At 38.8% G+C, this 1,120,964-nt stretch overlaps 42 protein-coding genes, 5 long non-coding RNA genes and 3 pseudogenes across 56 annotated transcripts; 19 read left to right on the plus strand and 31 right to left on the minus strand.

The window, feature by feature from the left end:
* Window positions 1–2,165: 2,165 nt before the first annotated feature.
* Window positions 2,166–2,848, minus strand: LOC119767292. Its single transcript, XR_005277437.1, has 3 exons — window positions 2,694–2,848; window positions 2,567–2,631; window positions 2,166–2,510 (listed from the first exon to the last, which is right to left on the minus strand). It is a non-coding gene; the product is annotated as an uncharacterized LOC119767292 (long non-coding RNA).
* A 16,527-nt stretch (window positions 2,849–19,375) lies between these two features.
* LOC119767970 lies at window positions 19,376–20,097 on the minus strand. The gene is made up of 2 exons (XR_005277822.1): window positions 19,555–20,097; window positions 19,376–19,487 (listed from the first exon to the last, which is right to left on the minus strand). It is a non-coding gene; the product is annotated as an uncharacterized LOC119767970 (long non-coding RNA).
* Window positions 20,098–21,420: 1,323 nt separating this feature from the next.
* Window positions 21,421–23,356, minus strand: LOC6036613. The gene is made up of 2 exons (XM_001846593.2): window positions 22,325–23,356; window positions 21,421–22,268 (listed from the first exon to the last, which is right to left on the minus strand). The coding sequence occupies exons 1-2, from the start codon at window positions 23,354–23,356 to the stop codon at window positions 22,029–22,031; spliced, it is 1,272 nt and encodes a 423-aa protein (XP_001846645.2). The 3' UTR covers window positions 21,421–22,028.
* Window positions 23,357–81,926: 58,570 nt separating this feature from the next.
* LOC6036618 lies at window positions 81,927–85,896 on the minus strand (annotated as a pseudogene).
* A 109,659-nt stretch (window positions 85,897–195,555) lies between these two features.
* Window positions 195,556–216,069, plus strand: LOC119766737 (zinc finger CCCH domain-containing protein 13-like). Its single transcript, XM_038252277.1, has 5 exons — window positions 195,556–195,738; window positions 195,983–196,529; window positions 203,455–207,889; window positions 207,956–208,142; window positions 214,962–216,069. Exons 2-5 carry the CDS (start codon window positions 196,226–196,228, stop codon window positions 215,700–215,702), a joined length of 5,667 nt encoding a protein of 1,888 aa, XP_038108205.1. The 5' UTR covers window positions 195,556–195,738; window positions 195,983–196,225; the 3' UTR covers window positions 215,703–216,069.
* Window positions 216,070–222,732: 6,663 nt separating this feature from the next.
* LOC6036620 (E3 ubiquitin-protein ligase SMURF2) lies at window positions 222,733–326,532 on the minus strand. Its single transcript, XM_038255517.1, has 12 exons — window positions 326,081–326,532; window positions 317,077–318,358; window positions 307,636–307,674; window positions 244,268–244,510; window positions 232,875–234,146; window positions 232,325–232,809; window positions 232,056–232,261; window positions 231,794–231,990; window positions 231,539–231,728; window positions 231,273–231,472; window positions 231,045–231,208; window positions 222,733–224,016 (listed from the first exon to the last, which is right to left on the minus strand). Exons 2-12 carry the CDS (start codon window positions 317,129–317,131, stop codon window positions 223,732–223,734), a joined length of 3,336 nt encoding a protein of 1,111 aa, XP_038111445.1. The 5' UTR covers window positions 317,132–318,358; window positions 326,081–326,532; the 3' UTR covers window positions 222,733–223,731.
* A 2,489-nt stretch (window positions 326,533–329,021) lies between these two features.
* On the plus strand, window positions 329,022–329,728 carry LOC6036622. The gene is made up of 2 exons (XM_038255518.1): window positions 329,022–329,303; window positions 329,360–329,728. Exons 1-2 carry the CDS (start codon window positions 329,150–329,152, stop codon window positions 329,656–329,658), a joined length of 453 nt encoding a protein of 150 aa, XP_038111446.1. The 5' UTR covers window positions 329,022–329,149; the 3' UTR covers window positions 329,659–329,728.
* Window positions 329,660–341,241, minus strand: LOC6036623. Its single transcript, XM_001846599.2, has 8 exons — window positions 341,097–341,241; window positions 340,213–341,041; window positions 339,955–340,154; window positions 339,001–339,736; window positions 338,401–338,954; window positions 331,310–331,329; window positions 330,688–331,061; window positions 329,660–330,453 (listed from the first exon to the last, which is right to left on the minus strand). Exons 1-8 carry the CDS (start codon window positions 341,126–341,128, stop codon window positions 329,866–329,868), a joined length of 3,333 nt encoding a protein of 1,110 aa, XP_001846651.2. The 5' UTR covers window positions 341,129–341,241; the 3' UTR covers window positions 329,660–329,865.
* On the minus strand, window positions 333,646–334,135 carry LOC119767266. Its single transcript, XR_005277426.1, has 2 exons — window positions 333,960–334,135; window positions 333,646–333,899 (listed from the first exon to the last, which is right to left on the minus strand). It is a non-coding gene; the product is annotated as an uncharacterized LOC119767266 (long non-coding RNA).
* On the plus strand, window positions 338,120–339,946 carry LOC6036624 (BUD13 homolog). Its single transcript, XM_001846600.2, has 2 exons — window positions 338,120–338,344; window positions 338,409–339,946. Exons 1-2 carry the CDS (start codon window positions 338,232–338,234, stop codon window positions 339,910–339,912), a joined length of 1,617 nt encoding a protein of 538 aa, XP_001846652.1. The 5' UTR covers window positions 338,120–338,231; the 3' UTR covers window positions 339,913–339,946.
* Window positions 341,242–347,555: 6,314 nt separating the features above from the next.
* On the minus strand, window positions 347,556–349,794 carry LOC6036626 (protein FAM98B). 3 transcript variants are annotated; one of them, XM_038256359.1, is made up of 5 exons: window positions 349,659–349,794; window positions 348,499–349,598; window positions 348,417–348,425; window positions 348,165–348,351; window positions 347,556–348,102 (listed from the first exon to the last, which is right to left on the minus strand). In XM_038256359.1, the coding sequence occupies exons 2-5, from the start codon at window positions 349,525–349,527 to the stop codon at window positions 347,801–347,803; spliced, it is 1,527 nt and encodes a 508-aa protein (XP_038112287.1). In that variant the 5' UTR covers window positions 349,528–349,598; window positions 349,659–349,794; the 3' UTR covers window positions 347,556–347,800. The 3 variants fall into 3 exon arrangements, with proteins under 3 accessions (XP_038112287.1, XP_038112289.1, XP_038112288.1); XM_038256361.1 differs by lacking the exon at window positions 348,417–348,425; XM_038256360.1 differs by having other exon boundaries at window positions 348,499–349,762.
* A 6,174-nt stretch (window positions 349,795–355,968) lies between these two features.
* Window positions 355,969–361,591, plus strand: LOC6036627 (longitudinals lacking protein-like). Of its 2 annotated transcripts, none has more exons than XM_001846603.2 (4): window positions 355,969–356,148; window positions 359,110–359,377; window positions 359,446–359,532; window positions 360,074–361,591. In XM_001846603.2, exons 2-4 carry the CDS (start codon window positions 359,279–359,281, stop codon window positions 360,266–360,268), a joined length of 381 nt encoding a protein of 126 aa, XP_001846655.1. In that variant the 5' UTR covers window positions 355,969–356,148; window positions 359,110–359,278; the 3' UTR covers window positions 360,269–361,591. The 2 variants fall into 2 exon arrangements, with proteins under 2 accessions (XP_001846655.1, XP_038110137.1); XM_038254209.1 differs by lacking the exon at window positions 355,969–356,148 and adding an exon at window positions 358,722–358,857.
* A 3,624-nt stretch (window positions 361,592–365,215) lies between these two features.
* Window positions 365,216–366,397, plus strand: LOC6036629 (methylosome subunit pICln). The gene is made up of 3 exons (XM_001846604.2): window positions 365,216–365,375; window positions 365,439–366,033; window positions 366,096–366,397. The coding sequence occupies exons 2-3, from the start codon at window positions 365,463–365,465 to the stop codon at window positions 366,125–366,127; spliced, it is 603 nt and encodes a 200-aa protein (XP_001846656.1). The 5' UTR covers window positions 365,216–365,375; window positions 365,439–365,462; the 3' UTR covers window positions 366,128–366,397.
* Window positions 366,398–366,442: 45 nt separating this feature from the next.
* LOC6036630 (origin recognition complex subunit 6) lies at window positions 366,443–367,581 on the minus strand. The gene is made up of 2 exons (XM_001846605.2): window positions 367,390–367,581; window positions 366,443–367,319 (listed from the first exon to the last, which is right to left on the minus strand). The coding sequence occupies exons 1-2, from the start codon at window positions 367,464–367,466 to the stop codon at window positions 366,602–366,604; spliced, it is 795 nt and encodes a 264-aa protein (XP_001846657.1). The 5' UTR covers window positions 367,467–367,581; the 3' UTR covers window positions 366,443–366,601.
* Window positions 367,582–378,966: 11,385 nt separating this feature from the next.
* Window positions 378,967–599,694, minus strand: LOC6036631 (neuromodulin). The gene is made up of 4 exons (XM_038256062.1): window positions 599,308–599,694; window positions 468,898–469,077; window positions 383,238–383,377; window positions 378,967–379,926 (listed from the first exon to the last, which is right to left on the minus strand). The coding sequence occupies exons 1-4, from the start codon at window positions 599,426–599,428 to the stop codon at window positions 379,804–379,806; spliced, it is 564 nt and encodes a 187-aa protein (XP_038111990.1). The 5' UTR covers window positions 599,429–599,694; the 3' UTR covers window positions 378,967–379,803.
* LOC6036632 lies at window positions 417,718–421,040 on the plus strand (annotated as a pseudogene).
* LOC119767444 lies at window positions 565,470–566,233 on the plus strand. Its single transcript, XR_005277517.1, has 4 exons — window positions 565,470–565,766; window positions 565,844–565,935; window positions 566,039–566,103; window positions 566,163–566,233. It is a non-coding gene; the product is annotated as an uncharacterized LOC119767444 (long non-coding RNA).
* On the minus strand, window positions 582,396–594,633 carry LOC6036635. The gene is made up of 2 exons (XM_038256059.1): window positions 594,492–594,633; window positions 582,396–584,993 (listed from the first exon to the last, which is right to left on the minus strand). Exons 1-2 carry the CDS (start codon window positions 594,509–594,511, stop codon window positions 583,826–583,828), a joined length of 1,188 nt encoding a protein of 395 aa, XP_038111987.1. The 5' UTR covers window positions 594,512–594,633; the 3' UTR covers window positions 582,396–583,825.
* A 9,609-nt stretch (window positions 599,695–609,303) lies between the features above and the next one.
* LOC6053059 (Golgi pH regulator) lies at window positions 609,304–612,432 on the minus strand. Its single transcript, XM_001869180.2, has 6 exons — window positions 612,391–612,432; window positions 612,048–612,318; window positions 611,585–611,986; window positions 611,348–611,529; window positions 611,108–611,293; window positions 609,304–609,934 (listed from the first exon to the last, which is right to left on the minus strand). The coding sequence occupies exons 1-6, from the start codon at window positions 612,430–612,432 to the stop codon at window positions 609,665–609,667; spliced, it is 1,353 nt and encodes a 450-aa protein (XP_001869215.1). The 3' UTR covers window positions 609,304–609,664.
* A 7,349-nt stretch (window positions 612,433–619,781) lies between these two features.
* LOC6051519 (formin-J) lies at window positions 619,782–792,186 on the plus strand. Its single transcript, XM_038252103.1, has 7 exons — window positions 619,782–620,699; window positions 646,567–646,965; window positions 775,918–776,123; window positions 784,088–784,226; window positions 787,590–787,795; window positions 787,858–788,842; window positions 788,976–792,186. Exons 2-7 carry the CDS (start codon window positions 646,821–646,823, stop codon window positions 791,390–791,392), a joined length of 4,098 nt encoding a protein of 1,365 aa, XP_038108031.1. The 5' UTR covers window positions 619,782–620,699; window positions 646,567–646,820; the 3' UTR covers window positions 791,393–792,186.
* On the minus strand, window positions 740,208–741,300 carry LOC119766712. Its single transcript, XM_038252104.1, has 2 exons — window positions 740,761–741,300; window positions 740,208–740,698 (listed from the first exon to the last, which is right to left on the minus strand). Exons 1-2 carry the CDS (start codon window positions 740,853–740,855, stop codon window positions 740,491–740,493), a joined length of 303 nt encoding a protein of 100 aa, XP_038108032.1. The 5' UTR covers window positions 740,856–741,300; the 3' UTR covers window positions 740,208–740,490.
* On the minus strand, window positions 792,131–792,757 carry LOC6051518 (calmodulin-beta). The gene has a single exon (XM_001867910.2). It carries the CDS (start codon window positions 792,648–792,650, stop codon window positions 792,201–792,203), a length of 450 nt encoding a protein of 149 aa, XP_001867945.1. The 5' UTR covers window positions 792,651–792,757; the 3' UTR covers window positions 792,131–792,200.
* A 414-nt stretch (window positions 792,758–793,171) lies between these two features.
* LOC6051517 (protein aubergine) lies at window positions 793,172–814,590 on the minus strand. Of its 2 annotated transcripts, none has more exons than XM_038251858.1 (5): window positions 814,441–814,590; window positions 794,909–796,226; window positions 794,633–794,842; window positions 793,627–794,568; window positions 793,172–793,564 (listed from the first exon to the last, which is right to left on the minus strand). In XM_038251858.1, exons 2-5 carry the CDS (start codon window positions 796,207–796,209, stop codon window positions 793,300–793,302), a joined length of 2,718 nt encoding a protein of 905 aa, XP_038107786.1. In that variant the 5' UTR covers window positions 796,210–796,226; window positions 814,441–814,590; the 3' UTR covers window positions 793,172–793,299. The 2 variants fall into 2 exon arrangements, with proteins under 2 accessions (XP_038107786.1, XP_038107785.1); XM_038251857.1 differs by lacking the exon at window positions 814,441–814,590 and adding an exon at window positions 798,376–798,644.
* On the minus strand, window positions 801,985–815,331 carry LOC6051512 (protein aubergine). The gene is made up of 5 exons (XM_038251859.1): window positions 814,995–815,331; window positions 804,363–805,543; window positions 804,097–804,303; window positions 802,623–803,558; window positions 801,985–802,560 (listed from the first exon to the last, which is right to left on the minus strand). The coding sequence occupies exons 2-5, from the start codon at window positions 805,523–805,525 to the stop codon at window positions 802,296–802,298; spliced, it is 2,571 nt and encodes an 856-aa protein (XP_038107787.1). The 5' UTR covers window positions 805,526–805,543; window positions 814,995–815,331; the 3' UTR covers window positions 801,985–802,295.
* A 7,182-nt stretch (window positions 815,332–822,513) lies between these two features.
* On the plus strand, window positions 822,514–824,410 carry LOC6051513 (tubulin alpha-1 chain). Its single transcript, XM_001867913.2, has 2 exons — window positions 822,514–822,668; window positions 822,884–824,410. The coding sequence occupies exons 1-2, from the start codon at window positions 822,666–822,668 to the stop codon at window positions 824,231–824,233; spliced, it is 1,353 nt and encodes a 450-aa protein (XP_001867948.1). The 5' UTR covers window positions 822,514–822,665; the 3' UTR covers window positions 824,234–824,410.
* Window positions 824,411–832,123: 7,713 nt separating this feature from the next.
* On the plus strand, window positions 832,124–833,535 carry LOC6054461 (cysteine-rich PDZ-binding protein). Its single transcript, XM_038256358.1, has 3 exons — window positions 832,124–832,147; window positions 832,939–833,186; window positions 833,244–833,535. Exons 2-3 carry the CDS (start codon window positions 833,005–833,007, stop codon window positions 833,371–833,373), a joined length of 312 nt encoding a protein of 103 aa, XP_038112286.1. The 5' UTR covers window positions 832,124–832,147; window positions 832,939–833,004; the 3' UTR covers window positions 833,374–833,535.
* Window positions 833,412–835,747, minus strand: LOC6051515 (twinkle protein, mitochondrial). The gene is made up of 3 exons (XM_001867915.2): window positions 835,078–835,747; window positions 834,720–835,017; window positions 833,412–834,665 (listed from the first exon to the last, which is right to left on the minus strand). Exons 1-3 carry the CDS (start codon window positions 835,633–835,635, stop codon window positions 833,539–833,541), a joined length of 1,983 nt encoding a protein of 660 aa, XP_001867950.2. The 5' UTR covers window positions 835,636–835,747; the 3' UTR covers window positions 833,412–833,538.
* A 6,045-nt stretch (window positions 835,748–841,792) lies between these two features.
* LOC6051516 (proteasome subunit beta type-5) lies at window positions 841,793–842,906 on the minus strand. Its single transcript, XM_038257327.1, has 2 exons — window positions 842,671–842,906; window positions 841,793–842,580 (listed from the first exon to the last, which is right to left on the minus strand). Exons 1-2 carry the CDS (start codon window positions 842,815–842,817, stop codon window positions 841,879–841,881), a joined length of 849 nt encoding a protein of 282 aa, XP_038113255.1. The 5' UTR covers window positions 842,818–842,906; the 3' UTR covers window positions 841,793–841,878.
* An 8,061-nt stretch (window positions 842,907–850,967) lies between these two features.
* LOC6051163 (coatomer subunit delta) lies at window positions 850,968–853,673 on the plus strand. The gene is made up of 7 exons (XM_001867610.2): window positions 850,968–851,560; window positions 851,630–852,033; window positions 852,093–852,281; window positions 852,334–852,647; window positions 852,711–852,822; window positions 852,891–853,056; window positions 853,116–853,673. Exons 1-7 carry the CDS (start codon window positions 851,294–851,296, stop codon window positions 853,242–853,244), a joined length of 1,581 nt encoding a protein of 526 aa, XP_001867645.2. The 5' UTR covers window positions 850,968–851,293; the 3' UTR covers window positions 853,245–853,673.
* An 11,571-nt stretch (window positions 853,674–865,244) lies between these two features.
* Window positions 865,245–879,972, minus strand: LOC6051164 (probable ATP-dependent RNA helicase spindle-E). Its single transcript, XM_038251917.1, has 6 exons — window positions 879,451–879,972; window positions 868,936–870,000; window positions 866,251–868,869; window positions 866,064–866,185; window positions 865,718–865,960; window positions 865,245–865,651 (listed from the first exon to the last, which is right to left on the minus strand). The coding sequence occupies exons 1-6, from the start codon at window positions 879,634–879,636 to the stop codon at window positions 865,504–865,506; spliced, it is 4,383 nt and encodes a 1,460-aa protein (XP_038107845.1). The 5' UTR covers window positions 879,637–879,972; the 3' UTR covers window positions 865,245–865,503.
* Window positions 879,973–884,058: 4,086 nt separating this feature from the next.
* On the minus strand, window positions 884,059–906,132 carry LOC6051165 (intracellular protein transport protein USO1). 2 transcript variants are annotated; one of them, XM_038257032.1, is made up of 9 exons: window positions 905,843–906,132; window positions 896,756–897,120; window positions 896,588–896,703; window positions 895,688–896,529; window positions 893,565–893,730; window positions 893,418–893,499; window positions 892,590–892,707; window positions 886,320–886,633; window positions 884,059–885,171 (listed from the first exon to the last, which is right to left on the minus strand). In XM_038257032.1, exons 1-9 carry the CDS (start codon window positions 906,046–906,048, stop codon window positions 884,174–884,176), a joined length of 3,207 nt encoding a protein of 1,068 aa, XP_038112960.1. In that variant the 5' UTR covers window positions 906,049–906,132; the 3' UTR covers window positions 884,059–884,173. The 2 variants fall into 2 exon arrangements, with proteins under 2 accessions (XP_038112960.1, XP_038112961.1); XM_038257033.1 differs by lacking the exon at window positions 905,843–906,132 and adding an exon at window positions 897,190–897,396.
* A 21,090-nt stretch (window positions 906,133–927,222) lies between these two features.
* Window positions 927,223–945,891, plus strand: LOC6051166. 3 transcript variants are annotated; one of them, XM_038258188.1, is made up of 6 exons: window positions 927,223–927,264; window positions 927,439–927,503; window positions 943,741–943,861; window positions 944,090–944,295; window positions 944,358–944,619; window positions 944,685–945,891. In XM_038258188.1, the coding sequence occupies exons 3-6, from the start codon at window positions 943,832–943,834 to the stop codon at window positions 945,663–945,665; spliced, it is 1,479 nt and encodes a 492-aa protein (XP_038114116.1). In that variant the 5' UTR covers window positions 927,223–927,264; window positions 927,439–927,503; window positions 943,741–943,831; the 3' UTR covers window positions 945,666–945,891. The 3 variants fall into 3 exon arrangements, with proteins under 3 accessions (XP_038114116.1, XP_001867648.2, XP_038114115.1); XM_001867613.2 differs by lacking the exon at window positions 927,223–927,264 and having other exon boundaries at window positions 927,293–927,503; window positions 943,757–943,861; XM_038258187.1 differs by lacking the exon at window positions 927,223–927,264 and having other exon boundaries at window positions 927,482–927,503; window positions 943,716–943,861.
* A 2,439-nt stretch (window positions 945,892–948,330) lies between these two features.
* Window positions 948,331–952,299, plus strand: LOC119766058 (annotated as a pseudogene).
* Window positions 952,300–960,935: 8,636 nt separating this feature from the next.
* Window positions 960,936–964,635, minus strand: LOC119766059. The gene is made up of 3 exons (XM_038250427.1): window positions 964,066–964,635; window positions 963,736–964,009; window positions 960,936–961,038 (listed from the first exon to the last, which is right to left on the minus strand). Exons 1-3 carry the CDS (start codon window positions 964,496–964,498, stop codon window positions 960,936–960,938), a joined length of 810 nt encoding a protein of 269 aa, XP_038106355.1. The 5' UTR covers window positions 964,499–964,635.
* Window positions 964,636–964,638: 3 nt separating this feature from the next.
* Window positions 964,639–970,411, minus strand: LOC6037967. Its single transcript, XM_038255971.1, has 6 exons — window positions 969,957–970,411; window positions 969,633–969,897; window positions 969,308–969,574; window positions 969,188–969,246; window positions 968,718–969,130; window positions 964,639–965,393 (listed from the first exon to the last, which is right to left on the minus strand). Exons 4-6 carry the CDS (start codon window positions 969,200–969,202, stop codon window positions 964,934–964,936), a joined length of 888 nt encoding a protein of 295 aa, XP_038111899.1. The 5' UTR covers window positions 969,203–969,246; window positions 969,308–969,574; window positions 969,633–969,897; window positions 969,957–970,411; the 3' UTR covers window positions 964,639–964,933.
* LOC119767419 (SRSF protein kinase 1-like) lies at window positions 966,442–967,605 on the minus strand. The gene is made up of 2 exons (XM_038255972.1): window positions 967,129–967,605; window positions 966,442–967,063 (listed from the first exon to the last, which is right to left on the minus strand). Exon 1 carries the CDS (start codon window positions 967,507–967,509, stop codon window positions 967,171–967,173), a length of 339 nt encoding a protein of 112 aa, XP_038111900.1. The 5' UTR covers window positions 967,510–967,605; the 3' UTR covers window positions 966,442–967,063; window positions 967,129–967,170.
* Window positions 970,412–987,245: 16,834 nt separating the features above from the next.
* LOC119766060 lies at window positions 987,246–991,250 on the minus strand. Its single transcript, XM_038250429.1, has 3 exons — window positions 990,681–991,250; window positions 990,351–990,624; window positions 987,246–987,588 (listed from the first exon to the last, which is right to left on the minus strand). Exons 1-3 carry the CDS (start codon window positions 991,111–991,113, stop codon window positions 987,246–987,248), a joined length of 1,050 nt encoding a protein of 349 aa, XP_038106357.1. The 5' UTR covers window positions 991,114–991,250.
* A 3-nt stretch (window positions 991,251–991,253) lies between these two features.
* Window positions 991,254–997,090, minus strand: LOC119767370. The gene is made up of 6 exons (XM_038255841.1): window positions 996,592–997,090; window positions 996,268–996,532; window positions 995,943–996,209; window positions 995,823–995,881; window positions 995,353–995,765; window positions 991,254–992,008 (listed from the first exon to the last, which is right to left on the minus strand). The coding sequence occupies exons 4-6, from the start codon at window positions 995,835–995,837 to the stop codon at window positions 991,549–991,551; spliced, it is 888 nt and encodes a 295-aa protein (XP_038111769.1). The 5' UTR covers window positions 995,838–995,881; window positions 995,943–996,209; window positions 996,268–996,532; window positions 996,592–997,090; the 3' UTR covers window positions 991,254–991,548.
* Window positions 997,091–1,004,045: 6,955 nt separating this feature from the next.
* On the plus strand, window positions 1,004,046–1,006,863 carry LOC119767896. The gene is made up of 2 exons (XM_038257776.1): window positions 1,004,046–1,004,172; window positions 1,004,234–1,006,863. Exon 2 carries the CDS (start codon window positions 1,005,350–1,005,352, stop codon window positions 1,006,685–1,006,687), a length of 1,338 nt encoding a protein of 445 aa, XP_038113704.1. The 5' UTR covers window positions 1,004,046–1,004,172; window positions 1,004,234–1,005,349; the 3' UTR covers window positions 1,006,688–1,006,863.
* A 6,487-nt stretch (window positions 1,006,864–1,013,350) lies between these two features.
* LOC6051168 (O-acyltransferase like protein) lies at window positions 1,013,351–1,015,139 on the plus strand. Its single transcript, XM_038252450.1, has 4 exons — window positions 1,013,351–1,013,687; window positions 1,013,748–1,014,080; window positions 1,014,141–1,014,812; window positions 1,014,909–1,015,139. Exons 1-4 carry the CDS (start codon window positions 1,013,421–1,013,423, stop codon window positions 1,015,065–1,015,067), a joined length of 1,431 nt encoding a protein of 476 aa, XP_038108378.1. The 5' UTR covers window positions 1,013,351–1,013,420; the 3' UTR covers window positions 1,015,068–1,015,139.
* An 11,182-nt stretch (window positions 1,015,140–1,026,321) lies between these two features.
* On the minus strand, window positions 1,026,322–1,028,770 carry LOC6051170 (HIG1 domain family member 1A, mitochondrial). Its single transcript, XM_038252452.1, has 3 exons — window positions 1,028,605–1,028,770; window positions 1,027,943–1,028,293; window positions 1,026,322–1,026,883 (listed from the first exon to the last, which is right to left on the minus strand). Exon 2 carries the CDS (start codon window positions 1,028,259–1,028,261, stop codon window positions 1,027,992–1,027,994), a length of 270 nt encoding a protein of 89 aa, XP_038108380.1. The 5' UTR covers window positions 1,028,262–1,028,293; window positions 1,028,605–1,028,770; the 3' UTR covers window positions 1,026,322–1,026,883; window positions 1,027,943–1,027,991.
* Window positions 1,028,771–1,031,322: 2,552 nt separating this feature from the next.
* On the minus strand, window positions 1,031,323–1,033,062 carry LOC6051171 (zinc finger protein 813). The gene is made up of 2 exons (XM_001867617.2): window positions 1,032,907–1,033,062; window positions 1,031,323–1,032,796 (listed from the first exon to the last, which is right to left on the minus strand). The coding sequence occupies exons 1-2, from the start codon at window positions 1,032,924–1,032,926 to the stop codon at window positions 1,031,770–1,031,772; spliced, it is 1,047 nt and encodes a 348-aa protein (XP_001867652.1). The 5' UTR covers window positions 1,032,927–1,033,062; the 3' UTR covers window positions 1,031,323–1,031,769.
* A 2,213-nt stretch (window positions 1,033,063–1,035,275) lies between these two features.
* On the plus strand, window positions 1,035,276–1,043,560 carry LOC6041632 (putative cell agglutination protein pfl5). Its single transcript, XM_038250430.1, has 16 exons — window positions 1,035,276–1,035,410; window positions 1,035,460–1,035,551; window positions 1,036,171–1,036,223; window positions 1,039,988–1,040,118; window positions 1,040,182–1,040,482; window positions 1,040,537–1,040,728; window positions 1,040,783–1,040,989; window positions 1,041,051–1,041,299; window positions 1,041,354–1,041,560; window positions 1,041,622–1,041,828; window positions 1,041,890–1,042,045; window positions 1,042,100–1,042,267; window positions 1,042,329–1,042,535; window positions 1,042,590–1,042,697; window positions 1,042,752–1,043,080; window positions 1,043,135–1,043,560. Exons 1-16 carry the CDS (start codon window positions 1,035,276–1,035,278, stop codon window positions 1,043,528–1,043,530), a joined length of 3,138 nt encoding a protein of 1,045 aa, XP_038106358.1. The 3' UTR covers window positions 1,043,531–1,043,560.
* Window positions 1,043,561–1,052,280: 8,720 nt separating this feature from the next.
* Window positions 1,052,281–1,062,813, plus strand: LOC6037973 (anillin). 2 transcript variants are annotated; one of them, XM_038254053.1, is made up of 7 exons: window positions 1,052,282–1,052,476; window positions 1,052,539–1,054,544; window positions 1,054,636–1,054,795; window positions 1,054,939–1,055,100; window positions 1,055,302–1,056,141; window positions 1,061,555–1,062,183; window positions 1,062,243–1,062,813. In XM_038254053.1, exons 1-7 carry the CDS (start codon window positions 1,052,459–1,052,461, stop codon window positions 1,062,364–1,062,366), a joined length of 3,939 nt encoding a protein of 1,312 aa, XP_038109981.1. In that variant the 5' UTR covers window positions 1,052,282–1,052,458; the 3' UTR covers window positions 1,062,367–1,062,813. The 2 variants fall into 2 exon arrangements, with proteins under 2 accessions (XP_038109982.1, XP_038109981.1); XM_038254054.1 differs by lacking the exon at window positions 1,054,939–1,055,100 and having other exon boundaries at window positions 1,052,281–1,052,476.
* Window positions 1,062,814–1,066,393: 3,580 nt separating this feature from the next.
* Window positions 1,066,394–1,073,628, plus strand: LOC6037974 (probable very-long-chain enoyl-CoA reductase art-1). Its single transcript, XM_001847772.2, has 5 exons — window positions 1,066,394–1,066,600; window positions 1,066,662–1,067,017; window positions 1,072,651–1,072,867; window positions 1,072,929–1,073,044; window positions 1,073,103–1,073,628. Exons 1-5 carry the CDS (start codon window positions 1,066,595–1,066,597, stop codon window positions 1,073,305–1,073,307), a joined length of 900 nt encoding a protein of 299 aa, XP_001847824.2. The 5' UTR covers window positions 1,066,394–1,066,594; the 3' UTR covers window positions 1,073,308–1,073,628.
* A 2,625-nt stretch (window positions 1,073,629–1,076,253) lies between these two features.
* LOC6037975 lies at window positions 1,076,254–1,077,783 on the minus strand. Its single transcript, XM_001847773.2, has one exon. The coding sequence runs from the start codon at window positions 1,077,748–1,077,750 to the stop codon at window positions 1,076,413–1,076,415; it is 1,338 nt and encodes a 445-aa protein (XP_001847825.2). The 5' UTR covers window positions 1,077,751–1,077,783; the 3' UTR covers window positions 1,076,254–1,076,412.
* Window positions 1,077,767–1,084,137, minus strand: LOC6037976 (m7GpppX diphosphatase). The gene is made up of 3 exons (XM_001847774.2): window positions 1,083,488–1,084,137; window positions 1,083,268–1,083,413; window positions 1,077,767–1,078,326 (listed from the first exon to the last, which is right to left on the minus strand). Exons 1-3 carry the CDS (start codon window positions 1,083,969–1,083,971, stop codon window positions 1,077,790–1,077,792), a joined length of 1,167 nt encoding a protein of 388 aa, XP_001847826.2. The 5' UTR covers window positions 1,083,972–1,084,137; the 3' UTR covers window positions 1,077,767–1,077,789.
* A 528-nt stretch (window positions 1,084,138–1,084,665) lies between these two features.
* Window positions 1,084,666–1,085,313, minus strand: LOC119767454. The gene is made up of 2 exons (XR_005277523.1): window positions 1,084,990–1,085,313; window positions 1,084,666–1,084,927 (listed from the first exon to the last, which is right to left on the minus strand). It is a non-coding gene; the product is annotated as an uncharacterized LOC119767454 (long non-coding RNA).
* Window positions 1,085,314–1,088,731: 3,418 nt separating this feature from the next.
* Window positions 1,088,732–1,092,314, plus strand: LOC6044815 (exportin-2). The gene is made up of 6 exons (XM_001862231.2): window positions 1,088,732–1,088,991; window positions 1,089,097–1,090,903; window positions 1,090,966–1,091,057; window positions 1,091,130–1,091,436; window positions 1,091,494–1,091,661; window positions 1,091,724–1,092,314. Exons 1-6 carry the CDS (start codon window positions 1,088,907–1,088,909, stop codon window positions 1,092,184–1,092,186), a joined length of 2,922 nt encoding a protein of 973 aa, XP_001862266.2. The 5' UTR covers window positions 1,088,732–1,088,906; the 3' UTR covers window positions 1,092,187–1,092,314.
* Window positions 1,092,315–1,097,854: 5,540 nt separating this feature from the next.
* Window positions 1,097,855–1,112,414, minus strand: LOC6044813 (tyrosine-protein kinase Shark). Of its 2 annotated transcripts, none has more exons than XM_038254003.1 (6): window positions 1,111,458–1,112,414; window positions 1,105,483–1,105,579; window positions 1,101,197–1,101,681; window positions 1,099,009–1,101,127; window positions 1,098,778–1,098,949; window positions 1,097,855–1,098,717 (listed from the first exon to the last, which is right to left on the minus strand). In XM_038254003.1, exons 1-6 carry the CDS (start codon window positions 1,111,485–1,111,487, stop codon window positions 1,098,381–1,098,383), a joined length of 3,240 nt encoding a protein of 1,079 aa, XP_038109931.1. In that variant the 5' UTR covers window positions 1,111,488–1,112,414; the 3' UTR covers window positions 1,097,855–1,098,380. The 2 variants fall into 2 exon arrangements, with proteins under 2 accessions (XP_038109931.1, XP_038109932.1); XM_038254004.1 differs by lacking the exon at window positions 1,111,458–1,112,414 and adding an exon at window positions 1,105,969–1,106,198.
* Between the last annotated feature and the right edge of the window lie 8,550 nt (window positions 1,112,415–1,120,964).

Raw genomic sequence — 1,120,964 nt, forward strand, 5'->3', positions numbered from 1 at the left:
GAACAGAAAATCTTCAACCGACAGTGAATTGGGCTCTCCTGTAAACGAAATTTTCCAATGTTCAATCCTTCTCTGATGGTTTCGGTGGTAACGTTCTCTGAAGTTGTCGTTCCTGGAACTTACAGATGACTCGAAGCCTGGTCTTGGTCTTGGCGGATGTCTCGGGGGGGAAACTGGGCGCGGTACCCGAACTGACTCGCTAGAGTCACTTTCTGTTGCTCTTCGGTTCTCCTCTCTAGATATTTCCAGCTCTGTCTGAAGACGTTTGATTACTTCCCACAATTCCTCGACGGTTGGGTTTGGGTTGACGTCTGGATTTGGATTTGGGTTTGGGTTGGGATTGGGATTGGGATTGGGATTAGGGTTTGGATTTGGATTTGGATTGGGGTTTGGATTCGGGTTTGTGTTTGGCTTTCCTTTATTATCTGTATCCGTATCCGGTTCACTTTGAGTGAAATTTCCTTCCGAAGAGACCGATTGGAGTAGCCTCGAGACTGGTGTCAAAAGTGCTTTCTGCAATTTCTGTCCTTCTTGTGTTTGTGCTATTGCCCTCTGTATCCGGTAGTAATAATGAACTAATTTTGATCGAGTTTCACTTTCGATCTTTCCTTGTGCGATCAACAACAGTCCATCTACCTTCGATTTCACAAATTCCATTTCGTCTTCCCATTGATAAGGTGGATCAGGATAATTATGTTTCTCATTTCGATCAATTTGGAATAGTTTTCGCAATATATCACGCTTCGAATTAAGATTCTGTCGTGTTTCTTCCTCTTTGTTCCTCAGTCTGAGTTCGTAGTCCACTTCCTCATTTGACAAATGTCTCGCGTGTGGGAATTTCATCGTATTTCTTTTTAACTTCACAGTATCAAAAATGTGATGAGCAAAATTGTATGTTATGTGCTCAATAACGTAAGTTTATCGTGTACATAAATTATCAAACTAACAATAAATAATTAAATAAATAAATAAATAAATAAATAATTAAATAAATAAATAGAATAAATAAATAAATGAATAAATAAATAGTGATACAACAACCAAAAACAGGAAGGAGTAATCGATCCACCAATAGAAACCCAATAAAGGAATATTTGCTCTAAGAACCCACGAAACTCGTTCTAATGAACTCTCAATAGAAAAAAGAATGAAAGAAGACCCAAAACGTTGGGCGCCAATTTGTGGTACGCAAATCGTAGCCACGAAGGAATCCCCACGTTGGGCGCCAATTTGTGGTACGCAAATCGTAGCCACGAAGGAATCCGTCCGATAACCGTCCCACGGGTTTGTTAATTAGCAAACGGTTTATGCGCCACCTCCGTAGAGGACCGACTTGCCTGGTTTATGCCCGACTAGACCCAGCCGCAGGGCGGGTCGTTTTGTAAAAACCTGAAATGAATGGGGAACGTTCAAGGGACTCAAAATAGGTAAGAGGTACTCCGCTTCGCGTGCGATGACTCCAAAAATATCCAAAACTGAACGGGGCCACCCGTTGTCCGTCCGAACAACCAGTCACCTGTTCGCTCTGGATCCTCACAGGATAATTTCTACCCCCGCACCAATCGCTGCGACGGGAAAAGACCCCAGGCTGAGATTCCCAAGCAGCCTTGCACTTGAGTAAAACAACAGTAACAAAAACGTGGAGACGTCGAATGCGAAGCGAGGGACCTCTAGACCCGTGCAACTAATCTGGTGAGAGAGACATTTCGTTCACCAAAATAACTACGCTAACAACGTCTTGGGGGAGGTGAAAAACGAGATATATTGCATGCTAAATGTGGTTTTTAATTGTACATTTTTAACCTAGGTTTAAGTTACATGTTTGTAGTGTCCTACGTGTTCATTTCCTCTTCTCTTCTTGGTTCTCTCTCTCTACTAACTATCTGTGTGCGGATTTGTTCTGGGGCTTAGTTACGTTAGCCCGGAGGTCACAGGTGTAACGGTGACCAACGGAACTAGGCTCGGGAAAGGGCAACGAGCCTTAGAAAATGTGTGTGTGTGTTTTTGGCAACTCGGACGACGTCTACGAGTGCGTACGCATGCGGTTTTTACGTTATAGGTGAGTACTCACGGACCGGTTTCGTTGATTGGCTTACGCGTCGCTAGTGCACCGCGCGGTGCGATATTCTTCCGAGCAGATGAAAGGCGCGCGATCTTAAGGGGCGGCCTGGTTGAAATCGGGCTTGGCCGGCTGGCCGGCCTGGTGGACGGGTCGCCTCCTTCTGGAACCTGGACGGCGCGTGACCACGAGGACCGACGTCTACGGTCTGGTGAACTTCTGCGGCGAATCTGGACCAGCGGCTGGACAGGAACGGCTGGCGCAATGGATGGCTCTCCCTGGAGCCACGTGTAGCGTGTGGTCTCCCTTCCGGATCCCAGTGGGCCTTCCGGGGCTCGATCGCTGAGACCGCGGGGTCAGCAGGGCGGCTAAGGCTTTTGGTGGCGGTGTGGCGAGCACGAGCTGGTAGGAGGCGGTTGGTTCCGACTCTAGAACAGAACGCCGTCGTCGGCTGTTTGGCGACGATTAACACACATCACACATCAACACACACACTAGGTACTTTACCTTTTAATTCCTCTTCGCACACAGAATCGGACCGCACAAACTACTAGCTAAGCTAAGGTTGGACACTACAGGAAAGAACAAAGATTAACTACACAAATCTACAGATCACTCGTTTCACTCGAGTTACCGTCACTAAACACACCGGGGGGCTTGACTACTGGATCGGCGCTGCTGCCTCTTCCGCGACTCAGGACCAAGTGGACGAGTAGAAATTGTAACTTTCCTCAGAAAGCGTCATTAGGGAAAGGTTGAACGGAAGTACGTAATTTCGTGAGAAATTTCGTAGTTTCGAATAACGAATTTACCCGAACAGATTTTGGCAATATTACTGAAGGCATCTCGTTCCCTCTTACATATTTGTCATCTGGCTTTCCTGTTCTAATTCATTCCAGGCTTTCCGAGAGGGCTTGATCGTGCAAGTTCTCTCGGCAGGTTTAACCCAGCAAGTCTTCCCATACGTGGTGGTGCAAGTTGTGCTTTCTCCAGGACTATTTGGCTTATCGGACGGATTGGCAGGGGTGTGAGGAAGTGAGGTGTAGCACTGTTCTACTAAAGCTTGCCATGTGCTAGCTTCGACACAAACCCTTGATTGAGTTGGACTTGTTTATATTAAATAATTATAGCTAAATGAAAAACAACTAAACGAATAGAGTGACCATGTTACAAACTTTGCAGAATATTGTTTTGTTACAGTGTAAAAAATCCGGCAATGTCAGAAAAAACACGAAAAAAATGATCTTTTTTGTTCTAAATTAAAAAATGACCCTTCTGGGTTAATGAAGATTCGAAAAGCACATTACTCTTTTTTAAATTGAGTAACGGAAAATGACAGAAATTTTAAAACTTTTTAAAGTGTTTTTTTCGATGAAAAATGCTTTTTTTTCTAATTTTGAGTACGTCATCAAATCGGGCGACCAATTTTACTCAAAAGTCCCTTTGACGCCAAATTTCATTCTCACCACCGTTTCAGGCTGCAAATTATTGAAAACACCTCTTTTTTCGCATGTTCAAAATTGAAGAGGTCGTACCACCCCTCCGTCACGAGATATCAAAAAACGGACCTCGGATTCATGATCAGGGACAAAAGTTAACCCTTAGGACAAAGTTTCACGCAAGTTTCATCGAAGAGGGGTCGGGGCAACTTTTCCCGATTTCGTGTGAGTTGATAGAAAATTACTCAAAAAGGAACAAAAATAAAAGTTTTTTAAGCCTTATCAGTTTGTTTACTCACCCAAACGGCGGTCGCATGATTGTATTGCATGGCTGCATGAAAATATATCAGATTCTGCATAAATCTGTCCTCATAGAATTTTTGCGATATACGGGTATGACATTACCGTCAATTATCGACATTACCGACTGCTGTTTGCTGGTATAGCGAAAAAAAAAATCTTATCCGAATGAGGATTGAACTATCAACTTTATGTTTACTAATCCAACACGCTACCACCGCGCCATGGTCATTTGTTGAGTTAAGAGCACAGAAAAAAATCAATTCTCGTAATCGTGAATTAAATTCACGAATGTGAGAACCATGAAGGAATTTATTCCTGAGTATGGTGCATTTGCACTATAAACGTGAATATATTCCTTCGTGGTTCTCACATTCGTGAATTTAATTCACGATTTCGAGAATTGATTTTTTTCCGTGAGGGACAGATCACCAACGTATACTTCTCTCTGAAGTGTTGCTCGGGGACGCGTCAGCATAGGGGAATGGCGTCGCTATTTTTTGACCACGTTTTCCACTTTTTCTTATCGAAACCGACTACTTTATTGACTTCATTTTGCTGGGCGAGATAGGACGCCGTCTATTATTAGACGATGACTCAGCACTTTTCCACTCTCGCACTTAAAAAAAACAGATGGCAGCAGGATGTAACGCCACGTCCCTATTATATGTGTTAGTGAGATCTGCAGATCGCGATTATACCCAGGCAAAATTGATGTATCGGCTTGCTACAAAAACTGTAATAAAATATAACATTTTCTGCAGCAAATCCACTGTTGCAGATTTTGATATATATATTTGCTTTGGGTGTTCAATGTTAAAAAAGAAACAATTGTGAAATTCTCTAATTTCTTCGATAAAAAATATTTCTTTTTAAATTTTGAAATCAACTCGAACAGTTCAAAAGGGCATGATATAAAATATTTGACCCATTTGAATTGTTATTTTTGAATTCAAAGTTTAAAGATTGTTTTTTTTCGAAAAGATTAGAAAATTTCTCAAATTTTCATTTTTTTCAGCTTGAAAATTGGACTACTATTTCCGTGAGACTAAAAATAAATAAATTTTAAGCCTCTGGAATGCATCATCCCTAATCGGCCATTTGGCGACCATGTTTGTTTTAGATAAACATTCAAATCTTGATTCAGAATGTTTAAAAAAAAAGGGTTTCTTTGTGTTGTTTGTAGAAGCATTTTACACGTAGTGATTATTTTCCATTTCAATTCATTATTTCTGGACCCTGAATTCAAAACCATCATTGGCAGTCATTGCCCCAAAAGTGAAGGACACCATCTACCGCTTAAATTAAAAGACAAAAAACAATGATTCTTATAAAAAGCTAAATTAAGTACAACAAAAAGTTACATGTGTGTGTGTGTCCAAATGTGTCCAATACCCGCTAACCGGTAGCGAAATTATGGGAAAGTATAATTTGTATCAGACTTTGTATATGCCGAATGCTGATTGTTGTTGTTTATTTCTTCTCAACAGGCACTTACACAGGCACAGCTTATCTCAGTCCCGGGTATTAGGTGGTGATAGCCCTCGCGCTGCTTCCAACGACCAATTTCAGAATGACAGAGCTCCTTGCGGTCCAATTCCGAGGTCGCTGAGCATTGTTCGGCCCCGCCTAAACATAGAAGCAAGCATCTGAAGGAAACTCGATCTATAATTAGGAATGTAAACCTACTGATGGCCGACTGCTTAGCGTCCCAGACCATCAATCTTAAGGTGTGAGTTCGAATTCCACCTGGATTCATTTTCATTTTTGTTCATATTCAAAGTTCAAATTCCTGATTCCAAATTTCAAAGATACTGACCGGGATATGATCCCTGAACCTTCAGCTTGTGAGGCAGAAGACGTAACCATTAAGCCACGGAACCGGTTAAGTACAACAAAAAGTTACATTATGTGAAAATTGAACAGAAAGAGAATACCGGATTTCTTTCCAAACTCATCATTCCAGCTCATATAAGGAATTTTTCTGGAACTTTTGTACCCAACCCGCTCCGATTTCAATGAAGATTTTTAGACATGTTATCCTGAGCCTATAAAAACCATTTTTATGTATATGGAGCCAGTTGTACTCGATAAAAACGTTTGAGAAGGGCGTAAGGATTTTAAATATTTTTGTAATTTAAATATTGCTGTATCTCTGAGCCGTTGCATCGTATCAAAAAGTGATCAATGACAAACTTGTAGGACTTGTAAGAAATGAGACGGGCTTTCTGAAAAGAAAAAAAAATACACTGAAAGTAAAATGCACGCCAATTCTATGAGATATTTAATTTTTTTAGTTTAAAAGTTAAATTTGAAGGTGATGTCACGATTTTTTTTTTTCGTTCAAAGTTTGTGTGAAAATAGCCTAAAATGTGACAAAAAGACTCACGAAATATGCAGAACGGCATGTCTCTCCTGAAAAAATACAAAAATCATTAACTTACATTGCTTTTTTTAAGTGGTCTAAACGTCAAAATTTTCAAAAACCGATAGTAGGAATCGATTTCCTAGACAATTTTACATAAAAGTCTCCATATTGACCATTGTTCTATGTCCAGTCCTTGTGAAGATACAGCGGTTTAAAAATGAAAATGATGAAAAAATAGTTTTTTTTTGTGGTTTTTGTCAATTTCTATAAGACAGACTTGATTTTTCAGTCTCGTAAATATTTTTACTGAAAAGCTCGTTTAATTTCCCATAAGTTTGCCTTTAACAGCATTTCATAGGGCAGAAAACAAAACATTTCCACCTACCACATCAATTTATAAAAATGTGCAAACACACTTTACAAGGTTTATGCCATTTGATCCAAATATCGAGGAGAACTCCCTCTGTAGGGGCATCATTTACCCACTCCCACAATGTTGATTTTCCTTGGGGGAAAAATGTAGTAGTACTGCTATTGACAACACAGCAACAGAGAAAAATCCAAAGAAGGTATCCTACCCAAATTCAAGTATGTGTGTGTGTGTTTGTGTGATTTGGAAAACTGTAAGTAAAGAACAAGCAGGAAATAATCCTATTATAAAATTTAATTATTCATGGATTAATTCACAAAACATGTCCCAGCTGTTACACACTGTTTTGAGAGTATAGCGCTTTATTGGCTGAACCTGTGTTCGACTCGGCTGGGAACGGAGCATAAACAGGAAATTACTTTTTACTGTTGTGTGAAAGTTGGTATTGATGGTTACTTTCTTTTTAATAAACTTACATTATATTAAGAACACCCCTCAAAACATTTGCCACTGAAAAAAAACTAACATCAGTTCCAGGTCCAAGTCCGAAAGAGCTGAAATTCCCATTGTTACAATGAATTTACTTTTCATTTGAACCCATCACTCCCCGTCGGTGCCATTCCCAAGTGCATTTCGGCAAAGGGACCATTTACTCTCCGTTCCAAACCAAACTGATGGTTCCAAGCAGCAGTTGGCTGGTGGTACTCACTTGATCCAAACCTTCATCCCGCGCACAATCGCACAATCCAGCCAGCGTGGTATTTTCTTCACGCGGGGCAAATCGCTGGCACTTTTCCAACCGTTTAAGATTTTCACCGTGCTGGGGCTCGAAAGCAGCAGCGACGTTTTCTTACTTTTAGTTGCCTCAGTATTGAATTTTCACGGCTGACACACGGAAAAATTTGAGGTGATTCAACCCATTTATTTTCAGTTCCCATTTTTTTTATATATATTTTTGACGTTCTAGGTGGACGGACAGACATCTTCTAAAACCTGTTTTTTGGATTGCCTTAGAAATCAATTTTTAAACTATTTTTCTCCGTGCCCAAAAAACGCAGCCGATTGTTGCTAGCTCCCCAGCGGCAACGAAGAAGAGGACGACGATGATGATGATGGTGATGGTGATGATTCTGGGGGAAAACTGAAATAAATGGAGAAATTTTCCACTAGAGACAAATTATGACTTACTTATACGTACACACTTACACACACACACTTTTGGTCCTGGTGCTTTGCGGACGCCTCGTCTTGGCCAAACAGGACTATTAGTTGGGTTGGAAAGAAGGTTGCCCTGTCTGCTTCTTCTTCGTTTGGTCTTCTTCATCTTCTACTGAAGAAGATCCTTTCCTTAAGGAGGTGATGCTGAGATGTTTTCCAGCGAGAAGCACTGTTATTATGACTGGTGAACTAGTCGTCGTCGGTGCGAAAGTGTCATGACAGTTTACAGAAATGATAATTACGTGGAGCTGTGTGAATTAAGTTTTTTTTTTCCTTTGCAGCACAACACTTTCTTGCGTGCCCTGCCTGCCCCGGTGAAGAACATCTCAGAAGAAGATGTTTGTTGCGCAATCAACGTTTATGGTGGCTCTTGAAATGAACATAGATTTTTCCGACACCTTTGCCGGTAATTGTTCCGGGTGATTATTCTATAATGGTGGGATCATTGCAATTAAACATGTAGGGTGGAGATATTGCTGAGATGGAAATTTCTGACAGTGTAATACACTAGAAGGGGGTTTCAATTAATTAAGGCAAGAAGTTTAGAAAAAATCAGTAAATTGTGTTGTACTTCTTAAGGCTTGCTTGTATTTTTTTTAGAATTTTAAAGATTTAAATAATATTCGATGAATGTATTTAAATGCAGCCAGAGTTTTTTTATAGGTCTCTTAAACAAAATTTTCTTTTTTGCTTTTTGGGTGTTTACATTTAAAACAGAGGTAAAAAGCAAATAAAAATAAAAATAAATGCTTATTTTACCTTAAAAAAACCCTCCAGAATTAAAAAAACCCCATGAAACTATTTAGTTAAAATAAGTAACCTTCGCTCCTTAAGTCTATTTCCAATTTTGATGGCAATAATCAATTATTTTGTAGTAGCACTCTAGCAACGTTTGGGTCCGCATTCAGTTCAGCTTCCATGTAACAGTAAAAAATTTCTTCATTGCTTATAATCAGTTGACAACTTTCAAATCCAGAGTTTTTTTTTTTAAAGGTCCTTTAAGTTTGTTTCTTTCATATGTTTATAAGACCTAATCAAAAAAAGTGAAGAAATGTTGATTAAGTTAAGGACAAAAATCAAATAACAAGTTGATGTTTACTACAACTAAATACAACACAAACAGAATCATTGGACTGGAATGGAATGGGGAAATTATGGAAATGAAATCAATCAGAGAAAAATTTTAACAGAAAAAAAAGTACAGTTTTGAATCCCAAAAATCCATTGAATTGAACTTGTATTCAACAGATAGTATTCCAGAAATTTATTAAATTCTCGATAATAAACTAAAATTTTCTTGCATAAATAGGACATCATGTTATTTAATGTATGCAAGTGTTGTAAACTGTAATATTTCTTTTTGCAATTCCGTCGTGAAACTACTCACTTTTCCTGTCATTCTTGAACGACGAAATAGCCTACTTTTCTGTACCAAAAATAACAGAATCGAATAGCAACACTTTTCAAAATAAATGCTGAAAAGTTCTACTTTTCAGCACTGAACTTGTTTCGAAGAGTAACTCTTTTCAACTTTTTTTTATTTAAACGATTCATTGGCAAAATACATGAAAAATTGACTTAAAATTTCACTCAGTGTGTGTTTTTTGGAATTGCAAAAAATGTTGTGTGGAACTCGTTGCAAAACTTGATTTTTTCAGCACTCTTCTTATTTATCCAACTCGGTGAACCTCGTTGGATAAATGTACGACTCGTGCTGAAAAAATCCTCTTTTTGTCACTTGTTGCATAAACTACTATTTCAAACGAAACCAAAATTTATCGATTCTGGGGTGTCCAAATTTTATCTTTCTCTTTGAAAAAAATGTTTGTGATGAAATTTCCTACAAGCTACATGCATTTTTTTATTGGGAAAAAGGCTACCCTAAATTGATTGAGCAATGTGAAAAATCAGAGAAATGCGATTTTTTCGACATAAATCCGTTTGGGAAAAGTCAATAATTTTATTATTTGTAAATTTTTTTTTTTAATTAAATATTTCTTTATTGAGCTTTCTTATAATAATTACATTTCTTTTACATTGTATGGCCTAATGCTCTTCATCTTTGTTTTTTTTTTCGTTTTATTATTAACTGTTCACATTTATTTTATTTACTTCAAATAGTTTTACATTGTTGCATTGAATCGAATACATTTGGGTAAAAAAGAAAAAAAAATCACATTAACAACTAATCCTAACTTAAAACTAATAAAACATAAATTCATTGAAATATTTTAAATCACTAGAACGAGTAAACTACGAACTGTAATTTAAGATAAATGCTCCAAGCGTTCTCACTTGATCCTGACGAGTTTTGCAACCACGCAGTGTTGTTGTCATCTCGATGAAAATGTTCAGAAGTGCTTGTGGTGAAAACAGGTCACTACTGCCTTCACCCGTTGATGTTGGTTGGTTTTCCCTCGGTTGCTGACTGAAGCCTGGAGGTCTTGTATTCTGATTCAACGGCAATGGCTGCAGATTTGGAACCACTCGAGCAGATCCCGCTCCTGGTGATACAAAGCAGGAAAATCCACGTCCGTGAATGCTGGTGGGGTTTTGCGACGATTTGGTTGGCGCCTCGTCGTCGCTTGCTGCCGAATTTTTACAAACTCAGCACGTTTTGGGCAGCTTCAACTTTTGGTCGAATGGTCACCGCCGCAATTGAAGCATTTGGCTTCGATGTTCTCGTTGATTGTGTTGCAAGCTTGAGTTTTGTGCTCACCTCCGCAGGTTGCACAACGACTCTTGATGAAACATTTCCTTCCACCATGCCCAAACTGCAAGCAGTTCGAACACTGTGTCATGTCACGATGCACTGGACGATAACGTTCCCAAGTCACGATGATGTTGAAAATTGCCCGAACTGCTTTCAGCTCAGACGGAGTTGTCGATCCTTTCTCGAGATGAACCAGGTACAGTTGATCACGATACTTGATGTCCTTGTTGTGTCTCGTCATCTTGAAGACTTCGATCACGTTCAACTTAAGAGTTTTGAGCTCTTCTTTCAGCACACTCACATCTGTTGAAATATACAAACTTTTCAACATTGGAACCACCCCAGCTAGTAATAGAATTCCGAGAACCACACTAGGTTACTCACGAGCTTAGTAGTCACAGTATACTGAATTTATAGTAAGCTAATAGAGCTTTATGGCAAACTACAATTAAGTAGTATTTGAAGAAGTGGTGTAAGTGACACATACATGTAAATAGTAATATTAAGTAAAATGTGAATTATGGTATGTAACGATAACGGAACATGTAGAAGAATGTTGATAGGATTAGGATTGATTTAATAAAATTATCTTCTGAATGCACTTGAAGCAAGACTTGAATTCTTATTCTACGCATAAGATCACAACCTGGTTTTCCGGTAGCACGTAACCTTCAACAGGTTATGGGCCCAGTACACCTACTGGAAATAGCAGGCACGTGAAAGAATCAAATGTTGTGATTTAATTATCAAACAAATTTGAGACCGATATGATGGCAGATGAGAAGCAGAAAATTCTGCTTATTCCGACCTTCCATGGAGCAGTCAAGTCTGACTATCCGTGTTGGAAGGTGAGGGTTCTACACTATCTCAAGCGAGAAGGGTTGTCCCATTGCTTAGAGAAAATACCAACTAAGGAAAGCTATGCGGAAGTTGCACAATACGAGATGAGGCTCAAAGATGACGATGAGGTTGTCACCATCATTTGGCACTCGATTGACAACGACGCCATGAAGCACGTGCTTGGATTAGCATTTGCCAAGCAGATCATGGACAAGCTTGATCATGTATACGAACGTCAGGGGCAGCTGACACTGTTCGCTTACCGTCGGCAGCTGTACCGTCTTAACCTGACGAGCTTCGGCAGCCTGACCGAACTCTTTACGGCCCACGAGACGCTGATACGGGAGATGGAGCGTGCTGGAGAGCAGGTGACGGACGACGAGAAGCGGAGTACCCTGATGGCGGCGATCCCAGATCAGTTCGAGAACACGATGGACGCTCTAGCCGTGATGAGGAAGGACGACATCCGGAAGATGTCCCTGGACGAGTTCAAGGGTATATTCTTGGACGCCGAGATGAAGAGGAAGCTGACGGATGAAGAAGTTGGACCAAGCCAAGCGTTTGCAGCAGGAAGGAAGAAGGAGGAGCGGACATGTTACCGCTGTGGCATGGTTGGCCACACGGCCTGGAATTGTTGGCAGGAGCCAAAGTGGGAGGAATTACCAGCTGGTCAGCGGCATCCCAGCCCCCAGAGGTATGGGAGAGTAAGCCCGCAGAGATCCGGGAGAGCTACTGCCACCGGAGAGTGGAGAGGTCGATTGGTGGATGCGTCACCAGAGCGCGCACGTGGACGTGAGAAGATCCATCAGGAACGTGCAAACGTTGCACTTATCGTGCAGACTGATCCAGCGAAGCAAATTGCTCATGGATCGACACGGAAGAATGCACATGGTCAGCTAGCGGGAATAACTGCTCGTAGAGAGGACCATAGTGTGCAAGAGCGGCAAATGGTAGTAAATCCAGCATGGCAGACAGCCTATGGTAAAGCAGCGTGGCAGATTGCCCATAGATTAACCCAACCGAATGCACTTAGTCAGCCAGCGAGGCATGCAGCTCGTGGCGAGGACAGCGGTGTGCAGGAGCGGCGAGGGGTTGGCAAACCAGTGTGGTATACAGCCCATGGTGAATTAGAGAAGCGTAGTACTTATTTACAAACCCGGCCAAAGGCACGTGGCCAGCCAGCGGGGCATGTTGCTCGAGGCGAGGACCATAGAGTGCGAGAGTGGCGAGGGGTAGATGAATCAGCGTGGCAGATTGCCCATGGATTAAACCAGCCAAATACACTTGGTCAACCAGAAGAGCGTCAGGCTCGTGGAGAAGACCGCGAAGTGCAAATTGTACGGCGAAGAGGAAACCAACCAGAGCGGCAGATTGCCCATGGCAGAGAAGGGCGGCGAATTGCCCATGTACCAACCCATCCGAGAGCATTTGGTCAACCAGCGAAGTGTAAAAATCGTGGAGAAGACCGCAGAGTGCAGAATTTGAAGAGAGAGGTTGAAGATCCAGAGCGGCACATTGCCCAGGGTAAATCAGAGTGGCGTATTACCCAATTACATACCCAGCCGAAGGCACTAGGTCAACCATTGGAGCGTAAGGCTCATGGCGAGGACCATAGAGTTCAGAATTTTCGCAGAGAAGTAATAAACTCGGAGCGACAGACAGCTCATGACGAATCAGCGTGGCAGATGGCCCATGTATCAACTCATCCAACAGCGTTTGGTCAATCAGAGGAGTACCGGACTCGAGGAGCAGACCGAAGAGAGCAGATTTTACGGAGAGAGTTAGTAGGAGAATCAGAGCAGTTGATTGCCCATGGTAGATCAGCGCAGCGAATCGATCATGTACAAGCCCGGCCGATAGCACTTGATCGACCAGCAGAGCGGAAGGCTCAAGGAGAAGATCGAAGCGTGCTGCAGAAATGGCGAAGGGCAGAGCAACCATCAAGGCAAGCATCCTTTGGTGCCGACAAGAAACAGCAGTCAGGGAGTGGTGTGGGAGTTCAAAAGCGAGCCAGAGCGGTCAAGATGTCCATGAGCTCGAGTACCACCGACCGTAAAGTCTTGAAGGAATGCTGGCCAGAGGAACCAAGAACAAACACGACCGCGAAGGACAGTGAGATGATAATCGGCAAGAAGAGAGGAGTGTTGAAGTTAAATGACATGTTGAGAGAACAAGCAAAGACACTTTTTGTTCTAATTTTGTTCTTGAACCTCTTGTCCGTATCGAAGATAGTTTCCACTAAGAAGCGAGTGCGTTTTGACCACGAGTGTAAGTTTATTGTAGACAAGAAAGAAGATGATGAGGAATATTATGTTGAGTGCAATGATCAAGTTTTGTTGAGCAAATCAGAGAATTTGGCTGAGATCTGGCACAAACGGTTCCATCGTCGTGATACGGGCTACATTAAGAGACTGGTAAACAACAGCATGGTAGATGGATGTAATTTTGAAATTTCGCAGATTGAGGGGAAGCTGTTGGTCAGTAAGTCTTGTGAGTTGAGAAAACAAGCCAGACACCTCTTCATAATCCAAGAGCCAGTGGGAGTGCTGCCCAGTTTAATCTGTCAGCAAGCACAGCAGGTTGAATACAACGGCTTGAGGCACTTAGCGGTTGTTTATCTGATGAGGTATTCGAATTTGATTTTGGAGAAGTTTAAGGAGTTGGAAGCATTGGTTTATACTTATTTTCTCGTCCAAAATTCGAAGTTACGATCAGGTATTATGGAAGAACTTGATTGTTTGAAAGAGAACTCCATTTGTTCGTTCAAAGTCAAGGGCGGTGAAAGTGTGCTAATGATTCGAGCCAAATTTGTAAAGATGTACGTGGAGGCAAGTGTGAAATTGCCGATCGATGAGAGCGGGGAGAGAATGATCGGATTGAAACGAACAGGTCGCAGCTGGAAGGAACGATCTAATGAGGTTGTGAGGAAGATGGACTTCGACAGACTTCATGGCACCAGCGTTCATGTTTCTGAGGATCAATCGCTCTGCATCGCTCTACAAAGCTACGTTCGAGGGGCACTGTGTAGGTTTGGAATACAATTGAAACATAATTGGATGAAGATCGATGTTCCCCCTAAGAAAAAGCCGTATCAAACTGTATGCTATTTCAGCATATTCCAAAATTGTGCAACAGAAAAACATTGGTCTGGGTTGCAGCAAGTTTTGAGATACCTAAGTGGTACAACTAAGTTGTTTGTTCTAAATGATGCTCTAGATGACAAGATGATTGACAACAAGTTGGCTTGGTTATCGAAGCGACAGAAACCTAGTATTTCGTCGACAGAAGCGAAGTCAGCGTCTTCGTGCAACGCTGCCAAGGAAGGGAGCTGGATGAGCAGTCAACTTGATTTTTACACTTTTTACAAGGACCAGCATTGCAGAGGAGCTAGGAGAACATCAACGATCAAAGCACATCGACTTCAAATATGTGTTCCTGCGGGGCATGATACAAGCGGAGAAGCTGAGGGTAGAATATGTGCTGATTGTAGAACAACCTGCAGACATATTTACGAAGCTGTTAGGAAGACAACAATTCGAGAAGACATTAGAATTCCTTTGATTGAAAGTTTGAGGGGAAGTGTTGAAATATACAAACTTTTCAACATTGGAACCACCCCAGCTAGTAATAGAATTCCGAGAACCACACTAGGTTACTCACGAGCTTAGTAGTCACAGTATACTGAATTTATAGTAAGCTAATAGAGCTTTATGGCAAACTACAATTAAGTAGTATTTGAAGAAGTGGTGTAAGTGACACATACATGTAAATAGTAATATTAAGTAAAATGTGAATTATGGTATGTAACGATAACGGAACATGTAGAAGAATGTTGATAGGATTAGGATTGATTTAATAAAATTATCTTCTGAATGCACTTGAAGCAAGACTTGAATTCTTATTCTACGCATAAGATCACAACCTGGTTTTCCGGTAGCACGTAACCTTCAACAACATCCATGTCGTACAGGCCTCGGAGGACCTGTTTCATGGGTCGTTTACCTGGATCGTCATGGCTGTAGTATTCAATCTTGGTGTTGTTCAGGAAATCCCGAACGTAGTTGTAATCCTTTCTGGTAGGTAGCAGAATTTTGAGTCCATCAGCACATAAGCGAATGGAAGCTCGTAAAGCACCAGATTTGATAAACCCGGTCAGCCACTTTCGCATCGAATCCGATGACAATGTTTTCACAAAAATGGGTGGCAACTTTTCCCGTTGTTCAAATTCTTCCTTCTCGCTCACGTCCACAGGGAGGGTAGCGAAATGGTTTCCAGACGAATTTTGAGCGTCCTTGCTCAAACTGCCTGGCTTTGCAGGTAGCGCTTCGGCATTCTTTAGCTTCTTCAAATCTGCCGATCCTGCTGGTGAGGACCGCCTCTTTTTCTTGCCGTGAGGCATTTTTGCACTTTTTAAGCTCTTTTCAGGAGCTAACCTTACTGAATGATGGTCCACAAGGGAATCTTATTATTTGTAAAATTTTGTTGCTTGGACAAAAACCTATGTATTTATTCCTATCGACTTTAAAAGAAGTTTTCAAAAAGTTACTTTTTTAGTATTCTATTATCATTTGTTGTTAAGTAACCATCTAGCATTAATAGAAATCATAATTCAGCTGTAGATTAGCTTTTTAATGCAAATCAGTCACAAAACAGCCAATTTTAGTGCAAATCAGCTCTAATAAAGTTTCTATGCAAGATGCTGAAATCATGCTGTTTACCAGCAATCACTGGCAGCACTGTCATGTTTTTTCTTGAAATTGGCAACCCGGCTATGATTGTGACAGAAAAGTGAAAGAGAGAGAATGATTAAAAACAAATTCTCGCTCACTCACCTTTCTTCAAAGTAAGGAAATATTCAAACCACAGTTTAAACCAATTATTTGTTGCTGGTGAATCGTGTTGAGATCGTTCAGATTGAAATTTGAATGCAAGTAGAAAACAATTACACATCCTTGAAGTGTTATAAGAGAATATTTGTACATTTTCAGAATTGCCACATTAAAAATGCGACTGACGAAACTTTAGCGGCCGCTTCGAATACATTCAGCAGCAGCCGAGAGAAAATTGTTTGTGGTGGCGAAAATGAGTAATGGTAACAGTGATTATTATGAAATGGATTTGTGGATTTTTAAATAAATATATGTGTTGTAACCCTAACGTCTCTAGTGTTCCACGGTCTAAATCTAAGTAAACAAAGAACCCCTCGCCAAAGCAATGTGGTGAATAACTCATTGTCACTCCACACAAAACAAACACAACGTAGGGAAGTATTGTTATTTGTTACGAATTCAATCTGTGATAATTAACCTGTAAGCAAAAGTGAAAATAAACGATCTCTTCTAATCCAACCTCCGAGAAGGCAAGTTGCCTCTCTCGGAGCAATTGAAACCTTTGAGTTTTACTTACCTGGAAGTCTGGTCCGCCGCTACTTACCGTCCGCTGGAGTTGTCCGCTGCTGCATCGATGGGATCCTGGAACCTGAAAAGAAACGGTGGGTCGTCCGCAGTTTTCTGAGTCGGCCCCCTGGCCGAACAATATGTGATAAAATCATGATTTTCAATGATTTCAACAATAAAGAATTGATGGTACTCCTTCAAATAATGGTCATGTGGAAAACAGAAAAAATAAGAGTCTTTCAGCTGGCACAACATAGTAGTATTTGTAGCTCTAAAAACCACAATGGAAATCGAATTTCCCATTTAGCCGTGATGGAACGGGCGCCGGAACTGCCAGGAATCAGCGACATTGTCAGAAAAGATCAAATAAATCGGCTTCTCATTCAACCAGCAGAGTCGGTTAAGTAGAATAGTAAACAAACCAAATATAGAGTTGAAGATATTCTTGTATAAAAGGGAGCACCTAGAATTCTCGACATGACTTCAAAATGGGACTGTAGGGTGGAATCAAAAATTGATTTCCTCAGCAATACATTATTTTAAGTCCCATTTAGGGTCCCGAAATTTGGGAGCAATTGGTTATGTCTTCGATTGACGCAAAGCGATTAAAATTTGTATAGAAATTACAACGGGAAATTCACAAATTGGAAATTTTCAACAGCAAAAAATAAATACTTCATTATTTTATGATACAAACACCGTCTAACATATCCTTAACCACTCTCTCGAAGACAGTATGGTGCAAAATTGTTTCCAATAAAAATTGAAGAGTGTTCTAGAGAGACATTTCGAAATACTCTGTAAAAATTATACTTTTTGCCAACACTGCCAGTCAATCGGAAACTTTCAAAACTAGAATGAATTCGAAGAAATGAGGTGCACGTTAGGTTAATAAAAACCTAAGAATAATCATGTTTGTTTTGTATTTCATGGTTCCTTTAGCAATGCGCTACTTTTGAGAACTCTGTAAACTCTTTTTAAAAAATGAAGAAAAAAAGAAACGGCGATGGTGTTCGAAACAGTTCTATACAAAGTTACAAACTCCTCCATTTACTGCGGTAATTGCAACTAGTTAGCAGAATCACGTTCAAGGGAAATTTCGCGAACGGAAGCAAATCAAAGCAATGAGTAAACGTTGCGCTCTTTTAATTGAAAACCTTTTCCGGTGAGATGGCGCCACTTTCACGCCACGGTAATGGCTCCGAAAGTCGAGGAACAATAGCTGCTACCAGTCTCAGTATTTGGCACATTTCACCAACATGTTGTTATAATTTCCACCCGCGGTAAAACCCCCCTGAAAAGCTTTGGCTTTTCATCGCCATCGCGATTGTCATTTTGCGCACATGTGTATGTGTGTGCGCGTTTTCTTGTACGTACTTATGCGGTGGAGACATTTGCCTTCCGTTGTTGTTTGGCAGAGAACAAAAGAAAATTGTAATTGTTAAAGTTTTCCTCGGGTGGATGGCACACACAATAGTGAATGGCTGTCGACGACTCACACATGCTCGATTTGATCGTGACATTTGCGTTTTGCAGGGAAATTTTTGGAATTGAAAATAAGCACCATTTCAAAGTCGTGTGTGTGGTGTACGCATTACGGCTTGTATTGAGTACACTTTGTTGTACTTGTTGGTTGTCGGTTTTTGTAATGGGGATCTTTTCAAAATTTCTTAATAATGAGTTGAGCAACAGAATATGTGAGATTAAGATATTTGAGATAACTTTTGCTTGTTTTATTTTTCAAGAATCATCAAGGATATCTTCTTCAACAAAAATATAATTCAATCAAATTTACTGAGTGTTTATTCGAATAGTTTGCAACTTTTCCTTGTTAACTTTTGGTCACTTTGATTTTCCTCTTTTATTTGAAATACTAGTGATGCTATCCTATTGCTTGCAAAACTAAAACTGGGCTCGTGGTCTGAAGTGTAAACGCCAATTAAACTGTGCTGTATTTTGTAAGAATTATTTCCCATCTTGCTGGTGAGAAATATTGTTCTAGTGCCAGTGCTCACAAACCGCCAATTTGGAACGAAATCTAGGGCAATCAGTCTTGGGCAAACAATTCAGAGCTTGTTGGTGCAAGCGCTTGTGAAAGCTCGTTCTGTACACTGTTGAATCTGGACTTAGTCCGAACAAAGAAGGGATTTAGTCAAGTTTACTGTGAGCATTTAAATTGAAATACTAACATCAATTATGCAAACGCAATAATCGTTCCCACTAATCAAACAGGCTCGATAATTATTTCAGCTGCTCGCAATCACCCTAATAAGCCCTCCATGCCATTACCAATAGATCAGAGTGGATCGCTTTTATTGCCACTGTTCAAGACCGCAGTTTGATTGTGAAACGGGAAAACTAAATTAATCGCAATCCGTGTCCGTGTTTGGCCACCACCATCCACCGCCGAAAGCCACTGGGTTAGTTCATGACAGACCCACTACAACATTTTGCATCAGAGGGACTTTGTGTTGTGTCAATTTTGGCCACAATACTAGAATTTCCGACGCTGTGGCAAACAGATAAAACCAATTAACGGATCCGATAACGCCACTTTGGGCGCCGATGGTGGCAGAAATGCTCATGAATACACAACAGAGTTTCGAGGGATGCCTTGGAATAGTGATATTTTGATCGGTTTGATTTGGATGGAAATTCATCTCAATTGTCGATAGATTTTAATAAGCGTTTGAACAGTTACTTATATTTCTGCCAAAAAATTACATTAATATAACATTCTTTAACCAAGTTTTTAACTTTTTTTGTGTTGATGTGTGAAAATATCTGCAATTAATGAAGAATAGTTTTAAGTTAATCAAAATGTAGTTGTTATATGAAAAAATATACTCACAAAATGTTATGGTTTGTTTCCAATGATAGTTAGGTGTTTAAAATACAAAGAAACATGTCATATTTTATTCCGGTTAAATTCTTTAACAATATTTGAATACATAAACCTTAACACAACCTAGATAAAAGTGCATCTGTGTAAACTAACACGACTTCTTGCTTTGCATTTTTTTTCTTTGCTATTTATAGTTAAATTTTATGTCAGGAACCATGTTTTCTATGACAATAAAAAGAAAAAAATGCGTTGCAATATTCGTATATTAATTGGAATCAACGCTCAAAATGAGTCTGCGAATAACAGAGCAGCGAGTCAGACGTGCGTCCCTCACACACCAAATAAGTACTAAAAGTGCAATAAATGCCTCACGGCAAGAAAAAGAGGTGGCCCTCACCAGCAGGATCGGCTGACTTGAAGAAGTTAAAAAATGCCGATGCGCTACCAGCAAAGCCAGGCAGTTTGAGCAAGGACGCTCAAAATTCGTCTGGAAACCAGTTCGCTAGTCTCCTTGTAAACGTGAGCGAGAAGAAAGAAGTTAAACGACGGGAAAAGGTGCCCCCCATTTTTGTCAAAACATCGTCATCGGATTCGGCGCGAAAGTGTCCGACCGGGTTTATCAAATCTGGTGCTTTACGATCTTCCATTCGCTTGTGTGCTGATGGACTCAAAATTCTGCTACCTACCAGAAAGGATTACAACTACGTTCGGGATTTCCTGAACAACACAAAGATTGAATACTACAGCCATGATGATCCAGGTAAACGCCCCATGAAACAGGTCCTCCGAGGCCTGTACTTCATGGGTGTGAGTGTGCTGAAAGAAGAGCTCAAAACTCTCAAGTTGAACGTGATCGAAGTCTTCAAGATGACGAGACACAACAAGGACATCAAGTATCGTGATCAGCCGTACCTGGTTCATCTAAAGAAAGGATCGACAACACCGTCTGAGCTGAAAGCAGTTCGGGCAATTTTCAACATCATCGCGACTTGGGAACGTTATCGTCCAGTGCACCGAGACGTGAAGCAAAGTTAGAACTGCTTGCAGTTTGGGCATGGTGGAAGGAACTGTTTCATCAAGAGTCGTTGTGCAACCTGTGGAGGAGAGCACAAAACTCAAGCTTGCAACACAATCAACGAGAACATCGAAGCCAAATGCTTCAATTGCGGTAGCGACCATTCGACCAAGAATCGGAGCTGCCCAAAATGAGCTGAATTCGTGAAAATTCGGCAGAAAGCGACGACGAGGCACCAAGCAAATCGCCGCAAAACACCACCAGCATTCACGGGCGTGGATTTTCCTGCTTTGTATCACCAGTAGCGAAATCTGTTCGAGTGGTTCCAAATCTGCAGCCATTGCCGTTGAATCAGCGGCAAAAAGTGAACAACACCTCCAGGCTTCAGTCAGCAAACGAGAGAAAACCAACCAGCTTCGACGGATGAAGGCAGTAGTGACCTGTTTTCACCACAAGAACTTCTGAACATTTTCATCGAGATGACAACAACACTGCGTGGTTGCAAAACTCGCCAGGAACAAGTAAAAACCCTTTGGAACATTCGTCTTAAAATACAGTTCGTAGTTTACTCGTTCTAATGTTGTTGAATATTTCTTTGAATTTATTTTTTTTTTTTCTAGTTTTAGGTTAGGATTAGTTGTTACAGTATTTTTTTTACCCAAATGTGTTCTATTCAATGCAATAATGTAAAACACTTTGAAGTAAATAAAATAAATGTGATCAGTTAATAATAAAACGAGAAATACAACAAAAGAAGAGCATTAAACCATACCACCTAGCATGTAAAAGAAATGTAATTATTATAAGAAAGTTCAACAAAGACATATTTAATTTAAAAGAATCCCCCGACCCTTCTCGATTTGTCTTTGCTATTTTTGTCCACTGATTTTTCAGACATTTTTATTGGACATGAGGTTTGTCGTGAATTTTGGAATATATTCCCAATAATTTTGCTTTAATTATGGCATTAATGAATTGAATATTGTGCATTTTTAGTCCTTAGTCTTTTTTAATCGTTCCGATCTAAATATTTCTTCAATTTAGTTATTTTCTTAATAGCTTATGAAACACATTTTAATTTCAAATGGCTTATTTAAAAAAAAAAACAGATACAGGACAAATTCCTTATTGTTTACAAACAAAATTATCGTTTCTTCTATCTTATTTTTAAATGGTGTATTTTTACTTGCAAATTTTTCACGACTTTTTTATCGGCAATTGACCAGAATTTTCAAGTTTGGACCTGGCAACCCTGAAATGTGCTTTTTAGATTTCTGTTTTTAACTGTATTTTTCAACTGGGGTAATCAAATTAGTTTATCACTCGATTTCAGTTGAAACGTTTTTACTTAGCTGTAATTGAATGTCAAAGTTTTGATACGGCAACATTGGAGCACGCTGGAATTAGATGCTGTTCCCCTACATGTTATTTACGAGCAATTATATCACAAACAAATCTTACCGCCTTATTTCGTCACCTCGAGCAGAAACATCAACGTGGAGTACGAGTTGTGCAGCAGCTCGACCATCAACTCCAGCGACAGCTCGTACACCCCTCCAACGCTGACCCCGAGCGAGCGCTGGGCGTTGATCATCACAATCAGGAGCGACTGCTTAACCGATCGATACTGCTCCGGCAGATCATCCGAGTACTGCATCTCACTGTGCCACTCCTGCTCGTAGATACGGTTCGCAATTTGATTGTTCTGAAAATTGAATTACGTGAAATTGGAGTGGTTTTTGGGGCAGGGTATGAGCTAACCAAATCATTCAATTTAGTGGCGAGCCAACAAAAGCAGAAAAATTCCACGTAGAATACTACGGTATCCTGCAGGATCATAAATTCGTAGAAACCAATCTGTTTGGTTGATAAGATCTGATAAATTTCGATTGCTGTGAAGCCCAGAGCTGCACCGTATACCAGAAGAAACGTCTCTTTGGTGAATGTATTGAGCACACGAATCATTGCAATGAATTCCACGTGTTGTCGGCAGCATTTCCGGATGTGCTCTTCGAGTGCATTCCAAAAATTAAGGATGTCCTGCTTTGTCATATCAAACCTGTATTCCTGACGCGGTTGCAACGAGTCTTTGAACACTGAACCGAACGCATCAACGACAAGCATAAGTTCAGTGATGAGACACAACATTATTGCAAAAAGAACGTAGCAATTCATTGATATGGCTAAGCAATAACACGCGTAGTACATAGTGTATAGATTTTTACACATGAACTGCAGTACAACACTGGTATCACTAAAATCAAACGGGAACTGCATTGAAATTGCTTCTTGCACGTCGGTAAGCACAAAAATCAAGAATTGAACAGAGCCTTGGCAAACCATTCCCAGCTCCATTCGCTTCAGACGATTCCACATTTTTTCCCTCATCGCCATAGCTTTTTCATCACGCCTTAGAAACTCATTTTCCAAACAGTACTTTTTCAAAGTTCCCATACTGGTCATTTTTAACGTCATACAGAGATGCCTCAACATGACGACCACCGTAACCAATATCAAGTGTATGTTGAACAGTCGCCTCCCAAAACTTCTCTCTTCGGCACACGCGGTCACAAACTGATCGGTGAGGAAGATCATCACGTGTAGGCAGAGCAGCATCCGGTGAACCGTCCAAATAAACCTCCAAAACCCACCACACTTGAACTCTAGACTGATCCCATTAATCGCGAACAAATATCGCATCAACCAAAATGGTTTCTGATCCTGGTACCACCCCGCGGTCCTCAGAACGAACCGGTTCAAGCGGTTTTTGAGCTGATGCGCACAGGTGTCCATCTTGAAACGAACTGGCTTGTTCAACTAAATCTCAACCAGCGCGAAAGTAGAAGCGTCTACGTGGCCTTTGACAACGGGAAGTAAATCTTGGGAAGATTTGCATTTGCTGTCACAGCACGTGGCTTGTGGTAGGGGACAAGATGAAAGAGTCCTTCTTGTGTAGAAATTATATGTCAGCTCTAGCAAAAGTGTTGTTTGTTTTCCGTTTGCGCATAGCGCACCGGTAATGATGGGTCCCAATGCTGAGGTGTCTTTTCAAGGACGACATAAGCAAAGCTAATATTTTCACAGGTGTTCTGTGCTTTGATTTTTCCCAATGTCGTGGAGAGTATTGATTTTATTAACACAAATGAAATAAAATTTAAATAGTTTTTTTTCTTACTATAAACAGGTTCTACCATGAAATGTTCAATCGCAAACAGAAAATGAGATCTCATAACGTCTATTTTTTATTTTTAAATTTTCTCTTTTGTTCAGTGCTGCATCGTTCTTGACCTTTCGCTATTGTTACTGCCATTGTTTGTAATTGTGAGCGTTTCAGGTGTTTCGTTGTTTGTTTCAAAAGCGTTCGAAAAAAAAATACATTCAACGCCCTCACCATGGGCCTTCACTTTGATAAAGTATCACTCATACTTGTGTCCCGAGGGTAGCATCGTTCGTCAACAATTCGTCGTGATTGTGCTATCTTGTCGCACGCCGATTTAGGGCCGAATTGAGTTGAGGACACCATTTTGTGCAGCTTTCAATGCCCTACCTATTGACCTCCACAAATCCCAAAACTGAATTTCAAGTTTGAGATATTCAATAAAAACCGAAAAAACTTCGTGCATTTTTGTTACTTTACATATGAAAGAGGTTTTTAGGACCTGTAAGCTATTGTGTTTCATATCTGGAGTTTTTTTTGCTTTAAATGCGACAACTAGCTAAAGAGATTTTAGTCAGAACGCGTTTGACACACGTACATGCCCGACTACCGTAAAAAATGTAACTGTAACTCGGAACTCTGTTGGTTGCCAACCAAAGTTAGGAAAAATACACCGATATTATTTATTGTTTCATTGCGTCTCTATTGTTTTTTTTTTCGTTAAACATTAAAACGCGTTTTTCTCAGAACGTCAATAAGCGACATACGACAGTATTGCACGATAACGTCAAGCACCTACACACACACACACCCACGAGAGGGGCTGCAAATGAATCCAATTATTGTTTGGCAACACTGGTACTCGCACATAAAAGTGCTTTGTTCGCCCGTTTGTCACCAAAATGCACTCCGAGAGTGTGTTTGTGTTTGTAAAATTCGAGTTGTGTCGAGTGGCTTTTCGTGCAAAAGAGGGCCAATCTCACTTTACAGTGCAATCAACTGTCGTCATCGGAACGGAACAGAACCCCGGCCCTGAAACAATGAGATTTATAATTACATCAACAAGCTGGCCCAGCCGGAACTGCACCCCGCGGGCACAGGGGCCTTGGAGTACCCCTGCGTTACGAAAAGAGTGGTCACTGGTGATGATGGCAATTGTCCCCTTTTTTGAACTGGGAAATTGCTTTGAGGTGAGCGAAACCGTTTTAATTTAATTTCGGAGCTACTTCACATTAATGAACTTTGAAGGCTAAAACGATGAAATCTATGCAGTTTACACTACATCAAAAATGTATCTAGAAGCAATTTCGAAAAAAAAACTCGGCCAACGTTGTGCCTTCCGAGTGACAACGCCAAGATAAGGACTTATTCAATCGCATTTTTCTTAAATCTGAGTTAAACATGTTTAAACTCGGTTTCTACGCTGAAGATCACTCAATCAACAACATCTTCATCCCAAACAGTGGATGTTAAAGCAATTACATACCAGGAAACTTCAGCAGAACAAAAAATCAGCCAGTAAACGTGTGCAAAATTGACTTCCTTCCTTCCGGTCACATGTGTCCCGTAACGTTCCAAAATGTGCGACACAAAAAACGCCCGTGTCCGGCCGTAAAATTACACGCCTCAACGAGATAAATAACGAACTTTTTGTCCACCACCCCCGGTTGATGAACAAAAACCCTCGGAGCAGCATCTCTGGAGAGCATTCCCGTACAAAACTCAGAAGCGCCGCGCCGACAGAGAGAGAGAGAGTGTTTGATTATCATCACCCGTTAAATTACAATTTATTTGCGGTAAAATTATCATACATAATGAAATATGATAATGACTTTTCTAATTTACCCCTCACCGAAAGGTTTGTGGCCGCTGAGACTCTGTGACCTGGCCACTTTTGTTTGGACAGACCAGCCGGAGTCGTTGCCCTTCAGGTTTGAGGGTGTCAAACAACTGAATGTTATGTCTATGCATTTCCAAAAAAAAATAGTTGTGAATTTTCGATCGATCAGATCAGAATTGAAATTTCAGCAAAATTGTGACATTGCCTCCCAATGAGAAGACTTACTTCCTCAAAAGCGTTGCAATGCCACATCTTCATTGACATTCGTCGACATATTTCAAACATTGTCACTCGTGCTGTCAACGCGAACCGGCTGCCAAAGCCACCCACCAGGGCGCTCAATTGCTTCCCCAAACTTCTTTGTTTAGAGTATGAAAGGGTAGGATGCTCCGCTCTTGACCGAAGTGTAGCATTTTGGTGAATTATCGAAAATACTTAATGTTTTGTCATTAAAAAATAACATTTCATATGTTTATTTCTGTTGCTGATTTTGTGTTTTCTTTTGTTCTGATTAAGAACATTTCCTTTTCAGAGGTCGTTCATAATTTCACAAAAAAAACCAATGGGTAATTCTCTACCCACTCACACGAAATCGGGAAAAGTTGCCCCGACCCCTCTTCGATTTGCGTGAAACTTTGTCCTTAGGGGTGTTTTTCAATAATTTGCAGCCTAAAACGGTGATGGGATAGAAATTTGGTGTCAAAGGGACTTTTATGTAAAATTAGACGCCCGATTTGATTGCGTACTCAGAATTCCGAAAAAACGTATTTTTCATCGAAAAAACACTAAAAAAGTTTTAAAAATTCTCCCATTTTCCTTTACTCAACTGAAATTTTTTTTGGAACATGTCATTTTATGGGAAATTTAATGTACTTTTTGAATCTACATTGACCCAGAAATGTCATTTTTTCATTTAGAACCAACATTTTTCATTTTAAAATTTCGTGTTTTTTCTAACATTGCAGGGTTATTTTTTAGAGTGTAACAATGTTGTACAAAGTTGTAGAGCAGACAATTACAAAAATTTTAATATATAGACATATGGGGTTTGCTTATAAACATCACGAGTCATCGCAATTTTACTGCCCACCATTGAAAAAACGGCTAATATCCACTTTTGGCAAAAACGAGATATTAGCACCAGGTGGTAGAGGACGTTCCAACGCATCTTCTGGAACCTGAATTTTACTGAAATAGTGTCTAGACTTGGCTGCCGATGCGAAAAACCAAACGGCTAATATGCCACTCTTATGGGAAATTACCTTGACGGAGATTTTGTGTCAAACACTAAAACGCGTTTTTCTCGGAATACTTGATTTGGCATAATAGCCGAATTTTCAATTATGGGCAGTTTACAAAAACAAGTTTTGAAAAAATAACATTTAATATGTTTATTTCTATTGATGATTTTGTGTTCTCTTTGCGTTTCTCTTTGTTTCGTCGTCCGTGTCTGTCACGGGTAGAGCGTCCAATTTCCCGGGGTTACAAATTTCCCGGGAAACGGGAAATTTTCAGCCAATTTCCCGGGAAATCCCGAGAATTCCCGGGAAATTTTAAATTTATTAAAAATTGTTATGATCTTGGTTTTAATTAATATTACGCAAAAGAATTGTATAAGACATCAACATCGATGGTTTAAAAAAGTGAGAAGATCAATTAACAGCTTGACTGCATGTAAAAAATCATTCAACTACAAGAAAATGTATTTTAGTATTTTTTGGTGAGAAATTGTAAACTTGCCACTGTGACCAGTTTATTGAATTGGAAAAAAATGCAAAATTTATGTTTTTCATGACAAATACTGGTTTCAGCTCTTGAACAAATGGTAAACTTTTTAGTGTTGGTTTGACTTCAAACAACCCAATGTTTTCAAATGTTTGAATCAAGCTTTGAAGATATTTTTGCATTTTTTGAGAACAAACAATAGAAAGTAATTTTTCAATGTTCTTTTTGTATTATTATGCAACATGATTTAAATTATACGATAAATTAACATCATTCCACAAAAAGTCTTCAATTTTTTCACATTTAACCCTCTAACAACTGTAGTTGCATCAGTGCTCCATAATTCTTTTACTTCAAATTGTAATTTCTTCAGTACTAGTTATTCAACCAATTGAATTAAATATTTTTGCACAAATTTGATTTTCATCTCATTTGATCATGGTAAAGATAAAGTAAAAAATTCTCGATTTTAATTTGGAGGTAAGGAGTTAATATTGTTTTGATGAAATAAAATCAGGCTTTAAACTTACCTTATTGTAATAATATAATACTCATTAAGCAAGATCTATTCCCAGTTGCTTCAAAAATTAATATTATCAGAAATAATTCTGATATCATAATTTTTGATAATCTGATTGCACAAAATCATGTTAAGTTTGTTAATTTTTTTTTTAGAGCATTTTCAAAAAAACAGTTTAAAAAATTTAAGAAAAAGTATATATTTTCGCATGAATTTCGAGAATTCTCGGGAAATTTACCAATTCTCCGAGAAACGGGAAATATTTTTTTTCAGGAAATCCCAGGAATTCTCGGGAATTTTTTTCCTGGACTGGAAATTGGACGCTCTAGTCGCGGGTGACCATGAACGGCCATGATCAACGACGACCAACATTTTCAAAACTTTTTTTTCGTAATATCGCAATAACTCGTGATGTTTATAAGCAAACCCCTTATGTCTATATATTTTTTTAATTGTCTGTTCTACAACTTTGTAGAACATTGTTACACTCTAAAAAATAACCCTGCAAAGTAAGAAAAAACACGAAATTTTAAAATGAAAAATTTTGTTCTAAATGAAAAAAATGACCCTTCTGGGTCAATGTAGATTCGAAAAGTACATTAAATTTCCCATAAAATGACATGTTCCAAATTTTTTTAAAGTAACGGAAAATGGGAGAATTTTTAAACTTTTTAAGTGTTTTTTTCGATGAAAAATAAGTTTTTTCGGAATTCTGAGTACGCCATCAAATCGGGCGTCTAATTTTACATAAAAGTCCCTTCGACACCAAAATTCTTTCTCAGCACCGTTTCAGCCTGCAAATTATTGAAAAACACCTCTTTTATCGTATGTTCAAAAATGGAAGGGGTTGTACCGCCCCTCCGTCACGAGATATCAAAAAACGGACCTCGGATTCGTGATCAGGGACAAAAGTTACCCCTAAGGACAAAGTTTCTCGCTAATCGAAGGGGTCGGGGCAACTGCTGTGTGAGTTGGCGGAGAATTACCCCAATAGTTTCCAAGATGACCTAAGTTTAAAAATGAAGAAAAAAATTCAGGAAGCTAATTAATTTGGAATTGAACATAAAAGTTCTAAGAAATCAAAAATAGTAACGTTTTGAAAAATATATTGATGAATCGATTATTCAGAGTCCTCTATAAAAATCATTTTCTTAGTGTCTAATAACGAATTAAATAAAGTTGCATTATTTGGATCGTTTAGCATTTCTGATCTGTGCTTAAATATGACGCCAAAAATACTTTAAAGATATCTATGCATTTTTAATTTCTCATGGGAACAATTCTCCACGAAATCAGATGATGATTTCATGCATTTTTAAATTATTTTTTATTGTGTTTAGCTCAAACTTTGTGGAGACCTCCCATTTGTCCAAAGAATAGGCCATTTAGTGTCATTGGTTCATCCATACAAGAGCAATTCCAGCTCAAATCAGGAATTTTTCTGATACTTTTGTACCCGACCCTCTCCGATTTCAATGAAACTTTTTAGACATGTTACATGTAAGCAATTTTTGTGTATATGGAGCCAATTGTACTCGAAAATAACATTTGAGCAGGGCGTAAGTTATTTAAATATTTTTGTATTTTGTAATCATATCCGTCAACCTTGGCAAGACTGCATATCAGTGACTAAGTAAATGAATTGTATACAATTTCTCAGCTACTCGCAACTGTTATAAAACTAAAATATTATTTTTTTATAACAGATATCACCAGTCCCAACAATCGTCCAAAACGTCATTCTTTTGCTAAATGAGTTGTACCTTTCGAAAAAATACTTTTAAAATTACACGATTACGTTTCAAAATCATCACTTTTTCAAAACTTTTTTTTTGTAAAATTCTGATAACTCGTGACAATTACATACAAATTCCAATTTTTGTCTGCTGTACAACTTTGTAGAACACTCCTAAAAATAACCCTGTAATATTACAAAAACAAAACACTAAATTTTAAAATGAAAAATGTTGCTCAGAACGATAAATTTACCCTTCTGCGTTATTGCAGATTGGAAAAGTACATTGAATTTCCCATAAAATGAGTTTTTTGGATTGTTGAGTAACGGAAAATGGCAGCAATTTAATAACTATTTTTTTAAATTAAAAATACATTTTTCCGAAATTTTTAGGACACCATCAAATCGGGCGTCCAATTTTACACAAAAGTTCGTTTAACACCAAATTTCTATCCCTTCACAGTTTCGAGCTACACATTACTGAAAAACGTGTCTTAATAAAAATCCAGAAAAATAAAAAGGGTCGTACCACCCCGCCGTCACGAAATATCGAAAAATGGAGCTCGGCTTCGTGATCAGGAACCAAAATTATGCCTAAGAAAAAAATTTCACGAGTCGGGGCAACTGCTGTGTGAGTTGGCGGAGAATGACTCAGACATTTGTTGATCATCTGAAGTTGCTCCATTTCTGCAAATTATTATAATTGAATACTTTTCATAAAGCTGTTCCAAATACTGTTCCCCCCTTCCTTTAAAACGGGCCGACAAATCAGGAGGTAAAACAGTTTTTTTTTTCAAAAAATCTAAATCTTAATATTTTTTTTTGTGCCATCAGCTGAAACAATCAATTAATCAACAAATCATTTTAATATGTTTGAGTTAATTTTAAAATATTTTGAGTTTAAGTGAATTTTCAAAATAAAAAATAGGTTCCTTATAACAAAACCCGAAATCGATTCAAATAATAAAAGAAATAATTTGTCAAGTCGGTTTTTTTTTTCAAAATATTAATAATACTTAATAAGAAACCCAAAACATCCCACCCAACCCTATTCGAAAATGCAACCAACCGAGCGCAAGTGCTTCAAATTTTCGCGCATGCATGGGTAAACTTGCACAATGTTGAAACATAAATTTGTCAACCCTATTGCGCCGCCCCTTACCCCCCCGGAAACTCCTTGCTCTCCCATCAAACCAACGGACCAACTGGGATTTGCAATGGCTTCATCGCTCATCGTAAATCTCGGTGAATGTGTGAAATTTTCGGTGGGGGGATGAGGTTATGTTTGGGTGGAATGTTTACGCGTGGGTGGACGAATGGCGCTGGCAGCATGTTTCCAGCACCAGCCTGAACCCCTTTTTCGATGTAATGTCCTCGGAGGGAGCACACTTGGGAGGGGGTGGTTCATAAAATTAAAATTCACTATCCAACGGAAGTCGGAGGGGGGTCCATTGTCCTGCTGCTTTGGAAACGATAGGGTTTTTGTCTTGTGTAATTGTGAAGAGAGGGTGGGGGGGAGGAAAAGGATCATATTGGCCAAGTGTCCCTCTCGACTTTTTGCACTTTGTAATATTCACGTGGCTTAGGAGTGAGTTTTGAAGAGGCAGTGGTAAGCCTGTTTGGTCATTAAGTCAACCAGAAAAGGGTCGTTTAACCAACGAATAGCTAGGTCATTTACTGTGGTTCTTGCCGAGCGACCGTGGCCGTGAGGTTACGGGCTTCGCCTTGTAAGCGGAAGGTGACGGATTCGATTCCTGTCTGGCTCGGCAAAATCAGATCCCTTGAAAGAGTAATTCTACTCACTAGGAATACTGACCGATAGGGGATGGGTTTCGAATAGCGGCGTGTTGGATTTCCAATCCAGAGGTCGTGAGTTCAATTCTCGTACCGGGATGATGAAGTTTTTTTTTTTAATTTGGAGAGCAATGAACAACTGAAATGAAAGGTATTCTAAACATCCCGAGCAGACGGAAATAACTTGGGAAGGTCAGTTTTTGATATTGTGAGAAGATCGAATTATGTTATTGGAATGATCGGATTAGTTGTTAAAATAACAAAAATCAATAACAAAGATTTGTTCGAAAAATAACTTAAACTGTTATTATGTTGTTATTGCAATAACAAACCAATAACACAGAAGGAATCATGAAGGAATAACAAGATTTGTTATTTTGTGTGGAGAGGTGGAGCAGCATAATAACAAAAAAATGTTATTGAACTGGTATGTCTCCATAACAAAAAAATTTATTGTTTTGGTTTATTTGTAATTTGCAAATAAACCTGCAGTTGCCATAACTCCTCTGTACTAGTCAGGGCTGCAGAGTCGGGTACCTCCAAGCGACTTTGAATCCATACTTTGAAGACAACTCCGACTCTGGATGCAGGATATAACGCCAACGACGACTTTAGCTCTCCAAAAATACCCGACTTCACAGATTCCGACTCCAAGTAAAAGTTGCTGAAAATTTGATGAATCCGATGCAGTCTCCGAGGTCTCACTCCAGCTCGAACTTCAACGTCAACTCCGACTTCCTGGCTCTGTGAAAATAATAACAGTTTTTGTTATTCACACTTCAAAAATTCTCAATAAATAAATCAATTCCTTTAGGGAATATTACAAAATTTAAAAAAAATTAACTCTCAAAGGGGTATTTTTATCGGATTAATTTCAGCTTGAAATCCCATTTCATGGTGAAATAAATGACCCCGACGAAATTGGTCAAAATTATCCCATATTTCTAGCCAATTTTAGCAAAGTCCCTTAGGGGGTATATCAAATAATTAAAAAAATCAACTTCCAAAATTTCAACTTTTTAGAATAATTTTAGCTTAAGGACCCCATTTCATGGCCAAAATAATGACCCCGACGAAATTGGGCAAAATTATCCCATAGTTCTAGCCAATTTTAGCAAAGTCCCTTAGGGGGTATATCAAGTAATTAAAAAAATCAACTTCCAAAATTTCAACTTTTTAGAATAATTTAAGCTTAAGGACCCCATTTCATGGTCAAAATAATGACCCTGATGAAATTGGACAAAATTATCCCATAGTTCTAACCATTTTAAACAAAGTCCTTTAGGGGGTAAATCAAATAATTAAACAAAATCAACTTTCAAAATTTTTAACTTTTCAGAATAATTTTAGCTTAAGGACCCCATTTCATGGCCAAAATAATGATCCTGACGAAATTGGACAAAATTATCCCATAGTTCTAACCATTTTAAACAATGTCCATTAGGGGGTAAATCAAATAATTAAAAAAATCAACTTTCAAAATTTTAACTTTTCAGAATAATTTTAGCTTAAGGACCCCATTTCTTGGCCAAAATAATAACCCTGACGAAATTGGTCAAAATTATCCCATAGTTCTAATCATTTTAAACAAAGTCCCTTAGGGGGTATATCGAATAATTAAAAAAATCAACTTCCAAAATTTCAACTTTATAGAATAATTTTAGCTTAAGGACCCCATTTCATGGCCAAAATAATGGCCCCGATGAAATTAGACATAATTATCCCAAAGATCTAAAAATATTTAACAAAAGAAAAAATAATAACAGATTGTGTTATGGACACTTAGAAACTTTTCCATTTGTGCGATTTATGGTAATTTTATTTTTAAGTCAGTATACCGAACGAATTACAAATTTTGTTATAAGGAGAGTTTTTGAAATGTATAACATTTCCTCTTATTAGCGTGTTATTAAACATTTTCAATGTAATATCACTTCAATACCAAATTTTGTTATTTTATCAGAAACTGTTATTATTTTTTCTTCTTGAAGATGAACTTCAGGATAAAATAATAATACTTTTTGTTATTTTAACAGGATTTGTTATTGAAATATTATTAATTTTGTTATTACCGTCTGCCCGGGATGCAACATTTTTTTTAATGAATGTTTACAACTTTACAAAACTACACAAACAATTATATGAGAAATATACTAAATATGAATCAATAGCAAAAAACCTTCTTATTATCTCATTTTATAAAATCTAAAATCAATACTACAGTATATTGTGCTGTCACTTAAAAAGTCAATCGCTTTCATTTTCCTTTGTCAAGCTACCACAAGTGAAATCCCATTAATCAATTATGAAAATTGTCTCATTAAACTGCGTTTCGCTCGAATCGACCTGAAATGAATACACCGAATGTGAGCCCGCAAATTACTCCAATTTTGGTTCGAACGCATTTTCATGTATTCGTGCAGCGGACAAATATATTTTTTTCGCAGAAATTGAACCAATTTGTATTTTGTTTGCTGATATTCCTCAACAGAACTGAACGACGATGAAAGTGATCCAATTTGTGCGTTTCGATATTTTTCCGGAATATATGTTAAACGTACCACGAACGTTGATTCTGAGCAATGGTTTATTTTTGAGCTTCCCATGCTGACTTGGGGTAAATTGATACCTCCTCATTACGACCGGGAAACGTGATTGACGTGGCTGTGTTTGGCCTATGGCTTCCTTAAATTTATCAATCAATTAAATTTCCCAAAATTATTTGGTGTGCGTTCTGAAAACGATCATCATTAACTAACTAGGGATTCATGTTTATTTTAGGAGGAGTTTAAATTTTTGTCGTATCAAAATTTTACCAATTTACTGAATGACATAAATATTTTCCATAAATTTATAATGCATTTTACTGATTAATTCTTAATGACATGGAATAACCTATTTATTAAATCCAAACTGCATATTGCATTGGCCGAAACTGCTCTGCGGTAAAATAATTTTAATAATTAATTCTGAACCAACATAATCACTGCACAATTTTCCCACTGATATCCCTCTGGGCCAGTGTTTTTTTTTCTGCAAAATCACACATAATTTCCTCTCCAAGCGGACCAATTTCCAACCTTTCAACGATATGCGTTCGGACGGATGGATTACCACATGTCCTGGTAGACCCACACCAAGCCAACTTGTGGGTAGGAAGCCATCGTTCAACCTCGAATGCATTCCCGCAAAAAAGGTAATGCAATCCTGACGGATGGACCGACCAGAGGTCAGGAGAGAAACCCATTCGGGAGCGAAAACATTAATTTTTAGGCCAGGTTCATGCCTCGCCGGGGAACCAATTGTTCGACGTCCCGCCGAAAATGATTTATCACTGCGGCTCCGAAACCGCCTACAGTCTGGAAAGTTGTCCCTGGGCACGAGAGTTGACTTTGGGATTAGGAGGAGTTGGTAAAAACAGCACATCGCACTCAAAATTATTTTTTCAGCTGAGCAATTCCAGTTCAAACTAGGATTTTTTCTGGTGATTACCACGACCACATTCCGATGGCTACGCTCCCCTAAACCCACGCCCCACACAATTGTTGCACGGTTTGTAAACTATACCGGAAACGCCTACCTCTCAACCAATACGGTCCACCACGGAAAAACCCCAAAGGTCAGTCCACACTGTGCCCATGTTGAACCTGCCGCGCCCGGCCGGGATCTGATTGGAAAATGACTTTATTGGATCGTTTTATGAATGCGCCCTGCCTGAATGAATACATTGTGTTGGCATGACGGGCAATGGTTCTGCGGCTGCTGATTTTGAAATTAAAAGGGTTCCCCTTTTTTTTGCAAACTCAATATGGCGTCGGTAAGGCCCCAGCGGTGGGATCACACAGGTTGTGGTCAATTTTTCCCGTTACGATCCCACGGCAACCGAGGCCAACCGATGGCAGAGCCTTACTTCATGTTTTAACCACCAATCAATGTTTAATAAAACCATGCTGCAGTGGTTGGAATTGTTTTAGCTTTGTGAGTAGGGTTTGTTGATCTAGCGATGCGGATAATGTGTAACGCAAATCCACAGGGATTTTTTTTGTAAAAACGTTGAATTCTGAAATTTATAACGAATTTTGGCATAAGAACTAGACTAAATGACTGGGATGATTTACGTCTTATTTTTTGTAAAATTTCACGGAGAAAAAAAAGTTTCCAAAATCGTGAACAAGCGTTCATGAAATTCGGAACTACGAACAAAGTGTTCAATTTCTTGGTACGTTTTTGAAAAAAACGAACACTTTGGTTCGTGGTTCCGAATTTCCGCTTGTTCACGATTTTGGGAACTCATTTTTCTCCGTGTTGCTGATCCATGTTCAAGTTTTTGCCTTCCTCACCTCACTGAGCAAAGGCTATAAAATCACTCGAAAATTGAAGTTCTTAATTTGACCTCGTAGACCAGTGGTTCTCAACCTTTAATGATCCATTCCCCCCTTGGCTGAATTTCCAACCAACTAAGACTAACTTTTTTAATGGGCGTAATATTAAATGTTTTGTCCTCATTTAAAACATTTAGAAATATTGTTCAACTTGAAAACGGTGCAGTTTATCAAAATTTCGCTAAAGAACTATTTGATTGCAAATTTGATTTTACATCGAAACATGAAGTTGACAAATTTTTGAGACCAATATGTCGTTTTTTTCAATCACTAGTGATTCAAAAATTCATAACTCGATCAAAGATTTTTTGCACAACCTGGAAATTCCTGAAAAGTTGGCATTTGATGTCCCCAAAAACAAAATTAAAATAGTGTTTTTTTTGCAAATCAAGTTTTAGTGACAAAAAGTTGAATGAAAAATCACCAAAATTGTTTTTTACCGTGTATCTTTTTTTTTCAGTGTAGCCCATATCCATACCTACAACTTTGCCGGAGACACTCCCTGTTCAACTTTCGTTGGGTTTGGTCGTCTTTCGAGCTAGCTTAGCGCGTTTTTGACGGTGTTTTGTTAACTTTCGCCGACGGCCATGGCGGCGGCCGCGACGGTGGAGAGTGAGTGGACGGAGCACAGGGCTGAGAATGGAAGGACGTTCTACTGGCTCGCGGCCTTGAGGAAAAGTGTGTGGGAGAAACCGGACGGGTTTCAACCCAAGCCGCAGGCGGCGACGGGCATGGAGGTGGAAGACTCCGAAGGAGGAGGAGAGGACGGGGGCGAATTTCGTCCCGTGGTCAAGGTTCGCCGCAGGAAGGCTGGAATCTGTCAGAGTTAAGGTAAGAACAAGATTGTCCGTCAGGCCTGAACGCAAACGCAAAAATTTGCGCCTGTCATCATAGCCTGCCAGTCATCGACCATTGAACAAAGCAACCCCTGCAGATTGTTCGACTGACAGTTGATGGAAAAATCAAACTGGCACAGCGTTCTGCGTTCAACACTGCGTCGAACGGACAATCTTGTTCTTAGCTTAAGGAGGAGATCAACGTCGGCGATGGCGGCAACGACGGCGATGTGGAGAAACTGCTCAGCAACAACAAGTTCAGCCCGCTAGCGGAGGAGAGCAACAACAACAACAATGCGAACCCAGGAGCAGAAAAAACCATCCCCGTGGTACCAGCAACCGGCAAGTCGGCCGGGGAGAAGAAGCAGCCGCCGCTGGTGGTGAAAGAAACGAGCTTCGCCCGCCTTGCGAAGGTGATGTCGTCATGTGATGTCCAGCCGGAACAAAAAACTGACGCGGTATGGCACCAAAATTACGTGCTTCTCGAGCGACGACTTCGATACGGTGCAAGCCCACCTGAAGAAGAACAAGGTGCAGTTCTACACGCATGGAAAGCGCAGTGCGAGACCACACCGGGTAGTAATGCGAGGTCTCCCGAACACGGAACCGGATTACGTCAAGGAGCTGCTCAAGACGGAACATCAGCTGGACGTCTTGGCAGTACACGCCATCAGGCGGAAGCAGCAGCTTCCCGCCATCGATGAGACGCCTTTCATCGTGCTCTTCCCCAAGGGGCACACCAGTCTGAAGAAGTTGAGTAGCAAGGTAAAGAAAGTGGGACCAGTCGTCGTCCGGTGCGTGGCCTACCGGAACAAAGAACCGCACGTGACCCAGTGCAAGAACTGCTTGCAGTTCGGTCACGGAACCAGTAACTGCCATCTCAAGCCAAGGTGCAGCAGCTGTGGGGGTGCCCACAGCACGGAAAAGTGCAAAGCAGAAGAAACGCAAGCCAAGAAGTGTGTCAACTGCTCTGGATCCCACGAGGGTCTGGACCGCAGCTGTCCCAAACGTGCGCAGTTCATCCAGTCGAGGCAGCAGGCGTCCAAGCCGAAGCCGCCAGCATGGAAGGAGGACAAACAGACTCCGGCAGGAGCCGCGTTCACCGCGGCGGATTTTCCTCCGCTACCTGGAGCGGTGCCGTCCGTCGGGACGGAAGATAAACATCCTCGTCCCGCAGGAAGAAGTCGAGAAAATACAGGCGCCGGCGCCGGTGCAACCCCGAAGGAGCAACAAGGTGAACAGAAGCTGTACAGCGAGTCGGAGCTGTGGACCATTTACCGAGAATACAGAGCTCGCTTGAGCCAGTGCAAGACACCCGAGGAACAGATTGACGTGATCGCACACCTGCTGACACATGGCACGAGAAAATAATCATCTTATTCAATTACGGTTTTTTATTTAGCATAAGCATAAGCATAGGTGCCCACCCGCAGTTGCTACTCCGTTATTGACCAGGACCTCCAGAAGTTACATCCACGAGCCGTGGAAGATGAGTGGGTGCTATCTTTCCTCGCTTCGCAACTTCTCAAAGGCCCCTATCATGCTGATCAATACCGGCGCCGGCCACGACCAATGGTAGAGTCACGGGGAAGTGGATGGGAATGTTAGTCCGATACTTGAGTGATAGAGACCGCCCAATCGACTGCTTCTCCGACAAAGTATCACATGAGTTTTGAGGGGTTAGTAGATGGGTATGAGGTCAGGATTCACGAGTGGCAGTGATGTGACCATGAGCATTTTGTTTATCGGTTGAAAATTTTAAATCTTAGGCAGCCGGCTGCGGAAAGATAAACTAGTGATGATTTAGAAAGTTTTTTTAATCGAACGCGTGCCAACCGAGCATTAGTGCTTTGGGCTGGACTTATCAGTATATTCTTACTGTTTCTACAATTTAGATAACGCGAGCAAATTTCAAATCTCCTCGCAGCAATACACGCACAATACACGACAAAAATGCGAAACAAAAGGCACACAAAAAGAAATCACTTTTCACGCCGAATATTTTTTACGACCATGCGCTCCCTTTGTCAATTATGCACTGATGACGCTGCATTTTCAGAGGGCAATCTTCTCTTCGCAGCACACAATACACGACAAAAATGCGAAACAAAAGGCAAACACAAAAAAAATCACTTTTCACTCCGAATATTTTTTACGACCACGCGCTCCCTTTGTCAATTATGCACTGATGACGCTCCATTCAATTACGGTTTTTTATTTCATTATTTATTATTTTTGTACTATTGATCCTCGGTCCTAACCTGGTCACAGCACCTAAAAGGACCTAATAAAAATAAGTTATGAAGAAAAGTAAAAAAACTTTGCCGGAGACACTAAATCAATCAGAAAATTCCATCAAAAGATACAGAATTTTGAATTTTCAAATATAATTTTTGTATGGACAGTTGCCAAATTTGTATGAAAAATTATATGACCAAACTAATGATGCAAAATGGTTTCTTTGGGCATACTGAAAGCACCACAAAAGTTTCAGACGGATTAAAATATACAAAAAATTTAATTATAAAAAAGACCGATTAAGTAGAGAATTGCTCTACTGTTAAAATTCATAGAAAATGATTTAGAAAAAAAACTTCAAAAAAATATGTTTGTTTTTTTTGCCTTACTCACTGAGGTAAGGCTATAATCCTGCTCTAAAATTGAACTTTTAATTTAAAGCTCGAAAACCCACCTTGATGTATACATATCGACTCAGAATCGAAAACTGAACAAATTTCCGTGTGTATGTGTGTGTGTATGTGTGTGTGTATGTGTGTGTATGTGTGTGAGTATGTGTGTGTGTGTATGTGACCAATAATGTCACGCATTTTTCTCAGCACTGGCTGAACCGATTTTGACCAAACCAGTCGCATTCGACTTGATTTAGGGTCCCATACGGTGCTATTGAATTGTTTGAAGTTTCGATAAGTAGTTCAAAAGTTATGTATAAAAATGTGTTTTCGCATATTTTCGGAAGTTGAATAAATGGCAGTAAACTGAACCAAAAATCATCATGTTATGCATCGTTAGTTAGGTAATTAAAATACCTTTCCAACGAGTTCAAAACATTGATATTCTGGCAACCCTGTCTTGAGTTATAACCACTTAAGTGATAATTATGTACTTTTTTGTATCAGGATCTCACTTAAATGTATGTAAACAATGTCCGGATCCATCATCCAACCCATCGTTGGTTAGGTAATCGTAAGACCTTTCCGACGAGTCTAAAATATTGAAAATCTGGCAACCCTGTCTCGAGTTCTGACCACTTAAGTGATACTTATGTACTTTTTTTTGTAGCCGGGTCTCACTTAAATGTATGTAAACAATGTCCGGATCCATCATCCGGCCCATCGTTGGTAAGGTTATTGAAATACCTTTCCAATGAGTCTGAAACTTTGAAGATCTGGCAACCCTGTCTCAAGCTATGACCACTTAAGTGATATTTATGTACTTTTTTTGCAGCCGGGTCTCACTTAAATGTATTTAAACAACGTCCGGATCCATCATCCGACCCATCATTGGTAAAATAATCGAAAGACCTTTCCAACGAGTCTAAAACATTGGCGATCTGGCAACCCTGTCTCAAGCTATGACCACTTAAGATGCCACTTATGATATGTGTGTTTTTTGTATTCCGGAACTTAACGAAATCAAACGAAATTTGTGTCCAAACCCATCATATCACATTTCACCCATTGCTGGAAAAGAGTGAGGAAGGCACCAACCACATATGTGGATTAAGTTAGTTTTTTTTTTTTGCTTTATTGAATGATTCTGCACAGTTTCACGGAATTTTCCATTTGTTTCGATAAACATTTTTGAGTTTTTTCAGCTATATTTGTAACACAAATGCAAAGATTAATTCTAATAAATAATGCTTTTGTATCTAATCAAAGATATTCACATATTTTCAAATATATTGTGGGTTCTAAAGGTTCAAAAATGTACCGATAAAGATTTATATTTTTTTATAAAGGAGCCCCCCTAAAATGGCAAAATTCCATCTGAATCGGAATTTTATCCAATCTGAAAAAGAATAATACATTTTTCACGTGATTAAATCTATTTTGAGTTGAAATTTTCTTACAGTAAAGCTATTCGGAACGTTTAAGTTAATCGACAACTTACTGTACCGTCATCTGAGGTAAATCGGGACACATGGCGCGAAATTGAGACAGCACTTTTTTAAGTGGTTTCGGTTAGACCAGATTCAGAGCAACAAAATGAGTTAATTCATTTACAAATTTTAAGCTTTTAAGTGCTTTAAAACGTGCTGTCCCATTTCAGACAGTAGTTCCGATTCGCCCCGGTTGACGGTTTTTTATGATTTGGATGAAAATTGTCGATTGATTCCTTAGGCCCAAATTAGCCATTTTACATCATTGGTTTCTCCATACTAATTTGGAGCTGTCCATAGGTGTGCTATGCAAATATTCGAAAATCTGTATCGTGGGAATGGATTTTCTGATCGATTAAGTGTCTTCGGCAACGTTATGCTGGTTATGTTTAAAACTATTCGGGAAACAACAGATAAACGGAAAAATATCCATTTTTAAAGCTAATTTTCCATAACGACAATGTTGACAGCTATTCCCCCTTGGATTTTTTTAAGCACAAAGTTTGAAATATGGGTAATTCTCTACCAACTCACACGAAATCGGGAAAAGTTGCCCCGACCCCTCTTCGATTTGCGTGAAACTTTGTCTTAAGGGGTAACTTTTGTCCCTGATCACGAATCCGAGGTCCGTTTTTTGATATCTCGTGACGGAGGGGCGGTACGACCCCTTCCATTTTTGAACATGCGAAAAAAGAGGTGTTTTTCAACAATTTGCAGCCTGAAACGGTGATGAGATAGAAATTTGGTGTCTAAGGGACTTTTATGTAAAATTAGACGCCCGATTTGATGGCGTACTCAGAATTCCGAATAAACGTATTTTTTCATCGAAAAAAACACTAAAAAAGTTTTAAAAATTCTCCCATTTTCCGTTACTCGACTGTAAAAATTTTTGGAACATGTCATTTTATGGGAAATTTAATGTACTTTTCGAATCTACATTGTCCCAGAAGGGTCATTTTTTCATTTAGAACAAAATTTTTCATTTTAAAATTTCGTGTTTTTTCTAACTTTGCAGGGTTATTTTTTAGAGTGTAACAATGTTCTACAAAGTTGTAGAGCAGACAATTACAAAAATTTTGATATATAGACATAAGGGGTTTGCTTATAAACATCACGAGTTATCGCGATTTTACGAAAAAAAAGTTTTGAAAAAGTTACTTTTTGCGTTTCTCTTTGTTTCGTTGTCCGTGTCTGTCGCGGGTGACCATGAATGGCCATGATCGATGACGACCAACTTTTTCAAAACTTTTTTTCGTAAAATCGCGATAACTCGTGATGTTTATAAGCAAACCCCTTATGTATATATATTAAAATTTTTGTAATTGTCTGCTCTACAACTTTGTAGAACATTGTTACACTCTAAAAATAACCCTGCAAAGTTAGAAAAACACGAAATTTTAAAATGAAAAATTTTGTTCTAAATGAAAAATGACCCTTCTGGGACAATGTAGATTCGAAAAGTACATTAAATTTCCCATAAAATGACATGTTCCAAAAATTTTACAGTCGAGTAACGGAAAATGGGAGAATTTTAAAACTTTTTAGTGTTTTTTCGATGAAAATACGTTTATTTGGAATTCTGAGTACGCCATCAAATCGGGCGTCTAATTTTACACAAAAGTCCCTTTGACACCAAATTTCTATCTCATCACCGTTTCAGGCTGCAAATTATTGAAAAACACCTCTTTTTCACATGTTCAAAAATGGAAGGTCGTACCGCCCCTCCGTCACGAGATATCAAAAAACGGACCTCGGATTCGTGATCAGGGACAAAAGTTACCCCTTAGGACAAAGTTTCACGCAAATCGAAGAGGGGTCGGGGCAACTGCTGTGTGAGTTGGTAGAGAATTACCCATATATAGTTTAATGAAAGCTCAGACAGGGCAGACGTAATGAGTTTCAAGTTCAGAGAAATATTCAGGAATTTATTACTGGTTCATTCAATTTGAGAAAATAATACACAGTTGCAACTCAAACCAATGTCACAAACGTAATTAACCCAACGAATCGTTTCGATTGACTTGTGATTTCAATTATTCCCAACACCACTCGATCCAACATTTTGCAAACATCAAAGGTGCCAATAATTTCCTATTACAATTATGAGTGACACATTTAATCGCTCAATAAATACGCAAAATGTATCAGAACCGATTCGCGCAAATCGTACAATTTGTGACACTCTGCCACCGTTTGAGGGAGGACGCGTGCGAACGGAATAATTACTCCGCTGAAACAAGTCCCCGGAACTCGCTTTCGCCTGAATTACCGCACTTTCCAATCGCAATCGAACGTAATTAAAATTGCACCCGTTCACGCGAACCGACTAATCAATTTGGTCCAGCCGAAGCTGTTTTTGTGGGCGCCAGCGCCTAAATTTGGCACAGTTTGAAATAATTTTCAAACAAATTTTAATCAGCGGTCGATGATTATCTACGTCCTCGAGCGCTATTTTGGTTGGTTGAATAAAGTTTCCAAATTTAAACTTTCGCTCGATTATCACATTTCTGGGATTCCAACTTTTGGGGACAGGTGAAATGGAGTGAGGTGAATCCCACCAACCTCCCCCTCACGAGGCCAGTAATTTATAATAATTACACCATGAATCGGGACCGGGCGTGGTGCCACCGCGCCGCAATGATTAACCCAGATCTTTACGACTGGCTGGGCATATTTTATTCAACCGCGGTATTGCATTTTTAAATAATAAGGCAATAAACACATTTTAATCACCGGACTGGCGAAGGGAGTGAAAGTGTGTCTGGTGTAAAAGTTGGGGTGGCCGTCCGGAATAATGTTGGCTGTTTGCAAATAAAAATTTGGCACATTTTCTACTGTATTATTTCAACTGAGCTTGGGTTATTCTCAATAATTGTTTTCAAAAAGCCGTAAGAGCCACCGTGACCTCCGACACTAATATTCGTATTTCTCCAAATTGCAACAATATTTCATTTATTTCTAGTTTGGGGCACTTGAAAGACGTGTAGATGAACATTCTTAAGCATTTTTGAAATTGGTTTTCCGTAAGTAGGTCGAACACCGAGGCAAAAAAGGCTTTGTTTACCATTGGCTCTTACGGCTTTTTGAAAACTAATCTTAATTATTATACTATTAACCACATCGAAGAAATCACTTTACCATCCCTATGCTCAAAGTAACACCGATGCATGGTTCAAATGTAACACCTTAGTTGTATTGTTTATTTGATTTTGGTTAACCGCGGTGGATTTGTTTTGAAATAATTTAAACTGTCAAAAATCCACCAAAGCATTTACCACATTGATTACATAAAAAAATGTGCTAGAAAAGTATCCACCACGACCTACCGCAACCATTTTTGACAGTTCGATGACAACGAATTATTTCAAGAAAGTCCACCGAGGTTAACCAACATCAAATTAACAATTCAACTCTTGTGTCCTGTTATGTACGGTTGACTTATTTCAGATAATGTTTAATTTCACAATCGTAACCACGTAGTGAAAAATGTGATGGAAACCGGAAGATACATTTCCTCGGTCAGTAATTATGACGGGAATGTTTTGAAAATGGTGTTGAAATAAAATTTCAAAGTGGATGAAAATTTCGTTTTGAAGCAAATAATTACTCCAACATAAATACTAAAAACGTTCAAAACCGAAAAAGTAGTTTAAGCAGTTGCAAAATAAAAAAAGTTCAAGATGGTATGTCAGAGACATAACCGAAAGACATAGGACCAAACAATTTGAATGTGTTTTTGGATTGCTAGTGAAATCTGAAATAAGATTATTTTATTTTGTTTCATAGATTTGTCGGCAAAATTGTCATAAATGTTCTCCCAAGGTGAACCTTCTATGAGGGCACCGGCAACTCCAGGTTGTGGCCACTACGGTCTAAATGTCAATTTTCATGTTCAGTATCAAAAACCATGAATTTTGATATCTATATTGCCACAACTCGTATGGTTCTGTTAAAGACCCTCCGGGCCCCGGGGAAACCTGCTTTGAGATCACCGGTCACTCAAGGTTGTGGCCACTACTGTCGGAATGTCAATTTTCATGTACAGTATCAAAAACCATGAATTTTGATACCAATATGCCACAACCCGTATGGTTCTGTAAAAAGTCCTCCGGGCCCCGGGGGAACCTGCTTTAAGGGCACCGGCCACTCCAGGTTGTGGCCACTACTGTCGAAATGGCCATTATGTTCAGCATCAAAAACCATGAATTTTGATACCCATATTGCCACAACTCGTATGTTTCTGTAAATGTCCCCCAGGCCCCGGGGGAACCTTCTTTGAGGGCACCGGCCACTCCAGGTTGTGGCCACTACTGTCGAAATGGCCATTATTATGTTCAGTATCAAAAACCATGAATTTTGATACCCATATTGCCACAACTCGTTTGTTTCTGTAAATGTCCCCCCAGGCCCCGGGGGAACCTTCTTTGAGGGCACCGGCCACTCCAGGTTGTGGCCACTACTGTCGAAATGGCCATTATTATGTTCAGTATCAAAACCATGAATTTTGATATCCATATTGCCACAACTCGTATGTTTCTGTAAATGTCCCCCCAGGCCCCGGGGGAACCTTCTTTGAGGGCACCGGCCACTCCAGGTTGTGGCCACTACTGTCGAAATGGCCATTATTATGTTCAGTATCAAAAACCATGAATTTTGATACCCATATTGCCACAACTCGTATGTTTCTGTAAATGTCCCCCCAGGCCCCGGAGGAACCTTCTTTGAGGGCACGGCCACTCCAGGTTGTGGCCACTACTGTCGAAATGGCCATTATTATGTTCAGTATCAAAAACCATGAATTTTGATACCCATATTGCCACAACTCGTATGTTTCTGTAAATGTCCCCCCAGGCCCCGAGGGAATCTTCTTTGAGGGCACCGGCCACTCTAGGTTGTGGCCACTACTGTCGAAATGGCCATCATTATGTTCAGTATCAAAAACCATGAATTTTGATACCCATATTGCCACAACTCGTATGTTTCTATAAATGTCCCCCCAGGCCCCGGGGGAACCTTCTTTGAGGGCACCGGCCACTCCAGGTTATGGCCACTACTGTCGAAATGGCCATTATTATGTTCAGTATAAAAAACCATGAATTTTGATACCCATATTGCCACAACTCGTATGTTTCTGTAAATGTCCCCCCAGGCCCCGGGGGAACCTTCTTTGAGGGCACCGGCCACTCCAGGTTATGGCCACTACTGTCAAAATGGCCATTATTATGTTCAGTATAAAAAACCATGAATTTTGATACCCATATTGCCACAACTCGTATGTTTCTGTAAATGTCCCCCCAGGCCCCGGGGGAACCTTCTTTGAGGGCACCGGCCACTCCAGGTTGTGGCCACTACTGTCGAAATGGCCATTATTATGTTCAGTATCAAAACCATGAATTTTGATACCCATATTGCCACAACTCGTATGTTTCTGTAAATGTCCCCCCAGGCCCCGGAGGAACCTTCTTTGAGGGCACGGCCACTCCAGGTTGTGGCCACTACTGTCGAAATGGCCATTATTATGTTCAGTATCAAAAACCATGAATTTTGATACCCATATTGCCACAACTCGTATGTTTCTGTAAATGTCCCCCCAGGCCCCGAGGGAATCTTCTTTGAGGGCACCGGCCACTCTAGGTTGTGGCCACTACTGTCGAAATGGCCATCATTATGTTCAGTATCAAAAACCATGAATTTTGATACCCATATTGCCACAACTCGTATGTTTCTATAAATGTCCCCCCAGGCCCCGGGGGAACCTTCTTTGAGGGCACCGGCCACTCCAGGTTGTGGCCACTACTGTCGAAATGGCCATTATTATGTTCAGTATCAAAAACCATGAATTTTGATACCCATATTGCCACAACTCGTTTGTTTCTGTAAATGTCCCCCCAGGCCCCGGAGGAACCTTCTTTGAGGGCACCGGCCACTCCAGGTTGTGGCCACTACTGTCGAAATGGCCATTATTATGTTCAGTATCAAAAACCATGAATTTTGATATCCATATTGCCACAACTCGTATGTTTCTGTAAATGTCCCCCCAGGCCCCGGGGGAACCTTCTTTGAGGGCACCGGCCACTCCAGGTTGTGGCCACTACTGTCGAAATGGCCATTATTATGTTCAGTATCAAAAACCATGAATTTTGATACCCATATTGCCACAACTCGTATGTTTCTGTAAATGTCCCCCCAGGCCCCGGGGGAACCTTCTTTGAGGGCATCGGCCACTCCAGGTAGTGGCCACTACGGTCAAAATGGCCATTATTATGTTCAGTATAAAAAACCATGAATTTTGATACCCATATTGCCACAACTCGTATGTTTCTGTAAATGTCCCCCCAGGCCCCGGGGGAACCTTCTTTGAGGGCACCGGCCACTCCAGGTTGTGGCCACTACTGTCGAAATGGCCATTATTATGTTCAGTATCAAAAACCATGAATTTTGATACCCATATTGCCACAACTCGTATGTTTCTATAAATGTCCCCCCAGGCCCCGGGGGAACCTTCTTTGAGGGCACCGGCCACTCCAGGTTATGGCCACTACTGTCGAAATGGCCATTATTATGTTCAGTATAAAAAACCATGAATTTTGATACCCATATTGCCACAACTCGTATGTTTCTGTAAATGTCCCCCCAGGCCCCGGGGGAACCTTCTTTGAGGGCACCGGCCACTCCAGGTTATGGCCACTACTGTCAAAATGGCCATTATTATGTTCAGTATAAAAAACCATGAATTTTGATACCCATATTGCCACAACTCGTATGTTTCTGTAAATGTCCCCCCAGGCCCCGGGGAACCTTCTTTGAGGGCACCGGCCACTCCAGGTTGTGGCCACTACTGTCGAAATGGCCATTATTATGTTCAGTATCAAAACCATGAATTTTGATACCCATATTGCCACAACTCGTATGTTTCTGTAAATGTCCCCCCAGGCCCCGGAGGAACCTTCTTTGAGGGCACGGCCACTCCAGGTTGTGGCCACTACTGTCGAAATGGCCATTATTATGTTCAGTATCAAAAACCATGAATTTTGATACCCATATTGCCACAACTCGTATGTTTCTGTAAATGTCCCCCCAGGCCCCGAGGGAATCTTCTTTGAGGGCACCGGCCACTCTAGGTTGTGGCCACTACTGTCGAAATGGCCATCATTATGTTCAGTATCAAAAACCATGAATTTTGATACCCATATTGCCACAACTCGTATGTTTCTATAAATGTCCCCCCAGGCCCCGGGGGAACCTTCTTTGAGGGCACCGGCCACTCCAGGTTGTGGCCACTACTGTCGAAATGGCCATTATTATGTTCAGTATCAAAAACCATGAATTTTGATACCCATATTGCCACAACTCGTTTGTTTCTGTAAATGTCCCCCCAGGCCCCGGAGGAACCTTCTTTGAGGGCACCGGCCACTCCAGGTTGTGGCCACTACTGTCGAAATGGCCATTATTATGTTCAGTATCAAAAACCATGAATTTTGATATCCATATTGCCACAACTCGTATGTTTCTGTAAATGTCCCCCCAGGCCCCGGGAACCTTCTTTGAGGGCACCGGCCACTCCAGGTTGTGGCCACTACTGTCGAAATGGCCATTATTATGTTCAGTATCAAAACCATGAATTTTGATACCCATATTGCCACAACTCGTATGTTTCTGTAAATGTCCCCCCACGCCCCGAGGGAACCTTCTTTGAGGGCACCGGCCACTCCAGGTAGTGGCCACTACGGTCAAAATGGCCATTATTATGTTCAGTATAAAAAACCATGAATTTTGATACCCATATTGCCACAACTCGTATGTTTCTGTAAATGTCCCCCCAGGCCCCGGGGGAACCTTCTTTGAGGGCACCGGCCACTCCAGGTTGTGGCCACTACTGTCGAAATGGCCATTATTATGTTCAGTATAAAAAACCATGAATTTTGATACCCATATTGCCACAACTCGTATGTTTCTATAAATGTCCCCCCAGGCCCCGGGGGAACCTTCTTTGAGGGCACCGGCCACTCCAGGTTATGGCCACTACTGTCAAAATGGCCATTATTATGTTCAGTATAAAAAACCATGAATTTTGATACCCATATTGCCACAACTCGTATGTTTCTGTAAATGTCCCCCCAGGCCCCGGGGGAACCTTCTTTGAGGGCACCGGCCACTCCAGGTTATGGCCACTACTGTCAAAATGGCCATTATTATGTTCAGTATAAAAAACCATGAATTTTGATACCCATATTGCCACAACTCGTATGTTTCTGTAAATGTCCCCCCAGGCCCCGGGGGAACCTTCTTTGAGGGCACCGGCCACTCCAGGTTGTGGCCACTACTGTCGAAATGGCCATTATTATGTTCAGTATAAAAAACCATGAATTTTGATACCCATATTGCCACAACTCGTATGTTTCTGTAAATGTCCCCCCAGGCCCCGGGGGAACCTTCTTTGAGGGCACCGGCCACTCCAGGTTATGGCCACTACTGTCAAAATGGCCATTATTATGTTCAGTATAAAAAACCATGAATTTTGATACCCATATTGCCACAACTCGTATGTTTCTGTAAATGTCCCCCCAGGCCCCGGGGGAACCTTCTTTGAGGGCACCGGCCACTCCAGGTTGTGGCCACTACTGTCGAAATGGCCATTATTATGTTCAGTATAAAAAACCATGAATTTTGATACCCATATTGCCACAACTCGTATGTTTCTGTAAATGTCCCCCCAGGCCCCGGGGGAACCTTCTTTGAGGGCATCGGCCACTCCTGGTTTTGGCCACCACTGTCGAATTGGCCATTTTTCATGAGAACCGCCGCATCATAGCGACTTCCACGCCGTCCGCTTCGCTTGAATTTCCTCCTTCTGCTGCCGGTGGTTCTTCCTTCTGGTTGCTGGTCCTCTTCTTCTATTGGCCGCTGCTGCTGCTGCTCTGCGCCGGCCCGACGTGCACAGTTCGAGTGCTCGTTCCAAAGTGACTTGCTTTTGCGAAATTTTCTGCTTAAATAGCGGCACAGCCGGAGAACGGCACAAAGGGGCGCGGTCTCGAATGCATACGCTCGCTCTGATTGGTCATCTGTCCGATTTGTACTGAAAAATTACTCATTTTGATTGCATGTTTTAAGTGCTTTAACTATGTTTAGTCAGACTATCTATGTAGTTAAACAATAGCTGAAGTCTTCCTCTTTCGATTGGTGGTCCAACCGTCTGGATTGATTCACAGGGAAAAAAGATATAAGCGTTCAAAATGTCCCCTTTTTTAACGCTTAAAAGTGACGCTTTCGATCGAATTTCTGAACTGGCCCCCCAATATAGTAAGTAAAGACATAGTCCTATGTCAAAAAAACATTTTTTGCATCAAGTTAAAATAGATCATGTATTGCATTTCTTAAAAACACCTTTTGAATTTTTTGTTTTTTCAGTAAAACGTTTGTTTTCCCACTTCAATGTTGCCATCAAGATAAATTTCAAACTCCAAAACTGTATCTAAAGGATTACTTTTCGATGCAATTGCTGTTAAGTTAAAATTTTCAGCACTCAAATGGATTCTGTACTGGCCGTTTCATCATACAAAAATGACAGGCAAAGTTAGTGGTATTACATCGGTTAATAATAGACTAGCATTTAAGACTGAGTACCCGGGCAGACGGTAATAACAAAATTAATAATATTTCAATAACAAATCCTGTTAAAATAACAAAAAGTGTTATTATTTTATCCTAAAGTTCAACTTCAAGAAGAAAAAATAATAACAGTTTCTGATAAAATAACAAAATTTGGTATTGAAGTGATATTATATTGAAAATGTTTAATAACACGCTAATAAGAGGAAATGTTATACATTTCAAAAACTCTCCTAATAACAAAATTTGGTATTCGTTCGGTATACTGACTTAGAAATAAAATTCCATAAATCGCACAAATGGAAAAGTTTCTAAGTGTCCATAACACAATCTGTTATTATTTTTTTCTTTTGTTAAATATGTTTAAATCTTTGGGATAATTTTGTCTGATTTCGTCGGGGTCATTATTTTGGCCATGAAATGGGGTCCTTAAGCTAAAATTATTCTAAAAAGTTGAAATTTTGAAAGATGATTTTTTTAATTATTTGATATACCACCTTAGGGACTTTGCTAAAATTGGCTAGAACTATGGGATAATTTTGACCAATTTCGTCGGGATCATTATTTTGGCCATGAAATGGGGTCCTTAAGCTAAAATTATTCTGAAAAGTTGAAATTTTGAAAGTTGATTTTTTAAATTATTTGATATACCCCCTAAGGGACTTTGCTAAAATTGGCTAGAACTATGGGATAATTTTGACCAATTTCGTCAGGGTCATTATTTTGACCATGAAATGGGGTCCTTAAGCTAAAATTATTCTAAAAAGTTGAAATTTTGAAAGCTGATTTTTTTTTTTAATTATTTGATATACCCCCTAAGGGACTTTGCTAAAATTGGCTAGAGCTATGGGATAATTTTGACCAATTTCGTCAGGGTCATTATTTTGGCCATGAAATGGGGTCCTTAAGCTAAAATTATTCTAAAAAGTTGAAATTTTGAAAGATGATTTTTTTAATTATTTGAAATACCACCTAAGGGACTTTGCTAAAATTGGCTAGAACTATGGGATAATTTTGACCAATTTCGTCGGGATCATTATTTTGGCCATGAAATGGGGTCCTTAAGCTAAAATTATTCTGAAAAGTTGAAATTTTGAAAGTTGATTTTTTAAATTATTTGATATACCCCCTAAGGGACTTTGCTAAAATTGGCTAGAACTATGGGATAATTTTGACCAATTTCGTCAGGGTCATTATTTTGACCATGAAATGGGGTCCTTAAGCTAAAATTATTCTAAAAAGTTGAAATTTTGAAAGTTGATTTTTTTTTAATTATTTGATATACCCCCTAAGAGACTTTGCTAAAATTGGCTAGAACTATGGGATAATTTTGACTAATTTCGTCAGGGTCATTATTATGGCCATGAAATGGGGTCCTTAAGCTAAAATTACTCTGAAAAGTTGAAATTTTATCGGGGTCATTTATTTCACCATGAAATGGGGTTTCAAGCTAAAATTAATCCGATAAAATTAAGTTTTGAGAGTTCTTTTTTTTTTTAATTTGTTTTATTCCCTAACGGAATTGATTTATTTAATGAGAATTTCTGATGTGTGAATAACAAAAACTGTTATTATTTTCACAGAGCCAGGAAGTCGGAGCTGACGTTGAAGTTCGAGCTGGAGTGAGACCTCGGAGACTGCATCGGATTCAGCAAATTTTCAGCAACCTTCACTTGGAGTCGGAATCCGTGAAGTCGGGTATTTTTAGAGAGCTGAAGTCGTCGTTGATGTCATATCCTGCATCGAGAGTCGGAGTTGTCTTCAAAGTATGGATTAAAAGTCGCTTGGAGGTACCCGACTCTGCAGCAATGACTAGTACAGAGGAGTTATGGCAACTGCAGGTTTATTTGCAAATTACAAATAAACCAAAACAATAACTTTTTTTGTTATGGAGACATACCAGTTCAATAACATTTTTTGTTATTATGCTGCTCCACCTCTCCGCACAAAATAACAAATCTTGTTATTCCTTCATGATTCCTTCTGTGTTATTGGTTTGTTATTGAAATAACAACATAATAACAGTTTAAGTTATTCTTTGAACAAATCTTTGTTATTGATTTTTGTTATTTTAACAACTAATCCGATCATCCCAATAACATATTTCGATCTTCTCACAATATCAAAAACTGACCTTCCCAAGTTATTTCCGTCTGCTCGGGATACCCTTTATTTTTTGTAATAATGACAATCCAGTATGTTTTTCTTAATTAAATATAATTATCTTGCGACCCATAATGTACCTCTGAAATTCAAAAAAAATGCATTCGAGGTTAAGCCTAAAAAGATTCTAAGCTTTAGGTCAAATTCTCACTGGGTGTTTCTGAAAAATAATAGCACCAATATAGTGCGTCCATCCCGGGCATTCCCGGGACAAAAATCCGGGATTTTTCCAAAACCGGGAATTCCCGAATCCCGGGATTTTTCATATTTTGTCCCGAGAATTCCCGAAATTGAAAACATATCAAATTTTGGTCTAGAAATTCAGATTTGGTTGTGGAAATTAGTAATCGATAAGCATTTTAAAGCATTAAAATTTGTATTCGGCATATAACAGCATTAATTTGGCAGGGAAAATTGTTCAAATTTTTGTTTACAGATCCGCAAAATGCTTAGCGCCTAAGATATTTTCTACTAAATTTTATTTATTTAAAAAAATACTTATTATTATATTCACGTATATTTATGACTTAAAGCTTGAAAAAAAGCATAATATTTTAAAAATTATTATACTTTTCATCATAAACCGGCATCTGGAGCAAATCAGGACAAAAGTAAAGAATTAAGACAGCTGTTTAAGCTAATTTGTTTTTGAATAATGTTCTGATCGTTTTTATTGATTTCGATTACAACAGGAACAGGTCAAAACAATTAGTACACCGATTTCCAAATTTATTGCTCTAAAATCACCTGTACCTATTTAGACAGCAGTCCCGATTATCCCAAGTTGGTAGTGACTTAAAGATAATTTTTAAAATATATAAAACATAAAATTCTAAACTTATCCAAAGTGTTACATTGTCTGGTATGATTTTATTTCTTGTTGTTTTAGACACTTTCTATGAAATTGTATAAGCTTTTGTATTATATAATGTTAAATAAAAAAATAAAAAAAATATATTCAAAATTCTGGTTCAACTAAATTTCAAAGCACATCAAAGAACACATTTTTTAATGTGTTTTAAACTATCTAAAAACTGCTGTCCTTGTTCAGATTGAAGTGTAGCTTATCACCATTCACAGTTTTGAGCTAATTCTATGATTTAAGCTAGAAAACATAGATTTTATGACTGTTACAAAAATTTCCCGGGATTCAAAAAATATTTTTCCCGTTTCCCGGGAAATTCAAAAACCGGGAAAATTGGACGCCCTACACCAATATATTTGTCTGAGTTTCATCGTTTTGTAAGAAAGGCTCTATTTCACCTCTGGTGATATCAAATCGGGTTTTCAATAATTTGCAGCCTGAAATGGTGATGAGATGAAAATCTAGAGTCAAAGGGACTTTTATGTCCGAAAAACGTATTTTTCATCAAAAAAGATGCAAAAAAAAAGTTTTAAAAACTCTGCCATATTGCGTTAATCGACTGTAAATTGTTTTGGAAAATGTCATTTTGAGGGAAATTAAAAGTACTTTTTGAATCTACATTAACTCAGGAGGGTCACTTCTAAGATTTTTTTTTTAATTAAAAATTTCGTGTTTTTGTAATTTTGCCGGATTACTTTTTAGAGTGACAATTACCAAAAAATTCCATTTCAAATTTATTATTAATAGTTATTTAAATATTTTTGTATGTTGTAATCAAAAATTTACTGTATTTCGAAGCCGTTGCATCATATCAAAAAGTGGTCGAAGACAAACTTATAGGAAATTTGACAAGACTTGCCAGTTCTATGAGATTTTTAAATTTTAAGTTTAAGTTTAAAAGTTAAATATTAATATGATGTCATAATTCTTTTTCGTCCAAATTTTTTGAGGAAATAGCTTTTAGATGTTACAAAACGACTCACAAAAAATACAGGATGAAAAAAAATTTTAAAAAAAAAATAATTTACCAAAATTAAAATACAAAAATCATTTAACTTTTTTTAAAGTGGTCTAAACGTCAAAATATTCAAAACAATGGTGGAAATTGATTCTCCAGACAATTTTACCTAAATGTCTCCATATTGATCATTGTTCTTTGTCCAATCCTTGTTTAGATATAGCGGTTTTAAAATTAAAAATGTTGAAAAAATAGTTTTTTTTTGGGTTTTTGGCAATTTCTATATGGCAGATTTAATTTTTCAGTATCGAAAATATTATCACTAGAAAGCTCGTCCGATTTCCCATAAGTTTGCTTTTAAACCCGAGGAACAGATTGACGTGATCGCACACTTGTTGGCACATGGCACGAGCAAATGATCATCTAAGTTTGTTTATTCTTTTATAATTTTTTGTACTTTGATCCTCGGACCTAATAAAAATAAATTATGAAGAAAAAAATGTTTATTTCAGTGCATTTTTTCAGAAAGCAAAAATAAAATTTTCGTCAATACAAAGGAAATTTGGAAACATATGTTTGCAAAACAACTGGACAGAAGTGTAATGCATTAAAAAAAACTTCTTTTTTCATTCAAATGTTAAAACCGTGGCCAGTAATTTAATATTTTTAACTTTTTTGCCTGAAAATAAGATTTCTGAAGAGCTGAGCTCTCTGCGATTTTGAAAATTTGACAATAGGTTGCTGAGATACAACCTCTCAATTAATTCGCATGGATAAATGAATTTTTCTTAGTGTCACCTTATTACTATTTCAGGAATTCAAATTCAAAACAGAGAAAAGTAAAAAAACAGATTTTTTTAGAGTGATGCTTTTGAAATTATTGATACCTTCATTTAAAATTCATAATTCCATACACGGAAAAAAGTCAATTCTAGAAATCGTGAATTTTATTCATGATTTTGAGCACCACGAAGGAATATATTCACGTTTATAGTGCAAATGCACCATACTCATGAATAAATTCCTTCGGGGTTCTCAAATTCATGAACTCAATTCACGGTTACGGGAATTGATTTTTTTCTGTGTATAGGGACATAAACCACGTGAACACTTTCTAGGAAATCTCATACTTTAATTATTTTCAGTCCAAAATCAACTTTATTTCCATTTCAGCCTACGACAATCGCTTCGACACAAAACATCGATGCACCACGCGACAGTTCACGTCCACAATGTAGCAGTTCGCAAAATCCCTCCTCAACTGCTCGAAGTACCCGATCAAGTTCTTGCTGTCCTCGTCCTTACTCTCAACCTCCTTCGCGTAACTGAACGACACAACCAAATTGCACCGCTCAAAGTGCGCCATCTGCAGTTCCGCCAGCGAATTGAAAACCCTCTCGATCGCCGTTTGTTCCATCTCAACACCGAGCATCTCGAGCGATTGCAACCGGGACAGGCTGCAGATCAACTTCACGAACGTCGAGTCCAGGTCGATTCGTTCGAGCTTGAGCTTTTCGAGTCGCTGGTTGAACTGCTTGAAGTAGCCGGCAAGTTTTTCTTCCTCTCCGAACATGAACCGTCCTCCCAGGCGCTTGTGGTCCTTGATGTGTAGGACTTTTAAGTTTGGAGTGCTACTCAGTGGAGCCATCTGCTGACAGGTGGTCAGCTTTTGGAGGTTCGGCAGCGCTAGATGTCTGACGAGTCTAGACTGATAGATGCGACAGTACAGGTACAGTTCCTTCAGCTTCTTGAGTCCGTCAATCTGGTTGAAGGCGTTTTCACTCATGTCGACTCCGTGGATGATCAGGGTTTCCAGGTTGGTAGCTTCCCGGAAGATGCTCTTGTACGCAAAGTAGAACGCGTCGACTCCGTCGGTGATTTTCAGATACTTCAGCCGCTGAAACAGCAGCGCGTGCGATCTAGTCAAGTCCGAAGCCGTCAACCTGGGGAAGCTTCTGCTATGATCCGCAACCACCGTCAGACTCTGCAAATTCTCGAACGGACGCAGCCCCGTCGCCATCACGAACGACTCCTTGTCTATGTACCGCACCGTCAAGTCTCGAATCTGCTCACTGTGCTGCAGCATAATCGGATTGATCACCCAGTTGGGATCGTCCATCACCACGGTCCGCAGCTTCGGCAGCGTCACCCGACTCCGCATGACGGACCACTTCTCCTTCAGCGCTGGCAGGTGCAACTTATCGTTACTGGTCAACGTCTCGGACATCCTCAGCCGAAGTTCCTCCACGTTCAACGCGACTTCCTCGCAGAACAAAAAGTCCCTCAAATTCCACAAAAACGGAACGTCCAGCGAGTACTCGATGCCGTACGCCCGGAACCGCTTCATCTCGTCCAGATCTTGGACCACGCTGGGACTCAAGTTGTGCGGACTCAGACAGAGCCGACGGTGCTTGAGGTATCGATCGCTGGACAGGATCTGGGCCCACCGGACGCAGGTTTCCATTGCCGTGAGCTGCTGCTGGCAGTTGAGATGTTCAAACACTTGGCACAGTAGTTCCGTTGAGAGGTAGCTCACGTAGCTGTCCGACATGGTTTGCACAGAGTTTGGCACTGGGGGAATTGGAACAGAATGTTTTGGGGACTGATTCTTGAATGATTTTCAAATGAAACTTGACTTTGCAAAGAGGTTGTCTGAGGGAAAGGTAGAAGAAAGCTGAATTTACCTACCTATTGAAACCTGGTAAACAAAAGACAAAATTGGTAACTGTATTTTTTTTTATTGACGGCTTGAAGTGTTCTACAGACGAATCGTTTTCAGCATGATAATACACAAAATTAATTCGCTTAGCACTCGATGTGATTCAATTATAATTAGTGACCATCACGTTGATGATGTGCAAGCCACTAAAGTGCAGCTGGGCATAAATTGCATTTGCGGCGTTGTGCGTTTATAAATTCAAATTGTCATAAACAAAACGGGCTGGCTGAATTTAAATTGACACGATACTTTCATCAAATAATTATACAAACCATAAAAGCTCGCAAAAATGGCTCATAAAACAATTTTTGCCCGCGAGTTTAATGATACCGAGGTCGGAAATTACACCTACATTACCATGACAGTGGTAAACTAACATTCCCTCCCGTACTATTAGTGAACATAACCTCAAAATCCACGTCCACGCAGTTGGTTTTTTTTTTTTTTTTTTTAATTTATATTTATTCAAATTTCTTTTCCATGTACATTCATTCAGTTAGAATATTATTGAGTGTCCAATCACAAACGATGACTTTTCACCTCAATTTTAAATACTAGCAACTTTCATTTATTCATGAAATATTGTAGCTTTCGCTATTCAGTGATTTCAAATGTAGGAGGTCCTACATGTACAAAAGGGAAAAGGGATACCTTAAAACTAACTTATAAACTATATAAAGAGCGGATCAATGCAGCTGAAGACTGCAATGATTTTTGTCGAAATGCATCAATTATCTTATTGGACATAACATCCAAAGTGTCAACTTCGGCTAATTGATGAAGTTCACTGGTGCTGAACCAGGGAGGAAGTTTCAGAATCATTTTCAGAATTTTGTTCTGAATCCTCTGAAGTTTTTTCTTCCTGGTTAAGCAACAGCTTGTCCAGATCGGCACAGCATAAAGCATGGCAGGTCTGAAAATTTGTTTATAAATTAACAGTTTATTCTTGAGACAAAGTCTAGAATTCCTGTTTATAAGTGGATACAAACATTTAATATATTTGTTACATTTAACCTGGATACTTTCAATGTGATCCTTGTAAGTAAGGTTTTGTCAAAACCAAGTCCAAGATATTTCACTTGATCCTCCCACTTTAAATTTACCTCATTCATCTTTATAATGTGATGACTTTTGGTTTAAGAAAATCAGCCCTTGGTTTGTGAGGGAAAATAATAAGTTGAGTTTTGCAGCATTTGGAGTAATTTTCCATTCTTTCAAATAAGAATTGAAAATATCCAAGCTTTTGTAATCTTCTTGTGATGACACGAAGGCTTCTGCCTTTGGCGGAGATGCTTGTGTCATCAGCAAAAGTGATTTCTGACATCCTGGGGCAAATCAGGCAAGTCAGAAGTAAAAATATTGTATAAAATTGGACCCAAAATGCTTCCTTGAGGAACGCCAGCACGTACAGGTAGTTGATCAGATTTGCTATTCTGATAACATACCTGCAGAGTACGATCCGTCAAATAATTTTGAATAATTTTCACGATATAAATCGGAAAATTAAACCTTTTCAATTTCGCAATCAAACCTTTATGCCAAACACTGTCAAATGCTTTTTCTATGTCTAGAAGAGCAGCGCCAGTAGAATAGCCCTCAGATTTGTTGCTTCGAATTAAATTTGAAACTCTCAACAACTGATGAGTAGTTGAATGCCCAAGGCGAAATCCAAACTGCTCATCAGCGAAAATTGAATTTTCATTAATGTGCGTCATCATTCTATTAAGAATTATTCTTTCGAATAATTTACTAATAGATGAAAGCAAACTAATGGGCCGATAGCTTGAGGCTTCAGCAGGATTTTTATCCGGTTTCAAAATCGGAATTACTTTGGCATTTTTCCAACTACTGGGAAAATATGCCAAATCAAAACATTTGTTGAAAATTTTGACCAAGCAACTTAAAGTTGCTTCTGGTAATTTTTAATTAAAATGTAAAAATGCCATCCTCACCAGGGGCTTTCATATTTTTAAATTTTTTGATAATAGATTTTATTTCATTCAGATCCGTATTAAAAACTTCATCTGATGAAAATTCTTGTTCAACAATATTCTGAAATTCTATTGAAATTTGATTTTCAATAGGACTCAAAACATTCAAGTTGAAATTATGAGCACTCTCAAACTGCTGAGCAAGTTTTTGAGCTTTTTCCCATTAGTTAATAGAATATTATCACCATCTTTTAAAGAAGGGATGGGTTTTGAGGTTTCTTAAGAACCTTTGAAAGTTTCCAAAAAGTTTGGAATAAGGTTTAATTTGTTCGACATCTCTTGCGAACTTTTCATTTCGCAGGAGAGTGAATCTGTGGTCAATAACCTTTTGCAAATCTTTTGAATTCGCTTCAGTGCAGGATCACGAGAACGTTGATACTGTCTTCGGCGAACATTTTCAGACGAATCAGAAGCTGAAGATCGTCATCAATAATGGGAGAATCAAATTTGACTTGGACTTTAGGAATAGCAATATTCCTAGCATCCAAAATTGCATTAGTTAAAGATTCCAAGGCTGAATCAATATCAGCTTTGTTTTCTAAAACAAAATCATGATTTAAATTATTCTCAATATGATGCTGATACCTGTCCCAATTAGCTTTGTGGTAATTAAACACAGAACTATTGGGTCTGATAACTGCTTCATGAGAAAGTGAAAAAGTTACTGGAAGATGATCAGAATCAAAATCAGCATGAGTCACTAAAGGACCACAATACTGACTTTGATTTGTCAAAACCAAATCAATTGTTGATGGATTTCTAACAGAAGAAAAGCAAGTTGGCCCATTCGGGTATAAAACCGAATAGAGACCAGAAGTGCAATCTCTGAACAGAATTTTACCATTGGAATTTACTTTTGAATTATTCCAAGATTGGTGTTTGGCATTAAAATCACCGATGATCAAAAATCGAGATCTATGCCGAGTAAGTTTATTCAAATCCCCTTTGAAATAATTTTTATTTTCCCCAGTGCATTGGAATGGCAAATATGCAGCTGCAATCATAATTTTCCCAAAATAAGTTTCAAGTTCAATGCCCAAACTTTCAATAACTTTTAACTTAAAGTCACGTAACGTGCTATAAGTCATACTACGGTGGATAACTATTGCAACTCCACCGCCATTTCGATTCATTCGGTTGTTAGTTATAACTTTATAATCTGGATCACTTTTCAAATAAGTGCCAGTTTTTAAAAATGTTTCGGTTATAACAGCAACATGCACGTTATGAACTCGTAAAAAGTTGAAAAATTCATTTTCTTTCGCTTTTAAAGAGCGAGCATTAAAATTCATAATATTGATGGAATTACTTAGATCCATGATTAAACTTCAGGGTAAGAACAACATCATTCGCAAATTTTAATCCAATCTGGATTGCTTCCATCATGGATGTAGCATTACTCATTGTTTGAATCAAACCAAACAGTGAGTTTTGCAAAAAAGTCAGTTTTTCAAACGTAACATCGCCGAGATCAGAAGATCCCAAAGCGTCGCCAGCAGAAAAATTTTCAAATGAGATTTGAGGTACCTGCCCAATTTCAGAAAGATTGGTAGAGGATTTAAAATTCGTGGATGAACCCGAAACGACGTTAGCATAAGAAATGCCATTGTTGTTACCTAACTTTTCCACGGTAGGGGTATTTCTAGAATTGTTCGAGTGAGACAGCACGAACGTTTGATTTAAAGATGCAGGTACAACCTGACTTTGAGAAAATTTCGGTTTGGATTTCGGCTGATGCTTAGCACGAGAATCCAAAACCTTTTTCTGATGGGGCAATCCCAGAAATTTGATTTGTGATTTCCACCACAATTTGCACATTTAAATTGGGTGACTTCTTTCACGGGACAATTGTCCTTGTCGTGAGAAGAATCCCCGCAAACCATGCATTTTGGAACCATGGCGCAATGATCAGTACCGTGACCGAATGCCTGGCAACGCCGGCACTGGGTCAGATTCTGGCCATTACCGCCATGTTTCTTAAAATGCTCCCACTTTACCCGTACATGGAACAAAAACTGAACTTTGTCCAAAAGTTTCAAATTGTTGATTTCATTTCTGTTGAAATGAATCAGATAAAATTGTGAAGTCAAACCAAAGCGAGAAATATTCCCGTTTGTTTTTTTCTTCATTGGTATTACTTGGGATGGGGCAAAGCCAAGCAACACCTTAAGTTCGTTTTTGATCTCATCCACCGACAAGTCGTTGGAGAGACCTTTCAAGACCGCCTTGAATGGCCGAGCATTCTTGGTCTCATACGTGTAAAAATTGTGTTTGTGGTTTTTCAAATAAACAACAAAAGTTTGGTGATCTTGTAAAGATTCCGTCAACAAGCGACATTCTCCTCTTCGACCAAGCTGGAACGAAACCTTCAAATTGCAAGTTTCCTTGCAATTCTTCAGTTGCGTTCGAAAGCTGGCCAAATCGGAGACGGAAGTCACAACAATTGGCGGAGCCTTTACTCGTTTCTCGACGGCAGAAGGCTCAGTACGAGGAGAAGGTTCCTTGTCATCAGTTTCGGATAAAACACCGAAACTGTTTGTCAATGGAATTGGAGGATTGACCTCACATTCAGAATCAGAATCAGACCTCAGAAGAGGCTGTTTTCTTTTTCTGTTTCCGTTAGCCGGTTTAGCGTTCAAACGCTTCACCGACGTAACGACCAAATCTTCAGAAGATTTGCGTTTACCTTTGTTTTGACGCATTTTGCAAGCAAAGTTCTCTTAAAAAGTTGGCTTCGTTTGTAAAATACAACAAAATTTCAGGCGGGGTTAGTCTTGAAAAGACTGTTTAGAATTTTGGAAAATAACTCAGGTAGTCTTTAAAAAGACTGTGAATTTTGTTTTGAAATAACTCTGAGCTTAGGTAGTAAAAAATACCGCAGCTCTAGTGTCCGTTCACCACGAAGGTTCGCAAGACACTGACCACGCAGTTGGTTATTATTTAAATAATTGGATGTACCAGTGCACATTTTTGCACTCGCATTTGCATGCTACAATGGGGGCGACATAAACACTTTCATTAGCGAAGGGAAAATAGTTACCGCGAAAAACAGCAATTTCTGAATTAAAAATGACGATAGTTTTATTTTTATTGACTCATTTGCTCGCATTTGGAGAGTTTATTTATTTACTTATTTATAGCAATCAGTAGTGATTGTATGTTTTTTTGTGGCACAATTTTGTTGAATCAGTTGGGGAATTGTTTTATAATGTTTCCGGTGTTTTTTTTCTTTTTTTGCATCCTATTTTGAGCATGATGGAAATGGGGGCGGAGTGATTTTCCTCCCCCCACGCCATCTATAAACAATCATTGCAAACATAATATAGCAAGAGCATCTGGCGGATTGGTCCAACGCGTGGTGTGGCTTCTTTCCGTTTCCAGCGCTGTAAATTATTCCCCCACTACAAAAGTGGGCTTTGATTGCATTTCTGATAGGGCTTTTTCATGTTGTTATGATTGTTTCTGTTAAAAAATGTAAATTAATGTTTGTTTTGTGTGTTATTTTTTCGCAATCTGGCGAGTGATGAACAATGGAATTGCTCTATAAAATGCATTGCTCGATACAGTTGGAATGCGATTGACTTAATGGCATCTATTGAATTCTTTGACAGTTAATTGAAAGTTATTTTACATAATTGAAGCAATGCAAAACAATTGAACAATGTTTGAATCATTCCTCGAAGAAAAAACGATTTAAAATAGCAATAACAAGCAATACCATTATTTAATGTTACATATTTCCGCTCATTTTGTTCTTTGTTCTTTGTTCTTTGTTCTTTGTTCTTTGTTCTTTGTTCTTTGTTCTTTGTTCTTTGTTCTTTGTTCTTTGTTCTTTGTTCTTTGTTCTTTGTTCTTTGTTCTTTGTTCTTTGTTCTTTGTTCTTTGTTCTTTGTTCTTTGTTCTTTGTTCTTTGTTCTTTGTTCTTTGTTCTTTGTTCTTTGTTCTTTGTTCTTTGTTCTTTGTTCTTTGTTCTTTGTTCTTTGTTCTTTGTTCTTTGTTCTTTGTTCTTTGTTCTTTGTTCTTTGTTCTTTGTTCTTTGTTCTTTGTTCTTTGTTCTTTGTTCTTTGTTCTTTGTTCTTTGTTCTTTGTTCTTTGTTCTTTGTTCTTTGTTCTTTGTTCTTTGTTCTTTGTTCTTTGTTCTTTGTTCTTTGTTCTTTGTTCTTTGTTCTTTGTTCTTTGTTCTTTGTTCTTTGTTCTTTGTTCTTTGTTCTTTGTTCTTTGTTCTTTGTTCTTTGTTCTTTGTTCTTTGTTCTTTGTTCTTTGTTCTTTGTTCTTTGTTCTTTGTTCTTTGTTCTTTGTTCTTTGTTCTTTGTTCTTTGTTCTTTGTTCTTTGTTCTTTGTTCTTTGTTCTTTGTTCTTTGTTCTTTGTTCTTTGTTCTTTGTTCTTTGTTCTTTGTTCTTTGTTCTTTGTTCTTTGTTCTTTGTTGTTCTTTGTTGTTCTTTGTTGTTCTTTGTTGTTCTTTGTTGTTCTTTGTTGTTCTTTGTTGTTCTTTGTTGTTCTTTGTTGTTCTTTGTTGTTCTTTGTTGTTCTTTGTTGTTCTTTGTTGTTCTTTGTTGTTCTTTGTTGTTCTTTGTTGTTCTTTGTTGTTCTTTGTTGTTCTTTGTTGTTCTTTGTTGTTCTTTGTTGTTCTTTGTTGTTCTTTGTTGTTCTTTGTTGTTCTTTGTTGTTCTTTGTTGTTCTTTGTTGTTCTTTGTTGTTCTTTGTTGTTCTTTGTTGTTCTTTGTTGTTCTTTGTTGTTCTTTGTTGTTCTTTGTTGTTCTTTGTTGTTCTTTGTTGTTCTTTGTTGTTCTTTGTTGTTCTTTGTTGTTCTTTGTTGTTCTTTGTTGTTCTTTGTTGTTCTTTGTTGTTCTTTGTTGTTCTTTGTTGTTCTTTGTTGTTCTTTGTTGTTCTTTGTTGTTCTTTGTTGTTCTTTGTTGTTCTTTGTTGTTCTTTGTTGTTCTTTGTTGTTCTTTGTTGTTCTTTGTTGTTCTTTGTTGCTCTTTGTTGCTCTTTGTTGCTCTTTGTTGCTTTTTGTTGCTCTTTGTTGTTCTTTGATGTCCTTTGTTGTTCTTTGTTGTTCTTTGTTGTTCTTTGTTGTTCTTTGTTGTTCTTTGTTGTTCTTTGTTGTTCTTTGTTGTTCTTTGTTGCTCTTTGAAGATGTTTCTTACTTTTTTTTCATGTTTTTAAATTATTTTAATTTTAATCATCAACTCAGCCATACACCCCTTCGTTTTATTAATCACTCTATGTATGATTGATGAAATGACCCCATTTATAGCTCGGTTCCCTCCGGTGGTCTTTCTAAACAGTGAACTGCAGCAAAGCACAACAATGTGTAGAGCTTTCACATTTCACGCTTCCCCAGGTGGAAAACGCTGTAAAGCGGTCTAATTGCGCCGAGTTTGCCGGAAACTAATTTTGCAGCCAGCCAGAAGCTTCGGGAGCTACAACCGCCAAACTTACTAATAGCAGAACGCTGGCAATTGGTGTCGAGCGTGTAACAACAAAATGTAAAAAAATATCTAAATTTGGGGTTTGGAGATATTAAAAAAGAATGAACATTAAAAAAAAGCTTTTTCCCTGCTAATTTAGCATAGCCTCTGTAAATTTTACATTAAAATCGTGTAAAATTAAATTTTACCAGAGATGATAACAGGTGTAACTCGGTAAACGTTGGTTGCGGTGAGTTCATGGGCAAAAGCTGGTTACAATGTACAATAGTTGCCGTGTGGTTAGGTTATGTGGTTGAGCTCCCGATGGTTTTGGAGGAACGCTGATGCTGCAACTGAGGAAGTTGGAAGGATAGCGGTGCTATTCCGGAGACTATCAACTGATTTGGCCAAGGATGATGTTCTCGCTCGAACACTCACGGAGATTTTTTTCTCATGGAGCCAGAGCTAATACATTTGTGTAAGAAGAGATGCAAATGACTTCAAAAAATATATCATAAAAAGAATTTGATATAACATCCAAGCATTGAAAAACAAATCTTCTTTTAAATCAAAAATGAGCTCGAAGCTCCCTTAACTAAATTAAATGCATGTCACTTGTTCCGACACTTGAGCTAGCGCGTAGATCCGATAGCTAGCAGTTCTGCAGCAAATCCCGCTAATAGGAAAACTTTTCCAGTTCGCTGAACTTATTTGCAAATCCTTAGGACTTGCGACGACGATCCATCGGAAGGAAAGATTAATTTTTCACGATTTTTTTCTGCTCCCCAGCTTCCAAAGCTCATCAGCATGTTGAAGGTAGTACGTACACCTTATGCTACCAGAGAAGCTGGGCGGGAACTGTGGAGTTCCAAGGCTGAAAGTCAAAGAAAGCTCGAAGAAGCTGCATGGAGAAATTAATTGCTCGACTTGGCAAGTATTCTCACTTTTGCGTGTGCATACCGGCACTAATTAATCTTCATCAGTGTCTCTCCCGGCGGCGTGTAAGCCAACCTTCCCCCTCCGGAGGAAGAGGAATCCTGACGCGAGACGGAATGCTGCTGGCACAAGGAGAAAGTTTGACAATTACGAGCGATGGGTAAGCTGTTTGCGGATGATTCCCGCCCTGCACGGGACGGATGGACCGACGTTTTAGTTCAATTAGTTGGTAGTGCCAATTACTGCGCAATTTGAATTGGTTGAGGGTTGATTGAGTTAATTTTGGAGAACGCTTCTTCAATATCTACAAAATGAAGAAAAATTAGATTAATTGCTGCATATGAGCGTAAAGAATGCGGCTCAGATTGCAAAATAAAATGCAACCAGAAACAATCAAAGGAATCCCAATTATGCATTGGAACGACAAACGGTGTACAATTGCGTAGACCTCACTCCCACCCCCACAGCAAACGGCCAAACCACTGCAGCACTGCAGCTCGGCACACATTGCTTATAAATCGCCTGATTACACCGGACTTATTTGGTGGCAACAAAATCAATTCCTCATCAAACCCCAGGAATGTCATTAAATATTCCGATTACTGCACGCCCGGCTGCGGACACCGAATGCTCATTTTATTTCAATCTCGTGCCTGTTCTGCACCCTCTCAAACTGTCCGCTTTTCCCCCACGACATGGTCCCAAAATAGGTAGATCTGTCCGGTCCTGTCGATTCTGAGCTCTAAAATTAGATGGTCCACAGTGCCGTGCACCGACGATGACCTCCCCCGGTTAACCCTTGACTTCTTTTATGAAAGATGAAATTGTTTGAAAACAAAAAATAATGATTTAATTTGATTTTTGAAGGATTATTTCATCCCAACCCCTGTAATATGTTCAAAAAATCGGTAAAGCTCGAAAGATGAGACATTGTGAGCTGCACAAAATGACGTTCCCGGGCAGACGGTAATAACAAAATTCATGCAATTTCAGTAACAAATACTGTTAAAATAACATAAAATGCTATGGAATCTTCTTGAAAAATCCATTTTTGCATAAGAGTTAAATAACAATTTATGTTATCATAACAAAATTTGTTATTGGTCTTATATTAGTTGAGAGCCAAAACAGCTGTGGAATAACATTTTTTGTTATGGAAGAATACCTCCTGTTATTGGGATGATCGGATTAATTGTTAAAATAACAAAAAATAAAAACAAAGATTAGTTTGAAGAATAATTAAAAATGTTTTTTGTCTGTTATTAAAATAACAATTCAATAACAAAAAAATCATAACGACGAATATCATATCTTGTTATAAATAACATAAATGTTATTCCCAAGTTTTTTCCGTCTGCTCGGGATCTTAACTAAATCTGGACCAAAATCGACGTGCAACAAGTTAGCACACATACATGCCTGAGTGCCGTAAACATGTTTAATTATAACTCGGGGGGACTCCGGGGCAATCGGGACAATACACTAAATGGTCAACCAAACAAAACGTGTTTATTATTGTTTACATTACGTGCTCTAGTTTTAGTTAATTCAAGGTCGAACACTTAAACTTGTTTTTTTCGGATCGTCAAAAAGAGCCGTGCAACAAGACAGCACGACAACATCGATATATAAAACCGAAAAATTACCAGTAATATTGTTAAATTGTTTAAAAAATGATTAATAAAATTGTGTGTTTAGTTTTAACAAGACGTTATCTACGAAATAAAATTACAGGAATGATTCGGAATGAAATTTGTATGCTAATTTGTATAATTAATTGGGTAGACAAATTAGCCTTGATGTGTTCCGTAGAACAAATATACGATTTATTTTGAAGATTTGATGGATTCATGTACATATCCATATCTTATGATTATGCATTGAATAACTCTAACTTGCATACTTCACCAAAGTTTGACCTCCGGTTTCCGAAGCCAAATTAACCAGATTTCTAGCATTCTTTGTTATAATTTCAAAATCAAAGTTGGAATAACCAAGACAACCGAACAAAAAAAAAGCTATGTACAAGTTGTCATGAAAATACAGCAACATATTTCCGGATAAAGATTTGAGAACTTAACAATGCTAAACTTAGAGTATTTTTTTATCCAATAGGTTCTCAAAATTATTTATGGTCCCAAGTATCAGACACGCTGATTTTTTTTAATCTTAATGTGAGCATGTTTATTTTTTCGAATTATTCATTTTTTTTTGTAATATTCGCTAAAAAAGCTTATAAAAAACATTCTAGCACTTGTCAAACAAATCAATCCTACCCCACAGACCCAATGTCACCCTGACCCGGGCAGACGGTAATAACAAAATTCATGCCATTTCAATAATAAATACTGTTGAAATAACAGAAAGTGTTATGGAATCTTCTTGAAAAATCCATTTTTGCATAAGTATTTAATAACAGTTTATGTTATCATCACAAAATTTGTTATTGGTCTGATATTGGTTGAACGCCAAAACAACTCGGGAATAACATTTTTTGTTATGGAAGAATACCTTCAACTGTAATTGGGATGATCGGATTAGTTGTTAAAATAACAAAAAATAATAACAAAGATTTGTTCGTAGAATCACTTAAAATGTTATTAGTCTGTTATTACAATAACAATCCAATAACAAAAAAATCATAACGAAGAATAACAAATCTTGTTATAAATAACATAAAATGTTATTGGCCTAGTATTTTCAAATATCAAAAAATGTTATTCCCGAGTTATTTCCGTCTGTTCGGGGATGACGGTAACAAATATTGTTATAAAATTGCCTGAAACAAAATATTGTATAGTAATAATTATAATTAATATAACAAACATAAGCCCAAAAATAGAATATAAGCTTCTTTCATTATTTTAATAAAATTTTCTAATTTTTAAATATAAAATTTTATGTTTTTTTAACTCATAAAAATCCTGGAACTGAACATTTGGTAAACAAATTTTCATAATATACGGTAAAAATTCTAAAAACAAATAATGAAATGGACAAAAAAATACAAAGGAACAAAATTAAGAATACTCTTGGAATAATTTAATCAAGAAGCAGTTCTCTACGGAATCGGTCCTTTTTCTTTAATTTTAATTTTTGTATTTTTTAATCCGACTGAAACTTTTTCGGTGCCTTCGGTATGCCCAAAGAAGCCATTTTGCATCATTAGTTTGTCCATATAATTTTCCATACAAATTTCGCAGCTGTCCATACAAAAACGATGTATGAAAATTCAAAAATCTGTATCATTTGAAGGAATTTTTTGATGGATTTGGTGTCTTGCGCAAAGTTGTAGGTATGGATATGGACTACACTGAAAAAAATGATACACGGTAAAAATTTTTTTGGTGATTATTTATTTGACTTTTTGTCATAAAAACATGATTTGCAAAAACACACTATTTTTAATTGTTTTTATTTTTTGAAATGTTTTAGAAGACATCAAATGCCAACTTTTCAAAAAAATTCCAGGTTGTGCAAAAAATCTTTGACCGAATTATTAATTTTTTAATCAATACTGATAAAATTCTCTATATTTTGCGATTTTGAACTTTGTTGATAAGACTCTTAGTTGCTGAGATATTGCCATGCAAATGTTTAAAAACATATATATTGATGTTTTCCAAGTATCACCCAAGCGACCCACAATTTTCTAACGTCGATATCTCAGCAACTAATGGTCCGAAATTTTTCGATCTTTTCGAAAAAAATAATTTCAAAATCTATAAACCAAGACTAACATTTTAAAAGGGCGTAATATTGAATATGACCCATGGTTGTATGGAAAAAATAAAGTTATCCAAATTTAGTGAGCACAGCACTTTTTCAGTTCCTTTTGGGGTCCTAAACAACTCCCCAAAGTTTGGGAACCAAAATAGGACGCCCAATTTGATGACATGCTCAGAATTCCGAAAAAAACCTATGTCTACGAAAAAATACAAAAATAGTCGCAAAACAATCTAACATTTCCCGTTACACATTATTCATTCCACAAATAGCGTGAAAGTTCTCTAACCCATTTCATGTTTAATCAGCTTTTTTAGATTTTTTTAGAAAACTCTAAAAATAATTTATGATAGAAGTAACAATTATCAAAGTTTAAAAGTTGGTTTTTGGAATTCATTGATGATAACCATTTTGTAACATAAAACATTTTCAATGTTGTGAAATCTATGAAAATCATCGGAGTAATTTCAATTCATTATTCTATTTTTAATGTGAATTATGAAATTAAATTGAGCCAGTTCAATGAAACATAATAAAATTCATCACAAAACCCGATTTAATCCCACCTGGGGTGAGATAGAGCCTTTCTTACAAAAGGAAGTTAACGGCAGTTGATTTTTTTTTTTCAAAGAAATAGCAATATAAAGAATGGTCCATTCATAATACAATTCGAAACTCAGCCATATTTTTTCATATAACTGAAAAGCGCTGGTTTTTGCACCATTTGCCTTGGCCGGTTGTAAGCTGTGCTCGCACACAAGCATTTTCGATTTTTTAAATCAGAACACATTGTTTTTGAGACAGAGAATTAGCTCACAATTTGCGATGTTCGTAATGTTTTCTGCATATCGCTAAATTGTTCGTATTCTCTGAGTGTTTTTTTGCACTTTTCAAAATATTAAAAATTAACGAGAAAACAAAATAATTCCGTCTTGCTCCAATGCGTTAAAGTGGTTTCAAAATAACTGGCAGAAAGTGTTTCAACACCCGAGAATTTGCCGTGTTGTAAACAACGATGTAACGGTAAAGCCGCATAAATGTTCTTGAAAGCTTTGAAACGCCTACTGTAATTCACTAAACTGTCATTTAGGCGTTAGGCAAAATTGTGAGCTTTCAATAAGCAAGCATTTAGGCGTTTTTGGGATTGGGAAGCATACAACGACTGAGCGATCGGTGGGACTTCACTACGACAAACGCAAACGTACCGAATAAACCACCTTGGTGCGCTGGTACGATGAACAAAAATACTAATACACAAAAAGGCTAGTACCGAAGCTAGAAAACCAAACCCGCGATGTGCGTTGTCACTGGCACATGGGAAGCTTGAACGCTTCCCAGAAATTCGTTCGCTCAGAGTTCGATCAGAGAATGAGCAAAACAAAAAGAAAGGCAAAAAATGAGCATGAGGCTTCAGAACAGATAGCTGCTTGCGTCTAGTTTGCGTTAACTGAAGCTTAGCATAGAAAATAATGATAGGCGATGTGTGATGAACGAGCAATCGATAAAGCAACTTGCACTAAAAGGGGGTAATCTAGTATCAAAACTCTATACGCGCCAGCATTGCTCGCGTCTGCATGTGAAGCTCAACTTGACAACTTGAACACACTCCGAGTCCCCATAAAAAATGGATAAATTCAAATTTGGTATGGAACTGGTTCAGGTTCAGCACATCCCCTTTCAAATGCGCCCAAGAGAGCTTAAATCCATAATGTGGGCTCTGAGAAACCCCCTACCACAAAATTGAGCACTTTTTTACCACACACGGACGTCACGCGTGCTCTACAGTAAATTAAGCGCCAAAATTCGGATATTGGAGGCAGACGAATTCTGTCACTGTCAATCGATCGGGCGTCGAAAATCGATCGTCCATGATTTTTTGCAGATTTTTCGAATGAATATTTCTCGAGAAATGATTTGGGAACGAAGCTTGATTTGGCGTCGGAGCCAAAAGCAAACACTATACCTTTCTTTAGTAAGAAAAGCAAAAATGGAAATTTTCTAAAATCTGAACGGTAAATCCAAATGAGGTCAAATTTGTTTCAGAACATCGATTATGGTCTAGATTATGATGTGGAGAAAAAAAAAAGATAAAATGCCAAAGGAATAGTTTTGGCATTTGGTGAAAATGGGCTTTTACCTTTTTTAGGGGTTTTTCCCCCTCACAGTGAATTAGTCCACAAGCTGTAAATCAAAAACCACATTACCGACATGGATGAAAATTTGGGAGGATGTAGGGCTGGAAAAATGCAATTTTTTGGACAAATAAACGATTTTAATACTTCAATTTTCGACCGAATTTTCATTTGAAAACCGCCTGATTTGGTGAAAACACACTCCGAGTCCCCATAAAAAATGGATAAATTCAAATTTGGTATGGAACTGGTTCAGGTTCAGCACATCCCCTTTCAAATGCGCCCAAGAGAGCTTAAATCCATAATGTGGGCTCTGAGAAACCCCCTACCACAAAATTGAGCACTTTTTTACCACACACGGACGTCACGCGTGCTCTACAGTAAATTAAGCGCCAAAATTCGGATATTGGAGGCAGACGAATTCTGTCACTGTCAATCGATCGGGCGTCGAAAATCGATCGTCCATGATTTTTTGCAGATTTTTCGAATGAATATTTCTCGAGAAATGATTTGGGAACGAAGCTTGATTTGGCGTCGGAGCCAAAAGCAAACACTATACCTTTCTTTAGTAAGAAAGGCAAAAAATAAAAGAAGTGAAATGGATCTCTTGAGCAACTGCTGCCTAACAATATAACTTGATTTAAAATGCAATAATAAAAATTACATGATGTATTCTGAATGGTCGATTATACAAGTTTAAACTGAGATTTTTTTTTTTTGGTTCAATAATTGGTTTTGTTTTTGTTTGAGGGGTAAATTTTGAAAGGGGGAGATAAAATAAAACAAAATTTGCATTTCATATTTATGCATTGTTGAAAAAGCAATAAGAAAATCAAAGAAACAGGGGTGTTAAACAAAATTTAACAAAACTTTATTATGCAATTGGTGAGTTCAGGGTTCCTTCGGTTGCACGTCCACTACCGGTGTCCAGACCTCGGCCCCGTCTGGGACTGCCGGACCGCAACTACTGGAGGAGCCCATTTTCGGGTTCCGGAACCGTTTAAAATACTCGTTTCACCATCAGCAGCCCAGACTGGATGTCCGTTTGTTCGTAATTAAAATACGTGTTTCAAATAACAATCAATAATGCGGCCACGCAGCATCATCACCATCGACGGCGGCGTCCGAAATCCGTCCAAAGTGCACACTGTCCAAGGGAGCGGGAGAGGACTCTGGATGACACACGATGAATTGGGTGTATTTTCCGGGCAGGCCGCAGATGGTCCGTCGTCACCATGGTGCAGCCCGGAGTGGTGGGTTGTTCCGAGTGCTATTTTACCGTGAATTCGCATTATGGGCGTTGAGTGCAGTTTTTGAATTTTTCAAATCTTTTCCTGCAAACAACACCGCGAGCGGACGCGTGTGGATGTGTTCATTGAGATGATTGGAATTCGAAATATCGTGGCTTTTGAGGATACGCAAAATATAATACGATCTCATGTTGAAATTTTAAAGTTAAAAAATGTTTAAAATAGTTGAACAAACTTAAGCTTAAGATAAGGGAAATTAAAAAAAAATCATGTTCAATATACAAAAACTGATTTTGTGTCTACTTCAAAAGTTGAACGAAATCAAATTGTGTCATCACTATTAGAATCTAAAAATTTCAAAAAAAGTTTTTAAAAATTCTGCAGCATCCCTGGAAAATTTCCCACGCAAAAAGGAAAACCAAATCGAACACTGCAATATATTTGATTTTCCAGCGCGACCGAAAAAGGCTGTTCCTCCCCCACCGATGTGGCGTTTGGCGGTGACAAGTGAAAAGCTAATACAGAAAATGGGCAAGTGCAAAATCGCCTCGATTGCCGGACAAACCGCCTGTTTTCTGGTTTCAATTGGTCAAAAATTGTCCGCTCGTTCACAATTTATAGCGTATTCTGAACACGCATGATAAATTGAATTGTTTCCCGGTAGCAGCTGAGTTCCCTGCACTTGTATGGATTATTGTAATTGTAGTACTTTGGTTAGGGGTGAGTCTTGTAAAAAATGTCATTAAAGATTGTCCATTTTGATTGATTAATGTTTGAGTAAGAATTATTATTCAATAAGATTAAATGTTGAGAAAGAATTATTAGAAAAATAATTTAAAAAAAATCAAGTTTAATAAGATATGATTGTCTCTTAAGCAGCATTGAAATATTATTTGATAATTTATAACATCCGCCTACCGGAAAATGTTTCACACCACACAATTTAATCCCACTTTAAACTAAATGTCGCAAAACATTGTCAGAGACTCCCTCGCCCGAATTTGGTCCAATCGTGCATACAATTATCCCTCGGGGTATGTTGCGGCCATGGCCAGATCCCAGACTCGATGATCGGCGGCCCTCGGTCTGGGATGGGCACATCTGAAAATAGACGTCATTGTACAGTTAAATAAACGATAAACCATTGTTTGGCAATCATTTGATTTTCATTTTCATGAATATGCAACTGATAAATACGACTGTAAATCAATTATACATATGTGAATCCGGTGTATTTATCCGGCCCGGAGTACATGCCAATCCGTCCCAATGTAGTGTATGCAGCCCCACTATTGAATCACCATCAACATCGGAACCCACCCCGCCCAAAACCTTCAACCATCCAGAACCTAGGAAGCCCTGTCATCGTTTGTGCAGGCCCGTGGTTTCGAAATTGTTGACTATATTTCATTTGTGTGCGCAAATTGATTTCATTTTTGTACACCTCGCTTCACCTCCACCTCGTCTGCCTATCAATATATTTTTATTTTTAATGAAATGCGATTTTTTGCATGTAGTTAAACAAGGTCCCTCGAGTGAGCACACAATTGGTGGTTAAATCGTTGCAAAATGTGCTAGTTTTTTTGTCTCTGTTTGTTATGGAAATAAAAACATTTAAAACTAAACGTTTTTCTTTGTTGTTGTTTGATGCCATGAAATAATCAGTAAATCACACGGAATCAATCAGTATGAAATAAACAAATTAACATGTTAAACAAGGAGGTGTGTTGATAATATTAATTTTAAATACCTATGACTCACTCAAAAAAATTACTTTCCTCTAGCCATCATTTTTGCCTTAAAAAATTCAATGTTCAAAATCGTTTAAGGGGTACCATACAAAAATCACAATATGTCTAATTTCAGAAAAATCATTAAATATACTAAAAAGATGATTTTCAATCACTCCTGAAAGTTTCATGAAGTTATTTCGTGACTGAACTGAGTAAGAGACGATTTAAGTCAGGGGTGACCAAAGTATGGCCCGCGGGCCAAACGTGGCCCGCGAGGTGATATTTTGTGGCCCGCGGACCCATTTTGAATGATCATGTAAAATGGCCCGTTGACCACTTGTAAAGTGATTTTATACTTTTTCAAAATTAAGGTTTATTTTAAACTTGTAAATGTTTTATTTTTATTTTTTTGTTAATAATAAAAACTTATAATTTATTAAAATTTTGATCCCCACTTAAGGATACAAATAATTTGTTCAAAAAAAAATATTATCAAAACAATTTCACACGTTTCAACGTGAGTGAAACTAGTAAATATCGTCAAAATTTTCATCAAACATTTTTGGAAATATTTAAAAAAAGATTCAATTTTGACTTAGGTAGAATTCTGTAATAGTTGCAAAATATATACGTTTTCTTTATTAATTTGCATGTCATAATGACCCTTTTATGAACTGACCCTCAAACTTACATTGCACTTCCTTCGGGATTCGAACTCATTACAGTTAGGTAACGAATCTGATTAACTACAAACTGATTCAGGCAGAAAAAATGTGGAAATCGGAGGATCAAGTTTGTTGCAAATATTTTACAAAGCTTTCGTCGATCAACCCACCCCTCCCCCATTATTAAAAAATTGGCTCGAAAAACCAGAAGCAAACATATATTTACAAAAAACTTCAAAACTTAAAAAAATTGCAATCAGCTGAAATTAATTAAATATGCATTCTTTTTTATTAAGAATAATTTGAGCTTGTTTGGGTTTATTAAAAATCATTTGAATTTTAATGATTTTTTGAAATTCTGGCTCTCAAGGATTTTTCAAAAGCTACACTTAACTTATAGATTAAATTACGCTTTTAGATGAATTGTTCAACATGTAATGTCACCATTTTCGAAACATAAAAACAAAACTTTTTTTTCAAATACCTGAATCAATAAAATTAACAATACCGATAGAAAACCATTATTTTGTGATTTCTATTATTTTAAATTGATATTTTTGTAAATAACAGAAATAAAATCTTTCAAGTAAATATAACGTAATTAATTATTTTTAATAACTTTTTTTTGTAAATTTGGCCCGCAAGCTCATTTGAGTTTCAAATTTGGCCCGGCCTCCAAAAACTTTGAGCAACCCTGATTTAAGTTCACAGTTTTGCCATGCGCAAAGCGAACTGTCAATCTTTGTTAACGTTTTTTTCTATAAACTCTGAGTCCTAGACCGAGTTGATTTACGGGTGTCACGATATCTCGAGATGAGATGGACCAAATTGGCTGAAATTCGGGGTGAAGACTTCCAAGACATATCCCATGCACACAGGACAGGTTCAACGAGTTTTTACCAACATTTTGAGCCAATTTGGTCAAAGCAGTGTTGAGATATCGTGACACCCGTTTTTTTTAATTTTTAACTCAAAATAGCTACAGTATGTAAAAAAAGTATTTACACCCCTTGGGCACTATGCACATTTTGTGATGAAACATGTAAAAAAATTAAAGTTTGACAGGAACCTAGTACTACGTTTTGTTCAGAAACTCATGCCAAACATTTTGCTACAAAAAGCTCATGAAAAGATGATTTCTATAAAAAGTTATATAACAAATACTATTACGAAAATAAAAAAGGTGCAAAAAAAGTTTGCTTTCGAAAAATTAACATATATAATGTTATTTGTTGACAAATCACCATAAATCCAGTCTCCCAACTACAAATAGGCTTCCTTGACTGATTAAAAAAATAATTTGGATTAAATATAAAGTTTACTAACTACTTAGTATAAAAGTTTATATAACTCTGGAAATTCTATATAAAACTTATCTAAACTTAATTTTGCGAACTTTTAATTCAACTTAATGTCAATATATTACCAAAGAATTGCTAAATAAACATTTTGGAGTGGGTATAACACCGTGTTGGGGATATTTGTATCGCTAGAATAGATTTTTTGTCGGAATTTCGTACCAACCCGGAATTACGTCGTCGGAAAATCCGCCGGCATCCGAACCGGTCCAAAGTAATTCAATTTCTATGGGAATTTGTATGAAAAAAAAAAATTTTTTTGGATTATGATTTTTATAAAATTCACATTTCACGCTATATTAAAACCGGATTCAAATTCGGATGCAGTCTTTTCAACGCAGTAAATCCTTCGCAAAGAAAATGTCTGTGAAATATTTTTTCGATTTTATTCGAATGTACTGAAGTAATTATTATTGACAAGATATTATGGACAAGATAGGTTTAGAGCGTGAACTGGTGAAAAACTCGCTCTTAAGCCGATTTGACCTTATACATAGTTTATATATGATCAAACTATTTTAAACCCCTTAAAAATAAGGCAGTTTCTTAATGTTCCACATCGAATTCCAGCGAGTCATTCACCTGAACTACTCGCAAGTTAATTTTTACGACAAAGTTGACATTAAAGTTCCACCACAACCCAGCCACTCACGATAGTCCCACGTGGGTGTCACGTTGCCGATCATCAAAGCTGTTGATGATGTCGTTCTGGGTCAGTGTTATGCTCCAGAAGTTCTCACCAGATAGCTGCCATCAGATTTGATGAACCCTGGTTGGTTCGGTGTTCAAGTTGCAAGTGAATTTGATAAAATTCTTCTTGCTGAAGGACATTTTGTGAGGATAACTCCCCGCTTCAGAAAACCGTTCCTACCCCGATAACCTCACGCGCACCGTAACAGGTCGAAATTTGAATTTCCTCTCTTTTTTCCAACGTGACCCGGGGACAGTTTTGGCCGTCTTTCATCACATGTTGCGGGTCCCGAAAGCCCCGACCCGGGTCCACCCCGGCGACGAAACGAAACAGACCGAAACCGACCCTGGTGGCAGCTGTGAGGGTTGATTTTCACCATCAGTCGGACCCGGGACGGAGTTTCGGTCATGGTCCGGTGAAGTTTACGCAACGGGTGCTGGATGGTGGTGGATGCTGCCTGGGTGTATGGACATCCATTGAGAGAGGTGACGCGTGGTGCACAGAAGTGTGTGTGTCGTTATGCTAACGAAAAAGGTAATTCAAAGTTTGTGAGCTTTCGTGTTTCCGTGATTGTCGGACAAATTTGACGCTTCGATGTGGTTCCTGGTGGCAAATCGTCGTGCTCGTGCTTTCTTGTCGCACGTGAATTTTGGGCAAAATTTAGTTAGGAACGCTATTTTGTGCAGCTATTTAAGATCTCCCCTTTTGAACGTCACAAATCTTAAAAATTCGATTTCATTCCGAACTCGGGCAACCAAGCTCAACCAAACTTCGGAATAGTCCATAAAAACCGTTTTTGTTATTGAGCAATTCCAGCTCAAATCAGGATTTTTTCTGGTACTTTTGTACCCGACCCTCTCCGATTTCAATGAAAGTTTTTAGACATGTTATCCTAGGCCTATATAAGCCATTTTTGTGTATATGGAGCCAATAGTACTCGAAAATAACATTTGAGAAGGGCGTAAGGTATTTAAATATTTTTGTATTTTGCAATTTAAAAATTACTGTGTCTCGAAGCCATTGCGTCGTATCAAAAAGTGGTCCAAGACAAACTTGTAGGAAATTGGATGCACTGAAAGAAAGGCACACAGCAATATCACATGTTTTACACGTGAATCTGCCCCATACGGCTTAGCATGTGAATTTCATGAGCAAATCACTTGAATCAAATCATGGAGCGACCCTGTCATTTCAAATGAAAAACACGTTAATTTGACGTGAAATCTCACATGATTTTTGAATGCTTGGTCTATGAATATGCAATGAATTTGTAGTGCGATTCACATGGATTTCCATTGGAATTCATGTGTGTTAAATATTTAGTATTTTCTTCATTATTTAATTGAAATATTTCATTGTGCAAGCATAAATAAAATTTATTGTCAAAATAGTATATTGTTTTTTAAATAGTAAAAACACATACAATAAATAAAGTTTTCTTCACTGATCCTTCTTGCGCAGCGTCGGAAAGTATGATTGCGATTCAGTTTCCGCGCTGGATCCAGAGGACTTGAGGGCACTTTCTGGCGAACGTCGGAAAGCACCGCCGAAATTAAGTGTTTGTCGTCGATAATAGTTCGCCACAGCACTGCCGGATGATATTTGAACGGATCTTCCGGACCACCGCATCAGGTGTGGATTGTAAAGCTGGAACTTGATTTCCTGAAACAACCCAAATAGGTGAAACTTTTAAATAAAATCAAAATTTCTGAACCTTCACTAAGTCTTCTATGTTGTACTTACCAAAAACTTATTGAATCTTTAAAAACCAGAAAGCTTGAATAGAAAATCGGCAAAAAGTAAAGTTTTGACCATCATCGTCCGTGGCCATCTTACTAATGAAGTTTTTTTCGCCACACGCAATTCAAAACCAATGCATTTGAATCTCACGTGATTTTCACTTCGCAATCGAAGGAAAAGTCAAATGGGGCAAATCAAAGTGAAATTCATTTGAATCTGCCGTTAACACCATGCGAAAAAAGAGTGAAGGATTTTTTGTTTGCGATCAGCTGGCTTTGAATGATTTTCGCATCTATTTGGCAGGCAGAGCATGTGTGGATCAAAGGAAAATCATGTGAATTTAACGTGTTGATTTTTGGAGCAGCTCACGTGAAAAAGCATTTGATTTTGCTGTGTTAGATTCTTTCAGTGTGGGCTTTCTGAAAAAATACACTGAAACAAAAATACACGCCACTTCTATGAGATTTTTTGATTTTTAAGTCTAAAACTTAAATTTAAAGGTGTTGTCACGATTTTTTTTCGTTCAAAATTTTTGAGGAAATAGCCTAAGATGTTACCAAAAGACTCACGAAAAATGCAGGATGGTATGTCTCTCCTAAAAAAATACAAAAATCATTTACTAAAACTGTTTTTTTGAAAAGTGGTCTAAACGTCAAAATTTTAAAAACCCATAGTGGGAATCGGTTCCCCAGACAATTTTACATAAAAGTCTCCATATTGACCATTGTCCTATGTCCAATCCTTGGGAAGATACAGCGGTTTAAAAAAATGATGAAAAATGGGTTTTTGGTGGTTTTTGGCAATTTCTGTATGACAGACTTGGTTTTTCAGTCTCGTAAATATTTTTACCGGAAAGCTCGTCCAATTTCCCATAAGTTTGCCTTTGACAGCTTTTTGATTTGACTCGTTTTGATATTTACGTAAGCTAATTTATTATCCAGGTTTCTACCACACTGAAAAAAATATTCTCTTTTCAGTTATTAACAATGTAATTAAGCTTATATCTGTAAGCCCTTACATCCAATTGAAATGCTGTCAAAGGCAAACTTATGGGAAATTGGACGAGCTTTCCGGTAAAAATATTTACGAGACTGAAAAACCAAGTCTGTCATACAGAAATTGCCAAAAACCACCAAAAAACCCATTTTTTCATCATTTTTATTTTTAAAACCGCTGTATCTTCCCAAGGATTGGACATAGGACAATGGTCAATATGGAGACTTTTATGTAAAATTGTCTGGGGAACCGATTCCCACTATGGGTTTTTTAAAATTTTGGCGTTTAGACCACTTTTCAAAAAAACAGTTTTAGTAAATGATTTTTGTATTTTTTTAGGAGAGACATACCATCCTGCATTTTTCGTCAGTCTTTTGGTAACATCTTAGGCTATTTCCTCAAAAATTTTGAACGAAAAAAAATCGTGACAACACCTTTAAATTTAAGTTTTTGACTTAAAAATCAAAAAATCTCATAGAAGTGGCGTGTATTTTTGTTTCAGTGTATTTTTTTCAGAAAGCCCATCCAATTTCCTACAAGTTTGTCTTGGACCACTTTTTGATACGACGCAATGGCTTCGAGACACTGTAATTTTTAAATTGCAAAATACAAAAATATTTAAATACCTTACGCCCTTCTCAAATGTTATTTTCGAGTACTATTGGCTCCATATACACAAAAATGGCTTATATAGGCCTAGGATAACATGTCTAAAAACTTTCATTGAAATTGGAGAGGGTCGGGTACAAAAGAACCAGAAAAATTCCTGATTTGAGCTGGAATTGCTCTATTGTAATAGGAAAGAAATTCAAATTAGCCTAGGCTCTCTTCTCCCATTCACGAAATATCCATGAAACAATAGCAAAAAAAACACTTTGACAAAATTACCAGTGACTTTTCGTAGATGCACAATGTTTATAAACAAAACGAAAACCAATAAATTAAGTTGTGCTATCAGTGAATTCCACAAAAAAGCTTTACTGGTTGAGGTTCTTTTGGAACTTCCGGAAGAATTTCTATCTTTTTTTCTTGCTTTCGAGAAATCTGCAGGTAAAAGTTACACTTTAAAGAAATCTGTGTAAAATCGCATGCAATAGCATGCACATCACCTTTGTGAGAAAAAGCATGTAATATTGTATGAGAAATATGAGTCCATATTGCCTCCACCTCCCCTACATTATGTTCAAATAAAATTGGCTTTGGATTTATTTTTAGATGATAAATACAGTGGACTCTCTCGTTGTCGATGTTGAAGGGACCGTCGAGAGCGGGAGTTACCAAATTATAGAACGAAAAATCAAAGCAATCTGTTTGAAGGGACTGAACATTTTTTTGACAGCTGGAGCAATATTGATATCGAGAAGATCGACAGCCAGAGAGTCCACTGTATTAAGTTTACTACGCCATCGAAATCAGTGTGCAATTTTAAATAATTTTGTTCGCATCATTTTAAAATCCTTTATAATTTGCAAATAATATGTTAACAGTTGTGGAAAATTCTTCCTTTTCACTAATTTCAAGCAAAATAATTAAGTTGAAAATAAACCTGGGCACGACCTTCGCAAAAAAACCATCGCCCTTTACCAGCATTCCGGAAAAGGTTTACATGGTGGTAGGTCAACAACGACTAAGAGCGAGACTGCAGAGAAGATTGCAATCTTCGATAAATGTGTTGGCAAGCGCTTTTTTTTTGCTTTTCCCCAAACATCTTTACAGCATACTCCAACCAGCAGTGGCAACAGAAGGGTGAAGTCACCTTTTCTCATCAATCGTCAATTGTTGACGGAAGCCGCTTTTTATGCAATTGATGCTTTACAAATAAACTGTAAAAATTATGACAATTTGTTGAAAACACTAAATTTAGCCGTAAATAAGTCGTTTCCTTCTTGAGTCGAGCAAGAAGCCCTCGAATATTGGGATACAAGAGAGTACAACATCAATCCGATGATACCCATTCTCGATATGCACTCCTGGGGATTTCTTACGAGCTGTTGGCTTTTGGAGCTGCTGCTGCACCAACTCATGGGAAATCTCCCAGTGTTATTTCTGCCAACAAGTTGCACGACAACGGCAGCAAGGGCATAGCCATGTTCCAGGGGGCGTCTTGTACGTTGTACACAGCTGACGTGCTCGTTGTCGTGTTCTTCCCCAGGATTTGATCCGGGATTGTTCCGATAAGAGCACCCGATCCGGGATTCAACGAACAACGAGTGACATCGCTGGAAAGGAATCAAGTTGTTGCCTTTTCTCTTCAAAGTGTTGACAAATCTCTTCCGGGGCAACGAAAACGTGGGGACTCCAGAGGGGAACGACACAGCGAAATATCCTGGATTTTGGTTCAAATTCCAGCATTTTCTTCAATCCGATTGAATCTGGCTCAGCGTGTGAAATCCAACTAATCCGAGCAAATCCGATTTCAGCTAAGCAAATCCGACTTCAGCGAGCCGAAATCTCGACGAAATCGATCGGCAACCTGTCAAACGTTATGTCAGAAATGACACTTATGAAATTTTGTTTAGATTTTTTGCTAGCAAAGCACTCTCCGGTGTGGTCACGTATTGAAACGAGGAAACAGGTTCCCGAAAAGCTTTAATGGTGCGCATAATACTTACAGAGACGAGGGGGTCTTAGAGCCTGAACATGCAGGTGCGAAAGTGGCCGTGAAGGCTGACCCCGGAGCAGGGAATAGGAACAGGTGACCGAGACATCGGAAAAGGGGAAACTGGCGCGAGGAACCATCAAGCGGAGAAGAGTTCGGAGTGAAAGGGTGAATTGAGGTGGCCGGGTCAATCGGACGAAATCAAAAACACAAGGACGTGGTTTACTAAAGTTCTAGAGTTCTATCTTGCAAGTAGTGAAACACGAACCGGACAACGGTAGTCATTCCAGTGTCCGTACAGCACACTTGCGGCAAACTCACCATGAACATTTTAAGACCGTTGGTAAACCTTCCTATTGTCCTGGTCATCCGGGTTATGAGCCATCCTGAAGAGGTCATATTTAGAGAAAACATTTCACTTCAACTGGCTGATTAGGGCTGATTATTTCGTCTATCCAACTTTTGACTTGCTTTATTTCTTTTTTTATAAATTATCTTAATTTAAAATTTCACCATATTGACAAAACGCATTATCTTTTTTCGAGGTTGTGTACAGTAAAAATCCAGTATAACGGTCCAGCGGATTCTTGCTTTTGTGCACCTCTTCCAGATTGGTCATCACCAAGCTCTTTTACCTCTGAAAGCCACCGGAATCGTCATGGTCGCGTTCAGTTCAGGTAGCAGCGTTTCGATTGGTGCGATGCTCGTCTTGAGAAAGTTGGAAGTAGATAAATGCCGGTTCTTTCAGTGTCTGTTAATGCGGAGTAACACGTAACCTCTCAGAAACGTCTAGTTAGGCGGCGTTGAGGGCACCGATAATCGACAACCAAACAACCATTGCCACGAGGCGCCCTCGTCCGGACCTCTTCCTCTTCCTGCATTGAAAGCGTCAGTGCCCTCGTCAGCGCCTCTTCCTCCTACATGGTTCCCTAGATGGTCGAAACGATAGTTCCCACACCGGAACGGATGCTTGGCGCTGTTGTCGCTGCATGACGGCTTGGACGGTTTCCCTGCAGATGGGTGCGATGGCCGGGGTTCGACTGCTGTTTGCGGATGTTCCGGGGCAGTTGTGATCGCTTGTGTGGCGGTGTTTGAGACAAAAGTTTGCCCGGCACACCGTACACAAAACTGGAATCAGCTCCTTTTTTTTCGCAATTTCGCAACGTGCACCGGTTGGTGTAGATTTTATTCTTCTCCGAGCGGCAAAACTGATCGATGTGGGCGCCCAAGGTTACGTCCGGTGAAACGTCTTGCGACGTGGGAACCGGCTCGCTACACCGCGGACAGACCGGCACCTGAACGTCCTTGCGGCTGGCCGACAGGCAGGAATGCGTTTGGTAGCTGGAGTGCTCCGAGCTGTAATAAAGAGTGAGAGTTTAAATTTTACGTGGAAGAAGCTATTATAATAAACACAGTATTTAGTTAAATGAGTTTTAACATCTCTACTTGTCTGGGACCCCTTCCCCCCATCATTCGTTCACAACAAAGCAACCTTGAACTTACCAGAAAATTTCTCTCTTTTCGCGCCGATAACCGACAACCAAACTTCAGCGCCTTCCAGGAAGATCATGATGCTTTGCTTGATACTGCTGTTGCAGATTTACAATTGAATTTCAACTCTGAGAGTGTCTCAATTCCGCCGTATTTGGCTCCGGAGGATTCTGTTGGACGGAGCAATCCGACGGTAGCGGATTATGCTCTAGTATCTGGCCAAAGGACAACACACACGTTTTCTCCAAAAAAATCAGATTTTCGCTTTGACGTTTATTTTGTTTTGATATAAATCTGTCACTTTGCGAACACACTAAAATGAAATCAATCAAAAATCGATTAAACACTGCAAATTCTGATGAAATCCGATAAAATCTTGGAAATCCGATTAAATGGATTAAATCGATGAAATCTAACGAAACGAATGAAATCGACGAAAATGATAAAAAGTAAACAAAATCCGACGTAATTAAACCGCAATGGATCACTGTCGTTCCCCTCGGGGACTCCGGATCGTTCCGGGGCGCTGTCCAAATTGACAGTGCGACATCGACGACGACGACGACGGACAAGAAATAGTTTTCCAGATATAAATCTTCCAGACGAGAGCTACAACGGCATGGCTGAATTGCAGCAGTGATGATACTCTTTTTTTTCCAGAAGCTGTTGATGAGAACTGAAGAAGGTAGGCGAAAAAGTGCACCTCTCCTTCGCACAGAAGCCAATATTGTTGGAGAAGGTCCCGCGGGGGAAACCTGACGCCGATGACAGGCCAGGTCCCAGACATTGTGTCAACCAGCGCGCAGTCGAGATATACACAATGGCTGTATCGAACTGGAAATTAATTAATGATTTAAAATTAATTAGAGACACAGGGAGTGTAGAAGTGCCAAACGAAAAGACAACGATGCTGACAAGCGACTTCCTGGCGTTGCCGTCGGTCGAGGTGAACGAAAGGGGGTGAAGAAACATTTGTTCGACGTGGTGACACCTCTGCAGCTGGAGTGCAGCACACGAGTTTTGGAGCTTTGGGACATGGGTTGAGAACAGAAGTCGACTTTCGAAACAGTGTGTTGAACACTGTAAGCGCTCGAGGTGTCCATAAATCAATACGGTGTTGTACAACATTGTAGGGCAGTTGTTTTGGGGATTATTTTTGACGTTGTGAATACATACGATGTGATGAATGATTTAGATAGAAATGATAGTGGTAATTATTACAAAACATTACATTTAATAACTATCGAACTTGCACATTTTCTCCATTTGCACATCATATTTTATTTGTTCCCTAAAAAAACTGAACTATTATCGCACTTTTGAGAACATTGGGCTTTTTCAAACCTAATTACAATCATATTTTTTTGTAGCACAGCTTTACCAAAATTTCATGGAATGTTTTCTCATCAATTAAAATATTGTAACATTAGAGCAATTCCAGCGCAAAACAGGAATTTTTTAGGTACCTTTTTCTCGACTCTCTCCGAATTCAATGAAACTTTGTTGACATGTAATCCTATGCTTATGCTTATATAAGCCATTTTTGTGTATATGTAGCTAGTTTCACTCAATAGTGGCATTTGAGAAGGGCGTAAGTGTTTATAATATATTTGTATTTCCTATTTTAAGTATTTCTGTATCTCGAAGCTGTTGCATCGTATCAAAAAGTGGTCAAAGGCAAACTTGTAGGAAATTAGACGGGCTTTCCAAAAAAAAACACTGAAAGAAAAAAACACGCCACTTTTATGAGATTTTTTAGATTTTTATGTTTAAAAGTCAAATTTGAAGGTGAGCTCACGATTTTTTTTCGTTCATTTTTTTTGTGAAAATAGCCTGAGATGTTACAAAAAGACTTACGAAAAATGCAGGATGGAGCAACTCACCTAAAAAAATACAAAAATCATTTACTGAAACTGTTTTTGACAAATGCTCTAAACGTTGTAACCGTTGCTAGTCGATCTGGTGAGCGTGAGATTTATGCGCCACTCCCAAAGGGAGATCGCACGCCATGTTTGTTTGCCCGGTCGAGACTCTTTTAAAAGACGAGCCCATTTTGTACTGATCCTCTTCGGAGGATTCAGGATCGAACCAGCTAGATCACCGAGAACTGCCACTAAACGAAACCGAGAATCCGTCACTCCAACCACAAGAAATCACCCAGACAACTTACTCCAGTGTGTTGCTTCCCATGCCTAAAAGCTCATCATCGGCAGTGCCGCCACCTGCCACCAGGCAGCGCTTCGATCGTGGCAGTGCATTCGACGCCAAGCTCTGTCATTCAGAAAACAGAACGAAAAAAGACGACGAAAAGTGACATAACTCCAGATTCAATCAACTAAAGAAACTCCACAAGTAGGTTTTAAATAACAGTTAAACGAACGTTTTATTTATCCGAAAAAAAACTAGGGTGGTTTTTATTCATAACTCCAGAAAGAAAGGTGAGTTCTCGTTTGTTCGTTTTGGTTTAGCATGCTTTATATTTGTACAATAGTGTTAGTGGCCATCTTCGTGTTTTTCTACCTTCTACCTACTTTGCGTGTGTGCGTTTTATCTTTACTTCTGTCTGTTTCCCTAACCGTGCTCATGTGCTCTTCCCATCTTCCAGCAATCAGCTGATCAAATCGGCTACTGCTTCTTCAAAATTGCGCGCGCGCGCGTTTAAATTTTGGGGGTCATCCACGTGTGGCGTAGAAACGCGTGGGATTAAAGTTCGCTCCTCAAACTTTGGACGCGTCCGACAAGGGCGGATTCGCGTCTGCCGCCTCGGCACTAGGCCGGCAAAAACTTCGCTACGTCAGCTAGGGACGTGCTTCTTCCCACAAGTGCAAATAGAACGGACTCACCGAATGATGATCTTGTTGCTGCTGTTGTTCTCTGCTACTTGGGCTGGTTGTTCAGCTCAGGGACGACACGTGGCCGTCAGCTGATGAACAGCTGACCGGAATGCGGGACTCGGCCTTACGGGGTGGCTCGGGCCGGTTTTGGACTTTTCCCGGTTCCGCGGCTGTCAGGTGTTCGCAACCGGACAGGAAGCTCCGGCCTTAGGGTTGACTCCGGCCGGGACTAACGTTCTCCGCTGTCCTCGTGTGGTGGTTCAGGGACCCTCCCTTCTTCACCGGGGCGATGTGGTGACGGATCGCCGCCTAGCGTGCGCTCACGCTCTTCGTCCTCGTGCTTCGCCTGGTGACGTGCGGCGACAACGAGAAGTACGGTGCGCGGGGAACTTCGTCTCCCTTTTTCCTCTGCTGCTTCTGCTGCTCGTGTGTTCGCGCTGCTGCTGGGCTGGTGCTGCTGCGGGATGGTTAGCGCTGTTGCTAACGGGCGAACTGTTCGGAGAAATTCCATGAGCACATGCACGGGTTTTATATGAGCACTTTACCTTAGCTCCTGATCGCACACAAATTTAACAAATTCTTCGCAACTAGCGCACACACGACTAACTAACGGGAAACTACGAAAAACGGAAATTTAATTAGAAGACCAAATAAGAAACACGTCACTATACTAAATTACATTTTGTACAAAAAGCCAAAAACTCGCGGTACAAAACGCGCACTTCCACTCTCGTTGATAGCTGGGTACAAAGTGAACGAGCCCTGGAGTCCTCAGAATAGGGAAGGTCGCAACGGACGCTCAAGCGGTTTGACCGGAATTACGTCATTCCTTGAGATGCTCTCTGGGTAACTGCGTGCGACAGAAGTAGCGAACTCCCCATCCCTTTTAGCAACTGTGTTCTCGGGTCTAGCTGTGGTGTTCTCTCACTGAGGTAGTTCAAGATCGGCTCATCTCTCTCAAGAGTCTCTCTCCGGGTCTTAACGCAATCGGTCCAAAACAGGTTGAGTTACCGTGGTGAATACAACGGAGGTTTTACAGAAAAGTGCAAGCGGAGTTTGACTCGTGAATTTTATTGCAAAATGTAAATAAATAACATTAAACATTGAAACAAATAAATAAATTATTTTGCCAAACAGGCCAACTGTTACATCACTCCATGCTTAAATTACGAAAATTCAGTGTAAACTGAATTTTCGTAAGAAAATCTTACGAAAAACCGAAAACTAACAACTACACATTTATTTACATTTCACTAAAAACAAATTGCGAAAGATTCTTCAACAGTTCGGGGTCATATATGATCATCGGTTACAAGTAACCTCCATCTCTATTTCCAAGTCATGATCCATCACAGAAAATGCTTGTTACTGACCATCAACGTCTTCACTCCGGTCTCCAGCGAACGTTCAGAAATCCTCAACAAAATGCTAGTGCAGAATTGTATAACCTAATCACAGATACTTTATTTTTCGGTCATTTACTTTACCGGCTATAATCTCTAAATTTCTCCCAGAAAAAACTACTTGTTTGAACAGTCCAGGACTAGCAGTTCGACTATGACTAATGGTTGACATTCCTCATTCATTCATCCTAACACTCAAATCCCAATCAATACCCCAAACTAAAATATACTTTCCAATAAATAATATTCCATATTTAATGAAAATACAACCTAAAATCTCCAAACTTTGTGTTCCCGAAATACTACTGGCTCATTAAGACTCAGAATCTACCTCAATCATTACGTTGAGCAAATGAAACTTCGTCCTAATTCACCGAAATCATCTGTTCTGCAGAGTTTAGGCCCACCCCAAAGCTTTACTTCAGGCAAATTTGTCCTTAACTCTGACAGAACGCAGCCTAATTAAAATATCTATATTGAATTTCCACCCCAGAATCGACTCTGGTCACCCGAAATTCAACAAGACAACTGAAATTCGCCACAAGGGTTTTCCCAAATAAACACTGAAAAAATTTCACTCTACCTAACTAACTGGACCTGTCAAACCAAAAGCTTCGTCAAAAAGCTTCGCCGAGGACGTCAAACGAAAACGTAAACAAACGTGGCTGTCCGTAATTTTAACTCGCGTGTGGTTTTGTCTCAAAATGTGCTCTGAAATGTGTCCAAAAAGTAGTGAAAAGTGCCTGATTGTTCCAAAACAACTTTACCGGATGATTAATTACGGGGGGAGTATTAACTTTCCCTAAAAAAAATCCAAAAATTGATGTGCTTTGTGTTTTCTTTTGTAGGAGCTGCATCGTGGGACAAAAACAACTCTGGGTGCTGAAGGCTGACGGAAATTTACTAATAGTTATGCGGAAGGCTGAATCAATTATGCTGCTGAACTGCAAAATCATGTGCTGAAGGCCAAAATCTACTGCTGGATGGAAAACTATGTTGCGGAAGGCTGAAAATTACGACAGAAATATGTTGCTGAAGGCTGAATTTGGTGTGACGTCATCAACTTCTCATCTGATTGGAAGCTGCGACGAACTCTAATTGGATAACCTAACCTATACGTCACGACGAAAATTATGCTGCGCGATGCTGAATTATGCTGACTACATCTCTACTCATCTCAAGTTCCCGAAAATATGCTCCAGACGACGAAATTGAAGACAACTTTACATCATCGATCATGCTACGCAACATTACTTCGTGGGACTCAACATAAACATAATCTACAGAGATCCAAGAAGAAACTAACACTAACGATAAGTACTCACATGTAGTTTTTATAAGATTAGGCGCGACTAACAATTAACAAGTTTTATTTACATCAGGTAGGGTATTTGCTCCCATCCTTAATCCTATTCCTATCCTAAACCTAATTTTTGTCTCGTTGGACGGTCTGTTTACGATGTCCGAGATCGCGATTGACTAGTTCGAGGGTGTTCGTGGTATTTATGCTCTAGTTCTTCGTTTTTGTCGCCAGTAGTTTATGTTATTGTGGGACGCTCAACTCTTTGATCGAGGAGACTGGAAGGTTAGAGGTTTTATGAGATCTTGTTGCTTTCGATTGGGTGAAAGGGACATAGCTGGTTGGGTCATAGTTTGCCTAGCATATTTTGTCGACAGTCAGCAGGTTCAAGCATAGATTTTCATGTTGGCTAGGGGAGTTGGTCTTTCGATCTCGTCCGCAAAAGCTCATGAATCATCTGTACTCTCTTCTGAAGCTGGACAGGTGTGGCATGTAGTTGTAGTTGTTGATGCCTAAAAAGTGTTTTGGAGCATAATTTATGCTTGGTTGCCTCTCTAACGGTTAGAGGGTACATAGCTCGAGAAATTTAAATTTGAAAATCCTGAATTGCAAAATCCTAACTGAAACTGATCGATTCTACCGCGGTGTTAGTCGACCGAACGCGAGGGAGGTTGGTGAAACTTTTTAAGGTACTTGCAGTTGAAAACGCCCAGACGTTTACCTTTTTCGTCTTCTAGTTCGTAGCAGTGTTCGCCCACTACCCTTTTGACCAGCGCAGGAACGTATTTAGGCGCAAGTTTGGCACAGTAACCCTTACCCTTGTCGGAAAGTTCGGTGTTCTTCTTCAGAACCTTCTCGTTGACCGTGTACTGTGGACATTTCGCGTTTGATCTGAGGTTGTAGTACTTCGAGTGCCTCTCGAAGGCCTTCTTGAGGTTCTCCTTGACGTCGGCGTACAGTTTCTCCCTCTCAGCGTTGTTCAGACTCCCACTATCAATCGACGTGTCCCTCATGCAACGGTACTCTCTTCCGTCCGAGACCATGTTTCGCCCTAACAGGACAAAGTAGGGCGTGTACTTCGTCGCGTCATGCACCGAGTTCCGGATGGCGTTGGCGATCGTCTGGATGTTGTTCGCCCAATCCTTGTGGTCCTTTTTGATCGTGGCCCGGATGGCGGTTGTTATCACCCGGTTGGCTCTCTCCGAATCGTTGATCTGCGGATGGTAACTCGGCGTTCTCCAGTGGGTTACGTGATATCGACTCAGCAGATCTTGGAACAGTTTGGACGTGAATTGTGTCCCGTTATCTGTGAGGATTACTTCCGGAACCCCGAACAGCAAAAACAGCATATTCTCAACGAACGGAACGAGCGAATCCGCCGTGGCTTGCCGAAATGGTTGTACTAGTACGAACTTGCTGAAAACGTCTGTTAGTACCAGCAGACAGGTGCTTCTCCCTTTCCCCGATGCCGGAAGCGGTCCAACGTAGTCCATCGTCACAAATTGCCACGGGTATTCCGCAATCTTCCGCTGCACTTTCAGTGGAGCTGTGGTGTTGACGTTGGTCGCTTTGCTGGTTTGACAGACGAGACAATCCTGGCAGAAACGTTTCGTTTCGGTGTTCATCAACGGCCAGAAATATCTTTCCCGAAGCGTGGCCAGAGTCTTCTCGAACCCGAGGTGAGCGGTTCCGTGAGTTTTCCGGAGAATCTCTTCTCGTTCCGACTTCGGCGGGTAGACTTTCCAGCAGAAACGACTATCCTCGACCTTTCCTTTGTTCTTGACGAACTTGTAAACGCTGCCGTCGACTACTCGGAAGTCCGTGTAGGCCTGCGGGTCCATCGTGATCTGCTTGACCAGGTCCTGGTACTCCGGATCGACTTGCGCTACGCTGATGGCATCTAACGAGCGAGACAAACAATCTGCGGTGATGTTTTGCTTCCCCTTTCGATACTCCAACTCGATATCGTATGATTGGATCTTAAGAGCCCACCTGAGCAGCTTAGAGTTACCAGACTCGACACCTATCGTGAACAGCCAGAGGAGACTACGCGCGTCCGTGACGACTTTGAAACGGCTTCCTTCCACGTAGTGCCGGAAGTGCTCGATCGCGAGCAGAACGCCTAGGCATTCCTTCTCCACGCTGGCGTATCGCTTCTGGGTGCTGCTTAACTTCTTACTGAAGTAAGCGATGATTCGTGGCTCGCCATCCAGCTTCTGGATCAGCGCGGCTCCGACAGCATTATCAGATGCGTCTGACTCGATCACAAACGGCTCGGCAAAATCCGGGTTGGCCAGAATCGGTGCCGACACCAGTGCGGCTTTCAACTCTTGGAATCCTTCTTCCGCGGCCTCCGTCCACTGGAACTTGTTCTTCTCCTTCCGTAGCAGGTCCGAAATTGGCGCGACGATCTTGCTGTAATTGGAAATGAACCGTTGGTAAAAGCCCGCCAGGCCGAGCAGACGGCGAATGTCCTTAACGCTCTTAGGGCGGCTGTAGTTCAGGATCGGATCAATCCGCTTGCTGTCGATCGCGACGCCCTGTCCGGTTAACAAATACCCCAAATAGTTCACCTGCTTCTTACAAAACTGCGACTTGTCGAGCGAAATCGTAAGGTTCGCCTTTTCCAAACGTTCCGCCACGATTCCCAGTAGTCGAAGGTGCTCGGACAGGTCCTTGGTCGCCACCACAATGTCGTCCAAGTAGACAAATACATGGGGCTCCAGATCAAACCCAATGACCTTATCCATCAGTCTGCACATCGTGAAAGGAGCGTTTGTGAGTCCGAATGGACACACCTTAAAGCGGAACAGTCCCTTTGACGTCCGGAACGCCGTGAAGTCGCGACAATCTTCTTTGAGCGGTATCTGGAAGTACGCGTCTTTCAGGTCGATTACGGAGAAGTAGCACGCACTCTGCAACCGATGGAATATCCCTTTCATGTCGCGCATCGGGTAGGAATCCTTCTTCGTCATGGCATTGATCCTTCTCGAGTCCAAACAAACCCTTAGCTTACCATTCGACTTGCGGACGGGAACCAATGGGTTCGCCCACTCACTCGTGCACTCCTCGATGGCATCCATCTGCCTGTAGCGTTCGATCTCCTTGTCCATTTCCGCTTGGATGGAAGGTGAGCAGCGGTAGAGTGGCATTCGGCGGGGTTTCGCGTCCTCTCGAAGTACGATCTCGTGCTGCAGAAGCGCTGTTCTTCCTAAACGACCTTCCGTTGTACACGGGAATGTCCTGATGACGTCGGCCAGACTTCCTCTCTCTGCTTCCGTCAGGTCATGCTCGGTCTTGATCGTTTCCGGCGTGGTCGCCGACGGTTCTGGCAGATCGATGCCCGGAATGTCAAGGGAATCGTCCGGTGGTGGTTGCTCGATGACCGGAAGTGCTTCGACCGGATGTATGAAGAAGTGGAACAACTCTTCCGGAACGTCCTGACTTCCTGCGGTGATCTCAGCGATCTCTTCTAGTCCCGTTTCACCCTGCATCATCGGTTTAATCCCGAAGGTTGTCCAGAAGTTGATGCCTAGGATGAAGCTTCGTGTGATTTCCGGTACAATTACTACTGCTACGACTTTCGTCACGTTTCGAAACGTAACCGGCATGTTGACGTACCCCACGCATGAGTACTGTGTGTGGTCAGCGGTACAGATTCGAATCGGTGACGGAAAAATCTTCAAACCGTAACGATCAGCTACGTCTCTCGAATTGGTAACGCTTACGCTGGCACCCGAGTCTAACAGGGCCTCGAATTCAGTTTCGAACACGCGGATCTTCACGTGTGGACACAGGTTGGTGTGGATTTTGATCTCCAGCAGGTTCTGAAAAGGGTCGAAAAAAGGTGTAGAACTGGGAACATTGTTCTGGCTTGGAATGCTCGAGTTCCCGTTGCGGCACTCCGAGTTTAGTTTCCCGGATTTTGTCCAGACTGAGGGTGTGGGTTTCCTTGACCTTGTGTTGTCTGAGCAGCCTGTGCAGGCGCGCTCCTTCTTGGGTGGACGTTGCAGGTCGCAGCAACCGTCCCGGCATTTCCACACACGTAACAGAACGTCGTCTTTTCTGCTTGACATTGTCTCCAGAAATGTCCGTGCTGTCTGCAGTTCCAACACAACGGAAGTCTCGTCGTTTCCTGTGAAGGATTGCCTCTGTACCCCTCAGCGGGACGGTCCCGTCTCCATGACCGGTTCTCCGGTTGTCGCTGGTTCCGTCTATCGATGGCGTTCAACTCTTCTTCGCTATCCGTTTCCGGTTGATCTGCCTCGAGATTGTTGACACCGTGACGCGTATTTATCGGGTTGAGAGAAGGATCGTTAGCGTCGATGCGTTGACACAAGGCTGCGAGCAGGTCCTTGCTGTCTATGTTGAAGTATAATAACTTGGAACGGTAACGTTGTTGCATATTCTCATAAATTATGCGGAACATCCTTCTTTCCGACAACGGTTTTGTCAGAAGTTTGTTCAAACGCTCGATGTCCGACAGGAAAGCTGAGAACTTTTCTCCTCTCTGTTGTTTGCGGTCCGCGATCCGTTGACGAATACTCTGGTTCTCGTTTGGATTACCGAACCGGAAACGAATCTTCGTTTCGAAGGTAAGCCAATCCCAATCCTCCTCGTAGTAGGTGAAGAACCAATCTGATGCCTCGCCTCTTAGTAGTAGATGGATGTGACTAAGCATACTACCCTCAGAGATCGAGTTCATCATGGCCAGTCTTTTCACCTTGAAGATGAAGTCTTCCAGCGTGGTCGAGCGCGGTTCCCCAGAAAAAGAAATGTTCCATTTCTCAATCCGTCTGTCGTACTGCTCCGTTCGGCGGCGTCTGGTCCTTTCAAACGGTATGAAATTTCCTTGACAGTAATCGCCATCATCTTCGGAGTCATCATCCTCATCTCCGTGGTCATAGTTCTCGTAGCCACCGTGCCTTCCGGAAACTTCATTTCCAAACGGCGGTCGATGCAAGCGCAAAGTCAGTCCCTGCGACAGGTTGTTCTGCGCGTTCTGCTGTTGAAATTGATTTCTCTGCGACGGCGTTTGGTTCCCTTTTACCGAGTTGACTTGTCCTGTTGGTTGAAAACGGTTATTCTGTCCTGATAGACCAAACCGGTAACCCTGCTCCTGTTGTGGCCACTGGTACAACTGGGGGGTTTGGCTCGATTGTGGTGGAGCTCCCCGCTCTTGCTGAGGGTTTGACCTCGGCCACTGGTACAACTGGGGAGTTTCATTTGGAGGTGGTGGAACTCCGCGATTCTGTTGAGGGTTCGGCCATTTCATCGGTCTCGGCCACTGGTACGACTGAGAGGTTTGGTTTGATGGATTTGGAGGGAGTGGTAAACCTTGGCTGAACTGCGGGTTCTGTCGATTGTCCGGCAATGGCGGCGGTTCCTGGTTCTGCGCCGACGGTGGAAACTGGTTCGTTCTCGATGAAGATTTGTTCAGCGGAGGTTCGGTTTGTCGCGAAGGTACTTCCGAGTTGTTTTGAGGATTAATTGCCTTCTTCCGTAACTCAGCTAAGTTGATATTCTGCAAGCGATCGGTTAAGTCCCTACACGTCTGCCTAAGTTCCTTGTTATCCTTGCGCATTTGTTCCATTTCGGCTTGTAACTGTTCCCTGGATGGAACGATACCATGACGCTTACTCGCGGGAACTTTGGGAATTGCACCAGTGCAACTTGGGTTGACTCGAACTGGACTAAGGTCGATCCCAAAATCGCCAAAGGTCAAGTTGTGCTGATTCTGGCTACTCCCATTTAAACCTCCAAGCAAGTCAGTCACCGTATCGACGACAAGGTTCGTTCGTACGCTGGTATTCTGGCCAGCAGTTTGGTTGACAGACAGGTTCCCCGACTGGTTCTGTTCCACCGGAAGAGCAGCTGCTCCCTCATCCTGGTGTACTTCTTCGCTAATCGGCTGCAACTGAACCCCAACGTGCTTCATAAGATCACAAATATCCTGTACCAAAACATCCCTCATTTCCTTCGTTTGAGGCGTAATCTGACTGTTTTTAGTACGCAGATAGTAATACTGAAGACGTGAGATCAATTTTGGATCCTTTTTCTCTCGTAGGGCTAGTTCAATCGAAGACACTAGCGAAAGAATGAAGTCGTAGTCCTGTTCGATCGTGTAAATTGACAGATATTCGCGTTTCTCTTGACTGTCCTCTTGGTAATGTTTTTGCAAAATTTCAACTTTAGTCTCTGTGTCTAAGTTAAGCGCATCATCAAGACTTCTCACCCTTAACTCATAGTCCACCTCATCATTGAGCAGATGTTTCGCGTAAGGAAATTTGAAACTCATTTTGAATCAATTTTATTATTGTAATAAATCTCCCTAAAACGAAACTGGACACACTCGCAATCAAATACTACTATGACACAAGCACTCTGTAATCAGGACAGTTAATAAATACCACATAAACTGTAATAAATAATCATAAATAAATAAATAAATAAATAAATAACACCGATAGTGACTTCCACAAATAAATATGCCTGAATGTCCTCAGTATCCGAAATAATTTCCCAAAATAATCTCTTTTTCGAATCTTTTCGATCAGAACTCCAAAATTAATATTTCCCGAAACAAATCGTAATAGTTTTCCTTGAATAAATCATCAGTAAATCATTTTTTATCGTTTATTAATCTCATTTTTCGTTAGACCACAGCATGTGTAACTTTCTATCATTAGTACTCCAAAAAAACTCTCACGCTTGCCCAGCAATTAAATTAACACAGTAACTCCAAAAGAACATTAATTACTCCACAAATTAGCTAGTTTTACTCCAAATCAGTACGAAATTCAACGAATTTTACGTTGGGCGCCAAAATGTAACCGTTGCTAGTCGATCTGGTGAGCGTGAGATTTATGCGCCACTCCCAAAGGGAGATCGCACGCCATGTTTGTTTGCCCGGTCGAGACTCTTTTAAAAGACGAGCCCATTTTGTACTGATCCTCTTCGGAGGATTCAGGATCGAACCAGCTAGATCACCGAGAACTGCCACTAAACGAAACCGAGAATCCGTCACTCCAACCACAAGAAATCACCCAGACAACTTACTCCAGTGTGTTGCTTCCCATGCCTAAAAGCTCATCATCGGCAGTGCCGCCACCTGCCACCAGGCAGCGCTTCGATCGTGGCAGTGCATTCGACGCCAAGCTCTGTCATTCAGAAAACAGAACGAAAAAAGACGACGAAAAGTGACATAACTCCAGATTCAATCAACTAAAGAAACTCCACAAGTAGGTTTTAAATAACAGTTAAACGAACGTTTTATTTATCCGAAAAAAACTAGGGTGGTTTTATTCATAACTCCAGAAAGAAAGGTGAGTTCTCGTTTGTTCGTTTTGGTTTAGCATGCTTTATATTTGTACAATAGTGTTAGTGGCCATCTTCGTGTTTTTCTACCTTCTACCTACTTTGCGTGTGTGCGTTTTATCTTTACTTCTGTCTGTTTCCCTAACCGTGCTCATGTGCTCTTCCCATCTTCCAGCAATCAGCTGATCAAATCGGCTACTGCTTCTTCAAAATTGCGCGCGCGCGCGTTTAAATTTTGGGGGTCATCCACGTGTGGCGTAGAAACGCGTGGGATTAAAGTTCGCTCCTCAAACTTTGGACGCGTCCGACAAGGGCGGATTCGCGTCTGCCGCCTCGGCACTAGGCCGGCAAAAACTTCGCTACGTCAGCTAGGGACGTGCTTCTTCCCACAAGTGCAAATAGAACGGACTCACCGAATGATGATCTTGTTGCTGCTGTTGTTCTCTGCTACTTGGGCTGGTTGTTCAGCTCAGGGACGACACGTGGCCGTCAGCTGATGAACAGCTGACCGGAATGCGGGACTCGGCCTTACGGGGTGGCTCGGGCCGGTTTTGGACTTTTCCCGGTTCCGCGGCTGTCAGGTGTTCGCAACCGGACAGGAAGCTCCGGCCTTAGGGTTGACTCCGGCCGGGACTAACGTTCTCCGCTGTCCTCGTGTGGTGGTTCAGGGACCCTCCCTTCTTCACCGGGGCGATGTGGTGACGGATCGCCGCCTAGCGTGCGCTCACGCTCTTCGTCCTCGTGCTTCGCCTGGTGACGTGCGGCGACAACGAGAAGTACGGTGCGCGGGAACTTCGTCTCCCTTTTCCTCTGCTGCTTCTGCTGCTCGTGTGTTCGCGCTGCTGCTGGGCTGGTGCTGCTGCGGGATGGTTAGCGCTGTTGCTAACGGGCGAACTGTTCGGAGAAATTCCATGAGCACATGCACGGGTTTTATATGAGCACTTTACCTTAGCTCCTGATCGCACACAAATTTAACAAATTCTTCGCAACTAGCGCACACGACTAACTAACGGGAAACTACGAAAAACGGAAATTTAATTAGAAGACCAAATAAGAAACACGTCACTATACTAAATTACATTTTGTACAAAAGCCAAAAACTCGCGGTACAAAACGCGCACTTCCACTCTCGTTGATAGCTGGGGACAAAGTGAACGAGCCCTGGAGTCCTCAGAATAGGGAAGGTCGCAACGGACGCTCAAGCGGTTTGACCGGAATTACGTCATTCCTTGAGATGCTCTCTGGGTAACTGCGTGCGACAGAAGTAGCGAACTCCCCATCCCTTTTAGCAACTGTGTTCTCGGGTCTAGCTGTGGTGTTCTCTCACTGAGGTAGTTCAAGATCGGCTCATCTCTCTCAAGAGTCTCTCTCCGGGTCTTAACGCAATCGGTCCAAAACAGGTTGAGTTACCGTGGTGAATACAACGGAGGTTTTACAGAAAAGTGCAAGCGGAGTTTGACTCGTGAATTTTATTGCAAAATGTAAATAAATAACATTAAACATTGAAACAAATAAATAAATTATTTTGCCAAACAGGCCAACTGTTACAACGTCAAACTTTTCAAAAACCGAATACGGGAATCGGTTCTCCAGACAATTTTACATAAAACTCTCCAAACTGACCATTGTTCTAAGTCCAATCCTTGTGAAGTTATAGCGATTTAAAAAAAATGTTGAAAAATAGTTTTTTTTAATGGTTTTTGACAATTTCTATATGACAGACTTGATTTTTCAGTCTCGTAAATATTTTTACCGGAAAGCTCGTCAAATTTCTCATAAGATTGTCTCTGACCACATTGCAATAGGAAGTATGGGCTCACAGATAAAAGTTAATAGCATTACTCATAACTGAAAACAGAATATTTTTTCAGTGTAGTTCAGTGGATGGTAGTAACCTGGATAGTAAATCAGCTTAAATCATCAAAAAACCAAGTTATTTCGAAAAGTGGTCGAAGACAATCTTATGGGAAATTGGACGAGCTTTCCGGAAAAAAAAATATTTACAAGACTGAAAAATCAAGTCTGTTAAAAAAAACATTTTTTTTTTAATTTTTATTTTCAAAACCGCTGTAACTTCATAAGGAATGGACTATTCCCGTATTCGGGTTTTGAAAATTTTGACGTTTAGAGCTTTTTTCAAAAAAAAAAACAGTTTCAGTAAATGATTTTTGTATTTTTTTTTTTTGTGAGTTGCTCCATCCTGCATTTTTCGTTAGTCTTTTTGTAACATCTCAGGCTATTTTCACAAAAAAATGAACGAAATAAAATCGTAAGCTCACCTTCAAATTTGACTTATAAAAATAAAAATCTAAAATTCTTATAAAAGGTGCCTGTTTTTTTCTTTCAGTGTTTTTTTTTTGGGAAAGCCCGTCTTATTTTTACAAGTTTGCCTTTGACCACTTTTTGATACGATGCAACAGCTTTGAGATACAAAAATATTGAAGTTAGGAAATACAAACATATTTAAAACACTTACGCCTTTCTCAAATGCCATTATCGAGTGAAACTGGCTCCATATACACAAAAATGGCTTATATAAGCGTAGGATAAAATGTCTATACAGTTTCATTGAAATCGAAGAGGGTCCGGTACAACCGATTCCCTATTTGGCATGGAATTGCTCATTAATGAAAAAAATGTATTTGTTCATTCATATGGACATTAGGGTGGTCCTAGCTATTAGAGCTTCTTCTGAAAATGTGTCTTTCAAATGTCAAAAATATGTTTTCCTAAAATAATAAAACTTTTTTGTATTAACACATTATTTTATTGCTCTCTTGGACGATTAAGTTATAAGATGGACCTGGGAAAAGGTCATAACAGAATTCCGAGATACAGCTTCATGAAAATAAACGCGCGGTTAAAAGAAAATATGTTAAAAATTAAAATCCCAAGTAGCACACTTTGTTCACTAAAAGAATTCCGAACTGATTGTTGAACTCATTTAGTATGTTTTCCAAACTTCCCCGCGAACTCTATTACGACGGATTTAGCGCACGTTTCTCTGTTGTTGAACATGTTTAAGTACGGCTTGTTTTTTTATATGTTCTAGTAATAATCTTGGAACGTCTTGTCAGAATCGTATACAACAAGCTTCAAATTACTAAAATTCATCATGACTGACAACTAATCAAAATTTAGTCATCAAAACATTAGTTGAACACTTCGTTTGAACTTCTCACGATGTATTGGGTAAATGTTATGAAAACATGATAAGAACGCTATTGAAACATGTTAAGAATATTCTGTTCAGTCATGTTTAATAACTGATGACAGCAAAACCCCAAAAAAATGCTTGATGAACAAGTCGAAAATGTTGAAACGAATATTTTTGTGATGTCATGTTCTTATATAAATATTATCGCTGTTGAGAACAGCACAACAACAAAGTTAAAAATCGCTGTAAAAAAAAAATTAACAATTTTGAAATTTTTATTTGCCATATTTTTTTATTTATGTATTCTAGAAGCAATTTATTAGGAATAATTATTGGAATATTTTTTTTAATGTCATTGCCTTTGACGAGATTCGATCCTACTCCCCGCTGCTGCTACATTGCTTGATGAGATTCCGGCGCGCTAGTGCATATACCTATGAAGAGAAGATACTGAGGCTCGGCTAAAAGCTTTATTTAAACTTCACATTCTTATGAAAAACATTTACTCGCTCTACTCTCTCAATAAGTTCGACAAAAGTTTTGAAAACTTATAAAACGTATAAATTGAAACAATGTTCACTTCTCAACCCTCAAAATAATCCAAAGTCATGCCAGTTGTTCGAAAAACACCACTACGACTGAGATGTAACATCATTCCCACATCCCCTATTGTAAACGTTTGGCTTCACTAAAACATCCCTCCAATCTATCCCCAAGTTGCACACTCGCCAAAAGATTTCCGAACTTGTTGTTGAACTCATTTACTATGTTTTCCCAACGTCCCTGAGAACTCTTGAACGCTGGAAAAAGCGCACGTTTTCTGTTGTTGAACATCTCTTAACCTGTTAGAAATGTGCGTGGTTTAATTCAGATTTACCAGCGCACGTCCTACTTGCATTGAGATCGTTTGTTGAACATGTCAAAAGAACTCTTGACTATAAGATTCTGAACCGGGTTGGATAACGTCGTTAGAACCGTTTAACAACATTCTGCCTTTAAGATTCAGGAGGAGTTAGGAAAACGTTTTTATAACCGTTCAATAACATATCGTGGCAGACAAGACTGTTAAACAGGCTTTTCATAAAATACGTCTAAGGTGTTCGCTCAAAAGTTTTTTTCTTAATTTAATCCTTTATTTGTGAGTAAAGCCGCTTTACGACACTTTAACTACTAGTTTTTTGTTATTTATTAGTTTGGACAGGGATACGCCATTTATGAACATTAATAATAAGAATGATGGATAATACAAAAATATCAACCATAAAAAATTATTCAATTTCCTATCCGAATCCGACAAGGGCGGATTCGCGTCTGCCGCCTCGGCACTAGGCCGGCAAAAACTTCGCTACGTCAGCTAGGGACGTGCTTCTTCCCACAAGTGCAAATAGAACGGACTCACCGAATGATGATCTTGTTGCTGCTGTTGTTCTCTGCTACTTGGGCTGGTTGTTCAGCTCAGGGACGACACGTGGCCGTCAGCTGATGAACAGCTGACCGGAATGCGGGACTCGGCCTTACGGGGTGGCTCGGGCCGGTTTTGGACTTTTCCCGGTTCCGCGGCTGTCAGGTGTTCGCAACCGGACAGGAAGCTCCGGCCTTAGGGTTGACTCCGGCCGGGACTAACGTTCTCCGCTGTCCTCGTGTGGTGGTTCAGGGACCCTCCCTTCTTCACCGGGGCGATGTGGTGACGGATCGCCGCCTAGCGTGCGCTCACGCTCTTCGTCCTCGTGCTTCGCCTGGTGACGTGCGGCGACAACGAGAAGTACGGTGCGCGGGGAACTTCGTCTCCCTTTTTCCTCTGCTGCTTCTGCTGCTCGTGTGTTCGCGCTGCTGCTGGGCTGGTGCTGCTGCGGGATGGTTAGCGCTGTTGCTAACGGGCGAACTGTTCGGAGAAATTCCATGAGCACATGCACGGGTTTTATATGAGCACTTTACCTTAGCTCCTGATCGCACACAAATTTAACAAATTCTTCGCAACTAGCGCACACACGACTAACTAACGGGAAACTACGAAAAACGGAAATTTAATTAGAAGACCAAATAAGAAACACGTCACTATACTAAATTACATTTTGTACAAAAAGCCAAAAACTCGCGGTACAAAACGCGCACTTCCACTCTCGTTGATAGCTGGGGACAAAGTGAACGAGCCCTGGAGTCCTCAGAATAGGGAAGGTCGCAACGGACGCTCAAGCGGTTTGACCGGAATTACGTCATTCCTTGAGATGCTCTCTGGGTAACTGCGTGCGACAGAAGTAGCGAACTCCCCATCCTTTTTAGCAACTGTGTTCTCGGGTCTAGCTGTGGTGTTCTCTCACTGAGGTAGTTCAAGATCGGCTCATCTCTCTCAAGAGTCTCTCTCGGGTCTTAACGCAATCGGTCCAAAACAGGTTGAGTTACCGTGGTGAATACAACGGAGGTTTTACAGAAAAGTGCAAGCGGAGTTTGACTCGTGAATTTTATTGCAAAATGTAAATAAATAACATTAAACATTGAAACAAATAAATAAATTATTTTGCCAAACAGGCCAACTGTTACAACGTCAAACTTTTCAAAAACCGAATACGGGAATCGGTTCTCCAGACAATTTTACATAAAACTCTCCAAACTGACCATTGTTCTAAGTCCAATCCTTGTGAAGTTATAGCGATTTAAAAAAAATGTTGAAAAATAGTTTTTTTTAATGGTTTTTGACAATTTCTATATGACAGACTTGATTTTCAGTCTCGTAAATATTTTTACCGGAAAGCTCGTCAAATTTCTCATAAGATTGTCTCTGACCACATTGCAATAGGAAGTATGGGCTCACAGATAAAAGTTAATAGCATTACTCATAACTGAAAACAGAATATTTTTCAGTGTAGTTCAGTGGATGGTAGTAACCTGGATAGTAAATCAGCTTAAATCATCAAAAAACCAAGTTATTTCGAAAAGTGGTCGAAGACAATCTTATGGGAAATTGGACGAGCTTTCCGGAAAAAAAAATATTTACAAGACTGAAAAATCAAGTCTGTTAAAAAAAACATTTTTTTTTTAATTTTTATTTTCAAAACCGCTGTAACTTCATAAGGAATGGACTATTCCCGTATTCGGGTTTTGAAAATTTTGACGTTTAGAGCTTTTTCAAAAAAAAACAGTTTCAGTAAATGATTTTTGTATTTTTTTTGTGAGTTGCTCCATCCTGCATTTTCGTTAGTCTTTTTGTAACATCTCAGGCTATTTTCACAAAAAATGAACGAAATAAAATCGTAAGCTCACCTTCAAATTTGACTTATAAAAATAAAAATCTAAAATTCTTATAAAAGGTGCCTGTTTTTTTCTTTCAGTGTTTTTTTTTTGGGAAAGCCCGTCTTATTTTTACAAGTTTGCCTTTGACCACTTTTTGATACGATGCAACAGCTTTGAGATACAAAAATATTGAAGTTAGGAAATACAAACATATTTAAAACACTTACGCCTTTCTCAAATGCCATTATCGAGTGAAACTGGCTCCATATACACAAAAATGGCTTATATAAGCGTAGGATAAAATGTCTATACAGTTTCATTGAAATCGAAGAGGGTCCGGTACAACCGATTCCCTATTTGGCATGGAATTGCTCATTAATGAAAAAATGTATTTGTTCATTCATATGGACATTAGGGTGGTCCTAGCTATTAGAGCTTCTTCTGAAAATGTGTCTTTCAAATGTCAAAAATATGTTTTCCTAAAATAATAAAACTTTTTTGTATTAACACATTATTTTATTGCTCTCTTGGACGATTAAGTTATAAGATGGACCTGGGAAAAGGTCATAACAGAATTCCGAGATACAGCTTCATGAAAATAAACGCGCGGTTAAAAGAAAATATGTTAAAAAATTAAAATCCCAAGTAGCACACTTTGTTCACTAAAAGAATTCCGAACTGATTGTTGAACTCATTTAGTATGTTTTCCAAACTTCCCCGCGAACTCTATTACGACGGATTTAGCGCACGTTTCTCTGTTGTTGAACATGTTTAAGTACGGCTTGTTTTTTTATATGTTCTAGTAATAATCTTGGAACGTCTTGTCAGAATCGTATACAACAAGCTTCAAATTACTAAAATTCATCATGACTGACAACTAATCAAAATTTAGTCATCAAAACATTAGTTGAACACTTCGTTTGAACTTCTCACGATGTATTGGGTAAATGTTATGAAAACATGATAAGAACGCTATTGAAACATGTTAAGAATATTCTGTTCAGTCATGTTTAATAACTGATGACAGCAAAACCCCAAAAAAATGCTTGATGAACAAGTCGAAAATGTTGAAACGAATATTTTTGTGATGTCATGTTCTTATATAAATATTATCGCTGTTGAGAACAGCACAACAACAAAGTTAAAAATCGCTGTAAAAAAAAAATTAACAATTTTGAAATTTTTATTTGCCATATTTTTTATTTATGTATTCTAGAAGCAATTTATTAGGAATAATTATTGGAATATTTTTTTTAATGTCATTGCCTTTGACGAGATTCGATCCTACTCCCCGCTGCTGCTACATTGCTTGATGAGATTCCGGCGCGCTAGTGCATATACCTATGAAGAGAAGATACTGAGGCTCGGCTAAAAGCTTTATTTAAACTTCACATTCTTATGAAAAACATTTACTCGCTCTACTCTCTCAATAAGTTCGACAAAAGTTTTGAAAACTTATAAAACGTATAAATTGAAACAATGTTCACTTCTCAACCCTCAAAATAATCCAAAGTCATGCCAGTTGTTCGAAAAACACCACTACGACTGAGATGTAACATCATTCCCACATCCCCTATTGTAAACGTTTGGCTTCACTAAAACATCCCTCCAATCTATCCCCAAGTTGCACACTCGCCAAAAGATTTCCGAACTTGTTGTTGAACTCATTTACTATGTTTTCCCAACGTCCCTGAGAACTCTTGAACGCTGGAAAAAGCGCACGTTTTCCTGTTGTTGAACATCTCTTAACCTGTTAGAAATGTGCGTGGTTTAATTCAGATTTACCAGCGCACGTCCTACTTGCATTGAGATCGTTTGTTGAACATGTCAAAAGAACTCTTGACTATAAGATTCTGAACCGGGTTGGATAACGTCGTTAGAACCGTTTAACAACATTCTGCCTTTAAGATTCAGGAGGGAGTTAGGAAAACGTTTTTATAACCGTTCAATAACATATCGTGGCAGACAAGACTGTTAAACAGGCTTTTCATAAAATACGTCTAAGGTGTTCGCTCAAAAGTTTTTTTTTCTTAATTTAATCCTTTATTTGTGAGTAAAGCCGCTTTACGACACTTTAACTACTAGTTTTTTGTTATTTATTAGTTTGGACAGGGATACGCCATTTATGAACATTAATAATAAGAATGATGGATAATACAAAAATATCAACCATAAAAAATTATTCAATTTCCTAATTATGCCTTTGGGGATTTTTTTTTTTTCAATTATGTTTGAGTGTTAATTAACATCGCTTGCTCTAAATACTGCTGCTGGTTCCTGGGGCTGCATTTTCAGTTTTCCTTTTTGATGAAGAAAGCTCAGGGCAAGTATCGAACCCAAGATCACTCTAAATGTCAAGTCCGGGCGCGCGTCTGCTTCTTTCCACGGGGGGTTATTTGGATGAGCAGGCCTAAACGTCAATAAGAAGTCTGCGGTCATCTAAGTTTTACCACACGGATAGAAATCCGGTCCGCATAACCGAAAACAAGTTGCGATAAAATCGAAAACAACGATTGTTTTCGATTTGATCGACAATGTTTTCAAAATCGACAACATTCTCTTCGATTTTGAAACATTTTGTTCTCAAAATTGGCAACCGTCCCCTACGATTTCCCCGACCCGGTCGGAAATGGCGGGCACAATTCTGGCGTTCGTCTGGGGGCTTGCGCCAGCCATCTGGCAGAACTTCCCCCAGATTTACCCCAGATTTCTGCCATGATTTCTGGCGAATATGACACAAACCGGTCGTGCACGGTTCAACCGATTGAACCGGTTGATTTTTGTGACAGACAGCTGGCAGAACTTTCGCCCGATTTTCGCCAGATTCATCTGGCGTTACGCAAAACATGTCTAGGATAAGTGTGCCAAGTGTGTCTGAACTGCACGACAAACGTCCGCCTGCGCCAGACACTCAAATTTACCAGATTATTTTCCGAGTGGGGAGCGTAACAACTGTCAAAACGCAGCCTAAATAAATCAAAACGTCAACCGAGCGATCGTGGCAGTTTGTGTTTTTTGTTGTCGAAATCGGCAAGGCGTCCTCCACCTCCACTGGGACCGGAGTGACCCCGCCGCCGCAGCAGCAGCAAGGCCAAGGCCAGACGCAGCAGTCGTCGGCTCAACAGCAGGGTGGGCGCAACAGCAAGAAGACGGCCAGAGCAACAACGGGGCACGACGCGGCGGAAGATTGAGCTGCGCACGCCGATGGACGAGGCGGAAACAATCAGCTCCGGGTTCTCGGACAAGATCAGCAGCAAGACGACGCAGATGGACGAACGGCCGAGAAACTTTTTGTGCACGATGGCGAACTGCAAGTTCAGCATCTAAGAGGATCAAGCCGTCATTGACTCACGGTTCCGGTTCAGCCCGTCGCACCGGGAGTTGTTCCGGGAGATCTTTGGGATTTAGTTGCCACTGTTGGACGATCAGAATCCGTTTGTGGGAGGGAGCATGGCAAGGCTGGAACTCCGAAGGTTCCACCGGTAACGCCTGCTGGGGAGGAACCACCGAGCGAATTTGGGGACGACACGCGGAGCGTCATCTCGTCGGCGGTTTTCGAGCAGTCGTTTGCCATGTCCGAGTGCATCACCTAGTCGAAGCGCAAGGAGGTCGAGAAGCAGAACAAGTACGTCGGCGGCGAGCAAACGGAGAACAAACCTCCGGTCGACGTTGCGGCACTTCCCTGTTCCGTCCGTGGAACCCGAACGCCGCCCAGCAGACCTCTCCGGTCAGCTCCTCCAACCTGGTCAGCACCTCTTCACCCAACTGAACGGCCACCGCCGAAACCTCGGGGACCATCTACAACCGTAGCCTCATCTCGCCAACGCCCTCCTCACAGCAGCAGCTGCTCAGCACTCCCGCCTGTGGCCAAAAAGGTGCGTCCTCCTCCTCCTCCTCCTCCTCCTCCTCCTCCTCCTCCTCCTCCTCCTCCTCCTCCTCCTCCTCCTCCTCCTCCTCCTCCTCCTCCTCCTCCTCCTCCTCCTCCTCCTCCTCCTCCTCCTCCTCCTCCTCCTCCTAAAATTCATAATCAATCGATCTAATCGACCTTTATTCCACCACAGACTGCGACGCCAACCTTTTCCACTGGATCTTCTGCCACCTCGGCAAGTAAAGCGGCCCGGCCAACATCAACATCATCCGTACATCTTGGTCAAGCTTCGGTCGATCGTGCAGAAGGCGCTGAATATCCACACACACACTTTGCTACACTCTACCACCACAAAACTAATCCAAAATTCTTCAATTCTAATTTTAAAAACTCTATAATTCCAAATCTCTAAAATTCCTAAAACCTGAAAATCGCAAATTCTAATACTAAAGTTCATAAATTCTACATTCCTAAAATTCTAGAATTATTCTTGAATCCTGAAATTGTGAACTTATGAAATTCTACAATTTAAAATTTCTAAAATTCGAATACTACCATTCTTACAACCTAAAAATCTCAAATTCTATTTTTTTCCAATTCTGGACATTTTAATTCTAACTTTCCAAAATTTTAAATTCAAAATGCAAAAATATCAAAATTTCTGAAATTCCAAACACTGAAACTTTCAAAACCTAAAAATCTATAATTCTAGAAAACTATTGATTTTGAACTTTCAATTCTAAAATTTAATAGTAATAAAGTTATTAATTCTAACAATTTAAAGTTTTTAAATTAACAAATTCTCAAATTTCAAATTTTCAAGGCACTGATTTTTTTTAAAATAAACAATCGAAAACTCTACAATTGTAAAGTTTCTTAATTTTAAGTTTTGAATTCTTTACTTCCAAAAATTCTTTAATTCCTTAAAACTGAAATTTTCTAAACCTAAACCAAAATTCTAGAATTCTGAAGTTTATAATTTTTTTATTCAAATATTCTAAAGTTTTTAAATTCTGAATTCTAACCTTCCAAAATTTGAAATTCTTAGATTCTAAATTTCTAAAATTCGATAATACTTACTAACATTTTTTTTTAACAACACAAACAACAAATGTTAAAACACTGAAATTTTCTAATCCTACAAATCTTTAACTCTGAAGTTTTTTATTTCAAGAATTCTAAAATTTCTTAAATTTTCAAATCTAAACTTTCAAAATTTTATATTCAAATATTCTAAGTTCCAAATATTCTGCAACAAAAACTAAAATTTCAAAACCTAAAAATCTTAAACTCTAGAATTAGGAAGTTTAAAAAAATATTAAAAAATCTACAGTTCTAACATTTCTATTATTAAAAAAATCCAAAATTCTGATATTTCAAAATTCTAAAACTCTAACACTCCAAAATTTTAAATTTCAAAAAATCTAAAACTCTAAAATTCTAAAATTTCAAAAATCTTTAATAAGTAAATTGTAAAATTTTGAAATTATAAAATTGTGAAATTCTGAAATTCTAACAAGCTAAAATTTAAAAATCTCAAATTCTAAAATTATAAACTATTATTTTTGAAGCTTATAATTTTAGAATTTCAAAATATTAATTCAAAAAATATAAAATTCTGAAATTAATTTTTTTTAATTTTTGAAATTCTAAAACAGTCGACATTCGTGCATTCGCACTGATTCTGAAATAATAAACTTAAAAAAATATAGTTCAAAAATTCTAAAATCCTGAAATTTTGAAATGCTGTCATTTTAAAATTCTGAAATTCTAAAATTGTTAATTTCTGATATTTTTAAATTGTTAAACTGTGAAATTCGAACATTCCAAAATTTAAAATTCTCAAATGCAAAACTTATAAACTTCAAAATTATATGATTCTTAAATTCTCAAATTCTCAAATTCTAAAAATATGAATTTCTGAAACTCTAAAATAGTAAAATTCTGAATTATAAAATACCACAATTCTAAAATACCACGATTCTAAAAATTTACAATTTTAAAATTCTTAAATTCTAAAATTGTAAATTTCAATTACTCAAAAAATTTAAAATTCTCGAATTCTAAAATTATAAACCTTAGGAATTATATAATTCTGAAACTTTAAAATTCTAAACTTCTGAAATTCTAAAATTCGGAATTTCTGAAATTCTAAAATAGTAAAATTCTAAAATACCACAATTCAAAAATTTTAATATACTGAAATCCTAAAATTTTGTTTGTTTTTGTTTTAGAAAATAAATTCAAACATTCTAAAATTGAAAAATTCTCAAATTCAATATTAGAAATATTCTAAAATTCAGAAATTCAGAAATTCTAAAATTCTAAAATTCTAAAATTCTAAAATTCTACGATTCTGAAATTCTAAAATTCTAAAATTCTAAGATTCTGAAATTCTAAAATTCTAAGATTCTAAAATTCTAAAATTCTAAAATTCTAAAATTTTAAAATTCTAAAATTTTAAAATTCTAATATTCTAAAATTCTTAAATCCTAAAATTCTAAAATTGTAAAATTCTAAAATTCTTAAATTCTAAAATTCTAAAATTCTAAAATTCTAAAATTCTAAAATTCTAAAATTCTAAAATTCTAAAATTCTAAAATTCCAAAATTCCAAAATTCTAAAATTCTAAAATTCTGGATTCTAAGGTTCTAAGATTCTAAGGTTCTAAGATTCTAAGATTCTAAGTTCTAAGTTCTAGATTCTAGATTCTAGGTTCTAGGATTCTAGGTTCTAAAGTTCTGGGTTCTAAAGTTCTAGATTCTAAAGTTCTGGATTCTAAAGGTTCTTGGAGTTCTAAAGTTTTAAAATTCTAAGATTCTAGATTCTAAGGTTCTAAAATTCTAAAATTCTAAAATTCTAAAATTCTAAAATTCTAAAATTCTAAAATTCTAAAATTCTAAAATTCTAAAATTCGAAAATTCGAAAATTCGAAAATTCGAAAATTCGAAACTTCTAAAATTCTAAAATTCTAAGATTCTGAAATTCTAAAATTAAAAATACCCAAATTCTCAAATTCCCAAATTCCTAAATTCCTAACTTCCTAAATTCCTAAATTCCCAAATTCTTAAATTCCTAAATTTTTAAATTCCCAAATTCTTAAATTCCCAAATTCCCAAATTCTTAAATTCCCAAATTCCCATATTCCCAAATTAACAAATTTACAAGCAAATTCATTTATTCCCAAATTTCCCAATTCCCGAATTCTCAAATTCTTAAATTCCCAAATTCCAAAATTTCCAAATTCCTAAATTCACAAATTCCCAAATTCCGTTATTCTAAATTTCCCAAAATTCCCAAATTCTTAAATTCCCAACTTCCCAAATTAACAAATTCACGAATTCCCAGATTCTCCAATTCCCAAATTTTCAAATTCCCAAATTCTTAAATTCCCAGATTTCCAAATTCCCAAATTTCCAAATTCACAAATTCCCAAACTAACAAATTCTTAAATTCCCAAATTCCAAAATTAACAAATCCCCAAATTCCCCGATTCCCAAATTCCTAAATTCCCCAATTCCCAAATTCCCCAATTCCCAAATTCCTGAATTCCTTAATTCTCAAATTCCTAAATTCCCAATTTCTTAAATTCCCAAATAACCAAATTCAAAAATTCTTTAATTCCTGAATTCCCAAATTCCCAAATTCACAAATTCCTAGATTCCCAGCTTCCCAAATTAACAAATTCACTAATTCCCAAATTCCCCAATTCCCAAATTTTCAAATTCCCAAATTCTTAAATTCCCAGATTTCCAAATTCCCAAATTTCCAAATTCCCAAATTCACTAATTCTTAAATTCCAAAATTAACTAATTCCCAAATTCCAAAATTAACAAATCCCCAAATTCCCCAATTCCCAAATTCCTAAATTCCCAAATTCATGAATTCCAAATTCCTAAATTCTCAAATTCCTTAATTCCCAAATTCCCAAATTCCCTAATTTCTAAATTCTTAGATTCTCAAATTCCCAAATTCCCAATTTCTGTTATTCTCAAATTCAAAAATTCTTCAATTACTAAATTCCCGAATTCACAAATTCTCAAATTCCCAAATTCCCAAATTCCTAATTTCCCAAATTCTCAAATTTCAAAATCTCAAATTCCCAAATTCACGGATTCCCAAATTCCCAAATTCTTAAATTCCCAAACTCCCAAATTCACAAAATCCCAAATTCTTTAATTCCCAAATTCCCAAATTCCTAAATTCCTGAATTCCTAAATTCTTAAATTCCTAAATTCCTCAATTCCTGAATTGCTAAATTCCTAATTTCCTGAATTTCTAAATTCTTAAATTCCTAAATTCCCAAATTCTCAAATTTTCAAATTCTCAAATTCCCAAAATCCCAAATTCCTTAATTCTCAAATTCCTTAATTCTCAAATTCCAAAATTCCCAAATTCTTACATTCCCAAATTCTCTATTTCCTATGTTCCTAAATTCCTAAATACCTGAATTCCTAAATACCTGAATTCCTAAATTCCTAAATTCCTAAATTCCTAAATTCCTAAATTCCTAAATTTTTAAATTCCTTAATTCCTGAATTCCTAAATTCCAAATTCCTGAATTTCTAAATTTCTAAATTCCCAAATTCCCAAATCCCCAGATTCCCAAATTCACAAATTCCCAAATTCTCAAATTCCCAAATACTTAAATTCCCAAATTCTCAAATTAACAAATTCACTAATTCTCAAATTCCCCAATTCCCAAATTTTCAAATTCCCAAATTCCCAAATTCTTAAATTCCCAAATTCTTAAATTCCCAAATTCTCAAATTCCCAAATTCTCAATTTTAAATCCCAAATTCACAAATTCTCAAATTTCTAAATTCCCAAATTCTTAAAATCCCAAATTCACAAATTCACATTTTCCCAAATTCCCAAATTCTTAAATTCCCAAATTCCAAAATTATCAAATTCTTAAATTCCCAAATTCCTTAATTCTTAAATTCTCAAATTCCTAAATTCCTAAATTCTCAAATTCCTTAATTCTTAAATTTCTAAATTCCAATTTCTTAAATTTCTAAATTCCCAAATTACCAAATTCTCAAATTTCCAAATTCCTTAATTCCTAAATCCTCAAATTCCTAAATTCCCAAATCCCCAAATTCCCAAATTCACAAATTCCCAAATTCTCAAATTCCAAATGCCCAAATCATGGGTTCCCAGGTTCTAAATTCCTGGGTTCTCAAATTCCTAAATTCCCAAATCCCCAAATTCACAAATCCCCAAATTCTTCAATTCCCAAAATCCCAAATTCCCAAATTCTTAAATTCCTTAATTCCTAAATTCCTAAATTCCTAAATTCCTAAATTCCTAAATTCCTTAATTCCTAAATTCTCAAATTCCTAAATTCCTAAATTCTCAAATTCCTTAATTCTTAAATTCCTAATTTCCAATTTCTTAAATTTCTAAATTCCCAAATTACCAAATTCTCAAATTTCCAAATTCCTAAATTCCTAAATCCTCAAATTCCTAAATTCCCAAATCCCCAAATTCCTTAATTCCTTAATTCCTTAATTCCTAAATCTCAAAATCCCACATTATCAGGTTCTTGAATTCCTAAATTTTCTTATTTCGATATTCCCAAATCTCTAAAATAACATAATACCAAGTTCCTAAAATCACAAATTCCCTAATTTTGATTCGGGATTCCCAGATTCAGAAAATCCCATTTTCCCAAAAACTCCACATTCTTCAATCCCCAGATCCCCATATTTCCTGATTGTAAAAACACTAATTTCTTGTATTCCCATATTCCAAACAAACACACACACACACACACACACACACACACACTCACACAAAGATTAGTTTGTTAATTAATGATGTATTTTTTGCCTCAATAAATAAAAAAAACGAATCAACTGTTTTACTGAACCAAAAGAAATATCCAACGGTCAATTCAAAAACCAAAACCAACGGTCAATTCAAAAACCGATTAAACCGCCACCCTTCGTTTGGGATGGCTGCGTGCTTTTTGTTTTGAGCCAGGCGTACCCAATCGTCACGCTTCAGAATCGAGAACATTGTTGTCGATTTCAATGCAAATGTTACCGGACGACTGGTCGACAACATTACGAAACGAATTTTAGAGCAAATCGACAACAATGTTGTCGATTTCCCGGACAGGATTTCTATCCGTGCAAGTTCACTAAAAGTTTGCCAAAACTTCTTTTGAACATCAGCTGTTTCTATTTTTAGAACTATCTGTGCTTGTTTCTTCAACATGTTCTTGTTCGGTTTTTAAAACACGAACGCGAACTACACATAAACAACTTGTTTACGTGAAATCCCATCCGAAGCCAGAGATTCATTCTACTCTTTTATCATGTTTAGCAAGCTGAAATGGAACATCAAGTCTGCAAATGTCATTTTGCTTTTCTAGTTCTACAAGCATGTTCCATTTGAGTCAGAAAAAACTTCAAAATGAACTATTCGTAATCTGTTGCTAGATTTGGCATTTGTGTTACACAACCATGTTGAACAATGGTTTTTTGATCAATATGAGAACAATGGACCAAATTTTATGACACTTGTTCAATAATTAACGTATAAAAACGCTTGTGCAGCAATTAATCAACAAAAAAATAAAAAGCGATGTTTAGCTTGCTACTTGGGATGCTTGGAACTTAAAACCTAACGCGATAACATGTCAAATTATTTAGGTCTATGGATCTCCTGAGGAACTCTGAGCCATTTTATTTTATTATTTCATATTAAATTGCCGGAAAAGTTGCTCTAAATTTAATGAAGATCTTAGTTCCGAAAATTTGTAAAAGTTGCTTTTCTCCATATATTTTGACGATTTTCCCGTACAAACTTCAAGCAATTGGAGAGAGGGGTTCCTGTGGTCAGAATGATCTCATATTTGGAATTTAGTCTAGTGATGGGGGAAGTCCGAATTTGGACCACCCTACTCCCTATGTTTCGATATTGAATGAACTGATTTTTAGTTGTTGTTCAGTGAATCTTATAATAATACAGTTCAAAAAACCGAATTCGAAAATCAATGTAAACTGCTTCAAAACACTTTTGTATAGTGTCTCAGAAGAAAGTGTTGCTCAAAGGAAATCCCAAAACCGTCAAAAATATTCCCCTCAGTTACATCAACCATCACCACCTGCACCAGGCTGCAGCCGGCAATATTCCATTAGAAAGTTTTCCCATCCCAGCCGAATGTTACCGCGGCCTCGATTCTTCCTCAGTCGGGCGAGCTTTTACTTGGATCCCGGCTCCGACCTCCAAAAGATGTTTCCCCCGATCCTTAAAAATGAACAATTTAATGATTTCATGAGCCTGTTCACCGTTTCTTTCAGCAAACTCAGGAAAAAGGCCCGAAACAGGTAAACACCGGGAAAGCTTGGTGAGAGGAAAACCGTTGGGATGAGTTTTCCCGGCGTTTCGTTTTTCCTTCTCTCTATCGCTGTCCAAAATTCCCGGGGAGCAAGCGACCGTGTACCTGGAAACATATTTATATGCAAATTAAATAATAATAATACGGATAATAAAGATAATTTACGAAAGTTTATTTTAAGCGTTACGATGTATATGCATAATTTAGTAGCTACTTTAGACATTTTTCCCGGGGTGCTTTTTATTATTTTGTACGCTTCGTCGGAGCGTCGGAAGCACTTTCGGCACGGTAAGTTAAGTGCCTCAACACTGTCCAGGCGGGCTGCTGCTGATGCCTGGGACGATTTGACCGGGATGCTGTGAAAGTAGCGAAAGTTGTTGGAAGCTTCTTTAAGCGGAATCAAACACAAACGGTGGATAATGATGTGGTGGAAAGTTATTTTTAACTATTCGGGGTAAAAATCATTTTTTGAAATTTTTTATCTGTCAATTACTTGAAAAAAAGTATTCTCAACTAGGCTTTTTTAAAATAAGTCTTTCGAAGACCCCAAGAATTTTTCCATGCTGTTTCCTTGAACTTTAACGACAAAGGATGCTGCTATTACTTCTACTATCAAGCCGCACCTCCCAAGCTCAAGTCAACCAGAAGTGCGCGCAGATTCAAAGACCGGAAAAATGGCCCAGATAAATTTCCTGCAAAACTAGCGAAAAGATAAAATTTATTCGCTATAATTCACAGCAACAGCGCTCAGCAGAAACGGTGGCCATCAACGAGACTCGGCTACAAGTCCGACGAATGAGTGAAGACGAAGCACTATTCCTTGGGAGTCCGGACAGTCCATGTCCAACGCGAACTAACGGAGCACAAAGGACTATTACCTCCTGCCCACCCCTCCACCCAATGACGTACAATACTACAGCAGAGCTACAAGTTACAATAATGGGTGTTCAAGTTCATCTGGACGGGGAAGAAAGGGATGATTTTCCGACGGATCGCGTTTTCGCGCTTATTCTTTTCCACCCGTAAATACTTCGAAGGAAAGCGTGGATAAGCTCGGTCCGTCCCTATTCTAGTCTAGAATATGGGGCAAATGGCAACGGTAATGAAACTGTGAATAATCTTTTTCTGTGCTTCTGAGCGATGCTAATCTGGCGCTTTGCAGCTGGGATAGTAGCAGCCAGTGTGTTGGACATTGTACGCTTATCTGTAGCATTGTGCTGATGTAATCCTTGTCAGCTTGTGAACTGCTGCTTGAAGTGCAAAAAAATACGATGATTAAATTTAAGAAGTATGCAAGAGCAGCTTTATTGAAGTTTTAAAATCGTTTATTCCTTCGCTTAATTAGGGCACATAATTTTCCATAGAGAGTTGAAATATCTCACAAAAAGAAATTTGCACTCAACTAGTCAACATATAATTAAACAAAATGACATTCCGAATGTTGATTTGGCGGTCTTTCATCCAAACTTAGAACCAGTGAGATTCAGGTTTGGGCGTAAAAACATATAGTTTTTCCAGTTACCAGAATCTGAAAATAATTATTTTCCATTTCAATAATGTACAATGAAAATCTAAAAAAATTAAAAAAAATCAAATTAGTCGCTCTACAGCATTGCCTTGGCGTTCTCGATTGCGAGATTCCTACTCGAAACTAGGTGTCCGAAGGCTTGATTGTTGAGGCAATTGCAAACCTCTTTTTACACCTAAGCTTCCATCCACATCCTAATTACACATCCTAATTATTAGGCTTAATGATTTTTCACGCTTAGAAATTGATTGATTTCAAAACACCGAATTTCACGGAAATTTCGCGGCACGTTAAAAATACTAAAATAACTATGGAAATCTGTCACAAACAGAAACTAGTGTTTATGCTTTAAAATAGTTTTTTCAATAAACCCTTTGTACATATTTTGGAACCAAAATGTAGGGCATGCGTATAGCCATTTATTGAGCTGCTTTTTCAATGTTCGACTAATATAGTTAAACAGTTTTTGCTGATTTGCTTATATTTTATCTTTCTACATGTTATTGAATTTAAAATCAAAGCCAAATTTAACAAAACAATCTAACAATTGAAATATCTTTTTTGCGACATTTTGCTCAGTAAAATATTTTTAAGTTTTTCGTCTCACTTTTCAAAAACTAAATTAAAATCAATAGGAAAACGAAATCTTAAAAAAAATATTCTAAATCCGAACAGAAAACCATTTCAATCTATTTTTTTTTTTTTTGCTATTCCGGTTGTACCGGAGGGAAAGGGAAAAACAACTATTTTCACTGAATGTTACTTTAACATGAAAGTTTGCTTTTAATTGGTTTCTAAAAATAAATCGATACAATTAAAAAAATGTCTGTGCAATCTTTAAAAAAATATCACAATATACTTTAAAAGTCATTCTCAACACGTTTTTGGTTGACGATGACAAAAAATTATATTAAAAAATCTGAGGATTTAATTTTTCTTCTGCTAATTTTTGATGACTTCATTTGAGTATTCACTTCTCAGTAGTGCGGTCCCTGGAATTTTCCAAGACCGGGAATTCCCGAATCCCAGATTTTTTTTATAATTTGTCCCGGGAATTCCCGAAAATAAAAAAAAATATTCTGGAAATTCAGATTTCGTTGTGTAAACAGATAACACGTTGAACACTTTGTAATCGATAAGAATTTTAAAGCATTAAAATTTTGTATACGACATATCGACGTCGTCGTGCTATCTTGTCGCACCCGCCATTTCGACGTTCCGAGAAAAATGCGTTTTAATGTTTGACCTTGAATAAACGAAAACTAGAGCACGCAATGTAAACAATAACAAACGCGTTTTGTTTGGCTGACCATTCTGTGCATTGTCCCGAAGTTTGGTTGTATTTGGTTGCTGGAGTCCCGAGTTATAATTACAAATGTACGTGCGTCAAACGCATCCTGACCTAAAATCCCTTTGGCCAATTGTCACACTTACATCAATTTTCAGGGAGTGACAAGCTAGCATGACAAGATTGAAACTACTTCCATATGTAAAGTGACAAAAATGCACGGAGTTTTTTCGGTTTTTGGTGAATATCTCAGGATTGAAATCGAATTTTGGGGATCTGTGAAGGTCAAAAGGTGAGGTATTGTGAGCTGCACAAAATGGCGTTCTTAACTCAATTTGGCCCAAAATGCACGTACGACAAGTTAGCACGATGGCGACGATATATTGGCTTTCATTTGGCTTATAAGGGAAAATTGATCAAATTTGTGTTTACATAATGCGCTTTAAATATGTCCTAATCAATTTTATATATTTTTAATAGATTTGGTAATATATTTACGTATATTTATGATTTTGAATTTGGAAAAATATCATATAAAAATATTTTTCATCGAATTGAGACAGCTGTTGATGCATTTTTTTGCATAATGTAACTATTGCATAATGTAACTCCTGTAACTATTCGACTGTAGTGTCGATTTTCCCCAGCTGGCAGTAGTAACTCGAAGATAATTTTTAATATGTTTTATTAAAACATGAAATTGAAAACCTATTAAATTTTACATTGACCGGTATTATTTTATTTGTTTTCGCTTCTTGTTTTTTTATACATTTTCAAAGAAATTTTCCTAGCTTTTCTAGTCACGTCATCTAAAAAAATAAATTAAAGAAATATATTTATAAAATACATATTCAATTTGAATCACAGTTTTTTTTTATTTCTTTTAAGCTATCTTAAAACTGCTGTTCTTGTTTCGATTTAAGTGTTGATTATCACCAATTAATATTTTGATCTAATGTGAAAGCATAACCGATATAATGAAAACATAGATTTTATGACTGTTTCATAAATTTCCTGGGATCCCGGGAATTTTCGGGATTTCAAAAATATTTTTCCAGTTTCCCGGGAAATTCAAAACCCGGAAAAATTGGACGCCCTACTTCTCAGTAAATCTTGTATCAATATCATGCTAATGTATGTTTTGCTAAAAATTCTTCAAATGATTCACATCACGCTTTTCAATTTAAAACTAATAAAGTTTACTTAAAAAGTCTATTTGAATGAAATATGTATTATGCTGTTATTTAAAAAAACGGTTTGAGAAAATAGAGAAATTTCACAGGATTTCACAAATATTTTTTATTTCACGAATTTCACGCTGACCGCGAAATCGTGAAAATTCACTAACCCTACTAATTATCTTTGGTAACATATTTTCTTACAAAAACCACCCTTATTCAATCTTCCGGAATTTAGACAAACTTCATAACTTTCAATCTACCCGAAGGAAAAAATCCATCAAAATCTGGAAGAGTGAATTGGTGCAGAAAATATTACATTTTATAAAAAATTTTGGATCATTTTTGCCCGTGTGAAAACATGTCAGCGCTCTGCAGTTTTCACCAACACATATTGTTGGAGAGTCAGGTTGACTTCCACTGGACCAAACTCAAACGATCATCAATGACCGGGGGTCATTTGTTGAGAGTTTAGGTAGACTGAGCGGAGAGATGTTTCTCCCAGAACTTTCTCTCTAGCCGAAGATAAAAACATCGCACTAGGTTCAGCGATCGCACAAAGTAGAAATCAACTCAAGTTGGAAAAAGGTCCCCAAAGAAGAAAGGTCACGGGGTGACCGTCGCGCCCGCGGCGCGGCGCTTGTAAATTATTGTACAGTCCTAGAAATAAACGTTCTTGTAAGAATTTGTGTAGTTTACGGTAATTCGCGTGTTTTATTTTATTACGGTGACCACGAAACCGTCACCCGGAAGCCCGGGGAGTCATTCCCGCGGACTAATTGGACCTCTTCAACCAGTGTGTGTGTGAGCAGATGGTTCTGCGCCCAATCTACCATCGGTCTATGTTGGGACCTACCAACGGAACCACGGACCACTTATCGAAGGCAACCAGGTCCCCAACATAATGGTCCTTCGAACCGGATGTTGCGGATGTTGGGGAACCACCGGAGGACGCTGGTTGAAGGATTTGGACACGCAAATCGGTTCGTACTACCTGGAGTTGGACTTCACGCCATTTTGCGCGCTGGATGGATAGCGCCATTTCAACTTGGCTGGGCTGGACAAAGGTCATTGTCCTTTCTTCACGAATTACAAATGGAGTGCACGGTGTGCACAGCGGCCTGAGACATAACAACAAATCGCGAGCGAGCAGACTTCCAACTCACCATGCAACACGTCGCGCTTGCTGGATCTTGGTTCGGCCACTCACACGGTTCGTTCTTGGCTGGAAGCAGACCACTCAAGCTGGTCTGCCCTCGGGATGATGGAGTTTGGACTTCTTCTGGCTTCTGACATGCTACCGATTAGGAGGACACACCTGTTTCCAAAGGTAATTATTTATAAACATCGGTATATGTCGGCCGAAGCCGAGCACAATCACTCGCTAACACCATCAAAATCTTTTCTCGAACCAACACTGCTGAGCCACACGCCCGCTACACATCACTTCGTCGTCAGCACGGCTTTTTTCGGAGCTGAAACGCTCATCTTCTGGTGCACGGTTGCACTATCCCGGCCGCGAACATCCCTAACATCAATCAACTGCAATTAACCATCGGTTGCCGGTGGCTGCAAGGATCGCCATCGTCTGCTATCGGTGTGAGGAGGCGTGACGTATTCGGTCGTCATATCACCAACACGGATTCAACTCGACGACGTCATCAACGATCGGCGAACGGTCGCCACGTGTCGTTGTCCAGGGTGAACACCATCACAATTCGTGACGTCAGGATGACGTCAACACTCAGCTGTTGCAGAGGAGCAATCAGCACAACTCGGAACGACCCTAGCAACTGGAGTTGCACAACACGTTCGGACACATCATCAACGCAGCTTCAGAGGACACAACATGTACCGTTTGGAGCGAAACCTACTTTTCCAGGTAAATATAAAAGAACGGTATATGTCGCCGAGGCTTGGACCCTCTTACGGAGTATTACACAAAACTATTTCTTCCTTGCTGTGATACCACACCAACATCAACAACTCGCCTTCGGATGAGTCATCGTGATCGTCAACCGACCACGCAGAACATCGCTGGGACGATCGCTCACACTCGAGCTGGCGAACACGGATGCTGACTACTCACAACGTGACGTCATGGTGTCGTCACTGCAAGCGAGACGGACAGTTCAAGCTCGGATTATCGTGGTGTCTCATTCCAACTAGAGTTCAGCAAACAATCGGGACCAGCAGCGGACAGCTGGCACAAGGCAAGACGAGCGACGGTTCGTTGGGAAAACAAAAGGAATTCACACCAACTCACACTTTTGGACGACCGGCGACCGGGCGATCAGCTGTTACGGTCGTAGATGTGAGTCGTCATCGTCAGGGTTACTGATACCGGCACGTGATCAACTTTGATCTCCACGGAGCGAGATCTGATTCGGCATGCAACAACGGCGATCGGTTGGATGGTGTAACCGATCGGGAATCATCCGGGAACGACCACACACCATGAAGAGGCTGCACAACTTTAGGTTTCTTAAGGTAAACACACTCAAAAGTATATGTCCGCCGAAGCCGGACATCGGACGCTACACCCTAAAAACCTTAATCCTCTTTTATGTTACTGCACGGTCAACCAATACATTGCTGGCATGCAAACAACATTCTGGAGTTGATCACTGCCAACTGGTGGTAGTGGTGCTAACGATCATCTACACGCACCGTTCGGGACAAATCATCATCTTACGTGACGTCATCGGGACGTCGGCTAACGGTATTGATTGACGACGATGGTTATCGTCGTGATAGGAAACTTGACGAGCAGGTGCAAGCAGACATGCATCGGCACTATGAGCTCTTTTTAACGGCACTCAGCTTGTTCTAGATGGCATTTTCGTTTAAAGCAACGTTATGCTTGTTTCTAGGTTATAATCTCTAGTTTTTGGCTTGAATAATGTGTAGAAAACATTGGTTCATTGGAAAACCCGATTTTAGCTATATTTTCATGTGAATGTTCTCTTAAGCTCTCAAGAAGAACTTCTTAAAAGCTCTTTGAGTGCAATTAAGAGTTCTTAACCTATATCTCAGTTGGGTTTCAAAATAATCTCTCAGGGTCTTCGGGAGCCTAAAAGACAAGCGTAATTAGCGTATTCTAATAACTGGCACAACATGCTGGGTATCTTCTACGTGAAATGCCAAACAAGTTCTTCTAAAAGAGGAGTTAGAGCGGATGCATGTCTGGGTGCAAGTCAGCGTGTGGGTCGTCGGATGTCTCTTACGCCGATACACGATCCGCACCATTCATGGATTCAGGTGCAGTACGGGTGCAGTCGAGGACAGACAGCGGAGGAACGAAGTACGGGTTATGGTCTCAACCCAATTGTGCAGTCGGGGAAGCACTGCAAACTTCTGGAATTAATCATTCACAAACCCACGCCTCAGCGCGGCGTCAACGGGACGTTGCCAGGTGCGGCGTAATCTGGGTCGGCAGTTGGAACACAGCCGATCTCACATCGTGTTCAAGCTTTGGGGGTGTCAAGGATGCACTGCACACCTTGGGGAAGCTGAACGGAATCAAGGATGGCCGGCAGTTGGAACACTGCTGCCCATTCAAGGAGGACCACAATCTGCGAAGCGCCAAGGACGCGTGCTTCGGAGTTTCATCATTTGGAGGTTCAAAAAAGGGACAAATACCCTACCAACAAACTCGCATCGAATTTTGGAATCGACGGCAGGGTCGTCGGTTACTGTTGTATTGGACCAAAAGACAACAGTACGGTGCTTTGGTTTGCACACAACCACGCTGGCAGGGTCAGCGCATACAGCCACACGGAGTTGGCATTGGTTGCGTATGTCTGGTGTACTTCTACATCGACGTGCTACTGTAGCCACGGACGGCTTCGGGCAGCAGCACTCTACACGCGCTACTCTAGGCAGGGTCTAGGGGTCGGAGCGCAAAGAGGACCAATCGATCAGCTGTGATCATCGGTCGCAGTTTGTGGTGGTAACGGACAAATGTGTTGCGGTTTTGGTCCGGCAAGGAGATCGCAAGCACATCTACAAACAACAACAGCACCAGCAGGCGAACAGCGATCGCACACGATCGCACAAATCAGCTGGCACGTACTTGGACGTACGACTCGGTGGTGGAATACAATCAAAAGGGCTGGCTGGTCATGTGGATCGGCACGCAAGGTTTTCTGCGCACTCATCAGGCAGCAATCGAACAGCTGATCAGCACCAACACACATCTACGCTGCGATCTTCGATGGTGGGTGAGGCACGATAGGCATCGTTTGCTTACGAAAACAACTTCTGACAAAATTTGGATGGACGATCTGATTCGGGTTAGGGTAAAAAGCGAATCATTGACCAAGCAAAGCTTACAAAATAGGAAGAATTTATGACTACAAACACTTTTAGGACACACAAGCTCATGTTTTGGTTGAGCTTAGGACACAAACAACACAAACTAGGACACATGTTTGTATCATTCCCTCCCACACTCTTGAGCTTCTTGTGATGCTTTAGGTTCAGAAATTCGGGGAATTTCAGGGTGGGTGAGAATGTTGGAGAGTCAGGTTGACTTCCACTGGACCAAACTCAAACGATCATCAATGACCGGGGGTCATTTGTTGAGAGTTTAGGTAGACTGAGCGGAGAGATGTTTCTCCCAGAACTTTCTCTCTAGCCGAAGATAAAAACATCGCACTAGGTTCAGCGATAGCACAAAGTAGAAATCAACTCAAGTTGGAAAAAGGTCCCCAAAGAAGAAAGGTCACGGGGTGACCGTCGCGCCCGCGGCGCGGCGCTTGTAAATTATTGTACAGTCCTAGAAATAAACGTTCTTGTAAGAATTTGTGTAGTTTACGGTAATTCGCGTGTTTTATTTTATTACGGTGACCACGAAACCGTCACCCGGAAGCCCGGGGAGTCATTCCCGCGGACTAATTGGACCTCTTCAACCAGTGTGTGTGTGAGCAGATGGTTCTGCGCCCAATCTACCATCGGTCTATGTTGGGACCTACCAACGGAACCACGGACCACTTATCGAAGGCAACCAGGTCCCCAACACATATAATGCTGACGCGTCCCCGAGCAACACTTCAGAGAGAAGAATATGTTGGTGCTCTGTCCCTGGTGTCACCAAGCGCCCATGGCGCGGTGGTACCGTTTCGGATCAGCAACTATGTGAAGTTGATGGTTCAATCCTCGTTCGGTTAAGATTTTTTTCGCAATACCAGCAAACAGCAGTCGGTAATCGTCTGCTGTGTGCTATCTTGTGACATAGACCATTTTGGAAAATGAGTTGACGTTTTGCTATACTTAACAAACACTACAAGATGCTTTAACCCGATTTTGGGAACTCGCTTCAGTTTCCCGGATATTGCAATACACACTTGTGACATGGACCAATTTATCATCAAAATGATCGTGCACACTTGTGACACGTCATACAAGTTGTTGGAAAATGTGGATTTTATTTGTTTTTCACAAATTTATGTTGATACACACTTTCTAAAGGCAATGCAATCTGTTGTTTTTGAAAATATACTGATTAAGTTGGATAAACCATTGATTTGAGCTTATTTTAGTTTGTATGGGAATTCTGTGCACACTTGTGACACGTAGTACAATTTTACTTTCGAAACACACTTGTGACACGTGCTTTTCAGATTTTTGTTTACATAAATTACTGTATATTTTAACTGGTGTAACCAAATTGATTGAAACATGGAGCGTTTGTTAAGCGATTGCTTCAAAAAGACAGCTCGAATCATCAAGACAATCTTTTTGAAGGGACAGAAAATTGTATTGACAGCCGGAGCAATATTGATATTGAGAAGATCGACATCCAGAGAGTCCACTGTAGAACATTGTTACTCTCTAAAAAATAACCCTGCAAAGTTATAAAAAACACGAAATTTTAAAATTAAAAATTTTGTTCCAAATGAAAAAATACCCTTCTGGGTTAATGTAGATTCAAAAAGTACATAAAATTTCCCATAAAATGACATGTTCCAAAAAACTTTAAAGTCGAAAAACGAAAAATGACAAAAAATTTTAAAACTTTTTTAGTGTTTTTTTTTTTCGATGAAAAATACGTTTTTTCGGAATTCTGAGTACGCCATCAAATCGGGCGTCTAATTTTACATAAAAGTCCCTTTGACACCAAATTACTATCTCAGCACCGTTTCAGGCTGCAAATTATTGAAAAATATGTATTTTTTCAAGTGGGGTCGTACCGCCCCTCCGTCACAAGATATCAAAAACGGACCTCGGATTCGAGATCAGGGGCAAAAGCTGCCCATTACCATAAAAAATCATTCAAAAACTACTTCGTCAAGAATGTAAACATATTTAAAAAACTCGCTCCAAATATTGGAATACTGTTGTCCTAAGTACAAAATCACGAGAGTTTAGATTTTCAATGTATTTTTTTTTTTTCTTTATTTTCTAACTGATGTTGTTGTTGTTGATTTTATAAGGGGAACTTTAACCCTATGGGTCATTCGCTCCCATCTGTTCTAACTGAAATATAACAAAAATATACACATAATCATAGCATAGCATAGCATTGGTGTCTACCCGTAGTTGTTACTCTGTTATTGACCAGGACCTCCAAGAATTGCTCCGTGGACCACAGATGAAGAGTAGGAACCAATCATCACCACTTCGCAACTTTCAGATGTCCCTATCATGCTAGCCAATCACAGCGCCGGCCACGACCAGTGGTAAGACACGGGGAAGTGGATAGGAATTTTAGTCCGATACTTGAGTGATGAAGACCGCTAAATCGGCTGCGTCTTCGACAAAGTATCACGTGAGGTTTGAGGGTGTTAGTGAGACGGGTGTGAGGCCAGGATTCACCGTGGTAAGTGATGCGGCCGGTCAAATCTATTTATAGTCCTTAATTCTTCGTATGTTCTTGGATTCATTTTGAAAGCTTTCCACAATTCGGTTCACCAAGCTTTTTGTGGTGAATTCTTGTCGTGTTGAAAGTTGTATTTGCACGCCAATAAAAACAGATCAATTTAAATTGATATCAATAAAGCAGCACGTTCAATAACAATTTTTCCTCCGTAAAGACACGTAACTAGTATGACCTCCACGAATCACCGTCTACACCGGGTACGACACCCTCATCGGAGTGTCCTCAGCCGTCGTGGGCGTCGTGCTCCGTAATTAATTATGACCTCCACATCCACAGCCATTTATCACCACAGCCACCAAAGAGTGGCCATCTTCGCTTCGAGGCCACACTGCATCTCCTCGACGAGCTGGTGCATCTCCGCTTGACAAATGAGCTCGCTTTTCCTTCGGTTTTTAGTCCATTTCCTTCCCGGATGTCCGGAAATGACTTGGCGAAGATACTCTACCCCAAGCCAATGTCAATTGGCTGCATCCCTCTTGACAAGGCGGCGGCGGCCAAATGGACAACGGCCATTGTTGTCATCTTCTTGGCGTCATTTCTCTCCGGTTGAACGCGCTCCCCCGGAGTCGACTCCGGTAAGCGGCTGCTGCGGACGCGCATCTTGGACACTTGGGAGGACGACAACATCCGCTGCTGCTGGTGTCTACCTCAAACAAGCCAATAAATTAAGGGCTTATCAGCCAGGCGCCGCCGCGTGCCTGCGAGACAACAAACGCCACGAGTTGAGGTCCACTTCAAGTAGCAAGTTTGTGGAGTAAGCCAAAATGTCTAAATATCTTACGAAAGGGTTCTAGTTCTGGTGGTTTCACAAAGTTCCAAATTCAATTTAAAAAATAAAAGATTAAATTCATCAGAAGTGCTCATACTTAAAGACAGGGTTGCCAGATTTTTACGTTTCTCCAACTACGACATCCATTGCTCTGTTTCAACACAATTTCGCCAACCCCGCTGGAACTCGTTGCATCGCAAATTAGCCCAGAAGGCGCGTGGTTCGCGCCAAGAATAGCGCGCGCGACCTGTAATTGATCCAAATGCAGCCGTAATTATGTTTGTAGAGCAGTGCGAAATACACACCGCCCCCACCACTCTGCGAGCTCATCGTGTAGCTCATCGACAAAGTACCTACCACCGGCAGGCTGGCTTTCGTGTTGGCTGCTTGCTTGCTGAATAATAAATTAGCTCTGCCACGGATTGCCGGGGCTGGTCTGGGCAAAACATGCTGGAATGTGTCAAGTGGATTTCACGTTAGGGAATGATAATGGTTCTGTAAGGATTGGCTTTGGAGATTATCAACAGAACATGGTCTGGAGATGGTTCTAAATACTAAATTAATTTAGTGATGGTTTTTAGGCTTTTCACATATATTTCAATTTTACGCTATCTTCTCTCTCTTATTTTTTTTTAAATAAATTTGCTTATGCATTTTTAATGCATTCCTTTTTTTCTTCAAAAACAATCTTCACGTGTGTTCAATCTCATTCATTGATTTCTAAATTTGCAGCAACACTTTCTAATTGAAGGAAATTTTAGAATTTTTTTCATATAGTAATTTGCTCATACTCTGCGGTGTAATTGAAAACAGAGAAATTTGTTTAATACATTATATAGCACACCTGTAAAAATCTAAATACAAAAAAAAAGTTTTCTCATTCAAACGTTACTTAATCCACCCTTAGGTGGTTGGTGCCTTCCTCTCATTCAAAGGGTAATGCTATCCAAAATAGACACGCTCGTGGGAAGATCTTTAGGTCCAAAGATAGGTCGCATGATATATTTGGAATACGTTTTCATCTAAATATCTGAGAACTAGCCTCCAAAAAGTGTATAAATATCTCTTAAGTGCTTATAACTTTTGATAGGGTTGTCAGATCTCCAATGTTTTGGACGCGTTGCAAAGGTCTTTTGATTACCTGTTCAACGACGGGTTGCATGATAGATCCGGACAACGTTTTCATCGTGATATCTAAGATCCGGCTTCCAAAGTGTGCATAAATAACACTTAATTGCTAATACTTTTTGATAGGGTTGTCAGATCTTCAATGTTGGAAAGGTCTTTTAAATACCTTTCTAAAAATGTATAACATGCTGGGGTTTCTTACAAAAATCATTCTTTTTACAATCTTCCGGACTTTAATCAAAATCGTTTCTTTAGCATAACTTTTGAAGTACTTTACTAAACTTCATAATTTTCAATAGGGACTTATGGGACCCCAAGACGAATCGAATGAGACCAAAACGGTCCAAATCGGTTAAGCCAGTGCTGAGATAATCGAGTGCATATTTTTTGGTGCACAGACCCACATCCCTACACACACACACAGACATTTGCTCAGAATTCGATTCTGAGTCGATAGGTATACATGAAGGTGGGTCTAGGAGGTCTTATTGAGAAGTTCAGTTTTCGAGTGATTTTATAGCCTTTCCTCAGTAAGGTGAGGAAGGCAAAACCTTGCAATCGCGTTGCGAAAAGGTATCCCTTTCAGAGTAAAATTAAATAGGTAGGTCTATTTTTTTATTTGGAATTCTCTGAGGCTTCGGTAAACGATCAATATCCGATTTTTTAATTGGGCTCAAACCTTGCTAGTGTAAACAATTTTGGTATGCCCAAAGATGCAAATTTTCATCACCCATTTGTCGAAAAAAGCCTTTACACAAATTAGGGAGTGGTCATAAATAGTTAAAAAATCTGTATTTTGAGAAGAAATGTTCAGATCACGAGGCACCGTTTTTAAGTTCTAGTCACCTAATGGTAAATTTCCGGAAAAAGTGTCATTTTCAACATTTATCAATTATCTTCATTTTCCACCATTCATATTTTATATAGAATCATTTGTCGTTACTGTCAATTTAAAAGAAAACTAAGGGACCATCCATAGACCATGTGGACACTATTTTAGGAATCTTAGAAAAACAAACCCACATACAAGCAGTGCACGAGCCACAATAAACGTCAAAAGGATCATTCTTATGCAAATGTATGTATGTATGTATGATCCCCATACCCGCAGGCAACTTGGTCCTGGAACACATGTGAGCGCTAGGTGAACAATTCGATCATCTTTTACTCCGTAATCTGTACACCCACGTGCATAAGTTTTTTTGCACGAATTTTAGTGCTACAAATACCGGCGCATAGATCAAAATGGGTTCCCTCTTCCTCCCCAAGCGCCGGAAATTTGTAGCGGGTGTAGGGACACTTCGCATAGACGCCCTTGCTCCCATCACGTCACTGAGGGTATGGAGCGACGAGAAATTAATAAGCATGCCCTCAGTCGAACCTTCATTAGAGAAGCAGGCAATCCACAACTCACAGCGAACGACCAAGGGAACACCCTACCGCGTATTTAGTAAATTGGCGTAGTTGTCTTCATTGGAATGTATGAATGTTAGAATTGATGAAAGGGTTATTTGAAAAAAATAATGGAAAGCTCTCACCAAAAACACGAAATCTTCAAAAACAGCTTCACTCCCTCGTTCACTCCAATCGTTTCGCCACGTTCCACATGAATCTTTAGATTTCTTGAGTTCTTGTCTTGAATCTGCCTTGATCAGCAGAACTTCCGGCACTAGACCTGATCCAGCACGATATACGGCAAGCACCACACGACTTTGAAGTGCTTGGACGATGATCATCAACCCTACCTTCGTCAGTTATTCTTGATTGACGTTGTTGTCGGTAAGGATCAGCCATCAAACACGTCCCCAACGCCGTCCTGGATGTTATGTTGCAGGAACTTGACCCACAGGAACGCTTGAGTTAATGGCCACTTCGCAATTATTGTTCCTGCGGCCTGCCTTTCTTGTTCCGTTGTCGTAGGACCAAATTTCTCATGTTCCATAAAAAAAAAGCTTCCAAATTGGTTCCACCACTTCCACTGTAAATGACTGGAAAAAGGATCATTCTTATGCAAATTTGCTAAAAAAAAAAAACTTTCAAAAGAACACGATTAAATTTTAGGGGTTAAAACTTTGAACAACTGAACAAAAATGGTCACAAACATCACTTTAAAAAATAAATCATAAAATTCTGATAACTCGTGAAGAATACATGCAATTATTTTTGTTTTTGTCTGCAACTTTGTAAAACATTGTTACACTCTAAAATGACATCTTAAATGAAAAAAATGATTTTAATAATACTAACTTTTTGGGTTATTGCCTATTTGAAAAGAACAATAAATTTCTTATAAAATGCCTTTCGATTTTTGACAGTTAAGTAACGGGAAATGGCAGCGATTTTAAAACTACTTTTTAACCTATTTTGATGAAAAATATGTATTTTTCTGAATGTTGTGTACGCCATCAAATTAAGCGTCCAATTTTACACAAAAGTCATTTGACACAAATTTTTTTAGCTCTTTACGGTTCCGAACTACAAATCACTACATCACTAAAAACGTTTCGTAGTAAAACTCGAGAAAAATGGAGGGGACGTACCGCCGACTTCTTCCTATTTCGTGTGACTTGGGGGGAAAATCACCCATTGACGGCGTAATATTGAATGTTTGGCCCTTTCAAAATGTTAGTCTTGGTTTAAAAATATTGAAAATATTTTTTTCGAAAAGATCGGAAAATTTCACGAATGTTTCATATTTCAACATTGAAAATCGGACCATTAGTTGCTGAGATATTGACATTAGAAAATGGTGTGTTGTTTGGGTGGGACTTAAAAAACATCAATTTGCCTGTTTTTAAACCTTTGCATGGCAATATCTCAGCAACTAAGGGTCGTATCAACAAAGTTCAAAAGTGCAAAATATAGAGAATTTTCTCAGCATTTCAAAAATATTTTTTTCCAAAAGTTGGCAAACATGTGCACTAATTTAAAAAAATTAAAAACTTCGACTATTTTCAAAAAAGTCACCTAAAATGGATTTCACTTGAAAACGGTGAACTTTATCAAAATTGCTCTGGTGTACTTTTTGATTGCAAATTTGATTTTACATCGAAAAATGGAGTTAAAAAATTTTTGCGACCAATTTTTCAATTATTTGAAAAAATCAGTATTGATTCAAAAATTCATAACTCGCTTAAAGTTTTTTTGCACAACCTGGAAATTTCTGAAAAGTTGGCATTTGATGTCCTCTAAAACATATCAAAAATAAAAAAAATAAAATAGTGTGTTTTGCATATCAAGTTTTAGTACAAAAAGTTAAATAAAAAATCACCAAAAAAAATTTTACCGTGTATCATTTTTTTATCAGTGTAGTCCATATCTATACCTACAACTTTGCCGAAGACACCAAATCGATCAAAAATTCCTTCAAAAGATATAGATTTTTGAATTTTCATACATTTAGCCAGCTGCCAAATTTGTATGGAAAATTACATGGACAAACTAATGATGCAAAATGGCTTCTTTGGGCATACCGAAGGCACCAAAAAAGTTTCAGTCGGATTAAAAAATACAAAAAAAAATCGAATGACCGAAATCTGAGAGAACTGCTCAATTGATATTACAGTAACATTTTGCAGTTTCAACTGTATACTCAACTGTATATTCAAATCAAGAAGATACACGGATAGAAATCCTGTCCGAAAATTTGTAAACAAATTGTTTTAAAATCGATAACATCGATTGTTTTCATTTTCGTTTACAATGTTTTCAAAAATGAAAACATTCTCCTCGATTTCGAAAACTTTTGTTTTCGAAAGCGCAACTTTTGTTTTCGAAAACGCAACTTTTTCCGTCACCCTTTTACGGAGCGTAACAACTGTCAAAACGCAGCCTAAAACAAAACGTCAACCCAAACGTCGTGACAGTTTGTTTGTGTTAAGTTTTGTTTTTCTGGTTTCGGGAGACAAATTCACTAATTCCCAAATTCCACAATTCCCAAATTTTCAAATTCCCAAATTCCCAAATTCTTAAATTCCCAAATTCTTAAATTCCCAAATTCTCAAATTCCCAAATTCTCAATTTTAAATCCCAAATTCACAAATTCTCAAATTTCTAAATTCCCAAATTCTTAAAATCCCAAATTCACAAATTCACATTTTCCCAAATTCCCAAATTCTTAAATTCCCAAATTCCAAAATTATCAAATTCTTAAATTCCCAAATTCTTTAATTCCTAAATTCTCAAATTCCTAAATTCCTAAATTCTCAAATTCCTTAATTCTTAAATTCCTAAATTCCAATTTCTTAAATTTCTAAATTCCCAAATTACCAAATTCTCAACTTTCCAAATTCCTAAATTCCTAAATCTTCAAATTCCTGAATTCCCAAATCCCCAAATTCCCAAATTCCCAAATCGCCAAATTCGCAAATTCCTAAATTCTCAAATTCCTAAATTCCCAAATCCCCAAGTTCCCAAATCCCCAAATTCTTCAATTCCCAAAATCCCAAATTCCCAAATTCTTAAATTCCTTAATTCCTAAATTCCTAAATTCCTAAATTCCTAAATTCCTAAATTCCTAAATTTCTAAATTCATAAATTCCTAAATTCCCAAATTCCCAAATTCCCAAATTCCCAAATTCCCAAATTCCCAAATTCCTTAATTCCTTAATTCCTAAATCTCAAAATTTTCTTATTTCGATATTCCCAAATCTCTAAAATTACATAATACCAAGTTCCTAAAATCACAAATTCCCTAATTTTGATTCGGGATTCCCAGATTCAGAAAATCCCATATTCCCAAAAACTCCACATTCTTCAATCCCCAGATCCCCATGTTTTCTGATTGTAAAAACACTAATTTCTTGTATTCCCATATTCCAAACACACACACACACACACACACACACACACACACACACACACACACACACACACACACACACTCACACAAAGATTAGTTTGTTAATTAATGATGTATTTTTTGCCTCAATAAATAAAAAAAACGAATCAACTGTTTTACTGAACCAAAAGAAATATCCAACGGTCAATTCAAAAACCAAAACCAACGGTCAATTCAAAAACCGATTAAACCGCCACCCTTCGTTTGGGATGGCTGCGTGCTTTTTGTTTTGAGCCAGGCGTACCCAATCGTCACGCTTCAGAATCGAGAACATTCCCGGTCGGAAATGGCGGACACAATTCTGGCGTTCGTCTGGGGGCTTGCGCCAGCCATCTGGCAGAATTTCCCCCAGATTTACCCCAGATTTCTGCCATGATTTCTGGCGAATATGACACAAACCGGTCGTGCACGGTTCAACCGATTGAACCGGTTGATTTTTGTGCCAGACAGCTGGCAGAACTTTCGCCCGATTTTCGCCAGATTCATCTGGCGTTACGCAAAACTTGTCTAGGATAAGTGTGCCAAGTGTGTCTGAACTGCACGACAAACGTCCGCCAGCGCCAGACACTCAAATTTACCAGATTATTTTCCGAGTGGGTTGTTGTCGATTTCAATGCAAATGTTACCGGACGACTGGTCGACAACATTACGAAACGAATTTTAGAGCAAATCGACAACAATGTTGTCGATTTCCCGGACAGGATTTCTATCCGTGTAGCCAAGCATTTCTTCGCTTTAGAAGACTACCAGCCTTTTTGCTAAAACAGCAGCAATTTCCCTTACCCACCAACCAATTGACCCTAATTGGACGTAATAAGATCAATCTGGAGGCATCAATTTGACTGTAATTGAAACGAAGACAAACAAAACAGTCAACCGAGGAGAGGCGCAGACTACCACCAGTCAGCCAAAAGTGCGCGCACAAGCCATAAAGGAAAGCCGCGAAAAGCAGCGGCAATAAAATCTGCTCCAGGGACGTGGAAATTCCTACGTTTTTAAGATGTTTTAAATGTTTGGCTTTGAATAAGGGTGAATTGTCAATTTAATTCGTTTTTTACGTTTCGTAACGAATCGGCTTTAATGAATGATGTTATTTTTGTGAAAAGATTTTTTTAGATTAAAAATACATACTTTAGCTTTTTTATTGACTTATCATAAGCTTCAAAAGTAAATTACTTTTTTCGGATGAATAAATGGTGCAACAATTCCAAACTCACCCCAGTTGCTGCACGTGCCACAGTCAGGTGGCTTTCTTTGTAGCATAAAGTGGAACTTCTGCGGAAGCTAAACGCCCCTTCCCCTGCTGGACTCAAGGCAAAATGAAAGATCCCGAGATGCGTGGGTGGACGTGGCAAGAATGCTGTCATTTTGATGCATATTTTCCTCCATTTACCAGATTTGTGTTCTCTCTGTCGAGCTCAAACCACCCTGATAAAAACGGACTCTTCTTGTAAAGTTGCAGCACTTTTCCCTCCCTCACTTAAATTGTGGGCTAGAGAGGGGGAGAGGGGGGAGGCATCTTGTTTGTCGTTTGTTTATTTTATCATTTTATTCAATTTTATTGCTCAGCTAGACGAGGAGGCAACTGTAAAGGGACAACCTGCTTCAGTATGCAAAGATGATTTACTTTAAATTGAAGATGATTCCCAGGAACAATTCTAGGGAACTAGGGAGGGAGAGCAATTCCGTGAAAAGTGAAGCCGCACAATTTGTTTGAAACAAGCAACAAATAAAACAGACGCGAATTTGACGTGGCTTTTGGAAAGTTAAGGGGAGGAAAATCGTTCTGGTACCAGGAAAAAGGAACAGCAAATGCATTGAAACTTTATACCAACAGAACCTTACGTAAAATTACACTTTTGCTAAATAATTCACATCAATCGATTCAAAGTAATGAATTCCTTGCTTCATTATGGCACCTTGCTATAATCCTCTGAGCTTAGCACGAAAAACCTTCACACTTTGAGGCACGGACAAGCTGGAAGATACGCAGCAACGCAGTAATCGTGAGAAACAGAAAACCCCTTTTCATTAAGGATTTAAGTTACTTCTTGAGTGAACTCAGTGCTTGAATGATGGCCAAAATCATATTAGAAAAAAAATCTAGCATTTTATTTTAATCAACTACAAAAAAAATAAATTCTTTATTTTATGGAGAAAATTTGTGTACTTTCGAATGTGCAATAACCCAGAAGGGTATTTTTTTCATTTAAAACAATAATAATTTTTAAATGTCGTGTTTTTTTCTAACTTTGCATGATTATTTTTTAGAGTGTAAAATATTCTACAAAGTTGTAGAACAAACAATTACAAAAAAATTCCGATGTCTAAACAAAAAGCGGTTTGCTTGTAACCATTAAGAGTTATCGCGATTTTACGAAAAAAGTTTTGAAAAAGTTGGTCGTCGTTGATCATGCCGGTCATGGTCACCCGCGACAGACACGAACGACGAAACAAGTTTTCTCTTTGTAACTTAACTTTTTCAAACTTTTCTTTCGTAAAATCGCGGTAACTCTCGATGGTTGCAAACAAACCTTTTGGTTTTCATATCAATTTTTTTGGCAATATTCTGCTCAACAACATTTTAGAACATTGTAACACTCTAAAAAATAAGTCTGAATAATTTGGAAATAGGGGAACTATACCCTTTCTCAGCCTATTTCTATTATCGGCCTATCAGCACTTTGCTAATGAATTACAGCTTTCATAAAGTGTTTTTGACTGTTCCAAAGTAATAAATAGCTCAAATAAAAGTGAGCAAGCAACTCACCATTGTTGATTCATCTGAAAATGTTGATTTATTAGCAGAAAAAGGCAAAAGTGATGAGAATTGGTCGAACGGCTTAGAGTGATTAAAATGAGTATAATTTCCCTACACGACATTATAAAATGAAAATTTTTGTTCTGAATGAAAAAATCACCCTTCTGGGTTATTGCAGATTTGAAAAGTACATCAAATTTCTCATAAAATGACATGTTTAAATTTCATAAACAGTTGAGTAAGGGAAAGAGGCACAATTTTTGTAACTCAAGCTCAACAAAGCAATTGTTGTGTAAATTAAGAGCTCATTTTTATAAATAAGTTGCATTTTGCCACAAGTCCATTTGATATTACATTTCGCCTAATGGACAGTTTACTATGGATAGCAAAAAAAAATGATTTTAAACATTTGTAGAAATTGTACAATCACCATCAAAAAATTTACTTGAGTTTGAAATGTTCTCAACAATTTGCAGCTCAAATTACTTTGCATGATTGCGTGTTCCATTACAACAACACTTTTAATAATATATTACTGTGGACATTTGTTTAATTATAACAATATCTTTTTAAAACATTAAAAGATCCGTTATATCAATTTGTGTGAATTCTAACGGTTTTTATAATATACTAAATATATTTTGACTAAGAAACATTAAATTCTATCAAACAGGTGCCGATCTTTAAAAAAAGATTTAAAAAAATGGCAGACAATTTTACAGAACTGTCATTTCGACGTCGTCGTGCTATCTTGTCGCACCCGCCATTTCGACGTTCCGAGAAAAACGCGTTTTAATGTTTGACCTTGAATAAACAAAAACGAAAGCAAGCAATGTTAACAATGAAAAACACGTTTTGTTTGGTTGACCATTCTGTGCATTTCCCCGAAGTTTGGTTGTATTTGGTTGCCGAAGTCCCGAGTTATAATTACAAATGTTTACGGTAGTCTCACTTGTACGTGCGTCAAACGCATCCTGACCTGAAATCCCTTACCAAAATTTTCAGGGAGTGACAAGATAGCACGACAAGATTGAAACTTCTTTCATATGAAAAGTGACAAAAATCCGCGGAACTCTTTTGGTTTTTATTGATTATCTCAGGATTGAAATCGAATTTTGGGGATCTGTGAAGGTCAAAAGGTGAGGCATTGTGAGCTGCACAAAATGGCGTTCTTAACTCAATTGGGCCCAAAATGCACGTACGACAAGTTAGCACGATGGCGATGATTTCTTAAAACATAGAAAATCGAAAAAAGGTAAACAAGGATATCTAAGGGGAACATGTTTGTATGTAGAAAATCACGAAATTTCATGTTTCAGATTTTTTTCAAATCCATCAATTTTGCTTGCGAACTTTCTTCACCCGCGAAAGAGAGAGGAGGCAAATCACGCAAAAGAAAATCGCTCCCGAAATTCTCCAAGCAAATCAATCTGCTGATGATTTTTTGTGAATTTCCTTGTCAACACCACTCAAAAATATTTATTTCAGTGTAGTAGTGTAGTAGTGAAAAAGATGTTCTGTCGAATAATCAAGATGATGATTTTTTTTAGATTCTTTTTACCGATCTTTCGTGCGCGAGAGAGGAGAGCCATGCTCTCTTGGGATTTTTGTCTCTTGATGAGCATCCAAAGATTTTCTTTTGATGATGATTATTCCATCGCTGTCCATCATAAACACGATGTTTCATTACTCCAGAAAGTTCCATAAAGATATTTCATGATTGAAGAAAGTTACAATTGAAAAACCAACCATTTTTCTTTCCAAAAAATACCTAAAATTATCTCTAACTAGAAAACAAAGCGATTTGTCAGAAATGTTGTAAACTCACAACAATTGGCTATTTTTTTTATATTTCACAAAAATCGTTTTTTATCCATTAATCTACTTTGTTAAATCTTAATTAACTTAAATTGCACCCCTAAAAAAACAATAATACAAATAAAACAGGTTTATTACTTTTAATGCAATTTAGCTAAAAAACATAAGGCGAATTTAATTTGGTCCATTTATGTAAAATATTAACAGATTAGCTACAAAATAAGTAATTTTTTTTTTTGCCAATTAAATGCTCAAAGGCAAAACAAACTGAAAGATTATCAATTGATTCTTTCACCTGACTCACGTATTCCAAATGCTTAGTGTACCTTTTTGATCTCAACATCTTGCAATGCTTATCCCTTCCGAGACACCAAAACTGATTCCGAAATACATTTTCATTTCAGTAACTACCGGTGGCGGTGCGGCGAAAGAAAATTATCACATCCCTCACACTAAGCCCTTAAGTGGGCTGTGGGAAATCGTTATTCGAGTTTAGCTAAAAAAATCGTTAGAATGTTTCATAATAAAATGGTTTAACATTATTCTTTTTAGCATCAATGGAACAATTTTTGACAAATTTTCCTCCGTGTCACTCCGCATTGCAAAGGTATCCAAAGATAGTTCCTCTCGATTGGATTGCTATTAGTTTTCACCCCCAAAAACTCAATTGACTTCTCGTTTGCTTTACCAGTTAAATTCTCACCCCCAAAATGTGGCACTAAATCCTTCGTAAGAGAGGATTTCAATAGTTTAAATCCTTTTCCCCTTTCCTAACAGACACCATTATGTGTGTGTAATCTGTGCGAACAAAAGGAGGCTTTAGCTCACACACACAAACACACACGCGTTCTCACTCCACACTCACCTACAATCACAAAAGCCGGGTGACAACAATATGGTGTGGATAATTTATATTGGAAGATTTTAATTTTGTTTCGCTTCATTGTCGTCGTTACCACCTCCAACCCCTGCAGAAATACAACCCCCAAGGAATTGAGTCGAACCCCCGAAAAGGAAAAGTAATCATCCGTTGCGAACCTCCGAACTCTTTCTCTCTCTCTTCTCGTTTCAATTTTCTTGGCCAAATGTAGCGAAGCAAACCTAATCCGATTGCGGAATGAAAGGGTTGTTCGGTTGTGCAGATGATTAGAGTGGCTTAAATTGATGGCACATTGAGTTTTTCTGGGGGAGTTGGGGGAATGGTAACGTGAATGGAGTAATTATTTTCCACCGGAAAGCGCTCGTCAGTCGAGGTGGAAAAAGTTTCAAGATGGCCGCCAACGTATTTGAAGATGTCTTCCGCTGCTGGCAACACTGAACAAATTAAAATTAAAAAAATATAAATTGTACAAAATCAATAAACTGACGAAACATTGCAACACAATTTTGCATAAAGACCCATGTAACTTTACATGCACGCTTTCTTACAGTGCACCTAAAGAGGAAGAGCCGTTTTCCACATGACTGCAGCCAGCTTGATTGGAAATGAATTCGCGCTGACTATCGATTGTTTGAACTTGTTCAAACAGGACGCGCGGAAAATTGGAAAGAAAAAAAACCAGCTCAGATTCCTTTCCGAAACGAACCGTTATCTACACGAAATGCTATGTAAATGAATTCAAACGGAAGAAAAAAGAAAAGAGAGAGAGAGAGAATACAACGGAAACGTCAATTTTAATTAGAAACTGGCTGGAAATTGACGAACTCGGTCAAGCGGGAAGTTATTCAAATAAAACTGCTTGATTTCTTTGGGCAAGACTACGCAGCACCAAAGATCAATTGAGGACGATGGTGGTGGTTTCCGATACGGACCATGACTGGGTACATATTTAAGGAGTGGGAATTGATTGCGTTTGTTTCGTGTTTGAGATTTGCGATGGAAATGCTGATAGGAAAAAAAGTTCTTTAATATTGAAGACAGGAAATTTAAACAAAGTTTCAGTTTTATTTCAATTTATTACATTTATACGCAAATTAATCACAAAATTACTAATAAATTTACGTGATTTCATAAACTTTTGAAGATTTAACAGATCTGTAATTTCCTTCATCAAAACGTTACTTTGTCCACCTTTAGGTGGTTGATGCCTTCTTCTCATTTATAGAGTGATTCCAGCCCCTCAAAGTGTCCACATGGCTTATGAAACTCCCCTAACGTGATCGTAGCACCTATAAGAGGTCCTAATAAAAATAAGTGATGAGTAAAAAAACAGACTACCTACAGACTTTTTGTCAAGATTGTACAGACACCGCCTTTGAGGGAAATGGCATCCCTCTACACGGCTTTTCCATGGCAATCAGACCCGACCATTTGAGGTTATGTAAATTCAGACCATTTTTTAAACTTCTTGTAATGTTAGATAGGTAAGTCAGATCTTGAAAATTCTTAATCTACAAGAAAGGTCATTTCAGAACCTTTCTTAAAAAAATATAATTTGGCAGGTTTTCATGCAAAAACCACCCATTTTTGCAAACTGTGCAATTTATATGCAGCAGTTTCTTAAGCATAACTTTTGATGTGCTTTACTAAATCTAATACTAATACGGTCAAAATCGGCTCAGCCAGTGACGAGATATTCCAATGACATTGATTTGGTACACATGTCTACATACAGCCAAACACACAGACATTTGCTCAGCTAGTGATTCTGAGTCGATATGTACAAATGATGGTAGGTCTAGGAGGTCTAACTAAAAAGTTCATATTTCGAGTGATTATATAGCCTTTCCTCAGTAAGGTGAGGAGGCAAAAACTGTGCGATTCCTCAACAACAATTTCAACGTTTCAAAAAACGACTTATTTCCACATTGAGAAGAAGTTTGTCATTTAGAGACTTAAAGTGTAAAGTGTGTTACTTTACTGAAGGAAAGACATTTTTTGAGTTTTTTTTATTTTCTATTGAAACAAAGAACATTAAATTCATCTTAAGATGACAAATCGTCCCACAGTAAAATTGCTGGAAATTACAGGGGTTTTGAAGCACTTGTTTAAAACATGGAGCGAAGTTGCTGGAGTCAAATAGTCTATAAACTATAGTAGGCTTTGATTAAGGCTACCAACTGTACGGATTTTTTCTTACCATACGGATTTTCGAACCTCTTCGCGGATTTTTAACAGACCGGAATTTTTGTAGGGAATTTTACGCATAATACAGATTTTTACGGAATTTTAACAACTTTTTAATCATTGAATTGCTTTTTGATTTGGTCGAAGCTTTTGTTAATTAGTAATTTTTATTTTTCTGTAAGTTTGATTTAAAAAGGGAGAGTTTTCCGGGGTTTCCTCAATTCAAACTTGATGATCAATAATTCTAGAGTTTTTGAACTATTGTCTTTCATATGTTGATAGGAAAAAACTCTAGAATTGTTCTTTAAGAAATTCCTTACTAAATGGGTAATTCTCTACCAACTCACACGATATCGGGAAAAGTTGCCCCGACCCCTCTTCGATTTGCGTGAAACTTTGTCCTAAGGGGTAACTTTTGTCCCTGATCACGAATCCGAGGTCCGTTTTTTGATATCTCGTGACGGAGGGGCGATACGACCCCTTCCATTTTTGAACATGCGAAAAAAGAGGTGTTTTCAATAATTTGCAGCCTGAAACGGTGATGAGATAGAAATTTGGTGTCAAAGGGACTTTTATGTAAAATTAGACGCCCGATTTGATGGCGTACTCAGAATTCCGAAAAAACGTATTTTTAATTGAAAAAAAACACTAAAAAAGTTTTGAAAATTCTCCCATTTTCCGTTACTCGACTGTAAATTTTTTTTAAAACATGCCATTTTATGGTAAATTTAATGTACTTTTCGAATCTACATTGACCCAGAAGGGTCATTTTATCATATAGAACAAAATTTTTTATTTTAAAATTTCGTGTTTTTTCTAACTTTGCAGGGTTATTTTTTAGAGTGTAACAATGTTCTACAAAGTTGTAGAGCAGACAATTACAAAAATTTTGATATATAGACATGAGGGGTTTGCTTGTAAACATCACGAGTTATCGTGATTTTACGAAAAAAAGTTTTGAAAAAGTTACTTTTTGCGTTTCTCTTTGTTTCGTCGTCCGTGTCTGTCGCGGGTGACCATGAACGGCCATGATCGATGACGACCAACTTTAAAAAAAAAAATTCGTAAAATCGCGATAACTCGTGATGTTTACAAGCAAACCCCTTATGTCTATGTATCAAAATTTTTGTAATTGTCTGCTCTACAACTTTGTAGATCATTGTTACACTCTAAAAAATAACCCTGCAAAGTTAGAAAAAAACACGAAATTTTAAAATGAAAAATTTTGTTCTAAATGAAAAAATGACCCTTCTGGGTCAATGTAGATTTGAAAAGTACATTAAATTTCCCATAAAACGACATGTTCCAAATTTTTTTACAGTCAAGTAACGGAAAATGAGAGAATTTTTAAAACTTTTTTAGTGTTTTTTTCGATGAAAAATACGTTATTTCGGAATTCTGAGTACACCATCAAATCGGGCGTCTAATTTTACATAAAAGTCCCTTTGACACCAAATTTCTATATCATCACCTTTTCAGGCTGCAAATGATTGAAAAACACCTCTTTTTTCGCATGTTCAAAAATGGAAGGGGTCGTACCGCCCCTCCGTCACGAGTTATCAAAAAACGCACCTCGGATTCGTGATCAGGGACAAAAGTTACCCCTTAGGACAAAGTTTCACGCAAATCGAAGAGGGGTCGGGGCAACTGCTGTGTGAGTTGGCGGAGAATTACCCAAATATATTTATCCATTTCCAAAGGCTTTCTAAAACTTATGAAAACATTTGAACATTTGAATTTAAAAAAAACAAATCTAGAGTTTTTTTAAGGTCCTTTAAACTGTTGTGTTTCACATGTTATAGGACCTTTTCAATAAAAAAAACTCTAGGAAAATGTTCGTGAAAACACTAAGAACGATATTATTCGTAAAAGCAAACTTGACATTTCCTAAACTTTTAAACATTTAGCAAAAAAAATTGAAGAACATAATGATTTGATTCAAATCACGGTTTATTTTATGAATACTTTTAAACGTGCAAGTCATAAGAACTCTGATAGCATTTTATGAAATTTGTTAGCTCCAGCCATAGATTTTGTTTACAGCATAGTATACTGGAAATACTCCCTTATAAATGATTCCACATGTTATACCCGATTTTCTATAACCAACTGACAAGCAGGCAATCCTTGCCCAATTTAGACGCTAAACACAATCATCAATATAACTAAGTTGCTCTATTAAATAATTACATTGCGGCAGCACCCTCTACAACATGCCATTTTCGGAACTATTAATTAATTTGACCAGCCAAACACAAACACACACATGCTTCGGCCCAACCAATTTGGAAAACTTGTCGTCCCTACGCTCTCATCGAGAGTTCACTGTATATTTAGGTTTGACCCGTCCCATCGATCATTGTTTGGGACGGAAAATTAATTACCCCTGCTTCAGTGGAGTGGTGCCGAGAGCTGGTACAAACATTTCTCCTGCGTATCGGTTCTCCTGTGTCATCGGGCTTGTGGGAAAACTCGACGGGAAAATGCTGCTGTGTATCACATTAGCCTATCGAAACTGGTGTGCACGCGCCTGAACAAAGATTAATTTAAGTAAATTTACTTTGGAAACGTCCACATTTTAGCTGGACCGAGTTTTTTGGGAGTGGAAATCAAATTACCTCGTACACTCAGCTGCTTAACTGAATCAAATCGTATATGTTATTAAAAGTTGGTCTAATAGTAGATTAATAATCATTCAAAAATGATTTTTGAAAAAATGTAAAGGCCTTAAATTTCAAAACAACACTAAAATTTTCGAAAAGTTGAAACTTCTCAAGATTACGATTAATTAAACAATATACTACAACTAATAAAATAATTTTACAGTGTAGGAAAAGTTTCATATTTTTATTAAACCTAGTGCACGTATCGTTTCAGCATGCCTCCCGGCGTTAACAGCAACAGCACGAACCTCACAATTGATTCAAAGTTATTTTGAAATTGTTTTCCTAGTGTTTATGAAAATTTACTGACTCAATAGTGGCAGCTGCTGCTGCTGCACGTGGCCGTGACGGCTGAAGCCCTGCAGGCTTCGATGCTTTCGTGCATATTTCAGAGCGCGCGAGTCCACGATACTCGATACTACTTTGGCAAGCAACTGGGCACCATCACCGTTTGCAGCCAGCGAGAATCGAAGCCATTCGATGACAGCCTTTTCGTCGGAACGGCCTTGCACGGCGGTCTCAACGGTCTGATCATACTCATGTTCATGTTTTGAGGACTGGGAAGGGGAAGCACTATTCATCCACCCGTTTCAATCATCATCCGTTTTGATTTTATGCGTTGTCATGAACACATTCGCAGATGCAGTCATACGTACATGCACACACACACACACACATACAAGCATACGCACGGAGGAAGGATAAGTACAGTCTACACGCGGCCAATTTTCTATGTCATCGGAAGCTGTGATACTGAACGGAATGTTGGAAAGGTAATAAATTTAAATTTATTTTGATTTTTTCTAATTTTTGACTGAAATAAAGAAAAAGGTTGTTGATCAACAAAAAAACCATTGAGTTTGATTTTTTTCTAAGGGTGAATATTTTTCAATGTTTAAGACCTTAGTACAGGGGTGCTCAAAGTTTTTCTAGGCCGGGCCAGATTTGAGGCTCAAATGAGCTTGCGGGCCAAATTTACAAAAAAAGGTTAATTTAATTTAATTACATTATTTTAATTTGAAAGATTTAATTTCTGTTATTTAAAAAAAAGTCTATTCAAAATAATAGAAACCACAAAATAACAGTGTTCTATCGGTATTGTTGATTTTATTGTTTCAGGTATTTGAAAAAAAAAAAGTTTTTGTGTTCTCAAAATAAAATTAAAGTTTTGTTTTTATATTTCGAAAATGTTGAACAATTTATCTAAAAGCGTAATTTTATCTATAAGATATGTGTGGCTAAGGAAAAATCGTCGAGAGCCAGAATTTCAACGTTTCAATGAAAAAAAAATGTTAGAAAATGTTTTAAGCTTCGGTATAGTTAAACTGCAATCATCATTTTCAAAAAAAATTAAAATTGGTAAAAAAGTTTTGAAGCTTTTTCAATATATATTTTTGCTCCTGGGTTTTCGAGCCAATTTTTTAATAATGGGGGGAGGGGTTGGTTGATCGACGAAAGCTTTGTAAAATATTTGCAACAAACTTGATCCTCCGATTTCCACATTTTGTCTGCCTGAATCAGTTGGTAGTCAATCAGATTCGTTATCTAACTGTAATGAATTCGAATCCCGAAGGAAGTGCAATGTAAGTTTGAGGGTCAGTTCATAAAAGGGTCATTATGACTTGCAAACCAATGAAGAAAACTTATATTTTTGCAACTATTACAGAATCCTACCTAAGTCAAACTTGAACGTTTTTTCAATATTTTCAAAAATGTTTGATGAAAGTTTTGACGATATTTACTAGTTTCACTCACATTGAAACATGTGAAATTGTTTTAATTATAATTTTTTTTACAAATTATTTGTATCCTGAAGTAGGGATCAAAATATTGATAAATCATAAGTTTTTTTTATTACCAAAAATTAAAAAAGATTAGCATATAAAAGTTTAAAATAAACCTTAATAGCATAGCATAGCATTGGTGTCTACCCGTAGCTGCTAGAGAGCCTGGAGTTTATTAGAGAACGGCCATCTCTAAACAAAAGTACCAATCGAAGCACGAGAACTGTCAAACGGAGGTACCAATCGAGCAGAAAAAAATTCAGATGGCGTTCAAGGGATAGGAAGTGTTGTAATTAGGGTGATTTATATTTAATTCGAAAATGTACAAAACACAAATTGAAAACAAAACAATTTAAATTTTCTTTTTCAATTTTGATTTTGATTTGATTCGTAAACTCATAATGTCGTTGCGTGATAATTCCGCTCAAAAATTGTCAGTTTCGGACACTAATAACTTCGTGGGTTTTTTTGATTTTTTTGCAAATCTGCATCTTATTTTTGATTAACACCAACCATAAACTATGTTTATACTCAGTTTGTTTTGGTTCAATTGACTGATCAAAATAGAATCTGAGAGTCACGCAGGTGCTTTGACAATTGCAGTGCAGTGCAAGCTATTTTGACTGATGTGCATGTAGTGGTGCCAGTTTCAGTATTTTAAGATGTCCGTTCTCTAATAAGCTCCAGGCTCTCTAGTAGCTGCTACTTCGTTATTGCAATTTCAAAGGTAAAGTTTAAAATAAACCTTAATTTTGAAAAAGTATAAAATCACTTTACAAGTGGTCCACGGGCCATTTTACATGATCATTCTAAATGGGACCGCGGGCCACAAAATATCACCTCGCGGGCCACGTTTGGCCCGCGGGCCATACTTTGGTCACCCCTGCCTTAATATTTAACCAGAGTCGAGGGACATACCCTCTTGAATTATTGAAATTTCGTATTGAAAATCGTAGATCAGTAACAGAATTACATCTAGACCTATTTGCATGTTGTTAAAAATTAATTTTGAATTTTCTGATATCTTTGAAAAAATATTGTGGAAATTTTAAATCAAAACTTAGTTTTTATGCTTTGGCATTGAAAATCGGACAATAATTTTCTGAGTTATCGGCATTAGATCGGCATTATTTTTAAGTTAATTAAGTAACAAAACAAATCTGCAATATTTCTCTGAAAAAATAGAATATACTTCCAGATTTTCAAAAATGGACTATAAGCGAAAAGGGACAATCCATAATCCTCGTGGACACTTTTTTGGAAATCTGAAAAACGAAGAAATTTTGTATTATTTAAGAGAAAAATGCAAATCAGGGTTGAACTTAATGGTGGCGCTTGCGTCCTTTTGAAAACTTACCCGAGATGAGTTTGATATTCTTCAGAATTTCAAAAAATCATAACGCCAGTAAATGATTTGCACCGTAACTCTAGCAAAAAATTCCAGTTTTAGTACCTAAAAACATATTAAAAAATATCAATTTGAACGATTTTGCCAATAAACGAAATTCTGCAAAAAAAATCGTGAATAAAAACTTTTGTTTGGATTGTGGAACCGGTTCCGTCTTAAGGCTCATTTTTTTTAATTATGAAAAAATAATTCCATAATCATTCTCAAAAAAAATCTTTTTTTGTTATGCATAACAACAGTTATTAAAGAGTTTTTCTTACGAAAAAAAGTGTCTGCCGTGCTGTACTTTGGAATTTCATATAAATTCAAAATATTTTTAATCCAGCCCAAACATGCTAAATATGATTCTTAGGGTTTCACGATTTCGCGGACAGAGTGAAATCCGTAAAATTTGGCTTTTTCTTCGAAATCCTGTGAATTTTATGTTTGTGTGAAACGGTACAGATTTTTCTAAAAATGATTTATCAAACTCAAATAGGAATAAACATATTCTTATGAATTACTGTACAATTAAGGGGTTACATACATGTAAATCGGCCAACATGTCAAGGGTGGGTATTGGCACACACGCAAACTTTTTTTAAATTTATTTTCAGGACTTTAACATAAACATTTTTAACTATTATCAACATAAATTTGAAGACATTTGGTTGCATCATTGCCGAGGTATAGCTATTTGAAGTTAGCAGTTTCAAAAAACGGGTACCACGATATCTCAACACTGCTTCGACCAAATCGGCTCAAAATTTTTGTGAAGACTTATTAAACCGGTCCCGTGTGCATGACGAAGGCCGATTTTCAAAAAGCTTATTTTAAAAAAAAGATAAAAATATTTTTGTGTTTTTCATATTTAAAATCGTCCGTTTTTGATTTATGTATTTTAAAAAAAAGCAAAATTTAAAAATCGGGCTTCGTCATGCACACGGGATATGTCTTGAGAGTCTCCACCCCAAATTTCAGCCAATTTGGTCCAACCAATCTCGAGATATCGTGGCACCCGCAAATCAACTCGGTGTTCCGAGAAAAACTTTCACAAAGTTTGACAGTTCGCTTTGCGCATGGCAGAACTTTAAACTTAAATCGTCTTCTACTCACTTAAAACATTGCATATCTTCATGAAACTTTCAGAAGTGATTGGAATTCATCTTTTTAAAGGATTTAATGAATATTCGGAAACATGAAAAATTTAGACTTTCTACATGTATATGTAACCCCTTAAGCGAACCCTTGTTTAATCACTAACATAAGGTTAGTGATTTTAGACGATTTCGTGAACGGCGTGAAATTAGTGAAATTTATAGACTATTCAAGTAAATATAATTAGTTTTCAATTGAAAAGCTTGATATGAACACGCAGAAAATGTTTTGTAGAATCAGCCTGTACGAGGTTTGAATCAACAAAATTTTTGTTGAATATAATCAACAAAAAAATGCGATAAAACAAGCCTTGATTTTCTCAATTCCACACAATCCTTTTGTTGTTTTGAAGAAAAAGCTGCTTTGACGTTTAGCGTTGATTCAACAAAAATCATGATTTTCAAATCAACAAAACGTATAAGGCTTATTTTTCTACGTGAACGATAAGAAGAATTATTCAGATTTTTCAGTTTTGTTAGATACTAACTAGTAATATTTTCATTCGTTGTAATAACCATTTTTCTGCTATTTTGTTTGATAGGTATAGTTTCAAAAGGAATAAAAAGAATCAATCTTTGTTTTATTCAAAATAAAACGAAAGCTTTGAATTAAATTTTAAAAACATTCCTCTTTTTTCTGAGTCCTGTTTAATTTCAACAATATTTGATTTTTTTTTTCGATTATTTTGGTGGACGATTACCGTAAAAGGTAAAAAATACTACTTTTTGTTTTCATTTTGAATAAAAATGTCGATTTCGTTACAAATTATATTATTTTGCCTTATGATTCAAAATTTAAATTTTTAAAAGGGTGATGTAAACTGTAAAAAAAAGGGTTAGATCAATGGGAAGGCCGTCAAAGTGCGAAAGATCAGTGACAGTCAAACAACTTAATATCTAAAAAATATTTAAGTTTGATTAGAATTGAAAGCCATAAGTTTTAATATATTTTTTCTGTCGACTTTACATGGAAACTGACAATACGGATTTTGGAAATTTTACTCTTAATGATAAAAGAAATAATCAAATCGTGATTTTTTTTCTGTAAAATCCAAACGCAGCCAGTTCGTAGTAACCATGCCGGATAGTCTTGTGATTAGATTACGCCCCAAGCACTTTTCTTGTCAATAATAATAATTGCAGTACATCCGAGAGCACCCAAAAATATATAACAAGAAATAAAGCGGCCAGCCCTACTGCGTTGTGTTTACCGCAGAGAAGATTCTGTGAACGGATCACATTTCACAGAATCTACAGGGGAAGAAGTATGCGTGGACTTACCGTACCAAACGCTAAAGTTTGAAGCTGCATAAGTGTTAAGTAATTTGTGTTTAGTGTCTTCTATCTGTTTCATAGCCTACAACATTGCCGAAGACACCAAATCGATCTGGAAACCCCTTCTCATTTTGTATGACCAGCTTTCAAATTGTGTGGTGACTTGTATAGAAATACTAAATCAAAATGGTTTAATTTTACAAAGGGGACGCATGCACAAAATCTCACATTCTAATAAATGAAATCGAAAATAACTACCGTAAACTGGGGTCAATGGGAACAGCAGTTTTAACCATGTTGGAGCACAATATTTTGATTTTTCTGGTTAGTTTCGGTTAGAACTGACTCAGGCCAACAAAATGTGTACACCCATTTCCAAATTTAAAAGCTTTAAGTGTTCTAAAAACTGCTGTCTCTATTCAGACTGTAGTCCCGATTCACCCCAGATTACGGTATTCTTATTTTTTTGAAATTTTCGGGAATAACTTTAATTAGTTGCTTATAAAACAATTCAAAATATCTAAGAACTCATGATTTCCAATATCGAAGATTTCAAATAGTTTAAAAGTAGCCTAATACAAAATGACAAACTATAATTTAGTGAAATTTAGAAATTAATAAAAATGGTTTTGTAAAAGAATCAACCAACTTCCGACCCACCGCAACCTGCCCTAGCTAGGATGTTCACAAATTCATGCTGCTGCTGCCACCAACATCGCGTCCGTCGTCGTCGTCATTCAGAAATCGCGATCAGTTTGCGTGGGTGATCCAGGCTCTGACAACACACGCCGGCCGTGCACATGCAAATGTGCATAAATTCATTGTAATGCTTGCGAAAGGGTGTGATCACACGCGTGCGTGTGTGTGTGTTTGCCATGCCCTTCCGTACAACTTTGTTTGTGTGTTTGTACGGCAGGGTGTGTCCATTTATCCGATGTATCACACTCTTTCACACATACAATCACGAAGAGAGAGGGGACAGGTTGAGCACAGTGCTGATATTTATATTAATTTCGAAGCATAAACACTGAAGGATGCACTTTGGATGCAAACATCACCCCCGGTCCTGCCCCCCGCCTCACGCTTTCCTCAGTTTGTATGTGTGCACAATTCAGTCAAAGTGCATAATATCCAATCCGCACACACACACACACGCACACACCCTTTCTGTCAAGAGCCACGTGGTGGTGATGCAATGTATGCTGTTGCACACGTCATTACCTGCGTCCACACATGCGATCACAACGTGCCGGAGGAGTGTGAGCAGGTGTGTATGTGTGCTTAACATGCATCAGGTACAAAACATGCAACACTGCTGGCTGCAACCAAGTGCATCGAGGGACATTGGGAGCATAATAAAAAATAAAAAAAAAGTGTAAAAAAGAGAAGAAGAAAAAACTACAAAATCACAGCATCATCAACATGAAATGGGCCGTGCAATAATAATTGTTGTCCTACATATGACCGCGCCCCGTGTGGAAAGTTTGCAGAAAAAAGAGGAAATACAGTTTGAGCTTTATGAACCTTTCATGAGCGTCGAAAATTGACAATGCTCAAATTTTTGGATGAGCAAAAATAGACTCACTTTTAGGACTATTTATTTCTGTCTAATTTTGAAACTTTTCTTGATTTTTTACTTTAAACTTAAAATCATTATCATTGTACCAAAACGGATTTTTCGTTGTGGTTCGGGCTTATTCCGGTGGACGAACTGAGCCTAAATCAAGTAGACATTATAACAAAAAAATACAATTTTCGAGTCACTTTGGACACTAATACGAAACGAAACTATTGGCACTACGCCCCCCGGGGCATGGCCTTCCTCTAACGTGGGATTTCTGCTCCAGCGCCTCTGACGAGACAGGAGAAACCGGGACCGACGTTTTACTTCACCATCCGATAGAAGCTCAGTGGATAAGGCGGGAATCGAACCCGCGTCTCATAGCATCATCGGGACACTAATACAATTACTTTAAATAAAAGCGAGGTGTAGACCAGATCTTTGCACCCCGATGGTTTGACACCAATTGTTGTCAAACGAGCGGGATCATTTTTAGTTTGACACCCACACACACAAACGAAGCTCTCACACACTACCAAAATTTGTTTTGATAGTAAGTGTGTGTCCCGTGTAAAAAGTGACAGTTGAGTTAAGAACACAATTTCTGACAGATCACAATATCTCACCTTTTGACTTTCATAGATGCCAAAATTCGATTTCAGTCCCGAGATATTCAATTAAATTCGAAAAAACACTTAATTTGAAAGAAGTTTTAATCTTGTCCTAATATCCTGACACCAGAGCTGAAAATGTCAGGGGTCATGACGCGAAAATCGGTGACGCTGACTCGAATTTTTGAGATCCATTCACTAAACCGCAAAACCGTGACATAAACAAACCCGACTCTGTCGTGAGTGCCCTAGCTCACTGAGCTGCTGCAAAGCGAGGCAGTAGTCGACCAACGCTCATTCGATGTTGCACGCACACACATAAAGAAACAAGTTTTTACACAAAAAGTTGGTATTTATGCGTGGAAATGTAATTTTGAATATAAGTAATGGTTGTTTTAAGTGTTTTGCACAGTCTAGAACCATTCAATTATTTTAAAATATTCAAAATAGTGTTTAGAGAGGATTTTACGAGTCAGTCATACGACACGAATTGAGTGAGTGTAGCTCATTTTTTCACGTCTCTCATTCTCCAGCAGCCGACCGGCACGAGTCAGGCAGCAGTGGTTGAACGAACACAGTAGGCTTACAGTCACATGCTAGCAGTGAACTGACATTTTGGTTTGCTTCATGTGTACGCTGGGTTGGAAACATTTTGCAGGCCTGCCTGACACACCCTGAAAATTGCTGTAAGTTGGACAACTAGCCAAAGGAATATCATGTCAGAACGTGTTTGACACACGTACAAGCCCGACTGCCGTAAACATTTCGACGTCGTCGTGCTATCATGTCGTACGTCCCTTTTTGCGTTCCGAGAAAAACTCGTTTTAATGTTCGACCTTGAATAAACAAAAACGAGAGCACGCAATGTAAACAATAACAAACACATTTTGTTTGGTTGACCATTATGTGCATTGCTCCGATGTTTGGTTGAATTTGGTTGCCGGAGTCTCGAATTATAATTGAAAATGTTTACGCTAGACGAGCTTGTATCGGTGTCAAACGCGTTCTGACCTGAAATCCCTTTGGCCGATTGTCGCTTTTACATCAATTTTCAGGCTGTATCAAGATAGCACGACAAGATTGGAATTTCTTTCATATAAAAAGTGACAAAAAATTTGGAGCTTTTTTGGTTTTTTATTGAATACCTCAGGATCGAATTTTGGGGATCTGTAAAGGTCAAAAGATGAGGCGTTGTGAGCTGCACAAAATGGCGTTCTTAACACAATTTGGCCCACAATGCACGTACGACAAGTTAGCACGACGGCGACTAGGGGAAATATGCCCATTTTAAGCCTAATAAGCGGTCGTGTTTGAATGATGCTGGATAATCTGGATTGTTCCTTGAAATTCACTAAAACCAAGTACACCAACGAGTAGAGCAACTTTTTGTGAACATTTCTGTTTATTTTCACTTTTATTAAAAGTTATGCTATTCGTTTTACAAGCATTTAAAAAAAATATTTCAAAAATGCATTCTAATCAGTCGAGTGCATTGGGCCACGCCCATTTTTCTATTTTCAGCTTAGTTCTTTTTTTCTTCCATCGCTCTTTTGGGTCTGCTTAGTGCTGCCAAAATTGATGAAATTTTAAGCGAGCACTCACGAAAACTAGCATTCATAGCGAAAGTTTCCTGGCAGCACTTGCTCACTCTAACAGGCGCTGCATCAGCATGTTGGTGGTGTTGGTGACCACCCTTAGTTCTTTATTTGCCTTCGCTCCTCGCTTGGTTTTCTTCAGCCTTCGATTGGAATGGATATTGAAACGTCAAAAGACTTAGCGCGTTTGTTTTGCCTTCCTCACCTCACTGAGGCAAGGCTATAAAATCACTCGAAAAATGAACTTCTTAAATACACCTCCTAGATATACCTTCACGTATACCTATCGACTCAGAATCAAATTTTGAACAAATGTCTGTGGGGATGTGTGTAGACACGATTTTTTTTCCACACGATTATCTCAGAACTGACTGAACCGATTTTGGCCGGATCCGCCTTATTCTGTTCGTTTTGGGGTCCCCTAAGACCCTATTAAATTTTATTTTGTTTAGTAAAGTATTTAAAAAGTTATGCCAAGAAAAAGATTTTTGTAGATACAAAAAAGGGTGGTTTTTTGCATAACCTCAAAAGGCCGGGTCTTTTTGTTTACGTGCGAGAGTAGCGTCAGATGCGAAACGCCCGGTTGCCACATTGCTTCAAATGAGAGTCTGCATGTTTTCTGGAAAAGTCTGTATCAGGTATATATTTTTTTCATAAACTTATTTTCATTATTACTTTGTAAATGTGAGGAAGGCACCACCCACCTAATGGTGGATTAAGAAACGTTTTTTTTTTTATGGTGCTTGCTAATTATTTACATTTTTTCGGGATTATTTTTCAAGTGAGTGACTAAGTAATGGTCAAAAGAACATGTTGTCGGTAGTTGGAAGCAATTTTATATCTTAAGCGCTTTGAAATCGTTAGCGCAAGTGAAAAGATATTGATTGCGACTTTCGTTAAGCAGTTAACCTCTCATCTTGCGTGTGGATGTGTGTGCCACCAAAATGATGAGAAATGGTCTTGCAAAATAAAAATTATGATCAAAAGTGCATGAAATTAGATGTTTTTGGCCAGTAAATGGCATAAATTTGCGTGCTTACTCGAGGCGGTGCTGTTGCTGGTAAGTTTATAGCCTAAATAGTATTTTTGGAGCTTAAATCGAGCATCAAACTCTCCATATGACGAAGATAGGTATTTGATTAGAAAGGGTATATTTCCCCTATTTATAACTCGGGACTCCAGCAACCAAACTCAACCAAACTTGGTTACACCGCACGGGCGGTCAGTCAAACAACGCGTGTTTGTTATTGTTTTCATTACGCGATTTTTTTTTGTTCTTGAGGTCAAACATTAAAACCCCTTTTTTCTAGGAACGTAAAAATGGCGGGTGCGACAAATTCGCACGACAGCGTCGATTTAACAGCCACAGAAGTTCACTTTAAAATATGACTGATTATAGAAAATCTGACCACAATAAACTAAGGAAATAGTTTTGTTAAATGCTTGTCAGAACAATAACAATAACTTTTAGTAGAATCAACATAAAAAGAAATGTTCACAAAAAGCTGTTCTACTAGTTAGAGAACTTGGTTTTCAGACACCACCGCTTAGACGGCTGGGAATCGGCATGTTTACCCTACAGCACTTCAGAAATCATCAGTTCTGTAATATCCTTCAAATTGTCTCAACTTCCATCCATTCAGCTAAGATTTAACTCCAAATGCCACACTAATCACAATCGAGCACAGATGGTTCTAAATTGATTACGTTCGCTTTAATTTAAATTTCAATTCTCGTTACCTGGTTTACCGATTAAATTATACGCTTACCAACCGCCGTCGGCATCCTTCCATGCCTATTCATCTGACTAACCCTTCGATGAATATGTGTATCGCTTTCCAAATTCCAAATCATCGTACCGTTCATGCATTCAAATTGCACATCATCTGTGTACAGGCCAGAAACGGAAACAGTATGCACTGCCCACAACCACCCCGGACACAACTAAAACGGCACTTTGCTGCAATTTAATACACAATAATTATCAGTCTAAAATTCCATTCACCATGCTCGTTTGGGCGGAATATTCAGCTATCTCAAAGCCCGAATCCATAAACGCACATCCGTTGAGACGCCCACCGTTTCCTTGGTAGTTCTTGGAGAATGTCCCCTTCCCTCGCTTTTGAGAGACAGTTCCCGAGCATGGGTAAATAACAAGGGAAATGCGTAATAATACCTTTCTCTGGTATCAATACCAAATTTTGGTATTCCTGGACCCTTTAAAATTTGTCTTAAGGATTATGCAAGAGCAAAATGTGGTATCATACCAATTTAAGGTATTGTTTTGATATTGCAAAATTGCAGAATTTGTCAATGATCGAACACCACATTTTGGTATTCTTTTGGTATTACAGTGTTTTATCATATTCCTCTGAAACTATGGGAAAATTTTGACCAATTTTGACAAAATAATTAATTTTGCGCTAAAATGATGTCTCAAAGCGAATGCTTTCATTCAAAACCGGAAATTTCAAACTTGATTTTAAACATTTTTGATATACCCCCTACAGAAATGACTTGAAATGGTGGAAAGTCAGGATGGCACATTTTGGTATTATTTGAATATTGAAAGGTTTCATCAATTTTCTCTGAAACTATGGGAAATTTGCTAAAAAAAATTTTACGAGTTAATTAATTTTGCGCTAAAATGACTTGAAACCCAAAAATGTTAAAGATGATTTTAAAAATTAGTTTGATATACCCACTAATATTTTTTTCAAAAACGTTGAAATATCTCTAAGTCGGGATAACCAAATACTTTGAAAAACGAGTCAATCGACAGATTAATGAATTTTGGTGAATTTCAATTCAGTTTCATTTTAATAATACTTATTTTTCAATCTTGTTATTTTTCAGAAGCTTCAAGAACTTCAAGCACAGGCCGTTCATCAATGACAAATGCATTCGGTGTGGTGAAGAATATCACTAATAACAACATGGAATCATCAGGTGAGTAGATTTGGCTGTTGCATATGAATAATTTCAGTTTTTTTAACTAACTGCAACTGCTGCACTAAAAATGGTATGAAAATACCAAATTTTAGTATTACTTGTTCAAATACCAGCGACCATAATGTGCTCTTGGTTGCCCAGTAATAGATGGTAAAATACCATGAAATCATACCAAAATCATGTATGTGAAAGACCACAGAAATACCAAAATATGATTTTCCAAGGGCGCGGGAATACCTAAATATAAAACCATGGCAATACCAAGTTTTGGTATTCAAGCAATGTTCAAAAATCCAGAAGACCTCAACTTGGTATTGAAATGGTTTTATTTTGAGGTATTATTTTACCCTTGGAATAACATGGTTTGGTATTGTTGTGCCCTTACACATACAAGATTTTGGTATGATTTCATGGTATTTTACCATCTATTACTGGGCAACCAAGGGCACATTTTGGTCGCTGTTATTTGCCCAAGTAATACCAAAATTTGGTATTCCCGTGTTACTTACCCCTGCTCGGGTTGTCCAGTGATATGGTGTTGCTGCGCCAGGCAAATCAATTAATGACAGTGGGCATGTGTGTTGTTCCATTGAAACCAGCCAGCAGGCTTTCAAGTCTTTTGACTTGGACGACGACGTGGACGAAACGACATTTATAATGACAGGTATTGGTTTTACGAAACCGACCAACCGGCCGTGTGATCTGGAAGTCCGGCAGATGGCAGGAATTGACAGCACGGTGCGCCAAAATACTAGGTTCAATTTAGATTTATTTATAAAATGTTCCATAAAATGCTCACGACATGTCAATCAGATCCTTGTTATGCATAGGACGAATTTTGAAAGCTGTTAAGCTATTATTATTTTTTGCTTTATGCACGGAGAAAAATCAGTTCCCAAAATCGCGAACAAGTGTTTATGAAATTCGGAACCGCAAACAAAGTGCTCAAATTCCATGGTACGTGTTTGAAAATCGTACCATGCAATTGGAATACTTTGTTCAAGGTTCCCAATTTCGTAAACGCTTGTTCAAGATTTTGGGATCTGATTTTTCTCCGTGTATGTAAAACTTTTTTGGAAAAAAAAATCGATTATAACGGATCCAAAGCAACACAATTTGAGCAAATTTAAACCGTGTTAAACCCCACCGTGTACAGGTTTATCAAACCATCATCATCGTCATGGATCTAATTTGCAGTTGTTCTTCCGAGAAACCCATCAGGTGATTACTGGTGTACATTCAAGTGTTGACCTATTGTTCGATTTTAGTAACTGTGTGGTTCAAAACAAACTCCAATCAACCATCTACCATAGGCAAAAGTGACCACACTTTGGTCCCCAAAACGAGCTTCTTTGACTTGGGCGTCCGGATGCAAACACATCTACATAGGGATTCCATTTGGACAATCGCTGCGAGTTGACATTCAAAGAGCGAGCTGGAATGCATTCAGTTCAGCATAGCGTACAGTTCTAAGCCTGAGATTCGTGGAAGTTTGGAAGAATCCGTACTTTGGCATGCGACTCTGACGAGAAGCTTTCCCGAGACGACTTCTCAGTCAGATTAATTGGAATGGCTGTGATTGTTCGGATTGCTCGAAATCTGGGAGCGGATCTTGACAAATGACGTGGATTGTTGCGAACTTATTTCTACAGTATTTGATTGTTGGAGTCATACAGCCAAGAAAATTACCGAAATTTGAAGTATTATTTAAAAATTTAGGGCATTCCTCCCACACAAGATTTGCTTCCAATAAGTTTCAGCAAGCTAATCTAGTCACAGCATCCCCCAGTGGACGAACCTTAACGAGTCGGAACTTCTATCATCATAATTAGAAAACTCATTTCCGCGAACCGCGTTTCCGATCAAGATAAAAATGAAAAATCAGGCCAAATTGAGAGAGACAAAAAAAATCATTTTAATATTTTAATTAAAATTTGCACATCCAACGAACGAAACGGCTCCGAGCCACCGGGAATGAATGACTGGCTTAAAGCTTCGCGACACAAATAAATGGAAGCTTTCGGGGTTTATTCCGCTTTCTTCTTCAAGAAGCGAACAAAAAACTTTTCCGACTTTGCGTGCGGCCACCGCATCGAGTGGATTCGTCGTGGACCGGAATCGGACCGGATCGATGTCGTGTCCCCTGTGTGAGTGCCAGAGTCAACTTTCTGCCAAAACTTGTGCCAGTCATGAATCAAAAAAGCCCTGCGCCCAGGAGTCGTGGAAGTCTACGCAACGGCATCAATAATGAAAAAGTCTTAATTATAATTTGCCACACAGCTTCACATCGTTGTCATTGTAGTCGTTGATGTTGCGGTAGAGAAAAAAAAAACACCAAAGTTGAAAGGGGAGGAGAAAATGTCTCCTCATTTCACGGACTGGCTGTCACGTTACGGAACTTGACATCCCGAAATGGGTTTCGGGGCAGGGGGGAAAAGGAACAAACTTTTTGTCACGTCAGTGTTATGATTTGATTGTGGCTGTTGCCGAAATGAGCTGGCCGTTGCGTGGGTAATTAGGACGACAAGAAGAGAAAATTGTTAAGGATCCTAAAAAAATCGAATAAATCGGATTGCATCGGAATCTCCAAGAAAATGGTTGAACAAAGAATATCACAACTGTTCAAACATACAAAGTGCTTTTGATCTGACACATTTTTATTATAAATGTGTAATACTCGTTTTTGCAAATGAGCAATTCTCTACCAAAACCGGAAATGGATTTTATTTGTATTTTTTGATTTGGCTCAAACTTTGTGGGGGCCTTCCCTATTACCAAATAAGCTATTATGCGTCATTGGTTCATCCATACAAGTCTCCATACAATTTTGGCTGCTGTCCATACAAAAATGGTATGTAAATATTCAAACAGCTGTAACTTTTGAGTGAATTTTCTGATCAATTTGGTGTCTTCGGCAAAGTTGTAGGTATTGTTGAGGGCTTTTGAGAAAAAATAGGTACACGGAAAAAAATTTTTATCGACTTTTTTTCACTAAAACGCAATTTCCCAAAATACATATTTTTTGATTTTCGAGATTTTTCGATATGTTTTAGGGGACAAAAATCCGCAGCTTTTGAGCCATAAAGAAACATGGTCAAAAAATCTGTCGCCGATTTATGATTTTTTTTTAAATAGTGATTTTTGGAAAAAATAGAAGTTTCATGCAAAAACAAGTTTAACATTATTTTTTTAATGCAAAATTGAATTTGCAATCGAAAAGTACTCTACAGATTTTTTGATAAAGGGCTCCGTTTTCAAGATATAGCCACCGAAAGTTTAATTTTAGCGAAATATTTGCAGTTTTTCAATTTTTAAAAATAGTGACCATGAGTGACCATTTCAAAAAAGATTTTTTTTTGAAAGGTTCAGAAAATTCGCTATAAAATTGTCTAAGAGACATTGAATATTGGACCTCGGGTTGCTGAGATAGAGCCGCTTTAAGAAAAAGAAACACGAAAATTGAAGTTTTCTAAATCTCAGCAAAACAACCCACCATTTTCTAGCGAGTTGTGGCGCTATAACCACGGCAAATAGTGTCCAGGGTATTCGTGGAAATAAAATGCTGCTGATTTTACGTATTAATTACAAAAAAAAAATGATACCAAAACATGTAGGGGAGTGTCGGGTAATTTGGACACCCTAAGGAAATCGCTCTGTCACGGGCTGTATGGATATTTTAAAGGAATGTGGATGACACCAGAGGATAATAGAGCCCATATTTGATGGAAAAATGTCATTTATTTCGATAAATTTTGATGAAAAGGTGTCCAAATTACCCCCACATTTTTGTGTGGGGGTAATATGAACACCCCTATGGGGTAATTTGGACATGTCTTGTGGGGTAATTTGGACATGCCTTGTGGGGTAATATGGACATACCTTGTGGGGTAATATGAACACCTTTTGAGGGGTAAATTGGACACATGTTCAAGAATAAGTTTAACATTTGATTTTTTGAGCATGTTTTTTATCCTTCAACCTGGTTTTGTAATTGCTTTATATTTTGAAGTGTTGTTTTGCTCACAATATTTCATCAAAGGTTTAAATAATGATTTTGTGATAGAACTATAATTCAATAGGAAGGTAACAAGTAGTTCAGTGTAGTATACATAATTTAATCATTAATACTGAAATGATTTAAACATTGATTCTGGATTAGGCAAAAGTATAGTTTTTAGTGATTAAGATATCGTTTATGTTTATATAAATCAATCTTTATATAGAATTTATCAGCCTGAAAATATATTTTTTTTAATGTTACATAATGCAGCCCTTTAAATTTAAATATTATTGTAAACCAGCATAGAAATTAGAAATGTCAAGGAAATTAATTAAAAGCAATCAACATTAGAGTCTTGTTGAACGCCAAATGTACAGTAATCAGATTTTCATCAATTCGAATATTGGAATAAATTTATCTAAATTAAAAAAATAGGGGTTTTGTGAAAGTTCTCATTGCTCACATTCCTTTTTGATTGTTTTGACATATTAAATCCCTCTAAATTTATCTAAATCGCTTTAAAAACTCATCCCCTGACAGGTAGACTTTCAGGTATGTCCAAATTACCCCACAAGCCATGTCCAAATTACCCCCATAGCATATTCTATCATAAATTTCAATTTTTGATGATAAAAATGGATAAAATGCACAATTTTTATACGTACATCTCTCAGGCATCTTCCAAGCAACCCCCTTAAACATAAAATGTCCACTTTTTTGCCATATAACACCTGCAAAACCTTATTTCCTAACCTTGAAATATTAGAATTTAAGGCAGTGCCAACCGGCCTTTGGAAACTTTTACTTTTTACACCAAAACTACTTATTCTATTCCAACTTTTTTGGTTTGTCCATACTCCTAGGCCATAACTAGTACTAGCCTTGTTACTTAAATTGCCGTTTTCACTTTATATCCGAAGAAAACGTGATTTTTTAAGGGGTGTCCAAATTACCCCCCTGTCCATATTACCCCAAACTCCCCTATTATAATAGGTCATCGCTGAAATTTTAAAGTTAACGCAGTTTTAGTGAAAAAATCGTTTTTCCCCGTTTTCGTCACGCGTGGCGCGTCGAAAATCCCGGTTTTTATTTTCAAAAATCATATCTCGGAATATTAAAAACATAATTTTACCACTTTTTGATATGTTTTGTAAAATTTTCCGAGGAATCCGATAAAAATATTTTCAGACGTAGGCTCTTTAGTCCCGAGACCCTGAAAAGAGCATTTTAAGTTTTCATTTGACCTTTTCATATCTAAAATCGGTTGAAATGGTGTGGTTTTTGACGAAAACGGCCATTTTTTGGACCACCCCAACACGGAGTAGGTCACCCTAATGGCCAGACAAAAAAATACGGGTCTAACTATTTTGGCCAAGGAACCCCCAGAAAAATTGTGTGCCCGATCGGAGAACTTTTTTTCGAAACAAGCTGTTTTCGTGGGAAATTGCTGTATAATAAGTACAAGCAACACAAAAAAGTAAAAAAACAAATATTTTTGACCGCTCGCTCCTATGGAAATACCCCATAGTGAATTCGGCAGTAAAATGGTACTGTGTGCGGACGGAGAGGATAAATCCCGAGAGTACTTCACTCATGGTTCATTTTCCAAAAAAGTGTATAGATAAAAAAGTGCCGGTATGGAGCCTCGAGCCCAAGAGCTTCGCCATAGTGAACCGTGCCTTTGCCGTATGGGCCATCATGGTTCGGTGACTAAGTGGTGCCACTCTATGGGATGAACTGTTTCAATGAACGAATGAACACGGTAGAGGTCTATACCCTCGCAAAATAGTTCTTTCCTCACGTTTCTTTTCGGGAGGACTATCCGCTCGGTCTTTAATTTTATACTTTTGTTAAAATTAAAAAAAATAATATAATTCTCTTAGTTGCATTCGAAAGGTCTTCGTTTGCAAAAAATACAATTAAATGTTTATTGAACTAAGTTTTAAACTTTTTATTTAACCTTTAACCCTTACAGTCTGAACGTCTCATGCAAGATATTGAAAATATCTTTAAAATCGGCCTCTTTTGACCAAATAAATTCGTTCACCCATAAAAAAAAAACCGGAATTATTTCAGAATCTACAAAGAAATCCTCGGATTCGTGATCAAGGACAAGACTTACCCTTAAGGACAAAGTTTTACGCAAATACCCATTTACAAACCTTTATTTTTGTCGAGGAAGGATTAGCAAAATTTATGAGGTGACGAATCTCAAAGAATATTCTCATTCATGATCTGTGTATTCATAATCTTTGTACATATTAGAAACATCAACAATGTACAAACTATGAATGACTTATTATTATTTTTTTTTATTTGCTACCAAATCTTCATTAAAATTTAGGGTTGAGCTTTATTACTGAGGTCCCTTCACAGCTCTGGATAGATTTTCGTTGCCGGTTGTTTTTTTATAGTTTTAAATTTTAACTTCAGCAAACATGTTTCGCAATATAATCGTTTTCAACCATAATGGATTAGCACATCACCATACAAAGTCTGTCCTAAGATTGATGCCGGTGAATCCTTACGTCAAGCCTCTTTCAAATCGCAACCTACGCTCCAGAACTTTTCCAAAAAACCAGGCACATTTCAAACAGTCAGTGCACGCAGCAAAACCACACGCACAAAGCTGTTGACAAATTTATTCCTTATTTTTGGCGTTTTCCGGTTTTCCCCGCGACTTGGCAAGGCTTTTGTGCTGTAGGTAGGAGATGCCAAATTCCAACCTCGAACAGAACTTTCCCGCCTGCTTTGTTCCACGTGGAACGCGAGCGTTCGTTTCTACCCATCAGAACCAGGAAGAATTTAAATTTGATTAATTTCCCTTCTTTGCTAATTCTTCCCTGGCTTGTCGCGGGGTGGTGGGAGGGCATTCGGTGAAAGTTCGTTCGTTTGCCTGTGCCAGAAAGTCAAAAGTTAAAGGACTGTCACGCGTGGAATTCACGATTATGCTTTCTCTCTGTTTGTTGAAATGCACGGTGTAAAGTCTTAATGGATTTTACGTTGACTTACAAATAATATAAAAACTCATATTTTTTCCGGTGTTCAAACTCCAATGGCTCCATACGTTTGGGCCTGGTTTTTACGAGAATTAAATTACGATAATTGCCAGGCGTAAATATTTGCTCCAGCAATTAAAATAATGAGTTGAGGGGGAGTGGGGTTTTTTTTCGGAGGTTTGCTTGGTAGATTGATCTCGTCCTCGAAACGTCTGGCTGATTAAGCTGCTTGAGCTAACCGTACGGAATTTGCATGTGCGTGTGTGCTGGTTTGGTTTTGTGGATTTACAAAAAAATGTCGCTTTATTTTTTTTGTTGAGAACAAAGGATTGAATTATTTATATGAAATTGTGAACCCGGGCAGACGGTAATAACAAAATTAATAATATTTCAATAACAAATCCTGTTAAAATAACAAAAAATGTTATTATTTTATCCTGAAGTTCAACTTCAAGAAGAAAAAATAATAACAGTTTCTGATAAAATAACAAAATTTGGTATTGAGGTGATATTATATTGAAAATGTTTAATAACACGCCAATAAGAGAAAATGTTATACATTTCAAAAACTCTCCTAATAACAAAATTTGTTATTCGTTCGGTATACTGACTTAGAAATAAAATTACAATACATCGCACAAATGGAAAAGTTTCTAAGTGTCCATAACACAATCTGTTATTATTTTTCTTTTGTTAAATATGTTTAAATCTTTGGGATAATTTTGTCTAATTTCGTCGGGGTCATAATTTTGGCCATGAAATGGGGTCCTTTAGCTAAAATTATTCTAAAAAGCTGAAATTTTGAAAGTTGATTTTTTTAATTATTTGATATACCCCCTAAGGGACTTTGCTTAAATTGGCTAGAACTATGGGATAATTTTCACCAATTTCGTCGGGGTCATTATTTTGGCCATGAAATGGTGTCCTTAAGCTAAAATTATTCTAAAAAGTTGAAATTTTTGAAAGTTGATTTTTTTTATTATTTGATATACCCCCTAAGGGACTTTGCTTAAATTGGCTAGAACTATGGGATAATTTTGACCAATTTCGTCGGGGTCATTATTTTGGCCATGAAATGGTGTCCTTAAGCTAAAATTATTCTAAAAAGTTGAAATTTTTGAAAGTTGATTTTTTTATTATTTGATATACCCCCTAAGGGATTTTGCTAAAATTGGCTAGAACTATGGGATAATTTTGACCAATTTCGTCAGGGTCATTATTTTGGCCATGAAATGGGGTCCTTAAGCTAAAATTATTCTAAAAAGTTGAAATTTTGAAAGTTGATTTTCTTATTATTTGATATACACCCTAAGGGATTTTGCTATAATTGGCTAGAACTATGGGATAATTTTGACCAATTTCGTTGGGGTCATTATTTTGGCCATGAAATGGGGTCCTTAAGCTAAAATTATTCTAAAAAGTTGAAATTTTGAAAGTTTATTTTTAATTATTTGATATATCCCCTAAGGGATTTCATCGGGGTCATTTATTTCACCATGAAATGGGGTTTCAAGCTAAAATTAATCCAATAAAATTAGCTTTTGAGAGTTCATTTTTTTTTATTTTGTTATATTCCCTAACGGAATTGATTTATTAATTCAGAATTTTTGAAGCGTGAATTACAAAAACTGTTATTATTTTCACAGAGCCAGGAAGTCGGAGCTGACGTTGAAGTTCGAGCTGGAGTGAGACCTCGGAGACTGCATTGGATTCAGCTAATTTTCAACAACTTTTACTTGGAGTCGGAATCTGTGAAGTCGGGTATTTTTGGAGAGCTGAAGTCGTCGTTGACGTCATATCCTGCATCCAGAGTCGGAGTTGTCTTCAAAGTATGGATTCAAAGTCGCTTGGAGGTACCCGACTCTGCAGCCCTGACTAGTTCAGAGGAGCTATGGCAACTGCAGGTTTATTTGCAAATGGCAAATAAACCAAAACAATAACTTTTTTTGTTATGGAGACATACCAGTTCAATAACATTTTTTGTTATTATGCTGCTCCACCTCTCCGCACAAAATAACAAATCTTGTTATTCCTTCATGATTCTTCTGTGTTATTGGTTTGTTATTGCAAAAACAACATAGGGGAACTATACCCTTTCTCAGCCTATTTCTATTATCGGCCTATCAGCACTTTGAACATGAATAACAGCTTTCATAAAGTGTTTTTGACTGTTCCAACGTAATTAATAGCTCAATTAAAAGTGAGTAAGCAACTCTCCTTTGACGATACATCTGAAAATGTTGATTTAATAGCGGAAAACGCCAAAAGTGATGAGAATTGGTCGAACGGCTAAGAGTGATTAAAATGGGTATATTTCCCCTAATAACAGTTTAAGTTATTCTTCGAACAAATCTTTGTTATTGATTTTTGTTATTTTAACAACTAATCCGATCATCCCAATAACATATTTCGATCTTCTCACAATATCAAAAACTGACCTTCCCAAGTTATTTCCGTCTGCTCGGGAAAGCAAAGCTACATATGCAAAGTTAACAGAAAAGCGGATTTTTCTTATTTTTGAATCAAACTATTCTATAAACTTTGTCTTTGTCTTTGTTCATTATCTAAAGAAAACATTTTGCATCTTAAAGGTTTCTTTTTAAAAAAAAAATCATATTTGCAATCAACTTTGCACGTACAAATCGATAGGAAAGTCCTTCCTCAAGCTAACTTTTTAATGCACTTTTGGAAAAAATGTAACAAAATGGCTTAACATCTATATGAGAGAGTCTTAAAGTTTCACAAAAATCGGCAATAAATGTTTTCCAAAAAAAAAAAACAAAATATAACAGTTAACCCATAACCAACAATGCACCTGCAAGCAAATAATCTTCAATGCCCAAGAAAAGTCTCTCTCTCTCAATTCCAAACATGCATTGATGCATTCCAAGCACAACCATGGTGTTTGCCACTTGTCACACACGTCAGGTGTGCCATCAAAAGTGCCAACCGAACGAAACGTGCGGCGAAAATTCCTTTCATTTCAACCAGCTTCATCCACTACACTGACTACTGGCTACTACTTTTCAGAGAAGCTTCATTTTGCTACTTTCCAACATTTACCGACAAAAAAAAACAAGAAAAAAAAGAAGAAAAATAAAACACACTTTTCTATAGTTGACTCAATTTTCCACTTTAGTGATGCTCTTTCCTGTGTGATGTGGCTTCGGGCTTTTGACACAAACACACACACACACACGTTTGTGTGTAGAACTGCTCTTCTCACATACTAAGCGGGATGATTCTCCAAGTTGCAGGATGCAACCACGTGCAAGAAAGGATTCCGAGCAAAAAGGTGGGAGTGGGGAAGAAGGGCGGACTCACTTTGGATTGAGTTGCACTCTATCATTATATGGGTGGGGACAATCTAAAATGCACCGAGAATTGCTTGACTTGCTGCAAGCAAGTGTTGGGAGGTGTTCTGGCTGTTTGGGGTTAAAATGTTGTATTTTTAATATAAATTGCAACAATGTGTAGTGTAAAACAACGAGCTCAATATACATTTTAGAGAGAAAATGTGGAATTTCTTCTTTTCTGTTTAGTTGATCATATCACCTATTCATTTGATTTATTTAATTTGGATTGTTAAAAAATCATAAACGATACTTTTATCGTCGATAAAATTAATCCATTCCATTGCAATTTAGTTCAAATAGTCTATGCAACAAGCTGCAAAAAGAGATTTTTTTCAACACGAGTCGTACATTTATTCAACGAGGTTCACCGAGTTGGCTAAATACGGCAAGTGCTGGAAAAGTCAAGTTTTGCAACGAGTTCCATATAACATTTTTTTGCATTTCAGGAAAACACTCATTGAGTGAAATTATTTGTCAGTAAATCAGTTGAATCAAAAAAATGTTGAAAAGTATTACTTTTCGAAACAAGTACTGAAAAGTGTTACTATTCGATTCTGTTATTTTTGATACAGAAAAGTAGGCTATTTCATCGTTCAGGAAAAGTAAGTAGTTTCACGACGGAATTGCAAAAAATGCATATAAAACCCTTTAGACTTCGGAAAACGATCTAAGCAATCTTTCGAGTTCAAAAATTTATTATACAGTTTTTTTCAAGAACTGGCGTCTGAAAGAGCCTGCAGTTGTGTTGGTCCGAGCCGGGTATTGAACTCTCGACCTACCGCTTACGAAGCGAAATCGTTACCTCAGGGCTACATGGATCGGTCTGAACAATTTGGTAGTTCTAACCAATCAAGTTCATATTTGTGTGAAAGGTGTGTTCACCCTTTTGCCACATGAGTAACATAAATTATGGACGTTCCCTTGCCAAGTTATTTATAATAGTTGGATATTTTGTTTGTTTTAGTAAATGAAAGGCAAAATTGTAGTTTATGCAACAAGTTGCAAAAAGAGGATCTTTTTAGCACGAGTCGTACATTTATCCAACGAGGTTCACCGAGTTGGATAAATACGAAGAGTGCTGAAAAAACAAGTTTTGCAACGAGCTCCATACAACATTTTTTGCAATTCCGAAAAACACCCAAAAAAAAAATCAAACCATCCACATTCACGACCCCCGGGTCTTTTGTGGTCTCTATTGCAAGTTTCTGCTCAAACCTAGGAGTCCGAAGGCTTGAATGGGGAGGGCACCCAAACCTCTTTTTACTCCAAGGAACCTTCCACCCCAGTGTTTGAACTGACGACCTTTGGATTGCGAGTCCAACCGCCGCCAGCGATTCCACCGGAGTAGGCTTGGTTTGGTGTGTTGTTTGTACTTATGGCATGGAGACAACTCCTACACCTGGAATGACTTAACGGCCTAACAACCAAGGCCGGGACCGACATTTTACTTCCTCATCCGATGGAAGGTTGCAGCAGATGTGAATCGAACCCAGAATCATCCGCTTACAAAGCGGACAGCGTAACCATTCGGCCACACACTGCCGAAAAACACCCATTGAGTGAAATTTTAAGTAAAATTTTCATGTATTTTGTCAATAAATCGTTTAAATCTAAAAAATGTTGAAAAGTGTTGCTTTTCGAAACAAGTGCTGAAAAGTTCAACTTTTCAGCACCAATTTCAGTGCTGAAAAATAGAACTTTTCAGCATTTATTGTGAAAAGTGTTGCTATTCGATTCTGTTATTTTTGGTACAGAAAAGTAGGCTTTTTCGTCGTTCAAGAATGACAGGAAAAGTAAGTAGTTTCACGACGGAATTGCAAAAATACAGTTTTTTCTTATGAATGCTACACAGAAAAAAAAAAGTTGAATTTTAGATTGTTGAAAATTTGGTAGGTTGAATATTACCTTTTTTTGAGTAACATTACATAAAAAATGTGTAAAAATGTGAACCTAATGAATATTCATCAAAAACTGATGAAAAATCATCATTATCTGGGGTGAAATTAATCATTTTTTAACACAAAATCTGTCACCATTTCCTGATGAATATAACCATAATTTTTTTTCTGTGTATGATTTTTTATAAATGTTCCACAAAAACTTAAATTTCTTTTGATTTCTTTTGCCAATAAAATCACTCGAAACATGATCTTCTCAATTAGACCTCCTAGACACACCTTCATGTACACCTATAGACTCAGAATCAAATTCTGAGCAAATGTCTGTGTGTGATGAATAATGAGTCAAATTGATAAAATACTGAAAAACACCGCCATTTTGTGTCTTTTTTGGATAGCACCCTTTAAATAAGAGGAGGGTAAGGATGGATTAAGTAACGTTTTTTTTCGATATATTTGTGTCTAATTGTTCACCAACTTGTTTTATTGCAAAGCTAAAGAAAATCAAAGCACCGAGTTCAAAAATTAAACACAAAAGTGTTTCCAAACAAAGTTCATTCTTTGAAAAGCTATGTCTCAGACCAAAAGAAGTCTGCAGCAGCTTTCCGAAAATATTTTTTTCAGCCAGGCTTTTCTACGCGATTTTTTTCAAAATTTGTATGTTTCCAAGTGCTTAGGAACATGAAAATTAGGACAATGAACATAGGACAATGGACCTAGGACAATGGACATAGGACAATGGACATAGGACAATGGACATAGAACAATGGACATAGGACAATGGACATAGGACAATGGACATAGGACAATGGACATAGGACAATGGACCTAGGACAATGGACCTAGGACAATGGACATAGGACAATGGACATAGGACAATGGACATAGGACAATGGACATAGGACAATGGACATAGGACAATGGACATAGGACAATGGACACAGGACAATAGACATTGGACAATGGACATAGGACAATGGACATAGGACAATGGACATAGGACAATGGATATAGGACAATGGACCTAGGACAATGGACATAGGACAATGGACATAGGACAATGGACATAGGGCAATGGACATAGGACAATAGATATAGGACAATGGACCTAGGACAATGGACATAGGACAATGGACATAGGACAATGGACATAGGACAATGGACATAGGACAATGGACATAGGACAATGGACATAGGACAATGGACATAGGACAATGGACATAGGACAATGGACATAGGACAATGGACATAGGACAATGGACATAGGACAATGGACATAGGACAATGGACATAGGACAATGGACATAGGACAATGGACATAGGACAATGGACATAGGACAATGGACATAGGACAATGGACATAGGACAATGGACATAGGACAATGGATATAGGACAATGGACCTAGGACAATGGACCTAGGACAATGGACCTAGGACAATGGACATAGGACAATGGACATAGGACAATAGACCTAGGACAATGGACATAGGACAATGGACATAGGACAATGGACATAGGACAATGGACATAGGACAATGGACATAGCACAATGGACATAGGACAATGGACATAGGACAATGGATATAGGACAATGGACATAGGACATAGGACAATGGACATAGGACAATGGACATAGGACAATGGACATAGGACAATGGACATAGGACAATGGACATAGGACAATGGACATAGGACAATGGACATAGGACAATGGACATAGGACAATGGACATAGGACAATGGACATAGGACAATGATGACAAATGTTTGCTATTTCCATAGGGAAAGTCTGAAATTAAAAACCTCAATTTTTTTTCGAGGCTCTGGAGAACTGCCTATGAAAAAAATCTAGACGCTCTAGAAGAAATTTATTATCGTAAATGTTTTGCCAAGTGTTTTTTTTTCAACTCTTTAAGATCAACCCCGTCTTTAAACAGATTTGTGCTAGATGAAGAGCCATACCACTTAGAATGTAAAATAAATGTAATTATTATTTTTAAGATAGACATGCTGAATTTTCTAAAAAAAAAAAATAAGAAAACAAAAACAAAGAAGACACGATTCTTAACAAAAAAGCTCAAAATAACCTACTGAACACGGACAAATCAATTTAATTTACAAACTAAACGTTGTTAATGTTATAAAACTTTGTGTTTTAACATTGGATAACATGAATTCAGCTCTGGAATGAAATATTTTTTATGAAGATTAGTTGTTCTTTAAAAATATCATTTAATTCTTATTTATTCAATTATTACAAAAATTTGTTATTTAACCCATCATTGCCCAATTGTAAGTTATGTTGCATACAGTGTACATTTTTCACCTTTTCACACAAGTTTTCTCCAAGAATCTGAAAACTTTTCAAAATAGCCCTGCACTGTGGTGGTTTACAGAACTGAAGACTTCCCTAGTAACATTTTTAAACTTACAGGTTTTATCATGGTTCTGAAAACCCTGATACGGCCTAAATAGGCTTTTATGGCCTACTTAAAACCTAAAATGTTACTTGGGTTGGCACTCCTTGAAGTGCAGTCGTCTACAAAGTGCACTCCAAGGTGTACGGTATGTTTAGTTCAAGAAAGCTCATATCATCAAATCCACCAAGAATCGCGCCCCTTCAGACGTTCGTCCCATTCAAGCTTTCTTACGGATTTTTTTCTCTTGTGAATGGGTTTCTAATCCTCTCAAAGGATGCGCCGTGATTCAATGCATTCAAATGGGAGGAAAATGGAATAAGTGGAGCTTCGCCACATTGCATTGGTGGTGGTGGGGGGCTACACAATAACAAAGGATATCTCCACTTAACCGTCGAATGTGAGGTGAATTGCACTAAAGTTGGACTTGCTTGACAATTGGCTGGGGGATTCTTCGATTGAATCTTTGAACAATAATGTTGGAAAAAGTTTGAGGCTCATGCACACGTACAATATTAGCGCAGATTCGTTGGGCTATTTATCTTTCGATCTGGTCTTTTATTTAATTCCAGCAATTTCAACGCTGTCTTGTTGATTTTTCCGGCCACTTTTGAGAAAATAGAGAAGAAAAAACCCCTCCATTTCCGTAGAGATTGTTACCTTGGTCCGGTGACCGGTTATTTGGTCACTTCTGTGTGTCCTCCCTCGTATGCCAAGCTCAATATAAAACATTTTTATTTTTCTTTGTCCACTTGTGTTGCAGCTCACAACACAACACAGCACACAATGGGCCCCTCTTTGGAGTATAAAAAAAAAACTCATCGGAAACCAGCCTTGGACATCGTTGACCGGCCCACAGGAGGACGGCAAGAAGTGGTCAATCGAGGAGAAGAAAGCTTATTTCCCCTCTCGCCAAACACAATAGGACAACATCACCAGCTGAAAAGAAGATGAAACACTGGAGAAATAAAGAAGCGAAAGAAAAAAAAAAATCTAAAATAAGAGGTCACAGATAATAAAACTGGCACTTCTTCTGAATCCTCAAATTTTTCCCGAGCTTTGGAAAGCTCTTGGAACCATCCAGCACATTCAGAAGGGAGACGACATTGAAGAAAAAAGATGATCGGGCTGATTCCTGAATCGAATTCGAAAGTATCCATGGCTGGGTGAGGTCTGAAGATTGTTTAGAGTTTCTGGTCGGCTTTTGGGCTTTTATAAAAGAGAGTACCGAAATCTGGGGTGAATCGGGACTACAGTCTGAATAGGGACAGCATCTTTTAGAGCACTTAAAGCTTTTAAATTTGGAAATGGCCTGAGTCTGGCCGAAACCAACCAGAAGAATCAAATTATTGTGCTCGAACATGGTTAAAACTGCGTTCCCAATTCGCCCCATGTGTCCCGATTGACCCCAGTTTACGGTAAATTAACTGTTTACAATTTAACTGATTTTTTTGTAATACCCAATGTTTGGCCCATTTAAAATGTTAGTCTTGATTTAAAAATTTACAAAATATTTTTTTCGAAAAGATCGGAAAATTTCACGAATGTTTCATATTTTAACATTGAAAATCGTACCAATAGTTGCTTAGAATCGACATTAGAATATGGTGGGTTGTTTAGGTGAAACTTAGAAAACTTCAATTTTCGTGTTTCTTTTCCTTAAAGTGGCTGTATCTCAGCAACCGGAGGTCCAATCTTCAATGTCTCTTAGACAATTTTATAGCAAATTTTCTGAACTTTGAAATTTTGTTTTTTAAAATGGTCACTCATGGTCACTAGGGTATTTTAACCATTAGTGGACCCCCTAGTAGAGCCGAAGCACATTTTTCATAAATTTCTAATATTTTAGGCACTTTTTCATAACCCTTTGTACAAAACAATTAAATCTGAAGTCTTTTCGACAATTTTGACTATTTGTATCATCAGTTATTTGTTTTTGAGCAGAAAAATATCCATTTGAGTGGACCCGGGTCCATAACCCGATTGTGGACCCGGGTCCACTATAGGCAAACTGTTATTTTTATACCAAATTTAACCGATTTTTGATGTTTTGATGCATGGTGTATTTCTAATGATAGATATAGGAATAAAAGATGGATTTTGCTCACTTTTCATCATAAACAAAGATGTTTTGTTAACAAATTTGGCTTTAAACAACAACAAAACCAAACAGACATTTAAACACATTTATTTCCGAAAAAGATCAGAGAAAACGTTTCAAAAACTACTGTAAAATAAAAATAATTTAAAAAAAGTTATTTTGATGCTAATTTTTCCATATAAATTTTATAAATGGTTGGCCGAAACCAAACAATAGATTTGTTTACAGTTGCTGATAAAACCACGCACGTTTATTTAAAAAAAAGTTTTGTTATTGATTTATTATTAGAAAATATCATTTCAAACTGCAATTTTAATGCTTCAGTTAAGTACAATTAAATAAAGTTTTGATTAATTATAAATTCTTACGGCTTTAGCATTTTTGGTACGTTTAACATGAAAACACCTATATTTATACTCATAGTTGAAAAAATATGCGTTTAGGTTGATTACAATAAGCATTTATTGTATGTTTAAGAGAAACTTTTGCTTAAATACACAGTTTTCTTCATTTTTGAAGGTTAAATTAATAGGGATCCACTTTTTGAAAAGTTTGGATTTTCGATGTCCTATATTGGACCCCATTAATTTTTGCTCGAAAATGAGCAGTTCTTCGCTTTATTTGAGTAAAATTCCTTAAACTTACATTATTTCGACTTGCAGAAGTTAAATAACCAGTCAAAAAATGATTGGATAGTTAATTCAATAATAAAATATAAATGCTGTTTTGTTGTGAAAATGCTAGTGGCCATGGCTGATTTCAGATGTAGAACTCAAACACTTATTTTGGTGAAAAGGACGATTCAATGTCAGTCAACATTGTTTTAAATGATGCTGAACATGCCAAATAAAAGATTTGCAGACAACAACACGCTTGAAATTGTGATTTCATTGCATTTTTCATGAAAAACACTCCAGAGGGTCCACTATAGGAAAGGAGTACAAAAAAGGATAACGTACGTATTTTTAAAAATAGAAAAACTGCAAATATTAAGCTAAAATCAAACATTCGGTGGATATATCTTGAAAACAGAGCCCTTTATCAAAAATCTGTACTGTACTTTTCGAATGGAAATTCAATTTTACATACAAAAATTACGTCAATTTTTTTTGCATGAAATTTAGATTTTTTCCAAAAATCACATTTTTTTCAAAAATTTATAAATAACTCGGCGGCAGATTTTTTCACCATGTTTCTCTATGGCTCAAAAGTTGCGGGTTTTTGTCCCCTAAAACATTTCAAAAAATCTCGAAAATCAAAAAATACGTATTTTGGGAAATTGAGTTTTAGTAAAAAAAAATGTTGATAAAAAAATCTGCAAATTTTTTTTCCGTGTACCTATTTTTTCTCAAAAGTCATCAACAATACCTACAACATTGCCGAAGACACCAAATTGATCAGAAAATTCACTCAAAAGTTACAGCTGTTTGAATATATACATACCATTTTTGTATGGACAGCTGCCAAAATTGTATGGAGACTTGTATGGGTGAACCAATGACGCATAATAGCTTATTTGGTAATAGGGAAGGCCCCCACAAAGTTTGAGCCAAATCAAAAAATACAAATAAAATCCATTTCCGGTTTTGGTAGAGAATTGCTCAATTTACAAAACATCTTATATTTTTAATTGTTTTCACCAATAATGGAATTCGAGCGAGAAGAAGGAAAGCATTTCACGCCGCGAGCGCTCGCGTGCGCCTCGTGCTAGCCGTTCGTCCTAAGCTAGCAATTTGTTTATCAGGCTTATGAATGCGAACCTAGCGATGGTATAGAGGTGTAACTTCAATCGCTGTGTTGAGTTTTGTTCGTTTCTAACACGTTAAACTTCTCGCGAACGGGCTTTTCTGGCTCGCGAGAAAGCCAGTTCGCGAGTGGAGGAGAGCACGGGCAATCGGTGAGTTTCTCTCGGCAGCTCGAGACTCGCGGCGAGAACTCTAGAGAGAGGATTTTTTCTCGCGAGAGCGCGAGAATACCAACACTGGTTTTCACAGTCGCATGCACTGCGTTGCCATCTATTCATTTTTTTAGATTTATTAGATGGCATTATGTTTGTGAAGTTTTTTATTGTGATTGAAAAGCTGTAATTGTGTCATTTCACTATGAGCACTGAATGATAACCTGATAGTCCTCTCTTACTCAAGTATGGATGTATTATGATAACTCAAAAAATAATAAACAATATTGGTTTTGTAGTCAGACATATTTAATTGATTCTTGACTGCCAATATTTATGTACCCTTTCAATTCAAATTTGACCAAATTGAATCCAGTTATTTCTGAAAAATACACCCACAGTCATATTCTACCCCGATAGCGAATGTCTTGGAGGTTTTAAGTTAATCATTTTTCAGGAAAAAAGTTATGAGGTACATAAAAAATCAAAAATAATAATAACTGATTGATTTTGGACATCGGAAAAAATTGAAATTTTGCGAAAAATAAGCTTTTATCAGTGTTATGGCCTATCTACAATCACTTTACTTAGAAAATTGCACTTAGCTTAGGAATTTGAATAAGTAACTTATCTATTTTACTTTACATAACTATTCTAAGCTAAATGATTGTAGATAGGCCATAAGCATTCACTTCTAAACTGGTAAATTCTTCCAAAATGAACGTTTTATGATTTTTTTTTCACTTATTCATAAAACACTGTTAAGTTATGTCTGATTGATTTTTTTTTTTGTTTTTGTTGTTCATTTATCTTTTTAATTTTTTCTCAAAAATATTTTTTTCAGTCCCTTAAAAATATGTATGAAAAATTAAAATGAAAATACGAATTGTTGGAATTCAACTTTAAGTGATAAAAAGTGAAATAAAAAAACAAGAAATCTTTCTTTGTCTGTTTATTTTTTTCCAACAAGATTAGTGTTTTTAAAGGCTTTTAAATAGAAAAAAAATACATTTTTTGGGTGTCTTGAGAATTGATTTTCTGGTCGATTTGAGGTATTTGGAAAAGTTGCTGGTATTGTTTAGACATCTCAGAAAAAAAAATTACACTCTAAAATTACACTTACAAAATTATCATTGTTGAAAACTCTCATTTTTGGATTAGTTTCAGAACACCAAATTGCCATCTTTCCGGATTTTTCGAAAAGATCGTACAATTTTCAAGTAAACCAATTGCATTAACCATTTTGAAACTGACTCAAAAACAGAGTTTAATATCAATGAAAAAAAAAGATTGTTGTATTGGGTTCAAGTTTGTATCAGCTCTTTGCGTCGATGGAATGTGTATTGATACCTCAGGTATAAGGATTATGTAATTTTCTATCTCCATCTCCCAAATCTGATTAAAAATCTTTGGAAAATTCTTGAAGAAATTTAAGAAAGACAAATACAAAACAATATGGAAGATAAGTTTTGCTTTAAATGAGAGGTTATTTAGATCAACTTTAGTAATATGAAAAACGGGTGGTTTTAAAGGATTTTTTTTATCATTTCAAAATTATTTTTAAAAAATCCCAAATAATCTTAAGTTCCACTATAGATCAACCCCCTCTTCACAACAATGTACAAAACCTGCATCGTGACGCTAAAAATAAAATTTATCGGATAAAAGCACTCGGACATCGTTTAATTTTATAGAATATTGTCTTTCTTGACCTCCCACCACCCCCACTTACGCCCAGTTTTATGGTGGACTTGCACCAATGCAAGCTGCATTGTCAATTTTTATTACGATTCCACCATAGAACGGGACGTAGTGGGTGGTGGTGGTACATAAAATGCTTTCGCGACCGGAACCGGAAGTGGGTGAAAAATGGTTGATTGAAAGTTGTGTTAACGGAATTTAGGGGTGGTTTTATCTGTGCCCCTTTGGCGAAATGGCCTTTCGAGAAGTGTTAAAAGAGTGTTGTTTTAGTACTTACGATGAGGAAATGAAATGAGTGATTGTTTCAATGTTGATGGCAAATTGAAGTTTCTTGACTTGTCGATGTAAAGTTTTTGGGGTAGAATAAATAAAATATTACACTATATTCAAATCTTGTTTTAATTGAAAAAAGAGAAATTATTTACTTTTTTTGAATATCTCCTAATTAAACCTAAAAAACTACCACTATACAAAATAGAAAAGTTCGAAACAAGCTGATAATTGATACAACCATCAATTGGCCCGTCCCACAAATTCGCCAGGGACAGCTGCTTTATAGCCGGTTACGATGATCTGTATACGCATCGTGCCGGCCTTAACCAAGATAAAAAGCAATCCGAAGCCTGGACCTTTCCGGCCCCTTGGGAGTGCCGTTTCCAATTTATATCAATTTCGGTTGTCACCCGGTTCTGTCCCAGACATGCCGGCTTCAGTGCGTGTCCCTTTTCACCCCCACACTTATACGATGTCCATTCCCTCGGTTGACATTTTCGCAATGGGACAAGACGTATTGGGTCACGCGGGGTGGGTGGGGGTTGACCAACCACATTTGGTCCCTCCACCACCGGTTTTGGTTCAGTTCAATTGGCTAGCATCACCGGACCTTCAGGTCAGTTTGAAGAGAGAGAAACGAGTACGAAATCTCTGAAATTACCATACTTTGCATGAACGAAATCAATGGAACTGCGTGAGGAGGACTGACGATGGTCAGATCGTTTGATGGGTCTTCGCCGGATTATGGTGGGACTTTTCTGAGGGAGCTTCCGAATCATTGAAATCTGCGGGCAGTCGTCAACAGAAGTGGAGTAAAATCGGTTCATCTGAAGTCATAGATTCATGGTAGCACATTGTTAAAAACTATGGACTATGGAATTTATGTTTAAGATTATATTTTGATAGTTTTTAGAATTTTACGCAAATTCATCTTATTTTCGTTTGCAGACTCGATAAAAAAGAAAAAGCAGTAAACATTTTCAAAAAAAATGTTCAGATTTCTAATTAATAAGTCATAAGTCATATAAATTAAAACCAATAAAAGAAAAGTACCTATAACAGTTATTCGAATATTTTTGTTACTAATTTGCATTACTATCCAAACGTTGCAATCACCGAAATTCACCTCTGAATGACTCTTCTGCAACAAATCGACTAGAGAGGTTCTCCCTACTACAATGGCAGAGGAGCAACAAAAAGCAAACAAATTGAGTGACGTGAAAATAATAGTCCCAAAAAGTGGCCCCCGGTGAACCACCTCTCAGAGTTCAAAACACCCTCCCTCCTCAAAAACCATCGGAAGTCGTTTGCGAGACGTGTGACGTTTGAGGTTATGGTCTCTGGACTTCCGGTCCCCAAAGAAGTCCCAACTGCTCAACCTCTAGACCAGATCGGCAGCAGCAGTTTTGCGGACTTGTCACCAAGCTGTCGAAGAGCTGTCACACTGTTAGAATTGCGGGTTGTTGCGGTTCTCGATGTTGAGAACCGGTCAAATAGCCATCACTCAAACTGCTTCCGGTGTCGGGAGGTTATTGAAGGGGGAAGGTGACAAGGAGTTAAGTCTTTTTGGAGATTCTTTTTGTTCAGTTTCTTTAGTTTCTTTAGTTTCTTTAGTTTCTTTAGTTTCTTTAGTTTCTTTAGTTTCTTTAGTTTCTTTAGTTTCTTTAGTTTCTTTAGTTTCTTTAGTTTCTTTAGTTTCTTTAGTTTCTTTAGTTTCTTTAGTTTCTTTAGTTTCTTTAGTTTCTTTAGTTTCTTTAGTTTCTTTAGTTTCTTTAGTTTCTTTAGTTTCTTTAGTTTCTTTAGTTTCTTTAGTTTCTTTAGTTTCTTTAGTTTCTTTAGTTTCTTTAGTTTCTTTAGTTTCTTTAGTTTCTTTAGTTTCTTTAGTTTCTTTAGTTTCTTTAGTTTCTTTAGTTTCTTTAGTTTCTTTAGTTTCTTTAGTTTCTTTAGTTTCTTTAGTTTCTTTAGTTTCTTTAGTTTCTTTAGTTTCTTTAGTTTCTTTAGTTTCTTTAGTTTCTTTAGTTTCTTTAGTTTCTTTAGTTTCTTTAGTTTCTTTAGTTTCTTTAGTTTCTTTAGTTTCTTTAGTTTCTTTAGTTTCTTTAGTTTCTTTAGTTTCTTTAGTTTCTTTAGTTTCTTTAGTTTCTTTAAGTGCGCTGACCACGGGGACGCGTTGTCTTGTTTTTGCATGCTCATTTTCATTTCTTTTGTGTCGCTGTTTGTGTGCTTGGGTGCGTGGTTATTATATATAGGTGAAGGGATTTTATTAAATGATCATTATATTGCATTATTATATTTATTTGATTATATAACCACACTATACTTTACACTTAACACATTTTACAAAACACATATGAAACTGTAAACAGGAGCGTTTGGTACGGTATGTCCACGCATCCCTCCTCCCCTGTAGATTCTGTGAAATGTGATCCGTTCTCAGAATCCTCTCTGCGGTAAACACAACGTAGTAGGGCTGGCCGCTTTAATTTTTGCAATACATTTTCGGGTGTTCTCGGATGTACTGTAATTATTAATAATGACAAGAAAAGTGCTTGGGGCGTAATCTAATCACAAGACTTTCCAGCATGCTTTCATCGGACTGGCTGCGTTTGTGTTAGATTAGATTAGATTAGATTAGATTTAGTTTCTTTAGTTTCTTTAGTTTCTTTAGTTTCTTTAGTTTCTTTAGTTTCTTTAGTTTCTTTAGTTTCTTTAGTTTCTTTAGTTTCTTTAGTTTCTTTAGTTTCTTTAGTTTCTTTAGTTTCTTTAGTTTCTTTAGTTTCTTTAGTTTCTATAGTTTCTTTAATTTGTAATTTCAGTTTTCAGTGAAACGACCCCCCGAAATTGCTTCTGGAATTCCGAGACGATTACGGAGATTACAACAGAGTACGTGCTACACCTGCCACAAGCCAAATAACCGTACGTCCAGGAAAAAAGGACAAGTGAAAAACGCCACACCACACCACTTCCGGCCAACCAATTCGGTGGTAAAAGGTGGTCCCGCTCCAGAGGACCCACCCATGCGGTGACAACCAGGACGAGGGTGTTTGCCAACAGGATGAGCGACAATGTCTCTCCACAGTCGATTATGGCCATTCCTTCGACATTAGTTGTACTCCCTCTGCCCAGGTTGGAACCCGGCAAAAAGCAGTTGAAGAAAAAGCGATTGTTTGGCAGTGTCAAGTTCAGAATATTTGGTAACGGTGCAGTATTTTGTCAGCGGTCCAAATTGAATTGCGGACGCAAAGGTTCGGTGCGGCGGTACAAATGGCGGAAATGGAAAATGACTGGGCGAAGAAGTGTCTTCTCTTTGTGGGCTGCTGCATCACAAGGAACCACCTGCTGTTTCGTGCGGAAAGTTTTCGTCCGTTTTGCTGCGTTGACGACATACACACGTGTAGGATAAATTGAGATTTGCACAAAATGAAATTTATTTTATTTGTCAATTTTAACATTGTTGGGATAGTGGAAATGCAAAGTTTTCAATGTAGAACTTGTGGAACAAATACACAAAATAATTCAGATTGTTTAGAATTATTACTGAAAATAAGATTTTGCAAATATTTCTCAAAATTTACAGGCTGATTATAAACATAGACATACACAGGTACCAACTGGCTCCATTGAACTATAAAAAGATTAGTAATGAGATTATGAAGACCAAATTATGAATGATTTATAATTCTATAAATCTAATAAGTGCCCACGTGCTTGACGAAATCTGTTGTCAAGCCAGAGTCCATGCATTTAAACGCTAAATCGCCCTTAGGGTATGCAACCTGCTTGGCCGAAGATTATAAAACGCCACCTGTACGTCAGCTGCCAGCAACCCTACAAACATTGTCGACGAAACTGTCGTTTTGATCGATTCTTTCGTAAAAAGGATCGTGTCTTGGCTTCGTGCCCAGAAAACAGTGATGCCAGGATCACTGTTTAGTTAGCAAAGTTCTGTAATAGTTAGTACTTTAAGGTTTCGTACAGATGTTTCATACGGTAGATGTGAGTACAGAGTGCATTCGCTAATTCGATTGAACCTGCATTTGGTATATATATAATGTATATTTTGGTGTTTTTTCGGGATCGTATGGATTCCACGGACGAACGGACATGACACGAGCATTTGAATTTTGAAGCGGAACTTCTTGTTCTTTTTCTTATTTATTTTTCTGCTTGCCTTCCCAGCGCGAACGCTTATGTCAAAACAAACTTTGACAGTTTGCTCTACTTGACAGTTTGCCTAATTATTTATTTTGGCTCGTCGGCCTCCGCAGATAAACACTCTGAACCACAACACAGCATGCTTTGGAATTGGCTGTAGGATCCCGCCGTGTCCTTTAGCTGGGAGGCCACTCCTCGAGCTCTGTGCACTGATGGCCTCCCTTTTCCATGGCGATCTATTTGGCCTTGAAATCTCTATCGCTGTAGATATTTTGTTGACATCTGGAAACCCGGACCGTGGAGAAACCGCGTCGGAATATCGTTTAACTTCATAACATAACCTTCGGACGCCGAAAAATGAGCAGAATCTTGCAACAGAGACCACAAAAGACCCAGGGGTCATTAAATTGGATTGTTTTACTGTTTTTTTTTTTTTTGAGGCTACTCGTCGAGTTCGGTGTGGCCTCCAGTCGCATGGCGATCTTTTTGGTCATATCTTGGCAATCTAAGTTTGTTGAAACTGAAAATCTGGACAGTGGAGGCATCGAAATATTTGTTGATTCCTGTTTACGCCAGCAGAATCGCGTGCTTCAAGGGATGAAAAAGTTGAAGTTCATGAAGATTAAAAATAAATTAGCTTATCTTAGCTTAAATTCGGTTTAAACTTCCCACAATCTACTTGATTTGTTTACTTACAAATGATTCGCTCCAGATGGTATTGTTGTTATCAATCAAAATTGTACAACTACCGTTCACCGCAAAAGGAACAGCGCGCAATGTGAAACTATTGGTTAGCGGATAAAATACAGATATTTTAAAATCACAGCAGCATGACAACATTTTGACTGAAAAAGAAATAGTATCAAAATAAATATAGTTTGCCAACGTGAACACTATTTTTATTCGGCTGAAATTTGAATTTTGCCTCTCAAAACTAAGCGAAATTTGTATTGAGAGTGCAACCCCTTGCAACCTGTGTGCCCCCACTTTACTGCGCCGCCAGTGCACGCGCTAGCTGTCAAACGCTGTTTGGAGGGAAGCTTCACTTCGCCTCACTTCAAGAAGAGTTACCAAACGAAATACACGCGCTTTATCTATCGTTTAACTAAAACCGCGTTTAATTGGCCGCGTCGGTCGTCCTTCCGCCGTAACACTTTAGGTTATGGGCCCTGCAACGCGCAGCGAGTGAGTGAAAGTTAAATTATGGCGGAAGAGGACAAGGGCGAGCGGTTCTTTATGCCGCTGTTCGACGGGACCGAGTTTCCCGCCTGGAAGTACCGGCTCCTGGTGATGCTGGAGGACGCTGAACTTCTGCATTGTGTGGAAGTGGAGGCGGTGGACGATCCGGCGCTGACGGAAGCAGCGGGCGATTCCGAGCAGCAGAAGGCGGCGAAAAAGGCGTTGCTGGCGAAGCGGCTGAAGCAGGATCGGAGGTGCAAGATGCTGATGGTGTCGAGAATCCACAACTCCCAGCTGGAGCATGTGCAGGATCTGAAGACGCCGAAGGAAATTCTGGACGCCTTGGTCGGGATCTTCGAGCGCAAAAGCATCGCCGGTCGGATGGCCGCGCAGCGGAAACTGATGGCCCACCGCTATGTTTCCGGGCCGCTGAAGGACTTCTTCCTCGAGCACGATCGACTGGTGCGACAGCTCCGCGGAACGGGAGCGGTAATTTCCGAGATAGACGTCGTCTGCAACCTGCTTCTCAACATGGGATCGGCGTACGCGACAGTGGTCACGACGTTGGAGTCGATGGAGGAGAAGAAACTGACCATGCAGACGGTGAAGTGTCGTCTTCTCGATGAAGAAGTCAAGCGATCGGCGATAGGTGTCGAGTTGGTCACCCCGAAAACTGAGTCGGCGGCTTTTGCTGGTGACAAAGAGTCGCGACCGAAGAAGAAGCTGAAGTGCTTCGGGTGTCAACAAGAGGGCACAAGGCCGCTGATTGCCCGAAGAAGATGCCGGAACAGAAGGAGCCGAGGCCAGCGACCAAGAGAACATCGAAGGCGAACGCTGCTGAAAGCAGTGGTGGCGAGATTTGTTTTGCTGCTGAGAAGGGTGCAAGATACCCACCGGAAAAGTCGAAGGTGCGATGGATTGTGGACTCCGGCTGCTCGGATCACCTTGTCAACGATGAGGCTCTTTTCGAGGAATTGAAGCCGCTAGCGAAGCCGGTGGAGATTGCGGTAGCCAAAGAAGGGCAGTTCATCGTGGCGAATCACTCGGGAACGGTGCGGCTGCACACCGTCGTCAACGGCGAGCGTCGGCCCTGCTCGGTGTCGAATGTGCTGTACGTTCCGGCGCTGCGGATGAACCTGTTTTCGGTGCTGCAAGTGGAGAAGAAGGGCATGCAAGTGGTGTTCGACAAGGGAAGGTGAGGATCTTCAGCAATTCCGAACTGGTCGCCACCGGTGCGCGCCGTGGTCAGTGTTACGAACTCGAACTGTACAGAATCGGAAGTGTTGCCAAGATCCAGCAAACGGAAGACGATGTGCCTGTGATTTTGATTCGCCGAGCAAACAGTGTTGAGGAAGAAAGTGTTGTGAAACGCGACCCAGGAGAAGACGAAGAGTTCGAGAGCTGCTCCGAGCCGGACGAAGAGGTTCTTGCTCCTGAGCCCGCGCCTGGGCCGATTGGCGGTGCTCCTGCTCCAGCTGCCAGACCGGATCGGAATCGGAGTCCCCTTCGTGGCATCAAGACTACGAAGTAGAGTACGGCAACTCCGCTTTGAGCGCTCTGTCGTATGTTGACGACTTGCCTGAATCGCTGGACGAGCTGCGGAAGAGACCGGACTGGGAGAAGTGGCAAGCAGCGATGCAGGAGGAAATGGATTCGCTTCGCAAGAACAACACCTGGACCCTGGACAAGCTTCCGAAAGGTCGGAACGCCGTGACATGTAAGTGGATTTTTAAAATCAAGCCTTGCGACGATGACCAGCCCGCGCGCTACAAAGCCCGATTGGTGGCGCGGGGTTTTAGCCAGAAACGAGGATTTGACTACAACGAAACATACTCTCCTGTGGCTCGATTGGACACGCTTCGTGTGGTTCTAGCGTTGGCAAACCGCGAGCGAATGGTCGTCCACCAGATGGATGTCAAGACGGCATTCTTGAACGGAGAGTTGTCCGAGGAAATCTTCATGCAACAACCGGAAGGTTTTCCTCGACAGGACGGCATGGTGTGTCGTCTGAATAGATCGTTGTACGGGCTGAAGCAAGCGTCGAGGTCGTGGAACGAGCGGTTTCACAACTTCGTGGAGAAACTTGGATTCCGACGAAGTGCGAACGATCTGTGCCTGTACCTGCGCGGTGACGACAAGCAGCAAGTCATCCTAGTCCTCTATGTGGACGACGTGTTGGTGATTAGTCCGTCGGAGAAGCTGGTGAAAACCGTGAAACTCTGTCTTTCGAACGAGTTCGAGATGACAGACCAAGGAGAAGTCCGGAACTTTCTCGGGATGAACATCGCCCGGGACAAGGAAAAGCGCATCATGCGGATCAGCCAGCGTCGATACTTGGACAGCCTCCTTAGTCGTTTCCAAATGGAGGACTGTCGACCGATTGGAACACCGATGGAGAACAAGCTGAAGCTGCTTAAGGGAGAAGTTGCTGAGAGAACCACGCAACCATATCGCGAGCTTGTCGGTTGTGTGATGTACGTGTCATTGACGACCAGACCGGATTTGGCAGTCGCTGCCAATTACTTCAGCCAGTTTCAAGCTTGTCCTACCGACGCACACTACGTTCAACTACGTCGAGTGCTGCGTTATATTCGAGGAACGTTGGACTACGGGCTGGTGTTCCGAGGTGACGACGAAGGACCGTTGCTGGAAGCGTACTCGGATGCAGACTGGGCGAACGACATCGTGGATCGTCGTTCTGTGTCGGGAGCTGTCTTCAAAGTGTTCGGCGCTACAGTCAGCTGGATGGCGAAAAAGCAAGCGACAGTGTCACTTTCATCGACGGAGGCTGAGCTGGTGGCACTTTGCGCTGCTGCGTGCCATGGCCAATGGCTGCAACGGGTTCTTGGAGAGCTGGGATGGGACCTGGCGGGACCTGTACTGTACCACGAGGATAATCAATCGACGATCAAAATCGTGACAAACCCGAAAGACTCCGGCCGGCTTAAGCACATTGACGTGAAGCATTTCTTTGTGCGAGAGTTGGTTGAAAAAGGAAGAATCAAGGTGGATTACATCCCATCGAGTCTGCAGCAGGCGGATTTCCTGACGAAGAGCCTGCCGGCACCGCTTTCAGGAAGCTGCGCACCAGCGTTGGAGTACAGGATTGCCGTGTTTGAGCGGGCGTATTGAGAGTGCAACCCCTGCAACCTGTGTGCCCCACTTTACTGCGCCGCCAGTGCACGCGCTAGCTGTCAAACGCTGTTTGGAGGGAAGCTTCACTTCGCCTCACTTCAAGAAGAGTTACCAAACGAAATACACGCGCTTTATCTATCGTTTAACTAAAACCGCGTTTAATTGGCCGCGTCGGTCGTCCTTCCGCCGTAACACTTTAATTTGTGCGTGGTGTCATGTCCGTTCGTCCGTGCAGACACTTAATTGGGTAACTCGTTTCTTTAAGGGACATTCTACACGAATGATTCTTGAAATATGTGTAAGTCTATCTTATCTACGTTTTGTTTTCTGTTCCGCCTATTAAATTTAATTTTCTAATAAGGTAGATGTTGTGGTTGAAATATCACGATCATTTTTCTCGTTTGTCGAGATACACATTACAGCCGGGTTTCTTTGTTTTATGATTGTAATTGTTTAATGAGAAGATTCGTTTCAAATTACGCGCTAGATATACATCACCTTTCAACTCGACCAGTCGTTTCCCGTGAAAAGACTTCTGCATAGCAATTTAGCTCATGAAGCACGGCAATGAATGTTATTTCAACGTGATTATTCAAGTTTTTATATTCTATGATGAATCCTGACCAGGCCTGCAAAATGTTTCCAACCCAGCGTACATATGAAGCAAACCAAAATGTCAGTTCACTGCTAGCATGTGACGGTAAGCCTACTGTGTCCGTTCAACCACTGCCGCCTGACTCGTGCCTGTCGGCTGCTGGTGAATCAGAGACGTGAAAAAATGAGCTACACTCACTCAATTCGTGTCGTATGACTGACTCGTAAAATCCTCTCTAAACACTATTTTGACTATTTTTAAACAACTGAATGGTTCTAGACTGTGAAAAACACTTAAAACAACCATAACTTATATTCAAATTTACATTTCCACGCATAAATACCAACTTTTTGTGTAAAAACTTGTTTCTTTATGTGTGTGCGTGCAACGTCGAATGGGCGTTGGTCGACTACTGCCTCGCATTGCAGCTGCTCAGTGAGCTAGGGCACTCATGACTGAGTCGGGTTTGTTTATGTCACGGTTTTGCGGTTCAGTGAATGGATCTGAAAAATTCGCGTATGCGTCGCCGATTTTCGCGTCATGACCCCTGACATTTTCAGCTCTGATCCTGACCATTACCCCTACCCACTAACAAAATCTGTCGGTTTTCCGGCTCACGTGGGTGTGTGGATATAGTATAGAGCACACCCTTAGAAGCAACCTGCGCTAACTAAAATTTCCACCCCATTCCCCCGAGATCTACAAACTGACATGGCGGGCGCCGTTGGTGGCCAACGACTATTACCTATTCGCACCTGCTCTAGTTTTGATGATCTTGATGTTGTTTTATCTTTTCAGCGCATTCAGAAATGCTGTTGATAAGAGAAACATCATTAGATCGTTGAAACCTTTGCGTTGTAGTGCTGATCGAGGTGCTGATAGGATATTACGGTCCTGTTCATGCTGTAATCTCGCTTACTTTTTCAAAAGGTTCTATGTACCCCAATGGTTTGACGCCGACTGTTGTCAAACAAATGGGGTTACTTTTTAGTTTGACACCAGGAGTTGGACACTCAGCACGCGGTGCGTGCACTGAGTTAAAACAGTCGCGCACACCTCCAGCACCCTCGCGCACCATCACGCACCTCACGCACCCATTTGGAGAAAAAAAATCTTAAAATCATGGCAACTTTGATGGCAACACTTCTAGAAACGTCATAATGATTTATGTTTACAAACAAACTTTGGGGTTTTTTTTAACGTATTTTTTTTTTCCTTTGCTTTGTCAGAGCACTGACGGCTAAGACCATAGTTGGTCCATCTTGCCAATTTTTTTAACGTAACGAACACCCGGCGTTTGTGGAGGTCCTTGCGGAACGGAATGGTCCGGCATTCCGGAGTTTTCTGCAGACGTCACAGAAGCTGCTAAAGAACAGCTGAACGATTTTATGTAGAGAAAGGCCGGAATATTCACTGTTCATCTGCTGCCGGGGCTGCCCAAGAAGGCAAACGGTCTTCAGGGGATGTTGATTTCGCGATTTGCTTGGAACATGACGCAGATTGTACCCAGCGCCGGAAGCAGCCTTTCGCACCGAAGTCCAATCAGCGGCCATTCCGACACCACATTGGAGTTTGTTTTGCTCTGTCTGCGAAACGCCGTCACCCTTGAGGGCACCTTTATTGATTTCCAATCTGTCGAACGCCCAAGAAACCCTAGCCATCGCTGACTTCCCCGAATCCCACCAAACTCTGGCAACAACGTAAGCTCTGGTCCATCTCGACCCGAAGCACATGGCCAACCGCAAGGGCGAGGACTTTGTTGTTTACCCGGGATCAAGAAAAGGCCAAGGTTCAAATGAAAACCTGTGCCGTCCATATATTGACCCGGCTACCTTTCAGGTGCTTATTGAGGAGGAGGTGCCGAAAGGGCATTCTTCCAAGGTGCTTCAACTGTGCTGCTTTTAGTTCCGGGAAGTATCCTCGATTCCAAAGAGCTCATTCCCATCAAAAACGAGACAAAACATTGAAAATGAGTCAAGATCCGGACATATCTTTGGATATTTTGATAAAAATGTTTTTTTTTGTGACACAAAGCCGAAAACAGCTCGCAAAATCTCGAAAATCTTCATAGTAAAACATTGCACATGGCAGATTTCAAATAAAACTTATCGGTTTGGGAAAGGAAGGGAGTTTTTTCTAATTCATGTATGAAATATTTTTTTATTTGATACTTTATTTGTTCATTTCCTGTTTCCTGAAATTCTAACTAGGGGAAATTCTCGTATCTTTGGCAGGTTAAGCTCTCGCTCCTAACTCCATCCAATTTGCTGATTTTCACTATTTAAACAACTAATTTTGCAAAACTTTTGGTAGAAACTTGCTTGCTCACTTCTTATTGAGCTATTTATCACTCGATTTCAGTTGAAAACGCTTTTAATTAGCTTTAATTGCATGTCAAAGTTCTGACCTGCCAACATTAGAGGCACGCTGGAATTAGATGCTGTTCCCCTACTTTTAAACAAATCGCTTGATTTAAGCTTGTGCTTAGTCGACGTCTGCAACTTGTGTATGCACAGCAGAATCGACGTCGGCGGTCGACATCGAAACAACCCATAATTTATGACGACCCGATTCGACGATTTTCCTATCAGGAATCTCCACTCGCAGGTCGTCAAACCTTTATGCTGCTGGTTGCTTCTCCTCCGGGATCAGCGAAATGTTCAGCAAGAACAACTTTCTGAGTTGGCGGCGTGCCCTCGACCTTCCCCACCGATTCACGAGCAACTTGACCGTACTACGAATCTCCTCCGCGATCGATGCGCACACATCGATCAACCCACTAATCCCACGTTCCGCCACCGACGTCCCGCCTCAGAACACTCTGCAATGAAAATCAAGTCAAAATCCTAAAATCTTCAAGAATTAACCGGCCAACCTACCAGCTTGACCAGCGCCGCAGGATTATCTGCATCTAGCCGAGCATCTCCGCCGAGCATCTCCGCAGGGAGTTACCACATTCTCGGAGTCCGACCGACACAGGAAGAGGCAAGGAAGTTTTGCAGGGTGCCTGAATCAAAACGATTGGATGATGAACCCGTCCCGGTTACCACTGAAGAAGACAGCATGCGACTAGAGGACAGCATGTGGATGGAGTTGGCGCAGAACGGACGCAGAAGTAACCGACTTGCTCGCGATGACGTCTTCTCCGACGGTCTTCGAAACCGGTCAAAACAGCTGCTCGCGATTAGTTCATTATCCTTGCTGAAATTTACCGTCCTCCAACTAATCGGCCAGCAGGTGCTCGAACCGCTGCAGATGACCGTTCCGGAAGACATATCGCTGCACCGCTTTCATGGCCTCATCGTAAAACTGGACCATGTTTTGAGTCCTTCCTGGCTTTTTCCGTTCGAGAAAGCTTCGATTTTGACATTCTTCGATTTTGACATTTCAAAATGAAGTGGTGCCAGTTTGGCAGCAGGGTTGCCACATTTGATTCTGTATTTTTGAGGGTCAAAAATCTGTATATCTGTATCAGGGGGACGAAAATCTGTATTTGGAATCTGTATTGACATTTTTAAAGAATTTTTCAAAAAACAAAATATTCTTAATTGTTTTTAATGCATAAAAATGTTATACAAGAGCAATTCCAGCTCAAATCAGGAATTTTTCTGGTACTTTTGTACCCGACCCTCTCCGATTTCAATCAAACTTTGTAGACATGTTATCGTAGGCCTATATAAGCCATTTTTGTGTATATGGAGCCAAAAGTACTCGAAAATAACATTTGAGAAGGGCGTAAGGGTTTTAAATATTTTTGTATTTTGTAATTTAAAAATTACTGTATCTCGAAGCCGTTGCGTCGTATCAAAAAGTGGTCAAAGACAAACTTGTAGGAAATTGGACGGGCTTTCTGAAAAAAATATACTGAAACAAAAATACACGCCACATCTATGAGATTTTTTGATTTTTAAGTCTAAAACTTAAATTTAAAGGTGATGTCACGATTTTTTTTCGTTCAAAATTTTTGAGGAAATAGCCTAAAATGTTAGCAAAAGACTGACGAAAAATGCAGGATGGTATGTCTCTCCTAAAAAAATACAAAAATCAATTACTAAAACAGTTTTTTTGAAATGTGGTCTAAACGTCAAAATTTTTAAAAACCGGTAATGGCAATCGATTCTCCAGACAATTTTACATAAAAGTCTCCATATTGACCATGGTCCTATGTCCAACCTTGGGAAGATACAGCGGTTTTAATAATAAAAATGTTGAAAAAACGTGTTTTTTGGTGGTTTTTGGCAATTTCTATATGACAGACTTGGTTTTTCAGTCTCGTAAATATTTTTACCGGAAAGCTCGTCCGATTTCCCATAAGTTTGTCTTTGACAGCATTTCAATTGGATGTTAGGGCTTACAGATATAAGCTTATTTACTATCCAGGTTTCTACCACACTGAAAAAAATATTCTATTTTCAGTTATTAACAATGTAGTTAAGCTTATATCTGTAAGCCCTTACATCCAATTGAAATGCTGTCAAAGACAAACTTATGGGAAATTGGGTCTCGTGGCGCAGGGGTAGCGGCTTCGGCTGCCGATCCCGATGATGCTATGAGACGCGGGTTCGATTCCCGCCTTATCCACTGAGCTTCTATCGGATGGTGAAGTAAAACGTCGGTCCCGGTTTCTCCTGTCTCGTCAGAGGCGCTGGAGCAGAAATCCCACGTTAGAGGAAGGCCATGCCCCGGGGGGCGTAGTGCCAATAGTTTCGTTTCGTTTCGTTTTTACTTAAAAATCAAAAAATCTCATAGATGTGGCGTGTATTTTTGTTTCAGTATATTTTTTTCAGAAAGCCCGTCCAATTTCCTACAAGTTTGTCTTTGACCACTTTTTGATACGACGCAACGGCTTCGAGATACAGTAATTTTTAAATTACAAAATACAAAAATATTTATAACCCTTACGCCCTTCTCAAATGTTATTTTCGAGTACTTTTGGCTCCATATACACAAAAATGGCTTATATAGGCCTAGGATAACATGTCTACAAAGTTTGATTGAAATCGGAGAGGGTCGGGTACAAAAGTACCAGAAAAATTCCTGATTTGAGCTGGAATTGCTCACAATCTAAAATTTAATGTTTGGGCTTATCCAGCAATTGAAAAAAAATATTTAAAGAATTAAAATTATTTAATTTTAATAAAAAATCGGGAAAATCTGTATATCTGTATGTTTTTCTTAAAATCTGTATTTCTTTATATACAGATTCTGTATGACCTCATCACCTCAAAAATCTGTAAAATACAGATAAATCTGTATTTGTGGCAACCCTGTTTGGCAGAGAAAATTCTATGACAGTTCCGCGCGTCACTTGAGCTCCCACTCTAACGTTAGGGGGGCTGCGGGCGAGAAACGGGCATCGCCAGTGCCAGTTAAGACGCTTAAGCAAAGACACGCACCTTAAAAATTTAAATTTTTGTGTTGCTCACTCACACCAATATCATTCGCGCTCGCCAGCACGCACACTGCCTCAATTATCGTAACGCGCAAACTGTCAAACATTTTTGTCTGCTTTTGACAAGTTTGTTGGCTAGCGCGTTTTTTTTCGTTTTACATTATTCAAGTGAAATTGAAGGTAAGTGGTTATATTAATTTATCATTTAAGCAATAAAAGCTTAATTTCCCGTCAACATGTTTTGTTTATTTCCCCAGATTGTGGAACAACCCCCGGGGACGGCTTTGCCGCTTCCTCCTAAGCCACCTCTTCCAAGCGGTGCACCGCAGGCATCCCCGAAGACCCAAACGGCCACCGTGGCCCTGGCCAAACCAAGGAGGAAGAATGGTTCGTCCTCCAGGGCACGGTCATCAAAGAGAATCCAGCGCGGATGGCTGCCAAAGGAGGATGAGAAACAAAGGTAAGGCCAGTGGGAAGAGGTTAACTTGAACACAACCTGAGGAGTTTGTTTCGATTTACAGGACCGATTGATGCACCGGCAACAGTGGCGCTCTATCCGGATCGCGTTTCCGCAAATGGTTCTGCCGTGGTGCGAATTCGTACAAGCAGTCAAGCGAGTGAACTTTCTACCTTCGGCAACAGTCGCTTCCCCCAGCAACAGAACAAACGTCCAGTACGGCGTTCAAGTGCCTGGTCGACACAGCGGCCCAAAACCATGCCAGCAACTATCTGCTGGCCCAGCTGCTCAACAAGAACCAGCAGAGCGAGATCTTGCGCCGCATGAAGAACGCCGAGGCCGACACAAACCAACTGCAACAGCAGCTGGCAAGTCAACAGCCGCGCATTCCGATCCCGCAAGAGCTGCAGTTCCGCATCCAGAGCAACACACAGAACGTGCCGCTGCAAGACCAGCGCAGGATGCTGTACGAGTAGGCCGTCGAACCGACCGCTGCCAATTCATCCAGTCCTTTTGTCAGGGCAGAGCCAAACGACCGCCGGATCAAACAAATTTACTGCGCCGTCGGCTGCTAACCAAATGTTCCCCGGCGGATCAACCGCGGCCGAGCTGTCCAACTCGCTGCAGCAGAGGATGCATCTCTTGCAACCCCTGGGACGTCACGCCGCCGGAGCCGGCCGTGGTCCGTCACCTGGAACCTCAACTGACAAGCTTAGAGTGCTGCGCATTTGTTCCTTTTTTTTCCTTCATTTTCCGAGAGAGAATTAACTTCTTGCAGGAAAGTAGTTTTGCTTGTTATGTTCAAATTTCTCAATTGTTAACTAAAAAAATACAAAAATACAAAAATACAAAAATACAAAAATACAAAAATACAAAAATACAAAAATACAAAAATACAAAAATACAAAAATACAAAAACGCAAAAATATAAAAATACAAAAATACAAAAATACAAAAATACAAAAATACAAAAATACAAAAATACAAAAATACAAAAATACAAAAATACAAAAATACAAAAATACAAAAATACAAAAATACAAAAATACAAAAATACAAAAATACAAAAATACAAAAATACAAAAATACAAAAATACAAAAATACAAAAATACAAAAATACAAAAATACAAAAATACAAAAATACAAAAATACAAAAATACAAAAATACAAAAACGCAAAAATATAAAAATACAAAAATACAAAAATACAAAAATACAAAAATACAAAAATACAAAAATACAAAAATACAAAAATACAAAAATACAAAATTACAAAATTACAAAAATACAAAAATACAAAAATACAAAAATACAAAAATACAAAATACAAAAATACAAAAATACAAAAATACAAAAATACAAAAATACAAAAATACAAAAATACAAAAATACAAAAATACAAAAATACAAAAATACAAAAATACAAAAATACAAAAATACAAAAATACAAAAATACAAAAATACAAAAATACAAAAATACAAAAATACAAAAATGCAAAAAATACAAAAATATAAAAAAATCAAAATGCTGTGTGAACCAAAAAACAAAAACAAAAAATACAAATTCAAAGGTATACAAATAAACAATAATGAAAAAATTAAACAAAAGTTAACTATATTTACTTATAGTTTATTAAATTAATTAATTTAATTTAATTCAGCCACATTTAACTAAATTAAACAAAATTTTACTAAATTGAGCTCCATTTAACTTAATTTTACTTAATTTTACTCATTTTAATCAAATTGAACTAAATTCTAATTTTTTTTTGCTAAACTTAACATATTTTAACTAAATTTTACTAAATTTAACTGAATTTACCTAAATTTAATTGAATTGACTTAAATTCTACCCGATTTGACTAAATTTTACTAAATATAACTTAATTTAACGATTTTTTTCCGGTTGATTCTACCAATTTTAACTAAGTTTATCTTAATTCAACCCAATTGAACTTAATTCAACACAATTTAACTAAATTTAAATCAATTTTGCGATGTTGAATAAAATTTTATTAATATTAGTTAATTATTAAATTGAATTCAACAGAATTAAACATAAATTAACCAAGCTTAACTAAATTTAGCCAAACACTAGTCAAATTTACTAAATTCAACTTAATTTTCCAAAATTTAGCTAAATTAAACATAATAAATTCTACTTAATTTTACATAATTCAATGTAATTTGAGTTATTATCTCTATTTAACTAATTTTATCTACATTAATCCAAGTTTAAGTAAATTTAACTCAATTTTACTAAATTAAAGTGAATTCAGCTTATTAAGCTTAATACAATTTTATTTGGTAATTTTACTAAATTAAGCAAAATTTTACTAAAAATTAATAAATTTTACTTAATATAACCTAATTTTACTTAAGTTCTGCCAAACTTAACTCAATCTTACTAAATATAATATAATTTAACAAGATTTGACTTTATTTTACTTGATTATATCAACTTTAACTTAGTTTATCTCAATTTAAATAATTTAATAATTTAATTTAACAAAGATTATTAAAAGTTATTAAACTTAACTGAATTCAACAAAATAAAACATACATTTACTAAACTTCACCAAATTTAAGTTTCTAAATTCACCTTATTAAACCTAATTCAACTAAATTTAGGCAAATTTAAGTAATGTCAATAAATTCAGCCATATTTAACTTAATTATATAAATTTTAACAAAATTTAAATAAATTCAACAAATTTTACATAAATTTAACTTAATTTAGCAAAAAATTTCTCTATTTAGCCAAACTTAACTTAACTTAGTTAAATTTAACTAAATTTAACCACATTTAGGCAAATTAAACATAATTTTGCTTAATTTAGCTTAATTTAACTAAATTCAACAAATTTTTACTTAATTTTACTAAATTTTGCCTAGTTTTACAAAATTAAATTTAATTCAACTTAATTGAAAATAATTCAACTTTTTTTAAACTGATTATATTCAAATTAAGCCAAATTTAAGAGAAATAAACTAAATTTAAATAAATTCAACGAAATCAAGCTTAATCGAACTAAATTTATTTAATTTGAAATAAATAAACTAAAATTGTAATGAACTTAAATAAATTTTACTTATTTTAACTAAATTTTACTAAATATAACTGAATTCAACTAATTTTAACTTAATATACTTAATTAAGCCAAATTTAGAAATAAATTAAACAAAATTTTACTAAACATAACGAAATGGTACTAAATTTGATCAAATTTTACTAAATCCAACTAAATTTTATTATTTTATCTAAATTTAATTAAATTTTACTAAATTTAAATCAATTAACTTAAATTAGCCAAAGTTAACTAAATTAAAATAAATTATGCTAAGTTTTACGAAACTTAATTAAATTTTACTAAATTTAATTTAATTATACTGAATCAAACTAAATTTTATTATTTTAACTAAATTTAATTAAATTTTACTAAATTTAAATCAATTTATCTAAATTCAACAAAATGTTACCAAATTCAACTTAATTTAACTAAATATAACTAAATATATCTAAATCTAATTCAATTTAACTAAATTGAACTTAATTTCATTAATTTTAACCTAATGTAACTTATTTAGCCAAAGATAACTAAATTGAAATAAATTGAATTAAATTACGCTAAGTTTTACGAAACAGTTAAATTTTACCTGATCTAATTAAATTTTACTGATTTTAACTAAATTTAACTAAATTCAACTAAATTCAACTATATTTAATTAAATCTTACTTAATTCAATTAAATATAACAAAATTTAATTAAGTTTAACAAATTGTTACCAAATTTTACTAAATATAACTTAATTTAACAAAGTTTAACTTAATTGATATAAATAAAGTAAAATTTTACGGAACATAATTAAATTTTACTTAATCTTACTAATTTTCACTAATTTTGCCTAAATGTTACTAAATTCAACTATTTTTATTTAAATTTACCTCAACTTGACTAAATTTGACTAAATCTAACGAAATTTAACTAAATCTTAGTAAATCTAACTAAATTCAACTGAATTTAACTAAATTCAACTAAATTTTACTAAATTTTACTGAATTTAACAAAGTTTAACTAAATTTAAATAAATAAGGTGAAATTTCATGAAACATAATTAAATTTTACTTAATCTTATTCTCATCTAAATTTGACTGATTTTGACTAAATGTACCTAAATTCAACTTAATTTAATTAAATCTAACTAAATTTAAATAAATTTTACTAAACCTTATCAAAATTAAATATATTTAATAAAATTTTACTACATTTAACTAAGTTTAAATAAATATAACTAACATTAACTATATATAACTCAATTTAACTAATTTTAACTTGATATAACTTAATTTAGCCAGAGTTAACTAATTTGAAATAAATGAAACGAAATTTTTCGAAACCTTTTAAAATTTTATTTAATCTAACTAAATTTTACTTATTTTAACTAAATAAAACTAAATTCAACTAAATTTAAGAAAATCCTAATAAATTTAACTAAATTTTACTGTATTTAACTTTGTTTAACTAAATTTAACTAAAGTTTACTGATTTAAACTGAATTTAATTAATTTTTACTAAATTTATCTTAATTTGACTAAATCTAACTAAAATAAACTAAATTTGTCCAAATTACCAATAAAATCTATTTAAAGTCCTGTTAACATACTAACCCATTTTGTTATATTTTGTTTAGCTAGTTAGGTAATTAGTTTAAGTTGTGTTGTTAATTCAAAAAAAAAACGAAATAAAAAAAATCTGTCGTGTTTATTTGTCACCCTATTTTTTAATCGCCCTAACTTGAAATCCGAAGTAAACAGGAAGGAGAAACCCCCCGGTTTCCGGCACGTCAGTCCCCCGTTTATAGCCCCGTTATCGTGGTCAAAACGGGCCCAAAAGCGTGCCACAGACGGGCGTAACACAGTGTCCAAAATACGTAACGCCCGCCTAAATGTTGCATTCTGGCACGCAATGGGCCACAACGAGGGGAAAAAGCGTGCTGAAAATCGGGCCCGCTTTTAGGCAAAACGTCCCCGCTTTCTGGCCGTTTTCCGCCCATTTTTCTATGTGGGAGTGCGCGCACACCGCCAGCACCATCGCGCACCCAATCGCACCATGAACACAAACGCTTGTTCAGAAAACCGTGTAGAGAGTCTAACCCCTTGTTTGACACCCCTTTTACACGGAGTTTTCACACACTACCAAACCGAGTACCAAACTTTTGTTTTGATTGTGTGCGTGAGCGCCGTGTAAAAAGTGACAGTTTGTCACTTTTTAGTTTGATTTTGTCCAACCATCGGGGTACAAACTAAAAAAGTGTCAAACTAAAAAGTGACCAACCACCGGGGGTTGAGTGTACTTAGAAAACCCATGACACCATTGGTTTTTTTTGAAAAAAAAGTAAGAAACCGCGTGCTCGGAAATCGTCGAAATTAGGGTTAAAATGTTGGTTAAAATTAAATAATTGAGCAAAGCTCACGGATGACTCTTTATTCTGGCTGACACTTGAAAAACCTGGCATTCCCAGATTTATCTGGCAACCTGGCAACGCTGCATCAATCTGACAGCTGTTCATCGATTTCAAAATCCGAAGTCCGAACTGTCACTTTTTCGCTGTGTGCGTGTGTAAATTCTCGGTGTGCTCTCCCAGTTTCGAACGGATTAAAATCGACTTTTACCGGTGAAAATCTCCCAGAATCGATTGATTTGTTTATATTTCCGATAGTTTGGTGGCCAGTGGTATCGGATGCTTTGAAATCCGGAAGTTCCGACCGTGTGCAGGTTAGTAAATCGAGTTTTTTCATGCTTCCCCTTCCAGCAAGCGGTGATAATTTTTCTTAGCTGCTGTCAGTGTGTGCGTGTGGTGGCGGCATGACACTCCGCGGCCAACCCAAACAAGGGTCCCCCCCTCAAGAAAGGGGGTATGTTTTGTTTGGTGGTGTTTTTGGGGAGGGCTGGCAGGGTTCGCAGAACGGGCTGCTAAGATTCGTGTTTGCCCTTACCAAAGTGTTTCAAAACATTCCAGAAATCCTGGCAGCACTGCCGCCCTCGCGCAGGTTCCTCGACCCGGAACGGATCGCAGGAGGCGGAGTAGGACAGGGGGGAAGTCACTGAAGTTTTTCACCATCCAAGAAGACAGACTGTCGGAGAAGTGACAGATCGAGCAAGAAAAAACAACAATGGAGTCGTCGGAACAGCTTTGATTAGTGGCCTCCCCTGGAGAAAAAAAAACCTTTCCTCGTCGTAGGGAGAACCTACCGCGGCCACCATGGACGTCGAGGACGATTCGTCCAATACGCGGGAACAGTCGTGCACTCCGCCGCTTCCGAACACGGACCTCACGGATATTGAAATTATGAAATTTGGAGACAGCAAAAGTGCCGTGGACGGAACGATCGGAGGATTGTCGCTCGAGTCCCAGGGGGAAGCTCTGTTGGAGCTGGCACAAGCCCTCTGTTCGAAGGGGGAAGCGGATAAAAATGGCGATCGGAAAGGTGTCGGACCGACGGAAGATGGCAAGAAGGACAAAGAAGCTGCGTCCGGGGACGGTGGCAAAAAAGAGCGAATTAAACGTGAGTTTTTTTTTGATAACGAAATAATGTTAATGTTTAGCATTAAGGCAAACGTTGAGTGTTGGAAGATTGAGCAAGAATGCATACGACGAGGCTGGCTAGGGCAGATGGATGATGATGGCGGAATGATGAAATTTATTAATACCAGCTTGAAGCAGCAGCAGCAGCGCGTAGCATTGAACTTTCAAGGTTGATGCGGGTTTGCAAGTGAAAAAGTTTCTGTGATTTGATTTGCTGAGTATCCCGTATTCCAGAAATCAATATTTTGGAGATTTCTTTCTATTAGACAAATTAATTAATTTCCTTCTGAATCGTTTCTTTTTTCTCCTGCCTTAAGATTTTTTTTGTTTCCCTCTTGAAGTAATATTTTTCAATAAAAGTGCTAAAAAGTGGAACTTTTCAGCACTCAAATGGATGCGGAAAGTACTTTTCATTATTGTTAAAAAGTAGAGTGTTTTGTGATTTGAGAATCGAGCTAATGATAAATTCAAGCAAAACATTGTAATAGGGCCGAAGCCGAAGTGTAAACAAAGAGTCTATCCAGCTCGTTCCTAATGTAAACAACAATTGACGTGAGTAGAATAGACCCTTTTGTTTACACTTTGGCATCGGCCCTATTACAATGTTTTGCTTGAATCCTCTACAAAATCGGCTGATTTCGTGCATTTTTATTTTTTGTATTTACTTATTTGGTTCTTTCATGTGACCTGAAAGCCGTATTGTTCCGCCGTGTCGTGCAGCTGTTCATACAAAAATGTTGCGTAAAAAAATGACGTTAAAAAATATTGACTAACTCTTGGATAATCTTGAAATACATTGAAAAAAAAGTACAAAATTAATTTCACTCAATTTGTTTTTAGTATCATTCTTTAAATTTAAGGTTCCTTTTACTATTTTAATCTTGATTTTAATCTATTTGAGAATGAAATTCCTATTTAAGACATTAGACATTAAAAGTCCTAATATTGGATGATTATGGTGGCATGCAGGCTTGGCCGAATGGATATGCTGTCCGCTTTGTAAGCGGATGACCATGGGTTCCATTCCCATCTGCTCCAACCTTCCATCGGATGGGGAAATAAAACGTCGGTCCCGGGCTTGGATATTGCTAGGCCGTTATGTTCAATCCAAGTGTAGGAGTCGTCTCCACGCTATAAGTACAAACATCACTCCAAACCAAGCCTGCTCCGGTGGAATCGCTGGCGCCGGTTGGACTCGCAATCCAAAGGTCGTCAGTTCGAATCCTGGAGTTGGAAGGTTCCTTAGAGTAAAAATAGGTTTAGGTGCTCTCCCCATTCAATCCTTTGGACTCCGAGCAGAAACTTGCAATAGAGACCACAAAAGACCTAGGGGTCGTTAAAGTGGAACAGTTTAGCTCTGGTTCCTTGCAAGTGTCCTACTTTCTTACCTCCACGTTGGCTTGGTTTAGTCATCATGATGACAAGGTGTAACCTAGCTGGTGGCCTGTTGCTTAAACCTTTGACCAGCGAGTGTCAGGGTCGAGACGGCTAGAAGAAAGGGGCGCGTCAATGTGAGAAAGTGAAGTAATTTGAGATTGCAGACGGTATTGTTTGGATTCGCAGCATGTTGAGTCAACTGCTGTGAACATCGATTCCATTTTATTTCGATTTTAACTTTTTTGATTCTCTTATTTATCAACGCTTTTCCATTCTATTTTACCAGCAACATCTGCTGTAACTAACTGCCTGTTTTCCCTTAATTTGGCAGCGAAGTCAATATTGTTTATCATGTGCCTTTTCTTTATTTATCCACTTGATTTTTTTTCATCTGCCCTATAAATTGCCCGTTATACAATCTAAGCTTGTTTGTTACCTCTATTAATTATTGTTTAATTCTTTATCTACTTAATAAATTGCTATATTTCTTTTACTATTGTTTTTTTAAATAGTATATTTTCTTTACTGTCTATTGTTTTCAATCTTCACCCTTTTCTTCAAACAATTACTCAATTTATGGAGTTATCAAAGAATTAGCACAATTATTACTTTTGTACTTTAGCCATTTTTTCATAAAATGCTTAGGACCAAAAAATTGTAAAAAAAAACACCGCGACAAAAGAAATTGCAACAGATAAACATAATCCAACACCTAAAAAAGATTTCAGGAGAAAACAATACACAGTAAAATAACAACTAGTTTTTGAATTCAAACTAAAAATAAAACAGTAAATAACAGTTAGATTTTAAATTCAAACTAAAAAGATAACAGTTTTTGCTTTAATGAAAGTTGATTACAAAGGAAAATATTATTAGGAATTAAATAAATTCAATCTTTTTCGTTGAGTGCAAAAACATCAAATTCTTAAAAAGTAGTTAATGAAGAAAATTTTCTTCTAAAAAGTATTGATTTTTTTTTTTTCTTAATACGAAACACCGAAATAATCTTCAAGGAGCGATTTTTTTAAATGTATTGAGATTTGTTATATAAATTTAACATAACATTACAACTCATTATTTTTAAAACATCTGCTTAGCAATTCATATTAATAACAATTTTATTAAAATCAAAATAACAAAATTCGAAAAATTACAGAATTTAAAAAAATTTAGGCTATGAAACTTTTTAGATTTTCTAAGTTTTTGCCTTCCTCACTGAGGTAAGGCTATAATCCCGCTCTAAAAATGAACTTTGCATAAAAACGTCGTAGACCCACCTTCATGTATACATATCGACACAGAATCGAAAACTGAACAATTGTCTGTGTGTATGTGTGTGTGTGTGTGTATGTATGTATGTGACTAACAAACTAGCTCATGTTTCTCGGCACTGGCTGAACCGATTTGACCCGAACCTGTTGCATTCGACTTGGTTTAGGGTCCCATAGATCGAGTTTTATACAGATTGAAGGTTCGATAAGTAGTTCAAAAGTTATGTATAAAAATGTGTTTTCACATATATCCGGATCTCCCTTAAATGTATGTAAACTATGTCCGGGTCCATCATCCGACCCATCGTTAGTTAGGTTATAAAAAGACCTTTCCAACGAGTCCAAAACATTGAAGATCTGGCAACCCTGTCTCAAGATATCCCCACTTAAATGATATTTATGTACTTTTTGGAAGCCGGATCTAACTTAAATGTATGTAAACTATGTCCGGATCCACCATCCGACCCATCGTTAGTTAGGTTATAAAAAGACCTTTCCAACGAGTCCAAAACATTGAAAATCTGGCAACCCTGTCTCGAGATATGTCTACTTAAGTGATATTTATGTACTTTTTGGATGCCAGATCTCACTTAAATGTATGTAAATTACGTCCGAATCCACCATCCAACCCATCGTTGGTTAGGTTATCAGAATATCTTTCCAACGAGCCTAAAACATTGAAGATCTGGCAACCCTGTCTCGAGATATGCACACTTAAGTGATATTGATGTACTTTTTGGATGCCGGATCTCACTTAAATGTATGTAAACTATGTCCGGATCCACCATCCAACCCATCGTTGGTTGGGTTATCAAAAGACCTTTGCAACGAGTCTAAAACATTAAAGATCTGGCAACCCTGTCTCGAGATATGGCCACTTAAGTGATATTTATGTACTTTTTTATTCCGGATCTTAAAAATAGATGAAATTTTTATAGAATTCCATCATATCAGCCATTGTTGGTAATAAGTGAGGAAAGCTCCAACCACATAGGTGGATTAAGTTAGTTTTTCAATATAAAAATTGAAATTTCAAATTTTTGGTTCATTGAAAAAATAAAAAATTCTATTGCCACTCTGATTCAGGTAGAATTTATTCTACTCCCAATTATCACAACATGACGAAACTCACTTAGCAATCTGATAAAATCTCCGTCTAAAAGCGAAATGTAATGTCAAAATTTAAAAAAATAAGAAATCTGGAATTCAACAATTCGACGCCAACATTTCAAAAAGCATCATGTACAAACCATGCGTTTTGAGAAAAACGCATTTGAATGGTGAGCATCCATTTTCAATTCCCATTTTAATATAAAAGCAAAATAAGATTTTATAATGATAACAAACGATGAAAAACGTTGCTTTTATTGATACTTGATCATCCAAATTCAATAAAACACTATTTCCGTAATTTTATATGAGAAAAACAAACATAACTTCTTTTGAAATAACCAACGTCTATGTCACCCTGCTGTCATTGAGGGGGACGCTTTGTTATGATTCGTTTTTCTTCGCCGAATGTACATGGCGCTTTGTTCATGTTGCTTTTTTTTTCGTCACGAGGTTCATGTAGTCTTTTGTTTGACAGTTTGACAGGGCTATCCAGGTTTTTAAGCGAAGATGGCGTTCGAAAGGCGAACGTCCGAAATGTCAAAATCGTGCAGTAGCACCAACATTACAAAAAAAATATGGCGGTCATGCCATGACACACTTTTTCCGCAATGTTGGTACCACTGTGCGATTTTGACATTTCGGGCGTTCACCATTCGAACGCCATCTTCGCTTAAAAACCTGGATATAACCAGGGACTGCTGATGGCAGAGATTTTGTTTATGTTACTTTATTTAAAATCATGATTAAACAGACTTTACTGAAGTAACTTTTGCTTATTTTTGGTGGAGAGGTAGCTTATTAGGAGTACTTTCAGAATATGCAATAACCCAGAAAGTGTCAAAATGTACATGATGCCTTTTGAAATGTTACCGTCGAATTGGAAATTTCAGAATTTACATATTCAAATAATAAAAAAATTAGTATTCATAATTTGAAAAAACGTAAAAAGTACGAATTATTAAATTGAAAAATTACGAAAATATTACAATTGATTTTTTTCTATTTTTTAAGAAGTTATGGAATTATTAAATTATGAAATTATAAAATTATTAAACTAATAAATTATTAAACTTTTAAATTAATAAATTATTAAATTATTTAATTATTTAATTATTTAATTATTAAATTATTAAATTAAATTATTTAACTATTAAATTATTAAATTATTGAATTATTAAATTTCTAAATTTTTAAATTATTAAATTGTGAAATTATGAAATTATTAAATTATTTAATTATTAACTTATTAAATTTTATTTTTTTGTCATTTTCTTAGTTCGGATTATTGTCGGAGTCATATTTTAGTTTAGAGAAATTTAGAGCAGAAAATAATAGAAATTTCGTATTTCGATTTTCCAGAGTAAAATTTTGACGAGAATTATCAAGTACAAAATCGCTAGATTTTATAATTTGGTGATTTATTTTATGGTTTTAAATTTTTGAATTAATTTTTTTTCCTTAATTTGTTTTCAAAGCAACGATATTTAAAGTGCTACGAAAAATGCTAATATTGTTTCAGAAATGGCAAAAAGGTTCCACTTGGGATATGAATCCACATCTGATCAACGGTACTGATCCAAATGCTTTCTGTATTATTCTTTTTTCGTTTGAAATTTCATTCGTTATGTTACTCTCTTCTATGTTTGTTGCGAATTTTTTTTATATGGCGCGGATTTCGCGCGGATTGGGTTTTGAGGTCGGCGCGGATCTGGCGCGGTTGTTTTTTTTTTTTTTGACTTTTCCGTAACAACCCTGTACTTACATCAAACCCTACGCAATTTGCCACCCCCGGCCGGTTAAAATGCGTAACCGGAAAAGAAGGTGTGCATGCCTGGCTCGAACACTCAAAGCGTGTTCTAGCGTGTTGCTCGTACTGACTCAAAGCAAGGGTGAGATGTAGGTGTAAGGGCAGTGCGTGTTCGTCGGGAACCTGGTGCATAAGATCGGCCAAGGCCCGTTCTCACACTGAAAATTACGAATTACGAATTTCACCTGATTTCACTTAAATTTCAATTGATATTTTGAAGTTTTTTGAAAAAAATTCTGCCCTCTGATTTTTCGAGCCAATTTTGAAGGGGGTGACTAAAACTTTAAAATAAATTTGTACCAGCCTAACTGGTTTGAGTTTATTACAAAAAAAAAGTATAAATAACTTTTTTCTAGATACATTCGAATCAAAAACTGGTAACTAATTTGCAAATGAATTCATGGATATTCTAAATTCTTTAAAAGCATAATATGTAACTGTTATCATTTGTAAAGATATGTGAAGATTTCATAAAAAATATAGACAATAGATTAAAATTTTAAACTTTGTTGTCTTTGACTATTTGTCATTGCCAGTTGAATAGAAATTTAAAAAAAAACATTATGCTTGGTAATTTAAAATTAATGAACATTGAAATTCCAGGTATTGATATGCTTTCGGTTGTTTTTCAAAAACTGATTATTTATGTTGTTACTCTGCATCAAAATAATTTTTTCAATTTTTGAAGTGAAGTTTTTAGGAATTTATGTTTTTTTACTCAATCTGTTTGATTTTTCGAAATTTTGTCCGATGATTTATATTGAATTTGTATAAAGAGTTTTCAATTTGAAATCATTCTTTGAAATAAGAACTGCCTATTATTTGAGGTTCTAGAAAAGTCGGGAATTTGAAAATGAGATTTGAGTGGTCACCCTGCTATAGCTCGTGATTTCTCTTCTTTTATCTCGTGATTGCCAGCAAAGAGCATTCTCTTTATATCACTCCTTCTCTTTTGCTCGTTCAAGCACACTCGCCGGAGATTCTTTTGGTGTCTCAGCAAACCGCAATGAAAGAACGCGAGCTTCTGTGACTTATGTGTGAAGGATAGGATTGAACGTTGGGAAATGGATTTCGGGCATGAGAACTTAAAGTTTGATATTTTTACAAACCTTACAGGGTATAATTTGTGTTTTACTCTGTATATTTGACGATTGAATCAGAACGATCTGTTCAATTCTTTTTTTTTTAATCCTAAGCTCATTTACGGCTATCTAGATGTCGTTAGTCTGGATGGACCGAATTAACTGAAATTTGGGGTGGCGACTACCAAAATATAATATAATCAATTATTTTCTACAGTAAACATATTGTTGTAATATCCTTCATTTTCATTTCAGCACCTAAAATCATATCCGGTGGCACCCCAGCAGTATCCTCCAAAAAGACGACCAACCCCTCACCCGGCGGCAACAAACTCGATCTGAAAGCACCCCGCAAAATCCAACTGGTTCTGCACAAGGAAAAGTTCACCGAAAAAAGTAACCCCTTTCAAAAGGAAAACACAACTGCATTTGATAAGGAGAAAAGTGGTCCCAACCCAACACTTGAGAAGGGAAAAAAGGAAGAAAAGGAAAAGTTAAAGCTAACTGATAAAGATAAGAAAAAGCCAAGTGAAAAGGAAAAAGAAAAGCCCAAGTTGCCTCCTGAAAAGGAGAAGCAAAGGGAAGCTCCAGCTCCGGCACGATCTCCATCCGGAAGCGAAAGGCGTAAAGAAAAGCCGAAAGAATCGAAAGAGATGGAAAAGATCGTCGAAGCACCTCCGCCCAGAAGAAAGCGAAGCCGGCAGCGATCGCGCGATCGCCGGGAACACGATCACCGCTCGCGTAATTTCGACGGCGAGGACAGACCACCCCGGCATCGCTCGCGGGTAGCTGACCGGGGCGGTGGTCGCGACAGCACGAGGAGGGATCGTCACCGGCGAAGCGCTTCGCGGCACGATCGTGGCCGAAGGCGAGGAGAGGAAGGTTTCTCCAGGGATTCGAGAAGAAAGACTCCGGGTGCGGAACTGAGACCGAAGCTGTCGAGCTATACCAGTGGCGGCAGCGCTAGTAAGAGAAGGTCACGATCGAGGCCACGTGACAAAGACAAGATGAAGGGGGTGGCGGCGGTGCCGCCTCCGACGACGATGCGGCTTCTGCCGCCGCGGGAGAAAACCCCGGAGGTGGAGCGATCCGTACCCAAGTCGTCCACGCCGCAGACAAGTATTACTCCGCCGCTTTCGTCCATGGTAGAACGCCCAAAACGCGCCGAAGGCGAAGTGGTCCAATCCCTTCTATCGATCCTACGGTACACGATCAGCCCGCCGGTCATCAGTTGGCAGTCCAAGATCGTCACCGCAGCTACGACGACCCCCGTTCGAAAGGAAACCCAGTCGGTCACCTCGGTTCCAACCGTAATCCGCGCCCTCCAAGTTTACGGCGACGATGAGCGAACCGACGACGAAGCGGGTGACTCGAAGGAACCCTCGAAGAAGTCGGCGGACAAGCGGAAGAAGAGCGACCGATCGTCGAAGCACCACAAAAAGGACAAGAAGCAACGGGACTCGAAGAAGAGGGAGCGCAAGAAGGAGTCTTCTCCGAAGAGGAGGAAAAAGTCTAAAGACAGAAAGAAGGAGGAGCGAAAGCGGAAAAAAGATTCGACGGAGCCGAAAGATCGCGAGGTGATCGAGGACGAAGAACCGCCAACGCCGCCTCCGGCGGACGTTGCGGCTGCGGCGTCGACGGATAGCACCGAAACCGATCCGGACGTTTCGCTGCCGGAGGAGGAGGATGATGACTTTGAAGACGGCGATGACCTGGAGATGGAGGAGCGAATCGTCAAGCGGATCAAGCTGGAGAAGCTGGACGAGCGCGATCAGCAGCTGTACGGGGAGATCAAGATCGATTACAGTATTGTCAAGCAGGAACCGGTCACGACCGACGAAGAAAAGGACAAGCGAGCAGAGACTCCGAAGGCGGCTGCAGAACCCCCGCGGGAGGACTCTCCTCAGGAAGCTGAAAAGTCCAAGTTTAGCTGCTCGTTCCTGAACGATCTCGGTAAACCGAGGGACGACTCGTTGCAGAAGGCGGAAGACTCGCAGGAGAAACCGGACCTGGAGGACCGCAACCGAAACGAGACGGATTCGCCCGACACGGACGACTACGCGTCCAACTGGGAGGACGATTTTAGCCCGATGACGGCGAAAGCCAAAGCGGTCGTTGAGACACCAAAAGCGCCCAAGGTCGACGAGAAGCCGGCGGATGTTGAGTCGGAGAAGCGGGCGCGTCTCGTGCCGAAGAGTTGCCACGAGGAGATCATCCCGCTGGACGATTTGCTCAACGTGCAGAACCAGCTGAAGACGATGAAGAGCAAGCTGGAGAAGGGAGAGCTGCTGGACGGGATCACGCCGCTGGAGAAGGTTCCGGCTAAGACTGTGGTGGCGATGCCGGTGAGTTCCGCGACGGAAATCCCTGAAAAGTTGGCCAGTGAGTACGAGACGTTTATGAAGACGCTAAATGAGGAGAATCTTGGGTTGGAGAAGGTCGATCCGGTTACGGACGCGATCGAGATGCCGTTGGTTGAGGGTAAGAAGTCCGGCAAGCGGAGAAGCTCTTCCAGCACGACAAGCAGCACCAGTTCCACGACGGGCAGTTCCAGCTCCAGTTCCGAGTCCAGCTCGAGCTCATCGTCCAGTTCCAGTTCTAGTTCTTCCGATTCCGATTCGGACACCAGCTCGGAAGACAAGGGCAAAAAGGTCAAGAAAAAGAAGGTCGTCCTGATCAAGCGCAAGAAGAACATGCTGAAGCCGATCGTGTCCGTCGAGGAGCTCGGCAAAATGGCCAGTGAGCTGGTTGATCCGGAACCAGAAGAAGAAGACACCCCCAAGATGCAACCCGAACCGCCCAAGCTCGTCATTCCTGAACATCTACTGCCAAAGCCACGACTTCCGACGGTCCTGCCAACCGTCAACTCCAAGATCTACAGCATCCGCAACGATTCGACCAGCGATGAACAGCTCGTATCTGCCGCAGCCGCCACTCCCTCCCCAGCCAAACCCCTCGAGCTGGAGCGTGACTCGCCGGTCAAGCTGAAGATCGCGTCCAAAACCAAACTCAACCCAGCGATCTCATCCTCTGCGTTGCTTGGCGGCGCGGACGAGGAAGAGACGAAACCAATGGTCGAATCTCAACCTCCGGAACCACCGGAACCGAGGTCGAAGCGATCCCGAGATCGCGATCGTCACCGACGATCGAAAGATCGCAGTCCTCGACGGAGCGGAGATCTGCTTCCGCCGAAACGACGCTCCAGGGAACGCCGCAGCCGTAGCAAATCCAAGGAGCACCACAAACGTCACTCGCTGGAACGTGATCGCGACCGGCGGAAGGATCGATCGCGGCACTCGTCGAGTCCTTCTCGGCGACGCATTCGCAGTCCTCCGCCGCCGCGAAGATCGTCGCGACGAACGCGGTCCAGGTCGCGCAGCTTGAGTCCAGCGATGCTGCGGAGGCCACCGAGTCCACCACCCCAGGAGGATCGCGATCGGAGGAGGTCGTCCAGATCTTCGCCAACGTTCTACCAGCGACCGCCTTCTCCGAAGGAGAAACCTCCTGGGGAGAACCAGATCGACGTTGTTACGAGTTCCGGCGGGGGTAGTCAATCCAACGATCAGAGTCCAGTGGCCGGGTACAAGAAGAGCGTCGCCGATTCGACGATTAGCGATGCCGAGTTGGAGAGTCAGAAGAGGAAGCCACCAACGGCGGCGGCGGCGACAGCCGCGCAAGGCTTCAGCGAGAGTTCCGCGTACAACAACATGTACTCCAAGACGTACGGATACTACGGTCCGGAGGACATGGTGTTGGAAGGCCCCGAAGGGGGAGACTCGCCCAAGCGACCCTCGCTTGACGATCGCATCAACATTGTGCTCGGAATCAACGGGACGGAGGTGGCGAAGCCACCCGAACACTACGGAGACTACCAGCCGATTCAGACGCACCTCCATGACAACCAGGCGCAACCTCCGCCGCAGCAGCAGCAGCCTTACCCGTATCCGGGTCCGCGGCCAATGATGCACCATCACTACCCGCCGCAGCAGCAGCAGGGCTATCCACCCCAGGACTACCCACATCCGGGCTACGGCCAACCAGGAGCTCCACGACCCCCGTTCTACCGAGGACCTGCCCCGGGCCAGGGTTGGCAGCTTTCCCCGCATGGTTCCGCAATGTCCCCTGCCGGTCATCCGCACATGCGCCCCTACCCCAACAACCTGTACCACCACCCGAACCCGGCCGGGCCGCCACCTCCACTGCCCTCAACGACCGAACCCGGCAAAACCCTCGTCAAGCAGGTCGGCAACGTGCTCGAAATTGTCCCCACCGCCGTATCGGCACCACCCCTCAAAACCACGCCCCCTCCAACCCCGGTCGAGCCACCAACGCAACAACCCCCTACCGGCTACCTCTTAACCACTGGCGGCGGAGCCTCCACGAGCCCACTCATCCCGCTGAACTGTCTCGTGCCTAAGATCCTGACCGCGGAAGAGCTCAAACTACGCCACGAGCGACGACTCGAGCTCAAGAAGAAGATTCGCACCGAGCGCGAGAAGAAACGCATGGAGAAGAAGATGCGCAAGGAGAAGCTCAAGATGGAGGTAAAGCGGCTGCTCGGCGAAACGGCAACCGTCGCGACGGTCTCCTCCGACGAGGAGGACTTTGACGAGGCGAAACATCGTGCCGTGCTGGCCTCGCTGAACCGAGGCTACGACAAGAGCATCCTGCGGACAAAGACCGGCGCATGGTAAGACTCATCCCACAATCTCAAAACTTAATAAAAGTCGTCTAATTGTCAAATTCCTATTTCTAGTGTGGCCCGCAAGACGGTGTTGTTTGCGGATGGCGTAGCTCCCGGGGACGAGTCGTCCTCGTCGGGGGCGGAAGCGTTGAGGTCGCCGGCGAAGCTGAACGCGTCGAAGCAGCGCAAACGGTTGCGGAGAAAGCGAACGCTGAAGGCGACCGGGCGGAAGCGGCTGATGGAGCGGTTGAAGTTGCCGGTAAGTGTTATCGCGTTTTTCGATTTCTGTTTCATTTACCCTTTATTTATTAGGACTGTTGATCGACTCGGGACCATTTATGGATCACGTGGACATTTATTGATTTTTCGAAATTACAAGGAACTGAATTTGATACTCTAAAATTGTGGAATTAAATTAATATATTCTAAAAAATTTGAATTTCAAAATTGATAAAATCTTAAGTCTTTAAATTCATACATTCTGAAAACAAAAAAAAATAATTTTGGAGTTATTTTTTCAAATTCCTATTTTTTTTAAATCTTTCAATTTATAAATGCCTCAATTCTGAAATTCTACAATTCCAACATTTTTTAATTCCTCAATGCCGCCATTTTTGCCGCCATCCCAAATTACAAATAAAAATGGACATATTTGGAGTCATATTAAAAATTTTAGTTTCGAGACCCCTAGTTCGAAACTCAAATTTCGAGAAAGATAGAAATTTTTTGATTGGATTGAATATTTTGATAAAGCCTTTGGAAAATAGAGTACGGACTGTTTTTAAATTTTCAGATCTATGAATTTAACATTTCTAGTTTAATTTCTTTTTTGATTTATTTAATATCTTAATTGTATGTACCTTATAAAAAAAAATTCAACGATTTTTAATTTTCAAATTCTAGAATTCTTATTTTTTATAATTTTCAATGGTTAAACTATATTTTTGCAATTCTGTCGTGAAACTATTTACTTTTCCTGTCATTCTTAAACGACGAAAAAGCCTACTTTTCTGTACCAAAAATAACAGAATCGAATAGCAATACTTTTTAAAATAAATGCTGAAAAGTTCTACTTTTCAGCACTGAAATGGGTGCTGAAAAGTTGAACTTTTCAGCACTTGTTTCGAAAAGCAACACTTTTTAACATTTTTTAGATTTAAACGATTTATTGACAAAATACATAAAAATTTTACTTAAAATTTCACTCAATGAATGTTTTTCGAAATTGCAAAAAATGTTGTATAGAACTCGTTGCAAAACTTGATTTTTTCAGCACTCCTTGTATTTATCCGACTCGGTGAACCTCGTTGGATAAATGTACGACTCGTGCTGAAAAAATCCTATTTTTGCAACTTGTTGCATAAACTACTATTTTGTTTTATTTTTGTTCTATAATTTCAAATCAGGGTGGCCACTCAAGTCGGGAAATCGGGAAACTCGGGAAAAAGTCGGAAATTCGTCAAAATCCGCAAAAAAAATCGGGAAAAAGTCGGTAATTTATGATTTTATGTCAAAAAGTCGGGAATTCTGAGCTTTTTTAACTCTTGAATAAATTTTGTAATATGTTGTACAATTTTCAAATTGAATTCACTCATTTCTGCTTTAGTAACTTACTTTAAATTTAAGGTTATTTTCACTATTTCAATATATTTGAGTATGGAAAAGCTGTTTAAGACCTTTAAAATCTTTATGAATATTGGAGTCTTTGACACAGATTTTCATAATATTTTTTTATGAATCAAATGATCGCATTTAATTTTTGTTCACAAAACAAGAGGTATATTTGATGAAAAACTAATATAAAAATAGAGCGTAATAGCCAGCTTAGAATTATGATTCTATTCCATTTTGTCACATAATTGAATATTCGAAACAGGATTCAAACTTGAGTTTGGCAATAGTTTTTTTTGGGTAAATATTTGTAATTGTTTAACTAAATTCATTAAGTAATTGAAAATGTGTTTTTTTCCATAGGTTGCCCTTGAACTTTTTTTTTGTGAGTATGGGTAAATTACCTACCATAGATAAAGCTTGATTTTCAGTTTGCGAAAAACTTAAATATCGAATAAAATCCAAAATTGAAAAAAAATTACGTTTTGAAAACATAAAGAAAATATTAAAATTGCAAAAAAAATAATCCAAGAAATTTTGAGTTCTTGCATAATTATTTAAAAAAAATTGTCTATTCAAACAGTCGCTTAAAATAAGTGGGAAAACATAAAATCATATCAAACTGAATTTTCATTGAAAAAAAAACAGTATTTAACTGTTTTTTTTTTTTTCAATGAAAATTCAGTTTGATCAAAAACAAAATCAAAATCAATCAATATCAAAAATTACATAATTAAAAAGGGAACTTGGCAAAAACATTTTCTTTAATGAATTCCTTGACATTTTTCTAAATCCTTTGAATGAATAATAACAGCAATTACGTTTTAAGGCTGGTACAAATATTTTTCAAAGTTTTTGTCACCCCCTTCAAAATTGGCCCGAAAAATCAGGCGGCAAAAAAATAATTTTGCAATAAACTTCAAAATTTCGATGAAAATTCAAGTGCAACCAACTGAAATCAAATTAAAATGCATTCTTTTGCGTTTAAACTCATTTTTAGCATGTTTGGGTTTATTAAAAAATCTTAAGATTTTTTGAAAAATTTTCGATGCAAAATCTTTTTTTTTCGATACAATTTTTGTTTTTGTCAGATCTTAGATTTTTTGAAAACTAATGATTGCAAAACAACTGAACTTGTGTAAAATGCATTTTAAAACACTTTTTTCATTTAAATGTGAAGACTATGGCTTATTATTAAACTTTTTATATTTTTTTTATGAATAAAAACTTTTTTAAATATTTGCATCGGCCTAATCATTCTTTGATAAATCAAAATGATGATGAAGTTAAAAAAAAATATCAAAAACTATACTTTGCCAATTTAAAAAATACCATGGAAGTTATAAGTATTGTTGAACTTTCGATAATTTTTCAAAGACTAATTGTTTGTGTTTCTACTATGAATCATAATAATGAAATTACATTTTTGAAGTTTTCTTTTTTGTTGTTTAGTTTCTGTATTTTCAAAAAATGCCTATATTTGGATTTTTTTTAATTCATTGAATTTTTTTTTTTCGGTGGTTAATATTGACTTTTCTTATAGAAAGTTTTTTGTTTAAAATCATTCTTTAGATAAGAAATGCATATTATTTGAACATTCTGGAAAAGTCTGGAAAAAGTCGGGAATTTGAAAATGGAATTTGAGTGGTCACCCTGAATTTCGAATTATTTGATTTTTAAAACTTTGAATTTGTGATTTATTCTTTAATTTTTAAATCTCTGATTTTTTATTTCTCAATTTCAAAATATTGTTTTAAATATTTTTATTTTGAATTTCTTAATGCCTGTGTGTTTAATGATAATTGTTAGGATTCTCCCTTTGGTTTACATCATTTCAAAAAAAATAAAAAAAAGCTTAAAATTTAAATTACAGGCCACGGTGTCAACATTTGAATGAAAAAAAAATGTTTTAAAATGCTGTCCAGTTTTTTTGCAATCATTGATTTCCAAAATTTCTAAATACTGACGAAAATTTCATTTTTGCGAGAGTCCAAACATGTTAAATATGATTATCTGCTGCGATTTTTGTTACAGAAATCGTTATTTGCCTTTTTTATATATTAGAGTCACACATTCTTCTACTTAATTTTCAGATGAAAAATCAAATTTAATTCAACAAGAACTATATTTTGCTTTCAAAATCTGGTTTATTTTTGCCATTGATTTCATAATGCTCAACATTATGGTCCTGATTGTTCAAAAAATCCCTTTCACTCGCGATCACAAATCGAACGTGACGAAAAACTGATCTGGCCGTTTTCACTTTCACGCTTCACACCAATCGCTACTGGATACTCTCTCCCTGCTCTCCCTCTCACTCCAATCGGGTAAACCAGCGAATGGTTCAAAGAGGCTAATTGCGCTATGTCGCTCAAAGCTGACTCGAAGTAGTCACAACACAACAAGCCAAATTTAAAATTGACGTCAAACTGTGGTAGTGCAGGCCAAGTGAGCGCCTCGCTGGTATTTTGTTGATTTCTCTCCTCTCTGAGCAAAATCGATTATGACTCGGGTTGACGGACGGAGGAGGCAAAGAAATTCACGAAGTATTTACCTGGCTGTTGTTTCGCTGTGTGAAGCGACTGGCCAAGGCGCTGGCAGCTAGCGGGTCGTGTTCGCTCGTGAATAGTTGCTCGCTCCAGTCGGCAAAGATTTGTTCAGCGATGAGTGAGTGATTTCTGATCTTTGAGCCAAAAATCAAGACCCTTGCTCTACACTTTTGGATTACTGTTAAAATTTCCCTAAATAACTAATTCAAACAGCACTAATTCTCCGTACAAAGCTAAACCTGGCTGTTACTTTCGTTTACCTAAGGAATCGATAGGGTATCTCTGAAGAATTTTTTTTTCTTGTCACTCTGCTGCGCAATCATTTTTGTCAATTTTTGTAGGACAGTGTAATCATTTATTTTATTTAAAAAAAAAAAACAAAATAGCGGTCTAAAAATTGCTTCAAAAATGTAAATGTAGGTTTAAACATATTTTAAAATATATAGAATTAATTCACTAGATTGTTTATTGAATTCAAAAAAGATACAGGACTTAAAAATCATATGGTAGTGATAATTGCAGGGTTGTTACGGATGGCGCGGATGACGCGTATCGCGCGGATCTGGCGCGGATTTGCTGGCTAATTTTGTTTAGGCGCGGATTTCGCGCGGATAGCAATTTTCATAAATAAAATAATTGAGAACGATAGAATTTCTTTCAAGTTACAAAGGAAAATATTATAAGCAATTAAATAAATTCAATCTTTTTCTTTGCGTGCAAAAATATCAATTTCTAAGAAGTTGTTAATGAAGAAAAATTTCTTCTGAAAATTATTCATTGTTTTTTTTTAATACGAATCTTCAAAATAATCTTTAAGGAGCGTTTATTTTTAAAAATGTATTGAGATTTCTTATATAAATTTTACATAACATTACAACTCATAATTTTTGTTAACATTTGCTGACCTGGTTTAAATATTTTTCTATAATTATTCACATGCTACATTTAATTTTTATCTTCTGACTCATATTTTAAACTTGTTGTTCCGGATTGAATTTAACCCTTAGATTTTTTAAGATCGGTACAGGGTTCCAAAGTTTGCAAGGCATTTTTTTAATATAGATATTGAGCGAACATATTAATTACAATTTCAAAATTACAAAATTCGAAAAATTACAGAGTTTCAAAAAGCTTAAATTTAAACTTAAATTTAAATTTTGAAATTTGTGGTTTATTAAAAATTAGAAGATTTTGTTGCCACTTTGATTTAGGTAGAATTGGTTCTACTCCCAATTATCAAAATCTCCGTCTAAAATTGAAAATTTCAGAATTTACATATTCAAATGAACAAAAAAATAAATAGAATTCATAAATTTAAATTGCCAAAACTTGCAGACTCAAAAACGCAAAAAGAAATATGAATTCTCACATTGAAAAATTACAAAAAAATTAACATGGATTTTTCTTAATTTTTTAAGAAAGTTCTTAAGTTATTAAATTATAAAATAATTAAATTATTAAATTATTTAATTATTATTCAATTATTAAATTATTAAATTATCAAATTATTAAATTATTAAATTCTTAAATTATAAAATTATTAAATTAATAAATTATTTAATTATTTAATTATTAAATTATTAAATTAAAATTATTAAATTATTAAATTAATAGATTATTAAATTATTAAATTATTAGTTTATTAAATTATTAAATTACTAAATTATTTAATTATTAAATTATTAAATTATTAAATTATTAAATTATTAAATTATTAAATTATTAAATTATTAAATTATTAAATTATTAAATTATTAAATTATTAAATTATTAAATTATTATATTATTATATCATTAAATTATTAAATTATTAAATTAATAATTAATTAATTTATTAAATTATTAAATTAATAATTTATTAAATTATTAAATTATTAAATTATTAAATTATTAAATTATTAAATTATTAAATTATTAAATTATTAAATTATTAAATTATTAAATTATTAAATTACTAAATTATTAAATTATTAGATTATTAAACTATTAAATTATTGTTTTTAGCCATTTTCTTAGTTCGACTCATTTTCGGAGTCATATTTTAGTTTAGAGAAATTTAGAGAAGAAAATAAAATAAATTTCGTGTTTCGATTTTCCAGAGTAAAATTTTGGTGAGAATTATCAAGTACAAAATCCCTAGATTTTATAATTTGGTAATTTAATTTAGGGTTTAAATTTATTTTAAATTTTTGAATTTAATTTTTTTTCTTAATTTGTTTTTAAAGCAACGATATTTAAAGTGTTACAAAAAATGCTAATATTGTTTCAGAAATGGCAGAAAAGGTTCCACTTTGTGCAGGTGGGATATGAATCCACAACTGATCAACGGATCAGTAATGCTTTCTGTATTATTGTTTTTTCGTTTAAAATTTTATTCATTATGTTACTCTCTTCTATGTTTGTCGCGATTTTTTTTATGGCGCGGATTTCGCGCGGATTGTGTTTTGGGGTCGGCGCGGATCTGGCGCGGTTTTTTTTTTTACTTTTCCGTACCAACCCTGAAATTGAATTCGTAGCTTAGCTTGGTTGACCATGCAATAATTTAAAAAATCAGAAATAACTCCAAAGCCAACTCGTTGACTTTCCCGGTTTGTCAGTAAAATTTCCAAATTTTTCCCGTTTTTTCCGCGTTGGCCACTCTGCACGATTCATGATAAGAACAATTACCAAAGCTGTCGCCACCTGAGCTGCCCTAATATTAATCGTCACCGCAATTGGATGGTATTTTCTATGCCAATTTACCCTGCGGGCGTGCCTTCCAAGCGTTGTTGCTGTGGGAAGGACTTTTTAGAGCAATAGAGTGAAAGTTCTATCCCAAATTCTATCGATCTCAAACTATTTGACTAACTAAATTCTTAAAAACTACCCCACTTTTAAAAAGCTTAGATCAGTAACTTTCCCCTTTTCTCCTACCACAGGATCTCGATCTCGAGGAAAAGGAGCATGTCGATCCGGAGCTGGAAGCTATGCCTCCGCCACCTCCCCCTCCGGGCACTCCGCCCCCGATGCTACCCCAGCCACGCTGCATCAACCCCCCGCCGGTGCAGATGATCGACTTCCGGGACGCTCCGCCGATGCTGCCCTTTCGTGCTGGTGGCACTTCTACACCTTCGAGTGCGAGTTCTGCTGGTGGCTCTGGCATGCCGTCTTCTGCGTATAGCTCTCCAGCCGGATCCGGATCTGGCGGCGGCGGCTCCCAGCAGCAACAACAATCACCCGGTCCAAACGGCGGAGCAGGAGGAGGTTCCAGCGGATCCGGAATCAACCCAGGCGGTTCTGCTGGTGGTAACAATCCAAGTCATCCTATGAACAACCTGACCGGTCAAATTCCTCCTCCGCCACCGCCAGGCTCCTCCAGTCAAAACAACTTCCGGAATCTGCCCCCGCACATGAGGCCACACCTACTCCCAACACCCCCTCCTCCGGCCTCACACCACCACTACAATCACCTGCTGCAGCCACCCTTGCCTCCGCCACCACCCCCGTCCCATCACCACATGGTCGGTCAACATCCCATGAAACCACTTCGAGGTGGCGGCCACCATCGGGACGGCGTGCTTGTGCATCCGATCGAGACGATCGGATCGGGAGGACCGGTGCAGCAGCCGCCGCCTCAGATGCCGATGCGGTACTCGTTGTCCTACGAGGGGCCGCATTAAGGGGTAGCGAGAGCAAGCGAGTGTGGATTGCAAAGCAACCACGAAAACAACAGATTTTTTAAAGTGTGAGAGTGTGAAGCCGCGCAGAGCGTGTTGAAGGCATGGTCGGCGACAACCTATTATTTTAAAGTTTGAACGTAAGTTTGCAGATTTGTGTAAATGTTCGGAATATCCGGAAGAGATAGGCGAACGATCTAAAAAATAAGAGACAGGAATCAAAGTTCTCTTGTAGCGCAAACGGAATAGGATTGTGTTGAACAAAACAAGCTTACTTGGTAATATATTAGTAATATAAATAATGAAAATGAAACGTATGTGAAAGCCAAGATAATAAATGCAATTGTTATCTTATGTAGAAAAGGTAAAATGCGCGGATTGTTTCTTTTTGGGAAAAAAATATCACAGAATTCAAAACCCCCCATCATCATTCCAACGCATCTTCTGAAACAAATTACCATATATTTCAAAGTTATAATTTTTTACAAAATACCGTATTTTTTCGAAAATAATAAAAAAACCTTTGCTTCATTTGACCCATATTGATATTTTTTTGAAAATTTGAGTATTTTCAAAAAAATACGGTAATTTGTGAAAATTTTAGTATTTGAGCAGTTCTCTACGGAATCGGTCTTTTTTCTTTAATTTTAATTTTTGTATTTTTTAATCCGGCTGAAACTTTTTTGGTGCCTTCGGTATGCCCAAAGAAGCCATTTTGCATCATTAGTTTGTCCATATAATTTTCCATACAAATTTGGCAGCTGTCCATACAAAAATGATATGTCGAAATTCAAAAATCTGTATCTTTTGAAGAAATTTTTTGATCGATTTGGTGTCTTCGGCATAGTCCTTGGGCATGAGTAAGGACCTCGACGCCGTTAGCAATGTTGGCTTTAAAATAAAATTCCGTGATAATATCACTTCCCCCCAGCCAACATTTTTGCCATGCGAAGCGGGCCTCGACGCTGTGTCTAGGTTTAATTCCTAGCTAGGAGCCATCAGTGTCTTAAGAGGTGGTCCCAAGGCCGAGTAGGAGTTCATGAAGCAAATTAGTCGTCTCCCACCCCTTTTAAATTGAAAAATGAACTCTGAAACCAGCGCTTACTCACAACAGAAACAGAGGCCTCTTCTAGGCATTGTAGGATAGAATAGATTTTGAAATTTATTTAAAAAAATTATTATTACGTAGCATTTTGATATGTCAAAATTTCCATAGAGTCTCGGTCAATCAATAGTGCGATGATATCGGACAAAATTCGTTTATCTGTTGAACTAACGGTTTTCGGATTATGGTTGTATCGACCATTGTTGCGAATCGAGGGTCTACTGGAGCCTTGACGATCAAATGGAGCCTAACATTTCAAAAGGGCGCATGGGTTTTGTAAACAGGAGTGTGTCTCCTTCACTCAAATGACAGTTTACATAAGGTATAATAGAGATGCACTCTTGCAAAGCTCTATGCCCTAATGAAATGAATGGCATGAAATAGTCGTCTTAATTACTAGTGTTCAACTTAAGAACTATTCATTTATGTTTATTGGTTTTTGGAAGCGGCAAGACTGGTTTAAAGACAAGATCCTTTACCTTATTTGGCGTTATAATAAAACATTCGGAGATTTGAGATTAAATTTACTTTCAGACAGTTTAGTTTAGGTTGTTGATTAAAGTTAGATAGTTTTCCGTAGATGAATAATTGGACTTAAATGATTAGTTGATTTGAACGAAGTGTAACATTTCATTGGCAGATCTGTTTCTAGTTGTAATGTACGACAAGACTATTGACGGACGTGACAGGTCGGCAGTTAGTTTTCATCTTTTTTCTCTAGTATTTTTTATTTCCTTTAAATTTGGAATACATCATAGGTTTCTTTTGTATAGATCTCCGATTAGTTACATTTTCTTATTTAATTAACTAATAATTTAATTTATTCCGGGCCTTCTTACTTTGAATCACAATTTCAGATTTTCTTTATTCAGTGTTAAACTTAGATTACCGTAACTGCTCAAATCATCCAAGTTCTTACTACTCACATCAACACTAATTTTCTTTCACCTCCCCCCTCCCGATCCCCTATATCTTCCGGTGGTGTTCATTTGGTATGCAATACTAGTTCGGCCACTACCCTTTTTTCCACAAGAAACCGGACTTGGACTGACTTGAGGCCGCGTCCCCCACCTTGCTCCGTAAAACGAAAACGAAAAACGATTTGGTGTCTTCGGCATAGTTGTAGGTATCAAAGGATGATGTTTTGATTAAAATGAATGATGTTTCAATACCCTGGTCAAAGGAAGTTGTATATTTAGGTCTCATACTTGACTCGAAACTATTGTTTCGACAGCATGTAGATAAAATATTGAACAAGTGCAGCATTCTCATCAGGTGTTTGTATCCTTTAATTAACAGAAAATCAAAGCTTTCTTTGAAAAATAAGCTAGCAGTATACAAACAAATAATTTACCCCGTTATTGAGTATGCAGTACCTGTTTGGGAGTGTTGCGCTAGAACTCATAAATTGAAGCTCCAGCGTGTCCAAAACAAGGTACTCAAAATGGTTTTGAATGTTCCTGGCTGGACAAGATCAAGTGAGGTTCATGAATTAGCAGAAGTAAAAATGTTGGATCAGAAGATTCAAGAAAAATGTTTGAAATTCAGGGAAAAATGTGCTATATCTGAATACCCCTTGATTCAAGGATTGGTTTAGTTTATGGTAAGATTAAGTTAGTTTTAGGTTAGGTTATGTTTTCTTAAATTTTTTTTTCTTCATTGTACCTAGTGTTACAAAAATGATAAATCATATACTTTTAAAGTTATGAACATGAACAGTGTTTAAATCACGAAAAGCAAACTAAAGCTGAAGAGCCACAGCTGACCACTTATTATGTAAACCAAATGTAATTATTATAAGAAAGATTCAATAAAGTATATTTAATTAAAAAAAAAAAAAATAGTTGTAGGTATGGATATGGACTACACTGCCGTTCTACGCATAATTGTCCCATGTTCAAAAAAGTGCAACTGAGAAAAACGCAATTGAAATTTTTCGACCGATTTCTGTGTTTCTACGCATAATTGTCCCATGGGTTCCTATTCGCCCTATGTGTCCCTAATCGCCCCAGTTAGCAGTTTATCACCCTTATTTGTGATCCTCTTGCTATACAACAGGTAAACAAGGCATAATGCTTAGTAAAACTAATGATTCCGTGTAAGAAAATACTTGGTGGGACAATTATGCGTAGAAGTTCAACGATGGGACAAACAGACTTGGTGTTGTTTTTGATGAGTTTCCGAACAAAGTACCAGATTTTATGTGTTTTTCTTAAAGTACACATCAGACTAAACTTAAAAATGGCATAAAGTAAAAATCGTCAAAAACTGACATGGGACAATTATGCGTAGAACGGCAGTACACTGAAAAAAAATATTATTAGTAATTTTTTATTTAACTTTTTGTCACTAAAACTTGATTTGCAAAAAAACCCTATTTTTATTTTATTTTTTTTATGTGTTTAGAGGACATCAAATGCCAACTTTTCAGAGATTTCCAGGTTGTGCAAAAAATCTTTGAGCGAGTTATGAATTTTTGAATCAATACTGATTTTAAAAAAAAAATCGAAATATTGGTGCTGAGTATGCCATGAATTGCTAAAATTTGGGTATAAAAGGCGGCTGTCGGCGATCAATAAATCATTCTAGTTTGGACCACCAACCTGAACAGTTGTACTTATTCCAAACCTAACAATTAGATTTAAATTTCTTACAATATTAAAAGAGAAATAAAAAACATTCCAAATTTCGCTTCGTTTGATACCCATATTGCAAATAATGAAAATTTTAGTATTTTTGGAAAAATACGGTTTTTGTGAATAATTTGTTTTATTTTGCAGCATACTACATTTTCACAAAATATATTATTAGTAAAGGAAAAATCAACATGATATTGTTGAATTAACCAATTTTAGAAAGATTTTAGCGAAATTAGTGAATTTTTTCGATCTTATCGAAAACAATATTTTAAAAATTTGTTCAATCAAGACTTACATTTCAAAAGGGCCAAACATTAAAAACTCAAAACTTTTAAAAATATTGTTTTCGATGAGATCGGGAAATTTTACGCAATTTTCATATTTTAACATTGAAAATCGGACCATTAGTTGCTGAGATATCGACGTTAGAAAATTATGGGTTGTTTGGGTGAGACTTGGAAAACATCAATTTTCCTGCTTTTTAAACCTTTGCATGGCAATATCTTAGCAACTAAGGGTCGTATCAACAAAGTTCAAAAGAGCAAAATATGGAGAATTTTCTCAGCTTTTCAAAAATATTTTTTTCAAAAGTGGGCAAACATGTGCACTAATTTAAAAAAGGAAAAATGCGACTATTAAAAAAATCCTAAATATGACTATATCTTGAAAACGGTGCACTTTATGAAAATTTTACGATCTCATCACTAGGTTTTTTTTGGCCAAATTTTCCCTAGTTTTTTGACTATTTGAAAGAACCTTCTGTTACCAAGCGTTAAATGAAAAAAGAAATAGTTGCAAGGAACGCCATATCTCTATGAACCAGCCAATCACACAAGATGTAAAATTGTTATTTCGGTAAATAAAATGAATTGAATTGAATTGAATTGAAATTATGAAAATTTCACTTAAGTACTTTTTGATTGCAAATTTGATTTTACATAGAAAAATTAAGTTGAAAAATGTTTGCGACCAATATTTCGATTTTTCGAAAAAAAAGTGTTGATTCGAAAATTCATAACTCGGAAATTTTTTGCACAACCTGGAAATTTCTGAAAAGTTGGCATTTTATGTCCCCTAAAACTTAACTTAACTAAAAAAAATACATAATTAGTTAAGACAGCAAGGATTTGAAAAAACAGCTCTACTTCATGGTTTCTATTATCCACAGATCTCTCTTTCTTTTTGAGTTCTTTTAAATGTGATATCTCTTAAAACATTAAACACGCAAAGTTTAACTGTATAAAATGTTTAATATAATTTACAATAATATATATATATACGTTATGGTTTGATTTTTTTTTCGTTTTACCTACAATCGATTACATGGTGACCAACAGTTTGACTTAATTCGAAAACTTTTCCGTCGTTTCCCGTTATTTCTGTTTTTTTTTTTTAATTTCTAGAGTTCTTCCTATGTCCAGCTGCTACTACCACTGCGCTCAAAACAAATATTTCTTTTTCTCTAGCTAAAAACTTTCGGAAAAGGAGACAATATTCGCAAAGAAAAAAAAAACACGAAGCTTCTTTTACCGCTCCGATCACTGTCCAATAACTTCTCTTGTTGGTTAAGTATATTTACAAAGAGGGGGCATTATTTAAAACGATTATTCGGAACCTAATACTAGCTAGCTTGTGTGTGTGTGTTTGTTTATCATTTTTGACATAGGACTATGTCTTTACTTACTATACTGGGGGCCAGTTCAAAATTTCGATCCCAAGCGTCACATTTGGCGAACGTTATTTCAAACGGTAATATCTTCATCCAGACACATTGAAATTACATAATTTTTGGACCATTCGATTCGAAAAACCTTCAGCAATTTTCTATAAAATTCTCAGTATTGGCAGAATAGTATAACTATTCAAACAATTCAATGTTTTAAAATGCTTAGAAATAGCTAACAAAACGAACGCTTTTGAGGGGAAAACCGCCGCTGCAGAACTGGCCGTCGACGATCGTGAAAAGAGGGGAAGTAATAGCGAAGTAGAAGTATAAAAATGCGTTCTACCCTTTCCACTCCACTTAGTTGCCACCGAGATGCTGAACATGTCGGGTCGGCTCATAATTTCTGAGCCGCGGACGGGTGAAGCAGCAGCAGCAGGGAAAGAGAGAGCCCTAGCAACGCAAATTCTCTCTTCCGGAGAAGGATTTCTTCTGCAAAATCACCTTTATTTTCTAGAGAGAGAGAGATTCGGAGAGCAGCACCGAAGAGGTGTGCGAATACCGTAGAATGACACACCAAATGCCGTAGGATGGTAGATTCAAGAAAATTGCCAAATGCGCGTTCACACACATACACACACACTCCGGTTTCATGGTACACGCTACGCTGATTGGGTTCGATGCGTCGAGTTTCCCTTCCACGGATGTTCGATTGATGTATCTAAATTCGTCACCTGAAAATGCCATCAGAGACTGCGACCAACTACAGATACACACGGGGGACGAGCAAAACCGCCAGCGGAGGCAACTTTTAGGCACTGGAGTAAAATCGCTTAAGCTAGTAGACTGTGTGAAAATTGTTGTAGCCCTGTTGTATGGGTTAGTACAACGAATCTACTACGAGCTCGTTTAATTGGTAACGGCCCCGGGATGCACAGCCGAGTCAGTCAGGAAGCTTCCCCCAATTCGTTCGAAGATTTCGTTTACGCAGCCTTCGAGGAAATGCCCGTGTCCGGATGAACTTGTTTGGTTTTTGATACTGAACATGAAAATTGACATTTCGACTGACTGGTGCCCTCGAAGCAGGTTCCCCGGGGGCCCGGAGGGACATTTACAGAACCATACGAGTTTTGGCAATATGGGTACCAAAATTCATGGTTTTTGATACTGAACATGATAATGGCCATTTCGACAGTAGTGGCCACAACCTGGAGTGGCCGGTGCCCTCAAAGCAGGTTCCCCTTGGGCCCGGGGTAACATACGAGTTGTGGCAATATGGGTATCAAAATTCATAGTTTTGATATTAAACCTGCAAATGGCCATTTCGACAGTAGTGGCCACAACCTGGAGTTGCCGGTGCCCTCATGGAATGTTCACCTTGGGGGAACATTTATGACAATTTTGCCGACAAATCTATAAAACAAAATAAATTAATCTTATTCCAGATTTCACTAGCAATCCAAAAACTCATTCAAATTGTTTGGTCCTATGTCTTTCGGTTATGTCTCTGACATACCATCTTGAACTTTTTTTTTCGCTTTAATAACAGAAGGGACAATTAATTGGCTTTGCGATTCTGTCCTCTTTCTAGACATGCTTCTAAAAACAACTTAAACAAGAATATCGTTTTGCAAAAGTAGTATTAGACCCACTAACCCGTTAATTAGTTGATAAATTTACACGGACACGGTAGGAGGAAAGGGGGTGGTTGCTCAAAATACACATTGGTTTGAAATTGGTGAAACTTTTACCTACAATAAATATGCTTGTGTTTGATGCGACCGTTTAAAATCCCTAATCCGTTGAACAATTTTGCTTTTTACAACTTTTTTTCTTCCCAATCTGCTTCTCTTTCTTTTGACTACTAGAAGATAATAATCTCAATATTTGTTTTTTTATTCGTGTAATATTTTCGATTTTCCGGTACAAATTTGAAAATTGCTAAATATCACTCACTTGGATAAAAACGGGTTTTCGTTTCTTTTTTCATTAATTTTCGACAATACTAAAAGAGACTTCCAAACTTTCTTGCATGCAAAAAAAAACATAACATTCTCTGTTCTTTAAAAAACGTTCCTAGCAAAAATTGTTGATGAAAAGTGTTAACGTTTGGTTCGCTCGCTTTTTTGTCACACCCTATCGATGGTACGAAAAACCGGTGTGATCTCGCTACAAACATTGGATAAAATTCTTGAGCTATTCAATTGCGACGTCGCGCGTCGCTTCTATAAATTTTATTAATTTGAGTTAGAGTTTGATAGATTTGATTCACTACTAACAAAGTTTTTTTTTTTTCATGTTTTTGATTTTCGATTTTGTAGCCATTTGTTGTTGTTAAGAGTGAAAAAGACATTGTACGACCTTCTAGAACACTTGCGTAGTTAATTTTATCAGGGGGTTTTGATTATTCGCTTCTCGATTGGTTCACGACAAGATCTAGCTAAAGACCTGTTCCGAGGACGACGATTTTAAATTCTAATTTTTCTTCGTTGCCACTTTCGGGGAGAGCTCTCGCCATTAATCGCTCTTAAAACCGCAGTGAAAGAGTGAAAATCTCGCTCTCGCTTTTAAAAAGGTTACAAAAACAGCCAATTTTGTTGCCCCGGCACAAACCAACCCGCTTGTTTATTCCACGGCAAAGCCGCACGTTTCTTCGACGGCCTGCGTCAGTTTGTCGTACATCAGCTGGTACGAGTCGTACATGGGCAGGTCGATCCGGTTGAAGCAGGTGTGCGCCTTCGGCAGGTTCTGAATGGGGGCGTCCGCCGTCAGGTGGATGGTGAAGAGCCGCGGACCGACGGCACCGGTCGAGCCCTGGAGGGCGCGGAAGCCTTGGAGCGGCACGCGGCACGAGCCCGTCACGAACTGGAGCAGCTGGGCGCGCATCTCCGGGGAGTACGATTCGACGATCTGGGGAACGGAAAAAGGGAAAAAATGAGAAGGGGATTTTCGATCATCCTAATCGAAACACTTTTGTATTCATTTTCTTGTGGTCCAATTCCGAAGGCGTTGGGCATTGTCTGGCCCCGCCTGGACAAAGCAGCAAGCAACTGATGGATTCTCAATCTATATTTAGACTTCCAATCCGTTCGGGCAATAGGAGGATAGCGTTACATCGTGCTGCCATCAGGTTTTTGTAAGTGCAAAAGTGGAAAGCCCTCCCCTTATTGTGCTGAGTTATCGTCTAAAAATAAACGGCGTTCTATCTCACCCAGCAAAATGATGTCGATAAAGTAGTATTTCTCGTTAGAAGAAAAGTGGAAAACTTGGCCTAAAAACGACGAAGAACAAAAAAAAACGAAAAATGAAAGTTTTTTTTAAAGTCCAATAAAACAAATTTCCAGTTTTTGCTTTTTGGGTGTTTTTGAAACCGCCTTGAGTCAGGGGTATTAAAAACTCCAAAAAATCAAAAACTGAAAATTTGGTTTATTGGACCTTTTCAAAAAAAAAAAAAAAACTCCAGAAATGTCTTTTTGTTTAATAAAACTGATTTATCTCGTAGTGAAGTGAACTTAGAAAATAAAAGGCTGGTACAAATTTTATTTAAAGGTCGTCTCCCCCCCCCTCTCCTTTCAAAGTTGACCTGGAAACTGAGGGGCAAAAAACATGTTTTTAAAAAATTCAAAATTTATTGAAAATTGAACTGCAATCAGCGTAAATCATTTCAAAATGCATTCCCTTGCGTTTAGGATCATTATTACTATTTTTGGGTTGATTTAAAAATCTTTTGATTTTATGAAAATTTTCGACGTTTATTATCGCAAAATGTTTTTTTTCGCTAAAATTTTTGTTTTCGTAAAATCTTACATTTTTAGAAAATTAATGACTGCAAAACAACTGAACAAGTGTAAAACGCAATTTAAAACACTTTTTCTATGGAAATGTTGAAACTATGGCTTGTTATTTAAATATTTATATTTTTATTTTTTGCTCCCCCCTCGACCCCGGCTATCAGCCGAGGGACAAAAGCTTTGAAAAATATTTGCATCGGCCTAACATGATAAAAAAATATATATTAAATATTAAGAATGGAGACACTTTTAAAAATAAGGTAGATGTCAGACTGTTCATTCTAAAATAATGTTTTTAAAAAAGATTTGCTTGTAATTTAAAAAATGAAAAAAGTCACCTAAAAAGTCTATACATTTGCTTTAATATTTAAAATATTTAAATCATTCAATATTGGAGCATTACATATAGTTGCCAAGAGATATCGGAAGGTAAAAAATACGACTTACCAGGTGACAATGAGAGAAATGAACTTGAAAATAAGGGTGGTTTACGATTTGGGTGATTTTGAAAATCTAACTTGTCGGAAATATTTTTGATATTATTTTGTGAAAGTTGTTGGACTTACGACCAAATTTAGAGAAAGCATCAGCGCAAACCTTCGCAATTCGCAATTCGCAATTTTCAGTGTAAGAACGGGCCTTGACCGATCTTATGCACTAGGTTCCCAACGAACACGCACTGCCCTTACACCTACATCTCACCCTTGCTCTGAGTCAGTACGAGCAGCACGCTAGAACACGCTTTGAGTGTTCGTGCCAGACATGCACACCTTCTTTTCCGGTTACGCATTTTAACTCGGCCGGGGGTGGTACATTACGTAGGGTTTGATGTAAGTATAAGCGCCTAACCATTTATAGTGTGCCTAACAACTTTCATTAAAGCAAAAACTGTTTTATTTTTAGTTTGAATTCAAAAACTAGTTGTTATTTACTGTGTTTTGTTTTCTCCTGAAATCTTTCCTAGTGTTGAATCGTGTTTTTATGTTGCTATTTCTTTTGTCGCGGTGTTTTGTTACAATTTTGGTCCTAAGCATTTTATAAAAATTTTTCAAAAGTACAATAGTAATATTTGTGTTAATTCTTTGATCACTCCAAAAAATGAGTAAGGGCTCGAACCTCATTTGTTTGAAGAAAAGGATAAAGATTGAAAACAATGGACAGTGAAAGAAATATACTATTTGAAGAATCAATAGTAAAAGAAAGATAGTAATTTATAAAGTTGATAAAGAAATTAACAATAATTAATAAATAGAGGTAAAAAAAACAAGCTTAGATTGTATTGAGGGCAATTTATAGGCCCAAATTTGAATATTGGCCCAAAATGAATATTGAATTATTCAAATAGACAAATAAAGAAAAAGCACATGATAAACAAAATTTACTGCCAAATTAAGGATTGATTGATTGATTGATTGGTTGGGAAGGGGGAAAGCAGGGAAAGCAGAAAGTATGTTACAGCAGCATCAATTGGTAAAATAGAGTGAAAAAGCGTTGAGAAATAAGAGAATCAAATGAGTACAATCGAAATGGAGGATAGTAAACAGAGCCGCGTTAGAAAATCAGTGAAACAAAATAAACAGAAGATAGGTGGTAGATGAAATGGAAAGAAGAGAAACCCCGTTGTGCGATGTTTCAGGTACATCCACAGCAGTTGACTCAACATACTGCGAATCAAAACAATACCGTCTACAATCACAAATTACTTCCATTTCCCACATTATCGCGCCCCTTTCTTTTAGCCGTCTCGACTTTGACCCACGGTGGTCAAAGGTTTACGATCCGTTTCCACAGGCCACCAGCTAGGTCATCATGAAAACCAAGCCAACGTGGAGGTAAGAAAATAGGACACTTGCAAGGAACCAGAGCTATACTGTCTTGATCAAGTATGATCTAACAGGACTACGGACGTAGTCAGTGACGCTCCTTCCAGGATGTTCCTCGCCTGAGCGTCAACTGAAGAGGTATCATCAGCATCATTCGCACTTGGCCTGCAGAAAGCATCAGCGCAAACCTTAAAAAAATATTTGTTTTGAACGTGGCAATTCAGGGTTAAGCTTTAGAGAAAATTGATGTTCGGGGCCCTTTTAGAGCTATAAAAAGCAAATTTTTAATGATTTGACAAGTCAATTTGAACATAAGGGTCAAAAGTTTTTTGAAGTAAGCAAGATGCACATTTAAAAATTTAGCACAGTAGTTGTTCGGTAACTGGGCTGAGAACGTAGCCCAGTCACCGAATGTTGCTCGTTAACTGGGCTGAACAAAAAATAACGAGGGGACCACCGATGCATAATATTTCCCAGATGAAATATAAGAATAAAAGTTGCTCAAATTTATTTTTAATGCTTACTTTTCACATTTCTTCAATTGTAACTTGAAATTAAATAAATGTTTGAAAAAAGTTTTTTTATTTATTGAATAAGATTTTTGCATCCATTAACCCCTCGGTCATTCTGGTTTGTTTTGGTTTTTTGACGTTTGTCTGCTTTTTAACTTGGCTACGGCCCAGTTATCGAACGCCCAGTTTAAAAGCAGCCCAGTTAAACAACGCCCAGTTACCGAACAACTACTGTATCTTGATAAAGCTCAAACCAAATTTAAAACGCCAGGTTGCCGTCGAAAGGGGAGATCAAGCACTACAAACGCTGAAAAAAATCGAAGGAGTATTTTTCTTAAAACTCGAGATATCTTCATTTTAAAATGTCAAATTTTCGGGGGGGAAAGTGCATGGGACCACCCTAACGAAATTCGAAAATTGTCCAACTTTATGTTTTTCCGTGTAATTTTGCCCTCTAAATCTGAATTTGCCCTCAGGATTAAGCCAAAGTGAGTTAAGTTTTGATTTTATTTTCACACTTTTTGTGATTTGGGATCTTGACTAAATTTTAAGACAAAATCACAAATTCCCTTAGAAGAGTTTTCAACTTGGTTTTAAACCAAACACCCCACCCAACGCTCCCCCTCTTCGAGTATCACCGAGCTATATCACCCTAATTAAACCGGCCAGGCATACTGTGTTGCATTAACTTCCGATAGGGTTCTGAGAACGAATCACATTTCACAGAAAATACAGGGGAGGAAGAATGCGTAGACATACCGTTCCAAACGCGCCGAGTAGAAAGAGGTTTGTCTCCTACTTCAAAATTCCCAAATAAAATTTTAAATGAACAAAACTAGAATTTAGTTATTTCTTCCCGCTTTGTGGACCTTGACTAGAGTCTGTAAACAAAAACATAAAAATATTTTACGTAATATATCGAGAATACAGAAGTTAAAAAAGAGAAATAGAAAAATATAGATTTTTATTTAATTTTAAGTTTATTTCAATTATATTTTTGAAATACTTCAATTTTGATAAAAAATAATAATACCGTAATCTGGGGCGAATCGGGACTACAGTCTGAATAGGGACAGCAGTTTTTAGACCACTTAAAGCTTTTAAATTTGGAAATGGATGTACACATTTTGTTGGTCTGAGTCTGTTCTAACCGAAACCAACTAGAAGAATCAAAATATTGTGCTCCAACATGGTTAAAACTGCTGTCCCAATTCGCCCCATGTGTCCCGATTGACCCCAGTTTACGGTACTAAGATATATTTCGCCAAAGGAACAATTAGGTACGATTCAATTCGATACAATCTCGACAAAATATATTTAAGAAAACATGGAAAAAAACGTGTTTGTAAATCCTTGTAGGACTTGAAGTTGTTTAATTTTTTCCCTCTCCCATGTCTAAATTCATATATATTTCACCTTGTTTTACCCAGACCTACTGATTTGAAACTTCAAGTTGCACACATTTACGTTCAACTCATCGATCACACCTTGGTGACGAATGGCAACATTTACACTAAAGTCGATCTGATAAAAGGGCATCTCCAGCGCTGGGGTGCAAACCAAATTTGCACCCGGCTCATGAATACCGAGATCAAATTTGCCACCTTGAAAAAAACTCCGTCAAAGCAAATTTGCCACCGAAACAAGCCCACCGCGGGGGGCAAATATGGGTTTTTATCATTTTTTGCTCTCGTTTACCTTCAAAATCAATAATTATGTGTTGGTTTATGCCTAGAAATGCTAAAAGAATTTCATTTTTTAAAAAGGTCGGAAGTTAAACCATTTGCTATCCGTTTTGATTCCCACCAAATTTGCTCTCGAGTTTGCCCCCGAGTCTCCCACCGCGCGTAGCAAAGCAGGTATCAAATTTGATCTCAATTTCATCTGTAGAAGAAAAATATGTGTCGGTACCTGTCGGGTCCTCATTTTCTGATACCCAACAAGTACCGGCAATCCGGGGGCAAAGTTTTGAATGCGTGTTTTGGAGATTTTTGTATGCCTGCTCTTGTGTATGATTCAAAAATTCAAAAAATTCAAAAATTTAAAAATTGAAAAAATCGAAAATTTGAAAATTAAAAAATTCAAAATACAAAAATTTAAAAATGCGTTTAAATAGCTTATTTTTTCAAAAATTTAAAAATTCAAAAATTAAAAAAGTCAAAAATTTGAAAATTCAGAAATTCAAAAATTTAAAAATTCAAAAATTCAAAAATTTAAAAATTCAGAAATTCAAAAATTCAAAAATTCAAAAATTTAAAAATTCAAAAAATTCAAAAATTCAAAAATTCAAAAATTTAAAAATACAAAAATTTAAAAATACAGAGATTTTTGTATGTCTGCTCTTGTGTATGATCAAAAATTCAAAACTTCAAAAATTAAAAACATTGAAAAGTCAAAAATTCGAAAATTTTAAAATTCAGAAATTCAAAAATACAAAAATTCTAAAATTCAAAAAATTAAAAATGCGTTTAAATTAGCTTAATTTTTTCAAAAAATCAAAAAATTCAAAAATTTAAAAAGTCAAAAATTCAAAAATTTTAAAATTCAAAACTTCCAAAATGCAAAAATTCAAAAATACAAAAATGCGAAAATACAAAAAGGCCGGATCTCAGATAATTTGATGAAAACGTAATTTTTTTTTCCAAATTTTTTTAATATTTTTCAATTTTTTTAATTTTTTAATTTTTTTTTATTTCTTGAAATAATGCCGTTGCAAACATTTTTCAAAGTTTATGTTTTTTTTTTAATTTTTTAATTTTTTTAAACTTTTTTAAATTTTTTAATTTTTTTTAATGTTTTGAATTTTTTTAATTTTTTGATTATTTTTAATTTTTTTTTTTGATTTTTTTTATTTTCTTTAAATTTTTATTTGTTTTAATTTTATTTTTTTTATTGTTTTTTTTTATTTTGTCATTTTTTTTTATTTTTTATACAGTCATCCCACATATTCGGAACACCCACAAATTTGGAACACTTTTGTGATAATTTGTCAATAGCATGCCAAATGCATCTTTTCTGGTGACCCTACTATTTTTAGGACAGTTATTTGGACAGTGTCTTGCTATTTCACTTGTTAAAGTTGATCTTTTTGAACAAAAAACTGCACTTCGAGACAATTTTATTCAGAGCACCAAAACACTGCACCCAAATTGTCTGTTCCATGATTGTGGGATGTTATTGTCCCTCCCACAATTGTGGAACACCTGAATTTATCTGATATTTTCACAAAAAAGGTATCAGACCATTTATAAAACATTACTAAGCTTGGGTTTCATTGGTTCCAGTGTGTGAAGTCATTGTCTTGTGGAAAATATGTACTCCTTGAGAGATCCAAAGTTTGTTTACATCCGTAAGAAAAAAGTGTTCCGAATTTGTGGATTTCAAGGGCCAATGTTTTTCTTTGAAAATTCTATATAAAACGTAAAAAAATTACTGTCGGTCAATACATCAATCGAAAGATCGCAAGAAAAGCTTTCACATGAAGGTAAAAGCCAATCATTATGTTTAATTATCGGTTTCCTATGATTTTTTGAACGTTGGCCGATCTGTAAACTGTTCCGAATGTGAGGGATGACTGTACATACAAATTTTTTTTTTGTGCATGATTTAGTTTTTCGTGCATCATTCCATTTGTCGCAGTAGCAAACCAGCATAATAGCGGGTAGCAAAGTGAAATCCCGAAGAACTGAGAGCAAATTTGCTACCGCGACAGGTACCGCCGTGGGGTTTACGTCGGGTGCAAATTTGATTTGCTTCGATGTTGGCTACCCGCGCTGGAGATGCACTAATAAACAACAACATCGATCACTAACCTGCCAGAACCAGACGATCTGCGGCGTCTCCGGGGTGCACTGCTTCAGCCGCGTGTGCGTCTTCCAGTCGATCACGTCAATCTTGCTGATGCCTCCCACGACCAGCTCCAGCTCCCGCTCGTCGAACGGCCTCAACAGGTGACTCGGTATCAGCTCGCCAAAGCCTGTTTCGAAAAAAGAACGCCGTTTGAGCTTTGAGTTTTCTTGAAATTACCCAATCGATATTACCCTTCGACAGCGCCAAAAACTGCTGCTCGATCCCCCGCATGAACCGGTAGTTCACGTACAGCTTCACGTACTCGCGCTTGTTCTCCTCCGTCACGACCAGCTGCGCCCCGTTCGGCTTCAGCTCGTGCACCTTGAGCGCCCCGAAGCTGTTGTTCTCCACGCTGAAGGTCGAGTCCAGCACGCCGTTGATGTTGTTTTCTCTGGAGAAGAAGTTCAGTGTTTAGTCAAGTCTAGCGGAGAATACGAGGTTAGAATATCTCTCTTACAGCATCCACGTCAGGCTGCGGTGCAGCTCCGGGTCGACGTCCTCGATGTCGCTGAGCGTGATCGGTTTGTTGAGCAGCTGCTTGTAGAAGGGCAGCGTGAAGCCTCCGTCCAGCACGTGGTTGTGGAACACCGCGATGCCCAGGATCCGGCCGACAAAGTGGAAGTACGACAGGTGGTCCGGGTTGACGCCTGCAAAAAGGACACACGGAGTTAGGATCACGTTCTTTATGATAATCTTGGAGGGAAGTAATTACCAGAGTCCGGGTTGATCTGCAGCGAGTACCGATCGTCCCCGCTGTACTGGAACAGTCCGTACTGCGGGTTCAGCATCTCCCGGGACAGCAGATGGAGCCACTCGCGCGCCACTCCACCGTAGTCCAGCCCTTCCTCGCCCTTGAACTTTACCATCAACCGCTTGCGCATGTCTCGTTGTCGCATTTTCATGATCAGTCTGCAAGAAGATCGCGGAGTTCGTTAGGAAGGTGTTCAAAAATCATACAGCTGACTTGACATTACCTGTAGCTCTCCTCAAAGATTTCATGTCGAGACACCTCCAGCCGGCAGTGACCGGACTGGGGCTGAAGCGTTTGCAGCTCGGCGCGCAGCGACCGAATCTTCCCGACCAGGTCCCGCCGGTACTTGGGCAGCAGCTCGGCACCGTCCAGCAGACCTTGCGGCAGATCGGGAATGTTGCTGGGGGGCGTTCGGTGGGGCGTCGAGTCCTGAAAAACAAACTCCAACTTTAGAACCATCAAATCCGTGTACCAACCTCTCAAATCACATACCATTGGCAATCCGTTACTTCCGGTGGCAGCTCCGGCCGGTTCAGCCGATCCTAGCCGGTAACCACCACCACCACTGGGAGTTCCGTTCGAGACCTGCGGCCCGGCACCGGAGAGCGCTGCCATGAGGGCGGCCGCCGATGCCGAACAGCCACTTGGACCTGCGGCGGCAGGACTGGGACCGGGGGTGGCCACCGCTGCAGGCGATGCCTGCTGGGGCGTTCCCGGTGGAACCTTCCGGATCGCGTGCAGAATGTGGCCGTTGAGCCGGGGGTCGGTAAACTGGGTCGTGCGGTTGTTGTGGTCCACAAAGTACACCCGGCCGGATGCGGTTTTGCGCTGCTCCCAGCCGTGGGGAAGCGGACCGAGCGTGTCCGGGGCGATGTTCTGGGTGTCGAAGTCGCGCGGTATCCGGGGGTCGTGCCAGGTGGACATCTTGGTTGGTATGTGGTAGAAGTAGACCTGTCCCTGTTGGGTTATTCGCATTTCTGGAAAATAAGCAGACAGAAGAATAATAGATAAAATCTACGTTTTTCACTTATTCAGTACTCACCGTAACCGGGCGGCAAATCCGCGGCCGGCCGCACCGCCGGCACACTGCCTCTGCTTTGCGGTGGCATCACCAGTGGTGGCCGGGCGGTTCGCGACGATCTCCGCCGCGAGGATGGTTCTTCAACGCCACGCGAAGACCGCCTCATTCGTTGGGCCGACGACTCGCGACTACTGCTCGCCGGATCTCCACTGCCAGTCGGCGTTGCTCCTCCGGCCGTTGGCGGCTGCTGGGGCTGTGGCTGGGACCTTCCGGCTGGGGATTCACCGTTCGGTAGATACGAAGAAGGCACTTGCGGCTGGGGCGCGGCGTTGGCAGAGTTGGACGTTCCGTTGATGAGGACCACCCCATTGAGGGATGGCGTCGGCGTCGCCGTTGCCGCGCCCGAACTGGAACTGTTTAGCACTGGGAAGTTTGGTCCGCCTGCGGGTACGACGTTTGTGCTGCTATTGCTAGGTTGGGTTGGGGTGCAGTGCGCGCTTGGAATATTACCATTGCTGGTCGGAGTTCGCACTGCGGACGGATCGATGGACAGCGACCCCAGGGTGTTTGGCAGTCCGGCTAGAGCACCAGTGTTCCGCGGAGTGGCAATTTCTCCTGGGACCTTTGGCGTCACCGGACTGTTGTTTTCACTCAACGGACTTGTGCTCGAGCTTGGCGTAATTAGCATGCTTTCGTCCCTAATTCTGACCGGACTTTTTGCCTCATGTCGACTAGATCCACCACCACCACCCCCACCAGGACCACTTCCCGGCCCTCCATTCACCAACCCCCCGACCCCATTCTCCAAGTCTTTCGTCCTGTCCTTGTTCACCACGTTGTTACAGTTCTCCTTGTTGTTTGAGCTATTGTTGAGCATTATCTCCGTCGAGTGCCTCCGACTTCCCGAGTCATTAGACTGAATACTATTGATGCTGTTGTTGGTCGCTGATTTGGACGGCCCCGGCGGAACCGATTCACCGTTGGTCATCGCCGCGACCGCCGCAGCACTGGCCGGCTCCGTCGGCGCGTTCCACTGGGTCGTTTTGGTCACGTGGTTCACGTAGTACACCCGGCCCGCCTGCGTGTGGCGTTCCTCCCAACCAGCTGGGAGTTCGTCCTTCAGGATCTCGTTGTCGTTGTCGTTGTCCGGCCCGCGGACATCCCCGGCGGGGCCAACGATGGCCAGCGGAGTGCCACCGGTGGTGCCATCGCGCGACATGAACGACACGATGATTTGGCCCTTGACCGGGTCCGGGTCGTCGTGGGAAGCTTTGCGCAGGTCGAGCCTTTGGTCTGGAATGAGGCAGAAAGAGAGAAAAATGCCGTGAGTCATTTGATTTTTTTGAATTTCAGAATTTATGTTTCACATTGTATGAAAAGTGAGTTATTAAATATAAAGCAAACATTAACTACAGTTATGAATACCTATGCAAAATTTACCTAACTCGATATGGCCGAATGATAAGCATGCCATGGTTTAAAAATTGATAGAGATCTAGGCTGCAAAATTAATTATGCAACAGTACACGAAGAAAAAAAAACAGTTCCCAACATCAGGAACAAGCGTTCATGAAATTCGGAATCAAGAACAAAGTATTCAAAAATCATGGTACATGTTTCAAAAACCTACCATGTAACGCGAACACTTTGTTTGTGGTTTTATGAACGCTTGTTTCCGATTTTGGAAACTGATTTTTCTCCGTGCACAGTTGTCTAGAAATCATTAGCTTTTTAAGAGCGAGTTTTTCACCAATGTGAAACAGGTCGTATCGAGGTGCTCCGATTTGGATGAAACTTTCAGCGTTTGTTTGTCACCTCAAAATTACGTGAAATTTTCCGAGGATTCCAAATATGTCACAATTGAGACCAAAAAGTGCCGTCTTGTTGGCCTACAGGGCAACAGTTAACGTTGAAAAATGTTCGTTATAGAAAAATCTTAAAACTACGATAAAAACTGCGATTGGCCAAAAAGTTAATTCCATAGGCTTATAGTCCATGAAATTCTCTAACTTTTGACCTGTGGGAGTATGGGTGTTGGAGGCTGTTGCAAAAAGATATTAGGGTTTTAAAAAAAATCCATGTTTAACAGTAATTTGCAAAAGCTATGAGAAAAAGTTAAATCCTGGATGTCTATGGCTGATATTGAAGTGCTTCAAAAGACCTTTCGAATGCATCTAAGAGTGTAGGAATTGATGTAGTTTTACTGAAATGCGAGCAATTTTTATATTTTTACGTTTTTTGGACCTCATTACTTCAATGCCCTTTTTACCTCACTTCCCTTTGTCGTCGAGGGCTCATATTTGGCATGAGTTCATCTCCGATATTTCAGCCAAATCGGAGCACCTCGGTTCGACCTCTAGAACAAACCGAACAGAATCTACAAATACTGCTTCTTAAAAATCTCAATTTAAACATCTTGTCATAAAAACTTTTATTTTTGGTACAGTATTTACATTGTACTGTCACAAATATTCAGGAAAAAAGTCAAATTATTTATGTCACAGACACAGCCGGATTGGCGTAGGACTACGTAATGTTTTGATATGTGGATATGTGATATGTCATTGAATTGTTTAAATAGTAAAACTTTTTTGCCACCATTGAAAATTTAATAGCAAATTGCTGAATGATTTTCGAATCGAATGGAACAGAAATCGTATCGATTCATTTTGAGGGAAGGAAGTTATAAGCGTTTAACGGATGACGCAGTATTTCAGTATTTTTTTTTTGGCAGGGGCACTCCAGTACCTTCGAAAAAAAAGACGTAATCCTACGTCAAAAAACGAGACCAAACATGCACAACATTTAGAATATTGTAAAAAAAAAAAAAATTGTGTATGGCCTGTTTTTTTGATTATATTGCATATATTGACAACTGCCTTCTAAGAGAAAAAAATATTTCTTGTCATTGAAAAGAAAATATCAATCAAAATAGTAAAGAAAATGGTTTTAAACAACTGGCATTTTTATTTTAACCCTCTACAGAGCAACTCTCTACGAAATCGGCCGATTTCGACCATTTTTATTTTTTCTATTTTTTTGTTTGACTTAAACTTTGTGGGGGCCTTCCCTATGACCAAATAAGCTATTTTGCGTTGCGTTTTTGGTTCACCCATACAAGTCTCGATACAATTTTGGCAGCTGTCCATACAAAAATGGTATGTAAATATTCAAACAGCTGTAACTTTTGAGTGAATTTTCTGATCAATTTGGTGTCTTCGGCAAAGTTGTAGGTAGTGTTGAAGACTATTGAGAAAAACTAGGTACACGCATTTTTTAATCAACTTTTTTCTCACTAAAACTCAATTTCCCAAAATACGTATTTTTTGATTTTCGAGATTTTTTGATATGTTTTAGGGGACAAAAATCCGCAACTTTTGAGCCATAGAAAAACATGGTCAAAAAATCTGCCGCCGAGTTATGAATTTTTGAAAAAAACAGTAATTTTTGGAAAGTGATTTATGCAAAAACATGTTTGACATTATTTTTTAATACAAAATTGAATTTGCAATCGAAAAGTACTTCACAGTTTTTTTTTGATAAAGGGCTCCGTTTTCAAGATCAAGCCACCAAAATTTTGATTTTAGCGAAATATTTGCAGTTTTTTAATTTTTCAAAATAGTGACCATGAGTGACCATTTCTAAAGATATTTTTTTAGAGGTTCCGAAAATTTGCTATAAAATTGTCTAAGAGACATTGAAGATAGGACCTCGGGTTGATGAGATAGAGCCGCTTTAAGAAAAAGAAACACGAAAATTGAAGTTTTCTTAATCTCACCAAAATAACCCACCATTTTCTAATAACGATATCTAATTAAAAAAAGTTTTTTCGTTGTTTAATATTCAGCCGTAAGGCTCAAATATGACCCCAAAAATGATCATAAGTGATTTCTAAATGTTCAATCTAAAATGGCGGTGATGAAGTATTGAGAAAATGCATTTGCAGTCAAAACATTTTGACGAAAAAACGAGCACAGAGCTCGAATTTGAAACACCAGAAACCAGAAACACTTTGAATTTTTCAAAAATATTTAGACTGGACCGAATGGTTTTACTCCAAAGTTTGTATGGAGAATTAGGACGGTTCCTCGCTCTTGCATACAATCCAGAAACTGCGAGCAATATGTGGGAGTAGCGAACAGCACTAATTCGTCATACAAACTTCGGTGAAAAACCATTCGACCCAAAACTTCATGCTTCCCCTCGCGTTGAGTCTGCGCAGAAAATTTTTTGTACGGTGGGATTAAGTAAAAAATAAAACGTTTTTTAATCGTGGCCATACTACCAAAAAATGCAACAACAAAATATAAAGCTATTTTGGATTTTAGAAGAAATTTGACAAAAAAATTAATTCATCATTACGAAATCTTTTTATCAAGTTGATTTTTTTCCTTCAGACTTTTATGGCATTATAAAAAATGTATCAGGCTGTCTTCTTACGAGCCCTCAGAAGCCATATAAAAGTCAAATTATGCCATCGCCATCATGCGGTTGGTTCTGCAGCACATGCAGGACAGATCATATGATTTCTACCATCAGCTGATGACGATATCTGGGTTGCTTGTGGCTGCACAAAATAAAAATTGCATTTTTCCTCAATCTCTTCTTTTTCTTTTGCTTCCGACTGGGGGGATAGTGGTTCATCATATAAACCTGGTGTGGCGATGAATATAAATATAGGTTCCCGAGAGCACAACAATGACGCGCCTTGCAAGAGAAATTTTAATTCTTTAGCGTAATTACGAGAGACACTTGCAGTCAGCGGCGCACTGCAATCAAATATAGGAGACGATCCACCAGCGGCAAGAGTTGCATTCAGTCCGATGTGTGTGTGACGACGATGGATGACGACGAGGAAAAATAACAAACAGCTCCATTCAAGGTCGTCTACGTGTGAATTTTGAAGTCATTCATTGCCTTTTCGCGTATTTTTTTCTACTTCTTCTTCTTCTTATATACCTACTCACTATACTACATCATTACACACAACATACTATCACTTTGAATTCCGTGTCGGTGGCACACACGTCCAGCGGGATAACCCTTGATTAAACTATAGTCACATCGGGAATCGTAGTTTGCAACATCCAGATTCAAATTTCCTGTTGTTAGCACAAGTATTGTTAAAAAAATGTTTTAAGGTTAGGTTTTCATAACAACGATTGATGAAATCTAGCGTTTTTAAGGTCCATTTTATTTTTTTTTTACTTGTTGGGTGATGTTGAAACAGCTTTGAGTCAGAGCATTGAGAGTTATATTTAACAAATAAGAACAGTTTTTTTTTCTTTAGCATTTTTTGGGTTTGGTGAACTTGGGTTCTAAATATGATCTTGACTGATGATTTGACAGGTAGCGCTCCAAACTTGCTATTCTATAGTGATTAAATTGCCTTTTTATCGTTACCAAAAATAACAATGCTAAAAAGTTCAACTTTTCAGCATTTGTTTGGAAAAGTAACACGTTTTGACACTCTTCTGGACACACGGACGCCAATCTAATGCAAGAAAACATAGTTTCACTGAAAAATTGTATTCAAAAGTGTTTTTTTCTTAATTAAAAATCGGCATACGGGATGATAAAGAGCACGATTCGGTAGTAAAATGGTACTGTGTGCGGACGCAGAGGATAAATCCCGAAATTACCGAGAGTACTTGACTCATGGGTTCATCTTCAAAAAAAGTTCATCCATAAAAAAAAGTACCGGTACCGAGACTCGAACCCAAGACCTTCGGCATATTGAACTGTTCCTTTGCCGTATGGGCCACCATGGTTCGCTGACTAAATGGCGGTCATTTGTCCATATAAGCCACTCAATATGATGAACTGTTCCAATAAACGAATGAACACACGAAAATTGAATTTTCCTGATTGTTCAAAACAGACCCTTTCACTCGTGAGCACAAATCGAACGCGACGCAAAACTGCTCTGATCTATTCCTACCGTTTGTCACTTCAACACGAATTGCTGCTGAAGCTCTCTCTTTCCCTCTCTCCCTCTCACTCCAATCGGGTAGTACAGCGAATATCTCAAATAGACCGATTATATCGTTCAAAGCTGACTCAAAAACAAAAACCCGCCCGTGTGGAGCAATCGGACCGCGCACTGGACTCACATTCCAGAGGTCGCCGGTTCGAATTTCGCGGCGGGCGCTCTCAAATTCTTTGTGTAAATAATAGAGTGTAACAAAATTGACTTTTTGGCGGGTAATCAGGAGTTTGTTCCGGTGGGCATACTGATCCCAAATCCCAAATATGAGCTTGATTGGACGTAACAGGAGCTGGCGCTCCGCCCTTCAATTTTAAATGGGATTTAACACGTAAAAATATATTTTTTTTTTCAAAAATGTCTATTTTTGGGGCATTTTGGCCACCATTGCGTTTACCAAAAACATCACTGGCGTGTAGGCCAGATCCTTGCGCATCTTTTGGTATACCTACATAGCATTGAACTTTGGAGCACCCTGGAGCTCGGTACAGACCTTCAATGTTTGGCATTTTTTCGAAGAATCGGCCTTGGCAAAAAAGATACTTTCATACACTTAGGAGCCCAGGGCGGCGAAGTCCTTGTAGATAAAAGGAAGACACTAGTGGTTGGTACTAGCAATGGTGGCCGACAGCTATAAAGTCAACTTCATTCGTCATGTGGTAGTGCAGGCCAAAAGAGCGTCGCGCAGGAATTTTGTTAAATTCTCTCTTCTCTGATTTTATTATTTTTTTTTTTGTGAGTCGGGTCGACGGACGGAGTAGGCGATTGGCCAAGACGCTGACAGCTGGCTAGTTAGTCGTGTTCTCTCGTGATTGATTTGATTGCGGGCTGTACAGTCGGCGAAGATTCGTTTGGCGATGAGTGAGTGATTTGTGAGCTTTGTACCGAAAATCAGGAACCTTGCTTTTCATTGTATTTTGTTTTATCGGTACCGTCCTCAGGGGAGACATTGCGTCTGGGGGTGAGATTGAGTCATACAAATTTCTGCATTTTTGTATGACCCAATGTCACCCCAAAGCCAGCGATGGAATAATCATCAACAAAAGAAAATCATTGGACGTTCATCAAGAGAAAAAATCCTCTCTCGCGCACGAAAGATCGGTAAAAGGAATCTAAAAAAAAATCATCATCTTGATTATTCAGCGGAATATCTTTTTCACTACTACACTTGCTACAAGTGTAACGTTACACGTCGAAATATGACCTGTCACATTTTGTAGATGGGCAATGTGTGTAAACAAAGTGAAATAAATATTTTTAAGTGGTGGAAATTCACAAAAAATCATCAGCAGATTGATTTTCTTGTAGAAGTTCGGAAGCGATTTTCTTTTGCGTGATTTGCCTCCTCTCTCTTTCGCGGGTGAAGAAAGTTCGCAAGCGAAATTGATTTTTTTTTGCGATTATTCCATCCCTGCCCCAGACCCAATGTCACCTCTGATGACGGTATGGAACCTTGTCCATCGATTCCTTATGTCTAAATAAGCCATTTTGCATAGTTAGTTTCTTTATGCAAGTCTCCATACAATCTCCATACACATTTGGGGACTGTCCATAGAAAAATGCTAAGAAACCATTCGAAAATATGTACCTCACGAAGGAATTTACTGAACGATTTGGAGTCTTGGGTAAAATTGAAACAAATAGAAAAAAAAAGTTGCATTCTTAAAAAAATGCATTTTTTTTTTAAATAACTTTTTAATACAAAACCCCGATGATGACAAACCTTTCCTCTTTATTTTTTTTTTTATTTTTGATGTTTTAGTAGAACAAAAATGCTAACTTTTGAGCAATATGGTATGACAGACGTTTTGTTTTTGGTCAAGTTGTGATAAAAAAAAGTATTTTTTTTAGAAAGAATCGAAAATGCACACAAAAAAATTTAAAAAGTCATTTTAAGAGGACAATTTTTATTTTGAATCTAAGAGTATTTTTTGTAAAATTTTGATAAAGTGCAACGTTTTTTAATTATATCTATTTTAAGGTTAAATTATTCAATAAAATTGTGTTTTTTTATGTTTAAAGTGGGTCTATTTCGACAAGGAATGGATGGGCAAAGTTTTATACAAATTCATATATACAAAAAAAATATTAGGGACCATCCATAAACCACGTGGACACTTCAGGGGGGGGGGTATGGCGATTGTCCACGATGCATACAAAAAGATTTTTTTGTATGGACAATTGTCCACGAAGGGGGTAACAGATTCCCAAAAATGTGTCCACGTGGTTTATGGATGGTCCCTTATAAGGATTTTCTGTTTTTGCGAAAAGAGGACCGCTTTGTATGCATCTCGATTTTTTCAGCACTCGTCGTCTATATACTAAACTCGACTCGAAACTTGCTTGCTCACTTCTTATTGAACTATTTAGGCTGGTACAAATATTTTTAAAAGTTTTTGTCACCCCCCCTTCAAAATTGGCCCGAAAAATCAGGGGGCAAAAAAAATATTTTTACAATAAACTTCACAATTTCAATGAAAATTCAAGTGCAACCCGCTGAAATCAAATTAAAATACATTCTCCTGCGTTTAAAATCATTTTTAGCATGTTTGGGTTTATTACAAAATCTTAAGATTTTTTGAAAATTTTCGATGCAAAATCTTTTTTTTTCGATACAATTTTTGTTTTTGACAGATCTTTGATTTTTTGAAAACTAATGATTGCAAAACAACTGAACTAATGTAAAATGCATTTTAAAACACTTTTTTCATTTAAATGTGAAGACTATGGCTTGTTATTTAATTTTTTTTTCCCCCTTGACCTTGCCCAGGGCCGAGAGACAAAAACTTTTTTAAATATTTGCATCGGCCTTATCACTCGATTTCAGTTGAAAACGTTTTTAATGAGCTGTAATTGAATGTCAAAGTGCTGATATGGTAGCATTAGAGGCACGGTGGAATTAAATGATGTTCCCCTATCAGGCGAAATAAATTTGTATCGGAATAGAATTCAAAATAAGATATAATTCATATATTTCAAATTAAACTTCCTGATATTCATAGATTTTTTTTGACAAAGAACTTTGTCCTAAGGTTTCTATACGTGGTGTCAATCCAAAATTTTCGCGAAGCGAAAACGTTACGTGACGAATTCCCCTCTCGGCAAATTTACCCTCTTTTTGGTGCACGCTGCACAGTGGGCGAAATGGGACCCAAAATCGGACTTAATTGAACGCGGCTGATTCCCTGGTATGAAAAATAGTGTTTCTTATGTAAAAAAATCCGGGGAATCGATTGGTGATGGTTTCATCCACCGCACGAAACGGCAAAGGGTCCGTTTTGCCCAAATACCCCATTTTTTAACATTTTTTTTTGAAAATCGGTCTGTATTTAGAGCGGAGGCTTAATGCGGCCATCCAAAATGCACTTAACTTATGTGAAAATGTCCCAGGAATCCAGTAAAAATAACCACTTGCACCGCAAAAATCATCTATGGTCTTTTTAACCCCAATTTCGCTATAAAAGCATTTTTGGCCGTTTTCAAATGTTAGGTCAGATTTTAAAAATCTGAAAATATTTTTATCGTAAAGATCAGACAATTTTACATAAGAATGACGATTTGCACTTGATTGTTTGACACATTTATGTTGATGTAAAAATTAAACTGAATAAAAAGATTGAAGAATCAGTTTTGGGCCAATTTTCTCAAACGCAGAATAAACTGTCTTTTACATAATTTTTATTTTGATCAACATAAATGTTAAACTATCAAGTGCAAATCGTCATTCTTATGTAAAATTGTCTGATCTTTACGATAAAAATATTTTCAGATTTTTAAAATCTGACCTAACATTTGAAAACGGCCAAAAATGCTTTTATAGCGAAATTGGGGTTAAAAAGACCATAGATGATTTTTGCGGTGCAAGTGGTTATTTTTACTGGATTCCTGGGACATTTTCACATAAGTTAAGTGCATTTTGGATGGCCGCATAAACCTTCCGCTCTAAATACAGACCGATTTTAAAGAAAAAATGTAAAAAAATGGGGAATTGGGGCAAAATGGACCCTTTGCCATTTCGTGCGGTGGATGAAACCATCACCAATCGATTCCCCGGATTTTTTTACATAAGAAACACTATTTTTCATAACAGGGAATCAGCCGCGTTCAATTAAGTCCGATTTTGGGTCCCATTTCGCCCACTGTGCGCTGGTTGGTCGAACAAACGTTTCCCAATCAGTCAATCGAGAGACGTGAGATTGATGTATCTAAAATCACCCCCACTCCACCTCATAATTTTCGGATCGTCGACGAGCCAACAAAACTCGGCTCGGTCGGTCCCGAAAATTCATTCTATTGCTGGACGTCGACGAGAACACATCAGGAGCAGACGGCCTGGAGGTCCGGGAGCAGATGGCTTGGAGGCAAGGACCAGCTAAGACATGCCAGTCGCGGGAGTCGATCATTGGAACTGGCCACCACCCGGAGTGGCCGGAGGCCCCAGGGATATTCCGATGGGGGGACATTTTCCGGACCGTAAGAGTTGGGGCAATATGGGTATCAAACTTGCAAAAACATTCCCGCATCTTGGTAACTTTCGAGTGGTGAAGGAAAGTAAATTGATTTCACTTCGATTTCTATTTCAGCTCCACTTGCAATTTCCGTCCCCTTGGTTCGATAGGACGGTTATTATAAGGGGGGAATTTGGACCGGACATTCTAATCGAAAATTTCAACAATCATCTTGCAAAGTTCTTTGTCATACTGGTCATGTGTAACATAACGACCTGCACCTTTTTTTTGTAAAATAGCATGGTGTGCCCAACCAAAAAATAAAATTTGAAAATCATATTCTGAGTAGATTCTGTTTCTGTGTCCAACAATTTCTTTGTTTTTAACATTTTCATTTTAGTGCTGATCGGAATAGAACCGATGCCATTCGCTTTCAAAACGTATAGAGCTCATCCCAAACATTAAACTTTAATAAATCGAATATTTAACCAAAGTTAATAGTTCTTTTTCCAAGTTCTAGAAATAGTGTTTATTTTTTGTTTTTGAAGATTCTTCTAGATTTGCAGTTTAATCTTCTTCTAATTGTTTCAAAAATTATTACGAGGAAATCTGTACATTGCTAATCTAAGGGTTAGCGCCAACTTCTGCTCCGCAGCAGCCTTAGCTGCTGATAGCGAATCCGGCGTGAACCTGTTCACCGCCGCCAACATCCACAATCATCAAACACATTGCCTCTGCATCGCTGTTTATCATAAACAGCCTCTCCACACGACACACAATGATGCCTACTTCTTAGTTGTTGTATTCAAGTATTTGCTTAGCTTTGCATATCAGACTAGTATCTATGTCAAGCTACATTCTTCTGTAATTATTATGAAAACGCTTTCTGTCTGACAATCTCTCTGCGTTTGTGCAGATTAATTGTTCTGGTTTTTTTATTTATACAAGTGTAGAAAAGAAAAAAAGTAAGTTCTACTCACATCCGGTATCCTTGAGCGACTGGATCGTGTTGGCGGGGATGCGCACGCAGCCGAGGAAGCCGGACCCCTGCCGTTTCTGGACCTTGCGCTGGTTCCAGATCGATATCGTGACGCTGTCGTTCTTGCCCAGGTACAGATCATAGTGGGTGTTCCACTTGGGCTCGAGCGACGCCTTGCAGATGTCCGTTTTGTACTCCTGGGCGGTGCCATCGACACGGATTTTCGCAAACGGATCCGGGAGACCTGGAAATGGATTGATAAACATCAAAATTAGAATCATTCTTTGTATACATTAGACAATGTACGCGGCAATTATACCGCCAGAACAGAACAAAACAAAGCATAAACGGACAAACACCCATCAAGGACAGGAAGTTGGCCCGTTGGAATACATATGTTTACCAACCTCCCCCTCTCCACTTAACCATGTTTAGTTTTCTATACTTTTTACTTGTACACGATGGTTTCAACTTGTAGTCTACGAAACGTATGACCTGCTGAGTGCAGTAACATTAAAGCAATTCTATACGAAATTAATGTTTCCACATGTTTTTTTTTAATAATACATTTGAATAATAAATTTTGTATTTATTACAGTTTCAATGAATATCCAATCAAAACAGTTGAAAATATTAATAACTTAACATTCATTCATGATTTTCAAGAGAAATCGCTACAATCAGTAGCCGACGCAATCAACTGCAGCCAATGAATGTACGGCGATGTACCATCATTTTGCGGTCAACTAATTTAGTCTGACCCCTCTTGGTTCAACACTCGGCACTGGAAAACCGTAGTGTACCGTTCGTGCAGGCCATCGCCAAAAGAGGAGCTTGTCGTTATGCTTCGCTGCTCGGTCAACCATGAACCCACCACCCTGCAGTAGGTAGCGTTAGCGGTGGCAATTGCCGTTGTCTATCTGTAGTTACGGCACTAACTTCAAAAAACGGTACGACCTACCAACTAACCAGTAGCGCGGTCAGTAGTTTAACGCATAGCCTCCTTCCCAGCCAATCGGATCCAATCCGGAGTGAGATTGAACAGTTAAAACTTAATTTTTTTTTAAATTAAATATGTCAAATTCTGTTTTTTTTTTACAGTGCACAATAGTTACGTGCAGGTACCCCACCATCACCGCACACACTAGGTCGTTGTTTAAAAACACTCATCAAAATAGGTACGAGCGACCGCGTTTTCATCTTCGTGTTTCGCTGTTGTTTTAGCTAATTTTTGCGATTCGCACCAGCCCCAGCCCTGCCCGAAACCTTTGGCGGGTTGGTTATATTGCTCTCTGCAGAGGCATGCCGTAAGAGCCCATCTCAGCGAAAATAACATAATTTCCTAAATCTGCAATCATCGACACACATCGACACTGTAACACCAGGTCGCGGCGGCGATTTTCTCGGTCTGTCTTTGGAAAACAGCGGAAATTAGCTACTCCACAAACGTGATAATGATGTCTATCTCGATTTGCTTTGAAGACGCTGTGTAAATTGGGTCAGTTGTTGTAAAAATAGCATAGCATAGCATAGCATTGGTGTCTAGATCTACTCGTAGTTGCTACTCTGATATTGACCAGGACCTTCAAGAATTGCTCCATGGACCACAGATGAAGAGTAGGAACCAATCATCACCAGATTGCAACTTTCAAACGTCCCTATCATGCTAGTCAATCTCTGCGCCGGCCACGACCAGTGCACTATGGTACATTGGGTGGCCATGTTTAAAAAAAGTGACCTTCTCCAAATATTTTTTGGAATTTTTTTCTCGAAAGTAAACATTCTAACTAAGAAAAATCCAAAATTCCAAAGCTCTAAGTAAAAAACTAGCTTTTTCGTAAAAAAATGCTGCTTGTTTAATTTTAACTTAGCTCAGCCATTTTAAATATTTTATTAGTACAATTATATATCGTTGGAAAGGTAATGAAATAGGATTTGAAACTATTAATAGATAAAATGTTGATTCCAAACTAAAAACTGAAGTTTTCATTGAATAACTGGAGCATGTTTTTGACGAAACATATTTTTTTGTTAATAGAGTACTTTTTTGCTAACCGATGCTAAACATGAAACTAAGATCACTTGAAAGATTGGATCATAATCTAACATTGCTGAAATTTCCAGCCTGCGATTTTGAACATTTGCATTTTATCAAAATTTGCTGCAATCTACATGTGCGCCCGAAACTGGAGAATGGAGAATCTCAGTTTGACACCGAAAAAAGTATTCAGCAAAATATTGACTTAGAAATGCTAAGTTAGCATGATGAATTTCTGCGATCAATCCATGAAACTGATCCACATTCAAGTTCTATGTTGGTTAGTACAAAACGTCATAAAAAGTACCTTTTTGCAATTCCGTCGTGAAACTACTCACTTTTCCTGTCATTCTTGAACGACAAAATAGCCTACTTTTCTGAACCAAAAATAACAGAATCGAATAGCAACACTTTTCAAAATAAATGCTGAAAAGTTCTACTTTTCAGCACTCAAATGGGTGCTGAAAAGTTGAACTTTTCAGCACTTGTTTCGAAAAGTAACACCTTTCAAAATTTTTTTGGATTCAAACGATTTATTGACAAAATACATGAAAAATTTTACATAAAATTTCACTCAGTGTGTGTTTTTTGGAATTGCAAAAAATGTTGTATGGAACTCGTTGCAAAACTTGTTTTTTTCAGCACTCTTCGTATTTATCCAACTCGGTGAACCTCGTTGGATAAATGTACGACTCGTGCTGAAAAAATCCTCTTTTTGCAACTTGTTGCATAAACTACTATTAACATATCCTGAAGCCGTCAGAAACTCTATAATCAAATGAATTTGAACAAGAACGTTAGGATTAGTAAGAATATGTTTTGTATGTTATCGTTTTACTTTATAATTAATATTTTTAATAAAAATAATATTTCTGTTATTTAATTTAACAATTCAAATTTTCACAATTTACAACACCCTTACGGGGGGTCTCAAGTTATATGGCATGAACTTACAAAAAGAAACACACAGCAGTAAATAATAAATATTTGACTTAAAATGAATTCATTACGCTTCACAAAATTTTGTTGGAAGGGAGGGAGGAGGAGGGGGGGGGGTTGTGTCCTTAAAGTGGGGATGTATTAGCTTATTCATAATTTAATAATATAAACTTTCAATACAATATAAACGCAATTCCGTGGTACTTACAAATGTATGAAAGACTATTTCTGGAGTTTTTTTTAAAAGGTCCAATAAACCAAATTTCCAGCTTTTGCTTTTTGGGTGTTTTTGAAACCGCCTTGAGTCAGGGGTATTGAAAAACACCCAAAAAGCAAAAACTGAAAATTTGGTTTATTGGACCTTTTCAAAAAAAAAAAAAACTCCAGATTTATTACAAACAATCAACTATTGAAAAACATGAAAAGTCATAAAAATCGACGAATACCGTTTCAATACCATACAATTACTCAAATTTGTATGAAAAAACATTTAAAAAGCAAAAAAAATATTTGGCCGCCTGTTTGTATGGGGATGGCCCATTAGGGTGTAATAACATAATTAATTTTCCAGCACAGCACTTTTTCAGTTCCTTTTGGGGTCCTAATCACCCTCCCAAAATTTGGGAACGATTGGTTTTGTCTTCGCTTTGCGCAAAGCGATTGAAATTTGTATGGAAATTACTATGGGAAAACGTACTTTTTTGTATTTCGATTTTTTAAATTTTCACGTTTGACGGTATAATAAAACCCAGCACATAAAAAGTTGCGCTGAAATGTGCTCTACAACTTTCCCGAAGAAAGTATGGTGCTAAAATGCTTCTGAAAAATGATATAGAGTTTTTCAGAAAAAAAGATAAAAGGATGTCTTGAAAATCACTTTATTTGCCAACACTGCCAAAGCACACGCTGTGGGTGGTGTTCGGTCGGGGCTTTTCTTTCTCCTTGTTTGTCTGTGGTTTAGAAAGAAAATGTTTCTTTATAAAATTGGAAGTAATATTCTAAACACATTTTTTACGTAACCACCGTTATTCTACAATGTGACGTAATCGCCAAATTGTGAGATTTTATAGCTTTCAGTGGCAATAAAAATATAATTCATGTTTGTTCAATGTGGACAAACTATTTTTTTGATGGTTTATTTTTTCGTAATTTATGTTACTTATTTGAGAATCTGTGTTTTGCTTAACATGATGTAACCGACATTTTTATTTTGTGGTTTTCAGGGAAATTTCAGCCTAATTTCATAAGATCTTACTTATATCGGTATTTTAGTTCAAGCAATACGGTTTTGGCAAAAGCTTTGCCGATTTTATTTTTCAATGAGATCTAAACGCCAAATGTTCGAACATCGACTGTGAAATAATCATATAAAATGGTGTAAACTATATATATAAAAAATTTCGACTGTTTTGTTCGAACGCGAATCAATTCAACACGGAACGTCGGATCGATGTGCTCTTTGTTGCGTTGGGTTCATATAAGTCCAAGGAAGGTTTTTACGCCAAAAAGTTACAACTTTGGCCACTCTGGAACCGATTCCGGAAAATCTGCAGATTGTATGGGAAAAGCTGCGTAAAATCATATTTTGATCACAGGATGCTGAATTAGCAAACAAGCAAGAAACGTCAGGAAACCAAAAAAAGGGCAGGACGAAGTTTGCCGGGTAAGGCTTGTTCATGATAAAAAAAGAAAAAAATCAACGTATTGCGCATTTTGCACTTTACTAGAGTCTTGCGCAGTTATTTTCATCACAGTAACTTTTTATCACAGTGATTTTTCATCACAGTTGTGTCGTTTCCAAGGGTTGTCAAGGTATGTAAACTGTTTATGTTTTGATTTCTATTTTTGGAATGTCGGGCCATGTTACGAAAATTCTACTCATCCATTGTGTTTCAGGACCCAATCTGAAGAGGAACGGAACAGATTCATTGGAAGTGCAAGACAGTTTTGTGGGACTTAAGTGTGTGGAATAGTTGAACACTCAAAAAACTTCACTTTCTTGGCTTTTTAGCTTTGGCGATGGCGGGTTTTCCCAGCTGCGATGTCCAGTCTTTGTTGCCGGATGTAGCTTCTAAACTGCGGCCTTGAGGCTGTCTTCGGCTTAGACTTCCGTGCCGGATGTGGATGAACGACCAGCTGTTGAATTCGTTTCACGCAGAAATCTTCCTTCCTTGTTGAATCGGCAGCCCCAGCGTCTGATCCGAGCGTGCTGAGAGGGCGGGCGTGCCCTCCTTGGCGTTGGAGGCGAGTGGCTTCTGGGTATTCGTCCTTGGCGTTGACGGCGCGATGAGGTGCTCTTATAACGGTTGGATGTAGGCAAATGCCATACAGGACTTACACTGTCCAGGCCGATAAAACCGAAACGGACGCGCGCTCGCGAAATCTCCATCTTTTGTGCGGTTATTGATGATCAACACACCGAGGATCACGTCTTATCCATTATGATACCAGGTTGGAGAAGTCCCCTCACTACTGATGTGAAGAGTTAAATGTAGTTCGTCATGGATTATGACCAACGGTTACAGGAAAATATGTATTTAAATCGGAAAAATAAAAGGAGAATGAATAAATTCCTGTTGGCAAAATCATTAAGTCTACTGAAAGTATTCCATAGATTGGCACAAAATTGGACATTAAAATATAAACGGTTCTTCTTCAGTACATTATATGATCTTTATGAAACATTTAAAACTGTCTAGGTAATTAAATTCATTTAGACAATTTACGAAACGATCAGAATTCAAATTTTAATAACTTCCGGTAATTGAACGTTCAGGCCAAAGGTTGAATATGGCATCAATTGAGCCTTTCTAGAAAAAAAAATAAATAAAAATAAAAGTAATCTCAAAAGTTCCAACTTCTAGAATCGAGCCAGGAACCTTTAACAGACCATCTCAATGACTTAACTGCCTCGGCCACCACAGCTTGGTGACTATTTTGGGGTCAGAAGTCGATGCATTGCACTTGTTTTGTTTTGATGGTGTGATAGAAATTTAGTTTGCCAACTGTGATGAAAATAATCCCGCAGCACTCTACTGAGGTGCAAAATGCGCAAAGTTCCGTAGTAACAGTTCAATAGGGCGAACCTGCATTTGTAAACAAGCAGTCTCTCCCTGTTGCTCAAGTAACAGTTCACGTTAAATGAGAAGGGGATAGACTGCTTGTTTACAAACGAAGATTCGCCCTATTGAACTGTTACTACGGAGTTGACAGTTCTCAGTCATGCAAGGCAGTGTGATGAAAAAATCTAGGCCTAGCACGATTGACACAAAACTCTAGAAATTGCTGCAAGGCGCAATACCATTTTAATTTGTTTAAATTTTATGTTGCATATGGGTAATTCTCCGCCAACTCACACAGCAGTTGCCCCGACCCCTCTTCGATTTGCGTCAAACTTTTGTCCCTGATCACGAATCCGAGGTCCGTTTTTTGATATCTCGTGACGGAGGGGCGGTACGACCCCTTCCATTTTTGAACATGCGAAAAAAGAAGTGTTTTTCAATAATTTGCAGCCCGAAACGGTGATGAGATAGAAATTTGGTGTCAAAGGGACTTTTATGTAAATTTAGACGCCCGATTTGATGGCGTACCTGAGTAAAATCGCGATAACTCGTGATGTTTATAAGCAAACCCATTATGTCCATAAATTAAAATTTTTGAAATTGTCTGCTCTACAACTTTGTAGAACATTGTTACACTCTAAAAAATAAATAAAATGAAAAATTTTGCTCTAAATGAAAAATTTACCCTTCTGAGTCAATAAAGATTCGAAAAGTACATTAAATTTCCCATAAAATGACATGATCCAAAAAATTTTACAGTCGAGTAACGAAAAATGGGAGAATTTTTAAAACGTTTTTAGTGTTTTTTTTTCGATGAAAAATACGTTTTTTTTTTAAATTCCGGAATTGGGCATCTAATTTTACATAAAAGTCCCTTTGACACGAAATTTCAATCTCATCACCGTTTCAGGCTGCAAATTATTGAAAAACACCTCTTGTTTCGCATGTTCAAAAATGGAAGGGGTCGTACCGCCCCTCCGTCACGAGAAATCAAAAAACGGACCTCGGATTCGTGATCAGGGACAAAAGTTACCCTTTAGGACAAAGTTTTACGCAAATCGAAGAGGGGTCGGGGCAACTTTTCCCGATTTCGTGTGAGTTGGTAGAGAATTACCCATATGAAACTTTGCCTTGAATTCAAATTCCGGCATACACCTGCTCAATAAACTTCCCAAAACATTTTGGAAGCAACCCTTCATTTGAAGTTTTCCACAAGATGAAGATGAAATGCGCATTAAAGAACTTCCTGGAATAACATTTTCGGAAGTTTCGGTCGCACGTGGTTAATAAACGGAATTTGAAAATCTGAACGTAATAATTTTTTTTCTCAACCGTTTCTTTTTATCAGGACCTCGTGGCGCGGTGGTTAGTGGCTTCGGCTGCCGATCCCTAAGTTGCTGTAGTGCGCGGGTCCGATTCCTGCCTTATCCTCCTTGCCTTCTATCGGATGGGGAAGTAAAACGTCGGTCCATTTGCGTAAAAGAGGTTTTGGGTGACTCACCACACATAACCTTCGGACGCCTAGAAATGAGCAGAAACTTGCAACAGAGCCCACAAAAGACCCGGGGGTCATTAAAGTGGATTGCTTTGCTTTTTTGTTCTTTTTTTCATGCTGGCACAGATATCACTTCTCAAACCACCTTACAGAAAAAAACTCAACGTTTCTCAACTAAAAAAGGGAATCGAACAGCTGATCTAACCCTTCAAAGCTTTTAAGCCCAATCTTACGCACACAAGATCACACAAAAACGCACGTATACAAATACAGTATTATGAAAATTGAATCTTGATTTTCGCACTGTAATATTACTGTTCTGATCATGACATAAAATAAATGTTTTAAATGTAATTCAAGTAAAACAATGTCAATGACCCCAATGTTAGTTTGTAAACAAAGTTACGTCATTTTTGCAAAAGTAGATTCTAAAAAAAGTAACATAATTTATGAAAAAAATGAACCATCATAAAAATAATTTGTCCACATTGAACAAACATCAATTATATTTTTATTGCCACTGAAAGCTATAAAATCTCACAATTTGGCGCTTACGTCACATTGTAGAATAACGGTGGTTACGTAAAAAATGTGTTTAGAATATTACTTCCAATTTTATAAAGAAACTATCAGAAAACATTTTCTTTCTAAACCACAGACAAACAAGGAGAAAAAAAAGCCCCGACTGAACACCACCCACAGCGTGTGCTTTGGCAGTGTTGGCAAATAAAGTGATTTTCAAGACATCCTTTTATCTTTTTTTCTGAAAAACTCTATATCATTTTTGAGAAGCATTTTAGCACCATACTTTCTTCGGGAAAGTTGTAGAGCACATTTCAGCGCAACTTTTTATGTGCTGGGTTTTATTATACCGTCAAACGTGAAAATTTAAAAAATCGAAATACAAAAAAGTACGTTTTCCCATAGTAATTTCCATACAAATTTCAATCGCTTTGCGCAAAGCGAAGACAAAACCAATCGTTCCCAAATTTTGGGAGGGTGATTAGGACCCCAAAAGGAACTGAAAAAGTGCTGTGCCCATCAAATTGGGCCATCTTTCATTTTTTCCATACAACGATATTACACCCTAATGGCCCATAGTGCAGTGGTAAGACACGGGGAAGTGGATGGGAAGTTTAGTGCGATAGGGGAAGGTGGGGCAAGACGACCATATGGGGCAAGAGGAACAATCGCTCGTACGGCCGTAATTTCTGCAATTTTGATTACTTCCAGTAAGAGAAATTGTTGCTAGCAATGCAATTAGCTGATTCTACTACCACATAATCGCCAAAACGACGTTAACGCCACGGGGCATAAGATTGAATGAAGTTTTTTTCAAAACCTTGGTTTTTTTATAATATTTGGAAAGCACAAAATAAGGCCTAGGGTTCGTTTTAAGGCTCATTTTATCAAAATGCCATTTTTCCTAGATCAGTGGTGTCCCTGCTAATGACTTGCACCTATTGTAACAGTTGCACTTGTTAACATTTATTTATTTATTTATTTTGGTTTTTCCGTTCGTCTTTAAATGTAATTTGATCTCCGTTACCACGGTAATCAATGTAGGTGATGTTAGCCCTCACGATCGTTGGTAACTTTCGTTACCGGTTTAAGACCTGGAGAGAGAATCTCGCGGAGGTCGCTCATATGTTGAATCCTTCGGGAAGACGGAAAGGGACGGTCAGAGCCATTGCCGCCCGCTAGAGTGAGACGGGAACTCAGATCTTTAAAGATCCGAAGAAGCCCGAGGCAATCTCCGGGAAACGACGTGCCAAAAGTACGTCTGGGGCCACTTTCCCGTTCTGAGGAACCTAGTACTCGTTCACTTTGTCCCAGACCTTTGTGAAGTGTGGAGTGCGCGGACTTTTATCCCGGGTTCCCCTGTCCAGTTCTGAGGTTTGAAAGTGGCGTGGTAGTGTTTCCGGTTAGGCTTTAAATTTAACTTCTTCCCCCTAGATCTCGACAAGGTTAGGATCGTGTGTGTGAAGAAGTGAACTTTTGTGCGGCCTAGCTAGAGATCAGGTAAAAACCCGTTACCCCGTGCGATTATCCCCGTGCATGTGCTAATCCGTGGCGAAGTTCGTTGGCTTCGCTTCCTTTCGCCCTACCAGCAAAGCAGCACCAGTAGGAGATCGAGCGCGCGTCCACCACCGCCCCGCATCGAGTGTGGGACAAGTTTGACCCGGCACACGCTACATCGCCGGTAGAGACGAGCCGTCAACATCTCGTCTGGAGGCGGTCCGATCCGCCCACGTGCTGGCCGGAAAGCCAACGCCGGCCCGCGCAACTTCATCAAAGTCGACCACGCAACCGCAGGTCGAACCGGCAGCGTCGTCCGCGCCGTCCGCGAGCACGCGGTGAACATCAGCAGCAGCATCAGCAAGTAACAGGAGCAGCAGTCCGGTGAGTCCGTTCTATTTGTTCGGGTGAAGGGTGACGGCCACAGAAGGCGTCACGAACGTTTTTCCGTTCCGGCTGCGGCCGTAGAGCGGACGCCATTTTGTTCGCACGGCGTCCATTTTGAACGCGCGTGTTGCCATGCGCCCGGAGTGTGACGGCCTTTATTGATCCGCCCCACACGTCCACGAAATCGCACTCTAGTGCCTTTTGTCTGCCGCAGTCCGCTTGACTGCCGGTGACGTCAGCGATCAGCTGTTCCAGCTGACGAGCTGAAGATTTGGTTGAGGTAGAGCACAAAAGCACGGGGTAACAGAAGAACAAACAGTAGAAGTAGGGAGAGCAAACGCACACAGTAGGGAGATGTCTAGACGCTAGAACCGAACAATGAATGAAATACAAAATGTTAGACTAGTCCAATAAATGAGCACCTTTCTTGATTCCCTACCAACTAAATCATGAGTTATTACTTTGGAGTGAAATAAAGTCCCTGCAGTTAAAATGAGCTCACGTGTTAGTTTTTTTGGTCGATCCGGAGCGCTGCTTCCGTCACTTTAGGGTCCGTTTCCAGTCCTTTCCTCCCCAATGCAAAAGTTCTGCGTATTTCCCATGCTTCGTGAAGTTCTCTGGTGGCGGGTGTCGGTACTACCCATGATGATTCATACGGGCACGGGGGGTCCTATACTGGCGGATTTCTGAGGAGCTTTTTCGGGAGGCTGAGCTTTCCGTACCGTTCTTGTGGGTCACTTTGGTACGCTGGCCGATTCGATCTTGCTTCTTCCCTGGGAAGAAGTTCAACCGAGCACCTCTTCGAGAGTCTCAAACCGGGCAAATTTAACATGGCGGGCAGTCTCCCTCACGGGAGTGGCGCATAAGCTGCACCGTTTCCAACCGATCGAATCGCAACGGCTACATTTTGGCGCCCAACGTTAAATTCGTTGAATTTGGAGATTTTTTCTGATTTATGGAGTTGATTACGATTGATTGATATTGCACATGATTTGGTGCCGATGTGGAAGAATGATTTACTGATGATAAATGTTAGGATAAATTTATTTGGAGTACTAATTTAGTGAAAAATGATTATTTGTTTTGGGAAATATTAATTTTGGAGTTCTGATCAAAAAGATTCGAAAAAGAGATTATTTTGGGAAATTATTTCGGATATTGAGGTCATTTAGGCATATTTATTTGTGGAAGTCACTATCGGTGCTATTTATTTATTTATGATTATTTATTACAGTTTATGTGGTATTTATTAAACTGTCCTGATTACAGAATGTTTGTTTCATGGTAGTATTTTCTTGCGAGTTTGTCCAGATTCGTTTTTAGGGAGATTTGTTACAAAAATCAAAATTGATATAAAATTAGATAACTAGAGAAATAAAACAAATACAAAAAAAAAATGATCAAATCTTTATCTGATTTAACGTTAATCAAAACACAACACAATAGACGATTTACACAGCTGATTAAGGATTTCTTGGAATTTTGATAGGAAAATATCAAATTAGGATTCAAAACTTTCTCACAAAGTCACGTTTCTGATCACGATTCACTGATCTTGAGCTGTAGAAATTTAATCTCGAGTTTAGACCAAGATGCTAAACATGAAATATGATAAATGCTCAGCCCCAGTCAAGCATAACGCGAATAGGATGCAATTCTTACGATCGAGCAAGACTTCGACTTAATTCTTAAGTAAGCGACATCGATTGAATTAGCCTTTCAGAGAAAATGAAATCGAAGGTTACCACGCGCCTTAAGGGTTACGATCTGCGTACTAAGAACAGTCGAATGTCAGCCTAATCGGAGGATAGAAGAAATGATTTAGAAGATCTGACTAGAGAAGTTTGCGCGCATTAGGGGTTGTTGCTGTGAGTAAAGCCTATCTTCTCGAACAGAAGACAGAGCGAGTCCACGACGCGAGTTGGGACGATGACCTACTACACCAAGAACCCGGAGCTAACGCGTTGATGGGGAGTCCCCGCTAGAACCTGCAGTCGTTCTAGATCAATGGAAAAACGTAAAGCGCGAGTCTGTGAATGAGGATGCTCAGACGATGACCGTGAATAAGACTCAGAAGTCGAAAGACAATGTTGAGCAAACCCAAGTAAATCGAGCTGGCAACAACAACCGTCTAAAAGAACGCAAACGACTTTGGAACGAACTAGCATTCAGTCAGGGAAAAGAAGATGAGTCGTTGACCAAGAAGTAGTAGGAAAGGTAAAAACGCGAGGAAAATTCCAAACAACGAGCGAAGGCGCAAATCACCTAGGCCCATTATCTGGTTTCTTTCAGTTTGTGTTAGTAAACCTACCCAAATTCACAGAAATTTGTCCTAAATTAGTTCTTTATTGATCCATCCAACAAAGATCGATTATTAAATTCTTCCTGTAGTTTCCGTCGTAGTTTATGGACGTCCCCTCACAAATCAATCAAATTTCACAGCTAGTTCTTCAAAGTAGATCGTTTGGCCGCTTCTCGGCAACAGAATGTCGGCTGATCCGCCTCCCGGTAACCGATCCCAGTTGATGTTGTTGTTTGTTTTCATTCCGTAGTTTGGCCCGTTGAAATCCGCTGAAAATTGAAGAAAAACAGTCGATTATTACTAAACTTACTATAAATGAGGGTAAGCAATTCGGTTGACTATCACTGCGATTAGAATCGATCAATTTTCAGTTAGGATTTTGCAATTTAGGATTTTACAAATTTAGGTTTCTCGAGCTATGTACCCTCTAACCGTTAGAGAGGCAACCAAGCATAAATTATGCTCAAAAACACTTCTTAGGCATCAACAACTACAACTACATGCCACACCTGTCCAGCTTCAGATGAGAGTACAGATGATTTATGAGCTCTGCGGACGAGACCGAAAGATCAACCCCCCTAGCCAACATAAAGATCTATGCTCGAACCTGCTGACTGTCGACGAAATATGCTAGGCAAACTATGACCCAACCAGCTATGTCCCTTTCACCCAATCGAAAGCAACAAGATCTCAAAAAAACCTCTAACCTTCCAGTCTCCTCGATCAGAGTTGAGCGTCCCACAATAACTAATACTACTGGCGACTAAAACGAAGAACTAGAGCAAAACAACCACGAACACCCTCGAACTAGACAATCGCGATCACGGACATCGTAAACAGACCGTCCAACGAGACAAAAATAGATTTAGGATAGGAATAGGATCAAGGATGGGAGCAAATACCCTACCTAATGTGTAAAGTTCTTGTTAGTTGTTAGTCGCGCCTAATCTTATAAAAACTACATGTGAGTACTTATCGTAGTGTTAGTTTCTTCTTGATCTTCTTTATGTTGATGTTGAGTCCCACGAAGTGATGTTGTCGCAGCATGATCGATGATGTATGTTGTCTTCAGTTATGTCGTCTGGAGCATATTTTTCGGGAACTTGAGATGAGTAGAGATGTAGTCAGCATGATTCAGCATCGCGCAGCATAAAGGTCGTCGTGTTGAGTAGGTTAGGTTATCCAATTAGAACTCGTCGCAGCTTCCAATCAGACGCAAAGTTGATGACGTCACAGCACATTCAGCCTTCAGCAACATATTTCCGTCGTAATTTTCAGCCTTCCACAACATATTTTTCCATCCAGTAGTATATTTTGGCCTTCCGCACTTGGTTTTTAGTTCAGCAGCATAAATTTTTTCCAGCCTTCAGCATAATTAGAAAATTTCCGTCAGCCTTCAGCACCCAGAGTTGTTTTGGTCCCACGACGCAGCTTCTGCAAATAAAAACACAAAGCAACTTATTTTTTTGGAAAGATTGGAGAAGTTGAATACTCCCCCCGTAAATTAGCATCAGGAAAAATACAATTCTAGTAGTTTCTGGCACGTTTCACTACATTTTGGCACAAATAGAGCACTTTCTCTTTGGAAGAATCACCACGCGTATTAAAATTACGGACAGCCACGTTTGTTTACGTTTTCGTTTGACGTCCTCGGCGAAGCTTTTTGACGAAGCTTTTGGTTTGACAGTTCCAGTTAGTTAGGTAGAGTGAAATTTTTTCAGTGTTTATTTGGGAAAACCCTTGTGGCGAATTTCTGTTGTCTTGTTGAATTTCGGGTGACCAGAGTCGATTCTGGGGTGGAAATTCAATACAGATATTTTAATTAGGCTGCGTTCTGTTAGAGTGAAGGACAATTTGCCTGAAGTAAAGCTTTGGGGTGGGCCTAAACTCTGCAGAACAGATGATTTCGGTGAATTAGGACGAAGTTTCATTTGCTCAACGTAATGATTGGGGTAGATTCTGAGTCTTAATGAGCCAGTAGTATTTCGGGAACATAAAGTTTGGAGACTTTAGGTTGTATTTTCATTAAATATGGAATATTATTTATTTGAAAGTATATTTTAGTTTGGGGTAATGATTGGGATATGAGTGTAAGGATGAATGAATGAGGAATGTCAACCACTAGTCATAGTCAAACTGCTAGTCCTGGACTGTTCAAACAAGTAGTTTTTCTGGGAGAAATTTAGAGATGATAGCCTGTAAAGTAAATGACCGAAAAAGAAAGTATCCATGATTAGGTCATAAAATTTTTGCACTAGCATTTTGTTGAGGATTTCTGAACGTTCGCTGGAGACCGGAGTGAAGACGTTGATGGTCAGTAACAAGCATTTTCTGTGATGGATCATGACTTGGAAATAGAGATGGAGGTTACTTGTAACCGATGATCATATATGACCCCGAACTGTTGAAGAATCTTTCGCAAATTGTTTTTAGTGAAATGTTAATATATCTGTAGTATTCATTTGTTTTTTTTTTGTAGTTTCTCCTTGTTTTTTCGTAAGATTTCCCCTTACGAAAATTCAGTTTTTTTAAAAAAAACTGAATTTTCGTAATTTAAGCATGGAGTTATGTAACAGTTGCACTTGTTAACATTTATTTATTTATTTATTTTGGTTTTTCCGTTCGTCTTTAAATGTAATTTGATCTCCGTTACCACGGTAATCAATGTAGGTGATGTTAGCCCTCACGATCGTTGGTAACTTTCGTTACCGGTTTAAGACCTGGAGAGAGAATCTCGCGGAGGTCGCTCATATGTTGAATCCTTCGGGAAGACGGAAAGGGACGGTCAGAGCCATTGCCGCCCGCTAGAGTGAGACGGGAACTCAGATCTTTAAAGATCCGAAGAAGCCCGAGGCAATCTCCGGGAAACGACGTGCCAAAAGTACGTCTGGGGCCACTTTCCCCGTTCTGAGGAACCTAGTACTCGTTCACTTTGTCCCAGACCTTTGTGAAGTGTGGAGTGCGCGGACTTTTATCCCGGGTTCCCCTGTCCAGTTCTGAGGTTTGAAAGTGGCGTGGTAGTGTTTCCGGTTAGGCTTTAAATTCTAACTTCTTCCCCCCCCCCCCCTAGATCTCGACAAGGTTAGGATCGTGTGTGTGTGAAGAAGTGAACTTTTGTGCGGCCTAGCTAGAGATCAGGTAAAAACCCGTTACCCCGTGCGATTATCCCCGTGCATGTGCTAATCCGTGGCGAAGTTCGTTGGCTTCGCTTCCTTTCGCCCTACCAGCAAAGCAGCACCAGTAGGAGATCGAGCGCGCGTCCACCACCGCCCCGCATCGAGTGTGGGACAAGTTTGACCCGGCACACGCTACATCGCCGGTAGAGACGAGCCGTCAACATCTCGTCTGGAGGCGGTCCGATCCGCCCACGTGCTGGCCGGAAAGCCAACGCCGGCCCGCGCAACTTCATCAAAGTCGACCACGCAACCGCAGGTCAGAACCGGCAGCGTCGTCCGCGCCGTCCGCGAGCACGCGGTGAACATCAGCAGCAGCATCAGCAAGTAACAGGAGCAGCAGTCCGGTGAGTCCGTTCTATTTGTTCGGGTGAAGGGTGACGGCCACAGAAGGCGTCACGAACGTTTTTCCGTTCCGGCTGCGGCCGTAGAGCGGACGCCATTTTGTTCGCACGGCGTCCATTTTGAACGCGCGTGTTGCCATGCGCCCGGAGTGTGACGGCCTTTATTGATCCGCCCCACACGTCCACGAAATCGCACTCTAGTGCCTTTTGTCTGCCGCAGTCCGCTTGACTGCCGGTGACGTCAGCGATCAGCTGTTCCAGCTGACGAGCTGAAGATTTGTTGAGGTAGAGCACAAAAGCACGGGGTAACAGAAGAACAAACAGTAGAAGTAGGGAGAGCAAACGCACACAGTAGGGAGATGTCTAGACGCTAGAACCGAACAATGAATGAAATACAAAATGTTAGACTAGTCCAATAAATGAGCACCTTTCTTGATTCCCTACCAACTAAATCATGAGTTATTACTTTGGAGTGAAATAAAGTCCCTGCAGTTAAAATGAGCTCACGTGTTAGTTTTTTTGGTCGATCCGGAGCGCTGCTTCCGTCACTTTAGGGTCCGTTTCCAGTCCTTTCCTCCCCAATGCAAAAGTTCTGCGTATTTCCCATGCTTCGTGAAGTTCTCTGGTGGCGGGTGTCGGTACTACCCATGATGATTCATACGGGCACGGGGGGTCCTATACTGGCGGATTTCTGAGGAGCTTTTTCGGGAGGCTGAGCTTTCCGTACCGTTCTTGTGGGTCACTTTGGTACGCTGGCCGATTCGATCTTGCTTCTTCCCTGGGAAGAAGTTCAACCGAGCACCTCTTCGAGAGTCTCAAACCGGGCAAATTTAACATGGCGGGCAGTCTCCCTCACGGGAGTGGCGCATAAGCTGCACCGTTTCCAACCGATCGAATCGCAACGGCTACACTATTATAAAGAATGATTTAACTTTTGGTTATTTTTGTTGAGAGCTTTTAAAAAATCTTGTTCAGGTGGGGCAAGTGTACTATATGGATTTTTAGTATGGAAAAAAATACGAATTGCTGTCCACACATTTTTTGTTTTTTTTTTTCAGGTTTCGAACAAAATATTTTTAAGTGTTTGTCACTTGTCATGGACACTATTCAAAAAATCAAAAAAATATTCCTATTTTTACCAATAATTATACTAAAAATGGCTATAACATGTTTAGTTCTCTTTGATTGTACATGCATTTAATTTTAATGAAAAACTGAAGTCAACATTTTTTTGGGTAATTTCTTTTAATTCAAAAGCTCACAACTTGAAAACAAATGTTTTGTCCGTTCTTTTCTTTGTCCCAAAAATTGAGGGTTTTTGTCCGAAATCGAAAAATTTAAGAAATTGATTATTAAGGATTTTGAAAAATTTGGGAAAAATATAATTTTAAATTGAATTCAATCAGCGTTTTTTATAAGAATTTACCAGCTAAGCTCCAGAATGTTATATTTGTAATTCAGAGATTTGGAGAACCTGAGAAAAAATTATAAAAGCCTAAATTTAGCTAGCTGAGTACTCTCTCTTTTAGGGAAAATACACTTTGAGAAAAAAAACTCTAGATCTCTGATTTCATTTTCAAGCAGTGAAAAGAAGGACACTTTAATTGTTAGAAACTGGATTGTATATTGATAGTAGAGTTCTGTCCAATTCCTCAGAGGTGACCATCTTTCAGAATGTTATTCCCCATAAATTCAATCGCCTGAATGGTCAATTCCCCTTAAATCAATTTCCTATAATGAACCAGTTTCCAGGCATGTTTATTTGGTATGTTAGTTTACTATAAGAAGGTTTAATTTGAATGAGAATAATTTAAGTCATAGAGACTCAGTTTTTTGACATCTTCAAATTTTTTGTTCTTTAAATCCCAAACTTTTTAAAATTTCATAAAAAAGAAGGGTGAATCTTTATGAATTTTATAATACTTGAAAAATTTACCATTCTTCTGGGGAATGGTTTACTCTAAGGAATCGGATAGAACCGGCGGTAAATAGATAAATTTTCAAAATTAATTGAAAAACTAGGGTTTGACCCATCGAAAAAAAAAATCGAGCCCAAACATGCTTAATATGATTACCAACGCTGGAAAATGCATTTTAAATTGTTTTCAGCTGAAGACAGTTCTATTTTCATGAAAAGTTTGAAGTTGTCTTGAAATAATATTTTTTGTGTCCCTGATTTTTAACGGTTTAACTGTTAAAAAAACTAAAATTGTAAAGTATTGCTTACCAAAATGTTGTTTAACACTGGAACGCCCAACGCATGTCCAACTTACACGGACGCCCAAGCCTCCCAAAAAAGTTGGAACGGTAACTTCAACACGCCCGTTCTCGGGCATAACTCAACCATTCGAGACGATTCTTGTTTCCAGTGATTTGTTAGAATGTCTAGATGATCCTAAAATTTTGCAGAACTTGATTTGAACAAATCTGTAATTTCTGCGACCGAAAACATCGTTCCAACTTTTTTTAAACGACTGCCTCCGCGGAATTTTCGGCGATTTTTTTTTTACACGCGAAAAAAAAAGTTGGAACGATGTTTTTGATCGCAAAAATTACAGATTTGATCAAATTAAGTTCTGCAAAGGTCTAGAATCATCTAGACAGCCTAACAAATCACTGGAAAGAAGAATCATCTTGATTGGTTGAGTTATGCCCGAGAACCATTGAGTTGAAGTTACCGTTCCAACTTTTTTGGAGCCTTGGGCGTTGGAATGTTAACTAGTATATGCCTTGACACTCTATACGGAAGGGCCATTACCCCGTAGTTTGGGTCCAATCAGTGCGAAATTGGCACATCACACCGTACAGATACGCCGCTTTCGCCGCGGGGGCACAATGGGGAAGTACATCGCGCGAAAGGTAGGGTAGGAAGAGCTGTTGCTGGTATTTATATGACAAGTTCTCTAATATATTTTTTTAACAATCAGAAAAATCGAAAATGTTTAGAAAAATATTCATTAATTTACATCAATTTCTCAAAGAACCACTTTTCAACCATGAGTTTGATTAAAATTTAAAAGACCAAAAACAGATCGATTAACTCTAAAAGTGGAGAATTTTATGTGCACGCTTGGAAATAAATAGTCATTCATTTCCTCCGTCCATGCTCATTGTGGCTGTGGCTTCTGCTGTTGCGATTTTCGTACTCAAAGTGGGTCTCTTCTAGTGGGTTTGTATGTCTGTGAGTTTGTGGTGCATTTCGGTTACCACGGCGTGTGTTACACAAACACATAAAAACAACGCTTCGTTGTTGCGGCAGCGGCAACTCTAAATTGGAATGATGAGCACCAACAATAGCTATTATGGGGCGGCGCGCACACAAACTAAACACTGCCCAATTGCTTACATTTTGAGAGTGTGGAGCGGTGGCGGTGGTTACGTTTGGGGGGTAATTTTTAAAGAGGAAATGAGACCCCTTTTTCAGGTTACGGAATTATTAATTGATGAGTTTTGAAAATGTAGTAATAGTAATAAATAAATCGCATTCCAAGGTGATGAAATTTTTATGAGCTCAGGTAATTTGCAGCTATATTTTTTATAAATACTTTTTCATTCGCATATTTTAAAACTATCAACAAAATATCATGAAATATCTACATTATTCAAACTAGAAAATCAAAGAAACCACACGGAAAGGAGTTCCATCTTAAATTTAACAATTCAAATTAGCTGGCTTCAAATTGGTGGAACAGTGATTTTTTTGGTTAAATTAGCTAAAATTACAGGTAAATTTACCAACTTGGGATTGGTGAAACAGCTAACCCTGATTGCTGATTTGCTATCCAAAACTGACAGCCCAAATCAAAATGACAGGAGAGATTTTACCAAAAATAATGGTGTTTCAGCACAATTTTTTTTCTACTTTTTACCGAAAAACTGGCTGGAACCGGCAGCATGGATTTTTTGACAGATCATCAGTTCGAGACCAACACAAAGCAAGAGAACGTCTCGTATCGTGTTTGATCCTGTTTAAGCCGCTCAGTTCGCGGAGTTTTGTGACGATTCTGCGTTTGAAAGTCGAAAGTGCAAGTGCAAAAGGTGGAGATGGTGCGTGAGTGAATGGATTGAAAGCCAGGAAGACTTTCTGCGGGCTGAGATCTTCAGTTGGTTAGGTGAGAAGTTTTTTTTGTGTTGAGGGAAACAGGTTAGAAGTTGAGCCTCTAATTTTTGTTTGGACGATTGGTGGCATCCTTTTGTCGTGAACCCTTTGGCGGGGGAGGTGGAGGCTGACGTTTGTCCACACTCCACTTTTTTTGTATGGACATCTGTCTACGTGGGGGGAGGCTGCGGGTACAGAGTGTCTAGATATAGATTGGCCAATGTTTGACAGATCCGTACGAGCAGGGCACTTTATGCCTTTGAAGCACATAAAAAAAAAGAGTTAAATAATGTTAAATTACTTAAAATTAAGTGAAAGTTAATTTGAATAACATTTGGTTGAATTTAGAAAAAAGTAGAATTCAGTTAAATTGATTAAATTTTGTTAAAATCAGTAAAATTTAGATAAATGTAATTAAATTTAGTTAAATCATGATTAATTAAAAATCAAGTTTAATTAAGTAAAGTTAAGTTCAGTATAATTAAACTGAACATAGTAAAAAAGAAATTAATTAAGTCAAGTGTGGTTATATCTAGAAATTTTTGTTAAATTTAATTAAACTAAGATACATTTTTTGAAATTTCGTTACATTTGGTAGAATTTAGTTCAATTGTTGTTAAAAGTTGTTTGGTAAAATTAAGTTAAATTAAGTTAAATTAAGTTGAATTATGTTAAATTAAGTTAAATTCAGTTAAATTAAGTAAAATTAAGTTAAATTAAGTTAAATTCAGTTGAATTCAGTTAAATTCAGTTAAATTGAGTTAAATTAAGTTAAATTAAGTTAAATTAAGTTAAATTAAGTTAAATTAAGTTAAATTAAGTTAAATTAAGTTAAATTAAGTTAAATTAAGTTAAATTAAGTTAAATTCAGTTGAATTCAGTTAAATTCAGTTAAATTCAAATAAATTCAGTTAAATTAAGTTAAATTAAGTAAAATTAAGTAAAATTAAGTTAAAATGAGTTAAATTAAGTCAAATTAAGTTAAATTAAGTTGAATTCAGTTAAATTAAGTTGAATTAAGTTAAATTAAGTTAAATTCAGTTGAATTCAGTTAAATTCAGTTATTTTCAGTTAAATTTAGTTAAATTAAGTAAAATTAAGTTAAATTAAGTTAAATTCAGTTGAATTCAGTTAAATTCAGTTAAATGGAGTTAAATTAAGTTAAATTAAGTTTAATTCAGTTAAATTCAAATAAATTCAGTTAAATAAAGTTAAATTAAGTAAAATTAAGTTAAAATAAATTAAATAAAGTCAAATTAAGTTAAATTCAGTTAAATTGAGTTAAATTAAAGTCAATTAAGTAAAATTAAGTAAAATTAAGTAAAATTAAGTTGAATTAAGTTAAATTAAGTTAAATTAAGTTAAAATAAGTTATATTAAATTAAATTAAGTTAAATTAAGTTAAATTAAGTTAAATTAAGTTAAATTTAGTAAAATTAAGTTGAATTAAGTTAAATTAAGTTAAATTAAGTTAAATTAAGTTAAATTAAGTTGAATTAAATTGAATTAAGTTGAATTAAGTTAAATTAAGTTGAATTAAGTTAAATTAAGTTGAATTAAGTTGAATTAAGTTGAATTAAGTTGAATTAAGTTGAATTAAGTTGAATTCAGTTGAATTAAGTTGAATTAAGTTGAATTAAGTTGAATTAGGTTGAATTAAGTTGAATTAAGTTGAATTCAGTTTAATCAAGTTGAATTAAGTTGAATTAAGTTGAATTAAGTTGAATTAAGTTGAATTAAGTTGAATTAAGTTGAATTAAGTTGAATTAAGTTGAATTAAGTTGAATTAAGTTGAATTAAGTTGAATTAAGTTGAATTAAGTTTAATTAAGTTGAATTAAGTTAAATTAAGTTAAATTATGTTAATTTTTGTATTTATTATTTGTATTTGTATTTTTGTATTTTTGTATTTTTGTATTTTGTATTTTTGTATTTTTGTATTTTTGTATTTTTGTATTTTTGTATTTTGTATTTTTGTATTGTATTTTGTATTTTGTATTTTTGTATTTTTGTATTTTTTGTATTTTTGTATTTTGTATTTTGTATTTTTGTATTTTTGTATTTTTGTATTTTGTTGTATTTTTGTATTTTGTATTTTTGTATTTTTTTGTTTTTATATTTGTATTTTTTGTATTTTGTATTTTTGTATTTTGTATTTTTGTATTTTTGTATTTTTGTATTTTTGTATTTTTGTATTTTGTATTTTTGTATTTTGTATTTTTGTATTTTGTTGTATTTTGTATTTTTGTATGTACTTTGTATTTTTCATTTTGTATTTTTGTATTTTTGTATTTTTGTATTTTTGTATTTTTGTATTTTGTATTTTGTATTTTGCATTTTTGTTTTGTATTTGCATTTTTGTATTTTGTATTTGTGTTTTTATTTTATTTTGTATTTTTGTACTTTTGTATTGTATTTTTGTACTTTTGTATTTTTGTATTTTGTATTTTTGTATTTTTGTATTTTTTTTGCATTTTGTATTTTTGTATTTTTGTATTTTTGTATTTTGTATTTTTTTTGTATTTTTGTATTTTTGTATTTTGTATTTTTGTATTTTTGTATTTTGTATTTTTGTATTTTGTTTGTATTTTTGTATGTATTTTTTGTATTTTTGTATTTTGTACCCTTTTGTATTTTTTGTATTTTTGTACTTTTGTATTTTTGTATTTTTGTACTTATTTTTGTATTTTGTATTTTTATTTTTGTATTTTGTATTTTGTATTTTTGTATTTTTGTATTTTTTGTATTTTTGTATTTTTGTATTTTTGTATTTTTTTGTATTTTGTATTTTTGTATTTTTGTATTTTGTATTTTTGTATTTTGTATTTTGTATTTTGTATTTTTGTATTTTTGTATGTTTTTGTATTTGTATTTTGTATTTTTGTATTTTGTATTTTGTATTTTTGTATTTTGTACTTTGTACTTTGTATTTTTGTATTTTGTATTTTTGTATTTTTATTTTTGTATTTTTGTTTGTATTGTATTTTTGTATTTTGTATTTTTGTATTTTATGTATTTGTATTTTTGTATTTGTATTGTATTTTTGTATTTTTATATTTGTATTTTTGTATTTTTGTATTTTGTACTTGTTTGTATTTTTGTATTTTTTATTTTTGTATTTTTGTATTTGTATTTTGTATTTTTGTATTTTTGTATTTTGTATTTTGTATTTTGTATTTTTGTATTTTGTATTTTTGTATTTTGTATTTTATTTTTGTATTTTTGTATTTTTGTATTTTGTATTTTTTGTATTTTGTATTGTATTTTGTATTTTGTTTTTTGTATTTTTGTATTTTTGTATTTTGTATTTTTGTACTTTTTATATTTTTATTTTTGTATTTTGTATTTTTGTATTTTTGTATTTTTGTATTTTTTGTATTGTATTTTGTATTTTTGTATTTTTGTACTTTTTGTATTTGTATTTGTATTGTATTTTTGTATTTTGTATTTTTGTATTTTGTATTTTGTATTTTGTATTTTTGTATTTTTGTACTTTTTTGTATTTTTAATTTTTGTATTTTTGTATTTTTGTATTTTGTATTTTTGTATTTTTGTATTTTTGTATTTTGTATTTTTGTATTTTTTGTATTTTTGTATTTTTGTATTTTTGTATTTGTACTTTGTATTTTTGTATTTTTGTATTTTTTTGTATTTTGTATTTTTGTATTTTGTATTTTTGTATTTTGTATTTTTGTATTTTTGTATTTTTTGTATTTTGTATTTTTGTATTTTGTATTTTGTATTTTTGTATTTTTGTATTTTTGTATATTTTTGTACTTTTTGTATTTTTATTTTTGTATTTTGTATTTTTGTATTTTGTATTTTTATTTTTTTGTATTTTTTTTGTTTTGTATTTTTGTATTTTTGTATTTTTGTATTTTTGTATTGTATTTTTGTATTTGTTTGTATTTTGTTGTATTTTTGTATTTTTGTATTTTTGTATTTTTGTATTTTTGTATTTTTGTATTTGTATTTTTTGTTTTTTTTTTTTGTATTTTTGTACTTTTTGTATTTTGTATTGTACTGTATTGTATTTTTGTATTTGTATTTTTGTATTTTTGTATTTTTTGTATTTTATTTTTGTATTTTTGTATTTTGTATTTTTGTATTTTTTGTATTTTTGTATTTTGTATTTTTGTATTTTTGTATTTTTTGTTTTGTATTTTTTTGTATTTTTGTATTTTTGTATGTATTTTGTATTTTGTATTTTTGTATTTTTGTATTTTTGTATTTTTGTATTTTTGTATTTTTGTATTTATTTATTTTTAATTTGTCAATAGAATAACAAAGCCTTACTATAAGGATGATCAACTATAACATAGTTTAAAAAGCCTGGAAACTATTGAAACATCCGAAAAACTTGCTGGACTACAAAAAAACGTACCAAGAATAGCGGAAAATCATGCTACACCAGCAAAAAGTCTTTTTGAAAATAAAAAACAACTTTACAGGCAGCAAGGGATTTTTAAAATGATTTCGAAATTATCAGTTAAAACAGTCGAAAATTTAGCTGGACTTACCGAAAAACGAAGCAAGAACAAAAAAGAAACGAGCTAAATCAGCCAAAAGGCTGGGTGAATAATGCGTGCTTTGCAGGCAGCAACGGAGGCTTTTGAAAGAAAACTTGTAGAAATAGTGGAAAAATTAGCTATTCCAACCAAAACACCTACCAAGAATAGTGGCAAAGTTAGCTAAACTAGCTAAAAAGATGTGTGAAAATACCTGGCTTCGCAGCCATCAATGGAAATTTTTTAGAATGATTCCAAAAAAACTAGTTGAAACAGCCTAAAAACTTGCTGGGCTAACTATAAAACTTCCTAGAATACCATAAAATCTAGCTAAAATAGCTAACAAACCTTCTCAAAACATACAGCTTTTGAGACTGACAGCATTTTTCCAGCTTGCAAATTAGTAAAATTTACTAAAAATTTAGCTGGATTCATCATTTTTAGGACCTGGATCCAGCTGTCAAATCCAGGATTTATTTTTAGGATTTCCAACTAAAAAAATTGGTGGTTGGAAAAACAACCAATTTTTTTAGGATTTTTAACCGAAAATTAGTAAGATTCACGATAAACCTTCTTTCCGTGCATAGACTTTTTTGGAACCAATAAATATTTTTCTTATAATGCAATAACCTTATCCCTTGCAATTATCATAATTGTTACCAAAATCTGCAATGACCGTGGCAATTCCAATCGTAATGGTTTATTTTTTCCACGACATTCAAGCGCCACCTCGCGCGGCAACTGGCTCCGGTCCGAGCGCGAGAGACGAAGAGTCTGCTGGCGAGACGAAGGATAACAAAACATTGAGCAGGGCGCCGACGACGACCGATGGCGACGCCGCCGATGCCGTTTGGACGCCGCCAAGCTGGTCGGTGGTCGCGGCGCGAAAAATGTGGCAAAAAATTGCACATAAAGAATTGGGGACTATCGGGAGAGAGCACTATGCGAACTATATGCTATGAGAAAGATTGAAGAGAAGGTTGTTCAAATCTCAATCAAATTTCAAAAACAAAACATTTCTATTTTTTAGGTTTTATAAATATAATTCCAGAGTCTTTTCGAAAAGGTCTTATAACCTATTGTTGAAAGGTAGCTGTGGAGGCAAGCTATTGAGCAGTTCTCTCAGATTTCGGTCATTCGATTTTTTATTTTGTATTTTTTAATCCGACTGAAACTTTTTTTGGTGCCTTCGGTATGCCCAAAGAAGCCATTTTGCATCATTAGTTCGTCCATATAATTTTCCATACAAATTTGGCAGCTGTCCATACAAAAATGATGTATGAAAATTCAAAAATCTGTATCTTTTGAAGGAATTTTTTGATCGATTTGGTGTCTGCCGCAAAGTTGTAGGTACACGGTAAAATTTTTTTTGATGATTTTTTTATTTAACTTTTTGTCACTAAAACTTAATTTGCAAAAAAACACTATTTTTAGTTTTTTTTTTCATTTTTTGATATGTTATAGAGGACATCAAATGCCAACTTTTCAGAAATTTCCAGGTTATGCAAAAAATCTTTGACCGAGTTGTAAATTTTTCAATCAACACTATTTTTTTTTCAAAAAATCAAAATATTGGTCGCAAAAATTTTACAACTTCATTTTTCGATGTAAGATCAAATTTGCAATAAAAAGCTCTTTAGTGAAATTTTGATTAAGTGCACCGTTTTCAAGTTAAAGCCATTAGGTAACTTTTTTGAAAATAGTCGTAGTTTTTCCTTTTTTTTTAAATTAGTGCGCATGTTTGCCTACTTAAAAAACACATTTTTGAAAAGCCGAGAAAATTCTCTATATTTTGCTTTTTTGAACTTTGTTGATGCGACCCTTAGTTGCTGAGATATTGCCATGCAAAGGTAAAAAACAGGAAAATTGATGTTTTCTCCCACCCAAACAACACACCATTTTCTAATGTCGATATCTCAGCAACTAATGGTTCGATTTTCAATGTTAAAATATGAAACATTCGTAAAATTTTCCGATCTTTTCGCAAAAAATTTTTTCAAATCATCCAGGACTAACATTTTAAAAGGGTCAAACATTCAATATTACGCCCTTTTAAAATGTTAGTCTGTTGATGTTTTTTTTTTTTTTTTTTGGGAGGGTGATCCAGCCGCACATCGTTGATGTCGAAACCTCTAAACTGGGCCCTCGTCCTGTCACGTCCGTCAGTAGTCTTGTCGTACATTACAACTAGAACCAGATCTGCCAATGAATTAGTACACTTCGACCAAATAAACACTGACGCTGTATGGATCTGACTCTAGAATAAATGCACAGTTGTGTGTTATTCATAAGTCCAAAATGTTCAATTATTCATATAAGTCCAAATATTCATTTGCGGATAACTACCTAACTTGAATTGAATACAAGATTTAAAGCAACCTATCCGAAAGCTACTCTTATCTCAAATACACGACATTTTAATTATTAACAAAAAAAAAACGTTTCTTTTAAAACCTGTCTGGCTTCTTTTAAAAAAACAAAAAATAACAGTTGATATTTTACAAGTCGTGAATTGAAAAAGAGACGACCATTTGTTCGTCAGAATTCCAGTAGATCCTCGATTCGCAACAATGGTCGATACAATCATAATCCGACAACCGTTAGTTCAACAGATCAACGAATTTAGTCCGATATCATTTCACTATTGATTGATCGAGACTCTATGGAAATTTTGACAAATCAGAATGGTTTTTATGCTACTTGAATGAAAATCACCGATTCTGATAGAACTAAATTCCCTGTTACTAATTTTGTCCCTAAATAACTAAAGGCAAAGTACAAAAAGTTGATATTTATAGTTAAAATCCTAAATCCTACAAACACTATTTTTTAAACCCGCATCCTAACGTGACACCCACATTAAGATAGGAAAAATCACATATGTAGCGGTTCATTGTACAAATGTTATATTTCCACTATCAGAGAACCTCCTTGTCTCGATGACAGCTTACCGGCCATCGATTAAGCCCTGAGACTACGCCAAAGTGGGTTCTCGCAGCATGAAGTGGTGTCCATGTGTAAAAATGGAAGCTTCAGCAATATACTGAACACTTCGATTTTAATTCCACATCGAATCAAATCATACTTTTTGCCAAACAAGCATCAAACCTATGACACTCATTATGACAAAGCCCAGGGTAAAATGTTAGTCTGTTGATGTTAAAAAAAAATTGCGACCTATATTTCGATTTTTTGGAAAAATCAGTATTGATTCAAAAATTCATAACTCGGTCAAAGATTTTTGGCACCAAAAAAGTTTCAGCCGGATTAAAAAATAATAAAATTGAAATTGAAGAAAAAAGACCGATTTCGTAGAGAATTGCTCATTATTACATGAAAATTTACATTTATATTCGAGAAACTACAATTAGAAGCAAATGACGGCAACAAAAACAATGTTTTAAGCCAAAGAAACAGTTAAAATGAAAAAAAAAAGATGAAATCTGAGAAAAAATAATTCAAATAGGTTTTCTAATATTTCAAATTTGTTTTTCAATACAAAGTTACACATTATCATAATGTTTATGTTCAAGAGATAATAAATTTATTATTATTTTATGATTCTTCCCAGTTGAAACAAGATCCAACACGATCCATCTTGTAACTCGCCAAAACCAAATCAGCAAACAATCCAATCAAAGAATGTGGTCGCCAATTCCTTGCATACCGGATAGCCCGCGTCCGTGACCCTTCGGAACCGACTATTCCCGCGGCGACACATTTCCTGGTAAAGTCCTGGGGACTGTCGTCGTTTGGTCGTCGTCGCGTCCCCCCATTTTATTCGCCAAATATCACCCGGCCGGCGACGCGACCAACGCCGCCAAGAAACAGTTAACCCTTGGCACGGTCGGTGGCGACGGCGGCGGTGGTCTGGCCACTTTGTGTACACACATCAAGAAGGAGGATAACGCGCGTCTCTCGTGGCGTCGCCGTGGCGGAATGCGGAGTGGCACTTGTCTTATTTTAGCGCCACCACATCAAATTCGCTGCTGCTGTTTGCGTTTTTTTTTATCTATCGATGTGATGACTGATTCGCCACAGAATGCGAGATTACATATGGGAGGAGAATTTAAGGGGGATGGGGAGTAACAATCGGGCGCCCCGAATCGACGACGGCGACGACGACGACGGATCAAGATGCCAGGAAGCTGGGGAAGGAAATCCTTGGCACCCTTCTCTACTGTTTACGTGAGAAAAGGAATCGCTGTGTGGTCGCCAAAGTGTCCCCGGTTCTATTGGAGTTAAACTGGAATGTAAAATCTTTTGCAAAAAAAAAAAAACACATTATTATTTCGTGTTTAAGAAAAGAATTTCAAAAAAAAATAAAAAGAGATTTTTTGGTAAACCTCGTTGGATAAATGAACGACTCGAGCTGAAAAAATCTTCTTTTTGCAACTTATTACATAAACAACTATTTTGCAATTTTGTCGTTAAATTAATAATTTTTCCTGTCATTCTCGAACGACGAAACGGCCTACTTTTTCCTACCAAAAGTAGACAGAATGGAAAAATAATACCTGTTTTAATACCAGTATTGAAAAGTGCTTCTTTTCAGCACTGAAATTGGTGCTGAAAAGTTGAATTATTCAGCACCAGTATCGAAAAGTACCATTTTTCGATATTATTTTCATTTGAACGTTGAATTTACTTGACACATGGATGTTTGACAAAAAAATCCATTCAAAAAGCGTTTTTCGGAATTGCAAAAAAATGTTGTAAGCTACTCGTTGCAAAACTTAATTTTTTTTATTGTAAACTACAATTATGCAACAAGTTGCAAAAAGAAGATTTTTTGAGAGCGACTCGTACAATGAGGTTTACCGAGTTGGATAAATGAGACGAGTTCTGAAAAAATCAAGTTTTGCAACGAGTTGCTTAGGGTTCGTTCAAAAATTACGTCTATAAATAGGGAGAGGGGGTCTGGGGTTTGTTAAAAAAAAACTTCACCATTCAAAACAAAAAAAAATATTAAAAAAAATTAACATTCTGATACTATTGCTGAAAAACCAACTTTGCAGCACTGGTATTGAAAGGTATTAATTTTCTGTTATTTTTGGTAGGGAAAATGCCGTTTCGTTGATGATCTAAGTTTACACGGTAAAAAAAATTTGGTGATTTTTAATTTAACTTTTTGTCACTAAAACTTGATTTGCAAAAAAACACTATTTTTAATTTTTTTTTATATTATGATATGTTTTAGAGGACATCAAATGCCAACTTTTCAGAAATTTGCAGGTTGTGCAAAAAATCTTTGAGCGAGTTATGAATTTTTAAACAATACTGATTTTTTCAAAAAATCAAAAAATTGGTCGCAAAAATTTTTTGACTTCATTTTTTGATGTAAAATCTAATTTGCAATCAAAAAGTACTTTAGTGAAACTTTGATAAAGTGCACCGTTTTCAAGTTAAATCCATTTTTAGGTGACTTTTTTGAAAAAAAAGTCGCAGTTTCTCACTTTTTTAAATTAGTGCACATGTTTGCCCACTTTTGAAAAAAATATTTTTGAAAAGCTGAAAAAATTCTCTATATTTTGCTTTATTGAACTTTGTTCTTACGACCTTTAGTTGCTGAGATATTGCCATGCAAGTGTTTAAAAACAGGAAAATTGATGTTTTCTAAGTCTCACCCAAACAACCCACCATTTTCCATTGTCGATGTCTCAGCAACTAATGGCCCGATTTACATTGTTAAAATATGAAACATTCGTGATATTTTTCGATCTTTTCGAAAAAAATATTTTCAAAATTTTCAAACCAACACTAACATTTTAAAAGGGCGTAATATTGAACGAATATTTCATATGGGTCATTCCATCTCAACTGTGCACGAAAAAGTGCAAATTTGAAAATTACCCTCTCCGATCCTGCTCAAATTTGGCAGAGCTGTTGATACTATCAAAACATGCAAGAATCCGGAATTTCATCCAAATCGGACCACCCCCTCCATTTTTGTACCTCCCCAAAAAATTGACTTTTTGGCGATTTTTGGCCAAACCTCCTAGTTTCAAACGGCGATAGCTCAGGAACCACAAATCTCAGAAGGTCGGTCTTAGACTCAATTTTGAAGGAAATTGGACGTAGAATCCATTTCCGTGATCATAATGTTGATTAATTTATTTTTTCTACCTGTATTGCGCAATTGAAAACATTAAACGGCCGTATCTCAAAACACCCCAACTTATTTTTTTTATTTGACCTCTCCATCGTGTTCTCCGGCCAATTTTACATAAGAATCACCTATCGACAGAAATGAATATGTTTCGTTCCAGAGATATCGAATTTTAAAGTTTTGTGTTTTCGAGATTACCTGCATCAGCTTCATTCGCCGCATCTGCTAGAAGCACACAGGCGGGCTGATCAATAACTGCTACCTGGCCATTTATTGAAATAATATTTCATCATAAATAATCTTCATCAAATTGAGCAAAAATTAACTGTATAATACTGTAGGAAACTGAAGTTTAATCGCAAATGTTTATCTGCTCAAAAAAATTAATGAAGTGGAGCAAAATAGTGCCATTCAGCAAAAACCCCAAAACCTGCTTTATTATTATTATTATTATAATTATAGTTTATTATTGACACTTTACCATAATTCTGATTTATGGTTTAGATTGATCATATTAAATCAATTTTTATATAGTGAGCCAGCTCCATTTCATTAAAATATGATTTTGGTCAAGGTACATTTAATTAAAAATCCTTATACGTGAGGACAGCAGCCGTATTGTGTTCCAAGAATCCAAGAATGATAGATGAAAAAAACACTGTTGTTCGGACGGTGTCGAAATCATCGCAACTAAATTTGGAGAATTAGCCGCTTTGCAGCAGATCAAACTTTGTGATTTTCTTACATTTTTCAGTTTTATACATTCCAGAAATCCTTTTCCTACTCTTTGTGATCGTCCTTCACTAGAGTACAACGTATCAACAAATTTTATTCATTTTAATTCATATTTTTACTCAATAATGTATCGTGCACTTATTTTTCAGTGTTACTAACAAGATTAATTCTCGGGTGAGTTTTTAAAAAGCCGTAAGAGCCATTGTGACCTCTGACACTAATTTTCGCTTTTTTTATAGACAATCACACCGTCTTTTCAGACTGAATTTACTAACTAAACGGGACAAACACAGAACACCCAGAGGAGATGGGCGGGAATCGAACCCGGGCCCCTTAGCACACATGAGGGATCAGCAGTCGAAGCCGCTAACCACCGCGCCACGGGGTCCTCCTTTTCTAGAAAATGAAACAAAATTTCATTTATTTTAAGTTTGGGGCACTTGAAGGACGTGTAGATGAACAATCTCGAGCATTTTGATATTGGTTTTTCGTAAGTAGGTCGAATACCGATGCAAAAAGGACTTTGTTTAACAATGGCTCTTACGGCTTTTTGAAAACTAATCCGAGAATTGCATTTTCCTCTCGCTCCGTCGGAATCCAATTCTGCCCTTTACTGTGTGTCGTCATTGCTCTGTCCAGTGGGTTAACACAGAAATTCACTTCATTATTTTTTTTGAGCAGATAAACATTTGCGATTAAACTTCAGTTTCCTACAGTATTATACAGTTAATTTTTGCTCAATTTGATGAAGATTATTTATGATGAAATATTATTTCAATAAATGTCCAGGTAGCAGTTATTGATCAGCCCGCCTGTGTGCTTCTAGCAGATGCGGCGAATGAAGCTGATGTAGGTTATATCGAAAACACAAAACTTTAAAATTCGATATCTCTGGAACGAAACATATTCATTTCTGTCGATAAGTGATTCTTATGTAAAATTGGCCGGGGAACACGATGGTGATGTCAAATTAAAAAAATAAGTTGGGGTGTTTTGAGATACGGCCGTTTAATGTTTTCAATTGCGCAATACAGGTAGAAAAATAAATTAATCAACATTATGATCACGGAAATGGATTCTACGTCCAATTTCCTTCAAAATTGAGTCTAAGACCGACCTTCTGAGATTTGTGGTTCCTGAGCTATCGCCGTTTGAAACTAGGAGGTTTGGCCAAAAATCGCCAAAAAGTCGATTTTTTGGGGAGGTACAAAAATGGAGGGGGTGGTCCGATTTGGATGAAATTCCGGATTCTTGCATGTTTTGATAGTATCAACAGCTCTGCCAAATTTGAGCAGGATCGGAGAGGGTAATTTTCAAATGCTGTTCCGCTTCAGATGGAATGACCCATATTTCAACATTGTAAATCGGACCATTATTTGCTGAGATATCGACATTAGAAAATGGTGGGTTGTTTGGGTGAGACTTAGAAAACATCAATTTTCCTGTTTTTAAACCTTTGCATGGCAATATCTCAGCAACTAAGGGTCGTATCAACAAAGTTCAAAAAAGCAAAATGTAGAGAATTTTCTCAGCTTTTCAAAAATATTTTTTTCAAAAGTGGGCAAACATGTGCACTAATTTAAAAAAAATGAAAAACAGCGACTATTTTTAAAAAAGTCACCTAAAAATGGATTTAACTTGAAAACGGTGCACATTATCAAAATTTCACTAAAGTACTTTTTAATTGCAAATTAGATTTTACATCAAAAAATGAAGTCAAAAAATTTTTGCGATCAATTTTTTGATTTTTTGAAAAAATCAGTATTGATTAATTTCAATTCAATTCAATTCTGTTTTATTTGTGAATAATCATATATAATAGACAAGAGTAAGAAAAATTTTTCAAAAAACTTACAGAAAGCAGTATTGATTAAAAAATTCATAACTCGCTCAAAGATTTTTTGCCCATTCTGGAAATTTCTGAAAAGTTAGCATTTGATGTCCTCTAAAACATATCAAAAAATAAAAAAAGTGTTTTTTTTTTGCAAATCAAGTTTTAGTGACAAAAAGTTAAATAAAAAATCACCAAATTTTTTTTAACGTGTATCATTTTTTTCCAGTGTAGTCCGGATCCATACTTACAACTTTGCCGAAGACACCAAATCGATCAAAAGATTCAGATTTTTGAATTTTCATACATCATTTCTGTATGACCAGCTGCCAAATTTGTATGGAAAATTATATGAACAAACTAATGATGAAAAATGGATTTTTTGGGCATACCGAAGGCACCAAAAAAGTTTCAGTCGGATAAAAAAATACGAAAATTAAAATTTAAGAAAAAGACCGATTTCGTAGAGAATTGCTCAAAATCCAATGTACAGCACCGCAAAAACTTTATTTTTGGCAAAAAAATAAATTTTCGTCAATACAAAGGTATTTTGGAAATTAATGATTGCAAAACAACTGAACAGGTGCATAGGGGAAGGTGGGGCAAGACGAGCATATGGGGCAAGAGGAACAATCGCTCGTATGGCCGTAATTTTTACAATTTTGATTATTTCCAGTATGAGGAATCGTTGCTAGCAATGCAATTAGCTGATTCTACTACCACATAACCGCCAAAACGACATAAACGCCACTGGGCATAAGATTTAATGAAGTTTTTTTTCAAAACCTTTGTTTTCTTATGATATTTGGAAAGTACAAAATAAGGCTTAGGGTTCGTTTTAAGGCTAATTTTATCAAAATGCTATTTTTCCTAGATCAGTAGTGTCCCTACCAATGACATGCACCTATTACAAAGTATGATTTAACTTTTGGTTATTTTTGTTGAGAGCTTTTAAAAAATCTTGTTCAGGTGGGGCAAGTGTACCATATGGATTTTTAATCTAATCTAATCTAATCTAATCAGACCCTAGCGCAGCCAATCTTTCGAAGGGATCCTGGAGAGTGCCTTAGGTTAGATGACGCCTAGCACTCTTCTTGTCATTTATTAACATTTGTAGTGCGCCATTGCATTGAAATGCATTGAAACATCACAAGCGTTAAAGCGGCCAGGCCTACTGCGTAAAGCCGTATCGCAGAGATGACTCGTAATTGGGTTGAGTTTGAGCACTGAGTGTTCGAACAACAACACAATTCTGAATCGACAGGGGAGGAAGAAGCGTGGGGACACACCACCATACGCTCCGAGATTTGGTTGTATTCGTTGGGAGCACCATGCTAAGAAGGTTTGGTACTCCGGGGACCCTCTGGGATGGGACATTGTATTTCCACGAATGCCCTGGACACTATTTGCCGTGGTTATAGCGCCACAACTCGCTCATGTGTACCATATGGATTTTTAATATGAAAAAAAATACGAATTGCTGCAACAACATATTTTATTGGGAAATAAATACATGAAAGTACTTAAAAACTGATAAACAATTGTTAAAAAAATTGTCTATACAAAATATAGTGATATTATGAAAATTCACTTTTTATCATCTAAGTAATTTTTTTTTTCGTAAAAACAATATTTTTTTTAGTAAAATATTATTATTTAATCTAAAAATGAAACAAACCTTTCAAATACATTCCAATCTGATGTATCTTAGTGATAACAGTTCAAGTTAGCAAATTAACATGTTTTTTCATGCATTGTTCCTCTTGCCCCAACGGGTTGTTCGTCTTGCCCCACTAGTTGAGTAGAACGTACGGAAAATCAAAAAAATTAAAATATTTTTTTGCATTAAAAAACAGGATTTTAAAAAAAAATTGTTTTAACAAAGTCTTAGTCAAGACCTAGAATAAGATGATTATAATAAAATCCGACAGATTTTTTACTTTTTAATATGTTATAACCCAATCCTGGAACAACGGGATTCTATAATTAGTCGAACTTTGTTGTAAATTACTTTGTGGACAGTACTTTAGGGGATGAATAAATATATATTTCGATAGTACCCGTAGTTTTGAAGATAATAAAATGTCTGTAACAAAAATCTGAGTGCAAAAGCTCTGGTTGATGTGCACCGTTAAGAAGGGATTTTCTGCACGATTTGGTGTCTCCGACAAAGTTACTTACAACTTATAATAAGAACTTTTTAGAAAAAGGTATATCAATCTTGTTATTTAATTTTAAATTATTAAATAATCAATTCCAAAATAAGTTTTTCATTTTTTATATATTTTAGGGAACATAGCAGTATTTAGTTTGCGCTTGAGTTTAAAAAGTTTAAGGTGGTGTTAAATCACATGTTAATGACTACATTAAACATTTTTCATTGTATTTCCGGAACTTCAACCAAATTTTGGAACAATGCATAGAATGTAGAACAAGACACGACGTGTTTGTTTTTGTTTACATTGCGTGCTCTTGTCTTAGCTCACTCAAGGTCAAACATTAAAACACGTTTCTCTCAGAACGTCAAAAAGCGACATACGACCAGAGAGCACGATCACGTCGAATTGATTGTGTCTGAAGCTGCACCGTTGTCACCCTGTACGATACAATTCGATTACGTGTCCCCACATGTTCCGAGATTCTAAACCACACAAACCACGCCACAGCATAATGCATCGGCTTCATTCAATTGAAATCAATTCATTAGACCCGGCAAAGCTTTTGCACTTGTTCCAACCCGTGCATCGTTCTCGATTTCACGCGTGGGTGCGGTTTTGCAAAACTTAGATTATGCATGGGCTCGACTCAGCCTACACCCACCAACCTACAGTCACCAGTCCACGTCACGTCATAATGAGTTTTATTAGGTGACACACCGTCAGTCTGCCGACGACAACGACGTGTGTCATAATTTTGATTCGCGTTATTACGCATCGGCCTTCTTTAAAAAACAACGGCACGGTTGACGATTTTTGCGCGAACGAGCTACTATTGTAGATTGGTTGATGATCAGGGCGTATCATCGCCTTGTTACACATCCGCGAATTACGCCACAAGTCAGCTGTGTTGCGCCGCTGCTGGTTGGCCTATTGAATAATCCACGTGGAGATTGCAACAATCGAGTGACACTCTTCGGCTAAATTGTCCCCTGCGAGTGCAGAGTTCCCACGAGCTCGGGTTGGTTATAACAGTTATTAGTTGTAATTATCGGTGGCGGTGATAGAATGCCATGACATTGATACATTGTTCGTAAGGACTGTCAACGAAGACGGTTGCACTTTGATAACGACTATTCGGTTGACAACTTTGTAGTGCAAGTTTCTGCATAACACTGCATTGTACTTTGTTCAACCTGATTGTTCAGAAATCTACTTAGTTGTTAATTACATTACATCGGTAGTCCGCTTACTAACCCTCGCACCTTAATCAGTCTGCGAATTGACTCATCGCTTATAATTTGCGGTAGATGCAACTCACGATTCGCAACTTCTTCGAAGGGTCGAAAATTCCCCCAAAAGGCCAAACGAAACACCAACACGGTTTGCTAATAAATACGTCAAAGTTTTGTGTTGTTTTCGTCGGTTTCTTTTTTCGCCGCACTGTTCATCGTTATTATTTAATACGTGAGCGTATAACAACTTTAAGGGTAACCTGCGTCATGCAGACGTTTGGACGGCGCGGGGGTTCTTGAATAAACCGGGCTGACGAGGGTGAGAATCAGTCGGTTGACCGGTCGCAGACAAAATATATCCAATTTTGCAAGCATACTGCACTGTAGTCAGCAGTATGTACGCGGCGGACTTGCAGCAACCTTTTCAATTTAGCGATATGTCTGACAAGTTTGCGGCGAGCCCACTTGACGAGGGTCTTCAATCTGCCGGATTTAGGTGGGAACGGAAGACGTGTCATTGATGTGATGTTTGTATTTGAAAATTCATTTTCGTTATGAATTACGAGAAATTACTGTATCAACTCCTCACAATATAAAATTTTTAAGATCCGTAGTTTTGAAAAAATATTATTTCTACACACAAAAAAAATATTTCCGAATGTTACATCATTTATGATGTAACACTTTTGCACGTCATTAAACATTTAAATTTAAATGCAGTTTGATATAAATTTGCAACGAATTATACGTAAAAACATGATTTTACGTGTAATTCAACCGTTTACGTCAAATCTCAAGTTTACATGAACTGAGTTTACATGTGATTCATTTTTTCCGTGTCGAGTAAATTCACATATTTTTTTCTGTGTACTTTTGCTCATTCCAAAGCATATGAATCGCAAAATGTCTTCAACCATCAATTACATTATAATTTCTGGCCGGCATTGAAATTATGTAAAAGTATATTTTTTATCAGACTTGGATTATGCTGAAACAGCTGAGTCCTGGGAATGAGGTGATGTTAGCTCCAACGGCGCGTTTAAGAATGCCACAGAACCTGGAATCCAAATTCAGAGGTCGTTTGGCATAAGCTGGCCCCTCCTAAACAAAGCAGCAAGCAATAGAAGGATCCTTGATTTATAGTAATACTTCCAATTCCATCAGGAAAATTAGGAATTGGCGCGTAACTGATTAGATTTAAAACATTGTTCAAAACTACGGATCAAATCACTTCTAGAATAGAGCAATTCCAGCTCAAATCAGGATTTTTTCTGGTACTTTTTTACCCGACCCTCTCAATTTTCAATGAAACTTTGTAGACATGTTATCCTAGGCCTATATAAGCCATTTGTGTGTATATGGAGCCAATAGTACTCGAAAATAACATTTGAGAAGGGCGTAAGGTATTTAAATATGTTTGTATTTTGTAATTTAAAAATTACTGTACATCGAAATTGTTGCGTCGTATAAAAGAGTGGTCCAAGACAAACTTGTAGGAAATTGGACGGGCTTTCTGAAAAAAAATACACTGAAACAAAAATACACGCCACATCTATGAGATTTTTTGATTTTTAAGTCTCAATCCTAAATTTAAAGGTGATGTCACGTGATGGGAAATTGGACGAGCTTTCCAGTAAAAATATTTACAAGACTGAAAACCAATTCTGTCATATAGAAATTGCCAAAAACCACCAAAAAACCCGTTTTTTCAACATTTTCATTTTTATAGCCGCTGTATCTTCCCAAGGATTGAACAAAGGACCATGGTCAATATGGAGACTTTTATGTAAAATTGTCTGGAGAATCGATTCCCACTACCGGTTTACAAAAATTTTGAGGTTTAGACCACTTTTCAAAAAAACAGTTTTAGTAAATGATTTTTGTATTTTTTTTAGGAGAGACATACCATCCTGCATTTTTCTTCAGTCTTTTGGTTATATTTTAGGCTATTTCCTCAAAAATTTTGAACAAAAAAAAATAGTGACATCACCATTAAATTTAGGATTGAGACTTAAAAATCAAAAAATCTCATAGATGTGGCGTGTATTTTTGTTTCGGTGTATTTTTTTCAGAAAGTCCGTCCAATTTCCTACAAGTTTGTCTTGGACCACTTTTTGATACGACGCAACGGTTTCGAGATACAGTGATTTTAAAATTACAAAGTACAAAAATATTTAAATACCTTACGCCCTTCTCAAATGTTATTTTCGAGTTCTATTGACTCCATATTCACAAAAATGGCTTATATAGGCCTAGGATAACATGTCTACAAAGTTTCATTGAAATCGGATAGGGTCGGGTACAAAAGTACCAGATAAATTCCTGATTTGAGCTGGAATTGCTCAATATAAAAATTCTGGTGTCTATCGTGTTAGCACAGTAGGTCATAAATGCCTATTTAGTTTGTTTGAGGGTTTTGAGAACCATGATAAAACATGTAAGTTTAAAAATGTTACTAGGGCAGACCACATATCCAATGGTGCGAGTTAGAATTCCATCTAATTTATATCGTTTCTGTTTTTCTGTCTGAATGCAAAAATCAAAAACTTAAGGACCGTATTGCCATTTATTTGACTTTTACATTCTGTTTGTATGGTATTTTATAATCTTTCTTACGACCATACACATATTTTTTTTCGAAATTCGAAATCAATTTTGAAGAAAAGATAATGCTGGAAACATTGCCGCATTTTACTCAACTTAGTATAAAGCCGACACCTTTTCCCGGGCAGAAGCTGGTAACAAAGTTATTAATTTGTCAATATCGAATCCGGTTAAAAAAGCTTTAAAATTTATTTATTTATCCTGCACCTAAATTTCAAAGCAAAAAAATAATAATATTTTCTGATAAAATAACAAGAACAATCAGGGTTGCTTTTCTTTCAAGAAATATGTAAAAAAACAAGTTTTTTGTTCAAAAAATCTTATCTCGTACACCACATATAAAAAAACGAAAATAAAAAACGTTTCGGTTATTTAACTTTTATTGCTAAATGTCAATGGGTCTGGGGGTGAGATTAGGTCTAATCTAATCTAATCTAACCCTAGCGCAGCCAGTCTTTCGAGGGCATCCTGGAAAAAACCTTAGGTTGATTAACGCCTAGCATCCTCTTGTCATTATTAACAATTGCAGTGCCCCAATACAATAAATTGCTTTGAAACATCACAAAAGTTAAAGCGGCCAGGCCAACTGCGTAAAGTTTACCGCAAAGATGATTCGTTGAAGTGGGTTGAGTTTGAGCACGAATGTTCAAACAACAACACAATTCTGAATCTACAGAGGAGGAAGAAACGTGGGGATCCCCAGCTCACGTTCCTGTTTGTTAAAGCAATAAATCGATGGGAGCACCATGCTAAGAAGTTTTGGTGCTCCGGGACCCTCGGGGATGGGACATTGTATTTCCACAAATGCCCTGGACACTACTTGCCGTGGTTATAGCGCCACAACTCGCTAGGGTCTGGGGGTGAGATTATGTCATACAAAAATGCCGAAATTTGTATGACCCAATCTCAACCCCCAGACCCAATGTCACCCCTGATGACGGAACTTGTTTTTTCCGAAAAGTCCTTATCATAACCTACGACTTTGACGGAGACAACAAATCGAAAAAAAATCTCAAGATACAAAATTTTATACATTTACATACTCATTTTGTTTTGAGACTTGTAAGGAAAAACTGATTATGTAAAATTACTTCTACGTATATAGTTTCATCCAAATGAAAATCCATTTTTTTTTTTAATTGCAAATAAATTTGCAATGTGAGTTAATGAAAATAGTTCTTCAGTTGAAAAAATAAGGCTAATTGGAAAACACTTTGAAAATTTCAATTTGCTCAATTCAGTTCTATGCAATGCTTTATCTCCGCATTTTTCCGATTTAAAATAAATTTAGAGAAACTATTTGAGCAAAAAATATGTTTAGAATAGACATGGATACCATATATTCATAACAAATAAAATAAAAAATAAAAAATGGGTACATTTTCAACATATGAAAAGTTTGGAAATTGATAAAATATTAACTATTTTAGTATAAAAAGAAAACTAAACGTCTACGATTTCGTCAATCGTATCTTACGGATGAACTTGAGGCAGATGTTTTATTTCGTCTATCGCGGTTGTTCCAATCAACTTTGAGTGATTGCGAGTTGTGACCTTGATCTGAATTTCATACCCCACCATTTATCTGCTTTGGTTTCAAAGAAAAACCTGGATTCTAAAATTATCCCAAAGGACGGCGCCCACGATTAAAGCATTCGAGATGGTCTATTTACCACAAATCAATCGTTCTCATCACGTGTCTATACACAGAAAAAAAGGTTTAATTTTTGAAGGTTGAAAATTTGGTTGGTTGAATAATATCTCTTTTTTATGTAATTTTACCTAAAAATTGTGTAAAAATGTGAACCTGACGAAAATTCATCAAAAAGCAATAAAAATTCGCCAGTTTCTGATGTAATATTACACACTGTCTAACACACATTCCCTGATTAATATTACCATCATTTTTTTCTGTGTATATTGATGTTGGTCCAACTGGGTACAATAAAAAATATCGGAAATGTGCATATAATTGGTTAAAATCTTTTTATTTCATAAATGTTTCAGCAAAGCGATAAAGAGTGCATAATTGGCAAAGGGAGCGCGTGGTCGTAAAAAAATATTCGGAGTAGAAAGTGATTTTTTTTGTGTGTGCCTTTTGTTTCGCATTTTTGTCGTGAATTGTGATATAGTTTTCGATAAAAACGATCCGAGTTCGTTAGGTTTATCGCGTAACAAAATTATTTTGATTCATCAAGAACGTCGTGTGGTGCGCTAGTCTTTTTTGTGTTGAAAAGACCTTCCCATAGCTCCGTAGCTCGGAGGGCTCGACGTCGGTTGTTTGTGTGTTAAGCCCTCTCCATAGCATCGTAGCTCGAGAGGCAACGAAAATCAATACCTTATCTAGCTAATAGAAAGAAGATAGGAAGGCACTTGATGATTGAGTTCGTCGCGTCTATTCCGTAACAAATTCATGAACTAAATGATTATATAATTAAAAATCAGACTACGCTATCTTTGCGTTTAACACCTCATACTATAAACAAATATTATTTGGTTTTATCTTTCCACAGCCGGCTGTCTAAGATTAAACCATTTCATTAAAAATTTAACAACAGTTAAACGGGACATGTCTCATCCGCAGCAACCGATTGTTTGCCTTGAGAATAAAATATAATACCTTTCAATAAACACTATGATTTTGGGTCGCATCATCATCTTCTATGATGAATCCTGACCAAACACCCTATCCTACTAACCAATTTTCAGGTTCCTGGCGCTTGTGGGGTGTAAGCACAGAGTAAATCAGCTGCCCTAGTAGCAACCTGCGCTAACTAACATTCCCGTCCCTTAAAATCGAGATCTACAAACTGACATGGCGGGCGCCGTTGGTGGCCAATGACTGTTACCTATTCGCAACTGATCTTGCTTTAGCAATCATGGTGTTTTATCTTTTCAGCGCATTCATACATGCTGTTGATAAGGGAAACACCACTAGATCGTCGAAGCTTATGATCAGTAGTGCTGAAAGGATATTACGGTTCTGTTCAGCAACGGAGGGGCAACCATGGGTGATCTCTCATGCTTATGCTCATGCTCATGCTCATAAATGTTTCAGCAAAGCGATAAAGGAAAGTGACTTTCTAAAGAAAAACACATCAATTGCACCTTAAAATTTATTTTTAAAACAATCACCGAAACGGCACCGAAAACACGCCAAAACGATTGTTGTTTATAATTACAAATTGTATCAATTAGCTACATTTCGGTCAAACAGCGGCCAAAACGCCAAACAAGTATTCATCTGATTTCTCGATTTAATTTGCGCCAACGGAGAGAAAACAGAAGAAAAATACGAAGAAGCTTCAAAAAAAATCACCAGCCGAGCGATGTTTGCGATGTGCCAAAGTTTTTTTTTTGCCTTTTAATTGTTTGTTGTTGTTGCTTTCTGGCCCCATGGCTGGCGCTTTGGCTGTTGCTGCTGCTGCTGCCAAAAGCCAATAATAAACAAGCAATAAGTATCGGGCGGCGAACGGACGACGCGACGCCGACGTCGACCGCGCGGCAGTCGTCGAATTCTCAGAGTGTGAAATTCAAAGTTCGCGCGCCAGGCCAGCGGGTTTTTGTGCAAACTGGTGTTGGTGGTGTATAGCGCCAGGGTGAGATAGAATGAAGTGAGGAGCAAAAAAAAAATCGCAAAATACAAGCGCCACCGAGCGTAAGCAAACATTGACTAACGATTTGAACAAGGAGGGCGAAAAAAAACTGGGCCAACTGGGGTTAAATGGAAAATCAACTGTGTTTTTTGTGTTGTTTTTTTTAAGTTTTCTTTAAAAACGTACCTATTTTTTTAGACTAGCAAGTCGTATTGCTGGATTAGGTCCTTTCTATATCATCGATGATCGGAAGGCACGCCGTCGAATATGTTTTAAGGCTTATGATATAAAATCATTTCAATAAATGAAGCCCTTCCTACATCACCGTTGATCGGAAGGCACGCCGACGGAGAATTTCTGGAAAATCGCGGTCGAATTAATACTATATTTAAATCCCTAGATAGCTATCTTTCCACAGCCGGCTGCCTAAGATTTTTAAAATTTCAACCGATAAACAAATTGCTTATGGTCGCATCACCTACCACAGTAAATCCTGACCTCATACCCATCTTACTAACCCCTCAAAACTCATGTGATACTTTGTCGGAGACGCAGTCGATTTGGCGGTCACATCACTCAAGTATCGGACTAACATTCCCATCCACTTCCCCGTGTCTTACCTCTGGTCGTGGCCGGCGTCGGTATTGATCAGCACGATAGGAACCTTTAAAAAATGCGAAGGGGTGATGATTGGTTCCTACTTTTCATCTGTGGTCCACGGAGCAATGTTTGGGGGTCCTGGTCAATAACGAAGTAGCAGCTATGGGTAGACACCAATGCTATGCTATGCTATATATCAACTGTATTTATTTTTCAGAAACGGACATGGCATTCGACAATCCAATAATAAATTCTTTCTGAGATTCCAAAAAAGTGTTCACCATCCATAAACCAGGTCCTTATATATTTGAATACAATGTTGTCCATGCATTCCCAATGATGTACAATTTTCCGAGCTGGTCATACAAAATGGACCTGGGTTTATTCGAAACTATTTTCAAGGTACAAAAAGGAAATTTCCAATCGAAATTTGTAAAGGAAATTTCTAATCGGTGTCTTCAGCATCGTTGTAGGTTAAGATTAGGACTTAAAAAAAAAACAAATGAAAAAAATATAACTTTTCGAATTTTTGAAAAATATTTCAAGAAGCTATAAAGGGCAGCTAATGCGCTTGAATTTGAGATGATGCAAAATGTGGTACCAGAGATATGATTTTTTGAAAAAGGGTACTTAATCCACCTTAAGGTACACATTCATTTAGTAAATAAATTAAATTAAAATAGCATCTTTCCTCCAAAACTATTAACAAATTAAGCTTCAGATCTTTTGTAGGGGTTTCAGATCTTAAATTTTTGGGAGCATTGGGAGCAAGACCTCCTTCACACCTCCTACAAAAATTTCCCAAAGTTCTAAGACAGAAAAATTAAACCTTAATTAAAAAAAAATTCTCGGGTTACTGTAGAGCAATTCGAAAATAACATTTGAGAAGGGCGTAAGGTATTTAAATATTTTTGTATTTTGTAATTTAAAAATTACTGTATCTCGAAGCCGTTGCGTCGTATCAAAAAGTGGTCAAAGACAAACTTGTAGAAAATTGGACGGGTTTTTCTAAAACTTAAATTTAAAGGGTATGTCACGATTTTTTTTTTGTTCAAAATTTTTGAGGAAATAGCCAAAAGACTGACGAAAAATGCAGGATGGTATGTCTCTCCTAAAAAAAATACAAAAATCATTTACTAAAACTGTTTTTTTTTTTTTGAAAAGTGGTCTAAACGTCAAAATTTTTAAAAACCAGTAGAGCAGTTCTCTAGGATTTCAGTCATTCGATTTTTTTTGTATTTTTAATCCGACTGAAACTTTTTTGGTGCCTTCGGTATGCCCAAAGAAGCCATTTTGCATCATTAGTTTGTCCATATAATTTTCCATACAAATTTCGCAGCTGTCCATATAAAAATGATGTATGAAAATTCAAAAATCTGTAACTTTTGAAGGAATTTTTTGATCGATTTGGTGTTTTCGGCAAAGTTGTAGGTATGGATACGGACTACACTGGAAAAAAATGATACACGGTAAAAAAAATTTGGTGGCTTTTTTATTTAACTTTTTATCACTAAAACTTGATTTGCAAAAAAACACTATTTTTAATTTTTTTTTATTTTTTGATATGTTTTAGAGGACATAACATTCAATATTACGCCCTTTTAAAATGTTAGTCTTGATTTGAAAATTTTGAAAATAATGTTTTCGAAAAGATCGGGAAATTTCACAAATGTTTCATATATTAACATTGAAAATCGGACCATTAGTTACTGAGATATCGACATTAAAAAATGGTGGGCTGTTTGGGTGAAACTTAGAAAACATCAATTTTTCTGTTTTTAAACCTTTGCATTGCAATATCTCAGCAACTAAAGGTCGTATCAACAAAGTCCGAAGAAGCAAAATATAGAGAATTTTCTCAGCTTTTCAAAAATATTTTTTTTCAAAAGTGTGCAAACATGTGCACTAATTTAAAAAAATGAAAAACTGCGACTATTTTCAAAAAAGTCACATAAATATGGATTTAACTTGAAAACGGTGTACTTTATCAAAATTTTACTAAAGTACTTTTTGATTGCAAATTTGATTTTACATCGAAATTTGAAGTTGAAAAAATTTTGCAGCCAATATTTCGATTTTTTGAAAAAATCAGTATTGATTAAAAAATTCATAACTCGGTCAATGATTTTTTGCACAACCTGGAAATTTCTGAAAAGTTGGCATTTTATGTCCTCTAAAACATATCAAAAAATAAAAAAAATAAAAATAGTGTTTTTTGCAAATCAAATTTTAGTGATAAAAAGTTAAATAAAAAAATCACCAAATTTTTTTTACCGTGTATCATTTTTTTCCAGTGTTGTCCGTATCTATACCTACAACTTTGCCGAAGACACCAAATCGATCAAAAAATTCCTTCAAAAGATACAGATTTTTGAATTTTCATACATCATTTTTGTATGGATAGATGCGAAATTTGTATGGAAAATTATATGGACAAACTAATGATGCAAAATGGCTTCTTTGGGCATACCGAAGGCACCAAAAAAGTTTCAGTCGGATTAAAAAATACAAAAATTAAAATTGAAGAAAAAAGACCGATTTCGTAGAGAATTGCTCAGTAGTGGGGATCGATTCTCCAGACAATTTTACATATAAGTCTCCATATTGACCATTGTCCTATGTCCAATCCTTGGGAAGATACAGCGGTTTTAAAAATAAAAATGTTGAAAAAACGTTTTTTTTGTGGTTTTCTTCAATTTCTATATGACAGGCTTGGTTTATCAGTCTCGTAAATATTTTTACCGGAAAGCTCTTCCAATTTCACATATGTTTATGATGACAGCCAAAATAACGAAAATAAAAAAAAGCATTTAATAATTTAATAGGCAGTTTTCGATTCTAATTTGACTAAAAAGGGGTCGCCAAAATTCGAATTTGAAGCAAAAACTTTGCCGAAGACATAAAAAAGTCTTTCATGAGATACAGTTTTTTTTACATGCAAGCTCTCAAAAATGTATGTATTGGGCAAATCAGTGATGCCCCAGAAAAATATCACCCCAATAAAAAAAATACAAATCTCTTGAAATTTTTCAATTCCAATTTGTGTTTTAATTAGAATTAAGCAGTTCAGAGATTTGGAGAGCCTTTCAATTGAAATCAATTCATAAGGCTTTGCAGGGAGGGTACATATTTCTACGATTAGATTTTGCTAGCTGAGTACTCTTTAAGGGAAAATAAAAAAAAACTCTTGAAATCGGTCATGCTCATGTTCAGAAGGCCCTTTAAGTCAAAAAAGCTTCAGTTCTGAGATTGTTGTGTTATTTTTTATTAGCTTGATGTTTTAATATTCTTTTCTGTAGACCAATGTAAGCCCTTTAATCGTTATTGTACCCCACTTCCCCCTACATCTCGCGATAAATCTATCTATATATCTGGCCAGAAACGGCCATTCATTCTGTGGTGCGGTGTGGGGCGAGGAGAAGGGTCGTGGTATGTGCAATGTCGACTTCAAGTCCGCGACAGCCAGCGCCAGTTTTGTCGCCACCGTCACTTAAATGGTGTGCGCCAAGTGGCGCTAAGCAATAGATTTATTTAACGACCACAAATGCCGCGCGCGTTGACAAACTGCCGTGTAGGATGGTGGTGGTTGTGTGTGTGCGTGTGTTTTGGGAGGAAGGAAGGAAGAATGAAAAGATACAAAAAATAGCTCAGATCCTGTCGGAGTTGTTTAAGCAAAACGAAAAGATAGGAAGATGTTTACAATTTGTTTTGTACAAAAATTTTCTGAAATAAAATGGAAAAAGAAGTTTTTTTTTATTTTTTGATAAAAAAAACAATGCTTAATTTATGAATCACCCTACCAGCATTACAGAAACCATTTGCCTTTTTAATGAACTCTTGGGCCTGTCGTCTCCTCCTTGACAAAGTAGTTATTTAGGGAGTACGGTACACATTGGTACACAGCATACGGTTGTCATTGTCGCGGGGTGGTATATTTAAATATAGAATGAATTATTTACAGCCATAATAAAACGATGCACACGGTGGCGGTGGCGGCGGGGACATGTAACAAGCCGTTTTGCCTGTTTTTTTTTTCGGCGCAGGTACTAATTGTAATTGATATTCCCTGACGGGCCATTTCGTTACACGTTTTGCACTTTGAATAAATGTATCGTTTTATTGCCATAAATGTGGCATGTGTGGTTTGGTTTGCTTGAAATATGCTTCTGAATGACAACAACCTAATGGGATTTTCAATATGTTTATTATGATGTGTATATTTGTGGTGTTTTCTTGTTTGACGAACGGCACACGTTCACGGTTGTTTGATGTATTCGGTGGTTACAAACATGTTACATTCTACTATTGAAATATTTCATTAAAACAAAATTCAAGATCTTATGAGTTGATCACGTTTCCCGTTAAAAGATACATCAAATTCACCTTCACTTTTTCTCTAATCAAAACTCCTATCACGAAGCCATGCTGTCCTTCCCATGTACTACACCCAAATGATGTGATTAACATCAGCCAAGAATGCATTCATCCATAGTCTGTCTGCCGAACAAATGTCCAGCTGTTGCCAACATCACATAATACGAGAGGTATGCTAAGCGTTACCGTTCGGTATGTTAGGATCCACAAAAAAAAAAAAAACAGAGAATAAAACGCATTTCATCGTTGTTCGCCGTCTATTCCACTAGGTCCAGTTGAAACAAAAAACCCAAAGCCAAGGCAATATGGAAAGCGTCGTCGTATTGTTCGCCGACACACCGGTATAGATCAACAAACAACGGAACACCGGAAGTGCACCGAAGCATGAAGCGAAAAGCATGGAAATTAACCAACTGCTGCCGACTGTCTGACTTTGGGGCATTTTAGCTGGGCTGGTTAGGCGGTATCTACTGGAAGTGAAAAAAAAGTCTAGTCACACTTTGCAGATATATGAATACAGATGGCACACACACAGAGAAATTCAAACAGTTTTAATTGTGCCTTTTGAAACATACATTCACTAAATGGGCGATGTGTACTGAGCGATATCAAAGTGAGTTTTACTTTTACCCACTAATTGACTTTGTTGTGCAATTGCGAATTTTGTTCCGAGATTTGAGCAGGAGGAAGTGAACGCTGGCATAATAATGGATGCACCTTGAATAAGTGCAACTAATTTGAACGCATTGAGTATTTAAAATTTAGGCACTATTACTTTTACAAATATGGAAGCGTTTAAATAAAATATACACTTTGCATCATTAGTTTTTCATACAAGTTTCTATACAATTTTGATAGCTGCTCGTGAGTTTTTTGTTCTCTTTATTTAGTTTTCAATGGAAACGATCCGAATTCTTTTTTTTATAGACAGGCAAGTCGTATTGCTGGATTAAGTCCTTTCTGTATCATTGATGATCGGAAGGCACGCCGACGAATATGTTTTAAGGCTTCTGATATAAAATCATTTTAATGAATGAAGCCCTTCCTACATCACCGTTGGTCGGAAGGCACGCCGACGAAGAATTTCTGGAGTATCGCGGTCAAATTAATACTAAATTTAAATCTCTACATAGCTATCTAATTTTTTTTTAATTTCAACCGATAAACAAATTTCTTATGGTCACATCACCTACCACCCATCTTACTAACCCCTCAAAACTCATGTGATACTTTGTCGGAGACGCAGCCGATTTAGCGGTCCCATCACTCAAGTATCGGACTAACATTCCCATACACTTCCCCGTGACTCTACCACTGGTCGTGGCCGGCGTCGGTATTGATCAGCACGATAGGGACCTTTGAAAATTGCGAGGGGGGTATGATTGGTTCCTACTTTTCAACTGTGGTCCACGGAGCAATGTTTGGGGGTCCTGGTCAATAACGAAGTAGCAGCTACGGGTAGACACCAATGCTATGGTATGCTATGCTTCCGCAAAGTTATTGGTTTTTATTAGGAGAAGTCCTAAGTAAAACAAAATCAAGGAATCATTTTTTTTTATGCATTGCTCTGTTTTCAAGTCAAAGGTAGCAGTTTAGGTTATAATCTTCAAAATTTTGTTTTCGGCTATAAAATATGGGTTTTGTTTAATCTTTTGCTCTTTTAAATAAAAATAATTACGAAACTATAAAATGTGCACTTATTTTGAAGATTTTCAAACGTTTAAAACAATTTAAAAATTCGATAACTATTTTCTTTTTTTTTGAAAAAAAAAAAAACTTTTTGCAGTTCTGTACAACGGAATTTCACAAAAAAAATCTAAAAAAAAAATCGATCACATATGGTTTTAAACGCAGGAAAATTAATTTCAAATTGTTTTCAGTTGGTAAAACCTCTAATTCTTTTAAAATTTCAAAGGTTTTGAAAAAAACTTTTTTTTTGCCCCTTAGTTTTCGGATCTATTTTGGAGGAGGGGAGGGGGGACATAAACTTTGAAAAATATTTACAACGACCTTATTAAAAAAAAGGAAATTCCACCACAGTTTCCAAGATCGTCAGTTTGGCTAGTTTAGAAATAGGGCGTCTAATTTTCCCGGGTTTTGAATTTCCCGGGTCGCAAGAAAAGATGCATTTGGCATGCTATTGACAAATTATCACAAAAGTGTTCCGAATTTGTGCGATTTCCGAATATGTGGGATGACTGAATACAAATTTTAAGTATTCAACTGTTCATCTATTTCCACAACCAAATCTGAGTTTCCAGACCAAAAAATGTTTTTTTTTTTTTCAATTTCGGGAATTCCCGGGACAAAATATTCAAAAATCCCGGGATTCGGAAATTCCCGGTTTAGGGAAAATCCCAGGAATTCTCGGGATGGACGCATTTTTTCCGTGTTGAAGAGGCTATTATGAGCAACTTTTGATTTGCGAAAAACTTTACTTTTCTTGCTTTTTTTGTATCATTTTTAGTATTTTAATTTGCATTTATCTTGATAAGGTTATGTTTGTTTCTGATAGTATTTGGCTTACTCTACCATCTCCTATTATTACCTTTTGCCTATCTAGTTTTTTCAAGTTTTTAAATCACTTTTTAATTTGTTGCTTGTTTTTCACATTTTCTTCGATACCATTTTATCATTTAATTGGTAAAAAAATGCTTAGAGGCTTAGTCTCGTAAACTACAAAAATCACTGTATTTTTTCACATAATATAGGAGAAATGTTAGTTTTTGATTTGAAAAATGGATTTACATTTTTTTTTTTTTTCAAAAAAAGAATATTGGTTGAAAAATGGATTTTGGGCAAATTTTCCGATCGAAGTCGAGAGGCAGGGTTGGGTTGTAGAGGGTGCAACATGATTTTGAAAATTGATTCCGTAGAATTTATACACAAATTTACAATTTTATTTATTGGCAAGGCCCATTCACTTAAAATCAATTTTATCGGTTGTTACGTGCTCAGGAAGCGTTTACTGACATCAACTTCAAAATTTTTGAGTTGTGATAGGTATCAGTGGAAAAACTTTTCAAGAGCTTTATTCAAAAGGTCAACGCAGCACTAGATGCCCTATGGAAATACGTGATTTTTCTATATTTGAGTAAACAAATGAAACTATGAGAAAATGCATTTTCATAAGTGCATACCATTGCGCAATGTATAAATCCACTAAGCGGTTCTTCGATCCACTCGAACATCCGTTCGTGCCAATGCCACACAAAAGAAGCCGAATCCACTTCATTTTGGCCCCAAAATATAGTTGTTTACACATGAATGAACAACAAAAACAACAACATCAGCAGTACAAAAGCGCAGCAGAGGCAACAACAAGTGAATTATTTTATTAGCCATTAATCGCCGAATAATTATCGGGCCACCACGGCACGCAGTTGTTGCCGAGAACCGAGTCGTTCGACATGGGTCGTTTTCTGACTTCTGCCACTGGTTTTCGAGGGGTGTGAGCGAACTTGACCGAGAATTGGGCCGCGCTTTTGATGATGGCTGGCGCCGCCGACGACGTCGAATCGCTACAAGTCTTTAGTCAAGTAAAAACCGTCAACATGGGTGGTTTGTTGACAGTAGAAAAAAAAAGTGCAATGGCAAAGGTCCGCCATCGCACAACAAACGCGATTATCATTTATTGGACGAACGCTGTGTGGAGTTGAAAAGATCGCCGCCGCAAAGTCCGCAAGTTCAGCAAGCAGATCAGAGCAGCAGAGAGTGTCCACACGAATGACTTGTTTATTCATTATGGACGTCGTTCAGAGCGTTGATTAATTGCACTTTTGTGGGAGAGATTTGAGCCAGCTTTAGCTACTTTTTTGCAATGCGCGCAGTCAGCGGTGGTGTGCTTCCGGTTTAAGATAGCAGCATGTAGGAGGCACACTTCTTACGTGACTTTGGTGGGAAATTAAAATCATTCGCGTTTTTACAGTGCAACTAACAAAACAAAATTACAGAATCGAATAGTAACACAAAAAATGCTGAAAAAATCTACTTTTCAGCACTACAATGAATGCTGAAAAGTTGAATTTTTCAGATTCAAGTCGGTTTATTGACAACATGCGTGACCATTTCTAAATATTTTTGTTTTTGAAAAGTTCAGAAAATTTGCTATAAAATTGTCTAAGAGAAATTGAAGATTGGACCTCTGGTTGCTGAGATACAATACAGCGGCTTAAAGGAAAAGAAACACGAAAATTGAAGCTTTCTAAGTCTCACCCAAACAGCCCACCATTTTCTAATGACTCAGCAATTAATGGTCCGATTTTCAATGTTAATACATAAAACATTCGTGAAATTTTCCGATCATTTAGAAAAAAATATTTTGATTTTTTTTAAATCAAGACAAACATTTTAAAAGGGCCAACCATTAAATATTACGCCCATTTAAAATGCTAGTCTTGATTTAAAAATATTTTTTTCGAAAAGATCGGAAAATTTCACGAATGTTTCATGCATTAACATTGAAAATCGTCCCATTAGTTGCTGTGGTATGCTTTTTTGGCGACATTAAGAAAACTTCAATTTTCGTGTTTCTTTTTCTTAAAGCGGCTCTATCTCAGCAACCCGAGGTCCAATATTCAATGTCTCTTAGACAATTTTATAGCAAGTTTTCTGAACTTTTCAAAAAAAAAAATATTTGGAAATGGTCACTCATGGTCACATTTTTTTTTAAATTTAAAAACTGCAAATATTTCGCTAAAATCGAACTTTCGGTGGCTATATCTTGAAAACGGAGCCCTTTATCAAAAAATCTGTAGAGTACTTTTCGATTGCAAATTCAATTTTGCATTAAAAAAATAATGTCAAACTTGTTTTTGCATGAAACTTCAATTTTTTCCAAAAGTCACTATTTTTTCAAAAATTTATGACTCGGCGGCAGATTTTTTGACCATGTTTCTCTATGGCTCAAAAGTTGCGGATTTTTGTCCCCTAAAACATATCAAAAAATCTCGAAAATCAAAAAATACGTATTTTGGGAAATTGAGTTTTAGTGAAAAAAAAAGTTGATAAAAAATTCTGCAATATTTTTTCCGTGCACCAATTTCTCAAAAGTCCTCAACAATACCAACAACTTTGCCGAAGACACCAAATTGATCAGAAAATTCACTCAAAAGTTACAGCTGTTTGAATATTTACATACCATTTTTGCATGGACAGCAGCCAAAATTGTATGGAGACTTGTATGGGTGAACCAATGACACAAACTAGCTTATGTGGTCATAAGGAAGGCCCCCACAAAGTTTGAGTCAAATAAAAAAATACAAAAAATAAAAATGGTCGAAATCGGCCGATTTCGTAGAGAGTTGCTCTTATATGTTGGACCACAAAACTTACGCTGTTATGGAATGAATATAAACTATATTATTTTTGCCAACCTTTTTTAATGTTTTTTTTTGTAATATCATTTGAAAATAAGATATTTACATCTTCCAGCCAAGATCAACATTGAGATTTGTTTGACTTTTTTTTACCTTGAACATGTTGGATGGAAATTGAACTGATATAATTAAATTTTTAAAAAAGGTTTTTTGTGAGAAGAATTTGTTTCTAAGTATTCGAGAAATTACAGATTGAAGTTATGAATTTATGAAGCACGTGAGCTACCAAGGGCGCAAAAGGGTTATATATGAAAAAATATCGTTGAATTTCAACCACTTTTAAATACTCAAAATTATTTTAATCTAATTAATTTATTAGGCTGAATACCATATAACTAAAATCATATCATAGAACCATGAAAAACCATCAAAAAACAACTTCGTATCATATGAAATTTACCCAAAGAATGCAACTATATTTCAAAAACATGCAATTTGAAAAATGATTATTTATTTATTCACAAGTTGATTTTTTTGTTTTTTTTTTTAATTTTTAACTTAATGGTCACTGAAAAAAAATTAAAAGCAATTTTATGGCTGTTGGGCATAGATTTTCATTATCCAAACACTTTGATTTAAAAAAATCCTTCTCAACAAAAATACTAATAATATTTTCTTTCATTTGGGACGGTTTGAATGATTTAAAAATTAGAAAGTTTATAATTTGCATGTTTTTTTACAAGCAGTCAAGCCATTAATTGATCCTCACACTCATTTTGACCATTACAGTTGCTGATTTATACAATTTCGATGCAAAAGATTAATCAGAAACAGGAATAGAATAATTTTCGTTAAATTTCAAATTTCCCGGGAAATTTGTTGAAAATTTCCCGTTTCCCGGGAATTTTGTATCCCCGGGAAATTGGACGCTCTAGTATAGTCTAAGAGGGCTAGAAAAGATTATGACAGAATTTTAAATTGTTTTTTTTTTATTGCACTTCAATTTCACCATTCTGAAATTCCTTTCTCAAGACGCAAATGTTTAGAAACCTTTTTTGAATGAATATATCTATCAAATTTGTATGGAAATTTGCAAAGAACCAACGCCTATTGGCTATGTTCAATGAAGTTTTACGTTATCATGTCATTAAAGAAACCAAGTCGAAATTTAGAAAGGTCACTTGTGTAATAAAATCTGAAAAAAAATCGCCCATCTTTTTCGAAACATTTGACTAACATTTTCCAACCATCCGATTTCTCTCCGAGCTTGAACGCACCGCTCCGTAACCCCCAAGATCACGCTGAATTCGTTTTTTTCTTCTCGTAGCAAAAGGAAGAAATTATCCACGCCTGGCTGGGATCGAACCCGCAACTCACCGCACGCTATTTACTAACTGACTTTTTGCATTGCTTAAACCGTTTGGCAAAATTTAAAATTTAAGCGCGCAGAAAAAAATGGCCAAGTGTTTCAATTGAATAATCTGCAGACCAGCGAAGCACTTAATACCACTCCCAGCTCAGCTGCGGTCGTCGTGGCCAATTCTCACTTTTTATTGCCCCATTCTTCGGTCTGCGTCCTCCGAGTGCATTTCAATAAGGTGCGCTCCCCAGGTGGGGTCGCTCCCCATCAGGATTTCGCTCACGGTGTGGTGGCAGCGAGCTAGACGCCCTCTGCCCAGACTTATTGGTATTGGTCCCATGGCTTTAGTAGAGGGTTAACCCTTTGTCGTATTATGTTGTAAAACTTTTTTTAATTTCTTTTTTTTCAATTGTGTTTTGTTTATCCACTTTCTACCACCTTACAAAAAAAAACTCTGTTAAAACTTCAAACTTCTAGTTTATTCGCTAAGGGTTAGTCTACAGTGTCTGCCTGTCTAGTTGGGTCTCTGTGCGAATCGGTGCACTTTACCATCAGGGCATCTTTAGCTCTCTTTTGCTGGATGGGTAAAAATGGCATTTTATTGGCTGTCGAGAGCTACTTGGTGGAACGGCTTCGGCAGCCCCAGCTGTACAACAATAACCGTTGATCTTTTTTGCCGTGCTGTACCCAGCTTAAGCGCTCTCCTACTCTACTACTACACAGTAAAGAGTGGGGCAAATTGAACCCATTCAGCAGCAGCAGCACTTGGCATCATCATCACGGTTGAAGGAATCGCTGGTGACCTTATTTTTCTCTACTTGGGCTAGTCAGACGACGGGGGAGATTTGCAGTAGCCACCTTAAAACTAATGCATTTGAGTTGGGGTGGGTTGGGATGGGCTGGTTTCTTTTTTGCTGACGGTGTCAGTTTGTTATGGTCGCCTACAAAGTTTTGTGGAACGGTTTTTAAACTGACACTTGACGGCGAGCAGCCACGATTTTATAGACAGAATTTATACACTGATTGGAAAAGTTGTCAAAGTGACAATACATCCTTAACATAAACTGCGATTTTGAGTTGTCGTGGACATTTTCAATTCAGATTTTCACAAAAAAATTAAGGAAATTTAAAAATAACAATTAAAAACCAACAATTGATGGAGGGATACCCGGAAAGTACTCAATTATCCTTTTAAAATTAATTGATAACACCGACCAACCAAATTTCTGCGCAGGCTCAACTCGAAGGGAAGCATAAACTTTGGGGTCCCCAGAAATACATGCAATTTGAATTTTTCAAAAATATTTAGATTTGGCCGAATGATTTTTCTCCAAAGTTTGTATGGAGAATTAGTGCTGTTCGCTACTCGCACATATTGCATGCATTTTTTTAGTTGAGCAATTCTCTACGAAATCGGTATTTTTTCTTCAACTTAAATTTTTGTATTTTTTAATCCGACTGAAACTTTTCTGGTGCCTTCGGTATAACCAAAGAAGCCTTTTTGCATCATTAGTTTGTCCATATAATTTTCCATACAAATTTTGCAGCTGTCCATACAAAAATGATGTATGAAAATTCGAATATCTGTATCTTTTGAAGGAATTTTTTGATCGATTTGGTGTCTTCGGCAAAGTTGTAGGTATGGATACGGACTACACTGGAAAAAATGATACACGGTAAAAAAAATTTGGTGATTTTTTTATTTAACTTTTTATCACTAAAACTTGATTTGCATAAAAACACTATTTTTAATTTTTTTTATTTTTTGATATGTTTTAGAGGACATAAAATGCCAACTTTTCAGAAATTTCCAGGTTGTGCAAAATCATTGACCGAGTTATGAATTTTTAATCAATACTGATTTTTCAAAAATCGAAATTTTGGTCGCAAAATTTTTCAACTTCATTTTTTGATGTAAAATCAAATTTGCAATCAAAAAGTACTTTAGTGAAATTTTGATAAAGTGCACCGTTTTCAAGTTAAATCCATATTTAAGTGACTTTTTTGAAAATAGTCGCAGTTTTTCATTTTTTAAAATTAGTGCACATGTTTGCCCACTTTTGAAAAAAAATATTTTTGAAAAGCTGAGAAAATTCTCTATATTTTGCTTCTTCGGACTTTGTTAATACGATCTTTAGTTGCTGAGATATTGCAATGCAAAGGTTTAAAAGCAGGAAAATTGATGTTTTCCAAGTCTCGCCCAAACAGCCCACCATTTTTCAATGTCGATATCTCAGCAACTAATGGTCCGATTTTCAATGTTAATATATAAAACATTTGTGAAATTTTCCGATCTTTTCGAAAACAATATTTTCAAAATTTTCAAATCAAGACTAACATTTCAAAACGGCCAAACATTCAATATTACGCCCTTTTAAAATGTTAGTCTTGGTTTAAAAATTATGAAAATATTGTTTTCGAAAAGATCGGAAAATTTCACAAATGTTTCATATTTTAACATTGAAAATCGGACCATTAGTTGCTGAGATATCGACATTGAAAGATGGTGGGCTGTTTGGGTGAGACTTAGAAAACATCAATTTTCCTGTTTTTAAACCTTTGCATTGCAATATCTCTGCAACTAAAGGTCGTATCAACAAAGTGCAAAATATAGAGAATTTTCTCAGCTTTTCAACAATATTTTTTTCAAAAGTGGGCAATCATGTGCACTAACTTTAAAAAATGAAAAACTGCGACTGTTGTTAAAAAAGTCATTTAAATATGGATTTAACTTGAAAACGGTGCACTTTATCGAAATTTCACTAAAGTACTTTTTGATTGCAAATTTGATTTTACATCGAAAAATGAAGTTGAACAATTTTTGCGACCAAAATTTCGATTTTTTGAAAAAATCAGTATTGATTAAAAAATTCATAACTCGGTCAATGATTTTTGCACAACCTGGAAATTTCTGAAAAGTTGGCATTTTATGTCCTCTAAAACATATCAAAAAATAAAAAAATTAAAAATAGTGTTTTTTGCAAATCAAGTTTTAGTGATAAAAGTTAAATAAAAAATCACCAATTTTTTTACCGTGTATCATTTTTTCCAGTGTAGTCCGTATCCATACCTACAACTTTGCCGAAGACACCAAATCGATCAAAAAATTCCTTCAAAAGATACAGATTTTCGAATTTTCATACATCATTTTTGTATGGACAGCTGCAAAATTTGTATGGAAAATTATATGGACAAACTAATGATGCAAAAAGGCTTCTTTGGGCATACCGAAGGCACCAAAAAAGTTTCAGTTGGATTAAAAAATACAAAAAAAATCGAATGACCGAAATCCTAGAGAACTGCTCAGTTGTATGCAACAGTGACGAACCGCCCTAATTCTTCATACAAACTTTGGAGAAAACCCATTCGACCCAGTCTAAATATTTAAAAAAAATTGCACGTATTTCTGGGGACTCCAAACTTCATGCTTCCCCTCGAGTTGAGCCTGCGCAGTCATTTTTGTCAATTTTTGTAAGTCAGTGTAATGAAATAAATGTGCTTTTTAAACCATCCAACTCCATACAAATCTTAATTATACGAAATAATCCGTACAAAAACCAGACCAGTTGGTAGCCTTATCTATGACCAAGAAAGCCAATTTGTGACACAAGTTTTACATACAATTTTGGCACCTGTCCATACGAAAAATACATATTAAAAAAATTGTATCTTTTGGATGAATTTAGATCGATTTGGCAATGTTAGGTATTAATAAAAACAATAAAAAAAAATATGCACGGAAAAAATGCATTTTTTAATTATTTTTTTTTTTTGTAAATCGACAATTTTCCGAAAAATCTTTGCTTTTAAACTTTTTGATTTGTTTAAAAGGACAAACCCCGCAACTTTTGAACCAAAGACAAGCACGGACAAGAGCTGTGGCGTATGTGTCTTTTGAAAAACATAAAATTGTCTCATATTTTTGGACGTCGGTTTTAATAAATGTACATTACAGAAATGTTAATAAAGAGCAATTCCAGCTCAAATCAGGAATTATTCTGGTACTTTTGTACCCGACCCTCTCCGAATTCAATGAAACTTTGTAGACATGTTATCCTAGGCCTATATAAGCCATTTTTGTGTATATAGAGCCAACTGTACTCGAAAATGGCATTTGATAATGGCGTAAGTAATTTAAATATTGTTGTATTTTGTATTTTAAAAATTACTGTAATTCAAAGCCGATGAGTCGTATCAAAAAGTGTTCAAACACAAACTTGTAGGAAATTGGTCGGGCTTTCTGAAAAAAATACACGCCACTTCCAAGAGATTTTTCAATTATTAAGTTTAAAAGTTAAATTTGAAGGTGATGTCACGATTTTTTTTTCGTTCAAAATTTTTGAGGAAATAGCCTAAAATGATACAAAAAGACTCACGAAAAATGCAGGATGGTATGTCTCTCCTAAAAAAAAATACAAAAATCATATACTAAAACTGTTTTTTCTGCAAAGTGGTCTAAACGTCAAAATTTTCAAACACCGATAGTGAGAATCGATTCCCCAGACAATTTTACATAAAAATCTCCATATTGACCATTGTATTAAGTCCAATCCTTATGATGATACAGCGATTTTAAAAATAAAAGTTGAAAAATTAGGGTTTTTCAGTCTCGAAAATATTTTTGTTTCAGTGTATTTTTTTTTTCAGAAAGCCCGACCAATGTCCTGCAAGTTTGTCTTTGACCAGTTTTTGATACGACGCATCGGCTTTGAGTTACAGTAATTTTTGAATTACAAAATACAAAAATATTTAAATTACTTACGCCCTTTTCAAATGTCATTTTCGAGTATAATTGGCTCCGTATACACAAAAATGGCTTGTATAGGCCTAGGATAGCATGTCTACAAAGTTTCATTGAAATCGGAGAGGGTCGGGTACAAAAGTACCAGTAATAATTCCTGATTGGACCTGGAATTGCTCAAAAATGCTTTGTTACAAGTTTGATTTTAAGTTACAAAAAAGCATAAAATTTCCTATAACTTTGTCTAAGAAACATCGAAGATACACAAAAAAAACTAAAAGAAAAAACGGAAAATTGAAGTTTTCTAATTTTAAAATCAAAACATACATTTCAACAGGGTCAAAATTGAATATTGCATTAATTTTTACGTTAAACACCAACGTCCAAAAAAATTTTGGTGAGATTTCTACATCCACAGTAGAGCAATGCCATCCAAGAGATTACAGAACACGACTATGACAAACAAAAAAACTTTACGTGTTTGACAGCTTGCCAAACTCGCAAACAAAGCAAAATTTATACAGGCTGACGCTTCTGCAAACAATTAAACCAGCTGAACTGTCAACAAGCATGCCAGATGCACAGAATTTGTTTCACAAACTGTTGTGCTTGTGCCACACTTTTCTTGAGGTGCACAGATTTTATAAAAACTTTGTAAAAATATTAGCCGAAACATATTTCGTTAGTTTTCAAATGCTTAAATGCGAATTTTCTGATGGATTTTCATGACTGTAAATTGATAAATTTGAATTTCAGACAAATGCTCAGACATACACAGACTTTTTTACAGATGTCAAACTGTCAAAAAGGGCGAGTTTGTTTGTTTGCCGTAGTCATTATAACTCTTTAAATTATTTTGTTAAGCCCAAATTATCCCCTGAACACAACATAAACATCTTTTTTAAATGGATCGTGGACAATCGCCGACACAATTCTCTACCAAAACCGGAAATGGATTTTATTGTTTTATTTTTTTTATTTTGATCAAACTTTGTGGGAACCTTTCCTATGACCAAAGAAGCTATTTTGTGTCATTGGTTCTCTCATACAAGTCTCCATTCAATTTTGGCCGCTGTCCATCCAAAAATGGTACGTGAATATTCAAACAGCTGTAACTTTTGAGTGAATTTTCTAATTAATTTGGTGTCTTGGGCAAAGTTGTAGGTTGTGTTCATTAAAAAAATAGGCACCGGAAAAAAATATAGAGATTTTTTGATTAAGTTTTTTTTTACAAAAACCTTAGGACAAAGTTCTTTGTCAAAAACTCAATGTACAAAAATACGTTTTTTTTTTTTTAAAACCGAGATTTTATGATATGTTTCAGAAGATAAAAATCCGCAACTTTTGAGCCATAGAGAAGTATGGTCAACAAATCTGCCGCCATTTTATGAATTTTTGAAAAAATAGTGATTTTTGGAAAAAATAGAAATTTTATGCGAAAAATATACATATTTTTTCAATGTAAAATTGAATTCGTAATCGAAAAGTACACATTTTTTGATAAAGGGCTCTGTTTTCAAGACACCGAAAGTTTGATTTTAGCGAAATATTAGAAGTTTTTCGATTTTGAAAAATAAATACCATTTGTGACCATTTCTATAAATAATGGTCGTAATATTGAATGTTTGGCCTTTTTAAAATGTTAGTTTTGATTCAAACATTTTAATAATATTATTTTTCGAAAAGATGGAAATATTTCACGAATGTTTCATGTTTTAGCATTTAATCGGACCATTAGTTGCTGAGATATCGACATTACAAAATAATGGATTGTTTGTGTAAGACTTAGAAAACTGCAATTTTCCTGTTTTTTTTACTTCAAACCGCTGTATCTCAGCAACCAGAGGTCCAAACTTCTCAAATGTCTCTTTGATAATTTTCTAGTAAATTTCTGAACTTTAAAAAAATATGAAAAAAATATGGCCTTTATTTTTCAAAATCGAAAAATTGCAAATATTGCGCTAAAATCAAACTTTCAATGCTATAACTTGAAAACGGAGCCATTTATCAAAAAATGTTTTAAGTACTTTTCGAGTGCAAATTCAACTTTACATTAAAAAGAGGTTTAATTTTTTTTTCTGTGAAATTTCGATTTTTTCCAAACATCACTACTTTTTAAAAATTCATGACGTTTTTGACCATTCTTCTATATGAGTCCTCTAATACATATTGTAGTTGATTCAAACCTCGTACACGGAGAAAAAAGAGTTCCCAAAATCGTGAACACCCGTTCATGAAATTGGGAACCACGAACAAAGTGTTCAAATTCCATGGTACGATTTTCAAAAACGTACCATAGAATTTGAACACTTTGTTTGTGGTTCACAATTTCATGAACGGGTGTTCACGATTTAGGAAACTCTTTTTTCTCCGTGTACAGGCGTATTCTACAAAACATTTTTCTGGGTGCGAAAAAAAAGTTGTGCATTGTTTTCACTGTTCATACGAGAGAACGAAAGAAGTTTAAATCTTGTTGTGCTATCTTGACACAGCTTGAAAATTAATGTCAATGCGACAATTGACCAAAGGGATTTCAGGTCAGAACGCGTTTGCCATAGGGACGAGCTCGACTACACAGCAAATAAAGTAGTAATCCAGCTGCGTGTAAAAGGCCTGGGTGTAAATTAAAATTTGCATTATTTTATGAAATTCTGTGTAATGTGTAATGTGTGTGTTCTGGAAATGTGTAATTTTACCACTTTTCTGGTGTAATGTCACTTTTTCAGTCTAAATTGAGGTAAAATTACATCATTAAAGAGGTAATATTCAACCATCCAAATTTACATTATTTTTTACTGTGTAGCCCATCAGTATGGAAAACCTACTTGACCGAAATGTCAAGCTCAAATATACGTTTTTCCTTTCCGTTTTTCATCGGTCTGATGACCGAGCGGGCTAAGGCGCCAGTCCTTGTAGGTGCTTGGTTTGTTTGCAACTTTTTTTTTTTTTTTTACAAAAATTGTACATGCAGAGTGTAATATTAAGTGTCTTTTTTGACGAAGGTGATGTGCATGCTTTTGCATGCGATTTTACCATCGGATTTTTTGCTGTGTACCGTAAACTTTTTCAGTTATAACTCGGGACTCCAGCAACCAAATTCAACCAAACTTCAGGACAATACACAAAATGTTAAACATTAAACGCACTCAAAAGGTGACGTGCGACAAGTTAGCACGACAGCTTCGATTTGAAATTGGTAGAGTGTCGACTCAGAATATATAATTGTCACTCAATTACTTCGGCACAAACAACTTACTTCAAAGTCAGTTTTTTGTACAACACTGAACAAACATTTAAAATACTTTACCAACGATTCAAGAAGCTTTAGAATCTGGCAGTTCTGTTATTCTTATGAAAAGTTCAGCATCTTTCAGCCTTTTTGCCATAAATTTAATTATTTCTATGCGAATAAGAACTCTTGTTTCATTTTACACAATAACAAGCTCTAAGTCGACTCGATTTCCCAGCTGACTTCACCACAGCCTTCTCCGTCGTTTGACTTTCCATTTTCATTTAAAAACTAACTCTACTTTTCCCCCTTTCTGTCCCGTTCAAACAATGCGATGGGCACGGGAAGTCACTGCAAAAGCACCTTTAAGCTTGCACTACGCTGCGGTATCACAATCCCACAAGAGTCGCCGAGTTCAGCAATATCGCTCTGGAATGCGTTCCCATGGCACGGTACTCCATTTCGTTAACGGTACCAAGGCGAAACCACCTCAACTCTCCTCAAGCAGCAGCTCATGAATACAATATATAGGTCGTAAAGCACTTTTCACTGACGGGACTGACTGCAGTTGAAGTGCGAAACTAGGCAAAAAGATGGCACCCAGCGAACAATTTTTGAGCAAGGTGAAACGACAGTCGTTTTTTAAGTCGGTTTGGTTTGACACGGGGGCAAAGGATGCACCTCTGCCACGGACGGCACTGTGGGAAAAACTGTGGAAAACTGGTCAAAATTTTTATTTTTCATTTCCTTACATTTTTAAAAGAATCTTTTAATCTTACTTTGACCAAGCAAAATCCAACTGTGAATTGAGGTCGAACGTTAAAGTGAAAAGTGCAATAATTGCGTCACTCAATTGTCGCGTTTGAAAAAAAAACTGCTGGGAAGTCCATTCCAAGTCAAAACCATCATCCCGCGGGAATGGCTCTCAGAGTAATTGCAAATCTGGAAAAACGACTGCCTAATTGGCAGTGTAACGAGATTGTGAGGCTCGTTTTTTTCATATTTTCATCTCTCAAGGTGACTCTGAAAACGGGACGCAGATATAAAAGCATAATACCGGTTTTAATAATGATTCGAGGGGCGGTGGGTCTGATTCTGGGAGGGAGCTGTACTTACGGAAAAGGTCCTTCCGGGCAAGATTACGGGCGCATAAAACTGAAAGTAAAAAGAAGGTAACATGAAGATATTATCGACCAGGGTAAGAGAAGCTGTTACGGAATTGTATTTTTAATATTTTCTTACGAAATAAGTTTTGCTTAATTTTTAAAAGTCTTTTTTGAACAAAGAGATATTTTTGGAAATTCAAAAAACAAAATTGATGAACAGTTCACTCTTTTAAGTAGTAACTCTACTACAAGTGTTATAAAATACCCATTCAAAATACCAATGCGACACCCTCGTAAAGCAATTGTGCAAAACTGTCACAATTTGCTATACGGACCACACATCCCAGACATTCCGACGTCTGTCTTCTTCTAAGTATCCCTCTCATCCCCCAACTTTTGCTAAATTGGATTTGAAACCTTACCAGAACACAACATCAGGCAGGTATATCGAACTCATCATCCGTGTAGCATACTTTTCTCCTCCCGGAATGTGTCCCGGTGTTTTACCTGGAAACGGATCCAATTTCTTCTTCCTTTCTACTGCAAGAACCCCTTTTTTCGGATGAATGTCAGCTCCAATACATGTGTGAGCTGTCTGTCAACACTCCTCCACCTTCTCCAACTACTGCTTACATGTGTTCAGACCCGCAGAAGGACACACGTTGTAATCAATACGGATGGGCGAGAATACCTGTGATTATTATTGTTTTCTTCTTCGTTAACCCGATCCCAATTTCCTTTCCGACCGATGGCAGACTGGGCGGGGAGGGCGATGCGGCGATGGAGGTCTGGGTCTGATCTTTTTTCGCAAATTGGCATTATTCGAGCGACATAAACAGTCTGTTTATGCCAGCGCGCGTTTCATGTGACGACGACCAGTTTTGCAATGGGAAAGCAGCAGTGCACAGTCAGTACCAACCGTGGAACGATGAATGAACCGGATGAATCGAGCAGGTTGGGGTGGGGCGGTTCTTTTGTTGAAACTTGAAATAGTTCTATGGTTGCATATTCTGAAAATGATCAAAGCCAGCACAACGTTTGCGAATATTTTCAGCTCTTGTTAAAATGGAATCAAATTGTAGAATTAATCATTTTTGTGAAAATACTTTGTAAAACTTGACAGCACACTCTACAAAGTCTGAAACTCATTTTCTATATCCAGAGTTTTTTTTTTTTAAAAAAAAAGGTCCTATAAGAATATGAAACACAAAAGCTTGTACGGCCTTTTAAAAAAACTCTAGATATCTTGAAATGCATTCATTGAGCTTTTATTAAAAGGCCCATCCACAAACCGAGCCACGTAGCCTAATGGTAACGCTTCCGTCACGTAAACGGTAGATCGGGGTTCAAATCCCAGCTCAAACCAACACAACTGTATCATCACAAGTTGTACCTTATCACGACACCTTAAGTAAGGCGACCTTATGGTATGTTAATATTAACTTAACATTGTAAATATCGAGTTAAGAAATAGCCACTATCCACCCCGGTACTCATCGCGGGTCATGGGAAAACATACTTTTTACCATCCATAAACCACATGGACACCTTTTCGGGAATTCCAGATCCCCTGTCTCTTCAACTTTTTGGCCGTCCTCACTGAGGAGAAGCTATTAAATCACTCGAAAAATTAACTTCTTATTTCATTCATACTTATCGACTCAGAATCAAATTATGAACGAATATCTGTGTTGATAAAAATATGTACTTCATTTGCTTGGCTTTGGCTGGACGAATTTTGTCCGGATGTGGTCCAATCGGTTCACCTTTAGGTCTTACAGCTTGGTGTTGAAAATTGTACAGTTTCATTTTAGTCGTTTAAAAGTTATGATAAAAAAAAAACTATTTAGACATTTTAGACAACTACAAAAATGAAGATTTTCAACAAAACCTCAAATGGCTGGGTCTGATCGCCACGAAAAAGCCTATAAAGGGTTGCCATTTTCTTCAAATGCGGTGCCGGCATAATAGCCTGTCCCATTTTGAAGTCATGTCGACGAATTTCAGGTGCTCACTTCTTAAGGGGCTACATACATGTAAATCGTCAAAAATGTCAGAGGTTGGTATGAGCACAAATTTAAACTTTTTTTTTGTTCTTTCTGCATGGCATTAAAATGTACATTTTCATCTATTTACAAAATAAATGAAGACATTTGGATGTACCATTTCCGAACTATAGCTATTTTAAGTTAGCAGTTTCAAAAAAGGGGGGCCACGATATCTCAACACTGCTTTGACCAAATCAGCTCAAAATTTTAGTGAAGACTCGTAAAAACGGTCCTGTATGCATGACGAAGGCCGATTTTCAAAAACTTATTTAAAAAAAAAGATAACATATTTTTTTTCATATAAAAAAGTCAGTTTTTGATATTTGTATTTTTTTTTTAAAGCAAAATTTCAAAATCGGGCTTCGTCATGCACACGGGATATGTCTTGGAAGTCTTCACCCCAAATTGGTCCATCCAATCTTGAAATATCGTGGTACCCGTAAATCAACTCGGTGTTTAGAAAAAAACGTTCACAAAGTTTGACAGTTCGCTTTGCGCAGAGCAAAATAGTGAACTTAAATCGTCTCTTACTCAGTTCAGTGGCGAAATACATCCATGAAACTTTCAGTTGTGATTGAAAATCATCGTTTTAGTGAATTTTCTTTAATATATAGACAAGAAAAAATAATAAAATACTTTTCGCACCCCCTATTTGATTTACTGAAAAAGTCACTTTTTAACAAATTTTCTTAAATCGCTTGAAATCAATACAAAAATCTCAATCTGGTATGTATTTTGCTTAAACGATTGGTTTTTTGTCCATAGATTAAGATGCAAAATTTAAGTTTTTGGCTTCTCCCAGGCTGATTTATTTCGAAAAAATCGCACTTTTTCGAAACTTTTTCCGAGATATTTGAGTTTTAAAGAGAAAAAAAATCCAATTTTTCAAAATTTCTCAGAATTCATAAGCAAGGCCAACTAATCACACGTCGTAGAGTCTGTGGTTGACAGAGCAGCGAGTCAGACGTGCGTCCCTCACACACCAAAAAAGTGCTTAAAAAGTGCAAAAATGCCTCACGGCAAGAAAAAGAGGCGGTCCTCACCAGTAGGATCGGCAGATTTGAAGAAGCTAAAAAATGCCGAAGCGCTACCTGCAAAGCCAGGCAGTTTGAGCAAGGACGCTCAAAATTCGTCTGGAAACCAGTTCGCTACCCTCCCTGTGGACGTGAGCGAGAAGGAAGAATTTGAACGACGGGAAAATTTGCCACCCATTTTTGTGAAAACATCGTCATCGGATTCGGTGCGAAAGTGGCTGACCGGGTTTATCAAATCTGGTGCATTACGAGCTTCCATTCGCTTGTGTGCTGATGGACTCAAAATTCTGCTACCTACTAGAAAGGATTACAACTACGTTCGGGATTTCCTGAACAACACAAAGATTGAATACTACAGCCATGACGATCCAGGTAAACGCCCCATGAAACAGGTCCTCCGAGGCCTGTACGACATGGATGTGAGTGTGCTGAAAGAAGAGCTGAAAACTCTTAAGTTGAACGTGATCGAAGTCTTCAAGATGACGAGACACAACAAGGACATCAAGTATCGTGATCAACTGTACCTGGTTCATCTAGAGAAAGGATCGACAACGCCGTCTGAGCTGAAAGCAGTTCGGGCAATTTTCAACATCATCGTGACTTGGGAACATTATCGTCCAGTGCACCGTGACGTGACACAGTGTTCGAACTGTTTGCAGTTTGGGCATGGTGGAAGGAACTGTTTTATCAAGAGTCGTTGTGCAACATGCGGAGGTGAGCACAAAACTCAAGCTTGCGAAACAATCAACGAGAACATTGAAGCCAAATGCTTTAATTGCGGCGGCGACCATTCGACCAAGAATCGAAGCTGCCCAAAACGTGCTGAGTTTGTAAAAATTCGGCAGCAAGCGACGACGAGGCACCAACCAAATCGTCGCAAAACACCACCAGCATACACGGACGTGGATTTTCCTGCTTTGGCGTCACCTGGAGCGGGATCTGTTCGAGTGGTTCCAAATCTGCAGCCATTGCCGTTGAATCAGCGGCAAAAAGTTGCAGAGAACACAACACCTCCTGGCTTCAGTCAGCAACTGAGGGAAAACCAACCAGCATCAACAGGTGAAGGCAGTAGTGACCTGTTTTCACCACAAGAACTTCTGAACATTTTCATCGAGATGACAACAACACTGCGTGGGTGCAAAACTCGCCAGGAACAAGTAAGAACGCTTGGAGCATTCATCTTAAAATACAGTTCATAGTTTACTCGTTCTAATGATTTTGAATAATTCAAAGAAATTTTATTTTAGTTTTAAGTTAGGATTAGTTGTTAAAATGATTTTTTTTCTCTTTTTTTACCCAAATGTATTCGAATTAATGCAAAAATGTAAAACAATTTGAAATAAATGAATGAATGTGAACAGTAATTGGGAAGTAAAACAGGATTGGGAAGTAAAACGTCGGTCCATTTGCGTATAAGAGGTTTTGGGTGACTCACCACACATAACCTTTTTGATTGTTTTGCTTTTTTATAAAACTGTAATAATAGCAAAAATATAAGCATTACATATTAATTTAAAAGTCATTATGACCATTTCATTAAACTGAACTTCAAACTTACTTTGCACTTAGAAACATTCCACTTCAGGATTCGAACTCATGACAGTTGTATATCGAAACTGATTGACTACCATCTGATTCAGACAGAAAAAAATTTTAAATCGGAGGAATAAGGCGGTTGCAAATATTTTTCAAAGCTTTTGTTATTTAAGTGCAATCAGCTGAAATCCATTTAAAATGCATTCCTCTGCGTTTATAATCATTTTGGGCATGCTCGGGTTTCTTCAAAAATAATTTGAATTTTAGTGAACTTTCGATTAACAGCGAAAAGGTTTTTTTCGCAAAAATGTAGTTTTTTCGTCGAATCTTATATATTTTGAAAATTATGACTTCGTATCTAAATGTGTTTTTCTAAAATTTTCCAGCATTTTTTTCATTGAAATGTTGAATATTCTGGCCTGTATTTTCAATTTTCATAATTCTTTTATTTTTTTTGCCTTCCCTCGACCATGATTTAGATTTATTTTTTAGTCTTTTACATTTATGTAACGTAATTTCTTTATATAAATAACCAATTTTATACATAAGGCCCGCAAGCTCATTTAAGCTTCAAAATTGGCCCAGCATCCAAAAACTTTGAGCACCCCTGACTTAGCATGTAAAAGAAATGTAATTATTATAAGAAAGTTCAATAAAGACATATTTAATTTCAAAAAAAAAAATCACACGTCGTTGCAATCATATGTCTTAAAGGTCAGGGTATGCTTTCTCATAGTAATTTTGGCCGCTGAATCCCAATCTGGAATCTAATTTTTAGTAACCAGTGATGTTTTGGAGCTACGCCCTTTTGGAATGTTACTTACTTGTATTAGCTGCAATTTAAATCACTTGCAAGCTCGTTCAAACCTTGGGTGTCGTTCCATTTTAATTGATCTTAAGAATCTTAAGAATATCGTATAATCTCATTTTTAAATTTATTAGGGGCTAGACTTAAAGGTTGATTAATAAATAGAGAAAAATAGCGATTTCAATTGCAGCTAATACACGCAAATAACATTCCAAAAGGGCGTAGCTCCAAATCTTCACTGTTTACACGAAATTAGATTCTAGATTCGGATTAGCCACCAAAATTACTATAAAAAGACATACCCTGACCTTTAAAATATATGCTTGCAACGTCGTGTAATTAGTAGGCCTTGCTTCTGAATTCTGAGAAATTTTGAAAAAGAAAATCTCAATAAAACTCAAATATCTCGACACTGAAGAGTCAACATTGCATTTTCTCAAAGGCAAAATTTTCGCCGTGAAATTTCCTACAAGCTGCATGCATTAGTTTTGCTGGAAAAAATGGGCTACCCTAAATTGAATGAGCATTTCTGAAAAAGTTTCTAAAAATGCATTTTTTGCGAAATAAATCAGCTTGGGAGAAGCCAACAACTAAAATATTGATAGTGCATCTTAATCTATGGACAATACCTGGGCCTTTAGTCCATTTTTTTAGATTTGATCTAAGCCCTTTTAAAATGTATGTCTTGATTTAAAAATTTCCGAAAACAAAATTGGAAATGTTGGACAAATTTTACACTAGTTTTACTTTTTAAGATCAAGATTCGGATCAATAGTTTCCAAGATATTATAGATTGAAAATTGCGGACCGGATAATAATTTTTTTTAAGTTCTTTTTAATGCCATATCTTAGCAATTAAGGTCAAATCAACAATGTTCAAAAAAGAAAAAAATATAGAGATTTTACTCAGCTTTTTAGAAATGGGGTTTTCAGGGATGGATGAGGGCGACAGCAAAAAAAAAATCGACCTCAGGGATACCCCCTGATTCGATTCCTAAGGCGAAAATAAGTTACTGTGTACATTTTGAGCGAAATCGGTCAAGGTTTAAGGGTCGCTAATGTCACTATATAGATCATTAAAGTTGGTGGAAAAAATCATTCATACAAAAACGTTTTCTTTCAATCGCTAATAGCTCGTCAAGGTTAACTCGGATCGTTCTGCGGTCTTCGACAATGTTGTCTGTCATAAAATTTTACAAAATAATCCCACACTTAACAATGATCCGACAAATTTAACGCCACTTTTTGGCAAAAAAAATAAATTTATGCTTTGCCCTTTACATTTCTGCAAAATTTCCCATACAAACTACATCAACCAAAAGCGACCCTTAATCCTTAACTGATTTGGCTCAAAATTGGTACAGTTTCTTATTTTTAGCTAGGAATTAAACCAGGGGGTATCTCATAAGATTTTCCATTATTTTAATTTAATTAGGGTGACAAACAAAATTTTGTAGGGTAGGGCAAAGTTCTGGAATTTTAAAAAAAAGGTCCAATAAACCAAATTTTCAGTTTTTGTTTTTGGGCGTTTTTTAAAAACCGGTTTTAAAAATACCCAAAAAGCAAAAACTTGAAATTTGGTTTATTGAACCTTTTTAAACAAAACTAGAGTAGTTGAAGTGAACCTAACACTTCACCTGCCGGCTAAATACCTACTGATGCGATGATTATTGTATTTTTGTTCGGATTTTTTTTCCATAATTTCCTAAAATTGCATTTTAGCGATAAAAAACATCAAAAAAAAAAATAGCTAAAAAATATGTTAAAAAATCGAAGAGGATAAAGTCTGTTAAAATATTTTGTTTTGGCAAACGTCAATTAAACAAAAAAATAGTGAAAAAATAATTGATATGTTAAAATCTGGGAGTTTGTTACCCATACCCTTTTTCCGAATATTCCTCAACATATCCTATGTTGACCTATACAAAAAACGATCAGAAAATACCTTCAATTGTCCACGAGGGAGGTTCGCGGGGAGGGGGTGTTCAGAGACTTCGAAAAAAAATCAACGTGGTTTATGGATGGTCCCACACAGCATGTTGAACTAAGTATGCGATTAAAAGATTAAACACCAAGATCGTCAAAATCTGAACAAATGTGAACCAAGGATTGTTTGTTATCAAAGACGCCCGCCAAGTTAATTGGTAGATATTGGGATCCCTTTTGATCCTACTGAAAGTTTTTACAATTACTTTTAAAGTTATGCAAATATGTTTGTACGGTACGAAATGGGTTTAAGAAGAAAATAAGTTTATATTTTTGTCACTACAATAGTATATAGGAGAACAGCATCTAACTCCATCGTGCCTCTAATCTCGGCATATCCGCACTTTGACAGCTCATAAAAAGCGTTTTCAACTGAAATCGAGTGATAAATAGCCAGTGATGTCAACCATCGCGACACTTATTTTTGGTTCGCGGCACATTTTTGTATGTAGTGCTTTTCAGTTACTGAATTTGACAAAGTTGTGTATGAAGGACTTGTAGAACACACCAAATGGTACAATTTTGCTGAACATAGTGTTAATTTTTGATGAATACAAAAAAAGTTACAACCAAAAATGCGTTAGGCTAACAAAAGCATCGCGAACCATTGATCCTGAGGTCTGAAATCTTCTTGTAACTTTTTGCGTAAGAATTTTACAGCTATACAATGTTCTGAAGAAATGTTGCTGTTGGTGAGTTCTACAAATACTTCGAACACCATTTTGTCGAATTCCGTAACTGAAAAGCACCACAAACGAAAAATGTGCCGCGAACCAAAAATGAGCGCCGCGATGGTTGACATCACTGTAAATAGCTCATAAGTAAGTGAGCAAGCAAGTTTTTATTAATCGTTTTTCAAAATAAGTTAAATAGTGAAAATCAGTAATTTGGATTAAGTTTTGAGTGTGTGCTTAACCTGTCAAACTTACGAGAATTTTCCCTATTTAAAGGTCTTTGTATTGAGGGAAATTATTTTAAAGATTTGACAACTCAATTGATAATTCGAGCCAAACATTTCATTAGGGCATAAAAGCAAAAACCGCGATTCGAGAAAATCGCTTGCAAAAAATGGACAACTTGTTTCAATTCCTATTTAAAAAATAAGCATGACTGATGGTATTTTTACTGATGATTCGATAAAACACACCATTATCCTCAACTCTGCTTTACTGCTTCTTAATTTATGTTGATTTTCGCAATAAAACTCATAATTTTAAAAAATCTCGTTATTAGGCCCTTTTAGCTTTCCAACTGCTGTTCATAATGGGCCCTTTCTAAATGCAATTTCGAAGAGAACTAAAAGGGCACTAAAGTGCTGTCACCGGATTGTTGTTTTGAATGATGTTTATGGGCCCTTTTGTTTAGTTAGAAATAATGAGGAATTCAGTGGAAATTTTGATAATTGGTGAAGTTTTATGATCGAATGGAGCAGATAAGGTATGTGAAACATTAAAATTCTTCAAAAGTGTACTGAACAGCAGCCGCGGGCCGTATTCAATATTGTATTTCGACGAAGTTTTTTTTCTGCAGGAACCCTTGGTGAAACGTTAACCAAACTTTGTTTTGAAGTGAATTAGTGTTAAGAATGTATGAAAAGTGCACTTTATAACATAGAAAGTTCCTTAACCACGAAAAACTAACGAAAAAGAAAAGGGCACAATTGAACTTTTTTTCTGGTTTGGAGTGAACATTGTTATGTGCCCTTTTGTTTTTTTGATTTTTTCAATAGGAAATTGTTTGCTATCAATCTGATTCTTGGAGGGCATGTAGGGAGTGTACTATGGAGTGGAATAGTGGAATAATCCCGAATGTTTGCTTTTTGGTTTTGTACCCTAATGAAATGTTTGGCTCGAATTATTGGCACATAAAAAGAATTATGTACTTTCTAGAGCTCGGACCCAGAAGTTTTGAAGACCTTTGAAACTACAAACAGGAGCGAATGACAACAGCTTGGCCAAATTCTGGTTATCTGTTATTTTTTATTATGTTTCAAAAACCAAAACAGACTCTCAGTTAAGGTAAATTATAGATCAACTTACTCGTAATCCGTATCTTCTGGGTACCATTCCGTCGCGTGTATTCCAGCTTATTCATTTTGCTCCGCTTGTTGTTGCTTCTGCTGCTTGCTGATACTACTATTCGCAGTGGCAGTGACAATTTCTGCTATTCTCCGACCCTCCTCCAGCACCGAGCAGCTCTAAATCTGGCTCAGCCTGGCACTGCTGATGCTGCTGCTCTCAATCACACTTTGCATTTATTTACCGCTATCGCGCACAACACAACACAACACAACAGCAGCCTCTACTGTGTGGGTACTACTTCTGACTTTTCTCGTGGTCGATCTTTTTTCGATTCCACTTCACTTTTTCGAGCCTTCTTCCTTCGGCTTTGGAGACCGAGACCGTGTTCGCACAGCACAACAAAACACGAAGAAGCAGAAGCAGGGGCAGCGACGGACCAGCAGTAGACCAGATTATACTTTATGCCGTCGCGGTCGCGGTCGTGGTGAATTACAATAAACGACTTGGACGCACACAATCGCGGCGCCGCACATGTTTGTGAGTGTATCGACCAAGTAGGCGACGACGACGACCACACGACTGTGTGTATATTTTTATTTTTTCGCGTATTTTTATTTTGCCTTTTGCTTCTTTCTTCACTTTTCGCACATTTGAATATACTATTTTTTCTAATAACAGCACTTTGGCCTCCTCTCTTTTTTCCTCTTTTTTCGTGTGCAACACAAAATTTATATACGAATGCAACTCTCGATGATTTCACTTTGTGGTTGCGTTTTTTGCGTCAAATTTCGATTATTACTAAACTACTTTTTCACTTTTTCGAAAAACACAGGCAACAACTGGGTTGGTGCTGTGATATTTTGTTACTTCTTCCCTCTTTCAGACTCCGTCGTCGACAACCACGGCCAGGGCACCTTTAGCAGCTCGAGACTGTGATTTCTTTCTTTCCTTCTCATGAATGGCAAAAGAGGCTGTTGTGCCTTCTTCTGCTGCTGCTACTACTGTATACAATTCTTCGATACACACAAAACGCAAACGCACACACTTTTCGTAACTTCTCTCTCTACGCGTTGTTTCAGCTTCGTCTTCGGCGATGTCTACTTCCCAATCATCTCTTCTTGGAACAATCGGAATAGGCCAAACTAGGTACTACTCCGGAGATGAAGCAAACTCAAAAAAAAGTGCACTGTTTTGCGGACCCGGGCAGTGTTGGCAGTCGAAATGGTGGTGCTCGTCGACGAATGGCAACACACACCTTTGTCCATGTCTCACTACACAGTGTCCACGACGAGGAAGAGAACTGGAAAAGAGAGGGTAGAAAAAAAGGTTTTGATTAGGATGGTGGAATAAGTTTATTTTACTTTTGATAATTTACGGAATTTTACTGCAATCTCAACTACTTTTTCAGCTTTACCTGTTTTGTTGAAGCGCAACCCAACCCAATACTAAAATCAATAAGAAGAAAAAAAAACATGCTTGATAAATATGAAAAAAGACTCTTCGCTTAAGATTGATTGATTGCTGTGTTGTTCTAAGAGACACAAATGGATCAATCACACACATTCAGTTGACCCCTTTTAAATTCGGGCGCCACAAGGTTGAACTGGTGCTGAAAAAAAGTTTTGCTCCAACTATTTCTAACATATAATAGGATGATAAATCAAATTTAATACACCTCGATGAAGGGTCTGGAAATTTTCAAAAAAAAAAATGTCCACGTGGTTTATGGATGGTCCCTACAGTTCTACACATAATTTTCCCAGCAAGTACATTCCAGACTCGATTATTCGAAGTTCAATTATCCGAAGGTTTGTATGGAACTTTCAATACCGTAAAACGGGGTGACTTTGATAGCCGGGGGTGTCTTTGATAGGTTTGCGATTTTTCCGCAAAATGAAGAGTGCAATTTAAATATGTATGGAATGGTTTAGAATCATACTGACCGTGGTAGAGAAGTATTCGAAGTACCTCAACAAGAACTTTTCATAAAATTTTGAAAAGTTTAAAAAGTTAGTTAACTATAGTTAAGAAAATGTTGATGAAAGTCATTATTTTAAACTCCTCAAAGTGTCATGATTCTCTCAATGAAAATGATTTTTCATTTTCGGATTCTTTGCACAATTTTCCACTAGGAGATGGTTAAATAAGTTTGTAAATAATAAATAATATGTGTTTGTGAAATAAAAAAAAACTCCAAATTTATAGGCAATTTCAGTTGAACCAATTTTATGTAAAATGTGAAAACTTGTGATTCGTGCTTCGAATTTAGTATAAAATGCAATATAAATCATAATTTTATAAACAAAACTAGTTTTTAACAAATTTTAGGCAAAATTACGACTTTTTGAGCATGAGCATGAGAGACCACCCATGGTTGTCCTTCTCCGTTGCTGAACAGGACCGTAATGTCCTATCTATACAACCGACCATACGCTTAAACGATCTAATGGTGTTTCCCTTATCAACAGCATGTATGAATGCGCTGAAAAGATAAAACATCAAGATCATTAAAACTAAATCTGGAGCAAATAGGTAACAATCGTTGGCCACCAACGGCGCCCGCCATGTCAGTTTGTAAATCTCGGGGGATTGGGACGGGAATGTTAGTTAGCACAGGTTGCTACAAAGGGTGGGTTCTATACGTTATCCACAGCCCCACGTGTGCCGGAAAACTACTTCTACTTGGGATTTTGTTAGTGGGTAAGGGTAATGGCCAGGATTCAACATAGAGGATGATGATGCGACCCAATAATCAATTAATTTTGTTTAATGGTGTGATGAATTATGCATTCTCAAGGCAAACAGTCGGAGGAAGCGGATGAGACAGTTCCCGGTTATTTGGTGTTGAGTTTAGCATAAATGATTCAATCTTAGACAGCCGGCTGTGGAAAGATAAAACCAAATAACATGCGAAAACCTGAAACCACCCGGACGAAATACACACACAATCGGGGGGACAACAAAGACGGAAACGGCAACGAAAATCCTGCGTGATGACCGCGACGCAAAAAAACGAAACTATTGGCACTACGCCCCCCTGGGCATGGCCTTCCTCTAACGTGGGATTTCTGCTCCAGCGCCTCTGACGAGACAGGACGCGACGCACACCGTTCAAATTCTCTAACGCAACTCTTAGGTAAAATTCCGACTTTTTATCAATTTTACCTAAAATGTATATGTATTTTAACTAAATTAACTAAATATAAACAGTGATTTTTTTTTTCTAAAAAGCATATAAGCTTCTTTAGTGATAGTACATTTAAAGTAAAAATAAAGTTTGAACATCTTAAATAAATATGTGCGCCATTGCATTTGAATGCATTGAAACATCATAAGCGTTAAAGCGGCCAGGCGTATCGCAGGGGTTTGTTCAAATATTACGAGGCAACCACGCTTACCCCTACATCAACGTCCCAGATCCCAAATATGCATTGTTGCGACCGGATCTGGCGCTTTGACATTAAAGTTTTTGCGCGTTTTCAAAAACCTCATTAGTTTGCGATTGTCCACGCTCCATACAAAAGTTTTTTTAACGAAAATTGTCCACGACGGGGGGGGGGAGGATGTCCGAGATTTCAAAAAAGTGTCCATGTGGTTTGTGGATGGTCCCTGCTGCTACTCATGTAATGGCTTACTTGTTATCACCAAAAACAATAGTTCTAAAAAGTACATTGTAGCACTTTCGATTCGGATAATCGAATCGAGATAAAATAATTTCATTGTCATATTTTTGATTGTCAAGCTTAAGTAGGGGAAATTGTCGTATGTTTGGCAGGTTAAGCAATCGCTCCTAACACCATCCAATTTGCTGATTTTCACTTTTTAAAAAACTTGCTCACTTCCTGTTTAGCTATTTATCACTCGATTTCAGTTGTAAACACTTTCAATGAGCTGTAATTAGATATCACAGTGCTGATATGGCAACATTAGAGGCAAGCTGGAATTAGATGCTGTTCCCCTATGAACCCTAAAATTACTCTAAAGTGATTTCGATTTTTTTCAATCAATAAACCATTCGAATTTGTCTAAAATGGGGTCGCCGAACTCGAATTTGATGTCAAAGGTAAGAAAATAAAAAAAAATGTTCATGATTTGATTATTTGAAGTTCTAGTGCGTCCATCCCGGGAATTCCAGGTACAAAACTCTCGATATTTTATCAAAGTCGGGAATTCCCGAGTCCCGGGAATTTTCTAGAGCGTCCAATTTCCGGTCCCGGAAAAAAAATCCCGGGAATTTCCAGGATTTCCCGGAAAAAGATATTTCCCGTTTCCCGGGAAATTTGTAAATTTCCCGAGAATTCCCGAAATGCAAGCAGAAGTATACATTTTCCTACATTTTGGGCAGCAATGTTTTGAAATTATACAAAAAATAATAATTGGAGAACTTGATTTGATTTTATTTATTTCCATCTACTGTTCATATTGAACTAATCAGCTCGTCTGTAAATTTCATGTCGAGGTTTAATTCAGATAATATTTATTTCTGAAGCATTCACCACTAGGAATATTAATTTGCTTATATGTTGGACAACAAAACTCATGCTGTTATGGAATGAATATAAACTAAATTATTTATGACAACCTTTTTTAATGTTTTTTTTGTAATATCATTTGAAAATAAGATATTTACATTTTCCGGCCAAGATCAACATTGAGATTTTTTTGACTTTTTTTTACCTTGGATGTTGGATGGAAATTGAACTGATATAATCAAATTTTAAAAAAAGGGTTGTGCGAGAAGAATTTGTTTCTAAGTATTCGAGAAATTACATATTGAAGTTATAAATGTATGGAGCACGTGATCTACCAAGGGCGTAAGAGGGTTATATATGAAAAAATATTGCTGAATTTCAACCACTTTTAAATACTCAAAGTTATTTTAATCTAATTGATTTATAAGGCTGAATACCATATAACTAAAATCATATCAAAAAACCATGAAAAACCATTAAAAAACAACTTCGTATCAAATTTTCAAGTTAAAAAATAGTGTTTCAAGTTAAAAAGCGCTAGAAATTAGATTTTCAAGGTGAATTCAATGATTTATTTATTTACAAGTTGATTTTTTTCGTTTTTTATTTTTTTTTTATTTTAACTTTATGGTCATTGAGACAAATTTAAAAGCAATTTTATAGTTGTGAAGCATAGACTTTCACTGTCAAAACACTTTGATTTAAAAAATGTCTTCTCAACAAAAATAATAACAATATTTTCTTTCATTTGAGACGATTTAAAACAGGCCTGCCCAACCTACGGCCCGCGGGCCGGATCCGGCCCATGAAGCCATTTCATCTGGCCCGTGAGGGATCCTGAAAATTGTTCAATGAATGGCCCTTTTTTATGACATTGCAAATATTTATTTAATGAAATAATGAAATGAGAGTAATAAACAGTGTAATTGATTTTCAAGAAAATTTAATGCAAAAAAATATTTAAAATAAAGTTTTGAACATTTTTTGCCTTAAATTTGGACGGCTTTTTATAATTGAAATTTGAAAACTTAAAAAATCTTTGGTACAACATTAATGAAGTTATCATTTTAGAAGAAAAACAATTAAAACTGTTTTTTTTTTAAAGCAACATTTTGAATTTTAAAGAGCCTTGTAGGAAAAATAACACAGAAATCGAGATTCATTTGAAGTTTGTGTGCAATGTGCATCCTCCTTCTTCAGCATTCTTTGTAACTTGAAATGTTAAGGATAAAAATTGAGAAAAATTTATTTAAAATTGAAATCATCTGTGTTTCGTCAACGAAAACTATCCGGCCCGCCAACGCTTTTGAAACAACAAATTTGGCCCGCAAGGCCTAAAGGTTGGGCAACAACCCTGATTTAAAAGATTTAAAAATAAGAAATTTCTTATATTTTCTCAAAGTTGCATGATTTTTTACAAGCAGTCAAGCCAATAATTGATCCTCACACTCATTTTGACCATTAAAGTTGCTGTTCTATACAATTTCGTTGTAAAAGATTAATCAGAAACAGGATCAGAATAAAATTCGTTAAATTTCAAATTTCCCGGGAATTCCCGGGATTTCCCGGGAAATTTGTTGAAAATTTCCCGTTTCCCGGGAATTTTGTAACCCCGGGAAATTGGACGCTCTAGAATTTTCATATTTTCTCCCGGTTTTCCCGAAATTAAATAGAAAAAAATACTGCAAATTTTGGTTTGAAAATTCAAATTTGGTTGTGAATTTTACAACATTAAAATTATATTATGCACATATATCAGCATTCTGTAGGAAACATGTTATTCTAAACTTATATGAAATTTAGTTTAGAATGAAGTTCACATTATCACCAATTAAAAGTATTGAGGTAATTCTATGATTTTAAGCTTAAACCAAACCCTAACAAATATAATGAATGCATGGATTTTATGACAGTTTAAAAAATATCCCGGGAAATTAAGCAAACCTTCGGATAACCGAACTTCAGACAATCGAAACTTCGGATAGTAAAGTCCAGGCTGTACAGACTTATTTCCACGGAAAATCACAAATTACAAACTTTTTCGCGGATTTTGACAAATTTTTGACTTTTCCGATTTGGCGGCATCCACTAATGTTCTAGCATTATGCCAAATGATGCAATAAGAGTTTTTATTAAAGTTTTTTTTAAATGTTAAAATCTTTGAAATTTGATGTTGAAAATTGCTGAGTCGCGGACGATTTACTTAGTTTAATTTTTTTTATAGAGCAATTTCCAACCATGACGCATGGGAAAATAATTTTTATATAGGCAAATTGCTGTGTGTACTTTTGCAAAAAATCAACGGATATGAACAAAATTTTGCGATCTTTAATGTTTTGGGCTCGTTGGATAGGTCATTTGATTACAGTCATCCCTCATACTCGGAACAGTTTACAGATCGACCAATGTTAAAAAAAATCATAGCAAATCGATAATAAAACATAATAATTTGATTTTAGCTTCGTGTGCAAGCTTTTCTTGTGATCTTTCGATTGATGTATTGACCGACTGTATTTTTTTATGTTTTATATCAAGTTTTAAAAGAAAAACAGAAAAACAAAACCCCTGAAATACACAAATTAGGAACACTTTTATCATAAGAATGTAAACAAACAAAGAAACTTTGGTCCTCTCCAGGAGTACATATTTTTTACAAAATAATGACTTCACACACTGAAACCAATGAAACACAAGCTTGGTTATGTTTTATTAATGGTCTGATAACTTTTTTAAATAAAAATATTAGGGAAATATACCCATTTTAAGCCTAATAAGCGGTCGTGTTTAAATGATGCTGGATAATCTGGAGTGTTCCTTGAAATTTACTAAAACCAAGTACACCAACGAGTAGAGCAACTTTTTGTGAATAATCCTGTTTATTTTCACTTTTCCTAAAAGTTATTCTATTCCTTTAACAAGCATTTGAAAAAAAATATTTCCAAAATGTATTCTAATCAAACGAGAATGCATTGGGCAACGCCCATTTTTCTATTTTCAGCTCAGTTTTTTTTTACTTCCAGCGCTCTTTTGGGTCTGCTTAGTGCTGCCAAAATTTGATGAAATTTTAAGCGAACAAGTAGCATGGTGGTTTTGGTGGCCACCCTTTGTTCTTTATTTGCCTTCGCTTCTCACTCGGTTTTCTTCAGCCTTCGATTAGAATGGGTAATCAAAAGTCAAACGTCAAAAGACTTAGCGCGTTTGTTTTTTTGATGGCGCTTGCTAGTTATTTACATGTTCCTGGATTATTTTTCAAGTGAGTGACTAACTAATGTGCAAAAGAACATGTTGCCGAAAGTTGGGGGCAGTTTTGTATTGAAAGCGCCGTGAAGCGAAAGTGAAAAGTTGACTTTGGCGATATTCATAAGACGTTTGAGGGTTTCTCTCGTGTGTCACTGTGTGTGCCAACAAAATGATGAGAAATGGTCTCGCAAAATAGAAATTATGATCAAAAGTGCATTAAATTTGATCTTTTTGGCTAGTAAGTAGCATACACACAGACATTTGGTCGGATTTTGGTCTCTTGGTTACTTTTTCCATAGAAACAGATAAACAGCATTCCAAATCATAAATCTAACAATAGTTCTACTATGTTTGAAACATTTAAAGCAAGTTCGGTTTGTGAGTGGCGAAATTAGCGACCCGAATTAAGCGGTTTCTACAAAAAACGATAAAAGTTTTTAAAAAACTGCTTTTGCAATTTAAAGGTTTCAACGCGATTTTTTTTAGTAGTTTTTTGGTCAAAACTGTGCAAAGAATGCAATCACATCTCAGATTTCGATTGATAAAAGCTGAATCATTTGAAATACTAAACTTTTAGCGAATTCTAGGTGTTCCACGATTTTAGGATGTGAAAAATTTAATTTGAGCTACACTTGAGAAAATTGTTCGAAACACACTGAAACCATTACTGTCATATTCCAAATTTTTTACGAATGCAAATTGAAAATTAATTTGTTTGGATTAAATTTTTAACAAGTTTATTGTTCGTACAAAAGAGTATCCTTTTGATTTGTTGTTTTGACCACCTTAAATTGATTTAGAGGTCATAAGAAAAAATTTCGGAGGATTATGCGAGTCATTTTAGAAAATATATATTTGTTCTAGAAGTTACAACGAAAAAAACTTAAGAAATATATTGAAAAGTTCCTATTGAACATGCAAAAACCGTTTTTCCTTTAGAAAGGACTTAGCCCACTAATCTAGTTATTTTTATCATAGCTTTAGTCATGGTTCCTCAAGCTTAAACCACTCTTTTCTCCCACAAATCAAGTAACAAGTTCCGATAAACTGTACACGAATATTGAATCATTTTCTACACCTTTAATCAAAAAAACGCAACAGATGTACCACCACACAAATATAAACAAGAGAACCCTCGGTGCTGGACTGAACTGGACCTGTCATAATTTAGACTTGCCAGCGAGGGGACGGGGTTTCCGGCCAGCTAGCCAGCCAGCAGAACCCAACAGACGGACACATTCATCAGCCAGCACAACTCTGGGACAGCCCGACATGGGACGAATGAATGAAGAGGTATGTACTACACCTACCCGCACACACAAACCGCCGTGCGCTGGCCACCCAGACGACACCAATACACCCACCGTGGGACGGCCGTCGTCGTCGTCGGTTCCGTTTGTGTAGTGGTTCTAGTCGGGATCAATTAACATTTTCGGATTCTTTCTGCACTTTCGACAGAAGAGAGGGGGGTGTGCTGCGCCTTGCCTTGCGAAGGCCCTCGAAGTGGCCACACTATCCACCGGACGGGAACATTGCTTCGTGACCGGAACGGATTACCCGTCGGATTTCCGGAACGCGCACGACGAACGCAGCGAAAAACGGCCACGAAGGAAGGAAAAATGTCACGACCGAAAGCGATGAGAGCACTACACTTTTGAAGCTGGCACGGAACGCGGCCACGGACAACCACACACGGGACTCGACGGAACGGAATGACGACTGTGGTTGTGCGATCGCGGCGATGAATGAAAGTCCCGTTCGGTGGCGCTGCGCTGCGATGCGGGTTGTCAATATGGGGTGCGTTCGCACGGGGTGACAGCTGTCAGGGACCAAGGTTGATGGTGTTGCGCAGGTGTGCTTGGAAGGCAGGGATGGAAAATGTCAAGAAAAATTCAAGCAAAACATTGTAAAAGGCACGTTGTCGATTTTCAAAACATTGAGAAAAATCAATTTGAAGTTTGGGAAAAGTTTTTCAAATCCTATTTTAATAGAACTGTGAGAATTTGAAGGATTATTCCCTTAAAAGAGGGAAAACTATTACGTATACATTGCCTAATGTTCAAATTTACCAACAAATGATTTTTATTCGAGAAAATTCATAAAAAAGCAACATAGACCCTGCAATAAAATTTGTGTTCCAAGCGATATGTGTTGGCCCTTTGCGTTTTAATACCTTTGTAAACAGTGGCAGTTTCACTTTCCGTTTTGGCCCCAGGCCAAACACGATTCTGTTTTGTTTATGTTTATGCTTTGTTTGTTCGACCAGTGGCCAAAACAGGATTAACCAAAACAAACTTCACTTTTCTTTTTGGCCTTTTGCAGCGAATTTAGTTTTTCGGTGTTTTAATTTGATTTTGAGGTCTTTGAATGATTTTTGTGATATTTTTTGCAAAAAAAGAGATCGTCTGACACCTAAAGCTGTAGGCAAAGTGGTAGGTGCAATAAAGTAGGGATTTTTATCCCTCAAGAATTGATTCTGAAGAATCAGAAAGAAGTTCCCGTTACTTCACGATAGTTCTCACCACTCCCCAAGGATCAAAATAAACGCAGGTAAGTCTAATAGCATTGTAAAGTGTAGTTGAATGCCCTGTTAACATATCAATGTTTCAGTAGGAGCTGTGAAAAATCACGAAGTCAAAGTGACCAAGCTGTCAGGAACTTGTTGCTGCCGAAGCAGGGCGGTGGAAGACGCCCGCTTGGTGATGTACGATTTGCGCTTGGCTCTAGGCTTGGCCGTAAAACTATTTCCGCATAAGTTTTCTGGACTTTCCTGCGGGCTGTGCAACTGTTCGTCGTTCCCGTGTACAAGTGGGCCAGGTTGATGATCGTCCTTTCCGACGCAACCGTAAGTGAAAATGTGCTTCGTGGCAGGCTTTGCACGGCATAGCTACTTCGTTGCATCACGGTCGCTGGTTGTTTTAGCAAAGGGCCATACTTTGTTTTGATTTTTGTTTTGAAACGGCGTTGTGTTTGTCTCTAGCACTAACACAATTTCAAAACAAAACAAACCAGTTTCCATATTGACCCTTTGGTACAAGGGGTCTATGTGGAGGATGAAAACAAACAAGATTTCATAAACTTAGGTCTTTTGCAAAACTGTATTTTTTTCAACTAACAATCTACTTATTATACTTTTCTCGATACGTAGTGATAGTTAACGACTGAAAGCATCGTTTGCAGTAAAAATCGCGTTTGTTTACATTTTGACTTTGGACCTTTTACAATGTTTTGCTTGAAATGTCATTGAAGTTTTTTCTTCTTGTTTTAAAAAAGAATACTTTTATTTACTGCTAAAATTTTTGAACATAGAGTTATCTTCATGGCCTATCTACAATCACTTAGCTTAGAAAATTTCACTTAGCTTAGGAATTTGAATCAATGGAAATGAATCTGAGTTTCTACAATGGAAAAGTAATCAAATTAGAAACTGACGTTTGGTTTGGAAAATTTCAAAATCTACGGTAAGTTGACGTTTCCATATCAAAGGTAAACAAACAACTGCATAGCAACGTATATCAGCCCAGCAAGTTTTCTAAGTTGATTGTGGATGACGAACGTAAGTTGCAGACTTTCTTAAGTAACTACATTACTTAGATGTTCTAAGCTAAGTGATTGTAGATAGGCCATCATGCGCATGTATTACGTGCACGTACACGAAGGGTTTTTAAATTAAAACTTGTACCCGCCAGCAAAAACAAATGGTAAGCTAGTGTGCGTGAGATCGGGCTTAGATAACTAGAGTCCACGTGTGCATGCGCATCTTGGGAGGAACAATTAAAAAGATTACAATATTCAAATTTCAAAATGCTTAAAAAACAAAATCAAAAATTTAAGAGTTTTAAAACTAATGGGTACAAAAATTAAAGATCTAAAAAAATCAAAAAGGAAGAAATAAAAATACTGAAATTCTGAAGATTCTTCTTAAACTCTTAAATTCTTAACTTCTTAAATTCTTAAATTCTTAAATTCTTAAATTCTTAAATTCTTAAATTCTTAAATTCTTAAATTCTTAAATTCTTAAATTCTTAAATTCTTAAATTCTTAAATTCTTAAATTCTTAAATTCTTAAATTCTTAAATTCTTAAATTCTTAAATTCTTAAATTCTTAAATTCTTATAAATTCTTAAATTCTTAAATTCTTAAATTCTTAAATTCCTTATGATTCTGACAAAAACTCAGTTTGTTTACATCTGAGGGTTTCGCCCTATTGAAAAGTTGTTACAGAATTTAAACATTTCTGAGTAATTTTCCTTTAAAGTGTACAATATTTTTGCGCGCACTTCTTTTAAACGTAAACAGCAAGTTTATCAACAAAACTTAATAAAATTTAGAAACAATTTAAAAATTTAGTGATTACCAACTGTTACTAAAACCCCACGATGGCCATCAACCTCAAACTAAAACAATCGGACGTCCAGCAATGCTTGGAGACCCCGCCTAAGGTCCACTACATTCCGGCCACGATCCGGGGCGACGGACCGGCCAATGTGGCGCAATTTTTCGAATCCTACACCGACGAATCGGAGGGCAAAAGTGAGTCGCGACTAAACTAATCTTAATTCGTGGAAATTATTGAGTTTTTCTTTCAGCTCTAACGAACGCCTTGCGAGGCTTTCCGCTGCGCGGCAAGGAGTTTAACCTACCGGCCGGTTACACCGCCGTCATGTTCCAGGAAACGAAGCGGCCACTGTCCGCGGACGAGGATCGCAACTTTAGCTTCGCGGGAGCGTTCAAGCAGTTTACCTACTGGAACTACGACAAGATTCCGACGAAGAATGACCCGCTGGAGAAGGCGCTCGATTGGATGGAGCTGTCCCGGGCGCTGCACGATCCGTTGGGGGAGGAGGATGATGATGAGGAGAAGGTGGTGAAGAAGGAGAAGAAATAAATCGTTTTGTAATAAGTTTGTATTTTATTACTTGTTTATGTCACATTAAAGGTAGTATTTATAAACTCTATTTTGTTTTTGCAATTCTGTTGCGACCAAGGCGGGTTCCGGCCGCGGCGCGAACCCTATTATTGAACGTGTTAAAAAGAGGAAAATTATACGACTTAACAACTAGAAAGTAGAAGAAGAAGCAAATGCCGTCTGAGTTTACGCCCCGGCCTTTGGTGCCGCCCGGTAGATTCCAACGACGACCGCGTGGTCTCGTTCGTACGGTTCGAGTGTGATCTGTTCCTGCGGCTTGAGCTTCTCCGACTGGAGCTTTTTGACCTCCGCCGCAAAGACCGCCTCCGGAACGGCCGTCGAGTCGATGCAGGACGCCTTGATGGAAATCACAAAGTGGCCACCGTTCCGCAGGAACTGGTGCGCATTCAGGGCCACGATACGCGCCTGATCGGGCTGGGCCACATCGGCGAAGATGGTGTCCACCAGTCCGACCAGCATCCGGTACTTGTGCGGGTGTCGCGCGTCTTCGATGATCGGGATGATGTTGGTTCGCTTCTTGGCCACGTTTATCAAGTCGCGGCCCGATCGGTGTGAGAATTCGACGGCGTACACGAGTCCCTCGGGCCCGACCACGTCCGACACGTGCGAAACGGTCGTGCCGGAAGCCGCTCCCAGGTACAGTACCTTCGAGCCCGGAGGCATGTGAATTTTGTCCACTCCGCCAAGGACGGCCGCGGCCAGCTTCGACCGGAACGGGTTCCACACGCGGTACTCGTTCTTCTCGCCGTCAGTCTGAAAGAGAAGGAAGTTGGTTTAGTTCCGAAGTAGTTAGAATCTAACAAAGCAATTGATTGGCTTTTGATCAGACGGCAAGTTATACAGCCGGAGCGCCCCGACAGCAGTGTGCCTCAGGCTCCTGGCTGCCGGAAGACGCCCGACCGTTGGCCACATTTCTGCCAATTCAATACCCCTGTGCGGTTCATCATGAAAAGCTCAACTTAAGCTAAGTGACCACTCTTCCCTCACCTCAACCGAGATCCGCTTCTCGCCGTACACCTCCGATCCGGGAACCAGATTCAGCGTGACCAGCGCGTCCTCCTTGCCACGGGCAATGAAGATGCCCTCGTGACGATGTGGCTCGATGACGACGGTCTTTCCCCCCTTGAAGCCACCTCCCTTGGCACCGCCTCCGCGTCCGCCACCCCCACGGCCACCGCCTCCACGACCCCGCCCTCCTGGTCCACCACGACCGCCGCCGCCTCCACGGCCCCCGAATCCTCCGCGACCTCCCGGACCACCTCGTCCGCCCCCGCCGAATCCTCCCCTACCGCCACCACCCCCACGGCCTCCTCGCCCTCCTGGCCCGCCGCGTCCTCCGCCACCTCCTCGGGGAGAGAATCCTGCGAAAAGTAAACAACACCCGGAAAAGTGAGGTTAGAGTTGAGTCAACAATGCGGTGGCTTGAGTGGTGGAATTTTGAGGAATTTAATATTTCGATAACTTTCCAGAGTTGTTTGGATGAAAAGTTACAAAAAGTCACTCCAATTGTAAGTATAACAAATCAAATTCCAACTAATAAAGCTCAACACCACGCTTTTCAAATTTCGTTCGCCATTGCTGGCCTGCCTGACTAAAAGGACCAACTTACCTGGTTTACCCATGATGGTTCTGTGTGTTTATAATCTCACAAACGGTGCCGGCGCACTCGAACAAAAGTTCCCGACTGGGAATTTCACGAAAATACGGCTATTTTCACCGTAAAAACCAATTTAATTTCTCAGCGTCTCGCACCACGCCACAAGCTACTTTTCGTGCGAGGAACCAAAACACGTGCGACCAGCTTCGGTCCGAGCCGCGATGAAGGATGATTTGATCGTTTCTGGATGGCTTTTGACGTTTCGATGGTCGTTTTTTATCGTTTGAAATGTTTCCAGTGTTGCATGCAGGTACAATGCACGCCAATGCGGAAAGACCCAAGGGCTTTTGTTAATTTGATTTGGTTAACCGCGGTGGATTTTCTTGAAATAATTCGAACTGTCAAAAATCCACCAAAGCATCTACCGGTGGATACTTTTCTACCACAGATTTTTGTGCGATCAATGCGGTATTGTCCGTTTCTCTCGAAAGTACACGCCGCGCGGCATTTCAGAATGTGCCGCAGACACTGTTGCCAGCGATTTTCTGCACTTTTGGTGCAATAAAAAACATTCCCGGCAACAATGCCATGCAATTCGAAGAAGAAGATCAACAAAAACAAAACGCACAGTATTGGATTTGACAGCGCGCATTTGCCGTAAGTGCGACGCGTCGTTTCGAGGCTGGTATGCCGCGTGTCTTTTTCGGGAATACGCGCAGTAGATGCTTTGGTGGATTTTTGACAGTTCGAATAAGGCTTTCTAGTCACAAATTTACCAACACAAAGTATGTCTACATGACAGCTGGACGTTTTTTTTGCATCAGGTTTCCTATCTCTTTCTACACCCTTACCAAAAATCATGATTTTTTGAGTTCCAAATCCCACTTTTCATACGATTTTTTGAGTTCAGGTACTACAACCATAAAAATGGTTATATGGGTTGAACTGAAAAAATCGTATGAAAAGTGGGATTTGGAACTCAAAAAGTCATGATTTTTGGTAAGGGTGTAGTAAAAGTTTTTTGTCCGGCGACTTCTAGCTGGTTTTTGTGACTGGCTGCCCGATATGTCAGCCAACATACTGCGCAGGGCTGTGACAGCTACAGCTCGATTATTGTTTGCATCAGGACACTGTGACGAGGAGTTCGTCATTTTTGTGTTAAATTATATTTTTTTCACTGGGCCTAGAAAGTCTTATTATTTCAAGAAAATCCACCGCGGTTAACCAAATCAAATTAACAAAAGCCCTCCAAGTTGCATTTTGGTTAACCGCGGTAAATTTTCTTGAACACTGTAACTGAAAATCGCACTTTGCTGAGTTCGTTTTCGCACTTTTTCATACGATTTTTTCAGTTCGACTGCGATTACACAAAAAAGTGTAATCGTAGTTGAACTGAAAAAATCGTATGGGGAGGTGCGAAAACGAACTCAGCAAAGGGCGATATAAATTGAAATAAGTGAAATAATTCGTTGGCGTTGAACTGTCAAAAAATGATCGCGGTAGATACTTTTCTACCATAGTTGTTTGTGTGAATGGAACTGCATTCTACACCCTGACCGGCTCCGTAGCTTAATGGTTACGGCTTCTGCCTCACCAGCAGAAGATTCAGGGATCAAATCCCAGTCGGTACCTTTGAAATTTGGAATCAGTAATTTGAACTTTGAATATGAACAAAAACGAAAACGAATCAGGTGGGATTCGAACTCACACCTCTGGATTGGTGGTTTGGGGCGCTAAGCAGTCGGCCATCAGAAGGTTTACACTCTAGCAGTGAATTGATCCGTAGTGTTGAAACATCCCAAGTAACCAAACAGCACTAAAACAAAGCACTGTTCAGCACTAAAAGCGCTTTTACAGCTGCGAGCTAATGCTAAAGAGTTTTGACATCTGCATGAAAAGCGCTTTTGCAGCTGATTTGCAGCTAATTTTGGACTTTATATTTCTGATTTCCAGCTGGCCCCTACTGTTGTTGTTCCACCCCTGCAAAATGTCAACAAAGTTGAGAGAGGCAAAAATATTGCTCTCTCACACTCTTCTCTCAATTCTATTTTTAGTTTGTTTACCATGTTACCGACTCAGCTGACCGAGCGGAGAAGCTGATTTATTTGATTGAACTTGCTTTGTTGGGGATGTGATGCCAGATTCCAGAAGTGGTTTACTGATGGTTCCTGCGCCCGTGTCGTCACGCCTGTTTGGGGAATGTTCAAACGTTGCGATTGGACTGTTTCAATTACTGCTACTTATCATAAGTAACTCTCGTAATCATGATAGCAAAGTCTTTGTCTAAATTTGTGTCACTCGAAGCCATGAGTAATTATGTTTCTTTGAGAGATAAGAACATTAAACAATTTGATCAGGCTCAAACACATTTATTCATGAATTGTATTCAAGTATTGCACAGTTATCCAAGCTGTTCAGAACACTTTATCTTGAACCTGCAGCAGGAGCACCACGACCACGCCATGACCGCTTCCAAAGTCGGATGAATCAGCTTAGAAATTGTTAATTTTTAAAACACCTTTCCAGCCAATGTCCAAAGAATGAATGATATTCCCTCAGCGTAGATCCCACTTTGAAGTTCCAATTCTTGATTTCCTGCTTCCTGAAAGTTATTTGTTTATTAATGTTTTATGTAAAACTGTGCATTTTGTGTAAAACTTACGAAATTGGCAGAAAATGCTGCAACTTTTCCCGGTTTTGATTTTTATTGCCATGTTGATGAAATTACGAACGAGCGAGCGAGAGTTGTGCATCATTTTGTTTTTCTTCTCGCTCACTCTCGCACTTGCTCCCAAAATTCTAACAGTGGTGCAAGATTTTCAAAGAAAAATCAGAACAGTGTTGCCAGCGTTTGCTTTAAATCAGCTCTATTCCAGCTTTTATTAGAGCAGTTGTTTTAGAGCTGATTTGCTATCACCTTAGCTGTTTTATAGCTGATTAGCTGGTGCATGCCGTTCACCAACTAATTTATGATTTCTTTTAGTGCTGGATGGTTACTTGGGATGTTATCATCTCATATTAAATACGCGCTGGTCCCTGATTTGCCTGAGGGGATCGGAAGTCTAAATATAGATCGAGTTTCCTTCAGATGCTTGCTTCTATGTTTAGGCGGGGCCGAACAATGCCCAGCGACCTCGGAATTGGACCGCTAGGAGCTCTGTCATTCTGAAACGGGTCGCTGGAAGCAGCGCAATGGCTATAGCACCCGGGACTGAGATAAGTTGTATCAGCATTCGGCATATACAAAGTCTGATACAAATTATTCTTTCCCATAATATCGCTACCGGTTAGTGGGTATTGGATTGGACACACACACACACACATGGAACTGCATTCTACACCCTGACCAAAAATCATAATTTTCTGAGTTCAATATCCCACTTTTCATACGAATTTTTCAGTTCACCCTTAAGGCTAGTATGGAGATCGGAAGGAAAGGGGTCAAGAAACAGCTTTACGAACAGCAGAACAAAGGAGAGGGAGCGATTTCTTGGGGCTTTTCTTCACCCTCTCTGACTTGCTTGCGCTGCCGCTGCGAAGTGCGTATACCGCTTTACCAAAAATCATGACTTTTTGAGTTCCAAATCCCACTTTTCAAACGAATTTTTCAGTTCAACCCATAAAACCATTTTTATGGTTGTAGTACCTGAACTCAAAAAATCGTATGAAAAGTGGGATTTGGAATTCAAAAAATCATGATTTTTGGTAAGGGTGTTCAACTCATATAACCATTTTTATGGTTGAAGAACCTGAACTAAAAAAAAAAATATGAAAAAGCGGGATATTGAATTGAGCGAATCCAAATTCGCTAATTGGAACGACTGACAGCTGTCAATAGCTTGAAACCACATGTTCAAAAATTGTCGAACAATGGTGTTAAAATGTCAACATCAGTTTGACAACTGATTTTGACGCTTGAGTGTTTTTTAATTCGAATACATATGTTCGAATTAGCGAGCATTCGAATTAGAGCAATTGAGTCCTAAAATGAAGCTTAGATTCCCAAGTAACCATTCAGCACTAAGAAAAGTCATAAGTAAGCTGTTTGTCAGCATTGAAAAGCAGAATAGTCATAAAACAGCTAAGATTAGAACAATTTAGCTCTAAAACAACTGCTCTGGTAGAAGCCGAAATCCAGCTGATTTGACGCTGCTGCTGGCAACACTGATGTATTTTTCCCATTTATCTGGCAAATCAGTTGCAGTGTGAAAGAGAGGAATGAAGAAAAGCAAACTTCTTGCTCACTCTTTCTCAAGCTCTTTCTTGCAATCAAAACAAACCATCTGTGGAATAAAAACTTATTTGGTGACTAGCGTCGAATTGGAATGAATTTTTCCAGCTTTTAAACTGACAACAGGGGAAGGAATGGCTTTAAAGCAATGACAATTTTGTAGGGAAAACAGGTAAGAGGAATTTCGTCGTTCCCGAAGTTCCCTACGTTGTGTCTTTTTATATGGAGAGGATCAGGTGAAAATTCAACGACGTACACACAAAGAAAAAATACTCTGAATTTAAAAAAATCGTTCGTTGGATTAAAAGTTCGCGTTGGTGAATATTCGTAGAAAATTCAAACTTTTCAATTTAAAAGTTGGAAAGTTTTTGATACTACCATGCATTTATGGAACAAAATCTTTGTATCGGTAAAAGTGTTTTACTTTTAATTGGAAAAGAAACCTTTTATAGCAAGAATAAACAACATTTAATACTACAGTTTTAATTTCAGAAAAATGTGCTTGATTCTAGGCTTGATTTTATATTTATTTTTAAAAGTTTTAAACAATATTTTTCTTTCAGTGCATTTGTTTCAGAAAGCCCGTCTAATTTCCTACAAGTTTGTCTTTGACCACTTTTTTTTTTTGATACGATGCAACGCGTGATGCAACGGCTTGGAGATACAGTAATTTTGAAATTACAAAATACAAAAATATTTAAATAACTTACGATTTTTTCATATGTAATTTTTGAATACAATTGGGTCCTAAAATGAAGCTTAGATTGCTAATATTATTGTTTACAGCGATAAAGCTTATTTTTCTAAGTACAATGACCCTTTGTACGACCACAAAGAGTTTAAAATGGATTTTTAAATCAATTTTGAAAAATTAACCTCGCGGTCCTTCTTGACAGAAAAGTTCCTACTTGACAGCTCGTTCCAAGGGGACCATAGTTGATCCGTCGAAAAAATGTTGTCTTGTCAAAAAAAAAATTTGCATTAAAATGAAAAAAAGTGATCAGAAATTGTTTTTAATCGTATTTTTTATCGTTGTACATAAAAATTTACATAGGGCTTTAGTACCCAATTATTGCGCGTATTGAGAAAATATCAGTTTTGGTGATTATCTTGTAGGGGTCTCAAAGATACGAGCGCAATAGTTTTTTGAATTCATCGTAGCAATCTTGTTGATTTTCGCGATCAAATGTATCATTTTGCGTTTTGAGTGGGTTTATTGCAGGCAGCAAGTGATTTTTACGGAAAATATAAATATTATTTTAAATTCTTCTACTTGCTCTTAATAATATCCTATTAATTCGAATTTGTGTGGTTTGACATGGTGCCTCTTCCCAGATTTAAGACAGTTAGGTTTCTGCGTGAAGAAGGCAATTGCACTCCGTTAAATGGGTCACATCCGGTTGATCTGCGCGATGTCCTGGTCCTTCACGACGTTATAGCTGCTGGAGAAAATCCGTCTTTTGCAATCTTCAACTGGGTCGGTTCAGGAATTAAAGTTAATCTATAGATAATAGCTTATAAGCTTTCTGTTAAGTTTTTTGGTGTAGGTAGTTGAATTCTTCGTAATCTTCAGCCAGCCAGAGAATTTCGAAAAATTAAAAATGCGAGCCAAACCTTTAAAAAAAATAGTCTCAAGGCCATTACAAATTGTATAAGCGAGATGCTCGAATCTCAGCTCGAGATGAAACACTTGACTTTTTCTAATAAAATTATCCACGCACGCGGTTCTTTAAGTAATAAACTATAGTCAGTTTGTTCTTCTATTTCGTTTAAAAATTGTTTACAGTTCAAATCACATTGAAATTGTATTTTTTTTTGTAAATTTTGGCCACCTCCCGGCCCGGAACCAACTACCGGGTTTACGTCGCTGGTGGATTAGAACGCCAGTACGGTGGTCGTGGCTATGGAGAGTGCCTCGCTGACCATTGCGTTGTGCAGGTTGATTTCTTCTGCAGCTCTGGAATGTGAGGCGGACCTGAAAAAATGAGATGTTTTAAAGAACTTCTTGAAAAAATAGTTATTACTCACCTTCCTACCATTGACCCAATGCGGGTTCCGACATCCTCGACACTTGACTCTACACATGACTTGGAAACGACATAGTACGGGTAGCACGCTGCCCACAGCAGGTCCCGGGGTAGCCGTCGCATTTCCGCACCGACAACTCCGTCGCTTCAACAACTGCTTCGTCCACACGCCACTGTCCAGCCAACGTCATCTTCCCGGCCATTCCGGACGAAGTCGTGGCCGCTGTCGCCATTTCTACAAAAAATACTTTAGAAAAATTGTTGAATTTAGTAATTCTACTAAAATTACCTGTACAGAGCGCATTATCACGATTTTCTTAAATTGACAGACAACTTCAGTTTGATTTTTTCTAAGCCTACTCTACTCTCTCATCTATACTTTTCCATTGCGACGATATCTTTCTGCGGCGATTAATTGGAGCGCAGGATTCTAATTTTTCTCGAAATTATTAATATTACGCTACGATTACACAAAAAAGTGTAATCGTAGTTGAACTCAACAAATCGTAAAGTGCGATTTTCCGCGTTACAGTGTACATCAGCGGTGAAATATTTCGCCGATAAAGTTTGACAAACGCGCCAACATCAACAACAAACACGCAAATGGTTCGCAGAATCAAACGATTAGAAAGTTGTTAGCTTAGAATTTAACTTTCTAGTTTTATTGAAAAGTGAAATGACCACCACAAAGATTAACCAGAAAGAGTACCTCAAGCGTTACCTCTCCAACGACAAGGACAAAAAGAAAAAGAAGAAGAAAAAGGACAAAAATGCGGTTGGGAAGGCCAAGTAAGTCCCGCGAGCTTAAAATTCTTGACCGCGGAAAATTTCTAACTTTGTTTTACCTTTCCAGCGTCAAAATCATCGACGCCGACGATCCGGGCGGCTTCGGCCTCGAACAGCCCATCCAGGACGAGTCCGAGCTGTACGGGTTGGGCGACGAGGCGCCGCAGATTGTCGGTGTAATCGACGATCGGCCGGCGGAGCTGAAGGCCAAGGAAGACTTTGGCAGCAGCAAGTGGAAGAAGCTGGCGGCGGATCCCGGCGAGGACAGGTGGGGCGTTCCCTCGGGGTCGAGGCAGGGTGGTGGGAGAAGGGACTCGGACGCGAGTCCTCCTAGAAGGGGGAAGAGTCCGGTTTCGAGAGGGAGGAAAAATTCGGACGAGAGTCCTCCGAGAAGGAAGGAGAGGGCGGATCGTAGTCCGGTGAGGAAGCGGTACGAGGATTCGGATGCGAGTCCTCCGAGGAGGAAGGACAAGGAACGTGACAAACGGGACGCTCGTAAGGAGAGAAGAAAGTACAGCTCGGATGAGAGTCCTCCGAGAAGGAAGAGCAAGAGTCCGGCGAGGAAGCGGTATTCGGATTCGGATCCAAGTCCTCCAAGGAAGCGCGACAAGCACTGGGATGAGCCGTCCAAAGGTTCGCGGAGAGGACACGACTCGGACCAGAGTCCTCCGAGAAAGTCTCGAAGCAATCGGCGACGGGATTCCGACGCAAGTCCGCCGAGAAGACGCCACGATCAGGTGAAGATCAAGCAGGAACGTCGCGATTCCGACGAGAGTCCACCGCGACGAGGTCGCGAGATCCCGCAGGTTCGAATCAAACAGGAACCTCCGGATTCGGACGAAAGTCCGCCAAGGAAACCGAATCGTCGCCGCGACTCGGATCAATCTCCTCCACGTCGGATTAAGCGGGAACGTGCGGATAGTCCGGAGGCGGGGCCGTCCGGGCGGAAGATGACTCTCACGTTGGATGGCAAACGGGCGGGGTTGCAGAACGCGCGCGATCTGAAGGTTGAGAACGAAAAGTCTCGTCGCCGAGAGGACGAGCTGTTTGCGCAGATGTCGGAGGAGGTTTCTGGGAGGTACGCCAAGACGGTGGTTCGGGAGAAGCGCCGGAAGCGCGAGGACGTCGAGGAGGAGCTGCGGCAGGAGTTTGAGAAGCGCAAGCGGGACGAGAAGAAGAAGGAAAAGTACACGAGGTGGGGAAAGGGTGTGAAGCAGGTCGAGGATTACAAGGCACAGCTGGAGGAGGCCGCCCACGAGATGGCGAAGCCGTTGGCGCGTTACGCTGACGATCAGGATCTGGACGAGCACCTGAAGCAGCAGGAACGAATCGGGGATCCGATGCTGGATTACATCCGGAGCAAGAAGAAGGAAAAGGACCGGGCCGAAGGGCGACCTCAGAAGCCGCAGTACAAGGGCTCGTTTCCAGACAATCGGTTCGGCATTCGGCCCGGGTATCGCTGGGACGGCGTGGACCGCTCGAACGGGTTCGAGAAGAAGTGGTTCGAAATGACGAGCAAGAAGAAGGCCGTTGAGGAGGAGGCGTACAAGTACAGCGTTGAAGACATGTAAGACTAAATAAATTTGATTCTTTTTTATCAAACAATTCTTTACTCTTTCAATCCAGAGATAATATCACAGTTCTTGAGGTTCTTCTCCTTGGTTTTCTTGGAAATCTTGACCTCGCCATCACCTTCAACCGGCTTCTTCGGCTTACGCCGAAGGTTTTCACTCTCCTGTCCTTCCTCTCGCGAGGACCAGTTCGGCATCGCTGGCTTCTCGTCGATTTTGACCACTCCGCCACCTGTTGGAAGCTGAAACAAAACAGTTATTTCAACACGGAACAACCCCACAAAAAACAACCTGCCTCACCGTCAAATAACCCTGGAACGCATTCTTCCCGGTTCCCTTCAACCGCGTCGAACTGACCCGTTCCTGGCGCAGCACCTCCTCGTCCGCCGCAAGCAGTGTCGAAATATCCGCCGTGGAAAAGCTCTCAATCAAATCTACCAAGTGGCGGCGCCACTTCCGGTACGTCTGAGCAACCGCCGGTCCATCCTTCCCCTTCCACTGAAAGGCGGCCATCGTGAGGTCAACCCGCTTGAGCATCATCTGCTGCCGCAGCGAGTACTCCGCCAGCAGTTCGGCCTGCGTTCGCTCAAGCCTAACCCATTGGCCGGCGGTCAGGTTCACTTCCGGTCGGAACACCGGACCGCCGATAAGCGGTTCATCATTCAGCCGCTGGTTGATCTCATTGAAGATGTTATCCGCTCGAAGGTTCTCCACACTCAACCCCAACGCTCCACAAATGTTCAACAGATCACCCTCCGTACACGGCTCAAGCACCGACACCTGAAACCGCCGCTCCTCTTGATCCCGCTGCCGCCTCACCATCGCCAACGCCGCGCACTCACCAACCAAATACTCCACCAACATGCGCGCGTCCCCACCCTCTCGAAAGCGCTCCGTCAGCGGGACGTCCATCAACGCACCGTACGGACAGCCCAGCTCCTTCAGAAACGACGACAGTTCCCACCGAAAGCAAACCTCGTCGTCCACGCTGCATACGGACTCGTCGTCCAACTCGCCGTACCTGCGAATTTCCGCCGTGAGCCATTGGATTAGCGCGCGATAGCCGGGTTGTGAAATACCACCGCCGAGGGTGGCTGCGTCGAGCGGTGAGTCACCACCTGGTTGATAGCTGCACAATTGTTTGTAACGAATCAAGAACTTTCAAACTAATTCTATCATCTTACCCCAATTTTAGAAGTAGATTCACGGTGTCCATGCTGAACTAAACTAAAAAATTCGATAAGATAGTATACACAGCGATCGAACGCGTCCGAGTTGTGTTCAAGCTGGTCGTCGTCGATGACTGATGCAATAATAACTTACTACTGAGCGCGCTCGGTTCTGTTGTGGTATTTGATAAAATCAACAGTTCAGACTGGTTGATGACGGCACATGCCTTTCGACTTAGTGATTAAACACGATACAGGCCGGGAAAATCAAACACTTTAGCTCAAACTCATCGCAATTCGCAGTTTTCAGTGTAAGAACGGGCCTAGACCGATCTTATGCACCAGGTTCCCGACGAACACGCACTGCCCTGTAGGTGTAAGCCTCACCCTTGCTCTGAGTCAGTACGAGCAACACGCTAGAACACGCTTTGAGTGTTCGTGCCAGGCATGCACACTAGGGTGGAATCGAAAATTGGTTTCTTCAGCAACACATTTTTTGGGTCCCTTTTAGGGTCCCAAACAACCTCTCAAAATTTGGGAGCGATTGGTTAAGCTCACGATTGGCGCAAAGCGAATGAAATTTGTATGGAAATTACTATGGGGAAACTTGCATTTTCACGTTTTTGAAATTGCAAAAATCATGTTTTATTATTTTATGAAACTAACACCGTAGAAGTATAGCCCTCAATGTCCTTAACAACTCTCTCGAAGACAGTATTGTGCTAACTTGCTTTTAACAAAAGTTACAGAGCGTTCAAGAGAGTCATTTCGGAATACTCGGTAAAAATCATACTTTTTGTCAACACTGCCAGGTCAAGTGGAAACTTTCGTAAACTATAATATATTTGAGGAATTGGGGTGCATTTAACTAAATGTCTTCTGAAAATATCTTCATATCGATTTTACGTAAGGCTCATCAAAATATAAGAACAATCGTATTTATTTTGTATTTCATGATTCCTTTGGCAACGTTGGCAGAAGATGTGAGTTTCACTGATTATTTCAATACACTACTTTTGAAAACTCTGTATCTTTTTTGTGACGCACTTTAGCACAATACTGTCTTCGGGAGAGTTGTTCAGGACATCCAGGGCTATACTTCTACGGTGTTGGTTTCATAAAATAATAAAACATGATTTTTGCAATTTCAAAAACGTGAAAATGCAAGTTTCCCCATAGTAATTTCCATACAAATTTCATTCGCTTTGCGCCAATCGTGGGCTTAACCAATCGCTCCCAAATTTTGGGAGGTTGTTTGGGACCTTAAAAGGGACCCAAAAAATGTGTTGCTGATTGGATTGTTGTCATTTTAAATTTTTCCATATAACTAGATTCCACCCTAATGCACACCTTCTTTTCCGGTTACGCATTTTAACTCGGCCGGGGGTGGTACATTACGTAGGGTTTGACGTAAGTATAAGCGTCTAACCATTTATAGTGTACCTATCAACACGTATTTAAGCGAAAAATTGTTTATTTATAGTTTGAATTCAAAATATAATTGTTAACTACTGGGTATTGTTTTCTCCTAAAATCTTCCCTACTGTTGAGTCGTGCTTATCTGTTGCTATTTCTTTTATCGCGCATTTTGTCACAATATTTTAGGTCCTAAGCATTTTATAAAAGTTTTTCAAAAGTTTACAGGGTTGTTACGGACGGCGCGGATAGCGCGGATCTGGCGCGGATTTGCTGGCTAATTTTGCTCAGGCGCGGATTTCGCGCGAATGGCAATTTTGATAAATAAGTTAATTGAGAGAAATAGCATTACTTTCAAGTTATTAAGAAAAATATTATCAGGAATAACGAAAATTGTTTTTTCTTTTGGGTGCATGAATTTCGTATTTTTTATTAATTGAATTTTCTTCTGAAACTGTTTGTTTGTATTGTTTTAGTACGAAACGTCGAAAAATGAAGATGAAGATTATGTAGAAATTTTTTTTTTATATGTTTCTTGTCATTTCTTAACATCTCCGGCTCTGAATATTTAATTTCATTTGAGTTTTGAGTAATGATTTTTAACCTTATTTATTTTTAATTTTATACTGGATTTGTTCAATTTTTCATGTGGTAAATCAAATACTACAAACTTTTCCCGACATTAGAATGTGTAACAAAAACTATTATTGGGGCTTGTTCTGGTGGGCGCCAAATATGAGCTTGATAGGACGTAACAGAAGCTGGCCTCCACTTTAGAATTTTAGATGGAATTTAATCGGTAGAAATATTTTTTTTTCAAAATTTAAACATTCTTGGCGAAAATAAAAAAAAATCCGAACATTCTAAACTCTTAAATTCTTAAATGCTTAAATTCTTAAATTCTTAAATTCATAAATTCTTAAATTCTTAAATTCTAAAATTCTTAAATTCTTAAATTCTTAAATTCTTAAATTCTTAAATTCTTAAATTCTTAAAATCTTAAAATCTTAAATTCTTAAATACTTAAATTCTCTAACTCCTTATATTTTAAATTCTGAAATTCTTAAATTCTTGAATGCCACAATTTTTAAGTCATATTTTATGTTAAAGATTTTGAAATTATGAGAAAAAAATATTTTAAATATCGGAAATTAAATTCCTTTCGGAGTGAAATTGAGGCGAGAATTTTGGATTAAAAACTGTATGAAAATTACTAGATTTTGATTCTTTTGGGCTTTCGAAATTAAAATTTTTATCATATTAAAATATTAGATTTTGATTTATTTTTGAGCTTAAATTTTAGGTTTTCAAGTATTGTATTTTCTATTTTGAAGATTTTTTTTCATGACCCTTGCCTTGGTATTTTTATAAATGGATTTATTGCTTTCATTCGTTTGGAGCCTTTAAACATAAAACGAGTTTTTTATCAAATACTTTCTGAATTAGTTTTTCTTCATAAAAAAATTAAATATCTTCAATGTTGGTCGCGATATTTTTTTATATGTCGCGGATTTTGCGCGGTTTCGGATTATAGGTCGGCGCGGATCTGGCGCGGATTTTTTTTCGACTCTCCCGTAACAACCCTGAAAGTACAATATAAATATTTGTGTTAATCCCTTAATCATTCCTTAAATTGAGTAAGGGCTCAACCCTCACTTGTTTGAAAAAAGGGTGAAGATTGAAAATAATAGACAGAATAAGAAAATGATGATTGTATTTTAAAGAATAAAAATGAGAAGCTGAATGTAGTAGATATAAAATTAGAAAATAGTTAATAAATAGAGATAAAAAAGCAGCTCAGATTATAGTAATGATAATTTATAGGACAGATAAAGAATTATTCAAATAAATAAATTTGCAATAAAATCCAAAAAGATTAGGCAAATGATAAATAGACTTGATATTACTAGTACAGTAGTTGTTCGGTAACTGGGCTGAGAACGTAGCCCAGTCACCGAATGTTGCTCGTTAACTGGGCTGAACAAAAAAAAAACGAGGGGACCACCGATGCATAATATTTTCCAGATGAAGTATAAAAATAAAAGTAACTCAAATTTATTTACAATGCTTTCTATTCTTTTCTTTAATTGTAACTTAAAATCAAATAAATGTTTGAAAAAAGTTTTTTTTATTTATTGAATATGATTTTTACCCTTCGTTCATTTTCCATTTTGGTTTGTTTTAGTTTTTTGACGTTTGTCTGCTTTTTAACTGGGCTACGGCCTAGTTATCGAGCGCCCAGTTACCGAACGTACATTAAGGAAAAGTATATTTTTAAGGAAAAAAAAAACAAAGTTTTTTACAGCAGTATCAATTGGTAAAAAAAAGGGTGGAAAAGCTTTGAGAGATACGAGAATCAAGAGTTAGTAAAATCAAAATCAAATGATGGATATTGAACAGTGAAGAAGTGACAGATCAGTAGAGCAAAATAAAAACAGAAGATAGGGGAAATATACCCATTTTAAGCCTAATAAGCGGTCGTGTTTGAATGATGCTGGATAATCTGGAGTGTTCCTTGAAATTTACTAAAACCAAGTACACCAACGAGTAGAGCAACTATTTGTGAACATTTCTGTTTGTTTTCACTTTTAATAATAGTTATGTTATTCCTATTAGAAGAATTTAAAAAAAAATATTTCCAAGATGCATTCTAATCAGTCGAATGCATTGGGCCACGCCCATTTTTCTATGTTCAGCTTAGTTCTTTTTTTTTCTTCTAGCGCTCTTTTGGGTCTGCTTAGTGCTGCCAAAATTGATGAAATTTCAAGCAAACACTCACGAAAAGTAGCATTTATAGAGAAAATTCCCCGGCATCACTGGCTTACTCTAACAGGCGCTGCACCAGCATGTTGGTGGTGTTGGTGGCCACTCTTTGTTCTTTATTTGCCTTCGCTTCTCGCTCGGTTTTCTTCAGCTTTCGATTGGAATTGGTAGTAAAAATTAAACGTCAAAAGACTTAACGCGTTTGTTTTTTTGATGGCGCTTGCTAATTATTTACATGTTTCGGGAATATTTTTCAAGTGAGTGACTAACTAATGGGCAAAAGAACATGTTGCCGGTAGTTGGAAGAAATTTTATACCTTAAGCGCCTTTAAATCGTTGGCGAAAGTGAAAAGAAATTGATGGCGACTTTATCATCATGACGACTAAACCAAGCCAACGTGGAGGTAAGAAAATAGGACACTTGCAAGGAACCAGAGCTATCCTGTTCTGATCAAGATAATTCGGATGATCTAACAGAACTACGGATGTAGTTAGTTGCGCTCTTTCCAGGATGTTCCTTATCTGGACGTCAACCGAAGAGCACGCAACAAGATCAGTGGCATTGCATGCTCTTAGGTATCAATCCTTGGCCTGATGACTGACCGCCATCTTGGCAGCAAAAAATTGAAAAGAACATGAATTTGATTAACATTATTGATGAAAACACACAAAAATAATTTAATCTTTTTTTTGCGAATAAAATGCGAGTAAAAAAATCATTAAAAACTTTGATTGCAGAAGAAAAAATAATTTTAATAAAGCGAGTTGATATTTTTTTTTTGGCTTTTTTGACATTTATCGATACAATTTTAACCGCAGTTAAAATTATTTTAATTACTTCTGAGATTTCAAAACTTTTTCCACGTGGTTTATGGATGGTCCCTTATAACCTTTAAATAATTACACTGAGAAAAAAGCTCCTATTAATATCATAAGTTAAGTCTTATGAACGAGGTCCCAGCTGTGTCCATTGAGGCCCTCACGAAATTCATAATTAAGCTAATGAAAGCAATAGCAAAGCTTATGATATCAGATCGAATCAGCGCATGCTTTACATAAGATTTTCCAATGCTGTTCGACCAATGCCATGTTGTTGTTTTTTTATAAGAACTGGCAACAAAGTTCATAAGATTTTCCTCTGGATTTTATAGCTTGGACATTCGCTATTTACAAATGTCAGCAGTGTGAAAATAGCTTAAGACAATTTTATTTCACCCAAACTTTAAAATGGCGTCGGAAGAGCAAACTTGTTGCAAGTTGTTTCCAAGTAGAGGACCCGTAACGTAAGTTATTGCTTTTTAATTCTTTATGGCATATAACTATTACTTCATTACATTCACAGGACCTTGACTTCAATTTCACAATCGAAGCCGATTCCGTATGCTCGGTCCAAATCAATCGTGAAAACGAAGCGACGAGCCCATCCCAGAGCGCCATTTCACCGATCTAGACGCCAGTTGGAGGCTCCGGCAAGGACGGCATCTTGTGCCCCCGGCCAAAGCGGACTCGCAAAATCTAACGTAAGTACACATGTTTGAAATTGAACCAGAATTTAACCTAAATTTCACTCCACAGACCGATCCGGTGGAATAAATCCCGAGCTTAAGCGAGAGTGACGCGACGAGCTCTTCCCGGAAAACAATTCTGCCGATCGAGACGCGAGGCTCTTGCACGTCCCGGATCGCCGTTCTTTGACCGCCAAGGGCACAGATCTCGTGGCCGCCGGCTAGATCTGGTTCGGAATCTGAGAAATTCGGGAAAGTAAAGAACCCAAGTGAACCTGCCTTGGCGCGACTCTTCGGGGACCGGTGATGAAAACGGATCAGAGAGCATCGTTCTGGAGAACTTTGGCCTTCACAGTTTTCCAATCAAATCTAGATCTTAATTTAATATGTATGCCAGTATAAAACAATAATAATAAACAATGATATCCATAATAACATAATTATTAAAGTCACAAAAAACTTCTTACAAATATCATAAGATTGCTCTATGAAGAACACTGATATCCATAATAAAATAATTGTTGAAGTCAAAAAATCTTCGTACCAATATCATAAGATAGCTCAATGGAAATCTTAAGTGACGGCTTTGTCAAATTTCCCCTCCCAGCCATAAGAAAATCTTATGACATCCGAATAAAATCCTGATGTCGAAAGGTCATAAGACGTTCTTATGGATTTTGCCAGTACTTTTTTCTGAGTGTAATATTGAGTCAGTTCGTCTCAAATAAGTAAATTAAGTATCGATTCAATCAGAGGGAGTTCGGATATCATAGAATTTTCTCTAGCCGAATGTGACTGTTCCTAATGCATTTTTATTCTACTTTATGAGAACTTAAATAAAAAAGAACGCGCACAATCAGGCACGCCTTTCTACTATTAAACCACTTCATGCGACTATATTTAAAATTTGCCGCATACTTTATCGAGACACGTTTCAAAGTATTAAGCAGATCTCTTTTTTTAAGGAACAATCTCAAATGCAACGCACGCACACACAAACATACCTGGAAAGGTGATGGAATCGCCCGCCCCTGTTTAGCGACGCCCTCCTCGGTTGTAGTTGGACCGGCCACCACCACCACCACTTCCGCCACGATTGTAATCGTTATCGTGATCCCGATTACCGCCACGATTCCCACCGTCATAGCTATTGTTGCGGTTGTATTGCTGCTGCTGCTGGTTGTGATAATCTCCGCCACCGCCGTAACCACCGCCACGATGACTCGACCCGCCCGAACTATTGCTGTACTGATCACTGCTCGAGTAGCCGCCGCCCCGGCCGGAACCGGTACTGTACCCGCTGCTGCTACTGTTGCTGCTGTAGCTCTGGTTGTAGTCTGCAATTGAGTCGGTTTTGAGCCGGGTGATTCTCGAAATTTTTTAAAGTTTGTAAAATTACCTTTCTGCGGTTGCGACCAACCTCCCTGGACGCGGCTTCCGCCGCCGTGACCTCCACGATAACCGCCGCCGCCGCCGCCCTGGTTGCCTTGATTTCCTCCTTGGTAGCTTTGCTGCGGTTGGTAACCGCCTTGCTGCTGATGACCTCCTTGGTATCCGACAGATCCGCCTCCACGGTGGCCACCCCCCTGAAGGAAACAAATTTAAATTAGAACGTAATTTTTAAGGGATTGATTCAAGTAGTTGGTCTTACTGCTGAGTCCTTTGGTTAGCAATAAATGGCAATTTTTTATGTTATTATAAATAATATTTGAAGAGCTTCAAGAAGATCTTACCCTTCCACCGCCAAATCCACCCCGTCCGCCGCCTCCGCCTCCCCCTCCAGTGGCACGTTGCGTCTGCCACGAGGGCATCTCCAGCGGCGGCGGGTTGTGCTCGTACGCGCGTCCTCCGCGATCGGGAACGCGCCCGATAATGTGCCGCTGGATCTTGCTCTTGGTGTTGCGACGCACCGACGCGCTGCTCGTCTTCTCGATGATGGCCAAAGTTTCGCGCGCGCCAAGCAGCGCCGGCAGATCCGTATCGCGACCCCCCGTTTGCAGGGAGTCCAGCAGCTTCCGCTTCTCGGCGTACCGCTCGGACATTTGACCCTCCTTGCCCTTGACCCGGGTCGACCATTTGAAGCTCTGGATGGTGACGTCCAGCCGGGTGAGCAGCATCTTGCGCCGCAGATCGTACTCCGTGTCCAAATCTTTCTGCAGCTTGTCCAGCCGGTTCCACTGCTCGTTGGAGAGATTCTTGCCGGGAGCGAACAGCGGAGTGCTGAGTCGCTTCTCGCCCGCCGTCCGGATCGTTTCGTCCAGTTTGACGTTAATCTTCTCAAACAGCACCTTGGCCGGGATATTGTTCGGTGGTTTGCCCAGCCCCAGCGTAATCGAAATGTCCTTTAGCGCGGCCGCCGTCGGTGATTCGAACAACGTAATCACGTTCGATTTCTCCTTCGGTTTCAACGCCTCAATCATCTTCATCGCCATCAGCTCGTTAACCAGATAGTCCAGCAGAATCACCTTCGAATCGTACGTCTGCAATCGATCCGAAACGTGCCCGGAAGTCAACGCAGCGTACGGACAAGTCAGCTCCTTCAAAAACCCGGACAACTCCAGCACAAAAGTGCTCGCATCCTCACTCCTCGAAATCTTCTCGTCCAACTTCCCCAGCACCCGGATCTCATCGGTCAGATAAATGACCACATCCTGGAACTCGCCACTCTGGGCACCACCCCCGATCGCCGTCGAGGCGTAGTTGGTCTCCAAAAACGGACCCTCGTACCCGACATTCCGCAAATCGTCCAGCAGTGGCTCCATTTGGTCGACCCGGTGAACACTTCGTTGGCAAGTTAAATGAAGCACAGACGTTCAAGCTTCACGTTCCCAAGCTAGAACATCAATCGAACTACGTAAGGAAACGAAAACCCAAGCGCAACAGCAAGTATTACCTTTCTGGTTGACCAAATCCGCGAAATAAAAATTTTCAGATCAGACTTTTTTGGGTCTGCGCCGGGACACGAAAGTGCACTTTGCGTCAGAATGCACTTTGTTGTCAGTTTTGACAGGGACGACGTCGAATGCACTTTTGCGATTTTGTCGATGAAGCATGCACGCTGAAGTTTGGTCGAGGGGTAGGAAACCAAATTTGACTCTAAAGATAAAAATTACGCTTTATCGAGACATTAAAAGTGTGAGTGCAACATTGAGTTAAACATTCTGAAGTGCAACTGCACACACGGAAAACCGGCATTAGTCTTTAAAGACTTATTTTTAGCCTTTTTTGAAGTTCGGTCAGTATTGTCAGAAAAAAGCCTAAAAATTAGTCTTTTTTTGGGCCTAAATTTTAGGCTTTTTTTAGAACTTAGTGCAAAACTTAGAAAAAGACTAAATTTAAGGCTTTTCTGTACTATAAACTTTGGTTCACGATTTGACATGGGAGCGTTCTTTTATTACGTAACGCGAAAAATCGGACTTTTAGACCCCCTCCCCCCCCCCTCGTAACAAAATTTCCATACAAATTTTTAAAATTTTGTATGGAGCGTAACACGGCCTCCGACCCCACCCCCTACTGCGTTACGTAATAAAAGAACGCTCCCCATGTCAAATCAGAAAAAGTTGAAGTTGCCGGTGGTGGTTGCTGTTCGTCGGAAAGAGGCAGGATTTTGGCCGGTTTGCAGGTAAGTTTTTGTGTTTTTCCTGCCGGAAGGTTCGGCCGGAGTGAGACGGCGGACGAACGAAATGTCTGCTGTTTACCGGGTTCCCAAATTCTGGTTCTCGGTACGGTGGAGGAAGACGGGAAGGCGTGTTTTTTTGCGGATGCAGGAGGGAAGCAATTTTTTTTTGTGGACGGCGTGGACGTGTGGACAGAAAATGGACGTGTGGACAGAAAATGGACGTGTGGACAGAAAATGGACGTGTGGACAGAAAATCGCGGAATGAATCCGCCGGGGATTGAAATCCAAAGTGGAAGCGAAAAAGGACAACGAAGCGGGAGTGGACAACCGACGGTGGCGGTGAAAATTATGGTGGTGGTGGTTGTGTTTATGTTAGTGAATAAGTGGTGTGTGTGTGTGTGTTTATGAGCGAAAATTATGGAGGTTGTGGTTGTGTTTGTGTTAGTGAATAAGTGGTGTGTGTGTGTGTGTTTATGAGCGAAATTTTGAAAATTTGCGTGTTTGCTACTCCGTATGTATGTGTTTGTGTGTGTGTGTGTGTGTGTGTGTGTGTGTGTGTGTGTGTGTGTTCAAAAATTCAAAAATTTCAAAATTTCAAAATTCAAAAATTCAAAAATTCAAAAATTCAAAAATTCAAAAATTCAAAAATCCAAAAATTCAAAAATTCAAAAATTCAAAAATTCAAAAAATTTAATAAATTCAAAAATTCAAAAATTCAGAATTTTAGAATTTTTAAATTTTTGAATTTTTGAATTTATGATTTTTTGAATTTTTGAATTTTTGAATTCAAAAATTCATAAATTCAAAAATTCAAAAATTTAAAAATTCTAAAATTCTAAAATTCTAAAATTCTAAAATTCTAAAATTCTAAAATTCTAAAATTCTAAAATTCTTAAATTCTTAAATTCTTAAATTCTTAAATTCTTAAATTCTTAAATTCTTAAATTCTTAAATTCTTAAATTCTTAAATTCTTAAATTCTTAAATTCTTAAATTCTTAAATTCTTAAATTCTTAAATTCTTAAATTCTTAAATTCTTAAATTCTTAAATTCTTAAATTCTTAAATTCTTAAATTCTTAAATTCTTAAATTCTTAAATTCTTAAATTCTTAAATTCTTAAATTCTTAAATTCTTAAATTTTTAAATTCTCAAATTCTAAAAATTTCTTAAAAATCGAACTTGCCTAACTACGCAAATTCAGTTCTGAGATAAACTCTTAAATGAAATCACCCAATTTTTAAATAACTATCAAACTCTCGCAACTCATCTTCAAAATATTGATTTTTTTATTTTCAGGTTAAAGCTGAACACATCCGTGAATCTGTCGTATTCCGAAACTACCGAATTTCCGAATAAAAACATTTATATATATATTTAAATAATATATAACAATATTTTATTTTCTACTGTTTATTCCTGCTATTTTTATCCCCTAGGCTTTTCAGACATAAAATAAGTATTCCGTCACCTTGGATTTTGTCCGCTTTGATCGCTCCCATTTCCTGCAAAAGCCTAAAAATTAGTCTTTAAACCTATTATTAAGTCTTTTTAAGCCTAAAAATAAGTCTTAATCAAGTTCCGCCATCTTGGATTTTGTCCGCTTTGACCGCTCCCATTTCCTGCAAAAGCCTAAATATTAGTCTTTTAAACCTATAAATAAGTCTTTTTAGGCCTAAAATAAGTCTTAATCAAGTTCCGCCATCTTGGATTTTGTCCGCTTTGACCGCTCCCATTTCCTGCAAAAGCCTAAATATTAGTCTTTTAAACCTATAAATAAGTCTTTTTAAGCCTAAAAATAAGTCTTAATCAAGTTCCGCCATCTTGGATTTTGTCCGCTTTGACCGCTCCCATTTCCTGCAAAAGCCTAAATATTAGTCTTTTAAACCTATAAATAAGTCTTTTTAAGCCTAAAAATAAGTCTTAATCAAGTTCCGCCATCTTGGATTTTGTCCGCTTTGACCGCTCCCATTTCCTGCAAAAGCCTAAATATTAGTCTTTTAAACCTATAAATAAGTCTTTTTAAGCCTAAAAATAAGTCTTAATCAAGTTCCGCCATCTTGGATTTTGTCCGCTTTGACCGCTCCCATTTCCTGCAAAAGCCTAAATATTAGTCTTTTAAACCTATAAATAAGTCTTTTTAAGCCTAAAAATAAGTCTTAATCAAGTTCCGCCATCTTGGATTTTGTCCGCTTTGACCGCTCCCATTTCCTGCAAAAGCCTAAATATTAGTCTTTTAAACCTATAAATAAGTCTTTTTAAGCCTAAAAATAAGTCTTAATCAAGTTCCGCCATCTTGGATTTTGTCCGCTTTGACCGCTCCCATTTCCTGCAAAAGCCTAAATATTAGTCTTTTAAACCTATAAATAAGTCTTTTTAAGCCTAAAAATAAGTCTTAATCAAGTTCCGCCATCTTGGATTATGTCCGCTCTGATCCCCTCGCATTCTCGAAAAAGACTAAAATTTAGGCTTTTTGACGATAACATAAAGCCTAAAATTTAGGCTTTTTCGTACTAAAACGAAACTAGTCTTTTAAAGACTAACCCATCATTAGGCTTAAAAAGACTTAACACGGTTAGGTTCGATAAAGCCTAATTTTAAGTCTTAAAAGACTAATGTCGGCTTTGCGTGCAGAAAGTTTATTATTCATTCGCGCAGCAGGCGCATCACCAAACTGAAGTGTGCATCACTTGTGTTGCTCAAAAAACTGTTGCGCCGAACAAAAATGTAGTGGGTTGACGTTAGCGTGTACATAAGCCTGTGGCGCAACAACTTTGACAGATTGCGCTCATGAGTATTCTGATTTTTGTCTGCTTTCACATCTTATTACAATAAGATAAGGCTTTCGAGAGTTGCGCGTATTCACCGCCAGGTGGCCAGTGGGCCTCGTCGAAGTCCGCCCATTAAAACAAGTTTTTTTAAGAAAATGATTCCAGACTGCTTATTCTGTCGTTTCAAATCGAAACAAGGCGAAAACTCGTGCTCAATCCATTTTATTACCATGACCCGGAGAAGGAGCAGACTACTCTGCTGGAGGCCACCAAGAAGACACCGACGCAACCCCTGGTGGTTGGTCACTTTTTCGTTTGACCTTTTTTTAGTTTGTACCCCGTTGGTTGGTCAAAGTCAAACTAAAAAGTGACGAACTGTCACTTTTTACACGGCGCTCACGAACACTGTTAAAACAAACGTTTGGTAGTGTGTGTGAACTCCGTGTAAAAGGGGTGTCAAACTAAAAAGTGACCCCGTTCGTTTGACAACAGCCGATTCCGGCCATTCAGGCGTGTGGAAGCCGATCTGCCTGCGGCTGTTGCTGTCGTACTGACCGTCACTGGTGCCAATACCACGCCGATGATCTAGGCCAATCACTGGAACGATGACGAAACTCAGACCGTCGGATTGTGGGCCGGAAGCAACCGGTGGATTTTGAGGAGGCGCGCAAAGGACGGTCTCTTTATAATCAGCTCTCTACGACGGATGCTAAAGCACGCTCATTCGAAAGGAGGGTTCCGGTTAGCAACATTAGGAGAATCATTGGAACGAAGGAGGAAACGGGAAAATTGGTATTGATGAGAAGGTGAGTTGGATTCACTTTATTGAAGAAAATCAATAAACTTTTCGAATTTCGTGTCAGTAGAGAAGCTCAAAATCAAACAAAGTTTCGATGAGTATCAGTCATTAAATCATTAGTATACCTATCGATTCAGAATCAAATTCTGAGCAAATGTCTGTGTGTGTGGTGAAATGTTGATCAAAAATTTGTCACTCGATTATCTCGACATTGGCTGAACCGATTTTGTCCGTTTTGGCGTCATTCGATCCGTCTTGGGGTCCCATAAGTCGCTATTAAAAATTATGCAGTTTAGTTAAGTACTTCAAAAGTTATGCTAAAAAAACGTTTTTAACAAAAGTCCGGAAGATTGTAAAAAGGGTGGGTTTTGTAAGAAAATCAGTCATGCTATACATTTTCAGAAAGGTATTTAGGTATTTAGACCTTCCAACGCGTCCAAAACATTGAAGATCTGACAACCCTATCAAAAGTTATAAGCACTTAAGTGTTATTTACGCACTTTTTCGAGGCCTGATCTCAGATATTTTGATGAAAATGCTGTCCGGATCTCTCATGCGACCTATCGTTGGATAGGTATTCAAAAGACCTTTCCAACGCGTCCAAAACATTGAAGATCTGACAACCCTATCAAAAGTTATAATCACTTAAGTGTTATTTTGCATTTTGGATAGCACCCTTTCAATGTGAGGAAGGCGCCAACCACCTAAGGTAACGTTTAAGTAACGTTTTTAAAACAAAAATGTTGATAAGTCGACATTCTGTGTACGATAGAAATAAAATCCTTTTAATTAGGTCCTAAAATGAAGCTTAGATTGCTGATATTATTGTTTACAGCGATAAAACTTATTTTTCTGAGTACAATGACCCTTTGTACGACCACAAAGAGTTTAAAATGGATTTTTAAATCAATTTTGAAAAATTAATCTCGCGGTCCTTCTTGACAGAAAAGCTCCTACTTGACAACTCGTTCCAAGCGGGACCATAGTTAATCCATCGAAAAAATTTTGTCTTGTCAAAAAAAAAAAAAAATTGCATTAAAATGAAAAAAAAAAGTGATCAGAAATGGTTTTTAATCGTGTTTTTTAACGTTGTACATAAAAATTGACATAGGGCTTTAGTACCCAATTGAAAATATTTTAATCAATCTATTAATGCAATTTACAATTATTTGTGAAATTGATTTAAAATTGTTTTATTTTTTTCAACTCAAATTACAATACTTCTCACTTTCTCCTCATAAGAAAGGACTGGTTTAGGTTGACAGAAGCGGCCATGTTGAAAGTGGTTTAGTTTGACAATAGGTTTTTTTCTCTGTGTTTATCCCATCCCAGATATAAGCTATTGTCTTTCATATTTTCATAGGAACTTTAAAAAAACTCCACAATTTTCACTTTTGAAAATTAACTTTCTTTTAATTTTCTGTGATCTATAATTTTAAATCGCTGTGTAATTTTTTTGCAAACACTCCAAATCAATTACATCAAATGAGCGTGTAAATCTAGTTTCCTACCCCCATTTCATCGATAATTTTGCGTGGAGGCGTTTGCATTTTTCTCGTACTCTCGCTCTTTCTCTCTCTCCCTCTCTTTTTACTTGTCTCTCCCGATTCTTAACACCATAATCTCAAAAAAATCAAAGTGCATCGCGTTTACGTCTAGCGCCGCTTGCATGACTTTATGTAAAAATGAATTTAAAAAATCTGAATCTAGGCATGAAACAAGAAACAGACTAGAAAAACTGAAATATCTTTTTTTTTATTTTTTAAATTATTTATCTTTGATGCTTCAACATTCTGAAATTTATTTTTATTTTTAAAATATGAATAGCAATGTTTGGACCCTTTTCAAAAATTACCGAAATTTTGTTTCAACATTTTTTGTGAGCAAATTTGAACTCTCTCCCCGCTCTCGCGTTCTCTCCCCGAATGCCAAACAACAAAACCTCGACGAAGAGAAACTATTCCGCACTCTCTCTCTCACCACATCGCGCGTTTCCATTGTGGCCTGGCAAAGCAGGGGAGAGCGAGAGCAATTGCACACACATCGTTCCGTCGTCCGTCTGAAAGTGTGTCTCGTCTCGTCGCGCGTTTCGCTTTTTTTCGCTTGCCGAGAAGAAAGAATTCCAGTGTGACCCGTAAACCCACGGAAAAACGGTGCAAAATTCCCGCCGAGACGTCCGCCACCACGTCCGCTAGAGGTAGGAACCGGGTTCCAGCGGAATCGGACCGGATTGGTGGCCATTCCGTTGTTTACCTTTTTCTTTCGCGGATTGCTTCGATGGAGGTCGTCGGGCAGCAGGCCTTGGTCGCTGGTCGCGTTTCGGTAGAGGAACCAGGTTGGCCATGACGTGGAGGAGGAGGAATTGCGGACACGGGTTCTCCCAAGTTGGAGGAGGAAGCTTCTGCGGTCGTCGTCGTCAAGTGTTTGACAGTCATCGTCATCCGGAGTCTCTCGGTGCGTTGGAGCGAGCGAGAGGGAAGATAGATCCACCGAAAGGCCATCATAGCAGAAGGAAAATGGAGAATGTTCCCGTTTCTCTGCGCTTGCTGTGATGGTCGCATGAAAGTCCTCCAGAAGGGATAGACACACAAACTTCCGGATGCTGCCGGTTTGCTGCGATATTTTTGTTGGTAGTCTTCACCTGTTAGGTTTTGAAACATTGATAAAGAAGTCCAAGTACAGGGGAGTGCAACACAGCAGTTTATGGAAAGTCGCTAGACCTTGGCGATATTGGTTGGATTTCATCATACGCGTTGAGTTGAGGTGTGTTGGCTGTTGTTGTTGCTGCCTATGGATGGCTTTCGGCTGTTGTTGTATTTGTTTTCGTTTTATTACCGCTGGTGAAGTTGCAGTGTTGCAAGTAATCCGACAAAGTAGGAGCGGACGGAACTGGTTTGGTGTGGTTCGGATGTTCTTCACTTGTTTCATGTTCATAATTCAGTTTTTGGATGTTAATGTTGTACTTCCCTGAACTAGCAAGCAGCAATCGAAGCAACCTAGCACTCTCATCAAGAATTTGTCCCCATTCCAATTCTGACACTCGAACGAACCTCAGTGCAATAAGTTATGTCTAGCCGACGCAACACAACGAGGATTTCCGGAAACATGCAAGATCTTGAAAAGCCCAGTGGTGCAGATTCTGGAAAGGTGCAGTGTAAATGCTACAAGAATAACCATCATGACGAAGCACTTTAGATATGTACTTGAAAAGCACGTCCCGATAGAGCCCAAAGATCATCGTCAAAACATTGGCTGTTAAGCCGAACTCCAGTGAACGCCCACAGAGTTCAGAACGTCAGAAATTCAAATTCAGGACTACTTTGGAAGGTTGAAAGGCAACTTACTGCAAAATCATGATTCCTTCAGGTCCAAACCCGGACGTAGCAGTATCATCGAACAACAACTGCAGAAGCGGAATTGGGAGAAGCATCATCACCGGTGTTTTTGCCTTCTATGAAATCATAAGAACCTTAGGTTTCCCGAGGTCTGTAAAGTGTAACAAGTTCTAACGCCCCAACTCCTCGAACTGTCGATGGTGATGAGTTGGAGGAGGTGAGCGAGTTCGTGTACTTGGAATCGCTGGTAACCGCCGACGACGACACCAGCAAAGAGACCTGGACTCGTGTTTTTGCTGGGAATCGTGCCTACTTTGGATTACGGAAGACCCTCACATCGGATCGAGTGCAACGCCGCACGAAGCTGACAATGTACAAAACACTTAGACTGGTAGTCCTCCATGGCCACGAGACCTGGACGATGCGGCAGAAGGATGAACGTGCCCTTGGAGTTTTCGAACGGAAGGTGCTACGATCTACGGTGGAGTGCAGATATCTGACGGTGTGTGGCGACGACGCATGAACCACGAACTGCACGCGCCTCTTGAAGAAACGCGAAGATCTAGAGGCTCAGGTGGGTCGGCCATGTCGCCCGAATGGACGAGAGCCAGCCTGTCGGACTGCTTTTTGACCGCGCCGACCAGCTGACGGAACAGGCAGGAGAGCAGGGAAACCGCGCGCACGGTGGGGAGATCAAGTGATTGGTGATGTCCGGAAAATCTGTAACCTGGGAAATTGGAGAGTAGCAGCCATATACCCGTGCTACAGCACGGGTACCTGGTGTGCTATGCTGATTGGTGTGGTATGGTATGACCAAACCGTGAAAAGTTCAGATGGTTTGTGAAACAAAAGAAGAGGCATGATCTAATCTTCAAAAGTTAGAAAAGAGACTAACCTAAAACATACTGAAAAGCTGAAGCTACGATACCTCCAAAAAAGATATCTGTGACTCAAACTGGCAACCCGGCCCCCAATTCGGCGATGGATTGCCGTCGTCGTAGAAGGCATCAGCGAAAAAAAAAAAAAAATACATTACACAATACCTCAACAGAGACCATTTCGCTTCTGCTCCCATCATAAACAAAAGAAAAAAGCAAAAGAGAGTGAGAACCAACTCTTCTCCCGCTCTATCTCTTCTTGCGCTGACTTTATTTGCCAAGTCTGCATCGCCAGCCAGCAGAAGAAACACTCAGTGGGAGTTTCGGTGGTGAAGGCACATTGAAGAAGACCACGACGAACCCCGTTCATCAGAGAGTGATATTGCATTGACTCGTCGTCGTCGTCGTCGTTCAAGAACGGATGATTGCTGAGCGAAATACTCATATCGCGCGAAGGAAAAAGGTAAACTGCGAGCGGTTTTGGGAATAACATCGCGAGAGAGCGGATAGAAGCTGACGAATGCAACCAACAAAACAGCAAGCGAAAGAGTTTGCGGCTCTCGTCTTCTCTTGGGTGAATGTGTCGGCTCCTTCATTGGAAAATTAGATTTGCGGTGTCTTCTTCAGTTTGGTTGGCCGATCTCCGGGGGCTTTCTTGGCGATTGGGTACGGCAGAGACCGCCGCAAGCAGTGGTGAGGGTCCGCTTGGTGGCGCTTGGGTCATAATTAAGTTCTCCATTTTGGGGTCATTTTCTTTGGCTATTTTGTGTTTCGCGTATCGATGATAGTTCTGCTGCAAACAACTTTCGTATTCAGGTTGCCTAAACGGCGAGAATGGTGTGGGGAGCGCAAAATGGGCTCTCAATTCCGTCTGCGACATCGGTTGCCCCAAAACCCCTTCTCTCTCACCAAACTAGAAACCCATTTGTCTTCTTTTAATTGCAGGTTTTCTTTTATTTTTTGGTTTTCCCTTGGTTTTCTTTCCTGGTTTTCCCGTCAGCTCGGAAACCGATCACCGATCTTTCCTACTGCCTTGAGCCGCCCCGTTCTAGCTGACCGCAGCATCGTTTGACGCGTCCCCTTTCGGATCCAGCAGCAGCAATCCAGCACGACAATGGCCGACCAGCAGCAGTACTTCCTCAAGTGGAATGACTTTCAGACCAACATGGTGACCTCGTTCCGGCATCTACGCAACGAGAAGAGCTTCACCGATGTGAGTGTCGGGGTTGTTTGTTTATTTGTTTGCGGATTGGCTAATGACGTTGGATGCTTTCGTTTTAGGTTACACTGGCCTGCGAAGGACAAACGTGCAAAGCACACAAAATGGTCCTGTCGGCCTGCAGCCCGTACTTCAAGTCACTGCTGGAGGTGAGTTTTGGTTTGATTTTTTTTTAATTTAGTTTCAGTGAGGTCTGCTACATCTATAAAGTCTGACGAAGTCTACAAGAAGGGATCCCATGGCAGTGCATGAGTGTGGCGTGATAGGAAAGAGAGCAATCTTCGTGTATCAAACTGCAGCCGGACTCAACAAAGTATCAATGAAACTTTGCGCCCATTAGCCTAACTTTTATACTCTTAGTATTTGTCAACCTTACTAAAACCTGCTTCTGGAAAAAAAATATCCGGACGTGTTTTATAAGGGATCGACGTTTGCTGAGGTTTGAGAAAAATGGGGCGTAACGTTTAGTGCAAAGGACATTGATTGGAAACTCGAAACATGGAACTGCAGATTGTTACGTTTTGATGGGCTTAAGAATCCCCATCATTACGGTGGTGTAACACAAAACAAAAAGTGACCAGATTATATCTAAAGCCGTGGTAGACAGGAATGTTGTGTTATGTGGTATAATGTTAAGTTCGAAGCCGCTTGCCTAGTAAGCGTCTAAAAATTTCGATTTCCTCAAACCAGGAAAACCCCTCGAAGCACCCGATCATCATCCTGAAGGACGTCTCGTACAGCCACCTGCAGGCGATCCTGGAGTTTATGTACGCCGGCGAGGTGAACGTATCCCAGGAGCAGCTGCCCACGTTCTTGAAAACCGCCGATAGACTGAAAGTGAAGGGCCTCGCAGAGACCCCCACGAATATCAAACGGGAGGGCTAAGCGCCGTCACCGGTGCCCCAGATGTGCAAGATTACAAACAGAAAGAAAACAACAACACACACGCAGACACGTTGAGCAGTGCGTCGCGTTAGCCCGCGGAAAACTCTTTCCTCTAGCCGAATCAACCATTCTTTACACCCACACACACAGCCGCTATTGAAAGGCAAAAAGAAAATTACGTACGCAAATCTATTGACACGATACATTAACCAGTTGGCAGTTTTTAAGGGAAAATAAACTCTTTTTTTGAAATAGGTAACAATTACATACATACAATTAGGAGACCAGTTTAAAAAAAAAAAACAGTAAGCATACTAAAAATCGAGGGAAGAGAAGCGAGCGATGCGATCGTGCGTATAGTAAGAATATTAAAATTTAACACTAATAATATACAGAAACAAGAAAACAAACATTGTGAAGAGGAAGCAGAGATAACCTAACTCTTTTCACATACATATTTCTTAGTTTTTACCTTTACCGATATAGAGCAACGTTAAATTCCAAAACCAATTATTGAAAAGTAAAAAAAAAGCAAAAAAACAGAGCAAGTATCTTCCTAAATTTTACTCAGTTGATCGATTCGATGATGGGGGAAATTCGCACCTTTGAGACAATTTGTATGCTATCTTACGTTGTTGAACACACAAGAAAAATGAATAAAAAGCAAGCCCAAAAAAAAAAAAAAAACAAACAAAATATCCTAAAACATAGACCGGTTTACTAGTACTGCTTCAGAGGCTGTACCGATATTTATACAGTTGTGCAGCTTTCAGCACGTCAAGGAAAGGGAAATTACAATTGGCACCAAATTGTCCAGTTTGGCATGCGAGAAATAAGGAAGAAGAAGTTTGGCGTGCGCGTTTCTAGTAATGTGTAAATAATGTGGGAAAATTGCGGATCAAGTTAAAAACGGAAACGGAAGCAGTGCTCGCGAAACGAAAGGTGCACACTAAAGAGAGGGAGAGAAAAATAAATGGAAGAGAGCAGCAAGAGGAAAAATTATTCAGAACAGTCTGCGCAGAATATATACTAAAGAATGGATCAATTTTTAAAGTAGGAAATATACATTACTTGCAAGTGAAAGGTTATCTTTTCCTGTTTAATTCACACTTATATATTTTTTACTATTATTTTTCTTGTGAAATCGCCTCTATTTTTCGTTTTGCAATTCAACTACACTTACTTAATGCATGATTTATTTCCTTTTTTGATCAAATCCTTTGTCACACTTACTCGATTGAGATATGTACCCGCTACCTATTATATATTTTTTGTTAGCACAATTGTATTTCACGAGAAACAGTAAATTTCGTAGGAATTAAACGAGCGGTCTCGTGTTGTTAATCTATCCGAAAGTTCATTTAAACGGTCGATCTATTAGTCCGAAGAAATCATTTTGTCACGTCACGTACAATTTTCATCACTGTAAAAATATTCCAAATACTGTATCGTGTTTTTGAGAAGGCATTACCCCTTTGATTTTGGATTTCTCACTGAGAAAAGGTTATGAAATTACTTGAAAAATCGTGCTTTTCATTACGCCTTCTAGGCTCACTTTCACGTACATAAATATCGACCCAGAATCATAAACTTGTCAACTCCAAACACAACCAAGCCCAAAGCTTGTAAAAAAATTTCTCGTAGTCCTTCAAGTAAACCAAAAAAACTTGATTGCTGATATTATTGTTTACAGCAATAAAGCTTATTTTTCTGAGTAAAATGCCCCTTTGTATGACCACAAAGAGTTTAAAATGGATTTTGAAATCAATTTTAAAAAATTAACCTCGCGGTCCTTCTTGACAGAAAAGCTCCTACTTGACAGCTCTACTATTTCTTCTGAAATTGTACAGACATAGATCGGTAATGCAGATGACTCGGGCCAGGCAATCCACGACTCCCTCGTCCAGTTCATGAGTATATGAGATGGCCCTGGGCTGTTTTGAGACGGTGTTAGTAGTTATATAATGGTTTGATATGTTATACCTTGTGACATTGTTTCGCCACTACGGATCAATTCAGTTCTAGAACATTAACTCCATCAAGGCCGACTGGTTAGCGTCCCTGACCATCAATCCAAAGGTGTGAGTTCGAATCCCACCTGATTCTTATAGGTTTTTTTGTTCATATTCAAAGTTCATTTCCTGATTCTAAATTTCAAGGGAACCGACTGGGATTTGATCCCTGTTCCTTCTGCTTTCGAGGCAGAAGCCGCAACCATTAGGCCACGGAGCCGGTTTATGACGAAGTAGTAAAAGTGATGAGTAAATACGGCGAAATTTTGACCATCACCAACGACCGCTGGATTAACTTCTTCCCAGGAATCCCAAATGGCGTTCGGACCCTGCGGATGTTGCTTAAACAGCCAACGCCGAAATCAATCACTGTAAACAATGCTGCTGCAGCAGTGACGATTATCCAGGTTTTTAAGCGAAAATGGCGTTCGAAAGGTGAACGCCCGAAATGTCAAAATCACGCAGTGGTACCAACATTACGAAAAAAATGTGCCATGGCATGACAGCCATATTTTTTCGATTTTGACATTTCGGACGTTCACCATTCGAACGCCATCTTCGCTTGAAAACCTGGATAGGCAAAAAATCGCTTTGCAAACTCAAAGCAAAGAACTAAAAATGTGCAGATTCAAGTAAAAAGGTGAACCAAAAAAGCAGTACACAACCGATTGAACCTGAGCCAAGCAGCAGTAATAGCAACAACCGAGCAACAACAGTAAATCAGACCAAAATGCAATGCAAACCAGTGAAATTGACGAAGAAGCCAACGATGGATTCGAGACCGTGCTTTTTAAGCACACTCGCAAAACCCGGAAGTGCTTACAAGCATATTTGGACGCGGATGACGAATTAACAACAAAACGAAGACAGATGGCTGAAGAAGAAACAACAGATGAAGAAGACGAAGATGTCATAAAAGCAAAATATTATAGAAATAAGTGTTATGAGATAACTGTTGAATCCCTGGATGAAGAGGACGAAGATAAAATTGAAGAACTTGGTAATTTATGATCAAAATTTTCCGCTAAATATTTGAAACATCGACAGAAATCGTTAGAAAAAAGTCATGGTAACAATGATTGAAATATAGCCAGCCAAGTGATTTAAAACTCTGTAATCTTTCCTCTTCCACTATCCACCTTGAAGAGATGAATGCACAATGGTGTAAAGTATCTATAATAAAACAAACAAAAAAATAGTGTCATGGAAATTACTCTGATGTAAATCTAAATCTAAGTTAAATCATGAATCTAATGGAAACTTTGAGCATGGAAGTCGAGCTTCTCTTTCCCATTGGCCAATCAGAATTAGTTGATTTGATTTAATGTAAAAACTAAACTAATGTAAATGTAAATTTCCAATGAACCTAATGTAAATATACATCATTTAACATGATACCTTCTGGTACATGATAATAAATGTAAATTTACAAGAATATTGGTGGCCTGTGGAAACAACTCGTAAACCTTTGACCACCGCGGGTCAGAGTCGAGACGGCTAAAAGAAAGGGGCGCGACAATGTGGGAAAGGGAAGTAATTTGTGATTGTAGACGGTATTATTTTGATTCGCAGTATGTTGAGTCAACTGCTGTGGATGTACCTGAAACATCGCACAACGGGGTTTCTCTTCTCTTCATTCTCAGCTACCACCTATCTCCTATTTTTATTTTGCTCTTCTGATTCCCAATTCTTCACTGATTCTTCTATTTTATATCCATCATTTGATTTTGATTTTACTTACATGTGATTCTCTTATCTCTCAAAGCTTTTCCACTCTTTTTGTACCAATTGATACTGCTGTAACAAACTTTGTTTTTTCCTTAAAAATATACTTTTCCTTAATGTACTACTAATATCAAGTCTATTTATCATTTGCTTAATCTTTTTTGAATTTATTTATTTGAATAATTCTGGAGCTTTTTTTTAAAAGGTTCAATAAACCAAATGTCTAGTTTTTGCTTTTTGGGTGTTTTTGAAACAACCTTGAGTCAAGGGTATTAAAAAACACCCAAAAAGCAAAAAAATAAAATTGAGTTTATTGGACCTTTTCAAACAAAAAATAAAAAAAACTCCAGAATTCTTTATCTGTCCTATAAATTATCATAACTATAATCAAAGCTTGTTTTTTATCTCTATTTACATCCAGCTTCTCATTTTTATTATGTTATTCTTGATTTTTAAATACACTCAACCCCCGGTGGTTGGTAACTTTTTCGTTTGATACTTTTTTAGCTTGTACCCCGTTGGTTGGTCAAAGTCAAACTAAAAAGTGACGAACTGTCACTTTTTACACGGCGCTCACGCACACTATCAAAACAAACGTTTGATAGTGTGTGTGAACCAAGGTGTGAACTCCGTGTAAAAGGGGTGTCAAACCGTGTAAAAAGTTACAACGGGCTGTCCGTGTAAAAAGTTACAACAGTTGGTGTCAAACCATCAAACCCCGATGGTTTATATATAATATATTTTCTTTTAAATACTGTCTATTGTTTTTAACCTTCACCCTTTTTTCAAACAAGTAATGTTTGAGCCCATACTCAATTTATGGAATGGTTAAAGGCTAGGTTAAAGGATTAACACAAATATTACTACATACATTAACCACATTGATCACACAAAAAACTGTGGTAGAAATGTATCCATCGCGATCCATTTTTGACAGTTCGACGCCAACGAATTACTTCAAGAAAATTTACCGCAGTTAGCCAAAATCAAATTCGGTTTTAACGGAAATTTAATGATTTTCATTCAGAAGCGAGTTGTTTAAAGTGTGCGTAAATTGAATTAAAAACAATTTAACCCAAAACGAGCAGTTTTGGATTTACGTGTTGGTTAAAAAAAAGCTTATACCGACATCACTTGGAAATATTTCATCCCACAAATCGGTGGACCCCTCGCGCAACCGCGGTTTGCAAAAATGCAAATGTCAAAATTCGCAAACGTCAAACGCAAGTGTTTTGATAGCAGCGCGGCGCGGCGTGCATCAACATAACAAAACAACGCGATTTTGGTGCGGCATTTTTCTCTCCAACTTTAAAAGTTGATTTTCGCCGGGAAAAATTGTGAATTCGTTTATAACTTGGCAGATAAATTAGGTGAGACTGTTCGGGATGATCGATTTGTTCTGATTTTGTTGAATGAAATCGTTTGTTTTGCAGACGCTCGCCGCCCGCGCCCAAACAATGGTCACCATCGGTGAAGCTTACGCGCCGGTCGACGGCATCGTCTACTCGGCCGAGGACGTCAAGGTCAAGATCGGGGATAGCTTGATTGGCCCGTCGGGGGAACTGCATTTAACGGAAAGCTCTCTTATTTGGACGTGCGAGGAACGCAACAGCAGCATTGCTATTCCGTGGCCACGCGTCGGCGTCCAGGCCGTGTCGTCCAACCCGGACAAGTGCATCTACCTGATGCTGGACATCAACCTGGTCTGGCCGGGCTTTTACGAGGGCCGACCCCAGAACAACGGCAACGGAGTGGGACCGGGAGGCGATGGGGAGCAACAGAACGGTGGTGGCGAGGAAGAGGACGACGCCGACGAGGGTCACGAGTCGGACGGGTCGGAGAACGAGATGACGGAAATGTGGCTGCTGCCGTCGGCGCCCGCCATCGTGGACCAGATCTACAGCGCGATGCGCGAGTGCCAGGCCCTCAATCCGGACCCGGGCACGGTCAGCGAGGACGAGGACTACATGGAAGCGGAGGAGGAGGATCTGCAGGAGGTGGACGAGATGAGGAATTTGCAGCTGGATGGTGAGATTTTGTAATTTTGGCAGAAGATATGAGTTGTTTTCTAAATAATTTTCAACTTTTAGACGAGGACAAGTTTGCCGATGCCGAGGAGTGAAGCTGCTTGAAATTCGAACATCCCCCCACAGAGAATCTGCACTGCAAGCAAAACCCCGGTTCCTTTTTGCGCGAGAACAATTTCTCACCCGCCAACAACCATCTCTATTTGTATTGTGTGTCTTGGGCAATTTAGGTTTTAAACAGAAACATTATTCCATGTTAGAGCGCTCTGCGAGAAAAAAATGTCGCGCGTATCCAAACCTTGATGAATTTACCTTAAGAAAAAGAGAAAGCAAATAAAACGTTTAAAATAAAGCTTTGAAGCGAACTTTGGTTTGTGTTTCTTTCAGTAAATATAAGAAAAATTGTATAATCTTAAATGTTGAGAATCAATTTATTAGGAAAAGCCTAGCAAATTATTTCCGCTGTAAAAAAAACAAACACTCTTACTAGCTAAATTGATGGTGTAAAGTGGAGTATAACGTATCCTATGGCAACTAAACGATTTTAAAACCCAAAATCCCTCCCCTTTTTACCGCACCTGCTCTAGCGCCTTCAGCTCCATCACCTTCAACTCCCGGTAGGCCTTCTCGAGCATTCGCTTCTTCCAGCTAACGTACGGTTCAATTTTATCCACCCCCAACCCGTGCTTCAACCCGGTGCCCGCAGTCCGTTTCTCAACCACAACTTCCTCCCCCGCGTCAACCTCCATCGCCTTCCCACTTTGCTTCGACTTGGCACTCAGCTCGGACGCCGCCGCACTCGCCAAGAACTTTTCCCAGTTCTTCTCCAGCAGCGTCCACTGGGCCGGCTTCAAGTGGCTAAACCCAGCCAGCTTCGTCTTCGGCGGCTTCACCTTCTGCCGCTTGCACGCCTGAAACACGGCCATCGTGGCGTACTGCGGGTGGGTGAAATCAATCTCCTGCGCGCTGCCACCGCCGGCGAACCGTTTGTAAGCCTCCAGCAGCGTGGTGGCCTCGCGCTGCACCTGACTCAGCCCTAGCGCGACGCAAATCTCCGCGATGCCGACGATCTTGTTGATGTCCAGCAGCTTCTCGAGCGTTCGCTTCGCGTTGGCGTACGCGGTCTTCCGCAGGCCGGACAGCTTGAGCGCGGTTTCCGTGTCGAACGGGAGGCCCAGCAGGGCGGACGCCAAGTCGATGCAGATGGTGGCCTTGGCGTAGTCGCCCAGGTTGGTGGCACCGCCGGAGGATTTGAGCTCGAGCAGGCGCTGAAGCTCGGTGGATTTGCTGTAAGATATCAATTTGGTACTAGTTCAGTGCACTGAGTTCCCCTGACGATCTGGATGATCCAACTTACGGAACCAGCTGTTCGTTCTCGGCCAGCCCCAACTTCCGGATCATCTGCATCAAGAGTTTCTGCTCTGCTGTGGCCATGTTTGGAGAATTTTGAAAATTAAAATTTAATTTAATTTTGTTTCACATAAACCACTGTTTTGATTGCGAGTTTAGCTGATTCCTCAAAAATTCAATTCCTTTTTTCTGGAATTTCGCGCGCGTTTCAAAACTGTCAGACAGGAATCTCTTTTTTCACCACAGCGAAATGTTTCACTTTGGTGAAAGTGCTGCACGCTAAAACAAAATATGAAAGGGAAAGGGAAAATACACGGCGTGGCTCAAGCGGGCTTTAGCAAAATATAAAACAAGATATTAACCTCATCGGAGATTTATACGTAGAAAGTTGCTTTTTGCTGGCCTGAATCAGAATCTGTATAAATTAAAATATTCTATCAGTGAAAATTGAGTTTTTGAAAATTTCAAGGTTTTTGATTTGTACGGATTTTTATCTGACCTGGCCAAACTAGAGAGCCTGGAGCTTATTAGAGAACGGACATCTCAAACCAAAAGTACCAATCGAAGCACGAGAACTGTCAAACGGAGGTACCAATCGAGCATAAGACAAAGAATTTTGCTCGATTGGTACCTCCGTTTGACAGTTCTCTTGCTTCGATTGGTACTTTTGGTTTGAGATGTCCGTTCTCTAATAAGCCCCAGGCTCTCTAGACCAAACCACGTGCAATGAAATTTCATTGCACGTGTTTAACCCTCTCCCGCCTGTAGTATTGTACATTGAAAACTATCGCACCTTTTATATGCCACATTGGAACCACACCATTTAATATACGTCACAAGTCCAGATAGTATGGCAACACTGACATGCTGGAATAAAACAGTTTACTCTCGACTACGAAACCAAGCAGACCTCTTCTGAATCCACTCCGAAATCCCGCGTAGCTCACTACATTTGGCGACGAGTACGAGGACTAGTTCGGAAAAAGAAAGTTTTACGTGCGGACGCAAATTGCTTTGTGAAGAAAAGGGAAAGTAAGTATTGGAGTCTGATCGAAAGAAAGGTGAAAAAAGTTGATGGAGTCTGTCCTGTGGCGTAGAAAAGATTACCGAGGAAAAAAATAGAGTTAGGGTAAAGAAATTTGAGCCAAGCAATCGCTATTATGTGGGGAAAAAAATGGCGGCTAAGATTTTCCTTGTCGGGGTCAGAATGACAAGAGAGTTTCGAGTGTGGATCCTGAAAGGAAGCAAAATGAGTAGTACCTTAAGTTTGCCTTAAGTGTTAAAAATCGTGATAAAAAAATTCTCAATTTTCAAAAGGAATACCGATTGGAGTATTGAAAAATGGCTCCCGCAGCAAGAGATGACCGGAAATCGCATTTATGTATTAGTGAGCACATCAACAGTTGTAGTGTGCGTGTGATCAACCTGGAGTTTAGTGTACTTCAAGGTATTGGTAAGCACAAAATAGAATGACAGATGGTGTGTACTAAAATGTACTAAAAAAAGGAAAACGATTGAAAACGGACAGCAAACAAAAACAAAAGGGCCAAACGCCGAAATCAAGAAGTTTACTCAAGAGTTTACTGAAAGTGAAAGTAATGTGTAGAGTGCATTATCACAGTGAAGATGATTTGACTATTAAAATTTTCTTTAAAATGGTCGAGCACTGGATTTGAGAGTCGACGAAAAGTAAAAAAAAAAGAAGTCAATGCAAATGAAATGGGCCGAGTGCCGGATTCAAGTGAAATTGGGGTAATATATTTGAAACGGTCGAGAACCAGATTCAAAATTTTTTTTTACTGAATGGAAGTGATACGCGGAGTTCCGGGTTAAAGGAATTTGGCTACATAATCAAATGAAATGAGCCGCGAGCTGGATTCAAGAAAATTAATAATTAAGTCAAGAAGGGCCCAGGGCCGGATGCATAAATATCTACGATGCTGCGTTAGAAAAGGGTCGAGTACCGGATTCAACTAGTTACTAAAAGAAAATGAATCGTGTCAAGTGCCTAATTCAAGGAATGATTGCTTATTTGAAAAGGGCCGAGCGCCGGATTCAAGGATTTCTTTAGTCAACAAAAAGAAATGGGCCGAGAGCCGGATTTAAGAATGTCTTTAACGTGACCGAGAGTCATATTTGTTTTTTTTTGTCTTGTTAGGGTGAAATTAATTATAAACTGTCATACGAATAAGGTTTTAACGTCGCAGGAATAGACAATCGGGATAAAAGAAAAGTAAGTTTATATTAAATGTTCAACTATTTTAGGGATGGATCAGGCGAAACCGATAAAAGGGCGGTGTTTAGGCCAAACAGGACGTTGCCTGGTCCACCGGCAAGGTCGCAGCAGCAGTACGCTTACCAGCAGAAAGACGCGGATAACCGGATGTGTTTTGCGTGTGGGCGGCGAGGGCACCTTAAGGAGAGCGCAAACTGTCCAGCGAAAGAAGCCCAATGTGTACAGTGCAAGCGCATTGGACACTTTGCGAAGTGGTGCACAAAGAGACCACAGGAAGGCGGGATGTTGCCAAAGAAAATTCGGATGGTGGAAGAGAGCGAGGCGGCTCACAATCCTAAGCGCGAAACGGACGATATCTGTTTTGTCATGGGCCAGAACGTTTTTCGTTTCAAGGTCGGCGGAGTTGAAATTCCTATGGCGATCGACTCGGGAGCTGCAGCAAACTTAATTGACCTGGCCACTTGGGAGCTGTTACAGAAGTCGGGAGCTGAAGTTGGATTCCGGAGGTACACAGATCGAGCGTTCAAGGCATACGGTTCCGAAAAAACGCTGGAAATGCTCGGAATGTTCACAGCTGTGATCGAAGCTGACGGCCAGCAGACGGAAGCGGTGTTCTACGTCGCAAGAGACGGTGGCCAATGCTTGCTGGGAGACGAGACGGCCAAGCGGCTGAAGGTGTTGAAAATTGGGTTCAACGTTGGTGCGGTAAGAGAGCAGATGGCGGCGTTCCCGAAGATTAAGGGAGTCGTAGTGGAAATCCCGATCAACAACAACATACTTCCTGTGCAACAACACTACCGGCGGGTCCCGTTTGCTCTTGAAGACAAGATTGCACAGAAACTGAACAGTCTGCTAGAACAGGACATCATCGAACGAGTGAACGGACCATCGGCCTGGGTTTCACCGCTGGTTCCGATTCTCAAGGACTCTGGAGAAATCCGCTTGTGTGTGGACATGCGACGTGCGAATCAGGCTGTTCTCAGAGAGACACATCCGTTCCCGATAGTCGAAGAACTATTTGCGGGGATAAACGGAGCAAAGAAGTTTTCAAAGTTGGACATCAGAGAAGCCTACCATCAAGTCGAGATTTCCGTACGATCGAGGGAGATTACTACGTTCATAACGAAGCAAGGATTGTTTCGGTAAATGGAACATAACGTTTGATTTAAAGTTACAGTAAATAAAGTATTTTAATTGAAACATTTTTTTTAATTTTCTCTAGATATAAAAGACTTATGTTTGGGATTTCATGCGCCCCTGAGCTGTTCCAAAAAGTGATGGAATCGATCATTGCAGGATTGGAGGGGGTAGTAGTCTATTTGGATGACTTACTGGTGACCGGAAGTACACAAGAAGAACATGACGAGAGACTTGAAAAGCTCTTACTTCGCTTGGCGTCGTACGGAATCCTCCTCAACAAGGAAAAATGCATATTCAACGCAACATGTTTGGAATTTCTGGGTTACGAGCTGTCGGATGAAGGAATAAAACCGAAGGAAAGCCGGGTGGCGGCGATTCAATCATTTCGGGAGCCTCAAAATGTTTCAGAACTGCGCAGTTTTCTAGGGCTGGTGACTTATGTCGGTCGCTTCATACCGAGTCTCGCTGACAAGACGGAAAGCCTCAGAACCCTACTTCGTTCAGGAGAGAAATTTGTCTGGAGTGAACAATGCCAACGCAGTTTCGAGGAGATTAAACAAGCAGTCAGTAACACTGACTACCTGGGATATTACGACCCAAGGGATCGCTGTACGGTGATTGCGGATGCGAGTCCAACAGGATTGGGAGCGGTGCTTTTGCAGCACGACAAGTACAGCAACACGAGGATCATTTCATTCGCCAGCAAAACACTAACGGACCTAGAACGGAAGTACTGTCAAACCGAGCGAGAAGCCTTAGGACTTGTGTGGGCAGTGGATAAATTTCAACTTTACTTGTTGGGGACTCACTTCAAGTTGATCACGGATTGCAAGCCACTTTTATTCCTATTCAAAGAACGAGCTAAACCATGTGCAAGGATCGAAAGGTGGGTTTTGCGACTCTAGTGCTATCGATACGAGGTGGAGTACAAACCGGGACCGGAAAACTTGGCGGATGCCATCTCCAGACTGGCAACTTCGAAGGCGACGGAGTTTGATGTTGCAACGGAAGCCTGCATCTATCAAGTAGTGATCACGGTGGTTCCAGACGCCGTCACGTTGCAGGAGGTGGAACAAGGATCAGCCAAGGATGAAGTTATTCAGGATGTCTTTCGCAGTTTGGAGGAAGGTGTCTGGACGGGCGATACCAGGGAGTTTAAACCGTTCTACACGGAACTATGCAGAGTTGGGAATCTGTTGCTACGAGGCGATCGCTTAGTTATTCCCGAAAGCCTTCGATCACGAACCCTGCAGATAGCACACGAGTCACACCCTGGGATCGAAGTCATGAAAAGGCGGCTGCGATTGAAGGTGTGGTGGCCTCGTCTAGACAAAGATGTTGAGAAGTACGTCAAGCAATGCAAGTGTTGTACACTCGTTTCTGGACAAAACCCACCAGAACCCCTGCAAACAACGAAGATGCCGGACCGTCCCTGGGCCGACCTCGCCGCGGACTTCCTTGGCCCTTTGCCATCAGGACATAATCTGCTGGTGATTGTAGACTATTTTAGTCGGTTTACCGAGATAATTGTAATGAAGCAGATAACAGCAGCGCAAACGGTTCGTGCGTTGCATGAAACATTCTGTCGCTTTGGTTTCCCAGAATCCCTGAAGACCGACAACGGACCACAGTTCATAAGCTCCGAGTTACAGAGATTCTGCAGTCAATTTGGAATCGACCACCGAAAGACCACCCCGTATTGGCCACAGGCCAATGGTGAGGTGGAACGCATGAACCGGAATATAGTGAAAAGACTGAAAATCAGCCAGGAAACGGACGGCTCGGATTGGCAGTGGGATCTCCGGATGTTCACGCTCATGCACAACTCAACTCCTCACTCAACAACGGGAGCACCACCTTCGACTCTAATGTTCGGGCGTGTTCTGAAGGATAAACTGCCGGGATTAGTAACAAAAGGGCACAAGATCTTGGAAGAGATCATCGATCGAGACGCGGAGAAGAAACTTAAGGGAGCTGAGTACACGGATAAACGCCGCCAAGCCAGAGCAAGCGAGTTGGAGGTCGGGGACACCGTTGTGGCCAAACGGGTTCATAAGGAGAACAAGTTGTCGACCGCTTTTGACCCAGAAGAACTGACAATCATTGGTAAGACGGGATCAAGCTTAACAGTGAAGTCTCGAGACACAGGAAGGATTTATCAAAGGAATGTCTCTCACTTGAAAAAGATTCCCATAGGTGATATCGGAGGGTAACAATTGGTATTTTAAATGTATATTTTAATAAGGGTTGTTTATTTACATCAGGTCTCGATCAGACGACGGACGCAGAAGGACAACTAGAAGGAGCTGAGGATCAACCATCCGATGACGGGGAACAGTCACACCTCAACCCCTAGCAATAACGTTGAACTACGACCGCGACGGGCTATGAAACGTCCAGCACACTTCGATGATTACGAAATCAATAATTTGTTTTAAACGCGCAAGAAGTACGACAGTTTCAAACTTCAAATTTAAGCTTATAAATAACTAGGACCAACTTTGCATTATTAAATCTGACATTACTTCTAGTCTTAACTCTTCTTAAACTAAGGGAGGAATGTAGTATTGTACATTGAAAACTATCGCACCTTTTATATGCCACATTGGAACCACACCATTTAATATACGTCACAAGTCCAGATAGTATGGCAACACTGACATGCTGGAATAAAACAGTTTACTCTCGACTACGAAACCAAGCAGACCTCTTCTGAATCCACTCCGAAATCCCGCGTAGCTCACTACACCGCCCATGGTTACTCCAGAGCACCAAAACTTTGAACTCAAATATCTCTGAACTGACACAACTTTTCATGGTGCTTTAAGTTGCAGGTGTTCAAGTAGAATGTATACTAACCCTCTAACGCCCAGAGCTTTTTGCTTGTCGTAAAAATAGTAAATGGCTTAGTTTTGGTAAAATAATGCAGGAAATACTTTACTTTGACCCACAAACATCGAATTGAGGCAAAAAAGTAGAATTTGAGGTGGTGCACCAGAGCACCATCAGGAAGATGAGCAACTTTTTTTTTAAACCACAAAATCTCGTTTTCTTCAAATCTATTGGTTTATTTGTTTGAAAACGCTTCGAAATGTCTTAAAAACTACTTATTCTTTGCTGTAAAACCATAGTATCTGAAGTATTAACTACAAATTCTAAAATCTCTGCATTTTCAGGTTTCTTTGATTGGCTCATTCAAAACCCACAAACAACCATTTTCATGAAAAATGAGGAAAATAATAAAACTATCGGTCTATTAACAATGTTTCGTCTTGTTTATGAATAGTCAAAACGTTTATAAACTTTTGTTTTGATAAAAATAAGCTTTTTCTGTAATTTAGAAAAAAGTGCTCCTGAATATTTAGTTGCTCATATGCCTAGGTGGTGCTCTGGTGCACCAAATGAAAAAGGTTGAAAAACACAGAAAACCGGTCCAAACTCACAATGTTATTCATAGAGGTTCTTGTCCAAGGTTCAAATGATAGCAAAACATTTTTTGTTTCATAAAATTTTGTGTTTGTTAATTTTTACGGGCTTTCGAAAACAGGTTTTATTTATTTCCCTAAAATTGGCCCATTTTTGTTCACATTTCACAGTGTAATTTTGCTTGTGCTTAACCAAATTTAATGAAATTTGGGGAGATGTTAGCCCTCTCCCGCCCATGGTTACTCCAGAGCACCAAAACTTTGAACTCAAATATCTCTGAACTGACACAACTTTTCATGGTGCTTTAAGTTGCAGGTGTTCAAGTAGAATGTATACTAACATCTCCCCAAATTTCATTAAATTTGGTTAAGCACAAGCAAAATTACACTGTGAAATGTGAACAAAAATGGGCCAATTTTAGGGAAATAAATAAAACCTGTTTTCGAAAGCCCGTAAAAATTAACAAACACAAAATTTTATGAAACAAAAAATGTTTTGCTATCATTTGAACCTTGGACAAGAACCTCTATGAATAACATTGTGAGTTTGGACCGGTTTTCTGTGTTTTTCAACCTTTTTCATTTGGTGCACCAGAGCACCACCTAGGCATATGAGCAACTAAATATTCAGGAGCACTTTTTTCTAAATTACAGAAAAAGCTTATTTTTATCAAAACAAAAGTTTATAAACGTTTTGACTATTCATAAACAAGACGAAACATTGTTAATAGACCGATAGTTTTATTATTTTCCTCATTTTTCATGAAAATGGTTGTTTGTGGGTTTTGAATGAGCCAATCAAAGAAACCTGAAAATGCAGAGATTTTAGAATTTGTAGTTAATACTTCAGATACTATGGTTTTACAGCAAAGAATAAGTAGTTTTAAGACATTTCGAAGCGTTTTCAAACAAATAAACCAATAGATTTGAAGAAAACGAGATTTTGTGGTTTAAAAAAAAAGTTGCTCATCTTCCTGATGGTGCTCTGGTGCACCACCTCAAATTCTACTTTTTTGCCTCAATTCGATGTTTGTGGGTCAAAGTAAAGTATTTCCTGCATTATTTTACCAAAACTAAGCCATTTACTATTTTTACGACAAGCAAAAAGCTCTGGGCGTTAGAGGGTTAAAGCGGTGCGGTTATCGCAGTTTTAGTGAAAAAAGTCGATTTTTCCCCGTTTTCGTCATTTTCCCATTTATGCGCGCGGCGCGTCGAAAAACCCAGTTTTTATTTTCAAAAAATCGTATCTCAGAGTATCGACAACATAACTTCACAATTGTTTGATATGATAAGCTAGATTTTTGAAACTTCTTACTATTTTTCCTAAATAGCCAAACTAATCACCTTTCTTTTGCGTCTAAGACAGCTAAAATGGCGCGGAGATATGTTTTTTTGAAAAAAGTGGTTTTTGCGAAAATCGACGAAAATTGCCATTTTTCGGACCACTCTAACACGGCGTAGGTCCCCCTAATGGCGAAACAAAAAATACGGGTCTAACGGGTCTAATTATTTCGGCCAAGGAACCCCCAGAAAAAAATTAAGCCCGATCGGAGAACTTTTTTTTCGAACCATGCTGTTTCCGTGGGGAATTGCTGTTATTAAATCGTCATCATTATGCTACCTTGTTGCACAATGATTTTGGGCCAAATTTAAGCATAAGCATAAGCATAAAGCATAGGTGCCCACCCGCAGTTGCTACTCCGTTATTGACCAGGACCTCCAGAAGTTACATCCACGAGCCGTGGAAGATGAGTGGGAGCTATCTTTCCTCGCTTCGCAACTTCTCAAAGGCCCCATCATGCTGATCAATACCGGCGCCGGCCACGACCAGTGGTAGAGTCACGGGGAAGTGGATGGGAATGTTAGTCCGATACTTGAGTGATAGAGACTGCCCAATCGACTGCTTCTCCGACAAAGTATCACATGAGTTTTGAGGGGGTTAGTAGATGGGTATGAGGTCAGGATTCACGAATGGCAGTGATGTGACCATGAGCATTTTGTTTATCGGTTGAATTTTTTAAATCTTAGGCAGCCGGCTGCGGAAAGATAAATTAGTGATGATTTAGAAAGTTTTTTAATCGAACGCGTGCCAACCGAGCATAAGTGCTATGGGCTGGACTTATCAGTATATTTTTACTGTTTCTACAATTTAGATAACGCGAGCAAGTTTCAAATCTCTTCGCAGCACACAATACACGACAAAAATGCGAAACAAAAGGCACACAAAAAAAAAAAAACACTTTTCACTCCGAATATTTTTACGACCACGCGCTCCCTTTGTCAATTATGCACTCCGATGATTTTGGGCCAAATTTTGAGCAAAATTCGATTTCAATCTTGAGATATTGAACAAAAAACCGGAAAAAACTTCGTGCATTCTTGTCACTCTTCAGAAGTTTCGATTTTGTCGTGCATCTTGACACACTCTAAAAATCGCTTTCAATCAGCCCGGGAGCATGTTGACAGCTCCCATACAAACTGAGCGTACCCCGTTTTGTGGGCCCAGTGGGCCTAAGATGGCGGCCTTCGATATTATCTAGCCAAATTTTTGAAAATGGCGAATAGTTTAATTAAATATAGTTTTTGCCTTGTTTTGGTTTAAAACGACAAAATAAGCATTATGGAATCATTTTCTTTAAAAACTTGTTAAGAGATACGCCACGTTCAAATATTAGTCTAGAACTGTTGAAGTGAGCGTGCCACAAAAGCTGTCACGAAAAAAAAGTTTCCTATGCAAATTTTGAGTTGCGTATTTGATGGGCGTACTCCGACGAGGCCCACTTGCCATCTGGCGGTGGATACGCGCAACTCACTAAAACTGTCATGTTAGGGGACGGTTGCTTTCAATTATAACTCGGGACTCCGGAAACCAAATTTGACCAAACTTCGTGACACTGCACAGAAAGATCAGCCAAATAAATCGTGTTTTTTTTTGTATTGCGTGCTCAGTTTTTGTTGATTCAAGGATAACCATTAACACATTTCTAGAGTTTTTTTTAATACTTCTTATAAACATATATGTTGCAGCTGTCAAAATAGTTAGCACGAAACCCGGATGTTAAAAGGAGATTTTCAGAAAAGTGAAATTTCGACCATTTTCCGTGCAAATTTCTTCGGGTTTTTTTTCTGTAGGGTTGTTAAGCATTCCAAACTGAACCGAAAACCTCGTTTAGTTGAATTTTTTTTGAAAAAATATTTTTGTTTTAAAAGTGTTTTCGGTTTAGTTTGGCATGCTTAACATCCTACAGAAAAAATCCGGTGAAATTTGCCCGGAAAATGGTCAAATTTTCACTTTTCTGAAAATCTCCATATAAAATCCGGGTTTCGTGCTGACTAAATATTTTGACAGCTGGAAAACCCGCCTTACCTTACTTATCTACATACATTGATGTCTGCGTGTAAATTTTGTTACAAACTAACACACTCTCGCGCGTAGATATCTCTATCCAGGTTTTTAAGCGAAGATGGCGTTCGAATGGTGAACGCCCGAAATGTCAAAATCGCGCAGTAGCACCAACATTAGAAAAAAAATGTGGCTGTCATGCCATGGCACACTTTTTCCGTAATGTTGGTACCACTGCGTGATTTTGACATTTCGGGCGTTCACCATTCGAACGCCATCTTCGCTTAAAAAAATAAATACCTCGATAATGTTATTTGGTGTTATGAAAGTCGCCGGAAAGTCAATGAAAAAAAAATCTGAAAATTATAATCTCATGAAATAGGCTGATTTCCTGGAGAAATGTTCAAAATTCTTTATGTCTGGAGTTTTTTTTTCAAAAAGGTCCAATAAACCAAATTTCCAGTTTTTGCTTTTTGGGTGTTTTTGAAACTGCCATGAGTCAGGGTTATTGAAAAACACCCAAAAAGCAAAAACTGAAAATTTGGTTTATTGGACCTTTAAAAAAAACTCCAGATGTAATTTTTAAGATTGAAGTTTCAAAAAATCATATAAAACATCATTTGTGAACTAAACTAAAAAATAGTTTTAAAAATGTCAAACCTTTGATCCTAGAAGGATGAAATATAACCTTTGTCGTGAATGTGATATTTTTTTCAAGTTTGGCTAAATTTAACTGGCCGCAAAAGAAACGGTTTGAAAGAATGAATTAACTACAATCAAACTCCGGTAGTTGGTCACTTATTAGTTTGACACTTTTTAGCTGGTACCCCGTTGGTTTGACAAAGTCAAACTAAAAAGTGACGATCTTTCACTTATTACACGGGACTCACACTTACTATCAAACGAAACATTTGGTAGTAAGTGTGAGCTCTATGTAAATGTCAAACCATCAGGGTTTCGGTGTACTAATAATTATGTGTCGGCAAAATCTCTTTGAAGATTTTGCGTGATAAGCTCATGCTAGGGAAGAAATTAAATACTCAAGTTTAACTGGCACATTACTTTGAAAAATAATTTCATTTGAAGCCTGAAAGAAAAAAAAACGCAAATTTTGAAGCCTTTTCTAACTGCTTACCAAACGCGCAATCAAAACTGTTTGTAAATGTAACTTCATCAGTTTTATTTATTTTTTAATGAAATAATGAATGCATGCAAATTCGACAAAAATACCCTAACTTTGCTGAAGACACCAAATCGATCCTTCTCCTGATACGAGATTTCGAACGTTTTCATAGCATTTTTGTATGAAAAGCTTCAGAGTTTGTATGGAAAAAACCTCGGTTTCAACCAAAGAATAAAGCTAGAGAATGGCTCAATTTAACAATGTTTTAGTATGGCTGTGATATTTTCTCAACGTGGAAAGAACAAACCCCTTTTCAATTCTAGTTTAATCGGGATTTAAAGCTCACTGTAATTATGCATTTTTATTATTCTCATTATTTCGACTAGCGCACGTGTTGTTTGCTCTATTATGTTTGTGTAGGTTGTGTGAGGAGGCCACGGAACGTGGCGCATTTTAAAAATGACTTCACAGAATTTTGAAAGATGTGGGTTTTTTTAGGAATACTTTTAGTTCTGGTGTAAGCCCTATCCGATTTTGTTTGGGAGCATGTCGAATGGTTTCAGCTACTATAGTTGTTTCTTCTGTGTGTTTGTGAGTTTTTTTGTCCCTCTGAAGGAGGTCTAACTGTTTTTTTTCTTCTGTATTTCCCGAATGTACTAACGGCGACGATTTGTGTCGTTTTTTTGGTTGCAGTGGTTTTACTTCTAAAGTGTGTGTGTGTGTTTTTCATTTAATTTAATCTGATTTTTTTACCGTTAAGAGTGGTACGCTAGAATAAGAATCATTCGCAATGGTTGAGTTTACGTTTCATAAATGTTTTTTTTATCGTTCGAGATGTTTTCCATTATTATTCTTCTTCAACTGTATATCTGTACGACTAGGTTTCGATAAAAGTTATAAAATGATAACAAGTGTACTGTTTGCTTTTCTTTTAATTCTTAATTCTTGAACCGTTTTCTCGTTTAAATTTCATTTCGATCAAAAAGGTGAATAGTTGGTTGGTTTTTTACTCATTTCCAAGTTTAGTTTAAATATTTCATCATCAAATTATGAATGAAGAGTTTTGTGTAGGTTTTCATTTTTATTTTTTTATTAAAATTTTATTATTTTAAATGTATGCTGCATTAATCTCGGTGCGTGCAAGTGTTGGGTGTCTACTTGCCGTCCGGCTTGCCCTGCGGCTGGCGGGTTTTGTGGCCACGGAACGAGGCTTGAATTTTGCTAGCCGCCTTGTGCAGCTCCGGATCGTCCATGTCGATGTCGAGCTCTTCGGCGACCTTGAATTTAAAGAGAACAAGATTAAGACAAAAAAAAACAGATTTAAACATATCAACCGGTTATATTTTTTCTGTTTATTTAATTTAATTATTAAGTTAAATGCGTTTATAATTCATAAAAAAAGATTAAGGGAAATGAAAGCTAAGAACATCTCTTCAGTTCCTTTACTATACATATTGCTCCAGAAGTCAATTTATTTTTCAGTCCTTTCAAATAGATTGCTTAAATTTTTCGTTCTATAATTTGATAACTCCCGCTCTCGACGGTCCCTTCAATATCGACAACAATGTTGTTTTGTACCTGCATCTAAAATACATATTATGTTAAAGTAGAAAATACACAGGCAAATTTTATACAGTTTGCTACTGTTTTTTTAGTTTTTTTTTTAAATTAATACTTTACAGACTAATTTTTCATAAAATCATCGGAAAAAATTACTTCGAATAATCTAATTACGAGAAAAAAAAATGTTTCACTCTCTTATTACGGGTCGTTGGGTTCATAAATGACACCAAAAGTTTACTGAAATTATTTTGATATTTTCAATACAAGATGGCAGTGATGATGTATTGAGAAAACGGTAATCTATCAGGCAATCAACCATTAAAACTTGACAAAAAAGGGGTAGCAGAACTCGAAACTGATGTTAAAATAGAGATACTAAGAAAAGTAAACGATTTTTGAATCCATAATTTGATTATCATAATTTTCTAAGAATACTTCGAATAATCGAAATTTTAGATAATCGAGTCTCAACTGAATATTGTTTATTTGATCAGACTTTAATTAATTGAGAAAACCTAGGTCAGTAACATTTTATTTGATTTAATTGAAAAAGTTTTAAGTTACATTACGGATCAAATTAATTTAAAAAATATCATGGTCGTTTTTTCCTGATTTTTACTAATTTTAATATAAAATCAGTATAATTTTAATAAAGTAATCCATATTTCAGTTAAAACTTATTTTTTTATATGAATTGAAGTTTTCATAAGACCTTTCGAAATATTACGCTAGATTTTTCATTTTACACTTCGGCTTCGGCCCTATTACAATGTTTTGCTGGAATTCTCTACGAAATCGGCCGATTTTAACCATTTTTATTTTTTGTATTTTTTATTTGGCTCAACTTTTTGGGGGCCTTCCCTATGACATAAGAAGCCATTTTGTCATTGGTTTACCCATACAGTCATCCCTCATATTCGGAACAGTTTACAGATCGGCCAATGTTAAAAAATCATAGCAAATCGATAATTGAACATAATGATTTGCTTTTACCTTCATGTGAAAGCTTTTCTTGATATCTTTCGAATACTGCAATGATCGACTGTAATTTATTATGTTTTATATCAAATTTTCAAAGAAATACATTGACCCTTGAAATCCACAAACTCGGAACCCTTTTTTTCTTACGGATGTAAACAAACTTTGGTTCTCTCCAGGAGTACATATTTTCTAACAAATTATAAATATACACACTGAAACCAATGAAACTCAAGCTTAGTTATGTTTTATGAATGGTCGTATAACTTTTTTGAGAAAATAAATTCAGATGTTCCACAATTGTGGGAGGCACAATAACATCCCACAATTATGGAACAGGGAATTTGGAGGCAGTATTTTGCTGCTCTGGATAAAATGGTCTAGAAAAGTAGTTTTTTGTTTTAAAAGTACTACTTTTACTAGTGAAATAGCAAGTGAATGTCCAAATAAAGGTCCTAAAAATAGCAACATAGACAGAAAAGGTGCATTTGGCATGCTATTGACAAATTATCACAAAAGTTTTCAGAATTTGTGCGATTTCCGAATATGTGGAATGACTGTACAAGTCTGCATGGCACCTTGGTACGCTAATATTCGAAAATCTGTAACTTTTGAAGGAATTTTTTGATCAATTTGGTGTCTTCGGAAAAGTTGTAGGTGTGGATATGGACTACACTGAAAAAAATGATACACGTTAAAAAAAGTGATTTTTTATTTAACTTTTCGTCACTAAAACTTGATTTGTAAAAAAACACTACTTTAATTTTTTTTTAGTTTTTGATATGTTTTTAAGGACATCAAATGCCAACTTTTCAGAAATTTCCAGGTAGTTCAAAAAATCTTTGACCGAGTTATGAATTTTTGAATCAATACCGATTTTTTTTTGAAAAATCGAAATATTGGTCCCAACAATTTTTCAACTTCATTTTTCGATGTAAAATCAAATATATGTAACTAAAGTGAAATTTTCCGATCTTTTCGAAAAAAAAGTTTTCAAAAATTTAAAATCAAGACAAACATTTCAAAAGGGCGTAATATTGAATGTTTGGCCCGTTTGAAATGTTTGTCTTGATTTTAAATTTTTGAAAATATTTTTTTTCGAAAAGATCGGAAAATTTCACTTTAGTTACATATTTTAACATTGTAAATAGGACCATTAGTTGCTGAGATATCGACATTAGAAAATGGTGAGTTGTTTGGGTGAGACTTAGAAAACATCAATTTTCCTGGTTTTAAACACTTGCATGGCAATATCTCAGCAACTAAGGGTCGTATCAACAAAGTTCAATAAAGCAAAATATAGAGAATTTTCTCAGTTTTTCAAAAATATATTTTCAAAAGTGGGCAAACATGTGCACTAATTAGACAAAAAATGAAAAACTGCGACTATTTTCAGAAACGTCACCTAGAAATAGATTTAACTTGAAAACGGTGCACTTTATCAAAATTTAACTGAAGTACATTTTGATTGCAAGTTTGATTTTACATCGAAAAATGAAGTTGAAATTTTTTTTTCTACCAATATTTCGATTTTTTGAAAAAATCGGTATTGATTCAAAAAATCATAACTCAGTCAAAGATTTTTTGCACAACCTGGAAATTTCTGAAAAGTTGGCATTTGATGTCCTAAAAAACATATCAAAAATTACAAAAAAATAAAAATAGTGTTTTTTGCAAATCAAGTTTTAGTGACAAAAAGTTAAATAAACAATAAAAAAATTTTACCGTGTATCATTTTTTTTCAGTGTAGTCCATATCCATACCTACAACTTTGCCGAAGACACCAAATCGATCAAAAAATTCCTTCAAAAGATACAGATTTTTGAATTTTCATACATCCTATTTGTATGGACAGCTGCCAAATTTGTATGGAAAATTATATGGACAAACTAATGATGCAAAATGGCTTCTTTGAGCATACCGAAGGCACCGAAAAAATTTCAGTCGAATTAAAAAATACAAAAATTAAAAATTCTGAAAAAAGACCGATTTCGTAGAAACTTGCTCAAAAGACAGGAAACAAAATCAAAACGTGTCGCCAAATTACCTTTCTGGTCAGATCGTCAATGTCGACCTCCTTCTTGTCGCCCTCTCCCTTCTTGTCCGCTTCGGCTTCGGCTTCCGGCTCTTTTCGGGCCATATGTCCCCTGAAGCATGCCTGGATCCTAGTGGCAGCCTGTGTCAGTTCTGGAAAAAAGGAAAGCAGATAGAAAAACGAAAGATTAAAATAAGCTTCTAGGATTGATTCAGTTCGTTATAAAAAATCCACCACAAATCGTGCACCGCCAATCAAAGCAAAGTGGGTTCTCCAGTTTCGACTTCAAGGGTTGTTCCATAGATCAACAGATGCAGATCTTAAAAAAAAACTTTCATTTGAAAATCCATAATTCACTCCCCGTTACACGGAGAAAAATGAGTTCCGAAAATCGTGAACAAGGGTACCAAGTGCAATAAATGTACCATGAAACGCTAAACGCTTTGTTCGTGCTTCCCAAATTCATGAATGTTAAATTTCACGATTTTTGTGAACTCCTTTTTCTCTATGTTGTGCGTGAAAACAATTTAAACAATGGAGCACCCGCAGTCGAGCAGTTTTTGACAGTTCGCTCCATAAGAAATACATTGTAGAAAAAAGCAAAAACTGCTCGAATGGAAATGCTCCATTGTACCTAACTCGCATGTGAGCGAACTTTGGTGAGTTCAAATTCGATGTGGTGAGTTTCCCGTAATTCAAATTGGCCGTTAAACTGTTGGTTGGTGGATTTTAAGAAAATACTTAGTTCTGATTATCTGTGAATATTGTGACTACTGTTGCAGATTTTCACGGGAAAAAGTTACTTTTAAAAACCCTCCCACAGGTGCCCCAGATTGGCCACTACTATCAGCAAATTTATGCGAATCCTCCATTTCTGGCGCGAATGAGAAAATGAAATTCAAATTGAGTTTATAGCAATTAAGCACCCGTTTCGCCGTTGCACCCGCAACAGAGAGACGGGGAGTGCTTGCGAGAGAAAAGCTTTTCATGTGGTTAACTATTTGCGGGGAGACTTTTTTAAAAGCTGTCTGAAAAATGCAACATGCTCCCCCGCTCCCAGCATCCTCCCTCCCTCTGTTTGGTGGGTGGATAGCTGCGGTTTTTTGGAGGTCAGGCAAAATTTATGGCCCTTCACGATAAAAGCACGCAAGGTTGTTGTTTTTTCGTGTTTTCAATTTTTGCTTAAAATATTCACATGCAAACTGGCAGGAAGGGCACTTGTGGAGCTTGGCGCTGATTTATCGTCGGTGTATTTCGAATTAGGGATAACGGAACGGACTGACACCAATTACGCGTATCGGGAAATGGCGGCTCGTTTTAAAATTTGGCAATCAAACTAATTATTTTCAGTTTTAAACAATTGGGGTTGAATACCAAATCAGTGCACGTACATATATAAGTTTTCTGAATCTAAAGAACAATTCTCCCTGAAACCCGCAGAAGTTTTTTTGTATTAATATTTTTACTTGAAAGGTTTAATTCCTTCTAGGCACCTTTTCTATCTAATCTAATCTAATCTAATCTCATGTAACACAGATGCAGCCAATCCGCTGCAAGCATGCTGGAAAGTTCTAACCATAAGACGCACCAAGTAATTTTCTTGTCAACATTGATAATTGAGGTACATCCATGAACATGTATTAAAAAAATTAAAGCGGCCAGCCCTACTGTGTTGTGTTATCCGCTGAGAGGATTCTGAAAACGGATCACATTTCACAGAATCGGCAGGGGAGGAAGGATGCAAGGACATGCCGTACCAAACACTCCAGTTTACAGTTTTATTTTTGCTTTGTAGGTTGTGTTGTTTAGTGTAAAATATTGAAGAAATATTAAGAAAAACTTTTTTGAATCGCACCGTACCTTTTGAAGATAATGCAACCAAATTCTAAAAGAATCAGTGGTCGGAAACCATTTCTATTATTTTATGGACATCTCATTTTGGAGATAAAAAATTATAAATGTTTATAAAAAACAAATTATGATTTTTCAAATATTAGAGTGCCGTTAACCGGACTGGCATAGCAATTGATAGGATTTCAATTTATTTTGCAAATCGATGCCCATGTCAAGTACTATCTAGATAGGAATCCCAGCAAGCTTAGTACAAGAGATCAAACCGATTTCTCAAGATTTATTTTTTAAAAATGCTTTAAAATCGGTATTTTTTTAATAGGCACTCTTATTAGCTTTAAAATGTTGAATTGATTACGTCTAACTGAATATTAATGTTGTTTATTCGAAAAAATCCCAGTTTATGTTTGTTGAACTAAGTTTTTATTCAGGGTGACAACTCAAATCCCATTTTCAAATTTCCGATTTTTTCCGATTTTCCAGAAATAATAGCCATTTCTTGGCTAAAGCATGGTTTCAAACAAAAAAAAAACTTTTTATAAAAAAGTAAATAACAACCATCAAAAACAAAAATTTAAATGATTTTTTTTAAATCAAAATATTGTAAACAGAAATTTTACAATAAATTATCAAAAAAAAAAAAAAAATACTTCAAAAATGGAAGTACTCAATATTTTTATAAACATAAGCAATTAAGTCTTTGAATAATAACTGAAAGCTTACCAGTACTTGTAATTTTATTGTTTATTTTTTAAATTAGCAAACGGAAATAGCAAAAAGTTTAGGACAACTCTGGAGTTTTTTTTTGAAAAGGTCCAATAAACCAAATTTTCAGTTTTTGCTTTTTGGGTGTTTTATAATATCCCTGACTCAAGGCGGTTTTAAAAACACACAAAAAGGGAAAAAATGGAAATCTGGTTCATTGGACCTTTCCAAAAAAAAAACTCCAGAACTGAATTTAGAATTTTATTTTAAATAAAAAAACTCTTGGTGCTGAACTAATACAACTGCACATCAGCTGTAAACATAAACAAAGTAGGTAGTAGGCTATGTTCAAGCTCAAGCGTGACATATTTTTTGCTGGTAAAGTGAATTGTTTTGAAACATTTTGGATCATCTGTTGATGTTAAAGTTTTCGCTTAAAAATTAGGTGCTTCGCACTTTTTTGGTTTATTTGCAAAAAATATTTTCATATGATTTTAAATAATTTAGTTCATGATACTGAAATTTCGAATCAACTTGTTTTATTACTTTTGCATGAAAAATAATATTTGATGAGATTCCATGTTTTACTACTTAGTTTATTCAAAATGTTTGAAGAGATAAATTTTTGAAACATTTTTACAATAACAATAACCAAAATAAAAAATTCTTGGATTTAGTTTATTGAAAATTAAATATTTAATTCATGTTTTCAAAACGTAAAACATTTTTTTCCAATTTTTCATTCAGAACTAACAACGATTGGATTGGATTCCAATAACTGAAATTCAAGCTTTATCTACAGTAATTACCCCAAATTCATGAAAAAGTTCAAGGAATTTTTTTTCAAACAAATATTTGAATAATTTATTGAATTTAGTTTAACTTAGTAGTTAAAATCTTTTAATTCAATGTATCTAAATTTGGTTAAATAAACAAAAAGATCAAAATTAACAAGGAATTTCTTTTTTCAATAAAAATATAATTTTTTGGATGCATCAAATCAATGTTTTACATTAATAAAAAATTGTCCACATTTGCTGAGAAACTTGTTCTACTGCAATTTGCTTTGAATTTGAAGATATTATAAAATTCTGTAACAATAACACTTAAAAGTTGTAGTCTCAACATTATTTTTTTTTTCCAAAAAAGCCGATAATGCAGTCGATTTACACACAAATATCATATTTAACATTATTTGCATAATTATTTTAGTTTATCAACTATTCAAGTTTTTTAATCCTTAGTGAAACAATTTCTTGAGATATTGTTAACACTTCTCTACCAAGCTCAGTATTATTCCTAACAATTACCTTCGTATTAAATCATTTTTTTTCATTTTGATACAAAATCTTCAATCTATCAATGTCACCCCAAAATTGTAACAAAATTTGCTTGGAGAAACCAATGACGTAAAATGGTTTCTTTAGGAATGCTTCAAATTTGCAACTATTTGTATGCTCCTTGGACTAAGTTTAACTGCAAGCTAAAACATATTTCTAAGGATTATTTACAGTTAAAATAATTATTTTTCATAATTTAATATCTGTCAGTACAAAAATTAAAGCTTTATAAAAATGGAGTCGTTCTATTGACAGTTTTAACTTGAATTGACAACTCCAAACGTATGAATTACTGCCTTCTTATAACTAATCCTAACGCAGTTTACTTCCCTTCCGTTTCAAATTCAATTAAAAACAACCGTCACTCCAATTACTACTCGTGCAACTTCATCCAACAGTAATATACAAGTTTAAATAAATACTATCCGGACGAAGGGAAAAAAAACTTCGAGAAATGCTTTTTTCTGTCGCATTTCCTCAATTTTCCCTCACGACTTTGCCCACTCAACACTGCTCGCACTTGAACTTTTTAATCTAGTTCGGTTAAAACACGGAAAAATTAGCTCCAACTATCCGGAATTTCTTATCATCAAATTGTGAATATTATAAATTCCTGAATAATCACGTAATTTTGCATTATTTTATTGCTAATTTTTAGATTATTTCTAAACTGTTTCAATGAAATTTTTATTTTCCGTGAGAAAAACTGACAAACTGTGCATCCGAAGGTCGCCCCGGCGTCCACGTCAGGGCTATTTCTCGGTTGGCAGCGTCCTGGGAGTTGATTGCTTCCTGCACCTTCGTGGCAGAAAACTGCTGTAGTAATTCCGGCCACCCAGTAGTCGTCTTCCGGCTTATTGCTGATTAAAAAACTTCTAACACTCGCTCGGCAGAAACTGGATAAGAAGTTTCAATGTACAACTTCGGGGAAAATATCCAGGAGGTGGAAAACTTGCCAAAGTGGACCACACAACGGTTATTTTTTGTTGTTGTTGTGAAAATCACTATTTCCAAGTGTTCTTCTTCCTTTAAAGTGCTAAAAAGAATCTTAATTAATTCACATAAATTCCTTAAACATCCGGAAAGCATAATTGGGCCACCACAAGCTAAATCTGTAACACATTACCATATAAATTGCACCCAATTCCGTGCCCCGTTTGCTCTTGGGGCCCATCCCTGGATGATGTTTACCCAGGAATTGTCACCGAGCAGCGACGGTGTGGACAATTACAGCTCAAAAGTACGTGCTTCTTCACATTTATAACCCGTTCGTGCTCGGTCATAAAGGGGAACTCCGTGCCACACCACTGGGAAAGGCAGTCAGAGGGCTACCACCATCGGATGTTGGAATCCTGTTTAAATTTCACCAGGGAAAATTTCTTGCGATTACTTAGAAGGTTACAAAAAAAGAACAATAACAAAACAAAAAATTAAACCTACTTTTTTTTGGTATTCAAGAAAATATTTTACTTTATCCACCTTTACGTGGATTTTTAACCTTCTAAACTTAAACTGTTTTTTTTGCTGTGTAGCGAAAATTAGAACAGAAACTTAAAAAATTGTAATTATTTTTTATGTCATTCAAATTATTTTCAGTTCAATTTTCTATGAAAACTTATGAGGAGCGGCCGTGGCTGACTGGTTACGGTGTTCGCTTTCTAAGCGAATGGTCCTGGGTTCGATTCCCATCTGCTCCCAACGAGAAAGTATAGGAAATATTAATCTTGAAACTCTGAACATGAACGAAAAATCAACGTCGCCTGAGTCGGGGTTCGATCCCCCGTCCTTTGGATTGGTAAGCAAAAATGCTAACCACTAGGCCATCGCGACTTGGTGAGCGATGCCTGGAATTAGGAATACTGTTACTATCAAACTATATACGCGCTGGGTCCTTGTCCATTTGACAAGGGTTCGGAAGTTCTAAATAACGTTTGAACCCGATTGGTGCAAACGTTCTTCAGGGCGGGGCTTGTCGATAAAAGCTGAGGGACTTCGCGCTCGGCTAGCCAGCGTAGAAATGGGTCACCGAAGCTCGGCAGAGCTAACACCTTCCAAATGCCTATGCGAGTTATTTGCATGTATAGAATGAAGATCTAAAAATACATGGAAACAACTCAATTTGTAAGAAGTGGCCGCGTGGTCCCGTTTGGTTGGTTGCACACACACACACACACACAATTTTCTATGAAAACTTATGAAACAAATGTTTCATGTAAAATTTTAGTTTCTGACAAATATTGAAAGAATAATTTTTAGCAAGTTCCAGAAACTAAAAATGTTACATAATCATATAAATAAGAACTGCAACCATTTCTTCAATGGTCAATATTATGTAAAAAAAATTATCACAGTTGAATTCCTAAAATCAATACCTAAAATGTACCATCATTAGAGTTACTGATATAGTTTTTAAGACAAAAAATCAATGTATACACTTAGTTGACTAAGTTTATAAGCTTTTTAACAAAATACATATAAATTTCAGGTAAAAATATTAAAAAGTCAGAATTTTTCCTGAAATTCGTTAAAACTAGTTTTGCTTAAAAAATTATCGATTTAAATTGCATTTTATACTGAATTAGAATCACGAATCACAAGTTTTTACATTTTACATGAAATTTGTTCAATTTGTGTTTGTGTTTCACAAACACATATTACCGTCATCTGGGGCGAATCGGGACTACAGTCTGAATAGGGACAGCAGTTTTCAGAGCACTTAAAGCTTTTGAATTTGGAAACAGATGTACACATTTTGATGGTCTGAGCTGAGCCTATTCTAATCGAAACCAATCAGAAAAATCAAAATATTGTGCTCAAACATGGTTTAAACTGCTGTCCCAATTCACCCCATGTGTCCTGATTCGCCCCAGTTGACGGTATTTATAATTTACAAACTTATTTTACCTTTTCCTAGTGGAAAATTGTCTAAAGAGTCCGAAAATACATTCCGTTTTCCGATTCAAAATCATGTTCATTGAGAAAATTGTGAAGTTTGAAATAATGCCTTTTATCAACATTTTTTTAACTACAGTTAACTAACTTTTTAAACTTTTTAAAATTTAAAGAAAGGTATGATTCCAAACGATTCCGTACGTATTTGATTTGTACTCTTCACTTTGCGGAAAAATCGCAATCCTTTTAAAGTCACCCCGTTTTACGATAAATTTCTAAAGTTTTTTTTAAATAGGTTCTATAAACATATGAAACATAAAAGCTTATAGAACCTTTTAAAAAAAAACTCTAGATCTGAAAATTTTCGACATATTTTGATATGTTTTATGGAACAACAAAAGGCGCCTTTTGAGCCGATTGTTAGTTATAGCAAGTTAAGGGGAAATTCTCGTATGTTTGGCAGGTTAAACACTCGCTCCTAATTCCATCCAATTTGCTGATTTTCACTATTTAAACAACTAATTTTGCAAAACTTTTGATAGAAACTTGCTTGCTCACTTCTTATTGAGCTATTTACTACTCGATTTCAGTTGAAAACGCTTTTAATTAACTTTAATTGAAAGTCAAAGTCAAAGGTGTGGGTCTCGTGGTGCAGGGGTAGCGGCTTCGGCTGCCGATCCCGATGATGCTATGAGACGCGGGTTCGATTCCCGCCTTATCCACTGAGCTTCTATCGGATGGTGAAGTAAAACGTCGGTCCCGGTTTCTCCTGTCTCGTCAGAGGCGCTGGAGCAGAAATCCCACGTTAGAGGAAGGCCATGCCCCGGGGGGCGTAGTGCCAATAGTTTCGTTTTTGAAAGTCAAAGTTCTGACCTGCCAACATTAGAGGCACGTTGAAATTAGATGCTGTTCCCCTATGTTTGATTTCGAATTTTTTAGGCAAAGTGTTAAAGAAAATAATATAAAATTATATAATAGTTGGGAAGTTTGGTAGCCCAAGTGTCACTTTTCAACCAACTAGCCCTACCTAGTTTTATTGAGAGTTTATGGTAGCATCTTGATTGCTTTATAGCTTCATTTCAGCATTGACCGCAACCAATAAGCAAGTTCTAATTGATAAGTTCTAACAAGGCTTTATGCCTCGGACATAAAACATGGTGAAAGTTTAAGCCAGCTGGCTTTCAATAACGTTTTATAAAAGTTTTAAGACAGTCATAAAACCCGATGGCAATGCCATGACAAAAGGATTTATTGTCTGCTTCTTTAAAACCAAGGGTGTTGTATCTGTCGAGTGCCATTAGGCATGCCAAAAACTCACTTAAAATCATATGCTCTTAAAAGAATATTTAACGTAGCCAAATAGCTATGCTCAAATATGGCGCTAAACGCGTGGTCTGATTGAATATGATTGACCACCATCTTGGTAAAACACATAGAAAAAATATAAATTTAATTAAAATTTGACGAAAACACACATTTATGATGAATTTCTGACATTGGTAGCATAGTCATGGGTCATTCTCCGCCAACTCACACAGCAGTTGCCCCGACCCCTCTTAGATTTGCGTGAATCTTTGCTCCAAGGGGTTATTTTGGTTCCTGATCACGAATCCGAGGTCCATTTTTCGATATTTCGTGACGGTGGGGTGGTACGACCCCTTTCATTTTTCTGGTTTTTTACTAAGACACGTTTTGTAGTGATTTGTAGCTCACAACCGAGAAGAGATAGAAATTTGGTGTCAAAGGGACTTTTGTGTAAAATTAGACGCCCGATTTGATGGCGTACTCAAAATTCCGGAAAAACGTATTTTTCATCAAAAAAAGATAAAAAATAGTTTTAAAATCACTGCCATTTCCCGTTACTGTCAACTGTCAAAATCGTTATGTGATGAGTGAGTGTATCCGTTTTGTTTTTTTTTTTATTTTCGAAAAATCCCCACATACAAGCAGTGCACAAGCCACAACAATCGTCCAAGGGGTCATTCTTATGCAAAATTAGCTGAAAATTCCGAAAAAAATACTTTTAAAAGCACACGATTGAGTTTTTGGGGTTAAAAATTCGAAAAACTGGTAAAAAATGGTCAAAATCTTCAAAATTTCATCATCCCGGTACGAGAATCGAACTCACAACCTCTGGATTGGAAACCCAGCACGCCGCTAGTCGAAACCCATCCCCTACCGGTCAGTATTCCCAGTGAGTAGAATTACTCTTTGAAGGGATCTGACATTGCCGAGCCAGACAGGAATCGAACCCATCACCTTCCGCTTACAAAGCGAAACCCGTAACCTCACGGCCACGGAAGCTCGGCGAATCTTAACTTTTTTAATCAAATCAATTTTTTTTGTAAAATTCTTATAACTTGTGAAGAATAAATGCAAACCCCTTATGTCTATATATGCTCTACAATTTTGTAGAACATTGTTACACTCTAAAATGTTACCCTGCAAAGTTAGAAAAAACATGTAATTTTAAAATGAAAAATCGAAGAGGGGTCGGTGCAACTTTTTCCGATTTCGTGTGAGTTGGTGGAGAATTACCCGCATAGAAATTAAAAAAAAATTTGAACATGTTTTCCAAAAAAATGCAAAAAATATATTTAAAAAATCATTAAAAATTGTTTTTGCTTTTTTCTGCAATGTATTCCTTACTGTCATTTCTACCACGCGCTTCGAAATTTCATCGCCAATTTTGACAACCATCTCGTTTATATCATTTGGCAAGACGAAGATTTATTTTTTGTCAGAATAAAACCTGTTTGGTATAAGACGTTTGAAGACGTATGAAATGTAATTTTGCCTTCCTCACTGAGGTAAGGCTATAATCCTGCTCTAAAAATGAACTTTTCATTAAAAGCTCGAAGACCCACCTTCATATATACATATCGACTCAGAATCGAAAACTGAACAAATGTCTGTGTGTGTGTGTGTGTATGTGTGTGTGTGTATGTGTGTGTGTGTATGTATGTATGTGTTCAAAAATCTTGCCAAGTTTTCTCAGCACTGGCTGAACCGATTTTGATCGAACCAGTTGCATTCGACTTGGTTTAGGGTCCCATACATCGCTATTGAATTGTTTGAAGTTTCGATAAGTAGTTCAAAAGTTATGTATAAAAATGTGTTTTCACATATATCCGGATCTCAATTATATGCATGTAAACGATGTCCGGATCCATCATCCAACCCATCGTTGGTTAGGTAATCAAAAGACCTTTCCAATAAGTCCACAACATCGAAGATCTGGTAACCCTGTCTCGAGTTATGACCACTTAAGTGATATTTATGCACTTTTTTGAAGCCGGATCTCACTTAAATGCATGTAAACGATGTCCGGATCCATCATCCGACCCATCGTTGGTTAGATAATCGAGAGACCTTTCCAACGAGTTTCCATTATTGAAGATCTGGCAACCCTGTCTCGAGTTATGACCACTTAAGTTTTATTTATGTACTTTTTTAAGCCGGATCTCACTTATATGTATGTAAACGATGTCCGGAGCCATCATCCGACCTATCGTTGGTTGAGTAATCAAGAGACCTTTCCAACGAGTCCACATAATTGAAAATCTGGCAACCCTGTCTCGAGTTATGACCACTTAAGTGATATTTATGTACTTTTTTGAAGCCGGATCTTACTTAAATGCATGTAAACGATGTCCGGATCCATCATCCGACCCATCGTTGATTAGATAATCAAGAGACCTTTCCAACGAGTCCTCAACATCGAAGATCTGGCAACCCTGTCTCGAGTTATGACCACTTAAGTGATATTTATGTACTTTTTTGAAGCCGGATCTCACTTTAATGTATATAAACGATGTCCGGAACCATCATCCGACCCACCGTTGGTTAGATAATCAAGAGACCTTTCCAACGAGTCCATAACATTGAAGATCTGGCAACCCTGTCTCGAGTTATGACCACTTAAGTGATATCTATGTACTTTTTTGAAGCCGGATCTCACTTAAATGCATGTAAACGATGTCCGGATCCATCATCCAACCCATCGTTGATTAGGTAATCAAGAAACCTTTCCAACGAGTCTACATCATCGAAGATCTGGCAACCCTGTCTCGAGTTATGACCACTTAAGTGATATTTATGTACTTTTTTGAAGCCGGATCTTACTTAAATGTATGTAAACGATGTCCGGATCCATCATCCAACTCATCGTTGATTAGGTAATCAAGAGACCTTTCCAACGAGTCCACAACATCGAAGATCTGGCAACCCTGTCTCAAGTTATGACCGCACTTAAAGGTATGCAAATGATGTCCGGATCCATCATCCGACCCATCGTTGGTTAGGTAATCGAGAGACCTTTCCAACGAGTCCACATAATTGAAGATCTTTTTTTTTTTTTTTTTTTTAATTTATATTTATTCAAATTTCTTTTCCATGTACATTCATTCAGTTAAAATATTATTGAGTGTCCAATCACAAACGATGACTTTTCACCTCAATTTTAAATACTAAAAACTTTCATTTATTCATGAAATATTGTAGCTTTCGCTATTCAGTGATTTCAAATGTAGGAGGTCCTACATGTACAAAAGGGAAAAGGGATACCTTAAAACTAACTTATAAACTATATAAAGAGCGGATCAATGCAGCTGAAGACTGCAATGATTTTTGTCGAAATGCATCAATTATCTTATTGGACATAACATCCAAAGTGTCAACTTCGGCTAATTGATGAAGTTCACTGGTGCTGAACCAGGGAGGAAGTTTCAGAATCATTTTCAGAATTTTGTTCTGAATCCTCTGAAGTTTTTTCTTCCTGGTTAAGCAACAGCTTGTCCAGATCGGCACAGCATAAAGCATGGCAGGTCTGAAAATTTGTTTATAAATTAACAGTTTATTCTTGAGACAAAGTCTAGAATTCCTGTTTATAAGTGGATACAAACATTTAATATATTTGTTACATTTAACCTGGATACTTTCAATGTATAATTGAAGATCTGGCAACTCTGTCTCGAGTTATGACAACTTAAGTTATATCTGTGTACTTATTTTTCTGGACCTAAAAAAAAATAGCTGAAATATGTGTCCAAACTACTCATATTACCCATTGTTGGTAAAAAGTGAGGAAGGCATCAACCACATAGGTGGATTAAGTTAGTTTTTCCATAACTTTTGACTAGGTTTTAACAAAGGTTTTATTAAAGCTTTAAGGAGGTAGTTAGGATTTAGTTGCAAAGCCTTGAACTCCTATGAAGGCCTATGGAGGTCCTTTTGGGGTTTAAGAGGAGTTTTAACGGGGTTCTGGGAATCTTATTACACACACAAAAATATAAAAATATTTCCAAAACATATTTTACGTGTGATTCTACCGTTTACGTCGAATATCAAGTTTACATCAAATGAGTTTACATGTGATTCATGTCAAGTAAATTCACATATATTTTTTTCTGTTTACGATTAAGTGATTTTAATGTTGGTTTTTGCTGATTGGTTCCATAGTGGTTGTAAAAGCTATGATAAAGCTTTAAATGTTACTTGGGAGGCACGGCATTTAAATACTTCGTCAAGAGCGATTTTTTAAAAAAAGTTATGGAAGTGAAATTTGGTGGGAATAACTGACGCCATTTGAAAACGTTTTTATAACATCCCTAGTCACATTTTAGGTTTTAAGTGGGCCATAAGAGCATATTTTTGTTGTATGCGTGTTTCCAGAACCTTCATAAAACCTGTAAGTTTAAAAATGTTACTAGGGATTCATGTAATTCATAAACCAGCGATGACAGAATGTGAAGCCGGATCGTGCATAAATCATGCCTTTTCTATTTTCCTGAATGAAGATTATAATAAAACATAAATAAAACTTATGATGGTTTTAATTTTAAAATAATGAAAATTTCGGTTTATATTTTTCACGGCAAATTAAATATAATATCACTTATTTCACATTTTTGTATAGTTAGCTTTATATAGAACTATTAGTGTGTAACATCCAAAAAGATAGAACAAAATAAAATAAACAGAATCCCCATATTTTTAGTTGCAAATCGAACTGCCTGCAATCATGCATTACGACTAACTTCATCAGACAATTGTGTTCTCCTATATTACCGTCCCCTCTCTCCACTATTTGCTTATTGAATACCGGGCGATGCCACTTTAGCTGCCAATCTTCCTCAGCTGTCTCGAACCATTCAACAAAACCCCATTTGCCAATCGATTCCCTCCCGTGTTCTGTTCAATGGCATACCTCCCGTAAATAATGGATGAAATTTACCCGAATCAAAGCTAAGCTCATGTCCTTTTCCAATTTTCAAACCCGCCTCCTCTTCCGTTACTCCAATACGGGTGGTCCAAAGAAGCATTCCATCTCTCCCTCGGTCAAGATCTGTGTGTGTGTGTCGTAATTCCAACTAAAGCCAACCACACGCCAACAGTTGGAAAAGGGCCCTTTCTATCAAACGGGAGTTGCGTTCGAAAGCTCCAAACCAATTTTCGATCAAAGGGGGGCTTTTTTGGCCTCTTCGTCTGCAAATTTTATTACCATTAGGGCTGACAGAGGCAGAACCGTCTACTCCAATGGGCGACCTCCTCCATTGGAGTGGATGTTGACCAGCGCTTTTCGAAGTAGTAAGACAAGTCGTAACTTTGCTGGACTTGTGAACTTACGAGGGAAATTTAGGTGCCCTTGATGGCTTGGGTGGGGAATGAAAGTTTACTGGGCTTTGAAAGGGCCATTTTGAGTCCTGGTAGGAATGTTGACCATAGTTTAGCGCAATAAATGGTACTTTAATGAAGAGTTAAATCTTTTTGCAGATATACTTTGATAAATTTAGAACATTATTAAATAATTGAAAAATAAAGGTTGTTCATTGAAAAGCTTTGTTGAAAAGCCTGTTTCGACAACTTTTTTTTACATATAAGAATGTACTTTTTGTCACTTATCCTGCTGACAGAAATTCCAACGACCACTTCCACTATAGTGGAAGCGTGCAACCGTAAACAGCTAAGAGAGGATTTTTTTTTTTTTTTTTTTTTTTTCCGGTTTAAAGGCTGTTTATTTATAGGTAGTCTTCAAATATAACAAATCCATTTTCCAAAAACTCTGTCGTAAAATCTCTTGTTGTTCCATCGTTTCTCCCTAACTTTACATTCAAAATCTGCTACTGTACCATTTCCAAAGTTTTTCAAATTGTAGGCAATTGCTTCAACTACTAACCACAAACCTAATTTTTCTTGTTCATTTTTAAACGTTTTCCCTAGCAACTCCTCAGGGTCTACAATGTCTAAGCCTAGTTTTCTAATTATAGTTGTTTTTACGCTATTCCAAACTAATCTACTGCTGCTACATAACTTTATACGATGCTTTGATGTATCTAACTTATTACAATATTCACACAAATTTGTATTAGTATCCCTAACCTTATGGCGAAAAAGTTTTGCTTTTGTTGGAATAAGATCATTGAGCATGATGAATAGCGAATGTTTTTCTTCTGAGGAAATGAAATTCGATTGTATATTCTGCCAATAATTTTGCCACGGCAATTCAGGGAATTCGGTTGCTATTTTGATTTTAATATTTTGCTTACTAATCAACAAACGGTAGATTTTTTTGCTTGTGTTTAAATCAGTATCGTTTGATATTTCTTCTGCTAAACTTAGCCACTCACGTGAGTTCCGACTAAGCGTGTTGTTAGTTTGCTGTGATAACATGAATGAATCTTTGATACCGTTTTGACTAGGAAATAATATGTTTTTTACAAATAGTGCTTTACATTTACTTTCAACATCAACGAGAGATAGTCCTCCTTGATCAACGTCTAAGTACAACTGATCAAATTTAACTTTGTATAATCCAACACCTTTAAAAATAAAATTTCTGCAGATCGTTCTGATTTCAGCGATATTTGAATTATTAGGAGGGAAAACTTGTGCTATGTACCATAATTTAGATAAAATAATTTGATTTAAAATCCATGATTTTTGGTAAATGTTTAGTTTTCTTTTATGATGAATCGAAATTAAAAACTTTATGTTAAGTATAATTCTAGAGTAATTGTTTTCAATGATAGTGTTAAAATTTTCAGATAAATCTATTCCTAGTATTCTGAGCGATGAGACCTCTTTGAGAACATGTGGACCCGAGAGGCAATTGTTTAGTCTCATGTATTGAGACTTTTCAACATTCAACCTAATTTTAGCAAAAATGCTGAAATAGTTGATGAGCTCCAAGGTCTTATCAAATTCGTGATTATTGCGAATAACGACATTAATGTCATCTGCATAAGCAATAACTTTTAAAAAGCTATTATCTATTAGACAACCTCTAACGTCATCGTAAAGCATGCGAATAAGTGGTTCTATGTAAATGATGAATAAAGCCATGCTCAAAGGGCACCCTTGGCGAACAGATGATTTTATGAAAATGTTATTAGTGAGAAAACCGTTAAATAGTATCTTAGAGGAAGCATTTTTATACAGATTACGAATTAAGTTAACAAATTGAATTGGGAAACCAAATTTTTCCAAGGTTAGCCAAAGAAAATGATGATCAACCCTATCGAAAGCCTTTTCTAAATCGAAACTTGCAACAAGTACTTTTAATGATTTAGATCTTTTTGCTTTGATAATAAGATTTCTAAGCAGTTTTAGATTTGTGATACAAGATTTTTCTGAAATACCTGCAGCTTGACCTGGTCCAATTAAATAATCCATAAGGGGTTGTAATCGATTCATAATGATTTTAGCAAAAAGTTTGTAATCACAGTTTAACATGCTAATCGGTCGTTTGTCAGAAATTTCGAAGGATTGTTCTTTTTTAGGAATTAATGTTACTATCCCTTCAACGAAAGCAGTATTAGGAATTTCACCCATCAAAAATAGATTAAAAAGTTTCAAAAGGTCATTTTTTATTTCGTCAAAAAAAGTACAGTAAAACTCGTATGTCAGTCCATCTGGTCCTGGACTTTTCTTTTTAGAAGCTTGTTGTAGTGCCTCTTGTAGTTCGTTGAGATCAATTGGTTTTATTAAATTATTGCTTTGTTCAAGAGTTAAACGGTTTTTCACGTGATCAAAAATATTATTTACACCTGGATAAAAAGTTTTATCGCCTTCGAATAATAAGCTAAAATGATTTTCTAAAGCTAATTGAAGTTTAGTTTTCTCAGAAGTAAGGTTACCATTAATTAAAAGTTTCATATTAGAGTTTTTTGCAGCGTATTTAGACATTTGAAATGTACTTAGTTTCTCTTCTTCAATTATATTTTCTGGTTGGATTTTTAATTTAAAATTTGAAAGTCGATTTTGTTCAATATTCATTAATTTGGATTTTACAAAAGATAGTTCCTTCTCAACATTTTCATTGTTGCTTTGTTTGCATGATATTTCTCTAAGACAACCGTAAAGGAAGCTTTTACTAGATGTTATATATTGATTCAATTCAAAAGATCTTGTTTTAAAAAATGATTTTGCTTTTGATTTAAAATGTTCAATCCACCATCGACAAAAATTATTGTTATATGCAAATCTTTGTCTGATGTTTTGAATTTCTAAAACAAATTGACGTTTGATATCCTCATCATGCAAAAAAGAAGGATTTATTTTCCAGAAACCTCTACCAGTGGAAGTGACGTTAGAATTTGAGTCAACATTAAATTTCAAAACTATTGCACGGTGATCAGAGAAGGCAGTTGTTAATGTATCGAAACTTAAAACTTTTTCCAAAAAATCTTTTGGTCCATAAATTCTATCAATCCTGGATGCAGAATCTCCTCTGAAAAATGTATAAATCGTATTACGGTGAATTGAATTTCCGAAATCGATTAAATCAAGATTAGATGTTAGGTCTTTCAGTCCTTGGCATAAATTTTTCACGGTTCCGTTTGAATCCGAATTTAAAAGAATACAATTAAAATCGCCTAGAATTACGTTGGGATGGGCAGCAGATAGGTGTGGGATGATATCATTTGAAAACAGAACGTCACGTTGATGTCGGTATTGTGATCCAGAATGACCATAAACGTTGATAAAGTGAACTTTATCGATTGTGACCGACAGAATTCGACCATTTGGGTTCATTAACATGTTATCAAACTCGATATTTTTTTTAATCAACAGAGCAGTTCCTTTGTTGTCGACACTGATATTAACAAAAGCAAAATGGGAAGCAAGAAATTTAAAGTTTTCAAACGACACTTCCTGAAGAAAAACAATATCAAGATCATTATTCCACACGAAGTCCTTCAATAAACCTAGCTTGATGTTAGTGCTAATAGCGTTGATGTTAATTGTGGCTAGTTTTCTAGAAAATGTTGTTGTGGCCATTATTAAGATGTTTTTTAGTTATTGATGGTACGATAAAACGATGGAACGATGGATGATTTAGGTTGTCTTCTTCTTCTTGTTGCGTTTACCATTTGGAACCGGAATGAACCCATCCCCCTCTCCAGTTGGCCCACCCTTTCCCTTACCCCCCTTTCCCTTCCCACCCAGCTTACCCGCATCACCCTCAGAAGAGACCGGAGAGGAACTCTTCGTTCGCTTCAGCAACGTCTGGCGATCGAGTTCGCTGATCTCGGCGTCCATCGCGTCGGTGTCTGCATTGTCGATGTGTTCTTCGCTCACGCCGGCCGGCCGCAAAGCGTCCAGCACGCCGTCGTTGGTGTTAGTGTCCACTGTTTGCTTGGTTGTTGTGGTGCTTGCAGATGGTGCTACCGTTGTCGATGATATTGGTGCTGGTGTGGAGACGCTTGGTGATGTTGTCGTGGAAGCGCTCGGTACCGCTACCGTCGTAGTGGTGGAGGCGCTAGGTACTGCTTGCGTTGATGTCGTGGTGATCGGGTTTGGTGTGTCGTCGTTCTTTTTCTGGTTAAGCAACGTCATCGCTGGAGCGATCGGCTGGCCGAAATCGATGATCGGTTTTGCAGGCCTACCAAGGGACGGCGCCGAGCTGCCGCTGCCTCCGCTGCTGCCGCTTCCACTACCGCTGCCTGTTGAGATCGCCGCCATTTTGGGGCAATTCTGCTTGACGTGCCCTTCTGCCTTGCAGAAAAAGCACTTGTTTTTGAGCCCATCATAGAAGATGCGGGCTCGGAAATGTCCTATGTAAAGGTGTGCAGGAATTTCCTTCGCCACCTCCATGTGCACCCCTCGTACACCGGTGAAAATGTTGACCTTCAGTTCGTTGGGAAAACGTTCGCGCACGTGCTGCCGTATGGTCCCGTACTGACCCAGCACATACTGGATCGTGGTGTCGTCAATCTCCGGTGGCAGATTGAAGATCCGGACGTACCGGAAGACGCGTGATGCCTGCTCTACCGCCACCCTTGCCGTTGTTCCGTCCTCGAACTTGAACTGGTAGTGCTCGTCCGATTCGGCGATGAACGCGGAGAAAGTCTCCTCGTCAATCAGCTTGACGTAAAACTGGCCGCCATTCTCATCCTTGTAAATGCTGTGGATATCCGCTGCTGACAGCTTCAGGGTGTCCATCGAGAACTTCAGCACGTCCAGGTACGACGGTACCTTGATTCCTGGTCCGAAGACCAACTTCGCAGTGTTCTTTCGTACACTATTCGCCATTTTTACTCTTCCGGGGAAGATTCCGCTTTTAGATAACACAGAAAAACGCGTACGAAACAATAGCCGCGGAGGACTATTGTTCGAAACCGGACTTATTCTCGAGAGCGTCGATGGAAATACGTCTTGTTCGTACGAGCTCACGTCCGAGACTGCACTATAGTGGAAGCGTGCAACCGTAAACAGCTAAGAGAGAGGATTGAAATTAAATATTTAAACACCCACACATACAATGGATATCTACAAAGCCTATCAATGTATCCATCTACTAAATGGATTGCCCTGTTTGTGTTTGTTTGCATTTACGAGCACGCGTTTAGTGCAATTCGATGTGATTGAGTGAGTAAAGAGTAAAGAGTAAAGAGTAAAGAGTAAAGAGTAAAGAGTAAAGAGTAAAGAGTAAAGAGTAAAGAGTAAAGAGTAAAGAGTAAAGAGTAAAGAGTAAAGAGTAAAGAGTAAAGAGTAAAGAGTAAAGAGTAAAGAGTAAAGTAAAGAGTAAAGTAAAGAGTAAAGAGTAAAGTAAAGAGTAAAGAGTAAAGAGTAAAGAGTAAAGAGTAAAGAGTAAAGAGTAAAGAGTAAAGAGTAAAGAGTAAAGAGTAAAGTAAAGAGTAAAGAGTAAAGAGTAAAGTAAAGAGTAAAGAGTAAAGAGTAAAGTAAAGAGTAAAGAGTAAAGAGTAAAGAGTAAAGTAAAGAGTAAAGAGTAAAGTAAAGAGTAAAGAGTAAAGAGTAAAGAGTAAAGAGTAAAGAGTAAAGAGTAAAGAGTAAAGAGTAAAGAGTAAAGAGTAAAGAGTAAAGAGTAAAGAGTAAAGAGTAAAGAGTAAAGAGTAAAGAGTAAAGAGTAAAGAGTAAAGAGTAAAGAGTAAAGAGTAAAGAGTAAAGAGTAAAGAGTAAAGAGTAAAGAGTAAAGAGTAAAGAGTAAAGTAAAGAGTAAAGTAAAGAGTAAAGAGTAAAGAGTAAAGTAAAGAGTAAAGAGTAAAGAGTAAAGAGTAAAGTGTAAAGAGTAAAGTAAAGAGTAAAGAGTAAAGAGTAAAGAGTAAAGAGTAAAGAGTAAAGAGTAAAGAGTAAAGAGTAAAGAGTAAAGAGTAAAGAGTAAAGAGTAAAGAGTAAAGAGTAAAGAGTAAAGAGTAAAGTGTAAAGAGTAAAGAGTAAAGAGTAAAGAGTAAAGAGAAAAGAGTAAAGAGTAAAGGTGCCAAATCTAATCAAAGGTCGGGCTCAATTACTCTGCCCCTAAATCCGTCAATAATCAGAAACTTCCGACCGTCGAACGCAAACAAATTCCACAATCCTTTCCCCGAAGTTTTCCACGTTTCCGTTGCTCAGATCGGAAAAGCTGTGGACGGGAGACACTGAAAATCAATTCCGTTACAAATCATCAATCAATCCAGATCCGGAGTGGCACTGTCCAAAAGCACATAAATCTTTCACTACTTTTTTGCTGTCTCTCTCTCTCTTTTTTTATACTACCATTTTCGATGGCCATTCCACGGTGAATTTCGAGTGCGTTGAAGTATTCCATATTGTGCTACCGTAAGGTATTGTCAAATGTAAAAATAAAATAAAATGATATTTAAAAATGATAAAAAATAGTTTTTTACAAAGAAATAATTTTCTTAACAATAAATATGAAATAAAATATATTTCCAATTTTCCTAAAACTATTCCCAAAACACAGTCCACAATCCACTGAAAATGACGAATGATGTGGGGGCCGGTCCTTGTGGGAACCGACGACGCCGGTGGCCGTGCCGTGGGCAATAAATCAGATTTGAGCTTAGTCCGCCCTACTGGGAGGGGCCCTTTTTATGCCACCCTCACCCCCCGCACAACTATGCACTTTATTGGCCCTTCTGAATTGAATGCGAAAGTGAAATACATAAATAAATACCTAAATAATAAAGGCACTCGGGCGAGGAGTGAGATTTGAGAGTGTGTATGGGCGATGATCATGTAACTGGCAGGTGGCATGGCCCTTCGAACCAGGGCCATGTTTAATTTAATTGTACGTGCCTGGTGAAAATTTATTTGTTCGTGGGTGCAGTTGGTGTGTCAATACAAGTAAATTTAGAGGAATAAAAAATTGTTTATATCAAACGAGCATAAGCCCGTCGATTACTTTTCAAAATCTTGTGAAAATTCACAAATCCTCTTGCAATCGAATCCCTTCTTGGAAGGAACTATCAAAACGTTTTCATCATACCCTCTCCGCTGCTCACATCAGAGAATTAGAATGTTCCCTTTGCGGCGGAACTTGTGCGGTTATTTGGGCCAGCGTGAACGATAAGCATCATCGCGTCGTCCTCCTAATACGGCAAGCCATATCTTCTCGGTGGGAAAACCAACCGTGCCCTTTTTCGCCAGGCCCAAAACACGCCGTTACCGGGCAAATATTTGGCTAGAATGTGTTTTTTGAAGGACCTCCTCACTCGCTTTCTAGATCTTGGTTAGTAGATACGTGAGCGGGATCTTCTTCGCTTGAAGATTGGGACTGGACCGTTTCCTCGAGGGGATTCTCGAGACACGAGTTGGATGTAGCAGACGTGTGAGCATATATTTTAATTGAATTGCCGTATGGTCGGAATATTCTATCAGCACGAAAACATGATAGGATCAACCGTTAACCCTTAGCCAACCAATCGAGCTTTTAACTGGGGGGTAAATTTAAAGGAAAGACTAGTGAAATAATAAAAATTAAAATTGAGAAATCATATATTAGAAATAAATGTTAAAAAATTAAAGAGTTAGTAATAAAAAACATAAAAAGTGTAGGATGTGGAGGGTTAACGCACAAAGGACTTTAAGCCTTAAAAAGGGTCCTGTTGTGTGTTTAGTAGGGTGCCCAGAAAAAATGACCCCCTGCTCCACAAGCGGAAAACGGTTTTTTTGGGTTATTATAAGCATCTGTGTAAATTTTGAGCGACATTGGATGAGATTAACCCATTGATACCCGAGCCTAAAGTTGGTGAAAAAACAGTTTTTCATACAAAAATGACTTTTTTAAATCGCTAATAACTTATCAGGATCGAGTTTTACAGCTTTGGTATGTTCTACAAAGTTGTAGAGCATTAAATTTTCATTAGGAATCTCACTTTTGGGAATATTCGGATGGAAGTAGCGCACCGTGCAGACCAAACCGTAAGAAACTTGGATTTTCCATACATTTTTTCGATTTTTCCCATACAAACTTCACCTCCGAGTATCAATGGGTAAATGATGACCGATTTTGCTCATATTTGGTCCAGAGTCCTAGAATAGGTCAAGGAACAATATTCAGCTTGTGGAGCGAGGTTTTGAGAAAAAGTCCCATATTCTGGGCACCCTAGTGTTTAGGCCCTCCTCGGCCTAAGTATAATTCGAGGATGGGGATTTGTTATGATGGATCAATTTATGTGCGGTATGCTAGGGTTACTCTACAATAGGGTTTTGGATAAGGGAGTTTGTTTTGCTATTTTACCCCGTTGATACTTCAGTATGGATTCTGATGTTGTTTACAAGTCTAAAAGAAGAGAAGTTCGTTAAGGACGACGACGACGGAGACGGTGTTGATGGCTTCATTTGAATCGACATGTGTGTAACACGTGTGCAACCCTCGAAACACGTGACTTTGCTGAAAAGGATGAGAGCTCAAACAAGCATAACAAATGCCTTCTCATTTGTGGATTATGACTTTAACAAGATGACAGGACGTTAAAATTCTGTTTGTTTTATTTTTGTTCTTTAAAGAATTCTGAGAAGGACTCCGATGTTAACTTTTTAAAGGTTCGTTTTGTTCAAGATATGAGTTATTTTCTTTATTTTAACCACGATATTATTCTTCCAAAGCTGATTCTTCAAAGCCCTGCAGTCGTGTATCTTCCTTGGAAGTATCTGGCGGATGTTGAACGAGCACGCAGGAGGGAGCCAACGTGAGATAATCAGCATGAAATGACATGGAAATTAGATTTGCCAGGAAGAAACCCGTATCCTCGTAGACGGTTTCGCGGGGTTTTTCGGAAGTTTTTTTTTTGTGTATAATTTTCTCACAGGCACGAAAACATCTTTCTATTTTTGTTAGAGGCAAGGATTTTTTTAACTATGTTTAATAAAAAAATTCGTGTGAGATTAAATGTGATTAAGAAAATATGAGTACTAGATTAAACATCTTTTTTTTTTGTCAAAAATGTTGAAGTTAAAAAGTGCAAAGAATAAATTTAGTTGAAAATATTATTTTGTTCTTTAAAAAGATCTTAACATAGAAGCAAAAAGCCGGGACCGTGGCGTAGAGGTAAGCGTGATTGCCTCTCACCCAGTCGGCCTGGGTTCGATCCCAGAAGGTCCCGGTGGCAAATTTTGAGACGAGATTTGTCTGATCACGCCTTCCATCGGACGGGAAGTAAATGTTGGCCCCGGACTAACCTAAAAAGGTTAGGTCGTTAGCTCAGTCCAGGTGTAGGAGTCGTCTCCCTGGGTCCTGCCTCGGTGGAGTCGCTGGTAGGCAGTTGGACTCACAATCCAAAGGTCGTCAGTTCGAATCCCGGGGTGGATGGAAGCTTAGGTGTAAAAAGAGGTTTGCAATTACCTCAACAATCAAGCCTTCGGACACCTAGTTTCGAGTAGGAATCTCGCAATGGAGAACGCCAAGGCAATGCTGTAGAGCGAATAATTTGATTTTTTGATAGAAGCAAAATCAAATTAAGTGATTTCAAATATCTCATAATGTTTTAATCTCCCAAATATCGAATGAAACATCATTTGATATTAAAATTCTGTTAGATCACATTTGAAACAAATCTACTTTTGAGATTATTGCTATCATTTATTTTAATCCATTATAAAAAGATAATTATCTTTCCTTCACAAAAATGCATTTAGGATGAGAAAACTTATGAGATTTTACACAAATATATTTAAAACTTAATTTTAAAATAATTAATAATTATTTTAAATAATTTGTAAAGATTATTTCTTATAAGATCAACTCTTATTATAAATCAATAACACACACACACATGTTTTTGAAGAAAGAACAAGCGGTGAAATGTCCACTCGGTGCAATGACATTCGGCGAAATTGCCTTCTTAAAAATGTCCGTTCAACAAAATAGCATTGGTGAAATGTCCCTTCGACGAAATGACATTAGGCGAAATTGTCTTGGGAGATATGTCCATTCGGCGAAATGTCCATTCGGTGAAATTTCCATTCGGTCAAATGGCATTCGGTGAAATATCCTTTCGGTCAAATGGCCTTCGATGAAATGGCATTCGGCAAAATGACAATCGGTGAAATGGCCTTTGGTGAAATGTCTACTTGGTGAAATTCCTTTCGATTAAATGGCCTTCGGTAAAATGTCCATTTGGCAAATTCAAACTAAGCGAAATGATCTTCGGTGAAATGTCTTATCTTATCTGGAAAAGTTTTTGATATCTATTATTGATGGAACGATGAGCTTTTATTCAGTTTAGAATATTTAAATTTTTAGGGGCAACACGAGAAAAGGTCGGATGGGTTTTCTAACAGCTGGAACTATTTTGCAAATTCCGAAACAATCCGAAATCTTTTTCACAAAACTCGAAATGTTTAACAATGGCTGGTCTCCACGGCTACCTTTTAACACTTCTGGTTTTGTTAAAAAGTTACCTGTTGTCTTGGAATTTGCAAAATAGTCCTCGCTATCAAAATGTTTTGGCGCCCTTTTCAAATGTTGATCCAGATGTACACAAATTTCTCTCAAATAAATTAATCAGAAGGAACTCAAGGAGTTATATCTATAAGATATGCGTTTTTTGGTTCAAAATCAAACTATTTACATCCTTTCCTCCTTTCATGCATAAATCCAAAACCTCAGCGGGACGATTCGGAATCAAAATATTGATTTCAGTCGGTGGAGTGAATTTGAATTATGCAGATGGCAGCAAGAGCGTTCTGCAAAAGTCCAACTCTCTGCCGCAGATAGATGAAACAAGTCGTTTGGATCTACGACGTGGCAACTGCTGCCCAGATTGGGGTAAATTGCCAACTAATCAGCGACTTGACAATCACTCGGAGAGAATTTCAAAAGAGTGCAAACCAATCATTTTCAAGACTGAAATACCAGTGAAATAAAAGCAGAACGAATCAGTTGTCAGAAGGAATGCTGATCTTACTAATACTTTCGCAGAGTCGACGTGCTTCGATAAATGAGGGGAGAGATTCTAGAAAATATCGTTTACTCTTTGATGATCTTTTTGAAAGTTAGAAAGAGATTTTCACCTCGTCGTCAGTAAGTTGAATTTAAGGTTGCGAGCTCAAAAGTCGATCGGTAAAGCTCCAATTGACAAATCTCCCCACTTTAACATGAGAATCCCAGAAGCGGAGCGAAAAAAAGAAGCACTTGAATGGTTCCAATTTGAAATCGACGTACTACACAAGTCCGCCGCCGGTTGTTGAGTAATACTTTGGCAAGGAGCTTTTGGCTTCCTGAAGAGGAATCGGGAGGATCGGGACAATCGGGTTGCGGTTTTGTGGCCGAGCTCTGTCTGTTCTCTTTTGCTACACTTGTGTTTTCTGTGGTGGGGAGATACTTCACCAAAGTGAGACACGGAAGTGGATTTCGGTATTGGTTTCATTTTCGATTGTAGAAGAGGAAAAGAAACGAATGAAAATAAAAGTTTTTTCCGCAGATTACGTTTCTCCAAGAGCGCTTTCCTTATTTGTGCAGCTGGTTGGCTTTCTTATCGAGAGGGCTTTCGTGAGCACTTTGTATCTGTTGGACATTTATTTGTGTCCAACCGAAAGCTGGCGATTTATGCAATTAGTCATGGAGTAAACGACTTTGTTTGAGAATGGTATGGATCAAGCCGGGCAAGACAAATAAAGGGGAGTTACGTGAGTGAATTGGCTTGTCCTTATAGGAAAAAGTATGAATTTTTGAGTAACTTTATATTTGAGGATTATGGGAGCAAATGACGCTCTGGTTTTACCTACTTGAGGTACAAGAGGTGGAAAACTCGTTCAACGTTAATTGAAACATTAAATTTTAACACCTACCACTCTTTCTACTCTCGAGATGGTCCTTTACAAGACTAGTCCACACCCCTTTAGGCAAGATGTACCAGATATACCAAAAGGTAAACAGGTCGGCAGCACCCTTACGCATTTAATCTCTGCAAATACATTCTCTGAAGGTGTAGCCGAGATGTGGGTGGTCTTCTGGTATAGACCAGCCCCCAGCTTGCTAACCCCTCCCTAAAAAAAAGCTTATCGAAGTCTGAGAGCACAGAACAAAACGGACTCGAGTAAACCTTCAGCCTACACTCCCATTAGACCGTATTGCTGGTCCATTAAATCAGCAAAGCGCGACTAAACAAGAAGCTTAATTATGTTTCTAATCCCACTGAAGCGGATCCAGAGCTGCTGGCGGTGTTTTCCCAACCCACCCGCTTTTCTGCCAGGTGATTTAACGGATTCTTCTCAGAAGAATCCGACCACCACCAGATGAGGGGAAAAGCTAACAAATCTTCACCAGATGCGAGCTGGCGAGACTGTCTTGTGGGTGTTTGTTTGTTGAAGCTTTTGCTTTCAGGCTGTGTATTTGATCAATTGCATCGATGAGCTTCTTGATTCACCATCGCTTTAATTTGGATCATTGTTGTTAAAAAGCGCTTCTAGCGGTTTTTTGCCTTCCTCACTGAGGTAAGGCTATAATCCTGCTCTGAAAATGAACTTTTGATTAAAAGCTCCTAGACCCACCTTCATGTATACATATCGACTCAGAATCGAAAACTGAACAAATGTCTGTGTGTGTGTATGTGTGTGTATGTGTGTGTGTATGTGTGTGTATGTATGTATGTGATCAAAATTCTCACTGAGTTTTCTCAGCTTTGGCTGAACCGATTTTGACCAAACCAGTTGCATTCGACTTGGTTTAGGGTCCCATACATCGCTATTGAATTGTTTGAAGTTTCGATAAGTAGTTCAAAAGTTATGTATAAAAATGTGTTTTCATAAATATCCGGATCTCAATTATATGCATGTAAACGATGTCCGGATCCATCATCCGACCCATCGTTGGTTAGGCAATTGAAAGGGCTTTCCAACGAGTCCACAACATTGAAGATCTGGCAACCCTGTCTCGAGTTATTACCACATAAGTGATATGTATGTACTTTTTTGAAGCCGGATCTCACTTAAATGTATGTAAACGATGTCCGGATCCATCATCCGACCCATCGTTGGTTAGGCAATTGAAAGGGCTTTTCAAAGAGTCCAAAACATTGAAGATCTGGCAACCCTATCTCGAGTTATTACCACATAAGTTATATCTGTGTTCTTTTTTTCTGGATCTAAAAAAATGCTGAAATGTGTGTCCAAACCACTCATATTACCCATTTTTGGTAAAAAGTGAGGAAGGCATCAACCACATAGGTGGATTAAGTTAGTTTTTTGAGTTGATACTGAAAATTAAGGTTTTCAGTTTGATCGAGTTCACCTAATGAAACAGTGTGTTATGCAAACTTTACTCTAGAATCGAATCCCACTTTAGATCAATCAAAATGCATGGAAAATAAAAAAAATATTACAAAATTTCAATGATAAATTTCTATTCACCAGCAATCAACAGAAAATTAGTGAAAATGTATTTTTTGCAATTCCATCGTGAAACTACTTACTTTTTCTGTCATTCTTGAACGACGAAATAGCCTACTTTTCTATACAAAAAATAACAGAATCGAATAGCTACACTTTTCAAAATTAATGCTGAAAAGTTCTACTTTTCAGCACTCAAATGGGTGCTGAAAAGTTGAACTTTTCAGCACTTGTTTCGAAAAGTAGCACTTTACAACATTTTTTTTATTTAAACGATTTTTTGACAAAATACATGAAAATTTGACATAAAATTTCACTCATTGTGTGTTTTTTGGAATTGCAAAAAATGTTGTATGGAACTCGTTACAAAACTTGATTTTTTCAGCACTCTTCGTATTTATCCAACTCGGTGAACCTCGTTGGATAAATGTAAATCCTGAAAGGAAAATTAAACAGCGATTCCACCTCAAACAAGCAGGATTCAGAAAAATTTGGCATAGGAGCAATCCTTTACGAAATCGGCCGATTTCGTGCATTTTAATTTTTGCATTTTTTTTAAACTTGGTGGGAACCTTCCCTATTACCAAAAAAGCCATTTTGTGTCATTGGTTAACCCATACAAGTCTCCATAAATGTTTGGCAGCTTTCCATACAAAAATGGTACGAAAATATTTGAAAATTTTCAGATCAATTTGGTGTTTTCGTCAAAGTTGTAGGTTGTAGGATAAGGATTGTTTAGAAAAAATAGGTACACGGAATAAACATTTAGCCGATTTTTAATAAACTTTTTTTTTTACAAAGTCATATAGAAGTATGGTCAAAATTTTTTCCGCCGAGTTTTGATTTTTTTGAAAAATAGTGATTTTTGGATAAAATCAAAATTTTGCTAAGAAAATTTTGTTGATTTAATCTTTTATGTAAATTCTGATTCGTCATCGAAAAGTATTGAATGTCGCATAACACTTGGCGGAATTTTTTTTTGACCATGCTTCTCTATGGCTCAAAAGTTGCGGGTTTTGGTCCTCTAAAACATATCAAAAAATCTCGAAATTTATAAAAATAAAAATTTTGGGAAACAGAGACTTTTTTCGTGTACCTAGATTCTTTTTCGTGTGCTTTTTTCAGAATAGACATTGATCAGAAAAATCCTTCAAATGTTCATGTTTGTATGAACAGCTGCCAAAAGACTTGTATGAGTGAACCAATAACACAAAATGGCTTCTTTGGTCATAGAAAGGCCCCTACAAAGTTTGAGCCAAATAAAAAAATACAAATAAAATCAATTTTCGTTTTGGGTACAGAATTGCTCATAAGAGAACCTTGATCAAAATGACTGACCTAGTTTTGGTTAGGCGATTAGGGGGATCCTACCCGAAAAAATCGCGTTTTTTTTTAACAAAAAATAAAAACACATTTTTCCAAAAATCATATCTTTGGAATGCCTGTACCAGTTTTAGCTCGCCAGATTCAAAAGAAAGATGATTAGTTGAGCTTTTAATTAGCAATACTAAGACATTTTAAGAACATAACTAAACACAATTAAACATGAAATGAAATTATTGGATTTGGTATAACAATCGAGCTTACATAGCTCCTCCATCGAAATTAGTTTCCTGTACATTTTGCTGGGGACGCATGATTCTTTATGTTACACTAATGTACTGGATTTCGATATATTTTTTCAAAAGACAAAAAAAACATATCTTAGAATCCTGTAAATCCAGAAACGTCTTGAAAAATCATGGAAACATATTTTCAGCTGTGAGCTTTTTGGCCCCGAGAGCTAACAAAGTTTCAATTTGATTTGTAAGCGAGTTCTGCTAAGTTTTTAAAATGTGTTTGTATTTTGCCTTCCTCACTGAGGTAAGGCTATAATCCTGCTCTAAAAATGAACTTTTTATTAAAAGCTCGAAGACTCACCTTCATATATACATATCGACTCAGAATCGAAAACTGAACAAATGTCTGTGAGTGTGTGTATGTGTGTGTGTGTGTATGTGTGTGTGTGTATGTATGTATGTGTTCAAAAATCTTGCCAAGTTTTCTCAGCACTGGATGAACCGATTTTGATCGAACTAGTTGCATTCGACTTGGTTTAGGGTCCCATACATCGCCATTGAATTGTTTTAAGTTTCGATAACTAGTTCAAAAGTTATGTATAAAAATGTGTTTTCACATATATCCGGATCTCAATTATATACATGTAAACGATGTCCGGATCCATCATCCGACCCATCGTTGGTTAGGTAATCGAGAGACCTTTCCAACGAGTCCACAACATTGAAGATCTGGCAACCCTGTCTCGAGTTATGACCACTTAAGTGATATTTATGAATTTTTTTGATGCCGAATCTCACTTAAATGTATGTAAACGATGTCCGGAACCATCATTCGACCCATCGTTGGTTAGGTAATCGAGAGACCTTTTCAACGATTCCACATAATTGAAAATCTGGCAACCCTGTCACGAGTTATGACCACTTAAGTGATATGTATGTACTTTTTTGAAGCCGGATCTTACTTAAATGTATGTAAACGATGTCCGGAACCATCATCCGACCCATCGTTGGTTAGGTAATCAAGAGACCTTTCCAACGAGTCCACAACATCGAAGATCTGGCAACCCTGTCTCGAGTTATGACCACTTAAGTGATATTTATGTACTTTTTGAAGCCGTATCTTACTTAAATGTATGTAAACGATGTCCGGAACCATCATCCGACCCATCATTGGTTAGGTAATCGAGACACCTTTCCAACGAGTCCTTAAAATTGAAGATCTGGCAACCCTGTCTCGAGTTATGACCACTTAAGTGATATTTATGTACTTTTTTGAAGCCGGATCTCACTTAAATGTATGTAAACGATGTCCGGAACCATCATCCGACCCATCGTTGGTTAGGCAATCAAGAGACCTTTCCAACGAGTCCACATAATTGAAAATCTGGCAACCCTGTCTCGAGTTATGACAACTAAAGTTATATCTGTGTACTTATTTTTCTGGACCTAAAAAAATAGCTGAAATATGTGTCCGAACCACTCATATTACCCATTGTTGGTAAAAAGTGAGGAAGGCATCAACCACATAGGTGGATTAAGTTAGTTTTTAATTTAAAGCAGATTGATTATTTTGTTTTTGAAACGTGGCGCGCTGAAATTAGATTTTTGATAAAATGGGTCTTGCTGGTAAGACTTGGTTGGTTTGAATTAATTTTTAATAATTCTGAAAAAAAGGTGGATAAAAATAAAAAGTTCAGGATTTAGTAAATATTACTAAGTATTATTGTGAGTAAATATTATTTAAGGGAGTTAGGTGTGCAGATTCGTTTTTGTTCGAGCTGAATTTTTAACTTATTCCCAGCCTTTTGCTTGTAGCAAAAATTCACTCGAAAGTTTTACCTGAACGAATTTAATATTCCACCCTGGATAAATACGCTGAATCAGCCATGGAAAACTGAACAGGTAAAAAGCATTAAGAAAGGAGCTGCTTTTTGCAGTGCGCTCAACTGTGCAAATAGAGTAGTCAAATGAAGATAGAAAGAAAAAAAGAATCAACAACGAAATTTGCAAACCTAATCTCCGTTTGCCGGACTGTGAAGAAAATTAGAAACAGTTTTCCGGAACCTTCTTTCTACAGCTTGGGTTCTTGACTTGGTCGTAAACATTGAACAAGATTTTTTTTATCAACGAAACAGAAGTTATGGCTCAACATTTTGGCTACTCTCAACAATAAATATGGTAAAGAATGTCTTCGAATATCAAAACTCAAGCCTTTTTTTCAATATTGACAAGCCCTTTTCAAAGGTTATTCTCGCCTGGTCTAGCAATACTTACCGCAAGGAGCTTGTGTTTTTTCCTTTTTTACCATTGTATTGTTTCATTTGTGCTCTTATTGCTCACTTTTCCGAGAAAACCACCCCTCCTGTTGCTGCTGGCAAAGTTTCTCGTCTTTGGGGGGGAGTGGTGGTAATCCACGCTAAGTTCATTAAGCAGCGGCAAAATAGACGTTTCTGGACAGTGTTTGAGTTGCCGTCAAGTGGACGCCGACGCCGAGGCAAATAATAAATTAGATCTTGGGAAAAGTTTGGCCGTCTTCCTCCATGAAGTGTGTGTTTTTCTTTGGAGTGGTTGGGTAAGAAAGTACAATGTTGCATTTTAGGAAGGAGCATAATGGGGAACAAAACGTGTGTCTTTTATTCAAAGTTGTGGGACTTGGCAAACGGAGGAGTTTTTTTCAGCGTTGCAATTGCGTGATGGAGAAGTTCAAGATTTAATAAAGGGAGCGAATTTAAACTAGCTCATTAAAAGAAATCTCAAACCCAACGTTATTACAAGAAAATGATATTTTTTTTTGTGTTTTAATTTAAAACTAGTTATTTCTCTCGTCATTGCCAAAGTTTTTATGAACATCTGCGGCTTTCAAACTGCCTTTACTTAAAAAAAATCTCATTTACATTTATACCATTCCCCAGAACAGCTCATTTCCCTGAATTTCATTCCTCAGATATCCCCCAGATATGATTCCCCAGAATTACTTATTCTCCAAAAAGTGTGTTTCTGATAATAAATAATTAAACTCATGGAGTTTTCTTATCTTTTTGCATTTTGAAATCTTCAAATCTTATTTTAAAAAATACAAAGAGGAGGATTCTGTATTCTCCCCTATTTATAATTCTAATTTGGTACCATAGCACCTCCTAAAATTTCTTCTCAGAATTTGTATCGGATCAAGCGTACTTTTATCACTTGAAGTTTTAAGTTTTAAGCAACGCTAAACTTGCCCCGTAACTCATCTTATCGAAATTAGCTCCAAGGGCCTCTGCTCGGTCAAATGCAACGCCAGCGGATGTGCCCTCAGCCCAGAAAACTTTTCCACTTTATTTTTGCTCTAACAGCAAGCAATTTAGTGTTAACGGCCCAGCAGCACCGGCCCGATTCGTTTGATCTTTATCACATTGAACGAGAAGATTAAGTCGAGGACCAAAAAAGTTAACTTTTACCAAGTACTCGTACAAAACCAGGGGATAGCGAAGAAGCCGCCATCTTGGAAGTTCAGAAAACAAACACTCAGAATCAGTATAATTCATATTATTTTGGTAACACGAAGTGTGTTATCCTGGTTAAACTCAAAAGTCCCATGCAAATGTGTAAAACCAAACCGAAAAATGTGCAATGCCGATTCACAGTGTACGGGCGCACTGTTTGATCGACCAAAAGAAAAAAAGCAAAAAAGGTAAACAGAAAAATCACTTTTTTCGATATGAATTTTCAGCCAATATTGGGATGGAATCTCCAAGGATATGATAGAATTTGCCATCAGCAACACAATTCACGTATTTTTTCAGGTATTTATCATTTGAATTGCGGGAAAATTGAAAATCAAAAACCCAAACAGTGGTTTGTTATGGGCTACCATTTGACAGCTAGTGCTTTTGTTGTGGGCTCTCATTTGACAACCGTGCTAATGTCGACTGTTGTCAGTTTGCTTTGGTCGGAATAGGGTTGCCATCCCCCCGTACAAAACACACCATCTTTTAGTGGCCTTTTGGCACCCTCGTGGGGGCCATCGCGAGGTCAGGTTACGGGGGAAGCGCGATCTTCGGAACAGTCGGTTGAACTTGTGCTATTGAGCACTTACTTCCCAAAATATCTTCCAAAAGGACCATTTGGCACGATGATAATGACGAAATAAAAATTCTTGACGCCATTTCATACCGATTGCCGGTAAAAACAACCTTGTCATAGGAGGTTATCCATAAACTACGTTACTAAAATTTTACTACTCTATGACTTAAGCAAGAATTAAGGTTAATATTAATTTTGGAACATAAAGCATGCAATTTTCAAACATTGTTATTATTATCACGTACTTTACGAAAGACCCCCTCCAGACTAGCACCACAGATGATATCGGCGACTTATTTATAACCCTACTTGAACTGACTCCTGCTCCTGGCCTTAATCCGATTGTTATCCTTACGTCAACTCGTAGAATCTGCCAAAAAGCTCAAACATATAGCCTCACGTGCAAACACACTCGTCATTTGACACGTGACACGACGGGCTGATTGGGGTGAGTAAATTTATGCGGGATTTGATATGATCAGCTTCTCACATTACTGAACGTTCGGTTTGGCTTTGACGCGATTGGGAAAAGTTTGCCGTCCGCTCGAAAGGTTTCTGCGTGAGCTTTTCGGTAGAGTTTTGCACTTGATGTCACCGGCGGGGAGAGGTGTGACACTTGGTAAGTGTTCATTCTCACGCGACGCACGCACTTTTGCGTTAAAGATTTGGTGAGACGATGTGTAAATATGGAACTTTTTACAAAAATCACAAAATACACTTAATATTTTTCTAAAATGTATCTTTAATTCCAGAAACATTGTAGCTAGAAGGAGACTAGAATTTATAACAAAAAGTGTCCCCGTAGTTTATGAAAGGCTCTAGAGCAGTCTTATATTTAAACTCTGGGTGATGAATAGAGAGAAGGCGTAACGTGATTTTCGAATGATCCCACATTGTTTACATCTACAAAGTAGGAGGCTGTTCGAGCACAAGCATGACTTTTTTCTTACTGGAAAATTAGCTGTTTTAAAATCAGTAGTATGTGTTTAGTTTTTTTTCTAGTATTTGACATATTTTGCCGGAAAATTGTGTGTGTTTTCAAATATCGATCGGTTTGAAGAGGTTTTTCTTTTTTGCGGGTGACGAAGAACTGCGGCGAGTGTGCCATTCTGAAATGTTGCAGATAAATTCCATGGTTGATTTTGGAATCCTGCAGCTCTTCCTGGTCCAGCGAAAAAACATCGCTAATTCTAGCGAAACTGATTTAACAAACAGAGAAGATTTTCAGTAATCCAGTTTTTCAAACGGAATCAAACAATAAAGACAACTTCTGGATGAATAAAACCGCATCGACTCCAACTTTCCATTCATAATTATAAAAAAATGGCGATCTCGCCTGTAACTTTCTTAAGATTTCTTGACTTAAACTCCAAGTCCTCAAAAGCCACACATTTTTCAATCTTGCAAAAAAAAACAAACAATTTTCAATGATCGATAGCAATACTCTCTACTTTTGGTGAACAGTAAATTGGTTCCACTTTGACAGTTCAAAATTGAGGCCGTTTTGCGAACCACTATTCAGCACCCAGGTTATACTAACTATTTGTTTTACTTCCATTTATATTAGGGTGCACAAAATATGTGAAAATGATACAAAATCTACCTTCACAAGCTAAATATTTTCCTGAAATCGGTCGGCAATGGCGTGACATTGATGCTCGAACGTGAATTTTAAAGGTCAAAATAAAAAAATGCATAGAAAAAAACTCTTTTTATGAATTTGTCACCAGGTTTTTTTTTCTACCGATTATTTCTAAAAGAGAAATTCTTATGTGAAATTTAAAACTCTACAAATTTATACAAAGATTGTTAAGCTGAACATATGTTTCTACAATGTTTTTGTTTTTGTTTACCATGAAAACTGATCTAATCGCAGCGAAATATGCTTGAAAATATATTTGGATCATTCCAGAATATTTTTAAAGGTTAATTAATCATGTTGATTTATTTCATTCATTGGGTTGTTTTGGTAAAAACATCAGTTCAAAAATTAACCTAAACTCAGGTATGGGACATCTAGTTCAAACGTGGTAAGTGTTTACTGGTACATTGGAGAACAAATTGAACAAAGGAGGGAAAAGTAGTTACACAATATCCTTCAAAATAGCACATGTGCTTTAATATTTTTATTTAAGACGTACTCGAAGTTTTCTATTGAGTCAATTCGGGAGCGAATGATCCATAGGGTTAATAATCCCCTAATAAAATCAACAATAACATGGAGCTAATTGTAACTGTGTGCCCTTATCTTGGGTGAATAGGGACATATGAGTTCTATTGGGAATTTTGATTTAGTCATATATTTTTACGAGTGAGATCATGTTTTGGTTTTAGTTAGAATAGACAGAGAACCTCAAAATAAGTAGGATAAATGTAAACAAAACTCCTAGGATTTTTTGAACCTCAATTTATAATACGACAAAATATGTGCACATCAATGAAGTTGAGCTTCGGGAACGTGTTGTGCATCAATAGGAGACCATATTTGCTTGCTTTGTGCCATAATTTCATTTGATTTCTTGATTTTTATCGTGGGCGAAAACTGGTTCCAAGGGTGGGCGAAAATTGGATTTAGGGGGTCTAAAATAGGCACTTCAGAGCACTTTATTAAAACGCAAAATTTCTACAAAAACAAACATGTAAATGATAAAAACCTTGTGGAAACTTAAAATCAAATAGTTTATCAACGTTCTACAACAAATAGAACCGAAAACCATAAATTGTCATTGAATTCTTGTCAAATTTCTTAGATCCCCACTATAAAGTGGGCGATCTCTGGGTCCTCTACCCTACAAACAGATCATTGCAGTAAAGATAACTCATTGAGATCAACTTGGATGGATTTGAAACCTACGACAAAGTTGGTGGAAATAGAATTTACTACGAGAATCCCTACCATGAACATAACAATCATTGATTTGCGAGATATCCGTGAGAACTTTAATAAATTAAAAAATCTTTAGAACAAAATAAATACATTTTCAATATGTAGCACAAATTTTAATTTGGTGGTCATTTTGTCAAAAACTAAAAATGTTAAATAATTAAACGTTTTTAGCAATTTTAAAGCTTTTTTTATGAAAAGGAGCAAAACATTAGTGAAAATGTGACGTTAGATTCCAAATTTTCATCAGTTTAAGAATGAGTTCATATAAGGTGAAACCTGGAGTAATTATTTTTTATTTTTTAAGAGATAAAGTGAAACAAAATGTGAAGTAAATATTTTTGCATTGTAATTATTTTTGAATATTTTTGCTTCAAAATGCCTATCAAATGAAAATGGGTAATTAAATAAGAGAAAAAATAAATTTGCAATTGCTAATTTGATAATGAATCTACACAGAAAAAAAAGTTGAATTTTGGAATGTTGAAAATATCTTTATTTGTGTAATATTACATAAGAATTGTGTAAAAATGTAAACCTGATGAATATTCATCAGAAACTGATGAAAATTGATCATTTTCTGGGGTAAAATTATCATTTATTTTGCCACAAAGTCTGTCACCATTTCCTGATGAATATTACCATCATTTTTTTTCTGTGTATAAATAAATTTTAAAATTTTGCTGTAACAAATGTTCTATAAATGTCAATTTAAATTTTGAATAATAGTGATCTAAAATTGTAAAAAATCGAGATTTTTAGGGTAAAAATACAAAATTAGCAATTTGAAAAAGGTGCGTTAATGTAAAGCACTAGCGTGCCCAGGTCCTCAAGGAAGGTGGGGCAAAAATATAAGAGTTTTGAAAATTTCGTCGTTTATGGACACCCCCTGCCCAATTTTAGAACAAATTTCCGAGGATGGTGGGGCAACTGCCCCATGTTGCCCCACCCTGGGCACGCTAGTGATGTAAAGTATAACTCATACAATCTGTCCTTGTGTTTTTCAAATATAAACTGAATAAAACAACTTAAAATGTTGCAAATGGCAACATTTGCTGGGTTTCGTGTTTTCTTCATGATCGGTATGTAATAAAAGCCGATATCCATTGGGAATTCATATACTCATCTAGTTCGGAAAAGAGAGAAATTCTGAAATCAGACAGTGTAAAATTTGTAATTTCATAATTTTTAAGCAATTTTTAAATCAATTTATGTGGACTGACATTTTTTTTCTGAGGCAATGTCCGTCCACTTATTCAATTGTTAACAATAAATACGATAAATTCTTATTGACTGGTTGCAAAGTTTTTTGTCGATTCTCACCGCTAAGTTGAAAATACTTGGTTGTTAACGCCGCTCTACTTGTAGTTCATTCAAGGATCACTCACCTGCAAAAGAATAAAAAAAAGGAAACAACAATTATATCAACTATACAATATTGTTTTGATCACCGGAAGTCAATTATAATTATTTGCTTATATTGGTTAGCTTAATATTTCTCGCCGCAAATTGCCAATATAAGCAAATAATTACCCAAGTAACCAGAAGCACTAAATCAAAACTCTAAATCCACTCTAAATAAACTTTCACGATGCTGTGACCACTAGCGTGCCCAGGTCCTCAAGGAAGGTGGGGCAAAAATATTAGAGTTTTGAAAATTTCGTCGTTTATGGACACCCCCTGCCCAATTTTAGAACAAATTTCCGAGGATGGTGGGGCAACTGCCTCATGTTGCCCCACCCTGGGCACGCTAGTGGCTGTGACACTTTAAATAGTCTTTCCCAATGTTTTGAAACATTTGTAGCTTGAAACATTATTATCTACTGTATAATGACATATAGAACAGCCAATTAAAGTTTCAAAGCATTTAGCTCAATAATGTTTCAAAGCATTAATGGTAAGCTTTATATATCAATGTAAAGTAAGCTTTTAAAGTTACATCACACTTTGACATTTCTTCAAATGTTTCAAAACACTAACTCAACATTAGTGAGAGCAAAGAAAGTTTGGCAGTATTTGGTGGTATTTTTGTTGATGCAGGAAAAATCGTTTGGAGGAGGTCCAGGTCCCGGACGACATCGTGTTCGGAGTGGCATACGTCTACGCCAGCTTCAACGATACCTTCGTCCACGTTACGGATCTTTTTGGCAAGTAACTATCTGGCGGAGCACCGGCGGCATGAAGGTCAAGGCTGATCGTGACGAGGCTCGCCCTACGCTGCTATGTGGCCGCTTTGTACGTAGGCGGAAAGTGCAAGTCCTCGGAATCACCTCGCTGCACATGAAGCTGCGTGCCGCCGGCGGAACTTGCACCAAGACCCCGGGACCGGGTGCGCAATCGGTGCTCCGTGCCCTAGCCCGTTCGTCGATGAATATTGTGAAGATTATCAATATCTTGTAAAGGTATGAAGTGTATTGATTAATAAATATGTACTTTGTTTCAACCTGGCTAGTGTATTCTTTTTTCATGCTACTAACTGAAGGAAGACTCTATCGACAAAAATCATACGTGAAACATATTTCAGGACGGGCGAGACGGTTGGCGCAGTGCATCTAGGTGAAACATCTCTGAACATCAAATCAACACGCAGTTTAGAATCTCGAATGAAGCACAACACAGCAAAAAAACGCAAACAAGCTTTCAAAAACCGTCATCCCAGCGTGAAAAGCACTCTCCCAAGAGAGAGAGCTGCGCGCAAAGCTTTTTCTATTTCAAATACTGTCGGTAAGGTAGTATTTTGACGTTTTACCGCGGTATAACTCTATATCAACTCTACCAGTCACCACTCAATTTTACCTCCATGCGTATAAAGTGAATATAAAGTTTTGAGACTCTGTATGCATACTTTATATGTTGATATAGAGGGGATTTAAAACTACCATATACAGTCCCACGGTTACTTGGGTATAATTATATCAACTGTAGAACACACAAATCCTTTTTTTCAATTGGTCAAGTTTTACGAAAATGTGAGCAATTTTATTTTTTTTATGTTTTAAGCCCGTACCTCACTTCCCATTTTCGTAGATGGTTCATATTTGACATGAGTTCATCTCATCAAAATTGGAGCACCTCGATACGACCTAGGACACATTTTTATATAATACGTCAGTATGTTTCGTTGATTAGACCTGTACTAAATTTTTTCGTCATTTTTATTTATACCTTCACAGTTAAAAAATGTGTTAATTTGGAAGATTTAATTTTGAAAGGGTAAATATAACTTCATTTATGATGTAATTTTACCTCAATTTAGACTGAAAAAGTGACATTACATCAGAAAAGAAAAGAAAATTAGAAAAAAAAGTATTTTTGTTTCAATCATGGATAACAATACGAGTTGAAATATTATCCTTGCGATGTTATAAAATGAAAATGAATGGTATAGTTGTCAATAAATTAGGCCAGATTTTGATGATAAAAGTTTTTATTTTTATTTTTAATAGAAAACATGATATTATCCAAAATTTTCACCCCGTCGACGCTGTGCCCCACGACAAGTTGACATTTTACGTGCAAATAACAACGCGCTCTTTCCGGTGATATCGTTCGATTTGATTGTCTGACGAGCTGCCATTTCACCCCAGACTAGACGACAAACGACGAGAGTGTCAGCTTTCGGTTGTGGATTTATCAATAAAATGTGTTGGAGGAATGTAGTGTGTGTGGGTGTCACGCCACGTGGCATCGCGCCCCGATATCGGTGTTTCGGGTCTGCACTTTTACGAGGAAGCTTTTACAGGGAGGAAAAAGCACACAGAAATGTTGGTTTATTTCAATCAGTAGATAAACCGAGATGGGGCTCGATTGGATTGTTATGGGGCTGCGAAAAAAAAGGTTTGCATTTCGAATGGATTTTCTTGTCGTTTACTGTGTTGAAATTGGATTACTGTTGAGTTTGGATTCGAGTGGAAACTATTTTTTCCGTTGTTAGGAGGTTATTTTGAGCATACTTTTGTTCTACCGAAAACCTTACCTCATTTGTAGTTCTTGAATTGCTTTTTTATTAGGTTTTTATTTATTATGTTATGTTTATTTTATTTTTTTATCACACAATTCCAAAAATAAATCAGGCTGGAAAAGTTAGACTGAAAGGTGAAATTTCTTTTAAATTAAAGTGAATTAAAAGTTCTCAAGATTTTTTTTAACTTCATTTTGTTCTTTCCCCAACTTCAATCACAGTCGAGAAGCATGAATGAAGCATGTTAAATTTCCAATTAAATAAAAATTAAAAATATCATTAAAAACTCAATTTTATTAAATTATCCCCTTTAGCAACTATGGGTCTGACCTTCGGTCAACAGGATAAATTACTCGAGTAGCCAACCGGAAACAATTCTCAAGTACGCCAAGCATCAGCAAAAAACACTCCAACTGTGTGATAACAGAGTTTTCTTCCTTAAAAGAATCGGATTTTTCATTTTTGTTTTACTTTTTGTTCAGGGAAAGAGTAATTCCTAACGGTTCAAGTATTTCCTCGCGCATTTTCATTGTTATGGATTATACTCAGTTCTCACGATAAAAGTCTCCTATCTTTTTATTCTCTCTTATTCCAGTGCAGGTTTTCCCCAATAGCACCGGAAAGCTCAGGATAAGGAAAAATTGATCCTTAAGCTTCTGCACGCTGCTGCTTCAAATTGCACCAGAAATTGCATAAAGGACACGCGAAGCAAAGCAAAAAATAAAAAAAATAAAAAAAGAAGCAAAAAACAGAAACAATCCTTCCGCTTCACTATTGATTGCTTCCTCTCTCGAGTTGGTCACGAAACAACAAAAAGAAGAAAAAAAAATCCCGTGAGATTACTGCAAAATGGTACTATCTTGTGTCGTTTTTCACGGTCGATTTGCTGCGTCCGGCGGGGCTCGCTCACCGGAAGCCTGGATCGTTCCGTGCCGTTCTACGGCCAGCCCTGAGGGTACAAATGGTGACATTAGTCTGCCCGCATGCTTCAGAATTAATGGCTCCAAAGTGCTTACCCCTTGCCGGGCTGCGTTTGGGGTAAACCGGAGACGATTTAGCCGTTGGGGTCGTGGTTCTTCCTGGCACGAGAAGGTCAGCCCGGAACGGCTGTTCAACAGGCAGGGGAAATCGATTTAACACCACACGGGATGACCCAAACGGTGCAGCATCTGTCCAACTAGGCCAAAGTGGGAACAAATCTAAGATAAACATTATCCTGCATCTGGGGCTGCTTGAGAGCATTCGGGGGAGAGAGAACCCATTATCGTCGGTATTATCTTAGGCAAATGGGAACCATTATCGGTGTCGAGCCGATTGAAGCTGAGCTGCTAATTGTCTGTGTCATGAGTTCTTGGCGTAAATTTCCGCATATCATTGGCACCCCAAATATGCGTATATCACATGATATATTAGTAAAAAACTGATTTAGCTTTTTTATAATTAAATACTTATATCAAATCTTAGGTTTGCGTCAATTGACCAATTCTAGGCTATCTGACCACCTTATTTTGAGTATCGATTAAATTTTCAAAAGGTGCTATCTGCATAGGATGTTTGGAAAATTTACTCTAGAATTCGTAATTTTGAGCTCATGGAAAGTTATATTACTATTCCAACATGGAAGAATTAAATTTGTTCTAAACTGTATATGATATTATCGACCTAAACATCTGGTGCAACATTTGAAAAGGTCCGTTAATGGTCGAATATTCGAAGGTTTGTATGGGATTTCAGACAACCGATTCATGAATAAATTGTCTTACTATTGACATCAAATTCGAGTTCTGCGACTCCATTTTAGTCATTTTTGAATAGTTGCTTAAAAAAAACTAAAAAATAACAAAATCATTTTTTTTTTCAATGTTTCGTCGCCGCCATATAAATGATTTAAAGCATTTCGGAAGATTGTTTAAAGTTTAATAAAACTGAGAATGCTAAACTAGTGTGATTTATAGCTTTGGTTTAGTGTTGTTTTTGATGAAACTTTTTTGTCTTTCTTGTACTATGTCAAAAGAAGAAATTTTGTATCATCAGTTTTTCCATACAAGTATATAGAAATCTTCATGAAAAGAAGGAATTTTCTGACCAATTCGGCATCTTCGTGTCTAATTTAGAAATTTTAAGAAAAAATAGGTGCATGATAAGAAAATCCGATTTTTTATTTAGGTTTTTATTGCTTAAAGTGGTTTTTATAAACAAAGTTTTTTTTTTATTTTCTCAAGATGACTAATGAATTCACCTTCAAACCTGAAAATCATCTTTCCCAAGTAACATTTTTGAACCAACTAGCCACCACCAAGTTTTATTGAGGTTTTATTGTAGCATCTTGATTGCTTAATAGTTTTATTTGGGCATTCACCGCAACCAACAAGTTGGAATCAGCCTCAAGATTAAATAATTGGGCTGGGTTTTCGTACATAGTTTCCTTTAGTATAGTTGTACATATCTTACTGCAGTTTGAACCATTTTTCAAAAGTTTTGTAATCAAAAATTACCAGCTTTTGTAAACATGCCCAATTTTTGTCTATAAAAGAAAATTTTAAGTTTTTAAATATTTTGTATGCTAAACTTTTTATATTTTGAACACAAACGTACATGTTTAATGTGAAATTGCTGTAACTTATAGAAAATCAAAAGTTTGGATGAATAAGAAACATTTTCCTTAAGATTTCTTCAAAATGTTGAAAGGGGGATCAAATTACCCCCAACATTTTGAAAATGCCGGTTTAAAATATTTTTTTAAACGCTTGGAATGATTCGAAGAGTTTTTTCTGATGCAATACCCTTATCAGCCAAACATAGTTGAATGTTTAAGCTTTCAATTCATGCAAAAAGTGCATAGTTTTGTGAGAAATTGACAGAGTTATGTGCGATACAAAAAAGGGGATCAAGTCTCCCCACTCTCCCCTATGTTGCAGTTATAATAGATTCCCGTTGGCCGGTAATAAAATTTGCTTGAGAACTTTTATTAAAAATACTCCGTAAAAAGGAAAAAAATCTATGAGTGCTAAATGGGAGTGCTAAATAATAGCACTAACACTGGGCTGGAGTAGCATGCTTTGAACTTGGTGAAAGTGCTAAATTTGAAGTGCCAGTGCAGAGCGTGCCAATGCACGTCTGCCAACAACCCAGTCACGAAATATTCTAGCAGAGCTGGTTCTGTCAGAATCCTGCTAGAACGATAGAACATTTCTGCTAGAATGCTCTAAGAATATCCAGCTCTGTAAGAACTCTGCTAGAATCCTGCTAGAACGTCGTGACTGGGAAGCAAGAGCTAATTAATAGGTTCTAACAGGGTTTTACGCCTCAGACATAAAACCGGGTGGCAATAAAAGCCGACTGGCTTTCAATAAGGTTTTATGAAAGTTTTAATAGAGGCTTAAAAACCAGATGGCAATGCCATGCCAAACGGTTTTATCGCATGCTTTGTTGTAGCTGTCAAGTGCCATTAGGCATGTAAAAAGCTCACTTAAAACCATAAGCTCCTAAAAGAGCATTTATCGCGGCCAAATAGCAGTGCATAAATATGGCGCTAAACGTGAGCTCTGATTGAATATGATTGACCGCCATCTTGTTTGAAAAAATAGAAAACTGAAAAATTTGATTTAAATTTGATGAAAACACACATTATTTACATACATTGCGAGAAATAAGCTTTCAAATTCAACCATCTCCATAATTTCATTTGGCAAGACGAAGACTTATTTTTGCCAAAATAAAACCTTTTTATCATAAGACGTTTGAAGACGTATGAAATGTCATTTTTCCATAACTCCTGACTAGGGTTTAACAAAGGTTTTATCAAGGCTTTGAGGATGTTGTTAGGATTCAGTTGTAAAGCCTTGAACTCCTATGTAGGTTTTATAAATAGGCCGTAACAACCTTTTGCCTTGCCTTTTGCGGAGGTCCTTTTAGGTTTTAAGTGGGGTTTATCAAGGTTCTGGGGAGTTTGTTACGACTAAGGGGTTTTAATGTTGGTTTTGGCTGATAGGTTTTATAGCGGTTGTGACAGCTTTGATAAAGCCTAAAATGTTACTTGGGTTAACCCTGAAAAAAATACTTTGAAAAAAAAATATAATACTATAATTTGTATGGTTTAACTTTCATGATCAGACAACTGATAATTACAGTTTTTTTTTCAAAATTTATGAAAAATCAGGGGGCGAAAAACATATTTTAACAAAAAAATCACAATTTTAGTAAAAATAGAAGTCAAATAAACTGAAAACAATTTAAACATCGTTCTGCATTGATAATCAATCATATTTATCAAGCTTTGGGCAGGATTAAAAATATTTTGAATTTTTATGAAATTCCAATGCAAAACACCGCAAAAAGTTTTTTTTTCGACAAAAAAAAAATATTTCGCCAATACTTGGATTTTTTCAAAACTAAAGAATGCAAAACATCTGGGCAGGTGTAAAATGTAGGTGGCAGGTGTAAAACTTCCTGAAAAATCTTTTAAAACATATTTTCAGGTTTAAACTCTATTCAAACAAAGTTACATTTGATCTTTTTGTGTATTCGGCAACGTTTTTTATTTCTCTTTATTTTTCATTGAAAATCCAACATATTACCTTTCATTTGGAAAGCGACAAGCTAAAGTTGGTTGTGGTTTTGCGAAAATCGATGAATACGCAATTTTTTGGACCTTTATCTTTTTCGAGAAGGCGCAGTGCAAATCGGCAACCTGGCAAATTTGCAAAATGCAAAGTTTTTCTTGGGACCTGCCGAGGGCGCAAAATTGTAAAGAACTTGTTAGTCGACGACTAACCTCGACTAACCTACAGCTCAGCCCTGTGTAAATATCTGTTCAAATCGAAGTCAAACAAAAATATCAAAATATAGAGCAAAAACCTTTCCAAATTAGTTGTCCCAATTCGCCCTTTGTCTCCCGATTCGCCAAAAAGGACGGTTTAGTTTGATAAAACAAATCTGACAAAAAGTACTTGGGATACGATAGCAACCATCTTACAATGCAAGGTGCAAAAGCGACCGTCTCCGGTGTTCAAATTAAATTCTGATTACGTCCTGCATTGGACGGTATGTCTCCATTCAGTCTCAACAGGCAGTGTATTTTATCAACGATTATGCTTCTGGGGTCGGTAACGAAAAAACAGTTTGCGTAAGCTTTTCCTAGCAGATATGCTCAACTGATAGTTTGTGGATAGTTTGAGTTGATAGTTGGTTTAATTGAAAATTGTTCGTTTTTAATCATTATTTATTCAGCATTATCAATTAGCTCACCAGAGTTGGTCAGTGTTATTTTTGTCGCTGAATTTGCGAATTTCGCTTAATTTAACAACTATTCATAAAACCTTGATTTACAAAGCAAACAAATTATCGTGCGTTCTCACCGTAATTAGGCCAAACCAGAAAGAGAAGTTTTGTGTATCCTTGTTAGGGCTTTTTATCCTTAAACAAGGCAAACACACACACACACACACACACGTAAGAAGAAGGCCTGCCAAGTGGCATCATTACGTGGAGCAACCCTTTTTAATTAACAGTGAAAACATTTGCACACGTCCATAAGTTGTGCAAACATAGTCACACTCACACATACCCCCCAATGTCGGCGTTGTCGTCACGCCGGTAGTAAACATTCGGGCGAAGAAGATGGGAAACGAGATAATATTTTCCACGGATTGTTGGGTGTGTGTGTGTGTCGTCTCTTGGAAAAAAGTTTTTCTTGGTACTCCCGAGACTTGTACGCCCGGCCCATGCTGTCAAGAGGGACCGAAAGAAACGCTGATGTGCAGCTTCAGCGCCGTAATTATTGTCTTTTCGGATGTCCTTTGAGGAGTGCGATAAAAAATAGGGAATAAATCACCTGAAGTTATAAAGAAGTACTTTTGAATGCCTTTTCATGCAGATTTATAACAGAACTCGAAAAATTTTGAAGTTGTTGTTAGTAAACGCTTTAGTTTCGTCAAGGTATGATAAATATGGGTTTTCTGACCACGCTCTAATTAACTGCATTTTTTGTTCTACGAAAAACTTTACTTCTCTTGTTTCATATTTTTCTTGTTCTATTTTTAGTATTTTAGTTTGCATTTGTCTTGTTTAGTTTATATTTGTTTTTGATAGTATTTGGCATACACTGCCATCTCCTATTCTTTACTTTTTCAATTTTTTTGCTTGTTTTTTCAAATTTTCTACCATAGAACGATACCATTATCGTTCAAATTGTAAAAAAATGCTTAGAGGCACCCACTACAAAAATTGCTGCAGACTTTGTTTCACATATTATAGAGAAAATGTTAGTTAGAAACATTATTATTACGTAACGTAAAAAAAATGATTCTGACCCCCCTCCCTCGTACCAAAATTGTTTGGAAATTTGGAATTTTAAAACTTTGTATGAAGCGTAACAAGGCCTTCGACCCCCCCCCCCCCTCCTCCACCAAACTGCGTTACGGTATAAACGTAATAAAAGAACGCTGCGTTATTTGTTTTGTACAAATATTTGTTGTTGCTTTTCAAAGCAAAAATCCTTAGTTTTAAGAACATAGAACTTATCAATAAAAAAGAACGCTAAAACTGACAAAGTGCAAAGACCATCAGATTCTCCGGTTACACGTCCCATCTGCCGACTGCCCTTTTATTAAGAAGGAGGAGGAAACCTTTGCGGAAGCTCTCAGGTGGTCGAGCTTTTCTCTTGTGTATATATGTATGTATTGTAATGTGCGCTTTACTGTTTGTGTGTGGCTGTCTGTGATGTTCAAACAAAAAGCTGACACTAAAATGCCGGAGAGAGTGACAGCCTTGTGTTCTTCTTTTAAAATTTATGTCTTTAGCGTGGCAAACCGTTGGTTGGTTGGTAGGTATTTAATTACGGCCTGCCGGTATTATTATTACGTACACCCCAGTGGAAATCATTTTAAGGGACATCCCAAGGGGGTGGGTTGGAGAAACCAACCCCTCCTGGTTTTTCACCAGAAGAAACTGGAGAGTTTTTCAAAAAAGCGTCAGACAACATCATGGTCTATCGTCATGGTTTATGGGTTTATTATGGAACGCCATAATGTCCCGCAAGGAACGTTCCGTAACGCAGCAAAACGACGACAGAGATTGCTGATAAGTGTTTAATTTAGGACCGTTTTGCAAACACAAAGGAAATGGAAAGCGGAGCAAAATGAAACGTACGTCGTATAATTGAAGGTAATGGCGGTTAGGAACGTGATTTGGGCTTCACGCACAGTTGGGTCTGATTTTGGGAGAAAACTTTTTTTGTGGAAGGGTAAAATATAATATCGTGAGTGAAAAGAATATGAAAAAAAAAAACATTCAGAGATTTGTTTTAAAAATCATATAAACAAAATTTTCATTGTATGCTGTTTTAAGTGTTTTTTAACAAAAGTGTTTAACAGTCAACAGTTTATGGTGGTGTGTCCCCACGCTTCTTCCTCCCCTGTCGATTCAGAATTGTGTTGTTGTTCGAACACTCAGTGCTCAAACTCAACCCAATTACGAGTCATCTCTGCGATACGGCTTTACGCAGTAGGCCTGGCCGCTTTAACGCTTGTGATGTTCCAATGCATTCCGATGCAATGGCTCACTACAAAATGTTAATAAATGACAAGAAGAGTGCTAGGCGTCATCTAACCTAAGGCACTCTCCAGGATCCCTTCGAAAGATTGGCTGCGCTAGGGTCTGATTAGATTAGATTAGATTAAAAGTGTTTAACAGTCAACATAATATATTTTAGTACAACTTCTTTGACTGATCAATTGAGAATCAGACAATTCTTTGAACCTCTATACTACCTCTTACTAGGAGGTGTCCATTTGATTGACAGTCATTGATTTCAACCTCCTCAGGGTATAATTAATCTCTCTCTACTTTGAGTAAGCCCCTTTATGCGCCATCATTAGTGGTTGCCCTCGTTTGTAAGGAAAAATGTGGGCATGGTGGTAGTCTATCATTTCTGCTGTTTACTAAGATAAGCGCTTATATGTTTGAATTTTTGAAGTAATGAACATTAAGGGCCGTTTAGGAGCCGTGCATTACGTAATTCAACCAAAATAATGTTAACGCTTGTAGCCCCAACGGGGTAAAATAGTTGGAAATGCAACTCCACCGGCTCAAACAACCCTTGGAAAAAAAGTTGGAAATGCCTTTTTCATTATAACTTAAGGTAGACGCATCTGTTTTGAATCTACCTTGTTGAAGGTGATTTTTGACATTCTTCCGGATCGAGTGCAACAAGAATCGGTTGAGTTTTCGCCGAGATACAGCTGGTTAAAGTTGCATTTCCAACATTTTGACCCCCTTGGTGCTTCGCGTAAGTTTTGACCCCGTTGGTGCTACAAGTGATAATTTGAACAAGAACCAAGTACGATTGAACAAAACATGGCTACGCACTTACTGCTCTTGGTGGGAAAAACAACCAGCTTTTCGGTATCCCCTTCCTTCCCTCACAAACTACAAATAGTGCTACATAAAAGCTCGTTCAAACCAAACCCATATGGCTTCCCGGCAACAAAGTTTTCCAAAGCCTCAGCAACAAAATGAGCACGTCTCTGGTCGGTTCTTATGTCCTTTTTGCCTTCCTCACCTCACTGAGGAAAGGCTATACAATAACACCTTCACGCACGCAGAAAAATAAGGCATATTTGAATCAACAAAACGTTTTGTTGATTTGAAAATCATATTTTTTGTTGAATCAACGCTAAACGTCAAAGCAGCTTTTTCAAAACAACAAAAGACTTTTGTGGAATCGAGAAAATCAAGGTTTGTTTCAACGCAAAATCGACGTTGATTATATTCAACAAAAATTTTGTTGATTCAAACCTCGTACAGGCTGATTCTACAAAACTTTTTTCTGCGTGCGTATACATATCGACTCAGAATCAAATTCTGAGCAAATGTCTGTGTGTGTGGTGGCATCAGGGGGTAGCGAAGAAGCCGCCATCTTGGAAGTTCAGATAACAAACACTCAGAATAAGTATTATTAATATTACTTTGGTAACACGAAGTGTGTTATCCTGGTTAAACTCAAAAGTCCCATGCAAATGTGTAAAACCAAACTGAAAAATTTGTAATGCCGATTCACAGTGTACAGGCGCACTGTTTGATCGACCAAAAGAAAAAAAGCAAAAAAAGGTAAACAGAAAAATCACTTTTTTCGATATGAATTTTCAGCCAATATTGGGATGGAATCTCCAAGGATATGATAGAATTTGGCATCAGCAACACAATTCACGTGTTTTTTCAGGTATTTATCGTTTGAATTGCGGGAAATTTGAAAATCAAAAAACCAAACAATGATTTGTTATGGGCTACCATTTGACAGCTAGTGCTTTTGTTGTGGGCTCTCATTTGACAACCATGCTAATGTCGACTGTTGTCAGTTTGCTTTGGTCGGAATAGGGTTGCCATCCCCCCAGGTGGCATGTTGATCAAAAAATTTGCACTGGGTTATCTCGGCACTGGCTTAACCGATTTTGCCTGTTTTTGTCTCATTCGAGCCGACCACAAGCCGACCATAAGTCGCTATTAAAAATTATAAAATTTAGTTAAGCACTTCAAAAGTTATGCTAAAAAACCCGATTTAATCCCACCTGGGGTGAGATAGAGCCTTTCTTACTAAAGAATATAACGATGGTAGAACTTCTTTCAATTCATAACATTGACTTTGTTTAGAAGATGAAGAAAGTCTTATGATGAAAGCAAAGTATTTTAAATGATATGGTTTCCAAAAGAAACAAAAAACGCCATTTTCACCAAAAGAATATTTTTAATCGTACATATTCTTAATCAAACAAGCGTTTATGACAAACGCGAGCATAGCAAGCTTCACATGCGCCAGTGACAACGCACACCGCGGTAGGCGCAAAGAAAAACCGAGGTATAAGTGAACCGCGTGTGCCGCACGGTGCAGGGAAGATAGCCATTCAGCTTCTACGAATGTGACAGAGTCAGAGATAGCTATTTTTACAACCGCACCACTACACACTCAATCACGAGTACCTTAGGTAGAAAGCCATTGGCGTCGCCAGCATTGAAAACTTTGAAAACGATATAAACGATGAAAAGCTTAGAAAGCTCCTATTGGAATCCAATGAATCATGTTAAATAAACTTACGAAATCACGAAAAAATTAAGTTTACTTTTAGGCGATTTTCGGAGCACACGGAAAACAAAGAGATTGTAGCCGGATGAATGTCCTATGACACAAAACTTTTTAAATAAATATTGGACAGTTATGCAAAAACAAACAGGGCAAAAGAAACCGAAAAGCTACGATATCTTACATGTTGTAGGAAACATCGGTAGACAAGCTACTACAAACGAGTATAAGTCGAGCCAGCAAATATATGCGCCAGCATTCTCGCGCCAGTATTCGAAGCACAACTTGACAACTTGTCGACTTGGCGACGAAGCATCGGGAATCGATGCAGTGTGATTTCCGATTAAAGTTCATGCTGAATCGACATATTTACGAAGATGGAAATGACGTCCTGGCTTAAAGTAAAACCTATATCTTTCTTTAGTAAGAAAGGCAAAAAGTAAATCGTTCTAAAAATTGATCGGGATTGCCGACTGATGTCGAATTTGTTTCAGATGCTCACTCATGGTCTGTACTATGAATGTGGCAAGAAATTTTGAATAAAATCAGAAATGAAAAATGTTGGCGAAGGTCACCAGGTGGGCTTTTACCTTTTTTTTAGGGATTTTTTTTCTTATGGTAGGTCAATCAAACGGCTCTAACTCCAGAACCATATTATGAATCTGGATGAAAATTTGGGAGGTTGTAGGGCTCGAAAAATGCAATTTTTGAGATAAATAAAAGATATGAAAATGAAAAAAATTGACCATATTTTCATTTGAAAACTGTGTATTTTGTTGAAAAGTCTGGCCGCATTCGAAAACAGATGGACATTTTGAAATTTGCGCGGCAACTCGCCCAGGTTCAGCACACTAGCTTTCATCTGCATTTAGAAGAATCGAAATCGGATATATGGGAGCTGAGAACGGCGCGACACAAAATTTTGCAAAATTTTACCACATACGAACATCACTCGACCTCCACGGAATTTATTTTCTCAAAATTCGAGGGTTGGAGATAGACGAGTTTTGTCAAGGTGAATCGACATATTTACGAAGATGGAAATGACGTCTTGGCTTAAAGTAAAACCTATACCTTTCTTTAGTAAGAAAGGCAAAACGTTTTTAGCAAAAGTCCGGAAGAATGTAAAAAGGGATAAGTGCAGTCCTGTTTTTTCGTGATAATTTTCGTCTCTTTTATGTGGCTGTTTGTGTTCAGATTATGTTCCACCAGTGCAAGGGGATGGTTGTTTATGTGCAAAGTGAAGAAAAAAATCAGGATTGTGCCTGCAAGAATGCTGAGTGAAGGGACGCGTTGATTGGGGGAAATTATTCAGTTATGATTGTGTTTGTGTGCAAAGTGAAAAAAGCAAAAAAAATGAAAAAAAAAACAAATCAGGATTGTGAAATCGATTTTTTTGTGCTGTATTCGGGATCGTGAAAATCAGGAGTGAGTCGCGCTGTAGTTATAAAACAAGATCGATCTTGAAAATTATTCATATTAATCGGTGAGTTATTGTGTGCTTCAAGCCCTTGTGTTGAAAAGACCTTTCCAAAGCTCCGTAGCTCGGAGGGCTTGACGTAGGTTGTTTGTGTGTGTTAAGCCCTCTCCATAGCATCGTAGCTCGAGAGGCAACGAAAATCAATCAGCTGCCCTAGTAGCAACCTGCGCTAACTAACATTCCCGTCCCTTAAAATCGAGATTTACAAACTGACATGGCGGGCGCCGTTGGTGGCCAATGACTGTTACCTATTCGCAACTGATCTTGTTTTGGCAATCATGGTGTTTTATCTTTTCAGCGCATTCATACATGCTGTTGATAAGGGAAATACCACTTGATAGTCGAAGTCTATGATCAGTAGTGCTGAAAGGATATTACGGTTCTGTTCAGCAACGGAGAAGGACAACCATGGGTGGTCTCTCATGCTCATGCTCATGCTCAAAGTCCGAAAGATTGTAAAAAGGGTGGTTTTTGTTAGGAAACCCACCATGTTATACATTTTTAGAAAGGTATTAAAAAGACCTTTCCAACGAGTTCAAAAGATTGAAGATCTGACAAACCTATCAAAAGTTATAAGCACTTAAGTGTTATTTATGCACTTTTCAGATTCCGGATCTCAGATATTTTGATGAAAACGTTGTCTGGATCTATCATACGACCTGTCGTTAGATTGGTTATCAAAAGACCTTTCAAATGAATTTAAAAGATTGAAGACCTGACAATCCTATCAAAAGTTATAAGTGCCCTGAAATATGAAGATCTGACTACCCAATCTAATGGTATGAATAATGAGTCAAATTAAAAGTTCCGCCCTTTTGTATCTATTTTGGATAGCATTACCACAGAGTAACACAGAGTGAGCAGTCAGAAGAAATGTCATTTTAATGTTTGGCTCCATAAGGTTTGCTGGTAGCAGGCGTGCGATGTACCACAAAGTGGAACCAAAAATCAAATGGCAGTAGTGACTCTGTCTTACTCTGTGGCATTACCCTTTAAATGTGAGGGTGGATTAGGTAACGTTTTTTCTTCGTTTTATACTATTCTGCATTTGAACGGAGGAAGGGTTTGTAATCACCACACATTACGGTTCAATAAGGATTTAAGACCACACTCGTTGTGATTGATGATCTGTGCCTTTACCAAAACGTTACTAGTGTTTATACGCTGTGGATAGTCTGAATGCTATTTTAACACACACAAAAACCTAATTAGTGCGAAGAAACATCAACAACCTTAGGCTTCATACATAAAGTACGTCACGCTAATATCAGCCAAAATTTACCTTAGACTTATTTTATTCAAATTTTATATCGAACACCAATACGTCGTGTCTTTTGAAGATTTGCTGTTCCTTGGTGAGAGCTTTCCATCATTATTTGCTATTTGACTATTTTCCCCTTTATTATAATATAATATTATAAATTCAATAACCCTCCTACCCCTTTCTCACTTTCCCATTCCCCAATCCCAATTTCCCCAACCCCAATTTTCCCATTTCCACTTCCCCCCTAAAAATATAAATAATTGGCAATTTACACTAACACACCACATCCAACTTATTCGGAGCGTTTGGTACGGTATGTCCACGCATCCTTCCTCCCCTGATGATTCTGTGAAATGTGGTCCGTTCACAGAATCTGTCTCTGCGGTTAATGCAACGCAGTAGGCCTGGCCGCTTTAATTTTTGCAATACATTTTCGGGGTAACTCGGATGTACTGCAATTATTACTATTGACAAGAAAGAACTTGGGGCGTAATCTAACCACAAGTTCTTCCAGGATGCTTTCTTCGGACTGGCTGCGCTTGTGTTCGATTAGATTAGATTAGATTAACACCAATACGACCGGCCCAGGGCAACCCAAGCTCGGCACTCGCACGTGTTCTTAATGTCCATAATGATCCCAGAGATCCTTGAGCAGAAACTGCTTCAACCCGCTGAAGTTCAGTAGATCCAAATCTTTATTCTGTATGTCTCTTTGAACCGCCAAAATACAGATCCAACGCGGGCATCAGCTGGCGGATATTGTTTGGAATTTTGGCCAATCTTCGATTCCAGTGGTTAGCACCAAAAGGTTCCCGGATTTGGTCCACCACCCTATTGTACACATTAGGAGTGAACAAGACTTTGCGCTCGCGGTGGTTACAAAAAAGGGACAAATAACCGCCCAAATCGGTCAACCCATGAAAAGGTAGCGCGACTGGTGGCGGTGGAAAAACATACGAATCCCATTTTACGACCTAGGGAGCTACTGCCGTGCTCGAGGGCAGGTGGAAAACATCGATTGGAGCACGTGTTTCCCTGTGGCTTATTGCCTGATGTCGTCCGATGCCGTGTCGTGACATAACGCGGGTCGGTTGGTGGACTTATATTTCGGGAACCACGTGTTACGCCTTAGGGTTTCTAAAAGTGTTGCGACATTTGTTGGGCATTCCATCGCGTTTTCTTCATAGGTACACCAGACGTGCATCCGCTCCAACTCCTATTTTAAAACAACTTGTTTGGCATTTCACGTAGATGGTTCCCAGCATGTTCTGCCAGTGATTAGAGTTCGCGAAGACCCTTGGAGGCTATATTATAAACCAAGTGAGATATAGGGTAAGAACCGTTAAGTGCACTCAAAGAGATTTTTAGAAGTTACTATTCATGTTAAAAACAAAACGTTTTTTTACTGGCAACAAGCATAACATTACTTTAACATTCCAACGAAAAAAAGTTGGAACGGTAATTTCAACTCGCTGGTTTTCGGGCATAACTCAACCAATCAAGATGATTCTTTTTTTCAGTGTTTTGTTGGAATGTCTTGATGATCCTAGAACTTTGCAGAACTTAATTTGATCATATCTGTAATTTTTGCGATCAAAAACATCGTCCCAACTTTTGTCGCGTGTAAAATTCACCAAAAATTCCGCGGAGGCAGTCGTTTAAAAAAAGTTGAAACGATGTTTTCGGTGACAGAACTTACAGATTTGTTCAAATCAAGGTCAGCAAAATTTTAGGATCACCTAGACATTCTTACAAATCATTGGAAACAAGAATCGTCCCGATTGGTTGAGTTATGCCCGAGAACCGACGTGTTGAAGTTACCGTTCCAACTTTTTTGAGAGGCTTGGGCGTCCGTGTATGTTGGACATGCGTTGGGTGTTCCAGTGTTAAACGTAAATGCCATCTAGAACAAACTGAGTTCCGTTAGCAAGAGCTCTTAGTGCCGATACGTGTCTGAGGTACACCCAGACGGGGATTTGGGTGTTTCATCCAGTGACGCAAATACACCATATCTGGCTGTCTAAAATCCTTATCAGGCAAGAAGCAAAACATTCACATAATATTTCGGCGGTCAGCTGACCCCCTCCCCCTTAAATCGGTTATTCTTCATCGGGCCGTTTCAGGTAAGTGCAAATCACGATGGTCAATCAAAAAGAAGAGGGTCATCCAGTTACAGTTGTGGAAACAAACACGTTAAAGGTCAAGCTAGTTAGCTGTTTTTTGCCTCCTGCTGAGCACGCAGATTTGGGCTGAATCACTGTCCAAAAAGGCGATGAAATGAGGGTTATGTTGAATAAAAAGTGATGATGTCATCAAATGAGAATTGTGAGTCTTTATCAAGGTATAAGTTATGAGTTTTGTTGATGATAGTTACCATTTTGTGCTTTTTTATTTTGCAAGTGGAAACATTAATCACTAAATATGGCAGAAGAATATGAACAGCTGATGAAAACTATGTCATTGGTTGAACTTTGGAACATTCCGAAGCTCTGTGAAAAGCCTTGAGCATATAAAAAATACTGTCTTATCTATAGGAAAGGATCCTCTGGCCTTCACGGTTACTGTTTTTCAGAGCTGTAACAATTAATTACACTGAATTTTACGCATTCTATTAACCATGGTTATAACTGCAGTTATACTAAAACAGTGAACTTTTTGGAAATAAGCAATAAGCACCAAACTTGGGATTTCTGTTAACTATCCATAGATGAACGTTCCTTTCAAGTTTGGTCCAAATCGGGGAAAGTCGAGTCCAAAAGTGTACTCAGTTGACCTGGAATGACCCATATGTTTGAAAATGATTTTAAACGCAGGGTAATACATTTTACATCGATTTCGACTGGCTGCACTTGAATTCCGTTAAAATTTTAAAGTTTGAATTGAAAAAATAAATGTTTGCCTCCTGCTTTTTTGAGCTGATTTTCAAGATCCTTCCTTTTCCACTTCTACTATGATGTTTTTTTGAAATCTTGGAAGTTTAGATTCGAAGCTTTTCCAGAAACTTGGTTTCTGATAATTAGGGTGCTCAGGAAAAAAATGACTCCATGCGAAAACTGTTTTTTCGATCAAAGTTTTCGCTTACAACACGCAACCGTACTGTTGAAATCTGAAGTTTTTTTTTTGAAAAGGCCCAATAAACCAAATTTTCAGTTTTTGCTTTTTGGGTGTTTTTGGAACCGCCTTGAATCAGGGGTATTGAAAAACACCCAAAAAGCAAAAACTAAAAATTTGGTTTATTGGACCTTTTTTTTTAAAAAAAAACTAACTTAATCCACCTATGTGGTTGGAGCCTTCCTCACTTATTACCAACAATGGCTGATATGAAATTTCATCTCTTTCAGATACAAAAATCTTTTTTCTTTTTTAGATCCGGAGTAAAAAAGTACATCAATATCACTTAAGTGTTCATATCTCAAGACAGGGTTGCCAGATCTCCAATGTTTTGAACTCTTTGGAAAGGTCTTTTCATAACCTAACCAACGATGGGTTGGATAGTGGATCCGGACATAGTTTACATACATTTAAGTGAGATCCGGTTTCCAAAAATACATAAATGTCACTTAAGTGGCCATATCTCGAGACAGGGTTGCCAGATCTTCAATGTATGAACTCGTTGGAAAGGTTTTCTGATAACCTAACCAACGAAGGGTGGGATGGTGGATCCGGACATAGTTTACATACATTTAGATGAGATTCAGCTTCCAAAAAGTACATCAATATCACTTAAGTGGCCATATCTCGAGACAGGGTTGCGAGATCTTCAATGTTGGGACTGGGCCATTCGGCAGAATGACGGTCGGCGGAATGACGTTCGGCAGACAACCAGAAGGCAGAAAAGGTCATTCGGCAGACAAACATTCGGCAGAAAGTACATTCGGCGGAAAAGTACGAATGGCAGAAAAATGTTCGGCAGAAAAGGTCAAATGGCAGACAGGGTCATTTGGCGGAACGTCGATTGGCAGAAAAGCACATAAGGCAGAAAGGTTCATATGGCAGAAAAGTACAGAAGGCAGACAAACAAATGGCAGAAAAGATCATTAAGCAGAATATATCATAAGGCAGAATATTATTTGGCAGACAAAGTCATTTTTGTCTAACTTCCTACCAGCAACTTTATCGAGACAGAACCCAGTGAGACAACCTGGACTGAGCTTACGACTTAACCTGTAGGTCCGACGGGGGCCAACATTCAATTTCCCGTCCGACGGCAGGCGTGACCAGACAAATCTTTAAAGGGCATAAAATTTCCGATCTTTTGCTGCCCATACATCAATGTTTTCTATAAAACCCACGTTTTTAAATACCTGGGCTTTTTGCCCAGTTTGATCCACTAGAAAAAAAATTACGAAAGTCCATACATTTTTGGCAGATTGCTCAAACGAAACCATAACAACGTTTTTGCTTAAGTATTTAAAAACGTGGGTTTTATAGAAAACCTTGATGTATGGGTATCAAAAGATCGGAAATTGTATGCCCTTTCCAATGCCACAGAGATTGACTTGTGAATCGTGGACCGGTTCGGATGCCGGCGGATTTTCCGACGACGAAATTTCGGGTTTAAACGAAATTCCAACGAAAAATCTATTCTATCGATACAAAGACTCCCAAAACGGTGTTATACCCACAATTAGCAATTCTATGGTAATATATTGACGTTCAGTTAAATTAAATGTTTGCAAAACTAAGTTTAGAAAAGTTTTATATAGAATTTCCAGAGTTATTTAAACTTTCATACTAAGTAAGAAGTAAACTTGATATTCAAACCAAATTATTTTGTTAATCAGTCAAGGATGCCTATTTGGAGTTGGGAGACTGGAATTATGGTGATTTATCAACAAATAACTTTATTTATGTTAATTTTTCGAAAGGTGTAGGGGAGAGTGGGGAGACTTGATCCCCTTTTTGTATCGCACATAACTCTGCCAATTTCTCACAAAACTATGAACTTTTTGCAAGAATTGAAAGCTTAAACATACAACTATGTTTGGCTAATAAGGGTATTTCATCAGATAAACTCTTCGAATCATGCCAAGCGTTTTAAAAAAATGTATTAAACCGCCATTTTCAAAATGTTGGGAGTAATTTGATCCCCTATTCAACATTTTGAAGAAATCTTAAGCAAAATGTTTCTTATTCATCCGATCTTTTAATTTTCTATAAGTTACAGCAATTTCACATTAAACCTGTACGTTTGTTTTCAAAATATAACAAGTTTAGCATGCAAAATATTTAAAAACTTAAAATTTTCTTTTTTAGACCAAAATTGAGCATGTTTACAAAAGCTGGTAATTTTTGTTTACAAAACTTTTGAAAAATGGTTCAAACTGCAGTAAGTTATGTTCAACTATACTGAAGGAAACTATGTACGAAAACCCAGCCCAATTATTTAAGGCTGATTCCAGTGACTGTAAAAATGCAGGTATCAAGTCTCCTTAAACGCACTTTAGTGTTTTCTAAACTTATCAAAACAAAGAAAAAAGATCTCTTGGAAGTTTTTTGCAGCACTTTTAGAAAAATGTGTGTAACTCAATCTAAACATTTTTAATTTTTTTCTTTGTTTTCTTCAATGAGTTTTAGTTGATTTCACACAACTTTCTAGAACAAAGCCAATTGTTTTACCCACATGCTGACGAGATACAGGCTTGGGATCAAGTGTCCCCGGGGATCAAGTCTCCCACTCTCCCCTACAAACTTTTGTTGCACCTTTTTTATTTCTTTTTATGGAAATCATCTTTTCATGAGCTTTTATAGCAAAATGTTCGGCATGAGTTTCTGAATAAAACGTAGTACTAGGTTTTTGACAAACTTTTAATTGTTTATATGTTTCATCACAAAATGTGTATAGTGCCCAAGGGGTGTAAATATTTTTTACATACAGTACTTTCTTTTAATGTGTACCAACATTGACCAAAATATGACATCGGTATTACGTCTACAGCCCGAGTTATTCAACTGTCTCATTATAGACGCACTTGGCAGGAACAATGAGACACTCTACGAAAATCAATTATTTTCTAATAAAATGTCATGTTTTAGTATTGTTCCGTTGCAGGTAACTTGCCTTAATTATTTTAAAACAATTTTACCAACTTGAAACTTAAATTAACAAAAGTTATACCAAAAGTATTAGAATTTTGTAAAATCCATATATTTATACCAAAAACTTTATATTTTTTGTTAAATGGAGTTAAAACTCAATAAATTTGCCAAAAATCACTTTCAATTAATATTTTGAAAAGTTACATCTAGTGCGTCCATCCCGGGAATTCCCGGGACAAAACTCCCGGGATTTTTCCAAAACCGGGAATTTCCGAATCCCGGGATTTTTATATTTTATCCCGGGAATCCCCGAAATCGGTAAAAATATCAAATTTTGGTCTGGAAATTCAGATTTTGTTGTGGAATAGATGAACAACGATTAAAAATAAAAATAAAATATTAAGCATAATTTTACTTATAGAGAATAATTGTCAGATCCGTAAATTGCCGTAAATTGCTTAGCGCTTGAAATATTTTCGCTTCACTTTTATATTCATGAATTTAAATTGAAAAAAGTAATTTTAAATATTTTTTATGAAACATCTTTGGCAACAAAGACGAATGTATCGAATCAGAACAGCTGTTTTAGTTTATTTTTGCATAATGTTTTGATTTTTCTGATTGATTTCGGTTAAAACAGAAACAGAACAAAACAATTAGTACACCGATCTCCAAATTAATTGCTCTGAAATCTCGTGTACTTATTCAGTTTGTACTTCAGATTTTCTCCAGTTGGCGGTAGGGACATTAAGATAATTTGTAAAATATTGTTTGTTATGATTTTATCTGCTGTTTTTTTATTTGTTGTTTTAGACATTTTAAAAAATTGTTGAAGCTTTTCTGGTCATGTCATATAAAAATAAAAATATGTATTTATAAGAGACTTATTTAATTTGAATCACACTGGATTAAAAATTTTGATACATTTAAAAACCAAAGCACAAGAAAGAGCAAAACCTAATCTTTCAAGCTATTTAAAACGGCTATTCTTGTTCAGATTGAAGAGTAGATTTTCACCAATGAACAGTATTAAGCTAAATCCATGATTTTTATCGCCCTAGTTACATAGATTTTGAAAAGAAGAAAAATCAAAGTGTCTCATTGTTACCCATGGGCTGAAAGGAGTGAGAAACAATAAGGTAGCCCTGGATTCTCGGTATATTCTTAATTTTGGCCAAACCAAATGAAAGGACATTGTAGCCCAACTCATTCCCTATGAAACGTAAAAAAAAATCTGGAGAAATATTAGTTTTGGTGTTTACGGCTGCCTATGAGCGAAAAACTAATTTTTGTCCATAATTTACTTTTACACCCCAGAATCAAACATTTATGAATAACTTTTCAAGGGAGCTTCCATAACCAAAGCCACTATTATGGCAGACGTGTATCGTGTAGACACACCTTTCCCCAAAATATGAGCCTGTTTGGTTGAAACTACTACTTGTGAGAGCCATTTTATCATTGTTCCCCGTGTCTCATTGATGACTACTCTACCCTAACCTACATTGTCGTGTTTGCCATTATCATTAGAATTGTGAAATTTTGTGCAGTACAAGTGAAAATTATTCCCAGTCAATCAATCGGAATTCTGAAACGGAATTCAATTCGAATCGATTACGTATTCCGTGTCAAACGCAACAACCGATACGTACACGGAATAGGAGCGCTAGTTTATTGTAAACATATGGTACGTTCGTTTAAAGAGCCGGTGCGGCACTGAGTGACGCACTCGTCGGTGCCAGTTTTGGTTCAATCGAACGTCATTTGTCAGTGTGCGTGGAACTCGCATGAAACTGAAAAATATATAGAGTTATCTACGTGCGCATGTATTGCGTGTACGTACACGAAAAAGATTGAGGTTAAATTTTGTACCGGCCAGCAAAACAAATGGCGTGCTAGTGTGCGTGAGATCGGGCTTAGATAACTCTATTGAAAAGCACTAGAGTTTCAGTTCCAAGATGGCGGTGAAACTCTTGCGGCACTAGCGCGAGTTTCTTCAAACAAACACTTTGACAGCTCTGAGTGCGGCACTCAGTGCGAAACTAGCCCTCAAACGAACGTACCATTATAGAAACAGACCCCCAAAATTCGTTTTAAATACTGAGATATTCCACAAAAACCAAAAAAACTTCGTGCATTTTTGTCATTTTCCATATGAAAGAAGTTTCAAACTTGTCGTGCTATCTTGACACAGCCTGAAATTTGATGTAAGTGCGACAATCGGGTACTAAAGCCCTATGTAAATTTTTATGAACAACTGTAAAAACACGATAAAAACCATTTGTGATCACTTTTTTCATTTTAATGCAAAAAATATTGACAAGACAACATTTTTCGATGGCTCAAGTATGGTCCCCTTGGAACGGGCTGTCAAGTAGGACCTTTCCTGTCAAGAAGGACCGTGAAGTTAATGTTTTAACTGGTGGATCAATTCTCAAATTTAGTTCTCGGCTTATCAGTCCCAGTAGCAAGTAAAACGAAAATTTTGTTTTTTTATATATAATATCATTTTCAAGGGTTTTTTTAAATTGAATTAAAAATCCATTTTAAATCCTTTGCGGTCGTTGTACTCAGAAAAATAAGCTTTATCGTTATGACCAATAATATCACAAATTTAAACTTCATTTTAGGACCCAATTGGCCAAAGGGATTTCAGGTCAGAAAGCGTTTGACACAGATACGAGCTCGACTACCGTAAACCTTTTCAATTATATTTCGGGACTCCGGCAACCAAATTCAGCCAAACTTCGGGGCAATGCACAGAATGGTCAACTAAACATAACGTAATTGTTATTGTTTACATTGCGTGCTCTCGTTTTTGTTTATTCAAGATCAAACTTTAAAACTCGTTTTTCTCGGAACGTCAAATACGACGTACGACAAAACAGCACGACAGCGATAAATAATTGTAAAGAGAGGTTTGGATTATCTTAACGTGAAGACTTCCATCATTGTCATGATTTTTCGTTCAAAGATATAAATTTTGCGTCGCTTTCATTATTTTGACAAAATTCCTCCAACAAGTTGTTTAGAATAGTGCCCTACACATGCTGATTCTTTTGGTAACGATTATCCCATTCCTTGAAAATTTATGGAAATCGTCATTAATCAATGACTGCCAAGTAGGACGTCAATGACTGTGCCACAAAATTTTATAAATTTTGAAGCACATTTGATTTAGATCAAAAATTCTTTCAGTGGCTTCAAGAAGGTAATAACCGGCACATGCTGATTCCTTTTGGTGCTGAAATTCGTTAAATTGAATTTAATACAGAATCTATATATATAAAAAATTTCGACGGTTTTGTTCGAACGCAAATCAGTTCAATACGGAGTGTCGGATCGAGGTGCTTTTGTTGCGTTAGGTTGGTGTAAGCCCAAGGAAGGTTTATATGCTAAAAATTTCCACTTTGGCCACTCTTGGAGCGATTCCGGAGCATCTGCAGATAGTATGGAAAAATGTACGTAAACTCAAATTTTGATCACAGGAGGCTGAATTAGCAAAAAGCAAAAACGTCAAAAACGAAAAAAGCAGAACGAAGTTTGTCGGGTAAGGCTTGTATTTTATAATGATGATGATCAATTTTCTTCGAAAATGATCAACGGCTTCACCTCAAGCTAAGAACCAGATTATCCGTTCGACGCAGTGATGGACGCAGAACTTTGCGGCTGTCATCATAGCCTGCCTGTCATCGACCATTGAACATAGTATGCTCTGTAGATTGTTCAACTGACAGATCACAGAAAAATCGAACTGGCGCAAAGTGCTGCGTCCACCACTGCGTCAAACGAATAATCTTGTTCTCACCTTTACCGTTTCAAACCTTTGGACACCTAGTTTCGAGTAGAAATCACGCAATAGAGAAACGCCAACGTTGATCCTGACAATAAACAACCAAATTCAGGTCTAACTGATAATGCTGAAGCTCGAACAAGTTATTTGTTTTGTATGATTGACTTGAAAACCGAAATTACAGCACACCACAATGGTCCTGAATAACAAAACCGTGCGTCGTCGCTAGAAAACCGCTTAACAATGTCGAAAAATATTGATATTTTGAATTTTGACGTCGTACGGTTGCACGGACGACAAACGATGGACGGACTCAGCAAGGTGTACAAAAGTACCGCGAAAATGTGATCTTTTTGTACTTTGATTTTGAGTCTAAACAAATAGATTTTTTAATTCATTATTGTTTTGTGTATTGTTTTCGAACGTTTCCAACTAAGAAGAGATCCTGCCAAACAAAGCTTTCTGCTGAATGGTTTTCTGCTGAACGACTTATTCGGCCCAATGAGTTATTCTGCCATTTGTACTATTCCGCTCAACCACATTCTGCCAAACGACTTATTCGGCCTAACGAGTTATTCTGCCATTTGTACCATTCCGCCTAATGACATTCTGCCAATTGATTTTCTGCCGAACAAGCTTTTCTGCCAAACGTATTTTCTGCCGAATGACCTTTTCTGCCGAATGACCCATTCCGCCGATTGTTTTTCTGCCGTTCGGCTTTCCGCCGAATGTCATTCTGCCGAATAATTTTCTGCCGAATGGCCCAGTCCCAGTTTTCATACATTTAAGTGAGATCCGGCTTCCAAAAAGTACATCAATATCACTTAAGTGGCCATATCTCGAGACAGGGTTGCCAGATCTTCAATGTTTTGGACTCGTTGGAAAGGTTTTTTGATAACATAATCCAGGGCTGTGGAGTCGGAGTCGGAGTTGGAGCCGGAGTCGGTGGAGTCGGGTCTTTTTGGGGACCTAGAGTCGGAGTCGGAGTCGGAGTCGTCAAAACTCGAGCAGCTGGAGTCGGAGTCGGAGCCGGAGTCGGCTAAATTTTAAGAGCTGGAGTCGGAGTCGGAGTCGGAGCCGAAGATTTCTGATAACCCGGAGTCGGAGCCGGAGTTATCTTAAATTCAACAAAAAATATGTTTTTTTTTACTGTTCAATATTTCCTATATAACAGCTTAATTTACAAAACAACTTATTTTAATTGATTTATCAGATGCCATTATGTTTTTGAAGCTTTTAAATGTGATTGAAAAGCACTAATTGTATTATTACACTATAATTACTAAATGATACCCTCTTACCCATGTATGTAGTATCATAATTAAAAAAAAATATTGGTTATGTAGTCAGACCAGAGAGAAGGGAATTCTCTTTAGTCAGACTATATTTATGTGCCCTTTCAATTCAAATTTGACCAAATTTCATCCAGTTATTTCTGAAAAAAGTACACACAAAGTCATCTTTTACCCCGATAGCGAATGTCTTAGAGGTTTTCAGTTAAATCATTTTTTTAGGAAAAAAATACGAGGTACATAAAAAGATTACAAATAGTAATCACTGTTTTTGCAGATCGAAAAAGAGTCACTAACAGTTTAACTTTTGTAACAAATAATCAACGATAATAACAATCTCTTACTTGGAACTCAACATGCGCATTTTGTTTATAACTGAGTATAAGAAAATCAAAGTGCTGCATTTAAAATGATTGAAACTAACAAAAATGTCTAAAGAAGTTGCAACAAATTTGAAATAATCATTGATTGTTGATGTTGATATTGATTTTGGGTAAACTATTTTGATGTCGTTGCAAATTATCGTTGAACAAGTCTCAAGAATTCAGTACAAAAATGAACTCATAAAAACATGGAACAAAATATAGGATTTTTATTTATTTTTCAAATATTAGGCCGATGCAAATATTTAAAAAAGTTTTTGTCCCTCGGCCCTGAATTTTCATTGAAATTTTGAAGTTTATTGTAAAAATATTTTTTTTTGCCCCCTGATTTTTTCGGCCAATTTTGAAGGGGGGGTGACAAAAACTTTTAAAAATATTTGTACCAGCCTTATAGATAAAAAAAAAACAGAATCAAAATATTATCAACTGGTACGAATTTTCTCATACTGTATGTCCCACGCCAATATGACGTAAGGTGATAATCATTGCAAATCAATGTACCTTAAAAAATGCAATATTTGTGACCTAGAAAATATTTTACCTGTGATTATTATTTTTTTTTAATTATATTTTAAGTTTTTTCATATATTTTGATGGAGGCGCAAGATTATCCATAAAGCTTCGTTACAGGTGAATATTCACGAAGCATCGTGCGCCTCCTTTTTAAAGTAAATAAAATTTTAAAATTAAAATAAATTAAAAATTTCCAGGTTAAAATATTTTCTATGTCACAGATATTTGAAAAGGACATCTTAAGCGTCCTTTCCACGAAGAAATTGTTTAGATACATTAATTTGCAATAATAATCCCCTTCAGCCATGGCGTGATGTCCATGTACGTCATAAAAAAACCAAAAAAAATGTACTTTAAAAAACAAGGTGCCTGTCACTGTGCTTCTTACAAATGTCAGCCTAAAAGTGAGCAAATTGAATTTTAATGTTCAATAGATCATTAAGGCCAGGTTTCTTTTAGTTATTCATTCAAAAATAAGTAAATAATATTTAAATTTATTAGCTTTGTAAAAAATATTTTCAAATTTGAGGTTAAACAAGCAAATCCAAATTTACTTACAAAATTGTTCTTCTCAAAATGCCTCAAAAACTGAAGATATTTTTTGATTTCTGTTTCCATAACGTATAAAACTTGTAACCTTGAAACTTTTTTCGTTTATTTACTTTACTTTACTTTTACTGAACTTATTTTTCTTGAGAAAAACATGACGCTAAGAGAGTATTTAAATAATCCTATTTATCAATGTTTTAAACAGGGCTGCGGAGTCGGGTCATATTTCAAACGACTCCGACTCCGACTCCGGCTTTCTTAGATTAGCTGACTCCGACTCCGACTCCGGCTCCGGCGTTGAACAAATGGTTGGCTCCGACTCCGACTCCGACTCCGGCCTACCATCTCTAGCCGACTCCGACTCCGACTCCGACTCCAGCTTTCAACAAATGGTTGACTCCGACTCCGACTCCACATATTTTTAAATGTTTCAAAAGTTAGTTAACTAACTAATAATAGGTTAATTATTTTTAAAACATTGATAAATAGGATTATTTAAATACTCTCTAAGCGTCATGTTTTTCTCAAGAAAAATAAGTTCAGTAAAAGTAAAGTAAAGTAAATAAACGGAAAAAAGTTTATAGGTTACAAGTTTTATACGTTATGGAAACAGAAATCAAAAAATATCTTCAGTTTTTGAGGCATTTTGAGAAGAACAATTTTGTAAGTAAATTTGGATTTGCTTGTTTAACCTCAAATTTGAAAATATTTTTTACAAAGCTAATAAATTTAAATATTATTTACTTATTTTTGAATGAATAACTAAAAGAAACCTGGCCTTAATGATCTATTGAACATTAAAATTCAATTTGCTCACTTTTAGGCTGACATTTGTAAGAAGCACAGTGACAGGCACCTTGTTTTTTAAAGTACATTTTTTTTTGGTTTTTTTATGACGTACATGGACATCACGCCAGGGCTGAAGGAGATTATTATTGCAAATTAATGTATCTAAACAATTTCTTCGTGGAAAGGACGCTTAAGATGTCCTTTTCAAATATCTGTGACATAGAAAATATTTTAACCTGAAAATTTTTAATTTATTTTAATTTTAAAATTTTATTTACTTTAAGAGCCATATTTTCGCTAGGGGGCACGGCTTTGTTCTAGAGGTCGTATCGATGAGCTCCGATTTTGATGAAACTTGCAGCGTTTGTTGGTCTACATAAAAGATGAACTCATGCCAAATATGAGGCCTCTACGATGCGGGGAAGTGAGGTAAAATATCAATTCAAAATTTTACAAAAATGTTCAAAAAAAATAGGACAAATTTTTAAAATGCTCATAACTCAAGTTTGGCAATACGTAAACCTGCTCGCTTGGTTTCATTCGAAAGGTTTTCACATGCACTACAACTTCGATTTTGAATTACATCTGTCGGATTCTTACTTTCAGAGATATTTATAAATTACTGGAAAGTCGTGATTTTTTTCAAAACTGTCGTATCTTTCTCAAAAACGTAGATACCACCATACTCTATGTGGCGAAATTGAGGCATGGCTTGTACTCTAAGTCTACAATAATAACTTTTTGGTACCTCCGATTGTGGTGAAAAAATCAATAATTCTTTGAAAATCCATTTTTTTAAATTACAATATTGTTTTGATCACCGGAAGTCAATTATAATTATGTGCTTATATTGGCAATTTGCGGCGAGAAATCCATCGGTAGATTCGAAGTGCGCCACTAAGAGTATATAGCGAGTTTGGTTGAGCTAGCTTTTTGGGGGTCGTCCCATAGATGACGAAACACGAAAAGAAATTATCGTGTGTCAACTATGTGGGACATTCTCCGACACCTTCTGTGTCGGTTAATGGAAGACCCCTAAAAAGCTAGTTCAACCAAATATTACACTTAGAATGAATGGCCCTTAGCTTCTTCACCTCCTTTCCCCTTATAACTGCCAGCGCCCTGTCTGGATCTATCCACCATGTGACAAAAGGTTTTAAAAAACTGTTGTCGCGATCTTCAATTCTGTCTCTCCTCTTTCTGTCCTAGGTTAGCTTAATATTTCTCGCCGCAAATTGCCAATATAAGCAAATAATTATTTTTTTTAAATTAAATGTTACAATTCCATCAAACCCAAAACAATGATTCGACATGAAATTGTCTCAATTTCATCACTGAACATGTTTTATACGCTGGAGATGTTAAATATGGCATAATTTTACATATCTTTCGGCTTTTTATGCAAAACTTATTCGAATAACTGTATTGAAAAAAAAATAAAATTTGTGAATACAAGCTGAAACTATTTTAAAAACTATTATCTTTATTGCTGTTGTTACATTGAATTTCATAACCCATTCATGACTTTTTGGAGATACTTTAATAAAGAATAGGGTGAGAAAATAAAAATGAGTAAAATTAAATTGAAAATGGATGTGAATGTCATTTCTCATTATGAAAAAAAACGGCTCGCAGAGATGATCACAAAATGAATGCCAAAAAAAAACAGATGAAATTAAAAAAAATCAAACTATCTAAACGTTTATATCCGATGCAGGATGTGGTGTATGAACTTTCAGCAGACATTTTTGTTGAAAATCAACCATTAGCATTGACAAAATCAAGAGAAACAGGCGACAACACAAGTTTTAATGAATCCAGTATTTTATATTATAGCAAAGGTTGGTGTGTTAGTAATCGGAAAACTCAACGCTTTAACCCCGATATAAAGCAGTACATGTTGGAATTATTTAGTCTTGGGGAATGAACAGGTAAAAAATTCACTGCTGCTGAAGAAAAGAGATTTTTGAGAAATTTTTGAAAAGAATGATTGCAAATCAACTGAACGCGTGTACAATACATTTTCAACCATTTTTTCATTGAAATTTTTAAATCCTGACATGTAATTTCACTTTTTTGATTTTGTTGCCTCCCCTCGACCATAGCCAGAGTCAAATTGTTGGATTATCACGTCCAAAACGTTACCATTGATTGAAAGATAAAATTACGCCATTACTTAAATTGTTCAGAATTCATGTCACCATTTTCAAAATGTAAAAAAAAAACTCTATAATATCAATGAAAACACAACAACTTTAACCTAAATACCTTATTTCAAATATCTAAAACAATAAAATCAGCAAAACTGATTGACAACTTTAATTTTATGCTTTATATTATTTTTAAATAACAAAATTTTCAAAAAAAAAAAAAAATAATAACAAAACTTCAAAAATAAATCAAGTGATAGATGAATTTTTAGAATTTTAAATTATAATATCGTAATTTCATTTTTTTAATAATAAATTTTATTCGTTTGGCCCGCAAGCTTATTTGAGCTTAAAATTTAGCCCGGTATCCAAAAACTTTGATCACCCCTGTCCTAAAATAATAGAACGAAAACTGATGTTTTGCGCAAAGTCTTGTATCAAAATATGCCATATTTAACATCTCCAGCGTATAAAACATATTCAGTGATGAAAATGAGACAATTTCATATCGAATCATTGTTTTGGGTTTGATGGAATTGTAACATTTAATTTAAAAAAAATGGATTTTCAAAGAATTATTGATTTTTTTACCACAATCGGAGGTACCAAAAAGTTATTATTGTAGACTTAGAGTACAAGCCATGCCTCAATTTCGCCACATAGGGTATGGTGGTATCTACGTTTTTGAGAAAGATACGACAGCTTTGAAAAAAATCACGACTTTCCAGTAATTTATAAATATCTCTGAAAGTAAGAATCCTACAGATGTAATTCAAAGTCGAAGTTGTAGTGCATGTGAAAACCTTTCGAATGAAACCAAGCGAGCAGGTTTACGTATTGCCAAACTTGAGTTATGAGCATTTTAAAAATTTGTCCTATTTTTTTTGAACATTTTTGTAAAATTTTGAATTGATATTTTACCTCACTTCCCCGCATCGTAGAGGCCTCATATTTGGCATGAGTTCATCTTTTATGTAGACCAACAAACGCTGCAAGTTTCATCAAAATCGGAGCTCATCGATGCGAGCAGCGTGCCCCCTAGCGAAAATCTGGCTCTTAAAAAGGAGGCGCACGATGCTTCGTGAATATTCACCTGTAACGAAGCTTTATGGATGATCTTGCGCCTCCATCAAAATATATGAAAAAACTTAAAATATAATTAAAAAAAAATAATAATCACAGGTAAAATATTTTCTAGGTCACAAATATTGCATTTTTTAAGGTACATTGATTTGCAATGATTATCACCTTACGTCATATTGGCGTGGGACATACAGTATGAGAAAATTCGTACCAGTTGATAATATTTTGATTCTGTTTTGCCTTCCTCACTGAGGTAAGGCTATAATCCTGCTCTAAAAATGAACTTTGCATAAAAACGTCGTAGACCCACCTTCATGTATACATATCGACTCAGAATCGAAAACTGAACAAATGTCTGTGTGTATGTGTGTGTGTATGTGTGTGTGTATGTGTGTGTGTATGTGTGTGTGTATGTATGTATGTGACCAACAAACTAGCTCATGTTTCTCGGCACTGGCTGAACCGATTTGACCCGAACCTGTTGCATTCGACTTAGTTTAGGGTCCCATAGATCGAGTTTTATACAGATTGAAGTTTCGATAAGTAGTTCAAAAGTTATGTATAAAAATGTGTTTTCACATATATCCGGATCTCACTTAAATGTATGTAAACTATGTCCGGGTCCATCATCCAACCCATCGTTGGTTAGGTTATCAGAAGACCTTTCCAACGAGCATAAAACATTGAAGATCTGGCAACCCTGTCTCGAGATATGCCCACTTAAGTGATATTGATGTTCTTTTTGGAAGCCGGATCTCACTTAAATGTATGTAAACTATGTCCAGGTCCATCATCCGACCCATCGTTGGTTAGATTTTAAAAAGACCTTTCCAACGAGTCCAAAACATTGAAGATCTGGCAACCCTGTCTCGAGATATGTCCACTTAAGGTGGGCCTCATTTGCCCGCCCGAGGGAAAAAATCTGAACTTTTTTTCTTCCACTCGCAAAAACACTGCAATTTTTTCGAAAACCGCATTCCAAACATATAAGTCGGTGTAGCCAACATTCTAACGAAGACAATGATGTATAGCAATATATACGTTTTATATAAACTATTTGATTCTAGTACAAAATAAATGAAATTTTTAGAAAAATCGTCCATCAAAACTGGTCGCGACGACGACGACGACGACCAACCAAGCAGACACACACGGACGACACGGGTGGAAAGAGAGAACGAAAAATAACGGCAAAATTCGAATGATGTGCAATGCTGGCGAAAACAAAAGTTTCGGGATTATTATTTTACTGAGAATTATAAAGAGAATATTGGTAGAACCGACTTCTGAATAAACCGACCACATTGGAATCGGTTCCAGGGGTCCCCGGGGAATCCGGATCATGGTCAAATGGGAGATAGATTGCAAAAATAGTTGTGCTTGAAAGTGAAGAAAAACAAGCTCAATTTTGAAAAAGAATAATCATGGCATAATTCAGAATGGTGTTTCACTATATTGGCCACTTTGTAATCGATTCCTGGTGTCCCCAGGTAATCCGGATCATGACCAAAAGGAAGAATTTTTGAAATATTTCTGCTTGCAAAATGGAGATAAACAATCTCAAATTTGAAAAAGAATAATCATGGCATTGGCCAGAAAGACGATTGTCCGTATTGACCACTTTGTAATCGATTCCGGGTTTCCCCGGATAATCCGGATCATGGTCAAAAAGGAGATTCATTTCAAAAATAGTTGTACTTGAAAAATGGAGATAATAAATCTCAATTTCGGAAAAATAATTGTGACATTTTTTAGAATAGTGTTTGTCCGTATTGGCCATTTTGGCATCAATTCCAGGTGTCCCCGGGAATCCGGAACATGGTAAAAGGAAAACTTGTTTCTAAATTAGTTGTGCTTGAAAAATGGCGGAAAACAATATCAATTTCGGAAAAGAATAATTGTGGCATTTTTCAGAGTAGTGTTTGTCCGTATTGGCCATTTTGGCATCGATTCCATGTGTCCCCGGGGAATTCGGAACGTGGTAAAAAGGGAAAACTTGCTTCTAAATTAGTTGTGCTTGAAAAATGGCGGAAAACAATATCAATTTCGGAAAAGAATAATTGTGACATTTTTTAGAATAGTGTTCGTCCGTATTTTCCATTTTGGCATCGATTCCATGTGTCCCGGGGAATCCGGAACATGATCAAAAGGAAAAACTAACTTAATCCACCTATGTGGTTGATGCCTTCCTCACTCTTTTCCAACAATGGGTGATATGTAATATGATGGGTTTGGACACAAATTTGATCCAAAAAAACACACATATCACTCAAGGGCTCATAAGTGGCATTATAAGTGGTCAGAAGAAATTGTTTACATACATTTAAATGAGATCCGGCTACAAAAAAGTACATAAATATCACTTAAGTGGTTATAACTCGAGACAGGGTTGCCAGATCTTCAATGTTGTAGATTCGTTGGAAAGATCTTTCAATTACCTAACCAACGATGGGTCGGATGATGGATCCGGACATTGTTTACATACATTTAAGTGAGATCCGGCTACAAAAAAAGTACATAAATATCACTTAAGTGGTTATAACTCGAGACAGGGTTGCCAGATCTTAAATGTTGTAGATTCGTTGGAAAGGTCTTTCAATTACCTAACCAACGATATATCGGATGATGGATCCGGACATAGTTTACATACATTTAAATGAGATCCGGCTACAAAAAAGTACATAAATATCACTTAAGTGGTTATAACTCGAGACAGGGTTGCCAGATCTTCAATGTTGTAGATTCGTTGGTAAGGTCTTTCATTTACCTAATCAACAATGGGTTGGATGATGGATCCGGACATCGTTTACATACATTTAAGTGAGATCCGGCTTCAAAAAAGTACATAAATATCACTTAAGTGGTTATAACTCGAGACAGGGTTGCCAGATCGTCAATGTTGTAGATTCGTTGGAAAGGTCTTTCAATTACCTAATCAACGATGGGTCGGATGATGGATCCAGACATAGTTTACATACATTTAAGTGAGATCCGGCTTCAAAAAAGTACACAAATATCACTTAAGTGGTCAGAACTCGAGACAGGGTTGCCAGATCTGCAATGTTGTAGATTCGTTGGAAAGGTCTTTCAATTATCTAACCAACGATGTGTCGGATGATGGATCCGGACATTGTTTACATACATTTAAATGAGATCCGGCTACAAAAAAGTACATAAATATCACTTAAGTGGTTATAACTCGAGACAGGGTTGCCAGATCTTCAAAGTTGTGGACTCGTTGGAAAGGTCTTTCAATTACCTAAATAACGATGTATAACATGATGATGTTTGGTTCAGTTTACTGCCATTTATACATCTTCCGAAAATATGCGAAAACACATTTTCATACATAACTTTTGAACTACTTATCGAAACTTCAAACAATTCAATAGCACCGTATGGGACCCTAAACCAAGTCGAATGCGACTGGTTTGGTCAAAATCGGTTCAGCCAGTGCTGAGAAAACTGCGTGACATTATTGGTCACATACACACACACATACACACACACATACACACACACATACACACACACATACACACACACATACACACAGACATTTGTTCAGTTTTCGATTCTGAGTCGATATGTATACATCAAGGTGGGTTTTCGAGCTTTTAATAAAAAGTTCAATTTTAGAGCAGGATTATAGCCTTACCTCAGTGAGGAAGGCAAAACGTTTTGCAAAAATAGTTGTGCTTGAAAAATGTAGAAAAACAATCTAAATTTTAAAGAGAATATGATGGCATTTTTCAGATTGGTGTTTGTCCGTATTGGCCACTTTGGAATCGATTCCATGTGTCCCCGTGGAATCCGGTCATGGTCAAATGGGAGATTGATTGCAAAAATAGTTGTGCTCGAAAATGGAGCTAAACAAACTCAATTTTGAAAAAGAATAATCATGGCATAATTCAGAATGGTGTTTGACTATATTGGCCACTTTGTAATCGATTCCTGGTGTCCCCGGGTAATCCGGATCATGACCAAAAGGAAGAATTTTTGAAATATTTCTGCTCGCAAAATGGAGATAAACAATCGCAATTTTGAAATAGAATAAACATGGCATTGGCCAGAAAGACGATTGTCCGTATTGGCATCGATTCCATGTGTCCCCGGGGAATCCGTCAAATAAGAGATTCATTTCAAAAATAGTTGTATTTGAAAAATGGAGATAAAAGATCTCAATTTCGGAAAAGACTAATGTGCCGTATTGGCCACTTTGGAATCGGTCCCAGTTTTCCTGAGAAATTTGAATCATGTTCAAACGTGAGATTTTTACGAAAATAGGCGTGCCTACAAATCAGCATTATTTTTAAAAGGATTATAGAGGATTTTATCAGAATGGTGTATCAGGCACATTGAATATAATAATATATTTTCAGTGCAACTTTTACATCACAAATCATTTATTGTAAAGAATATAAAACCCTTTGTGATTTTTAACCAGGTGAATATTTTAAAATAATTTCCTTTTCTAAAGTAATATTTAAAAAATGGACGCACTTCCAAATGAACTTCAACCATTCTGCGTTATAATTCAAATATATGTTATCATATGATACATCTTGCATCATCATGATCCAGATTTCCAAGGGACACCTGGTACCAATTGCAAAGTAGCCAATATGGACAAACTCCATTCTGAAAATGCATCAATAATCCTTTGAGAAACTAATTTAGCGCCAATAATCTGCCAATTGCAAGCAGAACTATTTTCGCATAAAAATCTCCCATTTGCCCACTATCTTAAAAATGCCATCATATTCTCTTCAAAATTTAGATTGTTTCAAACACAACTGAGCAATTCTTTGAGATTTCGGTCATTCAATTTTTTGTATTTTTAATCCGACTGAAACTTTTTTGGTGCCTTCGGATGCCCAAAGAAGCCATTTTGCATCATTAGTTTGTCTATATAATTTTCCATACAAATTTGGCAGCTATCCATACAAAAATGATATATAAAAATTCAAAAATCTGTACCTTTTGAAGTAATTTTTTGATCGATTTGGTGTCTTCGGCGAAGTTGCAGGTATCGATAAGGAATGTACTGAAAAAAATTATACATGGTAAAAAACTGTTTTAGTGGTTTTTAATTTTACTTTTTGTCACTAAAACTTGATTCGCAAAAAAAAACTTTTTTATTTTTTTTTAATTTTATGATATGTTGCCCACTTTTCAGAAATTTCCAGTATGGGCAAACAATCTTTGACCAACTTATGAATTTTTGAATCAATACTGATTTTTTCAATAAATCGAAATATCAAAATTCATTTTTCGATGAAAAATTGAAATTGCAATCAAAAAGTACTTTAGTGTAATTTTGATAAAGTGCACCGTTTTCAAGTTATAGTAATTTTGAAGTAACTGTTTTGAAAATAGTCAGAGTTGTTCATTTTTAAAATTAGTATCCATGTTTTCCCGTTTCTTACGTTATATTGAATTTTTGGCCCTTTTGAAATGTTAGTCTTGATTAAAAAATTGAAAATATTGTTTTCTAAAAATTGGAAAATTTCACGAATGTTTCATGTTTTAACATTGCAAATCGGACCATTCGTTGATGAGATATCGACATTATAAAATTGTGGGTTGTTTGAGTGAGACTTAGAAAACATCAATTTTCCTGTTTATAAATCTTAGCATGACAATATCTCAGCAACTAACGGTCGTATCAACAAAGTTCAAAAAGCAAAATATAGATAATTTTCTCGACTTTTCAAAAATATTTTTTCAGAAGTGGGCAAAATGGGCACCAATTTATAAACATGAATAACTGCGACTATTTTCAAAAAGTTACTTAAAAATGGCTATAACTTGAAAAATGTCCTCATTATCAAAATTTCACTAAACTACTTTTGGATTGCAAATTCAATTTCACATCAAAAATGAAGTTAGAAATATTTTGCAACCAATATTTCGATTTTTGGAAAAAAGTGTTGATTCAAAATTCATAAGTTGGTCAAAGATTGTTTGCCCATACTGGAAATTTCTGAAAAGTGGGCAACATATCATAAAATTAAAAAAAAATAAAAAAGTTTTTTTTTGCGAATCAAGTTTTAGTGACAAAAAGTAAAATTAAAAACCACTAAAACAGTTTTTTACCATGTGAGCAATTCTCTACCAAAACCGGAAATGGATTTTATTTGTATTTTTTGATTTGGCTCAAACTTTGTGGGGGCCTTCCCTATGACCAAAGAAGCCATTTTGCATCATTAGTTTGTCCATATAAATTTCCATACAAATTTGGCAGCTGTTCATACAAAAATGGTACGTATATATTCGAAAATCTGTAACTTTTGAAGGAATTTTTTGATCAATTTGGTGTCTTCAGCAAAGTTGTAGGTATTGTTAAGGACTATTAAGAAAAAAATAGGTACACGGAAAAAAAAATTTCCAGATTTTTTTATTAACTTTTTTTTTCATAAAAACTCAAATTCCCAAAATACATATTTTTTGATTTTCGAGATTTTTTGATATGTTTTAGGGGACAAAAATCCGCAACTTTTGAGCTATAGAGAAATATGGTCAAAAAATCTGCCGCCGAGTTATGATTTTTTGAAAAACTGGTGATTTTTTGGAAAAACGAAATTTCATACATAAAATTTTTTTGACCTCATTTTATAATGCAAAATTGAATTTGCAATCGAAAAGTACTTTACAGATTTTTTGATAAAGGGCTCCGTTTTCAAGATATAGCCACCGAAAGTTTGATTTCAGCGAAATATTTGCAGTTTTTCGATTTTTGAAAATAGTGACCATGAGTGACCATTTCTAAAAATATTTTTTTTAAAAAGTTCAGAAAATTTGCTATAAAATTGTCTAAGAGACATTGAAGATTGGACCTCTGGTTATTGAGATACAGCGGCTTAAAGAAAAAGAAACACGAAAATTGAAGTTTTCTAAGTCTCACCCAAACAGCCCACCATTTTCTAATGACGATATCTCAGCAATGAATGGTCCGATTTTCAATGTTAATACATGAAACATTCGTGAAATTTTCCGATCTTTTCGAAAAAAATATTTCGAAAAAAATTAAATCAATACTAGCATTTTCAATGGGCATAATATTCAAAGTTTGGCCCTTTTAAAATGTTAGTCTTGATTTATTTTTTTTCAAAATATTTTTTTCGAAAAGATCGGAAAATTTCACGAATGTTTCATGTATTAACATTGAAAATCGGACCATTCATTGCTGAGATATCGTCATTAGAAAATGGTGGGCTGTTTGGGTGAGACTTAGAAAACTTCAATTTTCGTGTTTCTTTTTCTTTAAGCCGCTGTATCTCAGCAACCAGAGGTCCAATCTTCAATGTCTCTTAGACAATTTTATAGCAAATTTTCTGAACATTTTAAAAAAAATATTTTTAGAAATGGTCACTCATGGTCACTATTTTTAAAAATTGAAAAACTGCAAATATTTCGCTAAAATCAAACTTTCGGTGGCTATATCTTGAAAACGGAGCCCTTTATCAAAAAATCTGTAAAGTACTTTTCGATTGCAAATTCAATTTTGCATTAAAAATGAGGTCAAAAAATTTTATGTATGAAATTTCGATTTTTTCCAAAATCACCAGTTTTTCAAAAATCATAACTCGGCGGCAGATTTTTGACCATGTTTCTCTATAGCTCAAAAGTTGCGGATTTTGTCCCTAAAACATATCAAAAATCTCGAAAATCAAAAATACGTATTTTGGGAATTTGAGTTTTTGTAAAAAAGTTAATAAAAAAATCGGGAAATTTTTTATTTCCGTGTACCTATTTTTTTCTAAATAGTCCTTAACAATACCTACAACTTTGCCGAAGACACCAAATTGGTCAAAAAATTCCTTCAAAAGTTACAGATTTTCGAATATATACGTACCATTTTTGTATGAACAGCTGCCAAATTTGTATGGAAATTTATATGGACAAACTAATGATGCAAAATGGCTTCTTTGGTCATAGGGAAGGCCCCCACAAAGTTTGAGCCAAATCAAAAAATACAAAAAATAAAAATGGTCGAAATCGGCCGGTTTTGTAGAGAATTGCTCATGTATAATTTTTTTCAGTACATTCCTTATCGATACCTGCAACTTCGCCGAAGACACCAAATCGATCAAAAAATTACTTCAAAAGGTACAGATTTTTGAATTTTCATATATCATTTTTGTATGGAAAAAACGAAACTATTGGCACTACGCCCCCCGGGGCATGGCCTTCCCCTCTAACGTGGGATTTCTGCTCCAGCGCCTCTGACGAGACAGGAGAAACCGGGACCGACGTTTTACTTCACCATCCGATAGAAGCTCAGTGGATAAGGCGGGAATCGAACCCGCGTCTCATAGCATCATCGGGATCGGCAGCCGAAGCCGCTACCCCTGCGCCACGAGACCCACTTTTGTATGGATAGCTGCCAAATTTGTATGGAAAATTATATAGACAAACTAATGATGCAAATGGCTTCTTTGGGCATCCGAAGGCACCAAAAAGTTTCAGTCGGATTAAAAATACAAAAATTGAATGACCGAAATCTCAAAGAATTGCTCAGTTGTGTTTGAAACAATCTAAATTTTGAAGAGAATATGATGGCATTTTTAAGATAGTGGGCAAATGGGAGATTTTTATGCGAAAATAGTTCTGCTTGCAATTGGCAGATTATTGGCGCTAAATTAGTTTCTCAAAGGATTATTGATGCATTTTCAGAATGGAGTTTGTCCATATTGGCTACTTTGCAATTGGTACCAGGTGTCCCTTGGAAATCTGGATCATGATGATGCAAGATGTATCATATGATAACATATATTTGAATTATAACGCAGAATGGTTGAAGTTCATTTGGAAGTGCGTCCATTTTTTAAATATTACTTTAGAAAAAGGAAATTATTTTAAAATATTCACCTGGTTAAAAATCACAAAGGGTTTTATATTCTTTACAATAAATGATTTGTGATGTAAAAGTTGCACTGAAAATATATTATTATATTCAATGTGCCTGATACACCATTCTGATAAAATCCTCTATAATCCTTTTAAAATAATGCTGATTTGTAGGCACGCCTATTTTCGTAAAAATCTCACGTTTGAACATGATTCAAATTTCTCAGGAAAACTGGGACCGATTCCAAAGTGGCCAATACGGCACATTAGTCTTTTCCGAAATTGAGATCTTTTATCTCCATTTTTCAAATACAACTATTTTTGAAATGAATCTCTTATTTGACGGATTCCCGGGGACACATGGAATCGATGCCAATACGGACAATCGTCTTTCTGGCCAATGCCATGTTTATTCTATTTCAAAATTGCGATTGTTTATCTCCATTTTGCGAGCAGAAATATTTCAAAATTCTTCCTTTTGGTCATGATCCGGATTACCCGGGGACACATGGAATCGATGCCAAAATGGCCAATACGGTCAAACACTATTCTGACCATGTTCCGATTCCCCGGGACACATGGAATCGATTCCAAAGTGGCCAATACGGACAATCGTCTTTCTGGCCAATGCCATGTTTGTTCTTTTTCATAATTGAGATTGTTTATCTCCATTTTGCAAGCAGAAATATTTCAAAAATTCTTCCTTTTGGTCATGATCCGGATTACCCGGGACACCAGGAATCGATTACAAAGTGGCCAATATAGTCAAACACCATTCTGAATTATGCCATGATTATTCTTTTTCAAAATTGAGTTTGTTTAGCTCCATTTTCAAGCACAACTATTTTTGCAATCAATCTCCCATTTGACCATGATCCGGATTCCACGAGGACACATGGAATCGATTCCAAAGTGGCCAATACGGACAAACACCAATCTGAAAAATGCCATCATATTCTCTTTAAAATTTAGATTGTTTTTCTACATTTTTCAAGCACAACTATTTTTGCAAAACGTTTTCCTTTTGATGGTGTTCCGGATTCCCGGGACACATGGAATCGATGCCAAAATGGAAAATACGGACGAACACTATTCTAAAAAATGTCACAATTATTCTTTTCCGAAATTGATATTGTTTTCCGCCATTTTTCAAGCACAACTAATTTAGAAGCAAGTTTTCCCTTTTTACCACGTTCCGAATTCCCCGGGGACACATGGAATCGATGCCAAAATGGCCAATACGGACAAACACTACTCTGAAAAATGCCACAATTATTCTTTTCCGAAATTGATATTGTTTTCCGCCATTTTTCAAGCACAACTAATTTAGAAACAAGTTTTCCCTTTTTACCATGTTCCGGATTCCCCGGGGACACCTGGAATTGATGCCAAAATGGCCAATACGGACAAACACTATTCTAAAAATGTCACAATTATTTTTCCGAAATTGAGATTTATTATCTCCATTTTTCAAGTACAACTATTTTTGAAATGAATCTCCTTTTGACCATGATCCGGATTATCCGGGAAACCCGGAATCGATTACAAAGTGGTCAATACGGACAATCGTCTTTCTGGCCAATGCCATGATTATTCTTTTTCAAATTTGAGATTGTTTATCTCCATTTTGCAAGCAGAAATATTTCAAAAATTCTTCCTTTTGGTCATGATCCGGATTACCTGGGGACACCAGGAATCGATTACAAAGTGGCCAATATAGTGAAACACCATTCTGAATTATGCCATGATTATTCTTTTTCAAAATTGAGCTTGTTTTTCTTCACTTTCAAGCACAACTATTTTTGCAATCTATCTCCCATTTGACCATGATCCGGATTCCCTGGGGACCCTGGAACCGATTCCAATGTGGTCGGTTTATTCAGAAGTCGGTTCTACCAATATTCTCTTTATAATTCTCAGTAAAATAATAATCCCGAAACTTTTGTTTTCGCCAGCATTGCACATCATTCGAATTTTGCCGTTATTTTTCGTTCTCTTTCCACCCGTGTCCGTGTGTGTCTGCTTGGTTGGTCGTCGTCGTCGTCGTCGCGACCAGTTTTGATGGACGATTTTTCTAAAAATTTCATTTATTTTGTACTAGAATCAAATAGTTTATATAAAACGTATATATTGCTATACATCATTGTCTTCGTTAGAATGTTGGCTACACCGACTTATATGTTTGGAATGCGGTTTTCGAAAAAATTGCAGTGTTTTTGCGAGTGGAAGAAAAAAAGTTCAGATTTTTTCCCTCGGGCGGGCAAATGAAGCCCACCTTAAGTGATATTTATGTACTTTTTGGATGCCGGATCTCACTTAAATGTATGTAAACTATGTCCAGGTCCATCATCCGACCCATCGTTGGTTAGATTATAAAAAAGACCTTTCCAACGAGTTCAAAACATTGAAGATCTGGCAACCCTGTCTCGAGATATGGCCACTTAAGTGATATTGATGTACTTTTTGGAAGCCGGATCTCACTTAAATGTATGTAAACTATGTCCGGATCCACCATCTGACCCATCGTTGGTTAGATTATAAAAAGACCTTTCCAACGAGTTCAAAACATTGAAGATCTGGCAACCCTGTCTCGAGATATGGCCACTTAAGTGATATTGATGTACTTTTTTGTAGCCGGATCTCACTTAAATGTATGTAAACTATGTCCGGATCCACCATCTGACCCATCGTTGATTAGATTATAAAAAGACCTTTCCAACGAATCCAAAACATTGAAGATCTGGCAACCCTGTCTCGAGATATGCCCACTTAAGTGATATTGATGTACTTTTTGGAAGCCGGATCTCACTTAAATGTATGTAAACGACGTCCGGATCCACCATCCAACCCATCGTTGATTAGATTATCAAAAGACCTTTCCAACGAGTTCAAAACATTGAAGATCTGGAAACCCTGTCTCGAGATATGTCCACTTAAGTGATATTTATGTACTTTTTGGATGCCGGATCTCACTTAAATGTATGTAAACGACGTCCGGATCCACCATCCAACCCATCGTTGGTTAGGTTATCAGAAGATCTTTCTAACGAGCATAAAACATTGAAGATCTGGCAACCCTGTCTCGAGATATGGCCACTTAAGTGATATTGATGTACTTTTTGAAAGCCGGATCTCACTTAAATGTATGTAAACTATGTCCAGGTCCATCATCCAACCCATCGTTGGTTAGATTATCAAAAGACCTTTCCAACGAGTTCAAAACATTGAAGATCTGGCAACCCTGTCTCGAGATATCCCGACTTAAGTGATATTAATGTACTTTTTGGATGCCGGATCTCACTTAAATGTATGTAAACTATGTCCAGGTCCATCATCCAACCCATCGTTGGTTGGGTTATCAAAAGACCTTTCCAACGAGTCCAAAAAATTGTAGATCTGGCAACCCTGTCTCGAGATATGGCCACTTAAGTGATATTTATGTACTTTTTGGAAGCCGGATCTCACTTAAATGTATGTAAACTGTGTCCGGATCCACCATCCGACCCATTTTTGGTTAGGTTATCAAAAGACCTTTCCAACGAGTCCAAAACTTTGAAGATCTGGCAACCCTGTCTCGAGATATGGCCACTTAAGTGATATTTATGTTCTTTTTAATCCATATCTAAAAAATAGATGAAATTTGTGTACAGCCATTGATGGTAATGAGTGAGGAAGGCTTCAACCACATAGGTGGGTTAAGTTAGTTTTTTTTTTATCTATGAGGCTGGTACAAATATTTTTAAAAGTTTTTGTCACCCCCCCTTCAAAATTGGCCGAAAAAATCAGGGGGCAAAAAAAATATTTTTACAATAAACTTCAAAATTTCAATGAAAATTCAGGGCCGAGGGACAAAAACTTTTTTAAATATTTGCATCGGCCTAATATTTGAAAAATAAATAAAAATCCTATATTTTGCTCCATGTTTTTATGAGTTCATTTTTGTACTGAATTCTTGAGACTTGTTCAACGATAATTTGCAACGACATCAAAATAGTTTACCCAAAATCAATATCAACATCAACAATCAATGATTATTTCAAATTTGTTGCAACTTGTTTAGACATTTTTGTTAGTTTCAATCATTTTAAATGCAGCACTTTGATTTTCTTATACTCAGTTATAAACAAAATGCGCATGTTGAGTTCCAAGTAAGAGATTGTTATTATCGTTGATTATTTGTTACAAAAGTTAAACTGTTAGTGACTCTTTTTCGATCTGCAAAAACAGTGATTACTATTTGTAATCTTTTTATGTACCTCGTATTTTTTCCTAAAAATGATTTAACTGAAAACCTCTAAGACATTCGCTATCGGGGTAAAAGATGACTTTGTGTGTACTTTTTCAGAAATAACTGGATGAAATTTGGTCAAATTTGAATTGAAAGGGCACATAAATATAGTCTGACTAAAGAGAATTCCCTCTCTCTGGTCTGACTACATAACCAATATTTTTTTTTAATTATGATACTACATACTTGGGTAAGAGGGTATCATTTAGTAATTATAGTGTAATAATACAATTAGTGCTTTTCAATCACATTTAAAAGCTTCAAAAACATAATGGCATCTGATAAATCAATTAAAATAAGTTGTTTTGTAAATTAAGCTGTTATATAGGAAATATTGAACAGTAAAAAAAACATATTTTTTGTTGAATTTAAGATAACTCTGGCTCCGACTCCGGGTTATCAGAAATCTTCGGCTCCGACTCCGACTCCGACTCCAGCTCTTAAAATTTAGCCGACTCCGGCTCCGACTCCGACTCCAGCTGCTCGAGTTTTGACGACTCCGACTCCGACTCCGACTCCAGGTCCCCAAAAAGACCCGACTCCACCGACTCCGGCTCCAACTCCGACTCCGACTCCACAGCCCTGGTTTTAAAAATAATTAACCTATTATTAGTTAGTTAACTAACTTTTGAAACATTTAAAAATATGTGGAGTCGGAGTCGGAGTCAACCATTTGTTTAAAGCTGGAGTCGGAGTCGGCTAGAGATGGTAGGCCGGAGTCGGAGTCGGAGTCGGAGCCAACCATTTGTTCAAAGCCGGAGCCGGAGTCGGAGTCGGAGTCGGAGTCAGCTAATCTGAGAAAGCCGGAGTCGGAGTCGGAGTCGGAGTCGTTTGAAATATGACCCGACTCCGCAGCCCTGACATAATCAACGATGGGTCGGGTGATGGACCCGGACATAGTTTACATACATTTAAGTGAGATCCGGTTTCAAAAAGTACATAAATGTCACTTAAGTGGCCATATCTCGAGACAGGGTTGCCAGATCTTCAATGTTTTGGACTCGTTGGAAAGGTCTTTTGATAATCTAACCAATGATGAGTGAGATGGTGGATCCGGACATAGTTTACATACATTTAAGTGAGATCCGGCTTCCAAAAACTACATCAATACCACTTAAGTGGCCATATCTCAAGACAGGGTTGCCAGATCTTCAATGTTTTGGACTCGTTGAAAAGGTCTTTTGATAACCTAACCAACGATGGGTCGGATGGTGGATCCAGACATAGTTTACATACATTTAAGTGAGATACGGCTTCCAAAAAGTACATCAATACCACTTAAGTGGCCATATCTCGAGACAGGGTTGCCAGATCTTCAATGTTTTGGACTCGTTGGAAAGATCTTTTGATAATCTAACCAATGATGAGTGAGATGGTGGATCCGGACATAGTTTACATACATTTAAGTGAGATCCGGCTTCCAAAAACTACATCAATACCACTTAAGTGGCCATATCTCAAGACAGGGTTGCCAGATCTTCAATGTTTTGGACTCGTTGGAAAGGTCTTTTGATAACCTAACCAACGATAGGTCGGATGATGGACCCGGACATAGTTTACATACATTTAAGTGAGATCCGGATATATGTGAAAACACATTTTTATACATAACTTTTGAACTACTTATCAAAACTTCAATCTGTATAAAACTCGATCTATGGGACCCTAAACCAAGTCGAATGCAACAGGTTCGGGTCAAATCGATTCAGCCAGTGCCGAGAAACATGAGCTAGTTTGTTGGTCACATACATACATACACACACACATACACACACACATACACACAGACATTTGTTCAGTTTTCGATTCTGAGTCGATATGTATACATGAAGGTGGGTCTACGACGTTTTGATTCAAAGTTCATTTTTAGAGCAGGATTATAGCCTTACCTCAGTGAGGAAGGCAAAAAAACTCCAGAAAATAACAGTACTGAAAAGTTTTTCCAGCATCCATCTGGGTGCAGAAAACTTCCTGTTTACGGCAAATAACATAAAGTTTCACTGAATAATTAATTCAAAAGGGAGTTTTCCGGAGTTAAAAAAAAAGTTTTATTCACCTCGTTGTAAAACTTGATATTTTCAGCACTCGTCATATTTAATTAACTCGGTAAACCTCATTTGATAAATACAAGACTTGTGTTGAAAAAATCTTCTTCTATTTAACTTTTTGTGACATTGTGTAATACACGTTTTAAGAGATTCAGAAAAATACATTTAAATACATCCAGAGCTGTATGCGGACGGAGAGGATAAATCCCGAAATTACCGAGAGTACTTTACTCATGGGTTAATTTTTCAAAAAGTTCATCTATTAAAAAAATGTACCGGTACCGAGACTCGAACCCAAGACCTTCCGCATATGGAACCGTTCCTTTGTCGTATGGGCCACCATGGTTCGGTGACTAAGAGGTGTTCATTTGTTCATATAAGCCTCTCAATAGGATGAACTGTTTCAATGAACAAATGAACACGCGAGAGGTTTATACTCTCACAAAAAAGTACTTTCCTCATGTTTCTTTTCGGGAGGTCTATCCAATCGGTCTTTAACTATGGGTGTAGGATTTTTCTGTTAAACATTTTTTTCTCCGCTTTAGTTTGGCGTGTGTGAGTTTGATCGCAAAAACAATAACTATCACATTGTCAACAAGTATTATATTTCGATAAAAGTACTGACAAGTTCAACTTTTGAGCACTGTTTTTTATGATGATAAGTAGGCCATTTTATTACAACACAATGACAGGGAAAGTAAGAATTTTGACATTTGATTTTTCAACAATTTTATTTTCCGGGTTTAACCTTAATTTTTTGCATTTTTTCATAAATTTTGTATCAAAAGAGACAACATTGAAAACGGTACTACTTGGTCATATTGGATTGCCAATATTATTTTTATAAATTTTGACAATATGTTTTATATTTTCTGTTATTTTTTTTTAAAGAATCATATCACCCCTACCAAATTTGAACTATAAACTGTGTTTATTGTGGAACAGCCCGAAGTAAATGTAGTCTAGATAAATTTGAGTTCAGTTTTCTATGTACTTTCTCTCTTGATCGATCTGTGTAGTGTAACAATATTTGTGTGACCTTATCAGCGAGAGAATTGATAAGAGAGCGAGATCGTAATCTCCAATAAATCAGCCTCGGTCATGTATGCCTGACTCCCTAGTCCATCTCCGTTCAATCAAAATTTTACGAAAATCTCAGAGAATAATGAGCATGTTTTTTTTTTATAAATTTTAACATAAAATTCTACCCTGATTCTGTTGGACTTAAACTTTTTTTTGAATGTTTATGTACAACGGCCTAATATTTAAAAAAAGGTATCAGTTCTTAAATTATAAAAGAAAATGTTATATTTATAATTGGTTGACATTTTCAGTGCTTTCATATAAATCTGGTTGTTATGATATCGTTATTGAACGTAATTTGTAATGCCAACCTGGCCAGTTACTTCCGTTTAATAAGGTAAGAAAACGCACGGTCGATTACTTCCCGTTATGAATAATACATAATAAATTCCATGAGTGTTCGCTCAACTGCTCAAAAGATTATATGATTCGAACGCAGGTATCGTATGAATGCGTTTCTTCGCAAGCAGGTAGGACAAATCTACCGCCCCAAGAGGAGAAAGATGTTTATCGTTTCTATTAACCTTTCGCCGGGTAGATTCCATTCTCGATATCCACCCCGGTGCTTCGAGATCGGCAACAGCCCAATAGGTTGGCTCATAATAATGCTGTGATATTGAAAGCTCTTTCATACGAAAAAAAACGAATCCAAGAACCTACCTTCGTCGTTGGGATCGAACTCAGCCTCCAGCTCCGCCTTGGTCGGTTCCCGCTCGGTTTCTGCCGAGTTCTGCTGCTGCCCCGCCTCGCTACCGTTGACGTCCCCCTGCTTCATCGTGGTTCCCTTGCGCACCTGGTGGCCTCGGAACGCTGCCTGGATCTTAGTGGCGGCCGCTTCGACTGTAAGGTTGGAAGAGGAAAAAAAATGAGATGGAAATTAGTTTTTCGTCCTGCCTTCTTCTACTTCTTCATAATGGGAATACAAATTGTTGCTTGGTCTAGGTCTAGGTGAGTTCCAGCGGACCAGGACAATCGTTTGCTGTAAGTACCTCGTAAATTTATTTTTGGGGCGCTCTTTTCCGTAGAAGCTGTTGCACGTCGCCGCTACTCGTGACAGCTTTAATTAGAGGTTTCATCGCGTGTTAGTACCGGTTGTCGGAAGGAATAAATTGAATTGAATTATTAATTCAAACAAGGCGAGTTTTTAAATTAAGATTTTTAGTTTCAATGATAAATGTTTCTTTTAAGGAAGAATATTAAACAAACTTTTCATTGCTGCAGTACATTCCGTAAACCGAGACTCCATTTATCTTCAGCGAGCTCATCCCGAGAAACAGTCATAAAGCTCTCAGCCGAAAAAGCAGTCCCGCTGCCAACACTCTGCAGCAGCTCCTAGCCAAAACTATGCCAACAATGCGACAGAACAATTTACGCTGTGCACCCTTCCCCGCACTAAGACTAAAGCGAACGGGATTTTAAGTTTCGACCAAAAAGCTCGTCGTTGTAGCATCTATTTTCATCAAAATGTAACTATTATGGTGATGAGGCCACTGCTGCTGGCTATAGAGTTGCAGACTCCGAGCTCCACACGCCAGGGTCTTCCGGCGGATCTCCCTCCGAAGGCCGACAAATAGAATCGGTAACCCGTGAAAACCACCTCGTCATACTCGGGACGACCACCAGGCCAGGCCACACAGGTTGCGAGACGACCGGGTTCATCATCATCGTTCGCTGCTGGGTTGAGGAAAAACGGGGTTTTCACAAGCCGTGAATTTTCATAAATGTGCCGAGCTTTTGCCTTGCTCCACCCCATTATGCTGGGCAGTGAGTTGTGGGTTTTCCAATTTGCGTATCCCACCTCGTGGGGGCAATTTGGGTGGAATGAATTTATTATTATATTTGTTATTTGTGATAAATGTTTACTGCAATTTTTATTTCGATTGAGCGTTTTTTTTCAAATAATCTTGATTTTCCTATAATTTTAAAATTTTTGGAATCACGGATCGGAAAATGACGCAATTATTTAGGAATGTTTTTTGTTTTTCATAAATTCATGAATAGTTTAAATTTTTGGAATGTACAACAACTGTAATGATTTGCATAATTTGATACTTTTTCTATAAAATGAGCAGTTCTCTACGAAATCGGCCTTTTTTTTCTTAAATTTTAATTTTTGTATTTTTTAATCCGACTGAAACTTTTTTGGTACCTTCGGTATGCCCAAAGAAGCCATTTTTTCATTAGTTTGTCCATATAATTTTCCATGATGTATGAAAATTCAAAAATCTGTATCTTTTGAAGGAATTCTTTGATCGATTTGGTGTCTTCGGCAAAGTTGTGGATATGGACTACATTAAAAAAAATGATACACGGTAAAAAAAAATTTGGTGATTTTTTATTTAACTTTTTGTCACTAAAACTTGATTTGCAAAAATACACTATTTTTATTTTTTTTTATTTTTTTTATATGTTTTAGAGGACATCAAATACCAACTTTTCAGAAATTTCCAGGTTGTGCAAAAAATCTTTGAGCGAGTTATGAATTTTTGAATCAAAACTGATTTTTTGAAAAGATCAAAAAAAAATCAACTTCATTTTTCGATGTAAAATTAATTTTGCAATATTTTTGGATATAAATATTGAAAAAAGCCTAAATCGAAAAAAAGTTCTCTTATCGGGCTCAAATTTTTTTCTGGGGTTTCCTCGGCCAAAATAATTAGACCCATATTTTTTTGTTCGGCCATTAGGGTGACCTACATCGGGGTGGTTCAAAAAATGGCAATTTTCGTCATTTTACGCAAAAACCTTTTTTTTTATAAAATCGTATCTCCGCGTCAGGTGATTAGTTTGGCTATTGGAGAAAAATAGTCAAAAGTTTATAAAATCTAGCTTAACTATTAAAAAAGTCGTTTGGAAACATAAAATGGCGTTTTGATCGTGTCTGGACCAAATACCCTATGTCTGAAAATACAGCAATTCCCCACGAAAACAGCATGGAAAAAAACAAAAGTGCTCGGATCGGGCTCAAAATTTTTCTGGGGGTTCCCTGGCCGAAATAATTAGACCCGTATTTTTTTGTTTGGCCATCAGGGTGGCCTACGCCGTGTTAGGGTGGTCTAAAAAATGGCCATTTTCGTCGATTTTCGCAAAAACCACTTTTTTCGAAAAATCATAACTCCTCGTCATTTTAACCGATTTCAATTGTCTTATACGCAAATGAAAGGTGATAAGTTGGCCTTTCAAAGAAAAATAGTAACAAGTTTCAAAAATCTAGCCTAACATATGAAAAGGGCGTATGAAACTTTAAAATGCCGTTTTGCCGGTGTCTGGACCAAAGAGCCTATGTCTGGAATTTTTTTATCGGATTCCCCGGACATTTTTACATAATATACGAAAATTAAAAAAATAATTAAAAAACGCAACTTTTGGTACCCAGACATGTATAGGTCATCGCTGAAATTTTGAAGTTATCGCAGTTTTAGTGAAAAAAGTTGATTTTTTGCCAATTTCGTCATTCTCCGGTTTTTGCGCGCGGCTCGTCAGAAAACACGGATTTTATTTTGAAAAAATCATATCTCGGAATCCTGTTAATGAACTCCTCCCATTATTTAGAATATTATGTAAAAATGTCCAGGGAATCCGATAAAAATATTTCCAGACATAGGCTCTTTGGTCCAGACAACGTCAAAACGGCATATTAAAGTTTCATACGCCCTTTTCATATGTTAGGCTAGATTTTTGAAACTTCTTACTATTTTTATTTGAAAGGCCAACTTATCACCTTTCATTTGCGTATAAGACAATTGAAATCGGTTAAAATGGCGAGAAGTTACGATTTTTCAAAAAAAGTGGCTTTTGCGAAAAATCGACGAAAATGGCCATTTTTCAGACCACCCTAACACGGCGTAGGCCACCCTAATGGCCAAACAAAAAAATACGGGTCTAATTATTTCGGCCAGGGAACCCCCTGAAAAATTTTGAGCCCGATCCGAGCACTTTTGTTTTTTTCCATGCTGTTTTCGTGGGGAATTGCTGAATATTTTTATCGGATACTTCGGAAAATTTTCTCATAACATATCGAAAAAATGGCGATGTCGAACCGTACGTTTCCAAGATATGATTTTTTGAAAATAAAAACTGAGTTTTTCGACGCGCCTCGCGCAAAAACAGGAAAATGACAAAATCGGCAAAAAATCAACTTTTTTCACTAAAACTGCGATAACTTCAAAATTTAAGCGATGACCTATACATGTTTGGGTACCACAATTTTCGTAATTAAAATACGCAGCTAAAAAAGTGGTTTTTGCGAAAAATGACAAAAATTGCCATTTTTTGCACCACCCTAACACGGCGTAGGTCACCCTAATGGCTAAACAAAAAAATACGGGTCTAATTATTTTGGCCAAGGAACCCCCAGAAAAATGTTGAGCCCGATCGGAGAGCTTTTTTTCGGTTTAGACTCTTTGAAATGGAATTGCCGTATATATGTATGATTCCTAGGCTGTAATAAAAACTGTAATATTTATGTGAGTAAAAGTGTACAATTCAGCTTACACATTTGATGTTACCCATTTCACCCCGCACTTTCACAGTGCCACCCAACACAACGGGGTCGACCTTTGAAGCAGCGGAAAAACCATTGCTAATGGTAAAATGCGGGTCGCTCTGCAATAAAACAGCTGGCCGGTGTGTGTGTGTGTGTGAGCTGGTTTTTGGTTCTTTCTCCGTTTGATGGGTTGCAATTTTCGGGTTGGACGTGTTTATACATTTTTTTATCCTCTGTTTGCGAACTTGATGCTTCACCCCCACTCCACCACCGCTCAATAAAGTATATAAATTTAAAGCTGGAACTCCTGCTGTGGCGAGGGACCCAAGTTGGACTGTACAGGAAAGCTGGATGTTGGGAGGGGGTGGAAGCTGTTTCCTTCCTTCCTTTTTGTCTGACAAAATGGAATAAAAGGGTAAATTTGAAAAGAAATTACCGTCATCGTCTTTCACTAAGAAACCCCTCTTTTTTTACTTTGCGTCCTTATAATAAACCAAGTTCTTTTTGTGCCTTTTCGGAGGTTGAAAAGAAAATATTCAGCTTGTTTTCTTTGGTTTATTTGTTCACTTTGATTTAAAGAATAAACGAATCAAGTGTTCTAATTATTCCTATTTTTAATTTATAAACAAAATTTAACGAAGAAACATGCTCCTCTTCAACACTTCCCACTTGAAATCCATCGGTAGGTAATTGGAATATAAATTAAAACTTATCCAATTAGTGCAATATGCTGCTCATGACATTTACCTGATTCACTTTCTCAGAGCGATAAATTTTTCAACCGCATCAAGCTAAGCTAGCGAACCACATCACATTGTTAGAGGTAATCAATGCTATAAATATGCCACATTCCATTAGTCTGTCGGGGACGCCGTGGTGGCCAAAACAACCGCAAAACCCCGGATGGTCTGGTCCTGCCACAGAATAGAGCAAATATTTGTCCTCTGTTGGCAACTATAGTGCTGGCTGTGTTGGCGTCCATTAAAAAAAGCTCAAACAAGGGTGAGTAGTTTTTTTTTATCAGTTTGTTTTTTTTTGCTATCGATTATGGTTCATCATTTTGCAGATATAATTGCTTGATATCGGTAATCAGCTGTCTGTTTCTTCGGATGACAGCTTCGTCAGAATTTGATGCGTTCTGGGCTGGGACTAGTCTTTACGGTTATTCGTGATGACAAAGTGTAATATGACAGCTGATGAATATTGAAAGTCAACTCTTGAGTTTTCTTTTATGGTAAGAACTAGTTTTTTTTGTTGAATTATCCGACTCTTTTTGTAGAAGTTTGTTAGAGTACCATCCATGAACCAAGTGGACCTTTATTTGATTTCTCAACTCTTATTTTCAGATGTGCGGCAAAAGGTCGAAGGACATAAGGTCGAATGGACAAATGGTTGAATGCCAAAAGGTTGAAAGGCATAAGGTCGAATGGACAAAAGGTCGAATGTGAAAAAATGAAACAAATAATGATAATTGTATACTTCTAAAATAACCATGAATTTTTTTTTCTACCAAACAAATCGGTTGTTCTCCTGTGAGATTATCCATCCTTTTAGTAATGATATTGTTTTTTTCAAATACCTACACTGAACAACTTCCAAATCATTTTCTGAGAAGTTTTCATTTCCCAAAAAAATAATAGTTTTTGTAATAATAGTATGATATAATATTGTGAGCTATCCCATTCTTTCAAACGTGGGCAGTTTGTTTTAAAAGGCGACCTCTCATTTTTTTATTCCAAAAAAAAAAAACATATTCTTGATTGTTATACTATTTTTGTGAGTTTTACCATTCTTTCAAACATGAGAATTTCTTTAAAAAAATATCTACTTCTAAAATATTTTTAGGTTTTGTAAACAACGTTTTCTTGACTGTCGTAATGCTTTTGTGAATTTTTCAATTGTTTCAAATATGAGCGGTTCTATAAAAAAAAATTACCTTCTACATTTTTTTTGTGTTTATTATATATAAAAAAACCTCTTCTTGTTTGTAGTAATATTTTTGTGATATTTTTCATTCTTTCAAACATGAGCAGTTGTTTTTAAAATACTACATACTTCTTATATTTTTTGTATGTTTTTATTTAATTAATAAAAAAAATATTGGTTGGAATATTTTAGTCAAATTTCAGTGACTTTTCCATTTTTTCAAATAAAAACAGTTCTGCAAAATGAAAAAGCCTTACTTGCAAGTTTTCTATTCTTTTTCAATCTATCCTTCTCAAAATCTTACTTTAAAAATATATCTGTAAATATAAAAGTCGATCGTCTTTATTTATATTTATAAAAGATAATAAACCACCCCTACCTCCCCCTCCTCTCCTTCTTTAACAAAAAGTGTACAACAATCCGGGGGCAAGTTTTTATTCAGAAGACCTCTATATTAAATAACTAAATATTGAAAAAATCGATCTTTTGTCATTTCAACGATTTTTTTTTCATTCGACCTTTTGTCAACTTTTGTCCATTTGTCCATTTAATCTTTTGGCATTCCATTTATCACAGTTTGTTGCAATCGATAAATATTAATTATAATCACCATTATTAAGTAGCTAATTGAATGCGTTGCGTACACGACAAAATTGCACAATTATTCAATCAAAAATTTTGTATCACGAGCAAATCCCTGTTGTATTTGCATTGAACTTATCAGAGCTCGAGATCTAATTTCAATAATCACGAATGGCATATTTGCATGCCAACGGGGCATTTCAGCGAATGGGGGGGACCACAGAGCTCGCACGGATTACCCATGCCGGTGCCATCAGATACAAAATAATCAAAAGTGCATTCGATAAAACATGAATTGAATTTACGTGCACGCCGGTTATTGGGGAAACGATCGACACGAATGCTAAGCCGTTGAAAATTTTTAGGGGGAAATTTAAAAAATGCTCCAAATCGTCTCTTTCCACCGTTTCAACCTCTCAATTAACATTTTACCCTAAAAGGGGACACGTTTTCTTAGTGCCTTCCACACCCAACAAACACACCCAAGTTGTGGGTGATCGATTGAGGCAAGATATTGCTTTAGTCCCACCCACCCCTACCTCTAAGTATTCCTTCTTCACGTGATTTCGGAAACGGAAATGCTTCATCGAACGTACCGTGCAATGGATTTACGGCATCACACACTGTGCTCGAGTAGAAGTCCTACTTGCTCAGTGGCTGTTACGCCACATGCAGCAGCACAGCAGTTGCAGTCTGAATTATTATTCAGAAGACCGGTACGGAGAACGAAAAAATGAAGAATGTTTTACATATTTTGCTCGGGGTGACTGCAGAAGAAGGAGGATTCGGAAACATTTTTCCTATCCACATGATTGGATTTATCAAGGAACGCAACGGTAAAGGTGAAGCGATTTTTAATTAAATTTCTTCAATATTTCAAGTTTTGTGGAATGTCTTGATTTTCAATTCTTCGAATCGTTGTTTTCGTGCTATCTTGACGCACGAGAATTCTGGGCCAAATTGAGTTAAGAGCGCCATTTTGTTCAGCTCGCAATGCTTCACCTTTTTACTTTTATAGATTTCAAACCTTGTTGCCACTCTTCATGTGAAAGAAGTTTAAATCTTGTCGTGCTATCTTGATACACACTGGAAATTGCGGTAAGTGCGACAACTGACCAAAGCGAATTCAGGTCAGAACGCTTTTGTCACACGTACATGCCCGACTACCGTAAACATTTGTTATTATAACTCGGGACTTTGGCAATCAAATTCAATCAAACTTTGAGACAATGCACAGAATTGTCGACCAAACAAAACGCGTTTGTTATTGTCTACGTTGTGTGCTCTATATTTTGTTATTTAAGGTCAAACAGTGAAACGTGTTTTTCGTGGAGCTTCAAAAGGCGACGTGCGACAAGATAGCACGACAACGTCGAAATGCTGAACTCCTTTAGACTTGTCTTGGAATTACTATGGCTTGGTCGACGATTATGGAAATAACTCTAGTTTATGGACGCAAAAATGCTAAGTGTAAATATAGGTATTCGGTGCCCTCTCCCCGTGCCCATACCTTCACACTTAGCAGACCCGGGAGGCGGAGTCTTGTCGCAAAAAGAACGATACACGCCTGTGGATCCGTTGACGAAACCGCAAGGTTTAAGAGGGCCACATTATAAGGTGTTACGTCGATTCCGTTTTATGGAGTTTGTAACAATTGTGTTTTGAAAAATTGTGACAGCTTGGATTTTTTTGTTGTTGTTTGTATCAACAGGAGCCACCCGATTTAATTCCCCTTAATTTTTAAAAAGGATTTACTTTTTTTCGGGAATCTTTCAAACATTTCGAAAGCGATTATATTTTTTCATTTTCAAAATTTTCACATAACTTCAAAAATACATTTTAGAACAAATTTCTGAGGATGGTGTACAAACATTTTTGGACCAGTTTTTGGCACTTTTTTAAGTATTTGTTATAGAACATATTATAGAAATCATCTTTTCATGAGCTTTTTGTTCTTAACACACTCAACAAAACAAAATCAATACACAACTTACCATCGATGTGTAAAACATATTTTTCATTTGCATACTAACTAACGAGGAAAAACAACAATCGACAGCTGGTGTAGACGTTTTTTTCTGCCAGCCACCCGTCTGTCAGAAATAAATCAACTCCGTTCGGCATGCCAACCAGAGGTCCAACCAACCATGCGGAAGGAACCTCCACGCCACCACCATCATCGTGTTTTCCCTGTTATTTGGCTGCATGCACATTAGAGTGGTTCAGATTTGGTTTGCTGACGACTAGATTCTGGGAGGCTGTATTCCAAGTGTGGTCTTGATTTGACGAAAATTATTGAAATTGGAGTTTCAAGAATTTGGAATTCAACTTGTACAGATCGACTATTCGACGCCCAAAACTCAAATTTGAACCACCCTTGTGCACTTAGTACTCAACAGAACTGCACTGAGCAAAAATCGAAACTTGGATGCTTATCAATATTGATCTTGCAGCAAGGTTTGTTCAGTGAGTTGGCAGTTAATAGTTGGGTGATGGAGAAAAAAAATGCTTCCTGGTTCGGTAAATTTTTAAATGTGACCAAATTTTTCGATTTATTATTCATGGTGTGAATCGGGGAAACGTCGATTTTATTCCAGAATTCTATAATGTATTGATATAATAAACTGATAATTTCAATTTATCATGCACTTTAATCTTGATTGTACGCACACACAGTGTGAACGTTCGGATCTATGTCATCCCTTGTGACAACAATCCGCCAGCAGTGTAGTTCTCCCTGTTCCGATATCCTCCTCCAGTTAACACGGCTCTCTGTGTCCTCTCCTAATCCTGCAGTAGTACGGCGTTGTACACACAGATGTCGCCGTGATTTGTGCGACGCTCGTTGCTCTAGCGATTTATCCGATGACATATTGGATGCTGCTGCTGCTAATTTGTTGGCATCAACTCCTTTGAAATCGTGCTGCTGCTCTGGTGCTGTCACAACGAGAGATGACAGCAGCAGCAGCAAAAGAATGTTTGCCAACAGTTTTGCTGGAGCTGGTATTGGCCAAATTCTGACGCGAGCACGACTTTGACCCTGAAACGCGATATCGCAGAACCCCGAGACAATACTGCTGCTAATCTTATGCCGTGAAGAGAGCACTTTGATATTCTATCCTTTATCACAAGTGGCAGACAGATCGGCCAGGATAGGGGGGGTACGTTGACGGAGTCGGAACAGCGAATGCTTCCTGTTTGATGCGGAAACACTGGAACACTCATCTAAATGTAAATCTATTTGCAGATGATGTGATACGACAACGTGACGCTTTGTTCCGGGATGATTAATTCTGCACGGACGATCCGTATTTTGGCACCGGGAGAAAGCAATGAGGGGAAATGCAAACACCAACTTATTTATTCAGCTTGATATCGGACGGACGGATCGTACATATCATCTGCTAAGTTTATGATGAGTTTAGTATCACTTCTGGTAGATCTATCAGCAAAGTGATTATCTCTAATCAAACATTATATTCAATCCGAAAATGTTGTTTTAGTCATGGTGAAAAATTGATTTGACGCTAGCTCTGGCTCTCACAATTCGAGGGTTGAAGATAGAAGATGAGTTCTGTCAGTTTCAATCGATAGGGCGTAAAAAATCGGTTTATAGTGATTTTTCAGCGATTTTTCCGCAGAAATTTTCTTGATCAAATATTTTATTGACGACGCTAGAAGTGATGTCAAAACCACAGTAAACCCTTACTTCAAGCTAAACAATGTAAAAGGGCTGAAGTCGAAGTGTAAACAAAGAGTCTGTTCTACTTACATTACGTCAGTTGATGTTTACATTAGGAATTAACAGGATATACTCTTTGTATACTTTTCGGCTTCGGCCCGATTACAATGTTTTGCTCGACTTTTCTGTGTTATTATTTTTGGCGATGAAAAATATGGCGTTCCGTCATTGGCAGTTCCTAGACCAAAATAAATAGACCCGTATTGTTTTGTATGGCAATTAGTGTATTCCTAGCGATTATTGACCATTTTCGCCAGAACCACATATCTTTAAAAAATATTTACTGAGTGGCTAGACCGTTTTGGCTACCGGACTGCAGAAAAAAGTGGTTTGTTTAGCTTTTTGGGAAAAACACAAAACTTGAAATGTAAATCAATAGCTGGCCTTCCCAGCTACCTTTTAACACTGCGGGTTTTATGAAATAGTGTCCTGTTAACTCAGAACTTTTAAAATAGTTCTGGCGGCCAAAATGCTTATGCGCTCTTTTCAAATGTTGCTCCAGAAATGGTAAATATCTCCTAAACAAGATATTGCACCATCATGCATTATGGCTCAACCTTTTTCCGAAAAGTCTTCATTATAACCTTCACCTTTGCCGAAGACACCACATCGATCAGACCCATTTTGTATTAGCAGCCCCCAAAATTGTTTAGAAACTTCTGTGGAAAACATGGACATGGAAAAAGTTTTTTTTTTGTTTTATTATAGAGACTTTACACCATTGTGCATTCATCTCTTCAAGGTGGATAGTGGAAGAGGAAAGGTTACAGAGTTTTAAATCACTTGTTTGGCTATATTTCAATAATTGTTACCATGCCTTTTTTTCTGAATATTTCTGTCTATGTTTCAAATATTTAGCGGAAAGTTTTGATCTTAAATTATCAAGTTCTTCAAAATTATCTTCGTCCTCTTCCTCCAGGGATTTAACAGTTATCTCATAACACTTATTCCTATAATATTTTGCTTTTATGACATCTTCGTCTTCTTCATCTGTAGATTCTTCTTCAGCCATCTCTCTTCGTTTTGTTGTCAATTCGTCATCCGCGTCCAAATATGCTTGTAAGCGCTTCCGGGTTTTGCGAGTGTGCTTAGAAAGCACAATTTGACTTGTTTGCTTTGGATGTTGGTCTGATTTACTGTTGTTGCTTTTACTGCTGCTGCTGCTACTTGGCTCATGTTCAATCGGTGGTGTACTGCTTTTTTGGTTCACCTTTTTAGTTGAATCCGCACATTTTTTGTTCTTTGCTTTGAGTTTGCAAAGCGATTTTTTGCCTATAATCGTCACTGCTGCAGCAGCATTGTTTACAGTGATTGATTTCGGTGTTGGCTGTTTAAGCAACATCCGCAGAGTCCGAACTCCATTTGCGATTCCTGGGAAGAAGTTCATCCAGCGGTCGTTGGTGATGGTCAAAATTTCGCCGTATTTACTCATCACTTTAACTACGTCGTCATTGCTTATGCCTAGAGGTAGGTCAAGCACACGAACTTCCGTAGCGTTTTTGTCCAGGTAAATCGGGATTTTGCAACCCTGATATACCAGAGGTTTGTCGATGATGGACGAGGCCACTGCTGAGTCGGCGAACTGCAACACGGCTATTCTTCTTCTATTGCATAATTGCAATGCTCGCAAGTTTTCTTGGTTTACTTGAAGGTCTGCCAGGAATTTTTTTACAAGCTTCGGGCCTGGTTGGGTTTGGAGTTGACAAAAATCCAGAACCGCACTGTTTTTGTCTACGATGCACATTTAAAAAAAAAGCGGCGACGCGCACACAAACTGCGAACTGGCGTTGATAATGCGACTTGTAAGGTCGGCGGTTACTTTGCAACTGGGACAAAGTTTCATCCAAATAAAAAAAATGGAAATTTAAAAATTGCGAAATCGTAGAGAACTACCAAGAACATTTTGCTGGAGTCGCATGATGTTTTTAATTCGATAAATGTACCGAAATCTGATGAAATATGTTCAAAAATTCATATATCGGAATCGTGGTCAAATAGATATTAAACATTATTGAATTTGTTGCGTGAAACATGCTGAAATTTCATAATCTTGAACGCTGACCGGCAAATAAAGATTTAAATTTATGTTATAACTTTTATTTTGCAACACACCGAACGAAATAAAGTGGATTCAAGATGTATTCTTCCTAAAGCGTTAGAATTTTTTTATGTAGCCACATAGATCGATTACAATATCAAAAAACTGCTTAACTTTCTTAACCAGAATTTAAGTTGAATTTTCTACAGAATTTTTCAAATGTCGACCTACATCCACCCTCAATAATGCACGAACTTTAATCAATCAATCAATAACTGCTAACCCTTCATGGGAAACACGAAAATAGATTTGGAATTATGAATCAACAATTTCTCGATTCCTTGTTCCCCACCTGGATTAAGGAGAGGGAATAAGTTTGTGAATAAAGCATAAGGATTACCTTTACCGAGAAGGTTTTGCCATCAACGGCTAAAAACAACCAGGGCTGCGGAGTCGGGTCATATTTTAAACGACTCCGACTCCGACTCCGGCTTTCTCAGACTAGCCGACTCCGACTCCGACTCCAGCTCCGGCTTTCAACAAATGGTTGGCTCCGACTCCGACTCCGACTCCGGCCTACCAACTCTAGCCGACTCCGACTCCGACTCCAGTTTTCAATAAATGATTGGCTCCGACTCCAACTCCGACTCCGACTCCGACTCCACATATTTTTAAATGTTTCAAAAGTTAGTCAACTTTTATTAGTTAATTATTTTTAAAACATTGATAAATAAAATTATTTAAATACTCTCTAAGCGTCATGTTTTTTTCAAAAATAATAAGTTCAAATCACAAAACGAAAAAAAAGTTTCTAGGTTACAAGTTTTATACGTTATAGAAACAGAAATCGAAAAATATCTTCAGTTTTAGAGGCATTTTGAGAAGAATAGTTTTGTAAATAAATTTGTAATTATTTGCTTAACCTTAAATTTGCTAATAATGTATTCAAAGCTTATAAATTTAAATATTAAATTGTTAAAAGAAACCTGGCCTTAATGATCTATTGAACATTAAAATTGAATTTGCTCTTTTTAAGGCTGACATTTATAAGAAGCACAGTGACAGGCGCCTAGTTTTTTAAATGACAATTTTAAACGAAAATTTTTTTTTGTTTTTTTTTTAAGACGTACATGGACATCACGCCATGGCTGAGATTATTATTGAAAATCAATGTATCTGAACAATTTCTTCGTGGAAAGGACGCTTAAGAGGTCCTTCTCAAAGATCTGTGACAAGGAAAATATTTTACCCTGGAATTTTTCAATTTATTTTAATTTTAAAAATTAATATACATTAAAAAGGAGGCGCACGATACTTCGTGAATCTTCACCTAAAACGAAGCTTTATGAATGATCTTGCGCCTCCATCAAAATGTATGAAAAAACTTCAAATGTAATAAAAACAAATATCCACAAGTAAAATATCTTCTAGGTCACAAGTATTTCATTTTTGCCTTCCTCACCTTACTGAGGAAAGGCTATAAAATCACTCGAAAAATGAACTTCTTAATTCGACCTCGTAGACCCACCTTCACGTATACCTATCGACACAGAATCATGTTCTGAGCAAATGTCTGTGTGGATGTGTGTAGGTGGGTGGACAAAAAAATGTCACTCGATTATCTCCGGACTGGATGAACGGATTTTGACTGTACTAGTCTCATTCGATCCATCTTTGGGTCCCATAGGTCTCTATTTGAAATCAGCAAGTTTAGTTAAGTACTTTAAAAGTTATGCTAAAAAAACAATTTTGGCGTTTGTCCGGAAGATTGTAAAAAGGGTGGTTTTTGCAAGAAACCCTATCATGTTATACATTTTCAGAAAGGTATTAAAAAGACCTTTCCAATGAGCCCAAAACATTGAAGATCTGACAACCCTATCAAAAGTTATTAGCACTTAAGTGTTATTTATACACTTTTTGGAGGCCGGATCTCAGATATTTCAATAAAAATTATGTCCGGGTCCATCATGCGATCCATCGTTAGTTAGATAATCAAAAAACCTTTCAAATGAGCCTAAAACATTAAGGATCTGACAACCCTATCAAAAGTTATTAGCACTTAAGTGTTATTTATACACTTTTTGGAGGCCGGATCTCAGATATTTCAGTAAAAATGATGTCCGGTGTCGTGATCGGGGACTTTCTTTTATAATAAAAACACAGATATTTTGCAATCAACAAACAACACGTCTTATTCCACAGAAATTAACCACAAAACTGATTTGACAATCTTCATTCTCTCTTTCGCTGGCCGCGCGCATCTCGTTGTTTTCTCGCTTGTTGTTCTCTCGCAGCTCGCTAGCGCTCTCGCACTCAATCCACAATCAGCTAACAAGGCAATATTCATGAAGGTGCGCACTTTTGTTGCGCTCTTAACTCTTATTTATGAATTATATCAATCTTATAATAAATACTCATTTAATAATTTATTACATATTCAATCCTGCAACCCATAATCCCTACATTCTCCTCTTTTCTACTCTCAAGATGACGAATATCAATCATAATTCCTAACAGAAAAATTGCATGAATGCTAAATCAAACAATATTTTTTTTTTAATTTCCTAAAAGATTTTCGTCGGGTTCCTCGACTTTGTTTTCATGCTGATCTAAATACGAAAGCGCAGTCTTCGAAATGTTTCATCTATGTTGTCCAAGAGACTGACATCCGATCGCAGGAGTTGTAGAAAATGGAATGCGCTGATGAGGTTGAAAATTTAAAAACACCTGAAAATATAAGAAAAAGAAAAACGAGGAGAAAACAAAAACCACAAATATTTCTCAAATAAACGCAGGTTTATCAATTTTTTATGCAATACGAGATTAGTGATTGTTTACCTGATTTTCTTTAAATTTTATGTAATTTAAAATTAAAAAGCAAATTTTACAAACATTGCTGAAACAACACGATTTAAAAAAATAATAATTCAAATTCAAAAGCAATTTTTATTTTTTTAAACATTTCGAATGAAATGGAATCACATTATTTTTATTTATTTTCATTATGTGAATATGAAAATATAAAACAATGTATTCTAAATTCAAAAATCTAACATGTTGCTGACTAAAATAACAAATGAAGCATAGTTCTGGCGTTTTTAAAGTTTTAAATTTATGTGTACCATAAAAAAACAAAGAATAAGCATTTCTAAAAATATATACAATGTGGTAATTTATTTAACTTATTTAAAAAAAAAATCTGAAACAAAAACTATGACAGGCACAGATATTGTTTTCACTCAAATTTACACTTTGAATTTATGTGCGCCCGCCACGGAGTTCAAACCGATCTATGGATTATGAGCCCAAGCCCAGTGCCACGTCCGATTGATCCACCAGACGGGACTTGGAGGTATGTATGTATGTATGTATGTATGATCCCCATACCCGCAGGCAACTTGGTCCTGAAACACATGTGAGCGCTAGGTGAACAATTCGATCATCTTTTACTCCATAATCTGTACACCCACGTGCATAAGTTTTTTTGCACGAATTTTAGTGCTACAAATACCGGCGCATAGATCAAAAAAATTTCCCGCATCCCTCCCCAAGCGCCGGAAATTTGTAGCGGGTGTAGGGACACTTCGCATAGACGCCCTTGCTCCCATCACGTCACTGAGGGTATGGAGCGACGAGAAATTAATAAGCATGCCCCCCGGTCGAACCTTCATTAGAGAAGCAGGCAATCCACAACTCACAGCGAACGACCGAAGGAACACCCTACCGCGTGTATAATAAGATTGGCGTGGTATGTCTTCAATGAGTTGTAAATATGTCAGAATGAATGAAAAAGTTTCCTGTATTAAAAAGGAAAGGTCTCACCAAATAACGGAGTCTTCAGAAAATTTTCATCTCTTCAATTTTGATGCTCATAGAAAAACATTGAAAAGCTTCATTCTTGAGTTGCTCCGATTCTCCGTCCGCAGTATTTTTCCCGCAGCCCCTCCGGGATGTTCCTGTCAAGCTCCATGCACTTGTACACGTTGGCCAGCTTCTACTGGGCCTCCTCAACGGTCGAGACGATCTTGGATCAGGACTTGATGGCTATCGGCATCCGGCAGAAAGTTGCTCCAAACGCGATTTTAGACAATCCCCTTCCGGCGCAGACGAAGCACTATTCTTCTCTTCCAACGGGCGCGCACCGGGTTCCACAACATTCACAAACTGTCCGAATTACTATGTTTTCACTCAAACAGATAGAAAAATCCATCCACCAGACGGGACTTGAAGGTAAACATAAACTGATTTTAATATTAAATGCAGACGTGACAAAAAGTATATGTTTGTAATTAATACCCAAAAACACCCAAAATGGATCTACAAGCAAGCTTATTCCTTCCTCATTTTCAATATTTTTATCTGTACTTTTCTGTAATTTATTCCCAACTAAGCTGTACAGCTAAAACAAACAAATTTTTTTTTAAATAAAGGCTAGTATGGAGATCGGAAGGAAAGAGGTCAAGAAACAGCTTTACGAACAGCAGAACAAAGGAGAGGAGCGTTTTCTTGGGGCTTTTCTTCACCCTATCTGGCTTGCTTTCGCTTCTACTGCTGCCCATTTGAATTTTCTCTTGAGCGGTTCCTTCCGATGTCCATACACCGCTTAACATTGTACCAAAAATTACCGCATTTTAACTAATTTTGAAACTGTTAATAAATCATGGCAAAATTACTAAAATGCAAAATCAGTAATATTTTCGAAGAATTTGTTTTCATCAGTACCGGTACACTTTTATAAAATAAAAATAGTCCATATTTCAGTTTAAGATGATTTCTTGAAAAGCAATCTCAATAAATGAAGCAAATTGCAAAAATAATATAAATAATTCAATTAATGCTCAAAATGTGCTTTGCTGCACAAATTACATTTTTTTTTATAAAAATATAAAATCAAATGTTTTTTATTTTTGCCACAAAAGCTTTCTTTAAAAAAAAATTACCGATTTAACGATTTTGTTCTGTAAATGCATGGTAGTATCAACATTTTTCAACTTTTATATTAAAAATTTTGAACTTTCTATTAATATTCACTTACACGATCTTTTAACCAGACAAACGATAGTTTTTACCGAATAGTTTTTTTTCTCTGTTGTGTCTACTTAATAATATTTTTGTTTATCTTGAAACAAACATAGTACAGAAAATATTATTCTAATGAATAAAACAAAATCATGTGGTAAATTGTTGCAATAAAAATAAAATATATAAACTGAAATAAATGCCGTTCCGCTATATTCGATTTCTATTATATGACAAATTAATTTTCTCTTCAAATTGTATTTATTGTAGCTAATGGTATGGATTCAAGCACTTTTGATATTACCGTAGATTAGATTATTCAATGTTACATTTAATCATGATCAAAACAATGTTTAAGGTCATATTATTTATATATACCTTCAAAATGTACTGTGCTTATCAGATAACAACAAAAACATATTTTATTCAATTATTCATGTAATGCATAAATGTATAGATTGCAATCTGACTACTTTCTCAAAGAGTTCCAGCTCAGGCGAAACATTTTTCAAACTACCACCACCGCAGAGGTCTGTCAGGCTCCAACACGGAGGAGACAATATCCTAACCATAATTTCCTTCAAAACGTACCTTGCTTATCTAAAAACAGCTGAAAGATTTTTTAATGTTTTATATTTAAATATTTTGTTTTATTTTTCTCGTAATGTAAAATGGGTTCCAAGCAACTTTAATATATTACTTGAGTAGATTGTTCACAGAAACTTATTTTTTTTTTAATCACGATCTTTACGATTCCTGTCAATAATTTCTTTTCTTATTTAAAATTTTAACTTTTTCTTTGCTGATAAACTCCTGTTATGTAATTTGAAAAAGTTTGGTTTCATAATTATGTACAATCGATTAAAGAACCCCAAAGTTTCTTTAATTTATTTCAAAATAATGTTTCTCTTAATTTAATTTTGATATATTTACATTACTAAAATTCTGAAGGTTTTTTTTAACTCAATTAAATGATACAGTGTTAAAATATAATTTCTATCGAAATTAATGAATGATTTTGAATTATTTTGATACAAATAACAGATATTGCATTGAAAAATAAAAATAAATATAATAAATATTTCCTAGTTTTTTTAAAATAATGTTTTTTTTTTTCGTTGCTCAAATTGTCACTCATACTTCTCAACTCTAAATTAATATTTAAATATTTGTATTATTTTCTCTTGTGACGCAACGCTCTCACACTTTAAATTATATTTTAAGCATTTCTGATGATTAATCATTCCTTTAATTATTATTTAAAAATGCATCAAATTAATTATTAAGTGAATTATTTTACCTTTTTAACTAATAATGTATTGTTCATGTTAACGATTACTTAAATTTTTACTTCCCTGTGAAATAATGTTGGGTTTCAAGCAACTTTTGTAACACAGCTGAGTAAATCGATTAAAGTAACAATTAACCATAACAACTATCAATATGGAATACCTAATCATTAACGTCTTTCAATTTAGAGGTTTATCTTTCAAGAGAGGACAACTCCAGTGTTAGTGACAACCGTTTTAGTCCTATTCGATGAATTTAAAATCATTTTTTAGGTAGTTCACAGACATAACGCCAAAATACATATTGCTTTATTTGTGGATACCAAAAAGTGCTCACTTTCACATTTAAATTTATTTATTCATTTTCTTAGGTCAATTTCTTTTGTGATGTTAAAGACGGTCCTTAATTGAATGAAAAGATTTGCTGAACAATATATTTTTAAAATCCATAAGGCTCCTTCTGCGAAGTTATTTAAAAAAAAATCATCACAAAAGTCCGTCGGGTTCCTTTATCGAGGAGATTGTTATCTGACTGCTTTCGCAAAGAACTCCAGCACAGATCATTCATTTTTTTTAATCTGACTACCATCGCAGAGGTCTGTCAGGCTCCAACACAGAGGAGACTTTTTTTCTGACTACCATCGCAGAGGTCTGTCAGGCTCCAACACAGAGGAGACTTTTTTTCTGACTACCATCGCAGAGGTCTGTCAGGCTCCAACACAGAGGAGACTTTTTTCTGACTACCATCGCAGAGGTCTGTCAGGCTCCAACACAGAGGAGACTTTTTCTGACTACCATCGCAGAGGTCTGTCAGGCTCCAACACAGAGGAGACTTTTTTCTGACTACCATCGCAGAGGTCTGTCAGGCTCCAACACAGAGGAGACTTTTTCTGACTACCATCGCAGAGGTCTGTCAGGCTCCAACACAAAGGAGACTTTTTCTGACTACCATCGCAGAGGTCTGTCAGGCTCCAACACAGAGGAGACTTTTTCTGACTACCATCGCAGAGGTCTGTCAGGCTCCAACACAAAGGAGACTTTTTCTGACTACCATCGCAGAGGTCTGTCAGGCTCCAACACAGAGGAGACTTTTTTCTGACTACCATCACAGAGGTTTGTCAGTCTCCAACACAGAAGAGACTTCAAAATTAACTATGACTAATCAATTATAACAGCAAAAAACGTTGCTCAAATCAAATTTCAAAGCAAAACATTGATTGTCAATTTCTGCATAAATCTATAAAATTTTCATTAGAATTCTAAAACGATAGTTTTCAATTTCCACAGCATCAAGCAACAATCTAATATTGCATCAAATTCACAGTAATAATTTATCGTCAATAATAACAACAATCAAATCTTCATTCAAATGAGAACTAAACATTTTTTCATTACCCATAAAATTAACAATCAAATTTTGCATCAACTTCAAAACAAAACATTGGTCATCAATTACCATATAAACAATCAAATATTGCGTCAAATTTAAAACTCAAAATTGCCCATCATAAAACAACAATCAAATATTGCATGAAATTTAAAACCGAAAAAAAATACCGTTCTATAATAACAAAACTCAAATTCAGAAAACAAATCTTGGCTTTCGATTGCCACAACAAAAGCAAATCTATCATCATATTCAAAATAATAACTGGTTTTCGATTACCACAATATCAATCAAACCTCGTATCTCACTCGAAACAAAATATTGGTTTTCATTTATCGCAAAAATAAGCAAATTTGTCATCTTATCATAACAAAACGTTGGGCTTTAATTCCCTCATCAACAATCAAATCTTTCAATCAAAATTAAACCTGTAAATTTTGTAATTTGTGATTTTATTGGACTTTGCATCAAGTCATTGGCACAACAAGCATATCTTTCATTAAATTTAAAACAAAACTAACAAGAAGCAAATATTTATCTTATTCAAAAATAAACATTGGTCTTCAATTACCAAAATAACCAGCATCCAATCCAAAATAAAAAAATTAAAATAATGATCATCAATAATAACAACAATCCATAACAATCAAATTTTGCATCAAATTTAAAATAAAACATTGGTCGTCAATTATAATAACAACAATAAAATTCAAACAACAAATTTTATTTCAATTACCAAAACAACAACTAAATTAAAAACAAATTATCTACCTTCAATCGCAAACTAATACTCCATCAAATTCAAAACGAAATATTGATTTTCAATTTCCACAATCTTGTCAAATCTTTTGTCAAATTATAAACAAAATATTGATTTTCATCAATCACAAAAATGAGAAAAAAAAATTGAAATCTAATTTGTAACAAAACATTGGAGTTCAATTTCCACAACAACAATTATACGTTGCATCAAATTAAAAACAAAACATTGGTCGTCAATCAAAACAACAACAATCAAATTTAAAGCAAAAATGTGATTGTACAAAAACAATCAAATTTCGAGCAAATTATTTGCCTTCAAATTCCACCATAAACTTAGAATAAAACATTGGTTTTCAATTATCACAACGAAAAGCCAAACTTACTACTTCAAAACAATATCACAACAACAAGCAAATCATTCATTAAATTCAAGACAGTCAATTATCGCAGATAGTTTTATGCCTTTTATCAATTTCAAATAACAATTGTTAACTTAAGTTCAAGCAAAAATCTACCTGAATCACACAGGCAAAACAACAAAGCGAAACTTTGGACCTGCATCCTGGCAGGTAAACAAAACTGTTGGATTTCACAACACAGCAATTCAAGCAAAACAAATGATCTTTCATGAATCAAAAGGTTCGACTTACCGGACTGTGCCATTGTCGTGATCGGGGACTTTCTTTTATAATAAAAACACAGATATTTTGCAATCAACAAACAACACGTCTTATTCCACAGAAATTAACCACAAAACTGATTTGACAATCTTCATTCTCTCTTTCGCTGGCCGCGCGCATCTCGTTGTTTTCTCGCTTGTTGTTCTCTCTCGCAGCTCGCTAGCGCGCTCTCGCACTCAATCCACAATCAGCTAACAAGGCAATATTCATGAAGGTGCGCACTTTTTGTTGCGCTCTTAACTCTTATTTATGAATTATATCAATCTTATAATAAATACTCATTTAATAATTTATTACATATTCAATCCTGCAACCCATAATCCCTACATCCGGGTCCATCATGCGACCCATCGTTAGTTAGATAATTGAAAGACCTTTCAAATGAGCCTAAAACATCAAGGATCTGACAATCCTATCAAAAGTTATTAGCACTTAAGTGTTATTTATACACTTTTTGGAGGCCAGATCTCAGATATTTCTGTAAAAATTATGTCCGGGTTCATCATGTGACCCATCGTTAGTTAGATAATTGAAAGACCTTCCAAATGAGCCTAAAACATCAAGGATCTGACAACCCTATCGCAATTTATTGGCAATTAAGTGTTATTTATATACTTTCTGGAGGCCGGATCTGAGATATTGTGATAAAAATATTGTCTGGATCTTCCATTTGAACTTTCGTTGGATAGGTTTTTTTTTATCAGACCTTGCCGATGAGCCAGAAAAATTTAAGGTCTGCGAACCCTATCAAAAGAAATCAGTAATAAAATTGATTTGTTAAACATGTTAAGGGAATGTTGCTATTTTTACTGAATGTATTGACTTTATGAATGTGAGGAAGGCACCAACCACCTAAAGGTGGATTAAGTATCGTTTTTTAAGGTACATTGATTTGCAATGATTATCACCTTCCTTCATATTGGCGTGGGACATATAGTATGCGTGGGTCTCGTGGCGCAGGGGTAGCGGCTTCGGCTGCCGATCCCGATGATGCTATGAGACGCGGGTTCGATTCCCGCCTTATCCACTGAGCTTCTATCGGATGGTGAAGTAAAACGTCGGTCCCGGTTTCTCCTGTCTCGTCAGAGGCGCTGGAGCAGAAATCCCACGTTAGAGGAAGGCCATGCCCCGGGGGGCGTAGTGCCAATAGTTTCGTTTCATATAGTATGAGAAAATTCTTATGGGTTGATAATATTTTGACTTCGTTTTTTTAATAATATTTGAAAAATAAATTAAAATCCTACATTTTCTTCTATACATTTTTTTTATTAGTTAATTTTTGTACTGAAGTCTTGAGATTTGTTCAACGATAATTTGCAACGATATCAAAATAGTTTACCTAATATCAACATCAACATCAACATTCAATGATTGTTTCAAGATTAGTTGCAACTTCTTTTGATATTTTTTGTTAGTTTCAATTATTTTAAATGCAACACTTTGATTTTCTTGTACTCAGTTATAAACAAAATGCGCATATTGAGTTCCAAGTAAGAGATTGTTATTTTCGTTGATTATTTGTTACAAAATTTAAACTGTCAGTGATTCTTTTTTGATTTCCAAAAACAGTAATTACTATTTGTGATCTTTTTATGTACCTCGTAATTTTTTTCCTAAAAAATGATTTAACTTAAAACCTCCAAGACATTCGCTATCGGGGTAGAAGATGGCTGTGTGTGTTCTTTTTCAGAAAGAACTGGATGAAATTTGGTCAAATTTGAATTGGAAGGGCACATACATATAGGCAAAAGGAAGCAGTCAAGAATCAGTTAGATATGTCTGACTACATAACCAATATTTTTTATATTTTTTTTTTAATTATGATACTACATATTTGGGTAAGAGGTTGTCATTTAGTGATTATAGTGAAATAACACAATTAGAGCTTTCCAATAACAATAAAAAGCTTCAAAAACATAATGGCATCTGATAAATCTCTTTAAAAAAATGAAAAAATGGCGACGCATTGCATGCGACGTAAAAAATAATTAAAAACATAAGAAGTTTTGTAAATCAAGCTGTTCTATAGTAAATACTGAACAATAAAAAAACACAGTTTTTGTTGAATTTAAGATAACTCCGACTCCGACTCCGGGTTATCAGAAATCTTCGGCTCCGACTCCGACTCCGACTCCAGCTCTTAAAATTCAGCCGACTCCGGCTCCGACTCCGACTCCAGCTGTTCGAGTTTTGACGACTCCGACTCCGACTCCGACTCCAGGTCCCCAAAAAGACCCGACTCCACCGGCTCCGGCTCCGACTCCGACTCCGACTCCACAGCCCTGAAAACAACATTCCGGTTAGGGGAATGTGTTACGCTAAGCTTCCAGGTACGATAGCAACATGGAAGAAAACACGTCACTGAATGCTCATCAGCTGCCATATTAGAGCTGTTTTGGCAGAAACTTTTTGATTCAATTACGTTTCTGATTGGTAGATACAAGAAAAATACAATCGTTAAGATTAAACTTTTAACCAACGAAATTTTCATCTAAGATCCGAACCCAATCCCAATCGATTGTAACGTGTAAGCTTCAAAACTAACTTGCCCTCTTCCTCCTCAGCGAGGGAAGGAAAAGCCGTTTTTCACACTCTGTTGTTTCTTCGTGGCGAACAAAAAACACTGCCGCTGGCAGTTCTGATTTCGTCTACCGTCTGGCTTCCCAAGAATCGACCCGACAAGGGCAGGGTGCAGCCAGCTGGAAAACAGATCCCAAAAAAAAGAGTAGAGATTATCTGCGCGGAGGGCGGGATAACATTTGTTCGATTACGATTAGGTCCATTCTTTCAGTGGTTGGGCGCACACCTGACAAGGAAGAATGTGGCGAACGTTTTCACCTTGTTCACGAGGTAAAGGAAAAGGCCCTTCTAAAGGATCTAGAAATTCGAAGATCTGGCAACTCTGTATCAGGTAATGACCACTCAAGTGATATTTATGTAGATTTTTAAAGCCATTTACAGTACAGATATAGAAACAATGTTTAGATCCGATCACCCTACCTATCGTTGATTGATATTCAATAGAGGTTAAAGTCATAAAGTTCTGGCAACTCTGTCTCAAGTTATGACCACTTAGTTGATATTTCGAGCCAAACATTTCAAAAAATCGCTGGCAAAAAGTGGACAACTTGTTTCAATTCCTATTTTAAAAGAAAGCTGGACTTTTGGTATTTTTACTGATGATACGATAAAACACAACATTATCTTTTTAATTTATGTTGTTTTCTTCAATAAAACTCATAATTTTACAAATATCTCGTTAATGGGCCCTTTTAACTTTCCAACTGTTGTCCATAATGGGCCCTTTCTAAATGCAATTTCGAAGAGAACTGAAAGGGCATTAAAGCGCTGTCACCTGATTGTTGTTTTTGATTATGTTTATGGGCCTCTTTGCTTAGTTAGAAATAATGAGGAATTCAGCGGTTGGTAGTTGGTGAAGTTTTGTGATCGAATGGTGTAGATAAGTTATGTGATACATAAAAAAAATCTTTTTTTTAAGTAAAGGAAAAAAACACTGTCGATCAATTCCTGTAGAATAATTCAAACTCCGCTGTCTGCTCTCAGCTCCACAGATTAAACGGGCTCATGTTGACCTCCCTCGGAGAGCCCCAAAACGAGGACTCCAAACGAAAATCGTAACATTTCGAGTACCGAGCTTTTCCCATTCCCAGAGGAAGCATAAAAACAGAGCGCAAAGGCGCGAACTTGTACATTTTGTACGAAGAGCACAACATGTGTTATGTAACATGGACGAGATACATCGTAAAAATAAACATGGATGACGGAATTTGGATTCAAACATCGAGGGTTGTCAAGAATCGAATGATATTTTCAAAAACACAAACATTGAAATCTTCTTAAAAAACGTACACAAAAATTTGGAGGTTTGTTTTTATTGAATATTGACTGAAAATTGAACTACTGAAATAATGTAAAACTATCAACGCTGCTGAAAATTTTAGCAGATTTTCACTTACTAAAAAACTCAGAAGTACAGAATTCAGTATTGTGAATTTAATGTGTGAAATTTTGCACGAACTTCTACAATTTGCATACATAAATTTTCTACTTTCAAAGTTGCGTTCTTCGAAACCAGCAGGAACCACATCACTTTCCGGGTTTCCGTACGTACATGTGGATATGGTAATCAGCGTTAACGCTCCAGTGTTCCCGGGATAAGCTCCCCGCGTCTCTCAGGTTGGCGGAACACCACACACAGCAGATCGAGTATAATTTACGACGAGAGCTAGAAGCAGCCCGTGGGATATGGGTCGATGGTCACTATTTTTAGAGCAACCAGCCCGCGAACCACTGGACCATTAACGGGCCCCCGCGACGAGAACATTTGCATTCGTTGTCGACGGGGCGGGCACGGATATCACCTAGAATAGTCGGCACAGAGTGGTACTAATTAAGCAAGGTTAACGGGAAATCAGAGGAAGCTCGGAAGTGGATTTTCCATTGTGACACATAGACGACGGGCTATAAATGTGCCTCCGGGGAGGGCCGATACTGTACGGCTTAATTGTTCCACCAGAATGGTCGGCACTGCAATTAGTGGCATTAGACATTCTGTAATGTCGTTTTATTTGTTAAGTTGAATAGTTGTAGCTCAATTATTTTATTAGAAAGATTCGAAAAAACGAACAAAACTATGTTGATGACTAAGGAATAAAATTTTGTGATGATCAAAATTGTCCCATCGCATACAAGTTTATGCAGTAGGACAGTGGTCAAAATTGCATAGACAAAGGAACTCTTATACGTTAACTGCAAGAGTCAAATTTGGTAGGTAACGTAGGTCAATTTATGGTATTGTTTTGTACAAATTTTGTCGATGATCGTTTATCACATTTTCGTATTTTTTTTTTGGTATTACACTGCGCAGTGGTCCAAATCGCAAAATTAAATGGCAAATAGATTTTCCTAAAAATGATGAATTTTTTGAGAATTAGTGTCTTCAGAAGAGTTGATGCAATTAAAAATGGAAAATTTTGGTTTGGTTAATAGTTTTTGTAACGTAGCACTTCAGGGTAAAGCTATACAGCAATTCCCCACGAAAACAGCATGATTCTGTTAGGCCATTAGGGTGACCTACGCCGTGTTAGGGTGGTCCGAAAAATGGCAATTTTCGTCTTTTTCGGAAAAATCACTTTTTTCAAAAATCAATCCGATTTTAGCTGTCTTAGGCGCAAATGAAAGGTGATTAGCTATTTGGGGAAAATAGTAAGCAGTTTCAAAAATCTAGCTTAAGGGGTTACATACATGAGCTGTTCTCTAGGATTTCGGTCATTCGATTTTTTTTTGTATTTTTTAATCCGACTGAAACTTTTTTGGTGGCTTCGGTATGCCCAAAGAAGCCATTTTGCATCATTAGTTATTCCATATAATTTTCCATACAAATTTGGCAGCTGTCCATACAAAAATGATGTATGAAAATTCAAAAATCTGTATCTTTTGAAGGAATTTTTTGATCGATTTGGTGTCTTCGGCAAAGTTGTAGGTATGGATACGGACTACACTGAAAAAAAATGATACACGGTAAAAAAAAAATTGGTGATTTTTTTATTTAACTTTTTATCACTAAAACTTGATTTACAAAAAAACACTATTTTTATTTTTTTTTGTTTTTGATATGTTTTAGGGGACATAAAATGCCAACTTTTCAGAAATTTCAGGTTGTGCAAAAATCATTGACCGAGTTATGAATTTTTAATCAATACTGATTTTTCAAAAATCGAAATTTTGGTCGCAAAAATTTTTCAACTTCATTTTTGATGTAAAATCAAATTTGCAATAAAAAGTACTTTAGTGAAATTTTGATAAAGTGCACCGTTTTCAAGTTATAGCCATATTTAAGTGACTTTTTGAAAATAGTCGCAGTTTTCATTTTTAAATTAGTGCACATGTTTGCCCAGTTTTGAAAAAATATTTTTGAAAAGCTGAGAAAATTCTCTATATTTTGCTTATTCGGACTTTGTTTATACGACCTTTAGTTGCTGAGATATTGCAATGCAAAGGTTTAAAAACAGGAAAATTTATGTTTTCTAAGTCTCACCCAAACAACCCACCATTTTCTATCTTCAATATCATAGCAACTAATGGTTCGATTTTCAATGTTAATATATGAAACATTTGTGAAATTTTCCGATCTTTTCGAAAAAAATATTTTTGGAATTTTCAAATCAAGACTAACATTTCAAAAAGGCCAAACATTCAATATTACGCCCTTTTAAAATGTTAGTCTTGATTTGAAAATTTTGAAAATATTTTTTTCGAAGAGATCGAAAAATTTCACAAATGTTTCATATATTAACATTGAAAATCGGACCATTAGTTGCTAAGATATTGAAGATAGAAAATGGTGGGTTGTTTGGGTGAAACTTAGAAAACATCAATTTTCCTGTTTTTAAACCTTTGCATTGCAATATCTCAGCAACTAAAGGTCGTATCAACAAAGTCCGAATAAGCAAAATATAGAGAATTTTCTCAGCTTTTCAAAAATATTTTTTTCAAAACTGGGCAAACATGTGCACTAATTTAAAAAAATGAAAAACTGCGACTATTTTCAAAAAAGTCACTTAAATATGGCTATAACTTGAAAACGGTGCACTTTATCAAAATTTCACTAAAGTACTTTTTATTGCAAATTTGATTTTACATCGAAAAATGAAATTGAAAAATTTTACGACCAAATTTCGATTTTTGAAAAATCAGTATTGATTAAAAATCATAACTCGGTCAATAATTTTTGCACAACCTGGAAATTTCTGAAAGTTGGCATTTTATGTCCCCTAAAACATATCAAAAATAAAAAAATAAAAATAGTGTTTTTGTAAATCAAGTTTTAGTGACAAAGTTAAATAAAAAATCACCAAATTTTTTTACCGTGTATCATTTTTTCCAGTGTAGTCCGTATCCATACCTACAACTTTGCCGAAGACACCAAATCGATCAAAAATTCCTTCAAAAGATACAGATTTTTGAATTTTCATACATCATTTTTGTATGGACAGCTGCCAAATTTGTATGGAAAATTATATGGACAAACTAATGATGCAAAATGGTTTCTTTGGGCATACCGAAGGCACCAAAAAAGTTTCAGTCGGATTAAAAAATACAAAAATTAAAATTGAAGAAAAAAGACCGATTTCGTAGAGAATTGCTCACATGTTAAAAATCACAAAATTTCATATTACAGATTTTTTTTATTCACTTAAAAGACAATTTTTAATAACTCCTGAAAGTTTTATGAAGATATTTAATGATTAAACTGAGTAAACCACGGATCAACATTTTGACGTGCGTTAAGCGGACTGTCAAACTTTCTGAGCGTTTTTCTCGACACCGAGTTGATTTACGGGCACTAGCGTGCTCAGCTAATCGAGGAAGGTGGGGCAAAAATATGAACGTTTTGAAAATTACGTCATTTATGGACACCCTGACCAAATTTAGAACAAATTTCTGTGGATGGTGGGGCAGTTGCCCCATATTGCCCCACCCTGTGCACGCTAGTGTTTACGGGTGCCACAATATCTCGAGATAAAATGAGCCAAAATGGCTAAAATTCGGGGTGAAGACTTTTAAAACTTATCCTGTGTGCATGAGGAAGCCCGATTTTGAAATTTTGCTTTTATAAAAAATGCAAAAACTAAAAACTGTCAATTTTTTATATGAAAAAAAAAATCTTTTTTTAAAATAAGTTTTTTGAAAATTGGCCTTCATCATGCACACAGGACCGGTTTAACGAGTCTTCACCAAAATTTTGAGCTGATTTGGTCAAGGCTATTTTCAAATAGGTATTTCTCGGCAATGGTACAACCAAATGTCTTCAATTTTTTTTTGTTAATAGATTAAAATGTATATTTTATTGCCCTGAAACAGATTTTTATGTGCTCAAACCAGCATCTGCCATTTTTGCCTATTTACATGTTTGTAATCCCTTAAAATTTTAAAAGGTCGCATGAAAACTTAAAATGCTGTTTTGGAGGTCTCGGGACCAAAGAGCCATGTCTAAAAATATTTTTACATGATTCCTCGAAGAATTTTACATAACATATCAAAAAATGGTGAACACAGCTAAAAAAGTAGTAATCCCGCTGCGTGTAAAAGGCCTGGGTGTAAATAAGTGTTGCATTATTTCATGCAATTTTATGTGATTTTACACCCTGAAATATGCAGCCCATCAGAATGGGAAACCTACTTGACCGAAATGTCAAGCTCATATATGCGTTTATCCTTACAGATTTTCATTGGTCTGACGGCCGAGTGGGCTAAGGCGCCAGTCGTTACTGTTGGTGCTGGGTTTGAATCCCGTCGGTTGCAACTTTTTTTTTGTGTTTGCAAAAATTGTACGTGCAGTGTGTAATATTAAGTGTTTATTTTGACGAAGGTGATGTGCATGCTTTTGCCTGCGATTTTACCATCGGATTTTTTGCTGTGAAGTTATGTTTTCAATATTCTGAGATACAATTTAAAAAAGATAAAAACTGGGGTTTTCGACGCGTCACGCTCAAACATGGAAAAATGACGAAAACGACAAAAAATCTACTTTTTTCACTAAAACTGCGATAATTTGAAATTCCAGCGATGACCTATACATGTTAGGGTATCAAAATGTTTGTAATTGAAATACGCAACTTTTGGTACCCTAACATGTACAGGTCATCGCTGAATTTGATTAAGTTATCGCAGTTTTAGTGAAAATGACATTTTTCTGCCATTTTTTGATATGTTAGGTAAAAATATTTTCAGAAATAGGCTCATTGGTCCCGAGACCTTCAAAAGAGCATTTTAAGTTATCATTTGACCTTTTCAAAAGTTAGGCTAGATATTTGAAACTGTTAACTATTTTCCTTTCGTTTGCGCTCAAGACAGCTGAAATCGGTTAAAATGATGCGGAGTTATGATTTTTTGAAAAAATGTGGTGTTTGTGAAAATCGACGAAAATGGCAAAATTACATGAAAATAAACATAATAGAATTCAAACATTTTTAAAAGAAAATATCTCGAGTTTGAAGAAAAAACCTCAGAAAATTTTAAAGCTTCTGTAGTGCTAGATTTCTCTATTTGCATGCAAGCTGCCACATAAATTTTGGCCTTTTCGGGATATTTTATTTGAAAAAAAAAAACTTAAAATAGCTTATTTAAAAAAAAAACTTTTCGTTTTTTCAGAGCTCTTAAAAAGCTCCGTACAACACTTTTCTCTAAAACGTAACACTGAATTGATACGATAAAGAACAAAAAAAAAAAAACAGTTGTGTAAGAGGTTGTTCTGAGGCTATAAATTTTGGTATCTTCGACAATCTTGCTTGAAATAGCATGCCTAACAACATTTTATAAGAGAAAAAAATCACAAAATATTCCTGGAATGTTTCATAATTCAATATTTCTAAAGCAGTCGAATCATGAACCATCCTTATTAACCAAGTCAATAATTCCTCCCTAACATTTGGTACAACTCTTCTGCAGAAACTAAAACTCCAAAACTACACATTTTTTCGGCATAACAATTTTCCACTTTATTTTGCGATCTGGATTACTTTGTACTGATTTATATGATTCCTCTGATGGCGATATTGAAAATTGTTTACTAGCATGTGGTTTTCACCACTAGATCATATTTGTGTTCAGCGATTCCAAACTGGTAAAATTTGATTATTCACAAGCCTAATGAAATTTGATTTAGATAAAGTTAGATTTTGTTCACCCAGGATATGAAAGATAAAAATTCGAAAAAATTATTGGCAACCTGCAATGATGGCAAACTTTAATATTTTATTTCATCATCCGAAGAACCAAAAAAAAAATGCAAATTGTTTTGCAAAATGAATTATGCAAATATAAGCCCCGTTGGCATTGTTTCATTGTTCGGGGGTATTATTATAAATCATTATCAGTAGTGGTGATCGGTGAAAGGCATATCGATATCGATGGCGAGTAATTACTCTGTTTGCTTTAATTGTGAAGTGCGGTTTACGGTTGGTTGCATGCATTGCACAACGGGAAAAAGGGACCCGCAGCCCCATGAATTAGATGCCGCTGAAATTTTAACTTGGAAATATGTGTTTATTATGTAAAAAAATCTGGGGAATCGAATGGTGATGGTTTCGTCTGCCGGAGATATTAGGAAAGGGTCCATTTTGCCCAAATATCCCTAAAATGCAACCTTTTATATTTTATGCTACATTCCGTGAAATACCGCAGGTTTTAGACTTCAAAATAAGTTAACTTTATGTAAAAAATCATGACAAATCGATTGGTGAAGGTTTCACGTGCCGGAGACACCGAGAAAGGTCTCATTTTGCCCCAATTAACCCTATATTCGATTTTTTCATCTAATTTGCTCCACACTGCAAAGTGCCGCAGTTTTGCAGACTTCAAAATAAGTGAAATTTATGTAAAAAACCATGACAAATCGATTGGTGAAGGTTTCACGTGCCGGAGACACCGAGAAAGGTCTCATTTTGCCCCAATTAACCCTATATTCGATTTTTTCATCTAATTTGCTCCAAACTGTAAAGTGCCGCAGGTTTTCAGACTTCAAAATAAGTGAAATTTATGTAAAAAACCATGACAAATCGATTGGTGAAGGTTTCACGTGCCGGAGACACCGAGAAAGGTCTCATTTTGCCCCAATTAACCCTATATTCGATTTTTTCATCTAATTTGCTCCACACTGTAAAGTGCCGCAGGTTTTTAGACTTCAAAATAAGTGAACTTTATGTAAAAAACCATGACAAATCGATTGGTGAAGGTTTCACGTGCCGGAGACACCGAGAAAGGTCTTATTTTGCCCCAATTAACCCTATGTTCGATTTTTTCATGTAATTTGCTCCACATCGTAAAGTGCCGCAGGTTTTCAGACTTCAAAATAAGTGAACTTTATGTAAAAAACTATGACAAATCGATTGGTGAAGGTTTCACGTGCCGGAGACACCGAGAAAGGTCTTATTTTGCCCCAATTAACCCTATATTCGATTTTGTCATCTAATTTGCTGCACACTGTAAAGTGCCGCAGGTTTTCAGACTTCAAAATAAGTGAACTTTATGTAAAAAACCATGACAAATCGATTGGTGAAGGTTTCACGTGCCGGAGACACCGAGAAAGGTCTTATTTTGCCCCAATTAACCCTATATTTGATTTTTCATGTAATTTGCTCCACATCGTAAAGTGCCGCAGGTTTTCAGACTTCAAAATAAGTGAACTTTATGTAAAAAACTATGACAAATCGATTCGTGAAGGTTTCACGTGCCGGAGACACCGAGAAAGGTCTCATTTTGCCCCAATTAACCCTATATTCGATTTTTTCATGTAATTTGCTCCACATCGTAAAGTGCCGCAGTTTTTCTTCGCAGCTAAGAAGCGTTATGCAGAACTCCACTTCGCTCACGATCTTCCGGCAAAGAAACTTTGGTCCAATCTGAAGAGAGAGGGTATCCACAACACGACGAAACAGAGCTCATCGTCAGCAGATATAAATGCAGACGAGTTGAACATCTTCTTTCCGACGGACACCGCCGTCTGGGAAACGCCGCAACCCCCAGCCACCGCAACGCGCCAGCAGAACCATCTCACAGAACAGCGGTTGATCACGGTGCGAACGGGTTCAGTTTTCGCCATACCAGCGTAGAGGAAATCTGCAGGAAGATCTTCGAGATCGACACGAACGCAACCGGAACAGATGGTATCCCAATTTCGTTCCTGAAGATGCTGTGCCCGTTCATTCTGCCAGTACTCTGCCATCTGTTCGACGCCATCATCGAAACTCGGACTTTCCCTGCGCTGTGGAAAACGGCGATTGTCACCCCCATCCCGAAAACGTCCAACCCAGTTCTGCCAAAAGATTACCGCCCTATCAGTGTTCTGCCTGCTGTTTCCAAAGTGCTGGAAAAGATCCTGCTCAACCAGATCACCGAACACCTGGATAACCCCAACAACCCCCTACTAGCGCGCAACCAATCCGGCTACAGAAAGGGCTACGGAACAACAACTGCTCTGGCAAAGGTCACCCACGACATCTACGGCAACCTGGATGCCGGACGCTGTACCGTCATGGTGCTGGTGGATTTTTCGCTGGCCTTTAACTGCGTGGATCATCAGCTGTTAGCCGCGAAGCTCAACCGAGAGTTCCGGTTCTCCAGACCTGCTTGTGAGCTGGTTTCGTCGTTCCTGGGAGAGAGAAAGCAATCGGTCCGGCATGGAAACGTGGTGTCTGCGGTGCGGGAGGTTACAGATGGTACTCCACAGGGGTCCTGTCTGAGTGCTATTCTCTTCAGTCTGTACATCAACAGCCTACCTGCCTCTCTGAAGTGCAACTACCAGCTCTACGCAGACGACCTTCAAATCTATGTTTCTGGAGAAATCGACGAAGTAGACAGACTGATCGGAACCATCAACATGGACCTCGAGGCAATCACGCGCTGGGCTACTGAGAATCGACTGCACCCAAACCCGAAAAAAACCCAGGCCATCGTCTTCAGTAGATCTGGTAGAGTTGTGCCGCAATCGGATATCGTCTTCAAGGGTGAAGTTGTGCCTGTCGCAGAGAAGGTTACGAACCTGGGACTGGAGATGGACAGCGCCATGTCGTGGACGCACCAAGTGAACAGTGTCGTCCAAAAGGCCTACAACACTCTGCGGACCTTCCGACGATTCTCTGGAGTCCTCTCTGGTGCCACAAAGCGGAAGCTGGTTCAGGCAGTAATAGTACCTATTTTCACCTATGGTGATATAGTGTACTACAGTGGACTCACTGCCGCACTTAAACAACAACTACACCGGTGCTTCAAGTCTGCGGTACGGTTCGTGTACAATCTTCGTCGCCGAGACTCAACAGCAGCTGTAAGGCATTCAATTCTGGACACGACCTTCCCGACAACTACAACCTGCGGACGTGCTGTTTCATCAAACGCGGATACGACGGCAACCTGCCCGAATACCTTCAGGAACACCTGGTTCACGGACAACACCAGCGCACGCGGTCGCTAATTGTCCCAAGGCACACAGCATCAAGCGGAAAGAGCATCATGATTGCCGGCGTTACCCTATGGAACAACCTGCCGATCGAGGCGAAGATGATACCAACACTATCGTCTTTCAAAAGTGCTCTGAAACGATCATTTCAAAATTAGTTATTAGGCCTTCTGCAATTTGTTTGATTTTATCTTTGGATCTTTTATAACCTCCTGTAGTTTCTTCCTTGACTTGATTTAAAGTGTTATGCTAACAAGTTGACGTGCCCAATAAAACAACAACAAAGACTTCAAAATAAGTGAACTTTATGTAAAAACCATGACAAATCGATTGGTGAAGGTTTCACGTGCCGGAGACACCAGAAATAGGCCCGTTTGCCCCAAATGTGCCTTATATGGAAAATGTGCATTTCCTATCATTATTCATCAATGAAGACATAAACTTTGAAAAATAGTTGCAACGGCCTTCGATGAAAAAATCGAATATAGGGTTAATTGGGGCAAAATGAGACCTTTCTCGGTGTCTCCGGCACGTGAAACCTTCACCAATCGATTTGTCATGGTTTTTTAAATAAAGTTCACTTATTTTGAAGTCTGAAAACCTGCGGCACTTTACAGTGTAGAGCAAATTAGATGAAAAATCGAATATAGGGTTAATTGGGGCAAAATAAGACCTTTCTCGGTGTCTCCGGCACGTGAAACCTTCACCAATCGATTTGTCATGGTTTTTACATAAAGTTCACTTATTTTGAAGTCTGAAAACCTGCGGCACTTTACAGTGTAGAGCAAATTAGATGAAAAATCGAATATAGGGTTAATTGGGGCAAAATAAGACCTTTCTCGGTGTCTCCGGCACGTGAAACCTTCACCAATCGATTTGTCATGGTTTTTACATAAAGTTCACTTATTTTGAAGTCTAAAACCTGCGGCACTTTACAGTGTAGAGCAAATTAGATGAAAAAATCGAATATAGGGTTAATTGGGGCAAAATGAGACCTTTCTCGGTGTCTCCGGCACGTGAAACCTTCACCAATCGATTTGTCATGATTTTTACATAAAGTTCACTTATTTTGAAGTCTAAACCTGCGGTATTTCACGGAATGTAGCATAAAATATAAAAAGGTTGCATTTTAGGGGATATTTGGGCAAAATGGACCCTTTCCTAATATCTCCGGCAGACGAAACCATCACCATTCAATTCCCCGGATTTTTTTACATAATAAACACATATTTCCAAGTTAAAATTTCAGCGGCATCTAATTCATGGGGCTGCGGGTCCCTTTTTTCCCAGTGTGCATTGTTTGCGTTATTTATATTCACAGTTAAATTGATGTAAAGCGTAATGAAACAATGAAGTTCTTTTGTGGGAATGCCACTTGTGGGTTGGTTGATTTTCAACAGGTAGATTGACTCCTTTTAACATAAAGATGCTTTGGGTAAAACCTCACATTTTCGAGGTCAAATTGACCGTACCAATTTCGTTGAATTTGATATTAATAGTGTCAATTCAGCGAAATTTACGAAGCTCACGTGCAATAAATAAACTCACTTGAAAATGGTCTCACATTAAAACAGAGTGTGTCTCTCGTCCCATCTCTCCAAAAAGCACTCTGTATGAACCAGCACCAGGTTCTGCTGCATGTCGCCAAAGGTTAAGAGCAGGTCATTTTTCAACGCATCAAAAAGTCACTTCCGTTAGATTTACACACTGCTCGTTTCCGGACCAAACCAGGGCACGTTCCTAGCTTTTGTGAGTGTGGCTTTTGGCCAAGTCTGGAGCCTGGGCCAGACAATTTAGCTGCCATAAATTTTCAACTAATGGTTTTCATCTTTGCCTGGCAGCATAGTTGTGAAAGTGGACTTTTTAAAACTTAATTGTGATATTTTTTAAGATTTCAATTTTAATTGAAAGTGCAAATAACATGTTTTTGAAGTTAAGCAAATAATGTTCAAAGTTTTTCCACGAACCAAGCTTCGCTAAAAAATAATAAATTCGATGCAGTCTTTAATTCCCATTGAAAATGCAAGCAAAATACTTAAATTTAATCCCAATCGCAATAAAACGTAAAAAAAACTCACACATGAGCAGCGTACATTTTATGAAGAGTAAAGTAGGCACACAATGATTCGACGATGTGTGTTGAGAAAATTTACGGCGGAAATAAATTATTCATGGATATTTATGGCACCTTAGTGGGACGTTAGCGCCTTCAAATTTGGGCTGTCAGGATATTTTTATGTCTACCATGTCGCCGGAATTGCTGAGGTGGTTTTTGAAAAAAAAAAAATGCATTTTTTACAATGAAAAAATAAAATAAATTTGGACTGAAGGCATCAAACAAAAACATTTTTTGACGAGAAAAACCTTTTCATTTATTCTCTTTAATGCATCCCTAATACTTAATTCTCCTGTTCATTCTTTACGAGATGGGACTTTGAATGCTGTGCAACGAGTGATGAAATTATTCTTTTGGCCAGGGGGAAACTGGGTGGGGATTCCGACTTTAATGGCATGAGGTGTTGTTCCAGGCCGCACTGTAAAGGATATTTCAGAGTGAAAATAAAATGAAACCACAGTAGTAAAAATGGTTTGTGAAAATCCATCAAATTTTTGGTGACATTTCATCTTAATTATCAATCTTAATGTGATTTCTACTGAACTCACGGTGGTTTGTTACTTTTTAGTTTGTACCTCATTGCAATGAAATAGTTCAAAAAGTCAAACTAAAAAGTTTCAAACTGTCAGTAACAAGTTGTTACTATACAAAACTAATCATCTGGTAGTGTGTGTAATCTCCGTGTAAAAGTGGTGTCAAACTTAAAATGGACCCCGAAAATTTTACATTCATGGGTGTTTTAGTGTATTTTCCTGTGATAAATTTGAACAGTCTTCAACTGAAAAATCACATATTTTCACTTTGGTGATGCACTTTTTGAACGATTTGAGTTTGATCGAATACCTCTTTTTCGAGTTGAGCTCAAGGGACATGGTTTGAAGAGAATCCTACTTGAAACTAGGGGAATAGCATCTAATTCCAGCGTGCCTCTAATGTTGGCAGGTCAGAACTTTGACATTCAATTAAAGCTAATTAAAAGCGTTTTCAACTGAAATCGATTGATAAATAACTCAATAAGAAGTGAGCAAACAAGTTTCTATCAAAAGATTTGCAAAATTTGTTGTTTAAATAGTGAAAATCAGCATATTGGATGAAGTTAGAAGTGAAAAAAATACGAGAATTTTCCCTAGGTATCCGAAGGCTTGATTGTTGAGGCAATTGCAAACCTCTTTTTACACCTAAGCTTCCATCCACCCCGGGGCGAAAACTGACGACTTTTGGGTTGTGAGTCCAGCTGCCTACCAGCGACTCCACCGAGACAGGACCCAGGGAGACGACTCCTAACCCTCTAAGTTAGACCGGGGCTAACATTTACTTCCCCGTCTGACGGAAGGCGTGGTCAGACAAATCTCGTTTCGAAAAATGCCACCGGGACCGTTTGGGATCGAACCCAAGCCGACTGGGTGAGAGGCAACCACGCTTACCCCTACCCCACGAGTCCCGGCAAAATAACCACGGTTAAAATAAATCTTCACTAAAATTCATCAAAATTTAATTATTTGTTCGGTTTAGTTTTATTTCAAATAAAGTAAAAAAATTCTTCATCAGTTAATGGTTGTTTTCAGCCTGTTTGTTGTTTTTTTCATATTTTTTTAGTATTTGACTGTTTTTCAAATGATTAGTAGTCCTTTTTTATCAAAAGCATGTATTGCGTAAATCATAGCATAGGGCCGAACAAACAAAATATCACACTTGGTATTACTTGAATAATGTTAGTTACATATTTTGAAGTGATATGACAAAACCGTTAAAATGTAACCTTAAAAAATAAAACTTTTTTTCTGAATTACTTGCATTTTTTAAGTTTGTCTTGAAACGATTTCTAATCCTTTTATAGCATAGTTTGCAACTCTTTTCAAAGATTTTTCGTCGCGGAAAATTTAATAGGAAAGGTTTTTGTTTACCGTAAACTTGGGTGACATTGAAAGGTTGATTTTTTTTACAATATGAAAAAAATACAAACGAAATGGTATTGAACCCTGCTGAGCCATGAGTATGTCCACAAAACATTTTTGTTTTGAAAATTTATGTAAGTTATTTGACCACAATTACGAAAACGTCGATAAATACACAGAAAAAAATGATGGTAATATTCATCAGGAAATGGTGACAGATTTTGTGTCAAAAAATTGTTGAATTTTACCTCTGAAAATGTTAAATTTCCATCAGTTTTTGGTGAATATTCATCAGGTTCACATTTTTACACATTTTCTTATGTAATATTACTAAAAAAAGAGGAAATATTCAACCTACCAAATTTTCAAAATTCCAATATTCAACTTTTTTTTCTGTGTGGGATTTTGCAATGACATTATTTCATCAATGGATACGAGTTATAAAAATAAATTAAAATATTATCAATTTTGGTTTACGATACCTCTGACACACAGAAGTTCTACAGTACTTTTTCAAAAGGTTTTATGCGCCAAGGGTTTCTTATGCTGATTGGACTTTGTAAAAAAGTAATTGTGAGTAAACCACTTTAGTTTAAATTACTTGAGAAGAAGTATTCAGATGGGTTTTTTTTGGTACTGTTGTTGATTGAAGTTATCTAGAAAAAGAGTTACTAGAAATGATATATTCAAATAGCAAAACTCTGAAAAACAAAACTGGAAAAAATTTACCATCAAAGTCAAAAATTCGGAGCCACATTGAGGCAAGGGAATAAGACTGCCTCAAAATTAAAAAAATCTAAATTTACATTTACTGTGCACATAAAAGGCACACAAATGCTCGCACTTGTTGAGTATACTGAACACCGAAAATTAACGTATTACTCGGATTTATGTACATACATCATGTTGCAGAAGCTGCTGCTGCGTAAAAGCTGACGTCCTCGCACATGTTGTTTTTTTGCCGGAATTTTTCACCAGGAACGTTACATGGGAAAAGTTTTGCCCCCCCCCCACCTTCCCGCTCCGACCAAATGGTTTTTTGATTATGGGTCCTCTCGGGAAATGTACAAACCTTATATTTTCACTGTTTTCCCGGAGCATTCGCGAAAATTTATGTGTTTCCAGATGTGACAGCTGCTGACCGCTTTGGGGAGCGAGATGAAGGTGTGCTTTTTTTGGGCGTTTTATGATGAATCTGCAAGACATTCGTCACCTTGGTTGATAAGAAAGTTACATCATTCTGTGTTACAGCTTCATAACTTTTACAAGTCACAAAGGTACAACTTGGCTTCTTTCTTTGAAACGAGAAAAAAAATGTCATTTCCGATATGACGGAATCTCGTTCTTTTGAGCTTGTAACAGCCATTGATGGGGGGCGGAAAAGCTTCCAGAATGTCTCCATCGAAGATTGATAACATTTCACACGGTATTGTGACGACCTGCTCCGAGAAGATTTTTGAAACAAAAGCAGGATAAATCGTCGTGACACGGCAGCATGACATTCTTCGAGTGGGAAGCCGATGAATCAATATCAAACATGCCAATCATTCACTCACGAGCTTCTCGTGTCCCCTTATTTGTCTTGCTTTCCCCATTTGGACAAGTGCTGAGGTCACGTGAGCTGGCCACACGAAAAGTGTGACTATTCTTATTTATTATTGGGTCAACTCACATGATGCTCATGAGTCTTTATAGTTAAGACAAAAAAGATTGACGTTCCGAGAAAAACGCTTTTCAATGTTTGACTTTGAATAAACAACAACTAGAACACGCAATGTAAACAATAACAAACACGTTTTGTAGGGCTGTCCGTTCTGTGCATTGTCCCGAAGTTTGGTTGAATTTGGTTGTCGAAGTCCTAAATTATAATTAAAAATGAAGAGAGTAGTCGGGCATGCACGTGTGTCAAAACGTCGTTTGACTAACTTCTCTTTGGCCAGTTGTCACAATTGCAGCAATTTTTAGGGTGTGTCAAGATAGCACGACAAGAATGGAACTTCTTTCATATGAAGAGTGACAACAATGCACGAAGCTTTTTAGGTTTTGTTTTGAATATTTCTGGATTGACATCGAATTTTGTGAATCTGTGAAGGTCAAAAGGTGAGGCATTAAAAGCTGCACAAAATATACTCAACTCAAACAAGATTGCATGATCACGACGATATGATTAATCTTAGTGTTAAAACTCATCTCTGTGTACATCTTCCGGATAGTTGTTTAGATTGTATGTCAACTTTAATCGTGGTATGAAAATCAAATATATGTTTAAAGTTTCTAGCAAAAGCTCTCCATGACCGCCACTGCTGTCGTTCGTTGTGTCCCGAGACCGAAGGAAGCTATCCCGAATCCAAGAGCGGAAGTGGTTGTGATGTACCACTTTGGAAAATTGAAGGGCCCTCTTCGCCGTCAAGGCTTCTTCTGAGGCGAATTTACGTTCGTGTATACCGAAAGATCGGGACGAGGCTGATGTACGGTTCCAAAATGATGATGTAGCTAATTTTGGAACTTCTCCCCCAACCCCATCGGCGGCTGTGGTCTTCTAGATCTATCTAGACTAGCAAGGATAGTACCAGGAGCAGCCAGGATCGGAAGAATAACACCGCCCGGCCAAGTGTATTATTATGCAAGATAGCAAACAAGTAGCGCTGTTGGTTCTTGGTGGTTGTTTTAGGAAGAAGCGGTATGATACAAGCAGCAGAAACGTTTTGTAGCAGGAATTTATTATCCACGAAGCTCGTATGGTTTACCTACGTGGATATTGTGCAATTTAATGCATCGCAGTTTGCAGCACTTTTGTTGCTAGTTCTTGATAGTGTTTATTGCATCGTGAGTTGTGAATTTCGCTTGGATGATAAATTCAAGTGGCATTTAGAACATGTAATTTTGGCAACTGCATGGTCGTTGTTGATCTTGACATAAATGAAAGTACTTATTAGCGAAATTCGGGTCTAAATCTCAGCAATGAGTCATCTTTTTGTACAACGATTCTAAAAGCTATACCTTTCCACTTTTCATAAATCGTAAATAATTCGTTTCGAATAAGAAATTTTATTTATGGTTCTGAGACTCTTGAAATAAAATAAAATCTGCAAGCAAAGCATCGTGGCTACTCGAAAGCACTCACCGGTAAATGACTTGCATCGTGTACGTACTGGTTATTTCATATTTCAAAAGCGTCCTGTCCTAAGATTTACACTCTGTTTTGTACAGCTGACAACAACCCGTTCCGACCAGACAACTATCCCATTAGATATCTCCATGAAACTTACACGTATGCACTTTGGATCCTGTCTCATGACCTGGCATAGTAGATAATTCTGAAGAATTGCTTCTCCTTGCTACTTCTGCCAAAAGCAAATACCTACTGCTCCAAGGTTCAAAACGTATAACTAAGAGCAATTTGCAGTATCTACACAGAAAAAAATAATGTAAATTTGGAAGCTTTAATTTTGGAAGGTTGAATATTACCTCTTTTATGATGTAATTTTACCTCAACTTAGACTGAAAAAGTGACATTACACCAGAAAAGTGGTAAAATTACACATTTCCAGAGGTAAAATTACACATTTTTTCTGACATAAAAGATGTACCCCTTCCCAGATGTAATATTACCATGATTTTTTTTTCTGTGTAAAGTGCACACCAAAACAAATCGTAAACATTCACCCCCTCCCCAACCCCTCCTAGGAAAATGTGCACTTTGGACAATTTGTTGTTTTTTTCTCCAGCGTACGTCCAATGGAGTTGTTCTGCCCGGGGAAGCCTTTCGGGTACAAGTGCAAATTTTCATATGAATGAAATTGCTAAAATTCCAACTATTTTGCCTCCCCACATCCCCTTTTGCTCTTATTGCGTTGCAAGCTCAACTATGTGTTCATGCCAAAAGCATCAAGCCCGGCGAACATTTGAGAATTTTCATGTTTTCATCCCAGAAACAGAATATTTCATTTCGTGTCGGTTGTTGGTGTCAATTTAAAGCTGTTGCCATAATAACAAGTTTATTTAACCCCAGTGAAAATAAACAGAAAAGCGGATAGGTCGAAAATAGGAACAATAGGCCGAAAATAGGGTACGTGTCAGTGGGAATTACTTCGGGCAAACCAACACGTGCCATCCGCGCTCAATTCCGATAGCGCGATGTCACGTTGATGTGCACACTCTTTCTCTCTCGGTTTTGGCCTGTTGGCCTGTTGGACAGGTTTGGAATTGGAACAAAACCACTACCGGGGGCCTGGCTCTGATGTGTCTGAGTGTCACTCGTCACTGTTGGCTGAAAAGTGACAACTTACATGGGTCACAACGCGGCAGTGATTTTGTTGTGGTCCCTCTTTTCGGTGTTGTTTTTGAGCGTGGTTAAAAGTTCAGTTTCTGTTTTTATTTGTTATTATGTGTTTGTTAATATTTTTATGTTGTCTAGTATAACCTTTCAATGATTTGTATCAAAAATGAATGATATTTGAACTAGTATTTATTTCACACCAGATTCGACCTCTAAAAAAATATCATCTTAAATCCAGTTGTTCGAAGATAATCCAGTTACCGAGCATAAAAACACCCGTAAGCAGCAGTTTTTAGAGTTATTTAATTTTAATATTTTGGAAATCAATATATACATTTTGTAGGACTCAGTCTGTTCTAACCGAAACCAACAAATAATTTAGCAAAAATATGGCTCAAACAGCTGAACCAATTGGCACAAGTTGATGACATATTTATTTTATTTTGTGTATGGGTCAGTTGTGTATACTGAATACCTACCTAAAAGTGACTTTGGTTATAGACGCACCATTGCAAAGTTATTTATAAATGTTTGATTATGGGGTGTAAAAGTAAAAATAACTTTTTCGCTCATAGACAGAATAACTGATATTTCTCCATATTTCTTTCGTCATTTCATTTTGTGAGTTTTCTTTCATTCATTCAATAAGTGCTTTCAAATAAATAATACAAATTCGTAATAATTTGTTGAGGGTTTTTTTCTATTCATAAAAACGTTATCGTGCTTGAAATAATATTGTGAGTTATCCCATTTTTTAGTTTATTTTAGGCAGTTTTGTAAAAAAGTTGTACTTTTAAAATAATGTGTGAGTACATCCATTTTTCAATAAGAAATGATTCTTAATGGTGGGAATTTGTTAGTAACTTTTTCCGCTTTTTCTAGCACAAGCATTTAAAAAACGATACTTAATCCACCTTTAGGTGGTTGGTGCCTTCCTCATATTCATAAAGTCAATCCAGGTTTTTAAACGAAAATGGCGTTCGAATGATGAACACTTGAAATGTCAAAATCACACGGTGATACCAACATTACGAAAAAAGTGTACTATGGCATGACAGCCACATTTTTTTTGTGTTAGTGCTACTGCGCGATTTTGACATTTCGGACGTTCACCATTTCGAATGCCATCTTCGCATAAAAACCTGGATACATTCGGTAAAAATAGCAACATTCCCTTAACATGTTTAACAAATCAATTTTATTACTGATTTCTTTTGATAGGGTTCGCAGATCTTCAATTTTTCTGGCTCATCGGCAAGGTCTGATAAAAAAACCTATCCAACGAAAGTTCACATGGAAGATTCAGACAATATTTTTTATCACAATATCTCAGATCCGGTCTCATGAAAGTATATAAATAACACTTAAGTGCCACTAACTTTTGATAGGGTTGTCAGATCCTTGATGTTTTAGGCTCATTTGAAAGGTCTAACTAACGATGGGTCGCATGATGGACCCGGACATAATTTTTACTGAAATATCTGAGATCCGGCCTCCAAAAAGTGTATAAATAACACCTCAGTGCTAATAACTTTTTACATGGTTGTCAGATCCTTGATGTTTTAGGCTCATTTGAAAGGTCTTTCAATTATCTAACTAACGATGGGTCGCATGATGGACCCGGACATCATTTTTACTGAAATATCTGAGATCCGGCCTCCAAAAAGTGTATAAATAACACTTAAGTGCTAATAACTTTTGATAGGGTTGTCAGATCTTCAATGTTTTGGGCTCATTGGAAAGGTCTTTTTAATACCTTTCTAAAAATGTATAACATGATAGGGTTTCTTGCAAAAAACACCCTTTTTACAATCTTCCGGACATACGCCAAAATCGTTTTTTAGCATAACTTTTGAAGTACTTAATTAAACTTGCTGATTTTAAATAGAGAACTATGTGACCTCAAGACGGATCGAATGAGACTAATACGGTCAAAATCCGTTCATCCAGTCCGGAGATAATCGAGTGACAATTTTATTGTCCACCCACCTACACACATCCACACATACATTTGCTCAGAACATGATTCTGAGTCGATAGGTATACGTGAAGGTGGGTCTACGAGGTCGAATGAAGAAGTTCATTTTTCGAGTGATTTTATAGCCTTTCCTCAGTAAGGTGAGGAAGGCAAAAAGTCTGACATTTTAAATATTTTTGCAAGTTTGCTTTCCTATTAGTTTTAAAAATGTATTTTTTTAAGTTAAAAGGAATTTCCTATGACCAAAGAAGCCATTTTATATCATTGGTTCATCCATACAAGTCTCCGTATAATTTTGGCAGTCCACACAAAAAATGTTCTTAAAAATTCGAATTTTTTTTTGATGAAAACTCTTAAAATAATAGGTACACGTTTTTGCAGATTTTTGAATTAACTTGTTTTTTTTTCTTGTTAAAAGTTCTATTTCCAGAAACCAACATTTTTTTTATTTTTGAATTTGAATTATGTATTTTAGGGGACAACAATCCGCAACTTTTGTTATGATATTAAATAGTATATTGATAGCATTTGAACATTATCCAAGCTATTATTTTGCCTTTAGTTTTTAATATTGAATTAAATTTGCATTCTAAAATTTCTTTACGAAAATTTTGATTAGATTGACATTTTCAAATTATAGCTTGTTAAAATAGTGCCCGTTAGTGACCGTTACTGAAATATTTTTTTTCGAAAAGTTCAGACAATTTCCTAAACTTTTGTTAATGAAACAATGAAGATTGGACCTCTGGTTGCTAAGATTCAGTGGATAAAAGAAAAACAATCAGGAATGTTTAAATTGGCAATGTTTCTAAACAGCCCCGAATTTCTAATGCAACTAATGCTCCAATTTGCAATGTTATATAAGAAATATTGATGATTTTTTAATTTACTTTGAAAAATACTTCGAAAACAACATTTGGCTAACATTTCAAGTAAAAAAAAAGTAAATCTTTCCCAGTTCCTGAGGGGAACACCCTTGAATAGTATCGGGGCCGGCATTTACAAAGCGGATTCAGTGGCAGTTTCATTCTCAACCTAATGTTAACATGTTAAGATTAATGTTTACATTCCATAGGTCGCCTCCCTAAGGTGTCGTGATAAGGTCCAGTTTGTGACGATACACTACCTTCCCTTTACTAAGCAATCGATTCCAGAAGGGAAAAGATCACCAGTTGTGTTGGTCCGAGCCGGGATTTGAACCCCGATCTACCGCTTACGAGGCGGAAGCGTTACCACTGGGCTACGTGGCTCGGTCTAACATTTCAAGATGGTGACAAAACTTAAAGCGTACACCGAGATTCGAATCGAAACACTTTGGATGAAAGCCTAAGTCTTTAACGCTATGCCACGAGAGTTTGTCGGCAGCCCAACACTGTGTTCTGTTTATTTATGATTTTTTTTTTCATATTTTTCAAAAATGACTTAGCCTGTAGGTAAAATCATATTATTTTTGAGAAGTACACTGCCCATAATGGCATAAAAGTCCAATATGCACATACAGAATGCTGAGATAAATGCAAAGTAAGTTTGTCCCACACATAAGGCTATGTGTCAAGTTCTCGTAAAAAAACTGGTTTGCTCCGGTTGTGAGGAATAAAGTGTTGCATATGAGACATTTATGTGAACAGTGGCAATACAGTACTCTTAAAATATGAACAAAAGGACTCGCAATTGTACATCTCTTGTACCTTACTAACAACATAACGTCAAAAGATAACCTGAAGTGTCACACCATGGAGAGGGATAAGACGCCAGGGTTGGAAACTTTCACCCGACTCTGTCGTCACCCCCATAATCATCATCATCACCATTCACCGGCCCATAACGCTGCGTCGTTATCCTGAGCGAACGTCTGAAATTTAATTTTTCGCTCCAATCATATCGCTCGTGATTTTATATTTTCTCTTGTTTTTTGCTATCGTCTTAGAAGTGAAACTTTTCCCCCTCTCGATCACAACTTTCGCCGAAAGTTCCTTTCGTTCTGCAAGGGGTTTCAATGCTTTTCTCTACCACTTTTCTTCGTAGTTTTTTTCTTCCATCGTAAGAACTTTTCCCAGACAGCTCGTCCCGTTCGTTATGCAACGGAATCCTATCCGATAAAGTGCTCTTATGTGTGCACCTTCAACAACAACAACGGCAACCGTGCAGTGTGGTCTTGCCAGTTGTGGCCAGCTTGTATGTTTTCACCCTTTCCAGAGAACGAGTAAAACATTGAAATACACTAAATTATATTCCATTCTTGCCATGGCATCGTCACACTCTGGAGGCAGCGGGAGAGGGGAAAACTTTGGAAAACTGTTCTATTATTCAACAAAGTTTCAAATTTTCCTCAGTTTACCATACATATTGTCGTAAAGGAAGGGGGTAAAACTGAAAATTTCAGCTGGTTCGAGTGAGCTTCAAGGCTGCAGAAGCTTTGCAAGAGTCTATTAAATTGAATCGGCGAGGTGGTATCTGAACGGAGTGGTATTACCGAAAAGTTTATCACGGTGAAGAATGGAAAGATGAAAAGTCGTTGAAATGCCTTGACAGAGTGGCAACAGTTGACGATAGGGAAGATGAATTTGGTCCTTAAATCCTTTATGTTCTGAGGTATGATTTTTTGAAAAACAATTTTCGGATCCGGTACATTATTTGAAGTTAAAGTACCATGCGTCTCCATCTAAATGTATTTGGAGCTTTTATCCATTTTTATAATGTTTTGGGAAATGTTGGTAAACTTACATAAGCATTTGAATGGAAATTGTTTGTAATTTTTTAATATCTCTTTTTTAATAATCACTCCATATTTCCGCACCTAAATCGTCAACCACTTTGCTCGTCTCGGATCGTGTCGCCCCATTCATCTTCCCGGATCGATCCTTGAATTTACTTTAACGACTGCTCGTAAATCATCTCACTGTGCTAGTTCACTCTTCAGAGTCGAGCCATCATAAAACATGAAACGCTTGCGCGCGGTCTTTTCGATCAAATTTCCACTCACTTGACATTTTATTCTTTTGTTAGGGTGACGGCAAGTAAATTTTCTCCAAACCTCCACACACTAATCTATCGCCGTGAGAAGCGACTCTTAATTTGATCACTTTACACTCTAAACAACGGCCATTTTCCTTTCTTTATTGCGCCGAACCAATTTCCTTCGCCGGACATATTGGGAGGACCCATCTCGGAAAAGCTCAATTTTATGATCCCACGACTGTTTTGCACCAAAGAAATTGTGAGGGAAAACGTGAGAATCACTGCTGCCGGCCGGGATTGAGGATGGCAATTTGCCGTTTCGACCCCGCGTCAACCACTGCATCATCGGTCTTCCCCGGGCGGATGTGGTTAATCTTGAATTTCAAAGTCAGATTTTCTCAATTTGTATCCCCGTTTAACTTTCTTCCTTTTTTGTTGCTTCCTTCTATCGTTGACGATGTGTCATTCAGGCTCATTTAAGATTTTGTAGTTTTTAGAATGTATTAAACTCTCTGGAGATAGTAAATTCTATAGGTTTTTTTTGACATATTCAGAATTCAATTGTAGTCAAATTTTATTAAAGGAAACCGGTCAGGAATTGAACTCTGAACCTTCCACTTAAAAGGCGGGTGCTATAGCCATCATTCCACGGGCTGGTCCCATTTTGAACCAATGATTCCTACCTCAAAAAATATACATATTGAAATAACAAGCCATACTTTCAACATTTGCATGACAAATCTGTTTTAAAATGTTATTGTTCAAGCATTATCAGTAGAGGATTTTGTAAGTAAATTTGGATTTAGTTTTCAATAATTTGAATTTTTTATTTACAAATTAACATAAATTTTATTAAAAGTTAATTATTTTGTTAATCAAGCATTTTATTGTAAATTTTTCTAAAAACATTATTAAAAGAAGCCTTCATGATCGATTAGATAAATAAATCAATTCTCACACTTGTAGACTGAAATTTGTAAGAAACACAGTAACTTTCAAAGTCACCTTGGTTTTGAAATAAACAACTCCCCGAAGATTGGTTGCTTCCACACTTTGCGCATTGCATTTTAAAGGTGCTCCTGAAAGAAAAACACGTTTTAGACCAGTGTTGGGGACGCAGTATCTTTTGACAGGAGCAAGTTAGCATCATACTCTTTAGGGGAAAGTTGTAATGTAATGCTGTTGTGTTGGTTTGAAAAAAAAATAGTGGAAAATAAAAATGATAAAAATCTAAATGTGAAAAGAGGGGTTTTCCATACTAATTCCCATACAAAATTGAAAAACAAAGCAAAAAGTGTGGACGCAACCAATCACTCCCAAATTTTAGAGGGTTGTTTTGAGGTCCAAAAGGCACAATAAAAACTTTATTCTGGTCTGATTTGTTAATTTTTAAGTTTTCCATATAGTCAATATATTTATATTAGATTAGATTAGATTTTCCATATAGTCGATATATTTAATATATTTCAATGACTATTTCAGCCGAGCTCCCGTGGTGTAGTGGTACGGGTTTCGCTTTGTAAGCAGAAGTTCGATGGCTTGAACCCCATCTGGCGAGGCAAAAAGGGGAAGGTGTCGGTCGAGGGGGGATTTCGAAAGCTGCGGGAATTGACTATGTCAAGTCCCAAGCCTCCCCAAAACCCATCCCATCCAATCTCTCGGACGATCTGTTGGCGACTGAGTCTGAGCGTTGAAGAACTCTGTAACAATACGTAGAGAATAGCTTCAAATGCTACTTTCGACTCGCATGCTCTCAGGCAAAATTCGAGCTGAAGATTGGGCTATATGATCGGTAACGATCTCTAGATGGGTCAAAAATAAACGAGGTTTCTCCTTAATCTCGCTCATCTCCACGTCTTCGTATCGGTCTCTAGTGCTCGTGTGGCACGGCATTGTGGGATTGTTCTGGGGAATGAGAGGGGGCAACTGCTCGAATAATTCGTCAATACTGTCTCGCTCAAACAATAGCGCTACGGAAGACGATCGTTTGGCAGGCTGTAAACAGCAGAAAAACAGAAATTCTGAGAACAGATCATACTACAATAGATACGCAAGTGTCGCAGTGGTCCGTGTCTGTTCACAGTAAAAAAAATGATTATTTCAAAATTAGTTGCAACTTATTTTGGATATGTTTTGTCAGTTTGGAAAATTTTCAACTCGACTCTATGTTTTTTTTTGTATTTTCATACAAAACGAGCATGTTGAGTTCCAAGTTATAGATTTATATAATAGCTGAAAATTTGATCCAGCAGCGAATTTTCAGCTTTTATATACAGCAATTCCCCACGAAAACAGCATGGAAAAAAACAAAAGTGCTCGGATCGGGCTCAAAATTTTTGTGGGAGTTCCCTGGCCGAAATAATTAGACCCGTATTTTTTTGTTTGGCCATTAGGGTGACCTACGCCGTGTTAGGGTGGTCTGAAAAATTGCCATTTTTGTCGATTTTCGCAAAAACCACTTTTTTCGAAAAATCATAACTCCTCGCCATTTCAACCGATTTCAATTGTCTTATACGCAAATGAAAGGTGATAAGTTGGCCTTTCAAAGAAAAATAGTAAGAAGTTTCAAAAATCTAGCCTAACATATGAAAAGGGCGTATGCAACTTTAAAATGCCGTTTTGACGGTGTCTGGACCAAAGAGCCTATGTCTGGAAATAATTTTATCGGATTCCCCGGACATTTTTACATAATATACTAAAAAATGGGAGGAGTTCATTAACAGGATTCCGAGATATGATTTTTTGAAAATAAAATCCGTGTTTTCTGACGCGCCGCGCGCAAAAACCGGAGAATGACGAAATTGGCAAAAAATCAACTTTTTTCACAAAAACTGCGAAAACTTTAAAATTTCAGCGATGACCTATACATGTCTGGGTACCAAAAGTTGCGTCTTTTAATTGCCAACTTATCACCTTTCATTTGCGTATAAGACAATTGAAATCGGTTAAAATGGCGAGGAGTTATGATTTTTCGAAAAAAGTGGTTTTTGCGAAAATCGACGAAAATGGCCATTTTTCAGACCACCCTAACACGGCGTAGGTCACCCTAATGGCCAAACAAAAAAATACGGGTCTAATTATTTCGGCCAGGGAACCCTCAGAAAAATTTTGAGCCCGATCCGAGCACTTTTGTTTTTTTCCATGCTGTTTTCGTGGGGAATTGCTGTATAGATATACTGTCAATTTTACAAATATTTTGAAAACGTTAGCATTTTAGTAAATTACTGATAGTGAACCTTTGTTATTAAATTAAATTAAAGAATACATAAATACAAGTAAAAGGAGGCAGTCAAGGATCAATTGAATATTTAAAAAACTGACTGCACATTAGGGTGACAAGAAAAATTGAAAATTTCGGAAAATCGCAAGAGATAGCCCCTGGATCGATTCTTTAGGCAAAAACAAGTAACTGTGCCAATTTTGAGCCAAATCAGTTAAGGCTAAGGGGTCGCTTTTCATCGTTGAAGTTTATATGGGGAAAATCGTTAAAAATGTATGGAAAAAAAACATCGCTTCAGGATTTTTGCAGCAGGTGGCGCAGGTCTCACCCAAAATTGTCCAAGTGTGAGATTCTTGTAGGAAATTTAATTACCTACAACTTTGTAGAAGGGTGCAAGACGGTCCGAGTTGATCTATGATTTAGTGAATCTAGTAAAATAACACAGTCAGAGCTATCTAATCAAATTAAAATTGCTTCAAAACATAATGGCATCTGATAAATCTCTTAAACCAACAAATAAATGAAATGAAAAAATGGCGACGCAGTGCACGTGATTCAAAAAATTTAAACTAAACAAGCCTTACCCGACAAACTTCGTTCTGCCTTTTTTCGTTTGTTGACGTTTTTAACTTTTTTGCTTATTTAGCCTCCTGTGATCAAAATTTGATTTTACGTAACAATCTGCAGATTTTCCGGAATCGGTTCCAGAGTGACCAAAGTTGAAATTTTTTTTGGCGTAAGAACCATCCTTGGACTTATACGAACCCAACACAACAAAGAGCACCACGATCCGAAGTTCCCTGTTGAATTGATTCGCGTTCGAACAAAACCGTCGAAATTTTTTATATACATAGATAGATAAAAGATATGTAAACTAACCGGCATAATAATAATACTGAACAATAAAAAAGTTCATGAATTGTGTCGAATTTTAGATAACTCCGACTCCAGTTTCAGATCCGAGATTATCAGAAATTTATCAGAATTTTTTTAACCGACTCCCATCCCTACACCGACTCCGACAGCGACTCAGGGTCCCCAAAAAGACCCGACTCCACAACCCTGCGTTAAACTGAGGACAAATTATAAACAATTTATCGTAAAGTTTTGATCTTATTGTTTGTTATTCAATATTTCGTTAAAAATATTTAAATATAAAAAAAATCAAAAATTATAAATACGGATTTTAAACAATTGATTTTTCTTGTAAAAAGTGAAAAAAGAATCAGCAAAATTTTGTCTGACTTTTTAACATTTTTACCTAAAATTTACTTTTATTTTGATAAAAAGCTTTTAAACTTAGTCTACTAAATATAAACATTGATTTTTTTTTCTTAAAAACTATGCCAGCATCCTTATTGATGGTACATTTGACGTAAAATTAACACTTTTAATCTGCTTTTAACAATAAAAACTATGGAAAAACTTGAAAAACTAAAACAACTTAATACTAAACAAATGTTGAAGTATATAATAATTTTCAAAAATCCACAATTGACGAGTATTTAAGATCCTCCACAAGTTTAATGAAACATGAATTGTTTCATAGAGAACGGCTGGCAAGAAATTTGGTTGATTTAACAACCAAATTTGTCTTCTACAAAAATGCCAAGAAAATGTAAATGAGTCAAGTGAACACAAAGGACGCGCCATATTGAAATCCAGTCACTATCCAGGACAGCAATGGCTTAATCTTCGACCGGAAGAAATAAAGACGTGTGGCATTTGACGACGACGACACGTTGCCTCCAAAGTCTTGGGATCCTGCATCCCAAATGACACGAGCCACTTTGTCTGGTCCCGGAGGTTTCCCGGGACAAAGAGTGCAGGAACGTGATCGGAATGGGTAATTTATCACTTTCGAGCGTGCTTTGCATAAGTCCTTGCCTTAAAACTGCTGAAGCGGATGGTGGAGAGTTGACCCGCACTGGAATCCTGATGCTCTCTCATGTGGGACGAAGCATCGACTGGGTAATTTTCGAGGAGTTTCGGCACTTCTTTGGAAGTGGGAGTAAATCTGGTTCGAATAACCTGCCAGGAGGATTTTCATTTGGAGCAGGGATCAAATCAGACTGTTTTCTGTTAGCATTTGCACGTTTCCGCAAAATCTTCAAATTTTTAAATTGAATATATTTATTGTTGAAGGGGTCCCTCCGAGCCAATCAAATACTTTAACCTTTTTCTCAGCTTATTCAACATTAGCTACCCTTTGAAATACAACCAGTTACCTTGTTCCAAAGAATTGTACCAGGTGAATCGTTGCCCTTACCTGTAAATAAAGAATGCAAACAGAAGAAAAACGATTAGAAAACTGATTTTCTTTGAGTGATGTTGGGTGGGTTTCCTCCATCGGAAAAAGGTTCGATTTTCCAGGAAGGGAAGAAAAGGTCAGGTCAGAGCTGTTCTTCAATCAATTAACAAGTTTTGTAAATAATATTCCGGGCGTTTCTCTCCATACACATTTTTATTTGCAGTATCAAAGTGGAAAAAGGGAAACTGTTTTTCCCCTCTGAAGTGACTGGAGCAGAGTTGTAAACAGAGAAGGAGAAGAGTTGTGGGAGTTGTCGGCACAATTTATGTGATCTTTGAAGCGACGGTATACGGGTGGATGACACTTCAAATATTCATGGTTTGGCCTAGTTTTTTTTAATGCTGCTGCGGGAACTTTGGTGTGGACGGACGGCGGAGGTAGTAAAAATATTTGACGGCACAGAACATATTCATTTGAGGGGTAGGACGTGCTGCCCTTCGGGCTGTAAGTTGAGACGGAATGGCAAGTATAGGGTAGAATGATTTCGATTATTTTGGCTGATTTTTGAATTTTGTTCTTCTAACTAATTGAAAAAAAGCTTATTCTCAAGAATTTCTTACGGGAAATGCTTTAACTACTTCCTGGAGGTTCATCTAATTATTCTTTGAAAATAAAATTAATATATTGAATTGTTCCAAATTCACAAACAATAAATGTATTGTTAATAACACCATAACACCGTTTTCTAACCATTCTAAATCCTCTTCCTATTCATCATGTCATGGTGTTGTAGAACGGACGATGCCGCAAAGATGCGCGAGTGAAATCCGACTCAAAGTCGAGAAAAGCTCCGCTCTAAGCCGCCGCCAGGCCTGTGCTGGGTTGGGCTGTTTGACTTTCCTGCGGTGACGGTAATGGTGTTGCGGTGTGGCTGTGAAATCATTTCTCAAGTTTTCGCAAATTGGCTTTTTCTCTCTCCTCGTATGATGTTCGCCCTTAGGGCGAGCAGGGAGCGCGCGTTCCATCCCTCATACCGAATGCCATCCGCATATCCCTCAACCATGATGGGACGGATGGTTGATGGAAAATGCAACCAATGGGAAAGTCAAGCTTTGCGAAACACACTGAGAAAAGTGGGAGGGAATGTCAACTTAAAATCTAAATTTATTTTTCATTTCAAAACATTTAAATTTTCAAGTTCACAAATCATAAAGTGAGATTTTAGTGGTGATGGGATGAGGACGCCAGGGGTTAACCTCCACATTCGTGATGATTTCGAGTGTGTTTGTGTGCGGATGGGCCTGAGGGGTCGTAATGTCAGCTGTTTCCAAAAGGGTTGATGAAAAGGGGGAGGAGAGGAGTTGGGGTTTGGGATCAGGTGACCACGGCAACATATTGCACAGAATATACGTTGTTGGAAAATATGCCCTCGGGGGAGGCGTCCAGGTTGTGTGCGGTGACAGAACAAAAAAAAAGGATAGAATATGAAGCTTTAAGTGAAAAGAATTTTCCGACTGTTTTTTTTTTGTATCGTTGGTGTGTTAAAAGGGTTCAGTTTGACCTCGCCATCGGCTTCAGGGGAGTTTTTCAAGTGGATTTTCGTGTATTTATTTAAAATTTTCCTGATTTAAGCAGTAAGTATCACCCAAAGGAAAAATATATCTCAATATCTGCAACAGTGGATTTGCTGCAAAAAATGACACATTTTATAACATTTTTTGCAGCAAGCCCGTAGATTATTTTTGCCCGCGTGTAAACATGTCAGCGATCTGCAGTTCTCACCAACACATATAAAGCTGTCCCGTCCCCGAACAATAATCCAAAGAGAAGAGTATGTTGGTGCTCTTTCACTCTCTTTCCATCAAGCGTCCATGGCGCGATGGTAGCGTGTCGGATCAAGAACCAAGAAGTTGGTGGTTCAATCCCCATTCTGTTAAGGGTTTTTTGTGGAATACAACCAAAAAGCCGTCGGTAATGTCGATAATTGTCGGTAACGGGCAAAAATGTCATACCCCTACATCGCAAAAAATGCATCAGGACAGTTTTCATGCAGATTCTGATATACTTTCATGCCACCATGCATCAAAATCATGCGACCGCCGTTTGGGTGTACTTTATGAACGACGTTTTGAAAATTGTTTGAAAAGGTGAACCGTTTTAAAGTTATATTCACCTAATTCACGTTAAATAGTTCAAAATATGGTGTTAATATTCTATCAACTAATGGGGAATAGGGCAGCGAACGACCAAGAAGGTTAAAGCTGCCAGAAATAAATGAATTAACAACAACAACAACAATGGGGAAAAAGTTTAAGAACTTACCCAGCAGTTTGAGAGTGCTCAAAATTTCAACTTGCATGTTTTAAGTCCTATAGAAGATCAAATTTCAGTAGAACTTCAGAATATTGTTGAACAAAAATTTTCTTCACCAGCAATTTTAAGTAGGTCAAAATTATAAACAAAAGTAATGATTTGACATATTTTCCCAGTAGTTGGAAAAATGTCACAGTAATTCCGATTTTGAAAGCGGATAAAAATCATGTTGAAGCTTCAAGCTATCGGCACATTAGTTTTCTTTCATTTATTTTTGAATTTTTCGAAAGAATAATTTTTAATAGAATAATGACGCACATTAATAAAAAATCAAAATTCGCTGATGATCATCAGTTGTTGAGAGTGTCAAATTCAATTCGATAAAAAAAGTATTTAAAATGAAATTACAAGCGATGGTATAAACATTTGAATGAAACAAGTATTTTAAAATGTATTTAACACCTGCCCAGTTGTTTGGTAATCATTAGTTTTCAAAATATCCAAGCACTTAAGATTTTTTTTTAGCCAAAAAAACTTTTTGTGGTGATGTAGATTTTTTAGATTTTGTTGTGAATTGTTTTCAGTTGGTAACACTTCGATTTCCATTTTTTTTGTTTTTTGAAAAAATATTTTTCTGCCCCCTGATTTTTTGGACCTCTAAAAAAAATCATAACTCGTCGGAAAAATTTTGATAAAAGATTTGATAGAAGATGCGTGATTTGACCCCAAAACATACAAAAAAAAATTATTTAAGGAAATTTATCTTGTGTGAAAAAAGTTAATTAAAAAATAATCATTTTTTTCCGTGAACCAATTTTTCTGTATAGTCCTCATTGATGACCAACAACTTTGCCGAATGCACCAATTCAATCAAAAAAAATCCTTGATAAGTTATAGAATGTTGAAGACGTCTTGGAAGGGGTACATCTTTTATTTCAGAAAAAATGTTTAATTTTACCTCTGAAAATGTGTAATTTTACCACTTGGCTGGTGTAATATCACTTTTTCAGTCAAAATTGAGGTACAATTACATAATAATTGATGTAATATTCAACCTTCCAAAATTCCACCTTTCAAATTAACTATTTTTTTTACTTTACCAAAGGTTTGATTGCGAAATTGAAAAGGTTTAACTTTCCGATTTATATCGTGAAAATTATTCAAAATTATTTGACGGATCACACTCCGCAGGTTTGTGATCAGAAGGCAAATCTGATCAACTACATGTACGTGCTGGCGTCCCTTAAGGTAACATTTTGGATCCAATTTTATACAATATTTTTACTTCTGACTTGATGATTTGCCCCCAGGTTGTCAGAAATCATCTTTTGCTGGTGGTACAAGCATCTCCGCATATCCATTCTTATTTGAAAGAATTGAATATAACTACAAATGTTGCAAAAAATCAACATAATACTTTCTCTCACAAAAGGCTGATTTTCTTACACCACATTAAAAAAACGTTACTTAATCCACCTTTAGGTGGTTGGTGCCTTCCTCGCATCCATACACCACACAGCCTCAAAAAAGTGTATAAATAACAATTATTTTATCAAAATATCTGAGATCCGGCCTAAAAAAAAGTGAATTAAAAACACTAAAGTACTTATAACTATTGATAGGGTTTTCAGATCTTCAATGTTTTGGGCTCGTTGGAAAGGTCTTTTGATTGCCTATCCAACGATGGGTCGCATGATAGATCCGGACAACTTTTTCATCAACATATTTGAGTTCCGGCCTCAAAAAAGTTTATAATTATCACTTAAGTGCTCATAACTTTCAATGGGGTTGTCAGATCTTCAATCTTTTGAACGCGTTGGAAAGGTCTTTCAAATACCTTTCTAGCAATAGAACCACTCTTATTTACAATATTTCAAACTCTAGCCAAATCGTTTATGCCTACCTCACTTTACTGAGGAAAGGCTATAAAATCACTCGAAAAACGAACTTTTTAGTTAAACCTCCTAGACCTACCTTCATTTGTACATATCGACTCAGAATCACCAACTGAGCAAATGTCTGTGTGTTTGGCTGTATGTAGACATGTGTATCAAATCAATGTCACTAGAATATCTTGTCACAGGTTCAACCAATTTTTGCCGGAATGGTTTTAATCGATCCGTCTTAAAGCCCCCTAAGTTGCTATTTAAATTCATGCAGTTTTATCACGTATTTAAAATGTTATGTTAAAAAATTATGGTAAAAAGGGTGTTTTTTCATGAAAACCTCACATGTTATATATTTTTAGAAAGCATATGAGAAGACCTTTCTTGTGGATTAAGAATTTTCAAGATCTGACTTACCTATCTAAAATAACAAGCAGTTTAAAAAATGGTCTGCATTTACATAACCTCAAATGGTCCCGCCGTCTGATCGCCACGAAAAAAAGCCTTGTAGAGGGATGCCATTTTCCTGAAAGGCGGTGTCTGTATAATCTTGACAAAAAGTCTGTAGGAAGTCTATCTTTTTTACTAGTCACTTATTTTTATTAGGACTTCTTAGGTGCTGCGATCACGTTTGGGGAGATCCATAAACCATGTGGACACTTAAGGGGATTGTAATCACTCTATAAATGAGAGGAAGGCACCATCTACCTAAAAATGGATTAAGTAACGTTTTTTTAGAATAACTTTTGAAGTACTTTTCTAAACTTCATAACATTTACTAGGGTTTTGTGGGACCCCAAGACGGATCGAATGAGACTAAAACGGTCCAAATCGGTTGAGCCAGTCCGGAGATAATCTTGTGCATATTTTTCGGTGCACGGACTCACATCCAGACACACGCACAGACATTTGTTCAGAATTTGATTCTGAGTCGGTAGGTATACGTGAAGGTGGATCTAAGAGGTCGAATAAAGAAGTTCATTTTTCGAGTGATTTTATAGCCTTTCCTCATTGTGGTGAGGAAGGCAAAAATGAATGAGGTAATTTTAAAGTGGGAGGATCAAGTGAAATATCTTGGGGTTGCTGTTGACAAAAACCTTACTTACAAGGATCACATTTAAAGTATACAGGTTAAATGTAACAAATATATTGAATGTTTGTATCCTCTTACAAACAGGAATTCTAGACTTGGTCTCAAGAATACACTGCTAATTTATAAACAAATTGTACATTTGAAATTTGAAATCACTGAATAGCATAAGCTAAAATATGGAGTTTCTGTGATAAGTCCATTTTGTAGAAATTACCGATGCTCTTCAGCACAAATTGCATTAAATTTTTTATTGCGTCGTCAAAAGAATTAAAATTTCAAACACTCAATTTTCAAAGTACCCCCACTCTCAGCGGCCTTCGTTAGTATATAATTGAAGTGCTTTCATTTCATAATGAAAATAGGATTTTCCCTCACACGCACACACTAGCAAGCCCCCTTCACTTGCTGCGCCAGATTTGCCCCCACCTTTCATAAGTCGATAACACTAGTGCCAGATTTAGTCGCTCCAACTAGCACCATCACCGCCAGCCATCCATCGGAAGTACGCAACAGTGCCTCCTCCAATTGGACATTAAAACTTTATCGTTTTGCTCGCGGATTGTGAGCCAGGCTTCGAAGCGTTCACAGTTGTTTCAGAACTTGCGCCTGAGTGACATAATAATTTCACTAAACCGACTGTGTGCATCGGCACGGTATCGCAGTTTTCGAAGGACCGTTCCTGGATGTTGAGTTAGAATAAAACTTTTTTTCTTAAATTCGACATAAAATTATCTCAAATAACGTCATAAAATTGATCTTTTCAGCACTCTAATGAATAAAGCAATTTTGAATGTAATGTGACATAACAGTGACACAATGTAACGCTCAACAACAGTCAATCGAGAGTTGAAAATTTGTAGCCAAAACTAGTTCCAACAATTTGCTTAGTGGTTTGGGGGAGGATGTGGATAACAGCTGTGTCTGCGGGTGAAGCTGCTGTGCTATTTTAATTTTTTATGCACTAATTGCTGCTCCGGAAGGTAACTAAATTATGGACTAAATTGTGGTTGTGCTGAGTGTCGAGTGGCATTTTAGCGTCCGTTCCAGTTGTACACAATTTAATTCGCATGGTTCGCAAAGTTGATTTAACTGTCCTTTAACAAATTAGTAAATTTGTAGTCCTAGAAATGTTTGACCAATACGTATCACAACCTTTCAAAATGATTAAAGTTTCATTCATAAGAATCTGAGAAATTGCAAAATAAAAAACATTTTAAAACACTTTGACCCAACCCACCTCAGAACCAATGTCAACCCCACTGACGGAATTACTTTTCATACAAGTGCTGAAGTTTGATTCTTCAGTACTGAAATGAGTGCTGTAATATATACCTAAGGAAAATTAGTTTAACGACGATGAATGTGCCATGCCAATACGCGCTTCAAAACAAGTTATTCTCCTGCTACCGCATAAGAATCAAATTATGATTAGACGCCGAACTAAAAAAGCTCCCCCGCCAATTAATCAGGACATCGTGGTACGTGCTTGTCGGAGCAATCCGTTTTCTCCCTCAGCAGGATGGCCATTAGCATCTCATCCTGGGCGAATCGCACCTCGGTTGATAGGGCCCAGAAGTGGAGAACATTTTATGGCCCTCCTCTCCGGTGGGAGTGCACCATGGTTCAGCCAAGGGTTTCCCCGGGGGTCGTCGGCCATTTCCCAGGCACACGATACACGATTTGACCGTTGGCTGGGAAAACTTTGCACTTGATAAAGCTTCAAACTGCTACACATTAACAGGCCGGCCGGCCGTTCATTCGTCCTCATCGCCGTCGTCAGTCAGGCCGACATAAAAGTTATTCACACGGAATAACAGGTTAATTAAGGCTAAATTTATGGTAATTGCTGTTGGGTGGCAGAGTGGGGATGGAAAAATAAAACAAAAAGTACGGAAGAAAATGGCAACATAAATATATATTAATTACTTTTGCCCCCGCGCGATAGGCTCGCAGAACACCTGGCGGAGTTGGTTGAAGCTGATGTTGCAGATGGTGTCTGGAGAGTACATGTAAAAAATGCATGTTTTTTCTACCTCTGTGTGATGAAGTCCACCTGCAGACTGCTGCTAGAATCGGCACTGACAAAATAAACCCAAACAGCGTTCTTTTTTTTTATTTCCGACGTTGAGAGAGAAAACTTTGCTGGATAAAGTAAAGTGGATTATACTAATTGCATTAGTGTTATAACTTGATTGAAACGGGCAGCGGATGGCGCGAATTGAGCTTCATTAAGGTTTCCCTAACAAATCGATCACTTGAATCTTACTCTTTTTTTAATCTTGGGAAACCTTGGGAATCGAACATGTTATTCTTTTGTTTGCTTCAACTGAAATTCACGAATTCATACGCGCAGTCCATCGTGTAGAAAACAAAAAACAAAAAACAAAAAACAAAAAACAAAAAACAAAAAACAAAAAACAAAAAACAAAAAACAAAAAACAAAAAACAAAAAACAAAAAACAAAAAACAAAAACAAAAAACAAAAACAAAAACAAAAAACAAAAAACAAAAACAAAAACAAAAACAAAAAACAAAAACAAAAACAAAAACAAAAACAAAAACAAAAACAAAAACAAAAAACAAAAACAAAAACAAAAACAAAAACAAAAAACAAAAAACAAAAAACAAAAAACAAAAAACAAAAAACAAAAAACAAAAAACAAAAAACAAAAAACAAAAAACAAAAAACAAAAAACAAAAAACAAAAAACAAAAAACAAAAAACAAAAAACAAAAAACAAAAAACAAAAAACAGAATTTGCTAGACAAATATTTAAAACTTGATGATTAAATGATAGTTTTAAATGAAATGTTAAAAGTTTTCCCTTTGGATAATTTGATCTTTATTTTCCTAAAAATCATTACTTCAAACTACCCTTCGCCAATGATGACAGACTCCATCTTTCATCCGGCACCGTTGCGTTCCGTACGACCCGCTTAATTGACCGAAACGGTATCGATTGGCGGACAGATCGGGAAAATCCTCGGATTTGTGCCTGTTGGCAGTTCCAAGACTCAATCGTGCCCGCGCTAAACCATCCGTAACGGTTAGCTTTGCTCCTTCTGAGCTCAGCAGAACATTGAATTTATTCCACGTTGCTTTTTTTTTCGTCGTTGCTCATCCCAAATTCAAAGCAATCCCTCTGCGGGGGTGGGGGAGAAGTTTGCCCCCGCTGTCAGTGACACCACGTCCGACGACTTCTTCCCGGGAAGCACTTGGGGGGCGCTTAAAAGGCCTACGTCCCCAAACTGTCATAAATCATCGCACTAAATTGGACAAATGAAGAGATGGTTTTGTCGAGGTTTGGCGAAATTGAATTTTGGTTCTGTTGGTTGGTGGAATACGGTTTTGGGCTCGCTTTCCGAATCTAATTTGTTGTGGGAATTCTGGGAGGCAGAGGCTCGAAGTAGGGCTTCAAGTTCTAGCAGAAAGCGGTCTTGCGAAGATTGTGTTTTGCTACTTATCTGTACCGCCACATTTATTATCGATTCGGAGAACGACTACTGGCTATAGCAGAATTTGTTCTCTGGAGCAACTACAGGAGAGACGACTTTATAAAAAGCTTACATTTTTAACTTTTTGTTATTCGAAAATACAGAATTTTTACAAAAATACTTTATAAATATGGAAAAAATGGCATCATCGATTTCAAAAGTTTTAAAATTTTGACAGAACATTTTCGAAAGTTGTTCATTTGGTAAAGCCTAAAAAATATAAAAGCAGTTCAACTACAAATATCCAGAGAATTGCTCAGTAGTCCAATCGACCCAGAATCAGCTGATTTCGTACAGTGGAGGTCGTGTGTTTCGGTTGAGGTTGCTGTTGCTGCGGGGGGCTTTTTACCGGGGTGATTTATCGTTTTTCCTGCAGGTCCACTCTGCGAGGAAGCTTTTCATCGGTGAAAGGATTTTCTCGAGAAAGCAATTTTCAAACGTGGAGGTCGTCGATTTCATCTCCATTGTGTTGTGTGCAAGAGATACAAGATTTATTGGGGCATATTTATGCACGGAATTGAATTCACTGCCCCCAGAACACACATCTTCGGGCGTTGTTTAAATGGGATTCACGAGAAAAGGTGAAATGTTAAGTGTTTTGTAATTTAAATTCAATCAGTTCCAAGCATGCGAGACGGTATTGAAATATAAATGATTAGGATTGATCTTCTCGGAAGCTGTAATGAAATATGAATTCAATTATCTCGTGGATGTAGGAGGTTAGAGTAATAGTTAGGGTGGCTCAAAATATTTGAAAATTCAAATGCTGAAAAAGTTTAGAATGATTCTTGGAAAATATTGAGGTCAAAGTGACAATGTAAAAATATGTTTTTAAAGCAAAAACAACCCTAACGACCTTACAGTAAACAACCCTCGTCGTTCAGGTGGTGTGCCATAAATTGATTCTCGGTAACGTTAAGCCATCCTCTCGGTAAAGCGATGCCAATTTTCCAATAACAACAATGTTTTTCCACACTGACAAGGCCACGCTATGCTTCCTTGTACTGAATTTCCCCGTACCATTTTCCGCTACCAGCGAGATAATGTATAGCACCAGCATTAACTGGCAGACAACCATCAGGCACTCGACAACACTGTTTAAGGCCATTGAGCAAGACCTAATCGATTACAACCCCACCACACCACACTGATAGAACTGACATGGTCGATAGCTGCACTTGTTTCTATTCTAGGACGAGCGTTCGCTCTGCTAGCCCATGTTTTGAGACCAACTCTAGGGTGCATTTCCACCACTTCCCTTTCCTTTACCCAGGATAAACCTACCAGCATGGTATACGCACAGTGTAGCAAATCGTCTTCTGCTCTAATTGAGCTTGAACATGGTCGTAATCATTGCCTTGTGACTCAGTCACGTGGGACAGTGCCACTTGGTCACACACGTGTGCTATCTTGTCACTAGAGCTAGCTAAGCTTATTCCTTAAATCAATGTTGAAGCTCTTTTGAAAATATTATGAATTAGTACAAAATTAAACCAACAATTCATCATCATTGAAATTTCTTTTATTTAAAGAAACCTATTTTGGAAATTCAAAAAGAATGCTTGTTTGTAACCTGCTCAAAAACCTTACGGCAACTTGTATGTAAAGGTATTTACAACCAATGGGCACTATGCACATATTGTGATAAAACATGTAAACAAGTTAAAGTTTGACAGAAACCTAGTACTATGTTTTGTTCAGAAAATCATGCCGAACATTTTGCCTCAAAATGCTCATGAAAAGATGATTTCTATAAGAAGTTTTATTACAAATACTATTAAAAAATCAAAAAAGGTGCAAAAAAAGTTTAATAACTACTTAGTATAAAAGTTTATATAACTATGGAAATTATATATAAAACCTTTCTAAACTTAATTTTGCAAACTTTTAATTCAACTAAATGTCAATATACTACCATAGAATTGCTAAATAAACATTTTGGAGTGGGTATAATACCGTTTTGGGGGTATTTGTATCGATAGAATAGATTTTTCGTTGGAATTTCGTACCAACCCGGAATTACGTCGTCGGAAAATCCGCCGGCATCCGAACCGGTCTACAATTCACAAGTCAACCTATATGGCATCGGAAAGGGCATAAAATTTCCGATCTTTTGATACCAATACATCTAGGTTTTCTATAAAACCAAAGTTTTTAAAAACCTGGGTAAAAATTAAGTTTGATCCACGAGAACAAAAATTACGAAAGTCCATACATTTTTGGCAGGTTGCTCAAACGAAACCATAACAACGTTTTTGCTTAGGTATTTAAAAACGTGGGTTTTATAGAAATCTAAGATGTATTTTCATCAAAAGATCGGAAATTTTATGCCCTTTCCGATGCCACATAGGTTAACTTCTGAATCGTGGACCGGTTCGGATGCCAGCGGATTTTCCGACGACGGATCAATCGGACCGCGCACTGGACTCACAGGGTACACAGGGTATTAAAAAACACCCAAAAAGCGAAACTGAAAATTTATTGGACCTTTTCAAAATCATCTCCAGATTTGAAGTCAAGTATTGGAAGTTGTTTACTATTCACTACTATTTGAATGCCATTAAAAAATATGTATATTTTGGAAATATAATTCAATATGTTGATTTTTTTCCAACGTTTTTTTTCGATGAAGAAAACTTTTTTTTCGGGATTCTGAGTACGCCATTAAATCGGGCGTCTAATTTTACATAAAAGTCCTTTTGGCACCAAATTTCTATCCCATCACCGTTTTAGGCTGCAAATTATTGAAAAACACCTCTTTTTTCGCATGTTCAAAAATGGAAGGGGTCGTACCGCCCCTCCGTCACGCGATATAAAAAAAACAGACCTCGGATTCGTGATCAGGGACAAAAGTTACCCCTTAGGACAAAGTTTTACGCAAATTGAAGAGGGGTCGGGGCAACTTATCCGATTTCGTGTGAGTTGGTAGAGAATTACCCATTAAAAATAACTATTTTGAACGTCAACTTTAAATATTTGCTTTTGAAATAAGCCTTACCAGTTAAGTAAATTTAATTATTGGAAAATAAATTAATATCCTATCAATGTCACCCCAGTTTACTAATGTTTTATTTGTACAAAAAATGCCCTTCTGCTACAAGATAGCACCCACGCGACGACAACCTTGCCAATGCTGCCGGGATTTGTGGGGTGGAAAATCATCATGGACAACGCCGTCATCGTAAAGGGTACTCGTTATCATCGCACGCAGTAGTGATGGGAGGAAGTGGCGACACACATGATGATGATGACGACTACCGGAAAGGAGAGAATTCAATTACGAGAACCTGCGGGAGCCATTGCAATCACTTATATTGTCCAGTGGAAGGACCAAGAGGAAGTGGTGGGTGTTTATTCCGGAAGGATGACGAATTGGGATAATCTTGAATCGTCGCTGGGAACGTCGTTACTTTCAACTATTTATAAACTTGCTAAGCTTGTAAGTTGGCGATTTTAGAAAAAAATACAATTTTGAAGCAAGAAAAGGACTGTCTACTCTATCAGTTGAGGTGGTTGACGAAAATTGACGTTGAAGACTCTTGACATTTGCCAAAGTGAATTGGGTTGCATTGGTGCCAAACTGTGTTACCTTTCAAAGTGTAGTGGAAACGATCGATTGTTGAACTTTATTGGACACGATTTAAGATGAACTGTGTCATTTCGGGTTCTATTCATTGTGAAATGGTATGTTGTATGTGTTTTGAAATAAAAAAGCATCAAAAATGCAACTATTTAAATTTTTTATCAGATGAGAAATTAATTTTCTTAACTATTCAAAAAGTATTTTTATAAAAAACTAGCTTTTTTAATGTACCTGAATATAATTAAATTTAAACACTTCTTTTTTTAATATTCTTGACAAATGTATTGACTAAATTATTACGTGCACATAACAGTTGAAATGATTTTCAACCAACTGAAGGAAAACATTCATTAGAAGATGTAAACCACAATCAACAGAAAATTCGTAGGTGTGAATTGCACTTGTTACCACATACCAGCAGCAATCAGGATCCGTTTGGTTTGCGTGGTGAAGCTAGAGACATGTCGGTGAGCTTTTGGGAAAGTGCGGAACGATGTTTGCTTCCGAAATGCTGTTGGTTTAAGTAGATGGTTTTGCCACAGGAAAAATGCTGCAAAATTCGAATTTAAAACTTGAGACTTACGTCGCAGTTGTTTTTCTAATCTGACAATAGTGAAATTTGTTGAAGGATAACATTCAACCCAAACTCATAACAGCTTCCTGATTTTTTCATATTATCTAAAAGATTTTATTGTTAATGGGTAATTCTCCGCCAACTCACACAGCAGTTGCCCCGACCCCTCTTCGATTTGCGTGAAACTTTGTCCAAAGGGGTAACTTTTGTCCCTGATCACGAATCCGAGGTCCGTTTTTTGATATCTCGTGACGGAGGGGCGGTACGACCCCTACCATTTTTGAATATGCAAAAAAAGAGGTGTATTTCAATAATTTGCAGCTTTAAACGGTGATGAGATAGAAATTTGGTGTCAAACGGACTTTTGTGTAAAATTAGACGCCCGATTTGATGGCGTACTCAGATTTCCGAAAAAAAAAACATATTTTTCATCGAAAAAAACACAATTTTTTTTTTGAAAATTCTCCCATTTTCCGTTACTCGACTGTAAAAAACTTTGGAACATGTCATTTTGTGGGAAATTTAATGTACTTTTCAAATCATCATTGACTCAGAAAGGTCATTTTTTCATTTAGAACAAAAATTTTCATTTGAAATTTCGCGTTTTTTCTAACTTTGCAGGGTTAGACCTGTTTTACGCAAATGGTTCTCGCGGGCAGACATGCACTGGCACTGCACTTGGTTAGCACGCGTGCTATTTTAACGGATAGCACTGTGCTTCTGATCATAGCACTCGCCCTGGCACTCTAACTAAAACGGTAACTAAGATGCTGTTGCCTTTTGTTTATTCGAAAACTTCTGTCACGATCACTAGAATGTGGTGCAAATATTTCCACTAGTTTTTATCGGAAAATTCAGTGCAGTGCTAGCGTTCAAGACTTGGATGTGAAAGGTCCATGGTTCTGTTCTTTGTGAGACATATTTTTTAACTTTATGCAAATCACAAGCAAAATTTTATTTCTTTTAGATCATCGCAAAAAATCTTAAAAAATGGCGAGAGAGTCTGAAAATCAGTGAAAATGGAAACAAAGGAAACAGATCGAGGATTGTAGTCTTTTGGGACCCAAAAATGTCTCTTTTTGGCCACCACTTGAAGTTCCCACACTAAATTAAACTGAAATTTATGTGGCGTGCTATCCGGGAGTGCTAAATAATAGCACTAGCACTGGGCAAGCGCTGTGCGCGTTGCACTTAAGGTAAGTGCTAAATTTGAAGGTGCAGTGCAGAGCGTGCCGATGCACGTCTGCTCGCGGGTGACCATGAACGGCCATGATCAAAAAAAGTAAAGCAATCCACTTTAACGACCCCCGGGTCTTTTGTGGGCTCTGTTGCAAGTTTCTGCTCATTTCTAGGCGTCCGAAGGTTATGTGTGGTGAGTCATCCAAAACCTCTTTTACGCAAATGGACCGACGTTTTACTTCCCCATCCGATAGAAGGCCATGAGGATAAGGCGGGAATCGAACCTGCGCCCCATAGCAACCATGATCAACGACGACCAACATTTTCAAACTTTTTTTTCGTAAAATCGCAATAACTCGTGATGTTTATGAGCAAACCCCTTATGTCTGTATATTAAAATTTTTGTAATTGTCTGCTCTACAATTTTGTAGAACATTGTTACTCTCTAAAAAATAACCCTGCAAAGTTAGAAAAAACAAGAAATTTTAAAATGAAAAAAATTGTGTTAAATGAAAAAATGACCCTTCTGTGTCAATGTAGATTCGAAAAGTGCATTAAATTTCTCATAAAATGACATGTTCCAAAGATTTTAACAGTTGAGTAACGGAAAATGGGAGAATTTTTAAATCTTTTTTTGTGTTTTTTTCGATGAAAAATACGTCGGGCGTCCAATTTCACATAAAAGTCCTTTTGACACCAAATTTCTATCTCATCGCCGTTTAAAGCTACAAATTATTGAAAAACACCTATTTTTTCGCATGTTCGAAAATGGAAGGGGTCGTACCACCCCTCCGTCATAAGATATCAATAAACGGACCTCAGATTCGTTATCAGGGACAAAAGTTACCCCTTAGGACAAAGTATCACGCATATCGAAGAGGGGTCGGGGCAACTTTTCCCGATTTCGTGTGAGTTGGTAGAGAATTACACACCAAAAAATAATCGTGTAATATTCTGTTAAATTGATGCACATAACTGGAGCGTCATATCTGATGCAAATTTACATCAGATTTGAAAATTACATGACTCTAGCAAGGCATTTATTGATGCATTGAATTTTACAAAACTCGATTATACGACGATGTAATATTCAAATTGATGTAATTTTAGCTGGGAGAATTGTGATTTTGAGGTTAGGAATTAAAAAAAGTTTGATCGTTTTCATGCTTTTTTAGCTATATTTTTTTAAAATAACGTTGCAACACTTGTCTAAACATGCACTGTAATCGTCGTTTTCGAACTTTGCCCAGAAAAATTCGTATAAAACCCAAGGGAATTCCGTAACAAGGTCACTCTAAGGTCATTTAATCCGTTCCGTTTTCGTCGTCGGAGATACATTCGGTGGCATTCCTGGACCACTTGTGGCTCTGGTTCTATCGGGGGACCTGCCACCTCGACCTTGGCGCCTCCCTCGACGATTTCGTCCATGAGATGATCTGGACCAGCTTGGACTCGACGCCTTTCACGGTTATTTGCTGCTGCTGGCCGGATTGATTGCTTGAGAGCGCCGTCCCGATCGGCGTCTTTAACCGGGGTGGAGTATTCTTGCCCCCGCTGTGGCCGTAACCGTTGCTTGCTTTACGAATCGGAGAACCACTTGGAATCTGCGAAATAGAAACAAAGAGTCAAAAACTTCAACTCAACGACCTGCTTCCCGTACCAAAAATTGCCGCCGAATGGCCGGGGGCGTCTCCGCTGGTTTTGGCACGATCTTTCGGCATGCCACCACCTGCGGTACAACCTGCTGCTCCGGCTGTGGTAGGCCCAACACCGTAACCCGTCCCCGTTACCCCGCTGCCACCTGTCGGGGTCGTCCTGGAGCCGCCCATGCTTCGGGGCAACGTCTGGGACTTGTTCATCACGCCGAGATTGCTGGGGTGCTTGTAGCCGTTTTCGTCGTCGGAGATACATTCGGGAGCATTCCTGGGTCACTTGGGCTCTGGTTCTATTAGGGTACTTCCTGCAGTTGCAGCAGAGGCGGCTGGCGCAAATATTTGACCATTCCGTTGCCAGTGGTGGCCAATTGACTATTGAGGATGGACAGGACTTGGATCTGGAAAGGTTCTGTTCGACCAATGCGAACTAGGACGGCTACCATTCCTCTTCCACCTTGAGCCGCTGGTGGCGCATGTTCCAGGCACCGGTGGGCGGAGTTATACCGCCGCCGTTGGTAATTTATTGTAGCTCAGGTTCTGTCGGCGTACTCCTGCAGCATTACCGGGATCTGTCCAACTATGCCAGGAGGGAACCGGGGAAGTCACACAGAGTCTTTCTGTTCTTTTCGGATTAGTCAACTGGCGGCACAAATATGCGTTGCTGGCGGTGGCCAATTTGATTGCTACACTGAGGATGGGCAGGACCCGGACCTGAACAGGTTCCGTTCGACCAACGACCGGCGTAGTTTTTTTTTGTTCCGCCTCCGGAGAATCGTGGTTGCATCTAGTACAGCTGGAAAGTAAACAAAGTGTTGTTTTTTCAATTGAACAAATTGCAGCGTCAGGTATATTTCACTCACCTTGATCTTTTTTATTTGGCAAATCTAGGAATTTGGGAGATTTTCGTTGACATTCCACCAAATGCTTGAAGCCAGAAACTCGAGTGATTTCCAAAACATGGCTGACACATCACTTGCGCTGTCAAGCGAGCGTAGTCATATCAGGCTAATATTGTGTTTGTTTAGATGTAAAATTCCATCAAAAAACACGCTCCGGTTATTTTCATCAAATGATACGCAAAATCAGGTCTTACTAAGATTAAATTTACACGATACTTGACGGAATCTTTTGCTTTGCGTTTTAATTGAGAAATTACGACTCTGCATCAAATCAAGCATAATTTTACATCGAGTTTTCAATTAAATCCATGATTTTTACATTATATTTGAAATTCCGTCAAGTGTAATATTATTATTTTTTTAAGTGTGTACCCTAATGTTGTAAAAATTCATGAAAAATTAGAATGCAAAATTCATCAAAGTTTCTCCTTATTTTGAATAGTTGGTCTACCACATTTTTGATAACCTTTTGTCTTTTTTGTCTATGAACTTGCTGCCAGCTTTTTTAAATTGCGTATGAATTTGTGCTGTCCAGATTCTGATGACTTTTGAATTCAATCAATATCATCAATCTTTTGTCTAACTTGGACAAACAAACCATCAACTAGCCTCCATTAACGGACGGACACTGACGTTTCAATACCATAGACCCTGTTAGTTTTCATTCGTGCTCTAAATTTCAACCACAATTGATTCCATTGGCTTCCATTTCCGTAATACAAAAGGCCTCCAAAATTAACGAAGCGATATTTTCACAAAAACCACAAACACAGCAAGCCCAAGACTGGAAGGATAATTGGAAACTGGATTCGTCGTATGATGGAAAGGGGTACTTTCAACTGCACAGTGTGGGAAAATACTAAAATTAAGTTTAAACTTTGACTGTAGCTTTACAGTTTTGGCCAGTGTGCAAGGTAACTTGCTCAGCATTCGTTATCGAGCTTGTATTGACAAATGAAGGAAAAACTACGAATTTCGATTACTGCTGTTATTATATTTGAGCCCGAAAAGATTTTCCACCCATCTTTTCACCTGGTGCAAGGGAAATAGTCAACTATTGCCGTGCCATAATGTGGTTATAGAGGCTTGCGATTATTTCTTTTTATTTCCTCCAATTTCAGCCAGCAGATCTCCAATGAAAACAAACCATTTTGATTGCAGTGAGAGTTGTAGGTGAAAAAAGGTAACTCCCGGATATATCGATTCGAATCGACGAACGATCGACGGCAGGTACGTGACATTCGAACCGACTGGTGACTTGAGCGGAAAATGTGGCGTGGCATTTATTTGATAAAATAAACTATTATTTGCCCCCTTCCCCCCGGTATTTCGTGATGTGTGCGGGATTTTAAAAGTTCATGGGGGTGCTTGTAAAGTTTCGTTGGTTGGTTGAAGGTTGTGCTTGTTTTATTTGGGGTTTCACTTTAATTTAAAACTTAAAAACTTGAAATTTGCAAGGAACCTTGTTGGCAAGCAAATTGAAACCCAAAAATTCTGCCCATTAATCACAGCCCACTATCGGAAAATAATTGATTATTCTCGACTCAGCTCTTTCACCATAAATTTCACCTCCTTGATGAAATTAGCATAAAGTGACATTCTCCCTTCAACTCCCCCCGTTGACGCTTTACAGACGAGTCAGCATGGCGCTTTCAAGACTGACGCCACAAAAAAAAAACACGAGCTCCATCATTTTTTGTGATTAATTACGTCGTTTCCTGAGTGGTTCTTCTTTCGTTTTTTCTTTGTCAAAATGCCTACGGAAGCTGTAAATACTAACAAAATGATATCATCAATCCTTTTTGTGTAAAATTTTGATGCTGGAAACAGAATAGAAGATTATTTATCGTCGTCTTCCAAGCCGACCTCGAAAAATGGCGACGTCGAGGGCAAGGTAAACTTTGTTCAAGTTAATTGAATGGTCGCTTTCTTTGTGGTCCCTGAAAAGAGCAGAACTTTCCTACTCAAGTTGATTGACGCCGGATCCGGTGAAAGCAACGGATATCGAACTAATTAAACCTAGCCTTTCGGATCAATATTTGCTTTCAATCACATTTTCCGGGGTTTTCCATTTCAGCTTTTCCATCCACCGTTGAATCGTATCGAGCTTCGTATCGATTTTTCCATCGAACGCATATATGCGAAATCGACAGCTGCATCCATGTCCTGTTGTACATGTCCCGGGAGTTTTTTTTTTTCGCCGGAACCGGACTGAACTGGATCTCGAACAAAATGTTATCAGTACAGTCGCTGGGCTGGAAAATTGCTGACAGTTGATTGCATGTTACTGGCAGTGTTTCCGTCCGTTTGAAGTCCACACCACACCACGGTGACGTCGTATGTGCAAGAACTGTCAGATTCTTCACCATTTCTTGGTTGAAGCGAAATGGTCTCTGTCACAATTGTGGAAAGTTTCACCGGTTGGACTTGGTGACAAGTTGTGGGAGAGTATTGATTACTTTTGTATGAAAGTTTCGGAGCAGAAATATACAGTCCAAAACTGCATTTGGGTAGAGGTATTACATTGACAATATTTCTAATATTTTCAAAAACTATCTTCGCTTATAGATGAGATAGAGGTATACTTTCTTCAACAGTTTTGTAGTACTAGCCATTTCAAACAACTTTGTCGAAGACACCAAATCTCTATCCCTTAATCTGATCATTCTACAGCATTTTATATAAAAAGCAGAAGGGTGGCCCATCAAAATAGTGTTTTTATTGTGTATCTTTTTTGTATTATTTTTGGCAATTTTGGTGTCTTCGGGACATATTTAGAGCATAAAAATACGCGTCTTTTGAAATGTCAACGAACTCGCTAGGTCTTTTGATAAAAAGTTACAGCGTTTTTAAAGTTTTTAATAGGCCTTTTTCAAATGTTTGTATCTTTTCGAGGGGGACACAAAAAAATACGCTCCGCGGTGCATCTGAAAGCTCAAAACTTCTTCTTTAATATGAATATAACATCTCTAAAGGGTTTTTCTTAAACCCAAGTTACAGCGATTTAAAAATGGTAATTTTATGAGATTTTGTACCATGCTCTATGAGAAAATTTACATGAATATCGCATTATTCAGTATCAAAACTGCTCTTAGTGAGCTCAAATTCAGGTTAAATTGATTTGTGGACAAACGTGGTCAAACCTGGTTTTTATGGCAACTAGGGTATGACCTAGGGTTGTTCATATTCGTTCATTCTTATATATATCTTCGCATAGAAAGAAAAATAAAAAAAAACATTTTAACAAAATTCAATACATAACCTGTTTTAAATAGTAAAGCAGCTAGGATATGATATCTTATTAGGGTGGCTCAAATTAATTAGAAAATAAAAAGATTAAAGATTTTATTTCTTAGAAAATGTATTTTAACATATTATTATTCCTCTACGTTTTGGTAAATCGTCTTTTATTTTTAAATAGGATAATACTTTCCATGCATTTTCTTTGACAAAAGGAGTCATTGGACCACCCTCGTTTTGACCAAAAGATGTAGAATTTCATTTTTAACAAATGCTTCTTAGACACCGATGCTCGGAAATGCATCCCTGAAGCGGAAATAAATTATTCCTGCTAAATTTGCGTTTCCGACCACTGTGCCGTGAAGCCATTTCATCCGGCTCGCGACGGTTTTTTTTTAAAGTTCTATAACCGGTGCTTAAGGCTGCTCATGAAATATTCAATAAATAAATTGATTGTCTGAATTAAAAAAAATAAGCTTTAGATCATATTTTCACATATTCACAACGGCAGTTTCTTAAAAATTGAGTTATTTTCATGTATTTTTAAGATTTTTACATTCTCAAATAACTCGCATTGGGATTTGGATGGTGTTAGCTCTGCTGAACTTCGGTGACCCTTTTCCACGCAGGCTAGCCGTGCGCGAGGTACCTCAGCTTGAATCGACAAGCCCCGCCCTGTAAAACGTTTGCATCAATCGGATTCAAACGTTATCGAACCCCGGCTTGAGCAACTAAAATTTTTCATCAAGTTTTCAAATATTATTTAATAAAATAGATTTTTTTTATTGCTTATGCAAAAAAATGCTAATTCAACGTATTGTTTGAATTTTGACTATGTATTTTTTTAAATGTCTTCATTTCAAATTCAAATATTTTTTCATGTTTGAATTTAATTTTTATCATTTCTATACTGATATTTTTAATCTGAAAATGGTGCAAGAAAACAAATATATCCGATTTGTAGAATTGGAAATATATAAAAAATTGGGAGTGCTTTCTTAAAAGGTATAAAATGCCACTAAATTTAAATTTCTTGTATTTTGAACTGTGTTTACTTCAAATTGAAGTTAAGTTAATTGATTTTTTTCCTATTGTTGTGATGAGGAAATTAAACTTTAAAAATGCAACGACCAAGGAAAATTAAATGTTGTTTTATAAACAATTATTTCACGGTACATATTTAATTGCAATCCACAAATCTATACAATTTTAAACAAATAAATATAAAAATAAATCAAATGAACAGATTTTCGACAGTTAATACTAAGATACATGAATCTTATTTGCAACACCAGTTCATTTATTTGTGTACATAACTTAAAAAATATGAAAAAAATATTTGAGTACTTTTTCAACTTTTACCAAACATTAGTTCCGGTCCGCCACTGCTTCAGAAAAATCAGATCTGGCCCTCAGGGCCACAAGGTTGGGCACCCCTGACTTAAACAAAAACCTGGTGCACGGGTTCTACTAACTGGTTATTGTTATCAATATAACATCAAATTGCAAATTACACTATAAACATTTGAACAATTTTACTTTAATGAAGAGATTGTTTGATGCTTGATATTCGACGCTTGATTTTGTAATTTATCAAAAAGGCTTCACCTAGAACTTAGAGAGTGTCAAGCGGGAATTCCAGAATAAAATCTAGGAAATCTCTAATTTCTGAGCTTTTTGATCCCCATAGAGTGAAAATGAGAGACTTTTGATTCGTTCTATCCGTTACATGATAACAAATCTGATTGTACCAATGCTGTTTTTTTTTCAACTTTTAGAATGGGTATGGTTGAATTATCAAAAACACATGTAAATAATTCGATGCCTCTTTGTTCTCTTATGCTAACTAAATAGGAAAACCTTCAAGCTTGGTACAAGAAAGCACAGAGATATCGAATTATCTTCATTAAGTTGTTGAGGCTTGGTTTTTTGTATTATTTGTCTTTTTATAGCAGGGAGACGACTACCACACCTGGAATGAATTAACGGCCTACACTGAAATAAAAGAAAGTACAAAATTCCATGATTCCAGGAATTTTGCCTCATTTCTATATTTAGTAATTGGATTTTTTGGATTACTTAGTAAGGAAAAAAGGAAAAAAATCCTATAATTTAGAAATTCGGTACATTTTTTTTCAGTGTTACAACAACCAAGGCCGGGACGTTTTACTTCCCCATCCGATAGAAGATTGGAGCAGATGGTAATCGAACCCATGATCATCCGCTTCAAAGTGGACAGCGTAACCTGCTGCCTATTCTACGCATGCAAAGTATTAAGTTCTACAGGTCAAAATATCACGCTTTCAAGCACCTCAACCAACCACCTCCGGAAAAAGAAACTTCTTTACTTTTTACCTGAATCCTAACTTGTTTGTTATTGTTTTTTTTATTGCGTATTTTAATTTTTGTTTATATCAAACATTAGAATGAATTTTTCTCGAAACGTATGAGCATAAATTTGTCGAATTGCTGTTCAGCACACTTTGCGAGTTATGATACTTGAAATTTATTTGGAATAGTTTTTTTTGCTTATTGGATTGTTTTTGCTGTAAATTTTGAACTTTTGTATAGCAAATTTTGAATGAAATTTAATTTTTTGGGATCATAAAAAATCTCTATATTTCAAATAATGTAACGAAAGAACGAAAATGTGTTGAAAAAGATAGACTCTATAGCTTTTTTCCGTTTCCAAAGCCACCTTAAGCTGCTCACGAGTAGGGGGAAAACCGAACTCATCCGATAAGCTCGTTTGTCTTTCACTTCGATAATCCCTTCGAGCTATAATTAACACCGCCTAGTCTAAGCCTCGCTCTTTGTTTTCCGTCGACGGCCGACCTCATTGACACCTGTTCGCATTTTCCCCACCCAGCAGATGGAGAGGTATTCCGTAAAATGTTTTAAATACTTGCTCCTACTTTGACTTTCAATCTTTGTGTTCAAATTTAAGGAGGGGGGATCCTTTGTTCTGTTGTAATTTCTTAGATAATCTTGAAGGCTAGTTTTTTTTTAGCGATTTCGATCAATTTGGCTTTGTTTGAGTTACACAATTAGGTCCAACATTGGACCATCTACCCTATATCACAGTATCTTTTCACGATGCCTTGACTTTGTAGAGGGGTCAAGTTTCTCAACTGACCCAAAGCGAGGTCACTGAGCTTCGATGTCATTTCCCTCTTTTAGCAGCCCATTTTTCCCCACCCTCCCTCCCAGAAGTGGAATGTGAAACAAACCGCACACAAAATTCTGAGCGAGCGGGCCTCGGGATATTAAACTCTGTGGACAAAGTGCTAAGATCGAAAATGTTATCGGTTTCTGGGCCCGTTCTCCTCGTCCCCGCCCCGTGATTAGGGACAGGTCCCTTTTTCTTGGTCGATGGAATTTCCGGTTTCGAGGACGAGCCCGAGTGAAGTTGGTCGCCGGTGTATCGATTATTCGGTTAGTTTTAATATTCAGCGTCCAGAAATAGCCCGTTGACATTATGTGAGCTCAATCGAGTGGCTGAGACTTTGTAAAAAGAAAATTATACATCATTGGAGTGATGTAATAACGTGACCATTTTTTTTAAATGTTCAGTACTTATGCCTAAAATTTTCCAATAATTTCATAGCATATCAGTTTTATCATAAATAGTTATCTAACATTGTACTCAATTTTTTTAAGTCCAAAACATTTTTTTTCTCTTTTTGAGTGACTCAAGACATTTTCAAAAAAAAAAAAAACAAATAGCAAAAAAATGTTTATTAGAACTTTTTTTTTAATCTCTACATTTGTACTGATGCCATATGTTATGATTGAAGAATATAGTATTTTTTATCTTAAACTAAAAATAAAAACAATTTAATCAAATTCGCCCCAGGAAACATCGTTCCATAGTCAGTCTCGCCGTTGGCGGTAGTGAAAACTCCACAGTGGCACTAGCATTGTGTGCAAAAAGAAAAGCTGTGAAAACAAGGAAAACAATTTAATTAAAGGTTGGAAAATGTTCCAACGAATTGTCGACGATTGGCAGAGGGAGGTGGCAAACATTGCACTACTGTTGGTTCCTACCAGGAAAGAACAGCTGCAAACACATGTAGGAACTACTCTTCAGTCGAAATGCCAACCATGTGCAGAGTATTGAGAAACAGACAAGTAGACTCCCTGTAGAACCCTGTCTCGAGATATGGCCTCTTAAGTGATATTGATGTACTTTTTTTAAGCCGGATCTCACTTAACTGTATGTAAACTATGTACGGATCCACTATCCGACCCATTGTTGGTTAGGTTATCAAAAGACCTTTCCAACGAGTCCAAAACATTGAAGATCTGGCAACCTTGTCTCGAGACATGGCCACTTAAGTGATATCGATGTACTTTTTGGAAGCCGGATATAAAAAATAGATGAAACTTGTGTACAGCCATTGTTGTGAGGAAGGCTCCAACCACATAGGTGGATTAAGTTAGTTTTTTTTTTAAAAAAGCGTTGAATAGTTCACAAAGTTTCTGGAACTGGAAGTTTGTATAAATGGTAACGGAGTGATGATTTTCTTAAATTAATATGACTTTTTGATATACTGACAATATGGTCACTGGTCAGGTCTTACATAAATGCACGGTGTGTTTTTTAGAACAAACTAATGATGAAAAATTCGGTATGTCTGATATTTGGCACCGTGAAAGATGGGCTCTTTCCTGACATTTTGCGGGGTATACCGAAATGTTTCGTCGGATGGTCTAGCGCAACTTTTTTTTTGAAGATTATTTTTTGATTTTATGGGATGTTTGTTCAAAAAATCGCAGAAAATCAGTGCATTTATGGCGATATCACTCAGATTTCTTATGAATATGCCTTGGGGGCTCTAACCAACTAGATTTGCCCAATATTTGACCTCCAATAAAAAAAATCTAACCAAATTTACCAGATTTCTAGCTTTCTTTTAAATTACCCCAAAATCCAAGCTGGAAACCCCGATTCAACCGGAAGTAAATCTTTTCTTTGTACAATTTGTCATGAAATTACATAAACTTTGAAAATATTTGCATTATTAAACGTTTAAATGATCATGTGTCATTCTCCACCAACTCACACAACAGATGCTCCGATTTTTCTTTGATTTACGTAAAACATTGTCTTTAGGAGGTTTGGGATCTCTTTTTTTGCATTTTTGTTAAAATAAAACCTTTTCCCAAATTTTGAGATCGCCATCAAATTGAGCTTCTGATATTACATAAAAGTTTCTTTGACACCAAGTTTCCAAATCATCACCATTTTAGACTGCAAATAATTTGCACGTTTTGTTCGAATGTTAAAAAATTAAAGGGGTCGTACCGCTCTTTCATCGTGAGATATTGAAAAATGGATCACGTATTCATGATCTGAGATCAAAATTACCCCTAAGAATGAAGTATCCCACAAGACGAAGAAAGATCCGGGAAACTTTTTCGAAATGTGTTTGATGTGGCAGAGAATGACCTTCATATACGTTTGATTTAGAATAAGTCCTCTAAAACAAATAAAAAAACATAAATAAAAAAACATAATAAAATGATGAAATTTATTTTTCTTTAAATTAAAAGTGACTTCTACTTTCTTATATTCTATCGATTTTACAAACGCTGAACAATCCATTAATTTTTAAACCCATCTATAAGTGAGATTAGGCTTTTTAAAATAAGAAGTTTATGGGTTACGAAAAAACGAAACGAAACTATTGGCACTACGCCCCCCGGGGCATGGCCTTCCTCTAACGTGGGATTTCTGCTCCAGCGCCTCTGACGAGACAGGAGAAACCGGGACCGACGTTTTACTTCACCATCCGATAGAAGCTCAGTGGATAAGGCGGGAATCGAACCCGCGTCTCATAGCATCATCGGGATCGGCAGCCGAAGCCGCTACCCCTGCGCCACGAGACCCAGTTTATGGGTTACATAAAAAGTAAATCTTTCCCTGTTTCTGAGGGGAACACCCGTGAAGAATATCGGGGCCAGCATTTGCAAAGCGGATTCAGTGACAGTTTATTTATCAACTTAATGTTATCATGTTAAGCAGGGCTGCGGAGTCGGGTCATATTTTAAACGACTCCGATTCCGACTCCGACTCCGGCTTTCTCAGACTAGCCGACTCCGACTCCGACTCCGGCTCCGGCTTTTAACAAATGGTTGGCTCCGACTCCGACTCCGGCCTACCAACTCTAGCCGACTCCGACTCCAACTCCGACTCCAGCTTTCAATAAATGGTTGGCTCCGACTCCGACTCCACATATTTTAAATGTTTCAAAAGTTAGTCAACTTTTATTAGCTAATTATTTTTAAAACATTGATAAATAAATTTATTCAAATACTCTCTAAGCGTCATGTTTTTCTCAAAAATAATAAGTTCGAATCACAAAACGAAAAAAAGTTTCTAGGTAACAAGTTTTATACGTTATAGAAACAGAAATCGAAAAATATCTTCAGTTTTAGAGGCATTTTGAGAAGAACAGTTTTGTAAATAAATTTGGAATTATTTGCTTAACCTCAAATTTGCAAATAATGTATTCAAAGCTTATAAATTTAAATATTAAATTGTTATTTTTGAATAAATAATTAAAAGAAACCTGGCCTTAATGATCTATTGAACTTTAAAATTCAATTTGCTCTTTTTGAAGCTGACATTTATAAGAAGCACAGTGACAGGCGCCTTGTTTTTTAAATGACAATTTTAAACGAAATTTTAATTTTGTTTTTTTTTAACGTACATGGACATCACGCCATGGCTGAAGGAGATTATTATTGCAAATCAATGTATCTGAACAATTTCTTCGTGGAAAGGACGCTTAAGATGTCCTTTTCAAATATCTGTGACAAGGAAAATATTTTACCCTGGAATTTTTAAATTTATTTTAATTTTAAAAATTAAAGGAGGCGCACGATACTTCGTGGATTGGTGCGCTGGAAGTGGGGACGCGAAGTCGTGATTATTCAGGTTAATTTTTTTGTGTCGCTGTTCGTTAGGGCTGAGTGATTGTGGTGATCGAATAATAGCATGACTTACTGAATTATTTGTGTCTTGAGCGTAATTTTCGTTGAGTAATTGTTGTTTTTTGTGATTTTTTTTTTTTTGTGATCTTAATTAATTGTTTTGTGATTTTCAAAGCCCTTCCTATATCATCGTTGATAGGAAGGCACGGCGTCGGGTAAATTGTGTATAATTTTTTGAATAAGGTTTTATTTTTATGGTGAAAAAGCCATTTCTATATAATGATCGAAAGACTGACATTTTGGATTAATTAATAGTGGAGTGAAATAGTTGTGTGTGAGTGACTTTGTGTGTTAACCAAAAAGACCTTCCCATAGCATCGTTGCTCGGAAGGCTCGCCGACGGGTCTGTTATGAAAGTCCTCCCCATAGCATCGTAGCTCGGGAGGCATCGAAAAGCCAATACCTTATCCTACTAACCCAAAAAAATAATAATTACGTGATGCTTGAAGGAGATGCTGTGGATTCAACGGTCTCAAGCGGTATCAACAAGTATATAGCGAATAACTATGTACTTGATGAGTCTGCAACTTCAACTATCGGACTAACATTCCTCCCTTTCGTTGAACTGCAGGCTTCTTGGGAGGGCGCCGGTATTGACTAATAAAGTAGGGATCTTCAGAGGTTAAACAGTGAACGGATGGTTGGCTCCCACTGATCATTTTTGATTCATTGTTTAACTTCAGCTGATCTGTCAATAACGGAGTAGCAGCTCATTGGCAGTCAACCATGCTCATGCTCATGCTCATGCTCAAGGAGGCGCACGATACTTCGTGAATCTTCACCTAAAACGAAGCTTTATGAATGATCTTGCGCCTCCATCAAAATGTATGAAAAAACTTAAAATGTAATAAAAACAAATATCCACAAGTAAAATATCTATTAGGTCACAAGTATTTCATTTTTTTAAGGTACATTGATTTTCAATGATTATCACCTTCCGTCATATTGCCGTGGGACATATAGTATGAGAAAATTCTTATGGGTTGATAATATTTTGATTTAGTTTTTTTAATAGGGTAATTCTCCGCCAACTCACACAGCAGTTGCCCCGACCCCTCTTCGATTTGCGTGAAACTTTGTCCTAAGGGGTAACTTTTGTCCCTGATCACGAATCCGAGGTCCGTTTTTTGGTATCTCGTGACGGAGGGGCGGTACGACCCCTTCCATTTTTGAACATGCGAAAAAAGAGGTGTTTTTCAATAATTTGCAGCCTAAAACGGTGATGAGATAGAAATTTGGTGTCAAAGGGACTTTTATGTAAAATTAAACGCCCGATTTGATGGCGTACTCAGAATTCCGAAAAAACGTATTTTTCATCGAAAAAAACACTAAAAAAGTTTTAAAAATCCTCCCATTTTCCGTTACTCGACTGTAAAAAATTTTGGAACATGTCATTTTATGGGAAATTTAATGTACTTTTCGAATCTACATTGTCCCAGAAGGGTCATTTTTTCATTCAGAACAAAATTTTTCATTTTAAAATTTCGTGTTTTTTCTAACTTTGCAGGGTTATTTTTTAGAGTGTAACAATGCTCTACAAAGTTGTAGAGCAGACAATTGCAAAAATTTTGATATATAGACATAAGGGATTTGCTTATAAACATCACGAGTTATCGCGATTTTACGAAAAAAAGTTTTGAAAAAGTTGGTCGTCATCGATCATGGCCATTCATGGTCACCCGCGACAGACACGGACGACGAAACAAAGAGAAACGCAAAAAGTAACTTTTTCAAAACTTTTTTTCGTAAAATCGCGATAACTTGTGATGTTTATAAGCAAACCCCTTATGTCTATATATCAAAATTTTTAATTGTCTGCTCTACAACTTTGTAGAACATTGTTACACTCTAAAAATAACCCTGCAAAGTTAGAAAAACACGAAATTTTAAAATGAAAAATTTTGTTCTAAATGAAAAATGATCCTTCTGGGACAATGTAGATTCGAAAAGTACATTAAATTTCCCATAAAATGACATGTTCCAAAATTTTACAGTCGAGTAACGGAAAATGGGAGGATTTTAAAACTTTTTAGTGTTTTTCGATGAAAATACGTTTTTCGGAATTCTGAGTACGCCATCAAATCGGGCGTCTAATTTTACAAAAAGTCCCTTTGACACCAAATTTCTATCTCATCACCGTTTCAGGCTGCAAATTATTGAAAAACACCTCTTTTTCGCATGTTCAAAATGGAAGGGGTCGTACCGCCCTCCGTCACGAGATATCAAAAAACGGACCTCGGATTCGTGATCAGGGACAAAAGTTACCCCTTAGGACAAAGTTTCACGCAAATCGAAGAGGGGTCGGGGCAACTTTTCCCGATTTCGTGTGAGTTGGTAGAGAATTACCCAATAATATTTGAAAAATAAATTAATATCCTACATTTTGTTCTAAACATTTTTTTATTAGTTAATTTTTGTACTGAAGTCTTGAGATTTGTTCAACGATAATTTGCAACGATATCAAAATAGTTTACCTAATATCAACATCAACATCAACATTCAATGATTATTTCAAAATTAGTTGCAACTTCTTTTGATATTTTTTGCTAGTTTCAATTATTTTAAATGCAACACTTTGATTTTCTTGTACTCAGTTATAAACAAAATGCGCATATTGAGTTCCAAGTAAGAGATTGTTATTTTCGTTGATTATTTGTTACAAAATTTAAACTGTCAGTGACTCTTTTTCGATTTCCCAAAACAGTAATTACTATTTGTAATCTTTTTATGTACCTCGTATTTTTTTTCCTAAAAAATGATTTAACTTAAAACCTCAAAGACATTCGCTATCGGGATAAAAGATGGCTGTGTGGGTTCTTTTTTCAGAAAGAACTGGATGAAATTTGGTCAAATTTGAATTGGAAGGGCACATAAATATAAGCAAAAGGAAGCAGTCAAGAATCAGTTAGATATGTCTGACTACATAACCAATATTTTTAATATATTTTTTTAATTATGATACTACATATTTGGGTAAGAGGTTGTCATTTAGTGATTATAGTGAAATAACACAATAAGAGCTTTCCAATAACAATAAAAAGCTTCAAAAACATAATGGCATCTGATAAATCTCTTTAAAAAAATGAAAAAATGGCGACACATTGCATGCGACGTAAAAAACAATTAAAAACAATTAAAAACAAAAGAAGTTTTGTAAATCAAGCTGTTATATCGTCGCCATCGTGCTAACTTGTCGTACGTGCATTTTGGGCCAAATTGAGTTAAGAACGCCATTTTGTGCAGCTCACAATGCCTCACCTTTTGACCTTCACAGATCCCCAAAATTCGATTTCAATCCTGAGATATTCAACAAAAACCGAAAAACTCCGTGCATTTTTGTCACTTTACATATGAAAGTAGTTTCAATCTTGTCGTGCTATCTTGTCACTCCATGAAAATTGATGTAAGTGCGACAAAAGGCCAAAGGATTTCAGGTCAGGAAAGTCAGGATGCGTTTGTCGCACGTACAAGCTAGACTACCGTAAACATTTGTAATTATAACTCGGGACTCCAGCAACCAACTTCAACCAAACTTTGGGACAATGCACAGAATGGTGAGCCAAACAAAACGTGTTTGTTATTGTTTACATTGCGTGCTCTCGTTTTTGAATATTCAAGGTCAAACATTAAAACGCGTTTTTCTCGGAACGTCAAAATGGCGGGTGCGACAAGATAGCACGACGACGTCGATATAGTAAATACTGAACAATAAAAAACACAGTTTTTGTTGAATTTAAGATAACTCCGACTCCGACTCCGACTCCGGGTTATCAGAAATCTTCGGCTCCGACTCCGACTCCGACTCCAGCTCTTAAAATTTAGGCGACTCCGGCTCCGACTCCGACTCCAGCTGTTCGAGTTTTGACGACTCCGATTCCGACTCCGACTCCAGGTCCCCAAAAAGACCCGACTCCACCGACTCCGGCTCCGACTCCGACTCCGACTCCACAGCCCTGATGTTAAGGTTGATACAGTGTTGCGTTCCTCACGCGCTCACGCGCTCGTGAGCGCTCACTTTTCGCTCATTCGTGAGGAGGAGCGCTGCGCGAGCTAGCTCACGTTTGCCCGCGCTCACGTTTGCTCCGATTTTTTCAGCTCGCGTTTGCCCCACGCTCGCGCTCGCGCTCATTTTTCGCTCACGGAGCGCTCACTTTGGAAATATCGCGAATCGTTTTGAATCGAATCTTTTTGAGACAGTTTTTTGTTTTTCAATCCTAGTTAGATTTTGTACTTCAGGCGCAGCATGTCAGTGGAAACAAAGGAAGGGTATGATCGCGTGAGCAAAAAGGACTGTAAACCTTAGAAAAACTTACAAAACAATGAAATAATTCAAGAAGATTTATGCTGGGGTAAGTTCGATTCAATGTGATATGCATGGTTGATTTAAATATAAAATTAAACTGTTTTATGTACCTAAACAGTATGTTGGCTACCATTCCAGCGTGTAGATCAGAATGAGCAACCATTAAACAAAAGTCATTCCGTTTAATAAATCGTTCAGTGCTTGGAAACGGCTGATCATTTTTATAAAGTTAATCTTTCTCTTTCTCATTCTAGAAAATAGGGTAAAATTGTTGAAACAGTTCTCTTTTTACAAAAAGCCTCCAAATTGCTAGTGTTTGAAATAACCCATTTGAATGAAATAATATAAATTGTCATTGTTATGTTTTATCACATAAAGGGTGGCTCCTCTTCCGTCAAGTAAATTATATCGAACACTTCCGCTACCAAGTTTTGAAAATATTTAATTACAGATTCAATAAATATTTTTTTCAATATGGACATTCTCTAAAATGTTCCGAATACGAGGGATGATTATAACTTTTATAAAGTTTGCTACTGTTTTTTAAAGGTCTAATAAAACAATTTTTTTGGTGTTTTTAAAACCGCCTTGAATCAAAACTCTGGATTCTAAAAACATAAAATAAACATTTGTCAATTAATTAAATTAAATTATTTTTTTTGTAAATATCTCTTCACGTCAATGATTTTTTACATTAAGAATGAGTTAGCTCTTTGTTAGCACATTCAAGAGTGAATCATTCTGCGCCTTGGCTAATTCTGAATTTAAATAGAACGTATATTTCGCCGATCAAATTCATTTTATTGCTTACTTTTGTTTGTTTGACCACTTTCTTGTTTGTTTTTGCTGCCTGTGCTGAGATAGTTCTAGAAACTTCGTTTCAAACAGGCAGATGCTTCAACAGGGAAAAACAACTACCTACTTTGGCTCACCAGCTCACGTGAGCGCAAAACGCTCCGGTGAGCGTGAGCGAGCACGAGCTACCTGATAAAAACTCACGCTCCAGCTGGAGCGAGCACGCTTTCCGTGAGCGCTCGCTCATTCGCAACCCTAGTTGATGTTAACATCCCATAGGTTGTCTTCCTAAGGTGTCTTGATAAGGTCCAGTTTGCGACGATACACTGCCTTCCCTTTACTAAGCAATCGAATCCAGAAGGGAAAAGATCACCAGTTGTGTTGGTCCGAGCCGGGATTTGAACCCCGATCTACCGCTTGGGAGGCGGAAGCATTACCACTGGGCTACGTGGCTCGGTCATGGGTTACATACATGTAGAAAATCTCAATATATCAAAATACAGAAAATATATAAAATCCACCTAAAAGATGATTTTCCATCACTCCTGAACGTTTCATGAATATATTCCATGATTAAAGTGACTAACATAAAATTTAAGCTTGAAACATTACCATGCGAGAGTTGATTTATGGGTGCCACGATATCTCATCAAGGCTCTCATTTAGGCCCATTACTTTTTATTCTTTACGTAAATGATGTATCCTTTATATTTAAGCATATCAACGTTTCGATTTACGCAGATGACATGAAATTGTTTATGAAAATTAAAGACGAAACTGACGCTTCAAGATTCCAGAACGAAATCAACATATTCTTTGAATGGTGCTGTCGTAGCCTTTTACAACTTAACATTAAAAGTGTACATCGATCTTGTTCAGCAGAAAAATAAATAAGCCAAATATAAACGTAAAACTAGACAACCAGATAGTTGAAACCTGTTCAAATGTTAGAGATTTAGGAGTCATACTTGATTCTAAAATGACTTTCATCGAACATTACAACACGATGGTATTCAAAGCAACTAATATGCTCAACTTCATAAAACGATTCAGTTATAACTTTAAGGACCCTATACATTGAAAACATTGTTCATAGCTTATGTTCGCTCTATTCTTGAATATTGTAGCGTCGTGTGGAGTCCACACATCAAAACACACGAAACCCGTATTGAATCAGTGCAAAAACAATTTTTACTATTTGCTCTTCGTAAACTAGGGTGGACAGTGTTTCCCTTCCTTCGTATATTGCACGCTGTATGTTAATAAGCTTAGAAACACTTGTAAAGCGTCGTGAATTCGCTTCTCTTTCGTTCGTAAATGATCTAATTGCAAACCGAATTAATTCTCCAGAGTTGTTACAAACATTAAATTTCTATGAACCCACACGCGTATTGAGAGCACGTGAGCCATTCGCATTGCATTTTCACAGAACTGACTACGCTAAACACGGGCCCATGAATAGAATGATGGAGACTTATAACAAATATAATAACATAATCGATTTCACAATGACAAAATCCACCATGAAAAACCAGTTCTACAATCAAAGATAGATGTTCCCCCCTTGTAATTAGAAACTAAGCAACGATCATGTAGTCTACGTATGTTTGACGAATAAATAAATAAATAAATAGATAGACCAAATTGGCTGAAATTTGAGATGAAGCCATATCCCGTGTGCATGACGAAGCCTGATTTTGATAAAAAAAAATCAAATTTTTCGCTCTACAGCTTTGCCTTGGCGTTCTCGATTGCGAGATTCTTACTCGAAACTAGGTGTCCGAAGGCTTGATTGTAGGGGCAATTGCAAACCTCTTTTTACACCTTAGCTTCCATTCATTCCGGGATTCGAACTGACGACCTTTGTATTGTTAGTCCAACTGCCTACCAGCGACTCCACCGAGGCAGAACCCAGGGAGACGATTTCTACACCTGGACTGAGCTAACGACCTAACCTTTTTAGGTTAGTCCGGGGCCAACATTTACTTCCCCATCCGACGGAAGACGTGGTCAGACAAATCTCGTCTCGAAAAATGCCACCGGGACCGCCTGGGATATGTTTTGATATGTTGCTTAAAAAAAACGATTTTGCTTCTGAAAAACATGAAAATATTTTTATCTTATTGAAAAACCTTTGAAAATCGGCCTCCGTCATGTACACGGTACCGGGAACGAGTTCTCACCAAAAAATTTAGCCGATTTGGCCAAAACAGTTTTGCGACATCGTGGTATCTTGACAATAATACAACCTAATGTCTTAACAGTGACACTTAGGAACCCAGGGCGGAAAGTCCTTGTATGATGATGATGATGGTCCCACCTCTTAGCCCTACAAAGGTTTGAGCTGGACGAGTTATCGTTTTGATAATATGGGTTAACATTAAAATCAGTTATGAAGAAAAACGAGCTGGTTTTCAAAGCAAATATAAATAAGCCTTTCAATTAACTCTGTCATTACAGTTTACTTTCGTAGATTACTAGTTGATAGGCCTGTAACTGTATCAGCTTCAAGGAATCGCATTTGGTACTAACTACTTAGAGCGTCCAATTTCCCGGGGTTACAAATTTCCCGGGAAACGGGAAATTTTCAGCCAATTTCCCGGGAAATCCCGGGAATTCCCGGGAAATTTTAAATTCATTGAAAGTTGTTATGGTTTGGTTTTAATTAATATTTTGCAACAAAATTGTATAGGACATCAACATCAATGGTTTAAATAAGTGTGAAGATCAATTAACAGCTTGACTGCAACTATAAGAAAATGTATTTTGGTATTTTTTGATGAGAAATTTTAAACTTGCCTCTATGACAAGTTTATTGAAATGAGAAAAAAAAAAACATGCAGAAATTATGTTTTTCATGACAAATACTGGTTTCAGCTCTTGAACAAATGGTAAAGCATTTCAGTGTTGGTTTTACTCTAGATAAACAACCCGATGTTTTCAAATATAAAATATTAAGCTTTGAATATATTTTTGCAATAGAAAGTAATTTTTCAATGATTTTTTTGTATTATTATGCAACATGATTTAAATTATACGATAAATCAACATCATTCCACAAAAAGTCTTCTATTTTTTCACATTTAACCCTCTAACAGCTGTAGTTGCACCAGTGCTCCATAATTCTTTGACTTCAAATTGTAATTTCTTTAGTACTAGGTATTCAACCAATTGAATGAATTCTTTTTGCACAAATTCGATTTTCATACAAAAACGTAAAAAAATCTCAATTAATTTCGAGGTAAGAAATTAATATTGTTTTGATGAAATAACATCAATCTGTTAAATTGTAATAATGTAATATTCTTTAAGCAAGATCTATTCCCAGTTGCTTCAAAAAATAATATTACCAGAAATAATTCTGATATCATAATTTCTGATAATCTAATTAATTATATATAAACCAAACAATACATTTAATTGAACAAAATCATTTTGAGTTTGTTCATTTATTATTTTTTTAGAGCAATTTCAAAAAATAGTTCCAAAAATTTAATAAAATGTATACTTTTGCTTGAATTTCGGGAATTCCCGGGAAATTTACAAATTTCCCGGGAAACGGGAAATTTACAAATTTCCCGGGAAACGGGAAATATTTTTTTTCGGGAAATCCCGGGAATTCCCAGGAATTTTTTTCCCGGGACGGGAAATTGGACGCTCTATAACTACTGTTCGGAACACATATAGTTTTACTTGTATCTATCTGAACTGGGTTGCTACTAAGTGACAAGCCTTGTAGATAAAAAGGAAGACGCTAGTGGTTGGTACTAGCAATGGTTGCCGACAGCTATAAAGTCAACTTCGTCAAATGCGTTTCAAAATTTATATAATTTTGTGGTACAATCATTGTCGTCCTAGTTGGCAATCATTGATTAATGATGATTTCCATACTTTCGCAAGGAATGGTATAATCGTTACCAAAAGGAATCAGCATGTTAAGGACACTATTCTAAACAACTTGTAGAAGGAATTTTGACGTCAAAATGTATATCTTTGAACGACAAATCATGGCAATGATGGAAGTCTTCACGTTGAAGAAAAAAAGTTTTATTTCGACGTTGAATTTGCAGTCCGATTCACTCACACTTTTCACCACCGATTGAATGAAGCAAGTGCCAAATGAAATTGTTTCGGATTTCCCAACGCTTTGCCAGAATTGAGATTTTTTATGTGTGTTCCATCTAAAGATAAATTGCAACATTTGTACTTTTCCCAGCTGTACAGGAAGTACAGGCGCCACAGAATCTTTCAAGTGACCGAATCCTCCTCTTTTTCTTGCTTTCATCATCCATCCATCTACCGCATCCACATTCTACCACCGCACGTCGCAATCGATGGGGTTCTTTCTGCTCACCTTGAACCCATTTTTCCTTTTCCCACGGGATGGCTTGGTTTCCCGGAGCGGGCCCGTGTAGCCTGATTACGTTACGTTACGTTGCCCCGCACTTTTTTTTCCATCTTCAAGGACCTTTTCTCGGGCAGCTCCACCCGAGAGGAAAAAAAAGGAGAAGGAGAAACTTCACATCTCATCCCACCTGGGCCGGAGCCTGCTTCTTTCTCCATGAACACGTGCCCAAGTGGACGGGTGAAGTGGTATCTTTCACACTGCCTCAGAGAAAGGAAGGGACGGAAGGGGGTGGTGATCCTCTTCTATGACCTGCCGCGGGGGTGTACTACTTCTCGGTTTGCATAATGTCAGGAGTAGTTGCTGTGCTGCCCGGGCTGATTTTCCTTCCGCCTTTCGCGTTTAGTGAAGAGTGGGTGGTTTACTCTATTTCCTGTCCAGCTTTGGCCCAGGTCTACAGGTCCAGGTGCAAAAACGGCCAGGTGAAATGGCCACGATGTTGCCAGTGCTTCGGGGATTTAATTCGATGGTTAACCCTCAGCGAAAGACGCCAGCTCAGATGTAGAAAGTTAAGCAATATTAAATCTGTTATTTATGCTGTCTGTTATTTATGCTGTCAAAACACAAAGGCTAAACATAAAAATGTACATAGAATATACATATTTTCCTATAAAACACATGAACACATAATCATTATGATGCTCAATAGATGATGAAATTGAAATTTATTGAGCAGATGAGGTGTTGAGGCCGCTCACTGCCGCGACGGGGTCGACACCATGCTGCTGCGTGGGAACGAACGGCGCGACGGCATCTCACGCGCGTGAGACGTGAGGAAGAAGGAAGAAACAATGACGAAACACACGAGCAGAGGGACGACAAACCAAAACAAAGCACAATCATAATTTACAAGCACAAGTTGGTCAGGGAGAGGAAAGTGGAGTGATTTTTTGGAAGTTTGAGGATTAGGAATTTGATTTAGAATCGAGGATTCGGGAGAGGAGTTTGTGGGCCGGGTGAACAACAAGTAGACGGACACAAATTCGTAAGTTGTTATTTAATTTGAAACAAACAGTGAAATAAATAACACACAACTCATGCAAACATGCAAACACGATACAGGAACCACACGCGGGTAGATCCGGGTGGCGATCCTCGGAGGGACGACGAGACGGGTTAGGAAGGACCAGGACAGAACCGCTGTTTGTGTACAAGTAAGTTTTAAACATAGAAACATGAAAAACAACAGAAACATGCGAAAACTTGCACAATATGAAGCGAACAGGAACGCGGTGCAAACCTAACCTAAAATTACAGCTACAACACAAACGTAGAACACAAATCCGGATCGGGTTGGACGGAAAACAGGAAACAAACAAATTGTAAGACAAACACACACACACAAACACAACATTGTACTAAACTTAAATCTAATTTGCAGCTTTGATCTGCCGTGAATAAATTGGCTGATAACAAGGAGTTGTTTCCGTTGGCGTCCCGAACATCATCAAAGAATTTGTTTCCGGCGTGGAACGGTTCAGGATGCCCCCGAAACCCAAGCCGGTTGTTCCAGCCGACTGCGTAGTCTGCGGCGAAGCGAAGGGTGACGACGTTGAGACGGTGGAGTGCGAAGCTTGCCGGCTTTGGGCACATTTGGCGTGCGCTGGAGAAACGGGAAAAGTTGAGAATTACTTTTGCCCGAACTGTTCTCAGTCGCTGCATGTGCCAAAGACCCGGAAGAACGCCAAGAAGCCGAAGAGCGATGCGGGCACTACTTCCGGCGCTGCTGACCTGCCGAAGGACGTGCTGGAACAGTTGGAGTTGGAACGAGTGGAGCGGGAGAAGAAGATGGCCCAGGAGGTGATGATCCGTATGAAGCGGATCGAGATGGAGAAGAGTTTTGCCGAGCAGGAGCTCCGGATCGAGAGAGAGATGCAGGAGAGGGAGTTTGCGGCGGCGAACGAGGTGCGCGCGCTGAAGCTCAAGATGGAGCAGGAGTTTTTGGATAGGCAGAAGGCTGCGGAGGAAGAGTTCCTCGCGAAGCAGAAGGAGATGAAGAAGCTCATCAAGAAGAGCAAGCAGAAGCTGGAGAAGGCCGCGGTGGATCCACCGGCTGGCAAGAGCGAGGGAGCGGGCGCGGGCTCGACGGACACTCCGAAGGGAGTTCTAGGAAAGCCGAAGTTACCCGTCCCCAAACTCAGCGATTCCGATCCCGACAGCAGTGGTGATGAGAGCGACGAGAAGGAGGACCCGACGACACCGGTTTCCGGATCGCGCGAGGTCTCTGACGGGCCGGGGAAACCGGCCACGAAGTTGACGAAGGAGCAGTTGGCGGCTAGACAAGCCATGTCGCGACATCTGCCGAAGTTCTCCGGGGAGCCGGAGGTGTGGCCTCTCTTCATAAGCAGCTTCAAGTACACCACTGAAGCCTGCGGATTCACGAACGTAGACAACTTGAAGAGGTTGGTGGATTGTCTTGAAGGGCCAGCGCTGACGTTGGTGCAGGGTCGGCTCGTGCTGCCGGATGCGGTGCCGGATGTCATCGAAGACTTGCGACACATGTTTGGCCGGCCGGAGAAGCTGCTTCGGGCGCTTTTGCAAAAGGTACGGAACGCGCCAGCTCCCACGAGTGAAAATCTCGACACGTTCATCCATTTCGGGATCACCATCAAGCAACTGTGTGATCACCTGGAAGTGTCGGGCATGAAGGATCATCTGAACAACCCGATGCTGGTCCAGGAGCTGGTTGAAAGATTACCGACAGGTCATCAGCTCGACTGGGTGCGCTACAGGCGAGGAAAGGTCAACACTCCGCTGAGAATGCTGTCCGACTTTTTGTCGGAACTGGTCGAGGACGTGTCGGAGGTGGCCGAGTTTGCGACGCTCTCGCTTCAGGAGCCGACGAAAGTACACGGAGGGAAGGGCAAGCGGAACGAGTTCGTGCACCTGCACGAAGCGACGAAAGAGAAAGCGGCGGGTGGCAGAACGAGCATGGCTTGCTACGTCTGTAAACAAACCAATCACTTGATACGGAACTGTAGCGAGTTCCTAGGAATGCGGGTGCCTGAGCGTATGAAGACCGTGGAGCGCTTGAAGCTTTGCACTGTGTGCTTGAGTAGCCATGGCAACAGCGCGTGCCATTCGAAAATGCGATGCCAGATCGGAAATTGTCGAGGACAACATCATCCGCTACTTCACCGCGAGGAAGCTGCGAGGCAGTTCCAGCGGGTTGACTGCAACACGCATAAGGTCGACGGCGGGGTGATCTTCCGGACCATTCCGATCACCATGTACGCGGGGAGCAAGGCGTTCAACACTCTGGCGTTTTTGGACGAAGGATCGTCGAGTACACTCATGGAGGAGTACGTGGCCAACAAGCTGGGATTGCAAGGAAAGCTGGAGCCGCTGGTCGTGTCCTGGACAGCCGAGATCGATCGGCACGAGAACCAATCTCGTCGGGTGAGCCTGACGCTTGCGGCCAGAGGTTCGAGAGAGATGTTCCAGTTGGAGAACGTGCGGACGGTTTCGAAGCTGCAGTTGCCGCAGCAAGATGTGAGGTTTAAGGAGGTGCAGAAGCGGTACGGTCATCTGGCGGGCGTACAGGTTGCGGAGCAGGTCAAGGAGAAACCGACCATCTTGATCGGTCTTGACAATATCCATCTCTTCGCGCCGCTGGAATCAAGAGTCGGTCAACAAGGCGAACCGATTGCTGTCCGTTCAAAGCTCGGCTGGACCGTGTACGGACCTGATACACCCAAGCCCTTGGTGCATACGTTCCTGAATCTGCATGTCGTCAAACCGGCCAGTAACCAAGAACTCCACGACATGATGAGGGACCAGTACGTCCTGGACGAAGCTGGTGTTGCGTCGTTTGCGGTGCCGGAGTCTGCCGAAGATCAACGAGCGAAGAAGATTTTGGAGACGACGACGAAGCGCACCGGAGAGCGGTTCGAAACCGGTCTGCTGTGGCGCGAGGACGAGCGGCGATTTCCGGACAGCTACCCGATGGCAACGCGGCGGCTGCAGGCGTTGGAGAGAAAGCTGGACAAGAATCCAACGTTGAAGCAGAACGTCTCTCAACAGATCGCGGAGTACCAGAACAAGGGGTACGCGCACAAAGCAACGGCCGAGGAGCTGAAGGGGACGCCCAGCCACGCCGTTTGGTATCTGCCACTGAACGTCGTCCTGAACCCTCGGAAGCCGGACAAGACAAGACTGATTTGGGACGCGGCGGCGTCGGTGCGGGGTGTCTCGCTGAACTCACAGCTGCTCAAGGGACCGGACATGTTGGTGCCGCTTCCACGAGTGGTGTGTCGTTTCCGAGAACGACCGATCGCGCTGGGTGGTGACATCCAAGAAATGTACCATCAGATCAGGATCAGAGAGGAGGACAAGCAAGCTCAACGCTTCCTGTTCCGCGAGAACCCTGCCGACGCTCCGCAGGTGTACGTCATGGACGTAGCAACGTTCGGGTCGGCTTGCTCCCCAAGTTCGGCTCAGTTCGTGAAGAACTTGAACGCGGACCAGTATGCGGAGGAGTTCCCGGAAGCAGCTGCGGCAATAAAGGAGCGACACTACGTGGACGACTACTACGACTCGGTGGACACGGTCGAGGAAGCGATTCGGCGGGCCAACGAGGTGAAGTTCATCCACTCGAAAGGAGGTTTCAACATCCGGAACTGGGTGTCGAACTCGAAAAAGGTGCTGGACGCGATGGGAGAACGAAGCGTGAAGACATCCGTGCACTTCAACCAGGAAAAGTCGGCTTTCTACGAGCGTGTACTCGGCATAGTCTGGGAACCGGATCAGGACGTGTTCTGTTTCGCGGTGGCCTCGAAGCCGGAGTTCCATGACGTTCTGGCGGGAGAGCGACGTCCGACCAAGCGGATCGTGCTGAGTGTGGTCATGGCGCAATTCGATCCAGCGGGATTCCTCGGACCGATCACCATACTCGGGAAGATCCTGGTGCAAGATCTGTGGCGCACGGGGTGCGAGTGGGACGAAATGATCGACGAGCTGGCTTTCCAGAGGTGGCTGCGTTGGATCAACATTTTGGCGGACGCGAAGCACTTCAAACTACCAAGGTGCTACTTCGGGAACGCGCGGTGGGACGAGATTGAGGAGATTCAGCTGCACATCTTCGCGGATGCGGGCGACAAGGCATACGGATGCGTGGCGTACTTCCGAGCGATTGTCCGGGGCGAAGTGGTGGTGGCGCTGGTGATGAGTCGGTCCAAGGTGGCGCCGCTGAAAATGCTGTCCATCCCGCGTCTGGAGCTGGAGTCGTGTGTACTTGCGGCGCGCATGTCCCAGGCGATTCACGACAACCACAGTTTCCCGATCAGCAAGACCTTTTTCTGGACTGATTCGGCGGTCGTCCTTTCGTGGATCCGTTCCGATCAGCGTCGCTACAAACAGTTCGTTGGATTTCGGATTGGTGCCATTTTGAGCATGACGTCGCTGATGGATTGGAACTTCGTCCCGACACAACACAACATCGCCGACATCCTGACGAAGTGGGGCAAGGACCCGAACGTCCGGCCCGACAGTCCGTGGGTCTGCTGCCCGAGGTTCATCCACGACCAGCAAGTAAACTGGCCGAAGAAAAGCCTGCCCCCACCGAACACCACGGAGGAACTTCGCGTGCATCTTCTTCTACACGACGTGAAGGTGGTGGACACCATCGTGGAGGTGAACCACTTCTCAAGGTGGACGATGTTGGTGAGGACCATGGCGTGCGCTCACCGTTTCGTGTCGAACCTCAAGCGGAAAACGAAAGGGCTGCCGATGGAGACGCTGCGTGCGACGAAGGCGCAGGCGAAGATGCTGAGACCGACGACGGTACCATCGGTACGTGTGGCTCTGCAGCAGGACGAGTACAAGCAGGCGGAGGTGTACCTGCTGAAGATGGTGCAGGCGGAGAGCTTCATCGACGAGGTGAAAGTGCTGACCAGGAACAAGGATCGTCCGGCGGATCAGTGGCTCGCCCTCGAAAAATCAAGTCCGCTGTACAAGCTGACTCCACTGGTCGACGAAAACGGCCTGCTGCGGATGGAGGGTAGAACCGAGAACGCGGAGTTTCTGCCTTTCGATCTGAGATTCCCAGTGATTCTACCGAAGGATCACCATGTCACCCGGATGATTGTCCAGCACTACCATCAGAAGTTCGGACACGGATATCGCGAGACGATCAAGAACGAGCTGCGCCAGCGTTTCTTCACTCTGGGGGTCAACACACTGGTTCGACAAGTGGCGGCGGCGTGCGTCTGGTGCAAGGTGCACCGCAATCAGCCGTTGGTTCCAAGGATGGCGGCGCTTCCTGTGCAACGCATCACACCGAATCTTCGCCCGTTCAGTTACGTCGGGGTTGATTATCTGGGTCCGCTCGACGTGTCAGTGGGACGTCGGTCCGAGAAGCGTTGGGTAGCGCTGTTCACATGCTTCGTCACGCGCGCGGTGCATCTGGAGGTGGCGTATGGGCTGACGGCACAAACGTGTCTGATGGCGATTCGCCGTTTCATCTGTCGTCGAGGCCCTCCGGTCGAGTTCTTCTCCGACAACGGAACGAACTTTCGGGGCGCGAGCAAGGAGCTGGTGGAGACGGTGCGGAGCATCGGGAACGACTGCGCCGAGGTGCTGACAACGTCGAGAACGAAGTGGACCTTCAACCCACCCGCTGCACCCCACATGGGGGGTGTTTGGGAGCGTCTGGTCCGCTCTGTGAAGGAGGCGCTGGAGGCGTTGGACGACGGGCGGCGGCTGACGGACGAGATTCTGATGACCTGTCTGGCGGAAGCGGAGGACATGATAAACTCACGTCCGCTCACGTACGTGGCTCAAGAAGCGTCGCAGGCGGAGGCCCTCACACCAAATCACTTCATCCGAGGAGTTTCACCGAACGAACCCAACACGGTTCCGCCATCCCCTCACCCTGCAGAAGCTCTACGTGACGCCTACAAGCGGTCGCAACAGTTGGCAGATGTGATGTGGCAGCGCTGGATCAAGGAGTACGTGCCGTCGGTGAATCAACGCACGAAGTGGTTCGGTGAGTCGAGGCCGCTGAAGGCGGGCGACCTGGTGTACATCGTGGACGGGAATAACAGGAAGTCCTGGATTCGCGGAGTGGTCGAAGAGCCGATCGTGTCCGGCGACGGGAGGATTCGCCAAGCATGGGTGCGAATCAACAGCGGGCTGGTGAAGCGCGCGACAGCGAGGCTGGCCGTGCTGGAGATCGAGGGTAAACCTGCTTCAGAGGCTTCGGAACCGGGTTTACGGGCCGGGGAATGTTGAGGCCGCTCACTGCCGCGACGGGGTCGACACCATGCTGCTGCGTGGGAACGAACGGCGCGACGGCATCTCACGCGCGTGAGACGTGAGGAAGAAGGAAGAAACAATGACGAAACACACGAGCAGAGGGACGACAAACCAAAACAAAGCACAATCATAATTTACAAGCACAAGTTGGTCAGGGAGAGGAAAGTGGAGTGATTTTTTGGAAGTTTGAGGATTAGGAATTTGATTTAGAATCGAGGATTCGGGAGAGGAGTTTGTGGGCCGGGTGAACAACAAGTAGACGGACACAAATTCGTAAGTTGTTATTTAATTTGAAACAAACAGTGAAATAAATAACACACAACTCATGCAAACATGCAAACACGATACAGGAACCACACGCGGGTAGATCCGGGTGGCGATCCTCGGAGGGACGACGAGACGGGTTAGGAAGGACCAGGACAGAACCGCTGTTTGTGTACAAGTAAGTTTTAAACATAGAAACATGAAAAACAACAGAAACATGCGAAAACTTGCACAATATGAAGCGAACAGGAACGCGGTGCAAACCTAACCTAAAATTACAGCTACAACACAAACGTAGAACACAAATCCGGATCGGGTTGGACGGAAAACAGGAAACAAACAAATTGTAAGACAAACACACACACACAAACACAACATTGTACTAAACTTAAATCTAATTTGCAGCTTTGATCTGCCGTGAATAAATTGGCTGATAACAAGGAGTTGTTTCCGTTGGCGTCCCGAACATGAGGGTTAGGGGCATTTTTGCAAGTACCGTACATCGTACACCTTCAAACGAGCTGCGAAATCCCATCCCAAACGAACCTAATTTTCGACCTTTTTTCCCTCGTGCCGGCTCAAACTAAGCTGGTGCTAACTTGCGTGACGAGGGCCAGAGGCCAACTAACGGCAAATTATGTGTGCAAGTAAGGAAGGAAAGGTACCAGAACCGCCAGGTCGTATAGTTCGTAAGGGATAAGCAAGATTTAGTAGACACAATATGTGCAACTTGCTGGCTTCAAAGCGAAAGGGAGAGTGTGGTCGATGGCTGGCTGGCATCACAAATTATTCATAATGAAACATGTTCAACAAATTGAGCGAGGTGGGGTGAGATTGGATAATGTTGTTGTGGACGATAAAGGTGTAGTAATTCAAATTGCGTACAGTGTTGATAGGTTGATCCTAGAGCAATCAGGGTAGGAACTATGGGTCGGATGAATACGGAATAAGTTCCTTTTAATGAATGAGGAGAAAGATTCAGTTTTGAATTTACATAATTTTGAGAATTTATGTTATTGCACATCTGAAGAAACGAAGCTTCTGCTTGGTATGTAACCTAAATTGAAAAGAAAAAGCCAAATAATTATCAGCTGCTTGATTCCCCCAACAGAACTCGGCTAATCATTGGAAAAATGTAAATCAGTTGTGCCAGACAGACGGGCTGTCAGATTAGGTTCTGAACTTTTCGTGTCTGTGAAGGTTTAGGCGAAAACAAGCAATTTAAGTTCAGTCTTTACGAGCGAGAGCGTCATTTGCATACTAAAAGGTGTGGAACGATAGCTCAACTGATGAGAAAAAGTTAGTGTTCTGTTTGAATGAAAGAAAAATATTTTTTTTGTTTTGTTAGAAAAAAGTTATGGTAAAATAAAGTGATGCAGATGATGGAATTACAATTTGTTTTTATAATTCTGGAGTTTTTTTTGAAAAGGTCCAATAAACCAAATTTCCAGTCTTTGCTTTTTGGGTGTTTTTGAAACCGCCTTGAGTCAGGGGTATTCAAAAACATCCAAAAAGCAAAAACTGAAAATTTGGTTTATTGGACCTTTTCAAAAAAAAAACTCCAGAATTGTACAATAAATTCAAAATATGATCAGAGCGGCAATGAAATTGTGTATGTCAGGAATTCGTCAAAGTCCGAAAAAAATAAATCGGGAAAAGGTTAGGATTTTTAGATTTGTTGTCAAAAATCACTATTTTAATCAATTTGTGAATGAAAAGGCTATTTAGGAGCATAAAAATCTAAATTGAATCAAGAGATTTCTTTAATTTTTTAATTTTAAGCTATGAAAAACAGACGTCCCGAAAAATTCACATTAATTTTCAAAAATAGGCATCATTTTTACAAAATTTAATAAATATCTTAATTAAAACGTATTTTTATAGGAATTCCGAGATACTTAGATTTTTTGTTCGCAAAACAGTAACCACATAGTCATGTTTGAGCGTTTTTTCATTTGAAAAACAGCACAAACCCTATTTCGAAGTACTCATAAAGTCCAGATCTAATGTCAAATTTTGAAATTAAAAGTGTACTTGTAAGTATTTTTTTCTATTCCATTTTTAACACTTTTTTTTCGGAGTTACCAGATAACTCTTAAACAATTTTGAGTAATTACTTGGGACCATCCCTAAACACTTTTTTTAAGAAGAGCCTAGATAATTTTCAACTAACGATATCTCTAAAACTTGTAAATTTGATTTTATTTCAAAAATGATTTTTATTGATTTTTCAAAAAAAAAAAATCTTCTGAAACAGATTTTGCGCCATCTCGCACCTTGGCTCAAAAAAAATATCAGCGATTCCACGTCAAACAAGAAGGCCGCAAATCAAAATTGCTCCGATTTGACTCAAATTTGACATGAGAGTTCCTTGGGCAAAATAATATTACCCGTATTTTTTTGTTTGGTGATTAGGGTACTCACATCCGAAATTGAGTGGTTGAAAAAATGACATTTTTTGTTGATTTTCGCAAAACGCACATATAAAAAAATCATATCACCGGATCGGCTGAACCCATTTTGGTGTGTCACGTTTCGCAAAAAAAAAAGTTTTTTGTTGGCATTTCAAGGAAAAATACAATGAGGATCGAAAAAACTAGCTAAATATTTCAAAAGGTCCTATGAAAATATCATTTGCTAATTTGAAGGTATCGGAACCAAAGAGGTCATATCTGAAAATATGTTTCCGTGATTTCTTGTAATATTTTACATAACATATAAAAATATTGCGAATATCCATTAACACGTTCGTAGATGAGCAATTCTCTACCAAAACCGGAAATGGAATTTATTTGTATTTTTTTATTTGGCTCAAACTTTGTGGGAGCCTTCCCTATGACCAAATAAGCTATTTTGCATCATTGGTTCACCCATACAAGTCTCCATACAATTTTGGCTGCTGTCCATACAAAAATGGTATGTAAATATTCAAACAGCTGTAACTTTTGAGTGAATTTTCTGATCAATTTGGTGTCTTCGGCAAAGTATTAGGTATTGTTGAAGACTATTGAGAAAAAATAGGTACACGCAAAATAAATTGCAAATTTTTTTATTAACTTTTTTTTCACTAAAACTCAATCTCCCAAAATACGTATTTTTTTTTATTTTCGAGATTTTTTGATATGTTTCAGGAGACAAAAAACCGTAACTTTTGAGCCATTTTAGTGAGAAACATGGTCAAAAAATCTGCCGCCGATTTATGAATTTTTGAAAAAATAATGATTTTTGGAAAATAATCGGAATTTCATGCTAAAACAAATTTGACGTTATTTTTAAATGCAAAATTGAATTTGCAATCGAAAACTACTATACAGATTTTTTGATAAAGAGCTCCGTTTTCAAGAAATAACCACCGAAAGTTTGATTTTAGCGAAATATTTGCAGTTTTTCGATTTTTAAAATAGTGACTATTTAAAGAATTTTTTTTTTTGAAAAGTTCATAAAATTTGCTATAAAATTGTCTAAGAGACATTTAAGATTGGACCTCTGATTGCTGAGATACAGCGGCTTAAAGGAAAAGAAACACGAAAATTGAAGTTTTCTAAGTCTCACCAAAACAACTCACTGCTTCCCGGGCAGAAAGTTGCATCTTGGAAAAATCTACCTATGTTCGTAAAAACACGAACAAGTCAAGTTCACCCCAGGGTATGGTTAAGAGATAACCGAACATGGCCACGAACATAAATTGTTCGAGGCGTATCTGCGAAAAATTTTGTTGAGTTTATTTGACCAACAATGCCACATCAAGTTGAGTTTATAGTAGCAAACAACTGAAATCTTCCAAAAATCATATCAAGTTCATAAAGTAGATTTTGATCCCAAAAATAATTTTATTGGTTTTTAATGCACCCCGCCACAATTCAGACCCCCTCCCCCTTCTTTCTCTTCACAAATATGAGTAATATTGCAGGAATATACGCACTTACATCAAAACAAGATTTTTCAAAGTTGAAAAATTATTTTACTTTAAAAACTCATTAAAAAATTGTGGAAAAAGCGTTGAATTGCCAAAATGTCATAATAATTTTCCAAATCACGAAAAATCCAAAGTCTCTTTATTCCATTTATTAAATTAAAAATAACAGTTTATGAAAATATTCCTAAAATTGCATAAGTCCAAAAATCCACAGTAAAATTCCAAAAAGCCTGGTAATGTTTCTTATCAAAATAATTTTTCAAAATGTTGAAAAATATTCAACTGGCTGAGAGCAAAAATTTCGCAAAGTCCTGAAAATCTAAAAAATTCTACCAAAAATCTTATCGTGATACTGATCCCGTAAATTTTCTAAGTGCCGGAACGATTTATGTAGGTGGTATATCAATAATTATTAAAAACCGACTTTCGAATTTCAAAATTTCAATGAAGACGTTTTGTTAGGGACATTATTTTAGGAACAAACTGATGTTTTTGTAAAAATCAGACGAAAATTTCCTGTAATTTCGACGATTTTCCGAAATTTTACTGGCTAAAAGCCAAAATTTTGCTAAGTCCAAAAAATCAAATAAATTCTACCGAAAATTTTGTCGTGATACGGATCCCGTAAATTTTCTAAGTGCCGGAACGATTTTTGTAGGGGGTATATCAATAATTATTAAAAACCAACTTTCGAATTTCAAAATTTCAATGAAGAAGTTTTGTTAGTGACATTATTTTAGGAACAAACTGATGTTTTTGTAAAAATCGGACAAAAATGTCCTGTAATTTCGTCGATTTTTCCGAAATTTTGGTTCAAAGCAAAAATAAACATCAAAATAATTTATCATGTTTCCAAACTCCCGAAAATTTTCTAAGTCCCAAAAAAATGCTTTTTCTGTAAAAAGTAAAGAATTAAAAAATATACGCAAAAATTTCAAAGTCCAGCATAAATGAAATCAAACTTTAAAATATCAACTCATGAAAATTATTCTAAGTATCGGAAATTGAAAATTCGGTCAGTGACTGCAAATTTTGCTAAGTCCAGCATAAATTTGAAACAAAGTCAAAATAATCATTTCATGATGTTCGGGTAAAATTTTTGAAAAAAAAATTAATTTTCGAAATTTTTGCTAAGTCCAAAAAAACTACCACTTACAGCTCAATATCAACTGTAGATAATGCAGTATGATCATGGAATATACTTTCCATGATACGCAGTCGGTTTCAAAAGTCGTCATAACTCGAGGAGTTTACAGCAAGATGCGAATAAACAAGCCAAGATAGTTCGAAGTTATATCCACCAACTCACTTTCCGCCCGGGTTTCTAATGTCGATATCTCAGCAAATAAAGGTCCGATTTTCAATGTTAAAACCTAGAACATTCGTGAAATTTTCCGATCTTTTTGAAAAAAATATTCTGATTTTTTTTAAATCAAGTCTAACTTTTTAAAAGCGCCAAACATTGAATATTACGCCGATTTAAAATGTTAGTCTTGATTTGAAAAATTTCAAAATATTTTTTTACGAAGGGATCGGAAAATTTTACGAATGTTTCATGTTTTAACATTGAAAATCGGACCATTAGTTGCTGAGATATCGACATTAGAAAATGGTGGGTTGTTTCTTTTTCTTAAAGCGGCTGTATCTTAGCAACCAGAGGTCCAATCTTCAATGTCTCTTAGACAATTTTATAGCAAATTTTATGAATTTTTCAAAAAAAATATTTCTAGAAATGGTCACTCATGTCACCAAAATTGCCAAAAATAATACAAAAAAGATACGCAATAAAAACACTTTTTTGATGGGCCACCCTACTGCTTTTTATATGAAATGCTGTAGAATGATCAGATTAAGAGATAGAGATTTGGTGTCTTCGACAAAGTTGTTTGAAATGGCTAGTACTACAATACTGTTGAAGAAAGTACACCTCTATCTCATCTAGAAGCGAAGATAAATTTTGAAAATATTTGAAATTGTTGGGCCACCCTAATATCGTTTTGACCAAAAGATGTAGAATTTTATTCTTAACAAATGCTTCTTAGACACCGAAGCTCGAAAATGCATCCCTGAAGCGGAAATAAATTATTCCTGCTAAATTTGCGTTTCCGACCACTGTGTCATGGTCACTATTTTTAAAAATCGAAAAACTGCAAATATTTCGCTAAAATCAAACTTTCGGAGGCTATATCTTGAAAACAGAGCTCTTTATCAAAAAATCTGTAATTTCGATTTTTTCCAAAAATCATTATTTTTTCAAAAATTCATAACTCGGCGCAGATTTTTTGACCATGTTTCACTATGGCTTAAAAGTTGCGGATTTTTGTCCCCTAAAACATATCAAAAAATCTCGAAAATCAAAAAAATACGTATTTTGGGAAATTGAGTTTTTTGTAAAAAAAAGTTGGAAAAAATTCTGCAATTTTTTTTCGTGTACCTATTTTTTTTTTCAATAGTCCTCAACAATACCTACAACTTTGCCGAAGACACCAAATTGATCAGAAAATTTACTCAAAAGTTACAGCTGTTTGAATATTTACATACCATTTTTGTATGGACAGCAGCCAAAATTGTATGTGCTTGTATGTGTGAACCAATGATGCAAAATAGCTTATTTGGTCATAGGGAAGGCCCCCACAAAGTTTGAGACAAATCAAAAATTACAAAAAATAAAAATAGTCGAAATCGGCCGATTTCGTAGAGAGTTGCTCAGATATCTAGAGTTTTTTTTTAATAGGTCCAATAAACATATGAAAGACAATAGTTTATAGAACCTTTTCAAAAAAAATTCTAGATATGATTTTTTTTGATTTTCTGTTTAACGTGGAATCGCTGTATTAGTTGGTGATGGTAAAATGATCCTGAGGACCATACGAAAATTATAGGCTTTAGAAAATTTTGATTTTTGGTTTATATGTGACCCATCAGACCTGAAATGATGAAAATTGTTTTCAAAAAGTCCTAATCATAACCTACAGCTGCACCGAAGACACCAAATCGATCAGAAATCCCTCCTCAAGATACAGAATTTTATACATTTAGATACCCTTTTTTGTATGACCAGCCCCCAAAATTGTATGGAGACTGGTATGGCAAAACTAATGATGCAAAATTGCTTCTTTTGACATATGCATGGACAGAATGCATGGACAAAGTTTCATCCAAATCAAAAAAATACAAAGAATCATCATCCGTCTTATCGTTGCATAAGTAACCGAACTACGTTTCCAGCGAGTAGAATAGCCCGAAAATCTGGAAAACCTTTCCCAAAATATAACCACTGATGTAATATTTATGTATTTGCAATTTGGCATGAAATTTGCTGTTTTAGTTCTCACGAAAGTTGCTGTATGCATGTATGTAATCCATTCTTTCTGTAACTCAATTTATTATTTGATAAAACGTTACGATGTTCCAAAAAAACAAGAAACGCCGTTTCCGGCAATATCATATCAGAAGGTCATCACTTTATAAATGTATAACTTACTCTCCCATTCGTGCCCATTACAAACCATCCCCTCCATGCGCTCAAAATCAATTGATCGATATTACTGACAAGCCCCCCGCTCTTCCCCACTTTTTCCACCCCCACCCCGCTTCCACCACCCACCGCCCAAGGACACCAAATCAATTTTCCTCCCAACCTCCGGACAGAAGCGGCGGAAAGTTTGGGCGCAAGCTAATTTATAGCAGCCAAGCCTACATTCCACGTGCCCCAGTCAGTAGCAGTGAATTCACTCACTGGGTTTGGGTCGTGAAAATATTGCATAACTTCGAATTGCTCGCTTTGTACGCTCTTCTCTTTCGTTCTCTTGGAGTAAGTTAGTAACCGCGGTCGGGTTGCTTCCGTTTTGAAATTCCATTGCTTATTAAACGCGATGAATTATGGAAATTGGAGAAGAGTTTCGAGTGGGAATGTGGAAGAAGCAAGGTTGTTAAAGACTATAAATAACAAAATGTGGCATTAGTGGCACGAAACTGTTAAAAATTACAACCGTTCTGGTGGGTTGACCACTAAATGTTTTCCAGATTACCCCTTTGTGGAATCCCTAATTGCTGTCATTTGCTGGTAGAACACGCAAATCTCATTAGCACACCGTTAAAATTGAAAGTTCCTTCGTTATGGTTAGGCCATAAAATGTGTTACCTTAAGCTGCTACTAGCAGTTGTTCGCTATTCCTGGTTCTGAGAACCTTAAGCGAATTTCCACTTGAATCAGCGCTAACAAGCTGCAACGATTGATCTGGAGATTTAGATAGACCGCGTTCACTTCACTCACTGAACAAACCACTTGTTCACGAACACGACGACGACGACCTGAACAACGCGCACGGTACAGCTCAACTGGACGTCTACGAAGCTGCCAAAAACCCGACTGCCGAACCACGAAAACGTGCACAAAGAGGAGACCGCGAAGAACTGCAACCGATCAAACGAACTCACCACAAACCACTGGAACACCACTTGAGGAGCACCTCTTCACTTCCGGGAGCTTCAGCTGCTGCTGCTGCTGGGACGCACGTGTGCACGGGTAAAAGTATCACATCAAAGTGGTCGGTTGCTGCCACGGAACGGGAATCCTTGGGCCTCATCAGCTGGTTGACACACGGTCGGGTCGGGTTTAGAGTTCGTCGGTCGGCACCCATACTTTGATAAGGGAAGCAGCCGCGATGTGCATCGTGTGCACGAAGCACAGAGGGGCACGATTCGATGTTTTCTTCTGTGCTGCGATGTTGTGGGGGCGATTTTGGAGAGCAGAGATGGAAAGCTTTTGCGCTCTTGGAGTTTTCTTTTCTCTCTCTTTTCGGGAGAGTGCTTTTGGGTGTGTGAGTGGGTGGAAATTAGGGAGGTTCCGAATGTTTTGGAGGGCAGTTTGATGGAGGCTCATGGTTTTTGACAGTTTGATGGAGGTGCGTGATTGTTGAGGAAAAATGAAACTTAATAAACAGAATTGGGAAACTTCCTAATATATATTGTACTGTTTTCTGTGAAGGATACAAATGTTGTTAATGGACCCAGCCTTGAAGCATTTCGATTGTGATCTAAAGTGAGTCAAATATTTGTCCTTACCCCCCCCCGTACGGAAAATGTTTGTGATATAAAAGTACATAAAATTCAACTAAAGTACCATGTTTTATACCTAAATCGACGCGGCAGATTATCCTCACTGAGACTAAGACACTGTTATTGGATTTGCAAAAAACTTTTTCTTAAAAAATACAAAATTATTTTACTGAAAAAGTCCAAAAAGTGTTCAAATAATTGTACAAAATCTGATCGATTCAAGTGAACTCATTTATGAAATGATGTTACTGTGTCAAATACTAGTACCTCTAGCCAGTTCGTCAGCTGTGTGCTATCTTGTGACATAGACCATTTTGGTCGAAAATGAGTTAATGATGACATTTTGCTATACTTAACAAACACTACAAGATGCTTTAACCCGATTATGGAAACTCGCTTCCGTTGCCCGGATATCGCAATACACACTTGTGACATAGACCAATTTATCATCAAAATGATTGTGCACACTTGTGACACGTCATACATGTTGTTGGAAAATGTGGAAAATGTTTCTTGTTTTTCACAAATTTATGTACACACATACTTTCTAAAGGCAATGCAACCTTTTGTTTATAAAAATTTACTGATTATGTCGATTAAACCATTGATTCGAGCTTATTTTAGTTTGTATAGGAATTCTGTGCACACTTGTGACACGTAGTACAATTTTACTTTCGAAACACACTTGTGACACGTGCTTTTCAGATTTTTGTTTTCATTATTTACTGTATCTTTTAACTGGTGTAACCAAATTAGTTGAAACTTGGAGCATTTGTTAAGCAATAGTATACAAACCGATTGCTTCAAAAAGTTTGGCTTTATCATTCATAGTTTTGAAATTATTTATCAACAAACTTTAAAAATCGATTTTTTCGAAAAGTACTGAATGGTCGTTGTCACAAGATAGCACACAACTGACGAGTTGGTGACAACTTGGAACTTCTGATAACTTTGTTTAGTTAATTTATATTAAAAATTGGTTTAAATTTAGTTTTTTTTAAGTAAAACATATCAAAACATTAGTTTATAAACAACTATTTTTATAAAATTGCTATTTTATGTTCTAAGAGTCTCTATTGAACAAGTTTTAGCAATATTTGTTCAAAATATACATTATTTTCATCTTTTTTATTGACATTTTTCGACCAAAACTACTGTTTCGGAACAATACCGTTAAACAAGCCGGATTGTCCCATAACCGGTTTAACCCCTCGGAGGAAAATTTTGTGGTGGTCAGATAAAGGAGTCCCGAGTCCCTAGTCTGAAATTTGAAATTTTCACTTTCCTTGCTGAGAATTTCTGTACGGTCCTGGGTCAGAATGTTTTGCTTGGACAATTTGAAAATTTCGGACAAATATTTGACTCACTGTTATTATTAAAAACGATTTAAAACATATTTTTACGAATCAACGCAACGCAACGGCTACGCAGTTACCCAACCCCGCCACTACACGGGATTCGATGTAAAAATTTGGGATTCGATTTAAAAATTTTTCCATCCTGCGATTTCCCGGGGTTATAACAAAACCGGGAATTTTGAAATTTTGCCCAGTTTTACCGGAAAAGGAAAATAAATATACAGCAATATCCTACGAAAACAGCATGAAAAAAAAAAAAACAAAAAGCGCTCTGATCGGGTTCAAAGTTTTTCTGGGAGTTCCATGGCTGAAATAATTAGACCCGCATTTTTTGTTTGGCCTTTAGGGTGACCTACGCCGTGTTAGGGTGGTCTGAAATATGGCCATTTTCTAGAATTATCGCAAAAACCACTTTTATTAAAAAATCATATCTGCTCGTCATTTCAACCGAGTTTAGCTGTTTTTTACGCAAATAAAAGGTAATAAGTTGACCTTTCAAAGAAAAATAGGGAGAAGTTTAAAAAAAGTGCTTAACATATGAAAATGTCGAATGGAATCCTAAAATGCCGTAAAAAACGGTAAATTGACGAAATCGTCAAAAAATCAACTCACTAAAACTGTGCATGTTTGAACAGGCACCAGAAAAATTGTAATTGAATGGCGTAACTTTATAAAACATTGATACACTCTAACAAACCCCTGCAAAGTTAGAAAAACACGTAGTTTAAAAATGAAAATTGTTGTTCTAGACGAAAAGATGACTTTTCTGGGTTATTTCAGATTCGAAAAGTACATTTAATGTCACATAAAATAACGCAAGATTTTTGACAGATAAGTAACGGAAAATGGCAGCGGTTTTAAAACATTTGAAAAAAGTTATGAAAAATACTTTTTTCAGAATTTTGAGAACGCTATCAAATCGGGCGTCCAATTTTACACAATAGTTCCTTTGACACCAAATTTCTACCTCTTTACGGTTTCGAGCTACAAATCACTGAAAAACGTATCTGCTCTACCGTCACGAGATAACGAAAAATAGACCTTTGATTCGTGATCATGGACCAAAATTACCCCTTAGAGCAAAGTTTCATGAAAATCTAAGAGGTGTCTGGGCAACTTTTTCTGATATCGTGTGAGTTGGCGGAAAATTATCCGCAATTTATTTCAAGTCATTGAGGTTTTTTTTTGCAAAATTTTTATCCATGACTCAATTACACAATTCGACTTTTTCAAATTGACGTCAGTAAATGCTTTAGTTTCGCTAAGGTTTGGTAAATTTTGCCTATCAGAATACGCTCCAATCGACAGAATTAAAGTTTAAGTGGATTCCGTGCCAATAAGAAAAATGGAAAATTTGGATAAAAATGCTATTTTTTTTAAATTTATATTTATTCAGTTTTCTTTTCCATGTACATTCATTCAGTTAAAATATTATTGAGTGTCCAATCACAATCGACGACTTTTCACCTCAATTATAAATACTAGCAATTTTCTTTTATTCATGAAATATTGTAGCTTTCGCTATTCAGTGATTTCAAATGTAGGAGGTCCTACATGTACAAAAGGGAAAAGGGATACCTTAAAACTAACTTATAAACTATATAAAGAGCGGATCAATGCAGCTGAAGACTGCAATGATTTTTGTCGAAATGCATCAATTATCTTATTGGACATAACATCCAAAGTGTCAACTTCGGCTAATTGATGAAGTTCACTGGTGCTGAACCAGGGAGGAAGTTTCAGAATCATTTTCAGAATTTTGTTCTGAATCCTCTGAAGTTTTTTCTTCCTGGTTAAGCAACAGCTTGTCCATATCGGCACAGCATAAAGCATGGCAGGTCTGAAAATTTGTTTATAAATTAACAGTTTATTCTTGAGACAAAGTCTAGAATTCCTGTTTATAAGTGGATACAAACATTTAATATATTTGTTACATTTAACCTGGATACTTTCAATGTGATCCTTGTAAGTAAGGTTTTTGTCAAAAGCAAGTCCAAGATATTTCACTTGATCCTCCCACTTTAAATTTACCTCATTCATCTTTATATTGTGATGACTTTTTGGTTTAAGAAAATCAGCCCTTGGTTTGTGAGGGAAAATAATAAGTTGAGTTTTTGCAGCATTTGGAGTAATTTTCCATTCTTTCAAATAAGAATTGAAAATATCCAAGCTGTTTTGTAATCTTCTTGTGATGTCACGAAGACTTCTACCTTTGGCGGAGATGCTTATATCATCAGCAAAAAGTGATTTCTGACATCCTGGGGGCAAATCAAGCAAGTCAGAAGTAAAAATAGTGTATAAAATTGGACCCAAAATGCTTCCTTGAGGGACGCCTGCGCGTACAGGTAGTTGATCAGATTTGCTATTCTGATAACATACCTGCAGAGTACGATCCGTCAAATAATTTTGAATAATTTTCACGATATAAATCGGAAAATTAAACCTTTTCAATTTCGCAATCAAACCTTTATGCCAAACACTGTCAAATGCTTTTTCTATGTCTGGAAAAGCAGCGCCAGTAGAATAGCCCTCAGATTTGTTGCTCCGAATTAAATTTGAAACTTTCAACAACTGATAAGTAGTTGAATGCCCAAGGCGAAATCCAAACTGCTCATCAGCGAAAATTGAATTTTCATTAATATGCGTCATCATTCTATTAAGAATTATTTTTTCGAATAATTTACTAATAGATGAAAGCAAACTAATGGGCTGATAGCTTGAAGCTTCAGCAGGATTTTTATCCGGTTTCAAAATCGGAATTACTTTGGCATTTTTCCATTTACTGGGAAAATATGCCAAATCAAAACATTTGTTGAAAATTTTGACCAAGCTACTTAAAGTTGCTTTTGGTATTTTTTTAATTAAAATGAAAAAAATGCCATCCTCACCAGGAGCTTTCATATTCTAAAATTTTTTGATAATAGATTTTATTTCATTCAGATCCGTATTAAAAACTTCATCTGATGAAAATTTGTCAACAATATTCTGAAATTCTATTGAAATTTGTTCTTCAATAGGACTCAAAACCAGGCCTGCAAAATGTTTCCAACCCAGCGTACACATGAAGCAAACCAAAATGTCAGTTCACTGCTAGCATGTGACTGTAAGCCTACTGTGTCCTTTCAACCACTGCCGCCTGACTCGTGCCGGTCGGCTGCTGGAGAATGAGAGACGTGAAAAAATGAACTACACTCACTCAATTCGTGTTGTATGATTGACTCGTAAAAACCTCTCTAAACACTATTTTGACTATTTTTAAACAATTGAATGGTTCTAGACTGTGCAAAACACTTAAAACAACCATAACTTATATTCAAAATTACATTTCCACGCATAAATACCAACTTTTTGTGTAAAAACTTGTTTCTTTATGTGTGTGCGTGCAACGTCGAATGAGCGTTGGTCGACTACTGCCTCGCATTGCAGCTGCTCAGTGAGCTAGGGCACTCACGACTGCGGCGGGTTTGTTTATGTCACGGTTTTGCGGTTCAGTGAATGGATCTGAAAAATTCGTGTATGCGTCGCCGATTCTCGCGTCATGACCCCTGACATTTTCAGCTCTGCTCAAAACATTCAAGTTGAAATTATGAGCACTCTCAAACTGCTGAGCAAGTTTTTTGAGCTTTCTCCACATTAGTTAATAGGATATTATCACCATCTTTTAAAGAAGGGATGGATAAAAATGCTATGGAAGCATCTTAAGCAACCATGCGCACCCACGTTTATCTATGGGGATAGCAAGAATAATTGGGTGCACATGGTTGCTTAAGAGGATTCCATAGCATTTTTTTTATCCAAATTCTATCTATCATAGTTACTTTGTTAAAACTGAAGCGTTTACGTGTTATCGAATGATTACAAGGCCTCATTCGAAAATGAGAAATGTTAAACAGAGAAGGATTGCACAGATAAAAAATCATGGAAATATTACATCTGGGAAGGGGTACATCTTTTATGTCAGAAAAAAGGTGTAAACTTACCTCTGGAAATGTGTAATTTCACCTCTTTTCTCGTGTAATGGCACTTTTTCAGTCTAAATTGAGGTAAAATTACATCATGAAAGAGGTAATAATCAACCTTCCAAAATTACAGCTTCCAAATTTACATTATTTTTTACTGTGTGTTTCATGTGCAAGAAAAGAAATAAATTTTATTATGAAACGTTTTTAAAATTCATAACTTATTGAAAAATTGTCATAATACGTTGAAATGAGTTAATTTGTGGTTAAAAAGTGTTCCAGCATGTTAAGGTTTATTTGGTTTGTTGTTGGCATTTACTCAAGTGAAACATAAAGAGCACGAATGAGAGTCCAACGAAAAGCTTTCAAACTCGAAAATAAAGCTTCGAAAATGAAAGCTTTTCTCTATAAAGACGTGGCTGCAATATTCGAGCTGTTTAAGGAAATCTTATACTTAATCTTAAAACTCAAGCAATGAAGTAAAACACGATTTCTGTTAGCAAAACTGGTTGTTTTCTTTATTGTGTATCACATGCTAGAAAAGAGAAATATTTGGCAAAAAACGTTTTGCAGACATGTACCGGGATGCGCTTTCCGCCACCATCCCTCTGCAGATATGGCGTTTTGTTGAGTTGTCGGTGCTAAGTATGCTAAATAGCCTGGAAAATGAAGGTGGCGCTGATCCTTACCCTATACCGTAGAAATACAAATGTGAGCCTGCTTACAAAAGATGCTGTTTCGCTACTGGACTATTCTGGTTTAAAATCGATCCAACGTTAACTGTTTCGGTTTGCGGCAAATCTTAACTATTCGTTTCGTTTCACTCTCTGCGACGGCATTGGTGTGTTTGGCAAATTAACTCGTTGAAAGCGTTTTATTTTGTTTTTTTTTGTTTCCTGATTTCTTCTACTCAACTATCATACTTTTTTTTTTGTTTCGTTACTTTGGTTGCTCTATATCAAATTTCGACACACCTCGAAAAACTTTGTTCCTCTAACACGTGGTGGTCGCACACTACTCGATACACACTGCTTCTTCTCTATGGCAAAACCCGACTAGAATTCGGTACTGAACGGTATCTTTCCTCATATCAAGAGAGTGGTTGGAAATATGGCTTAGATAAAGTTAATGACGAGTCGCCACGTGGTTTCTTCTAAATTCTACTGATTGGACTCTGGTGGTGTGGCTCTTTCTGTGATGAAAATGTCATTTTTTTAATTTTTTTTTGTTGGTGGGTGGGTGGCTAACGGGGGAAAAAGGTCGAGTTGAGCTAAACTTGATGTGATCTACTGACATTGAGAAACTACTAGCAGAGAAAAAGCGTTACTGATTTGATTTAGTTTGGTGGAAATATGCTAGGTTAAGCTTAATTTTGGTTTTCATGTTAGTTTTAGAAGGTTTTTTTTATGGGAACATAAGGTAATATCAGTTAGTAATACTTGTTTTTTCACATTTTGAATGCTTTTAATAGTACACCAATTGAAATGCTTGGAATTATAATATTTATGCATTTCAGCCTTGGAATCAAGTTACAACATTCCAGTGTTATGTATTCTTAGATGAGCACTTTGCGAAAAATGATACTTGTTTTATTTTGTACACCCAAACCAAACAGTTCTGACATCGATTGAGTTTCGCAAACAAATGTTTATTACAAAGTGATAGAATAGAGCAATATCATCGAGGTTTATTTTCAAAAAAAAAAATCAGGTTGAACCAATCCTGTTTGTTTAAATAATTGCCTGTAGGTGTAGAAAAGTTCCTTAAATACCCTCGAAGTAATTTCCAACCAATTCTGTCTATAACACTAAAAAATCTCTTTAGTCACGACATCTCAGGGTAGTGTTTACAGGTCATTATATCGCATGGGATATTATAGATACAACAATGTACAAAGCTGTTTTTTTAAACAAAAAAATTACAAAATGTATGTTTTTGCCTTTTTCAAATATCTCATGCGTTTTTTGATTTTTTTTTTTTCAACTTTGCATGGGACAATAGTTGCCCAAAAGTTTGAAATGAATCAAAGAATGTATAACATCGTCTTCAAACAACTTCTCTTAGAATCTGAAATGGCAGCATTGTTCTTAATCTGGATCAGACGTGCATCTTTTCCAAGTGCTCCTTTAGAAGAACTTGTTGAGATTTAAACATTTTTTTTATGATTTCAAGAGTGTTGTACCTGTGATTAGAGTTTAGAAATTGTACTTATCGTTAAGGGGTTACATACAATTCTGTTTTCAGGGCATCAAAATATAAATTTTCAACTGCCACGATATCTCAACACTGTCTTGACCAAATCGGCTCAAAATTTTGGTGAAAACTCATTAAACCAATTCCGTGTGCATGACGAAGCCCGATCTTCAAAAAATTTATTATAAAAAAAGATAAAAATATTTTTGTGTTTTTCATATTAATAAATCGTTAGTTTTCGATTTTTGTATTTTTTAAAAAGCAATTTTAAAAATTGGGTTTCGTCATGCAAACGGTATACATCTTGAGAGCAGCCATGCCAGATATACAGATAAATCTGTATTTACAGATTTTTCGATCCCAAAAATCCCAAAAATCTGTATATACAGATTTTTTTAAAATGATTTTTTTAAAGTTTCAAGAATTTAGTAATGAAATTATGATTTAATATGATTAAAAAGCATAAATCTGTTATTAAAAAAAAATAAAATGTCTTCTATGGATTCAAATTAGACATAACACAGATTTATTTTCAAGAAAATACAGATCTCCCCCCAAAAAACCTGGCAACGTTGCTTGATAGCCTTCACCTCAAATTTCAGCCAATTTGGTCCATCCCATCTCGAGATATTGTGGCACCCGTAAATCAACTCGGTGTTTAGGGACAAACGCCAACAAAGATTGACAGCCCGCTTTGCGCATGGCAAAATTTTGAGCTTAAATCGTCTCTTACTCAGTTTAATCATGAAATATCTTCAGGAGTGATTAAAAATCATCTTTTGAGTGGATTTAACAAATGTTTTGTAATTTAAAATTTTGTGATTTTCTACATGTATGTAACCCCTTAAGCCAAAGACCTTTAAAATAATAGAAGAGCTCCGTGAGATATTAGGAGATAATTAAAACCTTACACTCATAATACTGAGAATATAAAAACCGTTCAATTTTTCACTCATTGTCAACGATATCTTCATTCGATGTCAGAGATACTGTAAATTCTGTCAGAGGATTTGTTTTCCCTCGTTTGGGCGTAACAACAGCACCCACAAAGATTACGGTTGCTGAACTGGATTCGTTGTTTTCACGTCAATTTTAAGAGTATCACCTCCTACACACTACAGTGAAGCAGTGCTCTCCGTTACAATTACGTTACACTTACAATACTCAAAAATCCACACTGAGAGGAATTAAAAAACGTACAAATCGTGTGTTTCTGTGTGCGTGTGGGGGGTTACAAAAATCCATCCAAAAAACAATCTTGCATAGCAGTTTTAAGAGCACTTCTATCTATCTTTGAGATTATCCCGCGAATGTGCGCGATGTGCGCGAAGCGAAAAAAGGGAAGGGGGTGGTGTTAAACACTGACCGCGAAAGTGTGTGTTTGAGCTTTGTAAGCTCGAGCGAATGAAGTTTGTGGTGTGCTGCTTTGGTGAGGTTTTTTTGTTTTTTTTTACCCTTTATGATTACCGGATGAAGTGCACACAATGGATCGTTGAAAGCTCGTGGAATATCTGTAAGTGTTATTATCTTTGAGGGAGGGGAAGAGTTTGCAACTCTTCCCGATGAGTAACGTTACTGTCTTTAGAAGCTCGATAGCTTAGCCAAGGCTAAGCCGACTAGTATGCAGCTGAAGTTGATGGTGACTTCCGAGACTCCATTTCCTGAGCTCGTCTTTGGTTTCATTTCAGCGGATCCGGTTGTTTTCATGGTCGGCATAGTTTCCGTAGTCTTACTGGTATAAACTTCGTTCAGTTCTGAGGCTGGTTTGTGCGTCGAACCATGAGTTGTAATGGGTTTGGTAGTTTTAATGGGTACTCCCAAGTCCGAAGACTTGCAGCACATTTGCTTCTCTACCTTAAATCCCGTCGAGCAGACCGTTGCCGGTCGAGCAACCGGAGTTTCAATGCCCTTCTCGTTCAGAAAGTTGATCATGTCCACCAAATATACACAGTCGAAGGAATTTCCCTCCAGATATACCTGCTTGAGGGACTTCATTTGAGTCAGGTGAGCATAATCCAGCTGGGCAAAGCCAATATCGTTGAAACGAAGCACTCTTAGATTCTCCAGCACAGACAGTTTGTCCACTTGAAGATCCGATGGAAGCAAATTGTTCATCGAGAGGTCCAACAGAGTCAAGGAAGGCAGGTTTGGCAGATTATCGTAATCGAGGTAGAGGGCACCAACGTCAGCCAGCAGCAAGTACTCCAACTGATTCAATCCATTGAACATTCCCAAATTTATCACGCTTTCCTTCGACAGCAGCTCATTTCGGCTCAAATCCAAAATTGTAACATTCTTACAATTTCTCGTAATGTTCGAAACATCCTCCAGCCTGTTCGACTGCAGATGGATCGACTTGATCGGAGAACTTCCCGACTGTTGATGCACGATAACCTTCTCAATGTAATTATCCGTAGCAAACAGCTCCTCCATCGCGTTCGTAATGACCACCGACTGCAGCTTGCAGCGCACCACGTGCAGCACCCGCATGTCCTTGCCAAACTTGCTCAGAAACTCCTTCGGCAGGTGGTCCAGCTCGGATTCCTCGAACGCGATCCGCGTCTGGACCGAGTTCCCGGGCGTCTTGAAGCCGATGCTCGCCGTTGACTTGGCGCTGTAGCTTACATTCCGGAATATGCAGAACTCGCCCTCGCCGTACTCGAGCTTGCCGATGGTGCACTCGTACGTTTCGGCGGTCGCAAGGTGCAGAAAGGTGGTGAGAACTAGCCCCGCTAGCAGAGCCGTAGTCCTGAGAGAGGGTCGAGATTTGTTAGCAGACATTTTGGGTGAGTTAATTTGTGATCGAACCCGGTGATTGTCAGTCAGTTAGGGTTAATAAAATATACAAGGTATTCAAACAAATAGAAGCTAAATAGATTAATATTATTTAATCAGAAAGAGAATATTGTCCTATATATTTTGGAAAATATTAACATAGCTCTGCTGAGTACATATTTGACTCCTCATTAGCGTGGTTCACGTTTCTATGAAAAAGACAAAAGTTGTTATTTTGTCTTGCATCAACCGGAATTTCGTTCTTTTATGTCCCCAGAAGCACTCCTGAAAATTTGAGCCCATTTGGTAAGGTCTAGGAGCTCCAGTTTTAATTTGAAATTTATATGGGATTTTGATTTATTTTCCATGGAAACTATCATTGTATTAGGAATCGATGAAATGACTTGATTCTTATAGTAGAGAAGGTTTTGAACTGGGAACAACTTTGAAGAACATACCAACATGCTAGAAGTGACCCTTTAAAGATACAGATACTTTTAGATGGTGACTTTGAAGGCCAGCCACCATCTAAAAGTATCTGTATCTTTAAAGGGTCACTTCCTAGCATGTTGGTATGTTCTACAAAGTTGTTCCCAGTTCAAAACCTATCTCCTACTATAAGAATCAAGTCATTTCATCGATTTATAAAAAATCCTAATACAATGTAAAAAGATAGTTTCCCATGGAAAATAAATCAAAATCCCATATAAATTTCAAATTAAAACTGGAGCTCCTAGACCTTACCAAATGGGCTCAAATTTTCAGGAGTGCTTCTGGGGACATAAAAGAACGAAATTCCGGTTGATGCAAGACAAAATAACAACTTTTGTCTTTTTCATAGAAACGTGAACCACGCTACTCCTCATGCATGCATCATTAGGACTAAATGATTGAGTGGGCCTGCTGATTGATGGAGCACTTTGATTTCTTTTACGTAGTTAATGTGACCTATGAGCAATATTCAGGTGTATTTTTTATATACGTTCATGACAATCATTATTGTATCCATCTATTTTTAGAATTTACCAATTAAAAACTAAATGAGGTTTAAAAATTTGAGTGCATTTAAATGTCCAGACATATTCTAAAAGTTTTTTTTCAGTAAAATTCTTTACGAAATCAACGGCATTGTCGTTCACGCATTGTATAAATCCTCTCTACCCGAGCAGGGGTAAATAACACGGGAATACCAAATTTTGGTATTACTTGGGCAAATAACAGGGACCAAAATGTGCCCTTGGTTGCCCAGTAATAGATGGTAAAATACCATGAAATCATACCAAAGTCTAGTATGTGGAAGGGCACAACAATACCAAACCATGTTATTCCAAGAGTAAAATAATACCTCAAAATAAAACCATTTCAATACCAAGTTGAGGTCTTCTGGATTTTTGAACATTGCTTGAATACCAAAACTTGGTATTGCCATGGTTTAATTTTTAAGTATTCCCGCGCCCTTGGAAAATCAGATTTTGGTATTCCTGTGGTCTTCCAAATACATGATTTTGGTATGATTTCATGGTATTTTACCATCTATTACTGGGCAACCAAGAGCACATTTTGGTCGCGTGTATTTGCACAAGAAATACCAAAATTTGGTATTTTCATACCATTTTTAGTGCAACAGTTGCAGTTAGTGAAAAAACGGAAATGATCCATATGCAACAGCCAAATCTACTCACCTGATGATTCCATGTTGTTCTTAGTGATATTCTTCACCACATTGAATGCATTTGTCATTGATGAACGGCCTGTGCTTGAAGTTCTTGAAGATTCTAAAAAATAACAAGATTGAAAAATAAGTGTTATTAAAATGAAACTGGATTGAAATTCACCAAAATTTTATAATCTGTCGATTAACTCGTTTTTCAAAGTTGGTTATCCCAACTTAGAGAAATCTCAACGCTTTAAAAAAATCTTAGTGGGTATATAAAAAAAATTAAAATCAGCTTTAACACTTTTGGGTTTCAAGTCATTTTAGCACAAAATTAATTATCTCATCAAAATTTATAAAAAAAATTCCCATAGTTTCAGAGGAATTTGATGAAACCTTTCAAAACCAAAATAATACCAATATGTGGCATCCTGACTTAGAAATTTTTCCACAATGTCAAGTCATTTCTTTAGGGGGCATATCAAAAATGTTAGAAATCAAGTTTGAAATTTCCGGTTTTCAATGAAAGCATTCGCTTTGAGACATCATTTTGGCGCAAAATTAATTATTTTGTCAAAATTGGTCAAAATTTTCCCATAGTTTCAGAGGAATTTGATAAAACACTTTAATACCAAAATAATACCAAAATGTGCCATCCTGACTTAGAAAATTTTCCACAATTTCAAGTCATTTCTTCAGGGGGTATATCAAAAATGTTTAAAATCAAGTTTGAAATTTCCGGTTTTCAATTAAAGCATTCGCTTTGAGACATTATTTTAGCGCAAAATTAATTATTTTGTCAAAATTGGTCAAAATTTTCCCATAGTTTCAGAGGAATTTGATAAAACACTGTAATACCAAAAGAATACCAATATGTGGTGTTCGACCATTGACAAATTCTGCAATTTTGCAATATCAAAACAATACCTTTTATTTGGTATGATAGCACATTTTGCTCTTGCATAATCCTTAAGACAAATTTTAAAGGGTCCAGGAATACCAAAATTTGGTATTGATACCAGAGAAAGGTATTATTACGCATTTCCCTTGTTATTTTCCCATGCTCGGGTACCTGACACTTCTTTAAAGGATCACAAGTCTTCGCTATCCGACCCCTCTTCGATTTGCGTGAAACTTTGTAGTAAGGGGTAACTTTTGTCCATAATCACGAATACAATGTTCGTTTTTTGATATCTCGTGATGGAGGAGCGGTATAACTCCTTCCATTTTTGAACATGCGAAAGAAGACATGTTTTTCAATAATGTTCAGCCTGACATGGTGATGAGATAGAAATTTGGTGTCAAAGGGACTTTAATGTAAAATTGGACGCCTGATTTGATTTGATAGTTTCGGAAATTTTGATATTTGGGGGTTTACTGTGTCCACGTGGTTTGTGGATGGTCCAAACCCAAAAAAATGGAACGGTAACTTCAACTCGCTGGTTCTCGGGCATAACTCAACCAATCTTGACGAATCTTATTTCTAGTGATTTGTAAGGATGTGTGCATGATCGTAGACCGGTGGTGTAGTGGTAAGCGTGATTGCCTCTCACCCCAGTTGGACTGGGTTCGATCCCAGACGGTCCCGGTGGCATTTTTCGAGACGAAATATGTCTGATCACGCCTTCCATCGAATGGGGAAGTCAATGTTGGCCCCAGTCAATAAAGGTCGTCTCCCTTATTCCTGTCTCGGTGGAGTCGTTGGTAGGCAGTTGGACTCGCAATCCTCCAAAGGTCGTCGGTTCGAATCTCGGGGTGGATGGAAGCTTAGGTGTAAAAAAAGGTTTGCAATTGCCTCAACAAACAAGCCTTCGGACACCCAGTTTCGAGTAGGAATCTCGCAATCGAGAACGCCAAGGAAATGCTGTAGAGCGAACAATTTGATTTTTTACCATGCGATGCGATACGATCCTAGACCTTTGATGAAATCTGTAATTTTCGCAACGTATGGGATTTGACAGCGCGCATTTTCCAAAAGTGCGGCGCGTCGTTTCGAGGCTGGTATGCCGCGTGTCTTTTTCGGGAATACGCACAATATGCCTGAGAACCAGCGAGTTGAAGTTACCGCTACAATTTTTTTGGGAGGCTTGGTCGTTCTAGTGTTAATAAGAGGCATCCTTCACTGTTTACCGATTTCACGCCACGCCCAAACAAAGTAACAACCTAATTCGATTTTGGTCATTCTTCCCGTTTTAGACTCTCCCTCATTATTGGAGACATAAAATGTGCCCACCTGACTGCATACCAAACAGTAAACCCCCTCTGGGATTATAACCCCCCCCAAAAAAGCGTCGCGGTGCCGTCTGCACTCCCCTATCCTAACGTCCCACCCAGCATATGTAAACAAAGCTCAATTTGGGCGTGTAAATATAAACAATTTTGCTTGCGTTTGACTCATGCCCTATACGCTCCGTGGTTAGTTCAGCAACCGTCCCATAGTCAGCTTGCATCGCGGTGTCACGTGGCGATCGTTGGCCACTCAAATTAGATACAAATTAGAGCAGTCACCGCGACATTTCTGAACAAAGTTCCAGAGCGACTCAACTGTACAGTAGCGTGGTTCACGGATATATGAAAAAGACAAAAGTGTTCAATTTCGTTTGCATCAACCGGAATTTTGAAGTACTATGACCCAAAAAGCTAGCCTGAAAATTTTAGCTTACTTGGTTATGGTTTAGTTGCTCCAGTTTTGATATGAAGTTAGAATGGAATTTCAATAAATTTAATTGATTTATTTTTCACTTTTTAACTCTTCTTCTAGAAAGTTTTCCTCAACCCGATAAAACTTTATCATGTAAGTGTTTTCTTATAGGTTTTGATTCGGGGAACAACTTTGTAGAACATCGCAAAGCGCTAGGAAATGATCCCGAAAAGATACAGATTAATTTTTTTAGCATATTTTGAAATTTTGCCGAAAAAAGTAAACTCTAAAAAACATCCTGTATCTTTTCAGGACCAATTCTTAGCACTTTGCGATATTCTGCAAAGTTGTTCCCCGGATCAAAACCTATAAGAAACCTATGAATAGGAAAATTTGATAGGGTTTTGGGAAATTTTCTATAAGAACATGTAAAAAGTTACAATTCTCCATATTAAATTGAATCAAGTTCCATACTAACTTCAGATCAAAACTGGAGCAACTAAACCTTAATCAAATGAGCTCAAATTTTCAGGCTAGCTTCTGGGGTCATAGAACTTTGAAATTCCGGTTGATGCAAACGAAATAGAACACTTTTGTCTTTTTCATATATCCATGAACCACCCTACTGTACAGAGATTGGATCATTTTTCTAGTTACACTAGACATGCAAAAAAATCTTTTTTTTATATATTTGGATTTGGCTAATCTTTTTTAAATACAAGAAGGAGATGTTTTCGAGATTTACCAAGCTTGATAAATATGACAAGAGCTGAAAAAATCGTGTCTAGCCAAACATCTGTTCATAAGAAAACGCCGAAATGAGTAAAATGGCAAACCCTTAATATGGAAATCTAACCTAACATTTAAGTTCTCAAATTTTTAGACAGAGTTGCTAGATAAAAGAGTTTCTCATAAGGCTTTATGAGATGATTTTATGATGTATTAGGGGAAATATACCAATTTTAAGCCTAATAAGCGGTCGTGTTTGAATGATGCTGGATAATCTGGAGTGTTCCTTGCAATTTACTGAAACCAAGTACCAACGAGAACAGCAACTTTTTGTGAACATTTCTGTTAACTTTCAATTTTACTAAAAGTTATGCTATTCCTTTTACAAGCATTTAAAAAAATACTTCCCAACTGTATTCTTATCAGACGAGAATGCATTGGGCCACGCCTATTTTTCTATTTTCAGCTTAATTCTTTTTTCTACTAGTGCTGCCAGTTGTGCTGAAATTTTAAGCGTACACTCACGAAAAGTGGCATTTATAGAGAACGTTTCCTGGCATCACTGGCTCACTCCAACAGGTGCTGCTGGTGGTGTTGGAGGCCACCGTTTGTTCTTTATTTGCCGTCGCTTCTCGCTCGGTTTTCTGCAGCCTTTGATTGGAATGGGTCGTCAAAATTGAAACGTCAAAAGACTTTGCGCGCTTGTTTTTTATGGCGCTTGCTAATTATTTACATTTTTCGGGATTATTATTCAATTGAGTGACTAACTAATGTGCAAAAGAACATGTTGCCGGTAGTTGGAAGTAATTTCATATTTTAAGCGCTTTGAAAACGTTAGCGCAAGTGAAAAGATATTGACGGCGACTTTCGTTAAGCAGTTAAGCTCTCACCTTGCGTGCGGATGTGTGTGCCACCAAAATTATGAGAAATGGTCTCGCAAAATAGAAATTGTTATCAAAAGTGCAAGTGATCCGTAAATGGCATACATTTGCGTGCTTACTCGAGGCTGTGCTGTTGCTGGTAAGTTTATAGCCTAAATAGCAATTTTGGAGCTTTAATCGAGCAACAAACCCACCTTATGACGAAGATAGGTGTTTGATTAGAAAGCGTATATTTCCCCTAATTCGTTTCGTTTTTATTTAACCCTTGAGTGTAAACAGTAAAACATAGCCAGCTATCCCAGCATCAAAAGGGATGAGCAACTGCACTTAGTAACACACAAATTCTTCGCGGGTTTGCACTTGTTTTGCTATTTATCAGCATCAGTATAGCAGCAGCCAACCATGTTCGCGATGTGCTCGCGAATATAAAGTGTTAATAGGTTGATTAAATAATGATACATATGATGATGATGCTCGGTGAGTTGAGCCGCCACGCGGTAGAGAGGGCTGCTAAAGAGTTGCGTGCGTGGGTTTAACCTCAGCCGGACGGGTTGCATTTTTGACGTTAATGAGACGCGAGACATTTCTGCGCGATTGTGTGTGGACACAATCACGTGGCACTTGGGCCAGCTCTGGAAAGGGCCTTGAGATTGCATCGCATTTGGTCACTGGGTTTTAGGTTTTAGGCTTATTAAAGCAACTGGTTCAGTTAACATAGATTTGGATCAAGTACCGACACACATGTTATTTTTTGTGGAAAATCAACTCAGTTGTGGGCGTTAACTGTTATGAGCAGTGATTTGATCATTAAAAATACGTCTTTTTTGGTAGCAAAATTGCATTGACAACATCGAGCAACAAAAGGTTAAGCAAGTTTGCACAAGTTGATAGTACTGAAAGTTTTGGAACAGTGTGGACATATTATTTTCAACACATAATATTAAACAATTATATATTTTCTCAGTTTAAACTCAGTAAAAAAACTGTGAAGAAATTTTATCAGTGAATATTTTAGTAATCTCTGTTGCAAACTAAATTCAATCTAAGAGACAGATTCTTATGATTAAAATTTCGACAAAAAAATATAACATCCAAAACGTTGGTTTTATGTTTTGCATCATAGTTATTTAATTTGATCATCAAGGTTTAATTTAATGTATTAACTAATCATAAAAATATTTTTTTTTTCAAAAAAAAATCCACAAGAGTTTGACGCACTTAAACAGGCCCTCGTCAGCATAAAATTTCGAATAAAATAGGGTCGCAGAGCTCGAATTTAATGTAAAAAACAAGAAAATGAAAAAAACATAGTTCGTGATTCGATTATCCGAAGTCCCTTACACGGAGAAAAAAGAGTTCCTAAAATCGTGAACAAGCGTTCTTGAAAATAGGAACCTCGAACAAAGTGTTCAAATCCCATGGTACACCCAAAATTCAGAATCGAGATAATCGTTCTCTCAAAATTTATTGAGGGCTCAGTGCCAAAATCGATAGAATAATGGTACCAACTCACACCATCATAACAAATGAGTTCATTCGTTAGTTGAATCAATAAATCTCCAACAAGTGTCATACATCGACTTCTGACTTCTCCATGGTCACCAAGCTGTGGTGGCCGAGGCAGCTAAGTCATTGATTGGTTTGTCAAAGGTCTCTGGTTCGATTCCTTTGTCGACACTTTTGGTTTTTTGTTTGACGGATGAACTTTTTTTGCAAATGAACCTCGAGAGAATAGTTCTATCGCCCATCTCGAGCTGTGTTCTCTGCGTCCGTGAATGGTACCACTATTCTCTCGACTCGAGACCATCATTCTCTCGTACTAGCGCTGCCAGTTTTGGGTGTACGATTTTGAAAAACGTACCATGAAATTTGAACACTTTGTTCGTGGTTCCCATTTTCATGAACGCTTGTTCACGATTTTAGGAACTCTTTTTTTTTCGTGTACAAACCTTCGGATAATCGAAACTTCGGATAATTGAGGCTTTGGATAATCGAGTCTGGACTGTATGACGTAAAATCAACGAGGAGAAATTTCTATTAATATTTATATTTATAATTTCACTGCATTTCACGGCATTTGTCAAATTTCACGGTTTCCACGATATCGTGAGAAATCACTAACTAACGAATTTGTCATCTGATTTTTTCGCATTTCACGGTATTGACTAATTTTACGGCTAATATATGTTTTAACCAATTTCAATTTGTTTTAAATTCCACATATTTTTCTCCATAAAGAATTCATAGAATATTAGTCAAATTAAAACAAGTCTCATATTGTTTTCAAGACTAATTGACTAATTTGATTAGGAAAGTTAGTGCCAAGTTTTTGCAGAAATTTTCTAACAATTAAAAAACGAATCTTCTTTTTAAGATTACAATAAGGCCGTTGTAATTTCATAAAAGTTCAAAATATTTTTAAACGAGTCCAAACATGTAAAATATGATTAACAATGCAAAAATAGGCATTTTAGATTGTTCTCAGTTGATTAAACTTCTATTTCCATTGAAATTTTGATATTTTTTTGAAAAAAATATTTTTTGCCCCCTGATTTTTCGGATCAATTTTGAGGGGGGGGAGGGGGGGGGGGGGGCGACATAAACTTTGAAAAATATTTGCAACGGCCTAATATGTCTTGTATCACATTGACATCATTCTTAATTTGATATTTTTTTTTCGTTATTTTTATTAAATGCAACATCAAATTATTACGATAATTCCAAACTTCATTAGAAAGGTTTAAAATCTCATACAAATTTCTACCTTTTTCGCAAGCTTATGAGTTGAGGTGATCAAGAAACATTATTATAAGAAAAAAGTCTGCTATAAATTGTATCCTTTGATGACTTCTTTAAATATTAAATCACTTTCTAATATGAAAACTATTAAATTTTACTGATATCCAACACTTTGTTCATCAAAAAATCACAGTTCTACGGTTCCACACCTTGTCCACTCCATCAATCAAACCCCAGAGTCACGCTGTCGAACTCCACTTCTTCGTAAGTTACTTCTGTATTCACAACCCCCTCCACCTTCCCTAACAGGGCGCCCGCGATACCAATCTTAACGACTCCATCCCCACTAACCCAACCCCGTCGTCGTCTGCGAAAAAGTCTGTACTTTGCAAAGCAAGCAATCGATAAATTTGCCAACCAGCAGCGCGTCTCTTCCTACGCTGCATCAATGACCCGTGAAATTGGCGATTTCTGCGACGATGCACTTCCGTTCTCTCTTCCGCGTGGCACTTACTGAGTGCAGTTACGGACCTAGGCTAACATTAACCCTCTGGGGCTACAAGTGATCATAATTTGTGTCATGCAGCGTGTTATCTTTCTCCGGGTACAACCATAACAACACAGCTTTGCCGAATCACACCCAGTTGGTAATTTTTGTCTCCGCTTACGGCACACTCGCTATTTTTAGTCCATCCTGTTAACTAACCAAAAATCTAGATCAACACGAAAACGATTTGTTCACTAGCACCAACGCCAATTTGTTTCCGATAGGCCGACTGACAATCAACGGGACGGGTCTGGATAGTTTCAACCAAACTGTATACTTACTTGCCACAGCCGTAAGTCATTATTCCTTGTCGACTCTACTGGGTTTCGGGAAAAAAAGAACTCCCCACTGCTAGTGTTGCCGCTGCTAGTTCAAATGTACCGAACCGATTGACACCTTGCCGACGACTGAATAAACGCGCAGGCAGGCTTGCCACAAATACAGATTTTTTTGGCACATACCAAACACTCAATCGATTATAACTTTAAAGAATAATATTCTTACCAAAAACTGAACATGTCAAAAGATGCTAACAATGTTTATCTTTTTGGCCAATTTAACAAAAACTGCTCAAATTTATTTTAACTGTAAAAAAAATTCGTTTGTGTTTCGGGCCTGTGCTGAAAAATCTGTATTTTGTGGCAAGCCTGCGCGCAGGTCGTTGCTATAGTTGAGCTCTCTATTGTGTAGAGCAGTCTGGTGGTGTTAGTTAGAGGTGCTCAAAAAGTTTGTTTTGCAATACAATTGCACTGCTACTACTGATAACATCACCTTCAAAAACTAGGGAATTCCCAAAATCACAGCAAATCCATAAATAGTAAATTTCAATTATATTAATCAATAAATGTGCCACTTCATAACCTCAGAATTCTCCCGAACACAAAATTTCGTTGCAACCCAATAAAATAACCCTAATTTGAGCAGAGCATACAGCAAATGTGTCTTTGTATAATACCGGCGGCACCGGCACCGACCAAACCTGTGTTTGTCTCAGTCTCCACTCCAGACAGAGAGCAACACGCGAGTCCGCACCGCGTCTGCGTACATGCGCGACCTACGCGCGACGATAACAGCGAATGAAAATATATCACAACTACCGACAATTGCAAGCATGTATGCGAGTCAGGGTAAGATGGCAGACTGTGGTCACACAGTGATGTGTGATTTGTTAGGGTGATGTTGCTGGAAACGTCATATTTACAAATTTGACTTATGTGAATGACTTTCATTCGAAATTCTTAAGATTTTTGAACGGTGTTCCCAGAAAGACATCCTGTTGAAAGACTTATCAAATATTTGGAAAAAAAATTAAAAATTATTTTATTTACAATAATGTCAGATCATTAATCATAATAGATGAATGGAAAATTCTATCAAAGCCCTTTTCAAAAATTCTTACTACAGGAGTAATACATTTCCTATTACCAAGCTAACTTCAACTAAACGTAACTGATATCACCGAATAAAAGCAGACAATTCAGTGCGGTAACAGCTGCAGACAACTGCTAGTCCCCGCTACTACTGCCAATATGCTAGAACAATGAACGATGTTTTCCCTCCCGTGTACATAAATGCGTTCGGAAACGCTACGGCGCCAAGGGCGCATAGAAAATTCAAACCAATGTAATTATTAATTTATGAATTGATAGTATTCGAATTTCCCCCTTTATTGAAGCAAGGCTACTAGTTTGAGTGTTTGCTGTTGGGTACTTGTATTAAAAAAGCAACATTTATCTTTTGATCACATTAAATGTAATTTCATAGCAATAGTTTAAAGTCTTTCTGTTTTAATTAAGACCACGTCTAGGTCTACGAAGGGTTGCCAGATAAAACTGGGAATGCCAGATTTTTCAGATGTCAGCCAGAATAAGGATGGTACATGGTACCTTCCTCAATCTGTAACAACAATTGGTGATTCGGTGGGTTTGGACACAAATTTCATCCAGTTTTTCTTAAAATCCACCAAAAAAGAACACAAATATCACTTCAGTGGTCATAACTTGACACAGGGTTGCCAGATCTTTGATGTTTTGGGCTCGTTGGAAAGGTCTTTCGATTACCTAACCAACGGTTGGTTGGGTGATGGATCCGGATATAGTTTTAATACATTTAAGTGAGATACGGCCTCATAAAAGTACATAAATATCGCTTAAGTGGTCATAACTCGAGACAGGGTTGCCAGATGTTCAATGTTTTGTACTCGTTGGAAAAGTCTTGCGATTACCTAACCAACGATGTATAACATGACGATATTTGAATCGAGTTTTGGTCACTTATCCAAAATCCGGATAAATACAAAAACACATTTTTATACATAACTTTTGAACTACATATCGAAACTTTATAAAAAATCAATAGGTACGTATGGGACCTTAAACCAAATCGAATGCCACTTGGTTGACCAAAATCGGTTCAGCCAATGCTGAGAAAACTCAGTGAGAATTTTGGTCACATACACACACACAGACATTTGTTCAGTTTTCGATTTTGAGTCGATAGGTATACATGAAGGTGGGTCTACGAGCTTTCTATGAAAAGTTCATTTTTAGATCAGGATTATAGCCTTACCTCAGTGAGGAAGGCAAAACGCGTTTGAATGTTTGGCCTTGAATAAACAACAACGAGAGCACGCAATGTAAACAATAACAAACACGTTTGTTTTGGTTGACCATTCTGTGCATTGCCCCGAAGTTTGGTTGGATTTGGTTGCCAGAGTCCCGAGTTATAATTGAACATACTTACGCTAGTCGAGCCCGTACCTGTGTCAAACGCGTTCTGACCTAAAATCCCTTTGGCCACTTGTCGCACTTGCATCAATTTTTAGGCTGAAACTTCTTTCATATGAAAAGTAATAAATATGCTCAGAGTTTTTTCGGTATTTATTGAATATTTCAGGAATGAAATCGAATGTTGGGGATCTGTGACGGTAAAAAGGTGAGGCATTGTCAGCTGCACAAAATGGCGTTCTTAACTCAATTTGGTCCAAAATGCACGTACGACAAATTAGCACGACGGCGACGAGGAGTCGAATATTTCTCCAACAAGGCTCTGCCATAATCTGGCCCCGCCTTAACATAGATCATCTGTCCATAACATGAATCTATGAGGCACCTTTTTACTCTACCCTCTCCGATTACAATAAAACTTCGTTGACATGTTATCTTAGGCTTAAAGAAGCCATTTTTGTGCATACGGATCCATCTGCACTGGAGGGTAACACTTCAGAGGGACGGAAGTTATTAAATTATTTTTGCAGTTCGTATTTTATGTAGCGCTGTATCTCGAAGCCGTTGAATCGTATCAATATATGATCAGATACAAACCAGTTGAAAAGACGACCTTTTTAAAGAAATCTACTGAAATTAAAATACTAAGTCGAATTCAATGATGATCCAACAATTATTTTCGTTAATCTTTTTTGTGGACATAGCCTTAAATGTTTCTAAAAAACTTAAGAACTTTATTCATAAAACCCATATTTTTTATGTGATCTGGACGTCAAAATTATCAAATACCGATTAATCCACACGGGTAGGACGAGGTTTTGCAACGAGTCACATAAAACATTTTTTGCAATTTAGAAAAATACTTTTCTGAATAGAATTTTATGTCAAACATCCATTTAATTGAGAAAACAAGAACAAAATATTGGAAGATGTTTATTTTCGATTTTGGTGCTGTAAAGTTCAACTTTTTGTCAATCGAGTAAATAGTTTCACTATGGGTTTACAAAAATAATCTTTGTACAATTCCGTTTTGAGGTATGGGTTCTGAGTGCCAAAACGCACTGACACCAAACTAAAGAAGAGAAACAAACGATGCACTCAAAAAACCCTTTCAAAAGTGTAACTAACTCGTTGCAAAACTTGATTTTTTGCAGCACTAGTCGTATTTATTCAACTCGGTTGAACGGAAAAATCATCATTTGCAACTTGTTGCTTGAGTTACGATATGACACGGATACAGTTATAAATATCAACAAAAATTGGATTACGTTAAGTACGTAAAGATTCATTGAAAATTTAAATAAAATCATAAATTTAACTTGATTTTTTAAACTTTTGGATAGTTTGGCAGAATACAGGTTTGGTTCTATTTGCGTCCGATTTGGCGATATAATATAAAATTGAGTTTTTTTTTTCAAAACTTTTGATTGAAACTTGCATTGAATTCTACGTCAAGTGCTAATGAATCCAAGGCTCGTCATAAACAGTTTGATATAGTAGCTAAGCGTGAAAGAATAATCAATTTCAGGAACAACTGTTTGCTTTTATTTATTCTAGCAGATTTCTTTAGGAAGTCATAGCAATAATTAAATGCAAAGCAAATAAAAAAAATCCTTTAAATTTGATATATTGCGCCTAGAAAAGTGCAGTCTATTTGTATTTAATCTAATGAATCATAATTATTAAACTACCTGTATTTTGAATGGAAATTCGTTTATGAATCTGGAAATTTTGAAAAATGACCTTGAATTTTTTTTTGCTCTTCCCTCCAAGTTTATTAACCAGGGCAGAAGGACACAATTTGTATCATTAGGATATAACAAAATGCGTAAATTTTGCTGGTATTTCAGGAGGACATGATCCCCTAGGTGTACTGAACCCGAATCCCAAGTATGACTTTAATTGGTTGCGACAGGACCTCTAGTTTTGACTTTGAAGTTTAAATAGGATTTAACCCATAAAAAATTTAAAAAAAATAAAACATTTTTTTTTCTTTTAGTGAAATTTGAATTTCTCAAAAAAGCAACTCAGAGCTTAAAACAAGTGATTTAAATGCATTTTTAAAACAGATTTTATGACGCTAATTCATAAAATATACAATAAATTTGCTGATATTACTTGTAAGGTTCACAATGAAGCTTGATTTTTTAACTACTTGCTAATTACATATTCCATGTAACTTAAGATATAACTTAACCTAAGAACGAGAACAGATTTTAACCCAAAGTACACGAGACACATTTCCTTTTAGATTGTATCTCACCGAGTACATTACCAAATTACACCCCACCGAGTGCTAACCCACATTCCACAAACCGTATCTAAAGCAAGCAATTAACTTTTTCCCGCGCCAGACGCCCAGACGACTTACCTTCCCCGGTCTCATCCGCGAGCAGTTCCGCAAGCTCATCCTGCTCAGTTCTTTCGCCGTTGCCCCCATTTGCCGCCTGCGGATTAAAGTTGGGTATCTCCTGGCTAGTATTGCAACCCATCGTCGTGGATAAACTCGTTCTAATGGTAATCCTCTTGCATCGTCAGAACACTCTCAAGGTAGCACCGTGATTTTTGTTCGCTGTTTGAACGAACTTTGAACTTACATCTTCCTCCTTTCTTCGAACAATCATCAATCAATCACAGCGAAGCTGACGAAATTTTCGACCAAACAACAATATTTCACTACACTGACCTTCCCCGGGTTGGGGTTGGGATCTTCACTTGGATCTGTACGTAACCCCAGCCGGAACTTCACCAACTACGATCAATACCGAATCACTACTGAGCTGGATCCACCTTCTCCTTTGGCATGAACTAGGACATGTGATTAACCTGCGGTCATCAATAATGCATCGCATATTGGTTAAAGGAACACAATGTGTACAAAGTTCGCCCCGTTCCTCTAGCGATACACCACCCACAAAAAAAGTGGGGCCCACACGCGAGGTACGACGGGCTGCAGCGTTCCAGGCGTTTTCACCTACCGTCAACGCCACCTCGCAGTTTCACCTTGTAATTAGACATTCACTTTCCGCGCACTTTTTTCCCACCTCGGAACAAGCCCTAATTACACTGTTCACTTCCGCCCGGCCCTCCGGAACTATTTGCAAAACTTGTGTAGTATCGATTCCAGCCGAAGGCCAAGACCAGATGAGTGTGGCCGCCTAGCAAATCCCGACCGAGTTCCGATGTCCGTCTACGTAATTCCTGTGCACTGCAAGTTCGACGACGTGGCTCATATTCTCTCGCGAAGGTTCAAGTCACGTTTGGAGCTGGGATTGGGCCTCCGGAATGCCATCGCGCGGCTGTTCGCAGTGGAGTTCGGTTCGGTTGTTTATTCCAGAGTAAACAGTCCCCATGGTGATCGACGACGACGACCCGATTTGGGGACCGTTGTGGCGAGGTTCCGTTGGGGATCAAGGAGGGCGGGAGGTTTAACTATCTGTTTGAACGTTACACCTCCCACGCGGTGCTTAAAAGCATGAAGAACAGATTTTTTTAAATTTTTTTTATTGTTGCAAAATTGTGTTGTACAAATGCAATCGAAGTTTTTAGTAAAAAGTAAAATTATAATTAAATCTTTTATTACCAAAATAGTAACGAATAGCATTACTTTTCTATACAAGTGCTGATCAGCTGAACTTTTCAGCACTCCATTGATTGCTTTAATGAACATTACAGCACTGATATTTTCGGTGATTACATGTAGACAATTTCGTCGCTATAGAATGACAGGAAAAGTAAGCATAATTAAAACAGAATAGCAAAAAGTTTTTCATGCTTTTCCATCAAAACATCATATTTCAAACCACCGTGTCACTCTTTAACCTTTCCTTTCACGATATTTTTTGGCATTTGATCGTGCTATTGGCGAAAAAAATAGGGAAAGGTTACTACTGCTGGGCCAATTTTTGTTCGGCGACCTCATTCTGGGTTAACATTGACGACGAGCTGCTGCTGAGCTCGCAGGAGTTGTTGAATGACGAGGAAGGGCAGTAAATTTGATCAATAGAAGGCTGAGTTGAGGCTCCAAGCTTAATAATTGAATGATGTGTTGAAGCTTTGTGGTACAATTATTGTGGCTGTTGAAAATGGGAACATTAAACAGGTGTGTGCGTGAGCGCGGAAGTGACGATTCGCAAATGACGATTTATGATAATTTTTTAAATTGGCTGTCATAAAAAATAAGTTGATTTGGCTGGAAATTGCTTTGTTATGGTTTGATTGTAATCAGGTTCAGAAAAATATTTTTTGAGGATTATAGTTAGTAATAGATAGTGAATAATTAAAAAAATCTTCTTATCGTTACCTGTTTCAATAATGAGAAAAGTTTGTGTTTTAAGATATGGTGTGTGGTGTGGGGATTCAGTTGGGATACCAAGCCTTTCAATTTAACGCTTGCTGAATTACAACTCAATACCACCATAAGCAGATGTATCACAAGATAGCACATGAGTGACTTGACCAAAAACCAATAAATTTCAATTCAAATTTTCATACATCTGGTAAAATGTAATTGAAACTTGATTGAAACTCTAGATTCGGATATTCTACGTTTGTTAAAATAAAACATAAATTAATAAGTATACTACCCCTGGAGCTGAAAACCCAGCCGACACTGTCAGTCGGCATTCAAAAGTGCTTTTGAGACATCATTTTACGATTAGTTTTCTGTAGCTGATAATTAACTTTATTATCCTTTATTTTGAATTCTTTGTAACTTTTCTAAACTCCCTAAAGAGATTTTCTTGACCTAATAAACAATGTAAACTAACAAGTTGTCTTATCCAATGCACCAACAAATTGCTAGGCAGTTGGTAGCCTTTTGTATGAATTCATTTCTTTAGGAACCAACAACGAGAGAGGTACTCCTCGATATTAGCTCCTGAAAAGTGGTAAAAAGTGCAAAAATGCTTCACGACAAGAAAAAGAAGCGGTCCTCACCAGCAGGATTGGTAGATTTAAAGAAGCTAAAGAGTACCGATGCGCTGCCTACAAAGCCAGGCAGTTTGAGCAAGGACGCTCAAAATTAATCGTCATCGCTCATTTTTGTGAAAAAATCGTCATCGGATTCGGTGTGAAAGTCCAGGTTTATCAAATCTGGTGCTTTACGAGCTTCCATTCGCTTGTGTGCTGCCGGACTCAAAATTCTGCTACCTACCAGAATGGATTACAACTACGTTTGGGATTTCTTGAACAACACAAAGATTGAAAACTGCAGCAATGACGATCCAGGTAAATACTCCATGAAAGAAGAGCTAAAATCTCGTAAGCTGAACGTGATCGAAGTCTTCAAGATGACGAGACACAACAAGGACATCAAGTATCGTGATCAACTGTACCTGGTTCATCTCGAGAAAGGATCGACAACGCCGTCTGAGCTGAAAGCAGTTCGGGCAATTTTCAACATCATCGTGTCTTGGGAACGTTATCGTCCAGTGCACCGTGACGTGACACAGTGTTCGAACTGTTTGCAGTTTGGACATGGTGGAAGGAACTGTTTCATCAAGAGTCGTTGTGCAACCGGCGGAGGTTAGCACAAAACTAAAGGTTGCAACACAATCAACGACAACATCGAAGCCAAATGCTTCAATTGCGGTGGCGAACATTCGACCAAGAATCGGAGCTGCCCAAAACGTGCTGAGTTTGTAAAAATTCGGCAGCAAGCGACGACAAGGCACCAACCAAATCGTCACAAAACACCACCAGCATACACGGACGTGGATTTTCCTGCTCTGGCGTCACCAGGAGCGGAATCTGTTCGAGTGGTCCCAAATCTGCAGCCATGGCCAACGCTGCCCATAATTGAAAATTCGGCTATTATGCCAAATCAAGTATTTCGAGAAAAACGCGTTTTAGTGTTTGACACAAAATCTCCGTCAAGGTAATTTCCCATAAGAGTGGTGCTAATATCTCGTTTTTGCCAAAAGTGGATATTAGCCGTTTTTTTAATGGTGGGCAGAATGGCAATGCATTGCCGTTGAATCAGTGGCAAAAAGTTGCAGAGAACACAACACCTCCTGGCTTCAGTCAGCAACCGAGGGAAAACCAACCAGCATCAACGGATGAAGGCAGTAGTAACCTGTTTTTACCACAAGAACTTCTGAATATTTTCATCGAGATGACAGCAACTCTATGTGGGTGCAAAACTCGCCAGGAACAAGCGTGGTGCAGACCCGTAATGCTATGACATGCTATGCTATGATATGATATGTCTTTTTCAAACTTTTAAATGATGAATAAAATCAGTAAACATTGGCTGACGGTTTACACATTTTTTCAACATTTGAGAAAATGTAAAATTTAACAGAGAACATCTAAAACATCCAACTGAGCATATAATCAACATGTTTGAATGTTTTAGTAACCTTGCGAGATTATCAATAATAAAAAGAATCAACTTCAACAGCAAATTCTTCACTTTTAAAAAATTAACCAAAATAATGCCCTTGACAAAATTGGTCAAACTTTTTCCATAGTTCTGGTCATAATATTCAGCAAACTAAAAAAAATGACAAATTGGGTTATGAACACTTGGACAATTTTTGAACTAATTGTTGATTTCCTTAGAAGGCTATATCAATAATTCAATTCAATAATAAATCAACTGACGTTTTTCCCCTTTTTTGAAGATTTTAGTGCAAAGACCATGGCCAAAATAATGTCCTTGATGAAATTGTTCAAACTTTTTCCATAGTTCTAAGCGAAATAAAAAAAAAATACTAGAAAATGGGTAATGGGTCGAAATCATCCCATAGTTAATGTAAAATTGAACTATAAAAAATAATAACAATAAATAAAATACTAAAAAATAATAAAGTTGGAATATCAAATAAAAAACGCGATCAATGATTGAATGATTTTCCATATTCCATACCTTGAGTTTTTATTGTCAAACTATCTCACAAGATCTGTTCAAGAATACATTTTAGACTAAGTTTTGGGGATGTTATTATTATTTCTGCTCGTTACCGATGATCATCATTTCCTGATAACAAAATTATATATTTTAACAGGACTGCTATTGAAATGATCTCCGTTTTGTTATTCCCTCCTGCCCCGTAAAATTAGGCTTAAATTGCTGATGCTATTTTCACAACGATTAAGCTTATTTTTATCAACGCAATGATAAATTCTACGTGCTTGGTTTAAAAATGATTTTTAAATCATTTTTTTCCAAGAGGACCATAGTTGATTCATGGTAAAATGTTTCATTATGTTTTTTGCCTTCCTCACGTTACTGAGAAAAGGCTATAAAATCAATCGAAAAATGAACTTCTTAATTAGACTTCCTAGACCCACCTTCATGTATACCTCTCGACTCAGAATCAAATTCTGAGCAAATGTCTGTGGTGGGATGTTGATAAAAAAAATGTCACTCGATTATCTCGACATTGGCTGAACCGATTTTGTCCGTTTTGGCCTCATTCGATCCGTCTTGGGGTCACATAAGTCGGTATTAAAAATTATGCAGTTAAGTTAAGTTCTTCAAAAGTTATGCTGAAAAACGATTTTAATAAAAGACCGGAAGATTGTAAAAAGGGTGGTTTTTGCAAGAAAACTCGCCATGCTATACATTTTCATAAAGAATTTTAAAAGACCTTTCCAACGCGTCCAAAAAATTGAAGATCTGACAACCCTATCAAAAGTTATAAGCGTTCCGTGTTATTTACGCACATTTTGGAGACCGGATCTCAGATCAAGCATGAATTGAATTGAAGATCTGACTACCCTATCATAAGTTGTAAGCACATTACACAGTGGTCCAGATCGCAAAATTAAGTGGAAAATGGATTTTCCGAAAAATGGTGACGTTTTGGAGCTTTGGTGTCTTCAGAAGAGTTGTAAAAAAGATGCAAATTTAAAACTTAAATATCTCGAAATGGCGCAAGCCAAATTTTAAGCACTAGGTTGCATTTGAAAGAGGAGATCTAGCACTACAAACGCTGAAAAAATCTCAGGGGTGTTTTTCTTTAAACTTGAGATATCTTCATTTGAAAAAGTCTAATTTTCAAGGAAAACCATATGAGACCACCTAACGAAATTCGAAAACTGTCCAAATATATGTTTTTCCATGTAATTTTGCCCGCTGAATCTGAATCTGCCATCAGAATTGAGCCAAAATGTCAACAAATCGATTTTTGGTCATATTTTGGGTTTCCATGTAAAATTATCATTTAAACCCAAAATATGACCAAAAATCGATTTGTTGACATTTTGGCTCAATTCTGATGGCAGATTCAGATTCAGCGGGCAAAATTACATGGAAAAACATATATTTGGACAGTTTTCGAATTTCGTTAGGGTGGTCTCATATGGTTTTCCCTTGAAAATTAGACTTTTTCAAATGAAGATATCTCAAGTTTAAAGAAAAACACCCCTGAGATTTTTTCAGCGTTTGTAGTGCTAGATCTCCTCTTTCAAATGCAACCTAGTGCTTAAAATTTGGCTTGCGCCATTTCGAGATATTTAAGTTTTAAATTTGCATCTTTTTTACCTTAAAATGGCTGTAGCTTTTGACCCTTAAGTCCAAATTGACATGTCAAAAACTGAAAATGTTCGTTTTGTAGAGCTCTAAAAGTGCTCCGAATATCACTTTTCTCTAAAAGTTAACCCTGAATTGCCACGTTCAAAAAACTGATTTTTGAAGGTTTGCTCAGATGCTTTCTATAAATTTGGTCATAGAAGGCGTAGATTACGAGATAAAATTTTGGTGTCTTCGACAAAGTTGCTTGAATTGGCCAGCCCAACAACTTTTTAGAAGACATAAAAATTCCCAAAAATATTCCTGAAAAGTTAGATTTTCAAAATCACCCTAATCGTGAACCACCCTAATTTTAAACCAAACCAAAAGTTGCCCCTTTCCATTTGCAACAACTCTTCTGAAGACACCAAAGCTCCAAAACGTCACCATTTTTCGGAAAATCCATTTTCCACTTAATTTTGCGATCTGGACCACTGTGCATTAGTGCCCTGCAAAAAACACTAAAAAACACCGCCATTTTGTGTCTTTTTTGGATAGCACCTTTTAAATGTGAGGAAGGCGCCAACCACCTAAGGGTGGATTAAGTAACGTTTTTTTTGCAATAACATAAATGGTTTTTTAATGTGTGTTTTTACATGTGGCTTTAAGACCCTATGGGAGCAGTTTTTTGTTTTTTCTTCCGCCGTTTTTTTTATGGGAGGACTATCATTTCAACCTCTCAAATCTAGCGTTCCATTGGGATTTTTCTAATAAAATGATTGAACTCATTGCCGGTAAAAATTGACAACTTCCAGATCCGACTCAAACAAAATATATTGACTTTTCCCTGTAAGCACGACCTTCATAACATTCATAACTCAGACTGGCGGCCTGCAATCGTGTCTAGCATTTCCCTGCCACCGGAATCAGGGCTTGGCCTGGCTGTATGATTTATGGTTAAATACCAAGCCACTGCCGTCGGAGCTTCACTCTCTTTGCATACCATTTTACTAGACATTTCACGCGTTGTTACAATGACAATGCTACTGGTAGGAACACTGAGAAAATTGAGTGCTATGCTAATCATGTACAATTATAGTTTTTTTTTGCATATATAATAGGGTGGGTACGTTTTTCAAAAAGTTCTCGGATCAAGTTTTAGTATGGTTCCCCTTGTAGGGTATGCCCATAGGGACTTTCATGCCAAATATCAGCTTATTTGGTTGTAAACTGGCTGCGCGCATCAGGGTTAAAGTTTACATGGGAATTACTATGGGAAAATTGGAAATTTTGTTCAAACACTCCTACAGGTCTGGGAAAATTGTAACAATCGTCCGTCTCGGAGTGAGGGGAATAGGTTTTAGAACACGCTTTGCTTACGCGCCAGGCCAACCCGTAGCGAATTGACCTGCAAAGCGGCACGATCGATTACGGTCCCGGCAAGCTCGCTCAGGGCGAGTCGTTGTAATTACACTCCAAAATTCCTCCAATCGTCGAACAGGCCAACTCTACACCCCTAAAAGCACCCCAAAGTAAAGCCCAAAACAATAGACCCAAGGGACATTTAAATCTAATAATCTAAGGAACTAAGTTAAGAATCAATTCTCATCTCACGATTCACTAAAACACTCGTCTGAAGATTGGTTTTTGTATTTCAGGACTGGGAGGGTGAATTTCACCTGTGCGACGCGTCGTCTTTTAGTCATACGGTCCTGCTTCGTAGCAGTATAACACATTTCGGTTTGGGGTAAATCTCCTACTAGCTTGTTCCTGTTTGCTTACAGCGGTTAGTGTTTGTACGGTAGTTTGTTTCTAATTATTAGCCTCACGAGTAGAAATGGGTGGATCTAACCTGGTATAACAGCTTCGGCGGCGGCAAGGCAGCAGCAGCGGTTCGTGTCTCGGCTTCGTTTGTTGTCAGCGGCTGATCAGTCTTATGCTCTCGCGCTCGAGGTGCGCGCGTGCACGTGGTGATGATGAGCGGCGCTATTGGTGATGCCGCCGTGGGTACCACGTGTTTCGTTGCTTCGTGGCCGTGGAGCGAATGGCCGGCAATTGGCGACCGGGCGATTCCTCCTGGAAGTGTGGAACTTCCTGGCCCGCAGATGCGCACACGGGTTTCGGGACCGGACACTACGGGTCTCCGGACCGTCCCGCAGGAACAACGTGGTGGTCGTCGATCCCTGCACCTGCCCTGGACTAACACCTTCGTTAGAAGGATAAGGTCCTTCATCGAAATAACACATTAGCTACGAATCTTCACAATCCAACAACTACGCAATTATTACCTGGCCACGAGCGACGGACGTGCCGGTTCGCAGGCTGTACTCAACGTCTTCCAGCGCTGCCGCTACGCAATTAAACAACGCAGCGAAACGATGCACTGGGCCTAACTAGACGTTCCAATTTCCACTTGGGGGATTCGATTATTAGCTGTACGGTTAACTAACAGCCACTGAAAAACTAGACTTCACTTCTCGCAAGATGTTGTTCGTTCACCGATCGAATCGAAAGAGACCGCGCCTCGTTCCCAGAGCACTATAGTACCCCCCCAAAGCCAGACGGGCCACCAGGTCCCACTTACACATGGGGATCTTTTTATTGTGGACTTTAATGTTAGTGATAACTCGTTGAAGAGAGAGGTGATCGCTGATCGGTGGTTGGATGGAAATGACTACTTCTCGGCTTTCCCGCTAGGGGCGCTGATGTTGTTAAAGGGGTGCCGCATTCGATCGTGCGGCGATCTTCGGTTGAGGCTAGCACAAGCTATTTATTTAATTTAACCGGTATTGAAGGCAAAGTTGTAACATGGTTACAAAATAACGCGCCAACTTCTGGTATGGTCAGGCCTATGGGGAATGGTCTGGAGAACACTTTTCCCGAAGAGAGCATATGGATTCGTTGTCCCTAGACCTGGCGCATCGGCAAACAATCCGACGTCTCCGAAATCAACGGTTTTCCCCCAAAAAGCATCAAATTTTCCTTAGCATGCTATGAATGGTTGATGAACACCGCGACGCCATACGTCAGGCAGCTACCACGTGGTTGAAATATTTGCAAAAAAATACAAATTTGCTATCCAAAGATTCTGAATTCGACTAAATAATATCAGGATTGCTCGAAATGATCATTTTCTAGTTCAAAGAAGGTTTGCAATTGAATATTCCAGCCGATTCTCACAACGAATCCATATGCTCTCTTCGGGAAAAGTGTTCTCCAGACCATTCCCCATAGGCCTGACCATACCAGAAGTTGGCGCGTTATTTTCCCAGACCTGTAGGAGTGTTTGAACAAAATTTCCAATTTTCCCATAGTAATTCCCATGTAAACTTTAACCCTGATGCGCGCAGCCAGTTTACAACCAAATAAGCTGATATTTGGCATGAAAGTCCCTATGGGCATGCCCTACAAGGGAACCATACTAAAACTTGATCCGAGAACTTTTTGAAAAACGTACCCACCCTAATATATAACGTTTAAAAAAGCAAGTACAGTATAGTACATTTAAAAATTTTAACGAAATTATCATCATTCCGTAAATTTTATTTCTCAGTGTAAATAATATTTACTTTTTTCGGGATCGCGTGCGTGTATGCAGTTCCAAGGAAGCACACTGATTTATGCTAATGGCAAATGAACCATATTTCGAGGTGCCGTTCAGAACTATGACAACCAGCGACCCGAGTAATGAGTAACGGAGATTGAAAGCTCGCTCGCGTTGACAGCTGGCGTGTGAGCTTAAATTTGTGAGGTCGAGCATTATTTGGATTGCTTTGTTCGCGATTTATTAAAGTACCTAACAAGTTGTTGAAGTTTGCAATGAAACACGTGTCATCGTTTTGTCATGGGGAAAGTTTCATCGCATTCGAATCAATTATGAGGAAATGTCATCATAATTTAAAAGAAAACTTTTCAACACAATTTCAGCATTCTTGTCCTTTTTATTTCAACTTTTTCTTCCGTCGATTAGTGAGCTACTTGCCACAAGACCTTTTAGCTGGTCAACCTTATAGTGAAGAGTTTATGTATATTTACATCTAGACGGTGACACCAGCAAAGTTAGTCTTGGCTCTTAACTGAACTGCCCAATTGCATGCCCTGATTGCAACACGTTACGAGATAGAGATTGCATCTCAGCTTATCTTTTGCTGCGATTTTTCAGTACGTTTAAAAATTACAAAGAGATCACAAAGGGGCTCAAAGAAACGTAACAGCGTTTAATGGAAATTGTTCAGTAAATTTCAAAAAAATAATGGCTTCGATAAAATGATCACATGCTGGTGTCCACGTTTGGCGGTTTGTGAAGCAGATACAGGATCACGATCGTGGTCAGTGCACTGACGAGGAAGATGACGTCGAACCAGCGGTGGTAGAAGTTAAAATGCAGCCCGCCCAGCACCTCGGTAATGATGGTCCGGTACTCGGCCGGCATGTTCATCCGCATCAGCAGCACCGACGAGCAAAAGTACATGCCCATGATCTGGGCCAGCACCAGTACGATGATGTTGGACGACTTGCTGGACGAGATTTTGTAGAAAAACTAGAAATTGGGAGAAAAAGAGGATTTTTTTTTCTTATCAAAATTTGTTTAATTATTATTTGGAGTCTTTTTAAAACCCTGCAAAATACAATATGACCCATTGAAATACTCTGAATTGTAAAAAAAAAGATGTAAAATTATTCAGGTACAGAAGATTGAAGAATTTGCCATTTAGTTTTGGGATTTACATTGGATTGAGCCCAATTTCTGATTTATAGATAGTGACTTATAGGACCCGAAGAAAGACAGCGAAGAAAAAATCAGCGTTATCGTTGTGAGCAATAATATCACAAGTTTAAACATAATTTTAGGACTTTACTGCCTAAAACTGAAACTCAGAGCGTCTTGTGGTTTATCCCCACGCTTTTTCCTCCCCTGTAGATTCAGAATTGGGTTGTTTGAACACTCAGTGCTCTAGCTCACCCCTTTCCCAAACATCAACGAATCATCTCAGCGGTTAACATTACGCAGTAGGCCTAGCCACTTTAACGATCGTGTTGTTGCAACAGTGCACTACAAATGTTTTTTCTTAATATATATTTGAGGCTTTCGCCAGGATTTCTTTCAAAAATTGGCTGCGCTACGGTTTGATTAGATTATTGTCGTTTCTATTGCGGACGACGGACAAATAAATTTTCCGATCTTAAGTCAACCAAAATAATTGTTTTAAGCTCCCGGACGCTAAATATAAATAAAATTAGACCAATTTCCTAGCCGCCACTTCTCATGTATAGGAGCGATTTAAAAGTTGTGTTGTTTCGTAAACCGTCTGGCAGCAAAGAGCATCAGCCTTTGCTCTATTGCTATAAGGTAGCTTTGTGCTTTAAAATCAATGAGCTAAATTTGGGTAGACCAATTTTACACAAAACATGATATTCAAAGGCTAAGTTTACGATAAAAATGATGAGATTGGATTTCATTTTGCCATTGGTTTTTGAACAGACAATTGTGCATTTAGATCATCGGGCCTTTACTTCAGTTATCTCAACCTTTCGTACTTTATTGCACGGCATCACCAGGAACTTGTCAGGGCCCGCTAGTAAGGTCCAGTACCCACTTCAAGAAACACTATGATTTTCAACGTTTTTGCTTATTATATTATAAGCAAATTCTTCTGAAAACCGGGATTCCATTCACCGATTTTAGCGCGACCAAAATGCCCACATCACTCACCTTCGTCAGCGTCAGCAGCAGTCCCCGAATGGAGGTCACAACGATACAGCCCACCAGCATGAACGAAACGTGCTGGCTCCAGAAGGCCACATCCATCTCAAACCCGCACCAGTGCACGGCAATCTCGATACCGCGCGTGACCGGATCCTTCTTGCCGACCCGATCGAAAATGATGTTGATGGTGCACTACAAATTTCAAAGTTAGTTTGAATGCTTAATGATAGTAGAAGTAGAACCTACGATGAAGATCTTCCACAGACAGTACAAACTGAAAAAGTGCCCCAAAACGTTGAAGTACTTTCCCTGAAGCGTTCCCGCCCATCGTTCCCGTTCCTGCATATTCTTCATTGAATGAGCTTCCAGGAATAGCTGTCTGGACAGCTCTTCTAGAGCTGAAATCTCCAGCCGGAGTTGTCCGATATCTGCAATAAAACATGTTTAAGAAAATAATTGGGAGTTTAATGAAAGAAATCTTACTCTCCGCTCCCGGTGGTCGCTGCGTCACACTGCTTATCATACCCCAAATCCCCGGTTTGGCGTTCGGCTTGGTTCTCCTGCGGTCCAGCGCGATGCGCTTCTTCTTGACCAGCACCATATCCATGGTTTGCATCAGCCGTCGCTCAATGTTCGCCACGTCACTCTGCAGCACTGGCCGGATAAAGTACGACATGCTGGTGTACGGATAGTTGACGGCACCGAAACCGGACAGCACGGCCATTACGGTCACGCCGACGACGCCTATCCGCGAGACCGCCTGCTCGATGGTGAAGATTCCCTTGCTGACGCTGAGCAGCGGGAAGGGGTCTCCGATCCGCCAGAACACGTACAGGTAGCAGAACCAGATCATGGTCGTGATTGGCTGCACCCATTTCTGAGGGACTGAGGGGAAGATCTATCATTAAACTACCAATTCATTGAGGGCGATCTGCATCCAACTCACCAATCCGGATGTTGCTGATGCAGGAATAAGCGATATGATACGGAATCAACGCAATCACCATGAACAGCAGCAGAGTCAGCCCCAGTCGCCAGTGGAAATACCTCGAGCTCGAGTCCAAACATCCGATTATTTCGAAGATAATCAGCTCAAACATGGTCAACGAGAGGGCGAACGTCGTCGAGAAAACCAGCTGCACGAACACATGCCGGATCTCGTAGTTCCGAAACAGCTGCTTCACAAAGAAGATCCATCCTCCGATAAAGAAAACAACCTAACTCATCGTAAAGAAAATTGCCGGTTAATCAGCAATAAAAAAAATCAATCAAAAATTCTCCAAACTTACCTGTGAAGCCAAAATAATGAGTGTGTCCTCTAGGAAACCCATTTCACTCGACTTGGACGGCTTGTCGCAAGCCGCACATTATTTGTTTGCTAAAAACTAGCAAAAACGCATAGATTTACTAGATGTTCTTTCAAGAAATCCAATGAAGTCAAGGAATGACCACGAAACAACTTCAGTTTTTGGTTTCGGTTTGTTGTCGTTTGATTGAGTGACGTTTCGAATCTCGAGATCAATGAGATTTCAGATTGCGACCTGTCAGTCGCTAGTATCAATGAGAAATGATTCTTATTAGACTGGCTGCGTACTGATTGGATTACAGTGAGACTTTCTTAATTTGGTGAAAAAACTAATTTGATTGAATTTAGATTTGTTTTTATCATTTTATCATGTTATCATTTTATCATTTTATCATTTTATCATTTTATCATTTTATCATTTTATCATTTTATCATTTTATCATTTTATCATTTTATCATTTTATCATTTTATCATTTTATCATTTTATCATTTTATCATTTTATCATTTTATCATTTTATCATTTTATCATTTTATCATTTTATCATTTTATCATTTTATCATTTTATCATTTTATCATTTTATCATTTTATCATTTTATCATTTTATCATTTTATCATTTTATCATTTTATCATTTTATCATTTTATCATTTTATCATTTTATCATTTTATCATTTTATCATCATCATTTTATCATTTTATCATTTTATCATTTTATCATTTTATCATTTTATCATTTTATCATTTTATCATTTTATCATTTTATCATTTTATCATTTTATCATTTTATCATTTTATCATTTTATCATTTTATCATTTTATCATTTTATCATTTTATCATTTTATCATTTTATCATTTTATCATTTTATCATTTTATCATTTTATCATTTTATCATTTTATCATTTTATCATTTTATCATTTTATCATTTTATCATTTTATCATTTTATCATTTTATCATTTTATCATTTTATCATTTTATCATTTTATCATTTTATCATTTTATCATTTTATCATTTTATCATTTTATCATTTTATCATTTTATCATTTTATCATTTTATCATTTTATCATTTTATCATTTTATCATTTTATCATTTTATCATTTTATCATTTTATCATTTTATCATTTTATCATTTTATCATTTTATCATTTTATCATTTTATCATTTTATCATTTTATCATTTTATCATTTTATCATTTTATCATTTTATCATTTTATCATTTTATCATTTTATCATTTTATCATTTTATCATTTTATCATTTTATCATTTTATCATTTTATCATTTTATCATTTTATCATTTTATCATTTTATCATTTTATCATTTTATCATTTTATCATTTTATCATTTTATCATTTTATCATTTTATCATTTTATCATTTTATCATTTTATCATTTTATCATTTTATCATTTTATCATTTTATCATTTTATCATTTTATCATTTTATCATTTTATCATTTTATCATTTTATCATTTTATCATTTTATCATTTTATCATTTTATCATTTTATCATTTTATCATTTTATCATTTTATCATTTTATCATTTTATCATTTTATCATTTTATCATTTTATCATTTTATCATTTTATCATTTTATCATTTTATCATTTTATCATTTTATCATTTTATCATTTTATCATTTTATCATTTTATCATTTTATCATTTTATCATTTTATCATTTTATCATTTTATCATTTTATCATTTTATCATTTTATCATTTTATCATTTTATCATTTTATCATTTTATCATTTTATCATTTTATCATTTTATCATTTTATCATTTTATCATTTTATCATTTTATCATTTTATCATTTTATCATTTTATCATTTTATCATTTTATCATTTTATCATTTTATCATTTTATCATTTTATCATTTTATCATTTTATCATTTTATCATTTTATCATTTTATCATTTTATCATTTTATCATTTTATCATTTTATCATTTTATCATTTTATCATTTTATCATTTTATCATTTTATCATTTTATCATTTTATCATTTTATCATTTTATCATTTTATCATTTTATCATTTTATCATTTTATCATTTTATCATTTTATCATTTTATCATTTTATCATTTTATCATTTTATCATTTTATCATTTTATCATTTTATCATTTTATCATTTTATCATTTTATCATTTTATCATTTTATCATTTTATCATTTTATCATTTTATCATTTTATCATTTTATCATTTTATCATTTTATCATTTTATCATTTTATCATTTTATCATTTTATCATTTTATCATTTTATCATTTTATCATTTTATCATTTTATCATTTTATCATTTTATCATTTTATCATTTTATCATTTTATCATTTTATCATTTTATCATTTTATCATTTTATCATTTTATCATTTTATCATTTTATCATTTTATCATTTTATCATTTTATCATTTTATCATTTTATCATTTTATCATTTTATCATTTTATCATTTTATCATTTTATCATTTTATCATTTTATCATTTTATCATTTTATCATTTTATCATTTTATCATTTTATCATTTTATCATTTTATCATTTTATCATTTTATCATTTTATCATTTTATCATTTTATCATTTTATCATTTTATCATTTTATCATTTTATCATTTTATCATTTTATCATTTTATCATTTTATCATTTTATCATTTTATCATTTTATCATTTTATCATTTTATCATTTTATCATTTTATCATTTTATCATTTTATCATTTTATCATTTTATCATTTTATCATTTTATCATTTTATCATTTTATCATTTTATCATTTTATCATTTTATCATTTTATCATTTTATCATTTTATCATTTTATCATTTCATCATTTTATCATTTTATCATTTTATCATTTTATCATTTTATCATTTTATCATTTTATCATTTTATCATTTTATCATTTTATCATTTTATCATTTTATCATTTTATCATTTTATCATTTTATCATTTTATCATTTTATCATTTTATCATTTTATCATTTTATCATTTTATCATTTTATCATTTTATCATTTTATCATTTTATCATTTTATCATTTTATCATTTTATCATTTTATCATTTCATCATTTCATCATTTTATCATTTTATCATTTTATCATTTTATCATTTTATCATTTTATCATTTTATCATTTTATCATTTTATCATTTTATCATTTTATCATTTTATCATTTTATCATTTTATCATTTTATCATTTTATCATTTTATCATTTTATCATTTTATCATTTTATCATTTTATCATTTTATCATTTTATCATTTTATCATTTTATCATTTTATCATTTTATCATTTTATCATTTTATCATTTTATCATTTTATCATTTTATCATTTTATCATTTTATCATTTTATCATTTTATCATTTTATCATTTTATCATTTTATCATTTTATCATTTTATCATTTTATCATTTTATCATTTTATCATTTTATCATTTTATCATTTTATCATTTTATCATTTTATCATTTTATCATTTTATCATTTTATCATTTTATCATTTTATCATTTTATCATTTTATCATTTTATCATTTTATCATTTTATCATTTTATCATTTTATCATTTTATCATTTTATCATTTTATCATTTTATCATTTTATCATTTTATCATTTTATCATTTTATCATTTTATCATTTTATCATTTTATCATTTTATCATTTTATCATTTTATCATTTTATCATTTTATCATTTTATCATTTTATCATTTTATCATTTTATCATTTTATCATTTTATCATTTTATCATTTTATCATTTTATCATTTTATCATTTTATCATTTTATCATTTTATCATTTTATCATTTTATCATTTTATCATTTTATCATTTTATCATTTTATCAATTTATCATTTTATCATTTTATCATTTTATCATTTTATCATTTTATCATTTTGAAATTTGACACTTATCTTGGTTATCTCGGTGATGAAAAAATCTTCTGCAACTCATTACTATTTCAATTGTTTGAAAAGCTAAACAGTTAAAAAAAATCTTCTTCTTTGATAAACTTCACTTGAACAATTTTAAAAAATGTTCCACTTTTTGCTGTCGTTTTTTCATTTCAAACTCATATGATTGAAGCCAAAATTAAATTGTGTTTACAATCTAGCTTTATTTAAAATTTACAAGATTTCTAATAAAAATCCAAATTTTCAAAATATTAAACAAAAAAAAATAAGTTTAATATCACAGTACTGCCGATGGAAAAGTTTACAGAATATTTACACGATTTTATTAATATATTAAATTGGACATTTCTTTTGTCTTTTCCGATCTGTGATAAAAATTTATTAAATTTGTAAATGTTTGAAAAGGCTTACATAGCTTGAAACACAAAAGTAAGCTTCACAATATTTACCGATTTGATTTACTTTTTCATCGCTTGCGTACATTTTATCAAATAATAATAATAACAAGTCGTCAGCTGTGTGCTATCTTGTGACATAGACCATTTTGGTCGAAAATGAGTTAATGATGACGTTTTGCTATACTTAACAAACACTACAAGATGCTTTAACCCGATTTTGGAAACTCGCTTTCGTTTCCCGGATATCGCAACACACACTTGTGACATAGACCAATTTATCATTAAAATGTTCGTGCACACTTGTGACACGTCATACATGGTGTTGGAAAATGTGGAAAATTTTTCTTGTTTTTCACAAATTTATGTTGGTACACATTTTCTAAAGGCAATGCAATCTTTTGTTTTTTGAAAATATACTATTTTAGTTTGTATGGAAATTCTGTGCACACTTGTGACACGTAGTACAATTTTACTTTCAAGGCCCACTTGTGACACGTGCTTTTCAGATTTTTGATTACATAATTTACTGTATCTTTTAACTGGTGTAGCCAAATTACAGTGGACTCTCTGGCTATCGATCTTTTCGATATCAATATTTCTCTAGCTGTCAATAAATTTTTCAGTCCCTTCAAATAGATTGCTTTGATTTTTCGTTCTATAATTAGATAACTCCCGCTCTCGACGGTCCCTTCAATATCGACAACAAGAGAATCCACTGTAGTTGAAACTTGGAGCGTTTGTTATGCGATAGTATACGAACCGATTGCTTCAAAAAGTTTGGCTCTACCATTCATAGTTTTGAAAATATTTATCATCAAACTTTATAAATCGATTTTCTCGAATAGTACTAAATGGTCAAAACAATTGTGATCAAACTATTCTTAAATTGAGAAAAAAGTTAATTTATTAATTTAAACAATAGTTTTGACTTGAATGTCTAGACTTCCCGGGCAGACGGTAAAAACAAAATTAATAATATTTCAATAACAAATCCTGTTAAAATAACAAAAAGTGTTATTATTTTATCCTGAAGTTCAACTTCAAGAAGAAAAAATAATAACAGTTTCTGATAAAATAACAAAATTTGGTATTGAAGTGATATTATATTGAAAATGTTTAATAACACGCTAATAAGAGAAAATGTTATACATTTCAAAAACTCTCCTAATAACAAAATTTGTTATTCGTTCGGTATACTGACTTAGAAATAAAATTACCATAAATCGCACAAATGGAAAAGTTTCTAAGTGTCCATAACACAATCTGTTATTATTTTTTCTTTTCTTAAATATGTTTAGATCTTTGGGATAATTTTGACCAATTTCGTCAGGGTCATTATTTTGGCCATGAAATAGGTCCCTTAAGCTAAAATTATTCTAAAAAGTTGAAATTTTGAAAGTTGATTTTTTAAATTATTTGATATACCCCCTAAGGGACATTGCTGAAATTGGCTAGAACTATGGGATAATTTTGACCAATTTCGTAGGGGTCATTATTTTGGCCATGAAATGGGGTCCTTAAGCTAAAATTATTCTAAAAAGTTGTAATTTTGAAAGTTGATTTTTTGAATTATTTGATATACCCCCTTAGGGACTTTGCTTAAATTGGCTAGAACTATGGGATAATTTTGACCAATTTCATCAAGGTCATTTATTTCACCATGAAATGGGGTTTCCAGCTAAATTAATCCGATAAAATTAACTTTTGAGACTTTATTTTTTTTTTAATTTTGTTATATTCCCTAACGGAATTGATTTATTTATTGAGATTTTGTTTAGTGTGAATAACAAAAACTGTTATTATTTTCACAGAGCCAGGAAGTTGGAGCTGACGTTGAAGTTCGAGCTGGAGTGAGTCCTCGGAGACGGCATCGGATTCAGCTAATTTTCAGCAACTTTTACTTGGAGTCGGAATCTGTGAAGTCGGGTATTTTTGGAGAGCTGAAGTCGTCGTTGACGTCATATATCGGAGTTATCTTCAAAGTCGCTTGGAGGTACCCGACTCTGCAGCCCTGACTAGTACAGAGGAGTTATGGCAACTGCAGGTTTATTTGCAAATTACAAATAAACCAAAACAATAACTTTTTTTGTTATGGAGACATACCAGTTCAATAACATTTTTTGTTATTATGCTGCTCCACCTCTCCGCACAAAATAACAAATCTTGTTATTCCTTCATGATTACTTCTGTGTTATTGGTTTGTTATTGCAATAACAACATAATAACAGTTTAAGTTATTCTTCGAACAAATCTTTGTTATTGATTTTTGTTATTTTAACAACTAATCCGATCATCCCAATAACATATTTCGATCTTCTCACAATATCAAAAACTGACCTTCCCAAGTTATTTCCGTCTGCTCGGGTTGACTTGACTTAACTTCCCACTCGGAAAATAATCTGGTAAATTTGAGTGTCTGGCGCTGGCGGACGTTTGTCGTGCAGTTCAGACACACTTGGCACACTTATCCTAGACATGTTTTGCGTAACGCCAGATGAATCTGGCGAAAATCGGGCGAAAGTTCTGCCAGCTGTCTGGCACAAAAATCAACCGGTTCAATCGGTTGAACCGTGCACGACCGGTTTGTGTCATATTCGCCAGAAATCATGGCAGAAATCTGGTGCAAATCTGGGAGAAATTCTGCCAGATGGCTGGCGCAAGCCCCCAGACGAACGCCAGAATTGTGTCCGCCATTTCTGACCGGGTTAACTTTAGAGACTTCAGAGACTTGAATAAACACAATAAAATTGAAAATTCTGCTCGCCCTGCTCGTAAGCTCTCTCCCAAAGCTCAATCTCTCGCAACAAACCTCTCCCAAAGCTCATGCTCGCAGCATACCAGGAGAATAAGTCAACTTGTTCTCCCGCAGCCCGTTTCCAGGTACGGTTCCACACCTGTGCGCACCTACACCACCATCGCGATCGTGCGATCGAGTAGAAGGAGAAATCCGCAGCAAAATAACGCTGCCTCGGGAGCTCGAAACTGCTCGAACAACTGGCACCGACCGCACTGCCCGTTCGCTAGCAGGTCGGGTCTGGTGAGATTTCTGCCTGGCGATCACCTTTAGTTCGATTTCGAACCTTCAGGTGAACGGTTTGGGCTTTTCTGGCCAGCGAGATTTAAAACGTAGTTGAAACGAACCGGAATTTGGCTCCGCGAAAAAAGAAACGACAAAACAGCTTCCTGAACAGCTTCTGGAAGGTGTCGGAGGAGACGCAGTGGAATTGCACACGGTGAAGTCGGATCGCGCAGCTACGCGTGCTGAAGTGTGGAGTTCTGCATGTGAAATTGGGAGAAAGGTATCGCGCGCGTTGGGAGGTAGAGTGATCCTTACGAAAATTCGATTGCGACTCAAGTGCCTCCAGAAACTGGAAAATTGGAACAAGTCCGAGTCGTCGGTGTGCAATTCGGATCAAGTGCAGCAGTACACATCGGTTTGGGAGGTTCGGAGCAAACAAGATGCAAAAGTGCTACCAAGAGCGCAGACCAAGCTGGAAAGCACAAGGAAAAGTGTTGTAAACAAGTGAAAGATCGCGAGGAGAAAAGTGAGCGGTTTTTTTTTCGTTTACGATTTTCGGGGGAGCATTCCGCGAACTACCGAGCAATAAAAAAAAGAGGTGATTCGCGAGAGAACAACTCCAGGCGAGTAGAGTGATTAGAAGAAGTTTCGTAACATAGCCAAGTGACCACCAGTGTTGGGAATCAGAGAAAGAGAAAAACGTGGAGAACAAGTGCGAATTTTCGGATTTACTCACATTGGAGAAAAGCAAAGGAAAGGAAAAAATCATAAAAAGCAAGAAGAGTGCGAATGTAAGTGAATTACTGAATTGTGAACGGTTGTTTGGTGGCGTGGATTTAAAAAATTGCTCCAGAAAACTGCAGACTGATGAGGATTGAGAAATAAATAACAAACTGCGAACTGAAGGCGAACAACGAGAGTGAAGCAATTGGGCCTCAAGCTTATGTTCAGGTGCGAATTTAATGTACTTTTTTTGTATGGAGTTTTTTTTGGGGATTTGGAACTTTATTAGGCTAGACTAGGTCATGCTTTGAAGTTGGGCTTGATTTGAAAAACATCTAATTTCAATTTAAAAAAAAAAAACTTGAAGAAGAACAATAATAATCCATCGAAAATTTCTAATTCATCATGCAAAAGTTGAAATGATAAATCATTCCATTCCAGCATTTTAAATTGAAATCATTTCGAGTGAGTTAAATTTGAATTTTTATTCTAACTCAACAAACTTTTTTTAACGAATGTATCAGATTTTTTAAAAGCACTGAATGTGGTTGTAATTTTTACCGAATGGTTATGATTTTTTTCTATAGATTTTCTAATTTTGTTTAAAACAAGTTTTTTTATTTCCAAGCTGAATTATATAAACTTCAAATTTCAAGCCTGTTTTTGAAAATGCCTCAACAAAAAGTTTCACAATATTGGAGTTTTGATACTGTCAAACTCTTACAAATCTTTTTTTGGATTTATAAAAATTAACATTTTTAATAAAGTCCAATCTGTGATGTGTAGGGGAATAACTTAAATTTTGGAAAAACAAATAAACGATTTAAGAATACCTCAACTTTGACTGCCAATGTAGACTTAATTTTATATTTTAATCTCTTACCTTTTTTGTTGGAAATATTATTAATTTTCTATTTTTTACCTGATCGATTTCAAATTAACATGATATTTTTTGAATCCCTGAACAATGTTTTCTAAATGTCTATAATAATTATAATAATTATAATTTTAACAAGATAGCATGGTCTGTAGGCTAGTGTTTCAATTCAAATTTAATTCGATCCGGTTTAATTTTTAATCCAACTACAACAAGTTTATTTTAAGAGTATAAAAGCATGAGCTGAAATGAATTCTTGAACTCAGAGTGAAATATTTGTTTCCAGCTGTGAATTACTTTATTACCGTAAACTGGGGTCAATCGGGACACGTGGGGTGAATTGGGACAGCAGTTTTAACCATGTTGGAGCAAAATATTTTGATTTTTCTGGTTGGTTTCGGTTAGAATAGACTCAGACCAACAAAATGTGTACATCCATTTCCAAATTTAAAAGCTTTAAGTGCTCTAAAAACTGCTGTCCCTATTCAGACTGTAGTCCCGTCGCCCCAGATTACGGTATTCACCTTTTTTCAAAATATTTATGGCTATTTTAACACGTTTTTTCTGAATAAATTGTTCTGTAATACATTACACTATAACGTTTCATAATCATTCCACATAGCAAAATGTATTCAAAATAATTACCAAAAGAATTCTCAAAATAGCTAAATGTTAATTTTGTGTTGTATTTAAAATAAATTCAAGTTAAAAAGTTTTCAGTTGATTAGACTTCTACTTTTATGGAAGTTTTGAAGTTTTAAAAGAAATATTGTTTTTGCCCCCTGATTTTTCAGAATAAATTTTAAGGGGGGCGACATAAGTTTTGAAACATATTTGCAACGGCCTTATTTGAAAATAAAAAGTGTTTAGCTCAATGTTTTTGTTTTTTCAATAAGATTTGAAATTTTTTATTTATATTTAAAAAATGATGACATGTAAACTGAACAATTTTTTAACGGAGTAGGTTTGTTTTTAAATTAAGTGTGACATTCATTTAAATTAAGCACTCATAAAATGCGAAAATGTTCCAAACATTTATAAAGTCGCATTGCAATCATTGTTTTCAAAACAGTTAGGATCTGGCATAAAAACATTTTAACGAAAAATCACTTATGCATCGAAAATTCACTGCTATTCAAATTATTTTTTAATAAACCCGAACATACTGAACATGATTCTAAGGGCAGAGGAATGCACTTAAATTTAATTTGGTTTTCTGAATTTTTTAAGAATATGTTTTAGTCGCTGATTTTTTGAGCCGATTTTCAATATGGGGAGGGAAAGGGGAGGTTTTTTCGACAGAAGCTTTGTAAAATATTAGCAACACCTTTATTCCCCCGATTTCAACATTTTGTCTGCTTTCAAAGTTAGTTTTCGGGTAAATTCATTAAAAGGTCATTATGACTTTTAAATTAATATAAAAACTGATATTTTTCATTTATTACAGATTTCTATTCAAGTTTGACCGTTTTATAAATATTTCCAAAAACGTTTGATGAAAGTTTTGACGATATTTAATTATTTCACTCACATTGAAAACATTGAAACGTGTGAAATTGTTTTAATTCTTAACGATACACATCAACCATAGCATTTTCATCCAGATTTCTGTTACAGACATTTTAGTATCTTCAATACTACGGGAACTATCGATATAATTTTTTATTCATCCCCTAAAATACTGTCTTCGTAGTAATTTACAACAAAGTTTGACTATCTTTACAATCAGATTTTTGCAGGATTGGGTCCGTAAGTTTGACAATTTTGGAATAAGAAGACAACAGCTTCCTTGGTTGCTGTGCATCCTTCAGATGTTAATTGTTGTTAATTTATGTGAATTATTAAGATGTGGAACAAAATATCTGTGCTCTAAAATTGTGATCAACATATTAATAAATCACTAGTTTTGAAGTAACAGAAATAAAATAAAAAGGATTAGCATAAAAAGTTAAAAATACACCTTGATTTTGAAAATGTATAAAATCACTTTACAAGTGGTCAACGGGCCATTTTTCACGATCTTTCAAAATGGGTCCACTGGTCAAAAAAATCATCTCGTGGGCCACGTTAGGCCCGCGGGCCATATTTTGGTTACCCCTGGGATAGGGCCTATTATAAATTAATTGCATTCCAGACAGGTTGAATTAAATGACGGTAAATTTCCATATTCTACAAAATAGTTTAAAAGAAAAATCCAGTCGATTTGATAGGTTTAAAAAGATTACCTAAAATTATTTATGAAACACTTCAGTTAAATTTCTGGAAATAATAAGTTCGATTTGAGTTAAAAGTCTAGTTCTAGACAATAAGAACAAAACTCTATTTGAATTTAGCTCAATTCTTACTGGAATATCTTCATAAGGAATCCGGTTTATCCATTTAAGATTTTTGGAAGTTTCGTAGCACAATGTGAATGACATTGAATATAATAAAATGTCAATGAACCAAAGATCCACAAAACCATTACACAACGCATAAACGGAACGCTTACGCACTTGTCCGCTTGTCTGTCCAAATTCCTGCCATCAAGATTAGCGTCGTTCCACCTTTGCCACCGTCGTCGCCACGCAAGCAAATTTTGCCCAGCGTCCAGCCCGGCCTTTCAATTCGCATATTAAAATATGTAAACAGACACACACAGAAAATAAAACTCGATTTCACCCGGTCCCAGGTCCGGCGAACCTGCGAACCACTTCTCAGGCGCGCACGCTGATGAAAAAGCATCGATAAATCATTAAACCCAAGTCCGCACTCTAAGCTCTCCAGTGCAAACACACCGCAACACGTGGCAGGTTGCGAACTAATCTTAATTTTGCCGCCACCAGCACCAGGAACAGTCAGTTCTGTGGGTGCCGCCGCAGAAATTGGTCGCTTAAGTTTTAAGAGCGCAATTTGAGCTAATCCAAATGCACATTACAAAATTTTGAAAAAAAAAAAAAATTAGACATTAGATTTTTTTTTAATTTTTGTGCAGATTTGTACGAATATATTGAAAAAAATTAAAAAAGATAATTTTACTAAAAGTACATTAATTAAGACAAAAAAAAAACAACAACAATACGAAGCACGGCTATCGCGACGAGGGTTGTGCAGTTTTAATACACCGCTCAAAGTTCTCTTTCTTCTCTGATTACACATGTATCGTACCGGGCAAAACATGGCAACTGGACTGGGACAGGGAAGAAGACAAATAAACAAATAAATTAATTCACCTAGATGATTACAATTTATCTCCCACAAAAAAAAAAATAAACAGTGTTACACAAAGTTGTGAAATGTTTCAATAAAATCTTAACACATTTGAAAACTACTCTGGTTCTTGCAATATCGATCAAAACAATCATAGTCAAAGATAAAGTTAAAATATACTGCCTTAAAAAAATTCATTTCAAAATCTATTTTTAAATTTCATGAATTTTGTTACAAAAATAACAACATTTTTCATAAAAATTTCAACTTGTTCACATCAAGTAAAGAAAGCAGTTGCCTCCTAGTTTTGCATACTTGCAATTCCAGATAGCTACATTTGCGATTTTGTGTGTGTTTTTTTTGCCTCTCCACTTCTCCAATTTCTCTGACTGTACGGTTCCCGTCGTAAAATGTGCAGATTTTTACGAGCCTTGGGGTGGTTGTGAATGCCTACGATTTTTTTTGAAAATGGTAAAAAATAATTTTTATGCAAGATAAATCAACTGAAAAATATTCATATTTGAAAGTATAAGAAAAGCTCACATAAATTGTTCAGAAACAAGAAATAAATATTTACAGAGAATATAAAATTTCTTCAAAACATGTCTATCTTCAGAAAAAAAATCGATGAAAATACAAATTCTTCAATTTCCATTAAAAAGGAAAATAAAAAGTAAAAAGTAAGTTTAACAAATTAAATTATTTTTGCCCTCTGATTTTTTGACTGATATGAGATAATCGTTGAAAAATATTAGCAACGGCCTTAATTATTTTTGTCTAAGTTTAATTTTTTTTATCCAATTGAAACATTTTTATAATTTGTTTTCATTTTAATTTCTCAGTAATGGGTAATTCTCTACCAACTCCCATGAAATCGGGAAAAGTTGCCCCGATCCCGCTTCGATTTGCGTGAAACTTTGTCCTAAGGGGTAACTTTTGTCCCTGATCACGAATCCGAGGTCCGTTTTTTGATATCTCGTGACGGAGGGGCGGTACGACCCCTTCCATTTTTGAACATGCGAAAAAAGAGGTGTTTTTCAATAATTTGCAGCCTGAAACGTTGATGAGATAGAAATTTGGTGTCTAGGGGACTTTTATGTAAAATTAGACGCCCGATTTGATGGCGTACTCAGAATTCCGAAAAACGTATTTTTCATCGAAAAAAACACTAGAAAAGTTTTTAAAATTCTCCCATTTTCCGTTACCTGACTGTAAAAATTTTTGGAACATGTCATTTTATGGGAATTTTAATGTTTTTTTCGAATCTACATTGGCCCAAAAGGGTCATTTTTTCATTTAGAACAAAATTTCTCATTTAAAATTTCGTGTTTTTTTCTTACTTTGCAGGGTTATTTTTTTAGAGTGTAACAATGTTCTACAAAGTTAATATACAGGAAACATTATTGAAATAAATGTTAATGAGTTCATAGATAGTTTTACAAACTTCTATTCTCTCTGTAATTTCCTTGTGTTTGGTGTGCACAGTTGTTGAAACAATTTCGAATTATTGAAGAATGAAATTATAAAATTTGAATTAGTCCTATTCAATACTAAATTCAATAAAATTTATAAGGATCATTATTTCAACTATTATAATGTTTCTGATAAGAAATCTTCAACTTGTTTAAAAGTATTTAAACAAATATTTGATTTCAAATAATACGTCAATATATAATTTAATCTTTTTTCTAATTGCAGTCATCCCAAAATCTTGGAACAGAGTTGTGGCCATTTGTCCCCCCTCAAATGCGTTACTTAAAGAAAAATCGCTCCCTTGATTTCTATTCACATTCGATTTCTATTCACAGCAAACAATCAGATGGTAAAATCGCACAAAAAAGCTTGCACATCACTTTTGTGGAAAAACACACAAAATATTTCACACTACATATACAGTTTTTGTAAACAGTTGCTACTGATTTGAATCCCATCAGTAGCAACCCAGTACCAAAAGTAAGGACTGGCGCCTTAGCCCACTCGGCCATCATTCCGATGAAGACTGACAATTTGATCAAGTAGGTTTGGATACTGATGGGCTACATATTTCATTACATAAATTTCATAAAATAATGCAAAATTTATTTTACACCCGGCCTTTTACACACAGCTGGATTACTACTTTTTTTTGCTGTGTTATTTTATCGATTTAAAAAAAATCCCATTGAATTGTGATTACTTTTACTTCTTGGTCAATTGAATTAAACAGGGTAATAAATATATTTCTATGATTGATGAGCATTTTAATGACTGACCGAAACCAACTTGGAACCACCCCGCCTCTTTTCTGGAGACATTTGCCAACTGTGACTATTATATAGTTTTGCCACCGGGAACGCTGCTGAGGCTGGAACGTGTTTTGCTTTCGCAAGATTTTACCACATTTCACATATTTACGTACGCCAGTAGCAATCCACCTATTGGACAACAACAACAACAACAACAACAACTGCCACTACTACTACAATTAACAGTACTAGTAGCAGTGGCAGTAGCAAAAGTAGCACCAACTAATGTAAAATGGGGAAATTGCAACCTGGCACAATCTGCCAATTTACCGCACTCCAAGACTGCCAGCCGACAAAACCGGATCGCGATTGCGCGCAGAATCTTGGGAGTTGGGTGAGGGACGGTGAGGGTGTAAACAGAAGTTTATGGGATTGTTTTTTATTGCACACACACACACACACATTGGATTGCCCGAAGGCTTAGCCGAAGGCGCCAATTGATCGGCAATTATTCGCTTGGCTAGGTGTTCTCGGAACTACGGAGGTCTACGGCCGTATATGGGAACGGCACAGGGAAGGTTGTGGTGGAAATCGAATCGAAAGCAATAAAATGTTCTATGTTGGGATATCTTTATAGGAATAGGTTTTGGATTTTTTTATGTTAGGTGGACCGTTTTTCAGACCTTATTTGATATGGGGAAGGCTACCAACTGTACGGATTTTTTCCTTACCATACGGATTTTCGAACCTCTTCGCGGATTTTTAACAGGCCGGAATTTTTTAGGGAATTTTACGCTTTATACGGATTTGTACGGAATTTTAACAAGTTTTTAATCATTTAATTGCTTTTTTGATTTGGTCGAAGCTTTTGTTAACTAGAAATTTTTATTTTTCTGTGAGTTCGATTTAAAAAGGGAGAGTTTTTCGGGGTTTCCTCAATTCAAACTTGATTATCAATAATTCTAGAGTTTTTGAACTATTGTCTTTCATATGTTGATAGGACCCTTTAAAAAAAACTCTGGAATTGTTCTTTTAGAAATTCCTTTCTAAATTTATTTATCCCTTTCCATAGGCTTTCTAAAACTTGTGAAAACATTTGAACATTTCAATTAACAAATCTAGAGTTTTTTTAAAGGTCCTTTAAACTGTTGTGTTTCACATGTTATAGGACCTTTTCAATTAAAAAAAACTCTGGAAAAGTGTTCGTTAAAACACTAAGTACGATATTATTCGTAAAAGCAAACTTGACATTTCGTAAACTTTTAAACGTTTAACAAAAAAAATTAAAAACATAAGGATTGATTCAAATCACGGTTTATTTTATGAATACTTTTAAACGTGCAAGTCATAAGCACTCTGATAGCATTTTGTGAAATTTGTTAGCTGTAAAAACGACACAGTTTTATATTTTTAATTCTCAAATTTATGAAATTTAATTTATCTAAATAATTCATTGAAAGTTTTTGTTATACCATGGTGTCATATCGGCAAAGTGTACGGATTTTTGTTCAGCACGAGTTGGTAGCCTTAGATATGGGTTACTTCAAGTGAAGCGGTACACCACTCGAAATCAATTTTTCCGGATGCTCAAATTTTGTGGAGATGTTTATATATCGAAACATGCAAGAATCCCGAAATTAACACCTTCCCGCCCAGAGCAAAATCGAGATTTTTTACGTTTTTCCTTGCCATTTTTTTACAGACTTGACCAATTTGGATGAAATTTGAATTAGATGTAGTAAACATCCTAATAAACACTGTGTAGAACGAATGAGTTTATTTAACTCAATAGTTTTCGAGAAATGTCAATTTGAAGTGAAAAATTTTTGGTGCTCTGGTGCAACCATGGGCGTTGGAGGGTTAAGCAAAATCGGACTAACCTGTTTTTTTGACAAAAGTTTTTCGATTTTTGTCATTTTTGAATAACTGAGGTTTTGATATGGGCATTAGATTCAGCGTCCAATGTTCTTCCAAAAGGATGGTCGAGTTTTTTTTCTATCACTTTCTGAACCAAAGAAACGGCCATTCAATAACAAATGTTTTTTGAAAAATTTACGAAAATCGCTGAACTGAAATTGTATGGTTTGAAAGTACAGTCCAGACTCGATTATCTGAAGTTTCGACTATCCAAAGTTCGATTATTCAAAGATTTGTATGTGACTTTGGATATCAAATCACGAACAATATTTTTTTCGTTTTTTTCTTGTTTTGAACATAAAATTCGAGTTCTGCGACCCCATTTTTTGTTTTTTTTTATATTTCGCCACCGCCATATTGACCACCATCTCAGATTCATAAATTTAAAATCACTTTAGCGTACACAGAAAAGAAATCATGGTAATATTACATCTAGGAAGGGGTGCATCTTTTATGTCAGAAAAAAGGTGTAATTTTACCTCTGGAAATGTGTAATTTTACCACTTTTCTGGTGTAACGTCACTTTTCAGTCTAAATTGAGGTAAAATTACAGCATAAAAGAGGTAATGGACAACCTTCCAAAATTACAGCTTCCAAATTTACATTATTTTTTATTGTGTAGTTTAGGGGTGATTCGATTGTCCGAAGTGAATATTTTCCGAGGCCTTCGGATAATCGAGTCTGGATTGTATAAACAGCTCAGCCTAATTTGAGCATGACCACAAAAAGTCGAGGATGAAAATTAGGATGAAATGACCCTTATTAATTAGTTCATTAATTATTGTTATTATGTTATATTTCATAATTTTGAAAGTAAAAAATTGTGTAAATTTGGAAGGTGTAATATGGGAAGGTTGAATATTACCTCTTTTATGATGTAATTTTACCTCATTACACCAGAATAGTGGTAAAATTACACATTTTCAGAGGTGTTTCTGACATAAAAGATGAACCTCTTCCCAGATGTAATATAACCATGATTTTTTTCTGTGTATTTTTTACTTATTGGCTAAAACAATTTATTTATTTACCTGATTTTTTACAAAGTAAATATCGTACAAAAAATTTAATCATTACTGATTTATAGATAAAATTTTTATCTATAAATCAGTAATGATTAAAATTTAATGATGACTGAAATATCTCTTTTTATAGAGAAAGTAAACAAAACTTTTGAAAAAAAGCAAAAAAATCCAAAACTTTTAACAAAATTGGATTTGTTTCACAGCATTAAAAAGTGTATGTGCTAATTCAAAGTACCGTAAACCGGTGTTACATTGATATCCCGGCGACATTGATAGGTTTTAGATATTTTCGCAAAATGAGGAATACAAATTAAATACGTACGGAATGGTATGCATACATGCTGACCTTGGTAGAGAAGTGCTCAAAGTATCTCAAGAAGTAGTTTTCAACCGGATAAAGGATCAGATTCTTTGAACATTTTTGACTTAAGAAATGTTAAAATTAGAAATTAGAAATTTTGTAAATTTGGAGAATGTTTGATTCCTGCAGCAAAATTTGTTTTTGAGGCAACGAATTATGACATTATGATTTAAATTATAATTTTCTAGTGAATTTGGATACAATTTGGATCATCTATGGCAGGGCTGCGGAGTCGGGTCATATTTTAAGCGACTCCGACTCCGACTCCGACTCCGGCTTTCTGAGATTAGACGACTCCAACTCCGACTCCGACTCCAACTCCAGCCTACCAACTCTAGCCGACTCCGACTCCGACTCCGACTCCAGCTTTCTACAAATTGTTGGCTCCGACTCTGACTCCGACTCCACTTATTTTGAAATGTTTCAAAAGTTTGTTAACTATTATTTTGAAAATATTGATAAATAGGATTATTTAAATACTCTCTAACTGATATGTTTTTCTCGAGGAAGAATCAACTGAAAAAAAGTTTCTAGGTTACAAGTTTTATACGTTGTTGAAACAGAATTCAAAAACTATCTCCAGTTTTGAAGGCATTTTCAGAAGAACAGTTTTGAAATTAAATTGGGTTTTATTTACTTAACCTCAAGTTAGCTTGTTTGTTTTATTTACATTTAAATTATAAAAAGCTTATATATTTTAATATCAAATTGCAATTTTTTTGAATGAATCATTCAAAGAAACCTGGCCTTAATGATCGATTTAACATATAAATTCAATTTGCTCACTTTTAAGCTGACATTTATAAGAAGCACATTGTCTATCAAAGTCACCTTGTTTTTTTTTGCAATTCCTCTGTGAAACTGTCAACTTTTCCTGTCCTTCTGGAGAAACGAAACGGCCTACTTTTCCCTACCAAAAATAACAAAATGGAAAATTTATAAACAAAAGTACAACTTTTCAGTACTTTTATCGAAAAGTAACATTTTTCAATATTTTTTTGTTTTGAACGGTGGGTTTACTTAACACATGAATAATTGACATAAAATTCCATTAAAGAAGCGTTTTTCGGAATTGCAAAAAATGTTGTAAGCAACTCGTTGCAGAACTTGTTTTTTTTTGCAGCACTCATCGTACTTGTCCAACTCGGTAAACCTCGTTGGATAAATGTACGACTCGTGCTTAAAACAACTTATTTTTGCAACTTGTTGCATATACTACTATTTAAAGATTATGATCGCAAATCAAGGTATCTAAAAAATGTCTCCGTGGAAAAGATAATTAAGGGGTCCTTTTCAAATATCCGTGACCTAGAAAATATTTTACCTGAGAATTATTGATTTATTTTAATTTAAAAATTTTCAATATACATAGAAGGAGGCGCGCAATACTTCTTGAATCTTCACCTAAAACGAAGCTTTATGAATGATCGTGCGCCTCCTTCAAAATATATGAAATATCAAAATATTGGATAAAAACCAAAATCCACAGGTAACATATTTTCTAGGTCATTTTAAAAGGACCTTTCCATAAAACATTTTTTTGGTACATTGATTTGCAATGATAATCACCTTCCGAAATATTGGCGTCGGACATACAATATGAGAAAATTATTACCGGTTGAATAATATTATAATTTTGTGTACTTTTTGGTACTGAAATCTAGAGATTTGTTCAACGATTTTTTGCAACGATATTAAAATAGTTTTTCAAGGATCAACATTCTCAGATTTTAGTAGAGAAATAGTAAACATTAAGATTATCGATATATTTAACATATTCAATGATTATTTCAAAATAAGTTGCAACTGTATTGATAAATTTTTGTCAGTTTCAATTATTTTAAATGCAACACTTTGATTTTGTTTTACTTACTTTAAAACAAAATGCACATGTTGATTTCTTAGAAATAGATTGTTATAACGATTGAATATTTGTTGGAAGAGTTATACTGTCAGTGACTTTTTCCGATTTCCAAAAACAGCAATTATTATTTTTAATCTTTTTTGTACCTCGTATTTTTTCCCTGAAAGTCATTCGCTATCAGGGTAAAAAATGAATGTGTGTGTACTGTTTTCAAAGAGAACTAGATTAAATTTGATCAAATTTTAATTGAAGGGTTGCAGTCAAGAATCAATTAAATATTTCTGACTACAAAAAGTTATAATACGAAATACTTGGGTAAGAGGGAATAAACAGGTTATAATTTAGTAAAATAACACAATAAGAGTTTTTCAATCACAATAAAAGGCTTCAAAAACATAATGGCATCTGATGAATCTTTAAAAAATGGCAATTCAGTGCATACGACTTAAAAAAAACAGTTAAAAATATAAGAAGTTTTGTAAGTTAAGCTGTTTTATAGCAAATACTGAACAAAAAGATTTTTTTTGCATTTAAGATGACTCCGACTCCGACTCCGACTCCAGGTTATCAGAAATTTTCGGCTCCGACTCCGACTCCGACTCCAGCTGTTCGAGTTTTGACGACTCCGGCTCCGACTCCGACTCCAGGTCCCCAAAAAGACCCGACTCCACCGACTCCGGCTCCGACTCCGACTCCGACTCCACAGCCCTGATCTATGGATTTATCCTAAGATTCACATTCTTTTTAAATTAAATAAACTTAGTTTTACAAACATTTAATTAAATTAAATTAATATTTCAAATGATACATTCAAAGTAAGTTTAAGCCCGGGTAAAAAATAAAAAGTTACTCAGATCAAAAAGTAGATGCAATTTCCCGAAAGACTACTAAAAGTTAGGCCTCCAGCCCATTTGGTTGAAAACTGGCTTGTCGGTAGCAGGAACAAGTTCAAATGGGATTTAACCCGCAAAAAGATATTTTTCACATATCGATGCCTCTGTGCTCTCTTATGTCAACTATATAGGAAAAGCAAGCTTAGTACAAGCGAGCACAGAGGCATCGATATGTCACTTTTTTGGCATATTTGCAACTAATGCGATAATAATCTACGTCCATGGCTTGTGGGCCAGATCTTTGCAAATCATACTCACCAGTTTTTCAAAGTAGGGGAGTTTGGGGTAATATGGACAGTGGGGGTAATTTGGACACCCCTTTAAAAATCACGTTTTCTTCGGATATAAAGTGAAAACGGCAATTTAAGTGATAAGGCTAGTACTAGTAATGGCCTAGGAGTATGGACAAACCAAAAAAGTTGGAATAGGTTAAGTAGTTTTAGTATGATATGTAAAAGTTTCCAAAGGCCGGTTGGCACTGCCTTAAATTCTAATATTTGAAGGTTAGGAAATAAGGTTTTGCAGGAGTTATATGGCAAAAAAGTGGACATTTTTTGTTTAAGGGGGATGCTTGGACGATGCCTGAGATACGTACGTATAAAAATTGTGCATTTTATCCATTTTTATCATCAAAAATCGCAATTTATGATAGAATATGCTATGGGGGTAATTTGGACATGGCTTGTGGGGTAATTTGGACATACCTGAAAGTCTACCTGTCAGGCAACAAAAAAGTAACTTTCATGGTTGGATGAGTTTTTAAAGGGATTTAGGTAAATTTAGAGGGATTAATATGTCAAAACAATCTAAAATGAATGTTCACAAAACCCCTATTTTTAATTTAGATAAATTTATTCCAATGTTCGAATTGATGGAAATCTGATTACGGTACATTTGGCGTTCAACAAGACTCTAATGTTGATTGCTTTTAATTAATTTCTTTGACATTTCTAATTTCTATGCTGGTTTACAATAATATTTAAATTTGAAGGGCTAAAGAATGTAAAATTAAAAGAAAATATGATATTTTCAGGCTAATAAATTCTATATAAAGATTGATTTATATAAACATAAACGATACCTTAATAACTAAAAACAAGTATAGTGTGCCTGATCCAGAATCAATGTTTAAATCATTTCAGTATTAATAATTAAATTATGTATACTACACTGAACTATTTGTTATCTTCCCATTGAATTATAGTTCTATCACAAAATCATTATTTAAACCTTTGATGAAATATTGTGAGAAACACTTCAAAATATAAAGCAATTACAAAACCAGGTTGAAGGATAAAAAACATGCTCAAAAAATTAAATGTTAAACTTATTCTTCAACATGTGTCCAAATTACCCCACAAAAGGTGTTCATATTACCCCACAAGGTATGTCCATAATACCCCACAAAGCATGTCCAAATTACCCCACAAGGCATGTCCAAATTACCCCATAGGGGTGTTCATATTACCCCCACACAAAAATGTGGGGGTAATTTGGACACCTTTTAACTTTTGCGATAAAAATGGGGTTTTCATCAAAATTTATCGAAATGAATGACATTTTTCCATCAAATATGGTCTCTATTATCCTCTGGTGTCATCCACATTCCTTTAAAATATCCATACAGCCCGTAACAGAGCAATTTCCTTAGGGTGTCCAAATTACCCCACACTCCCCTACAGTCATCCCACATATTCGAACACCCACAAATTCGGAACAATTCTGTAGTAATTTGTCAATAGGATACAAAATGCAACTTTTCTGTTGACCTTACTATTTTTAGAATCTTTATTTGGACATTCTCTAGCTATTTCACTAGTAAAAGTAGTACTTTTTTTTAACAAAAACCTGCCTTTCAAGACTATTTTAACCAGAACAGCAAAACACTGCACCCAAATTGCCTGTTTCATGATTGTGGGATGTTATTGTGCCTCCCACAATTGTGGAACACCTGAATTTAACTGATATTTTTACAAAAATAGTTATCGGACCATTCATAAAACATTACTAAGCATGAGTTTTTTTGGTTTCAGAGTGTGAAGTCATTATTTTGTAAAAAATAAGTACTCCTGGAGAGAAAAAAAAGTTTGTTTACATCGTAAGAAAAAAGTGTTCCGAATGTGTGGATTTCAAGGGTCAATGTTTTTCTTCAAAAACTTGATATAAACTTAAAAATATACAGCCGGTCTATACATCAATCGAAAAATCACAAGAAAATCTTTTACATGAAGGTAAAAGCAAATCATTATGTTCAATTATCGATTTTCCATGATTTGTTGAACATTGGCCGATCTGTAAACTGTTCCGGATATGAGGGATGGCTGTATCATCATATTGTGTCGAAGGTTGTGAAAGCTTTTCTTGCGATCTTTCTAATGCTGTATCGAACAAATGCAAATTTTAGCTTTTATATCAAGTTTTTTTGATCTTTGAAATCCACAAATTCGGAATATTTTTTTCTTACGGATGTAAACAAACTTTGGTTCTATCCATGAATGCATAATTTTCACAAAATAATGACTTGACGCACTGAAACCAACGAAATTCAAGCTTAGTTATGTTTTATGAATGGTCTGGTAACATTTTTGTGAAAAAAAATCAGTAAAAATGCAGGTGTTCCACAATTGCGGGAGGCACAATAACATCCCACAATTATGGAACAGGCAATTTGGAGGCAGTGTTTTACTGCTCTGGATAAAATAGTCTTGAAATAAGGTTTTTTGTTCAAAAAGTACCACTTTTACTACTGAAATAGCAAGAGAATGTCCAAATGAAGGTCCTAAAAATATTAGGGTCGACAGAAAAGATGCATTCTGCTTGCTATTGACAAATTATCACAAAAGTGTTCCGAATTTGTGGGTGTTCCGAATATGTGGGATGACTGTATGATATGATGAATATTCCCATCATCCTTTTTCTGTGTGCAATGTGAACCAATTAAAGTGGGTATGATTCGGCATTTATTTTAGTTTTAAATCAAGAGGCTCTTTAAAACATTTGAATTAATTTCCATCCATTTAATCACAAAAAAAGACTTCCAGGGGTAAACGTATACGCACGTCCATCAGAAACTGCTCCCAGAATGCCTCGTTGCCTCCACCGAAAAAAAAGGAACAAAATATTTTCGATTTCTTCATTTCGGAAAAGAAATCGATACATTCCCCCCATGTTTGTTGCTGCTGGCCTGCCTGCTGACTTACCTGGTCGAAGGCGTTGATACTTTCTAAAATATATTTACATTCGTCGAACGCAAACAAACGGACGAGGGGGCGCTCCTCGTATCGAATGATGGACCGGGAACCTGACCTGAGACTTTGGTCGATCGCAGTGCGAAGGCACCAACACCGGAGGTTCAGTCTGGAACGCTCTCGAGTGATTGTGGTCAGCTGCTGCTGCTACAATTTCTGCACCAAGACGACTTGCTGTTGACGCGAAGAAGCGGTACAAATGAAAGACTTCAACACGCGCGGAGATACTTCAGTGGGCGCAAGCGACGAACCCGCACGCAGAACTCGTCAAAACCTCAAATATATGTATGCATAAGACGAGATCGCCCAGAGAAGGAGAGGTGTGTAATCGGAAGCCTCCTCGGCGGTAATGTGCTACTACTTGCAGTGGACAGATCGCACGTGGGCGCTCCCGATGATTGGTTTGGACCGAAGGCAGACGAGAGGATTTTCTGGGTGATTTCCGATTAGGATTACTGAGTGCGGTATCGTGGTTTCGTTTGGTTGGTTGGGTTTGAAGTTTGTGAGGCTTCCACCCAGGTGCCGTGTTCCCTTATGGGTTGGAACGGACTGTTGGGGACTGGACTTTCGATCACGTGGAAAAGTGAAAGTTATGGTCGGGGTTTTGTTTTTATCTCAATAAAAGCGATAATGTTGAGATGAAACAAATCACAACCTTCGAGATGCCGTATCTCGGAATGGATAAGATCATTTTTCGTGATAAATGGTTTCTCATTTACACTAATATTTATGACAAGTTGAAACAAAACTAAGCACTAATGGAAGTTGCTTGTCAGTGTCGTTTTGTTATCTAATAGATGCTTCGTCAAAAAGTATTAAATGATTTCAAAACATCAGAAACTCTTGTTCTAATATTCAAATTAAAATCTCCTTCAAAAATACATATCCAAACGATTTTCGATAAACAGTGACCACGAGGCACTTAACAACCAGACCAATCAATGCTAACCGCATATGTCCGTTGATCTCCCTCAAGTACGGTACTTACAATGCAAAATAGCACAGCACATGCTAGGCTCATTCATTCATACCTGGACTTGGACCTGGACCATGAACATTCACCCTCGAGCCCATACGATTATGATAGCTGAATGAACTATAAAGGACTTGATATGCACAGCAAAATTGAGCATAGCCCAATGGAAATAATGTGTAGAGCAATTCTTGGCATCATTTTTTAACTGTGTCCAACATTTGGCGAACGGGGAAATTATGTTGCTTATGCGGTGATGATTGGGTGATTGCGGTCAATTGCGCACGGTTAGGCTAGGGTTATTGCTTTTCGTATACATTTTCATTGGACGATTGTCCCGGGGAGAGATCATGCTCTTCCCGGGCAGACGGTAATAACAAAATTAATAATATTTCAATAACAAATCCTGTTAATATAACAAAAAGTGTTATTATTTTATCCTGAAGTTCAACTTCAAGAAGAAAAAATAATAACAGATTCTGATAAAATAACAAAATTTGGTATTGAAGTGATATTACATTGAAAATGTTTAATAACACGCTAATAAGAGGAAATGTTATACATTTCAAAAACTCTCCTAATAACAAAATTTGTTATTCGTTCGGTATACTGACTTAGAAATAAAATTACCATAAATCGCACAAATGGAAAAGTTTCTAAGTGTCCATAACACAATCTGTTATTATTTTTTCTTTTGTTAAATATGTTTAGATCTTTGGGATAATTTTGTCCTGGGTGATGAATAGAGAGAATGCGTAACGTGATTTTCGAATGATCCCACTTTGTTTACATCTACAAAGTAGGAGGATGTTCTAGCACAAGCATGACTTTTTTCTTATTGGTAAATGAGCTGTTTTACAATCAGTAGTATGTGTTTTATTTTGTCTAGTTTTTGACATTTTTTTGGAAAATTGTTGCGTCGCGGTTAGAAGAGAGTTTTCTTTTCTACGGGTTACGAAGATCTGCGGCGAGAGTGTAATTCTGCGATGTCGCAAATAAATTACCTGGCTGATTTTAGAATCCTGCAGCTCTTCCTGATCCAGCGAAAATACATCGCTAATTCTAGCGAAGCTGATCCAACAAATAGAAAGGATTTTCACTAAACCAGGTTTTCGAACGGAATCAAACAATAGAGACAGCTTCTGGATGGATACAACCGCATCGACTCCATGAACAACTTCCATTCATAATTATAAAAAAAATACGATCTCACCTTCAATTTTCTTAAGGTCTTTTGACTTCAATCGATTCTCAAAAGCCACAAATTTTTCATTCCTGAATTTTTTTTTTAATGATCGATCACAATACTCTCAATTTTTGGCGAACAGTAAGTTGGTTCCACTATGACAGTTCAAAATTGAGGCCGTTTTGCGAACCACTATTCAGCACCCAGATTTTGTCTAATTTCGTTGGGGTCATTATTTTGGCCATGAAATGGGGTCCTTAAGCTAAAATTATTCTAAAAAGTTGAAATTTTGAAAGTTGATTTTTTTAATTATTTGATATACCTCCTAAAGGACTTTGTTTAAAATGGTTAGAACTGTGGGATAATTTTGACCAATTTAGTCAGGGTAATTATTTTGGCCATGAAATGGGGTCCTCAAGCTAAAATTATTCTAAAAAGTTGAAGTTTTGAAAGTTGATTTTTTTAATTATTTGATATACCTCCTAAAGGACTTTGTTTAAAATGGTTAGAACTGTGGGATAATTTTGACCAATTTAGTCAGGGTAATTATTTTGGCCATGAAATGGGGTCCTTAAGCTAAAATTATACTAAAAAGTTGAAATTTTGAAAGTTGATTTTTTTAATTATTTGATATACCCCCTTAGGGACTTCGCTAAAATTGGCTAGAACTATGGGTTAATTTTGCCCAATTTCGTCAGGGTCATTATTTTTGCCATGAAATTGGGTCCTTGAGTTAAAATCATTCTAAAAAGTTGAAATTTTGAAAGTTGATTTTTTTTTAATTATTTGATGTACCCCCTAAATGAATTTTCTAAAATTGGTTAGAACTATGGGATAATTTTGACCAATTTCGTCAGGGTCATTATTTTTGCCATGAAATTGGGTCCTTGAGTTAAAATCATTCTAAAAAGTTGAAATTTTGAAAGTTGATTTTTTAAATTATTTGATATACCCCCTAAAGGAATTTGCTAAAATTGGCTAGAACTATGAGTTAATTTTGACCAATTTCATCGGGGTCATTATTTTGGCCATGAAATGGGGTCCTTAAGCTTAAATTATACTAAAAAGTTGAAATTTTGAAAGTTGATTTTTTTAATTATTTGATATACCCCCTTAGGGACTTCGCTAAAATTGGCTAGAACTATGAAATAATTTTGAACAATTTCATCGGGGTCATTTGTTTCACCATGAAATGGGGTTCAAGCTTAAATTAATCCGATAAAATTAACTTTTGAGAGTTCTTTTTTTTTAATTTTGTTATATTCTCTAGCGGAATTGATTTATTTATTGAGAATTTTTGAAGTGTGAATAACAAAAACTGTTATTATTTTCACAGAGCCAGGAAGTCGGAGATGACGTTGAAGTTCGAGCTGGAGTGAGACCTCGGAGACTGTATTGGATTCATCAAATTTCCAGCAATTTTTACTTGGAGTCGGAATCGGTGAAGTCGGGTATTTTTGGAGAGCTGAAGTCGTCGTTGGCGTCATATCCTGCATCCAGAGTCGGAGTTGTCTTCAAAGTATAGATTCAAAGTCGCTTGGAGGTACCCGGCTCTGCAGCCCTGACTAGTACAGAGGAGTTATGGCAACTGCAGGTTTATTTGTAAATTACAATTAAACCAAAACAATAACTTTTTTTGTTATGGAGACATACCAGTTCAATAACACTTTTTGTTATTATACAGCTCCACCTCTCCGCACAAAATAACAAATCTTGTTATTCCTTCATGATTCCTTCTGTGTTATTGGTTTGTTATTGCAATAACAACATAATAACAGTTTAAGTTATTCTTCGAACAAATCTTTGTTATTGATTTTTGTTATTTTAACAACTAATCCGATCATCCCAATAACATATTTCGATCTTCTCACAATATCAAAAACTGACCTTCCCAAGTTATTTCCGTCTGCTCGGGTTTTCAAATATAATTTTATGATTTAATATGCTGCATGTTGTGCATGTTTGCAGGGCATTTCGAATTTTATGCTTCAATTTAGTTTAGCTAATTTTAGCATCTTAACAATAATAACCATAACTGATACATCAGTTTTTCAACTGTTCCTGAAAAAATAAACTTATTTTGTGGTTTTAGAGATATTCATGATTGAATAATAAGGAACCTTTCAACAATTACAAAACGAACAAAATACTCACTTATATGGATTTTGAAATTGTTTTTAAGCCTTTGGTGTGTAACACTAGATTTGTGAAAATAATCTTGAGAAGAAAAAGTAAAATAAACATCTCGAAATGACACCTACAAAGTTTATCATTTTCTCAAATCGGTCCAATGAAAGAAGTGTTTGCGAGAGTTATATCAATAATTATTAGAAACCAACTATCGAATTTCAATGAATGTGTTTTTAAAGACATTTAACGGTACACAGTAACCAGGGAAGTTGTTGGCTTTTCATTCCAAAATGTTGAACTTACGGACTCAATCCTAAAAATAATTTGATTATAAAAATTAACAAATTTTGTTTTAATTCTTTTTGGAGGTAGCAGCTTAAGGGATGAATAAAAAATTGAACCAATAGTTTCAGTAGTTTAAAAATACCAAAAAAGTTTGTAACAAATCTCAGGAAGATGAGCACCGTTATGGAACAAACTGATGGTTTTGTAAATATCGAACGAAAATAACCGACGATTTTTCTTAAATTTTAGTTCTAAACCAAATAAACATCACAATATATTTTCCATGTTTCGAAACTTCCTAAAAATAAAATAGGCTTTTACAGCAAAAAAATAAAAATGTACAAACAAAAATTTCAGTACAAATAAATTGAAAAATTCAAAAAAGATGCAAAGCCATCGAAATTCTGTCTCTGACTGTATTTTTTTTTAAGCCCAGAAAAAAATTGAATTTATGAAATTTCTTCCAAAAAGATAATAAAACTTCTACCAACAGCTCAATATGAACTGTTGATAGAAAAATTGGACCATGGAATATCAACAATAACATTTTAGGAAATCGTAACAGAAAGTTTTGATTCGAATTGAAATGAGGCTTGCTCATATTTTGTTTTTATACAGGGACATAAACTTCAAAAAAAATCAACGGCCACTTTAAACTTGCAATTTTTGATCCATAATGAACTACGGAGCAAAAAAATATTTTTAGAATAATGTTTTATTTTACAAAAAAGGGAAATCTTAATCCAAATTTTGAAATATATATTTTTTTAAGAATTCAGAAGAGATCAGCCATTATTTCAAATGTTTAATTGGTTAACATTGAAACTGCCGCTCAGATCAAGTCCGTCCCATATGTTATTTCGTCAATTTTGAGTTAACGATGCAGTTTGGTTCAAAATTATGTGAACTATCAGAAAACCCAATACACTTTAGTAGTATATTCCAGAAAACCGTAGCAAATTCCACTTTTTCGTGAAATCCTAACACGTAGCCTTATGGACAGGACAAATTTACCTTGCGTTTTTCTCGGCCTGCTGTTTTTACATATGGGATGGACTAGATTAGAGCGACAGAAAACCAGTGGTTCAATTTTCAATGTTTTTTGGACAAATTGAAAATTAACAACATTTTTTATGAAATGGACTCTCATGGATGAAAAGCGAAAACTGACACTTTTTAGTAATGATGAAACTGTAAGTGGCTTTATTCAGGAAACGACACACTTTTTCAACATTCTTGCATAATATCAACATCAGGGGTGACATTGAGTCTTTTTTCCCAACTGATGACAGTACTTTTCGATAAAAAATGAAAAAAAATGAAAACATTATTTTTTGCCGGAAAATACAATTTTAAAAACAAATTATCACTTGGCAGCAACATTGTTATCCATGCTTCTCTATGGATAAACTTTGCCGAAGACACCAAATCGATAAGAACATTCGTCCAAAAAATCAAGGGTTTCCAGCAATGCCTCAGACTGGCAAGTAATTAATAATTACTTTGATTTTTAGCTGGTAATTAGCTAATTCTTTAATTACTTAGTAATTCATGGTAATTAGAGTAATTTAAAGTAATTAATTGGTAATTAAAGTAATTTTTGAGTAATAAAAGTAATTGATTTTTTTTAAATTGTACTTCTTCAACGAAACTATTTACTTTTTATATATAATATATAAAAATAAGAGTGAAACACAAAGATTAAAAAATCCTGATTCTGTATGTAGAAGGCATTTTTCATCATTGTTCTCTCCTAAAACTCTCTTAAAATTTATTTTCATCGTGTTGTTTATCGAAGCTGATTAACAACAAAAGGCCACGATATATTACCCAGTGAAAAATGTTTTGTGAATCCGCAATCTATTCATTTTTATTAAGTAATTAGAAAAATATGTTTTTTTTTTGCAAGAAATATTTTTTTATGTATTTCCTTCTAATAGGCAGTCAAATTTATTTGAAGTTTATGTGGATCAAATATTTAAAACCAAAAGGTACTTAATTATCATTGATAAAAACAAAGTTTGTAAGTGATAGCCATTTGAAAATCAATAAAAATAAAAAAAAATATGTTTTTTTTATATTTTTTCATCAGCTGTAGAAATTGACAGTCCTGTAATATCTCTCTATTAAGAGCTAAGATATTTTCCCGTAAATTTTCCAAATATTTCTGAGACAAATGTTTCAATGTTAAAAATCAAACTCAGTGAAATTAAAATCGACTAATATTCAAGTGCAGAAATTTAATCCAATGTAAATGTCACATTCCACATTATCCGTATTTTCAGTAACAGATTTTATTAATTTGCTTGAGAAAAAAACATGCAAAATAATGTCACACTTAACGTTATTTTGATGAATTTCAAAATTTTCAAGAAGAGACGCTGCAAAGATACATCAAAGTTTGTGTTTGGCTCGAAAAAGCAGGGGGACTTTTTTCAAACAACTTCTATATTTTAATGCCATTCGACTTCCAATAAACTGAAAATATTATTAAAATTCATTTCTTGCTTTTATGACAAACACGACTTTTAAAAACGTAAGTCAACTTAAATAATCTTCTTTTGCAATTGATTGATAAGGGTTCGGTTGAATGAAACTTGAAACATAATGGAATTTCGAATCAGATAATGAACAGGTTAAATTGGCCATGAAACAATTATTATTGCTCATATCTAGAGTTTTTTTTTTTTTGAAAATAATGCGATGATTAAATATAAATGTCAATTTTATAATAAAATTAAACAATTCCAAATTTCAAACCAATTAACTCGCTGTAGGATACAGTAAACATCACTCAAAGTTTATATAGCTATTTTCAATAAAAATTATACGCGAAATTCACAATATCTAGATTGGTACAAAAAAAAAGTAATCAGCATAATTTTTGAAAGAGCTATCGAATGAGCAATTTATAAATAATTTGGTTCAGAACCGTAGAAATGCCGTAGAAATAATCGACGTCAGAACCTACCGTGGCGCGGACATCGACTCGGACCACTACCTGGTGGTGGCTAAGCTGCGCCAACGCCTGTCTGAGGTCAACAAGATCCGGTACCGTCGCCCGCAGCGGTATAATCTGGAGCGGCTCAAGGACCATGAGGTCGCTACCCAGTACGCGCGGGAACTCGAAGCTGCGTTGCCTGACGAGGGTGAGCTTGCCGAAGCCCCTCTGGAGGCCTGCTGGAGCCATATGGAAGCAGCCATCAACGCAGCGGCATCGAGCGCCATCGGGTACGTGGACCGAGTTCGACGGAACGGCTGGTTCGACGAGGAATGTCAGGCGATTTGGGACGAGAAGAAAGCAGCGCGGGACAAGTGGCTGCTGCATAACACCCGTGGGAACAAGGAGTCGTACAAACAGTTGCGAAGACAGCAAACCCATCTCTTCCGGGATAAGAAGCGCCGCCTGGAAGAGTTGGAGTTCCAGGATATGGAGCAGCTGTATCGCTCCAACGAAACGCGTAAGTTCTACAAGAAACTCAGTCAATCCCGGACTGGCTTCATGCCGCGAGCCGAAATGTGCCGGGATAAAGACGGAGGAATCTTGACGGACGAGCGTGAGGTGATCGAAAGGTGGAAGCAGCACTTCGACGAGCACCTGAACGGCCCAGAGGCGGAGTACGAGGACGACGGGGGAAACGACGTCAGCGGTATGGTGGACGGCGAGGACGAGCCAGCACCCACGATGAGGGAGGTTAAGGATGCCATCAAGAAGCTGAAGAACAACAAAGCAGCGGGTAAGGATGGTATCGGTGCTGAACTCATCAAGATGGGCCCGGACAAGCTGGCGGCCTGTCTACACCGGCTGATTGTCAAGGTCTGGGACACAGAACAGCTACCGGAGGAGTGGAAAGAGGGAGTAATATGCCCGATCTACAAGAAGGGGGACAAGTTAGAATGTGAGAACTATCGAGCCATCACTATTCTCAACGCGGCCTACAAAGTGCTGTCTCAGATTATCTTCTGTCGTCTGTCGGAGCGAGCAAAGGATTTCGTTGGGCCGTACCAAGCCGGTTTTGTGGAGGGGAAATCGACGACGGACCAAATCTTTTTGCTACGCCAAATCCTCCAAAAATGTCGCGAGTACCAGATCCCAACGCACCACCTGTTCATCGATTTCAAAGCCGCGTACGACTCGGTCGATCGCGAAGAGCTATGGAAGATCATGTACGAGAACGGCTTTCCCGGGAAGCTGATCAGACTGGTGAAATCAACGATGGACGGGGCACGGTGCAGCGTGAAGATTTCGGGGCGATGTCCGACCCGATCGAATCGCGCAAGGGACTGCGACAAGGCGACGGTATCTCCGGCCTCTGTTTCAACATTGGGCTTGAAGGTGTAATGAGGCGGGCGGGCTTCAACATGCGGGGCACGATTATCAACCGATCCAGCCAATTCATCTGCTATGCCGACGACATGGACATTGTCGGCAGGACGTTCGAGGAGGTGGCCAGGCGGTACACCGAATTGAAGCGGGAAGCAGAAAAGGTTGGATTGAAGGTGAATGTGGCGAAGACGAAATATCTGCTGGCAGGAGGAACCGAGTCCCTTAGGGCTCGCATAGGACCGAGCGTGACGATCGACGGCGACGAGTTCGAGGTCGTGGAGGAGTTTGTGTACCTCGGTTCGTTGGTAACGTCTGACAACAACTGCAGCAGAGAAATTCGGAGGCGCATCATCACCGGTAGTCGTGCCTACTATGGACTCCACAAGACCCTACGGTCTGGTCATCTTTCCCGGCGTACAAAGTGCACCATGTACGAAACGCTGATAAGACCGGTCGTTCTCTACGGGCACGAGACGTGGACGATGCTCGAGGAGGACCTGCAAGCACTTGAAGTTTTCGAACGGCGAGTGCTTAGGACGATCTTTGGCGGCGTGCGTGAGAACACGGTATGGAGGAGAAGGATGAACCACGAGCTGGCGCAACTCTACGGCAAGCCAAACATTCGGAAAGTCGCCAAGGCTGGCCGGATCAGGTGGGCCGGACACGTCGCGAGAATGCCGGACGCGCTGGTTGCGCGCCAACCGAACCAGACTATCAATCCGGTGAAGTTGGTGTTCAATTCGGAGCCGTCTGGAACGCGGCGGAGGGGGGCGCAACGTGCAAGGTGGTTAGACCAAGTGGAGGAAGATCTTCGAAGTGTGGGAGTTCCGAGTTGGAATTGGAGAGTAGCAGCCCAAGACCGAGTTCAGTGGCAGCGCATCTGGAGACAGCTCATGACCCGGGGGTTGTCTGAGCAGTAAAAGTAAAGTAAGTAAGTAACCGTAGAAATGAATACTTAAATTTAAATTAAATGTTTTTTTTATCGTAGTGAATAGTAATTAAGTAATTTATGTAATTAATCATTTTGGACCAGTAATTTCAGTAATTAATTGGCAGACTGGCAAGTAATTATCGCTTCTGGAAACCCTTGCAAAAAATGCAGATTGTCAAATATTTTCTTTCCATTTTTGTTTGGACAGCTACCGAAATTGTATGAAGCCTTGTATCGGCGAAACAATCACACAAAAAGTCCTTCTTTGGTTTTTGGGACAAAGGTTGAGCCGAATATAGCAGTAAAAATACACGAATATACACATATTTGGATCAAACGCATAAATACATAAAGAAATATTTGCAACTTTGTAGCTCACCTACTTTGTTGTGCAGAGTGCAAAGACCCCCTAATGCAAATTTTCTCCAACTCATCTCAATTAAGGAAAGCGAAGAAAACTACGACTGCAAAACCCAAAAATCTTCAGCACGCACGTTCAAATGCATCCGAAATCACTGCAAAACAGGGAAAAGGGGGGAAGGAGGTGGTATACATAACCTATAATTACCATCATGCAAAAACCAAAACAAATACAGCTTCTTTCGCCACAGAAAAACGCATTCACTAACGTGTATTTTTTTTTCTTCTTTTTGGTTCATTTCAGAAAGGCGACGACTGCAAAAGGCTCAAACAATCGAAATCAAAGAAAAGCACAACAACAACAATCACAGATAATGATTGCATAAGTGCGGGGACCTGAAACAATTTCGGCGGAAAAGAAAAACAGTTTTGACGGGAAAAACGAACGAAAGAAAGTTCAAATCAGTGAAACACACAAAAAAAAAGTGAATAACAATAAATTTGTTATTGTGAACACAGTGTTGAGGTCGATTTTCTCGGAAATTCTGGGACCTACCGATGGAGGGCGAAATGGACGGAGCTGGTTCCTGCTACGGCGGCGGTGACATCGCCGGGGCCATCTTCGGGACCCTGCTGGCGGTCGTGCTCGTGGCCGTGCTCGGCTGGTGGCTCTACAAGAAGGGATACGTCCTGAAACGCAAAGGTGAGTCGGTCGGCGTAATGATCATAATTTTGGAACACGGAGCGGGGGGAATTGCTTTCCGAGAAGTCATCAGGCCGCGAAAATGCGTTGTTGTTGTGATGGGAGCCGGTCGTTCGCATATCGGGTGGTAATTACTTTATTGTTTTGTTTTGTTGCTTTTTGTTGTGGGTCCTTGTTTTGGTTGGCTTCTTCGAGCAGGAGAGTGCATCAGGAATACGATTCGGGTTAATGTCGTCGACGAGTTGTTGAAATACCAGTTATTATTGACACATTTGAGGTTCGGTTTATGGCCCACTTTTGGGTGATTATGGTGATTTTTTTGTGTTTTTTTATGGATGAACGTATATTTGTGCTTTTATTATTTTGGTCTGATTACTTCACATAAAATTTTATGTCAATTCTATCCTTTTTATAATACCTTAGACCTTTAAATGGAAAACGTAATACACTGCAATCCCGATGATTTGACACCAATTCGACGTCGTCGTGCTATCTTGTCGCATCCGCCATTTTGACGTTCCGAGAAAAACGCGTTTTAATGTTTGACCTTGAATATTCAAAAACGAGAGCACGCAATGTAAACAATAACAAACACGTTTTGTTTGGCTCACCATTCTGTGCATTGTCCTAAAGTTTGGTTGAAGTTGGTTGCTGGAGTCCCGAGTTATAATTACAAATGTTTACGGTAGTCTAGCTTGTACGTGCGACAAACGCATCCTGACTTTCCTGGCCTGAAATCCCTTTGGCCTTTTGTCGCACTTACATCAATTTTCATGGAGTGACAAGATAGCACGACAATATTGAAACTACTTTCATATGTAAAGTGACAAAAATGCACGGAGTTTTTTCGGTTTTTGTGGAATATCTCAGGATTGAAATCGAATTTTGGGGATCTGTGAAGGTCAAACGGTGAGGCATTGTGAGCTGCACAAAATGGTGTTCTTAACTCAATTTGACCCAAAATGCACGTACGACAAGTTAGCACGATGGCGACGAATTGTTGTCAAACGAACGAGGTCACTTTTTAGTTTGACACCCTCTTTACACGGAGATCACACACACTAAAAAAAGTTTGGTTTGATAGTAAATGTGAGTGTCACTTTGTAGTTTGACTTTGAACAACCAATGGGGTACAAACTAAAAAAGTGTCAAAGAGCAGTTCTTTCAGATTTCGGTCATTCGATTTTTTTTTGTATTTTTAAATCCGACTGAAACTTTTTTGGTGCCTTCGGTATGCCCAAAGAAGCCATTTTGCATCATTAGCTCGCTATATAATTTTCCATACAAATTTGGCAGCTGTTCATACAAAAATGATGTATGAAAGTTCAAAAATCTGTATCTTTTGGAGGAATTGTTTTGATCGATTTGGTGTCTTCGGCAAAGTTGTAGGTATGGATATGGACTACACTGAAAAAAATGATTCACGGTAAAAAAATGGTGATTTTTTCTTTAATTTTTTGTCATTAAAACTTGATTTGCAAAAAAACACTATTTTTATTTTTTTTTTTCATTTTTTGATATGTTTTAGAGGACATTAAATGCCAATTTCCAGGTTGTGCAAAAAATCTTTGACCGAGTTATGAATTTTTGAGGCAATACTGACCTTTTCAAAAAAATTAAATATATAGTTAAAACCAAGTTTGCAATCAAAAAGTACTTAAGTGAAATTTTGATAAAGTGCACCGTTTTCAAGTTAAGGCCATTTTTAGGTGACTTTTTTGAAAATAGTCGCAGTTTTTAATTTTTTTGAATTAATGCACATGTTTGCCCACTTTTGAAAAACATATTTTTGAAAAGCTCTATATTTTACTTTGTTGATACGACCCTTAGTTGCTGAGATATTGCCATGCAAGTGTTTAAAAACAGGAAAATTGATGTTTTCTAAGCCTCACTCAAACAACCCACCGTTTTTTAACGTCGATATCTCGGCAACTCATGGTCTGATTTACAATGTCAAAATTCGAAACATTCGTGAAATTTTCCGATCTTTTCGAATAAAAAATTTTCAAAAAAAGGGCGTAATAGTGAATATTTGGCCCATTTTAAATGTAAGTCTTGATTCAAAACAATTTAAAATATTTTTTTTCGAAAAGATCGGAAAATTTTACGAATATTTCATTTTTTTAACATTGTAAATCGGACCATTTGTTGCTGAGATATCGACGTTAGAAAATGGTGGGTTGTTTGGGTGCGACTAAGAAAACATAAATTTTCATGTTTTTCAACACTTGTATGGCAATATCTCAGCAACTAAGGGTCGTATCAACAAAGTTCAAAAACGCAAAATAGAGAAAATTTTCTCAGCTTTTTTTAAATATTTTTTTTCAAAAGTTGGCAAACATGGGCACTAATTTTAAAAAATGAAAAAGTGCGACTTTTTTCAAAAAAGTTACCAAAAACTGACCATAACTTGAAAACGGTACACTTTATCAAAATTTAACTAAACTACATTTTGATTGCATATTTGATTTTACATCAAAAAATGAAGTTAAAAAAACATTTCGATTTTTTGAAAAAATCAATATTGATTCAAAAGTTCATAACTCGGTCAAAGATTTTTTGCACAACCTGGAAATTTCTGAAAAGTTGGCATTTAATCTCCTCTAAAACATATCAAAAAATGAAAAAAAAAATGAAAATAGTGTTTTTTGCAAATCAAATATTAGTAATAAAAGTTAAATAAAAAATCACCACATTTTTTTACCGTGTATCATTTTTTTCAGTGTAGTCCATACCCATACCTACATTTTTGCCGAAGACACCAAATCGATCAAAAAATTCCTTCAAAAGATACAGATTTTTGAATTTTCATACATCATTTTTGTATGGTCAGCTGCCAAATTTGTATGGAAAATTATACTGACAAACTAATGATGCAAAATGGCTTCTTTGGGCATACCGAAGATATCAAAAAAGTTTCAATCGGATTAAAAAATACAAAAATTAAAATTTTTGAAAAAAAGACCGATTTCGTAGAGAACTGCTCATACAATAACTATCAAAATAAAAACTATAATTTCAATGGAGTTAAAACGAAACAAGGACGTTTTTGGAAATTATACCATGGGATTTGAACACTTTGTTTCATGAACGCTTGTTCACGATTTTGGGAACTCCGTGTAATTCCCGGGAAATTTGGTCGAGACTCCCGGGAAATTTGATACATATAAATACTGAGACAAAAAATTTAAAAAATCCTATCAATGACAAAAGAAGAGTTGAATTCCATACATTCCAAGCCATTTTAAGCTCGACTCTATCAAATAAATACTACTATTGTTTTTTTTTATTAGACTATTGAAAAAAAATCAAAATTTCAAGCACATGACGTCAACAACATCACACATTGTCACTCGAGCAGAGTCCGAAGTAAATGATGCCATTAATTTAAACGCAAAAAAAAGATCCCCACGACGCCGGAACTCGTGATGCACTCGTTAGATGGAAAGCGCGTCCAATCAAGATGATCTGCAGTATAACTGGGCAAATCTCTTCTACGAAACAGTCAGTCGATGTTAGGTAACTTGGGCCCCGTCACGCCCTAAGATCCGCACAGGGACACAGTCACTCTCATTAATGATCGCTCTGGCGTATCGCGCGCGTCATATCACGACGACGACGAAGACCGGCCGGGTTCGGAGACGTATGGTAAATACGTCCGCTTCCTTCATGGGAACCCATTTTTCCACGGGGGCCATGGTTAATTATACCCCCGCGCGGACGACTTCAGGTGTCTCTGCAACGTCGATGCAGCAGTCTTGGGGCTGGCTGGAAGCGGTTTTAATAACAACAACTAAGCGCACTTCACCGCGCGTATTTCATAACCTCACTCTTGAACGCGGTGCAAGTATGCGTATCAGCGATAAAGGAAAAATGCAGTTTTTAATTTGTAAAAAGAAAGAAAAATGAAAAATACGTCAAGTGAATTAGGGCTCTGTCGGAACCTTATAAGCTACATCAAGTTGCATTTCACGCTGATTGCAAAACGCGTAAATTCGACTTATTGTCAGATTTCTGCACGATGCACATCGGGCAGTGGAAGGCTTCCTTTAACATTTTTTAAAAATAAATTCAACATTACCGCATTCGTTTGACGTCCTCATCGATTCTTCACGTATTTTTAACCCCTGCATTTTAACGACCGACCAAGCTCCGATGAAAGTGTTCCTCCGTCGTGCGGCGATTCGAAAATTTCACTTTCATTTCACGGTTGCGGTTCGTCGTCGTCATACCCTGATGTCTTCCCATGATGGTCCTCCGAAAACCATCGCAGAGAGAGAGCTCTGGAGGTTGACCATGTTGAACGTGCGAATATAAATCAATCCACCAAACGAGGAGGGGCGACCGCAAAAGCTCACGTGTGCAAGTAGCGGGTCTCGGAAGAAATTCTCTGAGGTTTTTGGGGGTTTTGGGGGAAATTCGAAGCAATGCACCAGAAAAAAATCTGCTGCCATTTAGGTATAAGTTTTTTGTCGGGAACATTGCGAACGTGAGAGGAGAAATTGAGATTTTTCAAAGTTGTTGGACTTGGAATTGCGAAGAGTTTTTTCAGCTCTTTCAAATATATTTTTCTAGTAATGGACGAGTGTGCTCAAAGAAAAATGACACTTAGACTATTTTCAGCAATTATAGTGCTAAATATCCCCTTTTGAATGCAACTGTTTCGATTTTATAAAACACCCTAATTGTGAACCACCCTAATTTGCAACCAAACCAAAAGTTTTCCTTTTCCATTTATATAATTCAAGTTTGAAAGAATGAAAAAACACACAGAAATATTACAAAAAAATCCATTTTAAGAAAAAAACATAAACTGCTTTATGATATCCTTGAATTCAGACTTTTAATAATAGCACATTTTCAAGATCTGCATGTGTTAAGAAGAATGGAAAGAACTTGCAATTATGTAATTTAAAAATAATAAATCAAAAAAACTTTGAACTTTTAGCATGCAGATTTGTACTAATGTTCATGTTCATGTTTGGAGATACGCAAAGATAGTTGAGCAATTCTCTCAGATTTCGGTCATTCGATTTTTTGTGTTTTTTAATCTGGCTGAAACTTTTTTGGTTATTTCGGTATGTCCAAAGAAGCCATTTTTCATCATAAGTTTATCCATATAATTTTCCATACAAATTTGGCTGCTGTCAATACAAAAATGGTGTATGAATATTCAAAAATCTGTATCTTTTGAAGGAATTTTTTGATCAATTTGGTGTCTTCGGCAAAGTTGTAGGTATGGATGAATACTACACTGGAAAATGTGATACACGGTAAAAAAAATTGGTGATTTTTAATTTATCTTTTAGTCACTAAAACTTGATTTGCAAAAAACACTATTTTTGAATTATTTTTATTATTTGATATGTTTTAGGGGACATAAAATGCCAACTTTTCAGAAATTTCCAGGTTGTGCAAAAAATCATTGACCGAGTTATGATTTTTTGAATTAATACGGATTTTTTCAAAAAATCGAAAGATTGGTCGCAAAAATTTTTCAACTTCATTTTTAGATTTAAAATCAAATTTGCAATCAAAAAGTATTTCAGGGAAAATTTGATAAAATTCACCGCTTTCAAGTTAAAGGTAACTTTTTTGAAAATAGTAGCAGATTTTATTTTTTTTAGATTTGGGCACATGTTTGCCCTCTTTTGAAAAAAATATTTTTGAAAATCTGAGAAAATTCTCTATAATTTGCTTTTTTAAACTTTGTTGATAGGACCCTTAGTTGCCGAGATATTGCCATCCAAGTATTTAAAAACAGGGAAATTTATGTTTTCTAAGTTTCACCCACACAATCCACCATTTTGTAACTTCGATATCTCAGCAAGTAATGGTTCTATTTATAATGTTAAAATATGAAACATTCGTAAATAAAAATTGTTTCGATCATTTCGAAAAATAAATCATTTTTTTTTAATCACGACTAACATTTCAAAAGAGCCAAACATTCAATATTACGCCCTTTTAAAATGTTAGTCTTGTTTTAACAATTTTGAAAATATTTTTTTGAATAGATCGGAAAATTACACTAATTTTCAAATTTTAACATTGTAAATCGGACCATTCTTTGCTGAGATATCAACAATACAAAATACGAAATTTTTGTATGGAAAATTATATGGACAAACTAATGATGCAAAATGACTTCTTTAGGCATACCGAAGACACCAAAAATGTTTCAGCCGGATTAAAAAATACAAAAATTAAAAAAAAGACCGATTTCGTAGAGAACTGCTCAGTTGCCAAAATAAGATTAAAACATTTTTTTAAATGATGGTACAATTTCTATAAATATTTAAAAAAGAATCAGCAAACTTTAAAAATAATTGTTCATGTTAACCGAAACAGGCAAGAAAGCTTTAACTTTTTTTGAGAATAGCTCATGTTTGAAAGAAAAAAATGTTAAAAAGCTCATGTTTGAAAGGAAACTCACACAATATCACAAAATTTTATAATTTAGCCATTTTAAATATATGGCCTATGCAGCTTAGTACTTTCGACCTTGTCTCGCACATCCACTTTATAGTAGATTTAAACAAATTGTTTTTCTTCTCAAAACATCGAAAAAAAATCGAGGCCGCAGAAAAACAGAAATATAAAATAAATGTTGAAACAATTTCGTTAAGAGAACATACCCGCTTACGTGCCTTCTGAGCAAAGATGCTATGAAACGGAATTATCTAAGCTAAATGATTTATTTTTTTACAACTATTTACGCAATGAAATGGAAGAAAGACAGACAAGTAAACAAACAACTGTTTTACAAATTACAACTGAAGATTGTTTAAACTAAGTTTAAACATTTTACCGTTTTTTTGTTTGTGAAAAAGAGTGTTTCTTTATTTCTCCTTGGCTGTCAATTCAATTTTGGCCAAGTCATGTTCACAAAATCTGCGTAAACATTTTCACAAACTTTCATCCAGCCTAAGAAATGTATTGCTGCACGTTAAATTTAATTTCACCACTTGGCGGTTTTAATTACCGATCAATCATTGTCAGCACCATAATCACTGTCTTAATGGATTCGAAATTTACATATTACATTGTCCTATTTACATATTCGTAAACTAGCCCGGCCAATGTTGTCGATAAAAATTTCCATATTTTATCATATCTTCAGCACACACACACACACAACCACACCGAAATTGGATCTATTTTGGGGTCCATCACATTTGCGTAGCACCAACAACCGGGCCGGATAGCAGCCATTTGGAAGTTTGGAATGCCATCGACTCTAGCGACCGCAACTAATTGGGTGGCTCTCGTTGGGGACCTCTAATGTGGCTACAAATTGGAAGTGACATCTCTTAACGGGGTGGAGTGGAGAGAGAGAGAGCCTGAATTTTGATAGTTGTGGATTCTATGATGATTTTTTCTCCGGAGAAACTCGTTTTCCACTCGGCATTGAATTTATCTCACCTAACCTCACATAATTTTGCATCCAAATGGTGACTGGAATTCTTGCGTGATGCCAAATTTGCCCTCCGTCGGTTGCAAAAGAGAAAAGTCTAAGATTTCACACTGTGCGGACTGCGGGGCAGTTCCAGAACTAGAAGTTGAGCACTAATTAATTCAGCGACTTAAGCTCGACTCCGCGGAATAAACATAAACTTATGCTAATTTGAGACCACGAGTCGTTCGGGTCGGTTGATGTTGATGGCGCAGAGATCTCTCTTCCCCGTACAGCAGTTTGGCGCAGCAGGTTTTTTTTTCGCAACAGCAACCCTTACTCAGTCTAAGCGATTGCGATAAGCTTAAGGCTGACGAGAAATTCCTTTCGTGCGCGAACTTGATATTCACAGCGTCTATGCCAAAAGTTGAGGGGTTTGTAGAATGTCACTGCGTGTCGGACTGCCGCGGCCAATCTGGGGTTGATCTGCCTGCAGCCGGTTCCACGGGCAAGACTGCCTCCTTAGTAGGGTAGCGGTACATCGTCGACGCAACTCGTGACTTGTGCGGTGTGGTCAAAGATCAATACGCTGGCGTTGAAGGCCTGACCAGCGTGCAGTTTGCACAGATATACCTGCATGGAGTGGGGATCGTGCGATCGTACAGTGTTTTCACTTTCAACGATGTTTGTTTAACCTGCTGATGAAGTTTGGATTGGTAGATGGTGTTCACCAGAACTGTACTCTTTGAAGATGCTGCGTTAACAACTCACATTCCTATGTCACTACATTAACGTTGATTCAGCGTTGTCAACAAGCTACAAATCAAACAATTCGTGGGACTTAACATCAAAACAATGAATCTAATACCCATATTAGCTGCCGCATACCTGAACAAACTGCTCTGCTGAGATTGTTCAACCTCTGCCTGACATCACAGTTTCATCCCATGCCCAAGAACTGTTATTATTTCATCGCATATTACCATCAATTAGTATGCATGCAACACTCAAAGCGCTCCACTTCCGACGCGACCTTGACAGCAACTCGTTCACTTTGCTTTCATTTAGCGTGCACTCATTATACAACTTGTACCAGAATGTGTAGTACAATGAATCGCTTCTTCATCATCCTCCTCTTCATCTACCGCACAACTCATGTCAGTCAGATGTCTATCACGGCTTTTTAATTAAATCTCATAATGGTATCAACAACAACAACAACTCGCAAACATGCACACACACACAGAGTTTAAATGTGCGGGGGTGATGACGGTGTCGTACAGCGTGTTCCAGCACGCGCATCGCGTCCCCCCAATCAGCGATCGCGGCACGATGTCTGGCGGACACGCGGCATTTTAGCACAGATCGTACACAAGATCGTGCCAACAACTTGTACCACATTTGCGAAGCCGAGCTTGCTTGTACGATTTGCTGTTCGATACGTACTAATCAGGTCTCAGCGTGCGGGTGCGTTTTACTACACTGTTTACTAGCTGTGCGGAACAGGTCTCGGAAGATTGCCCGTGTGTTCGCGGGTGCTAACAACAAACGGATCCACTCATTAGAGCGGTTGTACACCGCTCACATCTGTGGACAAGTTCCGCTGGAACGAATCGAGATGATCGTAGCTTAATAGTTCTCGTATATAGAGAGAGGAAGAAGTGGACAAAACGAACCAAGTCAACGTAAAGTGCGCTATGTAATTTGCCACGATAAACATTATGATTCATATGCAAATGATCTTAATTTCCCGGCGTCGACCCGAGTGGCGGTTGACGGTTGTCGTTGCTGGTCGTTTGGCGTCACTGTTATGGCATCGATTGGCGACTGGCGGACTGGCTTCCAGGTGGTTCTTCCCATTAAAAACAAGAAAAGTAAAAAGTTAAGCAGATTTTTTTACAATAAAGAAAAAAACTTGGAGCCTTAAAGGGAAATTGAACTTTGACAGCTGTCATGGCTTAGCTTAAGCTTTCTCTCACCCCCTCTTCGATTAACTGAAAAAGTCACTTTTTCGAACAAATTTTCTAAAATCGCTCGAGATCAATACACAAACTATTACATTTAAGGTACAGTCATCCCTCATATTCGGAACAGTTTACAGATCGGCCAATGTTAACAAAATCATAGTAAATCGATAATTGAACTTAATGATTCGCTTTTACCTTCATTTGAAAGCTTTTTTTGCGATCTTTCGAATACTGTATCAAACAACTGCAAATTTTAACTTTTATATCAAGTTTTTGAAGAAAAACTTTGACCCACAAAATCCACAAATTCGGAACACTTTTTTCTTATGGATGTAAACAAACTTTGGATCTCTCCAGGAGTAGTAACAAAATAATGACTTCGCACACTGCAACCAGTGAAACTCAAGCTTAGTGATGTTTTATCCATGGTCTGATAACTTTTTTTGTGAAAATATCAGTTAAATTCAGGTGTTCCACAATTGTGGGAGGCACAATAACATCCAGCAATCATGAAACCGGCAATTTGGAGGCAGTGTTTTGCTGCTCAGGATAAAATAGTCTTGAAATGAAGTTTTTCGTTCAAAAAGTACTACTGTTACTAGTGAAATAGCAAGAAAATGTTCAAATAAAGGTCCTAAAAATAGTAGGGTCGAGAGAAAAGCTGCATTTGGCATGCTATTGACAAATTATCACAAAAGTGTTCCGAATATGTGGGATGACTGTGTATATTGTGATCAAATGATTGGTATTTTGCCATACTAATGTGATGCACTATCAATATTTGACCATAATTTAAGTTTCTGGTTTCTCCCAGGCGGATTTATGTGGATATCGTGGCTCAAGCTGAATGGATTAGTTTTACTAGGAAATATCGGCTACCCTTAATTAATTTAGAATTTCCAAAGATTCGAAAAATTGCGATTTTTTCGACATAAATCCTACAAGAAGAAGCCAAAAACTTTGGTAAAATCATGATATTTAGGCTTAGTGATTTTCACGCTCGAAAATTGCAAATTTCACGGGAACCTCAATTTCAAAACACCAAATTTCACGCAAATTTCGTGGAACTTAAAAAATGTAAAAAGTAAAAAACTCTGAAAATCCTATGTTTAAATCACAGAAACTACTTTTTATGCTTCATTATATATTATTCTTCAATAAACCAAAAAAAAAATCTTCACTAAATTTAAATGCGACACAAAAAAATCCTCCTGGTTTATGGATGAGCTCTACATTTTGAAATAAAATGTAGGGCACGCGTATTCTCATTTATTGAACTGCTCTTATAATATTCGACTAATAAAGCTAACATGTTTTCTGTTATATCATTAACATTTTATTGAATTTTATATTATAAAATGAGCAAAATAAATTGAATTTTAAAGGCATTTATCCCATTAAACATGTTTTATTAAGGGTTTTAGCTCACTTTTCAAAAACTAAATTTAAAATCAACTTGCAAAAATAATATTTTTTTTAACGAAATCAAAATTTGTATTCTAAATGAGAAAAGAAAACAAAAAAAAGTAGTAATTTTTTACTTTCACGGGAATCATCCACCCAAATAAACACATATAGTTAAAATTAAACAGGCAAAAAAATTGATATGTTTTGAAAATGTGATTCCAAAGATAAACAATACTCTTCATTTTATTTTGAATAAAACAAAGCACCGTAACCTCCCCCCTCGTAACATAATTTCCATACAAATTAAAAAAAAAGATGTATGGAGTGTAACAAAGCCTTTGCCCTCCTCCCCCCCCCCTTCCCCCCACACACTGAGATCCCTTATTTTACATAGAAAGCCAATAAATGTTCGAAATTTGATATTTTAACACTTTGGCTTCTACAAAAATGTTTGTGAAATGTCACATGAAAAAATTAGTATTTTTTTTAGAGTTTAATTGTTATTTTTCGGTGAATCCCTAAGCAATATCTACACAGTAAAAAAATCGTGAAAATATTACATCTGGAAAAGGGGTACATTCCCAGACTATTTTTTGAAAATGTCCTATAAGCTGTTTCATATGTTTTTAGGACCTTATAAAAAAAAAGTCTAGATTTTTTAAGTCAGAAAAAAATGTGCAATTTTGCCTCTGAAAATGTGTAATTTTGCCACATTTCTGATGTAATGTCACTTTTTCAGTCTTAATTGAGGTAAAATTACATCTAAGAAAAAAGAAAAAAAACAGGGGTCAAATGACTACCCGAGCGTTTGAGTGTTAAAGAGGTAATATTCAACCTTCCAAAATTATACAATTTTTGCTGTGTACAATTTTGCTCAAGACACAAAATTGATCAAAAAATCCGTTCTAAAGATAATGATTTTTAAATATTTTAAAGCCTTTTTGTATAGATAGCTTCAAACATTATAAGGAGTCTTGTATGGATGATGCAAAATGTCTTCTTTGATCAGAGAAAAAGTTACACACATACAAAAAATATTCGTTGTCCGAAGAGTCAGGGATTTGTTCATTTCCTAACTCCATGACATAATCCCGCAAATGTGTTTTGAGAGACTCTGTTTTGTCCAAGAGAGCCATATATTTGTGTTAATTCCTGTACACAGTAAAAAAAATGAGGGCTACATCTTTTATGTCAGAAAAATGTGTAATTTTTCCTCTGAAAATGTGTCATTTTAATACTTTTCTGTTGCAATGTCACCTTTTCAGTCTAAATTGATGTAAAAGTACATCTTAAAAAAGTAATTATTCAACCTTCAAAATTTACACAATTTTTTACTGTGTAGCTCAAGCTGTTCCTGCCTTTTTAACACCAAATCAATCGGTTATTCAAAACCGGTCAGGAAACTTGAAAAAAGACTTGAGATAAAATCAGAAATCATCTAAAAATGATTCAGATTTCAAAATGTGTTCAAAGATGTTTTGCTTGGACGGCTTAGACAGATCATTGCAATGAAGAACCAACGAAATAGACGGACTATGTCTCATTCTAAAAACAATAAAAAAACATTTAAAATTCTTTTGTTGACTAGTTGGAAAACCTGCCTCACCTAACATCGCTGCCCGGAAGGCTCGACGACGACTGATAAAAAACAAGTTTTTTTCATTGAACAAAAATTTCACAATGTTATTCCCAAAAATAAATGCACCCGAAAAACTGATGCGCCATTTGTGCTACCCGAAAAACCGGTACACCAGAACTGGAATGCATGCGTAAACTCCCTCCCCTGGGTTGAAAGTTGCGACGCCAATTTTATCACGTTTTTCCAGTGACACTATCGCGGAATGATCTTGAAGGCAAGCAAAAAACAGGACCATCGCGATCGGGTAAAAGAACAAATTCTCGCTGCAAACGGCCGCAGATATTCTTTGGCCTCCCCTCACACCTGTGCAGAATGACGAGCGTAACATTTGAAAGTGGCTTACAAGTTTCAATGGGAAATATGACTATCTAATTTAAATTAATTTCATAAGGCATTCTCAAAAATGATCAAGATTTCGTTTGGTGACCAGCTCGCGTGCTTCGGTGTGAGTGTGAAGAAGATTTCGAAAGTTATTCTCGAAGAATTTGCGAGTATCATCATCACCCCGGAAAAAAAACAGTCAAGAAGATGAACCCGCGCGGCATCTCCCTTCAGAAGGTGCTTCTTCACGAACCAAGGTGTGGCGCGAAGGTGGTCGGCGGGGATAAAAAGAAGAGCCTTTATAACACATAGTCAGTCGCAGAGGAGAAACACAAAAAACAGGTTTGGCGCAAAGTCCTCTTAAAAAGAATTTTTATGATTATTTCTCTGTTCGGGGTTTGGACATCGCCAACCGGAGAGAGATGACTCTGGGTTTGGTGTCCAACCTTAACTGAGAGGTGCCTCTGTTGGTTTTAGCTTTGCACAGAAACACACACATACCGAAAATAAGAGAAGTGATATCGAAACTTGTTTGTGAGATGGTGTGTGAGTTTGTGTGTGTGCGTAATTGGTATGTGTGATGCTCAAAGATGCTGCGGGCCGAAGAAGACAAAAAATTGTTTTTATTATCGCCGGTGGACCTCTTCCTGGATTGGGTTTGATTGGTTTTTCGTTTTTGTTTTGATTCACTCAAGATGTTTTGAACTGGGTTGAGTTGAAGTTGAATTCAATTATGAGAACAATAAAACTAGCTTGAATAACAAGGCAGAAATACGTTGTTGGAAGTGAGCTTTTTTACTTTCATTTGCATTTTGTCGTTATTTTGATTTGATTATGCATCAGTACTCTACTTCAAAAGATTAAAATTTTAACTTCGAAAATATCTTGATAAAATTTCAGTGCCATTTTTTGTTGACATAATTCTGACTGTCCAGCTCTCAACTCCGAATTAATTCTCCCCCTCAACCGACACCAATGTTGACTCTGGACATAAATTTCCATACCACCTAAGTCCTAATGACCGCTATTAATGACCCGGGCGCAAACTCACACAATGTCCGCCTCTCCCGCTCTTGAGAAGTCGAGGTTCCCTCGATCGTTAAAGTCGTAAATAGACCGCCGGACTCCAGAGCCTGGCCGACAACGACGACTTGGACTCGAACCGACGGTCATTAATGAGTTCCTGGTCCCCATTCCTTGGTCCCTCTTCGTACCTCCCTGAAGTCACCATGCGGGATCTTTCGGGGGAGGTCCATAATGAAGAATTAAACACATAGTTTTGGACGGAGACCACGCTTCAACGTTGGAATTTTCGAGGGTCCTCGTGCAGAGTTGAGTGCTGATCGTACCAAGTCTGGAAACTACTGGTTTGGAGTTGATGAATAATAACCGTATCAAATAATCCCAAAATTTGTTGCTCGACTTGCTGGGGTCTTAATATAGTCATTAGACCGTGCGATTCGGAAAAAAGAAGATATTTTTAGCAACCCCAAACTCCACAAAAATAATAACGTTGCAGAAAAAAAAACTAGGAGAATGTTGGGCAAAAAGAGTTGATGTGACTCTGAACTGCTTTTTTCAAAAATATTTTAATGAATTGGATACTTGAAAAAACAACACTCTCTTTTTGGTTCTAAATGTAAAAAAATCACAAAAATAGATTTGCCTTCCTCACCTCACTGAGGCAAGGCTATAAAATCACTCGAAAAATAAACTTCTTAAATACGACTCCTAGATATACCTTCACGTATACCTATCAACTCAGAATCAAATTCTGAACAAATGTCTGTGGGGATGTGTGTAGACATGATTTTTTTTCCACACGATTATCTCAGAACTGGCTGTACCAATTTTGTACGGATCCGCCTTATTTTGTTCGATTTGGGGTCCCCTAAGACCCTATTAAATTTTATTCTGTTTAGTGAAGTACTTTTAAAGTTATGCCAAGAAAAAGTTTTTTTGTAGCTACAAAAAAGGGTGATTTTTGCATAACCTCAAAGGCCGGGTCTTTTTGCTTTTTTGACTTTTTGACCACGCGGGGGATTGGCAGCCACACCCCCTTGCATGCGTATCGCCCGGTTGCCACATCGCTTAAGCAGTGTCTGCGTCTCTTCTGGAAAAAAATCTGTATTAATTATGTTGCTGCATCATTTTGTCTCGACAAAGATTTACGCGAACTTTTTACTGAAATATATAACTCATGAGACTTTTCACCTTTATTTTGAAGAATTGGTAAAAAAAAGAATTGAATATTGCTGTTCAAGTAAAACCAATAATTAAAAAAAAAACAAATGAAAAAAAAATTAAAAAAAACTCTTAAATTAATTTGTAAATACCACCTAAAATACAACATGAATGCGAGGAAGGCACCAACCACCTTAAGGTGGATTAAGTACCGTTTTTTTATTTCTATTTCTTCTTATTTAGGATTTGTTTTGAATGACCAGTAAATCTTTGCTAGATTTTTTTTTATTTACTCGTTTTGGTCTCTCAAAACGTTACAACGCGGCGGGTACAGAATGTCTAGATATAGACTGGCCAATGTTTGACAGATCCGAAGGAGTAGGGCACCTAATGCCTTTTATGCACATAAAAAATAGTGTTAAATAATGTTAAATTAATTTAAATTAAGTAAAATTGAGAAAAATTAAGTTCAATCAAATTTTATTAAACTAAATAAAGTTAAATAAAGTTTTATTTAGTAAAATTAAGTTGATTTATATTTAATAAGTTAATTTGAGTTAAATTAAGTAACACTTGGTTAAATTTAGAAAAAAAGATATGTAGAATTTAGTTACATTAAGTTAAATTGATTAAATTTAGTTGAATTATGTTTAGTTGGATAAATTTTGTTAATAATCAACCAATTATCTTAGTTTGATTTTGATAAATTTAATAAAATTTAGTTGAATTAAGCGAAATTTATTCAAATTCAGATGAATTTAGTCGAAATTTGTTTCTTTTTGTTTAATTTAGTAAAATTTGGCCCAATTTGGTAAAATTAAGTTGTAATAAGTAAAATTTAGTAGAATTAAGTGAAATATAGAAAAATAAAATATAAATAAGTTAAAATATGTTATATTAATATAAATCAAGTTTAATTGATTAAAGTTAAGTTAAATTGACTTGAATTAAGTTAAATTAAGTTGAATTACACCGCAATAATCCTCTAATTGGTTGCTGTGGTATCAATACTCAACAAAAAAGTTGAATTTGGTTGAATTGAGTTGAATTAGGTTAAATTGAGTTAAATTAGGTTCGATTCCCATCTGCTCCAACCTTACATCGGATGAGGAAGTAAAATGTCGGTCCCGGCCTTGGTTGTTAGGCCGTTAAGTCATTCCAGGTGTAGGAGTCGTCTCCATGCCATAAGTACAAACAACACACCAAACCAAGCCTACTCCGGTGGAATCGCTGGCGGCGGTTGGACTCGCAATCCAAAGGTCGTCAGTTCAAACACTGGGGTGGAAGGTTCCTTGGAGTAAAAGAGGTTTGGGTGCCCTCCCCATTCAAGCCTCGGACTCCTAGGTTCGAGCAGAAACTTGCAATAGAGACCACAAAAGACCCGGGGGTCGTTAATGTGGATGGTTTGATTTTGAGGTTAAATTAAGTTAAATTAAGTTAAATTAAATAAAATTAAGTTAAAAAAGGTAAAATTAGGTAAAATTATGTAATATTAAGTTAAATTAAGTTAAACCACAGAGTAATCAGAGTTACTCTGTGGTTAAACTAAGTTCAATTTAGTTAAATTAAGTTAAATAAAGTTAAACTAAGTAAAATTAAGTAAAATTTAGTAAAATTTAGTAAAATTATGTTAAATTAAGTTAAATTAAGTTCAATGAAGTTAAATTAAGCTAAATTAAGTGAAATGAAGTTAAATTTAGTTGAATGTGGATATTCAAAAATACAAAAATTTAAAATAGCAAAATAGAAAAAATAAAAAAAAAATGCAAAAATAGAAAAAGTGATTTTGGTCAAATTAAAGTAATTTGAATATATACTTAAACTATAAAAATAAAGCTGTAAATTTAAGACTGACAGTAATTTTCCAGCTCACAAATCAATGAAATTTACTAATAATTTAGCTAGATTTACTATTTTTCGGACCTGGTTCCAGCTGTCAAACTCAGGATTTTTTTGGATTTCTAACTAAAAAATGGTTGTTGAAAAAAACAACATTTTTTTAGGATTTTATACAAAATTTTAGTAAAATTCACGATAAACCTTCTTTCCGTGTGAATATTACCTCTTTCATGACGCAATTTTACCCTAATTTTGACTGAAAAGTGACATAACACCAAAAAAAGGTGGTAAAATAACACGTTTCAATCAATTATTATTTATTTTCTAACAATCATGATCACATCTTGCCCCACCTTCCGCTACCTGTTGCAGCAGAATTTGAATCTGCGCAGCATGGAACAGGTTATTGCAGAACCAAAACACAATCACAATAAATTTTAAAATGTGTTTCCTTCGCCTTCTTGATCTTGCGGAAAAGAATTATGCTTTGCATTTTGGCACGTGTTTGGCTTTGGAATAACTTTATGATTTTCACAAGTCCCTTGGAGTCTGTTTGAAATGGTGATGATTCATGAAAATAGCAACTTTTTTATTCTAGAATGATTTCTAAGAATTCATAGGCATTGATTGATTTGAACGACCATTGAAAATCGCAAAACACACTCAAACGTTCAAGTCCTTAACTGTCACAAATTTGAAAGCTTTTCATACCCAAACAACACTCAATTTCAAGACTACTTCAAGTGGATAATGCGCACGTTCTCAAACGATACCGTTCAAATTCTACCGCGGTTTGGCGAACCTCGAACCGCGGCAATTTAACTCTTGTGTGATCCACCAGTGACCTCCCAGCAGCGGTGGCAGTAGCCGATTGTGTTTATGCCCTCGGGCATCATAAAACTCATCTTCACGAGAGAGAAGATTTAAGGTTCACTCTCGCGGACAACAATTGAAGGCCTTTCCAAACGACCTGGAAAGTTGTTACTGTGAGGAGGTACTCGAGCAAAAGGGTTTGCGTACATATGCGATTCGGACGTCAACGAGGCCTGACTTGGACTGACTTTAACCTCTTACCCCGTCCGAACTTGCTTGAAGGAGGCCCGTTTAAACGTGATTACATAAAGCTTTATTTTTATGATGCGGCGAGGTAAAAACAGCAACTTGAGCGGTTGATGAAGATGAGACTTGGTTGGTTGATCTGAGCTGGGAGGTAGTCAAGGAACCCAAACTGCTTAAGTGAACTTTACTGTTATGGTCACGAATTAAACGGGTGGCTATATCGCTGGGTACAGTCGGCATGTGCGAGATGATTTAATCAAGTGCTTTTTTGTATCGTGGATGGCCGCCTATTGATTGTAAATTCTTGCAAAGCAACAGATTTCGTGGTTTTGTAATAAATAGAACTTCACTGTTGAATACCTCATGTAACCAAATTCTCAGCTTTGCGGTCACCTCGATTGCCATGACCACTCTGCGGTCACATGATAAATCTAACCTGTCGCTTCGGGAATGCCATCCGTCTATCAACCGCTATTGAAATCGAAGGCCGCCGTCGCTGCCATACCTTAACACAAGTAGAACAACCCTAAGGTGTGACGGTGGCCATTGTGTGGAGTTCTTGGCAACAACCCGCTTTCCCGTAAAATCCCACAAAAGGTGCTTCCGAATGGACATTCCGTTGCCCTTAAGCGGGTGTCCCCGCGCTCAAATGGGGGAGCTCCCATTAAATGTGTCACCTCCTTCCAGCTATGGAAAATGGTTTATGCAAAACCATTGGAGTTCTAAATCGGACTCAACCCGTCTACAGCGGCGTGTTTACATCATCAAATTGCCACCTGGGACTGACGAAGAACCGTCGTGACGTGATTTATGACGCAAAGAATTGTGCAAGACAGTCTTCATCGACTTCGATTAGCAAATTCGAGTTATGGAAGAGAAAGTGCGGGCTTGAGCTAGCGGATTACAAGTTCCGGTGTTTAGCACACTTTCACGCAATTCTTCAGTGTATCAAAAGCTTCCAAATTTGAAAAAGTTCGAAGATTTGAACTTAATTTTCTAGCATGAGAATTGATTATAAATTATAGACCTTCCTCAAGAAATTCACACCCATAAACCGCCGCCGTATTGAAAGATTGAAAACAAACCGCCAAACGTAAAACCTCGCCGCGGTCTACACTAGGTTATGGTTACATACCGTAACTTATGAACGGGGAAAGAGGATTCTGCGCACATGCCCCAGCAACCGGTGCCGGCCAATTACCGTGCCGCGGCGTGTTGCACTTCTTGGACGCTGCGTTGATTGAGAGATTGGATCTGCCGGCGCTGGACTAACGGAGTCAAGTTTTTTTTTCGTTGTTGAACCAAAATCCACCTGGGAAGATCTACGCTCGCGACCCCCCACCTGTGGTGGTAGATGGATGAAGTGTGCGCTTCCCCTCACCAATGATGCACACACGTGTGGGTTATCAAGATGATGATGGGATCGGAGATGTGAAGTGAGTCCCCTGCTGGTACATTTTGTACACATTGTCCGCTCTTGGAGCGGGTTAGTACATGTCGAATGAAGTTTTAATTAAAATTTTACGACATTTTTATCGTGAAAATTATAAACTCATATAAACATGCGTTGTTTACGGTTCGTGGGTAAAGTTTTGCATCAGGGCTGACGGTTTCAATCGCAGGGGGAAATTAAAATTCCAAACGGTAACTCACCAGCGCCGAATTATGTTCCCATAAATGAGAAAACGGTATGGGAGTTGGAATGTAAAACCATGGGACAACTTGTGGGAAATATGTTCGTTTTGATGTAAGTTGTCATAGGGTATTTTAACCATTAGTGGACCCCTAGTAGAGCCAACGAGCATTTTTCGAAAATTTTCAATATTTCAAGCACTATTTCATAATCCTTTGTACAAAACAATGAAATCTGAAGTCTTTTGAATAATTTTGATGTGTTTTTGCCAGTTATAGACCCCCTTTTCCTTCTGCTGCAACCTTCCATCGGATGAGGAAGTAAAATCACTGACGAACTGACGTGCCACCACGTACATATTTATGTAAAAAACTTGACCGCAAAACAGTTTGAATCTTCCGTTAAACACTAGCACCATCTACATTCAGACTTTCGGAATCCTTCTTCTTATTATTGACATTGGTTTTCTTGGTGCTCCTGCTGATTTTCAAGTATTGCACATCTTAAACTAAATTTAAACTGCGGCAATTCATTTTGCAACAGCGCCTAGGAAATGCCTTTGAAACACGATGACCGCACGTTGATCGTTTTTATCGAATGAGCAATATTCTTAGAAATGTTTGTAAACAAACAGCATCAAAGCGGCTTTTCGTAAGTTGATGTGTTTACGTTACGGTAAATTTGGCATAGATAGTTTTTATTAATTTACCCTTTTATTGTCTAAATTTAAGGTAAGTAATGTGAATCAGTGCTCAGAACGAATCCTGTTGGCTGTTTAATTGATTCTCCCGCTGGATTTTTGGAATTGTAAACTGTGTGATGTGTTTATATAAGTGTTAAAGATTTGTTTAAGCTGAACTTGTCTTTTCTATTCATAGCTTCAAAAATCTGTTTGTAAATATGAATCCCATGAGTTCATAGATGGCGGTGGATGTGGACCATCCAGGCCAGCGGAGGTCAGAACAGATTGGTGCATAGTGCAGGCCACCGGAAGTCATCGCAGATTTGGTGGTGGATTTGGGCCATCCAGGCCACCGGAGGTCAGAACAGATTGGTGCATAATCCAAGCCACCGGAGTTCAGCGCAAATTCGTGCATAATTCAGGCCACCGGAAGATATAAAAAATGGCGAAACTTCTGCTCAAATGCGGCGTAGCACAGAATTCCGATTTCGTACAATTTGTTGTTAGGAATCATCAGATCTAGCCCTGACGCACTGTTTTTCATGGCCAGGAAGCTGTACGCGTCGTCGTTGATGAAACGGCCTTGGTCCTCGGTTTTAAGATTAGCCATACATTTTTTGTGGGGTAGTTTTCTCACAGCAAAAGTACCCGATTTTTCTTTGGCCTGCAAAAAAATAACATAAATAATATAAATAAATAAGCAAAAAAACCTAAACAGTGTCTTTACCTCTGAGAGATTAACGCAATCTTTGGTCGTGTAATACATATCCAGCAAAATTTGTTTTGTTTGTTCCAAGAACTTCCAGTGGCACGAATCTTCTTTAAGTGCGGCTTTGAAAGGCTGTGTGAATAAATGGACAATTAGATGTAAAAATTACTGTTGCAAGCTTAACGATTTACTCTTTTACCTTACTGCGACATGTTTCAGATCGGCTGTTGAAAGTGTCAAAAAGTTTGTCGTTTATCTCCAGAAATTCCGCGGTTTGTAGTGCTCTTTGCGGAAGCTGGCCTTGTTCAACATACCACCTTATTGCAGTAGCCACAGACTGGCTAAGTACTCTTACTGCCAACGACACGTTCATCGGTGAGAACGGTGGTACGATGATATGCTTTTCGGTCAATCGTGGCGCTAATCGCGGACTTGCCACAGAATCCAGCTCGAAAAGTTTCTCAATATCTCCGAAACTCGCAATTCGAGCGCCAAAAACTGCGTTGTGCTTTTTCAAGTTGTTACGTGTGCTCTTGGTCAAATGTGGCGGGTCCCACATGACGTAGACCGGGTCGTCGTCAACCAGAAAAAATGGCTTCCGCACTGTGGCCCCAGCTTCTCGCGCCATTTTGGTGTTAGTCGTGAATTGGTCCATCACCAGGACTTTGGGCACCAAGTTGATGTCACGAAGGGCTCGAATGGTTGATTTAACGATTTTCATCTGTTCTACGCTGCCAAGAGTGTTGTGTGTCAGGTAGTAGCCCAATCCCTAAAATGTAAACATTAAATTGAATACCCACATGGTAATCAAACTTTCCCTAAAGTCATATCTGTTTATACTTCCGCCCAACTCCTTGCACCAATATAGCAACGGCCTCGGTTGCGAGCTTCTTTGGGTCATTACGCTGAATTCGCCGGTTTGATCCGTCGTCCGGAAATCCGTAGAAGACGTCAGACTTGGCGGAGTATGTGAGGGACGCTCGTATCTTCATGCCGTCCATTGAAACGGCTACTACGCGATCCTTTCGATCAAACGTTTTTGTTTTTGTAACAACACATTTCAAAATGACTGGGTTAAGACCCGGACGGATTTTCACTTTTTCCATCCAGCGCTTGATTGCGCGCTTTGATGGCAGCACAAGAGTCTTGGAGTTTTTCACCATTCTGTAGGTTCGGGGACCGCTCAGGTACAAGGACAGCGCAAATTTCTTTGTTTGATCCGAGTACTGCCTTGACCGCAACTTTCTCCCTTCGTTCTTCAAGCTGTCGTACAGCACACAATTCTTCCGAACTCTCGTGATCAGCTTATGGTCACAACTGCGCTGTTTTTTCAGATTACAAATCTGTTTCTTCAGATCATTAATCTCCGCTGTTTTCCTCTTAATTGCCGCAGCCCGTCTTGCACTGGTTCGTTCTGTTGCTCTCAATTTCTCCTTAAGCTTCCTGTCCGACTTCTTAATTTTGGTTTTCCCTGTGGTCTTCGAAAATGTCGCGCCGGTATCACCGGACTAAACTTCCGGTCGAGCGTTGTCCGTCGGCGACGCGTCTGTCGAGAGGTGGCTGACTGTGCAGCTTTCGGTGGACGAGCGCTTGGCCGCGCCGGGGCTTATTGTTGACAACAACTCGTCATCGCAGTCCATATTGCTGACATCCGGCCCGAAATCCTTCTCGTCTTCCGGTCGGACCATGTTCGTCAGCGACGCGTCTTCCGAAAGGTGGCTGACTGTCCAGCTTCCGGTGGACGAGCGCCTGGCCGCGCTGGGGCTAGTTGTTGAGAACAACTCGTCATCGCAGTCCATATTGCAGGCCTCCGGCCCGAAGGTGGCCTTCGGGATCGACTCTTCGTTAAAGCTGCTCTCCGCCCATGTTGGCTGACCGTTGTTAGTGGGTGACGACGTAGTTGCGTTGCTGTTTTTGATGATCTTGAAATCCTGCTCGTTGTTGAAATCAAGCAGGTAAACTTCCGGTCGGACGTTGTCCGTCAACGCGTCTGCCGAGAGGTGGCTGACTGTCCAGCTTCCAGTGGACGAGCGCCTGGCCGCGCTGGGGCTAGTTGTTGAGAACAACTCGTCATCGCAGTCCATATTGCAGGCCTCCGGCCCGAAGGCGGCCTTCGGGATCGACTCTTCGTTAAAGCTGCTCTCCGACCATGTTGGCTGGCCGTTGTTAGTGGGTGACGACGTAGTTGCGTTGCTGTTTTTGATAATTTTGAAATCCTGCTCGTCGTTGAAATCAAGCCGGTAAACTTCCGGTCGGACGTTGTCCGTCAACGCGTCTGACGAGATGTGGCTGACTGTCCAGCATCCGGTGGACGAGCGCATGGCCGCGTTGCAGGGCGCAGTCAAAGAGTCATCTTGCACTGTCTCGTCTTCGAGGTATTCAACGTCAAAATAATTTTCCTCGTTGGCATCCAGCCGAGGAACAGCACCGTACTTGAGACTTTACATTTAATTAGAATATGACCAGGAATTTTCAATTCACTTGTTCTTACCTTTTTTCCGTTCTATCTGGCATCCGGAAACAGTCACGAGAGAAATGGTCGGAACATATTTTCCGACCTCTGATGCCATACGGTCCTGCCGCCACAAATGCCGCCTCGAGCTCCTCAGACCCACAAAATTGTACCCACTGCCCGCATAGATCTACATCGTCAGGAAATTTGTAGAACGATGTGTTAAAATTTCTAGAATCGTTTTTAAAACAATTTTTCACACTGCAATTTCTCCCCATTTCTTCATGTTTACTTTTGTTTGACCGAGTGAACCAACTGCTGATTTTAGCCGTCACTCACAAAATGACAGTTCTCTTTGACACAGACGAGTTTGACAATCGCTCAAGAAAAAAAATAATAAGAAAAAGAAAAAGAGGGTTGCGGACAAAATTGGATTCCGCGTGGCACGTCAGTTCGACAGTGGTAAAATGTCGGTCCCGGCCTTGGTTGTTAGGCCGTTAAGTCATTTCAGGTGTAGGAGTTGTCTCCATGCCATAAGTACAAACAACACACCAAACCAAGCCTACTCCGGTGGAATCGCTGGCGGCGGTTGGGTGCTCTCCCCATTCAAGCCTTCGGACTCCTAGGTTCGAGCAGAAACTTGCAATAGAGACCACAAAAGACCCGGGGGTCGTTAATGTGGATGGTTTGATTTTTGATTTAGACCCCCTTTTCTTATAGTGGACCTGGGTCCATAATTCGGGTCCACAATAGAAAAACTGTTATTTTTATATCAAATTTAACCGATATTTGATGTTTTGATGAATGGTGTGGGTCTAATGATCTAATGATAAATATAAAGATTAAAAGAAGGCATTTGCTAACTTTTTATTTTAAAATAATAATTTTGTAACAGATATGGCTTAGAACAATATAAAAAGCAAACAGACTTTTAAACAAGGGGTTCGAAACTCTTAGAGCTATAATTATTATGTCAACCAGTATATCAAAATACATGTCAGTATACTTATTATTTCCTTTACATATCGCCAGTATACTTACCAATATACTGAGAGTATCTTAATATACTAACAGTTTATTGCTTTTCGGTTAGTATACTAACAAGTATACTGGAATATCGTTAATATACTCAGTATTTTAAAAAAATATTAGAGTTTCCAGCCCCTTGCTTTTAAACATATTTATTTCCGAAAAAGATCAAAGAAAACGTATTGAAAACCACTGTATACATGAAAATGATTTAAAAAAAAAGTAATTTTGATACACATTTTTCCATATTAATTACCTAGATAGTTGACCAAACAAATCAATAGATTTGTTTACAGTTGTTTTTGATTAATTATCATAAAATATAATTTCAAACTTCAATTAAGATGCTTCAGTTAAGTACAGTTAACTATAGTTTTGATTTATTATAAATTCTTAAAGTTTCAGCAGCTTTAGTACTTTAAACATGAAAACAAGTATATTTATACTCATAATTGAAATATATGCAATTTAAGTTGATTACAACACGCATTTATTGTATATTTAAGAAAAACATTTCCTCAAATATACAGTTTTCTTAATTTTTGTATGTTAAATTAACAGGGGTCCACTTTTGGAAAAGTTTGGATTTTTGTTGTCCTTTATTGGACCCCCTTAATTTTGCTTGAAATTGAGCAGATCTTCATGTTATTTTAGTAAAGTTAGTGAAGTGAAATAATCAGTTAAAAAATGATTGGATAGTTAATTCAATCATAAAATAGAAATGCTGTTTTGTTGTGAAAATGCTAGTGGCCAGTGCTGATTTCAGATGTTGAATTCAAAACATTTATTTTAGCAAAAAGGACACTTCAATTTCAGTCAACGTTTTTTAAATGATCTGAACTTGCCAAATAAAATATTTGTAGACAAAAATAGCTTGAAAATGTGATTTTATTGATTTTTTTCATTAAAAAACCTACAGAGGGTCCACTATAGGAAAGCCGAGCCCTAAATCGAGTTTTTTTTTTTTTTTTAATTTATATTTATTTTGATTTTCTCTTCCATGTACATTCATTCAGTTAAAATATTATTGAGTGTCCAATCACAATCGATGACTTTTCACCTCAAACCCTAAATCGAGTAATGTTTAGTTTTATGGAAACTAGATTCAATAGTAATTAGAATGATTCTTGTCAGTTGAAACAATTGTGAAGAAAGGCAGTTTAAAAATTGCACCTCACCTCATAATTCTCATTCAAATTCTGTTTTTAATAAATATATGGACCATTAAAAATGTTGTCCACATAATTTTTATTTAGTATCTCTAAATCACATACCGTCATCTGGAGCGAATCAGGACACATGGGGCGAATTAGGACAGCAGTTTTAGTATTTTGCTTTTTTGAAGTGGTTTCAGTTAGACCAAATTCAGAACAACAAAATATGTTCATTCATTTCCAAATTTGAAGCTTTTAAGTGCTCTGAACCGTGCTGTTCCTTTTCAACCTGTAGTCCCGATTCGCCCCAATTGACGGTAGTATACATTAAAAATATTCCAACATTTTCTCAATTTTTCAAAACAAAAAAACAAAGTTTTGTACTAAAAAAACAGACATTGAGATAATTTCCTGGGTAATGAATAAAGAGAATACGTAAAGTGATTTTCGACATTTCCCACTTTGTTTACATCTATAAAGTAGGAGGCTGCTCAGGCACAAGCATGACTTTTTTCTTACTGATAAATAAGCTGTTTTAAAAAACAGAGAAGATTTTCACTAAACCAGTAGGTTTTCAAATGGAACCAAACGATAAAGACAGCTTCTGGATGGATACAACCGCATCGACTCGATAAACAACTTCCATTCATAATTAAAAAAAAATACGATCTCGCCTTCAACTTTCTTAACATTTCTCGACTTCAACTTTACGTCCTCAAAAGCCACACATTTTTCATTCTTGCTAAAATAACAATTTTTAATTATCGATAACAATACTCTCTCCTTTTGGCGAACAGTAAATTGGTTCTACTTTGACAGTTCAAAATTGAGGCCGTTTTGCGAAGCACTATTCAGCACCCAGATGATTTCTACTGCTAACGGATTTTCGAGATAAATTTATTTAATTGTTTTGGACCAGCGATAGAAGAATCTTGTTGACGCTCACCGAGAGAAAAAAATAGAAAAAAAATGTGTCTGCCCGAAATATCGGTAAAGCTGAAATGTTGAACTTTTTAGCACTCAAATGGATGCTAAAAAGTGGGTTTTCGGCTAGAAAAATCTGTTACTCTCTGGTCAGATAGTTGTTTACCGGATTATGGATTATCTTCGGTTCCCGGCCATTAAGTCCTCCCAGGTTTGGGACTCGTGTCACTGCTTTAGACAAACAACACACCAAACCAAGCCTGCTCCGGTGAATTCGCTGGCGGCGGCTGGACTTGCGATCCACAGATCGTCAGTTCGAACCCTGGGGTGGGTGATTCCTTGGAGTAAAAAGAGACAGAAGCCCAATAGAGACACAAAAGACCTCTGGGTCGTTTGAGTGGATGGCCTGTGTTTTTTGTTGTAGAAGTTCAATAGCGAAAAATAATATTTAATTATTCAATATTTAAATATAATTCCATCCCTAATTCTAATTCTATTTTTATCTGAAATGATCGATTTGAATAAAGACATAACTTAACTGTTTTGTGGAAATTTTTGTTCTAACTCTAGAAGAAATTTTAGCAAACATCCTTTTGACAAGAAATAAATGTTCAATCACAAACATTATGTAAATTCATTAATAACATATTATGTCAATTCAAAGCTTAGAAAATATGCAAGTCCAATGTCACATTCCAAACAATTTCCTGTAACCAATATGATAATCAGACAATCACTCATTTGATCTCCCGGTGTGAAAAAAGGCCAACCAGTGTGGTCAAACCTTACATCGCTACCACGACACTAATAAATACTTGACGTCGTCATTACAGCTGCAAACAGTTGCTAACGATCGCGTATTAGAAGTCATTCTCATTTTTCTTCCTGCTCAACGAGATCTCGCGAACTTTTAGGTCTCTCCGATGTGCTTTGTGTGTGTGGAATCCCCACACAACTGCCTGCATTTGCGCGCAATTCTTTCCATCATTTGCGCAATTATTGCGCGCCTCTAATGAGCTAATCGCTTCTCGTGTAATTCATCAACCCAAGAGTTGGAATTCTTCGCGCAGATTACCACGAATTGAGCCGTGACTCGCGTTGCTAGAAGGGTCGACCCAATTGGTGGAACAAATCCGGGCACGATGCTACAAACTTTTCGCTGAAAATGACTTTGTTGTCAAACCCAGCTAAGTGGACTACTTTGGGATAGTTCAATCGTTAATTGAATACCCCCGCGCGTGGAGAATGTCCGAACGGTGAAATCCGAACCGTTCCCTTTTTTTCCTCACTTTCGACAGGTTCCCCGTTGCGACGCGACCTGGCCGGCGCGTTCTTGTCCTTGATATTGGGCCCCACTTGACCAAATTTGGATCTCCAAACCGGACAACCCGATTTGATTCGTGAGGCCCGCACCAACCCGGCCAAGACAATTGATTCTTCCCGATTCGAATGTCGAGACATTACAGGCCGAAAGTGGCACACGTGCTTCCCCACCACCAAATGTCCAGGCCCATCCATCAAGTTGGGCTCCCTTTGACGAACAAAAGGAGGTCCGAGAGGGGTGACTTCGCAAATTAGGCTACCCTTTTTGAGCTCCCGGGCGAGACCCACTAATGCCAAATTTGAACACTTGATTAGGTCCAACCTGTCCGTTCGTCCGTGTTTCGTCCAGAGATCGTGATTCGACGTGTGTCTGTGTACACAAACTTTGGCGGGGATCCCGCAGGGGGTGTCAGTTGGTTCTATAACTGTACCCACCTCGCCTGAGCTGGTCAACCGCGAACCACGTCGGGGTCCAACGTTACGTATATGGTACGCGTGCGGTTATCAACGCGGTTATACGGGGCAGAAAAGGGGGTTGAATTCGATTTTTGCGCCAAAAATTGGCTACCGCAGCTTTAGGAAGTTGTCCTCGGTGCAACCTCAACAGTGTACGTTGTACGCGCGTTATGTTGTTGTGAAGTTATGTGCTGTTTGATCAGGTTATGTTAGGCTACCTGTTTTCACAACTTCTGGAAGCAACGCACATGGCGTGCGCTTATGCGGGACGTGGAAATATGTTAAGTGCGTTGTTTGTTTATGCTTCAGATTTACAATCGTATTGTGCAAAGTTCCAATAAACTACTATAAAAATGCATTACCATTTTGTTACGACTAACTTTTCATGTTATCTCGGACCTGACCTTCTTCCCATCACACACAATGATAGTGCTGTTAAGATCAACTATTCTGGACTCTTTTCAAGCATTACCAAAATTTTCAACTGCCATTTTGTTCAACTCGATATATAAATGTTTCAATAATTATTTTTATTTTTCTTCTATTACAGGTATGGATAAAGATACAAAAAAAAAAAAACATACATGGTATGTACAAACAGGTCATACACTACATTTTAGGATCTAAAGGAACCGCATCTAATTCTATCGTGCCTCTAATGTTGGCATATTAGCACTTTGACGTTCAAGTACAACGAGTTTGCAACTCAAATCGAGTGATAAATAGCTCAATAGGAAGTGAGCAAGCAAAGTTCTATAAACAGTTTTACAAAATAAGTTGTTTGAATAGTGCGAATCAGCAAATTGGATGGAGTTAGGAGCGAAAGCTTTACCTTCCAAATATATAGGAATTTCTACTATATGGGCCATTCCAGGTCAACTGAGTACACTTTTGGACTCGTCCTTCACCGATTTGGACCAAACTTGGGGGGAACGTTCATCTATTGATATTTAACAGAAATCCCAAGTTTGATGCTGTTGGACCGTCCCTCTATTTTTGGCACCGCCCTCTTTTTTGAGGATTTTCTAAACAAAAATTTTTAGAGAATAATCCAAGGAATTCGATAAAAATAAAATTTTAACCCTTATGTGCCCCGTATATTATAACGTTTTAAGTATTAAAATTCAGTTTTGACCAATTCCTTATATTTTAATTTTGTTTATCACCATCGTGTTTCCCGGACAATTTTACATAATAATCAATGTAAACCTCAAACTAAAATGAACTATTGGCGAGATACAGCGATTTTACTGAAAAAAGTTTGATTTTGCGCAGCACTTGGAAGTACATGGTGTGCTTTTCAACAAAAAGGGATGAATCCCACATAGTTCGATTTTTATATGTGGAAAACTTATTTCGGATTTGGATTCATAGGGCAGAGTGCTGCGCAAAATCAAACTTTTTTCAGTAAAATCGCTGTATCTCGCCAATAGTTAGTTTTAGTTTGAGGTTCACATTGATTTTTGAGTAAAATAGTCCGGGGAACACGATGGTGATAAAAAAAATATATATATAAGGAATTGGTCAAAACTGTATTTTAATACTTAAAACCTGGGTGATGAATAGAGAGAATGCGTAACGTGATTTTCGAACGATCTCACTTTGTTTACATCTTCAAAGTAGGAGGCTCAGGAGGCTGTTCAAGCACAAGCATGACTTTTTCCTTACTGCTAAATGAGCTGTCTTATAATCAGTAGTGTTCGCACCGCTGGGCAGTTGATGAAAAATACTATGCCAGCAAGTGTATCACGCGAGATGAGAGAGAACGCAGAGAAGAACTCGGACGGCCGGAAAGCCGGACCGCGACGAAAACCCATGTAAACCCTAGAAATTGAAAAAGTTGGATCGTCACATTAGCCATTACAAAGTGTAACGTGGTTGCGTAAATTTAGCCGAATTTACCATCATTTCTTTAACTTCCTGGTTCGATCGGTTGATCAGCTTAACCAGATTTGTAAGTTGTTTTGCTATTGGCTCTTTAGGGCGTTGAATTTACTTATTTTGTATTCTTAATTATAAATTAATACAGCAGCGCGTGGGAGTAAAAAGCCACGAAAGAGGGCATAATTTGTCACCAGATTTACCATAATTAAAGCCACTTAGCGACCGTAAGTAGGGTGTAATGGAAATACGACGTGGAATTAATTCGAAACTTTGTTTACTAGAGCGAATTTAACCCGTGAGCAACAAGAGCATTTGTGTGAGGAAAAGGTGATAAAGGGCAAACTATTCATGTGAGTTGAATTATATTTCCATCTAAATCATGCGTAATAAAATCAATATTTTTTAGTTTTAAGCTACTACCAGAAAAGTTGCTGTAAAAATTCAGTTTGTTCTGAGGTCCGAACAAGTAGTATGTGTTTTATTTTGTTTAAAATGTTGAAATTTCGCTGGAAAATTATCGCGTTTTGATCGGTCAAGAGAGTTTTTTTTACGGGAGACGAAGAACTGCGGTGAGAGTGTCATTCTGCAATGTCGCAGATAAATTCCCTGGCTGATTTTGAAATCCTGCAGCTCTTCCTGGTCCAGCGATAAAACATCGCTAATTCTACAAACTTGGCTGATCCAACAAACAGAGAAGATTTTCACTAAACCAGGTTTTCAAACGGAGTCAAACAATAAAGATAGCTTCTTGATGGGTACAACCTAGAGCGTCCAATTTCCCGTCCCGGGAAAAAAAATTCCCGGGAAAAAAAATCCCGGGAATTCCCGGGATTTCCCGAAAAATAATATTTCCCGTTTCCCGGGAAATTTTTTAAATTTCCCGGGAATTCCCGAAATTTAAGCGGAAGTATACATTTTCCTTACATTTTGGTCCTATTTTTTTAATTTGAAAAAATATTAATGAGAGATCCTTACTTAATTTTATTAATTTTAATCTACTGTGCATATTGTACTTATAAGAAAAACGGGATATCAATGATAGGATTTTATTCTGTTTTTATTTTATTTTTTTCAACTGGTAAGGTTTGTCTCAAGATTATTATTTTGTAAAACATGTACTGGGGTAGGCCACACAAGGTCCATGCACTATTGTTGGAAAAAAATGTTTTTCAATTGTATTTGAAAACTAGTGGCGTTGAAAATTGTATTTAGCATATTGGAGTGACTTTGTACAAAATATTTGTTGTTAAAATCAGATTTAATGTGTTCAAATTTTACACAATCACTAAGGTTGCTGATAAGTTTTTAAGAAGAAAAAGAAAATCAATGTGTAAATTTTACTTAATATAGTTTATAAGTTTTTTTAACAATATACCTATAAATTTTTGGTGAAATTGATAAAAAGTCAAAATTTTGCCCAAAAATCCTTAAAATGAGTTTTGTTGATAAAATTATGTTCTAAAACAAGTTATTTGCCATGAAAAACTTAATTTCTGCATGCTTTTTTTTGTTTTATGATTCAACGTTATTCTTAAACATATTCCTTTGAAATGGTAACAGAGACAAATTTAAAAGCATTTTTATGGTTAAGAAGCATGGATTTTACTTACTGATTCAATATTTTATTTAAAAAATAATACTTCTTAACAAAAAAAAAATCAATTGATATAATAAGAATTTTTTTTTACAAAGTTGTATGATTTTTATAAGCAGTCAAGCCATTAATTGTTGTTCTATACAATTTTGTTGCAAAATATCAATCAGAAGCAGAATAAGATCAATTTTCGATCAATTTCAAATTTCCCGGGAATTCCCGGGATTTCCCGGGAAATTTGTTAAAAATTTCCCGTTTCCCGGGAATTTTGTAACCCCGGGAAATTGGACGCTCTAGAACAACCGCATCGACTCCATAAACAACTTCCTTTCATATTTAAAAAAAAGACCATCTCGTCTTCATCTTTCTTAAGATTTCTTGACTTCAACTCCAGGTCCTTAAAAGCCACACTTTAATTTTTGATAACAATACTCTCTACTTTTGGCGAACAGTAAATTGTTCCACTTTGACAGTTCAAAATTGAGGACGTTTTGCGAACCACTATTCAGCACCCAGCTTAAAACGTTAAAATATAATATACGGGGGCACTTAAGGGTTAAATTTAATTTTATTTTTATCGAATTACTTGGACAATTTTCTATAAAATGCAACCTCTAGAAAGTCTTTTGCTCAAATAGTTGCAAAGTTATGATTAAAAGGTAAAATAAGTTGTTTAGAAAACCGTCAAAAAATAGGGCGGTGCCAAAAATAGAGGCATGGTCCAATCAGTACCAAACTAGGGATTTCCGTTAACTATCGATAGATGAACGTTCCCTTCAAGTTTGGTCCAAATCGGTGAAGGTCGAGTCCAAAAGTGTACTCAGTTGACATGGAATGACCCATATTGATTCCTATTTAAAATTGTTGAAAAAAAACTTCCCGATTCAAATTATTTGTTTTTAATGTTCATAGATATTATTTTTTCCATTTACTTTCGGAATTTTCACAACTTATATCCGTTCCCCGTTCCGTGGGTCTCGTGGCGCAGGGGTAGCGGCTTCGGCTGCCGATCCCGATGATGCTATGAGACGCGGGTTCGATTCCCGCCTTATCCACTGAGCTTCTATCGGATGGTGAAGTAAAACGTCGGTCCCGGTTTCTCCTGTCTCGTCAGAGGCGCTGGAGCAGAAATCCCACGTTAGAGGAAGGCCATGCCCCGGGGGGCGTAGTGCCAATAGTTTCGTTTTTTCGTTTATCCGTTCCCAATGATAATAGGTCCCAGTTTTTCCAAGTGATAATAGAGACCGACATCTTAATCTCACACACCCATCATCCCATAGCCAAATTAAGTCGTCCAACGCGGAGAAATAGTGAAGAAAAAACAGTCCGATGTTGAATTCACACCAAATTGAGTCATTACATCCGTACGGGCCTGTCCCAGTGCCAACGTGTGTTCATGCTGAAATGCTGTCCTGCCCGGGTTGATCCGCAAATTCAGGTTGATCCAGTCGGGATCAGTCAGCAGTGTGGCAGCAATTGGCCTGCGGCTGAATAAAGACCTTATAACGAGCCTCCGAGGGGAGACAGGCTTTGAACTTGAACGGCTTTTTCCAAGGAAATTATCATGGAGGGGATACGAGGGGAAGGGGATTTTGCGTCCCTCCGGGACTACTCGAGTCTCTTCTCCAGCTTGTAGTATGTACCCCGGCTTGATGAAACAAAATATCTCTTTCATTACAATAATTCTTGTTTTGTACACACAAGCCGCAAACCGCCGCCGTGGAAGCTCGCGCTTTTTATGCTCACCGGAACCCTGTAGGACTGTAAATAAATAAATATAATCTTAATAAATAAACAATTTCAAAAATCCCAAGCCAAAAAAACAGTTCGCTTATGATTAAGCAAAACTCAACAAAAATATAAATTATTGAATAAGTTCAAAGTGTAAATGAGAAAAAAGATAAAGATATAACTTGAACAAAAAAAATAAGAACATCATTCTACCGTCACGAAATGTCAAACAATTTACCTCGGATTCATGTTTCGGATCATAAGTTACCCCTTAGAGCAAAGTTTAACGGAAATCGAAGAGGGGTCGTTGCAACTGCTGTGTGCTTACCCAATCACACTCACTGGTTCACCCACTCATCCACCCACTGACTCAATAACTCACTCACTCACTCATTTACTCACTCACTCACTCACTCACTCACTCACTCTATAACTCAATGCATTCAATCAATAACTCACTCATTATCCAACTCAATCATACTCAGTATTAATCTCTCACTCACTCACTTACTGACATACTCACTCATTCATTCACTCACACACTAACTCTCTGACTCACTCAGTGAGGAAGGCAGCAACATGAGAAATTACAGTAAAACTTTGGCCACCAGAGGGTTAATCACACCTTGGGCACGGGTAGAACTTGGCACTTGACACTTGGCGCGCCAAACCGAGAGTGTCATGGTGGATGGTGCGCGCGGTTTCGTTAAGCGCCAAGCCTCCGCCGGCCTCGTGACCATCCCTTTTTATGCCACAGCAGGTTCAGGTCCAGGTTTGGTTTGTTTGATTGCAAGTTGTTGCTCTCAAAGGAAAGCAAAAAAAAACTGCTGATGCGGTTGGTGAACGTGAACTGGCACGTATAGTAGTACCTGTTTGGGGTGCAACGAGAAAAAATCGAGGTGATTGGAATTTCAATATCACTGTAATTTATTGCGCTGCTCCAATTCGTTCCACATACGTGGTGGTTGTGCCAGGATAGGGGCAGAGATGCCAGAGAATTATATTTTGTGTGTAGAACAAATATGTTTCAAACCTGCAAACATTCATTGACAAACTCACTATCTTACTGATTCATTCACTCTTTAACACACTCTCACTAACTCATTAATCGCTCACTCATACACCCGATCAGGATCAGAGTGTCATTCAATCACTAACTCACTCACTCAGTTTTCTTAAAGTGCCTACACCCTTACCAAAAATCATGATTTTTTGAGTACCAAATCCCACTTTCATACGATTTTTTTTGTGTTCAGGTACTACAACCATAAAAATGGTTATATGGGTTGAGCATGAGCATGAGCATGAGCATGAGAGATCACCCATGGTTGCCCCTCCGTTGCTGAACAGAACCGTAATATCCTTTCAGCACTACTGGTCATAGGCTTCGACGATCTAGTGGTGTTTCCCTTATCAACAGCATGTATGAATGCGCTGAAAAGATAAAACACCATGATTGCCAAAACTAGATCAGTTGCGAATAGGTAACAGTCATTGGCCACCAACGGCGCCCGCCATGTCAGTTTGTAGACCTCGAGTTTAAGGGACGGGAATGTTAGTTAGCGCAGGTTGCTACTAGGGCAGCTGATTTACTCTGTGCTTACACCCCACGAGCGCCAGGAACCTGAAAACTTGTTAGTAGGATGGGGTGTTTGGTCAGGATTCATCATAGAAGATGATGATGCGACCCAAAATCATAGTGTTTGTTGAAAGGTATTATATATTATTCTCAAGGCAAGCCATCGGATGCTGCGGATGAGACATTTCCCGTTTATCTGTTGTAAAGTTTTTAATGAAATGGTTTAATCTTAGACAGCCGGCTGTGGAAAGATAAAACCAAAATCATTTGTAATTAAAGAATGAAGGATTAAACAGTGTAACTTGTAAGTTGGGATGTTTTCAGGAGTTTTAAATGATTGATTTTTAGTGCGGTATTGATTAACGAAGCGAACGACGAGTTACCATGTTTATCGAGCTCAAGTGATATGATTAGGTTTTGCTGCTTTTGCAATTATTTTACTGTTTTCAATATAAAAAAAAAACGCGCGTTCAATGTAAATAATTTGTCGACACGAATGCTTAAAAAACGCAAAAAAAAATCTGCCGAGACGACCAAAACTGTATAAAATATTATATTAATCTTCTCATTGAAAAGTGCCGGCGACAAAATTGGGCGAAAAGTTCACCGCCCGGAGATCGCGAGTAAATGAACACCGCGAAAAAAGATTCGGGGGTGCATTGGGGTTAAATGATCATTTCGTCATTCGGTTTAATTAAAAAATAATTATTTTTTCGTAAATATCGCTACTTTGATGCGATGTAATTCATTTTTACAGTAAATTAGGCATTGTTACATCAAATTTGACCTTTCAAACGCACCAGAATGGCCAAATTTTAAAACATCAATGTTTGCCAATTTGACCGTTTTACCCCCAATTCCCCTTGTAGAACAAAAGAAAAGTTCATCCGCGGTCTGTCAGCAGCGCGCTGTTTTGTTTGCTGGATCAACATTTGGAAATGTCGAACGTTGAAGGAAATCGCTCAAAAAATGGAAATTAACCGATTTCAAATGTTATGGCCGCAAATGAAAGGTAAGGGTGGCTAATTTTTGATTCCGATCTGTAAAACTAGTTCTGGCGAGGGTTCTGGGCACTGCGGCAATCGAACTTACCGGCGGGTTGCTTCCGGTTGCATTTGATTTGAGGAGAAGGTTTTTCAATCCACCAGGGGCTTATTCGGGGGCAACAGTTTCGGTAATCCGGAACTTCCGGTAAGTTTCATATATGCAGTGTTTAGCATGAAAAACAAACTTAGACCAATCTTTCAAGTGTGCACTCTTTTTGAGGAGGGGGCGCAAACCGAAGTAGAGCGCAACTCGGGGGAGCGTTATTTCGGGGTTTGAGCGCAAATCGAAGGAGCTTTATTGCGGAGTTTTGGCGTAAAATGGGATTTTCTTTTTTAATTTTATTTACAATTAAACGAAACATTTATATAAGGGGTCATCCACAAAACACTGATAATGGGTCATCCTCAAATCTGGGTATCCAAGAACTCCCGGATGTCATGGCCTAGATAGCTACCTGATAAACGGAGGTCTATATGGGTGAATTAACCATCGGTATAGCTTCAGGTTGCTTCAGTGAACCACGATGGATACCCTTTGCCATGTTGAATTATTATGGGTCCTCCAGGAACTCCCGAGAGTTATGACCTGATGATTTACGTGACTACTGAGAGTTCCTGGGAAACCCATAACAATCCAGCATGGTGCAAAGTGTCCATCATGGTCCACTGAAGCTTCTTGAAGCGATACCGATGGTTGATATACCCATATAGTTTCGCGTTGATCAGGTAGATCGTCAGGTCATCTTTTCCTGGAATTCTTGGATGATCGATAACAACGTACCTCAGAGTATCTATCGTTGTTCACTGAAGCTACCTGAAGCCACACCGATGATCAATTCACCCATAAGACAATAGGGTCCTAAAGCCCTGAGTCAATTGTTATGTTCAACGGTAAAAAACAGAATAAAACCCATTTTTGATCATTTTTTTTTTCATTTAAATACAAAAAATAGGACAGAACAACATTTTTTTTATGAATCAATTAAGGTCCGCTTAGAACGAGCTGTGATTTTTTTTAATTTGATTTAAAATCGATTTTAAATCCTTCTCGGTCGTACAAAGTGTCATTGTACTCAGAAAAAAAGCTTTATCGTTGTGAACAATAATATCACAAATGTAAGCTTAACCTTTGGGCCCAATTGAAACATCACTAGCGTGCACAGGGTGGGGCAACATGGGGCAACTTCCCCCCCCATCCTCAGAAATTTGTTCTAAATTTGGTCAGGGGGTGTCCACAAATGACGTATTTTTCAAAACGTCCATATTATTGCCCCACCTTCCTCACGCTAGTGTGAAACATATCAAACGAAATATTTGAAACCAAACCTGCACAACAACAAACAAACAGAAAAATGAGGCGTTAATTTGGATTCAACAAAGTATTTAATTCCTTTCGTTATTGCAAATCGGCTTTTGATTGCATTTTCAGATTTGTATGAAACCTTGTCCATTGATGTTTTTTATAACCAAAATAGTTATTGTGCACTATTGCCTCATATTCTTCATACAAAATGGTGTCTGTCTATACACAAGTGCTGTGAATGTTTTCGCAAATCTGTATCTTAAGATAAGATTTTCTGAATACCAACCATTGGCAAAGTTTTAAGTTATGACCAGGTTTGAATTAAAAACTTTTTTTAGTCTAAAAAAGATTATAGTTACAATGGTTAAAACACCCATATAGACCCCCGTTGATTAGGTAGATCATCAGCATGGCTTTCTACCTAAGGTACTCGCGAGTGTGTAGTAGTGCGGTTGTCAAAATCGTTATCTCTGACTCTCTCACTCCACTGCCACTGACATTGTTTATGTTTTGCTTTTCCTGGCACGGTCCATTGTTCGTTTGTTATTGTTTTGGTTTTAGTGGAGTCGGAGTCATGCACTCACACTAATGCAAAGGAAGATCGAGAGTACCTATGATATACAGCCTTGGATCGTCAGGTCATAACTCCCGGGAGTTCCTGGAGGACCCATAATAATCCAACATGGCGAAGGGTATCCATCGTGGTTCACTGAAGCAACCTGAAGCTATACCGATGGTTAATTCACTCATATAGACCTCCGTCGAGACCTCCGTCGATCAGGTAGCTATCTAGGCCATGACATCCGGGAGTTCTTGGATACCCAGATTTGAGGATGGCCCATTATCAGTGTTTTGTGGATGACCCCTTATATAAATGTTTCGTTTAATTGTAAATAAAATTAAAAAAGAAAATCCCATTTTACGCAAAAACCCTGCAATAACGCTCCTTCGATTCGCGCTCAAAACCCGAAATAAAGCTCCCCCGAGTTGCGCTCTACTTCGGTTTGCGCTCCCTCCTCAAAAAGAGCGCACACTTAAAAGATTGGTCTAAGTTTGTTTTTCATGCTAAACACTGCATATATGAAACTTACCGGAAGTTCCGGATTACCGAAACTGTTGCCCCCGAATAAGCCCCTGGTGGATTGAAAAACCTTCTCCTCAAATCAAATGCAACCGGAAGCAACCCGCCGGTAAAATCGATTGCGCAGTGCCCAGAACCCTCGCCAGAACTAGTTTTACAGATCGGAATCAAAAATTAGCCACCCTTACCTTTCATTTGCGGCCATAACATTTGAAATCGGTTAATTTCCATTTTTTGAGCGATTTCCTTCAACGTTCGACATTTCCAAATGTTGATCCAGCAAACAAAACAGCGCGCTGCTGACAGACCGCGGATGAACTTTTCTTTTGTTCTACAAGGGGAATTGGGGGTAAAACGGTCAAATTGGCAAACATTGATGTTTTAAAATTTGGCCATTCTGGTGCGTTTGAAAGGTCAAGTTTGATGTAACAATGCCTAATTTACTGTAAAAATGAATTACATCGCATCAAAGTAGCGATATTTACGAAAAAATAATTATTTTTTAATTAAACCGAATGACGAAATGATCATTTAACCCCAATGCACCCCCGAATCGTTTTTCGCGGTGTTCATTCGCTCGCGCCAACTCGCGATCTCCGGGCGGTGAACTTTTCGCCCAATTTTGTCGCCGGCACTTTTCAATGAGAAGATTAATATCAACCGGATTATAAAACATTATTAATTTTATGAATTAACAAAATTAAATCGTAATGAGTAATTAGAAAGTCAACGCGTTTGAGTTTAACGTCCGAATATGCATTATTTACGCGACGAGAATATTTAATTTAAAAGTAGTACTCATTCATGCTTCCTTACATTCATGACCAATCATACAATTCTTTAAATCCAGAGTTTTTTTGAAAAGGACCTATAAACTATTGTCTTTCATATGTTTATAGGACCTATTAAAAAAACTCTAGAAATGATTATGGCCTTTCTCAATAGGGAAAATGTCAAAAAGCTTAGCTGTGAAAAAAGGTCGCTTGCGTCACTTAGTCTTTTCAGGAAAGCTGAGAGGTTTTGCGTAACGTCACAATGTTATTTAAACTTGAAGCTTGATGACGAACTTAAACCAACTCAATTCCGAAACATAATTACAAGTTTTACTCACACATACTCTCTAACATTCAAAATCACAAATAGGGGAAATATGCCCATTTTAATCACCATAAAAATGGTTGTATGGGTTGAACTGAAAAAATCGTGTGAAAAGTGGGATTTTGAACTCAAAAAGTCACGATTTTTGGTAAGGGTGTAATAGAAAGTGGGGACACGAGAAACTGAGAACCCAGCGATTTTCTGTCAAAAAAATGAGCACCTCCAAGATCTTACACATCAGGTGTTTACAATCTCCTCTTTGTCCATAGGATTTGTCAAAAATGAACACCTTCCATTTAAAAGCTTGGTAAAATTTGAGTGACCAACTGTAAGTGGCATTGCATTTTGAGTGCCTTGTCCCCACTTTCTATTAGGCACTTTAAGTTCTCTTAGTATGACTATCGCACTCACTCATTCACTCACTCAATTACTCACTCACTCTCTCAATCACTCATGCAATCACTATGTCACTCACTCAATCAAGTCGTGAAATTTCAAAACTTTTCCTGAAATTCAACCCTGTCCACCGATGCAATTCGATACCCTCTGCCACCACTGCCCTTATTGCCAAGGTGGTTTTTGCTTTCTTTTTAAATCAGCCGCGTACGTATACACTCTTTCTTTCACCCAACAACAACCCACAATGCAGCAGCACTTTTCTTCTCGTTATGGATGTCGAAGTCAAGACCGCAAGACTCCGCCCGGTAGTCGGTGGGATTGAAAAGTGCCACTCAAAACCACTGCACATATGCATTTTTCGCTACTGCTGCTGATTTCGCTTGCATTTCGAATGCACTTGGAGGTCAGACGCAGCAGCAGCAGCAGGAATCGAAAGCAATTTTCATCGGAATGACTATAAGGCAAAAGTTTCAAGTTTATGCAGCTCGGTTCAGTGGCTGGCTGGAAAGGTAGGTCGATGACCTGTTTTGGAACAGGCGAAATTGCCTCAAGTTTTGCTACCTTTTTTTTGGTTTGGTAGGTTAACCCTTGAAGATCTTATCATTTCCTTAATAGTATTTAATCAAAATTTCATTTACAAAGCACAATAAAAAAACACTTTACAAGAAAAGTTAATAAAATAAGTTAACTTAAAAACAACACAAATATTGAAAATAAAAAAAGAAAACAGAATAAAATTCAAAAAATATACGAAGAATAAACAGTTAAGGGTTCAGACTAGTCAATAGCAGCACAATAAGTGGCAACACAGACTGATGGACTCTAATTATGGACATCCCCCTCCACTATCTGCCCGGAGTCTAACGGATCGAGCACATTCTGTTTAGCATATTATCGAAGGTTCCCCCTCCTTTGGGATGGGTCGCGGCTGACATCACGCACCCCAAAAAAAAATCGCAACTTCTAACGGTGAGAAACCTGAAACGGCGCGTGGGTTTCGTTGAGCTAAACTTTGTGAATGGGGGTCCGGCTTCACATATATAGGTGCCTATCACTGTCAACAGCAGATTAAAGAGCTTATGGGAGTGTGTGCCTATGGGAAACAATAATCGTTCAAAATATGGTAGAAGAGACGATCTTCGTCATGGTCTCGGAATGACCATAGGTCACAGAGCGATGAACTGGCAAAAATTCCAGTTTATCTATGACGTTACTTTGTTAAAGGTGATTGCCACAAGTTTTTTTTATTGATTTTTATTCAATATTTAGTTTTTTATCATTAAATTACAGATGATGAACAGACATATTTTTTTTAATTTCATATTCAATATGAAATTTTACATCATATCGTCCGTATAAGTCTCCAAACAGTTTTAGCAGCTGTCAATACAAAAGACTGTGAAAAAACGCGTTTACGTAACGAACGAATCTCAGGAAAATTTATACGGAATCGTCATGGACTTAAAAAAACATAGTAGCTGCACTCTTTAAAAATTATCATTTTTATATAAAACATAGCTAATAAAACTTACAAAATTAGCATTTTTGAAAATTCTCATTGTAGCACCCTGTTTAAGTGGTAGGAATGACAGTTCTCCCATAAGAAATACATTGTAGAAAAAAGCAAAAACTGCTTGAATAGAAATGCTCCTTTGAACTATAACACAAGAAAGTCAAAATAATTTCGCAATGCTGTCATTTTTTTTTCAAAATTCAAACGGTTTTTTAACAAAGAAAAATTTTTTTTTTATTTTCAGAATAAAATTTTTATTTTCATAGCAATAGTGGCCGACAGCTATAGTTGACTTTGTATATAAAATCAACTTCGTCGTTAGTTATCTTGACCATTTTTTTTTTTTGAATTTTCAGCAAAAAATCATTTTAGTAGCAGTTCAATAAGTAGTAATCTAGCTGTGTAAAAGACCTATAGGTGTTAAAAACTTTTTTACAATATTTTATGAAGTTTTATTGAAATATTACTCAGAAATATGTAGTCCAATATGCCAAACTCATATGGTGGTAATTCCAGGTCAACTGGGTACACTTTTGGACAACAACAACAACACTTTTGGACTCGAACTTCACCGATTTGGACCAAACTTGGAGGGAACGTTCATCTATTGATAGTTAACAGAAATCCCAAGTTTGGTGCTGATTGGACCATCTCTCTATTTTTGGCACCGCCCGGCGATTTTCTAAAAAACTTTCTCATTTTAATCATAACTTTACAACTATTGGAACAAAAGACATTCTACAGGTTGCATTTTATCGAAAATTGTCCAAGGAATTAGATAAAAATGAAATTTTAACCCTTAAATGCCCCCTTGTCTTTAATCGTTTTAACTATTAAAATTTAGTTTTAAAAATTTCTTATATTTTTATTTATTTTATTTTATCACCATCGCGTTTCCCGGACAATTTTACATAAAAATCAATGTAAATCTCAAACTAAAATGAACTATTTTCGAGATACAGCGATTTTACTGAGAAAAAAAGTTTGATTTTGGGCAGCACTCTGTCCCATGAATGATAATCCGAAATAAGTTTCTCATATATAAAAACCGAACTATGCGGGATTCATCCCTTATTGTTGAAAAGTACACCATGTACTTCCGAGTGCTGCGCAAAATCAAACTTTTTTCAGTAAAATCACTGTATCTCGCCAATAGTTCATTTTAGTTTGAGGTTTACATTGATTTTTATGTAAAATTGTCCAGGAAACGCGATGCTGATAAAATAAAATAAATAAAAATATAAGAAATTGGAAAAACTAAATTTTAATAGTTAAAACGATAAAATATAATATTAGGTGGCATTTAAGGGTTAAAATTTTATTTTTATTGAATTCCTTGGACAATTTTCTATAAAATTCAACCAGTAGAATGTCTTGCAAAGTTATGATTAAAAGAAAAAAAAAGTTTTTAAGAAAATCGTCAAAAAGAGGGCGGTGCCAAAAATAGAGGGATGGTCCAATCAGCACCAAACATGGGATTTCTGTTAACTATCAATAGATGAACGTTCCCTGCAAGTTTGGTCCAAATCGGTGAAGTTCGAGTCCAAAAGTGTTGTTGTTGTTGTCCAAAAGTGTACCCAGTTGGCCTGGAATGGCCCATAGGCATTTATCTTTTCCAAACTTCATCGCTCTGATAGCCGAGCGGGCTAAGGCGCCAGTTCTCACTGTTGAAGCTGGGTTTGAATCCCATCGGTTGCATTTTATTATGAGCGTAGAAAAACATTACCTGCAGTGTGTAATATTAAGTGATTTTCTTCACAAAGGTGATGTGCACGTTTTTCCATGTGATCGGATTTTTTTTGCTGTGTACGTGAAACAAAACATGAAAAGGTACACAATATTAAAATTTGATTTGAATTTCATTTTACAGTTTAACTATTATCGCTTTTTTCATTGTTTTTTTTTTTGGAAAATCATGATTGTATAAAAATGAAAACGCTGCCACATACATTGTGACCATCATTTTTTACGCAATTTTATTTTTGTTGGCATAGGTTAAAAAATGGAATATTTTGGAATGTAACTTTCTTTCTTAGAAGTTCTAAGCTATATATGTTACATTGTCGATAACATCAAATTGGTAAGAAAATCTGTTCTCAAGGTACACTTTGTTAACATTTTTCATAGCCATTTTATGGACGGCTGCATATTTTTTATATGGACTAATGATGCAAAATATCTTCTTTTTTTCTGTTTGTTAAATAATTCCAAACCAGGCCAAAAAACGTGCCACTACAAACCATGAAAAAACAAACGTTAAGTTTGTCAAACTCGACTTTTTGAGATAAAAGTTGTTTCAATTTTTTTTTATTCGTACAGTTATTTTTCTGAACAGTCCTGATCACTTCTCCAGTTACAGGTTTCCGAATTTGTTCATGAAATTCAGTAAAGACAGTCCCCAAATGTGCATGAAGATTTGTATGGCCGACAGGGAAGAGCCAAAAATTAATGAATTAATGGATCATGTTCATTTCAATTAAAAAAGTACTAAAATATCAATCCTTTTTTTACGAAAAGAAAGAGTACTTTTCTTTGTAAATAAAGCAGTCTATGCAATTAAAAATACTTATCTCTTGCAAATCTCACACAATTATGTGCTCGAAAATCTCTACCGTTAGCGATAAATTGCATAACCGCGTCATCCAAAATCGATTCAATTGAATATATTAATCGGCTTTCGTAACTCATCAACCTCCCAAGTAGGGAACAATTTCCTGCACACAAATCCGCAAAGCTGCCCTCTTCGCCAATGAATGACCGCACGAATTCACTCTCAATCAATCAAAGCCCCCTTTTGTTAACAGAAGAAGGAGCGGTGGGGGACATAATTTGAATTTAAATCAATAACGGCTCAATCATGAATAATTGTACTTTCCATTTCGACAGCCTAATAATAGATAACGTGTTCAAAGCATTGGGGACGATCACTTTCAATCCGAAAAATTGAGAAGAAAAATGGCATGTCCAAGAGGTAACTTCAACGGTCATGAATAGAGGTCTCCCCGGACCTAGGCAACGAAGATGGTTACGAAAGGTCGGTGCATTCAGGGAAGGGCTCGATCTGTTGGAATTTGGTCTACGGTGGGACCTGTCTTAAGGTCTACCTCGCGTCAAATAAATTATGACAAATGGAAGAAATGGCCTCTGAGGTGGGAGCGAATGAAATGTAAGGAATTTGCAGCTTTTATAACGATTTTTCAGGTCGTTACGATCCTTTGACCAACACGGTAAAGTGTCATCTGCTCCGTCCAATTGGACGGGGTAGGGTCCAAGCCCGGACTGTCCGCCGAGGAGTAGTTAATAGCTTTTCGACGGCGATCGAGGAGGACGCGGAGCGGGTTAATATATTTATGGCTCATATTTCGCTGCTGCAGCGCTGTCGCCGTTGATTAGCTTCGTTGTTCGTTGGTAGGGGTTTGGTCACACACAATTATTAGCTGCTTCTTCCCTTTCTCTCAATTGCATCATCGCGCGGCTTGTTAGGAGCCTTGATAACGAGTGACATTGTTACGTGAGAGAGGGTGTGGAGTTGGTTGAGTTTTTATGGTTATGTTCAAGATGCCGTAGCTACTGGTAGAGTCAATAGATATGCTTAATATTTGAAAGCACAGGAGTGAATTTTCACCTTTTTATTCTTATGCCCAAAACTAGGGAAAAGTCATTAAGTCTATCAGTTCTCATGTGAGTGCGCTAATAACCTCTATTTTTACAAAGTTTTGTTGAATGTCGACTCGATTTCTCTATTAGAATTCAATCTCACAACGTCCTTAGTAATTGCAAAGATTCTCCCCTAGTCACGTTCTAAAAACTCATCAACGCACTGGACGGTCCCACTTCGATCCATCCGCGGCCTGTCGGAATGATCAATAGATCCCAGGGACGACCCTGGTCAGTCAGCCTGACCGTGGTGGACGACTTTGGCACCTTCCAAGCCGCAATCTCAAGAGAGAGAGCGCGCAAAAACAGAACCATTAGGAGACTCGGCCAACTCCAGATCGCCGAGGAAACCTCCGCTGCAAGACGTACACGACACATATCTCCACCAAGTCGCACCGCCAATAGGTTTTTCCTTTCATAACTCTCGGATGAATCTCATCAGCTGTGAAGGCGAGGTGCGGCGAGGTGGCAGGCGATGAGGAATCGTCGATCAAGTGTTTTGTAATACACGATGTAGGGTACCCTTTTGCGGATCGTCGTAGGTCGTCCCAGCGCAGATTTGTGCCACGTCACGGCAAGAATGTTGTATAGGTTAGGATTGCGATGATGATCATCATCATCTTCCTACAACTACCTCCTCCGGCATCACGCGAAGACCTGCTCGAGATGCGCAGCACGGGGAAAAAAGAGGTGTCTTCAAGGTTTGGCTCGCCGTGAAAGGCAGCAATCTACCTCCGGAGCATACGTGTGTAGATCTTGTACGTTCTGAACGGGTATATTCTTGTTTTGTCATTCATCCGGACACGATCAATCAAATTTGTCTTGAGAGGGCGCTGATGGCCGGTTCTTGGGCTTGCAGGGTTGATTGTTGTTCGTGTTTGTTCTGTGACTGGAAGATTGATTGTTGGTTCAATTGGCTGAGTGATTGTGATGCTGCGGTTGACAAGACGCTCCAGATGGAAACACATTCCAGTGCAGGTCAAAGAAATGGCTGCCTTTTGGCATTCATGGTTCTGCGACCTTCCCATTCAATTCTGGAGGATCGCGGAAACTACTCATAGTTTCTAAGGCTTTTTTGAGGTCCTATGTATAGCCAGCGTACCTGGGGACATCAATCTGGGTCCTAACTTTAGCTGAAAACACTAATTAAGTCGACCTAATTCGTGCTTTTTGTTAAAAGTGATGTCTAGATCGATGTCCCCATGTACGCTGGTGAGCCATTCAATAGTCGGGTAGACCTCGCGGACTTCCTCTACTTGATATTGATCGATTTGGGCTTGAAGGACATGCTACCATACTGAAGCTTAGACTAAACCATACCAAGACAATGCCCCAAAATCGCTCATAAACACTTCAGAAGAATTAGATTTCCGGCTTGGGGCGCGCACGCGCACACATTCATTGTGCCAACCTCGCTTTAGATCAATCTTTATACGTTTCAGAGCCATTTCCAAGCAACAACAAAAAGCAGCACCCGTTCTACAAATCTTAGTCGGGTCAAGCCCCTCATAGGGGGGGAAGGTGTGTCCCGAAGTTGATGATCTTCAGGGTGCGTTCTTCGGGCCACGTTTCAAAAGGATTCTAAGCCGAACCCATCAAGAACTTGTGGGGAAATTAATTTACGCGGATTATCCACGCACCGTTTGTGGGTGCTCCACGCAAGGTCTCTAATCGATTCGGAACTGAATTAGTTTTTGTGTTCGATTTGAGATCCCCCCCCACACCCACCCAAGAAACCTGTTCCGAGCTGAATCTCTCGAGACAACAACAGGTTTGTTAAACTTCACCGTGGCCCGAAGGTGTTTATGCAACCGGCGGTTTCAGGTTTTAGGGTGTGTTTTTCGCTCTTTTCAGAATATAACTTGGTATTCAAATTACACACATGAGTCGGGCGCCCCCCCCACCGAGGTGCCCATCCTCAGCGGGATTACGACGGGCATTGTTAGGGGGAACTCCACGGGAAGAGATGACAAGCTGAACGTGTGAAAGATCGCGTATCAGCGGAACGAGGAGTGCATTGTGCAAAGTTGTTGATTCGTGGAATTTTAGCTGCAAGATTTTAGTTATGGTTCAGTTTTTAAAGTCCTAACTTATTGATGTTATGCGTACAAAACAACTTCAGTAATATTGCAGAAGAAATAACAGAAGTTGAGTCTAAACATAGAATAGAGATAGGTAGGATTGCCACTTGCCGATTCCCCCTTGTAAACGTCAAGCGACACTGCCGACAGCGCCACCACTGCTCGAAACGGGGAACTTCAGTCGAAATGCGCACTGTGCACTTTGATGGAACTGCCCTGTGCATTCTAGAGGGTGCGTTTTGTTTGATAGTGACAGATGGAAAAAGGCTTGTTGACGTTCAGTTGGCAATCAAAAATATGAAATGGTGCTTGGAAGCCGGATGAAATGACGAGACTAGTGAAGGCGGTAGAACGTTAGGATTAGGCGCAAATTGCGGTTTAAGTTGGAGTGCGGAGTCTTTGCTGGAACACCACGACCACTTTTCTTCACTCCGAACGGCAAAATAGTCATTTCCTCTTCCGATTCTTCACTTGGTTTGACAGCGACAGCGAAATGTCAACATGACAAAACAGATGTCTTGGAGAAGTGAAAACGGGTGTCAACTTATTTGGCATAATCTTGAAATTTAGAAAAAAAGATGCTGATGCGAAATAAAAATTATTTAATCTTATTTAAAACAAAATATCCTAGTTAAGGGATGCACTTATCTTGAATTTTCATAATTGTTTTGATTTGTTTTCCATGTTTTTTTAAAATCATTTTACATTTTTAATGAATAATATATATGTGCCAACCAGTTCTCCACATTCTTGACAGTATTATGCGCAGGGTGTTGTAGTTCCCCGTTTCGCCGCTGGCATCAGTTAGGCAGCACAGTTTTGTCCCCCGGTCGGTAAATGAGTGGCAATTCTATCTTTCTCTATTCTATGGTCTAAATTATCTAATGTGATCAGAGGTATTGTTCGAATCCTGTGAATGATGAGTTCAAATTAAAACTTCTACTTATGAAACTGTAATCTACTCACACCTGCTGGCCAACCATTACAACCATAATCAGGTAAATTGCTTCACCTTAAAGTTAAATTATTAGGTATTCATTTCACCTAACTATGCAAACTAATCAGCTCCCTCCACCCGAACCACGACTTCTGTATCCCCCATAAAGACCGGATTCTTCCTGCGTAAAGCAGCTAACTCCCCAACCACTCGGACTCTATCCCGCCCGAGGAGGTCCGCGTCCGACGTGGGTCATAAATAAATGCATGAAACGGAACCCGGGCTCTTCCCGGGACTAGGTAAAAAACAGCACTGGTCTACGGTTGCAATTAAAACATTAACTAATTGATTACACCCTAACTGTTTATGTCGGGCTGGGGCGGCCTAGGGCAAAGAGATTGCGAAGCAATGGTGCGGTTTTTTGTTGTTGCTGAGGGGGTACAGCAAAAACAAGTGCCACATGTCACGCCATGGCATGTGGATGGACGGCGCGTGAGGTTCGGCGTAACTGTCAAGCGTTGCTCTGATGAAAGGTGTAGCGCGATTTGTTAGGACGTTGGAGTTGACAGAGTGAAATGGTTTTTTTTTGTGGGGTGGGGAAAAAGTCGTTTGAAAAACTAACATGGTTTTATTAGCACTGACTGACAGGTTGGAATTGCCTGCAATTAAAATTAGTCTTGTTGTTGACTTAATATCGGTACAGGTTTGTCAACCAAATGTTCTCTGTACTTAAATAGTCTGTATTTAACAGCACAATCAATTTATTTTCGATTTTTACTGGAAAAATCAGTTTAATTGTTATTTTTTGGCAATAATTATAATAACTATTGAAATTCATTTGCTTTAATCAAAAACATTATGATTACTAAAACTAGATCAGTTGCGAATAGGGTAACAGTCATTCGCCACACACGGCGCCCACCATGTCAGTTTATAGATCTCGATGTTATGGGATAGGTGTGTTAGTATGTAACGCTTTGTTGTTACTAAGGAGTTGGATGGAATCTGGGTGCTGAAAAGACAGAATGCGTAACGTGATTTCCGAATGATCCCCACTGCTCTTCACTAATACAACTGCACTACAGCTGTAAACATAAACAAAGTAGAAGGCTATGTTCAAGCTCAAGCGTGACATATTTGTTGCTGCTGAAGTGACTTGTTTCAACATTTTGGATCTGTTGATTTTAAAGTTTTCGCTGAAAATTTAAGTGCTTTGTACTTGTTTTGTTCGTATACTAAACGATGGGTGGCCAAAAGAGTCCATCTTTGTTGTCCGCGTGGCGAACAATTGCGTCAGAAGTGAGTGGAATTTTATGAATCTGAAGAGCAACCGAATGGAAGTTCGTGATTTTGTAGCATTGAAACGCAGTGATAATATCGGATTAAGTTTATTCAATATTATTTAGCTGGTGCCATTCATAATTATTTATAATTCGTTGCTAACATTTCAAAAAACCTCATAAACATAGGTTATTTAAATGTAAGCGACAAATTATGCCAATCTCGATTCCAACCCTCTTCTTAAAATGTGTTGACTTCGAATACCTCAAAAGCTCGACGCACTTGACTTTTTTATTCCTGACAAAATAAATCATAGATCGATTACAATACTTGCCACTTCTTGGTATCCTTTTTCTAACAGTAAATTGGTTCCACTTTGACAGTTCTAAATTGAAGCCGCTTTGCGGACCACTATTCTGCACCCAGGATGGAATCACATTGTATAAAAAAATGAAAATGAAATGAAATAAAAAAAACTAACTAAATTCACCTATTAGTTGGAGCCTTCCTCCCTCTTTACCAACAATGAGTGAAATGTGGATTCAGATACAAATTTCATCTCTTCATCTAATAGAAAAGTACATAAATATCACTTAAGTGGTCATGACTCAAGACAGGGTTGCCAGATCTTCAATGTTTTAAAGTCGTTGGAAAGGTCTTTTGATTACTCAATCAACGATATGGGCATAGTTTAGATACATTTAAGAGAGATCCGGATTTATGCCAAAAAGATCAAATTTAATGCACTTTTGATCATAATTTCTATTTTGCGAATCCATTTCTCATCATTTTGGTGGCACACACATCCACACGCTTTTGTTAATTTTGTTAATTTTGTTTATTTTTTTTAATTTGGTTATTTTTTTTATTTTGGTTATTTTTTTTTATTTGGTTAATTTTGTTAATTTTGTTAATTTTGTTAGTTTTGTTAATTTTGTTAATTTTGTTAATTTTGTCAATTTTGTAAATTTTGTTAATTTTGTTAATTTTGTTAATTTTGTTAATTTTGTTAATTTTGTAATTCTGTAAATTTTGAAATTCTGTTAATTTGTTTATTTTGTTTATTTTGTTTATTTTGTTAATTTTGTTAATTTTGTTAATTTTGTTAATTTTTGTTTGACAGAAAAACCTATCATTTGATGATTTCTGCACTAAAACATAAGTGAGCAGCAGAGTTCCCAAATGAACCGGTTAGGCTAGGTTCACCTATAAACTTGGTTCGGCTTAAGCCTCTCTTTGTGGTTCAATCCTGGTTCAGTGAACCATGAACCATGGCTTAAGCCAGGCTAACCAGGCTAATAAAAACCATAGGAATAATGCACTGTGTAACAAATCGTATAGTGTAGCAATGTTACAATGTAACATTTATTACACCGTAACATTCGTTACACCGCATCATTCGATACACCGTAACATTCGTTACACCGTAACATTGTTACACCGTATTATGATTACACCGTAACATTGTTACACCGTAACATTGTTACACCGTAACATTGTTACACCGTAACATTGTTACACCGTAACATTGTTACACCGTAACATTGTTACACCGTAACATTGTTACACCGTAACATTGTTACACCATAACATTGTTACACCTAACATTGTTACACCGTAACATTGTTACACCGTAACATTGTTACACCGTAACATTGTTACACCGTAACATTGTTACACCGTAACATTGTTACACCGTAACATTGTTACACCGTAACATTGTTACACCGTAACATTGTTACACCGTAACATTGTTACACCGTAACATTGTTACACCACAACATTCATTACACCGTAACATTGTTACACCACAACATTCGTTGCATCGTAGCTATCATTACACCGTGACATTCCTTACACCGTAATAATGTTACGGTGTAATGCTGTTACGGTGTAACAATGTTACGGTGTAACAATGTTACGGTGTAACAATGTTACGGTGTAACAATGTTACGGTTTGAGCATACTACGGTGTAACAAAGCTTGCCGTTTAGCCTATCATTCTTTGATCAGGTTCAAGCCAGGTTCAAGCCAATGGTTCATTTTGGCTAGCCTCGCCTGGTTTGAACCAAATGAACCATGGCTCACGGCACTCAGTGAGCCTGAGCCAACGATGCTTGCCGACGTGTGGTGTGAACCTGAACCAGAAAAATGAACCTAGCCTAGCCGATGGCTTAGGCTCGTGGGAACACTGGTGAGCAGTTCTCTACGGAATCGGTCTTTTTTCTTTAATTTTAATTTTTGTATTTTTTAATCCGGCTGAAACTTTTAAGGTGTCTTCGGTATGCCCAAAAGAGCCATTTTGCAACATTAGTTTGTCCATGGGTAATTCTCCGCCAACTCACACAGCAGTTGCCCCGACCCCTCTTCGATTTGCGTGAAACTTTGTCCTATGGGGTAACTTTTGTCATAAAAGTCCCTTTGACACCAAATTTCTATCTCATCACCGTTTCAGGCTGCAAATTATTGAAAAACACCTCTTTTTTCGCATGTTCAAAAATGGAAGGGGTCGTACCGCCCCTCCGTCACGAGATATCAAAAAACGGACCTCGGATTCGTGATCAGGGACAAAAGTTACCCTTTAGGACAAAGTTTCACGCAAATCGAAGAGGGGTCGGGCAACTTTTCCCGATTTCGTGTGAGTTGATAGAGAATTACCCCCATATAATTTCCCATACAAATTTGGCAGCTGTCCATACAAAAATGATATGTGAATATTCAAAAATCTGTATCTTTTGAAGGAATTTTTTGATCGATTTGGTGTCTTCAAAAAAGTTGTAGGTATGGATATGGACTACACTGAAAAAAAATGATACACGGTAAAAATTTTTTTGGCGATTTTTAATTTCACTTTTTCTCACTAAAACTTGATTTGCAAAAAAATACTATTTTTTATTTTTTGATATGGCGTAATATTGAATTTTTGATCTTTTTGAAATGTTAGTCTTGATTTAAAATTTATGAAAATATGTTTTTCGAAAAGAAGAAAATTTCACGAATGTTTCATGTTTTAACATTGTAAATCGGACCATTACCTGTCCATTACATTACAGTCATTTAATATTCACCTTATTTATTTAGAATCTTCAGTAAAGCCAGAGTTAACACGAGGTCCCAATGTACTCTTCTTAACAATTACGTCACATTCCCCAAGTCTCGTCTTTCCTTTCACGCGGTGCGGTTCGGTTTCACTTTCACGATCAACTCGTGGCTTTTATCATTTCAATTAGTAGGTTCGTACCTAATGTATGCCATAATTATTTCATGCACTGTTTGCCAACCCCTTGCGGTGGTGCCGTGTATCTTATTTATAGATATGCAAACTCGATAATTTGCAATTCTAGCACAAAGTTTCCCTTTGAATGTTCATGAAGCAGGGTATTGTTGTCTTTTTTATCTTAAGTGAACAAAACAGTTTTGTTTCAATTTAGATAATGTGTTGATCTTTAACAAAACAACTTTTACTTTTTTTAAGTTTTCTAATGCTGTTCTGATATTTTACAACCATTTAAAAATTAATTTTGCTCGCACGAGCTAGTTCAATTACGTATTTTTTCTCTGCCAAGGGCTCTGTTTTTCTCACCACCAACAGTTTGTTTTAATTAGTTTACATTTTGTACCCCCCTTCCCACCTACCGTAACTAAAAGGTGGTCACCCCTCGGCGGAAAATTGCATTCCCCACGTTGGTAATTACCGTCACGTTTGCTGTTCGCGTTTTTTCCTCTCGTACTATATTTTTCGGCAAGTTCAGATGTCGATAAGATAAGACGCTGGTGAGACTTTTAATTGCACTATTGCATGATTTTTGTCGCGAAAGTGTAATGTATCTTTCTGCTGATCTTTATTTTACCCTTTTTTAATTCTTTAAAAAAATACTTTTGAGTTATGCCATAATAGCAGGGGCATCAATTATCTCACTGGCCAATGGGTTGTTTCGACATCATTTGTGCCCGGAGTGCGCGGAATCGTAAAAGAAATCAAAAGTGTGAATTAAATGATAAAACTTTCCTCCCGGTGCAGCACCCAGCTCGAAAAAGAGAAATGATGACGGTGCACACTGTAAAAGTGCAGCGTTGATTACAAAGTTAAAAACAAAACAAAAAACATTAAAACAGCTATCGAGAGACGTAATTGCCAACTATCTTTAGCTACACATTAAATTTTAATGAACGCTGAAAATGTTTTTGAGATGATAAGCAGTACTTATAAAACAAAACAAAAACAGTTTATTATTTACTTAGCCAAAACGGAAAACAACAAAGTTTGATGATTTCAACAATGATCAATCAGTAACAGATTACACTTAAAAGTCCAGCTCTTTTTATTCTTTTTAAAATAAAATGCGTAAGGGAAATACAGTCCAGAAGGTTTATATCGGACTTCCGGTAATGGAATCATGAACAATTTAACTTCAAATTTGAATTCTGTAGCTCCATTTTAGTCAAATTTGAATAGTTGGCTGACTTAGAAATAACCAAATGCATTGTTTATATCTTTAATCGTCGCCATCTTGACAGTAAATATTCTTAACCACAGTAGAGTTGTTTAGGGGTTATACTTGAGCTCGACAATAAAAAATAAGAGAACTGATTCGATTATTCGAACTTCATTTTGAAAAGGCCATGTCTTTGCAAATCTACAATCTAAAATGTTTTATTTTCAAAAGCTAGACTTTTCGGAAATAATAACTAAAATGCAATGTTTCATAATAAATATTAACAATACTTTAATTGGGAAACTTTATAAAAATTTCAATTGAAGCTTTGCAAAAACACAGTTTTTTGAATGAAGTTTAAAAATTTAATAAAAATATGCATTTTCACAACTTTTCTCGGTGATATTTTTGATTCAAATATTTTTTTTTATATTTTTGAAATCAGGTTATTATAAAATCCAGCTTCCGAAAGGTTAACATTTGTCTTTATGTTTTCAGGACGTATTCAGTACGATCAAATTAAACTTTATGTTTGACCAAGGTAATAAAGTTCAATGAATTTCAAGCAAAAAATGTATTCGAAAACAATCCAGTGAATGGTTTGCTAATTTGCATTTTTAATACACTTCTCGTCGATCATCATTACCATGACAATGCACTTTTCCGGAAATTCCACCAAACTAAGCTCAAAACTAAAAGCAACGATTGATTTATTGTTATTGGCGTCATCTTACTTTCCATTTTTTGTCTCTTACTCTCAAATTTACCCTGGGAGTGTCCCTTACACAAAATTTTATTTGCAAATTTCCCCCAAAAATTTGCATCTCCCCGTTTCCCAAAGGCACACACAGGCCCGACCAACGAATGGGACAGGAAGCCCAGGTACACGCCCAAACTTCAAATTCCTTAACGCAACAAACAACAATCCCGTTCAATGACTAACTTCGTGTCGTGCCAGCCAACAACAACAACACTTTGTTTACATAACACACGGCTCGGCTCGTGTTTGTTTACCTGGGTGCCGGCACAAGCAAATCTCTCCCTCTCTGTTTTTAATCTTCTTCGCCGGACGCTTAATTTCGGAACTAAGCTTAAAGCGTCGCCACCGCCATTTTTATGGTTTCACCTTAAAGATCTGCCAACGCACGCACGCACCACCACAAAAAAGGGTAATCCGCGCCGCCGCGTTGGAAAAAAGAGGTGCAAAACATTTCACCATCCTAACCACAAAATTGCCACTTGCCACTCGTTAGATGGTGTCGGCAAAATTAAACAACAAAAAAATGCGATGTGGTCACACAGATAATCAGATTTCACACGGCCTTAGCCGCAGAAAGATGGACGCCAACTAGAGAAAAAATATGACAGCTCAAAAACTGCACATTTTTACACATCAATCAATCGGGCGAAAAAGGTTCCACTTTTGGGTCATGGTGGGTTGCGGGGGGAGATTCCGTGGGACTGCTGGATGTTTTCCAAGTTGGATCAACGATTGCATAATAATTTAAAAAGCATTTTTGGACTCAAAAAATCAATATATATCACAAAAAATACAAAATTAAAAATCTCGAAAAAAAGCAAAAAGCTGAATTGATCAAGTTAAAAAAAATATTACCAAAAATTATTTCGTCTGGCAATGTTGAGAGTATTCTCCGTTTGAAAATTCTTCTTCTTCTGTGAAATATTTCTGAAGGTGACTAAGCCAACCTTATTAATGGAGCACCCGATACGAGTGGTAGCAATGACTTTTCACCCATAAAATATACATGTTAGAAAAATGCAAAAACTGCTCAAATGACAGTGGTTTATTGAACCGAACCAGATTTTTTAAATTTTTTTGTATGGAAAATAAACATTTGCCACGATTTTATCATGGGGAGATCACTAGTTTTGTCAATATTAATGACATTTTTAATTTATTATAAGACCATTATTTCTCAAAGTTTAAGTCGAACAGCCCCTCAACAAAATCTCAACAAACTTCAAAAGTTAAATAAAATACAGGTTCAATCAAGTGAAAACAATTTAAAATGCATTATCCTGAGTTGATATTAATTTTGAGCATGTTTGAGATCGTTCAAAATTACATATTTGTATTTTTAAACGAACTCAAACATGCTCAAAATTAATATATTCTGAATTTTCATTGAATTCTAATGTAGAGTACCCAAAATTGTTTTTTTTTCGAGAAAATAAAATGTGAAAATGAATCTCTGCAAATGCGAATGCTCGCTAGTTCGAACAGGTTCGAACGTTTTCGAATTAAAAGGACTCAAACGTCAAAACAGATGTTTACATTTTAACCTCATTGTTCAACAATTTCCTTGCACGTGGTTTTCAAACTAATTATCATGAAACTTGGATTTTATATGGAGAATTTGTGAATAGTTTTCCGGTTGTTTAGTATGCCAAAGTGTACAAAAAAAAGCGTTGAGTGTGTTTGTATTTTTGATTTAAAAGCGTTTTTACTCAACTAATGTTAACATGTTAGGGTTAATGTTAACAGTCCATAGGTCGCCTTCCTAAGGTGTCGTTGACAAGGTCCAGCTTGTGACGATGCCCTTTACCAAGCAATCGAATCCAGAAGAGAAAAGATCACCAGCTGAGTTGGTCCGAGCCGGGATATGAACCCCAATCTACCGCTTTCAAGGCGGAAGCGTTACCACTAAGCTACGTGGCTCGGTCCATACTGGACATCCCCATAGATTTTTTTTGTGTGAAATTTGTCCGAAAAACTAACTTAATCCACCTATGTGGTTGGTGCCTTCCTCACTTTTTACCAACAATGGGTAATATGAGCGGTTTGGACACATACTTCAGCTATTTTTTTAGATCCAGAAAAAATAAGTACATAGATATAACTTAAGGGGTAATAACTCGATACATGGTTGCCAGGTCTTCAATGTTTTGGACTTGTTGGAAAGGTCTTTCAATTACCTAACCAACGACGAGTCAGATGATGGATCCGGACATCGTTTACATACATTTAAGTGAGATCCGGCATCAAAAAAGTACAAATATATCACTTAAGCGGTCATAACTCGAGACAGGGTTGCCAGTTCTTCAATGTTGTGGACTCGTTGGAAAGGTCTTTCAATTACCTAACCAACGACGAGTCGGATGATGGATCCGGACATCGTTTACATACATTTAAGTGAGATCCGGATATATGTGAAAACACATTTTTATACATAACTTTTGAACTAGTTATCGAAACTTCAATCAATTCAATAGCACCGTATGGGACCCTAAACCAAGTCGATTGCAACTGGATTGGTCAAAATCGGTTCAGCCAGTGCTGAGAAAACTCAGTGAGAATTTTAGTCACATACATACATACACACACACATACACACACACATACACACACATACACACACACATACACACACACAGACATTTGTTCAGTTTCCGATTCTGAGTCGATATGTATACATGAAGGTGGGTCTTTGAGCTTTTAATAAAAAGTTCATTTTTAGAGCAGGATTATAGCCTTACCTCAGTGAGGAAGGCAAAATGGTAGAATTTCACTTTCTGAAAATCTCGAAATAAAATCCCGGATTCCTGCTTACTAACTATTTTGACAGCTAGAAAGCCCACTTTACCTTATCTTATCTACACACCTTGCGTGGTTTCAAGCTTTTGACAGTTGTCAGTTTTTTTTTCAATTGTAGAATTCAGATTTGCTTATTTGAATGCAGTTCCATTCGAATCAATGACATGGCTTGTAATTTATTTTCTATATTTTTTTCTCTGCATTTTCAGTTAAACAAGATTCATATAATTTGGGAAAACTGTTGATTTGTGCTTCGAATTCCGTTTAAAATGCAATATCAATAGATATTTTTTTTAATTTATGTATATTTGGTTGAAAAGCTTAGAATCTTAGTTAACTAAATAAACAATATTCCTCTAATTGGTCGCAGTGGTCATAAGGCCAAGGGTCCTGATTGTTCAAAATCAACCACTCCATTCGCGAGCACAAATAGCAGGCGACGCGATACTGCCCTGAGGAATTCCTACTGTTTGTCACTTTCTCACCATTCGCTCCCGAACACTCTCGCTTCTACTCTCCTTCTCTCTCTGATCGGCTCAGTCTCCGAACGGCTCAGGCAGGCCGAACGTCACCGATCACTCTGAACTGAAAACATTTTTTCTGTGATGCGCTGCGTTATACTCATTGATTTGGGTTGCCTAAAATCAATGTTATCAATTAAATTGTGCATTTATTTTGATTTCATAACATTATAGACACCATTCAAAGAAACTTCCACCAAGAAAAAATCAAATTGATGGCAAACTGAGGGCGTGAAGACAAAAAGATTGCCGCGCTGGCATTTTGTGAGAATGGCTCTTCGCTGAGCATGTTAGTGTGTGAGTGTCGTCGAGCGACGGAGTAGGCAAACATTTTCACGATGTATTTGTTCGCTGAGTGAACAGTTCGGGCCAATCGCTGGCTGCTTGCGAGTATCATTCGCTCATGAATGCTAGCGGGTTAGAATAGGCGACGACTGGATAGGCGATGAGTGAGTGGTTTCTGTTCATTGAACCGAAAATCAGGACCCTTGCATAAGGCTCAACAAAAAAAAAGTTAACTAAATCAAAACAATTATTGTTTTCATCAAAGCTTTAGCAGCAACATTTGTAGTCATAGACTTGACGTAAGACATAAACTATTGAACACTATTGAAAAAACATTTTTCCAAAAAAAGTGCAAGGACGTTGTGTGATCCCAGTACATTTAAAAATAATAATAATCTTGAGACAAACCTTATCAGCTGGAAAGTGTTCCAAAAATAAATAAAGATCCTATCAATTTCACCCCGATGTATTTATGTATGTATGTATGTATTTGAACCCATGACCACCCATGAACCCATGACCACAGTATATTTCAACTGAGACGGTTCGGTTATTAATCACCATATATCTCAAGAACCTTTGAAGCGAAATACCTTTTTATGGCTTACGATTTTTTCTGAAATTGTACAGACATAGATCGGTAATGCAGATGACTCGGGCCAGGCAATCCACGACTCCCTCGTCTAGTTCATGAGTATATGAGATGGCCCTGGGCTGTTTTGAGACGGTATTAGTAGTTTTAAAATGGTTTGATATATTATACCTTGTGACATTATTTCGCCACTACGGAGCAATTCAAATCTAGAGCATTAGCTCCATGATGGCCGAATGGTTAGCGTCCCAGACCATCATTCCAAAGGTGTGAGTTCGAATCCCACCTGATTCTTGAAGGTTTTTCGTTTATATTCAAAGTTCAATTCCTGATTCCAAATTTCAAGGGAACCGACTGGGATTTGATCCCTGAACCTTCTGCTTTCGAGGCAGAAGCCGCAACCATTAAGCCACGGATCCGGAACACAATTTCACCCCGATTTACGGTACAATATACTCCTGTGCAGTTGTTTTGAAATCATTAGTTTCCAAAATATCTAACTACTAGCGAAAATCCTTTTTTCTTAAAAAATTTTTTTGAGTGATTCAAATTTTTTTTAAACCAGCTCAAACATGCTTAAAAATCAATGCAGAAAAATGCATTTTAGATTATTTGCAGTTGATTAGACTTCTATTTTACTTAAAATTTTGAGGTTTTTAAAAGAAATTTTTTTTCGATCCCTTCCCAAAAATAAACGTTGTAGAACATTCTTTTAATGTAAAAACAAACCAAAAAAACAACAAAACATATGAAATTTTTAAATGAAATGTATGTTTTAAATAAAAAATTACCTTTCTAAAAAATTAAAAAAAATCTTTCATAAACCAACAATTACAATCTTCAATAGAGATCTATGGGACCCCACGACTTATGAGACCAATACGGTCAAATCGATTTTGCCTGTTCCAAGAAAATATCGGTAAATGAGAACAAAATTTCAGAATAAATCTGTCTCAAACCAAGAGAAGATTTTTGAAAACATTTCAGGGAATCTATTGGTTAGAGCTCAAATAACTTTGTCTAAAAACATAGCAAGATAAGTAAGGAATCAGGAAAAAGTTTCTCAATAATCTAAACAGCTCATCAAAACAAAATTTGGTCATTCGTTTATGCAAATCAAATAATCAAATTTATATATCTATCTGCAGCGCGATCTGACCAATAAAAGCTCATCAGATTGTTACATGGGAAAGTATCAATCTCCGCGCACCAAAATCCGGAACAATTCCATCATTTTTCTCATCCAAATTAGAGCTGAATTCACTTCCACACACACTCAGTCATTGACGGCAGCCAAAATGACATAATCTAATTTATTTTTGCTCTGCCAAACCAATCTACTTATTATGTCATTACCGGCGCCCCGTCCAAAGATGCCCACATTTCACACCGATATCGAAGCCCCAGAAAGCTTAACCCACAATAATAACATGCATAAAGCTCATCAGGCCAACATTCACCCGGCTTAATGAAATTATACATCGATTTGGACGCGGTGCTGCCGCCACCGGCAATTTTAATTACCGGCTTATTTATTGGAAGATTGCACCTTCGTTCCAATTGTTGTACATGGGGCGACTGGCGGCAACTTGTGGACCGGAAAAAGAGACGAAAAGTTACACGCACACGACGACGCGGTTCGATCCGGGGTCTTTCTTTGGCCGCCAAGCTTTGGTCATTTTTCGGTGCAAGTAACACTGCTTTACAAAAAAACATTAAGTTGTCTAACCTCCAAACTTAGTTTTTTTGTATTGCGCTTTCGAGATTAAACTCGTAAATCTTAATTCCCTCGACAAAATTTCGTCGACCGGTGTAATGAATTTGAGTGCAAGTTTTGGTCCACGTGAGCGCGCACTTGTTTAGTAATTTCAGGGTAACCACACTAACCCGGCTTGTTAAATCGCAATTAGCACGGGGCAAGATCGAATTAGCACGTTGTTGGTTGAGAAAAGGCATCCAAATCAAACTGGTGTAAATCAATTGCAGCCGAGGGTACCGAATTGGCGATGGTTTTGGCTTGTTAATTAATTAAAGAGCACTCCGGCGGAGGTGCTAACTCGAAGAACTTCAATGAAACCACCTTTCAAGAAGGCGCGAGAACTCTAAATAAGGTTATCTCATTGCAAGACATCAGAGCAGGTTGAAGGCAGGAAGTGTGAAAAAATGATTTATTAATTTCAGCGTCGGGTGATGACGGCTCGGCGGCGGTACGCCAAATAATTGCAAATGGCGAGAAAATTGGTTTTGGCTATCTTTGAAGAATGAAAAATGACTGTGTTGACCTTGCGATAGTTGTGCCGGTTTGGGCACTACTAGAATGGCACAGGTTTTGTAGTGTATTTCGCAGAAGTACTTGTTTCTTTGTGATTAATTAATCAAAAATATTTATACATTAATTTGTCCAATGCAAATTTTCTAAAAGTTTCCACACAAAATCTATGGACGACATAAAAATTTAAAGCTGAAACATATCATTTATTGTTGAATAAAAAGTCTTGTAAAATCGTTTAAAAACGATTAAAAATTATTGTGTATCGTGAAAACCAGTTAAAATCTGAGTAAACAATTTTTTTGTGAAAATAATCAGTGCAATTGTATTTGTAAATGAGAACTTGACATTTCGTAAACTTTTAAACGTTCAAGTTTAATATCAATGTTAAATTTGCAAACTGAAAATACTTGTCAGTTTTATCTTTTAAAGTACCAAATTCCAAATTTATAGTATCATGAAGTCATAAGTAAATTTAAATATTCAAAATTACCAAAATTTACAACACAAAAACCACAAGTTCTTCAAGGATACTTTCTCTAGTTTCAAGTCCAAAGATTGTGTTAGACTAGATTTGATTAGATTTGATTAGATTTGATTAGATTTGATTAGATTTGATTAGATTTGATTAGATTTCATTAGATTTGATTAGATTTGATTAGATTTGATTAGATTTGATTAGATTTGATTAGATTTGATTAGATTTGATTAGATTTGATTAGATTTGATTAGATTTGATTAGATTTGATTTGATTAGATTTGATTAGATTTGATTAGATTTGATTAGATTTGATTAGATTTGATTAGATTTGATTAGATTTGATTAGATTTGATTAGATTTGATTAGATTTGATTAGATTTGATTAGATTTGATTAGATTTGATTAGATTTGATAAGATTTGATTAAATTTGATTAGATTTGATTAGATTTCATAAGATTTTATAAGATTTGATTAGGTTAGATTAGATTGGATTGGATTAGAATAGATAAGATTGAATTAGATTAAATTGAATGATATTTTATTAGATTGGATTAGATTATAACAAAATAGAATAGAATACATTAGATTAGGTTAAAGTAAAAAATATTAGATTAATATTTGTTATATAAGATTATTTAAGATTAAGATAAAATTAGATAAGATTAGGTTAGGTTTTATTAAATTAGATTAGATAACATTTGAGTACAATAGATTCGATTAGAATAACAGATAAAATTTCAAAATGTGATATAAATTAAATATTACAGCTTTTTTTCCCACAGTTCTTTTTTTTGTAATATTATATAGTTTGAAAGATAATTTGAAATACTTTTCAAGAGCAGGAAAATAAAAACATTTTTAAGAAGTCAAATCAAAATCAAACCATCCACATTAACGACCCCCGGGTCTTTTGTGGTCTCTATTGCAAGTTTCTGCTCGAACCAAGAAGTCCGAAGGCTTGAATGGGGAGAGCACCCAAACCTCTTTTTACTCCAAGGAACCTTCCACCCCAGTGTTTGAACTGACGACCTTTGGATTGTGAGTCCAACCGCCGCCAGCGATTCCACCGGAGTAGGCTTGGTTTGGTGTGTTATTTGTACTTATGGCATGGAGACGACTCCTACACCTGGAATGACTTAATGGCCTAACAACCAAGGCCGGGACCGACATTTTACTTCCTCATCCGATGGAAGGTTGCAGCAGATGGGAATCGAACCCAGAATCATCCGCTTACAAAGCGGACAGCGTAACCATTCGGCCACGCACTGCCACATATTTAGTACATATTTCCAAATTTGATGTAAAATTTAAAGCAATGATTGTTTTAGCACGAGCTCCTTAAAACCGATTTAGAACTGTTGAAACTTATGCTTCAAATGAATGTTATGTTGGTTAAAAAGCTGCATTTAAAATTTCAAGTAATCCCCCTTCAACCCCTTTTAAAACATTTTAGAAATCTTGAGCAAAATTGTTCATATTCAGCAAAATTATTGATTTTTGAGAAAAATCTGCAATTCTACATAAATCCTGTATGTTGGAGACCAACCCGATCACATCTTCCCAGTAGCTTGTGCTCACGGGCATGGCTACCAACCATTTTTATCTAAACGAAAAATTCTTGTAGATCTAAAACAAAAGCGACTAGCGCGGCAAGAAGTGGCTTCAAGCCGAAGAATGTTATATTCCCCCCATTCCAATTTGACCCATCTTACGAGCAGTGCGAAAAAGGAAAATTATTTGACTAGAATTAATAAAACTTAAATTAGTGATACGTCTCTTTAAATAAAGTACTAGTTTTACTAGTTTTGTGGTTTCAATTAAACATCGCGAGTTTTTTGTGCTACACCAACCGGGTCCGACGATCACTAGTGCTAAACCCACGGCAACCCTTCAACCCGAACCGCAGAAGGACCTGCGATCCCCCAAACGACCAGCCAATCCGGAGCGACCACAACGAGCTATCGAACATTGGTCCTTCGAACCGGATTGGTCTGGTCGAAGGACGGTAGGAGCCAAAATCGCCATCGTGAAACCCCAACCCATTCACGAAACGGCTTGGAGTACGCCATTTTGGACGGCGTCGGTACGGCTCACCTGTTCGAGGAAATTCAGCGTAGACATCCTACAAGGCACATTTCCTATGGAAATCTAGGTGAGTGCGGTTTCAAAACCTTACACCCAAAAATCCAGTACTGCTCGTGGTCTTTGTGTCCCAGGTACCCTCGACACACCCAACCCATTCATCACCACACTGGCTGAGGATCGGTTAGCACGGCTGCTAATTGATCGCAATCACCATCCCACCCACATCGTCGGTGGCAAGCGCACGGAGCGTAAATCGTTCATTCGTTCGTACCGAACTGCTGAAACGCCGTGCCACATCCACTATTGCCCATCCCATTGTGCTCGAGACGCCCTATTGTCTCAGGCCGAAGCACATGGTCGGTGCTGAATCACCTGTGGTCCATCTGATGCGTTGCGAAGCGACCGCTGGCTCTGCTGCGAACGAGGATCATCTTTAAAGATTTTACAAGGCTTAAATCCTAGAGCCAGCAGGTAATTAGCGCTCCAATAAACTCACTCCCCCAAGTTGTGCTACTTTGGTCTCATTTTTCGAGGAACAATGCCGCCGAAAGCGAAAACGTCGCTGAAAGTCCTGCAGACGCGGATGAAGGGGCACCAAACGACGTTCGACAACATCTACCAGTTCATGAAGGATTGGACCGAAGCAGTAAACCTAACCGAGGTAAAAGTGCGACTGGAGAGGCTCGACCGTCTCTGGGACCGGATTAACGAATGCCGAGAAGAAGTGGAGTCCCACGAAGAGTACACCCCTGAAGCACTTGCTGGTGTCCAAGATCGGGTAACGTTTGAGAACAAATACTTTGAACTCAAGTCGTTTCTTATGGACACGATTCGGGAGAATACGGAAGATTCTGTGCTCAATACCACCTCACTCTCACACCAAAACACTCTACCCGGTTCCACCCCCCATGTCAAGCTACCCCAAATCGCACTCCCCAAGTTCACGGGTAACATCGATGAATGGCACACATTTCGCGACTTGTACACTTCTCTCATCCACTTTCAACCTGACTTACCCGACATCGAAAAATTCCACTACCTTCGTAGTCAGCTGTTGGGCAGGCCGCTCACCATTGTTGAAAGCGTCCGATTCACGAAGGCCAACTACTCGTTGGCATGGGAACTCCTGTGCAAGGAATACTCCAACACCAAATCCCTCCACAGACAGCAGGTTCAGGCCCTCTTTGATCTCCCTGTCCTGCGGAAGGAGTCCGCATCCGAGTTGACCGATTTGTTGGATGCCTTCGAGAGGATCGTGAAGTCGCTGGACCAGGTAACCCAACCCTCGCAGTACAAGGATCTGCTGCTCGTACACCTGCTCAGCTCGCGCTTGGATAGCTCCACCAGAAGGAGTTGGGAGGAACATTCTGCACCTAAGGACACCGACAGCGCGAAGGACTTAACCGACTTCCTACACCGGCGTGTTTGCGTTCTAAAGTCACTTCCCACCCGGCCGGCTGAGCAGAGAAACGAGACTGTTGCAGCTAAACCGGTCAAGAAGGTCTCCACGGTGAGAAGCTGTAACACCACTACCCAGTTTGGCCCTAAGTGTGTTGCGTGTTCGGATAACCATCTGCTCTACACATGCCCACGCTTTCTCAAGATGTCTGTGCAGGAACGAGACGGCCTACTGCGGACTAACTCACTGTGCCGAAACTGTTTTCGCAGCGATCACCTAGCTCGGGACTGCAGATCGAGGTTTACATGTAGGAACTGTAGAGGAAAGCACCACACACTCGTTTGCTTCAAGGGGAAGTCAAGCGACCCAAGACCAATGACCAACACCACCACCACTGAACCAACCCACACACCCATGGAAACAGCTGTTGACGACACCAACACCAAGGTGGTTAACTCGGCAACCACAAGCACCGTGACCTGCAACACAGCAACTGGATCGACTGCGGGAGTTTTATTGCTCACAGCGATGGTTGTATTGGAGGACGACCAGGGTCATCGAGTGCAGGCAAGGGCTCTTCTAGATAGTGCAGCGGAATGCAATCTGATGAGCAGACACATGAGGAAACAGCTGATGCTCCGGGAGGCTCGGAGCACAATTCAGGTGGTAGGCATCCAAGGCATAGCTTCCAAGGTCCAAGCTAAGGTCAACGTGACTGTCCGGTCACGTAACTCCCAATTTTCCCAACCCATGGAAGTTTACGTTATGCCCAAACTCTCGTCCCAATCTACTACGGCTGCTGTTAACACTTCTGCTTGGAACCTACCAGCTGGAATAGAGTTAGCAGACCCAAGGTTTCTGGAATCCCACCCCATTGATCTCGTACTAGGCGCAGAACACTTTTTCGATTATTTCGTTACTGGACGTCGCATGCAGTTGGGCGACAATTTACCCCTTTGGTCGACTCTGTTTTTGGATGGGTAGTCGCAGGCAGATACCCGGTGGATGGCCCTATTACGTCTGTCCTGTGCGATGCTGTTGTTTCGAGTCGACTAGACGAGCTGATCGAGAAGTTTTGGGAGTACGAAGAGGTTGGTTTGGAGAACAATTACTCACCCGATGAAGCCAGATGTGAGGACCATTTTGTCAAGACCACCCAAAGACAACCATCTGGACGGTACCAAGTTTCTCTGCCAAGGAATGAGGAACTCATCCGTAGTCTAGGCGATTCCAAGGTGACTGCGGAACGGAGGTTTTTCCAGATCGAGCGGCGACTGAACCGGGACTCGTCGTTGCGCGATCAGTACGTGGCCTTTATGGAGGAATATGAGGCCTTGGGACACATGCGGCGTGTCTCACCCGAAGAGGAAGGTGCGGACCGATTCTACCTCCCTCACCACCCAGTCGTGCGAGAAGCGAGCACTACCACACGGGTCCGAGTAGTGTTCGACGCTTCAGCCAAAACATCCACCAACCTGTCCGTCAACGATTGCCTGCTGGCCGGACCGATCATCCAGCGGAGCCTACGGTCCATCATCCTACGCAGTCGTTTCCGTCCAATTATGGTGGTAGCCGACATTGAGAAAATGTTTCGGCAGGTGGATGTCTGCCCGGAAGACAGGCGGTTCCAGTCGATCCTGTGGCGCCCAACCCCAGACCAACCCTTGGCAACCTACGAAATGTCAACTGTAACCTACGGAACCAAACCTGCCCCATTCCTCGCGACGAGAACCCTGGTGCAACTAGCTGCTGACGAGGCCGAACGCTACCCACTGGCGTCAGCTGCTGTGAAGGAAGACTTCTACATGGACGACGCAATTACGGGGGCGGACGATCCAATCACCGCCAAACAACTACGTGTTGAGCTGCAAGAGATGCTGAACAGTGGAGGATTCAAGCTGAGGAAGTTTGCGTCGAACAGCCCAGAGGTGCTGGAAGGCCTACCCAACGAAGACTTGTCGATCCAATCAGCGGACGGAATCTACCTTGACCCTGATCCCATGGTGAAAACTCTGGGACTGATTTGGATGCCCCACACCGACGTCTTCAGGTTCCAGTTCAAAGCCCCACCCTTGCCTGACACTCCGCTGACGAAGCAGAAACTCTTCTCGATCGTTGCTAGTTTGTTCGATCCGCTTGGTTTTATTGGCCCCGTGATAACCCGAGCAAAAATAATGATGCAGCTTTCTTGGTCGCTGTTGGATGCAAATGGTCACAAACTGACATGGACGTCACCACTACCACCAAGGATCGAAGCAGAGTTCAGAAAGTTCTACGAACAAATTCCCCGACTGAACGAATTGCGGATTAAGCGTGTGGTAGTAATCCCTGGGGCTGTGGTAATCCAACTACATTTCTTCTCTGACGCTTCGGAAAAGGCCCTCGGAGCGGTTGCCTACGTCAGGTCAGAAGACTCAATCGGTCACATCCTAGTTTCCCCACTGATGTCCAAATCTAGGGTGGCACCCCTCAAAACCCAAAGCATCCCAAAACTTGAGCTCCGTGGTACAACCCTGGCGGCCGAAATGTACGTCGAGGTCATGGAATCCCTCGAACTCTGCCATCTCTCTCCTGAAATCTTCTTTTGGACGGATTCAGAAATCGTTTTGCGCTGGCTGGCTGGTATTCCGGCGACCTGGACAACGTTTGTCGCCAACCGAGTCGCTAAGATCCAGCGTTTAACCGAGAACTGCCACTGGAACCATATTTCTGGGAAGAAGAACCCTGCAGACCTCATCTCCCGCGGAGTGGCACCAGAGGACCTACTGGACGAGCCGCTGTGGTGGGAAGGCGAATGGTTACTGCTGAGCATGGAGCACTGGCCGAGGCGGACAGTCTTCACGGCTGATGGACTGGAGGAGGAGAGGCGGAAGGTGGTAGCAGCGACAACAACTGATGAGCCCAGCTTCATCGACAAGTACATAGCACACTACTCAACCTACACACAGATGGTGCGCCACACGGCTTGGTGGCAGCGCTGTTCACGCAACCTACGAACCCCCAAGGATGATCGCTACATTGGACCGTTAACTTCAGCTGAACTACTACAAGCAGAGACCCACATTCTACAGCTGGTGCAAGAGGAATGTTTCGCTCGCGAGCTGATGGCAATCGGCAAGCGAGAGTGTGTTTCGCGGTCATCGCCCCTGCGGTGGTACAATCCATTTCTGTCGCGGGATGGTCTCTTGAGGGTAGGGGGTAGACTTGGGAATTCGGGAGAGTGTGAGAGTGTGAAGCACCCGATCGTATTGCCAGCACGTCACACGCTGACCAAGCTGTTGATGCGGCACTACCACTTGAATCTTCTGCACGCTGGACCACAACTAATGCTGAGCACAATCCGACTTCGATTTTGGCCACTTGGTGGACGCAACCTAGCCAGAGAAGTCTGCCACCAATGTATTGTTTGCTACAGGACCAAGCCAGCAAACATACACCAGTTCATGGCTGAACTACCAACACCAAGAGTCGTGCCATCCAAACCCTTTTCTACAACTGGTGTCGACTATTTTGGACCGATCTACGTACGACCAGGGTACCGACGGACAGCAGTGAAGGCGTACGTGGCAGTATTCGTCTGTTTCTCCACGAAGGCGGTTCATCTGGAGTTGGTGACCGACCTGTCGACGGCGTGTTTTATCCAAGCGTTGCGGCGGTTTATTTCGCGTCGTGGAAAGTGCGCCAAGCTGTTTTCGGACAACGGCACAAATTTCGTGGGTGCGCGGAATCAACTGGAGGACCTTTTCAAGCTGTTGCGATCAAGGAACACCGTGAGGCGGTGTCGAGGTGGTGTGCGGACGACGGTATGCAGTGGAGTTTTATCCCCTGGGGCCCCCATTTTGGTGGGCTTTGGGAGAGCGCGGTACGGGCGGCGAAAGTTCATCTGCTGAAGGTGCTAGGCGACACAGCCGTGTCGTACGAAGATATGGCGACGCTTCTCTGCCAAGTGGAGTGTTGTCTCAATTCAAGGCCGCTGACTCAACTCTCGGACGACCCCAATGACCTGGAGCCCCTGACCCCAGGGCACTTCTTGGTCACCACATCGTTGCAAGCACTACCCGAGGAGGACCTGACCAACATTGCAACGGGCCGATTGGACCATCGGCAGCAGATCCAACAGTGTGTGCAGCTCTACTGGAAACGGTGGAGGTCGGAGTACCTCACACAGCTGCAGGGAAGAACCAAGTGGTGGAAGCCGCCGAAGGAGATCAAGCCTGGGAGTCTGGTGATCATACGGGACGACAACCAACCTACGACGCGCTGGCGGATGGCGCGCATCCTGGAGGTGTTTCCGGGGGACGATGGCGTGGTTCGAGTCGTCTCGCTGAAGACGGTGGACGGTGTCATCAAGCGACCGGTAACGAAGATTTGTATCCTGCCGGTGGAGAGTACGGTCGCGGATCCGGTGGAGAATCCGGCGGAGGCGGAGACAGGTGAGAATGCTGGAACTCCGGCTGTTCCAGAGGGGGGGAGGATGTTGGAGACCAACCCGATCACATCTTCCCAGTAGCTTGTGCTCACGGGCATGGCTACCAACCATTTTTATCTAAACGAAAAATTCTTGTAGATCTAAAACAAAAGCGACTAGCGCGGCAAGAAGTGGCTTCAAGCCGAAGAATGTTATATTCCCCCCATTCCAATTTGACCCATCTTACGAGCAGTGCGAAAAAGGAAAATTATTTGACTAGAATTAATAAAACTTAAATTAGTGATACGTCTCTTTAAATAAAGTACTAGTTTTACTAGTTTTGTGGTTTCAATTAAACATCGCGAGTTTTTTGTGCTACACCAACCGGGTCCGACGATCACTAGTGCTAAACCCACGGCAACCCTTCAACCCGAACCGCAGAAGGACCTGCGATCCCCCAAACGACCAGCCAATCCGGAGCGACCACAACGAGCTATCGAACACTGTATGAATGCCAATAACATTTTTAAAAATTCATAAAAAAATCATATAAATATTAAAATGCTAAAAAAAAATAATTGAAAAATATTTTTTATTCAAAATTAAAAGATGATTATTTTTGTTTACAAAATATTTACAAAAGATTCAAAATGTAGTAAGTTATATTCAACTTTGTTAAAGAAATTGGATTACGGTGGGTTTTTACCGTTTTATACAATTATTTAAAACTGTGCAACGACATTAACTATTAGGTGTATTGCTTCTACAGTGGACTGTTTCTGTGTCGATTTTGAAGGGACCGTCGATAGCGGGAGGTATCGAAAAAAATCGAGGCATGTTATCTGAAGGGACTGAAGAATTGATCGAAACAGGAAAATTTTTCGAAAAATCGGTGATCGAAAAACAGAGTCGACTGTTATTTATTTTTATAAAAGAAAGCTTACACTTTTTTACTGTAAAACTTTTCAATGCAAAGTATAGCTTTCCAAGTGATTCGATACCAGCCCGTGCGTCATCCTGCACACATGAAACCATCCTCTGGATTCCCATTTTTACAGAAGGTGTCGATTTCATAAGTTTCGCACGCAACCAGGCCCCATCGCAAGGGTTACAATCATCATCCACCAAATTACATCACACAACACTCGCTCCACTCCAGGGCCGGCTACATTGCAAGACCGACCCCAGTAGCGTTGCACAGCTCAGAAGGAGTTGTTCTTCTGCCAAAACACCCCCATCATTACGTTCGTCAATAGCGTTTCAAATCGTTGGTGTCTGTAGTTTGACTTACTGACTGACTGACTGACTTGAGTTCGTCACAGTTTCTCGAATTTTTTGTAAGGTGGCTCATAGAAAGATTGTTGAGACGTTTTGACAACACTGAATTAAAAAAAAAGATTTTTTATTCAAATTTGGAGTTTACTAATGGTTGTTCTTTTGCCTTCCTCACTGAGGTAAGGCTATAATCCTGCTCCAAAATTGAACTTTTTATTTTAAGCTCGAAAACCCACCTTGATGTATACATATCGACTCAGAATTGAAAACTGAACAAATGTCTGTGTGTATGTGTGTGTGTATGTGTGTGTGTATGTGTGTGTGTATGTGTGTGTGTATGTGTGTGTGTATGTGTGTGTGTATGTGACCAATAATGTCACGCAGTTTTCTCAGCACTGGCTGAACCGATTTTGACCAAACCAGTCGCATTCGACTTGGTTTAGGGTCCCATACGGTGCTATTGAATTGTTTGAAGTTTCGATAAGTAGTTCAAAAGTTATGTATAAAAATGTGTTTTCGCATTTTTTCAGAAGTTGAATAAATGGCAGTAAACTGAACCAAACATCATCATGCTATACATCGTTGGTTAGGTTATTGAAAGACCTTTCCAACGAGTTCAAAACATTGATAATCTGGCAACCCTGTCTCGAGTTATAACCACTTAAGTAATATTTATGTAATTTTTTGTAGCCGGATCTCACTTAAATGTATGTAAACAATGTCCAGATCCATCATCCGACCCATCGTTGGTTAGGTAATCGAAATACCTTTCCAACGAGTCTAGATTATTGATAATCTGGCAACCCTGTCTCGAGTTCTGACCACTTAAGTGATATTTATGCACTATTTTTGTAGCCGGATCTCGCTTAAATGTATGTAAACAATGTCCGGATCCATCATCCAACCCATCGTTGGTTAGGTAATCGAAAGACCTTTCCAACGATTATAACACATTGAAGATCTGGCAACCCTGTCTCGAGTTCTGACCACTTAAGTGATATTTATGTACTTTTTTGTAGCTGGAACTCACTTAAATGTATGTAAACAATGTCCGGATCCATCATCCGACCCATCGTTGGTAAGATAATCGAAAGACCTTTCCAACGAGTCTACAACATTGATAATCTGGCAACGCTGTCTCGAGTTCTGACCACTTAAGTGATATTTATGCATTTTTTTGTAGCCGGATCTCACTTAAATGTATGTAAACAATGTCCGGATCCATCATCCTTTCCAACGAGCCTAAAACATTGAAGATCTGGCAATCCTGTCTCGAGTTCTGACCACTTAAATGATATTTATGCACTTTTTTGTAGCCGGATCTCAATTAAATGTATGTAAACTATGTCCGGATCCATCATCCGACCCATCGTTGGTTAGGTAGTCAAAAGACCTTTCCAACGAGCTTTAAACATTGATAATCTGGCAACCCTATCTCGAGTTCTGACCACTTATGATGCAACTTATGAGCCCGTGAGTGATATGTGTGTTTTTTTTTTGTATTCCGGAACTTAACGAAATTAGACGAAATTTGTGTCCAAACCCATCATATCACATATCACCCATTGTTGGAAAAGAGTGAGGAAGGCACCAACCACATAGGTGGATTAAGTTAGTTTTTTCTTTCTCTTTACAGGTAATTTATTCAATCCTAACGTAGAACTTGATGATCTGGCAACACTGGATTTAACAGTTGCTTCTAGAAACTCTACAACGAGTAAGTCGTCTTCAACGCTCAGTCTATGCGGCGTGTCGTGACGATTTCTGCCGAAGGGGTCTTGCGCCCCTTAAGATCGTAGGATCTATCTCTCTCCCTCGCAAAACCCGTAATTAGACACGCGAAAATCGTCGGCACCGTCAAAAATCGACGGATATTGCTGCCAACTTGACTCACCGACTGACACCATAATTGGACATAAGCCTGCTGCTGATGGGATGATCCTCGCTGACTTGTAGTACCACGTAATACCGCAATCGGGGGTTGTGGGATTCACTTTCGATAGGGGCGTACAACAGGTTGCTTGTGACGCGGGGTGTCTGTGTGTGTTTGTAATAGAGACGTTTCTTCAACTCCGGATGTAGGTGAGGCTTGGCTGTAGCAAATCATTGCTTGCTAAATTGCTTAGAATTGTTTGCGCTAGTACCGCCTTGATGCGTCATATTTGCCTCAAAACTAAGCACGGCGTCTGAGCGATTAGTTTAACCACGCACCATGTAAAGCCAACTCTCTAACCTTGGTGGGTTACGGTTCGTTACGTTTGGATTGCACGCGAGAAAATTTCCAGCACTCCTCGAGCCAATCAGCCACCGACGTTGTCGCCTCTGACAGTTTCCATAAAAAATACATCTCAATCTGAGCAACGCAGCGTGGTGAGCCCACGAATGTATTTGCATAAAGTGTCAATAATGTACGAAGGTAGGGGGGCTTTGATATCGATGTCAGTGCACTGCGAAGAGGTGAAATCTATGTTTGAGAGAGAAGTTTTTGCCTTTTAAGGATTGATACCAGGGCAAACAACAATTAGTTTATATAAGTTTATTTCAAGCATTTACATAGTTATGACACTAATTAGTATGGCTGGGTTTTGGGTTAATTATATCTTGTTTAAAATATCATTTGATCTCTTACATTTAGAAACGTTCAACAAACAAACGAAAATTCCATAGAAATATATATGATGGCAAAATTGTCCGATCATTGAACTCTTAAGTCCTTTTACCAACACTTCCACTAATATATAAAGTAGATCTTAAAGTAATTTCCAACAAAATATATAACATCCGTCTTAGAAAAGCTCGACAACTTACACTTGAGTCTCATTACAGACGTACAGTGTAGCCATAAAAAGTCTTATGCCCAATATCCTATAGTTCAATAGGATAGTTCTTAAAGTCATTTCCATTCAAATTTACAACGTCACACAGTCAGTTTTGATTTTTGAGATCGTTAGAATTCTGCCAATAACAGAATTATTCAAATAAAATTACATATTAACCTAAAAATTCTTTTAAATTCTTTAAAATGCTTTAAAATTGTATACCAATAAAATAAATCCTTCAATTCTATAATAATGTTCGGAACTCATTAACCTTTACAAATATATACAAAAATCTTGAAATTCTTCAATTTTATTTTTATATGCTAAAATGTTTAGTTATATTTTTTTAAATGTTGTTAATATAAATAGAAAAACAAGTGAAACTCTTAATTTTTCAAAATTTTGGTTTTGGTTCAATATATTAAAATTGTAAAAAAACTAATTGTTTAATTTACTAAAAACTTTCAGAAAAATCTTTATAAATCCTAGACATTACATAAATTGTTAAAAATTGGGAACAATTGTTAAAAATTGTTAAAAGATGTTAAAAATTGTTGAAATTGTTAAAAATTGTTAAAAATTGTTAAAAATTGTTAAAAATTGTTAATAATTGTTAAAAATTGTTAAAAATTCTTAAAAATTGTTGAAAATTGTTAAAAAGTGTTAAAATTGTAAAAAATTATTATAAATTGTTAAAAAGATTGTTAGAAATTGTTGAAAATTGTTCAAAATTGTTCAAAATTGTTCAAAATTGTTTAAAAAACGTTGAAAATTGACAAAAATTGAAAAAAATGTTAAAAAAGTAAAAAAAAAAAATAAAAATTGTTAAAAATTGTAATTTTTTTTTTTAATTGTTAAACATTGTTATAAATTGTAAAAAAAATGTTAAAAATGGATAAAAATAATTTAAAATTGTTAAAAATTGCTAAAAAATTTTAAACATTGTTAAGAATTGTTAAAAATTGTTATTTTTTTTAAATTGTTCAAAATTGTAAAAAATTGTAAAAAAGTTCAACAAAGTTCAACTTTTCAGCACTCATTTCAGTGCTGAAAAGTAGAACTTTTCAGCATTTTTTTTCGAAAAGTGTTGCTGTTATTTTTGGTACAGAAAAGTAGGCTATTTCGTCGTTCAAGAATGACAGGAAAAGTGAGTAGTTTCACGACGGAATTGCAAAAAGATTGTTAAATTGTAAAAAATTGTAAAAAACTGTAAACAATTGTAAAAAAAATGTAAAAAATTATAAAAAATTGTAAAAAATTGAAAAAATTGTATTTTTTTTAAACTGTACAAATTGTTCATTGTTTCAGAAAATTGTTCAAAATTGTTAAACAATGTGAAAAATTGTTAAAAATTGTTAAAAAATGTTGAAAATAGTTAAAAATTGTTAAAAATTGTGTTAAAACTGTAAAAAATTGTTAAAAATTGTCAAAAATTGTTAAAAATTGTTAAAAATTGTAAAAAAATTGTTAAAAATTGTTAAAAATTGTTAAAAATTGTTAAAAATTGTTAAAAATTGTTGAAAAATTGTAAAAATTGTAAAAATTGTAAAAATTGTTAAAAATTGTTAAAAATTGTTAAAAATTGTTAAAAATTGTTAAAAATGGTTAAAAATTGTTAAGAATTGTTAAAAATTGTTAAAATTGTTAAAATTGTTAAAATTGTTAAAATTGTTAAAATTGTTAAAATTGTTAAAAATTGTTAAAAATTATTAAAACTGTTAAAAAAATTTAAGAATTGATAAAAATGGTTAAAAATTGTTAAAAATTGTTCAACATTGTTAAATATGGTTAAAAATTCTAAAAAAATGAAAAAAAATGTAAAGAATTGTAATTTTTTTTTGAAAAATTGTGAAAATTGTAAAAAATTGTTTAAAGTTGTTTACAATTGTAAAAAAGTATCGAAAAATTGTTAAAAATTGTCTTTTATTTGTTTTTTTTAATTGTATTTTTTTAAATTGGTAACAATTGTTTAAATTATTCAAAATTGTTAAAAAAAATGTTAAAAATTATTTCAAAAAATGCTGAAATTTGTTAAAAATAGTCAGTAAATTCATCTTGAATAAACACTACAAAATGATTATTTTTTTTAAATTTAAAAAAATATTGGTAATTTTTAAAATTATTTTAAATAGCTGTAGCCGGTTAATAGTGTTTAAAAATAGTTGAAGTTCATAAAATTGGATCAAACTGTTTATAATTGTTAAAAATTGTTAAAAGTTGTGTTGAACTGAACTTTCTATAAGTATTACATTGTAACCCGGATTGGAACATCTGCATAATAAATAAATTTATTATAACTAAGTATGACAAATCCATTCACTCCACCTCATTCACACACACGCACACGCACCCAAGAAAAGTGAAATCTGTCAAGCCGCGCACATTTAACGCCCATTACAGGCTAAATGGTGACTGTTTGCGAATACGATGACGGATTGCGCAAAAAATGTCGAACCATCACCATCGCTGTTGATGGTGGCCGAAGATGTTAATGATCGGCGGCGCGTACGGATTTCGATTAGGCGTGTAAAATATGCAAACTTTCGCACGTCTGCAAATCTCCTTTTTTTCCCCCTCTCACTCGATGTGGGTTCATCGCCGATGACTTAAAAACAAATAACTCTCACACGCACAAGCAACGGTGATGCCTGGCGTTGTTTACGATTGAAACTTGGCCGGAGATCGTCAACAACGGCTGAATAAGGTAAAACAGAAGAAGAAGATGAAAAAGGCCCATAAAGAAACTGTTGACCGAGACGGAGGAAAAGAGAAGAGAAGAAGAGGAAGTTGTAAATAAATAAACTTTATGTAAATGATAGAGAGGAATTGCTAGACAGAAAGAAGAACCTGAAGAAGATCCAAGACAGAAGCGATGAAAAATGCGTGTGAACGATAGAAATTGAAAATGCAAAGAAAAAGTGAAAAAGTTCCATTCATTCATAACTCACCTGCATTGTGAATTGTACGTTTGGTGATTTAAACGATTGACAAACGATGCACCTGAGAATTTTAAGGCAAACACTGAATGCAAGTTCCTCGTTGGTTGCAGAGAAATTACGAGCTTAGTTGACGATCCCTTCTACATCGACTCCGTACTACCCTAGCAAAGTCAACTTCAAAGACATTCCCGAGATCCATTGAACCGACATTAACTCTGAATCGAGCCACTTAAGCATGCTCCTTAAGCTCATCCATTGCGATCTGATGAGATAAGATGGGTTGAATTCTCGATGCCAACCAACCGAATCACGCTGCAAACGTTCAACTTTGTCGGTCGAGGCAGATTCTCTCTGCAGCTCGTCGTCTTCTGTGTGCCACCGGTGATCTTTAAGTTTTGCTCAAATTGGTAATAGGTTGCTTCTTCTTCCTCGTTTGTGCCACATCTGGCTGCACAATGCAAATGACGTTTTGCCATTTTTGTAAATGTGCTCAAAAGTAGTCGCTTAAAATGGGCTACCAATTTGTATGAGAACTTCAAGAGTTAATATGCAATGTTATATCTAAATAATTCATTTTGATTTTGCGAAGAAAATTTAATTTTCCTTATATAAATGAAGTCCTAAATGATACAAAGATTTCCCAAGAAATGTTATTAAGACACTGCCTCGATTAATGTGCCGATCAAAAAACGGAAAATTACTCGCAAATGACCAGGTCTCACTCTTCGTTGGAGAATCCTAATAATCTCCCTCTCGAGCCGTGCCTAATCACCCAATTTGCAGATTCATACATCAAATCTGCCTCGCTAAATGACATCAATCCCACCAACACCACCTGCAAGTAATCACTCAATCAAGCCTACCCACCATCAGTCACCGCACCAATTGGCAAGCGACGAACCCCTCGCCGCCATAAGCTAATCACCCTCCTTCCTACCTCAAAAGCTCAATTCTGATTCTGACTTTGATGCTGTGTTGAATTCCAGCTGATGTTTATACGCTCTCACCCAACGACAACAACAACGGTGGGCACCAATTAGAGAGTTCTGTTTCGGAAGGGGGTGAAACTGACACCGCCGGGGAGGTCTGGCCCAAGGTGAGCCAGGTTGAACTCGCGAACCAAGTCGAGATTCTTCTCGAGTGTGGTGGTTCAACTGGATTCTCGACCGCGGCAGTTTAATATGCAAACACTCCCCAATGACTAAACGAATGCTAGAAAAACTGGGGAAGGCGGGGGGCAGTAAACCAGAGGCTTGGCGCGTTCCTTACCCTGGCAGCTGCTGTTAAGGTCTGGCTAGGGGTAGAATAAAGTGGCGCAGACAATCAGCGAGTGAAAAAAATGTGGCAAAAGGTGAGGAATGTGACTGTGAACGGGCAACGTTTAACTATAGGTGCCGTTTTACCCGTGGAGTACTAAACGTGGAAATAGTTTAAGTGTATCTCCAATTTCCAAATTGAAATTTCATAAAGTTGGGATGATGCAAAGAATAATACATGTTTTCTTCATCCAAATTATAAGACAGTGTCGAAAAATTCTAATGATTTTTTTTGTCTAAGCACGATGTATGATGTATACGCTGAAGCGTTCAAAATTATGTAAATAATGACCCTTTTTTCATATCAACCAAGCTTGCTTATAAATCATAACTTTTGGAGAACTTCAAAAACTTTATAATTTTCAAAAAAGACTTAGGACCTAACCCGAACCGAATAGAACAAATCCGGAAAAATACGGTCAGCCAGTGTCGAGAAATTCGAGAGATAAATATCATGTCTAAACACACTCATAGGATTTTAGAAATCGATTATGAGCCGATATGTTTCAGGGAAGGTATATCTAGGCTTAATTCTTCTTTTTTTCGTTATTCCACCGTACTTTTTTTTGGGACATGTTTTTTAAAGGGAAATTAAATGTACTTACTGTAATAACCCAGAAGGTAATTTTTTCATCAAGATCAAAAATGTACTTTTCCAATTTCCAAACCATCACTATTTGAGGATGCAAATTATTGAAAAACACGTCACGTCTTTTTTTCCTTATTCCTTAGGACAAAGTTTCACGCAAATCGAAGAGGGGTCGGGCATCTTTTTCCGATTTCGTGTGAGTTGGCGGAGAATTACCTTAATGGGAAGGGACAACTCTTGACTTTGTTGAAAGTTAGGGAGGTTCATTCCTTATGACCAAGGAAGCCATTTTGTTTCATTGGTTCACCCATACAAGTCTCCATACAATTTTGGCAGCTGTCCTTCAAAAATGGTACGTAAATATTCGAAAATCTGCAACATTTGTATGTCTTTGGCAAAATTGTAGGTATTTTTAAAGACAATTGAAAAAAATAGGATAACAGAAAAAAAGTATTTGCAGATTTTTTAATTAACTTTTTTACACAAAAACTCTATTTACCAAAATACGTATTTTTTTTATATTCAACATTTTTTGATATGTTTTTGGGGACAAAAACTTGCATGTTTTAAGCCATAGAGAAGTTTGGTCAAAAAATCTGAAGGCAAGATATAAATTTTTGAAAAAATAGTAATTTTTAGATAAAATCGAAATTTCATAAAAGAAAATTTCCACTTTTTCCACTTTTTTATGTGGGTAATTCTCCGCCAACTCACACAGCAGTTGTCAATGTTGATTCGAAAAGAACATTAAATTTTCCGTTAAAATGACATGTTCCAATTTTTTTACGGAAAATGGCTGATTTAAAAAAAAATTAAGAGTTTTTTTCGATGAAAAGTAGGTTTTTTCGGAATTCTGAGAGCGCCATCAAATCGGGCGTCTAATTTTACATAAAGTCCCTATGACACCACATTTTTATCTCATCAGAGTTTCAGGCTGCAAATTATTGAAAAACACCTCTTTTTTCGCATGTTCAAAAATGAAAGGGGTCGTACCGCCCTTCTGTCACGAGATATCAAAAAACGGACCTCGGATTCGTGATCAGGGACAAAAGTTACCCCAAGATAAAGCCACCGAAAGTTTGATTCTAGCGAAATATTTGCAGTTTTTTGATTTTTTATAAAAAGCAACCATGAGAGACCGTTTCTATTTCTTTAAAAGTTCAGAAAATTTGCTATAAAATTGTCTAAGAGACATTGAAGATTGGAACTCTAATTGCTGGCTTAAAGAAAATGAAACAGAAAAATTGAAGTTTTCAAAGTCTCACCCAAACAACCCACCATTTCTAATGTCGATATCTCAGCAACTAATGGTCCGATTTTTAATGTTAAAACATGAAACATTTGTGAAATTTTCCAATCTTTTTGAAAAAAATGTTTATTTTGATCAAGAAGAACATTTCAAAAGAGTGTAATATTCAATGTTTGGCCTTTTTAAAATGTTAGTCTTGATTTAATAATTTAAAAAATATTTTTTCAAAAGGATCGAAAAAAATCACGATTTTTTGATGTTTTAACATTGAAAATCCGACCATTAGTCGCTGAGATATCGACATTAGAAAATGGTGGGTTGTTTGGCTAAGACTTAAAAAACTTCAAATTTCCAAAACCAATTTTCAAAACGCGAAATTGTTTGTTTTTAAAGCTCGAAAAGCGCTGAGAACATTTTTTGTAGAACTTATTCTTGAATTGCTACGTTTAAAAAACTGATCAAAAAGGTTTGCTCTGATGCTATTTACAAAATTAGTTATAGAAGGCGTAGATTACGAGACAAAATTTAGAAAACCTTTTCGCCTTTTGCCGTGTCAAAAACAAAACAACTCAACTAAAAAGATCAACTTTATAGCAATCATTTGAGTGCTGAAAATAAGATCATTTCAACACTTACATCGAAAAGTACAATTTCGTTATTTTGTTTCGTCGTGCATTTCATTTTTCGAGAGTGTCTGGAGAATTAAATAGTATCACAACAAAGTTGCAAAAAATATAGGCTTAATTAGGTCTATTGTTTATGTCCCTCGACTTTGAAAAATCTTTGCCACGGCATTTTCAAAAAAAATTAAATACACAACACTTAGACAACTGGTTTTATCTTCACATCACATTTATTTTTCTAATTATTTGATTTGATAACTTCGATCTGTTCACAGTTCTCCGTCAACCACTTAGAAGGAGTGTCAGTTCTAATTAACGCTCAGTAATGTTTATTAATACTCTACTAATTTTGCATAAAAAATAAAAATATACCGCCACAGCAAAAACTTCTACCGCCATGACTTTCAGGAATGCAGTCACCCCTGGGGGACAACTCTGACTCGACGCTATATCAACCATTTAGTGTTGCTCATAGAAAGATCAGCACCGCCATTCTCAGGTGGGAGATTTATTAGAAAGTAATTAGACTTTCAAATTCTGCCTGAACTAAGTGAGACTACCTTCGCCATTGACTATGATATGTACGCCATTTATGCTAACTATTTTATTGGCTTCCCCCAAGTGGATAAACAACTTGTGCAACGCACCACCACGGCTGCCACTGCCCTCAGGGACAAACCATAAATTCCTACTCTGACAGATCGGCGGTTGGTTCTGGTTTGGGTTAAGCATGCAAGACTCCGCTCTGTTAGGTTGTGTTCTTGGGATCAATTTAAATTTTTCAATTAACTCCAATCCATTAGAATAGAAACCATTCGTTAGAAGTGTGTCAACGCGGTTAACAAGTCGGTGGCAGGGTTGCCAGTTTTTCTTCTTATTTGTCTACGATTTCAAATTCAATTTTTACCTTTAGCATAATCAGCTACAGTGTTGCAAATGAGTGATAAAAAAGCTATCAATAGATTATCTCTGCACCAAAAATATCCGAGAGTATAGTGGCCGTCGCTATAGCTCGTGAGATCTCTTCTTGTGTCTCGTGATTCCCAGCGATGTCATTCTCTCTCTATCACTCTTCCCCTTTACCCCGACTATGCGCTCTCACCGCTGAGTCTCTCAATCTCTCCAAAAACTGCAATGAGAGAACGCGAGATGGCGATTAGGATCCGACCACGCATGACGTCCCGTCAAACTGCGTTTGCGAAATTGGTTTTGTGGCGGCTTTTGTGGTTAAACGCTGTTGCGGTAGCATGATCGTGGGAGCGGGAATGAGAGAGAAAAGGAAAATGTCAATCGCGAGTGGGCAAGCCCCAAACGTGTTCGGCTATATTCGGCGCTGAGAGTTTCAATGAAGAGAGAAGAGCAGTTGTATTTGAGGCATGAATATTCAGGCGGGATAATTGTAGTTGCTGAGAGCTGATATTTTGATATTTTAACAACCCTGATCAGCTATAACATAAAATGCAGTATTAAACTGCGTTATCCGTGATCCAGACAGTGTTTAAATTGAAACAAAAAACAAATACCAGCAACAATCCTCGTCACAGTAGTTGCATGTGACTTTAACCACCAAGTTGACCAAGTTTCCTAATGCTCCACTTTTTTTTTCCTTCCGTCTCATTGCAGGTAAAAACCAACAAGCTTGAACACACTGCACTGAACATGAGCACAGACTTGCCAGCATGAAACTCCTCCTCATGTCTCGGCGGCGCATAGCTGCGCTCCAAATGTCGGCTAATGTGTAAGTTAATTAATTTCGGTCTTTAAGACTCGCTGGGGACTGACTGCCGCAGTCTACCGGTTTGGCCGGCGCTGAACCGCGACTTTGGTGGACGTTGACGAACTAAAGAGACCTGGCCGTAACTGTAACTGTTTGGAGCGCGCGCGCGCGCGTTTTGTCCAACGGCAGCAGCCTCTATCGATTTGCCTACCGGTCAGATCCTGCTAACAACTGGGGGACCGGTTTCCGGACTGGAGTCACGGCAGCGGCTGACAAGTTTTAAAAAGTGTAAACAACAGTTACTTAACACAAAACAACATACTACACTGCACACTACACCTGACGCATCATCCAGCGCTTTGATTTTGCCTGGTTAGATACCTTGGGAGGGAAGCGACCCGGCGATAAACTTACACTCAGTGGGGTCAATAGTTTAAAATTGAATAGTTTCAAATTGAAACCAATAAATTACCACAGTTTGTTTTAAATCAAAAGAACATAAGCGTTTCCTTGTCAAACAAAAATTGTGGCATTTTCAAGTGCTTTTGACTTTGCCAACATAATTTCTTTATTGAAATTGGGTATAAAGGGAATTTTGGGAATTTATATAAAACATAGTTTTTTTCTGCTAAAACTAGAAAGCCTTATAGATTCTTCATGTCTCTTGTCTATTTCTCGAGTCAATAGTTTTTTTCATTAATTGTAATACTTTGATTTAGTTTCAGACAGTATTTTTCTTGTATTTTAAAAATATAATGAAATAAAATTTAGCTTAAGAGCGAGTTTTTCACCGATGTGAAACAGGTCGTATCTAGGTGCTCCGATTTGGATGAAACTTTCAGGGTTTGTTTTTCTATACATAAGATGAACTCATGCCAAATATGAGCCCTCTACGACAAAGGGAATTGGGGTAAAACGGGCATTGAAGTTTGAGGTTTAAAAAACATGAAAAATCTTAAAATTGCTCGCATTTCCGTAAAACTTCATCTTAGATGCATCTCTTAGATGGATTCGAATGGTCTTTTGAAGCCCTTCAAAATGTGCTATAGACATCCAGGATTGGTTTGACTTTTTCTCATAGCTTTTGCAAATTACTGTTAAAAATTGATTTTTTTAAAACCTTAATAACTTTTTGCAACAGCCTCCAACACCCATACTCCCATAGGTCAAAAGTTAGGAAATTTTATGGACTATAAGCCTATGGTATTAACTTTTTGGCCAAACGCAGTTTTTCTCATAGTTTTACGATTTTTCTATAACAAACATTTTACAACGTTGGTTTTTGCCCTGTAGGCTTCCATAGCGGCACATTTTGGTCTCAATGTTGACATATTCGGAATCCTCAGAAAATTTTACATTAGATTGAGGTGTTGGAATTTTGAATTTGATTGGAAAAAATGCCATTTAGAATTAATTAAAATATTATTTAGCATTTTGTCGGATTATGGGTAAAACAGGTATTCGCCTACTTGATACAGCATTTGACGTATTGAACACAGGGTATGAAAAATCTAACTTTTTTTTCATAAATGTTTTATTTAATTATTTTCTTAATCAAATTCATAACTCCAACATCTCAATCTAATGTAAAATTTCCTGAGGATTCCGAATATGTCAACATTGAGACCAAAAAGTGCCGCTATGGAAGCCTACAGGGCAAAAACCAACGTTGTAAAATGTTTGTTATAGAAAAATCGTAAAATTATGAGAAAAACTGCGATTGGCCAAAAAGTTACTACCGTAGGCTTATAGTCCATGAAATTTCCTAACTTTTGACCTATGGAAGTATGGGTGTTGGAGGCTGTTGCAAAAAGATATTAAGGTTTTGAAAAAATCAATTTTTAACAGTAATTCGCAAAAGCTAAGAGAAAAAGTCAAACCAATCCTGGATGTCTATAGCACATTTTGAAGGGCTTCAAAAGACCATTCGAATGCATCTAAGAGAGTTGGAATTGGTGAAATTTTACGGAAATGCGAGCAATTTTATTATTTTTCATGTTTTTTGGACCTCAAACTTCAAAGCCCGTTTTACCCCACTTCCCTTTATCGTAGAGGGCTCATATTTGGCATGAGTTCATCTCATGTATAGACAAACAAACCTTGAAAGTTTCATCCAAATCGGAGCACCTCGATACGACCTCTAGAACAAACCGAGCAGAATTTACAAATACTGCCTCTTAATGTATTAAAAACATGATAAATTGTCAAAAAATCTTGCGGTATCGAGTTCCCATTAGTTTTTTAAAATAAAAATTAATACATTCCAAAATATCATTTATTCAAAATTTTAACAATGGTACGTATTTTCTAAAAATAATATCCTCAATTTTTTTTTTAATACGATCAGGAATTTTTTATATCTTTCGGTAAAATACGTAAAAATACGTTTCAAAAGAAGTCACAGATTTTTAAATTAGCTAACTCAAAATAACCACGAAACTATGACTTTTTATAAAAAAATCAAAACTTTATTCTTTTTGAAATTAGAAAAAAATGGCTATAAATTTTCATATTTATCGATAATTTGTGTGGATTTTTTTGTACACAGAAAAAAAAATCATGGTAATATTACATCTGGGAAGGGGTACATCTTTTATGTAAGAAAAAATGTGTAATTTTACCTCTGGAAATGTGTAATTTTACCACTTTTCTGGTGTAATGTCACTTTTTCAGTCTAAATTGAGGTAAAATTACTTCATAAAAGAGGTAATATTCAACCTTCCAAAATTACAGCTTCCAAATTTACATTATTTTTTTCTGTGTAGAATACTAAACATCTAACCATTTTTTAAAGATTTTTTTTTTCATAAAGATTCTATATCCGTGTCACATAAGAGTCACCCAATTGGATTTTATGTTTCAAAAGAAGATATCTCGACAACCATTCGTCGGATTTTCAACATTAAAAAACGATAAAACTATGAGGTTTTTCGACATGCCGAAATAAATCTAATCTAGCGCTGCCAATCCAAAGAATGCATCTATCTAATCTAATCGAATCAGACCCTAGCGCAGCCAATCTTTCGAAGGGATCCTGGAGAGTGCCTTAGGTTAGATGACGCCTAGCACTCTTCTTGTCATTTATTAACATTTGTAGTGCGCCATTGCATTAGATTGCATTGAAACATCACAAGCGTTAAAGCGGCCAGGCCTACTGCGTAAAGCCGTATCGCAGAGATGACTCGTAATTGGGTTGAGTTTGAGCACTGAGTGTTCGAACAACAACACAATTCCGAATCGACAGGGGAGGAAGAAGCGTGGGGACACACCACCATACGCTCCGAGATTTGGTTGTATTCGTTGGGAGCACCATGCTAAGAAGGCTTGGTACTCCGGGACCCTCTGGGATGGGACATTGTATTTCCACGAATGCCCTGGACACTATTTGCCGTGGTTATAGCGCCACAACTCGCTCGCAGCCAATCCGAAAAAAGCATCCTGGAAATACTTGTGATTAGAATACGCCCCAAGTCCTTTCTTGTCTTGTCGGCCAGGCCCACTGCGTTGCATTTAACCGCAGAGAAAGATTCTGGGAACGGATCACATTTACCAGAATCAACAGGGGAGTAAAGGATGCGTGGACATATCGTATCAAACGCTCCGAATCAGTTATTGTTGACATTCCGAAATTTTCTTTTATAATTTTTAAAACTAGTTTATTCGCTTCGCTTAGAAGCGGTAATTTTAGTGGATTGTAAACTGGATTTCGTCATGTTTCATGCAATAATTATCCGAGTCCAAGTTGCCTAAAAATCGATACTTGGGAGAACAACTTATTCACTAGCGTGCACAGGGTGGGCAACATGGGACAACTGCCCCACCATCCTCAGAAATTTGTTCTAAATTTGGTCAGAGGGTGTCCATAAATGACGTAATTTTTAAAACTTTCATATTATTGCCCCACCTTCCTCGATTAGCTGGGCACGCTAGTAAACTTATTCCACATGAACCAGAATCTCAACACCATGACAACCATCCATTGCCGACCGATCCCATCTCCACCACGCACAAGAGACAACAAATAAGGATCTAGAAGACGAGAATTGTTGATGCTCCACTTTTTTAAGAGGATAAGGGAAAATCTCCACGGTATCCTCAAGTAAGTTTCGCTTGGAGTTGGACAGTTTTTTTGGGAAGATAAATAGTCTAAAGAGCGAGGCGAGTGGTGACGACAGTTTCCACTCTCATTTCTAACTGGAAAACTTTCAATTTTGTCATCTCTTTTAGGATGAATTCTTATGAGTCGCCCAGGCTATTTTAGCGTGGTATTGTAGATTCAATTTCAATGCGCCTGCGACTATGCAAATCTTTTATAGTTATGAAATTCAACTTGTATTCTCTACCGAATCTTGGATTCAACTCTATCATTCTAAGGCCATCTTAAGCTCACTAAGCTCCACGTCAAGTGGATAATATTTTTGCTTGCCAATTTCAAGGACGAGGGATGAGGGTCAATGAGATCAGAACTAGCTTATGTTTGTAAAGTTCCGAAATATTTTTCAGAATTATCGAAAAACTTAACAAACGTTACGTTCTGAACATTAAAAATCTGACGAATCTTTTAAAAAATGCGGGCTTATTGGATGACACTTAGAAGCACCGAATTTAATCAAATTTAAGTCATTGCAAGGTTGTATCTCAGCAACAAATTGTCCGATTATGGTAGTCTAGCAGACTGTAAAAAATCTTCCTCTGTTATAAATTTTCTATTTTTTCTGAATAGTTCTAATCAATAACTACAACATTGCCGAATCGATCGATCCAAGGGATACAGATTTTCAAATATTTTCTTATTATTGTTGTCAAAATGGAGACTTGTATGGGTGAACCAATGACACAACATGGCTTCTTTGGTCACAACGTTTTTTGCCAAATTGTATTCAAAAATTCTTTAAATCTAAAAATTTCTATTATTGAAAAAAAATCAATTTCAATCCGACATTTTTTATTCAACATACTGTAAAGTTGCCAACACTCAGCCACCTCCCTGACCAAGACACCGGTAGTGACGGAATCGCGGTGTGATGGCGTGCCACCAGTACCGACAACACTGTCCGCGGCCCGGGTTGGCGCAATAAAAACAAGTGCCTAATCGCACCCCATGCCATCGTAGGAGGAGGGGTGGTGTGTGTACAGGAAGAAGCGCCTGCCGCAACCGGCCGGCATGCCAATGCAGTGGGCCACACGATAGGTAATTACCTACAGAGAGGTGTCATCGAAAAACGCGATGGTTTTATGGTTAGCACTGGTGTTAAGGTACTTCGGTGACCCGGATTGGTATTTGAGGGTGTCCAAGATAAGCTGGTACAATTTTTTCGGAAAAATAGTCAAAAAAATCAGAATTCTTAATAAATTTTAATAAAACGTGTGGATATCACTCAACCTTTTTGCCTAATTTCAAATTCAGATTTTCTGTGTCAATTCAAATCTGGCCACGTTTCAAGGTTAGCTACAAATTGTCCCTCAAATCACACCTTTCAATCAGCAGTAAAAACCGTTGTGAATTAAAGTCACTGCAACAGCTACAGCAGATCAAAGGGTCACACTTGCTAACAATCACATTCCATTCGAGGCAATTTATTTCTTATATTCCCCGCAAACAAGTGTACGACAAGGATCTTACTGCCCAACCTGTCACTTTTGTAGTAAGCGGAGTATAGGGTGGCTTTACGGTGGATTTATATCTCACCCCCTCAACCTCAGAGATACCAAAAGTGACTCACTCGAGCCAAATTGCAACCCAATCGAGCGTGAGATAACATCTCGCGCGCCGAATTATTTCTGGCCGCTTGGGCAGCCTCCCACAATACACAGTTGAAAAAACTTTATAACTTAAATTTCAAAAGTGTAAAACAAAACACGCCTAAAAAATCAATTTCCTAAAGTTTTTTTTTGTGTGTTTTTAACCCCAGGTGGTCACTTGAGGGTGGAAGAACAGTCGGGAGGGGGTTTTACACACATTCCACGCGCGTTCGATTATTGTCCGAATATGTCAGAAGATTATCTTGGCTGCGGCCTGGTCGGACGAGCATCCCTGAAAACCAGTTCTTTGAGCCGAGCCGAGCTTGCACAGCTTTGAAGGTCAATTCTCGAGCGGGGGGAGGTTCGTCGTCTGTTGCGCGCTGAGGTTTTTGTTTTGGTTCATGCTGTGGTGGGGACGAGTGTTTGGTTCAAAAATAAAATATAGGGGGACAGGGGGTAATATGCACCCCTTAAGGGAAAACTGTGATTTCTCAACCATAACAGCATTTCTGTGAAAGAATTTCGTTAGATGTTCATTAATAACTATAATTCAATGTCATCCAAGTGAAAAAAGTCTTTAAAAACCTCAAAATTGTTTAAAAATAACAGATTTCTAAAAATATTTTTGATTCATTTCAAACAACAATGCGGGGCAATATGCACCGCAACATTGGGGCAAAATGCAATACAACAACGGGGCAAAATGCACCACAACATGGGGCAAAATGCACCGGCTAAAAGCAGTTTTCACTAGTCACCACTAGATGACACCGCTGTTTTTACAAAGGAGCTTCACAGCGGTGCATTTTGCCCCGACCACGCTTTTTGCAAAAAATTTAATTAAAAATGCATTTTTTGATGTTTTTGGACTCATCTATCTACACAATAATGAAGATTATGGCAAAAACTATATACCTCAACACTTACAATAAAAATAAATGCTTTTTATATTGTGCAAAAATCATAATGAAAGTTCAATGAAAATTAGATCAAAACACAATATTTTAAAGTTTTGCAAATAACTTAAGCTGTTTTTATACCACGATGCTCAAATTTGTCCAGCATGGTTTAGCAATGTTAAGCCTCCAATTTTTATGATTTTTCCCCCGGAAAATTCTTCCAAATACCGAGAAAAGCAGGGGGTGCATTTTGCCCCGGGGGTGCATATTACCCCCTCTCCCCCTAATGATAATGTACTCTTGAAAGTTAGTCTGAAATCAAATAAACGCAAAATAGCTCCAAACTCAATAAAGTATTCGAATTAACCTATGCAATAGGGTGTCCAGAATATGGGACTTTCTCAAAACCTTGCTCCACAAGCTGAATATTGTTTCTTGAGTTATTTTAGATCTCTGGGTAAAATATGAGCAAAATTGGTCACCGATTACCCATTGATACTCAAAGGTGAAGTTTGTATGGGAAAAATCGAAAAAATGTATGGAAAACCTAATATGCTTACGGTTTGGTCTGCACGGCGCGCTTCTTTCATCAAAATATTCCCAAAAGTGAGATTCTCAATGGAAATTTGATGCTCAAAAACCTTTGTAGAACATACCAAAGCTGTAAAACTCGTTTCTGAAAAGTTATTAGCGATTTAAAAAAAAGTCATTTTTGTATGAAAACCTTTTTTTCTCCAATTTTAGGCTCGGGCTTCAATGGGTTAACCTTAACCAATTGCGCTCAAAATTTGCACAGATGCTTGAAATAACCCAAAAAATCATTTCCGCTTGTGGAGCCGGGGGTCATTTCTTCTGGGCACTCTACTGTGCAATCATCATCGATTTAAAAAATATATATCGTGGATTTGTGTCATAGTTCTGCGAAAAACAAAAGTTAAAATATAAACTCAAAAACAAAAATAAGTATTGTGCATTTTCTAAAATCGTGTATTTTAGAAAGTTTTAAGTTATTTAAAATATGGCAAGTTTGGAAATATCAAAATATGTTCCAGATGTTTTTCAAATTAAATGTTCTTTAAAAAGAATTTGATTTGAATTTAAAATATTTCTATGTTTAATTATGATATCTAGACTCTTTAAAAAAAGATCCTATAAACATATGAAACGTAAAAATGTCATGATTCGAATTCCCGGACGCTTCAAAACCCGGACACCTTATCTTGTTTTATCAATTATTTGTATATATTTTTGAATAATAATTGTCAAAACTGTGTTATTTGATGAATTGTAACAACAACTTTTATTTCAAATTAGTTTAGACGCTGTTGTTAATGTCAAAACTTTTAAATATAATGAAAATATGAGTTTCTAATCTAATCTAATCTAATCTAATCTAATCTAATCTAATCTAATCTAATCTAATCTAATCTAATCTAATCTAATCTAATCTAATCTAATCTAATCTAATCTAATCTAATCTAATCTAATCTAATCTAATCTAATCTAATCTAATCTAATCTAATCTAATCTAATCTAATCTAATCTAATCTAATCTAATCTAATCTAATCTATTCTAATCTAATCTAATCTAATCTAATCTAATCTAATCTAATCTAATCTAATCTAATCTAATCTAATCTAATCTAATCTAATCAAATCAAATCTAATCTAATCTAATAAAACACAAGCGCAGCCAGTCCGAGAAAGCATCCTGGAAGAACATTTGGTTAGATTACGCCCCAAGTCCTTTCTTGTCAATATTAATGATTGCATTACATCCGAGTAACCCCGAACATGTATTGCAAAAATTAAAGCGGCCAGGCCTACTGCGTTGCATTAACCGCAGAGACAGATTCTGAGAACGGATCACATTTCACAGAATCAACAGGGGATGCGTGGACATACCGTACCAAACGCTCCGAATGAGTTGTGGTTGGGTGTGTAAGTGTTAATTTGGCAAGTAATTATTATTATTTTAGGAGGGGGAAGAGGGAGGAGGGGGGGGGGGTGTAATTTGGATTAAGGACATGGAGGATGGGGTGGGGTAGGAAGGATATTTCATTTGATAAATAGAATATAATATGAATTATTTTCAGTAAGTTTTTTCTAAATTTTTTCTTACTTTTTCTAATCTCTTAGTCATAAGCAATAATCGTTCCAAAATGGATTGAGATTTAACACACAGTTGAAAGGAACTCCAAAACTCTGTTATGTACTGCGAATGAACAAATTGTAACATGATTATTCACTAATAAAACCGAATTGATTGATTGATATGAATTATCTAGCAAAAAAACGTATGGAAAGATCTCACCAAGGGCCTCCAAAGCATTCGACAAACCGAATATACATCGAATACGGTGCTGTTACTTCACTAGAGATGCTGTTGCTTCACTAGAACATCATCGAATCCGGGCATCCACGGGTTGTGAACAACTTCTGGTCTTGCCGGAACGGCTGGAACTAAACGGAAATCCATTCTGTTACGCCACACAAAAAAAAATCACGCAGAGCTTCACTTTTGTCTTAAGGATGTAGATTCACTTACAGCACAAACAAAACCAAGAAAAAAACATCAGAAACTTTCTTGGAATTTGTCAATAAAAAATAATTCAAACCCGAAGAAAAACGTCAAATTTCCGGCAAATATAATAAAAATATGAGTTTACCAAAAAATGTGAAACATTTCACTGAAACATTTCATAGCCGTCTGACGCACCGGGAAGGCAAACCAGAAATTTATGGTTCTGATTTCCTTAAATTCTAGCAAATTTGTATACAAAACATCAAATGTATTGATGTTAACAGCTTATTTGAGGCCTAGAGAATCCAACTAAAATTTCCGTCCAAAATTTGTGCGATTCATAAGAAAAATCGAGTGTTCGGAATTCGAAGCAAAAGTGTCCAGAATCAACTTTTAGCAGTGTCCGGGATCCGAAGCACAACAAGTCATTTCAATTTTAAAACTCTGAAGAAAACTGGTTAGAAAAGACATATTTTGCATGCATTCTCTTGAAATTGACTGTTTATACTACATCCTTATGATATTTCTACATTTCCAACGTATTACATTTTTTTTGTCAGCTAAAACAAAAATGAAATGCTACTAAGTGTCCGGATTTCGAAACATGACGCTAGCTTATTGAAACTTTTCAAAAAAAAACTTTAGAAATATTCATGATGAAATTTTACCGAGTGTTTAAGTTGGTAGACAGTTTCTTTTTCAAATTACTTCTTGATCATTAAAAAACACGTATAACACGGTTTTGTCATAGATCCAGAATTACAATCTGTCACCAATATGTATTAAAGCGGAAAATTGGTTGTTTCCCTCTTGAACTTTTTCGTACAGCTTAACGGATTGGTACGCCGATTGGTAAAGTGTTGCAAACTAAAACATAGTCAACCTGATGCATCCCATCAGCTGATGTCGCAGCTACGACATTTACGATTTCTAGACGAAATGGGACTTTAAAGTGGTTAGACACACAGCGACCTTCTTTCGCTGCGTCAAAGCTCGTAAAGTTGGTGAGGTGTGAATGAAGTTTAAAACGCTGTGACAAGAGGGCTCCTTCCTTTAAAACCTCGGCTTGCATCTCTTGGTACAAAGTATGCACTTATGCTGCAATTGCAGTTTCCCTCAAGGTAGCGGCAGCAGGTTGACACTTTCAATTAGCGGCCAGGTGTGAAACGAGGAAACTCTCCAGTGAAAATTGATGAATGAAAGTGGTTTCAGGTGAGAGAAAAAGTTGTGTGCGGACTTAGTACGGAGTGGGGTGTTACAATCTTACAAAAGTTGGCCGGATCCGGTCCACCCAAACGATCGATTTAATACATGTTAAACATTGCGGCCTAATAGAAGCTGGCAGGGGCTTCATAAATCATCGAGGTCCAGCAAATTAATCGTGGTCAGCGAGTGAATCGAGCGAAACGGGTCCCAAGGCGCATTTATGCGACAAAGTTTCTCGCCGCTTCTTCCGATCAAGTCTCCAAGAGAGGAGTACGCACGTATTGGAGTGGACGACAAGAAGTTAGTTTCAGCGATAAAGAAATTTGTCATTCGAGGCAGGATTTACGGTGGGTGCCCTGCTCTTCAATGTGCTTTTTTTTTGCTTTTCCATGAGGGACAATCTTATCTTGCAAGTTACTTGTGCAGTTGCAGTGGAAAGTCGATGATTTGTAAGTTTTATCGGAAGCAAATGCATGTTGGCGTGGTCCCATTAGGCAGTGCAATTAGCTAATAAGTTTAACTTTATTGATTGGATTTGATTTTTTTCCATTTGAGCACTCCGATGTAGCAATTTATTCCGGATTACGAGGAAATAACAGGTGACCATCTGTTTGAAACGCAAACATTTTTTTTCAGTTCTCAACAAATTAACATAAACGCCTCAAAATAAAGATCTAACAGCGGCCGTAAACTCAATGTGCTCACACCAAAAAATAATCGTGTAATTTTCTGTCTAAACGATGCACATAACTGGAGCGTCATCTTTGACGCAAAATTACATCAGATTAGAAAATTACACGACCCTTTGCTAGGCATTCTATGAGCATTGAATTTTACACGAAAGAACTTACGTTGATGTAAAATTCAAATTCACCTAATTTCACTGGGATGCGGCTTTTGGGAAGTTTTGGCTGATGTTTCTAGGTAAGGAAATAAAAATAAATCTTCGACGTTTAAATAAACATATTTATTCCGACAGCTCAATTACATTTTATATTTATTTGATTACTTTTCACTTGCACATATACCACATTATTTTTCGACATCATTCGACTTCGAGTTATCGCCTAGAACAGATTCTACCTTGGGCACGAACAGCCTTTGTGTGAGTGTGCTGGTTCGGTTCTATCGGGAGTCCGGAATCAACGGCGCACATTTTTCAATATTTTGGTCCAGAACTCAATATTTCGGCGGATTCCGATAGCATTCACTTTTCTTCTTGGAAAACTGTTCAATTCACCACACTACGAGTCGAGCACTCTTGAATCCGTGCCGTTTTTGTTCCAGATGCGGCCACCGAAACATCTTCGTCGGAGTCATTTTCCCTGGCGTGCTTGAATGGACAGCCACTTGAGGAAGTAGGCTTGTCGATGCTTGTAGCGAAGTCTCGGAAAGCGGTTTCGGACCAAGCTTTCTAAGGATTTCCGCAATGTACTGCAGCATTCTGGGGACAGGGAAAGATTAATATGTTGACTTATGCACGAAATTCAGCTCTATCTCAATCACCTTGAAACTAGCGAACAGACTCCGGATTCTGCTTGAGCACCGGAACTGGCAATGGCCTTCAGGAACCGGACATCAAAATCTCCTTCTTTTGACATATTTGAACGGTTCTAAGGAACACAAAACTGCCAAAAGATTGCGAAGAGTTTCGTTTCTCTGAACACCTTAGCAGCAAAATAAAACTTCCACTCGACTGTTGTGATCGCACAGTGTAAGATGGCTGACTTTGACAGTCGTACACGCAGAGATGCGGAGCAGCCAAAATAGGTGAAATTCTATACGAACTTATGTAAAATTAAGTAACGTGATTGAATATTCAGACAAATCATATGCTCCAGTTATGTGCATCATACGAGACTTAAAATTACATTTATTGAATGTTAATATTCAGTAACTTCAACCATATGATCACGGATTTAATTTTTGCAATTTTGTTTGGTGATTACGTCTGGTAAGATGTAAAATTCAGTTGCTTTTTATGATACGTTCTTTGATTTTCTGTCAATATTTCAATTACGTCTAGTGTAATTTTCATATTTTTTTAGTGTGCTCTTTACCTAATTAACACTTTTTATTTGAGCTCTGCCGTATCTCCTTTCATCTAACAAACAATTAAATCACCTCAAACAACAAAGGTTAACATCAACTTAACCCCCTATTTTTGACCATGACGACCTGCAGTCCACACAGCAGTAGCACCGTCAACGCATTCGACTCCACCCCAAAACAAACGGCTGCACCTAGTTGACGTCTACATTTCAAATCAAATCAACACAAAAAAGCTGACCATCGACGCGACTGGTGACTCGTTCAGTCTGAACGTGTTTTCGACAACAAACAAACAGCGTTTAATTAGTAAACTTTGAACAAACAAAATTTTTCCCAGTTCCGCCCCACCCTCCTCCAATTTCCATGTTCGTCGCTTGAGAGCCACTTTCAAAATTAAGGTATACGGGCTAGGACAAAAAAACCACAAAACGCAGCTAGTTTCGATGAGATTCCAACATCATCCACCTTCAACGACACGTGGCTTGTTGAAAAAACGCAAGCGCTTTCCTGTGCAACTCCCAAAACTAGGCAATTCCAGAGCCGACCTGTAGTGCTCAAGTAGTGCTCACAATGGATAAATACAAAAAAATCTTGTTGACCAAAATGAGCGGGTTGTCTTTTCAAACAATTTTAAACATTTCATGTTCCTCAAACTTTTTAAGTATTTTTAGCCAAACATTATCCTATTTTATTTCGCAAAATTATGGTCTCTCAAATACCTGTCAAACTTTGTATCAAAAAATTCATCTTGTGTCCTGAAATCATCATTTTTTATCCAACGTGGTGCAGGAAGATGGTTGCGGAAATGATACCAATCCTAATTTACAACATCCAACCTTGAAACGTTCTATAAAGTATTATGTTGAGTCCAGTATAGTAACGATAACAAAATACAATTTTGCCATATCTCGTAAAACAGAAACCAAAACAAATCTACTTTTTGATTTTCGTATTTTTTATAGATTGCAATTTCCCAAATCACATTGATTTGTTCATGTTTAAATTGCGATTTATGAGGACTTTGGATAAACAGTCTGGACTGGTATTTGAATTTTAAATTATTTGCACTTTGCACTGTGGTTAAAGAGGAAGAGGTGGAAGAATTTGGAATTTGGAATTTGGATTTGGAATTTGGAATTTGGAAAATTCGAAGTCATGCTTGAGCTACAAACTCATTCAACTATAAAAGATTGAAATTTGTTACTCTCTGGGTTCCAAACGAGCCGTTAAAATAAGTTTCCAATCGAGTAACAAAGCCTTGTTAGTATTAGGTTGGAATTAGAGCGTCCAATTTCCCGTCCCGGGAAAAAATTTCCCGGGAATTCCCGGGATTTCCCGGAAAAAAATATTTCCCGATTCCCGGGAAATTTGTAAATTTCCCAGGAATTCCCGAAATTCAAAAAGAAGCATACAATTTCTTAATTTTTTGGAACCAATATTTTGAAAATGCTCTGAAAAAAATGATGAAAAAACGTATCATTATTTTGTGCAATAATATTCATTGTTAAGTTCATATATGTATCAGATTATCAGAAATTTTGATATCGACATTTATTTCTGATGATATTAATGTCTGAAGCAACTGAAAAAGGATCTTGCATAATGAAAATGATTTTCTACAATATAGATATGATTTTTTACAGAATTACTGGTGTTATTTCGTTAAAAAAAATATATAAACCCCTTACTGCCAAAGTAAGATAGAGATTTTTTTAACATTTTATGTTTACTATGATCAAATAAGATGTTCGTACAATTTGAATTACGTTTTTGTGCCATGAAAAAACTTTCAAACGAAGTCAATTATAAACCTGAAAATCATGTGGTATAATGAAACCTTAAAAAAAACCATTAAAAGACTACTTTGTATGGTTTGAGAGGTATGAAAAAATGAAAAAAGTTACTTATTAAAAACTTGAAGTAAAACAAACACGAGAAGTATGGCTTTAAGGAAATAATAAAAAGCTGTACCATTTTGTTCAAGAGCTGAAACCAGTATGACTTATTATAGATAATATATTTGTCATGAAAAACATAATTTCTGCATGTTTTTTTTTTCATTTCCAATATGCGTATTGGTAAAACCACACTCTCTGAAACAAGTTTAAAAGAATTGTTAATTTTGAGTATGAATTCATTTTACTCACTTGATAAAAAACTATTTTCCATTAAAAATACCTGACATACTTTTTGGATTTATTTTACTTGATTTATTGCAATTTGAAAAAAAAATCATTTTCTTGTAGCTGTATGATTTTTTACATGCAGTCAATTAGTTATTAGACACTTATTTTAACCGTTAAAGTCGCTGTCCTTTACAATTTTTTGAATAATATCAATCAGAAACAAGTTCAGAAACAATTTTCAATATATTTAAAATTTCCCGTGATTTCCCGGGAAATTGATTGAAAATTTCCCGTTTCCCGGGAAATCAGTAACCCCGGGAAATTGGACGCTCTAGTTGGAATCTGTTAAAAATATTTTTGATCCGAAAACGAAATTATTTACATTACAAATTATTTGATACTTTTGTTTACAAACAAAATAGGGTATATGACTCTGTTTTGGACCTACTATGCAAAGCAGCAACATATTTCGCATTGTTCTCAGGAACGGTCAGCATCAGTTTTAATTTTAGGCTAGTTTGCAATCATCCCTATCTCTATCATTAATTTGCATTTTTATCATTTAAAAAAAATCATATTTTCATTGTTTCTGTTTATAATTTGCTTTTTAAAGCATAGTTTCATTTGAACAAATTACAGTTGGAAAATCTAATTCAAATTATTAAGTAAAAACTTGGCATTTAATTTCAATGAAGTAACAAAATAAATTCATAAAGAAAACTGGCAACACCTTGTTTTACATGTATTGGTGATAGCCATGAATTGAAGGAAAAGTAGCTCCAAAAACTGATCTAAAGCGGCTGATTTGAAAATATGCTTTCAATTGTATTTTTTGAAACTATAGATCTGTAATTTCAACGGTTTAGTGACTTAAAACATATAAGTATTAAATAAATAACACTCGCATTGCTCGGAAACCGGCTGAAATTTGCTTGATGCCAGTAAAAAACAGAAAGTTATACAAGGTGTAACGAGCCAAAACTGATAAGCAACGAGGCCAAAATTTTTGGACCTAATCGATGTGCTAGGAAAATGATAGGAAATGCGAATGGCATTAGAAAAAGTAACTGATAAATCGAAAATAATCAAAAATGTTAAAATTTTTGGATGAGGTAAGCTAGAAAACGACCCTGCTTAAACTCTCTGTTCATTGGATTCAGTTAAATCTTAATAGGGTCATATACCCTAATTGTTTGAAAAAACTAAAATTCTTATCTCATGTATTTTGATTAAAAATAAGTTAAAATGACTCCAACCTTACACTTGAAAGGCCCTATTGCTCGATTGGAAACCTATTTTGACAGCTCGTTTGGAGCCCAGAGAATAACATTTCGCCTCTCCATATAGGCTCGTTAATGAAGAGCATCGGACCCGCGGATTCAGTAGTATTTCCAAAAAAGTTTCGGATGGAATTTAGGAAGCCCCTAAGCAAGCGATACGACCATTTCAATAGGAGGTACACGGAGAAAAATAAGTTCCAAAAATCGTGAACAAGCGTTCTTGAATTTGGGAACCACGAACAATGCGTTCAAATTTTCATTGAACGTTTTTCAAAAAATATACCAGGAAATATGAACACTTTGTTTCGAGATTCCCATTATTCACGATTATTGGAACTTATTTTTCTCAGAGCATGATTTAATTTCCAAGGCAGGTCATCGGTTGCTGCTGTTCCTCAACTCCCGTTTAAACATTAGTTGTTTAGGTAATTTAATTTTATTCTAATGACAATAAAAAAACAAAAAGTGTTTAGAAATCGGGAACAAAATAACATATACAAAATAGTAAGTTAAATTTTTTAGATAATTTTAGAAACATTTTTTAAACTTCATGCTATTTTTCCTTAAAGTTATAAAATTGATATGTGAATAAAACGTTGAAAAAATAAAAAACGTCAATTTTTCATCGCCCTTAAATTTCGACCAACAATTTTGCCATTCCTTCACTGTCCATGATATCGCAGGTCGTAAAATTAACATACGCACTACCGCATACCTTCCCGAAGTATGTGTGTGGGTCCAACAAGTGGCCATCAGGCAGGCACCCAACCCGGGATCCCCGGGCATGCAAATGAGCTCCCGCCGTTGGCGGCAAAAGAGGTTCCGCTTGACAAACGATCGTAATCGATCGTATCACTCTCTCAGTCAGCCAGCTGAGGACCGTCTGAAGGCCTTCGGGACGGCGGTGGCGCGTTACGGTTCGCCGTGGAGAAATTGGCCACGAGTGTTTGTCCGCCCGTGTGTAGGAAGTGACATTTTCTCTTTTTTTGAGCGTTGTTGATTTCTGCAGTAAATTCTCCTCCAGCAAACGCGACGCTTATGGTATTGCTCGCCCCCCTCAGGAAAGGATCTTGTTAAGGTGTTGATTTTGTCCTTTGAACGAAGCTGAAGGCGTTAGAAACAGAGTTCGCACCTTTGCGTGGCGTTGAAATCTCATCCTAGAAACTTAGAAGGGGGTCATCAAACTTGGAATCCTTGTTGACTGACTCATCGTGGTCCATCGACATTGCCGAGCAGCCATTAAATTGCATTACGAGGCGGGACTGTTGCGAACAGTCACGATGAAAGTCAGCTACCAAGAACCATTGAACGGGCTGTGAACAGTTGCGCTGAGTAGTACAGCGCTATCAGATAACAATAGGTTAATTTATTTTTATTTATTGAACATTCATTAGCTATCAGAACCCTTCTCGGGGTTGTGCTGGAGGATGAGCCGAGGAACACTGTCGTTTGAAATAGTTCGGATTGTGTTTATTGACAGAAGGATTGTGTTAATCTTAGAATAATTCAATGTTATTTGATTTATAAGTGAGAAAAATTACAGAAATCATCAAGTCAATTTTAAATTTCTCTAAAATTATCAGAGTTATCCCCATACTTCCAAACAGTACTGCCAAGATCTCCACAGCCTAACCTTCTTAAGGGCTCTCGCGTGCTCCTCCGAAGGCCAATGAAATGCGACTCCCTCGTGATGGAGCAAATTTCTGTTGTTGGCTCCCTTTAACGAGTAGCTTCTTTGATGTCTAGTCGCACTGCCCGCTCAACAGAACGTATATTGAAGCTAATGGAGCCCTTCTCGCCGCAACTGATTCTATCGACAACAATAACGGACTTGATGAGTTGGAATATATGACTGACGAATAGGTTCCGGATCGAGGGAGGAATTTCATGAAATTTTAACTTTCCTAAATAGAAGAGAACTATTGCTACAAATTTCCATTTCAGTCAAAACGAACAAAATTTGTTAAATGCTCAAAGCATCATATCAATTATACAATAATTACAAAACATAGTAAAATTGTTTCCGGATATCTTCCACCCAAACTGATTGCAACATTCAAGTGGCTACCTCTTTTTTCCACGTGTGACTGCTCGAGGTACAGTTCAAAACATTTTAATAAGCCTTCCGCCCGCCTCTTCACTCGGTCATGAAACGCCCAACTGTACCTGCCCACCCCATACGGTTGGCTCAGCCCAGCAGTTCCCAATACTCACTCTCACTCTCGTTGAGATTGAAGGCGCCAGAAGCACCTCAACATCACTGAGAGCATAACCATCTATTTCACTTTCTGAGAGACCCCGAGTAGAGGAAATCTGTGAAAAAGAACACAGCTTGTTAAAAAAATTATTAGCTAGCACAACTTGATGTTTTCAAACATACTAAATTCTGCGTTGTTTTAATATTTCTAGGATTGCAGAAAGCTTTAACCTAACAATGTTTGATAATTAACAAGACATGTTCTCTAAACTGTGGTTTCTTGTTAATTTGCAAACCTTGTATTTAAAAAAAATATGGTGTGATTTGATGAAATTGGAAATAAAAAAAATATTTAAAACAACAAAGTCTTTAACAAGCTCTGTTATTATTGGTTCAGGAACCTTTTACCAAGGTCCCCGTTACAATCTTGCACTTATCATTTCGCTGGCGGGCATGTGATTGGCAGTTGAATGCCAAGCTCGTCATCGTGGAACGAAATCGCGCACATAACCTCACCTCCTATGCAAACGCGCTGCAACATAAAGGCAGTTCCACCAACAAAATCTGCCGTGGAAGGGACCGCGGCGGAAAATCGGTTCGACCGAACCCGGAGAAAAGGCGTTTGCGTGCTTGCGCTTCATTTTGGCGTTTTTCACATTTCGATAAATTAGCGCACGATTATATCGCGTTCTTTTTAGCAAGTTTTTTTTCGCTGATTTTGTTTTTGTTACGTTTAAGGGTAGAGAGGGAGGGGCTGTATCGGGAAGGGTAGTTTGTTGCAGTTTAATGAAGTTAATTGTTGATTTCGATTTTCCGCTCGACAGGGGGGTCTTTTCCCCTCCCCAGTCTTCACGCTGCTCGCGATCGTGAAAATTGGACGCCAGTGAGAAAAGTTGTTGGGCTAATTACGGGCCCCGGATCAGCTGGGCTGGCTGGCTGTTGAATGGAACTCAAGCTAACAATTTCGACTGAAACGCCGGCATTCCGGTGCGAAAAGTGAAAATTACTGTCATCTGATTGCGCTCGCTGAGCTGAAGACACCGTGGGTAGCGATTTTAATTTATGAAGATAAATCAGAGAAGTACCACATGCTGAGATAATTAAGGAAAGGTTGTTTATGATGTAATCGAGAGGGAAGGTTTTGGCGATGGGAAGTGAACCGTCAAATTGGTTAAATTAAAACATGTTGACTCAGAATTAAAGTTTTATTAGTGTAATGAATTTGTATTTTAGATTGGAACCCACAAAGAATAACCAAATTTGTTTTTTAATTTCCATCCTTGAAGCTTTGAAATGCTACACCCAGAACTGGACATCGGCATACGAGAGGATAAAGAGCACGGTTCGGTGGTAAAATGAAATTACCAAGAGTGTTATACTCATGGGTTCATTTTCCAAAAAAGTTCATCTATCAAAAAAAAGTACCGGTACCGAAACTCGAACCCAAGACCTTCGGCTTATCGAACCGTGCCTTTGCCGTATGAGCCACCATGGTTCGGTGACTAAGTGGTGGTCCATGTAAGCCACTCAATAGGATAAACTGTTCCAATGAACGAATGAACATGCAAGAGGTCTTTACTCACGCAGAATAGTACTTTCCTCACGTTTCTTTTCTGGAGGACTATCCCCTCGATCTTTAACTTTGGGTGTAGAGCAGTCCCTGTGATTTAAGAGATTTTGTGTGATTTTGTGAGTGGGAAAAAAGTTTTTTCTTAAAACAGTATTCAACACTTTGCCACAACGTTATTGGTCACTAGTCATTGACCCTAAAAAGTGCACACATTTGCGAATGTTGATATCTTGTTTTTTGGAAAGATCTTGTGAATCTAACAATATTTTTGTATTTATCAAAAAAGCAATTAAAATACAAATTTCGATTTTTTTGTGTGAATTTGTGTGATTTTGTGTGATTTTGTGTGGGCAATGGACGTCCATCATGGTGGTGAGAATCTGGTTCAGGACGAGTTGGTTCTTTTCCCAGTTATCAATTCCTAGGCAACTTGGGCTTAGACAATCATCAATTAACATGAAAAAATCCAGTCTGCAATTCGCTAAAATCACCGTCTCCTAGCGAAGCGAAGCGATGTTGTGTGATTTTGTGTGATTTTTTTATATCTTTTTTGTGGGAAAGTACTTGGGATTGTGACTATGTTTTTGTATTTATCATAAAATGTGATACTAGAAATATATGTTAAACTTTCCTGACTGGAGTCTTTAAATTAAATTTTAAATCAAACCTTATCGAATATTTTAAGATGAATATTTTAATAACATTGTTAAAAGCTGTAAACCTGCCTATATTTTGTTAGATCCATTTAGAGCCATCAACTTTTTGTATATTTTGTTTTGAACTGGGTAGTTTGTACTGCATTCGGTTTTTCTTCTTCACCAAATTTCTCTCCCCCGTTACTCTATCTTCAGACTAGTCGATTCCTCACCAGCTGACCACTAAACCGAGCCAGCTTAGCTAGTTATCCATCTCACGAAAACTTTGTTTACGACTAGCAGCAGCAGCGGCCACATTTTGTGGTTTTGATAAATCACGCTTCGAGAGCACGTGCCTCCTCACCTGGGAGGGGAATGTTGGGTTCATTTGTAACAATTAGTGGTGGGTGATTTAGTCGTGCCGATAGTGGCGCTCCCGCTGGCAGACTGCTTTTAGTGCGTTATTAAATTGATCGTTGTAATTGTATGAGGTGAACTGGTTTTTAACAAAATTGCGTTGATTTATTGAAGCCAGTAATCGGGTACAAAACGGAAAAGTTGGCCGACTGGCCGATAACCTTTCAGTAGAGTGTAGAAAAAGACTGCGTTTTGACCTTCGACCCGTAATTGTATGCCTTCTAAAACTCAGCAAACGGTTAACATGAAATGTTCGCGCGAAAGTGAATGGACTGCGATTATTCCAACGCACGCGTCAATGTTTAGCCTTTCTGTAGAACTTAACGGCCGTTCGACTCGCAAACAGTACTTGGGGCATTGTGAACACACCCATATCGATTGTTGCCTGTTGGTGTTGTAGGTTACCTTTGCTATAATTTCACTTTCATCTCGGGGGTATCTCGAGGGAGTCGACCCACAATGTTTTACTAGTGGTGTAGATTTTTTCATGTGGATATCTTTATAACATTTCACTTTCAGTTCAGTGTCAGTCCTGCGGTCCAACTGCTCCGTTTCGTAACATCAGATATGATTACGGTGCTGCCAGCCAGCATAAGTATGAATAATGGTCACTTTTTGGGTATCCATCGAAATGGACATTACATGGAAGTAATTCAAATTTGTATCTATGAAAAGATCTGTGGGTCTACCGTCTTAACGAGCAAAAGGTCGATGGATTTTGACCCTAGTTCATACTCACATGCTTTCAGTTAACTTAAATCATTAAAAGAAAAAGTTTAAAAAAGTCTCCAGTACAGATTTAGAAATTTTTTAAATGTCAGGGTCTATTTCAATATTTTTTATAGAGACCTGGCAACACTGTCAAAATCTATGAGAATTTAAATAAAATAAGCATAACATGATAATTGACTTCCAGACCTACAGTTTATTTATCATTGAATGGGTGATTGAAATAACTCTCTGAAGGGTTAGATAATCTGGCAACACTTTCAAATAATAATGATACTTAGTGGCAATTCTGCAGTTCCACAAAGTTGAATGTTGTACACTTAGATGGAAATGTTTCAGATCCAACTTTTTATACGTTGTTAAACCTTTCAGTCTGGAATAATTTTCACGGAGAAAAAAGAATTCCCAATATCGTGAACAAGCGTTCATGAAAATGGGAACCACGAACATAGTGTTCAAATCTCATGGTACTCTTTTTGCTCCGTGTTTGATGCACAGGCATGACATTTTTGAAGATGATGCCACCTAGGGACGAATTGAAAAAAAACCTAATTGTTTGCTAATTCTATATCGAATACAAATGTGTTTCAAAATGTGCCAAAATATTGATTTTAACATAAATCATATACAAATTTACTGAAAAAGCTAAAAATACATCACTAAGCCGCTTATGGTTTTCACATTCCGTTCCAAAAATAAACACCGGTATAATGTGGAATAATTATGCGCAAAGTTCGCGAAGAAAGCAGCGCCATAAACCTTCATCCATAAGCAGTAAAAAGCTACACGCATCGGGTGCGAATTTAAACTTTTTTACGCAAAGGCCTACATTCCGGTCGGACGCAGATTTACGACGACCGGTAGTATAAATCTGGCACCACTTGGCAGCCTTTCAGACCGTGAAGGGGTGAGGGGCGCCAAGTGGCACCATAAAATTATTATCATTACTTATATCTCTGTCGACGCGTGGAGTCTGAGGAAAACTCCAGGAGTTGTGGTCAGTGCAACTATTAGATCTTGGCGCTAAGATCAAAATTTTTGGGGTGTAGCAATTTAAATGGGTCGTTGGATGCAACTATATCAGAAAACTCAAATTTGATTCAGATTCTATTTTGTCATAATTTCGGCGAAAATACTGAATTGGTTTATTTTTTTAAACGATTAAAACCTTTTGCATTGTTGCACCCCATTTAAAATCTATAGTTCAGATCATAAATCGAAGCGTTCAAGTATTTAGCAGAATTATTTATGAGTTCGATAGCGCGTTTCACTTTAGATCAAGCTTTAGATACGAGAAGCGATCTCTTACCCGCGCTGAAGTTCGCAACAAAACGGCATCGATTTCGGATTAACGGGAGGGTATCGATTTTCTGCGATTATATCTCTAAAATTGTTCCAATAATTACGTAAGTATCGATTCGCGCTACAAACTAACACTTATTTTCTCTCTTTCTTTCTTCTTCAGGTAAGTGGACCACCTTGCTAGTACAAATTTGAACGCCCATGTCTATAAGTACCAGCACCACCAGTAGCAGCAGCAGCACCAACTATCATAATCAAAACAAACAGCACTAAAAATACCATTTCGTAACTGCGACGACTTCGTCACCGTAGTGCTATCTTGTCACACGTTAGTTTTGAACTAAACTTAGTCACAGTTACCTGCACATCTTGTCATCTTAACATCTTTAGTGTCTGTGGACCAATTCAATAAAAGCTGGCCGCAGCGAAATCATGAAAAAGTATAGTTTGCATAATTTCGCTGCAAGTCAGCGGGTATCCTATGCATCTTGACACACGTCATACAAAAATGCGCAATCCATTTCTATTTTAGAAATTTTTGCGACCTTTAAACTGTCAAAATGCCATTGTTTTTGTTTATTTGTTTACCCTAAAAACGATACATCAAGATATCACAACGGCAACGAACTGCAACCCCCCCCCCCCCCCCAGTACCGTAATTAAATGCTTTCATGCTGTTTAGTTGCTGTAATTGATTAGAAACCTAGTCATGCATTGTGCTGTGACTTCCTTCGCCGGAGCCCAAAGAATGCCGGCTCCTAGGGTCTTTTGGTCGTCTACGTGCCCATAAAACGTGCAGCCGGTGAAGTCACCGTTCGCGCAATAGCCGCGTTGGTCTTTGACGGCCAAAAATGTAAACAAACGTACGTTGCAACCGCGGTTTCCTCAGGTTGAAGGAACTGACGGCGAAGAAAGTTGAATTTGGCACACCTTCGGAACATGTACCGGACTGGTCAGGGCGGTGCCGAAAATGTGACCACTAATTGTTTGCTATTTCTGGTAATGTTTGAACAATACGTTATGCGTTGTGCAAGAGTGAGGTTAGGTATGACAAATTGTGCACTGGGGGAGAAATCGGTGTTGGGCAATGACAGGTTTTTTGAGGTTATGTTACACCGACTCCGGTTCCGACTCTACCTCAACGGCCCTGTTTATTGTTCTACCGATGCTGGACCGATTTCGAAAGTTTCTCAATCAACTCATCTTGAAGTTCGTCTCGATTGCTTTCGCTAAATCACTTAAGCGACCATAGTCTCACTAATTGCTGAATTGATCGCTATCGAGAGTTGTCTTACGTGCGGAGGTACTCAAATTTGTACTCCACATTTGAGATCGGTACTCGACGAGAGATACCAACTCGGACGATCCGTAATTGACTGCGGTCCGGCAAATTGAATGAATGATCGGAAAGTTTTTTTTTTCGAGTTAAGGGAAAGTGCCCACACGTCGATACCGCCCCTTAACCGTATTGTTGTGTCGCGGCCGTCGGTCATTAGCCTCCTCGTGCGGTGTGTGTGTTGTGAAACATAAAGGGGTTCAACTCGCAGGATCCAATATGGTCCGACGTTGAGGGTTACCCCCAGTCGACCCCCATCGATCACTATCGATGCACCATGTTGATCCCGTGGTCCGGTTGCGGCTACCAAACCCGTGGGTACCCTTCGAAGAAGATGACGCCAGCAGGTGGTCTTCCGGAGTCTGAATTGCGGTATAGCTGAGAAATGTCAAACCGTCTAGATTTCGATAAGTCACACCGGTTTTCTCCACTTTGAAGAGATAGCAAAAGGCGTGAAGTTTCGTCTACCTGGGTGGTGACTGCGGGTCCAAATCTCCCAAGACCTGGTGTAAACTCTCACTTTCCTCAAGTCTGCTAAGCCACCCACACCGGCCCGAAAAAGCCAACAACATTAAGTTAATTCCCCCCTCGATTGCAATGTATCGCGCGTTATCGAGTTACAACCGTAGATCCATTAGCATTTAACACAATCATGCCGTAGACCTTAACGCCCTCGCCCGAACAAACCGACATCAGCTGTGGTCCACGAAGAACCCCAAAAGTAAGTTAACAAGTAAATCGGTTCCAGCTGGTTTGCGCGCGCGCCTTGCCACAACTAGGTGATCCAACGGCGCGAAGAAGAGAAGTACAAATCTGGGAAACTGGGTTAGACCGGTTGGAGCGGCAGGTTCGGACCTTGGAGTTCTCCCTCTCTTCGTCGTACTCCACACACTCAATTCCATCTGCCAATAATTGCAAATAAGCCGCTGCTTGTTGGATAGGTCGGTTGTTGTGGTTCAACAACAACATCGTGATGATCGCGTTAACCGCGGAGGATCGGGAAGATCGTGGCGAGGGTGTGAAACTGGAGGAATTTATTGCGGAGGAAATTGCTAGGAATTATGAAATGATTGGATGGCATGCGGGAATCCGGATCAGGTGTGGCATGTTACCCAGGTGGTGTGAACAAGTTATGATTGAAATGCATCGTACTGCCCTGATTGTGTACTAAGTAGCAATTACAAAATACATTGATTGCTAATATAGGTCATCCCGAAGACAGTCTGGTGATAAGATCTTTGATTCTGCCACCGTAACAACATCTGGGTCGGTAGTTTTGAACCCCAAAACTTAGTCATGCAGCCTCAATAGTAGACTACTTTGTTGATGCTTTGAGATATCTTAGGCCTTTCAAGAACTCCTTGGAGTTCAGATCTGTGTGTCAACCGTCATAGCATGAGGTAGGCAAATTTTGTTATCGACGAAAACTCGCAGTGCCTCACTAAATATGGCAGACTACTTTGTTCATGCTTTGAAATCTTTTAGTGACGTGATGGGAGCAAGGGCGTCTATGTGAAGTGTCCTTTCACCCGCTACAAATTTGCGGTGCCCACTTTTGGAGACCTCTCGCTCGCTCCAATTATTGTTATTGCCGTTGAAGTCGTTAACAAGACATTTAACTGTACGAGAGTGAGAGTTGGTATCAATTTTATTATATGCACCGGTATTCGTAGCACTAAAATTCGAGCAAAAAAACTTATGCAAGTGGGTGAATAGACTATGGATGATCGAATTGTTCACCTAGCGCTCACTTTTGATTCCAGGACCAAGTTGCCTGCGGGTATGGAGATCATACATACCTACCTACTACTTTGTTCATGCTTTGAAATGTCCTAGGTCATTGAAGGACTTCCTGAAGTTCAGATCTATGTGTCAACCGTTATAACAATCACAAGGTAGGCGGGGTTTGACCTCGGAGGTAACTCGCAAAGTCTCACTGAGTACGGTAGATTATTTTGTTAATGCTTTGAATGTCCTACACGAAAAAAAGAGTTCCGAAAATCGTGAACGAACAAAGTGTTCAAATTGCATGGAATTTGAACACTTTATTTGTGGTTCCCATTATCATGAACGCTTGTTCACGTTTTTCGGAACTCTTTTTTCTCCATGTAGGTCATCCAAAGACTTTCTGAAGTTCAGATCTATGTATCAACCGTCATAACGATCAATATATATTCGCATAGCCGAAGTGAGTATGGTAGACTACTTCTACTTCTTGCCACGCCACGTGCACAGCAATTGCACTACAAAAGAAATCAGAATTGATTGTTTTCGATGTGTCATTCAGCGCACCAATTCGCAACGTTACGATTTCCCTCCGACGTGGGGTCTTACCTTGTCCAGCCACCCATACTGAGTAGGACCAACCAACATAAACGAAACCGTTGAAACGTGTGTGCGAGTCGAACCCAAGGGGCCATTGATTTGTTTCCTTTGGGGTTTCTTATTCATTTCTTGCATTTCGTTGCGTTTTTGCTTGATATTTATTGTCATATTATTTATATACGTTGCATAGTTTGAATTTTTCAACTTGAAGTTTCACCTTGTATTATTTTATTTCGATTTATTTGCGCGAGCTATGCTGTGTCAACTGGCATAGTGCCCTCGAGGGGGTATTTGGGACCCGGTTTTGGTAGTCACCGTTAGGAGGTGGCCAACCCGTGGGGACGGACCACCTGACCGTGTCGTGTCGATTATGCAAAGCGTTTTCTCACGCCGCCAACGTAATGCGCTTGCAAAGAATCGACCACGCGAGAAATTTGTCAGATCTTATTAAGGCGATACCGTCACAGGTATGACGTGGCCGCTTGGTTAGATGAATGTCCTTCATCTTAACCTGTCAAAATGTGCTGCCAGTAGTAGGGTGGTTCATAACCCAAAGATCTACGAGTTTTAAGAATCTTCAATTCCTGGAGTCGGAGTGGGATTTGGCAAATTTTCACTAAAATTTAAAAATCTTAATACTTTCAGGACCCCCTTATTGGTCCAAATGCCAGAAGTGTGAACGTCCTCAGCGTCGAGAGAAAGGCTTGTTCAAGGGTCGTGCTTTGCATACTAATTCCCTTCTGAAGCCACTCGCGGGTCGTGCTTGAAATTCACTTGAAATACACGCTTGCCAATCGAGAGATTACTATCTTGTTCACGCGGACTACCTGACTACCCAAAGATCATCAGCTACCGGTCAATGGCCAACAGTCCTACCCCCCCACTCAGGTATCGCTACTGCACAGATCTGCAGTCTGTACTCTACGAGTACCGACTGTACCGATTCTCCAAGCAGTGCCACACCTACGAGTCCGCGCTGAATGCAGTAGCGAATCTTTTCGAAGAAATGAAAAGTGAATCTTTCGGCGCAAGCCGGAACACGGTAGATTAAGTGCACTCACCCGCGACACTTGCCGGGAACGTACACCAAGTCCGGTCCGGCCACCACCGGAGCATACAAAGTGCCGCATTGGGCGACTTTTGTTTTCGAAAACAACTCTCACTCTCGTACAGTTACAGGCCTTGTTAACGACTTCATCGGCAATAACAATAACTAGAGCGAGCGAGAGGTCCCCAAAGGTGGGCATTGTCGGACACGTGCGACGGCTCCCGCCGGCCTGGGAACGTGGGACTTTCCCAGAAGTATACCTCTCTGAATTATTTATTAGAGCAAAGCAGAGCGTCACGTGAAGGTCAGCGTGTCGATGTAACTGGAGCTGGGAGGGTAGAAAACGGTAGATTTACGCTGTCAAGGTTTAGTGCTTTCGAGGTTAGGATCCACTACCTTGTTGACCTACATTGAATCTTCCCCAGGGATTGTGAAATCCAAAACAAAAACAACTTCATAACCTCATAAAGTCATGATCATTTCGATTGATCAGCAAACCAACATGTCAGCGCTCGTGAGTCACAGCGTTCCCAAGCTTCTAGCATAACAGAGCCGTACGGTCCAAATCGAAACCATTTATGCTGAAACACAGCTGCGCAACACCGTCGCGAGGTGTGAGACACTTAAAGTAAACATAACCTCTCAACCAGCATGGAGGAAAACGACAAGCTCGGGCGCAAATATTTGTTTCAAAAGTTTCATCATCTCTTCATTCTACGAGTTTGACATATAAATATTTTTGCCTGTGAATGGTCGCCGATCAAAAAATGGTCAGGTTTTTTTTCCCCCAGCGCCGAGAAATGCGAATATATACTCAAAATTTATGTCCCCCCCTAGAGATGATCGGTGGAGGTTTCACGGCGCGGCTCGAAACCTGTTTCCTGGTTTGCATACCCGGTTTGGTGACAATGTTGACCCGGTGCTAACATTTGGGGTGTCTTTTGATGAATCAAACCTGACGGGTTTCGAAAGTGGAAGCTTGGTTTAGAATTTGACGAGGTATTTTCAGATGTGTAATATAGTCATTCAAAGTTTACTATACAATTTATTGAAAAAAAAAACTTATTTAACGTTAATAACACTGACCTACAAAAATTGACAAAAATGACTGCACAGGTTGCACTCGAAGGGAAGCATGAAGTTTAGGGTCCCCAAAACCACGTGTACTTTGAATTTTTCAAAAATATTTAGACAGGACCGAATGTTTTTTCTTCAAAGTTCGTGTGGAGAATTAGGACAGTTCGTCTTAGTTGCATACAGGCAAAAATTAAATGCAATATGTGGAAGTAGCGAACAGCACTAACTATCCATACAAACTTCAAAGAAAAACACCAGGAACAAATTTTCTTCAAATTTCTGAAGCAAACTATCACTTGCGCCATCTACATTCAAGTTGTCGAAGCAGCATCGCTTGATTAGGTATGATTTCTCAAAATGTCTAATGCAATAATTAATTAAAACATTTAGCATTAGTATGGTGCTAGAAACAGTTTTTTTTTGCATTAACTTTGTTTGTATGATTCTATGTAATTTATTGCCGAAAAATTGATAGAATTTGTATTTTTAATATAAATTCAAACGACCATTTCAAAAAGTGCCCTTGAGTTTGCGTCATCAGCTGACTTTGTTTACGTTTGAGACCACGTGGCGCGAAGATTTTGACATAAGCGATCTCGCTTGCGCAGGTTTTCACCAAGAAGAAGTAAAAGAAAACCTGCTTCACTTTTTTGAAACCCCGTGTCATGTCCGTTCGTCCGTGGTGAAACAAAATGATGGAAATCTCTCCTGAAACTGCAGGGGTAGAAAACTGGTGTTGATGGCCTCACAAAAATAAAATTTTATGCAAAAGTTATTGTCTCATGAATTTTGAACAAACCTGAAGCATACTTTTAACATAACCTCAAACTGATATAAATTTTATTATTGGTTAATAAACTTAATTGTAGAAACATTTAATTGTAATTTTTTCAAGTGAAACATAAAAAGTAAGCTTACAAAAAGTCAATTTGACATAATTATTTCGATTTATACACTTTTAGGCTGACATTTTAAAGAAACATAGGAACCATCTAACAAATTTGAATGAAGCAACTTAGGCACAATTGAAAAAAAACTTGATTTTTATTTTTACTAAAGAAAAACTTGTACAATCGATTATAATGTATTAGGAATACAAAAATTAACGGATATTTTTGCTATTTGAATCGAACAGAACCCTTTCGAGCTGATTAATAATGTTGAACTATGAGACCCCAGTTCGGAAAAAGTGAACAATTTTCATATATTCATTGATTTTTTGCAAATTTATACCAATAGTTCATGTATGCTAAATGTTCGACTCAAAACTCATTGAAATGATAAAAAATCATTTTTAAGTGCAGAAAATGTTGAAAATCAAATCTAATACCTATAATCATAAAATTAATTGGTAATTTTTCAACATTTCAAAAATCTTAAAATTTAATGAATGAAAACTTAAATTTACGCAAGAAATTTTATAAGACGGGATTGGTATAATTAACGAAAATGTGATGATAGAAAAACATTTAATAAAATTTCTACAGTTTTTTAAAGGTCCTATAAATATATAAAAGACAATAGTTTATAGGTCCATTTAAAAAAAAAACTCTTGATTTGAAAATTATATGAAAAAAAGTCGTGCAAAAAGTATTTTATAAAAATTTAACTTTCAAGCTCATATTTTTTTTATAATTTTTATTGGTGTTCTTTATGACGCCCGCGATACTATGGCAAATTGCCAAATTGGCCCGCTAGTTTTAAGCCAGCTGAGGATCACTGTCCTAAGCAATACCTACAAGCCTACAACTTTGCTGAAGATACCAAATCATTTAGAAATACTGTTCTCAAGATACAGATTCTCGAATACAGTCAACCCTCTGGCTGTCGATCATCTCGTTATCAATATTCCTCCATCAATAAATTTTTCAGTTCTTGCAAATAGCATGCTTTGATTTTGAACTCCCGCTCTCAGCGGTCTTTTTAATATTGACACAGATAGAGTTTACTGTATTTTAGTTGCCTTTTTGTTTTTGCTAACGGCCATATTTAAACAATATTACAGAATTTGTTAGATGTTCTAAATCGAAATAGAGTGCCATGGGTCCAAAAAACCAAACACATTGGCTGACTTTTTAGAGGTGTTTTCGTAAATAAACGTATAGAATACTGTTTTTTTTTTTTTTTTTTTTCAGAATGAGCTTTTTCATATTTCATTTAGAAACGTTTTCAAGTAAAAAAAAATAATATGAAAAATTTCGGAAAATTATCGTCTTTTAACATTTGGTTGTCAGATAATTTGGCCTCATTCAAGTGTACAATAAAATACCGTTGGTTTGGCAACTTTTTTGAAAGGAAGTTTCTCAAACAATCAATTTCCCTGCCCTAAAACATTCCGAGTGACACAATAAGATCGCGGCTAATTGACCAATCAATCAATAAACGGTTACGACTTCTCCAAATGTGTAACAAACAACCCAGCAGCAGCGTCTGGAAGTTCAACCTGTCAAACCAGACACAATTCCCCACTAACATCGCAACCATTTAGGTCATCTCCACCGCGGCGCGCCGCATGTAGCGTTGCATAAATATGACGTCATCTTCCAGTTGTCACGCGATTTCGCCTTTATTAGGGTGCGTAAATTCGCTCACACACATTAGATCACACGCAATAAACTAAAACCAACAAAAAAAAAGACAGATCAAAACCGCAGGTGCCTCCGAAAAAAAAAAACATGTGTAAACCGGGCAAACAGGCTTAATCTGTCTTTTTGTTGGTTGCTCCAATCAAGCCAGGGATTGAACCTAAACGCTTATGATGATGCAGTCGAGAGAAGGGAGGTTCAAAATTCCAACTTTGGACCAAACTCTGAGGTATCAATTAATCGCAGAGATTTGAGCTGAATTCGCGTGCCGCCGGTCAATCTTTGGAGGGCCAAACTTGACCACCTGATTTGAGCGGGCACGGTACAGTAAAGGCCTGTTGGTTTGACAGTCGTTGCTGTCAAATTAGTCTAAATTAATTAAATTTCTAGATCTAAGTCTCTTTTAAACGTTTGTGTACTCCCTTTTAGGCAATTAGAGATGATTTGATTTGAGTTTGACAGCTCGTACTCCGTTCTATCGAAACGTGTCGCACCACCGGGGTTTCCCTGTACTGCAAAGGTTAGGTGCAGATCAAGTTGGGCATGATTATGCTCCACTCTCCGGTGTATGTGGTGTAATCGACCCGCAATGCCCCAACCTTAAGGGTAGGGAAGGGGAGACACATACGGCCGGTCGTGAATTCTTGTCGAGGGGCGCACCGTAATTAAGGCCTTTTTCTTTCTGGGTCGATTCTGGGGTCTTTGCGGCGTCGTCGGCGGATTGGCATGTAGCAGGGCAATTTGTCTGGATAATCGTTTGAAATCGATAGTGCCTACCTGCCCGGTCGCTCTCTGTGGTATGTGGGTTGGGGCTCAGTCGCGGGTCGCCGCAAGGGCGGTTCAATCACCAGTAGGGGTCTCGGCGGTGAAGCTGGGATTGGTTGGGCAAACATGTATGGCTTATTTTTATTTTGGTAATATGAGCCACGGCAATTAGCGCACAGTATCGTAGACGTGGTGGAGATTGATAGCATCCTTCGTGGAAGCATCAAGGTTTGATCCGCATTTTGAATGATGTTAGAGATAAGTGGAACTTTACAAAATAAAATATGTTGATCAATGAATTGACCATTTTTAAACAAACTACACCAACGATAGTAAGGCTGGTAGTTGTTTTGAAATTATTCTAGAAACTCATTTGAATTCCACCTCAAATTAAAAAGGTTCGTGCCCTGCTGCCAGCGCTCCCCCCTCAACTCACTACCAACTTTCCACCTGACTGGTTCTTTGATCCTGAACCGTTTTGCGAGCGTAAATACTTAAACGCCCTCCCCTGCTGGCTGCTGCTGCTCAGCTTCGAGATCTAATGAAGTAATGTTTTTGACTGGAAGGCCCCAGGAAAATGCCAGGAATGTGGTTTGTAATAGGCTGCCTGCCTTTTGTTGCAGCCGTCCCTCAACTGGATTACAAATTTTGACTTGCTGTGTAAAATCGCTGAGAACTGGACTGAACTGGACCATAAACTTAAGGTTCACGGTTGTTTTTTTTTTCTCATGTAGCAACAGCGTGAAACAGGTTCCTCGCTTGACCGACAGCGCGAGCAGTTCAATCTTATGCGGCCTGGTCCGGTCAGGGTACCAGATAACGCAGCTTCCATGCCGCGAGGGGTACTCCGGTAAAATGCGCCACAACATCGCCAATTCCCCGTTTTTTTTTTTTTTTGCATTGTATTGTTGTAATTGATTGGCTGGAAGGTTATGTTGCGATAAGGGAGAAGCGGTATTGGTTGAATTTTTATGGGCTTTGATTAAAACTGTACGAAATATAAAAATAACAAAAAATGCATGATTATTTTATAAGAAAATTGTTATAAATTGATTGTAAACTGATTAAGTGATATTTCCCAACATTTAAACGAAATCTATTTTACCCAATTTCCAAAATTTTCTAATATTTTTCACAATTGAAAACAAACAACATAACCAAAATTCCTATCAAAATTCATAATATTCGACAAAAGCCAATCAAAGTTTTTATCAAATGTGTAGTATCCATGTATAGGGTTTAGCAATTAATTTATTAGACTTTTATTTATGACATAGAGTAGATTGAAGAGTAAGTAAGTTTTGCAAAACTTTTGAAAACAAAGAGTATAAATACACTCTTTTTCAAGCAGGGTTTTTTGTCGATGAACAAAAATTCAAATTATTCGCTCTACAGCATTTCCTTGGCGTTCTCAATTGCAAGATTCCTACTCGAAACTAAGGGTCCGAAGGCTTGATTGTTGAGGCAATTGCAAACCTCTTTTTACACCTTAGCTTCCATCCACCCCGGGGTTCGAACTGACGACCTTTGGATTGTGAGTCCAACAGCCTACCAGCGACTCCACCGAGGCAGGACCCAAGGAGACGACTCCTACACCTGGATTGAGCTAACGACCTAACCTCTAGGTTATACCGGAGCCAACATTTACTTCCCCATCTGACGGAAGGCGTGGTCAGACAAATTTCGTCTCGAAAAATGCCACCGGGACCGTCTGGGATCGAACCCAAGCCAACTGGGTGAGAGGCAACCACGCTTACCCCTACACCACGGTCCCGGATACATATTGCTAAAAATTCTAGAAGTCAAAAAGTAAAGCAATACTTACAAAAACTATTCTTTCCTTTTGTATTTCTTTAGAGGCCGATCCACGGTCCATCTACCTGGTCCTAAAATTATTATTTTTTACTTTTGGACTAATCTATTAAATAGTGTTTTCTTCCAAAGAGCTATTAGCAATTCTCTAAGAATTTTTCCGATTTTGTGCATTTTTTATGTACTTTTAGATTTGGCTCAAACTGACAGTGAATCCATACAATTTTTGCAGCAGTCTGTACAAAAATGGTATACGTAAATACAGTCCAGACTCGATTATCCGAAGGCCTCGTAAAAATTTCACTTCGGATAATCAAATCACGAAAAAAACATTTCTTCCGTTTTCTTATTTTTGATGGTCGAGCTTACCCATAAACTACTCTAAAATGGTTTATAATTATTTTGTCATAATTTCGTAGGCGAAAATACTGTATTGGTTTATTTTTTTTAAACGATTAAAACCTTTTGCATTGTTGCACCCCATTTAACATCTATAGTTCAGATCATAAATCGAAGCGTTCAAGTATTTAGCAGAATTATTTATGAGTTCGATAGCGCGTTTCACTTTAGATCAAGCTTTAGATACGAGAAGCGATCTCTTACCCGCGCTGAAGTTCGCAACAAAACGGCATCGATTTTTCGAGACGAGATTTGCCTGATCACGCCTTCTATCGGATGGGGAAGTAAAACATCGGCCCATTTGCGTAAAAGAAGTTACGAGTGACTCACCACACATAACCTTCGGACGCCTAGAAATGAGTAGAAACTTGCAATAGAGCCCACAAAAGACCCGGGGGTCGTTAAAGTGGATTGCTTTGCTTTCAAATTTGACTAAAATGATGTCACAGAACTCAAATTTGTTGTTTATTGTAAGAAAATTAAAAAAAATACGAAAAAACTATGTTTTTGTCATAATTCAATTATCCGAAGTCCCATACAAAACTTCGGATAATCGAAACTTCGGATAATCGAGTCTGGACTGTATTCGAAAATCTGTGTTTTTTGAAAGAATTTTCTGATCGATCGGCAAAGTTGTTAGTATTAATGAGGACTATTCAGAAACACATTAATTACAGGAAAAAAGTTTCCAAATTTAAAATAAACTTTTCATCGCAAAAAATCAGTCTCCTAAAATCTGTAAATTTATTTATAGAAAAATATTCAAATGTTTTAGGCGACAAAACCCGCTTCTATTGAGCCACAGTGAAAAACGGTCAAAAATTTAGTCGACCAATTAATTATCTTGATAAAAATGTATTTTTTGAAAAAAAAAAACAACCAACATGTTTTTGACGATCCAGTTTTAAATGTAATATTGAATTCGAACAGAATCGGTCGGTGAATCGGTTCAAAATTATCATGAATAGTTTGTTGAGATTATTTGAAGAATTTTGACACGTCGCATGGCATGATTTGCAGTAAAAATACTGAATCGGTTCAAACCGGTACCGGTTATTTGAACCGGTTCAACTGAATCGGTTCAAATTTGTCACGAAGAGATTGTTGAGGTAATTTGAAGAGTTTTGACACGTCGCATGACATGGTTAGTGATACAACCCCGGAATCGGTTCAACCGGTACCGGTAATTTTACCGGTTCAACCGAATCAGGTTGAATTGCTCATATGTCGATTCCTGGAACAATTTCATGAATTTTGATATGTCGCATGACCATATTTCTTCAAAATTTGGCTTTATAGTTCAAATGAATATTGCTATTGTAAAAATAGTTACGATAACTATTTTTAAAAAATTGTTTAAATATTTTTTACATGTTTTAAATATTTTTCCCTTAAAGTAGAGGTTCTCCCCTTTCCAAAAACCTATATAAGTTGTATTTTGGGTTATTTTACGATGTGCTCTGGGCCCTTGAAATCCATGTAACGCTGTTTTTTTCCTTTGGCCCCTCCCCCCGGGCTCCCGCCCCCCTAAACCACCATATTAAATATTTTTATATTAAAGTTGATTAATTTTCGAATCCAATGGTATATATGAAGTTAATATTTCATGTAATTTTCACCAAGTTACAGCTTGTTGAAAATCCATGTAACGCTAAAACGGGGCTTAGTAGTCTACGGGTACTTTTCTGGCATAGTTGCCTGACTGTTAAACTGTATTGTCGAACTTAACGAACGATTTTGAAAATATTTGCATCAAAATTGCAAAAATAAGAAATTCAAGATTTTTTTATACAATTACATGTTTACAAATTTGACATACAGGTGTAGGATTTGCTTACAGGATTTCAATTCGGAAAAGTACTTCACTAAAGTTGGAATTTAACCAGAAATTTCAGTGTTTTGATTGATTAAAATAGTGCCCATGAGTGAAAATTTATGTAGTTTTTTAGGTTCAGAAAATTTCTTAAAATTTCGTTTACTTACTTACGAAACATTGAACTGGACCTCTTGTTGCTGACGCACGGCTTACAAAAGAAATACTTACAGGAAAATTTATTTTTCAATGTCTCACCCAAAAAATATGAATTTTAGAGGGAAGAAAATAAAAAGTAACAATATACCCAAACATAATAAGATTTTTATAAATGAAAATTTTTTTTAAAATTTAAACCGCTTTTAACGTATGTGTTAATGATTGAACAAACTTACCGTTAAATTTTCAAACCAAAAAATCAAAATATAGCTGTAGTTCTGTGTTGGAATTTAAAAAAACTTAAAACTTCTGGTTTGAACTCTAATTTTATCAATTCGTATTGTGAATTTGTCAAATTGTCAATTTAGCATATGCAGTCTGTTTGGAACTCATTTCATAAAAAATCATAATCATAGAATGGGCACCAATCTGAATGCTCACAAGGGTGACATTTTTCCCCATACATTTTTGCGAATTTTCCCATACAAACATCAACGATCAACAGGGACACCTAAAACCTAACCAATCTGGCTTAAAATTGGCACAGTTACTTATGTTCACTAATTCAAACGTTTTCAAATTAAAGAGCACTCATACGAATGCAATTTGATTCGTTAAAGTTGAAAGTGCACACAATATCAAACTAAAAATTTGCTAAAATGGGAAATAAACTAAACCACGTCTCCCCTAACTTCCTCAACTTGCAGTAAACAAAAAAACGAGTTTTCTCTTATCGCACTTGACTCATTGCTCTCAGAGATCCAAGGGACGTCGTCGTGGCCCTCCCCTTATTGATATGCTGCAGCTACTTCCGCTCACCGGGGACAGGAGAAACCTGTTGATTTAGGGCTTTTCACGAAAATTGAATGTTTCGCCGTCGTTTTCATCGCCCCAGGAGAAGTGACCCACTTAACCGTCTTGCGAAGGTCCCTCCCGCCTCGGTGGTTGTTGAACTCTGCTCGGTCCTTGATGATGTTTTGAGTCATGTTTTTTTGTTGCTTCTTGTTGATGATTGCTTGCGAGGGAGCCTTCATCACCTTCTTGGAAGGGTTTCGAATGCATCGTGGCAGGATGCAGTTTCAGATGAGATATTGCAATATAAATTTGAATCTTTTTGTTTAATCCTAAGATGATCCAATCTTTGGGAGCCCAACTGAACCCAAAGTCAACCTTGTTGGTTTGTTTTTGCCTCCTTCTAGTTGAAATATACGATTACCACTCGATCAAAAGCGAGCAAATACACAAACGCACACGGTCAGCTCGAATGATGATGAGGGGTCCTAATCCGAGTTGTATGTTCGTCTTCCTGTTTTCTTTTGAATGACTCAATAAATACTTCTCAACCCTGAGACGGGAGAAGAGACGTGAATTCCAGCCAGTCTGAGAAGAGTCGCGACAGCGTGCAGCGATAGGAGATGTTGGGATTCAAAGTTAAACTCAAATTGTCAACTCATTATAGTTCCAAAAATATAAGATAAAACAACATTTGAACATTTTCAAGAATAAATTATCCATACATCAAAATTTCCGAAAAAGCCTATAACTAAACTCGACATTTATGAAGTTGATGTCAGTAAACGCTTCAGTTTCATCAAGGTATGATAGATTTAGGCTTCCTGAACAAGCTCCAGTCGACAGAATTGAATTTTAGGGAAATCCCTGCCAAATATTTTTTTTATTTTGGGTATAAATGCTATGGAATCATCTTGAACAACTATGCGCACCCCTTATTTTTCCTAACCCCATAGATGAACGTGGGTGCACATGATTGCTCAAGAAGATTCAATATCAATTACATATAGCCAATATTCACAATTTTATTTAGAAAATTCACTAAAATCTACAATTGCTTGTAGTCAGCAATCTTACTTCCCCATTGTGAACCAAACCCGAACCTCCCCTAGCACACTCCCACAACTACCGTGGGTACAAAATTCCGACATTCCGAATGATGTGTGCTCGGAAAGCCACAGCAAGCAGGTCGTAAACAATAATATCTTCAAATGGGCTACCATCTGAGACATCAGCCGCCGGGGCAGCCTTCATCAGATCCTTGGTCCCTTCAAGCAACACGCTTCGAAGAAGTGCTGAAGAAATGGTCTCCGGAGGGCAATTCTTATTATTACCTGTGGTCCTCGGGTTCTTTCTTATTTCAATGTTTTTCTCAGGTTGTTCTGGAAGGTTGATGTGTGTTGTGGTTGCTTCGGAGCTGAACATTGGATTTATGTTATTGGGTCTTGCCGTTGTATGTATTTTTAAGTCTCTTTGTTGTACTTTCTTGAGCTTAAACGGAATCTAATCTAGGGCGCTATTAATAAGTGATTCTGTCATTATTATCAAGGTTCTTGTGCGTTGATTTCTGAAGAGAGCAAAGGATTTTGAAAAATGGCAGCAAATCAATTTGAAACCGGTCTACAGTTCAAGGTATGTAGATTGGATAAGGTAAGGCGGGAATTCCCAGCTGTCAAAATAGTTAGCACGAAACCCGGATATTATATGGAGATTTTCAGAAAAGTTAAAATTTGATCAACCTACATTCCTTGGTTACGGTCGAGAGTAAAATGGTCCGCTCTTGATCGTCTCGTGCCGCGTTCGTTCCATTTTACAACAGAGTAGTTGAGGATGCTGCGATTTCACCTCCAAGTTGACAGTTTTTTACTCTCAAATGATTGTTTTGAATCTTTGGGTGTTTCTCATGAGAATTAATAAAACATTACAATTACTATAAATCATAAATCAACACCAATTTCAATCTCTTAAGTCGTTTTTACCTTTTTCCAACATCACCAACACTTTTCAATAATACATCCGTTAAACGATTTTTTGTTGTCCCTCGCCCCATGGTCACAATTTTCATGTTGATCTTGGCCGCACGGCATAATGAACGGGTCCGAAGGGTTGATTGGATGCATGAGAAACCACCACCAGGTCGTCGTCGAGTCGCGAAATGACAGCAAACCACTGCCTTCCATGGCTCCTTTCCTCGGGGCGCCTCTTGTGGAACCTTGTGGAGGCCCTTCATCAACTCGTTATTTGTTCATGTGGACATACAGTATGTAAAAAAAGTATTTACACCCCTTGGGCACTATGCACATATTGTGATGAAACATCTAAACAATTTAATGTTGACAGAAACCTAGTACTACGTTTTGTTCAGAAACTCATGCCAGACATTTTGCTACAAAAAACTCATGAAAAGATGATTTCTATAAAAGTTATATAACAAATACTATTACGAAAAAAAGGTGCAAAAAGTTTGTACACCTTTCGAAAAATTAACATAAATAATGTTATTTGTTGACAAATCACCATAAATCCAGTCTCCCAACTTCAAATAGGCATCCTTGACTGATTAAAAAATAATTTGATTGAATATAAAGTTTACTAACTACTTAGTATAAAAGTTTATATAATTCTGAAATTCTAAATAAAACTTATCTAAACTTATTTTGCAAACTTTTAATTCAACTAAATGTCAATATATTACCATATAATTGCTAAATAAACATTTTGGAGTGGGTATAACACCGTTTTGGGGTATTTGTATCGATAAAATAGATTTTTCGTTGGAATTTCGTAATTACGTCGTCGGAAAATCCGCTGGCATCGAACCGTCCACAATTCTTAAGTCAACCTATGTGGCATCGGCATAAAATTTTCGATCTTTTGATACCCATACATCTAGGTTTCTATAAAACCCACGATTTTAAATACCTAGGCAAAAACGTTGTTATGGTTTCGTTTGAGCAATCTGCCAAAAATGTATGGAATTTCGTAATTTTTGTTCTCGTGGATCAAACTTACTTTTTGCCCAGGTATTTAAAAACGTGGGTTTTATAGAAAACCTAGATGTATGGGTATCAAAAGATCGGAAATTTTATGCCCTTTCCGATGCCACATAGGTTGACTTAAGAATTGTGGACCGGTTCGAATGCCGGCGGATTTTCCGACGACGTAATTCCGGGTTGGTACGAAATTCCAACGAAAATCTATTCTATCGATACAAATACCCCAAAACGGTGTTATACCCACTCCAAAATGTTTATTTAGCAATTATATGGTAATATATTGACATTTAGTTGAATTAAAAGTTTGCAAAATTAAGTTTAGATAAGTTTTATATAGAATTTCCAGAGTTGTATAAACTTTTATACTAAGTAGTTAGTAAACTTTATATTCAATCCAAATCATTTTTTTAATCAGTCAAGGATGCCTATTTGGAGTTGGGAGACTGGATTTATGGTGATTTGTCAACAAATAACATTATTTATGTTAATTTTTCGAAAGGTGTACAAACTTTTTTTGCACCTTTTTTATTTTCGTAATAGTATTTGTAATATAACTTTTTATAGAAATCATCTTTTCATGAGCTGTTTGTAGCAAAATGTTTGGCATGAGTTTCCGAACAAAACGTAGTACTAGGTTCCTGTTGAACTTTAATTTGTTTACATGTTTCATCACAAAATGTGCATAGTGCTCAAGGGGTGTAAATACTTTTTTTACATACTGTACAAGGCATTCAGCAAAAAAAAAGTGCCATTTTGCGCTGTCAAGAGGGTTATGAATTTCACTTGATCTGTTTGCACTTTTCCTGCGGCGATTAAATCTGTACCCGCCATCGCCGAAGATCTGCAACGCAACGTTTGCAATCACAAGTTGAATGCAGTCACGTAATGCAATACCACCATACGTGAATGGCTGGAACTCGATAGCTTGAACTTGATCACCGTTGTCACGTGTTCAACCAGGTCTCGGGTCCGTGCCCGCAACTCGTTGGAAGAAACGGCTGGACAGCCCTGACCGAGCGTCAACCGCAAATCGGTTTCCAATCAATTGAAAGGCAGCTCCGAGACTCCCCGTCTGTGGTCTCCGCCGCAGAGACATTCCAAAGATACTCCACTGCGAGAAGGGGCAACAGGAGAGTTGATTAATTAATGTGTGATTTACCGGTTCGTAACAACACACACTCTCTTTGGAACGGAAGATGCCGCCAACGAAGCCGCGGCAGGTCCTCAGGTGTGATGATGCGTTGACGCGGTCTTCGTCGTTGTGCCGCAATCAAGATCTTGAGGGGAGAGTTCTCTGAAGAAATGCAATCCACACAATCCAAGCCAATTTGTTTCAATACATTCAAGACAAAAACATAAGGACAATAAAGACAATAAAGACAATAAAGACAATAAAGACAATAAAGACAATAAAGACAATAAAGACAATAAAGACAATAAAGACAATAAAGACAATAAAGACAATAAAGACAATAAAGACAATAAAGACAATAAAGACAATAAAGACAATAAAGACAATAAAGACAAAAAAGATAGTAAAGACAATAAAGACAATAAAGACAATAATGACAAAACAAAGACAATGGAAAAAATTAGGAAAAGGAAGACAAATTAGTCAAGTTATCAATGTATCGTCGCAACTATAAAAAAGTTGGTTTCACAGAGAACTGCTCTCAAGAAGTGCGTTCACTCTGCACCACCTTGGAAGAGTAACAACTTGCTGCCGGCCGCTCCAACTTCCCAATATGGTCAACGGAATGACGAGTGCGGTGATTTATGGAATGCTTCCAACTTGTTTCAACGATGCGATTTTTTTTTTCTCTGCCCCGTAGTGCGTCCACCACCTGAAGAGTGTGGACCAACCGCAGACCAGATATCAGCTGAGTGGTCCTGACCAAGTGGTGCTTGCCTCTTCTGCTATGTGTGGCGACACTTTTACTTTCAATTCGATTATTATGGGGTTTCAGTTTCATTCACTGCGCTCGCTCTGTCTGTCCCTCGCTCTCTAGCAAAGTTTGAGGCTTTGAGGAAAGTGGGAATTTCTATTTAGCAGTGAGTGTTGATGAATGCCCCCCACCCCGATTAACGGCCATGAGGTGAAAGCACCCTCACACTCGACAAACGACGCCAGAGAGACACAGTTTATAGGATTGGATAGGATATGAGATTGGCGATAATCGGCTTGCGATGAGTGGGCAGAGGCACGTGATGACAGAAAATTGACGGATAATTGGCGACAGGTTAATCGCTGATTAGCCTGGTGTGTTTTTTGTTTGACCGTATAGGATGTCTCTGCGGGGGTTGAAATTGCGGTCCTCGTGTGATACTGTTTACTTTCATAGTAAGTCGTCGTCTTCTCTTAAGGTGAAACGGGACGCCAGTTCGTGGACAACTTCTGTTCAACTAAAATCAATTTCTGAATTTGATAGATTGCTTGCTAACTTTATATTTAACGTCTGCAACAAACATAACTTGTTTAAGTTACGGCGTTTTCCTTTAAGGTACTTAAAAAACTCGAGTCGTGGTGTCAATATGGCGCTGCCTTACCGTTTTACCTTAAACTTCCTTAACAAGTTTAAACATCAAGAAACTTAGAGCATATCCCAAATTATTTTACACATTTTGCTTGACAAAAAAAAACTTAATTTTTCTAAACAGCAAAATGAGCACACGTAACCGTGAACCAAGTTCATAAGCCTGGTACAAAGTTGGCCAGAAAAATCAGCGGACAAAAAAAGTTTTTTTCAAAAAACTTCAAAATTTCAAAGGAAATTTAAGTACAATCAGCTGAAATTAACTTAAAATGCGTTTCACTGCGTTTAGAATAACTTTTAGCATGTTTGAGTTGATTTGAAAATCTCTTGAATTTTAGAAAATTTTCGATGCTTGAGTTTTTTTTCGCTAAAATGTTGATTTTTGTCAAATCTTTAATTTTATTGAAAATTAATGGTTGCAAAATATCTAAACTAGTATAAAATGCATTTTAAAACACTTTTTCCTTTTAAATGCTGAAACTATGGCTTGTTATTTCAATAACTTTGGAAAATATTTGCATCGGTCTTAGATCCAGAAAAAAAGTCTGTCCAGCTTTTACAGGAAAAGAGGATTACATAGAGCGTCCAATTTCCCGTCCCGGGAAAAAATTTCCCGGGAATTCCCGGGATTTCCCGAAAAAAAATATTTCCCGTTTCCCGGGAAATTTGTAAATTTCCCGGGAATTCCCGAAATTCAAGCGGAAATATACATTTTCTTAAATTTGTTAAACTGTTTTTTTTTTTTGAAAATGCTCTGAAAAAAAATGAACAAACTCAACATGATTTTGTTCAATTTAATGTATTGTTTGGTTTATATATAATTAATCAGATTATCAGAAATTATGTTATCAGAATAATTTCTGATAATATTTATTTTTGAAGCAACTGGGAATAGATCTTGCTTTATAAGTAATAAATTATTACAATTAGGTAAGCTTAACAGATTGATGTTATTTTATCAAAACAAATTAAAATTGAGATATTTTACGTTTGTGTTTACCATGATCAAATGAGATGAAAATCGAATTTGTGCAAAAAGAATTAATTCATTTGGTTGAATACCTAGTACTGAAGAAATTACAATTTGAAGTAAAAGAATTATGGAGCACTGGTGCAACTACAGGTCGTCGCCATCGTGCTAACTTGTCGTACGTGCATTTTGGGCCAAATTGAGTTAAGAACGCCATTTTGTGCAGCTCACAATGCCTCACCTTTTGACCTTCACAGATCCCCAAAATTCGATTTCAATCCTGAGATATTCAACAAAAACCGAAAAAACTCCGTGCATGTTTGTCACTTTACATATGAAAGTAGTTTCAATCCTGTCGTGCTATCTTGTCACTCCATGGAAATTGATGTAAGTGCGACAAAAGGCCAAAGGGATTTCGGACCAGGAAAGTCAGGATGCGTTTGTCGCACGTACAAGCTAGACTACCGTAAACATTTGTAATTAAAACTCGGGACTCCAGCAACCAACTTCAACCAAACTTTGGGACAATGCACAGAATGGTGAGCCAAACAAAACGTGATTGTTATTGTTTACATTGCGTGCTCTCGTTTTTGAATATTCAAGGTCAAACATTAAAACGCGTTTTTCTCGGAACGTCAAAATGGCGATTGCGACAAGATAGCACGACGACGTCGAGGTGTTAGAGGGTTAAATGTGAAAAAATTGAAGACTTTTTGTGGAATGATGTTAATTCATCGTATAATTTAAATCATATTGCATATTAATACAAAAAAAATCATTGAAAAATTACTTTCTATTGTTTGTTCTCCAGAATTGCAAAAATATCTTCAAAGCTTGCTTCAAATATTTGAAAATTGGGTTGTTTGGAGTAAAACCAACACTAAAAAGCTTTACCATTTGTTCAAGAGCTGAAACCAGTATTTTTCATGAAAAAGATAATTTCTGAATGTTTTTTTTCTCAATTCAATAAACTGATCACAGTGGCAAATTTAAAATTTCTCACCAAAAAATACCAAAATACATTTTCTTGTAGTTGAATGATTTTTTACATGCAGTCAAGCTGTTAATTGATCTTCACACTTTTTTAAACCATTGATGTTGATGTCCTATACAATTCTGTTGCATAATATTAATCAAAACCAAGATCATAACAATTTTTACTAAATTTAAAATTTCCCGGGAATTCCCGGGATTTCCCGGGAAATTGACTGAAAATTTCCCGTTTCCCGGGAAATTTGTAACTCCGGGAAATTGGACGCTCTAGGATTACACGAAATTTGTTCAAGTGTATGCAAATTCTTTATTTTTCATATTTTTTTTTTGTTCATTTAGGCCGATGCAAATAATTTTACATTTATTTTTTCAAAGTTGTATATCAACAATTTTTAAAAGTTCTAAAGATTAAAAAAAACCAAACATGCTTAATATGATTCTAAACGCAGGGGAATGCATTTCAACTGAATGCACTTAAATTTTCATTGAAATTTTGTTTGGGCGGGGGGAGGTCAAAGTCTTTTAAAAATATTTGTACCAGCATTGATTTTTTAAAAAAGATTATCAAATTTACTATTTTTTGGGCATGATTGGGTGCCAATAACCCGGTCACTAACGTCATGATTCGAATTCCCGGACGCTTCGAATCCCGGACACTTAATCTTGTTTTATCAATTATTTGGATATAAGTTCGCATTATGTATGTCTAAACTGGGTTATTTGATCAATTCTAACATCAACTTTCATTTAAAGTTGTTTGAACGCTGTAGTTAATGTCAAAACAATTAAATAAAATAAAATTATAAGTTTACCAAAAATGCGAAACATTTCACTTGAAATATTTCATAGGCGTCCGAAGCACCGGGGAGGCAAAGCAAAGGTTTTGTTTTCCTTAAATTCTAGCAAATTTTTATATAAAATATCGATTGTTTTGATGTTAACAGCTTATTTGAGACCTAAAGAATGCCATTCACTAACATTTCAGTCCAAATTTGTGCGATTCATTAGCAAAAACGAGTGTCCGGAATTCGAAGCAAAAGTGTCCGGATTTCGAATCAGCTTTTATCAGTGTCCGGGATTCGAAGCACAACAAGTCATTTTAATTTTCAAATTCTGATGAAAAATTGTTACAAAAGACATATTTTGCAAGCATTCTCTTAAAGCTGACTGTTAATACTACATCCTGATGATATTTCTTCATTTCCAACTTATTACATGATTTTTTGTCAGCTATATCGAAAATGATATGCTACTAAGTGTCCGGATTTCGAATCATGACGTTATTTAACCCCTGAAGATTCCTAATTCTTTAGTCAATAGCGGTGCCTTCCCAAGAAGCCTGCAGTTCATTTTTTTACTTTTTATTTTCTTTTATTCTTTTGAAGTGTTACTCTAGATTTGTAAATTTTCTATTTTTTAAATAAAAATATAAATATTTAAATAACAAGCCATAGTTTCAACATTTGCATGGAAAAAGTGTTTTAAAATGCATTTTACACTAGTTCAGTTGTATTGCAAAAATTAGTTTTCAAAAAATGTTAAAATTTGACGAAAACAAAAAAAATGAGATTTTTTTTTGCGATAATAAACATCGATTTTTTTTTTAAATTCAAAAACAGGGAAAAAACTATTCCAAATGCCTGGTCCTCTAAACATATCAAAAAGTTTCAAAAGTAAAAAAAAATGTCTTTGGGAAATATTTTAGGTGAAAAACAGTAAATACCTACAACTCTGCTAAAGTCACCAAATCGAAATTACGTGCCATATAGCAATTGTATGGAAACTTATATTGGTAAACCAATCACACAAAATAGCTTCTTTGGTCATTGGGAAGGCCTCCAAAAAATTTAAGCCAAATAAACAAAGAACAAAAATTGGTCAATTTAACATTTGTTAAAGAAGTGATTAGAACATTATGATCTATTTTTGAACATATTCGCTACCAGTTTCACCCTCACTTCGCTTCAAAACTAAAAACCACTGCAATTGTCGACCCTAAATCAATTAGCTTTCCCATTCATCTCGTAATTCCACTGATCCCCCCAAACAGCCCTCATTCAACCCGCTAATACCCATGAAAATTGGCCTTCAAGCCGCCGAAACTCCACAGCGCGTGCTTTAATTTCTTAAACATACCCTTTTTTTTCTTCATCCTTCGATTGACGACGATCGACGTGGTATTGTCCATTGCAGCGAAAAAAAAAACGCGTCGCTGAAACAGCAATGGTGCAAGTGCAATATCGTTCCGCTAATCGATCGATTCAATAATCGTCCGTAATGAGGCGTTTAAGCCGACCTTTCGATATAAATTATACCAGCGTCGTCGGACTTTATTGCGAAGCAAATGACGATTATTACGTACTTAAAAATTAAACGTGCATTTCCCGTGTCGTTTAACCGAAAAAAAATAAAAGAGATCGTCACTTTCGTGCTATCTTGTCACAAGTGGCAGTTTTGGTAGCTTGAACAAAAACAAACAAATTTGCTCGTATACTTTATGCATGTCGTGTATTTTTAAAACAAAAATGTATGACGAGTGGCAAAATACATTTTTTGGTTTTTTATTACAAATAATTTATATTCTATTTGACTTGTGACAAGACGTCACAACGCGCACAAGCTGCCGCTGATGGTGCCTTCTCTGGGTCATTATTAATCCCAAACCATCCGGAGGACCACCGGATTCGTTATTAATCGAGTACCATTAACATTTGTCTTTTGCGTATTTTGTCTCGTTTTTTTTTTCAGCAGATTCACAACTGGTCCCGGAGGATCCCGAGGGCAAGAAGGACGAGTATGCGTTCGACAATCCGGCCTTCAAGACGGGCGAGCCGGGAACCGGCACCACGTCGGGCAAGACCAGCTCCCCGTTGGATCCCAGCTGGACGTCGACCACAACCTCGGCCAAGCAGAACAGCCTCGACAAGCGGAAAACCGTCGACGACAGTTGCATCAACGTGAGTTTTGTTGTTGTTTTTTTTTTTTCTCTCTAAGCGTACCAAGTTTAATTGCCAACAGTCAGCAAGCCACCCTGCGAATCATGATCAACCCCGAGTAGGGAGGAGGACACCTCTCCTATCCGACGATCCGTGTGGCGATAAATTATTCAGCGAAGTAATAAAGAAATACATGTTATCCTAGGCAAACCCAATTGACAAGGCGATTATTCTTGCTTAATGTTTGTACGGAGCTTGTGGGAAAATTATTGCTGGGACATGATTTTGGAGCCGGTTTCATTTACTACAAGTTGGACCATGCAGAGAGTTTGGTATAAATGATGGATCAGAAGTGCATCTGTTGTTGGAAATTGATGATATTTTAAAAATATCGTATAAAAAAATACAATGAAAATTGTACCGTAAAAAAGTAGTTTCAAAAATGCACTTAATTTAACGCTTCAATTTTGGAATCCTGTTTGACCATCAATGAAACTTTTTTGTTGTTTTTTTTAAAGGTATTTTAAAGTTCAATCAAAAAAAAAATCAAACCATCCACATTAACGACCCCCGGGTCTTTTGTGGTCTCTATTGCAAGTTTCTGCTCGAACCTAGGAGTCCGAAGGCTTGAATGGGGAGAGCACCCAAACCTCTTTTTACTCCAAGGAACCTTACACCCCAGGTTTGAACTGACGACCTTTGGATTGCGAGTCCAATCGCCGCCAGCGATTCCACCGGAGTAGGCTTGATTTGGTGTGTTGTTTGTACTTATGGCATGGAGACGACTCCTACACCTCGAATGACTTAACGGCCTAACAACCAAGGCCGGGACCGACATTTTACTTCCTCATCCGATGGAAGGTTGCAGCAGATGGGAATCGAGCCCAGAATCATCCGCTTACAAAGCGGACAGCGTAACGATTTGGCCACGCACTGCCACTATTTTAAAGTTATTTATTCCTATTTTATGTGTTTTTTTTTAATATGTATGATTATGATGATTAAATTTGATATTAGGGAAAACATTATATGAACAAAAAAAAACAAGAAAATTACCTAAAACAGAAATTAAATTGAAAAAAAATCAAAAATAAACCAAAATTACTAACAGTTTTTTTATGAAATATTAGCTTTTTGCCTTCCTCACTTTACTGAGGAAAGGCTATAAAATCACTCGAAAAACGAACTTTTCAGTTAGACCTCCTATAGATCTACCTTCATTTGTACATATCGACTCAGAATCACCAGCTGAGCAAATGTCTGTGTGTGTGGCTGTATGTAGACATGTGTACCAAATCAATGTCATTGGAATATCTCGTCACAGGCTCAACCGATTTTGGCCGGAATCCTTCTTAACGTCCCCTAAGTTGCTATTTAAACTCATGCAGTTTTATCATGTATTTAAAAAGTTATGTTAAAAAAACTCTTTCATATTAAATTAAAATTATGGTAAAAAGGGTGTTTTTTTCATGAAACCCTCACATGTTATATATTTTTAGAAAGCATACGAGAAGACCTTTTGTTGTGGGTTAAGAATTTTTAAGATCTGACTTGCCTATCTAAAATTACAAGCAGTTTAAAAATGGTCTGAATTCACATAACCTCAACTGGTCGGGTCTGATCGCCACGAAAAAGCCGATGCCATTTTCCTCAAAGGCCGTGTCTGTATAATCTTGACAAAAAGTCTGTAGGAAGTCTATTTTTTTTTACTCGTCACTTATTTTTATTAGGACCTCTTAGGTGCTGCGATCACGTTAAGGGAGATCCATAAACCATGGGGACACTTTACTGCCCCTGATCGCATAAATGTCCCATATGCATTTTCATCGTTTTTGAGTTATTGATGCAGTTTTGTTCAAAATCGTGTTATCTTTCAGAAAAGCATATAACATCCAGTACTTTGTTCTAGAAATCAGGAGGAAATCCAGTGAAAACTTAACACATAGCCTTATGCGTGGGACAAACTTCAAATGCGTTTTTCTCAGGTTGCTGTTTTTGCATATGGGACATTTATGCGAACATGGGCAGTTCAGGGGATTGTAATCACTCTATAAATGAGAGGAAGGCACCAACCACTTAAAGGTGGATTAAGTAACGTTTTTCTTATTACTGATGCTTCGGAAGTTTGGAGGGAGGATGCAAAATTTGGATTTTTTTTGCAAAGGTATTTGTAATAAAAAAGGTATGTGTTCAAAAATGTGGATAAATAATAAAATTTAAAAAAATAGCAGCTAGGCAAATCTTTAATGATTAATGATTTTTTTTTCAATGATTTAAAAAAGCAGCTGGCAATGGGTATCAGAATTGTATCAGTTTTATATTTTTCTTAATGTTCAATTATTACTCTCATTTGTTGATTTAGATAAACACAAATATTTTAACCCTTTCAGGCCTGAATTTTTCTGAGCTGTGTCAATCTACAATTTTGGTACCAGTAGTTCATTTTTTCCATGAGTAAACAGAAACAGGCAAAAAAAAGTTACATTTCATTATTAGACGTTCTGGGTCCTCCAAAATGTCCTGGAATACAGATCTTGGAGTCTACCGCCGTAACAACACGATTCTACCAAGTTTCCGATTATGGTTCATATTCAGTGATGTCCCTGGGACCCTTTGGCAACACTATGAGCTATGTGGATCACTTTTGGGATGTTCTGGGTCCTCCAAAGTGTCCTGGAATACAGGTCTTGGAGTCTACCGCCGTAACAACACGATTCTACCAAGTTTCCAATTATGGTTCATATTCAGTAATGTCCCTGGGACCCATTGGAAACACTAAAGGGTGCCAGCTCCTGGCGGGTTTCGCTTTGTAAGCAGAAGGTTGGCTTGAATCCCATCTGGCGAGGCAAAAGGGGTAGGTGGCGGTCGAGGGAGGATTTTGACTGCAGCGTTAGTTGAATTTGTTCAAGTCATAAACCTCCCAAAACCCAACAAATTCAATCTCTCGAACGATCTGTGGGCGGCTGAATCTGAGCATTGAAAAACTCTGTAGCAATACACGGAGAAATGCCTCAACTGCAACTTTCTACTCGCTAACATAGTCTCAGGCAAAATTCGAGCTGAAAATTGGGCTATATGATCGGTATCGAACTCTATATGGGTCAAAAATATACGAGGTTTCCCCTCAATCTCACTTATCTCCACGTCCGCGGATTGGTTTCTCGTGTTCGTCAAAGGGTCCCAGGGACATCACTGAATATGAACCATAATTGGAAACTTGGTAGAATCGTGTTGTTACGACGGTAGACTCCAAGATCTGTATTCCAGGACACTTTGGAGGACCCAGAACATCCCAAAAGTGATCCACATAGCTCATAGTGTTTCCAACGGGTCCCAGGGACATCACTGAATATGAATCATAATCGGAAACTTGGTAGAATCGTGTTGTTACGACGGTAGACTCCAAGATCTGTATTCCAGGACACTTTGGAGGACCCAGATCATCCCAAAAGTGATCCACATAGCTCAGAAGATTGCCAAAAGGTTCCAGGGACATCACTGAATATGAACCATTATCGGAAACTTGGTAGAATCGTGTTGTTACGGCGGTAGACTCCAAGATCTGTATTCCAGGACACTTTGAAGGACCCAGAACATCCCAAAAGTGATCCACATAGCTCATAGTGTTGCCAACGGGTCCCAAGGATATCACTGAATATGAACCATAATCGGAAACTTGGTAGAATCGTGTTGTTACGACGGTAGACTCCAAGATCTGTATTCCAGGACACTTTGGAGGACCCAGAACATCCCAAAAGTGATCCACATAGCTCATAGTGTTTCCAACGGGTCCCAGGGACATCACTGAATATGAACCATAATCGGAAACTTGGTAGAATCGTGTTGTTACGACGGTAGACTCCAAGATCTGTATTCCAGGACACTTTGGAGGACCCAGATCATCCCAAAAGTGATCCACATAGCTCAGAAGATTGCCAAAAGGTTCCAGGGACATCACTGAATATGAACCATTATCGGAAACTTGGTAGAATCGTGTTGTTACGGCGGTAGACTCCGAGATCTGTATTCCAGGACACTTTGGAGGACCCAGAACATCCCAAAAGTGATCCACATAACTCCGAGTGTTACCAAAGGACCCCAGGGATATCACTGAATACGAACCATAATCGGAAACTTGGTAGAATCGTGTTGTTACGGCGGTAGACTCCAAGATCTGTATTCCAGGACACTTTGGAGGACCCAGAACATCCCAAAAGTGATCCACATAGCTCATAGTGTTGCCAGAGGGACATCACTGAATATGAACCATAATCGGAAACTTGGTAGAATCGTGTTGTTATGGCGGTAGACTCCAAGATCTGTATTCCAGGACACTTTGGAGGACCCAGATCATCCCAAAAGTGATCCACATAGCTCAGAGGGTTGCCAAAGGGTCCCAGGGACATCACTGAATATGAACCATAATCGGAAACTTGGTAGAATCGTGTTGTTACGGCGGTAGACTCCAAGATCTGTATTCCAGGACACTTTGGAGGACCTAGATCATCCCAAAAGAGATCCAAAGGGATCGAAGTGGCCCCAAATGGTCGTGAGGATGTGACTGGTAATAACTAAACTTCATTTGCCTTGAAAAATCGTTGTAAACCTGAATTATCTTCAACATTTTCTGAAGTTTCCAAATTTCAGGTTTTCAGGATGTTCTAGGTCGTCAAAAAGGCCATTAACAACCACTCAAACATTTTTTCCTAGGTAGAGAAACTCATAAATTACAACTTTGCTGAACAATGTTATATGCAGACATGCATCCGCTCTAACTCCTCTTTTAGAAGAACTTGTTTGGCATTTCACGTAGAAGATACCCAGCATGTTGTGCCAGTGATTAGAATACGCTTATTACGCTTGTCTTTTAGGCTCCCGAAGACCCTGAGAGATTATTTTGAAACCCAATTGAGATATAGGTAAAGAACTCTTAATTGCACTCAAAGAGCTTTTAAGAAGTTCTTCTTGAGAGCTTAAGAGAACATTTACATGAAAATAAGCTAAAATCAGGTTTTCCAATGAACCAATGTTTTCTACACATTATTCAAGCCAAAAACAAGAGATTTTTACCTAGCAACAAGCATAACATTGCTTTAAACGAAAATGCCATCTAGAACAAGCTGAGTGTCGTTAAAAAGAGCTCATAGTGCCGATGCATGTCTGGTTATATGTTTTGAGCACTGTGTGATTTTATACAACCGAATTTCGGTATGGGTCATATATGACCCATCAGGCCTGAAAGGGTTAAATGAGCTTTTGGTAAAGTTTTTCAAAGAAAAATATTAGCTCGAAAGAAACGTTATCTATCGCAATTATTTGATATATTAGTTTTTTCATGTAAGTTGATCTCTAAATCAACGAAGCAATTGTTCTTAAATTTTAATTTAAATGCTAATTTGGATCTCATAAAGAGCGGTTATTTTATCATATTTTACAAACAAAAAAAACAAATTGAAATAGGATCAATAAAAAATTTACGATATCAATACATTAAAAAAAAAGGGTTGTAATGATTTATAAAATTTCATGTTTGTCTGTTGCATGCCCTAATCTGAATGAAAATGGGAAAAATTAGAAAAAAAAATATTCTGATAATTTAACTATCAATTTTATACAGCAATGTATTCTGCGATTTTTAACTAAATGTAAGGGAGAGACCAATCCTCGAAAAATATATAAATGGCTGAACACTACAACATATAATTTCAGGTTTTTGAGAACCTAGATTTCAAATGTCAAACGTTTTTTTTAAATAAATAGTATGTCATAAAATTCTTCAGTCATGATTGAAGTTACGATTCTTTTTAAATTTCAGAACGACATTAAAGAATCCATGGAAATTAATTCCAAAAGTTTAACGTTTCCTTCTGTCCGGTGGTACCAAATAAAAACTGTATATTATTCTTAAAAGTGTTTCATTTGGTTTAAAAAAGAGGAAAATAAACGTTTTAAAATACATCCCGAAATGAATTGTCTTGCTTTGAACAATACATTTTTTTTTTGCAATTGGGTATTCTCCGCCAACTCACACAGCAGTTGCCCCGACTCCTCTTCGATTTGCGTGAAACTTTGTTCTAACGGGTAACTTTTGTCCCTGATCACGAATCCGAGGTCCGTTTTTTGAGATCTCGTGACGGAGGGGCGGTACGACCCCTTCCATTTTTGAACATGCGAAAAAAAGGAAAGGAAAAAAACTTTTTTCCGTAAAATCGTGATAACTCGTGATGTTTATAAGCAAACCCCTTATGTCTATATATCAATTTTTTTGTAATTGTCTGCTCTACAACTTTGTAGAACATTGTTACACTCTAAAAAAATAACCCTGCAAAGTAAGAAAAAACACGAAATTTTAAAATGAAAAACTTTATTCTAAATGAAAAAATGACCCTTCTGGGTCAATGTAGATTCAAAAAGTACATTAAATTTCCCATAAAATGACATGTTCCAAAAATCAGGCGTCTAAATTTACATAAAAGTCCCTTTGACACCAAATTTCTATCTCATCACCGTTTCAGGCTGCAAATTATTGAAAAACACCTCTTTTTTCGCATGTTCAAAAATGGAAGGGGTCGTACCGCCCCTCCGTCACGAGATATCAAAAAACTGACCTCGGATTAGTGATCAGGGACAAAAGTTACCCCTTAGGACAAAGTTTCACGCAAATCGAAAAGGGGTCGGGGCAACTTTTCCCGATTTCGTGTGAGTTGGTAGAGAATTACCCAATTATTTTTTGGACCAATGTAAAAGAAAACTGTAAATAAAAATTGTATTTATTGCATGGATTGCATTACTATTCATTTCCATTTTTTTTTGATATATTTCGCTTTCTTCTGAATGCAAAGGTATAGTTTATAGCAGCGGTTCTCAACCTTTTTCGATCAATTCCCCCCTCGGATTATTTTCAAGATCATCATTCCCCCCCTTCAATTATACATTTAGTATCAATTCACAAAAATCATAATTTTGGCTTTGTAGAAAGATAAAAAATTTCATTACAAAATATTATTTGTACTCTTTCAATAAAAGAACAAATTCTCAGCGATTTATTTTAACAATTTTTCATAACCTGCTCATGGTCAATGGAATGCAAATGTCTAAAGAAACATGTAAACAGCCAACAAATCTTAAAGAAAAATCTCTTACAAAAACGTTAAGATTAGCTCATAACCGAAAACAATCATAACTCGAGGAAATTAAAATATGCACTGCTCATGTTGGAAAGAATGTCAATAAATTCTGTATCACAGACATTTAGTACAGCTAATTTTTGAAACTAGAACAAAAATATTCAAGAACTATTCATGTTTCAAACAATATGAAAATTCAGAGAAATTTATTTCTTAGAAAAAAAATCGTGATTTTTTTTAAATAAAACCGTAAAAATGGCAATGAAATTCACATATTTCACAAGCAATTTAAAAAAAATATATAAGCTTTAAACTTTGATAAAAGTGCCCTAGAAATATTTAAGTTTTTAGCAAAAACGTTCAAAACAAAAACGTTGAGAAACACTGCCGTTACAAACATTTTTCAAGGTTTATTATACTTGCCTTAAAATTTTTAAATTTTCAAACCATGGCTGGTAATTTTATTGTTCATATTTCTTTGCCCTTGTTTCCTCCTCGACAACGCGTTGCAACGGTAAAAAGTCGTGGAAAATAATTGCTTAGTTTTAAATAAAAAAATAATTTAAATTTTCCAGCGATCAGTAATATGAATTCTTTAGAAGGTAGGCCACAACCCGTATGAAAATTTTTGAGAAATTCATCATATAATTTATTTACAATTACAAATCCTTGAAATAGCCCATTCAAACCCTCAACATAAACAGCGCTGTACCTAATGGATTCCTTCCTCGGCAGCAATTTGGCCACCTTTTTGTGGCACCGCCAAAGTCCTTCCACCTGAATCGTCGCCAAATGATCATTAACTTAATTAATCATTTTATGACTTCATCGGCTTTTACCTCACTTCTTTCCCAACAGACGACCACCCCTCGGTTGGTGTCCCTGCGCGGGTCGGACTTCACCGGACTCGGCGTGGAGGTGCACGGCGGCCTCAAGGAGGGCATTTTCGTGAAGAAAGTCATGCCTCAGGGCCCGGCGGCTGGTTTCATAAATACAGGTAAGTCCACCTCGCACCAACTTGGCTTGATATATGTTGTTTATTGTTATTAATTTTTTGGAGATTTTGTTTTTTGTTGCTCTTTTTTCGATTTTGCGATTCCACCTCCGAGGGGTCCATGTTTACCCGAAAGTCGTATAAGATGGTTTTTTTCTTGCTTTGCTGTGCAAATGATCTCTTTCCATGAAGAGGTGAAAACAACACCTTGCCAAATTTCACATGTCCCCTAATGAACATTCGTATACGAGGGTCGTGATCGACGGATCAGCCAAATACACCAATAAGGTGTTGTTCGAAAACGACGGTGACCTGTCAAAATATTGCACAATAATGTCGGTAAACCCTTTTTGGTCCCATTTGTTACATTTAATTTTCTAATTCATTAAATATTTTTGGCTTAAGTTGCTTTTCTAATATATATTGCATTGTTTTACGAAACAAACTTTTTTTTTTTCAATCGAAAAGTGAGAGTTTGCTATAAAAAAAGGAAGATGACGGTGTCGGCAATTGTTCAAACAAACCAATAACGATAGTCGGCGCGCGACATAATCCAAAGTACCCATAGGCCGACCAAATTAGATGCCACCTCGTCGGCTCGACGGCGACGTCATTTGCGGTCGTAAAATTTGAATAAATATTTAATAAACATTACATCTCTGGCGGAAATTAAATAGCGTGCACGAGCAGCTTGGTAATGGTTTTGTTTGGATATTATACAGGTCATTTGTGTCAAGTGTTGTCGAGGTAGAGATTCAGTATATTTTTTTTAAATACCTAAAAAAGCAAAGCAATCCACTTTAACGACCCCCGGGTCTTTTGTGGGCTCTGTTGCAAGTTTCTGCTCATTTCTAGACATCCGAAGGTTATGTGTGGTGAGTCACCCAAAACCTCTTTTACGCAAATGGACCGACGTTTTACTTCCCCATCCGATAGAAGGCCAGGAGGATAAGGCGGGAATCGAACCCGCGCCTCATAGCATCTTAGGTATCGGCAGCCGAAGCCGCTAACCACCGCGCCACCTGGTTGATGTCAATTCAACTGCTATATATAAAGCACAATACGAGTTGACAGATGATTTATAACATCAATACATAATTAAACAACAAACAATAATTGAAAGCAATTGATGTAGTAATGAAATTGATTGAACTTTACAAATAACTTTGCCCATTTTTTCTGATCTATTCAACCATAAAAAATAAATAGCTGCAACTTAAATTTAAGCTAAAACAAAAAGGGGACAACAATTTTTTTTTTCGAAAGGTTCAAAATTTCAATGAATAAAGACTTGCAATCAACTGAAACAATTTAAAATTAATTTTCCTGCGTTGATTATCATGTTTGACATGATTGAAAAAATTTAAAATATTTAAAACTATTGTAAAAATGAGATGTACAGTGCCGCAAAAAGGTGTTTTTTTTGCAAAAAAAAAAAACATATTTTATCTAAAAATGTTAAATTTTTCAAAAATATATTATTCAAAGACATTTGTATTGTTGTGTTATGCATTTCACAAAACTTTCGTAATACACTCAACCCCCGGTGGTTGGTCACTTTTTTGTTTGACACTTTTTTTGCTTGTACCCCGTTGGCGCTCACGCACACTATCAAAACAAACGTTTGGTAGTGTGTGTGAACTCCGTGTAAAAGGGATGTCAAACTTAAAAGTGGCCCCGTTCGTCAGTTGGTGTCAAACCATCGGGGTTTGAGTATAGTAATGTTAATTTCATGGCTTGTAACTTTAATTTTTCAGTTGTTATTATTTCTTTTCAATTTGCATTATGAATATATGGAAGCACGTGATTTGTAGCAAAGATTTTTACTCTATTACAATTTGGAGTGTAAATGCAAACATTTTTACAGTATACCGTTTAATAAATATTTTGCGAAGATAGTTACGAATACAGATTGCCAAGAAAAACAGATTGGCCAATGTTGGAAAGATCCAAACGCGTTGGACACCAACCACCGCGCTTTACGCCCAGCAAAACTGGCAGTGTTGCAAGCGCAAAACATACGTTGCCATTTTATTTTGCATTGACCAATCTGTTTTCCTTGACAATCTGTATCTATAAATCACGCAGTGATACCCAACATTACAAAAAAGTGTGCCGTGGCATGACAGCCACATTTTTTTCTAATGCGCGATTTTGACATTTTGGGCGTGCACCATTCGTATCGCCATCTTTGCTAAAAAATCTGGATAATACAAAATACGATTTGCTTGACAGGATTCATCTGTGAATTGGTAGCCTAAGCATGCAATTTTTTATTTGTTTTCGACTTTTCGAAACTGGCTTTTTAATTTTCAAAAGGAAATAAGTTTTTTTTTTATTTTTTATCACCGTCATGTGACATTGGGTCTGGGAGGTGAGATTAGGTCACACAAATTTCTGCATTTTTATTTGACCCTTGATGATGGTATATAGTTTTTCAGTCGGCAACTGATTAAGCAAAAGAATTAAATCAAGCCTTCAAAAAAATCTTAGTATCGATATCTTCGATCATTAGATAAATATAAAACAAGTTATTGAATGAAAAATTAAATTCAGAAATAGAGAATAAAAAACAATTCTTTTTATTAGAGCAATATAAACTACTCTTCTAATCCTAGAGACGAACAGTAAAATCAAGCGTGTCATGTTTACTCGCTTATTCGCGAATTCAAACAGACGCCAGCTATCCGTTGCAAAGACGAGGCTCCTGGGGCCACAGCTGATTTCGACTTCTGATTTTGCGTCGATTGATCTTCCACGGGCCTGCTTACTCTAGGAGAGGAGAACCGGTTGACCGTGTGAGAGACCGACTGACCGTACAGGGCTGGGACAACAGCGCACCGGCCAGAAAGTAAAAGTCCTACAACATCACAAAAAAATAAAATTGTTGTTTTTTTGCTTCTCTTGACTGGCATACACTATTATTGGGTCGTTTCTAGGCGGTTAGTCACTCCGTGTGTCAGCATAGAGTTTCATAGCATAGCATTTCGAGCGAACATTATGCTGTGTGTGCGCGCGCGCTCGATTTGGCCGCAGATCTGCAGAAGTCTTGGAGCATGGAGTTCGTTGCTAGCTGGTTGCTGTTATTATAGTGTGGCACTGCGTGTCAGGTTTGGTTATAGAGTTGATGCACGTGTTCGAATCTAACCGTACCTCTATGGATTGCCAGACCTAGCCATGCATCAATGACTGTTATGCGGTTTGGCATTGAAATGTGAGCATGGGTACATTGAGATTTAGCACCCGGGTCAGCTGGGGGAGATTTATGCGCGAAGAAAATGAACTTGTAGTTTTACAGCTTGTGATTGATGTAAATTTGGTTGTTCCAAAATGTTTTATCAAAACTTTTCACGTTTTCTTCAACAGGTGACCGAATCACCAGCATCACCATTGACTTCCGGCACATCGTCCAGGAGGACGCAATGACGATCCTGAGCTATGCCTCACCTTACAACGTCCAGCTGGAGCTGGTCAGCGGCGAGAAGCTTCCCCACACGCAGAGCCCGAAGCCCGGTCACCAGGCACTGACGCATCCTCTGGTGAGATCCAGCAGCCAATCGGACATGAACACGGTAAGATGTCGTCACTGTCTTGGGAGTTGAACGAAACCAACCTAATGATCTTCTGTTTCCAGATTGAACGCAACTCCCGGAAGAAGCTGTTCCCTGGGGACGAATCCGGCACCGCAACGCTCAAGATGGAACAACCCAGCCCGAACAACCTGAACAAGGTCCTGCCGACGGTGCACAAGGAGAACGAGAAAGAACCCAAGAAGCACTCGTTCAAGCAGCAGATGCGAGAGATGATCGAGGAGAAGTTCCAAACCAAGTCCGCTAACACCGATGTAGAACGTAAGGATTCGAACGCAGCTGAAGGCAAGAAGGGTCACAAGTTCGGAATTCGAGTGTTCCCACCATCCGTGAACGACAAGCTGTTCGGCAGAAGTCCGACCAAGATTCAGGCCGACAACGAGAACAACACCAACATTGAAAAGAAGGAATCGGACGAGAAAAAGGAAAAGTCTCCTTCGCCACCGGTTGTAAAGAAGCGCACCAAGGAACCCAAATCGATTCCGGACGTGATCGTCGTTGAATCCGCCACGATCAACAGCACCTCGGTCCCAATGGAGTTCCAACGCCAGGGAAGCCTAACCTCCAGCGGAACCATGCGCAACCCAGCGGGAATCCCCCAGGAGGTGTCCGGCATGATGATGCAAGCCGCGAACGCCGCCAAGGACAACCGCAAGTCTTCCAATCTGGACCTGGACAACAAGCGCAAGGGCAAGGCACCGCGACCTCCGCAAAACGAGAACGATCTTGACGGCAGCACGGTCACGATGGACACCAACCTGAGCATGGACATGACTGATGGAACAGCCAGCCGCATGCTGAACGGAAGCATGGACATTGTGCCGGAGGCGGAGTCCGACGTCAAGAAGTTCAACCTGAGCGATCGGATGAACTTTTCGGATAACTTTGCCGAGGAAGTGCTGAACTGCACCATCGAAAGCATCTCCGGAATCGACAAGTTCGACGACAAGGGACCGAGCAACAGCTCCACGCCCAAGAGTGAACGCAAGAAGTCCTCGCTCACCGAAAGCATGACACATGATGAACATGGTAAGTTGAGAATATTTTGAATATTTTGTAGAAATTCGAAGTTTCAGACGCCGATTTCAAACACACAGCTGTCAACCATGCACGCTTATTGGAGACATCCTAATTTTAAGCTGTTTAACCCAACTCTTTTCAGACTCCGACACCGAGGACCAGGCAGCACCATCCCAACCGATGGGCAACAAGATCGAGCTCAACTCGAGCGACATCACCGTGCACCAGAGCTCGCCGTCTCCCGCCGACAGCAGCAGCGAGGACATGATGGAGGACAGCAATCCACGGTCGGCCAGCCTGGGCGATCTGTCCAAGCTTGAGTCCCACACTTCGAACCCGGGCAGCGCCAGCAACACGCTGGAACGTGCCCAGAGTCTGGAGATCACCGGTGAAGTGGTGACCGTAGCTGGCGGAGCTAGCGCCGTCGTTGTCGGAGCTGACAGCAAGCGCAAGATTTCGCAAGTTGAGGGACAGGTGGTGATTGAGTCGATGGAATCGACCGATGGGTTGAACTCGCTGCAGAGGAACCGGCTGAAGGGAGCTTCCGCGTGGGGTAATTTGGAGGATGCGATCAATTCCGGGGAGCTGCTGAACAGTTCGTCGGAGAGCGAGCTGAAGCAATCTACCGAAGATGTGTCGGAGATGGTTGTTGTTCAGAATGGTATTGATCACACGGAAGAAGAACCGGTTGGGGAAGTAATGACCACCGTTGAAGTTACTATGAATGGAACAATTGCTTGCAACATGGAATCAGAGGTTGAGGAAGCACCGAGAGAGGATCACGTTGAGCAGCAGGTTGAGGTTGTGACCGTTGTTGACAAGATCGCGCCACCGGCGGTGATCGTCGCGGAGGAACGAAAGGTTGAGAAAGAAAACGAAAGAGAGCACGTCTCGTTGACCACGATCAACATGGACTATAACGGAGTTTACCCTACGGAAGCCGAGCAGAACAAGACAGATCATGTGAAGATCGCAAACTATGATACAAACATCCCGGATGATGTTAAGGTATCCAGGTATCCATTTGGTAGTCTGGAGCGCCCCAAGTCGGACGTCTTGAAGAAGTTGCTGGGACAAAAGGAAGAGCTGGAGAACACTCCGTTGGTGTTCATCTCCGGCGATGGTGAAACGAACAAGATCACGATCGAAAACAACTACCACGACGTTGGCGAGCCCATCAGCTTGACCCTGGTCAACAGTGCGGATGCTCAACCGATCGAGAACGATCAAACCGAAAGCAGTCAGGCTTCACCCGTTTTCTCAAACACGAATGGAGTCAGCAGCATCAACATCTCCTCGCTGGAGGTTGATTTGACCAAGTCCCTCAACAACAAACCGTTCACAATCGCTCCCAAATTTTCGCTTGACAACATCGTAACGATTTCTACCGAATCTTCCCAACCTTCGTCCATCATCATGATCGACGACGAGAAGCTAGACTTCAGCCTGCAAACCCTGGACGACTTTGAAGATAGCATTGAGAACACAAACGCCCCGGAAACCACGGTCAACTTTGCCTCAGAATCAAACAAAACCATCATCGAGACTGCCCCGATCGTTTCGGAACAGCCCAAGGTCGAACCCAACAGCTTCGTTACGGAAATCAAGGTCGCTACACCAGAGCTGGAACAAAACGGCAAACCAGAAGAGCCTCCCAAGCTGACCAAGAAACCTCCGAAGCCAGAGAAACCAACCACTCCTCCGTCCCGAATCCCCGTCGAGCGACGAATGTCCAGCGAGCACAGCTTCATCCCGCGCAACACGGAGATCAAATTCACCACGGCCACGTACGACGCAGGTAGAAGTGCGGAGAAGCGCCCGCTTGGAATCGATCAGATCCGATCGAACTTTGAACGCAGCAACTCGAAGCCTTCGTTCGAGCGAAGCAACTCCAAGCCAGACGTGCGCCCCTACGAGCGAAGCAACTCCAAGACCGACGTCCGCTCGGTAGAGCGTCGCAACTCCCAAACCGATGTGCGTCCCTTCGAGCGAACCAACTCCAAACCCGATGTCCGCCCCTACGAGCGAAGCAACTCCAAGACCGACGTGCGATCCGTGCTCGAGCGCAGCAACTCCAAGACAGAAATCCCCGTCCGTACGGTAGAACGCCGCAACTCGCACAACGAAGTCCGACCCTTCGAGCGCAGCAACTCCAAGCCTGATGTGCGTCCGTTCGAGCGCAGCAACTCCAAGACCGACGTACGCTCCGTGCTGGAACGCAGCAACTCCAAAACCGAGATCCCCGTCCTGATCCGGCGAACGTCCATCCCGTCGATCAACCTGAACACCTCGAACGGATCGATCAACTCGAGCCCGCAGGCAGCGACAATGACGAACGGCAACGGAACCAAGGCGAGTCCGTCCCGCATCCCAGTGTTCAACTCGGTCAGCAAGCTGAACGGAAGTCACGACGCCAGTCCCCGGCCACCACCGCACAACAATAACAATAACAACAACAACAGCATCAACAACAATCACATTAGCAATAAGGTTTCCGTGAGCATTACCTCGATCAAGAACCAGTCGAAGCATCCGAGCGGCAAGTTTAACGGGAATTGAGTGGCTTAGCTTGTAAGCTGGATGATTTTGTAGACCTTTTGACGGTGTGCTTGGTTTGACAGTTGCCGCTTTTGACATTACGTTACCTTGTTGTTGATTCACATTGACTCGTTTTGAGCGGTGTTTGTCAGAGGAAGCACCCCGTGAAAAAGGTCAATAGGTTAGACTCTACTCTAATGGTGCAATGCGAGTGAATGCGGTGGACGCGAAGTTGATATGAATCTAATTCAATGTAATAAAAAGAGATTGTCGGTTCGAACGCCCGCTTCGAATCGACCGTATCTGTATTCTATAGACGTAACTGTAACTGTATATTAACCAAGAAATAATGCTGTAACCGAAACGCTACAAGGAAAACCAGAACACAGTGGAAATATTTGGCCATATTTACTTCTTATTCATTTTTTAAATGTAATTTGTATAAAAAAAGAGAACAACAATAATTCTAAAACCGCAATGCGCCATCCCACGCGAGCGTATCTAGTTGTGTAAGCTAAGAACCCCCGTAGTCGTTAAGTTTCTTTACTTTGGATTAATCAAACTGTTAATTATTTTTGTTAGCGCGGCGTGCAGGCCGCGGAACGATGTTCTGTACGGAAACATTACACGAACCTCCTCTCGGGCGTACTCGACGACGCAGCGAAGAGAGGTAACTTGGTGGACCAGGTTACGATTACCTTTTAGGGCGGCGAAATATTTCAATAACCCAGAAACACAGAGCAATGTTTGTAGACATAGATGTATTCTATATATATTTTTTAAACAATTAGTAATAAACCAGTTAAAACCTAAAATTTTGCCTTTTCCCCTACTTGGTCAACATGGTTACAAATTCCTCGTAATTAATTCGACCGTCCTTGTCAACATCCGCCTCCTCCAACAAATCCGCCAACTCTTCATCGCTCAACCGCTCACCAAAGTTCTTCATCACCATCGACAGTTCCTCCACCGTCAAGAACCCATCCTCGTTCTTGTCAAACACCTTGAAAGCCTGCCGCAGCTCGTCCTCCGACGAGGCTTCCCGATGCTTCCGGGCCATCAGCACGTAAAACTCGTTCAGCTCGATCGTCCCGCTTCCGTCCAGGTCGACCTCGTGGATCATCTGCTCGATCTCGGCGATCGAAGGATTAAGACCTAGCGCTCGCACCAGCGTTCCCAGTTCCGTCGTCGTGATGGAACCGTTGCCATCCTTGTCGAACGTTTCGAACATTTGCCGGTACTGGCGCTGCTGTTCGTCGGTGAGCGAGTGGGCCGACATAGTTTTGGATACGGGGAATTTAGAAGTTTTGTTCTAGAATCTGACTGGTTGAGAGATGTCAAAAAGTGTGATTTTTATAATTTTACTTCATGGCCTACTTGTAGGGATTATGGGTTGCAGGATTGAATAATATTTAATAAATTATTAAACGAGTATTTATTATAAGATTGATATAGTTCATAAATAAGAGTTCAGAGCGCAACAAAATGTGCACACCTTCATAAATATTGCCTTGTTAGCTGACAGATTTCGCACTGAGTGCGCGCTAGCGAGCTGCGAGAAACAACAACGAGCGAGAAAACAGCAAGATGCGCGCGGCCGGCGAAAGAGAGAATAAAGATTGTCAAATCAGTTTTGTAGTTGATTTGTGTGGAATAAGACGTGTTGTTTTTTTAATTACAAAATACCTGTGTTTTTATCATAAAAGAAAGTCCCCGATCACAACACTACTTTAACCTATCTTTAAATTTGTGAGCCAAAGAACTTTTGTTCTTATTTCGAAGCAACAATAAAACATACAATTTCCACTTAAAAACTCTTTATTCCTAAGATCAACACATATGACACTGTGTTTTTAAACAATACATGCAAAACATATATAAAAAAGATCTTTTGATTCGTCAGGTTGCGATGAGATTCCTTGTTCCTCTTACAAAAAGTACAACTTCTTCTCCAGCCACGTGCTCGGCGGCTGGTGCAGGTACTGCCCAGCCAGGGCTGCCAACTTGTGCGCGTACTGACACACGGCCGGCACCTGCACCGTACCGGACCAGTTGTAGTACATGTGCGTCTGCTTGAACGAGTACTGCTGCAGCTTGTCCACGTCCAAACCAACCCCGTTGTAGAGCACGTTGTACGAGGTGGGCGAGACGGTGCCCTGGCGGACATTCTGGGAAATCAGGTAGAAGTCGTTGCTGTGGGGGAGAGGCGGGGAAAGTTAGGTTAGGTCTATTTGTGATTTTGTGGGGAATCTTACCGTTCAGGAAGTGTGATCACGTCGTCTACGATGGTTCCGGGCACGGGGTTCTGCCTGCGGTTAAAGAGGCGCGTGTTGATGCGCTTGCTCACGACGATGAAGCAGAACTTGGCCTCCAAGCCACAGGCTTTGTAGAGAGATTCAATCTTGTCCCTGATGGCGCCCACTTCGTACTCGTGCACGTACTGCAGATCTCCGTCGCCGACTCCGTCCCGGTACACAACGATCCGGCCGGGGAGATTGTTTTCGAACTGCTTTTGATACGCCCGCAGTGCCTTGACGACGTTCAGGGCCAGTGAGTCGGACAGTTCTGCTCCGTTGGCGTGCTGGTTCACGGTCGAGTAGAAGTTCGGGTGGTAACGGTGCTTACCGTGATACATGGCCGCTACCAACGCGCCGTACGTCTTGTTCCGGTCTTTGGTGTCACGACAGACGTCGAAGCCGAGGCACATCACCGACAACAGCGGACTCTTGACAATCCACGGGATTCCACCGAGTTTACAGTTGAGCTGGATCGCCACCTTGGTCGCGACGGACATCAGCGTGCGTGGGTTACCACCTTTCGGAGTGATTGTCTTGCACTTGATTACCTGCGTCGGTACGGCTCGATCAACACAGCACTTCTTCTTGATGGCCGCGTACCGGTCCACTTTGTCATTTGTTACAATGCACATGATCAGCTGGGGGTCCCTCTGAACCAGCTGGTTCAACGTCTCCATATAGACCACCGGGGAATCGTTATGAATCGGAACGAATTGAGGCTCCTCAACCAGGAAATGCATCTGCCGCGATGCCTGGTATAGACAGCTCAAGAAGTCGTTCACATTCTTCTGATTGTTGCCGGGAATTACGATGGCCCAGTTGGTCAGCGATACCGTCAGAAACATCGGATTGTTCCGGAATGCCATCTGCCACTCGGCCGTGTCCCCGGCTGACATTTTACTGTAAATAGTTCAAAAATTAGTCTCGCAATTCCAATAACCCACACAAACAGCGCAATACTCACTATTGCTCACTCTCGGGATGGAAGAAGATCGTTTCCGGAGGGAGGACGCGTCCCTGCACCTCCACCAGCCGTCGATCCAGTTCGGTCTTCCAGAAGCGGAAGATGTCGGCGCTGTCCTTGCAGTACTGCAGCCTCTGGTTGAAAGCCTCCAGGCGGGCGATTCGACGGTCCGGGGCGAGGCGCGTGTGCTCCGCAAGGCCGCGCATTAATCTGGGGAAGGGACGGAAATCATTATCAGTACAATGTTTCGTGGATAGTACGCGATTAGTAACTTACTGAAAATCACGCCTCATCTCGTCCGACAGCCCAGTGATTCGCGACAGCTCCGGAACCAGTATGATCAACTCCGGCATACCCGCCCGGATATCCCGCGCCTTCGAGCGCGAAATCAACATCGGTTGGCCCTTGTCCTTGATCGTAACGTTGTACCGATCGCGGAAATACTGCAAAAACGTAATCGGGCCATTTTTCGTCTCGAACGTGCTCTGCGGTGACATGCTGAAGTCAACATCGTTCACGACGTACGTTTTGTTGCTCCCGTACGTGGTCATTACGATCGACCCGATGATCTCGCGCTTGTAGTTATCCTGGAAGTTGCCCCGCTGGTGCATGCACTTCTCAAACAGGTCGAAGCACGTGTCCGTACGCATTACCTTGTGGGTCAGTTCGGCACACATCAGGACATCCGTCTCGTGCTGTCGGATGCTGGTAATGTAGCCCGGGTAGAGATCAATTTTGTACTGTGCCAGGTTGACCTTCGCGTCCGGATCGAAAAAGTTGCGCCCGATTAGCTGCAGCTTGAGTCCTCCCATGGCCTTGCGGTTCATCAGGTTGTACACCTGAAAGGCGGCCTCGTTCGTCCCTTCGACCACTCCAACTCTACGCAGCTTCACCGTGTAGTCGTCATTGGTCGCGTTGTACTTTGTGTTATACTGAATCTCTTCATCGCACAACTTGTTCCGCGTGAACAGCTGTGTTCCGTCAAACAAATAGCCCCCAATTTGAGGCTTCAGCGTGAACATGATCGAATTCTGGGCCTTCCTCGTTTCCACCGGCGGCGTAAAATCAACCCGGTACAAATACAACCGCTCATCCCCTTGCCGTATCACCTTGAAATAGTTCGTCTGTAGTATAACCGGCGTCCCCAACTTCCCCTGCTTGCTCTGCGCGTCCCCAGGCTTCCGCGTAATCACAATCTCCGGCAGGTACCGATTCCCGCGCATCCCACCCCGTCCACCCGCCGCACCACCTCCCCGCTGGAACGCCCTCTCCGAAGATCTGTGCACACTCGGAGACGACTGCCTCACCAGCGCGGAAACCTCCTCAACCGGACCAGCTTCACCCCCGCCGTAAGGCGACTGTGGTCCCGGTGACCGACCGGCACCATAGTTCTGAAACTGTTGCTGGCGGTGCTGGAAGCTGCCAATCTGGCCGCGGTGCTGTTCCGAGCCCGGCCATCCTCCGCCACCTCCACTGGGCCGTCCGTTACCGTTGCGTCCGCCACGTGACGCCCCTACGAAGCCACGTGCTCGAATTCGACCGCCACTGAACTCTGGCTGCTGCTGATCGTCGGACATTCTGGGGTAGGGGCGAACTGAAGGAAGTTTATGTTTTAAGTTAAGATGATCACAGAGAAGATCCTTACAAAATGAATAATTTAAACTGAAAGTACGGAAAATAGTGCAATGCTCTCACTGATGATGCTCCTTAACTTCAACTGAAGAATTTCAAGACCCAGTGCCTCTTTTTGTACCCTAAACGAGCCCAGGTAAGTTGTTTACGAAACTCATTTTCGTAGAACGCCCATTTTTTTATCAAGCGCTAATGCAATCAACAGGCCCCTAATTATTACTGCCTTTTCTTTAGATGTTTTCTACCTCTTCACCAAATTTCCCAGTTCCGGGAAATTCCATTCAATAAATCTGAGCATGAGAAGTTCAACTCAAAAAAAAATAAACATAAAACAGGATTGTTTTTTTTACAGCGATTCAAATACCATTTTGTTAACCAAGTAGTTAACTATTATTGTATTGTTCATAAGGTTGTTCATCAGCAGGACTCCTAATGTTTCAAACCTGCTAATGTACAAACTGGAATAGTTTGTGTTTTAATTATTCGTAAATTGAGTTTACTATGACTTTTGCGTCCTTCTCAAAATATTAAACCTATCAATCAAATTATAAAAAAAATCCATGATGATCAGAAAATTGAATGAAAATTCCAATTTTGAATACTGAATCTCTCTACTGGTTTCTTATACATTCGACTCTCTGGCTGTCGATCTTCTCGATTTTAATATTGCTCCATCTGTCATCTAATTTTTAGTCCCTTCAAAAGCATATCGACACAGATAGAGTCGTCTGTTTATGAAGAATTTAATAAAAGACAAACGTTTATCAAAAAAATATATTCAAATTCGTTTTCCGGAATTGCAAAACACGTTTATGCAACCCCGGGCAGACGGTAATAACCAAATTCATGCCATTTCAATAACAAATACTATTAAAATTACAGAAAGTGTCATGGAATCTTCTTGGAAAATCCATTTTTGCATAAGGGTTAAATATCAGTTTATGTTATCATAACATAATTGGTCTCACTACAAATGTTAATAAATGGCAAGAAGAGTGCTAGGCGTCATGTAACCTAAGGCACTCTCCAGGATCCCTTCGAAAGATTGGCTGCGCTAGGGTCTGATTAGATTAGATTAAATAACAGAAATTGTTATTGGTCTGATGTTGGTTGAAAGCCACAACAACTTTGGAATAGCATTTTTTGTTATGGAAGAATACCTCCTGTTATTGGGATGATCGGATTAGTTGTTAAAATGACAAAAAATGATAACAAAGATTTGATCGAAGAATAACTAAAAATGTTATTAGTCTGTTATTACAATAACAATTCAAAAACAAAAAAATCATTACGACGAATACCAAATCTTGTTATAAATAACGTAAAATGTTATTGGCCTAGTATTTTCAAATATCAAAAAATGTTATTCCCAAGTTATTTCCGTCTGCTCGGGACTCGATACACTAATTTTTTACTTATTAAACCATATTTTTAAAAGTCCAGATATAAACAATGATCCGAATATGTGGGAACATCGACAAACTCAGAAAACGTTTGTGGTAATTTGTCAATTGGATGCAAAATGCAGCTTTTCTCTTGACTCTTTTATTTAGCCCTTTCCTGCCCAAAATGTTTCGAAGATAATTTAATTTTTCCCGTGTTCAGGAGGTTATTTTGAGCAACTTTAGTTCTACGAAAAACTTTACTTCTCTTGTTTTATGTTTTTCTTGTTTCATTTTCAGCATTTATTTTTGCATTTATTTATTTTGACAAGGGATCATTCATAAACCACGTGGACACTTTTTTTAAAGCGCAGACCCCCCCTCCTCACCTCGTGGACAATTAAAAAAACTTTTTTGCTTGGAGCGAGGACAATCGCAACCCCCCACCCCTTGCTAAAATGTCTACGTGATTTATGGATGGCCATCAACTGCTTCCAAAATGCTTGTCTTGTAGTTTGTTTCCATTCAAAAATCATAGACTGATTTGCAAATGTTCAAGTGATTTTCGAATTTCGCGGCATTTTACGGTATTGATTAAATTTCATGACCAAGGGAAAATTTCACAGACTACGCGGCTTCCGTGAAATCGTGAAAAAATCACTAGCCCCAAATAACTTTAATCGTATTTTTACTAGTGTTAGAAATATCTCGTTCTACAAGTTTACGCACCTGGTTTTCCAGTGTAGTCCATTGCTTTTAAATCTTATTGCAAATTAAAATTCTGGATATTTTTTAAACACGATACTACAAACGGACAAAACCAGTTAAAAATCAGGACGATTGACAACGCGCACGTTCAGAGCAAATAATGGCAACCCGCAAGGTCACTGGAATGCAGCAACACAATGCAAAATCCAAGATCTTTGTGAGATACTTTAGTCGACAAAAGCTTTGAAGAGTTCCTCCCCGCGATGATTTTCAGTATCAACTAGAGGTGGGCAAAACCGTTCTTTTTAAGGAGCCGTTCATTTTCGTTCGCTCTTTAAAAAGAACCGCTCTTTTGAACGGTTCTTTCGCTCTTTTTCAAAATTGCATTGCAATCATTCTTTTTCAAAATATAAAAGTATTGATGAACCGTTTTTTTAAGCCAAAAAAATTTTTTTTTTGCATTACTGTGCAAACGGAATTTCACAAAAATTCAAAATATTTTTGATCGATCCCAAAATGCTTTTTAATTTTTTCAGTTGATAAGATTTCTATTTCCATTAAAATTTGGAAGTGTTTTGAAAAAAATATTGTTTTGCCCTCTGATGTTTTGGATCGATTTTGAAGGGGAGGGGTGACATAAACTTTGAAAAATGTTTGTAATGGCCATATCTGATGAATAATATAAATAAATCTGAAAACGAGAAGATGCTCTTGAAAACCATAGGTTTTGGTGGTCTCTATGTCAAGATTTCTACTCAAAACTAAACATTAGAGTAATTGATTGGCATCCAAACTGAAATCAATGATGCTGGAAAAATTTATATTGATTTTAAAATTGCGTTTATTTCTGAAAGACTAATGCTGATATTTTATTTGGAGAAAATATTATGTGAACTCTTCTCTACATTCTGATTTAATAGATCAGGTCTATAAACGCTAACGTTTAATCGGACAAAAGGATGATTATTTCCGAAATTTCTCAAATATTCAGTAGATTTTTGGTAATATTTGACAAATTATGCTATTTGAAATGCTCAAATTTGTATTCCGGTATTACTTTAATGTACAATCAGTTGTACAATGAAAAGTTTACTTCATTTTGTTTAGAAAATCATTTACTTTTGGGATTAATTTTTATAAGCATTGACATTTTTGAAATTGCAATTTTCAAACAAATTTAATACTACATTTTTTGGAAATTCAATAACCTATATTTATAACATAAATCATTCCATCTTGAGCCGGTTCTTTCATAAGACCAGAATTTGAAAAAGAACCGCGGTTCTTTTTTTGTGAGCCATGGTTCGTTCGCTCTTTTCAGTGAACCGGCTCTTTGAGCGGATCGCTATTTTTTTGCCCACCCCTAGTATCAACTGTGAGCCTAAACCACAATTGGCGCACGAAAGCTGTGAGCACAGAATCTAGTTTTTTAAGACATTCCGTCGAATAACTACATATATAAGAGTGCTATAATATTCCACTAATTTTATTTCATAATATTGACTATCGACAGCTTTGAGTGCTTTAACAAAGATAATTACAGTACTATTTTGTGGCACTAGCAACCAAAGTCTACTGACTAAAAAAGGTAGAATTCTCTTTTTTTTTTAAAAAAAAAAAAAAAAGGTCCTAGCTTAAACATTGTCTTTAAAATTGAATGATCACACTGACGGCAACATAAAGTGGGGAATCAAACATTTTCTAAAATCAACCCATTAATATCAAGAGAATTATGTAAGAAAAAGTCTAGAGTTTTTTTTAAGCTTTTGTATTTTATATGTTTATAGGACCTACTCAAATAAAACTCTAGAAGTGTTTTTCGGAATTGCAAAAAAATGTTGTACTCAACACGATTCAAAACTCGTTTTTTTCGCTCTCGTCATATGCATGCAATTCCACAGTTGGGTCATTTTGCAACTACACTGCTCATGATCGCATAAATGTCCCATATGCATTTTCATCACTTTTGAGTTATTGATGCAGTTTGGTTCAAAATCGTGTGATCTTTCAGAAAAGCCATTGTACTTTGTTCTAGAAATCCGGAAAAATCCAGTTTTTTGGGACAAACTTGCCCTGCGTTAATCTCAGATTGCTGTTTTTGCATATGGGACAATTATGCGAACATGGGCAGTATAGTTGCATAAAATACGATAACAGAAATGAATAAAAATAAAGAAGATAGAGAATGATTTATTTTGAAGCGATTTTACCAATAAGTTACGCATAAATGTTTTTTGTTTTTTTTTTTATTATTATTAAATATTAGAGCAATTCTCTACCAAAACCGGAAATGGATTTTATTTGTATTTTTTGAATAGGCTCAAACTTTGTGGGGGCCTTCCCTATGACCAAATAAACTATTTTGTGTGATTGGTTCATCCATACAAGTCTCCACACAATTTTGACTGCTGTCCATACAGGTATGTAAAAATTCAAACAGCTGTAACTTTTGAGTGAATTTTCTGATCAATTTGGTGCCTTCGGCAAAGTTGTAGGTATTGTTGAGGACTTTTGAGAAAAAAATAGGCATACGGAATTTTTTTTTGCCGATTTTTTAATCAACTTTTTTTCACTAAAACTCAATTTCTCAAAACACGTATTTGATTTTCGAGATTTTTTGATATGTTTTAGGGGACAAAAATCCGCAACATTTGAGCCATAGAGCCATGTTTCTCTGCCGCCGAGTGATTTTTGGAAAAAAATCGAAGTTTCATGCAAAAACAAGTTTGACATTATTTTTTAATGCAAATTGAATTTGCAATCGAAAAGTATTTTACAGATTTTTTGATGGAGGGCTCCGTTTTCTAGATATAGCCACCGCAAGTTTAATTTTAGCGAAATATTTGCAGTTTTTTCAATTTTTAAAAATAGTAACCATGAGTAACCATTTCTAAAAATATTTTTTTTGAAAAGTTCAGAAAATTTGCTATAAAATTGTCTAAAAGACATTGAAGATTGGACCTCGGGTTGCTGAGATAGAGCCGCTTTAAGAAAAAGAAACACGAAAATTGAACTTTTCTTAATCTCACCAAAACAACCCACAATTTTCTAATGACTTTATCAAAAAATCTGTAAAATACTTTTCGATTGCAAATCCAATTTTGCATTAAAAAATAATGTCAAACTTGTTTTTGCATAAAACTTCGATTTTTCCAAAAATCACTATTTTTTCAAAAATTCATAACTCGGCGGCAGATTTTTTGACCATGTTTCTCAATGGCTCAAAAGTTGCGGATTTTTGTCCCCTAAAACATATCAAAAAATCTCGAAAATAAAAAAATACCTATTTTGGGGAAATTGAGTTTTAGTTAAAAAAAAAGTTGATTAAAAAATCTGCATTTTTTTTTTCCGTGTACCTATTTTTTCCTCAAAAGTCCTCAACAATACCTACAACTTTGCCGAAGACACCAAATTGATCAGAAAAATTCACTCGAAAGTTACAGCTGTTTGAATATTTACATACCATTTTTGTATGGACAGCAGCCAAAATTGTATGCAGACTTGTATGGGTGAACCAATGAAGCAAAATAGCTTATTTGGCCCCCACAAATTTTAAGTCAAATAAAAAAATACAAAAAATAAAAATGGTCGAAATCGGCCGATTTCGTAGAGAGTTGCTCATTAGTTTTGTTTAGTAAAAATCTGAATTAAAGTTGCTGAATTACGAAATTCCACGAATAAAAAAAAAGAGGACACTATCAGAGAACCTCTTAGTTCGATTAAGCCTTGGTGCTACGTCAAAGCGGATTCTCTTCAGCATGGAACGATATCCATTCTGTAAATAAAATGGAAGTTTGAACAATATTATGAATAATACAATCAAACCCTCGATTCTATTTCCATAACGGATCAATCCACACCCCTTGACAAAACGAGTACTATAACGTTTCTTATAATACTCCCCTTGTAAGGCCCAAGGAAAACCGTCTTTGCTGCACCAATCACAAGTAGTACAGCTTCTTCTCGAGCATATTGTGCGGCGCTTGGTGCAGATACTGCCCGGCCAGAAAGGCCAGCTTGTGGGCGTACTGGCACACGGCCGGAACCCCCACCGAACCGGACCAGTTGTAGTACAGGTGAGTCTGCTTGAAGGTGTACAGCTGCAGCTGGTCCGCGTTCAGGCCGGACTCGTCACGCAAGATGTTGTACGATGTGGGGGAGACGGTGCCCTGGCGGACGCTCTGCGACACCAGGAAGAAGTCGTTCCTGAAAGAGTTTGAAGATTAGTTGGAGAGTTTGAGTTTGATGAATTTTTTCGCTGGGGCTACCTTTCCGGCAGGGTAATGATATCGTCCACGATGGTTCCGGGGATGGGATTTTGCTTCTGGTGGAACAGTCGAGTGTGGATGCGCTTGCTCACGACGAAGAATGTCAACTTGGATGCGGCCTGGTCTTTGTACGCCATGTTCAGTTTCTCCTTGATGGCCCCGACTTCGTGCTCGTACACGTACTTCAGTTGACCCTCGCCAACTCCGTCCCGGTAGATGATGATCCGCTGGGGCAGCGCTCCGCCAAAGTCATTACTGTACGAGTGCAGAGCCTTGATGACGTTCTGAGCCATAAAGTTTGAAAGCTCCTCACCGCTGGAGTGGTGATTCACGGTCGAGAAGAACTTGGGATGTTTCTGACCTGCTCCGTACATCGAGGCCACCATCGCACCGTAAGACTTTGACTTGTCGCGAGTGTCATGACAAACATCGAACCCAATGACCATGACCGACGTCAGCGGGTTTCTCAACACCCACGGAATGCCGCCTAGCTTGCAGTTCATCTGGATCGCGACCTTCGTGGCCACCGACATCAACGTTCGCACGTTGCCACCCTTCGGGGTAATCGTCCGTGCCTTGATGACCTGCGTCGGAATCGCTCGCTCAACGCATGTCTTCTTCTTGATCGCCGCGTAACGATCGGCCTTATCGTTACTGACCACGCAGAAGATCATCTGCGGATCTTGCTGAACCAAGCGATTCAAACAATCGACATACACCGCCGGGGAATCGTTCTGGATGACCTCAAACTGAGGTTTACTAATTTCGAACCGCATTCCCCTGGCGACATCGTGAATACAGTTCATGAACGAACCAACCAGGTTCTGATCCCCAGCGGAAACCACCACGAACCAGTTCCTTAGCGGTACGGACATGTACATCGGATTGTTGCGGAACGCCATCTGCCAGTCGGCTTGCGGGCCGGCCAGTACTTTGCTAAAAGTGAACGATTGTTAGCTAACTGTAATGCATTGCAATTCACTGGAGCGATTCTCTGGATTTGTTTTTTTTTATTGATATGGATGAAACTTTTGCGTTCGTTCCTCGTGGTCAATAGTCACTTGACTATCACAAATTCCGTTCAATTGGCCCTTGACTGCGGTCAAATGATTGCTGTCACCACGCTTACCTCCACAAGCTAGAATAGGTAAAGACAGAAAGAGAAAGCATGCGCCGTCGTGTCGCCCGGATGTTATGATGTCGCCAGTCTTTCGTGTGTATCCACCGATTGAGTCAACTATGATGCGATAGCTGACTTCCAAGCTCTGCCAAAATCAACAATTTCTATCAGTGACCGATCCCTTTTCAAGCCCTGCTGGGAGCATCGCAAAGCGCTAGGAATAGATCATATAAAGATACAGGAGTATCGAAAGGAAGCGAACGTGCCAACAAAATTTCATCCAAATACCAACAATCTAAGAACCCCCCCCAAAACCCAGAGAATCGCTCATCCCAGTCGGTGTTAGCTTCTTACTTGGTCTCATTTGCGTTGAACAGAATCTCCTCCTCGGCCAACACCCGTCCCGGAACCTCAACCAGCCTGCGATCCAACTCAGTCTGCCAAAACCGGAACACGTCGGCACTTTCCTCGCAACTTTGCAGCCGCTGGTTGAACGTTTCCAGCCGCTGAATGCGCTTGTCCGGCGTGAGACGGGTGTAATCCGCCAGGGTTCGCATTAAACTAAAAACATACACTGTTAAGCAGGGTTTCAGGTTCTGTACAAGGTGGGGGTGGCTTACTTGAAATTTCTACGCATTTCATCGGTGATTCCGGTTGCCCGAACCAGTTCAGGAATCAGGTAGATAAGTTCTGGTTTTCCAGCACGAACATCGCGTAGTTTCGCACGGGATACCAACATGGGTTGACGGGGGTCACGAATGATTATGTTGTAACGTTCTTTGTAGTATTGCAAAAAGGTGATCTTTCCGTTGCTGGTCTCGAACGAGCTTTCCGGAGTGGTGTTGAACTCGACGTCGTTGATGGTGTAGGTGTTGTTTTTGCCGTAGGTGGCCATCACGACCGTTCCCAGCACCATGCGCTTGTAGTTGTCCCTCCAGTTGGCGCCCTGGTTCAGGCAGGTCTTGAACATCATGTAGCACGTGTCCGTACGCATAACACGATGGGTAAGTTCTGCACACATCAGCACATCCTGTTCGTGCTGTCGGATGCTGGTCACATATCCCGGGTACAAATCGATTCCGTACTGCTGAATGGATATCTTGGCCTGACCGTCAAAATAGTTCCTCCCAATCAACGTCAACTTCAGCCCGTTCATCGCTCTACGATTGATCAAGTTAAAGATCATGAACGCCATCTCCGTCGTTCCGTCAATGGTGCCAACCTTACGCAACTTTATAATGTAACTCTGACCCGAAATAGGGTCCTTCGTTGGATACTCAACCTCGTCGCTGCGAAGTCTGTGTCTCGTAAAAAGCTGCGTTCCATCAAACAAATACCCCCCAATAACCGGCTTCAAGTTGAACACAAGCGCACTCATCAACCTCGAACTCTCCACCACCGGGTTAAAATCCACCCGGTACTGAAAGATACTCTCGTTGTCCTTCCGTCCAACTCTGAAGTAGTTCGTCTGCAGCAGGATCTGCTTGCCCTTCGTGCCATGCTTGGAGACAGTACTGTTTACCGGTCTCGTACGGAGGACATCCGGAACGAAACGGTTCCCACGCATAGCTCCACGACCTCCGGCAGCGCCTGCCTCCGCTGGATCGCCGCCACCCCTCTGCTGCTGGGGACGACTCGTCGAAGGTTCCTGCCGATGCTGCTGTACCGGAGCATGCTCAGCTTGGTAGTGACCTTGCCCTTGACCCTGACCACCGCGACCCGCTCCGGCGAAGCCCCGGGCGCGACCGCGGCCGCGATTTCCTCGTTGCTGTCGATCAGCCATGGTGATGCGTTACGTTAACTGAAATCATGAGTTGGCTCTGAGGGTCTACCCACATGTGAATTCTTAGTTAGTTCTGTGAATAGAGTTTGCTCGTACGACTTACCTTGCCAATTGGTTTATTCTATGTTTTGCACAAATTCTATGATTGACTGAGACAGATTTTAAGAAAACTTGCTAATCCATTTACGTGACGCCAGTGACTTGATTTTTTCTTCAAGGATATAAATAAATTTGCTTAACTATAAATATTTTGACAAAATTCCTTCTACAAGTTGTTGAAGACACGTCTATTTTTTGAAGTTTATGTCCCTCGACTCTGACCAAAGTCGTAAGGGGGGGGGGGGTCGTAAGGGGGGGGTTTAAAATGCATTATCCACCTGTCCAGTAGGGTGACAAGAAAAATTGAAAATTTCGGAAAATCGCAAGAGATACCCCCTGGATTGATTCGTTAGGCAAAAACATGTAACTGTGCAAATTTTGAGCGAAATCGGTTAAGGCTAAGGGGTCGCTTTTCATCGTTGAAGGTTATATGGGGAAAATCGCAAAAATGTATGGGGAAAAACATCGCTTCAGGATTTTTGCAGCAGGTGGCGCAGGTCTCGCCCAAAGAGAGAGTATTCTTGTAGGAAATTTAATTACCTACAACTTTGTAGAAGGGTGCAAGACGATCCGAGTTGATCCTGATGAGTTATTAGCAATGCGATGAAAGGAAATCGGCTTATATACTTGAAAGTATACAAGGGGTATATATGAAGTATATAAGAAAATATTTTTTTCTAGAAAAATCACCAAAAATCAGGATCAACTCGGATCGTTTTGCACCCTTCGACAAAGTTGTAGGGAATTAAATTTCCTACAAGAATCTCACACTTGGACAATTTTGGGCGAGACCTGCGCCACCTAGCAGAAAATTACTGAAACGATGTTTTTCCCCATACATTTTCGTGATTTTCTCCTTATGAACCTCAACGATGAAAAGCGACCCCTAAGCCTTAACCGATTTGGCTCAAAAATTGGCACAGATACTTATTTTTGCATTTGGAATCCAGTCAGAGGGTATCTCTGATGTCGATTTTTTTATTGTCACCCTACTGTCCAGTTGTTTTGCCATCATAAGTTTCCAAAATATCTAAGTATTGACGAAAATTTTATTTTTTGCCTTTATGTCCCTTTCCAAAAAAAAATCAGACAGATAAACTGAAAACAATCTAAAGAGTATTTTTCTGCATTGATAATTATCAATGCACAGTGGTCCAGATCGCAAAATTAGGTGGAAAATTGATTTTCCGTAAAAAGATGAAGTTTTGGAGCTTTGGTGTCTTCAGAAGAGTTGTTGCATATGGGGTTCACTATTAGGGTGATTTTGAAAATCTAATTTTTCAGGAATATTTTTGGGATTTTTTTTTGTCTTGTAGAAAGTTGTTGGGCCAAATCCAAGCCAATCCAAGCAACTTTGTCGAAGACACCAAAATTTTATCTCGTAATCTACGCCTTCTACGACCAAATTTATAGAAAGCATCTGAGCAAACCTTCAAAAATCAGTTTTTTGAACGTGGCAATTCAGGGTTAAGTTTTAGAGAAAAGTGGTATTCGGGACACTTTTAGAGCTCTAAAAAATAAACATTTTTATTTCTTGACATGTCAATTTGGACTTATGGGTCAAAAGTTACAGTGATTTTAAAGTGAAAAAGATGCAAATTTAAAACTAAAATATCTCGAAAAGGCGCAAGCCAAATTTTAAGCACCAGGTTGCATTTAAAGAGGAGATCCAGCACTACAAACGCTGAAAACATCTCAGGGGTGTTTTTCTTTAAACTCGAGATATTGCCATTTGAAAAAGTCACCCTAACGAATTTCGAAAATTGTCCAAATATATGTTTTTCCATGAAATTTTGGCCACTGAATCTGAATCTGTCCTCAGAATAGACCCAAATTGTCGAAAAATTGGGTTTTGATCATATTTTGGGTTTAAATGATAATTTTACATGCAATGCAGAAAATGCAGTTGATTAGACTTCTATTTTCATGGAAATTTTGATTTTTCTTGCCCCCTGATTTTTCAGACCAATTTTGAAGGGGGGGTGGGGGGGGGGCGAAATTAATTTTGAAAAATATTAGCAACGGCCTTACCTATTCTTTGTAATGTTATGAAAGTCGTATTTTTAGTTGACAATAATTATTATTGTCAACTAGATCGTACCATAACATTTTATAAATTATGAGAACATTTGATGAACAATTTAATACAGAGCCATGTTTACGTTTTCACAAATCAGCTTTTCTTTATATTTTTTAATTTGATGAAAATTTATTCCTATGTCAGAAGGAGCTATCCCACTTTTTTTAATTTTAATACTAAAAGTGGAATTTCTAAAGGTTTTCTTTCGATTTCAGCAGACTAAAAAATGCATCCATCATCGAAATGATATCTCTATCATTTTTTTAAGTCGAAGGTTGTCAATCAAAGCTTCAAAGACCATTTTAAAATGCAAAATAAAATTTGGATTTTTTTTCATATTTCTTTTTTGACAAAGTGCACTGGTTTCATGTTATAAGCAATTTAAAAATACTCTCCCTCTGCAATTTTTTTTTTTCTAAAAACAAAGAGAATTTTCTTTAGTTTTTGACTATGTTTATCGGACTGTTGGTTTCTGAGATAAAGCCTCTTAACTTAAAGCTTAAATTTGATGGAAAATCTATCCTTATTTTGTCGCTTATGTAATACTCATGTGATATGGACCAATTGCTCATCTTGTGACACGCCATAAAAATTGTGTTGATAAACTTTAACTTTGAACTGTTCTGATTGAGTCGGTCAAACTATTGATTGAGACTTATTCTAGTTTGTATGGGAATTATGTGCACGCTTGTGGCACGTAACTCATTTTTTACTTTCAAATTCCTTCACAAGATACAGATTTTTAAATATTCACATGCCCATTTTGTATGTCCTCAAAATGTTATGGAGAGTGCCGTGCATGGAATGCGGGGTCCATTGGAATAAAAAATACAAAATTTAAAATCTTGAACCCAATTGCAAAATTCTACAGAATAACTCAGATTTTAAAATAACGATTTCCAATGAAAAAAAACATATTTCTGAAAAAAATACATGAAAATTGTAGTTCATGTTTTTAAAATGTCAACCTGGAAACAAATCTTACCTTAGGGTTGAACAATATTTGACAAATCAATTGAAATTCTATCACCCCGATTTACAGTATTTCAAAAATGTGTTTTTGATCTAGGGATAACCCTGGATCAACCTAACCACAAAATTTCCATGAAATCAAATAAACCAAGATCAATTTGCACAATTTGGGTTCTTTTAGTCAATGAAATCATAATATCACGGCTTCTTCTTGACCCTTAGCAACTTCTAAAATCGTAACAAAACGATTGAAAAAAGCTGGACAGATCGATTCCTGATTGAACTCGAAGACAATAAATAACAAAACGTCCAACGCATCTTCCAAGACCCACTTGGCAGCATGTGTCCTAAAATATAAACCACTTGAAATTTCTCCAGAAATTTTACAAAATCATAAAAACGATCATTTTTAGTTATTTGCCTCTCTCCAGCGATCCTTACATAAGACTTTTACATAATAGCAAAACAAATACTAACATAAAAGGCAAATGCATGGAAAAGAATCCATGGCCGGCAAAATGTGTCCCGTTTCATTCTATAAGTGCCTTATGTTTCAAACGTCGTAAAGCAAACATAAAATAAAAATTGAAGGTCTCAGCACAAAGGGTCCCGGCTAGGCTAGGTGTCCCAACTCAGACGGGACCCAGCAAGTGACTTATGGCTCTGGGCTCTGGCAGAAGTGATGTTTGTGTAGGGTGAAAAAACGATGACGACGGTTTCAAGTTTATTCTTTTCTGCTGGACGTGACAGAAATTATCACTACTTTGTACTTGATGCACGAATCGTGTTCGTTTCGAGTTTGACAAAATGTAAGCTCATTTCTGGAGTTTTTGGTTTTACCTGTTTTCTCAACGATCAATTTTTGATCTTCAAAAATCATTTGAAAGGACTTTGCAAAATATAATGGGTGGCATAACTGAACATTGCTTTGTAAGCCTTTGTGTATTAATTTACTGTGTGTATTAAATAATCCAGGTTGTCTAATGTTTGACGCCGTTAAAGAATGGTACCTTCACAACATGTTGCGGGATTAATCGAAATATGTCGTTCTTTTTCGCCTCCTCGACAATTTCAGAATGTGGAAAACAGACTTTCGAACAAGTTATTAAAAGAATGCATTCTTCAATATTGGCTCGAAAAATAAGGGGGCAAGATTTTTTTCAGAACACTTAAAAGTTTTAAATAAGAGTTGCAACCAATTAAAAAACATTTTTGCAATTCCGTCGTGAAACTACTTACTTTTCCTGTCATTCTTGAACGACGAAATAGCCTACTTTTCTGTACCAAAAATAACAGAATCGAATAGCAACACTTTTCAAAATAAATGCTGAAAAGTTCTACTTTTCAGCACTCAAATGGGATTTGTTCTGAAACCGGGAATTTCCAATGTTGAAAAAATGACCAAATTTTGCTCTGATAATTCAAATTTGGTTAAGAAAAAAATTGCACACAAACCTAGCAATCGATAAGTATTTTATTAAATTTAATTTTGCTTTCGGCATATATCAGCGTTTATTTGTTTATATATTCATATTTATTTATTTATATATTTGGGTTACAAGGGAAAATTATAAATTTAGTTAACTGATCCGCAAAATGCCTAGTGCTTTAGATATTTTCTATGTTACTTAATAATTTTTTCAAAAGACTTGCAGAGCACAAATCTGTACACTTTGCCGATATGACCCCATGGTAGGGTATATGGCCCTATTTTGGACCTACTATGCAAAGCGTCAACATATTTCGCATTGTTCTCAGGAACGGTCTAACTAAATTGGCTCGTTTCAGGATTGTTGTGTGCCTTAATTTATGCTTAACAAAGTGTACTATTGAAATTTGGAAATAATTTAACCATTTCATTGAAATAAGCATTTCAAGTAAAACATTTTTTGGATGCTTTTTGGACTTATTGAATGTATTTTGGAGACATCGCTGAACCTATTTTGGGCCTACACTCTGATTGGTTGAAATTTGGACAACTCGAATTGCGGCGTGCTGCGGCAACACGCACACTTACAGAAACTCGGTTTGATAAACCAAAGGGCCTATCCACGATTATAATTTGGAAAATATTTATTTCAGAAATTAAATAATTATGATAAAACAATGGATTTGAATTTGAAAACGTGTTTTAATTAACGTAATGATTCGAATTCCCGGACGCTTCGAAACCCGGACATCTCATATTGTTTAATCAATTATTTGGATATAAGTTCGCATTATCGCATTGTTTACGCATTATCGCATTGTTTTACTGAAAATGCCTTTAAATTAGGAGATTTTTTTAAATTATGTTTCAAAAACAAATAATATTTAATAAGACTTACTATTCACAAACTTATTTTACCTTTTCCTAGTACAAGATTGTCTGAAGAATCCGAAAATGCATTCCGTTTTATGATTCAAAATTATGTTCATTGAGAAAATCATGACACTTTGAGAAGATTAAAATAATGCTATTTATCAACATTTTATTAATTATAGTTAACTAACTTTTTAAACCTTTAAAAATCTCATGAAAGGTTCTTCATGAGGTACGTTGAGCACTTCTCTACCACGGTCAGTATGATTCCATACCATTCCGTACGTATTTAATTTGTGCTCTTCATTTTGCGGAAAAATCTCAAACCTATCAAAGTCACTCAGATTTACGGTAATCAGATATGTCTCAAATCATAAAATTCATCAAGTTAACATCGCACCACATTTGCAATTTTTTTCGATGATTTTTATTTTTCTAGCTGGTTCAATTGTGTTTCTAACATGATTGACACGGTAATTTTTTTTTCCATATGAATATTTTTCTGATTAGTTTGCAATACGTCGTAACAGCCATCACGATCTCCGACAATTATTTGATTTTTTTTTTCTCTGAATCAAACCAAATTTTGTTTGTTTTCCAGTAAAGAGCATTTAAAAGACGTGCAGATGACAATTCAAAGCATTTTTTATTTATAATTCGTAAATTGATCGAGAACTGATCGAAAAATTGATTTGTTTATAACTAGCGCTTAGGATCTTTTTAAAACTAACTCAAGATTTTTTAAATTTAATTTATACGACTTTTTCAAAAACCACTCGTAAGCAATGTTGACAGCTCCTGTCACGGTGACAGCTGACGATTAAATGAACTAGACCCTTTAGGTTTTTCAATCGTTTCCCCTTCAATTCCAACAGGGTAGCCAGTTTGCATTTTTTGAAGCAACAATTAAAAATATATGCAGCTAAATTGGTGATAATGATGTTTCGACAAAAATAAATCAACATCAGTTTAAATTTTGGGATACTTTGCAATCGTTCCTAACAATCATCTAAATCTCTATCATCAATTTGAAATTTTATCGTTTAAAAAACATAGTTTCGTTGTTTCTGTTAATCATTTGCTTTTTAAAACTTAGATTTCTTTCAAATAATTACAGGAAAGAAATTCAACTCAAAATATTAAATTAAAAATTATCAATTAATTTCAATGAAATATCGAAATAAATTGATAAACTAAACTGGCAACACCTTGTTATACATGTGTTGGTGATAGCCTTGAACCGACGGCAAAGTAGGTCCAAAAACTGATCCAACGCGACTGATTTGAAAAAATATTTTGTCGTGAGCCAAATCTGATAAGCAACGAGGCTGGATTTTTTGGACCTAATCTATGTGCTAGGAAAATGGTAAGAAATACGAATGGCATTGGAAAAAGTGGCTGAAAAAGCGGAAATAATCAAAAATGTTAACATTTTTGCAAGAGGTAAGCTACAAAACGATCCTGCTTACACTTTCTGTTGGTTGGATTCAGTGAATTCGTACTTTAAAAGCCTGAACTACCTCGATTAATAAAAATAGGTCCAAAATAGGTACTAGGTCCAAAATAGGGTCATATACCCTATTAAAAACTGTTAAGTCATTAAAAATATAAAACTGTGTCGTATTTTCAGCTTACAATTTTAACTTTGCAATCATAGTGCTTATGACTTGAACATTTAAAACATACACAATGTAAACCGTGATTTGCTGATTCAAATCTGTATGTTTTTTTTTATTTTTTTTTTTCTTGAAAATTTCTGAAGTATACAAAATGTAAGGATTAAGGAGCTTTTAAGGATAGTATTGATCCGAGTCTTTTCACAAAAATGTGTGTTAATCCAAATTTACACAGGTTTTCACTACCTTTAAATAGCCTTTGGTTCATTTATTGAATAAATATGTTTTGAAAGGAATATGAAAAAACAATTATGGAGTTTTTTTAAAGGACAACTAAATTTTTTTGAAAATTATACTATTAATATCAAACTGAAAGTTCTATAAAGATTTTTAAATAGCAAAAGCTTTGGCCAAATCAAAAAAGCATTTTAATCTAAAAAGTTATTATTGTAACCATTTAAAATCCAGCCTGATAAAAATTCGCGAAGAAGGTCGAAAATCCGTAGGTAAAGAAAAATCCGTATAGTTAGTAGCCTTTTTTATAAGAGACTTACTTATAAAAAAATATGTTTCATTTAAAATCCAAAGCACAACAATGAACAAAAAAACAATTTTAAAGTTTTCTTAAGCATTCAAAAAAATGCTGCCCTTGTTTAGATTGAAGTTTTGATTATCACCAATTAATAGTATTGAGCTAATTCTATGATTTAAGCATGACATGCAAAACAAATATAATAAAACTATGGATTTTTTTTACTGTTTCAAAAATATCCCGGGATTCCAAAAATATTTTTCCCGTTTCCCGGGAAATTCAAAACCCGGGAAAATTGGACGCCCTAACAAAAAGGTTATCAGACCATTCATAAAACATTACTAAGCATGAGTTTTATTGGTATCAGAGTGTGAAGTCATTATTTTGTGAAAAACAAATACTCCTGGAGAGAAAAAAAAGTTTGTTTACATCGTAAGAAAAAAGTGTTCCGAATTTGTGGTTTTCCTTAAAAAAAAATGATAAAAAAATTAAAAGTTTGCAGTTGTTCGATACAGCATTCGTAAGATCGCAAAAAAGCTTTCACATGAAGGTAAAAGCGAATAATTAAGTTCAATTATCGATTTTCTATGATTTTTTGAACATTGGCCGATCTGTAAACTGTTCCGAATATGAGGAATAACTGTACTAAACATCGAATATTTTCCAAAATTCAAAAGATGTTTAAATCAACCCAACCATGCGAAAAATGATTTTAAACGCAGGGGGATACATTCTTTATCAATTTCAATGAAATCAAATGAAATTTTTATTTTTTTTTTTTTTTTGAAAAAATATTATTTTTGCCCCCCTGCTTTTTCGGGCCAATTTTGAAAAAAAAAACTTTAAATAATGTTTGTACCAGCTTTAAACATAATTTGAATATGTGTAAGTGGAATTACAATGTGTATAATGCATTTTACAATACTTCATTATTGAGGTGTTGAAACCATGGCTTGTAATTTTGATGTATTTTTTTTTTATTTCGGATGTCAAATAGCTTTATGAAGCAGGAGTTGGTTTAGAGATATCTGATATCCACAAACAGAAATTGCGTCGTGCTTTATGCTTTACACAAATGTATATGTCCACAGGGTCCACATAATATAAACACTTATCCATCAGTGAGAGCATAACTCATACATATTTTTGCTAACAGAGTGCACTACCAGCTTAAGACCGCCATTTCAATTATGTTTGAGCATTGTCACTTTGACCCCCCAAGGCTTGAGGCAAGTCTTAATTTTTTGCACTGTTCACTGAAATGTTATGTACCTATTTGCACAAACTAAAAAAAAAACCAAATATTCACTGTACCTTAGCGATGCACAGCGCTGCGTTGATATTTTTAAGCTCAAGAACAACCGCACACAAAAATATTGCCAATTTGGCACAAATCACAACAAACTTATCGCGACTCTAGAATTGCCGTCGCACTATACTACTCGCCTCAATGAGACCGACTGAGCCGGTCATAACAAAACATACAACTGCGAAGCAATTTGGTTAAAGAAAACAAACACATCGAAACTTGTGTGTGAAGAGGAACACAAATACTATGTTCCACAATCCACGAAAGTATTTGTGATGCACAAGATGGACACCGATGACGAAAACTTGCGATTAAAAAAATTATGGAAATTTGAAATTTGATGATTTGGCCTCGATTATTTGTTGCGTAATTTAGTTCAATGTAAATTCACATGGCCAAATTCTACATTGTAGCTATTCCATTGCACATCCACAACTGGGTGAATCACTCTTGACTTATCATCACAGTTCAAAACAATTAGCAAGTTTTCCTAGTCTCTGTCGGCTTCAAGTACGAGCAAACACGTATTCTCGAGTAAACTAGCAGTACATTACATTACCTTAGTGTAATTTTACAGTGCTTCCTGTATTGTCACAGAAATGTCTCCGATCACTGCCCTGGAGCACATGCAAAGTCCAAATGACGGGGTTCTTCAAGAGGAACACCATAAAACGTAAGCCTTAAGGGCGACACTTTCTCTGTGTATTGAAGTTTTTAGTAGAAGTCACTAATATTGCGTCCCACGCGCGTGCAATACCATCAGACTAAGTTGCTTATCTCAGCGGGTTTCAACTTCTGCATTTCATCGAGATAGCGAAGAGCTACAACATGAACCAATCCGAAAAACTCAGTTTCCAAACCAAACCAGTCTCTCACTTCATTTCTTCTTTTTTTCATGAATGACGGTATAGCGCAACAGGCTACAAGAGGATTGTAAACAAGCGCTTGATTGTGTTGAATGAAAATATCGTCTGCGATGGTGTGCGTTTGATCGCGTCCATGTGTTTACATCGCAGACACATCATCGAACTTCAAGCCGCGGACCTTGCAGCCAAAATCTACAATGAAGAACAGATTTTGTGAATGGTTCATCAAAAGTCATTCCGTCAATTTTTACACTGGAATTAAAGTGAAACTTTCCGCAGTGTATTTCTTTCTTGAGCAACCATGCGACTCCATCAGGTCATTGATTTTAAATTGAAAGATGCATGGCATACCAAACTAGTTATGTTTGAAAAACGCAACCTTCCCTGTAGGTACTGGAAAGACCTCCCAACAATATCCATGTTCCGTCGCCGGTCCCAGACCCTTTTTTTCTTCGACAGTTTTACGATTTGTTGGCAATTTGATTCAATTCGGTAGAAAGCGCAGACGCCAGGGACGAAGTTGACGACGAGCGAGGATGACTGGAAGCAATTATAGTTTTGATTTAGTCGTCGAAATGGAAACTGAACTGTCGAGTGGGTGCGAGGAACAAAGTGTCCCGTTGTGGATGGGACAAAGCATGTTATTGTATATTCCTCTATGGCCCAGCATAACAGCAACATTCATGAGGTCTATAAGCCATTCAAAAACTTCTATGTGACTTGAATAAATAAACACGACGTTTTTCTTTAAACTGCTTTAAAAAATGTTAGTCGCGGAATACGTATTTCCACGATTACTAAACTAATATGTTTAAGCTTTTACCCAGGGTTGCGAATGAGCGAGCGAGCCAGAATCCGTGCTCGCTCATTCATGAGCATGAGGACTTAACAGGTAGCTCGTGCTCGCTCATGCTCAACGCATGCGCTCGCGCTCAATGAGCGCTCATCAGCAAATCAGGTAGATTTTTAGTATTGTTTATGAATCTGGCACAGGCCAATTGGATTGCCACTTTTGAAGATAATTTCATCGCGAAAAAGGGACATGAACTAATCAAAGTTGCATTGGTAATTTAATTTTGGTTAACCGCGGTAAATTCATCAAATTATTCGTTGGCGTCGAACTGTCAAAAATTGATCGCGGTGGATTGCGGGGGATACTTTTCTACCTCAGTTTTTTGTGTGATCAATGTGGTAATGGTAAATTTATGAAACTTTAATGTTGTGAGGCTATATATATTTTTTTCAGAGTTTGATAATTTAGAAAACTAGTTTTGATTAATTTCCCGATAAATGAAAAATGGCTGACACGCAAGTAAAGTGTCTTAATTTGCTAAGAATCTCAGACACTCTTTTTAGCTTATTTCACTTTCAAATTTAGAGTAAACTGTCAAGGAACGGAATTTTTAGATCTTAAATAAGCTGTAAATAGGATGGTAATCGCCTTCCATCGGATGAGGAAGTAAAATGTCGGTCCCGGCCTTGGTTGTTAGGCCGTTAAGTCATTCCAGATGTAGGAGTCGTCTCCATGCCATAAGTACAAACAACACACCAAACCAAGCCTACTCCGGTGGAATCGCTGGCGGCGGTTAGACTCGCAATCCAAAGGTCGTCAGTTCAAACACTGGGGTGGAAGGTTCCTTGGAGTAGAAAGAGGTTTGGGTGCTCTCCCCATTCAAGCCTTCGGACTCCTAGGTTCGAGCAGAAACTTGCAATAGAGACCACAAAAGACCCGGGGGTCGTTAATGTGGATGGTTTGATTTTTTGGATGGTAATCGATTTTTTTATTAAAGCATGTTTTTACTTGTGAGCACGCTCATTTCTCATTTATTTATTTGGATCGACTTCAGCATATAAATAAGATAATTGATGTAAAAAATAATTTAAGACACAGATTTGACATTTATTATGCAAAATTATTTACAAATAATTGACTGAACAAGATGAGGTGCCCAGGAATTAAAACATGACTAAACGTATTGCGCAATTCCCATTAACTCGGACTTCGCACTAAACTATTGCTACTGATCGCACTATTGCGACTTGTCAGACTGGCTTGAGAAGTTTTGAATTTCCTCAAAAATGATCAAAGCGAGCCGAGGTTAATCGCTTGTTTTCCAGCTGTCACTCGCAGTTTTAAGTGCGAATGTCCAGTTTGGTGGAAACTGCGACTGGAAATGTAAATAAACAACGAGCGGTTGCCTAGTTTTGTGAATTCTTGTTGTCAAAAGTGCGAGAGAAAACTGCGGGCAAAATCCAAGTTACAGTGAAAGGATCAATATTACCAATATAACATATTTGTATTCCTTAAAAGATACTTTTCAGCTTTATTAAATAGTTCACTTTCACGTGTCACTCTATTACCAACTTTTTATATTAATCGAATTATTTCTACACAGTAAAAGTGTACATTTGGAAATTGTAATTTTGTAAGGTTGAATATTACCTCTTGAATGTTATTATTTTACCTCGATTTAGACTGAAAAAGTTGCATTACACCAGTAAAGTGGCAAAATTACACATTTTCAGAAGTAAAATTACGTATTTTTCTAACATAAAAGACGTACTTCCCAGATGTAATATTTCTATGTTTTTTTACTGTGTACAGATCTTAATGTAACACCTTAACACCTTAACTCTGACTCCAAAACAAGTTTCATAACAAAAAAATATGACAAACAACTTCATCCAATATTATTAAGATTAGCCCATTCAAGCCTCCATTAAAAAAACAACCTCGAAGCTCTGCTGAAAAAAAAGTTATTATCGTTTACCCGTTACAGGTAAAAAAATACCGCTCATTTTGCTCAATGAGCAACAAAGAGCGCGAGCACGAGCAATGAGCATTTCCGCTCATAAAATAAATGAGCAAACACGAGCACGAGCAAACGTGAGCTAGCTCGCGTCGCGCTCCTCCTCACGAATGAGCTAAAAATGCTCGCTCATGAGCGGATGAGCGCTTAAAATCGCAACACTCCCGACCCTCTCTTTTTAGACATAGGAGCAATTCGAAATGGATTTTATTTGTATTTTTTGATTTGGCTCAAACTTTGTGGGGGCCTTCCCTATGACCAAATAAGCTATTTTGTGTCATTGGTTCACCCATACAAGTCTCCATACAAATTTGGCTGCTGTCCATACAAAAATGGTATGTAGATATTCAAACAGTTGTAACTTTTGAGTGAATTTTATGATCAATTTGGTGTCTTGGGCAAAGTTGTAGGTTTTGTTGAGAACTATTGAGAAAAAATAGGCACAAAAAAAATTTTTTGCACATTTTTTAATCAACTTTTTTTTCACGAAAACTCAATTTCCCAAAATACGTATTTTTTGATTTTCGAGATTTTTTGATATGTTTTAGGGGACTAAAATCCGCAACTTTTGAGCCATAGAGAAACATGGTCAAAAAATCTGCCGCCGAGTTATGATTTTTTGAAAAAAGTGTGATTTTTGGAAAAAAAAATCGAAGTTTCATGCAAAAACAAATTTAACCTTATTTTTTAATGCAAAATTGAATTTTCAATCGAAAAGTACTTTACAGATTGTTTGATAAATGGTTCCGTTTTCAAGATATAGCCACCGAAAGTTTGATTTTAGCGAAATATTTCCAGTTTTTCGAATTTCAAAAATAGTGACCATGAGTGACCAATGACCATTTCCCAAAATATATATATTTTTTTTTTAAAGTTCAGAAAATTTGCTATAAAATTGTCCAAGAGACATTGAAGATTGGACCTTGAGCCACTTTAAGAAAAAGAAACACGAAAATTGAAGTTTTCTAAATCTCACCAAAACAACCCACCATTTTCTAAAGACGATATCTCAGCAACTAATGGTCCGATTTTCAATGTTAAAACATGAAACATTCGTGAAATTTTCCTATCTTTTCGAAAAAAAATATTTTTAAGAAATAGTCACTCATGGTCACTATTTTTTAAAATAGAAAAACTGCAAATATTTCGCTAAAATCAAATTTTCGGTGCCTATATCTTGAAAACGGAGCCATTTATCAAACAATCTGCACGGTACTTTTCGATTGCAAATTCAATTTTGCATTAAAAAATAACGTCAAAAAACTCGGCGGCAGATCTTTTGACCATGTTTCTCTATGGCTCAAAAGTTGCGGATTTTTGTCCCCTAAAACATATCAAAAAATCTCGAAAATCAAAAAATACGTATTTTGAGAAATTGTGTTTTAGTGAAAAAAAGTAGAATAAAAAATTCTCAACAACACCTACAACTTTGCCGAAGACACCATATTGATCAGAAAATTCACTCAAAAGTTACAGCTGTTTGAATATTTACATACCATTGTTGTATGGACAGCAGCCAAATTTGTATGGAGACTTGTATGGGTGAACCAATGACGCAAAATAGCTTATTTGGTCATAGGGAAGGCCCCCACAAAGTTTGAGCCAAATAAAAAAATACAAAAAAAAAATGGTCGAAATCGGCCGATTTCGTAGAGAGTTGCTCATAGACATATCATAGGCCCGACCTGCCCAAAAGCCGGCCCGCGGAGCCATTTCATTCGGCCCGCGACGGCATTTCAAAATAGTTCTATGACTGGCCCTTAAGGCTGTTAAAAAAAATTTCGATAAATAAATTGAATGTCTAAATTTAAAAAAAATAAGCATGAGATCAAATTTTCACATATTCGTAATTCGTAATTTTCAGTGTAAGAACGGGCCTTGACCGATCTTATGCACAAGGTTCCCGATGAACACGCACTGCCCCTTACACCTACATCTCATTCTTGCTCTGAGTCAGTAGGAGCAACACGCTAGAACACGCTTTGAGTGTTCGTGCCAGATATTCGCACCTGTTCCGGTTACGCATTTGAACTCGTAGTACATTGCGTAGGGTTTGATGTAAGTATAGGCACCTAACTATTTATAGTGTGCCTATCAACATTCATTCAAGCGAATAGTGTATTATTTTATAGTTTGAATTCAACAACTTATTGTTATTTCACTGTGTATTGTTTTCTCCTCAAATCTTCCCTAGTGTTGGATCATGTTTATCTGTTGCAATGTGTTGTTAAAATTCTGTCGCGGTGTGTTGTTACAATTTTTGGTCCTAAGCATTTTATAAAATAACTACAAATGTACAATAGTAATATTTGTGTTAATTCTTTGATCATTCCATAAATTGAGTAAGGGCTCAAACCTCACTTGTTTGAATAAAATGATGAAGATTGAAAACAATAAAAAGTAAAAGAAAATGTACTACATAAAGAATCAATAATAAAAGAAAGATAATTATGTATGTTAAAGAATAACAAGTAAAAGCTTTATGTAGTAAGTAGATGTGGAAATAGACAGTAGTTAAAAAATATAGATAACAAACAAGCTTAAATTATATAAATGACAACTTATAGAGAAGATGAGAAATTATTAAAAGAGATGAACAAATAAAGAAACCAATAAAGATCATGCAAATGATAAACAGAATTGACAGTATTAATTGGTCAAAAAGAGTGGAAAAAGAGTCAGAGATAAGCAAGGGTGATGATTGCTCAAAATCAACCACTCCATTCGCGAGCACAAATAGCAGGCGACGCGATACTGCCCTGATGAATTCCTACCGTTTGTCACTCTATCACCATTCGCTCCCGAACACTCTCTTTTGTACTCTTCTCTCTCTCTGATCGGCTCAGTCTCCGAACGGTTCTGACAGGCCGATCGTCTCCGATCACTCTGAACTGAAAACATTTTTTCTCTGATGCGCTGCGTTATACTCATTGATTTGAGTTGCCTAAAATCAATGTTATCAATTAAATTGTGCATTTATTTTGATTTCATAACATTATAGACACCATTCAAAGAAACTTCCACCAAGAAAAAATCAAATTGATGGCAAACTGAGGGTGTGAAGACAAAAAGACTGCCGCGCTGGCATTTTGTGAGAGTGGCTCTTCGCTGAGCATGGTAGTGTGTGAGTGTCGTCGAGCGACGGAGTAGGCAAATATTTTCACGATGTATTTGTTCGCTGAGTGAACAGTTCGGGCCACTCGCTGGCTGCTTGCGTGACTCATTCGCTCATGAATGCTAGCGGGTTGGAATAGGCGACGAATGGATAGGCGATGAGTTAGTGGTTTCTGTTCATTGAACCGAAAATCAGGACCCTTGGAGATAAGATAACCAAAAGTTAATGAAACCAAAATAAAATTACGGATAATAAACAGCAACCGTTTAAGAATATGAGTAAAATAAAATAAAAACAGAAGATAGATGGTAGATAAACATGAAAAGAAGAGAAACCCCGTTCTGCGATGTTCGGGTACATCCACAACAGTTGACTCAACATATTGCGAATCAAAACAATACCGTCTACAATCACAAATTACTTCCCTTTCCCACATTGCCGCCCCCCTTTCTTTCAGCCGTCTCGACTCTGACCCGCGGTGGTCAAAGGTTTACGAGCCGTTTCCACAGGCCGCAATTTTTCGATTATGTGCATACAAACTTTGGAGAAAAAAAATCGGCCCTGGCACCCCTGTAAGAAATATCTCCAAAAAAATATTCCTACATTTATCTTTTCAAAATATGTTGTTTTTTAATTTAAAAAAAAAAATGAATAACGGGCACGAGCATATTTTTTTGCGCGAATTTGAAGGCTACACATACTATGGTGATTTCTTTTGCTATTTTCCATGAACATTAAATATTTTTTTAGGTCAAATCTTTACATTTGACATGTGTGTGTGCTCCCAATCCAATACCTTCAGACCGACTGAGAAATTATAGCAAGGTAAAGTCTTTATCAGACTTGGTATGTGCCGCTGATACAGCTTATCTAAGTCCCGAATATTAAGTGGTGTTAGCTGAGCGCTGAATCAAGTCGCGTCTATGTCTTACATGAAGCTACTTGGGTGCCATTCCAAAATGCGTCAGGTTTCAAACGCTTAGGTATATCAATCCATTCTAAACCAACTGCCCCAACATACCATCACGTGGACTAATTTCTCTTTCAAACATGTCTGGAAATCTCCTCTCCCGAGAGCATGCACTCAGCTCTCTCACCGCACACACCACGTGTGTGAGTATTTCTCTCCCAAAACCGTTCCGCATCGCAGCAAACCGCGCGCAACCCCCCTGACTTTCCCCCATTTCACCCCCTTTCGCCGTTTCGTATCCATGGATTTCGGGTTCGGGCAGCCCACGTCGTTACCATGGCGTCTGCGCATAACAGTTTTTCTCTCGCCGCGATCGCATAAATAGGCCCGTCGCACCGCTAGCCGGCTCATTCTCAGTTTGGAAAGCGTCCTGATCTGCTGTCCCCAAGCGCGAGGTTTGCGTGTAATTAATCGCTGCTGCTTTTTTCTCAAGTTAATTTCTGCGTGAAGAAAACTTTGCTGCCGCAAAATGGTGAGTGTTTCCGGTTAATTTTGCGAAGTTTCTGGAAGTTGGAGGGTGGGAAGATTAAAATGGGTGAGGAAAATCTGGAATTTTCGATGAATTTGCGAGCAGATGGTGCATGCGCTGAGTCATGGGCTTTCGATGAGGCCGCACCCAGTGGAAAAAAAAAACAAGGAAAGTGCAGTTACGTGGCAACGTACTAATTTTAACTTTCTCTTCCCCAGCGTGAATGTATCTCCGTGCACGTCGGACAGGCCGGTGTCCAGATCGGTAACGCCTGCTGGGAGTTGTACTGCCTGGAGCATGGAATCCAGCCGGACGGTCAGATGCCGTCGGACAAGACCATTGGGGGAGGAGACGATTCGTTCAACACCTTCTTCAGCGAGACCGGTGCCGGCAAGCACGTGCCACGTGCCGTGTTCGTTGACCTGGAACCGACCGTGGTGGATGAGGTCCGCACGGGAACGTACCGTCAGTTGTTCCACCCGGAGCAGTTGATCACCGGCAAGGAAGATGCGGCCAACAACTACGCCCGTGGTCACTACACGATCGGCAAGGAGATCGTCGATCTGGTGCTGGACCGCATCCGTAAGCTGGCCGATCAGTGCACTGGTCTGCAGGGCTTCCTGATCTTCCACTCGTTCGGTGGAGGTACCGGATCCGGATTCACCTCGCTGCTGATGGAGCGCCTGTCGGTGGATTACGGCAAGAAGTCCAAGCTGGAGTTTGCCATCTACCCGGCCCCGCAGGTCTCGACCGCCGTCGTTGAGCCGTACAACTCGATTCTGACGACCCACACGACGCTGGAACACTCGGACTGCGCCTTCATGGTCGACAACGAGGCCATCTACGACATCTGCCGTCGTAACCTGGACATTGAGCGCCCGACCTACACCAACCTGAACCGTCTGATTGGCCAGATCGTGTCGTCGATCACCGCCTCGCTGCGTTTCGATGGTGCCCTGAACGTGGATCTGACCGAGTTCCAGACAAACTTGGTGCCGTACCCGCGTATCCATTTCCCGCTGGTCACCTACGCCCCGGTCATCTCCGCCGAGAAGGCCTACCACGAGCAGCTGTCGGTCGCCGAAATCACCAACGCCTGTTTCGAGCCGGCCAACCAGATGGTCAAGTGCGACCCGCGTCACGGAAAGTACATGGCCTGTTGTATGCTGTACCGTGGTGATGTCGTCCCGAAGGACGTCAACGCCGCCATCGCGACCATCAAGACCAAGCGTACGATCCAGTTCGTGGACTGGTGTCCCACTGGATTCAAGGTCGGCATCAACTACCAGCCGCCGACCGTCGTCCCAGGTGGTGATCTGGCCAAGGTTCAGCGCGCCGTGTGCATGTTGTCCAACACCACGGCCATCGCCGAGGCCTGGGCCCGTCTGGATCACAAGTTCGATCTGATGTACGCCAAGCGTGCCTTCGTCCACTGGTACGTCGGTGAGGGTATGGAGGAAGGCGAGTTCTCCGAAGCTCGCGAAGATTTGGCCGCCCTCGAGAAGGATTACGAGGAGGTCGGCATGGACTCGGGCGAGGGAGAAGGCGAGGGCGCCGAGGAGTACTAAGATGTCACGCGGACACAACTCGAACCAACCAATCTGAACTACAGTTACGGAAGTAATCGCCTAGCGCAGCAGCAGCACCGTTCACACACGCTAATTTATTAACAATTTCTCCATTTTGAAAGCAATGTTCAAAATCCCAGAAATAATTTTAAAATACAGCAAATAATGAAAGCAAAATCTCTCACCAACTGCGATGACTCATCCCCTCCCCCCTTTAAAAACCGTAAAAGTAGTTGCTAGTCTTGACGGCCTCCCCTCCAAAAAAGGCGCTCGGAATTCATGATGCAATCACGCCACTGGAGAAGACCATTTACGGAAAGTAGAAGTAGAAAAAAAAACTGTCTCGCTTTATTGATTTACGCACCAACTCTCGCAAGTTGTTGGATCGATTCCAGTCTAGTTTGGCTCCATTGAGCAAGGTTTAGAGGGGTGGGCGCACAACCCACGTGCGTGACAATCTGCTCTGGGGTGGGTGCGGGTTTGAACAGCCAGCCCGCCAACACCGTCTGGTCTGCGGTGTCTGATCAACCCTGGTTGCGCGACCTGGAAGTGGTGCGCGGCGGCCACATGGTTCTCTCAAACATATTTGTTAACGGTTGTTTTTCTTTTTTTCGCAACAGCCGGTTTGCTTGTGCGAAAAAAAGCAGGATAATCAAACGGGATTGCCAATTTGCATGTCCTGTTCGTGGTGGCGCATATGCGGCAGGATATAATTTGCATAAAAATGAGTCAGCCAAAAGTACGACCCACTTGTGCGAAGGGGACAAAACGATGACGAATACCTACTCCCAAAGAAGAGGCAACTGAAGGGAATTGGGGTTCTTCTTGAATGTTTATTACTCGTGTTGTTTTCGAATGTTAGAAATAGAACGTTGTTGTATGTTTGCCCTGGGCTGGCGAGGCAACTGCAGCAGCATTCAGGGAAGAGAAACCGATCAGGCACATCCATGCTATAGCTATATATTTAGCATAGGTTTTAGCCCGCTCGGCGGCATATGCTTTATGTTGCCGAGTTGCGGGTTTTGTCGGGGAGTGTGCGAGCTGGTCCTATTTTTATGGCCTGGAATTACTCATCCATGATGCAGGTTTTGGTGCAGGCCCGACGGATCCGTCAACAAACTAGTTTAAAGTTTTGTTTCGTTTATCGCACTTATGCAATTGGAAAATGAGTTTGATATGCCAACGTCCGTCCGATGGAAATACATGAAAAGTACTACTTTTCAGCACTGTTTTTGGCATAGAAAAGTAGGCCCGAAGCTCCCAGAGGGTTTTAAAAATAGTAGTTTTTGCAATTCCGTTGTGAAACAGTCAACTTTTCCTGTCCTTCTGGAGAAACGGAACAACCTACTTTTCCCTACCAAAAATAATAGAATATAAAATTAATATCTTTCAATACCCGAATAGGTGCTGAAAAGTTGAACTTTTCAATACTAGTATCGAAAAGTAACATTTCAAGCAAAACAATGTTAATGAGCCAAAGCCGAAGTGTAAACAAAGAGTCTATCACGTCAGTGGATGTTTACAAAAATAGTAGACGAATGTAAATAACTTGGTGTCATTTTAGACAATACATTCAATTGGTCGTCACATATTAGTAATTTATTGAACAAACTCAACAAGATTATTGAAATTATCTATAAAATTAAACACAAATTAACTGCTAATGTACTTTTGATAATTTATCATTCTTTATTTAATTCTCACTTATCTCACATAACTACAGTTTGGGGAATATCCTGTAATATTTTGATTAACAAACTTCAAAAAGCCCAAAATAAAATTTTAAGAATAATTTATGAAAAACCACTGCGAAGTCATTCTGCCGATTTGTACAATATTAACAAAAACATCATTCCTGTCAGAATGTAATTCAAACATGTTGCTCCATTTATTTATGTTTACATGAACAAACTCACAGTAATACAAAATTCAAATTGTCTAACCATCAACACTTTACCAGAAGCCATAATTCATTAGACCTACCCAATATTTCAACATTAGCCGGCGAAAGATGCAAATCTTTCAAAGGTGCTCAATTAAATAATTATTTTTGTATTAGATTTGGTGAGGGCAAAGCGTATCAAAATTTAAAAACAGATTGCTCTCTTTCTGAATGAACCCACTGTTATTGAACCCATTCTTAAATCCATTGATTTTCTTGTTACATAGTAGACTTTTTTGTTTTCCATTTTTTTTTTCACTTTTGCTTCCTTTTGAAACTCTGTTTAAAAGTTAGTTTTCCGACACAATTATCTTTATTCTATATTTTTGCCTTTATCGCCATAATCTATGCACTTTCTATTATATCATTTCAGATTTCTCTTGCCATTACCAAACTCCTTCACAGGTGGAAACCAATAGAGTTTGACCGGATATTTTTTTTTTTTTTTTTGGGAGGGTGATCCAGCCGCACATCGTTGATGTCGAAACCTCTAAACTGGGCCCTCGTCCTGTCACGTCCGTCAGTAGTCTTGTCGTACATTACAACTAGAATCAGATCTGCCAATGAATTAGTACACTTCGACCAAATAAACACTGACGCTGTATGGATCTGACTCTAGAATAAATGCACAGTTGTGTGGTATTCATAAGTCCAAAATATTCAATTATTCATATAAGTCCAAATATTCATTTGCGGATAACTACCTAACTTGAATTGAATACAAGATTTAAAGCAACCTATCCGAAAGCTACTCTTATCTCAAATCCCCGACATTTTAATTATTAACCAAAAAAAAACGTTTCTTTTAAAACCTGTCTGGCTTCTTTTAAAAAACAAAAAAAAATAACAGTTGATATTTTACAAGTCGTGAAATGAAAAAGAGACGACCATTTGTTCGTCAGAATTCCAGTAGATCCTCGATTCGCAACAATGGTCGATACAATCATAATCCGACAACCGTTAGTTCAACAGATCAACGAATTTAGTCCGATATCATTTCACTATTGATTGATCGAGACTCTATGGAAATTTTGACAAATCAGAATGGTTTTTATGCTACTTGAATGAAAATCACCGATTCTGATAGAATTACTAAGTTCACTGTTACTAATTTTGTCCCTAAATAACTAAAGGCAAAGTATAAAAAGTTGATATTTATAGTTAAAATCCTAAATTCTACAAACACTATTTTTTAAACCCGCATCCTAACCTGACACCCACATTAAGATAGGGAAAAATCACATATGTAGCGGTTCATTGTACAAATGTGATATTTCCACTATCAGAGAACCTCCTTGTCTCGATGACAGCTTACCGGCCATCGATTAAGCCCTGAGACTACGCCAAAGTGGGTTCTCGCAGCATGAAGTGGTGTCCATGTGTAAAAATGGAAGCTTCAGCAATATACTGAACACTTCGATTTTAATTCCACATCGAATCAAATCATACTCTTTGCCAAACAAGCATCAAACCTATGACACTCATTATGACAAAGCCCAGGGGAAACCAATAGAGTTTGACCGGATATTAAAAAAAATGTAAGGGTCATTCCACCTGAAGTGTGCAAGAAAAAATGCAAATTTGAAAATTACCATCTTCGATTCTGCTCAAATTTGGCATAGCTGTTGAGATTATCAAAACATGCAAAAATCCCGAATTTCATCCAAATCGGACCATCCCCTCCATTTTTGTACCCTCCCAAAAAATCGACTTTTTGGCGATTTTTGAGCGAACCCCCTATCTCCAAACGACGATAACTCAGGAACCACAAATCTTAGAGGGTCGGTCTTAGACTCAATTTTGAAGGAAATTGGACGTAGAATCCGTTTCCGCGATCAAAATTTAGATTAAAATATGTTTTCTACCTGTATTGTGCAATTGAAAACTTTAAATGGCCGTATCTCAAAACAGCCCCATTTATTTTTTAAATTTGACCTCACCATCGTATTCCCCGTCCGATGGAAAAAGAATCACTTATCGACAGAAAGGAATATTTTTCGTTCCAGAGATATCGAATTTTAAAGTTTTTAGTTTTTGAGATAACCTACATTAGCTTCATTCGCCGCATATGCTAGAAGCACTCAGAAGCGCTGTTCAATAACTGCTAGCTGGTTATTTATTGAATTAAGATTTCATCCCAAATAATCATTAGCAAATAAGGCAAAAATGTAATGTACACCACTGTAGGAAACTGCTGTATACGGCGAATTTGTGTGCTAGCCCACAGTACAAAGCAAGAACGACACGCAATACAGGGCAGAATGGAATTCCCGCAGAGCTAGCAGGAAATTGTAATTGATCTTGTAACTTAAGAAAAAGTGTACGATACATTATCGTGTTAAAAATTATGAATTAATATGAATAAAACTCTCGTGAAGCATGATTAAGGAGGAGGATTTCTGGAAAGTATAAAACTGGAAAAAGGTAAGAAAATCACAACGATTAATCTGATGTATTATCTAGTTGTGTTATCATTCAGTTGTGTTCATTTCGACACCGTCCGAACAATAATCTTTTTTTTTGTTTGTCAATCATTTCGAAATCTTGGAAGACGATACAGCTGCTATCCACATGTATCAGAAGTATATGGTATTGCTTTTGAAATTAAATGTACCAGAATTGAAAAAAATCATCAATTATTCTGATGAAACACATTATAAAAATCGGTTTAATATGATCAATCTTTCAAACCCTAAGGCAGAATTTGGGGTTTTTGCTGAATGGCACTATTTCGCTACCGCACATGGCAAAAGCTCTAGAACCCATGAGAATTATTTCATCTACTACAGCCAGCTCTACATTTGTTCTCGTTTCAAATAAAAGAAGAAATAAAATAAATAATTTGAGAAAGTGGGAAGAAATGAGGAATTAGAAAAAATATGAAAATAATAGAATAATGATAAATTTTCGAAAATTGTACTGTAAAAACTCTATAGCATTTGCAAATAAATATAAAAAGTTCAAATTTTACTTATTATGGTTCAATGACGCTGAGATCAGGAAAAATAGTGTATTAAAAATTACTCAATAAATATTCCTTAAACAAAAAATAGATTGTTCAAGATATTGATTATCTCAAAATCGTATAAAATTGAAAAAATAATTCATCTTACAGAACACCAGGTAGTTATTATTGATCAGCACGACTGAGTGCTTCTAGCAGATGCGGCGAGTGTAGATATTATAGGTAATTTCAAATACTTAAAACTTTAAAATTCGATATCTCTGGAACGAAAAATATTCCTTTCTGTCGATAAGTGATTCTTATGTAAAATTGGACGGGGAATACGATGGTGAGGTCAAATTTAAAAAATAAATAGGGCTGTTTTGAGATACGGCCATTTAAATTTTTCAATTGCGCAATACAGGTAGAAAACATATTTTAATCTAAATTTTGATCGCGGAAATGGATTCTACGTCCAATTTCCTTCAAAATTGAGTCTAAGACCGACCCTCTAAGATTTGTGGTTCCAGAGTTATCGTCGTTTGAAGTTAGGGGTTTCGCTCAAAAATCACCAAGAAGTCGATTTTTTGAGAGGGTACAAAAATGGAGGGGGTGGTCCGATTTGGATGAAATTCGGGATTTTTGCATGTTTTGATAATCTTAACAGCTCTGCCAAATTTGAGCAGAATCGGAGATGGTAATTTTCAAATGGTGTTCCGCTTCAGGTGGAATGACCCGTAAACACTAAAATGTATTGTATATTGTATTAAAACGATGTAGGTTTTTGTTGCTACTGCTTTGGTGGCTTTTCCTACCGAATAAAAAATCAATCAATTAGGAACGAGCAGGACAGACACTTTGTTTACACTTCGGCTTTAGCACTTTACGTTGTTTTGCTCGATTTTTCAATATTTTTTGTTTGTTTTGAACAGTGAATAGACATAAAATTCCATTCAAAAAGCGTTTTTTGGAATTGCCAAAAGAAAAAAATACTATAAAAAGCGACCCCTTAATCTTAACCGATCTAGCTCAAAATTGTCACAGTTACTTATTTTTGCCTAAGGAATCGAATCAGAGGGTATCCCTGATGTCGATTTTTTTATTGTCACCCTAATGATCAAGTATCAATAAAAGCATCGGTTTTCATCGTTTGTTATCATTAGAACATCTTTTTATGCTTTTATATTAAAATGGGAATTGAAAAATGTTGCTCAATATTCAAATCTGGAGTTTTTTCAAAAGGTCCAATAAACCATATTTTCAGTTTTTGCTCTCTGGGTGTTTTTAATACACCAGACCCAAAGAGATTTCAAAAACACCGAAAAAGCAAAAACTAGAAATTTGGTTTTTTGGAAATTTTTCAAAAAAAATACAGAAATGCGCTTTTCTCAAAACGCATGGTTTGTACATGATGCTTTTTGAAATGTTGGCGTCGACTTCGCAACTTTCAAATGTCCTTAGGGTTTGTTCAAATATTACGTCCAGTGATTTTCGGGATTTCAGCCCCCCCCTCCCTCCCTTTGTCACGCACTTTTCCTATACCTTTAACATGGGCTGTCACAAACCCCAGAACCCCCCCCCCCTTCTTCAAGGACGTAATTTTTGAACAAACCCTTATCATGCTAGTCAATCACAGCGCAGGCCACGATCACGAAGAAATGGATAGGAATTTTAGTCCGATACTTGAGTGATGAAGACCCGTAAATCGGCTGCGTCTTCGACAAAGTAGGGGAAATATACCCATTTTAATCACACTAAGCCATTCGACCAATTCTCATCACTTTTGCCGTTTTCCGCTATTAAATCAACATTTTCAGATGTATCAACAATGAAGAGTTGCTTGCTCACTTTTATTTGAGCTATTTATTGCTTTGAAACAGTCAAAAACACTTTATTTAAGCTGTAATTCATGACCAAAGTGCTGATAGGCCGATAATAGAAATAGGCTGAGAAAGGGTATAGTTCCCCTATAACGTGAGATTTGAGGGGTTAGTGGGATAAGTGTGAGGCCAGGATTTAAGAGATTAGACATCAGAATCAAAACCAATGCTGAAGGACGTATTAAACTGTCACAAACAAACAAACAAACATTTTTTTACCGGTTTGGCAGTTTACCTGTATTTGTTTGCAGAAACGTCATCCCACAGAGTAATCCAGAGTGGCCAGTCCGAAGAAATGTAATTTAATTTTTTGGCTCCATAAGGTTTGCTGGTAGCAGGCGTGCGATGTACCACCAAGTTGAACCAAAAATCTAGATTTTTTTTTTAAAAAAAGGTCCTATAAACTATCGTTTTTCATATGTTTATAGGACCTATTCAAAAAAAAACTCTAGAAATCAAGAGGCAGTGGAAACTCTGTCTTAATCTGTGGTCATCCTGCATACATTTTGCATTGTTTGCGAGTTTGGCAAACTATCCAACACAAAAAAAAGAAAGAACAAAAAAGAGTTTTTTCATTGTTTACCATAGTCTAATAGCTCCCTGAGATACAGTCTCTTAAAGAACAGCGAACTAAAACATTGGAGGGCCTAGTAGCGCGGTGGTTAGCGGCTTTGGCTGCCGATCCCTATTGGGCGCGGGTTCTAAAAATAGCGACGCCATCCACCTTTGTTTGTCCCGTTTAATATTAGTATTCAGTGTGATTGTCTTTAAAAAAAAACAAGCTTTTCGATGTACTTTGTAGTGACGATATTTTAATATCGGGGCTTTTTTAACTGTTAAGGTTGATTTAGAAATAGTTTTACCTATTCGAAGGATTGGATTTTTTATTTTATTTTCTTGCGTCGTGAACCCAGAGAGAAGTGAACCTGTTATCAAAATTATTTTATCATTTAATTATTTAAATATCAAATAATTTTAAAATATTCTATATTGACTCATTTAGCATCATGATCAACAAGATTTTCCCGACAATACAAAACTTTTTCAACAGGGTAATTGCATACAACATTGCTTGCAACAATTTGTGACACTGTCTTTTTTGTTTACTTGTTTACCAACAACCACAGGTAAACATAACGTCCAAGAACAACCCCATAGAAATGTGAGCCGACGTTCTCAACGATTTAGTCGGTTTCAGTCTGTTGAATCTACCGACTAAATCTACCGACTAATCGGTCGTTTGTTTCACCGACTCTTATGGGAGCTTAACACAGGGATCGACCGACTAATCGGTTGACTAAATCGGCCGACTGCAACCGACGAAATCGCTTGATTAATCGATGCATTTAAACGGCGTTGTGGATGAATCCGGCCAGCCGGATCAACCGGAATGACCCTACTGCCAAGTTCACATGCGCAGGCTCTTCCAATACATATTTACACAATGTGTAGCCCCCCGAAAGTTTTTGCAATAAATCTAAAAAACTAACCTCAAATCTCTTCGCTCCCTCGAACAAAGATTGATGTTCCGGCAATCCGGAAAGCTGTAGCAGGAATCAGTGGTGTCATCATAAGCTATTTGGCCGCATGGGCCATCTTCCGGATCATGATGAAAACCTTTGTAACCTGGCTTTGTATTGAAACACCTACAAAATTATGAAAATTTCTAAAATAAACAGCAATCTTTCATGATTACTATAAACTCCACTTACTGCTTAAACTAGAGCAATAAATGTTCTACTTTATATAAAACATACCCAAAATAACTGCTCTCTTAATAAAATAATATAAAAAACAAGTTGCCACCAAAATTTTCTTTAAGTCCACTTTGTAAACAATACGAAACCCGATTTAATCAGTCTAGTTGTAGGCCGATTCTGTAGGGACCGATTTAGTCTATCATTTCGTCGGTTTTGAGAACTGTCAAATTTCTATGGGGAAGCTTGATACACCAATATCCGTTTGAAAAACTGTACAAACTACGTTTTAGAAAACAAAAAAAAATATGGTCTGCGAAAAGTGCGAAAAGAAGCTGGGCAAGGTGATCACGCCGGATCCGTGGAAGACGGGCGCGCGGAACACCACCGAAGGCGGCGGACGCAAAATCAACGAGAACAAGGCGCTGAGCAGCGCCAAGACGCGGTTCAACCCGATCGGGCCGGTGGGCGGGAGTTTCGCACCGTGTCGGTTAGTGTGATGCCGATTTTTTTGGTGGAGAAAGTTTGAATTTGATTTTCGTTACAGGATTTGCAAGCAAAAGATTCACCAAGCCGGAAGTCACTACTGCCAGCAGTGCGCGTACAAAAAGGGAATCTGCGCCATGTGCGGGAAGAAGCTTATTGACGTTAAGAACTACCGACAATCGTCGACGTGAGCAGGGAGTTTCGGAAGCGAACTCTAGCTTTAAATACGTTTTTTTAACGTTTTAGTATAAATCTCTCGTATAATTGTACTCTCTCAAGTAACTAAACTTTTGGTTTTGATGGCATATTGTACACATGACTATGAATAAATTGGTTATTTGTTACATACCTAACTATCACTGGCTCGGCACTAGTTCTAACGATTCTCCCCCGGCGGTCGGCTCAGTCTTTTTCCGCTTTTGGGCGTAACTCAGGCTAAGCTTGTCAAAGTCGAGTGGCATGATGCCGAGGTCGCCGCTGTACCGGTTCTTCGCGATCTGCAGGTACTTCTTCCCCCGGACTGAGGTCAGCCGCTTGTCCTGAATGATGAGTACATTGTCCGCCTCCTGGGACGCCTTAGCCCCGCCAAAGATCGAGCTCGTCGTAAGGTCGTCCGTGTCGCGCTCTTTTCTTGGGTGGATGACCAACGTCACGTGGCAGTTCTTGCGCGTGGCGAACGTCCGGAACGAAGCGATGATGGCGTCCTGCTTCCAGTACCGATCGAGGTGTTTGCTCTCCTCCGACACGCCCATCATGAACTGGAGATTGTCAATGATTACATGCTGAATGTCGTGCACGTACTGGGCGTGCTCGATCGCGTCCATCACGACCTTGATCGGCTGCTGGCCGTGGAACGTCATAAAGTACACCGGCAACTGTTCGAACTCGTCCGCCCAGTGGTCAAACTCGGACAAGTTCACGTCCAGCGGTCGGCCCGCCATCTGCCGTAGCAGCGTCGTCGCCAACCGCGTGTTCCGGATCTCAAACGATCCCCACAACGTCGACACCCCTTGCAGCGCCAGGTCTAGCGAGTAGTCCGACATGAAGGTCGTCTTGCCGCACCCCGTCGGCCCCGTCAACACCGTCAACTCGCCCTTCCGGTGGCCCTTCAACAGCTTGTTCAACGTCGGATACCTGCGCCACTTTACGCCCTGAACTTTGTCGATGTTCTGCAGCTCGCTCAGCACATCCTGCCGCAACGAGTGGAACGTCGTAATCGACTGGTGAAGAATCGGTTGAGCCTTCCCGTAAATAAGCTTCAGATCCAACCCCAGCCCAAGGGCCTTGGCCGGCGTTGGATGGGCATCGGTTGGACGGACAAACATGCAGCGTCGTTCCTCGAGTTTGCGGGCGTAGTTTCTAGCAATGTCCCAACCTGCGGTGTCGTAGTTGAACCACAGGGTGAGCTTCTGGAAGCGTTCCAACCCGGGCAAGCATTGCTGGGGCAGGGATTTGAGGTCATGCGGGAGACAGATGGCGGTTGCTGGAGAGAAGAGTTATTGAAATTTCGAAGAATTTACTTAAAGAATGCACTCACCGTTAATCTTCGCCGTACTCAACGCCAGCAAATCCCAAACATTCAGAACCAGTATCGCACTGGACTGGTCTTTGGACTTGGCTGAGGCGACCGTCTTCGATTCCGCTAAACATTTGAGGTAGATTAAGCCGGAGCAGTTTGTGTCCGGTACGGTTCGCTCCACGAGTTCGTTCTTTTCAATACTAAGTACTTTGTAGCCTACCACCGCCGATTCCACATCTACCAGAGGAACGTATAAATGCTTGTACCGTGCGTCCCACCGGGACGCCACCTGTACCAGACTAGCCGGAGGAATTCCCTAAAACAGATTTAAATCTATCAAAATTAAATCATAATCAAACTCCCACTTCAAACTCACGTCCAACCCCAACTCCCCGCAAATCTCCCCCGCCAACTTCTCGTCCACAATGGCCAACCCCCCGGGAAGCTCCACCGGCGCCGGCCCACCCTTCTTGCTGTCCAGAAACACATCCCGAAGCTTCCTCATCTCCTGAACCGTTTTGGCACTCTTACCGTACGGCACAAAGAACTTTTCAATGTACTCCCAGCGACCCAAATGTCGACACGCCGAACACGTGAACGTCCCCGTCGTCTTGTTGATGTAGATCGTCTCTTTGGCCGACACCTGGTCGGAACCAGGTTCGGTGTGGCACACCGGGCAAACCGTCCGGATGCAGACAAATCCGTCCACGCACTCGAACGGGGACGCCTTGATGGTTTTCTTAATGTTGAACAGCGAGGTCGTCCCCGGCACGGACGGGTCATCCTTAAAGTCCAAGCTGGAGGAGAGTCGCGCGCGAAGCGAAGGCAACCCGGGAAAGTGCGTCGTCGTTGCGGCGGGAGATTGGGCAGTTCGGAACGGTCCCAGGTGGTGGCCACTTTTGGTGTACGAGTACAGCAGCCGTTTGAGGAACATTTTAAACTTGGTTTAACTTAACATACTTTAACTATGTGCTTAAACTTTTAAAAATGAATCTTAGAGGGGGTGAAAGTTGTTGCCCAACATGGGTCACGCACTGCGGGAAGAATGCGCGCCGCGCAAAAAACAACAACACGAGGTTAGGTTGATTTGTTTACATCGGAGGGGCAGTGTTGCCAAATTACCAGTTTGGGAAGGAATTACAGGGTGTTTCACACACCCTGAGAATATGGTCCTCCCAGTCACGACGTTCTAGCAGGTATCCAGCAATCAGAGTTCTAACAAAAAAAAATCAAACCATCCACTTTAACGACACCAGGTATTTTGTGGTCTCTATTGCAAGTTTCTGCTCGAACCTAGGAGTCCAAAGGCTTGAATGGGGAGAGCACCCAAACCTTGACCCAAACCTATTTTTACTCCAAGGAACCTTCCATTCCAGGGTTCGAACTGAAGACCTTTGGATGCGAGTCCAACCGCCGCCAGCGATTCCACCGGAGCATGCTTGGTTTGGTGTTTTGTTTGTACTTATGGCATGGAGACGACTCCTACACCTGGAATGACTTAACGGCCTAACAACCAAGGCCGGGACCGACATTTTACTTCCCCATCCGATTGAAGGTCCGAGTTTTAACAAAGCTGAATATTTTTACGGCATTCTCTAGCAGGATTCTAGCAGCGTTCTTACATAGGTGGATATTCTTACAGCATTCTATCGGAAATGTTCCACCGTTCTAGCAGGATTCTGGCAGAACCAGCTCTACTAGAATATTTCGTGACTCGGATAGCCCAGCCACGAAATATTCTAGCAGATCCGAGAGCAATGCTGGTTCTGCCAGAATCCTGCTAGAACGGTGGAACATTTCTGCCAAATCGACTCGAAATGCATGTTCATTCAAAATTCAAGCATTAAAAAAATCCAAAAATCTTAAATTTTTAAATTCAGAAACTCAATAATTTAAAAAAATTTAGATTCAAAAATTCAATAATTTAAAATTTAAAAAATAGGAATTGAACAAAATCCAAAATTATGAATTCAGGAAATTTAAAATTAATGAATTCAAAAAGATATTTAAAAAAATATAATTATTAATTATAAAAAGCAACATTTCAAAAAAAATAAATCAATGATTAAAAAAAATATAATCGCAAAATTTTAAACAATCGAAGTTTTTTTAATTCATAAGCTCAAAAAAATCTAAAAATGTAAAGTGACCAAATTTCAAAATTCAAAACGTTAAACGTTAAAAAATTAAAAAAAATAGAATTAACAAAGTTTAAAATTTAAAAAAATCGAAAAAAAATAAAATCACAAAAAAAAATTCTCAGAATTTCAAAATGAAAAAACAAACTTTAAAATTCATAAAAAAGCTAAGAAACCGACGGAAGGTTGCAAGATCGATTTGATTTGATTCAAAAGTTGACCGACTTTGACTCGCTTTAACGCGCGTTAACTTGCGATAACTTGCTTTTAGGTGGCGTTATGTGAAAAGTCGGCACGATGAGTAGCGTTGAAGCTTTTCAAGCACGTTTTTGTTAGAGACCCTAAATAGGGAGACTGGTCTTAGCTTGCTAAATCGATCTGGCAACGTATGTTTTGAGCTTGGCAACACTGATAAGTTTTGCTGGGCGTAAAGGCAAATGCTCGTTTGGATACGTCAAACTCGCGTCTGTTTGGGTACGTCAAATTCACTTCGTCCAGTATCCCTATTTAGGATCTCTAGTTTTTGTGCGTTTTACTGTGTTATCGCGAAGTGACGCCAACCTAAAAAAAACAAAAAAAAAACAAAATATTAAATTTTAAAAACTGAAATTAAAACATAAAAAAATTAAAAATCTAAAATTAAAAAAAATTAACTGAGAAATTGGGTACTAAAGCCCTATGCCAATTTTTATGTACAACGGTAAAAAACACGATTAAAAACCATTTCTGATCACTTTTTTTCATTTTAATGCAAAATTTTTTTTTGACAAGACAACATTTTTTCGATGGATCAACTATGGTCCCCTTGGAACGACCTGTCAAGTAGGAGCTTTTCTGTCAAGAAGGACCGCGAGGTTAATTTTTCAAAATTGATTCAAAAATCCATTTTAAGCTCTTTATAGTCGTACAAAGGGTCATTGTACTCAGAAAAATAAGCTTTATCGCTGTGAACAATAATATCAGCAATCTAAGCTTCATTTTAGGACCCAATTAAAAGAGTGAATAATAGAGAAAAAACAAAATTCACAAATTAAATATTTGATATAAAAAAAAACTAAAATGCCAACAAAAAAATCTGAAATGTACACACTTAGATTTTTAACCGAATTCGGTAGATGAGAAATCGGTAAAGTTTAAATCGGTAAACCATCTGTCAATATAAACAAAACTTTACCGAATTTCGGTTTTACGATGAACAATAATAAACTTCGCAATTCGCAATTCGCAATTTTCAGTGTAAGAACGGGCCTTGACCGATCTTATGCACCAGGTTCCCGACGAACACGCACTGCCCTTACACCTACATCTCACCCTTGCTCTGAGTCAGTACGAGCAACACGCTAGAACACGCTTTGAGTGTTCGTGCCAGGCATGCACACCTTCTTTTCCGGTTACGCATTTTAACTCGGCCGGGGGTGGTACATTAAGTAGGGTTTGATGTAAGTATAAGCGCCTAACCATTTAAAGTGTGTCTATCAATTTTCATTAAAGCAAAAACTGTTTTATTTTTAGTTTGAATTCAAAAACTTATTGTTATTTACTGTGTATTCTTTTCTCCTGAAATCTTCCCTATTGTTGAGTCTGTTTATCTGTTGCTATTTCTTTTGTCGCGGTGTTTTGTTACAATTTTTGGTCCTAAGCATTTTAGAAATGTTTTTCAAAAGTACAATAGTAATATTTTTGTTAATCCTTTAATCATTCCATAAATTGATTAAGGGCTCGAACCTCACTTGCTTAAGAAAAAGGTGAAGTTTCAAAACAATAGATAGTGCAGGAAATATACTATGTAAAGAATCAATAGTAAAAGAAAGATAGTAGAAATTAGAAATTATTCAAATAGAAAAATAAAGAAAAGGCACATGATAATCAAAATTGTCATCGCTGCCAAATTAAGGGAAAGCAGACAGTTTGTTACAGCAGCATCAATTGGTAAAATAGAGTGGAAAAGCGTAGAGAAATAAGAGAATCAAATAAGTAAAATCGAAATCAAATGAAGGATAGTAAACAGACGCCGTTTTAGAAAATCAGTGAAACATAATAAACAGAAGATAGCTGTTAGCTGAAATGGAAAGAAGAGAAACCCCGTTCTGCGATGCTCAGGTACATCCACAGCAGTTGACTCAACATACTGCGAATCAAAACAATACCGTCTACAATCACAAATTACTTCCCTTTCCCACATTGTCGCGCCCCTTTCTTTTAGCCGTCTCGACTCTGACCCGCGGTGGTCAAAGGTTTACGATCCGTTTCCACAGGCCACCAGCTAGGTCATCATGAAAACCAAGCCAACGTGGAGGTAAGAAAATAGGACACTCGCAAGGAACCAGAGCTATACTGTTCTGATCAAGATAATTCGGATGATCTAACAGAACTACGGATGTAGTTAGTTACGCTCCTTCCAGGATGTTCCTTACGTGGACGTCAACCGAAGAGCACGCAACAAGGTCAGTGCCATTGCATGCTCTTAGGTATCAATCCTTGGCCTGCAAAGTTTAAATTAAAATTAAATTAAAATTTAAAAAAATTAAAATCACAAAAAAATTCACCTTAAAATTAAAAAAAGCCAAAAAACCGACGGAAGGTTGCAAGATCGATTTGATTTGGTTCAAAAGTCGAGCAGACGTTAACCGCTTTGACTTGCTTTAACGCGCGTTAACTTGCGATAACTTGCTTTTAGGTGGCGTTATGTGAAAAGTCGGCACGATGACTAGCGTTGATGCCTTTCAAGCACGTTTTTGTGCGTTTTACTGTGTTATCGCGAAGTGACGCCAACCTAAAAAAAACAAGACAAAAAAAATAAAATAAAAAACAAAATATTAAACAACAAACCTGAAATTAAAACATCAAAAACATAAAAAATTAGAAATCTAAAATAAAAAAAAAAACTAAATTCACAAATTAAATATTTGATATAAAAAAAAAAATCAAAAATGCCAATAAAAAAATCTGAAATGTACACACTTAGATTTTTAACCGAATTCGGTAGTTGAAAAATAGGTTAAGTTTAAATCGGTAAACCATCTGTCAATATGAACAAAATTTTACCGAATTTCGGTTGTACGATGAACAATAATAAACTTCACTAAAAATTTATGAATTTCAACGAATTTCAAAATAAAGAATTCTCGATTAAATTTTCAAAAGGCCCTATCTGCATAGGAAACCCATGAGGGATAGGTTGGTTTGAAAATTTAATCTAGAATTCAAATATTCTTAAATTCTCACTCTCAGCCAATAAAATTTTAAAAAGCCAAAGCTCCAAAACATTAAAAATTCAAAAAAGCTTGAATTTCAAAATTAAAAAAAAAAATTAAAAATCACTTATTGAAAATTTAGTAAAATTAAAAATTCCGGACTTGAGCAATTCTCTACCAAAACCGGAAATGGATTTTATTTGTATTTTTTTTAATTGGCCCAAACTTTGTGGGGGCCTTTCCTATGACCAAAGAAGCTATTTTGCGTCATTGGTTCACCCATACAAGTCTCCATACAATTTTGGCAGCTGTCCATACAAAAATGGTATGTAAATATTCAAACAGCTGTAACTTTTGACTGAATTTTCTGATCAATTTGGTTTCTTAGGCAAAGTTGTAGGTGTTGTTGAGGACTTTTGAGAAAAAAATAGGCACACGGAAAAAAAATTGCAGATTTTTTAATCAACCTTTTTTTCACTAAAACTCAATTTCCCAAAAAGCCATAGAGAAACATGGTCAAAAAATCTGCCGCTGAGTTATGATTTTTTGAAAAAATAGTGATTTTTGGAAAAAATCAAAGTTTCAAGCAAAAGCAAATTTGACATTTTTTAATGCAAAATTGAATTTGCAATTTAAAAGTAGGGGAAATATGCCCATTTTAATCACTCTAAGCCGTTCGACCAATTCTCATCACTTTTGCGGTTTTCCGCTATTAAATCCACATTTTCAGAAGTATCAGCAATGAAGAGTTGCTTGCTCACTTTTTTTTAAGCTAGTTATTACTTTGGAACAGTCAAAAACACTTTATAACAGCTGTAATTCATGATCAAAGTGCTGATAGGCCGATAATAGAAATAGGCTGAGAAAGGGTATAGTTCCCCTACTTTACAGATTTTTGATAAAGGGCTCCGTTTTCAAGATATAGCCACCGAAAGTTTGATTTTAGCGAAATATTTGCAGTTTTTCAATTTTTAAAAATAGTGATCAGGATTGACCATTTCCAAAAATATTTATTTTTGAAAAGTTCAGAAAATTTGCTATAAAATTGTCCAAGAGACATTGAAGATTGGACTTCGGGTTGCTGAGATAGAGCCGCTTTAAGAAAAAGAAACACGAAATTTGAAGTTTTCTAAATCTCACCAAAACAACCCACCATTTTCTAATGTCGAGATCTCAGCAACTAATGGTCCGATTTTCAATGTTAAAACATAAAACATTCATGAAACTTTCCGATCTTTTCGAAAAAAATATTTTGAAATTATTTAAATCAAAACTAACATTTAAAAAGGGCCAAACATTGAATATTACGCCCATTTAAAATACTAGTCTTGATTTAAAAAAATAGTTATAGTATTAGTTAATTATTAGTTTTTCTGAAAGTTCACATGATTTCGAACCAAACTGCATCATTAACTCAAAATTGACGAAATTTCATATGGGACGGACTTGATTTGAACGGAAGTATATTGGTTGTATCAAAATTAGTGGCCAAATCAAATTTCTATCGATGTCGCCCCGGGCTATCAATCTCACCCCAGTTTACGGTACTTAATTCAATAATTTGAAAATTCCAAAAATCAACATCTAAAAATAAGAAAACTTGGCGAAAGCGAAGCGATTGTCCACGCTCCATACAAAAAAGAAATTGTTTTGAATGGAAATTGTCCACGAAGTGGGAGGGGGGCGGGGTCTGAATTTCAAAAAAGTGTCCACGTGGCTTGTGGGTGGTCCCTATGAAAAAAATAATTAAAATCTTTGATTACCGTTAATTTACCGAAAAGCATTTATTTCGCTTCATGTTGCGATTACAATAATTATGAATGAACGATCTGCTCTGCCCCCTATTTACGATCCAAACTTCTGCTTCTTCTCGTCCTGGTACTTGAAGTGCAGATCCATACAGTCCTGGTTGGAGATGTTGACCCAGCCGGTCGGTTTGATGTGGTAAACGCGCACGATGCCACCGGAGTACGCATCCCGGTGCGTCGCGTGATAGATGGCGCGCCGTCCCAGATCCTGCGCATCCTCATCCGACAGGTCCCACCGATAGCCGGAATCGAGCACACCGTACGCGTAGATCGAGCCACTGCCCACCGAGAATACCTTGCCGGGAGTGCGCGTTCCCTCGGAATCGATGTAATACAGCTGAGGACCGCGCTTGTCGTACCCGGCCAACATCATTCCCATGCTGAGGCCCATGCCCTTGTAGTAGTACACAATGTTGGACATGATCTTGCTGGCAGCGGCCACCGAAATACGTTCCTTGTTGCGCAGCTCGTAGATTCGGCACTCCTTGGCCAACACCCGATCCCAGTACACGCAATCGGCCGCGCCACCCGCCAACGTTCCCAACAGGTAGTCGTTTATCTCGACAATCTTCTTCATCGTCTGCGAACCGATAAACTGACCGCCGGTGGCACGGGAATCGACCGCCAGAATAACTCCACCCTGGAACCGGAACCCGAGCGTTGTCGTTCCGTGGTCAAAGTCCATCTTGATGCCGCTCGATTCGCCATGGGCCTGCAGTTTGGCCAGATTCTCCGCCGGCTGTCGAAAAGAAGCGAAAGTACCCGGACAATGACTCGGATGTTAGCCAGCACGAACATAACCTCCTCTCCGCTCCGCTACTAAACTTACCTCTTGGAACGGTGGAACCGCCAGCGACAGACTGTTTTCCAAGTTTTGGCTGCCCAGCGCAATGTCCCGCTGGAAGGATTGGTAGCCCATGGGGCCACCGGCCAGCAGCGAACCGCTGGAGAATCCGCAAACGTCGGCGAGAGCCATTTTTCCTCTGAAATATCACGAAAAAACTACTGAGTCGAGTGCGTCGCGGAAAGATTCTTCACCAACAATGATGACAAACAAAATCAGCTTTGACAGTTGTGTGAGGTTGCGGTGCCGCGGCGATGATTTTTGCACAGTGGGATTGATGTTTGAAAAATTGGTCAAAATGTTCTGAAAACATCGCAGAACTGCATTTTGTTGTGAAAAGCAAAAAATGTTTTTCCCGAGTTTTTCCGGGTTCGCCATTTGGCGGAATTTTCACAAAAATATTGAAATTTGGTTTCAGAATTCATGAATCAAAGAATGGTTTTCTGTGTTGTTTTTAGAAGCATTTTCATATCGTGAATAATTTTTCATTTCAAGCTAAGCTATGTAAATGGGCCAAAACCGAAGTGGAAACAAACAGGTTGTCCTGCTTACGTTAGTGAACATTTACATTAGGAACGATCAGGACAGACTCTTTGTTTACACTTCGGTTTTGGCCCATTTACATTGTTTTGCTTGATTTCATATTACTGTTTTGGACCCTGAATTCAGATCCATCCTTGCCAGTTATTGCTTCAGGACCAATACGCATCTCCCAAGAAAAGGGGTAAAGAAATACACTCAACCCCCGGTGGTTGGTCACTTTTTCGTTTGACACTTTTTTAGTTTGTACCCCGTTGGTTGGTCAAAGTCAAACTAAAAAGTGACGAACTGTCACTTTTTACACTGCGCTCACGCACACTATTAAAACAAACGTTTGTTAGTGTGTGTGAACTCCGTGTAAAAGGGGTGTCAAACTAAAACGTGACCCCGTTCGTTTGACAACAGTAGGTGTCAAACCATCGGGGTTTGAGTGTAGCATTACAAAAAATTTCTTGGTGCTTTACTTCACCACACGGGGCTTGCCACAGAGTACTGTGTATACTCTGTGGGCTTGCTTTCACTGCCGTTGCTGCCCATTTGAAATTTTCCTTGATCGGTTCCTCAACACGTCAAGAAATTTTGCGCATTCTTTTCATGACCCTCAAAGAAAAGTTGACAGTTCGGTTTAAGCGCGTGAGAGATACTTCAAAAAATATTCGCAACGATCCTTATCAAAAATTATTAAAAACAAAGTCAGAAACTAAAAACTAAATAAAAATTCAGCAAACAAATTTTAATTTCTGAAAATTAAAAAAAATACTGAAATCTTGACTGGAATTCTAAAATTTTACAATCATTACATTCTCAAATTCTTGAAATTCTCAGATTCCAAAATTCTTAAATTCTTTTTAAAATCTTGAATGACAACATCTTAAGATACCGTCATCAGGGGAGACATTGGGTCTGGGGGTGAGATTGGGTCATACAAATTTCTTCATTTTTCTAAGACCCAATCTCACCCCCCAGACCCAATGTCACCCCTGATGACGGTACAGAAAATCACTTGGGAAATAAGATAACTTTGGGGCATTTTTCGAGGAGTATTTTAAGCAAGATTCCTAAATCTGGGTCTCGTGGCGCAGGGGTAGCGGCTTCGGCTGCCGATCCCGATGATGCTATGAGACGCGGGTTCGATTCCCGCCTTATCCACTGAGCTTCTATCGGATGGTGAAGTAAAACCACAGACAAACAGACATGAAAGCTAGTACAAATTCTTGATCAAAAAGTGGGACCAGTTTAAATTAGAATTTCGTTTGCTCACTAACGACATCTGTTGTAGATTCCTAGAATCATTCCTTTTGAAAGCATGCAGTGCATGTTTATGTATGCGTGCATGGGTATATGCAGCTAGCTGTCAAAATTAAAAAAAAATCAAACAAAAACAATGAATGTTGATTTTGCCACCAACAAGTCAATCGATTCACGAAAATTGTGACCGGAACGCCTTCGTTCACCGAAAGCGATTCTGAACTAATGTGTTCTCAACGTTTTCAACATCCTTCAATGATTTAGAATTTCTGATAAAGCGATTGAAAGTGTGCGCCGCGCTGTAGATAGCGGCGGTGACCGCGGTGATGCAGAACATTTTCGATATCAAATCCATAACATGTCGTAGATAATCATTGTGAAATGGAAATCTCAGACTTCCATTCCATTCTCAGAGTTCACCTTCTGATTCTGTCCCTCCACCAGCCGAAGGTTCTTCTGGACCATGGCCGTACTGGACGTAACCGAAGCCCTTGGAGCGTCCCGTCTCCTTGCCCATCACCAGCTGGAGCGCCGAAACAGTTCCGAACGGAGCAAAATTCGGCCGCCAGCTGCTGCATGTTGATAGATCGCAACAGTTCTTTGCCCTCATTAAGTTCCTTGGCCTTTGCAGTAGCGAGTTCGGCAATCGGAGCAGGAGCATCCCGGCTCCGAGTCTCGAGTATTCGGCACGATTCCGGCGGTTACAGGTGTCATGCGCAGGAGGCAGCGGCGCCAAGTTCTGACTGAGAAATTGGGGGCATTTGGGGGACAATCTGAGAAGGTGGCCAAGATCAATCCGGTGGCTAGGTCGGTGGAGAATTTTCTCGAGCAGCACCACCAAAACAACGAGCCCCGGCAACAAGCAAATTCTCAACATTTACGAGAGCATCATCGAGGTTTTTTATTCCACCGACCGAATCTGTTAGCGGCTCAAGTGGCCACTTCATAAGCGACAACCCGTGCTTGGCCATCGGAACAACGACGAGATACCGCAGAACAATTTCAATAGGAACAGTTAAAAAATCTTTTTGTAATCAGAAGTGCACGTGTAAGGCGGGAAGAAACGATGGAACAAAACAGACAGACAAGGAAAACGAAAGCTGTCATTTGAAACGCTGTCACTACGCACAAGGGCGCCTCTGGTGGTCAATCCGAAAAGTAATAACCATGCTTCTCGATATTTGAAAAAAGTTCGTTACATTTTTGGGACAGGTTGGTGACCTCCACTTACATGTCTGTTTGTCTGTGGTAAAACGTCGGTCCCGGTTTCTCCTGTCTCGTCAAAGGCGCTGGAGCAGAAATCCCACGTTAGAGGAAGGCCATGCCCCGGGGGGCGTAGTGCCAATAGTTTCGTTTTTTCCTAAATCTTGAAAAAAAATCGATATTCAACTATCCGTAGTGAACTATAGGTATTTCGATGACTTTGCATAATTGAGTACGAATCGTTTTGGATATTTTTAAATTTCCATTTTTTTATTTTTTGTGAATAAATAAAAAAAAATACCGTGTTTTACTTCCATTTTTTATTTTCTGGTTTTATATTATTACACTTTTAGAAATTTTTAATTTTGTATTTTAAATATTTTTGATCCTTGATTTTTTTTTATTACATTTTGAAATGCACGTCTAAATCTCGGAAAAAAATCAAATATTTGTAAAATTTTTATTTTCTGAATGTTTTTTTACATTTTTAGGACTGGTATGCTCTTCAAAAGAAAGGGGGTCAAGAAACAGCTTTACGAACGGCGGAACAAAAGAGAGGGAATGTTTTCTTGGGGCTTTTCTTCGCCCTCTCTTACTTGCTTTCGCTACCGCTGCTGCCCATTTGAATTTTTTCTTGACCGATTACTTCCGAAGTGCGTACCTTACATAAAATGTCAACATTTCTGTGCTTTTTTGTCAGGAAATTAAATGATTATGGCAATGCTTTTTGACAGTTTGACTTTATTTTGAAAGAAAAACAAAACTCATCCATTTAATATTCGACATTTAAGTGATTACATACATCTAGAACATCACAAAATTTCATATTACAGAAAATTTACTAAATCCATTTAAAAGATGTTTTTCAATCGCTCCTGATAGTTTCATGCACATATTTAATTAATAAACTTAAAAAAAATATTATTAAACTTAGTAAAAGACGAAAATATGCTATAAGCTATTGTGTTTCATATGACCTATTAAAAAAAATCTAGATTTGAGCGCAAAGTTTTGCCATGCGAACTGTCAAACGTCGTCGGTCAAGCTTTGAGAGCGTTTTTTCTCGAATCACCGAATTGATTTACGGGTGCCACGATAGCTTGAGATGCAATGAACCAAATTGGCTAGCATTTGAGGATGACGAAGCCCGATTTTTTTATTTTGCTTCTTTAAAAAATTCAAAAATCAAAAATATGAAAATTCACCAACATTTTGAGCCTATTTGGTGAAATTAGTGTTGAAATATCGTGGCACCTGTTTTTGGAAAGGCTAACTTCAAATAGCTATATCTCAGCAACGATACAACGAAATGTCTTCAAATTTGTTTTGTTATTATTTGAAAAAATGTATTAATTGGTGCCCTTGAAACAGATTTGAGATAACTCGACTATTTTTTGATTAGGTCCTATAAACATATGGAAGATAATAGGTTATCCAGGTTTTTAAGCGAAGATGGCGTTTGAATGGTGAACGTCCGAAATGTCAAAATCGCGCAGTAGCACCAACATTAGAAAAAATATGTGGCTGTCATGCCATGGCACACTTTTTTCGTAAGGTTGGTACCACTGCGTGATTTTGACATTGACATTGACATTGACAACCTGGATAGGACCTTTAAAAAAAACTCTGGATAAGTTTAAATATGTGCTCATACCTTGGCTCATTCGCGATTAAAAGCTCAAAAATTCCGACAGATGGCGCAAAGCATCGAAGAATGACGATTCAAATTTTCGCTGTTCGGTTACATAGGAATGCAAACTTAAAATTGAATTTACAGCTCTTAGAACAACTTTTGAGAAAAAATTCAAGTAGTACGAGTGTAAACTTTTTGCCCTTTATAAATTAACGCAATAAAAAAAATTGGAAAAAAAAATAATTTTGAAAAAATAATATTGTTTAAAATGATAGAGCATCAAAAGATAACAAAGTATCAGCACAGACAAACAGACGTGACTCTCCATACAAATTATTTTTGAAATGCATCGTCCTTCATCAAATCTCCAAATCACGGCGACGTCAGCGCTGCCTGGTGAGCTTATGCCGAAGCTCAGCCCAAACACACCAATACAAACCCATTACTGTCATGTGTCATGTCAGTGTATGCGTGAGACAATCAAGCCTTAACGATTGTAAACATTAACAGCTGATTCGAAATAATGTTGTTGTTGCTGATCATCAGTAACAAAATCAAAATAAATAAATCAAGACCGACGGCCGAAAATTACGGTGGGTCGGTTCCGTTTCCGATGGCAGAACCTCGTGAGGCAAATCATGTGGCAGCACCTGCAGCGAAGCAAGACAAACACAATGACAGAAACCACACCACTGGTCCTCTCCGTTGCTTGCATGTTCCGTCTAAGATTCCTCCTCCACCGAAAACATGAACCATTACACCTGACACCATCATCAACAAGATATCCCGGTCACGAAAACACCAGTAGTGGCCGTCGGAATAGGAAAATCCAATTCAAAACTAACCGAATTGATCCCCACGATGGGCGTTTGGAAACATCTGCAGGGAGCGTGTCCACGGCGCAATTATGTTGCCAGCCAACGATAGACGCAACATCGTCAAAATGCCAAAAGGACGACCAGCAGCAGCAATCTGAGCAGCAGTCCACGAAGGATAAGCAGGTTGCTCCGAAGGAGATGACTCCACCACAGGACCCAGCCTATCTGGTAAATAGTGGGGTAAAGGGTATGCCCTCGCTAGTCAGACGCTCATCTGACTCTGGCCGAAACTTCCCCAAATTTGACCCGCAAAGTCTGGATACACGGAAATTAAAATCAAGATTGAGATTATATGCGAACTGCATATAAACGAACTTTAAATTTGCATTATAAAATCCATAACACAACTTCATGAACCTCATTTGGCAAAATATGTTTATTAAAAAATATCTCAATACATTTTATATGCGTATCGCTTATAACCATGCTTTCCTTCTGCCTGATAAAAATCATTATGCTCGTAAGTACACTTTGTGAGCATTGCATATAAACTGTATGTGCGCATCGCTATAGATTTTTGCAGTATGCTTTCACATATAAAACTTATATGCAATGCTCACAACATTTATGGGTGCACGCTCAAATGTGTGCATAACTGTACATCATAAAACAAGATGGCATAAAATTGAAAAACATAGTTTTGTCGACAACGTCTTGAAATAAGATTTATTTAAATTTTTATGTGCATTAAAGCTGTAAAAAAAGTGAAAAAGGTGAATTCCGGTGTGTTAACCCTAATTAAAATTGAATCCTTAACGGCATAGTTTTCTTCCAGCTAAATCGACCAGTTTTCGGAAACACCGCTCGCGGTCTCGTGAAATCATGGACCTGGACCGAGACCGATTATTGATTCGTGACCTGGACGTGATCCTACGGCGACACCGGAGTCCTCCGCCGTCGAAGGGAGTTTGCGGGGACAGCGGCCAAGACGTGGGCAGGATGCGCTCAAGGTCGAGGAACGTAAGCGGGACGACAAGAGAAGAGAGGCCTCAAGCCTGAGGTGGATCCGGAAGATTAAAAGGCAGGTAGGAGCCACGGGTGGTGGAAGCCTGAAGGAAGCGGCCGCGCAAGGCCAGCTACGCGACAATCATCCTTCGTTCCGTCCCACTCGCTCGCAAAGCTCCTACGGCCGCCACCGTCAATAGCAGCAACGTTTTGACCGCCAACCCTATCAAAACACCCACGCGCGAAGATCCTCGCAACGCACGACGATCGTGAAAGATCTGATCTAATCGCGTTCCGGCTCGCCTTTGGTCTGCAGCCCCGACAAATTGGGCGAACTGGAAGAATTTAACCCACGGACCGCGGACGAACCTGCTGCTGCCGCTGCCGGAGTTATGATACTTTGATACAGCATGCTGCAGGCGAATAAACCAGCTGTCGGTGGGATGACTTAACAGCTTTTGGATTCGTTCCGGAGAGGAGTTGGACGCGATTCAAAGGGGATTGGATGGATTCCTGGAGTGCTTGCCGAGACCGACGTCCCACCCCTTCAACAACGACGTAACGAGGCTGCCAAAATCCGCCCATGTACCAAAAGAAACCAAAAGAAATTGATTGTGATATTATTTTCGATGTAAATTTATTGGTACAAATAAAAATCATAATTAGTAGTATCATAAAAAGTTTGAAATAACAATTAAAGAAAATTAATGCAGAATATTGACATAAGTAATACCAAATAGAAATAAAATGCAATACTATTAAAAATCAAGAGAAAAATATAACAAAAATTATGAATTTAGCACATACATGTTATATGTGGGAACATATTGAAACCTGTGAGCATTACATATACCGTTCATGTGCCATGCACATACTTTGTAAATGCATTAGCTCATTTCTAACTCGTATCCATGTATATGCTGTGCGCATACAGTTTATATGCTATGCTCACGACATTTATGTACACAAGCATTCTGCAAAAATCTATATGCAATACTAATAGCAACAATCATGATATTTATTTCAGTGTAGTGGATTACCGTTGGATTTTCTGAATTTCATTATATTTTTTTTTTGTTTTCATTTGCTGCCTCACACGTGCTCACGCTCAACCTAAAAACAAAAAAACACGCATCACACACACTGAGAAAAGACGGGCGAGCTGTCACGACAGCAGCGCCATCATTGCCGGGTGAGTGGATGCCGAAACAAAATTGCATTTGAAATAGCCGTTTTTGAAGGACGATGGTTCGGCACTCGAGTGTCCCGTCTGTTTGTCTGTGGTATCAGCTCGAATTTTTGCTCAAAAGTTGTTTTGAACGCTGGATATTAACAAAACAGAATTCGCATACATAACCTCAAAGGGCGGAAATTTCAATCGACATTCTTCGCTCTGTTCTGCTACTCAACACTAGGTGTCGCATGTCGTTTGGCTCTTGAACGGCATTACCAACCTCTGAAGTTTCATTCTAATCAACGAATCCGACGAATATGCTCTGTATTATTTATGCACGCAGAAAAATAAGGCATATTTGAATCAACAAAACGTTTTGTTGATTTGAAAATCAGTATTTTTGTTGAATCAACGCTAAACGTCAAAGCAGCTTTTTCGAAACAACAAAAGACTTTTGTGGACTTGAGAAAATCAAGGTTTGTTTCAACGCAAAATCGGCGTTGATTATATTCAACAAAAAATTTGTTGAATCAAACCTCGTACAGGCTGATTCTACAAAACATTTTTCTGCTTGTGAGCATTTCAACCGCTACGCAACTTATGAACGATCCCTAGCCACAAAACATCGCACCACCCAAATTTGACACAAATCGCGCGAACTGTCACTGCAGTCGAGTTGGACCCAAAAGCAAAAAGCAAAAGAAGAAAACGAAAAATTAGTGGTGTGTCGACGACGAATTTGAACTCAAAGTTGAGCAATTTAATCGCCAGAAAACAAGTTGTAAATTTGCAAAATTAAGCCAAATATTGCGCAGAGGATGTGCTTCGCTTGATCCGGCAACAGATTCCGGAAAAATTGGCTTGACGTGTGCGTTTTAATCGTGTGGGATTCTTCCAGGGTTTGGGAGAGGTGGAGATTTTGGTAGAAGGAAAAAGGCCTGAAACGTCACTACTTCCCACGTCAGCCGGAATCGCGGAACGTTCAGGATGGTACTGATAGCGGCCGCCGTGTGCACCAAGGCCGGCAAAACGATCGTGTCGCGCCAGTTTGTCGAGATGACCAAGGCGCGGATCGAGGGGCTGCTGGCGGCGTTCCCGAAGCTGATGACGTCCGGCAAGCAGCACACCTTCGTGGAAACGGATTCGGTGCGGTACGTTTACCAGCCGCTGGAGAAGCTGTACATGCTGCTGATCACGACCAAGGCCAGCAACATCCTGGAGGATTTGGAGACGTTGCGGCTGTTTTCGAAAATTGTAGGATTTGCGAGTTGGGATGGGTTTTTTGATTTGTTGGGATAAATGGAGTTCTTTTGGATTTTTTAGATTCCCGAGTTCTGTCGGTCGCTCGAGGAGAAGGAAATTGTGGAGAATGCGTTCGACCTGATCTTCGCCTTCGACGAGATCGTTGCGCTCGGTTACCGGGAGAGTGTCAACCTGGCCCAGATCAAAACCTTCGTGGAGATGGATTCGCACGAGGAGAAGGTCTACCAGGCGGTTCGGCAGACGCAGGAGCGCGAGGCCAAGCAGAAGATGCGCACGATGGCGAAGGAGCTGCAGCGGAAGCGAATGGAGCAGAAAAAGGACGGAGGTCGTGGAGGGTACGGCGGGGGAAGCTCCGAGGGATTCGGCAACAGTGGCTCTTCGGGCGGCGGGGGCATTTCCAATCATTCCTCGATTTCGACGCCCTCGATCGGAATCGGCGAGATCAAGCCGGCGGCCAGTGCACCGTAAGAACTTGAACTTCTTGAAAATTTTGGAAATTTTAAGCAAATTTCATCAATTTCAGCAAACCAGCTCCTTCGCGGAACGCCCTCAAGCTGGGCGGCAAGAACCGGGACGCGGACACGTTCGTCGACCAGCTCAAGAGCGAGGGTGAGAAGGTGACCAGCAATCCGGTGCCGAGTGCGGCGTCCTCCTCGTCGGCAGCGGCCTCCGCCGCCAAAGCCAAGCCGGTTTCGGACGTGCCGATGGATGAGTAAGAGATCAAGATTAATAGCAGATTCAAGTCGTTAACCACAATCTTCCAGCATCCACCTGCGCCTGGAGGACAAGATCGTGGTGCGCGTCGGCCGGGACGGTGGCCTGCAGGCATTCGAGCTGTCCGGCCTGTTGACGTTGCGCATTGCCGACGACAAGTACGGCCGCATCCGGATCCAGCTGGAAAACGGCGATCAGCGCGGAATCCAGCTGCAAACGCACCCGAACGTGGACAAGGAGCTGTTCCGGAGCAAGGGCGCGATCGGGCTGAAGAACCCGGCCAAACCGTTCCCGCTGAACACGGACGTGGGCGTGCTCAAGTGGCGCTACCAGACGCAGGACGAGTCGGCCATCCCGTTGACCAGTGAGTATTCAGATAATCTTCAGCAAAGAATCCTGAACTAATTTGCTCTTCCAAACTTTCCAGTCAACTGTTGGCCCTCGGAAAACGCCGAAGGCGGTTGCGACGTGAACATCGAGTACGAGTTGGAACATACGCGGCTGGAGCTGCAGGACGTGTGCATTACGATCCCGTTGCCGTAAGTTTTCCAATCCAACCCTGGTTCAAAACATCCAACTAACCACCTTCTCCCCCCGCCCCTTCAAGCATGGGAATCGCCCCGTCGATCGCGGAGTGCGACGGCGACTACCACCACGACTCCCGCAAGAACGTGCTCCAGTGGAACCTGCCCGTCATCGACGCCGCCAGCAAGCAGGGCTCGATGGAGTTCAGCGTGCCCAGCTCGATCCCCGGCGACTTCTTCCCGCTGGATGTGAGTCTTCAAGTTTTCTTATTTCAACAAAACCTGTATTAAACCTCCCATTCCCGCAGGTGTCCTTCTCGTCGAAGGTGCCGTACGCCGAGCTGACCCCGCTCAAGGTGCAGATGGTGGAGGACGGCACGGACGCCAAGTATTCCGCGGAGACGCTTTTCTACACGGACAAGTACGAGATTGTGTAATTTTGTCGCCGGCGCCTTCCCTGAAATCTTGCGTGTGGAAATCAACTACACAGACAGACACACACACTTATGCATTCGATAATAGTGGTACACAGATTATCCTTCTTATTTACGATTATATTACACAAACACACATGATGATGATTCGTTGTCCGTTTGCGCTATTGTTTTCTGTATAATGCCAAGTACGCAATTGTTTAGATTAGGAGTATTGTACTAACAACAAAGCCACACACACACACACACACACAAGCGTAAGCTCTATATCCAAGATAAAACAAAAACAAACAGTAAATTTAATTTATAGTGAAAGCAACAAATCAGAAAAGTTTTGCTGAAAACGGCATGTAGCGGGACTTAGAATATATTCTCGCAAAAGATGAAAATGAAACTCTGCAGTTATAAATGATAAGTTTTGACGAGAAACAACAGAAAAAAAAACCTTGCTAAACTAGTAATGAAACAAACTACAAGCAAAATTATTTTATCCACATCGATTAAAAATCATCAATAAAAACAAAAGTTTATGGTATATCGAGATGAAAATTTGTTTTTATTTGTCAATTGGTCAAATCTGTTCTCTCAGAGTCGCGTTATATTACCATTTTAAGTGATCTTAACACATTGAAGTGATGACTATTGCCCTCGATATCGAAGATTATGATCTACCATCGACAAATTACGATAGAAATTTAACTACCGAGAAATCTTGATTCACAATGCTTTAAAAGGGATCTGTCACTGAAAGGGACTGCTCGATATTTGATAGAACTTTCTGTCAGCGATCATTTCCGAAAACGAAATTTTATCGCTCACACACAGTGAACGTAAACACAAAAAAAAACGAAACGAATGCAAAAAGAGCACCACTCAAGCAGTCACCCGAACGAGACAACGTGCTCTTTCTTTTGTTTTTCGTCTCTCTCTTTCTTGTGCTTTCTGCGGGATGACAGAAGTCACTTGAATGCGATCATGGGAGAGATGATCGGAATCTCGGTAGAATGTCAAACGACCGTTTTCTGAGCGAATGTATGTCTAGAGGGAGAGGTCAATGACTGTGTGAGTGACTTTGCGTAGCACTCATTCGTTTGTGTGTGAAACGAACGTAATGGATGTATGGAGCATTAACACGGAATTAAAAAAATAATAAAAATATGATTTAACAAAAACAAAAATTTTAGCGAATGAAAACTTTGCGGTTCTGTACATCGAACATTTAAAAAAAATCAATAGATTTTTGAGTGAACCCAAACAGGTTAAAAATTATTCTAAACGCAGGGGAATGCATTTGGAATTGATTTCAGTTGATTGCACGACAATCCATTGAAATTTTGAAGTTTTTTGAAAAAATATTTGTTACATGTAGAAAATCACAAAATGTCATATTACTGAAAATTTATTAAATCAACTTAAAAGATGATTTTCAATCACTCCTGAAGGTTTCATGAAGATATTTTAAGATTAAAGAAAGTTACAAACGATTTAAGATGAAAATTTTGCCATGCGCAAAGCGAACTGTCAAACTTTGCGAGCGTTTTTCTCTGAACACCGAGTTGATTTACGGGTGCCACGATATCTCGAGATGGGATAGATCAAATTGGCTGAAACTTGGGGTGAAGACTCGCAAGACATATTCCGTGTGCATGACGAAGCCCGATTTTAAAAATTTGCTTTTTTAAAAAATACAAAAATCAAAAACTTTCGATTTTTGCCTTCCTCACCTTACTGAGGAAAGGCTATAAAATCACTCGAAAACTGAACTTCTCAATTAGACCTCCTAGACCCACCTTCATGTATACCTATCGACTCAGAATCGAATTCTGAGCAAATGTCTGTGTGTGTGTGTGTGTGTGTGTGTGTGTGTGTGTGTGTGTGTGTGTGTAGGGATGTGGGTCTGTGCACCAAAAAATATGCACTCGATTATCTCAGCACTGGCTTAACCGATTTGGACCGTTTTGGTCTCATTCGATTCGTCTTGGGGTCCCATAAGTCCCTATTGAAAATTATGAAATTTAGTAAAGTACTTCAAAAATTATGCTAAAAAAAACGATTTTGACTAAAGTCCGGAAGATTGTAAAAAGGGTGTTTTTTTGTGAGAAACCGCAGCATGCATTTTTAGAAAGGTATTTTAAAGACCTTTCCAACGCGACCAACACATTGAAGATCTGACAACCCTATCAAAAGTTATTAGCAATTAAGTGTTATTTATGCACTTTTTGGAAGCCGGATCTCAGATATCACGATGAAAACGTTGTCCGGATTGCATGAACAGGTCCCGTCGTTGAACAGGTAATCAAAAGACCTTTCCAACGCGTCCAAAACATTGAAGATCTGACAACCCTATCAAAAGTTATAAGCACTTAAGAGTTATTTATACACTTTTTGGAGGCTAGTTCTCAGATATTTAGATGAAAACGTATTCCAAATATATCATGCGACCTATCTTTGGATAGGTAATTTAAAGACCTTCCCACGAGCGTGTCTATTTTGGATAGCATTACCCTTTGAATGAGAGGAAGGCACCAACCACCTAAGGGTGGATTAAGTAACGTTTTATATCAAAAACATAAAAATATTTTTATCTTTTTTAGAAATAAACTTTTTGAAAATCGGCCTTCGTCATGCACACAAGACTAATTTAGCGAGTCTTCACCAAAATTTTGAGCCGATTTGGTCAAGGCAGTGTAGAGATATCGTGGCCTCGATCGTGGCACCCGTTTTTTGAAAATGTTAACTTCATATAGCTGTATCTCGGCAATGATACAACCAAATTCTTCAAATTTATTTTGTTAATAGTTGAAAATGTATTTTTTAATGTCCTGAAAACAGATTTAAAAAAAGTTGAAGTTTGTGCTCAAAACAACCTCCGACATTTTTGCCGATTTACATGTATGTAACCCCTTAACACTAGCGTGCCCAGGGTGGGGCAACATGGGGCAGTTGCCCCACCATCCTCGGAAATTTGTTCTAAAATTGGGCAGGGGGTGTCCATAAACGACGAAATTTTCAAAACTCTAATATTTTTGCCCCACCTTCCTTGAGGACCTGGGCACGCTAGTGCCCCTTAAGCTGATTTTTCGGACCAATTTTTGAACATTATTTATACCAGTTTAAACATCGAATAATAAAAAAATGAAATTCTACGAATTAAAAAAAAATAAATTCAAAAGTACAAAAATTTAGTAAGGCCGTTGCAATTATTTTTCAAAGTTAATGTCGCCCCCCCCCCCCTTCAAAATTGGTCTAAAAAATCAGGAGGCAAAAAGAAATTCAAAAAAAAAACAAAATTCCTTCCTTTTTAAATTCTAGCATTTTTAATTTTTTTTTCAATTTTAGAAATTTTTAAAATATTCAAAAATTTTAGAAATCTTTCAAAAAAAAAAATGAAGTTTTAAAATCTAGAAATTTTTAAAATTTTTTTTTTTTACCTTTTCACATTTTTATTTTTATTAATTTTAAAATTTTTGAAATCTATAAAATTTTTGAAAATGAGTCGAGAAATTACGATCGAATGCAATAATCACCACGACATCCTACACTGAAAGAAAGGCACATAGTAACATCACATGTTTTCCACATAAATCCGCCCCATTCGACTTCGCATGTGAATGTCATGTGTAAATCACATACAAAATTTTCATAGCAACACATGGTAAATTCACATGAAAAATACGTTAACTTCATGTGACGACACACATGAATTTGGAAAGCTTCTCTCATAAAATTTCAATGATTTTTTAGTGGAAAACAAATAGTTTTCTAGTGGTTTTAAGGTGATTTGTATAACATAACAGCACACATTTCACTTCACTAATATTACACGTTTACTGTTACGCTGCGTTGAAGAATGTGGACCAGCATAAAGTAAATCTTTCCCTGTTCCTGAGGGGAACACCCTTGAAGAGTATCGGGGCCGGCATTTACAAAGCGGATTCAGTGGCAGTTTTTCACTCAACTAATGTTAACATGTTTAGGTTAATGTTAACATTCCATAGGTCGCCTCCCTAAGGTGTCGTGATAAGGTCCAGTTTGTGACGATACACTACCTTCCCTTTACTAAGCAATCGATTCCAGAAGGGAAAAGATCGCCAGTTGAGTTGGTCCGAGCCGGGATTTGAACCCCGATCTACCGCTTACGAGGCGGAAGCGTTACCACTGGGCTACGTGGCTCGGTCATAAGCCCGATTAAAAGGTTGCAAGCGGAGCTTCTCGAGATTCACAATGGACATCAAGGATGGGCTACGATTCGACCTTCTGCCGGATCGAGAAATACTTGATTGTCTTGGGTCATTTTTGCTCGGCCAGCTTGAGCCCTCCCGAAACGACTTGACCGGTTCACCGGGCCAGCAGGGCATAATATTTGAGCGCCTCGATGATAAAAAAACAAAAAAAAACGCCTCGATGATACACTGAAAGAAACCAACACAGAAAATTCATGTGCTTTTTCACGTGAGCATATCTGAAAATCATCACGTTAAACTAACGTGAATTTCTCATGACTTCAATATGTTTTGTATCTCAAATGTATGTGACCATCACTTGAATACCAGCCATAGTTACACCATTATGCTTTCATGTGATATTCATGCTTGATTCATATGAATTACACTTGGATTGGCCCCATTCGTCTTTTCTGTTGCTTTTCAAGTGAAAACCACGTTAGACTCGCATGTTTTGTTCTGTGATGGCGAATGAAGAGAACTGGTCAGAAATCAAAATGGCGAGTTGCAGAATGTCGAGTTTGTGTGCTCGTTCTTTTAAAAATGAATTAGGGTCATTAAAAGTTTTTATTTTGAGCAGCAAGTAGCTTAAAAAATGTAAGTATAGTAGAATAAATATATTAACTAAAGGCAATCAATTAAAAACATGCTTTTTGTCACTTTTCTAGCAAATTAAAATCGGGTGCATGACCTTTGGACGAAAATGTGCCGGCGTAAAATATCACCGGCCTTTGGAGGCACAAAGCTGTCCAGTGACCAGGAATATATGCGAATAACCCGACAGTTGGAGCGGTGCCGGAGGCGTTCGCGGTGGAATTTTGAGGATTGTCAGTCAGAACTCATCGCCATTGCCGAAAACCTCGGTTCAAAAAGTGTTTTATTGTGATTTAAAAAAAAAAATAGTGCAAAATAAATTTTATTTTAAAGAGATTTTTTGAATAATATTTTTAAAAAGAATGAAAGAAAGTTTTTCATTGAAATCATACGTGCAATCCATTTTATTCTTATAAAAAATCCACGTGATAGTCATGTGTGATGTCATGTGAAGGTGCAGTGTTTTTCATTTCAGTTTGATGGGAATTTCACTTGAATTTACTACTTCGCAGATTGAACTTTTTTGATGTGATTTGCCCATGATATTCGCATGCTTAGTCGTATGGGGCGGATTCATGTGTAAAACATGTGATGTTGCTATGCGTCATTCTTTCAGTGTAATGTGTGCCAAAACTTGCGTAACTTGTGATAGATCTGTATAATACCGTCGGAACCGAGCTCCGCTTGCAACCTTGTAACTCCAAATCAGAAGCAGATTCCAAGTATTATCGCTAGCCGAAATTTTCTCTTCTGAAAATAAAAAAACTTAATCTGCATTAACTTCGTAAAACCTAACTGTTTCCTTTCTTTTTTCTTACCACCAGCGCTTAAGCTCAAATTCAAACCACAATATTTGAACTAATTCAGGAAATTTGTGCAAATTTTGCACCACCATCGTCCGTGGCCTTCATACTAATGAAGATTTTTTCCCCAAACACATTTTAAAACCAAAGCATTTCAATCTAACGTGTTTTTCACTTCGAAATCAAAGGAAATGTCGAATGGGGCCAATCGATGTGAAATTCATTTGAACCTGAAGTGAAATTCATGCGAAAAAAGAGTGGAAGTTTTCTCGCTAACGATCAGCTGGCTTTAAAGAATTTTCACATCCATTTGAAATGTAAAACATGTGAGGGCCTTGGGAAAAGCACGTGAACTTATCGTGTTGATTTCTGGAGACTCTCACGTGAAAAATCACTTGAGATTACTATGCTGGTTTCTTTCAGTGTAGACTCGATTATCCGAAGGTTTGAATGGGACTTCGCAATAATTGAATCAAAAACATACACTTCTTTCGTTTTTCTTTTTTTAAAATTTTCTTGCATTTATTTATTTATAACAACAAATGCGAGTTCTGAGACCCTTTTTTGTCAAATTTGAATGCTGAACTGCCTATTAAATTATCAAATTCTTTTACCACCTTTTTTACCGACATTTACTGCCGTTCTACGCATAATTGTCCCATGTTCAAAAAAGTGCAACTGAGAAAAACGCGATTGAAATTTTTCGACTGATTTCTGTGTTTCTACGCATAATTGTCCCGTGGTTTCCTATTCGCCCTATGTGTCCTTAATCACCCCAGTTAGCAGTTTATCATCCTTATTTGTGATTCTCTTGCTATACATCAGGTAAACAAGACATAATGCTTAGTAAAACTTATGATTCCGTGTAAGAAAATACTTGGTGGGACAATTATGCGTAGATCTTTAACGATGGGACAAACAGACTTGGTGTTGTTTTTAATGAGTTTGCGAACAAAGTACCACATTTTATGTGTTTTTGTTAAAGTACACATCAAACTAAACTCAAAAATGTCATAAAGTCAAAATCGTTCAAAACTGACATGGGACAATTATGCGTAGAACGGCAGTTTACATCTTCTTAATCAGATCAGGGTAGTTTAGTTTTAAATTTCTGAATGTTAAAATTTTAGATTGTTTAAATAAATAAACAAGTCAGTCGTAATTTCTTGACTTAACATCGAGTGCAATTGTAGAGTTTCTTTTAAAATGTCCTGTAAGCTAGGGTGTTTCATATGTTTATAGGACCTATTAAAAAAGGTGCAGGTGGTTATGTTCTACATGACCAATAAGACAAAGAACTTTGTACAAAACTCTAAAAAATCATTCTATTGTTATTTATATTTTTTAATTCTTTGCCAATTTATTTAATCCTTAATAATTAATACTAATTTAATGTCTTCAATCATTGACATCTCTGTGAAAATAAATTGCCAGAAAACGAAACTATTGCCAAAACAAGTATGGTTCAGAAAATGTCTATCCCCCCCAGAAAAAACGGCATCCGGAAATCATGGACCTTACAACCACTATCGAAATGGCAAATTTCATGTCCAGTCTCAAAAACGATATTGCCCCAAGTCGCATGGTTCGATAAAAGTCCCCGGTCGAACCTTTCCTCAGGGCATTGGCCACTTCGGGTGTGGCCAATCCTGCCTAAATGGCCATTTTCATTACCAGTATCAAAAACCATGAATTTTGATACCAATATTGCCCCAAGTCGCATGGTCGATTAATGAACCTTCCCGAGGGCACTGGCCACTCCGGGTGCGACCAATATCCTATAAATGTGGTCCCAACCCCATTGCCCCAAATCATTCTGGTTTTCATTAGAACAGAATTCCTCCCAATTTAGTGCACAAACTGTGTCTTTCAATGTGTGCGTGTGTGTGTGTGTGTGAGCAATAAAATTACCACCGTGGATCCGTCTTTGATGAAACCACGGAAGGCACTGAAATTTTCTGAGGCTAAGTGCTAGCTTAAATAGTTCGCATGAAATGTGGCAACAGTGGTGCAACATTCTCGCGTGACAGTTCCACGAAAGCAGAAGGCAAGGCAAAATTTGCTAAGTCAGGGTGGCCACCAGTTTTGGATTTTCAATTTCCCGGTTTTCTCCCGAGGCCTGAAGGAATTTTTCCATATAGTTTTAAATCAAATTACAATGTTTTTTATAGACTGACGTTAGTATCAAAATACTTTTTAAACGCATACACAACGTATACTTTTGGTTCAATATTTTTATTTCTCAAGGGAGCTTTCAAATTGAGAACAAAAAGTAAGAAGCCGTTTTTTAAAGTTTTTAGTCCAAATCCTTATTTTCCATAATGCTTGTGATTTTTCATCTCCATGCTCCACCATTTTTCTTAACTTAAAATCAATAAAAAATCGTTTTGTATTAAATTTAAGAATTACATAAATTATTACTGTAAAGCAGGAAATAGCATTTACAATGTTGGGTATGAGTATGGGTAGAAAATATTTGCAAAAGACAACAACATTTATGCAAATACTCTTCAGTTTTCTTTGAAAAAGCTTTTGTAAATCCAAGAAGAACGATTCTTCCAGAGAAAAAGTGCAAAAAACAATCGGTAACTAAAAACATTTTTAGCGGATCGATTTAGTTTCTTCGGCAAGCATTTAGGTATTGATGAGATGATTTCTAGAAAAAAATTTAATGTCAAAAAAACCCCTTTGGGTTGGCCTGTACTTCAACCCCTCATCGCGACTCCCAGATCGCGCAAGCATAAACATAATTCTCGATACATCCTTTGTATGAGCCGTGCCAAATTTATTGAAAAAAGAAAAAAATAAACATGTTTGGATGTTTTTAAATTTTTGAGTAACACAGAATGATAAAAAATCAATTGACCGTGCTGCGATTTTCTGAACAACACAACCAAAACAGCCAAAAATTCAGTTAATCTTTTTTTTTACGGAATTTTCAGATGAGAATTAAATAAAACCCAACAAAAACTCAATTTTGTGTTTGAATAAAAATAAAAAGTGACTGTTTGTATTGAAATGACTATTATGCAGTTGAACTCTGAAAATATTGTAATTTTAAAATATCTGAAAATTTTATTTAAAATTTAAATTACAATTTATAAAATAAATTTTAAAGAAAAGATATTTTCCAAATGTTCTGAAATGTTCCCAAATAACTATATAAAAATATCTTAAATACCAAATATTTCCGACATTTTAAAATTGTACAAAAGTACTCAAATCTGATTTAAAAACACAAGCACAAAGTTTCATGGCAGTTTGTCCTTAATAATCCTCACTGTTGAGTGGCTGATTGCCTATTAAATTTAAAAATGCATTTTTTCAATATTTTATTTCAGCCATTTTGGCCGCCATCTTGAATTTCATAATTCTAAATAATTTTAAAATAGTTTAGGCTGGTACAAATTTTATTTAGTTTTAGCCTCCTCCCTTCAAAATTGGCCCGAAAAATCAGAGGGCAATTTTTTTTTTCAAAAAACTTCTAAATTATAATAAAATTTAAGTGGAATCAACTGAAATCAATTTTAGATGTTTTCACCTGCGTTCAGAATCGTTTTTAGCATGTGTTCTAAATAATTTTAAAATAGTTTAGGCTGGTACAAATTTTATTTAGTTTGGTAGTCAAAATTGGCCCGGTCAGGGGGCAATTTTTTTTTTCAAAAAACTTCTAAATTATAATAAAATTTAAGTGGAATCAACTGAAATCAATTTTAGATGTTTTCACCTGCGTTCAGAATCGTTTTTAGCATGTTTGGGTTGATTTAAAAATCATTAGAATTTTTGAAAATTGTCTATGTTTATTATTTTTTTTCGCTAATTTTTTGTTTTCGTTAAATTTTACATTATTTGAAAACTAATGATTGAAAAACAACTGAACAAGTGTAAAATGCATTTTAAAACACTTTTTCCATGCAAATGTTGAAACTGTGGCGTTTTATTTCAATATTTATATATTTTTATTTTTTCCGAGGCCTTCGGATAATCGAGTCTGAACTGTATTCTTATTTTTAACGGCGCACATCAAGCTAAGCTTTTTGCACCACGATTTTCGGTACGCATATTTTAGTATCTTCGAAATTATGGGAACTATCGGTTATTTATTCCCTAAAGTTACTGTCAACAAAAAAAAGCTTGACAATTTTGGAATAAAAAGACAACAACTTCCTTGGCTGCTGTGCACCCTCAAGTTGATATTGAAATACATAATCAAACAAAAATAAATTGTTTATTATGCTTATGAAATTCAATAATTATTGAAATAAGACATCAAAAATCATAGCGCTGAGTAAATTTTCTATTGAACCGCGAACTTGATCAGAAAAATTGCAACTTATCAAACATTTGTTTTTTAAACCGGGTCCGGTGGTGTAAGTGGTAATCATAGTTGCTTCTCCCTCTCGCCAAAGAAATATACAATAGAATACTCAACAAAAAAAAAAAACAATCAAAGCCTAGTAGCTTGAGTCTATTACACAAATTCAAACATTATTTTCCCGAATTCTTCATTTACAATAACTAGAGTAATATTCTAATAGAGAAAAGTATACGTTGAAGTCATTTAAGAGGAATTTGTCAAATTTTGACAAAACTTAAAATATTTTCCCGATTTGTCAGTCGAATTCCCGAGTTTTTCCCGGTTTTCTCCCGAGGTGGCCACCCTGTGCTAAGTGCTCTCAGCCAATCAGCAGCCGGGATTTTTCCTGCATTCATTTTTTATTTTCATCTTAACTTTTGAATACTTTAACAAAGTTTTATCAACTTTGTGAGGTAGTCTACTTGCAATTTAAGACTTCCCCTTTCGTTTGGTGGATAAAGCATGCAGATTGCTTGAATTGGGTGGAAGATATAAGCAATTAAACAATTACACAAATCGTTACACTTTCGCTTCGCGAAATTTTGGATTGACACCCGTAGACAGTGCCCTTAGGACAAAGTTCTTTGTCAAAAACTCTAGATATGAAACACAATAGCTCATAAAACATTAAAAAAATAAAAACCTAATATTATCACCACAAAAAAATCAATTAAAAAAAACGCTTACCGCTACACCACGGTTCCCGCGTTTTTCACCACGTTTTTTTTTTAAACTTCATCATCCCGGTACGAAAATCGAACTCACGACCTCGGGATTGGAAATCCAGTACGCCGCTAGTCGAAACCCATCCCCTACCGGTCAGTATTCTTTGCCGAGCCAGACAGGAATCGAACCCATCACCTTCCGCTTACAAGGAGAAACCCGTAACCTCACGGCCACGGAAGCTCGGCAATTTATTTTCGCTCGTTAATAAGGAAAAGTTACGAATTTGCATCAATCAATTGGAATTCTGCCTTAACGCACAAAACGTTGCATGTTTTCAACTTGGCGATGTGTTTGCATTTCCCTAACACAGACGTGGATGTATATTACCGTAAAAATTTGTCTTCATTACGGGTGATTCGTTTTCATTAACTCAATTAACTGGTAGAATTGGTTTTAATTCCCTTTAACCAATTTCTAAGCAACCTGGGCTGTACAATCATCACAAATATTTGACGAAATCCAGTATGCAACCCGCTAAAAATACCATTCCCATGGGAATACGTTGCACAGTGAGGTTAAACTTATGAAATTAATCACGAAAAAGCAAGATAGTTTAGATCAGATAGAGTAGGCACAGGTTTCAACCAAAAATAGTGGTCTTGGAGTAAAATAGCTTTTCTCAATGATGAAGGTAAAAAACCCACACACCCATTGGAGGATGTGGATCCAGCAACAATGGGAACATGGCAAAAATCACACACGGATTGGAGGAAGTGGTTCAAGCAACAACGGAAACATGGGGTTTTTTAAACAGCCCCTAAAATATCAACACGTTTGTCCGTTAAGCTTTTAAGCCCACAGTAATTTGGAACCCCGCGTTGAACTTGAAGTCCTGCACGAACGGGGTTCCAAATGAATTTGGTCTTAAGACATGCAGCCAGAAGAGCGAAGGCAGAAGCGTTTAAAGAAATCTTCGGAGGACAACTCACTACATATCTTGAGACAAGACGCTGAAGAATGAAAGATAGAAACTATATTACGAGGAACTAATAGAACACATCAAAAATGTTGATGACGAAGCAAATGAGCTGCACTGCTGCAACGGTAAGGTCGAAGAATAATTTCCTGTCGATATTTTTTGGCTATTATTTTACAAAGTTGGGAAACTATTTTAACGTCTTTCTCGGTACCAAACTAATAGAGAACACAGTATTATTGAAGTCCGCACTTGAAGCGATCTGTTTCTTAATAGAGTTGTGCTTGTTGCATCCCGCCAGGCGTAATAAACTGTACAAACTTAAATGCTAGTATGCAAATTGAGGGAGAATTTCTTTATCAGTTGCAGAGTGCAAAACAGACGTCTCATCAAAAGCACTTTATTTGGCTTGATAATCGTGTACTTTTATTTATGTACCATATTCGCTCTGGAAAGCTAAACCGTTTGCGCTGCCATTTGATGAAACAGCTACTAGAGAAAATGAAACGTTGAAAATGATAGGAAAACAAACAAAACTGCCCCACGACTGGCGCTCGCGCACTTTCTCGGAACAACCGCGTCCAAAAAGGAATGAAAAAAATAAAAAATGAAACGAAACGAAGATAAAAAAAAGAAGGAAATTTTAGTACATTTGCGGCGACCGGTACTTGATCTGCGATTCGCGATCCCGGTGCAGCTTAGAGTACAGATGGATGCGCAGCTGGGGCAGCGTCTCGAGCACGTTGTTGCACAGCTGGCAGGTGATGCCGTGCCGGGGCAGCTGGACGTCCCTGAAAAAAAAGCAAGAAGCGCGCGTTAGAATTGTTGAAGATTGGGGCGGAGCTGTGTTGTCGTACGTGTGGGCCAGCTTGTGCAGCTCGTGGCAGTGCTTCTTGAGGAAGGTGAGCTGGCTGGCGCTGACCGGCAGCAGGTTCAGCGGCTCCAGCAGCGGGAAGATGGCCTTCTTGTCGTAGATGTTAAAGTCGCCCTTCATCTTTTTCGACGAGGACGAGCCCGCGGTGAGGTTCAGATCGCACCGCCAGTTGTAGTCGTTGGGGGCGTGGCGCAGGTCCAGGAAGCGCCGCTCGTGCTCGAGGATTCTGTGGAGTAGAGTTGGGTGGGAGAAGAGAAAAGAGAAAGAGAGTTGGTTAGTCGGGGCCGAATTGCATCACTTCAAGTGATATTAGTGCTGGGAATAATTACTTAATAATGTACTGCTTCACTTGGAGCTTGAGCTTCTGGATGGAAGCGTCGCCGAACTTGGGGTCGGTTTGGCCCTCGCCCGTGTGCAGAATACTGTCCATGGTGTAGCGCAGGGCGTTGATCTGGAAAGAGAAGAGAAGAGTTTTAGTTACAGTTGAAGCGCTTCTACGCGTCAAGTAACACTTACATTCGTGATATCGTCGTCGTTGAGGACCACGTCCAGCGTCAGGGCCATGTCGTGCTCGGGGTAGAGGGCCTCGCCGGTGCTCGGGTCGTAGCCCAGCCCGGAGAGGACCGTGACGACGCGTGTTTCGTCCTTGTCCTTTTTGAGCTGCGCAGTCGGGCAGAAGATCAGCGACATGATGGCGCCGAAGCCGGGAATGTTGGGCATGACCGAGGTCTGACGCAGCACCAGTCGGTTGCCCTGCTCGTTGACTCCGCCGGCGACTAGCAGCTTCTCGTGGGTGTCCTGCGGGTTCGAGTCGAGCAGGATCGAGTTGACCGAGTCACTTTCTATCGAAACCGGCTTCATCACGCTGGACCGAATTGTTGCGGATGCGCTCGTTTCGAGCGGGCTGTGCGGACCCGACAGGACGACCTTGCAGCGTAGTTTGTCCTCCGGTGGGTTCACGTCCTCCAGTTCGTCGTCTTCGTACGTGTTTTGGGTCAACTCGGCTGAGCGGTACACTTCGTTGCGTAGATTCTCGTCCATCATGATTTCACGCTGCTTGCGCTCGCGGTGATCGTGGTCCAGCTTGGAAATGTAGCTCTCTTCGGCGTACTGTGCGTACTTGAGCCGAATTAGTTCGGAGTTCATTCGAATTTCGTCTCGCGACAGTTCAACGCTGGCCACGACGCCAACGACCGAGTAGACCTTCGCGACGAAAATCTTTCCGAGGACCAGCTCCTTGAAGCGATGGATCGACTCGGTTGTCCACGAGCCCTGTGGCGAGATGATGGCGGATGGTTGAATTTCCGTCAGCGTGGCTTCGAATGCCCGCGGTGGGATGTCCTTGAGCTGTCCCAACGAATCGTCCAGCTGGCGGAAGGCGGTCTCTTCCATGGCGGCAGTGTGGCCGTAATCGATGAAGAACACCGTCCACGACACGCTGCCCGTGGTGCGCACGTTGCGATAGCTCCTCAGCACGGCTCGGGCGTACGTTTCCTGGTTCTCCTGCACCGGAGCGGCCACCATCTGCCCCATGGCGAAGTTGGCGTCCGCCGGGAACGGGTGCAACTGGCGAGCGTTCAGCTGAGTGTGAATCTCCCGGAAGATGTCCTTGTTGCGATTGTCCTCCGGCCGCAGGAAGAACTTGTTCGGGTGGACAACGTGCGTCACCTGGCAGACGACCTTCTCGCGGAAAATCGGCGGCAACACCGACAGATGTGCGTTCCTAACGATCTTACGACGCGGTACCCAACCGTTGGCGTCCTCCCAGTGGCCAAGCCCCGCACTCGTAGCATAATCAATCGCGTCCCGCTGACGCATCGTACGAATCTCCGTAATCCGGTTCCGTGCGCCCAGTTTGCGCAACTTTATCGCTCGATAAACGTCCGCGTGGACCTTCCCCGGCATAAACGATCCCCGCTGGTCGCGCTCGTCCGTCGTGCCCAGGAACGTGACAAAGATTCGGTTCGTGGTCCGGTCGTACATCACCTTCATGGCCTGATGCTTCGAGTAGTCACCTTCGCTCAGTATCTTCTTGATCTGCACCGTGTACAGCGGACCAATGTAACGCTCGTGGTCAAATCCGGTGAAGAAAACCGTGTTGCACGGGTCTCGTCCGCCCAACTCCGTAAAGGACTGCCGCTCCATCAACTCCTTCCCACCCACCGACATCGGAATGAAGTAGTTCGGGTAGAACGCTCCAGCCAAGATCACCTTCAAAATGACCGTCTTCTCACGGGCATTCCACACCACACGATTCGGTCCCGACACCGGCTTCAACCCCGAACGGTTCAACCGATCTTTCACCTCGTGGATCAGCTCAGCCATGTCGATCAGACTCTTCCGGTCCAGCGACATTCGCCGCGCCCAGTTGTACATGTCCGCGGTATCTCCCGCCTGTTCCTGACGACTCTTCCACGCCGTGTAAGCATTCAAAATCGCAATCGCATCACTGCCAGATCCGTCCGCCCAGTACATCTTCTGCGAGTACGTCTTGACCGAGTTTTGATTCAAAAATATGTTCTTCACATTCATGCCCGCTCCGATCGTGACCGCTTCCTCCATCACGCTGAAGATGTACCCCAACATAATCAGCTTCGAGATGCGAATATCCAGCGGCAGCTTCGACATGATCCGTCCCAAATACGTCAAGTCCCCGTCCAGTTGGTCGTAGTTCCCCTTCACCGTGCGCAACATCGCACCGACCTCCTTCAGCAGCAGAATCGTGTTCCGGATGTCGTCCAAGTTCGGCGGTGCCATGGCCAGCGCCAAAATGGACGGCGGCGTGCCCATCTCCAGCAGCTTCGCCTTCAACACCACCGTCTCCAGCGGACAGCGCAGAATCTCCGGCGACGTCGAAACGTCCATGTTGTTCTCGAAGAAGCGCCGATCCACCAGCCGGTACACGCGACCACTCATCAACCGACCGGCACGACCCGCCCGCTGAATACAGTTACTCTTCGAGGCCCACTCGGTACGGAGCGTGGAAAAGTTGGTCAACGTGTCCGTGACCAAGATGCGCTGCAGGCAGAAATCAATCACAAACTTAATGTCCGGCACCGTAATCGAACTCTCCGCAATGTTCGTCGACAGGATAACCTTGCGCTGGTTCGGACCGGGCTTGCGGAACACGGCCGTCTGCAAAAAAAAAACACCAAATTGTAACTCTTAACTCCACCCACACAGATTAAACAGTTCACCCACCTGATCATCCGCCGGCAGCGTCGAATGCAGCTTCATAATCAGCAAATTTGGCCGCTGCGCGGCGTTCTGAATCGACGCGATCAGCTTCTCCAGCGCGCCCTCCATCTTCTCGATCTCGTTGATCCCCGGCAGAAAGATGATGATCGACGGTTTGTACTCCAGCGAGTCGCCAAACTCCTGCCCCTTGAGGTGATCGCAAACCACCACCAGCTTCGCCGCGATGTTGTACATCTGCTCGCTAATGCCCGGCGCCTCGTAATCGATCTGGAAGTCGACCTTCAACTTCTCCAGATCGTCAAAGTAAAACTCCTGCACCACGTGCAGCCGCGGACGCTCGACCGAGATAACGGGCGCACTCAAATAACCCGACTTCTTCGGAATCTTAAAGTACTCCGAGAAACCCTTCGCGTCGATCGTGGCCGACATGAGGATCACCTTGGTTTTCTTCGAATTCGTCGACAGCAACCGCCGCACCACAATCAACAGAAAGTCCATGTCCACCTCCCGTTCGTGCACCTCGTCCAGGATGACGTGCGTGTACGTGGCCATCGTCTTGCTGTTGATCAGCGACTGCAGCAACACCCCCGTCGTCACGTACAGCAGCCGGGTGTCCTCGTTGTGCTGTTCCTTCAGGCCCACCTTGTACCCAACCAGCGTACCCAGGTCGCACTTGCGTTCCTGCGCGACGCGTCTCGCGATCGAAATGGCCGCAATTTTACGCGGCTGCGTCACGATGATGTTGCAGTACTCCTTACGCTCGAACGCCTCCTCGAGCAGGTACTGCGGCACCTGGGTGGTCTTGCCGCAACCGGTCGCACCCTGCAGCACGACGACCGCGTTCGAGCGGATCTTGTCGAGGATTTCCGGCTTGTTCCAGTTGATCGGCAGATCGTTCTTCTTCATGGTGAAGTTGTACCGCTGGAAGAGCGGTGCCATCATCTCCTTGGCCTTGAGCGCCTTGGTGTGTTCCTCGTCCTCCTCGGCCAACGACGCGCCCTCGTCGTCGACGTCCTCCAGGTTTGAGGTGCGCGACGTCGACGGGCCGGCTGCCTCGTCCATGAAGGCCTGGCGGGAAGAAACGAAACGGTGGTGGGTTATAAATACATCTGATTATTATTCTCCTTTGTATACATTTGCTATTGCTATGGCCGCTTCACGTCCAGAACAAAAACAAGATTTTTGACTAAATTGGAAGAATTTGGATGACTATCTATTTAGGCAAGGGTAAAGCGAATAACTAGACACTCCAGGCCTTGCGACAATCTGAAAAACCGACTCTTCGATCGATTCAGATTTTCAAGTTTTGTCAATCGGACAATCTACAGAGATTGCTGAGAGGTCTTTTCGAGGTACCCCGTTTTGGATGAAACTTTCAGTGTTTGGTTATCTATTCAGGGAGCTCCTCAACCTAGCATGGTGTCGATTCAAATCCCAAAATAAAATTCCCTGACTTTTCCCTGACCTCTCCAGACCACCAATTCTTTTTTATTTTCTATTTTTTACTAACATATTGTTTGGAACGTTTTTATGGTTTCATGCATTTTCCTTTTGGAATATTGGAAATTTAAGAAATTGAAAAAAAATCAATGACTTTTTTATTTTAATTTTTAACGATTTTTTTCTGCAAAAACTTAAAAACTTTTTTTTTATTTTGTCAATCATTTTTTTCTAATCGAACATCCAAAATGAGCAACCATAAAATTTTCCTATGTTTTTTTTATCTGGTGATGCCATTTTAAATGTTGCTTTTACCAAAAAAACTAGAGTTTTTTTTTTTGAATGGGTCCTATAAACATGTGAAACACAATAGCTTACAGGACCTTTAAAAAAACTCTAGAAATAATTAATAATTATAATTGTTGCAAATTTCAAATTGCGATTAGTAACTTTCACTTCATTTCCTAAAGAAAATTTAAAGTTAATAGTTTTCAAAAAAACAATTGAAAATTTGAATTAAAGTAAGAAGTCATGTTTAATTTTAGAATTGTTGCCTTTTGCGGAATTTGCAAACGAATTAGGCCGATGCCATTTTTGATTGTGTTTTTACAAAAAAAAAACTAAAGGTTTTGGATACAAAAACATGGAAAAATATGTAATTTTGTAGAACCTTAAGAAAGATTAAAACAAAACTGAAAAACTAAGAAAAATATACAATTAAATGTAAATTTTTCAAGTACATGTTTACAGTTTTAAAAAAGATCTAGGTCTTTTTCAACAATGATTGTATTTAAAGTTAACGGTTTTCTGGATATTTAAAAAACATCTTAAAAATAATTAAAAAAAATATTTCTGCTATAAAATTAAAAAAAAATGGTTTCTACCTTGACCAGAGCCTACAGACGATCATTCACACGATCAATACATTTTATAAAAACAAAAACAAAATACAGCCTGCTCGAGCTTTTCAAAAAGTCATTATTTATCACTGGAACGCCCAATCAAAAATTTTCCAAAAAAAATTGGATCTAAAACCCAAATGAAATCTTAATAAAAAAAATAATAAAATTTAAAAATTGTGATAAATTCTCGATCTTGTGGTTTTAAATTCAAGATACAGTTTATACTCGATGATCTTACCAAAGCGTCACTTAGAAAAACCGAAGCAAATTTGCCTACATCTTCTTCTCACAATTTCTCTAACCGAAAAAAAACTCCAAAAACACTTCAAATTATATCAAGTTTTCTGTAATCTACGATGGTGACAAAAATGGCAGCATTCAAGAACCTAGGAATTCAAGAACCTAGAAATTTAAGGATTTAAGAATTTAAGAATTTCAGAATTTCAGAATTTAAGAATTTCAGAATTAAAAACATAATGTTTTTTTTTGTTCTCTTGATTGTTTTTTTTTTTTTTTTTTCAGTTTGTTGACAGCTCTTGCTCAATCAACATCGTAGCAAAGTTGCTCTTGGGTTCTAATCCTTATCGTTTCGCTATCAAGTTATTCGCGGGACGGTTAACTCGCGCGGTTCCCACTCCGTAAATGGGAAAGAAAAAGCCCGTGGTGCCGGTTGACGGCCCTCCGGGAATAAAAAGATACACGTTGGAGCGCTTTGACTACAACAAGGAGAAGCTGAAAGCTAACCTCACTTTGAACAAAAGTGCGAATGGTTCCCTCGCTGGGATCAGCAAGAACACTTCCCTTCGCCGCGGAGTTTCGCTATCTGACCTGCGGAAGGCAGGTAACCAAGCTAATTCCTCTGCCAGCCAGGGGTTTACCCAGCCCGCGGTTCCAGTTTCCAACGAGTTTGAAATTCTCCCCATGGACGACTTTGATGACAACATTGGTGACGTGAGCGTTGTGGCTGGGTCACCAAAACCGAAGAAGACAAGTGTCAAAAAATCTCGCTGTCCTCCGATTACAGTGCGGAACAAGTCCGTCATGGAAATCAACAGACTTGTTTCCCGCCTCGGTGATGCCGATAAGTTCCGCCTTCGGAACCTCACGAACGCTGTCCAGATCAAGATATCGTGCTCTGAGCTTTACAACCTCGTCACCAAAGAGCTGAAAAACATCAATGCAGAGTTCTTCTCGCACTCCACTCCCGATGAGACGACGCTGAAAATCGTTTTGTCGGGACTGCCAGCATTGGAACTGGAAGAGCTGGAAGCTGAGCTGGGAATGTGCGGTGTGCACCCCCGAGAGCTGAAGATCCTCTCCAAATCCAAAGACAGAGACAGCGCCTTGTACCTGCTGAACTTCACGAAGGGTTCCGTAAAGCTGACCGAGCTTCGCGAGATCAAGGCTATCTTCAACGTCGTGGTGTGGTGGCGATACTACACTCGCAAGAAGACGGATGTCATCCAGTGCTTTCGATGCCAAAAGTTTGGCCACGGAAGTCGTCACTGCAACATGCCGGTAAGATGTGTGAAGTGTGGAGAAAGTCACGGCTCGAACGAGTGTCAGCTGCCAACGAAAGCTGAGCTGGAGAAAGCTCCGGAAGCGGTGCGTCAAATGGTAAAATGTGCAAACTGCAATCAGAACCACACTGCCAACTTCAAGGACTGCACTGCTCGCCAGACGTTTCTTAAGAACCAGGAGAAGAAAGCTGCTCGAACCTCCGAGAGAAGGCCTACGCCACGTACGCAGCTGCGCACGTTTACTTCTACACTTGTCAACCCGAACGTGTCGTTCGCCGGGGCAACCGCAGGCGCTGCTCTCGGTGCTGCCGCTAGTGCGGCTACTGGTGCTGCCTCCGGTGCAACCGCCGGCAATCCCCAGATCACAGCTGAAGACGACCTCTTTACCATGTCAGAATTCCTTTCCCTAGCGAGGGAAATGTACAGCGATCTCAAAAAGTGTACAACAAGAGAAGAGCAGTTCTTTGCTTTGCATGAACTGATGGTTAAGTACATTTTCGTTCGCTAATTCACGTAAGCTCAAACTGCTAAACTGGAACGCACGGTCCGTTCGAAATAAAACGATGGAACTAGCCGAGTTCATCGTGGAGGAGAAAATTGATGTTGCGGTAATAACCGAAACGTGGCTCGAACAAAAATCTCCTATTTGTTGATGGGTATTCCGTGGAGAGGTTTGATCGACCGGCAGAAGCAGCGGAAAGGGGTGGTGGGGTTGCGATCCTCGTCAAGCACGGAATCAACTTCAAACCGATGGGCGACCTGAAAACGAAAGTGATTGAAGCAGTTGGAGTTCGAGTGCAAGCTGGCGGCGTTTCGTTGAACATCATAGCGGCGTACTTCCCCGGAGGTCGCACGAAAGAGGACAGGGTCAACTTCAAGAGGGACATTCGGGAACTCACCAAGATGAACGAGGCCTACTTCATAGTAGGCGACCTAAACTCAAGGCATAGATCCTGGCACTGCCTACGGGCAAATCAAACTGGAAATATCCTCGCAAACATGCTCCCAACATCCACTTTCTACGTACATGCTCCTGAAGCCCCGACGTACGTCCCCAGAGGATCTGCACGGCCTTCGACGATCGACTTGGTCATATCCAACAACCAGGTCGAAATGTCGATCCCAGTCGTACACCAGGAGCTGTCCTCTGACCACCTTCCAGTAACGTTTGAGATAGACTGTGAGTTGGCTCCGAGTACTCCTACACAACGGTTTCGTTGCTACGACCGGGTCGATTGGACACGGTTCCGACAGGAAATCGACAGAAGGCTTGACCCAACATCCGATGAGTTCAACAACCTCACATCAACATCTGAAGTAGACGTAGCAATCCAGATGTTTACAGCAGCACTGCTCGAAGCTGAAGATGTGGCTGTCCCGTGGTTCGAACGAGACCCCCAAAAAGTGAAACTCCCACAGAACATCAAGCTGCTGATCACGTTAAGAAACACAAGAAGGCGCCAGTTCATCCGGACTCGCGACCCCCTCTTGGGAATGATCGTACAGTCGCTCAACCTAAGGATCCAGAATGAATGCAGCAAGTTGAGATTCAAAAACTTTGGGAACACAATTCAAGAGCTTTCTAACGGCCACAAGCAGTTCTGGAGAATCTCTAAGCTGGTTAGGAACACGGTGAAACACAACCCGCCGTTCAGAGTTGGCGACACTCTTGCGATCTCTCCGGCAGAAAAGGCTAAGGTTTTGGGCGAAAGCTTTGCTAAAGCCCATCTCAACCCACTCCCTGCTGATCCTGAAATCAACGCTGCTGTAAATAGGTCGCTGGAGCTAACTGCTGCGGCGAGAGGAACGAACGACGACTGGTCAACGTACACCAAGCCGAATGAGATCAAGACCATCGTGCGCCGTCTGAAGAACAAAAAAGCTCCCGGTTTTGATGGATTGCGGAACATAGTGATCAAACAGCTGCCACGAAAAGGACTCGTCGTTCTCACGAAGATCATCAATGCCTGCCTGAAGCTGCACTACTTCCCCGACGTCTGGAAGCAAGCACTAGTAGTAGGAGTACCCAAACCAAACAAGGACATCACCCAACCAGGAAGCTACCGGCCGATCAGTTTACTGAGCACATTGAGTAAGGTTTTAGAACGAGTCATTTTGGCCCGTCTTAATCGACACCTGGACAACAACCTGATCATCCCGGATGAGCAATTCGGCTTTCGCAAAGGGCACTCTACAAACCACCAGCTCGTGAGGATCACGCAGGCGATCAAAAAAGGCTTTTTAACGAAAAAGTCCACTGGAATGGTCATGCTAGATGTTGAGAAAGCATATGATTCGGTATGGCAAGATGCCATTATCCACAAGCTCATCGTCGCTAGATTTCCGATGTATCTGGTCAAACTCATTCAATCGTTTCTCAGAGAAAGAAGCTTCCAGGTTACCGTGAATGGCTCACTGTCACCAATTCATGGAATTCCATTCGGAGTGCCTCAAGGATCTGTGCTCAGTCCAACCCTGTACAATGTCTTCTCAGCCGACGTTCTAATGGTTGATGGTGTTTCGTACGCTTTCTTCGCCGACGACACAGGATACTTTGTATCTGACTCGGACCCGAAAGTCATCAAGACCAAGCTGCAGGCGGCCCAAAACCATCTGCAGGAGTTCCAGCGACAGTGGAGGATCAAAATCAACCCCACGAAGACCCAAGCAGTGTTCTTCTCGAGACGCAGGTCGCCGAGATATCTTCCGAGTTCCAAAGTGAAAGTTTGCGGTTTGGAGGTGGACTGGTCAAACGAAGCTAAGTATCTAGGAGTTCTCCTAGACAAGATGCTTCTTTTCGACAAGCACACTGACCAGACTCTCAAAAAGTGTAAATCCTTGATCCGTTCGCTGTACTCTTTGGTGAATCGCCGGTCACGTCTCCTGCTGCATAACAAGCTCCTGCTTTACAAGTGTGTTTTTCGAGCTGTGCTTACCTACGGGTTTCCAGCTTGGAAGAACTGCGCTGCTACCCATCGGAAAAAACTACAACGTATGCAGAACAAGCTTCTCAAGATGATCTACAACCTCGATCCGTGGTATCCAACCGATGATCTTCACCAGCTGGCCGAACTGGACACGATCGACGAATTCATCGACCGAATGTTCCTGAAGTTCCGGACAAGCTGCCAGATGTCGGACAACCCACTGATTTCTGCCATCGACAACTACTGACGTTAAGGAACTCAACAAACCCCGATCCCCTTCCCCTTCTTCCCCAACTGTGATATTAGATTAAGCAAACATAACAGTTATGGATTTCGCTAGGTTTTTTACCACCCTTTTCCTAGATTTGAAGATTTGAAACAAACAATTTCTATGCTCCCAAGTCAGTATCTGAAACATTCATAGTTGTAAGGAAAATCCAAATCTCTATACAAGCACAAAAGAAACAAAATTGTAACATGCCACCTCGAAAAATAAAAAATTGAATTGAAAAAAAAAAAAAAAAAAAATTGAAAATTGATTGTTTTTATTTTTGAATATTGATACATATCTTTGATTTGTGTTTGTAATATGAATTTGTTTTTTTTTTGGTTTTTTTAATACTATTTTTCCTTGTTTTATTTCTTAATTTCTGAATAATCCAATTTTGAATGTTGGAGCGGTGATTTTTGAATGTTTTGATTTTTTTTAATTTTTCTTCAAGAAAGTTCAAATTAAAAGAAATATTTCTACACCCACTGGAACATGCTTAATAATATTTTTTGTAACATCCAAATGTCCGTATCTTCAGGAAAAGTTTGAAATGTGATTAAATTTTCAAGATTAAAATTAAATGTATCCAGTATAAAAGAACAATTAATAGGGATAAAAAACATTACTCAAAACTTAAAAGAAATTAAATATTCAGAGTCAGTATGTTTAAAAATGCGTTGAGTGTAGTCCGCAACAACCCTGTTTATTCCATAAATTTTTGTTTTATTTCCTTAATTCTTGAATTTAATTCTTTAATTTTCAATTCCATTTCAACATCAGCTTACATTTAAGATTACACAAAATTAGACTACTTTGGATCATTTTTAAATCATAGTTTAGTTTAATTTTGAGAAAATAAAAATTTAGATAGCGAATACTAATGTGAAATTTAGGAAAATTTTCTAACCTTACATTTATTTTAAAGAATTTTAGAATAAGAATTAAAAAAAATAAAAATTCAACAATTCCAAAATATCAGAACTTCAAAATTTTAAAAATTTAGAATCTTTATGCTTTAGAATTTCAGATTTTTTGTTTTATTCAAATGTTCGAATTTTTTAACTTTTGAATTTTTAAATCATTCAATTTTTCTGACAAAATGTATGATTTTCTCTATGGTCCCTATATGCTAAGCAAATGACCAATTTTAGAACAAATCTCTGAGGATGGTGGGGCAACTGCCTCATATTGTCTTACCCTGTGTGCGCTAGTAATTTTTAATTTTCAGTTGAACGGAAATCCAAATCAAATCCAAATTATTTGATTGTTAAACCTATACATATTGCAAACAAGCTACGCGCTTTTCAACGTGAGCCTTTTGTTCAGCATTTTTTATATATAGTTCTGCGTTCCTTCCGGACTGACCGATATAAAAAATTAAATATTATTAATGTTGCAAAGTTTGGCCTAAAAGACTTTCAAATACATCATCAAGGGTGAATTTTCAAAAATAAATGAAATTTTGTAGTATTATTTTTAAGATCATCGAAATTCCCTGACCCAGCTTAAAATTCCCTGACTTTTCCAGGTCAAATAAAATTCCCTGACAATTCCAGGTTTTCCCTGACTTTTCCAGAAATCGACACCATGGCCTAGGAATGCTGCAGGTCAAGTTGATCTCGGCAGATATTCATCTTCATGCGGCACAGCGGTTTGGTAAGACCATCCGCTCTTTGCTCCTCGCTTCTTACTTAGTCCACGACAGCCTCGCCTTTCTCCAATGATGAAATGGTGTCGTATGTTGAAGTGCTTCATCCTCGGATGATAGCCACCGATCCGTGCGATCGCACTTTGGTTGTCGCAGTGGATCGCAATCGCCTCCTCAGTCTTGGTTCTTGTCGTAAGCTGCCTTCTTTTCGGGGGTAATCTGCTGACACTCGTCGTCGTACCAATCGTTCCGACTTACTCGGATCGTACAGTAAGCCACTTCCCCGTTCTGGAGACACGTGGTATTGAACGGAGGGGCCCGCCGGCTTCGGCGTTGGTTTAACATCGTCGACAGCTTTTAGCGCATGCCAACCCCAACTAGGTAGTGGTCTGAGTCAATAACATAGCGCACCAGGTACGAGTGCTGTAGCAAGATGACACTTCCATATTTATCGGTATTGGGCTGTTACTCTCCAATTTCCCAGGTTACAGATCTTCCGGATATCATCATTCACTTGATCTCTCCACCGTGCGCGCGATTTCCCGGCTCTCCTGCCTGTTCTGCCAGTTGGTTCGGCGCGGTGAAAAATCAATCTGACAGGCTGGCTTTCGTCCATTCGGGCGACATGGCTGGCTCACCTGAGCCTCCGGATCTTCGCCACACTCCGTCAGATACCTGCACTCCACCGTAGATCGTTCGTAGCACCTTCCGTTCGAAAACTACAAGGGCACGTTCGTTCTTCTGCCGCATCGTCTTGGTATCGTGGTTATAGAGGAATACCGGTCTAATCAATGTTTTGTTCATCGTCAGCTTCGAGCGGCGTTGCACTCGATTCAAAGTGAGGGTTTTCCGTAATCCGAAGTAGGCACGATTCCCAGCGAAAATACGAGTCCGGATCTCTTTGCTGGTGTCGTTGTCGGCGGTTAGCAGCGATCCCAAGTACACGAACTCGCTCACCTCCTCCAACTCATCATCATCCACAAGTAGAGGGGTGAGAACTTGGGAGGCTTGTTCAAAATCGTGCCATTCGTTTCGATGCCCGCCATTCGTATAATGCCCTTAAGGGTGACGTTGAATAGCGCACAGGATAAGCCATCACCTTGCTGCAACCCTCAGCGCGATCCAAAGGGTTCCGCTAATTCCCCCCGAAACACGCACGTGACACATCACACCATCCAAGGTAGCCTTCATCAGCCGAGTCAGTTTATCCGGGAACATGTCGTTCTGATGAAGCTGTAGTTGAAGATACGGCATCATATCCTCCGCACGCGATCTTGCATCTTGCCCGCACGATAAAGCCGGTACCCAGCTTCGGGAATCGATTTGCTGACCTGGTCAGCCCATCTCCTGCTCCTCCTCCAAGCACACCTCCTGCAGTGCCAACACATCGAAGTTGCGAGGTTGCAACTCATTCGCCAACGCAAATTCCGAGTCGCCAATATCGATGATCTGCTTTTCAATGGGCTTCTGCCGTTTGTCCCGGATTTCCAATCTTCTTGCCATTCGCGATCCTCTTTTTCGGTAGGCAGCCTTAGCAGGGCCGCGCTAGAATCTGTACAAAATCAAAATATTGTATCGGTGAAAATTGCGTTTTTTCATCCAAATCTGGGCTCCTCGATACGACCTCTAGAACAAACCGAGCAATACCTACACAAACTGCCTCTTAAACCTTCACAAAAGCTGGAATAGCAAACGCGACATTTATTTCAAGGACTCTTCCAGCGCGGTAACCAGTTTGAAACATAACCTCAAAAAAAATCCTTTTATAAAAAGAAACCATTTTCTGCGCATTTCCAAACCCCCAACTCACCTCAATCAGCTGGTTCTCCTCGGTCTTGATGAACTTCTCCGCGTACTCTTTGCCCATTTTCTCCCGCTCGGGCATCTTGTTGAAGATAGTTTTGTCCTCGACGACGGTCGCATTGCAGTAGCCGCCGGAAATGACCACCCGGTTGAAGGGCTTGCTAAAGTCGAAAAAGTCGTCGATATCGTCCATGATGACGCTGCTGCGGAACTTCCCTGCCTGTTGTCTTTCTGCTCCTGCTGGAAATCAAAATGCCGCAAACACACGCACGGACACACGCGCGCACACACACCAAACAATCGAATGTTCCACAAGCTTACTTCTTTCCCCCCTGACCCACCTCAGTTTGGGCAAATTTTCACAATCTTTCACGCTTAATCACTACAGAGGCACCTGGTGCACAGTTTTGAAGCACAATTTGTACGAAATTCACGGCTGAAAAATGGAAATTTTCGTGATTTTTCCTGAGCACGACGCACTTCTTTGAATGTGGTTGATCAAACTTGTGATGCTTTTTGACAGTCGTGTCTTGTTGAGGATGACAGTACTCACCGTTGTGTTGATTGACAGTGAGTGACTCGCATGAGAGGTTTGAGTTCTGTTTTGAAGAGCGGTAGGGTTGCCAAAAATAATTAAAATGAGCAAAATTAAACAAATCAAGCAAAACACTGTAAAAGGTCGAAAGTCAAAACTGTAAACAGACGGGATTTTTACTGCAAACGAAAAGAAAAGTATAAAAAGTAGATTTTTATGTGAAAATAAACCAGTTTTGCAACAGGCCAAAGTTAATCACATTTTGTTTGTTTTCAATTTCCACATAGACCCTTTGCATCAAATGGCCAATATTTAAACTCAAGGGGGTTTCAAAAACACCCACAAACACAAGCAAAACAATGTTAATGGGCCAATGCCGGCTCATGTTAGTTGATGTTTACATAAGGAACGAGCAGGATAGACCTTTGTTTACACTTTGGCATTAGCCCATTTACATTGTTTTGCTTGAACTAATGAGAGACTGTTGATTAGGGTGGCTTGAAGTAGTATGGGTATATTTTAAAATGGGCTAATTCAATCAGAACAGATAAATTAAGTGAAAAAATGAAAATTATAAAAATCAAAATGTAAAAAAGAGGGTTTTCCACGGGGTGGTCACTATACATATATAGCATATTTCGCATGTATTTACTACGGTAAATCCGTATGTGCATCCATATTCACGAGATAGAAAAAAACACGAAATTCTACTTTACGATTTATTTCAGTGGTGCAGGTTGTCAGTTGTCGTCGTCGCGCGCTGCATATTGTTTACAAACAAGAAAAAAGGAAAACGCACACGAAAAGTAGCGATTGCGTTCCCGGTCCTGCTACAGACGGCGTTCAAGACAGCGCACCCGGTTCCATCACCGCCACTAGCATTCCAAGGAACCGGCAAACAAAACCGGGACCGAGTTCTTTATCAAGTATCAAGCTGGTTCGCAGTCCCAACAGACGGAAGTCACAATCACTTTCCGGTCAAATTAAGATGCACCCCAGGAAAATTTCCTGTAGCCCGAGTTGAACCTGCTTGAGTGGATTCCGGAACAGTGGCCCAGAAATGGTTCTTCGACAAGCAAGTGACTGTCGGATACAACCTATCTATGGAATGGGAGCTGCCACGGAACGGGACGTGTGGGTGAGTTCAAGGAGAAACGAATAAAAGCTATAGGTTATGTTTTTCAAATTCTTTCTTTTTCGTGAATTTTCAGGGCCAAGGAACTAACAGGAATCTTTACTAAAGTAGATCCAGACCAAGGAAGAGTCAATTTTGTCGCAATAGCTTTCTTTGACCAGGCGGATGATTTAGGGTTTGCTAAGGTGACAACAACGGTCAAGAAGAGCCGGACAGGGCGTAGTTACCGCAAGAGCACTACGTCGCTGATGATGTGCGAAAGACCGTACAAGCGCTTCTGCGATACTTTAGTCGGGGTCGTCCCGGGTAAGCTTCGACACGATCAGCGGGGATGCTAGGTGCTACTTCGTGGGGGGAGGGGTTTTTTCCGGTTTTATAGGTGTCGAACACAGCATGCCAATTTTTTACCGTACATAACTGGATCAACGACAACCCAGTTCCATCACTACGTAAACGACACCTTCGCCTTTGCCGCTCTATTCAGCAGGTGTTGTTTGACCAAAAATGATTTGGCCAAATTCCTCAGCTTCCGGCTCCAGTCCGGGTAGTTCTAGTATTTCTAGTTCCATCCGAATCTTCTTCGAAATACAAAACTAATCTAGGTGACAGTTGCCAATGACGTTTAGAAACGTCACAGCCCACACTGATCGAAATTTTCTCTCAAATCTTTAAGTTCATCCTCGTGAATCCGTATTTACCATTATTTACCATTATTTACTGGATTTGCTCCAAATGCCATACGGATCAAGCATGTGCCCAACCCCTTGGGATAGACTCTTTGTTTAAACTTCGGCTTCGGCCCTTTTACATTGTTTTGCTTGATATAAATTGTTTTGCCATAATAGGGTACGTTATCCATTAGTGGACCCCTTTTTTACAGTGGACCCTATGAAGGGTTTTTAATGAAAAATTCAGCATCATGTTCAGCATCATTCAAAACAATTTTGACTGACATTGAATTGTCCTTTTTGCCAAAATAAGTGTTTTGAGTTCGACATCTGGAATCAGACATGGCCACTAGCATTTTCACAACAAAACAGCTTTTCTATTTCATGATTGAATTAACTATCCAATCATTTTTTGACTGGTTATTTAACTTCAGTAAGTCGAAATAATGTAAGTTTAAGGAACTATACTAAAATAAAGCGAAGAGCTGCTCGTTTTCAAGCAAAAATTAGGGGGGTCCAATATAGGACAACGAAAATCTTAACTTTCCCAAAAGTGGACCCCTGTTAATTTAACCTTCAAAATGAAGAAAACTGTGTATTTAAGCAAAAGTTTCTCCCAAACATACAATAAATGCTTGTTTTAATCAACCTAATTGCATATTTTTTCAATTATGAGTATAAATATTGCGCGTATTCCCGAAATTGACACGCGGCATACCAGCCTCGAAACGACGCGCCACACTTTCGGCAAATGCGCGCTGTCAAATCCCATACTGTGCGTTTTGTTTTTGTTGATCTTCTTCTTCGAATTGCATGGCATTGTTTCCGGGTATGTTTTTTTATTGCACCAAAAGTGCAGAAAATCGCTGGCACATTCTGATATGCCGCGCGGCGTGTACCTTCGAGAGAAACGGACAATATAGCTGTTTTGAAGCCGTAAGAATTCATAATTAATAAAAAACTATAGTTAATTTTACTTAACTGAAGCATCATAATTAAAGTTTGAAATGATATTTTATAAGTAAAAATCAATAACAAAATATTTTTTGAAAATAAACATGTGTAGTTTTATCAGCAATAGTAAACAAATCTATTGTTTTGTTTCGGTCAACTTTTTCTGTAATTAATATGGAAAATGTGCATCAAAATTACTTTTTTTTAAACATTTTAATGTTTACAGTTGTTTTTGAAACGTTTTCCTTGATCTTTTTTGGAAAACATGTGTTTAAATGTCTGTTAGGTTTTTTGTTGTTTTAAGCCAAATTTGTTGACAAAACATTATGATGGAAATAACGTTTATGATGGAAAATCTATCTTTTATTCATTATATGTATCATAAGACCTCCACCAAGCATCAAAACACCAAATATCGATTAAATTTGGTATAAAAATAACAGTTTTCCTATAGTTCCTATAGTTTCCTATAGATTGTGGACCCGGGTCCACAATCGGATTATGGACCCGGGTCCACTATAGAAAAAGGGGGTCCATAACAGGCAATTTTTTTTCAAGTGGCAATTTTTCTGCTGAAAAACAATTTACTGGTGAAACAAATAGTCAAAATTGTTTAAAAGACTTCAGATTTCATTGTTTTGAACAAAGGGTTATGAAAAAGTGCTTAAAATATTGAAAAATTGTGAAAAATGCGCGTCGGTTCTACTAGGGGGTCCACTTATGGTTAAAATTAGAGAGCCTGGAGCTTATTAGAGAACGGTAATCTCAAACCAAAAGTACCAATCAAAGCACGAGAACTGTCAAACGGAGGTACCAATCGAGCAAAATCCTTTGTCTTATGCTCGATTGGCTCTCTAGTTAAAAAACCCTATCTTTGCAGAATATTAATGTCGGTTTTGTGTTTTGGACACCCCTATCGCTGCACTGAGTTACAAAAAATGAGAAGCACTCACGCCGTTAATTTCAAAGGAACTCACAGCAACAGGAACTGAGAAACTGGTGCTCAGCACCAAACTTTTCCGCGTTTTTTTTAAATTTCCTTTTGAACTTCCGGTACATTTTATGCAACGTTGAGTTCCACGAAAGTTTCAGTTATGGTTTCTTTCGCAGAATGATCCCACAAATTGGATGAATAAATATTTATTTCCTCTCGTGCTACATGATGCGTTCTACTAGCTAGACAAAGTTATGATCAAATATATTTCATTGCTTCCGCTCTGCGGACGCTTGCGGATTGGGACTAGCTGCGGCACTGTCGTAGTTCTTCAGCACGGTCGACGTCGGCGACGGCGTCAGGCTGCTCTCCGGACTGCTGGTGCCAAACAGACTGGGGCTGCTGATGCTCAGGCGAGGACAGTGCGGCGATTGCTGGTGATGGTGAATCGGCTGAAAGTGGCAACTCTGCGGCAACTGGCGCGGTAGACTACTGTTGCGCCCATTACTTGGCGGCAGGTTGCTTGTACTGCTGCTTGGCTCCGTTGGCGGTTCCTCCGGTCCGTGGGCCACCGCGTGCGTACCCCACATTTCGAGCGCTTTCAGCTTGTTCCAGTGGGACTGGGGCGGCGGTTGGAACGGGTGCGGGTGCGGGTGCTGACTGTTGGGTAGGGGACTGTGCACTTCCGGTGGGGTAGCTGCTTGGTTCATCATATACTTGCTCAGTGGTGTACTGCTGTGCATCATATGGTTGCTGATAATCTTGGTACTGCTGTTGCTGCTGCTGTTGGTCATAGGTCTGCTGTGGGTCGTAGGATTCCACGTACTGCTGCTGGTCGCCGTATCCCTCGTACTGGCTCGGGTCGTACTGTTGCTGCTGCTGTGAGGGATCATACTGGGATGTGTCATATCCGGCGGTATTCTCGGCGTAGGTCTCGTCAGATGGTTGGTACTGGTCGGCTGGCTGTGCATAGGATTGATCCACACTTCCCTGTTGGGTGACTGTTGTCGAGGGATATTGTTCCACCGGCTGCTCCACGAGCTCTGATACATATGGGCTTGATTGTACCGGTTCACCGTATGATTGTCTGATTGATTGTCGTGACGATTGAGTTGATTCCCGAGACAAGCGTCCACTGCTGCCGGTGCCGTCTGGTTTAGCGGAATCCCCCCCACCGGCGCCAACCCGGGATGATCGCTCCCCGTCAGGACGTCCAAACTCCGGCTCCTTTCCTTGCAGCTTGGTCGCATCCTCGTTGGAGATTGACGCCCGGGACAGCCGGGAGTCACTTCGCTTTCCCTTGGACTCGTTGTAATCGTTGACGGAGCTGGTTCGGGATAGTTCCTGCTGCTGCTGAGGTTGCTTGCTGTACTGCTGCCGGTCAGAGGTTTGTGACTCAGGTCGTGACACCTTGCCCTGGGAAGGTCTGCTGGCGGGGACATCAGCGGTCGGTTGCCGGTACTGTGCGGCGGTACTGCCCGGTCGAGACACATTCTTGGAGCCTGCGAAAGAAACGCAGATTAGCATTTCAACAAAGTGCGCCAAGTGTATTGTAAGAGTGTTTCTTCAAGCGGACAGTGTGTTACAAGAGTTGCTGAAAACTTAAGAATGTTCCGGAGTGACCTCAAACGCATAGAACAGAAGAGAGATATGGAAGGTTGCAGCATTACTCAAACAGAATTTTCCATGTTTAACGGTGGTGGCGGCAGCAGTGTGAAGCAGTCTAGGGGCATAATGGTGAGAATTTTCCCGCCAACGGGCGGCTTGCGACGGAAACTGGCCGTCGGTGGGCACAATTCGGGTGGTGTTGAGTGGCAGCAACATAAACGTTGATTAGTGTTCTCTTCAGCGCGGCTGCGATGGGAATTGTTTGTGTGTAAGTGCTGTGCGCTCAGGTGATTTTGGTTGAGGAAAGGAACATGGAAGCCAGATGTAATGTGTGATCAGCGCCGTACCTGGGATTCTTAGAATTTCTTTAAAATGTTGGCGCGGATCGCTTACCCCTAATGTTTTCAAAATGTTGGTTTAAAATATATGTATATTGAGGTTGCCCAAATCCGGGCTTCCACGAGGCTTCCCCCTTTGAAATCAAAGATTGGCCTATCAATAGGCTAAATTCCAAATTTGAACACATTCTTACCACGGGAACCCGTCTCTCCAATTACTTAAATTTGCATGGGAAAAATCGTTAGAATGTATGAAGAAAACCAACTATTTAAGTTTATAACCTGTGGAGGGCGCCATATATATCCGATTCTTACCATTTCTCAGATGTAGAATCTTCATTAAATTTGGACACCATATTTTCAGGTTTTTTTTTTGCTGAACAGTTATTACCTAGTTTCCGAAAATGAACATTTTTGCGCGGCCGACTCTAAGGGGCTACTAAAAAAACTAAACCCACTTCAATGAATAACCCCTGTGGTTAATGCTACGCAGTAGTCCTGGCCAATAATCCGAAATAAATGTTGGATGTTATCGATTTAATATGCCTTCAAAAGAAGCCTTTGCACAGCCTTCTAAGCTTATTGACCCCAAGGTACGGCTCTGATGTGTGATGTGTTGTTGCGTTGATGATGACAATGTCTGCGGTACAAGTGTGTTGTTGTTCTAGGCACAGCACTGTGCACATGCCCTCAATGTACGGTACCTTCATAGTTCACATCATCTCTGGCAACGTTGGCTGACTGATTCGGGGACGGACTTGAGTAATTCTGAGCAACTGCAGCAGTGTCAGCACTAGCTTGCTGATCAGTAGGATAGTTTGCATAGCCGGTGTAGTCGGCACTAGGGGAAGCGTATTCGTTCTGGTAGTTAGCGCTAGCAGCGTTAGTTGAAGCTTGGTATTGATTATCTTGGTTAGACACTGCTGCAGCGGTGGCAGCGGCGGCGGCGACCGCCTCGTTAGTTTCTATGCGTTGTGAGAGGAAATCAAAGTTGTTCTGGAGGATATCTATTTCCTGCCTGGGACGACCGGACGTGAGCAGTTTGGGGGGATAGAAAGGGTAGAGAAAACGGGAGGAAAGTTTGGTTAGTTGGGTTAGCTGGTCCTGGCACGTACCTCCGGGTCATGATTGGATGCAGACGAAATGTTCGAGTCGGACTCGAGTGGATCCGTCGCGCACTTGGCGCGGTTCTGGAAGGCGGGACTTATTTCCTTGTAATTCTGCCACACCTGTTTGAGCCGTTCCATCAGCTCGTTATTGGTTTGCCGAAGGTCTCGCTTTTCCTCTCTAAGAAACAACGGTCAAAAAACAAAATACATAATTTACACCAAATAAAGACAACATTTAACAAGCAAACAACGAGTGCAACCTACTGTTCAACATAAACACACACGGTTGTGCAACAAGTATTCTGGGAGGTACCTGCACGCGGAAGGTCTACGGTTCTACAAGTATTAGTAGGGAAGAGTTAGTATGGGGGATCAAGTGCTCTAGCCCTCGCCCTCCTCCTTGACGCTAGTGTTGGTGGTTGTGGTCGAGGTGGTCGAGTTGGCTTTTGGACAGATCCGCACGTTGACGTCGATCTTAATAGGGTGTCGCCGTGAATTTGTACAGGCCGCCGTAACGTACTCTTCGGTCGTCCCTTTGCCATCGGCGCCGCACAGGGTGGCCGACGACTCCGCAAAGGGACGCGAGCAGGGGCGAGTACTTCCGAGATGGTAATGCTCCGAGGTGGGCGCCACTTCCGGCTTGCGTCGTTGACACGCGGTCAACGAGGGAGTGGCGAGGATCCTCGGGTCCACCGCGGGCGTAGATCGAAGCGTATCGTTGCTGTCCATCGTTGGTAGGGTCGAGATCGGTCGAAAAGCGGACGCGTTTCTTGAGGATTTGTCTGCGCTCGCGCGGAGGATATTTGCGGGTTTGTTTTTTGTTTGGAGTTGCGAGTGATATGGACATTTTTGGAGGGTCGAGCAAGCCAACGGGGAAAAAAGAGAGAAAGACGTGCACGGATAAGAACCAAAAACCAAGCGTTAGGAAGAGAGAGGGCCTAGAGTTTTGAAGGACATATCATCTATCTAACACTAAATTATTGAGATGTTAAAAGAACCACATAGAGTTAAATTTTCTGTACATTCCAGCTGAATTTCAGGACCCCATTGATTTAACTGTTTCAAAGAAATAATTATTTTAGAAATCTTGTTTTTTCGATTTTTTTGTTTTAATAGTTAAAATTGAATTGGGTGGAATTAGAACCGAATCTTTAACCTGGAAAACATATGAGAATTGTTCCTATTAGTCCTATTTCCAAAGTCTGAAAAGAAAATCGGTTCGTTTTATAGAAAAAATTAAAAGTACGTTTGGATTGCAAATTTGATTTTAATTTTCAAAATTATATTAACCATTTGGGTATGAGATGACCAAAAAAGCGTCCACGTGGTTTATGCATGGTCCCTTCTCGGAAAAATTCAAAAAATTATTGTTATTGCAATATAGGTAGGTATCAAAAGATCGGGATTTTTCCATACATTTGAAATGTAATAAAAAAAAGTTTTGAAAATACTCAAATTTTTTACAAAACTACGCGTTTTTGAAAAAAAATATTTAAAAGTTTTTTATGATCACAATTTTTCATACATTTCGAAAGTCATCAAATTTTTTTGATTTTTTTTTTCATAAAACTACGTTACGTTTATACGTAAAACTTAATTTATTTTAAATATGCGTATCAAATAATTGGGATTTGTTCATACATTTTGAATATAATGTTTTTTTAAATGCTCAATTTTTTTTTTACAAAACTACGTATTTTTGAAAAAATACTCCAAATTTAAGTTTTCAACAGTATGGGTATCAAATGATCGGATTTTTTCATATATTTCGAAGTCATAACACAAATTTTTAATACTCAAGATTTTTACTAAACTACGTATTTATGAAATATACTAAAAATTTTGGTTTTACAATATATGTATCAAATGATGGGGATTTTTGATACAAAACTACGTATTTTCGAAAAAAATACTTCAGTTTTGTTACAATATGGGTATCAAATGATCGGAATTTTTCGATACGTTTCGAAAGCAATAGCACAAATTTTTGAGAACAATCAAAAACTTTACAAAACTACGTATTTAAAAAAATACTGAAAATTTCAGTTTTTTCCAATATGAATATTAACAAAAATGTGTTATAACTTTCGCAATGCATAAAAAAAACCCGATTATTTGATACGCATATTATGAAAACCTGATTTTTTTTAGTATTTTTTCGAAAACACGTAGTTTTGTGATTTTTTTTAGTATTTTTATTTATTTTTAGTTATTACTTTCGAAAAATATGACAAATCCCGACCATTTGATACCCATATTGTGAAAAACTGAAATTTGGAGTATTTTTTCGAAAATTTTAAGTATTTGAAAAAAATATGTTATAATTTTGAAAATGTAATCAACATTCCTGATAATTTGATACCCATATTTAAAAATACTGAAATTTTGAGTATGTTTTTCGGAAATACGTAGTTTTATGAAAATTTTGAGTATTTGAAAAAATGTGTTATTATTTTCAAAATGTTTGAAAAGGGAGATCGAAGTAGGTCGCGCAACAGGAAGGTCGAAAAAAAATTTGCTCGCGTCAATTTTGCTGAAAAAAAAAAAATTTTCAGAAAAAAAAAAATATTTTGTAATTCAAAATTGTCGGTTAAGAGCGAGTCCACGAACAGGGCATACCCCTTTGTATGGGACGTCGTTTGGACCTCACCAATCTGCCTGAAATTTTCAGGGGTTGATTGTACATATAGAACTAGCATCTGTCCAAAATATGAGCACTCTAGGTCAACGGAAAGTGGGGCAAATCGGGACACTAAGTTTGAAGGTTCAAAAACGTCAAAAATCGTAAAAAGGCTGTAACTTGGGCAAAATTCAATTTAATTTCAAAATTCAAAATGCATCTGAAAGAGCTTAAAAAATGCAACAAAATGCAGGATAGAGCATCCCAATTGGTTGAATCTAAAGGGAGTTATTGGCATTTTAGTGAAAAAATAGCATAATTTTCAAACTTAAATAAAAAAGTGTTCCATCCAGATATCAACTCGGTTCGACCTGCAGCTTGTAGGGGACATCTGGGACTACCATCTGAGACTGAGAACGCTTTGGGTAAGGCAGTTTAACATATCAAATAGACACTTTTACTTTTAGTGAATTTTTTGGTTGTAAATTTTTGCTCCGGGGACCCCTTAGATCCCATTTTCTGATGATAATTTTATCATATTCGTGTTTCTGAGACAATTTCACAATAGAAACATGCATAAAAATGTTTATTTTCATCCATTTTAACCCTTTAAAAAATGAAAGTTAAAAAAAATTAAGATGCTGCTTTTTTTCTGCTGTCATCTAGTATCCTTGGAAACGAACTTGAATTTCAATATATGTGAATCGAAGTTTTTTTTTAACTTTCATTTTTTAAAGGGTTAAAATGGATGAAAATAAACATTTTTATGCATGTTTCTATTGTGAAATTGTCTCAGAAACACGAATATGATAAAATTATCATCAGAAAATGGGATCTAAGGGGTCCCCGGAGCAAAAATTTACAACCAAAAAATTCACTAAAAGTAAAAGTGTCTATTTGATATGTTAAACTGCCTTACCCAAAGCGTTCTCAGTCTCAGATGGTAGTCCCAGATGTCCCCTACAAGCTGCAGGTCGAACCGAGTTGATATCTGGATGGAACACTTTTTTATTTGAGTTTGAAAATTGTGCTATTTTTTCACTAAGATGCCAATAACTCCCTTTAGATTCAACCAATTGGGATGCTCTACCCTGCATTTTGTTGCATTTTTTAAGCCCTTCAAGATGCATTTTGAATTTTGAAATTAAATTGAATTTTGCCCAAGTTACAGCCTTTTTACGATTTTTGACGTTTTTGAACCTTCAAACTTTGTGTCCCGATTTGCCCCACTTTCCGTTGACCTAGAGTGCTCATATTTTGACCCGATGCTAGTTTTATATGTACAAACAACCCCTGAAAATTTCAGGCAGATTGGTGAGGTCGATGCGAGATGGGTATGCTTTGCTCGTGGATTCGCTCTTAAGTTCCGTTTCGTGGTCCCCCTCGTACCGTAAATTCTCCTATGAAGAGGAGGAGTGTCCCTGCAAATGAATTAGTGTTTGAAAAAGAAAGGATTTTTTGCGAAGAAAAATTCAACTGTTTTTTAAGAATGTAGAAGAAAAGCAAATTACGGGTGTTTACGGAGCGCCAATTAAAACAAAAAGCCTTGGAATTTTTTGAAGAATGTCGTTCATAAGATCCTGACCTTTGGAAGTTTGAAAGAAGATGGATATCGGTACTGTTAAGAGCACGATGGCGATGGTGCGGGAGACCCTGGCGCAGTCGAAGCTGTTGGACGGATCGTCTGGAACGGGATAAGGTTGCGGATGTACAGCAGATCCCGGTGATGAAGTTCCATTTTTCATATTTAAACAGTTTTGTCTTTCTTGATTTTTATTTTATTTTAATTTTTTCGAATCCGCACTGGTTTTGATTGGTTTTGCTCAATTAAAAATTTCAGTGTTGTACACAAATATTCCCATGATATATTTTTTAAATAAATAATTATTGATTTGTTTTAGGGGGAATCGCAGCACCTTTTTTGACGGTTCGAAATGCTCCTAGAGAATTTAAAAGTTGTCGTTTTTCAATTGGTTTGCAAAAAGTTCACATTTTCTTGTGATAAGATTTTCTACAGTTTTCAAAACAGGCCATGAGTACAACTTCTTTTTTAGAACCACCGAACTATGGAGAAATACTGGTTGGGAGCGGACATACTCAGTGCTAAAGTGAAAGTGTTCACGTCAAACGATCCTGAGAAGAACCTGGAATCTGACGATCGGGATACATCCTCGCGGCGTCTTTTGAAGATTTGAGCTTTATGTTAAAGATTTGCTGTTTCTTGGTGAGAGCTGTCCATCATAAGTTGTTAAATTATTATATTCCCCTATATTATGATATTACAAATTAAATAACCCTTCTATCCCTTCCCCATTATCCCTTGCCCAATTCCCATTTTTCCCAATTCCCATTTTCCCCAACTTCAATTGCCCAATTCCACTTCCCTTCTAAATATATATAATTATTTGCCAATTTACACTTACACACCACACCTAACTGATTCGGAGCGTTTGGTACGGTATGTCCACGCATCCTTCCTCCCCTGTTGATTCTGTGAAATGTGATCCGTTCACCGAATCTGTCTCTGCGGTTAATGCAACGCAGTAGGCCTGGCCGCTTTAATTTTTGCTGTACATTTTTGGGGTTACTCGGATGTACTGCAATTATTAATATAGACAAGAAAGGACTTGAGGCGTAATCTAACCGCAAGTTCTTCCAGGATGCTTTCTTCGGACTGGCTGCGCATGTGTTCGATTAGATTAGATTATTATTTTCAAAATGTTTGAAAATATCTCGATCATTTGATACCCATATTGTATTAACACAAATTTTGAGTTTTTTTTCGAAAATAATACATTTTCAAAATACAGGAAAAATACGTATTTTTGTGAAAATTCTCATGTAATTATAATAGTTGACATAATCCCGATTCCAAAACACTTTTATTGAAGTTTGGATGATTTAAAACCGAGGCATGACTGTGTAGCTATTTGCGAGTTATCCTCCTCATTACTCACAACTTTGTTGAAGACATCAATTCGATCAGCAAATCGCTTTTCGAGATAAATTATTTTAGCATTTGTAGCAAATCCAGAATTCTAGAATTTTGTAAAGTCTCGAAAAATGTGTTATTCTTCTGGATTGTACCGTTGACTAATTATGATACAACATATGGATGATATTAAAGGAAGAAGAACAGCAGATCTAAAAGATTTGAATTAAAAAAAACTAAACTAATCAAGTACAAAGTAAAACAAAATTATCAAATTAAAAACGAGTAAACCACAAATTAAACTGTTATGTACTTATGCTTCTGTGTCGTGTCCTCTAACTTGTGCGTTAAGCTTTTGCATTCTGCGGTTAGTTTTTCCATGAGCTGTTTTTGATCTTGAACCATGCCCTCGAGCTCTGACACGGTGGAGGCTACAATAGAGAGAGAGAGGAGAACACTGGTTGGTTATAGTGTTGGGGTATAATTCTGCGTGAGGTGCAGAAAAGGGAGCATCTGCGATGACCTGCCGCGAAGGGGGATGGCCCCAACGCAGGGCATTGTATTCAGATTATGCCGTTCAAGCCCGATGGTGGATTAAGATATTTAGTTATCAGATTTTGTGACTGTTGGCAAAGGTTAAGTGGCGCCAGATTAGGTCAATTAACTGCTTGTAAAGTTAACACCTTTTTTATCTGGGCTGGAAAATTTGGACGTATTTTAGCACTAACTGCCAGCGGATGGAGGGAAAAAAAAGCTCATGGATAAACTATTGAGAACGCCGGAATATAAAATTTTCTCAGAGGTTTGCTTTGGTTGTGGATTCGTGACCCGGTGCTGGCACAAGATTTGCGTAAATCAAGAGAGTACATGGTACGTGTGATGTTTTTCGCACAATCAAGCGTTATGTGATATGTATGCGAATTTGTTTGATTTTTTGTTGTTGTACAGGTGGTGATTCGAGCATTTTTTTTTTCTAAAACAACATCACTGCGCAAATTTAAAACAATTCTAACCTCAAAACACAGTTAATCATAACGGTTAAGGGTTTCAATAGCTTACCCATGATATGAAGCGGTTTAAATTAGGAAATGCATTGTACAAAACGAAGCCATACGAGAGTTTAAGAACTATTGCAACTTACCATGCTTTGCTTCCATGTCAGAAATGATTTTTGCCAGTTCCTTTGACGGGCGAGTTTCCTTGTTGAGTTCACCAAGGGTTAGCTGAAAGATGATTAAAATTATTCATTCAATAACTTAACTTCCCTAAATTCATAAATAGCACAAACCTCTTTCTCCAGCGAGGCAACTTCGTCGCTCAGTTTTAAATTTTCGCGCTTCGAGTGCAGCAGATCCGCGTCCGAGCGATCCAGGCGCTGGCGCAGCGAAGTGATTTCAGCATTTAGGCGGGAAACCTCCACTTTGGATTGTCGCTCGGCGCGTTCCAGTTGGAGTCTGTAGATGTTTTATGCATTTTTTGAGAAAAATGTTTCAAATTTAAGCTAAATATTTTTTTTAATTCACAAATATTCAAGCCGGAGTAACATAATAAAGCAGCTATTTTTGGAAAGAAGGGATAACAAAATTGTTCCAATAAATAAGGTACAAACCAAACTTCCAAACTTTATTCTCTCAAAATTTTGATTGGCAAAACTCAATTGTAAACTATTAAGAAATCAATTTATAACGTTTATTTTTCAAAAAGGGCTTTTGAATTTCTTTTTCGAAATGAATGTTGGGACAATGAACGTGAATCTTAAGTTTTTTTTAATTATACATTTCTTATCTTTCTTTTTTGTTTTTATAAGTTTTTCGAAAAACACAGCCAATTTATTTTGAAATTACACTCAACCCCCGGTGGTTGGTCACTTTTTCGTTTGACACTTTTTAGTTTATACTCCGCTGGTTTGACAAAGTCAAATTGAAAAGTAACGAACTGTCACTTTCTACGCAGACTTTACTCACACTATCAAAACAAAGCTTTGGTAATGTGTGTTAGCACCGTATAAAAAGAGTGTCAAACTAAAAATCTAGAGTTTTTTAAAGGTCCTATAAGCTATTGTTTTTGTATTTTTTTTGCGTATTTAGTAAGAGGCTGAATAAAGCGATAAAACCAAAGAGAGCATAAACGACCATTTGAATTTTAAATAATAATAAAATAATAATCGATAAAAGATAATACATTCTGACCTGTAAATTCATTTTTATTTATCTTGCCGCACGTCGCTTTTCGACTTTCAGAGAAAAACGCGTTTTAATGTTTAAACCTTGAATAAGCAACAAATTTGCTGATGCACGAAGTCATTTCGACGTCGTCGTGCTATCTTGTCGCAATGTTTGACCTTGAATATTCAAAAACGAGAGCACGCAATGTAAACAATAACAAACACGTTTTGTTTGGCTCACCATTCTGTGCATTGTCCCAAAGTTTGGTTGAAGTTGGTTGCTGGAGTCCCGAGTTATAATTACAAATGTTTACGGTAGTCTAGCTTGTACGTGCGACAAACGCATCCTGACTTTCCTGGCCTAAAATCCCTTTGGCCTTTTGTCGCACTTACATCAATTTTCATGGAGTGACAAGATAGCACGACAAGATTGAAACTACTTTCATATGTAAAGTGACAAAAATGCTCGGAGTTTTTTCGGTTTTTGTTGAATATCTCAGGATTGAAATCGAATTTTGGGGATCTGTGAAGGTCAAAAGGTGAGGCATTGTGAGCTGCACAAAATGGCGTTCTTAACTCAATTTGGCCCAAAATGCACGTACGACAAGTTAGCACGATGGCGACGATTTGTTTACCATTTTTCGCCACCCTCAGCAAACTTCTTACCATTCCGTTACCATTCCGGGAGAGATCCGGAAAAAGATCGGGCAGCAATTTGTATTGATTTGACGTTTGCTTAGTGTGGCGAAAAGATTGGTTATGTTACTGCTTGCAAAGGACAATAGTGTACGCAATGTAAACAATAGCAATAGCGTTCTGTTTAGCTGACCATTCTGTGCAATGTCCCATAGTTTAGTTGAGTGGGTTGCCCGATTCCCGAGTTTTAATAACAAATGTTTACAGTAGTGGGGCTTGTTAGTGTGTCAAACGCGTTCTGACCTGAAATCCCTCTGGCCAGTTGTCGCACTTACAGCAATGTTCAGGGTATGTCAAGGTAGCACGACTAGATTAAAACTTCTTTCATATGAAGAGTGACAATAAGGCACGGAGTTTTTTCTTGTTTTATTGAACATCTCAGGATTGGAACCGAATTTTGGGAATCCGTGAAAGTAAAAAAGTGATGCATTAAGAGCTGCACAAAACGGCGTTCTTAATTTGGCACAAAATGCACGTGCGACAAGATAGCACGACAACGACGATGTGTTAATCCAACAACGTTAAAAAAACAAATGTGAAAAACTACTCACCTCAAAGAAGTGATCTCCTGCTCCAGCGACTGTTTCTCCGCACTAGCCTGATTCAAATCGGACATAAAGATCGCCGTCTTGTTCTTCACCTCCATCTTCAGCTCATCGATTTGCGAGTTCTTCTGGCTGATCTCCCGCTTGTAGTCCGACTCGATGCGCTTCATTCGCTCCACCTCCAGCTGCAGCTTGGTCGCCTGTTCCCACTGGCTGCTCAAGTCTCCGCCCAGCTGATCCACCTGGAAAGTGTACCGCCGTTCAGCGTTCGATCGCTCCTCTGCCAGTCGCTTGGTCATTTCGTGCTGAATCTCGCGAACTCGCTCGTGCTGCCGCTCGAGTTCGTCCTTCAAGCGGCGAATCTCCAGTTCCGCTTGATTCCGCTCGAAAGCCACGTGCTCGATCATGTCTCGACTGCGCTGGGTCTTGCTGAAGTTGGTTGCTTCGGTATCTTTGAGCTGATCGATGGACAGCTGAAGCTTCCGAACCGTTTCTTCGAGGTTGTGCTTGTCTCGCTGGAGATTCTCGACCTGCTTGCGGTAGACGTCGGCACAGCTGGCATCGCTCGTACCGTGCACCAGCTTGCGCTTGTTCTCTTCGTTTTCGTTGAACAGCTTCTTTAGATCGATTTGAGACTGAGCCAGCTGGGCTTCCAGCTCGCTGATGCGAGACTCGAACACGATGTTCGGACCCGATAGCCTACCCTTTTCACGCATGCGGTCAATATCCAGATCTTCACTCTCGGAGGAGTCCATCTGGTAGAGTGCTTTCGACCTGGAACGATCTGTCAGGGCTTCATTTTCTGAGACGACGTCCTTGACCTTCTTCAGCAGTGTCGACAGTTCTTCCTAAAACAAGGCGGGTTAAGATTTGGAAGGCCTTAAATCTGCTCAAAATCGTGCTTACCCGACAGTACTGAGACTCCTTCTCCAGCTGTTCGATGTACGTTTCTTGCTTTTCGATGAAGCCAAGCAACTCTGGAGGCGGCTGCGCAACTTCGAGATTTTGTGAGACACTGCAAACTAAATCGAAAGTCAGTAAGCGCATATCTTCAAACTAACCGAGCCTGCCAACCTGAAGGTGCTGGATGCAGGCTAGCCGTTGAAACTGCCGGCTTCAGGGCACTCTGGTTCAGGAAGCTGTAACGTCGTCCCAACCCCGCGCCGCTCGAGTTGTACCGCGAGACGGTTCCCGGGTTGAAGTACTTGGATACCTCCGTCATCGAGGGTCTCTCGACGATCGATTGGTTGTCCGAGGCCTCTGACTTGGTGTCGTCTACTACCCCGCGGTAGTAGATTGATGTTGCAGCCTTGGTCGGTTCATAGGCCTCCGTCAGCAGGAACTTTAGTCGATTGACGGCCTCGCGGTAGGCATAGTCCGTAAAGTCGAACGTTTTCTTCTTGTACAGGGGGGTATCGATTTTATCGGTTGAAAGTTTCCTGTTGGAATGATATAACATGAATATGTTAGAACTCATCACAAGTAACTAAGTGAAGCTTGAATATTACAAGTTGTCCAACTTCCTTGTATTCTCTGAATTCATTTTGTAACAAGATTTTGCCACTTTTAATCACTTTTTAAGCACTTTTCCCTTAGAAAACTATCAACTACCAACGTTATCCACACAATTTTCCTCAACTAAACCTCCCAAAAACTGTTTGGGCTCCGTAAACAGCGATCGTCATAGTTTAGTTACCCCTAACAACTCATGTGTCCTCATGTGGCGGCTCCGGGAACATGTGTCCCTTATGTACGCGTGTCCCAACCCCTCCCGGGTTATCTCGTTTTTTTTCTTTTTGTTTTCGGTCACGCTTGGTTGGCCCGCGGTTTTCGAAAAAACTAGGACGATGGGAATGAACTGGCTTGTGATCGAATAGGTTGTTGAATGCGAAACCAGCTAGTCCATGTGTTCTCGTAATTTATAATAGGATTCGTGTCTTTCACGTGTTAACTTGAAATGAACACCAATATGAGCTGCGATGTTCATTTTATGACTACACAATGTTGGATGTGAAGAGAGAAGGACATTGCATGTTTCGCCGAACATAACTTATCTAATTTGGATTATATTATACAACGGGTATAAAAGTATATTGTAGGCTGTAGCTTCGTAAAATGCCGAATTTATCATAAGACATTTTGATTCAGCTGAGGTTTAGGCGAAATGGTCCGTTTGATTACAGCAGCGAATGACCAAGAATGTAAAAGCTGTCAGAAATAAATGAATTAAAAACAAAAACAACTTAACAATTTATTGAAAATATTAACGTCGTTAATCTATAAAATTGGTACAAAAAAAATTATTTCGCCTAATAAAATAGATGTATAGAGCAATACAATGCCAAATAGGGAATCGGTTGTACCCGACCCTCTCCGATTTCAATGAAACTTTGTAGACATGTTATCCTTCGCTTATATAAGCCATTTTTGTGTATATGGAGCCAGTTCCACACGATAATGACATTTGAGAAGGGCGTAAGTGTTTTAAATATTTTTGTAATTCGAATTTAAATATTTCTGTATTTCGAAGCCGTTGCATCGTATCAAAAGTGGTCACAGACAAACTTGTAGGAAATTTTACGGGCTTTTCGATAAAATACACTGAAAGAAAAAACACCCAACTTTTATGAGATTTTTGATTTTTGTTTAAAAGTCAAATTTGAGGGGGAGCCCACGATTTTTTTTCGTTCAAAATTTTTGTGAAGATAGCCTAAGATGTTACAAAAAGACTCACGAAAAATGCAGGATAGAGCAACACACCTAAAAAAATACAACAATCATTTACTGAAACTGTTTTTTTGAAAAGTGCTCTAAACGTCAAAATTTTCAAAAACCGAATACGGGAATCGATTCTCCAGACAATTTTACATAAAAGTCTCCATATTGACCATTGTCTAAGTCCAATCCTTGTGAAGTTACAGCGGTTTTAAAATAAAAATGTAGAAAAAATAGGTTTTTTGATGGTTTTTGGCAATTTCTATATGACAGACTTGATTTTTCAGTCTCGTAAATATTTTTACCGGAAAGCTCGTCCAATTTCCCATAAGTTTGTCTTTGACCACATTTCAATTGGATGTATGGGCTTACAGATATAAACTTATTTACTATCCAGCTTACTATACTACACTGAAAAAATATGATGTTTTCAATTATGAGCAATGTAATTAGCTTATATCTGCAAGCTCATACATCCAATTTAAATGTTGTCAAAGACAAACTTATGGGAAATTTGACGAGCTTTCCGATAAAAATATTTACGAGACTGAAAAATTAAGTCTGTCATATAGAAATTGCCAAAAACCATCAAAAAAACTATTTTTTCAACATTTTTATTTTTAAAACCGCTGTAACTTTACAAGGATTGGACTTAGGACAATGGTCAATATGGAGACTTTTATGTAAAATTGTCTGGAGAATCGATTCCCGTATTCGGTTTTTGAAAATTTTGACGTTTAGAGCACTTTTCAAAAAAACAGTTTCAGTAAATGATTTTTGTATTTTTTTAAGTGAGCTGCTCCATCCTGCATTTTTCGTGAGTCTTTTTGTAACATCTTAGGCTATCTTCACAAAAATTTTGAACGAAAAAAAATCGTGGGCTCCCCCTCAAATTTGACTTTTAAACTTAAAAATCAAAAAATCTCATAAAATTTGGGTGTTTTTTTCTTTCAGTGTATTTTTATCGAAAAGCCCGTCAAATTTCCTACAAGTTTGTCTTTGACCACTTTTTGATACGATGCAACGGCTTCGAGATACAGAAATATTTAAATTCCGAATTACAAAAATTTAAAACACTTACGCCCTTCTCAAATGTCATTATCGTGTGGAACTGGCTCCATATACACAAAAATGGCTTATATAAGCGTAGGATAACATGTCTACAAAGTTTCATTGAAATCGGAGAGGGTCGAGAAAAAAGTACCTGAAAAAATCCTGTTTTGGGCTGGAATTGCTCTATAACAAGATTTTCTTTAAAAGACAATGTTATCTGAAATTGGGCTTAAAATTGATTGAGGTGTTTCGTTGACGATTTTTTGTTTTGTTTTTAAATGTAAATTTCCATAAAACAGAGAAAGCTTTTTTTTCTACGATGAAACCACAAAAATAAATATTGGGTCCTTTCATAATAAATGCGTGATTAAAAAACTCTAAAATATTTTTGAAAGTTTTTTCTTACCACTGCTTTTTTTTTAAATAAAGCAAACTTACTAAGTATCGTTAATTGAAAAATTGCAAACATCACAAAGCTTTTACAGTATCTCAGCAAGTATTGGCCTAAATAATGTTTTTTTTTTAATGGTAAAATTACTAAGGCCGATGCAAACATTAAAAAAAATCTGTTAATTGAATTGAATTTTATTTATTAACCTTTTAAGGCACGAAGGCCATCAAAAACACACTTCGTTTTGAAAACACATCATACAAAATAAGAATAGTGAGCAATTCTCTACGAAATCGGTATATTTTCTTAAATTTTAATTTTTGTATTTTTTTAATCCGACTGAAACTTTTTTGGTGCCTTCGGTATGCCCAAAGAAGCCATTTTGCATCATTAGTTTGTCCATATAATTTTCCATGCAAATTTGGCAACTGTCCATACAAAAAATGATATTTGAAAATTCAAAAATCTGTATCTTTTGAAGGAATTTTTTGATCGATTTGGTATCCTCGGCAAAGTTGTAAATATGGATATAGACTATACTGGAAAAAATTATACACGGTAAAAAAAATTTGGTGATTTTTTATTTAACTTTCTGACACTAAAACTTGATTTGGAAAAAAAAACACTATTTTTATTTTTTTTTTTCTTTGATATGTTTTAGAGGACATCAAATGCCAACTTTTCAGAAATTTCCAGGTTGTGCAAAAATTCTTTGAGCGAGTTATAAATTTTTGAATCTATACTGATTTTTTTCAAAAATTGAAAAATTGGTCGCAAAAATTTTCAACTTCATTTTTCGATGTAAAATCAAATTTGCAATCAAAAAGTACTCTGGTGAAATTTTGATAAAGTGCACTGTTTTCAAGTTAAATCCATTTTACGTGACTTTTTTGAAAATAGTCGCAGTTTTTCATTTTTTTTTCAAATTATTGCACATGTTTGCTCAACTTTGAAAAAAATATTTTGAAAAGCTGAGCAAATATATCTATATTTTGCACTTTTGAACTTTGTTGGTACGACCCTTAGTTGCTGAGTTAATGCCATGCAAAGGTTTAAAAACAGGAAAATTGATGTTTTCTAAGTCTCCCCCAAACAACCCACCATTTTCTAATGTCGTTATCTCAGCAACTAATGGTCCGATTTTCAATGTTAAAATATGAAACATTCGTAAAATTTTTCGATCTCTTCGAAAAAAATATTTTCAAAATTATTAAACCAAGACTAACATTTTAAAAGGGCGTAATATTGAATGTTTGGCCCTTTTAAAATGTAAGTCTTGGTTTAAAAAAATTGAAAATATTTATTTCGAAAAGATCGAAAAATTTCACGAATGTACCGTGTTTTACCTACAACTTTGCCGAAGACACCAAATCGATCAAAAATTCCTTCAAGATACAGATTTTTGAATTTTCATACATAATTTTTGTATGGCCAGCTGCCTAATTTGTATGGAAAATTATATGGTCAAACTAATGACGCAAAATGGCTTTTTGGGCATACCGAAGGCACCAAAAAAGTTTCAGTCGGATTAAAAAATGCAAAAAAAAAATCGAATGACCGAAATCTGAGAGAATAAAACACTTACGCCCTTCTCAAATGTCATTATCGTGTGGAACTGGCTCCATATACACAAAAATGGCTTATATAAGCGTAGGATAACATGTCTACAAAGTTTCATTGAAATCGGAGAGGGTCGAGAAAAAAGTACCTGAAAAAATCCTGTTTTGGGCTGGAATTGCTCTATAACAAGATTTTCTTTAAAAGACAATGTTATCTGAAATTGGGCTTAAAATTGATTGAGGTGTTTCGTTGACGATTTTTTGTTTTGTTTTTAAATGTAAATTTCCATAAAACAGAGAAAGCTTTTTTTTCTACGATGAAACCACAAAAATAAATATTGGGTCCTTTCATAATAAATGCGTGATTAAAAAACTCTAAAATATTTTTGAAAGTTTTTCTTACCACTGCTTTTTTAAATAAAGCAAACTTACTAAGTATCGTTAATTGAAAAATTGCAAACATCACAAAGCTTTTACAGTATCTCAGCAAGTATTGGCCTAAATAATGTTTTTTTTTTTAATGGTAAAATTACTAAGGCCGATGCAAACATTAAAAAAAATCTGTTAATTGAATTGAATTTTATTTATTAACCTTTTAAGGCACGAAGGCCATCAAAAACACACTTCGTTTTGAAAACACATCATACAAAATAAGAATAGTGAGCAATTCTCTACGAAATCGGTATATTTTCTTAAATTTTAATTTTTGTATTTTTTAATCCGACTGAAACTTTTTTGGTGCCTTCGGTATGCCCAAAGAAGCCATTTTGCATCATTAGTTTGTCCATATAATTTTCCATGCAAATTTGGCAACTGTCCATACAAAAAATGATATTTGAAAATTCAAAAATCTGTATCTTTTGAAGGAATTTTTTGATCGATTTGGTATCCTCGGCAAAGTTGTAAATATGGATATAGACTATACTGGAAAAAATTATACACGGTAAAAAAAATTTGGTGATTTTTTATTTAACTTTCTGACACTAAAACTTGATTTGGAAAAAAAAACACTATTTTTATTTTTTTTTCTTTGATATGTTTTAGAGGACATCAAATGCCAACTTTTCAGAAATTTCCAGGTTGTGCAAAAATTCTTTGAGCGAGTTATAAATTTTTGAATCTATACTGATTTTTTTTCAAAAAATTGAAAAATTGGTCGCAAAAATTTTTCAACTTCATTTTTCGATGTAAAATCAAATTTGCAATCAAAAAGTACTCTGGTGAAATTTTGATAAAGTGCACTGTTTTCAAGTTAAATCCATTTTACGTGACTTTTTTTGAAAATAGTCGCAGTTTTTCATTTTTTTTTTTCAAATTATTGCACATGTTTGCTCAACTTTGAAAAAAAAATATTTTTGAAAAGCTGAGCAAATATATCTATATTTTGCACTTTTGAACTTTGTTGGTACGACCCTTAGTTGCTGAGTTAATGCCATGCAAAGGTTTAAAAACAGGAAAATTGATGTTTTCTAAGTCTCCCCCAAACAACCCACCATTTTCTAATGTCGTTATCTCAGCAACTAATGGTCCGATTTTCAATGTTAAAATATGAAACATTCGTAAAATTTTCGATCTCTTCGAAAAAAATATTTTCAAAATTATTAAACCAAGACTAACATTTTAAAAGGGCGTAATATTGAATGTTTGGCCCTTTTAAAATGTAAGTCTTGGTTTAAAAAAATTGAAAATATTTATTTCGAAAAGATCGAAAAATTTCACGAATGTACCGTGTTTTACCTACAACTTTGCCGAAGACACCAAATCGATCAAAAATTCCTTCAAGATACAGATTTTTGAATTTTCATACATAATTTTTGTATGGCCAGCTGCCTAATTTGTATGGAAAATTATATGGTCAAACTAATGACGCAAAATGGCTTTTTGGGCATACCGAAGGCACCAAAAAAGTTTCAGTCGGATTAAAAAATGCAAAAAAAAAATCGAATGACCGAAATCTGAGAGAATTGCTCTCCTGTCAAAAGCTGCCTGGAATGCGATTTCGAGCAAAACAGATGTTTTAGACCAGTTTTGACGACGCTTTTTCTTATGACATAAAATAGAAATAGAAATCGAAATACGAAAAAGCACGTTTTCCCATACAAAATTCAAAAGAAATGCGCAAAGTGTGAACGCAACCAATCACTCCAAAATTATAGGGAGTTATTTAAAGCACAGAACAAACTTTGTTCTGGTTTAACACTCAACTGCCCAATTAAAAAAATGTATTTTTCTCGTGTTCAGGAGGTCATTTTGAGCAACTTTTATTAAACGAAAAATGTTACTTCTCTTGTTTTATGGTTTTCTTGTTTTATGTTTGGTATTTTAATTTGCATTTATCTTGTTAGTTTATGTTTGTTTTTGGTAGTATTTGACCTATTCTACCACTTAATAGAATTACATTTTGCTTATCTAATTTTTTCACGTTTTTCCACATTTTCAACTATAGAATGGCACCATCATAATTTAAATGGTAAATAAATGCGTAGAGGCATACTGCCCATACCTGAAAATTCGGCTATTATGGCAAATCAAGTATTCTGAGAAAAACGTGTTTAGTGTTTGTCACAAAATCTCCGTCAAGGCAATTTCCCATAAGAGTGGCATATTAGCCGTTTGGTTTTTCGCATCGGCATCCAAATCTAAATACTATTTTAGTGAAATTCAAGTTCCAGAAGATGCGTTGGAACATCCTCTACCGAAAAAAATCATCCTCTACCAAAAATTAAAAAAAATCAAACCATCCACATTAACGACCCCCGGGTCTTTTGTGGTCTCTATTGCAAGTTTCTGCTTGAACCTAGGAGTCCGAAGGCTTGAATGGGGAGAGCACCCAAACCTCTTTTACTCCAAGGAACCTTCCACCCCAGTGTTTGAACTGACGACCTTTGGATTGCGAGTCCAACCGCCCCCAGCGATTCCACCGGAGTAGGCTTGGTTTGGTGTGTTGTTTGTACTTATGGCATGGAGACGACTCCTACACCTGGAATGACTTAACGGCCTAACAACCAAGGCCGGGACCGACATTTTACTTCCTCATCCGATGGAAGGTTGCAGCAGATGGGAATCGAACCCAGAATCATCCGCTTACAAAGCGGACAGCGTAACCATTCGGCCACGCACTGCCACTCCTCTACCGCCTGGTGCTAATATCTCGTTTTTGCCAAAAGTGGATATCAGCCGTTTTTTTCAATGGTGGGCAGCATAGTCTGGGACACTACAAAAATTACTGCATACTTCTTTTTACTAAATTTTAGTAAAAAATACAGCCAAAGTTGATTCCTTAAAAATAACATTTTTTAAAAACACTGTCAAAGTCACATTAAACAAGTCAAACTTCCAAGTTGGAAGTTCCAACCCTATTTCTTCTAAAATTTTAAGAGTTCTTCATTCCAATGCTTTTTAAAGATCAAAAATTGGTTGAAAATTGATATTTTTGGCGAATTTGCATAACGAAAGCCGATTTACAAAAAGCTGCCTTAAAAATATCAAAAAATCAAAATCAAATCAAATTATTCGCTCCTACTCGAAACTAGGTGTTCGACGGTTTGATTGTTGAGGCAATTGCAAACCTCTTTTTACACCTAAGCTTCCATCCACCCCGGGATTCGAACTGACGACCTTTGACAGGACAGACAGAACCCAGGGAGACGACTCCTACACCTGGACTGAGCTAACGACCTAACCTTTTTAGGTTAGTCCGGGGCCAACATTTCCTTTCCGTCCGACCGAAGGCGTGATCAGACAAATCTCGTCTCGAAAAATGCCACCGGGACCGTCTGGGATCGAACCTAAGTCGACTGGGTGAGAGGCAACCACGCTTACCCCTACACCACCCCCCTTAAAAATATGTTTTTATGATTTTCATACAATTGTCAACAGTTTATGATGTTTTATTTAAAAATAAACAAATTAAAATCCAGATTCGTCATGCAGTCATGCTCACAAATATCTTGAAAGTCTTAAACTCCAGTTTATTGATGTTTTATGGTCAACTCGATTCGGCTTAACAGCCATTTCGTCAATTCAGCTAATAGCACTTTGTTTCTATCATTTTATGTGATTCACTATAAAATATAATCCAAATGATCGCTGCTAGTGTATTCACATTTACACATGGTTTTCACTTTATATTTTTAACATTTTCACTGAAGAAAAAAAGCATTTCCATTAAAGGACTTTTCTAACGAAACTATTGGCACTACGCCCCCCGGGGCATGGCCTTCCTCTAACGTGGGATTTCTGCTCCAGCGCCTCTGACGAGACAGTTTACCGACGTTTTACTTCACCATCCGATAGAAGCTCAGTGGATAAGGCGGGAATCGAACCCGCGTCTCATAGCATCATCGGGATCGGCAGCCGAAGCCGCTACCCCTGCGCCACGAGACCCACCCACTTTTCTATAAGGACCAAAAACTCAAATGATTTGTTCCACTGCATCCTTGCCTTGATTTCGTTTTCTTCGCTCTTCCAACAAACGTATCCTTATCGCCTCCTGCTCCATATTTGGCTGACTTTATTCCACTGCTGGTCAGTGACGAGTATCCTTTACTGCCAGAACCCCCACCATAAGGCAACGAACTGAACGGTTTAGCCGAATGGCTAAGATATCCAAGTGAATCTCCAGTGGTTAATCCATATCCGGTTTTCATGCTGCTCCTGCTGGATCTACTGTTTCTTCTGTACAACTCCACCGTGGAACACACTTTATCCGGTTGACCGATTTGAACACGACGCGCGACTTCCGACGACTGAAGGTTCTCCGGTGGCCACGAGGTCCCTTTTATAGCGTCCCAATCGGATCCCCGGAACGACCAACGTGGTCCACTTCGGGGATAACAACTCCATGGCAACCGCGGAGGAGGTCGCCAAAAATCGCCAAAATTCGTCGTCGTGTAACGGAATTTGACCTAACCTCTGGGCTGGCTGGCTGGTAGATGGTACTACTGCCGAGGTATATCTTGTCCTGGTCGTGGTGTCGTCTTTTTTTGGGGGAGAACCCTACCCTTGATGAAATAATTAATCACACACACGCGGTTTTTGGGGTTTGTTTGGGCAAGCTGTTCGCGTGATTCGAAGCAATCGAAAAGTTTATGGACAAAGAAAATATTTTATTTTTTATGATAAACAAATTCCGGCTGCGACTGAGAAGTGGAGTATGTCGCATTCGGGAAATGTTTCTTGAGGTTGTCTCCAGGAATGGAAGACTCGAGTTTACCGTGCTGAAAGTTACATGAAGGAATTTCCTTTTCAGGTGGAAGACAGTGCCAACTACTGACTGACTTTTGCATGGTAGTATCGATTTCACGTGGTTTTGCTTTCTTGGAGGAAATTAGTCAAAGTCATGCTGTGTATTTTTTTCAGTTATCTTTTCAAATTTGATAGTTGAAAAAGTGGTTACTATTGGTTCAGAAAATCATTTGGCACAATGCACAAAATTCTGTTGCAAGACGAACAATAATGAAAGTTATAACCTATTTTCGGCAGTTTACCGATCGTTTGTGAATCGTGTGTAATTTGACTCTTCAACTGCTTTTGTGTACTCGATCCGTATTGAAATTATCACGTCAAATACATTTATTTGACGGCATAACACAGTTTTGAACTAAACTACATACAACTTTTAAAATATTTCAAAAACAAGACATGCATTTTTTCAATTTTCTCTGATTTTTATTTGTCAATATGAATATTATAGTTCGACCCGGACAATGCCCAATGACCTAGGAGTTTGCCCATCAGGTTCTTTCCATTCTGGAATGGGTCATCGGAAAAAGGGAGGGCAAACAAGCATGATACCAATTATACTTTCCCGTAATTTCGATGTCGGCCACCAAAACTCCGAACAAAATTTGGAAGACATTTTCTTCCACTTGCCTCTCTCCCATACGTCTTCAAAAATGTCAGGGGAGATTCTAAAGCTCGAGAACTTACAGAAAAGGCTTGCTGTTTTTGTATATACACTAAAACCTCGATGGTTTGACACCAACTGTTGTGAAACGAACGAGGTCACTTTTTAGTTTGACACCCCTTTTACACGGAGTTCACTCATACTACCAAACGTTTGTTTTGGTAGTGTGCGTGCGCGCCGTGTAAAAAGTGACAGTTCGTCACTTTTCAGTTTAACTTTGTCAAACAAACGGGGTATAAACTAAAAAGTGCCAAACGAAAAAGTGACCAACCACCGGGGGTTGAGTGTAGGACATTAATGCGAACATGGGCAGTTTGGTTCTTAACAAAATTGAAACGGATGTAAAAAAAATCTATCAAATATTTCGGAGCCGTATGTCCTTTTACTTCCATTTATTTGTTTTTAAGGGGTGTTCAAAAATAATTTAATTTATTTGTCAAACCTTGAGTTGAGTATTACAGTCAGTACAATTTACCTCGGCGTGATCTAATTGAAAAGTTTACCACCGGCTTCGTGCTTTGTCGGTAACAGGTTCACAATTATATCAATTAAAGTATACAGATCTATTTCACACCCTTCTGGCTGCTTCCCACGAAAATCAAACCCACCCTAACGCGACCCTCGGTCAGGGTTGCTGGACAAATAAAATAATTAACCTTTAAACACTCACTAAAGAAACGCAGTTACGGCTTGGTTTACAGCCCAGGTTGTTTATCGCCCTTTTCGGCGCACAGGTAGGAAGCCAGTGCACTAAACGGGCTGCAATAGCAATTACTCTCAAATCTAAAGTCGAGACCGTCAGTTCACACCTCCCACAAGCGACGAACGTGGCGTCGCGACGCCACCAAGACTGTGTTGCAACTTGTCATTAACATTGTTCACGATCCTATTACGCCCAAAAATCTACCAATTCCTAGATCAAAATCAACGCAAGCAATCAATAACCATTTGGCCCGAAAAGGTCCGCGGCCGTCATCGAACTGATCGATTCTATAAATGTATGTGATTTCTTGATTAATCACTTACAACACGCCCCCACCGCCGCCACACCCGGTTTGGGGGACCTCCACGAGACGGGAGAGAATGTGCAGCACGTGTAATAATATTGGGGTACAACCGGAACCACTGCACTGGGTCGGCGCGATCTGTATGTTTCAACGTGACCCAAGGCAATGTTAAAGGGTAGCAGCCTCTTAAAAATGCATAATTTCTTTACAATTAATTTAATTTTAAGTTAAGAACCGAGAAAAACTTTAAAATTTATATTTATGAGACATATCAAGAAATTTTTTTTCCAATAACAAATTTGACGCCTCCCACCTAAAACTTCCACCAGACAATTCACGCATTGTCGTCTCGTTGTACACGGCCAGTATAAGTGCGGGTGTCTTATGGGGACTCCAGCAGAGTAGAATTAACATTCATTGTGAAGCAGAGTAAATAAAAATGAGTGGCCACCCGCCGGGCACCTACAATGTGTATTTTAGAGGGATATTTTAGTGGATGCTGGTGATGTCAAGGGTCTCACTATAATCATGATCGCACTTCGTTTTTGTAGCTGTCATCGCCGGTACTCACGCTGGGGCAGCATGATAATCTTGAAGTTTAAGGGGTGTTAGGGCTTGAGAGGTTTATACAGCCATTCCACGTCAAACAGGAAATCTCCAAATCAAAAATGCTCCGATTTGGCTCAAATTTGGAGTGGAGGTTCTTTGGCCCAAATAATTAGACCCGTATTTTTTGTTTGGTGATTATGGTGGTACTATCCGATATAGGGTGGTCCAAAAAATTGCGTTTTTCGTCGATTTTCGCAAAAAACACATTTTTCAAAAAATCATATCTCCGGAACGGCTGAACCAATTTTGGAGCGCCACAATTCAAAAGAAAGGTTATTAGTTGAGCTTTTAAGGGAAAATATGTTGAGGTCCAAAAAAACTAGCTGAATATTTGAAAAGGTCCTATGAAAATTTCATTTGCTGATTTCAAGGTATCGGGACCAAAGAGCCTATGTCTGAAAATATTTTTCCCTGATTCCTTGTAATATTTTACATAACATTTAAAAAAATTGCGAATATCCATTAACACGTTTCGGAGATATGATTTTTTCAACATAAAAACTGAGTTTCTCGACGCGCCGCGCGCTAAAACGGGAAAATGACGAAAACGGGTAAAAATCAACTTTTTTCACTGAAACTGCGATAACATTAAAATTTCAGCGATGACCTATACATGTTTTGGTACCAAAATTTTCGTAATTGAAAGACGCAACTTTTGGTACCCAAACATGTATAGGTCATCGCTGAAATTTTAATGTTATCGCAGTTTCAGTGAAAAAAGTTGATTTTTACCCGTTTTCGTCATTTTCCCGTTTTAGCGCGCGGCGCGTCGAGAAACTCAGTTTTTATGTTGAAAAAATCATATCTCCGAAACGTGTTAATGGATATTCGCAATTTTTTTAAATGTTATGTAAAATATTACAAGGAATCAGGGAAAAATATTTTCAGACATGGGCTCTTTGGTCCCGATACCTTGAAATCAGCAAATGAAATTTTCATAAGACCTTTTCAAATATTCAGCTAGTTTTTTTGGACCTCAACATATTTTTCATTAAATGCCCAACTAATAACCTTTCTTTTGAATTGTGGCGCTCCAAAATTGGTTCAGCCGTTCATTTTTTAAAAGATGTGGTTTTTGCGAAAGTCGACGAAAAACGCAATTTTTTGGACCACCCTATTTCGGATAGAATCACCCTGATCACCAAACAAAAAAATACGGGTCGAATTATTTGGGCCAAAGAACCTCCACTCCAAATTTGAGCCAAATCAGAGCACTTTTGATTTGGAGACTTCCTGTTTGACGTGGAATGGCTGTATACTGCATTTTGTTTACACTGAATTAAAAAAAAAACTACCTAATTCCTTCATTCTAGGAATTTTGCCTCTTTTCCTTATTTAGTAATCGGGTTTTTTGGATTACTTAATAAGGAAAGGAGCCAAAATTCCTAGAATTTAGGAATTTGGTACTTTTATTTTTTTTCAGTGTAGTTTTTTTTTAATATGGGGAATAAATTAAGCGTATTTATTTGACTTTTTTTGGCAGTGTTGCCATTTTCGAAAAGAAAAATACAGAATTTTGAAGTATAAATAGGAAACAAGGTCGAACCAAAATTAAAAAAAAAAATAGGTATAAGGCTGATGGCCGGGGTCGAGGGGGGCAAAACAATAAAAAAACATGAAAAATGAAATAACAAGCGATAGTCTAAAAATTTGAATGAAAAAAGGGTTAAAATGCATTTTACACTGGTTCAGTTATTTTGCAATCATTAGTTTTCAAAACAAATTAAGATTTGAAAGAATAACAATTTTAGTGATTAAAAAAAAACCTTTTTGCGGTACATCGAAAATTTTCAAAAATTCAAATGATTTTTGAATAGAACCAAACATGCTAAAAAAAATATGCCAAACGCAAGGGAATGCATTTTCAACTGATTTCAGCTAATTGAACTTAAATTTTCCTTGACATTTTGAAGTTTTTAGAAAAAAGAAATTTTGCCCCTGATTTTCAGACCAGTTTTGAAAGGGGGGAAACAAAAACATTAAATACAATTTGTATTTTAAAGTGAAAAAAAAATATGAAAATTTTGATGTGTCATAATGTCACTCAGTTTTTTCAGCACTGCACAGTGATTCAGATCGCAAAATTAAGTGGAAAATAGATTTTCCGAAAAATGGTGAAGTTTTGGAGCTTTGGTGTCTTTAGAAGAGTTGTTGCAAATGCAAAAAGGCAACTTTTGGTTTGGTCGAAAATTAGGGTGGTTTACTATTAGGGTGATTTTGAAAATGTAACTTTTCAGGAATATTTTTTCTAAAAAGTTGTTGGGTTTGCCCGAGGGTTTGCCAATTCAAGCAACTTTGTCGAAGACACCAAAATTTAATCTCGTAATCTACGCCTTCTACGACCAAATTTATAGAAAGCATCTGAGCAAACCTTCAAAAATCAGTTTTTTGAACGTGGAAATTCAGGGTTATGTTTTAGAGAAAAGTTATATTCGGGGCACTCTTAGAGCTCTATAAAGCAAACATTTTTTTTGACAAGTCAATTAGGACTTAAGGGTCAAAAGTTACAGACATTTTAGGGTAAAAAAGATGCAGATTTGAAACTTAAATATCTCGAAAAGGCGCAAGAAAAATTTTATGCACTAGATTGCATTTAAAAGAGGAGATCCAGCACAACAAATGCTGAAAAATTTCAGAGGTGTTTTTCTTTAAACTCGAGATATCTTCATTTGAAAAAGTCTAATTTTCAAGGGAAAACCATATGGGACCACCCTAACGAAATTCGATTTTTTCCAAATATATGTTTTGCCTTCCTCACTGAGGTAAGGCTATAATCCTGCTCTAAAAATGAACTTAGAATAAAAACGTCGTAGACCCACCTTCATGTATACATATCGACTCAGAATCGAAAACTGAACAAATGTCTGTGTGTATGTGTGTGTGTATGTGTGTGTGTATGTATGTATGTGACCAACAAACTAGCTCATGTTTCTCGGCACTGGCTGAACCGATTTGACCCGAACCTGTTGCATTCGACTTGGTTTAGGGTCCCATAGATCGAGTTTTATACAGATTGAAGTTTTGATAAGTAGTTAAAAAGTTATGTATAAAAAGGTGTTTTCATATATATCCGGATCTCACTTAAATGTATGTAAACTGTGTCCGGGTCCATCATCCGACCCATCGTTGGTTAGGTTATCAAAAGACCTTTCCAAAAAGCTTAAAACATTGAAGATCTGGCAACCCTGTCTCGAGATATGGCCACTTAAGTGATATTGATGTACTTTTTGGAAGCCGGATCTCACTTAAATGTTTGTAAACTATATTCGGATCCACAATCCAACCCATCGTTGGTTAGTTTATCAAAAGACCTTTCCAACGAGCCTAAAACATTGAAGATCTGGCAACCCTGTCTCGAGATATGCCCACTTAAGTTATATTGATGTACTTTTTGGAAGCCGGATCTCACTTAAATGTATGTAAACTATATCCGGATCCACCATCCGACCCATCGTTGGTTAGTTTATCAAAAGACCTTTCCAACGAGCCTAAAACATTGAAGATCTGGCAACCCTGTCTCGAGATATGCCCACTTAAGTGATATAGATGTACTTTTTGGAAGCCGGATCTCACTTAAATGTATGTAAACTATGTCCAGATCCACCATCCGACCCATTGTTGGTAAGGTTATCAAAAGACCTTCCCAACGAGTTCAAAACATTGGAGATCTGGCAACCCTGTCTCGAGATATGGCCACTTTAGTGACATTTATGTACTTTTTTTAAGCAGGATCTCATTTAAATGTATGTAAAGTTTGTCGGGATCCACCATCCCACCCATCGTTGGTTGGGTTATGAAAAGACCTTTCCAACGAGTTCAAAACATTGGAGATCTGGCAACCCTGTCTTGAGATATGTACACTTAAGTGATATTGATGTACTTTTTTACTCCGGATCTAAAAAAGACATGAAATTTTTGTACAATTCCATCATATCAGCCATTGTTGGCAATAAGTGAGGAAGGCTCCAACCACATAGGTGGATTAAGTTAGTTTTTCCATATAATTTTGCCCGCTGAATCTGAATCTGCCCTCAGAATTGAGCCAAAGTGTTGATAAAACGATTTTTGGTCATATTTGGTTTTTCTCGAGTTATGACCGTTTAAATAATATTTTGTACTTTTTTTGAAGCCAGATCTTACTTAAATCTGTGTAAACGATGTCCGAATTCATCATCCAACCCATCGTTGGTTAGATTATTTAAAGACCTTTCCAACGAGTCCTAAACATTGAAGAACTGACAACTCTGTATTATGTTCTGATCAACTAAGTGTTATATTTGTATTTCTTTATTCCGGATCTGAAAATAGAAAATCTTAAATAGAATAAACCCATCACATCACTTATTGTTGGTAAATAGTTAGGAAGGCATCAACCACATAAGTGGATTAAGTTAGTTTATTTTTTTTATTTTTTTCGATGAAAATATGTTCTAAATCAAATCAAAGTTAATAAAAACATTGCAAATTTAATCTAATTTTATTTACGATGATCGAATATTATCGTCTGATCATCTAATCGTTATCCGTATCCGTATAACGATAAAGTTTGGTTCAGTTTTTCATTGTTGACATTCTCAACGATTCTGGTTATTTAAATTCTTAATTTTCTTGTTGTTTGGTAACGACTTTGCCTTTAGAAGGTAAAGGGAGAGGTATAAGGGTTTGTTAGGACCCATATAAAATTATTGGATTTTGCATGGGGAGAATGCTACGAGGGAGAAGAGGAGGAGGTCATAAATCCTCAAAAAAAACGTTACTTAATCCACCCTTAGGTGGTTGGTACCTTCCTCACATGTTGAGTGGTAATATCTGAGATCCGGCCTCCACAAAGTTCATAAATAACACTTAAGTGCTTATAACTTTTGATAGGGTTGTCAGATCTGCAATCTATTGAACTCGTTGCAATGGTCTTTTGATAACTTATCCAACGACGAGTCGCATGATAGATCCGGACAACGTTTTTGTCAAAATATCTGAGATCCGGCCTCTAAAAAGTTCATAAATAACACTTAAGTGCTTATAACTTTTGATAGGGTCGTAAGATCTTCAATCTACTGAACTCGTTGCAAAGGTCTTTCGATTACCTATCCAACGACAGGTCGCATAATAGATCCAGACAACGTTTTTGTTGAAATATCTGAGATCCGGCCTCCAAAAAGTTCATAAATAACATATACGTGGTTATAACTTTTGATTGGGTTGTCAGATCCGCAATCTATTGAACTTGTTGAAAAGGTCTTTCGAATAACTTTCTATAAATGTATAACATGACGAGGTTTCTTACAAAACCCACCCTTTTTACAATCTTCCGGACTTTTGTTAAATTCGTTTTTTTAGCATAACTTTAGAATTACTTAACTAAACTTTATCATTTTCAATAGCGACTTATGGGACCCCAATACGGATCAAATGAGACCAAAACGGTCCAAATCGGGTCAGCCAGCCGAGATAACTCAGTGCAATTTTTTTTTATCAACATCCCACCACACACACAGACATTTGCTCAAAATTTTATTCTGAGTCGATATGTATACATGAAGGTGGGTTTAGGAGGTCTAATCGAGAAGTTCATTTTCGAGTGATTTTATAGCCTTTCCTCAGTAAGGTGCGGAAGGCAATAAGCTACGCCATCTGTGGATGGCAATTACTGCCATAACGTTACAGAGATCATGACTATATTTTTCCTCCAAAATTGTGACATCTTTCCTAATCAGCAGCGATGAAAAGATCTTCATCAAAAGAAAATCTTTTGATGCTCATCAAGATATAAAATCGAAAGAGAACATTGCTCTCCTCGCTTGCGCACAAAAGATCAGCAACATTGGGTGCACGATGTAAATTCGTCACTTTGCATTTTTTTTTATAGTTCCAAACTCTCCTATCCACATATGAAGCGTTATGCTATCGAAAAAATTACTCTCCCAAAAGATAGACCACATCTGAACCAACATCAGAGCGCAACCCTTACAAAGCTTAGTAAGGTTCCCCAAAACTAAAGAACCCTGGCATTTCAACCGAACAACGACGACGTAGTTATTGGGCAATTAATTTGAGCGGGGTGTGTGCTGTCCACGCGTTCGCACTCTATTAGCATTTCCTCCCGAGAAGAGGTCTTAAAATTATGGGGTAGAGCAGACTGAATAGGGAAGGTTCTTGGCGTATCGCTGGATCTGTGCAGAACATGACTCAGAAATGATACACATTTTCGGCGGGATTTCAATGGAGATCAGCGGTTCGTGAAGGTCTGAAGGTATTTGTTTAGACGCCGCCATCGCTCAAGTTCAGGTGATGGTCAAGTTCGATGGAATTTTAATTGGTTTTTCATTCAGCCTGGTCAACCCTGATCTAGCTGGGCTGGTAAAGACCGCGGAGTTGGTGTAGAGGGTGTAATCAACGGGTTCTTCAGAATGCGCCAATCTTCGTCACAACCCAACCACAGACCTGTGTGTGTGTCTGTGACCCAACTTCGATTGGCCTATACCTGAATGGCTGTGCCAGAAAGAGGGCGGAAGGTGTTATGGTTTGCGATTGAAATGGACACTTCAGCTGTTGCTAGTGCTTAACCCAGTGGGCACCATATGTATAATATCTGTATCATTTCCATAAGTGCGGCGTATGGGTCGTAAAAGGAGTTGGGCATTTGCTCTTGAATTGGCACCAAGGGATCTCAATTTGCAAATTGCAGCTGAAACCGCACTGACCCGCCAGCTCGCACATACGGGGAGGTGATTAATGAAAATTGGGAACGCAAATCAGTTCAACCTGGTTGGAACGCGCTGGGTTCAGCCCACCAAGAAATGCTCTTGCAACCTCGCCGCGCGGAAACAGCCAAATGTTGAAAGGGAGCAATAAATAATCACAAAATCAATATTCTAATATCTATACTATAGCCTGGTAGCGCTCGAGTAACGAAACGATACCTCCGAGTTGGTTTAAGGAATGCGAGTAGAGGTAAAGTTGTGTGTTCTGGTGAATCATGTCATGACAGCAATTTGGTGCAGTAAAAGGTTTCCGGCTGAACTAGGTCAAGTGGGACAAAGTTACCTTGTGCGCAGCACCCCGGAAGGGGGCGCCAAAAGTGGAAGGACGAAAAAGGTTTATTACTGCAATTAATGTAAAGCTTATTATGCAAATTGCGTGATATGACTAAAAAATTTGGATATTACATTTGATGTAATCGTTGAATTGACCTATTATTGAATCGTGTAAACGTATTTTCGATGTAAAATTATGTATATTACACAGAAAAAAATAATGTAAATTTGGAAGCTTTAATTTTGGAAGGTTGAATATTACCTCTTTTATGATTTAATTTTACCTCAATTTAGACTGAAAAAGTGACATTACATCAGAAAAGTGGTAAAATTACACATTTCCAGAGGTAAAATTACAACTTTTTTCTGACATAAAAGATGTACCCCTTCCCAGATGTAATATTACCATGATTTTTTTTCTGTGTATGACGTAAATTGATAAAATTCCCACTGGTACTCCTCTACATTATATGAAACCTAAAATTACAGATCAAACAACTCAACATTACGCTTTATTTGATGCACATAACTGGAGCATCAAATAAGATGTAATTTTACATCAAATGAAACCCGATTACACGCGCTTCAGCCGTTACCGTCAACTGGGGTGAATTGGGACACATGGGGCGAATTGGGACAGCAGTTTTAACCATGTTAGAGCAGAATATTTTGATTTTTCTGGTTGATTTCGGATAGAACAGACTCAGACCAACAAAATGTGTAAATCCATTTCCAAATTTAAAATATTTAAGTGCTCTAAACACTGCTGTCCCAATTCAGACTGTAGTCCCGATTCACCCCAGGTGACGGTACATTTTCGTCCGAGTGATGAACTGTCAAAAAATTCGCCATGCTCGACGTCGCTAAGAATTTTGTTGCAGCAGTCATTTTCGGGCGAAACAATCTTCAATTTTGAACCTTTATTGGCCAGAACCTGCTACCGTTCAAGATAAAGGTAAGTTTATTAATGTTTAAAGTGGTGAAACAGATCGCTGATGTTTTTTTTCTCGTCTCGTTTTTGGCAGGTTGCGGCAAGCACCCACACAGAAAAAAATAATGTAAATTTGGAAGCTTTAATTTTGGAAGGTTGAAAATTACCTCTTTTATGATGTAATTTTACCTAAATTTAGACTGAAAAAGTGCCATTACACCAGAAAAGTGGTAAAATTACACATTTCCAGAGGTAAAATTACACCTTTTTTCTGACATAAAAGATGTACCCCTTCCCAGATGTAATATTACCATGATTTTTTTTTCTGTGCATGATAAACTGTTCCGGCAAGCCGCTTCTTGTTCTTGGCTGAATACTTTCATTCCAAGAGGAAGTTCCCGGAGTGGATTAAAACGTAGTGCGCAAGCAGTGAGCTCTCTCCAGTTGTGCCACCTTGATACCTTCTCCCGTGGGGTGTTCGACTGATTGCAAATCGCAAGCCGAAAGATTTCAAGTGGAACAAAAGCCAAGGGCGAAAATCCGGCGGAAAATTAAAGAAGAAAAACCATTTTGAGCTGTGATTTAAGTTGTGTCGTAAAATTATGATGTGTTACAATAAAAACATTTTAGTTTTGGACAGTATTAACAGGTTTTTTATTCCAATAAGAATTTTGAAATTCCTATTCGAAAAGCGGTCCACCGGAGTCACGTTAAATGTAATTTTACACGACCTTGGTTGATTTACACAGAAAAAAATCAATTCCCGTAATCGTGAATTAAGTTCACGAATGTGAGATCCACGAAGGAATTTATTCATGAGTATGGTGCATTTGCACCATAAACGTGAATATATTCCTTCGTGGTTCTCATAATCGTGAACTGACTTCACGGTTTCGAGAATTGTTTTTTTTTCTGTGTATGGTCGTGTAATTTTACGACTTATTCCACGCGACATTAGGTCTGATTTGATGCTCCAGTTATGTGCATCTAATTTAACCGAAAATTACACGTTTTTTTCGTAGTGTGTATGTAGCGGTTGCTAGAATTACAGTGGCTCAGATTTAAAGAGAGCATCTTCAAATTATTGACGTATGAAGTTCCAAAAGGGGGTGGTTGGACGCGAACAAGCAAAATCACTCACGGTGTCCTCAGGGGAAGAGAATCTCCTTTCCACAGTAACCTCCAATAACTCCGAAAAAAGTCTGACAAAGCTGAAAAAAGGGCTCGTACCCTGTTGGGGGCCTAAAAGGGCGGTAGACAGCTGGAAACTGACAGAGGTCAATAGATGTAGTAATTGGACAATCCTTAAGAATTGATCAATTAATAAACTATTTTCCCTTGCGACGTAGTTCTGGTCTTCCACTATCCACGTCCAGTTTCCGCCATTACAGCATACTGTCCACTGCCCTGATGCTCCCTCCCCAATCCCCGGCTTGGTTTCTAACTACTAATGAAAAGGAAAATCATAGATGAGAAAAGGTCAATGCGGATGGAGAGCAAATCGAGCTCAGTATCCCCTCACAAAGACTGGTAGTAAGTGTGAAAATGCGGTGAAAATAGAATGAAAGACAAGAAGAAAAAAGGAAAAGATAGTGTGTCAATGCGGATGGATCGATGATCCCCTCACAAGGACATAAAAGAAACAGAAGTTAGGGAGAGAAAAAGAAGAACAGAAAATCAGTAAAAAGAAATAGTAAATGCGAATGAAGAGCAAATTGCCGCTGTACTTTTTAAATTTTATACTTTGTTGGACTGCCGCTCGAAGCTAGTCCGTCCCATATGTAATTTCGTCAATTTTGAGGTAATAATGCAGTTTGGTTCAAAATCATGTAAACTATCAGAAAAACCAATAAAATGTAGTACTTTGTTCTAGAAATCCGGAGAAAATCCACTTTTTCGTGAAATTCTAACACGTAGCCGTATGGGCGGGACACCTTTGACACGCGTTTTTCTCGGCTTGCTGTTTTTACATATGGGACGGACACGATTAGAGCGGCAGTGGATGTCTACTGAGTACATACACCTTGTAATGGTGTCATGTCATACTCAGTACCAACAAAACAAAACTGCTCGAAGAAACCTGCCAAGCGTGTAAACGATGCCCAAACCCCAATCATTTGTTCAACCACCAAAAAGAACGCCCAACTCATTAACGCACCTAATCGATGCTTCAACGAGTTTCGTGTCTTTACCACCGCCAATCGGTTATAGTCTCCAGAAGCTCAGTAGTACCCCACACCGCACAGGTTGGTACAAAACCGTTGAAGTCGTTTGCCGGCGTGCAACCAAGAGCCATAAAAAAGACCATCGACAAATAATGTTGCAATAAACATGCAAAATTTCGTCGTCGTCCGCAAAGAGTGATGTGGTTGCAAACCGGCTGCCATATATCGAAAATCAATACCAGAAGAGCCCGACAAAGATGAACCGAATTTTGGGGTCGAAACACCACCTCTGCTGTCACTTTTTGGTGTTTATCCACGTAAACAAACGTGAACGTTTTTCGATTATATTAGGTACCATCATCATTTCGATATGTATGGCTGCTGCTTTTACTCCAAACGGCGTTTTGCTTTTGTTATGCAAAAAAAAAACTTGAAACTGGATACGGTCGATTGTTCACCGTTCGGGTGGTTATTGAAACGATACCGGCGGTGATCCATTTGCATCGATAATCGTGTGCCTGTTTGATGAGCTGGCTTCCATATCTGGGTTAGCTGTTGCAATGTTATCTGCGAACTCTTGATTCCTTAAAGAACAAGTTATTATCTATCATACTTGATACTATTTTGATCATGAAACCGTTCCCAACGGCATGCAATATACACTCAACCCCCGGTGGTTGGTCACTTTTTCGTTTGACACTTTTTTAGTTGGTTGGTCAAAGTCAAACTAAAAAGTGACGAACTGTCACTTTTACACGGCGTGTAAAAGGGGTGTCAAACTAAAAAGTGACCCTGTTCGTTTGACAACAGTTGGTGTCAGACCATCGAGGTTTGAGTGTATCTTACATGTGTGCCGTTGACTTAGTCCTTGAACAGTCCCATGTAATTACCAACAGCGAGTCCTCCAGACGGAATTTGGAGCGACTTACAGCGCATGTTGCTGACGACTGGTACAACTTCATTACTTCAGAGATGACGCCCGCAGGACATTCAAAAGTCGGTTCAACCAACCAAAGAGACCTCGTGTGAGTTGCACCCACCACCGCGAAACCGATGGTAGGATCTCGTGAGGTTTGTCAGATGCAGTTTCGAGAACGCAGGGTTGCACCGGTAAGGCTGACAAGCTATTCAAATAATACTTACCTTACGTAATAGATTTTAAATTACCCCGGAAATGCAAAAATGCAACTTTCGATTCTCGAGTATTTCCAAATCTCGAGAATCCTTACCCTCTGTTCACAATACATCCCTGACACATAAAAAAACGCAAGTAGTAGAATGTCTACCGTTACACAGTTCCGTGTTTTACTGACAATACGACCATTTCTGTTTCACCGTTCTCGCGCCTTAAAGCCGCCGCCAGGCTGTCGTGGACTTTACAGCCGCACATTCGGGCCACTCCACTCAAAATCCAAATTAGTCCTATAAACATGTTGAACTCACTTGAGCCCGACTCGCATAAGCGCGAATCCACCACCCAGGTCATAAATGCGACGTGGGACGCCGGACTTTAGGCTCATTTCGAAACCATTGTGGAGTCAAATCGTGGCCAATATCAGCCCTAAAGAGGAAACATGCGGATGTAGGGGGCATTGTGTGTATTCCAGGTCTACAAATGTACGTAAGGTGAGTAATGAACTTCGATATCTCACACGAAAATATTGTTTATTTATGCAAAGCAAAGGCAATACACGATCTAAGGTCTCGGAACAACAATGGAAGTGGGCTCATGAAGATCATGACAACTCTTTCTGGGCTACATTCAGAGTTCTTTATAACGAGCTAATGATCGCTTGTCTATTTCGTATTTCATAGCCCAATTAGGAATGCGCCAAATCTCAAAGATCTTAACTTGTGTTTAAAAAGTGAAAATCTGTATCCAATTTACGCGCCAAGGTTTCACACGAGAAAACATTTCTTGCTCAAACTTTGCTTGGCAAATTTCAACAAATCTTCTGTAATCGCCAACCCGGAGAGCTAATCTAAGTTCTAGAAGCTCACCAGCGTGTGTAGAATGCAAGCACGAGCAGTACAAAAGACCGTTTTGATAATGTGCTGGAAACCGCCTAATTAATAAGACCTCCCACGCGTCGTGCGGTTTCTTCTCACTTCTCCTCCGTATAGCATTAAATAATTACAAGTGGTGGGCAAGTCGCGCGGTGGACGCGGAGCATAGAACGAAACGGAAAGTGTTTCACCAGTGCCGCAGCAGTTGGTTGTTTGGTTTCGGTGATTAAACCGACAACAACTAGGTATATCGCGACCGCTTGCATGGAAGTAATCCGTAAAGCCCTTGCGACAGGCAGTGGTGGTGCAGTGATGAGTGGTTCTCGCAGGGGTTCTTTCACGGAATTTCGCAATGCAGTTCCGTCGGACGGGGAAGTAAATGTTGGCCCGGACTAACCAAAAACAGGTTAGGTCGTTAGCTCAGTCCAGGTGTAGGAGTCGTCTCCCTGGGCCCTGCCTCGGTGGAGTCACTGGTAGGCAGTTGGACTAACAATCCAAAGGTCGTCAGTTCGAATCCTGAGGTGGATGGAAGCTAAGGTGTAAAAGAAGTTTGCAATTGCCTTAACAATCAAGCCTTCGGACACCTAGTTTCGAGTAGGAATCTCGCAATCGAGAACGCCAAGGCAATGCTGTAGAGGGAATAATTTAGATTTGATTTTTGATTGAACATTGTGTTGGCCTTCCCTATGACCAAAAAAGCCATTTTTGTCTTTCGATCGATCAGTATCGATTTGGTGTTTTTGACTAAGTAACAGGTATTAGAAAATAATACATTTATTAAGTTTTCTGATCTTTTTGAATCAAAATATTTTGAAAATGTTGGAATCAAGACTAACATTTCTAAAGGGCATAATATAGAATTCTTGGCCCTTTTCTAATGTTGGTTTTGATTCTAAAATTTTCAAAATAGTGTTTTCGAAGAGATCGGAAAACTTCACCTTTTTTTAAGGGCTCACATCAGCCGAGGAAGTTGTTCTCTTCTTCTTCAAAAAATGTTGCATGCAACATTACGAAGAAATGTCGTGCAAAAACAAGCGACCCATTTCAGAATGGAAGAGATCCTTGCGGCCCAATTCCGAGGTCATTGGGCATTGTCTGGCCCCGCTTGTTTTTCTTTTATCCGCTGTATCTCAGAAACTAGCGCTTTAATCTTCCAACATATTTTCGAATGATCACTCATGGGCACTGAGAGAATCTAAAAACTGCAAATTTTTAATTGAAATCAATATTTAACCCTCTACAACCCAACCCCGCCTCTAGACAAGCTTCGATTTAAAAAATCGCCAAAAATCAATTTTTCAACCAATTTATGATCTTCTAAAAGCATTGGAAAGAAGAACTTTAAAAATTTTGGAAAATTTTAGGGTTGGAAGTTTGATTTGTTTTATGTGACTTTGCCAATGTTTTTAAAAATGTATTTTTTTAAGGGGTCAACTTTGGCTGTGTTTTTTTACTAACATTTCATATATTTTAAGTAAAAAGAAGTATGCAGTAATTTTTCTAGTGCCCCAGACTATGCCTCTACGCATTTATTTACAATTTCAATGACATTTTATAGCAGAAAATGTGAAAAACATGCAAAAAATTGAAAAAGTTACTGTAAAAACATGAAAAAATTAGAATTTAATGATAGGAGGTGGTAGAGTAGGCCAAATACTACCAAAAACAAACATAAACTAAACAAGATAAATGCAAATTAAAATACTAAAAATTAAACAAGACAAACATAAAACAAGAGAAGTAAAGTTTTTCGTAGAACAAAAGTGACCTCCTGAACACGGGAAAAATAAAAAAATTCGAAAAAAATGGGCAGTAGAGGGTTAAGTGGCCATACTTTGAAAACGGTGCACTTTATCAAAAATATAGTAAAGTACTTTTCGATTACAAATTCGACTTAAAATTAAAATTGTAGCCAAAAAAAAATCGATTTGTAATTTAAAAAAACGTAACTCATCGGCAACATTGTTGGCCATTCTTCTCTATGGCTCTAAAGTTGCCGGTTTTTGTCCCCAAAAAATAACAAAAAATAAAAAAATCCGGATTTTAGGAAATTCATTATTTGTGAAAAAAGTAATTTAAAAATCGACCAAACTTGTTTTCGTGTACCTATTATTTCAGAACAGTCCCCTTCAATTCCTACAACTTTGCCGAAGACACCAAATCGATCAGCAAAGTCCCTTCGAAAGATACAGATTTTCGAATATTACGTACCATTTTCGTATGGACAGCTGCCAAAATTGTATGGGAACATGTTTAGGCGAAAAATGTAAAGCCTAAATCGTCTATTACTCACTTGAATTAAGCAATATGTATCTTTATGAAACAAATGAAGTCATCTTTTTATTTTGTCTTTTTGGATTAAACACATTTTATGTAATATAAATTATTTAGATTTTCTACATGTAAGTTACCCCTTAAATGATTGTTTAACTTAGTTTATTAACTTTTAATAAAATGTATATAAGCAATCCCAGATCAAATCAGGAATTTTTCTGGTGCTTTTGTACCCGACTCTCAGGCTTTTATAAACGATTTTGGAATACCGTAAACCAGGGTGACTTTGAAAGGATTTCAATATTTTCCAACAGAAAAGGTTTTTTTCAAGATTATTATTTTTAAACCGTGTACTGGGGTAAGCCACACAAAGTCCATGCACTATTTTGGAAAAAAAGTTTTTTCAATGGAGTTTAGAAAAATAGTTAAAAATAGAAAAATAGTGACTTTGATAGTCATAGTTTTTCTTGTTAAAATCATATTTGGGTAATTCTCCGCCAACTCACACAGCAGTTGCCCCGACCCCTTTTCGATTTGCGTGAAACTTTGTCCTAAGGGGTAACTTTTGTCCCTGATCACGAATCCGAGTTCCATTTTTTGATATCTCGTGACGGAGGGGCGGTACGACCCCTTCAATTTTTTAACATGCGAAAAAAGAGGTGTTTTTCAATAATTTGCAGCCTGAAACGGTGATGAGATAGAAATTTGGTGTCAAAGGGACTTTTTATAAAATTAGACGCCCGATTTGATGGCGTACTCAGAATTCCGAAAAAACGTATTTTTCATCGAAAAAAACACTAAAAAAGTTTTAAAAATTCTCCCATTTTCCGTTACTTGACTGTAAAAATTTTTGGAACATGTCATTTTATGGGAAATTTAATGTGCTTTTCGAATCTACATTGACCTAAAAGGGTCATTTTTTCATTTAGAACAAAAATTTTCATTTTAAAATTTCATGTTTTTTCTAGCTTTGCAGGGTTATTTTTTAGAGAGATTTATCCTAAAATACAGTTTATCCTAAAATACAGTTCTTAGTTAACTCGTTCTAATGATTTTGAATATTTCAATGAATTTGCTTTTTTAGTTTTAAGTTAGGATTAGTTGTTAAAGTGATTTTTTTTTCTTTTTTACCCAAGTGTACTCGATTCAATGCAAAAATGTAAAACAATTTGAAGTAAATAAATGAATGTGAACAGTTAATAAGAAAACGAAAAATATAACAAAGACGAAGAGCATGTAGCCATACCACTTAGAATGTAAATGAAATGTAATTATTATAAGAAAGTTCAATAAAGACATATTTAATTTCAATTTTTTTTTACTTTTTCAAAACTTTTTTTCGTAAAATCGCGATAACTTGTGATGTTTATGAGCAAACCCCTTATGTCTATGTATCAAAATTTTTGTAATTGTCTGCTCTACGACTTTGTAGAATATTGTTACACTCTAAAAAATAACCCTGCAAAGTTAGAAAAAACACGAAATTTTAAAATCAAAACTTTTGTTCTAAATAAAAAAATGACCCTTCTGGGTCAATGTAGATTCGAAAAGTACATTAAATTTCCCATAAAATGACGTGTTCCAAAAAATTTTACAGTCGAGTAACGGAAAATGGGAGAATTCTTAAAACTTTTTTAGTGTTTTTTTCGATGAAAAATACGTTTTTTCGGAATTCTGAGTACGCCATCAAATCGGGCGTCTAGTTTTACATTAAAATCCCTTTGACACCAAATTTCTATCTCATCACCGTTTCAGGCTGCAAATTATTGAAAAACGCCTCTTTTTTCGCTTGTTCAAAAATTGAAGGGGTCGTACCGCCCCTCCGTCACGAGATATCAAAAAACGAACCTCGACTTCGTGATTAGGGACAAAAGTTACCCCTTAGGACAAAGTTTCACACAAATCGAAGATGGGTCGGGGCAACTTTTCCCGATTTCGTGTGAGTTGGTAGAGAATTACCCATTTAAGATGTTCAAACTTTTTTTGTACGTTAAATGTACCATCACTAAAGTAGCTGATAAAGTTTAAAAAAAATCAATGTTTATATTTAGTTAACTTAGTTTATAAGCTTTTTAATAAAATACATGTAAATTTTAGATAAAATTGTTAAAAAGTCAGAATTTTGCCTGAAATTTGTTAAAACTAGTTTTATTTATAAAATTATCGAATTATATTGCATTTCATACTGAATTCGAAGCACGAATCACATGTTTTCACATTTTACAAGAAATTTGTTCAACTGAAATTGCCTATAAATTTGGAGATTTTTTAAACTTTGTTTCACAAACACATATTATTTATTATTTACAAACTTATTTAACCTTCTCCTAGTGGAAAATTGTCAAAAGAATCCGAAAATGCATTCCGTTTCCCGATTTAAAATCATGTTCATTGAGAAAATCATGACACTTTGAAAAGTTTAAAATAATGACATTCATCAACATTTTCGTAACTATAGTTAACCATCTTTTAAAAATATTCAAAATTTTATGAAAAGCTCTTCTTGATGTACTTTGATCACTTCTCTACCACACTCAGTATGATTCTAAACCATTCCGTACGTATTTTAATTGTACTCTTCATTTTGTCACCCCGGCTATCAAAGTCATCCCGTTTTACGGTATATGGAGTCAGATTCACTCGAAAACGACATTTGAGAAGGGCGTAAGTTATTTAAATATTTGGTTCTTTAAGGCTATTTCCTCAAAAATTTTGTAACAAAAAAAATCGAATCATCATCTTAAAATTTAATGTTTATGCTTAAAAATTAAAAAAAAATTTTCATGGAAGCGGTGTGTATTTTTCTTCCTGAGTATTTTTTTCAGAAAGCTCGTCCAATTTCATACAATTTTGTCTTTGACAACTTTTTTAAACGATGCAACGGCTTCGAGACACAGTAATTTTTAAATTAAAAAAATACAAATATATTTAAATAACTTACGCCCTTCTCAAATGTTATGTTCGAGTACAATTGGCTCCATATACATAAAAATGGCTTATATAGGCATAAGATAACATGTCTAAAAAGTTTCATTGAAATCGGAAAGGGTCGGGTACAAAAGTACTAGAAAGATTCCTGATTTCATAATGAAATAAAAAATACTTTTTCATAATGTAATAAAAAATAGGTATTTTCAAGTGAACTGTTTCCGAACAGGTTTTACTTTTATGTAATATATGACATTTCACGGTCAGATCGACTCAACGATCGTTGATATAGGCGATGGGTCTTTTGTGGGCTCTAAAATGTCAATAAAAAAATGCTCAAAACCTGTTTCTAGCTTCTTTTATAGATTTTAGGAATAAAATAAAATGGTCTTTTGTACTACTTTCCATTTTCCATACAAATTCTTACATAAAAATAAAACGTATTGCGCAAAGTGATGACGCATTAAATCGCTTTTTTGGAGAGTTGTTGAGGAGCCCAAAAGCAACCGAAAAAAACTTGTTTTGAAAATTCGTCCATCTCAACCCACCCAGATTTCAGACGTTTAAGTTTCGTATTATAAAATCAGAACCCCTGGATTCAACTTCAGAACAATACACCTCATAAACACGACGTCGTCTGTCGCCGCCGACTGCGATGGTCAACAACATTAGCCGCGGCTAGAACATAGATCGGTAACTTGGCAGCACGAGCAACCGCGCGAAAACCGCGAAAGTTCCCGAGGCGTATCACGCGCGCGCGCCTCAAGAAGCATGTGTGGCGTATGGCGCGATGCTGGCAGGCTTCTGTTTGTTCATTTTCAATTCTATGCGAATTTTCCTCCCTCTCTCTTTCCTTCTCTCACATTCGTATGGCCAGTTGCGGGGGAGGAGGCGCGCGCGCTCAGCTTATGAACTTATTGTCGATGTGTTTCACGCGGCTTTTGACGATCGAGCGCGCGCGCCCGGACCGCGGAAACTTGGCGCGAGCAGCCGACAGCTTTTGTTAGTATCTTTTTAACCGTCGCTAGTTTTGGACACCCAGTGCCAAGTCTCCGCGCGAACCGCGATATTGTCCAACTCCAAACTTCCCTCCGATCGCGAGTAAGGTGTGTGCGCGCGCGCGTTACGCGGGAAATATTGTGGCGTTTCCTTAAGATTTTATAAACAACTATTTAGAGCCAAGCTGTTTAGTTCTACCGCGGGTCAGTCGGTTGAGCTCAAAAACGTTTCGCGTTTAACAGGTTGGAATGGTTTGCGTGATTGGTTCGCAAGTCAATTGCTGCTGATTAGTGATACAAATTAGTGCAAACAACAGTGTCTCAAGGACTCACCAAATGGACATTCGTAATCGAAAAAAAGTGATTGTGCAAAAAAGTGTGAAACTTGTGTTAAGGACTGTGGTTTACGTGTTCAAGACACCGGCAATTGCGGCTTTGGCCCACTGAACTAGTTATTTCCAGCAACCAACTGCCAAATAGTTCGAACCACACGCCGACATTGGGTCGCAATTTTCAACGAGGATTTGGACGAATTTAGCTTAGTAAAAAACAGGAGTAGACATTAAATTAAAAAAAAAAAAAAAACAAATTACAACTATGAAAAATAAGCCTTCTACATCAGCAATTTAAACTTAATTTTAGGACCCAATATATTTGATCCGAGAACCGTGGTGTTGGCTTGGGTTCGATCCCAGACGGTCCCGGTGGCATTTTTCGAGACGAGATTTGTCTGATCACGCCTTCCGACGGACGGGGAAGTAAATGTTGGCCCCGGACTAACCTAAAAAGGTAAGGTCGTTAGCTCAGTCCAGGTGTAGGAGTCGTCTCCCTGGGTCCTGTCTCGGTGGAGTCGCTGGTAGGCAGTTGGACTCACAATCCAAAGGTTGTCAGTTCGAATCCCGGGGTGGATGGAAGCTATGGTGTAAAAAGAGGTTTTTATATTTGTTGCCACCAGTTTATACGAAACATAAAAAAAAATCAAAAAATGCTTTATGACCTTGAAGGCCAATTTTATAAAAGGATGGATTCCACATTTTTTAATGGAAATGTACAAAAATCAGGATGGGACTATCCAGAAACCAAGTGGACACTTTTTTAGAAATCTCTTTTATTATGATTTTTTAGTGTATTTTTTTAGTGTATTTTTTAGTGTATTTTTGGAAAGTGTCGAAAACGCACACAAAAAAATCAAAAAATCATTTTAAAGTAAAATTAACTTTCTAAATTGATAAATACCTTTGTAAAATTTTGATAAATTGTATTTTTTTATTTCTAAAAAGTGTTCATCCTTGTCCATATTTGAAAATAAATATACTAGGAAAGCTGTGAAAATTCCCTACAATTTATTTTTTTGGACATTTGGTTGATCCAAACTATGGTTGCTGAGATATGCCTTGACTTTCATAAAATGAATGTTAACAAAAAATCTGGAGTTTTTTTTGAAAAGGACTTAAAAACCAAATTTCCAGTTTTTGCTTTTTGGTTGTTTTTGAAACCGCATTGAGTCAGGGGTATTAAAAAACACCCAAAAAGCAAAAAATGGACATTTGGTTTATTGGACCTTTTCAAAAAAAAACTCCAGAAATAGGGTAATTCTCTACCAACTCACACGACTTCAGGAAAAGTTGCCCCGAGCCCTGTTTTTTTATATTTCATGACGGAGGGGCGGTACGTCCCCTTCAATTTCTGAACATGTGAAAAAATACATGTTTTTCAATAAGTTGCAGCCTGAAATGGTGATGAGATAGAAATTTATGTGACCGAGAGACTTTTACTTGAAATTCCGAAAAACGTATTTTTCATCGGATTAATTTCGTGTTTTTTTCTAACTTAACAGGGCTGTTTTTTAGAGTGTAACAATGTTCTACAAGCTGTAGATAAATAATTACAATAAAAAATGAAAAAAACATAAGGGGTTTGCTTGTAATCATCACGAGTTATCGAGGTTTTACGATAAAAAAGTTTTAAAAAAAGTTAGTTTTTGCGTTTCTCATGATCAACAACGACCAACTTTTTCAAAACTTTTTTTTTCGTAAAATCGTGATAACTCTTGAAGTTTATAACCAAACCCATTATGTTTACATATCAAAATTTTTGTAATTGTCTGTTCTACAACTTTGTACAACATTGTTACACTCTAAAAAATAACCCTGCAAAATTAGGAAAGACAGGAAATTTCAAAATGAAAAATTCTGTTCTAAATGAAAAAAAGATCCTTCTGGGTTTATATAGATTCGAAAAGTACATTAAATTTCACTTAAAATGACATGTTCCAAATTTTCTACAGTTAAATAACGGAAAATGGCAGAGTTTTCAAAAAAAAATCAGAATTTCGAGTACAGCTATCAAATTGGATTTCCGATTTCACATAAAAGTCCCTTAGACACCTAATTTCCATCTCATCGCCATTGTAGGCTGCAAATTATTGAAAAACATGTATTTTTTTTGCATGTTCACACATTGAAGGGGTCGTACCGCCCCTCCGTCACGAGATATAAAAAAACGGACCTCGGATTCATAATTAGGGACCAAAGTCACCCCTTAGAAGTTTCACGCAAATCGAAGAGGAGTCGGGGCAACTGCCCCTATGTTTTACTCAACTGACTCTCAATTTTCAATCGATGATATCTTGGAAACGATTGATCAGATTTTTAATGTTAAAAAGTGACATCTGTGCCAAATTTTCTCAACCTTTTAAATAACAAAAATGTTTTTTTAAATCATGACTTACATTTGAATAGGGCCGAAAAATGTAAGCCCTTTTGAAATGTAAGTCGTGATTCTGAATCTGAAAATATTTTGTATAATTGAAAAAATACATATTTCACTTTTTAACATCGAAAATATAATCATATCATCGATTGAAAATTGAGGGTCAAATGAGTAGAACTTAAAAAACTCCTTTTGGTAATTTTCATTCCTCGCAAGACTAAACGTATGTCATACCCTGTAGCTCCAAAGTTGGCACTTTTTTGTCTACTTATCATAGCACTTTTCTATGGATAGCTACAAAATTGTATGGAGACTTGTATGAAGGAACTTATAATGCAAAATGACTTAGAAGTCGATGGACCAAGTTTCATTCAAGTAAAAAATACAAAAAGTAAAATCAGGATATTTTTTTGCGAAATTCTAGACCACTGACTGACACATTTCGATGCTTCTGTACTCTCTTGTTCTAAACTTGCTGGTTTTCCTATCTAGTTAGTATAAGAGAGCACAGAAGCAACGATTTGTAAGTGTCTCTGCCACAAGCGCAACAAAAAAAAATGCATTCATAATGACTTTGTAAATTTAATTTTTGTGAAGTTTTTTTGTTTTTTTTTTGTTATTTAAGCTATATACTTATATTTCTTAACTGTCACAGAAAATAACATCAACAAAGTGCCAACTATTTCATAACCAAACTACTGTGACATATCACACTTCACCCCCAACCTCCTCCAAATACCTACTAGACCTACTGTTATAGAGAAATTACGCCGCACGGAATTCAAAAACGTGGTGATTTTGGGCTCAAATAAAACAAAAAAGAAAAAAAATAATGCGAGCTACGTGCTTGTTTATGTACTTTCGTGCGGATGGCATCTGCATGCTGGCCGGCAGTGTTGATTTTGACGCGCGAATGTGTGTCGTCGTTGCGTGGCTTCTTTTTTTTTTTTTTTGCTTTGTTTTAATCGTCCGGAGCGCGCGCAGATCGCGGCCGGAATCGATAATATCGTGGAGCTTGATATAAGAGCGAATTAAGTTCTCGTAGGAGCGATGGAGGGGAATTTATGATTAGTGTAATTATGTAGTGAGCTGTTTCAAATTTTATGTTGGTGTGCTATTTACTACTGTTTGCCATTTTTGTCGATTTTAGCAAAAACCACATTTTTCAAAAAATCATATTTCCTTCCTTGGACGAAAATGAAAGTTAATTAATTGGGCTTTTGGACAAAAATCGTATGAAAACATTGAATGAGGGGTTTGCTTTTGATTATGCTTCGGGACCAAAAAAAGCCTATATTTGAAAAAAAATTATCGAATTCTTTATGATTTTTTTTTTCAGAAGTGGTTGGAAATCATCTTTTTAGTGGATTTTTTGAGCATGAGCATGAGCATGGTTGACTGCCAATGAGCTGCTACTCCGTTATTGACAGATCAGCTGAAGTTAAACAATGAATCAAAAATGATCAGTGGGAGCCAACCATCCGTTCACTTTTTAACCTCTGAAGATCTCTACTTTATTAGTCAATACCGGCGCCCTCCCAAGAAGCCTGCAGTTCAACGAAAGGGATACATAGTTTTTCGCTATATACTTGTTGATACCGCTTGAGACCGTTGAATCCACAGCATCTCCTTCAAGCATCACGTGATAATTTTTTTTTTTTTTTTGGTTAGTAGGATAAGGTATTGGCTTTTCGATGCCTCCCGAGCTACGAAGCTATGGGGAGGACTTTCATAACAGCATCACGTCGGCGAGCCTTCCGAGCAACGATGCTATGGGAAGGTCTTTCTGGTTAACACACAAAATCACTCACATACAGTTATTTTGCTCCACTATCAACTCGACGACCCAAATTGTCAGTGCGTCTTTCGACCATTATATAGAAATGGCTTTTTCACCGCAACAAAATAAAACCTTATTCGAAAAATTTAAACACAATCTACCCGACGCCGTGCCTTCCGATCAACGATGATATAGGAAGGGCTTTGAAAATCACTTTTCACTCCGAATATTTTTTACGACCACGCGCTCCTTTTGCCCATTATGCACTGATGACGCTGCATTTTCAGAGGGTAATTTTCTCCTCGCAGCACACAACACACGACAAAAATGCGAAACAAAAGGCACAAAAAAATCACTTTTCACTCCGAAAATTTTTGCGATCACGCGCTCCCTTTGTTAATTATGCACTCTTATCTTTTTAGTGGATTTATTTTATAAAAAAAGAAAAGCAGAATGCAATACAGTTTTTTTGTTGACATGACCTCTATTTCCATTAAATTTGTTATGCTTGAAAAAAATAAAAACCTTTTTGAAAGAAAATTAAATTTTTTAAACAAAGTGAAATTTGTAAGAGCAATTCCATGCCAAATAGGGAATCGGTTGTACCCGACCCTCTCCGATTCCAATGAAACTTTGTAGACATGTTATCCTACGCTTATATAAGCCATTTTTGTGTATATGGAGCCAGTTCCACTCGATAATGACATTTGAGAAGGGCGTAAGTGTTTTAAATATTTTTGTAATTTGGAATTTTAAAATTTCTGTATCTCGAAGCCGTTGCATCGTATCAAAAAGTGATCTGAGACAAACTTGTAGGAAATTTGACGGGCTTTCCGAAAAAAATACACTGAAAGAAAAAAACTCTACTTTTACGAGATTTTCCGATTTTTAAGTTTAAAAGTCAAATTTGAGGAGGAGCCCACGATTTTTTTTTTGTTCAAAATTTTTGTGAAGATAGCCTAAGATGTTACAAAAAGACTCAACAAAAATGCAGGATGGAACAACTCACTTAAAAAATACAAAAATCATTTACTGAAACGGTTTTTTTAAGTGCTCTAAACGTCAAAATTTTTTGAAACCGATAGTGGGAATCGATTCTCCAGACAATTTTACATAAAAGTCTCCATATTGACTACTGTCCTTAGTCCAGTTCTTGTGAAGTTACAGCGGTTTTAAAAATAAAAATGTTGAAAAAATGGGTTTTTTGATGGTTTTTTTGCAATTACTATATGACAGACTTGATTTTTCAGTCTTGAAAATATTTTTACCAGAAAGTTCGTCCAATTTCCATAAGTTTGTCTTAGACCACTTTTCAATTGGATGTATGGGCTTACAGGTATAAGTAAGGCTACCAACTCTTGCTGAGCAAAAATCCGTACACTTTGCCGATATGACACCATGGTGTAAAAAAACTGTCAATGAATTATTTAGATAAATTTAATTTAATATATTTGAGAATTAAAAATATATAACTTTGTCGTTTTTACAGCAAAATGCTTATGACGCTGCTTATGACGTGCACGTTTAAAAGTATTCATAAAATAAACCGTGATTTGAATCAAATCATTATGTTCTTCAATTTTTTTGTTAAACGTTTAAAAGTTTACGAAATGTAAAGTTTGCTTATCGTTCTTAGCTGGGTGCTGAAAAGACAGAATGCGTAACGTGATTTCCGAATGATCCCCACTGCTCCTCACTAATACAACTGAACTACAGCTGTAAACATAAACAAAGTAGAAGGCTTTGTTCAAGCTCAAGCGTGACATATTTTTTGCTGTTGTAGTGACTCGTTTTGAAACATTTGGGATCTGATGATACATATTAAAGTTTTCGGTAGAAAATTAAGTTCTTCGTGCTTTTTTGTAGACTAAACGATGGGCGGTTAAAAGAGTCCTTCTTTGTTTTTAACGTGATGAAATATTGCGTCAGAAGTGGGGGAATTTCGTGAATCAGAACAGCAACCGGATGGAAGTTACGAGATTATGTATCTTTGAAGCGCAGTGATAATACAGGAGTAAGATTATTCAATGTTATTTGGCAAGTGACATTCACAGTTACTGATAATTCGTCTTAAACAATTTGTAAACATAGGTTTTGAGTGGCAATGTTAGCAACAAATTAAGACAATCTCGATTTCATCACTTTTCTTAAGACTGACTCAAAACTCTCGACGCCCTCGACTTTTTTATTCCTGACAAAATAAATTAAAGATCGATTACAATACTTGCCAATTCATGGCATCATTTTCCAAACAGTAAATTGGTTCCGCTTTGACAGTTCTAAATCGAGGCCGCTTTGCGGACAACTATTCTGCACCCAGGTTCTTAGTGTTTTCACGAACAATTTTCAAGAGTTTTTTTTTTATTAAAAATGTCTTAAAACATGTAAATCACAACAGTTTATAGGACCTTTAAAAAACACTCTAGATTTGTTAATTCAAATGTTTAAATGTTTTCACAAGTTTTAGAAAGTCGTTGGAAATGGATAAATATATTTAGTAAGGAATTTCTAAAAGAACAATTCTAGAGTTTTTTTTAAAAGGTCATATCAACATATGAAAGACAATAGTTCAAAAACTCTAGAATTATTGATAATCAAGTTTGAATTGAGGAAACCCCAGAAAACTCTCCCTGTTTAAATAAAACTCACAGAAAAATAAAAATGTCTAGTTAACAAAAGCTTCGACCAAATCAAAAAAAGCAATTTAATGATTAAAAAGTTGTTAAAATTCCGTACAAATCCGTATTATGCGTAAAATTCCCTACAAAAATTCCGGCCTGTTAAAAATCCGCGAAGAGGTTCGAAATCCGTATGATAAGAAAAAAATCCGTACAGTTGGTAGCCTTAGGCATAAGCAAATTACATTGCTCATAACTGAAACATAATATTTTTTCAGTGTAGTATAGTAACCTGGATAGTAAATTAGCTTAAATCATCAAAAAAAATTATTTATTTTGAAAAGTGGGCAAAGACAATCTTATGGGAAATTGGACGAGCTTTTCGGTAAAAATATTTACGAGACTGAAAAATCAAGTTTGTCACATAGAAAATACAAAAAACCATCAAAAAACCTATTTTTTCAACATTTTTATTTTTAAAACCGCTGTAACTTCACAAGAATTGGACTTAGGACGGTAGTCAATATGGAGACTTTTATGTAAAATTGTCTGGAGAATCGATTCCCACTATCGGTTATTGAAAATTTTGAAGTTTAGAGCACTTTTCAAAAAAAACAGTTTCAGTAAATGATTTTTGTATTTTTTTAAGTGAGTTGCTCCATTCTGCATTTTTGTTGAGTCTTTTTGTAACATCTTAGGCTATCTTCACAAAAATTTTGAACAAAAAAAAATCGTGGGCTCCTCCTCAAATTTGACTTTTAAACTTAAAAATCGAAAAATCTCGTAAAAGTAGAGTGTTTTTTTTCTTTCAGTGTATTTTTTTCGGAAAACCCATCAAAATTCCTACAAGTTTTTCTCAGACCACTTTTTGATACGATGCAACGGCTTCGAGATACAGACATTTTAAAATTCCAAATTACAAAAATATTTAAAACACTTACGCCCTTCTCAATTGTCATTATCGAGTGGACTGGCTCCATATACACAAAAATGGCTTATATAAGCGTAGGATAACATGTCTACAAAGTTTCATTGAAATGGGAGAGGGTCGAGAAAAAAGTACCTGAAAAATTCCTGTTTTGGGCTGGAATTGCTCGTAAGAAAATTAAAAAAAAACATATGAATTTATATAAATTCTCATCAAACTTTCAAAGAAGAACTGAGTTCATGTTTGCAAGAATGGAAACATTCTAATTAATTTAACTTGATTGGATTTAGGATTTAGATATTTTTTATCAAATTTATAAGCACATAGCTCAAAGGACCTCGAAATCTCTATTAGGTATAATTGCAAAACAAATAATGAATTGTTTGTTTACCTTAAAAACCCCAAAAATCCATTTTCAACATTTTTTTTTTTAAATAAGCGCTGGAAAGAAAACTAACTCCTAAAATTAAAAAAATAATTGGGTTGGAAGTTTAACTTGTTTTATGTGACTCTGCCAATGTTTAAAAAAAGTATTTTTTTTCAGGTGTCAGCACTGGCTGTGTTTTTTCTAACATTTTCTATATTTTAAATAAAAAGAATAATACAGCACTTTTTGTAGTGTCCACGACTATGACTCTACGTATTTTTTTTACAATTTAAATCATATTGGTGCCTAGAGGAGAGTGGGGAGACTTGATCCCCGGGGACACTTGATCCCAAGCCTGTATCTCGTCAGCATGTGGGTAAAACAATTAGTTTTGTTCTAGAAAGTTGTGCGAAATTGACTAAAACTCATTGTAGAAAACAAAGAAAAAAAATAAAAAATGTTAAGATAGAGTTACACACATTTTTCTAAAAAGTGCTCCAAAAACTTTCAAGAGATCTTTTTTCTTTGTTTTGATAAGTATAGAAAACACTCAAAAATTATTCAAAAAATATTGTTTGCACATGAATTATTTGATAAACATATCAACTCCAAACCCTTACGTATTTGACGTTAAATTTATCGTCATACTATTTTTACAATCAATTGTTTAAAAAGGTGCGTTTAGGGAGACTTAATCCCTGCATTTTTTACAGTCACTCGAATCAGCCTCAAGATTAAATAATTGGGCTGGGTTTTCGTACATATTTTCCTTTAGTATAGTTGTACATTACTTACTGCAGTTTGAACCATTTTTCAAAAGTTTTGTAAACAAAAATTACCAGCTTTTGTAATCATGCTCAATTTTGTCTAAAAACAGAAAATTTTAAGTTTTTAAATATTTTGCATGCTAAACTTGTTATATTTTGAACACAAACGTACAGGTTTAATGTGAAATTGCTGTAACTTATAGAAAATTAAAAGTTTGGATGAAGAAAAAACATTTTCCTTAAGATTTCTTCAAAATGTTGAAAGGGGGATCAAATTACCCCCAACATTTTGAAAATGCCGGTTTAATTTTTTTTTAAACGCTTGGCATGATTCAAAGAGTTTATCTGATGAAATACCCTTGTCAGCCAAACATAGTTGAATGTTTAAGCTTTCAATTCATGCAAAAAGATCATAGTTTTGTGAGAAATTGACAGAGTTATATGCGATACAAAAAAGGGGATCATGTCTCCCCACTCTCCCCTATAGCAGAAATTGTGAAAAACATGCAAAAAATAGAAAAAGTGACTGTTAATCATACTGTAGAAAATGTAGAAAATTAGAGTTTAAATTACCTCAAGATTTTTTTTTACAAATTCTGAAAAGTTTTTAAAGTAGTTAAACTAAAATTATGAAAGGATTAGTATTTTGATTTGTTTGTTGTCATTGTTTTCAAAGTATCATGTTTTTCTCAATTTAATATAAATGATTTGGAATCGGAAAACGGACTATACATTATGGGATACTTTGGTCAATTTTACACAAAGAATATTTGGAAGAAGAACGCAAAAATATGTTACTTCAATGCAAAAATCTATTTCTAATAAATTTCGATCCAACTTAAAACAATTAATTTACTGAACCTAATATTAATATGGATCATTCCACCTCAATCGTGCACAAAAAAGTGTAAAATTAATAAATTAAAATTTTCTGATCCAATATTCAATATCTCGTAAACTAAAAATAAAGCAAATTAGAAAATATATATGCAACTTTGTATTTTTTAGGTTTTTAATTTTTTTTTTGCAAAAAGCGAAACTTTGGGATGGTGTTAGAGAGGAGTGAGTAATCCGATTTGAACGAAAATCGCGATTCTTGCTTGTTGCCCCACCAAATTTAAACTTGATTAGAAAATGTTGTTTTATCAAAAGTAAATAAACTTAGTTAACTCAAATTTTAATAATAAATGTTTTTAAAGAAACATTTAAAGTATCCATACTAATGATCAACCTGACATAATAAATTAAATTTGCACACTCCTAGGCAGAAATTTGTAAGAAACATCTAACTATTAACTTTTACTCTATCTAACTAACCATTGAAAAAAAATGTTCATCCAGAGAAAAGTCTTACCGTTTAATATTTGAAAAATTAATTGAAATCCAACCAATGTCACCATGGTTTATGGTACGACTTTTTTTTGCTCTTCGTGGAAACTGATTACATCTGAAGTCTGAGTTGATTCATTAAATTTTATTGAACTGGTCAATAAAACGTTTCCAAATTTTCGTTAACTGTGAGTCATAATGTTTAGCCACGCAAAAAACACTGTTTCCGCTGCGTTTTATTGCGATATCGATGCAATGATCAATAATATTATGCATCGTTCCGATTTATTGTCACAGCCACAGTCCACTTCCAAAAAAAGTTGAAATCAAACAGGTCCTATCTCTGAATTGAATCCCCTTCTCTGCCCGTGCGTACAAAGCTCAATTATGTCCCTACAAAACGAATCCAATTTGGAGGCTATTCACAGGCTTTTTTTGCAGCGAGACACAACATAAAACAGACGCATAATAGCGCACAATAGAGAAAACGAGCTTAATTTTCATTTATTTGCATTAGACCAATCGAATAGGAAAAAATCAACGCCGTTTAACCTTGAAAGTTGATCATAATTTATACTGAGTTGGCAAAAACGGCGTGTGTTAAAAAGGTTACGGAGTGGTTATCTTTACTTAATTTTAGCATAAGCCCCCTTCAACAATAGGCCATTTAATTACGTGGGAGTTTTGGTAGCACAACTCCGCTCAGCATCAAAAGTGCGCGAACTTTCAGATTAGCATGTACCGTTTTTTGTGACTTGACCAACGAATCTTATTGAATGGAACTTAGTCGAAGCATAAAAGGGTTCATTCGTAAATGACGTTATAGATTAAAGAGGATTTATAAAAAAAGTACATTTTAATTTATTTTATTTATTTATTTTTTTTTTTTTGAAAAAGGGTTAATAAAATTTTCAATCGCTTTATTTGTGGACAGTCCCCAAACGCCAGCTAACCAATCCGCAGGGGCAAATCGCTCTTGGGGTGGCTTATTATGATGTTAACGCGATGGGGTGGCTACTAATAAGCCTCACAACAGGCTTCACGCGTATAAGCTCCGTGTGTTTGCTGCGTGCGCTTCAAGTGCGATTACATTGTTTAGATAGTTTCCATTCATAGAGCGGATACCTTTATCCACCTACTTCACCCCAAAGCTTGGTTTAAGCTTCTACTTGGTGCCAGGCTATAGTTGCAAACTTCTTATTATGTGATTAATGCGTTAAGGGGAGATCAGCTTATTGATGGTACTTTGCGCGTGCCAGGTCGTGATGGCGCTCAAGTGAGATGTTGGGAGGCACGGAGTTGTGTTTTTACAAGTTGATCTCGCGAGCACCGATGTGGTGATTGATGGTTTAATAATATTTGTGATGCACTTGGTGTCTGCTGGTTTAGCAGAACATACGTGATGTTTGCCTGACGAATGCAATCATGATGAAAACATCACTTTTGCTCAATAAGGATCGATGAGGATTTTAAAGAGATAAAAGGCTGTGATATTGGTAAGATGCAAATTGTGCATAGTATGTATGTGATAAAACTTTTGTCAACGGAAAAGTTTTCAAACACCTTTTTTTGTTGGGACTTTTCCTATGACGAAAGATTAGAAGATCAGGAATTCGAATCCAAAGTCTTTAAATCTTTAAATCTTTAAATCTTTAAATCTTTAAATCTTTAAATCTTTAAATCTTTAAATCTTTAAATCTTTAAATCTTTAAATCTTTAAATCTTTAAATCTTTAAATCTTTAAATCTTTAAATCTTTAAATCTTTAAATCTTTAAATCTTTAAATCTTTAAATCTTTAAATCTTTAAATCTTTAAATCTTTAAATCTTTAAATCTTTAAATCTTTAAATCTTTAAATCTTTAAATCTTTAAATCTTTAAATCTTTAAATCTTTAAATCTTTAAATCTTTAAATCTTTAAATCTTTAAATCTTTAAATCTTTAAATCTTTAAATCTTTAAATCTTTAAATCTTTAAATCTTTAAATCTTTAAATCTTTAAATCTTTAAATCTTTAAATCTTTAAATCTTTAAATCTTTAAATCTTTAAATCTTTAAATCTTTAAATCTTTAAATCTTTAAATCTTTAAATCTTTAAATCTTTAAATCTTTAAATCTTTAAATCTTTAAATCTTTAAATCTTTAAATCTTTAAATCTTTAAATCTTTAAATCTTTAAATCTTTAAATCTTTAAATCTTTAAATCTTTAAATCTTTAAATCTTTAAATCTTTAAATCTTTAAATCTTTAAATCTTTAAATCTTTAAATCTTTAAATCTTTAAATCTTTAAATCTTTAAATCTTTAAATCTTTAAATCTTTAAATCTTTAAATCTTTGAATTACACGATAATTTCAACTATGACAGCTTTTTTGAGGCATGTTTTTTTAAATAATGGAAATTAAAGTACCGTCTTCTTGGATGAACCGGGACACATGAAGCGAATTGTAGAAAGTCCAATTTCCCGGGGGTACTAATTTCCCGGGAAACGGGAAATTTTCAGCCAATTTTGCGGGAATTCCCGGGAAATTTTAAATTCATTGAAAATTGTTATGATCTTGGTTTTAATTAATATTATGCTACAAAATTGTATAGGACATCAACAATAATGGTTTAAATAAGTGTGAAGATCAATTAGCAGCTTGACTGCATGTAAAAAATCATTCGACTACAAGAAAATGTATTTTGGTATTTTTTGATGAGAAATAATTTTTATCAAAACTGTGACTAAAATTAATCCATAATCCACAATCATAAAATTGCATAATCCACAATCATAACATGCAGAAATTCAGCTCCCTCCGTGTACGCACGAGAGCATGCAGCTAGTGCAGTTTTTTTTTTTTCCGCCGTAATTGATTGTGGTTACCCGCGAGTTTGCTTCTCCAGCATGCCAAAGGCCGGCCGTGGCCGTGGCAGTTCGAGTGCGGCCTCGAAAACCCGCGAAGTTCGTCTACCGGCCGTGTGCAAAAGGTAAACAAACCAACGCCGTGTCGGCCGCCATCGCGCAGGGGAGCGTCAGCGCTGAAGGCATCGACAAAAGTTACTACATCCCGGATATGTCCCAAGATCACCAGTGCGAACCCGTTCCGGTACTTCCGGTGCCACGACCAGTGGCACATCAACATCCGCCAACATCCCCATCAGGAACGAGTTCCAGATGCTGAGCGACGACGAAGAAAATAACAACTCTGACGGTAGCAGCACTACCGACGACGACGACGACGACGATGATGGTCGTGCACGGAAAAAAGTGCCGACGTCAAAAAAGAACAACTCTCCAGCGGAACGTAGACCACCTCCAATTTTTGTTTTGGACACGTTAGCGGACGATGTTGACGAGTTGCTGGAAGGCCTCGGATATTGTCTGAAAATCGGTAAGTCGGCAGTGCAAGTGATCACACTGACCAAAAAGAATTTCGACCTGGTGTTTGAAGAATTGAAGCGTAGCAACTTCAACTTCTACACATTCAACCCCGAGAAGCCCCTGTTAAGGTCGTCTTGCAGGGTTATCAAGACCGTCCGATCTCCGACCTGAAGGGTCACCTTTCGGACGCCGGAATAAAACCGCGGGAGATTAAAGTGCTCTCGCGCAAGACAACGGTAACAGGTACACACACACTGTACCTGTTGTACTTCGACCGCGGCACCGTCAAGATCCAAGACCTGCGGCGAACTAAAACGTTGGACGGTTTTGGGTAAACTGGCGGTTTTACACCAAGAACCCGACGGACGTAGCGCAATGCCACCGTTGCCAGAAATTCGGCCACGGCTCGCGGAACTGCAACCTCCGGCCCCGCTGCGTGAAGTGCGGTGAGTCACACCTCTCGGAGGCGTGCGCACTGCCACGAAAGGCGGACTTGGGGACAAGGCAGAACAAACCAAGCCGCGCGTAAAGTGCGCGAACTGTGACGGCAACCATACCGGCAATTACCGCGGATGCGTCGCGCGCAAGGCCTACCTCGAGGAGCAGGAAAAGAGGAAGAAGAAAGCGTCCCACCCTCCTCAGCGAAGTACGAGCGCAGCCGTTCCTGCAGCTGGACAGCGTACGGTTCCAGCGGAAAACTCAGCGTTCCCTCCTGGTTGGGGGCGTTCGTTCGCCAGCGTGGTCACTGCCGGTAGCGGCAGTACGGCCCAGCAAGAAGTCACCGGGGAAGATCTCTTCACCCTGCCGGAGTTCTTTGCTCTCGCGGGGGAGATGATGACGCGGTTTCGGAGCTGCCGGAACAAGGCAGAACAATTCCTGGCTCTTGGGGAACTGATGATCAAACACATCTACAAAGGATAAGTTACCTGTGATCTAGATATAAGCTTTCTCTTCCTCTATCCCCTTTCCTTAGCAATTTCTGTAAGTTTTTTTAATAGTTTTTTCTTACTCTTGCTAGTGCCTTAGTTAAAGAAATAATTGTTCCTAAATGGATTATGATGCAACACACAGCTGTAAGGAACTCCAAAACTCTGTTATGCACTTCAAAATAACTCATTGTATCTTGATTATTCACCAATAAAACCGAATTGAATTGAATTGAACATGCAGAAATTATGTTTTTCATGACAAATACTGGTTTCAGCTCTTGAACAAATGGTAAAGCTTTTTAGTGTTGGTTTTACTCCAAACAACCCAATGTTTTCAAATATTTGAAGCAAGCTTTGAATATTTTTTTGCATTTTTTGAGAACAAACAATAGTAAGTAATTTTACAATGATTTTTTTTGTATTATTATGCAACATGATTTGAATAAATTAACATCATTCCACAAAAAGTCTTCTATTTTTTCAGATTTAATAATTTTAAGATTTACATTTTTTTAATTGGGTCCTAAAATGAAGCTTAGATAGCTGATATTATTGTTAACAGCGATAAAGCTTATTTTTCTGATTTCTTTTTCTGCTTATTTTTCTGATTTCTTTTTTTTTTTTTTGTACGACCACAAAGAGTTTAAAATGGATTTTCAAATCAATTTGGAAAAAATAAACCTCGCGGTCCTTCTTGACAGAAAAGTTTCTACTTGACAGCTCGTTCTAAGGGGACCATAGTTGATCCATCGAAAAAATGTTTTCTTGTCAATATTTTTTTTTGCAATAAAATGAAAAAAAGTGATCAGAAATGGTTTTTAATCGTGTTTTTTACCGTTGTACATAAAAATTGACATAGGGCTTTAGTACCCAATTGGCAGAAAATTCGTTAACATTCAGTTGTGATGAACTGTCACTTTTTACACGGCGCTCACAGACACTATTAAAAAAAACACTAGGTAGTGTGTGTGAGCTCCGTGTAAAGAGTGTGTCAAACTAAAGAGTGACCCCGTTCGTTTGACAACAATGGGTGTCAAACCAGCTGCGTTTCAGTGTAATAAAAAAAATCTTCAAAAACATTGAATACCTTATTGAGTCAAAAGAACGATCTAATTCCAAATGGATCATTGCTTGTACTTGTACCTGCCTCGTAACTACCAGATAAAGCCAACCACTGTAAAAAGGTTGTGATCTGCATGGATATTCGTACATGCAAAATCGCCCACCGATAAAAAGCTCCAAAACCAGAAGTGAACGTACACTACTTTCTCCCCCACTCACCGAACCTGTGTCTCCAGGTGCAAAATCTGTTTCATTGATAATGATTGTTGCTCGGCAATTGGCTACGGTGTTTCTATGCGGAACAATCGCCGATCGCTAAACGATTCGCGCTGCGGCATGAGGAAAGGCGCCCTTGGTCTCTTGGCGGCGTGGGTTGTGTCTTAGAATGGGGCAAAAAGAAATAATTATGTTGCCGGTGTTGTGGCGGAGGAGATCGAAACTGCAGCAAAATAGGCAATAACATTCCACTTTGCCATTATCCCGCGGGTCGCCGGTGTAATTGTCGACTGTTGGCAGTTGGTTGGTTGGTTGGAAACTGACATATCATGTACAAACTGACTGTGTGTAATAATGCCGTGTTTTAATATGTATCTACATCAGATTTAATAGACTGTTTTACCAAAAGTGTTTAATTTATCAAGGGAATAGGTTCATTCAAATGAGTCTAAGCTATTGAGGTCCAGTCGGAGTGTACACGTTCAACATAGTTAATCATCATGCGGGTGATATTGGTTCCATGGATCAAAGTAAGTAATTTTGTCTTTAATTTAATAGCTGTTCAATGGTTTAAGAAAACTAAATAGATCTTTAGAAAAGTATGCTTTAAGCACATTTTAATTACTTATTGAATAGTACCTTAGAAAGCAAATATTTGAAAACTTTTCTAAAAATTTAATCATGTCAAATTTGTCAAACACTTTAGAGTTGTAGTTTTATATATTGTCACTTATAAAAGAGTCCCATTTTCTCTCCAGAAACTGCCCTACCTTCACCTGCTCACCGCCATCATCCTTGCGTCATACACCAGCACTAGCAGCGCACTCGAAACTCCCGAACCGTCCTCTCTCCTCCGGCCCCGTGACATCAACCCGCACCCGTACGACAATGCGTACGACGGGGTCAGCATCTTCGACAAAAATCTAATCATCAACAGCGAGAAATTTATGCAGAACTTGCTCAAGTACGACCTCAGCACCTCAAGATGCACTGATTAAGCTAATTATTCTCACTTTGTTTTTCTAGCCAAGGTCCCGTACAGTTCCCACGGCTTGGACCGGGGGCTGCCGCCGCGATGCAGGCCCTGCCCAATCCGTACGAGAAGTTTGCACTCAAGGAACGACTCACCAAAACCGAACGCTTCCACGGCGGGGACAGTCCGATCGTCAAGCCAGCCTACCGAGCGTTGGCCAAGCACGCGGCCCGGGTTCTGAGCGGTCAACCGCTGGGAGGAGCTGCCCAGGGAGGTGGCGGCGGCTACGAAGAGAACGAGATTGATCACTACAATGTAATTGCGGGGTTCGTGGTGAGGAATTGATCTGTTTGTACTAATTGATTTCTTTATCTTGGCAGGAAGCAACCAATCTCAAAAAGCACTACGTTTTCTCGTACGCCGTGAAGGACGCCACGTCCGGGGATGATTTCTCCCACACCCAGCAGCAGCAGGTGGACGGAGCCGTCAAGGGTAGCTACAAGGTTCAGCTGCCCGATGGTCGCATGCAGATCGTCAAGTACGTGGCCGACAACAACGGGTACCGAGCGGATGTAACGTACGAGAACGACCCTCATCCAAATTCCATCAACCACGTGACAGCTGCCGCCCCGCACGTGGTCCGACAAGTTCCCGTCACAGCTGTCCCCGTGGCATCTCCGCTGCAGTCGGCCCAACCGATCTACAACTACTACCGCAATCTACAGCAACAGCAACGCCAGCAGCAATTCCAACACTACCAACAGCAACGACCTCAGCAAACAGTCTACTACGCACAAGCAACCCCAACTCAGATCCCTGCCCCGTACTACCCATCCCGGCTACGCGTTGATGACGTCAAGATCCACAGCTACAACACCGCTCCCCACGCCAAGACTATCATCCAGTCAACCCTCGCTCCAGCTCAACACCCCGGAGCCTACCTGGCTTATCAACCCGCCGGAAACGTGGCCTACGTCTCGTCCACGCCGAACCCCGCCCAAATCCAGTCAAACACCCTGGCCCAAGCCGGCCTCATCCCCGTAGTCGTAACAACAGCCCGGCCCTCCGGACTCCCCATCTACCGGGACATCAACGTAACCCCGATCCCTTCGCCAACCGCCCGAAGAACCACAATCTACGACAACCGGGTGGTAGCTCCTCATCAACAGCAGCAGCAGCAGTTCTACACCCAGGTCGCCCCGGCTCAACAGAGCAGCCAACCTGCTGCGTACGACTACGATTACGTGCAGATACCGGCCAGCAACCACGTGTACAAACGGAACACCGACAAGGACAGCAAAGTTGAGGGCGCTGCTGGAGGCAGTGCAACGGTCACGACAAACCCAAAAGCGATGAAATGATGATGCCATGAGTTTGCACATTCTGAGCGCGGCGCGAACGTCCGGAGGAATAGCACAATTTAGTCGTATGCTGAGGAAAGATAAACAAGATTTATACAAATATTTTTAGAAAAAGTCACTTCCCAGATGTTGAGTCTCACTCTTTTGCTGTCGCTCTTTTATATACGTATTTTAATTTGATTTAATGCGAACGAACGATGAAATACATTGCCATAAGGATAAAGTGTGGAACGTGTCACAATGATTAGTGGAAATATCATATGGCCATATCGATCTTTATCGATCTGTAATTTTTCTGCATGGCGGTAAAAGAGTCATAGCACTGGATAAGGGCCAATACGCACCTCCCAAGAAAAGGGGACAAGCAGAACAAAGGAGAGGGAACGATTTTTGGGGCTTTTTCTTCACCCTCTCAGACTTGCTTTCGCTGCCGCTGCTACCCATTTGATTTTTTAATCCGGCTGAAACTATTTCGGTGCCTTCGGTATGCCCAAAGAAGCCATTTTGCATCATTAGTTCGTTCATATAATTTTCCATACAAATTTGGCAGCTTTCCATACTTTTTTTTTTTTTTTTTTGGGAGGGTGATCCAGCCGCACATCGGTGATGTCGAAACCTCTAAACTGGGCCCTCGTCCTGTCACGTCCGTCAGTAGTCTTGTCGTACATTACAACTAGAACCAGATCTGCCAATGAATTAGTACACTTCGACCAAATAAACACTGACGCTGTATGGATCTGACTCTAGAATAAATGCACAGTTGTGTGTTATTCATAAGTCCAAAATGTTCAATTATTCATATAAGTCCAAATATTCATTTGCGGATAACTACCTAACTTGAATTGAATACAAGATTTAAAGTAACCTATCCGAAAGCTACTCTTATCTCAAATCCCCGACATTTTAATTGATAGTCAAAAAATCTAGAACGTTTCTTTGAAAACCTGTCTGGCTTCTTTAAAAAAAAACAAAAACAAAAAAAATAGATTAACAGTTCATATTTTACAAGTCGTGAATTGAAAAAGAGACGACCATTTGATCGTCAGAATTCCAGTAGATCCTCGATTCGCAACAATGATCGATACAATCATAATCCGACAACCGTTAGTTCAACAGATCAACGAATTTAGTCCGATATCATTTCACTATTGATTGATCGAGACTCTATGGAAATTTTGACAAATCAGAATGGTTTTTATGCTACTTGAATGAAAATCACCGATTCTGATAGAATTACTAAATTCACTATTACTAATTTTGTCACTAAATAACTAAAGGCAAAATATAAAAAGTTGATATTTATAGTTAAAATCCTAAATTCTACAAAAACTATTTTTTTAAAAACCCGCATCCTAACCTGACACCCACATTAAGATAGGGAAAAATCACATATGTAGCGTTTCATTGTACAAATGTGATATTTCCACTATCGGAGAACCTCCTGGTCTCGATGACAGCTTACCGGCCATCGATTAAGCCCTGAGACTACGTCAAAGTGGGTTCTCGTAGCATGAAGTGGTGTCCATGTGTAAAAATGGAAGCTTCAGCAATATACTGAAAACTTCGATTTTAATTCCACATCGGATCAAATCATACTCTTTGCCAAACAAGCATCAAACCTATGATACTCATTATGACAAAGCCCAGGGAAATTTGGCAGCTTTCCATACTAAAATGATATATGAAAATTCAAAAATCTGTATCATTTGAAGGAATTTTTTAATCGATTAGGTGTCTTCGGCAAAGTTGTAGGTATGGATATGGACTACACTGAAAAAAAATGATACACGGTAAAAAAAATGGTGATTTTTAATTTTCTCTTTTAGTCACTAAAATTTGGTTTGCAAAGAAAAACTATTTTTATTCTTTAATATGTTTTAGAGGACATCAAATGCCAACTTTTCAAAAATTTACAGAATGGGCAAAAAATCTTTGACCGAGTTATGATTTTTTGAATCAATACAGATTTTTTAAAAAAATCGAAATATTGGTCGCAAAAATTTCAACTCCATTTTTCGATGTAAAATCGAATTTGCAATCAAAAAGTACTTTAGTGAATTTTTGATAAAGTGCACCGTTTTCAAGTTATAGCCATTTTAGGTACCTAACTTTTTTGAAAATAGTCGCAGTTTTTAATTTTTTAAAGTGCCCATGTTTGCCAATCTTTGAAATTTTTTTTTTTTTTTTTGAAAAGCTGAGAAAATTCTCTATATTTTGCTTTTTTGAACTTTGTTGATACGACCCTTAGTTGCTGAGATATTGCCATGCAAAGGTTAAAAACAGGAAAATTGATGTTTGTTAGATAAGACGCCATCAATAAATCACTATATCACTATCACAGCAAATTCTGATGTTCGTATTCAGTTAATATTTACTGAAAACTGTAGTACTAAAATTTTCAGTTCGTTTGACGCCTAAATTTGTATGAAGCTGTCAAAGTTTGCAAGTTTTTCATTTACTTAAAATTTCAGTAAATTTAACTTAATTCAGTATAGGAGTTTGGTGTGTAGGACACTCATTATAGCGTTCACTGTCAAAAATGACCGATCAAAATGTCAACCTATACAAATCTCCATACAATTTTGGCATACAAAAATGGTACGTAAATATTTGAACATCTGTTTCTTTTGAAGTTGTTTTCTAATCAGTTTGGTACCATCGCACTATGGGGTATTTCCATATAAGCGAGCGGCCAAAAATATTTTTTTGCTTTTTTGTGACTTTTTTGTGTTGTTTGTACTTAGTATAATGAAAACAAATGAATTTTGATATTTTTCCAAAAAAAAAGTTTAATTTTCGATTTTTTCATATATTTGAGGCCACATGCATTAAAGTGGTGAATTTTAATATTCTTGCTCTGTCTATTTAATGCACGGAATGGCGGTTTATGCTATGTTAAAGTTTCTGATTTACGTTCAATCTCCCTCCCTTTTCTTGAGTTAAAATCCACCTCTCTTTGAAGACCCTCCCCCTTCCTCTCCAATTAAAATTTGATTTTTGCGGTATTTTAGAATTTTAGACGGTTTATTTTATGGAACATTGTATGGATTCTCGTCCACGTTTTTGGTTGATCCACTTGCAAAATTCACGTTTTCCACGATAAATTCTTCTGAATCAAAATCACTACGTAAGCGATTGTCGTTAGATTACTTAAAATATGAACTTCTGCAATGTTGTAATTCTTACAAATATACTGAAAGCAGTTCTCACGTTTTCAGAATAGTGCTTCGTTATATCGTACAGGGACACTACGGTATTATTATCCATACTTTCAAAAGAACACAACAACGAACTGATATGAATATTCGACGAATCGTTACTGTAAAATACTTTGAATAGAAATTTCTAATTTTATTAAACGTACCTAAGTACCAACAAAGTCATGAATATCAAATCAATTTCAAAACATACATAGCAGGTACGTCATTTCTGCCTCCGCAGGTAAATAATGCGATTTTAACCAAGCGTATACGCGAAATCATTACTTTTCTTGCAAGAATCAAAATGTTCAAAATGGCATAACTCAAAAAGTGCACATAAGTGCACTTTAAAATTTGGAGACAAGTTAGGACATGGTTCAAATTTTAAGCTGCAAAATTTTCAGATCGCACAAATGCACACAAAAAAAGTACTCCATTAACAAAGTTGAAAAAAACTAAATTTTGAATAAAAATCCAACTTTTTTGATCTTTATTATTTTTTTTAGCCTGTAAAAGTGTGTTTTGTAAAATGTTATTGAAAAGTTGAATCAATTACCTTTCTGAATATATATAATGATGCAGGAAAAAATATAATAACAGCTACACAGTACAACTATGAAAAATAATCATTTTTTTTGTCAAAAAACATGTTTTTTCTTACCATTTTTGCCTTTGAAGGTCTGCAATTCAGTGAATTTGAACCTACAACTTTCAAACTCCGGATTTTTCTTAGTTAGAATGTTTATTTTCGAAAAAAAATACCAAAAAAATAATTAGAGTATGTCGGTTTTTCGATTTATGGCCGCCTGAAACCCCATAGTGCATCGGCCCATTTGCAGAAAAAAAATGTACACGGAAATTTGTCGATTTTTCATTTATTTTATTTTTTTCAAGAAATCAATTTCCCAAAATTCATATCTTTTTAAACATAATATCGTCAGTTGTGTGCTATCTTGTGACAACGACCATTTAGTACTTTTCGAGAAAATCGATTTTTAAGGTTTGTTCGAGGGGGACGTCACTCCGCGATAACACACTAAAACGCACAAAAACTAGCTCGAAAAGCATCAACGCTACTCATCGTGCCGAGATTTCACATAACGCCACCCTAAAGCAAGTTATCGCAAGTTAACGCGCGTTAAAGCGAGTTAAACGAGGGGGACGTCACTCCGCGATAACACACTAAAACGCACAAAAACTAGCTCGAAAAGCATCAACGCTACTCATCGTGCCGAGATTTCACATAACGCCACCCTAAAGCAAGTTATCGCAAGTTAACGCGCGTTAAAGCGAGTTAAAGCGACCAGCGTCTGCTCGACTTTTGAACCAGGGAAAGCTATCTTGCAACCTTGCCGTCGAGCAGTTTTTGGTCATGTTTGGCAACTCGGTATTTGTTTTGGTTTTTTCAAGCAGTTTTGACAGAAAGAAAAAACAAAGCAAAAATAGCATCCGGAAAAATCAACGCCCGGAGAAGTTTGCTCCGGTGTGATCGCCCACTCCACCGTCCACAGCGGACGACGCACGTTTTGACGAACGGAAAAGTTAACTTTTCTCCCGGTTTGATGGGTGTAATCGGCGCTTGGATCGGCGGCGGCATCAAGTGGAGTGGATTTTCGCGGAAAATCCTTGCGCAAACTCAAGGAGGAGCGAATTTTTCGGGTAATGTTTTCTAGCAATGTGATAAAGAAATTTTAGTCGTAATTTGTATTGTTTTTTTAGGCCGATAATCAACGCGCCCGGTCCGAAGAGAATGGACAAGATTCTGGTAGCACAAGGCCGCATCGCCGGCCAGGATGAGGTAACCAACGACGAGGTGACGATTTTTAAGGCGGTCGGCGTAGAAAATCCGGCGGCGAAAATCCTCGTGGACATGAGTCGTCGCACCCGCAGACAATCATCGCCGGATGAAGAGCGGCCACGCAGGCGGCACATTCGGTGCTGATTGCCGCGGCTCAGGACAACTTGAAGGATACGAAAAAGTTCCGGGAGGATTTGATAAACATTGCCCGGACGACGCTCAGCTTGAAGATTCTGTTCCAGCACAAGAAGTACTTTGCCAAGCTGGTCGTCGATGCCGTGATGCGGTTGAAGTGATCCGGAGAATTGACCGCGATTCAGTGCAAAAAGAAGACCGGCGGTTGATTGAAGGATTCGTTCCTGGACGAGGGTTTCCTGCTGGACAAAAAGTATCAGCCGAAGCGCATGGGAACGCAAAGATCTTGATCGCCATCACGCCGATGGACACGGACAAAATCAAGGTGCTTGGATCGAACATCAAGGTGGACTTGGGTGAAGTTGGTCATTTCCGTTGAAAGCATTAATTTTTATTTGTATGTTTAGGCAACATTTTTTGCTATTTATTGGCAGCAAACTTGGACGTTATTTGTTGTTGTTGAACACTGCTCAACACAGAACACCAGAGAGATGCCCGCTTCAGAAGATTGCTCAGGCCGCCAAAGCGCCGGCTGACAAGAGGGCACGAATGAAAATAAACTGCTAGTGGTTCCGGAACCTAAGCTAAAGAAAGTCCGTGCGGGAAGTCTGTTAAAGTGCCACGAAGTACACTAAGAAGTATGCCCACATGTAGCGTGGAGTGATGGAAAAGGCATGCGAGGCCAAGAAGGTCGAAAATATCTACATTCCGACCGGGACGAAGGTTGTCTTCGTCATGCGTGTTCGTAGGTCGATCGGCAGGTTTCTTTATCAAGTGCTGCTGCTGTTTCAACTGAACCAAATTAGCAACCCCAACCTGTACAAGGATACCAACAACATGCTGCGCATTGCCGACTCACACATCACTCACGGCTACCCCTTGCTCAAGTAGATCCGCAGCCTAATCTTCAAACGCGGCTGCGTCAAGCTGCATCCCGACCAAGGACAACTTTGAAACATCCTCCAGCTCGCAGAACGTCCATGCGACGCTAGACGTTTTCAACCAGCTGGGTAATCTTTTTAACCAGCTGGGCATGTGGTACTGGCTGTGTTCAACAAGGGTGGACACTCCAGACTGGACGTTCCCGAGTCCCGAGACCACGTTTCAACCCATCGAAGAGACCATCAACTTGATGCGCAAGAAGGTGGTCCACCCGTGACATGTACAGCTTGCGTAATGAAGCTTCCGCCCGCGGAAAAAAATCTAGCTGCCGCAGAATATTGACTTGCGGGGACTAGCTCTCCCGATCCAGCTGCACCTGAACCACCTCGACCACAATCTGGCCCGCTGTCTCCTCAGATGTACACAAAATTATTAAAATTATGAAAAAGATTTTTTAAACAGTTGGGATTTCTTCAACGGAAGATTTATTTCTAAAAGCAAACGCATCACACTATAATTTATCAAAATTTGTTAAATAAATGATTACAGATTTGTTTGTTTGAAAACCTCAACTTTTTGCCGACAACCTTGAGCTGCTCAATTAATGACCACCTTGCCACGGAGGAAGGCCACAACCTGCGAGACGATCCTGTCGCTATATTCCGAGATGAACTCGTTCGTCGGCATGCTTTATGAAGATTCTCCAACCTGGCACAAACTTGGGTTGCATTCACCTTCGCGAGATAGGAGGGGCACTTCATGCTTCACTACGCCTTGCGCTGGCAGTCCGTGAAGCGGTTTTGGTAGTTGCTGCTAGCGCTTGCGTCGTACTGGCTAGGATGGTCGCCCGGCGTAAAGTTGTAGACATGGGTTTTGCTTGAGTCACTCTTGAGTTGAATCTTGCGATGTTGCATCGACCACAATCGATATTTCTTCATGCACGACGGTGTGTTGCCCTTGTTGGCGGAATGTCCGCAGCTTACTTTTCCGCAAAATTATTCACCTGTTCAGAGTTCTTCGTCATCATCGCCTCCACAATCGCGCATAGTTGTTCAGTCACAGCCGCAATAGTATCTGGATGCACGGGAACCTCCTTTACACGGAATCGTCCTGCTCGTCAACCTCTGTGTAGTGTTGCTTAGCGTTCCGATGGCTTCAGGTCAGGAAATCGGCACTTTGCAGGTCGATTTCAAGCGTATCCTTCGGGGCCGATTCGCGCCTTCAATACATGCAATTTTTCAACCTGAGAAGGCTTTTCTCCACCGGGAGACTGACGAAAGGCTCAAGAACCAGTGGTGGAACCGTCTCAAACCACTGGAACGGGACCCAAGCAGGCACAGGAACGTACAGAACGGTTCCGACGGATGATCTCCCCCTCAGACTTTTCTTAAAAATAAAGCAAAACAAACTGCTCGAATCATTTGACAAAGAGAACTGTCATTTGCTTTTGACAGTTCTCGCTGTCAAAAAAATCGAGCAGTCTGATGCGTGAACGCAACAAAAGGTAAACCAAAAAGCGAGTTATCGCGGTTAACGCGAGTTAAAGCATGACGAGTTGGTGTTTATTCGGGGAAAAGGGAGGAATTCACAGTGGGTGGTGTTTAAATAATATCTTGCGCGTGGCATGGCCTGCTGCGCCTAAAGCTACTTAAAACTTAAACCAGGGTCGCACTTAGGGTTGACTCACAACACCCCTCTCAAACCTAACGTGCTTCGATGCTTCTTGAATGAAACAGCTGGGAGACCCTTGGTGAAGACATCCGCGAGCTGGTCCTTTGTCGGGATGTACTGCAGCTTGATGAGCTCGTCCTGGATACACTCACGGATGAAGTTGTAGCGTATGTCCAGGTGTTTCATCCGCTTCTGGTCTCGTGGCTCCTCCGCGATGTGAATGCACGACTGGTTGTCCTCGTGAATTACAGCCGGCGCGTCCAGCGCGATCCCGAAATCGCTCAGCAGGTTCATCAGCCAAATCGATTCGCAGGCAGCTTGGCTGAGGGACACGTATTCGGCTTCGGTCGACGAGAGTGACACAGTGGCTTGCTTCCTGCTTGTCCACGAGACTGTGTTGCCGAACACCTTGCACACGAACCCAGATGTTGAGCGACGATCATCGATGTCGCTTCCCCAGTCCGCGTCCGCAAAAACCACCAGCGGGTCGGCGGTCTCGGACCGTTTGTACTCCAGGCTGAACTCCTTCGTTCCTTGCAGGTACCGCAGGACACGCTTCAAGTGGATCCAATGCGTGTCAGTGGCGGCGCTCTGGAAACGGCTCAGGAAGTTCACCGCGATGCTGATGTCGGGCCGCGACGACAGCATCAGATACGTGAGGCATCCGATTAGCTCACGGTAAGGATGCTCCGTGACTGCTTCTTCGTCCTTCTTGCGAGCCAGCTTCACGTTCGCTTCCAGCGGGGTTCCGAGGGGCTTGCATTGGTCCATCCCAAATCGCTTCAGTAACCCGGAAACGTACTGAGACTGGTTGATGGTCAACGTACCTTTCTCGACGTCGCGCTCGATCTTCAGTCCTAGGAAGTTCCGAAGCTCCTCCAAGTCTTCCATCTCGAACTCTTTGGCCAGCTGCACCTTCACGTTCTTCAGCTCCTCCAGAGAGTTGGACGCCAGCACAATGTCGTCCACGTAGAGCACCAGGTACAGTTTAACGTCCTTCGTGACCTTCGTGTATAGACAGCAATCGTACGGCGACCGCTTGAACCCCAGCTTGAGGATGAACTGGTTGAACCTCTCGTTCCAGCTCCTTGGCGCCTGCTTCAAGCCGTACAGGGATTTGTTTAGCTTGCATACCTTACTCCCCCTCTCAAATCCTGGAGGCTGTCGCATGTACACGGTTTCGTTCAGGTGCCCGTTCAGAAATGCTGTGCGGACATCCATCTGGTGCAGGTGAAGATTTTGCTGAACCGCTACAGCCAGCAGCGTGCGAACGGTGCTCATCCGGACGACAGGGGCGTACGTTTCCTGGTAGTCGTACCCCGCACGTTGCGAGCACCCCTTCGCGACGAGCCGTGCTTTGTACCTGGCAGCGGTACCGTCTTCCTTCTTTTGATTCTGAACACCCACTTACAGGACACAACTCGGCGACCAGCGGGAGCCTCGACGAGGTCCCACGTGCGGTTCTTCTCTAGCGACCGCAACTCGTCGTCGATAGCACGCTTCCACAGCGGCCAGTCGTCGCGTTTCTGCAGCGCTTCAATGGTGTCGGGAATCTCGTCCACGTAGGCCTCGGCGTTCAACGCAAAGGCGACGCAGACGTCGTGGTCGTGCCTCGCAGGACGCTTTTGCTCCAACTCGTAGTCGGAGAATCGGGCCGGACGCTTCCTAGCACGTCCGCTTCTTCTTTCAGCCGCAGCTTCCTCCTGTTCCGGTGCTGCGTTCTCTTCTGGCACTTGGTCTTCTTCGTCGGGCACTTCTTGATCAAACACTTCGTCATCTGACTCGGATTCGGCCTCGGAGTCCACTAGCACTTCCACAACTTCTTCTTCTTGCTCCGGATCAGGATCATCGTCACTGTCCAGATCTTCGTGTTCTTGTTGGCGCACGATAGAATCTGAGACCATATGATCGTCCGTGTAAACTTGCTTGTGCATCACTTTTTCTTCCACTTTTACGTCTCTGGCGACGATCACTTGCTTCTTCACAGGATCCCACAGACGATAGCCATTCATCCCGTAGCCGACCAGGACACACATGGCTCTTCGCGCTCAGCTTCGACCGCTTCTCCTTCGGAATGTGGGTGTACGCCTTGCTGCCGAAGACACGCAGTTTCGACACGTTTGGCTTGCGTCCGAACCACATCTCGTACGGCGTTTTCGCGTCCCGAAGCGCAGCCGTGGGACTCCTGTTGATCACGTGCACCGCAGCCAGCACCGCTTCACTCCACATGTTCCAGTCGATTTCCGCGTCTTCCATCATGGCACGTGCACGCTCCATCACCGTCCGGTTGAACCGCTCCGATTTCCCATTCTGCTCCGGAGTGTACGGTACGGTCGGTTCCATGACGATACCAGCGTCGTCGCAGTACTTCTTGAACTCAGTGTTGATGTACTCACGGCCGTTGTCACTTCTCAGTCGGGCAATTTTGGTTCCGAAGTGAGCAGTGGCCATCGCCGCGTACTTCCGGAACGCATCCAACACCTCACTCTTCGCCTCAAGAATGTAAACAGCAGCGAAGTGAGTGTAGTCGTCGATGAAGCTCACGAACATCTTCTTGCCGTTCCAGGATGCCGGGTTGAACGGGCCACACACGTCGGAGTGGATGAGCTCCAAGGGACGCGAGGAACGAGGCTTGGTCGCTTCTTCGAACGGCAACCTCGCTTGCTTCCCTTTCATGCAGCACTCGCAAATCTCCTTCTCTGGCTTCGCGTTCTTTCCAACATCCAGTCCTTCGACCATTTCGTTCCGGATCAGCTTCATCAGACCAGTATTCCCGATGTGTCCATACCGGCGATGCCACAGCGACAACTTGCTTTCCGTCTCACCAACCATGGCCGTTCCACGCACGACTTTCACATCCAGTTCGTACAAACGCCCGTTCTGTTTCGCCGTACACTTGACCTCTCCGTCCTTCGTGATTCGCGCACCTTCCTGGCCAAAAGTCACCTCCATGCCGCGCTCGGCAACTTTCTTCACGGAGAACAGGTTCGTCAGCAATCCAGGCACGTACAGGACGTCGCGAACCGTGCAGTTCAACGTCCGCGTTCCGATGTCGGCCTTCATTTTGACGTCACCAACGTAGCGACCCTCGAGCGTCACTCCAGCCTTGGCCACGTTGATCACCGTGGGGGACTCCATCCGTCGTATGTTCACCAGTAGACCCTTCTCGCCAACCATGTGCTCGGACGCACCACTGTCCAGCACCCACCGGAACTTTCCGTGTGTCTCCACGCTGTTGGCTTCTTGCGCTACTGACACAAACGACACGTCATCGTTCGCACCGTCCTTCGTTTCCGCCGCGTGTGCCTTCCCCTTCTTCCGGCGATGCGAGCTTCCGGCGGCCTGTTCCGCTTTCTCCTTCTCCGGGCAGTCCGCCTTCTTGTGTCCAGGTTTGCCGCAGGCGTGGCACTTGAAAGTAAATTTGCCGCCTTTTCCCGCAAACGCTGAACTCGGCTCCGCCTTGGGCTCAACCTTCACTGCAAGATGGTGCCGTTCCACGTCCTCGTTCAAAAGCCGTGACTTGATGAATTCCATCGAGCATTGCTCGACCGGCAACGTCTTCAGCACGGTAATCAGCTGGGCGTAGGACTTCGGCATCGATTGCAGCAGGAAAAACACTTGCACCGGCTCGACGAACTTGATGTTGGCCGCTTCCAGCTCCCGGACCACCCTCTCGAACTCCAGAATGTGCTCCTCCATGTCCTGCTCTTCGTCGTACCGCAAGGTGGTAAACTGGTTCAACAGCAGAAACACGCCGGAAACTCCCTTCTTGTCGAACGCCTTCTGGAGGGTGTCCCAAATGGCCTTCGGAGACCGCTTTCCACGGATTCTTTCCAGCTGCGAGTCGGCAATCTTGTGGAGCAGGACCGACACACACTTCGCGTCCTCTTCTCTTCGGACGTTCCGAAGCGCTTCCTTCCGCGCCTGTTCAGCAGCATCATCCGCCTCCACCGCCGGGAAAAACGGTTCCTGCTCCAGCGTCCGCTGAACACAGTGGAAAATCTTCAGTTCCCGGAGGTAGGCCTCCATCCGAAGACTCCAATTCGGCCAATTCTTCCCGTTGTACAGGTACACTCGCGGATTTTGTTCGTATTCCATCGCGAGCACGTTTCTTTTCGCGTTTTACTTCCCGAAAAACTCAACTCAAAATCGAATCGCGAAAAAATGGCGTCACCTTCCCGAACTCTGCGCACGTGGAAAAAACTTTTCCTTCTGATCGCGGTTACTATGGCAACGCGCCACGCGATGTGCTGGGCCACACAACCTGACGAGTTGGTGTTTATTCGGGGAAAAAGGGAGGAATTCACAGTGGGTGGTGCGAGGGGTAGCTCACTTCGCGTTAGATCACAAAAACGCTCAACATCAAGCTCGAAATTTCAGAACGCTGCACAAAGCGACGATTTTTTTCACAACGCTACGAGAAGGCACCATAAGGCTAGCTAAGGCGCGTTAGCGCTCATAGGGCGGCTTGTTTCTGCTCGAATGTTGAGCTGCGAGAAATCGAACTTGCAACCTTGCCATGCTAGATCGAGCAGTTTTTTCATAGGTTCTGGCAACTCGGTGTTTGTTTTGATTTGTTTTTCAAGCAGTCCGATCCGTGTACTGTCAAAAACATAAAAATACTCGTGAGTTTGTTTGGTTAGGCCTGGAGTTGATGAAGGAAAGTGTGCAATTTGATTTTACGATCGTAATTAGTTGATTAATTTAACAAAAACATGTAATTGCTCTCTGGAGTACTGCGAGAAGGGGCCTGGGTAAAAGTTCCGTCGATACAACAAAGCCGTGGATTCTTGGCGGTCAGCTTTAAATTGGAACTGGTTTGACTACTTGGAAAAGCAGCAGCACTCGTCCGGATTTGGCCGCATTGGACTGGATCGGATGAGCAAGGACAACTACGATCCTGAAATTATTCGGTAGGACACAGCCGGGGAATTGTCTAGACGACTTGGGCGCTGTCAGGGGTCGCTACCGGACGAGCTGGTGGAAATGAAACGGGATGCAGCGACCCGCCGGTGGTACGGATTGGACTGAAGACCCGCGTTGTGTCAGAGTCCAGCTGCTGCAACTTTGCCGGCAGCACGGAAACATCGTGAACGTTAACAAATCGATGGATGGCCCACGATGGCCAGGACAACCAAGTGTTCAATGCCAAGGCGGGCTTTGCGAAAAGAAACCGGGAATTTTGTATGGCCCCGCATCTAATGAGAGTAGGTCGTTAATTCGAGAGATGCTTCAGAGCCGTAGGAGGAAAGCTGCTAGCGGATGGTGCAGGGACACTTCAGTACATGATGCAGTTGGTGCACTCTGGTGCCGTTAACACCTCCCGTAGTAAGCGATAAGACTAACGGCGCAGAATAGCAGAAGGCAGTCGGACCGGTTGATGCTGATTTGAAATGGGAAAGACAGGAAGCAGCTTAAAATAAATAAAAACTATATTTAAATAAATGCTATTTACAGCAACGAACTCACGATCACAAATGTTGTTGACAAATTCAAACAGCAAGCTTCGTCAAATATTCTATAAGAGATTCTACTGATAACGGAATGCGCAAGGATGTGTCGCTGTTAGGATGTGTCTAAACCCTCTACAACCCAACCCCGCCTCTAGGTGGGCATCGATCCAACTAATTCGCCAAAATCAGTTTTTCAACCAATTTTTGATCTTTAAAAGCATTGGGAAAGCAAAGGAAAGGAGAACTACTTAAATTCTAGCATATTTAAGGGTTGGAAGTTTGACTTAATTTATGTGACTTTGCCAATATTTCAATCAATGTCATTTTTCTGGGGTCAACTTTGGCAGTGTTTTTCGCTAACATTTGTGTATGTTTTGTAATAATCAGTATGCAGTACTTTTTGTAATGTTCCAGACTATGCTTCTACTCATGTTTCTACAATTTAAATGACAATGGTATCGTTCTATAGCAGAAAAAGTGAAAACAAGCTAAAAATGAAAAAGTTGCTCCAAAAACATGAAAAAACAAGAAAGGCACAAAGTAATGATAAAAGGTCTAAGAATAAGCCAAATACTATCAGAAACAAACAAAAACCTAACAACATAAATGCAAAATAAAATACTAAAAATGAAACAAGGAAAATATAAAACAAGAGGAGTCAAGTTTTTCCTAGAACAAAAGTCGCTCAAAATGTCCTTCTTAACACGAAAAAAAAACAAATCCTCAAGAAATGGGCATGTGAGGTTATAATTCAGTATGTAAAGATGTGAGGTGCGAGGTGTGGATTACGGTCATGTGGATAAATACAAAAATAAAATGTTTGATATGTTTTATTTCAACGAACTTAACTATAACAAATAATGCGTTTTCTAAACTTTCTTCAACGCTTCTTTTCTTAACCTTTCAGAAATCAATTCGATTCAGTCAGCAACTGTAGGATTGTTTCGTAGCTTAGAAATATAAATCAAATTCTCAGAAGAAAATGCCCATGCTGCACCATCGTGAGATGGACTTTTCACATGAGATACGTAAGATTGAATGTTCACATAGCCTTGCGTTATGCTTTTATCGGGTCGCAGATCATTTGATTCAGTCATGGTATAAAAGCTGCCAATTACACCAACGCCTTTTGAGTTGCTGCAGCTCGGTGGGTTAACGGGACACTCATCCAAGGTAAATGATGTTCTCTTCCCAGACAGGTATCTAAATCCATGGACGTGCGCTACTGTAAATACTCCCTTGTTGTTAACAGCGATCCAGTCACCTCTTCTTACGATGTCTCGCTCTTCATTTTCGGTATGGTGGACAGATGTCTTCAAGCTTGCCTTTTCCTGAAACCTCTTCGTTCTATCCACGCTGCATCTATCAGGTCCATTTTGGATTAGCCATAAAAATGTCTTCATGTTGAGATGAACTATTTTTCCGTCGGATTTTCTCACTCTAAACGAATGCTTGGGGTTGATGTTTTTGGATGCAACGACGTTAAAAGTTTCCGGTGAATCTTTGAAGATTTCATCTACATCATAAATTTTGTCTTCTTCCTCTGATTGTGTTTGTTTGTCCGTATAGTCATTTTTGTCTTCTTCCTCGGGTTGTGTTTGCTCTAGTGTTGATTCATCCATGAACTCATTGTGATACGCAGAGATTTCTTCTTCGTCCTCGGACTCCTCTGAATTCACAGCATTTGTGTCCACAAATTCAAAGTTTGGCTCAGTCTTCTTTCTGGGTTGTCGCAATTCGATTGATTCTTTGAAATCGATTTCATCATCGGTGATTCCGAGGTCCTTCAGTGTTTCAGTTGCTTCAGCTCGCGCCTTCACAATTGTTTCTCGAATTTCGGAAATCGTTGGCAGGGGATAGTCGATTATCATGCTGTCGGTCTTCTTTTGATCTACACGGGGAAAAACAAACCCGTTGGATGCGTCGTGGGCGATTTCCGTCTTTGCTTGAATCAAATTAATTTTGGACTCAAAGCCTTTCATTGTGAAGTTGATCACCGTTGACTCCGTAGTAGATAATGATCTCGCTGATCGAAAGAAGCTCTCGCACGTTTGGCTCTGGATCAACTCCGGTAGATACGGTAAACCTTTTTCGCGGCATTGAGCAATATAGTTGATCAAGCTATGGGCCATCAGCTCAACGCTCCAGTATGTATTTGTCGTGATGGTATTTTTATACCGTTGTATTTTCTCATGCACATGTTCCGCCAAGCCCGCAAGATGAATAGTACGTGCCTAAAATGCAAAAATACTTAAAATAAAATAAAATACAAGGATTATAACCAATGTGGGGTTGTTCATTGGACAGAAAATCTAAATAGCAGAAATTTATACGGCAGAAATGGTCAACTTAACTTGGACCAGACTCCCTATTTAGGGTACTGGCAGAATTTAAAACGGCAGCAAAGGTTAATTAGCAGAGAATGAAATGGCAGAATAATTCACAGGGCCAAAAAGTAAAGGGTATCCAAAAAAACAATTAAACGGCAGAAACTTAAATGACAAAAATGGAAGACCAGGAAAATTAACTGGCATAGCAAAGAAACAACATACACACACACACACCCACACTCGCACACACACATACCCGAGAACCCACGAGTGTGGCTGTGAAGGAGAGCACGTTATGACGGTTGGCTCTACCAAATCGGTACACGTCTCGATGGTCCAAGGAGAGGGCTGCATATGACTAGCCGATCAAAAGCAACGCGAATCTTGGGCGCGGTTAAACCCTCGCATGGACTCATATGTATGTGGAACAGGAAATGGTTCTAGTACCCGGCATGGATCCTGTAAGTAGACTAGTGCAGAAAATGCAACGCCTCCCCCCGAAGTTATACCGAAAGGTGGTCCCGGGGGGACAAGGGCACGGCGTTCAAGGACTGGTTTAGTGGGTCAGGAAAACTCTTTTTTTGTTTGCCCAACCCACACTACCTGAGAAATGAATTCTCAGGTGTCTGGTAGCAGATTCGAAATTGTAAAAAAAAAAAAACACACACACACATACCCAAATAGACACACAGACACACACCCACACACACACACCCACACCCACACACACAGACATGAAGCTATACCGAAAGGTGGTCCTGGGGGGACAAGGGCACGGCGTTCAAGGACTGGTTTAGTTGGTCGGGAAAACTCTTTTTTGTTTTCCCAACTCCACACTACCTGAGAAATGAATTTTAATTTTAATTTTAATTTCAATATTAATATTAATTTTAATTTTAATTTTCATTCGAATTTGAATTTGAATTTGAATTTGAATTTGAATTTTTAATTTTAATTTCAATTTCAATTTTAATTTTAATTTTAATTTTAATTTTAATTTTAATTTTAATTTTAATTTAATTTTAATTTTAATTTTAATTTTAATTTTATTTTAATTTTAATTTTAATTTTAATTTTATTTTATTTTTTATTTTAATTTTAATTTTAATTTTAATTTTAATTTTAATTTTAATTTTAATATTTTAATTTTAATTTTAATTTTAATTTTAATTTTAATTTTAATTTTAATTTTAATTTTAATTTTAATTTTAATTTTAATTTTAATTTTAATTTTAATTTTAATTTTAATTTTAATTTTAATTTTAATTTTAATTTTAATTTTAATTTTAATTTTAATTTTAATTTTAATTTTAATTTTAATTTTAATTTTAATTTTAATTTTAATTTTAATTTTAATTTTAATTTTAATTTTAATTTTAATTTTAATTTTAATTTTAATTTTAATTTTAATTTTAATTTTAATTTTAATTTTAATTTTAATTTTAATTTTAATTTTAATTTTAATTTTAATTTTAATTTTAATTTTAATTTTAATTTTAATTTTAATTTTAATTTTAATTTTAATTTTAATTTTAATTTTAATTTTAATTTTAATTTTAATTTTAATTTTAATTTTAATTTTAATTTTAATTTTAATTTTAATTTTAATTTTAATTTTAATTTTAATTTTAATTTTAATTTTAATTTTAATTTTAATTTTAATTTTAATTTTAATTTTAATTTTAATTTTAATTTTAATTTTAATTTTAATTTTAATTTTAATTTTAATTTTAATTTTAATTTTAATTTTAATTTTAATTTTAATTTTAATTTTAATTTTAATTTTAATTTTAATTTTAATTTTAATTTTAATTTTAATTTTAATTTTAATTTTAATTTTAATTTTAATTTTAATTTTAATTTTAATTTTAATTTTAATTTTAATTTTAATTTTAATTTTAATTTTAATTTTAATTTTAATTTTAATTTTAATTTTAATTTTAATTTTAATTTTAATTTTAATTTTAATTTTAATTTTAATTTTAATTTTAATTTTAATTTTAATTTTAATTTTAATTTTAATTTTAATTTTAATTTTAATTTTAATTTTAATTTTAATTTTAATTTTAATTTTAATTTTAATTTTAATTTTAATTTTAATTTTAATTTTAATTTTAATTTTAATTTTAATTTTAATTTTAATTTTAATTTTAATTTTAATTTTAATTTTAATTTTAATTTTAATTTTAATTTTAATTTTAATTTTAATTTTAATTTTAATTTTAATTTTAATTTTAATTTTAATTTTAATTTTAATTTTAATTTTAATTTTAATTTTGATGGATTTCTTATGTTGATTTTATGCTATTTTTCTGCTGATCAACTTTCTGCTAGTTAATTTTATGCGATTTATTTTTCAGCGTTTTAATTTTTATGAGGATTGTTCTGCCCTTGAATTTGTCTGCCTTTTAAATATCTGCAAGGTCAATCGGCAGAAATGGTCAATTTTGCCGATTGATCTTGTCTGTTGTTTTTAATTCTGCTTATTTACCATTCCTGCCATTTAGTTTTGTGCCGATCTAAATTGCTACCATTTGACGTTCTGCCATTCTGTCATTCTGCCGATTGACCCAACCCCAAAAGTATGATAGATTTGCTTACCAAATTTTGAACACGTTTTGGACTGGACAGAGTTCTGTTCTGGTAATAAATGTGTCCACAATATCCTTCATCATAGTGAGATACAAGGCTGTTGCGTTGCTTTCGGGGACGTGTGCTCTCAGCGCATCGATAACGCATTGTTTCGACATACGCAGAGCAGGCTGGAACTTCATCTTGTCCCCGTCATTCAGGTCCGCTGGAGAAAGTCCGTGCACACTCTTATGAACATTTGCAAGGAGTGTCTCAAGATGGAGTCGTGATATTTTAAATTTTCCTGTAATATTAAAACCAAATAAGTAAACTATAATCATTTGAAATAACCAACCTTACCTAAAAGCAACTCAACATCTTTCTTTAAGATTTTCACTTTCAGCTTATTTACGCCGTGGGTGTAATCCTGCATGTAAACGCGTTCGGGGAGCGCCGTTGCGCAATAGTCATCTCCATATGTTGAATTAGAACTGCTCGGCATCTCCATACCATCAAGCATGGATCCGATTGGTCGAGGATCTCCGTCACTGGCATGTCCGACAATTATAATTCCTTCTTTGTCCATAACCTCTCTGTAATGCTTCCATCTTGTGGTTACTTGCTTTGCAGTAAATTTGTTATCGCTGCAAAAATACTGCAAACAGAACGACGGTGACCCTGCTTCCAATGGCTGCGCCATGCAAACGTAGACGTTACGGCCCACCGGATAGTTGTTTATATTGTTTAGGACTTGTACTGGGTTGGTTGTTCTGAAAATATTGCTCTCTGGCATTCCGTTAGCATTGAACGGAGCTACGAGGCCACATATTCGCGCTTTTGCATGGTCATACTCAATTTGTCCGTTTATTTTGGTGGCATCCTCGCTCAAAACAACAGCCTTTGGCAAATTATTTTTCGAGGAACCGTGCCAGCTCGTGTATTCGCAGTTGACCTTCTTCAAAACGTTCGGCTTTCTTGCTCAACAATCTTTTGAGAGTCGCCTGGCTTGGGCAGATTGCGTTCGCTCGTTGATCTTGATAAAAATGAGCTCCTCCTTGAACGTACTGATACAAAAACAGGTCCAGTTCTCTCTGTGTGTAGCGCATTCCGTTTAATTTCTCCAAATTTTCCGATTTTTCGTGAACATTTTGCAGTAGATCGATCAGGCGTGGAGATTTCTTGCGGCCTTGTTCAGCTGTGCCAGCATCGGCCCTCTGTTGGCACACAGCTAGTTTAAATTCTCTGGAATGTCGGAGTCTAGCGCCTCGGTCGAAGTTGCGTCCTGGTCTTCACGTTGGTCATCTGGGTCAACAAATGGAATTGATTCGATTGTGAAGTCATCATAAGTCGCACTCGTCGTCGTGAGCGAGGTGGTGAGTTCGTTTCTGTCCAAGCTATCGGATGCGGACTGGCTTTGCGATCGGGAAGGTTCAGATGGTACACGTTCAATCAGAAGAGCCGTTCTTTGACGTTTTTCTGCAGGTTCGTCCGGCTTCTTCCAATGATTTTTGACGTGAGTCACAAAGTTGGTGATCTTCCAGGAACCGCTTCGTTCCGTGTTACAGGTGGCCTGGACAGTCTCGCAAAGTGGGCATGCAATTTTGACTCGACTGTTCTTGACATCAAAACTAATCGAAACATGATCGAGGCCCTGGCACAATCTGTCGTACTCGACGCTTCCGTCGTGTCTGAAAAAAAAAATCATAATTATAAATTAATCATCATAATTCATAAATCAAAAAAGTCAAGAAATTAAAGCTTAAAATGTATAATCAACACCTATGTGCTAATAACTTCTGATAGGTTTGCCAAATTTTCAATCATTCAATTATTCATAATAAGCGCCCCACCACGCATTTTTCAAAAAAAATCGGCTGAAATGCCTATATTTCGAAAACATTATTTTTTACGGATTTTACAATTCCTCAGGATCTTTTCAATACAACTTAGTTATGTTGAAAGGGTATCAAAATGATTTTTTTTTTTATACTGGACATAAAAATGAACATTTCGATCATGGTAGTCATTGAATAACAATTTATGAAATAGAATAAGTTTTAAAAACTTTTCAATGTTCTTTGTCATATTGGTCATGTGTAACATAACCACCATAACTAGCTTTACAAATTAGTATGGAGATCGGAAGGAACTGCCACTTAATTATAATAAACTGTAAATAAATGTTAAGACAATTTAAGTTGAGTTCGATTGGTTTCAGCGGCCGTTATATACACCGACCAACAAAATTTCTGCGCAGACTCAACTCAAGGAAGCATGAACTTTGGGGTCCCCAGAATCACGTGCACTTTGAATTTTTCAAAAATAGTTAGTCTGGACCGGATGGTTTTTCACGTTTTTTCCAAAGTTTGTATGGAGAATTAGTGCCATTCCATTCGGCCCAGTCTAACTATTTTTGAAAAATTCAAAGTGCACGTGATTCTGGGACTCAAAACTTTATGCTTCCCTTGAGTTGAGCCTGTGCAGTCATTTTTGTCATTTATTTTGTAGGACAGTGATATTATTAAGCTTGAAAATAAACATGCACTGGACAAAAAATGTATGTGTAATGTATACGAGCTTATTGTACTTCTTCAAAACGAGAAGAAGTTTTTTTAAAAAAGGTCATAAAAACAAAAAAATTGTGTTTTGGTTTTTAAACCGCCTTGAGTCAGTGGTATTAAACAAAAACGAAACAGCAAAAATTAAAATTTTGTTTATTGGACCTTTTAAAAATACTCCAGAAGTGTGTGTTTTTAATGGTCATGTCTTATGTTTCCTGCAGAATTAGTTGAACTGTTTAGTCGTTGCGATCTTCATCACTGTACGTTCTGCATTAAGTCTTCTCGGCTAGCATCCAGCAACCGGCGTAGGTTTCACGGTGGGCACGATTTGTTTCGGTTGTGCCTTTCGTGCAGGCGAGGCTATCATCCCGTAGGTAATCCGGGTGCACGGAGGGTCCTTACGTTCCATAACGTGGGACAACATTTTTCGCCTGGACTCGCTGATGTCGAGGGTGGTTTTTGGCTGTGGAGGATGCGCATTGCGGAAGCTGTGGTGACAGGCTTTGGGGAATCTGCGGATGATGTCTTCTCGCTGCCGAGGACGTCGTCATTGTTGTTGGAAGTATACGCGTCCAGACTGGTCAGGGCCGACGGGTTGCTGGAAGGCTTCTGGGCGGTGCAGCGGATTCGTCCTCGTCGGTCACCGTTCGGCAGCAGGCGCTGGTAATCCGCGGTCACTGTGGTGTGTCCTGGTCCATTTTAGAATCTTGACAGTCACCGTTTCCCAGTCGCGGCCCAAACTCGAGCTGGGATGATGCTCCAGCTGCTGCCGGATCAACTCTGTTTGGCGGTTGCTCCTGGAAATGCGGTGGAGATTAACAAGTATAACAGCTGATAAACCATCGTGTGCCAATTCCATTACCAATTTGCGAATGTAACTATCGTCCTTGTACAGCAACACGTTCTACGGCTTGATGTCCGTGTGGATGAGGTAATCGAGACCCTCTAACACTTGCCGGACGGTGGACTTTTCGTTCGGCAGTGGAATTCCTCGGTAGTTGCTCTTCAGGAAAAACTTCGGCAAGCTGTGCCCCAACTCTTCAAACACCAGACAGATGTGCGTCCCCTTGATGCCCGTTATCCTGAAGTCGTTCAGCAGTGCACCGTCTTGTTTCGCTTCTGATCGGCGTTCCGCATCAATCTGAATCTCGTCCTTGGCCGTATTGGTCAATTGCTGTGACGATTTGACAATCTTCAGCCTTACGTACCGCCTTTCGTCAAGGTCCCAGCTTAGCCACACCATCAAAAAGTGACCCCACCTGAGATGACCGACCACTGAAGGCAACAATTCGCCCCACTACAACGGATGTTAACTCCCGCGGCCAACCCGCGGCAGTAATCCTCCACGCCTCCTGCTTATAATCGTCACTAGGTATATCCCGCACCATCCTCGTCCAACAACCGATCGTCTCCGTTGAGCTTAAGTTCTTGCTTATTCCGGAAGAATACTGTTTTTGATTGTCATGTTGTCGCTCTAGCCGCCGCCGACGATACCGAACTATCTTATTATCCGGAGATTGCTGGCCACCACCACCACCTGCTGCTGCTGCCGCCGCGGCCGCTGCCTGTTGTTTGGTAGCTTCTTTTTGTTTGGATCTTTAGCACACGCCTATTCGCGTCGGATTTTTGTTTATCTTTTGCTGCTCTGACTACCCCGTAAAAAAATGACAGGTTTCCGTCTGACGACACACCAATCGGAATCATGTTACACCAAACCCCCCGATTACGCTCAGGCGTTACGCTTTGTATTTCGTCGATTTCTCTGGAATGGCGCAACTTTTTAAAGCAATTTATACGTCTTGTGCAGATTTACAAATTGCTTTCAAAAGAATGCAAAAATGTTGCGTCATTCCAGAGAAATCGACGAAACACAAGGCGTAACGCCTGAGCGTAATCGGGGGTTCACGTACCATAATCAGCCGATTTAGTTGGGATGCGTTAAGTTTTTAGTCGCCCTTTGAATAGACCGATAAATAACCGATTCCGTTGAACTTCGTCGGTCGATTTCGACAACCAATATTCTACAGAAGTCGGTTGGCCGTTGTGTTGGCCGAAACCACCCAACGAAACCCGACATAGTTATGTGAATTGCCGGATTTTTTTACCGGGTATCGATTCATCCCACTGCCCACTGAGCATTTTGGCTCGATCTAGCTCGAGATCGAGCCTGAATCGAGTCGAGGCTCGAGCAAAAATTCTCAGTTGATGAGAACTTTGACTCGAGCCTCGAGTGGATAGCTGGACTGAAAAACGCAAGCTAGTTTTTGCATTTTTTTTTTTTCAAACTTATTTAATGAAACAAAAATTGAAAATTTACTCAGCTTTGGTCGACTATCAATTACTATGTGTAAAAGATCTTTAAAATTCAACAGTTCGCCTGAGTAGCATCTTAACTATTTGTAAAATTCGCCTAAACATAAATATTCTATAAAATATATAAAATGTTCATACCTCGCAGCAAAATAGTCTTTCAGCTTCAGCCTCAGTGCAAGCTCATCAGTGGAGTCACCTCGCGTTGCACCTGGACCTGGACGTTTTGATTTGCTTCCTTTTAGGAAGAAGCCCCATCCTTTTGCTTTGACGACTTGAGACAGTTTGAGCAGCAAAGCCCTTTCGCCTGCCATCAACTTGAAGTCTGCACATTTCTCTGTATATTCCCCACAGAATTCAGCAATTTTTGGATTTCCGGGTCGAAGGTTCGTAAGTTCTGGGAGGCTTCTGATGTCTTCCTCGATGGACCGTATCTGGCCTTCACTTAGATCCTCCAAGGCACAGTTCAAGTACCCCGTTCTTTGCAGCACTCTCTTCAGATGCGCGGGCACGGGGCACTTCAATTGTGCTTCCGCCTTCTTCCAGAAGTTTTCCTATAAAATTAATATCAATAAGTTTCATGCCATAATTATATTTTGTTTAGTTAGTACCTCGAATCCTTCCATCTGTAACCGGAGTTGACCGGAGACCGGAGTTGACAGAAGTTTTCCTGTTAAATAAAGAAATCATTTAGTTTTTTTTGCATTTTTTTTTGTAATTGAATATTTTACAGGCGCGCGAAGAGGGCTGTTCTCGCCACTTGCTGTTCGGCCAGCTGCAGTCCGGATTGTGGACCTGGGTCAACCAACTTCGACCCAAAATTGTCCACTCTCCGTCTGTCCACCGACCGGGATCGACCACCTATTGCCAAAATGGCCAGCTGCCGTTCGGCCAGTCGAGTTGGGATGGCGGACCTGGGTCGACCAAATTCGACCCAAAATTGTCCACTCCCGCCTGTCCACCGATCGAGATCGACCACCTAAGGCCAAATTTGGCAGCTGAATTAAGAAATCATTATTTTTTTTTGCTTTTTTTTTTTGTAATTGCATATTTTACTGGCGCGCGAAGAGGGCTGTTCTCGCCACTTGCTGTTCGGTCAGTTGCAGTCCGGATTGCGGACCCGGGTCAACCAACTTCGACCCAAAATTGTCCACTCTCCGTCAGTCCACCTACGGCCAAAATGGCCAGCTGCCGTTCGCCAGTTGCAGTCGGGATGGCGGACCTGGGTCGACCCAAAATTGTCCACTCCCGTCTGTCCACCGACCGGGATCGACCAACTACGGCCAAATTGGGCAGTTGCCGTTCGGCCAGATCAGTTTTCCTGTTAAATTAAGAAATCATTAAGTTTGTTTTGCTTTTTTTTGTAATTGAATATCTTACCGGCGCGCGAAGAGGGCTGTTTTCGCCCCTGGCTGTTCGGCCAGTTGCTGTCTGGATTGCGGACCCGGTTCAACCAACTTCGAACCAGAATTGTCCACTCTCCGTGTGTCCAACGGCCGGGATACCTACTTCCAAAGTGGCCGGCTGCCGTTCAACCAGTTGCAGTCCGGATTGCGGACCTGGGTCAACCAACTTCGACCCAAAATTGTCCACTCTCCGTCTGTCCACCGACCGGGATCGACTACCTACGGCCAAAATGGCCAGCTGCCGTTCGGCCAGTTGCAGTCGGGATTGCGGACCTGGGTCGACCAAATTCGAACCAAAATTGTCCACTCCCGTTTGTCCACCGACCGGGATCGACTACCTACGGCCAAAATGGCCAGCTGCCGTTCGGCCAGTTGCAGTCGGGATTGCGGACCTGGGTCGACCAAATTCGAGCCAAAATTGTCCACTCCCGTTTGTCCACCGACCGGGATCGACCATCTACGGCAAAATGGCCAGCTGTCCTTTGCAGTCCGGATTGCGGACCGGCTTCAACTACCATCGATCAAAAACGTCCACTTTTTGTTTGTCGCGGAACCGGGAATCGGGAACCACTCACTTCCGACGAATCTACCTTCGAACCACAAATGTCCACACTTTGTCGCGGAACCGGGAATCAATGACTTCCGACGAAAGCTTACTAAATTTTGTTTTGTCACTGACGCCACGCCACGCGGTTGAAAACTGCTCGAAGTTTATGTGTCAATTCGAACTGTCAAATTTTTTCGAGTAGTTTGACAAGTGTTTTCACAGAAAGGTAACTGAAAAGGCTAGCTAACGCGCGTTAAGATCAAAAAAGGAAAAACTAAATGGAAGGAACGAGGAAAGGCTTTTATGAACGCTTAAAGGTTTGGAAAAAAGTAATTTATCGCTCATTAAAGGCGGAAGTGAGCTACCCCTCGGGGTGGTGTTTAAATAATATCTTGCGCGTGGCATGGCCTGCTGCGCCTAAAGCTACTTAAAACTTAAACCAGGGTCGCACTTAGGGTTGACTCACAACAAAGCAAAATAAAGCGGAAATGTGAAAGTGAACGCTGCAAAGGTTTGAAAAGGAAGCTTTATCGCTCGGTTAGCGCGGAAGTGACGCCCCCCTCGGGTTTGTTGGTAAATAATTTCAAAACTATGAATGATAGAGCCAAACTTTTTGAAGCAATCAGTTCGTATACTATCGCTTAACAAACGCTCAACTAATTTGGTTACACCAGTTAAAAGATACAGTAAATAATGTAAACAAAAACCTGAAAAGCATGTGTCACAAGTGCGTTTCGAAAGTAAAATTGTCACAAGAGTGCACAGAATTCCCGAAAACGAAAACGAAACTATTGGCACTACGCCCCCCGGGGCATGGCCTTCCTCTAACGTGGGATTTCTGCTCCAGCGCCTCTGACGAGACAGGAGAAACCGGGACCGACGTTTTACTTCACCATCCGATAGAAGCTCAGTGGATAAGGCGGGAATCGAACCCGCGTCTCATAGCATCATCGGGATCGGCAGCCGAAGCCGCTACCCCTGCGCCACGAGACCCACAATTCACAGAACAGAACAGAATTCCCATACAAACTATAATAAGCTCAAATCAATGGTTTAATCGACTTAATCAGTATATTTTTGTAAACAAAGGTTGCATTGCCTTTAGAAAGTATGTGTGTACATAAATTTGTGAAAAACAAGAAAATTTTTCCACATTTTCCAACAACATGTATGACGTGTCACAAGTGTGCACAATCATTTTGACGATAAATTGGTCTATGTCACAAGTGTGTATTGCGATATCCGGGAAACAGAAGCGAGTTTCCAAAATCGGGTTAAAGGATCTTGTAGTGTTTGATAAGTATAGCAAAACGTCATCATTAACTCATTTTCGACCAAAATGGTCTAAGACAGCACACAGCTGACGATATGTTAACATATGAAAGACAATAGCTTATAGGACCTTTTCAAAAAAACTCTAGATATGTTTTAGGGGGAAACTGGAACTTTTGAGCCATGCAAAAACGCAGTCAAAGAATTTACCTCCGAGCTATGATTTTTTGAAAAATAGAAATTTTACTCGAAATATTTTTTTTGACTTCAGTTTTCAATGTTAAATCAAACTAGCAATCCAAAAGAACTTTACAGATTTTATAAATCATGTGCTCCGTTATCAACACTTAATTAAATTTTAATAACTGAAACATTCAAGTTTTTTTTCAGATGAGTAATTCTCGCTGAAAGTGGACCACTATTTACACAAGGTGCTCAAAATCAAAAGCAATGTACTTTTCCAATAGCCCCCACCAAGTTATGAAAGAAACCATGTTTGGTTGGTTGAATTTGTCCTCACCTCGGCGCCACGAAGCTAAAACATTTTTTTAATTAGTATTTTTTTTACTTAGGCGCGTCTATGGGCAGGTTACAGCGCAGTGGACCAAACTACCCGGCGGACAACGGAATATCCGGATGAATTAAAAGAACGCGAGCTACTTGTTAAACGTGTTTTATTCTTTGCTAGTTCTCGCACGAATGATTGTCGGAAGTGACTGCTGTCACTGCTGCAAGGATGCATTCGCGAACGACGTTACGGACGTAACATCTCGAAAAGTTCAACACTCCTCCTCGCGAATGTGACCTTGCCTCACCGCTACTCGTCTCCTCCTATCTCCTCCTTGCCCGGAACAGGTGCCAATCCCATCAGTGTAGCGAATCTCTTGACTTTGTTGGACCCAAGGGGTTTGGTCAAGATATCCGCAACCATGGACTCCGACGGACAGAACTGCAGCTCGATCTCGCCCGATGAACAGCAGTGCTTGGTGTAATGGTAGCGAGTGTCAATGTGTTTTGACCGTTTCTTCTGCTGGTCCATTACGGCGAAGTCCAGACAACTCCTGTTGTCGTAGATGATGGTTGGCAGCTTAGGCGTCTCGTTGAGCTCGGTCAGCAAACGCCGCATCCAAACCGCTTCTCGGGCAGCCTCGGAGAGCGCAACGTATTCGGCCTCCATGGTAGACATGGCGACACAGGTTTGCTTGCGGCTCGCCCATGCTACCGTCGCTCCTCCTAGACGAAACAGGAAACCGCTGCAGGATTTCCGGTCGCTGCTGTCTCCCGCCCAATCCGCGTCGCAGTAGGCTGTCAGCTGAAATTCCTTGCTGCTGCTTCCCAGCACTAACCCGTAGTCAACCGTATGGATCAGATATCTTACGATGCGTTTGGCTTCTGTCCAATCGGTTTCTGTCGGGCTGCTGACTTTCCGGCTCAGGATCCCAACGGTCGCTGCAATGTCGGGGCGACTGTGCACCACAAGATAGAGCAAGCATCCGATCAGTTTGTGGTAGTCCCCGTTGCTCTCCATCTTTGGGCTGTCCGTGGTGACCTTGAAGTACCCGGGGTCCATTGGATACCTCGATCCTTTCGCGTGCTCCAGTCCGAAACGGGTTTTCAGTCTTTCGACGAAGGCACGCTGGGAAATCACGAAGAAGCCATCGCTGTTTCGGCGCACACGGATTCCCAGGAAGCTTCTGATGTCACCCAGCCTCGTGATTTTGAACCGCTTCTCGAGAGCACTTTCGATCTGGTCGTTCTCCTTCGCTTGCGTGGCAACCAGGAGCAGGTCATCCACGTAAATGAGCAGGAATAGCCACCCGCCACCCACGCATGACTTCCGGTACAGGCACGTATCGGATTTGCACTGCTCGAGTCCGATCTGGTTCAGCATACCCGTCAGCGTTTTGTTCCAGACTCTCGCCGCCTGCTTCAAGCCGTAGATGCTGCGTTTCAGCCTGCACACCTTCTTCTCGGATCCGGCTTGTACGTACCCAGGCGGTTGCCGCATGTACACGACCTCCTCCAACTTGCCGTACAGGTATGCAGACTTGATATCCAGGTGTTTCACGTGCATCCGCTGGTAGCCAGCCACCGTCAGCAACACACGGAACGTGGTAGCCATCGCTACTGGGGCGAAAATCTCCTCGAAGTCGGTTCCAAAACGTTGGCTGAAGCCCTGAGCTACAAGCCGCGCCTTCATCCGCTCGACTTTCCCATCCGCGTCCAGCTTTCGTTTGTACACCCACTTGCTACCGACAATATTGCACGTGGCCGGCGGGTCCACCAACTCCCAGGTACCATTGGACATCAACGCTTCGTATTCTGCATCCATCGCAGCAATCCACTCCTCCTTTTCAGCGCAGCTTACTGCTTGATCGAAGGATGTCGGTTCGTCGTGGTCTGCCAATGCCATGCCGACAAAGAAGTCCCGTAGCGACGCTGGCAACACTCCCCGGGTTTTACGCCGTGGATTCCGCTGCTGGGTTTCATCGGCGTGTCCTTCTTGTTGAGCGGCTCCGTCTTCATCGCCAAAGTAGAGCTCCTCCGCAGAATGATACCTCCAAGTCCTCTTCTTCATCCGAGTGCGGCATAGGTGCCGCTGGTTCCTCTTCGGCCGCAGGTTCTGCTGGTTCCTCTTCGGCCACAGGTTCTGCTGGTTCCTCTTCGGCCACAGGTTCTGGTGCCACATCGCGTGCGGCCACCACTGCAGGTGGTTCCAATTCGATAACCGATTCCTCGGTTTCCGGGCGTTCGTCTGCATCACGTTTGTACTGCACATTCCAATTTTCGAGAAATGTCACGTCCCGACTGATGGTGATGCGATTCGTAGCCTTGTCCAAAAGTCTGTAGGCTTTGTGCTCATTAGAGTAGCCTACGAACACCAGCTTCTGCGCCTTCGGCTCCATCTTCTTCCGTCTTTGAGCTGGAATCTGCACCCATGCGTCGCAACCAAAGATCCGCAGGTGTCCGAGCGATGGCAGCTTCCCGTACCACTTTTGGAAAGGACTCATCCCAGTGGCTCTCGTCGGAACACGATTCTGGATGTGGGTTGCCGTCAGGATCGCTTCCCCAGTACTTCTGGTCTAGTTTCGCGTCCAAAAGCATGCACAGCGCCATCTCTTTCAGGTACCGGTTCCGTCTCTCTACTACGCCGTTTTGCTGTGGCGAGTAGGGCGCACTGAACTGGCTCACAATGCCTTCGGCTCGCAGGAAGCTCTGCAACTCCTTACCGGTGAATTCTCCTCCACCATCCGATTGCAGCACCTTGGGGTTCTTGCCAATCTGCGTCTTGCACCATCCGACAAAATCCTTGATCTTCGGTGCAGCATCGGATTTCTTCCGCAGAAGGTAAACAAATGCCATCCGAGTGTGATCATCAACCAAGCAAAGAAAGTACTGGTTTCCGCTCGGGGTGCTCGCCATGGGTCCGCTGAGGTCAGCGTGCACGATATCCAGCTTCTCCTTGGCTCCTCTGTCAACACTCTTCGGGAACGGTTTTCGTGGCATTTTTCCTTCGAGGCAGCACTCACAACCGGTGTTGGAACCACAGTTTTCCACCTTCATTCCGTCGGCCAAATGCTTCGTGATGATCTCCCGCACAGCATCCGGATCCCGGTGTCCCAGCCGCCGATGCCAAGTATGCAGGCAGCTCGACGTGTGCGGCGGCTCGACACTCACCATCGCTTGCTCCGGAACGCTCAATCGGTACAGGTTTTCGTACCGCTCAGCAACAGCGCAGATCAATCCTCCAGGTCGTCGAATCACACACGTGTTTCCGTTGAACACAACCTCAAAGTTCTTCTTCGCTAGAGCACTGACCGACACAAGTCCACTTGTCAGTTTCGGCACAAATAGCACTTCTTTCATCTGGATCTCGACCGCATCCCCAGCGCCATCCACTCCAACGAAGATTCCGCGGCCAACTCCGGCCACCTCCGCCTTTTCGCCGTCCGCCAACAGCACACTTGTTCCGCCGACCTGCTCCAGCTCCGTGAAAAACTGTCGATTTCCCGTCATATGCCGAGAAGCGCCACTGTCGACAAACCAGCTGGTCGGTTCGCTGCTGCCCACCATCCACGCGACTGGCTGATCCGAAACATCTTGGACCTGCTTCGCGTTCGGTGCTCGATGGTACTTGTTCGGCTTCGACTGCGGGCAATCTTTCTTCAGGTGACCAGGTTGTTTGCATCCGTAACAGGTTCTTGTTTCCGCCTTCTTGGTGCTGTTTCCGCTGGCGCTGGATTTCCCGACACGACGACGATGATCCACTCGCAGCGCTTGTCCAGAATTTCCACTGTGCACGCTGCGTTCTCGACGTTTTTCCGATTCTGCCAGCAATTTCGACTTCACCAGCTGGACGGTGAGCTCGTTTGTCGGCCGCTGCTCCAGGGCCGTCGTCAGGTAATCATACGAATCCGGAAGAGAACAAAGCAGCAGGGCTACTTGCAGTCTCTCCGGAAGTGCATCACCGATGTCCGCCACCTGTTGCACCAAATCCGTGTATCTTTGGAGGTGCTGTTCCATGTCGTCGCCTTCATTCAGCTTCAAACGCGCCAACCTCTTCAGCAGATAAACTTCGGAAGCCTTATCGTGGTAGGCTTTTAAAGCATCCCATCGAGGGGGACGTCACTCCGCGATAACACACTAAAACGCACAAAAACTAGCTCGAAAAGCATCAACGCTACTCATCGTGCCGAGATTTCACATAACGCCACCCTAAAGCAAGTTATCGCAAGTTAACGCGCGTTAAAGCGAGTTAAACGAGGGGGACGTCACTCCGCGATAACACACTAAAACGCACAAAAACTAGCTCGAAAAGCATCAACGCTACTCATCGTGCCGAGATTTCACATAACGCCACCCTAAAGCAAGTTATCGCAAGTTAACGCGCGTTAAAGCGAGTTAAAGCGACCAGCGTCTGCTCGACTTTTGAACCAGGGAAAGCTATCTTGCAACCTTGCCGTCGAGCAGTTTTTGGTCATGTTTGGCAACTCGGTATTTGTTTTGGTTTTTTCAAGCAGTTTTGACAGAAAGAAAAAAACAAAGCAAAAATAGCATCCGGAAAAAAAATCAACGCCCGGAGAAGTTTGCTCCGGTGTGATCGCCCACTCCACCGTCCACAGCGGACGACGCACGTTTTGACGAACGGAAAAGTTAACTTTTCTCCCGGTTTGATGGGTGTAATCGGCGCTTGGATCGGCGGCGGCATCAAGTGGAGTGGATTTTCGCGGAAAATCCTTGCGCAAACTCAAGGAGGAGCGAATTTTTCGGGTAATGTTTTCTAGCAATGTGATAAAGAAATTTTAGTCGTAATTTGTATTGTTTTTAGGCCGATAATCAACGCGCCCGGTCCGAAGAGAATGGACAAGATTCTGGTAGCACAAGGCCGCATCGCCGGCCAGGATGAGGTAACCAACGACGAGGTGACGATTTTTAAGGCGGTCGGCGTAGAAAATCCGGCGGCGAAAATCCTCGTGGACATGAGTCGTCGCACCCGCAGACAATCATCGCCGGATGAAGAGCGGCCACGCAGGCGGCACATTCGGTGCTGATTGCCGCGGCTCAGGACAACTTGAAGGATACGAAAAAGTTCCGGGAGGATTTGATAAACATTGCCCGGACGACGCTCAGCTTGAAGATTCTGTTCCAGCACAAGAAGTACTTTGCCAAGCTGGTCGTCGATGCCGTGATGCGGTTGAAGTGATCCGGAGAATTGACCGCGATTCAGTGCAAAAAGAAGACCGGCGGTTGATTGAAGGATTCGTTCCTGGACGAGGGTTTCCTGCTGGACAAAAAAGTATCAGCCGAAGCGCATGGGAACGCAAAGATCTTGATCGCCATCACGCCGATGGACACGGACAAAATCAAGGTGCTTGGATCGAACATCAAGGTGGACTTGGGTGAAGTTGGTCATTTCCGTTGAAAGCATTAATTTTTATTTGTATGTTTAGGCAACATTTTTTTGCTATTTATTGGCAGCAAACTTGGACGTTATTTGTTGTTGTTGAACACTGCTCAACACAGAACACCAGAGAGATGCCCGCTTCAGAAGATTGCTCAGGCCGCCAAAGCGCCGGCTGACAAGAGGGCACGAATGAAAATAAACTGCTAGTGGTTCCGGAACCTAAGCTAAAGAAAGTCCGTGCGGGAAGTCTGTTAAAGTGCCACGAAGTACACTAAGAAGTATGCCCACATGTAGCGTGGAGTGATGGAAAAGGCATGCGAGGCCAAGAAGGTCGAAAATATCTACATTCCGACCGGGACGAAGGTTGTCTTCGTCATGCGTGTTCGTAGGTCGATCGGCAGGTTTCTTTATCAAGTGCTGCTGCTGTTTCAACTGAACCAAATTAGCAACCCCAACCTGTACAAGGATACCAACAACATGCTGCGCATTGCCGACTCACACATCACTCACGGCTACCCCTTGCTCAAGTAGATCCGCAGCCTAATCTTCAAACGCGGCTGCGTCAAGCTGCATCCCGACCAAGGACAACTTTGAAACATCCTCCAGCTCGCAGAACGTCCATGCGACGCTAGACGTTTTCAACCAGCTGGGTAATCTTTTTAACCAGCTGGGCATGTGGTACTGGCTGTGTTCAACAAGGGTGGACACTCCAGACTGGACGTTCCCGAGTCCCGAGACCACGTTTCAACCCATCGAAGAGACCATCAACTTGATGCGCAAGAAGGTGGTCCACCCGTGACATGTACAGCTTGCGTAATGAAGCTTCCGCCCGCGGAAAAATCTAGCTGCCGCAGAATATTGACTTGCGGGGACTAGCTCTCCCGATCCAGCTGCACCTGAACCACCTCGACCACAATCTGGCCCGCTGTCTCCTCAGATGTACACAAAATTATTAAAATTATGAAAAAGATTTTTTAAACAGTTGGGATTTCTTCAACGGAAGATTTATTTCTAAAAGCAAACGCATCACACTATAATTTATCAAAATTTGTTAAATAAATGATTACAGATTTGTTTGTTTGAAAACCTCAACTTTTTGCCGACAACCTTGAGCTGCTCAATTAATGACCACCTTGCCACGGAGGAAGGCCACAACCTGCGAGACGATCCTGTCGCTATATTCCGAGATGAACTCGTTCGTCGGCATGCTTTATGAAGATTCTCCAACCTGGCACAAACTTGGGTTGCATTCACCTTCGCGAGATAGGAGGGGCACTTCATGCTTCACTACGCCTTGCGCTGGCAGTCCGTGAAGCGGTTTTGGTAGTTGCTGCTAGCGCTTGCGTCGTACTGGCTAGGATGGTCGCCCGGCGTAAAGTTGTAGACATGGGTTTTGCTTGAGTCACTCTTGAGTTGAATCTTGCGATGTTGCATCGACCACAATCGATATTTCTTCATGCACGACGGTGTGTTGCCCTTGTTGGCGGAATGTCCGCAGCTTACTTTTCCGCAAAATTATTCACCTGTTCAGAGTTCTTCGTCATCATCGCCTCCACAATCGCGCATAGTTGTTCAGTCACAGCCGCAATAGTATCTGGATGCACGGGAACCTCCTTTACACGGAATCGTCCTGCTCGTCAACCTCTGTGTAGTGTTGCTTAGCGTTCCGATGGCTTCAGGTCAGGAAATCGGCACTTTGCAGGTCGATTTCAAGCGTATCCTTCGGGGCCGATTCGCGCCTTCAATACATGCAATTTTTCAACCTGAGAAGGCTTTTCTCCACCGGGAGACTGACGAAAGGCTCAAGAACCAGTGGTGGAACCGTCTCAAACCACTGGAACGGGACCCAAGCAGGCACAGGAACGTACAGAACGGTTCCGACGGATGATCTCCCCCCTCAGACTTTTCTTAAAAATAAAGCAAAACAAACTGCTCGAATCATTTGACAAAGAGAACTGTCATTTGCTTTTGACAGTTCTCGCTGTCAAAAAAATCGAGCAGTCTGATGCGTGAACGCAACAAAAGGTAAACCAAAAAAGCGAGTTATCGCGGTTAACGCGAGTTAAAGCATGACGAGTTGGTGTTTATTCGGGGAAAAGGGAGGAATTCACAGTGGGTGGTGTTTAAATAATATCTTGCGCGTGGCATGGCCTGCTGCGCCTAAAGCTACTTAAAACTTAAACCAGGGTCGCACTTAGGGTTGACTCACAACACCCCCTCTCAAACCTAACGTGCTTCGATGCTTCTTGAATGAAACAGCTGGGAGACCCTTGGTGAAGACATCCGCGAGCTGGTCCTTTGTCGGGATGTACTGCAGCTTGATGAGCTCGTCCTGGATACACTCACGGATGAAGTTGTAGCGTATGTCCAGGTGTTTCATCCGCTTCTGGTCTCGTGGCTCCTCCGCGATGTGAATGCACGACTGGTTGTCCTCGTGAATTACAGCCGGCGCGTCCAGCGCGATCCCGAAATCGCTCAGCAGGTTCATCAGCCAAATCGATTCGCAGGCAGCTTGGCTGAGGGACACGTATTCGGCTTCGGTCGACGAGAGTGACACAGTGGCTTGCTTCCTGCTTGTCCACGAGACTGTGTTGCCGAACACCTTGCACACGAACCCAGATGTTGAGCGACGATCATCGATGTCGCTTCCCCAGTCCGCGTCCGCAAAAACCACCAGCGGGTCGGCGGTCTCGGACCGTTTGTACTCCAGGCTGAACTCCTTCGTTCCTTGCAGGTACCGCAGGACACGCTTCAAGTGGATCCAATGCGTGTCAGTGGCGGCGCTCTGGAAACGGCTCAGGAAGTTCACCGCGATGCTGATGTCGGGCCGCGACGACAGCATCAGATACGTGAGGCATCCGATTAGCTCACGGTAAGGATGCTCCGTGACTGCTTCTTCGTCCTTCTTGCGAGCCAGCTTCACGTTCGCTTCCAGCGGGGTTCCGAGGGGCTTGCATTGGTCCATCCCAAATCGCTTCAGTAACCCGGAAACGTACTGAGACTGGTTGATGGTCAACGTACCTTTCTCGACGTCGCGCTCGATCTTCAGTCCTAGGAAGTTCCGAAGCTCCTCCAAGTCTTCCATCTCGAACTCTTTGGCCAGCTGCACCTTCACGTTCTTCAGCTCCTCCAGAGAGTTGGACGCCAGCACAATGTCGTCCACGTAGAGCACCAGGTACAGTTTAACGTCCTTCGTGACCTTCGTGTATAGACAGCAATCGTACGGCGACCGCTTGAACCCCAGCTTGAGGATGAACTGGTTGAACCTCTCGTTCCAGCTCCTTGGCGCCTGCTTCAAGCCGTACAGGGATTTGTTTAGCTTGCATACCTTACTCCCCCTCTCAAATCCTGGAGGCTGTCGCATGTACACGGTTTCGTTCAGGTGCCCGTTCAGAAATGCTGTGCGGACATCCATCTGGTGCAGGTGAAGATTTTGCTGAACCGCTACAGCCAGCAGCGTGCGAACGGTGCTCATCCGGACGACAGGGGCGTACGTTTCCTGGTAGTCGTACCCCGCACGTTGCGAGCACCCCTTCGCGACGAGCCGTGCTTTGTACCTGGCAGCGGTACCGTCTTCCTTCTTTTTGATTCTGAACACCCACTTACAGGACACAACTCGGCGACCAGCGGGAGCCTCGACGAGGTCCCACGTGCGGTTCTTCTCTAGCGACCGCAACTCGTCGTCGATAGCACGCTTCCACAGCGGCCAGTCGTCGCGTTTCTGCAGCGCTTCAATGGTGTCGGGAATCTCGTCCACGTAGGCCTCGGCGTTCAACGCAAAGGCGACGCAGACGTCGTGGTCGTGCCTCGCAGGACGCTTTTGCTCCAACTCGTAGTCGGAGAATCGGGCCGGACGCTTCCTAGCACGTCCGCTTCTTCTTTCAGCCGCAGCTTCCTCCTGTTCCGGTGCTGCGTTCTCTTCTGGCACTTGGTCTTCTTCGTCGGGCACTTCTTGATCAAACACTTCGTCATCTGACTCGGATTCGGCCTCGGAGTCCACTAGCACTTCCACAACTTCTTCTTCTTGCTCCGGATCAGGATCATCGTCACTGTCCAGATCTTCGTGTTCTTGTTGGCGCACGATAGAATCTGAGACCATATGATCGTCCGTGTAAACTTGCTTGTGCATCACTTTTTCTTCCACTTTTACGTCTCTGGCGACGATCACTTGCTTCTTCACAGGATCCCACAGACGATAGCCATTCATCCCGTAGCCGACCAGGACACACACATGGCTCTTCGCGCTCAGCTTCGACCGCTTCTCCTTCGGAATGTGGGTGTACGCCTTGCTGCCGAAGACACGCAGTTTCGACACGTTTGGCTTGCGTCCGAACCACATCTCGTACGGCGTTTTCGCGTCCCGAAGCGCAGCCGTGGGACTCCTGTTGATCACGTGCACCGCAGCCAGCACCGCTTCACTCCACATGTTCCAGTCGATTTCCGCGTCTTCCATCATGGCACGTGCACGCTCCATCACCGTCCGGTTGAACCGCTCCGATTTCCCATTCTGCTCCGGAGTGTACGGTACGGTCGGTTCCATGACGATACCAGCGTCGTCGCAGTACTTCTTGAACTCAGTGTTGATGTACTCACGGCCGTTGTCACTTCTCAGTCGGGCAATTTTGGTTCCGAAGTGAGCAGTGGCCATCGCCGCGTACTTCCGGAACGCATCCAACACCTCACTCTTCGCCTCAAGAATGTAAACAGCAGCGAAGTGAGTGTAGTCGTCGATGAAGCTCACGAACATCTTCTTGCCGTTCCAGGATGCCGGGTTGAACGGGCCACACACGTCGGAGTGGATGAGCTCCAAGGGACGCGAGGAACGAGGCTTGGTCGCTTCTTCGAACGGCAACCTCGCTTGCTTCCCTTTCATGCAGCACTCGCAAATCTCCTTCTCTGGCTTCGCGTTCTTTCCAACATCCAGTCCTTCGACCATTTCGTTCCGGATCAGCTTCATCAGACCAGTATTCCCGATGTGTCCATACCGGCGATGCCACAGCGACAACTTGCTTTCCGTCTCACCAACCATGGCCGTTCCACGCACGACTTTCACATCCAGTTCGTACAAACGCCCGTTCTGTTTCGCCGTACACTTGACCTCTCCGTCCTTCGTGATTCGCGCACCTTCCTGGCCAAAAGTCACCTCCATGCCGCGCTCGGCAACTTTCTTCACGGAGAACAGGTTCGTCAGCAATCCAGGCACGTACAGGACGTCGCGAACCGTGCAGTTCAACGTCCGCGTTCCGATGTCGGCCTTCATTTTGACGTCACCAACGTAGCGACCCTCGAGCGTCACTCCAGCCTTGGCCACGTTGATCACCGTGGGGGACTCCATCCGTCGTATGTTCACCAGTAGACCCTTCTCGCCAACCATGTGCTCGGACGCACCACTGTCCAGCACCCACCGGAACTTTCCGTGTGTCTCCACGCTGTTGGCTTCTTGCGCTACTGACACAAACGACACGTCATCGTTCGCACCGTCCTTCGTTTCCGCCGCGTGTGCCTTCCCCTTCTTCCGGCGATGCGAGCTTCCGGCGGCCTGTTCCGCTTTCTCCTTCTCCGGGCAGTCCGCCTTCTTGTGTCCAGGTTTGCCGCAGGCGTGGCACTTGAAAGTAAATTTGCCGCCTTTTCCCGCAAACGCTGAACTCGGCTCCGCCTTGGGCTCAACCTTCACTGCAAGATGGTGCCGTTCCACGTCCTCGTTCAAAAGCCGTGACTTGATGAATTCCATCGAGCATTGCTCGACCGGCAACGTCTTCAGCACGGTAATCAGCTGGGCGTAGGACTTCGGCATCGATTGCAGCAGGAAAAACACTTGCACCGGCTCGACGAACTTGATGTTGGCCGCTTCCAGCTCCCGGACCACCCTCTCGAACTCCAGAATGTGCTCCTCCATGTCCTGCTCTTCGTCGTACCGCAAGGTGGTAAACTGGTTCAACAGCAGAAACACGCCGGAAACTCCTTCTTGTCGAACGCCTTCTGGAGGGTGTCCCAAATGGCCTTCGGAGACCGCTTTCCACGGATTCTTTCCAGCTGCGAGTCGGCAATCTTGTGGAGCAGGACCGACACACACTTCGCGTCCTCTTCTCTTCGGACGTTCCGAAGCGCTTCCTTCCGCGCCTGTTCAGCAGCATCATCCGCCTCCACCGCCGGGAAAAACGGTTCCTGCTCCAGCGTCCGCTGAACACAGTGGAAAATCTTCAGTTCCCGGAGGTAGGCCTCCATCCGAAGACTCCAATTCGGCCAATTCTTCCCGTTGTACAGGTACACTCGCGGATTTTGTTCGTATTCCATCGCGAGCACGTTTCTTTTCGCGTTTTACTTCCCGAAAAACTCAACTCAAAATCGAATCGCGAAAAAATGGCGTCACCTTCCCGAACTCTGCGCACGTGGAAAAAACTTTTCCTTCTGATCGCGGTTACTATGGCAACGCGCCACGCGATGTGCTGGGCCACACAACCTGACGAGTTGGTGTTTATTCGGGGAAAAAGGGAGGAATTCACAGTGGGTGGTGCGAGGGGTAGCTCACTTCGCGTTAGATCACAAAAACGCTCAACATCAAGCTCGAAATTTCAGAACGCTGCACAAAGCGACGATTTTTTTCACAACGCTACGAGAAGGCACCATAAGGCTAGCTAAGGCGCGTTAGCGCTCATAGGGCGGCTTGTTTCTGCTCGAATGTTGAGCTGCGAGAAATCGAACTTGCAACCTTGCCATGCTAGATCGAGCAGTTTTTCATAGGTTCTGGCAACTCGGTGTTTGTTTTGATTTGTTTTTCAAGCAGTCCGATCCGTGTACTGTCAAAAACATAAAAATACTCGTGAGTTTGTTTGGTTAGGCCTGGAGTTGATGAAGGAAAGTGTGCAATTTGATTTTACGATCGTAATTAGTTGATTAATTTAACAAAAACATGTAATTGCTCTCTGGAGTACTGCGAGAAGGGGCCTGGGTAAAAGTTCCGTCGATACAACAAAGCCGTGGATTCTTGGCGGTCAGCTTTAAATTGGAACTGGTTTGACTACTTGGAAAAGCAGCAGCACTCGTCCGGATTTGGCCGCATTGGACTGGATCGGATGAGCAAGGACAACTACGATCCTGAAATTATTCGGTAGGACACAGCCGGGGAATTGTCTAGACGACTTGGGCGCTGTCAGGGGTCGCTACCGGACGAGCTGGTGGAAATGAAACGGGATGCAGCGACCCGCCGGTGGTACGGATTGGACTGAAGACCCGCGTTGTGTCAGAGTCCAGCTGCTGCAACTTTGCCGGCAGCACGGAAACATCGTGAACGTTAACAAATCGATGGATGGCCCACGATGGCCAGGACAACCAAGTGTTCAATGCCAAGGCGGGCTTTGCGAAAAGAAACCGGGAATTTTGTATGGCCCCGCATCTAATGAGAGTAGGTCGTTAATTCGAGAGATGCTTCAGAGCCGTAGGAGGAAAGCTGCTAGCGGATGGTGCAGGGACACTTCAGTACATGATGCAGTTGGTGCACTCTGGTGCCGTTAACACCTCCCGTAGTAAGCGATAAGACTAACGGCGCAGAATAGCAGAAGGCAGTCGGACCGGTTGATGCTGATTTGAAATGGGAAAGACAGGAAGCAGCTTAAAATAAATAAAAACTATATTTAAATAAATGCTATTTACAGCAACGAACTCACGATCACAAATGTTGTTGACAAATTCAAACAGCAAGCTTCGTCAAATATTCTATAAGAGATTCTACTGATAACGGAATGCGCAAGGATGTGTCGCTGTTAGGATGTGTCTAAACCCTCTACAACCCAACCCCGCCTCTAGGTGGGCATCGATCCAACTAATTCGCCAAAATCAGTTTTTCAACCAATTTTTGATCTTTAAAAGCATTGGGAAAGCAAAGGAAAGGAGAACTACTTAAATTCTAGCATATTTAAGGGTTGGAAGTTTGACTTAATTTATGTGACTTTGCCAATATTTCAATCAATGTCATTTTTCTGGGGTCAACTTTGGCAGTGTTTTTCGCTAACATTTGTGTATGTTTTGTAATAATCAGTATGCAGTACTTTTTGTAATGTTCCAGACTATGCTTCTACTCATGTTTCTACAATTTAAATGACAATGGTATCGTTCTATAGCAGAAAAAGTGAAAACAAGCTAAAAATGAAAAAGTTGCTCCAAAAACATGAAAAAACAAGAAAGGCACAAGGTAATGATAAAAGGTCTAAGAATAAGCCAAATACTATCAGAAACAAACAAAAACCTAACAACATAAATGCAAAATAAAATACTAAAAATGAAACAAGGAAAATATAAAACAAGAGGAGTCAAGTTTTTCCTAGAACAAAAGTCGCTCAAAATGTCCTTCTTAACACGAAAAAAAAACAAATCCTCAAGAAATGGGCATGTGAGGTTATAATTCAGTATGTAAAGATGTGAGGTGCGAGGTGTGGATTACGGTCATGTGGATAAATACAAAAATAAAATGTTTGATATGTTTTATTTCAACGAACTTAACTATAACAAATAATGCGTTTTCTAAACTTTCTTCAACGCTTCTTTTCTTAACCTTTCAGAAATCAATTCGATTCAGTCAGCAACTGTAGGATTGTTTCGTAGCTTAGAAATATAAATCAAATTCTCAGAAGAAAATGCCCATGCTGCACCATCGTGAGATGGACTTTTCACATGAGATACGTAAGATTGAATGTTCACATAGCCTTGCGTTATGCTTTTATCGGGTCGCAGATCATTTGATTCAGTCATGGTATAAAAGCTGCCAATTACACCAACGCCTTTTGAGTTGCTGCAGCTCGGTGGGTTAACGGGACACTCATCCAAGGTAAATGATGTTCTCTTCCCAGACAGGTATCTAAATCCATGGACGTGCGCTACTGTAAATACTCCCTTGTTGTTAACAGCGATCCAGTCACCTCTTCTTACGATGTCTCGCTCTTCATTTTCGGTATGGTGGACAGATGTCTTCAAGCTTGCCTTTTCCTGAAACCTCTTCGTTCTATCCACGCTGCATCTATCAGGTCCATTTTGGATTAGCCATAAAAATGTCTTCATGTTGAGATGAACTATTTTTCCGTCGGATTTTCTCACTCTAAACGAATGCTTGGGGTTGATGTTTTTGGATGCAACGACGTTAAAAGTTTCCGGTGAATCTTTGAAGATTTCATCTACATCATAAATTTTGTCTTCTTCCTCTGATTGTGTTTGTTTGTCCGTATAGTCATTTTTGTCTTCTTCCTCGGGTTGTGTTTGCTCTAGTGTTGATTCATCCATGAACTCATTGTGATACGCAGAGATTTCTTCTTCGTCCTCGGACTCCTCTGAATTCACAGCATTTGTGTCCACAAATTCAAAGTTTGGCTCAGTCTTCTTTCTGGGTTGTCGCAATTCGATTGATTCTTTGAAATCGATTTCATCATCGGTGATTCCGAGGTCCTTCAGTGTTTCAGTTGCTTCAGCTCGCGCCTTCACAATTGTTTCTCGAATTTCGGAAATCGTTGGCAGGGGATAGTCGATTATCATGCTGTCGGTCTTCTTTTGATCTACACGGGGAAAACAAACCCGTTGGATGCGTCGTGGGCGATTTCCGTCTTTGCTTGAATCAAATTAATTTTGGACTCAAAGCCTTTCATTGTGAAGTTGATCACCGTTGACTCCGTAGTAGATAATGATCTCGCTGATCGAAAGAAGCTCTCGCACGTTTGGCTCTGGATCAACTCCGGTAGATACGGTAAACCTTTTTCGCGGCATTGAGCAATATAGTTGATCAAGCTATGGGCCATCAGCTCAACGCTCCAGTATGTATTTGTCGTGATGGTATTTTTTATACCGTTGTATTTTCTCATGCACATGTTCCGCCAAGCCCGCAAGATGAATAGTACGTGCCTAAAATGCAAAAAATACTTAAAATAAAATAAAATACAAGGATTATAACCAATGTGGGGTTGTTCATTGGACAGAAAATCTAAATAGCAGAAATTTATACGGCAGAAATGGTCAACTTAACTTGGACCAGACTCCCTATTTAGGGTACTGGCAGAATTTAAAACGGCAGCAAAGGTTAATTAGCAGAGAATGAAATGGCAGAATAATTCACAGGGCCAAAAAGTAAAGGGTATCCAAAAAAACAATTAAACGGCAGAAACTTAAATGACAAAAATGGAAGACCAGGAAAATTAACTGGCATAGCAAAGAAACAACATACACACACACACACCCACACTCACACACACATACCCGAGAACCCACGAGTGTGGCTGTGAAGGAGAGCACGTTATGACGGTTGGCTCTACCAAATCGGTACACGTCTCGATGGTCCAAGGAGAGGGCTGCATATGACTAGCCGATCAAAAGCAACGCGAATCTTGGGCGCGGTTAAACCTCGCATGGACTCATATGTATGTGGAACAGGAAATGGTTCTAGTACCCGGCATGGATCCTGTAAGTAGACTAGTGCAGAAAATGCAACGCCTCCCCCCGAAGTTATACCGAAAGGTGGTCCCGGGGGGACAAGGGCACGGCGTTCAAGGACTGGTTTAGTGGGTCGGGAAAACTCTTTTTTTTTTGTTTGCCCAACCCCACACTACCTGAGAAATGAATTCTCAGGTGTCTGGTAGCAGATTCCGAAATTGTAAAAAAAAAAAAACACACACACACATACCCAAATAGACACACAGACACACACCACACACACACACACCCACACCCACACACACAGACATGAAGCTATACCGAAAGGTGGTCCTGGGGGGACAAGGGCACGGCGTTCAAGGACTGGTTTAGTTGGTCGGGAAAACTCTTTTTTGTTTTCCCAACTCCACACTACCTGAGAAATGAATTTTAATTTTAATTTTAATTTCAATATTAATATTAATTTTAATTTTAATTTTCATTCGAATTTGAATTTGAATTTGAATTTGAATTTGAATTTTTAATTTTAATTTCAATTTCAATTTTAATTTTAATTTTAATTTTAATTTTAATTTTAATTTTAATTTTAATTTAATTTTAATTTTAATTTTAATTTTAATTTTATTTTAATTTTAATTTTAATTTTAATTTTATTTTATTTTTTATTTTAATTTTAATTTTAATTTTAATTTTAATTTTAATTTTAATTTTAATTTTAATATTTTAATTTTAATTTTAATTTTAATTTTAATTTTAATTTTAATTTTAATTTTAATTTTAATTTTAATTTTAATTTTAATTTTAATTTTAATTTTAATTTTAATTTTAATTTTAATTTTAATTTTAATTTTAATTTTAATTTTAATTTTAATTTTAATTTTAATTTTAATTTTAATTTTAATTTTAATTTTAATTTTAATTTTAATTTTAATTTTAATTTTAATTTTAATTTTAATTTTAATTTTAATTTTAATTTTAATTTTAATTTTAATTTTAATTTTAATTTTAATTTTAATTTTAATTTTAATTTTAATTTTAATTTTAATTTTAATTTTAATTTTAATTTTAATTTTAATTTTAATTTTAATTTTAATTTTAATTTTAATTTTAATTTTAATTTTAATTTTAATTTTAATTTTAATTTTAATTTTAATTTTAATTTTAATTTTAATTTTAATTTTAATTTTAATTTTAATTTTAATTTTAATTTTAATTTTAATTTTAATTTTAATTTTAATTTTAATTTTAATTTTAATTTTAATTTTAATTTTAATTTTAATTTTAATTTTAATTTTAATTTTAATTTTAATTTTAATTTTAATTTTAATTTTAATTTTAATTTTAATTTTAATTTTAATTTTAATTTTAATTTTAATTTTAATTTTAATTTTAATTTTAATTTTAATTTTAATTTTAATTTTAATTTTAATTTTAATTTTAATTTTAATTTTAATTTTAATTTTAATTTTAATTTTAATTTTAATTTTAATTTTAATTTTAATTTTAATTTTAATTTTAATTTTAATTTTAATTTTAATTTTAATTTTAATTTTAATTTTAATTTTAATTTTAATTTTAATTTTAATTTTAATTTTAATTTTAATTTTAATTTTAATTTTAATTTTAATTTTAATTTTAATTTTAATTTTAATTTTAATTTTAATTTTAATTTTAATTTTAATTTTAATTTTAATTTTAATTTTAATTTTAATTTTAATTTTAATTTTAATTTTAATTTTAATTTTAATTTTAATTTTAATTTTAATTTTAATTTTAATTTTAATTTTAATTTTAATTTTAATTTTAATTTTAATTTTAATTTTAATTTTAATTTTAATTTTAATTTTAATTTTAATTTTAATTTTAATTTTAATTTTAATTTTAATTTTAATTTTAATTTTAATTTTAATTTTGATGGATTTCTTATGTTGATTTTATGCTATTTTTCTGCTGATCAACTTTCTGCTAGTTAATTTTATGCGATTTATTTTTTCAGCGTTTTAATTTTTATGAGGATTGTTCTGCCCTTGAATTTGTCTGCCTTTTAAATATCTGCAAGGTCAATCGGCAGAAATGGTCAATTTTGCCGATTGATCTTGTCTGTTGTTTTTAATTCTGCTTATTTACCATTCCTGCCATTTAGTTTTGTGCCGATCTAAATTGCTACCATTTGACGTTCTGCCATTCTGTCATTCTGCCGATTGACCCAACCCCAAAAGTATGATAGATTTGCTTACCAAATTTTGAACACGTTTTGGACTGGACAGAGTTCTGTTCTGGTAATAAATGTGTCCACAATATCCTTCATCATAGTGAGATACAAGGCTGTTGCGTTGCTTTCGGGGACGTGTGCTCTCAGCGCATCGATAACGCATTGTTTCGACATACGCAGAGCAGGCTGGAACTTCATCTTGTCCCCGTCATTCAGGTCCGCTGGAGAAAGTCCGTGCACACTCTTATGAACATTTGCAAGGAGTGTCTCAAGATGGAGTCGTGATATTTTAAATTTTCCTGTAATATTAAAACCAAATAAGTAAACTATAATCATTTGAAATAACCAACCTTACCTAAAAGCAACTCAACATCTTTCTTTAAGATTTTCACTTTCAGCTTATTTACGCCGTGGGTGTAATCCTGCATGTAAACGCGTTCGGGGAGCGCCGTTGCGCAATAGTCATCTCCATATGTTGAATTAGAACTGCTCGGCATCTCCATACCATCAAGCATGGATCCGATTGGTCGAGGATCTCCGTCACTGGCATGTCCGACAATTATAATTCCTTCTTTGTCCATAACCTCTCTGTAATGCTTCCATCTTGTGGTTACTTGCTTTGCAGTAAATTTGTTATCGCTGCAAAAATACTGCAAACAGAACGACGGTGACCCTGCTTCCAATGGCTGCGCCATGCAAACGTAGACGTTACGGCCCACCGGATAGTTGTTTATATTGTTTAGGACTTGTACTGGGTTGGTTGTTCTGAAAATATTGCTCTCTGGCATTCCGTTAGCATTGAACGGAGCTACGAGGCCACATATTCGCGCTTTTGCATGGTCATACTCAATTTGTCCGTTTATTTTGGTGGCATCCTCGCTCAAAACAACAGCCTTTGGCAAATTATTTTTCGAGGAACCGTGCCAGCTCGTGTATTCGCAGTTGACCTTCTTCAAAACGTTCGGCTTTCTTGCTCAACAATCTTTTGAGAGTCGCCTGGCTTGGGCAGATTGCGTTCGCTCGTTGATCTTGATAAAAATGAGCTCCTCCTTGAACGTACTGATACAAAAACAGGTCCAGTTCTCTCTGTGTGTAGCGCATTCCGTTTAATTTCTCCAAATTTTCCGATTTTTCGTGAACATTTTGCAGTAGATCGATCAGGCGTGGAGATTTCTTGCGGCCTTGTTCAGCTGTGCCAGCATCGGCCCTCTGTTGGCACACAGCTAGTTTAAATTCTCTGGAATGTCGGAGTCTAGCGCCTCGGTCGAAGTTGCGTCCTGGTCTTCACGTTGGTCATCTGGGTCAACAAATGGAATTGATTCGATTGTGAAGTCATCATAAGTCGCACTCGTCGTCGTGAGCGAGGTGGTGAGTTCGTTTCTGTCCAAGCTATCGGATGCGGACTGGCTTTGCGATCGGGAAGGTTCAGATGGTACACGTTCAATCAGAAGAGCCGTTCTTTGACGTTTTTCTGCAGGTTCGTCCGGCTTCTTCCAATGATTTTTGACGTGAGTCACAAAGTTGGTGATCTTCCAGGAACCGCTTCGTTCCGTGTTACAGGTGGCCTGGACAGTCTCGCAAAGTGGGCATGCAATTTTGACTCGACTGTTCTTGACATCAAAACTAATCGAAACATGATCGAGGCCCTGGCACAATCTGTCGTACTCGACGCTTCCGTCGTGTCTGAAAAAAAAAAAAATCATAATTATAAATTAATCATCATAATTCATAAATCAAAAAAAGTCAAGAAATTAAAGCTTAAAAATGTATAATCAACACCTATGTGCTAATAACTTCTGATAGGTTTGCCAAATTTTCAATCATTCAATTATTCATAATAAGCGCCCCACCACGCATTTTTCAAAAAAAATCGGCTGAAATGCCTATATTTCGAAAACATTATTTTTTACGGATTTTACAATTCCTCAGGATCTTTTCAATACAACTTAGTTATGTTGAAAGGGTATCAAAATGATTTTTTTTTTTATACTGGACATAAAAATGAACATTTCGATCATGGTAGTCATTGAATAACAATTTATGAAATAGAATAAGTTTTAAAAACTTTTCAATGTTCTTTGTCATATTGGTCATGTGTAACATAACCACCATAACTAGCTTTACAAATTAGTATGGAGATCGGAAGGAACTGCCACTTAATTATAATAAACTGTAAATAAATGTTAAGACAATTTAAGTTGAGTTCGATTGGTTTCAGCGGCCGTTATATACACCGACCAACAAAATTTCTGCGCAGACTCAACTCAAGGAAGCATGAACTTTGGGGTCCCCAGAATCACGTGCACTTTGAATTTTTCAAAAATAGTTAGTCTGGACCGGATGGTTTTTCACGTTTTTTCCAAAGTTTGTATGGAGAATTAGTGCCATTCCATTCGGCCCAGTCTAACTATTTTTGAAAAATTCAAAGTGCACGTGATTCTGGGGACTCAAAACTTTATGCTTCCCTTGAGTTGAGCCTGTGCAGTCATTTTGTCATTTATTTTGTAGGACAGTGATATTATTAAGCTTGAAAATAAACATGCACTGGACAAAAAAATGTATGTGTAATGTATACGAGCTTATTGTACTTCTTCAAAACGAGAAGAAGTTTTTTTTTAAAAAAAGGTCATAAAAACAAAAAAAAAATTGTGTTTTGGTTTTTTAAACCGCCTTGAGTCAGTGGTATTAAACAAAAACGAAACAGCAAAAAATTAAAATTTTGTTTATTGGACCTTTTTAAAAAATACTCCAGAAGTGTGTGTTTTTAATGGTCATGTCTTATGTTTCCTGCAGAATTAGTTGAACTGTTTAGTCGTTGCGATCTTCATCACTGTACGTTCTGCATTAAGTCTTCTCGGCTAGCATCCAGCAACCGGCGTAGGTTTCACGGTGGGCACGATTTGTTTCGGTTGTGCCTTTCGTGCAGGCGAGGCTATCATCCCGTAGGTAATCCGGGTGCACGGAGGGTCCTTACGTTCCATAACGTGGGACAACATTTTTCGCCTGGACTCGCTGATGTCGAGGGTGGTTTTTGGCTGTGGAGGATGCGCATTGCGGAAGCTGTGGTGACAGGCTTTGGGGAATCTGCGGATGATGTCTTCTCGCTGCCGAGGACGTCGTCATTGTTGTTGGAAGTATACGCGTCCAGACTGGTCAGGGCCGACGGGTTGCTGGAAGGCTTCTGGGCGGTGCAGCGGATTCGTCCTCGTCGGTCACCGTTCGGCAGCAGGCGCTGGTAATCCGCGGTCACTGTGGTGTGTCCTGGTCCATTTTAGAATCTTGACAGTCACCGTTTCCCAGTCGCGGCCCAAACTCGAGCTGGGATGATGCTCCAGCTGCTGCCGGATCAACTCTGTTTGGCGGTTGCTCCTGGAAATGCGGTGGAGATTAACAAGTATAACAGCTGATAAACCATCGTGTGCCAATTCCATTACCAATTTGCGAATGTAACTATCGTCCTTGTACAGCAACACGTTCTACGGCTTGATGTCCGTGTGGATGAGGTAATCGAGACCCTCTAACACTTGCCGGACGGTGGACTTTTCGTTCGGCAGTGGAATTCCTCGGTAGTTGCTCTTCAGGAAAAACTTCGGCAAGCTGTGCCCCAACTCTTCAAACACCAGACAGATGTGCGTCCCCTTGATGCCCGTTATCCTGAAGTCGTTCAGCAGTGCACCGTCTTGTTTCGCTTCTGATCGGCGTTCCGCATCAATCTGAATCTCGTCCTTGGCCGTATTGGTCAATTGCTGTGACGATTTGACAATCTTCAGCCTTACGTACCGCCTTTCGTCAAGGTCCCAGCTTAGCCACACCATCAAAAAGTGACCCCACCTGAGATGACCGACCACTGAAGGCAACAATTCGCCCCACTACAACGGATGTTAACTCCCGCGGCCAACCCGCGGCAGTAATCCTCCCACGCCTCCTGCTTATAATCGTCACTAGGTATATCCCGCACCATCCTCGTCCAACAACCGATCGTCTCCGTTGAGCTTAAGTTCTTGCTTATTCCGGAAGAATACTGTTTTTGATTGTCATGTTGTCGCTCTAGCCGCCGCCGACGATACCGAACTATCTTATTATCCGGAGATTGCTGGCCACCACCACCACCTGCTGCTGCTGCCGCCGCGGCCGCTGCCTGTTGTTTGGTAGCTTCTTTTTGTTTGGATCTTTAGCACACGCCTATTCGCGTCGGATTTTTGTTTATCTTTTGCTGCTCTGACTACCCCGTAAAAAAATGACAGGTTTCCGTCTGACGACACACCAATCGGAATCATGTTACACCAAACCCCCCGATTACGCTCAGGCGTTACGCTTTGTATTTCGTCGATTTCTCTGGAATGGCGCAACTTTTTAAAGCAATTTATACGTCTTGTGCAGATTTACAAATTGCTTTCAAAAGAATGCAAAAATGTTGCGTCATTCCAGAGAAATCGACGAAACACAAGGCGTAACGCCTGAGCGTAATCGGGGGTTCACGTGTACCATAATCAGCCGATTTAGTTGGGATGCGTTAAGTTTTTAGTCGCCCTTTGAATAGACCGATAAATAACCGATTCCGTTGAACTTCGTCGGTCGATTTCGACAACCAATATTCTACAGAAGTCGGTTGGCCGTTGTGTTGGCCGAAACCACCCAACGAAACCCGACATAGTTATGTGAATTGCCGGATTTTTTTTACCGGGTATCGATTCATCCCACTGCCCACTGAGCATTTTGGCTCGATCTAGCTCGAGATCGAGCCTGAATCGAGTCGAGGCTCGAGCAAAAATTCTCAGTTGATGAGAACTTTGACTCGAGCCTCGAGTGGATAGCTGGACTGAAAAACGCAAGCTAGTTTTTGCATTTTTTTTTTTTCAAACTTATTTAATGAAACAAAAATTGAAAATTTACTCAGCTTTGGTCGACTATCAATTACTATGTGTAAAAGATCTTTAAAATTCAACAGTTCGCCTGAGTAGCATCTTAACTATTTGTAAAATTCGCCTAAACATAAATATTCTATAAAATATATAAAATGTTCATACCTCGCAGCAAAATAGTCTTTCAGCTTCAGCCTCAGTGCAAGCTCATCAGTGGAGTCACCTCGCGTTGCACCTGGACCTGGACGTTTTGATTTGCTTCCTTTTAGGAAGAAGCCCCATCCTTTTGCTTTGACGACTTGAGACAGTTTGAGCAGCAAAGCCCTTTCGCCTGCCATCAACTTGAAGTCTGCACATTTCTCTGTATATTCCCCACAGAATTCAGCAATTTTTGGATTTCCGGGTCGAAGGTTCGTAAGTTCTGGGAGGCTTCTGATGTCTTCCTCGATGGACCGTATCTGGCCTTCACTTAGATCCTCCAAGGCACAGTTCAAGTACCCCGTTCTTTGCAGCACTCTCTTCAGATGCGCGGGCACGGGGCACTTCAATTGTGCTTCCGCCTTCTTCCAGAAGTTTTCCTATAAAATTAATATCAATAAGTTTCATGCCATAATTATATTTTGTTTAGTTAGTACCTCGAATCCTTCCATCTGTAACCGGAGTTGACCGGAGACCGGAGTTGACAGAAGTTTTCCTGTTAAATAAAGAAATCATTTAGTTTTTTTTGCATTTTTTTTTGTAATTGAATATTTTACAGGCGCGCGAAGAGGGCTGTTCTCGCCACTTGCTGTTCGGCCAGCTGCAGTCCGGATTGTGGACCTGGGTCAACCAACTTCGACCCAAAATTGTCCACTCTCCGTCTGTCCACCGACCGGGATCGACCACCTATTGCCAAAATGGCCAGCTGCCGTTCGGCCAGTCGAGTTGGGATGGCGGACCTGGGTCGACCAAATTCGACCCAAAATTGTCCACTCCCGCCTGTCCACCGATCGAGATCGACCACCTAAGGCCAAATTTGGCAGCTGAATTAAGAAATCATTATTTTTTTTTGCTTTTTTTTTTTGTAATTGCATATTTTACTGGCGCGCGAAGAGGGCTGTTCTCGCCACTTGCTGTTCGGTCAGTTGCAGTCCGGATTGCGGACCCGGGTCAACCAACTTCGACCCAAAATTGTCCACTCTCCGTCAGTCCACCTACGGCCAAAATGGCCAGCTGCCGTTCGCCAGTTGCAGTCGGGATGGCGGACCTGGGTCGACCCAAAATTGTCCACTCCCGTCTGTCCACCGACCGGGATCGACCAACTACGGCCAAATTGGGCAGTTGCCGTTCGGCCAGATCAGTTTTCCTGTTAAATTAAGAAATCATTAAGTTTGTTTTGCTTTTTTTTGTAATTGAATATCTTACCGGCGCGCGAAGAGGGCTGTTTTCGCCCCTGGCTGTTCGGCCAGTTGCTGTCTGGATTGCGGACCCGGTTCAACCAACTTCGAACCAGAATTGTCCACTCTCCGTGTGTCCAACGGCCGGGATACCTACTTCCAAAGTGGCCGGCTGCCGTTCAACCAGTTGCAGTCCGGATTGCGGACCTGGGTCAACCAACTTCGACCCAAAATTGTCCACTCTCCGTCTGTCCACCGACCGGGATCGACTACCTACGGCCAAAATGGCCAGCTGCCGTTCGGCCAGTTGCAGTCGGGATTGCGGACCTGGGTCGACCAAATTCGAACCAAAATTGTCCACTCCCGTTTGTCCACCGACCGGGATCGACTACCTACGGCCAAAATGGCCAGCTGCCGTTCGGCCAGTTGCAGTCGGGATTGCGGACCTGGGTCGACCAAATTCGAGCCAAAATTGTCCACTCCCGTTTGTCCACCGACCGGGATCGACCATCTACGGCAAAAATGGCCAGCTGTCCTTTGCAGTCCGGATTGCGGACCGGCTTCAACTACCATCGATCAAAAACGTCCACTTTTTGTTTGTCGCGGAACCGGGAATCGGGAACCACTCACTTCCGACGAATCTACCTTCGAACCACAAATGTCCACACTTTGTCGCGGAACCGGGAATCAATGACTTCCGACGAAAGCTTACTAAATTTTGTTTTGTCACTGACGCCACGCCACGCGGTTGAAAACTGCTCGAAGTTTATGTGTCAATTCGAACTGTCAAATTTTTTCGAGTAGTTTGACAAGTGTTTTCACAGAAAGGTAACTGAAAAGGCTAGCTAACGCGCGTTAAGATCAAAAAGGAAAAACTAAATGGAAGGAACGAGGAAAGGCTTTTATGAACGCTTAAAGGTTTGGAAAAAAGTAATTTATCGCTCATTAAAGGCGGAAGTGAGCTACCCCTCGGGGTGGTGTTTAAATAATATCTTGCGCGTGGCATGGCCTGCTGCGCCTAAAGCTACTTAAAACTTAAACCAGGGTCGCACTTAGGGTTGACTCACAACAAAGCAAAATAAAGCGGAAATGTGAAAGTGAACGCTGCAAAGGTTTGAAAAGGAAGCTTTATCGCTCGGTTAGCGCGGAAGTGACGCCCCTCGGGTTTGTTGGTAAATAATTTCAAAACTATGAATGATAGAGCCAAACTTTTTGAAGCAATCAGTTCGTATACTATCGCTTAACAAACGCTCAACTAATTTGGTTACACCAGTTAAAAGATACAGTAAATAATGTAAACAAAAACCTGAAAAGCATGTGTCACAAGTGCGTTTCGAAAGTAAAATTGTCACAAGAGTGCACAGAATTCCCGAAAACGAAAACGAAACTATTGGCACTACGCCCCGGGCATGGCCTTCCTCTAACGTGGGATTTCTGCTCCAGCGCCTCTGACGAGACAGGAGAAACCGGGACCGACGTTTTACTTCACCATCCGATAGAAGCTCAGTGGATAAGGCGGGAATCGAACCCGCGTCTCATAGCATCATCGGGATCGGCAGCCGAAGCCGCTACCCCTGCGCCACGAGACCCACAATTCACAGAACAGAACAGAATTCCCATACAAACTATAATAAGCTCAAATCAATGGTTTAATCGACTTAATCAGTATATTTTTGTAAACAAAGGTTGCATTGCCTTTAGAAAGTATGTGTGTACATAAATTTGTGAAAAACAAGAAAATTTTTCCACATTTTCCAACAACATGTATGACGTGTCACAAGTGTGCACAATCATTTTGACGATAAATTGGTCTATGTCACAAGTGTGTATTGCGATATCCGGGAAACAGAAGCGAGTTTCCAAAATCGGGTTAAAGGATCTTGTAGTGTTTGATAAGTATAGCAAAACGTCATCATTAACTCATTTTCGACCAAAATGGTCTAAGACAGCACACAGCTGACGATATGTTAACATATGAAAGACAATAGCTTATAGGACCTTTTCAAAAAAACTCTAGATATGTTTTAGGAAACTGGAACTTTTGAGCCATGCAAAAACGCAGTCAAAGAATTTACCTCCGAGCTATGATTTTTTGAAAAATAGAAATTTTACTCGAAATATTTTTTTTGACTTCAGTTTTCAATGTTAAATCAAACTAGCAATCCAAAAGAACTTTACAGATTTTATAAATCATGTGCTCCGTTATCAACACTTAATTAAATTTTAATAACTGAAACATTCAAGTTTTTTTTCAGATGAGTAATTCTCGCTGAAAGTGGACCACTATTTACACAAGGTGCTCAAAAATCAAAAGCAATGTACTTTTCCAATAGCCCCCACCAAGTTATGAAAGAAACCATGTTTGGTTGGTTGAATTTGTCCTCACCTCGGCGCCACGAAGCTAAAACATTTTTTTAATTAGTATTTTTTTTACTTAGGCGCGTCTATGGGCAGGTTACAGCGCAGTGGACCAAACTACCCGGCGGACAACGGAATATCCGGATGAATTAAAAGAACGCGAGCTACTTGTTAAACGTGTTTTATTCTTTGCTAGTTCTCGCACGAATGATTGTCGGAAGTGACTGCTGTCACTGCTGCAAGGATGCATTCGCGAACGACGTTACGGACGTAACATCTCGAAAAGTTCAACACTCCTCCTCGCGAATGTGACCTTGCCTCACCGCTACTCGTCTCCTCCTATCTCCTCCTTGCCCGGAACAGGTGCCAATCCCATCAGTGTAGCGAATCTCTTGACTTTGTTGGACCCAAGGGGTTTGGTCAAGATATCCGCAACCATGGACTCCGACGGACAGAACTGCAGCTCGATCTCGCCCGATGAACAGCAGTGCTTGGTGTAATGGTAGCGAGTGTCAATGTGTTTTGACCGTTTCTTCTGCTGGTCCATTACGGCGAAGTCCAGACAACTCCTGTTGTCGTAGATGATGGTTGGCAGCTTAGGCGTCTCGTTGAGCTCGGTCAGCAAACGCCGCATCCAAACCGCTTCTCGGGCAGCCTCGGAGAGCGCAACGTATTCGGCCTCCATGGTAGACATGGCGACACAGGTTTGCTTGCGGCTCGCCCATGCTACCGTCGCTCCTCCTAGACGAAACAGGAAACCGCTGCAGGATTTCCGGTCGCTGCTGTCTCCCGCCCAATCCGCGTCGCAGTAGGCTGTCAGCTGAAATTCCTTGCTGCTGCTTCCCAGCACTAACCCGTAGTCAACCGTATGGATCAGATATCTTACGATGCGTTTGGCTTCTGTCCAATCGGTTTCTGTCGGGCTGCTGACTTTCCGGCTCAGGATCCCAACGGTCGCTGCAATGTCGGGGCGACTGTGCACCACAAGATAGAGCAAGCATCCGATCAGTTTGTGGTAGTCCCCGTTGCTCTCCATCTTTGGGCTGTCCGTGGTGACCTTGAAGTACCCGGGGTCCATTGGATACCTCGATCCTTTCGCGTGCTCCAGTCCGAAACGGGTTTTCAGTCTTTCGACGAAGGCACGCTGGGAAATCACGAAGAAGCCATCGCTGTTTCGGCGCACACGGATTCCCAGGAAGCTTCTGATGTCACCCAGCCTCGTGATTTTGAACCGCTTCTCGAGAGCACTTTCGATCTGGTCGTTCTCCTTCGCTTGCGTGGCAACCAGGAGCAGGTCATCCACGTAAATGAGCAGGAATAGCCACCCGCCACCCACGCATGACTTCCGGTACAGGCACGTATCGGATTTGCACTGCTCGAGTCCGATCTGGTTCAGCATACCCGTCAGCGTTTTGTTCCAGACTCTCGCCGCCTGCTTCAAGCCGTAGATGCTGCGTTTCAGCCTGCACACCTTCTTCTCGGATCCGGCTTGTACGTACCCAGGCGGTTGCCGCATGTACACGACCTCCTCCAACTTGCCGTACAGGTATGCAGACTTGATATCCAGGTGTTTCACGTGCATCCGCTGGTAGCCAGCCACCGTCAGCAACACACGGAACGTGGTAGCCATCGCTACTGGGGCGAAAATCTCCTCGAAGTCGGTTCCAAAACGTTGGCTGAAGCCCTGAGCTACAAGCCGCGCCTTCATCCGCTCGACTTTCCCATCCGCGTCCAGCTTTCGTTTGTACACCCACTTGCTACCGACAATATTGCACGTGGCCGGCGGGTCCACCAACTCCCAGGTACCATTGGACATCAACGCTTCGTATTCTGCATCCATCGCAGCAATCCACTCCTCCTTTTCAGCGCAGCTTACTGCTTGATCGAAGGATGTCGGTTCGTCGTGGTCTGCCAATGCCATGCCGACAAAGAAGTCCCGTAGCGACGCTGGCAACACTCCCGGGTTTTACGCCGTGGATTCCGCTGCTGGGTTTCATCGGCGTGTCCTTCTTGTTGAGCGGCTCCGTCTTCATCGCCAAAGTAGAGCTCCTCCGCAGAATGATACCCCTCCAAGTCCTCTTCTTCATCCGAGTGCGGCATAGGTGCCGCTGGTTCCTCTTCGGCCGCAGGTTCTGCTGGTTCCTCTTCGGCCACAGGTTCTGCTGGTTCCTCTTCGGCCACAGGTTCTGGTGCCACATCGCGTGCGGCCACCACTGCAGGTGGTTCCAATTCGATAACCGATTCCTCGGTTTCCGGGCGTTCGTCTGCATCACGTTTGTACTGCACATTCCAATTTTCGAGAAATGTCACGTCCCGACTGATGGTGATGCGATTCGTAGCCTTGTCCAAAAGTCTGTAGGCTTTGTGCTCATTAGAGTAGCCTACGAACACCAGCTTCTGCGCCTTCGGCTCCATCTTCTTCCGTCTTTGAGCTGGAATCTGCACCCATGCGTCGCAACCAAAGATCCGCAGGTGTCCGAGCGATGGCAGCTTCCCGTACCACTTTTGGAAAGGACTCATCCCAGTGGCTCTCGTCGGAACACGATTCTGGATGTGGGTTGCCGTCAGGATCGCTTCCCCCCAGTACTTCTGGTCTAGTTTCGCGTCCAAAAGCATGCACAGCGCCATCTCTTTCAGGTACCGGTTCCGTCTCTCTACTACGCCGTTTTGCTGTGGCGAGTAGGGCGCACTGAACTGGCTCACAATGCCTTCGGCTCGCAGGAAGCTCTGCAACTCCTTACCGGTGAATTCTCCTCCACCATCCGATTGCAGCACCTTGGGGTTCTTGCCAATCTGCGTCTTGCACCATCCGACAAAATCCTTGATCTTCGGTGCAGCATCGGATTTCTTCCGCAGAAGGTAAACAAATGCCATCCGAGTGTGATCATCAACCAAGCAAAGAAAGTACTGGTTTCCGCTCGGGGTGCTCGCCATGGGTCCGCTGAGGTCAGCGTGCACGATATCCAGCTTCTCCTTGGCTCCTCTGTCAACACTCTTCGGGAACGGTTTTCGTGGCATTTTTCCTTCGAGGCAGCACTCACAACCGGTGTTGGAACCACAGTTTTCCACCTTCATTCCGTCGGCCAAATGCTTCGTGATGATCCCGCACAGCATCCGGATCCCGGTGTCCCAGCCGCCGATGCCAAGTATGCAGGCAGCTCGACGTGTGCGGCGGCTCGACACTCACCATCGCTTGCTCCGGAACGCTCAATCGGTACAGGTTTTCGTACCGCTCAGCAACAGCGCAGATCAATCCTCCAGGTCGTCGAATCACACACGTGTTTCCGTTGAACACAACCTCAAAGTTCTTCTTCGCTAGAGCACTGACCGACACAAGTCCACTTGTCAGTTTCGGCACAAATAGCACTTCTTTCATCTGGATCTCGACCGCATCCCCAGCGCCATCCACTCCAACGAAGATTCCGCGGCCAACTCCGGCCACCTCCGCCTTTTCGCCGTCCGCCAACAGCACACTTGTTCCGCCGACCTGCTCCAGCTCCGTGAAAAACTGTCGATTTCCCGTCATATGCCGAGAAGCGCCACTGTCGACAAACCAGCTGGTCGGTTCGCTGCTGCCCACCATCCACGCGACTGGCTGATCCGAAACATCTTGGACCTGCTTCGCGTTCGGTGCTCGATGGTACTTGTTCGGCTTCGACTGCGGGCAATCTTTCTTCAGGTGACCAGGTTGTTTGCATCCGTAACAGGTTCTTGTTTCCGCCTTCTTGGTGCTGTTTCGCTGGCGCTGGATTTCCCGACACGACGACGATGATCCACTCGCAGCGCTTGTCCAGAATTTCCACTGTGCACGCTGCGTTCTCGACGTTTTTCCGATTCTGCCAGCAATTTCGACTTCACCAGCTGGACGGTGAGCTCGTTTGTCGGCCGCTGCTCCAGGGCCGTCGTCAGGTAATCATACGAATCCGGAAGAGAACAAAGCAGCAGGGCTACTTGCAGTCTCTCCGGAAGTGCATCACCGATGTCCGCCACCTGTTGCACCAAATCCGTGTATCTTTGGAGGTGCTGTTCCATGTCGTCGCCTTCATTCAGCTTCAAACGCGCCAACCTCTTCAGCAGATAAACTTCGGAAGCCTTATCGTGGTAGGCTTTTAAAGCATCCCATCGAGGGGGACGTCACTCCGCGATAACACACTAAAACGCACAAAAACTAGCTCGAAAAGCATCAACGCTACTCATCGTGCCGAGATTTCACATAACGCCACCCTAAAGCAAGTTATCGCAAGTTAACGCGCGTTAAAGCGAGTTAAAGCGACCAGCGTCTGCTCGACTTTTGAACCAGGGAAAGCTATCTTGCAACCTTGCCGTCGAGCAGTTTTTGGTCATGTTTGGCAACTCGGTATTTGTTTTGGTTTTTTTCAAGCAGTTTTGACAGAAAGAAAAAAACAAAGCAAAAATAGCATCCGGAAAAAAAATCAACGCCCGGAGAAGTTTGCTCCGGTGTGATCGCCCACTCCACCGTCCACAGCGGACGACGCACGTTTTGACGAACGGAAAAGTTAACTTTTCTCCCGGTTTGATGGGTGTAATCGGCGCTTGGATCGGCGGCGGCATCAAGTGGAGTGGATTTTCGCGGAAAATCCTTGCGCAAACTCAAGGAGGAGCGAATTTTTCGGGTAATGTTTTCTAGCAATGTGATAAAGAAATTTTAGTCGTAATTTGTATTGTTTTTAGGCCGATAATCAACGCGCCCGGTCCGAAGAGAATGGACAAGATTCTGGTAGCACAAGGCCGCATCGCCGGCCAGGATGAGGTAACCAACGACGAGGTGACGATTTTTAGGCGGTCGGCGTAGAAAATCCGGCGGCGAAAATCCTCGTGGACATGAGTCGTCGCACCCGCAGACAATCATCGCCGGATGAAGAGCGGCCACGCAGGCGGCACATTCGGTGCTGATTGCCGCGGCTCAGGACAACTTGAAGGATACGAAAAAGTTCCGGGAGGATTTGATAAACATTGCCCGGACGACGCTCAGCTTGAAGATTCTGTTCCAGCACAAGAAGTACTTTGCCAAGCTGGTCGTCGATGCCGTGATGCGGTTGAAGTGATCCGGAGAATTGACCGCGATTCAGTGCAAAAAGAAGACCGGCGGTTGATTGAAGGATTCGTTCCTGGACGAGGGTTTCCTGCTGGACAAAAAGTATCAGCCGAAGCGCATGGGAACGCAAAGATCTTGATCGCCATCACGTCGATGGACACGGACAAAATCAAGGTGCTTGGATCGAACATCAAGGTGGACTTGGGTGAAGTTGGTCATTTCCGTTGAAAGCATTAATTTTTATTTGTATGTTTAGGCAACATTTTTTGCTATTTATTGGCAGCAAACTTGGACGTTATTTGTTGTTGTTGAACACTGCTCAACACAGAACACCAGAGAGATGCCCGCTTCAGAAGATTGCTCAGGCCGCCAAAGCGCCGGCTGACAAGAGGGCACGAATGAAAAAACTGCTAGTGGTTCCGGAACCTAAGCTAAAGAAAGTCCGTGCGGGAAGTCTGTTAAAGTGCCACGAAGTACACTAAGAAGTATGCCCACATGTAGCGTGGAGTGATGGAAAAGGCATGCGAGGCCAAGAAGGTCGAAAATATCTACATTCCGACCGGGACGAAGGTTGTCTTCGTCATGCGTGTTCGTAGGTCGATCGGCAGGTTTCTTTATCAAGTGCTGCTGCTGTTTCATCTGAACCAAATTAGCAACCCCAACCTGTACAAGGATACCAACAACATGCTGCGCATTGCCGACTCACACATCACTCACGGCTACCCCTTGCTCAAGTAGATCCGCAGCCTAATCTTCAAACGCGGCTGCGTCAAGCTGCATCCCGACCAAGGACAACTTTGAAACATCCTCCAGCTCGCAGAACGTCCATGCGACGCTAGACGTTTTCAACCAGCTGGGTAATCTTTTTAACCAGCTGGGCATGTGGTACTGGCTGTGTTCAACAAGGGTGGACACTCCAGACTGGACGTTCCCGAGTCCCGAGACCACGTTTCAACCCATCGAAGAGACCATCAACTTGATGCGCAAGAAGGTGGTCCACCCGTGACATGTACAGTGTTGAGGCGACTGGAATTGCGGCCCCTGCCTGGACCGTACGCCACTGGACTCGCGATGACAGCTGTGTGTCTGTCACTCTGCGACTGTCAACACAGTGCGTAAAAGGAAGTGGTAGTTGTCTTTGTTGTGAATAAATTTTATTATTGTTTTGTTAGTCAGAAGAACGACACGCGTTTTATTTGTTGGACGAAAGTGTCCTTTTAATTTGTTTAATTATTACACCCCCACGACCTGCAACTCGACCACCCTGTGGGTGTCGTCCGGGGGGTTGTAAAAGTGGCGACGAGTCCGGTCCTTTTGGACGAATTTTCAACCGGTCCAAAAGTGACCCACGCGGAGGAGGAAAAACAGCGGAATGGAAGGAGTTCCGGATCAAGCCATCCTTGATGCCGGCCAGAACCAGCAGACGGCGGACGTGCCGCAGGCACCGTTGGCAGCCGGTCAGCAACATCATTCGCCGTTCCTCCAGATTCCACTACATGCAGCGCCGTACGTCGAGTACTTCGAGCAACATCGAGGTTATGTTCGGGAGCTCTTTCGGCAGCAGCAGGAAGCACTTCAACGTCAGCTGGTGGAGATGCAGCTGCAGCAGCTGGCATTCATGCAGCATCAGCAGCGGTTCATCAGTAGCATCATGACGTCGATGAAGGTGCAGGCCCAACCGTGCCTGGATGCGACATCGGACTCGCTTGGCAGCGGCAACGCGGAGGAGTTCGAAACCGATTCGGATGGCGACGGTGTGCCCACGGCCTGGCACGAGCGAAAAGAAAAGCTGCTGCAGAAGAAGAAGGTGCGCTCGCTGGACAAGCTGGCGGAAGTTCTACTGTGCGGGAACGATGGTGGAGATGAAGAAGTTTTCGAGCAGCAGGTGCTGGTTGAATCGTGTGCTCGAGGTTACCGTGATGACGTCACCGAGTACGTGTTTGAGGTGAGCCATCCTACGACGGGAACACCCTTGCACTCACCGCCAGATCCGTGGCCCAAGCCGACGGGATCGTGGATGGGTGAGAGTGTCGAATTCGCCGGACTGACCGAACACCCACTGTGGTTCGTTGCGAATGTCAACACCAGTCAACAACTTCACTCAGCTGTGATCGATCAAGCGAGTAAAAGTGCCACGGCATTCCGCAGCGCGCGACGACCTCGAATTGCTGTCGGTGCTCCACCACCTGGAGAACGGTATGGAGAACGAATCCTTTCGAAGCTGGAGTTTGAGCCACCACCACAAGTAGCAACAACAACGCTGCCAGGTGAGCAACAACGAAAAATCTGCGTGAATGTGCCAGTGACAGACGCGAACACAAGCGCGAACAACAGCAAGTTCGGTCGTGTGATGTACTGGACAGTCAACCTCCGCGCAGTCCGGCAAATTGGTTGTATTGGATTGGAGAAACAGAAAAAGTCCAACGACGTCTGGTTGGAGTCGCGCGAACATTCCAGGTCATCTGCGATGTTGGGTTCAACCACGCCATCGCCGTCGCGGTTCGATGCATTGAAGCAGCCAACGTGGAGTCTGGGTCGGCCTCCGGAGCATTCAAGATCGGTAGTACGGGTCTTTCAGCGTTTGTCTCGTCTACTACTTCAACAACAACAACACCCTCGCAATCCTGAGCGGATGTGCACGTGTACTGGTGCCACGTGGATTTTCACCAGGAAGATGCCTGACGTTGGTAGACCGTACCACCTCAATTGAAGAGGGGGGATGTTGAGGCGACTGGAATTGCGGCCCCTGCCTGGACCGTACGCCACTGGACTCGCGATGACAGCTGTGTGTCTGTCACTCTGCGACTGTCAACACAGTGCGTAAAAGGAAGTGGTAGTTGTCTTTGTTGTGAATAAATTTTATTATTGTTTTGTTAGTCAGAAGAACGACACGCGTTTTATTTGTTGGACGAAAGTGTCCTTTTAATTTGTTTAATTATTACACCCCCACGACCTGCAACTCGACCACCCTGTGGGTGTCGTCCGGGGGGTTGTAAAATACAGCTTGCGTAATGAAGCTTCCGCCCGCGGAAAAAAATCTAGCTGCCGCAGAATATTGACTTGCGGGGACTAGCTCTCCCGATCCAGCTGCACCTGAACCACCTCGACCACAATCTGGCCCGCTGTCTCCTCAGATGTACACAAAATTATTAAAATTATGAAAAAGATTTTTAAACAGTTGGGATTTCTTCAACGGAAGATTTATTTCTAAAAGCAAACGCATCACACTATAATTTATCAAAATTTGTTAAATAAATGATTACAGATTTGTTTGTTTGAAAACCTCAACTTTTGCCGACAACCTTGAGCTGCTCAATTAATGACCACCTTGCCACGGAGGAAGGCCACAACCTGCGAGACGATCCTGTCGCTATATTCCGAGATGAACTCGTTCGTCGGCATGCTTTATGAAGATTCTCCAACCTGGCACAAACTTGGGTTGCATTCACCTTCGCGAGATAGGAGGGGCACTTCATGCTTCACTACGCCTTGCGCTGGCAGTCCGTGAAGCGGTTCTGGTAGTTGCTGCTAGCGCTTGCGTCGTACTGGCTAGGATGGTCGCCCGGCGTAAAGTTGTAGACATGGGTTTTGCTTGAGTCACTCTTGAGTTGAATCTTGCGATGTTGCATCGACCACAATCGATATTTCTTCATGCACGACGGTGTGTTGCCCTTGTTGGCGGAATGTCCGCAGCTTACTTTTCCGCAAAATTATTCACCTGTTCAGAGTTCTTCGTCATCATCGCCTCCACAATCGCGCATAGTTGTTCAGTCACAGCCGCAATAGTATCTGGATGCACGGGAACCTCCTTTACACGGAATCGTCCTGCTCGTCAACCTCTGTGTAGTGTTGCTTAGCGTTCCGATGGCTTCAGGTCAGGAAATCGGCACTTTGCAGGTCGATTTCAAGCGTATCCGTCGGGGCCGATTCGCGCCTTCAATACATGCAATTTTTCAACCTGAGAAGGCTTTTCTCCACCGGGAGACTGATGAAAGGCTCAAGAACCAGTGGTGGAACCGTCTCAAACCACTGGAACGGGACCCAAGCAGGCACAGGAACGTACAGAACGGTTCCGACGGATGATCTCCCCCTCAGACTTTTCTTAAAAATAAAGCAAAACAAACTGCTCGAATCATTTGACAAAGAGAACTGTCATTTGCTTTTGACAGTTCTCGCTGTCAAAAAAAAATCGAGCAGTCTGATGCGTGAACGCAACAAAAGGTAAACCAAAAAGCGAGTTATCGCGGTTAACGCGAGTTAAAGCAAAATAAAGCGGAAATGTGAAAGTGAACGCTGCAAAGGTTTGAAAAGGAAGCTTTATCGCTCGGTTAGCGCGGAAGTGACGCCCCCCTCGCATCCCATGCTTCTTTCGCTGTGGTGCAATTCCGCACCAGACTCGTCTGGTTGTCCTCGATGCAAAGTCCAATCGCCGCCCGAGCACTTGTGTTGGCCTCGTCCCAATCGCCCGTCACAAGATTCGGTGGATTCTCGGAAATGGTTTTCCACGTTTTCTCCCTGATCAAGTGCATCTCCATTTTGAATTTCCACGCCTGGTAGTTGTGGTCAGGGTTGTTAAAATATCAAAATATCACCTCTCAGCAACTACAATTATCTCGCCAGAATATTAATGCGTCAAATACAACTGCTCTTCTCTCTTCATTGAAACTCTCAGCGCCGAACATAGCCGAACACGTTTTTGTGTTTACCCACTCGCGATTGACATTTTCCTTTTCTCTCTCATTCTCGCTTCCACGATTATCCTACCGCAACAGCGTTTAACCACAAAAGCCGCCACAAAACCAATTTTGCAAACGCAGTTTGAAGGGGCGTCATGCGTGGTCGGCTCCTAATCGCCATCTCGCGTTCTTTCATTGCAGTTTCGGAGAGGTTGAGAGACTCAGCGGTGAGAGCGCATAGTCGAGGAAAAGGGAAGGAGTGATAGAGAGAGAATGACATCGCTGGGAATCACGAGACACAAGAAGAGATCTCACAAGCTATAGTGACGGCCGCTATACTCTCGGATATTTTTGGTGCAGAGATAATCTATTGATAGCTTTTCTATCACTCTTTTGCAACACTGGTTGTGGTTATTCAATTTGGGCACTCCGAAACACCGCTGGCCGTCCGACATCTTTACTCCAACTGTAGTACTCGAACTTCTCGAAATAAACTTAGCTTTCTCGCGAACGAACTTGGTCCCACTAGCCTGGGCCCATAACCTATGGGCAGGTTACAGCGCAGTGGACCAAACTACCCGGCGGACAACGGAATATCCGGATGAATTAAAAGAACGCGAGCTACTTGTTAAACGTGTTTTATTCTTTGCAAGTTCTCGCACGAATGATTGTCGGAAGTGACTGCTGTCACTGCTGCAAGGATGCATTCGCGAACGACGTTACGGACGTAACATCTCGAAAAGTTCAACAGCGTCTACAAAATTGCTAATAACTTTGCAAAATTTCAACGAACCCTTGATGTTTAGGGGTGTTTTGGAAAGGAAATGAGCAGAGCTTACGAATGCACTTGTCAGAAAAATACCGTTCCATACATTTTTTAGCCATAAAACAACAATGTATTTTTAAAAGTCATTTTTGAAGGCCGGCGCCCCGCTTTATCGAAAAACTGACAAATCCATTCGAAAGCTGAGACGATTTCACATAAAGGACCAATAAATCTAAGGTGTATGTTCCTCCTATCTTTTTTAATCTAATTTTGATTCTGAGAGCGCAGCGCTCTGTTCGTATTTCGGGCGCCCAAAATGTTGCATTAGCTTGCCCCAATTTAAGGTTTTGTCAAACAATATAGGTGCTCACTTTTTAAATGATAGTTCATTATCCAAGGATCAAGAAGCACTATCGATAATTGACCAATATTTAAGGTTTTGGGTTCTGCCAGGCAATTTAATGTCGAATAGTTGTTTTTGTTTACTTTTTTTGTAGTTAAATGCTTATTTACAATTGGGTGGACATTTTTACAGTAAAACTAATGAGCATGTAGGAAATTTCACCACGAACATTTTTCTCGAGGAGAAAACGTAATTTCGATACTCCAACGCAAAGATATTTGAGTTTTAGTGAGAAAAAAGTGCCAATTTTACAAATTTCCCAGAATTAACAAGCACGGCCTATTATTTACATGCGGCATATGTTTTGGAAGCCAAAGTATGGTTTCTTATGTGAACAGTGATATTTGAGCCACGCCTAAATGTTATTTGCATGTAGTGAAAATGGATGGGAGCGATTTTTCTATTCCTTGCAAAGTTATGGAAATCGTCATTAATTAATGACTGACGTATACAATCGTTCCACAAAATCATAAAAAAAAATCCTAAAAAATCTTAAGTTTACATTGAAACCAGCCAAATCACAAAACGAGGTTTTCTGACATTCTCAAAACAATCAGAACTTGAAAAAAAAACATTTTCCATAAAAAAATCCGTGAATAAATATCAATTAAAAATGAGCAAAAGATGAAATATGACCGAATTCACTAGCGATTAAAATTACAGCATATTACCGCAAATACCTTTTGGGTGTGGCTCGAAATTTCACTGTTTAACTGAAATTTGATTGCAGATCCGAACTCAGCTACCTAAATAACTATAAGAAACCAATTTCCTACATGCTACATTCATTAGTTTTACTGTAAAAATGTCCACCCAATTGTAAATAAGCATTTAACAACAAAAAAAAATAAACAAAAACAACTTTTCGACATTAAATTGCCTGGCAGAACCCAAAACCTTAAATATTGGTCAATTATCGATAGTGCACGAGATAGTGCATCTTGATCCTTGGATAATGAACTATCATTTAAAAAGTGAGCACCTATATTGTTTGACAAAACCTTACAGTGGGGCAAGCTAATGCAACATTTTGGGCGCCCGAAATACGAACGGAGCGCTGCGCTCTCAGAATCAAAATTAGATTATAAAAGATAGGAGGAACATACACCTTAGATTTATTGGTCCTTTATGTGAAATCGTCTCAGCTTTCAAATGGATTTGTCAGTTTTTCGATAAAGCGGGGCGCCGGCCTTCAAAAATGACTTTTAAAAATACATTGTTGTTTTATGACTAAAAAATGTATGGAACGGTATTTTTCTGACAAGTGCATTCGAAAGCTCTGCTCATTTCCTTTCCAAAACACCCCTAAACATCAAGAGTTCGTTGAAGTTTTGCAAAGTTATTAGCAATTTTGTAGACGCGCCTAAGTCAAAAAAATACCAATTAAAAAAATGTTTTAGCTTCGTGGCGCCGAGGTGAGGACAAATTCAACCAACCAAACATGGTTTCTTTCATAACTTGGTGGGGGCTATTGGAAAAGTACATTGCTTTTGATTTTGGGCACCTTGTGTAAATAGTGGTTCACTTTCAGCGAGAATTACTCAGATATTGTCTATGCTTGTCCTCTTGAAAATATTTTTGTTTCAAATGGTTCAGAAAATTTCCAAAAAAAATTCCTTAAAGACGATAAAAATTGGTTGCCGAAAAACAGCGAATAAATGAAAAAGACAAGAAAATTTAAGTTTTTAAGTCTCATCCAAACAGCCTTTTATTTCCTAGTGCCAATATCTCAACAACCGATGATTTTATATTCAAAGCTAAAAAAAAGATTTGTGAAATTTTCGGACATTTTCATCTTATAAAAATGTAAGAATCAACTCGTACATTTCGAAGGGTGTTAATTGAAAATTAAACCTCTTTAAAAGGTTAGTCTCTTCAATGTTTCTTAGACAATTGAATTGGAAATTTTCTCAACTTTTAGAACAAAATATTTTCGTAAATGAACTATTTAAAAAAAATGAAAAAAAATGGATTTTGTCAGTTCAAATTAAACTTTCGCATCTGTACAGAAGCTTGAAAACATAGTTTAATTCTGAAGTTTTTTTTTAAAAAGGTCCAATAAACTTAATTTTTAGATTTTGCTTTTGGGGTGTTTTAATACCCCTGACTCAAGGCGGTTTCAAAAACACCCTAAAAGCAAAAACTGGAAATTTGGTTTATTGGACCTTTAAAAAAAACTTCATGTTCCACTTTTTTCAGCTTCTCGATGTAATTTATATTGCATCCCCGTTTTCAAGCTAAAAATTATTTAAAAAAAAAATTAATAAAAATAAAACAAGATTTTTTCTTTCTTCAGAACGTAAAATAAGCGATTTGAAAAATTGTTATATTGTGTATTCTTATTGTAAACTATACACTGGTCACTAGCTTTTTGAGAGGTATAGATACCATCCAACCAAATAGATATCAAAATAAGTCTGGAACAGAGAAACCACACCTGAATGTGACGAGACGCTTGATAGAAATCCGAATGAGTAAAAGTAAAACTGCAAAGCAGGGGAAACATATCATTTCGACACACTAAGCCTTTCGAACTATACTCATCACTTTAGTAGTTTCCCGATATTCAAACATTTTCAGATACATCAACAATGGAGAGTTATTTGCTCGTTTTTTTTTTTGTTTAGCTGTTTGGAATAGTCAAAACACTTTATGAAAGCTGTAATTCATTATCAAAGTGCTGATACGCCGATAATAGAAATAAACCGAGAAAGGGTATATTTCCCCTAATACAAAGAAAGTTAAAACAACCATAAAAAGAATTGGACCATTTCGAACCTCTCCGAGTGATACGCCCAAAGAAACACGACCTCACACTCGTTTTCCCCCGAAAATTGGTTGTTGTTCATGCATTGGGTCCGCTCATTCGTCGGTGGCCGCCCGAGTGGTTCACGTGTCTCTGGGAAAAAACCAAGTTGTGAAATGCAGCGGAAGTTTAAAATTCTTTCTGTTTCCGGATGGATTGCAACACTGTGTGTGGTTTTGACGTCAATATTGCTTGCCAAAAGGGGTCATTTAAGAGGTAAGTGAAGTTTCAACTGAACATCGTGTAAACGCTAATAACTGAATAATATTCTAGAAAATGAAACGTTGCACTTTCCCAAACTTTACGAATATGATGAATTCAACAAGTGTCGAAGGGAAAATCCCAAATTCCAGTATTGTGTAGTGGAAGCCGTTATCCAACCAGATTTTAGTTCAGAATTGTGGCGGAATATCAGTGTTGGTGCCAAATGCACAAAGTGTGAAACAATTGATTAATTTAATCTTTTTTTTTTAGGAAATTTCATCCAGCAGCCTAAACTTTCCCCGCGATCATCTCGAGCGTGGAATATGCCTTCACGATTGCATCAAGCGCAGAAATGGCACGTTTCGAATGAGTGAATTAATAGTCAACGACGATAGTCAGTGGGTCGACTATTTGAGTTTTTGTGCAAAAGAATCTCTTCAGCGAACACACAATCTCCAAGCATCTGTATCGATTAAGAATTGCGTGACTTATACAAGTTTAAACCAATCATTGAGTATGCTAATTTGGTGCTGTTCAAATTATTTAATAGCTAACAAAATATTGTTACTCTAAACAGAATTATCGGAAATGGCCTTCATAGCATTGGTTGCAATAGTCACCGTATTGGTTGGATTTGCAACCATTTCCAAGCATAGCGGAAGCCGACCAAGCCCGTTGATGGATGCATTCTCTTTAAAACAAAATATGGCCCGATTGTTAAACACAGCAGATCAACCTCCAAATTTGCCCTTTTTGGAAGGAATCCGAATCATCTTGATGGTGTTGGTTCTGGTAGCTCATGCTAATACGGCCGTCTTGAGGACACCTCTAACGAACCCCGATGATATTGAATTGGTAAGAGTACTTCCAATTATCGATAGCATTTCATGATCAGTCATTTCTTTATTTCCATAGCAAAACAACAACTTCTTTTTCCCATTGATCAACTCGCTCAACACACATGTGATCTCGATGTTCTTCACCGTGGCCGGAATGGTCCAGGCCGATAGCTTCCTTACCGCCATTGACAAATCCGTTGGACGTATCCAAGTAGGTTTCGTTCTGCAGAAAATCTTTCGCCGATTGGCGAATTTAGTTCCAGCGTACGCGTTCGTCATCTTCTACCAGGCGACGCTTTTCCCGCGCACCAAATTGACGCCGGTTGGATACAAACACCAAGACTACTGCGATCGTCACTGGTGGACGAACCTGCTGTTCATCAACAACTATGTTCACGCGAATGAACCGGTGCGTACCTAACTGTAGGCGTAATGCTCTGGCAATGCTAACTAGATCTCTGTATTTCAGTGTATGAAGTTCGGTTGGTATTTAGGTGTGGATTTCCAGCTTTTCCTGGCTAGTTCAGCTATAATCATGATCATTTGGAGATTTCCTCGGAGCAAAATGCTTTGCACTTACTTGATGATCACGATCTCTCTCGCGCTACCGGCCTTTGAAATCTACAAGGAAAAGCTGGATGCCACGTCAACATTCAACATGAAACACGCCCTCACCGATTACCTATCGTACGAAGGATACTTGAAAAACTACGCACCCACCACGGTCAACGCGGGATACTACTTTATCGGCATGATTGCTGCGTTCACTTACCATCACATCAACAAAAACGACAATCTGCACTTCAAAGCATTCTCCTACACTTCGAAATTAATCACCAGCATCACGCCGATATTTCTTGCCATTAACGGCATTCTCTTGGTACTTCCCTCCCTGCCAAAACCGTCAATCATACTCGCACTCTACGGAAGTGCCCTGAAAGCCATCTGGAGCGTAGCCAACGGATCGCTGCTGTTGTATCTTGCACTCAGATCGAACTCGAAGATCGTAGCTTTGCTAGCTCATCCCCAGCTACGAGTACTGACCAGATTAAGCTTCTGCGTCTACATTGTTCAACTTTCGGTGGTTTACACGTTCTATAGCCATCTGAGTGTACCGATCACGAACAATGCATCTCATGCGGTGAGTAGAAAAAAAACAAATAAGTTTTCAAAAACATGTCAAAATCATCACTTCTCAATTCTCGATTCTAATAACTTTTCGCAACCCTGTTTCCAGATATACGTAACGTCGGTCATTTCGTTTGTCTCGTGTGCGAGTGGATTGATGCTGTACCTGGCCGTTCAAGCGCCTTGCACGATTCTTCTGAATCGACTCATAGACAGGATGTTAGCAAAAAAGGAGATTGGAAGGAGGAAAATCGATAAAACTTTTTAGAAGTGCAAATAGGTCAATAAAATTATTTATGTTAAAATTCCAGAGAAATAGTTATAAAGTTATAAAAACCAAGTCAAAATAACGTTGCTTTCACGCTGCTGCTCATCTTGATTTTCGTCAGGTTAAGCATCCTATCCCGGTCCTATTTCCATCAAATTCGATCGCCCATGAAGAGCATCGGGCCGGCATTTACAAAGCGGATTCATGACAGTTCATTAATCAACTTATGGTACGTTCGTTTGAACAGCCAGTGTGGCACTGAGTGCCGCACTCGTCGGTGTCAGTTTTGGTTCAATCGAACGTCATCTGTCAGTGTGCTTGGAACTCGCATGAAACTGAAAAAATATCGAGTGCGGCACTAGAGTTTCAGTTCCAAGATGGCGGCGAAACTCGTGCGGAACTAGCGCAAGTTTCTTCAAAGAAACACTTTGACAGCTCTGAGTGCGGCACTCAGTGTGGAACTCTTGGGGCAGAGGTGGAAATAACACGTCTAGCGTGGGTTACGGTTAAGAACAGAATGAAAATTTATTGAGCTGCCAGGTAACAAACTAATAACTACAAATCCATAGGTTGCTTGATTATCTCCAACACTCCTCCTCAACCTAGGGATGCTGCAGACCAAGTTGATCTCGGCAGATCTCCATCTTCGTACGGCACAGCGGTTTGGTTAGACCATCCGCTGTTTGCTCCTCGCTCCGAACGTAGTCCACGACAACCTCGCCTTTCTCCAGTGCGTCCCGGATGAAATGGTGTCGTATATCGATGTGCTTTGTCCTCGGATGATAGCCACCGTTCCGTGCGACCGCGATCGCACTTTGGTTGTCACAGTGGATCGTAATCGCCTCCTCCGACTCGATACGTCCCCGCAACCGGCGCCACCAGTGCGCCTCCTGCACCGCAGCCGACAACGCCATGTATTCGGCCTCGCAGGTCGAGAGTGCAACGGTTTGTTGCCTCTTACAGCTCCAGGACACGGCTCCACCTTGGGCGGTGAACACATACCCTGTGATCGACTTCCGGTCCTCCAGATCTGCAGCCCAGTCGGCGTCCGAAAAACCTTCGATCTTTGAAGCTCCTCCTTTCTTGTAGGTCAGGCGAAACTTCGAGGTCCCGCGCAGATAGCGGAACAGATGCTTCACACCACACCAGTGCTTCTCACCTGGGTTCGAGTTGAAGTGGCTGAGGATGTTGACCGCGTAGCAGATGTCCGGTCTGGTGCTCTGGGCCAAGTATACATCAAGCACCCAACGGCTTCTTGGTACGGCACGGACTTCATCCTCTCCTTCTCTTGGTCAGTCGACGGGCACGCGTCGCGCGTCAACTTCTCGCTCACGTTCATGGGCGTACTGACGGGCTTGCAATCCGTCATCTGGAACCGACTCAGGATCGCTTCCACGTACTTCTCCTGGTCCAGAGCAATCTCGTCCTTGCTCCGGCTCACCCGGATCCCCAGAACATATTTCGCAGGTCCGATGTCCTTCATCTTGAACTCCCGGCTGAGTTGGGCCTTGATCTCCGTCTTCCAGCGGTCACAGTTCGAGAAGATCAGGACATCATCGACGTACACAGCGACGGACAGCATCTTGTCGCCGCGCACCTTGGTGTACACACACGGGTCGTAATCGGTGCATACCAGGTCGAACTTCCTCAGGGCAGCATCCAGCTTCTTGTTCCAGACACGACTGGATTGCTTCAGCCCGTACAGCGCCTTCTTGAGTCGGCAGACTTTGGACCGCTTCTTGCCGTCCACGAAGCAAGGGGGTTGCTCCATGTAGATCTCCTCCGACAGTTCTCCTTGCAGGAAGGCCGTAATTGCGTCCATCTGGTCGACCTTCATGTCCAGACGGGCAGCCAGCGCGAAGAGATATCGCAGCGAACTATAGCGAACGACCGGGGCGTAGGTCTCTTCGTAATCTACCCCCTTTCGCTGCGAGTATCCTTTGATGACCAGCCTCGCTTTGTACCGGTCGATGTCCCCGTTCACGTCCAGCTTGGTCTTGTAAACCCACTTGCACTTGATCGCCGAACGTCCTTCTGGTAGATCGCACAGCTCCCACGTTCCGTTCGAGATGAGGGCTTCGTACTCATCCTTCATGGCCTGTTTCCAGTGTTCAGCGTCGTCCCGAGCCAGGGCTTGTTGGTGCGTGAACGGATCATCCAGAAGCGGCTGTGGAGTGTCGATACCAGTATCGGGTGATTCATCAGGGTTGTCAGAATACTTGCCTTGGGGCGGGCGCCCCCTATCGCAAAGCATCAATCGTTGTTGACCGTCATCGGCAACTGATCTTTGATAAGAGCACGACGGGGGCGCAGCGGCAGGATCCTCGGGCCTTACGGCTGCGTTGGTCGTCGTCTTCGTCTTATCTGCAAATTTCGTCACGGGTAGGCCTTTGTTCCCAAGTTTAAAATCTTTATACTTGCCTGGAAGAAAGCGCTCCCTACCACTGAGCCTCAACCCCTCTTTGGGTGGTTCTGAAGATGATTGTGGCGGGAGCGCGGGCAACGGGTCATCTTCAGCAAAGGACACGTCGTCGTCGCTGCTCTCGGCCGACTCGAATGCATCTTCAGGTTCTTCGTCAGGCTCCTCTTGTGGTTCCGCGGCTTCCGGTGGAACATCCTCTTGAGCGACATCCGCTGGCACGTACTCCCAAAAGTCCAACCGCACACATGTCCGCTCCGGTCCACTAGCCCTCGGTTCAGCGGTCACTCCACGTTTGACCACTCCTTCCGACACGAACGTCACGTCTCGGCTGTCGATGATCGACTTCGTCTTCTTGTCGTACAAGCGATACGCCTTGGTGTCCTCTTCGTAGCCGGTGAGGATGCATTCCACGGCTTTCTTGTCCCACTTGCGGCGCTTCTGCTTCGGAACGTGAGCCATCGCGGTCGTGCCGAACACTCGTACGTGTGACAAGTCCGGCTTGCGACCTGACCACGCTTCCTCTGGAGTCATCTCGATGCCCTTCGTCGGTGACCTGTTGATCAGGTAGATCGCAGCAGCCACAGCCTCTGCCCAAAACGGTTTTGGCAGATCAGCTTCGAACAGCATGCATCGAGCGCGTTCCACGGCAGTCCGGTTGACCCTTTCTCCGAGTCCGTTCTGCTCAGGGGTGTACTCCACGGTGGTTTGGTGACGGATCCCCATCCCCGACAGGTAGTCCTGGAACAGCCGATTCGTGTACTCCAGGCCGTTGTCCGTCCGAATCACCTTCAGTTTGCGGCCCGTTTGCCGCTCAGCAGTCACGTGGAAATCCTTGAAGCACTGCAGAACCTCTTCTTTGGACTTGGTTCGCAGAAAGTAGACGAAAATCTTGCGCGTCTTGTCGTCGGTGAAGCTGAGATAGTAGCGACAGCCACCCAACGACTTCTCTTCCATCGGGCCGCAGATATCGGAGTGCACCAGGTCCAGGATTCCAGCCGCACGGGTCCCTGCGTGGCTGAATGGCAATCGCGTCTGCTTACCTTCTGCACAGACAATGCAGCCTCTGCCACACTCGTTGCCTTCAAACTTGATTCCGTTGACGAGACCATTCTTCAACTTGATCAGGTTCTTCATGCACATGTGTCCCAAACGCTTGTGCCACAGCTCAGCGGTTTCGCGGGAAGAGCACGCCAGCGCTCTCGGCTTGATCTGGTCCAACTTGAACAGCCCGTTGGATCTGCTCCCAGTCGCGAAGACACTGTTGTCTTCATCGATCACCTCACATCCATCTCGGTTGAACACGACGGTATGGCCTTGATCCACGATCTTCCCGACGGAAAGTAGATTGACCGCCAACTCCGGCACTAGTTCAACGTTCTCGATCTCGATGGTGTCGTCGTAGCACGTCGGCTGCAACGTCGCAGTTCCCTCAGCAACAATCTTCATCGCCTGGTTGTTCGCCGCTATTATGCTTCCAGACGTCGTTCGGGGATTCTCCAGCAGCGCCTCGTTCCTGGTCAAGTGCTTCACAGCTCCGGAGTCGAAGTACCAATCGTTGGCGTCGTCCGAATCCAGCACCGAGAGCACGGCACAGAAAGCTTTCTTCTTGCCGTCGCGGTCGTTGCGCACTGGTTCCTTGGCTGTGCAGTCCCTGGCGAAATGGCCAGCTTTGCCGCAGCGGTGACACTTCGATTTGCTTGGAGCAGCACTCGGTTGAGGCTTACCCTGCTTGTTGTCCTTGTAGCGTCCCTTGGACACGTACGCTTGTCCTCCGGCTGGTTCCACGGGCAGGTCGTCCTCCTGGAGCAATTTGGTTTTGATGGCATCACCAGTGATTGCGATCCCGGAATTCTCGAGCCCCATGACCATCGGACGATAGTCCAGCGGTAGTCCCGCCAGCAGCATCATGCCGATCCATTTCTCGTCCAGCGGGAAGCCGATTCCGATGAGCTGATTCGCTGTAGTCGTCATCCGGTTCACGTACGCCTCCATGGACCCACTGCTCGCCAGGTTCGTCGTGATGAGCTTGTGCAGGAGCGCCCACTGACGGGTTAGTCCAGTGTCCTCGTACAGGCCGCACAGCTTCGTCCACAACTCCTTGGCAGTCCTCGCGTTCTCCGCGTGGTGGAAAATCGACGGATCGAGGAAGAAAATAATTTTCCCTCGAGCGATCCGGTCCTTCTTCGCGTCGACGGCCGCGCCTTGAGCTGGTTCAATCACGTCCCACAGGTCCTCTATCTCCAGGTACGTGCGCACTGCGAACCTCCACGTCCGCCAGTTGTCACGTCCGACCAGCCGCTCGATCGGCGGATGGCCCCCGGCTCCGTAGTTCTGGCCACGAGCCTCAGGTTGGACAGCACCTTGAGCACCAGCACCGCTTCCGTCTCCGTTAGGCATCTTCTCTAGATTTTCCTACTTCTTCATAAGCTTCAGTTGAAAGTTAAACTTCTTGAGGTAGATTTTTCAAGTTCTTCAGCGTTCCGGAACCCACTCTGGGCCCATAACCTCTTGGGGCAGAGGTGGAAATAACACGTCTAGCGTGGGTTACGGTTAAGAACAGAATGAAAATTTATTGAGCTGCCAGGTAACAAACTAATAACTACAAATCCATAGGTTGCTTGATTATCTCCAACAGGAACTAGCCATCAAACGAACGTACCATTAATGTTAACATGTTAAAGTTAATGTTAACATTTCATAGGTTGTCTTCCTAAGGTGTCTTGATAAGGCCCAGTTTGTGACGATACACTAACTTCCCTTTACTAAGCAATCGAATCCAGGCGCTTACGCACATTAACAAAACAAACGTTTGGTTTGGTATAACTCCGTTTAAAAGGGGTGTCAAACTAAAAAGTGACCCTGTTCGTTTGACAACAGTTGGTGTCAAACCATCGGGGTTTACGTGTAGTCACTTACCAAAACAAACATTTTTGAAAATAGTGTTAATATGTTGTAATAAGACTCTATTTTTACAAATAAGCATCAAAACAGCTCAAAAATCATCTAAAGTTGCATTAAACGTGATTTGTGAAGCTACCAGGAGTGAAATAATCCATTCAACTCAAATTTCGTAACTTTTGATAGTTTTTTTTTTTTTGCTTAAAATTATTTATTTGGCTTCTTGTTAATACATTTTTGGGCCAGGTTTAATCTTCTTAACTTCTTCTTCTTTTCCAGCAAGTTGTAGCAGTTTTTTGTATCTGCGTAAACAAAGCATGGTTCTTTCGTTATTTGAAGTGGATTTTTATTTTCGTTGCTGCTGTTGATTGCGGTGTATGGTGTTTGTGCTTCTTTTTCGTGTCTATCTTGGAACGATAGATCGGGTGCGTTATCGTTGTCAATCTTCTTTTCTGGTTCTGTTGTTTTCACGGTGTCGTCTTCGTCTTCTTCATCTGATCTGGTGCTGTTGCTGTCCATTTGTTTTGATGCGACGGTGCATTTTTGTCTTAATTTGTTCTTTATGAACAATGTACGCCGATAGACCCTCAATCTTGACGAATGAGGGTATCGGCTTTTTGATCTTCATCCGCACGACCCGCACCCCGTTCGGGATACCGGGGAAGAAGTCGCGCCATACCTCATTGTGGATTGAAGTTATCTCCCCGTATTGTTGTAGTTGATCCTCGATGAGATGATTTGGCATTCGAGGTGGCAAATCGTGGACTTTAACCTCAATAGTGCCATCCTCCACGTAGATCGGAATTAGGAACCGCTTCTTCTCATGCACAATGAAGTGCTTGGAATTGTGGTCCCTGGCGATGCGGAAAGCTTGTTCTGGCGTTGTTGTCTCGATGATGACCTGGTTCCTCGACACGTTCACCTGCAGGTTACGCACCGACGACAGGTCTAGTTTGACCTGCTGCTGCAGAAAGTTCTGGATTGTCCCCAATTCGGGAACCGCTGGCATGACATTAAAGTCAAAAACCAGGGAGTTCTGGCGAAAAGTTTTCATTTCGTTTGGCTTGCACTCGAACAATGAACGACCTTGGGCCGCAACCGGCTCACAGAAGAAAGCGAAAAGTTCACGAGCGCAAAATGCGACCGCTCTGGCTGAGTGTAGAATAGCGACTGAACTTTTGATAGTTTTTATAAGGCAGAAAAAGGGTGGTTCATTCTACCCCTTAGTGGATTTTAATTTAAAACTTCCACCATAAAGCTTTTACATGATTTGAAGGTTCCGTTGTTGTTTGTTTACCTTGGTAGTAACATCTAGTAACATTATAAGCATTGCACAAACTTGTTCAAACAATCCAACTTTTTAGAAAGCTTATTTAAGAACCTCGAAATAACCATTATTTGCGTGGTTTTGTCAATAAATTTACATTTTCGCTCATAATTCTAAAAATACAATGATTTCAAACGTCGTTTTTGGTATGGTGATGTTATTTGACGTCCTTTATAAGACCCTTGCCTTACAGTTGGTCTAAATCCATTCTAAAGCCCAAGGGTGCTAAAAATAAACATACAAATGTATTCTTTTAGCAAAATTATTAACAGAAAAGCGTCTAAAAAGTTAGCAGTAGTTCTTAATTATTTATTTGAAAAAAGGAGTATTGGATTAATCTTGGGAATTTCCGTCAGTTGGATTCTAGACTTTTTTATTAGATCTTACAACCAAATGTAAACATTGAGTGCATCCCGCTAACTCCAATGAACATTGACATTTTTTTATGGAGGCAGTGAAATAAATGAAATGAAATGAGGTGTGAAAGGGATACATTCAATGCACAGTGTTTCAGATCGCAAAATTAAGTTGAAAATTGATGTTCCGAAAAATTGTGAAGTTTTGGAGCTTTGGTTTCTTCAGAAGAGTTGTTGTAAATTAAAAGGGGCAACTTTTGGTTTGGTGGAAAATTAAGGTGGTTCGCGTTTAGGGGGATTTTGAAAGTCTAACTTCTCAGAAATATTTTTGTCTTCATGCATTTGAGCAAACATTAAAAAAATCAGTTTTGGAGCTTGGCAATTCAGGATTAAGTTTTAGAGAAAAGCGAGGGGCGCGACAATAGTAAGAAATTAAATTATTTAATTAATCAACGGCAGGAATTAAATACATTAACGATTGTTTACGGTCAAAACAACGCCACCTCTCCTTACACTACATTGATTTGACAGTTTGACACCGCGCGTGTTTGTTGTTGTGTTTGGCGCAAAAATTTGCGTCCTTGAAAAGCCGGGCGAGCAGATAAGTAGCGGCACGGACAAACCGGAAAAGTTCCGCAGCGCCATCCAGGGCAGTGACCAGGACGTACTAGGGACGATATCGAAGCTGGCCCAGCTGGAAGCGGCGCATTGAGATACACCTGGATGCTGCGTTTGCTGAAAAGTATCCGCGACTCCAATTCTTCCCATGGGCCACATATTTCGGCCAAAATGGTCCTATTTATTTGGTCTGGTTTCTTCGTCACCACTCCCGCCAAACAGCTGGGCATGTTCAACGAGACCCATCAGAAGTGGTTTTCCCCGATGTTGTCCCTACCGTTGCCACCCTCATCACCGCTGAGTCTATGACCTCCGTTAGTCCCGTGACGACCTCCATCAATGGTACTACCATGAGCCTGGTGGAAATTCAATCGCCGGTTGACGGTGATGAGGACTCTTCCCGGGAACGGAAAGTTTTGTAATTGTTCACGTGTTAATCAAAGTCCTTAGCTATCGGCAACTTGGCATCTTTATTCCAGACACTTCAAGAAATTACTATCTCAACATGGTTCCACCGACGGCTGTCGTCGGTTCCACAATTGATGCGATTCTTGTTGAAATAAATGAAACAACAAAGTTAAGTTATTTTATTTGTCTATATTCAATAAAATCTACAAAAAAGTCACCACCTAACGGAACTGAAGGCCATTTCGAATAACCAACCCTGATATATTAAAGCCTTTGTCACGCCCCTCGGAGAAAAGTGATATTCGGGGCACTTCTAGAGCTCAAAAAAACAAACGTTTTTATTTTTTGACAAGTCAATTTGGACTTTAAGGTAAAAAAAATTAAATTTAAAACTCAAATACCGTAAACTGGGGTGACTTTGATAGCCCGGGGTGACTTTGATAGGTTTTTCAAATGCCCGTCAAATTAATATTTAAACATTTTTGAGAATTTTGAGTATGTAAGCATTAAGGGAAAGCTTATTATCGAACATGAAAGTCCCTATGGGCATGCCCTACAAGGGGAACCATACTAAAACTTGATCCGAGAACTTTTTGAAAAACGTACCCACCCTAATGATTATCAACGCAGAAAAAGGCATTTAAAATTGTTCTCAGTTGATTAGACATCTATTTCCATTGAAATTTTGATATTTTTTTGAAAAAAATATTTTTTTGCCCCCTGATTTTTCGGACCAATTTTGAAGGGGGACAATTGATAATTGATAATTGACAAAGGGAGCGCGTGGTCGTAAAAAATATTCGGAGTGAAAAGTGTTTTTTTTTGTGAGCCTTTTGTTTCGCATTTTTGTCGTGAATTGTGATATAGTTTTCGATAAAAACGATCCGAGTTCGCTAGGTTTATCGCGTAACAAAATTATTTTGATTCATCAAGAACGTCGTGTGGTGCGCGAGTCTTTTTTGTGTTGAAAAGACCTTCCCATAGCTCCGTAGCTCGGAGGGCTCGACGTCGGTTGTTTGTGTGTTAAGCCCTCTCCATAGCATCGTAGCTCGAGAGGCAACGAAAATCAATACCTTATCTAGCTAACAGAAAGAAGATAGGAAGGCACTTGATGATTGAGTTCGTCGCGTCTATTCCGTAACAAAATCATGAACTAAATGATTATATAATTAAAAATTAGACTACGCTATCATTGCAGCATTGCGTTTAACACCTCATTTTATAAATAAATATTATTTGGTTTTATCTTTCCACAGCCGGCTGTCTAAGATTAAACCATTTCATTAAAAATTTAACAACAGTTAAACGCGAAATGTCTCATCCGCAGCAACCGATTGTTTGCCTTGAGAATAAAATATAATACCTTTCAACAAACACTATGATTTTGGGTCGCATCATCATCTTCTATGATGAATCCTGACTAAACACCCTATCCTACTAACCAATTTTCAGGTTCCTGGCGCTTGTGGGGTGTAAGCACAGAGTAAATCAGCTGCCCTAGTAGCAACCTGCGCTAACTAACATTCCCGTCCCTTAAAATCGAGATCTACAAACTGACATGGCGGGCGCCGTTGGTGGCCAATGACTGTTACCTATTCGCAACTGATCTTGTTCTGGAAATCATGGTGTTTTATCTTTTCAGCTCATTCATACATGCTGTTGATAAGGGAAATACCACTTGATAGTCGAAGCCTATGATCAGTAGTGCTGAAAGGATATTACGGTTCTGTTCAGCAACGGAGAAGGACAACCATGGGTGGTCTCTCATGCTCATGCTCATGCTCATTAAGGGAAAGCTTATTATCGAACATATATGCAAAAATGTGACTGTTACATTGGATGTATCAAAAATAGTGGCCAAATCAAATTTCTATCAATGTCACCCCGGGCTATCAAAGTCACCCCAGTTTACGGTATCTAGAAAAGGCGCAAGCCAAATTTTAAGCGCCAGGTTGCATTTGAAAGAAGAAATCCAGCACTACAAATCTTGCGAAAATCGCAGGGGTATTTCTCTTCAACCTCGAGATATCTTCATTTGAAAAAGTCTAATTTTCAAGGGAAACCCATATGGGACAACCCTAACGAAATTCTAAAATAGTCTAAATATATGTTTTTACATGTAGTTTTGCCCGCTGAAGCTAAAGCACTTTGAAATTAAATGTTAACAATCTGTTTATTTCTATCAATATTGTTACCATGCATACGAATGAGAAGAATACAATGAATTGAAGCATTGTAAAAGTGCTTAAATGTTGATGTTTATTGAATTTTGGTGACGTCAACAAAAGAAAATGTTATTATTTGAATTCATTTAAGTACTTGGTGACGAATGATCCAATCTCAATCAGTGGGCGCCAATTCTAAAAAGTTATACCTAAATACCTTCTTCATTCCAAAAATATTTTTTGCTACATAACTGGATAAAAAAAAAGTCCAATAAACCAAATTTTCAGTTTTTGCTTTTTGGGTGTTTTTTAATACCCAATGACTTAATGACTCAAGGCGGTTTTGAAAACACCCAACAAACAAAAACTGGAAATTTGGTTTATTGGACCTTTTCTAAAAAAAAAACTCGAGATAATAAGAATAGCAAACCAAGCCCGAAAATGCGGCTCTCGACTGACAAGTTACACGCTATTATGTCAGAATAAAAAACAATAACTTGCATGCATGGTGGACCCTACATCAACGTTCCTTTTATGTAATTCCACTGTATGGTTTGTCTCTCGAATGATAAGTATTTTGGTCTACTCTGTTACTTTCACAGAGAACTACTAAACTTGATAACGCGTTGGCATCACCAAACCACAACAACATAACGGTAACCAATTCAAATTTACTCCGATCGACGCCATAGTATCACAAACACTGAAGCGCCATCACGACGTCACCGATCGAGCACGTGCCTTTGGTCGCTAAAAATACTTGATGCCAAACTGTGTAGATGTGAGGGTGTTCCACCATACGAGCGAGCATGTATTGATGATCGACGGAAAATTTGCCAAGCAGCGATCAGTCTGAGCGTTCAGAGTGCGACGCAGGACGCTTGATCATCACGTAGACACGCTGGTGACGTGACGACGTGCGCATGTTGGCGTCGTCTCTGTTGCCAGCTGGTTCGTGATTACGCGCGCGTTCTACAACGCTTCTCACTTTTGGGGACGGAGGTTAGTCAAGGGTCGAACTCCTTCTATATGAAAGAGTCATAAAACAATATTTGCTTGATTGTGCTTGTTTAGATAGGACTTTTCTGTCTGGTTTTATTGTTGATCTTTTTCATTCAGATGTTTCGCTTCACTTTTTGTCACATTATAATATCGATAAAATATATTAAGCGCTAATTGATGCACTAACACGAATCACTTTTTTTTTTCGTCCACTCATCGTGAGGTCAACATGAAACTTTTATGTACACAGAACGAAAAATTTTCTGCTGAATCATCGTGACTCTTCCGTCGACTTCCTTTCCGCTCGCGATACTAGCAATAATTTTCGTTTCACTTTTCGCTTGCCATTCCGCAAGTTTCGCACCTTCCGACACACTAATCCCGTTTTTGTTGCCAACAAACCAATCACAGCGAGGTTGAGATTTTGCGGACAGTCCGGCCATCCGGTCGTTTCCGGAGCATCCTGCAAGGTTTGATCCAGTCCCGGTGGCTTTCCAAAGGGCGACAGCCGGAAAGCCGGAACGATCGTCGGGTGCCCGGAGCAGGGGGTAGGGCGTCGATTTGAGCGACAATAAATATATGAAATTCTGCTAACATGGGCGATTAATACTTATTTACAGCTGAAATTGAGAGGGGGAGGAAGAGTAGAAACTGTTGAATGAAAAGGTTTTTTTTTCTGGAACGATGGCATGCCATGCAGTTATAGTCAATGGAAAAAAAAATATTTTCGGTAATTTTCACACCTTGTTTGTTTTTTTTTTTTTTTTTTTCAGTATGTGACTTTGATTTCGCAATATTTTGAAATTTGACTCCTGCAAGACAGTTTTTTTTTTTGGGGTTTGAATATTTAAGGGATGTTTTGTGTTTTGTTTTCCTATATTTTAGTTTGCGTTCTATTTTCGAAAACGTTACTTAATCCACCATATGATGCCTTCCTCATTTGTTTATTGGTGCTGCCGGATCTTTTCAGGGAGAGATCCGGAAAAAATACAGCAGCAATTTGTATTGATTTGACGTTAGCTGAGGGTGCCGCAAAGTTTGGTTATGTTCTGCTTACAAAAGACAATAACAATATTTGACCTTAAAAAATAATACACTTTTTAAGCCAAATCTAACGATCGATAAGTTTTTGGAATTTTTGACGTGACTAATGATTTGTTTGTGGGTTAAGTAAAAGATGGAATAATTAAATAAAAAAAACAGTAAGTCGGTGCCTCTGTGCTCTCATGTATTAATCTTGCTAGTTTTGCTATCTAGTTTAGCATAGGAGAGCACAAAGGCATCGAAGTGAAGTTCAAAATTTACGCGGTCGTGGAAAGTTTTAAGTAAACTTATCTAAGATTTTAGTCTGGACCTACAGACCTTAAGCAGTCTCTCTTACAGACTACCTGGGACAGCGATTCTCAACGGGGGTACCGGGCCTACTTGATTTACATAGCAGGAGGTACCAGCCTAGAAGAAGGTTGAGAATCGCTGGCCTAGGGGAAAGGGACTGGCCGATGCAAATTAAATCGAAAATGTGAAATAAATTTGCTATTTATTTCATCGCTGACCGGATTTAATTTTAAATCTAAAACCGCTCGATGCATTGACGTGCAACTCTTATCAGTGCCATCATTCCAACAAGCTAAAAAAAAGTCCCCGATCAATCACAAAAACGTAGCCATAAACCCACTCACCTATCAATGACTTAATTCCTAATCTGCACTCCCACAGACATCCGCCTTCCTATTTGTCCTCCTTCTTGTTGAAGATGTACTCGTTGGCCATCGTGTACGCCAATCCCAACGAGAGCGCTGCCACCACCGTCCCCTGGGCGGCCACTCGCAGCTGCATCAGGAACACCGACGTTGACATCGCACCACGGTTCTTGTACTTGTACGCGCCGATCCCACACACAATGGCCAGTCCGGCCAGTCCAATCGGCATGAACGGGGATTCACGGGCCTTACGAGCCAACTTGTCACCACTGCCTTCCTCCATATGTGGACTACCCATCTTGCCTAACTTCAGTTGACTGATGAACGTAACTAGAACGATTACACAAAAAGTCACAACCGATCAGTGCGAGGATCTACGACGGAATGATGCTCCGGTTTGGAGTGAAGATCCCCAAGAAGTTGAGCCCCCCCTTCCACCTGAGCATAAACCGTGTGACGACACACATACACCGAACGCGTGACACCCCTCACAGTCTACGCGTCTTGCCCCCGTTCAAGGTCAGCAGATCACCACCCAACAAACCCCGATGGATTTCAGGGTCGTTACATCACTCATTCTAGCAACCTGCTGACCCAGAACTAGATCTTCCCTTACTTACTAGGAGGTCCCAGCAGCTTACCTGACGAGTGGCACGCTCCTCCGATCAAAGTAGCCCGTTCCGGAGATGGATGGGCCTACGTGCAGCGCGAAAAGTGATGCAATTCGAATGGGAAAGCAAAACTTTTCCTTCCTCTTGGCGCTCTGACACTGACAGCTATGCTGCCTTTCGATGGGTTTTGAGAGGGTGAGACTGGGAGTAGCAAGACGGAACGGGGAACCGCTTGTGTGCGAATGCTTGATGGGCACTCTTTCTCTCTCGATTGCGACTCTCTCTCATAAAATCAGCTGTGAGAGACGCGTCGATAGTGACAGAAGTGAGACAGGGAGGCCAGATATTAGTGGTTTGAATGTCTGACTTTTTTTTAGTTAGACCACGTTAGACGTCGTTGGTTAGACCTTATCAAATAAGTTGGTTTTCTGTGAAAATCAAATCAAATCGGCTCTAGGCGTTCGAAGACTTGAATGGTGAGACAATCACAAACTCTTATACAACGACGATCGTGATTCAACCTCTACTTATTTCATGTTCTTTTTTGTTCTTTAATGACCGATTCAAATGTATTAGATTTTCTCATTATTTTTTTTAGTTTAAATGTAATTTTCTAAATAAAAAATATCATTTAATAAAGTTTAAGTATCGATGTAGTTTATATGCGGTATCATGCCAATTTTGCAAAACAACATAATAATAATAGACCAAATACCAATAACAAAGCTTGAGAGAATATGAAACCTTGGTCTGTTTGATTCAGTTTAGATTCGTTTCCATGTTTGTTTGTTTAAATAATTTTCATGCAACTTGCACTGCAACAAAAGCTTAAAAATGCTTTTTAACTTAATTTATGAAATAATGCTTGGGCGCAAAATGTTAATTTGTAAATATTCGTTTTAGCAATAAATCATAAAAAAAATTTCTTAAAGTTTTTAAAGGTGGCTTTTACAATTGTACAAATAAAAACAAAGGGCTGTTTGACCCAACAATAGCCTCATATTGCCGGGCACGAGAAACCAAAGGGGAAACAATCATCGCTTAATTCTAGCACAGTACCTTTATTGGTGCGATGTCTTTTTCTCCAGCTGCGTAATGTTTGGTGATACCAGCACAAAATATCCTTTTATTGTCACAATCTTCCTCAGTTTCCATACCATAACATACTAATCAGCATAGCGCAACAGGTACGCGTGCTGTTGCAAAAGACACTTCCATCTTTCTCGTTCTTGGACTGCTACACTCCAATTTCCCAGGTTACAGATCTTCAGGATATCACCATTCACTTGATCTCCCCACCGTGCGCGCGGTTTCCCTGCTCTTCTGCCTATGCCGCGACCCGAAATCTGACAGACTGGCTCTCATCCATACGGGCGACATGGCCGGCCCACCCGAGTGGTGGCGATGGTCGGTTCTCCAAGAAACGCGTGCAGTTCGTGGTTCATGCGTCTTCGCCACACTCCTCCAAACACCTGCACTCCACCGTAGATCGTTCGTAGCACCTTCCAGGTATCGTGGCCATAGAGTACTACCGGTCTAATCAGTGTTTTGTACATCGTCAGCTTCGTGCGGCGTTGCCATCGATCCGAAGTGAGGGTTTTCCGTAATCCGAAGTACGCACGATTCCCAGCAAAAATACGAGTCCGGATCTCTTTGCTGGTGTCGTTGTCGGCGGTTAGCAGCGATCCCAAGTACACAAACTCGCTCACCTCCTCCAACACCCCACAGCTAGTGGGGTGAAACCTGGGGGGCCGACGCGGGAGGCCGTGTTCATGCCAAGTCCTACACGCCTTGCAATGTCAATGTCATCGGCAAAAGCAAGCGACTCTTCGAACAATGCCCTCAAGGACGATGTTGAACAGCGCAAAGGATAAGCCATCATCTTGCCGGATTGATTTCACGATGGAACCGGATTGATGGAATCGACTGAAGGCGCTGTTACACTACGGCAAACAAACAAAATCGCAGTTTTGGCCGAGTTTGGCAAACTGTCAAACACGAAAAAGTGCGAGTTTGTTTGCGGTAGTGTAATGGCTCCTTAAGTAACACGTTCCGGGGACGGTTGTTACCGTGACGTAACTGCACAGCGCGATTAACCGACGGAATCCGACGAATGCGTCAATATTACGGATTCTCCGACCGAGAGACTCTTTTTGCCAGTTGCGACTTTTACTTTTTTTGTTTCAATTCCACTTGCAATCCGATATTTACACAATCCGACCAAAAATCTGTCCTCGCGTTTCGGGGCCGGAACTTTTCGCGACCAAAATCAACGAGAGCGACTAACACTGACTGAAACTTCCGCGAGCATAAATCACCAGCATAAGAAAGGGAACATCAAAATGGCTGCCGAAACGGCTCACATCTCGCGAAAGCTTTCTTGTTATGCGCACGACATAAACTCATAAATCTAACCCTTGGAGAAGCACGTCCATGAAAAAAATATTGGAGATGACAATTTTAGAAGTTTTTAAAATTAAATGAATAATATTTTGTTTTTTTTTGTTCAGAAAAAGTTTTCCCAAAACGCGTCAAACCGAAAAAAAAGAATCATTTTCGTTTCCAGTTCTTACTCACAGTTGCTAAAAGCTTCCAAGAGCTTCGCGGACTAGTATTTTCTTAGTCTGTTGGGAAGTTCTAGGTCATTTGGGGACAACTTTCATTAAAGAACTCAGAACACAGCTTAAGAACGTCGAGAACTAACAGGCTTGCTGATTGATTTTCTCGACTGAAATGAAAAGGCCCAGATTATCACTCAGAAAGTTTTTACTGATGTAGTTTTTATTTAAACAATAGGGTGTTGTACAGACAGTTTGCCTACAATTAATTCGAACTTCAAATCATTCAATGATACAGAGACCACCGGGGAATCGCTCCAGAGCAGACGGATGTTGTCAATGGAGGCACGATTGCTTGTAAATTGTGTGTCATTTTGTATCCACGATCATAAAACATAATAATACGTTGCAATTTCCGTTTGAAGCGATTTCGAAATCTTAAAAAAATATCTCAACCAATCTATGAGGTTGAAAACTGCAATGGAAATAATAGTTTCAAATTCCCTTTTTAAAAAAATCGCCCTCTGATTGCACAAAATCCGTCGCCGCCGGCCGCGATCGTCTACTTCCGTTTCTTGCCACGAAGCGACGCAGCCGCCACCGTGCCGGACTCGACGGCCGTCACGTTCAGCTGGTCTCACATCTTGATGTCCTCGGGCGGTTCGTGGAAGAGGCGCAGATGTTTGGTGAGGTCACGCTGCCGGGTGAAGACGCGCGAGCAAAACTCGCAGTGAAAGATCTCCGACACGGAGGCAGTCGCGTTCGGGCCGTGAAAGCGCTCCTGGTGCTTCTGGTAGTCGCGCCGTTCGCTGAACTTGGCCCCGCACTCGACGCAGCTGAACGGGAGCGAGAGGGTGTGCAGACGGAGGTGCTTTTTGAGATTTTTGTCCGTCGTGTAGGGCTTTTTACAGATGGGGCATTTGACGCCGCCGGATTCGACGATCTTTTGATACTGGGTGCTGCGCACTTTCGGGGGCGTCGAACCGTCGTTGGAGGCGATCGTGGCGGAGTTGGTTGTTCCGTTGCTCGAGTGGTGCTGGCGCTTGGAAGAGGTCGCCGGCAGATCCAGCATGTTGACCAGCTCTTCCGGCAGGCGTTCCACGGGCAGAACGTGCTTGAACTCGGTGTCAATGTCTATCCGGGACTCGGTTTTGGTCACGTGACCGGCGGTCGCTTCGTTATGGCTGCGGACCATGGCCCGGGTCGGGTCGGTGGCCGCGTGTGACCGGTCGCGGGGATCTACGTTCGTCAACCGGAACTCGTACCCGAGCGCCGGTTGCATCAACGGGTACAGCGGGTACCCAAATCGCCGGTCGTCCATCTGGTTGGGAGCGTTGTTTTCGTGGTTCGTTTGCTGCTGCTGCTGTTGCTGCCCCGCCGGAGGATGATCCTTCCTTCCGTTTCCCTCCGAACGCTTCTGCTTAATCACCCAGTCACTCTTCCGGCAACGATCACAAAAACGCTGAAACTCCTCCAAGGTAAGCGTGCATTTCCAGCAGATGGCACAGGTAAAGTCCTCCTGGTAGCTAATCTGAACCCCGGTCCACTGGTAGACCTGCTGGATCAGCTTCTGGTTGTGGTTGTGTGTCCCAAGCGGAAAAATCGGCACTACTTTCGTCTGCGAAAAACACAACCGGCAGTAGGTAGCGGGATTATTCGTTGGCCTGCAAAACAAAAAAAAAAACACACAAAAACCCCGACCCCGCGGGATCCAAATCAGTTCGCATCGATTCCCATCCGTAAGCCGTTCCGGGTTTGCGTACAGGTAACTTACACATCGCCCACAGTTTGCATTGCCGATGCGAATTCCGTCGTCGTCGCCGTCGTCACCGCTGCCTGCCGGACCGGAAGTTGCCCCCGATTGCGCTTCAATTGGTTTCACCTGTTTTGTGGTGAAAATTATGCTGTAAACACAGAACTCGCTTGGCTTTTTTTCTCGCAAAGATGCCGCAGGATTCAACTTTCTACTTTTTCCACCGCAGTTCGTTTTGATGGCTGTCAGAGAGATGGCTTGGCAAGCTTTTTTTATGATTGCGAGAAGAGGGTGACAGAACTTTGTTCCCACGGAGTGCAAACAAGAGCGAGAGAGGGAGTGGAGCTTTTTTAAGGTGAGGGTGGGGAGATGTGAGCCGATATGGTTGTTTTCGTTGGATGGCAGTAGGGTGCCCAAAAAAGAAATTATGAAACGATTTGTTATTTGTTGTTATTTGCTACCAATAAAAAAGTTTATTCAATGTTCAATTTTTTATGAAGCTGTAAAACTTTGTGTTTAATTCTTCTTTGACTAAATGAGCCGGAGCAAGGAGTGAAACTTTCAAATGAAGTTTAATTCCATGTTGCACCTTTAACACTTCGATTAAAATATATCGACTCCAACATTTCAAAAAGCACCATGCACAAACCGTACGTTTTGAGAAAAACGCATTTGAATGTTGAGCATAATTTTTTATGTTCCCATTTTAATACACTCAACCCCCGGTGGTTGGTCACTTTTTCGTTTGACACTTTTTTAGTTTGTACAGTCATCCCACATATTCGGAACACCCACAAATTCGGAACACTTTTGTGATAATTTGTCAATAGCATGACAAAAGAAGCTTTTCTGTCGACCCTACACTGAAATTAAAGTCTCGATAGATTCTATATGCAAACTGCATATACATCATTTTTTAAACTGTGCAATAACATCCATTAGATAGCTTCTTGAAACTCAAATGCCCAAATATAATTTTAAATAGCAATCGCAATACATTTTATATGCGTATTTCACATACCCGGATTCGACTTCTGCTTGGTAGAAAGTATTGTTTTTGCAAATAAACTTTGTGAGCTCTGCATATAATCTGTATGCGCGAGATATTATAGAAATTATTTTGATAACCAATATTATTGTCTCATGTAATTGTTGTGAGCCCCGCATATAAGTTGCAAATGCGAACCTGCATGTTTTTTTGCAGTGTGCTTTTTTTCATACTATTTATATGCAGTGCTCACGACGCCCATGGAAAATGCGAATGTTTGACAATGCTGCGCTGCATCATGCTGCATGCAGTTTTATGATTTCAAATATGGCGTCATTAAAAGAAATTTGTTGCAGCTTAAACCTTCCGGAACAATTTCAAGGAGTTTTTGAAGGTAATTTAAGTGTTTTTTATCAATTTATATGCTTTATTGTTTGAATAATGGTGCATTTGAATAATTGAGTAAACATTTAAATAGTTTTAGTACTTTGAACATGTGCACTAAAATGAGTTTAAGCAGTTTGATGTTGACCTTGGATCCGGTTTCGGAAGCAACTTTAATCCATTTCCAGGAGTTGGACACTCAGCACGCTGTGCGTGCACGGCGTTTTACAAACTGCGCACACTTCTGGCACTCTCGCGCACCTTCGTGCACCATCGCGCACCATTTTGACGTAACGACGAGCGTAACGAATCAGAGAAAGAATTTGGATAACATGGCAACACTTCTAGAAATGTCATGTTCAACTTTGTTTGCAAACAAACTAAGGAAAAATCCATCGAGAAATTAAAAGTGCAACATGGAGTTAAACTTTCTGTCAAGCTTCTGTGAAGTTTACCATGACAGTTTCGATAGTTTAACTCCATGTTACCGGCTCACATCTCTCTTTTTAATTTCTCGATTGAATTTTCAAAGACTTTTTTTTATTTGTCTTCAAAACCTAAGTTAAATCAAAATTTTTATCATAATTTTACTTAAAACTGGTCAACATATAAAAAAAAGGTTTATTCCGTTTTCAAGACGTTGTTCCGGCTACTCTACTTGACGATTCTGGAGCGCAAAGAGCCGCCTTTCGCCCGGTTCCTCCATCAAACCTTGCCCAAATATCGCTCATCCATCGTCACTTTAAATCGACATCTAACTGATCCGAACAACAGCCTTGCCGGATCTGCCGCCACCAACGACGTCGCAGGTGACCAAACGTGGTTCAACGTCGTCGGTTCAACGTTGAAGACTATCACACAACTTGTTGAAGCTGCGGAGCAGGCAAACAAATTGTTGGCGCTCGGAGTGGTCCTTTTGGCCCGGCTACCGCTTTCTTGCGGAAGAGTCCGGGAATTTGCATCCAACGGTGGCAAAGGAGGTCGAGGCGAAACTACAGAACTCACTGTGTCGCGAACGATGAAGATTCTCGGGAACAGCATGAAACGGATGAAGAATTTTATAAGGCCGAAGCGGGAAACGGTCAAGAGTGTGGAAAACTATCTGAAACCTAGTCTGAGACTGTACCGGAGAGAGAACCACTGTGACCTGCTGGTCCTTGGATGGAGATTGCGTGGGTTCTTTGATTGCGTACTGGTTAAAGAAGCGGGCTCGGAATGGATTGAACGTGGTCGTGGTGGAGAAGAATGCGACCTACCAGGAAGCATCCACTTGTCGGTCGGTTGGTAGTTCGAGGTAGCTATTTTCGATTGTGGAAAACATCCGTATGTGTTTGTACGGGGCGCTATATTAAGGAACATCTGGGAGAGGACATGAGAGGTTAATATCACCCTGTACGGATATCTGATGTTGGCCTCGGAGCAAAGAGCGTTACAGTTGCAGGAAAACTCCAAACTGCTAACACTCTCGGCGCAAAGAATTAGATTAGGCTGCTGGTAGGATACGAAATAACCCACATTAACTCAGTGCGGACGTTACGCATCGGCGGCCGTTACTGATCGTGTGGTCCGCCCTAGAACCGCCCTGGCGGACCGAGGGCGGGCCGCCTGGGCGGTTGAAATTTGACATTTGAAATTTTTCAATTTCGTCCGCCCTCCATCCGCCTTGGCGTGCCATGAGCGCATCGCCTGGGCGGTTCAAACTGATCGCTGAAATGTTTCAATATCGTTCGCCTTTCAATCGCCGCGGCGAGCCAAAGGCTGATTGCCGTGGCGGTTTGCCTCTGAAGGAATTTATTTCGAATTTGACATTTCAGTCAGTGTTCAACGAGCTTCGGTGGGTGTTGTTATTTAATCGGCGGCTACTGATTTTCGTTGTTAACTTTGTGTTGGGAGAAGTGTTGTGTTGTTTAGATTGTTTACTTATGTAAACAAACAGTTGAAAGTGCGTTTGAAATAGTGATTGAAGGTTGTTTTGCAAGAATAATCGTTATTGTTGGTGTAATTTATGTGACACCCTTATAAATATTGTTGGCAGATGTGCAATCATTTGGAATACTTAGAATTTGATATGTTTCATTGTTGTTATGATTTGATTTATTCTTTTTGTATGTTTGTATGGAAATTTGGCGTACATTTTGGTAAAAGTATATCTTTCCCAGGAAACCTCTTGAAGAGTATCGAGGTGGCATTTACAAAGCGGATTTTGTGCCAATGTTTACTCAATTAATGTTAATGTTTTTGTGTGAATGTTAACACTCCAAAGGTTGCGGGTTCAGTGCCAGCAGTGGAGGCAATTAGTGGTGCAGAAGCGATTTTTGTCTTTGTTTTGTTTGACGTTTTTTAGGTGTGCATGATGCAGGACGTGGGTAGGAAGTAATTTCAATTATTTTCAATTATCAGTTAAGCGGCAACAATATCATTTAAAATGTGTTTAATTTTTTTTAAAGCTTCTTGGATCATTTATAAATGAACTGCTTATATGTATTTATCTATTCTTCATTTGATTTATTTGAATGTTTATATCATTCCTATTCCTTGTCCTTTTTTCTACCATTCCTCCATACCATATATGATTAAATTTCATGAACTAACGACGATTACTGAAATAGCAATGGAACCATCTGAAATTTTTTTCTTTAAAATATAATTATCTTTCTTCCAGCTTCCGGGAATCTTCTTCAATTATAATGCCTACATTTATCTATTCACTAGATGATTTATTTAAATGTTTATATCCTTCCTTATCCTATTCCTTTTCTTTCAGCAATGGAACCATCTGGAGCATTTGTCTGTTTAATTATAGTTGTTGTTTTTGCAGCTTCCCGGAATCATCTTTAAAATTACTGCTTATTTGTATTTATCTTTTCACTGTAAGATTTATTTTTATATTCATATCTACCATTCCCCATACAATATATGATCAAATTGAATGACAAGAAAGGGCATGGGGTGTAATCTACTAGGATACTTTCTTCGGATTAGCTGCGCTTGTGTTTGATTAGATTAGAGTATGAATTGTTAACATTCAATACGTTGACTGTTTATATGTAAGTACCAATAATACATGAACATTTTAAATAATTTAGTTTTTAAGAATTAGTTAAAGAATTATTTTTATTTGCAGGAAATGGAAAATCTTCGCAACAAGTTTGCTTATCAATATATTATTTTGTTTCATTATTTTTTTCATCATTTCACCTCAGTGAACTAACAACGCACGTAAGATGTATTGAGAACAACATTATGTTGGAAATTATGTTTTTTTCATATTTTTGTTTTATTTCTAAATTTCAGCACACATGAATCTACAAAGATCTGCATTTCTATATAGGCACTTTGTGTTTTTTCAGTTTTAGATGAACTTAAAAAAACACTATCAGAATCCTGAAGGAACCTGAACGGGTATTCTGCTTGGGCTGATGAAATATGTATGAATGGCGAATCGAGGGCGGGCCAAGGCGGTTGGGGCATTTTGGGCGGATGAACTTTATATAGGGGGCGGATCGGGGCGAGCCGCTGGCGGACCAACCTATAGGGGCGGCTGAACCGTATATGAAAGGCGCATCAAGGGCGAGCCAAAGCGGTTGGGGCTTTTGGGCGGATGAACTTTATATAGGGGCGGATCAGGGCGACCCGCTGGCGGACCAACCTACAGGGGCGGCTGAACCGTATATGAGAGGCGCATCAAGGGCGAGCCAAGGCGGTTGGGGCTTTTTGGGCGGATGAATTTTATATGGGGGGCGTATCAAGGGCGACTCGCTGGCGAATCAACCTACAGGGGCGGCTGAACCGTATATGAGAGGCGCATCAAGGGCGAGTCAAGGCGGTTGGGGTTTTTTGGGCGGATGAATTTTATATGGGGGCGTATCAAGGGCGACCCGCTGGCGAACCAACCTACAGGGGCGGCTGAACCGTATATGAGAGGCGCATCAAGGGCGAGCCAAAGCGGTTGGGGCTTTTTGGGCGGATGAATTTTATATGGGAGGCGTATCGAGGGCGACCCGCTGGCGGACCAACCTACAAGGGCGGCTGAACCGTATATGAAAGGCGCATCAAGGGCGAGCCAAGGCGGTTGGGGCTTTTGGGCGGATGAACTTTATATAGGGGCGGATCGGGGGCGAGCCACTGGCGGACCATCTTACAGGGGCGGACGAACCGTATATGAAAGGCGGGTCGAGGGCGAGCCACGGCGGTTGGGGCTTTTTAGGCGGATGAACTTTCTATGGAAGGCGTATCGAGGGCGACCCGCTGGCGGACCATCCTATAGGGGCGGTTGAACCATACAAAACGGCGTATGTAGGGCGGATGAACGGCGGGTGAAACATTTCAAGGCAAACCTGGGCGACCCGGGGCGAGTCGCTGGCGGACCAACGTCACGATAAAAAAATTGATCGTGCGCCAAATTGTTGCAAATTTTATCCGCCTGCGGGTCGCCCGTGGTCCGCCAAATCAAACGCTGGCGGATCGCCAGAGCGGTTTGGCGGTCCGCCAGCGAACCGCCGGCGGGCTGCCCAGTCAATGTGGGAAGCGGCGCTGTGCAGTGGTCCGTTTCGACGATGACGGCGAGATTTTATGGTGAAGAACCTGCTTGGAAAGTGACCCTTTTTTTGCAGCCAAAAAATCATGTTAGGGGGGAGTGGGTTGGCACAATCCTTCGTGCTGATATTTTCTGGTTTTCTGCAAACTAACAATCTTTGCAGGAGTTTTTGCTTGATCCGAAAAATCACAATAAAAAAAATCGTGCTACTTGTGGGTTGATTTTCTTCCTATTTAATGATACAAATAAATAACTGGTTTTGGATTTTGTTACCTTTTGTTTTCAAATTCTTTATTTGTTTATTCGTCCTTCTACTTTCTAGATGCCCAATGGTCCGAGAAGATGCTGCTCTTCTCCTTAACCGGTGGCAGCACCATCCTGAACGGTTCGTCATCGGCACCCTTTTCGTCCGTCTTGCTGCTGCTGTTCTCGGCGCGTTTAACCATTTTTGCCACTGACAGCCGTCTCATTCGATTTTGCGGCGGATGATAACTTTCTTGCTGCCACTGCCCTTCTTAGCCTTGCACTTCTCGTCCCCGGTTCCCTAACGTTGTCGCAGGCAGCCAATTTTCCATCGACGGGACCCGGAAAAGAATTTGCTCGAATCAGTGCTGGCGACGATGTTAGCTTCAGCGCTGAAGTCGTGGCCACCGCTACCGTACCAATTGTAGGATAGCGGTTCCACTAAAGAACGGAAATTAACCGCCGGCATTGATGCCGCCACTCCACTCCACTCCAGAAATTCCTTGAACGCCCAAAAAACGACGATGAATCACCGGAATCTGCGCTGCTTTAAACTTGACGCCTTCAGACCGTTTTCATACCGCGTTTGTTGGTAAACAACTTTGAAATTGACATTTCAAACCGAAGTGATGCCAGTTTTGCGAAAATGAGCTATGACAGTTCCGCAAGCGTGAATTGTGTGCGCGCACATCGCCAGCACCCACGAACACCGCGGTGCACCCATTTCACACTTGAACACAAACGGTTTTCCGAAAACGGTGCGGAAAGTCTAACCCCTTGTCCATTTCCGTTATTTTTTCTGTACTACACAAAAGTGGTTCGAGTTCCGGTTTAATCTTGTCTTTTTTATGCTCAGAACCGTTTAGTCAAAACTACAAAACATTCAGATTGTATTCTTCCCGACAACATCCGGATTGCAGCTACCTGATTTCTTTTTCTTCTTCTTTTAGATCTCGAGTACACGGAAGATTCGTTTTTCGTTATAACGAAAGATCAACTCGAAGAAGATCTTCGAAACGCAGCTTTCGAGTGTGACGTGGAGGAGCTGTTCCAGCGGATTATCAGTTGGAGGAAGGCGAAGGTGATTATAATAAATCTAGTGCATATTTTTATTACTTTTCTTATTTTTTTCTATTTTACACAGGGAGCAGATCTTTTCACCTTTGAGGCTATCGATTTTTACGACGATTCCGAACAAGACGATTTTTTTGCGACCGGAAACACATCAAGTTTTCCAGATGAAAACGACCAAACCACAGCATCAGCGGTTGAAGCCGTAACTCACGGCAGTACGAACATCACGATCCCGAACACCATTTCCCAGGTCGAGCCGAGCGTGCCCGCTTCTGGTGGTCTCAACAAGATCACATCCGCCGTCCAGCCGAGAGAATCCGCTCCAGGAGGATTGCATCAAACCGCAGCATCGAGCGTGACCGCCGCTGGAGGTTGTAAAAGCTGTTTTTAGAGAAGACAATTTTATTTATACTAATTTCTTCCAGGTGTGACTAGCTTTATCTCTGCGCCAGCGTTTCGACCCGGAGCTGACATCAGTACAAACACTCCGTTCATCGTTCACGAGATTCAGCCGAGTGTTATCGCTTCTGGAGGTCTCAACCAGACCGCATCATCGACCGTGTCCGCTGCTGGAGGTCTTAATCAGACCATATCATCGAGCGTGACCACCGCTGGAGGTTGTAAAAGCTGTTCGTAGAGAAGACTATTTTATTTATAATAATTTCTTCCAGGTGTGACTAGCTACATCTCCGCGCCAGCGTTTCAACCCGGAGCTGACATCAGTACAAACACTCCGTTCATCGTTCACGAGATTCAGCCGAGTGTTATCGCTTCTGGAGGTCTCAACCAGACCGCATCATCGAGCATTTCCACCGTCCAGCCGAGCGAATCCGCTTCAGGGGAATTGCATCAATCTGCATCATCGACCGTGTCCGGAGGTTCTTGAAGCTGTCCCTGGAGATCTTAGAGAACTTTTTTACTTATACTAATTTCTTCCAGGTGTAACTAGCTTCATCTCTGCGCCAGCGTTTCGCCCTGGAACCCACGGCAGTACGAACCACACGATCCCGAACGCTATTTCCCAGGTCGAGCCGAGAGTGTCCGCTTCTGGCGGTCTCAACAAGATCACATCCGCCGACCAGCCGAGCGTATCCGCTCCAGAAGGATTGCATCAAACCGCAACATCGACCGTGTCCGCTGCTGGAGGTCTTAACCAGACCATATCATCGAGCGTGACCACCGCTGGAGGTTGTAAAAGCTGTTCGTAGAGAAGACTATTTTATTTATACTAATTTCTTCCAGGTGTGACTAGCTACATCTCCGCGCCAGCGTTTCAACCCGGAGCTGACATCAGTACAAACACTCCGTTCATTGTTCACGAGATTCAGCCGAGTGTTATCGCTTCTGGAGGTCTCAACCAGACCGCATCATCGAGCATTTCCACCGTCCAGCCGAGCGAATCCGCTTCAGGGGAATTGCATCAATCTGCATCATCGACCGTGTCCGGAGGTTCTTGAAGCTGTCCCTGGAGATCTTAGAGAACTTTTTTACTTATACTAATTTCTTCCAGGTGTAACTAGCTTCATCTCTGCGCCAGCGTTTCGCCCTGGAACCCACGGCAGTACGAACCACACGATCCCGAACGCTATTTCCCAGGTCGAGCCGAGAGTGTCCGCTTCTGGCGGTCTCAACAAGATCACATCCGCCGACCAGCCGAGCGTGTCCGCTCCAGAAGGATTGCATCAAACCGCATCATCGAGCGTGACCGCCGCTGGAGGTTCTCGAAGCTGTTTCTGGAGATCTTAGAGAACTTTTTTACTTATACTAATTTCTTCCAGGTGTAACTAGCTTCATCTCTGCGCCAGCGTTTCGACCCGAAACCCACGGTAGTACGAACATCACGATCCCGAACGCCGTTTTCAAGGTCGAGCCGAGCGTGCCCGCCTCTGGAGGTCTCAACCAGACCGCATCATCAACCGTGACCGCCGCTGGAGGTTGTAAAAGCTGTTTTTAGAGAAGACAATTTTATTTATACTAATTTCTTCCAGGTGTGACTAGCTATATCTCCGCGCCAGCGTTTCAACCCGGTGCTCACATCAGTACAAATACTCCGTTCATCGTTCACGAGATTCAGCCGAGTTGCACCGTCCAGCCGAGCGAATTCGCTTCAGGGGGATTGCATCAATCCGCATCATCGACCGTGCCCGCTTCTGGAGGTTCTTGAAGCTGTTCCTGGAGATCTTAGAGAACTTTTTTACTTATACTTATTTCTTCCAGGTGTAACTAGCTTCATCTCTGCGCCAGCGTTTCGCCCTGGAACCCACGGCAGTACGAACCACACGATCCCGAACACCATTTCCCAGGTCGAGCCGAGCGTGCCCGCTTCTGGTGGTCTCAACAAGATCACATCCGCCGTCCAGCCGAGCGTGTCCGCTCCAGAAGGATTGCATCAAACCGCATCATCGAGCGTGACCGCCGCTGGAGGTTGTAAAAGCTGTTTTTAGAGAAGACAATTTTATTTATACTTATTTCTTCCAGGTGTGACTAGCTATATCTCCGCGCCAGCGTTTCAACCCGGAACCCATAGCAGTACGAACATCCCGTTCGCTATTTACGAGGTCCAGCCGAGAGTGTCCACTTCTGGAGGTTGTGGAACCTGTTCTCAGATAGAGCTATTTTATTTATACTAATTTCTTCCAGGTGTAACTAGCTTCATCTCTGCACCAGCGTTTCAACCCGGAAACCACGGCAACACGAACATTCCTTTCACCGTTTTCGAGGTCCAGCCAAGCGTGTCCGGTTCCGGTGCTTTGTTCGGTCCTAGTGCTTTAGAGGAACTGCTGAAACAGACCGAAACGGGGAAGCAGTTGATAAAACGGGCCGCGAGAGCTCCATTTACCAAAGAAAGCCAACGGGAATTGGTAGACATAATAGCAGAACATCACAACAGCCAAGGATCGAAGGCAACGGAGGAAAATTTGGAGCAGTACGCCTCGGCAGTAGCTCTTTTATTTGATAAGGAAGAAAAGGTAAACATAACGAATTAACTGCATTTAATTTATCTAACCAAACAAAAATTTCAGGATATCTACTACACCAAGAGAGGTGGCGGGAAGCGGAACCCAGGGGGTAAAATTTACAACAGAATACACAATCAGAAGCAGGCTAAAAAGAGGCGGGACAACTTAGAGGAAGCTCACGTGTCTCAAGAGAACCAAGCACCCGAAGGAGATCCAGTATGCCAAGAGGCCATCGAATGGCTCCGGCTCAACGTTAATCCATGGTCCGTTACCCTAGACAAATGGAAATCTTCGTTTGGTTATCGGCGCAAAAGCTTGCAAGATCCAAAGTGTGCACGAGAATGTGTCGACCAATTTCGACACTATTCGGAGCAATATGGTTATCAGTTGGTGGGTACCGTTTGTCTGAACGATTCATGTGACCACCACTACACACTCAATCGCGAGTACCGTAGGTAGAAAGTCATGAGGCAGGATAGGGATGCGTTTCTGTTTTATATCTGCAACGAAAGTATCTTTTCTCTCAGAAAGAATCGCGCAGAAAAAAAAGTTACTTTTGCTAGCTAGAGAATTCTGCACAACTCGGTCCTAATTCCCTAATTCCGTCAAATTTGCCATTTCTCACTTGGGAAAGAACCGGTAAAGAAAAATTTCAAATGGCCAGCAGTGGCTCGAAAGCATACTAGAGAGGGTGAAGAAAAGCCCCAAGAAATCGTTCCCTCTTCTTTGATCTGCTGTTCGTAGAGTCATTTCTTGACCTCTTTTCTTGGACCTAACTTATGTCGTCTGTTGTGTGCGTGCACTAGGGTGTCCAAAAAAAATTAAAAGTTGTCAAATCTTTGGTGTGTCAACGATGTGTTCTACGTGCCCGAGCTTCGATGCAACCTGTTTTCTGTTTGGCGGCTTAAAGACGTTGAGATGGCTGTAAAGTTCGTCGGTGGAAAGGAGTCCATCGAGAAGGGAGAGCGTGTGGTCGGCAGTGGACGCCGATCTGGACAGCTGTACGCGTTGGACGTTTTTCGGCGAGAAGGTGCTGTTGGCGGTGGCATCCATGCTACTGCGATGATGGCTTGGAAGCCGACACCGCAAAGCCGCTTGAGCCAAGACAAGGGACCTGTTGATGAAGAATCGGTTGAGGAGGAGACCGCTGCTGATGTTCCAGATGGTGAGAGCGTACAAGAGCTCACCACTTGTCTGGCTGGCCGACAGTTCGGCGTTGCGAAGCTGACGGAAGACAAGGACGAGGAAGGACATCCCGGAGCGCTCCATTCGCAACCAGAACGTGGCCACTGCCTAGCAGAAGGGTCCACGAGGCGCAGCGAACGGAAACGCTAAACCTCGGGTAAGTCCCTTGACTGTTGCATGCTATTTGGCAGAAGTACTGCTGGTGGACAATTCACAGATTTCACTGAGGGCACTGACGACGAAGTGTTGACCTTTGCACTGAACACAGAGGCAGTTGCGAAGAACTTGAAATCGGCAGATGGCTCGAAGCGGCGTTCTGGCTTGATCCACTGGATCCCCATCGTCGTTTGGCAGATTTTTTTGTTCGAGAAAGACGAGACCGGCAACGTGGACCGGTTCAATTTGCACTTGGTGGAGAAAAGCTGTTCACAAGGACTTGGCTTCGATTATGAAGGAACGAACGCATCGGTGACCAAAATCCTGTTTCCTGTTTGTGTTGGCGAATTATGTAGCGTTCCGGTCAGTTTGGATTGTGCGTTTGAGCGGGGATGTTAGATGGCAACCGTCAATCCGCAACCTGGCAACGTTGATCAACGATCAACAGATCGTAGTAACCGAGGTAGTAACCTTGTGTTACGTCAACAGATCGTAGTAACCTTGTGTTAGATTCAACTAAACATTTTTATTTCATTCTAAAACCTGCTACAATAAAGATCGTTCTTTAAAGAAGCTTCGCCTTTCAGTAAAATGGTAAAGTTGTCCAAATTTAGTGAGCACAGTAATGGCCTATCTACAATCACTTAGCTTAGAATATCTAAGTAAAGTAGTTACTTAGGAAAGTACGCAACTTACGGCCGTCATCCACAATCAACTTAGAAATTTTGCTGGGCTGATATACGTTGCTATGCAGTTGTTTGTTTACCTTTGATATTGAAACGTCAACTTACCGTAGATTTTGAAATTTTTCAAACCATACGTCAGTTTCTAATTTGATTACTTTTCCATTGTAGAAGCTCGGCTTCATTTCCATTGATTCAAATTCCTAAGCTAAGTGAAATTTTCTAAGCTAAGTGATTGTAGATAGGCCATAACTTTCAGTTCCTTTTGGGGTCCTAAACTGCCGTTCTACGCATAATTCGATGCCAACATTTCAAAAAGCATCATGTATTAATAATTTCAAGAAAAATTAGAATCCTGCGCTTCAATTAATCGCCGCAGAAAGATACCGTCGCAATGGAAAAACCTATGGAGAGAGCAAGAGAGTAGGCTTAGACAAAAAAAAAACATGTTGATTGTCAATCTGAAAAAAATCGTAGGGAATGTTGGTGCTGGCTGTCGATTGCTTGTTAATTTTAGCAGACTGATGTTTGGTGACGGAATCTGAGGTGCTGCGTTCTTCACGGCCGGCTCAGTGGCATCCGTACCGGTACCGGAATCTGCGACCTTCGCGATAAGCTGTACCGAAACCTCCAATGGAGGGAATGCGGACGTTGTTGGTTTTGTCGGGCAGGCTCCCCCTCGTTGGAGAACCTGCTGCCCTGAGGTTAAGGCGCCTGATTTTATTGGCACTAAAAGGCGCAAGACGACGGGGAAAATGGAACTAAACATGTACAGAAACATGGTTCCACGCCAACTACAAAAGCCAACCAGAGAACGGACCACCGGAAGATCCAGATTTGTTGAATTTTCATCAAGTTTATTTTTACGAAAACTGATTCATGTAATAAAAAAAATCCATAAGAATGGAACTTCAACACGGGTTTTAAGATCTCCGGTGGCCACATCTAGAACCGTATTGTGGAAACAGTATAAACTGATCATGCAACGTATAGATGTCTCTAGCAAGTCTAGTGTAATTTCGTCTTCTGGACAAGTTTTCCATGTTCCCCGGTGGCCACATCCGGTTTCTCAAGTGTAACAAAGTCCCCTCTAACCATACCACCCCCAACCCCACCCCCTTGCTATGTTACATTATAAAAGAACACCAGCGGTTGGCCGGTCTTCTGGGCTGGATGCAGCGGTTCTATGGCCTTCACGGTGGGCTTGGTGTTTTTTTAGCTTCGTCCCTGGCTAGATGAACGCACAGCGTTCCTGGCTTCTTCGGGCAGATATCTTCGGAGTTGAATTGGCAGCCCTAGCATCGGGTGGTCCGGGTGTGGGCTCGAACGGCGAATGCAAGTGCCGCCGATTCACCAACGAGGGACAATTCAGCCCGACAAAGCCATCACCACCCACAGTGCGTCCATACGACACGATACGAAGACCGAGGATCGCCATGCCTGCCCCAAAGGCCACGGAACCGTTGCATCCGGCGAAATTCCTGATCATGATTTTCTAAACCTTTGTAAATTGACAGCAATCGAAAATGAAAATCAACACGGTTGCTGCGATGAATTTGAAAAACGCTTGCGCTCGTATCTTTGAGACCCCTACAAGAAAATCACCAAAACTGATTTTTTCTCAATACGCGCAATACACACCACCCTTTTTGAGAAAAACGCATTTGAATGTTGAGCATCCATTTCCAATTCCTATTTTAATAAATATAAAAGCAAAATAAACTGTTCCAATGATAACAAACGATGGAAAACGTTACTTTTATTGATACTTGATCATCCAAATTCAATAAAACATTATTTCCGTAATTTTATTTGAGAAAAACAAACATAATTTCTTTTGAAATCACCAACCCTGCTGTCATTGAGGGGGACGCTTTGTTATGATTTGTTTTTCTTCGCCGAATGTACATGGCGTTTTTTATGATGCTTTTTTTTCGTCGTGAGGTTCATGTAGTCTTTTGTTTGACAGGTTGACAGGGCTATATAAACAGGGACTGCTGATGGCAGAGATTTTGTTTATGTTACTTTATTTCAAATCATGATTAAACAGACTTTACTGAAGTAACTTTTGCTCATTTTTGGTGGAGAGGTAGCTTATTAGGAGTACTTTCAGAATATGCAATAACCCAGAAAGTGTCAAAATGTGCATGATGCCTTTTGAAATGTTACCGTCGAATTGTCTCATGTTCAAAAAAGTGCAATTGGGTCCTAAAATGAAGCTTAGATTGCTGATATTATTGTTTACAGCGATAAAGCTTATTTTTCTGAGTACAATGACTCTTTGTACGAGCACAAAGAGTTTAAAATGGATTTTTAAATCAATTTTGAAAAATTAACCTCGCGGTCCTTCTTGACAGAAAAGCTCCTACTTGACAGCTCGTTCCAAGGGGATCATAGTTGATCCATCGAAAAAATGTTGTCTTGTCAAAAAAAAATTTTGCATTAAAATGAAAAAAAGTGATAAAATTAATGTAACTAGTTCTACTAGCAGTGAAACCCCTAGCTGTGTAAATCAACTGCAACAAATTCCAATATTAGATTCACTTAATTCGATCGATAACCCACCAAGACCTGCTTCAAACCACAACCAAAATTTGTCACAGTCGCTTAATGATATTAGTCAAGCAGCATTATCTTTTACGCTAAATCTACATAGTAATTCTAACATAACTAGAAGTGATGTGTATTACGTACAACAATCTGTAGAGACTCTTAACACTCAAATAGCCGATAACATTCTCAAACTTGAACCTCACATAAATGATGCGCAAATTAAATTTGAACTAAGGCAATATTTGTTAAAAATGCGAACAATGTTTAATTTTATTGGAAGTGACCATAAGTTATTCAATTATTTAATCGATCGAAACTTGTTCCGCATGCCTTACGCAATAACATTACAAAAAGAACGTATTGCAGTCAAGTTACCAACAGACCAACAATTTGAAACTCAACTAGATGATAAGCCAATCAATGTGGTAGTAACCGACCTAAAATTCCAAATAAGATCTTATTTTAGTACAGGAAACATACTTTGTGAAACACTTAATTATATAAACACATTAGAGAAATCGTCCAGTATCAAAAGCATTGTTAATGGCAAGGTTTGGGGGAAAATAAGACGAAAATACCCCAAGGATCACCTAATTCCAGTCACGCTTTACGCTGACGAATTTGAAATTAATGACCCGTTAAGTTCACATAACAAAAAACACTCAATTTGCGGCATTTATTATGCTTTTCCGACAATTCCTGAGCAGTACGCTTCCAGACTTAACAATATTTTTGTTTGCGCTATGATAAAAAAACCAGACATTAACGTTGCTGGAATCAATTCTCTGTTGGAACCTATCGTAGAAGAATTTAAAACTTTAGAAGAATATGGTATTAATTTCACGATCAATGGAGAATCTGTTAATGTTAAGTTTGTTGTAACGATTTTCCAGGGTGATAATCTGGGAATCCATCAATTCTTATCTTTTATGTCTTTTGGCGCAAATTATTATTGCAGATTTTGTCGACGACACAAGGATTCGCTCCAAACTGATTGTATGGAATATTTTTCTTATTTACGAGATGAGCAGAACTATGCTATTGATATAGCCCGCAGCAGGCCGTCAGAAACTGGCATTAAATGTCGCACGGTTTTAAACGATTTGCCATCTTTTCATTGCACGGACAATTTGGTAGTAGATCCAATGCATGACCTTTTTTGTGGAGGAGTTGTTATTTTTGGACTAGAAGAAGTTTTAACTTACTGCATTTTTAAGAAGAAATTTGTCTCCTTGGAAAGGTTTAATGCACATAAAAATGAATTTTCCAAACGTGTACCCAACGAAGCGTTGAAACGGATGCCTGATTTAGGTTATGCTTATTGCAACGAGACAAAGTCAAAGCGCGTGACCATTAGGGCAACGGCGAGTGAAACGAAAGCATTTATAAGACTTTTTACTTTACTGATGGGACCTTTTGTTCCAGTAACGGACAGGGTTTGGAAATACTTAAAAACTTTAGTTAACTTAGTAGAAAAAGTCCTTGCTCCAGAGTTGACCGCTACCGATCTAAACGAACTTAATCAGCTTGTAACAGCTCATCATGCATTGTATATCGAACTTTTTGAAACGCACTTAAAACCTAAGCACCATTTTTTAAATCATTATTGTACTGTTGCTCAACAAAATGGAATTTTGCGTAAAATGATGAACTACAGATTTGAAGCGATGCACAAAATTTTTAAGGAATACGCACATGTCATTTCCTCTCGCAGTAATATTTGTCTAACTTTATGTATTAAGGCTGCTTTAAAATTTTCTCACGATTTAAATGAATCAAATTTTTTTAAATCAATTTTCCATGGGAAATTTGTGGAAACCAATTTGATCGATAGATCCTACATGCAATCAATTTTATTACCTTTGCCGTTTGATCATTCTCGGTTCAAAGCGTATACGTCGAACTGGATGAAGTACAAAGGTACCCACTTCAAAAATGATTTATTTTTGACCATTACTGAGTTGCAAAACGTAAGCTTATATGAAATAGTTGAATTTATTTTGCTGGATAATAATAATATTTTTGTTGCTTGCAAAAAGTGGCACGTGGGAAATTTTGATGAACATTACCTTGCATTTGAAGCAATTTCGAAAAGTGCTACAAGTCACATAATTAGTATTGATCAATTTGACGGACCTCCCATTTCTATTCATAACATAAGCGATAAATTGTATTTCCGCAGAAATCTAGACTTTCTTTCTATGGACGAATAATAAGGATAAAATTAGGCGTAGGTTTAATAATCTATAAGATAACTTTGTAATAAAAATAAAAAGATGTATAATCACAAAAATGTTGGCGTCTTTTTTGTAAAATTAGGCGTAGTAATCAACTGTAAAATGCGTGTGTAAGAAAATGTGAATTACCCTTGTAAAAAATAAATAAAAAAATATTCATTGCAAAATCTTAATTTATTATAAAAATAATACCTAAAAAGAAAAATAAATCATGCTTTTAAATCTGTAGCAACTTATGAAAAGGGCGGTACGACATTGCTCTTACGGCCTTTCATTACAAGCGTTTAAATGGGATGATAGGCCATAAGAGCAATGTCGTACCACCCTTTTCAAAGGTTGCCCCAGAAATCAAATATTGTTCCTGCAATTTAAAAGCTATTATTATTAAGGCAATGAAAATCAAACGTCTATGCACATGTGTTTTAAATTAAACATTTTATGAACATCAAGAAGCATGTTATTTGATTAACGTTAAGATGTGTACATACATGTTATATGCGCTAGCATATTTCGAATACATTTTGAAGTATATGCACTGCCCATGAAGTTTATGTGCAATGTTCATAGAGTGTATGTGCCGTAAACATACTTTTTATATGCGTTAGCATATTTCGTGTTCATATGCATGTATATGCAGTGCTTATACAGTTTACGTGCATCGCATATACCGATCAAATGCAGAGGCATTCTGCAAAAATCTATATGTGAAATTAATATCATCCATCATGATATTTATTTCAGTGTACTATTTTTAGGACCCTCATTAGGACATTCTTTAGCTATTTCACAAGTAAAAGTAGTACTTTTTGAACAAAACACCTCATGTCAAGACTTTTTTATTCAGAGCAGCAAAAGACTGCCTCCAAATTGCCTGTTTCATAATTATGGGATGTTTTTGTGCCTCCCACAATTGTGGAACACCTGAATTAAACTGATATTTTCACCAAAAAAAAGTTATCAGACCATGTATAAAACAATATTAAGCTTGAATTTCATTGGTTTCAGTGTTGGAAGTCATTATTTTTTAAAAATATGTACTCCGGGAGAGATCCAAACTTTGTTTACATTCGTAAGAAAAAAAAGTGTTCCGAATTTGTGGATTTCATGGGTCAAAGTTTTTCTTCAAAAACTTCATACAAATGGTAAAATTTGCAGTTGTTCGATACAGCATTCGAAAGATCGCAAGAAAAGCTTTCAAATGAAGGTAAAAGCGAATCATTAAGTTCAATTATCGATTTGCTATGATTTTTTGAACATTGGCCGATCTGGAAACCGTTCCGAATATGTGGGATGACTGTATGATTTTTTTTGCGTGAAATTAAAAAGAGAGATGTGAGACGGTAACATGGTGTGAAACATTCACAGCTGTCATGGAATACTTCCGCCTCGTAAGCGGTAGATCGGGGTTCAAATCCCGGCTCGGACCAACACAACTGGTGATCTTTCCCCTTCTGGAATCGATTGCTTAGTAAAGGGAAGGTAGTGTATCGTCACAAACTGGACCTTATCACGACACCTTAGGGAGGCGACCTAAGGAATGTTAACATTAACCTTAACATGTTAACATTAAGTTGAGAATGAAACTGCCACTGAATCCGCTTTGTAAATGCCGGCCCCGATACTCTTCAAGGGTGTTCCCCTCAGGAACTGGGAAAGATTTACTTTTTTTTTATGGAATACTTCACAGCAGCTCGACAGAAAGTTTAGCTCCATGTTGCCAAGGGAATGATGGAAAGATGGGAATCACAAATCCGTATGAATAATTTCAAGATTTTTTAGGTGTAAACCGAAAACGCGATCAAAAATTAAAATGGAAGAAAAAGGCTTTTAACTGCTTATTTAATTGTCGGTGTACAGGACGCCGCACTGTTTAATCATTTTCTGACGTACATTCAATTTTGCAGTCCAAACCCAGTCATTGAATTGGTCTTGATTTGTGTGCACCTACGTCAAAGACCAAGATTGTTTACTTTTTGCTCTTTGGTCTGACAGTCTTGGTCTGACAGATTTGGTCTGTCAGTTTTATCATGGATTTTGGTCTGGTCTAGGCGAGGGATAGGACACAGCACCTTCCTGCATGTTGCACTTTTAATTTCTCGATTCAAAAAACTCTAGATTTTGTCTATCCATGCACCCCTCGTTACAACACATTTAAATACATGCCAGCTCGCATCTCCACCCGTCCATAAAAAGGAGAACTTGAAAGCTCTCCGCGCGCGAACTACCCTTTTTCGCAGCTGTCAAACGAGTATTTTAAATTTTCGCATCTTCTTCCACCGACCGACCGAACTGCAACAGAATCATAAAAGTCGTTGATGGCCGACGACGACGACTCCTTTGTGCGCGTTTGTTTGCCTGAAAATTTTGCAAATGTTTGAAAACTGTAGAATTTTTACGCCGAAAAAGCAGTGAAAAAGTGCGAAAACTTTGTGCGAACGGTTGTGAAAGTGAAGAAAATTCGGTTGGCTTGTTATTTGGGTGGTTTTGTGGCGCAGAACAATCTTGACATTGACCGTTGACGGTTGAGCGCATCAGCTTTTTCGTTTGTCGGGGCGTGGGGGAATCTTCAGAAAATGGACCCCTTCACACAGGTAAAGGAAAATTTTGATTTTTGGTCGTTGACTTGTTTGCTGATTCGTGGTTCTCTTCCTAGAATATACTGGAGCGGGCGGAGAAGCGTGCCGCCGCGCTGGGAATCACCAACACGAGCAAGTTTCCGCTGTCGGAGTTTAACTTTGACCAGGCGGCCACTTCCGGTGCTGCGGCAGCGGCGACGAAATCGCCGGGAAAGAAGAGCGGGACCTATACGAAAACGCCCAAGAAGGCGTCGATGGGGCGGAGTCCCAGCCGAGTGACTTCATCGGTGACCACTGCCGGGGGTACCAAGATTGAGACGCGCAAGGACGGAAAGGACGTGGACGTGAATGTGGAGATCAACATAACGACCGGTTCGGGAGCGCAGGTTGAGGTGGAGGTCGTGGAGTGCGAGATGGATGCGACCGGGAAGATTACGCGGAAGGCTTCGGAGAGTAAGGTGGCGGTGGAGCAGGAGGTGGACGCGGACGGGAAGGGGTTGATAAGGGATTCGTCGCGGAATCAGCTGCAGCGGTTGGGGACGCTCTACTCGGATTCGCAAGATTTGTCCTCGCCGGTGCACCGCACCGAGGGTAGATTTCATGAGGAAGGAGGGGCTGGGAAGGAGAATTCCAAACCGCGACCGAAGCTGGCCAAGTTGGCGATGCTGGCGGATTCGATCAACAATTGGGAGGACGATGTTTCGCATCCGGATTATAAGCATCACCGGGAAACGGTGCACGAAGCGCGGAAGAGTCCGGCGCGAGAAAAGAGCCCCGGGAAGGAGAAGAGCCCGGTGAGGAAGCCGGAGAGTCCGCGGAGAAAGTCGGTTAGTCCGAAAAGACCGGCGGTTACTGGGAAGAAGTATTTGGCGCCAAATCCGCCCAAGTCGATTCTGAGTCCGGCGAAGGCAGCGGGAGGTGATGCGACGGACAAAGGTCCGACCAAATCGCTCAAGTGGGATCAGAAGGTGATGGACGCGCTGGAGTTGCAGGGATTCCAGCGGCGCGAGTCAACAACCCAGAAGCTGGTCTACGACTACAAAAACCAATCGAGACAGGAGAAGCAGGAAACCGAGCCCGCCGAGAAGGCGCTGGTTCCGGTGAGGAAGGCGCGAGCCCCGGAAATTCCTGGAAGTTCACGCGAACGCCAACCGGTTCAGGAGCCGCCGAAACCGGTCCCAGCCAAAACCACCCAAATCAACAAGGGTTTGGTGTCCGGTCGGGCTGCCATGTTCGAAAAGTCCAAGTCTCGCCAGTCCATCATGCGCAACCAGAAGGACCCGGCCGAGATGACGCTCAAGGAGCGCCTCGCAATCTTTGAAAAGAACAAGGGCCAAGCGTTGGTCCCGAAGGCCGCGTTCGGCATCTCCCCCTCGATCCGTCAAATCACCGGCGAAAGCTCCTCCGCCCAGCAAAAATCCCAATCCTCGTCCTCCTGCATGCCAATCCAGGGCTCCGGCTTTGGCACCATCACCAAGGACTACCAACTCCCAGCCCAAGCAGCCCAAAAGGCCAAAATCGACTCGTACAACAAGCCAACCCTGGCGGAAACCAACGCCACCGGTGCGGCCATCAAGAGCACGCTTGCGGCCCTCATGACCAACAGCAGCACCATCTCCGAGTCCCAAATCGCCGAAGAAACGCGACGCCAACGTCACCAGGAGATGGAAATGCTCCTAAACCGGTTCTCCAAGCCCGTGGACATGAGTTCGGACAAACCAATCCCGTCCGCTCCGCCGATGCCTCCGCAGGGTTACCTGACCAACAGCGGGAAGAAATCCGATGGGAGTAACAAGCGACGTAGTGGGGAGGGTCGCGTCAGCGATGAGGTTCGCTGTACGCTGGACGATGTGAAGCGGATCCGGGTGGTGGCCCCGAAGGACGGGCGCCTCTATCCGACGTTGAGCGATATCGAGAGCAGCAGCGTAGTGACGGAGTCGGACGGGGAGAATTATACGACGGCGACGGTTTCCGGCGAGGACAGTGGGGAGGGCGACCAGAAAGATAGCTACTACCAGAGCTGTTACGACGATGAGGAGGAGTACGTCGAGGAGGAGCACGCCGTAGACGAGGATGACGATAGGTGAGTGTTACCTGGAAGGGAGAATTAAAATGTCCTTTTGATGCTATGGCAAGACTACCTGGAGATCAACCATTAACTTCCCTCTTCCCAGCTACATGTACTCGGACGACGACAACGAGGACGACGACGACTCCAGCACCAACATCTGCGACGTGAGCCTCGGCCGCGAGATCATGCAGGCCTGCAAGATGCAGGACCGCCGAACGAGCCAAGGCGCACGCCGAAAGAGCGTTGACCAGCAGCAGCACAAGGTAAGACTCGGAGTTCCAAGAGTTGCGCCTTGCGTAGAAGTTTGAAGTTTTGTAGAGTGATTACAATTAGAAGCTTAGTTTGAGCACGCCCTTAGCACTGGTTTGTTTGTGGCACCGTTAAATTTGACCTTTTGTGCGTGTAGATTGACCAGAAGCAGCAGCAAGAATCTGCTGGAAGTCGTCGCAACAGCCAGCACAGCCACAACAGCTCGACGAGTGTGGACATTTCCGGCGTGCTCGACGACATGGACCAGTACCTGGACGAAGCGCTCGACGAGGAAAAGGGCGAAGAGTTCGACACACCTGTAAGGAAAGCGGGAAGGGATTTGTTCTTTGTGCACGAACCTTGTTGTGGAACTTCATTTCTTGTTTGATTTTTGAACTCATATTGGTTGAAATTAACACGCACACCTTTAACGTTGAATATACTAACTAATATCATGGAAATTTATCTGTTGAAATGGTTTGGGGTTGAGCAAAAATCTGAACTCTTCAATCTTTTTCAGCGCAAATCGTCAGTTTCGTCAAACAGCTTCTCGTACCAGAAGAACCCGCGTCAGTCCCAGTACAAGACCATCAACGAAGAAGACGACGAAGAGAAGAAGGACCCGGAGAAGCCCTGCCCGCAGCAACCAGTGTTCGAGGAGGCCTACGGCAGCCCCGTCAAATCCGAACTCAAGATCAACCCCTCGGACGACAACAACATGGTCACGCTGGTTCACACCGTCAGTTTCTACCGCCGCCAGCAAAACTCCAACAACCCAACCCCAGTCAAGAAGGTCCTTCGCACGCCAGTCCACCCCCAACGAAACGTCGCAGAATCCACGGAAGAATCCGACGACGGAGGCAACTCGACGACGACCGCGACCTCCAGCGACGAGAACGACTTCCTCGTCCAGGAAAAGGTCAAGAAGCTACTGGACGAAGTGTGCAAACAGCAAACGGTCATCGCCCAAACCAGCCAGGCGTTGAATCTGTGCGCCGCGACGATCGAGTTTTCCGGCTCGACCGAATCCGTGGAAGGTGAGCGCCACCTGCTGGTCGCCACCCACCGCCGCCAGGCCATCCTGGACGAGGTGCAGCGGTTGCGTGTCGAGGGATGCATCCGGCCGCTGGGCGCGCCCACCGAAAAGGGAAGCCTCACGGTGAAGGACATTACGCTGCCGCTGAAGCAGGACTACATCCGCAAGCTGGCGTCGGATTCCATCAGCGGGCACCACCTGGTGTGTCTGCTCAAGTACAACGAAACGGTGCTGGCGACGAAGACGATTCCGACGCTGCCGGGGCTGCTGTCGGTGCGCTTTCCGGACGAGCTGCAGCTGAGCAACGTGTTTGCGGATTTTAAGGTTAGTGAAGTGATGTATTTGATGATGACTGGGTAACTTAAGACATGACTGAGCTAATCGTAGTGATTATTGAACTCGATCGTAATATTTCGTTCGTAATTTCTCGACTACCATTGACAAATTACGACTGACTATCAAGAAATATCAAGGGTTCGAAGATATAAAAATTAAAAAAATTCAAAATCAAAAGTTTTAGCCGTTTTATATTTTTTTAAAAGAAACTAATAAATCTTAGAAAAAATCAAAAACATATATTAAAAAAAATTACTTTAAAATTGCATTAGTTTTGAAAAAAAAAGAAACATGAAATAAATAATTTAAAAAAGATTTAAAAAAGAATTAAATATTTGATCATTTTTTAAATTTGATTTTTGCCTTCCTCACCTCAATGAGGAAAGGCTATAACATCACTCGAAAAATTAACTTCTTTATTTGACCTTGTAGGCCATCCTTCACGTATACGCTATCGACTCAGAATCAAATTCTGAACAAATGTCTGTGCGTGTGTATGTCTGTAAGTCCGTGCACCGAAAAAAAATGCACACGATTATCTCCGGATTGGCTGAACCAGTTTAGACCGTTTTGGTCTCATTAGATTCGTCTTGGGGTGCCACAAGACCCTAGTTAATATAGTTAATATATAGTTTAGAAAAGTACTTCAAAAGTTATGCTAAAAAACATTACTTAATCCACCATTTGGTGGTTGGTGCCTTCCTCACATTTAGTACCTCAAAACCTCTCAAAACTAGGGCAACTTTTGATAAAATTTTACAAAAAAAGTCTGCAGATTTTTGTCAATCAGAGTCTGTACAAGCCAATTATGCCCCTACACAATATTACCCTTCATTTTGTCTTAACTGTCAAACAACAACAACAGAATCCACCTCCTTCAATTTCATCATCTGCCTTCGTCTTCTCCGGAGCAGATTCCCCCAGCAACAGCAGCAGTTGTGCCGGTTCAAATGTTCAATTTTTCGTCAAGCAGAAGGTAAAGTTCGGGACCACTGGACCGGGTCAACAGATAAACTCGGAAACTCCAGCACCCTCGTCTAGTTCGAGCAAGTCCGGCAACAGTAGCAGCAAGGATGTGTGCGTTCCACCGACTGGGGACAGCACGAGCAGTTTGTCGGAAAATGAGCGCAAAGACTTGGCCATGCAGGGAGTTTATTTCCGGTGTCCGCGTGAAGGTGCTGAAAATTACGAATAAAAATAAGATACGGAGAAAAAAAAATCAACGAAAGTCCTGAAATTAAGTTGAAAGGCCTTTCAGTTATCTAACTAATGATGGATCACATGATGAAGCCGGACACTATTTTCATCGTAATATCTGAGATCCGGCCTCTAAAAAGTGTCTAAATAACACTTAAGTGCTTATAACTTTTGAATTGTTCATCAGACCTTTGATGTTTTAGGCTCATTTGGAAGGTTTTTCAATTATCTAACTAATAATGGGTATCATGCCAAACCCGGACACCGTTATCATCGAAATATTTGAGATCCGGCCTCCGAAAAGTGCATAAATAACACTTAAGTGCTAATAACTTTTGATAGGGTTATCAGATCTACAATGTTTTAGCTCATTTTAAAGGTCTTTCAAATACCTTTCTAAATATATATATAGCATGACCAGTTTTCTTACGAAAACCACCCTTTTTACAATCTTCTGAAATTTAACTAAAATCGTTTTTTAGCATAACTTTTGAAGTACTTAACTAAACTTAGTGATATTCAAAAAAGACTCAGGGGACCTGAAGACAGATCTAACAACACAGATCCGGACAAAATCGGTTAAGCCAGTTCCGAGAAAAGTGAGTGAGAAAAAAAATTCTACGTCCATCCACACGCACAGACATTTGCTCAGAATTTGATTCTGAGTCGATAGGTATACGTGAAGGTGGGTCTACGAGGCCTATTTAAGAAGTTCGTTTTTCGAGTGATTTTATAGCCTTTCCTCAGTAAGGTGAGGAAGGCAAAAACGATTTTAGCTAAACTTCGGAAGTTTGTAAAAAGGTGGTTTTTGTAAGAAACCTCGTCATGTTATACATTTTTAGAAAGATATTTAAAGACCTTTCCAATGCGTTCCAAAGATTGAAGATCTGACAACCCCATCAAAACTTATGAGCACTTAAGTGTTATTTATAAACTTTATTGAGACCGGATCTCAAATATGTTGATGAAAAAGTTATCCGGATCTATCATGCGACCCATCGTTGGATATGTAATCAAAAGACCTTTCCAACGAGCTTTAAATATTGAGGATCTGACAACCTCGAAGAAGAGTTGCGGATCACAAGAATGCCGGAAGAGGACAACATTCAGCCCGACGGTAACCTGCTGTACGAGCGACTTCTGCAGCAGAACGAGCGGCTGGAGGCCCAGAACGCGAGGATGATGGAGATGCTGGAGCGCTTCAACCTGCAAGACGGTTCCAGTCGGACTTCAAACGGTCCGGAATTCATCATCGAAACGGCTGGCGTCCAACATTCGGGAGTTCGTCTACGATCCCGACAACGGTCTCGTATTTGACCGGTGGTACCGCAAATACGAGGACCTCTTCCTCAAGGACGGCGCGAAGCTGGACGACGCAGCTAAAGTCCGGTTGCTGGTGAGAAGCCTCAACGTGGCCGTGCACGACAAGTACGTCAACTTCGTGCTCCCGAAGCATCTCCGTGACATCGAGTTCAAGGAGACGGTGATGAAGCCGACCGAGCTCTTCAGTGTCCAAGCCTCGTTGTTCAGCAAACGATACCAGTGCTTTCAACTGTCCAAGAGCGAGTCGCACGACTTCGTGACGTACGCTGGCATCGTCAACAAGCATGGCGAGGACTTCGAACTCAAGAAACTCACGGCGGACCAGTTCAAGAGCCTGCTGTTCATCTGTGGTTTGCACTCTTCAAAAGATGTCGAGACTCCTGTCCATGCTCGAGGTCAACGCGGAGGGCGCATGCACTTTGGAAGCACTGATCACCGAATGCCATCGCCTCCAAAACCTCAAGCACGACACCGCCATGGTGGAACACAAGCCGGTAAGCTCAATCTGCGCGGTCAAGCAAGATCGGGACAAGCCTTCACCGACAAAGGGTTCCAGCTCCAGCGACAGTCAGTCAACGAAAACACAGTTCGCCCTACCACCATCACCCTGCTGGTGCTGTGGCGACATGCATTTCGTTCGAGACTGCGCCTACAAACAGCACGTCTGCCAGGACTGCATGCAGGCCGGCCACAAGGAAGGTTACTGCAGCTGCGTGCCCAAGAAGTCCAAGAACAAGCAGCAGACGAACGTCAACAGCCTGTATGAGCCAACCGGGTCAACTCTACCTCGAAGCGTAAGTTCCTGACGGTGAGCATCAACGGTTCTCAAGCATCTCTGCAGTTCGGCACCGGCTCGGACATCACAGTAATCTCGCGGAAGCAGTGGTGCGACAACATGGATTCACCGCCGCTATCTCCCACCAAGCAGATTGCCAGAACAGCCTCGGTAAGTCACTGTCCCTACTCGGTGAGCTCCGATGCCAAGTCACACTCGGAGGCGTCACTAGAACCGGAACTTTCTACGTGACTGACAAGCAGATCAACCTGTTCGGTCTCGACTGGATCGAGCTTTTTGAGCTGTGGGACACCCCGATGTCAGCAGTATGCAGCAGCGTCGCTGGAGAGGTCAACCGCGTCAAGCAGCAGCGTTCTCTTGCAGTCAAATTGCAGGGGGAGGCAAGCATGAAAACAGGTCTAGGTCCGACCGATGCAGCTTCCAGTCCGTCCGAATCCACAGCATGGCATGAAGAACATCTCCGCTGGTACTGTTCACAATATCTCACTGCATGAAGATGGCGAGCGATCCGGATCACACTAAGTCGCACCCTGTGCTGGTCTTAAGGGGGAGATGTTGCACACCCTGGACTAACGAAGCAACCCATTCAAGCAATCGAAGCAACCATCAATCAATCAAGCGATCATTCTACATCTGACACTCGAACAAGCAAGAATCAAATAAATCAGCTCTCACGAAATACAACAGACAGTATAAATGATCTCCTTGTTAAAAATTGTGAACTTTGACACCCATATTGCTTGAACAAAAATAATTCTGGAATAACTGCGTGGTTGGCCATATTTCGAGTTCTGCTGGGGTACTTGGAACCGGTGCCAAAGTGGCCAGGTTGGTCCAATATCGGTTCTTGTGATCATAAATCAAAATGATTTTTGATGCGCTGTAATTTAAATCCTGTTTGGCTGGATTTTGTTTGACAAAGTATTGACCACTCTGTAGGTTCCCCGGAATTCTCCGGAACCTGTTCCGGGTTGGCCAGTGGCCACCAAAGCATTCTCAAAGACCTGTTTTGAGTTGGTGCTTCAAAATCATGAATTTTGATACCCATATTGTTAGGTTCATAACGGGAAACTTGCGTTACAAAAGCAAAATACTCTATTTTTCAAAACTACGTTGTTTATGGACCACTCAGTTTTTCTAAAAATCATCCAAATTGCATCAAACTTTCACCAAACATTCACAAACATGTATACAACAAGCTTACATTCTTGGATTTTTGATATCCATCGTTAAAAAATTCTAAAAAATCAAAGCGTAAAAAATATTGGCAGGGTGGCAAGTCAAGTTACCCCTTAAGTATATATTTTTTTTTTCCAAAAATCACTATTTTTTCAAAAAATCATAACTCGGCGGCGATTTTTTGACCATGCTTCTCTATGGCTCAAAAGTTGCGGATTTTTGTCCCCTAAAACATATCAAAAAATCTCGAAAATCATAAAATACGTATTTTGGGAAATTGAGTTTTTGTAAAAAAAAAAATGATAAAAAAAACAATTTTTTTGCATTTTTTTTTCCGTGTACCTATTTTTTTTCTCAAAAGTCCTTTACAATACCTACAATTTTGCCGAAGACACCAAAAAAAAAATTCACTCAAAAGTTACAGCTGTTTGAATATTTACATATCATTTTTGTATGGACAGCAGCCAAAATTGTATGGAGACTTGTATGGGTGAACCAATGACACAAAATAGCTTATTTGGTCATAGGGAAGGCCCCTACAAAGTTTGAGCCAAATCAGAAAATACAAATAAAATCCATTTCCGGTTATGGTAGAGAATTGCTCATATGAAAAATGACAGTCGATGATCGACGAACAGGACTGTGCCGTTTAGTTCAATCCAAGCATAACAATATAAACGGACCAAAAACGTACAAGCAAGCACCACAAAATTATATAAATTTTGAAACACATTTGATTTAGACCAAAAATTCCTTCAGTGACTTCAAGAAAGCACCCCGGCTATCTGCTGTGCAACCTTTCACGCTGAAATTATTTCCCCGAAACAAACAAGTTTAACTTTACACGTTTAAAAAAAAAAAACCTGTCAAACGAATCATAACATTGTCCCACTTCCTTCCGCACAGATCACGATGGAAATCTACGGCATGACGGCCCAGCGCGAGGTTCTACCGCACGAGATCAAGTACCACATCGCGATGAACAAGAAGGGCTCGAACAAGCTGCATACGCCAAAGGGCGTAAAAAGCAACTCGCGGCTCATCATGCCCCCAGTTCAATCGCCAGCAGGACCGCACGCCGTCCGCACACCGGCCCTCGTCCAGTACGGGTTCATAATCTTCTCGCTGAAGGAAATTCAGCGCACCAACTGGACGTTGAACCCGGTGGCCGGCGGCGTCAGTCCGCTCGAGGGAACCGTCCACATGAAGGTCAACTGCCAGCTGACGGTCAGCGTCGACTATCGCGGCTTTCTGACCATGTTCGAGGACGTGTCCGGCTTTGGGGCGTGGCATCGGCGCTGGTGTCGCCTGAACGGCCATATCCTCAACTACTGGAAGTACCCGGACGATGAGAAGCGCAAGGCCCCGATCGGCAGCATCGATCTGCAGAAATGCTGCACCCAGAAGGTGTCCGTTGCACCGCGTGACGTGTGCGCTCGATTGAACACGCTGCTGTTGGAGTTCCGAAGACCCGCTCAGCCCGACGACGTCGATTCGTTGGTTCTGGTCCGACAAGGCAACACGACTATTCAGCGGTGAGTTTTATCTCTTCCAAAACAAAATAAAATCAAAACTAACCCCTCCCAACTTACAGACACCTGCTGTCGGCGGACTCGAAGGAGGAACGGGAAGAGTGGTGCGCGCATCTGAACAAAACGCTAGCGCTGCTGAAGGCCTGGGGACATTCGAACAGCAACCCCAAAACTACGAGCTTCTAAAGTAGCTGCGGCCGCGACTCCCCTTAAAGGTGGGTTTTGTACAGAATCGAGAGAAAAAGCGCGTGAAATAGTATTATTATTACTCTCCCGTTTGTTGCTAAGTTTATTCATATTTTTGTTTTGATTTAAGCAAGAGGGAAAACACGTTCCCACGTTTTATTTTTATACTATACTGCTGGAAAAAAAAAGTATGTAAGATTTTTTGGAAAGTGTGTGATCGAGTGCGAATTGACCAAACTAACTAATATTAACCTTTGATTGCGTGAAAATATGCACGATCTGTAAGAAAAAGATCGAATTTTTGGAATTAAATTTCCGTTCTGATTTGTCGCGTACTACCGAAAAAAAACAGTATGTCGTCTACTTATATTTTTTTAAATATTGAATATTGAACACACTTAATCCCTAAATATATAATGTATGTATTTTGAATATGCTAAAACATAATTGGTTTGTACTTGGAATAGAGCGAAAGAAACACCCTCAGCAACTATGAATAAATGAAGTGTTCGGCAGTTAGTCCTAGCCCTACAAATCTCGCGGTTTGAGAATCATTGCATTTAGCACTAGTTCAGCTTAATCTCTCAATTTAGTCAATTATGTTTTTCTTAGTTCCCAAAAGTAGTTCGAATGTGTTTACACAGCCATTAATCAACAATACTTCGAAATTTCACGATCAAAAGCTTTGGGAGGGCGTCCTTATCCTACGCGACGACTCATCACATGACAACCGACTTGTCAAGGTGAAAATAATTTCAAAAATAGCTTTTTTAGTCCCCAAAAACATTTTTTTTAAATCGAAAATTAAAATGATACGTTTTTCCAGCGCTGGTGGCAATCATCAAAGCCAATCAAATTTGCACCCGACGTCAACCCCTGTACCTTGCCTGTACCTGTCGCGGTAGCAAATTTCTGGAATTATTTTGAAAAGGTCCAATAAACCAAATTTCCAGTTTTTTGAGTCAGGGTTATTAAAAAACACCCAAACTCAAAAACAGAAATTTGGCTTATTGGAACATTTAAAAAAAAAAGTTCAAGAAGGTATGTCAGAGACATAACCGAAAGACATAGGACCAAACAATTTGAATGTGTTATTGGATTGCTAGTGAAATCTGGAATTAGATTATTTTATTTTGTTTCATAGATTTGTCGGCAAAATTGTCATAAATGTTCTCCCAAGGTGAACCTTCCATGAGGGCACCGGCCACTCCAGGTTGTGGCCACTACTGTCGAAATGGCCATTATTATGTTCAGTATCAAGAACCATGAATTTTGATACCCATATTGCCACAACTAGTATGGTTCTGTAAATGTCCCCTCAGGCCCCGGGGGAACCTTCTTTGAGGGTACCGGCCACTCCAGGTTTTTTCCACCACCAATTCGACATTTTTCATGAGAACCGCCGCATCAAAGTGGCTTCAACGCGGTCCGCTTCACTCCTTCTGCTGCTGGTGGTTCTTCCTTCTGGTTGCTGGTCCTCTTCTTCTATTGGGCGCTGCTGCTGCTGTTGCTCCGCTCCGGCCCGACGTGCACAGTTCGAGTGCTCGTTCTAAAGTGACTTGCTTTTGCGGCAGAGCCGGAGAACGGCACAAAATGGGCGCGGTCTCGAATGCATACGCTCGCTCTGATTGGTCATCTGTCCGATTTGTACTGAAAAATTACTCATTTTGATTGCATGTTTTAAGTGCTTTAACTATGTTTAGTCAAACTATCTATGTAGTTATACGAAAGCTGTAGTCTTCCTCTTTCGATTGGTGATCCAACCGTCTGGATTGATTCACAGGAAAAAAGATATAAGCGTTCAAAATGTCCCCTTTTTCAACGCTTAAAAGTGACGCTTTGGATCGAATTTCTGAACTGGCCCCCCAATATAGTAAGTAGAGACATAGTCCTATGTCAAAAAAACTCCAGATTTGCTCTCAGTTCTTCGGGATTTCACTTTGCTACCCGGTATTCAGCCTGTTTGCTACCGCATTAAATGGAATTTTGCACGGGAAAATCGAATCAAGTATGGAACAAATATTTTTTTTAAATTTACAAATTCAAAAAATTAAAAACTTTTATTTTTTTTATTGAATATTTTTCTAAACTAAAAAAAAATAAATGAAGAAATAAAAAAAAATTGTTTGTTGGACCTAGAAGTCTAGAAATCAATAAATCGAAGAAAAAGAAAACAAAAAATGAAGAAATTTTTCATAAATGAAAACGAAAAGAACAAAAAAAGGAGACAAAATTAAAAATAAATCTTTAACAAATTAAAACAGAAAGAAATTTTATCAATTTAAAAAACATAGGAATTTCTGAATCTTTGATTTTTTTAAAGTTCTAAATTTTTGATTTTTTTGAATTTTTGAATATTTGAATTTGTAAATTTCAGAATTTTCGAATTTCTAAATTTTTGAAGGAGCGGCCGTGGCTGACTGGTTACGGTGTTCGCTTTGTAAGCGAATGGTTCTGGGTTCGATTCCCAGCGCTCCCAAAAGAGAAAGTAAAGAACATAGAAATATGAAATGATGAATCAAAATCAAAGTCGCTCGAGGCGGGGTTCGATCCCCCGTCTTTTGGATTGGTAAGCAAAAATGCTAACCACTAGGCCATGACGACTTGGTCAGCTTGGACTGGAATTAGGAATACTGATACAGAGAGCAGTTGTAGCGCTACGTAATCTAACCTAAGGCTCTCCAGGATCCCTTCGAAAGATTGGCTGCGCTAGGGTTTGATTAGATTAGATTAGAAGAAAAATATGTGTCTGTACCTGTCGGATACGCATTTTCTGATACGCTACAAGTACCGGCAAGCAAGTCTAGCAAAACAATGCCAAAGGGCCGTTGTGGGTTTGTAAACAAAGAGTGTATCCCTTTCATGCCAGATGTAAACACCTTCTAGCGTGAGCAGGACACACTCTTTGTTTACAAACCCACAACGGCCCTTTGGCATTGTTTTGCTAGAAGTTTTGAATGCGCGTTTCGGAGAATTTTGGATGTCTGCTTTGTTTGGTGAGAGCAAACATGAACAAAAATTCCGAAATTCAAAGATTCAAAAATTCAAAAATAAAAATAAATCAATAATTTAAAAATTTAAAAGTAAAAAAAAACAACAATTCTGAAATTTAAAAATTATTTTTTCAAATTGATGGATATTTTATCTGTTTAAATTTGTAATTTTTTTTTTTAATTTTGTAATTTGTAATTTATTGGAAACGATAGCCTGTTAGTATAACACTTTTTATCAGGTTAAGGTTGTTGAAGAATTATTTTTAGTTTTGACCTGGAGGCTTAATAGTGGTTCGCAAAACGGCCTCAATTTTGAACTGTCAAAGTGGAACCAATTTACTGTTCGCCAAAAGTGGAGAGTATTGTTATCGATCAAAAATAGTTTTTTTTATGCAAGAATGATTTTTTTTTTGCTTTTGAGGACCTGAAGTTGAAATCAAGCAATCTTAAGAACATTGAAGGCGATTTCATATTTGTTTATTTAATTTTGAATGGAAGTTGTTTATAGAGTTGTACCATCCTGAATATCCGTTTGATTCCGTTTCCAAACCTACTGATTTAGTGGAAATCTTTTCTGTTTGTTGGATCAGTTTTGCCAGAATTAGCGATGATTTTTCGCTAGGCCAGGAAGAGCTGCAGGAATCCAAAATAAGCCAAGGTATGTATCTTCGACATCGCAGAATAACACTCTCGTCGCAGTTTTTCGTCACCCGTAAAAAAGAAAAACCTCTTCTAACCGAACGAAACTTGAAAACACACACACAATTTTCCAGCAAAATAATGTAGAAAATTAGACAAAATAAAACGCATACCACTGATTATAAAACAGCTCATCTACCAGTAAGAAAAAAGTCATGCTTGTGCTTGAACAGCCTCCTACATTGTAGATGTAAACAAAGTGGGATCATTCGAAAATCACGTTACGCATTCTCTCTATTCGCCACCCAGGTTTGATTCATGAAAATCTTGAATAAAATTCACGACTTCACCCCTGGTAGCCAAGTCTTTACGTCAAATCACAACTGACAACCCACCCTGTCAACGTCAAGTTTGGCCAGTCACTTTCTCGTCGCTTTCGCTTCGGCACGAACGGTCCTTCGTCATCGATCTGCCACAGACAGACAGCAGCGGTCAAGTCGTCGCATTGCGTGTGAATCGTGTCGTTCGGTCGGTCGCGGTCAAAGTCGCTTTTTTCCACAGATTCCAGGTTCTTCAGCACCAGCAAAAACAGCACCATGGAGGTGAGTAGAGAGAGGTTTTCACACGGGGAAATTGTTGGTAATTGAAATGGTTTTGTTTCAGATTGAAATTCTGGACGTGAAAAACCGGTCCCTGGGCAAGTGCCGCGTCCAGGGGGACACCACCGTCAAGGCGCTCAAGAACGATGTGGAGAAGTTGAAGCCAGCGCTGACCATCCACCGGCAGTCAATTCGGTTGGAGCCCCGTGGAAAGACCCTCAAGGATTCCGACACCGTGCAGTCTCTAGGGATTAGTTCCGGTGGAAAGCTTTACGTGAAGGATCTCGGCCCGCAAATCAGCTGGAAGGGAGTGTTCCTGGCGGAATACGCCGGACCGATCGCGGTGTACATGCTCTTCTACCAGCGACCTTCGTTGATCTATGGAGCGGCCGCGTCCAACCCGATCAGCTTCACGGCCAAGTGAGTATTATGGATAGTCATTCTGCCTTTACTTTTATCGCTGGTTGGGACGAAAAACGGGAATTGTAATCGTTCTCATTATCAGTATGTAGCACCTTTCCACATACGTGTCTTTTAATTTATGCACATTAATTAATTGGCTTGGTTTTGAGTGACTTCGCAAAAGTGCACCTCGACGGTCAAGTTCACGGGTCAGAGAGCGTCCAAAAGTCTTCTTTTAAGTGGTCAATTTCACCTTTGTATTGCACCCGCTTGAAAAAATCATACAACCCCCAAAATAAAATGATAAGATAACGTTCAAAAGATTTCAGCAATCTCGATTCACCTGTTCAAAGCACAACAGTAGTGAACGAAAAGAAAGTTTTAAAACTCGCTGAGCCACACCAGATTACATAAAATTTCCAATTTCCGTCCCCTCTTTGCTTGCTCATTCGCGTCAGACTCGCATTAGCTGAGGCTTCCTCCTCTACATAACTTGGCTCTGACGACGACGACGACGACTCGTAGCTCGCAAAAGGTAGTTTTTGGAGCTTTCGTCATTCCAGCTCGTGCACTTGAGCCAACACAGTGAGACGACGATTGTAGGCACCGTTTTTTGCCCGACCGTGAGGTCTTGAAATGTGTGTGATGAGATGAGGAGAAGATGACCATTATAATGGTTGAGGTTGTAAAATACGTCATTACTAGCGTGTCAACAAAAACCTGTTGGAGAAACTGTAAAAAAAATCGCATGTTTGTCGCATCGTCGTACGCAAATCAAAGTGGCTGGATCGATCGATGGGAGGATAGGTAGGGTACGTTATCCATTAGTGGACCCCTTTCCTATAGTGGACCCTCTGAAGGGTTTTTGATGAAAAATTCAATAAAATCACAATTTCAAGCGTGTTTTTGTCTACGAATCTTTTATTTGGCATGTTCAGCATCATTTAAAACAATGTTGGCTGACATTGACGTGTCCTTTCAGCCAAAATAAGTGTTTTGAGTTCGACATCTGAAATCAGCCATGGACACTAGCATTTTCACAACAAAACTGCATTTATATTTTATGATTGAATTAACTATCCAATCATTTTTGACTGATTATTCAACTTCAGCAGGTCGAATTAATGTAAGTTTAAGGAACTTTACTAAAATAAAGCGAAGAACTGCTCATTTTCGAGCAAAAATTAGGGGGTCCAATATAGGACAACGAAATTCCAAACTTTTCCAAAAGTGGACCCTGTTAATTTAACTTACAAAAATAAAGAAAACTGTGTATTTAAGCAAAAGTTTCTCTTAAACATACAATGAATGCTTGTTGTAATCAACTTAAACGCATATTTTTTCAATTATGAGTATAAATATAGCTGTTTTTATGTTAAAAGTACCAATATGCTGAAGCCGAAAGAATTTATAATTAATCAAAACTTTAGTTAATGGTACTTAACTGAAGCATCATAGTTGCAGTTTGAAATGATATTTTATAGTAATAAATCAATAACAAAACATTATTTTTAAATAAACATGCCTGGTTTTATCAGCAACTGTAAACAAAACTATTGTTTAGTTTCGATCAATCAATTATGTATTACAAATTACTTTTTTAAATTATTTGTATGATTACATTGGTTTTTGAAACGTTTTCTCGGATCTTTTTCGGAAATAAATGTGTTTAAATGTCTGTTAGGTTTTTTTGTTGTTTAAAGCCAAATTTGTCAACAAAACATATTTGTTCATGATGAAAAGTGAGCAAAATCCAACTTTTATTCATTATATCTATGATTAGACCTACACCATGCATCAAAACATCAAATATCGGTTAAATTTGGTATAAAAATAACAGTTTGCCTATAGTGGACCCGGGTCCACAATCGGATTATGGACCCGGGTCCACTATAGGAAAAGGGGGTCCATAACAGGCAAACAAAACTTTTTTTTTTTCAAATGGCTATTTTTCTGCTCAAAAACAAAAAACTGATGAAACAAATACTCAATGTTGTTCAAAACACTCCAGATTCCATTATTATGTACAAAGGGTTATGAAAAAGTGCTTAAAATATTGAAAATTTGTGAAAAATGTGCTTCGGCTCTACTAGGGGGTCCACTAATGGTTAAAATACCCTACTTGATTTATCGCACAACGAGGCTAATATTTGACATGCATGTTATGAGGACTCCACCGAGCTTCATTCAAATTTGACTCAGACATATAATTTTTCACCAACAGTAAAAAAAAGTAAATCTTTCCCTATTCCTGAAGGGAACACCCTTGAAGAGTATTGGGGCCGGCATTTACAAAGCGGATTCAGTGGCAATTTTTTACTCAACTAATTTCACCGGTCAATTTGCAGGCCAAGGATTGATACCTAAGAGCATGCAATGGCACTGACTTTGTTGCGTGCTCTTCGGTTGACGTCCACGTAAGGAACATCCTGGAAGGAGCGTAACTAACTACATCCGTAGTTCTGTTAGATCATCCGAATTATCTTGATCAGAACAGTATAGCTCTGGTCTCTTGCGAGTGTCCTATTTTCTTACCTCCACGTTGGCTTGGTTTTCATGATGACCTAGCTGGTGGCCTGTGGAAACGGATCGTAAACCTTTGACAACCGCGGGTCAGAGTCGAGACGGCTAAAAGAAAGGGGCGCGACAATGTGGGAAAGGGAAGTAATTTGTGATTGTAGACGGTATTGTTTTGATTCGCAGTATGTTGAGTCAACTGCTGTGGATGTACCTGAAACATCGCACAACGGGGTTTCTCTTCTCTTCATTCTCAGCTACCACCTATCTCCTATTTTTATTTTGCTCTTCTGATTCCCAATTCTTCACTGATTCTTCTATTTAATATCCAACATTTGATTTTGATTTTTCTAACTTTTGATTCTCTTATCTCTCAAAGCTTTTCCACTCTTTTATATCAATTGATACTGCTGTTACAAACTTTGTTTTGTTTTTTTTTCCCTTAAAAATATACTTTTACTTAATGTATTAGTAATATCAAGTCTATTTATAATTCGCCTAATCTTTTTTGATTTTATTGCGAATTTGTTTATTTGAATAATTCTTTATCTGTCCTATAAATTATCATCACTATAATCTAAGCTTGTTTTGTATCACTATTTATTAACTATTGTCTAATTTCACATCTAATACATCTAGCTTCTCATTTTTATTCTTCAAAATACGCTCATCATTCTCTTACTATTGATACTTGATTTTTATAAAATAAATTCTCTTTTACTGTCAATTGTTTTTCCATCTTCACCCTTTTATTCAAGCAAGTGAGGTTTGAGCCCTTACTCAATTTATGGAATGGTTAAAGGATTAACACAAATATTACTATTGTATTTTTGGTAAACTTTTATAACATGCTTAGGACCAAAAATTGTAACAAAACACCGCGACAAAAGAAATAGCAACAGATAAACAGACTCAATAATAGGGAAGATTTCAGGAGAAAACTATAAACAGTAAATAACAATAAGTTTTTGAATTCAAACTAAAAATAAAACAGTTCTTGCTTTAATGAAAGTTGATAGGCACACTATAAATGGTTAGGCGCTTATACTTACATCAAACCCTACGTAATGTACCACCCCCGGCCTAGTTAAAATGCGTAACCGGAAAAGAAGGTGTGCATGCCTGGCACGAACACTCAGAGCGTGTTCTAGCGTGCTGCTCGTACTGACTCAGAGCAAGGGTGAGATGTAGGTGTAAGGGCAGTGCGTGTTCGTCGGGAACCTAGTGCATAAGATCGGTCAAGGCCCGTTCTTACACTGAAAATTGCGAATTGCGAACTAATTTCACCGGTCAATTTGTTTATTTGTTTATTTGATAAAATACAATCGAATCCAGAAGGGAAAAGATCACCAGTTGTGTTGGTTCGAGCCGGGATTTGAACCACGATCTACCGCTTACAAGGCGGAAGCGTTACCACTGGGCTACGTGGCTCGGGCATGATTGTATCATGGAACAGAATTATTGGTGGATAGGTAAACATCCAATCTTATCTTTCAAAAATGAAAATATCTGGAGTTTTTTTTTGAAAAGGTCCAATAAACCAAAATTTCAGTTTTTGCATTTTGGGTGTTTTTCAATACCCCTGACTCAAGGTGGTTTCAAAAACACCCAAAAAGCAAAAAAATGGAAATTTGGTTTATTGGACCTTTTCAAAAAAAACTCAAGAATATTAAAATAACAAGCCGTTGGGAAGTCGCAAATTAGATTCTCAAACATTTAGAAATTCGAAGGGCCTCGTGGCGCGGTGGGTAGCGGCTGCCGATCCTAAGTTGCCTAAGTTGCTATGGGGTGCGGATTCGATTCCCGCCTTATACTTCTGGCCTTCTATCGGATGGGGAAGTAAAACGTCGGTCCATTTGCGTAAAAGAGGTTTTGGGTGACTCACCAGTCTCACCACACATAACCTTCGGACGCCTAGAAATGAGCAAAAACTTGCAACAGAGCCCACAAAAGACCCGGGGGTCGTAAAGTGGATTGCTTTGCTTTTTACATTGAGAAATCCTTACATGTATTTTTTCTGAACAGTCCATAACGATACCTAAACCTACAACAGACACTAAATCGGTCAGAAAATTCCTTCAAAAGTTTCCAATATTTACGTACCATTTTTGTGTGGACAGCTGCCAAAATTTTATGATGACTTGTATGGGTGATCCAATGACACAAAATGGCTTCTTTGGTCTAAGAAAGACCCCCAAAAAGTTTGGGCCAAACCAAAAAATACAAATCAATTTCCGGAATTCGGGGAGTATTGCTTATATTGTCTTGCTCGTGCTATCTTGTGGGCCAAATTGAGTTAAGGACGCCATTTTATGCAGCTATCAATGCCTCACCATTTGAACTTCACAGATACTCGAAATTCGATTTCAATCCTGAGATATTCAACAAAAACCGGAAAAGATTCCGTGCATTATTGTCACTCTTCATACACGCAGAAAAATATTTTGTACGATCAGTCTGTTCGAGGTTTGATTCAACAAAATTTTTGTTGAATATAATCAATGCCGATTTTGCGTTGAAACATTTTTTTTTAATTTGTTCTATCAAAGTCTTAGTGAATAAGATGATTATTAAAAATCCGACAGATTTTTTAACGTTTTTAATGGGTTATAACGAGCATTTCCTTACCTTGTTACACTTGCTCCACTTTCCTCTAGTTGTGACAACTGGTCTAAAGAGAATTTAGTCAGAAGACGTTTTGACACACCAACATGGCCCACAACTGTAAAAATTTGTAATTACCTATAACTCGGGACTCCGGCAACTAAACTCAACCAAACTTAGGGACAATGCTTAGGACGGTCAGCCAAACAAAATGTGTTTGTTTTTGTTTACATTGCGTGCTCCAGTTTGTGTTCATTCAAGGTCGAACATAAAGACGCGTTCTCTCGAAACGTCGACATGGCGGGGGCGTCAAGATAGCACGATCGTGTCGTTATGTGGAGTTTTTTTAAAGGTCCAATAAACTAAATTTCTAGTTTTTGCTTTTTGTGTGTTTTTAAAACAGCCTTGAGTCAGGGGTATTAAAAAAACACCCAAAAAGCAAAAACAGAAAATTGGGTAATTAGACCTTTAAAAAAAAAATCAGATATGTATTCTGAAACCGTAGGTACATGATGTCTTTCATTTTGCAGCGTTGCCGCCATCTGCTGGGCCGGCCACTACGCCAAGCGTATCCTGGAGACGCTGTTCGTGCATCGGTTCTCGCACGCCACCATGCCGCTGCGTAACCTGTTCAAAAACTGCTCGTACTACTGGGCCTTCGCCGCGTACGTGGCTTACCACGTAAACCACCCGCTGTTCACGGAACCGAGCACCCCCGTCTTTTACGCCGGCCTGGCCGGATTTTTGGTAAGTTCGAACAAATCGTAATGTTTTACTAAACTTTTATTTATATCATTTTTGCTTACAGATTAGCGAACTGGGCAACTTTTCGATCCACATGTTGCTGCGCAACCTCCGACCGGCCGGATCGACCGTCCGAAAGATCCCAGTTCCCGACGCGAATCCGCTGACGCAGCTTTTCAAGTGAGTCGGGACAATTTTATACCATGAACCACAAAGTTCTTACGATACCTTTTTTCAGTTTCGTGTCCTGCCCCAACTACACGTACGAGTTCTTCTCCTGGTTGTCGTTCTCGCTGATGACCACGTGCATTCCTTCGCTGGTATTCGCCGCCGCCGGAATGTACCAAATGACGGTGTGGGCCATCGGCAAGCACAAGAACTACAAGAAGGAGTTCAAGGACTACCCCAAGGGCCGGAAGGCCATTCTGCCGTTCGCCATCTAAGGAGGGCTACCTCGTTTGTTGTGTCAACAAGTAGAGTTGCAAGTTTTTAGCGTCTTCATAATTTCAAATGCTCAATTTCGTGCAGAATATTTAACTTATTCTACGGCGAGAGCGCATCCAGCTTTCGGTTTAGCTCCGGGATTTAAGGTTTCTATTTATGTGTAGTGAACTGGTCCTAAAGTGTCGTTACAGATTCGTATGTTACGGAATTAAATTCTAACTAACCATTCCCAAGTAGTGGTTTTTGTGAAACCTAATAAAACATGACTTGATACAAATTAAATTCAAATGGTAATAAAATGGTGAAAAGTACAAGGAAAATTGTTTTATTTGTTCTCAAATTTCGCAATTCGCAATTTTCAGTGTAAGAACGGGCCTTGACCGATCTTATGCACCAGGTTCCCGACGAACACGCACTGCCCTTACACCTACATCTCACCCTTGCTCTGAGTCAGTACGAGCAACACGCTAGAACACGCTTTGAGTGTTCGTGCCAGGCATGCACACCTTCTTTTCCGGTTACGCATTTTAACTCGGCCGGGGGTGGTACATTACGTAGGGTTTGATGTAAGTATAAGCGCCTAACCATTTATAGTGTGCCTATCAACTTTCATAAAGCAAAAACTGTTATATTTTTAGTTTGAATTCAAAAACTAATTGTTATTTACTGTGTATTGTTTTCTCCTGAAATCTTCCCTATTGTTGAGTCGTGTTTATCTGTTGCTATTTCTTTTGTCGCGGTGTTTTGTTACAATATTTTGGTCCTAAGCATGTTATAAAAGTTTACCAAAAATACAATAGTAATATTTGCGTTAATCCTTTAATCATTTCATAAATTGAGTCAGGGCTCGAACCTCACTTGCTTAAGAAAAAGGTGAAGTTTCAAAACAATGGACAGTGAAAGAAATATACTATGTAAAGAATCAATAGTAAAAGAAAGATGGTAATTTATGAAGAAGATAAAGAAATTAACAATAGTTAATAAATAGAGGTAATAAACATGCTTTGATTGTATTGAGGGCAATTTACAGGGAAGATGAGAAATTATTGAAATAGATGAATAAAGAAAAGGCACATGATAAACAAAATTGACATCGCTGCCAAATTAAGGGAAAGCAGACAGTTTGTTGCAGTAGCATCAATTAGTAAAATAGAGTGGAAAAGCGTTGAGAAATAAGAGAATCAAATAAGTAAAATCGAAATCAAATGGAGGATAGTAAACAAAAGCCGTTTAAGAAAATCAGTGAAACAAAATAAACAGATGATAGATAGTAGCTGGAAATGGAAAGGAGAGAGGAAACCCCGTTCTGCAACGTTCAGGTACATCCACAGCAGTTGACTCAACATACTGCGAATCTAAACAATACCGTCTACAATCACAAATTACTTCCCTTTCCCACATTGACGCGCCCCTTTCTTCTAGCCGTCTCGACTCTGACCCTCGCTGGTCAAAGGTTTACGATCCGTTTCCACAGGCCACCAGCTAGGTCATCATGAAAACCAAGCCAACGTGGAGGTAAGAAAATAGGACACTTGCAAGGAACCAGAGCTATACTGTTCTGATCAAGATAATTCGGATGATCTAACAGAACTACGGATGTAGTTAATTACGCTCCTTCCAGGATGTTCCTCGCCTGAGCGTCAACTGAAGAGATATCGTCAGAATCATTCGCACTTGGCCTGCTATTTGTTCTCAAATTTCGAAAAAAAACCCGGGATTTGTTATTTTGTTAAATTAAATATGGTAATTTTGTTGTAATCGTGTGGTAAAAAAGTATCTACTGAGATCAATTTTTGACAGTTTGACACCAACGAAATGTTTCAAGAAAATTTACCGCGGTAATTAAAAATCACTTCAACAGGAAGGAGAAAAGCTCGGAACTTAACCTCAAAGGTAAATAAACCAAATGAACTTTTTTGACAGGTGTCACTGCAGGGACATTTTTTTAGTTAAAATTTGAAATAGAGGAGAAAATCGTGACGTCAGAAATGAACTCAAATCACTCAAAGTTTATTTTGTGAGTGACTAGCAGTTTGATCTGGTTTGACAGCTACATTGTTCCCAGTTTTCTATAGGAGAGAAAAGGAGGCGAATACTTTATCAAAATCATACCTGTCAAAATTCTGTCGCGAGTTGCTTTTCTCCTCTATTGCTTCCGGTTTCACAAAACTCAAGCTTGCAACAATCAACGAGAACATCGAAGCCAAATGCTTCAACTGTGGTGGCGACCATTCGACGAAGAATCGGAGCTGCCCAAAGCGAGCTGAGTTTGTAGAAGTTCGGCAGCAAGCGACAACGAGGCACCCACCAATTCGTCGCAAAACACCACCAGCATTCACGGACGTAGATTTTCCTGCTTTGGCGTCACCAGGAGTGGAATCTGTTCGAGTAGTTCCAAATCTGCAGCCATTGCCATTGAATCAGCGGCCAAAAGTTGCAGAGAATACAACACCTCCAGGCTTCAGTCAGCAACCGAGCGAAAACCAACCAGCATCAACGGGTGAAGGCAGTAGTGACCAGTTTTCACCACAAGAATTTTCGAACATTTTCATCGAGATGATAACAACACTGCGTGGTTGCAAAACTCGCGCTGAACAAGTAAGAACCCTTTGGAGGATTCATCTTATAATACAGTTCGTAGTTTACTCGTTTTAATTACTTTTAATGTTTCATAAATTTAGTTTTTTTTTAGATTAAAGTTAGGATTAGTTGTTTAAGTGATTTTTTCTTTTTAACCCAAATGTATTCGATTCAATGCAAAAATGTAAAACAATTTAAAAAAAAAAAAAAATAAAAATAATGTGAACAGTTAATAATGAAACGAAAAGTACAACAAAGATGAAGGGCATTTAGGCATACTACTTGACATGTAAAGGAATTTAATTATTATAAAAAAGTTCAATAAAATGAAGATGTATTGATGTGAGGGAGCGATCTAAGTTTAGCAAAATTCAAAGTTACTTTTTATTTTGTTATAAAAAATATTGTAAAAATGAAAAATAATGAAAATGCTTTCTTTTCGTCCTAACAACAGCCAAAAAACCATTGACCTTCTGTCAAACACACATTTACTAGGCGCAAAGCGCAAATTCAGCTAGCATATCTTACGTAATGTCCAAATAGCTCAAGCTAAAGCCCAGATTGTTCCGGTAGCACTCGGGCACGTAGTCCGAGTTGTCGTCCAGGTAGCGCACCGCGGCGCGGAACATCTGCTCGGAAATCTCCACACTCACCACGTTGCTGTCCTGCAGCCAAAAGTTAAAGATGGGCTGCTGGTCAAACTGATCGTACCGGTACATCACCTTCATGGTGCGGTGCCGATACACGTGGATGTTCCGCTTGATCGGACGCTTTGGAGATGGCGTGAAGACGTCGTCGTCGTCGTCGTCTTCGTCGGTTGCCGCCTCTTTGGACTCGGACGGATCGTCCGACGCGGATGAGGAATCTTCCGCGTCCACGCCCTTGCGGATCTTGAACACATTCAAATTGGCGTCCATGATCTGCATCAGCAGGTAGAACAGCTCGCCGTCGTGGCCGGGGCGGCGCATTTCAAAGATGATTTTGAAGATTGGCGGCAGGCCCAGGTGGGAGATGAAGTTGTAGTCGTTGACGGTTTTGCGCACGAGATACTGGAAGTTGAGGAGGGCGTCGTCGGTTCGGAAGAGGGACGCCGGGTTGACGTGTTCCTGCTCGTGCTCGTCCGGTTTGAGGAATTGCAGGTTTTCGTACCACAATTTGACGCTGCCGTTGCGCTTTGCTACGCCGAGGAACTGGAGGCAGCACTTGCAGTACAGGAAGCGATCGGCTCGGAGGTGGACTCGCTGAAGATGCTGGCGGTTCAAGACGGCGTAGAACGGGCCGTAAAAAAGATCCGTTTCGGCCGGGGTGAAACTGTTGGGATGGGGTGAAGCGGCTGACGATGACTTGGACGAGCATTCTCCTTCGGTGTGAGTTTCTGGGGTGTCGTGCCGATGGCAGTACCACTCGTTACTGTCCATGTGGTCCGAGGGAAGCTCCAGGATGCGCTTGAAGGCCACCGGTTGTTCGTGCAGATCGTTTCCGCAGTTGCTGCACGTTACCGTATAGTTGACGCCCTTCTCCAGCCGGCATTCCAACTTGAGGTCCGTGCACGCGTTGTACTCGTTGATCTCCAGCACTTCCGAGTGAAATTTGTTCTCGTTCGTGTTGATCCGGAAGCAGATGTAGTTGTTCTTGATGAGCAGCGAGCTCAGCGTCTGGGTGTGCAGCTTGAAGAAGTCGCCCAGCCGGATCTCGTACTGTTCGTCGTTATTTTCCGTGCTGATCGTGATGCGATCCGGCGCGAGGTCGATCTTCGTCGATTTGATCTCCACGAAACGACGGCTAAAGCAGATGAAGAAGTTGGCACTTTGAAGTCGCGGCCGCAGCTCGATCAGCACGCGGTCAATGTTCCCGATGGGCATTTTGGCTACTTTGGCTTTACTTGATATGGAATGACTGTCTTATTCTAGTTTAACCCGCTTGCTTTCGGGTTCCTCTGCACTCTCCTTTTCTTTAGCTGCCTTCAACTTCCCGTACAGCTTGTCAGTCTCTTTCAAAACGCAACTGAGCGTCGCCCGCTGGTAATAGTCCGGCAGCAACTCCAAGTTGCTAATCACCGTCCCCAACAAATGGCTCTTCTCGCACTGAATCCCCGGCGGATCGTGCTGCAGGAAGGTGAAATGCACGTGCAAATGATAGAACGTCGGCTGGTAGTGCAAATACACCCTCAACCTGTCCGCCCCGATTCCGTACCGCTCGCGGATGGCTTCGGTTCCGCGGTCCCGCACGTTCCGCAGCAGAGGCAAGTGAGCGGCCGTAAGGTCACGCAGCGATTTGATCCCCCGCGGATGAACTAGCGCGAGTAGGTAGAGTTGTTCCAGTGTTTTACCGTCCCATTTTAGGTCCGGCAGCAGAATGAAACCGGTGCCGTCGTCGGCGGGGTCCTCGAACACAATGCGGTCCTGCTCCTTGCGGTGCTCGAGCACGTTGTAGAGCCACTGGAAAGGGAGTGGAAATAAAGGGGATAACGTGAGATTTAAGCGCCCATAGTATCGGAGCTCGAAAGGCATTGACAAAATTCCAATAAAAACATTACTTAATCCACACATGGTTGGTTTCAAACTCTAGCCTAATCGTTTTTTAGCATAACTTTTGAAATACTTTACTAAACTTCATAATATTAACTAGTGTCTTGTGGGACCCCAAGACGAATCGAATGAGACCAAAACGGTCCAAATCGGTCCAGCCAGTCCGGAGATAATCGTGTGCATATTTTTCGGTGCACGGACTCACATCCAGACACACGCACAGATATTTGTTCAGAATTTGATTCTGAGTCGATAGGTATACCTGAAGGTGGGTCTACAAGGTCAAATAAAGAAGTTCATTTTTCGAGTGATTTTATAGCCTTTCCTCATTGAGGTGAGGAAGGCAAAAACCTTCTGGGAAATAGGTTGAGGTTATGTCAATTCAGACCTTTTTTTGAATTCTTGTAATTTTAGATAGGTAAGTCAGATCTTGAAAATTCAATTCAATTCAATTCAATTCTTGTTATTTGCCGAAATAACAATTTTACATCTTGTGTGATTGGCTGGTTCGTAGAGATATGGCGTTCCTTGCAACTATTTCTTTTTTTCATTTACCGCTTGGTAACAGGAGGTTCTTTGAATGCAAATAGTCAAAAACTAGGGAAAATTTGGCCAAAAAAACCTAGTGAGATCGTAACTTGGGGTTCCTTAAAACTAATATCACAGAAAAGTGGTGGGGTCGAGTTCTGCTCCATTACAGGGGAAGGATGGCTTCTATCAATGGGTTGTCCGACATCTGGCAGCTGGTCCGGAACTTCTGGAATCTTGAAAATTCCTAATCCTAAAAAGGTCTTTTCAGAACCTTTCTGAAAATATATAATATGGCAGGTTTTCATGCACAAACCACCCTTATTTGCAAATTGTGAAATTTATATACAGCAGTTTTTCAAGCATTACTTTTGATGAGCTTTACTAAATCTTATAAATTTCAATATAGGGATTATGGGACCCTAAGACGAATCGAAAGAGGCCAATACAGTAAAAATCGGCGCAGCCAGTGACGAGATATTCCAGTGACATTAATTCGGTACACATGTCTACATACAGTCCAGACTCGATTAGCCGAAGTTAAATTTTCCGAGGCCTTCGGATAGCCGAGTCTGGACTGTACAGCCAAACACACAGACATTTGCTCAGCTGATGATTCTGAGTCGATATGTACCTGCAAATGAAGGTAGGTCTAGGAGGTCTGATCAAAAAGTTATTATTATTTTTTTTTTGAGTGATTTTATAGCCTTTCCTCAGTAAGGTGAGGAAGGCAAAACAATAAAATTATTGAACTCTATTGAATCTGCTACGATATGCCTCGAAACAGGTTTGCTTTTAACCTTCCCTTGGTATTAAAAAAAATCACACATAAGGTATTGGGGTCCTTTTCGACCCCAAACTTCAAAAAATCGTCAAAATTTTTGACCTATTCCGGTTCTTTTGGTCACAAATGAAACCGACCTGGAAAACCGGATTTGGTCACTGTGGCCACCGGGAATCGGCTACAACCGAAAAAAAGGCCTTTTTAAGACCCCAACTTTGACGACCTGTATCTCCGGCAAATTTCAACCAATCAGGATGGTCCGGGTTGCATTCGACAGGTGTATACCTGTACTTTGACCACAAATATTAATATCAGGGCCAGGTGACCTACCGGTTCCGGAAATCCGGAACATCCGAAAAGTTCATATTTTACTGTTTTTCACGTATATGTGATACTAATACTCTCATGATAGTTGAATTTGATCCATAAAACTTACTAAAAACACAATACACGATTGCCAGAACCACTCTGAAGTGTTAGTGACCACTTCCGGGTAACCTGGAACCGGTTCCCGGGTACCCGATGAACGGCCAATTTGATTTTTTTTGTTGAAAACCCATCATGTTGCATATCAAACTTCATGCAATTGAAAGATATGTCCATCTTTGATAATGCAGTTGATCGCTGAGCTATCCTGGCCAATTTGGAACCGGTTACCGGTGGCCCTTTGGGGACACTTCCGGAATATGAAAGAATCTCTATCATCCGACGTATCAAACTTCATGAAATTGAAATATATGTCAATCTACGGTCATGCCGTTGTTCGTTGACCCATCCTGGCCAACTTGGAACCGGTTACCGGTGGCCCCTTGGGGACACTCTCGGAATATGAGAAGTTTGATATGGCGGATGATAGGGTTTCTCTCATATTCCGGAAGTGTCCCCGAAGCGCCACCGGTAACCGGTTCCAGATTGGCCAGGATGGCTCAGCGATTAACGGCATAGTTCGCCAATGCGAACACGGGCAGCGCTAGTGTTTCAAGGCGGTTTTAACGTATTTTTATTTGGCTTGAATTTGAATTTTGCCTCAGAAAAATGAGCAAAATTTGTTCGTGGTGTCATGTCCGTTCGTCCGTTCATATGGCACACAATAGCGTACAGGAACTTAGAAAAAGTAACGCTTTCGACTTTTTCCGATCAAGCTTAAATTTGGTGGAGCTATTGATATTTACTAACAAAATATGTAACAATCTTGATTTTTAACCAAATTGGACCATTCCTTTCTTTTTATGGCATCGCCGCAAAGTTTTGCGATTTTCGTATTTTTTTTTTCAAAGAATCTCTTTTTTCAAATTGTCATATCGCAATTCGCAATTCGCAATTTTCAGTGTAAGAACGGGCCTTGACCGATCTTATGCACCAGGTTCCCGACGAACACGCACTGCCCTTACACCTACATCTCACCCTTGCTCTGAGTCAGTACGAGCAGCACGCTAGAACACGCTTTGAGTGTTCGTGCCAGGCATGCACACCTTCTTTTCCGGTTACGCATTTTAACTCGGCCGGGGGTGGTACATTACGTAGGGTTTGATGTAAGTATAAGCGCCTAACCATTTAAAGTGTGCCTATCAACTTTCATTAAAGCAAAAACTGTTTTATTTTGAGTTTGAATTAAAAAATTAGTTGTTATTTTACTGTGTATTGTTTTCTGCTGAAATCTTCCTAGTGTTGAGTCGTGTTTATCTGTTGCTATTTCTTTTGTCGCGTTGTTTTGTTACAATTTTTGGTCCTAAGCATGTTATAAAAGTTTACCAAAAATACAATAATAATATTTGTGTTAATCCTTTAACCATTCCATAAATTGAGTAAGGGCTCAAACCTCACTTGTTTGAAAAAAAAGGGTGAAGATTGAAAACAATTGACAGTAAAAGAGAATTTATTTTATAAAAACAAGTATCAATAGTAAGAGAATGATGAGCGTATTTTGAAGAAAAAAAAATGAGAAGCTAGATGTATTAGATGTAAAATTAGACAATAGTTAATAAATAGAGATACAAAACAAGCTTAGATTATAGTAATGATAATTTATAGGACAGATAAAGAATTATTCAAATAAATAAATTCGCAATAAAATCAAAAAAGATTAGGCGAATGATAACTAGACGTGATATTACTAGTACATTAAGGAAAAGTATATTTTGAAGGGAAAAAAAACAAAACAAAGTTTGTTACAGCAGTATCAATTGATAGAAAAGAGTGGAAAAGCTTTGAGAGATAAGAGAATCAAAAGTTAGAAAAATCAAAATCAAATGTTGGATATTAAATAGAAGAATCAGTGAAGAATTGGGAATCAGAAGAGCAAAATAAAAATAGGAGATAGGTGGTAGCTGAGAATGAAGAGAAGAGAAACCCCGTTGTGCGATGTTTCAGGTACATCCACAGCAGTTGACTCAACATACTGCGAATCAAAACAATACCGTCTACAATCACAAATTACTTCCTTTCCCACATTGTCGCGCCCCTTTCTTTTAGCCGTATCGACTCTGACCCGCGGTGGTCAAAGGTTTACGATCCGTTTCCACAGGCCACCAGCTAGGTCATCATGAAAACCAAGCCAACGTGGAGGTAAGAAAATAGGACACTCGCAAGGAACCAGAGCTATACTGTTCTGATCAAGATAATTCGGATGATCTAACAGAACTACGGATGTAGTTAGTTACGCTCCTTCCAGGATGTTTCTTACGTGGACGTCAACCGAAGAGCACGCAACAAGGTCAGTGCCATTGCATGCTCTTAGGTATCAATCCTTGGCCTGCAATCTCTTTTTTTTTTTTTTTTCCTAGATATGACAATTTGAAAAAAAAAATCTCTTTTTTCAAATTGTCATATCTAGGAAAAAAAAGAGCAACAGCGACAGCTATTTTAAAGGAAATTTGACGCTGAGTTGAATTGCGTTATGTTATGAGATTTTCGATTGGAACCAAACTTTGTTGCATTTTGCGCAACTAAAAAAAACATGCTCAAATAGCTTGATCAGAGAAAGTCGAGTGTCGAGTGGTATGCCACTTGGCGCGATATGACCCGTAATCTTAAAACTGACATCTTTGTAGCAATCAAAAGTCCTCAACGGTTCAAATTCCAAACCCTCCAAATATTTCCCATTCCAATCAACCAGTTGATTATCGCACAGCCGATAGACACAACACGCCAACCAATCATCCCATTCACAGGTTTCCACACCACCAAAACAACGCAGCAGTGCTCCCCGCTGCTGCCTTTTCATGCATAATCCACGATCCATCGTTTTGTGCTGATTTCAGCAGCATTTTCTAGCCCGCGCGCACCAACTCATCGCGACAACCGTGTTGGCGTTTTTGACGGCACCACACCGCGAGTTTTTGCGTGTGCAAATACCTACACAACACACACACACATTCCTTTTACCCATTCTTCTTCGTCACGACGACCACGAAATCGAAAATCGCGCGCGCACTCACAACGAACGAATGATTCACTTTTTCAAGGTCTTCCCCTCGTGAACTTTGTGACCCTCCCTCCCCGGCGCCCCAGACATGGAAATTGATCGGACGTAATCTCACCTCCAAGCTCAGCTGTTCCTGCTCCAAGTGGGGCAACGTCACGGTCTGATAATCGGCGGCCGTTTCCTCAAGCAGAAACTTTTGCTGGGCGGCGAATTTCACGATGTGTTTCTCGCTCGCTGGATAAATGATTGTCACCTTCAGTTCTGGAACAAAGAAGGAAGCAACATTCGTTGATTGATTCTGCGAGACCAGAAAGAAGGTTCGTCACGTGACTTACGGTTAATTTCCGGATCCGTCAGGCACTGAAAGTTCCCGTACACGTCGTTGATAAACTCCGTTCGCAGCTGTGATTTGCTCGTGAAGAAACTGTTGCGTTCACTTTCACCCGTCGTTGTCGTCGTCTGCAGTTGGCCCTCGGTGAAGGCCGTCTTCTCCAACGTCACGATGGCCTGCTGCTCGCGGGAAAGGTCCCCAAAGTGGCCCAGTAGGGCAACCGATTTGTGGGTGCTGTTGTTGCTGAGAATACGCACCAGCTCAAACTGACTCAGCTGAAATTGACAGGCTTTGGTTCCTTCGCCGTTGTCTACGGACGGCCGACCCGAATCTGACTGTGATGCTGACGTAGGTGCTGCTGCTGCGACGGCGACGACTGTTTCTGCTGGCTGCTGCTGGCCTTGGCTTGATTCGTCATCGTTGCTTTTGTTGTCGATTTTGGTTGAAACTTCCTCTTGCTTTTTCCCCTCGATTACACCCTCTAGCATGATAGGAACAGCACTGTTTGATTAGCCGGGAACTGTTTTAGGTAATCCGATTAGATTAAACAGCAAGCAGCGCTTAATTTAATTTAAAATTAAATAAAATTAAACTGAAAAAACACGAGCAGCCTGTTAGAGCGCGATGGAGTCTCGAGCAGAAGGACGCGCGCGCAATCAACAGAAGCGCCAGGTGACAGGTGACAGTTACAGTTGTCAAACTGTAAGCGTGCAGGGGGTGGGTAAAGGAAGTTGCACCCACAGCGCCAGTGATAAACAGGAGTTGGATCATTTTACCGAATATAAGAAATTATACGCACTGATAATCAACATTACACACTGTTCAGTTCACTTTTACACACTTGTATGGGATTTTCCAGTTCAAGTATGATTACACAAAAGTGTGTAATCATACTTGAACTGAAAAATCCCATACAAGTGTGTAAAAGTGAACTGAAAAAAGTGTAATGCTGTTTACCAGCACGCAAAATACACATAACACAGATCTGTGTAAAATTTGACACAGATCGCCCAAAACCGGGAATACACAGAATCTGTGTAAAAGGCTTGTACACAGAAGTGTGTACAGCCGTTGTCTGTCAAATCTGTGTAATTTTTCAACCAGTGACCTGTGTAAAATTTTACACAGATCTGGGTAAATTATTTCAGGCACATTTTTTTACTTCTAGATTAATAAAAAACGTTTTAAATACTTTAATTAAATCAAAATAAAACAAGATTGATGTTTATTGATGTTCAACAGTGTCTGTCGCTGAATTATTTTACATCTTTCGGTCGATATCATATTGGACGATGTTGGAGCTAGTTTGGTCCCGGAAAGTGATCTAGTTTTCTTGGAGCGATGATGTATCCGTTCCTGGCAGAGCGTTCCACTTCAGGGCCTGCACATCTAGGCTTTCGGACGCAGGAATTTGGCTTCATTGACATCATTCATTCAATCAACGCTATGAAAAAATATAAAGTTAGGTTAGGGTAAGACTGTGAATATAAAGTATAATTTTCTTACCATCATCCGCCGACTCTTGACCAACTAACAATTCCTTGGATACGGCATCGATTCCAGTGCAATAGGTCCGCTATCTGGAAAGTTGACTTGTTTAATAAAAGCAATTCATGTAATATTTTTTAGAAAAATTACCCACCATCTTTGCTAACTGCTGGTTGCTCTGACTGCTGAAAAAATGCCAACACTTTTTTACCCAGATTTAAAAGGGAAGCTGATCGAAAATCTGTGTAACTTTTTACACAGATCTGTGTTGAAAATTTACACAGTTTTGACAGCTAGAACATGTTCAACAACCTGTGTAATTTTTTTACACAGATCTGTGTTATCAGGATTTTGCGTGAGTGCGCGGGAAGAGACCCCTGACAGCCGTTTTCGGGCGACTTTGTTATTCAGATTGTCCTGCCATGGGAGCGTTCTTTTATTACGTAACGCAGTATGGGGAGAGGGGGGGTCGGAGGCCGTGTTACGCTCCATACAAATTTTTTGAAATTTGTATGGAAATTTTGTTACGAGGGGGGGAGAGTGGGTTTAAAAGTCCGATTTTTCGCGTTACATAATAAAAGAACGCTCCCCATTGTGCAAAAAAAAAAAACTATAAACTATAAAATTTGATATCTCTGGAACGAAACATATTCCTTTCTGTCGATAAGTGCTTTTTATGTAAAATCGGACGGGGAATACGGTGGTGAGGTCAAATTTAAAAAATAAATAGGGCTGTTTTGAGATACGGCCATTTAAAGTTTTCAATTGCGCAATACAGGTAGAAAAAATTTTAATCTAAATTTTGATCACGGAAATTGATTCTACGTCCGATTTCCTTCAAAATTGAGTCTAAGACCGACCCTCTAAAATCTGTGGTTCCTGAGTTATCGTCGTTTGAAGATAGAGGTTTCGCCTCGGGTTTCGCTCAAAAATCACCAAAAAGTCGATTTTTTGGGAGGGTACAAAAATGGAGGGGGTGGTCCGATTTGGATGAAATTCGGGATTTTTGCATGTTTTGATAGTCTCAACATATCTGCCAAATTTGAGCACTCAAAAAAACATTCACGTTGAAGTTACGTGAAAAGCTATGTGGTATTTTTCCACTAGAGTTTTCACGTAACTTCTACGAGGTTACGCTAGTAGAAACGAAATTCGCTTGGCCGGATCATTTCACGTTGATTCTACGTGTTTCACATGTAAAAGCTAAATGAATAAGCTCCTGAATTCTAAATGAATGTTTCAGTAGAAGTTTTATGGACATTCGTGTGATACGTTTTGCTTTTTATTTATTTGTTTAATGTAATAAGGTAAAGACGAGGGTAAAAATAAAAATAAATATTTTTTTATTGTTTATTCATTGTTTATTTTTTACAGTAACTTTCCTAAAATAATTTAAATTTACTATTTCACTAGCCTTTGGCCTTCATCATCAGGATGCAATCAGCCGAAACCTGCTGAACGCCAGCAGAGTCGAAACGATACAACGCGGAACGGAACGGCCAGCGAGATTGAACCATCTGGTGTAGATGCTGCATGCAGCTTCCGGTTCGGCTGTGGGATCGTCTCATCCGGGCTTGAGATCGTCCTTGCCTTGGTGATCTCGATCTCGTTGCCGACGGCCAGACTCGCCTTCCGGAGGTTGATTCTAAACGTCTACATGCAGGTTCTATCTCTTGCTGGACCATTTTGGTCACCAGATCACCGGTTTGTCGCCGGAAAGACCGCGGAACTGGATTGAGCTTTTCTTTGTGGGCCGGGGAACGTTTTAGATGGAGCAGTAGGTTAACGTTCCCAACTTGTGTATCAACATAAATTTGTGAAAAACAAGAATTTTTTTCCACATTTTCCTACAACATGTATGACGTGTCACAAGTGTGCACGATCCAAGGGGTTGGAAACTCTTAGAGCTATACTTATTATGTAAACCAGTATATCAAAATATATGTTAGTATACTAATTATTTCCTTTACATACCGCTAGTATACTTACCAATATACTGAGAGTATCGTAATATACTAACAGTTTATTGCTTTTCGGTTAGTATACTAACAAGTATACTGGAATATCATTAGTATACTCAGTATTCCTAAGTAATATTAGAGTTTCCATCCCCTTGGCACGATCATTCTGATGATAAATTGGTCTATGTCACAAGTGTGTATTGCGATATTCGGGAAACGGAAGCGAGTTTCCAAAACCGGGTTAAAGCATGTTGTAGTGTTTGTTAAGTATAGCAAAACGTCATCATTAACTAATTTTCAACCAAAATGGTCTATGTCACAAGATAGCACACAGCTGACGATCTGTCAAAGTGACAAACAGGGATGCCACTTGTTTTTTAAAAATGTCTGTAAAAAAGTCTGTGTATGTCTGTGCATTTGTCTAAAATTCAAATATATCAATTCACAGTCATTGAAATCCATCAGAAATTGCGTTTTTAAGCATTTGAAGACTAACGAAATAAGTTTCGACAAAAAAGATTACAATATAATAATTTAATGAACTTTTTTAAAAGTCTGTGCACCTCAAAAAATGTCTGACACAAGCTCAAAAGTCTGTGAAACACAGACAAATCTGTGTATCTGGCATCCCTGGTGACAAATATCAGTCAACTGAGAATTCAGTAAAATCTTTTAGATCACTAATTCGTTTACTGAAATTTCAGTAGATGAAAATCCAGTAAAACTTTACTGAATTTCAGCAAGGAAAAAAATTGGTGTGAAGGAAAAGTTAACGAAAAGATTTTTCTTGTGTGTTACGCAGCTGAAAAGGAACAGAAACGACTAGAGGCTTATTTTTTTACGCCCCCCCTCCCTCCCTCCTCTCGACTTTGGTCAGAGTCGAGGGATATAAACTTCAAACAATATTTGCAATGGCCTAATATTGAAGAAAAAAAAAAACAAATTACCATATAATGCTCGATATAATGCCTAGTTTCAAAAACAAGTTCAAAAAGCAGCAAGAAAAACTAAAGAATTATCCTCGCAATCATCATTACATTTTCTGGCAAAATATTAATAAAAATTAAAACATTTAATACAGTAAAAGCTTTCATTTTCGAAACAAGAAAAAAAAAACTTTTAATGAAGCAAATTTTGGCCAAGGACTACCTTTTGTCATTACGGTAATACTTTTTGGTGTGCATGCTCATGCTCTGCTCATGCTCAACTGATTGATTGAGAAGTTCGGTAGCGATTTTCTTTGCATGATTTGTCTCCTCTTTTGTTCATGCGTAAAGAAAGTTCACAAGCGAAACATATTTTTTTTGCGATTATTCCGATTTTTGCACATTCAAATTTAACATTTTTGGAATACACTCAAACCCCGATGGTTTGACACCAACTGTTGTCAAACGAACGGGGTCACTTTTTAGTTTGACACCCCTTTTACACGGAGTTCACACACACCACCTAACGTTTGTTTTGATAGTGTGCGTGAGCGTCGTGTAAAAAGTGACAGTTCGTCACTTTTTAGTTTGACTTTGACCAACCAACGGGGTACAAACTAAAAAAGTGTCAAACGAAAAAGTGACCAACCACCGGGGGTTGAGTGTAGGATCTGATGCACGATCCGAGGCACGATCTGATGTAAATTTGTACAACGGTAGAAAAAACAAGATCATACACCATTGGCCCATTTACATTGTTTTGCTTAATCTCTCGCCCCCAGTGGGTACAACTACCGTGCGGTAAATTCGCCCAACTCCCCTCTTTTTTGCGCACCAAAAAAAAGTTTGCAAATCTGTCACTTTCCGCGGAAGATTCACTAACGGCCGGTTCGCCTTCGCTTTCGGACGCAAAAGTTTGTGCATTTTTTCTCCACAATTTGCATTTAAAAGAAAAAGAGTTGTAATTTAATATTGTAAGTTTGTTCGGCGGCTCTGCAAAGGCAAAGGTGCAATCGTTCTAGTTTAAAAAGGAAAGCGGCGCCAAACGATGGAAATCAACGAAAACAACTTCGAGCGGCTGGCGAGCTACTTGCAGCAAACGCTGAGTCCCGACCCCGAGGTGCGCCGTCCCGGTGAGTACACGGGAGAAATCCTGAAAGGACACGAAAAAGTGTGAGGTTATGTTGGCGCGGGGTTATTTACGTTTTTTTTTTTTAATTTTCTTGGGTGGTTTTTAGCGGAACGCTTCATCGAGAGCATCGAGGTTAGTCAGAACTATCCGCTGCTGTGTTTGCATCTGATTGACCGCGGCCAGGTGGAGATTACGATTCGGGTGGCGGCGGCGATTGCGTTTAAGAATTTTGTGAAGCGGAACTGGGGCTGGCACCTGGAGAATGATGGCCCGGACAAGGTGGCGGAGTCGGACAGGAACGGGATCAAGAGTTTGATCGTGCCGTTGATGTTGAAGTCGCCGTCGTCGATTCAGAAGCAGCTGTCGGACGCGGTCAGTATCATCGGGAAGTATGACTTCCCGCTCAAATGGCCACAGCTGATGGACGAGATGATTGAGAAGTTTGGGACGGGGGATTTCAACATCATAAACGGAGTGCTGCAGACGGCACATTCGCTGTTCAAGCGGTACCGGTATGAGTTCAAGTCCCAGGAGCTGTGGGAGGAGATTAAGTTTGTGTTGGATAAATTGGCAAAGCCGTTGACGGATTTGCTGCAGGCCACGCTTGGGCTGGCGGAGGCACACGCGGCTAATGAGGAAGCGTTGCGGATCATTTACGGCTCGTTGGTGCTGGTTTGCAAGGTCTTTTACTCACTCAACTCGCAGGACTTGCCCGAGTTCTTCGAGGACAACATGGAGACGTGGATGAAGGCGTTCCACGTGATGCTTACGGTGGACATTCCTTGTTTGAAGACGGGGGAAGATGAAGACGCTGGAGTTCTTGAGCATTTACGCTCACAAGTCTGCGAGAATCTCTGTTTGTACGCGCAAAAGTACGACGAAGAGTTCAGTCCGTATATGCCGCAGTTTGTGACGGCCGTCTGGGAGTTGCTGGTCAACACCGGAATCCAAACGAAGTACGACACGCTGGTCTCAAACGCGCTCAACTTCCTGAGCACGGTTGCCGATAGAAGTCACTACCGACATCTGTTCGAGGATCCGAACGTCCTCGCCAGCATCTGCGAAAAGGTCATCATTCCAAACATGGACTTCCGCGTCTCCGACGAGGAACTGTTCGAGGACAACCCCGAAGAGTACATCCGTCGCGACATTGAAGGTTCCGACGTGGAAACGCGTCGTCGCGCGGCCTGCGACCTCGTCAAAACCCTCTCCCAGAACTTTGAGTCCAAAATCATCGAAATCTTCGGTCAATACCTGCAAGTCCTGCTGGCCAAGTACGCCGAAAACCCCGCCAACAACTGGAAAACCAAGGACACCGCCATCTACCTCGTAACCTCGATGGCCTCCAAAGGCGCTACCCAAAAGCACGGCGTCACCCAAACCTCCGAACTCGTTCCGCTCCCCCAGTTCACCCAGCAGCAAATCATCCCCGAGCTCGAACGCGCCGACGTCAACGAACTGCCCGTCCTCAAAGCGGACGCGCTCAAGTTCATCATGGCCTTCCGCACCATCCTCGGCCCGCAGATCATCGTCGCCACTCTCCCCCTGGTCGCCAAACACCTCGCCGCAGGCAACGTCGTCGTGCACAGCTACGCCGCCTGCACCATCGACAAGATCCTCGCCATGAAGAACCCCGGCGACAACAAACCCATCGTCACGAAAGAAATCCTCACCCCGCTAAGCGCAGAACTCATCACCGGTCTGTTCGCCGCCTTCACCGTGCAAGGTTCCAACGAGAACGAGTACATCATGAAGTGTATCATGCGCACGCTCAACACGCTGCAGGAAGCTTCGCTTCCGTTCATGATTGTGGTGCTGCCGCGGTTGACGGAGATCCTGACCGTTGTGGCGCGAAATCCTTCGAAACCCCACTTTAACCACTATCTGTTTGAGACGCTGTCGCTGTCGGTGAAGTGAGTTTCAGGACATCTCGGTTGAAGAAGAGTCGCTACTAAAATGTTGATTTCGTTTACAGGTTGGTGTGCAAAGCGGATCCAAACGCTGTGAGTTCCTTCGAGGAGGCGCTGTTCCCCGTGTTTCAGGGCATTCTGCAGGCGGATGTTCTCGGTGAGTTGAACCTACCTTGAAAACTAGAGCCCTGCTCAAAATCCCTTAACATTTGATTTCGCGCTTCCCCAGAATTCATGCCGTACGTTTTCCAAATGCTCTCGCTCTTCCTGGAGATCCGCGAGGGCAAGAGCTCCATCCCGGACACGTACCTGTCGCTGTTCCCCTGCCTGCTGGCACCCGCCCTCTGGGAACGTCCCGGCAACGTAACCCCGCTCATCCGCCTGCTGTGCGCCTTTGTTCGCCAGGCCTCGCCCCAAATCAGTGCCGATGGCAAGCTGAACGGCGTGCTGGGCGTGTTCCAGAAGATGATCGCCTCCAAAAGCAACGACCATGAAGGGTTTTATTTGCTGCAGAACCTGCTGCTGCACTATCCGGCGTAAGTTTGAGGTTCTTCTTTGCGTTGATTTGAAGGTTAATTTGGTTGATCTTTCAGCGAAGAGCTCAACCAGAGCATGCGCCAGATCTTCTCGTTGCTGTTCCAGCGGTTGAGCTCGTCCAAGACGACCAAGTTCGTGCGCAGCTTCATCGTGTACATGTGTCTGTACGCGGCCCGGGCCGGCGCGCAAGCCCTAGTCCAGATGATTGACACCATTCAGGCTTCGTAAGTCACTCGTCATTCCCCCCCCTAAACAAAACAATTTAACGAGTTACTTCTCCCCGCAGCATGTTCGGAATGGTCGTCGAGCGAATCTTCATCCCGGACATCAACAAGGTGTCCGGCGAGCTGGAGCAGAAAATCGTCTCCGTCGGCATCACCAAGCTGCTCTGTGAAGCGCCCGAGATGCTCGCCGACCCGTACGTCAAGTTCTGGCCCCAGCTGCTGCAGACCGTCGTCCAGATCTTCGAGCTCCCCCCGGACGAGACCAACATCGACGGCGACACCTTCATCGAGATTGAGGACGTGCCCGGCTACCAGGCCGCCTACTCGCAGCTCAACTTTGCCCAGGCCAAGCCGATCGATCCGCTGCCGGAGATCTCGAACATCCGGCAGTTCCTGGTGCAACATCTCGGCAAGCTCGCCCAGAGCAATCCGGGTAAGATTGGCGCGCTGGTTGCGTCGCTACCGGCCGCCCACCAGGAAGCGCTGCAAAAGTACTGCGCCCAGAGCGGGGTGCAGATCGCGTAAAGCTTCGGGTAAGATTGTCCAGTTTAATTATTATGCCCTTTTTTTTTGTTCTGAGCCAACTACATTGAGAGTATCATCAATTTATGTGTAAGGATTACGAATAAAAACTACTAGGTGTTACTTTTTAAGCGTTGGCACGAGTGATCATTTCTTGAGAAAGCTCCTAATGTTCGAATCTTAAAAAACTTTGAGAATCAATAAGGATTTTTTTTCACTAAACCAGATGTATTGAAAGGGAGCGATGTTCTGAAGTGATCAACGATCGATGGCTGAGGATTTGAGGATTTTTCAATTATCACATTTTCTACGCTTATTGGATACACAAGGACTCGTCCGATGACGAGAAATAGCTGAAGTTCAGTAGTCGTCTTCCGAGGGATTTGAGGATTGACGCGCAATCCGGTGAAAGTCAGGAGCGGTAAGCTAATTACTGATCCAGCTAATCAGCTTTAACCATGGTTCAAGCATTTTGAGCAGCTGCTACAAATCTCGCATCCACGTCCAAGCCCTCAGTATCATCTGAGCAATTTTCTAAGATTTCGGTCATTCGTTTTTTTTTTGTTTTTTGTTTTTTTTTTTTAAATTCGGCTGAAACTTTTTTGGTGCCTTTGGTATGCCCAAAGAAGCCATTTTGCATCTTAGTTTGTCCATTAATTTTCCATACAAATTCGGCAGCTGGCCATACAAAAATGATGTACGAAAATTCAAAAATCTGTATCTTTGGAAAGATTTTTCTGATCGATTTGGTGTCTTCGGCAAAGTTGTAGGTATGGATATGGACTACACTGAAAAAAAAAATGATACACGGTAAAAAAAAAATTGGTGATTTTTTATTTAACTTTTTGTCACTAAAGTTTGATTTGCAAAAAAAACACTATTTTTAATTTTTTTTATTTGTTGATATGTTTTAGAGGACATCAAATGCCAACTTTTCAGAAATGTCCAGGTTGTGCAAAAAATCTATGAGCGAGTTATGAATTTTTGAATCAATACTGTTTTTTTTTCAAAAAATCGAAATATTGGTCGCAAAAATTTTTCAACTTCATTTTTCGATGTAAAATCAAATTTACAATAAAAAAATACTCTAGTGAAATTTTTTAATTTTTCCGTTTTCAAGTTAAATCCATTTTTACGTGACTTTTTTGAAAATAGTCGCAGTTTTTCATTTTTTTAAATTAGTGCACACGTTTACTCACTTTTGAAAAAAATATTTTTGAAAAGCTAAGAAAATTCTCTATATTTTGCTTTTTGAACCTGACGTTGATACGACCCTTTTGCTGAGATATTGCCATGCAAAGGTTTAAAAACAGGAAAATTGATGTTTTCTAAGTCTCATCCAAACAACACACCATTTTCTAATGTGGATATCTCAGCAACTAAAGGTCCGATTTTCAATGTCAAAATATGAAACATTCGTGAAATTTTCCGATCTTTTCGAAAAAAGTATTTTGAAATTTTTTAAACCAAGACAAACAACAAAAAGGGCGTAATATTGAATTTTTGGCCCTTTTAAAATGTTTGTCTTGATTTAAAAATTTTTAAAATATTTTTTTCAAAAAGATCGGAAAATTTCACGAATGTTTCATATTTTAACATTGTAAATCGGAGAAAATGGTAGGTTGTTTGATATAAGCTTAATTACATTGCACATAACTGAAAACATAATATTTTTTCAGTGTAGTATAGTAACCTGGATAGTAAATCAGCTTATATCTGTAAGCCCATACATCCAATTGAAATGTAATCAAAGACAAACTTATGGGAAATTGAACGAGCTTTCGGGTAAAAATATTTTCGAGACTGAAAAATCCAGTCGGTCATATAGAAATTGCCAAAAACCATCAAAAAACCTATTTTTTCAACATTTTAATTTTTAAAACCGCTGTAATTTCACAAGGATTGGACTTAGGACAATGGTCAATATGGAGACTTTTATGTAAAACTGTCTGGAGAATCGATTCCCGTATTCGGTTTTAAAATTTTGACGTTTGGAGCACTTTTCAAAAAAAAACAGTTTCTTCAGTAAATGATTTTTGTATTTTTTTAGGTGAGTTGCTCCATGCTGCATTTTTCGGGAGTCTTTTTGTAACATCTTAGCCTATTTTCACAAAAAATTTGAACGAAAAAAAATCGTGGACTCACCTTCAAATTTGACTTTAAAACTTAAAAATCAAAAAATCTTATGAAAGTGGAGTGTTTTTTTCTTTCAGTGTATTTTTGTCGGAAAGCCCGTCAAATTTCCTACAAGTTTGTCTTTGACCACTTTTTGATACGATGCAACGGCTTCAAGTGCAACAGGCCAAGTGCGAATGATGCTGATGATACCTCTTCAGTTGACGCTCAGGCGAGGAACATCCTGGAAGGAGCGTCACTGACTACGTCCGTAGTCCTGTTAGATCATTCTTAATCAAGACAGTATAGCTCTGGTTCCTTGCAAGTGTCCTATTTTCTTACCTCCACGTTGGCTTGGTTTTCATGATGACCTAGCTGGTGGCCTGTGGAAACGGCTCGTAAACCTTTGACCGCCGTGGGTCAGAATCGAGACGGCTAAAAAAAAGGGGCGCGACAATGTGGGAAAGGGAAGTAATTTGTGATTGTAGACGGTATTGTTTTGATTCGCAGTATGTTGAGTCAACTGCTGTGAATGTACCTGAAACATCGCACAACGGGGTTTCTCTTCTTTCCGTTTTTTCTACCATCTATATTTTGTTTATGTTGTTTCACTGATTCTCTAACACGCCTTCTGTTTATTATCTTCCATTTGTTTCCGATTTTACTTTCATGTTTTTTTCTATTTCTCAACGCTTTTCCACTCTATTTACTAATTGATGCTTCTTTAACAAACTGTCTATTTTTCCTTAATTTGGCAGCGATGTCAATTTTGTTTATATTTGTTTATCTATTTGAATAATTTTTCATTTGCCCTATAAATTGCACTTAATACAATCTAAGCTTGTTTGTTACCTCTATTTATTAACTATTGTTAATTTATTCATTTACTTCATAAATTACTATCTTTCTTTTACTATTGATTCTTCAAATAGTATATTTCTTTCACTGTCCATTGTTTTCAATTTTCACCCTTTTTTCAAACAAATGAGGTTCGAGCCCTTACTCAATTTAAAAAAAAAGATTTTTTAAATGATCAAAGAATTAACACAAATATTACTTTTGTACTTTTGAAAAACTTTTATAAAATGCTTAGGACCAAAAATTGTAACAAAACACCGCGACAAAAGAAATAGCAACATATAAACACGACTCAACACTAGGAAAGATTTCAGGAGAAAACAAAACACAGTAAATAACAATTAGTTTTTGAATTAGAACTAAAATAAAACAGTTTTTGCTTTAATGAAAGTTGATAGGCACACTTTAAATGGTTAGGCGCTTATACTTACATCAAACCCTACGTAATGTACCACCCCCGGCCGAGTTAAAATGCGTAACCGGAAAAGAAGGTGTGCATGCCTGGCACGAACACTCAAAGCGTGTTCTAGCGTGCTGCTCGTACTGACTCAGAGCAAGGGTGAGATGTAGGTGTAAGGGCAGTGCGTGTTCGTCGGGAACCTAGTGCATAAGATCGGTCAAGGCCCGTTCTTACACTGAAAATTGCGAATTGCGGATGCAACGGCTTCGAGATACAGCAATATTGAAATTACGAAATACAAAAATATTTAAAACACTTACGCCCTTCTCAAATGTCATTATCGAGTGTAACTGACTCCATATACACAAAAATGGCTTATATATGCCTAGGATAACATGTCTACAAAGTTTCATTGAAATCGGAGAGGGTCGAGAAAAAAGTACCTAAAAAAATCCTGTTTTGGGCTGGAATTGCTCCAATACAAAAACTGATTCGATCTGGTGAGTATTATCTTCAAACGATAGGTTTTTGTCCAAAGATTAAGATTCACTATCAATATTGGACCAAAACCTAAGTTTTTGGACTCTCCCAGGCGAATTTATGTCAAAAAATTTTATTTTTTCGAAACTTTTTTCAGAAATGCTCATTTAATTTAGGGTAGCCTATTTTTCCCAGCAAAACCAATACATGCAGCTTGTAGGAAATTTCATGGCGAACATTTTTCCCTCTGAAAAAATGCAATTTCGACACACCAGAGCCGCGATAATTGAGTTTTAGTGAGAAAAAAAGTGCCAATTTTCAAAATTTCTCAGAATTCAGAAGCAAGGCCTACTAATTACACGATGTTGCAAGCATGTGTCGCAAAGTATGCTGTATGCTTTATTATAGTAATTTTGGCCGCTGAATCCGAATCTGAAATCAAATTTCGTGTAAACAGTGATGTTTTGGAGCTACCCCCTTTTGGAATGTTATTTGCGTGTTTAAATCGCTGCAATTCAAATAGCTTGCAAGTTTGGTCATACTTTTCTCGGCTACCGGAGGAGTGGAAAGAGGAAGTAATATGCCCGATCTACAAGAAGGACATGTACATTGTCGGCAGAACCCTTCGAGGAGGTGGCCAGGCGGTACACCGAATTGAAGCGGGAAGCGGATAAGGTTGGATTGAAGGCGAATGTTACGAAGACGAAGTATCTGCTGGCAGGAGGAACCGAGTCCCTTAGGGCTCGCATAGGACCGAGCGTGACGAGTTCGAGGTCGTGGAGGAGTTTGTGTACCTCGGATCGTTGGTGACGTCGGACTACAACTGCAGCAGAGAAATTCGGAGGCGCATCACCGGTAGTCGTGCCTACTTTTTAACTCCACAAGACCCTACGGTCTGGTCAACTTTCCCTACGTACAAAGTGCACCATGTACGAAACGCTGATAAGACCGGACTTACAAGCGCTTGAAGTTTTCGAACGGCGAGTGCTTTTGCCAATATTTGGCGGCGTGCGTGAAAACACTATATGGAGAAGGATGAACCACTCTACGGCAACTACGGCAACTCTACGGCAAGCCAAGTATTCAGAAGGTCGCCAAGGCTGGCCGAATCCGGTAGGCCGCACACGTCGCAAGAATGCCGGACGCGCTGGATGCGCGCCAACCGAACCAGACAATCAATATGGTGAAGTCTTGTTTAATTCGGAGCCGGTTGGAACGCGGCGGAGAGGGGCGCAACGTGCAAGGTGGTTGAACCAAGTGGAGGAAGATCTGGAAAGTGTGGGGGTTTCGAGCCGGAATTCGTGGACTTGAAGCGCGCTATCGAGACAATTGATCGATCCAAGTTGCAGGCATTGTTGTGGAATACGTGGTACAGCTCTGAGGTGGTTAAGCAGCTATCGAAGCAGCCGAACACAAGTGACAAGGTATAACAGCTCAACATCGCCTGCTACGGATGTCAATCTCAGCTGTTTATTCTGTACATGATCGACCTAAAACAAGCATTACAGCAGGACAGAGGCTACGGTCACGGGACCTGCAAGTTGAGTCAACTTGCCCTTGGACTTTTCGAATATGAGTGACGTTGAAAGTAAACGCTTCAGTGGCCAAAATACCTCAAAAAATAACATTCTTGAAAAAAGGGTTAAATTTCATTTAAAACTCAAATGCAAAGCGCCAGCTCCTGTTATGTCCAATAAAGCTCATATTTGGGATTTGAGCTCAGTAAGGCCACCGGAACAAATCCTTGAATGCCCGACAAAAAGTCATTTTATTACATCCTAGTATGGACAGTGCCATCAATAAAATGCAAGTAGTATGTTTAGTTTTAACTAAATCCATTTATTGTTATGTCTATAAGAATATATTCATCAATACGTTGCTGGATGCCCTTTCAACACATCTCGTGACCCATGAAATCTCATTCTTTCTCTCTTACTAAAATCATCATCCCATCAATTGCCCTACCTATTATAGCACGTGGTTTTTCTTAGGAAATCTGTTCCGAACAATACAATAGAGACAAGATACAAACACAAAACAATACTCACACTTTCTCATCTCGTCGGGAAGGCACATAAACGCATAAAAAATACACACAGATACTTTTTCGAAATAAGTTAGTCTAGAGTTAAAAAGATTTTTTGTTGTTGTTGCTTTCCTTCACATGCTGGTTGATTTGATCATACGGTATGACACGACTGGTTACAAAATTGCAAGTTAAACTCTTTATCTTTCTCTTTTCCAAAGAGCACAGGAATGGTGTTAGTATGAAACAGGTATTGTATTTTGCTTTTGTCATTAATGGCAAATAAATATAGGCTGACTAACTGAACCCCACAACTCCCTACTGATTCGCGTTGATCTCCTTGCCGCTCTGGACCATGTCCTGCAGGTTCGTGTACTCGATGTCGTCGCTGAAGAAACGCGTCAGAAACTTGAACGTCGGCCTGGCCTTCGGGTTGTAGTTCCAGCAGCTCTTCATCACCTCAAACACCCTGTCCGGGCAGAGCTCGGGCTGCGCCAGCCGCTGGCTGTCCTCGATCAGCTTGATCACGTCGACGCCCTTCATGTCGTGGTACGGGGGCGCCCCGAGCGAAAACATCTCCCACATCGTCACGCCGAAGGACCACACGTCGCTGGCGTGCGAGAAGGTGCCGTAGTTGAAGCTTTCCGGGGCGTACCTGAAAAAATCGTAATCTGTTTTGAAAAGTTTTAGGATTAGGTAGGGATTGTGAAGGTACCATTTGATAGGCCACTTTCCGCCCTGGCTGGCCCGGTAGTAATCGTCGCCGGCGCCGATCGCACGGGACAGCCCAAAGTCGGAAATCTTAGCTTGGAAGCGCGACGCCAGCAGGATGTTCCGGGCGGCCAGGTCCCGGTGCACGAAGTGGTGCTGCTCCAGGTATTGCATTCCTGGAAATAGACAATCCTTGCTTGAATGATCTCGACTACCGTGAAAAAAGAAAACTTACCGCACGCGATCTGCGCCGCCCAGATGATCAGCTCGTGCTTCGGGTTGATCTTGGCCTTTTGTGTAATTATGTAATCCAGCATCGAGCCCAGCGGCACCAGCTCCTCGATCATCATCAGCGGCGGTCCCTTGCAAATGCCGATGAGCCGCACGATGCAGTGGTGCCGCAACCGGATCATGACGCTCGCTTCGCGCAGGAAGTCCGCCCGGTTGCGCTTGCCGTGACTCTCGACGAGCTGCTTGATCGCGATGGGTACCTTTTCGTTGGGGGAGTTTGCTGCCAGGGGTAGGAACTGCGCGGGTTCCAGAAGACCTTGGTAGACGAAGCCGAACTCTCCGCGGCCGAGCACTTCCTTCAGCACGATGCACTCCTTCGGGATGAAGTAGTTGGGTTGTGCGGATACACTTCGGTTCAGCTGGGTGCGAGTGTCCTCGTCCTGCTGCTGCTGGATGATGGAAAGGAACTCGGAGTCTCCGCTTTGGATGCTGTCGCGACTGAAGGTGGAGAGCGTTGAGTCTAGCCGCTCGAAGGGTCCACCCGGGCGGAAGGCGTGAGTTAGTGGGCTAAGCGGGGAGCTGCACTCTTCAACGGAGATGCTGCTGATGATCGGGACGTTCCGGGTGGCGATGTAGTTGCCCGTTGTGGCGGTGGTCGTTGGGACTGGGGGAGGGGGATTGTTGTTGACTGTCGTTGGTGGACTTGGGGCCTGCACCGTTGGTGGCGCGTCGATAAAGTAGATCTCTTCGTTACTGTTGTCGCCCAGCTGAGTCTCGCCGTAGATGGTTTTGTCGCTTTCGGTGAAGTAATCGTGGGGAGGCTCTTCGTTGGCTTCGCTTTGCGATCCGTGCGCAGGACTTCCGTTGTTGTTGATCGTGTCGGTGGAGCGTTTGGACGGAACGGGTGGCTCGCCGATGTCGATGTCTACGATGGCACAGTTGTTGGTCGGGGTGTTGTACAGCTCGTCCGAGGTTGGGGATAGGGAAAAGTCGGACGAGAAGGAGAGCTGCTGGAGCAGCGCGGATGACGTGACTTGGGCGATCAGGCTGTCTCGGTTCAGTTGACTGTCCTCGGTTGGAGGTTTAGGTTTGATCTTGCTCTTGCGCAGACTCTTGACGCCGTCGATGATGATGTTCTTCTTTTTCTTCAGCGTTGAGTTTGTTGATTTGGACTTGCTTTCATCGATGTTGGGTGAAGATTTGGGCGTAATTGTGCTGCGTTCCGGACTTCGGTCAAACAGTCCGACCTTGTTCATCTGCTGGAGCATGGCGTCGTTCGGTACGGAAAGATTACGGACCGGAGCCGGGTGGTACGGCTTTGGTTGCATTGTATTATCGCTGGATTTACGGAAGAAGGAGGTGGTCCCGTTGCTTGATCGAGTTGACTGCGTTGGCGAGTCTTCTGGGGTTGTCGGCTTTTTGTGCTTGGTCTTGGGGATTGTCGAGAAGAGCGGAATCGGAGGCTTCGGCTTTGGCGGCACCGGATACTTGAGGTTGATCTGCAAGCCGTCCGAGAAACGGCTGTAGTGCTCGATCAGATGTTCCAGCGAAGCCATGTACGGTCCATCGTCAATGTAGAGGTAGTTTTGCTTTCGCTGGATGATGAAATGCCTTGCCTCGTTGTCGAACAGCAGAGTCAGCACATCTACGCCCTGCTTCGGACTATATCGGACCAGATAAACACCGGAGGTATCCAGCGTTTCATTGTCGTTTGACCGAGTTGAATCGTTTTCTTTGTCCTCCTTGCTGGGACTGCAAGCTCCAGGCATCAGCTTCCCCGCATGCTCCTTCAGGATATCAACCGCGATCTGTCTGTCCAACGTTCCGTGGTACCACTGGCTCTTGTTGGTCAACGGTTGAGCAGGCTCGTAGCTATTCAGGAAGTCGAGCACCGCAGTGTGACCGTTGTCTTTTGCCAAGTCAGTCGGAAGTTCTCCATACCCGGTACGTGGCATGTGCGGAACTCGATGTGTCAACAGCTCCTTGATGGCCTCAAGATTCCCGTTCGCAGCCGCTTCGTGCATCGGCACCCAACCCGAGTCCTTGTTGCGAGCCTGCACGTTGGCACCCGCAGCTATCAGCGATCGTACCATCTCAAGCCCATCTTTGTTCCTGCAGGCGTACTACAAAAAAAAAAAAAAAAAACCATCACTCAAAAATAGAACTAACCTCAAAAGATCTCCCAAACTTACATGCAACGCCGTATTGCCCTGCGCGTCCCGGTTATTAATGCTGCAACCCCGCTCGATCAACGCGTCCAGAATCTTGCCCTCCGCGTGAAGACACGCCAAATGCACCGCCGTCTTGCCCTCCCCGTTCTTCGAGTCAATGTTCCTGTACCCACACTTGAGCAGCTCCGACACGATCGGGAAGTTGTTCGCCTGCGTCGCCCTGTGCAGCAGATTCTCCGTGCCGTGGCTCCGCACGTCATGCGGTGGCGGTTTACCCCGGCAGATCGCCTGCAGCTTCGTCACCAGCCCGTTCGGAGATTCCCTGTAGTGCTCGATCAACGACTCCAGCCCGTGGATCGGCGTGTGATCGTCAATGGAGAAGAACGCGTCGTCACCGTGCCGCCGGATCTGGTAGTGGACCATCTCGTCCTGGAACAGCACCGACAGCACAAAGTCCCCCTCCGAGGAGGCACTCTCGCGCACCATGAACACGCCATCGCCGCCCTCTGGAAAGACGAGAAACGAGAATTTAGGGCGCATTGCGGAACATTATGTCATTTAGTTTTACGATCGCGACGCCGACGGTCGGTCGGTGCATGTGTTCTAGAAATGAGGCGGTTAACAAGCGCTTGACCAACGACGACGGGTTCTGCTGAATGTAGCGAATTGTAGTAAATTGCTGTTTTGAGCGGTGTTTGTTTGGATGTACTTAGTAGAGCAACGTGCTTGCGTTGTTCTGGGTAGTGAGTGCGCAATAGATTTGCAATAGTTTGAGGAACGGAAGTGTGGATTTCTTAAGGGCATAGATATATGTCCTACTGAAGGAAAATTGATACTACGGGTTTTATTTTGTCAGAATGATAGAATAAGATTTCTTCCAACAACACGTATTCAAAATGCTCAGATTTTATCCAAGTCAGTCTCGTCGATTATTTTCAACATTCTTTAATTTTTTGTAAGGCCAACCAACTGTGAAATGGGTTGAGTTTGAGTAGGGGCTAACACCCTTAAACCTGGGTGATGAATAGAGAGAATGCGTAACGTGATTTTCGAATTATCCCACTTTGTTTACATCTACAAATGTAGTAGGCTGTTCAAGCACAAGCATGACTTTTTCTGACTGGTAAATGAGCTGTTTTATAATCAGTAGTATGTGTTTTATTTTGTCTAGTGTTTGACTTTTTTTTTTGCTAGAAAATTGACGCGTTTCGATCGTATAGAAGTGATTTTTCTTTTTTACGGGTGACGAAGAACTACAGCGAGAGTTTCATTCTGTGATGTCGCAAATAATTTCCCTGGCTGATTTTGGAATCTTGCAGCTCTTCCTGGTCCAGCGAAAAAACATCGTTATTTCTAGCGAAGCTGAGCCAACTAACAAAGAAGATATACACTAAAGCAGTAGGTTTTCAAACAGAATCAAACAAAAAAGACAGCTTCTGGATGGATTTAACCGCATAGACTCCATAAACAACTTCCATTCATAACTATAAAAAAGTTACGATCTCGCCTTCAACTTTCTTAAGATTTCTTGACTTCAACTCCAGGTCCTCAAAAGACACATATTCTTCATTCTTGCAAAAAAAAAAAACAATTTTTAATGATCGATATCAATACTCTCTACTTTTGGCGAACAGTAAATTGGTTCCACTTTGACAGTTCAAAATTGAAGCCGTTTTGCGACCCACTATTCAGCACCCAGGTGGGGACTTTCCATCGGCTTTCATCGAAAAAAAAAAAATACAAAAATAGTTTCAAAAATTATGCCACTTTTCGTTACTCGACGGTGAATTTGGACAAGTAATTTTATGGGCAATTAAATGTACTTTTTGAGTCTACAATAACCCAGAAAGGTAATTTTTTAATTTAAGGTACCACTAAAAACGAAATCTGGTCAATTTTCATGATTTTTGCCAACACTTCCAAAAAATGTCGCGCAACATAAATTGATGTTGCAAGGTACCCAGTCAACACAATTCGAATTCTGAAACGGAATCTAACTAGAATCGTATACGAATTCTTTTTCAAACACAGCAAACGTGTTCGATCCGGTAATGTAGATTTGTTCAGATATCCTAGGTCATCAAGAACAACTTCCAGAAGTTTAGGTCCGTGAGTCTACCGTTGTAACAAGCAAGAGGTCGATAGATTTCGACTCTGGATCATATGCCAATAGCTTCAGTGGGTATGGTAGACTACTTTGTTGATATGTTATCCAAGATCATCTAGAACTCCCTGAAGTTTGTTCCTGCGGGTCTACCACCGTAATAAGCTAGAGGTCGATAGGTTTCGACCCAGGATCATATGCCAATAGCTTCAGTGGGTATGGTAGACTACTTTGTTGATATGTTATCCAAGATCATCTAGAACTCCCTGAAGTTGGTTCCAAAAAAAAAAAAAAAACATTTTCTTATTTCGTGTTTTTGTAACTCTGCAGGGTTATTTTTTAAAGCATAACAATGCTCTACAAATACATCAATTTTGATGTATAAACATAAGGCAGACCTGTAACCATTACAAGTTTATCGCGATTTTACGAAAAAAAGTTTTGAAAAAGTTGGTTGGCCTTGACCATGTCCGTTCAAGGTCACCCGTGACAGACACGAAAGACAAAACAAAGAGAAACAAAAAAATTGTAACCAAAAATTTGTAGTAAAATAACAAAAAATGGCAGAATTTTTGAAACTATTTTTGTATTTTTTTTATGAAAGATGCGTTTTCTGAGTACGCCATCAAATTGGACGTCTAATTTACATAAAAGTCCTTTTGACACCAAATTTCCAAACCTTCACTATTCCAGGCTGCAAATTGTTGAAACACACTTTTTTTCGAAAGGTAAAAAATGGAAGAGGTCGTACCGCCCCTCCGTCACGAGATATTGAAAAATGGAGCTCGGATTCGTGATCAGGGACAAAAGTTACCCCTAAGGACAAAGCATCACGCAAATCGGAGGAGGTCGAGGCAACTTTTTCCGATTTCGTGTGAGTTGACGGAGAATTGAGTACTAAAACCCCAAGTAAATTTTAATGCACAACGGTAAAAAACAAGATTTTAAACCATTTTTGATCACTTTTTTCATTTTTCCGCAAAAAAATATTGACAAGACAACATTTTTTCGATGGATCAACTATAGTCCCCTTAGAACGAGCTGTCAAGTAGGAACTTTTCTATCAAGAAGGACCGCGAGGTTTTTTTTTCATTTTTTTTTTCATTGGATTTAAAAATCCAATTTAAACTCTTTGTGGTCGTACAAAGGGTCAATGTACTCAGAAAAATAAGCTTTATCGCTGGAAAAAATAATATCAGCAATCTAAGCTTCATTTTAGGACCCAATTACCCCTTTCCCACCCTGCAACCAGAAGATTTAGTTAAAGTTTTCAAAAAGTATGGGCTAAAAAAATAGCAGGAACCAATGCCTGATTTTTCTCTTACATTCTTATTAAAAATTACATATAAACTGTAACGGGAATCGCAGGCACCGGATCCAGACTATTAAAAAAATGTTTAAGATTGGTGGCGCCGAAGGAAGGACAAATATAACCAACCAAACATGGTTTGATGGGGCTATCAAAAAAGTACATTACTTTTTATTTGTGATAACCTTGTGTACATAGCGATAACTTCTCAAAAGATGACATTTTTGTCATCAGAAACATATAAAAAGTTAGAATTTTCAAAAACGGTCGAATAAAAAAAATTAAGGTGGTTATGTTACACATGAACGATATGACAAAGAACTTTGCGCAAAATTCTTAAATATTATTCTATTCTATTAAATATTAATTTTTTTATTCGTGATTGCCAGTTTGAGGCCACTATTGTCGAAATGGCCCTTTTTCATTTTCAGTACACAGAAAACATAATTCCGAATCATTACAATCACGTTACATATTTATCTGAAAACAACGTTGACACTATATCTATAAGACATAATGCTTTATGGAGCGGACATTTGCAACCATGGAAAATACAAGTAAAAAGTCCACCCCTATTCGAGTAAGATTTGTCCATCTAAAAAAATTGTCGACATTAAATCCTTATCTCAGAGTGTACAGGAAGCTTCGACAAATCGTGAAAATTCACCTGAATTCCAATATTCACCACCCGGATTCGATATTCAGCGAAACAATTCTGCGTACAACTATCGCGTGTGCGTTGCCCGGGTACAAAATTCCCAAGAATTTTGAAATTAAAAAAAAGTTTGCTTATCAGCCGATATCACGCCGAAACATACTTCTAATTTAATGTACTGCTCAATTTGAGTGGCCCCACCCACAAGCCCATGCAACAAGTGTTTCTGGAGTTCTTACCTTGACGGAGGATTTCCTCGGCCCGTTCGCGCGAGATCTTCCCGTGGAACCAGCACAGGTTCTCCTCTCGGTTCATTCTGATGATGTAGGACTTTGTCTAGTTGGATGGTAGAGAAAGTAAATGAAAAAGAAATTTTGTCAATACACGTATTGAGAGGGGACAAATACAAAATCTAGGAGGGTTGTTTAGATGTATGAGTGTAGTTGAGGTACATTGATCATCACTTTACACAACTAGTGTAATTACTATTTGTAGTGAAGGTCATTGCCAATTGACTTGACGAAATTTCCACGCAAAAACCACACTATTGGGTCTGGAGTCGCGATCAGCTACCCAAGATTGATGAGATGAGCCATTTTCTTGCATCTATTTATAGCCCTAATGTAAATGCACAGGGCAAATCCACCAGACAGATTCCATTTTATCAATCTTTGTTGGTGCTTTCGAAAAAGGGAAAAGTTTTACAGGCAAAACAAGATTCTTACCAGAATTTCAGCCAGACACCCTAACACAAACCAAAATAACACAATACAAACAGTACATTGAACCGAAACATGTAAAATGACACTTTTGAAAACTAAATTGAAGTAAAAAAAACCACGCAAAATTAAAAACCAAAAATTTCTCCCTCAACACTTGGCACTTTGTGTGTGATCGGATGAGTTGCTGGCACTGCTGACACCTTCGTATAGGATCAAATGCTGGAGATTTCTGACTTCATTGACGTGCTCGTCGTCATCAATGTGTGTGATTGTGGTGGTGGCTCGTCTCTGCTTGCCTGCTCTAGCACACAAGTGTTGTCAAGAATGGTAAAAGGGCAGAAAGAGACCACTGGATTCATGAATGTAGTGGAAGTGTAAAACGTAGAAGAAAACACATGAATGGCAACCCTGGTGGTGGATTTTGTGTGGATCTAGGGGTCGGAAAAAGTCATCCTTGTGACAAATTTGTCAGATTTCAATTTGTTTGATTTTAAATAATAATTAAAAATTTCGATAAGAGTAATTTCAATAATTTTTACCCTTTTTCAGCATTTTAAAACAATTTCAATCAATTTTGAACCATTTCAAACATCTTTTAAACAGTTTATAGCAATTTTAAACAATCTTAAACAATTTCAGACAATTTTAAGCAATTTTAAACAATGTTAAAAAAATTTAACAATTTTAAACAGTTTTTAACAGTTTTGAACAATTTTAAACAATTTGAAACAATTTAAAAAAATTTTAAACCATTTTAAACAGTTTTAAACAATTTTAAACAATTTTAAGCAATTTTAAACAATTTTAAACAATTTTAAACAATTTTAAACAATTTTAAACAATTTTAAACAATTTTAAACTATTTTAAACAATTTTAAACAATTTTAAACAATTTTAAACAATTTTAAACAATTTTAAACTATTTTAAACAATTTTAAACAATTTTAAACAATTTTAAACAATTTTAAACAATTTTTAACAATTTTTAACAATTTTTAACAATTTTAAACAATTTTAATAGTAGTTTATGCAACAAGTTGCAAAAAGAGGATTTTTTCAGCACGAGTCGTACATTTATCCAACGAGGTTCACCGAGTTGGATAAATACGAAGAGTGCTGAAAAAATCAAGTTTTGCAACGAGTTCCATACAACATTTTTTGCAATTCCAAAAAACACACACTGAGTGAAATTTTATGTCAAATTTTCATGTATTTTGTCAATAAATCGTTTAAATCAAAAAATGTGTTACTTTTCGAAACAAGTGCTGAAAAGTTCAACTTTTCAGCACCCATTTGAGTGCTGAAAAGTAGAACTTTTCAGCATTTATTTTGAAAAGTGTTGCTATTCGATTCTGTTATTTTTGGTACAGAAAAGTAGGCTATTTCGTCGTTCAAGAATGTCAGGAAAAGTAAGTAGTTTCACGACGGAATTGCAAAAACAATTTTAAACAATTTTAAACAATTTTAAACAATTTCAAACAATTTTAAACAATTTTAAACAATTTTAAACAATTTTAAACAATTTTAAACAATTTTAAGCAATTTTAAACAATTTTAAACATTTTTAAACAATTTTAAACAATTTTAAACAATTTTAAACACTTTTAAACAATTTTAAACACTTTTAAACATTTTTAACAATTTTAAACAATTTTAAACAATTTTAAACAATTTTAAACAATTTTAAACAATTTTAAACAATTTTAAACAATTATAATCAATTTTAAACAATTTTAAACCATTTTAAACAATTTTAATCAATTCTAAACAATTTTAAACAATTTTAAACAATTTTAAGCAATTTTAAACAATTTTTAACAATTTTTAACAATTTTTAACAATTTTTAACAATTTTTAACAGTTTTTAACAATTTTAAACAATTTTTTACAATTTTTAACAATTTTTAACAATTTTAAACAATTTTAAACAATTTTAAACAATTTTAAACAATTTTAAACAATTTTAAACAATTTTAAACAATTTTAAACAATTTTAAACAATTTTAAACAATTTTAAACAATTTTAAACAATTTTAAACAATTTTAAACCATTTTAAACAATTTTAAACAGTTTTAAACAATTTTAAACAATTTTAAACAATTTAAACAATTTTAAACAATTTTAAACAATTTTAAACAATTTGAAACAATTTTAAACAATTTTAAACAATTTTAAACAATTTTAAACAATTTTAAACAATTTTAAACAATTTTAAATAATTTTTTAACAATTTTAAACTATTTGAAACAATTTTGAATAATTTTAAACAATTTGAAACAATTTGAAACAATTTGAAACAATTTGAAACAATTTGAAACAATTTGAAACAATTTGAAACAATTTCAATCAATTTGATCAATTTGAACAATTTGAAACAATTTATATTATATTAAAACTTTTAAACAAACCAAGATTTCGGTGTGTTAAACTCCCTTTTAAACATAAAATTTCATCGTAACGCATGATTATTTGAATTTTATATTGATAGTTATGGTTGCGAATACCAACTAAATGAATCAATATTTTCCATCTCTTACGTCTTATTTTTTTTAGGAATTCAAGAACGATTATACTTTTTCCATGTTTTCATTTAAAACTTAAATGTGTTAGTATTCCCTCATCAGTTTTTTTGCTGGATATTTTTTTTGTATTTTGAAACCCAAAAAAAAAAAAAATAGTTACTAAAAATCATTCTTTTGAATTAAGGTCGTTGCGAGAAAGCAGCAGCCGATCTAAACGATTTACCCATCATAATTCATATTGATTGTTATTATTCCTGAGACCGCTCGCACAGATTTTTCCCAGGCTCCATCCCAATTTTATGTGTTCTAACTTCTTTTTTCTCTCTTTTTTCACCCATCGCCGCCACGCACAACCGTTCGTGCTTATATCGTCGATATTATACATAATACAGTTTGATATCAGGTTGTTCCCATGATGTCTCCTGCTGATGCTCTTCACGAGGATGAGCAAGCCTGCGGAGGTTGGTCGCAAAAAATATATAAAACCCGGCAGCCGTGAGCATAAGTATAGTACGTTCGAATTTGTATATATTTGCTAGTCTGGCGTGCAGAATCATCAAAATAAATTGCGTAATAAATATTTTATTTGAATAAGGTTGAGCTGGGATTATTTTTTTCAGTCAGTTGATTTTCTCACAATATGCCTACGTGGCGTACACAACAGGTATTTCCCGCTGGAGAAAATGATGATAATCTTAAGATTTGAAACCCAGCTATACGTGTGTATCAAGCTTTGGAGCTATGAAATTGAAATACTATTGCACCTTATAGACGAATTTAAACGACGATTTTAAATGATAAGTTAAACTTATAAGAAAATTTAATTTCATGGATCTACTACACGCGAACTTTTTTTACCTCGACTCTTTTACGGAAATTGTCTGACATTATAACATCTGCTGGTTGTTAAGATATAGCTAGAGGGTGACGATTCTTAAGATTTTCAATTTCCCGGGAATCGAGAGTTGAATTTGGCCATTTCCCGGGAATTCCCGGGACCCGGGAGTTTTTTTGACTATGCCAATAGTGGCAAAATTTAAAAAGAAAAGTAATGAATTTGTTTCTTTTCAATGAATTCAGTAACAATTAGTTCATACTTATTCTTCGAGATACAGTAATTTTTAAATTGCTAAATACAAAAATATTTAAATACCGTACGCCCTTCTCAAATGTTATTTTCGAGTACTATTGGCTCCATATACACAAAAATGGCTTATATAGGCCTAGTATAACATGAGAGTCAGGTACAAAAGTACCAGAAAAATTCCTGATTTAAGCTGGAATTGCTCTATAGTTATTTTAAATGTTTATGAATCTTAATTCGCACTGAGTGATTTATCAAATGTTGCACAAATTTGTTGCATGAACTTCTTATTAGATTTTTGTAATGTAAAAACAAAGCTAATATATAATTTCCCAGTATCGAGATTTTTGATAACGACTCAAAACAACAATTTAAACTTGTTTTATCTTTTTTAAGGGCACCTGTAGATATTCATTGAAGGAATATTTACAGTGTCAGGAAAACCCAAAGGTTCACAATTGGTAGATCTTAACTTTACAAAGATTGCCACTGCCAGAGTTTTTTTTCTTCCAAAATATAATGTAATATTGAGGTTTTTGTAAAACACAAAATCACTCATTGACTTAAAAAAAAAAATACCTTGATACAGCGAAATTAACTTACGTACTTAGGATTAAAAAAATAGGATTGCGAGAGTGAATATGGACATTTAACTTATCTTGAAAAAGGTTTTCCCTCTTAAAAATAATAAATAAAAATAATATTTAAAAAAATTAGATTTCATTTCTGGGGTGTAACTACTAAGTTTGCTTTAAGGTAAATTTTGAATCCATTTTTTTGGCTTCGCTCAATTAAAGTTATTGGAATTTTTGACAAGTTAAATTTTACAGTTTCTGAATAGGAAGATTAGAGAAGCATTGGTTTATTTGAACTCGAACATCGAACAATGATCATCCAATGTTCCAAACAATTTTGAATTTTTCAAATAATTTTCTGATTTGTTTATATAATTTTGCTACAATACTTATATGTTTAAAATTTCTCGGGAGTCTCGACCGAATTTCCCGGGAATCGAGAGGTCCAAAAATTGTCGATTTCCCGGGAATTCCCGCTCGTCACCTTCTAGATACAGCCCTTTGAAGTTAAAATTTTGTGAAAAACTAGTTTTCTTAGTAAAATCTAATATTTAAGTACTCATTTGTCAACTCGCGATATCTCGGAAACTCGATTTTCAATGCTTAACATCTGGAGCAACATTTGAATGGGGCGGTACGACATTGCTTTTTTGTAATTAAAGGTCCTAAGAACAATATCGTATCGCTCCTTTCTAGTGTTGCTCCAGCATTGAAATCTCAGTGATTTTTTCTGCTTTTTTATTAAAATAATATTGAAATGTTAGAGTCAACAGTAAACTTTGAAATGGCTAAAACACTTATTTTAGACATTTTTAAATTTTGAGTTGGATTTTTAAATTTCGAAATTATTTTTATAAAAAAAGCTAATGATTTTTCGAAAAAATTACCCTAAAATTCACAAAACTTGATAACGGTGCATTTTATAATTTTTTACATTTATTGCAATTTTTATATTTTTATATTTTTTGTCAATGTTTTCTTTTAAAACTTGATATAAAACGTAGATTTTTTTATCGTCGATACATTCATCCAAAGATCACAAGAAAAGCTTTCACATGAAGGTAAAAGTAAATCATTATGTTCAATGCTAGATTTTCTATGATTTGTTGAACATTGAACACCGCAAGGATAATTTAAAAATAAAAACACGGGACAAACATTATAGCTGAACAGATTGTTTAGAACTCGAAAACTGCTCATCAGTTGCCCTTGCAATACAGTACGATACAGTTCGTCACTTAAGAACCCAATCAAACTCAATTACACCTCGTATACGATACCATCTCGCACCGTACTCGACTCATTCTCACCTTAATAATCACGTAGTCACTCTGTGGCATTATGCTACTCGCCTTTCTATTTTGGTGGACGGATTCCTGTGATTCTATATGTACTTTTGGGTACACCTTGATGAACGTGACCAGAGAAAGGTGCCGTAGGGGGAGGGGTGTTAATTGAATCACATTCACAACTCCCTCGACAAATTATTCACGGTCAACGGGCAGCAGGTCGGAAAACTCTGCTACTGCTTCCACTTTTCCCAACCCCATCGTCATCGTGTCGATGTGACTCATCTTTTCCAAGCTATACACTACATAGCTCTACTAACATAGCACAGTGGGTTAGTTAGTTTTCCACAATTTCCACCCCGTTTCACAATAATCCCGCTTGATGAGGAGTGTCGTACACCAGTCTAGTCTACGGGATTTTCACCACGTTATTCACGGTGTTCGTCGGAGAGTCCTGTTTTGGTATGCAAATGACCTGCTCGCCGGGACAGGTTCAGCAGACCAGACCAGACCAGGGCAATACTCCCACGCAAACTGCCACAACTGCTCACACTAAATCATGATCGCTGGTGTCCCCGATGACCCCCGGGAACGCCGTATGTACACCATGCATCTCTCGACTACACGCTCCAGTTGATAACAGATTCATGTGCTGCTGCTCTCCGACGATTCTCTCTCCCATCTATAGCTGATTACAGCTGACGGCGACCGGACCATGTGGATGAGTCACACAGCTTCTTCTCACGCATTTTGGTGTGATTATCAGACGAGAATTCACTCACGAAATTACACTCGTGCAAGTTCCAATTCTCTCTCGTAACACCTACTCTTCACTCTTCAAAGGATGCTGTACATAGGCATCAGACTCCCCCCTTGTGAAAAGCTCGCGATCGGAGGCAGAAACCCGCGTGAAAAACGTCGACTTTCACACCGAGAACAATCCCGACCCAGGAACACTACCGGTTTGGCCCGTTGCGCGTCCAGAGAGACACTGAGTCACGGTTTTGATGGCGATGGTGAGTAAGCGCCACTAGTAAAAAAAAAGGGCAGGCAACGTCGTCGTCGCTTGTCATCGTGCCGTGATCGTGAAAGTTCGTGATTATCACATGCCGGGTGGCGCTCGCCCTGCTGTGCGCTCGCACCGGTTGTGTGTGGAGCAAAGGGGAATGGATGGCAGGGGTTCTTGGCTAAATTTACGTACTTGAACTAATCAGATTAAACATTATGTCAAGTGTAATTTATCGGTTTTTAAAAGTTGATAACTTGGTTTCCAACCAAGTTCCAGCTCCATAGCATCGTACCTCGGATGGCACATCGACGGATAGTACTCAATAAACTTAACTAAACGTTTTTGTGACACCATATCATGAAATTAAACGGATTTTCCGTGACTTTAAAACAGTTTTTTGTGTACGTGTTCAAGTAATTTGCATGAGACACATTTTTAATATTTGATCAATAATGGCACCAAAAAAGGGTCGACGATGTGGTCACGTGATGTTCGACTGTACAAAGTTCAAATCATTATCTAAATTTGTCATAAACCTTAGGATTGGGAACGAATTTGAATATAACAAAAAATGTAAAAAGTTCCTGGAATTTGCAAAGTAGGAATGTGTCAAGAGTTGTTTGTTTTTGCGGGTATTTTTATCAAACCATGTGAATGTTTAGCATTTCCATTTTCTGTTGGGTAATGTTGTTCATTGAATTTAAGTTGGCTTAAGTTATTGAGGTCATTCGTCACCAGGTTCTGTCGGATGAGTACGGAAAATGTATACTGCTTTAGTTTATCTTTTTTTTGTACCGGCAGAAAGTTATAAAACTTGCCATTTCTATATGATTTAGTTCTTCTTTGTACCTGTGTTCCTGAGATTAAATATTGTTTAGTTAATAATGGGAAAGTGTCTTGCTCGGTGTTGATGAATCATCTGTGTGGTAAAATCAACTGAATTATCTCAAGCAAACACATAACAGATTGGGAGCAATCTAGAGTTTTGTAGATCCGAATGATAACAAAATAAGTTAAGCCATCCAAAGTATTATCAACTGGGGTGACTTTGAAATCCCGGGGTGACATTGATAGAAATTTGATTTGGCCACTAATTTTGATACATCCAATGTAACGGTCACATTTTTGCATATATGTTCGATAATAAACTATCCCTTAATGCTTACATACTCAAAATTCTCAAAAATGTTTAGATATTAAGTTGACGGGCATTTGAAAAACCTATCAAAGTCACCCCAGTTTACGGTAACTATAGAGCAATTCTCTACAAAACCGGCCGATTTCGACCATTTTTATTTTTTGTATTTTTTTATTTGGCTCAAACTTTGTGGGGGCCTTCCCTATGACCAAAGAAGCCATTTTGCATCATTAGTTTGTCCATATAAATTTCCATACAAATTTGGCAGCTGTTCATACAAAATGGTACGTATATATTCGAAAACTGTAACTTTTGAAGGAATTTTTGATCAATTTGGTGTCTTCGGCAAAGTTGTAGGTATTGTTAAGGACTATTTAGAAAAAATAGGCACACGGAAAAAAATTTCCCGATTTTTTATTAACTTTTTTCACAAAACTCAAATTCCCAAAATACGTATTTTTGATTTTCGAGATTTTTGATATGTTTTAGGGACAAAATCCGCAACTTTTGAGCTATAGAGAAACATGGTCAAAAATCTGCCGCCGAGCTATGATTTTGAAAAACTGGTGATTTTGAAAAAATCGAAATTTCATACATAAAATTTTTTTGACCTCATTTTTTAATGCAAAATTGAATTTGCAATCGAAAAGTACTTTACCGATTTTTTGATAAAGGGCTCCGTTTTCAAGATATAGCCACCGAAAGTTTGATTTCAGCGAAATATTTGCAGTTTTTCAATTTTTAAGAATAGTGACCATGAGTGACCATTTCTAAAAATATTTTTTTTGAAAAGTTCAGAAAATTTGCTATAAAATTGTCTAAAAGACATTGAAGATTGGACCTCTGGTTGCCGAGATACAGCGGCTTAAAGAAAAAGAAACACAAAAATTGAAGTTTTCTAAGTCTCACCCAAACAGCCCACCATTTTCTAATGACGATATCTCAGCAATTAATGGTCCGATTTTCAATGTTAATACATGAAACATTTGTGAAATTTTCCGATCTCTTCGAAAAAAATATTTTGAAAAAAATTAAATCAAGACTAACATTTTAAAAGGGCCAAACTTTGAATATTATGCCCTTTAAAAATGCTAGTATTGATTTAATTTTTTTCAAAATATTTTCTTCGAAAAGATCGGAAAATTTCACGAATGTTTCATGTATTAACATTGAAAATCGGACCATTAATTGCTGAGATATCGTCATTAGAAAATGGTGGGCTGTTTGGGTGAGACTTAGAAAACTTCAATTTTCGTGTTTCTTTTTCTTTAAGCCGCTGTATCTCAACAACCAGAGGTCCAATTTTCAATGTCTCTTAGACAATTTTATAGCAAATTTTTTGAACTTTTAAAAAAAAAAATTTTTAGAAATGGTCACTCATGGTCACTATTTTTAAAAATCGAAAAACTGCAAATATTTCGCTGAAATCAAACTTTCGGTGGCTATATCTTGAAAACGGAGCCCTTTATCAAAAAATCTGTAAAGTGCTTTTCGATTGCAAATTCAATTTTGCATTAAAAAATGAGGTCAAAAAAATTTTATGTATGAAATTTCGATTTTTTCCAAAAATCACCAGTTTTTCAAAAAATCATAACTCGGCGGCAGATTTTTTGACCATGTTTCTCTTTAGCTCAAAAGATGCGGATTTGTGTCCCCTAAAACATATCAAAAAATCTCGAAAATCAAAAAATACGTATTTTGGGAAATTGAGTTTTTGTGAAAAAAAAGTTAATAAAAAAATCGGGAAATTTTTTTTCCGTGTACCTATTTTTTCTAAATAGTCCTTAACAATACCTACAACTTTGCCGAAGACACCAAATTGATCAAAAAATTCCTTCAAAAGTTACAGATTTTCGAATATATACGTACCATTTTCGTATGAACAGCTGCCAAATTTGTATGGAAATTTATATGGACAAACTAATGATGCAAAATGGCTTCTTTGGTCATAGGGAAGGCCCCCACAAAGTTTGAGCCAAATCAAAAAATACAAATAAAATCCATTTCCGGTTTTGGTAGAGAATTGCTCTATAGATCTATTTCTCATTACTGAATTCAGTTAAATTTACTGAAATCTGCTCTGCTGAAATTTTTAATAAATGACTTGCTTGCTGAAATTTCAGCAAACTTTGACAGCTCCATACAAATTTTAACTGATGTTCAGCAAAAAACTAACTGAAAATTTCAGTAGTGCCGTTTTCAGTAAATATTAATTGAAAACGAAGATCAGAATTTGCTGTGTATATTTTCACAAATCATCAAAAATTAATTTGTTTTTTTTTATACCTTTTAGAATATGGTAGATTCATTATCTTTCAAATCTTTTCATTTGGCAGTGTGGCCATTTTTTCCAAAAAGTCTTGATTTTTTAAACGAGTGTAATAGTTCAAAATGAGAACTTTCATTTGAATAATGAGATTTATTTTTCTGTGACTAGTTGAATAGGGGCCATCCATAAACGACGTGAAGCCATTTTTGGAAATTTCAGCACGCCACTCCCTCTTTGTGGACAATTGTTCATAGGGGAAGGTGGGGCAAGACGACCATATGGGGCAAGAGGAACAATCGCTCGTAAGGCCGTAATTTTTACAATTTTGATTATTTCCAGTATGAGGAATTGTTGCTAGCAATGCAATTAGCTGATTCTACTACCACATAACCGCCAAAACGACGTAAACGCCACGGGGCATAAGATTGAATGAAGTTTTTTCAAAACCTTTGTTTCCTTATAATATTTTGATTGTACAAAATAAGGCTTAGGGTTCGTTTTAAGGCTCATTTAATAAGAATGCTATTTTTCCTAGATCATTAGTGTCCCTACCAATGACTTGCACCTATTATAAAGTATGATTTAGCTTTTTAAAAAATCTTGTTTAGGTGGGGCAAGTGTACCATATGGATTTTTAGTATGGAAAAAAATACGAATTGCTGCAGCAACATATTTTATTGTGAAACAAATACATAAAAGTTCTTAAAAACGGATAAACACAATGGTTTAAAAAATGGTCCATACACGATATAACAATATCATGAAAGTTTACTTTTTATCATCTAAGTAATATTTTTTTTCGTAAAAACGGTCAAATTTTTAGTAAAATATATTTTTTTAAATCTAACAATGAAAGAAACGTTTCAAATACATCCTAATCTGATGTATCTAAGTGATAATAGTTCAATTGTTAGTAAATTAGCATGTTGTTTCATGCATTGTTTCTCTTGCCCCAACGGGTTGTTCGTCTTGCCCCACTAGTTGAGTAGAACGTACGAAAAATCAAAAATATTAAAATCAATTTTTACATTAAAAAACGGATATTTTTTAAAATTTGTTCTATCAAAGTCTCAGTCAAGATCTGGAATAAGACGATTCTAAAAAATCCGACAGATTTTTTAACGTTTTTAATGGGTTATAACGAGTATTTCCTTAGTTTGTTACACTTGCCCCACTTTCCCCTACACAATTTTGTATACAAACATTATACATTTTTGTATAGAGCGTGGACCATTCCAACAAATTAAGCATATATCTGTAAGCCCATACTTCCAATTGAAATGTGGTCAAAGATAAACGTAAGGGAAATTGGACGAAACTTTCCGGTACAAATTTTGAGAGAAGCTGCCAAAATACCTTTTTTTCAATATTTTTATTTTTAAAACAGCCAGTTTTCGAGTAAGGACAATGGTCAATATAGAAACTTTTATGTAAAATTGTCTGGAAATTCGATTCCTCGATATCGATGTTGACGTTTAGACCACTTTAAAAGTGTTTAAAAAACGGTTTTAATAAATGATTTTTGTATTTTGTTAAGGATGACATACCACAGAGTACGCCCTTCACAAATGTCATTCACGATCACGAGTACATATGGCCTTATATACACAAAAATGGCTTCTATGAAGTTTCCCTTTATGGCAGGGAATTGCTTATAAAGTAATGGAAGCATTTCAACTTTGAGAACCCCTGCCAGCTGCAAGCTTTTCTTACAGCCCCACGAAACCATCGAGGAATACACTCTGAGAAGTAGTTCCAAGTTGAGCGGGGTGTTATTATGCCATGGTTTTTAGTAGTCTGAGTTAGTTAAGCTGCTTGCTGGTGAAAAAAAGGGTGACTGAAGGGGGGAATTGGGGGTTGTTTTTGTTTTGTTGTTTGCTAGTGCAAGTGTCGGATTAAAATCGCTAGCCAGGATAGAAGTTTATCAAGATTTGGTGGAGAGGGGGGGAGGGGGAGTGAAGAAAAGAGGGGTGGTGCGTGTGAACTTTAGTCTGGATGGTGTCACAGAAGAAAGGAGGAGAAAGTAGTGTAGAATGAGGGAAGTCGGGGTGGGGTGGGGTTGGCATGAATCATCATCGGCTCGATTGCTCATTTTCTAAGGGATGGTGTCGTGCCGGGTGGGTGGCGCCCTTACCGCTCGGGGGTATTTTGTGACAAGTTCTCTATCGGCGGAGCATGTCTGGGCACAATTTGTGGTTATGCTACCTGTTACAAAACCGGTGTGTGTTTGCGGGGTAAACTGCAGCGAACTGAACTTTTTTTATATTCTTTCTTCCACTTGTTATTCCAGCTGACAGCTACAACTGAGGGGCTTCCTTTTGCCCCAACGACCCTTTGTATGGGTTCGTGCTGGTTTGAGGGATGGTAAAATATGGGAACTGGATGGGAAAATCAATTTCTGCCATTGGCATTGTTGTCATCGTCAATCGAGTTTATTCTAGCTAAACGGTGAAAAATAACTATCTGAGATCAGGTAAACAGTGTTTTGGGGTTTGGTCTGTGAAATCGTGAGGAAAATTGTTTTTTCTCCTGTTTCTCAGTTTTGGCTATCTTGCTTAAATCCTGTTGAATGTTTTGATTTTTTTAAATTAATTTAGGCAAACTGCACAAATAATATTCCTCATAAAAAAATCTCAAAAAGTTATGCCAAAAATCAATGACTTTTGATATCTTTTTGTGGTTTTGAGAGCTTTCTCAATCAAGAATTATGTTCATAACATTAATATGGAATATTGTATTACATTTTATGTCAATCAAGGCCAGCTCGCCTTAGGAAGTTCCCATCTCCATCCTCGGGCCGCCACACATTACATAACATAAACGCAATCTCGCCAAGCTGATCAGCAGCAAGAAGGGGAAGAAATGTGCTCGATTTCACCCAACCCTCCCTTGTTATTCTGGGTCATGCATCTGATTTAGATACGGTCGATTCCTGGTCTGGCCCTTCATAACGCAGCAAAAAGCACCGAAAGCTCAACCAAATAAAAACGAAACAAGTTCAAGATTTTGATCGTCGTCGCAGCAAAAGCAAAATAAAAATATTCTCCTTAGTCATCGAAGGAAGCTTTCTGGGGCGGCTAAAGTTGCAACTGTGCCAAATCCTGGGGGTTTTGCTGGGTAGAGTGGCGGCCAAGAAGGCCCACGTATCGTTATGGTATCGTACCGTTCCCGATTGGCCACTTTCCGGCAATGCCGTCGCCGTCCTTTTCGTCCTTCATATGTAATGTGTGGAATTCCCTTTGATAGGGGCTTTTTGTTACATGTAAACCAGGGCGAACGGAGTAACACTGTATATTTTTTTTAAAAGTAGATCCAGACATACAAAAATGGTAAAAATAATATCAGCAAATCTGTTATAGCTTCACAACTAAATTTTCCCTTTTGATAATTTTAATTTTTTAGGCCGCTGCAAATATTATTTAAATCTTGAAAAGTAGCCTAGAATGAATGTTTTGCCTTCCTCACTGAGGTAAGGCTATAATCCTGCTCTAAAATTTAACTTTTTATTTAAAGCTCAAAAACCCACCTTGATGTATACATATCGACTCAGAATCGAAAACTGAACAAATGTCTGTGTGTGTACCACTAATGTCACTCAGTTTTCTCAGCACTGGCTGAACCGATTTTGACCAAACCAGTCGCATTCAACATGGTTTAGGGTCCCATACGGTGCCATTGAATTGTTTGAAATTTCGATAAGTAGTTCAAAAGTTATGTATAAAAATGTGTTTTCGCATATTTTCGGAAGTTGAATAAATGGCAGTAAACTGAACCAAACATCATCATGTTATACATCATTAGTTAGGTAATTAAAAGACCTTTCTAACGAGTCCAAAAGATTGATAATCTGGCAACCCTGTCTCGAGTTATAACCACTTAAGTGATATTTTTGTACTTTTTTGTAGCCGAATCTCACTAAAATGCATGTAAAAAATGTCCAGATCCATCATCCGATCCATCGTTGGTAAGCTAATCGAACGAGTCCAAAACATTGAAGATCTGGCAACCCTGTCTCGAGTTATGGCTACTTAAGTGATATTTTTGTATTTTTTTTGTAGCCGGATCTCACTTAAATGCATGTAAACAATGTCCGGTCCATCATCCGACCTGTCATTGGTAAGATAATTGAAAGACCTTTCCAACGAGTCTAAGATCTGGCAACCCTGTCTCGAGTTCTGACCACATAAGTGGTATTTATGTACTTTTTTGTAGCCGGATCTCACTTAAATGTATGTAAACAATGTCCGGATCCATCATCCAATCCATCGTTGGTAAGGTAATTGAAAGATCTTTCCAACGAGTCTAAAACATTGAAGATCTGGCAACCCTGTCTCAAGCTATCACCAATTATGATGCCACTTATGAGCCCTTCAGTGATATGTGTGTTTTTTGTATTCCGGAACTTAACGAAATTAGACGAATTTTGTGTCCAAACCCATCATATCACATATCGTGCTTGCCATTTCATTAGGGCACATAACTTTTTTAGGCTAGAGTGTGTCCCTTTCACACCTTATGTAAACTGTCATTTGAGTGAAAGGGATACACTATTGTTTACAAAAGTTATGTGCCCTTTTGAAATGTTAGGCTCCATATCACTCATTGTTGGAAAAGAGTGAGGAAGGCACCAACCACATGGATGGATTAAGTTAGTTTTTTAAGTGAAGGTTTGTTAGAATCTTTTTTTATTTTTAATAATCTTTTTCATTTTTGTTTTTTCCATATTCCGATTCCCATTATATGACACATATATTTTAGTCAAAAATCTATATAATTGAATAATTTCACACGTTTCAATGAGAGTGAAAATTGCAAGTTTATTAAAAATTTACATTGAACATTTTCAGAAAAGATTTATAAACCGCTCAAATAAAAGCTAAAGTAGAAAACTGTAATAATCTCGGTAATAATAACAAAAAAATAGTATTCCATATTATTTAAAAAATCATAATGACCCTTTCTATAAATTGATAATCAAACATACTTTGCCTTTTAAACCAGACGTGCATCGGCACTCAATAGCACTTGACAGTTTTTCTAAGGCCATGGCTTGGAAAAGGCACCATATCAATTTGTTTTTCCCCTAAAGTATGTTTTTTTCAATGCACTATG

The sequence above is a fragment of the Culex quinquefasciatus genome, chromosome 2 (assembly GCF_015732765.1).
Source record: "Culex quinquefasciatus strain JHB chromosome 2, VPISU_Cqui_1.0_pri_paternal, whole genome shotgun sequence".
Lineage (NCBI taxonomy): Eukaryota > Metazoa > Arthropoda > Insecta > Diptera > Culicidae > Culex > Culex quinquefasciatus.

Excerpts from the sequence above, each read along its gene's own strand:
- LOC6036627 (XM_001846603.2), top strand. The coding sequence starts at position 359,279 with ATGGCCGACCAGCAGCAGTACTTCCTCAAGTGGAATGACTTTCAGACC. Across the intron at positions 359,378-359,445 it reads ACGAGAAGAGCTTCACCGAT|GTTACACTGGCCTGCGAAGG; the intron begins GTGAGTGTCGGG and ends CTTTCGTTTTAG. Across the intron at positions 359,533-360,073 it reads ACTTCAAGTCACTGCTGGAG|GAAAACCCCTCGAAGCACCC; the intron begins GTGAGTTTTGGT and ends TCCTCAAACCAG.
- LOC6037967 (XM_038255971.1), bottom strand. Across the intron at positions 965,394-968,717 it reads AAAGACTATTTTGCTGCGAG|ACACGACGGAAGCGTCGAGT; the intron begins GTATGAACATTT and ends TTTTTTTTTCAG.
- LOC6044813 (XM_038254003.1), bottom strand. The coding sequence starts at position 1,111,487 with ATGCCACAGAGTGACTACGTGATTATTAAG. Across the intron at positions 1,101,682-1,105,482 it reads CGAGGAAATCCTCCGTCAAG|AGGGCGGCGATGGCGTGTTC; the intron begins GTAAGAACTCCA and ends TCGTCTTTCCAG. Across the intron at positions 1,098,718-1,098,777 it reads GGAAAGTGGCCTATCAAATG|GTACGCCCCGGAAAGCTTCA; the intron begins GTACCTTCACAA and ends CGATTTTTTCAG.
- LOC6037973 (XM_038254053.1), top strand. Across the intron at positions 1,054,796-1,054,938 it reads TTGACCAGCAGCAGCACAAG|ATTGACCAGAAGCAGCAGCA; the intron begins GTAAGACTCGGA and ends TTGTGCGTGTAG. Across the intron at positions 1,056,142-1,061,554 it reads ACGTGTTTGCGGATTTTAAG|ATCACGATGGAAATCTACGG; the intron begins GTTAGTGAAGTG and ends CCTTCCGCACAG.
- LOC6051516 (XM_038257327.1), bottom strand. The coding sequence starts at position 842,817 with ATGGCTCTCGCCGACGTTTGCGGATTCTCCAGCGGTTCGCTGCTGGCC. Across the intron at positions 842,581-842,670 it reads CGGTTCCACCGTTCCAAGAG|CCGGCGGAGAATCTGGCCAA; the intron begins GTAAGTTTAGTA and ends TCTTTTCGACAG.
- LOC119766060 (XM_038250429.1), bottom strand. The coding sequence starts at position 991,113 with ATGCCAGAGAGCAATATTTTCAGAACAACCAACCCAGTACAAGTCCTA. Across the intron at positions 990,625-990,680 it reads AGATGTTGAGTTGCTTTTAG|GAAAATTTAAAATATCACGA; the intron begins GTAAGGTTGGTT and ends TTAATATTACAG. Across the intron at positions 987,589-990,350 it reads CAAAACGTGTTCAAAATTTG|GCACGTACTATTCATCTTGC; the intron begins GTAAGCAAATCT and ends TTTGCATTTTAG.
- LOC6036620 (XM_038255517.1), bottom strand. The coding sequence starts at position 317,131 with ATGAATAAGCTGGAATACACGCGACGGAATGGTACCCAGAAGATACGG. Across the intron at positions 231,991-232,055 it reads ATCTTTGAGGAGAGCTACAG|ACTGATCATGAAAATGCGAC; the intron begins GTAATGTCAAGT and ends ATCTTCTTGCAG. Across the intron at positions 231,473-231,538 it reads CGCAGCCTGACGTGGATGCT|AGAAAACAACATCAACGGCG; the intron begins GTAAGAGAGATA and ends CTTCTTCTCCAG.
- LOC119766059 (XM_038250427.1), bottom strand. The coding sequence starts at position 964,498 with ATGCCAGAGAGCAATATTTTCAGAACAACCAACCCAGTACAAGTCCTA. Across the intron at positions 964,010-964,065 it reads AGATGTTGAGTTGCTTTTAG|GAAAATTTAAAATATCACGA; the intron begins GTAAGGTTGGTT and ends TTAATATTACAG. Across the intron at positions 961,039-963,735 it reads CAAAACGTGTTCAAAATTTG|GCACGTACTATTCATCTTGC; the intron begins GTAAGCAAATCT and ends TTTGCATTTTAG.
- LOC6051512 (XM_038251859.1), bottom strand. The coding sequence starts at position 805,525 with ATGGCTGATCGACAGCAACGAGGAAATCGCGGCCGCGGTCGCGCCCGG. Across the intron at positions 803,559-804,096 it reads TTCAACGCAAATGAGACCAA|CAAAGTACTGGCCGGCCCGC; the intron begins GTAAGAAGCTAA and ends GTTCACTTTTAG. Across the intron at positions 802,561-802,622 it reads ATCATTACCCTGCCGGAAAG|GAACGACTTCTTCCTGGTGT; the intron begins GTAGCCCCAGCG and ends AAACTCTTTCAG.
- LOC119767896 (XM_038257776.1), top strand. The coding sequence starts at position 1,005,350 with ATGGAAGGAGTTCCGGATCAAGCCATCCTTGATGCCGGCCAGAACCAG.
- LOC6051164 (XM_038251917.1), bottom strand. The coding sequence starts at position 879,636 with ATGGACGATATCGACGACTTTTTCGACTTTAGCAAGCCCTTCAACCGG. Across the intron at positions 870,001-879,450 it reads AGGAGAACCAGCTGATTGAG|GCCTTCATGGACGAGGCAGC; the intron begins GTGAGTTGGGGG and ends TCTTCCCGCCAG. Across the intron at positions 865,652-865,717 it reads CTGCACAAGCTGGCCCACAC|GGACGTCCAGCTGCCCCGGC; the intron begins GTACGACAACAC and ends CTTTTTTTTCAG.
- LOC6036629 (XM_001846604.2), top strand. The coding sequence starts at position 365,463 with ATGGTCACCATCGGTGAAGCTTACGCGCCGGTCGACGGCATCGTCTAC. Across the intron at positions 366,034-366,095 it reads GAGGAATTTGCAGCTGGATG|ACGAGGACAAGTTTGCCGAT; the intron begins GTGAGATTTTGT and ends TTCAACTTTTAG.
- LOC6051163 (XM_001867610.2), top strand. The coding sequence starts at position 851,294 with ATGGTACTGATAGCGGCCGCCGTGTGCACCAAGGCCGGCAAAACGATC. Across the intron at positions 852,282-852,333 it reads TCGGACGTGCCGATGGATGA|CATCCACCTGCGCCTGGAGG; the intron begins GTAAGAGATCAA and ends ACAATCTTCCAG. Across the intron at positions 853,057-853,115 it reads GCGACTTCTTCCCGCTGGAT|GTGTCCTTCTCGTCGAAGGT; the intron begins GTGAGTCTTCAA and ends CCATTCCCGCAG.
- LOC6051170 (XM_038252452.1), bottom strand. The coding sequence starts at position 1,028,261 with ATGGGTAGTCCACATATGGAGGAAGGCAGTGGTGACAAGTTGGCTCGT.
- LOC6051519 (XM_038252103.1), top strand. The coding sequence starts at position 646,821 with ATGGAGGGCGAAATGGACGGAGCTGGTTCCTGCTACGGCGGCGGTGAC. Across the intron at positions 776,124-784,087 it reads TCGACGACAGTTGCATCAAC|ACGACCACCCCTCGGTTGGT; the intron begins GTGAGTTTTGTT and ends CTTTCCCAACAG. Across the intron at positions 788,843-788,975 it reads CATGACACATGATGAACATG|ACTCCGACACCGAGGACCAG; the intron begins GTAAGTTGAGAA and ends AACTCTTTTCAG.
- LOC119766737 (XM_038252277.1), top strand. The coding sequence starts at position 196,226 with ATGGACGTCGAGGACGATTCGTCCAATACGCGGGAACAGTCGTGCACT. Across the intron at positions 196,530-203,454 it reads CAAAAAAGAGCGAATTAAAC|CACCTAAAATCATATCCGGT; the intron begins GTGAGTTTTTTT and ends TTTTCATTTCAG. Across the intron at positions 207,890-207,955 it reads CGGACAAAGACCGGCGCATG|TGTGGCCCGCAAGACGGTGT; the intron begins GTAAGACTCATC and ends TCCTATTTCTAG.
- LOC6036624 (XM_001846600.2), top strand. The coding sequence starts at position 338,232 with ATGACCACCACAAAGATTAACCAGAAAGAGTACCTCAAGCGTTACCTC. Across the intron at positions 338,345-338,408 it reads AATGCGGTTGGGAAGGCCAA|CGTCAAAATCATCGACGCCG; the intron begins GTAAGTCCCGCG and ends TTACCTTTCCAG.
- LOC6044815 (XM_001862231.2), top strand. The coding sequence starts at position 1,088,907 with ATGGAAATCAACGAAAACAACTTCGAGCGGCTGGCGAGCTACTTGCAG. Across the intron at positions 1,088,992-1,089,096 it reads CCCCGAGGTGCGCCGTCCCG|CGGAACGCTTCATCGAGAGC; the intron begins GTGAGTACACGG and ends GGTGGTTTTTAG. Across the intron at positions 1,091,437-1,091,493 it reads CTGCTGCTGCACTATCCGGC|CGAAGAGCTCAACCAGAGCA; the intron begins GTAAGTTTGAGG and ends TTGATCTTTCAG.
- LOC6041632 (XM_038250430.1), top strand. The coding sequence starts at position 1,035,276 with ATGAAGATTCTCGGGAACAGCATGAAACGGATGAAGAATTTTATAAGG. Across the intron at positions 1,040,483-1,040,536 it reads GAGCGTGACCGCCGCTGGAG|GTGTGACTAGCTTTATCTCT; the intron begins GTTGTAAAAGCT and ends AATTTCTTCCAG. Across the intron at positions 1,040,990-1,041,050 it reads ATCATCGACCGTGTCCGGAG|GTGTAACTAGCTTCATCTCT; the intron begins GTTCTTGAAGCT and ends AATTTCTTCCAG.
- LOC6051168 (XM_038252450.1), top strand. The coding sequence starts at position 1,013,421 with ATGGCCTTCATAGCATTGGTTGCAATAGTCACCGTATTGGTTGGATTT. Across the intron at positions 1,014,081-1,014,140 it reads ATGTTCACGCGAATGAACCG|TGTATGAAGTTCGGTTGGTA; the intron begins GTGCGTACCTAA and ends TCTGTATTTCAG. Across the intron at positions 1,014,813-1,014,908 it reads CGAACAATGCATCTCATGCG|ATATACGTAACGTCGGTCAT; the intron begins GTGAGTAGAAAA and ends CCCTGTTTCCAG.
- LOC6051517 (XM_038251857.1), bottom strand. The coding sequence starts at position 798,397 with ATGGACTACACTGGAAAACCAG. Across the intron at positions 794,843-794,908 it reads GAGATGAGGCGTGATTTTCA|ATTAATGCGCGGCCTTGCGG; the intron begins GTAAGTTACTAA and ends TCCCTTCCCCAG. Across the intron at positions 793,565-793,626 it reads GTGATCACACTTCCTGAACG|CAACGACTTCTACCTGATTT; the intron begins GTAAGATTCCCC and ends TCTCCCCCACAG.
- LOC6054461 (XM_038256358.1), top strand. The coding sequence starts at position 833,005 with ATGGTCTGCGAAAAGTGCGAAAAGAAGCTGGGCAAGGTGATCACGCCG. Across the intron at positions 833,187-833,243 it reads GGGAGTTTCGCACCGTGTCG|GATTTGCAAGCAAAAGATTC; the intron begins GTTAGTGTGATG and ends TTTTCGTTACAG.
- LOC6036626 (XM_038256359.1), bottom strand. The coding sequence starts at position 349,527 with ATGGAGCCACTGCTGGACGATTTGCGGAATGTCGGGTACGAGGGTCCG. Across the intron at positions 348,103-348,164 it reads TTGGTCGCAACCGCAGAAAG|ACTACAACCAGAGCTACAGC; the intron begins GTAATTTTACAA and ends ACTCAATTGCAG.
- LOC6051166 (XM_038258188.1), top strand. The coding sequence starts at position 943,832 with ATGCGGGTGATATTGGTTCCATGGATCAAA. Across the intron at positions 943,862-944,089 it reads TATTGGTTCCATGGATCAAA|AAACTGCCCTACCTTCACCT; the intron begins GTAAGTAATTTT and ends TTTTCTCTCCAG. Across the intron at positions 944,620-944,684 it reads ACGAGATTGATCACTACAAT|GAAGCAACCAATCTCAAAAA; the intron begins GTAATTGCGGGG and ends TTATCTTGGCAG.
- LOC6036631 (XM_038256062.1), bottom strand. The coding sequence starts at position 599,428 with ATGGGTTGCAATACTAGCCAGGAGATACCCAACTTTAATCCGCAGGCG. Across the intron at positions 469,078-599,307 it reads CGCGGATGAGACCGGGGAAG|TCGAAGCGGCCGCCACTAAG; the intron begins GTAAGTCGTCTG and ends CCAACCTTACAG. Across the intron at positions 383,378-468,897 it reads GTTCGATCCCAACGACGAAG|AACTGACACAGGCTGCCACT; the intron begins GTAGGTTCTTGG and ends CCTTTTTTCCAG.
- LOC119767370 (XM_038255841.1), bottom strand. Across the intron at positions 992,009-995,352 it reads AAAGACTATTTTGCTGCGAG|ACACGACGGAAGCGTCGAGT; the intron begins GTATGAACATTT and ends TTTTTTTTTCAG.
- LOC119766712 (XM_038252104.1), bottom strand. The coding sequence starts at position 740,855 with ATGTCAAAAGAAGGAGATTTTGATGTCCGGTTCCTGAAGGCCATTGCC. Across the intron at positions 740,699-740,760 it reads GTCTGTTCGCTAGTTTCAAG|AATGCTGCAGTACATTGCGG; the intron begins GTGATTGAGATA and ends CCCTGTCCCCAG.
- LOC6036613 (XM_001846593.2), bottom strand. The coding sequence starts at position 23,356 with ATGGACACCTGTGCGCATCAGCTCAAAAACCGCTTGAACCGGTTCGTT. Across the intron at positions 22,269-22,324 it reads CCACTAAATTGAATGATTTG|AACAATCAAATTGCGAACCG; the intron begins GTTAGCTCATAC and ends TTCAATTTTCAG.
- LOC6036635 (XM_038256059.1), bottom strand. The coding sequence starts at position 594,511 with ATGACTTACGGCTGTGGCAA. Across the intron at positions 584,994-594,491 it reads ATGACTTACGGCTGTGGCAA|GACTACGGCTCTGCTAGCGG; the intron begins GTAAGTATACAG and ends ACCCTCTCTCAG.
- LOC6053059 (XM_001869180.2), bottom strand. The coding sequence starts at position 612,432 with ATGGGTTTCCTAGAGGACACACTCATTATTTTGGCTTCACAG. Across the intron at positions 612,319-612,390 it reads TCATTATTTTGGCTTCACAG|GTTGTTTTCTTTATCGGAGG; the intron begins GTAAGTTTGGAG and ends ACGATGAGTTAG. Across the intron at positions 609,935-611,107 it reads TGCTGCTGACGCTGACGAAG|TTTTTCTACAAAATCTCGTC; the intron begins GTGAGTGATGTG and ends CCCAATTTCTAG.
- LOC6051165 (XM_038257032.1), bottom strand. The coding sequence starts at position 906,048 with ATGAAAACCGGATATGGATTAACCACTGGAGATTCACTTGGATATCTT. Across the intron at positions 897,121-905,842 it reads GCGAAGAAAACGAAATCAAG|GAAACTTTCAACCGATAAAA; the intron begins GCAAGGATGCAG and ends TCATTCCAACAG. Across the intron at positions 896,704-896,755 it reads CCTGCATCCAGCACCTTCAG|TTTGCAGTGTCTCACAAAAT; the intron begins GTTGGCAGGCTC and ends CTTTCGATTTAG.
- LOC6051515 (XM_001867915.2), bottom strand. The coding sequence starts at position 835,635 with ATGTTCCTCAAACGGCTGCTGTACTCGTACACCAAAAGTGGCCACCAC. Across the intron at positions 835,018-835,077 it reads GCGGGGAGTTGGGGTTGGAC|GGAATTCCTCCGGCTAGTCT; the intron begins GTGAGTTTGAAG and ends AATCTGTTTTAG. Across the intron at positions 834,666-834,719 it reads GAGTACGGCGAAGATTAACG|CAACCGCCATCTGTCTCCCG; the intron begins GTGAGTGCATTC and ends TCTTCTCTCCAG.
- LOC6036622 (XM_038255518.1), top strand. The coding sequence starts at position 329,150 with ATGGCCATCAACCTCAAACTAAAACAATCGGACGTCCAGCAATGCTTG. Across the intron at positions 329,304-329,359 it reads CGACGAATCGGAGGGCAAAA|CTCTAACGAACGCCTTGCGA; the intron begins GTGAGTCGCGAC and ends TTTTTCTTTCAG.
- LOC6037976 (XM_001847774.2), bottom strand. The coding sequence starts at position 1,083,971 with ATGCTAGAGGGTGTAATCGAGGGGAAAAAGCAAGAGGAAGTTTCAACC. Across the intron at positions 1,083,414-1,083,487 it reads GACGGATCCGGAAATTAACC|AACTGAAGGTGACAATCATT; the intron begins GTAAGTCACGTG and ends TCTTTGTTCCAG. Across the intron at positions 1,078,327-1,083,267 it reads AGGAACAGCTGAGCTTGGAG|TGGCTCTACAACGTGCTCGA; the intron begins GTGAGATTACGT and ends CTCCCTTTCCAG.
- LOC6036630 (XM_001846605.2), bottom strand. The coding sequence starts at position 367,466 with ATGGCCACAGCAGAGCAGAAACTCTTGATGCAGATGATCCGGAAGTTG. Across the intron at positions 367,320-367,389 it reads GAGAACGAACAGCTGGTTCC|CAAATCCACCGAGCTTCAGC; the intron begins GTAAGTTGGATC and ends GATATCTTACAG.
- LOC6037975 (XM_001847773.2), bottom strand. The coding sequence starts at position 1,077,750 with ATGCCCATCGGGAACATTGACCGCGTGCTGATCGAGCTGCGGCCGCGA.
- LOC6051518 (XM_001867910.2), bottom strand. The coding sequence starts at position 792,650 with ATGTCGGCCCACTCGCTCACCGACGAACAGCAGCGCCAGTACCGGCAA.
- LOC6051171 (XM_001867617.2), bottom strand. The coding sequence starts at position 1,032,926 with ATGCAAACTGTGGGCGATGT. Across the intron at positions 1,032,797-1,032,906 it reads ATGCAAACTGTGGGCGATGT|GCCAACGAATAATCCCGCTA; the intron begins GTAAGTTACCTG and ends TTTGTTTTGCAG.
- LOC6037974 (XM_001847772.2), top strand. Across the intron at positions 1,067,018-1,072,650 it reads CCGATCAGCTTCACGGCCAA|CGTTGCCGCCATCTGCTGGG; the intron begins GTGAGTATTATG and ends TTCATTTTGCAG. Across the intron at positions 1,072,868-1,072,928 it reads CCGGCCTGGCCGGATTTTTG|ATTAGCGAACTGGGCAACTT; the intron begins GTAAGTTCGAAC and ends TTTTGCTTACAG.
- LOC6036623 (XM_001846599.2), bottom strand. The coding sequence starts at position 341,128 with ATGGACACCGTGAATCTACTTCTAAAATTGGG. Across the intron at positions 338,955-339,000 it reads GACTTTCTCGGAGGACTCTG|TGCTTGTCGCGCTTCCTTGG; the intron begins GTCCGAGTCGTG and ends GGCTCATCCCAG. Across the intron at positions 331,330-338,400 it reads ATGATTTTGACGCTGGAAAG|AACCATCATGGGTAAACCAG; the intron begins GTAAAACAAAGT and ends ATAAACACACAG.
- LOC119767419 (XM_038255972.1), bottom strand. The coding sequence starts at position 967,509 with ATGGTGTGGCTAAGCTGGGACCTTGACGAAAGGCGGTACGTAAGGCTG.